Below are 1,148,016 nucleotides of genomic sequence, written 5' to 3' on the forward strand. Positions count from 1 at the left end.
CCGAACCGTCTTCTTCGATCAGTCGTCTCGCTCGAGTCGTCTATTTCGAACAATTTTCTAGCGAGAAACGGAGCAACGGAGGGGAAATTACTCCGCGTGGTTCGATCGTTGTCTCGGTAAATGGAAAAGTCGTAGAAACAGGCCGTCTATCTTACGAGAAACCGTATCAGGGCTTTGCAGAGTCGTTCGAATTCAAGCGGTTCGAGCGTAACGCGTGACGCAAACGACACGTGTTTCCAACGGACTAATAAGCGTTGAACACGTTGCGCGCGAACTATAAGCGAGAAGTAGTTTACAAACTTTGCACGCGGTTTGATTTACGACACGGTCTTACTATGCGACCACAATAGTAGAAAAAGTATGCCCGTTACCTATCGACAGGTCGTTGGAATCTACCGAGCAACGATCATAATTCAAAACAACGTAAACAATGTCGAAGGAAGAACGCCAGGTACATGGCAAACCGATATGTAAACTGGTTGGAAAGACGCGCACGCGAAACAACGACATCGACGCGTGTTTTCGAATTCCCGTCAAAATTTCAAACGAAACGTTTCGGAGGGTGCCTGGTGGATGGCGATACGCACCTGTTCCTCCCCACTTGGGGGCGAAAGGCGAGGAGAGACGAGGACGAACTCGTGGATTGGAAAGAGAGGGTAATAACTCGGTTCTGGGAAGGGACGGGAGTGAAAGAGGAGAGCGCTCGCGCGCGCGCGCGCGAAAGACAGAGAGGGAAAGAGAGACGGATATATAGCGAAGGGGGAAAAATCGCGAGAGAAAGAGAGAAAGAGAGAAAGAGAGAAAGAGAGAATGAGAGAATGAGAGAATGAGAGAATGAGAGAACGAGAGAGGAGAGGGAGGTGGAAAGTAGCGGACAGAGGAACGGAAACGCTGAACCGCGGAATTTCGAGGCGGACGAGGAGAGAAGCTCGCGAGGCCACGAGGCTAGAGAGCGACGAAGAAGCGGCGCGAAAATCGGTTGAAGAGAGGAGGACGAAGCGCGGCAAGGAGGAAGGAGGCGGATCGAGAAGAAGCGAGAGGGTGAATTCGCGGAGGAGGACGAAGAGCCGCGGAGCCGAGAGGGAAGCGAGAGGGAAGGATATCGAGGGAGAGGAAGAAGAAGAGAGCGAGCGAGAGAAAGGGGGCGCAAACGGTCGGTAGTGGTGGCGGCGAAGGAGAAAGAGAGCGGGAGAGAGAAGGCAGGTACAGCGAAAAGGGACGGAGAAGGCGTGTGTAGGTGGTGGTGGAAGTGCGAGAGAACGTAGTCGAGCGACCGTCCCGCTGTGGCCACGAGCTCCGACGCTCGGGGAACGTAGGTAGTGCGTGAACTTCCGGCCGAGTGAAACGGACAAGAGAGAAAGGGGAAAGGAGCAGAGAGAAGGGCCATTCGATTCCCTTGGAAAGTTCGTTCGGAAACCTCCCTTTGGCTCGGTTCGACTCTGGGATCGCGCGCATCGCCGATGATCCGCGACCACGGGCCTTGAAAAGCGCTCGCGGCGCGCCGACGAGGACGAGGACGAGAGACGAGAGGGCGCGAGCACGAAATACGAAGAGAGCGTAGTTTGTTTCGTAAGTTGGGAAACGCGGGGGAGCAGGAGCAGGCGGAAGGATCGGGATAGGTAGCTGGATAGGGATAGGGATTGGGATAGGGATAGGGATAGGGATAGGAATAGGGATCGTAGGAAGGAGGACACGGAAACGACGCGGACGCGGACGTGAACGTGAACGTGGACCCGGAGGTGGACGCGTGGACGCGAAGCAGCGTGAATCGGATCGAATACGGTGGAAAGACGAGAGCGGGCGAGTGATTACGCGACGAGGAGAGGGAGAGAAAGTGTGCGACGAGTGTCGGTGAAGGGGTTTTCGTGGTCGCCGCTCGGTCGCCCTCGGGGACGCTGAGGGGCGCGAGTGCGTTTGTTATGCGTACCAGAACGTGGTACAGTGGCGGTTGACGGCGGCGGTGACGAAGACGAGGACGAGAACGAGGACGAGGACGAGGACGAGAATCGACAGGCGAGGAGAAAGTACGAGGAGGAGAAGGAGGAGGAGGAGGAGGAGGAGGAGAACGACGACGACGACGACGACGACGACGACCACGTCGACGAGGAGGAGGAAGAACAGGAACGGCAGGATCGGAAGCAGCGACCGCTTCCAAGGAGGACGTGGACGCGAACGAGGAGGCGGAGGAGGAGCTGGAGGAGGAGGAAGCGGCGGTGGAAGAGGAACAGGTGCGAGTGCGAGTACGAGTGCAAGCGCGGGTGCGGGTGTGGGTGCGAGTTCGAGATCGGGACCGGGATCGAGATCGGGATCGAGAACGGAAGCAGGAGCCGAGGAGAGAAAGGAATCGACGTCGTTGCGAGACCGATCGAGAGTGCGTTCTTGTGTGTTGTCGCACGGGAGGAGGGGAGGGAGACTCGAAAGGGAGGAAAGGCGACGACATCGGCGACGAGGAGGAAGAAGGAGAGGAAGAGAGGTGCTGGAGGAAGACGAGGAAGAAGAAAAGGAAGGTAGTGGTTGGTTTCGCTTGTCTCGTCGTCGAGATCCACGGAGTTTAGAGCTTAGGAGAGAGGAAGAGGCACATCCCCCCTTCTCTTCTCTCTCTCCCTCTCTCCAGTTTGTCTGAGTCTCTGCGAGCGATCGTATTTGCGCGAACGAGCGGTCAACAGGAAGAAGAAACGATCGGAACGACGCGCGTACGTCGACGGTTCGACCACCGACCATACGAAGAAACGAAGAAACGAAGAAACGAAAAAGGATATCGAAGAGAAAAAGTGGTACGTGGTGATTTTTTTCCGTTTCCGTTTCTTTCTGTTCGTTTTTACTGGCAAGGGCTACTCTGTGTTCGTCGTGCAGACGAAACCTTTCGTCGAGTGTAGTGTGGTTTCTTAAAGTGGTGCCTCAGCACGAAGAGGGAATCGCCAGCAGGGCAGAGGCTCGAACGCATGTAGGAACATGGCCGCAACCAGCCCCTGCCTCCCTCTAGAGGTGAGTTCAGCGAAACCGGGACGGCTCTCGTTCCGATTCTTCGCTCTAGCGATTTCGTTGCCAGATCGTTCTCCGTCGTCTGCAACGCTCTTTCCTTCTCTGTCGCTCGAACGTCGTCGACCAACGTTGATCGTCGTTACGCGTTACAATCTGTCGCTGTCGGTACATCACCTTCGATACCGTTCGCTTCGCTTTCTTTCTATTTATCTTGTTCGACGTCGACGAACCTTCCCGTTTTGGATGCAGCCGTTTGCTCGTGCTCCGCGTTCGAGTCAGACTACCGGTGTGTTCGTTTTACCGCACCAGCGTGTACCGACTCGTCGCGCTCCGTCGACCAGCTTCTCCACGCTTCGCTCTGCTCGATCCGCACGAAACGAATCGCTTTGTCCATCGACGTATCAACTCGAGAGATCCGTTGCACGTCGTCGAGTTTTCGCAACTCGAATCAACGATTCGAAGCATCGAACGCGGTGCCGTTTCCCATTTGACCTCTTTACGAGGCAGCGTAGCACGGCGAGGATCAATCGGCCCTTATCCGTTCGACGTATAAACATTTCAAGAACGCCGGCTTACCTTACCTTCGAGTATCTCGTTCGTTCGTTCGTTCGTTCGTTCGTTCGTTCGTTCGTTCGTTCGTACGAAAGATTCGAACCAAAGGGAAACGAACGTCCGAGATCGATACTAATTCCGATTCTTTAAAAAATTCTGTTCGTCGACTCGATGCTCGTTCGATGGATCAGAAAAAACAAAAATTACCGGCAAACGATGTGTCACGATACATCGACGAGTCGTTTCTCCGGCTCTGTCTGTCGTATCGCGTTGACCCCGTTTATCCCACCGTTCTTATCGAGCTTTCATCGCGTCGCTTATCAGCCACTGCTGTCTGTTCGTGTCCACGAATGCAACGTAGCCGACCAGTTAAAGGGAACGCCACGATCGCTACGCAGAAGTCGCGAACGCTTATCCTCGCCGATGTTTTGCGTCTGTCGTTCGTCTCACCGCGTTGCTTTCGATATTCTCCCTCTTTCTCTCTCTCTCTCTCTCTCTCTCTCTCTCTCTTTGCTACCTTCCTTCGTTAAGCATCCGTCAAAGAAGCGATCGTATTTCCCGAAGGAGACAGGAATTCTCGAGTTTCTGCGACAGACCTACGCTCACGCCTACGCACAGGCTGTCCTCTTTTTGCCCTTTAATCGTATCGATTAAATTCTGATGCGTCGCTTAATGGATCGAACCTTTGAACCTAACTTCTCCGTGAATAATTGCTTTAACGTTGTTCGGTGTTACGGTTGCGCGACTCGCTGGAAAAAATGTTGAACAAGTATTTTCAAATTAATACCGTCTGCGAGGAAAGGTAACGAAAGGAGAGGTACGCAGCGTGTATCGTAAAATTTGTACCGTTTAAAGGCAGAGTCTGGTCGCACGCTCGGTCGCAGCGACATTACCGTAATACGGCGAAAAACGATTTAAAGTTTTTGCCATGTTACCAGGTCGTAAGGACGCGCGTTTAAACGGCCAACGGATCCCGCTAACGAAATATCTAGAGTAACGTGCTACTCTCGTATCAGAAAATATCTGTAAACACGAGCGTATCGACATTCAGAGTCACGATCGACCAAGAAAATTAACTGCCGAACCATTAGGCTTTCAACGTGAATTCCATTGCCCGCAAAGAATACTTGGCTGCGGTGGAAATCTCTGGTCAGACGGTAGCGTTCGATTTTCGTCGAACGAGAATTCCACTTTTATTAGCGTCGTTTTACGACGGAGTACGCGCGGCAGGTGTCCGCGTCGCGTAATCGTCCGTGTTAAATAATCGGCGAGAGAACGAGATCAATTAGAAACGGGTAGCGACGTTCACCCTGCACCGCGTCATTTTTCTTTCGTGCGCTCGCCACTTGCAAATACGTAAAGGGCATCCGCTCGGAATTTTTCGTCGAACCGGTCGTAATTTGGCAAGCCGCGTTGGAAATTTATTTTATACGGAGCGATTTATCGTTTTCGTTGAAACGTCGAGCGATCGCAAGCGTTCGTAGCCACGCGACCGATCGAGCTTCGTCTCTGAAATGCCCGGGCTGACCGGCTGCTGCGACTGCCTCGAATTTTTACGCGTCTCCATCGAAAATACCTGAAAACGAAGGTCGACGACCCGAATCCAAACTGCTTTCGACGTGTCGCCTCTGTCTTTGACTCGATCGTCGACTTTGAATCGGCGTACCATCGTGCGCTTTCGAAGACGAAACTCCTGGCCTGATATTTGGCGAAACGGACGGACGGGGGGAAGAGGAATCGCACGAATTGTTGTTAAGGCGATGCCTCGAGAATATCGAAGACAGCGCTCGAAGCAATTCGAGTTTGGAAAAGTACACGCACGATGTTTGGGCTTCGTGGAATACGTAAAAGTGAAAACTCGCTGCATCCGAGCAACGAGCGAACCGTCGAACGTCAGGATAATTCGCGTGCGATCAAAATTTCCAATTTCCGTATAGATACGGGCAACGTAATATCCTTTTTGAAAGGTTGTGTCGAGGATTGCGAAAGGAGGTCGAAGATCCCGGTTCGAGTGTCCGACTGGACGTTAATTTATTAGAGATCCGTAAGGCTGGTTTGTCACGTAAAAGCCGGCGTTACGTAACTGTCAATTAAATAATGGCTGGAAGCGTGCCGGCCGGTCGTTTTGTCGTTCGTTCGGTTAATCGCGTCCCCCGTGCATCCAATCTCGATTCGATCGATCTAATGGACACGTTCGAGCGTGACTATTTCCAAGATAATACCGGCGAATCGCGCGAAAAAGCGAATCGCCTTTCCATTCGTGTCACGTAAGTCGTCGCATTGTTTCGTCGGCGGTGAATTTTTACGAACTTCGACTCGAGATTCTCGATTCCTTCTCTTTCTCGTTCGAATTGTTTCCGCTAACCTGGTCGTTGCCAAAGAGCGTGTGTGTGTGTGTGTGTGTGTGAGAGAGAGAGAGAGGCGAAAATTTCTTACGTAGGCGAGAGAAGAGTCTCGACGATCTCGAGGAAGAAAGCTGGTGCCTAACCGACGATCCAAAAATTGCATCGGACGTTTCGGAATGGCGAAGGAGGACAGCCCCTGTGGCGGAACGCTCTCTCGTCCCCTCGTCGCCAACGTCTCGGATCGTAAAAAGCCGCGAAATTGGGTCGAAATTTCTAGGAAAGCGTTACGTCGACTCGTATCAGGCCGATTGTCGAGGCTGATTGCTTTGCCGAGATGGGCCGAGCTAGCTGGCACGGAGGTTGGCAAGAATGGCGAAGGCAGTTGGTGCGCGGCACGTGTGAGAGCGAGCAGGCTTGGATTCGCAGTTGGTAGGACTGGCTCTGACGCCCGTAAAACGGGGAGTACGACGACGCTGGAGGAGTCATGGACGAAGGATGAGGACGCGCGACGGGGGTGGAAGAGGATCGCTCGAGCGGCCGAGGAGGGGCCGAAAGGGCGGTATGAATGAACGATCGATAGATATATAGTTACTTGCTGCCAGGTATCCACCTCTCCGTGTATTTTCTCGGCAGACGCGAGACTATTCTTCCCAAAAGAATCTCGATTCCCTTCCAACGACGTGGCTTTTATCCTCGGGGTTTGCCTACAACGGGATTAAACTCGCCTGTGTATCTTCGACAGGTTTTTTTTCTTCCGAACGGTTTTCTTCTCTCAAAACGCAGACTCCTCTCTCTTCGCTGCGCTCTATTTTTTCCTTCTTTCGCTCTTTCGCCACTTTAATCGACCGTTCGACGCGAACCTCGCAGGAAGTTGCCTGGTTATGAGGCGCGTGTCATTCCATTTTGCGAGTTGGCTTGGTCGAGCGAAGATTTATTCGTTCGAAATCGTCCAACGACGGAGGAAATAAACTCTAACTGTAGAAAGTGGCATCTCGATCGTGGTATCGCCAGAGTAATTACGAGTCGCTGTCGGTGACAGCGCGTAGATCGGTCGCGGCGTGTTTCGCGTTCGGAGGAAGCAGTCCGTTGGCCCGCGTAAGTACACCGACGTTACGCTGGCGATTCTACCATGAAACTAAATGGTTGCTCGGGCCGGAAACTTTGGCAACGGATCGGTCCGCTGTCAGAACGAACCGTGGCTCCGTAGAATCCGATCTCGTTTTGCGTTTCAAACGAACAGAGATTACGCTCGAATTTCATCGATCGCTTTTCAAAGCGATCGCTGTAAATGGGCAAATACGTTTTCACGGGCTGCGCGATCGCCAGCGTTCTTAGACACGCGAAAGAACGGAGCGCCGTACGACTCTCAACGACAAATTTAATAATTCGAAAGCCGGCACGAAGCCTTCGGTTCCGCCCTGTACCGGTGATCGACTAGATCGATATCGCGAAAGTTTCTTTGTGCAGCAGGTCAGCGGTAGGACGCGTAGTGTGCGTGCACACGTTTCGACTATACCAGGCTAGTTCGCACATACACGTCCTTCGTACATAATAAAGCTCGCATATTCCCTGGGGTCGACTATGCCACCGTAGGGATGCCTTTTACATCCACGATGATATCGCGCGCGCGCGCGTGCGTTTAATACTCACGGCTAGATCCGCTTCGTTCGTTTAACCTAATTGCCATCGTAGTTTCGTTGGATACAATGGGCGTCGGGCATACACGTACGTAGACATCGCGTGCAGTGTTTTTATTATCACCGGATAAAGAACCTCGAGGTTAGTTTCATCGGATCGGGCGCCGGAGAACGTTTCGGGAAAGAGGCGAGGGTGAAAGCGGCGAGGGTGAAAGCGGGGCGGTATCGTGGACGAGCGGCGCGTGGCCGTCAACATTTTCCGCGCAACTGCTACCCGTGTCTTTCGAACTCGTTGGTTTGCGAATCCGACAAAGTCAAAGGTCCTTTGCCTAAGTAGGAAAATCGTAGATCGGAGAGAGTCGAGCGAAACGTGGCAACCTCGACCGGCATTCGTCCACGTTTCCACGTTCTTATTTCCTGGAATATCGTGCGAGATGCGGAGAGTTGAAATTCCAGCGACAAAAGGGGCAAGCTGACATACGTAAGGCACGTTGCGTGGCGAAGGACGCGGGTTCTCGCTTCCCCTCTGCCGATGGCCAATGGCGCTCGAACGCTTGGTGACCTCGTGGCGTAGGCGAAAGAGAATCCTGCCAGCGAATGCGTATATTATTGCGTGTTTGCGTGTGTGCGTACGTACACTGCGCATACGTCGACTTCGCCTGTGTTCCGGCTCGTCCAACTCTCTTCCACTCCGCCCCACGCCTCTCGATCCTCCGTGCCCTCCTCTTGGCTCTCTTCTTCTATCTTTTCTCGTACCACTTGGCAAAAGCTGGAGACACCGAGTCGCCCCGGTTGACCTTACTATTGACAAGGGCGACATCCCTGATTTATAAACCTTGGGCAGCGTAAGCAAACGAGCGTCGCGTTCTACGATACGAATACGTGGTTAGAGCGGATGTAGAGACAAACGGGGGTGAGACTTTGTTCTTAAGAATTCTCCGTCCTCGCGCTCGTTCATCCGGAAGGGGTTGTTCGTCGTTCGACTCGCGTCTCTACGAACAGCGATAGGATTAACGGGGATCAACACCGGAGGGATACCGAAGTCGCACGTAGCGAGGAGTATCTCGGTGGAAGAAATCTTTCGCCGCGAAAGAAACGCAATTGATCCGGCGCTACGAGCGCGGTGGAAAGTTTGAGCAGCGGTAATTTATCGTGCGTCGTATCGGAAAAGTAAGAACGCTAATGTAAAAAACTGTGTCGGCGCTTCCTTCTCCCTCCTCCCGCGCGCTATCTCCACGATCTAAATAATCGTTTAAGTTACGTCGGTGTTATAACGTCATAGTTCAAGGATTTGAAAAGCGCGATTCAGCGTTCCAGCGACGCGTCTGGTTTCGTGGAACGTGGACGGCACGCGTCGCGTTCCCGCGTCCAACGATTCGCTTTCGGTTCGGCGAAGCCGACTAGCCGCGCTTTCAATTAGACGAATCGCGATTCATCGAAGGCCAAGAGTCGTATCATTCGTGCTAGAATGTTATAGTTCAAGGATCCCGTTGTCTACATCGAATGGCCTCGCCATCTATTTATTCGAGTTGCATTCCCCAGCGTTTTCTAGAATTCATCGCGTAACGACAATGCGAATCGACGCGCTCGAAACGTTGGAATTTGTCTCGGGATCGAGGTAAAATCTTTGGTCGAGAACGCTGCGTTGCACGATCAAGTAGAAAGAGATCGATTCGGGGCAGACGCGTCCTGCCAAAAGCGGTACGAGAAGCCGATACGTTTGGAAGGTGCGGTAGAAAGGGCAGCGCTTGGCACGTCCGGTCTTTTAAGTAGTACAAGTACGTGCGTGGTCGGACTAGCGAGAACAGCTACGGAAACGAGTTTGGCACACGCGCTACCGTAAGTACCGACTTTGCGCTCGTAGTTTCTTTAATGGGTCGTTGGAATATTCAAACCTTCGCGAACATTATCATTTACAGCTTTCCCCGTTGCGATTGGCGAGATTTACAACGCAGTCGCGAAATTTTAATAAAAAAAGGGGAAAAAGTGGCAACGTCCGTCGGGTTGATATCGAACATTCTCCGGTTACGGGTCCCTTGTACGTATAAAATTTTAGTTGAAAATATTTGAGATAGATTGGTAGGTCAACCGGTCAACTTCGAAGGGGAATAGCGGCACGGTAAATCATCGGACTAGTTGTTTGACGCGCGCCAACTTCCCGGCGAAATCTAAATTCGATTTTCCAACTTTATCGCTGTGAAAACAAACTCGTAATCGTTTCCACGTCGAGATATTGCGCGGAATTTGCACGAGTACGTCGCGTTATCGCATCATCCATTGACTCGGCAAAAATTGTTTTTAGTCGCAGAAATTTCTAGGAATTATACGTGTAACCGAATTTGCATATTCTAATTAGCATCCCTCGGCGAACAGTGAACGGTCGGTTAATCGGTTCCCCTTATCAATGAATACGAGCTTCTTGGAACGGTTGTTTCACGGTCGCGTGTTTCGCTCATTCACTCGCGTCAGTCACCAAATCATCCGTTCGAATACGTGGAACGACCGTTGCCGTCTCGTGCTTTATTTTCCGATTCACGAAACCTTCCTTCGACCTCCCGCCACCTTCCTCCCGCCTCTTTCTTCCGCTGCGAGTCACGTAGGATTTCGCAATCCTCGAGCTGCCACGCGCGTCTCCCGCCGACCGCCGCGATACGCGTAGGAGGAAATTTCGAGAGGTAGCCAGCAACGTCACCTCTGTAATGCCTGTCTTTGGTTACGTGTCCTAGGTTCGATAGGAATCGAACGGCAACGTCTCGCCAACGTTCGGCTTCGCTGGACGAAAATAGGTCACTCGGGTCCTAGATACATAGGTATCGAAGTGGTTCGTCTTTGGTAGCTCCGTACGTATCGTCGATCAACGGCCGATTTTACCGATGTCCGCTCTAACCGAGGAATCGAGGGAGGACGAAGCGGCGGCTGATTTTCTCTGGAGCTCTAAAACGAAACGTATCCGCACTGGTTGGTGCAACTTCTTCGGAAATGGCGTGTGTGGCGAGGAGCGTGGGCGTGGGACGAGTCAGACGTCTGGCCATGACGTTGTTCCATCCCCTTCCCTTCTCTTTCTCTCGATTCCTCCTTCTCGGTCGCTGTTCGTCCGAAAGAGTTAAAATCATAGATGCGCGTCTCGCAGCAGCGTTTCGAGACGTTCTCGGGCGCCAGACGATCTCGCTCGTTTATAGCCGTCCCCTTTCGTCTCGACGTTACGAGCCACATAGTTATACGGCTTTATCCTCGGTCGTGACTGGTGCTCGAGCACTCGCCAATCTGGAGACACCCCTGCCAGGAACCCTCTTCCCTTTGCCCCAACGTTCGCTCGTCCTTCTTTCAGATTCTCATTCACTTTTTTCCATCGCCGTTGCTCGTTGTCGAATCGGCAAACCGTCGGCCACCGCGAACGATCCAAACATCGTCCTCGCTAGGAATTTTTGTGTCGCGCAAATCGAATTAATTCTGCGATCTGATCGGATCGACTCGCACACGTCGAGCAGAGAACAGTTTCTCGACTGTTTACAAGTTTACGCGAAGGATTTCTTCGCGTTTGGGAGTCAGGCGAATGTTTACAGGGCCAGCGATCGCGCCTCTCTTTCGCGCGTTTGCCCTGGGCTTGTCAGGGCTGTTTCGCGTTTCGACGTTTCTCGCCTCGGAAATCGTTTTCCGACTCGATATCACCGGCTGCGACATTCGATTTCATATGATTTATGGCATTCCACCGTGTAGTGTCAGTTAACCGGTCGTAAATTACCGCGACGATATCGATCTTTCGCGCGTAAATCAACTCGCATCATTTTCAAGTAGACGTGCAATTTGTTAAATCATTCGATGAAAATGAACGTTCGATTTTTCGTTACACTCGTCCGTAGCTTTCGATCAACGAAAGTACGTTCGAGGAACAAAGAATCGAATACTCCATGGGACGATCTAACGTCTAATTCGTCGTAAGAAACTGCCTCCGAGAGTCTGTAATTCGGTGTGTATCGGAGCGTAACGGTTTCTCTCGAGTGTCCTTTACGATCGCGAGCAGAAGTTTATCTTCGGGACGTGGCTGTCGCAAGTTTGGAAAATCTCGAGGAAGATTTGAACGTTCGAAACGACGGCGGCTACAGTCGGAACGCGATTCGCGTTTTCGATCGACGCATCGCGGCGAAGCTAGAGTACGCGGTGTAATCGTTGCTGACCGACGAGCTGCTCTAAAACGCATGCGTTTAGACGCAGACGATGCGTTTATAGCAGCGACGACGAATAAACGCGTTAAAACGAACTCGTGTATCCGCTTTCTTCGCCACCGTGGTCAATTAAATTTGCATGTTACTGCCACTTTTGCAAACGCGTGTTGCCTACGCTCTACACGCGTGAATTTCTATTTTCTTCGATAAAAAAATTGCTTCCTCGCGATCGACGATTCATCCGCGAATATTCGATATCCGTTTGCTACTCGAAATTTCGTCTTCTTCCACGAACGTGACATTTTTATCGTACTAGATAACAACGACAGGATCATCGTCGATAATTTATTCTCGCCGCCCGAAATTTCGATTCTATCGGACGAGTGGCAAATTTCCGTTGCAATTAATATCATCGTCAGGTTAATACGAGAGTGATGTATATCGTAGGTATGTGACAAGAGTCGGCAGGAAGGTAGAGAAGTCGAGGGGATGCGGCTGCGATTAGGCAGTGCACGTAGATCGACGTACTCGCACACGAGGCACACGAGGTGCGCTCGTAAACGTACGCAGTGACATAACGCGCGATCGCAGAACAATTCGCCAGGGGTGGTGGTAGCGGCAGGGCAAGGGCGCGTTAGGGGAACGGAGGGGAAATGTCGAAACGAAACGGATACACGTATTCGTCGCACACGTGTACAGCTGACGTAACCCCGGTTTCTGGGGGCAAATAGACCGAAAGGTAATTTTACCGGGCTATGTAGGCGGTTATTATGGCTAGGTGGCTCTTTAACGCTGGCCTTCCCTCGCTTTCCAACACCCGTTTCTCACCGACGTCCGCCTGCGTTTACACGGGTTTAACGCGCAGACAATGCTATTAGCGCTATTTATGGTGCCTCAGCTTCGTATCAGGCTCCGTCCGCATTAGACCGTGGGTATTCCAATTGCGCTCCATCTCTCCGTCTCTCTCCTTTTTGTCCACCGGAGCGTAAATTTGGATAAAATCTGGCTTTGCCCGGTAACCGTGTTTTCGAAGGATCGGTATCGGCGAAGTTCCGAGATAATTTCGAGATTTCGCCGAGATTTCCATTAACGTTTTCGAATCGGACCTAACGACGTCGTCACGAAGCAGTCGTAATAGCGTCATCGATCTGTCCCTGTTTTTGCATCAGGGTAGTCGATGCATGTTCTTGGCGAACGATTCGGTAGGAATTCGCGTGGACGAAATACGGCGAAGTTAGAACCGACGCGAACTCCATCGCCGAGTAGTCGAGTAATCTACAGGCTGACGCAAAGTAGCAACGTATTGGTCGCTACGTTGGCAGCGATAGCTTCCGTTGACGAGAAGCTATCGCAACTACCGTTTCAGTGACGGTAGCGACGTCGCGCGACAGACACAGTCGTCCGTTGAATAAAGTCTGAATACGAGAGACGAGCCGAGAGACCGCGCGCAACCGGTGATTTCTATATCCTCGTTAAAAGAATCGATAACACCTGGCGTACTATCGATGGAGCAAGTATAGTATCCTTTGCGACATGGCAAAGTTTCGAGTCGAGGCGTCGAATAACGATTGACAGCAGCATTGACGTTCGACGTGTCTCTCCGCTTAACGTCGTGCAAATTTCATTTCCTATGGTAATTTCTCAAATAGAATGGTTTCCAGACGAACATCGAACGTTCTTCCAGTCGTTAATTTCGGCTTCCACGCGTCCTACTCGCCGCTACGCGTTTGCAAATGGGATCTCGTCGTTGAACGAGGTGCTGGGAATTTCTTTCCTCTGGAAGTTTATCCGGTACACGTGACACAAAGTGTCGTAGCATCGGATAGGCGGTACCGCGTGACGCGTGTCCGTTAGCGAAAAGTCTTGGCACGCCGTGACCGGCTGATGCGATTACCGCGGTCGATCGACTGCTGCCTGGAGCGCTTCGAATCGAATAATTAAGACGAACGTTATGCGGGGTGATCGCGTCGCTCGACGCCGAGCATAAGCGAACCGCTGCATCGAATTCCCCCGAATGCCGTTGCCCACGACCGTACTACCTCGACCTAGATTTACGCACTCTAGCCACCGGTGTGCTGGGACGCTTGGACGTTCGTACAACCGCGACTGGCCCAACGACACCAGCTTTTTCGCGTTTACGAACACGTACGGTCGATCGGCGGATCGCATCGTCGAACCCTAAACGCCTAGACCCAATGTTACAGTCGCGTTCGTGTCGTTGTTTGGTTCTATGGACACGTTGCCTCGTCGGAGGTAGTTCGAAATTTCGAAAACGCAAAAAAGGAAAATAGCCGTAGACAGGCGCGGTGGTAGATCGGAAGGAGGTAGTAGGCAGAAGCCGGTTGACGGAAGAATCCTGCGAAAACGTAGAGAGCAGGCTGGAAGGTACGCGGCCGGTAGTGGCGGTCGTGATGGTCGTGGCTCGGTTGACGTCACCGGACAAAATGGCGGAGAGGTGACGTCACCAGGAACCCCCTCTCTCTAGGTGGCTCCGCAACGTCGCCGACTGTAGCCTCGATATCGCGGAGATGCCAGAGAATCGAGGTGTGTGTGTCGGAGAGAAAACGCGACGGGGAGAGAGAGAGTGAGAGAGAGAGAGAGAGAGAGAGAGAGAGAGAGAGAGAGAGAGAGAAAGAGAGAAAACGGGAGGACGGTGGAGGTGTCGAACGGCTGGGCGCCGTGATGCTCGCGTCACAGCGCTTTCGGTGCTCCGGTGCTTTTTGGCAAGATCGTTTCGCGCATTTAGAGGGCGACATTAGCCGGCTTTTCGGGTAACGATCGCGGTCGCAGCGCGGCACAGCTGGCTGCCGGGAGACGCCCCGGAGACGCGTTCTCGTGGAGAGCGACGATCGCAGCCTGTGAACGAGTCGGCGACGATGCTTCGACCGGTGCTCGTAATCCTAAGGATCGTTCGATCGGCATTGGTAGCGTGCACGTGGTGGAAAAATACGGGACGAGGCAAAGGGTAGGTAGACGGACGTTGGCAGAGGTTGAAAGGTAGGAAGGTAAGCAGCAGACAGCAAGATGCCGGACACACAGGCGGCAGATATACTGCGCACGTGGCGCAGAGCGGCGATTCGGCTGCGCGCCAGCCCGAATCCCTGCGACCCAGGGTGGTGCGACCGGCGCACTCGAGCTGCTGCGATTCTTAGTCGGCCGCCAATTTCATCCCCCTCTATCTTCTCATCCCTCTTGCCTGTTTTCTCGCTCTCTCGCTCTTCCTTCGCCCTCTACCCTTTCTTCCGCTCGAATATATTCCTCTCGACCGTTCTCGGTTTAACGTTAACCTCTATTCGGGCTGCGCCTCGTACCGCGTGGGAGCTGCTTCAAGGATGAATCAGGACTCGAGCGCGATAACGCCTACCCCCCCCCCCCCCCCACCCGCATCGCGCTTATTCCATATCGCGTTTTTCCAACCCTCGACGATTCCTCCGTGATTTCTCCGCGATTTACCTTTCTCTTTCTTCGGACGAGTCTCGTCGCGCTTCTTCCGCCCGAGACTCCGCTTTTCGAGAGTAATCGCGACTGGCACGAGAAATCGAGAAATCGAGAAATCGAACGTTCGCGATACCTTGCTCTCGCGGATGTTTGACTTTCGCTCGTAAACGGCACGCCTGCGCCGATTAGTCGCGTTATAGATATATCGTGCGATATTACCGTGCTTGTTTCGAGAGCGTCGAGGCTAGGAAGTTTCTCGTTGCGTGCAAACCCGGTTGCTTAAAAAGCACGACACGGTTGATATGGTTGATAAACTTAGCCCTAATTCGCTCGACTTTCTTTTACGCGTTACCGAAAACGCGTCGTTACGCCGGGAATAACGCCCACCTATAACCATGATGTGTACTGCAACGGCTAGAACGTCGAGACCGTTGTTGGTTCGTCGATCGTTTGTAGAAATTAAGGGTAACAGGGATAGTCTCTCGTATTAGTGGCTGACTAAACGACTTCGGGAAGGGTTAACGCGAGAATCATGCACACCGATACAACGATTTTCAAGGAGATCCGTTATAGCGCGGCGTCACGTCTTTCATATTGATTTCCCGAAAGATATTAATAACTCTCGAGAAGTATCGTCGATAACTGATGAGCCATAATAAACTTTTAAGTGCCGTCCCAGTTGCTACGAATAGACACTAATCTCGATGCTTCTCGACGCTGGAACGCTGTTCCGTCGACTAGGACGTCGGACGAGACGCCGCGACACGTTTGCTTTCTTTTATAGCGTCCAGATAATTGTTCGTTGCCCGAGAGCAGAGATTCAAAGGACCGATCATCGAAAATCGAAACGAACGAATATCGCGCACCTCGAACGTTTTCTCGCGATAGTTCGGGTCGGAAAATTCGATATAGCGCGTATTTATACCCGCAACGAGATGAAAAAAATGGCCTTCTCTCACGACTGCTCCCTCGTTAGTTCACGATCTGGAATCGAAGGCCAATTATTTTTGCGTGCACCTTCCTTGTCCCGTTCGCCGGTTCGCGAACGTTCCATCTTCTTCGGGCCGCGTAACCCGACCAGCTATTTTCACGTTCCTTCGCGAATTTTTCTAAAGTAAATTCGCGAGCTCTGCAAATTCGTCGGTTCGATCGGTAAGAGCCAAGGATGGTATTTGTGCAGCAAAAATACGCCGTTCCACCTTCCTTCGTTCCCACGTTTCTCCGTTCCGGTAAACATTTTACGACCTTTCGCATTTAAGAACCGCGACGTTCCCCTCCGTTCTCCTCGACAAACTGGACGACGTGATCAATCGGCTACGGTCAACCAGACTTTAGATTTTGCGTCGTTGGTCCGACCGTACGTCGGCTAATTCGAGCCAACTACGATCCGCGGCGCCCGATATATTCGATCGATAGGATTTCAGCCTTTCGCGGGAAATCGTCCACGCCGAAACGATCTCGAGTTCGTTGAACCCGTTGGTAACGAGTCCGTGGACTTTGCCCCGCGTCGCTTGCAGAAACGATCGAATCGCGAACATTCGGACGACGTAGCGCGCTTGGGCATGCGCGAACGAAACGATCGAGATCGTCGGAAAGACGAACGCGTCGAAGAGAGAGAGAGAGAGAGGCGAAAGAGCCCTTGTATTAATTACCGCGAAGAAAAAACACGGGTGGCCGGCGACACGAGGGTTTGGCACGGATCTCGGTGCTCCGGATCGCGGCTCGGTAACCTGTAAAAAGTCCTTTTGGACGGCGTTGCCTAGCATAAATCGCGATTAACCTTCGTCACGGGTTTTTAACTCGGATTTTTAGCTCGACGACGCAAAGTTAATTCGCCTCTCGCAATTTCGAACGGGAGAGCAGCATGGTGTCGCGACTCGTTCCTCGGCAATTTACCGAGAAATCTCGGGGATCCTCGGGTCAGCAACGATTTCTATGGTGACTCGCTCGGAGGCACGACGTTCCTCGGGCTCGATCGCCAGCCATTCGCAGGAGCGAAACCCGGTTGCTCGTGCAGAATCGGCCGTTAACCGAGGCCGGTTTGTTCGACGGAGAAAAGCGCGAACGATTTCGACTCGACACGCGTCCGATCGGTTAAATCCCGAAAGTCTTCGCCCGTGCGTAATCGGCGATAGGTTACACCTGTTGCTGGCGTAACGATCATCGAGGCGGCTCGAACGAGGACCGAGCGGTGTTAGGCGATGCGACGCGTCGTTCTCCGCCGTCGAACTATTCGGAGGCGAACCGTGCTAGCTCATTTTCGAGAGTACTATCGATCTTACCGATATACAGGCTACGCTCTATCAATTATTCGCGCTTCGATTTCAATAATTCAGAGACGTTCCGTCGGGCCGAACGGACGAACGAACAGTCAATCTGACAGGGAGTCGCTTGCAATTCTAACGCGTTTCCTTCGCGTTTAACCAGCCTGTCCGAGGGACCTCGTACGGAGAGGAAAAGACGATTTTTGACGAGACGAGTTATTTCGATTTGCGCAAGACGGATTGGATTTCAAACGTAAACGGTCGAAAAGTCGACTTTCTGGTTCGAACGTGGTTAATTAAACGTTGACGCAACGAATGAGAGTATAACAGCGATGATTGCGTCGATAGGTAACGTTGTTATCGTTATTACGACACCGTGGCTGACTGATAATGCCGTGTTGATGCGTTTCGCGTGTACGAGGTCGGCGTAGGTGGCAAATTACCGCTTGCATCGACAATGGACTTCGTATCTACGGCTTGATTAAATTAAATCGTTATTAATTGATCGACGAGATTGCGCGCGTCCTCTCGTTTCGATTACGCTGTTCCTGTACGCGTAGATTTGAGAAACGCCGAGGACATTGGGATTTTTAGATCCCGAGAAATCGTGGAAAACACGTGCCGGATGCCGGTCTCGTGGAATTTCAAGTCGTCGCAATCAGACGACGTTCGTAGTTTGCGTTGATCGAACGGTCCGAGCAACGGTTGTATCGACGAATCAATTGCACCGATTCGGTGAGTTGAAACGCGTTTACGCGATGTATCGGTTCACGCAGTTTCGCCAACTGTCGTAGTCTCTGCCTTATCACGAATCATCGTAAAGGATATAACCTAACAAACACGAAGATGGTACCCCGCTGGGGGTAGCCAGCCACATGATAATCAAACAACTAAAAAATTCTACCAAATGTCCAAATTGGGCAAATTGTGAATGTGAAATATTAAACAAAAAAAAAAAAAAAAGAAACGAATCACGCAAAGATGTCTGATCGACGAAGGTAAATCGCGAACCGAGTTACAAAGGGATACGGCCGAACGAATTCGATGTCGGATGTTAGTTTGCATTGTTCGATCACTCTCGTTGTAGAACGAAGGACATCGAAGGCATTCTCGAGTTCCAGCGTTGTCGGAAGAACTTAAGGAGCACTTTAGCGGGTTCGCAGGAACATCCCCGGTGTGACTACCGTCGATCAAGAATATATTTTTTCGCGCGTTGTGCAAATTCAGCAGCCAATCCTATTTTTCCTAGAATCGGTGAATTGAGAGAGGAAAGGTTGGCTAATCGAAATGCTTCTCTTATGGGTATCTGTTAGGTATCGTCGGAGAAACGTTGGATCGTCACAGAGGAACGATATCGACGGTAAACGATCTGCTCGCGGTTCGACGCAACAAGGAGTCGATCGTCCTGTTCGTAAACGAGCTAGATCTCGTTAAGGATGGAAACGCTGATCGCGGCTGAATAGAGAGAATCAAGGCTCGATGAATAGAACGTAATCTGGCAACGAGGCTAGCCAGCTACGTATCGAGCTAGAAGGCACGCAGCACGCGACAAAATGCACGGATGTCCTATGCGGTATCCTTGTCGCGAGTTATTGCATTACCGGCTACCTTGATTGCACTTTCCTACGAGTAGAAGCCACGCACGTGGCAGGCTTCTAGCTGCAAAAGTCTCGGCTAATGTAGTTAATTAGCCCCAGCGGCGTATTATATGCTCGCGCTGGCCATTAACGACCTCTCTGGCGAAACACTTGGCAACTACCATCCGACCAGGCGATTCTTATCCTCCGAAAAATAATCACGCTCTGTACGTATATTGCTGGCGTATTTGATCGCGTCGCAATGCCTCGGTAGCGTGACTTTGCATTTCTTATCTCGACAGGCGGAATCTCTCGCCGAAATTGCTCGATCGAATGTCGCGTATCACGAAAGTCGAACGCGATCGCGTCCGCTTCTCGCGGTCGCGTATTCGTTTCCGTGTTTGCCGGTGACACGCCGTGAACTACAAGTTTGCAAAATCGATGGTATCCTCTGGTGGCAAGGTGTGCCGTCACATACGCGTGCCCGATAACGGCATATCGTGAGTTTCGCTCGCTGGCTAACACCTTTTATCTTGCGTGATTTGCAGGTTGGCAGCGCAAGAGGCGGCACAAAGGGACCCTGGATACGCGAGTCAGTACAGGAGAAGGCCGAGGTTGGCCGGACTGAGTGGTCTCGGTGACTGGACTAGCTTTGGAGGGGAGGTAAGAGGCGAACTCGGAAAATCTACGTGCCAGTTTCTTTGCTTCGCCGCGGGGGGATCGGGTTATCCCTGGGCATTCGCCCCCCGAGGGCAGGTATCGTTCGTCTTGCTTGTTCGTGTCGTAGCGAGGAAACATTCGGTTTCTCGGGGATAAGCGGTGGTTATCGATCGGAAAAGAATCGCGTTCGGTTTATAGAGTATCGAGGAGGGATACAGATGGTAAGAAACGGGGGGTAGGATGAGATTAAACGGAAGGAAAACGTTGTAAACAGGTACCTGGTCTGGTGGACATGGCGCCAGGCCGGGATCAGGGCGGAGGGGCGGGTGGCGGTGGGGCAGGTGGCAAGGGCACTACGTCGTTGTTCATCCTGTCGGAGGATAACTGCATCAGGAAGCATACTCGCTTCATAATCGAATGGCCGCCCTTCGAGTACGCCGTCCTGCTCACCATCATCGCCAATTGCGTAGTCCTCGCCCTCGAGGAGCACCTGCCGAAGCAGGACAAAACCATACTCGCGCAGAAGCTCGAGGCCACGGAAATCTACTTCCTCGGGATCTTCTGCGTCGAGGCGAGCCTCAAGATCCTCGCCCTTGGCTTCGTCCTCCACCGTGGCTCCTATCTGCGCAACATCTGGAACATCATGGATTTCTTCGTCGTGGTGACCGGGTGAGCGAATCGTTTTCTATTATTCTACTCTAACGATACTCTCCCCTTTCTTCTCCGGGACGATTTTTGACAACGGGAGATCTCGCTTTTCCGTATTCCGTCGCTCTCGGTTCGAGTTCGAAAGCCTCGTCGATCGATTTCCGCGCGTGCGAGAAAGAGAAAGAAAGAGAGAGAGAGAGAGAGAGAGAGAGAGATGTAAAACAGCCGAGGAATACGGAAAACAGGGACCATCCTTAGTTAAAATTCGCGAAAGCTCATCGCTCGAGTTTTACGTACTTTCGTTTCCTTCTACTTTTCTCGTTACTTTGTTTCATCGCGAGCTCGCTCATCATTTCATTCTCCATCCCCCCCCCCCCGTGTTCTTCTACTCCGTGCAAACGAACGAGCGCATTCTTGCTCTTTCCACTTTTTTCCATCCTCCGCTGTCTCTTTGTCTCTCTGTTCGTCGTTGGATGCTTCGTCCCGTAAGAAAACGCACGGAGAGGAAAACAGTGGACGAGGAGAATGGTCTCGTACTTGGTCAGGCTTTGATCGAATTTCCAGCGCGTTCCGTTTCGATGATTTCGCGTTAAACGACCACCTCTCTTATCCCTCCGATTACGCTCGCCTCGAGGAGCCCTGTTTACGGAGAAAGCCTTTCTTCGCGCGTCGTTCGCCGCGTCCTACGCATTTCGATTTCCTAGCCGACGATCGATTCGACGTCGAAGTGAGAAACGTTTACGCGCGAACGAATACTCGCTTGAAATTCAACGACGACGCGACGAAAGGATCTTTCTCCGCATTGATTTAAGATTTAAGGAGATCGCACGTCGATCGGTTTTTTTCGGCCGAGCAGATAGATTCTAGAGTAATCCTTGGATTAGGTCGATGACCGTGTTCGCCGAAACAAACGTGGACGTCGACCTGCGTATGCTACGTTCCTTCAGGGTCCTCAGACCGCTAAAGCTGGTTTCGAAAATTCCAAGTGAGTCAGTCACAGTTCTGCGAAACGGCAAACGATACAAACGCCATAAGTAACAGTACAGAGTGCAGTAACAGAGAACAGTCGAGCAGCAGATTGATAACTAACTAACTAACTAACTAACTAACTAACTAATCCCCCGTTGTTCCTGGCAGTTTGTGTGCGTTCGACTAGTCTCCTTAGTTTTATATACGTTTCATCTTTCTATAACAGATTTATTAGTTTCTATCCTTTTAGTTTCCTTCTTTAGTTCTCCCGATTATTTATACACGTTTTTTCACGTCGTTTAAGCGTTCCGTTTTTTATCGTTGATTGACCACCACTTAGAGGCTATGGGTGTATTAGAAACAGTTGATTGACGCTAGATGATCGTTGGCAGTTTGATGATCGATATTAATTGAACATAATATCTATATATATATATATTCTGTGTCCACGTGGTTTGCGTAATTCGAGTGTCTTATACGTTATACATATATATATATATCTATGCGTATTATTGATATTCTACTGTCTCTATAGAGGACTTGCGTGAATTAGTCGCTAGTGTTATATTGCGTTACTATTTGCTCTATATCTTCTGTCGTTATGTTCAGTTTTGTGCACAAGTTATTCGTACATTTAGAGAGTTTCAAAGTCGACAAATTAGACACGTACATACGCACACGCATACACACACACACACACACACACACACACACACACACACACACACACACACACACACACACACACACACACACACACACACACACACACACACACACACACACACACACACACACACACACACACACACACACACACAAAAGCACGCACGGACACGCACGCACACACTTACGTAACACACGAAGCGTACGGTGCGAATATACCGGCGTGTCGAGTCATCGACGAAATCTTTGGCTTTTCATTAGGGAAGGAAAAGTTATCGGACGTGCGGTGAATTTTCGTTGCCGCGATGCGCGACGAGTATCTTTAATTCGCCGTTCGAACTTTTTTTCGTATTCTGCTCACGTAGCGTCTACCACGACAGGTGTATCGAAAATTTCGAGAAAATATTTCGCTCGCACACGACGCGATAATAAACGCCCGAAGACGAACGAACGACCGAAGCAAATTCGATTTAATCGGTGTAAACGGTCTCGCCGACGTTTCGATGTTCGTTGGACAGCGTACGGATTATATATACGTTAGACTTCTTTCGATTCGAAACTTGTCGCGTAACGCGGAATACGCACGCGTATACTTGATACACGTACACACGCAAAAAAATGAACACGAAACTACTGGCCTGCAGGTGTCTCTATATTTAGCAAACTCTATCTTTAGTCACAGTCACTGATTGATAGAATTGACTATACGTTGGTAAATAGGTACATGTTCTAGAACAGTAACGTATTCGAGCAAGCTCGTGTTTGCTAGAGAGTGGTACCTTTAGACATCCTCGAGAGACCGAGTCATAGTCCTACACAGACTTTTAGACTTCGACCGAGATATCCTCTCTCTTGTCTGCTTTCCCTTCGATCACGGTCCTCGAAATTTCTCTTCCCCACGATTACTCCGCAACACGAATCATAGCGTGCGAACGAATTCGGACTCCTCTTACCAAAAAGAAAAAGAGAAAAAGAAAAGAAAAAAAAAAAAGAAAATGAAAAAAGAAAAAAAGATACCAGGATGCAAATTCAACGTTCGAGAATGAAATCAATTTTTCTTCCACGCTGACCAAGATTCTGCGATGATTCGACGAAGATTTCACGAAGATTTTACGAAGAATGCAAACTCTGCAGTATGGGAAATCTTCCTATTTCGCTTCTAATTTATAGACATTCCCAATTAGCGGTGTATTTTAGGGCCCGAGCAATCCTAGCTATATTTAGGACGCCAACGCTATCGACGATCCGTCGTGGTCGTTTCGAACGATAAAAGCAGAACGAAATAAGCGGATGATTAAACGAAACGATCCGTCGATATTTTTGCGATCGACAGAGAACAGGGGTAAAAGCTTTGTACGACGAACGAGTTGAACGACCGCGACGGATGTTACGTTTATTATCTTCGTGGAACTAGAGTTATAGTTAGCAGAGGATTGTATTCAACGGCATCTAGAATTAGAATCTCGCGTGAGTAACTTAATAAGAATTTCCTCTCTATCCAAGCGTCGAAATCCTCCTGATAAAAGAAATCATTAAACGTTTAATCTCTTAGCGTAGTTGCTCCATCCCGTCGAATCGTTAACCCGTCTCCATGCTTTCGATATTAAGCCGAATTGATCGAACTTGGAAACCGTTTTCTCCGTCTTTCGCGATTATAGTTTAAAGGGTGATCCAACGATGCGCTAATTCGATAAGCTAATCCGACGCTGTGAGAATCGAGAGTCGAGCTTTTTGTCTTTGAATTCGACCGTGTACGTACGATCGAGGTGCGCGAAGGGTTGACTTTCACGTTCAGTCGCCATCGATCGCGGCACATACGCGGAAATACGCGACGAGTTAAAAGTTTTACTATTCGCGCCTTCGCTCAAAAGTTCTAGGACTTCGAAAGTTATTGTATTTGCTTGAACATTGGAAAAAGGTGGAAAGTAGCGCGATACGTTGATAAGTTTATCGAAAGATTTAAACGAAAGATCGCGTTGTATTATCCGTTGTTTATATTTAACGTTATCGATGGTACAATTATTAACGATAGAAGATGTCTCCTAGTACTTTTGAGCGTATATCGGATCCGCTTATCAGCACGCAATTTAGTCATAGTCGGCATAGACGTAGTAAGAAACGGTAAAGAACGGTCGCGTTTAAAGTCGCCACTCGTAGAATTTCATCCCCTGTCCGGCCGACCTACATAGTTTGGAAAAGGCTATAGAGAACGTACGTTGAGATAAAATTGATTTCGTGCGGTATATATTATAAAGAAGAAAAAGAAGCGAAGATATATCGGTCCCCGACGAGCTTCACCCCGATTAGACATTCTCCCATTTTCCCATCGGTTAGGTCATAGAACGCTAGTTACCACATAGTTGTGTAGCTTAAGTACTTAAGTAGCGTGAGTATTAGTGTAATAGAGTAGAAAGTAGTAAAGTGTGGCGGGGTGTGTGTGTTTTGGGGCAGGTTCATCACGGCGTTCTCGCAAGGCATAGAACTGGATATGGATCTGCGCACGTTGCGTGCGATACGCGTGTTGCGACCGCTCAAACTTGTCTCCGGCATACCGAGTGAGTAGCGTTTCAATACAATCGGCCATGAAAATCCAGCCGAATCGAACGAAACGGCCTCTCCGTCATTCTTCCTTTTTTTTCTCTATTCTTTATTTTTTTTTCTTTTTTTTCTTAAATTGTCACTCGCTCGTCAAATGTTTTGGCACTTTTCGAACGATCAGTTCGCTTTCGAGTCGCTATTGAAAATAATTTCCAGCCACGAAGAAAATTAAAGTATATCGCACGTTCGATTCCGTTCGGTATACGGAGCGAGCAAATTTTTTTCTTAGAAGAGAAAACGCGAAAACACGAGGCTCGGTGCTCGAGGAACGCGCATTCTGATTTCCCTCTGCCTCTGCAATTCGGATACTTCGGGGATCGATCGGATCTTCGATTCTTCGAAACGTTTCCATTGATCGATAGCTGCTACGTAGATCCGATTACGAGCGAACCGACGACTAAACGTTTCAGACATAAAGCTCGTAGTTCAGTTGTAGTATTAACGTTATTTGCAAGTATATATTTTTATATCTATATATCTACACGTAGATGCCTTGCAACGTTAGAACGACTATTTTGTTTTACGTAGCACCACCCAAATAGCTATATCTTTTGAGAGTTGTATGCTGTGTCCATGTAACAAGAACGAAGTATCTCAATTGTTTAGCCGCTGTGGATCCTCGTATCGATAATACAAACGCCTTTGTTTGAACACGATAGTCGAGCGTTGATTTCGTTTCGGGAGCTTCGCTTCGGGAAAAAAAGAAAAGAAAAAAGAAAAAAGAGAAAAGAAAAAAAAAAAAAAAGAAAAGACAGTACGGCACGCACGCTTCCCCGAGCAGCGAGGAAAAGTAAAGAGACGCGAAACGAGTAAAAAGAGAGTAAATAAACGCTTGGAGGGCGCGGTGGTTGGGCCTGAATTACTCCTGTCGAATTTCTTTCAAACAGGTCTCCAGGTGGTGCTCAAGTCTATTATCAAGGCAATGGCGCCGCTTCTGCAGATCGGTCTGCTGGTGCTCTTCGCCATCGTGATATTCGCCATCATCGGGCTCGAATTCTATTCGGGAACCCTGCATAAAACGTGTTACAGCATCAGGGATATCAGTGAGTAAACCGTGTCGAGAGAAGCGTTTCTTTTCTTTCGTTACCGATACGTTCGGAAAACAAGAGCCGGAGAGAGAAAGCGATCCGTCCAAGTACTAGAGTCGTTGACGAATGGAAAGGATGGAAGGAAAGAACGAAGGAGAACCGATCGGTCTGACGTTCACTCTGTTGTAGATGTAATCGTGAAGGAGGGCGAACAGGCGAGCCCGTGTAACACGGACAACAAATCCGAGGCGCCATTCGGGGCCCACGTGTGCGACGCGAACATCTCGACGTGCATGGATCACTGGGAGGGACCAAACTTCGGCATCACCAGCTTCGACAACATCGGATTCGCCATGCTCACTGTCTTCCAGTGCATCACTATGGAGGGCTGGACTGCCATATTGTACTGGGTAAAGCAAGAGATATGTCCCTCAGTGTTAAGAACTCTCTGTCTCTTTCTCTCTCTGTTTCCTATATACGTACGTTTCTCTGTTGCGTGTCGTCACGTCGCGCACGTATCCCGAGTCAACGCGTATCAAACTTTCTCCGTCTTCGCGTTTCTCCGTTCCACGTCGAGTCGACTCCCTTTGTTTCCCTGTGTTCGCATCCGTCGTTCGTTTTTGCCAAATTTCTCTCCTTCGGTTCGAAATCGACCGCACAACGAACGCTTGGTTTCGCCAAGGGGAAAAGCGACCTGGCGTTGCGAGTGGTCGTCGATTCGACGAGAGTACGTTCCATTCTCTCTGTCGTTTCACTTACCTACCGTATACACGTATACCTTTCTTCCATTGCTTGCCGTCGTTCGCTACTTTTAATACGTCTGTTGAAATTTCTAAATGTGATCGTATATTTTTACATCCCTTCGTAACCGTCCTTCTATCCTCGTCCGATCGTCCCTTGTCTGTGTGTCCGTGTTTATTTCTCACCCCCTTCTTTTCACTTTATATCTGTGTCTGTGCCCTATGACGTCTCGCTTCCGCCCGTTTCATTCTTGTTCGTCGGAACCGAAGAGAAATGCTTGCAGATGTTTTACAGCTAACACTGACCTACATGTTCACCTTGCTCAGTATAACACTGTCAGTTTCAGCCCTCTTTGCAAATCTTGGTGTTAATTGCATTTCTTTTTGTAAGCTTCGTACTCTGCGCTACCGGAACTCGAAGAACTTCGAACCACGCGATCCTCCGTCAGAGGATCTTGAATTTCTTCGATTCGGTTCCGCGCACAACGATCGATATCTTTCATTTCTCGGTACGATGGAAATTCCTTGTCTATTTTTTTTTTATTTTTTTATTTTTTTTTTTTTGGCAAATCGTATCTTACAAATAATACATGCCTGTTGTATGAGAAATGGCACTGCGATATCCATGAAACTGTTGACCGTTGTCTCTTTGTATAGTGTTAATATGTTCTCTCTTCTTTCTTTATTTTTTTTTTTTTTTTTCGTTTTCTAATCACTGTCACCTTAAGTGTTGTGTGTAATCGACTAGTCGTGTTACTCGCGATTCGTAACGCTGCACGATGAGCGTACGGATCGACGAGCGTGTACCTTGAGTTTCATTCTTACAACTTGAAACGAAATTGGCCTTCGCGACGAGGGAAATTGGTGCTGTTTCTTGCAAGGAAGAGTTAAAAACGAAAGCTTCGATTCTTAAGAGATAGATTCCCAGCGGGACGAGAACAATTGAGAAAGGGAAAGGTGGGGGGGGGGGGGAGGAACGAAGGGTTAAGTGTCTCGATGTTTGTACGTCGTATGCCAATTGTTTGGTTTCGATCATCGCGATCGATGCGCGTGACAGCTGCGTGGAATCGGTGACTCGCGCTCGCACACGTAACGTGGGCTTCACGTGGCTCTGGTCAAATTTGCAGACAAACGACGCTCTTGGCAGCACGTACAACTGGATTTACTTTATACCATTGATCGTCCTTGGCTCGTTCTTCATGCTGAACTTAGTTCTCGGTGTCCTGAGCGGGTGAGTATCTTCATTTTCGATTATCGCGATCCTCGTTCACGTTCTGTCTCTCTGATTTACCAATTTGCCGGATCTTTACGAATTTTACGAACGCGTAACGAATCCACGGTGAACGTTGAAACGTTATATGCGTCCTTACCGAACTACGTAAAAGAGGACCTTGGTACTTGCGCGTCGAAGAAACGTGTCTCGTGGATTCGTCGCGTCGACGAGAATTCGTTTGTTCGAAGTACGAACGGCTCGACGACTCGGGTCAGGCCGTCGCGGTTCCAACGAAGAACGGCCGATTACGTTTCTTTCTGTTCGTCAGGGAGTTTTCGAACGAAAGAACACGCGTCGAGAGGCGGGCGGCTTATCAGAAAACAAAGAGAAAGCGTCTATTCACGACTGCGTTCAGTGCCTACTTAAAATGGATCACTCAAGCAGGTTTCGAAACGATCGATCTTTCCTTAAGTTCGTCGCGCTAGCCGTTTACTCGCTGGGCGAGTAGGCGAGTCGCCGGTAGCAGTAGTAGAGCCAGAGTAACGCGTCGTCGCGCTAACTACCTACCGCCTAGTAGTACAACCTGTAGTTGTTCGTCCCGATAGATGCCGCGTCGCGGCTAATACGATACGCGTTGCGTAAAACGTCTCGAATCGCCCCGTTTATAGAATCCTCGCTAGATCCGCTCGCTAGGTTAGAGTATACTCGGCGACAATCCGGATATTCGCTGGCTAAAGTAACGCGCTTAAAGAAAGAAAAGAGGAAAGGCGTATTTATGTGGAAACGATCCCCTGTCGCCCCATGTAACGCTGCTCTATCATCTTTGTAACGCTTGTAGAGAGTTTGCGAAGGAGAGGGAAAAGGTGGAGAACAGGCAGTCCTTCCTGAAATTGCGAAGACAGCAGCAGCTCGAGCATGAACTGTACTGTTACCTGAATTGGATCTGCAAAGCAGGTTAGAAAGTCAACATGCCAGCTACATCGTTTATCGATCTTGCACCCTTTACGGCTAACGTCTTTTTTAGGCTCTAAACTCTCGTAGCTTTTGTCCTTTTTGTATCGGTCATTTTACGCATCGTCTAACGATGGGTCGATCCTTTTTCGTTCGACCGAGTTCGCTTTCGTCTTCTTCGTGTGTTCCACCGTATAGAGAGTAAATATACGTTGTTATTTGTAGAGGAGGTAATACTCGCGGAAGAAAGGACCACGGAAGAGGAGAAGAAGCACATATTAGAAGGTAGGTGGCTGGGTCTCGTTGCGAGTTTCTCCGGTCGACGAGAACGTTAAGGCGTATCGAGCGAGTGACGGAGGAGAAAAAATGTACGTATGTTCGCAGGAAGGAAAAGAGCCGAGGCGAAAAAGAAGAAGCTTGGCAAGAGCAAAAGCACGGACACGGAGGAAGAGGAAGGTGACGACGACCAGGACGACGGTGAGTTGTATTTTTCCCGCTCGACGTTACTTCAAACGCGACATTATCTTTGATTCCTCTTCGATCGAAGATCGAAACGTCGATAATCTTTGAAACGATTCGGTCTCTAACGAAGGATCTCGCATTGACCTTCGGTAAACCGACCATCGTTCGTGCGTCGTTCGTAATCGGATGGAAGACGTTAAAGAATATTTTTACGTCTTACGATCATTCCCTGTTCGCATTGGGAAGAGAGCGTCGTTTCGAAACGTTCGCTCGCTTTCTCTTTCATTTCCAAGTCTCCCTCGGCGTTACTTTCTATTTTGCATATTCGTGTTCATCGGCGTTGCAATCGACGCGTTAATAAACCAAAGTCGGATGGTCTCACGAGTAATAAGTTTACGTTCCTTCGCCCGTTTCCGTTGAAATTCTGTCCACGATCGAACGAACGAACGAACGAACGAACGAAGAAAGGCAGAAGTTGGCGCGAGCGAGAATTGCTCGTGGGACGATCTGACGTTCCTTCTGATTTCTGTTTCGCATCCGATAAAGAGCGACACTTTAATTCCCTCGACCACGGCGACGAACATTCTAGACACACGCTATCAGATGCTCCTCTTGTTTCAGTGCCTAAGAAAAAACTGAAAGGTAACTACAACCAGACAGTGTTACGATTCGCAAAGAGCAACGTAAACGAGGCTGTATTCGTAACTTGTTTTCGTATCTGTTTCCTCTGTGTTTTTCCTTTCAAAGGTTCTTTCGTTTCACCTGTGACGCACGCGACCAACCGCATCGGTACTCGCAACACGCACGTACGCTCACTCATGTACACACGTAGATCAACGAGATCGCGATCGTTGGAGATTTTTGCACGCGCTGAGCGCGAAACGCGAATTCGAACGTGATTCTGACGACACGTGGACGGGCGAATCGTTTCCGAGACGTATAATCGACTTTACGTCGTTGCATATCTCGCATCTTCGCACCGAAGAATTACCGTCGCGCAGTTAAAGTGCATACATATCCATATACGGCAGCGGGAAAAGACAGCGCGACAAAGCGAGCGTAATCATCGTAATTGCGAAGAAACTCAAACGTATGTAGGAGCGAGTTGGGTTCCAGTCGTCTTCGAAATTCTCAACACTCGGAAATTACGACACACTACTCGGTGAATCGAGACGTTTTATCTTCCTTTTTCTAGGAATTGCTTCTGTTGGCTGGTGTAATTGTGTATACTTGTATCTATGTATATTTATACTTAACGATCAGCCTGGGACATTCGCGAGAATCGCCGATACCCGTCGTTCTTTCCGTTCGTTGACGAGTATTTCACGTTTCATCGATATCGATAAAACGACGAGTGGCGAATGTGCCAGGCGAACGTGTATCCACGTGGTCTAGGTACGTCCAGCAGTGGAGGAGTACCGATATCGATGTTTTAGTAGTGTACGGCGAGAAATCTGTTTGACGAAATAGAACGCCGTAAGAAACTGGTTAAGTGGTAGCGTTCGACGTCTAGTCGTAGATTAGCTTCACGCATCGTCGATCACGAATAGATAGAAACAGCCGCTTGTGTTTAGAGTAATCTCTAGAATAGATGTGTCTCTGTCCGCTATATATCCGTCCGCTAAATAATCGAAGAACGAGAGAAAAAATGAAAGAGTAAAAGACAAAGATAAACAGGATCTTCCAGACGAACTTGGTAGAACCTATTATCAGCGAGAGTTATGGAAGAAAGTTTCTGGAATCGGATCGCGGTATCGAATACATCACCGAGTGCCGACAAACTTCTGGCGTTCTGCGATGCAACATTTTTCCGGGAAGAAATTCGTTGTATCGCATTACGATATATATTATCGGGAAAGCGTTGGTTAAATAAAGCGTTGGTTGGATAAATTCGTTGGAAAAATTACTCGATATCTTTGTTGTAGCAAACAAAAAAAAAAAAAAAAAAAAAAAAAGAAAAAAAAGAAAACGAAAAAATTGAAAAAGAAAAGACGACAGGCACGAGGAAAATCGGTGGAGCGGTATCGAAGAGATACGAGTATGCTGAAATTATTGTTAAAACGATCGATGTACGGTTTATAGGGTTTTCGAGGGCTTCCTCGACGAAAGAAAAGGGACCTTGCAAGCAGTTTTGGCTGGCCGAGAGAAGATTCAGGTACTGGATACGAAAGTCCGTAAAATCGCAAAAGTTCTACTGGTTCGTCATCGTTCTTGTGTTCTTCAACACCGTCTGCGTAGCCGTGGAGCATTACGGCCAGCCGCAATGGCTGACCGATTTCCTCTGTAAGTAAACAATTCCGGCAGATCCAAACGATCAGTGCAGGGTAATCTTTTCGTCGAGTAGTTAACTCAGCGACAGTGCCGCCAATTACACACTCTCGCTATCTTTAGTATAGTATAATATAGTATAGCGTAGCGTAGCATAGCATAGTATAATATAGCGTATATAGTATAGCGTAGCATATACGGTATAGTATAGTAGAATGTATCATCGTGACGTAATTGGCGCTCATTGCCTCTGAATTAACCAGCAAAAGAATCATTCTGTACGAAAGCAATTTCATTGGTGTCTCCGGTTTGTGAACGGTGTTAAAACGGATGTTGACAGACTTCGCAGAGTTCGTGTTCCTGGCTCTGTTCATGTTGGAGATGTTCATAAAGGTGTACGCGCTCGGTCCTCGCACATACTTCGACTCGAGCTTCAATCGTTTCGACTGCGTGGTCATCTCAGGATCGATCTTCGAAGTGATCTGGTCCGAGGTGAAGTCCGGCTCTTTCGGCCTCTCCGTCCTACGTGCCCTTAGACTCCTGCGAATTTTTAAGGTCACCAAATACTGGAAGAGCCTGAGAAACCTCGTAATATCGCTGCTCAGCTCGATGCGTAGCATCATTTCCCTGCTCTTCCTGCTCTTCCTCTTCATTCTCATATTCGCGCTGCTCGGTATGCAGCTGTTTGGCGGCCAGTTCAACTTCGATTACGGCACGCCGCCCACCAACTTCAACACCTTTCCCATCGCGCTGCTCACTGTCTTCCAAGTAAGTTTCGTTCGACCGCTATCTAACTCGCGTATTTGCTTCGAACGTTCGACTGCGAAGGAAAGAGTTACACGAGACATGGTCTTTCCGTCGGCGCAATCTTTAGACGAAATGTTTGGACGAAAGTAGCTTCGATAGTTGTAGAAAGAGAAACGACGCGTTGTCGGCGGTGCCGTTTGTAATTCGGTGTAACTTGGTGCACGCAGATCCTGACCGGAGAAGATTGGAACGAAGTGATGTACCAGGGTATAGAGTCGCAAGGCGGTCACAAGAGGGGCATGATCTACTCGTTGTACTTCATCGTGTTGGTGCTGTTCGGCAACTACACTCTGCTGAACGTATTCTTGGCTATCGCCGTCGACAATCTGGCAAACGCACAGGAGCTGAGCGCCGCCGAGGACGAGGAGGAAGTAGAGGATAAACAGAAGCAGGCGCAGGAACTCGAGAAAGAGATCCAATCTCTGCAGAATCCGAAAGACGGTGGCGCGCCCAAGGTAGAAATTTGCCCTCCGAGCCCCAACCAGAATTTGTAAGTGTCCCCTTGGTTTCTACGGAATGTGAAACACGCGGTGCGAACGAATCGCTGCCAACGGTAATTGCTGCCTTTGAATTTCAGCAAAGACGGAAAAGGTGGTAAACAGTCGTCCGAAGAAGAGAAAAAGCAGGATGAAGACGATGACACGGGACCAAAACCAATGCTGCCATACTCCTCCATGTTTATACTGTCCCCTACGAATCCGTAAGTTGATCGTTCCGATAGCCCGTTTAGATCTCTACGATTGGTATGTAAAATACGAAATTCGAAAATTCGTGTTTGACGACAGCGTAAGAAGAGCCGCCCATTGGGTCGTCAACCTGAGGTACTTCGACTTCTTCATAATGGTGGTGATATCTCTGTCGAGTATCGCGTTGGCCGCCGAAGATCCCGTAAAGGAGAACTCGCCGAGGAACGAAATTCTGAATTACTTCGATTACGCGTTCACCGGTGTCTTCACCGTCGAGATGATACTGAAGATCATCGATCTAGGGATTATCCTTCACCCGGGCTCGTATCTGCGCGAGTTCTGGAACATTATGGACGCGGTGGTTGTGATATGCGCCGCGGTTTCGTTCGCCTTCGACATGACCGGTAGTTCGGCTGGACAAAATCTCTCGACGATCAAGTCGTTGAGAGTGCTCCGAGTACTTAGGCCGTTAAAGACGATCAAGAGAGTGCCGAAGCTGAAGGCGGTGTTCGACTGCGTGGTGAACAGTCTTAAAAACGTCATCAACATTCTCATAGTGTATATATTGTTCCAATTCATATTCGCTGTGATCGCGGTGCAGCTTTTCAACGGCAAGTTCTTCTACTGCAACGACGAGAGCAAATATACGGAACAGGATTGCCAGTGAGTATTTCGTTTCTTTTTCCTTTGCCGGCGAAACCGATCGACCAACGTCGTCGAGGTACTGGTCATTTTTATCGTAAACATTGTCCTCGTTTTTTTTGCGACCGTCCAAATAAATTCTAATCGTTAAATTTCACCATGCTCTCCTCGCTGTGCCTCGCAGGGGTCAATATTTCGTTTTCGAAGAGGGCGCCCTATTGCCAGAGCCAAGGAAACGAGAGTGGCAGTCGCAGTTTTTTCACTACGACAACGTGATGGCCGCGATGCTGACGTTGTTCGCGGTCCAAACTGGCGAGGGTTGGCCACAAATCCTGCAGAATTCGATGGCGGCCACGTACGAGGACAAAGGCCCCATTCAAAATTTTCGTATAGAGATGTCCATTTTCTACATCGTCTACTTCATCGTATTTCCATTCTTCTTCGTCAACATCTTCGTGGCCTTGATTATCATCACTTTCCAGGAGCAGGGAGAGGCTGAATTGCAAGACGGCGAAATCGACAAAAATCAGGTTGGTTGGCTGGACTACCGTTAACCGGATCTCTATGTCAGTCTTATACTAACGAGAGGATGTGCTGGCTCGTCTAACGCTAAGAGAAAAATCGGATACGAAAGCGTGGATCGATCGACGCGGTAGAATCGTCGCGCGTAATCGATTTATTCCTTTCGTTTCCATTCGTTTCAGAAATCTTGCATAGACTTCACGATACAAGCTCGCCCCTTGGAGAGGTACATGCCGAAAGAACGAAACAGCGTAAAGTACAAAATCTGGAGAATAGTGGTATCGACGCCGTTCGAATATTTTATCATGGGTCTCATCGTATTAAACACAGTACTGCTCATGATGAAGGTAAGCGTCAATGATCAGCTGGTTTGCTGCCCCTCTTTCTCTTTCTCTCCGAAAACGTCTCGAAGAGAAGCGTAATTAGATTTTCTTGTGGACGTTACGCGCCTGATAACAGCGATAACGCACGACGGAGAAGACCGAATAACGAACGCCTGAACGAAGCACGCGTTTCGTATCCTTCGTGCGTAGCCGTGTAACTTTACGAACAACGATCGATTCAACGTTTCTTTCCCCTTTCTCTGTACTCGATCTTCTCGGGTTTCGTCGAGTCTCGATCTCGCGTTTGGCAACTTTAACCAATCGAAAAGCAGCCTAACACCGATTCTCGTGGTTTCGAGAGTCGCGAGAACGTATCTATCACTCGTCGTTATCGACAAACGTGCACAATGGAGAGTTCGAGGCAACTGTAAGATATATAACGTTATATCTGTACGAGGACATTGTTGTTCTTGCCTGCCAATTTACTTATTGTTCTCTGTATAATTGTCATCCCTGTACCCACTGATACGTGTACACAGCTGTGTTGAATACTCTTGCGTTTCCCTCTGGAAAACCAAACGCTCCTCCTTCTCTTCTTTCTCCTTCTTTCGTCATTTTGAATCCATTCGGAGCAGACTTTAGTTGAACAATCGCGATTCACCACGTGTCTCGATGCTTTTTACTTTATGCTCTTTCCCGTTCGTTCCAGTATCGGGACACTTTTATTTCCATGCCAGGCATGCGCGAGTGCCTTCGCATCTTCCGGCACGCTGTTCTGTCTCGCTCGTCCATTGAATTTGCAATCGGTTCGAACGACTAAAGCCGATTGGATCTTCCATGGAAGTAGCTACTTTTCGAATATATCGATCTCTTGTAATCGGTCTCTCTCTCTCTCTCTCTCTCTCTCTATCTATCCCTATCTCGTATAAGCGATCGAATTCGAACGCGTTGAAAGGTAAAGGAAAAACGTTTCACGGCACTCGCGCTCTGCTCTATCCTATCCTACCACCTACCTCGGTCTCGCGCGTTTATCCTACGTTTCTTTTCGCTTTCCTCCGATATTTTATTTTCCCTTTGTATATCGGTTTTTTCCGTTTCGCTTCTTTTCATTTCGTTCGATTTTCATTACGTTCGGTAAAGTTCTGCGTTCCGCGACCGTTTTGTTTTCTCTGTGCCGTTCTTCTTCTACTCCTTGCTCCTCTTTTTATTGCATGCCCGCTGCTGTGTCCTCGTCTTGATAGTAGACGTACTCGAAGATGCGTGGAAAAACCGATATCGAATATCGATGTGTTCCCACGACCACACACACACACCCACACATACACACACGACGTGCGTTCGACTCGTACGCCTTGACAAGCCCATGTTTGAACTGGTGGCGGGGTTCGAAGCGTTGCACAAGTAACTGGCTTGATTCGATCGAAGATCAACGAGAATAGAAAGTACACGGTCGAAATAACGAGAGAAAACGCTGCGGCATACGACAGCCCTGCACGCCAATCCACGCGCCTTTCTTTACTCTCTCTCTCTCTCTCTCTCTCTCTCTCTCTCTCCTCTGCTCTTTTCGCTATCGTTTTCTCGATTCGTTCGTTTCCTCGAACGCCGGGTCTGTTCGCCTGGCGCGCGCACCACTGTCTTCGCGGTCTTCGCACGAGCTGTCTCTCGCGTTCCAGCGTTACACTCGTTAGAAGGCCGATTGTTGCGAACACAGAGAGATACGCTTCTTCTCGCCTCGGTCGATCGCGATTACGTCGCAGACGCGAGCAAACTCACGCTCTTCGGTGTTGCAGCGCTCGAACAACGCGATCGTAAAAGTTTTAGAGGACGCACGCGACACGTGTACGATGATGCTTAGCGACTCGGCTAGTCGAGTCGATCCACGCGATACAGACATACATCTGCGTATACTTCCGCAGTTACCGAGGTCGAATCCACGCCAAAAGTTCGATCGGGTACACAGCATCGCTCGTTTCCTTTCGACTCCTTTTCGTTTTTGAAAATGCTGCCTGACGATGCGAAACAACATCGACCGATCATTTTCTACACCGTACTGCACATGGTTTTGTGAATGCGAAGCACACACAAGCGACACACGATATTTAAATATCGCGGCCAAGAGAAACGAGATCGTCGTTCTTCCGTAACATTCTCGTCGGTGCGTCGTCGACTCTTTCGAGTTGGACGATCGTCGACGAAAGTCGAGGGAAGAAACAACGAGGCTGGATCTCTTTGCCCGAAGGCACGTATTTGTTCCCGACACGTTCCGCAGCACGTATCGCACACAAGATGTCACATCCGTTGTTCGTTACACACGTACTTACAAAACTGCGTGTCGCATGCTGGCTGCTCGCAAGCGAATCCAACTCGACTGGACTGTGTGTCGAGCGAACCAACCAACACGAGGTCTACCGAATGTGTGTGTGTGTGTTTGTTCCAATACCAAAGAAAAAGACACGTTTCTTGCACGGGGCGCCCGCACGATTCGATCCTTCCAATCCCCTCCTCGAAATCGAACAGACGAAAAAGAGGAAAGAAAGATTATTTCAGTACCTCGAGCGAACCGATCCTTTTCGTACACCGTCCGTTCCCTTTCCTTCCACGAACCACCGTTATTTTTTTCTTTCGATCGTGCCTTAGCTCGCTCTCCATATCTTAATTCCTTTCGGTTCGTCGTTTCGTTTCCTTTCGTCGTTTTTCTTTTCGCCGACTTACGATTCGTTCTTCCTCTAGTTTCTCACGACTCTCTGACTCTCTCTTCCAGCACACCAAACTCTCGTATCGCTCCACTCTAGAAACAAATCCTAACGCGAACGACCGAGAGATACCGTTTTTCGTAGTCTTTTCGTAAGTTCCTACTTTGTCGAAAACGCGGAATCGCTGTCTCCGTCGTTTTGCCTGTATTTGCTATTAATTCGGACATCGATAACCAAGGCAATTCGCATCGTTTCAAAGCCGCGAATTCTATGAAACAACGCGATCGTTCCAAAGTTTACGATCAGCGTCGTAGAGCCGCGGTTTCGTCCCCTCGGTCGTTGCGTCTCGTCAAACGCGATCGATCATCGTCGGAGCTCTCGATGTGCGATTGATCGCCAGGATATCGCGCGATCGGTACGAAGATCCAATTTTTCCACGTAATTTCATTCTAGAAGACGGGAAGATCGCCGTGTCGCGACATCCAGTTTGTACCGGCATGGTCATGTGCGCAAGTTAGCTCCACGCTTGATACGGTACCGCCCGCCTAAAGCCACCCTCGCCCCCCTCACTTTACCGTTATAAAAGAGGAAACAATCCCTTTAATGTCACCGTTACCGTACACACCCTGTACGGTCGTACAGATACACGTATCTAGGTTAACGCTAATATTATACGCCTATGTGTCTCCCTTTTTCTGTCGACTGGAAAGTCCCTCGCTATACATATATATCTATATCTATATATCCATATATATACGTATACATATCTATATATATATATATATATATATATATATATATATATATATATATATATATATATATATATATATGTATATATATATATACATATATACACACGTCTTTTATATATTTGTAATACCGTGTCACACCGGGGGAACCGTCCAACGATACGCGACGCTTCGATCGTCGTCGCGATATCCTAAGCCAGAGGATGCTAAATTTATCAACGCGCTAAACTTGGAACGAGTCGATTTCCAGCACGTTCAACGATTCTTCCTCGACTTTACGGCAAAATACGTGCACGTACGTCGTCCGTAGATGGTGTTCGGCAAGCGTGTCGATGGACGGATCGCTTGATTATCGAGAAGAGCCCTTGCCCTTTCTCCGATTCTCGGTGTTTTGCCGTTGCTGCTGGTTTCCGGGAGACACGGAGAAAGACGAGAAACGGCGAAAGGGGGGAATCGCGGTGGTTATAGAAGCGTCGATTCCCACCGTGTGGCTCGTGGTCGGAATACGCGGCAATTCATAGGCTTGTACGTCCGTTTGTCTGTCTCTCTCGGCCGTGTGTTTGTCAGTGTATGCATTGCAGTTCCATCGGCAAAGCGACGCGTACAAGAACGCGCTGAAGTACATGAACATGTGCTTCACGGGGATGTTCACCGTCGAGTGCATACTGAAGATCGCCGCATTCGGCGTCAGGGTAAGCTCCACTATACCAACAAATCCCACCTCCCCTCATCGAACAGATTATCGAAAGAACGTACTCGCTTAGAGTAGCCAGCTCGAGCGTGCGATCACGCTTCGAGCGGCATTTTCCTCGAAAAATGATACCTGCGACTTTGTCTTCGTCGTATTCGTCGTTCCGCGCCGATGACGTTTGCACGATTAAAAAACAAAAAAAAGAAATCCATTTAGCAACGACTTTAGAGTTACCAAATTTGAGAAGACGATCGCAGAATCAGTTTTCGAAGTAGACTGGTAAGTTTCGCTTGTTAGAGTGCAATTAGAGCTCTTTTTTTTTTTTCTTGGAAGAATAGGTAGTATCTTGTCTACTCGAGTACTCGAAAATATCCGTGTATCGCAAGGATACGTGTATGTACGAGTGTAGTAGATCGCTACTTATTGTTGGAGAACCTTTCGTGTCCAGAGCCGAACAGACGCTAAACGTCCGTAGCACACGCGCGTCTTTTATCGATCTTTTGTTCGATTCGAAACGGTTGTCCGTTTACATGGAAACTTACGTACTTTTGCCTGCTTCGTCGATATCGAGAATCGGTAGATCGCAGCGGATGCTCCGGCTCTGAACACCGATCGAACGCGTTGCGCGTTCGTGTACACGCATTCTCTTGCTGTACGAGGATCGTAGAATCGAGAAATATGGAAGAAAAGTTCGTGGAACGTTTGTCTTCGAAATTTTTCGATCCGCGGTCTTCGTCGATTCGACGCTCTCAGAATCATCGAACACGAAACATCGAAATAGAATTTTCCAAAATCCGTAGTGTCTGTAGATGCAATTGTACGCGTAACGAGAACGGAAAACGCGTTTAACCGCGAGTTGTTTCGAAAACAAGACGTGGAACGCTAGTTTCGAAACTAAACCGTATCTACGTCGCGTCGTACCTCGCTGTTAAACGCGTCCTCGATATACCGCTATGAAAGGTAGTTTATAAAACATACACGCAACCCACATACACGCAACACCACACTACACGACACACTAGCGTTTCACATTGGCCGGTATTCAGACACGAAGATACAAAAATCATAACGATCACGTCAATTTGTTCTTTCGTTCATATCTCTCACTCTCTCTCTCTCTCTCTCACACACACACACTCTCTCTCTTTCTCTCTCTCTCTCTCTCTATTCTTTTTTCGGCTCGTTGTTTTAATTTTTCGACCAAACTTTTCCCACGAGATACTACGTCGAACGGAGGGGACCGCCTCGAGGAAGTAAATCCGGCTAGCACGCACGATGAACGTAACTCTAAAGCTCCCCGTATGCTCATTGCCTGGTTGCATCCGCACGTAATCACCGCACGTTGATGTATTTTTTTTATTCTCGCATGCGTGCACCGTTGCTTGGACTCGAAGCATCGATTTCTCTCGATCGTCGTTCTTCGCTAGTTATCGTCCACCGAGATAAAAGCGAGACGATAAAATCGACGAAGGTAGTACGCGGACGATCGCGTCTAAAATCGATGTTCGACGTCGAACGGTGTCTCTGTTGTTTGCAAAGATTGCGTGTTATGGGCCAACGACGGATATCACTGTCACGATCGCCGCTTCGTCGAGATACGATCGTGAACGACAGTACCGAACGAACGTCGGTACGTTCCGAGTTTCGATACGCGTCGGTGGAGTCACGAAACGGTAAAACGAAGTAAAACTCGTACTCGTTCGTGAAACTCCGTTGGCGATGGAACGCGACGTAACGTTCGGTGCTTCGACATGGAACGGTCGATTTCAAAGTATAACGAGAAGAACGGAAGGCTCGACGACTGTCACCGATTTCCGCCACACGCATGCCGTTTTACCACCACCGGGAACGACCAGCTACGGGTTCTACGCACACCCATCGCACACACAGTTACACACACGTACACCAAATGGGTCGTTTCGGGTGCGCCGATGAAGCGCGCGGGAACGATCGGTTACTTGGAAAGATCGCTCTGTCGAAGATTGGTTAGACTTGCTCGAATACTTTGGGAAGGCGAAAATAAGAGGATAGGTCGATCGAACGGTTGTTCGATCGAAAGAGGGAGCCGCCGGTTCCCGTTTATCGCAAAGAGATTACTTCGATCTTCCGAAAATTGCTTGCCGCGCGAGCCACAGTCGCGAGTATCGAAATTTCCTCGCGTTTCTCTCCTCTTTATCGCTAGAAGCTGTCGCGCCGATGTATCTGTGATACGAGAACGCGATAAAAAGTGGCAGAAATGTAGAAAAGAGTCGATGATGATATCGAAGTAACCCCGTTGCGAGCCAACTTCGAATCTCGACGAACGAATCGAGCAAACTTTCTTTCGTTCGCGGTTTCAATTTCTCTCTCTGTTCTTTCTCTTTCTTGTTCTTTTTCTTTTCGTACGACTGCTTACGAGCGAGAAACGGATGGGAAGCATCTCGCGCGGAGAAAGAGAATTTGCTCGAGTCGTCGAACGACGAAGGAAAACGGAAGAGTAAAACGGCTGGGGGTTTGATACGAGGTAAACGACGAGAGTAAGGAAAATCGAACCGATACGAGTAGAAAATGTACGCGAATTATTGGCAAACACGGCGTGACTGTGTGTAGCCCGTCTGGAAAGTTGACGAGAAGTTGCGTGAAATCGAGTTTAACGAATGGGAGACTCGCGACGTAGAAAAGAATCGTAGTGGGGAAATAAAGAAAAAAAAAAAAAAAAAAAAAAAAGAAAAAAAAGACGGGCAACGATACAAAATCTAGGCTTGTGTTACGTCTGTGTGTTGGGTGTATTTTATAGTATCACGAGGCGCCGCCAAAACTTGTGGACGCCTTGACCATCGTGAACTTCGCCGTCACATTCCTTTTCCTCATTGAGTGCATCCTCAAACTCGTCGCCTTCGGATACAAGGTATAGAAAAATCCTCTTAATCACTAACTCCACCAATTTCAATCACACGCAACTATATTTCTATAGCCTATACAGTGTTACCACATTTTTTACTTTTTTTTTTTTTTTTTTTTTTCAACGTAAATCTCTTCTTCGAATCTGTTCGCTGTACCGAACTTGGTACCAGCCTGCGCGTTATCGACATCGCGCGAGGGAAATTCAAACGCGGTAACTGGCGAGAGGATTAAGCGTTCGCGTGGCCGCGATTTGGAGATCGAACGATCGTCGTCGATCGAGAAACGTACGTAAAACGAAATGTACGACTAGCGCCAGAAAAGAGGAATATATCGAGCGTGTATCGTATCGAGGAGCGATCGAAACGTTGAAATTCAAGCGAGAGGACCTTGTGGCTTTCTCGAGTCGGTCTGTCCGCGTAATTCGATCGACGCGGTGACAAGTAGACAGTTTTGTGAACGTAAGATCCCCCCTGTTGTTTGATCTGTTTCAGAGTTACGATGCAAGTGCGATCGAAACGTGTACCGATTAACTTCGAGCGGTACTCGTAAAAATGGGGGGAACGAGTATTAATAATTGGTCTCCCACTGTGGTGAAATACTGCGAAATGCTCGTAGAAAAAAACCTTATCCGTGTGCGTAGCGGTCGATACTGCCGCGGCGAAGAAGCGACCGACCGAGATAAAACTAAAGTATTTACCTCGTCAGCGAATGACCAGTAGAATGTTTTTCGTTGGTTTTTATCGACCATACTCGACTTGCCGTACGCTTGCCGTAAAGTTTAGTCGCTTTGTAATTTCTCCCACCTTCCTGCTGTTTTTACGCGTACTGTTCGCAAACGGTCGTGAAATGAAACAAAGTTCGTCGGTATACCTTTGAATCGCCCTGTATTTAGAAGTAAAAGCTAGAGGTAAACTGTAACTGGCGATAGTACCGAGAAGCTGCGATAGAGTTGAGATTGTTACGCTGATTAATCTCTACTACTGGCTTGCGTATATTTTTCTACCATTAGACGAAAATGACCTCTTTCCTGGCCCCCGGGAAAAGGTGGAAAAAGTAGAGCTTCTCGCGATAGAACCGCGTCTCTATCTCTCTCTAGTTTGCTTGCTATTATACCTATTACGGCATGCTCCCGTAGTAGATACATCTTTAGAAGAGATCCCGTCACTTATAGTTCAGCCGATCATCGATCACCGAACCGTGCGACTCGGCTATCTCGTAATCGCCTAAAGACCCTCTCAGCCAAGTCTCTTCATCTTGTCACACAACACTGTAACTACGAGCGAGAAGAAATTGGAGAGATATCGTTAGATTATTTCTTTTCGATGTTTTATCTCTTAGCCGACGACGCGTTGTAGCCAACCGTACGACTCTCTATCGCATCTATCTACCGACGAACGATACCTTTTTTTGTTTTACGTACACTACGACGTTACTACGGTATCGGGTTACATCGACCGCTTTCGTCGACTACGCGCATACGACAGACCACTTTTTTTTTCCCTATTTCTTTGACCGACGTATCGTTCCAAAGCACAGCTCTGTGTATTTACCTCTGAAACCGACATTCACACCCGTGAAAATGTGCGTAGCGATGCACACGTGCGCATACACGAGTACACACACAGCTACACACAGAAGCACACTAGAATACACTAGGAGACACGAAGGACGAACGAATGGAAAGGTCGGTCCCGTTGTCGCGGGTCCGAGCTTCCTTCTTTTTCTTTTTCCAACCGAGTTTTGGTAGTTTCTTTAGCGCTAGTTTCGCGAACCATTTACACACTTGCAAACCGTCTCCGAGTTTCTTCCAACGTTCTACTCGTTGGAAATCCGATTACCGGTTCTCACGGAGAAGAGAACAAAAAGACGAAGACGCGGACGAACGAAGATCGTTTGGCGAGCGAGAATGGGTAAATACGTTGGAAGAAGCTTGGACGCGAAAGGATAGGCAAGATCGATGCGCGATGGTTTCTAATCGATTTCTTCTTTGATCCCCCGCGAACAGAATTTCTTCAAGGATGCCTGGAACATGTTCGACTTCGTCACGGTGATCGGCAGCATCGTGGACGCCCTCGTGATCGAGTTCGGGGTACGTAGAGTTTCGGCAAGAATGGCCGTTTAAAGTCGCTGAGTCGAGTAAATGTTCAGAGTGAAGTAGTTTTACGAAAGGAGAAGTAGAATGTCCAGGCGTTTGATTTACCTAACGAGAAACCCGATTATACGGAACCTTTCGTTCCCGTCCTCTTAACTGTGTTCTCGATCCCCAATGTTTGCTTGACTGTACATTATCGAGTGTTGTCTTTCCTTTAACCCTTTTGCTGCTTCTTTAGTTTCAGCAAAGTGTACAAATATAATAACACGTTAGCAGGTAAAATCAACGATTTTATTCGAGCCCCTACAATCTCATGTATCTGCGTAGCTTTATGCTGCATTCATACGCTACACATCCACACTGTACATTGTCACACCTGTACGTTATCACACCTGTACGTTATACGATTACCAGGATTACACACGTATACGCAGTATACATATACGTTACGATGTCAGAGTGGCCTTTCGAAGGGAGGAAACGCTTTCGAAGATAAATCATTTGCAACGACGGTCGACGGCCGAAAGAAAAGAAAAGGAAAGAAGAGAAGGGAGAAGATGTTGTTTTTCGAGAAAGCTTCGCCAGCGTTTTCCTTCGAAAGATTCGTTCTTGTTCACTGCGTATAGTAAAGACGACGTTCTTTCGAACGATCAACGTAAATACAGCACTATCCATCAAGTATTTCTTTACTCCTCTGTAGTAGAAGTGTATTTACTAAGACCCGAAGTAACATCGTGCTATACTTCCACATGCCGTAATTATAATCCAGTAAAAGCGTCAGACACATAGTTGAGCGTCGATGCCACATCGAGGCTGTCGAGTCGAGATCTCCCTTAAATGCTTGCACTCCCAGTAGGTTTGCTGAATCGACAACGATTAACGTGATATTTTGGCTGAAACTTACTTTTAGATATCGAGGTAAGCCAAAGCCATACATACCTTTGTCCACCAAGCTTCGCGTAAACGACAGTTGTTACAAGCGTCAGTCTCAGTGGCCGCCAGACTAAGCTTCGTTTATATCTATATGTATATATATATTTATACATATATACATATACATACATACAAACATGCATACATATATACATACGTACATACTTACAAACATGCATACATACATACATACAAACATGCATACATACATACGTACATACATATATACATACATACATACGTACATACATGTAAATCTCCGCTAGTTTGTTCTATATTCGCATATTAAGAGATCAGTGTGCATACCGTCCGGTCGATCCAATAATCTTGCAATATCGTGTATTTTTGTACTAGGAGCGGTTTTCGAGTATGCCCAGTGGCGGCCAACTAGGCGAAAAAAAGGTATAACTTTCGTCACATTTACACCCACAGACGTAAGTTGTCGCCGGTTATACGTTTAAGAAACTTCGTTCGATCGATGTATCGAAGACGGAATACGTAATTACACGTACGAACGATTCTTTGTTATCCCGAAGAACGAACGATCACGGTTGCTCGTTCGTTGCACGTATAAATTATACGATACAACGAACGATAGAACGCATAAACATTCTCGAGATCCTTCTTACTACTGCACACGACATATACTCAACGCGAGTACACAGGGCAGCAGCACACGAGAACAAACCAACCTCGAATGGCATATGGATGCGGTATTAACGCGCGAATCGAATCTTTCACCTTGCTTCACCGTGCAGTCGTCGCTCGATAACAGAGGCTTGACTGCGGCAAATGGGTTTAACGAACGACCTACCGAACACTCTCGTACGCCAATCCGCGTGATTCTAACGCTTTAACGAAAGCACGTCTCGCGTTAAAATCACGTTCCGATAAATAAATATTTCGATGCCCGGAAGGTACGTCGAAACGAAAGCGCCGTAAGATCCCGCAGATTCCTTCGTAGCTTCGTTCGCGCATCGAAACGGTGTCGAAGGCAGCGTCTAACTGCGTTTAAACGCGTTTGAACGCGTTTGAAGCAGGCCAACGACACTGTGCACGTTGCACGCGCGAAGCCTTCCTCTTATCGCGATAAGGAGCCGGCATCTTTGGGGATTAAGTGCAATTTCCTGTGTCCTCCGCAGGAGAACTTCATCAACGTCGGCTTCCTGAGACTGTTTCGCGCCGCCAGGCTGATCAAACTACTCAGACAGGGCTACACGATACGAATTTTACTCTGGACCTTTGTACAATCCTTCAAAGTAAGTGGACGTCGAATGTTTTTATTCGATCGAATCGATTTAATTCTAAACTTATTGCAGGCTCTGCCTTACGTTTGTCTTCTCATAGCGATGTTGTTTTTCATCTACGCGATCATCGGTATGCAGGTACGTACGTTCCCGTCGGAGAAATTACTTCGACGTTCGTTACACGCTCGTCAGCAGTTTTCTAATTTCGTCTTTGATATCACGGACACGACCGTCGAGTCGTACCGAGAGTTTCCAATGCGCGACAATTCGAAAAGTCGACATCGGAGACGGCTCGGTCGGGAACAGGGCGAGTCATGCTATTTACAGGAACAGAATGTTAAACGATACTCGGTCGTGAGTGGGACCATTAGTGACCATGAAATTCCGTTGTCAGGTCTTTGGAAATATATCGAACGATCCAGGAACAGCGATCGATGATCACAACAACTTTCAGTCCTTCTTCGCTGGTCTTATGTTGCTTTTTCGGTGAGTCGAGCAGCTAAACGGAGCAAGTTCCAAGTTGGGTTAAAGTGAACTTTTGTCCACGAGAAAGCTACCGATCAGTCACGCGTTTATCTGGTTTGCCTCGTGAAAGAATCCCGCGTTTCTGCGAAAGAGCAGCGTGTAAAACGTACAGAGTCCGTAAGACGAGCGAAAACAGCCAAAAAACACGAACGATCGGTAGCGACTGACCATTATGGTAGAGTACTGGGCTGTTGGCATGAGGTTTAACAAAAGTAAGCTGCTCGACGTGTCAATCTCTGTTGTAATCGAACCCTGCAATTAGATCTCCCCTAGACAGTTGTTCCATAGAGATGCTTGCCCTAGTTTATTCAAGTTGATCAAGTTATAGCGATGTTTGAGAGAGAGAGAGAGAGAGGGAATCTCTGCAAAATTGAATTTTATAAAAAAATTGGTGAACGAAATTCTCTCTCTCTCACACACACACATACACACACACACACACACACTCTCTCTCTCTCTTTCTCGAGGGAATCGCGGTGTCAAGACGAAGAAGAGAGTTAAAAAGACCGTAGATCGTAATTAATGTGGTGGATGCGTATTGTTAGAGAGTAGATCGACGCTATCGCTGTGTACACTGGTTAATCGTAACGTGAAATCGTCGTAGAAACTAAAGAACGTGTACGATCACTTGGTCACTCGGCGAGTGTCGAACGACGAACGTGTCAATTTCGCGGTGCGTTAAAGTTAAATCGAATCGAATCGATCGGAAGGAAAAACGTTGCTAATACCGTGCTGGCCCTTTGGCCACGGTCTTTTTCTTTCTGTCGGACTCAGGTATTCGGTAACATCGCGCTGGATGCTGATAGTTCTATTACCAAGCACAACAATTTCCAAAGCTTCATTCAAGGTCTGATGTTGCTTTTTCGGTAAGTAACACGTCACAAACTACGATTAAAGAAATACAAAAATGAAACCAGCTACTTACGTTTCGTTCCCTTTGTATTTATTTTTCTTTTCTGTCGTTTTATATTTTCGTCGGTGTTTCGTTTGTTTGCGAAAAGAGCACTGCGCTGAAACTTAAACACACGCAAATTTCAAAGTCAGAGGAACTTGAATTCTCGAGGAACTTAATTCTCGTTGGACGATGTTTCGGAGAATAAGAAAGAAAGAAAGATATGCGTATAAGGATCGAGGTGATTACTTTTACGTTCTATCGGTTCAATTAACTAACACACTAAACACGAACAGGCTGAACTACGCCTATTTCGTACAACTTCAAACTGACACTGTAGTAGAGCAGTCGAGTAGAGAATTGAGTTACTAAAACCAGTATTCGCTTTTGGTGTTGCATCTAATTACGAGGAAACCAGAGTTCCATGCATGAACCGTCTTCTCAGTGATACTATTCGATAGATTCGATATATGACGTATCGAAACACTCGTGTAACTCGAGTCTAACGTTAAACGTTTGTAGTTTGATACCGATAAAGTGGAAATATTTACAAAAGTTCCCGTTGACGACGTATCGTATGCTTCGAGTTGAGTAATTTGCATGCAAGTTCCGATCGACGAATTCTGAAATTCCATTATCGACTTCCATTCAACGGCGATCTCCCAACGAGAAAGACATAGAAACGGAAGCAAGACGAATTTCACAAGTCGTTGATTACAGCACAAATGTCTATCAACTTTCGATGGCTATAGCTTTCAAATTGTAGTAGAGGATCGACGAAGAGACGCCGTCGTCTTCGAATTTCCGATTTTGACGAAAGTTTGTCGATGTAACCTCGGAAAAATTCCAAGCTTTCGAAACGTTTCGCCCCACCGTGTACGAATCTCATCGTTCGCGATATTTATCGCGGGTATTGCCAGCAATTATCGTTGAAAATTGTACGCGTGGCAAAAGTTTCGTAAAAGTCGGACATTCGAAGATAGGAATCTCTCGTTAAAAACGATTTATCCGCGAGAAGCGATTGAAACGTGAATTATTATCAGGTGTGCGACTGGCGAGGCATGGCCGAATATCATGCTGTCCTGCGTGAAAGGTCGTCCGTGCGACGTGAAGGCCGGAAAGCAAGAACCTGGTGGCTGTGGCTCGAACATCGCGTACGCCTACTTCGTCTCGTTCATCTTCTTCTGTTCGTTCCTAATGCTGAATCTCTTCGTTGCCGTCATTATGGATAATTTCGATTATTTAACGAGAGACTCGTCGATCCTGGGCGCTCATCACTTGGACGAGTTCGTTCGGATCTGGGCCGAATACGATCCAAACGCAACGGGCAAGATTCATTACACCGAGATGTACGACATGCTGAAGAACATGGATCCACCGTTGGGGTTTGGTAACAAATGTCCAAACAGGCTTGCCTATAAGAAGCTCATCAGGATGAACATGCCGGTGGACGTCGACTTGAAGGTGAACTTCACTACCACTCTGTTCGCCTTGATTCGCGAGAATCTCAATATCAAAGTGAGAAGGGGTGAGTGTTATCATCGGCTTCGTTGATAAGCGTTAATAAGCCTTATTAACGTCGGTGTCGCGTTGGGTGATCGAGCGATTCGCAAAATTGAAATTTCAGTCAAGTCGATCGACTTTAATTTGTATTGCGAATTTTAGCAAACTATCGCAATCGCTTTCGTATCACCGAACGATACCGATCTAGGCTCGATCCGTACGTTGGAACGTTGCTTCACGATTCGTATTCGCTTTTAGCTTCCGAAAGGAACCAAGCGAACGAAGAACTGAGAGACACGATCAGAAGCATTTGGCCTCTGCAGGCAAAAAAGATGTTGGACCTTTTGATACCTAGGAACGAAGGTGAGAATTTTATGGAACTTGGAACGGTATCGCTGTTCGAGACACTCTACAAACAAGCGTCTTAATTTTTTCGATTTTAGAATTAGGCAAAGATAAGATGACCGTTGGTAAGATATACGTCTGCCTTCTGATACTCGAAAGTTGGAGGACGACCAGGTTTGGTCAGATAGAATCAACCGGACAGGTGAGTTTATCGTTGGTTACGGTTCGAGTGTAACTCGTACGAAAATGAAAGTCCCTAGCGATATTTCCCTGTTCAAACAAGGAACCTCTGTGTTGCACTTCCACGTGGTTTGTTCGTCGCCTTGCTGATCCTCGTTAGATCGTCGATTTGCACTGTTTCCCAATGAAAGTGGTTAACTTGGTTAGAACGAAGCGAGTCGACCAGGCGAACCTCGTAGGAATGCAGTCGAGGATTGAGTTCGAATGGATGTTTGTCGTTGGCTTCTTCGTGGTAGGATTTCACATGGACGGTGTGAAAATCACGTTTCGAATAGACGATTTCCAAGATTCCAAGTAGCTTCTTGATTGCCCACGAAAGCTTAGCATCGCAGAGACTGCTAGAAAATTCCCCGAAACGAACGGATAAGACGAACGGAACTACCTCGAGGACGATTTTCATCGGAAATATCAAGATGCCTTTGGAAATACGGACGCGATTCTAAGCTTTCTTCCCGTTTCCCAACATTCTCACGCTATATTAATGTGTGCTCAGTAGTGCTGAGAATTTCTCGAACATTCTAACGAGTAAAGAATATTCGAAATTTGTTTGCTGAACTCTTTATCCCAGCGTAGCCGTGCTGCGACGAATAAAACGAACGAGATGTCGATAAACGGTGTTGTGTGGTTGTTCGGATAACTTCGAACGGTCTCGCTGGGATAACGAATCGGCATGATTTATCGTTAGTCGAATATTACGAACAAGGAAGACGTTCAATCTCTGTCTGTTAAGTTGAATTAGCCGAGTCGATATGTGTAGAAGCAGTTCGATGTGTCACCCTTCCTGAACGTCACGATTCAAATTTCATGCAAATGACTAAACGTAGATTATCTAGAGTCGATACGTCGATCGCTACTACGCGTTAATTATCGGGAAGATCGATAAATTCGACGGCCGTAACGATACGACGACGATCCGAAATTTATTTCGGTCGATGCTACGTAGCGTACGGCGTATCGACGCAAATACGGATTACACATAGAAAATTAGGACGATATAAGTCTTGAATGAGTTACGATTAGAATATTAGAAAAGAATCTGTGTGTTGAATTTATACGTGTTTCCATTGAAAAGTCATAGAAAGAGAGTACGACAACGAGGTTTGAACCTTCGAATTATCGATAAATAGAATTACGTTGTTGTTCTTATTGTTATCGTTACTATTATCTTTATTATTATTACTGTTATGGTTATGATTATGATTATGATTATCGTTATTATTGCGACATTAGCGTAGGAGTAATTTATGAAAACTGGATATTAATCACAGATACTGTATTATGTTTATGTAGTTATTATATACCCAGACAAGAGGATGTTCACGCAGCTATCAATCATCTCTTTGTGTCTTTTCTCTTTGTTTTCCAGAACGATAACGATCTTATCGATAACGATAATGCCGGGCAAAGTCCTGCAGCCCAGGCGGTAGTACTTACTTTTTCTCTTACTTATCTTATCATCTTAATACGGTCTTTCCGTTTTATTTTTTCTTTGTACAGAGTTACATTACGTTTCACCAATACGATCGTTCACGTGTTTCGTCGTTCGCTGCAAGGTGGATCGTCGAAACGTTTTAACGAAAATTTCAAACAGATACGTTTTAATCGACAGTGCATACAGAAGCGAAGTGCATACAACGGCGAAAACTTTGCAGCGAATGATCTACCTTTCTTGTACATAATAACATTAATGATACGTTCCTTTTATATTTCAATCGCTATCTCCTGCAGAGACACAGTAGCCTATCGTGTACCGTATCCTTTGTACATATTACAAAGTATACTCGATCGATCGATTTCGATCGTTGATAAAAGTATAATTCTTCTTTTTCTTCTTTTCGTTTTTCTTTTTCCTTCGTTTACGAATCGGCGGTTGTATCTCTGCCCTTTTTCTTAATCTTGTACGTTTCTTTCTATGTATCGACACAGATCCACGATACAGACGCGTGCACACACTATGACATCTATCACACATGTACATTTTCGTTAGAGTTACTTTCCTCTCACATCGTAGACCTTTGTTCTTTCCTTAACTGTTCAACTGTCACTGAATCACAGATCGATAGAGGATAACGCAACGGCAATTGATGCGAATACCGTATAATCGCCGCCGCGCACGTTATCGGCAATTCGAACTTTGCGAAAAGAAAAAGCAGAAAAATGAAAAGGATGAAATCAACGGCAGTTGCGTTCTATATAGAATCACAATCACACGAGCGAACTTTTCTTCTTTCTTAGGCACTTAATATATTAGTGGAAGTAATTACTAGAGCATCTGTCGAGTTTACACTATATAGAACTTTTAGATATTTTAGTCTTTCCTTTTAAAAGAATTTCCTTTCTTTAATGGCACGTTTCCTCTTCAAACAATAAGCAACTAGTCTAGGATAATATTTGAATCTAGTTAAATTCGTTCGATTCTATGCATCGTCAACTTCTGATCGACGTTTCGTCTCTGCCTCTTCTTTCCGCTTTCGACGAAAGAAGGTTTTTACTTTTAACGAAAAACCGTACTACCAAAGGTACTCGCGACGATGCATAGAATTGCGACGTTTTGAGTTTTCTAGTGGTGGTGTCGATGTCACGTGGGCGATCGTTCGCACGTTGTTCCCACGTGAATCGGCTCTTTGCCCCGAGAACACGATATAGCTGTGTGTAAGTAAATTACCCAGTACGTGAAACCTCCTATAGAAAAATACCGGAGACACTGGATCCTCGAACATAGCTCGCCTTTTGCCTCGAGTATCATTCCATTAATTAGGTCGCAATTAGTGATCACCAATTTCCGATTTCATCTCTTAGAGCGATAGTTCTCCAAGCCCAAATGTATTTGATAGTTGGTGTCCGACATAGTCGATCTTAGATCAAGCATTAAAAGTTGTTTCTTTTGGAATTTTTTCGAAACGATGTATATCCTTGTTACGAAACTTTGCTACAGCTCTGATTGTACCTTTTCTTCTTACTTCTTTTCCTTTCTATTCTCTCGTTATCGCCGCCCCCTACAGCAGCTCTTAGACAAAATATCGAGGAATTCACTCTCGATTCGAACCAGATTCTCCGGGACCGTGTTCTGGAGAGAACGAACGATCGAATCGAGGTGCGTTCGTCGAGTTAGATTTTCTCGTTATATGTATCGAACTGTATATTATTTTCTTTCTTATCTACCTGTTACTCTCTCTAACGACGTAGCGTAGTGATTACTCTTAGAGAATCTACAATTTCCTTAGACTCGTTGCCTTGCTGATTCTCTTCCGATGGCTTACCTTCTCACACGGTTTTACAACAACGACACACGATTCAGCATCCCGTTACTCGGTTACACGCATACAACACGACTACGACTACCATATACTCTTTTTTAACTAGCTAGATTTCAAGTTTTTCTACGGAAGATTCGGTGACGGCCTGTTTTTTTTTTTGTTTCTCTCGAAACGAACGATGCTGTGAACAACCAAATGTTTTTTTTTTTTCGCGATGCAACCACGAACGTTCGCCGGACCACGTAAGAACGTATCGTACGAGGTACGATGGTTCGAAGTACGGCGAATATTCGCGTTGCTTCTCGATCATCGAGGGGAAAAGGGCCTCCGCGAGGATGCGCTTTTCGTCGTATTTAAAGTATCTAAATATTTGTAGACCAAGTATTTGAGCAGTTAAAAATTCTGTCCTATCGTATTCGGAGTATTTGAACGAAGATAATCGACGGTAGATGAAACCTAGCCAAATATGGCGTACGTAGGCATGTTGGTAATTCGAGTGAAATGTACACCCGCGTCCAGTTTATGTGTACGTATACGATAAACGAATAGAGTTAGTCTAGTACCCCCAAAGTAGTTCTGTTCGCTATGGTTGGCTTGTGTACTGTGTTTGTCCACGACCTGTTCGCATATGTATGTATCGATATGTCGAAGAAAATATTCGCCAATCGTGCATCTTCCTCTGCGACCAATTTACAAATTGATTTGCTCGAAGAATTACAGGGGACTAGGGAATATTGCGCGCGTCCATCCAATATCGAGGAATATGAACGATTCGCTTATTACGTTGCATGCCTACTAACGTTTGCATTTCTACAGTACCGTAACCGTGACGAGTAATTAAATGTCTTCGTTTGCATATAGTTCCTTACGCTCACTTGTAAACACTCGACAAGTAAATAAGAAAAATAATTGATATACGTACGTAAGAATCTAGCTTTTGAGAAACATATACAGGCTTTGCCAGAGTGATCCACCGTCACAGATTACAGTTACCACTTTTACTACAATTTCTTTCGATGCTCGACATTTTTTGCAATTCTCTGCACACGCATCTCAAAAAGCAAATAGAAAAAAAGTAAACGAAAAAAAAAAAAGAAAACAGAAACGTGTACTTTCTTGCCGTTGGAGGAAAAAATCTTTTTCTTAGCGACACTCTCAAGTGCACCATGTCACGTAATACTCTTTCTAGCATGGCCTCTGTTTTTTGGCGAAAATTTCTCTACTGCCGTTTCGTTGCTACAACTCGTGCTCTATCTTAATCGTTCTTTTTTTCCTTCTAACTCGAAAGCACGCAACAGAGAGATAAAGCAAATAAAAAAAAAAAAAAAAAAGAAAAAAGGTAAAGCGAGGAGAACGAAAGAAAGCCTGTATGTGCCTGTACATACTGTACGATATTACGAGTTGGCTCGAAGATCGAAACGTCTGTAAACGACGATCGATAAAACGACAAAGTAAAAATATAAAAACATATACATAAAAGAAATATCGATCAACTCTGATAGTCGGTGTGGTTTCGCACGTTCGACTTTAGCAATCGGCCTTATTCAACTGCATACTGGACGTGACGGCGGTAAATCATACCGGAAATAATCACGCAGCCGGAAGTAGGGCGAACAGCCTCGAACACGTGGTACGGCCGACGCCGGAAACGAAGCTCGATCAACGCAAGGAGCACATGGAGGAAGACGACGAGCACAGTAGACGTCAACGTAGCATCAGGTACTTGGTCTCCGTTTTAATCCGAATCGGGTATCGACTTCGTTTTGCGACAGACCGTATTTCTCCATTGAACGCTCCATAAGAACGAGAACTTGTGACAACTTAAAATGCCAGTACAGAGAAACTACGGATACGTTGGAAATAATAAGGGAGAAATTCGATTTCTGTCAAAACGAAGAACGAAACAGAAAGGAGTATTTGTAATCGCGACGACGATTTTCTTGTTCTCTTTCGGTTTGATTTCAGAAATAAAAAGGTGAACTGGAAGATGTCCCACCAGTACGATATACTAGGCAGCAGCGGAGAGAGTAGCCAGGGAGGGGGTGGGTCTGGGGTTGTACCCGTAGTTATTGACGAGGATCGCGCCCCCGAGCTAGAGCCATTGCTGGCTGAGGTGCCCTCCCAGCAGGATCAAAACTACTACTACCACCATCACCATCACGACCAATACTACGATACCGACAATGATCTATACTATGACCATCACCACCACCACCACCACCATCACCATCACCATCATCATCATGCTCACCGACCACCCTCGTACTATCAACACCAGAATACCTACGCACCTCGCTCCTCGATCCGTTATCACAAGGTCTCTCGGCTCGATTCAATTAAAATCCTCCTCGATTTCGAATGAATCTCGATTCCCACGAAATCCGCCTCGATCGGTTGCGATACAGAACGAATCGACTTAGCTCGTTGGGTTTATCACGCTCGCGAGCTAAGGGATTTCCACTTGCTGTGCGCTTGGTTCTACTTCGCCTCGGGACACGTGTCTAGATCGCGGTAGATCGAGGATACTTCGCTTCGATCGGGATGTACAAGATATTTTCACGTTGTTGCGATTTCTAGATCGAACCGACCGATTGTACATAGATCTCGGTGTGTGACGTTACGCTTTATTAGACTTAGATCGATTATCGTTAGAGCGGGATATATCGTTTGTTTCGTGGAATTAGTTTGAACGATGTGGTAGTAAGCCGCGAGTGATCTCTTATTTACCGAAGATTAGACGAAGAAGCAGCTCCCTTAGTCTAGTTCGTGAATAACCAAAGAAATTCCTTATAGACGGACTCGAGGACACCCTTAGATCGGGATTAGATTTTAGACGACTACTAGATCGTATTGTAGTAGATAGACTGGCGTTCGCGAGGTTAGCGAAAACGTTGTTCGATTCGCGCACGGTTGTCCGAAACACGGCTGAGAAAGCGCATGCCAGGCTATGTGACTCGGCAAAGATCAAGATCGATTTACGAATCGATGTTGAACGGCCTTCGCCTCGGCACACGCGTAAATACGAGCAACAAACGAAGCGAAATTCTTTAGCGAAAGTTCAACGCGAATGTTTAGAGAAACCCCACCCTTATCCCTAGCTGCTTTCAGCCTTGAGATTACACTCGAGAGTAACGAAGCACTCGTGTATTCGTCGACGATTGCCTCGTTCTCCGTGTGTCTCGTTGTTCGTTATAATTCCATGTATATCCGTGCGCCGGTAAGTAAGAAGCATCCGTGAGACGAGCGACGGCTCGTCGCAACGGTAGTGCAAACACGACTAACTGGTTTCTCTTCTTCTCTCACCTAAACCGCTCCGAACGAAACTAAATCAGCAAAGCATGTGCATGCCCGAAACTTTTATCTCGCATGCTTCTACACGCGCGTACATGTGCCTGTATATCGACTTCTCTGCTCCTCCTCGCTGACTGTTCTTCTCATGTTCGAAATCGTCGAGACAGTTTCTCGAGACAAAACCAGACAAACGAGAAGAAGACGAATCTCGGCGCGAATTTCCATCCGGTATCTTGATCGATGCGCGTCGCGTGTACACGCGCGGGGAATGGCTCGCAGACACTTTCGATTTACGCTCGTTGCTCTTTGCGTTGCTCTTTGGGAAACTCGCGCGGAGATTCGCGTTCCGGAGGCAAAAGGCGTCTCGATTCGGAAAAAGACGTTTTGTTCGAGTCGCGAATCGTTAGTAACGAAGGCAAAGAATCGGCGGCACCCCGACTCTCCTTAAACTCCTGATTTATTCCGTTTCTCGGGGCGGTCCTCTAATCGACGAGTCTGTTCGTTTAGATGGAGCTTCAGGACGTTGTAGTTAGCGACTCGCGTGCCGGTAGTCTCGAGAGTCTTACCCACGCCGGCAAAAGACTTCATCCACCCGTGCAACCTGTTAGACATCCATCGCGTTCACCCAGTTTAAGGTAATAACAAGACGCAAGTAACTATGAGATTAGTGGAAAGCATGGAATTCGTGTAAAATACGAACAGGTGTCCTGACGCTTATTGTCGACAGGAGGATGATACGCACGATGATGCGAATATGAAATTAATTCGTCATTTTTTCAGGAGACACTCGCCAGGCCGACCTGGATACGATCATCATGGTCATTATTACCACGAAGGACCAGGGTTTAGCGACACGGTTAGCAACGTCGTCGAGATTCAGAGACACACGCATCATCCCCATCCGACACAGTACAATCATCGGCACAGGATCCGAGGTACAAGACAGCAATGATAATTTCGTCGAAGAAAACACGGTGCAACGATAAGTCCTTTTTACGAAATCCAACCTACGAATCTCTTTTGCGAACGTTTCTCGTACACGGATCGTATTTCAAAACGATCGTAAAAGTCTCGAACGAACTCGCTCCGGTCTCTGTTCGATGCTGGCACCGTGGAACGGACGAGAGATTCGTAGTTACGATTTAGAAAAAATATGAATGTCGCTATAAATGGTTTACTCGCAAGAGGCAGAAGCTCTGTGTCACTCGATGTAATATGTTTCTTCGTTTTGTTCTGTTATGCGCCTACAAAGACTATTACGACCACTGCGACTATTACGACGATGGTAATTTCTTTCGCAACTCCGTTTCATTCCCTGTTCCAAAGCAATCTCATTATTATTATTATTATTATCATCATCATCATCGTCATTATTATTATCATTGTTCTTATTATTACCATTATTACTATTGTTATTATTACCCTTATTATTATTATTATTATTATCATTATCGATATATCATCAGCATCGTTATCTTCATCGTCGTCATTATCATCGTTACTTTCACCGATTATCGTTTGGCTTTCACGGTTGTACATTTTCCAGCCACATCGTTCACCGATACAACAAACAGATACAGATTAGTACGCAATCGACACAGTATCGCACAAAACGGACACTCGAATACGAACGATCATACTTTTTCTCGTTGTTGCTGTTCCAAAATCTCCTTTACGATCGGATACGTCGAGAACGTTTCGAAAATTCGAAACGCAAAAATTCCAAAGAAATCGGTTCTTCTCGACCGTTCTTCGTCGACTACTATCTAACACGTCATTCTGTCTTTCTTGTATTCGTTGATTACTTACTCGCGATTCCTTCTGATTCGTTCGAGACACCGCACTGCACGAAATTGATAACACAGGCTTTCGATATCGAGCACTCTTGCACACTGACGACACATGCACTCTGTCCCTCCCATCTAGAAACATCGTTGATTAGACGCTCGTTGGTTGTTTGTACTTAGCTATATAGTATAACTGCACGCACCGCGGTCCCTAGAATCTTTGGTGGAGCTAGAGAGTTGAGCATGCGGCATGTTGTCCGATGTGGCACTCTGTTAACGAACAGCTAGACCGACTCCGACTCTAGTCGAACTCCACCGTTGCTATAAAACGACTCCATATCTATAGTATCGATGCCGGTATCCTCCTAGACGCGCGAACAACGTTCGTTCCCTCGGCTACGACCATGTTCCCTCCGATAGTCCTCGAACAATCCCGTTTCGTCGAATGATCTCCTAGGGCAGGTAGAAGATAGCGATCGCGTAGAGAGACTGGGAACGCAAACGCTAACGACTATATTCGTCAGGTCCGTGGAGCGCTTCGACCAGTCCAGCGAGGACGCCGAGTCCCATTCACCACATCGATCGAGGCCGGCATTACGGGACGACAAGCTTGGAACAACGATCGAGAAGCCCGAGTCCGATCGGTGGTCGCCAACCTGCTCATTCCCACCAGCACTATCATCGGCATCATCCCCATCAGCACAGTTATCCGGTGTTAGTAACCAGACGGGGACAGGGTCGTCTACTGCCTCCAACGCCCAACAAACCTTCGACTCTGCAACTGAAACCGGCGAACATCAATTTCCCCAAGTTGAACGCTTCGCCGACTCACGGCTCGCACATGCACGTGACGCTCCCGGCTGGCATGCAACATCCGCCACCAGGACAGCATTTGCCACCGATGCAACCAAGCCACTGTCCGTTGAGCTTCGAGCAGGCGGTGGCAATGGGCCGCGGCGGCCGTCTCTTGCCCAGTCCTGTACCAAACGGGTACAAGCCTCAGCCGCAGGCTAAGCAAAGGACACCCAGGTGAGCGTTCCTTCGATTTTCTTCGAGTCGTTCGAGTTAAGCTAGACGTTGTACGAAACATCGAGTCGCGTTATCGCGCGATAGCTGTTCCCAGCGGCCCAATTCACGAATTCCATGCATCGATTCCATGAATCGAGTCGTGGAATAAAATATTTAAAGCAAAATGCAGCCATCGACCGTAGAATTAAACAAGGAAATAAAACGTGAATTTTCGATAGCCAAACTGGGGACACGATCGCTTTAAGACACCGCGATATGGAAGATCGCGTCGAGGACAAAAGATCGCAAGTTAACTATCGTCGGATCGTTACAGATCGAGACACTCTGACAGCGATGAAGACGACTGGTGCTAGCCAAAGTGGGACCCTGGACGGTGGTCCGGTGACGTGGACGCCCCCAGGCGTCTTAGGGTTTGCGCGTGAATCTTCCACGTCGGGAGGCGCATCGATTTAACCGCGAACGCGGAAGCGATGAAGATCGATCGATTAGCTTCGAGCTTGGCAACTACGTCAGAGTTAATGTCCGTTCGTCGAGTCGGACGAGGCAGGTGTACGAAACGAAGGTGAAGGAAGCGGAGGTGAAGGAAACGAAGCTACGTGTTACAGCAACGTCGCTACCAGTACGACCGAGCAGAAGAGACGGTACACCTTGAAATACGATGATCAGCTGGTTCGAAGGAAGACTCGACCGAACGGATCGAATCGTGTTTCTCGAACGGTGCGGAAACAGGACAGGCGAAGGATTTCAATGGAAATGAAGCGACCGAAACGAAAGCAACATCGGATGATCGTTACAGGGATAACAAAGCAACGTACGTATAACACTAAAACGAGCAGTCGTCACGGTGGCCACCATCGAACAGTCTATGTGCCACGAATACGATGATCGTCGGTTTAACGCGCAAAACGATCAAAACTAAACGAAAAACACAGAAAGAGAAAAAGGGAAAAAATATTCGCAATCTCCGCCTGTCGTGCAGTATTCTTAGGAAGAAGTTGAAGCGTCGTCGGAGTTACCATTCGTGGGAACTTTCTCAACTTTTCTTTCGTCTCGAACTCCGAGGCTTCCTTCGCTGTGCTTTTTAATCGACGGACCGAGCCGAGGAGGATCCACTTTTTATACGATGAATTATACGACGAGGGAAGCGCTCTTGTACGATCGAGCGCGTTCGCTTCGGATCCCTCTCCGCGCGAATCTACCAAATTCTTCACGGCTGTATCGAACAGTCGCGCCCTACGCGACGCCCTCTCACCGACTTGGATACAGCGAGTTTCCACGTGTCTCCCCACGTTTGGAGGAACTGGTCGGCGATGCGAAGGCGCCTTCGCCAACGAAACATCTCCTCTTCTTGATTTTTCTATAAGCTGCGCCCAACTCGAGCGACTTGTCAGGGAGGTTCTCGATGCGAACCAACAGGCGGAATCGATCAACGGGAACGAATTTCGTCTGACGAGTAAAGCGTTTTCGTACGTGCAAAAAAATTAAACGAGATATAATCGTATAGGTGTAGGAAAAAGGCACCGTTCGATACGTTCGATGCGATATAGACCACGAGGCACAAGTTCTTCTTCGCGAGTCACTGTTAGCGCGCAGTTGGTTCGATTTCGCTCGGAATATCTCTCGTCGCAGTAGCGTTCGATTTACCGAACGAGTAGGCAAACATCTCGATCGAACCTATCGAAATTTCTTACAGGTCCGTTCTATCGTTGATCAAGCCGCGGGCAAGAAAGAAAGAAGCGTATCGGAAAAGCGGATGAGAAATGCAACAAGAACCGTGGCTACGAACATCCGATATCTCGTACGTTTGCAAATTGGTAGCCGCGGTTCTTGCGCCGGTGCAACGTTCTCTCTTTAGTTTACTTTCGCGAAGATTTACGACCAGCCGACAACGTTGCGTAAAAAACGAAGCACGATCACCCTATAAAAATGTATCGAACACGAGGAAAAAAAAAAAGATACCGTTGCTAAAATTATGCAAATAATCGGTTGCTGATAGAGGGGTAGAGCTATTAAAAAAAAAGTAAAAAAAAAAGGAGGTACTCGAAGATATACATGCTAAACGATACATCGAACTAAATACGTAGGAATTTTTACTAAATCGTCAAGATCGTTTCGATTCTCTTCCATCGTAAGAAGCATTCGTGGCTCGCGACTGCTGGCTGCTTTGTCGCGATCGCGACCACCGATCCTCCGTTAAAACGCTTAAACGAAAAAAACACGAGGTGCGTACTGCGTTGAACGCATAAACGAACGAACGAACGAAGGACCGGCGAACGAGACTTTGCTCGCGAGAAGAAAACAAAAAGAAACGAACAACGTCGAAATGAACGATCGCGGTGTCGTTGTTCCGTATTCTCGTAGCTCGTGCCAATAAGAAGTCGACGGAAAGGAAAGGGAAAAATGGACCATTTATCACGATCAATCGTTGAAAGGAGAAACCAAGAAAGAAAATGAAAAAAATCTAGCGAAATAACGGAGCGGCGGAGAGCGCCATGTTCGCCTTCTTCTCGAAAAGGAACAAGTGCAGAGGCGACTTACAATTCACGAGCATATGTAAATTATCGCATAATTTTAACTTTAAAAACGTTTACCATCGCTGCTACTACCGTTACTGTCGCCATCTACGAGAAAAGAAACTATTCCACTACTATTATTACCGCGACTACTATAACTACGACTACTGCTGTAACTTACTAATACTATCACTATTATCGCTATTACTATTACTATTACAATTTATTACCGCCGTCGATAATACCGCTACTATTACTATTTACCACTGCAATTACTATTACCAGTGTTATTAAATACCATTACCACCACCAAACGCCGCCGCCTCTACTGTCGCTGCTGCTGCTGCTGCTTCACTACTTACTATCACTACTACTACCACTACTGCTACTACTAATATTACTACTACTGCTACTGCTAATACTACTATACTATACTACTATTACTACTACCACTACCGCTACCGCTACCACTACTACCACTACTACCGCTGCTGCTGCTGCTGCTGCTGCCGCTGTTGCTACTACTACTACTACTACTACTACTACTACTACTATTACTACTACTACTACTACTACTACTACTACTACTACTACTGCTACTATTACTATCACTATTACTACTGCTATTACTATCACTACTACTACTGCTACTACTACTACTACTACTAACACTACTACTATTACTACTATTACCACCACCACCACTACCACTACAACCACTACTATTACTACTACTACTGCTACTACTACTACTACTACTACTACTACTACTACTACTACTACTACTACTGCTACTGCTACTGCTACTACTATTACCACCATCACCACCACTACTACTACTATTACTATTACTATTATTACTACTACTGCTGCTACTACTACTATTACTACTACTACTACCACTACTACTGTTACTGCTGCTGCTACTACTACTACTACTACCACTACTACTATTACTACTACTACTACTACTACTGCTACTACCACTACTACTATTACTACTACTACTACTACTACTACTACTACTACTACTACTACTACTACTACTACTACTACTACTACCACCACTACTGCTGTTATTACAAGTACCACTACTACTGTTATTACTATCGCTGCTATTACTACTAACTACATTATGACTATGGTTACTATTACTGATAGCATTATTATTACTACTTTTACTAACGTTACGAATACTGAAACGTTTTATTAAATCAAATGCATTGTTAGTACCGTTATGACTACCATTAAAACTGTATAGTTTATCGTAATCGTCGTTCTTCGGTGCAAGGTGGAGAAGATACATCGATCGATCGATTAACCGTCAGTCATACGTACTCGACGTACAAATGCATTAGAAGGAAAAAAGCGAGAGAAAAAAGAATAATTGAAACGAACGAACAAACATCATTTCGAATTCCATAATGCGCTTAAACGAAGGAATAAGGCAAAACAATAGTGGCCGGAAAAAGCATGTACACATGTATACATAACATATACACGTATGCGCATATGTTACATATAAGAGGGACGATCGCTAAATTAAAGTGCGCGGATAGTCGGAATTATGTAATTATAGAAACAAGAGAATTTCAAGCGGAATGGAAGAAGCTGAAAAACACGTATAACATACTGCCAATCATACGGAGTGTTTTAAGCAGAAACACACGCGAGATACGTGAATGTATATAAAAATAACATGCGTCTTTTTTCACAGCACGTATACACACAGGCATCTATGCGTAGATAGATGTAAATAAGAAAAAAAAAAAAAATACGTCGGGGGTGGTGCGATGGAGCGTGAGAAAGGGAGAATGCGTGACTGTGAACGAAAGCAGGATGAATGGAGGTAAAAGTCTCGTGAAGCAAAAGCAACCGGAAAAAAAAAGAAGGAAAAAGATGGTTCAAAAATCATATTTCAATGCCACTTCACGCTTGTCTGCGTAATCTGCGTGCGTGGATTTCGACTGAACATGTGCAACTATGTAATACTATCGTATAATTAATGTAAGTATCTAAGGATCGGGAAGAACGAGAGAGAAAAAGAGGCGGAGCGAAAGACGAGGAAAAGGAAAGACGATAGATACGTGGACAATACGCGAACGGTTCTCGTGGCTCGAGGTTCTCGGTGATCGAACATCTTCGTTTTCCATTGGATACAGCGTGTTTATCATTCTTTCTATATTTTTCTCCTTCGACATTTTTATTGGCGGTTTTTACATCGGTCGAAAGAATCGAGAAGAACGGTCGAACTGACGAGTTGAGATCGACATCGAAACGAAACAGGAGGCACATTCACGTTCGTGTTATAGATATTTAATTACGCTGTACAATGCCGAAGAAAGTGCCATTACGGTAAAAAGATAGGGAAGCGGGAAATAAAATAATATATACGAATTAAAGAAGGAAAAAAGCGTATAAAACTATGAAAAAAGCATCGAGAATCTCGCGAGGGTGAGTTTTATGATGTGCAGTCGAGCGTGCTGAGCGTGATTTTTTCCCTTAAGTGCTTTATAAACTCAATCGTATTTCGTATCGTCACGTTTAAACGTCGCTGTAAAGAGAATGCATAAATATAATAAAAAGGAAAAGAGAAGAAACGAACGAATGCGTGGAAATTTCGGATACTCGGGCATGCCAACGTTTACACTCCTCGAAACAAGGAACGAAATGGAAGATCGTTCTAACACTTCCGCTTTCGTTTTTCTTATCGAAGAAGATGTTTATCCCTCCTTTTTTTCTTCTTACTTTATTTATTGCGTTCAAAAATTGCGCTTTACTTTTCTTTATCCGCCACCATTGTCTTTATATTTATTCGCCTAATTACAAATATTAAATATTTCATTTTCGTTATACCTTACGGAAGCCTGCTTTTATTTTCTAATTTACACGTTATCGCAAGTTATCGAAGAAGCATTGAATTTCACGTTTGCATGCTTCACGGATACGAAAGTGTTAGAAAACGTATCCCAACACGCGCGAGTGAAGTAAAATGGAATATTATTAAAACTGTTTTTCTGTGATAAATCCAAAGAATCTAGCCAGATCGACGATGGCGTTGCGTCGATAAACAATGTTCTAGCTTCAAAATGTGTTTGTACCAATGTCGAGTAAGAAAGCGCGAGGAAGTGTAACGAACAGAAAAGTAGAGTATCTGAGCGAATGAGTGGAAGATTGCGAAAGAAAGGGAAGAAAGTGCTAAAAAGATCGACTGCCGAGGGTTGGACAGAGGGGGAGAGAGAGAGAGAGAGAGAGAGAGAGAGAGAGAAAGAGAAAGAGAGAGAGAGAGAAAGAGGGCGAAAGAGATGAAGAGAGAGAGAGAGAGAGAGAAGACGAAAAATAAGATCAACTTTCGCGTGCGCGTGAGCGATACAAGTCGAAATCTTCAAACTTACAAAACTCTTTAGCATCGTAAAGGCAAAGCATATGACCAAGCTCTTAACGATGACTTAGCGTAAACGACAAACAAGTAAATATAAATATAAATAAAATATGAATATAGGTATAAATTGAGATATAAATATACACTACACACACGCGCGCGCACATACGTACGTGTGTGTGTGGGGAGGGAGGGGGCGGGGGGTTAGTTGTAATTCAAGAGTGTACGTATAAATATACATAATAAGTATAAATATATACATACATACATACATACATATAAATAACTACGATGCAAGCTAGGTTAATGAACGGTTAATAACGATAATAACATAGTAATAACGATAACGTTGATAATATTGATCACGATGCTTGAGAACGATACTTGTAACGATAAGTGACGCACGATTCGAACAACTTTCTCGATCCCTGTCTCGCAGTATACGAAGCAGTGTACGAAGCAGTGTACGAAACAGTGTACGAAGCGGTGTACGAAGCAGTGTAGAAGAACAGCAGAACGCTGCGAGTTGAGATAACAAGTGGTCGGTAATGAAGCGAGAATAGTAGGCGCGAACAACGATGCTGATTAGCGTAGTGGAATGGAAGCAGAGATATTTGCGCGGAGAGGAAAGACGACGGAACGTGTTGAAAACAACGGGGATCTCGAAAATGGCATTTGAACGTTTTACGAAAGAACGATGGAACATTTAGATGGATTCGATACTGCTAACAAGTCCAAGTAGACGTTAAAATCGGTCAAATTATCAATTTTTCCAATTTATTGTATCTTTCTATTCGCATTTCGTGAAATTCAGCTACGCGTGGTTCAGTTTTACGAAACGGGTGTACACGAGGGTGTTAGCGAGCGTTACGTGTTGGGATTAATCGTAAAACGTTTGCCGTTTGCCAGCTATCTAGTCGTCAAAGTTAAACATCTATTCGTACTACAAACGCACGAATCCCTGTCGTCGATCCAAAGATCGAGTTCTATTCGAGGCATGGATTAGCACGAGCTTGTTCCGTCAATCGTTGAAAGCGGTGCTCGAGAATCGTGATTATCCGATAACGACGGGTACAGCTATATTCGACGAGGCGCGTGTAAAATGGTCCGATCGTTATTGGATGAGCATGAAGGGAAGAAAAGTAGAGGAAAACGGGAAAGCGAGTGCGAGTAAGAGAGAAGAAACGACGAATGCTAACGAACAAAAGGGACAAAGGAGGTAGAAGGAGATGGAAGGAGATGGGAGGAGATGGAAGGAGATGGAAGGAGATGGAAGGAGATAAAAGGAGATAGAAGGATAGAGATGGACACTGGTGAAAAGGGAAAGGCTAAAGACAGCCGTTGAATGGGCAGACGGGTATCGCGATGAGACACGCGAGGCCCGTGATCTCGTTCGGGCTGAATTTGTAATAAACGTGAGACACGTAAAGACACTTCTCGGCTCGTTCGTAGAAACCGCGTTAGCGATTAAAGAAACTATGCAGAGTAACGTGAACTCGCGATCGGATTGTGTATTTCCATCGGTTTCCAGGCAGCAGACACTTGGAAGCGTCATTTATTTGGTCGATCGTGAAAACTAGAGAATCTATATATGATTTCATTATTTGTGTTTATTTCTAATAACGCTAAGCGAACAAAGGATATAATAAACGACGATGATAAGAGGGCGTCGAACGAGATAACACGTAAATACTACGATTAAGAGTTTTTCTACTTATCTATGCATATTATGCATGTGTGTGTGGGTGTGTGTTGTATATACATATACATATGTATGTATATATACGCATATGTAGTGTTGTGTATGTACATATACATACATATACATATACATATGAACAATATACATGTATAAATATGTACACGTAAAAGATAACGCGTATATGCATTTTACATGTATATATTTATACGTAAGTACATGGATACGTATATATGTATAAATATATGCATACTAAGCGAGTACGAACGAATAATGAAAGCGTATATCGATACTAAATGCCCCGTTGATAATAAATAATCACGAGAAAGAAAAGATATAAAAGAAATAAAAGTTCGTCACTAGACCTCTCGGCTGTTGGACGAGCCGACGAGCTCCGTAGAGTTTCATACTTTTGCAAATAATCGAAATCCCGTCGATACACTATTACACACCGATCTCTCTATGTATAAAATAGACGTATAAATATATTTGAACGGTTTAAGAAGAGAACATTCGTGTCGATCCGAGTCTGAATCTTCGTCTGATCAGGCGCCTTTTGCAGCCCGCGCGGTTCGAACGAATCGGAGCGACCATTTAACGCGACGGATGTACGTGCATGTCGATGTATTTGTTCGGGTTTGACCAGTCGACGCATTTTCCAGCATCGGTTTCGCGCTGCGAGTCGAATCAGCGTGGCGCGGACCAACGTCCGCTCCGTCGAGTCGAGCGATCGACCCTTCCGATTTTTGACTCTTTGAGAAGCACAGGGATTGTTTTGCCAACGCCGTACTCGTAGCATATAGTAGGAAAGAAAACGACGAAAAAGAAAGCTGATCGTTTCTCGATTTAAACCTCGTTTCTTCGCTGTAGAATCGCTGCTAAGCATCTCGACACTCCGATTTCCTCTCAAAGGGTTAAACGATCGCGCGACCGTCGCGGTATCGCGTTTGTTCGTCGACGTTATTTCGCTGAAACTTTGTATCCAGATGTCGCTCGACTAGACGGTTTCGCGTCACGAGAATGCTAAAACATACTATGTACAGAAAAGAGCGTAAATGTATTTTCCAGAGAGAGAGAGAGAGAGAGAGAGAGAGAGAGAGAGAGCGAGAAAGCTTTGCGTAGCTCGCGTCGAGACAAAGGCTGGTATCCTTTCGGAATATCGAGGTGGAGGGTGAACGGTAGTAAAAGAAAGAGCGATAGGAAAGAGGAAAAATCGCGATAAATCATTAAATAGTAACAAGAGTTGCCTTAATATTACACGTTCACAAAACTAGGATACGCGAACGAACAAAAAAAAAAAAGAAAAAAAAAAAGAAAAAACAAAACAAAACAGAGGAGCGGAGATTATAAGAGAAGAAATTCGAACAGTCGTATCTTCTGGTCGAACGTCACGACGAACACGCGACGGATACACGGCCGGTCGCGAGTGGCGTTTCCTTTCTTTCGACGACATACATACGTATTCCATCGATGATTTTCCATACGAACCTCGTCGCCAACACCTCTCAATTTTCGTCGATTTAACGATAGCGTAGCGTATTCCACCAACCTGTTCGTTAATCAACTGTAATTTTCTTCCGAATTGACGTTGATCCGTGTACGAGGCAACCGTTTCCGTGTAAACGTTTGGAAACGCGATCGCGACCGGTTCCAATATCGCTTGTAAAGAAAACTTACTGTACGCTGTTGTTCGCGAACGATGTACTTCACGGAAAACATCGAATTACGAAAATCGAAATACTATTTATTCCTCTTGCACGTTCGTTCGATCCACGCTTGTCCATCCATCGTTCGTCCGTTCTACGTCGCGAATCTTCATTCTTTATATTTCGCGTCAACGTCGCTGGCGAACAATAGCGTATCGACTCGGTGTTGAACGCACGTAAGAAATCAAAAAGAATGTGACAGTGAAAGAGAGAGAGGAGGGGGAGGGAGGGAGAGAGAGAGAGAGAGAGAGAGAGATAAAGAGAGAGAGAGCAACATGGGAGGAAACTCGAACAAGAGAAAGAAGGAAGAACGAATCGAGAAGAAATTGATACGGAAAGCGAAGCGAACAATGGCTGGCTGTGTATAACGAGGCGTGCAATGAATCTCGAATGCGTCTATGAAAAAAAAATGAGTGCATGAGAGTCGAGAGCGTACCTAGCGACGAAAACCTGGCAATGAATGACAGGCTACGTGACAGCCGGTGCCTGCTTCAACAAACGACAGAACGAACGAACGAACGAACGAAAGTGCGTGCGTGTGTGCCTGCGTGCAAGTGAAAGAGCAAGAATATACGCGAGATCGGAAAAATCTAGCGAGCTCGAGCGACAGAGTACGAAATCTGTAAACGTTTAATAGTCGCGTGTACCATTGTTATAAAAAACAGACGTTATGTAAAAGAGGAGAGAAAATAAGTAAAAAAAAGAAAAAAAACCATTGAAAGCTTTAACTTTGACTAAACTAACTTTAAAAGGGTATATAGCGATATAACGCAGTAATTGTTGCTGCCAATTGTGTGAATGGCGGACGATTGGCGGATGATTCTGCGCGAAATTATTACCGACGATCGATAAAAAAATACATTCGTATATGATAATATAAAAATATATATATATATAAATACATGCATATATATGTATATATATGTATATGTATATGTATATATATGTATATATGTATAGTTTAATCTACCTCGATGTACTACATTCGTGTTTTGACGCACGTGCGCGCGCGCGCGCGCGCGCGGGCATCCAAATTCAATTCTTTCTTTGATATTCTTACAATCTCGCGGGTATATCTCGTTCGCGCAATGTCCTGCCAATCTCTGCGTTACTGTAAACTTACTGTATATTACTTATACATATATACATACACACATATGCGCGCGCGCGCGTGTATGTATGTGTGTGTGCGTATATATATGTATATGTACATATATATATATATATATATACATATATACATAGATGTATGCATATGTGAAAATGCAAAGGAACACTCGTTTTTCTCAGAGAATGCAGTCGAATGCAGATTGTACCTTTATACGTATTTCATTGTTCGCGCGCACCGTTCGCGTCGCGTCGAGAACACGGACGACGATTAGCCAAAACGAAGAAGCCGTATCACCAATATTTGTCGATCGGGAACGAGTTCTTTTTTTCACGATCGAAACGACCCATTTTTATCGATGAAAAAATCGAGCCGACACGTATTTCTTAAGAAGCGCATTCACGACAACGTTCTCACCGTTCACGACTGACGAACAATTTATTCTCGTAGTTTAAAAGAAGCACGCATCAGTTTCGCGTGTTCGTCGTGACGCGAACATTCGTTTGTATCATTTCTCTTCTTTAAATGAAAAATAAGTATTCTATATGTGTGTGAACGTATCTGCCAGTGAGGAACTCTCGTATGTTAGAAAGAAACAAGAAAGAAAAACGAGGAAACGAAAGGATAAACTCGATTATTCTTTGAAATTGCGAAAACGACCGGTTCGGTGTCGAGCATGAATGTGTGAGTGAAAGTGCAAAGAAAGAAAGCGAGCGCAAGAGGAAGAATGAAAACGAAGACGTAAGCATGCATTATTACTTATGTATTATGCAGTAAACGAGAAAAAAGATACTTACCTTATACATATATATATATATATATATATGTATACAAATATATATATATAAATATTATATATATATACATAGCTAGTTCAATTTGCAAATTAGTGTGTATCGTCGCTTTCAGATGTCATTATTTCTCAAAACTTAAACCCAACAACCAATTTCAAGCTCATTCTTTTTTTAAGGAAAAAACCAATAAAATAATGTGTTAAAATATTTCAAGATACTCGTGTTTTTCACTTAAGCTTAAGACATTAGGAAGGCTAATTAAAATTTTCAAAGTTTTTCCACTTTTAACGGATACGCGATCTCTGCGTTTCCGATGTTTCGAAATTAGTGCAGGTACTTCAAAGAGGGCGCACTGAATTGTTTTTTTTCGATCATCTTCTTGTATATTATCCGAGGCTCGACAGATGGCAGCACCAAACGCCTCGTGAAGTTCTTTTATACGAAATATAAAGATAATCGCATAGAAACAACAAGATTCCTTCCGAACCCGCAGCTTTCGCTTAGTAAAAATGTTTATTTTTTATGAAAACTATGTAGTATATACTTGTAACCTTCCAAATATAAATTTTTACTCCATTCGTATTTCATTCAATCCTAATCAATTCCCTCGTTAACAAATACTTTTCTCTACAAAAGTTGACGTGAATAATACCAAAAAAAAAAAAAAAAAAAAAAAAAAAAAAAAAAAAAACACGTAGAGAACTCGTGATAATTCAAAGCGTTAAGGAACTAAAAGAATATGTAAAAGGTAATACTTTATGCGAGTAACGTGAAACAGTTGTACAAATCGAACCGATATTACTTTTGAGCGTTTTATTATGTTTACCATGATTTTAATCGATACAATGATTTCTGTGGTATACTGTTGTACATATCGAGACGTGATTTCAACTTGCTTTCCGTTTTTGAAACTTTTAAAAATATTTATTTATTTTCCGAATATATTTAAGAAAGCTGGCGAGAAAAGAAAAAGAAGGAATATCGGTTTCGAAAAAGCGCGACGTTCAAAATTTTCACATTACGAAATTTTAGTAACTTTATAAAATTGTAGATTCGCTATTGAAACGATCGAGATTTCTTCCCCTTTTATTAATTAGAAAACGAATCTCTTCGAAAACGCTTCGAAAGGAAAGCTAGTTGAAATTTCATCCGACAACGAGAAACATAAATGCAATAATAACCAGCGTCGGCGTGCGGTTCGGTAAATTTTACAGATGACCTTTTCTTTCTCTGGTTATCTTGAACGAAAGTTAGACGATTGAAGGAAGGGATCGAGCGGAGGGGGAGCGGGGAATATGAATATATAGTATCTTATATCGTGTATCCATAAATGTTAAACGTTATTTCTTATTCTTTTTTTTTTTTTTTTTTTTTTACTTCGTCTTATCGATCTCGTATTCGTGACTCGTTTTCATTTCGTTTTATTAAATGTTAGGTAGAGCTTATTAAGGAACGCTTGAAGCCGGTCTCGCGGCGAACTTCAGGCGCTCTTTTGTCGTATACTAGCTGTGCCAAACGCACTTGTACTGGTCGCATGGTTGGTGAAAAAATTGGCTGAAGATTGACTTTTGAGACGAGGACATGAAATTTCCCTTTTTCTTACAACTGTCTTGTCTGTGAGTTCTTTGAGTGAACAAAGTAACGTAGTCTAAATTTTAATATATATAATTTTAACAAATAAATAAATAAATAGCAAATTGACGAATCGCGTTAGGAGTAGAAAAGGATATAAATTAAAGGGGAATATTTCTCAATGTTCGATCTTCAGTCGATAGTTTCACCAGCGACATATTATTTAACAACAGAATTTAACCACCTAATCTTCTGCAGGATACTCGTAATTCTCATCTTCGCCTCATCTTCGTTTATACAATAAATGGATATCCTTTTTTCTTTTTTCCTACGTGCTAAGTAATAAATCGTCGGGCCGCAATTCATCACGACAATCAATAGTTAATAAATCCATAAAAATTATCTAGCTGTTGATCGACTTTCTTCTGTCTTCAAAAGGTACGTCCAACGCGTTTTGGGCATAATAATAAATTTCAATAATAATAATAATAATAAAAATAATCCATGAACCTAATAATTAAATTGGAACGCGATCACCACAATACGAAGATCACAAATATCAATAATATTAGTAATGATAATAATAACGGCGATAGTAATAGTAACAGTAGCAGTAGTAGTAGTAGTAGTAGTAGTAGTAGTAGTAGTAGTAGTAGTAGTAGTAGTAGTAGTAATAGTAGTAGTAGTAGTAGTAGTAGAAGTAGTAGTAGTAGTAGAAGTAGAAGTAGTAGTAGAAGTAGTAGAAGTAGTAGAAGTAGTAGTAGTAGCAGTAGTAGTAGTTGTAGTAGTGGTGGTAGTAGCAGTAATAGTAGTAGCAGCAACAGTCGTAGTAGTGGTAGTAGTAATTAATAGTGGTAGTACTAGTGGTAGTGGTGCTAGTAGCAGCAGCTGCAACCGCAGCAGCAGCGGCAAACGGATGCGGCAGCAGGAGCAGTAATAGTAACGGCAGAAGCAGCAGAAGCAACAGTGGTATCAATAAGGATAGAGGCAGTACCAGCAGCAGTCGTAGTAGGCATAATGGAAATAGTGGTATTAAGAACATAAGCAGCAGGAACAGCCGTAATAATAACAATAGAAGGATTTGCAGGAACAGTCGTAGGAGTAGCACTCGTAGTAGCAATAGCAGCAGCAGCAGCAGCAGCAGCAGCAGCAGCAGCAGCAGGAGCAGGATTAGTCATAGAAGGAGTAGTATTAATAATAGTAACTTCAGCGTTCGTAGCAGTAGTAATAGTTTTCATAGCAATAACAGTAGTAGCAGCAGTAATATGGTTGGTAGCAATAGTGGTGATAGTAGTACCAGAAGAATTAGCAGTAGTAATAGCAGCACGAGCAGTTCTAATAATAGTAGATTCAACAACAGGAATAGTCGCAGTAGTAGTAGTAGTAGTAGTAGTAATAACAGCACCGTTCGCAGTAGTAGTAATAGTTTTGATAGTAATAACAGTAGCAGCAGTAGTAGTACGGATGGTGATGGTGTTGGCGATAGTAGTATCAGTAGTATCAGTAGCGGTAATACTTCTAGTACTTGTAGTAGTAGTAATCATGGTAGTAGTAGTAGTAGTAATAGTAGTAGTAGTAGTAGTAGTAGTAGTAGTAGTAGTAGTAGTAGTAGTAGTAGTAGTGGTAGTAGTAGTGGTAGTAGTAGTGGTAGTAGTAGTGGTAGTAGTAGTAGTAGTAGTAGTAATAGTAGTAGTAGTAGTAGTAGCGGTAAGTATCAGCAGTAGTAGTGGTCATTAATAATAATGATGATGACGATGACGATGATAATAATAATAATAATAATAATAATAATAATAATAATAATAATAATAATGATGATAATAATAATGATAATAATAATAATAGTGATGATAATAATAACAATAATAATTATAATAATACTAATAATAATAATAAACAACAGCGACCATGATAATAATAAAATAAATCTCGTTTTACTAGTTAGTATCGTCGTTACAATGATGTACTTAGCTATTACATTTTTGCCTATGGACTATTCTCTTTTATATACCTCTATATGTATAGCTACAATATATAATATTTTCATGTTGAAAAATCGTATACATTAGTGTTGTGTCGCGGGACCATTGCTTCGTTTCTATTCTGTTTCCCGATCGTACTTTTTTATCTGCTTGCTCATCACGTTTCTATATGTTCATCCCTTTTTCCGTTCACTGTCTTTTCATTTCGACCATCTTCGCTCGATGAGTCTCGCTGAGAGGGAGAAAGGTGGCGTCGATGCATAGAAGCGTTCACGCTTGATCTTCGCAAAACAGTGTGGAACAAAAAGAGGAAACGATGAAGTGGGAGAAAAAGAGGACGAAGAAGCAGTTGTCGTACAAGTCGAAGAAGTGAAAAAGGTAAAGGACGATAAACCGACTAGGAACGGGTATCTGCCGTTTCTGGCCGCTTCTTTCTTTCGCAAGCACAAACAACCAACCCTTTTGCTTAATCCTATCACGTATATTGCGAATGTTGGGTGAACTTCTCGTATCGCGGTGGTGTGTTGTTCGTTAGCTTTCGATCGTAAACCAAAGCTCGACAACGTATCGTTCGTTCGTCGAATTCTGGTGCGACTTTCTTTTTACGCGTCGCTTAGGAACGTGAACGCTTCTCGCTTAGAGAATCTGTATTACATAACATTAATAGCTTAATATCGATTTTTAGTTCGTATTACTCGCCGCGTTAACGACGAGCCTCGGATCACAGATAGTGAGGTGATCGGATTGCGCGAGCATTTTCACGATACATCTTATACATATGCGTTTCTACATCTCAATTTCATTCTCGTAATTGTCTGTTTCGCGCATCTTCTTGCGATTCCTCTAAGTATTTCAAGGCGACAGCTCCTGAAAGCAAACAGTACCGGCCGTGTACGCGAGCGTGATCACACAGTCGCGTGAAAAAGCACTATTAACAATTCCTCGCGATTCGTTTTTCCACTCGTTAAGTTAACTCGAGCGTCAAGAAATATCCGATAGTGTCCACTTTTTCAAAGAATCGAAGAAATAAAGCGACGAAGATGATTTGCAACGTTATTGCGTCAACTAGAATTTATCCGAAATATCTTTTTCCGGCGACTATTCAGATTCATGCACGCATACGGTCGAAGGAAAACTTGGTCGGAACGCAATCTTTACGTTTCTGCCCAGTTCATCGTAGGAATTTACCATCGCAATGATGACATACGGAGTTATACAGATACGAAAGTATAGAATATATATTTTTATACACATGTATACGTATACACAATACATATGTACCTACGTACGTACGACCAACTAAGGATAGACAGGCGCAATCGTATATTTTAAATGTCGAATCCAGTTGAATCGCGTTGTCTCGCGCCGCTTTCGAAACCTATATTTCCGTTCGACCGGAAGAAGCGCAGCAGTATCGATAAAAATCCGACTTCGATTCGTTTCTCTACGCTCCGACGGATTAGCCGATTAGCCGATTAGCCGATTAGCCGATTAGCAACCATGTAAACGACGACGTTTTACATCACTAGAAAATATACTTTGATTTGCAAAAAGTTGCGTGATCGAAGCCGAATGAACAAGTTTGGTCGAGAAGAGTGGCCGAAAGTTTGGCGCTTCGCGACTACCAATCAAATGGCGGAGTTCGAATTCTGGATTCGACACCTGTGTCTCTGTACGTGTGTCGGCTGTTGAAATCGACGAAACAAAACAAAAGAGACAAAGGAAAGAATTTTTAATAAGATCTCGTGCTGAATCGTTGTTTTACAGAGAAAAAACGAAGAAAAAAAAAACGAAAAAAGAAATGTAGAAAACGGATCGAGTTTTTCGGCCCGCTCATAGGTACAATCATGCACACAATTTTTCAACGTAACAAAGTGTACGATACTAAGCTTTGTACAGCGAGGACACCGACAAATCGTCTTCTTATATACCTATGAAACACATGCGCGTACTAAAATTTCAGTAAATAAATAATAATGCTGGAAAATTATTACAATGATCGTGATCTGTTTCTTAGCACAGAAACACTAAATGGTGTCCTCGCGTTCGAACGAAATTGAACAAATCAGCACGCAAACATCGTCAACGTATCGCTATAAAAGTATAATTCGAAGCTAAACTTAAGACTCGGAACTTAAACCATAATCGAACGTAAGAAACATTCGCTAGCATTACACGATACTCGGGATACTGCTGGGATTAGATTTAAAAGGAATTACATGAAAAATCTAGCTGGAAGCTGCTTCACGACAGATCACAAATTTCTAGAAATGTCTGTCTCGTCGAGAAATAGAGAATATATTTCTTTATGTACGTCCAAAATATTATTCTCTTAAATCCTTACCCAGCAAAAAATTACGCTACGTATTATAATGGGGGGGGGGGGGGATATACATAACATGAGGGTAAAAATGATTACAAAGACAAAGTTAAATATTTAAAATCAAATCGTCCGATCAATCGTAGGGTATCGGGATAGGGACGATAATAAGAATAAAAATATCTGTACAAGCTACGTCCATCTACGTATGCGTGTATGTAGCATACGTAAAAAATAAAACAATTAGTTGATTGTATACGCTCTCTCCCTCTCTCTCCTTAGCTAGGCGCCTGTACGCTACCGTATTGTCTTAATAGAAGCGAACCTACGTTTCTTAAGAGCACATTGCCCTACGGATTCTTATCGTTCGCCGTCCTTTCCACTCTCTCATACTCTCGCACTCTCTCTCTCTCTCTCTCTTTCTCTCTCTCTCTCTCGCTCTCTCTCTCTTTCTTTCTTTCTTTCTTTCTACCCGCCTTTTCTCTTTTAATTCCTCTCACACGTTTCGCTCTTTAAATCCTCTGTAAATAGGTGACGTGGATGCCCGTGCACGGTCACTCGATAAGGCAAGATTAAGGTATCAAGATCGAAGGGCAGAAGCAAAGAAGTTGCGAACGCGCGTATGAAATCGTTCCTGTTCGATGCGCGAATCATCGAATAACTAACATTCTCTCATGGTCGTATTTATCTCGAGAAATTGCTAAAAGTGTACTACGGATTAATTCGCGATAGACTAATTAATATCGTCGCATCCTTCGGTGCGTTTGGCCTTCTCTCTTGACGGAAAAAGAGAAAAATGTTTCAAAACCGGAAACTAATGTTATTATTAATCGTAGGAACACCAACGAACATTATTTCCTTGTGTGTGGCTCGGAGGTGCGCGTTATCGCAAATGTGTATACGTATGTTGGTGTATGTGGCTGTGTGCCGACGAGAGCGTGTGCGTGTCGGTAGTGGGTGACGACGTGGTTCCTGGTTGTCCGGTAGCGGTACGTCTGCTCTTTTTTTTTTCCCCCTCTTTCTCTGACATACACTCTACTCTATGCTTTTTTCTCTTTTTTCTCTCTCAATTTTGTTGCTGCGTTTTTTTGCATGTATTTTGTTTTATTAGTTTCGTTACCATGCTAGGTCGTTCATCCCAAAAGTAATTTTAGACGCGCGGTCGTTTTTCATTTTCTCGGTCGGAATCAGAGTCCGCTGAATCGTGGAGTGGCGGAAATTCCGGCACCGCCTCGCGTTGTTGCATCCATCCGGCCGCACCGGGCCCTCCGGTCAGTGATTTTCCCTGCGTCATTTTTTTTCGATTTTTTTTTCAATTGATTTTTAGCTCTCTGTCTTTATTCCCTGCAGGTGGCGACAAAATTGCGTGTCATTGGTCACTAAGCATCGCCTTCGTTTCACAACTTTACGCATTTTTTTGTCAGCACAGACAGACGTTTCTCGAATAACCATGATATACAAATTATATGGAATTTTACGAAAGCGCGGGCTATTTGAATTGGCTGCTCGTATCAGGATATCGATTTACCTTCTTGCTTCGCAACGTCCTTCTTTTTTTCTTTTCTTTTCTTTTTAAACAACTGTCTTTTCTCTTTTCTTTCCTTATTTATTTATTTATTTATTTTTTTTTTCATAAAAAGAATACGTTCGACTCCCGTTACGAGCACGAAAGGATTTGCTACATAACACGAAAGATTCTAATGATCGAGATGATGATTGCAGAACAAAGGAACAAACAGCAAAACTAGGAAATCCTTTCACTCTAATTTGCCAATGCAACAAACCGGCGCCTATTCTACTATCTACGCGAAAAATGTATAACTCTGCAAATGAACTAAATATGAAATCTTTGACATCCGCCCTCTTTCACGCTCTCTCATCTCCTCTTTCGCCTTTTATCTATTCACCCAGAAAACCCCAGCCAATCGTCCCGCAAAAACAAAAAAAAAAAAAGAAAAAACAACAACAAAAAAATAATAATAGAATATGTAGAAGTAATGATAAACGCACACACGTACTACTGTGTAAGACCAGTATAAACGTATAAACTGTAATTCTACATGCAGCCATGCATGCCACGAAGATGTCTCTCGAGGAATTATCCATCCGTAAAGAATTCTCTGATCTGCGTAATTCTTTCTATATCACTTTGTAAGTCAGCGTATGTGTGTCGTGTATTCTTAAACGTGAATGTGTATATGTAACGAATACATTGCCGTGCGATGCGAAACTCTGTAGAAGATATTCTAATTGTAAGATTAAGTATCGAAAGCCATACGAGAGCGACAAGAAACCGCATGGTGCGTTCTTCGAGGATGTATCTGCATAGCACAGATAGTCTATAAGTAGCTGTAGCACGGACAGAGATCGTCGTACTCGTTCGCCTGATCTCGTGCTATTATGCGCAACGAACAGGCGTGGTTGATCGCGTACGAAAAACTGCTAGGGGACGATTTGTTTCGAAAGTAACGTGACGATACGCGTTTACGATATGCTTGCAGTCTACTTCCCCGTATTTCTACGATATCGTAAGCTGCCTAGTTTCAAACATCGATTCGTTAATCCCTTCGGAACCATCGTTATCGGTCAAATACAGCGAACCGTTAGCGAAATAAAAAGTAAAAGGCGCGACGAAACGTTCGTTCTTTGATCGACCGTGTTCCACCGATACGATTGGCTCGGATTAATTTACTACTCGCTGCCACCAATTCGGTAACCTACCTATAAACGAGCTACCTCGTGCTTTTCTCGCTCAAAGAAGGCCTGCTACAGAAGTTTTATTGCACATTCGGCAAAGTCTAAATCTAGAAACGAGCTCGAAGGCGAGAACGTCGCTGCGAAAACGTCTCAGGCAGAACAACGAACGAACAAAGTTCGATAAAAATTCGTCGCTTTAAAAATATCTCATTTCCAGTTGATTCGTTAATCGTCAGTTCCCGGCTTCGAGCGAGGCGACAAAAACGACACGATACGTGAGAAAGGCTCGAAAAATCAAGCACCAAGAATAATATCAACGAAAAAAAAAAAAAAAAAAAAAAAAAAGAAAAGAAAAAAAGAACGCGTATAAATGTATTTATATAGTAATTATGAGTATATTGCACTATCTACGAGTCGATGTCTCGATTCTATGCGAATCAGTTTGTTCGAAATTTCGTCTGTTTCTTTTCGAAACTCGTCGTTTCGACCGTTCGAGGGAAAGAGACCTGTGCTTGTTGCAACGAAGGATGATACATCCCGAACGGCTCGTCGATTTCTAATCTCGAACATCGTTCGCGAATCTCTCTCAGACATACTTCACGCATTCCTCCAATCTCTCGTGAAACGCAAGCGGATTCACGCGTTCGCGTAAAGCCAGCACACGTCGAGCTCGATGACGAATCTACGATCGCAATTGGATTTTTCGTTGGCACGGCGCGTCACTGTGAACACAACAGAAAGCACATAAGGCTGAGATCAGTGGACACGCACCAGCCGTCTGGCTTTTTTTTCTTTTAATCTCTCGTTTACTTTAGCCAGGTCGCGCGATTCTCGTCTTTTCCTTTCTTTCCGCGAATGCTTCTTACTTGCTCTCTCAATTTTTTTTTTTCTTTCGCTCTCTAATTGCGTACTCTTTTTGCGTGAAGTCTGATTCGATGTCTCTCTCACTCTCTGTCGCCTTCTATGAATTTCGTTTCATCTGCGTCAAGAGAGAAAGAAAAAAAGATCTAAGTGAATTTAAACGGGACGAATTTGGATTCAGCTTGTGTTCGAGAGCAAACAGCCGACCACCCTAGCAGTCCACCGAACCGTACATCTTCCTCGGAGCAACGAAATTCACCAGTGAAATCGAATAGAGAAACATATTTCTCGCAGGACTGTGGCAAAATCGCATAAACAGAACTCTAGTTCTAGTGGATCGCGAATCGCGTTCCGCGAAGATGGACGGTTCGTCGACGAAATTCGTGTATCAGCCAAATCGTTAGGTGATGGAGAGTAGAAGAGACCAAGGAACAGACGACTGATCAATCGTAACGATATTATTACAGGTGCAAGACCGTGCGAACTGTGCTTGTAACAATGCGCTTGAAAGCGCGCGGCCGTCAGTGCATTTTTGCCAATCGATCCCCCTTTCCGGGTCGCCTTACCTTCTCTCGAGATACAAACTCGCGCCATATCTCGTTGAAATGAAATTTCCCCCTTCGCTATCCCACGTAAATACACCGCGGATATATATCGTACGATATGTGATCGCGAAATTACGAACGAATCGCCCAATTAATAAATCGAGTTACGTACGTTCCAAGTTGCGTACTTTCTATATAGGAAAAATTGTGAAACGAGTCCGAATATCGAGAGAAGTAAGTTGGTATCTACTGAGAAACTTTAGATTTCATTCAAGAGTTCTCCGACACGCTATAGGTGTAGCGTAAATTATATTTAGCAAGTCTACGTTTAAAATTATCCGTTATCAGTAGATATCTTCCCGACAAGCGTACGAAAAGCAGGTGCGATTATCCGACAGTCGATATTACTTGAAAAATTACAAAGAAAAAAAAAAAAGAAAAAAAAAAGAAGACAGAGATGTATCAAGCTCGTGATCTTGAAGATTTGTTCGTTTTTTGTCGTTGAGCCAAGAAAATACAGTTGGAAATCGTGCGAACACACGTTAGACACTCCGCACCCCAATTTCTTGTTGCAACAAACACAGTTCTTTGCTTCGTTTTGTTAGATTCGGGGTACCAACCAACAGCGATTAAAAATCGGGGTTATAAAAAAGATCAAATGAAACCACAGACAAGAGTGTAGCAACGGGAAAACGGATTATAGATCGGCGAAACGGGCGTTATGTTAGACAGATCCGACACGATGTGTAAAAAATAGTCTTGGTGCTTATACATTATACATATAATCGTGTGCAAGCAATTGCCTTTTTGTTATGTATGCGATTATGGAAACGTTAGTGCCAGTTGCAGCAGCAAGGGCGTTTTTATCATTGCTACGAGGTCTTTTTTTTTAGTGCCAATTGCCGGTGAAAGCGCAATTCGAAGCACGTTTATTCCGTACTCTAAACTCTTTGGGTAGATATAACACGTAGGGGGGAAAGAAGAAAATTCAAAGTTGATTTGGATGGATATTGAGTTGGTGGAGAATTCAAAGCGAGACAGAAGAAGCACGAGCGTTCGACTCGAGAAAATTCTTGGACGTTCGCGGTAACGAGAAAGAAGTGAAGAATAGGCAAGTTCAGACGTAGCCGAACCAGACGAAGGTAGAAAACGAAACGAGAAGCAGAGGTGATTTGAAAACGCGGCAGCTAGGAGAAAGCATGCATTTTAGTCGCTTCATTTCGAGCGGGTTCTCGCCCCTGGGACTGGAGCCATGGCCGAACCGGATGAACCGCGAAATTAATTTTCCTGCGAACTTCTCCGGTTTTCCTGGTCGATTCGAATTTCTGGAAATGCAACGGTAATGAGAAAAATACGAACGGAGAAGATAACGTAAGAGCGGAATAGCTCTCAGTGCGGATCGCTTTAAAGACGATACACGTTAACCAAACGATTCCTTTTGCTTTTTCGATTCTCCCTTTTCGATTTATATATACAATAATATAAAATATCATATATATATATGTAAATCGATAGAGGAGAATGTTTTAAGAGCAGCGTGAATAAACGAGGTATTGCAAGTATTCTCGACATAGGTAATAGAACAAAGCATAGAATGAAGATGCACTTTTCATTCGATACAGATTCGAACGTCCGGCATCAGAACGTATTTTGAAGCGAGTCAACGATGACGCGGTGCAACATTTGTAACGAAGTACGCACAGACAAACGGCTGGCGTATCGACAAGGGGGATATTTAATCTAGCAATTGAGAATATCTACAAATTTCCCAGCTAGTCGAGCAACCGGCTCGCGCGTTTGTATATGTGCATGAATTTAATTCAACGTCACTCTTTATCACGTGACACCGTCGAAATTGCATGTCAGAAAGATTTACTGGATTCGAAGAACCGGACGCAAGCTGTACGATACATTTTGTTCCTTTGTTTTGAAACAACGCGAATACAAGGGGAAACCATAAGGACAGAAATTGCTAACGCATAGTTACAATTTCAAACATCGATCCTTTTGTCCTTTGACGCGACTTTATTTTTTTCACTACTGTCCTTCTAAAGGCTGTCACTGAAAACCTAATAAAAGGAGAAACAACAAACGAGATTTAGGGAAATCATGACACTGCCGTTCGCTTACGTGCCAGATACAGAGGAATTTTGGATCTCGGAAGATACAGTCCCGTTGCGTTTCATCGGTCGAATAGAGGCAGCTCGTTAGAAGCAGGGCCGCGCACCTACCAAGTCTATTAATATGTGAGGGAGCAGCCCTACCTAAAAAGTGACTTAGCAACTCCAATGCATACTAAGCAACCCTTATGCTACTGGCTGCTGCTGGCTCCGTGTGCACTCCCTGATACTCTTTCTCCTCCAACCTTCCGCTCCTGCCACCACTATCGGCTTCCTCTAAGCCCATATTTATGGGCCAGCAGCAGCATATCCAATCCAGTCCTATATATTCTAACAACACGCACCTACTTGCACCTACAGACGCACGCGCCGTTCTTTACAAGCTATCATAACACGGCATTCACGCGCGCTCAACTCCATACAGAGTGTTCGATCGATAATAGAAATCACCAGCCTGTAATTACACTTATGATGTGTATATATTTAACGTTTACACTATTTTTTATGTTTTTGATTTGCTTGAAACTGAATCACCCTGTATATAAGCACGAGCTCAAATTTCCTTTCACCATCACCAATACCACATTCGCTGCATTTTCCTTTCGCCTCCTTGCTCTTTCTTTCGTTCCCTCGTTCTCTTCCCCATCCAAACGTCCTTTCTCACAATATGTGTGAATATGCGGTGAGATGCGCATGCGTTTATAATAGAAGCACAATGCTATGGCTTGAAAATGGATGGAAATCGAGAGCAGTGTTCCAACGTTGTTACATCCAAATACGATGATTATTCGTTGAAGATGAAAAAAAAAAAAAAAAAAAAAAACGAAACGAAACGGAAACGATACGAAAAGAACCATTTTGCCGTCTCTTTCCATTCATTCGAACCACGCGGAAGATCCCTCGACATCGGGGTTAAGCGTTATCAAGACTTATCTAACATGCTCAAGGAATGCAAGAGGGCATTGATGAAAGCGAGGCAATGATTGCTGACTACGAGGTAGAAATGAATTTACTTAGAAAGAGAAGTTCTGACGGTTACCTGGTGCATAGGATCGTAGCCCATGGAGCCGTCGTTGTACGGCTGCGAGCCGTAGTCGCTACCGTTTATGCCCATCCCGTATCCGGCCATGTCTTGTGGCCCGCCGGGTGGCGCCGGCGACATCATCGGCGTCGGGGTGCCTTGACTGGCACCACCCATACTGTACGGCGACGCTCCTGCAAAAGCTGCTGTAGAAACAATCGCGGTGCATACAAAATTCGAGGGTGCGTCTTTTAAGTTCTTCCGCCTCACTGATCAACATCTTCGTTTATCGCAAAAAAAAGACGTGAGCTCGTTTCTAATTTTGTATCTCGTGTAATCGGTGGCGTCGTCGATGCTCATCTTTCCCTCGAATTTCATTGACTTTTTAACACGATACATATATAATTCCCAATAGGACTAGTTACAGACGCCACCGATTAATTCAATCGACATACGTATCGTGAAATCGTCTTTCGACGATTCCGCATCGAATGAACGAATTATCGGATGAAAGCGAAATTTCAACGAATTTTCTATTATCGAGAACTACATGTAAAGTATCGATAGGAATATTTGAACGACAACGGAATAACTTGGAAATTAGCTTGGTTACTTCAGAATGTAACAGCGGTAATTTTTCCTTCGAAACGCGAAAACATTTCCGCTATCCGAGACGAAGTACTGGGTTCCGCAGTGCTGGCGCCAGTATCGCTGGAATTCCGTTTCTTTAATTACGAGAAGACTGCGGCCCGTTTACCAGGAGCGTGGCTGAGGAAAGACAAATGCATGGAGGGTGTCGAAAGAAACGCGAGAATGCCGGCATCTCATCGTCCTCCTGCACTCGTGTATTCTCCTACGCTCTTCTCATCTTTCGTTCCCTCTTTCTCCGTATAATTGGTAAGTTAAAAATATCTCGCCTTGCCCTCTAAAATAAAGAAACGTCTCGGTTGTTAAGAAAAGTACGCGTAATCGCGACCAGCAAGTTGTGCGAATGCGAAGAATTTCCAGAAGAAACACCCTCGGAATTTTTATTCTAATTTCATGGAGAATGCGAAAAAGTAAATACGAATGAACCGAGATGACGTGTCGTTATCGAAGAAAATCGTGTCGTGTCGTGTTTGCGAGAGATACGTTAAGACAGTTGCATAATTTAAGATGGTTATACAGCTCCAAGTTGAGCGTATCTTTTTATATAGCGAAAAGAAAAAAAGAAAAAGGTACGAACCCCAGTCGATAATTTTGTTTCCTCCTAAAAGATTTATTAGTCAGCCGGAACGACAACGGTGACAGAGCCAGAGTAACGAGTAACTGAATCTCACGATAATTTACGATAATGAGAAACCGCTATGCCACGTAAACTTTTCCTCTACACCAATATCGAGTTTGATATAAAAATGATCGCGACGATGAAAAGAAGATGATGCGAAGTAGTGTTACCGGTGTTGAGTGGAAATTTCGCTAAATAATAATCTATCCGAGTATGTAAAAGGAGTTTGCTCTCGCGCAGTTGTCGTTTTCTCAGCAACACTCCGCCGGTATCAACTGTGGCTACTAAAAAGAATCGTATTTTTCAACCGTTTAACTTTCATATTATAATTTATTGTTCATTTTTATCGATATCCTTAATACGAGCAAGCTATCGAAACGAACTCTTCAAGGAACACCCGTCGCTCATTTGCGAAGGACGGAACTTACCAGCTGCCTTTTTGGCTGCGTACAAGTTCGCCTCCTCCTGTGCTTTACCTATGTTTTTCTTGTAGCGTATCCTCTTGTTGCCAAACCAATTGGAAACCTACAAATACGACGAACAACTTTTATTATTATTATTATTTAGTATTATTTAAAAAATGCCTTAAACTAATCGATTATCGTATTTAGTAAATCTTCGGCCGATGTTAAAAAATGTTCGATCGGGAATAGTTGTTTCAGTAACTTCCGTTATTTTAAAATAATTATTGACACACACACGAATTACCGTTACGCGATAGCAACGAGTCCAAGTTACAAAAAATATTTTGATTTACTTTACCTGACTCACGGTGATTCCACACTTTCGTGCGAGCTCTTCTTTCGCTTCTTCGCTCGGATACGGATTACTGAGGTGCGAATAAAAGTATTCGTTTAGAATTTCCGACGCTTGTTTGCTGAAATTCCGTCTCTTACGCCTGTAACGTAACAATCGATTTCCTTTTCACAACGGATAACACTCGCCTTTCGCTTACTGTACACTACTACACAACATCGGTCCTAATCCATATGATTTTAATCAACGATGGTTTTGTTTGACAATATCAGTGACCGACAACGTTCGACGGTAGGAGACCTTGATCAGGCTATAAGCGATTACGTTTAATTCAAACTTAATCCAAACTTAATTACCTCAAAATCTGTGTCTTTATCTTCAGAAAATCTACTGACAGATGAATATTTGTATTTTACATTCCTTTATAGAAATATTTCTTTCTATTCCTATTTCTTCTTTCGAACGTGCCTATCTGCTACTAAATCGCCTATCGTTATACGTTATTGATGATGTATATAATTCACAGAGAATATATGTCGTTCAAAACTGTTGCCGATAACCTCTTGTCCTACAGGCTAACTGCCGATTGGTCAGGCCACAATAAACAAGAAGGTCGATCACACGTCGAGCTATTTAGCTGTTTAGTCGTGTGTTCGAATTGGCGCAAAATTTACGCGTCTTCTAACATGTACATTTCGGTGTAACGAAAGGAATTGTGAAATAATAAACACGTTTGTGCGCGACTAATACTTTCAAGATGTCCGGTAAGTAATTACGATCGATTCATTGGTGAAGAAAAATGATTTATTATTTGATAGTGGATAATGTAAATTAAATTGTAAATTAATTTGTAAATTAATACTTGGTTCAAATTAATAATATTTTTAGAAAACTCGTAGAAAATTAGTAATCTTCAACTGTGTGATATTTTTCGAAACAATGAAACATAATAGGAAACACAATATCGTTGGCATTCGTTATTATGAGAATCTATCGAATCACTATTCGCAATAGTGACATACTTCTTACTATATTCTCACTATCGTCAATATTAGATTTTCTTTTTACTGTCATGATAGGTATAAGGGTTGTTTAATTCTTTCAGGGGATTATAACCTAAACGTGTGAACGTAACAAAGAATTACGCGTAGATAAAGTAACAAAATATCGAGGACAATCGAACCAGGAGTCTGACTCGCGTTGTTTACGTTTGTCCCGGCTCAAGTACCACGATTCAGGCTCGTGCTTATTGCTCTTCACTCAAATTTCTTATCACGAATCTCGCTCGTTGTTGTAGGACGAAGAATTAAGACAGTGTCGATGCGTTTAATCAATTCATCGGTGAAAACCACGTCGGTGAAAACCGTGACGGAGATTTTAACGTAATAAAAATAAATGAACAACGTTTATGGAACGAACACTCGCCTTGCGTCGAGGAATCGACTCCTCAGAATCATCACCGCCTCGCAGGTAGACTGTTTAAGCTGCATTTGAATGCTGGAGAACTTCTTGTGAATAATCTGAACCATCCTCTCGATCTCCTTCGGCGTGATTGGCCTGGTACGACTTTGTTCCCTCAGTAGATTCATTACGTGGGTTGTGAACTCGTTACACGCCTGGGACAAAATGAAAAAATCACCTCGTTATTAACGAACACTCAAGGACCGTGTTTCCGCGCTTCAAAACCTAAAATAGATAAAAATCGAGGGCAAACGCTAACGGTTCAGGTAAGAAGAGGCACGCTATGTATCGTCTAAAGGACTTCACGAGTTTTCTTTGGATACAGGAAAAGCGGAAAGAAAGGTCGTCTCAACGTGAAAAGTCGGCTTGGAAGATCGCTGACGTTTCGAGGTAAGGACGAAATCGCAAAGAGAAGCGGAGGAAAGCCTCGGGAGAAGCAGGACGGAAGACCGAAAAATGAGAGAGAAGGGGCGAGGATCGAGAGTAAAAAAAAAAAAGCGAGAAGAAAGGCGCGTACGTATAATGCATTATTCCTGGTGGCTGCTCGGTTTAAGGGAAAAAGGACTTTGCTCGATATCAGTATTCGAGACGAGCACGCTACCTTCGGGAGGGAGCGAAGAAAGGACACGGGCGCCTGTTGGAAAGAAAGGGAGAAGGTAAGGTGGTAGGAAAAGGAAAGAGGTAAAGGGAGCGAGCGAGGGGGGGGGGCGAAGGGTACCGGAGGAGGGTGGATTTTCCTGAGGGAAGGCGTTAGAAGGAAGAGGTTGGCAGGGGAGAAGTCGGACAGGGTGGCTCGCAATTTCGAAATGGATTCCACTCTGCCGCCATACCCTGGTACTCTCCTCGTCTTTCTTCCATCCACCCCCGTTTCTCTTCGTTCTCTTCTCTTCCTTTCTGCTCTTCTCTCTCTTTGCACGAGCGTACCACCGACTTGGTGGGGTGGATCAGCTTCGTTCCTGCCTCGCTGTTCACCTAGGACGAGGGGTTTGGGACGATCTCGAGTAGGTGGATTGGATGGAAAACCCACTGAGAATTATGCTCTTCTCCGCGTATTTGTGTTTCCTTCGATTTTCAAATTATCGGAACGACGAACCAAAAAGTAATATTTTCTTAAGTAATTGAGCGGGAATTTCTAAATTGACCAGTGAACCGTCAGGTGTTGTTGCAGCGCTCTATCGAACAAAGGGCAATCGCGAGGCAAATGCCAGTTTCTCTTTCAAGCGAAATATTTGTCGTTCGCTAAGGAAAAATATCGCACGCAAAAGATATAGTTAGAGATGGTAATGAAAACTTGCGCCGCAAGTAGGTAGTGCTATAGATGGCTTATAAAAGGCGAGGTAACGCACGAAGACGAAGGGAGGAACGAGGTCGTGGATTCTCGTACAACCGTATCGTATCAATCAAGACGTGCTAGATAGTTTGAGGAAGGTTAGGGAATCGCGAAACGTCGATATTCATCTCCTGAAACGGCAAAGCCAACAAGTGTCCCGATGACGACCGTTAATTCGTCTCCGTGGAAAATGAAATTTCTCGTGATGGCTCTAATTTTACTGCAGTTCCCTCTATTAATATGCGTGTAATATTTCGCGGATATAGCGGATATAGTGAGGGTTTTGGCTCGCGAGCGTTATCGAAATTCCAACCTGCATGCTGCTAAATATACCTGATCGTGGTTACGTCTGCCGCGGTTGTTGTGCGGTTACCGCAATATACGATAGCCTTCCTTTCTTACGTAATCGAATTTAGCAAAGTTCGCGGTAATTTTCATGAACGGATTGCCGCAATCCCCATTTATCCTGAATTATGATAACGAGACAAGACGAGAAGAAGGAAAAAAAAAAGAAAGAGGAAGAAGAAACGGAAAAACAAAATGGATTGAACTTTACGAAATATTAGGGAAAAAAGTGTGTACGACTTTGCGTAAATTTTGTTCACCGAAGAAAAGACGATGGTTTAACGCGCAGAAAGCTCGCAGAGAAAAGGTTAAAATCTGTAGGAAGAATCGGGCAAAACAAAGGAGGGCATGCACCAGTAAGATTCATGCCAGACGGTATTTGTTGGCCGTGATCACGCGATCTCGTAAAACTCGATGCGGTTCTATTCTCGTACTTGTCACGCCATTTTGCATAGTCAGGCAGACGTTCACCCTAATGCAGTGACTCGGGCGGCGAGTTTGAATAGTAAATTTCGGTTATGATAAAACTTTTGGCCACGACGATATCAACCGGTAATAACGTTACTTTTAATCGCGGCAATATATTCTACGGCAGAACTCGATACATTGTATTATCCGAGCTCACCAAACTGCACGGCTATCCGAATACCGTTCGGAACAAGGGTGTACGTTGTTCCTTTAAATAACAATCGCGAGCTTGCACGCGATACGAATAGAGCGGCGTAAAAAAAGAGAGAATTTCTACCACAAGTGGATTTTATTTTGCAGCGAATCTGAAAGAGGAACGAAAACCGAATTTAACGTCGGACAAAGAGATAAAAGATCGGCTGTGTGGTTAAAGCTAAACGCTGGAAGAAAGACGAAAAACGGAAGTAAAACGAAACCACCATCGAACTCGATAACGTTTGACTCTTAGAAGAAGGGAAAAAGCAGGATGGGGTTTAAACTTGTTGATGACCAGGCTTATCGATAGAGCGTCAACTACCCCCCGGTAACTGGAGTTACAGCGGCGTGTGTGCACGCGAGCGCATACATCTCGACACGAACCGCGTCCATATTGTTGCGTTTACAAAGAATTCCACACGCGTCCATATACAGGCCGGTGGACCTCAAAGCAAGGGTGTGCGTATTTACTGCGGGGAGACATCAAGACCGCTGACACACGGTGAAATATGGGGTCGAAACGGGTGTGGCAATTAAAGCACGCTCTCACCCCCCACTCTCTCTCACTCTCTGTCTATCTTATTCTCTCTCTCTCTCTCTCTCTCTCTCTTTCACGCTGAACTCGAGCACGAGTTATTTGGTATTTATGTACGCGCGAATACACGAGCCGAGCCAGTACGAATGACGGGCCACGGTTATTTGCAAAGTATGCAAAAGGGAGAGAAAACACGAGAGGCGTTAAAAAGAATTATGCTTTTATCGTTGATAAGTGAGTGGTGGCGAGTGGGAGAGAGATCATGCGCGTTGCACGCCACCGATGCTTTTCGTTTCAATCGCGCGCATATTAATGAGCTGGAATTGAATGCGTTACAACGAACGTTCCGTGGCACGGTGCTAGCAAATAACGTTGAATTTTCGCGACAGAAATAACGAAACTGGAAACCGGATACGAAATAGCTTGCATGAAAAACCAAATCGATATTCCGGTTGATATACGCGATGATTGAATATTCGTGCAGGCGATTTTAAGGATCTTCGAACGGTCTAATCGATCTCGCAAAGGAATCGAGCGTTAACGGATTATCAGAAAGGTGGAACGTTTTACAAAAGTATTAGGACAGGTTGGTGGTAAAGTTTTACAAGTTCGTCGAATTTCGAGCGCGAAACACAATAGCCTGTAGGGAATTTCCTGACATTATAGAGATCCGCAGTTCGTGATACAGCCGTTAACCTGGCCGACACGCGAGATTTTACTTAACACGAGTGAGTCGGTTCATTAGCACGCAAATCGTCGAACAGAGACGAGTCTCGTACTCCGCCGCTACCCTTAAACTGGCCTCTTATCGCTTAGCCCGAAGGTAGAAAAAAATCCCGCGGAAAAACTACACAGTGACCCCTTATATTCGATTACATCGAACATTCGGAAACACTTTACTTTTTCCAGAATTTAACGACGAGCGCAGAAAAAAGAATACCTGAAATTCCAGTAACAGTGTGCGATGTATGGAAGATAAGAGAATGACCATTTACGAACCTGTTCGTATTTCTCCAGCTCCTGATGGTAAATCTGTCTAATTTGGGCAAGTTTGGCTCTGTAATCCGAATGTTCGATGGCGTTGTCGGGTTGTCCAGGTGGTCCAGCCGCGGCTGCCGCCGCGGCAGAGGCCGCAGCTCCCGCACCACCACCCTTTTCCGGTCCTGCGACACCCTCCGCGATCAACATGTTGTCCAACCTCATTAGCTGCGGGTCGGGCGGTTCCTCTTCCTGAGTATTTCGTAAAGATAGGACTGAAACAGTAAAAAATCGCCAAAGCTTTGATATAAAATGTATCATACTTGTGTCAATTATGAACGTATCGAACGAGCAAAGTTCGATATGAACGTAGAAACATCGCACCGGATCTTTCCCTAATTATCAAAATCTTTGACTAATCGAGAAAAATATTAAAAGCATCCCCGTGTGGTTGCAGGCGAATCGAAGTGGTTGACTTTGCTATCGTGACAATTTTTCTCGACGGACGAGGAGCAACGGCGAACCCCTAGCGCGAGATCGTGTTTCCACGAGAAAAGAGACAGAGCAGGTTGGGAAAAGTCGCGTGCGTTTATCGATCATAAAAGAATCAATTTTACTTCGATGTTCGCTCGTATCTTCATCCCGGTCTCTCGATCCTTTCGTTCCTTTTGTCTTAAGGGCCGATGCACGCAGTGCTTTAAAACGGGGGTGGTTTTCCACGGTATAACAGTGGTTTTATCGTACTTTTACGGCGCATGATGGAGCTGGACGACCCATAAAACCACAGAGAGCGAGGCACTTTCTCTTTCCTTTTCTTTCCTTCCGTTGTTCGCCTCGTGTGACAGTTCTTCCAGAAAGATGCATCTTTCGACAGTTTTCACCCCCTTCTTGCTACATAAACCAACACGTGCACGCACGAGTAAGCACGGCGAGGGGATGAACGACAGCCCAGGAAACTCGTGCAAACTGCCGCGAGATATACTTCCCCACGGAACCGATTATTCTTCCTGTGATTTTAAAAAGTGACGAGTACGTTGTTTGTCGAGCAGGAAAGTTAGCCAAAACAAAGACTCGGGCGTGAAAGTAGCTGTTTGGAGAGAAACTCGTCGCGGGACTAAAAAGGCATGCGAACGTAAACGAAAAGACGAATGTCACTGAACGATTGTGACTATCGATAGAAGAAACGAAAGAGTTAAAAATATAAAAAGCCATTCAAATAGCTTGACTAAAGTAAGAGTTAAATAAAATACTACGTTGCGTTTTTGAACGAACGACGCGATGTTTCGACCCCACGTATCCCTCGACTGAGATTTGAAGATTGAATTAATTACATTTGCGGTTATTTGAGCGGCATTTAAATTCGTTAGGACCTTTCTCTCCTGACTCTATATAGTTCCTGGTTACTGGGAAAAAAGTCTCCAGAGACGAAAGAGAAACGAAGAAGGGTGTGAAAGTTCGCCGGGATTCGTGGGACCGTGAAACGAATGCGCGGAACTAATGCATTTATACGAAGTGTAACAATTAGGTCTGCCGCGCCGGCGAAGGGGTTGAAGTTTCAAATTCCTCCAGGGACTTGACTGAAAGGGCGAAGACACAAAGTCGATCACTGGGGAACCGTTTCTTTGAGAAAGATGTTACTACGGTTACGCGCTGACTCTGTCAGTGCCTTCCCGTTCGTTAACGAATCTCCCTTACACAAGGGAGAATCGTCCTCAAACTTCCCCCGTTGATTCTCGAGAAAGCTGAATTTGGAATCCGGTTGGTTTAGCGGTGGCGAGCTAACTTTTTAAGATCGTTACGAAAAGTTCTATATATTCGATAACTAAAAAGAACGTTTGCAATGCGATACGGAAGATGTTGCGAACAAGTAGTCGCCAGTTTTCGAGGACGAGTTAGGGGGAGGAGGTTACCAGCAGTCAGCAGGATATCGTTAAAACTTTGCTGGCCGTGGTACAGCGGCCGAGAACTTTTCACGCTACTGTTGGTAATTAAAAATGAAAAACCTTCACCCGCGTCGTTCGCTCAGGTAGCAAAGAAATAAAACGTACGTTTACGGTGATGCTGTAAGGAGGAAGTTGTTCCATTGAAAGTTAAACGATCGTCAACTATCGGCGGTACTTTCGTTTATTTCATGGCAGGAGAGGTTAGCTACCGAGGTCTATCGAAACTTGCAACATTTTTCTGGTCGAACGCATCTTGGACAATTCAAATGACACGTAAAGTATGGAAATTATCTCCAGTTACAAAAATAAAATCCACGCGGAAGCATCTTAGAAACGTGTGGGGTTATATTTTACAGAGCGGAACAAGAGTTTGCGCATCCGTGAAAGGGAAACATGTGCCGCGGCGTGCAAAATTAAGCGCTCGACCGAAATTATTTTCGGGTATCGAGCGGGAAGAAAGTAATCGGGGGTGGCTTACGGGCAATAATCTGGCTATTAAGGGGTGTAAGGGGAGGCCCTTGGTACCGAGTCGGCAAGGCGCAGAGACTGCTAACCTCCAGCGGGGGTCCTTACAAGCACGTAAACTCAGTTTTACTAGCAGTTAACATTTTACGACTCAAACGGTCTGCCTGACTCTGTACTCCCTGTTTCTTTCCCAGTCCCGCTCACGCGAGTACGCGTACTTTCCTGTTCCCCTCCTTCTCTGGCTTCCCGTCGGCCGTAGCACACGGATTCGTCACACGGGTTCGGGTGAAACACCGGCTATACAAAGCCGCGACGACGTAACGTTCGTCGTTTTCGAGGGTCGTTAGCGAGCGAACTACATTAATATGACACCCCGTTGAAGATCGAGCTAATTGTCCGACTAATTCGCGTCCTGTTACGCGTCACCACGACCAAGACAAAGTTTGCCTCGTTTCAAAAATCGTCCAGGCTCTGTCTGCTTCGTTCATCGGTCCCGTGACAACGATAACCATGGAATTTTTATGGATCTTTTCTACGTAATAAATCGAACCAACTAACGTTCTCCGTACTGTTCGATCAAAGATAGACGAACGATCGTATTTTGGTAATTATCTCGCAACGGAATCACGTGGATATATTTGTAGAATAAACGTGTCCAGCCAATGCGATAAATCAGATTGAGCGAACGAGCTGAACGGGGCGGGAGATTCAGGCGAACGGTCCTAAAATATGCAAGGGCTGCGTACACAGGGGCGGAAGAACGAGAGAAGGGAGAAAAGAGAAAATCGAAAATCCCTCGTCGAAACAACCCTTGGGATAATTTAGATTCGCGAAGCGGAGCCGAGTGGTGCGGAGGTATGGCAACAGCCAGAGCTGGCGGTGGAACGCCGCTGGTGTGTATTGATCTAAACGGGAACCCGTGAAAGCAATTAAGATAAGGCACGGTAACAAAGGGTTGTCGGCTGCTACCCGCTTTTCACCGTAGGAAAACAGAAAGAGAGAGGAAAGAGGGAAAGGAAATAGAAAGAGCCACGAGCTTGGTGGAAGTAGATACCCGATAGAGAAAGAACACAGGTCGAATCACCAGAGGGTCAAAAAGCTTTTCGAACGCGCGTATCGTTCTCGTACCGAGTGAGATTTCCTTTGCTGCCACGGCAACGGGAATATTTCAATTCGTTAAATAATCGTTCGATTCGTTGCCTTTGTCAAAAACACGCGGTGTATCGTGTGCAGCGAGTAAAACGGTATCGGCGGGTGTAAACAAACAAAGAAGAAAATCAGTTATGATTAGTCGACGCTAATTTGTATCGTGGCAAAATACATGAACCAAACTCGCAAATTTTACCTTTGCAAACATGGAAGTAATTGTAATTAATAAAGTATGGCTGGTGGTGGGAGTATAATCGGAACTTGAATAACGACCCTATCGATTCTATCAGGGTTGGTAACGTGACACGGGGACCGGCGTTTATTTGAAATATGAATTCGCTAGAAAATCTAGGTAGGCAAACGAATACTACCGCAACACTAATCCGTTCGTCGGTTTTATAGGTTTTGCGTCATACACGCCGTTAGCATACCCTTGGTATGATGTTTCATATCGTGTTATATGCAAAACATACATTTTTTTTTTTTTTTTTAAGAATATCGTGTAATCAAACGAATAAAGAACGCGAAGGAATACCGGAAACTGTAAATAAACGGAACCGGTCGTGTAAACCAACAAACTAAAACGCGTACAAAAAATTTACCTACGACGGTCGATATATTTTATCGACAGAACGTTCGGTTTAAAATTTAGCAGACAATCGCGTACCACCACCGTAGACGATATTTTCGAGTAACATAAAATTATATTCGGAGGGGAACATTAATACCAAGTAGATTCCACGATCCTGACCCAGTTCAACGGTGCTTCCAGACGTCTGCTCGCATCCGAAGGAATCGATTCCCAAAATCCATTCAATTTTTTCCTCCATCTCTTTTTCTCACCCTCGACCTTCTCGTAGTTCTTATACACAGCATCGCGCGCGAACCATCCCAAATGTAAGACATACCAGACCGGAAAAAGGTAGAAGAGAAGAAAAGTAAGGAGAGGAAAAGAGAAAAAGGGGCTGGAATGGCTGCTCTTTTAATTCGAGGGTGAATCCGGCCGGCAGGGCTGAGCTTCTACAGGGGTGCGAAGGGAAAGATCCTAGAAGAAGACGACTGCGCGTTACCCCAGAGATCTGATATCGACACCGAGCTGTAAGAATATCCGGCCCTCTTCTGATTTACGAAAGAAATCGAGCCAAGAGGTATTCTACCTTGTTGATATCGTGTTTCGCTTCGTTACGGACGCTAGTTCTGCTCGAGTGCTTTCAGAAAGGTAGCATCGTCGCGTGTCAAGCATTATCGTATTGTCAGATCCTGAGAAAGACGATCGTTGCTACAAGTCCTTGAGCCATTTCCTTTGCGTTCTCAAAGGTAGAATCTTCCTCCTTTCCTTACCATTTACTGTTACTTGCACAGAATATCAAATCGACGCGTCGTCTAGTTAATTTGTATTTTATTTAACGAACTACGATCGCGTGAAAACACGTTGAAAAAAAAATATATATATATAATAGTGAAAGAAAAAAAAAGTTAATGAAACGAGGCGTCCAGCCGAAACCGGTTTTTAAAAATTGCATACCACCGGCTATATCGCGCAGGATGTTAATATAACGTAGCGCATCCCGCGATACGCAATCTCGAATTCCTTCACGTAATTCGACGACAGAAGAAATGGGGGAAAAAAAAATAAAAAAAAGAAAAAAGCAACAAGGACGAAGAAATAAGTAAAATATTAATTTTAATCCGGTGGTGTTATAATACTGGGCGTAAACCGAGGAGCGTGTTTCCGAGCGTGGAAAAAGCGAACACAGAGACCAAAGTTTCTGGCCACATTCTAAATTTCTTTGCACGGATAATAATAACGTTTCGGATAGACGACAGGGTGCGCCGCGTTTCCGGCTGGGACGCGCGTCCGCTCCTCGTTTCCCGTTCCTCGTGAGGCAGAACTTTTCTACGATTTCTTTCGCGCTTTGGCAATTTCGTGCTTCCGTTTCCCAAAAAGAATCCTGTGCGAACGATTTCTCGCGCACGCTCGTTCGTGGCGATGTTTTTCCATCGCCGTCACGGCTCCGTTTTCGCCTCGCTCCGCTTCGTCCCTCTACTTTTTCCCTTCTCCCTTCGTCCCTTTTCCGTCTTTTTCTCATGCAGGCGTCGTTTCCTTTGCGAGTTCCGCGCGTCGAATTCGCTCGACCATATCTTCGATGTGTTCCACTCGTTCTCTCCTTTTGCTGCTTTTATTATTTTCTTCCTTTCTCGCGCCACTTCCGCCGCGGGAAGGGGTACTCGTCTCTTTTCCGCTCGCCACCGCGGCTTTTCCAACCGCCGTAAATCAAATCACTCCAAGAGAAAACGCGGCCAAACCTACAATACGCGCGAAATCCCAGGGTGTACCGGGTGTCCCGAACGACCCTCGATCCCACCTCGACTTTGTGCCATACCGCGGGTCGAACGATGATCAAGAAATATCTCTAGAATTTCGCTTTTCGATGACCTCTCCGCGTGACACGAAGCGTAAAATAGAATATCCAATTACACATCACGGTTACCTAATCATATTCTACGAACTGGTGGGAAAACAAAAATATCCGAAGAAAACGATCAAAAGTATAAATCTTTGTCGGGATACTGTGAGTCTCTTATTACATGTTATCCTGTAAAATCGCGAGGAATATCGTATTACAGCGGAGGTTGACAGTGAACAGAAGGAAAAGCATACGAGAAGCGCGAAACATCCCCTCCAGTGATTGCGAAAGAAAAGAGGGTGGAATCGCCGACGGAGGAGACTGTGGGATCGAATAAAATTTTACGGCCGCGAAATCGTCCAATAATTGTTACGGCTCGCTTTGATCGCGTAAAACACGTCGTAAATGTCGAAAGGGACGACCCCCTGGCCGACAGGAATTACTCTTAACCCCCTTACGGGGGTATTATGCCGCATTACTGGCGATGCTGCGTTTGCGTTTGCACGCTTCCTCGCTTTCTCTCCCACCGCTGTCCGCCGTATCCTTTCGAAAATCTTATCCGTCGGCTCAGGCTGACGGTTCGATTACATCAACACTCCATAAAGTAGTCGAAAGGAGCAATAACCTTCGCGTATTCCGTGCTGCGGCTCGTCTAATGTCAGCGAATCTTACTCGGTCGTTAATTAACTACCGGTGGAAACGACGCATTTACTCAGGCCATTTCGATCTCCGCGATCCTGCACGACCCTTGGCTCCCAAGCATCCACGATATATTTAGATTTGAATTTCAAAAGTGATTTACTCTACGTTACTGTCTTATATCTTGGCGGATAAATAGATTCGACAGTTTGTCGTAAAATATAAAGAAATATAAAAAATATACAATTGAGACTGGGTCCAACTTCAACTTTCCACAGATCGGACTAACGACAGTTGCTCTGTCTCTATGAAATCTTATCATCGAAAGTCAACGTCCAAACTTTCTAAACGAAGAACCAGCGGTTCTTTCGCCGTTGCGAATAAAGCCGTTGGCGGAGAACGTAGCCGCGAAACGAGCATCGGAAGCGTCGCTTCGCAAAAGTTGAGGCGATGAACTTCGAACCCGACGCTAGCCACATGTTTCTTTTCAGCCAGACTAGGAGTAATCTGCTGGGTTAAAAAAAACACCGTTAATATATTCAAGCAAAATGATTACACGGTGTAGAAATATCTCAAGCGGGAGTCCGCGGCGCGCTTACGTGGCCTCTGCTCTGCTCGGTTGTCCGTTTCTCTCTCTTATTTCTAGATAGTAGACGCTGCGACTCGAGCAAACGTCTCTCGGTGTGTTAGGCCGTAGGGCGTGCGCCTGTGTGCAAGTACACCAAGAGGTCGGGCAAGATCTTTTAATGAAACGCGGATGTTAGAATGGCAGGAATGCTGCAAAATGGTCTAGGCGTGCTATGTACTCTACGTGGAACGTACACAAGCGCGGGATCCGGCTGAGCACGCTCGAGTACGCGTAGACGGCTCGCTCGCGTGTATAGGTACGGGCGTGCACACAAAGGTGGCAGAAGCATCCACGTAAAGATATATGTATACGTATACGACGAGCGAGCGCTCGGTAGAACGTACATGGCGGCGTCTCGAGGCAAATTAAGCCCCTCGACTCCTCCGCTTCGGCTTCGTTATTGAAGTGGCATTCCTGCTTGGGAACCCTCGACGACTCGTCTCCTGTATACGCCACGACAACGATAACTAGACTTTTTAATAGCTTAATAACGACCGAAGATATTCGCTACGGGTTAACGAGGAACGAGAGAGCCGCGGATCGCGCACGATTCCACCCTGTCTCTTGTTACCACACGACGAAATTTACTTTCTCCGTCGACCATCGTCGACCAATGAGCTAAATAATCTTTCCGCCGCACGATCTTCTTCCTTTACGACACGGATACATCCGAATCTCCTGTGTCGTCCCATTGGTCTTCTTTCCGACAAAGCCGGTCGCATTTTGCCAATAGCGACGCCCGATGAACGACGACCGAGTAGTCTGCCGTGTCGACCCGTTGGTCTTCTTTCTAGCTCAGCTACCGATCTTCTCAGCAGCTCCGTGTTATTCTGCCCTTTTCGAACGACCTTTTTTACTTTCGTACCTTCCACTATTGTTCGCGAGGAATTTCATTAAAAAGACGCGAGCTTCCTTTCGGTACTTAGGCGACGAGAGATTTTCCGTCGAACGAGCTGCGATCGAGCGTTGTAGCAGCGACGACGTTAACGCAGCTATAACAAACGACAGGAGAATGAAAAGCCAGTTCATTACGCAACGAAGACGAAACAAAGATATAGCGTAACGGAGTTACGGAGGATGAAGGCGAGGGACGAGAATGATCGCGGGTACGACAAGAACGAATACGCGAGAAAAGAGAAAGAAGGAGTATTAAGAAAATGTTACAAGATTAAAGGAGAACGGGATGCGGGAGAAAAAGGCGGGGAAAGAAGGAACGCGCTAGCGGATCGAGAAAGAAATTCTTATTGCCTGGCAAGTCCGGCTTTTCCGCAATATACAGCACAGGTGTACCGAATGTGTACACCCCATCCCACCGTCCGTCGTACACGCTCTCGTCCGTAAGGGTGGAAACAGCGCTCCGTGCACGCATGGTCAGGACCGTATTCTGTCTAGTGAAACCCATTACTCTTTGCTCTTGTTTCGTTTCTCTCGACCATAATATCCAGCCTTTTTTTTCTTCTTCCTTCTTTTTTTTCAATGCGATACACTGGACGTATCGTTTATAAAAAGAAAAGGTACAAGTTATCGTTTTCCCGGCCGTTATTGCGCTCTTTCTTCGCCAGGTGACTGAAACGCGTAATTCACAACGGAAGCTACGTCGAACGTTTACTTCCTTATCCGTATCGATACGATCGGACAAATATCCAGTAACAAGGAACCGAGTTTTTAACCCGATGAAATTATAGCCCCGACGACGGAAATAGTTGCGATAGAATGAAAGAGTGGAACGCTGTTATTACCAAGAGAATGGTACACGCTTCGTAAGTGGAACGTACAAAAATAGCAGTCAATTTATATATTTAAAGCCGTTGTAAAATTCAGCGCAAGTCGTAATCGATGAAGCGAAGTTGACAAGAAGCGGCCGTATACACCGGCGAACCTAAAGTCTACGAACCGCGTGATCTATAGCGCCTAATGACTTTATAACCTGGTTTATTTCAACGGCGAGGCAAGCATTCGCGAGAAACCGGTAAACCAGTTTTCGCGGACACCGTTCCAAGCTGTGTAAATCATTTGGTCTCGGTAACCTAACTGGAAAACCGAGCAGGGGACAGGGGACTACCGACTTCTACCGAAGGGTCACCAAAGCGTAATCTGCTTCCAACGATCAGAAATAGGAAACGAGGGAATAACTTCCGATACCGATCGAGTAAGTGCTCTTCGATAAATTTCGAATCGCCGCGAAACGAAACGAAGGCCGTTCTCCTCCGATGACGCTTCCTTCGAAAGGACTGAGACAAAGAAAAAATTTATATTTTCGCGCCGATCTTTCCCAAGAAGAAGAAAAACTATCGGGGTTAATTAGATCGAGTAGACGTCCGTCGATCGTAGTAGATACGCGTATCCAGTCACAACTCGTTTCTGCCTCGATACCGAATCGTTCGCGACGTCTCACGAATTTCGCATTAAAATCTGCTCGTTTCTCCTAGAAGCGTATATTTGTTATTTCCTGGCTGGAAAAATCCTGCTGAGCCGCGGAGTATTTCCTTTCGAGTTCTCGTTCGGAGACCGGAGAAAGAGAGGGAGAGAATGTTTCCTCCGTCGTTCCTTTTTCAAAGGGTGGGGGCGAACAGCACATCGAGCAGAAGGAGAGAGAGAGGGCTAGCTGGCTGGTACGCGAGAGGAGGGCGAGAGGCGACAGGGGTAGACCGACGTTCCTGGGGGTGGAGGCGCAAGAGGCAACGTGGCGTATTGATCGAGTGGCTCTCGCGTCGACCACCACCGCTTTCGAGCCACCCGGTATAGGCGAGCGTCTGCGTTCGTGTTCCTAGACGAGGATTCGTGCGTGTGTCGCAACGTCGTTCAAATGCATGCTCGTGCACCACACTGTCATGCTATTGTTTATGTAGCCACCATAGTCACAGGGTGATTCAAAAATTAGATTTTATCGGATCTCGATTCCCAGACGTTTTCACGTACAGCGAGCAAAAGATGTTTGAATTGTACGCGTTGCGAATGTGAAATAGCTTATCAACGAAATATATTTACGCTCTGTATCGTGTTTTTATTTGAACAAAGTCGACGATCATATCTTCGAGATTCCGTTTAATCGCCGATACGATATCTGTCCTTGTTATTAACGTATGTTTAGTCCCTATCTTTATTCTCCATATCGAAGACGAAATAACCCTTTGGTATTTTAATTACAAAAGATCAGCTCGAGAATCGCAACTCTGGCAAAACGTTACTCTGCGAGACAGCGAGGCCTCCCATTAACTTCGTTCCCAGTAGAATCGATCGCGCCTTCGGGAATCGACGATACCTCTCTAAACGTATCTTTGACGTTTGTCAACTCCAGAATCAGCGTATACGTTGCTGTATATACACGGATATACGTGGATCGAGGCGCGTAACCGCGGTGCACCAAACTGTACACGAGCGTGCTTCGTGTGGGGAGGACAAGAGGCAATGGTCAGAAAATAACTCAGTCGCGGCGTTCCCATGTACACGGTCGTACGTGTGCGTATGGAGGTTGCGAGCGTTGAAAACACCATGATCTATGGTGTGTGCATCCTACGAATAACGCGGTGATACTTGGCCTGGAAAATCTGCGAGGCGCGTTCGCACGATCGGGCAGAGTTTTGCAAATACGTCGGCTCGCAAAGTCGCCTTAGCAACGGTGTAACGCGTTTCGATATCGTATTTAAAGATTTTTAATTACCGAAAGAATTAGTCTCTATAGCATTACGATACGCGACATACAGAGTGAGGTTCGATTTTGTAACGGAGATGTTATTAGCAATAAAACGTTAACGTTGTAGCGTCTGTAAACTTTATTCGTAATCGGAGCATCGATTCTATCAAACGGATCGAACACTCTGCAGAGAGGACTGGAATTTAACGTTCCGCGAAAGTTATCCAAATCGTTGAAAAATTCAAAGTTGAATTCAATGAACCAGTTTAGATACTAACGCATTTCGTTCATTCCCATACGCGTTCTCTCGTTAACTCGAGCAAATAAAGAAATCGGATTACACAGGCAGAACGGTGTGCACGATTTTTACGATAAGTTTTATAACTGGTAAAATCGTAAAACCTGTACTCTTCGGTAGGTTTTGAAAGTTTCCACGTAGACGAGCGGTATCTGTTTTCGCGGATGGACAGGATACGGAGACTTTGGCGTTTCATTTTCATGCCGGTGGCTCCCGTGGGCGTCATAAACGCACGCCTCGCGTCTGTGCATCACCATTGGAAAAACTACCCTCACCTTTTCGACTCTCGCACCGATTCAGTTTCCAACTAACGAGACGAACCCTCGCCGCCTCTTACGCGTCAAACACCGAAAACCCACGCTAAACGTATCGATGATAAAAACTTTGCCCCAAGGGACAATCTCGTTATCCTCGCCATCTATAAACTATCGCGAAACTTTCCTCTCGAAACTCGTTTTATCCGGCAAGAATTAAAAAGCGACCAAAAGATTGTTGGCTACGAGAGCCCGTCTCGTAACTTTCGCCCAGTTACCAAAGCACATGGCGGAAGACCGTTTGAAAAATGTTATCGTAAACGTACATTGTTAACGTTTTATGAAACAAGGCGCCCGAAGGCGGTACACGCCTCTCTTTGCGAATTCTTTCCGATTGTTGTACGAGTAGGAAGGAAAAAATCGGATAATACGGTCCTTCGTGGAAGCTCTAATGGAGCCATAGAGATCAGGCATGGCTTCTAGAGAGACTAGAGAGGGTAATCCGTCCCTGAGGAAGGGTGGACCGACGCCACTGTCGGCTCAGCTTCATCCCCGCCAGCCGTTCATCGAAGGGGAGGGCAAGGCGCTCGATATCAAATCGTCGAAAAACCATTGCGAAGGTATCGAGGTCGAAACCATCGCTACGAAATACGTTAATCCATGGAATCTCACAGCCGAACAATTTTTCAATTTACCTTGCCCATACCGATTAACCGCGATGGAAACGATAACCTTACCATCGTTGGCCGGTAGCAACGATCAATTTAATTCTTATCCGATTACTTCCGAGCGATTACCTCGTTGGACAAACCTTTTGCAATTGCGGCCGAAAGGGGCGTGATTACGGCAAAGAGGAAAAATTCGCGTTCGTTGCGAGAGGCGCGTAGAGCTACGATATTAAAAATTTGTGTGCTAAGCGAAAAGACGTAGACGAGGATACGTGTCTACACGCACGCAGGTAGAAGCGTCGCGCACGTAAACGCAACCCTCTTTTGCGGTTGCAGAGACATTTTTCTCGTGGCATCCCTGTACATGCATAATGCATGCAGCCAGGATGCCGCAGACTCTTTACGCGTCGAGAATTCGAAATCGTTCGTGGCGAAAATTCTCGCTGTGGGAGAGACTTCCCGTTGACTCCTGTAACGACTGGCTTTGCCGTCGGATCAACGAAACAACGTATTCGTCGTATCTTTGAATTGCCTACGAAACACAGTTTTGACACAAATAATAAAACGAAATACATCGCCTTTGACTAAAATTTCATGAAATTTTCTACGTTCACGATACTAACGTCCTTCGCCGTTTGAGTAAAAAAAGATAATGCAGCGTCGTTTATCGAAGATTCGTACCGCGCTCGGCGCATTAAACGATATCAAATATTTTCACTTTCTCTTGGCGCAATTTTTATGGAACGTCTATCCTGGCGGATAAAATCAGTGTCTCCTACGATCGCGTTATGCCATCGTGGTTTTCGCGCGTTGCAATACAAATAGAAAATCAGTTGCGATAGAAGCGAGGAATTAAAGCAGGGCCGTGATACGAGAACGGGGAGCCCCGTACGCTGGAAACGTCATATTCGCGGCTGCCGTTTCTGTACCAGACACACGGGACCTGTTGCTGTCGAGTTTACGGTGTTTTTACGAGCGACGTTACAGCCACCCCTGAGTACGGGGGCTGAACACACCCTCCCCGCAGGAACGATATCCCTCTTCTCATTGCTAGTACCTCTATGTGAAAGCTAGAACTGGAGAAAGGGAGGAATAGAAACCGAAACGACTATCCGTTTATCTCTTCCCTTACAACTTTCTCTCTCCTATTCGATCGAAAGAAACGACTGGACGAACGATCACTCGGACGAATCGTCGCTCGACGATCAAGTCACAATCGCCTGTTAATCAAAGATCGTGCGTAGATTACCAAACACGGTACACAATATGCTTCGTCGTATATGGTATATTCTTCGAGTCGGCAACGATATGCAAATTCCGGGCGTACCTTTAGCCTAAATTCGTCCGGTCTCGGGCGATTTCTCGAAGGAGATCAAACTCGCGAGCAATTGAGTCACGTCGACGCGACTCGACGCGACTCGACGCGACTCGACGCGACTCGACGGCACGAAATTTCGTTGCGACGGTCTACTCAAGGCGAGAAAAGTCGAAGGGGAGAGATTCGGTGCGGCTGACTTCCGACGAGACAGTGCCGCGTATATGGAGGGTCGGTAGAAACAAGCGATAAGTTTAGCGAGAGTTGAGAAAGTTTCTGGTCGTTGCCGGCACTGGCTACGAAACTTTCCAACTACCGAGTTTTGTCTCGCGCAATTAGAAGTTCCCTGTATTATTCATAGCTAACGTTGCTCTTCCTCGTTCCACGGTTACTCCTCCTTCCTCTGTCTAAGCTTCTTGCCGTTCCGCTTTCGCCCGATTCTCTTTCGGCATGGCAGCTCGGCACTGGATGTCCCGACCGCTTCTTCGTAACGCGCAAAACTCAAAGACAACCACGAAGAGGCGCAAGTCGCGCACGGTTCATGAATTTTAATGAAATCTCCGGCCAGAGATGGAAGCTCTTTCGTGTTTCCCTCTGTCCTCTCTTCTACGCTCCTCTCTCTTTTTCTCTTTTATTCGCGCGAATACACGCGCGCCTGTTGGTGCTTTTCGTCCTGATCTATGCTCTTTACGTGCTGCTCGATATTCGCCGCAACATAGCGCCAGCCCGCCTCCTTTCGCAACTATTCCGCGAGCCTGCGGCTCACGAGCGAACTCGCCAGCTCGTATCCGCTTGTATTCCCATCTCGGGCATTAGTGGAATTCAAAGCATCGAAATTCTAATCGCATCCGCGAACCGCGTATTACCGAAACCTATCAGATATCCGTAACGTTAACGAGATAACGTACGCTCGGCTTACGTCGCGAAACAACCGCGAATATTCGAGAATCGGCGAACCGCAGCGCCAAACATTCTCGATAGAGCGACGGTGTGTGTCTCGGTATCGAGACGATAAGTTCGAACGATTGGCTGAACGTCGTGTTCTCGTTCGATCGCGCGCGAAGCCTCGCAATAACACCGCTCGAACGTTGGCCGATCGATCGATTAACGACAAAGTAACGTGCACGCGATAGAACGTAGTATTCTAGTCGCGCCGATGCTTCTCTCCTATACACGCCAGCAATTCATCCCGCGATAAAATTATCCTGATACGCTTTTCCAATGAAAGACGTACGACGTTTCGCTCAAGGACGAGCTGTCACTCTCTTGTCATCTTGCGCTGCGACGGAATTGAAATGGAATTAAATTAACGATAACAGTGGCGGCTGTATGTACGGCACGTAATAAAGTACGTGTACGAGCGCGCAGCCTCTACTTGTCGTGCTACAGACTAGAGTAGAAGCTCGGCATCGCGTGTCTTGGATTTTCTCCGCCGAAACAAGGCACAATGATACTTATTTCGTGACGAGAAACACGCGGTTATTGTTATTCCCGAGGGTGGAAAGGGCATTCGCCCGTCACCTTGCGCGTCCAACCCCTCGAACTAGGCGTCGAGGCGATGCAAGTGCACGATTCTGCCGCAACTACGAAGAAATCGTCGGCTACTTTATAATACTCGTTAGCCGAATCACTGGAGATTAATTAGAACGAGAACGAATCGCTAATGAGAAAATATGGTTAAACGAGAAAAGACTGGAGCGAAGAAAGCGGCGACCGGTAAGGAGAAACTGATTAGAATTCGAAGAACGAGAAGGCGACGAATCGAAGAAAAAAGGGCAAGGTTATATTCCATCGGGAACGAAAAGGGCCTAACGATCCACGGTACGAGCTTCTCTTCGCCCCATGCAATCTCCATAGAATTACCATACGATTAAGAGAATACCGACCTCCGGTGTACGTACACTGGAGCCAACATTAGCCCTTGAGAGTCTTCCAATTAGCCTCTCGAAAGATCGTTCGTCTCTTGTCTATATAGATCGCGCCAGAGTTACCGTAGAGGACATAAGATGTCGGATATATGCCAGCCAGATAATCAGGATACACCAGGATACGCCAGGGTACGCCAGGATACAGGATAAGTGGCGTAAAAAGCTGGACGCCAACGCGAAAGGTCGTATTTTTTATAAGAACGAATGTCACTTACCTCCGATTGTCTTTTAACATGGTTGCAAGCGTTACAACGTACGTACACGTTTAAGTATATCCACGATGCAGAGAAATCGAAGGTACGGTCGCTATCGTTGTCAGATTGTCTTATCGAAAAAGGTGAGTCGTAAAGGGGCGTACTATACCCTTTGGATTAATAATCACCGACAATAGCCAGGATTGCGTACCTAGTGGAAACGCGTGTGGGCCAGGGTGACGTTCACACGCAGGCGCGTGTTAAACACGTGAGGGCACGTACACGCGAGCAGAAAGGAGTATATTGCGTGGCGGACATGGCGGTACTCCCGGTGCGTTCTCCTTCTTTCTTTCCCCGTCTTTCTCTCTGTCTTTCGGTTTACGAGCTTATTTTACTGGATTTTTATGATATAACGTACCCGCACCTAGCTCGAGCCCGAAGTTTATAGGTTTGCGAGATTTTATCGTGGCGTAACGTATGGTTTGTTAAATCGACCCCCTGCGCAACACACGCGTGCCCGCCGATTCATATACAAGCACGCTCGGAACACGCACGATGAATTCCGCAAAGGGGCCTCTTGCCGGTAGATATTTATCGCGCGGTACGACGACCCAAGTGGATCGCTTGTTTATTTTTCCAAACCCTTTCGCGTTTTTCGTTTTCCGGCTCGAACGCCAGAACTCTCTGGAACTCTACGATCGTCGTGCTGAAAATCATCGGACGAAGCTCACGATTAACAAGGAAAACTTGCGAATAACGATACGTCGATAGCGGAGTTACCGCTTGCTAACGTTTCGCTTGGACGGCGATAAAACCGAGTCGTACCGAGTAATTATACCGCGTATTACGTGCGCGTATATTGCCGCGCGAATACTTTTACGCGCTGGCACAATGCGTTAATTGTACATTCAGCGACGTATTGCAAGATCGGGATCGCTATCGATCGGATTGCAAAAGGGTGAAGGGAGATACTTTTGCGAGGGCGATGACCATAACGACGACTTCCGGTCAGCAACTCCGCGCAATTAAAGCGACTTAAGTGCAATTCCGTTAACGGGACAGCCAGTGTAACTGTCGTGTACGACTTGACAGCACAATGCCTATTCGCTCTCTTGGATTTTCTTTTGTTCTCTCGGTATCGTTACTTGCGTGTACGCGACTCGCTACGTGTCTTCCTCCTACTTTTTCCATCGCGTTTCCCAACGAAATCCAAGCTCACGTACTCGAATCCGTGACGTTTTGCTCGTAACCGAACATATGGTTGCTCCAAAAATACCAACGATGCAAGGTTATCTCGGTGCCTCGGGTATTTTTGGATTTTCCCTCTTCCACTTGTTTTCCGAACAAAAACGCCTGCGTCAAGCCTCGTTAACAAATACGCGTGTATCTTATCTACGACCAAGCATTACGGTAACATTATTGCTTGATAATGCAATAAGCTTTTATCTTCGCCTATAAATATGCGACGTAGTGCAGTGCGAGTAAATGTTTCGTGCAATTTCCTGCATTTACGACCTGTGCCCGAATACTTTCCTTTCTTTCGTTTAACGTACTTCTTCTTCGAACAAACTGATTATCGCTTAACGAGCCTACGATTACGAAACGGTCGCCTATTGTAAGTTTAACCTTAAAATCACAATAGCTTCACTTTCGCCTATACCTGACCTGAAATTTCAACGCGATAAATTTCTCCGATTCTTCGAACAAAGAGAAGCATCGAACAAATACGAAAGCTTTCCCCGTAGCAACAGGAACCGTCGCAAACCTTCTTGATAATAAGTAATAAAAGCTCTCGCCTCGACGTTCATGAGTAAATATACCGAAGCTTGGTACAACCTTAAAAACTTTTCGTAATAAATCAGTGCACAATACGACAGGCTGGAATCGGACAAATCTCGTTAGTCGAGTCGAAGAAGTTTGTGCCCGAGAGAAAGAGAGAAAGAGAGAAAGAGAGAAAGAGAGAAAGAGAGAAAGGGAGTGCGAGAGTGAGAGAGCAGAATGGCCGGTTCACCTTGGTTGCTGGAGCCCATCTGCATGCGGGGACCGCGGATGAAGAAGAGGGAGAAGAAAAGGACAAACGAAAGAGAAGAGGAGGAGGAAGAAGAAGAAAAGGAAATCGAAGCTAGGGGAACGACATTCCAACCGGGGTCGGGACGAGAAGCGTCATCTCTTGGAAAACCGACGCTATCTTTCTATATTTCGCCAACTATGGCACCAACGATCAAATCTCGTCGATCGAAACACAACCGATTCCGCCGATTTATTTAGTTCTTCGGCGTGATAATCGATACCTGCATACGTTTTCGGGCAGACAGAAAAATCTGAACGAAGCGGACGATCAAACTAATTAGAGAGTCTGTCTGTTTCGCTCGCCGGAAAATTTCTCCGTTCGAATTACAAAACGGATTGCGATCGGATAACAGAAATCGCGCAAACGCGGGAATATTTTAATCCCGATCCGCGATATAACCTCCGTAAATCAGATTACAGGGAATAACGCGTTAAATCATAATGTACGACGCATATTACGTCAAACGAGTAAATTACGTACGTTATTAATTCTTCAAATGCGATGCTTCATTTAGCGGCTGTCCCTGTGACGAAGAACATTACGAATCGTTAATACGAACGTTGATAATCGTAATAATAGATCGCAATCGTATCGGGATAGAAGAGATTTCATCTTATCTTGGCAAACTTGGAATAAATCTTTCGGCAAATACGATAGCCGGAAGATTGCGAGAATTTTTACCAGATACACGATCGTAATAAAGGGAAAGGTGCAAATACAACAAATTTTCATGCGCAAAAGAAAAAGAGAACTACGCTTAAATCACCATAGCATAGCGTGTAGAATCGCGTGAGACAAACAAATACGCGGAACGTTGCGCAAGCCTTAATTAAAGTGCGCGCTGTCTAATTAACGTACAACATACAGTTTACTCTTATCAGAACACGATGTTCATTAGGAAAATTGTAGAGTGGCCCGTTAAATTACTTTTCGAACCTATCGATAGAATTGAATGCGTATATTGCCACTGTGTAAGCTTCGCTCGTATCGCGTTAAGAAGTTAATAATTGAACGGCTATCTTTTACCATTAAACCGTTCATATGTACATAAAGGAATATCTTTATTCGTAGACAGAAGATTCGTCGAAAAATCTACGCAGTTTCGTCAATCGCGGAGACGTATAGTAAGCATTTCGCGGGAACAGTGGCACTCTGGCGCAAAGGTGCTCTTGCGAAAACACTTAAAGCATGGCTGTACGAAATAAAACCGAATTACTACTGGAAAGCGTCCAAATTGAATATGGATTTTTAATTGTTACGAGAGAACGCGACGGCGACAGCGTCGTTTCAGAAATACGGAGAATCGAGAGTAACGCGGTGCCGCGCTTCGATGCGACGCAGTCTCCGTGTCGGTTTAATTAAATGACGATAAATCGAAAGAGATAGGGAAAGAGTTGACAGCGAGACAGGGGTGGTAGAGAGAGGCAGAGCTGCATAACCGATTGCAGTCAAGTTGTATTTCCAAACTCGCGTACGTTACGCGCGCTGACAAACAATAAATAAAGTTGACCGCCAATCGGACAACCAAGCTAGCAATCGATAGCGACCGGTCTTTGATTAATTACACGGCCACACGCGACCGTTCGTAGGAATTAACTATTTGCTATTTTGAAATTTAGCCCGATATAATAGGACGTAGGTAGAATGATTTGTCGTCCCGATTCATCGTTCACATTTCATTTTACGCGATACCCTCGCACCAATCGTATTACAAATTTGACAAAAGAGTGGAAGCATTTTTTAAAAGGATATCGCCCTCCGAAAATTACTGTATCTCTCGCGTTGGATTCACGTCGATAGCGGCGAGAATATTTTTAGGTGGCAACGGTATGTGGCGTCGACGATTATACCACCGCTGTGAGGAACTATCCGGAGGAAAGGTCTCTGAACGTCGAAGAAGAAGAAAAAACGGATTAGAGGTTGGTAGAAAGACAGGTTCGAGAAATCCCGCGGATTTTCAGCTCCCTCCCCTGTTTCCCCCTCCACTCTGTATCTTTCTCTTTCTCTTTTTCTTTCTGCTACCCTTCGGGATCTTCGTACGCCCCATGGGAAATCGGCCTAAACGGAGTCGTCCAAAACAGGTTTTCAAAGATCTCCACGTTTCGAAGAATAGCTATTTCGGATGACCGTGACAAATCGTTACTACGAGACTAACGCAACGAAACTATGAGTCACGATACCAGATATTCAAATGAACAAAAACCATTAAAAACAATATAGTTCATCCTCAACCGGTCAGAGAGAGAGAGAGAGAGAGAGAGAGAGAAACGATTCATTTTTTGTTTCGATGAGCCAAGCGTTTGTAGTAGCTGAAAGATAGGGAAAAGATCGAATCGGTCGGCGACTACAATAACAATCGAATGTAACATTGGTAATGTCGGTACAAGCTGGTACGACGTTTATCAGTTGTGGATAAAAGAGAGAGAGAAAAAATATCGAATGGGGAGAAATCTGAGTTGGTACGGTCCTGATCCGAAGTTATCCGAGCTCCGCGAGAGAGCCGATTATATTAAATGGCTGGTAAAACGGTCTGCTTAACATAGCGTTTATCTGCTCCTCTTGGTTTTAGTACTTTTTCACTGCCTCGTCAGCCATTGCCCATAAACTCTACTACAAGCCTTGCCTCTTTTTCTCTCTTCATCCCCTGTCGCTCGCTCTCCGCTACCCCGTACATTTTTCTCTGTACCTTCGTCTGACCTACGCGTACATGCGCAACCATGTGTCTGCGCGAGAACACGCGTGTATACTTAGCACGACTCATAAAGAATATAGAACCATTAAAACGACTCATCCTCTTGAGTGTGCTCATCATACTTTGACGCCTTTTTTGTTTACATAAATCCTCTTTACGCTCTCGACTCTGTTTCACGTTTTATATCAGCCATCGAAAGAGTTCTTTCATGAATGTAATTAAGAATGGCCATTGAAGCCTGGCCGAAAGTATTGCCGAACGTTTTTCTAGACAACTGTACTGCTGTTACGGGATAATCGCGTAGAACGTAACGTTTGATTCCTATGTTCAAAGAAAACATTCGTAAAAAATGCAAACGGCCGATACGTAATCAATAATTACAACAACCTTGAATTTTTAATCATGCACCTACAATACGATAGAAACATACGTGGCGTCCGTTTCTTTCTCGACGAACGAAACCACGATCGAACGATTTCTACTTCTTCAAATGTTAGGAATAAATCGAGAGATAACCAACCCTGCAGAAATATGATCAACGACCACGTGCTTTTTAACCTATAAAACGGGCATCGTTTCGCAACGAAGAGCAGCGTGCCTTTTCCCAATCTTATCAAAGAAACGTATATAACGGGCGCCGTACGTGGAATGTCGTCGATGTCCAACCCTCCACCAGCACAATATCACCCTCGCCGCGAGAAAGGAGAAAACTAGCGAGCCGCTCGAAAAAGGGAGAAACGAGAGAGAAAAATAGAAAAAGAGAGTGTGTAGAGATATACACATATACTTACAGCGGAACGACGTGAAAGAGGGTGGCTTAGCATGAGGGGCGTGGTGGCCCCACCACCCCCATCAAACGACCAGGCAGAAACTACTTTTGGGGTAGCCGACCCACACACCACCTTCTCCAATCCATCCCTCCCCCTCGGTTCCTCCCCATCCCCCGAAGCAGTTCGAGCCAAGCCAGCCACCCCTCGCACCCCAAAAATAATTGCACGTTTCGTGGTCTCTTGATCCGCGCGTAAAAGTAATCCAAACATCGCATAAAAATTATGTTTACGAGTTTCGAATGGGCGCAGGGGTCGACCCTGCAGGGTAGACGACACTGCACTGCACGCCGAAAACATATCAACAGTCTCTCTCCTCTCGCCTAGATAGGGATCTCTTTCTAGGAATTTCTCGGATTGTTTAGAACTCGAATGTGAACCACCGGAGCGACCGCGCGAGTTACGAGGTGATCTTCCGCACTTTTATGGAGTGTTCTCTTATCTTAGTGGCGTACATATAATCGGAAATTATTTACTGCGATTTTCGATAGACTAATTACTAATATCAGTAATTACTAATATAGAACCGGATTTTCTTGTATTATTTAAAGCTACCTGCGAGAATAACAATAACTGTGATGTTTAAGGTTTATTGGTGAAGTAATATTTATCAGCGTTATTTGCTTCCTTGCAAGAAACTAGATCAATTAACAGCAACAACAATAAAGATAATAGATAGTAAAACTCACCTGTTTTCTCTTTGATTTCACACAGGACCGAAAACAAGGCTGGCTTCATTCTGTGACAGTTTAATGTATGTTTTCTGAAAGAAAGAATATAAATTATTAATTGCATGATATAAATTAAATATTGAGTAATTGGCAAAAAATTTATATTGCGTGATATCATTCATTATAAAGAAATACGCGTCTAAAATTAATATAACATTACGTATGCGTAACATAGTTGAACATAATAGATATAAACATTTTGGTAAACTTGTATAATCGTGCAAGTACCAATAGTGCGAAGATAACCGTCTTATCGCGTATTCGGACGCCTATATATAACTTACTGTTGTAGCTTGTCATTACCAGTATATCTACTATATTCGTTACTTAACAGTTTGCACTTAACAGTTACCAAGCTATAAAATGATAAAAAGACATTATAAGAATAATATTTACTCTCTTCGACCGAAATCCTAATATAAAACATTATAAAGCGATGAACATAACCTGCATTTATCGTTATTTGATACGTTTACTACATGCTTTAATAGCTAATAAAAAATTCTAGAGTAACTGATTTCAATGTAATGTTGTAAAAGAGCCATTGAAAAAATTAAAAGAAGCGTGTCAAATAAGTAAATGAAATACTGCGAAAAAATTGATGAAAGAATTATTAAAGTAATGATGCATCTTAGAAGTATTAAAAAATGGCGGCTGATCGGATCACGAATGGGACCAACCTCGCTTGCGCCTCGTCCAAGCTTTGATCAGTGATGTTCATAATTTGTTGAAGAATTTCACTGATGTCCTGTTTTCTAGCCTCGACGGCTTGATCCGGACCTTGTGTCGCAGTTCCATCCACAGGCCCCATACTACCGTATCCGGTCGTATTTTGGGCCCCTTGACCCTGGTTTCCTCCCATCAAACCAACACCTGATCCGCCGTGTTGCAGCATCCTGCCAGTTTCATCCATCAACTGTAGACTGCAGCACTAAGAATATTATTCGCCTCTTTCCGTCTTTTTTCCTCTTTTTTCCTTTTTCTCTTTCCTGTAGCAAGAGTAAATTTCGTTCACACAACACTCGCGGATGTAAGTATATCGTATACCAGGTGTCGCAGAAAAACACGACTGTACAAACAACCGTCCCGCTCTTTCACTTTATGACGACTCCTGTATCTCGAGGAAAATATGTTTCACGCACGTGCTCTATCTCTCTCTCTCACACTCGTGCGACACTTCATATGGAAGCCCGAGCAGGCATGCACTTGCAAAAATAGAATTTTTCATGAATAATGTACCGAATTTCTTGAGAATACGAAGAAATCTATGAGAATGAGAGATTCCCGTAATGCGCCGTACGGTTGGCTTGGAGGTTATGCCGCCGTGGCCTTTGTCTCTTACGTATCGTTTGGCGTTTTAACTTGTTCTTGCTCCTCTTTCCCGGTCGCTCTCTTGCTCTTTCTCTTTTTCTCTCTTGGTTATTCGTTCGCTTGCTCGCTCTTTCGCTTTTCTTTTTTCTCTCTTTTCTTGCTGTATCTATCCTTCTCTTTCGATGCCCTTCGGTATCCTTTTTACTTCTATTCCCCCTCTCTCTCTCTCTCTCTTTCTCTCTCTCTCTCTCTGTCTCCGTTTCTTTTCTCACTAATATATATTTCCTTGCTGATTCAAGAACACTCACGTTGCGTCTAGTAATCGGTTTCTAGTTTGCTATACACACTACAGAGATGATGAAAATGGTGCCTTCGGCAGCTTTAAACTTGACGGATTGTCGGATTTTACGTATACGCGGTTATGTCGACGGTCGGCGTCGCGCCCGGTCCGCACTCTCCTTTCACTCGTTCTTTCCTCTGCTCAGTAAGGATACTCGTACAAGCTGAGGAAAATCGGCGTTCTTCGAGCCATCCGCGCACGGACGTCACACACCAACTCTCCGCCTTACAAGGCAACGCGCGGACCGACCGTTTCTGTCGCTCTTTTCACTCTTCTCGGCCGCGAGCGACTGCTACGCTCCTGAAGCACGCGCGTGTTCGTGCGTTGGTGTGTGCACCGAGCCTTGGTGTGCGTACGTGCATGCGCCAATCGGCGGCCATAATAGCCGCCTCGACCAATCAGAATGGCTGATTCATTTCCTTCTTTCTTCGTTTAAAGCGGTTCATTCGCTCGCTCTCCCATGTTATTGTCCGCGTGCGCATCCACTCTATTTATGATGCGATTTCGCCGCTTTTCCTAATCCCGTTCCCTTAACCTGTATCCGTCAACTTCGAATTTTCCCCAAATTGCATAAAGCTACCTTGAAACTGATCTTTCCAGACACTATTCGTTACATCGGAGATAGAAGCTTTCGTAAAACAACCTCCTTTACCTTGTATTCCAGGAGGCGCAAACTCCGCCCATTCCTTCAATTTCTTTTCTTTTTTTTCCGATCACCACTAATGTTCAATCGTAAACGTTTGCGCCATTATTATGTAAAGTTTGACCAGAAAGATTGAACAAAACCAAATATTTGATGGTACTTTTGCCTTGTTGAATGGCGTATAAATAAAACGAAGGTACCTACTTCGTATACTTGGGAAATGTAAATTATGAGGACGGCATGCGCAAGTCCATCGTACAACATGGCTACGTAATCAGCCATTTTTATAACGCGGGAAAACTCGAATGCTCAATTATAATATTTATTTAGCGACGGTTGAGTTAAATTATTTTAACCTGAATATTAAAATGTAAAAGACAAACGTTTCATAATATTATTTGATAAATACGTCTAAACATATCAATGTGTATGATTTATTATTTATATTATCTTAACGTTCGAACATATTATATGCTGTTTGTAACGGACATTTTAGGTACATATATTTAGGTTTTTTTTCCCCAAGTTTATGTTACTCGATATTTCGAATTTCAAGGCTTATAGACGATACGATTGCTTTATTACATTGTGATATATTGATTTATTGGCATTGAAGTGGCTTTATTCATTGACTGTGATAATATATATTAAGGACTAATACAGTTCATTTACATTTATAAACTCTAACGATAAGGAGCGCGTGTTGCCCGACAAAAAATAGGTTACACGTTTAAATATATTATACTTCATTAATTAAAAATCGCTAATTGATTGATTTAAACGATATTTTACATAAATATGGATCATGAAAAATATTACGACAAAAAATCAGATGGAAGCTATGTTATACATTTTCTTAATAAAAAGGGATTAAATTTGCAAGAGGTTAATAAAAAGTTTTCTGTTTTTGGCAAAGTTTTATCTGTGGATGATAATGGAAAAGCTAATGAATTATGTTTTATAAAATATGGAACAGTTGAAGATGCGATAAAATGCATTGATGGCTTTAAAAATGACAAATCTATCAAGATTTTGCCACATATACATAAAATAAATAATAATAATGGAAAGCGTTTGAGCCGTAATAATACTACAGGCAAAATATCGCACAGTAGAAAAAAAAGAACATCTAATCAAGATTCTTCTAAACATTGTTCTGAGAAAAGTAATCTCATTAGTAATTTCTCACCAATAAAACAGTTTAAAGACACAGAAACGGACTGCCAATCCGGTGCTAATATATCAAAATCATTATCTAGCGATAGCAACTTTAATAATGATATGGTAGATGATAAAGACAGCGTTGATCGTTCTCCTCCTAAACAAATATCATCTTCAAAACATATTTCAAAATATATAAACCTACAAAGAATTGCATCAAATAGTTCAATTTCATTAGGAGTTACTAATGGAAATGTAAAAGAATCGAAAAAGATATTTGATGAAACAGAGATTCCAGCTTTGATGTCTATTGATCAAAAATATATGCAAAATGGTAAAATCATTCCATCATCCTCAAAAATTATTCCAGCAAAAGAAATAATCGTAGCTAATGTCAATCCAAGTTTAAGTATACATTATATATTACATCTTTTTAACAAGTTTAATCCAATAGCGGTATCATCTATGATGCTAATACCAGAAACTGGTATATCATACTGCTATGTTTATTATGAAACATACAGTGAAGCATATGCAACTATGAAAGAATTTGACATGTATCATCTACATGGAAGGAAGCTGATTGTTTTAACAACAAGTGAATTGATGAAAGAGATCTCTTTATTATAAGTATATTAATTCTGTTGTGCATATATTATACAATAAAGTAAATATGAATAAAACCTTCTACTTTGATACTTTATTTTCCTTTTTTATTGGTTTCTATTTAATAAATATAGTAAAGTTTTAAAACGTAAATATATAAATATTATCTATTATTAGCGGTTACTACCAGCGTTTCTTGCAGTATGACACGAATTAAAAAAAATGTGGAAATAAAAAGAATTCCAATGTTCACGAGTTTGCGCGTTAAGCTGTAATTTCTAACCTACGTTCTTTTAAAGCGTTCTTTTAAAAACGTGTCTATAGTTTACGATTGTGAGACGTTTACACTCTGGTACTAGCAGTAGTAGGAAGTAACTGCACGCGTGTGTGCTGAAGAACATGCAATTAAAAATGTCAGAACCATTTAATCAAAATGCTGTGAAGCAATTATTGCTGCAAGAAAATGAGTTCATTTCGAATATATTTTCAAAAATGCCATTGCCTATGTCTGAATTAGGTAAGAATATAAAAAGATAACGTAACCTTAAAGTACTCATGATTTTTGCAATTATAATAAAAATTGTCATGTTATCAGTTTCAGATGACAAGAATAAATTAGTTACACACAAGAAAAAGAACATGTCAAAAGGTATTTATTCTCTGCTATTGTTGTATATTATTTAATTTAGTTTCAAATTTCTATCTTCTATCGTAGATAATATTGTTCCAAATTTAAGCGGAAAGAAAAAGAGGGCACAAACATTTGAGGAGTTACAAGCTAAATTGGAGGGATTAAAGAATGTTAAACGATTGGGATATAAAGAAAAGCAATTAAAAAAAAATTTGAAAACCAGAATGAAAAAAATGTCAAAGAAAAAAGAACGGATAATGCAAAAGAAACTAGTAAAAATAGAGCAAAATGGGGATACTTTGTCTAACATAAAAGAAGAAGATAGTGAAGTACCAAAGGTTCCAAGACCAAAGCCTGTGTTTAATTCAGAAGGCAAAATGGTATTCAGTAAATTTGATTTTTCTGAAATTGGAACAAGAAAAAAACTGCCTAAAAAGGATGCAAAAAAGATGTTACTAGAGTTGAAACAAAAAAAAGAAAAGTTAAAAGCAATGGAACAATCAGGTGAAAAAGAAAGAGTGGAAGAAATTAAAGAAAAGGATGCATGGCAGACTGCCCTGGCAAAAGCTGGTGGTGAGAAGGTAATAAAGATATATTTAAATTTGAAAATTTTTTTTATAATTTCAGGAAAAGTAGATTTAGAATAATGGTTTACAAATAGCATGTTGAGTAAACGTTATACTTTTCGATAGGTGAAAAATGATATAGATTTACTTAAGCGAACATTAAAAAGGAAAGAAAATAAAAAAAGACAGAGTGCTAAAAAATGGGAATCTAGGTTAGACAATGTACAGAAAGGAATTCGAGAAAAACAAGAAAAAAGACAGGATAACATTATGAAGAGAAAGAAAGAGAAAAAGATGCATAAATTAAAAAAAGCGGCTAAAAGGGGACGGATTATACCTGGATTTTAAATATAACATAAAGGATTATAGATAAAAGACATTTATTTCTAAAAGAGTTATTTTATATGGTATGCAGTTTTATTCTGCATAATTTAATTAAATTTTTACATTCAGACGAATTCAACATTTACGTAAATGATATTCATTAATTGAATAATACTCCATAGGACAAATTTGTACTAACTTATTGTTGATATCAGAATACAAGAGAATTGTTTTCAAACAAATCATTTGTTGTTGTTTATAATTATATTATATACACTCATAACTGTGGATTAATATCTTACACTGACAATGCAAAAATCAATTGTAATGTGTACATGTTGTATAAATTTCGTAAAAACTGAATGTAGGTGTTGTATAGACAGTGTTTTATAATCATTTATTTACATATTGTGATTTTTGTTTGTACATGGTATTAACAATTTTTTATTTACACTAACGATGTAGCGTTTGTTGCCCCGTTATAAGTTTTTCATGATATAAAAAGCGGCATGTTCATAGAATCTTGTACAGTTTGACAGTATAAAATTTAGTCATTAATTTTATATACGAGTGCAAAACTTGCTTGTAAAGATCGATATTCCATATAATGACAGACTTCAAATTGTTTTGTATCGAAGATCTCCTTACGATCAGTTTCATTATTGTTCACGATCTCATATACTAATTCGTCGTAATACATATATATCTTATAAATCTCCTAATAGATTATGGGTAAGTCGAGTACGAGAGCTTCGATGTAGCCGCCCTCTTCCACTTCCTGCTAGGTATCACCAAGAGCAGAGGATACAGCGTTAGCGTGTGTTAATGCTGTCCATAGAGGGCTATGATCCACGGATAATGGTACCGCCGATTTAGATGGTCGTGGAGACCTAGATAGAAAGATAAATAATTAGCTTAAATTACTATTCTTTTACAAATATGGCATCTGTTATAAATACATAATAGATATTTTCGCAAAGTTGCAAGTTGCAACTCCTAATGATATATCGGTAATGCAGGAATTCTAAATATTAAGAAAATTTTCTAGAAACAAGTCGATGGAAAAAGAAGCAATCTTTGTTGCGAATGATACATGATTCGTATGAAACCTTTTTCTCATGTTTAATTTAAGGAAATAAGAATGATATTTCAATATGTATTACACGTACAGAAAATAAGAATCTGACCTAGGCGGTACCAAAACTGGATGCTAATCTGGGCTACTAAGTTCCAGTGCAGTGCTCTGTTCAGGATCCGATCGTTCTTCAACGACAGTGTCTAGTTCCAGTGATGGAAAAGCTCTAGATCCTCGATCGCTTCGTAACGATACTGTTCTCGTTGGACGATCAATTCCAGCTATCACATAAAAATATATATGAATATGTATTAATATTTCACAACAACAAAGGTACTTGATTATATAGAAAATCTTGTCTAACCATTCTGTAAGTGAATTTTTAGATTACCAATAATAAAGATTAATACTGTCTAAATGCATTCTAATGTCAAGATTATGTGGTAAAAGTTATTAATTTGATTTGTACAGTTATTAACAAATTGTTGTATACGAAATGCATTGAGATATACGCTGCATAGGCTTGCATAGCAAACAATTTAAAGTCATGCGACTAGAACTATGTTAAATACATAAGAAGTAAATACATGCCTTTCGATTAAGATTAAAATGTAGCCAAGCTGCATATATTATTTGCATAAAAATGCTCAACTTTTCTTATTTTCGATTTTCATGATCGCGTTGGAAATCTTAAGCTGCTGAATTATAATATTCTTAACAAAGTATTATTTAAGTACGTTTGAATGTAGCCTGCATGATCAATCTCACACGAATTGTTTTTATCATTTTTATTTTTGTCCACGCTTCTGACGGAACTTCAATTAAGTTCTGTAAGTTGTCTTCTAAGTATGCAGCGGTAGTAGTGGCGGCGGCGGCAAATGATTATGCATTAAGTAAAAGAAACTATGGTTGTTCTGTGAAATTCTAAAATCTCTAGAGACCAAGTCAAGCAACAATCAGGTTGATAAAAGGCTTTACCTAAATCCTCTTTCGATGCTGCACTTGACGGGATAATAAAATAACAAGTATATATTTCAGTTTGAAGATTTTTCAAATGTTTAATTTATATTAGGATGCTGCAAATTAATTTTACGATCTAGGTACACAACAAAGTTCGAAGAGCAAATATTATCCTTTGTACCATCGTCCGATAACTATGTATTTCCTATTAATTAAAACCTTCATGCTTGTATAGAGTAAGTAGTAACTAAACCGTCTATTTATTACATTTCAGGGGCCGTAAATCAAGAGTTAGATTGTCATGACTGGTCGCGGTAGTCGTGTACCTTCAGAGTCAGCCACATATCATAGGTATCATACTGCGTCGGTGTTCGACAAACGAAATACGTATGTCGTGTTCCATGAACGTTTTACGTTCATTGTTACGAGTGTAAAGTAACATACTTAGAAAAGTTCAACGTTATATTTCGGGATTAGAAATTAGATAGAGTAAGCAATTGAAAACTATGAAAAATCAATAGAAACCTATAGGTTTGGCCACTTAGTTTCTCGATACTTTGTTGAAAACTAAACGTTTTTAGTCGTGTAAACACGAACACGATTAAATTCGAAATATCTAAAATCGGTGTATGAACTGGGATATTCAGGGCAACATTCGATCTGGTTTAATGCTTCTTCCACTCTCTTTGTATACGTTGCACAGCCGTGTGTCTGAATGCGTGTATATATATACGCCCCGTTTACAAAGGTATACGACTATACACGTCTACGTGACTATATGTAGGAGTCTATTTGAATATACAGGTACGGATAAGTATGTATTCAACGTTTCTGGGGAGAAAAGCGACCACGGAGTAGCGGTTGTTAAAGAGGTTAGGGTGCTACACAATGCGAACGCAAATGTTTTGTGACCTTAATCCATTTTCGTTATAAAATTGCTTTCAAGGATGTGTACGCTTTAATTCCAAATTTAATTGTAGCAGTGATTTTTAAAATAAGGAGAGGGTAGACTCGATTTTATCGTTGAAACTTACCTAAACGGTGGACAGGACTAAAACGAACGAGACTGAGTGCTCCGTGATCTAGATCACAATTCCTTCTTCGTGCTCGCTCTCTGGCGAGCTTTGCTCTTCTTCTTAAACAACAGATGACCATTAGAGCCAACAATGGAAATCCGAGTATGCATGATACTATTGGGATGATGATACTCTCTGGAGTTACTAAAAAAAAAGCAAAATAATTTGTAATTCAATCGTGAAGATGTGTCAGAAAACGTTTACGTGTCAATTCTATTGGTTTCACTATCAGTCGAGTTACTACTAGATCTAGCAACGAGTATTCCTAACGAAGCTTTATTATTCTCACGTTTGTTTCTTAAGTTTGTTTTTACGATTAATATATATTAAGCAAACTAAGCAAATACAGGATGAGGAATAAAATTTGTTATTTCGCAAACTCAAGAATTTTTCGAGTTGAATAACCGTGTTAAATCTTCAAACAAATATGGAAGCAAGAATCCCATTTCTTCTGTTATCGATATAGTTTCTTAATAAACATTACACTGTAATAAATACAAAGCAGAACTGACATTTATAATAAATGAATCTTTTAGTAAAAATTGGAACGAGTATTGTCAATCTTCTAAACAACAGTTTAGACCCCAAGAAAAGAAAAATGTTTCATTCAACAGGATAGAATAGAAGGGATAGTATAACGGTATGGTTGTGTAAATATACGTTGAATAATATAGCGATGTAATACAAATATGTTTTATTATAATCAAGACTATGTTATCTCGTGTAACAATATCATTTTAAATTACAACGTCAAAATAATGCTTTAATGTCACTTTTCCAGTTATGCGTCTAGACGATTTGTAATTGTATTAACCTTTACTCTCCATTACTCTTAGACCCTTGAGATTGGGAAGCAATTACTTGCTTGGTTGCTTCCTTAAGTACGACGAAGATATTCTCCGTCACAGAAGGACTTTAACGAAATATTTCATCCTTTTGCAAATCTTTGAACTTTGCAAAGCTATTGGCTTCTGCGTCAGGAAATCTGATAATTTGATTTGTTTCCTCTTATATAGTTCATGATAATTAAATTTTCGCGTTATCAAAATATGAGTCATATTCCCATGGATTCAGTAAAATTGAATATTATTGTTCCAATGATGCTTGGAACGATTGTTATGAGTATTACATTAGTTGAGAATGTGCATTACGTTTTATAAAAAATTTATGCAAGCGTGTTTTCACCTGTTGGATAAACTAGAATTGTTGGTCTCTTGGATTGTGGAATCGTTGGCATTGTTGGTCGACCCCCTCTCACTTCGATCGACATTTTTCTCTCGATCTGGAACAAGATTAGCTGAGGGTTAATCAGGGTTCTGGTATAACGAAAAAATTGATCGATAACAACGATTACATCTTTTTCGCAAAAATCGTTCATTATTCAAGTGTCTCTGTTGTTTGTTATGTTTTATCTTATAGAAATGAAAAATCAAAGTAGCCTCTAGCGTTCCGAGATCTTTTAATTTCATCTTTGTTCTTTCTATTTTTTCCAACGAAATGTCGAGGTCGAAAGAAAGACTGCAGCAAAAAGTATCAAATTCCAGTGTTTTGCTTTGAAAATTCTTCCTATACTAATTATACCTGTACACCCTGTTCCTTTATCCATTCCACGCAACAGAATTATACATACTGTGTGCTGTTTGATTTCATTTTAAAAACATTCGTCTCAATTTTACCACGCAAAGGTAACAATTGTAAACATTCCGTGACGTCGATATACGAAAAACGTGTTATTTTTCTAAAATAAATACAATTTACAATTCTTAAATAAATACCGTTTCGCGACAATCTGTGATATATATAGAAAATATATATATCATTTTATATTATATATATACATATATATTATTTTATATATAGATATATATAAAAATATATATATTTTCATTGTGAAAATATAGAAAGTAAACCATCGCTAGTTCCGTAGAATTAGTTTAAACAAAGCGCCAGTTTATGTGCCATCAAACATCGCGTGATATCTTTATTTACTTATTTTATTAAAATAATGATTTTCCGCGGTCGTTTAAATTTTACGTACACGTACCAATAGTTACAGTTTCTGCCGCTACGTGGCGCGCACGTAGTGATTAATCAAAATGGCGAGTGTAAGCGCGGCGTGTATAAAGTAACGGACGGTAATAGGTTTATCTCGATGAGAAGTGATTCTGTCGCGATAATATTACGTGTTCGGGTAATATTTTCACTATGACAAATGTTTTCGATCGCGTATGCTCGTGTGGCGACTGTTTCAATTAAGTGATCAAACGAAAACACATCCACCCGTTCCCGCCACTTTTAGTGTTTCGAGCTTGGAGGGATCTAATCAAAAGCGACATGTAATCGAATTTTCGAGGTAAGATATTCGCTGTTACGTAAAATAAACAGGCATTTACGTAATTCTTTAAAATTGAAAACAAAGCTGAAAATTCCATTGGCTAACGACGTATAAATGCGTACAAGAGTACGTAAACATTGTCTTGTCTTAGTAGTCGAGAGGAAAAGGCTATTTACTTCGGTTTCTTTATTTTTGTGACGTTTCTCCGGTTGTTCTTTCCTCTCTCTGTGCTCTGAAAAGCAATAACGTGAGCCGTATCGGTGTGAATATCAACACAGACAGAAAGCAAAAGCTCTGTTTTCTGCACAGACTTTTAGAATTTCTTCGTTTTTGTATTCCCTGCGGTATTGAGAGTGGACTTAATTCCCATTGGCCGAGATCCACAAAGAGTATAGAGGGCCATACTGGTCTCAGTCTTTCGACTAGAGACGCGTGTGTACTCCAAAGGAGACGAGCAAGAAATTAAGTTAGATTATTCCTTTTCTCGTATCTCGCTATTAAATTTGGAAACGTGAGAACGCAATAATCAAGTATATTCGTCCTTGTGTCGCAATTTCGATTTTTCAAAGATATGTATAATACGTATTCCATGAACCTGAATTTTCTTTTATTCTATGAATTACGGTATACACACTATAACTTAAGCAACCGTGTTCCTCGCGTGTTTCATTAATTCGTTGCAGAGAAAATGGTACTAGACTGGTTGGAGCAAGCGAATGAGTTTAATTTCTCTTCTACTGCGTTGGATGTAACTCGTTAGCTATCGAAGCAACACAGGAGAAGAATAGCTCGTTATTGTTAAGCCGCGTCAGATATCAGGCATTTACTTTTTGCTTTTAATCTTCGATTAGTTTTTGTCGTACTGGCATGTCGAATATTACCTCCATAAATTGTCCTACATATTCGAGTTCGATTGAAGAAGGCTGGCCGGGCAGCAGCCCTTTGGAGGGCGAAACTCGATGGAGGCACTCTGTTATCGTATCTCAAAGGGCCAGTTCCGAAATGGCAAACTATTCTCTATTCGAGAAGGACCACCTCTCCTTTTTTCTGCGATTACTTTATCTATCGAAGGATACCATCGTGAAAATGGCTCGACCTATCTCTTTGGCCAGTTTTCCACCTACGTCTATGATTAAAATCACGTTCCTGTATTTGCGCCCGCTATATATACATTACGATGCTTATAAGACGCGCCCAGGAAACACCGTTTCCGGTTAAATGCTAAATTTGTTCAGCCTGGAGGGCATTCGATCGAAATTTTTGGAGTGCCTCCAGAACAAAGATCGCGATGTTTCTTCCAATTCTTCGTTATCTTTGGACTTCTGTTGTAAGACGTTCCGCGGCATACGAAATTTATCCGATGCGGTGTGAAAATTCACAATCGTATCCAACCGAATTCAGGATTCCGCGGTGTCCTTGCGCGAAAGTAGGTCGTTCAATTTTCAGCGAGGCGCAACTCCAGCTGACGACGTCTTTATGAAAAAAGCAGATGAAACTGTTTCGTAATCGGCAAACTATTCGACTCGATTTCGCGAGTTCTAGGAGTTTCGGAGCGGTGGGTCGGTTTAAACGTCGGAGACTCGTCGGGATGCTTATCGATCTTCCAGTATGCAGACCCATACTGAGTTTTATTGCTAGCCGCCAGTCTGTCCTCGCCTTCTCTTCGTAGAAAACGATGTTCAAACGCGTAAAAACCGTGGCCATTATAGCCGCGAGAAGAAGTTTCATCTGCATTATCCTCCAATTATCTCTGCCTTATCGTCGTCTTCGCAGCGTGTCGTTCCCTTTTCCGTCTATTTAGCAGCCTGGCTTCTAGCACAGTTAATTTAGCAAATCTGTGGCTCACGAGGAAAAGCAGATTCGACTCGAGTCACGTTGCATCAACGTTATTTACATACGTACCTACATGCTACCGTGGCGGAGTACATACGCCGATATACCGCGCATTATTGCCAAATTATTTGGATTTTCTCGTATACGGGCTCGTTATAAAGCGAATAGATTCGTATTAATCATAGACTGGTGAATGGCCGCTCCAACTGCGCTTGAAACTATGTTTTAATGCAGCCCGTACACCGGTGCGCAGTTATTCAATAGTAATATGCGAACAAGCGAATTTTAGTGAATTTCAAAAGCAAACACGCGCGTGCATGCTTACAATGCACCCTATCAGGATTGTTTCGATTTTCTCCGGACCGTGCAACGCGGCTTGTCGAATAATTCCGAATAATTCAACCGCGATGTTAGCCAAAGGATTACACCGATTTACCGTAATCAGCGGAATGTTATGTAAAAGCTGATACTATTTCATCGATAGGCTGCCGCGTCGGTATTAAAAGACGTTACAGACGCGCTGGATTTTCGCTTCATTTTCATTTCAAACGATCGTTAGCGCGATTCGTGGCAGACTAGAGATCGGTACGCGGATTACGCTAATTTCTCCAGTCGTGCTCAACCGTCCACGTACTAGCGCCATTCTTGGGAAATCCGTGCGAGATCTCAGCTCGAGTGCCACAGTTTTCCATTGAAGACTGTTTAAGGGGGACGGAGTGGCCGATCGCCATCACTTTTATTCTCGGAGCTTCCATTAATTAAACCTCTCGCGATTACACAGCAGATAAACTGCCTCCGCTACTTTCCCTTCTCATTCCCGCAATTCGATCCCTTTCTTGTTGTTCGTGTACCTGTTTTTATGCCGGGACAATCTTCCGTTAAATCACAGCAACGCGAAATTTCATCTTTGACCTTTTCAAAGGACTCGTAGGATGAAGTTGGAACGTAACTCGTCGTCGTCGTTTAAAGCTTCGTGTCGCGCAACGAGCGGAAAGTCGTTTTGTTAAGCTCCATCTTCATTGACAAGCGAAGCTTCTAATTAAACTATCGCGTAGAATTCCTACGAGATTTACGGACCACTTTGAGCATTGCAAACATAATTTTGTTTGGTTAAAATGTTATCGATAAAACGTGTCGATAAAGGCTTCGCAGTTGTTAAAACAACGTATCGACTAAAATCTAGTCGATTCGCAAGAGGACCGCAACGAATATTATGCGTCGCTTTTGATGAAGTTTCGTACACGGTAAAGGAGCAAAATGTGGTTAGTCCCTTGTTCGGTTATTTTTGGAAACTTTCTATATTTACGAAATAACGTTGCAAAAGGAATTTTTCAATAATTATACGATTAAAAAAAATATATTCCTCGTTATAGTATTAGGTTGTCTGAAAAGTTTCTTTCAAAAGGTTTCTTGTTTTATATCAGTTTATTGAATTATGCGCGAACATAATAATAGAGATATAGCGAAATTGATCATACCTGATTCAATAAAATAATATAAAACAGAAATTGTTGTTCATCTATTATCATCTTATGAAACTTTTCGGACAACCTAATAAGTTAAAATTCAGCGAATAAATTTCTTCCATAAATGTAAAGAATTTTTTAAAGAAAAAAAAAAACAGGATATCACTGTTTCACCGAGCCAAAAATATTAATAAGACTTAGAAATCGTTGCGGATGTTACATTTGGACGTGCACAAAATATCCTTCCTTGTGTATAGATCGTGTGGAATGGTACATTACGGAAACTTGTGCCGAAAGGGTTAAGTCTAATCTAACAGCTGGTATTAGTATACATTGAAATTTTGAGACTGGCGAACCGCTCGGTGACATTAATGGAACTTTAATTTCAGCGTTAGTGCTCCCTTTAACCTTTTATCGCCAGATGAAATCCTCTAGAAAGGTCATGCACGATCAGAGACAAAATATTCTCGCGAAACTAAAAAATAGGACAACGCGGTTTCGAACCACGAAAGATAGCATAACTTTTGTTGTTAGATATTTCGATAATTATCGAATATTGAAACATAAAGCGAATATTTCTGCTTCTCTTTTCTCTATATTTTTCATACGTTTGTAAAATTTGATCATTTCGCAACACCTGACAATATCCGCTTGTTAATTCCACGAAATTTAACGCCAGAAATTTTATTGATCGAGCACGTGTAAAGCACTCCAACTCTCCGAGCACGAGAAAAATTAATTAACGGCTTGAAGTATTGATTGCATAGTTATAATTGGATAAAGAATGCTGTCAGCGAATTAATCGAATTTCTTGCCCAGTCGAATTTACAGTGTAATTGAAAGATTACGCGGAACAGGCATACAATTGGGTTAAGATATCCAGAAAATCCTGCTTTCATCGACTCTGTCTACGTAAAAACGAGAAATAAGCAAGCACCTTGACACAAGGAGAAGAAAATTCATTAGTTAGGTAATTATAAAATTAACGATGTTTTCAACGCGTTAAACACAAACTCACTAGATCGTCGTTCGCAAAACTGATAACTTGCTGCGTAGAACGATCTAAATAATCACGACAGTTTATGGAACGTGATGTAAAACGCGAGAGGGGATTACTTAATCCCAGCTTTTACGAACCAAGTCTAAAACCCGATCGATATTCGGTATCGTGTATCAAATTGCGTTCTCATTGTGTCGTCGTTGATATCCTTGCGGTTATCTTGTTAATTAAGCATTTTATCAATTATAAAACCTCATCACGCCGATCGAGTAGACGTCAGTCTTTCAGTTAACAGAAATATGCGGATGGAATTGCAAAAGATACACGTTTGCTCGTATATCGACGCGTTTTCGATCGATTTGAAAAGTTAGCGAGTACGTTGCGGTTAATCGTATAGATAAGTCGATCAGCCTTCGATCAGCGAAACGACTCCAATCGGAGAATTTGGATTATACTCTAACTCGTTTCTCTCGATTTCGCATCAGTTGAAGCATTGCAGCAAGATCGATCGGAGTATGTTTGCAGCATGTGCGAAAGAACCGTGAAACGTGATACGATATATGCCAGAAGGAACTTGTCTTCGACCCATATTCTTTCTCAGCAGGAAATTTGTCCTTACATCGAGCTTTCGCGTTTCCCTTTCTCTTCTTCCCAATACGAACAGATAGAAAACGGCGAAGTATCGATAAAACAGTCGCAGATAGCCGGAAAATCTGAATCGATGTATATGGAATAATCGTAGGAATTTCTCATGTACAATTTCTCCACTCGACGCAGCCTATCTTCAATCTGCTTCGATTTCTTGTAAATAAATAGAAAGCTTGGTCTAACCCCCCTTTGAATTTTTATTTCGAAACATGCGTAGCGGCATATGCTTCTTAGGATATTTCGATTCGAAGATGTCTCGCGTAGTTGTTTTGCCACAGAGAATTAACACTCTACGACGCACATAATGTAATAAACAAATTCTGGACAAAGCAATTTCGCTGCTACGAGCAACCTACAACCGGCGACAAGTTCAAACCTTTCGGTACCCCCCTTGATCAGTTTAAATAGATGACCATGTTCTCCAGAAGTCAGTCAGTCGAACGAATCAGCGTAACAATCAGTATCGGTAGCGCAGTATCGCGCAATCTTACAACGAATATCGTCAAGCGAGCAACGCTTGCGATTAACTTTGTATTTTACATTTTAAAATATCTGTAAATATAGTTAACGAAATCAATTCGTCTCGTTGTTAATTTAACCAACAGCACGTCACACCGTCCACCACCGTCTGTTCAGATCCTAGTTTCTCTGGCCTTGGCGATTATTTCCTTCTGGCAATCGAAACCAGGTGGTGCCTATACCAGTCTAGTAATGACGTTTAGTGGAATTGGTTATCGGAGGTCCTTTGTCTACTTCTTGTCAGATGCAGATCCAACGATTGTAGTCCTGTAGCCTCGTAGCTTAGGAGGACAGTAATGGCGGCGGTGGCCCGAATTTCGTTATGAATACACCTACCTAGCTATATCACTGCGATAAGGTTCTCGCTTTGGCTGCTCGATGAAGACTTTTTACAGAGGAAATGGCACAACGACGAGCTACGCGTCAACGAACGGACTTTCGAATATCTTACGAGGGCTCTTGTTGCTCGTTGAAGCGCGAACGAACCGTCACACTGTTGTCTGTAATTCAACGGACCGCGTGTGCCCTGATTTCTGGTCCGCAATCGGAAATGCATACTCCCAGGACAGCTCTTCTCTTCCGCTCGGCTCACAGATTCGAACGCTTTGATCGGAAATTTACGCGTTTGATTCAATCCCATGGTCGAACCACGGTTGCTGCGTCGAATGGATAATTTTCAAACGATTCGACGAAATATATTAGAAGCAACTCGATCGGTTTAATTAAACGACGTTGGCATTTTCATAAGAAATTATATCCCCGATGAAAGGAATACTCGTTGTAGTTTGCTTCTTTGTACGCTCCGTTAGCTTATCTCGGTTTTCCTGACTACGGTAAAAGAAGAAAAAATATCTTTCAGTTTGCACGACTGCCATCTCGATATTTCACGTGTCTATTTTATAGCTATATATTATTTCCCCGTGGCAATGGTATAGCTTCACGGTCTCTGGAGGTTCTCGCGTTAGCCAAGGGACGACAAATTTTCAAACTCTTTGCGACTCGAGTCTCCGAAGACGAAAGATTCTGTGCTCGAATTTCTGTCGTGCGAGAAACAACAGAGAATTCCTTATATCCGACTCGCTACAGATTTTAAACAGAAAGCCACTCTATCTTCTCGCACAGAACATTGCGTGCTAGGTATTTCGAGAACCGTACTCGACCTCTGTAAAATACGGTCGACTCGATTTAAAAACGTTCGCACGAGTTAGTTCCTTCCGCGCGAGATTTTCTTAATCGCGCGGTAAATAATTCCAGTTATTCGATCGTACACATTTTCATCGACCATCGCTCGAAATATCGAGGAACGGGGAAGCGTTAGGGACTGTGATGGCCTGTGATATTACGCTCGCAAATTGATCGACACGACAAGGCAGCGACGTCAAAGAGTGCGAAACGAAGTTTTATCGACAGTCCAGTCGATATTTTAGTTTGGTATCCACGTTATGTCATGACGTCGTTCTTGAATGAACGCTTCGCGTTTTTTAACGGGTGCACTAACATTGGCCGAGACGTTCGGTATTGGTGGAAAATCGACGAAAAAATAATCGTTTGTATGTTTGTGCGCGCGAAGTCGATGCATTTTCAAAGCACGCAAGAACGTAACGATTTATTATGAAAACATCGACCGTTTCTTTGTCAGCGATCTCCATAATACGTTTGTTTAAACGCGTTTCTTTTATTTATGAAAGTTTTTATTCTCTGTCGAGAAGGAATAAAAGAGATCTCGAACCTGTAAATCTCGGGCGTAAGAGCAATATTTTCATCGACAAATATTTTTCTCGTCTATTGAATCGCCGCGAAGAAATATTAGTTGGAATAACGTGTCGCGTCCATTCGGAGGTGCATTACGCCGAATCGCCTCTATGCATAAATCCAGATTTCTGGTCGTAATTGGTAGGTACGTTGCTTGAAACTCGAATTTCAGAAGTTTAGTCGGAATATAATCGTAGCATGGTCCCTCGGCGTGTCCTAACTCGTAATACCGACTCATCGCTCATTTATAATTTTAGTTTATCGCTTGAAACACAGTCGGATCTCGTTTCGCAAACTCCGAAAGCACCAGCTAAAGTCCAAGACACGCTTCTCTTGGCGAGGTTAACGTTCAAACGATTCAGCGTCAGATCCCGTTCAGAATTGTAACGATAGACGAAAATCTGCTCGAGACCGCTGCAGTCTCGCATTCCTTGGATTGAGAACGATGATATCGACGCTAGACGTTATCCCGATCGTTGTTTTACAACCGTGATTATCATTATTGAAACAAACAAGTGGGTCTTTCTTTCTTCGTTGCTCTTTTCAACACAGTTTTATACCATTTTTCTCTTCTTCGGTTTATGCGAAATTCACAATTCGTCAAAGCAAAGTATTTCGTTCATTGGTTCGAGTTACGGTTTCCCGAACGTGATTCGAAATTACGATTTTTATGGTAAAAATATCTCTAGACGTCGAATCGCAACCTCATAGAAAAAAAAGTCTGCGACTATGGATTTTTCGACCGACTAGAAAAACCAGAGTGGCGATAACTCTTACGCGAAGCACGAACCCAGAGCCTAGAGGATATTTCGCTCGTTCTTCGGCCGGTACATACGGCCAGCTACGAAGCACGTGTACGTACCAGGTGCATGTATTAAGTAGAGAACAAGTACAGCGTTGGGCACGTATCGTTGTACGTAAGTACGCGCTATAGGTACCACGTGTACCGTGGCGTAATTTTCGGAGATCGTCGTAAACCTTGGATCCATTAGTCGATCCCAAAACGTTTGTGTAACGTTGGAGTATTAATGGTTTTAATAGCCACTTCGCCACATCCTTCACGGTTAGTTTGCGTGAATTTTCAGTTCACACTTTCGATCGATCGTTTACCGTAATCTATTTAAGTCAATCACCCGTCTATTCACCGACGAGTTTCATATATCTTCGTTCGTACGCTGAAAACGAAAAGTATCAGATAGAATATTAATCTCGCGTTGGCAAATAGTGGCTCGATCGCGAGACGCTATTAATTTTAAATACGAATAGCTTGCTCATCGTGGTTCCCAGCACGCTGTGCGCTCGTTCCATTAGCACTCGAATGGTTAATTCGACGAATAATCTGGCGAGTGAGCGAGTAATTATCTGCCATTAACGTCTCATTGTTCGAAGATTATATTCGATTATTTAACTTATTTACTGGCGAGTTTCCCTGTCTCTGTCGCAATCGCAATATTCGTTTAGATTTTGCCGAATGACAACGTAATTCGCAGCGGATAATAGGTTATTTGATATATTACGATTCCAATCGATACTTAATCTTCGTCGTGTCAAATGAGAGAGAAATACGCGCGTGTCCTTCAATATGTGTCGCGTTGTTCGTAAATTGTCCAACGAAGAATTAAACGAAGTGCATTGACGCTAATGCGTCGGTACTTTCCGGAAACCCATCTGAGTACAACGACGGTAATATTCTTTCCATTTGGCCGACTCGAAATAAAGTTGCGCGAGGATATATCATTAGGAAAGAATGCGCGTGCCGGAAATATTAAATTCCGACTCGTTCGAGCGAAATTAACTCTAATATCGCGGATAAGGTCTTTGCACTTTTAATTCTGTCTGTCTGTCTGTCTGTCTGTCTCTCTTTCTCTCTCTCTCTCTTTCTCTCTCTCTCTTCCTCTTTTAATTCCACCGCTTTAAAAGAGTAACCTTATCGGTATTCTTTCTTTCTCAGCACGTATTGAAACTCGTGTAAAAGTAGTAAAAGGATTTTGATATAACCGAGGGATATCGCGATAAACGATACTAGTTCTTCGATGAATCTTTGATTTTTATTCGGGGCTTGGCAAAAACGAACGCGGTACGGGATATGAAACTTGAAATTAAACAATTGGAAAACGAGAGAGCGTTCTAGGAATAAAATATCTATCGTAGCTCGTGTTTGCAATAACTCCGATTATAACGACGCGCTGTTTCAAACGCGTTCGACTAAATGGACCCTTGGTTCTCTCGTAAGAAAGAAGACCGCACACTAGTGATCCAGCTGCAAATATTTATGGCCCACTAGTCACGCCAGTGTTCCTTGGTTCGATTAATTGCGATTCATAAATTCTCAGCCAGTTTATTGGAATTTTTCACGACGAAGATTGCGAAGGTGGAATAGTGTCTCTGTGAGAAGTATCGTCGGCACGTAAAATTGCAAATTTGTACGCGTATTCTCGTTACCTTTGCAAATCTTAGATCGAGTAGTTTCGTTTGGAGGCTCGTTAAGAGGTGGACGATTATAAAATAATCGCAGCAACTTCTTACACGGTGCACCATGAATTTCAAGCGTTCTACGGAAAGAAAGAATGGTATGGATAAAAAGGGATAATAATAATAGGAACCGAGTAGCGGCATCAAATAAGCTTAATGGACTACTTTTTACGTTCGTCCCAGCGACGAGCATTTAGAGGTTCACGGAAACGCCTGAAGATGTGTCAGCGAATATAAACGTGACTTAATCGCGTCGCTTCCTTCAACGAGGAGAAGGAATAATTTTTTGCGTTTCTATAAAAATGTTAAATTTATAACCTAACTTTTTCACATACTTGTCTCTCGAGTCGCATTGTCGTTCATCTTTGTCGTTACGAAGAACATCGATAAAATTTTATGCGTTCATTTCTATTTTGTTCCAATTTACGAGGTTCATTTTCAATCATATCTGGCCGCGTTGTTCCGTATACTTTGTCGTCGGAAGTTATATGCAGTTCTATGGACTATTGAACTCGAACTAACTGCAAGATTTCATTCAACGTATCCATTCGCTAAACAATAATCAAGTATGCGAATGATATTCCGGAGAACAATGCTTGATCAGTTTTCGTAGCGAGTACGCACAAAGAGGCAGTGTAGCTTTGTGTTTAAATTATAGCGATAAATTTACCGGCAGAAATGCGAAACAGTTTGTCTCGAGAAAGTTAAAGTATGGTGGATGTACGATTCCGTGACAGGGCGTATCTCGTGAATAGAATTCGCGTGCTGTTCAAATAAATTGCTTTTACCGTTAAACAAAGCTCCGACGCATATTTTATGAATGACGTTCGAATCGTTACGAAATTTCACCGAAGGGCACTATTTTTTCTAGTATTTTTTCATTTTTCTATCGCGTTATTCTCTACGCAGGATATGGTCGGTATTTCGATTAAATTTTCGTCGTTTCAAACTGTCGTTTTTTCATTTATTTATTTATGTTTTTTATCAGTTTCGAACGAATCGCGCAGCTCTCGCGTCGACAGACAGAAAACCGTTTTCTCACCTTGTTTTCCCATTCTCAGAAACATGTAAAAGGCGCGATAACAAAGTTTTCCGACATCCTCTTACTTCAGTGAAATCACCGAAATCGATTGTCGTACGCATCGCTTCGATAATACATGCAAATTCGAAGCATTTTCTTTTCCCGAAGATTACTCCTGTCCTATAACAACAAAGCGAGATATAGCAAAGAATGGAAGATGAAAAGTAAACAGAAAATGGGTACTAGGCTAACTGGTCGGTGGAACGAAAGAATTTGGTCACGGAAAAACGAGACACGTCGAATCCCTGCGAGATGATATTTCTGAGTCTTGTAATAGCTCAGGCATTATGAGAAATGGAGGCGCGAAAGTTGAACGTTTATAAGATAAAGCAGAGATCACGGCTTGAATTCAGAAACACGTTTGACGCGCTGTGAATCACTGATGTGACTCTCCACGGATTTTCGACGAGTAATTTGCATAAAATGTTCAGGGTCATGGTCAGAATAAGAAAATACCCATTTCGGCCACTAACTTTTACAATATCGCGATATTTCATTTATTCATTTCTTCTACTTCTAACTTTTTTCCAAGCGAATGCCGAAACAGAATTACCCTTTGCGAAGTGCTTATTCGCCATACAATAGCACTCGCGGTAACACAAGATAAACACGAAATAATTCCATCGTTGTAAAAAGATAACACGTTGTCTCTTCTCACGAACGTATTCCAAGCTGCTCGAACTATTTCAAACACAACGCAGTTGTTCGATACATGTGACTAATACAGATTTTATTTGCACGAGTTAAATGTACAGGGTGGTTGGTAACTGGTGGTACAAGCGGAAAGGGGGTGATTCTACGCGAAAAAAGAAGTCGAAGATATAGAATAACAATTTTTCGTTCGAGGCTTTGTTTTCGAGATTTTTCGCTCGGTACGCGTGCACTATATCGCGTCTCGTTATAACGGATCTCACTGTAGATCGTTGTCTCGATGGAAAAATTAAAAAAAAACAAAAAATGTCTTTTTTCGCATAGAATCACCCCCTTTCCGCTTGTACCACCAGTTACCAACCACCCTGTATAATTCGAATTTATATCCGATACATTGGCCACACCGCCGAGTTTAACTTCACATCTATTGTGTGTTGTCTATGCGATCAATCGATTTCTTTAAATTTATCCTTTCGCTAAAAAAAAATGATTTAGTAAATTTCACGAAACCCTGTGTGTAATTTATTACGCTCGTAACAAACTTACGCTTGGATGCGATGTTTATACCGAAATTGGTTGATACCGTATTTATTAAAGTTTCCAAAGAACGAACATATTACACGGAGAAAGTAAAAGATGGTGTGTACGGAGAAATTACGAGTTTACTTGCCACGTGTCAGAAAATTTCTGCCCTTGCTATATGTTCTACCATTGGCCTAGATAACTTCACTTTCTAGGTATTCTTCCTTTATTCGTCTTTGACCTGGCGCGTGGTCGCGCCACATTTTTGGAACCACAATTATCAGCCCGTGAGATTCCTTTATCAGCGTGTCCTTGGAAAGCTAAACCAACCATTCTCGACGCTTGCAGCTAAATTACTCGGTGGAACCAGTGGAGCGTGATTCGTCGAATGGTGCTCTGAGCGCGTGAAAAGCTCGCGTTTTAAGAATGCTTCTATATGTATAGCCAGAGGCATTTTTTACTATAGTACAGGCCTCAAAAAGAATGTACCGTGTTACCCTTGAATGAGTGGAAGAGCAAGGAAACTAACAGCTACGCGCGTGTTAGGATACGTTGTATCGTCTCGTTAGCGCGATTCTGATTTACCGAACGCGGTCCAACGGTTTCGAAAACTAGGTTAACGAGATCGTAATATCTGGAAAAAAGGCTCTCGATGCTCCGCCGATTAGCGCATTAAAAGTCATCAACTCGGTATATCTGATTCGATTGATCGAAGCTACGTATGTGATCGTCTCGAAGATTAAAGCCTTCGTCGACGCATTTTCGCGAGGAACACGACGGTCAAATCGAAGGATAAAAATCGGCAACCCTTTAACAAATAATCTGAATATTCTGAGAAAAAAACCAAGTGTTTTTTGAGCTGAGGATCGTTCTAGGCACGATACGAGGTTCCCAACGAGTTCCAAAGTAGATAACGTCACGGGACGGATTCTCGATCGGAGAGCTTAGGGCATGAGATTTGAATAGGCGCGAAGAAATCCATCGAGCGAGGAATAAAAAGGACGTTGAATCGGAACAATGAATCGCTGATATTCGCTCGAATAAATCTATCGGGTTCTATCTTCTTTCCACTAGCGAACTTTGACCTGCAAATACAATAGATCTCGCTATGACAAATCGAGGAATAAAACGAGAAAGATTCGATGCCTTCTGTAGCCCAACGAAGATAATTGGCGCATAAAAACTAACCACATTGATACAATCGCCTCACCTAAACACTAAATGAACTTTAGCCGACTGATTCGCCTTTGATAGTTCTATCTCGGTAAAAGGCGGTAAAGCCGTAGATCAGAAATGCGTTAATTAATCGATATCGATAGAGGAAGTAGATATAAAACCGAGATAAATCGCTGCTCCAAGCATTATACAAAGAAGACAGATAGTTTTCTCTCCTTGTTTTCTCAAGCTTTCCCGTTTTCTCCTGGCAAGAAGAACGAACGCTTTTCATTCTGTCCGCAGTCGATCGCACCTTTTCAGAGGCGAACCACCGTCTAATATCGCTGACTGATGCGCCACGATGATTACACGAAAAGATGGACGAACGCGATATCGTATTTTCATCGCGAATCGACCGCACGATGCGATCGGTTAGTAGAACATTACCAGGCGACCAATTCATTTCCGCGTGTCCAGCCGATAGGAAAAAAGGAAGTCGATGGGAACGAGGAACGATACAGATGGAAAAGACAAAACAGGACGAACGGAAACAGTTGGAACGTTTAGTTTCATCTATCTCGGCGTTCCACAACGGTTCGCTTTCCAGTTGTCCCTTTTTGTCACGTGGAAAAGCCTAGCCGATTCTATTATATCGTACTCGGCCATCGGTCCACGTTGCGCTACTTCCCTTCATTCCCTTTTCTTCTGCTCCACCGTCTCTCTCCGCCTCTCTTTCTCACTGCGTATCTGCTGTTTCAGTGATATCGTTTATCGGGTTCTGCGAGTGTTCGTGATTTTGATTGCGCCGGTTCTCGTGACCGATTCAGATAGTCGCTATCGGTGCAGTTCGTTTAAAGTAACTAAGAGCTTCCTTAATGGACCGTGTTAAGATTCGCGATCGATATGAACGGTGTCGCTTTACGTGTCATTAACGCGCGAACGCGCCATCTGTAACGTCGCGATTTTCGCGTTATATCCAATGAATGCGCCCACGGTAGATATCGTTAATTAGGTCTCTTTTCTTTGAAATACTATTTACGGATCGTCTCGTTCGTGGTAATTCTCGCAGTTGTAAACGGTACTCGCGTCCAAAACCACGAAGCCAAAAAGAGGAAGCAAAATCGTTGAAATAGAACGCTGTTACCGTAGTCTCGTTAGTCCCTCTCACGATGCTCGAAATAGGGGTTGAAAGCGCCCTTGGGAGAGCAACTGACAGTCTTTCCATCCCCGTTCCTCTGCCTCTTCTGTTTTCTTGCTTTCACTCGAGCATTTTGTAAAGGATATTTCTACCCAACCGGGTCGTTCTCGAATCCCATCTACGTCAAACGACATTCCGTTTCCTATTTCATGGCGTTACGGACCGACGCTGGATTATTGCTAGAGTTTGATCGTTGAAGGTTCCAGGCTTTATTCGTTCTATACTTTCCTTTTCTTATTTTACCTTCCTATCCGTTGTTCGATATCAAAGGAATAGAAAATAGGACGGGAGAAAATTTGGAAGCTGTGCGGTTCTCCTGGACTTTTCGAGCAGCCGTAATTAACCGTCTGTACATGTACATATGTATATGCACGTATGTATCGCATTCGATTGTGCGACTTGTACCGAAATGGCAACGAAACACAGGGGATCGGTTTCCGTCTCGAGCGAGGAGACGACAGCTGCGTTTCTATATCGCATCGGTGGAATTAATTAAAATTTATCCGAATCGATTCCTTGGTTAAGCATATTTCTGCCGCGTCTGCGTCGAAACAGTGAATATCGAAGAATGGCTAGAAGCAAGGGAGAAAATACAATTCCCGATTCTCGTAGTTGGCGAGGCATTGTTCGTTCAAATTTTTAATTTAACCAGAGCAAACGTGTAGCTACCATATCGCGGCGTTGTTGTATTTTTTAGCTTGTTCAGAGTGCTCGTCCCACGTACGAACTAGCTCGTACAAGGACGACCTGAAATTCTGGCACGGATGGTAACACATTCTTGTCGAAGGTTTCGTCTCTATGGAAAGGCCGTCGCCCTTTCATTCTGAAATATGTAAGAAAGCGTACCAATTTTCTGCTCTGGATCTTAGCAAATGTTCTTTAGCAAAAATTCTCTTCTTTCCTCCTGCATCTTTCACCAACACGACGCATTATTAATTAACCGTTCTCGCTCGCGTCGCTTCGTAAACGTACATTGGCAGGCGTAATCGTTTTTGGTCGGGGACATATTTTTCGATGTGCTACGCGTGCAAAAATTCCCGAATCCCTCTGTTACTTAGGGTATTTAATATTTAATGTTTAATATTTAATATTCTTTTCGCGCTCGAATCTTTGTCATTCGAGGGCTTTCAAGGGATCAATGAGAATATTCATGAGCCTTCTCTGGCGCATTATTTCCTCTTAAATTCTTCAGAATCTGATTTTACTGCAGGTTCAAAGGTTGAACTTTCCGCTGATCTTATCATTCACGATTCCGTCGATTCAGACAGTTCGCAGAATTAGAATTTCACGTTTATTATTTAGATCGCTCGGATTTCTTAGATCAAAGTACCTTGGGCTTCGATAAAATTCGTTGTTCTTTATCTTCGGAAAGAGAAATCCTGTTCTGTGCATCGATTGCCTCTCGTTCGCACTACGTAGTGCGGTATCCTTTTGACAATAGCACATAAATGCGACATTTATTAGCACGTGAAAACAATTTATCCTCCTTTGGAACGAAGGCGAATTTGTAATCTCAGTCGCGATGCAAACTACTCTCCTCTCTCTCTCTCTCCTACTTTCTCATTTTTACTTTATTAATAACCTCATTCAGAGAGTAAGTGCTAAAGCCTGTAATTCGTTCACGTTATTCTATTGTTCAGTTTCAATTACAAGCCAGAGGAAACAGATGTCTATTTCTTCTTTTCTGCCGTTATTTCTCGAAATATGGAAGTCCGCGGGAAAGAAATGGAACAGAAGATTAATAGGAACAGAAAACGAACGTTGCGTGTAAAGTATTGGAAGGTTGATGCGCACGTGGACTTTCGAAAATTGTAGATTATCGCGCTCGTATGACCCATAACTAAGCAAGTTTGTACCAATTGTACGTGTTTTCGCGTTTTTCCGGTTTCTATAATTTACTTCTATCAGCGTATTCGACGTTACAAGGCTTTTCCTCGCGAAAAGTCTGTTCTTTCTTTTTATTTCATCGGACTTGATAGTCGCAAGATCGTTAAAGGACTAGAGAGTTAGTTATCAAGTTGCAAGGTATTGGATAAGAGAAATATTCGTTAGAAATTTTGATATTGGGAAAGTGACGTATTTCGTTCGGATAATTTCTAAAATTTACGGATGCTGACGAAAGCTGCCGTCTTATCTAAGCGTATTGGATATAATTTCCAAGATGGAGGAACGATTAGATGGTTCTAAAGTAGTTATATCGTGATCACTTCGGACTCTTACCAGACTCTATCGATGTTTACTTGGTGTTACTGGCGAAAAGCGCATTGCAATTTGAACGAAAGCTTGGTACGCTGCTGGTCTACTTGTTATCGCGGTTTATTCATTCTCACTTAGTTTGCATTTCACTCGGAACGTGAAATATTTACGTTGCGGTACACGAAAAGTTTCAAAGCGAAATTTGGGTTGTAAATGGAAGAAAAATCCAACGCGAACCATTTGAAACTCACGAAAAATATCTTTCTGGGTTGTTCGGAATTTTAGTTGGCCGTTTATGGCACGGACAGACCCATTTCCCTCATTAGAAAATTCCGAATTACCGGTCCTCCCAGGGCTGCAATTCGAAATTTGAATGACCGTCCGTTTATGACACGGACAGGTCCCATTCCTCTCGTTAGGAGATTCCGAATTACATGTTCTCCCAGGGCGGTAAACGTAATGACTCGAGGTCAGGAAAGAACCCAGAAAACGACCAGCCGGAAGAACTCGGTGGCGAGAAGAAATCCAACGGCGGGAGGAGAGAATCAGGAACGGGGGAGTTAGTTCATCTTCGACCATCGGACAGTACAGACTTAGGATGACAGTAGTCCTCGCTTAGTTCGGCTAAGTGCTACAACTAGTACAAATAAAGTGCCGTCTAAATCCAACACTCGAGTTATTTCATCTCCCCCACCTTGAACGTTATGTCATACGAGGTACGCGATATCGACCGATCGATTTGACCCGACCGATTGCTCTTTAGTCGATAATACGCAACACGGGCAAATCAGCGAACGGTCGAGTATATTTTCGGCAGCAGCTACGACGTCGCGCAATCTTTTTTTGCGTTTAGATGATCATTTCTCTGGACGAGCGAGTAAATAGAAATAAATTACGGAGGAGGAAATGGAACAAACAGAACGATATATTTAGGGAACTGCTCGTCGGTTCGTTACTAATGTTTACGATGCTCGTGATAAATTAAGATTGAATCAAGGTGTATGTACGTACTCCGAGGAAATTCGATGGCGCAACGCGTATAATTTGCCGAGAAAGGGAGAATCGAAGGAACGGAAATCAATGTGTTTAGTTTCTTGTTTCGTAGAGACGAAAGTTCCTCCACGATGGAACGATATAATTGCAGGGCGCGGCGTGTTTACTGTCGAGAGAAGAAAATAGAAAGGGAAAGCGGAGGAAACCCGAGGCGAACGAATGAATCCGAAATCTCTCGAAAACAAGAACGCTAGTAACAAAAGTTAGAGATTTAGAATCTTATTGCTACCGTTGCGAGCATAACGCTCGTTAAAGCAGGGTGATTCTTAGAGACAGAAAACAGCGAATGCGATTCCGACTAGTTGTTAGCAATCGGATCCGCCGGTCTGACGAAGTTTTAACGAAATTCGACCTCCGACGAAACGCGGAAACAAAAACGCGAGCCAAATTAAAGCTCCGACTCGGCTTTCTCGTTTCACTCCTATCTCTGCGTAATTTAATCGCTCGCGGACGCGAAATCTTCCCGTGTTTGCCGAAATTTTCTATACGCGTATTCGGTTTAAGGCGCGCTCCGAGTTTCCGCGACTTTCTGGTCGAAATGAGCGTGACGCGATACGGCGATTCGCGTAATACGAGGTGATCCCTTGAAAATTCTGCTCGCGGCGGAGCCACGTTTTTCCTTTCTTGGACGGAAACCATGCCCAAGAGTGTACAGAATCTCTGAATTCGAGAATCGCGCACCGCCACTCGCTAACCTTGTGACCTCGTCTCGGTCAATTTTAGATGGAATTTCACTTAAGTGGAGCTCGAAACTTGAAACCATTACGATAGAAACAGGAAATTACTTTATGAAACCGTAGCCTGCTTAGCAAAGAGTTCTACCATTTCCACCATCGACTAGTGAACGCGGAAGCACGATGGACGTAAAATTATCGATTGACAAGCATCGGTCGGTTCGTGTTTGCCGATTCCTAAGCGATAACGCACCGTTGAATTAACGCGAATGCATATCGAGGTGCGGCCGGTGGTCGATTCGCGCAATAATATTCAAACGGTTCTTCTCGCTGCCTACGTATCGATTTCATTCGGCTGGAAAGAACGAGAGCGGTCGAGTTTCAGATAATTAAATCGAATCGACGATGCACATAGATAGCGCACCGCGTCCCGATCTGTACCTGGTACTCGACCAACTCTTTCCAAGAATATCTCCGACTAGTTGCATCGACCGTTGCATTCTACGTGGTATACGCGTTTCCTTTTCACTGCGGGTCGGCTCGATCGAAGTCGCTCGTGTCCCTTTTAATTTCGAACGCACACGAAGATAAATAGCCCGAATCCTGTTTTGATAAAGCAACCTGCTCGTAGTTTCCAGATCCAACGTATCAAAAAATCCGTCTGTACAGCGTTTATTTATTCAGGAGTATCGCTGGAGCGGCAGCGATCGAACAGCCGGCTGATTAACATATTCGCATAAACGGAATTCTTTAGGAAGAAAAGGAAAATATTTAGGGAGTATCTTCTGTCTGATCCATCTAGAGTGAATATCCAGGAATATCTGCTCGTACAAGTAGAATCCTAAAATTTGTTCGAGGGCGATCAACATTTTATTATTTTTTTTTCTTTACGCATCGTCTAGTAGCAACTATATTTCGGAGTAACGAGAATGACGGAATACCCAATTTTCGTTTAGCAGATATTTTGCCCTTAGAAAGAACTTGATTGAACGAGTGGTTGCCTAACACTATACGAGTAGAATTTAATAAAGGTAGAAAGAAGGTTTCGAGCGATTCGTTGACGTAGAGGTGTGGAGGGTGCGTCGATGTAATCAGGTCGCGATGTGCCCAACCACGAGGTTCGAAAAAGGCAGACAGAGCCGTGCGTTTTAAAATGTTGGAACACATTTGGATTATCTAGTTTATTCGCCACGAAAATTCCTCAAAATCAACGCGATATCGATCGCAGTCGAAATTTCCGCGAGGCTCTCGTAACGTTCTCTTTCTAACGACGTCAACGAGTACTCTGGAGTAAATAAAGCGTGGAAATTAATGCCATTCGAGCGATAAAAATAAAGTATAGGCAGGCTCGTCGCTAGAAATTCGTAAACGGGCAAATTTCCAGCAAACGGAATAAGTTCGATAGACGCGAAGGTGGATTATTGTATATTATCGATAGATCATGGAACAACGGCGAACGGAGAACAAAGCGCGGGTGCCGTATAAAACCCCCGGTGTCGTGAATTACCAGTGAAATTGACTATCGAAAGCCGATACATCAGTATGAAATGCGGGGACCCGAACAGTTGACGCTAAACTGCGTCGATGAAGTGAAAAGAATATGAAACGATGGTTCCATGCATACGAACGACGCGGCACACGCTAGCTCGCGACGAGCACAATCGATTCGCTAAACTCGAATACCACCGTATCTTTCGAAAACGTTTGACAGCGGTCTCTCTTGTCCCTTTTTTGCGGCTATCTCGCGCCAACGACAACGGAACAACGAACGCGTTTAAGCAATGCTCGTACCTTCGTGTTTTAGCTGGCAGACAATTTATACGGTGTAAACTGGCCGGATTGTGCACGTTTTTTCGATGCTAAATCCCCGGTTGTTCATCGTTCCAGCGATCGAGTTTGGTCGAACTTGGTCGGACTTCTGTTGGCAATGCAGAGATTCGTTCGATTCATTGACCGGTGAATATCTCGGACGAACAGTTGTTTCTCGGTTTGGATAGATCAACGGATAATTCGTAGATCAGGCCGAGATGGACGTCTTTAAAGTTCTAAGTTCTATATACGGTCTTCGTCTATCGATAAATACGACCGCTAAATCTCTTTCGATGCGTTGCTTGTTGTATTACTGGCAGGAAACGTTTTCCGCTGGTATTTCAAGTATTTCAAGTTTGTTCCGAACTTGGATTTTAGATTCTTCTCGACGACACGTGTTTCTATTTATTCTATTTATTTTTGAATCGATTCCACGTCGTAGGAAGATCGAGAGGCGTACATTGCTTGCTCGCTTGCTTGTCAGCGGCACGATGTACCACGTCAGTGTGTCTGGGAAAGTTGGTCGAACCCTGGGACTTGCGCGATCTCGTTACTTCGAGTCGAGTCACGTTTCGCGTCACGTTTCGCGTCCTGTTCGAAATACTTCACCGTGACCAAATTTCACGTATCGCGCAGGCTGGTCCTATCCATGGACGATTGATCGTGGCTTCCTTCGACCTTCCAGAAAATTTCATACGTTCCGCTCACCAGCGAAAATCATCGTACGTCGTAGCTTACGCGAGCGGTCAAATTGTTTCCGCGAGCATTTCGATGATATTCAAATCGGTAGTCGATTATTTTCGGAATTTATTTATCGTCAATCCGGTCCAAGCGAAATAAGTTTTTGGTATTTCGAAAACACTTATCTGCAAGTTGGGATAGCGACGTCACGCGAAACCTCGTGTCTTTCGACCGATACTGGGCGACTCGTGTTTCGCGTGCTCGATCTGCGACGCCTTTAGGCCAACTGCTCGTGAAAATGCGGCTCTTGCTGCGCGCCACGTTCCCCGCGCCTGCGCCACCATCAATTTCTTCGATACTCTCCTCTACGTGTTTTCGATATCGCGAGCTTCTGATTAATTCATCTTCGTTCGGGTACCTTGATCGACGATTTCCTCGAACTGCAGTTCTTTCCGTCGTTGCAGCCCCTTTCTGCCTCGTTCCACTTTTTCGATAAAGCTTTCCTTTAACTTTGGACCCGTGTAACGATGTAAATCGTCAAGATGTAACGACCGTGTGTTGCACGTACAATCGGCAGTAAAATATAGCAGCGAAAGCGTTAAGATCTTCCGCTTCCGTATCTCGTTAAGCAGTCCTTGCTCCAGTAACTCGTGGAAAATAGGCCTGTTCGTATATCATACACAACTTTGCTCCAATTATTTCACGAGGACGACCTGGTTTCAGGGCGAATTCGCGAAACAGACGTCGGATACAGTTCATCTTGGACGTTTCCACTTTTCGTCATACATACGAGCAAATGAAATCACAGAAACTACGTAAAATTTTCTCCAACATCGTTGGTATTGGTCGGTGATGGATTCGAAACGCGAATAAGAACAAATTGGACGAAATAGGGACGGAAATGGTTGCAAGAGCGCGGCATTCTTATTCGTTCTCGGTACTAACATACGTATATTTCCGGCTGTGCATATCGATACGAATATATCTCCTTTAAAACGAAATATTTTGGAATACGCGCGGTATTTCCCTGTGCTGTGCTGTCCCGGAAATATTTTTACCGAAACGAGGAAAATACAAGTGCGTTCGACTCGCTCGAACTGGATTATTACTCGCACGATCGGAAATACGTTGCGTTTCATCAACGATGAAATATTTAGGCGAGACCATTAACCGTAATGCCCCTCGAAGCCTTAATTGGCTACAGACAATAGGTGCGTGCGCATTAACCGGTTGGACGCAGAGAGGAACGCGCGATGATTAACGCACTGTATATCGATTCGGTTAACGAGGCGTCTAGCTCGTACCATTACGTTATCGTTTGTTCATCTTTCGCTTACGTCGTCAACTTAATCCGATGACGTTTGCGTGACAATACGAAAACGGGTACACCTGCGGCAAAACACGGCCTTCTATGCATACGCGAGCGTGTACCCGTGCTGACACGTGCAACCGCGAAATCACTCGAAACGGACGGCATGTGATAGGACGCTCATACCGTAACATCGTATTCGCCTTGGATATTCACCTCTGACCACTGGCCCGAATATAGCGGCTGGCGAGAATATTTAGACATTTACCGTACCGAACTTTTATATCTATGTACTTATTGTATACCTATATCGTATCTGTATATATGCGTGTACATGCATGCATGCGTATATCGTTCGAACAGGACGTGCATGAAACGCGTAACTTCTGAAAATCGAGTCGAGAATAACGAGTAGAATTACGAGTACATTAAATGGAGCAGTAGTCGAGAATAACATAAATTCGATGATCGAAACATCGAAAGTTCGTGAAACTTTGCAGCCATGTACGTTACACGTACATGCGAATAATCGAGAGAACAATGAAAAATTAAGCGGGTCGAAGTTGCGCGCAACTTGTTACCGCCTCTAACGAGCGAGTATAAAATATTCGATCCTAAATTACCGATCATATCGTCCGATTCGTTATCTGCAATTGATCAACGACATGCAACGTTTCATTAATAATCTTCGTTAACGTATTAAATCGTTATTCGTTACACGGTATTTGCTCGCTTAAAACGATGGTCGAGAAGTCGGCCGAAAACCGACGCGCATTTCGAATTCGATTTAGACGATGCACTTTAGAAGCTACACAGGATATATACGTAAATTGGATTGTCAATGGAGGGATGCTCGTACTTGTATTAGCATTAGACTCTGGTTGCTGTAGGGCCGACTATGCCGATTAACCGTATCTATTTGCTCGACTACAAATACGAAATACAGGCCTGCCTGATCTGCATTCGATTCCATTAACGAACTAGTTATCCGACCGAGGATTCTCGTAAATTTTTACTCTTCTCGTCTCATTTCTTTCCAACCTTCGATTCCAGTTATCGGATATCGCTATTTCGGAGATGAAAATTCGCTTCTAAAATCACTTGGAAATTTGACTGCCTCGAAAATCATATTCCACGATATTCGATTTCCGAACGTTCCGGCTCGTAAAAGTTCCATTGATTTTTTTTTTTTTTTTTTTTTTTCGTAATCGTTATTAGAAGCGGAACGAGAAAAGGCACGTGGAAGACAGTTGGCAGAATTTCGGTTTGGCTCGAGCCACGAGCGTGGCATCTCGATTTCTGACTACTGTTTGATGGCTACAGTTTCGTGATAAATCGTAAACCGTACTAGACGACTCTGATCTTGGATTCTCCGGATTCTCCGGGACTGGAATGAAACTAGAATTTCCTCGAAAATACGTCGCGATCTTTGCTCGAAGATTTTTCAACACTGCGCTGCAAATAGTTTAATAATAGCGTCGAAATAGCGGAATCGCGAGGCGAATCAAAGTATTCCCGAAGAGGAAGAGAAAAATGAAAAAGCGAAAGGGAAAGAAGCGAAGTTTATAAGCAGGTTTCGAGAATACGCAGAAAGAGAAGGCAAACGTCATGGCATTGATATACGCGACAGATGATGCAAGTGCGAGACAGTCGGTCGCGTTGCGATAATCGCGTGAAATGGACGTTATACGGCCGTAATTGACGGGACGTTAATTGCATTACTAATCGTGTGCTTCCGAGCACGTAGCACCGCGCAAAGATCGAACACGCGTGCACCAGTACTAGGCCAGAATTACTCCGTGCGCTGTTTACATATTTTCCTTCGTGCTCGTTTCTGCCCGCATATATTTACTTGCTTTTTCCGTTACGTTTTTACGTCAAAGGATGAAAAAAAGGTAAGGTTACTTTTTACCGCCGTGTGGCGAAACACCGCGAACGTTGGTTCACGAGTAAACGAGAAACTCCTTTTTACTATTAATCTTTTACTCCAAATATCAATTACGTTTCAGTGATTTTTAATTTAGCCGTTGGCAGCAGAAGAGATTCGGCACGCTTTGCATAATATTTTTCTTTTTCCTAACAGTTATAACGCCTACGTGACGACAGTTTTTCATTTCATTTTGCGGTAAACAGACGTGTATCGAGTTAGTATCTAAGAAAGAATGACGTGAAAAAAACGTACTCGTTTTTCAACTGCTTTTTGTAATTTAACGAAGCAACGATCACTTTAAACGAATCACGTCCGTCTAACATTAAATTTCGTCCAGGCGTGAAACAGCGTCAGAGATCGCGCAAATATCGATTTATCTTTTCTTCGATCTAAGTTTAACGCGCTTTCCTATTTCTGTCGTTTTGGCGCACACGCAGACAAGATATTCGTCGCTCGGGAAATACCAGTACGTTTAAAATGAAACGCTTTTTTTTCAATTTTTTGTACAAACATTTTCTTTCGTTATTGACACTCGCGAACAGGTGTGCTATCGATCTTAGTTATTTAAAGTTCGGTCTTAAGCTACAATTGTTTCGCCGCCTTTATCGTTTTCCGATTTCCTCTGCTTTCGTCGAACTGGACTAGCGGTGGCTGGGCACGGATCCCGATCGTTTCTTCTTTCGATCTTCGCTCGATTTCCAACTTTTGTCCAAGTTTCCTTACTGCACCAATCGTAAATATTCTTGTGGCACATGATCGAGGGTAAAAACGCTATTGGAATCGTATAAAATAACACGCGAGAAGCCTATCGTTTCGGCGATGCTTTGCGAAGAATCTTTCTCACACTCTTGACACGAACGATGAACGAGACAAAATGAACGCCCGCTTTTTCTGCGAAATTACGAATTTAATACGCTTTGATCGCCTGTATTCTACGGAAGACGCATTTGCCTTTGATTTATACTTTACGACAGTCATAAGCGCCTGTGCAAACATATTCCTATTAAGTACGACGAAATCGCATTGATTTCGCATCATCTAAATTGTCAAAGCACGGCAGCTGTGTACTGTATCGTTGTCGAGAAAAATAGATGCACGAAAGCGGCTTTTATCTTTGTCCCGAAAATATCTGCCAGAGAGTCGGGGATTCTTTCCTCTTGCACTGGAGAGCTACGATTAAATCCTGAGGAACAAGGAAGTCGATAGCAGGTTTTTAATAACGCGCCTATTGTAAGGAAAATCGAAACGTCCATTACCTAGCGTCGATCGCGCGATACACTACGTTCGATCTTTCTCTATCTTATCCTCTTCTTCGATATGAAAGCGATCTTGAGCAGATTGACGATGGGCGCCTCGAACGCGATGGAAATGCAGAACGACATCAAGTAGGAGGCGACCAGATTGCCAAAGTACAAGATCAGCTGGAAAACCATATGAAAAGTGAGCATTTCGAGAAAGTACGAAGGTAAAAATAGTTGTTTATGTCTGATTCGAACCATCCGACACTTTGAGATTCACCCAAGCACACATTGTCGCCGTTCGGACCCGAAGACAGCTGGCTCGTTCTGCCTAGACTTACCACGATATTGTTGTGAAGATGGAGCGGACCATCCATCTGGGATACAGTGACCATCATGATGACAGGATGCACCAAGTACGCGCAGTAAGTCAACCTCGATAGCGGATATATCAGTTTGAGCGACAGCAGACTGTCGATCATTCTAGCGTACCCGGTGCAGCATTGAATCACGATGAAGGATACACCGATCGCCCAGGCGGTGTGTCCTAAGGCGGCGTACACGGAACTCACCGGCACGGTTAAGTTTCCGGGATATAGACCGTAGACTACCGAGAACATTATGGCAGTAGATAATACCCAGCCGATTACTCGTACGATCTGCAACAGTGGCGTTTAAGCTCGCTCGCTCGATCTCGTCTCGGTTACGAGTATCAGCTGACGACCAAATAATTTATCAAAGATTAACTGGAACAGGTTTCCTTGATTTTAAACTCGTCGGGATATCTGCCACGTTGGTCCACCAAGGGGAATTTACGTTTCACTTTCCGAGATCAAACGGAGCATCTTTTACCTTATTAAGGTGCCGGATTAAGCTACTTACCAGAGGCAATTTCAATTTGCAATTCGTTCTGAACAAAATGTAACCGGTGATGATGCCAACGAAGTAAGGCCCAGCTCTCAGCCAAGGCTTATCGTACAGCTCGTCGAAAAGCGCAAACGGTTCTTGGATTCTAACCGGGGAAGAAACAAAAAGAGAGAATGAAGATTTACGCGGCAGAGATAGCCGGCAAGTGCGGTATAAGTGGAAAGTACGGGACTCGCTAAGTTATTATAATTAGCGAGTAATCGCGTTATAACCGTTCGCAAAGCTAGAAATCTGACGTTTAATTATAACGGGTCGAAATTTAAAGCGGTGGTGTTTCATTTATAAATCGAATACCGTTAAATCCAGTCTAAAAGTAGGTGGTTGAAATTACACGTTCTGACAATGGACACGACACGCGACAAAAAAGGAGAAAAAGAGAGAACGAAGGGGTTTCACTGCTGAACAGAGGTAAACCGGAACGTTTAATCGACGTTAAACGTGCAATCGACAAATTTTTAACGCTTAACGAATTAATTACCTGGCGATGTAATCGTTGGAATAGGCGACGGAGAAGGTGGTAAACCACGAAGAGGCGATCAACAGCAAAATCACGACGACGATGGCCTTCAGGTATTTGATAGATAGAAGAAGCAAAAGTATTCCGAGAACGTAGAACTGTGTGTCGTTCGCCATATACCAGCTCCACAGCATACACTGGAAAGTTGTTAATCAAGTATTCATAGGATAATCACGTCAAGGTTCAACGTACTGAGAATAGGTCATACTATCGGGGAGTATCGAAAAAAAATACTTGTTCCATGGAAAATCTATAGCCGAGAAAAACTTGATAGCTAATGGATCAAACGTCGTACTCGTTCGATCAAGTAGAACCGTTTTCACGACGTTACATAGACACGACGATCTTTTCCTCTGGTTTGACAGTGGCAGCTCGTAATTTCTCGCTACGGATCTTTGAAATGCGAGGAAGCAAACGGTCGGCTGTTTAACCAATGATTAACCCACTCTTTCTCATGGACGATGAAATTAATTCTAGAACGGTTAGACACTCTCCGCGTTGTCCCGGCACTTTGGAACTTTCTCCGAACGATAGAATTAATTATCGGAAAACGATCGAGACGCTGACACCTTCCCGCCCCGTAATCTCCGCGACTCGTACTTCCTCCTGGAAATTTTGCCGCATCCTCCTCTCGCTATGCATCGTCGTTCTTTGATTTAATTGTATTTGCGTTCGTGTTAAGAGCTACGTCAATATTAACCAACGACTCTGTTAATTCGCTAACGAGTCTATTAATTTTCTAAATGGTAAAAATGTTGATCCAATATCCTTACCATCTCGGTACGAGGGTAGAGCGAGTTAAGGTACAATGCGTTTCTCCACCAAAACTTTTCGCACGTCAAATGGTCGACGATCACTGGCGAGAACACCGTCCTTGATAGCGCATACTTGATGGCGATCTCGTTTATTCCCAGGACAAAGAGATACGCCGGTGTCAATCTTGGTAAAAGAAAACGGAAAGAGATCGGTATGCGAATTCGCTTGACCGAGGTTTGACAGTCGTTTATTGGAAGAGATTTCTCCTTATTTGAAATTTGTATGCTCGATCGAATCGTGTATCGGATTTTATCGTGGATCTGTTCGCTATCGACTTGGAATAGAACCACGTGCGAAACTTTTACAATTTTAATCCGTTCTGTTTTCGTATCGTAGAATAGTTCGATCTTTTTTACCTGATAAATCTGTAGAGGATCATGATGATAAATTTGGTGAAACACGTCTTCCAGAAAATGCCCTTGTCATTTTTCAAGCTACCGGAAGACCGATAGAAGAGGATCGTAACTAACAAGCCACTGAAACAGTCGCATTCGTATGGATTAGGCGATTGATTATCTCGTAACGAGGATACTTGTCATTGGATGTGTCTTACCTGATGAAGAAAAATGTGTCTACGGAGAAGGTGGCGTTGCTGATAGTTTGGAACATAAAATTCCGCTCTGTCACCGAACGCAGGGTTTTGTTCTCTGTAAGGCGATAGAGAAAGTCATCCCATCTCGAAATTATCAGAGAAAGTTCGAGGTAACGCGTTATATCGAGACGAAGAAAATTCGATTACGGTGAACCAGCAGACCGGTACACGTATTCCGTTACGTCACAATATGTTGCACAGAGAAATTAATCGGATCTATATTAATAAATAATTTTTCCAGCCGTGAAAGCTACTCTAAATTCTAATTGCTTGCAATCTTTTTCCATCGAATCTCATCTATCGTCGACGAGGATGATTCTCGGTGTTCTTAATAGCAACGTCGCAATTACGACAATTATTATTTTCACGAACGACTAATAACAATGTTCCTTGTACTCGTAAATTATAGCGATCAGAAAATCACTCGAGTTCTACTGAAACATAGTGGCCCAAAGTGGTCCAAACGGACGTTCACCGATATTACTCGAACGTCGTGATGTTGTTTCTGAAAAGGGATGATCACTTTACCAGCAATGGAGAAGACTTGAAGATAGGTGTGCACCATGACCACCCATCCCAGCGAGAACACTCTGAGCCCATGCAGACAAGTCAGGCTGTCTCTCGCGGCAGGTTCGGTGCTAACGATCTTGCTGCCGTTCGCGATAGGATTGAAGGCTGTTAGACACGTTAGCCAGAAGCCTGAAAAGAAATGGACGAGAAAGAAAACTGTTAGAGGATCCAAAGATTATTAGCGAGTAACGCGAACCGCTGAGCATGCGTCACCTTTCTTGCTCTCCTTTTCAGAACGATCAGGCGATTCTTTTTGCAAGTTCTTCCCCTTCTCGATCAGCTCCTCCCCGTTTTCTTGGATCACTTCGCCATCTTGGTTTAGATTCTTGTTGGAAAAATTGCTCAGTCTCTCGTTGTTATTCGATACGCTAGATGATTCCACATCCTTGACATTCGGTTGTACTCCTGTTTTGTACTCGTACATAGTCGCACAGATCATCAGAAATAGTAGCGCGCCTGCAACTCCGCTGAAAAACCAGTCGGAAATATGTTTCGCGAACGTAACGTGCAAAAGCAGGATGAATTAAAGAAACGTATCCTCTTTAGAGGATGATTCGAGAAAACTAATCGCGTAACCTCTGTTGGTTAACGTAACCTCCATAAGCTGTCTCTTTCGCGATGATAATTTTAATGGAGCAATCTTTTTATCGGACAAATTTACATTTCTTCGAGTGGTTAAAATTATATCGAGGAGATTACAGCGAAGCATTAAAGCGTATATTAAAATGTAAAATTGATGGTAGTACCGCTAAACCGCTCTTAAATCACGAAGGGATATAGGAAATTTCCCGTGGCATATTCGTTTTCCGTCTCCTGCTCCTTTTTCCACGACATTTCGCTGCTCGCTTTAAAACGCGATTAACCTACGCTGATACCCCTGTAAACAGTTGCCTCCATTATACGTATAAATAATGTAGTATCGTGGACAAATGGCCTAAGAAATATCGGGTGAACCATAAACAATGTTGCGAGAAAGCCTAAGTGCCGACAGGCTCATCAGTGTGTCGTGGACCCTTCGATCGAACAGTTACGCGGAAAAAGGCCTATGCGACCATGTTAACCCTTTCGCTTCGAACGCAGCATATATCCGGCATCCAAATGATGCATATAAATACAAGTGCTATCTGTAGTCAATAGTATATTTTTTCGTTATCGGCGGAACATTTTCTGCTGATTTTATTGACATATTGGATTAATCACTTCTTCAAGTTACTCATTATCGAAACAACATCAAATCGTTTCACGCAATATATTTCAAATATCCAGACGATCGTATACTGTTTCATGCTAAAAAATCTATTAGATCCATTGACAGTGAAACGATATTTCATATACGATTCTTACAAGAATTATCGTTATTTAAGACTTAGGAAAACGTGTATACAGCAACCACGCACACTGTGCGTATTTCTGGCGCGCGTTTCTGTTCAGTAACAGTACTTCGGCGGATTGGACTATCGAAGCGAAAGGGTTAAGGGAGAAAGACGAATTAACGGTCGATAGTTAGTCGAGAAATCAGAGTGTTGTCAGCGTCGTCAGAGAGTGTCGTCAACGTTGTCGAGGAGGATGTGGAGGAACCGTGGTGACGAGAGTTGTAAACGAATTATTTAGTTGTCTTAGTCATGGCACATTGCTGTATTTCCATTCCAGTCTATTCCTAATAAATAAGAAAATCCTACAATAATAATTCGGGTTTACGAACAGCTAATCGCTCGTGTTTCTTAGAAAGTAGAACTGGGCATTAAACGAATTACGAATTGTACGATTAAGCACATTTAGCCGCAATAATTTTTATCATATTGATCAATCAATTTGAAACGCGAGGTAATCTAAACGAGCATGACCAAACGTGAACACTGCGAATGCAATTAACATCTCTTTAAAGCAATTGGGTTACGTCTATCCTCGATAGCGATGTTACTGCTATTAAACATACGAACGGTTTTACATTATCGAAAATTTATGACCCAAGTTCCAATGCGAATTGACAATAAATTTAGACTTTAAAGATCGAACAAAATTTTTTCAAAATTAAAATAATGGACGACCAAGGAGCAAATTAATCGCGTCGTTAATGAATATTCATAACGCGGTTACTTGATACGTAACGGTAGATTTCTCGCGGAATTTCTAGAGATAGCTACGTAACAAATATTTCTAAGCATCGATAGAGGCCAAGTATATCGATACAGACGAAGGAAAACCAATAAAGTTTGGGAGATTTATGTATAGCGAGTGTTCCAGATTTCTGAAACGCTTCCCACAAAATCGAACCACCTGCGGAATCATTACCCGTCGACGGTGACTTTACGTCGGTCATAAAGATTCGTAACGACTCAATCACTCTAACTGGAAATTGGTCGTTTCGAGGTTTATTTCGTAGCTCGCGATTCATCGAAGAATTACTTTTGAATATACGGTAGAACATTGATCGTCGGAACGATTAACGGTACGATCGATCATCGGATCACCGATTAAGAGAAAATTGAAATGGGGGAACGACGATAAAACTTGAAAGAGCTTGCCACATTTTTATTAGAAAGCTTCTGTTACTGCTTGATACGGAAACGTTTCATTTTATACGACAGCGAGATGTACGATAATTAATTTGGATAATTAACGTTCCGTTATACTAAAAATCGCGATGAAGCGCAATCGGGTTCACCGTGCGATATCGACTTCGTGACTTTCTTTCCTTGCTTAACCTTTTTAATCGACGTGCAACGACGCTTCGCGGAAAACATTCTTCCCATCGAGCGTTCCTCCTCCCGGGGGAAAGCGAACAATAAATAATGCTCGTCTTTCTCTTTCTCATTTTTTCCAGTTAAAGTAGCGAGCTATGGCAGAGAACAAAGAAATCGATACTCGAGGGATCGACTCGCGGTACAACTAGGAACAGAAGGCGTACTATGCCAGAACCGAGTAATCGTAAGTAAAGTATTTCGGTTTGTCAAAGTTGGTGGAAGAAAGAGAGCTTATTCCGCTTGGCGCGGGACAAACGACAAAAAGTTCGTCATTTTTCTACGTTAATAGGCCCTTAAACGCGAATCACGATGCGCTGGGGGAGAACAAAACGGGGGATAAGTTTTTCCCTCGGCTTTAAGGGGACTCTCTCGTCGTCATTTTATATTACGATGGGAGGCAGCGGTATAAAACTTGCCAGATTTAAATTATGCCGTGACTCATTTGCATTTCTCCTATTTATTTCGAGATTTTTCCGGAGTCACGCGGTAGTTTGTTCGCATGTCCGAGGAAAGCTCATCGAAGGAAAATCGAGGAAAAGAAAGAAGGGCAGAATTACCGTGAAAATTGGTAAAGTAGTTTCATCCTCGTGTCCGAAAAGCACCGAAACTGGCTGGAAACTTTCGGTTAATGCGTTACTTATATAGGATCGTTTCTAGGTCGAAGATTAGGTACCTTTACCAACCTTTCAGAACCTTTATCCGAATCTCTCGGGGGCGTAACCGTAACGCGGCGGTAAAAATTTTCAATTTATCCAGAAATTGAACCGTGCAACGTCTTTATCCCTCGAGAAAACTGGCTACTCCGAGTCGAATCGGAGGTCCAATATGACCATCTCCATTGACAACACGACGCTTGAGAATCCTAAGGATAATAAGCGCAATTTGACTTCGTCCGTCATGGTTTCCTACGTACTATGTTCGTCATACTTTGTATCCCATGAATAAGATTTCGTTCCGCACGGCGTTATCTCAGTACTTTTCCTTTCTCCTTTAATACATGCAAATGAAAAATTGTGGCAACACAGTTTTTTGTTGTTGGACAGCGCGGAAAACTTTTCATCTAATTTTATTCATAAATGTAAATTATCTAAGAACGCGCGGAGCGGTGATTCGCTTATTCATCGAGTCGGCCCTTATTATGCGTCGTTTCTTGCATTTTCGTGTAATTAAATTCGGACGATTACGCGTGCATTTTCATTGCAGATTCGCTGGCTCCTTTGCATAACCAGTGTATATGTTATTCGATGGTACGTTAGAGCGAAGTTAGCGGTATTAACGCGATAAAACTTCACCATTCTGTAGTCGTATTTCGATAGCCTGTATGTAATTTCTGCTGAAACGATCGTTCGATCCGGCAAGCAGCTTTCAAAATCGATCCAGGTGGAGCAATGCTAACCTTAATGTGAGAAAACCGATGGCCGTGGTACCCTCTTCTGGACGTTGAACGATTAAAATCGGTAGAGAGACGCGAATCGAATCAATTCCGCCTTCGAGTGGAATGCACACAATAGCGAATCTACTTTCACGTGTCCACGCTTTCAGCCTTTCTACGATCTTGCGTAATACATTCGAGGCACACGTGCGACCGTGTACACCTGCCGATACGCGCTCTAACACGAATTTCCAACCAAATCGATCGCCGGAAGAAGCGAAACTCCAGAATGTATCTATTCAGAAGTCGGACAGGGTGTCCAATTCGAGAGCTTTGATCTCAGTGGATGCGATGTAAACACGGGCTCGGAATCTCTCTCACGTTCATTAAACTGCAAATGCAATGCTCATTGCATAATTGCTGTAAACCGGTTCGTTGCTAATATAAATACGTGGCTCATCGAGAGAGGGAGAGAGTGTGAAACGATGATCGTAAATGGACGATTAAAACCTACATATTTGCGCAATCTGGAAAGCAACGAAATTGCTAATACATCGATGCAAATACCGATCGTATTTGGAAAAATCGTGCAGTTTGTTCGAAACACTTTCTTCGAACGTGGTTACGCCGAAACGTACGTACATTTTTGCAACGATTAAGCTACAAGTAAATAGGTCGTAAACTTTTGATTCGGACTATCGAGAAAATCGATCAATTCGTACAATTCTACGAAAAGTTAGTAAGAAAGAGGATCGTAACCCTGACCTTAGACGAAAGCTGAAAGATCTAGCGACTGTTGTGGATGGAGCTTAATAATCTCGAGGTGCACGATCTTATCTAAACGGAGATCGTTTTAAGGCCATAAGATTGTAACTTGCCTTGGAACTTGGACGCGCTACTTGTTGTATTATAGTTAACAGGTATATATGCATCGCGTGCAAGGACGCGACGAGGTGCGAATTCCTATTTATAGTTGGAGCAGGTTAACACTGACGTAATTTGCAGTTAGGAGAAAATTACAAGTTCGAAGGTAGTGAACCCTTTGGAAGCATCTTGCTGCTAGTTCTGTTCATCGAGCGACCGACCAAGTACAGCCGAACGATTCGAATATTTATGACCCAAGTTTTTCGATTAAAATCGGACTTTTACTATTTTTAGCGGAAGTAGAGCGACGCGGCGAGCTTTCTCCGGTATTTACGCGATCGTCGATCTTTCGTTCATTTTGCATAGTTTCTCGTTTTACCGAGAGCGACTTAAGTCGTTGGCATGCGATAAAGGCGCTTCCTCCCTCGGCATCTATCAAAGTTCATCGTGGCGAATCAAGCCGCTGTTCGAAACTTGCGAAAAATTCTGTACAAAGTAGCGAGGTATTCGGCGGTTGGATGTATACGACGTTGCTTTGTGTTCGTTATGATTTACGCAGAGTAATTCCTTTTAGCACGAGCTCGTTTCTGTCTTCGATCGAACAACGATCCTCGAATGCATTTAGAGATTCGCATCGATTACCAATCTCTCGCTTTCTCCCGTTCTTTCCTCCGGTGACATAACGTCGTTTATCGAGATTTAATTGGCCCGGTGCAAGGACGCAGCGATAGAATCGCTACGAGATATTATCTCGGATCTGAAGGCAAGTTTCTCCAGGAAAAATCGGCGGATGACGTTCGAAAGTTAAGTGTCTTTTGGTACAACTTTCGAGTTGAGTTGTTAAAGTAGCGACGCAGCCGCGTTGCATAATTCGCGATCCGATGGCTTTGCAAAAACCGTTCTGGCGTCGCCACAGACACGACGAATATGAATCTAAGTTGTGCAAGTAATGCAACCAACGATCTGCGTGCAGCGTATTTTTCGTATTTTTCTTTTGTTCGGACTGTCATTGACGCAATCGTTGTTCTATGGCGCTTTCGTGTAACTGTGACATGGCTCGCATAATATTCCATCGAGGCGTGTTCGATCTTTTCTTTCGATTTGTCGCAACTACTCAAAAGTAGAACGGATGTGGCAACATATTTTTTTCGAAGAGATCTGCTTTTTCAGAAAATTGCCGAGTTGTGTACGAAAGGGAATGTCGCGATGGACTGAATCGGTGGGAGCGTTTCTGCATCGGGCGAGCAAAACGCGTTCTAAAAAAGTTTTGCAGCGATGGTTTACGCGGAGACCGTAATTCCATTCCAGAAGAAAGTACAGAAAGCGTATCGCGCCCGTAGATGAACGAGCTTGCGTACGTGCACCGTGATGGATCATTAAACGTGCTATCGTACGGACGATAAACCTGTGATACAGGCTCGCTGTAACTAGACAAATTTACAACGTCGTACAATTAAAAATACTACCACCTGCTCCAGTGCCTTCGACGCTGCTTTTAGGAACAAGAAAGTTAACGAACTATCGGGTTATACGTGTGCAGGATCAAAAACCCTCGAGCTCGCTTCTCTTCGCGTATCGTTTAAAAATAGGCACTTGTAACCGACGATCGAGAGAACTTAATTTTGTTTCGTTTCTTCGCGCGAATTCCTCTTTACGCGAACGGAGACGCGCGTCTAATCGGACAACGAGGAAAAGTTTTTCTTATATAAGCCAATACATTGGAACATATCGTAATGTTAGCGCGAGTTAGCTAGCCATCTCGACACGTAGTTACGTGAACGCGTGTGTAAGTTATTCGTGCTAAGTTATCGAAGTGAATGTAACCATTGCGCAAATTCCGGTCGTGTAACCGAAGAAATCGCGGCAAAAAATATATTTCTATGCGTTGTTAGGTCTTCAATGGAATTTCGTAATTAGCGTAATTTCGTTGAAACGCCGGTCGCTGATTGCGTTGCACCGAGCATGCTCGTATTTCGAATTCTGAAATTTCGTAATTTGACCACGAAAAGTTAAACCGCAGAAACTCGTGGTTTGCTAATGGCTTGAAACACGTCGAACGAGCTTTGCAAATGCAGCGGGGTCTTAAAAATTGTCTCGTCGGAGTTTAACTGCAGGTAAACCGCGCCACTGATCTTTTACGAGAATTTAAATACATATGTATGTCCTCATCACGTAGTTGCTTCATACGCGGAAACGTTCGAATATTTTTTACGTAAGTAAACAGACGCGAATTCGCGTAAGAGTGTCGTGCATGGAAATTCTTGTTGATCGAAGATACGTATCCCGTAATATCTCGCGATATCTTGTTCCACGCGGTTACGCCGTTTCTCCGACTTCTCAGCGACTTTTATCCGTCGTTCGAAGTTTCTTTTAACCTTTGCAATTATTTGCTCGTAATCTAAAGCTGATATAAGAAAATGTGTCGGTTTGTTCGAGTTGGCGATCTAGTGGAACGAAGCCGATAAACGCGGCAGCCTCGCAAACGAAAAAATAATTGAGATCGCGCGATAGATTATCGGATGGTGGAGTTCGGTGGAAAATTTGATCGGTCGACTTACGATTTACGCGGGCCACGGCGAAAGAAAAGTTCTTGCGTTACTTACGAGAGAACGTACGACTTGGGATCGCGCCAAGGGTTGTAATTGCTCGAAGGCACAGATTTCACCGCAACGATGTGGATCTTCGGGCCGGTCGATCGATAAGTCGAGTTACCTTCTCGTTCGACTCGATCGGCGTTCGCTCTTAGCATCGAGGTCAGGGATGCTTGGTCGCACGTAGCTGGCAGGCAAAGACCCAAAAATACTTGTCTCGTCTGAAAACAAATTGGTTCTAGTTCGATCTACGATGTGGCTCGACAAGCATGGAATTACGTCGCCGAGATACGAAGAAGCAGGAAAAAAACTATCGAGGCGTCTTAATTAAATTTCAGACGCTGAATCGCAAGATAAATCAGAGCAGGAAGATTCAATTTCAAGATTAATTAAACTTTTATGCCCTCGCATTTCGCTCGGTTTACTTTGCGCCATGATTTCCAAACTGCCTCGAAGTTCGACGGGCTTTTAAAATTCAATTTCTTTCTAGGTTTTCTTCCTTCGTTGCTCCGTCCGTTTCTGCTACCCGTTTTTCCAGCGCGATCATGCCACCCATCGCACGTCTGACGGGAAAGTCGCGAAACGATTTTGAACTCGCCCGACGTACAGCTGCATCTGCCCTCGCGATAATCTTCCCATGTAGAAACTCTTCCGTATCGGTCGCGCTGTAAACGATTTCTAGGAACCACCTTAGTGGACACCGTGAAACACTAACTATCAACTACTCTGTTACGGGAGAAGTCGTTGATTTTCGCCACGCGAGAACTTCCCGTGTCTTAGATTTCCCACGTGCTACTCTTTACCTCGGCTTCTCGATCTTCGAATAGCATTCCAAGAACGATAGCCACCTTGCAGCGTTTCTATCCTGATTAGCTTGATTCTCGCGCCGGACGCGTCGCAACGAGGAAGGAAAATAACTACGGAGCACGGTGTTGTTTCTCTAGAATCGCGAAATACGGAGCGTCGTGTAATCCGATTAAGCTAAAGGATGCAACTCGGATTCAAGGTAGCGACAAAGTTCTTCGAGTATTTACGCTACGATCAAAACGCTAATAATCGCCAGGTTGTCGCGTTAGTTGCGTTAATTTTCCCGCTTGCCGTATAAATAACTCGCTTTATTAATCTCGTCGCGCGGGCGAAGACGACGCAGTCGGCGGATTCTTCGACTCGTAAATATTTAACAGAGGCTAAATAATCGTTTGCGATTAATTATTCGTTGACTAATTCCGTTCGGAGGATAAACGTTTCGTGCGTTTGCCGAAGCCGGTTTCTTCGAACTATGCGTTTAATTAATCCGTCTAATAATTCATTCGCTATCGGAGTTATCGCGCTATTCGACTTACGAAGGCTGGTTAAAGGATGGTTTAATTAAACGAATTAGGAATACCTTTGTGCAAAACGATAATTCCGCGCGAATTTATCCGACAAAGACAAGAGTTAACGATGGAAAAGTTGAAACGATCGGGAAGAAACAAGCAGAAGTACTTACCGAGAATTCGAGTTCCTTGGGCAACGTCAAGTACATCCTCGCTACGTGAAATTTCAACGCATAGGGCGGAGTATCGTCGAGTTCCTGGCGAATACTTCCTCTGGTGGCATTTAGCTCTTTGCAGAGGGTGCTCGAACCAAGCCAGAAACCGTTCCCGAAATGGAACTGCGACGAGTAACGGCCACTGGCGTCCGACACTGCGAAGAAAGGAGCACGTTGAGGAATCAAACGCGATAAAGAAAGCGTTCTTCCGGAAAAGAGAGGAAGATAACCGCACGTCGCAAACACCGTCGTTTCTCTGCAATGAATCTCCGTCTCGAATAGGTTTACGAATTGCCTGCTGAATGATAAGATTTCAAAGTTGAAAGAACAATAGCGACGAAGAGATTTCAAAAGGTTTTTTCTATCGTGAAAAGACGTGCCGCGCCGAGAGAAGATCCTTTTCCTTCTCCTCTGTTTTCATTGTTTTTGCTCGAGACTCGCGCGAAAAGCTCGGCATTCTAGTTTCCGACGGTTGGATTATACGACCACGCCTGAAAGGTTCATTGTCAGTTACGTAAAGCCAGATTGTGACCGCAGTAGCGGAGAAAGTACAGTCGACTGCCATTACGAGAAAACACGACTCACTGGCGACAACGCGTATTTAAGCGGATGTAATTTCGCGTGAATCTTGGATCGTCGAGATATTAGAGGTAAACGATAAAATCGACCAGATGGAATCTCGCGTGCAACAGTTGGGTTGCTTCTCGAGAAAAGAATTCTGGCAAGCGGGAATCGCGTTCGACGCTTTTCTTCCAATTTTCTAATGTTAGCTACGTTCGAATCGACAATTAGAATGGCTTTTACAGAACTTTGTTCTTTCCATATTCGCGTAATAAATAAAATTCTCATAAAACCGTTCAAATATTTGACTAGAAACTACATTCGTATTTACTACGTGTATATTTACTAGGCTCTTTTTCAGCAAGCTATTCAATTACACTTTGTTCGTCGAGTGCACGGACGATTAACAGTTTGCGTCGGAAAAAGGAGGATCGGTGAACAGACTCGAGCTTTCGAAACACTGCGGTGACGGGTGGTGTCGGTCTGTTTCGACGTACGAGCAAAGTAGTCTGCGACATTATCGTCCGACGTAACAGCTTGCGTGCGTTCAATGAGAATTTGTCAAAGGAGTAATTTCTGGAAAATCAGCGTTCGCCGGTTACTCCTCGAGGGCTACGTTCACTCACCGAGTTTGAAACGAGTGTTCCATAATTTCTTAGCGTCGTTGCGAGCTTTTAACCGTTCCCTGTATCTACGCGACTACGTTAAAATCCAATTTTTAACTGGAGCGTCGAAATACGTACAATACGCGCATAACGCGTGTGTTTCATAAGGCTCGTTGACTCCCTGAATCCCCTCGTACGAGCTACGAGTTTGTTAATTTTTAATATCGATATTTTTCACGATATTGTCAAATGTCAAACGTAGAACTCGTAGGATATAGTAACTGCCTTTTATACGTTCGATGGGGCACCGCCTACGCGCGATATTTTGCGCGTTCGAAACAGATAGAAATTATCAGTATGAACGAAGTATTTGGGATATCATTACGTCGGTCGGAAATCATCGTATTTTATTTGTTTACAACTTCGCTGCGATGTCTGTACACCGTAGGCAGATAAAATTGCTGCGTATTTGAATCGAAATATAAATAATAAAGCGATGGTGTAATATTGTTGGAGAAACGAATCGTTCGATGAATTATTCCGTAATAGAGAGAATCTCTCGAACGCAGCATGTCGTACGAATATCTGATAAAAAGAACTTGCAATAGGAGCGATCTTCGCAGTCTTTTTTAGACGCTTTATACAATTTTTCGAGCTTAGAAAAAGTATTTAATATTGCGAGTCAAATCGTAAAGCCATTGAAAGAGTATTTCGACGACAAACAAAGCAACAACAAAAATGAAAAATGAAAAATAATATAACAAATAAATAGGTGAATAAATATAACGAATATAATAAGTATAATAAAATAAAAAATATAACAATATCAAAAAGTAGAGAGATAAGTGAATCGCTACGCGAATAAATGGAAAAGAATAACAGAAATTTCAATAAAATCCGAATTATTTCTTTTCCTTCTGAAGAACGAAAAACGACAGATCAGCTTAGTAGATTAAAAGCACAAAACTCGTAAGTCGTTGGAACAGGTTCGTTGGTTGAATCAGTGGCGATGAAAAAAAAAAATATAGCGATCGTATGGCCATGCAGCGGATCTCTCGTGTTTCTCTGTTCCTGCACGACCAGCATGTCGCAATGAATGCGACGTATCTCTGCGGAAAGGGGTCGAACAGTGTCAGAGAGCGTTTACGTCGCGTTGGAAAGTGAATCTGCCTGTACGAGTGCGAGAAAGATAACGTCGTATGCGGTTTGTCGGCTATCGAATCGGCGCGCATATTCGCGTTGCAGTTTGACCGACCGTTTCGCCATAATCCGATCTTTGCTTATTGCCGGAAGCAATCGCGAATTTGGAAAATCATGCGATTCTATTGGATTCGCGCAATCCAGAGTACCGATCGGTTCGTCGAGTGATCCTCCGCGCGTCTTTCTCTTTTTCTACCAACCAGTAATGATCGCACGACCTCCATCGTGATGGAATTTGGACTTCGAGGTAGAAAAGTAGCATTTTCAGACTGTTTTGAGACGAATCCTATCGTTTTAAGATCTCTGTATCGATGTCCAAAGCGAAGTAACGGTCGTCGAAAAAAATGCGTCTGATCGTAAATTAGGAACTCGAGACCTTCGGATTGAAAATCGCCAGAAATTCTGCCAATTCTAGCATTCGTCGAGGAATATTCAAAGATACGAGCGACGATTCGGCGATCGTGCGTTAAGTGCGTTTAACAAGGAACCGCGACGATCGAGATAAGCGATCATTGCGAAAAGACCGGTGTACGGAATTCACGCATAAATCAAATTATATAAAGAGTTAGCTGTTCCGTGGTATAGAAAGCAAATCTATTCGTAATGCACGTTATACCGTTATCGGGCGAATGCCACGGTTTATGGAAATAAATCAATTACGTAATGCTGGACGGCGTCGAGTGGCATTAATCCAGCGAAACACAAACTTTCGATTCACCCGATTCAGAGTCACTCTGGGTCAGAATTAATGGAAGGGGAATATTTCGAATTTCCAACTTTCTTCGACGAGTTTGCCAGTGATCGAAACGACCACCCACCCTGACGTTGGCTTCGTGACACGGCAGAAGCGGGAAACTTTACATCTACGAGGTGTTGGTTCGCTTCCATTGCGATTTACGATAATAACTTCGCGTTCCTAGCTCGAGACCTAAATTTCGCAGTAACTTGGCTTGGAACATCGTAATAGACTGCCCATTCAACTTGGCTTTTTGCATCGTCCCGAGCCGCAAGAATTCTCTCATTGCTTTATCCACGGTGGAATAAGGTCGAAAATTCGTTTAACGATAAAGCGTTCGTTCCGGTGCTGTTAGAGGAACGTGACAAAAGCCTTGCGAAAATCAAGCGGTAAATTGCTGTTTCACATCGTAGTAACGCCGATTTAGCAATCGGCTCTGCCAACGACACGCCGCTCGCAAACACAGCGAAACACGACTTTCTCTGAACGCTCGTTATTAATTGCGGGCAACGTGCGAGTACCAAAGTATCGGTTCCAGAAATGTTCGACACATACTAAAACGCAAACGTTGCAACGTCGCGAGTGCGATTGTTAATCGCGTGACACGACGGTGGATCTGCGCGAGGCGGGAAACGACCCGAGCGTTGGCCTGCTGCTTTCTCGATCGTTTACCGATCGTTTTCGAGCGAGCTTGTTCTACTCACTCTTGGCGGCCCATAGCTTTCCATCCTTCAGAGACTTCAGAAACAATTCTAGTTCGTTCCTGCAGTCGTGGCCGAGTTTACCAGGTACTCTGGACCACTCGAGGGGATCGTAAAGATCCACCAGCCATTGGATACTGTTCGCCGTCTTCTGCAACTTTTCTTTCATAAAATCGATATCCAGATCTTCGTGTTCCTCTTGCTTCTCGTCGAACAACTTCAGATACTTCTTCCAATCAAGTTCCGGATTGTTTTTGCTGAATTCGATTAACGGGCCGCGTCTATCTTTCGACGTCTGCTTCTCCGCCTCGTAATCGGTGCTGTTCAAATTTGTCACCCTGGCCGTTATCGACGACGCGTCTTGAGGTCTGCCGATTCGCAGAATGTTGGAATCGTTCCTCGAAACTGGACCCGCGTCCACGACGCAGTTTAGCACGAATAAAAAGCAGCCAAAGTAAAGCGACATTTTTCGGCCGATTTTACGAAACGGTCCGATCGTCTCGTATTTTGTATCGCGTTTTCCGATATTGATCGACGCTGCGCTTCTCTCTCGGTTCCTAAACATGTCGTCGGTTTCTTTCGTCGAAATCTCCAGACCTCATATTAAATTAGAACAGCGACTGAACTTGCCTCGATGGGCAATTTTCGTTTCTCGATTGCTCAGCTGTTCAAATCATCGAGCATGTTTAAGGACGCGGAAGGTCGATCGTGACAGGAATGCAACCGGGTTATCCCAGACAGTTTACGATCGTAGAACGAGACTCACTTTCGTTTCTCACTAACCACCGGTTCGACTCTATTTCCAATGCGAATTACCGCTTAGCGTAACAACGATCCAGTAACGACACGAAAATAAATCGCACGAATAGAGCTCGGATTCGCTTATTCCCTCTCGAGATATTGGACACGAGTGAAAAAATCGAGTCTCCGGGGGGCAAAGTTAGACGCACACACGAGACTAAGGATCACGCACTGAATGAAGCGAATCGAGTTAGCAGTCACGTTTACCTGCCGACTTGGGGCCCCCCTTTCTCTTCGCGATATACTTTACCGTGGTAAATACATTTCCTTCTTCGGCCCTCCGACAACGGTCGCCGACGAGTGGCGTTCTGTCTCTTTCGAAAAAGACCCCTTCCGAAATCCCGACGATCCTGCTATCAGGATTCTCTCTGTATTTAGGAAATCCTTTCGCCTTCTTCTTCGTTTCGTGGCTCGATTCGTTCAACTTTACGATCCCACTTTTCCATACGAAATACTACTTTCATTCTGTAAAAAATTATACTCGGTAGTTGTGCTGGGTATGAACGCTACTCGATGCAATTATCAAACAAATTACAAGACTTTTACACAGGTCTTTGCAGCATATGGAAACACCATAATTCATGGATACTTTGCGCGAACGTAAACCGTTTTTTCGTTCGTTAACGGTGTTTGGAGAAAGCGATGAATATTACGTTGATTACTCGAGTTATAGTTTCTAGAGTGGCTCGTTACTATCGCCTCGGCGAACTAACGCTTACCATTAGAATGCACGTTTCTTTTTTTCCCATCTGTCATTCTTTCGTCCAAACGCTTATTACTTTCGCAAGGTCGAACGTACATCTTCTTTAGAAATTTACATATAAAGAAGTTCGTGGCTCGTAAATCTTCACATTTGCGTCGTAGTGAATCGTATCGTAGGAATATGGGAAAGATGTTAGAGTATTTCGTCACTGGCGAAGTCACTTTTTCGAATCCATGTAAAGATTAAAATACTACGTATGATAAGATAGGAAGATGGAAAAGACAGGACAGAAAAAAGGGGCAGGTTTTTCGCTGCAACGGCGGCCTTCCTTCGATCAGCGACTTCTTTCTTCTATCGTAGAATATTCGGCGTAAAAACACGCAACTTCTGCGAAAAAAAAAAGCGAGATGCGGAGCCGGTGACAAATTTTTGCGAAAACCTCGTAATGTCTAAGATAAAGGCAAAGAAAGGGAAGCGCGCAAATTTGCGCGAGAGTTCATCGAATCAGCGAGCCATCTGTTTTCTTTCGACTTTTGCGCCAAGTGCTCGGATTAAATCCCACGGGTGCCTGAAAGAGAAGCGTTTAAACGAAGTTCACGTTTCTAACTTTTAGATCTTCTTGGTGAAATTGCATCTTCCACTTGCGCCCAAAGCCCGAGACGCGGCAAAGGGTTTGATGAAATCTTGTTCAGCGATAATAGAGAAGCTTCTGGTTGCGTAGCTCCTCGAAATAAGATTTAACAAACGAGGTTTTAAAAGAAACTTTCACCCAAAGTGAAACTGCTTCTTCGTTCCCTCGAAATATTTGCGTTTTCATCGAGTAGCTTGCCAAGTGCCTCGTCATTGTCAACCCCGCGTACAAATCGGGACATCGCGAGACCCTTCGATCGCGTTCTTCAACGTTCTTTAGGTCATCCAGGACACGGCTGTTGCATATTTTCACTTTTATTTGACATTTACGTAACGCTAGCGCCAGTAAAACCGCCGCGAAAGACTTTCGACCGCGGCTCTCACTCGTCAGCTCGATTCTCGTTCGCGTTACGAAGCTTTCAAGGTTTCTCCAAATTTCTCGATCGCTCCCTCTTCCGACGATTTCCCGGAATCATCGGGGTTCGGTTGGTTCCACGGCACGGAAACTGCCTCTCGAGGAGATCCGGTTGTCTGTTACGCAACGGAGCTTTCTACGCTCTCGGTAACGACTCGCAACCGGTCCCCTCATAGGAAGCGGGAGCTGAGTCTCGGAGCCGCCGCTTTAGCGACTTGGAACCGGCGAGAAAGCAATTTACCATCGATTCGAATTCATGTTATTGCTACGCGGGGCAACGCCGCTACCCGCGACTATTGCAACAATCGCTCTTTTTTTTTAAAGTCGATTAACCTTCGACGATCTCGATCGAGCAGTTTTGCAAAATTGGATTCCCGCCAATTGGAATTTAGACTACAGCGTTTAGCGATATACAAAGTTTTAGAAAGCATTGCAAAATAGATGGGTTTGTACGCGAAAGGCATCGGAACAAACGGAACGCGTTTGAGTAACACGAGCTCGTGTATCGAATGATATTTTGGCGTGGTATTTTTCTGGCGAACTTTTTTATTCAGACAGAAACGATGTCCGACGTGAAAAGCGTGAAAAGTGAAAAATCGCGCGCGAGCAACGGTAAATATTTCGCCGGAGTGTCGTATGGCACGTAAGATATTTTTTGGCAAATATTGCATTTACGTACATTAAGTATGTAAAAAGAAGAATATCAAACATCTTCTCGACGAGAGTTTCATTAAAAAGCAAATATTAAGAAAACGTATGAAAGAATTGATTAGTAGACAATACACATAAAAGACGCGTGGATGTAATTGCGTTTGCAAATACCACGTATCGCGGAAGTGAAAGGCCCAAGTATTGGTAGAAAATTCTATTGCTATTTCCAAGTGTGTTTTTGCATACCGTGAATTTATCTCACGCATAAATTCAGGTAGCGAACTACATTCTCTGCAGATGGTACTTTGTGCCGTTCTGAAATATCGATCGTGTGAAAAGTTACAGGTGCAAACGATATTCGCGCAAACAAGATACGTACGTAAATTTTCACATTAAAATTTTCGAATTTATACACATTTAGTTTGAGTCCAAGCTGCTAGTTTGTAATCTTATCATTCCTATATTCGTCGTAGGAAATCGTAGGGGGCGTAAGAAACATTCTGATTTTTTCCAGTCGATGATCTTATCGTGTTCTCCATCGGTAACGTCGGTGCCATCGCTACAATGGTAAAAAGAATCGAGCCTTCGAGCAATAGAAAAATGTAGACACGGGCGGATAATATTATTTTATCACAAAGTTTAATTTGTAGCTTGCAATCGTTTCGAAACTAAATTCCATTTTGCGATTAGATTTTCTTCTTATATCTATCAAATTCCAAATATAAAAGCATTCTGTACAATTTCTGATGCATTTTGAAAACGTTGCATCGAGTCAGGATGGCCGAGCGGTCTAAGGCGCTGCGTTCAGGTCGCAGTCCACTCTGTGGGCGTGGGTTCGAATCCCACTTCTGACAAGTTTCTTTTTTTCTTTCCACCTCGACGTTTCTATCAAATCATTGTTCACTACAGATATCATCAACCTCTTCTATTTTAAACTGCGTTACGAAACAAATTACGATATCGTATATTTTTTAATCTCTTCAATCCACGTAAGAATCGCTGCACGTTCGATGAAACGAAAGCTAAATGAGAAAAGAAAACAAACCGATGAATGGTCGCTGTCGAAGTGCAAAAGATCTTATCGCGTGCAAATATTATCGCGTTACCAGTTAAAGTATCGTGCTTTGAATCTCATGTATTTACGATTTTAATGTTTACGATAACGAGTAGCGACGAAGATAACTGTTTCACGGCGCAAACAGTTAAACAAGCAGGGAAGAGGAGAAAATCGAGAGAGGAAGTACTATTCACCGTTTGATCGATGACGTGCAAACTCGAATCGCAACGTCGCGAATTTGTAGCATCGTCGCGGTCTTCGGTACAAAAGAAATACGAGGATACTGGCAAATTCTTAAGCGCAATCCACGTTGCACGACCGATACGCGAGACCAAGAGAAGCGTCGATAGGGCAAACGAGTCATTGACTGGCACGGTCGTAACATTCGAGCCAGCGAAAGAGACAAAGACGAGAAGGAAGCGAGCCTGGTCTCTGGTTTTGTTCGTAGATATCGAGAATTGGTTGCGCGATTCCATTTGCACACAAAGCGTAGAAAATATCGCGCCATTTCGAAAAGGAAATCGCGACACGTTCGACTCACTGGTTTACGCGTGTCGATTAATTTTGATAGAGAGATCGCAGTTCCCATTTATTCGTTTATTCGTCGATCCTTGGCTTACGTAACAGTTACAATTATAGAACACGATCGTGAGTAGATAAAATGCAGAAGAGATTCCGCACAAAGATAACATGGGAACAGAAAACGTTAATTGATCCATCGAACTCACTTACGTTAACGATGTTACGCGAATGGAATGAAATTCGTCGTAAAGATTTCGGCGATAATCTTGAAATGAAAAGAGTCTCGTTTTAAAGCAGTCGAGGACGCGTGTAGGTTGAAACGCGATAAATTTTCAGTTTCCATGACTACGCTATTAGAGACACTTTATTATAGACGATACCACGATATCACCAGAGCGATCTAAATCGTTGCATTGCTATTGCGATTTGACCGGCGTTCTCTCGACCCCGTGAATATTTTTTCGTAACGTCGAACGTACGATCACCAAGCGGGACGACAGGCGACATACGGTCGTACACATTCGTGAAAGTTACATCGCGGAGCCCGCATTGCGCGTCTCGTGGAAACTCGTTACACCAGGCTCCGTATAAACAACTGGATTTGTAGCTAACGACGCTCGGCACCGCGATGCAGCTCGGCGATTAAGATTGATGCGCCGTGTTTCTATGCACGGATTGTTTACACGCTGCAGGCGCATGATTTCGCAGGTTTCGCACCATCTGGCGCACAAGTAGCGGTGTACCGTCGCGACGAGCTTCCTCCCGCGACCGCGAGGACCCACTTTCCAGATATCGCAAATACACGTTCAACGAAGCATCGATAAACGATGTCCGGTCGCCTAATTGCCCGTAATCGCTTGGAAATCCCGAAAATGTTTCCCCGCTCCTATATGCTAATACCGAGAGCTATCATCGGGAAATACAACGATTACGAGCGATCCGATAACAGATCGAAACCGAAATACCATTAAACGTTACATCGACGCGTAGGTTGCGCTTAGGCGAACGGTTCGCGGTCCGCTTCTTGGCGCATCGTTCAAGGAGAAGCGTGTTTTACGCGTCAAACGCCTACGACGTCGTTCCGATGAATAGAACGTTGGAACAATCGATATACAGGTGTTTGTAAGTGTATGGATTTTAGCCTAACGCGAACATGGTAGCTGAAAATTCTTTGGAATTGGCCATGACCCGTTTTGCTACTCGCTACGCGACGGAGGCAACGAAACGGTATCGGTGGCGATCGAACGTAATTAAATGGCACGTCGGTTCGCGCGTCGAGGACCATCTGGCGCCTGCTACCAGTGGAATATGCGAACGCGCGCGAGCATAGCGGTCCATGGGTCGCGTGTTCCGCAGCATCGAGCTCGCTCTTTCGGTACCGAGATTCCGTTTTCAGGGGACCTACTTTCAGCGGATACCTTCGCGCGGTCGATGAAACATCGCGTCGTTCGATTAAATTCCACGTTCGCGGCTGGACGATCGTTTGAATAAATTTCAATGTTCTCGCGTCGCAGGTTTACAGCGGCGATTTTCCTCGCAACGAAAACCAGGTACCGTTCCCACGAAGCAAACGCGTAACGAGCAAACGCACGCATATTGAATTATATTTGCGGCGACATTGGATCGGAATGCGATTGCACCGATGACGAAACGCGGCGAAAAAAGGCTATTAGATTAGCGATAATTTCGAAGAACTCGTAGGATGCGTGGTTTCGTTGCGAATTTTCAATTTTTCGGAACAATGGAAAGTGCGGTGAAGCACTCGGGCGATAAATCATCCACCCATGAGGTTTAACCAGGTTGGCTCCTAAGGCGGTTCGCCTGAAAGATAATCCTGCTGCTTGGAAACGTGCTGGAATCTCGATAAGCCGCGCCGAGACGAGCCTCTCGTGTACGTTCACGGGTGATTGTTAAAAACTTTTTTTCAAGATGAGCAGCGATAACCGGCGGATAGTTGCACGAATCAACGCTTAACCCTGGATTTTTTCACGCCGGTTCCTAAGGGTCCGGCGAAACTTCGTGTCAGCTCCAAACACCGCTGTCGAAGCGTAACATCGAAAGCGTGACCGCGTTGTTCGGTCTAATATCGTCCGTATCCTGTCTCTTTTCGATTAATCTCGTCGCGTAATAAATACGTACTACGACGAAACGAGCGTTCCACTTAGTTTTATACGAAAACGTCTCCGTTGTCTAACGTCGATCGTAGTTCCGCTCGGAAACGAGCGATCGTTCGACGATGTAATCGCGACGCGGTGACTAAAATCTCGCGAAACGAACACCCAAGGCAGTGGAACGCGCAGCTACCGCGGCATCCTCGCTGGAAATAACCACGCCACGGCAACTCGGTCGATTCTTCGATATTCTCGGTGAGTTTCGCGTCCTCGTTCGCGGCCGTGGAACGATAACCCATGGGTCGAGGATAAAAGGCAAGATATTATCTGGCCCACGAAAACACAAACGGAATTTTCAACGACACGGCTAACTACGATGTTGCAGATATAGGCGTTGTGTAACGACAGGGACTTAACCGGATAGGCGATAACTGGGAGAAGGAAAGGATCACAGGCTGCGGATATCTCGTAAGTACGAACCGCGAAGTCTTAGCTGCGATTCGATGCATTGCCGGCCGCTTCTTGCCGCTTTAAAGGGAATGGGGGAACCTCGTTCGGCCAATTTCGACGAGGAAACGATCGCGATGCGTTTCACGGGGAAAATATTCAACGTTTCTAGAGATAGACACGGTCCGTGGATGGTCCAAATAGCTGGTCGATATCCTGGTGACCCGATTGACCGTCTTCAACGCATGACCGCGTATGCGGAATATTAATTATCGCGTATTCAGCGGCAGCACGCCGTGCCGGCGAATCGTATTGACACGGCGGAAGTAGGTCCACCGGCGATAAATGCCACGCTAAACGTCATCGCGATGGCGACACGAATAATTTGGCGCGATAATTGTCCGGCTAAACAGTGGCGAACGTGGCGAAGAACGCGGGGCAAAAAGGCATCCACGGAATACCGGCGCGAATGTACCGTTTACGAGAACGGAACGGAACGGAACGGACGCGATAATAGGGAGCGAACGAGCGTCGAGATATCCGACAGGGTTCTGAAAGAGAGCTTTGCGTCGTTCAATCGTATTTGAAGAAACGTTAATTGCATGACAGTGCGGAAATCGTGGCTGCGTCGTTGGCGCGGCTGAACGGTGCAAGGTGCTCGAGCCGTGCGCCTGGAAATCTGCTTAGCTCACGCGTGTATTCTTCTCTCTAGTCGTCTCGGGCTAAAATGTTTTCGCCTATTATCGACGAATTATCGAAGCAGCAAGCTGCGAGCAACGACCGACTCGAGGTTGTCTCGCGAGTGGCTAAATTAAATCGCGCGGAGAGGATCGCGCGATCGGAAGTCGATGATACGTCGAGGGTCGATCAGCGACGCGCCGTTGTTGATTTACGAAGAACGAAACTAGGGTATCGTCGACCGGGGGATGCGTCGCCGAAGCGATAATGGAATCGAAACTACGCATTCGATCGAAGATACATATGGCACGCGGGCGCCAAGACGTATAAAGTATTCATCGCGCCGATCGGTCGTTTAGCTCGGACGAGCGTCATTAACCCGAATAATCTTCTCTCGTATCCGTTTTTGCCGCGTCACGAAAGCGGTCGAGCCGATAATGAGTTCATCGACGATTACGGCAGCGGTACGACGCGGTTCGCGTGCAAATACGCTTATGTCACCAAGTTGGCGGCCAGCAGGTTAGTCGTTTTCGGACCATCTTTATTTCGGTCATTCCGCTCTCCTCTCACCTTCTCCTTCTCTTTCCTCGATCTGTTTCGCCGTCCACGTTGCTCGCACTTTACGTTTACGACTCGTTTGCGCAGCCGAGATCTTGAACTTGACTGGAGTCGAGAGCCCTGAACGCGGCAGCCTTGCCGATCGTTACCGTTACTCGTCATATCAAGCGAATTCCCGCGCGGTCGAAACTAATTACGAGACTTTTCCGCGTCGGCATCGTCGCCAGATCGAATCGCCAAGACCATATACCGGCCACTGCGCGACCCTTCCAGCGGATTCTTTATCGCGCGTGGGAAACCGCGAATAACAAGATTCTCAATCGTCGGTTTGGAAAAGCTCGCGTCTTCTTCTCTGCCGCGCAATTTCAGCGCATTGCGCGCTATGCAAGCCATTCTCCAGACTAATAACGAGGATTAATTGGTCGTGCATACATCGCCGAGGTTAACGATCCGTACTCCCCTCCAACCTGATCTTCGCTTCCTCTGTCGTTCCTTCGGTTCTTTATTTAGATACCGTTCATTAATCACACGTGGTTAATTCTTATTACCTCGTAACCACGTCCGAACGAAAATACATCGCGATAGATAGCCGCCATACAACGTTCCAATGTTTGCAGTCTGACGCGCGTATTTCTAGTATCGCGTTCTACTAAGGCGTTATCCTCCGATTGAAATAAGTCTAGCGCGACGAACGAGGTCAGTGGAGTGGATCGCAGGAAGAAGCGAACAGACGCGGAAAATAGAGTTTTGAGCGCGACGAACCGGGTGATATCCACTCGATACCATAGCTGTCTCTGGACGAACGCTTCGCGTACGTAGATTTATTTCGTCGAACGTCCAAACCATCGTTGCAAATCTCTGTCGATCGTAGATTAACAGACCAGCCACGAGTTCGACGATATCGCGCGCGTTGGTCGTTTGTCCGACCGTTTTAATCGCCGTTCGTTTAATGCCTAGCGTTGATCGAGTCTGCCACGTTTGTCGCCACGATCCATCACCCGAGATACTCGTCTCTTTGCAGTCGATAAACGCGGACAAATTGCTATTGTAAACTGTAATAAGGAGAAATTGCGTGGATAACGGTATGGACGCGAAGCACTCGTGGAAACGAAATTCAATTAAACGGTAAATTAGACGATAGTTCGCGGGATCGATCCGCGCGTCATTTCCATCTTGACGAACGCTCTGCGAGTAAATTAATCCGATCGCCGGTTAATTTCACGGTCCTTTCGACGGACGATCGCCTTCGCGAAAGGTTAGCCACGATGAGCCTGTCCGATCGTTTCGTTGCTACGCACAACCTACCGTTGCGCGCAAACTCTATTATCCGGTAAATCGCCGCGGCGCGTTCCGGACGATTCAAACGCGATTCGAGGGACGGTGGCGCGTCGAACGCTTTTTCAATTATCGAATCGTCGATTCCGCGAAGCCTCGTTCGTTGTTTGCTAAGCGTTATTTCACTCTCGATCGCGTTGCGCAGGCGGACGTTTAGAACCAGTTCGTAAAGTTTGGAACAGATTCGACGATTGTCTACGCTACGATGTCTCGCTGCATGGGAAAATCAGGGTTCTAAATCACGGTAAACCTGTTGTTCGATGTACTCGAAGCTTTACGAATTTGCGAGCTGCTCGTAAAGCGAAACGATCGATTCGATGGAGTTGTAATCGCGCAGGAAGGTACGATGTCCCAATAACGCGGACGAAACACACTCGATCCACGAAGATCGAACGAGCGAGTCGGTCGTAACAGCGATCGTTTCGATAAAAACGTCGGCTCGAGCACCCTATCTAAATATACACCGGCGATAAACGTCCGTCGTAACGAAAACAGCATCCTGCCGACAACTCGTGGCGAGTCACGTGAAATTCCCGTTCTAATTCTCCCATGATCTTCGATCTCGACGATCCTCGGTACGCGTTCCACTGTTCTCACGCCAGTCGTTTTCTCGCCCCTCCTCGTCTCCGAGATGATAAAACTGGAATTCGTGGGAGGACGAAGGCTGGGTGCTAGCAGGCAGACAAACAGAAAGCGGGAAACGCGGAAATCGCGCGGCGAAATCTCGCGTTCGTCGGCTCCAAACGACTGGCCCATATTCCACCGACTTTCCAACCGACGTACAGTTATCTGGACGCGGTTTCTACGCACCGGCGCTGCGTTCTTTCAGCCGATACCCGAGATTCTTTGGATCTCGTAAAATCGACGGACAACTGTGGCAACGGTTTCGTGCCTCTGTTCTTTCCTTCGTGTCTACTCGACTGCCTCGTGGGCGCGGTGGTATTCAGATTCCTGCGTCTTCTTCGTTTTACAGACGATCCGATGAAACGTATTTTCATAGGTCTTCGTGACTTTTCCGTAAAACATCGAACCACCGTAATTTCTAACCAGCGCACGAGGCGATTATATCAGAATTTCCAAGTAAAGATACGGGTGGTCGAACGCGGACAGGCATTCCGTGGAATCTTGGCTTCGTTTAGAATTTGAAATTCGCGGATCGAAAGTGCGCAGACCGCCTCGATGTTCCGTTAGTCGAATATCACCGACGTGTAGCTCATCTTTCAATTTCATAGACAACGAAGTCACGTTACCGTGCCAACTACGATTGCCAGCAACGAAAGTTAAAAGGCGACCGCTACGTTTCGTGGCACGACGGCGTGTCCCCTGATTCGCGATCCAGCATTTCAAGCAGCTTGCATAAGCATCGTAATTTCTTCGCGCGAGACAAACAGAATCCCGTACGAAGCGACATTTCCGAGAAAGCGTTGCTCGCTGAGGTGGCCGAACGCCGCTGACGCGTAACCTGTTACGCACGCCCATCACGATCCGTGCACGCGTACATATTCCGCAAATTTCCGAGCGTTCGTTTCCCATCAGCGGCTATTCTAATTGTTAGGCCGTGACGCGTTCCGTGTCACCGGTATTTCAGCTTCGTCCACCGTTTTACATTCGACGTGCCAACGAACATTCGGCTTCGTGCGAACGACCAGTGCTGTCTTTCTCTTCGCTGTCCGAGCCGCCTTGCCCGATCGAACCGATATACCAGCGAAATTTGACAACTTACGAGTTACCTTTGCCTCTTTCCAGCGCTATCGCGTAGTCGCATATCGTTTTCACGTATACCGTTGCCGCTATTCGCGGTCTGACGATGCGTTTTCTCTGCTTGAAGATATGCGTGCGTGTTCGAGAGAGAGAGAGAGAGAGAGGTTCTCGAGCAGAGGAATGTCGAGAAATCATACGATTTCGTGCTTTCGACGTCGATAAGCGGAAGACTGGCGATCGTCGACACACCTAGTTGAGATTTCCGATACGATCGCGGTACAACAGGAACACGAGAAACGCGCGCATACAGGCAACGACAACTATTTCAACCGTATGACGCTAACTAAGCGAACGGAGTAGGCGTTCGTCCGACAGACTCGACATTACCGAATGACTTCCGTAAGTTTCGAAGTAACGGTCTCTGCCTTGCACATTTTAACCCTTGAACGCATATTCTTGCCAGCTAGAAAAGCGAAAACTGCATTTTTTACGGTTTATGACAATTCGCGCTTCGTTCAAACGAGAATCGAGAAGATATAAACACAGGGGACGTTAAATCGCGGTCGGTACCCTGCGTAGAAAGCGAGAGCGGAACCGACGACAAACTAGCCGAGCATTCGGAAATCTTAATTAAGCGTATCGGGGAAACAGCGGTAAAAAGACGGGCCTCGTAAGAGCCTTTACAACTGGCGATATCATTTCCACTTGCCACCGGCTATACGGTCAGCCACGAACCAGTACAGTTAACTGCAAGACCGGGGACTTGAAATATTGCGCGGCTTTTTTGCCGCCGTTCGCGCGAGAAACTAATGGATTGTACGCTGGCTGCGCACCGAGGGCGCGCCACCGACTTCCATTCGAATGCGCGTTTAAGCGTCGTTACCGGCAAAGCCGGTCGTTATTCGTGTAACACGTAGCTCGAGTAACCGATACTCCGCTCCCTCCTTCCTTATAAGCTTCGGTTAAAAATCGTTCGATTCTCCTCTGTCGTCGTTTTCCTCTCTTTTTTTTTTTTTTTTTTTTTCCATCGGCGGCCCCTTCTTTCGACCAGCGACTCTTTCGGATAACTCGAGGCGACGAATAGCAGGTCCCCATCCCGGTTGCGGCGTGATACGCGAATAAGACAGAGAAACGGCGGAATAAAGAGTAGCAGTCCGTTATTTAAAATATCCCGGAATGACCTCGCGGGTCGCGCAACTCGCAGCTCGCGCATTCAGTTTCCGGAAAAATGTCGCCTCGACTGTGTTTGAGCCTGGATCGTGGCACGTTCGGAAGTGGCGGAGGATCGTGAAACGATCGCAAATTAAGTTACGCCGCGAGTGTTCGAAGTTAATTTGAGTTCGATCGTACATCGATCGAGTACGTGGTTAGTTTCTAAAATATGCGCGCATCATGCTCGTAAACTTGGCAAATAGTTTCTTTCAACGAGATAGGATCGACCAGATATATAAATAATAATTTGACCTTTGCCATTCGCCTAAATCTAACGTAAGCGCGGGTTACGTGGCTTCCTGGCATCGGACTCGAGCTTCCTCGTAGTTACCTATAAAACGTTCGCCATAACTAATACCACGGTGAATTTTAATGCTTCGTAGGTTAGGCTATATAGCTACCGATCTCTTGCCACGACTCCGCCGGAGAACGGACACGTTCGACTCTTCCGCTCTGAGAAAAACACTTGTTAGATAGCCCTTAAAAGCCTCTTGTTAGATTAGTCCTGTAAATCGCAGGAAGTCTACCAACGTTTTCCATTCAGCTTCGGTTAACGAGCATCGCTGACCGTTTTTGTCATTTGATAACGGGGCAAAACGATGCGGTTTGACACGCGGCTTTCCACCCACTCCTTTACGTTCGATGTCGATGGCTCGTGTCTCGCAACGAAGATGCCTTGGTCGTCTACAGCACGGGTCAGCGCCGCGTGCCTCGCACAGAGGAAAACTCACGCGACAAGAACGCCGTGTTCTCTCGTTTGTATCGGCGATGTTGACAACATCGTGTCGGAAATCTTCCGAAAATGTACTTTAACCAGGAAGTCGTACCCTTTATGTGGAAGATCAGGACGTAATAATGGTATCTTCGGGTCGAACGCGTAACAGGCTCGCGTAGAATCGCGTTTACGACGAATAGGGTAATAATAACCGTGGATCGGGATCGTAAAATTCTTGGCCGTTGCTTTTATCGTTGATACGCAAGAGTTGAATACTCGTCAGTGACCTTGCTGACTGAACCTATACTATGCACGAACGTAAATCCAATCGGCTTTAACGGATCAGGTCTAACTCGATCTTATACGCATTTTCGACCGTAGCTCGTTATTAGGCAAAGTGCTCGCATCTACCGATCGTATGGTCCGACGAATAACGCGACTCCATCTCCCGTATTGTCCCTCCAGTCTTCTTCTCAGCTTTGTGCGCATGCTAACGCGTCGAAGAGAAAACTGTACGTACTTAAAAAACTAACATGATTGATGAGGTAGGGTATAACGATTTCTTGATTACATCGAAGGTTGGCAGAATATATCGATAGATGGTGCGTTAATACTCGTACGATTAACTGCAACGAGGTAGCCAAACACCGTATCGCGAGATTCTCAATACGTGGAACTCCGTTTCGCGCCGTAGATTTCTCGCTCCAACGTTAACTTTTTTTTCTCCGTAATTCGGCGACTGTCCATCGAATCACGGAATAGCTTTATATTCATATAGGGTGTCGCGAGATTTCCTTGTACTTTTCAATCTGGCGAGACTTGGCTAAGATTGGGCAATGCGAGTCGATAGTTACGTCGCTTCGAAAAACGAAGCAAGATTTTCCCTTCGTAGTCAGATGGGATGGTCCATTCCGACGCGAAACCAATACAATGCCCGGAGCAGATCGCTGCGATAATTCCGAACAACCGTTCCACTGTAATTACGATTTCGATGTTCGGTCGACGAAGGCTGGACAAAGTCGAAAGCCTCGGACAACGAATCGAATGTGCCTGCGATAGGTTCGCGACGATACGGCCACCCAGGAAGACAAAAGGACGAACACACGGGGTCGAGAGAAAAACCTGCTGAGACGCGTAGCGCGATTCCTGCATAGTACACACCCACGCACGCGGCCGCGCGTTGCGTCGTCCCGATTACATCGTGGTTTCACGGACTGGCTACGATCGCGTAACCATGCGTCGAGTCGATTAACCTGTCGGTTAGAATCGCGCGAGCGAGCCATAGCTCCGTTTCTATAACGCGATTCGTCGCGTGGGATCCAGCGAGCAGGGTGCTCGACTCGCGCGTACGCGTCTTGGGAAATTGTACGTTGCGCACGCCACTGCGATGCGCGTACACAGGAGTGCGAGTTTGACGTAATAAATTCCACCTTGGCCTCCTATAATTAATACAAAATAAACAATTTCTTATAATTGGATTTCGATGTTTGAGAACCTGGTGTCCTGTTTTTCGAATCTGTAGTAGCGATATCATGTACTCGATAGACGTAATATTTCTTCCTCGTGCGTATAATTAAATTCTAATAAAATTCTTATCGATTCTAACGGCCCAACGATCCTGCTACGAAGTTGACAAATATCTACTTAAGATTCGCGACAGTGGTGTTTCTTCTCTTTCAAACAATTTTCCCACTTTACGTCTCTTCAAAGACGCTCGCGATTCTTTAGAAACATCGACCGCGTATCTTCGTTCTCAGAGGCGTCTTCGCCGATGAATGTTCTCGCCAAGTGACGTAACTGTCATAGACGAAGATTTTTTCGATTTTGAAAGAGAGAATACGCGGATGAGTAACGAGCGAGTGAGGCAGCTGTCGGAACGTTGAGAATCGTCGAGCAAAGCCAATATTTTTCTCGTGGCGTAGAAACCTGCTTCACGCAGAGAACAACCGTTAGAGCACAACTATATGCATATTTTCAGGAAGCGTTCCGTGAAGTATCTAGAAAACGCGCGGAAGATTACGCGAGAGGAGCAAGAAAACTGTCCCAGTCGTGTCAAACGTGTTACGGACTGGTGTCAAACGTGTTACGGACTGGGTGTCAGGACGGCTCGAGGACGTCGTCGTATCGGAAAATGCGCGATTAATTCCAAGCTGACAGTAATTAAAGACAATGATTACAGCTTAACGGCACTGAAAACGTTCGGTGTATGACGTTCCATTACTTCGCGGAGAATTCCAGCCACTGCTAACGATTCTTTGTTTAATATCGTAAGACGGATGTGCGATTGCATCAAGCTCCGCTTTACTGTTAACCGACCTAGAAAAGAACGGTCGCTCGTTCGAAAGTTCGCTGCCTTCCAATTACGTTTTGAACCAAGTTTTTGATTAATCGACGCGCCGAACTTAGAGAGATATAGCAACGCGTTGATCGACGAAACGCGAGCATCCGTTTCCCTCCGTTTCTTCCTTCTGCCATTATCTTCGAGCATGGGAAATGTAATGCCCCGTGATGCGACCTCGCGCTACAGCATGACCCGTTGTTATTTCCGTGAACATTGTGTGGAAGCGACGAACCATGCCGAAGAAACAGGACCACGGCCACGGAGGTCGTCCCTAAATACCTGAATCTCCATTTCCTGCGCTCTGCGCCGCGCATCCCGCTTCCACCTCTTTTACCTAATCACCGAATTATGTAAAACGAATCAGGCGTGTACGTAAATACGGTTTCGCGTATGGTGATTGTTAAACGCGTGGCTCGACTCGAGAAGCGGGAAACCTGTTTGGCCTGTGAATAATGAAGGCAAAAAGCACGGCCAACTTTAATGAAAATATAATGAGGTTTTCGACGTACGAGCGTAATTCCATTAAATTCGCCGAACGAAAGAGACCCATGGTATGTGGCTTCGTTAATCAAGTTTCTCGGTACACGTGCCGTTACGAGCAGCAAGACAAATTGAAAGGAAAAACCGTGCGTCCAGTTTCATTACGCGTTTTACCGCGCCGTATTATCGAGGAAAAACGCTTACTCGCCGCTTCTTGCCGGATATTAATTTTCTTCCGAACGAGTCGATTCGTTGTACGCACAATGACACAATTACCGCGCGTCGATGCGTAACTGTACGAGTCGTTCGAACGATCTTCTTCGAGTACGATCGGTCTGGTTGTTACGGAGCGTAGAGAAGAACCGAGATAAAACGCGAAGACCTCGCGTCTCGAGTTAATTAGCGAGACACCTTCCGTTCGTACGGCGCGTCGACGGAGCACGCGGCCCTCGTGAAAACGAGAAGCGACGACCCTAGGTCGCCATTCCGTACGTCATTAACGCACGCGCTCGCGCGCTTCCAACGCGCCTACACGCTGCACCCTCGAGTTGACGTGGGATCGTGCGATCGAGTCTAGTTAATTGCCACTCAGAATGCAATCTTGCGAAATTGCTCGCTTCCATGCATTCCTTTCAAGGACGGAAAAACATCGGAACTCTGGAGCGGTGAATCGAGGGAGTCGAAGACCCTCCGCGCCTCGAGCTTCCACTTTTTTCCCGAGCTTGCCGCGCTCTTCCAACTCCGAAGATTACAAAGCGAGTGGCAACAGATCGTATCTATTCCCGTAAATATACCGCGACCGTGAAATCAACGTAAAGGTGCTCGATACGAGCTGGCAGATTGCAGCGTTATTTGCAAAATCGTCGGGCGCCGCGATTACTTTAAATCACGTCATAAACCGTGCAGTTGCGATTTACGTCCTCCGACGCGTTTTACCGAAGCGCAAAGTGTATCCTTGCTCTTGATACGCGGCGGAATACCAGAAGACTCGAACGCATGGTGTTGCAAAATCGGTCGATCTTTCTTTTCTTCCTCGGACCCTTCTTTCGTTGCATCGCAGTCGTGCGAAGGCAGGCCGCAAAAATCACCTTCCTCGCCGTACAAGGTCTGCCTGCGCGGCTAGAAATATAACTACGAATAGCACGACCGACCACGCGTGCCTTTGGAGGAACAGTCGCGGGATCGATTTTTATACCGTTTGGACGCTCGCTGGATCGAGAAAAGATTCGCAAGACGTCGAACAAGAAGCCGATAAATCACTCTCGCTGCTTCGAGAACAAAAGCGAGAACAAAAGAGAAAAATCGTTCCATTTCTTTTTTTTTTTTCTTTCTTTTTCCTTCAGTCCCACTTGCCGCGTCGAGGGAGCGTACGCGGCGCGGCAGCTGGCAGGATAATTGCCGATTAGAGTAAGAAACCGCTTTCGAACGAAGCCGAAGGGTTGGGTGATTTCGAGTAAATTCCCGTCTGCTTGTAGACAAAAAATTGTTAATTTAAGAAACGTCTGTAGCGACTAATTTATCGATGAAGACCGTTGGCGAGACGAGCCGTTGTTAATCACGACGAAAGAGGCAGAAGTAATTTTACACGATCGCGATTTACACGAATTCGAAGAACCGGTAAAAGTAAATAAGTAATAAGTGGATGTAGAATAGGTAGATAAGTGGACAACGTCCAACACCTGTTGTCAAGGCACAAGTCTCTCAAGAATCGGACTTGGAGCCTCTTCGACAGTGACGGTACTGTTACTTCGACCAAGATCCACATCCTTTAAGGTCACCTACTCCTAACTGGACCTGGCGTTCATTATCGGATGGCGAACGGCAATTCGAACGCAAACGTTCGATCATATCGTCCTTTGGATATCGAATGCGACGAAATTACATGCGCGTTCTCGAGGATGAGCATCGATTTGATGATGGTGATAAAAGGACCCTTCCATATTCAGCAAACACTCCGTATTTGTCGATCCTTTCTTTCCTTTTTTAACAGGAACGTTGAATCGCGAGAGGGAATGGAGCTCGGAGAAGGAATTATAATAATTAACGGACAGAAGAGGAGGACTTCTCGTTCGAAGAATTGGTCCAAAGATACCGTGACTGTTATCGATTTGTCTTCCAGCCGAGAAAAACCAAGACATCCGCCGCGTTCTCTTTTTCTTCCTCCCTCTTCTTCGTCCTGCTGCGTCTCAACGTTCGTTACATCGAGCCTCGCACACGATGCTAAATCGGTGCCAAACGATCGAACGCGCGACGAACCCTCGTCACAAAATTTCGATTAACCGACGCTCGACTCGGAAAACCTTCGTTCGCAATATCGAAGAGATATTAATTTACTCGAGTGTTTGTACATAAAGAGAGCAAAGATGATTCGAAGCTTGGAAAGTTGGAGGAGACGAGGTGGAGATCGCGTTCTCGAAAGTCAAGGCCATTCGTAGGTCGCGCAAGGTTGCGCCAGCAATAGCTGGCTTATTAGAAGCTATGCTTCATATACGGATTTTTCGTAGAATTTTTCCTGGAAATCCGTTCGTTCAATTTGCAATTACGCAAATGATGCTGCCGTTCGATTTAAATATGCCTTACATGAATTACATCGTATCGCACGGATCACCTTCCTGCATCAGTTTTCGTTACGGTCTTTGCGTCGAAGAAATTCCTGTTTCGCCAACCTCCCCTAATTGCCGACAATTTCGCTAATTAAGCTAATCGAAGCTGCGGTAGCGTGAACAGCAGCTAACACGGGTTACAATGAGTTCTTGCTCCGTGAAAATACGCGACGTAATTTCAATATTTGGACGTGGTTCGTTTCGCGTACCAGCAAACTCCCGCCAAGATGTCGGATATTTGCATCGAACGGACGATGATTCTCGTGGAGGATGCTCAACGAGATAGAATGTATTAAGGATATTGTAAGCGCCGCGATTCTTCCTTCCAACTCGCTTCATTTTTTCCAACGCCTTTAAGCGAAGTACGAATTATTCGTTCCCCTCGATTCACCTTGTTCGCTCGTTAACACCGGCGATGCAGCCGATCGCGCGGTTCCCCGAAAATTCGTCGATCAACGCGGATCGATCGGACGAAGAATCGCGCGATTAATCATCGAAGCGTGGTTTTATCGTAACCGAGGCAGCTGCGATTAACGACGATCGTTAATCAGTCGGATCGTGTCCTTTTCTCTCGTGGCGGAGACACGCGAGACGATGTTCCACGCGCGTCTGTGGGTGTCGTGGGTGTATTCGTAGAAAACGCGGTATGGATAACCGGGACTGGTGAGCGAAGCGAACGGCGAAAGAAGAAGGGAGAGATCATAAATCTGTATAATTGACAGGTCCCGCAGAAAATGTTCATGCTCCATAGATGCTCGAACAGATAGCTCGCTAATAACGCCGCGCGAGATGTACGAACATATATAATAGCCGGAGAAAAAATTCGTACGTCGACTTAGTATAATACGAAATCGTAGGACGCTCAGTGGCTTTGAGCTTCCCTTAAAGAAACCGCTGTCGCAACGAACGATTCCCTTCGCGGCTGTATCGCCGACGATCTCAGCTTTCGCGTTTCTCCGAAAGAACTTGGGCGTCGTTTTCGAGAATGCCAGAATACCAGTTGGCCGTGAATCGATAAATAATTAAACGATCCAGCTACGCGATACGAGATCCGCGTAGCTGGTCAATTACGTCCACGCGAATAAACCAAGTCGGCCCGCGCACGTCGAGATTCCTCGGCAGCTCCAGCTGCGAACACGCGTTACACGGTGTTGCTCTACGCCTCGTAAACGAACGAAATTGACAGGGCAGCGTGGCGCGGTGATGCTTGAAAATTATCGTCAGCTCGTGCAACGCGCGCGCAGATACGACGATCGGAACGACGAAGGCTAATTTAATTTTAGATCAAAGATCCATGGGATTGTGCGGAAGGAAACCGAGAGTCTCGGCGCGTACGCGTTACTCCCTGAAAAAGAAAAGAACACCTCTGAAATTATGTACCTGTCCATTAGGCGGACACTTAACTCGGTCCTGTGTGCATACGCATAATTTTCCACGCAACACGCTGCCCTTCCTCGGCGGCATTCGCGCCCCGTTCGCGGTTACCCAACTAAGAGGCTAATAATTTCATTCAAGATCGGGTATAAACCCGTCCGAGGGAATAGGATGCGGTCGTTGCCTCGTTTCAGCGAATTCTCCGCGTCAGCTGCTACAGGCTGCTCCAGCGAACCAGTAGATTTGTGGGAGAAAAACATCGTGCAAACCTGTAGAATATGTTGCGCGCCCGTATCTCGAGCAAAGTACAAATGTTCCAGAGTACTCCCGGTAGATCGGAAGAGAAACAGGCTACCGAATAGCCTACGATACATCCACGTTCCATCGTGGACGCGTCTCTTCTTGCTATTTCAATAAGCGCGAGCGAGCCGGATCGAATTTCTCGGATTGCTCGAGCTGCGGTGCAAACGGTGAAATCAGCCTCGATTTAACGTCGGTAATCGACCGGAATAAGCGAAGAAACGTGAATCGCTGGTGGTTAGCGCCACGCGTGCGCGATCCTCTACGCCTTACGGACGATCGCGGATCGGCCGAGGCATCCACGAAAACGTAAGTTTGCTCTGACATTAGTCACGAGGACCGCATGCAGCGAGTTCGTCGACAAGGATCAGGTAAGCCGGGCGATGCTCGCGACGAAGGATCGCCTGGACTCGGCGTCGGATACAGCTTCCTCGAACTACTTCGCGTGTGTAACGCTAACGAACGTATAATTACGCGCCCGACATTTCCACCTTTTTTTCTCCTACTTCTCCTCGCCATATAATAAACACATCCGGGAGCACGGAGGGACGAAGTCTGTCTGGTGAACGCGTCGTAATCGCGTCATCAAGTTCCAAAGTCACATCGTCGGGGAAAGCGGAGGACGCAGGCGAAAGTATCGGAGACGAGACGAGTAGCTGTTGCCAGGATGTCGACGATTACGGTAACCAGGTAATTGAATCCCGTCGATCGCAGGATCACCTGCATAGAATGCAATCGACGTAAATTCGCGACGGAGCGTGCTCGAAACACAAGGATGAACGAGCTGGAAAGAATCAATTAGATGGACGCGGTTCGATGGATCGACGAATCGCCTTTGGGCCGATTACTAGACATCTTCGCAAGACCAATAATTCATTGTTCAAACGTCGATTATGCTTCTCCGGGGCGGGTTATTTACGATCGAGAAGACGCAACTCGTCGACGAGACTGACCCATTAAAAGCGTCTACGCCTGTAAGGGCCTGCTTGGAGCGGGATAATTCGTTCGAATCGCCCGGAGAATAGCACCGATGGCGCCGTTCCCCTTGTAATCGCATCTGGATCGGCCGACAGCTTCCTGTGCCTGCGGTTCTCCGCTCGAATCTTTGCAGCGTGGTAACGCGGTAAAAGCGGACATCGACGAGAAGCCACGTTCCGCTCGTTCGCTCGGAAATTTCTAATTTTTCTCGTAACAGAGAACGGAGGCTAGCTGCCGGGGTAATTATGAGACATTTGACGCCGAGCATCACGGACATTTGCAGCGGAAACGTAGCATTACCGTCACGGTTATAGCTTCCCTCGAGACTTCGGCGAGTATTTCTCGGTTCGTCTACCTCGAATGACGAATCAATTCTGAAAAGCAGAAGAACTGGAGGCGTAGATCGACGATCGAAAGTATCGAATATACGCTCGAGGAAACGTCGAACGACGAACGCTATTGTAATTTCGAATAAAGTCGAAAGACGAGGAATAAATAATAAGTCGACGAGTAAACAACGACGAGTCGAGATCGTCGCGTAAATTCATCGAAGCACGTGCACGCGTAGTTACTGCTCGTTTGCGATAAACTATGCGCGTACAGTTTGTCAGATTGCTTTCATTGGTTTCGCCGACTCGACAAAGTAGGGCAGGTCGAAAGCGTGAAATTGGAAAAGTATTAGCATCGACGTGTAAATGGCGGTGTCACAGAAACACCGATAATAGGAAACGACAAAAAGGCGTGCCACGGAATCCATCTTCTCGGTCCATCTCGTTTATTTATCTCTTACCTTCAATTTAGCGTAACGATCACTCTTCTTTTGACGAGTAACGAGATCTCCATTATCATTTGCGATTTTAATGGGAGGGCAGAGCGTGCGAGCAACGCTCGAACATCTGCAGTTTGTACGATTTGTTCGTCGTTGTTCGTGTTTCCAGCCTCGGTTTCTTTGGTCTAGCGTTGGCGCGATTAACGCCGGTCGTTAACGTTTCGTGTTCGACTGGGAATACCGATTGCTCGCGCGGCTCTATCGGGCCTGGACTCGCAGTGACCGTTACCTTGGGTCGACCTTAGTCGATTTATCGAGGCCGGCGAAATCAGACGTTCGGTATCGGATTCAGGTCCCGTTCGGTGAAACGCTCGATCGAGTTTGTTTCGATTTGTCGAAGGCGATCGCGTGGTACGTGTAACGTCCTTGAACGTGCACGCGAGTATTGCCACACGCCGAGCGGAGAAAATTCCTAAGAAATTGAAGGATGAATTCGAGGAAGGCGAAAAACATCGTCGATTCTTTCGATTCTAAGATGGTAAATTAAGGCGAGGTTGAACGCGATCGGAAGAAACATTAACCGGTCGTTGGTAGGATATAGAAATCCGCAATTATTAATCGGGTGGTTTTGCCGGGACGCATTAGTCAGGAATTTCGCTGTTAATCGGAGGAAAAAGATAATCGAGTCGCGTTAAAACCGATAACCGCGTCATACCCGTCAAGTATTTTATGATATACATATGTTCACGACAGGGAAAATAAATGGCAGATCACGGGGCAAAATGGCAAGCTATGAATTACGTAATTATCGCGAATAACACGGATCACATCCGGCAGCAAGAAATCGCGCTCTAACGAAGGAAACGAAAGAAAGATCCAGTTTGATAGTGTGTGTGGTATCTGTCGTTACCACTGGTTGTAATATCGAGAAACGGTAAAATTAACCACAAATATGCATTACGCTAGCCATAGGTACGCGTATGCAGACCGCTTTACGATCACGAGCGCGAATCTCATTTGCTCTGGTTCCAAAACGTTCAAACCTCCTTATCAGCGAGAGATCGCATTTACCAATTTATAGTAATTTTAAAAGAAAACCAAACGGACATTGTGGTTACACGATTCTCGATCTCGAGTAAACAAAGACGTTAGTCTGGTGAGAAACGAGGACACGGTCAGCGACCAAACGCAAGAGAAGAAAAAGCCCTAGCCAAAGATATCGCGGTGTAATAACATTGCCAGGCAGAACGCTACACGACTTCACGAACGGTGAACACATGGACCGAACCAGAATCGTAAGCAATCTCCGGGTTGCGAGTTCTCCGGGCCGAAATAACTCGAAATTAATCGGTCGTGACCGGTAGCCCGAAGAAAGAAGAGAGGTAGGATGGAAAACGTGTCCGCGTCGGAAGCTCGTTCGTTCGTCTGTCGACGTAGCTTTTATCCGGTGACAAAAAACCGATAGGAAACGCGTTCCGCGTGCAGGGTAATATCTCTGGGTCTGGTAGGTGGGACCAATTGCAACCGGCAAACCTAATCGCAGCCTGGTCGCAATCGACAAAACGATCGGTAAAACTATACGTATCCAACTGGCCATCGGGAGAGTCGACGAGCTCTCTCGAAGGTTGTTATGTGGAACGGCGTTGATCGCGGTACAGTTACCTTAACGCCATCGAGCACATCCTTGCGGATTCTTTAACAGAACAGGCATGCGAACAGTTCGTCGTTTTATTACAGCTTCTTAACGAAACGGGAATAAATCGGAGAATCCGCGGGCTCTTGCTCCATTATCGTAAGGAGGTCTTCTTCTTCGATCGCATGTATTATCGATCTTATCTTTCAGTTTTCACGATAGTTCGATTTACGTCGTTTCGTCCAATTTTCCCTAATTGGATACGGAACGATCGACTTTGCCGATTTCAATGGCCTTGGTATATGGTGTCAAGGTCAATGTACCGAGCAGTCTCATTTACGTAGACAGCGTTGGTTTTTGCTTTTGCAGGTATTGGCGGACGTCAAACCTGACTGGATACGATAATCGCCGAATTTTTTCAGGCGACATCGGACGTTTATTAAAATACCGCGTTGTTCGCGTGGCAAGAAGAAAGACGTAACAGTAGCCCTCGATCAATTTGAGTCGTCTTTTCTTGCAATCTCTGTACAGGTGTTCGTCCCAATAATACGCGTAACAAACGAAGGTGCTGGGAGAAAAAAGGCTGACGAAGAAGCGCGACGACAGTCGGCGGTATCTTAGCCCAGACCGCACACGGCAATCTTCGAGATGATATTTCAATTACGGTGGACGCCGCGAGTCGAACGGAAGTTGCCAGGATGGGAGTGAAATTAAAGATGATTCGCCTGGTTGGAGCGTTATGTTCGACGCGTTGAATTCGAAATTGTTCGCGCGATTTCGATCGAAGAAGGTTCTCCGATGGCTTGATCGGATTCGTAGTTAAGAAAATACACGATCGCTAGAGTTTCGTCGTTTTGGCCGCGTTTCACGTGGAAGAGATGTATCGTCTCTTGATCGCGGAATACGTCCGTTGAGATGGTACTCGTCGAAGTTAAAATTAGCACGGGTGGTCGGAGAAATGGAGGCGAACGTAATGGAGCACTCAGAAGTAAGGGAATGAAATTTGCAAACGATTCGGTCGTAATCGCTTTCGAAATTGTAGACGGCAGATGCGAGTTGGAATTAACACAGGAAACGTATCTTACGATGAATGTACAACGGTTCTAGAGCAATTATCGTTGTTGTACAGCGTACCGAAGCTATGGGAATCGAAAGGAAATTACTCGCGAGCGAGACGGAAGATTTCAAAATCGAGAACACATCGGTTCGAATACGCGTGATATTCAATATCAATGGTTCGTCTTCCATTCAAAATCGTGATTTAACGACCACGGTGAACGCGGTGGTAGCCGTTGAAGCGTCAAGCTGGAAAAAGCTACTCGGAACCGACGAACTTCGGCGCTCCAATTCGACACGATCTTCGTGCTTGAACGATGATTGGCCGCATTCCGTGTAGCGTGCCGTTTTTGCGGCAAATAAGTCTACAATCCGAGACGTCGGCGACAAATTTGCGGAGAAACAACTACGAGGCGTGAAGCTGTACGTAAAACGCGGCGAAAGAACGACTCCCGGTGGAAAAAACGAAGACGCTACCCGATGAAAAACGGATCTAAAATTCGCGGGATTTATCTCCCATAGTAACCGTGAAATTCTTCAATTATGTACGCGATTTACAGCCGGGCAATTACCCCCGGTGCATCGTCGATGCTCGTTTTTCCAACCTCTTTTTTCCCTGCTCTCCTACCACAAAGCCAGCGTAGCTTCTTTCTGTTGGTTTTGCTATTGTCTTGGTCGTCACGCAACTTTTACCCGCTACACCGTGAAGCATAGAACGGGTGTCTCTTCTCCGCCACATCCCTCTGCGATCGAGTAAAAGTATCGTTCTACGTCGACCGAATCGTCGACTTAAACATCTCGTTTTACCGCGCACAACCGTATCTTCCTGAATCTCCGTTGGACGTTAATTTCCTATAATTATACCGGTTGTGACTCGGCCACGAAAAACAAGAGTTCGGCCATTAAACCTAGCTGCGTCTCGCGCCGATCTCGACGATCTATTAGTCGCATCTACATCCGTGGAACAGGGCCGATAAGCGCGCGACAGTGTCCTCGACTAGTTACGTAGAAATCGAGCCGCGTATCTCGATCCACGAAGCTCCTGATGTACCAAAGAGAAGCGAGAAAACCGAGAGAAGCTTTGGAGATACCAACGGTAAATCCTGCCCACGAGCGTCGCGCCGCTGCGATCCACAGAGGTGACAACGAATAGATAGACTCGAACGCTTCGACCAGACGAATCGAGCACGATCTAAGAAGCGGCCCTCGGATCTCGAGCCTCGAGAGAGCCTTCTACCGTCACGTCCGACCGTGATTAATTAAGCGTCAGCGGATCCGGTGTAGCTGCAGAATGTCCTTGTGGCTCAACGCGAGGACAAAAATCGTCGTGCCGAGTCCTCGGGGTCGCTCGCTCGAAGATAACCAGCGCCCACGCGCTTTCTATCGAAACGCCCGATAAGATGGCAAACGAGATGTCATTTTTCTCACTGAACGGGAGGAAGAAGCGGTTATAGAATTTTAATAGGCACGGAAATTGATTCGTATCGGTGTGGAATTTTTCCGAGAAACCCGAAAGCGGCTCGTTCCACCGATTTAACGAGATACAAGTGACAAGGTAACGGCTTGCAGCTTGCACATAAGCGGGTTTACATCTTCTCACTTGTACTTGGAGTCTTGTTCCTCTTCTTCGGTCCCTCTTACCCTTCGTACGTTGTACGTCTACGCGATAATAGTCGTGCGAGTTCAGGAAGGTCGACAGGTGATGCTTTATAAATCGCCAACGATTAATTCACGTGGCATACGCGACCCGAATACGAGCGATCCAATCTGAGATCGCGTGACCAACAGACAGGTCTATTAAGAAATAGACCTTGTCGATCACATGCTCGAGTATTTTTTCCTCGTTTCGTTGATGAGACGTCGTGCGACCTAGAATATCGCTTTGGTCGTTGATTATCGTCTAGGAAGTCGATTCAACTGTACGTAAATATTAGACGCGAGAGATTGGAAACATGGAATTTGCTACGTTTCCACGAAGGGAAGCGAGTTTCCTAATCTAATGTAAAGCGGTTTTTGCACGAGCACGTGCGTATAGTATTACGTTTCGAAGAAACGAACCCATCGATGCCGCCTCTCTTCGGCGTGGGGCCATTTCCTCGGCCAATGGAGAGGATGTTCGATTTCATGGATTCCTTCTACGCGAACCTACTCGCGGACCGATTATATTTTTCGAGAACCGTATTTAAAAGGCAATAATCGAGGAGCGATCGTCGGTTAATGCTTAGAACCTGCGTACCGCCCGCTCTTTACATCCGACAGCAATTTAAAACAGTCGTTATCGAGATCGGCACAACGTACGGTTGTCGGTTAAATTCCATTTCCAGTGACGGATAATCGATTTCTGTCGCAACCCGCGAATTTACAGTTGTGGAGGAGGAATGCAGCAAATTTAAAGAATCTTTCAACAATTTGCCGTTCAAGCAGACAGTCAGGATCGTAAAGTTCGTGCAGGCTCGTCAGCGAGTTCATTAACGAGGTTTCGCTGCGTCCGAAAATGCCGCGCGTGCAGATTGCAAATATATACATATATATATGTGTATCTCGTAAGAAATATCTTCGCACACGTAAGAAACGCGTAGCGGTATCTTTCGCTGGTTGGGCTGATTTTTGGGTCAAGAATTTTTGGTGATTCGTCAGATTCTTGTACGTTTCGTTGTAAATTATTACAGTGTTCCGCGACACGAAGGCATTAACACGGTAAACATGCTTCCGAAAGAATTCCCGGTAACCCGGAGCCATCTTCCACCGCGTTCCGTCATCCGCCACGATGGCGGCAAATCACGAACGCCGGAGGACGAGCCGCGCTACGATACAAGCTGCGGAAATCACTCAGCGACGAAAACGAAGAAATCCCAATCTCCGTAGATCTTATTAGCGAGTACCGTTGCCGGTGCTGCGCGTCACGGGAAATCGGCAGAAAATATATACGCGCAGGGGAGGCAGGCAACGCTTAAGGTCGTTTACACCGAGTCGCGAGGGAGGGGCAGTTGCCTGACTAGGAGAGATCGTTTCTCCATTAAATGGAAGCGGCCGACCTCAGGCCCGATAATGCCGCATGCAGTCGCCAGGATCTGCGATTTACGGCCAGTTATTCGATCGTTAGCGGATCGTCGAGGGAGCGCCGACAAACGCGCGCTCGCAGCCACGAAACTGTAATAGTTTTCGGAAAAACGATCGACTACCGATTAAACCTTCTTCGTATTTTTCTTTACGACGGCAGAATTCACCGACGAAACGGTTCTACGAAGATGATTCGAATAGAACACGACTGGTAAAAGGTTATTTACACCGCGGTGGATAAGAAACGGCGGCGGTCGGACCGCGGGATCGGCGCGTCATCGAAAGAAAGCATCCACCGTCTCGCTGATCCCGCGTTGCGTTGAAAACCGCGAGGGCGTGCGACCGTGGGCCAATTATTCAGATCCCTGGTGATTACGAAACAATCGAGCGATGCCGGTACAAAACCGACGACTAAGCGGCGAGCAAACCACGCGGAAACTTTCCGTGCGAAACTTGCAAATTTCTTTTCGTCTGCCTGCCTCGCCGCTTCTCTCAAGCGCTGCCCTTGATAGCTGGCAAAAGTATAGTTCGCGCGTCTCTATCGAATAAAATAAAACAAGATATCGCGTCGAGGTACGCGTAATTATACGCCGCTGTTTCGCTCTTTTTATAAATGAAATTAGCCATTGAAACAGCGGCAAACGATTCGAGAGTCATTCCGTTTGATATATTATGACGCAGGATGGTATTCACTTAGGCATTCGCCGCGAGAATAACGCACACACGGCGGTCAATAGTTTTACCATCTGGCTTCAAGTTGGAACAATGGAAGGAGAGAACGTTCTCATAGCTCGGTGCCACGGTCAAAGCAATTAGCATCTAATATACCTCGAACTTCATTAGCGACGTGTTCCTCTCGCGGTTCTCGAGCTCTTTGCGATCGACCTCCGACCGGATGAAATCTTCGACCAAGTTCAAAGAGTGTACCGTCTTGCGTAATAAGAGAGGAACACTCGGCGAAGAACAGAGGAAAGTTGGAAAAGCATGGAAAATCATCGGCGATATGGAAGAGACGCTCGAGCTGTGACGCGCACGAGAACGAAGAGGAAAGTACCGTAACCGCGCTCGGTCGGGAGGACGCGTGGCTCCTATCCGCGCATTGTCCGCGAGCGTGTGCAGCTCGCGGCTCGAGCGGCTTCAAACTGGGCCCTGTTCCCTCAATTAATAAAAGTACTGCAAAAAAACGGGACCGTAGTTGTAATTAAAGCGCGATACGGAAGACGGTGTTCTACCGGGACGGTCTCTCGACCGAGCTGAGAGGAAGAAAGAGACGACACGGGGAGAAGAAGCGTTGGACACCGGTCACGCTTCGTGCCGATTTAACTCGTCCTCGGTCAGAGCGAGAGAATCGGCCCGTCCGAGCGAAACGGACGATCTACACGCGGAAATCAGCTACGATGCCGAACGTGTTCGAGGGTCGCTGCCGCCAATGTCCTTTGGCGAGTTCGACCACCAAAGAAGGTGAAGATTCCTCCTCCAGCAACATATTCTGATCTATTCGCGTGGTAATTACAGCTATATACTTCTCGACGAGATTGCTGCGAAGACGATGATCGTAACTCTGAATTCCTGCCGCGAGGGATATCGGCGTACAGATTCAGCGAAACAGAGGGAACGCCTTTGCTTCCCCCTCGACGAAACAGCAGCGGTTTTCCGCGACGATCGAACCGTGCCTCGTTTAATTACTGTAATCCGAAACGCGGTAATTGGCGCGGTAATTATGCAGCGAGATCGGCTTAGCACGCGGCCACTATCGAGAGAAGGGGCGGCGAGGTCGATCGGTGCTCGAACACGGTGGACACGCGGAAGCGCGAACAAGAGGAAGGAGGAAAAGCGCGTGGCGACAGAGGAAGAGACGCGAGGGCGTGGAGAGCGGGAAAAGAGCACGTGCAAGAGCACGGAGAGCGAACGGAGGTAACGAGGCAACGAGCCGGGGCGCACGAGTGAACCGGATGGCGAACGGACTTTTTTGACCGAGTAAATACTCGCGTGACACTGGAGCACGACGGTGTACCGTTTTTTCCGTGGCGACCCCGTCGTTTCGCTTACCATTCGCGAATAATAACGCGGAATAAAAGTTGGCGACGCGGCGCGCGTCGTCTCGTAGGCTAGTTCGTTCTTTCTCGCGCCACTGACGGGATAATCGACCGGAACAGAGGACTCTGTATTATTATCGTTATTGCAAACGGAACGTGTACACAGCCGACGGAGAATGGAGTGGGATAATGAAGCGAATTACCAGCTGGGAATCATTGTTGCACGAGGGTAACGACTGCGAGCGGATTCGAGCGAAACCACCATAAGAACGCGTATAAATCTTCCAACGTGGATGCGTATAATCTCCGTTTCGATAGCAAAACACGCGCGATTCTTTTCGGTCGCGTATCGCGCCTGATTTCGCTTAATACGGCGTAAATAAACGATTTTCTCATTTTCCGTGTCGATTTCAAACGTTGTTAGACGTCGAGATTCGTCCGTGTCGCTAACAGCGATCGAAGCAATTTACAAACCGCTTTCGTAGGGGATCTTCGTGGCTGAATTCGAAGGAGAAAAAGGACCGGAGCGGCTCGTGCGCTCCGCGTTCCTGACCGCAATCGACAAACGGCTTGCTTCGTGTCCCAAGGAATATCAGAAGCTCGGTATTCCATTGTTCCTGTCCACGAGTCGATCGATCGGGCAAAATGTACGTTTTCACGCTCGGCCGTTCCATCGGCGGAATGATAAAGTCATTCGAGGAGGCGAAAAGAGGAGGGCACGCGCGGAATAATTACGACGCTTAGATACGTTACATTATCGTTACTAGCGAGCGGTCGAACCAAACCGGTACACGCGGCAATTTATACGACCAGCCGGAAGATTTATGTGACACGAGAAACGTGTAATATCGCGAGGCGCGAATACGCGCCAACTATAGTTTTTTCCGCGGAACGAACGCGAACGCGATCAGGCCGATCGATCATACAAAGAGAGAGAGAGAGAGAGAGAGAGAGAGAATGGAATGGAATCGTGGAATGGCCAGCACGTTTTTCGTAAAGTACGCGGGCTGACTGGTAGCTACGCTGATCGATCGGTGTGGATCGATCCATGAACCGAGCTGGCATTTCCAGATATTCTCAGGATAGTTAAGTCTATATTTAAACGCGGAAATAAAAGCGAACGTTTTCGCGGTAATGCGTACTTCGCTCGCTCGATTCGTTCCAACGTACTTGAGAACCGGCGATGATCCTCTTTTTTTCGATGCTGAAAGTGAATGAAATACACACCGCGCCGTAGTCAAAGCAACCGTAATGAGTAGAGTCGATATTAAAATCCGCGATACCGTTAGTCGATGGCTCGTACACAGGCAAAAATGGCTCGCGTTACGACCGATAGCGAATCTTCGAATCAGGTTCTGCCATCGTCCTTCCGGCTGCGTAATGATTCTACGAGTACGGTTAAAGCACGGTTATGAGTGAAAAAGACGAAAGAGCGAGAATTACGGAGCGGTCCAGGACGAGTGATAGAGGCGGAAAAATAATCGGACGATGAAGGAACGAGGGGACGGGACTCTCTCGTGGACCGATGCAACGTGTCGAGCGTGACACAGGCTCGACCGGATTCCATCCCGGTATTTTCCTCGGCGCTTCTTACGGTGTTCGTTCGTGCGTGAACCGTGCCTCGCTCGGTAATATGTAAGAGGATCGGCCGTTTTATTATTACTCGCGAGAAACGGAGGATAGAGCGGAACGCGCGCGCCGCGCAGCCAAGTCCGACGAAGATAAGGGGCCGGCAACCCCTCTTCTGCAAACGGGACGCGGCGTGCAGGGGAAAAGATCGCGAGCGATGAAACACGAGGAGCAAAACTATCGAACGGTTAAGAAGTTTCGAGCATCTTGGACGAGCCTGCCGAGAGTTTGCGCAAATAACGTGTCGTAAAAAACAAGAGACGCGAGACGGTCGCGATGCAGGAAGTCGGAGGCGGTTCCTATAACGCCGTTCTCCCCGCTGTTCTAGAGCGATCCTAGAAGCGCCAACCCATTAAACTAACCGTACATCGCGTCGTTGCTGTTGTATGTTTTCTTTGGTAATGCGACCGTCTCTCTCTGTCCTTCCTCAAACCAACGGCTATTTAACTACCGAGTCGGCAATCTGGCTCTGATAAAAAGCGCGAATACTGTCGGGAGAAATTCTATTTTTGAAACGTTTCTTTCGCATTCCGCCCCCCCCCCCCAGAACGTCGCATTACCGGTAACAATTTGCGTTCCCGCACCGTCATCCTTCCACTCTTCGTTCCAAGCGTCCACGAGCGAATATAACCTACCTGGACGACGATAGAATAGGCGAGAAACGAGGAAGGAAAGAAACGAGAAAGATGAAGATGAAGAAGAAAGGTCGAGGGGGAGACGACGTTCCGATTTTCACAGACCTGTTACTCTCGTTCTTTTCAAGGGGGAAGGCTACGCGGAGAGACCAGTTTGTTGCACGGGTTTCTGTAACCCAAGGTCCTTGCGTCTCTCGATCGACCTTGGACGACCTTGGACAGACTGACGACCGGTGGCTGTTGCTACACTCGCCTTTCGATTCCCGCATTCGACCGTGGCTTATCCCGTAATCGGCCGCGCAAAATATCCGTCGCACGCCAGTCACTCGTTGTTGCAGCAACGAGTATTTTATCAGCGATGAAATCGCGCGAGTACGAACGAATCGAAGCGCTTTCCCGTTTCGCCGTTTCCACTCTTGGAGCGCGCCGCCTGGTTTCCACGTGGTTCTCCTAGCGACTTTTCAGACGCAAGGAAAATTCCGACGTTGGAATTCAGGAAGAATCATCAGGAATGGCGTTCCAGATCGGATCCATATTTCAAGGAATAAATGTGCTCGGTATACCCAGAGATTAAGGAAATTTCTTGGTCGGACTAATCGAGCCACGCGATACTTAAAAGCGTTACCGTGTCGTCGCGTCAGCGGAAATTGACGACGTTAAGCAAAGGGACAGAGACGACTAAAAAGCGCTTAGGCTCGGATTAACTCCTTGGAGGAAGATTTAGAATCGAAATGCTTCTCCGTTGGCTCGTACGGTTGGCGTGAAAGAGGGCGGGAGAGGAAATTGGCGGCTGTTTGCGAGACGAGCGGTATCTTATTTTTCCTGCTGCCAAATCGTCTCTCTATTCAGCGAAACGATTAGGTAATCGAAGGCCACCTAAGCGCTGAATCGCGTACGCCGAAAGTCACGCGGTTCTCGTTACCTCGTTGCGACACGGTTCGTCGTATGCGTAGTATCATTATGGTTCCGTTATCGGCTGAAAGTGGCGAGGAAAATTGCCGGCTTCCACGAGCTTTGTGTGCGTCCTCGCTGCCAACGTACGTACGCCCCGGGCTCCTAATCGTTCCTGATGTTCCATCGTGAGATACAAGTTCCTGAAAATCCCGACACGACCTCCCGAAGATGAATTCCCTCGACGATAGCAACGAACCATTACCGCCGGATAAAAAGCATCGGACAAGTCGAAGTCGATGCACGAAAGCCGCGTAATTATCGGTTACGCGTTGAAAGGCTAGATTTCAGGGACGATTCCGACCGACTGCCTCTCCGACGGCTAGAAAGTTGTCGCGAGCGTTCGCGACTGCGTTTCGTTTCCTGCGCGAAACGCTCGCTCGAATCAAAGGCTAATGAAAGTGCACGACTCGTTGTGCGTTCCTCGCGGCTGAGTATCGAGTATCGAATGGCCGCGAGAAACTGAATAAGATGGTACTTGGACCGGACGATGAACATATTCGCTTGGGAAAATTGCAGCCATTTCAACGGAGTCGGTATTGCTGGCTAACTTATCGCCCGCAGTTTCTATAGAATTAGCGTAACGTATATGCGCGGTTATCGCCGACGATTTCTTCCAATTGATCGTTTCAATTATCGTTTCTTGCCTTTTCTTTATTCCACTGTGCTCTAATCGCGTTGCGCGTCTATTTTCGACGATTCTAAGCAAAGATAACCGATCCGTGTATCCCGCTTCTCTACGTTAATCGATTTGTTTCCACAGCGATAAACACGCTCGATCGAGAGAGCAACGACGATCGATGTGCCTGCTTGTCGGCCGAAGCCACCGCTCGTCCATCATCGATCGATCAAAGTCTCGTGTAATTCCTGATTCTTATCTGGCTTAAAAAGTTTGCCGCCAACGACGACGTCTTTCGATCTTCCTCACTCTGTTTACTTTCGATCTTCCGTATAAACTGGTCGCAGACCTCTTCTCCGCATCTCAGGTCACTCGAAACAACATTGAGTCTGGCCGCGCGTAACAAGTGGTCCGGTGTGCGTGCACGCACTCGAGCCTTATATTCCAGACCTAATCTCAACTAACGCGACATCCTCGAACCGTGTCGTCCCGTTCGCGATACGCCTGACGTGGACCGACCGGTGGTGACATCCGAGACTCACCGTAGCTTCCTCCTCTTTACAGTTTCCTCATTCCATCGCGAACCAGCGTCTCTCTCTCTTCTCTCGCTCTTACTTCGCCTCTTTCACTACCCGCTTCCCTCGATCTGCCATCTTTTTTTCTCCTCTTCTCGTTCGTCTTTTTTCTGCTGCTTCTATAGCAAACGTTTCCTCTTCTGCGGGCTGCGACGGAGAGAACGATGCGGTTAAGACGAATCGTTCGTCATACCGCGGTTCGAATAACGCGTCACCGCAATCTCGGCTCGCCGTGGCCACGGAAAATTTGCATTTACTTGGAAACGAGTTACTCCGTACCTCTTCCGTTCTACGATTGCGAAATAGAAGAAGATTCAGCGTCGCAGATGCTGTGAATATCGCGAAGCGTGAAAAATCTGCCTCTAGAAGCGGAATTCGAGAGACAAGAGTAGACAAGGTACGTTCGTTTCCGCGGATGCTGTCCAGATGCTAAGAGGAACGCGCGCCTAGCGTTTGAATAATCGCGTGCTAGACAGATACGGATCGAACGCGATACTCCTCTCGTTTTTCTTCGACAACTTTAATCCTCGCGTTTCCCGACAGGATACGTTCGGAACACGCGCAACGTTTTTCCGCTGCCTCTTCTGCTTCCCCTCCCCGGTCTTGCTTCTATCGTGATAAACATGTACGAACCAACGATTGCCCGGACGTTGAGAGAATCGTAAGGGACGCCGATATCCCGATTCAACTGTTCCCGCTATCGATTCAGGAAGGAGACCGTACTTGCGGGATGTTGTTTCGAATGGATTCTCTGTATCTTTCGATATATCTTTCGACATATATTTCGTCGAACTCGTCGGACAAGCTTGGCTGTAAAAATTAGTAAGACGAATAAACGTAAATGTTAAGTAAAATATTTATATCGGAGAAGAGACAGAGAGTTGACTGGAGAAATCGAGTTTGCTGATGACGATGACTCGAGCCAATTAGTCTTGAGCGTGGAACAGTGGGTAGCATCGAGGATTCCGTTCACGTGCCTGTCCTACGAAAGCACGTAGTTCCAATTTAAAGACTGAAAGTTTTACGAAGGCGAAGAGAATAACGAAACGACCAACTATAATTCTTGAGAGGAGAGGAAAATTAACGGACTTGGTGCTAGTAAAACTCATACGGGAAATTTGCAGGAGTGTGGCGAGTCAGTAACGAAGATGATTTTACGAGGGTAAAGAGAACGATAAATCCTGCGTTAAATTATTAGAAGACGATAAACCTGTAGGTAAAAAAAAAAAAACGACAAAATCAGAGATCGGTCAGGAAATAACGAGAAACAAGAAAAATTGTTCCGATTCGAGCTTCGGAAATCGTTTGCAACATCGTCGTGTGTTTTTACCGAGACGATCGAAACTTCCTTTAAAATCGTACGAGATGTCGATAAAAGTCAACGCATGCAGCTTGTGACAGAATTCTTTGCTTGCACCGATGTTGGATGAACCCGTGAAACTGGCAGCCCGTTATATCACGCAGGCGTAATTTTCTCGGTGAACAACGAGGCAGAACGCGTGCAGGGTTAACAACGCGAAGAAGGATGAAAGCGAAGGGATAGAGAGGAGAGAAGAATAAAAAAGAAATTTGATGAACGGACAGTCGATGAACAGGCAAATAGAATCGACGTTCACGGCACACTTGTCCGGTCGACGCGTTCTACTCGTTCGAGTCGACGAGCGGGAAATAAACGCGGAGAAACTGATGAGAAGAAGGAAGGGAGAAAAGGAAGCGAACGAAGACTGGAAAAGACGGCTATGCGGATTGTTAAATAGTTCGCGGCCGAACGAATCGTTCGAGACTCGTTAAACGTGGTAAAGAAAATACAAGCGTGACCGCACTCGTAAAAACGGAGCAGAAAGGACTATTTTCGATTCACTACGCGGACAAATAGCTGCACGCAACGAGTTTCCTCCCTTTGTTCATTTTTTCCGCTTGTCAACGATGACTTCCCGACTACGCTTCTGATCGAGAATCACCGGTCGCCAGATACTTGTTTTTTCCGTGATTTGGATACTCATAGAAAACGTGCTTACTTGTTCGGAGGAGCAATAGTCGGACGAGCTTTCTCATGAACACGGTTTACAGGCTCGATACCTTTCATCCGGCGCGCTAGCTAGTTAACCTTCGAGGCCGACGTGTGTCTGACCAAACGGTGACAATCTACTTTCCGCGTAAGAGGTCTCGTAATGCTTCGATAATATGACGCTTACACTGCCAAGTTTGTCGCGTCTCCCTTCTTACTTCCGAGTGTACAACAGTAAACATCTCGCCACGACTGTGTCTTCTTCTTCTTTTACCGTAGCAAGAAGCAGAAACACTGGTTTGGTATCTGGTAAAAAGGGCGATGCTTCGTCGATTCTGTAAAATTTGTAAGTTCTACCGTGGCTGGATCTGTGACTAGAACAGGTTACCATCGTAAACCATCGTGTTACAGACCAAAGCGACGTTTACTTTCCAAACGACCGCTTGATATCTATAGGATAGTCTATGAAAGATACTTCCATCGAACTGTTCTTAGACTTTCGTGTCGAAGCAGTCGACTGCTCTTCGAAATGTACCTTTCCCCTTATTTTTTTTTTTTTTTTTTTTTTTTTCGTACTTACCAGGGTTCGATAAAGATATTTTTGGATTCCTTGGGTATCGGTAACAGTTGTTCGTAAAACTAGCTACATACGCAAAATACTAAATAACAAGTTTACATTCGCTCGTGGAATAAAACCAAGTGGATCTACCACTCTTAATTAGCTTCTTCCATTAAAATCGTCCTTAAAAGCCCCGCCGAGTATCCTGAATCCGCTGAGTTTTTGCCAAACATTCTAGGAAGTTTATAGCAAAAATTCCGAAGGGAACTGGCTTCTGTTGTTTTCGAGATGGCACGAACAGCGGAGCAGAACGAAGCGGAGCGAAGCAGAGGACTCGCAGGGAGGAAAAACAGCCGAACGAGAGAAGAGGATGATCGTGGATGCACGTGGGCTTCGACACGGCCGCAAAGAGCCGGCAAAAAGGCGCGACGGAGAGGGCACGGTTGGTTGGTGGCACATAATGCAACCGCATCGAGCACGATTCGAGTGGCTACGCCGATAATGGCCGTTGCCAAGGGGGAATAGCCGAGCAACAGTGTGAGCATTTCGTGCGGAAATCGATTACGCAGATTTCGCGACGATACAAAAAGAAACGGAACGCCGCGCTAGTCCGCGCTGCATCGCGGCGTGAAAATGCGCTCTGGAATCCAACCTGCTGCCCGCCACGTGACGTTCCACCGGCTGCCAATTTCGTCTCGCTTCGAAATATCGCGCGCGAGAATTGTACCGTTCGACAACGTGATTTGAATTTGGGCGCGACTAAACTGCGACACACGACTGTTACCGATTAGAGGATTAACCTGGCTTTCCTCGATAAGTGTGTTTACCCTAGAAAAGGTCCATTTCGGTGCATACATAGCGAAAGCGTTTGCACATTTGTCAGAGAAAATCTTCGTAAATATATTGTCTTCGTTGTACGAGTCTCTTCGAAATTTTACCGAACCTGTGGCTTAACGACGCTATCGTAATTATATCGATAAAATTTGAAATCGAAAAGATTATAAAATACAAACATATATTTATCGTCCTTTTTTAATAATCCAGTTTCTTTCCTGTGTAATCCATTCGGTGTTCGTTGCAATATTTACAAGGCTGTATACGAAGGTAGACTGATGTAAACGAATAGTGGAGATGTGTATCGAAGGGTATAACGAAAGCTAAGAAAACCGTGTTCATCTTTCTTCTTCGCGATGATTCTGGACCTATAGTCGCGAATCTGAACGAGATAACGCAAGTTTTTCCACCTGACACACATCTACGTATCTCGAGCAGGCGAATCGTAAAGCCTGGAACTTGTCGAGAATATCCGTTTACGGGTAATAGAAATATCCGGAGTAAGAAGAGAGGTAAGGCGGTACAAGTGGCATAAATTAATTTTATTAGGGGAGAAAACATTCGATATCGGCGAACGACAAAGAGACTCGGCCGGAACATGTTCACCGTATCGCGTTACGACGTTGTACGCGTTTCTTCCTTAACGCCGAGCGTTCGGTATCGTGCGAACGACACCCGCCACGGTAATTGCTCGGACGCGGCATGATTCCGTCGTAAACGTTAATAATCGCGGAACAAATGGAAAGCGATAGGCAAGTAAACGCGCGAGGCTGAAAGCGGCAGGACGCGCGAAGCAAAAAGCTAGGCATTTACGAGCCATCACCACGGAAGACGGTAACGCTCTTCTTGTCGCTCCGAGGTGCCTCCGGTTTTTGCGCCTCACGGGGCAGCCGTAAAACGAAAGGTCGTTCGCGAACAAGCGATAAAGCCGCACGAGGAAGTCGATCGGTAATTACGGCATCGATTAATTTTTTTTTAATCACGCCTCTGCCACGGATTTAATCGATAACCTAACAGGTTTTGTGCAGATTTCTTTCGAACGAAAGCGACGCGGCGATCGGAGAAATCGAGCAATCGATTTTCCGCAACTCTGGGATACCGACAACGAGTCGACTGACCGATCGTTCGTTAAAGCGAATCGTCGCGGAGGGTAAATGTCGTGAATTTATACCCCGCTGCGATTGCCCTTCTCCAATAGAGCGTCATAAAGGATAGCTTGCTCGAACGGAACGCGGATTCGCGTCGTACAACCGATTCAATAGACCAGACGATGCATACCTTCTGTGGCTTCCGGCCTCTGTACACCACGGTGCAATCGGGTTGTAACCGCGTAGCGCGGACATCCTTGAATCGCATTCATCGTCTTCTAATTACAGGTCCGCGTTATAAATCACGCTGCAGCGCGAACCAATAACGGTTTCGGCCACGACGACGAGTCACGTTTGCACAGGATGCAACGAATTGCACCCGAGGTTAAGACTCTATACTTGGGACCTACCGTCTCATCCCACGACATCCGTCAAACTGGATCTCGATCGGAAAACCGGTGTCTATTTGCGAGTACGTGCAGCCCTAAATTTGACTAAAGCGGAGGAAGAGCGAGCATACCATTACGATCCAACGCGCCATTGCGAGCTCGAGGAGAAGGAAACGTATTAGCTAAAAGTTGGAGTATATCGTTGGCCGGCAGCCAGCCGCCGCGCCGGCTCCATAGGATATCGTGCTCCCTTTGAATCGAGCGTTAGAATGGGCCGAGGGAGAGACGTTGCCGAGGAATAGCTCCTTTCGAAGCATACACGGAGGCGGATAAGCGATTCGACGTAGCCTACAAAGCACCTAACTCGACTTCCGGGCTGCTGGTAGACGCGTGCAAAGGGCTGCCTCGGCCTTTTACGCCGCTTCGCCGCGCCATGTATGGGGAAACTCCAGCGAGAATCATTTTCATGTCCGGCTCGTGCGGGGAGACGATCCTTGCTCGTTTTCAAACGGATATATCGATTATCTTGCCGAATGTCGCTGAATCGAGCAAACTGAGATTCGAAGCAAACGTTATTCCTTTCGTGGACGACTTTGCCAAGTTGGATTCGAAGAGAATTCTTGCGCGGTAACGATTCGTTCGGAAACGACGTACCTCTTGCCGCTTATTCTATGGCGAATTCAACGTTTGGAATAGTCCAGTTCACGGACTTAGTCACGGTACTAAGAAGATGGCGATGCCAGATAGAAATAAAACATATTCCGGGCACGGGAACAAGAGATACGATAGAAGTCGATTTATACAAAACTTTGTCGGAGGACAAACGGTTTATGTAATTGGAGGTCGTACGGTAGAAGAAGGTCGTTGCTACTTGCCGACAGTGTTTAATTCACGACCTCGCTACATCGTGACCGAACTCTATCGTATTCCGTTTTATCGAGCCCTGAAATGCGACAGCAAAGCGTAGCGCGACTGGTTCTGGCGTTTCACGGCGATCAATCTGATCGTCGAAGCGTTCCCGTTTGCGAGCTGGCAGCTCGCGACGACTCTCATCCGCGCGTACCTATAAATAGACCCGTTCTGACTGAACGCGTGACCTTGACGAGAAATCGCCGATAGATCGAGCGGAATCGAGGCAGCGAAAAAGAAGGCCAAGAAACCGAGAGGAAGCACGGAAGAGAAGCAAAGAGAGAATCGAGAGCATCCCTATCGAGCATGTTATTACATATTCGTACGAACTGATCAGCGAGTACCATGAACGGAAATAACGCGAGGAGCTGCTGCTAGTGCGTGTTATCCTTTTTGGAAGCTTCGAGAGCTAAACTCGAGCGTTCCGACGTCGAACCGACGAGGCGGTCGGTTTGTTGGTCTGGGCGAGGCTGCCTACGGCTAGATCGCTCGAGGCAACGTGTGAGAACGAAGGTGCGCGACGACGGAAGTCTCCGAGGAGGAGAACACGCCGGCCTGATAGCGGTAACGAAGCTGGATAAGCGAGCCTTTGAGCCGTGTTTATCGCATCCTGAGGAAAAATGGAAATGGAGTGAAACGGTAGGCGAACGAAGCGATACGAGCGGAGAAGCGAGCGCGAAACGACCGGTGTACGAACGCCGGTTGCCTGACGCTGCGGCGAATTTGCCGGTCGAATGGAAACTCGGAGAGAAGTTGTCGGACAGTGTTTCGTTCGGAGGTTGCGATTAACGATGACCTTGGGCAATAAACTACGGTCTAATGAGTAATAACAGTAATTAGCATCGGTGACGAGTGTTGAAGGAGATTAACGGATAAGCTGCTTTGGTCGGAGGAAATCGCGTACCAGGGAAGATAGGCAGGAACAGACTCCTCTGCGATCGTGGCTGCTCGTTGTTTGCGAGGACGGCGGCAACGGCGTCGTGCCGGCACTTCGCGAGTCCTTGACCGACCCTGAACCTCGAGGAAGAGTGGAAAGCCGGCTAGTACCTGATTGGCTGCCGCGCGCCACACTCGATGCCTCTCGAACCGGCCAACTAAAATATAGTGATTACGAGAGAAGCTGGTGTGGGAGGAGGCGGCGTAGGAGGAGAACGCCGCGGAAGAGCCAAGAAACGACCGAGCCGACGGCCGATCGAAAGGAACATCTTCCGACGCTGTTCCTGCTCGAATACGATAGTCCTTGTTATTTCCAACCGCTATCGTTTCCATTTATTTATTACGTTTCGCGTACTTTGTCGAGAGATCGAAAAAGAGTCGCTTCTTACCTCGTTGGGAAACAATTAGAAACGTAGTACGATCTCGTTCACCTTTGACGCTCCTGTTTATCGATCGATAGGCGTGCCATCGATCGCCTCCTTTGTTCGCCACCTCCGACAAACATGGCGTTTCCTCGCGAACCCGGAGAAGAATGGGCAATTAAAGTAACGCGATAAAGAATGATCATAAGAACAGCACGGCCGACGTCGGATCGCGGAACCGACTATAGCGGGATAACGTAACGTAAATTAAAAGTAGCAGAGAACGACCTTTCTCCTCCTTTCGACTTCCTCTCTGTACACGGTGCCGAGCATCTCTCACCGGGAGATTCCCGTTGCGGGAGCCTCTTTCGTCTCCTTCTCTGGGTAATTTCGGTGATGATCCCTAGTTTTCTAACGGTACCGCGAGAGTCGAGTCAAATCGGCCAACCGGTAGCCACCCGAAAATCACTCGACGACGTGCCGTCGATAATTTCGTTCCAATTCGAACGAAACCGAACGAAACTCCGCGTGACTACGCCGAGAGATGGGGGGACATTATTCTCGATCATCCAAGCGTTGCTCGAAATACCGGCGAATCCATCATCGAAACAGCGAAATAAGAAGATACAAACGAAGCGTCTGTGCGACGGTTTCCGAGTCATCCGACAGAATTGTCATTCTTCGTCCATCGATTGATAAAGACGCGCTGGAATTCGCTCTCATCCTCTTTGGAAAAATCACCTAAAGCGATTTATACCGTGGAACGAATCGTGTCTCTACAACGACAAAAAAGAAGTTTCTCTTCCCTTAATCCCCGATTATCCACGGTGTTCGGGACAATGCTCCGATCCGGTTATTATTTCTTCGCCGTACGCGCTGCTCGATTCAGTCCAGCTTCGAGAAACCATCCGAACGGATGCCATTATATCGATCCGATTAATTATGGGAAAGAGCTAGGTACGCCGGCACGTAACGCGCTTCGTATGAAATATTGCAGCGTAATCAGTCGCGCTTCCGACCCGGCTTCACGCAAATCTATTTGCACGCGTAACGATGATTGAGACGCACAAAGCACCAGAGGTTAGAGTCGTGGCATTTTTTCGACGAGAGGAGGAGGCGCGGAACGAGCAATGGCATTAACCGATCTCGTTTGTACCAGTTGGTAAACGCAACCTCTCAAGGCCTCGCAATATACGCGCTTTTTCGATTCAACGAGCCTCGACTACTTACGTCCAAGCACCGCGAATCAACGATCTACCAAGCGATGCTTGCTTTTTGTAGTTTTCGCACCAACCGCCGTTGGCTCCGCTACTCTCCTTCCCTTTCTCGCTTTCTCTCTTCTTCTCTCTTTTTCTCGTCCCGTCGATTCGTCTCAGAGGCAAAGCTCGGAAATCGTAATCGAGTGGCATCCATCGCAAACGATCGCGAACGATCGCAAACGAAGCCGCGCTCATGCCCGAGGAAAGGTAAACGAGACGAGGAAAAGAAAGGAGTTAAACGGCGGGAACGGAAGGTAAGATGGGTGAAATCGCAGGGGGCGGGATAATTAAGAGGTTAACCCGCGGTGACCTCGTCGACACGGCGATTCTCCATATCTGTAAACGCGTGGTACTTAGTTACACGGCGTTTCCTCGGGCGAACGCGAGGACTCGGAGGAGCTCGTAAAGCATGGAACGGCGGGGCCACAGCCCGAACCCGTATGCCCGATCATCGTCGTGGAATAACTTCGCACGACCCACGGGGAATCGTATACACGCCCGCGTGCAACGATGGATGAACGGATAGACAGATAAATAGATACTTTATTACAGGCTGTAAGAACCGTAAGACCAATCCGCCGCGGGATGGATCGATGCGAGCCCTCTACCACTGGGACAGCGAATGGATGTTCGAAATTAAAGGTATGGGCGAGTGCGCGTGACAGATGAATGCCTAGATAAATGAGCTGATTTTATCCGACGGAGATTCGACCGGCGGCGCGATGGACACTTTGACCCGGCCACCGGACAGAACAGAACTTCCTGCGATTCAGGAGCGTTTAATTGGAAATCTATCTAGCCGCCGCGACGTGTTACGTCCACGGTACGACTATAAGTCCACCGGAGGGAAGATTCGACCGGCCCGACGCCGACAAAGAGAAATCGTCGAGAGACGAGCTGGACGAGGAAAAAATTAGGCGAAAAATGCGCGGACACGGTACGGAGGATCGCGGTCTAGCAAGGCATAAAAGTCTACAGTTAACCAACGGTGACTGGCTGGGACAGAGGAAGGGTCATTTGCATGGTGGCCACGTGGTCGCAAAACTCGACGTATGCAAGTTAGATCAACGAGCATAAAACGCTACAGTTAGGCACTTAGGCTGACCAGCGGCGCTGATTTCGGCTGATTGTTTTCCACGGTTCTCTTCATGGTACGCTGATCACGCTGTCACCGGGCAAACCTGTTCCGCGGACATGTCGTTGTTTGTTCTTAATCACGAACAATGCCGAGACCGTATCTCTCGCCAACGTCTAGGCGTTGCTTAGACCGTAGTCTCCAAACCAGTGACACGCGATCGCCTCCTCCACGCGCTCGTCCTCCAGCATTCGTCGTAAGAAGGTTACGTGGGATCGTCATACTGTAATTACTAGATCGCGGATATCTGTGCGCATATGAAAAATTTCAAGATGCAAAGATATTCAGGTTATAGCACTTTCCCTCCGAAAGAGAAAGTAAAAGAAAAAATGCCCTGATCGAAAATAGAGGACCACCGTGTAACGCATTATTGCTGCCTAACTGCTTGAAACGTTACTTCGCTATTGCTCGATCGAGCAACGAGTGAAATTGATCTTCGTTTACATCGCGTTACTTTAATTACATTTGCAAAAACATGGAATTGCATAAATATCCACGGTATAACGACGCGATCGAGCAACGTCTCTCCTCAAACTCTAAATCTATCGCGTCGTTTCTTCGAGTAATGGCCATTCGACGTTCCTTCAGTCCGATGATACCGGAGTCACGCGAAACGACTTACACGCGTCGCGTGTTTAATTAACGACGCGATTCCACGATGTCCAGAGAACGCGGGCATCTAGTTCGTTGAGACCCGTGACCCAGCGTGGAACGCGCGACATTGGTCGACTGTTAAACAGAGGGATCGCGTGTAATAAAGAACAATTAGGAAGGACGAGGAACGCAGGAACGCGAGATCACGGAACGAGATGGGACTCGCTCGTGGTCGGGGAATGTCGAATATCGCGCCTAAATCGGTGGAAAACCGGGAAGTTTCCTTGGTTCGTCCGTTGGTCGGTGAGCGCCGAGATCGTCGAGAACGTTGCGTGTACATAACGACGACCATTAACGACGAACCGCTTCGATTTGCTCTCGTGGCGTTTCGTAGAAGAAAAAACCATTATCCGACAGAGGCGTAACGAGTCTACGTCGTTTCGTAGAACTCGAGTCGCGCAGGCATCCCTCTCGAAAGCTCGTGATTCGTTGCATCACGAAAATTTACTCTCGAATCCAAGCGGTTTACGAGCACGGTCGCGCGGCAAACATTTTTCCCGCCCCATAAATATCCCGACGCCAACGTTAATGCGCTATACATGCTATTCGTGCTGCAGGACCACGACTCTCTTATGACGTATACGTCCGTTAACGATCCACCTGCACGGCTAACGAGTAGAAAGAAACTTGGTACTGGTGAACCAGATACGTTGTTCGCAATCGAGTCGTAAATCAAGGTCGACTCGTTGTTCGATTCCTTCGTTCGATCACTGCTACAGGTTCGCTCGCATCTCCTCGAATTCGATCGTTCCTCGAAGGTAAATCGCGATACTAATAAATTTCCATTTCGACGCAGGAGTCCCGTCGACGAGCCATAACCGGACATCGATCTTCTTGTCTACCTATAGTCACGATAGATACGTGGAAGCAACACGTGTTCTCCAACTAAAAATCCGACATCGCGTTCGAACGTCGAGCTTGACCTTTCCCGTTTGAAGAACGTACGATCGATGGACGTCAGCGGTTGGATCCTCGGACGGATCTTCGCATGGGAGATTTCCACTCGCTTTTCGGTCAGCTATCGTTGCTTCGCATCGCGATGCATCCTATCTGCAGGGCGAAATACCTTCTTCGAGAGTATTTCTTTAAAATAACAGTTTCATGCAGCGGTGATTGTCATCAAGGGCCATTACGGAGTTAGAGAGCCGGTTGGTATCCTCGTAAATGACGCAGTTAGGATATTCACGGTAGTTTGATATCTACGGCGAAGGGTTCGATCGGAGGTGACGTTGGTTCGGTCGCTCGAGGCGATGATCATCGTCGTTTCGTAGGAATACTGTGATCAGGCTCGAGGCTCTCGCGTCCGCAAGATAGCTCGTTAGCGACAGTTATGTTTATTTAGTGGTCGATTTATCTGAATGGGAATTATGTGGAATTGCGTGCACGCGTGGATTGTACACGCGCGCCACCGCTGCGAGCCGAGCGGGACGTTACGCTCGCCTCCCGCTTCGCTTAATAGCCTTGTTAGCAGCGAACCGACGCTATCGAAACAACTGTATTTGCCCAATGCTAGCTTCCCCGCGGAATACGCATGGAATGTCCAAGATCGATCTTTTGCTCCTTCGAGGAAGCGAAGAAATAGAAAAAAGACAGATGGCGTGGGTTGATGCAACGTGCGTAATTCGATCGTGTCTTTTTCCTCCCACACTTCCGATGGAGCTGCGGCTCGAACATCTTACCGATGCTTCTCGATATCGTGTTTCAACATCCCCTCTCAACGACATACAGTAAGAGAAGTTCGGTTTCGACTATTGTTCAACGGCGGGGGATAACGAGCAATCGACGTAAGCAGGCATACCGTGCGCGCTCGGTACAAGAGTCAGCGAATACGGCCATACGGAATCGCAGAGACTCGCGGTTTCTAATCGGAGATCGCGTCGCCTCGCACGACCAGCCATCGTCTCCATCGTTGAAGTTCGCCGCCCGACGCACCGAATTAATCTTGCTTATTACCTCGACTTGACCCTCTGCCACGAAGTACGAACGTCGCTCGGGCTTCCTGGTTGCGATCATCTTGCGATCGATCTTGGAAAAATCCTTCCCTCCCTCCGCCCCATCTTCTCTTACTTTTCTTCCACCCTCCTATCTCTTTGCGGGACAGCGTGACCGCCGATACCGTCGCGTCAGCGGGATAATAGTTGCAAGGTGGGTCGTCGAGGGCGGCCCATTTCTCGAATTCTTGGTCGGTTGGCTGCAGCGTTTCATCGCCAAGCAAATGACGCGGCGAGCGATTCGGTAGCGGTTGACGCGACCGTCGCACGGAAGTCGAGGCGAGATACGAAGAGAAGGAGGAAGACCAAAGTGAAGAAGAGAGAAAGGGAGGGAAAAAGCGGTAAAATGTCACTGTTCCCTAATTACGCGAAATAACTAGCCTGTACTGGGTTCGAGAGGAAAGCGAGAAGACAGAAGGGAAGGACGGAGAGAAAGAAGAAGGAAGAACGAGATAGAGACGCACGGAAACATCGTAGCCACGAAGAAGCGAGAGATCCCCCTTGGATGGAGCCACGGTACCGCTAGATCTCGCGGCCAATCGCGCGACCTGTTTACGCGAACGCGTCCAATCACCGGCTAGGTTTGACCGGCAAGCAAACGCGACCACCACCCGGCCAACTCCGTTTATAAAGTGAGCCCGATGCGCCGCCTCGAAGACAGAGCCGTGCCGACAGCCCAACCATCAGGAACGTTGTTTTTTTTTCTATCCATCAACCCGTCCGAGACGAGTGTTCCGTCGTGTGTGATCGACCGGTGAACGAAAATTCGGTGAAGGTTTCTCCGTCCTCTCTGTCCTCCCTCCTTCTTCTCCTCCGGTTCTCCAAAGATTTCCGGTTCCGCGAAGTTTCGGCACAAGTTCGAGCGGGAACCCAGTGATAACCGAGAGTGATAAGAGAGAGCTGGTGAACCGAAGAATTCAAGTTCGATACCGAGTGAATTTCCAACCAAGGTACGTGCGTACCCAAAGTGTTGTCCAACCTATTCCTGGTGGAATAAGTGTTCGAACGCATCGGTGTCGAAGATTCTCCCAGGTTGATAAGGAATATTCGATGATAAGGAGTCCACCACGATCGATCGAAACGATCCATGGATCGATTAATCACCGCGAAGACGTGATAAGCAGAGTGACGAGTCCGCGACGGCATTTACGCGATGAGAATCTTCCTCGCCGTTGCTTTCGGATACATGTTCGTCCATTGGATAGCTTCGCACGGTTTGCGAGAATAGATAGAATGTTTTGAAGCAGAAACGGCGCGGTGGTGGTCGTAAACGGTGTAATACGCGACGCGAAAAATATTCCAGTTGTAAATCGTACGAATGCGATTTGTTCTTGCCGAAGAGATTCTTCTCGGAGAGCAGAGGTTAGATCGAAAAACAGATAGATGGATAGACGCGAGCGATGATCGATCGAGTCGGGAAAATAAAAACCTGTGCGATCGGCGCGATGCCTCGTGGTCGCCATTCCCACGGTTCAGAGTCGAGCAAACGCGGTTCAAAGTCAGGGCCGTGTTGAGCAACAGTCGAGACCCGTAATATCGAGCGAACGCGAAACCGCGCATAAAACCGAAACGCGTTGCTCCACCACGCTCGTTTCGCCACGCCGGTACGCTTAAATTGCCTTCTAAAACTAGCTACGAAATTGCGAGCGTCCAACACTCGCGGACGATACCGATCCGACCATTTTCATTGCGAGTAGAGAGAGAGAGAGAGAAAGAGAGAAAGAGAAAGAGCGAGAGAGAGAACAAACTTTTCTCATAGACAACGCTACTGTAAGCTGCGTCGTGTCGTGTAAATAACACGTCCGTGTTTCGAATAGATCGAGTATCTTTAGTCATTTCAATGATACATCGAGCTATTGAATCGTTTGCTGTATTATGCCAAGCGAATCGTTGCATAGAAAGAAGACAAGTATTTCGAATAGGTGGAGTATTTTTAGTCGTACACGGACACTCGGCCGTCAAATCGTTCGTATTCTCGATAGACGTCCGATTTCGTGTCGGCCCGCGACGCCGGTCGAATATTCATGCTGGTACCTTGTTTCGACTGGTCGGAAGTCCGTCGACCCTTCGAACAACGAGTTAGTCTTTCGATATGTAAATTCCGCGAAGCCAACGATATCGCGTTAAATATGATTCCAGTTAGGAATTTCGGAGAAGAAGTTATAAAAATCCAAGTAAGATAGACAGATCTTAACGCGAGATACGCGAAGAGAGCTTTTCGAAGAATCGCGCAAGTAGTTTCGTACCGCGAAACGTTTAGGAATGGAAGTCCGATGTGTCGCGAGCAGGTGCGCGTTTTCTAAGGTAGAAGCGCGGTCCAAGTCGGTGAGTTCAATGCCAGAGAGGCGTGACGCCTGCCAATACTCGCACCGCCGGTGTCGTTATTCCGCGTACTCGCACTTTCGCGAAGATCACGAATCGTCGAGTCGAGGAAGTGCTCGCGCCTCGATACTATCGTCGATCGTCCTTTCTGCCGAATGCAAGTTGAAACGCAACGAGACACGATCGACCGTACGCGATTCTATCGTCCCTTCGGTGAGTCATTAAAGATAGAGCGGCGTTCGCGTAAACTCTTCTGGCGGAACGTTCGAACAATGGTTAATGTTATTCACGACTGAGAAACGGAGCAAATGAAAGATCCGAATGAAAGTGTAATTGTCGGGTGACCGGAAACGTTATTACGTCCATTATGGTTCTCACGAAAGGTTCAACAACCATTAAATCATCGGGTATGTTCGTATATTTAATTACGTAACTCGAGCACACTTAATTACCTTTTTGTCACGCACATCTTACGCCGCGTGAAAGAATCCTGATTAACTCTGAAAACAATAAAACTAGAGGTTTTACTCTACCACGGTGAAACGATCACACGTATACACGTACGTATATCTCGTGTATCGAAAGAAGAAGGATGCACAGAGGGATTCGCATAATGTTATAGCACGTTATAATTTCACAGTCTCGTAAGAGGACGATGAATAATCTCTGCTCTGTACTTTCATAAATCGCCAGTCATCGTCGGTCAGAAAATTTCAGCGAGATCCGCATCGGCTCGTCCAGGTGCTATATTTAAACGACCAACGATGCGATGCTCGAATGGTCGCTGACAAAAAACTCTAATTCGTGTCCCCAAGATCTGACGCAGCATCCACGGTACTTGCACGGAGAATCGTTTCGTCTTGAAACGATCAACGCATCTCGGAAGATGGTAACGTTCGCGGGACTGCTGTTCTTGCACGATATAAAGTCCAAGAGAGAAGAGACTCGCTGGTAGAAATAGCGTGCGCGCGCAAGCTCACCGCTCCGTGACGGACTCCTTCTTCATCGCCGCCACCATCATCATCACCGCGATCATCATCCTCGTCGTTGCGATCGTCGCCGTCATCGTTCCTATGCTTTTCTTAAAGCAGCCCCACTTTTTGCCTTATCGCCGCTATGAATCGCCGAGTTACCAGCACCAATCCCATCAACGAAGTTGAACGAACTTGAAAATCATATTCGCCGCTTCACACGGGCTATGCAAGGGAGTTTGCGAATTCCCATGCTCCTTGCTAATCTCGTATTTTCTTCTAACATCCGTCGTCGTTCGATTCCAGCTTTTACGCGTAATTGCGTTTGAACGGGAAACGATTCGTTTCTTTCGCAGCTTTGATCTTATTCGTTAAATCGAGCGATTCGAGCGTTGCCGAGCGAAGATCGTTTCGCTTCGCTCGCGCTTTCGCTGCCGCGATCCTGAATGGCCAGCGAAGAAGAAAAGTGGAGCCCGCGAGAGGACACCCCGAGGTGACAAGCGTGACGTTTTTCATTTGGCGATTCGCGCGAATCTGCCATTCGAGTCGGCGGTGTTCTCTTCTATCCTGTCGGTGCCTTTCCTTTTTCCTTTTTCCCCGGACTCGTAGCCACGACCTGCCCCACTATCTCGCGTTCAGCCGATGGAGGATCTTCCAGGCGCCGCCTGGCCGTTGACCCCGAAGCTGCCTACGGCCCTGACCATCTTAGTAGCTCCGCGCTTCGCTCGCTTAGATCATCGTCGAACGACCTGCTTCTTCGGCGACCCTTTGGAATTTTATCCCGCGGAATCTTTTCAGTTAATTAACGTTTCCTCGTCGAGCGTTCTTCCAACGGCAATCGCTCGCCTTCGTCGACCTTCTCGCCTCGCGCGATTCGCGTCAACCGGTCCGCTCGTCACCGAGAAAGATACCAACAGGTGTGAGACATTCCGCTCAGGAAACTCGTATCCCCGTTGCTACTCCGCTGCTACTCCGCTGCTACTCCGCTCTGTAAATCTGACCAAGAATCTGGCGTATCTTTTTCGGTGATTAACGAGTAGAGTCGCCTCTTGGAATATCTCGGATCTTAAAGAATTTCGGGCTCCGGCTAACTTTGAACTTGCTGCGAGGTTCGACGAACGAAGTTCGTTTGGCTGGAGTCCAACGTTCGACAAAGACGCGATCGACTAGAAATAGCGATCCGTCAGTTCGCCACGGTATAGTCGCCAGGGGAATATATATGTGAACCGCATAACGGATGTCGGATTCATAAATGAGACGCGTGGAATGTCGTAACAAACGACCGGTTAGAGAGCGGCAAACAAATTCTCATTTGCGAACAATGAGGACGGGACACAGGTTTCGCGGACGCGCCGAACAAGAGTCGGATTACGATCGTATTAGATTGCTTCGATTTGTGCGTCTCCGTGCGACGACCTCGCGACGTCGTTCGGGTGATCGTGAAGAAGGATTGCAGCTTGGACGCGTTCACGGAAGACACGAACGTTCGCAGAAGGTATTTAAGGTATCTCATTATGGCTAACAATATCCTCGAACGCGCTCTACCCATTATCTCTTCCGCCCTTAATCAGTAACGCTCAATTTCTAACTCGTAATTTGCGCGGACGGTGTGTACACGCTCGAAAGGAAGAAGGTACGCAGTCGGCGGGAAAGTGAAAAGGAAGCGAGCCGAAGGAGAAACCAATTACTCGAACAGACTAGATTAGTTCTCTAAAACAAACGGACCTGCCTGTCTGGGAAAAGCAAAAGGAACGTAGCGCTCGACGAAGTTTCGATCAACGACTACGAGAATAGAAGGAAAATGAGAAAGATGGGAACGAGGATCGTGCTGAGAGTCGATGAAAAGTGTCGATACGGGGATCGAAACTGAGCAACGAGCAGTCGAAGGTAAACTCGTAAAGGCGAACGAACCCGAGGAGTGAACGCGAAAGAAAAGGGGGAAGAGGACGACAGGAGCTCATTATTGAACACTTAGCACGTTTTAAAGCTACTTCCTGGCCATACTGCACAGATAGGCGTGGACGCGCGCCGCCGCATCTCTTCGATTCGCTCGACACAACCTTTAACGATTCCACGCTGCCTGCCATCGTCGGCAGTTCCTCGCGATTACAACCGAAGGCGAACACCTGTGTTCCCTGCACGGTCTAAAAATAAGGCGAAACCTCCGGATAAAGTATTCCACTCGCGTTCGAGGAAAATTACGCTTTAACTTAAGGCGATCGACCGTTTAGATTTCCTGCTTTCCCAGTCCCGCCAACGATCTCTCGCGAAAGGAGCCTGCCCGCCAGTCAGCCTTAATCAGCTCAGAACGCTTCGTCCTTCGGAATAAAGTAAAAACAAAGCGTCGGGGTGTTCCCTGGCCCGTCTGAGAACACCTGCACGATCGGTCGTTTAGGGCGTACTGAAAAACGAAAACGGGAAGGATTAACAGCCTGTGTAATTTCGGCGGCCTGTGTAATACACGGAGAAAAGAAACACCGTAATCTCGAAGCGTTCACTTTGCCCGTGGTTATGGGGGCAATACATCCGGCAATTTTGGCCCGATTTTCAATCGCTAAATGGAGATCGCCGATGAAGATCTCCAACGAAGAACGCGCAAAGTACAGGATCGACGATGAACGTTATGCACCCTCGCTTGATCGCGTAAAAATCGCCTGACGGAAACTCGAAATGCAGAGAAAACGCGATATCGCGTCAGATGCAGCTCGCGGTTCGCGTTATTTGCAAATTGCTCGATCAACGGTACCATGTTCGATTCTCGTGTGGAGGAAGAAGGTCGCGATGGAGGTACGCGACCTGGATGACTGGCACGATCAGGAGAAAAGGAAAGAAAAACCTCGTACCGATAGTTTGGTCTTCTCGTCACGAACAAATATTTGAACCCGTACGACTGGTAATGTTGGAACGTTCTGTTTGAAAGTCGTTCCGGTGAGTGCCCTCCGTTCGTTTCAGCCACCCTCGCTCGTAACTTTCCGTGGGCCGAATATGTGGGTAAAACGGTTCTACCGGTCTCCGATCCGGTTCTTGGGCCGTCCTTACATTTCGATAGACTACGCCACGCTCCACTGCGCTAAAAACACGCTTTAGCTCCCTCCCTTCGTTCGATTTTCCAAACTTTTCCAACGACCGTTACGCTTATCGGCGTCCGCCTAACGTTGGCGGCATTCTTTGCTCGATTTTCACGAGTCGAAGAATTACGAGGCCGCAGGAATATACGGCGGAGGAATCGATTCGACCGCTTGAAAGAACGAGCGTGCCGAAACCGTTCGCTGCAAATCCGTTAGAAGGCCGGCCATCGAAACCGTGTCGTTCGCGGAAGGAACGCCGGAAAGAAAAAGCCGGTTCCTGTTCAGCGATCGCGTTTGTTCGTCGACCGCAGGCGCCACGAGAGAAGGAAGTGCTACAGTTTGACCGTGATCTTTCGACGCCGATCTTTCGCCGTTTCTTTCAAAAGCAACACTCTACCTACCCGAAACCATATTGGACTATCAGGCTTCGCGATCCCGGAAAAGTCTGGCGAAGGAGTAGATTTCGCAATGAGCTTTCGCCGTATTCGGTTTATCGGAAGGATCGAGTAGCGCGTCCCATAAATGGCAGAACGAAGACGCAGGGGATTAACGGGAAGGAACGGATACGGACGCGGTTCGGACGAACGCGAGCTGATATCGTCGAACGGTAACCAAGTTTTTGCGACATCTACACGCGATAACAACCGCCTCGCAACGGCTTTTAACTTCACGTGGGTGTGAAAATGGAGCACCTTGGACGTAGACGTCCTCGTTACCTCTATTCCACCGTATCGCGACCAACAGACTCTAACGTCTCTGGGCTTCGAAATCGTTTCGCGCAGCACCGTTTAAAAATCCAGACGAAGTATCGTCTTCGCCGAAGTATCGATTCACGAAGCTGATTTAAATCGTGCCGGGGAAAGGACGTATTCTCGGCGTTCGTGATCCAACTTGCACGATACGTTAAGTAGCCGTGATGGTCACGCGGCCTATAACAATGCCATAAACGAAGAAGAAAGATACGAAACGAGGGGAAGAACGAGACGAAGATGAAGATGGAAAAGCAAACGGAGACACGCGATTCCTGGAGAATATCGACTGTAAGGAGTTTGTGGACCACGCAACGGTAACCGCTCCTCTGGAGCGCGAATCGCGGAGCTTGTGTTCGAACACCGTTACACTTATGAGCGCGAACTCCATAAAACGCCACGACCTTAGTTATCGGAGTTGGCCGGCGAGGCCACGGCCACGGCCGCCAACGACGCCCACCGCTCGCCTTTATTTTCTCTCGCCACTGTGTTACCGTTAACCGTTGTGTTTCCTTGCGAATCTGATTTCGCGTCCCTCTCTGCTCACGACTTTCTCTATCGCCAATTTGTGCAAATCGGCGGCTGCTCGCAACTGTCGTCTTCCGGCGAAAGGGCACAGGCCAAGAAGATGTAGGACGAGAAGCTACGACGTAATGCCGAATCGTAAATTGAAACGCGCCAAGTAACGATAGAAACCTAACAGACGATATCAGAAAATTCTATTTAAAAATCGGTAAATCGATAAAAGTAAAATGAAAGATAAACGTTACAACGATAGAAAGCATAATAGAAGCAGATAATGACGAAGAGTTCTACCGAAAGAATCGACGAATCTCTTGGCAATTTGTGGACTACGATTAAAAAACGCGAAGGATTGAGAAAACGAAAGATGGAAACCAAACCGGAAACGAGGAGCCGCCATCGCGGGTGAATCGGTTCTCTGCCATCTATATACAACATCCTGTTGATTCCTGGCAGGGCTCGCGAGAGGCAACCTTGTCCTTAATGGCAATGCCGACGTCGAACGAGTATTTATCTGCGATCTCGTTCGAGCATAGGAAGGAAGACTCGGAGGGGAAAAAAGAAAGGACATTCCAGGCAACGATCTGTTAAGTGGCCGTTCGCGATCGAATTTCCCATTCGATCGATTATAATATTTTGAACACGGCCTCTCTGTCGTTGCCGAGCGTATCGAATACGCGGTTATCGACGATAACGATCATGATAATGGACCATCAAAGTTTTACGACTGATTCGACCGTTCGCTTCTGAAAAATGACATTTGCTCTACGAGCTTTTTTCGCGACTGTCGTCTATCGAACGATACGCATACGGTAGCCAGCAGTGCATAGCTTCCCGTTTCTGCCAATAACGCCACGCAACGGTGCTTCTGCCTCTGGTCGCGGCATTTGCGAACGCCGATATATAAATATCGAGCAATGGCAGATGGTGTACGAGTGTGTCACGTTCCGATTGCCCATTAACGGTACATCTTATGGATAGGATAGGATGGGATAGTCGTGGGATCGCGATCGCGGTCTTTAATCGACCGTTCTGACAGATGCCACATAACTTCACGCATCGAGCATTCTACCGATGGAAAGCGTTTCTCGTCGCTTCGACCTACCACCGATAGATCGTGTATTAAAACGTTTTCGTCTAAACGGAGATCCGAGCGAACTCCCGCCGGCTGAAAGTAAGTAATTACCGAGTCGACAGGCTACAAGCGGGCGTACGTAATTGCTAAGAATTTACGACGCCACCGTGGACGATTAATCGAGCAAAAGGAGGAATGTAGCCGCGGGGGGATCGTGCACTCGAATTTAACGGGGGTCGCTATTCGATTCGGCTGGCCAGTTTCGACGATTTCTTGGAAAACGATCGTATCGAGGCGAATAAGCGTAGCGACCGACACAGCGGAAAATTAATAACGCGATCGAAACGGCGATAAGCGTCTCCTTTTCCTGTGAAATCTCGAGGGAAGAGCGAAGAAGAGATAACGAGTCTCCGGTCTTAACGCGAATCTGTGATTTCTTAAGGTAAGTAGGCAAAAATTAATTGCTCTGATTAATGCTGTCAGATTGACTACCTCGTAAAAGATTAAAAACACTGTCGTCGACCCTCATCGATCGCATCCGTTTTTATCTTTCTCGTTGTTCGTACGATTCGTTGCTTCGTTCGTCGTTTCGTCGTATCGTTCTCGACCGCGTACACGACCGCGTAAGAAGACAATCGGCGGTGTCGAGTGTACGCGCGATTCCACGAACAGGCTTAATTAAGTAAAGCAAGTAACTGTATCAATTAGGGACACGCTTTAGCCGATTGTTCCGTCCGACGAGAATATTTTGTGATTTATAATCGTTCAAGACCGTTACCTTTCTCTTCTCGCGACGAGGTATATCGCGGCGAAGGAAGAGAAAGAGAAGGAGAGGCGAACGCGAGAACCGCGACGAACCGAGCCGAAGAGAAGGGACGAGATAAAATCGTCGATTCTAATTCCACGCGATGCGCGCCTAACTGTATGCAATAACTGTGGCACAAGGTGAACAATCTTTGTCGACTTTAATGCGACTTTAACGACAGCCGCTCGCACCGTTACCGGTATAGGAATTTCCTGAGAATCAGTCGACAGAGAATTATTGTTTTCCCGCGGATTACACGTTGCAGCTTTATACCGTATCCTACGATCGTCGTTGCCGCGGAGATTCATCGCGTCAACTAACGTTTCGGAACGGGTTTCCGGCTTAAAAGCCTGGCGGTAGGCGTGCGCTATCTGGATCCGTGACGATTCAAGAGTTTGTCGTTTCGATTTACGTCTCTGCGAGACGAATCGCGTCGAACTTGCATGAACACCGTTGTATGCGAAACCCGCGATATACGCGTCATTTTTGCAGACGTGTCTATCAGACGCCGCGTTTCCGCCTTCGAACGAGACGATGAGAAGGTTAGCGCGTACGGAATGACACAAAGAATCACGTTCTTTTTATATCTGTACATTTATTCTTCAACGGTGCGTGTTTTCTTAAAACCGTCGCGTTCGCATCTCAGCCGTATCGTGTTCGTTTAAAAAAGGACGCAACCGTAACACGAAATTACGATGCACGTGCGTATCTTCGAATCGACGCTGCTGCAACAAGCGTAAAAGCAGACTCGTTCGAAAACGATCGGCCGGCCTAACGAAAGAATTTTAGCCGAATCGCCGGTTCGTTCCTTGCCCCGGCGGGGCTCTCGCTTCTCCTCTTTCTCCTCGATTTTACGACGAGCTCCACCCCATCGTCTAGAGGCTGTTTATCATGGCGAGGAACTTTTATCGACCTTATTTTCATTAGGAGGGAAAAAAAGAGGCAGATCTGCCGACCTCGCAACGTATAATTTAGGAACGATCGAATCTGCGCGGAACAGGGCCCACTAACGTGTTCTATCTTTCGCATGACGATCCTGGGAAGGAGCGTCGTTCGGTATAATTTTATGTTTGACTATCGAAGCACCGAACATCGAGCGCGTAACTTTCGTTTCTGGGCGCGCTATTAATATTCAACGAACGGCGCGACCAGTCCCTCCGCTTGGTTGCTTCTTACACGACGAGTCTCGTCCGTGGCAAATTAAATCACGGCTACATCGATACAAACAGAGATATTGACCGACTTAGACCGTTCCGTATCTGTAAAGTTGCATCTGCCTGAATTTCATTAATTATAACGCTAAATGGAACGGGAGAGACTGGATCGCACACTCGACCGCGCGGTAGTATTCTCGCTCGCTGTGCAACCGTAAAGGGAGGCTGATTCTCCTTCAATACCGTTAAAAGCAAGCAGACGCAACTTCCATCGTCCCGTTCCCTTTTCGATGGTAAACCTCCGATCGCCGACGCTTCGACGCGGCAGAAGTTCTTATCTCCCGCCGAATCTTCGAATTCGCCACGCCCTCCCATAATTTATGGATAATAGAAAGAGAGGATGATCGATACGAATTTTTTGCGCATATCCATATCTAATTAACGCTACCGAATTTATCGACCCCGACGATTTATCGACGATCGTGCCCCGACGCCGTGACTCTGCGTTATCGACCGACGTGCGAACGAGACTACGGTTGCGCGAAAATCGCACGGCTATAGCGACGATCGACGAATCTGTGGAATTTTTCTGAAACCCGTAGTTGTCGCTCGAAGCGAAGAAATCGAGGCGAAGCGTCAGCGAACAGTCACAACCGCAAATCGACGCTTCGAGTTTAACGGTAAATCGCGTAACAAATCGAACGGCCGCGACCGATGAGAAATGGTCAATGAAACGCGGCACGACTAGTTTGGTAACTCGAATGGTCACCCGATTAAAACCGTTGTTCGGTCAACTTTTGCTCGACCTAATTCCAACCGACCCTGTACGAAGTTCAAGGCGAATTTCGGGACGAAAGTGGGCCTTCCCTTCACCTTCCAGCGAAATACCATCGAGCCGGTAGAACCGCCGCAAAAGGAAGTAACCTTTCTCGATTGTTCTCCTGCCGCGAAAAGGTCACGAACCTCGGTCGGTATAGAACAAGTTCTCCATCACCCAAACAGATCTCGTAAATAACGTATCTACGTATGTAACAATCATTTTATTACGCTGTTTTATCAGTAAATCCATCACGGGGTTCCTATCGTCAGACAACGCTCGCGAGTTTCTATGATCAGGCAATTCGCTGGATTTAAATGCCACTGAAAATGGCATAGAGACTGCTGAAATCGTTTGTGTATTTATTTTCAATCGCCGTATTATCCAACTCGAAGGCAAGCGCGCAAGATGTGTGACGAAATAACGAAAATATGTAGCGCGCGATACGAGAAAAATGCATGTCACGATCGTGGCAATGGAATGAAATACAAATTATTAAAGATCGTTAACCATTTCCAATTCGATGGCCAAGAATATTACGTGGATAGTTGATTTTATGTGCACGTGAGATCGCGCGCGTTATTACGATAATTTCCATAGAGTGGCGATTCTTCCGCGAGCTGGCCGTGTCCACGAATAGAAGAGGAGAATCCGCCTCGGGGATCGGATGAACTTGACACCGAGATTGCTTGTCTACCCTCGGCCGTCAGCCGTCGACCACCCAGATGGAGCAGTCTATTAGCTCTTAACTACGCGATTATTTTCAAGGAACGTTCGTTTCGTTAAAAACGATCGGATCGACTGGTTTGTTGAGTTGCGTACAAGCTTGCCACAATTTCAGAGGGGATCGTTAAACGGAGCATTACCTTGATCGTATAAAACGCTCTCGTGGGCTACTCGTGTTTGCCATAGTCGCTTGGATTCTCCTCGACTTCGCCACGGAGCAGAGCACGACGGTACCTACGGTTAGACACTCCTTCTCGAGATTCGTTCCATTTTCTGTTTGTAGCTCCAAATCTTGATACTGTTTTGATAATTGCCGTTTCCTGCGATCGCGAAACGAACGAAAGAAAAGGCATCGATGGAGAAAGGAGACGAGGCTCCCAACGTTTTCTCCTCCTTTCGACTCTAGTGTCGTGCTCGTCTTCGCTTAACGGTATAAACTTCCTCGAAACGAGGTCGAAACCGAGCGTTCGAAAAATCTTGGAATTGCGCAACCAGGCTTGGGTCTCCGGCGATCGATCGTTTCGTGAACACCCAGTCGCATCCATCGACTCGTAATAAATCGGCGTACTTTCTTTCCGCGCGATGAACCGCCGCGTACCGTTAGCTTCTTCTTTCCGATTCTTTCCAAGAAACTGCAGTCCTCCGTGCAGAGTTTTAGATTCGTGGAAAAGAATCGTTCCGGTCATCCAGACTATCCCTTAACGTCAGTTAACGCCCGCGTTTCCCAACTACCTATATCCTGTTCTTTATCTTGCAGGGATCATTCTTCGAAGAAATTTCTTTGGTCGACTCTTTCGCAGCTATCGACGCATATGTTACGTCGCATTAACTATATTCTTCTCTCCACTTCCTCTTCGCGTTTGTATCTTTTACAGATATGTCTTTTTTTTTGGGGGGGGGGAGGGAAGTGCGTGTGCTAGTGATGGCACAACTGAACATTGATCGCTAACGTTAGAAACAAGCAGATCTGCTCAGTGGGTGTTGTCACGTGGTCGCTTCAAGTAGCTTGTGTCGGCTCCCGATTGCGCGTGTAAGTTCGTGGTGCGTTTTTCACAATTCACCTCGGATTTGCACGCTTGCACGGTCGAGTCTTTCACGTCGCTCCTCGAACTACCTTTTTTTGGGATACTTCATTCATAAAAAGCGTAGGATACGCAAAAGGCAATAAAATTATATTCGATACTAAAAGCAAATATTAAAATATGGTACTTATTTGGGATTATACAGGCCAGAGGAGAATAGCTGAATCGATACTATAACGGAGTATACTTTGTTTCCGTTTGACGCATGTCTAGCTCTATTCGTGAATACATCGCGCCGTATTAACGTTGTCCAATACTAGCGACGCAACAGGTGCATCTTTGTTTTCGTGCGGCTTTAAAAACCACGTTGTATATAGTCATACTGTAAACATCTTTATGGATGAACAGACTTCTCAGAAAACACTCTTGCCCGCGACGTGCAACATAACGAGAGAGTGCTTCAAGGACAAGGCGATGACTCGTTCGCGGCGCGCGAGATGCTCCAAAGAAAATGTGTTAATCTCTCGAGCGTTTTGCCGGTATACCGTTCTAACGGACTCGAACTTCGCAAGTGCGTCACGTTTGCTCGTGCCTCACAGAAACGTTAAGATCGCTACTGTGAAAACAGCGACGGTGACGTGTGTCGAAGGTAAACAACGTGCAACGTGGATCCTCCGTCGCGATAACGAAGCCGATAACCCTATGATCCGATTCGAGACGCGGAAACATCGAAACTGGCTTCTGCCGTTTTTGTCGCGATTAAACGATTCGAGTCCCCGAACGAATCCCAAAGGATTCGACGTCTCGCGATATTATTTTTCTCGTTGATTCTATCCTTTTGATGGCATGGAAATTCTACGAGCTTACTATTCGTGGTACTCGATTGACGAGTCTCCCAAATTGCTTCGACCAGCGATACATCCACGTTCTACATAATAAACGTATATAGGGAATGTGGTTGTACTCGTAAATCGACGAAGAAGAAAATGTAGCGTAAATAGTTAATCCAAACAGCGAAGCGAGATCCTTAATTATAAAAGGCGACGTTCAACTGCGCGGACTCGGTTGCCCTTTAATTTGGTGTTTACCGCGAATGGATACGGAACGGGATGCCCAGGGAATGAGGATGTTTGTTCACAATAGCGAGCATGGTTGCTCGTGGCTGGAGAAGGTACGTAGCGCGCCTGCGGATTGATTACAAGGCATGCAGCCCTGCTTGCAGCGCGCCGCTGTTGCTTTGCCACGGAGCTACGAAAGAGTAATAACGCAAGTGATTTTGGTCCAGAATTGCCACGTCCTACGTAATTCTATTTAACCGCCGTCCACGAAATGGATGCAATCGACCGGATTCTGCCGGCACGATGACGCGATTCGTGAAATGCAACCGTAAACGACGAGCATTTAAAATTGTAAAATATACGTACGTATAACCAATGCCATCTTCTTTTCGTATAATTTTATAGTCTTCCTTTTGTACAAATGTAATCGTTTATTTGTCGAATACGAAAGTAAAGAGCAATAGCGACGAATAGACCAAAGAACGGTTAATTCAGTACTGTACCTTTCAATTTCGGTGAAGACAATCGATTTCCGCGCGCCATTAAGCACGCAGAAAGCAAGGATCGGTAGTGAACGAGTCGTTCTAGCATCGGTCCGGCTCGTCCTCGGCAGAGAGGAACGAATGACAGGGAACGGAGCGAATGAAACGGCAGAAAGAAACGAAAAAGGGCGAAAAGTTTATTTGAAAGTTTTTCTACCCCGGAGCTGGACGTGCCGATCTTGCCAGACGATCCCTCGACTGTTCTGCAATTTCACGGCTGATATCGGGTATTACGAACCGTTTGCTCCTTTGGATTCCTTTCCCGAGATAATAACGAATATGCACGGGAATGCGAGCTTGCCGATTTTTCCTGACATTGAAAAAAAAATGTCGCGATGAACCGGGAAACATCGAAGATCCGTAGTTAGCGAACGAACCGTAGAAATCGACATGTTCTTGACTCTCGTCTAGTTCGACGCTTTCTTGGTTTTTCATTCGCGTTTCTACCAATTAACTCTTTCTTATGGACTCGATCTTCGCTCGCGTTCGACGAAACTGATCGACGATGGAAAGATCGAAACGCGTAACAGCGAACTCGCCTTCGCGATACTTGGATCGATTAGGGGGCGTTAAACTCGTTTTCTCTTCGTCAGAGACATCGAAAGCGCGTGGCTTGTCAGATTCTTGTTTAAACAAAAACTAGACGCGCCGAACCACGAGAGGCACGTCCAACGGTGCCCTTTGATTTCCAACGATCGCCGCATCCGCCATTCGTGCTGCACGCACGCGGTGGTGCACGCGTTGGTCAGTGCCGCGAAACGAGCGCACCAAGGTTCGTGCTTCTTTCACGTGCTCTGTGCGAGCTTCGTCAACCATCCAGTTCATTAACTCTAAATGATCTCTCGTTCCATAGCGCACGAGTCGTAATTGCGTAAAAGCTATCACGGCTAATAAGAAGACAGACTCGCTCCTTGCCATCGTCTTTGAGAACCAGGATATATCGAATTTACCAGCCAGCTCTTTCTTTTCTTCCTTTTTCCATGCGCGACTGGTTTACAAACCTCGAGTGGTTTACGAAAAGGAACCGAGCAGTCTCGCAAAGCAATCTTCGCTTAAAAAGAACGCGTAATGTTGATATCGGATAACCTCGCTCCTCGTTTAACTGGATATTGCGAGCAATATCGAAGCTAACAACTAAATCCAGGATATTTAACCTCGGTCGTGTTGTTTCGCTCGGCCCATGGCTATGTTGCCGAACTTTATCAACGAAATTGCCAGCAATTTCGTTCTTTTAGTACGTGTCGTGTTCTTCGTGCTTCGAGGATAACATAACATGATACGTACGTTTTGATGGAGATGAGAAACATACCGGACAAGGTAGAGTCGCGTGCCCAACGTTTCTGCGGCTTTCGAGTTACGTAAACGCAATCACGATTACCTGCAAGTCTCGTAAGCATGGTGAAAGTACATCTTCCATCTTCCACTCGACACTGACCCGCTTTTTCAGCGACCGTGAAACAGACTCCTGAAACTTTCTTTACGCGAGCTCGTGCGGTTTTGTACGATGATCCTGAAAGCTGATGAAAACGAATTCGCGGCGCCTACACTGGATGCGTGTTCCGACGAACTCGGCACGTCATATCGATATGTAGACGTATTCGAATGTGTGCTTTTCGGCCTTCGGATGCTCCGTTCCTCGAGACGTGCATCTACCGTTAGCATCAGCCGTAAGTCGAAAATCCACGCTTTAGCGTTGTTTCTCAGTTTCCTTCCAACTTGATCGACTCTAGCTCTTTATCGATATTTATCGATTCAGGTGTCCAGATTATGTTAAGTATGTCGTAGAAATTAGCAGGTATCCATCGACGATCTCGATGGTCAATCAACATCGCTAGATATATTTCAATGACCGTGGAAGAGAAACGAAGATAATTACGCGAGCTGATAAACGAGCCAGTCATCGTATCGTCGTCGTGAGTCGAGATCAACCGGTAGGTTAATCGCGTAGTTTAAACGTTATGCAGGCGAACACGGTTGAAACGTCGAGAGAAACTGGATTCCGAGACCATTCCCGCCGATACATCCGAGTCTCTCGAGCTTGACTAATTGATCGGCGCTCGTTGCACACTTCCTTATGCCGAGTAATCTACGCTTATCCGCAGCCGTTTAACTCGAATTATGCAAAAGTCCAGCCGGCTCGCAAATCATCGAACAACGAGCTCGCCGAGAAAATTACATGGCCAACTACGAAATCATACGCGATTTCCTTTACTGCCGGGTCATCGCTTATCGCCTGGCGAGCATTCCCATGGACGTTCGATTACAGGCTGTTTCGCGGCACGTGGGAGCCGCTTCGAATGCGCTTTCACGAAGTAAAACGAATCCATGAAATCCTTAAACATTCTAAACGATCGGAAAATTATCTTTCGAACGAAACTTCGCGCCTCTTGTAACACCCTGGATGTAGACTTTCCTACGAGCATCGACGCGCATGGGGTTACGAATAACAATCGCTTTTCTTGATAGCAAATCGAGATAGAAATTTCAACGAAAGGTCTTCCCTCGACCAATTCTTTGTAGTTCGTTAAAGCATTCCACTTGTACGACGAAGACGAAGGTGCACAATTGCCGTGAAATCTTTAAATATCGTAAATTACGAAAGGGATAGCTTCGACATCCTGTACATAGGCTATCCTACAAGCGCACACGCGCATAGCGTTGTAGACAACGTTGCGTTGCTTCCCTTGATGGCAAATTGAGATAAAAATTTCTTCGAAGTGTTCCGTCTCGAAAAATTCTTCGTGGTTCGTTAAAGAATTCCACCCACGCGACGAAGAAAGGAGAGAAGAGGGAACCTCGAGCAGTCGACTCGATGGCCGTGCATCGTCGTCGGCGAACGTCCTAAGGAGAATCATTAGTTTCGAATCTCGGCAGTGTCGGGACTGGAATAGCGAATTTAAAAGAACTCCACCGAACAAGCAGTTTCGTGTAACCGAGATCCACGAATGACTCTCCCCGGTGGATCCTTTCGTTCTTCTCGCGTTCCGAGCTGCATTCTTCCTCCTTGTTCGCCGGCTTGGGCATCCTTGTCACGGAGCTCGGTGTTGCGGTAGATCGTGTCCTTGAGCGGTACATCTCCGGCTCTTCCTCGGGCTCCTTTTTCCTTCCTCGTGTTCTTTTTCTACCGCCGGCTGCCGGCGTTGCTTCGTGGCGGGTTTCTTTCGCTCGCCTATTCCTGGCCACTCCATTTGCATGGAGCGCAACAAGAAGAAGACAAAAGGAAAGAGAGAGAAAGAGAGAGAGAGGGGCGGCGAGGGAGAAGAAGAAGCAGAAGAAACAGGAGGTGGAGGCAACGGAGAAAAGTCGAGAGATCCGCTTAGACGGCTGGAAAAATCGCGAAACACGAAAGCGAGCCGCTCGTGCATCGAGGGAAGAAGACAAAATGTCGCGGGCGATGGTTTTACATGGTCGTGGCTACGTAATATCTGCCGGCCGGCTGCACGACCGGATGCTGCGTCTCCGGCTTCGAGTTGCCTCGTTTCGCGGCCGAACACCGTGTCTTGAATTTGCAACCGGCGTTTCCTGCGCGCTCCGAGCCATCTGATAAGCCGCCCTCCGCCTCCGACTCCATCCTTTGCTCGTTTGCTTCTGCTTTTTACAAGATCGTGCCCTTCGACTCTTCTTGTTCCTTGCGCGGGTCCCACCGCCGCCACCACACCGCGGCTACCGATCATGCCGCCAATAATCTATAGCTGCCTCGCGACTCGTGGCAACTATACGATTCCACCAAAGCCATCAACTCGTTCCGCGACACACGTTCCACGGCGACAGAACCAACGGCACAAACTCGACGACCACCCTTGCAGTCGCACCGCTGCAAACACACCGTCGTGCACTTTTACCTCGCACCGTTCACCTACCAGAGTCACGTTAGGTCGCGACAGTGGCACCGATCTAACGGACCACCCGCGGTCGTCTTGCTTGCAATTCCACATATTATACCTACTATTGTACATCTACGTAGCAACCCTTTACAAGCAACGGCTCTCGCTTGCGGTTCCTCGTCCGGCCAGGCTGCGTACCATTGTCCTATCGCGAACATCCGCAACTTCTAGCTGTATAACGGAGTCCCCTGGTGTTCTTGTTCGGTCGTTGCGAAGTAAGTGGTAACGTTACGAATGCCTGTAGACTGCTTTCTCGACGCGTATCGCGTGCTCGAACCACGAGGCGTTCTCGGTAGGTCGATCAGAGGCATCGAATCTCACTTCCAAGCACTTGATACTTTCTCGCCGAATGCGCGCGTTTAGCCTGCCATTTTGAATCGTATAAACGCTTCTATCGGTAGCGATGACATTCACCGTCAGTTGCGGTCAGTTGTCCATTGAAAATTCAACAGATTCCCGGTAATCCTGTGCATTCCATCGTAAAGCGTTCCGAAGGTGCAGTCACGCGACGTATAGCGCCATTTCGATTCGCTACGTCGATAGGCTACTTTATCCGGGCGGCAAGCGTTCCCGCGCGAACATCCATTCGTCGACTAAACACAGTAATCGGACGGAAGAGGACGATCCAAAACGGAATCGACTCGCCACCACCTTCCACCAGCTTCTTCGAACGATGAGACAGACCTTCGACAACTGCCAATTTACTTGATTCTCCAACGAAGAACGATCTTGTCTCGTAGCTCCTTTCCGCGCCAAGGAATCGGGCGAACGCTTCATCGAGCTCTGAAATCACGCGATTCGAATCGTCGATAATAAGCACAGCCAGAGTACCGATCGCTCGCGTGCAATCTGACGGAAGAAATGGATGGAAACTCGCCAACTTTGCGAATCGATTCCACGATTTGCCATTCCCAGAATGCAAGTCCACCGGAGATCTACGAGAGATTTATGCGCTCGGTGATTCTGTTTGCGCATCGAGGCGTGACGAAAGTCGTAGAATATGGAAGAAAGACTCGTTCGACGTGGATTCGCGGTTTCCAGCCCGATACGTTGCCTGGTTCGTCCTCGGCGGTCGATCGAAGGGCTATCGGAGGTTCGCGTACAGAGAGTGACGTGTTTTGTGCGATTGAAATATTACGGCGTTCGGCGGGACGCTTTCGAGGATCGTTCGGAGGAGAAGGAAGCTAGTCTTGGCGCACAGCGTTCACCGCGATGATTAAATTTACATGAAAAACGAAAAGCCCGAAGCTGGCAGGCCGACGTCTCTGCCTGGCGGATGTTACGTCGGCGTTGACGTGGCAGCGTGAAGAGGAGCTGACAAGCTGGAATAGAGTTCTCATCCGTGGATCCGCGCCGGTTCGACGAGCGTTCACCTTTCAGAGTCGATTCACGTTTCTGCCGACCCGGGAGTAGCTCGATCGCGTTGCCCCCTTCCAATTAAAGCGTTTTCTCGTTAATGACCGCGCGCTCCCGTCGCCCTATCGAATAAATCAAGCGAACGCGCGACCCCGAATAACATTCGTGGCAAAAAGTCGACAGCGCGCAACGCTACGAGCGCGTTCGATTAAAATCATAATTAACGCAGAAGCGGCAGGGCCTATTTGCGGAACGAAAGATAATCGGACGTGGATCGAGGTCGAGGCGGACGATAGCGCTAATCCGATGATCTTGAGTAAATTCGAAGGCGTAGATCGAAGCGAAGAGGTCGCGGTCGCGCTGCCCCCTCGTATTATTATTCCCGCGGTACGAGAGCGCGCAAGGGAAGCGAAGGGCTTCTTCTCTAGCGGGACGAGGTCGTTGCTCCGTGCATCTCTCACCGGCAGAAGGTATAATCATATTTCTTACCGCGTCCCCTTCGTCTATCGACTCCCCTTCGTCCGTCCACTCTTATTTCGTTTACACCGTCTCGCGTGTCTCGAAACGGCCATGAAGACAACCACGATGCAACCGCTAATTACTTCGAAGATTTATCGAGATCGGTTGCCGCGCCTGTGTACCTTCGCCGGATCGATCGTTATCACCGAGCCTTGTGCTTTTCCGTCGGACAACGTTCTGCTCGCGACAAAATCGATCGTAGTCTGGACTTGGCGCGAACGAAGAGTAATTTCTCCCGTTCCAGACGAACGTTGCAAGGTCGATGTTAAAGCGATGTCAAGACAAGATGTCGCGGTACGCTTCGTCGATTCCTAGGTGTTTACTCGCGGAGAAACTATCGGAATTAGAACGTCTTCGTTCCTCCAGCCGCGCGTGATATAACTAACTATGTATGATCGTATAGCTGGCCGCGTGCTTTCTCACGGAAGACGAACCCAGATTCCAGAGACGAAACGCGCGTTTTATACGATCGACGAAACGGCGGAAAAATCATCGAACTCGGTTGGCGGAGATCGCGACCGTACGGAAGAGCTTCCGTGGAACGAGATCCATTGCACGGTGGAGGATCGAGGCAGCCAGCTCGGCACCGATTTACGTGCCTTCGTTGTTTATGAATCTCTTATTCTCCGAAAGGAAATCGCTGCTCGACCGCTCTACCCCCTCCGTCCATCGTCTCATTATTTATGAATCTACTCGCGAGCTACCGTTCGCCGCGGTGCTCGTCGAGATGCACTCGTAAATCAGATCGTTGAAGTTGACCGTTGCAAGGATCGCGGCGTGATAACCCTACGAATGCCGGGCAAGCCAGGCCAGGCATCCCTCTTCGATCGATGCGATCGCTCCGAGGCTACAGCTACCGACTCTATGTCACTGACCATAATATTCTCGTCGACCGTTTACGATCCGCGCCGAATGAGCGTCTATAGGAAATGGTCCGCGTCGTTAAAAGGAAAATTGAATACTCGTCCATGGTTGGTTGGCGGAATGGCTGTTGGAATGCGTTCTGTTGCTGCGGAGGGACGCGAGAGGGCGGCACGATTTACGAGCGAACACATCGTCTTCCCGTTTGACTCGCACCTACGTAACTTCCATCCATGACTCTCGACGATGAATTTGTTTATCGCGATCGGCGTATGTTGAGGTTATTCGGTGTGTAAACAGAGAAAACACGTGGATAAATTGTAAGGTAGAAAAAAATATTTAAATAGAAGTGTAATAAGTAAAAATACAATTTGAGCTGGTCCAGATCCGCACGCTAGCTGTGTTACCTAATAACTGAAAACCCCGAAGCCAACGTCGCCTGTCTACTGTTTATGGCCTGACTTCGTCGCAGTCTTGTCTACGCGCTGTCGATGGCTTCAGTGCTTGAGAAAACTAAAAAAGACCAGATGTAGAGTTTTCTTAGAAGTGGTAACCACTTCAACAGCGTAGATCCGATTTTTACGCTGACGCGAACGTTCGTTCGCGAAGGGAGGCTGCGTGTCGTGACGGAGAACGCGTTCGTGGTCCAAGCGGTCTTAAGCGAAGACCGAGTCCCGGTTCGGGCTCGGGGCTCGCAATCGGCGACGATCTGCCATCGAGTAAAATATGTAAATGACGTAGACCCTGCCGGAAACGACGGGTGGGGCGAAATTAGCCGACGGAAACGATGGTATCGCGGTTTTTAATCCGCCATGCTCTATCCTCCGCGAATTCCCTTTCGCCTTCGAGCATACGTTTCCACGGAACGCGAGCAACGAACGAGCCCGCTAATCCGCGCTGCTTCGCGCCTCGCTCTTGGCCTCGTAATTACACCCCATATTTCGGACATCTCGAACGAATCGATTAATCGTACCAGGTGCCGATGAATTTGTGGGTCTCTTTCGAACGATCGATTCTAGACGCGAAAACTAAAACTTGGGCAAAAATATACGTCGAGGCTTCTCCGTCGTTCGAGTTTATAAGATATACGTGTCGGAGTCAGGTTGGCGCTTTGGGGCGTTCTATGAACCTTTGCTTACTTTACCGTCGCGGATGTGGTTAGTATTTATCAGTGCGAATATGGGGCATTACAAGAGACTACGAGTAACGGCAATAGGATGTCCGAAATGATGGTGACAACGAATCCACGATTCGGTTCGATAACGAATCCACGGTCCACGGGATGACCAGTATCAGCGTGACTTACTCGGCAATTCGCTCAACGACTAACTAACTAAAAACTCTGCCAATCCAGATGAACCTACCCTTATATACTCCTGTCCCCGCTTCTCGGGTCAATCCTTGTTTTTAAGGAGAGTCGTAAAATCATTCCGTACCTCTGTCAGGTACGCGGCCCTCCCGTGGCCGTGGCTACGTCTGGTGACCCGTTATGTCACCTTAAACCTGAACCCATCGTTGTAACGTCAGGTTGGAACATTGAAAGTTGTTTTCCTTATTTTTATTGCTTAAACATTAAAATCTTGACTATGGTGATGGGAGGTTTTTCCCAGTATTCCCGACGGAATGCCGACGGAATTCCATCTCCGACATACGTATAAGGATATCCAAGAGCGAAGCTCGAGTAACCTGCGAACGTGCGAGTATCTCGCGCCAGTGTTGCTGCGTTGTGCGAATAAATTATCGAAACGTACCGTGAAATGACCGAACGTACGATTGGAAAAAAGGGTCGATGTAAAATCGATGGACTCGAAGGACTCGTTAGCGAGAAGGCCATGGTGCGCGGTGATCGCTGTGCGAGAAAGACTACGCGGAAAGACCACGGACGACCATTAATCTAAAGAGCGGAGACGTTGCAAGGAGCATAAATCTGCATGTTGCAGTAGCTGTGCTCGCGCAGCATCTTCCCGCTATCTGTCCAGGACGCAAGATCGCGATCTCGCGATCGTACGCTCCAAGAGTTTATCTCGATGCGCGAATTAGATTTATCCGGCTAATGTTGGCCCCGTCGTTTTACACCGCCGTTTTACATCGCCGTTTTACACCGACGTTTTACACCGCCGGTTTACCCCGTCGAATGGAGACCGCTGAAAATCGTTCGAATTACGTGGGAATACCTGGCGATGGAGAAACGATGCTCAAAAATCTTCGAAAATAATCCCGTGAGCAATTTTCTCGAGGCACGTCTCCGCACCGTTACCATCCGCGTAATTTGTCGGTAATAGGCGGTAGATAACCGTCGATCGACACACTTTTGGCGGTGCGGCTACGGCTAGATGGGACGGGAAACAGATACAAAGTGCTTAGGATCAATTTCGAGTCAAAGACCTCGAGAAACAACTGCGTGGATTATTCTATACTCTGTTGGATCGTGTCGCATTGCGTCAGGTCATTTTATACTCTAGCTTTTCCAGTCTACGATCCCTACAAAAGGTATTCGTACACCATTGTATTTACTATTGTACCATTTACGTACTAATCAATTAGATCCAAGTATATTAAATTACGTATCGATCCTCGGTACTTTCGTACGATTATAAAATTCTGATACTGTAGCGGCACGCGAACTAGAGGGCGATTCGAGCCACGTTGTGGCTTGCCTCGGAGTATTAACATCGTTAGGACATACATAGTGTAATAATAAGTAAACTCCTGGCAAAAACAATGTCGCCGCTACGTGTAAAACCGTCTAACAAAGGCGAATGGAAATTTACCGGTAAGGTGACGAGTTTATCGATCCGAATCTCGTGCGATCTTTTTAGCGATTTATATACAGTCTTTAGCGTATTTATTAATTGTTTATTAACTATTTTAAACACGCTTGACGGTTTTAACATCGAGTCACCTCGTCGTTTAAAACCAACGACCAACCATCCTCCACGATGCTGTGAAAATGAAACGTAGAATCGAATAAAAAAATGCTCTTCCTCTTCTCTTTTCCGCGACACGGTAGCACAGATTGTGAAAGTTAAATCGCAAATCGCGATGGTTTAACGGATGGAATAAAAATGTGTGCGACGATTCGCGTGTAAACGATTCGACGGACGTTCATTTTCGGTACCGTGAACGGAGAGGTGTGCCGGGTAATTGATTCTTCACGGAACCCAAAGATCCCATCGCGTAATGGCGCGGACGGATCGCCGCGAGTGCTCCGCATAATTCGCCGAGAACAGGCGATCGTGACTTTGTAATTAACCGCCGCCGAGAAGTAGCCGATTCTAATAAATGCCGTGATCCGCTCTCTTATCTCGTCTAATGATTAACAATTTACCGGAATCGCTGGATTTAATTAAAACGACATGGAACGCCGACCCCTGTTCCTGCGTCCCAGCGGCGGTCTCGCGAACGCGTCCTTAGGATGCGCGTCGTGGTGTAGAATGTCGCTCGATTCGACACAGTGCTCCGACTACAGTCTCGGTTACCAACGGCAAAACCGATTAACTCGGAGCTGGACAAGTCCGTTCGCGTAGCCTGCCTCGGGCAATTCTCTCATCCGTTACGAATATCGTCTGCGAAGCATTTTTCAAACGTTCTTCGCGAAGAACGCTGAGCGCTCTGCGAATAGCCGTGGCACGTTGAGTCGCTCGATCGAGCCTTCGCGCGGTGCTCGGTTCGCGTCGATGAAAAATTATCGCTATCGCCATCGAGGAGAAAAGATTTCGAGGCAACTGTCGGAAGAGCTGAAACGAACGATATCGACGACTGAAAATCCTCTTCTCCCAGCGAGCAAATGGATTTTCGAGAAATTAATTAGCGGATTGTTTTACGATCGCGCTAGGGAACGAATAACGCGCGGTCGGATTCTGAGATGCGCAGGCTACACGCTTAGGCAAGAACCTAATTGGAACTATCTACTCGCGAGAGTAATTGCTTACGGTAGCGGGAGAATGCGAAATTATTAAGCCCGCTTTAAAAGCACGATGACGCGTAGCAACTGGACGTTCTAAACGCAGAAACAAAAGGTAAAAAAATGCACATAAGCGCAATTACATTGCTCATTACCGTTCGTCATTCTCGTTCGAAGCTTCGAAAAAATCGCTGGCGAAAGAACACGTGGCTGAGGATGCGCGTCGCTTATGCATGCAGACGTAATCGCCGCTCACCGTTCGTTCGTTTAACGAACGCCAGATAGATAACCGTTTAATTGCCCCTGCTCGAGTTCGCAGGCTTTTTCTGGGTCGAGGGAGGAAACGCGCGGTTGGCGACCTGTTTAGTATCGACGATTCGATCGGTTTCTGGGTTGGGAACGGCCGCTTATTGGCCTTCGAGGGCCACGGATCTCTAAAACTAGTTCGTTACCGGTGGACGAGTTAATAAGGGGGATAGATTCGCTCAGGGCGATCTCGTCGACGTCCCAAGGATACGACGGGGGAACGCCTCCGCGAGAGTCGAGTGCATTTGTTACGAGATCGTTGTGCCTAGTCACGAGGCTGGCCACGAGAAAGCCAAGACAAATGGAAATTCGTGCTCTCCCCGGGACGCCAAGGAGGAGGTCATGATTCACGAAGCGATTTCGAGCGAGAAGGAGAAGAAGGCTCGAAGGTAATCCTGGGGACCCATGCCTTTCATAAACAGGATAATTAACTGACCAGAGTTGCAGCCCGCAACGGTGTCCGAGTCCGGATATCAATTACGCCACTCCGAACTATCGCTGGGCCGATTCTACCGACCGTTTCTATACGAACGAATCCAGTGGTGAATCCGAGCTGCTAATATATTATTCCGGCCGATGCTATCCGTTTCGATCACTGGCCGATTCGTTACGATTTTTCTTAAATTTTTCACGCTTTCGTTAATCGACGAGTTGTTAATTAACAACGAAACGATAATAACAGTTGCTTTTAACGAAACTGTTCGCAAACATTAGCGCGTCCTGTCTCCTTTATTCACCAGGCCGAAACAGTTTGTTTCTATCGCTCGTGATCGATAAAAGACAAATTTTTCTACGAATTAACACGATGTTCGGACGTGGAAGAGCCAAAGAGTTCAAGTTTTTTGGAATATTATAGGTCCGTACACTCGATCACCAATTCGTATACCAATAACGTGGAATTTACGTATTTTACCAATTAACCGCCACACTTGTCTTCTTTTCGTGTTTGCTGTTATTCCAGATAAAGTCGTACAATTTTAAGAGACGATATACTTGCACCTTGCTTGTTAATCTGTTCGACGTTTGACTTTCTTCAACGCAAAGACAGTACGTTCGCGTTTTGCATTTCGGTATTTCCCTTGCATTTTTCTAAATTGGCTCCGTGCAATGTACTTGCATACACACCCTTCGCTCCGTAAATTTACGGAACGTCTGAAACGTAGAATTCTTATTGTTCTCTGTCGAGTAATCCGAAATTCGTAAAATCGATGAACAATGTCGGAGCAATTTTGCTTGTCATGGAAACGTACCGACGATTACAGCCGAGAATATAACCGAGATAGCGTTTTGTAAGGACGATATCCTTCGTAAAAGCGGAGGGTTAAGAACGAGGGGTCCGGAAGCGGCGTCGTTCGCGGAACGAAATACCGGAAGCCACTCTCTATGCTGGCAGGGCCTTGAAAAGCCGTGGAACATCTCGCGAGAACTCGTCGGCCAGGTTTCTCGCTCGTATCGCCGGTAGGGACCGGTTGTGACGTAAAGGTCAGGGATACGTGTGCACACGAAACGACTTTTCCTGCGGGTGGAACGCCAGTTAGGACAATGCGCTCGGAGAAGTTCGCACGTCTGCTTTCAGCTGTTTCTCTCGTCTGCACCTTTCGATCTTCCTTTCTTCCTTTAACGATAAAACATATGACTATAGGAGTTCGCAAAAGATCGGAGAAAATCTTCGAGAAGAATTTACACAAACTGAGAGAATAGCTGAAACACTGCGAAGAGCTTAAGGAGGATTAAGGACCTTTCTTAATCCCTTCAAATGAGAATAGGGTAGAAGCCAATCATCTCCATTATCTACGATTCCTCGCTCGTATATCAGCAATTTGTGTTCCAATTGCCGAATTCTATCGATCAGAATTCGTTAAATCGGACAATAACTGAAATTTCGTTCGAATAAACGAACAAAGTTCCACTGTGCTCCGTTAGACCAGAGGAACCGTGCCTCTCCGATAGGAAATCGAAGTTACATGTCTCGGTGCGCTGCCACATGTGGAAGGAAATGTCCCGGTTGTTTGGTGGTGACGTGTTACGCGACGCGTGTGACGTTAGAGCACTTGGACTGTCCCGTACTCGAGATGAAAGTAACGCAGTGTCGAACGGTAACGCGATAAAGTACCGCGTTCCCCTCGATACCGACGTTCCTAGAAAACCCAGTGTTCTCAGATAACTCGGTAACCAGCCGCGCGCCGGAAGAAAACCGCGCTTCTTCTCTCGGTTTCTTTCGCGGCGACCGCAACGAGAACATTAATCTTCGTAACAGTGCATCAACCCGTCCGCCGAGAGAAACACGCGCATTCCTTGTCGTTAGCGGGTGCAACTTCGCAACGCTCGCAACTTTATCGCAAATGTCAGAAAGAAATTCGCGAATCTACGAAATCAAATGCGTATCTTCGAGTCGTAGGCGCGTAATCGGCGCACTCTCGACGATTCTCGATAGCGATTCGCGACACGTTCGACGCGATTTCTACGTGCGATAATCGTTAATTCCGACAAACGACTGACGACGTCGTTTCGACCAATACGGATAGATAGATTCTGACGAGTATATGCAATTCGATCGTTCGTACGTCAGGACACGGGCGATTCGCCGGTACACGTATCCGCTGCAACCATAGTCTAAAACGTGTGTACAACGAAGAGATTGAAATCGATTGCACCGAAGCTCGAAACCCGTCGTCACGGGGCGGTCCGGGGGAGGAGACGAGAAAGAAACGAAGAAGAGGAGAAGGTGGGGATCCAGGCTGAACCTTTGACCTCGGTGCAAGACACGACAAAGCTCTCCTCCTCTGTTACACGGTCCTCGGCTATTGCAGGCTCGATGACCTCGAACCGAGGCTACGAAACACCGAAGCCTAGACTCCATCGTCCGAGGTCCTAACGCGCCGTTATCGCATTACGTTCGTTTCAGCTCGAGCAATCTCGCGTCATTTACGTGCTGCCGCAATTACCAGAGAGCACGTCGCACGACACTGAAACGTGTACACCGAATCCCTTGGATTTTAGCGAAGGCGAACCAACAACTGGCGTTTCAATCGCGCTTCGAACGAAGATAACCGACGGATGAACCGCGGGTGAACGAACCAGCTGCTCGCTCGAGGCAATAACCACGTTTCGAACGATCGTTCGAGGAGGAAACGAGTCGGTTGATTTTGGAAGGATCTAACCAACACGCGGGAAACGAAAATGAACGGCGATCGGCGTAATGACCGGTCTCGAAGCAGGATTTACGTGCTCTCGAAGCAGGATTCCGGAGATCGACAGAGAAGAAGAACCTAGAACAAACCTGCGAAATGGCGAGCCTTACACGGCAGCCTACCGTAAGTATCGCTGGATCGCTCAATCGACCGGCAGGAAAAACGAGGATCGAGTGGAAGGGGGAGGCGAACGATCGCGGACGCGCTATCCTCGCTCGAAGACGAAGAAAGAGAAATAGAGGGAAATAGAAGAGGAAGGGAAGAGAAAGAAGCTGGGTAGATACAGGAGAGAAGAAATAGGGAGAGGTGGAAAGGGAGCAAAAACCGAGGGAAAGAAGAAATCCAGGAAGCAGTCAGTTGTTGAAACACGAGCAAAAGGTACACGGGAAGCCGGTGACTTGCGTGCTTCCCGGCCAGCTTGCACGGGCGAATTACTCGACCGACGCCGGCAATCTCGAACGACTTCCTCGAGCTGAGATCGTCTCTTAACACTTTTACGAACGGACTGGCTCGACGAGCGGCTATCGACTTCCAACGATTTATTCTTCGCTCGATTGATTTACGAACACTGTGCGCCTGCCGTGGAAAACGAGTTATCGGGAACCTCTCACCTCTCGCCTTTTACCTCTTATCTCTTATCTCTCGCCCCTCTAGCGTATGCCATCGACGTTTTGCCAATGCAAAAGGATAGAAAAGAAAGAGATCGCGTGGCAAACCGACCGCGTTACGCGCTACGGCGGTAAACGAATTTCAAATTCACGCCATCGATTAGATGCTCGTTTGACTCGTCTTGGAACGAGCGGAACTTCGCTTGGTGAACTATTTTAAACGCGCAAACGTTTCATTACTCTGTCTGTCCCTGTTACGCGCGCGCAGCATTCATTAAACGACTCGCATAGGAGCGGAGGCACCTTGGGAACGAAGGACGAGCACCAGAGAATCGAGCCGAGCGCGAGGGGGTAATTGCGCTTCTAACCGATATCCATTGCTTCTGTTGCAGATGGGCTCGTCCGCGATCGGTACGATGGCGACTGTGGTCGCTGGCGTCACGCTGCTGGCTTTCGCCACCGTCGCTCACGCTGCTCTAGGTAAGTACCTGTACCTCTGTTAGTCCCTCGAAAGTACCGAACCAGATGCTCGAGAACCACTTGTAAACAAGTAATTCCAGTTACGCCGTTCCTTGCAACGTTTTCAAAGGAGTCGCGTTCACGTTTCAGCTAGGACAGCGTTCGAGAAGCTGACAGACTACGATTACCGCGGAACGACGTACTACAGCGTGAGGAACCTGTCTTTGTACGAGTGTCAGGGCTGGTGCCGCGAGGAGTCCGAGTGTCAGGCGGCGGCGTTCTCGTTCGTCGTAAATCCTTTGGCGCCGATGCAGGACACCCTGTGCCAGCTGCAGAACGAGACAGCGGCGACGAATCCCGCGGCACAACCGCAGAGAGCTGCGAACATGTACTACATGACGAAGCTTCAGATCAGATCAGGTGAGCGGACTCGACCGACAACACGCTTCGAAACTTCGCAACGCGAGATCGATCGAACACGGCCGAGAGAACGCCTGCTAAATGCTATTAGGGGCATTTTTTTCGACCAGAGAGTCCACGATGCTCGTGCACCTGTCTAGAAGATTCGACCTTGAGCGGCTGATACACTCGGGAATAATCGAGCCACCAGCACGTCTCCTTTAACGAACGTTAATACGTCGATACCTTCGGCCGTAGCCTTCTACCTCGCACCAGACGGTAAACTCTTTCGAGAGGTCGGTGAGAGAACAAAAAGAAACTAACAGGGCTACAGATGGAAGTAAAATCCCGCAATATGAGCGGCACTGCCGGAAAGGAAACAGGCAAAGAGAGGCACCGGGTACGATAATCCGGGTTTAAACGCTAGTGGCAAAGTCGTCTGGGGGCAGGTAGATGCGCAAATAAGCACGGATACCGGTAGCCGTTAGATCGCGTTGCACGGTAACCTAACACAATATCGTGGAGACAACGATGCCAGATCCTTTCTTTCCTAGATTCCACCTTTTCTCAAACTTCCATCTTTTTAGGTTTTGAAAATAAACAAAAAAATAAAGGATAAAGTCGAACGAAAGATCGAAATTGACAAAAATACAACAAGAAAAACGCGAAACTGAATTTTAGTGAAACGTTCCTAACGTTTAAACGTACAGTACGCTCGTCCCTTGTTCGTCGTACTCGAGAAACGAGCGTGGAGGAGCCGACAAACCCCTAGACCCTAATGCAAAAGCCGTATCCTGCGTGGGTATAGGCGGTCAAATTTTCACCAAGGAAAGGTACGATTTTACAGAAAGGGCAGGTCGAGTAGCAGTAAACCACCTAAAAGATTTATCGGTACCTTTCGGGTAGTACGGAAAATATCTTAAGTATGGTCGCCGTTGTAAATATGTTCCTGCAGCCACTTCCAAAGTGTCGAAAAGATCCCAGGGGTGTCTAAGAAACCTCTAATATTAGTTTAACGAGCCTGCTGGTACCTCCGATAACGCCAACTATCTTGACACGATCGTAAAATTCACAGCGACGAGTCCCCGGATACTCTCAGCGATACCTTCCAGGTTTGGGCCTGGGTCACGCTCCGAAGGACAACGCACGTAAAATCGTTCGTTTTCTCGAAACGCGCCAACACTTTTCAAGCACATTGACGATCCTGTCGACTGGATAGAAAATAGGTCATTATACAACGAATAGTCTGCGAACGTTGATGCGTATTGATATTTTAGAGAATTTATAACTAGAGAAACTGAACGTAAATAGAGATCTGTTTCGTCTGCTAAATATTTTCCTCGCGTCTATAAAAAAAGAAGCGATCGCGGAGCGAAGAAAATTTAGTAGCGACTTTTAGTATCGAAACGACACGTTTTTCAGCTGGTAACTTCCGTTCGAAATCCTTCCTCTCTTAAAATAACCGAGAACAGACGAAACAGACCTCCGTCATCGAGGTCTCGACACGTTAAGAATTTGCATGGGCGCGGTCGATCGGCCTCTCGACGACAGAAACTCGAGCGTAAGCACTTGGCTCGTGCAAAATTTTACGCAACGAGCCCCGTTCCGTTCCCGTATCCCAAAGTTTAATTCGAGAAAATAAAACAACCCGCAACGGCGATTAATTTTAGCGAATTTGCGTGAGTCACAGATAACAGAGTTCAACGTCGGTTCGCTCTGTATACAAAATATATTCGGCGAATAAAAATTACCGCCCGTTTCCTCCGTCGTCGTACGCGCGTTTCGGTCGTCTGAAAATAGCGAGCGACTGAAAACAAGCGGCCGGCGTATTTTTAAACATTCCAACTGTAATATTCGTGGCGCGATTGCAATTACACTCGTGTTTAATTCTCTCCACTCTTGGCAAACCTTTATCGACGAATGATCGGATTACGTAGTCGCAAAGAAACCAAAAATGAACGAATAAATAAATCGGAAGATGTAAAAAGTCTTAAAAAAAAAAAAAAAAAAGAAAAATGGAACAATTATATTCCATAGGGCGTCATTGTCGAAGAAACGAGGCTAATATATCGGCTGGTATATTTCGATGATCGTCGTTCGATCGTACGAAACGAGGAATTCGCTCGACCGTGGTGAATCATCGGTGTCGTCGTGACGCGTCGATTCGTTGGCATCGGTCCCCGGTGTTCGTCGACATTAGCGCCGGTTTCGAGGGCGGAACAAAAGAAATTGGAACGGTCGGCCGGTCCTCGACGAAGTGTATTCTCGTTTCTCGGCTGAAAGTCGCGCGGTCGTGCGTCACGAAGCGGCGGATCGTTCCATCTGCCAAGTCACATGTTCTCCACTCGTGATTTCGGCATCGAGGCAACGCGCGCGCGCTTCAACTCGTGCCCGTCTCGCGGCCGTCACGCTCGCGTGATCGGCCAACCGAGAAATTCGCCACACTTCCTCGGACTGGCCGGATATAGTATAACTGTTCCTCGATCGACGATCCGTGCCCCGAGCGTACGCCTCGCATTCTTTTCGTTTTTCACGCAGCCGTGCTTCCCTCTCGACGAATACGAATTACCATATTTCACGGACGTTGTCCTGTCCTACACGCAACTCCGTATCTGCTTTGGAGTTAAAAATAAGAACAACCTTGAAGTGGCCTTGACTTTCAAGAAATAGTTCGAAAGAGGAATCTCGAGTAATTCGTAGAAATATTATTTACACTGCGCTGCACATTATGTGCACTGTAGACGCTTTGCCGATAGGATTCTTGAAGTTTGAAATGTCGCAATGTCGAGGATGCCAACGTCGATCGTTTCTCGCTTAGCTACAGGTGTCGATATATGAGGCTCGTGTGGCATATTCGAGCGTTACGTAAGGAAGAACTCCCAGCAGCCTGCATGTGCTTCATCAGGTGTGCAAACGTCGCGTCTGCGGTCAGGCGTACGCACGTGTTCTGCCTCTCTATAAACAAAAACATTTCGCTCGTTATAAAATTATACAACGACGATATACGGCACGAGACACTGTTCCTCTCGGGTCTCTTTTTAATTTCCTCTACTTGAAATTGGAACGTTCTTAACGTTTCTTCGCTTTCTCGTCCAACTTTTTCAGAGAACGTCTGTCTGCGACCATGGTCCTTCGAACGTGTTCCAAACAAGATGATTCGTGGCCTGGACAATGCTTTGATCTATACATCGACGAAAGAGGCTTGTCTCGCGGCTTGTCTCAACGAACATCGATTCACCTGCCGCTCCGTCGAATACAACTACGTAACTTTACAATGCCATTTGAGCGATTCCGATCGAAGAACGACCGGCCAGTATGTGCAATTTGTAGACGCCCAGGGCGTGGATTATTTCGAGAATCTATGCTTGAAAGGTACGACGCAACAGACGTTCGTATATCAAAATATGTCGTACGAATCGACGAGAAAAGTTACTCGAGGTATCGCAATTTTCAGGGAAAGAAGCGTGCAAGTCGCAGAGGAACTTTCAGATGCCACGAATCGGAGTGGCCGACGATAAGGTCGCGCAATACGCGGGATTACATTATTACACGGACAAAGAGCTGCAGGTTCAGAGCGAATCCGCGTGTAGGTTGGCTTGCGAAATTGAGAACGAGTTCCTCTGTAGATCGTTCCTCTATCGCGGTGCTCCTCAAGGATCGGCATACAATTGTCAGTTATTCCATTTGGATCACTGGACTCTTCCTGATGGACCTTCCACGTACCTCAATGCGGAACGACCTCTGATCGATAACGGAGAAAGAGTTGGAACTTATTTCGAGAATTATTGCGAAAGTAAGAGAGAAATTTCAAATTTCCGTTATATTTCTTCCATCGTACGATCGAGCCCGTCGTTCGATATATTTAAATTGATCCACAGAGGGTACAGGACCATTAGCGGATCCGCCAGTCGTTTTCGAGACCACGGAAGACCCCACTATCAATAACCTCACGAGAAACGACATAAACTGCGATAAAACTGGTACCTGTTACGACGGTATGTACATATTAAACAGACATTAGCTAAGGAAGGAATATGCTATTAATCGATTGAAAAATGACAAACTATTCTTCGGAGCTATCCCCGTCATCGTGAACCTGAAAATAACGGATCGTAAAATATTATTGCAGTATCGGTGGACTGTAAAGACACGCGAATTGCCGTCCAAGTTCGTACGAACAAGCCGTTTAATGGTCGGATTTACGCTCTCGGCCGTTCGGAGACCTGCAACATTGATGTGATTAATAGCGATCTCTTCAGGCTCGACCTGACCATGAGTGGGCAGGACTGTAACACCCAGAGCGTGGTAAGTGATTGGTATTACCCGTTCACACTCTGGCCATGTATCCGCTCGAGTCGTTAAATCCTGTTCAAACTCTCTGTTCACTATGGCAGCGTGACGGTTTTCAGACTGGCATCTACTCGAATACGGTCGTCCTCCAGCATCATTCCGTGGTGATGACCAAGGCGGACAAAATTTACAAAGTGAAGTGCACTTACGACATGTCCTCCAAAAATATCACATTCGGGATGATGCCTATCAGGGACCCGGAAATGATAAGTATCACCAGCGCGCCGGAAGCCCCTCCACCAAGGATCCGCATTCTGGACAGCAGGTCCAGGGAAGTCGAGACTGTTCGTATCGGAGACAAGCTAACATTCAGAATCGAAATCCCGGAAGATAGTGAGTTTTTATCGTCGTTACGCCGAGATGCTTTAATGTTTCTGATCGTGACCTTCGTTTTTTTCGATCCATAGCTCCCTATGGAATTTTCGCAAGAAGTTGCGTCGCCATGGCCAAAGACTCAAAAAGTACCTTCCAGATCATCGATGACGAAGGGTTGGTGATCTTTCTATGCAGAAAATATCGTCGCAATAATTAATAAGTTACTTGAACGAGTAATTATTTGATTTTCAGATGTCCAGTAGATCCATCCATCTTTCCAAGCTTCACGCCCGACGGAAACGCACTTCAATCTGTCTACGAGGCATTTAGATTCACCGAGTCTTACGGTGTGATCTTCCAGTGCAACGTCAAGTACTGTTTGGGACCGTGCGAACCGGTGATTGAACGAACATCGAACATAATTTATATATCTACATATTTCGTCGACAGCTGACGAAGATGTTTAATTGATTATAGGCTGTCTGCGAATGGGGACGAGAGTCGGTGGAATCGTGGGGTAAGAGGCGTCGAAGAAGCATCGCGAATGCCACTGAGGAAAAAGCGGAGGACATGACGTTGTCTCAGGAAATCCTTGTTCTCGATTTTGGCGACGAGAAACAGTCAGACTTCTTGAAAAGTGACGCCAGTATAGACTTCAACGAAGCCGGTAATCGTACGACAGACGATTTCAGTTGTCTTGAAGTTTTCGTTTTTCTTTGCAATTATTCCGATATATTATAAAGGATATTTTCTAAAAAATATTTATTTTCATCTTCCAGATAAAACGGTAACCATAATAGAACCCTGTCCAACGAAGACTTCGGTACTTATTCTAGGAGTGACGTGCGCCCTGTTGGTTCTTATTTACGTTTCCACGATCTTTTGCTACTACATGAAGAAATGGCTGTCACCTCGCAAGATGATGCCCTGAAAAATTCCCATCTAGGCTGGGGATCCACCGAGTTGCTCAGGTGGTGACGAAAGAAGCGACAAGGAAAACTCCATATAAAGTGCAAACTCACCTCGCGTAACGCGTCGTACGTGTTACATGATAGCATGCGGTGAACCCGATGGACACGTGTTCGCGTAGACGCATGGAAAATTTGCAGTTTCGCGCTGTCATTCTCGATATTACTCACGGTTCGCGCCTCTCTCACAAAGCTAGCAGCCGTACGGTAAAAACATTCGTGTTTCCATACGGGCTACGCGAACATATTTTTCATTCAGACGGCGCGGTTTCGGGTTTGTCGCGATGCTTCGTTACTGTCGAGGACTTATCATTTATACATTAGGCGAGAACACGATATTCGAACGTTGCGTTTAACTCGTGAAGCAATTTAATTAATCGCAGTACAGATGCCCCTTACCCTCGAAGCTTCCAAGCATAATTCACGATGAATGTAACGTTAGAAAGGCGAGGCAAAATTAAACAGAAGAGGAAAAACAAGGAGTATCTCTAAAAAAAGAAAGCTAAATCGAAGATCTATTGTTCGCCGTTAAATCGAGGACTTGCACATGGCGGAAGTCACAGGTCGGTTATGCAACGCTCTGAAGAAAATCATTTCATTGACGATGTTAAAGCACACTCATTATAGAACACTTTAAATATAATTTCACACGGACACGCGACATTAAACGATGTGGCGTGTGACGAGAATCACGAGGCTCGCCGCTTGTGCAACGCCTCGAAAGGGGGATTAGTTTTACATACAGCTGAGGATCGATGTCGTATACAAACGACAGAGGTAGACACGTTGGTTTCAGAATATCTTACGGGACAAGCTCTACACTTACGCATTTTACGTCTGACATTCCACTCATTTATACATAATATTTATCATACATATCGGATCTTTTAGATCGCATGGGTCGAAGATCGCAGGGATCTTGCGTGCAATATTTCGTAGGGAGTCGCGGAACATCCATTTTCTCGACAACGATGAAACAATGGGAGATAAAGGAATCACGCCTCGCGTGGACGTCCCTCTGACGTCGTGTTCCTCGTATCGAGAAAAGAAATGATACATTTGATCGAGGATCGTCGATTGGACGAAAATTGTTCCCCGATCCGCGATTACTACGTTCTTTTCGCTAAGAACAACCAGGGACACCCTGACGACAAACGTTGTAATAAGTACACTTTATTTAAGTACATCTTAGACACAGCTAACTGTCTTATCTCTTAAGGGCTACTTCTGATCGGGTTGCAAGGGAAATAAGATGTAACGAGCGACAATTCTTTCCCCCTTCGTTGCTCGGTACAATCTCTGTGAACTTTTCAGGTTGTTGCCGAACGAGATAGGTTTCTCGTCGATCATATATCGTTCGGCACAGCCCTAGCCACGTTTTATATCCCACGGAAATCTACTTATAACCCGTATCAAGACTAGCGATATTTAAAGGTTCACGCTTCACTAACGTTTCTAACGATACAACTAGCGTTTAAGGTAGAAAATAAACGAAGCATGTAAGCATAGGTAGAAGCAAGAACAAAAGAACGAACGAGAAAGAGCATTTTTTCATCACGATTAATAGGTACGCCGTTGAAGTCATGCTGGCGCCTTTATCGACCGCACAGAACTGTCTTCCCTGTTTTTATGTAATCAACTATCAGGATCATTGAAAAATTACAGTTACCGTGGCAGTACAAAAAGACGAACGGTAAATTCAACGTCCCCGTTAATTGGAAGATTAATGCACTAGAAGTCTAGCATGAACTCCGATCACGAAATTGAAGTTGATGAAAGTGTCGATCGCTCGAAACAAACTGCGAGAAAAACCGAGCTTTCGGGATTATTAGGTGCAGATAATTTGATCCTCGATATCGAATCACAGATATTCCAATGTCGAATCACGCTAAATTTCCATTCCATCTTATAACTATAGGTCGTCGAAACAAACGACACCATCGCTCCAAAATGACAGATACGAGTGAATCGTTTTAATGAAAATTTCGTGTAGGATCGATGTTGAAACATATTTTTAATAAAGCCCAAATGATCCATATCTTACGTAATTCACACGCATGAGGAGTTATATGTCAATCATAAAGTGCATGGAATATTAGCAACATTGATCATACTTCTGTATAAATTGCATCAAATATTCTCGAAGCATTGCTTCAGAGGATCGAAAAGGAAGAGGGAAGGGACAATACACTTGCAACAAGTGCAAGCAAGCATCCATAAACTTTCTCCGTATGTCATTCTTAATTGTTCCTGACTTCGTTTATCGGCGTGATGATTAAAGTGGATTTTAAAAAGGGTCGAATCTCAAGGGTAGAAATGGAAAAATACAAATGTATATATTATTGGATCGTAATAGGTATTGAGATGAAGAAGACATACATACACGCATCAATATCACATGTATTTGTACTCTATTTATGTACGCGAATATTCTAATAATTAAACGAAGATCAATTTCCAAAACACCCTGTTCCTCTTTCTTTCTGTTCGACGGTTAATCATTCGTGGTTACGTTACGCGAATTGCCGTTAGATTGCAAATAATCTGATAAATTAGTGATAAAATTTCACAGATCTCCGTTGCAATATGCATTCGAAATCGCTATCGGCAATCGTACCACAAGATTCCTCAACAACCAGACGTGTAAACAAATTAAAACAATTGGTCGACGGCCAACGATCGGTTCGAACTTGTGATTAATCGAGCTGTGTAGAAGCACGTACTAAAGATGCACGTGTGTGAGTTTATTATTGCGACAAGTAATAATATGAATCACTTGATACGGTTGCTGTCGATGAATAGTCAGTTGACTCTAGATAAAAATAATTACGGAATTTTTGTCTAAAAATAGACTGCAATTGCATCCATCGAAAACATATTTTTAAATCTTCTCTGTAACGTCAACGTAAATCGATCGATCGAATTTTTAAAATTCGCGTCGAATGAATTAAATGAAAAACATATTTATCCTTAACCGAGAACAAATTGTAATCGACGTGTAAATTTCAACGTATCCGGTGTATTGTAGACGTTCCGCAGAACTGCATATCGATGACGAGTCATGTTTTAATGAGGTTTCAAAGGCTAGCATTAATCGATAACAAATTTAACGAGCTTAACTGCTCTCGACCCTCGAAGACAGCGGTTATCTAAACGATAGATATTTTCAGCTGCTCGTTAAAAGAGATTTTGCAATACCAATGAAACGACTGAATCATTTGAACGGCGAACGAATACCATTGCCCACATTTAACTTCATGGTTAATCTAATTTGAGGATTAAAAGTACATTTGAAAACGCTGAAGCAACATGAGCGGTCTTAAGAAGTTTAGTGTGATTAAAAAAACCCTACTATACATTGATATGTAAACACCGCAAAAAAATAAATGAATCGATAATATCATTAAATCAAAAAAGTGAGAAAAGAATTGAATGAGAAATAGGATCAAAAGTAGCATTCAAACGTCGATAAAGCAAATAACGGATAATACGTGGCTTTTTAATCCTTTAATTTTTTACCGCTCGGTCGATAAAGCAAATCGCGAGGCGGTAACCATCGAGGTCAGAGGGAGACTACACCCGTAACGATCCCCGTGTTCGAATTCAAGGTTTTCGCGAAAACCAAATACGAAAGATGCTAGTAATCGTTTCGAATTGTGGTCATCCGCATCGTCGTTGTCTTTCATCGTCGTATCAAAAGCAAACGCATGGCAACCTCGTCAACCTCGATACGCCTTCGCCAATGATAAGATAAAGGTTAGCATGTGTACGTTTCTCGTATAGTTGCAAATGTGGGCGTTATTGTATTTCACTTACTCGTGTGCACTTCGATCCTTGCGTTCGTTCTCGATAACGTTTCTTTCTACGCGTTGTTGTCTTTTTGTTCTTTTATTCCATCCTTCTTTGTCTTGGCGATAACACGAAAGAAAGCGAGTGGATTGTGCAAAGGAACGAATCGAAGAATCTCGATGAAACGAGAGTTTGCGAGGTTAGCCTCGGGCTCACACAGGTATGCGCAGGTATGCGCGAGTAGGCGCCATCGTGTGACCGCCCACGGAGAAGGTATATTTCTGCATTCGTACGTGGGCAAACGAGCGATGCGACCAACTGTGACGCTTAACCTACGTATACGTATAGATAATAATCAGGGCTGCTTTTATCTGTCAAGGTACGAGGCGACATGTTTCGTTCCCTGATGCACTAAATTCATTTCGTTACGAATTGTTCAAGCTTCGAAATTTTGCATCGAAACCCCGCTGTGATTAGAAATTCTTACGGACACACAATCTGTTACGGTTCATCTATGCGACTAGATTTAAAATACACAAGCGTTCACACATATGCACGTAGAATAACGTATACAACGCAAACACCAACACGTAGCAATGGAACTGTATGTGCTGGTGCACGTGTGGCGCTCTCCCAGTTAGCATGTACGTAAATAAACTCAGGTTATAAACTCGGACCTGCAATTTTAGCAAGTGCCGCTCTTCATTCTGGACAAAAGAACTTACATACGTATTATCGTCCTAAATTGTCTACAATTATTCGTTATACTACACGATGTAGAGTATACGGAGTTGATACTTCTTTTCTCCAACTCCGATCATAAGGCCCAAAAACGAAGACAAACGAAGGTATAATTAGTTGAATGAAGGAACAAAGCGTTGCTTGACAGAGGCTCGTTCGAAACGTATACGTATACACAGCGAAGTGATATTACGTACTGGACAGAAGCCAATTATACGAAAACTTGGACAGTGCAGCCTCAGACAGGATTCGATCAATCGTCCGAGCAAAATAAGTATCATAGGCGACTGTTTGTCTCGTGTTTGCCAAGAAGCCTTGAACGATGCCTCTATACGCGTGTAACACAGACAAAGATAACGGAGAGAACTGTCTAATGCGTTTTTTGCAAGGAATTGCAACCGGTACGCCCTTTTCTTTTACGCTGGTATTCTCACGTGACTTTTGCCCCGCAAGTAAGGTAGGTAAGGGCTATATGAGTATAGTATGGTACACAGAACTCAAAGGTGAGGTGTCGCAAGTCGGAGCAATGGTAAATAGAAGCGTCTTATCTCGCTTACTCTTACTTTCAATCCGGTGACTCTGTCCTTTGACTGTCGCGCGCGCACGCGCACACACACACACGCACACACGCGCACACACATATACACACGCGCGCAAGTACAAATGCGTGAAAAGAGAGCAAGGAAAGCGAAGGCTACGAAACCGAAGCAAACGAACATGGGGGAGAAAGAGGGAAAGAGAATGGTCGGCGTACATCATTTGGGCGCCGAGAAGTCTGGCGCGACCAGGCCAAGCCAGGCCAGGCCAGGCCAGAGGCGCGTCTCTGGTTACGCGACCATTTGGGGCGCCAAGCATGGAACGCCGCAGAGACGAGAAGAGCGAGAGGATGGGCAGATAGAAGAGGAAACCATAGAAAGGCAAAGAGGGAGAGAGAGAAAAGAGGGCCCCAGGAGGACCAGTGCTGAGGAAGGTAGGCGTTCGAGCATCGTCGTCGAGCTTTGAACCGGGGAATCGCGTAGGGTGACGTTGAGGAAGGAGAGGAAGGGAGGAATCAACGATGGGGCCCCTGCAGGCTACATTCCAGCGGGACGCGAGTTTTCAAACATGGCTACCCGCGTGAATGTAGGTCCACGACCGATCGTATAACACGCACACACGTTCGACCTTACGAACTACAAGATCCCTCTTTCCTTCCTTCTCCTTCCTATACTCGGTCTTCTCCGTTTCGCCTGTGTAATCTGTTCGGAACGATTCCCTCTCATAAACGTGCTCCTTCCCCCTAATGCTTGCTCCGTCACACGCTTATACAGACACTAACCCACAGAATCCCCCTGCCCCTTTACACCATCGGGTTGTTCGTTTCCCCTCTCCCCTCGTAGCAACCCGGACGGCCAGGCCGACCGAGCTGGCGACACCCTGTCTGGCAAGACCGGCCGGCGGACAAAGGAGGGGGAGCCTGGCCGCTGCGTTGCCACGTCCTCGGACTTCGAGCTGCACCTACCTTCGGCCCCAAGGACAAATCCGATGAACGTGCCAGCCATCGTGGCGTACTTAGGCGACTGTCGGTCTGCTACTGCTATACCTCTTACCGATATTATTCCACGATCGGCTCTGCTCTCGTTTCTTTTCCATAGACCCAGAGCTCGACTACGATCATGAGACGTCCGATGATAGAGGAAAACAACATTGAGTTCGGTAAAAAAGGAAAGAAGATACGATCTCGTGATTTGAACGACAAGCATAAAATACCAAAAAGATGAGACACGCTCGCGAAACTATGCGAAGGTCGTATCGCTTCAGGAGGCACGTTCCTCTCGTCGCGATGTTAATGATTGTCAGATGTATTTAGAAGCGGTTCGGAGTTGGAATGATCGACGGAGCGAGAATAAGCAGGCAGATTCTTAGAAACGCAGTAGGGTGCTCCTTCGTGGAACGACAGGAGGATCGGTCGAGTCTCAGTTTCTGCTAGTGGCGCGAATCGTGGAAATTTACGAGGCCTCGGTTCGTTTCTTTCTACAAGGCCCGTCTCTCTCACTCCTGTTTCTCCAAAGTACATATATACTAACACGAGGCTTGCGTCATTGCTTGCAGGTCTCTCCGCGTCCGTATACGTTGCGGCCTACGTGCGGCTCAGCGACATGGCAACCGCGCGTAAAGCTAAACATATTAACTGTCGGCTCACGCCACAAAAACAACATGATCTCATTCCACTACGTATATGCGAGGAACGTGTGATCCGTATGCACGCTTCGAAATCTCATTCAGTGATAACCAAGAAGTGAATAGGACGAGCATTCGAGAAACGAAAAATAAGAATGCGACGAAAACTATGAATAGCCACCGTAGTGACTGGTAACGGTAAGTCGGTAGAATGCTGGTAATAACCAGGAAAGAACAATACAGATCACATTACCCTACCGGGATTATAATGGGAACGGTACTTCAACCCTAACGAGACCTACCACTACCTGGCAAAGCTGACACGGCCACAAGCATTTTTCCTGGAAGGCAAAATCCCCTTGCCTCACCGGCCTTTCCCCTTATTCGATGCCAATAAAACTTCCTAGACGACGGTCGCTGTGTTGGCGCTCGGTACGGCAAACTTTCAAGAATCGTACCGTATGCGAAGTCTGACGTAGGTCTTCAACGATTTAACCTAGATAACACGCCTAATCTCAGCCGCGCGAGAAAACATCGTAGCTCGTCGGGTCGAGTCGAGTCGAGTCGCGCGTCCACAATTCTTTTGACGCTTTAATTCGATTCGAATCGATTCGATCGCAATTCACAGACATTGGAAAAGATTCTGCGTAGCATATGCCAGTATAGCGAGTGCCGAGAGAAGATATGATCGAGTCGCACTAGGAGAAAGGCGAACAAAAATCACGGCTCCATGCTGGCTAGTGCGAGCCGAGAGTTGGTAAGCAACGAGCGAGTGAGCGAGCGGGCGAGCGAACGGCAGAGGCAGGCAGGCAGGCAGGCAGGCAGGCAGGCAAGCAGGCAAGCAGGCAAGCAGGCAAGCAGGCAGGCAGGCAGTCAGACGAGTACGGCAGACAACATGGCGCCGAGAGCGTCGTCACGCTGGCGTGACGTTTCCCGCGCGCGTCATTAACGGAAGTGAGCACACAAAATGGCGGAGTTTTACGGAGCTGAGGTGTGAAAGGGAGGAGAGAAAGGCGAGAGGGTGCGACGGGGGGGAGGGGCGGGTGGGGCGCCTACGGGTGCGGGCAGTCAGGCAGGATGACGAGAGCCGTAGAAAGAGAGAAGTTGGTGGAGGTTAGGTCGGTGGCGCAAAGAAAGAAGAATGACTGGTGGCCGACGGCGGTGGACTAGCGCCTGTGCTACTCGAGTGGGATGCGGGACGTCGAGGGGCGCTTACTGAATACGGAGAGTAAAGGACAGAGAATGGATCGGTGGTAGGAAAGAGAGAGAAAGCGCGAGAGTACGGTCGATGCGGGAGTGGGGGTAGTACGGTGAGAGACCGAGAGTGCGGCAATGAGAAGGGAGACGCGCGGCAAGGGGTGAGCGAGCGAGAGCGCGAGCTTGGGACGAGGGAGGGGAAGGGAAAGATCGTTTCAGTGGGAAGCAGCCGCATTCGTCGCCGGTGGTGGGGATGAAAATTAGTTACGGCATCTACCAAGACCTAAAAGGAACTCCGTGCGCGGCGCGGCCAGGCCACTTCGTGCAATGTTACGCGTTAAGGTACCCCCGTGCGTCGTTGGCAGTGCCCGGTTTCGAAGCTCATCGTCGTGTTCTCGTTCTCGTGTTCGACGTGACGGTCATCGTCACGCTGCGAAGGAGTTCGGTTCGTGAAATATAACACGCGTTATGGCTCATGGAGTAAGCGAAGTGCTCGGTGAGGGAAACACAGCAGTGAAAATGGTGCATCAAAAACAGCAACAACAGCAATCAGTGCATCAACATCAGCAGCAACAGAATGCGAGGAAATCGGTCGGTGTGATGGGAAGCAGACGGATATTTGCTCCGGCCTTCAAGCTCAAGGTTCTCGATTCGTACAGAAACGACATCGACTGTCGTGGAAATCAGCGTGCCACCGCGAGGAAGTACGGGATTCATCGACGCCAAATACAGAAATGGCTGCAGTGCGAGGATAATTTGAGAAACAGTTGTGCCGAGACTGGAAATACCAGTGGTGGAGTGGTCTCGACAACGGCGATCTCTCCCGTGGGTGTTTCCAAGCCGGACGGTACCGTGACGGAAGCCACGGGGCCTGCCGTGACTCCAGCAGCGCCGGCCTTGAACCTCAGCCTCGCCAGACTGCACGGCGACGAGCTGGCTACACAGCAAGGGCCCCCACCTCTTCTTTCTCATCCTCCTCATGGTGGTTCACCCTCTTCGCCCCAATATGCTTCCCAATCTGGAACGGCGACGGCGCCGGTTTTGCCCGTTCGTCTCGGATATCAAGAATATTCCGGCAGCAATTCCGAGCAGCATCATTCTTGTCGGGAAACGGAGGATCGAGTACAGGTAACGGTGGACGTTCACGGTTACTCAGAGACACGCGCAGATCAGGAATCCACCTACTACGTTCTAAATTCGGACGGCCAACGAGAACACGAAAATTCTATTGACGGTCGAAACGAAGCGAAAGTGTATCAGACTCTGACGGCGTATCGAGTACCTGTTCATCAGGAACACCACCGATACGGTGGTAACGAGGCTAGCAACGAGATTGCGATCGCCACATCGTCGTTACATCGACATCGTTCTTCGACACCTAGTGCTACTTATCATCATCATCGATCTCAACAAAATTACGGGGACGTGGATTCGTCGTCGTCGATGGACGGGAAATCATCGTCACCGCCGTCGTACGGATCGCTGCTAGCGCCGTCGATGATAAAGACGGAACGAGCGAGCCCAGACTCGGCGGCGACGCCAGGGCCGTGCGAGTCGACGAGTTCCCCCGGTGTCTCGAGGGTCCCTCTCTCGCCCATTTCGTATCCAGCCAACGGCACCGGTTCCAACTCTAGCTCCAGCTCCACCACGTCCGTTCACTTGGATTCCCCACGGGCCTCCGCGAGTCCATGCTTGCACGTGCACGTCCACGAACACGCACACGCACACGCGTCACCAACGTTGGATTCCGAGAAGCCGATCCCGTCCCTGCACCACCGATCGGCGCAGCAGCAACACCAGAGAGAGTCCAGGGAAACGACGACCACCGCGGTTCGTATCCACGCAGAGAAGGAAACGGAGAACATCGCTGAAGAACCGGAAATCGGTAGGGCGATGGTCAAGGAAGAGATCCAGCTGGAGGAGGATGTCGCAGCACCGATCGTGGAAGAAGGAAGAGAAGCCGTTGTCGCGTCTTCGTACGTCGATTACCAACGACCACCTGCCGCTACCTCGACACTCGCCGACTCCTGTCCGATAAGCCCCGTACACGATCGAGAAGGGTACTCTTTACCCTCGAGCCCTCAGGAACCAGTCAGCTCCGGTAGATCAAGCACAAGTTGCTCCGACAGCGAGATAGACCCTCTCGACTGCTCTTCCGGCGGCCACAATTCATCCAACGACCTCGCTCGTCGACGATCTTTCTCCCTTCGATTCAAATTGGACGTCCTCGACGCTTTTCATCGAGACGTCGGCGTGGCGGGCAATCAACGTGCCACCGCCAGGAAATTTGGCATAAACCGTCGTCAGGTACAGAAGTGGCTCGGGCAGGAGACGGAACTGCGAGGCGAGATCGCCCTCCGTGGAAACTCCAGACAACGGCTCGGCCCTATCCAGGATGCCGCTTCCGGTGACTCACCGGTAGATCTGAGGACGTCGAACTACGTTTCGAGCTTATCGCAGGATCGAATTGAAATCGAGTTCGAGCGATCGCCTCCGCCTCTTTACTGTTGCGACGTTGGTTCCTCATCTTCGCACCATTTTCCGTACTACCAGCATCCAGCAGCGGTCGATGTATCTTCCGAGAACGAGCCCGTCGTTTCTTGCAATCTCGCCTGTTGCATGGACGGCCACGTCGTAACACCGGTCGCTTCGTGCTACCAGGAAACCTCCTTAAGAGGATCTTGCTACTCCAACTCGCACACCAGACTGTACTGTTATTCGCCTCGAGAATATTCCTCGGAGATCGCCTCGGCTCCCGAGCACTCGGAGGAATTGTCCCCTGCGTTTAAGAGACAGCACTGCACGCTTTCCTGCTGTTACGAAACTCTGCCGTCGCCGAAGAGGCTCTGCCTGGAAGCCGAAGACCCGATCAGGACGAACTCCTGCCACGAAGTGCCTCCTCAGGAAACGCCGCTCTGTTTGGTGAAGCCAAAGAGGCTCGTCGTCGCCTCTCCGTCGAGGACGGAGCCGGTATCGAGCACCGTGCCAACACCACCTTCGTCCACCGCGCCTCCGCCACCGGGACCAACGTTGAAGAAGGACGCAATTTTATTCAAGCCGTATTTGGACAATCCTGTGACCAAACCCATCAAGGAACACGCGATCCAAAGAGGCCTGTCGCCAGTCAGTAGCCACAGTATAATCGTGAACAACAACAACAACAACTGCCAAAGTATCTGTAATTTGAACGAAGGCAGGGGTCACGACTATGCTCTCGAGCTGAGCCTGAGATTGCCGGTATCCTGGAGGGCTCACCCAAGTCCGTACACTGAGTTCCCACAGGTCAGGAGTGCGTTTGTTAGGTATCCAGCGAGTCCTCATTACACTTAATTGGTAAATCACGTTTGATCCTCGATTGCGCGAAACAGGAGCGACGGTTTGTTCTATCTTGACGGGATATAGTATCCATCCAAATTGATCGAATATCAAGGAGTCGATATTTGATATGAAAGCAATTTTTTAAAGCCGATATCTCCGTTCAATGTAACCGTTATCGATGACATTTAATTCGGAAACAAAAAAAAAAAAATTATAGTTAATATTTTATCCGTATCGAGGACGTTTCAATCGATTCGTAGATATTCGTTGGATAGCAAAAGACCTTCCACAAAGGATTTAGCCGGGCAGGATCGATTGGTACGTGATCTACGACACGTCGTATGCCACGTAAGCGTTTATCATTTCTTCGATCATCGGTGTCGCGTTATACATCACGATAAGTCTTAATCGACCATTGGACGAGCCGGGATATGGAAGGAGATTATACACGGTCGCGTCTTCGTTCGGCATGTTCCAACTTCTTCGGATCTGGCCTTTTTTTCTCCCGCTGCCCTCCGCAAGGTTTCTTCACTCCTCCCCTTCTACTCTCCCTCCTTCTCCCCACCCATGAAAATCGTCGAGAAGTACACACACGAAGAAGTTTTTTCTCGCGCCGGCTTTATCGACGAGATTAGCTCGTTCGACGGCTATCGGCTAGGCCGTTTAGAGGTCGAGTGTGCTCGCTATAATTACGGAATTATGTCAGTCTCGGTATGATATCGATCATGAGGAAAACTCGGTAGCGTGGTCTCGCGCGCGGCACCGTGCCGTTCCGCAACGCAACACCACGAAACCGCCTTTATTTCGCCGCCAATTGCCTTCGCGGAAAACGCTCGATTCGTAATCGACCATGGGAAACGGCTACCGGTTTTTCTTTTTCGAGCCCGGTTCGATTTCTTGGTAGAAGCAGATCGGTGTCGCGACACCGGACTTTTCCACGAACCGACGCCGCTCCTCTCGTTTCGCGTTCAATCGAGGATCGATCTCTTAATATCGTTTAATTGCTCAAACAATTTCTTCCATACGCGCAGCCGTGTGCCACGCATGGCGCGCAAGTATTACGACAGGGTTTCGTCTCAGTTTTTCCTCTCTAATTTTCCGGAACTCTCTCCCCTCTCGAACAGCCAGGCGATTTATTTCCTTAGGTATCTCGTTTCCTTCATCCTGGATCGAATTTTCTGTAAATATGTATATAGGATGATATGGGAAGATCGAGCCGAGTAAACTCGGATTTCGAACATATCGATGCATCTTTGATAATAATTTGGTTCGATCTCCTCGCTAGCATCATCATTCGTGGTTATTTTTGTATCGAATGTGCGATCCCGAGGAAGAAGGAAAGGGACGAAATGTCGAAGAAGGACTTCGCGAGAAATTCGCCGTACACGTTTCCCTTCGAGGCCGCCATCCGTGCCTTTCTTCTCGCTGATCCTAGAACAAACGTGTCGCCCAATTTAGAGCAAACTTACACGTAGACTTAGTCGTATATAGAGCTATATTTTGTACAAATTTGTGTCTCGATTCCGCTAAGAAATCGACAAGGATAAAAGGGGAATGTAAAACGGCGAATCGATTCCGCGTGGAGAAACTTAAAAATATGTATTTGTTGCGATAAAGTAATTGTAAATATTTTTATTGCTATTGATCGATGAAATTTTGACAATCCAATGTTCTACGTCGAAACGATTCGTTCGTTGATCGCACATATACGTATACTCCAAGTCGGGATACGAGACTGATCGTACGGGGAGACTTTCAAAAAGACACACACACGAAAACGTTCCGTAAAATCCGCGTGCCTTACACGATATACATATAATATAGAAATTAGAATCACACAGGGACTCAACGTCGTTATAGCATCGAGTGTTTAGAGAATATGGTCGCGATTCTAATTTAGGTTAGCGCACTCGTTCGCGGTACAAAACCACGAGAGTAATGTTCTTAATTATTCTTATAAATTATTCACGCGTTTACATCGTTTCATGCGTTCGTTCTCCGCTTGGTATTCCGCCGGCTTATTTCGATTCTCGAGTCGATAACGCGTTCATTTTTATCGTCGAACGACCTTCGAGCTATCACGGCGAAGAAAGTTTCTGAATCAGCGGTCGGTCGCGAAGCGAAAAAAAAAAGAAAAACTCGGAAATGCCCCGTTCCGTTTTCTGTGTCTGATAATCGATCGCTATCTGCCCGAATCGATTGGAACGAGATAATCTACGCGTACAGCGTGTGCCCCACGGTCTGCGAAAATAGAGTACGATCCGGCGAGAAAGTTTCCCTCGGATGGGAAACCGAAAATAGCGTTCCACGAATGTTCTGCGATCCGGCAATTGAGCACGTCGCGGCAAAGAAGGGCAATTTTGTAAATTACCATCGCAGACAGAGCAGTTACGTCAATGTTTCAATATTCAGACTCAATCGAGCTCGTTCCAAGCGCAACTAATCTCACGCGTTGCGATAGCCGCGTGTATTATCAGCCAGAAAGATGCACTTGCGTTCCTCGTGGATAGTGCTACGCACGGGTCAACGGTATTTACCTGGATTCATGCCTTCATGGAGCAGAAACTAAATTCCTCCGGTTTCCTACCTCTATTGGTAGATGGAATTTCATCTACCAAACGTACCGCTAATCTCTTTCTTTTATTCATTTTCTAACTGAGATCTTTTTAACGAATTTCTTTGGCAAAGAATAAACCTCGAGAATCGAATATCGCCAAAGTGGGAGAAGAAACCGTATTAACCTTGTCCGCGTTCGCCGATAGGGTCAAGGTGGCAATGTACAATAAAATATAGCGTAATCTTAAGCCATAATGAATTACATAATGCCATAACAACGTTTTACATAATAAACGTACTGTCGAACCGACTGATGAGAGAGAGAGAGTGTGTGTGTGTATGCGCGCGCGCGTGTGTGTATGTGTGTGTGTGAGAGAGAGAGAGAGAGAGAGAGAGAGAGAGAGAGAGAGCGTGCGCGTTCGATAGCGCGAGAAACAAATGCGTGATTGCTTGTATGTCGGCGCGCGTTTTGAACGTGCGCACGCGTGTGTTCCATGTGCACAGCCCACAAGAGTCTATTAAACGAGGCATAAAGCGTTGTATAAGCAATATTTTTTAAGTGCATCAAACTGTGTGAACAGAAAGTAAAAGAGAGGGGAAGGAGACACGGAGAGAACGAACGGTTGGTTCGAAGTGGGGAGAAAAACTTCGTGGGCGAACCCCCACGTTTTAAACCCACGTGCAGGGAGATGATGTATATACACAAACCATACATACACACACACACACACACACAGAAATAATTACGTTGTAAGCATAATGCTCGTGTATCTTATATGTCTAAAGAAAAATATATATATATATATATGTAGTGTTGAACGATAGAGACAAAGTGACTTTATATATATATATATATAAATAAATATGTATATGTATACATAATTATTATATTTTAATATGATCAAATTGTATGTAACGAAGCGCTTGAAAACTCGCCCGGTGCCTTTTAAAGATCGCTCGTGCCTTATAGCTTCGCTGGCGCGAGAAAGAATCAAGGACCAAAATGTCTCGCGTCCTTAGAACGAGCCACGTATTTTTACGTCCTCTCCGCGGCAAAGAAGAGTTCCCGTGCGGGTTGTTGGCAAGGATACGCTCCGCGAAAGAGAACACCGGTGACTCGTCCAAGCGTGTAATAATATCAGTATTCACATTTATTCTTTTATTTATTTGGTCGCTAATTCGACGCGTCAAAATCATCATCTTGTTTCTCTTCTCTGTTTTCTAATCGGATAAACCAGATCGATCTAGATGTCGTATAAATTCGATAGATCATACTTTTGTTCGTTTCTTTTTTTTTTCTTTCTTCCTTTTTAATATATATCTTCCGCTCGTCCACTGTACATCTCCAGTCATTCTGATCGGTTGGCATTTAATTCGCATTCGATCATAAATCATCCGGATGATATATGGAAAACTGTGTTAGTCGAACGTGAACTCGTTCTGAGGGTTGATCGAGAGCTAGAAACGAACGAATCGGATTCCCTCGCCAAGAGAGGCAGCTCAAAGTGTGATAATCGTAGAATCGTTGATACCTAGCCTCGAGGGCTTATCCATTTTTTTCCCTCTCTTTGTACGGTCGAAATTCTCAGCGGACGTTAAAAACAGCGGCGAAAGCAACGATATACTGCGCATCGCCCGATCCGCATATTTCTCAATTTGTCGGCAAAATTCGACCGATTACCAAGCATATCCGCTATTGTGATTCACCGAGAACAACGTAGCGACAGCGTGAGAGGGAGAGACTGAATTTATTCGGAGAGAAAGGGAGAGAGAATGCTTGAGAACGATTTTAATGTACGGTGAGACAGGCATCATGAATCTGTCGTTTATTTCACTTTTTTTGTACGCTCGAAGAAAGAAAAATTACTGTATTAAATATTGTATTATATACACACGCGTAGATTATGAGAATTTGAGAGAAAATATAAGAGACTATTTTAAAAGAAACCTTCGTGTATTATTTTCATTTTTCGAAGTAATTAACAACTTAATTAAGTAACGTAACAACTTAACTTAATTATAGTGGCACGACCTTTCCCTTTAACCCTGACTCCACAGTACGTGTTTATCGTGGAATACAAATTCGCAACCGTTTTTGTATCACGTTTTGCCACCATCGAAAATATAATGCAATCAGTACATCCTTTTCTTTTATTTCTTGTAGCTTTAGATAATTCTAATCGTACGAGATTACGTGATTGTGAAAACACATTTGATTATGTATATACATTTCTCAGAGGCGCTTACACGCGTGGCAGACTGAGCGTCTCGAGATAACCGGGAAACTGATAATTTGAGAAAAGTTGACAGAGTCGAACAAAGATACATACACACGCCGATTTACAAGTTGACTTCGAGGGAGCGGTACAGTCTTTGATCTCGATCTTGTTTCATCCCATTATTTATTACGCGACGTATCGATACATCGAGGACGAGAATATAATTAGAAATGCATTCGAGGAAATAACAGACATGGCTTACAAAGTAACTTTTGTCTCATCGACCCCACAACTTTCCTTTGCCTTATGCCTTTCTTTTTTGTGACAATAACGCGAATAACGTTCCAATATTTTGAGAAATAACTCTAGAAATAAGGTGAGAAATAAATCCAATCACTTATGTCGTTTGAAGAGGTTTGATGTTGAAAGCTCGTACGAAGAAAAATGTCGCAAATCGGTATCATTCCTGCTATTGTTCGAACGATTGTTCTTCTTTTCTTTTTCAGCAAAGATGGTAATCTTATCTAACGAAACGTTTCGCACGCTGAAGAAACTCGTGAAATACTACTGCAACGTTCTACCTCGAATTACGCCAAATTCAACTTAAAACCTACAACTGCGATACAAGCTTGCAATATGCCGACGTCATTCGGTTCGAAATTTCGTCATATTCTGAAATACCGGCGTTACACACGCGTTACATTTATCATTAAAGTACACTTCTCCGCGATACTTTTAAATAATTCTGTCGCATTTGAACGAGGACTGAAGTCATATCGAAGATAAGGACAAGTCAACTTAGTGATTCGTATACTGAAAGTAGTCACGTCGGATGCACACTCATACAGCCGTGCGATCTGCAATCGATGCAACCGATGCATTGTTTCCGTTATCGTGGTTGATTGGTAGTATCCGAGGATCGACGATCGCACACGTACTCGCTAAACTTTCTAGGCACGCAATCGCACGCCTGCCTGCACGCCATGCAGTTGCTGTTCATCGGCTATGCACTTGTGTCGATAAATGACGTAAAAGATCTTTAACTTATCGTAGTTGTTTTTTCAAATTGCTAAATGTCTTCTCATTCTTAAAACTCGACGAGTTTTTTTTACGATATAAAGACTACATGTTTATTTATAAATCACCGTTAATGCAGCAGGCTAATGCGGAGAGAAAAATTGAATTGCTGTTTTTATTGACTGTTTCCTTGAACTTATGTAGCAGGGGCTAAAAAATGTAGCGCGGGCAGCTGCACACATGCATGTGATGCGATACATATATTCCTATATATCTCTAGAGTAGACGTATAATTGGATTGGAATACATGATAATTAAACCGGAAGCGCGATTAGTTTCGTGCGATAAACTTGTACTAATTGTTGCATTCCTATCTAAATGTGACTTTAACAGCTTATTTAAAATTGTAATGTCCCGAATGACGTTGATCAAACAAGTTTTGAATCCCTCTGCAGGTTTATGGAAGCTCTTAACGTCAATCGTATAGTCCAGGCATTTTTGTTATCGACGGTGGTAGCATAGTTGCACTGATTTATCGATACTACTCTCTACGATTTTTTGAAAGATTATTAAATATCTTATCGTTCTTATTGTAGGCCATATTGCGTTCTCCCGGTACGTAATTAGCTTAAAATCACTTGGCATGATTAACATTGCAAATGGGAAGAGAATGAAATCCGCGATAACTCTGTTTGTAAGTGGTGTTCATTCTAGCCGATAATTTCGGCTGTATTAAGGAATAAACGATGTTTATCGATAGTTCCTAATATTAAATCGCGATTCGTTTTTATTGAGGCCACCGTGTGCGCGCAAAACAGACCTTGAATCAAAGTATGACTGATGCAACGCTTCAATCAACGCCAATAAATGTCACCGACTGTTACAATGCAATTAGGAAGGGTACAGTGGTATATGCGCACGAAAATTCATACTAACGTTACATATTTACTTCGATCGTGTAACCTTGCAAATGAATCTGTTCGAATTAAAGTTACGATTGCGTGGACCCAGTTAATTTCCTCTCAGTAAGTTGTACAACTGCATAGCACTGTATCTTTTGCTAAATCGTTTCGCATTCAAAGGTAATAAGCTACTGTCTACAACGCTAAAAAATTCACGACAGGATTCCACGCGTCTGGCGTTCTCAACCGGAAGTTCGAAAGGGATACCAAAAAGTTTCTGGCTTCGTTCCAATAGACGAATAACGTGTCTTCTCTGTTTGCGAGTTAAAGATCAGCGTGACGACAAAGTCTCAAGTTTCGCTGATTATTCTTACCGTGTACTTCTTGTCCGTCCGCCGATACCATCAGACAGTGCTTGCTTATAAATTGTCAGCGACTTTAGAAACCGCCGACCTGGACCGTATTTTATCAACCATCGTCCGTACAACAAAGTTGTTTGAAAAAGCTGGGCATCGTGTTCAATTTACCGGTATATAGATTGCATGTTCTCAAACTCGATTAGAATCATAGTAGAGTCATCTGTTAGACGTAGACGTTAAAGAGAAAAAACGTAGCAGAAACATTCAACCATTATCATTTTGATTGAACAATAATTTAGTGCTGAAGGAGGGAAAAAGAGAAAATCTCTCTCAAGAAACGGAAAAAGAAAAGACCAGATTGCGTAGCTAATCAAAAAGAGGAGGAGAAAAAAGTAGAGAATATTAATTCTGAAAATAGTTGGAAGACAGCGTTTACTGCGTTGTGAAAGTCCAGCCTGAGTTTATTTTTACCCTAGACGAACGTGTGCCTTCTCTCCATCGTTTCTCCTGCTTGTTTTCGTTCTCTCGTTCTCCTCGGAACATGCCTCTTTTCCCCACTGTCTTTTATCTCTCTTCTCCTTTGATAGACAATAATTTTCGAGGGACAGATCGTACAGTTCTTTCGATCGATGATTTCGCTAGTTCGTTAAATACAGGACATTTTATGATGATTGTCATGTCGTTCAATCGCGGATCCCATTTGTATATCGTAATTTGTAAATCGATACGTGTTACAGGTTTCCTATACAAAGACCATTGAAAAAAAGAGTTGTAAATGACGGAGCGCTATGAATCGCCCGAAGTGAAGGCCGTAGTGACCAAGGAAGAGATTCACAAGAGATACCAAGACGCTGCTCTGATCATATTTAAAGTAATTATTTATTTACGATGCACAGGTCTACCAATTGAAAACGTCATATTTAAATTGTAATTAAATATAGAAACAACATTTTATTAATCTTCTATTTCAACTTAGAATCGTCTTAATACATAAATTGTATTTTAAGAACACATTGTATATGGTTTTGTACATTGTTCCGGGTAATAATTATTTCAATGTCTCGTAAATCTCTACATTTCAGGAGCAACAAAGTAAAAAGGAACTTGTTAACTATTTAACCTTTGGGACGAGTCGCAGAACCATGGAATATAGTAGCTACGGAAACCAGCCTGTTATTGTGCGGAGACCAGTCGGCTCTTTGGCAACTCGTAACGATAGTACCGTATCCTCGCAAATATTAAGGATATATCGAAAGCCTCGAGATAGCTGTGCAATAAACTAATTTATAACACAATTATGGTTCTCGATTGTAAATTAAACGACCATGTCTCTATTTTATAGTTTAGTGTCTTTAATGTTTTCGCTCCCTTCACTTGCCTCTTTTTCAAGTAAGGTAGCAATCAATTTTCGTTTCATTTCCTACCTATGATATTCACATTGATTTTATACGATATCCAATACAATCGTAATTAATACGTTTATATACATAAATGATTCTTTAAATATTTATATAATTATATTTATACAATATATTTCCTTCCGGGTACAATATTGCGAATTGAATTACAATCCGATCGATCTGTAATAAACGTGGTCCAATATCGATTCGATTTTAGCACAAGTCCAACGTTACCATTACGACAGAGTTTGAGTATGTTCGTGCGTTACAAGAATATAAGCAACAGTAACAGCTTTGCGTTTAACCGATATCATTCAGGAAAAATTAGAGGGTCATTTATGATTTCGTATAAAATAAATATACGACAAAGCACATAACATTAAAAAGACCCGTGGTAAAGCGATCTTGATTAAAATACCAGTAATACTGGTGAGAGAAAAGAGCACTTAACTCACGATTTCATCGATAATTAGTCAATTGGCTGTTTCATTGTGGGTTATGATGTCACGATTAAATGTAAAAAATTGTCAGGATAGCTCATGTGTTCTGACATCCATTGGAGGGGTGTTTCCAAAGGTGGGCTAATACCATGAGTGAACACTGTAACTATGCAAGAAAAACGATACATATAACTCATAAAATATTCACAAACGAACAAAATATTTACCATTTTCATTGTCTGGGAATACTTCGTTCAGCAAATGCCTTAACGTCTTCCTTTGGCCTTCCTCGTTTACAGGTTTTACAAGTTTTTGTACGTATTTGTCCTCGCTCGTATAACATCGAAATGGTATATACTTAAAACCTTCCTCCGTGTTACTGGCCTCCATAAGTTTTCGATTTACAGACCAGAATTGGTCGAACTTATCGTTGAGTAAACCAGACCATAATTGATTGTGATCTTTCTTTTGCATACTGGATACAACCTGGCTTCTGTGCTTTAATACATCTGCTTCCTTTACACAGGAGAGAAAATACGCTTCCACTACTTCTCTATAATTGAAATTCAAACGTCTCGTCAAATCGAGTATCTTATTAGAAACAGATATTCGACTATTTGCAGATATACTCACTTATTTTGACAGTGCATCAGCACATTTTCTGGGAACCTGTCAAAATGAACGACGATATTCCAAGGTAATTCAACGTCGTTGGAATAGATATCCAAAAGAACACCAATCGGATAGTGCCACTTTAGGGGGATACCATTAAATTCTAACCACATCTCGTGCTCCTGCTTACTGTCACTTTGTATATGTCTTATAAAATGTTTTCGTATCTAATAAAAAAAATGTGTAAAATGGAGCGATTAAAAATTATAGAGATAATTGTTATTGATAGCACTTTACTTACATCTTTTATATTATTTATGTTATTTATTTACCTTATCTGTGCAGAGTGGGAAATAACTTAACCTAGGCACCATAAGATAAAATGGGTCGGGCCCTTGTAATTCACATATTTCTTCGGAATCAAGCGTAAAACAAACAGGAATTTTACCATCCCAAATTTCTCTCAGTACCTCCCGGTCATTCGCCATTATGCATACGGCAATAAATAACCTTTATTCTAATTCATTCGAACTTTTAATAACAATCGAGTATCTTGAAATAAAAGGTTATGTTTTTCGTCTGCTACAAAAATTAACTAAGTCCATTCAGATAATGCCAGATAGTGTCCAAAGATGAGTAGGATGGTTGTCAATGAGCATGAGAGAAATTTGGCCAAAGGTACGCTCCACGAATTACCGCCTCTAACGGTCAAACGGTCGAACTATACACACATTTCTTCGCCCGATGCTTTTGGTGGGAGCATACACGGCGAATGGAGAAACGTGCGTTCGTACCGAGCCGTACGGAGTTACCCGAAAGTAAGCGCTTAGTCTATAGTGAGATTCGAAAGAAAGCGATAGAACGCTATGCCCGTTACTATGATTACGATAATCACGTTATTTTCGTCACTTTTGTGAGAAAAGAGTTGTTCCAGATCCATCGGTCGAACAAAGAAGTCAAATTTATAGAAGATTATTGTAAACCTGCAAATGGAATTAAATAAAACGATCTTATTTTGCAAATGAACAAAGCGTTTAATAATTTAAAATCCTTCCGACGTCCACAATCCTCGCGTAAAAGGTATTCGAATCCTTGTGAAATTTCTACTAACAACGTCGTCGTTTTATGAGAAAATCGGGGAGCAAAATCTTTTCTGACCAGTTTTGGGATTTCGTATCAAGAGAGAACATGATAACGTACGAAGTGACACAATTTCGCGATCATTTTTTAATGATCTGACTACTTATGATATGCCGATTGTCGTTCCTGTCCCACTTCCCTCACCGAAATGGCACTTCTATACTCAATACAAAAAAAGCAATTTATTTCTAATTACTAATTAATTTTCTAAGCAATTATTATGTTTATTCTTCTTTATCCTTCGCTGGTCGTTGTGCCGGTACGAATGAACACTTCCCCTCACGCCGTACATACGCTCGTTTCTCCTGCCAAGAACGTTGAAGAAGAAGCGTGCGTATATTTCGGTCGTTGGCCACCAGAGGTCTTTATTCTTAGTGCGCATTTATTGGCTGACTTTTTTAACATTGTACAGGCGATCTCCCTATTCATCTCTGTAGCGTTTATAACACGCAAGTCTCTTAATGTCGTTAATTGTGCTTTACAAATTGATCGTTACTCATAGAGCCGCTGCGATCTAGCAGGTATTTTCATTCATTTATCGATTTATGTATGCAACGAAATATGCATCGAACAATTGATACGCCAGAAATCGAATACGTACGTCTGCGCTTAAAATATTTCCAAGCGTTACCACGAGATGGCAGCACAAACGTAAAAAATCTAGTTGATAGGCTAGGAATCTGTGACACCGTCGGTCGGATAGCTCGGATAAAGTTGCGATACAAAAATACAATGTACATATCTACGTAAATAGATACATAAATGTATATAAAAAAATGTTTTTCGTGTATTTATTTTAAACATACATTGGTCAGGTTTCTGTCGAACATGTGAAAAGACAGAGGTTGCACTGACAAATAAAAGCAATTTGTTTGTTCTTTCGATCTGTTTGAATGTTCAGGTTTACGTTCTTCGTAAAGCTGAACATTTTCGATAAAAGATACTATTTTGCGATGAAATTGTCAATAAAATCCGAAGAGGAACTTGAGCATAAAAGGAAGCGTGATAACGCACGAAAATATCGGACACGTGGTTATATCAAATATCAAATGTAAATAAGCAAGGCAGATTTCTTATCAGTTAAGCGATGTCGGGCGAGTGAACGTATTATCGGTCGAACCTTTGAACTTTGAGAGGGCAGTAAGAAAATTCACTCTCTTCGTCCCGATAAAAGCTTCTGCTTCGTTTCGACTGCTTCGACAGCCGTGCATGCACGTCCATTTCACCGATCATTAACACGCGTATCATTAACAGTCGTAACGCGACTAAACGCAACATCGATTTTAACCACCTGTTGCTCCTTCTGCTCGGAACGAACAGTATTAAATCTCACAGTGCCATGTGTTACAACGCGTTTAAAGAGATAAAGGAAACGTCGCATTTCCGATGGTTAATCCTTTAACCGTTTATCTTGCATAATCCATCGCGTAATTTGCAAACTTTCACGTATAATGTGTGCATTAAACGTGAACGTTGTTTTCCAACGTTTAATTCAGTGTGGCGGTAATACTCGAAATGTTTTTACGTAAAATCGTTGTATCGTTGTATCGTAGGCAAAGTATGCCGAGCACAACGCGCATTACAGAAATTCCGAAAGAAAACACTGGTAAAATACACGATCCACCGTCAAAGTGGCTAAACTGCGACATATCTCGTAAGACGCGCTAATCAGAAGGAAATTCCGTGGCTCGATAATCGAGGCATACACGTTGCTTTATTTACCCGGCAGCGATGGTGGATTCGTAGCGGCGGTAGTATCGGTCGACAGTTTAGTTTATCGTTACACCGTTTTTTCCAAAGGCAGAATTTTTGATCGATCAGTCCGGTAATAACTAGCGCGCCTTCTTACGTAGAAATTGCAAATGGGCGGGCGGCACGACATCAATTTCGCGTACAGCTGCACGCAGTGCCGCGTGTGCGTGTTTCGCTCGCTCGTGTCTCCACCGACTGTCTGACCCGACTGTCTGTCCCGATAAACGAAACCTTCTGATAAATTCCTCTTATAAACAGCAGCTCGAGACCGACCAACGATCCGGCATGAAAACTTTATCGCGAAGCACTTACATCATGCCGGGGAGAGGGATATCCAACTAACATCGTATTACTAATACGCGTATTATAATCGACGATAAAACTGTCACCGAGAAGATTTTTCTCTTCCGTCATTTTTAATTAGGCACGATACGACAACGATGACGAAGAAACGTTTTCATCGCGTTTACAAATAAAACGGTTCGCATACACCGCAGAAAAGAAGTTGCACGCGATTTTACGTTTACAAGAGCTCTACCGACAGAAAATCGCTACAGGAAATACGTTATTGTTATTAATTGGGTTATCATATCGGTCGATTTATGTGTATTCGGCGATCAAAAAGACAGTACGCCCACGCAGCCAGACGATCTGGCTAAGGTCATCGACGAGTTTATTGTGGACTATGGCTCTCGATCGGAAACCAATGCCTCTCGGCGATAAACGTATGAAAAAACGATCTGGAATCTGGAATCAGCGAAGGGTGGACAAAGCGGAGTACGTATAAATATATCCGCAGTGCGGATAAAAGCGACGTCTTTGTCGAGAGAGGCGCACCGACCTATCCTTCAATAACGAGCACGGTTTGTTAAGAAAAATCGCCAGAAGGAAAATAAGAGGGCATTTATTCCTTCCTCTTCTTCCTTCGTTCGCGACTGTTCCATCAAAATGGAATTTTAAATTGTTTCTCGCTGTTACGCGAAATTTAATGCTCTCGACAACGTTGAGATCGTTGGTCGACAGAAATTTGAATATCGTCGGAAATTGTATACGTACGTGTCTGTGAATTTGAGTATTTGAATGTTTGCGTTTAAACTCTTCGAGTACTGGAATATTCTTCGAATTTGAATTTCTCAAAGAGAGAGTTTCCGAAGGAAGAAATCGAACGACGATGCTTTCCGCTGCAATCTCCGTTCGATCTGCTTCTGACTGGTTTTCGCGATAAAAACGTGGCAATATAAGGCAACGAGAAAAGGGGAGAATCTATCGCTGGAATAAAAGTCATTTCGTCTGTGCTGACACGAACTGCAATAAAAGCTCGATTTATAAGACAACCTTCGACCCCGGTAAATGGTTCGCAGTTATCGTTACCGCGTTACAACGTCGAGCAATACGATCGCGAATATAAATAGCAAAGTTCCACGAGCTTCCAGTAAAACCTCGTGAAAGTTGAATTGGAAAACCGGAGAAGTTGAAAAAAGTCACCATCTACCACGACAGATAGGCGCAGTTGACCAACGACGAAACAAAGAGGCGGTACGACGGCAAATCCTTGGGGAATTTCGCTCGAAGGATCTCTGGTTCGAGTTTCGTCGTAATTTTCGGCTCGCAGTTGCTGCCTCGCAGGCAACCTTTAATTCCGAATAAAACCGATGTTTTCGGAGTCACTGGCCGCGCCCACTGAAATCCTCGATGCCACTGATTGCCAGAGAAATGAGTTTCCGGCTAGTCGATTTACTAAACCGAAGTTATACCAGCGAAATCCACCTTGTCGCAGTCGATATTCGCCAGAAATTGGTCAGAAAGAAAATTAAGGCGATCGGATTAAGGTGATCGAGGTTACGAAACGGGTCGCCCGACTTAACGACGAATCGAACGGGACGAATCCGCGGCTATTTGGATAGTTGGAATCGGAACGAGGTTACGCGACGACGCGTCAAAGCGATGTAGACGCGAATACCCGATGTATGAGCCGGCGCTTCCGGTGTCCCGGTGCCGGAACTGCACGCCCGGCCGGTTCGCTGTCGCGACGAGGACAGACCGCTCGCGGCAGAACTCGCCCAAAGTCATTTCACGCCCGGCGGAGCGCGGAAACGGGCGTTTACTCGAGATTTTCGTTCATAAATCAAGCGTCGAGCTTTCATGCAGCCCCTCTTTTCATCGACCAGGCACCGACCCACTCTCACGGGGGGTTTACGCCGCCATTCAGTCGCTTAATCGACGCTCTTGTTCGTCGAGATCGTAATCGTGGAATTCGTCCATACACCGGAAACGGAAGAGTTGCGATCACGGCGCAGTTCCGTCGTGTGGCCAAGAAGAATTTCCAAACGGAAGTGGCAACTTGTACCTTCGCGTCGCGGGTTACAACGTTGGCAAATGGACGGAAAATATTCGCGCTGCGTGGAAAGATATTCCGGAGTTGCGACATCGGTGACGGTGACTCGTGAGCGAACGCGCGCGCTCTGGCAAACCGGAAGAGGCATCGAGTTTTTTCATAGTCGTATTCACCCTTCCCTTCGGAGGAAAAGCCACTGTGCGCCGACTGCTCACCGAGCGTGGAAACTCGTAGAACGTGATATTATTTTGATTTAAAGGAAATCAACAGGTGATCGCCGACAGACGGGTAGCGAGTGTCGAAACCCGTGTAGATAGAGCCTCTGCTATCCTCTACCTGTTTCGGATCATTTTCGATGTTATCCCGCAACATATGCCCGACAAGGGGCAGATGGTAAAAAAGCGTTGAGCTGGAGCAGCAGCGTGTGACACGGGACAGTTTAAAGGACCCCGTTGCTGCTCATCGAGCCAGCCACCAATCACTGTTCCCTTTTGATTCGGCGACGCTGCACGAACGCGACGGCCGTTGCACCCTAATTATTATCCGTGAATGCTCCTTTTAACGGGGACGAGCGCGTCGGCCAAGCCTCCGATTAAACGATTCGCCGAAGCCGAAGCCAAAGCCAAAGCCGAACTCGCATCACCGGGGGGCGCGTCCCGTCTCGCAGGGGAAAGATCTGCCTTCCTTCGAAGCAACGTATTTCTCGAGAGTTTCTATCGTTCTTCTTGGAGAGGCTGCCACGACCGCGTAATTTCCCTAGAACGAGACGGAAATCTCAAAGATTCGTAAGTGGTACGTACCTACGCTCGTCTCCTCGTTTAACGAACACCACGACCGATTTAGCCGACGTTCGTCGATCCCTACCGCGTCGATCTACACCGCGGCAATTTCTAGGTCGTTGTCGCTTCACCCGTTCGCCATCCAACGGAATTTCCAACGGATGGAAACTCGATTTCGCCGTAGGCGGCGAGTATTACTTCGCACTTGCCTGCGATCTTCCACGCTTTACTACGCGATACTTCCTCCTTCTTCGTGCTCGCCCTTGTTATTATACCACCCGGCACCATTGCCGTCGTTTCACGCGTCCATCGACGATGTATCGTCCGACTCGATTATTAAAGAACGAGCAAAAAAGACGGATCCCTTCTCGGGCGTTCGTATCGAGAGACGTTCGAGGCATGGTCGAACGAAGCGATTCGATTCTAACGACGACGACGACGACGACGACGACGAGGAACGGTACGTGGACGGAGATCGATGGGGAGCGGTGGTCGTGGAGCAGCGATCGTTGGGCAGCGGTCGATAGCTCGAATTCGAGCTTGGCCAGGAAACGAGAGAAAATTTATGATAAGGACGGGAAGATGGTGCGAGCCGTTCGAAGAGAAGGATGATGATTCCGTCCCACCTGTACGTACACGAACGCGTATCGGTATACCGTGTGCGCGACACGCGCGCCCGTGCATGCCAGCCCCAGCTGCCATCCATCCCAGCCGCGCTCTAGCGAGGAGAAAGGAACGTACAGGTGCAATCGTTAACTCAATTGAACTTTGATAAGTAAGTAAAAGTGCGCCAACATACGCGTGTGTTTACTGGCGCGAGCGCGACTGCTTTATCGTCGCGTCTTTTATCGCGGTCCGCCTCCGTTCGATTAATTGCTCTATCCATAAATGGACGCGTCGGTGGTGCCGGACCACCTCGTGCCTCCTGTTTCCATAAATTCACGAGGCAGCAAATTGCGTGCGCCAAGCTTTCTTCCTATCTCGCTTTTCGGCCAACGTCGTTTCCTTCGGACTCTTTAAAAATTGTCCTTCGTTTAACGATTATGAGACGGCTGTTACTCGCTGCTTCTTAACTCGTTAATTACTCGTTGATCGCTCTCACTTATTACGTACGCAGATATACGAAGACGCATTAGCGGGCGAGAAGCTTCTCGAAGGTTTCGCAAAAGTTTGTCGATGGGAAATTTGAACGCGTCGGTAGGACGTTTGTGCGTCATCGCGTTGACGCGCGTCGAAAAACCCGAGTTCGCAACAAGTTTCCATGATGATCGCTCGCTCGAACGGTGGTCGGCAACGGCGAATAGAACGAAACGGAATGGAAACGGAAATCCGGGAAGAGAAGTCCGAGAAGAAAGGCCATCCACGCTCGCGTGGGACAACGTGTCATTAATTCGAGAAAGCACTCGCGCCGCCTGCACTTGTCCGTCCAGGAAGAAGCACCTGACGGTGAGCCACCACGACACAGGGTGGAATTTCAACAGTCGGAAACATAGCGACGCATAGTGATTTCGAGGGTAGCGCCGACTGGAGGCCCCGTTCGATAGATGATCGATAATGGGACGCAGGTGTTTCTCTCCGACTGGCATCCTCGCACTCTTCCAACGTATCTTCTACCTTCCTCTTCTCCTCCTTCTTCTCGCCTCTTCCGGTATTCGTTCGTGTCTTCTTTCGTCGTTACCGTCTTTGGATTTTCTCTCTTTGCCTTTACAGGGGCAATTTTAAAAGGATGGTTCATCCGTGGCGACCGATCTACGCTTCTAACTAGAGGAATTCGCGTATTTCCAAGGAATGCGCGTTGAATTGCCCATTTCTAGAAATACGTGCTACGATCTTTACTATTTTAGCGTGTAAAACACGGGTCTCTAGGTTGCTCTAGTTCTGGACGTAGAGATCTTACGTCCGATTAGGTTGTCCTAGTAGCGCCGTCAAAGACGTACAGCGCATAGGACGACCTGACTCCGATTTTCCGGTGTTATGGATTTCCGAGAAAAACAAGCTTTTGCGAAATTCTGAATATCGACGAATATTCGGCGTAAAAGCAGGCCGCCTCTTTTGATACGGTAAAAGTAGTACAAAGGCAGATACTCGATCGTTATACCGATACTTTAAAGTTGTCTTGACCGTACGCGGTATGCTTCTGCTCTTAATGAGAAATGGTTTTAATAAGATCGGGTAATTCTACCGACGTGTCCACTAGCACGCTGCAAACCGAGTGCGCCCTCCGTTTCTTCGTCTATTTCGTGGATAGCGCCACAACAGCGAGTTAACCAGCTAGATAACGAGATGGAGTTGCGGGGTGGGTGGAAAGTTGCGTTGCTAACGCAGAAGGCAACGAATTGGAGGATCGAACTCGAGTATCGGGCCTATCGATTGTTTCTTTGCCGCCGTATGGCATTGTGCTGTCGCGGCAAGACGAAGAACGAGTGGGTTCGTCGGATGGTTTCTTCGGTCGTTCGGCACCGTACACGGCGAGTGTAGCTTCGTGGGGTGGGAGTCGAGGGGTGGTGGCGCTGAAGAAAACGACGGTTGAAAGTCGCCCGGTTTCTCGTGTGGGACCTTCAGGTGGACGTGAAACTTTTTAGCTCTCCACGGCACTCTCGATGCCGCTCGGGGTGTGCACCTGCTATACACCTGTTGGCCGTTGGTTGCTCCTGCTGGCTGCCGTGAAACAAATGCGACCGCGGCTCTCTCGCCGCCGCACCGCGCCGACTCCTCTAGCTCGTCCGTTAGAGGGAAAAATCGCTTTGACCTTCTTCGCCGCCACCTTCTCTCGCCTGTCTCCAAGGAGGCGCCCGCGCCTTCTGCGTGGATCACTCCACGACTCCACTCCCCTTCCTTCCTGCCTTCGTTCTCCCTTTTTTATTTCCACCGCTTTCAACGTGTTTGGTAAATTCTCGAAAGTTCCTACGGCTCGTGGCGAGGCGAGCAAGCGGGAAATGTCACCGAAGCACCTACGTATCGAATCGGTATTAAGCCGGCGCGACGTTGAGAAATGAAGGCAGCGGATAATGCCTATGCGATGCCGAGATTTCTCGATAGAACGCTCGTAAAACGGCGACTACCGTTGCGAAGCGTAACTAAGCGTCTCCAGCGACGAAAATGAGGGGAAAAAGGAAGGAGAGGACGATTGCGTCGGAAGAAATCCCGGCTGCTCCGATTATGTAATTACCCTTGACTTCGTTTTGGTCGGTTCGGTCGATCGGCAGTCTTGTCCCGTTGGTCGGTGCTCGAGCATCGAGCCGATCGGAATTAATGTAAAAAACACGAGGAGCCGAGTTAGCGGCACGGTGAACGGAGAGAGGCGGTCGAGACGATCGTAATGGTCGACAGTTTCCGGCCGTGGAACATCGCCGCGCCCATTCTTAGACCGTTTCCAGCAAAAGCACACAGCTAACAGTCGGCTCAACCGGGATAATTATCGGCGGAGTAGAATCATCGGGTATTTCCAAGTGGGAGGAGTACGAGTACGTGCAGGCCAAAGTGAAATCGAATGGAGGCTCGCGAACGGGAGCATGCCATGACTACGGAGCAGCGAACTAAAGAAGAGGAGCAATACAAGAAGAAGAAGAGGAAGAAGAAGATGAAGGCGAAGAAGAAGCAGAAGGGAACGAAGAAGAAGAAGAAGAAGAAGGAGAAGGAGAAGGAGAAGAGGAAGGAGGTGGAGGAGGAGGAGGAAGGCCTGATACACTTTTAATACGGGACCAAAGGAGCCCCCTGCACAGCAGGTGCACCGCAGGTGATTCTGCTCGTCCTTCTCTCGCTGCGCAGGCTTCCTCTCACGACTTCTCGACCGGCCTGCACCCTGCGTACGCGATCTCCCACAGTGGTAGACTCGTCTTTTTTTCCGCGAGAAGCACACACGGCGATCCTTTTTCGTGAGACTTCCTCCTCCTCTTCGACTCTTCTTCCTACGTCTCTTTCTCTCTTTCGCTCTTTCGCGAATCGAAAACCAAGGGTTCGATCGGCCGCTTACATCTCGGACCAACGACTCGCCGTTTTCACGAAGAGTCGACGATCGCGATATCGATTAAACGGGTGATTTCTATCTTTTATCGCGGTCCCGAAGTCGCGCCAAACTCTTCCTTCTTTCGCGGACGTACCCTCGTTCCCTCAGAACTTTCGGACAAGTAAACGTTCTGAACGCAACGTATCAAGTGCTATACCGTATAGAAGGTAGGACTAATAACGGAAGAGACTCGTTAGCGCGGCAAACGCAAGGAGGGTTCGAGTGGAACAAGGTCCCGAAGGAGTTGGCTACGACGAAAGTCGGAGTGTCGGCGACGCGTGGGAAAGTCGAGGGGCGCCAACCGTTTTTCGAGAGAGTAGAACGGCGAGACCAGAGACGCTGGGGGTGGACGCGTAATTGATACGCTTCGCAGGGCCGTGTTTTGAATTTCATTAAGACCCTGACGCCATCTCGAAATCCATTCCGCTTCACTGGTTCGTCCACTCGAACGATCAAGAATCCGCTAGCCAGCCACTCTCGTTCTCTCTCTCTCTCTTTTTCTCACTCTTCTGGTAGCGATCGAAACAGTCTCACGACCGAAAAGTGCATCGCTCCTCGAGCTTCCCTACCGGGGGATTAGCTTCCCTGAACGCGCAAAAATCGTATGGGAAAGTTTAGGGTGAAAGAGGATAACCCTCTGATAGTTTTTGCGCGTAACCTGCGGAGGTCAGGCGGATTACGTTGCATACTCGTGAGATTTGCTGACGAGTAACCGTTTATAACGAAATGTCACGAATCTCGCCCGTTAAATATCGTTTAAACGGTGCTTTTCGCAATTTTTGGAGATGTACACGTCTGGAGAATAGGCTTTCGCGCGTCGATAAAAATAAGACTCGCGCATCTTTGCGGTTACGTACAATACTAGAATATAGGAACAGAACTAGAATACAAAAAGTTATATCGGGCAGGAAATTACATCTTTGCTAAAGGCGTCGTTCAAAGTTCGTACTATTCGAAACAAGGATGGGCAAGCGCACAAACATCTCTGTTAAACGCTAATAAATAAATGGCACGTTTGTGTCGATAGAGTGCCCTGGCAGAGTACCATAGAGGATTTCGTTTGTACACGTCCAACCATATACGTACGACCATACACCGCTGAAAGGATTAATGAAGTTGCAAAGCGATGGAAAAGAATGAAAAAGAAGTGGAAAAAGCCATCGATATTTCAACGGAATGATGCCTGGCGATCTCTGTAAGGAAAGCTCGGATCGAATCTCCCTTATTCCGGTCGCGCCGCCGACGCAAATGGGCATCGACCGGTCCGCAAAAAGACAGTGACGTTACGGGTTGTCGAGGAGCAGGCGCGTGCTGCTCGCGTCCGTCAAATTACTAAGCTTTTCTTTCGGCAGCGGCGAATTCGTCGCCCCGACGAACACACTGGGCATGTGCACTCGTGAAAAATGTCGGTTGCACGCGAATCGTGCGACGCGGCTCATTGTCCGACTCTGGCTCACCTGCTGCCCTGCCGATGAAGAAATTCTGACAAAGAACCTCACAGGTGCCATTCGTTTTTCTCGCAATGTTACCGAGGTGCCTAAAGCATACAATTTTATAACTCGCTGGCCGCCGCGTTGCGCAACGATCGACCGGCGAAAAAAGTGTCAAACTCTCTTCCTCCGCCTCGCCCGAGTATTATCGAGCGAAAATCGCCCGGAGATCCGCGCAGGATTCTGCTTCGGGGCCGCTAAAGGACTGGCACGGTGGAACGACGCGAGGGACGTGGATCGTCTAGCGGCCGCTACCTCCGAGATCAACGCCGTCTCCGAGACGCAATATCCCCACGAGTAATTGCGTATTTAATGAGGAATGAAGCAGCGATCGCGGGCCGCGCGTGTCGGTTAATTACAGACAGGGTCGATGCCGAAAGGAACGGAGGCTGGTGTGGTGTCGGTAGAGAGCTCGGAAAAGGCGAAACACGCGTGTCACAGGCGTGCAAGGTGCACGCTGTTCGCGTTCGATGCGTCTTGCATAGCCAACGGACCCCCATAAAAGAGCAGCGCAGCTGTGTTTTTTTTCGAAAAAATCCGAGCCGTGTGTGCGGGGGCATGCGGTCGATACGAGAAGACAGTCACGAAGAAAGAAGAAGGAGGAAGAGGAGAAGAGGAGAAGAGGAGGAGAAGAGAAGAAGAGAAGAAGAGAAGTAGAAGGAGAAGAAGAAGAAGAAACAGAAGCGCGGAAGAAGGCCGAGGCAGGGAGAGAGGCAGAGGCGATGGAAAAAGAAACGAGCTGTCGCGAGCAGAGGGTTGAAGAACGGGTTGAAGAAGTGGAAAAAGAAGGACGAGAAGAAGCGATGCAACAGGCCGAGGGTACCGGCGGCGGAGGTGAAGGAGGATAGCGAAGGGGCAAGGTGCTGCCAAGGTGGCGGTTAGGGCAGCTGATCTTCGAATAGCAGCAGGTGAATGCGAAGAAGCTCGCGCTCGTAGAACGAGCGAGACAACCGAGATGGTAGTTGCGGTAGATGCGCCGCTGGCTGTGGAGGAGGAAGAGGTAGAATCCACGCGTGCATAAAAGGTGTTTCGTTATTGTTACCAAGCGCGCGCGCTACCCGGCTCCTTTCGATTTATTAATCTTGTTCTCGTGGCAACGAAGTTTCTCAACGCCCAGACCGATCGAATCAAACTCCGACGTATCCTGTCTGCCGTCCCCGATTCGTCTATTCGTAATGTCAAGCCGCCAGAAATTCGTCGTTCGTTTAAAATATACTGCAGTAGAATTTCGTTCGTTCGAATCGACGGACGAGTAGTTCGTGTAACAGTTCGCCGTTTCCGTCATCCGTGCTCTTTTCAATTATGTAGTCGGGAACAAAAACAAGTGGATAGCTATCGTGACAATAAAACAAACGACTACGTTCAAGATAAATACATTCGCGAGATAGGAGTTAATTTAATCAGAAATTTCGAGTAAAATCTCGTTCGAACGAATCAAGTAGCACTGTAGCACATTTTAATCTACCCGCCACGCCTGTTATCTATCCACGCGTCGGTTATTGGCAACGGAACCGGTCATAGGGTACGTTTTCAAATCGCCGGCGGTAAAAAATCTCATCGAGAAATCGACAGATACGAATTACCGATCGCTATCTAAAAATAGTGCCCGATTCTTGCAGCGTGGATCCCGTTAGCGCCGCGCATGGAGAAACACGCGTTTCAAGCGAATCGCTGATGAATTTATGACCGGTTCCGCGGCGCGAAAAGGCTCTCGATGCGCGTGCACGTACTCGATCAACGACATTCTTTCCCATGCCGAGTCTTCCGTAGACGACGCGAAGGACGAAGCCACGTCGTCGAGGGTACACCGATGCCTGCTGCTTCTCGAAACCTTTTTCCCCTGATTGCGGTTTTCAGGCTCAACCATCGTTCGAAACTTATCCGTTACGTAATTCCGCGCGTCGAGCGCCAACTACGTGCTTTTTTTAACGGAATTACGTGGTAGATACGTATTTCACCATGTCGCTACTCTCCTCTTTACGCGATTGAGATTCTTCCGCGCGATATTCAACCTTCACCTTCGACCAGATATTCTTCTCTTTCGTTCGTCAATTTGTCTCTGGATAAAGACAGAAAATCCGTTCGTTCCATCGATCATGATCGATTCTGATATCGACCATATTAGCATCATTATATGTTAATCTTAATTCGTTTCTATACAAGTTTGCAATTAAATGTAGCGTGAACGACAAAAATTCGTAGCTTGCTTCGCGTTTACTTAGAAATTACTGCTACCAATTAGGAATTGCGCTTACCAAAGGATATTCGCAGCCGTTTAACCACGGTGAGCAAAAGATTCGTTGCGAAAGTTTAGTCCCATCAGTTTCACGGTAGAAGTCAAAGGACCGGAAAAGTAACCTCTTGGAAGTATCCGCGATCGGTGATCGTCGTTTCCTTGCGGTCACTTAACACCGAGGAGGAGTAGCTCGCATCCAGGCGCTCCTTCTCCTCTTCTTCTCTATTTGGCGGAAGACGAGAGGGACGAGGAACATCGTGCGTAAGACCGTGTAACTTTCTTGCGAACGCTCGTTCCCATGTCCTCGACCGTTTATGGGGCTTTCCGTTGTCGCCGCTTCCCATGGACTTCCTAAACATTGACTTCCTCGAAGGAGCCAGCAAGAAGCAGATGGCCTATTAATTCGACGACCACGAAGGAGAACCCACCACCTTCGTGCACCCTCTGCGGCACAACTTGCGTCCAGGGAACACCACTGGCCTTCTTCCCACAAGTGCGTCGTGCACTTGTTCCGTGGCGTGTTCGACCGTTAAGTTTCACAGATTCCTCGGCCACCTTGCGCCCGCACTTCCTTCCCAACGGCCAGTCCAACTTTCTTCCTCCACACCTTTCAAACTTTTCCATGGAACTTGACGGTACAACCGTTACGAACGAACGTATTTTAGTTGGAACTGGCCGATCTCCGTCTTGGCGTATGTCGTTTTCGCGTATCTTTCGGTATCTTTGCCATTTTCGTTATTAGCCGAACGAATGAGAAATTTGAAGAATTTCGGCTGGTCTCGATTCGATTCACCCAGCCAGAAGATGAGAATCCCCCCGGATGGCTGCGGCGAGCGTAGCGCGTTTCTTTGCACTTTCTCGTAACATCACGGCCGCAGGGAAAAAGTCGAGAGTTCGGGGTGAAAACTATCAATATACGATAACTTCGGTGAAATTCCTGCGAAAGGTTAAGTCGAGAGAGCGATTCGTCGTCGCGTGTGTTCGCGATCGGAGAAATCGTCGAGCGCCTCGAGTAGCTAGCTTACGCAATCGAGCTACTGTTACGCAATTAATCTTCGTTGTGTCGTTGATGATTTCTGACGTGGCCACGTGAACGGTCGTGACACCGTAATTTGTCACCATTAACAGGCACCAGCCAATTTCTATCTTCGAAAGATCGATTTTCCAAATCGTGGGTCCGGACTTAACCTAAACTCCGGCGTGAAAAGAAGCCGATCGACTCTGTATTTTTAGCAAGACTGGAAAAAATGACCCGTGGACGCAAGATCCGAGATCAGATCTTTAACTACCTGGCGCCAATATGTTTCTGCCCGACGAAGAACCTCCGTGGCCACGGCTGACGTTGTCCCTGGCTATTCTGCGGTTGATGGAAGGTCTGGATGAATTGGTGGAACGAAATAATGCGATCGGCAGGGACTGTGAAGGGTGAAAAGGGGCCACGAGACAACAAGATAACCGAGCAAGAGGACGGAGGAAAGGAACGAGAAAGATGAAAGAAGGACGGAGATGAAGAGGACGAGAGAGGAAAGTGGCGTTAGAAGGTTACGCGATAGCATCTACGAGGGCTCCTGTTTTCAGCGTGACCGGTAAAGCACTCGGATCTTTGGGCCGACCTTTGACGATAGGCGACCAGCAAGATCGCATTTACACGTGTACACCGATCTTCTACCGGTATTGTTTTGACGTACAATTACGCTTACTTCTGCTTCTTCTATCTAATAGACGGTCGTATCTAATTGCACCGTCGACGGTACGTTACGTTATAGGAGACTGAGAAAGAAATATGTAGATACCGCGAGTATCGATCCACGAAACAGACAGATCAAATTATCTAGCAGTTTGGAATTCGTAGACATAACCGTCCGCGAAATGATAGCAACGCTCCAGCAATTTCTTGGACAATTGTACCATTTCCCGTTATATCACACGCGCAATTATATTACTTGCTATTGTTTTCTTATTATTTTACAGTATTATTATCGCTCTTACTAAGATCATCGGACTTTAACACGGTGGAGGGACCGAGACAGAAATATGCTATGGGGAAGACCGCTATCTGATATTTATGAAAGTTAATCCTAACGGTAGATGAGACCTACGAAACGAAAACAAGTCAGTTTATTCCGAGAAGGTATCAGATAAACGCCATTATATCATAACAGGTCTGAGAGACTCGGTCAGTCGCACGACGATACCTACTCACGAAGGGTTAAACGATTCGATAATGATAATTATACACGACGCTTTGGCGTGGCCGTTCGTCAGAGTGTTAGAAAGACCTCTTATGGAAATCAGGCGTACGCGTGCAAAGAGAGTCGTAGCTGGAAGCAATTGGGAAAATTCCATGGATGAAAGTCGACCACGAAGGGACGGGTCAGGTGGGCTGGTTATCTCCGTTGTATCTAGTCAATCGTTCGTGGCAGATGGTAACGACGAACAAATTCGGATATACGCGTTCGCCGCGTAATTATTGGTCGCGGTAGATGTCAGATAAGATGCACAATCGAATTATTAACGAAACGGCGCCCGCGCAAGAGAAATCGGCCGGAAAAGGAAAAAAGAGGCGGACAGGCGGTGGAACTTGTTACATCATCGCGCTTCCTTGACCCTGGGTCCGAAACTCGTCTCGCGATACTTTTGTATCATTCCAATAAACTGGTTATGCGTCCAGTTCGAGGATCGCCATTACGTCAGTGAGCAAAAGATAGCGAAAGGAAGTTTGCTGAAAACGTACCTTTGCGATTCGAATGCTCGACTTTGTTCGACAAAGTCGATATTTCTTTCCAAGTTACTGACATCGGCGTACGATGTTCATCGTATCTGAACGAAATTTTAATTAGTGGCCGATCGGATCGGAAAGTACGCAACCAGGTGGAGAAGAGAATGAGCGGACTCTTATTACGCGTTTAAATAAACTGCTACTTTTCTCCATCGGAAAGTCCATATAAGCAAAATTCTACCGTACATGTACCAATAAAATGTAAGGACACGGATACGTAGAAAGACCAGGACACTCGCGTGAGCGTATCTTTCCGCGGCAACTCGGCGGAAAGAGCGTGAAAAGGAGATCCGAGATGGAAACTGGTTGGCGTGTGCACAATGGCGGGCAGGGTTACGTAGGCGCCCTTGGGATCCCTATTCAGGGTCAGCCTCGTCGAATAGGAGCTCAAAAAGGATACGATGGGTTCGGTATCGTGATGTCCGCGTGCACCCACGCGAGACACAGGGAATCATCGTGAAAAAAAGGGACGGAGTAACGGTAAGGGAAAGGTAACCGTCTTTATTCCGTCTCCATCTATTTCCATTTACGAGAATTTAATTTAACGTTAAAGAAGCGACGTTTATTACGTCGGACATAAGTTTTTAATCGATCGATGTTCTTATTGATGAGACAATTTGAGAAGCTCGGGGCGGGCAAATTAAATTACTGGCTGGTAACAGGAGGCAACGTGGCGAAAACACTCGACGATGGTATCGCGACGTGAACTTCGCGAAGAGAGATGGAAGTAGAAGAAGAAGAACGGCTGTACATTATGGATGTGCATGATAAACGGCCGTTCTACTATCGTTATTTATTTGACCGATACCGGGCAAACTGCGAATTAAACGACCAACTGCTCGACGCGGTTGCGGGAGTAGCGGTAATTGAGATAAACCGGCCCGCTCTTTGTATCTATAGTATACAACTATCACCGCGCATACTCCGTTCCAACTTTATCGCAAGAATTCTAGACACGAACGTCGACGATAAAAAGCTAGCAACGAGTTGAGAAAACGGCGTAACGGGACGAAATTGTTGCTGACCGCGATATAAAAAAGTTATAGGGGTATCTCTGTCACGAGCTCTGTCAAAAAATCGAGGCGAGAGATTCGCTATGCCTTACTCCTTCCTCCTAACGTTCTTCGCTCGCGAGACAACGTTAGCGCGCTTCCTTTGTTCGTGTAAGACCAACGATTCGAACGAAATGGCAATAGAACAACGACGTATCAGTCGGTGAGTAAAAAATTGTTAACGAACGAATGGGAACAACAGAAACGACCAAGTTGCCTACTAAAAAAGGCAATGACGTGGTTCACGATGGCATCGATAACGAAGACGTAAGTTTCATGACTTGCCCCTATTTTTCGGTCGGCGTACATGCTCGTCCACCTGTTGCTCCCTCCTCTCGAACACGAACGTGCAGACCCGTTTCCTAGAGGTACCGCGCGTGTCCTGGCTCGAAGAGTGAACGTGGAGGATCACGAGCCGCTTTCGAGAGGCAACCGTCGCTCGATCGTCTAGTTCGGAGGAACAAGGAGGGGAGAAGCTGTTGAAGAGAAACGACGGAGAAAGGATCTCGAGAGGAAGGAGACGAGCAAGCCGCCCCCAGCAGAGCATGCAGCCTCCGTGGATCGTCCTGTCCCACGTCTGGCTACGCTTTGCTCGGATCGAGTTCCCTTTTCTAATTTCTCATCTTGTATCTCCAGATCGTAACACTGAGCTCTGATGAGTTTGAAGTAACGCGGCTAGATTTACCAACGGAGAGAGGCTGCAAATTTTTAAAACAAGTTAGAGAGAAATTTGTCGTTATTTTATAGAAACTTTCAGAGATAATCGAAGAGGCGTGCGATCGGAGAAATAAAATCGTAGACGATAGCCTTGTCGATAAATATCTATCAAGGTAGCAGAACTGAGTGGAAGAAGAGGAGAAGTTTAAACAGAAGTTAAAGTAGAAATGAAATAACTTTGAAGAAGTAGTTCGTGGTTGGTCCAGACATCGCGGAGTATATCGTCGAAAGCGAGGCAGACGCGTCCTGGCTCCTTAAATCAATCATTTTGTGGGCGTTTCAAGAGTACAGCGTGCTTTCGTTGCTCCATTCGGAGCAAAGTGGTCGGAGGGAAAAAAGAAACGCAAGTGGGACAAGATGGAACGGGAGGGAGCGAGAAATAAAAAGGGAACGCGAGGAGGAAAAAGTGAAGAAGCAAGAAGCCGCCCCCAGCAGAGCACGCAGCCTCCGTGGCTGGTCCTGTCCCACGCAATATCACGGTTTACTCCGCACAAGCTCCGCTATACTTCTACCTTGCGTCCCCAACGGTGTCAAGATAAATAATCTTCGCGTCGTTACAGTCTTCTAAATTTCTTCCTCAAACTCATCGAGTACCGTACAGTGAAACGTGTACACACATATAAGCTCCATATGGAAGACGACCGTCTGTAAAAAATTTTCCAGTCTCTTTCCAACGGACGAAGAAATCCTCGGGTCAGGAAAATTTGGCGGAGCATCAACGTTGAGCGATCGTCGATCGGCTGGTCATAGTCCCAAAGGACGGTAACGCGAGTCCTTTTTTGGCGTCCCGACTGACCTAATTGGGACCACCATGCTCGTGTCCGCTCATTCACCGATCGCGGCACACCACTGCTCGTGTAATTAACCCGATTTACTGCGGTAGGTCTTTCGAAATTTTAGCATCATCGGAATCGCCAGAGAACGAATTCTTCGTTCTAAGAGCTAGGAAATGTGATTTCATCGAATATATGTATATGTACGTTGTATCGCCACGGGCGAAGGTTTTTCCAAGGAAATTTCGCGCGGTTCGACTCTTTGCGCGGGAGCATTTTCGATAAAATTGGAGAAAAAGTACGCTTACCGGCGTGATCGAAGGTGGTCAATGACTGCTAGGTAATTTACAGGACATTTCGACGAGCGGGCGTCGCGAGACGTTGAGAAATAAATTTTGGTTCTGTCAGCGAGGATGCGGCGCGCCGTGAAAGCAGCCTGGAGCTGGAATAAATCTCCGAGCCGCGATCGTCGTTGCTTCACGAATGACAAATGCACGGCCGTATAAAAAGGGAGGCAAACCTGACCGAGACGAGAAGGTGAATCGAGATGGCCGGATCGATCCGAAGCGCGTCCAGCCTCGCGATTAAAATAATCAAATAAACTGGAGGGAACGTCGCTGAATAACGGTACGTTGTCAATCGCGTTGATCGCCAACGAAATCTCGCGTGGTCGATCGGACGATAATCGTCGACTTTCTTCGGAAACGAAAGAGAAACGCACGAGAAACGATAATGGATCTTTTCGACGATCCAGAAAAAGGGGGAAAACCGTTCAACGAATATTGTCGTGTCGATCGCATCGATCTCGATCCAGATGTGAATTCGAGGGAGAGCGGTCAACGAGACTCGACGAATGGCAGTGGCGGACAAGCGCGATTTTCTGCGCAGCAAATTAAAGTCGATTTAAATTTAAACTCGGCCAGCAAATCTTTCAGGCTACGTTAAATCTTGGGAGACTCGCGAGATCTCGCACGGTGAATGTAACGCGGTACGAAAGCACGCACTCGTGCGTGCACAGAGACGAGTTGGACGGACGCGTGTGTCCGTGTGCGTACACGCTGCTCGCAGCAATGCACACAGAGGCACACGCACACGAGTAGCGAAACGCATTCGAAGCAGGGGGCAGGTCTGCCTACGTCTTCCCGGGGTATATTAGGATGATTCTCCATCTGCGGTGCATTTCCCCGCATTACACGACGCATGCTCGCTCGTTCAAGTCCGAACAAAGTATCGAGTCCAGATCGTCGACCGGTTGCGTGTCTAGGAGATCTTGGAATTAAATCGTCTCCGAGTCTCTAGAATTACGAAATTACGACTCGATACGGAATCGTTCTAAGTTCCGACATCGCGGTTCGTTCAACCTCGCGATCCGTTCGGCAATTTTCGTTATTCGTCGAGATTCTCGTTCCACCAAATCGGCCGCAGTTCGGGACAGTTCGGGCAAAGGGGAAGACCTCACGGACAAAGATCTTCCTCGCGCATACAAAGTCCGCACTTGGGACGACGATCGGCGGCGAAATAAAATTTCCCTCGATTCCGTTACGCACCGCGTGCGCGATCCACGCAGCGCCACCTAACCGAACGAACGCACACGGCCAGACGACCGCGCTCGAACGCGAGAACCCGATGTGTCCTTTCCTTTCGACCGTGTGGGTTGCCCTGTGGGAGTCCCTTGCGGAGCTTTCTTATTCCCGGCTGCTCCTTCCTCTCCTTCTCTCTCTTTTTCCCAGCCGCCGCCTCTTCTGGAGACGGACGCAACGGATCCGTGTGCGTGAAGCTTGGCCGCGCGACACGAGCTCCCGTACGAATATATTACTACCGCGTTCGAAAAAGAACGCAACCGCAATAACTCTTTCGTCGCGAGGCCGCGACCGAGCGCTGCCGTCTCCTCTCTCTCTCTCTCTCTTTTTTCCTCCTTCCTTTCTCTCGACAATGCCCACTTGTTTTTCGTCCGATCGACTGGCCCGAATTAAAGGCGACGCGAGCGCCGGCTGCCCCCTCGAGTACAGGCCAACCACGAGTTTCGACGTTTAGAGAGAGGATGGACGTCGATCGATCGGAGATCGCGCCGCGGTAGGTCCGCGACAGCGAATCTGGAATTCATGTAAATAGATTCGGCGAACTTGATCGATCCCTTCCATCGTACTCGTCGCCGTGAGTAGACGCAACGTCTCGTCGGTTGAGAAGCAGCGGCTCGTTTCCGCAACCACTGCATTTTAATCACACGTTTCTATTAATTGCACGTAATTACCACGTTCCTGCCGCGACGCATCCAGGTCACGAAAAATGTCTCGCCTGATAAATGATTCATCGAGCCGTAAGAGAGAGGAACCGAGAAAAAGAGACGATCGAGGTATTCCTGTCGCAGCTGCATCGCGCATCGGCAAACCGAGACACGATCGCGATCGGTACACGCGACACACGTAGAAACGGCTCGGTTCTTTCCTTGGGATCTACAGCGGTTCGAAGAGCAAGGGGAGAAAAGGAGAGACCGAAGATGAGAAAGAGAGGCATCGAGGTAGAAGAGACACGTCTCGGCTAGGTGGAAGGGATAAGGGTTGAGGGTGTGAGGTGGTGGGGGCTGTTTGGTCCGGGTTAAGTTAGGTTAGGGGTCTCCCCACTCTAGCCGCCGTGGCGACCGCCTCCCAGGGGCCCTGGGGGCCCACAAACGCCGCACCATCGTCGGCCCTGACGAGAGAGAACGCAAGTGGGACAAGGATAGAAGCGACAGGAAGAAGCGAGAACGAAATCGAGAGAAGGAGAAAGAGAAGACGACGCCACGAGAACCCACGTAGACAGAGAGAGAAACCGAGGCCGGAGGAAGACAGAGACGGAGGGAAAAAACGGGAAAGACGAACCGAAAACCCACACCCGAGGCAGGGACTCGTGAGGAACCTCTTGGTGCTCTCAGTTCGAACCGAGCATCCTTGGAAACTGGCGGTTCGATTCAGACTTGGACTTTTCGTGACTCACTCGCGTTGCGTTTCTCTTCTTCTCCTTCCTCTTCTTTTTCACCTTTTCCTCTTTTTTCTTCTTCGTCCTCCTCTTCCTGCGAGTTCTTCCTCCCTTTTCCGCCACTTGTCATCGCCCGTCGTCCTTTTCGTTCCTCCGATCGTCGCCTCCTCGTTCGCTGCTTCGTACGCGCACGTGTCTTGGACGAGAGCGTGAAATTGCCGTTATCAGACGAGAACGTCGTGGAAAAGTTGAAAAGCAGGCAAATCGGGCGCTGCCTCGGCCTGGACATCCGACAACTAGACGATTCTCGCCCCTTAGGACGTGTATCCGAACGAGCACGTGGTGCCTCGAACCTCTTCTACCTGGTGTTTGCGGTCTGCTACCTGGTCGGATATGCCGCCTGCCGTATAGCCGATTGTTTATCACCGACGATTCCGTGTCAAGACTGACTTCCGGATTCTTCTTGAGGATTTTTCTCGTCGTTTCGATCACCGAGGGAGCCCGATGTGTCAAAGGAAATACCGGCGGATCGCCTCCACTCGTTGTTGGTGAGTTTCTAAGATTTTCTTTCCGCTCTTAGCGAGCTTAAAGACGAGTCGGCAGAGCTCTTGCTTCCAAATGTCGTGCCTTTCCCCCTTGCGAGAGGGGAGATACTACGCGGTGACGCGAACGTTTCGAATCAGTCGCGTCTGATCCATTCCATTGATACATATTCTTGACAAGCGATTACGTAATCACGTATATTTATCGAAACGTCATCTATTCAAACGCAGTTGCGACAATCGATAATTTCGCTGTAATACGAGAATGTGTCGCTTGGGAAAGGAATAGTACATACATAGCGATAGTTAAATAATCTACGCGCGGAAGGGTCTTCAAGTGCGTAGCTCGAGCTCTGGCCGAGGATTTCGTGGCTGTCGTTTTCGATTCTCCTCTCCCTTGTCGTTCGACGTTTCGAAAATGATCCGAAGATTTATCGCGATTGAATTTTCGAGAGAAGCTATCGATCTCCCGGAGGTTCTACGAAACGACAGCTTCGAAGGACCTTTCAAACCAGTTTCCCAAATTTCTGCGGACGGGAGAGAGAGATGCGAAGAACGAGTCGCCAGTAAAATGTTTACGGAACTCGCAAAATTCGACCGAAGACGTGCAAATTATAATACCTGCTCGCCTTCCACCGATCGCTCGGCGGAAAGACGAGCAAATTCTCGGAACTTGATTTACCGCCGGCAAATAAATACTGCGGCGAAGGTGTCGCTCGCTCGACGACTGCCAAATCCTTCGACAAACGATTCCATGAATTTCGTTTTGTCGGTGAATCGGTGCAGTCGCTTTTACGGGATGATCCTCTTGACAGTTAACTCAAAAAAGCACATTGTACAACGCACGATCTCGCCTTCTATTTTATACGCATACAGATGCACCGTTTACCTAAACACGAGTAAAGTCTCCAACGTGTACGAAGAAATAGCAAATGGATAAATAGCGATAAGATGGAATACCAGCCTTCGGTGTTCCACTTTATCTTAGTTCCCCTTGATCGAATTGGCTGAAGGCTCGAATCTCTGATCGGTGCGGTCCTTGCACTGGGACGATATTAATTTCTAACAACGAATCGCACGTATCGGTTAACTCCGCAGTTTTTCAATTAGATCGAGAATCATCGTGTATCTTAACGACGCAACAACTAGATATTTCTCGGTTATCGCTGCTCCGTGATACGTTCGATCGTCGGATAGACGTGGAAAAAAAGGGAACAAAACGGAATGAAACCAATGGTAGAGAACCGGGTAAGATCATAGATTAGATTTTAAACTCTACGGGAACCAGACCTGGGCCCGATTTTGACCTCGCTTTAATTAATGAAGATTGACAACGAGCACGGCTCTATCCTTTACCCCGCTTCCCTTTCTTCGATCCTCGAGATATCACGAGCGGGAAAGGAACGGCCGAGACCAAACATGGAAAGACCCACGCGGACCAAAGATCTACGCGCCCACGCCACTGATCCGGAATCTCGTGCGTGTATTTTAATCAGCTGTATAGAAAGCACCAGCCTGAACCTTTCTAGACCTGACTGTTTTCCCAGGTTGCTCGAAAATTCGTTACCTGGTTTTGTGTATATACAACCATCGTTTCTAATTCCAAACAGCCGCCTGTCCTGCGCTATTCGTGCGACGGCTGTACGTACCGACTACCCCATATATCGAAAATTCAATTCTCTCTTCCCTCTTGGCCCGTTGTCGCGAGAAAAATAGGGGGTGACGAACGTCACCGCGGCGAGATTCGCCGCAGCGTGACAATGACGCTCTACGGAGGACGAATAAAAGAGAAAAATCGGCCAACGATGCATCCGAGGAAAGAAGATGAGGGACTGCTCATCGTAAAACCCCCATAGTAAGGGTATTTTCGAGTCCATGGGGGGGACTAGGTCCCCTAGGACAATGTCCCCATGCTCCCAGGATGGGATTATCCTCGGATCAGGTAGGAGGAGAAAGGTCCCGAGCTCTCGATTCGGTGCATCGATGCAACAATATGACCCGCAGGTCATGTTCAATGGGATTGCGTAAAAATCGGTCAGGCTCGTTGGTATGTGTGGGAGTCTAGACTGCATTCGGATCTTTCGAATCGAGTTCGAGAAGAACTGGGAGGCGGGGATCGATGTTCCGGCTGTAACGTACTTTTGCCGCGGGCACCGGAAGCCCGCTAACAATTTCGAGGCTTCGACACCTGCATGCTGGTAAACGACCGATTCGTCGTGAGAACACGTTCGAATGGTTTAGGTCGTAGGTAGATGCGTAGGTAGGTTCAGAAATATCATCCCTATCTTAGCGATGGGATAAATTTTAAAGGGAACTCTCTCTCTCTCTCTCTCTCTCTCTCTCTCTCTCACTCTTTCTCTCTTTGAATGTCGTAGAAGCAATCTACATGCGAAATTAGGAAAGGACTCGTGTTGGTTGTCTGAGTATTGCCGGTGGGAAAGATACGGCGAGGTGCGTTATCGATCAGGCGTTAATGTTTACGTGTTTCGAGAGACGAAACAGTAATTTGGGATACACACGGCGGAAGATAAGAAGCTCGAGACATAGTTCGGGATTGTACGACGTCGAGTCAGAATTATTTCCTCCTTGTTACGTTTAAAAAGATCGTATCTGGACTTCGAAATGGCAAGGTTATGTTATAAACGTTACACAGAAATGAAATGTACCGATGCACGAACGATCCTCAAAGACTCCAGATGTTTTGCTACAAGATACGTACGACTGTAGGTGCTATTGCTTACGCGATCGTCGATTGCGTCGTCGATTAATACCTCGATCTATTACCCGGTTAATATCTCTTGCGCGAAATATACGTTTCTCGCATATTAAATCGACCCACTCCCAACCACGCTATTTCATCCTGTCCGTTAGACAAAAGTCCCTGGAAACTACATAGCAGGAAGAAGCTAACGTATTTTTTCAGCCTCCGACTGGTCCTTGGTCTGGTCCCCGGTTCCGCGATCCCTTGACCGTTAACGTACAGAAGACGAAATAAAAAATTATATAGAAGGAAGCGATCATGTAGGAAGTTAGTCCCGCGACCGTTAGATCCGTTCTTTTCGGAGTCAGATTCACGGGCCTAATCTTCGCTAGACAAAAGGACACTTCACGTGTCCCGGTCGCAGGACGAATCGTCCCGGTCCGGGATACAGGACGAACCGGTATCCTGTCGCAGGACCGTTGGCGGCCAAGTTTCGCTTCTCTCGCGCGGTCGAACGAAGAAGGATAACGGGGCACGTGGAAGGGAATCGAAGGAAAGTTGGCCCCCGAGAAGATGCATATGTATGTCCACGTAGACACGCATAGGAGTCCCCTTTTGTGCTTCGTCGTGATTGTTCCATTGTTACGGGGGAATAGAAGAGACAGGTTTCATTTATGGTCACGTATGGTAATGACTGGAAGAGGAAAGAGAGGAAGAAGGGGAGACAGCCAGCGAGAAAAAGAAGGTTGGTCGTCGAGGTTCGTGCAAGTGAGTAAACCAGGCAGCCCAGTCAGGCAGGATGAGGAATCGTGTCCCGGGATACGAATATAAATTTGCATATTTTCGGCCCGCATCCTTCGACGCGCGTCCCACGTGGGAATCCGCCAACTTCTGACTAACCGGTGAGTCCGTGAGCGGAGTGACGATGCTTTAACGGTTCCTTTTGTCAAGGAACCCTCGTCGCGAATCTTTGTCGCGGTGTATCCTCGTTTTAATAATGGCATTATCTAAGCGTACCTCGTCTTTCTTCGTTTCAACGTTTCAACTTTACAGAGAGTATCCGTTTCGCGTTCCGTCTCGATATCGTCCCTGGAGAATTTGGTACTTTTCGGCGACCGATAAAACGAGGATGGCAATACGTACGTGGAAAGCTTCCAGAGGTCGATCATCGATGTCGATGGCCTCTATCCGCGCAACGTCAACGCACACCTTCCTCCGTTCTCCGCATTGTTCGTGTTCCGATAGTTTCTTTTTGTCGGTCACCTCCATTCGCTCGTTTCGAATCGGAACGCGTTAGTAAAACTCGGCATCGGAATCGGTGTAGCCCCACCGCGCTCCGATTCGGAACTCTGATTGCGCTCGACGCATCCTGCGTTCCAGCGACTTTTTTGCCAGCCGTCTGCATCGATTGCGCTTAAATGTAACCTCGGTCTCTCGGCGCTGGCCTTCGTGAACGGAGGTCGTGGTCCAATCTGAAACGCACACCAGCAAATCGAACAATGAATCGTTTCCAACCGTCCTTTCCTTTTCCTGTATTTACCAACATGTTAGCTTACGCTGAGAAGATCGTACGATTGTTCGACTTTACGTCCAAAGATCTCTTCACGACCCTCGCGTACTCGTTTAGTTTAAAACTACTTTACCTAGAAAATGTTTCGACAATGAACGCACGATATATCTAGTTCTCGAGATGTACTATTACCTTCGTCGTAAACGCATTCTCCAGTTTATAAAAGTACGGAAACACGCCATAAATCGTTCAATGACTTGTTTTCGTAGCTCGTCGGACCTTTCCTCTTTTCCTCGGCTGGTAAAAGCGAATTGCACGCAGGTCATAGAAAGGAAGGTCCTTTGTGAGGTGTTTACGGGCTGAACTTCGAGGATGACGGCTGGTTCGTAGGTGACAGCGAACGGTTCGCTTCGTCGTTGACGCTCGTCGAACCTCTCTATAGCCTCGTCGTATAATGGACCACCAAGACGCTGTTTTCACTGCTAAGACGCGCAATTAGCAACAATGCGGGAAACCCCCTGCCGAGAAAGCCACCGCTAGCCGACGACCTTTTCAACCCGCATAAATCTTTCTCGAGAGTAGAGTCTCTTCTTCGTTGCTTCTTGTCCCCTCGATCTTCGTGTATTCGCGTCGCGCTAGGACTCTACCACCCATCGATTCTGTTTTGCCAACATCGTGATATTAGGATTCCAAAGGAATCACTTCCCTACCAGGAAGAATTTCAAGCCAGAACTTGGCTCCCAGGGGTCTCGAGACGTCGAGTGCCGAGATACGTGCGTGCAAAAGGCCCGAGACTCGAGCGTTACGCGTACCATCTGCTAAGAGAATCAACGGAATCGGCGAATCCTCCGTCTCCTTTTCGATTTGGCCGTTTAAACGATCGTTGCGCGTCTCACGAATCAAATTGCCTCGCGAGGGGAAATTGATTGCACGTTTCTGCGAACAGCGTGCGCGCTCGATCCGGCAAAAAATCGCGCTTCCGGCCACTGGTCAATGTCACGAGTGCGATTTCGTAACGAGCCGGTTCGCGAGCGTATCGCGCCTTTATGGCTACTTCCCGGGCGCGTTTAATAGCAAGGTGGTTAAGTGACTCCTCTCGGTTTTCAGACGGTCGGTCTCTCGCTCGCTCGTTCGCTCGCTCGCTCGCGCGTCCTTCTCCCGTTCGGGCTGCCGGCTTTTTTTCTTTGGTTTCGCGTGGAAGATGGAAGGAGGAAGGCCATGGTGGTGTGGACGGAGAAAGAAAAAGCGGGAGGGGGAAAGGGCGATCCTTCGTGTGTGGTCCTCGTGGAGTCCTCGGTCAACTCGGAGCCGAGGTGTCGCGTTGTGTGTGGTATGCTACGGTGTCTTGCGTCGCGCTGCCGTCTCGTCCCACGTGAACCACCATAAGCATCGAGCAGTTCGGCCATCTCTCTATGCGCGTACTTACAACAACCGGGATGGCTTGTAAGATGAGTTCTGTTCGTCCCTCGCTACACCGACCCCCTATAGAGCTTCGCAACGTCCGCGTTCGATCCTTTTCTCTTTTCGTCTTAGCGCGTTCGGTGCCACTCTCTGCTCCCTGATCCCGTACACGTTGTATATCGACCCAAGAAGTCCCTAAACCGGCCAATTTGTTACGATATAGAGAAACATTTACATCTCGACCAGGTCGCGACTCTCCTCGACGAACAAACGTGCGATTGTCGTAGCGAAGTGACATATCGTTTCTTTCCATGCTACTCTTTTCTACTCGTTGGGTAGTTGAATAATCGCTTCTCTGATCGGAACGTTTGATCTTTTTATCCTACCATCTTAGCGAATCGAAGAGCTTCGTTTAGGAAGAACCAATTAGCTAGGGGATTCTCGCAAGAGCCGATGGGTTCGAGCGGATTTCTAAGGAACGGTTACGACGACCACGAGCCACGTATTATCGTCCAACCTTGCAAAATTTACGAACTTTCGGCCGGATTCACTCACGCACCTCTACAGCCTCGCGAATCTGTGGAAGCTCGTTTACGTTCGGTGAACCGAGATTGCGACGATCCGCCATTGGGACGCGGAGGAAATAGCGAAAACGCGGAGTCCAAGTTGGTCGTCGTGATGCTATTTTTAATCCGGGAGGACCGTGTCATTCGGGGACGTGTCCGCAACCTTGAGCAGCGGAAAGAAAAGAGGAGAAAGAGGGAAAGGGAGGCACGACGAGGAACCACGAAAGCTCGAGGGACGAGGCGTGTGCAGGCTCGATGTGGGAGGTCCTCCGGTTTCGTAGCTACAAACCGTTCGAATCATTTGTCAATGCAGCCCAGTTTAGCGATTCGTCTCACCGACACCAAACTTCCACGGTTCCGTTGCACGCTCGAGCTCCCCTCCTCGGTGCGGTGTGTGTTCTATTCATTGCACGGGACCGCGTAGGTCCGGTCGAGACGCGGCAAAGAAGCCTCGAAGAATCCTCCCACCTTTCCTCTGCCTTCCTTTCTTCTCTACGCTCCGATCGTGGTGTGAAATTCGTGATTAATTGTCAGGTCTCGGGGGCGGGTTGAACAGCGAGATTAAAGACCCTTCGGGAGATGCGCGAACTCTGGCTGCCTCGTCGCGTATGCTGGAGATCGAAGGTCCGAGGGATTCTCAGAAACGTCCGATCGACCGTATTCGAGAACCGATAAATTCTCCCTGCTCGGCACTCGGATTTTTCTTCGCCGCTGATCTCCATCGATCTCGGATGCTTGTTGACGGAAAAATTCGTGAAACGACCGAAGAGGAATTTCTGTACGACAGAAAGCCGAGTAAACAGGGGAAAGTTGGCAAATATTTTCCTTCCTATCCGGTGCGCGCGTACTTGCATTCCTTCCAGAAATCGAGAAACGTGCGAAGGACGTTTGGATGTTCGGAACCGGCACGGCCCACGGGGAGGGGCCCACGAAACGTGTTTGAGGAAAGTAAAACTCTGCCTGTTTATTTTTGACCTCGTGAACCATCCAAGGGGTCCCGTCAGGTTCTCGGACAAGGTAAAACTCACCGTCTCCCCTGGATCGTTCGACGACGTTCGCGACGTTCACGACGAAGAAAATACTCCGAAATAGCCGTACGCGTTTCTGGTTGAACGATTCTCGACAATTTCTATCTTTTCATCGAGTAACTCTGCACCGGCGTAACTTTAAACATTTAAACGCCGAAAGGCTAAACGGCGAAGAAGAAAACAACGTATCGTAGTCGAGGCAGCGGCAAACCGTTAACCGATCGCATCGTTACGACGCTGGAGGAGCTTTACAACTTCCTAGTGAGGTGCGGCGGGGGTAGGGTCGCTATCGTAGCGAATGAAACACGCGATGAAGATGTCATCGGGGTCACGGATAAAGGGCAACGGAAGTTTAAGCGACACTGTGTAGTCTCGACGGGGGTCTGCCGGTGACTCGTCTCTGGACCTTAAGCCGTCGTTGTTGACTCGGAGGAACGAACAACGGATAGAAACGGACAGAGAGAAAGACAGAGAAGCTAAAGCCCTGTTCGCTCGGCGCCAGGGGCCTATTAAAAATGATGCTTAAAGAACGAATTATGGAAATGAGCCGTTATACCAGCTCTGGGTTCCCATATTACCGACGACTTAGTCCGCTCGCGTTGAAATTACAGGTTGCGCTCGTCTCCCTCGTACTTCCCCCTCCTGTTCTAAGTCGGGAACAGGCCGAGCCCCTCGGGGAGGAATACATTACGTTGATTTTCGGAATTGAAGATTAAAACCTCCCGCCGCGGGGGCTTCTTCTCGATCTTCTTCCTGCCTCGGCGAGTGGAACCACCTATCCCGCGCGCGCTCTCTCTCTCTTCACGTGATCTAAACGATCTTCGCTCGTCTTGTCGGTTCTTGGATTCGATGCCCTCGGACTAGCAACTTCGTAACCCAGCCGCTGTTCGCGTCGTTCCCGTAACTTCGACGCATCCATCTTCCTCGCCTCTTCGTAATTGGGCCTATCGAACGAGATCGCGCGTCGCGCGCCCATCGCTCTTCGTATTCGTCGCGTGAAACACAGCCACGTTTTCCACGAGTCTTTCGTCGGTGTTCGTACGGTCAGAGAAACACGGTTCGGAATAACGGTCGAGAGCAGGGGATCGACAACGCGATTCGGTTCACGCGCGATATTTAACGCAGAATCGGTGTATCGCGCGTGAGAAAGTCTAACGGTCGAGAGCGTTGTTCGCGGCTCGCGATTTCTCGCGGTCTTCTAATCACCCGAGATCTGGAAAGGTCAACGAGATTTTCGAGAAGCTCGAAAAGGAGAGCGCGTCGAGTCGATGGCCAAGACGAACGCGTAAAGCGAGAAGCTTTCGGGCCGTACGTTGCCGTCGTATTGGCTTCTTCGAGTAAAGTTCAACGCGTCCGATCGAACTCGACGTCGATTTATTTACGTTCGCGTCTAGACTGGAATTCGATCGAGGTTCAGTCGGCTCCCGTTCGGCCTGTTATCGCGTGCTCCATCATCTCGAGCCGACTTACAAACATCCTTATAGAAAAATAAAGCGTTATCTCGCGATCGTCCCAGTAGCGGCGCGATACATAGCCGTTCGTTGCTGCGTTTAAAGAGGGCGATAAGATAGATGCGATCGCGTCGTTGTTGTTGCTTGTACGACTCCTCGTCGTCGGCTGTGAACTGGAAAGCGTCGACGCAACGCGAACGGAAACGTTGATAACGCGGATAAGAACCCGCGATCTTAGCCTAGTCATCGATGTTAACGAGCTTCTAAAGACAGGTGTTGCAAAATCGACGGCAAACAAAGCGTGCGCAACGCGAAACGCAGGAAAGCTAGGAGAAGAAGCAACTTGCGAAAGGAAGCGCAGCGGGCGAGTGTCGCGATCGACGGCGCCGTGTTCCTTATAAAGCGGTCACGTGACCGCACAGGCTCGACGAATCAGCAGACGGTAGCGCCGTCGCCGGGAAGAGAACGGGAGGAACGCGAAGCGGGACCACGAAGAGGAGAAAGAAGAATAAGAAGAAGAGACAGCCGCGGAGGAGCGAAGGGCTGGCAATGGGAGGACAGTGAAGGGGAAGGGGAGGGAAGGGAAGAGAGGAAAAGAGAGAAGAAACGAAAGTTCGCTTCTTTCTCGGTAGCAAGGTTCGAGTCGGCAGAGAGGTAGAGGACCCCCGGCGTGCTCTCCTGCTGTGACCGGTAGCTATCCTCTGTCCCGTTCGTAATACCTACGGAGAAGGTGTGTGCGTGCATCGTGATCCAGAGACGTGTGCACACGTACACGGTGCACGGTGGTTGGACGCGACTCGGTGTGCGCGATCGAGGACGCTCGTGACGCCTGGAAAAGGACCGGAGGCGCACGCCATACCGATATTAATATTCCATCCTGAAACGTGATAAATCACCAAAGGATACGTCGTTCATCCCCGGCGGCGTCCTCGTCGCCCATCTCGTGTTACCCCGCAAGGTCACCGCGGTTCGACTCTCCCGGCCGTGGTTCCGTGGATTCCGTGCGAGTGACGCGATCCTCGAGACGGGTTCGACCGAACGATCGCTCGAGAGACGACAATTATTCTAATTGGTTCGGCTACCTGGCTGAGACGCCCGGCAACGCCTTCCTTCTTCTCGCGTTCGAGAAAAGCTAGGGAATAATCCGACCTGTTAGACCGTTGGAGGGTCCGTGCTCGGCATTCAGACGAAATCGTTCGACGATGGCGGCTAGGGTTCCTCGAGTTTGCTTAATAAGTAGACGGATCCGGTGGTTGCACTCGAATTAGTCCAAACTCGGTTCCGTGAGACAAAGCTGATCGTCGACGGTCGTGAGCCGACAGCCCGACGTTGGTCACTTCGCTGAGAGTTGTGGGAAAGAAACGGAAACGGTTCGGCTAGGAAGCACTCGTAGGCGAAATTTGCCGGGAATGAGATCGATCGAACGGGGATCGAAGTAGCGTGGAGAGTCGTCGAAGGTAGAGTAACCGCGGGGGTTTCACGGAATACATCGGCGTTGGTCGTCGCGAAAGACGAGAGGCCACGACGGTCTTCCCTCGACGGCCGTGCTTCTCTCACGGCACTCGAGGCTCGCGTCGGTATCGGTTGCCGGCGAGGCAGCGAGAGAAAAAAAGAGCAGAACCACGATCGTTCCGGCCCCCAACAGCGCGATCGAATAAAAATGTGCGCCGAGGACGTCTACGTTAGACGACGCGGTACCCCGATCGAACCACGGGAATTTCAACCCCCGCTGCGCCACCGACTGCGACCCTCTACCGTCCTCGCGAGCTCCGATACCCTGCACCCTCTCCGTTCACAGGGTATTTCTGTAGCGGCAGCCACACGCAAAGTGCCACGCGTTCTATATATGCGTTTCGTTGCTTTGGTGCGAGTTAAAACGCCGCAAACACACGGGTGCCGTGTAAATTCTTGCTTGGAGGTCCGTGAACCGCCGCGTCCTTCTCCTCTACCTTCGACCCAGCTCCCAACAGACGACCACGGATCTTTAAACTAGCCGATGAATCGTGTTTCCTCCGTAATCCCCTCGTTGCTCGAGGAAAGCTATAATTCGTGTGCGAGGCCTTGGATACCGATCCGGTGCCCGTGTCCATTAGTAAATAAAAGACAAGACCAGCTACCGAAAACGATTCTCTCGTTGGCGAGTCGGGGATCTCGGAAATTCCCTCTGGGCCTGTGGAAGATGTTTCGCCGGTGGAATACCGAAATCAAATCTAAATGAAAGATCGGAGAGGCTGACGGCGGGGGCAGAGGGTGGAGAAACCTCTTTCGGCGTTCCATGGACGCGTAAGCTGCGCGACAAGGAGGGGTACGCAGAGAGTAGAGAGAAAAAAGAAGAGAGAAAGAGAAGGAAGGAGAGGTGGAAGGATCAAGGGAAAGGGCTATCTCCGGCGGATCTCAATCTAAAAACTCCGAACATATTTTCTCGAGTTTAGAGCCGGGTCCGGATCTCATTGGTCCCGCTGGAATCTCCGTCTTTGGCTGTCCGTCTTTCTCCTTCAACCTTTTCATCCTTTCCCTTCCTTTTCTCCGTCTCTTCTACCTGTTCGCCGCGTTCTTCGAGATCAAAGCGCGCCGACACCGGCAGTTCGGTCCGTGGGGTGTCATGCGAGACGAGGGGTGGCGATCCATCCGATGCAAGGGACGAGAGAAAGCTGTTGGTACCATATTCGTTAATATCCTTGCGTAGGGCCGCTGGGGGTATCTAAGGCCGGCAGCCGGTATCACGGTTCCACGCAACGATTCGCGATGTCGAATCGTCGAAAACGCCTCTTAGAAATTTTCGTTTTCGCGCGTTTCACGCGATACGATCCATCGATGGTGTACCGTCTGCTATACGTTTTATACACGGCTGTTCGCGGTCGTCGATGATAAATTTATTCGTCGAACTTCGCGTCTCCAGATATCCGAGATCTTAGACAGATCGGTAACGCTACTCTGCCAACATCGCGCGCGATACACGCCGTATACGGTTTCGTCGTCAATGTGGAATGGACGTCGCGACTCGTCGATTTGTATATCTGTACACGTCGATCGAATTGTCGCGGAAAAAATGAAAAGCGACGTGCCGAAAATTTATAAGATACGATCGGATGGAAGCGGAGACACCAGGTATATACCGGACGTTGATCATCCTCGAGTTAAGATCGACGGACAATGGCAGCCCGCGCTCCTCGGGAAATCCTTAATTTTTTTCTTCCTTTTAACGTCTATCTTCCGTCTGGCATCTGCCGTGTCGCCATCAGGATGTCGCTCGCGCCACCACTCTTTGTCCCCTTATTACGTCCAACCCCCTAATGCCTTCTTGATCGTTTCTTAATCTCTCCACGAGCGTAGTTTCTTTCATCCATGTGTACAATGTGTACGATACGGCTTCTTGCGACGTAACGCAAGTTGGACGGTGAACGATACGTGGAACGAAGCGAACACGTGATTCCGAAGGGGGGAAAGAAGTAACTTTTTCGAATCGCTCGTGCGCCGCAACTATATCGGTGATATCACAGCGTGACAACGACGCGGAACGACATCCTGCTTGTACTACGTCAAAATTCGTATCTTACAACGAGCGATACCGGAGAACCACCCGCGGTCTTCTTATCTAACAAGTAGCGAGATGTGCCACTTCTCACGTAGATAGTTTTTCTCCTCTTACGAAGATCGTGAGCATCGGTTCTTCGACGATCTCGAGTAGCCCGCTGGCATGATCGATCATCCAGAAAAATCCGATACACGTAACGTTAGAAAAATGCAAACAACACCGCGACATAAAAATAGCGTCGCCATTCTTTTCTACGCTTATCTGGATTACCGTGTTATTTAGCGCGTAGATCCATCGAAATGGAATGTTTTCGTCGCGATACAGATAAGAAAGAAGAAACGATGCTATGACGAAAGTTTTCCTTAAAAACCATTTGAGAACCACTGCCGCTGATAGCAACAGGTGGATCTTGATCTTGACTCTGGTGCTTGTTTACCAACGCGCACGAGACCAATTCTGACCCGCGATTCCAGATTAGATTGCCGTTCGATTAGCATCCTGACGAAGAAACGTCCATCGTTTCGCGTCGATAAATTACTGCGTGAAGGCCGGGCACCGTTCGATCCGAAATTGGCAAATAGGTACTTGCACGCGAAAATCCAAAATTTTGCCTGTAACAAAGGAAACGCGATTGAAAATTTTCTCATGGAGCGTAAAGTTCGTCCGCTTTTGAAGGGTCACAAATCTCGCCTAGTTTCCCCGGTTTTGTTCGCGAAAGATCGAACCGTGGGGAACAAGCGAACAGCGACGTCCGATTTTTCATTTCACAGAGAATGGTCCATTTATCGTAACGTTCAGGGTCGGTTGGCACGCATCTGCTGCGGAAACGTCGCTTTCCTCTCGAAGATAGTTTCGTAAGCGATTCTTGTTTGCTCGTTCGAAAGCAAAAGCCAGATGATTCTCGTAATCGTAACCTTGACACACTATAGTTTATCGATATTTTCATTGACATTTGTAAGATATTTTCGGTAGCGTTGAGAATCGTCGCAGATACGATCCGAGTCGGATAAATCTGTCTGTAATACCAGAGATACGCGATCGCTCGACCCATGATCCAACCCACGATGATTATTGACGGCTCGTTGATCTTTTCAGTCGCACGCAAGGTTGTTTGCGCGCGATGATCGAACGCTGGAGGATCGGAATAAATTCAAGGTCGGCCCATCAACGGAAACAGGCTCGAATCGATCGTCTCGACCGGTCCGAATGCACCCACGGACGTATTCGACTTTCGAGCAGCTGCCCCCTACTCGCATCGAACGCGATTAGTTTCGTGTAATCTGTTCGATACCGCGAATCCGGCAGCGCTTGCGGGACAACTAGCCGTCGCGATTGGTGGTCCGTGACGAGAACGCTTGCGTAACTCGAAATTTTTTCTTCGTTAAGATAGCTCGAGACTCGACGTCAGACGTTTACTGCGACGCACCTCGCCGCTTGTTCCGCTGAAACTTCGTAGAGGGGGTCCGGTTTTATTTGCCCGTCGCTATTCCGTGTCAAATTCCTTCTTCTTCCTTGAAATCGTCGCTGTTCGAACGTACTCGACGTGTTTTATTTCGCAAGTTCTTTCGATAGGCTCGGCCACGTGACGATCGATTCACGATCCCTCTGTTCTAACTTTTATCGAGGCGATTCTCGGTCCGGGAATCGGCTGGTCCCCGATTATCGTCGATCGAATCGCGATCGTTAATATCGTTACGATACGATCACGGAAAAACACGCGTTCGTGCACGATGGCGACGAGACCTTGGTCCAACGAAGGATTTTGAAACGTAAGCGCGAGGGGGCCCACCCACGGCGCTACCACGTGCTACTTGCGATGCTGAAATTTTGACTCGTGGGAGGGAATTACTCGAGTCGAGGTCTATTGACTCAGCTTGCGAGCGCCCATTCGCGGCAAAGCGTTAATGCGAGTCGCGATAACGTTGCGCAGGCATCTCAGAGATACCTACGCAGAACTTTGTTCTCATTCACTCGGCGGGGAAAGGGGTATACTTTGAATAGGATTCACGGGTGCGAATCCTAAACGATTGTAGCACCTGTCGTCGTCTTTTTCCTCGCTCAAGGCACAGAACCATCGGTTTTCGTTGCAACGACTGGTTACAGATCGACTCGGAAGCTGCTACCGATGATTAAACGTGGCGTCGTTCGAATAATCCAGCTGACGTCCGAGTTTCAAGAATTCCGAGTTATTTCAAGATAGCTTATCGACGATTCTTTACGATTCCTCGAAACATTAGCTGACGTACCGTTACTCGAAGACACGACAAATCGGAAGATTTTGGGGATATTCTTTCGTTTTTTTTTGGACGTGTAAATTTGGAAAATGAAAAAGAAAAGTTATTCGACTAAGAGTAAACGTTCGTATAAATCGTGTTTGTCGAAGCGTATCGTCTTTCGAGATAAGCAACCGACAAACAATCGTCGATGATCCTGTAAATTCCAAATGTTGGCAAAACTGGCGCCGTTTTCATCTTCCGTAACATAACGAGTTATCCAACGTTGCTTTCGAAGATATCGGTAAGTCCACACGGTTCCGTCCACTGACGCATTGCAGTCGGTTGTTATCAACGTCGATGTATTGGTGCGCCCGGGCGGAGAGGCGTGGGACGTTATCGGCGACGATAGCGCGGCTATATATAAAGCGGCTGGTTCGTCGTTGACATTAGTTCCACGTTCGTTGCAGCCTTTTCGCAACAGACGGCTTCCTCTTGTTCTTCGACTGCCTTTCTTCTCCCTTCTCTGTGCTACGCTGCGCGCTCTCTGTCTATCAGTCTTTGGCTCTTGAGTTACTCGACGAGGATCATCGATACGCGTCTGCGCCAGTAGTCGACCACCGTGGTACGCGATTCATCGACGTCCCTGGGGGGTAACTCCGACCACCTGATCATCGACGCGTCACGCTGCCAACCGGAGCCGAGATCTTCGCTCCGAGATAAAGAGGGTAGTCGAGGCAGAGAGATCGAACGACGAGATACGAGGAAAGAGAAACGAAAAGATGGAGGCGACGTTGTACTAGCGTCAACAGGAACCGATCTGTGGAACGTTTGACAGACCAGCAGTAGGCTGTCAGAGGGGGCTGTTCCGTGCGCCACGGAAGCCTCAAGTCGATTCGATCGGGCTTGCAAATCGAATCGGTGGTATCGTTCGGCGAAAGCGACGGCCTCCACGAGGAAAGGGTGCTCGCGTTTGATGAGTCTGTCACGGGCCAGCCTAGTTATGTTCTCGATCGAGTACAGCAAACAATTCCTGAGCTACCGTATACTCAAGTCGAACCGGTTCAAGTACATCTGACGATACGGACTCGGACTAAGTGTGATAAAAGTGTGCGCGCTACGGCGAAAGTGTGTATGTGAGCGTACTGTGCCGTGCTCGACTTGTCGTTGGCGACGGTGTTCAGGAAAAGGAATCGAAAGCGCGACCAGGTTCGAAAGAGAGCCCACGAGGATACGGCAAGACCTGGAAAGTCTTGTTCACGATTTTCATCGATGCGCCGATCGTTCTCTCGGTTCGTTACGAATTGAGATAAACGAGACGTCACCTTCGAAACTCGTTGATAAGACGACATTTTCGAAGGCGTTCGAGGTCGCGATTCGAGGAAAGGACGATTCCGATCAACGGGTGGCACGAGTCGATCACAGCCAGATAGATATAGGCAGCCGATGAAACAAAATTACATTCCTAAAACTTACGTATTTCCTTTCCATCCTACAAATCCATTCCAAATTCTATCAAATTGTCTATCAAAGTGAACGCGATAGTTGTTCGATTTTTCCGATCCTTTCTCACCTAAGTTCTCGTTGATCCAGACGACGTACACGGCGAACCGGTATCAGGAAAATTTGCACGTTTTTCGATCAAATTGGCGAGTTCCTCGACATAACGAAATTAAAGGCAACAGATAAATACAAGAAAGAATAAACATGATCGTTTACGTTCCGGGTAGAATGCCAAGCCACGTTGGTCCGTACGGCTCTGTTCGCTATCCGGGCACGCTGCTAGGAGTGGTGCCGGGTTTTTACAGCCCGATTTCCGGTTACTCGACCAGCCCAAACCCCAGCTACTACGAGAGCCTCAGCCTGCAACAACAAGCACCGCTGGACCTTCCGGTTTGGCCACGAAGCATGCCGATCGAGGAAGAACTCGCAACTTCCCCGTCGGCCGTGATACCGGGTTTGGGAGTCTCGCCGGATGGTTTGGCAAACGGTGGACCACCTAGTCCAGCTCACAGCGACTCGGACGCCTCCAATTCCAGCTTGGAACTTGGCTCCATTCGACGCGGCGAAAATGCTCAACTAAAATGCAGGTAAATTGTACACCGCTATTTCCATTCTAAAATAGTCCTAAGCTAGAGTTTCGTAACAAATTTTCAGAGACAGTTCGAGACGCTGTTCGTTCGAGTAGTAAAGATATTTTGCCAACACCTAGTGTCGTTACCGTACGCTCGTCCGGAACGGAATTTACGAATACGCGATCGTTATCTGAATCGAACGCGGATATGTCAGACCCGACCGAGTCTGAAACGCCTGTTTATTTTCGGTTGTGCATCTCGTTATCAGAAAAATAGCCCGATGCGCAATTACGTTTTCTTTCGCTCGTCCTTCGCACAAACGACTCGCTTCGAGCGACTGTTCACACGAAGAACGGTTTTAGTCGACGATGGTTGCCGGACTATGAGTTTCTACGCGAAACGCGCGCAATTCACGCGCAACTCTCTTAAGTGACGCTAATTTATCCGTGGCGCGCGCGCGCGGTTACGTTCGCAGCACGCGTCCCATTCCGGTTCTAACCAGTTTCCCGTATCCGTCGCGATATCAAACGGCATTCTGCTCTTTTTCCACATCTTTCCTTCTCTTTCTTTGCTCTCCCCTTCCCGCTAGATTCGACCGAGACTCTAAGAGTTGTCTAGCAGCTCTTCGATCGAAATTCGCGCGAATCGATCGAGGGAAACACCTTATCGCGCGAGTTTCACAAACTCGAACAAGAATCCAGCAAGCGAGAACCGCAAGTTGGAGAAAGAAAAAAAATAAAAAGTATAAAAATAAGTAAAGCCAGCGGGGGGAGGGGACAGCGAGATATCGGAGCGGTTAACGAATCTAAGTGATTACAATACTAGAAACAAATGTCAAATTTCGATAACCCTGAAACAACGATACGCGATTACACGGCAAGATGGCATTCAGCTTCGTCGAGAAGATTTCGGCTGGCGAAACGGTGCGATCGTTTATCGCGTCAACAACTCGTTACGTGCTCGCGCTTTGCATGTGGTAGCCTCGTGCACTCGGGAATGCCTGCTTTGTTATCACCGTGGCAATCGTGGACGATGTCGTCGCATCGTTGTAATTGCGACGCTCGTACGCGTCACACGCCGAATCTTTCGTTTTCCTTGAAATTCGATAAACGCTGAATTTTCCGTGAATTCGCGGGATCGCGAACGTGAGTCTGATAAAAACGAGAAAATTCTACCGGCGATTACGCGAGTATGTAAGAGCGGATCCGAGGGATTAGCTGGCGTCGCCTTGATCCACAACCTTTTACGCGAGCATATCGTTCACGGATGCGACGTCGTTTGCTGTGATAGTATCAAAGCCCATGTGTCCAGATAAACTGGTGTCAAGCGACGCCAATTGCACAACGGACGGAATTGGTATCAATTGGTCGGTTGAACGGATGTTCTTGACGTAAATCGCGCGTCGATATTTCAACCGAACGCCCGCGTCGCTTCGTTTCAATCCCACTATTTACGTTTATGTACGTCGACTCTGGTTCACGTGATAGCATGCTACTGGCGGCGCAACCTTGAAAACCAGGGAACAACTCGAGTCGATCTCGAAGCGAACGAGACTTTTCGTAGGTTTCACGAGCGTTTCTCTCGAGTTCGAAGCGTAGGGATACAGCGACGCGCGAATCGATCGAACGATCAAGATGCACGGGGCGACCCTTCTCGCGCGTGTTGGTTATATTTAGAAATTCCCGGTATATGAGCGACAGGGTGAATAAGTAATATAAATAGATCGATTGACGGGAAGAATACAAGATTCGAGATATTGGCCTTAAACGATAATCATCTTATGAACGGCACGATTGATGGGAACGATCCAGCGATCAAAGATCAATAGCCCTAAACGTTTCGCGACTATTCCCGTGCGATCGCTTAATACGTAGTTACTTAGGTTCCCGATGCTGACGGACGACACAGCGAGTCGAATTAAAATCGTACTGGCGAGACCAAAGGCTAACGCGTCTTGCTCCAATTCGCAGATGGCAAAATTGTGGTCGTTGGTTCACATCCTTGGAACAGCTGGCAGGACACGTTGCGCGACTTCATGCTGCGCCCGGACCACGTGGTCTTTTTTACTGTGGCTGGGAAGGGTGTGCCAGAGGTGAACGTGGATTTAACGCCAGGTAAAACCTTCTTCTTATTTTTCTAGAATTTAAAACCGATCGAGTTTCGAGTTTTACCTCGCTACTTCTTTCGTTATCCAGGTACAAGATGCTGGTGCACGTTCGAACGCACACGAACGAGAAACCGCATCACTGTTTCCAATGCGACAAAAGCTTCAGCAGAGCGGAAAACCTAAAGATTCACGCTCGTTCTCATACCGGTGAACGCCCTTACGTCTGCCCCGTTGAAGGCTGCAACAAAGCTTACTCCAACTCCTCGGACAGGTTCAAGCACACCAGAACTCACGCCGTGGACAAGCCTTACTGCTGCAAGGTACCTGGCTGTCCCAAGAGGTACACCGATCCTTCCTCCCTGCGTAAACACGTGAAAACCTACAGACACTACGTGAATAATAACGACAAGGTGCAAGAGAAAAGTTTCGAGGAAAACAATTCACAGGAGAAGGCGAGATTCGATACCGTAACGCCGGAGAAGCAGAGCAGCAGTACCCATTCCGAGTCGTCCGACAAGAAAGACAGCAGCATCGAGAGCAGCGTATCAGGGTCTAGTCCAAAGGCCAGCAATAGCTTCGAGGAGCAAAGGAATTTCGTCGAGTGGAATAACATGTACAACCTGCAAGATCAACGCAAGGAACAGGAGCACATCACGCCGAGAAAGACCTACGAACAAGAAGTGAAGATCTATCCGAGAATTTATGACGAGAGTTACATAATACCGGACAGAATTCAGGTGAATCCCATGTACGTATCCAACAACCCGATCATCAAGGAGAGCCCACCTCAATCGGTTCAGTCGGTCTCGCCTCGGACCAGTCCGCACCATGTCCCCGACACGTTGCCTCATATCGGAATGCAGTCGACGCCCATCAAAATCGAGGAACCCATCGAATGCCCCAGTAAGGTCAGCACGGTCGATTACAGGAACATCGAGTCGATTATCAACAGCACGCCCTGCAAAAAGGAGAACGTTGTTATTTGCGATCCAGTGAGACATTCTGTGATAAAACGAGCGGAAGACCTGAAAATGGAGGTCGAGCAAATACCGACCAAGGAGGATATGTGCAAAGACACCACCGATTGCTGTTGTCGTCACAAGTGTTGCGTGCACAGTAACGACAATATCTTGGAGAAAACGAAGATCCTGTCGGATTTAATCCTCAAGACGCAGAATCCTCTGTTCAGACACCTGTTGGGCACGGTGGATCTGCAATACGGATTACAGAATATGTGGGGCAACATTGTGGACACGAACAATACATGCGGACAAGACCTTCGAGTTAAGAACGAGAATGTGGTAGAGATGGAGCAGGATCTTCCATTGGATTTGACAATCAATAAATAAGGAGAATTTTTCACATCGTATCGAAGTTAGCGTTGCAACGAGTAAAATTAGAACGCTCGGAACTATGTAGGTATATTTTTCTCGCAACGAATCGATGAATTTTTTGAAATTCTAGAGAAGCCTTAAACTACCGACCGTGGCCAGGGTTCGAACATCTTCGAGGCCGTCCTGGAATCGAGTGCCTCGAGTCTTAGGTCGTAACGTCTTATTCGGTATTTTCTATAAATCCAGGGCGACTTTGAACATTGGAGAATTTGAATTTCTACTCGGGCCATGGTTTTTACTTCCGTCATTTTACGTCAAATTAGTCTTTCGAGATTAGCGAGGCTGCGTAAAACGTTTGAGGATTATTAGTTTTGCCTAGTTTATTCGATTCGATGATAACTAAAAACTATAAAAGTTGATTAATACTAGAGGCAGATAAAGGTTGATAAAATGTATCGGTTTGAAGGAAGGTTTGTTGTTGGCGAAAAGAAAGTTGTCCGTTTTCGTTAGACTGTGAAGCCAAATATATTGTAATACGTTAATGTCTGTCGAACGATGAAGTTAGTCGAAGCAGAGATAGTTTGATATCGAATGAGATTTGCTCAATCTTAATTCGTTAATAACTCCTTTAGCAACGTAATTAGAAGAGTCTCAGATTTAGATTTACGGGTAGTTCGAACGATCGTCTAGAACGAAATCATCGTCGATACCTGTATATACACACGTTAAACCAAAACCTAACAAACAAAATAGAGTAAAGTAAATGAGAACATAAAACGTGTTTCATAAAACCCCCAAGTAATATTACGGTCAAACGACCGCTGTATCATAATGTGTCTGAAAAAAGTGATCCGATATGTAATGTTCAACATCTATGTATAATATGTATATAAAGTTGTATTATGTATAAGGTATTCAAGATGTTAGACGTATGAAGGAAAGTACTGCAATGAGAAAAGCGTGTTTAACGACATTAAACTATTCAATAAAAACATTATTTATGTAAAAAATGTTTATTCTTTTCTTAGCACATAACAAGTTTTGTCTTACCCTCGATGTCGGAAGTATTGTATAACCGCATTTTTGATAATATCAGCAAAACGGTCACGTCTATAAAAAACTTCTCTCTTGTTAAATATCGCCAAAACAGGTTGGTTCGATATTGACACCACTCACTTAATACGTGGGAAATTATCATAATTGATAAACGTTATCTTCGAGCAAAATAAAGTTTAACATCGTAAAGACACGTGTTTAACTCATAATAAAAAAAATCAATAGTAGCAGTTAGGAAGTAGATTCAGAATGAATATGGCATCGATTTTACGGAGGTGCAGCGTCTCTGTTGTTAGCTGGATTTACAATCTTATTATCGGCGATAATAATGACCATATCTCTTTAAGTAGGTTGACAAAAATACGCAAGAAAATTGCGTTGCTATATATAATTCTCACGATATATTATGACTCATTAAGAGTTCAGACATGCCGTCTTTAATGATTTTCAAACTTTCTAGATCGGAGTTTATCGTTGCTATAAGTTGTGCCATGCCCTGTTGCTCCATTGTTAGGTACTAATAAAAAAAAAAAAAAAAAGCACCGATTACGTATGTAGTCTGCGATAACTTTTTCGTAAACATTTTCTTTACGTACCGCTTTTATGTCATCCTGTGCTATAGGGTCCATCGCATACCTTTCCTGATTTTGTGTGTCTATATGATTTCTCATTCTCAATTGAGAAAGCATTTCACTAATTCTACCTTTGAACTGAGTTGGAGCGCTAACTTGGGAATGCATAGATTCGAACCTACGTGTTAGAACTTCTTCCTCCGGTTGCAGAGACAACCCAACTTTACGTGTAATTTCTTGACGTACCAGTACCTAAAGAAATATTTAAATATATAAATTGAATGTATGCTAATTGAAATAATTACCAGAAAGTACATTTACATACCTGCAACACCCTGTGTTGTAGTTCTAACAGAGTCCTCCGATGTTCCTTTAATCTAGCTTGTATCGCCGTATGTTGTCTCTGTAATCTTTGTATTTCATCAGCCGCCATGTCTAGGAAATTTCTATGCCTTGTTGTTTCTTCTTCTTGACACTTTAACCTGTGTTTAACTTGTTGGAAGCCGATCATTGGCACAGGTATATAAAGTTCTGGATTGGGATTGTCCAGTTGAGCCTGTTTCCATAATCGTGGATCGATTGAACAAGGCGGATTGTCTAAGTATTCCTTAAGCTGTGCGGGATCTAATTTTACTAAAGGTAACATATCTTCTACACCATTTTGCACTAATTGTTGCTTCTGCATCGGTTGCGATAAATACGCAACTAACTCGCTGGCAGGGATTTTTCTTGGAGCTCCAGTAATTCCTTTTTCAGTGATAAAAATGGTCACCTGACTTTTGTCTTCTCCAGTTGCTTTAATATTGTCTATTGTAAGCGATAAATTCGGTTTATTTCCCAAAATATTATTCATAAAACCGATCAATTGTGCCTCGCCCTCTTTAACATCCTTTTTCTTTTTATTGAAACAGAGTACTACGAGACCGTCGTTGTTATCAGCATCGGGCATCCGACTGTACCCGATAGCTTTGAATCTACATAGTGGATTTTCTTGATTAAGCTCTATAGGTGGAGCATTCATATAATAATAAGCTTTTCCAGTTCCCCATAAAGCTTGTATGAGGTTCCATCTCGCGATAATATTGTCACGTTCATCGTTATATAACTGGCAATTAAATACGGCATTGTATAACGCTTCGGATATGGTATTAACGGGCTGTTGCTGCTGTTGTTGTTGCTGAAACTGTTGTTGAGTCTGTGCTAACCCAGATCCAAACCCCGCAAATCCTGTACCTGCATAGATAATTTAATCTGAGTAAAAAATACGTTGATAAGTAAAGGAATGGCGCAGCTACCACCAACCTGTACCAAAACCACCAAAGCCAGTGGTTGTAGTTGTTGCCGTTGGTTTTGCGCCGAAAGCACCAAAACCTGTAGATGTACCAAAAGTAGGGGCTGTACTTGTAGTACCAAATCCTCCAAAGAGGGAAGGCGCAGAGGTGGTTGTTGTAGTCCCAAATCCACTGAAACCACCAAAGCCTAAAGAGGATGTTGTAGTGGTTCCAAATGTACCGAATCCAGTGGTAGAGGCTGGTGTGCTACCAAAAGCAGAAGTGGTGCCGAATGCAGTGCCCGATGAAGCAGGCGTACCAAACACTGGAGTAGTTCCAAAACTAGTAGCGGAAGCAGCAAAAGTAGGTGCCGAGGCAAAACCACCTGTTGCTGTGTTGCCAAAACCAGTTGCAGCTGGCGTACCAAAAGTGGTACCACTTCCAAATCCTCCTGTTGCTGGAGTCGAAGAGGAACCGAAGAGACTTGGTGCTGAGGTAGCCGGCGTACTAAATCCAAAAGATGGCGTTCCAAACCCTGAAAAAGTGTTTGGTTTCAATATTTAATAACAATACGGCATATAACTATATAAGTAATATATATAGAAACGAGACTTTCGAGGTACATAAATACGTCGGTTATGAAAAAATGTAAAGATATATATATATATATATATTATGAAGTTGTACAATTTTCTTACTGAAAAGTTGACTTTTGTTTTTACTGATTTGAAACTGCTTCAAGTAGAAAAACTAGTATATGACAGAAATGTCTTGCACCAGATCGCAATAATAATTTGCGCTGTATTCGTTCGTAAAGTTTAACTACACGCGTTCAAACGCATCGAAAAAATCATATAATTCGTGTTCACATGATAAAAATTTATTAAAAGTTCCTGAATTATAGATAATTGCATAGCAAAAAACAATATGTCGTATATAAATGAGCAAAATCAGGTAAGGCTGTTAATAAAGCAAAAGTATAGTGAAAATCTAATTCGACTAATGAAATTAAATAGGGAGGCAAATATGGACAACTTGCTAAAAAATTATTAAAGATAGCTTCAATATCTGGTAGGAAGGTTGCACTTCGTCATGTTGGTGAACCTATCGATTATTCTACTGAATTGTTGCACGAATATGGTACTACAGATATAACAATTGGAGTATGTTTTAGAATTTTTTTATACATTTTATTACATTCTATATTGTAGCATAAATTATAACATGTTCCATTGCAATTTGCGAAGGACGTTACAGCAGATGTTATGATAACAACAATGGGTAAAATTCCAAGTGAAATGTTTTACTTAGAGGATACAGTTGCTACCGTAGTTCCACAGAGAATACAAGAAACATCTACATTTGCAAAAGCTATTGTGGCAACGCAAGAGTATTATCGACCAACGGAGTCCTCCAGCCATTCGCCGGTCTTAATTGCTTTATTAACCGCTCTTTTTATAATATTGTTATTATGCTGTATTACGGCATGTATCGTAACTAAGTCAAAGAGGAGAAATAATTTCTTTGGGAAGGGAAACATGGAATGCGAACCAGGATGTACAGGACTGAATCAGCCTCTGCTAGGAAAACTTTCAACCACTACAAATAAAACCAGCATTAGCTCTTTGAGAAATTAAAACTGATTTTGACACTAACTTGCATAAAACTTGCAATAACTTTTTATCGAATAAAACACAGTTTTGAGGAATTATTAACGTGCGACGTAAAAGTGTAATGCAAGCTGATTATATTATGAGTAGGCATTGTGATGAAACAACACATTGAAAAGTGGAGTGTTCTTCGAATTGATATTCCAAGAATATCTACAAAGACAAGTTTTGGAAAAGTTATAAGACATATGATAGATTTCGGACCAATGGAAAATACAAAATGATAACTTTAATGAAAATACGTTTGAAAAGGTCACATGTAACTATAGAACGAGCGAAATGTGACTTAACCTATAAACTAGACAACTTACCCGGTTTTACTGGTGTCGCCGTAGTGGAAGCCGTTGCACCAAAGCTAAACGCAGGAGCGGGTGTCGAAGTTGTTCCTCCGAATCCCGTACCAAATGACATTTCTCAAATTAAACTAAATTTAACGTATTACGAAAACAGTATTTACCGCGCGCGCCTTATAATTTCGTATAAGCGACAATGTAACGAATATGGCGGCTGACATGCGCCGCGAATACGAATTTCCGTTTTGGTGCAGACACGATGTCACGTGATCATGCTAAATGCTGATTATTCAAATCACAATACGCGACAAAATCATGCCCTTAAATTGTAACTAAGTTTATTTGATTTTTTAATACAATTGTATTTCATTTGTACTACATATTTTTCATAATCGCCATATGGATCTATGATGTATTAAATATACGTATTTCTTTAGAGAATCATACGTGTCGTCCCCTAATATCTCTTAAACAAAGTTCGTTTGATTTTCTGGAAACTTTTTAAAGTTCACGATAGTAAAATTGCGATGCATTCACGCGAATTAAATACTTCCGATTTTAAATTCGAAAGCACATTGTTTCGATTATGTAACTGTAACACAGCAAAGATCCGTGAACGATTAATGGATTCGAGAGCGAACGCTTTTCCGATAAGCGCAGGGTTATCAATAACAGATACAATATGAATTTTTAACGAATTTTATAATTTAAAAACTTAAAAATAAATATATCTCCATATTCTAACGTATATATATATGATACTTTCTTTAACAGTTTGATAAGACTAGTATATGTATATCGTATAATAATATAGTAGTCAAGCGCAATTCGCGCGACAGTCGATCGAAGAAATATAGTAAAAAATACGTGGATGAGCGCGATAATGATTATACGAGAAACAATTCAACAGAAGTTCGTAAAATCTCTCTAAACGTCGTATATACGTGGAATGGTGAAATTGAAACGCAAGTACGAAAAAGTTGTGCTTCGTGGCTTGTTCAATCTACGTTATACATACACGTAAGTCGTCTTGTGTACCGATAAAATTTGAATTGCAGTCAAATCACATTATTTTCCCATTGATAACGTGAAATAGTTTCTGAACTCAAGATTTTCAAATATTTCAACGTTCGTGTTTGTAAAATTTGAACTTAAATGAATTTAAATTTAACTTGAACTTGAATTTAAATCGTAACGTTAACTGAATTGCACATTTATAAATTCAAGGGGCTTTTCCAAGCCGCCACTCTGAAGAAATCTCATTCCGTTGAAATAATCTCTTCTATAGACGATATATGAGTGGCAAAATAACTCATCGACGATGCAATGATAGAATTGAATTTTTATCGCTACAAACACGATTTCCGGTTTGTTTCCGATCACAAAATAAGAACATGCAGTTCCATTGGAATTACGCATGTGTACATTTAACACTAGTTTTAGAAGAGAAAGAGAAATAGAGCGTTTTGTCGCGAGCTTTTAGCCCGTTCGTAACGTTCGTATTGCTTTTGTCATCCTAATCGTCGGGGCTCTTGTGTTCAGCCAACCTGGTCCGTTTCTAAAAAGAAGAATTCAAAAACGATAATCCCTCAGATATCATGCGGGGTAAACGTAGAAAGTTTCTTTGCCCATTCATAAATAATTAATATTTGATCAGACTCGAGCATCCGAGCACCTTTACGTTTGGATCAGTCATCAGAGGGTGCAATCTGAAAGATTAAGCGTTAACCGGCCATAAAGCACGTCGATCCACCTCATCAAGACTCCCAAATTATTTATGAATGGCGCAATGTTTGAAGCGTTTAAATCTCGTTAGCACGTTCACTGTTTTACGTGTGTACCTTGTTGCCCGCGATCGAAGACCAATTTCGCGTACCGTGCAACGTTTCGTACAATTTGGGAGCAGACTTCATGAGGTTCACATCGATTCGCTGTCTCGGAAACGACCAGGTTATCGTCTAACGAGATTTAACTGCAATCGTTGCAAATCATGCGTAGACTATGTAAAAAGATTTAGGCCTGCGGCAAACGAAACGTTCGTGATGCTTCTTACGTTTTGACTAAACGGATCGCGATTCAAATTATACAATATCCCGTAATTTAAGCGATCTTCTGTACCTCGTGTGGAACGTATATAATATTCGCGAATAAACGAAAACGTTCCTCTCTTTTATGTTTCTCTATTCGTTTCTTGGACCCGTATAAACGTGCGCGAAGAAATTCGGATCGTCGTGCATTGTCGCGTTTCGCACCAATACAATGCATGATAATAATGCACGGACAATTGAGTATTTTGCATAAAGTATTCGAAAGTCAACAGGAAATATTTTACGAAGTGTTTGGTCCGTGTTACGTAATCGGTTTATGCGACCAATGCGATTAGTGTAAATTTATCTAACCATGATTTAATTGAGAATCGATTCGTTCGATAAAACTTCTCTGTACAAATATCTGTATAATAATAAAATCTCGATAACAGGTAACGAAAAAGATCGTTGTAAACGAGAACGGCGCGATAGTCGTAGGCCAACTTGCGATCTATGATACCTAACAATATCTCGCGCGTATGCATTTGTTTTACACAGAGAGCTACTAATCGTACTACGCATACGCACACCTATTACTTTGTTTGTTATATACATACATCCAACATTTATACGTTTAGACACCGAGTACACGACACAGAGTGCGCCGCCTCGGGAGGAGGCAGCGCATCCTACGAACTATGAACTTAGAAACAAAGCTGTCTCGAGCTAACGAGTCGCCCGTTTGCATTTCAGAACTTTGGTGCGCCGTTTCCCTTTCGAAGTTTCACTAAAAATTGCAACGAGTGTCATTCGGTGTGCGATAGTATGTAATAGTACTTTGCAAAAAAGAGATAAGCAACGAGAAAATACGTCGCGTGATTCGATAGCCTCTAAAAAGAACTTCAAAGTCAAACGTCGTCGTAAGAAGAGAACAACATATGTACTTTTATCCATTTAGGTCCCAGTTTCTTAAATTCGTTACGATCCAGCCAGAAAGGGCAGAAACTTAACGCACGGCGAATCTACAAGTACGATCCTGAAAACTCAAAGTCAGAAGCAGAAGCTCGAGATGATTGAGTATAAACAGAAATACCCCCACCGATTGCGCTATCCGAAGTCCCCTCGCCGGTTACAAAATCGGCGACTATCAACGAATCCTTCGGAACGTTTCCGCTGCCACCTTTCAGCGCGTCTCGCTCGGCCAACGTCTGTTTTAGAAGTTTGATCTTCTCTTCCTTCTGCAAAAGAATCGTCCATTCTTCGTAACAGCCAATCGTTGACAACTGTAATCTCGAAGCCGAACAGTGAAAAGTTTCCTTACCGCGGCGATCAGTTTCTGAAGCTCGTCGTTCTCGCTAAGCAGCTTCTGATACCTTTCCTCGTCTTCCTTCGACATGCCCACGTCCGGATTGTACTTGGATTCGGCCTTGTCTTTCGGATGCCTGATCACTTCGATCACTTTAGGCACAAAGATCAGCGCCATGCTTAAGAAACAGCAGAAAATAATGGCGAGTGCAACGAAAGCGAAATTAGCATCTTGCTGGCTGGCGATCACCATCGTCACCGGTGCTGTGATCAAACAGAGAACAACCACGTTGTATATCGACATGCCGACGTATCTGGAATCATTGATCTGTTTAACTTTGATGCTCCTCGTTTCGTACGCCAAAAACAGCCCGAATACCAGGATTATTCCTTTGTAGCTGTAAACCAAACCTGAAACAAGAACGCAGATGATAATCTTTGCTCGGTAATCAAAGATAAGTTTCACGTTGATCAGCTTACCAAGCCAAATATTATTGTGTACGCTCTCACAATGCTCTAACTCGGGTCTGATCATTGCATCGTCATCGCCAAACCAAGACGACTCCAACGGAAAGGTTTCCATCTTTCTTTGCAAAGGATCGAATACTTGCCAGGAGACTAGCAACGCTATATCAACCGCTAACAGTCCGCTTACCATCGTATACAGCTTCCACGGTTGAACTTTCTTCTGTATGGACGAAACTTTTTGTTTAGCCATGAACAACTAGAAAGAATCGAGAATACGTTAAAGTCGAGGGTCATACGAGCAGGATCTGCAAACCATGCACGGGGCGGGCACACTGCGTGACTAGAAACATTAATTAGATCGTTAATCGGTTAATCGATCGCACGTGATTACCGTGGGTGACTCTCTAAAACGATTTCAAGCAATCGAGCGCGTTGAATCGTTGTTTCCGGTACTTACTTTCGCTTGATCGGCTTTCGTCTTTGTCGTGAGTCTGTGCACCCGCCACACTTTGCTAAACATCGCGCCGAACGCCAGAGTAAATCCCGTGGATAACATCCAGGATCTGGCCTGGCAGATAGCTGGATATTCCCAGGGTGCAACGAATCTACCATCGATTCCCAACAGAAACACCGACACCAGACACGCTATCACTCCAACAAGCATTATTGTATTGCACACAGGATGCGACGACATTATAACCCTAGAAAGGGGGATACCAGCGTTCTCAAATATTTAGAGAAGAAAGAAATAAATATGGAACGAGCAGATGTACCTTCTGTGCCTGTTCCATATATTAAAAATTATTAATGCCAGCGCTATTACGATTCCCACCGAGGATATAGTTCCCATGCAAATAAACAAAGGCAACGAGACTGTCCTTAGAACGGTCTTTACGATGGTCCTATCCTGAGGTATTTTACCACCGATCCACCTTTCCATATTCCTCCAAGTCAGATTGTCGCTTTGCGTATCGTAATATCCCAACTTAACGTACTTTCCATCGACCACTTGCTCGATTTGGGTCAATGCGATTCTGTCACCTTGCGAACTAAACGCAACGTATCCCTATAGCACATACAGGATCGATTAAAGATCGGCCTCTTATCAAAGATAAAGCCTTCGTTTTATTTCTAGTTCTAGCCGAGTCACGTACAGATACCCCTAGAAACTGAGTGGAGTTGATCGCCGAGTAAATTTCGTCTGCTATCTCCTTGTTGGTGTAGGTGAAGTTCTTTAGACTCTTCCCTTGCTTACTCAGCTTCTCCATTGTTTTATTGAAAGCTGTAGTTCAAATACGAAGAATACAAAACTGTGGTAAAAAATCAACTCTTCTACGACCGGCACTTTTACGTAGCAATTCGAATTCATACCTAACGCCACCGACCAAACCGCGTCGTAAGCGAGGGGCGCTTCTTGATATCCTTCGGGGTAGTGATTGTTATCGATGTCAAAGCTGCTTTCCTTCAGCACTTTGTTTAATCTCTGCCTAAAATCCTCGGAAGTCATCCCGCTGATTGTCGTGTCGTTATTTTGATTCCACATGAGAGCCTCGGTCGTCAAGTGTCCTTCAGCCGCGCGCCTCATTTGTTCTATCGTGCACGTGATTCCCTCCGTTTCCAAGTTCTTCTCGAACCAATTATCCTCGTACCAACCGATGAAGAACCACACGTAACTTTTGCCGTAGAGATTCTGATGATACAATTCGCAGAGAACTCTTCTCGCGGCCACCACGTAGAACAAACCGACGATGATTCTGGCATCTTGGCGACGCAGATTTCTCACCGCGTCCGACGGGTCGGACAGGAAGCTCTGACGCGTAACTATTTCTATTCCCGCTTCCTTGCAACGTGCCTCTAAATCTTCTACGGTCTATAAACATAGGGGAAAACAGAACGATAAATTACCATGTTTGAAGGTTTCGATGGATTTGTGCGAGAGTGAGATGTTACAGATATGAACACTTCTTCGGCTTGCTGCAAGATTGCCACTCGAGACCAGCCAAATTTTTGCAGCAGTTTAATTCTCGTGGGATTGTGCACCGTGGCTGACGGGTGTGTCCTGAAAAGTGTCGGGAACCGATTTCGATCCGACAACGCAGGAGATGATGCACCGTAACACAACTAAAGACGACACCAGTCAGTTTCCTTTTCGTATCTGTTTATTTAAATAACAAATTTCATCGACACTCACCACTACCAGATTCCACATCTTCGCTGCTTCAGCCACGGTCGTACATACCGTACTACATCCGGCTAACAACATTAATTTGTGTGGTTTATAGTATAATAAATTGTACATCACCGAGGCACCGAGTCCTGGCTCGCACTGAAACGACGATATAATCAATTAACGAAGTTCCTCCGTCGTGATTTCCCTACGGTGCTTCTCAAACTTCTCGACAAACATTTTGTATACCTCGCTATCGTTCGAGTGAAGCTTCAGTATGAATCCAGGTAACAAATTTTTTTCACGGTTAACATCGTCTAGAGCCAGGTTCACTGCTGGCATGCAAGCCTGTTGAACGAAGTATACGTTGACCGATGCAACTTTTATACATTTAGGAAAGAATAAAAATTAATACTCGCCTGGCCACCCTGCCATCCACCCTTTCCTCGTATGGGAAAAATGCCACCGATATGCAACACATTGTCGGCGTCGTCGGAAGGTAACGAACCCCCGATCGCTCCCGTCAACGTTAAAAATATAACAAGCCCTATCATCACGTCGTTTGCCAAATTTTGTCATTTATTCGATCGAGCAGGCTTAAACCTTCTATACTTTCTGTTTGCCCTACGACACACCCCAACAGCACGATGCCGAGTATCGTAATTTCTTTACGTGAATCACAGCCATCGTCGTTGACCGCTGATCGTTTTCGAACGAGAATCACTGATCCGTGGAACGATGATTTTACCACCGTTCGGGACTTTGCGAACGGAGAGCGATACACTCGAGGGAATGTTCCGATATTCTCGGTGTCCCTAACGAAACGCGACGTACGCGGCATTAAAATCGTGTGTTCGCGTTCTCCATCGCGTTCGCCCGGTCTCGACGCTCCCCCCTGCGCGATACGCCGTGAAATTTCGCGTGCGAATGAATTTACCGAAGACGGAGAGGAGTTCGCGTGAGCTTTCTATTGATTTCATCCCGGCTTTCAAGGATCGTAGTGGGGATAGGGTGGCTCTGTGCCCTAGGTTTCTTCTAGAAGATCGATATATAAACGATTAGACCTTACGGTTCACTCGTGACCGAAGGTCACGTTGAAAATCGAATCTTCAGATTTTCCGTGCTTTTAAAAAGACGAGCGATCGCCCGTTACCGAGATGATTAGCAGAGATTTCGAATTGAGGTGCACTAGCGACCATTTTGGTTCGGTCGGTAAAATCGCATCAGGCAATGACGTTGTTATGATCCCGTCATGAAGTGCCCTAGACAGTTCGTGTTGTCGCAACGTGTGGAGTTCGTCGTTGTAAATAAAAGGCTGTTAATTTTTATTTGAAATAATGGCAGCACAGCGAGCATTGCCACAAAGCAAGGAGGCTTTGTTAAAGTCTTATACAACGAGATTAAAAGAGGATGTGAAATCCATGTTGGAGAATTTCGAAGGTATACTATATAACCTCACTTTTTGCGCGGTACATAATAATAAGAGAATCGATGGTTTTTTTTAATGAAAAAACGATGTTACGTTATGCAAGTATAACAACCTATTGTTTGATGGATATTTTCGTTGAACTTAAACGATTGGTTTTATTCAATATACTAATGATATTTAAAACCTAACCTCTAATTACTCGCGAACGTTCAGTTAGTCTGATTGTTATTTTACAGAGATTGTAAAGCTAGCGAAAGGAGAAAGCGATTCCCAATTATCTCGGATGACACAATGCGAACAAGATACGTATGAAATGCACGTCAGGGCGGCGAATATCGTTCGCGCGGGAGAATCCCTGATGAAGCTAGTTTCCGATATAAAGCAATATTTGATACTCAACGATTTCCCATCTGTGAACGAAGCCATAGCACAAAATAGTAAATTATTCAGGACGAAACAAGCAGAATGCGATCAAAAGTTAGCGTCCTTGCGAGACGACATGGCCGCCGATTTATACGATTTGGAAGAGGAATATTACACGTCGATATACAAATAACACAAACTTCGGTTAGGTTTTTCAAGGATGTACAGTTGCGTATTTGTCTGGACCACGAATTCACCGAAATGTGATTTATTTGTTCAATAAACTGTATATATTTATTTAAATAAATAAGAATAGTTTTGATAGTACATTCTTACTTCTTAATTGGGAGCCTGACGAGACACGCGAAAAAGATAGGCTTGACGATATAATAATTCGGGCATACTTGTTTCATTTTATTACTTGAATACCTTAATAACACACAGACGATACATCACACAATACTTCTAACTGGTAAGTATACTCAATAAGGTAATTGTGGATTCAAGCTTCGGATAATGATAACGATAATAAGAATAATGAGAGTAATCATAATCATAAGAAGAACAATAAGAATAATCTTAGGATAATACTATTTCCTTCTTTTTAATCCTTTACTTGAACGACGATGCCTCTCCATACTGTACAGCAATAATTTACAGAAATAATACGGAGTTCCCTCGACCGGAGCAGCGAGATTACCGACATCGATTCGCAATCAATCGACCGATTGGGTTAAACGCAAAAACGCGTGCTATTAGAATTTGGAATGTTTCGTCCATCGTAATCTCGCTCACTCCGATACGTAGTACATACTGCGAAAATACAAACTGAGCGGTCGACACGGTTCTGGTTCCTTAAAATATTCGGAAGCAATTATTATATGTCGTTATTAGAGAAAGTAAGAAAAATATCACAGTGTAAAATGCAACGCTGTGACACAGACCCATCAAGCATCGATCAAACGATAACGTGAAATCAAATAAAAATAGTATGAGAATACTAGCGTCTACTAAATACAGCGACGAAAACTGGAACACAGTTGTTGTTTCGGTGTATAAATGCATCGTTATCGGTAATTATTATCATCGTATCGCACGTTTACCCTTGAATCAGTCCGCGATCACGCGATTAAATCTTAGTAGAAAGTTAATCATACTGCCGCAATCATACTTCGAACATTTACGCGATTCAACATAACATTTTTAATTTCTCGACGTTCGTGTAACCACTTCAAACATAATACGGACAACAAAAAAGAAAAACAGAAAAGCACACGTAATAAGTCGATCTCAAAGCAATTTAATTGTTCCGTGTACAAACTTTGCGAAACTTTGAGATCGATAATAATTTAATATGTACAAAATTTGATTCGCTTAAAATTAACGCTCGTATTCATCAACAAATCGATATTTTCCCTCGTATCTTTCTTATTGATTATTAGTTTTTTTCTTTTCTTTTTTTTCTTTTTGCTTGGTCCACGTCTAAATGTAAGAAACGAAAAGTGAAACAAACTCAACAAAACAAATATCGTGTATACATCTATCGTCTTATCTTGAGCATTCGTAAAGGATATCTGTATGATCTATCATACATTTGGTATAAATAATGAATTTCTCGGAATTTACAATTGCAATGTTATTCCTGGACCAAAACTTTCGCTTATTGTACATATACATATTATTAAGTATATCAAGTAGACTTACATTCTACTTTGGCTAAAACTTTTACAAAAATCTAAACTCCGGTGTTCCAATGTTTTCTTTTTTTCTGCAACGATTCTTTCTTATTGCGTTTAATTGTTTTTGTCTTTTTCTTTTCTAAAAATCCTGCATACAACTCTGGCCTTTGACTGGCAGCTTGAACGTTGAAGGGTTCAGCATTAAAGTAATCTCAAAAAGGTTACAAAATGTTCAGTTCCATCGTCGACTTCTCTTCGTTTGTTATAAAAATGTACCAAAAAGGTGATATGCTCGTTTTTTTTTCTTTCTTTCTTTCTTTCTTTTTCTCACCGATCACTGGGCTCTCCGTTTTAGGTGCTATCGAAAAAAGAAATGCACTGACGTATCTTGGCAGTTATAGTTACGCGTCACTTAGGAAAAGTCTGTTCACTTCGTTATCGTAATAATACAAAGAAATGCATATACTTGGAATGATACCGTCTTTTCGCTTAATTACCTAAGAAAAGGATTGCCTCTTCTTCGACGCGTTCGCGAACGAATATTTACTCCCCTTTCCTGCTTTTGATTCGTACCCTATGTCGGGAAAAAGTATTGCGCGCAGTTCTTACGACAGCGAACTATCTACGTAACACACGTAACGCTCGCTCGGACCGCGAACGCGTCGGGTGATGCGTTTCTCGAAAAGTTGCAGTTCTGCTTATACTCATAGGGCGAGCAATCGTCACGTTGAAACGTTCGAAGGAACTCTCGACATGCTTCTCTTCTTTGTTCGTAACGACTTGTTTACTTCCTTCTTATAAAAGACTGTTTCCGCGACTCTGCCTACGAAAAAAGGAAAGAAAAATACTTTGCCATTAGTCTTCTGAGTAGTCGGAATTTTGGGATCGCCTGCACTCTCTTCCAAGGAGAGAGAGCTCTCCTTTGAGCTTTTTAGCGAGTTTCCCGCTTCACGCGTCTTTCTCTGATCTTCGAGTTTTTCGGTCGCGTCAGTAGAGGAGATCACCGGTCGTTTCTGAGCCCCACGCGCCCCCGTCTTGAGCCGGTTTCAGGTAATCCACTTCGGTTTCGTTGTCCGCTTGGCTCGACGCGGTGGTTGTCGGCGTCGACGACGATGTCGATGTTGCCAGCAAGCTCGAGGATACGGCTCTGGTCACGCCCAGCTCGAACCCTTCGGACGTCAAGTCCACTTTGCTAGGAGTGTAACTGGCAAGGCCACCACCACCACCTGCGGGGAACAAGCACTAGCTTTCAGCACGCTACGCGATCTAGGCGAGTTGGACGAGAGAAACGTGTACGACGTATACAGAGCGAGGGACTAACGAAATGTTCAGAAAGTGATATAGCGACGAGAAAGACACGGAAAGTTTTTTCAACAAAAATAAGGAAAAACTGTCACTAAGTGAAAAAGTCGGTGTAGGGAAAGTGAAGCGTTTCTAGAAACTATGGAACTAATTTATACTAGAGACTCTTTTACGGGGTCGACATTCAAAAGGAATTGCAATTGTCTGCAGCGGTTCACGGGAGACATAACGTGGTGTATGAACGTCGCCTCTGGAAAAAACCGAAAAGAACGAGATACGTTGTTAGTGAAGGAACGAATGTACTCGATAAAAGCTACGTTCTTTCCTAAGTAAAAGTAAAGAAAAAAAAAAGTAGTCTGATCGCGAAGCTGGTTCGTGGTAACGAGAAACAACGATTAAAATTACCGAGTAGGGTCGGCATGTTGGTCGTCGAATTGGTCGAGGACGTTTTACCGCTGATCAGAGTTGATTGCTCGACGGAACCGGAAGTTTCGCCATCCACGCTGCTCTCACCCTCTAGCATCGACGCCTCGCTCGGATATTCGAAGGTACGGGTAGCCGTATCATCAAATTGTATTCGATGCTGAAACAAAACGCAATATATCGGTCAGTTCGATAGCACATCGAATTGGCAAGCTGTTCGATAGAGAAGTTTCGCGTCTAACGGAAATGCACCGAATTCAACCATTTGACGAAACAAAGGTCTCTTGCAACGATCGAAATATATCGATACCACGCGATTATTGCGAATCAGACGGTTACACGACGCGGAAAGGACCGTGTCTTTTGCCGGTTACAAATAAGACACGGGAAGAACAAACAACGGCACACAGCCTGGAATAACAGTAACCCGTCACACTCGATGCTTTTTCGACTGCGAGCGAGGACATCGCCTCCTCGTCCGTTTCTTGTCCACGAACGCGATCGTCAAAAGAGAAAGCAATTCTTTTTCTAGAGAGTCGTTGGAGCTCGCCGTTCATCGTGCATCCGATATTTCGGTCCACGAGGACCTTCGACGTGCCAGCAGACTATCATAACCTTGTTTACTGAAAAAAAAGTGGAGAGAACCTTCTCTTTTGAATGTTCGTGGGACGGGCATCGATCAGTTCGTTTCATAGTGACGCTTGTGTCCGCGACGATAGCGCTACTAGATCGCGGGAGCAAATAAATCCTTGGTCTTTGGACTTGCCGAACTGGTAACAGTATCTGCGATTATTTCGAGCAGAGGATGACTACTCGCTGGTTAACTGCGTGTACGGAATTTTCAAAGCCGCGAAACTGTTTCGGACACAACAGCAGAGAACGCTGGTTCGCCGTTTCACGAACAAAGGAAGGAGATCGTTGAGAAGAGCGGCGACAATGGCGAATGCCTTCGAACGAGTTTCCGGCACGCACCAAACAAAGCGTAGACGCGTTATCCTTTCGCGTATATCGTTTCCCAATGAAAGAACGTTCGATAGGATCGCACGCGCATGCTTTACGAGCAAATTTTTAATCCACTCGTCGACGAACTGTTTGAAAAGAGCACTCTGGCCGATCAAGGTCAGCGACGTCCGGAACGTCCTAGTTAATTAATGGTGCCAGTTAATTACGAACTGCCATCCGTCTCGGGTCATCGACAGCGATCAGAAGAACTTGCATCGTATAATCACCTGTTTCCAGCCGGTATAACAGCCTATCGACTGGTTAGCAGAGTCTCTTGTTCGAGCATCTATCGACTCGTTCGAAAGAAAATATCGCTCGAGTTTAATAAGCGTTTGTTCTCGAGCGTAATTTTTTCCGTAATAAAGTTTCTTTCGGCGAAACAACTTGAAACGACTTTGAACGAACGACTGGAACGTTTAGAATCCGTGCACGTACGCCTAAGCAGAAGCGACTATCGCAGCGAACGCGAAGAAAAGGTTTTCTTCTTGGCGCGAAAATCGCGACACTATGTCGATAAACAGAACACGAGCGTCATTGGCAAAAGGCAAATATCAAGATGGAAAGTTACACCCTGGACGTTTGGCTGGCAGGGACGAGCGTGTTTCGCGTGCAACGAGCGTCAAATCGTTCCTCGAACCGAGATACATGGGAGCCATCGGAGGCTCGCGCTCATTGGTCGCCGGTATATTGATTTTTAGGAAGAAAACGGCGAACCGAACTACCCTCGAAAGAGCGCAAACCTTTTGTTGCGTCGCGCGTGTGCTTTCTCGACCATAAAATCATCCTCGAGAGCACGCTGCCGGTGAATATCCGTTTAAACCTTGCACGTATAACCGTTGGCGAACGTTTGGGAGGAGAAATTCACGGACGAAACCGAGGCGCGCGAAACGCGTTTCTAAACGCGTAGAAACAATGTACAATGTCGCGTGATTTCGAGAGACAGATTCGCGTTTTTCTGAGGTCTCCTTAAGAAACGGACAAATAGGAATTTCGATAACGAGTCGTTTGGTTTCTGCTTCGCATCTTTACGATCGATAAAGAGAGGAAAACCGCCTCGTTTAGAGATCGTGTTCGCGTTGCACATTCGTTCCTCCACGACAAGCTCGGGAACCTCGAAGAATTTTTCGACTTCGATGGCAACGACTCTCCGGAGGAAGGAATCGGTCGTAGAAAAAGTGCGTCTACAATGTCGCGGACAAGCCATCGCTACTTTCGACCACAGCCGGAGAAACAATGCGCCTCTTATCGTCCTCGAGAAAGGAAACCGTTTATCGCGGCGGACAATAGAAAGAGGAAGCCAGGCGGACTTTTACGTATTATGCGTTACATTTTACGTCCCACATGCGCCGCGCCGCGTCGCTTCGTAATGCCTTTGAAATGCCGTGTCGCGTCGCTTCGCGGATAGCAACGTAGTTCGCTCTAAATTTTATTTCAAGATTATTCGCAGTCGAAACAATGTCCGACGCTGCAACGGTGAACCATGCGGGACTAATTCGAGAAAATGAGTCGACGAAGTCGTAATGGCGCGCGATAAATTATTCGCGCAAGTTTCACGGACGTAGCGCTTAACCTGGGGGATAGGCGATCGTTCGGGGATAATTTGCAAACGCGAGGGAGACATAAAGTTTAACGCGGCGCGAACCCTAGGATAGGTCGACCAGTGAAACTCAAAGGGGAGACGCGGACTTGTAAAGTCTTTTCTCCGCGTCGCTTTGGCCAGGTCGTGCACGGCAGGCAACATAAAAGCATCGAGGAATTTATCGTCGTGACGCCCCGTTCCCGTGAACACCCGCGTATCTCACCGCACGACCGCGTCAAATGGACGCATAAAGCATGTTGCACGCGGTAAAAACTAGACGCGTACGTATCCGTTATGTCTGGCAAAACCTGTGATCTTTCTCGCGCTGACAAGATTAAACGGCCCATGAGGTATCGCGCATTCGAAAAGCGGACAAACAGCCAATTGTTCTTTGATTCTCCGTTTAAGCGATCGCTGTTCGAACGTTCAACTCCGTAGCGTCAAACCGCGCTGAACCACAGGCTTCGACTTTTCGTAGAGATCCTTTAAATATGATCTCAACTGGTTCGAAACGAATTTTTCTTTCGATAAATCCAATGATACGATAACGTGAACTTTCATGCATATTCTAAATGTAATTTTTACTCTTTGCGAACTCGTTGCTCGTCAGTCCTGAAAGGGTTAAATTTTGCGATAATCGATACCCATCGATAACGAGATCCAAAGTTATTCGTCGCGATTAACGTTATGCACGACGAGCGATTCGCGTGAATTTTTCGAAGATTATTTACACCGGTATTCGGCGTCGATCGAATGGATCGTTTCGAATACCGTTACCGTATAAACGGTCACATACACGTTCGCATGCACGGTCCCACGAGCACGTTAGAAGCAAATTGCCCGCGTCTACGAGTGTTTACATTATTTCTTCATTTGCATACGCGCCGAGCGACCTATTCAATGGCGATGCACGCGGGGTGCATTCCTCGAAAAGAACTTACAAAGCGATGGTGTATTTACGAGGCAACACCGGCTGAATTTATTAGCGTACAGAGAGTCTCGATCGACCAGCCAATGTCACAAACATTTTTGTTGTTTCTTACAGCATCGAAGAGATCTTTGGCGAGCGCAGTTGTTCGTACTGCGACGGTACAATTTTCATTTTTGCAAATCGTTTTAGATCGTTTTCGGATAAACTAAAACAGCCTTGGATTGAAATCGTCTTCGAGCGACGTCTTGAACGAGAAACACCTTACTCGCATCGATGTTAACCATGCGAAGCATATTACGACGACCGAACGAAAAAACGTATCTCAGAAGCTCGTAGAGACAAACGGCTAGGAGAAACGCGCCTTACAACGATAAAAACTTCGATACTCGAAATAATCTTTTTTCTCACGAGGTTAGCCAAGTTGAACGCGGAAGATGGAATGCCCTGTACGCAGCTCTTTTCGACAAGATACTAACGGTCCGTAAACGCAATTACCCGTCGGGTTTTCCGCAACGTGGTAAAATTAGAAATTCAAATTCACCTTTTTTCTCCCTGCTACCGATCCGGAACAACGTTCCTGCGCGGTAGCAAGCGAAGTAGAAAAAAATCCCGCCGCGCTTCGTCCAGCCCACGAATTACAATTGATTTTCGTATATTTTCCAGCGGCTGCGGCGTTGAAACGCTCGCAACTGTATTACAATCAAAGCCGAGGAGAATTACCGGTCGTGCAATTTTCTCTAGAATGGTATGATTTCGCAATTGTTGCGGGAGGTGACGGCACCATAGGGTCGACGACCACGATGACGCTAGAGCGTTAAATAACCAAAATATGCATACAATAGGCAGACGTTGCTTCGCAAAGATATTCTTCGCTTTTTGAAATATTATCGTCGGACGTAAATCACCTGTCGTTGGACGTGACAACACCGATCGAACTCGAACTTATGAAATTCGACGATAAAACAATGGCGTAACGATCTGTTCGATATAAGCGAAGAAATCGCGTAAACAAAGTTTTCAAATCGTTGACCTACCTTTTAATCAAGGACGACGAACGTTGCAAAATCGCTGACGAATCGTTAACAAATCGGCGACGAGTCCGCGAAGAGAATCGCAGGCTAGCCGATTCAGCGAATAAAGGTGCTCGGTTACGACGTCGCATCGTTCGCGAACGTCGCGATTATTTGGAACCGATGTCATTTGCGTTTTATTCGAGTCGATTATGCAACATGATTCTGCCATCGTCGTAACGATCCGTTATCGCGGTACAGCTTCCGAGAATTTTGTTAATTGTTCGCCGAAGCGATCTTTAACGCGTTTGTTTGCCCGTCGTAGACGTTTACGCCTTCGACCAATTTTCATGCACACGTTGTTTGTATCGCGACGATTCCGTAATCGCGTTGATAAGCGGCGTTATCAGCGTGAAATTTTAAAATATCGCGTTTAGCTGTAATTTAGATAACCGTGGAGACACAACTAAGTGTTTGAAAACTCCCTGTTTCGTTTAACACGCCATTAATCGTAGTCGTAAGCAGGATTTCACGCGGAAGATAGATGGCTGCGAGGAATCGACGTCCATCGGTCGAATGGTCGATGTCGCTTGTCGCGCGGTACAAAGACCGCAGCCCTGAAGCGTGCGCGAATGTGCCATCAATCGCGCTCGCGATTATTCGCATTATCAGATACTGCACGCGTAATGGCTTTACACCGGAGCGCCGGTCATTACCTTTCACGGATCGCTATTAAATAAAAGAAGCACGAGCAACGGTGATGTTGATCGCGGATTCTCGCGGAACCACTTACCACTCCATTAAGAATCAAGCGATGATATTCCTTTGATCAACGTCTCAATGTATTAAACGGTTAATTAATTGGTATATAATTCGTTCGTCAATTCGATGGTAGGCATCGGAACGTGTCTTAAGATTCGTCGATATGTTTCTTTGAAAATAGTTCGAACGTTCCTCTCGAACGTTACGTCGATACTCGAATTGTGCCTACTACTTGCCTACTATCAACGTATGGATACGTTAGATTCTTCTTGTAGCAAATACGCAAATACTGTTAGTGAAAGAGATACAACGAGGCTATAAAATCGGTCAGGCGGTGAAGTTTATGCGTTTCGATGCTCGAAACGATTTGAAATGATTATAACGTATGATGCGAAAGAAAAGAACGGATTCTAGAAACAGGCAACTGGCTGTTTTTCGTACGGCGAACGTATCGATTCGAAAATAATTCGCAGCTTGAGATTCAAAGCGCTCTTCGATTTACGACCTCGTTATACTTTTCCTAGCAAACGTAAGTACGTTAAATGTGGCTGATTTTAGCCAACGCTCGATTTGATAATTCTTGTCAACGTATGTATGTTGAATTTTTACGAGACGCCAAATATTTGTGTATCGCTGTACGTTACGGGAAACAAGAGAACTGTATTCCCGCGGTTGCTACGGTTGCGTTATTGTTCGCGCGTCTTCGATTTCAGGAGAGAAATTTCCAACGGTGCTGAAATATTCGACCGGGAACAGGGTCAGTGAATTTCGCACGAGCCTCCTCTTTGTTTCACCTATTTCCCTATCGAGCGACGTGCACGCACGCCGACACATGCCGCGTGTGCTTTATCGTCGAACGACTCCGTACGTGGCTAGTATCGGTAATAAAACCGATTGTTTGCGAGGTGAAACTGTACGATACGCGGCCGGAGGCAAAGTGGATCGTAAAGAACAAATTATCTGCAGCAGCGTGCTGCGACGACCGCCGGTGTTTGTCAGACGAGGACGACAATTTCGCGCTCGAAAGTTCCTCCTTTCGCGTGCTTTTTCAGTGCACCGAGTCGGAAAATCAAGCAATTTTCTCCTGCACTTTGATGCAGTACGTGCCGTGTTCGTCTCGCTCGTTCCGACGAAAACCTTCGTTCCGGGAATTATACGCGTGTCTTCTGAAACGCGTTTGGAAAATACCATCGACGCGTTTCGCTATTTGGATCAGGTTGCAGTAACGAAACGACGAGCGTAACAGGCGAGAATTTGCGCAAAAATGCTGCGGGTTACGTAGCGAAGCAACGAGCTAGCCATCGGGTAATTTGAAGAATTTTTCTAACACGGCATGCAAACAGGGTTGCGCAACGCGTCATCTCGCGCCGCTGTTTTCAGCCGTGTAATTTTTCACCGTTAAAATTCCTGTACGTCCAATAAAATTAAAATATAGCATAGAAGCAATCGCCGTACGCGTTCTCCGTGACTAGTCGCGATTTCTAAGCTAACACGTTTCGAGTGCGCGGAAACGCTTTCGCGTCGCGAAGATAAACTTTACGTGATACTTACTTTTATGGGTAGGTACGCGGCTTTGCTTTCGGTCAGCGCCGTTTTAAGGTAATGGTATTTAAGCCGAGCTAACTGTGAAACCTCCGACCGCCGACGTACCGTCCGATTCGCCAGCAGTTCGCGCAACTTTGTCCTTAATCATCCCGTTATCCTATCGAATTCAATTTCGTACGAGCCTAAACTCTCTTTATAGACTTGGCAGCGTGGTTCGAAGTAGGAATTAGCTGGTAGCTTGGACGACGCCTCGTCGAGCGAGGAACAACGCCCGCATTTTCTACTCGAGAAGAATTATTCGCCGATAACTCAGGCCACAATGGAATTCCACGTCGTATAATAGCTTGTTCGCAGTTTCTATCGATCCGATACGCTCGACGGACGGCGGAATAAATCCGAGAAAGAAAATACGATGCATCGGCGAACAATCGATTCAGGAGATATCGGTTTTCTCGAGACGCGACCCGAAAGATCGATCGCTGGACAATAAGCGTGACGAAGCGGCACTCGAGTCGTTTCGTTTCGATCGCTTTTACAATGAAATATTGCGCACCGGTTTCTCCAAAATCCGCCTACCCCCATCCGCCAATCCAACTTTCCAATATGCAAATTGCCTCTTTTACCGGTTTTGATTTTTCATAACGCTCGTTACGTAATCCGTTATTAAAGGTTACTGCCTGTGCAACGTTAATTGGATACCAAAATTGAAACTTAGGCGGAGCTCCGTGAAATCGATTTACTCGACGGTGACTCAAGCATCGATGCATCATTATTGACTCAGATCGATAGAAAACACGTTGCGTAAGGTTCAATTTCCAGAGAATCACGATCATCGCTTCTCCGTCGTTTCGCCCGTAAACCGATCGAACAAAAGAAAAACGCGAATCGTTCCTCGCCTTTGACTTTTAGACACCGTCGCCTGTTGCGTAAAACAAACAAAGATTTCCGCCGAATCCGAAAGCAACGCGTGCTTGTGCCTCGTGAAAGACATATCGTGCTGCTCGGTTTCGCGACGACCATGAAACGGAATTTGCGCGTGTTTCGCCGCATTCCCACGAGGCACGGTAGATTAACTCCTTGGACGAGTCGCTGCTCGAAAATCATTGCCGGTTCGTGCATCGGCTACTACTTTTACTTTGCAAATCGACGCTGGTAACAGGTAGGCTACCTACTACGGATCGTCACGGGACTCCGCGTGTACTCGAGCCCGTGAGAAAGTCGTCCATCGACGCGTTTCCATCTTTTAACGTGCTAATAATTATCGACACCGACAACAAGACGAAAACAATCTACGATTTCTGTGCTACTCGGTTTCTGTGCTTTTACGTTTACTTTGGATCTACTTTAAACGGTCGACACGGCGACGCGGATCCGCCGTTTCGGCCTGCAGCAGCATATGCTTGGCATCGTAAGAGGAACAGACCGGCAGACTGCTTCCCCGGAGATTCGCAAATACCACGATGAGTCACGTGGTGTCGAAACGTAGAATTCCATGGGATAAGACGTCGTAATCGCAGTCGATTAACCAGAGACGAATCGATCGTCGAAACTGTACAAGAGCAATTTCATCTTTAATGGCAACTCGCCGGGAGAAGCTGGGCCGTGAAAATTAATGACGCGCCTGTACAATGTTATAGCACATTAATTATTTAGAACGATTATCTATAGTTCGAAAGGAGAGTATCGTTTAATCCGCTTTCGAGCTAGAACGAGCCTTCGGGTACCGGGGATACTTGTTCTACCGAAACTCGTTGATCGGTAAGTTTTCGCTTTGGCGAGTAGTTCGTTGAACCTTCGCGAGTATAAAAATCTAAAGTACCTGCATATCTGGAAAAGGTAGGATCGTGGAGCGAAAAAGTTTTTTTCGTATCTTGTCACGACGCTCGACAGATACGACTGTGACTGAAAGAATGACGCGATAAAAGGAAACGTTCAGCGTGTAAATCCTAAATTGTATAGAATCAAACATGACTCTGCATAACTACCTTGCAAATCGATATACATATATACATATACAAAGATAAGCTATCAGGATGACGAACGGTTGCTGGATCTAGCATGCAAGCTGTAATAAGTTTATCAGTGACACAACGCAAATAACGTCTTTTGATTTTCATCCGGTTTAATATACAACGATACCGCGGCGTCTTATGATTTTCGACCGAGAGACGTAACGTAATTTCGGTACGCTTGTTTTCAGGCAGGGACGAAAAATGCATTAAAAATTCGGGTTGAGGGAACAGGAAATAAAGAAGGGACCGAACGAAGGGAGAGAAGAGACGAAAGGCTCGGTGCGGTTTGTCCTTGAATATTTTACAATCTCTCTCAGGAGGGAAAGCGCATTCCCACGGCGAGCCAAGGGCCTTGGTTACAGTATTGCGTCGCTTGCTTTTTCACTTAAACCAGCTCCCGCCGCGCGATCCCAACTATAAAGCTGCAGTTGATTAGATTAGATAGCGTGCCTTTTCGTCCGATAACCAGATGTTAACTTATCTTTCGAAGAGAAAAAAAAAAGGAGCAAAAGTAATAGAACGTATCGGTAAACGCGACATCCTTGTGTTTAACAGGCTTTCGTATAGTTTTCGAACTTAACCCAAATTATCGCGCATCAGATAACGCTCGATCTTGTAATACACGCTCGTCGCAGATCAACAAACAGATTATTCCGAGCTTTTTGCGTCATTGCCTTTTCGTGTTTTTAGTCAACGTTGTTATTATTAGATCGCGGATTCTCATGCGATATTATTAAAGAAATTAAACGAAGGGTTACTTGACGTACTTTAGACGTACGTTTCCACAGACTTAAATTTTCCACAAATGCATGAACATTTGATCATTTGAGGACTCTCGCGAGTCAGAAAACTGGTCGAAAATACTCAACCACGCGTTTTGCTTACCTTGTGATTTCGCGGTGTCCTCGAGAGATTGCTGCGACCGTTGATGAGGACGTTATCGTTGAAGAAAGACACGTCGCAGGGCGAAGGTGGACCACCGGCGAGTTCCCATTCGGCGTCGTCGGTCGTCGACGCGTCTAACGTGGTGTCCAACACTATGATGCCACCGTCGCCGACCTGCGGGCCCAGCAAAAAAGAGGAGTGAGCTCTCGAAATCGGAACGTGATGCGTGGAATCCGGCGAGGTGACTTTCGAGTCTCGTCGACCGAGTTCCGAGGAAACGCGCTGCCTCGCGTTTCTCACCTCCGATCGTTGCTTCGTCGAGCCACGAAAAATCACCTCCGGCTACGAGTATCGACTTTCCTTAAAAAATTTCCGCGTATATCGACGCAAAGCCCGTTTCGAAACCGGCTGTCCACAGTCTGTTACGGCCAAAGTGGATTTCGCGATCGTCTATATGCACGTTGGCGCGCGAGACGCGCCCACGTGCTCGCTTGGCTGCAATTTGCGTGCGCGATGCAAACGTGTTCGCTCGCTGAACAAACAGCGCCAGGTGTCTCGAAAAATAAGAAAGACTGTTTAAAGCGTCTCGAAGAACACTCGACGCGCAAATATCGAAAGAGTATCGAGATGTCGAGGCGAGATGTCGAGGCGAGATCGAGTGTGCCGTAGATTAACGCAGAGACGACTACAAGCGTCGTAACTTCCTCGATACGCTTCCCTCGAGCCCTCGATGTCGGATACGCTCGCACGGGACGACACGCGTCTCGACCGCGCGTTATTCATCGACATCCGCCGCCTTTCAATTATTTCGTGAATGAACATCCTGTCGATTTGGAAACCGAGTCGAACGAAAAGCGACACGAACGCGTCTTTGACACGCACCATCGTCCGTCTGTCCTACTATTTCGAGTTCCACTACTTTTTCGCACACGGCTGTCTCTTTATCTACCGACACGAACATAAAGATACGAACACGCGACTGTTTCCGCGCGTATCTCTCGCGATGACGCGTTTAATCCCAAACGCGTGACAAAATCTGCGCGATTCACGGAGTACGTCGCTCTATCGTTTCGTTGAACGATCGATAGAACGGAATCGCGTTCTTCGACAACGAGACGACACGTACGTACGAGCAATTTCTCGTACGAGTTGCCACGAATCTCTGGATCCGTACGCCAGAGAAGAAATAATCGCGCGCGAAACGAAACGATGTGTCGATTTCCGGTCCAGTTCCGACCTCGGATCTTTCGAAAGTGATTCTTTCCTGTTCGCGACAATTTCTTTCGTTCGTTCTTTTCCGTTTCCCACTCTCTCTCTCTCTCTCTCCGCCCGACCGAAAGAATTCGGGTTGAACGGCGAGATCTAAGAAAAAATGCGGTCACGGATCATAACGCGAAGCCACATTACGGACGAGCAGAAATCGGGGCCGCGTAACGCAATATCTATCTGGATTTGAATATAACGTGCCGCGGATGCACTGGAACGAAAAGATATCGATCACGGATCGCGGTGGATCATCGATCACCGGATGGAAGACACAGAGTCGTCGCTGTGCGATCCAATCTGGTTTGCCGTTTCAAAAGCTATGGCGTTCAGATTATTTCAATTACGAACCTGCGTTCCTGGTGAAAGAGATACGACAAGGTTATAAATTAAAACGTTAAGTAGGTACGTCGATTGATCTAGCTGCGGTCGGACAAACGTAGCCTCGTCGGTAAATTGCGAATTCACGAGAAATTTAGACGCGTAACGATCTGCAGTGCGTACACAATATCTAAAATAAAGTATTTGTTATAATATTGTTCGATATCATTTTTGAACCGTATCTCTTTATTCGTGTTGATAGAAATTTGCATTTGCATAAATATCAGCGATCTATCTTTGAAGAAAACCCAAAGTAGAAGCGCCCATCGAATCAAGTTTCTAAACGTCGTTCGTAGATCGAATCGAATTCCTGCTTCGACTATTTAAACTCGTGCACTTTCAAGCTTCGCTTGTTTTACAACCTCGCGCGTATCTCTTCCATCCAGACAGACAACTTACGTTTGGATGTGTAATAAAGCGCGAGCGAAATTAATCGATCCGTGGCGTTATCGTCCGTACGATAATGAACGTTCATTGATGCTGCCGTGAGAAGAAAGTAACTCAATATTTCCGTTGCTTCCGTGGCGCGGTTGGTATCTCTTTGTTGTGTCGGCTATATTACGCAAGTGATTGCACGCGATAACACGTCGTGAGAAAAACGTCGTTCTGGCTGCGTTTATCGCGCATTCTCGCTCAATAACGAACCAAGTAGGCGAATTAACTTGGACTAATCCAGTAAATAGAATAAACGTTTAGACCGATCTTGGTTTATTTCGTGTACCGACAACATTTCTAATTTACGAGATCTACCGACTGCCGACCATATGGACGATTTTTAATCCGACGCTGTCGATGGTCAAACGCGTTCGCTCGAGTTGGCATATTAATTGGAACTAAGATATGGTAAACCAAGCGTGCAGTATGGCTCAACCGACTGTATCGAAAGGATTTCCAAGGATAAAAAGGTAGTTTTTAAGGGAAAATACGAAAGATAGGGGAAGGAAGGAACGACAATGAACCTAAAGATGAGGTGGCTGACTTCATGAGAAATTCCCAGGACGTTTCTTTCCATTATTCCAAGCGTATCGGGGTATCGCCTGTACTGCTTAGACCTTGAACCCTCCGAGAGTCCAAGACACTGTCCTAACGATCGTATAGGAACAACCTCTCTTCGAATACACCTGCGTTCACGGAGGTGCAAGCCCGCATAAGTTAACCCTTTGTCGTGTTCGAACCACGTAGAAGAGTCAAAAAAGGCGGAGAACCGGATGTATGGGGTGTCTCGAAAGTAAACCTCGTGTCAATAGCATATTCGATTTCGAAGGTTTGCGTTTGACCTCCCTATATAGATACAGCAAAGACGATTACTATTATTAAAAAAAAATAATAATAAAAATAAGAAAAGAAAAAGACAGAGAAGATACGATCGCTGTAATACGCGTAGCTACTTTTTTTTCGTCAGCTCTACCCGACGTTTAACGAGCTCGTTTCCTGGCGAGAACCACGGCCAGCTTTGCAGACGTCACACACTCGTGGTCTCTAAGCAACGAGTTTAACAATCTAGCTCAAACAATGCAGCTATCTACATACATATGTATGAAATTGTAATCTCTCTACACGGACACGATTGCACGAGAATAATTAATGTCATGTTAATTTCGCTTTATTTGACTTTATTAGGCGCGTGCGTTAACGATGATTCTATTAAACCGAGGACTATAAAGATTTGCTATCTAAGTTCGTCGGAAAAAACTTCGCGTTCCCCTCTGCAGTACGGAAACATAGCCAATTTCGTATAAATTCTCGCAACGTCAGAAACTTACGATTTTATGTTTCTATTAAAAAGGAAGTCCACGATGATAAGTGTACGATACGTTATCACGTGGCAAATTACACGATGACACGCGTAACGGATGCACGTTTCGTCACATTCGTTGCATGTGAATTCTCGACGAAATTCAGTCGTTCGTGGATTCGTCTCGTCACGCGAAATTCGTCGCGACTCGCGCTAACTCGGAACAATATAAGTCGCGACGGGCGTAGAAAACCGATTTTATCTTCGATACCAGTTCCTCAAAGTAGAAACTTTCTCCCCTTTGTTCTACCCTCGGCAGTCGTCGCGTTTCTTCGCTTCGCCGTCGATTTGAACGGCCGCCGTCCCGTGGGACGTAGGACAGCGAAATTATGCAAGAGAAACCACGCCCAGTCTTGTTCTCCGTCTATTCGCGGATTCGACAAATTTATTCGTCGCCCGGAACGTTCTCCGTTTAGTCGTGGTCGCCGCTGCTGACTCGAAATCCTATGAATCAGCCGCGATTTCGCGACACTGCGAAAAATCGAAACGCTGCCTCGTCGCCGGTTTTTCACGGAAACAGCGATATGACTCGTCGGTGGATCGTGGCGTCGCGTCGAGTTTCTAAATTGGAGCTCGCACAGTTCCGACGGCATGATTCATACAGCGTCGAGATTAATCCATGGAGGTCGTTTGCCATAACCTCTCCGCAATTTCCATTTACGCGTTTGCCATTTTCGCGTCGCTGATATCGTAGATTCTACTCTGTAATGGATCGAGTTATACAGATACACCGAGGGATAAAAAAAACGTCAAGTCGATTTCGGGTCTAAAATACCGGCCATAGACTTTTTCGTTTCTAACGCTAGTCGAAGATCGTTAAAGTCACCGAAGGTGATATACAACCCGGCGATACGATTTTAATTGGTCGCTGTACAGTTTTTATCTTTGACTACCGTAAGCGTCCTGGTATTTATTAGGCTCTTAAAACGAATATCTTCCTGTTCGTTGATAGAGACGCGTTTTTGCCAAAAACTGGATCCATTACGTAACCGGAGAAGCAGGGCGAGAGGGTCGAACGAACCGTACAACGTTCGAGGCTTGCATGCAAATGCAAATTCGATCCACGACCAGCTGTCCGCTCGCGTTACCACTCGAGTTTCTCCAGAGATCGTTGGTCAAGGCCAAACGAGGTCAGGCACACCGAATTTCGTTAGAAAGAAGAAAACGGACGATCGGCGCGCGTTCACGACGTAAATTGAAAAAATTCCATCGTGCGGTATAAGCGTGTCGGTGATGGCATTCGGCTACTTTATCTTTGGCTTTATTTATCCAACGGACCAATTAAGAGAGCTGGAAAAAGCGCACGAGAAACAAACACGTAGCGGGTACATCTCGGTAAATCGATCCTCTCGAGTTTGAATTTGTCCACCGAGGGAACGGCCGATAAATCTCTTGGATCGTCCGGAATAACCGAAGACTGGCCACGCAAGCCATCGCCGCTTATTTACTGCGTCGCCGCGATGATAAAAACGTGAATCGTAATGGGGTTAAGGAATGCAACAGCTGGCTCATTCGAACCGTACCAGTAAACGGAGAAAAGTTCGTTAACGTTGCCTCGTTAATCCTCCCATGATCGCCTTTTAGCTCCGGGTGCCGCGATTAATTTCGCAAATGGACTTTTAATAAATCGGAGAGGACGCCGCCCGTGCGTCGCATCGCGAGCCAGCTTTCAATCGCGAAAAATTCGCGTCAGCTCGGAGATTACCGACAGAGTTATACAGTCATTTTACGGTTTAATATCCACGCGGCGAACAATCGGCGACGCAATAATAACGTTTGTTCAACGTATAGATCACCGGAATTAACGAAACGATAAATCGATAGCGCATCGATGGTATCGCTCGTACCGACCAACCGGTTCTCCACCAGTTCTGGAAACGTTCTCCGACCGGTCAAAGTCACGCGTTGAAAATTACAGAGTACGAATCGTGATCGTACGACCGACGATGAATCGGTGGATCGGAGCTTCCCACTAGGAATTACAAAACTCCGAGCAGAGAGCCGGTCGAATTTTCAACGATCACGATGACACGATTCCGAGCATCGATTATGCAAGAATGCATTGTTCGCCGCGGGCGGAAGAGCAGATAACGCGAAGGAAAGAGAAGCTATTGTCGCGTGGCCTACATACCAAAAATCTTAGAGGCTGATTCAGTTGCGACACGATCGTTAGAGCGCAATGTTCCTTAGAAGGTCTGCCTGAGGAGCGAGTCTGAAACGCGATAACGGGCCTAGCCAGCTTCACTCGCTGAAGCGGTACGTACAGTCTCGCGTCCCTCTAGGACGGCCATATACGAGAATTCCCATAGCGTGGTATGGAATGTCACCAGCCACGATGCCGCTGCCATTTCTCAGTTGGCTGATCGGCTATCCAACTTCTACCTGGCAATTTCTTCCAGCAACTACGACCTCCCGTGACCGCCGACCGATCGAGACGAACTGCGAATTCGTCCCCCTCTCCTCGAAAGGAGCGAAAAGAAACGTCTCCATCGAATTCTCGAGACAACCGAATCTCGCTATTCGAATCCGTTCGTGGCTAAACTATCCTCTCGATCAACGATCATCGATGACAACGTCTAACGCGATAACATTGCTAGGTGCTGTGTGTTTACAAGCAACGGTAAGACTACGAGAATCTAGAAAGTATCATCAAGTTGGACGAATTGAAAATGCGATCGCGGATTAGCAGGATAAAACGGCAAGCCGAACTTGAAGACGAGGTGCGAATAACAGGCTATCGGTGATAGTTATCGAAAGAAAGAAGGTCAAGGATACCTTCTCCAGGCGTAAACTCGATTACCGTACTTGCATGCAATACGGTAAACCTGTCGACGAAACGAGCCAACAGTGGTTCTTCGAACGATACGATGCGCGTTTCCTTTCTCTCCTGCGATCTCGCGAGTATATACCAGCGATAGCACGAGCTACGCAAAATCATCGAAGCTTCTCGATCGAATCGTATTGCCTTCCCTTCCCTTCCAACACGCCCAATCCCTTATCGATGGTAATTTTGAAAAAAATACGATCGATGAAACAGCATTTGACGCATCGGTGGTATTCAATAACGTTCTTGTCTCCTCTTAATTATCAGTCGATAAGACAAAATAAATAGCTGCCTGATTCATCCAGATATATCCTAAATCGTCTAAGTATCCGAGCAAGGATTGTATTTATACAAGAACAACTGTAGCCGTGTGTTTATCTTTCTTCGATGACAACTTGTCGAGCGTTGTACGACATTCAACGATAAATCGATCGGAATTCAATGGAACACGAAACATGCTACTTCGATCGTAGTACTTCCGTTGAAACGGAGGACACACCGCAGAGCGTGCAGGCTCTGTTTCTAGAAGAAATTAAAGAAACAGAAGACAGTCTGACACGTTTCGAAGATCTTTAACTCTTTTTTTTATAACGAAAGATAGGCAAAACGTGGTCGCGCGCGTTTCGTCGAAACTGATTTTCCTTTCCGAATATTACGCGTGCAACGTTACATCGGTCGGTAGAGCATTTAACGCATAATGGATTCGTGATAACAGTAATAACATAGAAAGCAAAGGAACGTATTTAACGGTTATGTAATAGCGCGTAATCATCGGTTGTATTTCCCTGCGGGTTGTTGCACGGACAAGACGAATGCCTGCTAATCGTACGTTTATGGTGACAAAACTAATGTATCGGCCGGCTATTGTAACGTAATAATAATATGCGCGAAGGAAAACGAGCATAACTGGTCTCGTAACGAGTTTGGTTTATCAGTTAACATCCACATTCCTCGGTAATTAGCGTAGTCAACGCCGAGAGGCTTTCGAGCCTCCCACCGAGTTGAAACTCGGACAACGACAACGCGGAATTCTTGATTTCCGTTGCTGCTACGGCACGATTAAGACGCAGAAATGCCACGTAATTTCTGCTTTCACCGGGGATAAACTTTCGGAAGATTGTGAAAGATTTTACCGTTACGGGAAACAGCGTTATTCGAAATGTACACGGATCCTCTATCGCGCCCAAGTGGAAATATTTACGAACGTATACTTCTGGATAAGCTCTGTTCGCGTAACGTCGAAAGAACTCGCGAGAATACAAATCTTATCGTTATTATTGGCAGACTTATCGTAGCTTATCGAGGATCGAAAAATGCTCTTCCTAAAATAGCGGGGCAGTTCGGTTGCGTGTAAAATACAACCACGTGTATACTTTCCGTCCACGTAATACCAAGTTGGTAACGCTCTGTTCTGCAATTAATTTCTTTCCGGCTGCATTACGAAACGCTCATCGTTTCAGTCGGCTACCTCTAGGAATGCCACGAGACTACACTCAGCAATTCTATTTCATTTTCCTATTTTTTTCCTTTTTCAATTACATCTATCCCGGTTCTAGCTTCATTCCCGTCGTTTCTCGCTATAAAGTCGTTGGCAACGGGCGACGAAGAAAACGCGCGATCGTCGATGCAACGTCGCATTTCGTACCTCGATCGGTCACGAATATTCGTTATCCGCGTTTCCTCTTCTTCTTTCAGCGTCGTAGATTAAAAAAAAAAAAAAAAAAGAAAAAAGAAAAAAAGAAACAGAGAAGACGGTCTTCCGAACGGAGGATCGTTCCACGGCCTAATTCCGTTGGCGCATCACACGGTGAAGGGAGCCTTTTACCTCGTTACGTGCGCGGATCCCGAACCATTGTGAATATTTTCGTCGATTAATTAGGCCAATTATTAAAGCTCGCTATAACCGACTGCATCGTGACGCGTTACACGCGTTGCCGAGGTGCACCGCTCGAGCTTGCGCAATTATTACGAGGTCGTCGAAGGTTAATTAACGCGACCGACGAGTGTTGCACGCAGTACTATCGCGTATCTCGACCGATCTGCCTACATTCGAGCCTAAACCAGAATCTCCTCCCACTTCGGTCGAACTTTTGTCGCCCTTTTTGTTTCGGCATCAAACGTACCGGACAAACATTCGATCGATTAACATCGTTTACCGGCGCCCATTCGATTTCGTAACTCGATATCCGAGAAGCGTGCACGTCTATGCAATTTCGTTATCGCGAGATCCGTAGCCACTTAATTTCTGTTTAATTACCAACGAGGAAAGGTTATATCCGCGGCGGCAACAGCAGCAGCAACCAGCGGTAGCAGCTTCGGAACCGCTGATCTACGCTGACACACGCTACGCGTATATACGGCAGCGTCGAACCGAGCTAACGTTGTGAGACAAGGAATCCGATATCCGCGACATGTCATCAATCGAATTACGCAGACCGCCGCGAAATTTTACCTTTCCCTGACTGCCGAAGGTAAACATAGTACAAGCGTAATCGTACACCTCCTCTCGCAGCTACGACAAAGATAAATTTGCAGAGGCGTAACAGAGGCTTCGCGAACGTGCCACGAAGATCGCACAGGTATCGATAGGCAGGCCGTTTTGTCCTTAGATTATAATCTAATTGTATCGGGGACAAGCAGGGGCTTCTCGAGTTCTAACGTCAGAAATTTCCATAGATAGCTGCAGATCCAACTTTTAATCCGTGAGAAAGCTACTTACGACTAGAGATATTTTCTACGGAAATAGCGTAGACGGAATAAGACACGTATGCACGTGCTACGCGAAAGAACGCGCTACCTTCGCGACTCCAGAAGGCCTTTCGGTCGACCCAAGGACGACGGAGCTTGACTCGATCGAATGGAAAGTATCACGAGGAGTGTCGTTCGATGCATCGCGGTAAACGTTCAAAAATCCATCGCGTTCTTCGCTCCGTATGGCTCGACGATGATTTCGCGATCTGGATGCACGCTCCAGTTTCCCGTTCGTTAAACGGTCCTTCCGTGTATCAGGACAGCGCGGTTGTTCCCTCTTTTCCGGAGGTCGATTCGCGAAAATCCCGTTACAGCTATTAGACGGACGTCTCTCGACGAGATGTTCGTAGATGAAGATCACGCAACAAAAAGTCGATAATTCCAGGAACAGTGATAAATTGCAAGGCGATGATCGTTAGAAAATTACCGAGAACGGCTGAAAGAAATTGTAGAGCGATTCGTATACCGGACGATCGAGCTTCCGCGTTATCTAATACGAGAAAGTCAGCCTCGTCGCCACCTTCAATTTGCCGATCGCGATCTTAATTTTCTAGCTTTTCGATGCAACATCGAATACGCTCGATTTCACCGGATTAAACCCTTGTCGCCGGGTTAACGGTCTACGTTCTTTAAAGTTCAAAGCTCCACGACAGACGAGTTCGATGTCAGGAGTCGAATTACGATCGAATAGAAGAAGCGCGTATCTGTCAGAAGAGTCGCGTTACCGTTTCGATTCGGTATGGCATCAGCTGTGAGACAAGTTTACCGCGAGTCGAATGCGCGACATCCTTCTACTCGACGCTGTGGAATGGAAAACAAATAAATGTCGTGTACGAGCTGGTTAAATGTGACCGCGTGCCACGAATGCTCAGACGTCACTTAAAATTCTACGTGTGCCGCGGCGCGAGAGCACGTACGCCTCGAACGCAACGCCAGCAACGCTTTTGTTAACGTAAGTCATATTAAAGAAAGTGAAATGCTCCAATTATACGCACACGTACGAAAAGAAAGTGGTCCGTGACAGGGTACCATTGAACCGTGTCGATATCCAGCTATTTACAATCCGATCACGAACTCTTCAGTTTCCAATTGGCATATCTCAGACCGTTCGAGCAAAGGAGCATCGTACGTTCGAAAGGTATTTTCCTTTCGAAACGTTCCTTTTAATGAACTTGTGCAACCGACGAACTTTTATTTTAGTTTAAGAAAGTGTTTCGGACCTCGTGCGTAATCAAACTGATATCTTTATTGAGACGTTGCCTGTCGCGAGCTACGAGCTATCGGTTCTAACATATCGTAAAACAGATAAATTTACTAACTTTATCTATCGAACCACGGGTTGATTAATCGTTCCATTCGATGGAAAATTATACACTGGAAAAAAAGAACTACGCAATTTACAACTTGTACTTGTATACACCGATTATATATACAACGATATGGTTAAGTAGAAAAATATCGCTCAAGAGGACCCTAACGTTGAATAACTCGGTTCGCGACTACGATCGAAAACGAACGATTGCCCGATTTCACCCTTCGAGACACACAGTTTCGAATATTGGCGCGATTTGGAGAAACTGCGATAGAATGAGAGGGAAACGAGCGAGATTGGAAGTAGTCGTAGCGATGACTCACCTTTGGCTTCTCCCGTTTCTTTTTGATAATAAGTCCGTCGTTCTCGATATAATCCGGCACTTCCTTCCGGTTACTGAAATTGAACACCATGGTGTTGTTTTGTTGGTTCCAGGGCTTCGTCTCCCACAGACCGGCGCCACCCGTGCCGGACTTTTTCGCGGGTTGAATCTCATCGGCGCTCTTTAGGCTAACCACAACCTTGGTAGGTTGTTCTATACTTTTCACTCGATTGATCAGATTTTTCTCCAACTCCCGATTGCTCAGATTCTGCTGAGGATGCTGCGCCTTGGTAGACACGAGCGGTCTTATTATCCCGATTTGTTTTTGGGGCGGAGACTCGACCTTTTGGCATCTTATCGTTTTCAACTCGTTCCCTTGCGGATACGAGGTATTGGTCGGAGACTTGATCAGACCCAGGCTGCAGATAGCACCGATCGGTTTGGTTTCCACGTTTGCTTTGGTATCCATCGTATCCTCTTTATTGTCCTCGATTTTCCTGTCACACTTGTCCAGTTCTAACCTCTCCTGCAGCCTCGAGACCGTCTCTTGATCCGTTACGACGTTCGTGGAACCCGCGGACAAAAACGACTTGCCCCGAGGAGGTTCCAGCGACAACGACTTCGTTTCGGTCCGAGCATCCGTTTGACGTTCGTCCGTTGGCTTTTGACCATTCTGCTTGAATCCTGGCAAGTAACTCTTGTTGGAGATCGGTTTGTCGTTGAAACTGAACTGCATTGTGACGCCGGTTTTCGCGATATTCTCCAGTGCGGTCTTCGATATCGTCTTTGGGGCATCGACCTCCTCCGCCAGTTCGTCGTCGCTGTGATTCGCATTGTTGATCGGTGGCTTGTTCTCCTCGGGCTTCTCTTGATCCGCAGGACTGTGCTGTATCCTCTCGGAAGGCTGCTGCTGCCTCGGATGTTGTTCGACGTTGACGATATTCCCGTTCTCCTCGAGTTGCGACCGCGGCGTGATCTTACAGGGTTCGGTCACCGACATCTGTCTAAGTAACTCCCTGCTGGGACTCGGCGGTGGCTTGTGCACGGGGCTGGAATTCTGCCTGACGAAATCCTTCATCGGGGACGGAGGGCTGTGAACGCGTGGTGAACTTTGCCTGAGCGTGTCCTTCATCGGGGACGAGGGGCTCTGCAACCTGGGCGAGGAAATTCTGGGGGAAAGAACGGGCGTTACAGGCGGTGACTTGACGTTGATCTCCAGAGAGGATTTCAATTTACTTGGTTGTGGCTCGGGACTGGGCGCGGGCGAGAATTTCAACTTGTAGGATGGCTCGGGCGACGGGGATGGGGAGTGCGACTTTTCGATTTGCTGGAACTTGCTGACCACCGACGACACCGACTGCACTATAGGATCCGTAATCACTCCGTCGATGTGATACTCCTGGCCGTCTTGGCTCTCGATCAGCTCGGCCGTGGGTTTCTGCGGCAACACGATTTTCTTCGGCGATCCTGGTGGCGCTCTGGAATTCCCATTGACGAACGGTTTAGGTTGAATCGGTGGTTTCGGCCCTACCTTTTTCTGCGCCTGGGCTTTGAACGTGTCGTTGATCGTTTTGAACGTGGCCACCTTCGCGGCCACTTCGCCTTTCGGTTTCAGCTTCTTCGCGGACCCCTCGAAGATCCTCATCGTGGTCTTGACTAGATCCGGCGGCGGCCTTTCCGTTTCCGCCAGCAACGGTTTGATTCTTTTCGGCTTGTTCACGGGTTTAGGCCTGTCCAGCTCGCCCAATCGGCTCTCTATTTTCACCGAGCTACGATCGATCAGAATAATGTGATCGTTGACCGGGTCCTGCTTCAAACCGTTGGTCACCACGCGACCGGATACACCGTGGGTACTGCCGACTTCGTCCGTCCCGTTGTACCTCATCAGAGTTTCGACGCTTCGGGCTCGTTTCATCGACTCGTTACCACGGCAAGCGTTTCTGTACCTGTCGGTTTTCGTAGCCGCACCGGTAGTCGTCCTTTTCGTGTACTTCCTCGCGTTCTTCTCTCCCGGTTCGTCGTCACAGTCTAGCAGATCCTCGAGACTCGCGGCGCGTCTGAAACGTTGCACCGACACGCGACTCTTGTTCATCTCTTTCAGTGTAAGGTTAAGGTATTTGCTCTTGAGTTTGTTCACGATTCCCGGTCCGTATTGCAGTTCTTCCGAACTGTCGCTCTCTCCGTCGTCGCTGGTCGACGCGCGATTCCTCGCCATTTCCGTTTCGATTTTACCGGCTTTCATTTTCGATAAATCCGCGAGAAGCTCTCTCTCCACTTTGTTCGTTCTACACGCGCGATGATCGTCGCAGCCTGCCAACAAATCGGCCCCTTTTCCGTCTTGTTTGGAATCCTCGATCTCCGAACTGTCACCGTGTTCCGATTTTCGTTCCATGTCCGTCGACGATTTGCTTAGAGTATCGTTCGCAACATCCTCCGAGTCGGAGCAGAACGACAGATCCACCTCGAGACGCATGTTGCACGCGACTGTCGAGGCAACGTCGGTGGCGGCGGTCGTTCCGCTGCTGATGATGGCGCCACACGCCGGTCCTCTCGAGAAAAACGGCGAAGATGATACAACGACACCAGCTATGGCGCTTCCACCACTACCACTGTTAGCACTCGAGCTGTTAACCATATTCACACTGTCCTCTCCGCTGCTCGTTGTCCGCGATCTCGATGGCACATTGCCGGCTATACACTGTTCTTGACTACCGGTCGGATCGACCACCGATTCCGATGTCCCGCCTGTCGTCGTCGTTGTTGTCGACGAGCCGATCACCGCTGAACATAGCTTCACACTGGCTCCGTTACTCGCGAGAACCTTGTTCTGTTGCCGACGACGCTGAATCAAGTCTCTTTTCCACTGTGGCACGTTACTGCCGTTCGTTTCGCCGGCGCTTGTCGTCGTGTTGCTGGTGGTAGCCATGTTGGACGCGCGATGGGCGCGTTCGCAAACGCGCGCCCGAGTCTACGCGACACCACACGTCCCCTCGGCCTCTTTCGATTCTCGCGCTGTCAAAATATGTCCTTTTTCGTTTCAGGCACAACGCTCGGCGTTCATCGTGCTCGTACGAATCCTTCCACCGATCGGAACCACCACCAGCTGCGTATGCTCGTTGGAAAATCGATGTCTTTGACACATATGTATGCACGTTTTCACGCGCACGAGGTTGACAGAAGACACGTTTCGTTTCTCCGGCAATGATTTATACGATCATCTTTCCTTGTGTCTCCAAAATTAGAGAGCAACGATATTCTCGACGAATACGTCGTATCACCGACGAGTCGTAACAATTAACGGAAGATGCAGCTTTTTCCTCGTCGCTCGATTCGATTCGACGTTTCGACGTCCGAGTCGACTTTACTTTACTCGAAGAGTAATCGGAAAAAATCAAAGGCACCTGTCGTGAGAAACGCACACGCATTCACACTTGCACACGCGCACAGCACCCGAGAGGAATGAACAGCACAACTCCACGTACCGTGCACGTACTATTTCACTCCATGGTAACTATCATGTCCGCTTCCTGGTGCAGCGTCGTACCCGGCGAAGGCTCGCCAATCGTTGGAAATCGAAAGTACCTGCCCGTGAGGACGCACTCATGCACGCACTCACTCACGCACTCATACGAAAACGCCGACGAAAGGCGAGCACGGCCGTCCTCGTTCGTTCGCACGCACTCCACTCCTGCCCCTGTACAGATATCTCCTCTCTCTCCCGTTTTCTATGCATCAGCCCCCTCTCGCGCCACCACAGAACCCATCTGAATCTCTCCTCTCCTTCACCCTTCTTCCTAGCCCCGTTTACCACCGCTCGCTCCACCACCCTGACGTTATACTTTCGAGTAAACGCGGCTACTATCGAGTATCGCGAACTGACATCGAAATCTTGGGGTTACGAGGACGTATCGTGATTCGAACGTCGATTCCACGGGGGCGGGAAATATAAAGCGAAATGGGGTTGATATTCGTGCTTGACGTGGTACTCGAATTTTCATTTCGTACGAAACAACGCGTAATACGATTCGGACGTTCCAACGAATACGTATCGTCGTTTCGAAGTTAACGTAACACGTGAAATTAAGTGATTAAACGTTTATACAAGTTGGTCGCGTTGGTTAGTATCCTTTATCGTTAAATGAAACTAGTGAAAAATGTAACATACGTCGAGGGAGAAGTGCATCCGGCGAACGATAATAACGAGCATGAGAAAAACAGGACGGATCTGAGAATCGGAACGAACGATGACCTAAAACGTGGAATCCCGAGCACTCGGCTCGTTTCCTCGTGTTCCGTGACGGGCGAGTCCCGCTCGGAATGTTTGTTCATTGCACGCTTTACGCGAAACTCTTGTGTGGGTGTTATTATCTCGTTACATCGTAGACTGGTGTTTTATACGCATGGGTTTATATAGCCCTGGCTGGTTCACGAAATAGTTCACTTCCGGCGTCGGCATTGCTATCAGAGCGTGCGAAGATTCATAGTAACATCGACGCTGACGAGAAAAAGCAAACTGTCTTAAACATACTTATCCGAGGAATCGATTAATTTTACGTTGCAAAGGTTGCTCGAAGGGATCGATTCTGTTGTCGCAATAAATCGTTCATCGATCGTCGAGACCGAAAAAAATGTTTACGAATCGATTAATCGGCTAAAGCATGCCCTTAAAAGTTTCAACACCTTTATCACTTTTCTCGCAAGGATACTAAGTTATCGATTAACCTTTGCATCGAGATCAATATGCCCTCCTTACGATCGAAAAACTATGTTACGACACGCGTTAGATCGCGTTTGGATATATCCATCGAGCAGAACGTTTGAGAATGTCCGGAAAGGATGATTGTTGACAAAGGCGATGAAAGGTTCAATTTTACGAGAATAGGAGTTTTCATGTGTTTTATACGCGGTAATTGCAGGTATGACTTCACGAGCATACATTGCGCATGTACGGATGTATGCGTCTTAATTGTATGGGAAATTCGAGCTAATTATGAATTATAATGCAAAACATAACGCGTATATTGTGGAAAGTGAACGATGAAACTCGGTGTTGTACGCGCTTTAACAATGTGAAAAAATTCAAGGAATGACGTAATCGAATCGTAGAAATGCCTACAAATCATTAAATGGAATGCGCTCAGTTTATGAAAGTTGACATCTTACGTTTAACATGATCTAACATGTAACAAGTGATGTAATAATAAATAATTTATTATCAGCAGATTGCGGATTTTTATGCATTTATAGGAAATTTAAAATTGGAAATAAAACATTGCGCAGACATAATATGGAAAAATGTATAAAGTATCGAAAGTATAATAGCTTTCATAATACCTGGTAGCTAACACAACTTTCTACCGAATCTTGTAGATTTTTAATTATATTCTGAGAATTATGAATTTGCATAAATATCCACAGTTTAATCATCGGAATATCTGGAATGTGGCTCTGGTAATTCTTTCGTGCGAAACATGGCTGTGAATTCTTATACGCGTAATTTTTACGTTCTAAGTAGTTCGGCAGTTGTACAACGGTTCTCTATCCTCGATATTCGCGTAAATCATGCTTCAATGCTGAATTGGTATTATCGTCAATCGTTCTTTACTGAAAATATCGCTGAATATTGCCATCCACTGCTTTTAATCCGAAACTTGAAACTTACTAACGTCTGACGTTACAAACCGACCGTTAACCCATATCTGAATATGTTCGAAACTGGTACGACCGTACACAATTCTACTGGTTAGAGAACCTAAGTACTTTTGGTGTTTACAAAGTATGGAGTAACATGGCCGCCAGTTCTCGACGCGTACGGAACCAGTTTCAGTATGAAACCGGTTTGGAACTAGTTTCCATTGGTTTTTCGGCCCCCTGCAAGACCGTGCCACGACCGAGATTGGCACTCGTGTCGGACTTCTTTCAGAGATTAGAACGGAGGTTACGTTACGAGAGTGTGCTAATATGGCCGATATTACAGAACAGAAAGGTAAGAAAAGCAATTTTCAAACAAGGTTATATCCTATTATTGCCCTGTATTCATCGTGTATTCTACGCTGCGCCGAATGCCTGGCGCTCGTGTCGTACGCGAGCGTGGTCATCTCGCTGCTCCTTTTTGAAACTGTTCAAAATTATTTTATGTTGTTAATAAACATATCCACGACTTACTTGCTCTCCTTATTCCGATTGTTGTTGTTCGTTTATCTAAAACACGTTTAATACACTTTGTCATGTAAATATATTCTTAAAAAGGGGAAAACTTCGATGAACAAATGGAAATCAAAGTGGAACCGGCGCTGCAAGGGTATGTTGAAGAGGAACACGAAAACGATTTTCCCAGTTCTGACAGTAACAACGTAATTCCTTCTAGTGCTGATGTCGGTGCTTTAAATTTATGGACCAGTAAGGCCACCGCGTGTCTTATTAGCCAGTATAAGAAATATCATTCGAAGGTAGGACAGTCGACTCAGATTCGAAGTTTACGTGAAATGTTCGAGATGATTTCTCTCGAGATGCAGAAACATGGCTTTTACTTTAGTCCGCAAAAGTGCGAGAACAAATGGCGTGTTCTCGAACGAAAGTACAAGAATCTTGTGTTTCGAGAGCTTTTAAAAAAACCCGGTAGAATGAGACATTACGGACAATGGGAACACAAAAGGGCGTTGGATGAAATTTTTAAAGAAAAGAAGAAACACATGTATTTGGAGGAAAGTGATTTTCCACCGCCATCCGGTTCCGCGAGATATATGTTTATTTTACCAAAATCTATAAACGAGGAACAAAGCAATATTAGCGTCGTCAATCAGCAACAGGAGGACCCTCTTGCGGCGCCGTCCTCGAACTCCTCTACAAACAACAAGAGCGAAGCGATGGATCAGAAGGAAACCCCAACGACGCTTTTCGACAAATTTCTCAACGAGATGGCAAAACATTTCGCGATCGCGGAGAAAAACAGAGAGAGGAGGCATAAAGAAGAAATGGCGATGCGGCAAAGCGAGTTGGAAGTTCAGAAAAGACTATTAAAATTAAAAGAACAGAAAATGGAGTTACAGAAATGTCAAATTATCGCTGCTGCGCAGCATTTACATCTGAACATGTAACGAAAACACTTGAAAACGTTGATCAAAACAAATTAATCTAAAAAGTCAAATTTAAGAACGAGTGATTCTAAATTAAAGTCCAATATAGATTTTTGTTACGTCGTTTTTATATAAGATATTTTGTTATATCGTTTTTATATAAGATATTTTGTACGAATAGATTTACCAGAATAATATAAAAACAACTTAATTATTACAATATGTATACATATTTACGTCTACTTTTCAGTGTATGTACACTGTACACTTTCTTTTTGAATGCGTTGCGTCGTGATTGCTCACTAGTTGCGCGAAACAACCTTCAGGTGGTAGCACCTACCATCTTGCCAGTTCTATAGCTGCATATCATTAGGTAATCGATGTACGCGAGTTCTGTTTTTTCGACTGTCGAACCGTACAAATCTGGTTGTTCGCGTGTTGTTAGTGTTTTTCCATTTTAAGTTTTCAAAACGATCGATTAAACGAATGTAAATCGTTGATCAAGGATAATAGATCAAAAGGCCAACACGCTGTCCTGCAGGTTGTAATACGATGAAAAGAGTTTAAAAATTGTTCTGTTTGTAGAAACCCCGTACAAGCGAGTTTATAGAAGAAGTACATGTATCTCATACGCTATACATACATATATGTACTCGTACATCATGTTACATGGCGCAAAGATATGTTGGAGTTTGGTTTTATTGTTAAAAGTTACAGGACGGTTGTTCCTGTTCGACGTTAAGGATTACTATCGTTATGTATGCTGCCTCGTGCTCCTAATGACTCAATTTATTAAGCGGCGGTTCAAAAGATTGCCTCCCTAGGCTTCGTCGCATTGATATTGCACCTTCAAAGGATCATGCAACGCGTAGGGCTCGACAGAGATTTATAACGCTTAAATGCAATTTCATTATTCTATCTTATCGGATTAACACAGATCAAGTCCTGCACTTTCATTTTATTTATGGATGTTTCATGCAGATGTGGATCATAAATTATATCAACTCTCAACGGAAGTATAATAATAATACGACAGAGACGAAATTGTTTTGTGACTTTACGCATCGTGAATTATATTTGAAACAAACAAAACCCGTCTGCGTCATTCTTGAGAGGACAGAAAAAGATGTATCATCTACGAAATGTAGAACGGCGCTCATTAAGCTAAAAGCAACAAAGCAACGTGGTAGGGAAAGTTAGGTCTGGATTGAATCAACTCGGTGAATCGTATTCCCCGTAATTAACATTCTCGGTATGAAGTCATTCAATTCGTGATGTGATTAATTGAAATGCCACGAGAAAAATCTCGTAGAAAGTGAAATGGAGACGTTCGATGACTATGGAGCAGGCCAAATTTGCATTGACAGAACAGGTAGAACAGGGGACAGGAAACTTAGTTTCGTGAAGCTCGATCATGGTGATGTCGAGCATGTATCGTGATTCTGTAGTGGACTGCCTTGGTGTCACCTTACTTACATTACGCCTTGCATTATCCAGTGCATGACGATTGTACGTTTGGAATTTTGAAAAATTCATTCCTGTTACGCAGCATGGATTAAACGACAAGTCACTTTCCCCTATAGAACAGTCTGCTTGCTCGTTCCTAGCTCTCCAGTTTTAATCTAAATTCCATGGTAAATATTAAAAATCCGTATCTAAATATTTGAAACAATTTTGTGTTTTAATGTTCCGAACGATACTCGCGTAATCGCAATTTCCTGCGAAAGGCATTAAAATATAGCTTCAAGAAGTTTACGGGAATACCGAGAAACCACAAAGGGCAAACAATTTTACAAACCGTGGTGAATGCTTTTCGGGAAAAAATCGGTGAAACCGGTTACACCCGGCCGCATGAGTATTCGTACGCACTGACGACACATACATGGTGCATATGATACACACACAGGGGCGTAAGAGTTATACGCGAGCACGTGCAGGTACGTGGCAATAGATGCACCTTGGGTAGTAGTACACGGAAGGGCGCCGGTTCGCTTGATACGGGAGTGAGTACGGCGGGTAATAGCGCGGAGGCGGCAAGTCGTCCAGTCGAGCCGCGACTACCGACCGGTGAGCATATATTTTTCAATTTGCCTTCGATTTTCACGGACAGGAGAGAGACAAGGAGGGATTCGAAAATATTGCATCGTGTTCGACATGAATTTTAGTTGGAACGCGCAGGGTTCCGGTGAGAAAAGTAACCGCGCGAGGATCGATCTTCGTCTTGGCGAAATTTCGCGTGCACACGAGTAAACAGAGGGTGAAGGAGGACACGCGATTCGTTGGTGCCTGTCGACGCACGCGTACACGTTCTATCATACACGATATATCATAGGCAATGTGCATCCTAGCGATTGTGGCATACGTTTCGCGTGACCCGTGAACGTTCTGCCTGTAACGCGCTACGACTCTCAAGAGTTCTCGAAATCGGGGCTGATCGTTCCAATTGTTTAGCCGTGCATCCATTTGGTCAGACTCTGGGAGATCGTTCGAGCTAGTGGCATCGAAGTACCAACGATACCGGCTTCGTCGATGGTAATCGTCACTGTGACTGCATCCCTATAAATTTACGTCACGTCTGTGTAGCGTGTCACGATCGTATCCTTGGACGTTGGTGTCCGAGAAAAGAAGGGAACGAATAAGAGTGAATCGATTTTCAACAGTACCGACGAATACCTATCGAGAACTATCTCGATATTACGCTGGTTCCGTACGAGAGATATATAGCTTAGGAGAAAAGGAGAATCAGAAAAGTCCGAGCGCGTGGTATAGCGGACTTTTCTTCAGTGGCAGATGGCTTGAAATCGTATGCACCGCGTCCTGGTCTTTGCATCGCGTTTTGCAGCACGTTGCGAGCCCTGAAGGCTCTGTCTAAGTAACAGTACTTCCTCGCGCTCGGTGGAGTAAGCCTCTCTCCGAAGAACGGGACCCACACTCCACGAGCCCGCTCTCTACACGCTCCTCGCCTCTCGCCCCCTCCCGTCTCTTCACCGAACATACTCTTTCTGTGTATTTCCCTCTCCTTCTATCGTGCCCGAAGTAGTCTGGTCGGTCGAGCACGGGGAGTCTCGTGAAACCAGTCCTCGTACGGTGGACCTCTCGGTTGGGACCTGGCGAAGAGAGGAGGTTGTTCGCTTGTTCCTCTACACCGGCACCTTTTGCACCTGCCGTGTGATTCCAAGTTTTTTTGCCTTTCCAAACCGATGCCCTCTGTGCTACCTCATCCGAATAGTAACGAGATTTTCCGTGGATGCTCGTACACGCTTCGCTACAGTGAGACTCCGATCGGCTTCGCGTGAATGCGAAGCGACGCGTAGCGTGTTTATTGCACAAACCAGTCCTGCTAGACGGAAGGACGCATCGGTCATTTGTTAAGTGGCACGCTTTTGTACCGAACGCGGTACTCCAAGATCGCAGGTGTACCATTTGCTGCAACATTTTCGGAGAGCTTACCTTCCAGTGACTCTGTTGTGTATGCGACGTGTGATTTATAGGGAGGAATGGAATAAGAAACGTTTCGTTCAAAACGGCAGAAGAATCGAGGATTTATGAAATTAAAGGAAACGTCCGTGTTACGATATTTTGTATTTCTTAGCGTAGACGTGATGCTCGCGTCAGGGTGCGCGACGTTTAATTCGCCCCATGTCAATTTTTGGAGGATTTCGAGAATCGAGAAAATTCTTACGGGCGAGAAGATCAGCGACCAGTAAATATCAAGATCGGTAACACGTGCGAGCAGAGAGACTCGCGTGAAATCACAGTCACCATGTCAATCGCTGTCGAAGCGTATCGGAGGTCGAGGTGTACTTTGGAGAAATAAAATGAACGAAAAAGCTAAGCACTCTGTGAAAGTTTAGAAGAATCCGTCGTGGTCACCGAAGCCGAGCGATTATCAGTTTGGCGAAAGAGAGGTTATGTGCCTCTCTCTGGATTCGACCTAACCTCCAAGTGTCTCGGTTACGAGTCCCACTAATCTAATTCGTGCCTCTTACTGCCGCGCACTCGATGGAAGCGCCGACCGTATGCTACATCGTGTAACTTCTTTTTATAGCTATCGATAATCATCGTGCGATCTCGAGGATTTGGGATCGAACGGAAACAGTACGACGCGTCGTCGATCAGCGTAAGATATCGACCATCGCCATTGTTGAATTTTGAGAAATCGTTTAAAGCGTCGAATCTTGTGCTTTTCGTTACATTTGCTACCCCTCTCGGTCACGGTAACGTCATCGATTTAGTGACCGGTGAAATTCGATCGATATTGCTTTGCGTATAACTCGATTCGTGCGAAGAATAACACGGTGCTGTGGTTAATCGGACCGAGATCGTAAAGATCGAAAGCAAACACGTTTCGAGTCAGTGTTCTTTTCCTTCTCGCGTGTGCGTGTTTGAGCTTGTGCGTTTCGTTTTTCTTGTTTTATCTCCGATCGCTCTTGCCGTGTGCCTCGACGCCGAAACGAATCGATGGATCGACGCTGAGGGTCGTTCAGAAGAATTCACGAAGAAACAGCCAGAAATGAAGACCACACAACGCGCATTAAGGTAAGATCTGTGCGAAAGTTCCTCGAGAAGGGAATTTACTTATTCCGGTACGCTCTATGCTTTTCTAGAACGGTTGGCAATAACAGTACGCGGATCATCGTCCGCGGTAAAAGCTCGTTCGTTTAACGAGGGCCGTAACGAGTCGCGTTTGTTTGGACCATTGGAAAGTCACGGTGTATTAACGTTGAAACAGACATAAATCGAATTATCCTCGAACCGTTTGTTATGGCTCATTTTCTTCGAAATCTCTGTTAATAATCCTATCCGTTCCTCGCGCGAGCATGCGTCGTAGCGTGCAGGAGGTTCAACAGGGCAGGAAAATCTCGTGTCGAAACGTGTCGTCAAAGGGGTTGAGTCGTGCAACGACGAAAGTGCGTCGTTTTAAATCGTTGCTTTCTTCGTCGTCGAATTCAGCGTGTATCGCACTTTACGAATAAAACACCTCATTTCCTAAGAATGTCCGTAGGTGGTAGCGGTTGGCATTGAGATTTGCATCATCCTATAACATCCAGGCACACTTTTTCCTGCTTCTTTGTCGCCGGATCGTAAACAATTTTACAATGACGCAACGGCAAATTTCTGGGGAGGAGGTTCGGCTCGGCCACGACGAGCAATAACGCGTCACATTTCGAGCGAATTTACATGCAGTGTTTTCGAATTGATAAAAAAAGAGCTGTATTCTGACAAATGATCAATGCGATCATTTTGAAAGAACGTGCCGTTCGTTCGATGCCAGGTGGAGCGCGATGCAGACTCCCTTTAATCACGAGATTAACTCTGCGATCTGTTCGCGAGCCGTGTGCGTCGGTCCACTGATAAATTGACGAGTATCTCGGCCACAATCGCGATCCAATTACATCGGTAGCCGTTTGTTAGGACAAACCATCGCTACGTGTTTGGCGAACGTCGTAAAACTCCGGGAATCGTTATTGTCGTATTCGTGCCTCGGTTGTACATATTTGTATGTCATTCACCTTTAAAACGACGTAAAAGAAAAAGCGCGGTGGAGTGGGTTGGGGAAGGTAATTTCGGTGATCGATTCACACCTTTGATCGGGAAAGTGACGTTCGTTTATCGGCTTAGAGGGGCAGATAAGATAGAACACGATCGCACGAACGACTATGTAAATGTTACTCGGCGTATTGTACGAAGGCTTTGCATGGAAAATGTCAGGTACTCACCGACTAACGACGAGTCGAGTCGAGTCGTTGATCGTGGTTGTGTCGTTGTCGCGACTGCCGTCTCTGGAACACCTGCACGGACAAATTGAAATGCTAATTTGGAAGCTGCCACCTTCGGAGGCTGCCGGGGCTTCCCGCTGTTTCGGACTAGCTTGATTTTCCACGTTCGCCCCCTCCATCCAATTTTCCCCATTCTTCTCGCGGTCGTCGCGTATCTGGACGATCACCAACGTCTCGTTAGTCGGCATTTTTATTTTTTCAGTCTGCCGTAGTGCTCGGTGTCACGATCCATCCGTGACTCTGCGGCAACCTTTCTCCGGCAAGAAGATCGAATTCCTCGGGCATTCGTCGGCCGAACGTTCGTTTAGAAACAATAACAGTATCATGGCTGGGCCTTCGCATACGAAAGAGGCCGGTTATCGCGACCGATCCGAAAGTGGGGCTCTCCCCGAAAAAGGGAATAGAAAGCGGGAAAAATATCGAATGAGAATACCGACCGGCTTGGTCGTTGGGTCGGTGAACTACAAAAAGAAGTTTCGACGTTTCAAACATAAATCTTTCTCGATTGCGCTTTAATTTTTCATTGTTACGCCGGCAAATTACCCGCTGGAGGTAGCGTCCGCGTGCTTCGAATAAATTAACGAATATTCGGCGGCAATTCGTTTCGTTCCGAGTTCATATTCGCTGGCGAGTAAGACGGTAAAAATAACGTGTCGGCCGCTGATGAACGCGCCAGCTCCAGTAATTGTGGAATCTGTTGCGACGTCTGGGAAAATACGCTTTCCTTCTTTTCGTTTCGCGAAAACGAAGCATCGATAGTCGCGTAGTGGGACGACTCGTTCGATTCTCCTCTTATCTTCAGCTTCTCTCTCCTCCTCTTGTTCCTCACCCTTCTCTCTATTCTCTCGTCGAACGAAGCTCTAATTAAAGCATTTCAATTAAGGAGATCAACCGGCCATTGTACCTCTCCAGCGACTCGACTCGACTCGACTCGACTCGATTCGATGAATTTTCCCTCGACGTCTCTTCAGGCTTGGGAAAGTCGTCCTTGATGCGATTAATTGCAGAAAGCGGATTTCTCTCGTCGTCCTTTTCTCCCCTTTGCCTCTTTCTCTTTCTCTTCCGGAGCAGCACGCCAGGAGAAACACAGCCCGGAGTTTCTTCTTTCTTCGTTAACTCTTAATTGATCGAATTTCGTTGCAAGATTTTTCCACGTAGAACAGCCGTTCCTGTTTAATTTCGTTGCACGCGTCTCGCGGACGTTTCGCGTCCTTTCGACAGAAGCTTCCTCTCGCTGATCGAAAGCGACGTTGAGGTCTGGTTGGAACACGGTAATACGATTGTTCCGTTTGAAGAAAGGTTTCCTCTCTTTCGTAATAGGAACGCGGCTCGGAATCCGCTCTCCCGAGCGACTTTTACGCGATGTTGTTAAGGTTTTATCTCGTAATAGCGAGAGGGAGAAAGAGAGAGGAAATGCGTGGATGAATGTATAATAGAAAAATATATTTAAGCGAGTTTAAGTATAAGTACACTGTGTATGCTAGTCCAGATCCGCACGCTGGTGTCACGTAAAATAACACAAGAGAACAACAACAACAAAAAATAGAAAAAAAAACTTTATTTTTCTTCTAACACAATTCACAATTTTTCTTCCGAGCTCTAGGCGTGACTTTCCAAGTCTGAGACTTACAACTCGACTTCCGATCGGATTCGGTTATTTGTCTTTTGTCACTCCTCAATATCCCCACTATCCTTGAGTTTGTTAGGCATCCGCGATCGCCGCCACGCACGCCTTCTCCTCGAATATTCGGCCGAAGGATCGTCGGGATATCGATGGCTCGTTAGGCACTTGGGCGATATACATTGTCGCCGAGTGCCGTCACATCTTTATCTCCGATTTTAAAGTGAGCCGGTCGTGACAGCGGCCTGGTCTCTGACGTGGATTGACGTTACACTGACAGCGTTACTTTACGAAAGAGTTTCGAAGCCACGGGTCTACGGGTATTTATACAATTGCGGGAAAACTGGCCTGTCTGTATCCCGTTGCATGATTTGTGCGAGGCACGTTCCTGCAAAGCTACGAGGCTGAGAGGCCCTTCGAATTAATTTAGCGTCAAACGATACTCAATGACTTCGAGGACTAAGAAAACTAAACTTTAGAAAAGACGCGGAGCTTCCCTCGAAGTGGGACCAACTTCGACAGATGTACGAAGCAACGCGACTGATAACGACTTGGTTTTGCTTTTCGAGTCGGAGGAATTCGAATGGTAACGACGATTTTTCCTCGATAGGGGGAAATGTCCGTCAACGAGGGAACCCGGAACTATCATCCCGATGAGGAATAGCCAACACCGTTGTTTAGCCCGTTAATCTCGAGTCATTCTAACGACGTGCAAGCGGTTTCAACGAAATCTCATTAATCTAACTATTTCCACGTGGTACGATGGGATAGAGTTAAGGGCCATAACCGCGTAAGTTATTGCGCGTTACTTTGAACGTTGCGCCGTGCATCATATTTTACTGCTGGCCCGTTACCGACTCTCCGCCGATATATTTAAAAGAAAATTCGCTAAACAGTTTGCGAGGAAATTACACGCACGCGAGACACGTGGAGTATAGGGAAAGGGTGAGGCGGCGGCGACGAGAGTTTCAGAGGAGCTTGTGCTCCGTTTTTAAGGCGTTACGGAATAGTTTCTGGGAAGCGATTGCGCACCGAGCAAACTCGCCGCCTTTTCAACAACCGGTCGTCGAATGGCGTGAGTTTGTTCTTCTAGCGACGCGTAACGATCATCGTCGTCTATTCCGTTCGACTTAAACCGCCTTAAACTCGCCATGACTGCAATACCGTTTCATTCGCGTTACCCTTTCGTTCTGTTCGTAATTACTACGCCATTGTGCGCGTTTAGCGTAAACCACCGGAGTGACCGGCGTTGATCTCGATCTGTTCCAATGATCCACTGCAACATAGAAGACTCGTTCCACCGTTATCCTTACTCTTTGTCAGCTTATAGGACTCGTCGAGCCGAGTTAGTGGATGCTGCCTTTTGGCCACGGACGCAAAATACGCGATATCGAGTTGCGTCGTAAGTCTCGTCATCTTTTATCGAAACTTTGATGCGAAATCGTAGAAAATTTGTTCGGTTCGATCGCCAATTTATTTGGATAATTTAGGACGCACCAACGACTTAGGTTTATTCGCTTACATTCTTCTTACCACTGCGCCGAGTGGGGCAGCATCGAGCTGATTCTCGCGTCAGCAGTTTAAGACTCCAGCGAAAGTCCTTAAACTTGAAACGCGCGAGGTAAAAATAAGAATGGCGTTGGAGATCCGCAAGTTTCCCGACGATTAAAAAAACGATATCGATGTTTGATAACATTGTTCGGCGAGTTGTTGCTCGAGAGCACGATCCTTATTGCAGGGGTTCGGTTCGAGGATGATTTCGTGCGTGAGTCACGAGTGATTCACCTCGCCGGTAGAACCTGTTGTTGGCAGAGAAATCACGTACCGCGAGATTGTTCGTGCAAAGTCGGCTTCGAAACAATCGTATCTTGGATGCATTCGCAATCGCCTCTGGGTGTTGACCGGTCGTCCAAAAGGGTTCCAACTTCTCGTTCGCCGACTACGTGGTAAACTTTGACTCGGCAAATTTACATATTTACGATCACGCGTCAGAAACGAACAACGGGGAAGAACGTTCCTTTCGACGATCTCGCGATCGATTTATCGCGGCAAGTGTCGAACGCGAGGATAAAGCTAAACGAGCTTGTGGATAACGGGGTTAAACGGCGGGTCAAGAATTGTTTCTCTTTGACGTCGTCGGCATTGATGAACAAGGAACAATACGATGGAGATTGGACGCTTGGTCGAGCGGAAAATCCGAGTGGAAAATGCTCGGACGACGAATAAAAGGACGACTACAACCGGCCGTTGATTGGAGGGTTGCTCGCGTCGCCTCCACGACTACAGCCGAGCTGTGAAAATTCCACCAAGGAAAGCCCCTGATCGAGCGTAATTTCCGAACGGAGCCGTAACTGGGCCAGCCGTATCGCTTTGATACACCTTATTCACAATGGCAACTGCCGCGTAACTTTTACGTAACGACTTATCGCCCGGAGCTTCGGCCGCTTCTGTCGTCGCTCGAAGAATCGTTCCATTGTTCGCCCCCATCTTTCCAGTAATCCTTGCTTCCACGTCTGCTTCGTACGTACGTGTTCATCCAGCTGCTCCGTAAATCTCGCGATAATTACACCGCGGATAAGCGACTTTCGCGTCTGTTTGTCTCAATCAGAGGATGGATAGTATCCACATCGACGAAAGAATCCGATCGAGCCGACATTGTATCGCATTGTTCACCGCGATAACAGAGACCGCATAGTTTCATAATTTGATAGATCGACTGGATACCGTGCTAATGGGATACGTCCGATCAGGGAACGTGGCAGAGGAACGGTTCGTCGAGGAATTCGTTATCGGTGTACGTTCCAGAGGCTGGTCCGTCGAATTGTAATCGACGCGGATGCTTTTCTCCTCGTTCAGCACGCGTCAGGTTCGTCCGTGCGTTCTTTCGAAACGTCAACGTTTCTCTCGTATCGGCGAATGGAGAGAAAAGAAGCGAAGAGTGCGAACGATGTTGCCGAGACACGTGATTCTGCGTATAAAAGTCGAATACCACGCGACGAACGTTGATTTTCAGAAAGTCGGCTAATAAGATTACATGGTTATCGGTCGTGGAAGGTATCCGCCGGACAGAAAAAGCCACGCCGTGAAATTGCGTCGTCGTGAAATAACCGTTTCGACGCGAAAGCGCCTCCACGACTTCCTGTTTTTCCTTTTTCGTCACCCGTGTGGCTCCGGTGATCCGTGACGAGACGCGATTTCAGTCGGGATCCGCCGATATCCTCGCTGAAATTCTCCAACGCTACGTTCCTGGCTGTTGTTTCGCCGCGAATTGATCGACCGTTTCAACGGATTCGAGAAACGTCGCGTACGAACAAGTACGTGCGTCCGTGCGGTCACGTTTCGACGGAGAGTCCAGCCTTGACACACTCGCACGTTGACGTAACGAAAGTCGCGCTCCTACGAATTATTCCCATTTTCCACGAGTAATATGTCTATTTCGCTTCCTACCGATTTTCCAGAGCTATTCTCCGCCGGAGGTAACTTCCGAATGACGTATTTTCAATCGCGAACCGTTAGTTGGCTGGTAAAACGTACGGCAACTATTCGCTACACCAACTCGGCGTCTACATCGGACAGAACGTTATATATCGTTTTCGTTTTATACGTGCCCCAGAGCGTAGCAACGTTTCATCTTTGGTATCCGTTATCGGGCCTATTTTTCTCCGCGGTCGAAACGCTCGACAAACGTTGAAATATTCGTCCAAGAGCGAACGTTTCAAAGGCGCAGCAGTTTCTTTCTGCGCAATTTCCACGATATTCGACCGAGCGAATAACCGTGTGGGTAGGATCGCGGCGCGACGCACGTGGAAACCGTGAAATTTCGCGATGACGTCAATCGGTGTCAATCGATTTTCAGCCGGTCCGAAGATACCGGTTGGTATCATCGAGCGGCTATCCTCGTTTCGTCTCGCTAGTAATTAACGCGAAACCTCGTACGAACGTCGAGCTACGAGCGTCGAAATGAAAAGGAAGCCACGGAAACGGCATTAAAATTACGACTTTAATAACGCTGTTGGAAATCACACTTTGCCAACCGGAAACACAGTTTGCCGAGATCGACGTACGCTGTGACCGGCGTATTTGCGACTTCGCCGGACACTGTAGGGCAGGCGGTCCTGGTGCGTACCGGAAATTAGGTATATCCGTGTCGCACGATACTTTGGTAAGCCGCGTTCATCGCGCGACCTCGATATCCGTCCAGCTTTAGCTCGTTAACCGAAACGAACGAGGCGTATAACCGTTTGCGTGTTCCGTAGGTTTCGATGTGACTGGAATCGTTCGTGACAGAAAATTCTTATATCCGTTAAACGTTACATTCCCGTTTTACTGCTATCGTGTTCTAGTTGTTAGCTGTATTTAGCGGTATATTCCATACGAATTTTGGCGAAAGAGCGTTAGAAAGAAGGTAGACGTTCGACGAGAACGTTAACACGTTCGGATTCATCGAGAATAGCTTGGAGTTACACGTTTCGCGAGTGTATTGGCAGGCCGGGTCGTATCGTATGGAGACAAAGCTCGCTTCGATCGAGATGGTCGATATGGCTTTTCATAAATTTACATAACGTGTAGTCCGTTGCTTTGGCCCGTGAACCGTGCACCTCTTAGAGGCGCAAACGACGATTCGAATTTTAAATTCTCAAAGGTCGGGGGATCGTAAAAATTCAAACAGGTAGAAGAGAATCGAACGAAGAGAGCTCGTGAGTGGGCCGTTGGAAGTTTTCAGTTTGCCAGTAATTACCGATCGATCGCGGAACAGGCAACGGTTCTGCTTAGTTGGATCACCGGAGGCTTTGTCTCGGGCCTGTTCCGATGCCGGTCCAGGAGGCGATTAGGAGGCAGGTTCGAGTTTCGAGCAGTCGCGTTTCGGCGAGATCAATCGTGCGAGACTCGTCCTTCGGGACTTTCTTGTTGCTTTTCGTTCGTGCTGTTCCATTCGCTCTTCGTTCGACCTGCAGGCTCGCGTTCTATCGCACGTTTCAACATCCGCGCAACATCCTCGTTGATCCTTTCTCTCTCTCTCTCTCGAAAGTCGGTAAATCCTTTTTACAACGACAGGCTTACGCTACGTGTAAAAGCGTCTCGATACGTTTTTAACGCCAAAACGCGTGGTAGTTTGCCATTTGAAGACATATTCGCTCGGATACGCTTTATTTTTGATGTTCGAGTTCGACGATCCGAACGTCCGATCGTCAATTCGTGTAATTTGCGTCCGTTACCCACCTTTATACGCGTTATATATAGACCAGCGTCGTTACGCCGAAGCAAAAGCGATGCCTTTAGGCGTCAAGATACTCTGATTAATCGAACGTTTAGTCCGATAAACGATTCGTCGATCTAACAGCGATATTCGTTAAGCGTAATAAGTCTGAAGTATTAATCACGACCTATGCGGCGCCGCTCGTTTAACGTCGAAAGCGTAGTAATGGGTTTTCCATTGGACCAAGCGAACCGTGAAAACCGCCAGTCGTGATAATCATTTTTACTCGACGTATAATACGCGATGCTTCTTTTTAAGAAAACTGTAGCCTCTTGGGAGAGCGGACTCTGGAGGCCGATTTGGCGAACGTCGACCAACGAACGGCTTTGTTCTTCCTCGTTTCTATTAGTCGTTTTCACATCGTTAGGACTCCGTTTAGGGAGCATCAACCACCGTGTCCGGGTATATTTAACGATCGGTTCCGAAACCGTTCTCGCGCATATCCGTTTAACGATCCACAAAATCGCGGAACGTCGCTCGTTAAAGCTTGAAAACCGAGGCTCGATACGGTTCGGTTTTATTTGCCTTCGAATTTGACATTTACGCGTCTGCGCGACCCGTAAAAATGCACCGGTTCCGCCTTCGTGACCGGTTACACTTTCACGCGCGGAAACTCGTCGGAAAATACCATCTGGATCTATCTCGAAAAATTGTCAAATCGGAGGACTAATATTTTCGCTCGAACGGTAGTTGTCATTGGATTTTAACCGCTACCGGAGGTGTAGATGCAACCATAGCAGAGAGAGTTATCCGGTGGAAGAGCCACGGTCGTCGTCGAATACGTAACGTGCAAATTAACGCGATTGTCAATAAGAACGCGTAGCGCTGGTGCGAAGTGGTTTTCGCGTTTCAATTTCGTTCTAACGTTTCTCGGCTAACGTAGCGATCGTAGACGAAAAGGAGGAAAAACGGAGGAGAATAAATCGGTGTACCGCAAATACTCGAGTATCTTATACCGTGGATGCATTAGGCCGTAGCATAAGTACGGCATAAACGCACGTGCGATGCACTCGTGGCTGATTGGTTTACCACCTGCGGCTACTTCGCTCTTTACGCCTCGAACGGCCTTTAAAGTTTCCCTCTGGCCACCCTTGGTTGCCCTCGTCCTCCGGCTCCCTTTGTCTCTCTCCACGGTTCATCAGCTCGGTTTATTTCTTTCGTTTGGACGCTCTCTCGGAAGTCGATCGACCGTCGGTGATATCTCGATATCGAATCGATTCATTTCAGGGTCGAGTGCTCTTCGTACATTGATTTTCCCGAGTTCGGTGGCGCCTGTGCTCGCTCCTCTCCGCGGATTCATCGCCAGAGCGAACGCGAAACGCTCGTCTCGTTCGTGGGAACTTAGTCGATCGTGGCTCGTAAGTAACGCCTATTTTTTCCTTCCTTGACAAAACAAGCCAATTATCGAGCGGTTTCTCGATCGCGCCGTTCGATTCGAGAAAGCGTAACCGCTGTCGAATTTACGACGTATCCGGTTCGTTTCAAAAGCTCTCTCGGGCACCGTGAAAATTTTACCACGGGTCATGGGAAAACGCGGCAGGATTCGATTACCGCGGATGGAAGTCGTATCAACGCGGAAAACGATACAACGGCGTTTCCTGCGCGCATCGATGCGTGCGAAAAACATGCTGCTGTATGACGTTGCGTGGCCAACCATCGTGGAACGCAGCACGTCGCGTTTCAGCCACTTTATCGATTACGCTGTTACCTACTCCTGTCAAATTTCGCGAACGTCCGCGGGCGGACAGGCTTCCGAGCCTGTCTTCGTGAGCTTTTCCTCTTTTTACCGACGCATCCAGGCCAATCGATCTCCCCGCTTCGTTTAATTCCACTCCGACCACGATTCGCTGCCCGTCTTTCGATCCCATGTATATTATGCCTTTCGGAGATTGCGTTTTTTCGATTGCAGCGTATACGAGTTTCTCGATGGGAAATTCGTTCTCGCGAAAATGCTCTTCGATCCTTGGTAACCGGATTTATTCAAAATTATTCGCGACACGTTCGTGCTTATTTCCTTGGAATCGTAGCGAAGACTACAAAGGCGCGGAAGGCAGAGAAAGGGGACTTGGTATCGATCGATGCCACTCGAAAGCGAAGCTGGTTGGCGCAGTTTTCAGGTTTCACTTGGCTAACAGGCGTCCTACGGGCTATTCCGTGGACGACGCATCGCAAATACGGCAACGGTCACTGAAAGAGGAATAAAACTCGCAGAGAGCCGTTCAGATCGCTTTACAATAAACGCGGGAAAAGTATTCGACTGAAAACGATGGCGAAGCGAAAGAGGGCAGGACGAGGAAGGCTCTTTTATTCCGTTCGCGTTTCAACGGCCACGTCTCCGATCTCTTTCTCGCATTCAAGTTTAACGTTCTTATCGGGGAAATTTGTTTTCCAATATCGACTTACGTTCTTCCTGTTCGCTGTCCGTCCGACAGGTAACGATAGCTTGGACGTCAAAGGACAACGTAGCTTCCGTCCGAGCGAACGCGACAGTCGGAATGAAAATTCGCTTGTGCTCGATGAAAGAGATACAACGAGTTTGTCAAATGAAACGTACGTGTTTTACACGCAGGCAGCCGCAATGGCCGCGTTTATTTTTTAATTCGATTTCTATCGTTGTCAGCGCTGGCAAACACGCTCCGCATCGCGGGTCCAATCAAGAAAGATAAGGATCGAGAATCGTGTGTTTCAAAGCGAGAGTAACGGACCGTCGTCGTGCCTACCACGAATTGCTTCGTGTCACGAAATCGGACTATCAAAAAGACACGTTTTTTTTCTTTTTTAATATGTCGTAGAAAGAGAGTAATTTCCAAGGCGGTTCCGTACGAACGAAGTTTCCAATTCCTAAACCCTGTACGTTCCTCGAAACGTCTCGAATTACTCGTTCGCATCCTCGAAACGCGTACGCTTTGACTCTTGATCGATCTAACGACTCCACCGGGAATCCGTACGTCTCGTTGTATTCCGTCGCGTGCGACGAAATCGTGCGACTTGGCTTCGGGAAACGGTGTCCGCGATCGAGTCGCTGCGCCGTATCGGCCGCGTGTACGCCGCGTTGACGCGAATTCGTACGTAAGGGAAAACTAGCGGCAGAAGGCGATATATTTTTTTCTCCGTCTGAGCAAGTAGTCGCGGGAAGGAAGGGGAACGAACCGATCCACCTTCGATTTCCAATTCCACGTACGAGTATTTATCTTTGGAGAGGAATGCAATGGCAGAACGCACAGCGAGATGTTATCGAGGCAACGCTGCACGGTCTTCTCCCCCCCGCGTTTTCATGCTTGGCGCGATAAGAACTTCTTTCGGATGACTCGGCGAAGATGCGAGAGAGCTTCTTCTCGTGGTCGCTGGTTTTCGCGTTTCCCTGGCGTGACCGCATGATCGACGTCCCTCTCGGCTCGCAGACGTCGGATGGGAAAAGAAGCCAAGACCCCCCGAAGACGAGAGGATACTCTGTTGAACGTTGCTGTGTGCAGCAATCTTCGAAGGACGCGGAGTTTCGCAAACCGAGGTATCATTTACAATTTAAATACGTTGATTCTGCCACGTGTGCGCCTCGGCGAACGTCTTCCTACTTCTTCGTGCTTCTTCTTCCTTCTCATTTGCTCGGCTCCTCTCGGAGCGCAACTCGCGGATTCGCGGCCGATTTATGTTTATTCGTCACACGGCTACAACGCCGTGAAATCACGATCTAACCCTCCGATTTATGGCCGTATTCAAACGAGGGTGAGTTTTATAACGCGCAATCGCGCACGTGCGACGCGGTCGAGTTACTTGGACTCTCGCGCGATCGCTACAGTTCGCGGTCTCGCGTTGCTTTTTACATCCGTCTGGTTTCCACGCGCGATCGTTCAGCTCGAATCGAGGCTATGTTCGCGACGCGCTTTCTATAGAAATACGCGCGTAGATGGTTTCGGGCGTTCTTCGCCTCGGTTTCCATCCACCGCGTCGTGATTCTCCTTTGGCAACGAAATAACGGCGTATGGTTCTACGCGATGGTAGTTAGGAAGCGAAGTGAAGCGCTCTCCCGGGATGTATTTTCCTCTCGATACGGCTCGCTGGAGGACGTTGGCTGGTCGTGCGGCGTACACGATCCTCTTGAAAACAACAGGAACAACAGGAGATCCCGTTGTTGCTGGCGGGTGGAGTCGAAGGTCGATTTTAATGGGCAGCCGCGGCGGTAGTGCACGTAAGAGTGATATACTGCCAAGAGGAATTGCTTTTAATTGCTGTTGGGTGTCCGTGACCGTAGTGGAGGCCACTTCTTCGCTTTTTCTTCTTTTTATTCTACGACTTCTCACTGTCCCTCGTTCGTGTTCTTTTCTTCGTCTCGAGAGTCTGCTCGCGATCGTCGAATGTTGCCGACCAAGAGAATATTATTTCGCGTACGGTCGCAGTTTCCAACAAACTCGGCGCGAGTCAGGAAAACGAACAAATTTTCATGGAATAATTTTCACGTCCATCGATATCGAAGCTTTTGATCGTCGAACGAAGGAAAGCCTGGCAATATCTCTCTATGCGACACTTATTGCGACCTAGTCCCTCTCTCTCTCTCTCTCTCTCTCTCTCTCTCTCTCTTTTTCTCTTTTACAATGTCCATTGTGGCTACCCGTACCTCCTTTTATGAAATCCATTTGCAGCGGGCCCGCATTTATATGGAAATCGAATGCACATATCGTTGGAGCGGCCACTTACGTTCGAACGCTATCCCCCCGGATACAGTTTGACCAGTCATCAAAGTCAAAGGGGGAATAATCTGATTCACGCGGAGCTACCGGCATCGGTTCCGCCCGTTGTTTAATAGCGGCGAGCGGGCACGATCGCATCGCTCCATTATAAATTCCTCGTCGCATAAACTGCATATTATCGGAGATTAACCGTCGAGATTAGAGCTTCGCCTCTCTAATCTATACGGAGCGCTCGTTACCGCGTGAGAACACGTACTAGTTTCGCGGAATTAGAATTCTAATCTCGCGGAATGCAACGCTCGAGAAAATGTCCATCTTCCGAAATTCTACGTCGACGTCGAGCCTTTACCTCATGCCGGTGCTTCGACACGTTCGCCGAGAATATCCGACTTTCGTTGTGTACAGCGTTGCACGCTATTCTGCGCGCCGCGATACTTTGTACGCGTATCAACTCGATGCGAATCATCGCTACGTGTTTCCTCTGCATCTCTTGCTTTCCGGTTCGCGTTCTACGTTCGAATCGCCGCTATCCGAGGGAACGCGTTAAGAGAGGCGCTTCATTGAGAAAAAATAGTGGATGGGGAGAGGAAAGTATCTTGACTATTCCTGGCGCATCGACTTAGGACGATCGAGCTGACAGTGTTCGCAACAAGAGTACCGATGGATCATCCTAGATGACTGTGCAAATCCGTCGATCGGCTGGAAACCGTGTAACGCGAGAAAATCAAGCGAATCGAACGTGAGCAACGTCAGAGAGGTTGGTACCTACTGCGACGAACGAGCGAGGTTGCAACCTTTCTCGATCCTGGTGGGTATTTTTGCGTTACCGGAGGAAACGCGGAGAAAAAATTGCTGCAACAAGCTGCGACGTAATCGTTGCGCTACCCTCGAGCGTCGTACCCTCGAGAGAGGGAAGATCGGCGTAATAAAGCGAAGCTTTTTCCAATCGCGATCATTACGCTCGTTCGATCGATGAAAAGACGTCTTCTCAACGTGGTCGGCCGTCAGTGAAATTAGCGATACACCGTCACGATCAGTCGCGTTGTAAACGCATAGATTCGTTCGATACGATCTGTCTCTTGTTCGATTTTGCGCGAGAAACGAAGAGCTCGACTTTTTCCCGAGTTTTATGCTTAGACGAACTCTGCGCGAAAGGTCGATCGAAGCTGGTACGGCCGATCGTCGAAGAGGAAGCTCGCGTAACCTTGCCATCGCGTTTCGTATCGATCTGCTACGCACTCGTGTCGTTTGCGAGGCGAAAGTGAAAGCGAGCGAGAAAGAAGGGAAAAGCTCGCGCGACCGGAAAAACTTGCGCCAGCTGAAGCTGTAAGCGCGATGGCGCTCTTTCTATCCGGGCCTAACGGCTCTCTGTGGAGGGAATTCTCGCAAACGCGACTGGATTACGCAACAAACAGACAGGAAGATTTATCGGAAAGATTGTGTTAAGGTACGGCGAGAATTTGGAGAGAATAAAAAGTTGAACTTTATTTACATATTAATTAAGTTTAGCTTTACACGTGGGTTACTCTCTGAAGGACTAGAAGACACTCGCTTGCTTGTTTTCTTTCTTCTAGTCATACACTCGCATACAGTGACATACAGTCTAGGAAGGGGACGCGCACATGCGTCTGCTCGTTCTTCGCTCTCTCACTCTCACGCGTACAATACAAATGTACCGTCTATTCCGCAGATCGAAAGAGTGAACGGAGGATTTTAACGACAAAACTGTCGATTAACGTTACGTTGACGTAAGGAACGTCAAATAAAATTGTAAACGTCCCTGTTACGAACTGATATTATTTCGATCATTTGTACAGCGTGTGCTACGATTAATTCGTACGACGAACGTTCTCTATCAACGTTACGTTAAGAACGATTAGCGGAATCTGTCGCCATTTCCAGAGCAAAGTCAAATTAACGACAAAGATTGTTTCTGGCTTTGTGAAACAGATGACGTCTGAGAAGAAGCACCGGCGTTGAGCGTGTTTCACTTCGCAAAAGGCGGTATGTCGGTCGAAAGAGATCCATCGAAGACCTTCTGTCCCTTGACACACGCGGCCATAAATAGACAGCCTTTTGCCATCTGGCTTTTACGAAAGGGAAAAATATGCGAAATAAATGGAAAAGAGCGTAGTCTCGTTACCGGAGGGCGGTAAATAAAATATCGATCGGTAGTAGTCGTAGCCGAAGTGGAAGTCGAAGCAAGGGAGAAAAATGAAAGGGCAATGGAGGCCACGAGAGGGATCGCGACTGGTAAGTTACGATAATGGCGGGCATCGCTAAGTTATGTCAGGATGAGACAAGAAAAAAAAAAAAAAAAACCAGAAAAAAAAGAGAAGAAAAGAAGGAAAGGGCGACACGAGAGGAAGAAACCGGCCTCCGCAAATAAACGGGATCGTTGGAAAAGAGGCAGACATCGCGACGAACGACCGAGGAACGAAGGATGACGCGAGGGAAGCTGCGATTGGCAGACTCGAGCTGACGCGCCAGTACGAAACGAGAGAATCTTCTCTCGGTAGGATCGAGCGTAGGTACGTCGCGAATACATGCTCGGTACGACCGTGATGACTATCATCGAGCGCAATTATCAATGCTCTCCGGACTAATGAACGAAAACGAATGGTAGGTAAGTTAAAGATAGCTTTTAACGCGCTTCGCGAGCTCTTGCCTTGACCCGCTTCCGTCTACCACGTTCCTTCGTATTAAATTGGCAAACGTGCTCCTGTTTCTTCCGAGACGTTTCAAAGTGGCGACAGGCTCGATTTGCGATCTCGATACGATACTAGGAGGGAGCACGTTAGGGAAAGTAGCGGCGAAGAAACGGCGCGATCGGCGATCGCGTTGAAACGATGGCGAAACTTGCACGAAATTGGTTAAGTCGGACGGGTCTTGGAACGGCAGAGGCGAAAGCGGGCAGGACGATCGGACAGAGAGAGGTAGAAAGGGAAGAAGGAAGAAGGAACAGACGCGGCAGGAGGCCTCCTGCGACTTTGGAGAACTCATTTGCGAGAATCGTAAAACGATTACTGCCTGTTTGCTTCGTTCGGCGGCTCAAGTCAAACAAGAAATTGCATAAAATCGCAGTCGGCTGTCGGAGGGACGAGTAAGAGAAAAAATAAAGCACGAGACGGAAGAAAAGGAGAAGTAGGAAAAAAAGGAGGGGGCCTCGGGAGGTGACGGTAGGGATTTTAGTGGGACCGCCGTGATGAAATAAACGTCACGAGCACCGTTCCAGCCATTGAGAACAACGACGAAGGCGCGCAGGATGATGGCTATCGTAAAAGGAAGATAGCGGGAAAGACGTTGAAAACGGTCGGTCGCGAGACAAGGAGGCGAGAAGATGGCGCGTTGGAATAGAACGCGAAAGAGGGATGGAAACGAGGTCGGAAAAAGGCTGGCCGATTTACTACTCTTCTTTCGAAAGAAACGGGTGTAGCTTGCGCCGTGATCTTTACGAAAGCATCGCGTGCATCCGAGGACGAGATTTTTATCAAACGTAGTCGACCCCAGTTGAAACTCTATGCCCTAGAAGTAGATCGGAGAAGTCGAATCTTTCACCAAGAGACGATAGAGACGAAAGGCTCGATGGAGCGTAACGAGATGAAACGCGACGGCATAGCGGAGGCAGAAAGTAAAAGTCGCTGTTCGTTGTTTCAAGTGGATGTGTCGGATACGATAGCGAAAACCGCGGAGAGCGGTGATCTGAAAATGGCAACTAATTGTTGCGCTTTCTCGCGTCATCGTACGTAGCCGCGAGCCGAAGTGTTTCACCGGCTGATCGCTTCGAAACGGTGTTCATTTCCATTCGAAATTGTTTGCCTTTCGGTTTTTAATAAACTCTGCTTTATCCTCTTTACGTGTCGCCTTTTTCTCTGGAAATTTGCATTTTATCGCTACCATTGGTTGGCTTCGTATCATCGTCGTATAATTTACGACGCGATGTTTCTCTCGCTGGTGAAAAGACAACGTTCTTCCGACAATTTACTACGGTTTACGAGGAATCGTGCGAATTCGTTGTCGCTTAATTTCAAGGACCTCCAACGATCGGCATACGATGTTTTCGTTATAAATTATTTGTCGCGAACGATCTCTTCGACGTCTGAAACGCGTATGTCTCGCGTCAAATATATTTTAAAGAGATAACGATGGCAAGTCGTGGAAACGAACTTGGACGTTACGACGAACGAGCCAGCAGGCTTGGTGCGCGCTCGATCGCCAATACAGTCGTAGTCGACCTTTATCGTCCTTCGACTTACGAAATAATCGCGCGGTGGCGAGCGCACGCGGCAGGATTAATCGTCCTCACCTTCGATCGCCCCTCCTCGCGTGGCACGAAGGTCCCGATTGGACGGGAATCGGCGTTCTCGCGAACAAGCGCCGATCTGCACACGGCCGATTTCATACGTTCACCTTTTCCTCGGCAAATGCCAAGTCCACGAGAACGTGTTCTGCCTCTAACGCCGATATACGTGCCGGTCGCGCTGCGGCGGAAAGAGCAGAGGGAAGACGGAGAGATCCGTTCTTTTCCGACCTGCTTCGACCGCGCACCGCCGCATTGATTACAGCCCCTGGCCATCGAATTAGGACCGCGTGCAACGATTTTCATTCGAACGCGTTTAGTCCACTTTTACGAGCAAACGCCGACCAACGAAATTCCACGGTGCCTGGAGAGAACAGCGAACAGATTACTTTGCACATTTGCGCGTTTCATAGTGGAAACTGCGCGTTCCATGATGACGTAACGAGCGTCTCTGGTGATCGCAGGCTATCGCTCATCGATAATGTTGCGAGAGGAATCGAAAGCTCCCAAGAGACGATTCGATCGACGTATCGGAACGGCGATTACGGCGACTCTGTCTTCTTCGAATCGAACTCTCCTTCGATCTTCCTTTCCACCGTTGAAAGTCCGAATTAACCCAGCGTCCTTAGTATTCGAGACTCGACTGCTTCTGTCAGAATAAGGTTCGGTCGTCGCAATAAGAATAGATATACTTTTCAAGGTTCTACGAAATGTCCGACGTAGCGAAGCGCAGGAACTTTCTACGTACTCGCGCGTTGCGTTCCATTAGCGTTGAAGGAAGAAGCTGAACGCGATAAACCAATTCAGGCTATAGAACGGCGGCTGGTTGAGTCGACGTTTCACGGATGAAAGTTCTTCGCTACTTGGAGAGGATCGTTTATTCGCCGTTTGTCCACCTGGCCGTTATCCAGGCGAACGGAACCGCTTCTGTTCGACGGACGCGTGGTTAACTTTGCTCGAAGCACGCGTACGCGCTGCTTACCGCTGCGACTCGCCAACTGGGTCGGCCAAGTTCGACGATAATCCGCTCGAGACTAATCCTCGAGATCGTTCCTTAATACCGAGACGCGGCGGACGGGTTTGTCCGGACCACGAGGGAGTTGTTTGTCGTCCGGCGTATCCGGGGATTCCTTATTCCCGGACAAGAGGCGTAAATTTCGCGTCTTCGTCATCCGTTAAAAACCTGGCAGCAGTTGGGCTAAGCTTCCAGGCTTGGTTCGAGGCTCGAGCTTTAGCGGCGTGACGCAACGAATCGATCGGTAATTCCGTGATTTATCGTATTACTTTAACGAGCGTACCGTGATCCGGGAATTCTGCTCGTTACAGCGTCGTCCAAGACGTGCCTCTTCAAACGAACCTCACCCTTTCCACGTAACGCTATCTCGTATCCGATTCCGCGGCGAAAAAAGAACGTTTCCACGCCGGATGAAGACCTGTGTACACAAAGACGGTATGCAGTCGGTACGGACGCCGGTATGTAAACTCCGCTGCACTAGGGGAAACGTATTTACGAAGCACCGCAAATTGCCGGCTCTCGTTTTTCTTCGCCATGCGTCGTCGTGGCATCTTCGTCAACCGTATGGACCAGGCTGCAACGAAGAAAACGAGACGCTCGTTACCACGTATATTCCAGAAAAGGACGATCCTCTCGCGTAATTGAATATTTCTTACGGGACGCCACAACGGGCTACGATACGATAACCCAAGTAAGAGTATCGGATCTCTCGTTGAATATAAAACGGAGAAAGATCAAATATAAAAGCAAGCTTAAAGATCTCGTACGTAAGATTTTACGCGTTCTTCTCGCGTAATCCCACGTACAGCGCGCCCTAATCCACTGGGATACTTTGCCACAAACATTCGTTAAATACCTCTTCTCACTTGCGGAACGGCGATCGCTCGGGGCGAGCACGAAAGCTCGCGCCACGAAGCGGCTGTTTCTTCAGCCGCCGCGAAACGTACCCTTCGAATCTATTAGTGGAGGAAAATATAGCGTGTAGCGTTCGGTGCTTCCTTCCACGTCAGGATACGCTGCGCGTACGCTTAACGAGCAGTGCCCTTCTCGGCGACCATCGCCGGTAAACCCGCGCGCCATAGCCAAAGGCATGGTAAATCCTGTCGGTTGATCGCGTACACGGAATATTCCATTTGCCGCGGCACGCAGCCGCGCGTGTATTTCGGAAATCGCGAATCCCTCTGCCGCGATGCTTTACGATTCTCCATTCCCTTTCCTCCAATTACGCGGCTTCGATTCCGGCCGCGCTCATGCCAACCTACCGCCAGAGATACGATGCTATTATTCTTGACGAAGCGTACACGCTCGAAACTCGAAACCGTTCCATTTCGTGTCACGGACGATGGCCATTCGCGCGGATCAAGGTTCCGGTCGAAGAGAACTTCCGTTCGGTTGCTTCGATTTGATACTCTCCCACCCTCACTTTAGTAGCTTCTGGGACACACGAGATACCGCACCATGCGAACGACTATGGAGGCGGATCTGCATCCGGTATCGAGGGACAAAGGACGAAACCTTCTCCGCTTCGAGCCACAGGTTGATCGTCGTAACGACGAGCGATCGATGCGTTGCTGGCGGTCGTCGAAGGATCGCTGCAACACGGTTGGCGCGCTCTCTTCGTCTCTTCTCTCTCGGGGTCTCTCGCCCTATGGAGCGAACGTCGTCCTTGCATTGAAAAAGCAGCAAGGTCGTTCGGGACTTATATAGCACGGTCCGGCAGACTACGGTTCGAAGCCCTCGCTCTCTCTCTCTCTCTCTGTCTTACTCGCTCATTCTCTAGAGAGACGTCCTTTTCGATTCTCCCTTTCGCTGTCTCTCTTTCTACCCCTTCCTACCTATCCATTGGTCGGTGCTTCTTTTTCTTCGGCCGACTCGACACTCGTACACCGAAGGTGTCCCGGCTCCGTAACTCTCCGACACCGAGCAAACTGTGCATTACTTATCTTCGCGGCTAGACGCTCCCACACGAAGCCCGACTCTGATATACGAGAGTAGCGACGAAATCGTCGTCGCGGGGTAACCGGAGAGAGATAAAACGCGGAGTAGCCGGAGGAGAAGCACGCGATTCGCTACAGTCGTGTTGCTTTTCATCGCGATTTTTCTGTCCGCCGTAACGAGACGTTTACGATACCGTGCACGACCACTGCGCGTATATCCCATACGTGCTCTTACGCGCTTCTCACCCAACCGAATCGAATCGAAGCGAATCGCAGCAGCGACCGTTCTTCGGGAATTTGTCTTTTAACTTTCTCACGATCTTAGTCGCACCGACGGAATCGATTTGTTCGAGGAAAAACGCTCGCCACGTCGAGAAACGACGTTATTATCGGCGTCGCACGCGCGTAAAATAATCTGTCGGAAATTTTCTCGCGATTTTACGAGGTATAACGCGTCCCGGTCAACGAACGCGCACGGGTTACGAGCCATAGTCATCGGATACGTTTCCTCGTGTTCGTTCCTCGTTTTCCAACGTAACGTCCCCGTTCTCCTAGGTACGCGAATACGTTCGGAGGAAAGTTTTTCGAAGAACGTCGCTGCTGCCCGGTGTACGAGCATCGCCAGAGCATTCAGCGGGATTTATGCCAGCGAGTCCATTTTACTCGTCTTCATTTCCCATCCGCGCTCGTTCCAACGATGGCTTGATCGTATCTGTCGTTCCTTGTGTTACCAGCTTTGAATTACGACCACGGTTACGACGATCCGCATCTTTTCTCGGCTTCGTGCTGCAACTGCATCGTGGACGCACGCCACCACGCTCGTGTCTCGAACCCGCCGTACACCACGATCCACCAATCGCACGTTTTTACACGCCCGATCAACGTAATACGATCCGTTCGAAAGATTCCGTTTCTTCCGCAACGACTCCGACGATTTCGCTATCGCTTTTCCAACGAAGGTGCGCATTCCCCGACAATATCGCGTCAGTTCGAATCGATGCGAATTAACTTTTGCCGGATAACGGCGTCGAGGTTGCAGGGTTTCGAGTAAAAAGCTCGATTATCGCCGATGGTTGAGCGCAATAAGCGTTTCGAACGACTGTAAATTTCGTCGGCGCGATCGCACGAGTCCTTTATCGCGCAGTAGCGGCCGGTTTATTTCCACCCAGACGGCGGAGAAACGACTTGGCGCGGAGAAATCAAGAACGTCGAGCCGTCGTTGCGCTGCAAGGAGAATATCGAGGCGCCTTTATTATCTCGTGTTGCGAATTCGAAAGAACGCGGCAAGTGTCACGCATAATAACGCGATACGTGAGCCGACTCGTCGATCGATGAACCAATTAATCTCGGTAGAGGTCGTGCTCGTTAGAGTACCGTGCCTTGATCGGTTCTCGAGGTCAACCTCTATACCACTACTCCTCCATTAGGAATCGTCGCTGTCATTTTGCCACGATCGCGGGAACGGCGGTCGAACGACAGCGTCTTGCGACGAAAGATTTCGCTATCGATTCGTTGCGCGTTAATGGGCAGAGCGCGTAATACGCGTAGCGTATCGGAGACGCGAAAAATAGGCGCAAATCGATGACCCGAATGACGAGACTGGACAATGGTCGTCGGATCGTTCGAACGGTTCGGCATTGGCAGCAATTATCGACGAAACGATTTCCACGGCGTTCGATGCGCGTACAGATGGAGAGTAACGATGGCGTCCGCGAGGCCTCTTCGAACGCGCAAAATTTTCGATGCGCCGGAATCGTACTTTCGAGTTTGCCAGGCTTTCTCGGCGCGATCTACCATCGGCTCGCGAAATGGCGTCGGTTCGCCGCTACGAGAAAAGAGAAGATGCACTCGCGCGCCGTTCGACGTGCGATTATGATCGCGCGTTTCTTTCGAAAAGAATCGATAGGCGGCGGATCCGCGTAAATTGCTCGCCACAAGCTCGTCGGACCGTGTTTAACGCGTCAGCAAAGTTTCTGATCAGGCCACGTAACCCATATTCGGGTGTCGCTTATTTGACTACTTGCGAAGAATCGTCGTAGGTGTTTGAAAAGACATTCCATAGTAATAAATTGTTAATTAATAATTAATTCTAATAATAGATGAATTGTTATAAAATAAAGATACGAAAATGGTTTATTAAAAAAATTATTTAGAACGTAAAACTTTAAAGCATTCTATACGTAGTTGAGGTTGGCCGGGACATTTTGGACAATAAGTTGTTGTTTTCTTCGAATTCTTTTGCGCCTTTGTTCGGTCCATTCGACGTCTTTTATTCGCACAACATGGTTTGCACGCGCGTCTAATGCTTCTTCCGGAATCGTTTTTCCGAACGGCGATATTATGCCGACTCCGTCGAAGACAAGGATCTTTTGTATTTTCAGACAACTTTAATAATTTTGCAACTAATAATTGTCAAAATATTCTAGCATTTATATTTTTTCTCGTTGCAATTTTGTAAACCGTCAAAACGTTTACAACAGAAATTCCCAGAAAGAATCGAATGCCAAGTTTTCCGTACCATTTGATTCCTTTTCTAATTGTGGTGGCATAAGAAACCATTTGGTCGGAACAATCTATAACTCACTTTCCTTCGTTACATTCAACGACAGCTAGTGGTTTTAACGTTGCGAACAAACGAAACGAAAGATCATTCCTGAGACCACCGCTTGAACGACTCGCATTACTAAAATATCGATGGGAGCACTTAGCAGAGAACGCTTGGTACCGCTGTACGCGTGGCCTGACGGAGATTTCTTTGAAAACACGCGTGGCAGTCAACGTATTAACAGCGAGGATAAACGAGTTTGCGGGATCTCGTTTTCGCGGCCGGCGCGAGCGTGTTTACGATCGTACGAGGCGTTGATCGCGTTTACGTGCCGCCTCTGTGTTCCTGCGGCGGCACCGCGCGCGCATTTTCTCGTTCCTTCTGGTCGCCTTGCTCCTCTTCGTATTTCCGACGATTTATCTCGGCTCGTTTACCCTTCGCGTTTGGTTTTCGTTGGTTTGGCGGTCGACCGTGCTCTTTTCGGCTTGCCGTCGTGTGTCTAGAAACAGGAGTCAAGGGCGACAGACCAGAAGGCGCCTGGGGTTGGCTCCACGGCTGCACATACAATCGATATAGCCACTAAAGTTCATGGCGCAGCAACCACCAACCACCAACCACCGACCACCACCACTACCTGCCACCATTACCTTCCTGCGGTTCGAACTGCCTTGCTTTCATTCCCTGCCAGAAGGTTCTTCCCGTTTTTTTTTATTCGCCCGCGCGCGCCAGTCTCGCCTGACCTTACCTACCCACACAGTTACACGCGCTTCCAACGTACGTTGGATCGTTCCGCCGTTTAACCTTGAATTTTCTCCGTCACCCTAATCGGCCTACTTTTTCTTCGCAGCGACGTCTTTGCGCGGGGCGCGTCGTGGCACGCGTACCCACGGGGTTACGTTCGTCTCGAATTCCGCGTAAATCTCGCCGACTCGCGGTCAATACGCGCGTACAGGCTTGTTACGTCGCGACGTTACTTAACGCGCGTTACTTAACGATCGTCGCGTACCAGAATATTCGAGATAATTAGGTTTCGATCGACCGAATCGCGCGCAACGAATCTCGCGTAACACAGCGAGCGAATTGTTTGAACGTATTTTAACGCGATCGTTCGTCGCACGTGGCTCCTGCCGCTGCATCCTTTTTAACGATCCGCCAACAGCTCCAGCCGATCGCTCTCCACCGAGTCGAAATTTCACACGGAAGACGATCTGCTACGATTATCGATTGCGCTCGATCGTTGTAGCGAACGTCGGACGTTCTGATACCAAGCAACGAACAGATCGTGGATGTTCGTTCGTAATTATCCAAACGCAACCGGAGAAACGGAACAGGCATTAATTAGAGATTTGTTTCGCCTCGTAAACGTTGTAACGGTTATCGCAGCTTCCACGTTTTATATATTTTGGGATATCTATGTTCCGTGCAGTCTCGTACGTTTAAATGTCGCGTAAATGCACAAGTATCCTAGGGAGGCGGAAATAAATAGAGCCAACGTAGCGAGAAGCAAAGTTCAAAAAATTTCTTCCGCTTCCTCTCGAGTATTCGAATAGGCAAACGTCGTCGTTACGCGGCTTTTTCGCAATTTTAGCGAGTAAACGCAGACGAGCGAAGAGGACAAAATCGTCGACGATATCGACCATAGACGACAGAGTTTATTTTCCCTGCTTTCTTTCGCCTCGATTTCCATTTCGTTGGCCTTCCATGTACGCGTCTCCTTTTTTTCACAGTTTTTGTTCCGCCTTTTATAACAGAATCCACGCTCGAAGGAAGCGGCGCAAACGCGCGTGCTTGCTTTCCGTTCGCTTTGCATCGTTATTTTCGATGCAGCCTCTCCCGAGTCTTCGCTCGCGTCTTAATTAATCAGCTAATTAATTAGATTCCCACGTTGTTTGCGAACGAGAGCGATCCGAAGCTCCGCGAGGCGTCGTCGAAATCATCGGACGGAAAAATATTTCGGAAATCTTCTCACAGCGATTGCCGTTCTTCGGAGTTTGCGCGGCGCGAGGATAACTTTCGATGGAAAGTTTCGACTAGATCGTAGACGGTTCGCCTTCGGTTCGATTACGCAAGAAGGAGACCACGCGAGGAGCAAAGCGTCGAGAGACGGAAACGAGAGGACGGAGGACGTCCGCGGCAGCGAAGAACGTTGAACATCGCGCACCGGTGAGATACGAGACTCGGATAAAGGCTCGAGGGAACTAATCCGGGCTTATCTGCCATGATAGATTATGTATTTGCCGCGTGGACGATAAATCGCATGCGCGCGAGACGTACTTTCGCGGCCGAGCGACCGATCTTTCGGCATGAAAAATGTTTAACGACGGCACGACGTCGTTTCGCTCGACCGTCTCGATGTTACCCGGGATACTAGACGGAAGGTAAATGATCCGACCTCCTCGAGTAACCAAGAATCAACGTCACGGACCACGATACCGATCGGTAGAGCTCGCTTTTGTTTATCTCGCGTGTACATCCAAGTTGTCCGACCGATAGGGACCCGGTTGTTTGGAAGTTTCGTGAAATTACGCAAACCTACTACCTACGTATCGCAGGTGGAGGCGGATGGCAGATCGAAGGTACGGAGGATCGTCGACCATCTTCCTTCGTACGACTCGTTGGCTCGCCAACGAATCCGGTATTGCGATAAAAAGCATCGAATAGGAGATAAGGAGAAAGCTAATTTGCTAGGAGTCGTACGCTGAAATACCGATGGAAATACGGAGCCGTAACTAATCGGGCAAAAATCCTAGCGGCCGAACAACCACCGCCACGCGTAGTTGATCGCTTTCGATTCCATCGACTTTCGGACGAAACGGGGTCATGGTAAAAGCTCGGACGATCGGTCAGCACGCGGCGAATCGATTGCAGCGAGTCCCGTGCTTCCGTCCTTCTTTCTTTCGTCGAGTTTCAATTACGAGTAAAATATCGCGCGAAGCGTATCGCGTGTCGGAGAACGCGCCAGCCAGACAACGTTCAGCGTCTCGGTAACGAGGAACGAATCGAAAGTCGCGGTGCGCGCCTTACCGCGCTCCGATCCCCGCCAGCGTTTCCGTTGCGTTCACCAATTAGATAGCAACGCGTAGATAGCGGCGTTAATCCCGCCGCGGTATAAGAAAAAGCAAATAATTAATCGCGCGGCACCGTGGATATATCATCCCACGCTTTTTCCAGGTATCATTGTACGCGCCGCGTATACAGCCGTCGCGCCGCTGTGTATCGGTTTCGCGATGGATAAAGAAAATATAGGGACCGCTCGAGGACCGGCAAAATTTATTGCTCCCTGTTTCTCTTTCTCTTTCGCTCCCTCTCTGTGAAATCGGCATCGTCGCTAGCAGTATCGCGTCCATTGGAAAAGTCTAACCTAAGAGGAGAGGAGTAGAAATGGTAGGAAGGAAGAGGAGAGGGACGGACAGACAGACGGACGGAGAGAGAGAGAGAGAGAGAGAGAGACCAGCGTCCAGAGCTGTACCAATAACGATGGTAACAATGTTGACCTCGTAGGTCGGCAGACACACCCTTGCAATATACTCGTTTCTCCTCTCCGTTGTTCCCGACGTTCTTTTTCGTTCCGTCTCTATCCTCGTTTCGCGCATCCTCGCTTCTCGTTGGCGGAACGGTCGCTGGAGCCCCATGGGTTCTATAATAAGACGTATTCTACGGTACACCGTCTGGTACTGCACGTGTACCTGATTCCATGATTGGCCAGTACCCCGCAATCTGCCTCATACGTGATCTATGCTCGTTTTTTTCCTCTTCAGCGCCTTCTTCTATATCCATCTCCGTCGTGCTTGGCGCGCGTATCCACGCGCATTTTTTCCTCGGCCTCTTTCCTCCGTGCTTTCCTGTCACGGCTCGTTGCCTCTATCCACTCTCGGCCATGGGACACGAGCGTGCACGCGAATCCAGACCGCGGATTAGTCGAGTCGCCCCGCGTGTTCGCGCGATCAAAGGGAAAACGACGATAGTTATTCGCATAAATCAGCGCGGTCTCGGCGGTGCCACCGATCCGCGAGAAGAATCGAGCGCGAATACTTCGCAAAGCTCTTCGTTTCGACCGATATCTTACGTTCCTGCCTCTGCGTGTGATTTTTTCCCAACGAGATTTCGAGCGAATCTCGAAACAACGGCCACACTCCGACGATTTAAATTGCAGAATACTCGCAGCTTTCTTTTCAGCCAGGCGAAGAAACTCTCGCCTGTTTCCAGTTCGAGAGGCGTTTGAAAGAGAAACAATGCTGTATAAATATTCAGCCGCCATTTCACGGCGGAACAACGGCTACGTGTCCGAATGTTGTCGGAAGAACGAGTTTGAACGGAAAGGGGAGGAGGCGGGTGCGCGGTGCGGTTTCGCTTAAATTAAAACGTATCGAACGTCCGCCAACGAAGATTCCTAACTTTATAAAATTCGTAAAAAGGAGAGACGGATATTATTCCATTTCTCGCGAAGCTGCACCGAGTCCGAAGGACGTAATAACCTAATTTAAACTTTGAAATATCTCTCGCGTACCGAGCAATCTCGATGGGGCTCGACCCGCGTCGAGATTGCTCCGATTCTTTGAGACTTATCTCCGACACCCACCGACCGTTCTTCCCCGTCGCTCGTTCGATCGAGATTCCCTTCTCTGTGAAACATTCGGTGCCGGTGAATTTTTAATTTTCAATTAGCGCCTACGCGCTTCGCAAACTCGGAGGATGAGAAGAGCGCGCGGTATCGCGATTCCGCTCTTTATTCGGAGATACGATCCGGCCAGAAAAGGCAGAAAAAGGAGATCGTCGCTTCGGCGCTTGGAAACGACTCTCTTAAATAACGGCCGGAACAAATTAAAGTACGCTCGCGTGTATTCATCGCGCGTTCCACGCACACGTTACGCGAGGCGACTGTCGCTGCTTCTTGATCTTGGCAGTCCTTTCCCGAATAGACTTCGTCGGGCAATTATCCGGGCGGAGGAGACGACCGTAACTGGCTGATAAAGTAGCCAGAGTCAGCTTTTTATTATTTACGGTTTAATGGTGTAGAAGATACGTGAGTCGGTCGTTATTAATCGTCGTTAATTGCGATGAATAATCGAGCTGGCAAGACGGAGAGGGGACACGCTGGAGAGAAGCGCGGGGGTTGACGGACGATCGGTTATAGTCGTCGCGACGTTTCGTCGTCCAATTAGCGAGCCGATAGCCGTGCAACGAGTCCTTAATAAACCCTGAAACGCTCGTTTTTCTTCTATCTCGAGGATGAACCATCGATCACCGGTGTACGTCGTCGATAATCGTCGTTGCCTCGTCCTCCCACTCCGTTTTAGCCTTCTTTCTCTCTTTCCACGAGGAGTAAATGGAGCAACCGAGCGAGGGAAAAGCGACGCTCGAGAACTCGGTCGAACGCTTGCCGCGTGCTGTTCGAATCGCTTTCGAATCGCCAATGAAAGTGCATCTACGATGCGATAATCGCGCGATTCTCCGCGTGTGCTTACGCCGCTCCGTACGGTCCAGATATTTCTGCAACCTGTAACGGAGCACCGATGCGACTCGTAAGACGTTCAAACAGCTGGAAATTATAATCGTCGATCGCGTGCGGTACGCGGCGGCCAGTTCGATTTCGATACGGCTCGCTTTCGATTTCGTCGATCTATCGCCGGCGATGCCATCGGTGGACGTACGCATCGAGTCTCGATCGAGCGGATTCGCCGCTGCCAAACGGTCGTAAATAACCGGAGGGACTCGTGTTCGATCGATTCCTGTATTACTCGAGCACACCAGACACCGCGTTAAATCTCTTTCCCTCTACATTATCTTGTCCGTTTAGCCGCGACGTGGCGCGTGCTCGCGTGCGCTAGCTCCTGCCAAGGCAGATAAACTGGATAAGCTCGATAGCGTTTAACAACGCGCGTTGCGATTCTATCCGAGCGACGTCGTTTCGTTCGCCTCTCTGCGTTCGCCGATAGCGAAGCTTCTTTCACGGGGCTTTCACGAAGAAGCTTTTAAAGAGGAAAAGGTTATCCCCGCCGCTGGCCGTCTTTTGCGTGAAATATGTTTTTCCGCTATAGCAATCGCCGTAAGAGTCCGTCGCGTACCGTGACGAGCATTTAGCAAAAGGCACGATCCGTCGTTTCTCGATCTTTGTTCCGCGTCCTGGCACTTTCGCGCGTTCGAACGTGGCGCCGTGCTGGTTTCTCTCGCCGAGGTGGGACAGATCGGCGGCGTTAATTGCCGCGCGAGTCGCATCGAGGGAAATCGACGGCATCGACGATGACGCGCGAAGAGAGAACGCGGCATAATTGCGATCGCGATACGCCGGTACGCGCCACACAGCTACGAAACGAACGGAGGCGACTCTTTCGTTTGTTCGCCGTCCGTACCGCGTCTTTGTTCGCCGCTTTTGTTTCCTTCGAACGTTCGTCCGTCGACCAACTTTCGCTCGTTCGAGACTTCCTTTCGTCCGTTGGCCGTTCCATAGACGCTCGCCCGATAGACGATATCGTCGTGACGTTTAAACCACCGCCGACATCCGCGCGGTCTACCCGCTCGACCACGCGAGAACGATCGATCCGCCTGTTTGCGAACATCGATTTTCCCGAATAAGACGACAAATTGGTCGCAAGATGGAGAAAGTCAACGTGCAGCTGGTTGGACGTCCGGAAGGCAGCTCGTAATCGGACCGTGCGAATCTCCTTTGTTACGCGCACGTGCGTGTCCGAATAGCCGGCGGAGAAGCCGTGCGAGTCAGCGCGTACTCGTAACCTCTCGTTAGTCGGTCGAAAACGTTTCGCGCGCAAATTGCCCGCGCTCGTGAATATTTTTTACGAGGTTCGAAGCGGCGAACGAGATTCGAAGGAACGATCGCCCCTGGTGTTTGTTCCTTTCCTCGCGCAGGCTGCAATTATGCCGCACCGATTACGCAATGGACGCGGCAGTCTCGTTTCCCGTCGATTATTCGCCTTTTCTCAGAGTTCCAGCGAATAGAGACGCCTCGACGAAAGGTAGATTCAACGTGGAAGAAAGAGGTGTTGTAGGAGGCGGTGAAGGAGACGGACAGTTGCGACACCCTGCCATGGTCTACATTCGTCTCGATAGTTCAAGAGTGCAGATAGTTGCCTCTCCTTTTCTCATTCGCCCGACTTCTTTTCTCTCTCTCACTCTCTCGCCTCTTCGTCTCTCCCGACCGCTCGTATCGCTAAAACGAGATATAGTTTAGATCGTTACGCGCCATGGCTTTCACTTTTCCTGCCTCTCGAACACCCACTCTCCGACGACGTGCTGTGGGAGAGAACGAACCGCGATCCACAGCTGCCGCAATCGTGGCTGCAATACCGTCGCTGTCTTTGCTTCCCGTCTCCACGAATCTGCATTTTCTCTTTATTCCCCCTTCCGTTTCTATCCACTCTACCTTTCGTGTTTCCTCGTCGACCGTCTTCGAATACGTAAAATTGCTTACGCTATACCATTCGAATCGTATTAGCATATTTGCGAAAGGCGAAGATCGGATTGCAGGAAAGAGGGATCACCGAGGTCTCAGCAACGAGGAGGAGACGGCTTCCGATCCTACAGCACCGTCGCCTTTTCCACTCCCAACTACCGAGTGGAACGCTCCTCCCTGTCCGCCAGAGACCAAACTCGAGGCGAGCGTCCAAGAATCGTAACCGCGTCGACCTCGACCCCGTCGGCCCCCACGACACGCAGAAATACGATTCGAGAGTAAATAACATCGGCCGGAGAGACGGCCGCGCGAATAAACGTCGTTCGTCGTCCTTGACCCAGTGATCCCGTCCCGAGGCGGATGCAAAATTTAAGACGCGGCTGAGCAACGTCCAACCGCGTGGCGTCTTGCTTCCGTCAAGGGTGACGACGATATTTTCAGCGATGCCGTAGCAACCGCGTTTCTCCGCTGCGGTTTCTTCTGGCGAGACTCGGTGGCTCTGTTTCTCTCGTTTGCTCGACGACATCGACCGCGAAAATGCGGATTTATCGCCACGCTGTGGTCCCCGTAGCGAACCATGCGAATACGTGGGTACCTACTCCCGCGTCCTCCGTCGCTTTGATAAATCATCCAAGAACGGCTGGACGCTGCATTAACTCTATTATTATTTACGACCGGCCTACGAGCTGACCCCCGCGTTATTTCTCGGTATTACGCGTTACCAGGCATTGTAATTCATTGTCGAGGCTTTGTGCGCGTTCGATCGCGCGATACGGCCATTCTCGCCGTAGTACACCGTCCACGGTTTCCTCCCCTTCCTTTTGCCATGCTTTTTTTTTCTTCTCCTTCGCCAGCGACCAGACGTTACGCGCGCTGTACCGCCGCAAAACCCCCAGCCGCTGGTCTCTCTACGAGCACGGTCGACGATTATCTCGAAATCGCGCCCGACGTTTCGCTCGTCTTTCGCGCAAAATTGCCAGGCTGGATCCGCTGATTTGTCTCGGCGCCGCCGGGCTCTTGCTAATTAAATCGTCGGATCAAATCGGGCTCCGTTCAGCTATCGCGCGTGTCCGACTTCAACGCTCGAACGATTCGACGCGTAAACCCTGCGAGCAACTGTAAACGGCAAGTGGAATTATACGAGCGGTTTTTATTTTCGTTTAACTCGAGTAGATACGACGTGGTCCGATTCACGCGCGTCGCTCTCGTTTCGCGATTCCTCGTTTGAATATCACCGACGTAACTATCTCTCGTTCCCTCGTTGATCGCTTAAGGGCATATCCCGTGATAACGCGATGTCAATTTTATATCGAATTTCCATTATCCCGAATCGAATCATTCCTCGAGCGTTTAGTCGTTGCGAGTTTAACGTACGAGCTCTGAAAAAAAAAAAAAAAAGAAAAACGAATCTTTTCTCGTAGCGGTAAGCGTCACAGTGCTCCTTGGCCTTCGTAGCCGAACGAGTTAATCTTTGCGAACCATCGTTTCGCCTCTATATCGTTCCGTTACGTTGCGTCCTTGCCGCTTCGAACGAGAACAACCACGCGACCGGCGAGCAAAAAAGCTGGCCAGCGTTCTCGTCGGACTGCAAAATTTCGAGACGAATCGGAGCCGCGTAGATCCTCGGGGGCGGCACGCGAGACCCCAGAGGCGGAGGCGACCTCGTGAAAAGTAGGTTTCGGGGAAGTACGCCGCGTTCGGTAATGGAGCTGCGGTATCTGTAGCGATAAAACGGGCTTAAAAGTCGCGGGACGAGAGAGAGAGAGAGAGAGAGAGAGAGAGAAAGAATGGGAGGAGGAACACAGAAAGACGGAAGACGACGGCGGATAAACGAGAAAGGGATAAGGAGGAGTACGGGAGGCCGCGACAGGCTTATGCACTTTTCTGGTTGTGGGGCGGTTGTCGCCTTAACGAGTCGGGAAACGGAAACCCGTCCCGGAACAGATCCGGGAACAGGTTTTCTCGTGGTCTGGACGTAATCGAAATGGCCGCGCCGCGTATTTGCATACCAAATCGTCGTGGAAGGCGTGCACCGCTCCCCTCGAATCAATTAGACGGACTGTATCGTATCGCGAGGTCGTGTCTCGAGCGATGCTCGAAAACGGCAACGACAAGGGCGACAAAGGGGAAAATTTGGACAGAGACTCGTTCCGCTTGACCTGGTTTCCAGTATAAATCTTTTTATCGGCCAGAGAGCTTCCTTCGAGTCGAAGGACCGCTTTTCGTAGAACAACTTACGTATCGGAAAGTATTGGAAAGGAGCCGAGGCGACGAGACAATCGTATTCGTCGATTCGTACGTCGTTCGCTCTTCTCGCGATGAAGCGAAGCGGAGAGAAACGGAAGCGTCGTTTCGATCGTTCGCAAATGGTCGCCGCTGAACGTTCCGGTTCTCTCGTCCGCTTTCGAGACGGTAGCCACGGGGCAGGGTAAAAGGAAAAAGAAAAAGAAAAAAGGAACAGGAATCTAGAAAGTCGAACGTGACAGCCCGATCCGTCGAGTGGCATCCGATCTTCGATGGAGAAATTTTACGCTCCGTTAGATCGAACGCCACCGGCGAATAAGCGATTTTGAATTGTAAATGCGCCCGGCGAATTAATCCCACGCCGGCGATTATTGGAGCAAAAAATCGTATCGTCGACGCTGTTGCATCGTTGCATATCGCCGCATCGCAACCCGTCCCGTTACACGACGCTATGAAATCCGGTAGCGCTTTAACCATCGAATCGATCGAGGAACGTCGACGTGCGCGTCGTTTGCATTCCGGAACCAATCGGCTGGAAATTATTTCCACCATCGACTGCCTCGAATCGCCATGGAGATTTAAACGGGGGAAGGAAGGTAGAGACGTTCGGAGGAACCGGCGCGAACCAAGGGGCTTGTAATTTTGGTCGGAACAAGATACACCCGGTGCACGCGGTACGTGCACAGACTGTAAAGCTTGGATTCGATAGGAAAGCCGTATATCGCTATCCCGGCACGATGGATTTTTATCGCTCGTAGGTTTCAACGAGGAGCTACTTTATACGAGCGTACTCCGAGCGCTAAACATAACTCGCTTTCTTCTCGATGTATCTCTCCTCGAGGCCTCCCGAGGTGCAATAACGTTTACCCGCGTCTCGTTTTTCATCCTCCGGCACCGTGTATCTCCACCGTTCTTCTAGAAACCTATCGCAACGGCAAACACCTACTCCTATATCTACATACGTATTTTCTTCAAACCCTTCGGACATCCGCCCCACCTCCTTTCCTCCCTTTTGTTCTTCTTCGATTTTCCCTCCCGCCGCCCCAACCGGAACCAGCTTGCGTTGCACGACGCCGATATCCGTCCGACGAAGCTCTAGAAACGAAGTAGCAACACGCGAGGAATCTCGCAGAGATGTATTCTCCGTGGAATTCCGCTTTCGCGGTCGAAGCGGCAATTTCATGCAAAATACCTATTCCACGAGACGAGATCGCGTGCTTCGCTGTTCCACGTTTTCCAATGCGAATCGAAGATACCGCGTGCCGCCTCCATCGAGATTACCTGCTTTTCTTTTCTCCGGCTTCTGTCAATTTGCTTGTCCGGGCATTTACGACGAGTAAATTCTCGCACTCGACCGATCGTACAACTTCTCCATATCGTAGAAGCTACCGTACGCGTCTTTGGTTGTCACGTGTCGCTGCGGAAAAGTAGGTCGAACGCAACCAAGTAAATCGGTAATCGGACGTAATTAAACCGTCGATTGGTAGAACGGTCGATTAACGAGTAAGAGAAAGAACCTGGCTATCGGATAACGTTACACGCATTGCTTTGTGTAAACGACCACGGATTTCCTTTCCACTTTCTTCCAATTTATCGCTTTTCCCGACCGATAGGATCGACTACGTCGCTGCCTCGTTTCTCGCGTTCCGGTTTCCTTCTATTTACCCGCGGAGATCGTGTCGCCGCGTTCATACGTCGTCCGACTGACGGGATCTTATTCGGCCTCTTTTCGAGCGCCTCTTCGGCCCATTGTACCGTCGACCTCCTTGCACGCACCTGGAAAACCAATCTTCCTTCCACGTTCGTCGTGCACCGTTGCATTCTAAGCGCGCGCGCGCGTAGATCCGCAAAGTTGGCGATTCCGTGACCACGATATTCGTCATCCCGTCAGGTATTTGTTCCACGCTTTGACGTTTACAAATTTCACGAACAAACGTTCGACTACGCTTTCGCTTTCGTTCGCGACGACGACGTCGCGTAGTGGTTGAGGTCTTTTTGTGTTATTTATAGCGACATATTTGTGGGAAATCTTCAACTACACCGTTAAAGTGGTTATTAAAACAAACACCGGATACCTTTTCCCCTTAATAAATTCCCAAACGAAATACATAAACGAAACGCGATGCGGAATGGAAGAACCGACGAATTTCTTCGAGATTTGCAAGACAATTATCGCGATCCCACGCGCGTTGCCTTTCGCTGTGTGTGCGCAACGTCGAGATTAATTTCACGAGCTGCCCAACTTCCGGCATCCGGTGGCGGCCCTGCGCGTGACAAGAAGCAGCGGATGGTCTAAAAGCCTGGAGAATTCCGACGAGCGAATAGAACGCGTCTAATTATTCCGAAAACCTATAACGTGGTTATTATCAAATGTCGTATCTACCATTAAAAAGCTGCAGTTCTTGTTCGAGGTTCGTGATCGCAGTGGAACATTAAAGGAACGAATCTCTCTCGCGAAGAGGATATTGCGCAAGCTTCTTGCGTCTACCTGCTTTTATCAACGTGAACTTTCATATCGAGAACTTTCATGTCTCGGAACGACGACGAAAATAGATCGCGTAGAAATTGTTAAGGTATAGAGAGGATTTGGAAAAACAAATGGTTTCAAATTTATCTACAAATTATTCGGCTCTACGTGTACGTTACTCTCTGAAGGATTCGACAACCTACTCGCTTCTGATGTGTCGAGGTTTGTAACGGCACAAGAATTAGAATTCGATTCAAATCGTGTTGTTGTTTTGCTTCGGAGTATAAAGTTCGTTAGGTTACGTATAATGTAAGAATAAACAAACTCCGAGCGAAACAACGTCGCCGCTACATGTAACCGTAAAACAAAGACAAATTTGAATCTTCCGACTTTCCCCCGACTACTACAAATAAACGGACGCGATCGCAAACGGATTATTACAAACTGCGACCAAACGACGTTACGCACACCGTTTCGCGACTAGGACATTGTACTGACAATTTTAAATACATTAACGATTTCGCCTACCAGTAATCTCATCGTTCAACCTCCTACAGGTTATTCGATGTGTAAACAGAGAAACTCGTGGATAAATTGTAAAGTAGAAGATATATTTAAATAGAAACGTAATTATAAGTAAGAATACAATTTGAGCTGATCAAGATCCGTACGTTAGCTGTGTTACCCAATAACCGAAAACCCCGAAACCAACGTCGCCTGTCTACCGTTTATGGTCTGTCTTCGTCGCGGTCTTTTGTTTACACGCTGTCGATGGCTTCGGTGCTCGAGAAAACTAAAAAGACCAGATGTAGAGTTTTCTTAGAAGTGGTAACCACTTCAACATGATGATTCTGAGGTGGATAGGTCGTGATAGCTACCGAAGGTACCCTCGAATATGTTCGACAACCAATAACGTTTGTCAGACTCTATCAATTAACGACAATTAACAACGGTTGACGCTTAACGACGATTAATAACAGCTACGATTAATCGAACTCTCAAGAGTAGACGACTCGTTTCTCTTCACCATTCGCACGTTCGGGCAGAACGAATCTTTTAGGTTCAAACCCGAACGGATTCTTTCCTTCGTTGCCCCTCGATATCCACGCTACGCGCGCGTTTATTAGAAGATCGCGACGGTTGTCGCGTATTCTACCGAATATTCGGCGAAAGAACCATAGGGATATCGATGGTACGTTTCGGCTTTGAAGATGTAGCGCTTCGTGACGCGAAGCCGTTGGAAATTTCCGTGATCGAATGCCGTCACAATTCTGATCACTTCCAACGGCTGTTAATAACTTCTAAACGCTTTTAATCTGTCTTTTAATCAACCGAGACCTGGACGTCCTTCAACGCTCACATACACTTTCACGCGTACAGTATAAAATGTTCGTTGGCTGGACCGCGAGCTCATCGAAGATGCTCGATGCGTTTTTCGTAAATTGAATTACGGCTGGACGTCGCTTCGCGTTTCGATCGAACTGGAAATACGCGGCGCTCCGGTGGACCGAAAGTGATCGGACCGTACGAAATGTGATCGAGTCGAGTTCGCTCTTGATATTCAAGAACGAACGAAATAATTTTCGGCGTCCTCTATCACCGACAAACTAACCGAAAAATGGATTAAAACGTCGGACACATCGGATCGTATTTGCTCGACGATGGACTCGCGAGTAGCGGAACGGACGTCGATCGAAACGATTACATAGACACGGTGGAACTGGATTTTTAGGAAGAAAATCGGATCGTCGCGTCGAGTACGAAGGAACACCGGTGCCGTTTATCTAGAGTCGTGTCACGCGATGAAGATGTTCTCGGCGCATAAACGTTTCTCGGAGACGCGCGAGGACCTCGGGGTACACGAAGAGGCGGCTCCCTCGATCCCTAGCGAGGTGTCTACCAGGAACGGGAATAAAGCAGGGAGGGACAAAGAGAAGCTATTAAAATTCGAGCAAACAAACCGCTTCTCCGGTGAAAGAGATGCGGCGAGGATAAAAACAAAGGGAAGAACCAGTCCATCGGGTTTCTTGTCCGATCTGGACGCGGCTCTCTCTCCCCTCTTCCCTCCCCCGCCCTCCGTTCCTCCGAAAAGGCGCATTCTCACGACTTTTCGTGCCAACTCGACGATCGACCATGGACCGTTTCGAACCCCGTCCACGGCGAACGATATCGGGCCGGATACGATAATTTCTCGGGCAACGAACGACCAACTTGACGGAAGACAATCGCCAGATATCTTTTGTCCTCTGGCGTTTTTTTTTTTTTCTCCCGATTCGTGGTTCGCCAGTCGTTTTAAATTCCGAAACGAAGGCCAGCGATGTTCGCGGCGTGGACAAAAACTTGCCGGAAGAGATGTTCGAGTCGAAGGATCGCGTCAACGCGCCGAACTTTCTTCGGTTGTATCGTCTCGAAACTCATCGACGATACGGCTGGCTCCGTTATTAGCCGATCGTTGCGCGTCCCTTTGCCTTTTTCCGTCTTCCACCCGTGCGCACGATCGAGAAGCTCGCGAACGAAAGTCGCTCGCCGATCGAGCGCCTCCGAGCGAATCGATTAGCCTTTTTTCCCAGGACACTCCGAATTGCTCTCTGGACCATCGTGCTTCCTGTTCCTCGATCGCTCCACCGCCTTCGAGGTGAACGTTCTTGCCAAACGGCGACCGAATAGGACGATGCTCTCTCGAATTACGAGCCGTACGAGCCAAGTGCCACCGGACTATGTAACGTCGATTCGAGACGGAGCAACAGCCGGTGGCTCGAAGGGAAAGAAACGAGCAAAAGGAGAAACGTGGGGTGGAGCAGAAGGCAATTTGCGGTGACCGGTTAGGTGGACGAGATTAGCGCTGCCTTCTTCGCTTTAGTCGATATACGCGGCAGCTCCGATTTTTACCGCAGTCTGCCGAAAGCCATCGGAAGGGAGAAAGCGTCAGTGGGTTAAGGCCGACGAGCTACATCCGCGTGGGCGTAGCGGGAACCGTCCATTTCCATAAATATTTATGAAAGTTCGACTTGCACCGAATCGATGTTCCTGTAGCGGATACCGTCGCTGCCGGTGATCGATTTATCGGACGATATTTCCCAATTTAATCTGCCGCGATAGGAAAAATGTCGCGGCGATTCGAACTTAAAGTTGCCGTAAAAATATACAGAAGCAGAGAAAAACGAAATGGAGCAAGAAAAGAGCTCGTTCTTTCTGTTTTCGATACGCGCGAGTATAGGATCGCAGCGGTCGATTCGACGAGGTAGGGATAGGAGCGTGGAGGCGGCCGATTTCAGGACGGAAGTGGAATCCTGGAAACCAGGACAACGATGTCTCTTCGTATCTTTCCGTCTTATTGTATTTGACCAGGTGAAACTGGAAAGGGAACGGCGGCTAGGTAATTTCAATTATGTCGGTCCATTTAATTACCAGCGTCGGAATCGTGGCACGCTGTGCCCGCTTTCGAGACAATTACACCTTCTCTATCTGCCGAAGACAAAAACGTGGATAACCGAGAGACCGTCTATATTCCGTAGCACGATATAAATTTCGTCTCTTCCATTCCTCTCTCTCGTTCGAACCCGTAACCTAAAGGGCTAATTAGCGTGTTCGATCTCCGTTTCTCCGAAACTCCTGCCGTTTCTATTTGCGATTCGCGTAATTAAGCCAGCTGTTCTCGTTGCAAACTCGCAGAGTATGAAACGCACCGCATCCTGCCATAGTATCGACGATGCGTACAATTGGAATTTCGGTCGATGGCAGGTTTCGCGTATCGCGTTCGTACTCGCCGGTGTGGTTCGCTTGTTAAACTCGTGCACGCCAGGTTGATCGATATCGTCATCGGACACGATCGAGCGAGACGAAACGACCGGCGGTTCTGCTATCGACGGCTCAACTCTCGCAACTCGGCTTGGTATTATCGATATTAGCGTCGATTACGTAAAAGTAAAAGAAAGAAAAAAGGGACGAAGCGAGGCAGTTACGCGAAAGACACGCAGACGCTTTTCGTTCTCTCGTTTATCTCGTTAAACGTTGGACAAGCGCGGAAATAAAATTACCGGCTTTTTTCTCGGCGCGATCGTTTTAATAACAGTGGTAAATAACGCGACCGAGCTTTCGCGAACGCGTAAAACGTTCGGCGATGTAATTGAATCGCGAGGTCGGCGAGGAACCGACCGGACCGTTAGCGTAGACACGTCGATGGAGCAGCTGCTCTGGAAGCTGCTTAATAAAGGAATCGAGGCAGCCCGTGCTACGCGAAACGAATCTAATTGTACGTGAAAGTTTGGCCCTCGTTCGTCGAAACCGTCAAACTTTGTCGGCAAGAATTTCTCTGTATTCGAATTTTATTATTTTACGTTGCTACGTTCGTTGCAACGTTCCCACAAATGAAATATTCTCTCTCACGTTTGACGCGTAATGGAGACTGATAAGTCCGTATTCTGCAAGGTAATCGCGTCGAGCGCCACGTAACGCAACGACTCGACGACTCGAAAACGCGTGGCATCCAGAGAAAAATCTCTCTTTCTGTCTGTCGTAATCGCTTTGATCGTCGAACGAGCATGACACGGCTGTTATCGAGGAAACTAGCTGCAACGTAATGACAACCGGTTACGAGCAGCGTAGAAACGCGATATTCCAACGTACTATGTTGGAAACATTGTTGCGGCACCTGGATCGGATATTGATTCGCAAATATAATTGTTCTCGGTTTAATGGCTTGCTGAAACTCCGAGCAACTCGCTCGTGTCGAACTTGTCAACTTGTCGGAAGCGTGCAACCATTCCAGTCGATATTTCGCGATCGAAAAGGGAAAATTACGGGGAATATGATCGGTTACGAGACGCGCAGTTGCGCGACGCCGATCGACAATTATTCGACTGATTACTAAACCGGAGACAAAGCGAGTTCTCTGGCTGAAAATTGAACCTCCGAAACGGGTTTCCATTTAGAAAGGGCGAACGCGTTCACTTCGGTAACTTGGACAATTCTGCGCTCGGTAAATCTCCCGTCGTTTGTATCGATACGCGAAAACCTTTGCACGATATTTCCTGCTTCGCGTATCGACGATCGTCGACTCGTCGAAATGAAAAGGAAAATTTGATATCTTTTGCTTCGTAGTTGTTTCATCGTGTCGATGGAACAGCCGAGTTTCTTCCGGAAATTACACCAAACGCGATTTACCGAAGGAACGATCGCGCGAATATGCGACGCGTGGAAACTTTTTCCCAATATTTCATCGACACTCGACGATTCTCATCGTCAACGCGACTCGTCTTACGTTTCCACTCGTGACTGCAAAGTATCGCGGCGTAATCACAGCAACAGGAAATGTAACGTAGAGTGGAAAAAAGTGTATCTGACAGGAAGCTTTCCTCTTATTACGGCAGGATGAGATAATTGGAGCGTTACTCGCCGCCAAGTGGTCGCGATTTTAATTGCGCGAAACGCACAACGAACGAACGAACGCAAAACTGGCACAGAAACTGGCTGCCACTTTGTTCGACCACGCTTCTCCTCTTACAATTAGTAAGAAGCGGAACGAATCCACTATGGGTGATCCCATTGCCATAGAAAACGTTTCGCGGAATATCAGCAAACGATCGTGGAACGAAGACTCGACGGTTTACACGGAAACGATCGATGAGCGATCGAGCGTAGAAACGACGGGACCAGCAGCTGGATCCGAAGGAACGACATCGTCGTTTAGTGGCAAAGGTGCAGGTCCATCGGAACTTGGATTTAATTGCTTCGTTACCGTTACCGCTCCTGCTCGTTTCCAGCCGAGCAAAAAGCAAAGAACAACGCGAACGGCGGATGGAGGGAGAGGGTGGAAGAGGGAGGAGACAAGAAGCTATGAATGAAAACGAAGTGGGCAGTGAATGGTATTCCGCGGCCGCGAACCACCGAGCGTAAAGATCGTCGTTACGTATCCGTGTTTATGTCGCGTCGCAGGCCGGTTCTCGTTAAAACGCAAAAGGGTTAGAGAAGAGGAAAAAGCTCGTTACGTCTGGACCGTGTACTGTGTCGCGATTAATCTTGTTAATAGGGGAAGATAACGAACGACGGACAGTCGATTAGTCTCATTGATTAATACGCCTTCGATAAAGGCTGATCGATTAGCTCTTGATTAAACAGCCCCTTATCGATGCTGGAGCGTTTCCAATAGCCTCTTGCTTCGTGCTCTGTTTGTTTCGATAACGTAACGATAACGGTGAGAACGTCGTCGTTGCTCGTAGTACAACGATCAATTATTAGCCGCACTGCTAACAACGTTGCGTAGGGCATCGTTAAACGAGACGATCGTGAAATTTGTCTAAACATCCGCCCGATCGTCGCGTCGAAGTATCGCCGATAATTTATCTTAATTACCGAGAAACGAGTCGGCAAATAGTTTTAAACGATCAGCTTTTGCAAAGTGGTGGAGATAAGGTTTATCGGATTGGATCGCCGCCAAGGTGTACAGAGTGTCTTGTTTCGATCAATTATCGGAAATATTTTGAAAGGCACGATTAGCGGAAGAAACTGAAAAGCGTAAATAGATTAAAAAGGCTGCACCCCTCTGCGCTATCGATCAAGCTCGTTCCACTGAACGCGCGAGTTTCAACGTGCAGCGACTCCAACTTTTCCATCTATTCTTCAGCGATCGTTCGATAACAACTTCGAGTTCCAGATCGTTCCAAATTATTCACGCCGTTATGGACGAAGCGACGCGTCCGAGGGCCGGTGTAAGGCTTCCTCTCGACCTTCTGCATCGGTCGTTACGGTAATTCCGCGACCAATGTGGCTGAGCGGCAGCAAAACCCGTGGAAGCCGTCGATATCGCGGAATAAAATAAGATCGTGAAGGAAGAGGAGGAGGAGGAGGAGGGGGAGGGCTCGTAAACGCGAAACGTACAAGACTCTGATAACGATAACGTAGCCGCATAAAGGCATCCTGGCTAGTTCCTGGTCAGATAATATTTGCCGAGCGACCGTCGCGATTTATCTGAAATTTACGTATACGCGCCTTGACCTAACCTTACCTTTTCGCTCGACCGACCGCTCGTTTTACCCGAGACTCGATCAGCGTAGAAATTTTTATCGATTTTGCTCGCAAGATCAGATGCTTTCGATTTACAGCCATACCGACGTTCTAACGCATAAATACCGTAATATAATTCGGATATTGGAAACGTAGAGCATCGGCCACCGTACGGAGGATAATTTTATCCTTTTCATCGCCAATCTTTTTCATCGCCAAGCAGAGTCCCCGACAATGTTAAAATAACGGAGGAATTACTGGATGGGAGATCGAGCTCTTACGCTCGATAATGACGGTATTTAACAGCTATTGGCGAGAGAAGCCCCGCGTAATATCGAACGGCGAGCGCGGTAATAAACGCAAAGCGGCCGCTTCTTGCCTTAAAGTCGTTTAATCGTATTAAATTAAAATGCCTAGCCACCGGTCGAATCGTCCAGAAGCAGACGACCGTGTGGGAGTGAGAGCGGGATGATATAACGTATAAATAACAAAAGGATGACGATAATCGACGGTGGATATGTTCTGGTATACGGACAGAGGTTGTTTGCTCGTCGTTTGCTACCGCGACAAACCAGGGTCTCGCTCGTCAGATAGTCGATGAATCAACACGCTTCTTGGTAACGAGCACGCGGTCCACATCGTGTCCTGCCTTCATCCTGCCATGATCCTTGGGATTTGTAACGGAAGGATTCGGGGAGACCCAGCGTATGTTCTATGATTGATTGTCAGTCGGTGTGCTGTCGATAAAATCACCGGTGAACATTTTATACATTTCCCACCGACTGACTTTGTACACTTTGTACGATGCAAGACTAGTCGTTGGCTGTTCGACGATAACACGATATCGTCGATACGACGAGGTTAATGGGTTCGTTTGTTGGAAATTTATCGACGACCCGACCAGCGACCTATCGGTCGACGATTAAGAACGAACGTAATTCTAGTTCCTAAATAGCAAAAACAGTCACCGGGTAAGTTAACTTTCGTGTCATCTTTTCAGAGGAAAATTCTAGAAACTCTATCCAATGCCAAGCAGTAGGCAATAATACCGCGAAGCTTATCGAAGAACGTTTCTACCGCGTTGCCGATCTTCGCGAAGGTTGTAATACGAGCTTCCGTTCGTGATTCCATCGACGTCACGCTTTTCTCTGTAATATGCATTACGAATTAGTAACAGACGCCCACGAAACAGCTTCGTGACGCGTCCGATTTGCCCCAAACACCCACCGATGTTACGCGAGAGGAAGAGACGGATCTCTATGGACCGACCGCGGCATTCTTTTTCCCTGCGGACCGGTACATTACGCGAGCGAGCGAGACACGCCGATCGATTCGGCACATCGCGCTCGTCTCTAACTTTCGCGTATTTGCAACAAGGCCAAGACCGCGTGGAACGTCGTTAGAACCCGTTTTTCGAAACGACGTAATGCGTTTTCCTTCTCGGTTAAAGCTACCGAACTAGGTTGAGTTTGTCTCCTATTTCGCTCTCTGCAAATCTTCGTCCAGATCAAATCCATTTCAATCGCGGAAACCTCCGTGTCTTTTTTCTTCCTTCAACTTCTTTATCTTACCGTTCCGTAATTTCTCTTGCCGTAATTTCTTTCTACTCTTTTTCACCTGCACGCCGTCTTAAACGGCGACTACGCGAAGATTTAATACGTCGCAAGAACAGTCAGGCAAAGTAATTACCTACGCAACTTGGAGCTTAAGTTTCAGCAAAACTAACGGCAACTTGTGGACACCAGGGCCGGAACTTCTATTTCACCGCGTGGCGGACATTCGTTTCCGTCTGTGCGGCCGATAACGCTCTCGTGTAAACGAGGCAAACAGAGACGGCGCGCGGCTTTTACGCGCAGATTTACCACTATCGCGCGCCCATTAAATTTACGTCCATCCCGGTGTCGCCCTTTTTTCCGCCGAGCTAGCCCTCCCACTCGCCCTTTATTTCAACTCGTCCGCACGAGTGGGTGTGTGTCGTTTTCCCTGCGCCTCGACTCACTCGAGCCGCCTCTCTCGCAGACGTTTTGCCAACAACCGTCCGCTCCATCCGCGAGGAAGAGTAAAAAGCGTCGTTCCGCCTGCAAAGATCACAGAGGTTTTCTTCGTTGGCCGCCGCGATTCGCCTCGACGCTGTTCGAGCTCGCGTCGTTCTCGTCGCGTATACATTAACGCGACAGATCACGTAGGAGGAATCGTCCTTTGCAGGGAACGCCACGTTGCTTCGCTCCCCTTGGATTTTATCGTGGCTATGGAAACTAGCTGGTAAACCAGGATCAGGCGCGTAAAATTAGAGAATTTGTTCGCGTCTCTTGGTCGCTGTTCTTCTTTCCCGTCCAACGAACTACGAAATTTCTCTAACCTAGGCGAGATTGGCAACGACGCTGTAACGAATGGCAACTGGATAATAGCGGAAAGGATCGGAATAGCGAAAATATAAAAGCAACTCGCCGGTAAGACGAGTTTGGTTACCCGCGATCGCGATGTCCGTGCTCGGAAATTTCTGTAAAATCGATCAAACGCGCGATTATATATCTTTTTATTACCGCTGTTACGTCGGGCGACGCTCTATCTAGACCAGGCCACACACCGCGAGCAAAACGGGAACCAGATGTCCGCTCGTCCTTACTGCGTACCCTCGATGGTCTCAAGGTCCCATCGTAAATCTCGGGAATTCGCTAGCTACGGTCCTTCGGACCGAACAAACGTCTCTTTACCGAATCGTTTCCAAAGCTCGTCGTTACTACGGAAAAGTTAGTTTTCTCGCGTACGATGCTTCCCACTAGCAACTCTCTCTCGGGGGCGGTTAGCACCCTTCCTCGCCAACCAACCTAGAACGTTAACCAATTGACAGCGAAGTATTTCCCTCGCTCTCCCAATGAAACCTTGCCCTTGACAAATCGGCTCTTTCTTGTAGATTAGACCCACCCACGACCAGCTTTCCTCCGACACAGCATCGTCACTTTACCTCACTTATTCTTTGTCGTTGGAACAGTCAGCGTGTCATTAACGGGTTTCTATCCTTAAATCAATCACTTATGTAACTTATACGCACGCATCAGTGTAATTATCTTCTCTACAATGTTGTTGGAATAAACATTAATTTACACCTGTTAATTCGTATAACCTCGATCGAAACACCTCTATTATCGTAACAGAAATCAGGGGATCAAATCATTTTCCTCCTTTTCCGAACGTCAGGCGGCGAATGCATAACGCGAGCTATTCAAATATAAATATTCGTTCGAAAGTAAACCTGATAAACCGTCGCTGTTCAGGGAGTTCGACGACGAAGATGTGAAACTTGCTGGAAATGAAAAACCGAAGGACAGCGGCGAACGGGAGCGCAGTTTGCCGCGAGTTCCGCTAGCTTGGGAATACTCGAAACTTCTGGCAAGTCAGCGAGGACAGGCAGGCGAGTTTGAAACGATCGAGAAGTTTGAATTTCAATTTGAAACTGAAGGAAACGAATCGAAGAGATTCGTCGGCCAAGCGCTGAAAATCGTCTCGAACAGTTTCTCCTCTCTCGTTCTACGATACTCTCGTTCGGTGCAAGTGCGAACAGGACGAGCGAAAGAAGAGGTAAATTCTCGGAACTCGTTCGTGGCGATCAACTCGATCGGCGCATGGAAATTTGACGTAACTCGGCGAGAGGCACCTCGAGCGTCGCACGGTCCAGCGAGCGAGCAACGGCTAATGCACGCGTACAACGCGCCCCACCGCGCTTCGTGTAGGAGTAGAAAGTTGCTATTGTGCCTGGATCTGGTTTTATATAAATAGCTGCACTCTCGGGGCTCGATCCGTGCCTCGAGTTTCCGCCGAATAATGAAATAATACGTTTCTCGTTAAATCGCTTTACCATCTTCTCTCAAGGAGGTCGTCGTATTACGTCGCCGCTAATTTCATCGAAAACGACGATCGATCGTTCGCTTATCTCCGTTCTCCTGTCGATGGTCCATCGCTTACGAAGGCTGAGCGCGCAAAAATAAACCCGCTCCATCTCGTCTCATCCGGTCGCGGCGAATATTTCTTATCGCCTCGGGGAAATTTTCACAACGTCAGAGTTGACCCAGAGTCGGTGACTTTTCCCCGTCGAACGAGGAGGAGGAGGAGCGAACTGCTTTGAGATTCACGAGTTGCAGATGGAAGAACGGTCGTGGTAGTTTATCGCGGTCGTCGCTGATGGTTCTCGCGCGTTCATCAGGCGAGTAACGGCCCGTGATGCGATGACCCGTTGTTTCGATGGAGAACGCGCACTCGAAACGTGCCAGGCATTTCCGTGGAACGGCGCACGGGCAATATCGGCGAGTCGAGTGTTTTTCAAACAAGAGGAGAGCGAGCGAAGGCCGTCCGCCGCGAAAGTTTCCGCTGCGCTGCTTTTCCCTCGATGCGCCGTATTTTCGTGCCCTCGTTTCCTCGCAGGACCGAATGCCGCGGTCACCTCGACGATTCAAGGTCGAGTCAACGCGCGCCAGATTCCAATTCGCCAAGATCTCTTTTCGAAGATTCCAACGTGTCGTCTCGCGTCTCGTTTCTTTCGCGCGTTTGCCCGCCAACGAATCCCAAAGTTCGCAGCAAAGTGGCCAATACGAACGTAACACCGTGCGATTCGATTTGCCTGCTGTTCCCTGGCAGCGGCGCGGGTCAGTTGGCTAACAGCGGTTTCGCAACGATCGCGTTTCACGGAAGCCTCGCGGTCCCGTCCGATTCACCGAATAGCCTGATCGGACCAACATATGGCTAACGGTGGCGGGTCGTGGACGTTGGAGGCCACACGGCCAAGCTTCGCGCTACGCGTGCGGTTGCAGAGCGCGAGCCAGCGATGCTTGTTCGCGCCACTTTTTCCCCGAACGGATCGGCTTGCGCTCAATTTGTTGCCATAAATAACGTAGAAATTCAGGTAGACGAAGGGGAAGGGGAGACCGGGGTATCGCGTACCGGTCTCTCTGGATCTAGTCGCGGTTTCAGCTCACGACGAGGCAAAACCGCTGCTCGATCGTCCAAGTAATCTGTTGGAAGCGTGTCGTACGGTCGATTTCCCTTTCAGATCGGCGATCGTATATCTCTCGGGCCGGCCGCGTGATTAGAATCGTAAAATCGTCGTGTATCGCAGCGGACGGCCGAGTCGGTTTTATGGACGCTCGTTTTACGCGCGCCCCACCTAGCCAGCGCCGCGGTTACGTGCGTGTCCGTGCGCGCGCCTTACCGGTTTTCTCGATTTCTGCCATCCAATACGACCCGTTATTTCGTCATGGATTTAGATACGCGAGAAACGAGCCGTTTCTTAACGCTGCCCACCCAAGGACGGCTCTTTGCAGCCTGAATCGCGACACATCGATATCGATAAGGTATCGAAGCGTTGCCCGGACTCTGTCGCTTGTACGCTCGCGTACGCGTTGCGCGGTTTTTCTTGCCAACGATGTTTTAATGTCTCGACTCTGCGTAAAAGCCGCCGTACCGCGAAGAAACGTAACGCTCCATTTAGAAGGAACGAAAATGACACGATTACCTCGCTAACACTTTCACCTACCGCGAGCGTATCTGTACCACGCTGAACTTTACTCGATGCTGGGTGAGCCGCTCGGAAGCCGCGTCCATCCACTTTGTAAATTCAAAACCGTGTTTTCGACTTTCTCTAAAAAATTGTACGTACGTTTCTTCGTTCTACCCTCGTACGATAAATACGCGTGCGATGGCAAATTACGCGTTCGTTTTTTTTGGAAAGATCCGCTCGACCGCGGCTGCTTAGTTTGAATTTCCAGGCAGTCCGTTAGTCGGCGGTAAAACGAAACATCCTGAAAACAAAAGTGATCCGCGCGATGAAAAGGCCTCGAGCAGATATCAAGGTATATAGGCTACTAGGTCGAACGTGCTTCTTCTTGGTTAATCGCGGTTTCTTCGCCCATACTTTTCGTCCTCGTTCTGGTCATTGTCGCGCAAGGATGCTACACGTTTGCGTCGGTTGGAAGTAAGTCGTGGCATCGATGCTCGGAAGGCCGAACCGGCGACGCGTCTTTGCCTTGGTCGATAAATGTCGGCTAGCCGCGAAATCGAATCTTCGACGGGGAATCGCCGAGAAAAAGCCGATCGTCGATGTGGCGATACGAGAAAACCGATCGCGTCGAGAAACTCTCGTCCTATTCCCGGTCTATTTGTTTGCGTGGCCGTTATCCGCGGAGGAATCTCGTCCGAAACCGTTTCGCTGTTTTCTCCGGATCCGGGGAAATTTCGTGGGAACGAGCGAACCGGAAAGATCGTCGAGCGAAAACGCTTCTCGAGGAAATGTCGCGTAGAATCGTACGGCGGAATCGATGGCCGATCTCTTCCGAGACGCTCCAGCGATTCGTCGGTATCGTTGTGTGAAATTTGCGTCCTAAGTATTATATTTATATCGGGAGAATAGCTGGGAATGTACTTGTAGGAAAGTGGAGATCGTTAACGTTGGTGAGAGAAGAAACGTTTCGAACTACGTGTACGCGAAGCCACCTGCAAACCGATAACACGAGGGAAATATTTAATAAGTTTAATTACTTCCCGGATTCGCGGCGGTTCTGCCGGAAGTCGGTAAACGAGCGATAGCGATTGTCAGGGTAACTGTCGGAACAAAAGGCAAGGAAGGCGTTAATCGCGGTTTCGGTTCGAATGGATTCGCGAAGCTTTCCTCGATGATCGGATGAATGGAAAGGGCGTAAAAAGAAAAGAGAAAAGAAAAATGGACGGGGAAAATTAATTTCCTTAACGAGATTTCGAGCCGCGCGATTAAACGCGGCAGAGACGTCGACCGCGATATTCCAGCGAGGATAAATTATACGTGGAGCGTGGAGAGGTTCCTCGCGACGAGCGGTAGATCCGGGGCAAGCAAAAAAACGTGGAAAAAAAGCTTATAGAGGAAACGGCCGATAAAAATGGCCAAGTTCTTCGCGTCTAAGGAATCCCGCTTGGCAAGGTCGGGAAACGACCTAGCCGCCGGCTATGGCACTCTTTTGCCTTCGTATTGGTACGCGAACGTGCATCTATTTCCACGAGTGCTCGCGCTAGAAAGACGACCTAACCCCTCTTCGCGTCGTTTCGCGTCGATCGCGATACAAACGGGCAGCTTGCTACCGATTAATTGGAAATTTACAAAAACTCGGGAAAAAGTGCAAAGCGAGCGAATAAAGCAACGCCTATCGTATCGGCTATCTGTCCACGACGCAGAGAGTAGGAATATCTGTAGGCGAAATATGGCGATTTCAACGGCCCTGGCCGATATTATTCGGAGAATAAACTGGAAAAGCCGAAGATTAACGTGGCTGAGTTTCCAGATCGACTTCGTTATCCGGTTACGCGCGCGTTCCAACGATCTTACGTAACGTCGGGGAAGTAGCGGAGTGGCGTTCTGCGATCGCCTGGCAACGGTCGAGGCAAAGCGCACTATCGAGAACATTCGGACGATTCCGTTTTCCATCCGAAAACTAGCTGTAACCAGGCTGTAACCCGTCGACGGCCGATGGAAACTCGGATACGAATTTTAATTACGCCTTTGTCTCTGGCTCGTAGATCGAACTGTCGCTTTCGAACACGGAGCCTGGCATTGTTCCGCGAGAATCGCTGTCTACCGTTCCTCTCCGATGGACACGTTGAACCTTAACGAGGTTGCAGCGATAGCGATATTGTTAATTGTTCGATCAAACAATCGCCGGTACGCTGTTAATTCTCGCAGCGTGGTCTATCGTACGATCTCACCGCGCTGCAGACCAAGTTCGACTCGTTGGCGATCGGAAATCGCACGCAAATATTTGCAGCAAATACGGGCGATCGCGGAGCTAGAGGGAATCGCGCGACCTTTCCGGTCAAAGCTAGAGGGTTATCGTTTCGGCGAGCAAGTTTAGACCGGTTATCGGAAAGCGCTTGAATTCGTCGAACGACGCGACGAGTTTCGCCGAACTCTGTGCGCGCTCGCGACTGAAATGCTGTCGCCTCGCTCGCGTTTTCATCGCGTTCGACGTCACGCACCGAATGGAAATTCCAAATGGAAATAATCTCCGAACGACTCTCTCGCCGTCGAGAGATTTACTCGAATTCGTATTCGCACAGGGACACCCGGTAAACGGAGAGTTGGAGGTTGCGTCGGTAGTCGCGCGGAGACGTTTCTCTCGCAAACCGCGTTAACCCTCGTTTAAATATCAAACGAGTTACACGACGCGGCGTATCGGGAAATTTACAGCGCGAGGTCGCCAGCGAAACGTTCGAGGAAAGCCGATAAAATCGAGTGGTTCGAGCACGGCAGCAGTTAGAATAATTAGCTAGAAGCTAGAGTCGCGGTGAGACGAAGGAAATTAAGTCGGCACGATCGGATGGTTCGCTCTCGCGTTTTCGATACCGGTCGGAGTCCGTTTCAATTTTCCAGGTCTAGAGAAACGTCGCCGATGAATCTGAAACGTCTTTTCGATCGATCGTACAAAGCACGCTTGTCCCGTTCTTCTTTAGAACGCCTCGATATTCTATGCGGAGAACGTTCACGCGACAGCTTATTGGAACGCGACGTCGCTCGATTTCCATTTATTTCTACCGTGTATTATCGTCCAGAAGGCCACTCGATCGTCCTCTTTGACGCGTCGCGCGTTGCAGCAAAACGCGGCGTACGTTACTTTTTAGCGAACCGACCGTTCTTTCTCGGTAGACGATTCTAATTAAGTTTCAGGAAAATTCCGTTGGAAAATTTAGCGAACCAATCGGGTCGCATCGACGAAACTCGAAACTACGATCGTTTCCACTCTCGTCGAAGTTTCTCGTACGAAACGCAGAATTTGACGTAACTTGCAGTAGCTTTCGAAGAACTTGCGGCGAAAGCCACTCGATCAACGATCTTAGAAAAAGGCAACCTAATAATTGGCAGGACGAAGAGGTAGGTGCAAGAGGCGAAAGCAAGAACGTCGTCTGGAATGTTTTTAAATCGACGGTAAACGTCGCCACCGATTCTCCTTACCTGTAAAGGCGAATTGACACAGGGAATTACTCGAGAAGACTATTAAGTCGACTCTGTCTGTCGAAGATGAAACAGGAGGATTCTCGGAAGACGCCGGCTGTTCCCGTGGAAGTACTCGAGGCTAATTGCCTTGGAGCTCGATCAGCATCTTCCCTCGGGGAGGGTACATTACGGCGCGAGAAGGAGGCACGCGTTTCTTCATAAATCTTCATTCGCGAGGTGTCGTTAGCCTGTAAAATAAAACGGGCAGCGTGCGCCAACGAATGATTAATCGCAACGGACGTCGTTTGTTACGCGGACACCACGGAGAAAATAGTAACACGGTTGCGTAATCCGAGTCTCGCGTTGTTTGGACTCGGCAAATTACGCGGACGTGTCTAACGTGGCGAAGACGCGACGAGAACAACGTCGCGACCGGCCAAAGATCATTTTTTAACTCTCGTTCGTCACGTTCCCCGCCCTTTCCTTCTGTTTCGTCTTTCGCGTTTCGTTTCGTTTCGTTTCGTTTCGTCTCGTCTCGTTTCGTTCCCTGCCGATCTGTCCCGTTGGCAAGGTTGCTCCAGTCCGTGTCACGACGAAGATTAACGCGCCACCACATTCATCAGCCTCTATCTCGTAACTTTCTACTTGGAACAACGACGAACGACCGGCATCTTAACTCCTAATCGATCGTTATCGTCGGGTTTGCCGCGGTGCTTCGCTGCTGCGTTGTTTATCGGAAGGGAACTTTCTTCTATCGCTTTCGTCGAATTACGTCGTCGAGGTTTTGCCAAAGGATATTAAATTGGATATTTGCCACGACTCGCTCTACCAAGCATTTCGCGTTACGTCTCTCCGCGTAATTAGATCGCCGGTACGATCTGTCTGGTACGAGCGACGCTTTGCCTCGCCGTTCCAATTCCATCGACGAAAAAGATTCTTCCGTAGAACACGAAGAATCAAGAAACGATATCAACAGAGCTGGCTGGAAATGTAGCGTAGTCGCGTAATTAAGAAAGAAGGAGAGTCGTTTATGGCGCGGAATGCAAACGACTTTGGATGGCGCGTAACTATCGTCGGTTAGATGAGATCTAGAAGAGTGCCAGGGTCGTTCCACGGCCTCCTGTTCCCGATCGAGACACTCGCCGACCGATCTTTATTCCTTCGTTTTCGCGACGACCGTGTGTCCCGAGAACGCGTCTACAGCGATCGCGTAATAACTTGTGGTCGGAGAAGCGGTAGACCGACTCGTTTCCAGCCAGTTCGTTCGTTTCCCGCGTTTATTTCCCTCGCCCAGTTCCCTCCTTCCATTTGTTATCCTTTCACGATGACAAGGCGTGCGCCTGTTTCTTGTTACAGGTGAGTCAGGACACGGGGAATTTTTCCGACATTCCTTCGGTCGACAGGTGTGAGTAACGGCGATTCGAGTTTCCAGTTTTCCCGAAACCGACGATGCTTCTCGAGCTCGTCGCACGGCCAGTAAATACAAGTAAGATAAGTACGCGTCTCGCTCGATTCTTTTCGATTCCAGCAACGTGCGAAGCAAATGTTCTTTCGCCTATAACTGGATTCGTTCCGACGATGTTAAAATTTCGTTAAAATTTCGTTAAAAATTTCAATGAGATCGAAAAGGTCAAAGTGGCGAAGAGAAGAAAAGCGGTTTGACCGTACGCAAATTACGCGGCGAAAGCGCGATAACTTGATGGTGAATTGGCAGACGGTACGTTCGTATTAGGACTCGCTTCTTCCGCTCTACGACTTGGTGCGTATAACGGACAGGAAACTACGAGCGTGTACATCCGGAAGCGTTGATGCGCTCAATGCCTCCCTTCCGGTGGTACTACGTAGTCGACATTGCGAACGAGGCGAACAGAGGCGACCCATCGACGACGGCGCCCGGCGTCGTTGCTACCACCTGCCTCTCAGCCTGCTACGCAGATGGCGGTAGTCGTCGGTCGACCGAAACTTACCTACCATCGTTTTTACCCAATTCCCATACGGAATCGTGTACACCGTTCCGGAATAAATTTTCAATTTACTCGTTTCGAGAATTCGACGGTTCCATCTGTAAATCTAGAAAAGACTTTTGGCTGGCCAACACGGCGATACTCTGTCGTCGTCTCTATGTATAAATGCGAGATATACTTTCCGCGCAATGTTCTTTCGCAAATACTGCGAGAACGAAACTGTCGTAGCAAACGCAGGTGTGTCTGGTGGAAGGAAAAATTACGCGCATAGTTGGAAACGTGAAAAACGCGTGTAAACAAGCATCGATCCATTTAGTCTATCGCCGGGGATTCGCTGGACCGCGACGCGAAGCGTACGTTTTTACGCGAACTAGCGCATCGTAATCTCGCGTAAAAAGTAGCAGAGTGGATCGAAAGTAAAAGGATATAAAGAAAAAAGGTAGAAAGGTAGGCGGAGAACCGGACAGAAAAACGGTTTACGACGGTCGTGCTTAAAATGCCGAGTACTCGGAAAATTAGGAGTCTGGCATCATCGGCGTAATGCGCTCTTCTTCTCTTTCTCCCTTTCTCTCTCTCTCTCTCTCTCTCTCTCTCTCTCTCTTTCAGTCTCAGCGTGATAAATTTCATTTAGCTGTGTGCCGCGCATAGCGTGCGTGAACGGTGAACAGAAGAGAGCGTTTCACTCGGACGCTGCTTTAACGCGCCGACCGAGCGACGATGGGAATTTGCAAACCGCGTTGTCCGTGATGAAACCGTGATGAAACCGTGAATTCGCGCGAGTTTCGTCGGGGTGTGAATTACATTAATCGCGATATACGTACACATGCGTGGCCCGCGTTGAAAAATAACCACTCGTTGAAATCTCGCCACTGCGTTCCGCGCGAGTGAAATTTTTCAAACGCGAATTATTTTTCGTAGCCGATCGCGAAAACGGAAAACGGAAGCTCGTAAAATTGTCGAGCGCTTCGAGGTCGACCGTACGCGCGTATCTCGACAAAGAGTTGACATATTTTTCATAATAATTAATATTTTTGATAATTAGGGATAAACTGGCTGTAGGGAAAAGCAAAATATCGCGTGTAGATGCGTTTCCAGTTGGATCACGTGCAAACTTTACATCCGTGCAAATATCGAGGAACAACGAGCAACCGGATATGCCAGTCGATCCGTTGTTACTTTCCATCGGCAAACGTATGGTAGAAAAACGACTGGCCCGCGCACACGAGCAAACGTTAATTGCACAACATACTCGATTAATTAATATGACTGCGTTTGTTTCCTGTTCGTTTGCCGGCCCTCGGAGTTTCGTCCTCTACCGCAAACAAAGGCCGACAAAAACCACGACGATTCGCCGATAATAGACGCGACGACAGGTAGTGTTTTCGTCTCTTTACCATCGACCCGGCGACGTCCTTTTGACCAGACCAAAGCGTACGCGCAAAATACAGAGCAGTACGCGACTGTTTTATTTTATCGATGAGAAGGAAAGCGCGTGCCTTGCTATTTATTTCCACCGCACTCCCCTGTCCTTCCTTCTGTCTGGCGCTCCATGGGACGCCGTACCTGTAAAATTACGTGTTTGTAATTCGACGCAACGTTAATTCCATCGGTTCGCGTTTGTCAACGATACATTATCGATATCGATGTTATTACCATATTTCGGATGGAGTTAGGCGAGTCCCCACGAGACCCAACGTGTCCCAACGTGTCCCAACGTTCCCCGTTAATGCAAACACGTAATTGTACCTGTCGAAATTCGTTCGCTCGGCCCTTCGCCCCTCGTTTCCCCGCTCCGATTCATCGAATCGCGCTTACCCATCCGCATCGTCGAAAATTCCGAAAGCGTGTTGCATCCGTTTTTTGTTCCGCGTTTCTATGCCGCGTCGACGCGTTTCGAAACGTAACTACGTTTGTCGAATATTTGTAAATTAATCGCGGGGAATGGCGCGATATTGTACTAGTCAAAAATTCCCAATCCGCGAGACGAGTTCCGCGCGCGAACTTCTGGTTGCAATTTCGCGGAAAATCTTTGTCGCCCCGTGTGCCACTTCCCATCTCGCGCAAATATCTCCACAAAGGATTTCGTTTCGCGACGAATGCGAGTTCCCTCGTTCGCTCGTCCCTGCTCTCTTTTCACGACTATACGCAATTTGTCTGTCTTACCCGACACTGGTATTTCTCATCCTCCTCGGGCTTTCTCGTTTAAGCGATTCTACGATAGTTTGGCGTGTACAGGCACGAACGACCGAATGAAATGCTTTCGTTGATTTAAGAATTCGCCGGCACGCTCGAGATGCTTCTGTCGTACGAGAAAGTACTCGCGCGATACTCCGGCTCGACCTGCGAACGCAGTTTCCGCGAAGAACGCTCCGAAGATACGAAACAGGGGCATCCCGTTGGAGTTTAAAAACGAACGAGGTTTGTTTCTCGCGAGGAACTGATTTTTCAAACTTTGACGTTATGTCGCGATGCATGAAACTGCTGCCTAGACGCTGTCGCGTATCTGCGACGTGCGTTTCCCAACGAGAAATTCAACTCGTCCCTGGAGCAAAAGAGGAACGTTGCGCGTGAAAAGGGCCGAGCGTTTGATTCGCGCGTTCCGATTCATCCGCATTTGCAGGCCGAAAGTGGAACATCCTGTGCATCGGGTGAGACGAAAAATCGCAAATACGAAAAACACGCGACGTTACGCGTAGAATCGCTCCACGAAGCTCGATCCACGCTCGTCCCGAAAGACGACGAGATCGCCCGTGTTCGCGTCACTCGGGCACGCGATTTAATAGTCTTTTCGGGCGTCGAAACGCAGTCATTTTTCCTTTGACACGCGAAGCCGTTCGAGTAACGGACCGTGTGTGCGTAGGGAAGAGATTCTCTGATTTACGAGCGCGAGACGCGCGTCAAACTCGGCCGTAAATTACGAGGATGCGAACCGAAAACACTAACGGTTTCGAGCGCCATTTTTCTACAGCCGATGGCACGACCGACGCTCTGGTTAGCCTCTGGACGAATCGAACGCCGCGATCTTCCATCGTTGCCTGTATCGCGAGCAATCGATAACCTTTTGCAACCGCTGAACGCGACGGATTAATCGTTTGACGGAGGAAAACGCGACGCAACGACGCGACAGGACAAGACGATCAAATATCGACGTGCTCGTTCGTCGGTCGGTTCGAGTCGACGCTCCACTCGACGAGGTAATTAACGTCGAGTCACGGTATTGTACACGGGTCGGTCACTTAGCTGCCGGTCGAGATCCTAGATGACCGGACAAATCGTCGGAATAAAGCGGAGTTATCGACGAAACGGCGCGAGATTTCGATAAAACGCGTAAAACGAGAGATTCGATCGGATACGTAGGTCGTAACGTCGGTCTGACAGTCATGTGCAAATGGTTGGCTGCATGCGATTTGGAAATTTGCCCGGCGTCGGTCAGTCTATTCTACACCGCGTGTTTATGTATTTTTAAGTCATAGCTCGTTCCCGATGCAACGATGACGAAGCGAGGTTGTTTTTATTAAGCACTACCACGCGATCGATCGTTCTCTATTATTTCAAGACGGTCCGATGCGGTTGCCGCAGTTCGGTTATTAAGCGTTTCGACAGCTTGTCCATAGGTCGTGTTCCTCTTTGGCATCCGATTACAGTTTCGCCTTGCGTTATCCATTCGTCAAATTGCCCCGAATAAGTTCCATTACAAAACGATGGTACGCTCGTTCGACCGCCATTTCGCTCGCTTCGTTCATTCGTTTTATCGAAGCGTACGCATCTTATCGCAAAAATAGCTCCATTCTCGAGCTCGTACGTCCCTTTCGGAAGGGACACGCTTCTAGCTGTCGACGTAGTAAAATTACAGGTCGATGCTCCGCGCGGAAAGCGTCGCATTTCGCGTGTTCGACGTAATGGTTTTTCGTCAGCTCGGAGATATTTCACGTTCCCGCAGCTTGATCTTCCGGCGTGGCGTGGACCGAAAGCAGGGTAGACGATATCGGCGATGGATCGCGGTAAGGGGCCAATATTTTCGACGTCAATTTGCAAACGGGCCGAAATTTCCGCGCGCGATTTCCTCGGTATCCCAGAGCTGCGCGATCTCTGCAGGAAGCGACGTCGCTTCGAAAAAATATCATCGGCGTAGCTGGTAGTTGCGGGGTAACGACGATAAGGCTGTTAGCGGAGGACATAAAAATAAAATGGTCGCTTTACGAGCCGTGTTAAATACGTTGTCACCGACCATCGACCCTTGCCACGCCGATGTTTTCCCATCGTCGAATCGATTCAACCGGTTGATTCAACGTCGATTTCAGCCTAATACGATTAGGTCATCGAACGAGCCGCGATTCTTATCCTGGTTCGTAAATTTGATAAGAAAACGCTTCAGCGCTTAGATGTCCGATAATTTATTAGTCGTTTATATCGTTTATTATCGCTTACGCTTAAAAACTTGACAACGTTTCCGAGAGAAAAGCTTCGATAAATTAAAAATTTGTCGAACGCCTATGCGTAATTCGAGAATCGAGACGATTTTATCCGATCGTCAAATCACGAACGTTTCGTATTTCGATAATACGACGCTGGCAAAATTTTATGGCACTCCGCCATAAATGTTTGAAAAAGACATCGGGCTGGACCTTCGAAAGACTATGGGTCGATTGAAAAAGAAAGATTTGCATAATAAACGTTGCGTACCAGATGATCATCGATCGGTGGATGATTCGTTGCGATGCTACTCGCGACGTCTTAGGTACATCTGTGTCGGCGTACCGATCGTCGTGTCACGTTTGATCGACATTCCCCGAATTGCGACCGGGATGCCGCGAATCCCTTTAGTCTGCGCGAATCTCGCGCTCGGAATGACGCTCCAGGAGCGATTATGCGACGCCTCGGTGCTGGCGACTCGAAACTCGCTGCCCTTATCGCTCGATGCGTGTCACCGAGTATTATGGAACTCGACAGAATTTCCCGTGGGATTGGGTCTGGCTGATGTAAGACGGCTGAGATTACCTTCCTCGAGAGAGGGATTAAAACATCCGCCGTGTTCAACGTCGCTGATAGCCGGTTCATTTGCAGGAGGAGGGGTGTGTGTGTGTGTGTGTGTGTGTGTGTGTGTGTGTGTGTGTTTGTGTGTTTGGAGAAGATAAACGGCGCGAGATTGTCGCGAGACACGAACCAAGGAAAACTGCGAAATCGGCTAAGACCACGCGTAGTTTCATCGTCCGTCGTTCTGCGTTTCGTTCGTTTCTCTTTGCAACTTTCTTAAAACGAATAAATAGTCTTGCGAAGTACGGCCAGCGATCTACCGCGTTAATGGTCTTGAGCGGTTAAGATCCTCGGAACGATCTTAGGTTTAATTCAGCCACTACTCGGCAGAGAGAAATCGATTCATTGCGGTTGAAGGAAAAAGTCGATGGGTTACTCGGTCGTTTGGTGTTCCTATCCTGATACGGTTGGACGAACGCGCACAATGGGCACAAGCGCGGAAATGAAAATGGAGTCCGTTCGATCATCGCCGGAATTCGTGAACGACACTTTCGATGAAATCGGTTACCTCCGTTGCGAGTCGGAAACGAGCGTCTCCCTTAACCAATAGACAGAGAAGGGTCGAAGCGTTAATCGCGTATTCCATGAAAATAGTACGGCGTAACCACGTGCGATCGCTGGAATCGTTTCTCTTTCAACGAGAACAATCCTACAAACGAGATGTGATTCCAAGATTAAAGAGCCCGATAACGGTTCGACGTGAACAAATCGGATAAGTGAGAAGTACTAATTTGAAGAAGCGACTGCTTACAATTGTATGGAATGTAGAGAAGAGGAAGAGGGAGAGAGAGAGAGAGAGAGAGAGAGAAGGGTGTGGTGCAGTACGAGGACAAAATCGACGGTCGTTGACTTTGCCTCGAGAATCGCTAATGCGCTTGACAACTTGCCGAGTCTGCCTCGAAGGTGAGTTTATACGCGGGAGAAAGTTTGGAGAAGCCCGTACGACTCGCGAGTATTCCCCGTTTTCGTCCGGTGAAACGCTCTCGTGGAATTTTGCAACCCTTGGTTCCGAGAAGTTTGACCGCGTCGTGGCACCGTCTTTCAGGAAGCTCCGTTGTCAGCGTATAATATACGCATTTGCATGGAACGCGCTTCTTTCACCGCATTGACAGCGGCGACGAAAATGAAAAATACGCTTTCCATCGTCGACTATTCGCTGCATATACGGTACGCGAACCGAATGACACAGTTGTGTGCACGAAATCCGATGCTTAACCGTGTATGCGAATATACGGAAGTTACTTTTCAAGCTGAAGCGGGTTTTCAGCTTGTCACCCGTGTATTATCCGCCTTGTAAAAACCTGGCTTGTCGGATAATTAGGCGCGCAGGTGGCATTTAATTACTCGGCGAACGAAAGTCATTTTCGCATTTCCATTTGCCGCTTCAACGGCTCTTCTTCGTTTAAAGGCGATCAACCAGTACGTTCATCTTGGTTTCAACAAAATTCAAAAGCGAATCGCGAAGAAAGACGAGATCTTCGAACGAACCAGCCAAATAGATTTGGAGCATGTACGTAGACTTGGCAAACGGAGGATGCTGACCTCGGTTAGGCAATTTAATAAATCGGAGATCGTTTCAGCCTCTCGACACGCGCAAGCTACTAACTTTTCCTTCTTTTCTTTCCGATCGTGTCTTGTTTTCCAGCATGGCGAAACAAAGGCAACGTAACTTCGAGAAGAACGAGCCTATCGATCGTCTAGCCGATCCCAGCAAGTCGATATTTTGCATAATACTCCTGGTTACCCCTGTTTCGTTGTTCCGACAAACTTGTTGGTCGCTTGGCGAAAATGGCGTTGTTTGGCGCGTCGTGGAAGCAGTCGACGATGGTTCCTCGCATTCGCCGCAACGAGGATGTATTACCGCCGTTATTGTTATCGCGGGAATCGGTAGGAGGTAGGAATCGGTAGAGGAGGAAAACGAGGGCTGGGAGGGGCGTCGGGACGCTGCCGGAGGAGGTTGTCGAGCAGCTGCGGCCGATGTCCGCCGGTCGGGGCTTGCAAATACGACGCACATGTAGTATCGGCGAATATTCGGCCGCGGCAGTTGCGCGGCGAACGTGCACGAAAGCGGTCGCGAAACGCGCTCCGTCTCGACGTTTTCGCGCGTTCTTTTCTCCCTGACGCCCTTCCGTTTTACCGGTCGCAAAACGTCGTTCCATCTACGAGTAGTACGAGGCAAACGGTTGCGAACGTAGACGCTTCGAGAAAGAAACGGAAACAGGGGCGATAATTCTGTGAAGAAAGGCGAGGCTAAGACTAATAAAGGGTCGTTTAAATTTAGCGAAGAAACGCAGAAGGAGTCGACGAGACGAGAAACATCGTCGAGTATCGAGTTTGCACTTCGTTTCGATGGAACGCGTAAAGTCGAGCGTGAATGTCACTTTGATTTTCAAGTTTCGATGCAAGTTCTCGGTGCATTCGTCGAATGGTGAAGTGGAAGCGATTTTAGTTGGCGAAATAGTCGTATTTCGAGACAATATACGGCTGAACGATCGTTCGGCTGTGCAACGAATCGCCTCGCCTCGGAACACCGGTAGTGGAGGTTGAAAATGATCCGCGCGACGAAGATTCCCGGAGGTATAAAAACACCCGGGAGAATCGAAAAACCGTCGTGATTCGCGGTTGAATCGGGGAAGCAATTAAAAATCCTTGGAACAACGTTATCGGACACGGACAACCACGAAACCCGAGTTCCGCGAAGAAAGAAACGAAAAATTCGAAAGTCTGTAGCGCGCGTCAACGTGGCGTCGCAAGGAATCTCATCGAGAATCGAAGAACCTTCTATTTTCCGCGACGTTGGTCACGTCCAGAGCGCGAGCCACGATATAATCGTTCGCAATCTTATCACGGTAACTTTGCAGCGAGGAAACGCAGCTGGCCCGTTCGATTTTCTTCTATTCCGAGTTCGCGCTGCTTCTTCGAGACTACCACGGAGACCGATACGAACGAGGGGAACGAGAGAAAAGAAGGTTACTCGACGTGTCCCGATTGAAATTAACGTCACGTCCGCAGCTCCCCGCGTTCTTCTACGCTTTGTTCGCAACCACTCACGTTGGCCTAGCGATTTCGCTGTTTTATACAAAATTCACTGTCCTCTCTGAAATCGTCGTCCCTTCTCGCGTAGGTCGCTCCGCAGGTCATCCTACCAACGTCCGGTCCGAGTTTCTTTCTTCCGCCTCGAGTAGAATAACCGAAATTCCTGCTCATCGACGTTTTCTATCCTTTCGCTCGTCTTTTTTCGACCTTCTTCCTCTCCTCGGTAATAGACTCGTCTCGGTGGTCGCCGTTTCGCAAGGACTCGGCTTTCGTTGAAAACGCAAGGATTCAGCTTCCGCTGAAAACGCAAAGGTTCAGCTTCCGTTGAAAACGCAAGCATTCAGCTTCCGCTGAAAACGCAAGGGTATCACGGTTATCTTCGGTATTTACTTTTTGGCTGAATTTTCCTTCCTTGGTTCTCTCGTCGAAATTCTCGTAGAATCAGATTATCTTCCAACTATACGAGCCTTCATAAGCTAAACTACGTTGAATCTTTTAGTATTCGTAACGCGCGAACGAAAGATAATTCGATACACAATCGATGCATACTCGATGATTTCGTTTATCGCGACTGTCGAGTACATTCTGTCGCCCGTATATATTCTCTTCTAATCTCGTCGCGTCTTTCACGCCCGACCACGATCTCGATATTCCGTTTGTACGCCAAGTTCGCGTTTCCCCGACTAACGAGGCGTGTTCTCGTTCGATCGTTGCACAGAAAGTGTTCGCTTTCCGAGTTCTTATCCGCGAAAGTATCGAAACTTCGTCCCGCAGTTTTCACGTTTGCGGCTTCGTCGTCCACAACCGTTAGTTTCCTTTTCTTTCGTCGCGGCGAGTAGCAGCTTGCAGCCAGCTTTCGTCTATCCTTGATCCGTTCGTTCGTTAAAATCTCGTCGCTACAGGGACCAATTTAATAACTTGGCGAAGCGTATTCGGCGCGTTAATCCGTCGATCGAGAGTGGTTTCGTCGAACACCGTGCGCTCAAACGGACGAGATTTCTTTTCATTGGCAGAAAATCGAGAGACCGGACGATCGAACGTTCTCGATGTTCTTTTTTCACCGCGCGAATCCATCGTGTCTTCTGCCGGTAAATGGAAGCAAAACAAAAGACCGAAATGAAATATGGTGTTTCTCGTTCGATCGAAATACCGCGAGTTTGGTGAGACGTGCGCGACGAGATACCGGGAACATTCTGTCACGTAACGGCGTGCTTCTTTCGTCTTTCCTGACACGCGCGTTTCGACTCGATCCTGTTGCGCGGAATCGCGCTTTGATTCCCCATGATACGTTCTTTCGCAGCGAAGCTACTCGCAAGAGCCGAGGGAACGCGACAAAGTTACCAAAGCCCGTCTCCGAAGTCTGGCAAGTTCCCCGTTATAACGAACTACCTTTCCAGTTGCCTACGACTCATCGACTCGCGGCGACGTCTTTATCGTCTATCGTCTCTCGGATGTTTCGAGCTCGCGCGAAATTACGAGCGACCGGGTAAAGTAGAAGCGTCGCGCTTCAGCCGGTAGCTGCCATCGGAGAATCGACTTTTCTCTCGCTTCCTCGACGTTCCGACGCGTAGAACGAAAATTGGCGAATCGCGGAAGTCTCGAAGAACGTCGAGATACCATGGAATTCGCCAAGAACGCGCCAAACTCTCTAGTTTCACGCGTGGCGTCGACAGCGTACGGATGTCGACGAGCCTGCAGCCATTTGTCCTCCGCATCCACCGGTAATTTCGACGACAGTCGGACCGTGTCAACCTCGCAATTCGAATACCCAACGCCGCTATCACGGTTCGTATCGTAATCGAGGAAACGAATAATCGAGGAAACGTTAAACAGGAAAAAGACAAGGCTGATTCGTTTATCGTTAATTAGTCGCTTTCGCGCGTATTCCCGCAGCGGACTTGCATTTTTCCTTCAAACGAATTTTCTTTTTCACCTACTTTTTCTCTTTAACGATTATCGCCGCGTATAACGTTCGATTTGTCTGTAAATTCAACGGATTAAACCGTCGATGATTACAGCTTCTCCGTAATTGCTCGTAATCGTTGGAAATTTATGCTCGCGTATAGAGATACGCGGACACCAATTATAGCGGAAAACGGCGTCGCTCGGATCGTAGCTGTTGTATTCGCGCAACATCTAGTTCGCTCGTAAACGTCTAGAAATTCGCATAACTGCGCGAAATCGTTGACTGCGACAGCGATTTTCGACCGTGAAACACGACTCGCGAGTGTGTCGACGAGCTGGAAGGGTTCGTTCGATGCGACTTTACGGATAATTTGTTGGTTTTGAAACGGTTTGCCGGTCTCCGTGGTATCGTATTTGCGAAACTCGTACGAAACTCTGCGAGTTTCACGGGGTGACGTTGCCTCCGTTTAATTTTCCCACGGAACGCGACGTTGTCCGATAAAACGTAGCTTCTTCGCAAAATTATTCCTCCCGATGGTTATTAACGTAAATAGTTTTCGACGAGTTTGCCGTGCAAATTCGAACGAAGCGTCGATAAGGCATTTTCAAAGACCCGCTTGCTTTGTTTAAAAGCAGAGACGAAAGCAAGCTTTTGCGAGCGAAGAGAAAATCGCGATAAATTGACAAAGTTTGGAATTCACGGAAGCAACTCCACCCCCTCCCCAATTACTGGAATTTACCCAATAGTACCACAAACGGTCTTCAGCTTCTTAAGCGCGTTGTTTCGCGGATAAAAAGTTATAGGAAAACGGTTGTTCGATGGATCTGGAGGCAAGAAGCGGCCACGGAGAGAGACAACCCGCCCTTAAACTCTATCGAAAAAGGGCGTATCTGACGCTGTTCGACGTTGCAAAGTTTCGTAAGAAGATAACGACGGAAGCTAGTGGAAGATGGATCGAATCGATCGATCACGGAATCGCGGCGATCCGAGTACTCTACTCGGATGTCGGATAGCCGAGCGACGCGCACCACCACTACACGTGGCCTACTCGAAGAAGCATGTGCAGAACCAGTATGCAGCGAGTTTGGCGAATTTCAACCGGCACGGCGCAGTGGCAGCAGCGGCAGTGGCTGTATGCGCGTTCTCTGCTTCCTCCTGCCGTGGCTTAATCGGGCTTGCGGCGTCGTCGCCGCTGCTTCCAGCGCTGCTGCCGTCGTGTCTCGCGGACGTTGCTGCGGATGAACGTTCGCCGTCGTGCGTCTGCGTGGTTCGCCCGCTGCTCGCCACGAGATCGGGAACGCGATTTCGAAAGACGGTGCACGGTGAACGCGGCGAGTTCCGTCAGTCGGTTCCTCGACCATCTACCACGAGGACCGTTTGCTTCGCTGGTTGCAGTGGTTGGATCGCGCGACTCGAGCTTCGAGAACGGCGACGCGCTATCGTCGGATCGAGTCATCCTAGAGGAATTATCGGAAGGAGGAAGAGGACCGACGTAGCAGCATCGAGCAGATGAGTATCCCATTGACGAGACGAGGGAGAGTCTGACGATCCACGTTTGTCTGCATGATAGCGAATCGGGCCAAGTGTTTGTAAACAGGACGTAAGGGATGAGCGGTCAGACCGTATCAGAATTTGGACATAGAACGGAACTGAAGCCGCCGTAACCGCGCTGACTAGATCGACGAACAGAGAGCTATAGACATCGATAAGTCGGGGGATTATCGGAAGAGAAGCAGGAAACAGACGAGAGAGAAAAACCGGCCGTAGCACACAGCTGTTTAGCACGAAGCCGAGAATCTCCGACCGTCTTTAGAGCGTACAATCCTCGATAACAAAGAGCGCACCATACTCGCTTTGCGTCGCCTTTTCTCGTTTTCGTCTTTTCTCAGCGAAGACGCATCGATCAAGGCTCGTAAAAGCGGACGACTCTTGGCACGAAAGCCCTTCGATGCAGCTTTATTCATTTCGTTCGCACTTTTCGTCCGCCTTATCTCTCGCTCTGTATCTGTCTCTGTCTGTCTGTCTGTCTGTCTCTCTCTCTCTCTCTCTTCCTTCTTTCCGTTACACGCGATCACGCGCCTCGTCTTCTTTTCGTTCGCTTCGTCCTCCCACCGCGATTGCATCAACCACCTGCCTCCTTGCTACTCTGCCGGCTTTTTCGCGCGATACTCTCTTTCTCGTTCGTTTTTTCCACCTCGCCTTCGTCAAAACGATTCGATCGTTTTTTTTTATCCTTTGTATTTTCATTCTTCGCTGTTTCATCTTCCTTTCGGGAGTTGCCCGTTCTTTCCTCGTCCAAGAAGAAAAGAAGGTCCATTGGAATCGCGGTCACCACGAAATACCAGCTCTCTCGCGTTCCGCTCCACCTACGATCGAGTTGTCCGGCTTTTCATCGCGCCGAGACCAACGAAAAGGAGACGAAATTCGCTCTCCGTCGCGGAACACAGGCGACGCGTCATTCTCCTTTTTCGTTCGCGCAGGATGCATCGTTTCTGCTCCGGATGTCGCCACATCGCGATGCCGACGAGACCACGACCAAAGGTAATCCTCTTTTCGCTTCTCTATCGATTTGTCAACGCGTGTGCGCTACTCTATCGGGGAACGAAGTCCGCGTCGAGAGGAACGTAACGAGACGACGACGAGTTTCTCGCGGTCAGCGTGTCTCGCCTCTTTCGAATCCTTTATCCGCGCGCGTTTCACGAGTCCGTTAGGCAGGCTAATTGCGAAATCCTGTACGCGAGGACGAACGTTTCCTCGCTCCGCCTTCAACCTCGCGTTTTACATCCACCGCCGCCACAGCCGTCATCGATCTTCCTGACCTTTCCCGCGCTATCCTCTCTCATCGTCCTCGAAAAAAACGCTGCGAGCCAAAGTATTTAGCGAGCTTCCGTCGCCGCTACAGGTTCTTGGATTCGTGAAAATGTCCAAATAACAGTTTCATCAGCGCTAGATTCTCGAAGCTTTTACCTTGTCCGCTATAGTCTTCGATGACCTGCCGACTTTGGCTTAATTTCATCGGACGTATTAATTTCGGACTTTGCCTCTCGGAGCAAAGGACATCGCGAACTAAAGTCTTTGTCGTTGATAAGATTTGTGACGCGAGGTAACCACGCGAGAGTCGCAATGTCGAGGAAAAGACTCGTCCGAACGAGCATGGTTCCGTTAGGGCCACCGACTCGCGATCTTTACCGTCTCGTCGCTTCGCAACACCGACAATTTCCAAACGCACGATTTCTATTTCTCGCAGAGTCTACCCTCTCGAATCTTCCTCTCCGTACGAGAGTTCGCGTCTCGTAAATTATTCGCAAAGCTCGGAAACTCCTGGGGCTTTTCCTCTTAGCAAAAATTTCGGTCTCGGAGATGAGAAAGGAGACCCGCGTTTTCTCCGAGAATCGTGGTTCGTAACGATCGAAGAAAAGCGGCATATTTGCGTTTCGTAGGGTGGGCGAAAGACGCGCGATTAACGAGGGAAACCGGCGGTCTGATGGAATTAGAGGCACCAAGCCAAAGTGGCAGATGGCGAGGACTTAACCCGAGAATCCTCGAATGGGCGATGACGAGAACAGGCTGTCAAAGAGGAAAAGAAAGTGGAATAAGCAAGGCAAATATTTTCTGGCGGTGCTTTAAGAGCGGCTATAAAGGAGAAGAAACGGTAAGGGGAACTGTGCGAGTACCGCCTTCAGTCGCCACAAGGTCGAGAAGAACTCTTCGAATATACGTCATCCGCAACGAATCTGGCGAAAATGCCACGCGATCCAACTTTCCCCGACGCGCGATTTTAACTTACATCCGTTTTTTCTTCCAGCTTCGCCTTTATACGCTTTACGATATCGCGGTCATCCGTAAATTTTCCCTCTCCGCCAGATGTTGCGTGGCAATTCTCCTCCAATTGTTCGACGATCTGCGATTCGTTTTAATAGAACGCAGCTTCCAGTCGTTATTTGTTCGCCGCTGTATACGTCAAGGGCCGTTAATTGAATGGGATCTGGAAATCGATGAAAATTCGGCGTGCCAGATTTTCTCATATACGCGCCGATCATCGAGCGTTATCGATTCCGTGCGTTGCCAGACGCGAGAGGTAATTGATAGATCGTGCTCGAAATACTCGTTCCGGCAGTGGAGGTGTCATCGCGAGAGGTGTATCGGGAACTTGGGATTAATCGTCGAGGTCGTTTCGTTCCAACGACGACCGCGTCGGAACAAAAGATCCGATCAACGAGCAAAATGGAATTTCGTAAATTTCATCGTTCTTCCGTGAAACATAAAACTAATTTCGTCGTCGATACTCGTTATTACGCTGGCCGTTCGGCGGCAATCGTCGTCGATAATGAAATTATAATTAATACGACCGGCCAGAGGGAATAATTGCGAAATTTTCCTGCCAATGATCGATACTTTTGTATTGCGAGGATCCGGGAACGGGAGAATCGCTCGGTACAGCCGCACGTTCGTTTCCATTCCTGCGGCAATTACGGTAAAACTGTCTTTGTCGTTGCCTGTGTTCGACCATGCGACGAATACCTTTGCTAATCCGTAACAATATCGTTCGCGTTGCAGGTCGTTTAATTCGGCAAATTGATTCGCCAACTTATCGGGCCACGCTCGTTCGTCTCTCGAGCGCACAGTCTACAGGAACACGCAGCTCTTTGTTCGAAAAATTACGGATACTACGTCGTATATCGAGATATACGGACATTCTCGTTCTTACGTTTACGATAATTAGGAATTCACGTCTGCCAAGTAATTTATTCGTAGTCGCAAGTAATTGGCGATGAACGAGTTTTATAGACAACGTGGATGAGAATTGGCCGACGTCGTCGATCGGCTACACGGGACGAGCACCTTTTCGCACAGTTCCTCCGACAAACGTTTTCTCCGGTGTCGTGATTCGGTGCCGCGGTGGAATGCTATTAGATCTCGCGTCGTTCGATGGAGAATCCAAACGACACCGAGCAATCGTTATCGCGTCGAGAATGAAAATCGATCGTTGCAGGTAAGGCAAATCGCGAACGAGCCTGTGGGAAAATTCTGCGACCACGTTGGAAATTAACGTCACCTTCTAAACTAGCCGCTTCTTGTCGCGTTAACGACAGCCATGCTACCCTTAATACGAACGTATCGCTTAATGGCTCGTGAAACGCGAATCTCGGTATTCGGCAAACACGTTCGCCTCGCGTTATCCCGTCGTAGTCGCCGAATGGCCGAGCCGAGTCGAGTAAACGCGCGAACAAGAGAAAAGCGAAACGGTCGTGGTGTACACGCGACGTTCTATTATCGCGTGGCCCGAAGCCAACGCTTGGAAAATAAAGGAAAGGGACGAGAATAGACGACAGCTTGTCGATCGGATCGCAGAATCGGCGAGTGATCGAAGATCGTCGTCCGATGGAGGAAAAACGAGGTCGTTCGGAGCGAGGAATGGACAGGTTCGATGGGAGGAAATGTTTGTTTCCGAGGAGAGCTTCGATGACCTCTGCAATTAGGATAAACGCGATCCGAGAAAAGGCCACGTACTCGGCTTTTTACGAGCATTCGTAAGAGCAGCGTACGACGAGGCGAGCGTTTCCGGCACGAGGTGGAAATTATGCAAAATTGGCGAGAGACGCGGCCATCTCGATGTAATTCGTTGGACGATGAACGGCGAGTGTTGGTACGGGTCGCGTAGCAGCGTGGTCGTCGCGATCGGTAATACCGTTTGGAAATTACCGGTTGTAAAAAAGCACATTCGAGAATGACCTTTTCTCTCGCATAACGTCGTGGCATTCTCGGAACTCGAATCCTCCGACGTTTATCAGGCTAATCGATATTTCGGTTACGTCTGTTGGTGCAATTTTTCCGAACCAGCCAACTTTTAATCTTGCGGTGCGGCAACGGCCTCGAGTGCCGTCCGGTTACATCCCCGTTCGAATCACCGATTCGTCGAGGTAGTTAAAAGTTATGGTTTGCGCCTGGTCGTAGAACCAAATCTCCGGTTTGGCCTCGATCAAGCCAGCTGCGATGTCGGCGAAACGTTTCATCCAAGTGTTACACGTACGCAATCTGTTCCGTAGCTTATATCCGAACGATCGATCCATCTTATTCAGCGTGTAACGCGCGTCCATATCCCAAATTACTTTTTCAATTAAATCGTCGGAAATTCGTAGTTGGGTCGACTCGTAGTTTAAAACGCCGTAGTTCGACGCCAGATGAGATTTCCTCCGCGATTTTTGAAATCCTACGATGCGCGCGAAACGTCCTCCGCGAACCGCGGCGCGCGACCTGCGATTAAAAACTCTCGTGCGAATGATAAATAAGGTCGTTGGAACGCGCGGTCGGCATCGGCGCCACGAGGACGCGTAGTCGCTCGTTTCGAGGAAAAATTACGCGAAGGCTGAAGGTGGAGCAGCCGCTTATTTTCACGGTACGCTGCTGCGTGCTCGTCGTTCCTCGGTCGTTCTCGTCGTCGTCACAGATTAATTTTAATCGCGCGTTAAGCTCGGTTTGTCGATCGAGATCGTTCGCGAAGTCCCGAGACGATCGCACTAAATCGCGAGGATCGTCGATCAAACTGCGTTCGTAAACTTTCTACGTCCGCTCGCGGAATATTCTTCGACCCACGTGCGATTCCACTTGAAAGCGTATCTTTCGTCGGTAATTTACATTTAATTCTACGTATCGCGTCTGCTGCACAGATGGAAGTCGAAAGTTCAAAGACCTCGAAGAAACTCGAGGAGATGGTTTCCACCGTTCGGTTCGTTTATGTCCGAGCTGCTTCGCAAAACGTACGTATTACTTTTAATAGAGACGGTACCTGTGTATTAGCCGTGTAACGCAGGTCGTGACGGTCGAACAACCTCTATGATGTAATTTATTGGAGCGGCGAGTGATTATTTTCAGGCTATGCAGAGGCGATCGTTCGGCCCCCTGAGAAATTGCATTTCCTATCCCGTTCTTTATCCTTCTGACAGAGCCGACAACCGTGTATATTATAATTTTTGACTGACTAGGGCGAAATATAATTTCCGCCCGTCTTGCTCCCGCCCCTGAATCTATAAGAGTTACTGATTCATCGACAGCGGAAGCGCCGTCGTTCGAAAAGCTTTTACCCCTAGCCTCTTTTACCTTCCTCTACCTGTCCTTCTTTTCCTTCGTTCCTTTTCGACGTTTCGCATCGACTGCCGCTTGTTTTTAACGTATATTACCTTCTTGCAACGAGGTTTCGCGAAATTAATTTACCACTTTTTCCGGATACCTCGCGATCGGTCACTCCGCTCGTACCAATTCGAAGCGGATAATCCGATTACGTTGAATTTTACTGCTCGAATTAAAACGTCTATTACTTTAGCCAGATCGAAGTGGTAGGTCTATCGAACGAAACACTTTCAGACACGTAGACAAACGCCCGATCCTCGTAGCCACCGCCTGTCATTTTGATGTATTTTCTCTTGACCACGGTTCACCGTCGACCAACGTTATCGATCGATGTCCAGCGATGAATCACGTCTGCCCACGAACCGTTCTATCTCGGTGGAATCGAAGATCGTGTATCGAGGTATTCGTTCGATTCGCCGTGTATCGGGTGCACGGTTGGTAGTCTTTTGTCGGTCTTTCTTCTAACTCGTTGCCTAAACGCCTCGATCGATCGACACTCCGGTTACCTTCGAAAAGGCCACAGGCAAGCGACATCCTTTCTATTCGAAACGTTTTTGCGATCGTTTCGAGAGGTAGGTGTACGGACGGTCAAAGAGACTTCGCTTAAAACACCATGCTTCGTTCGGTTCGTTAACAGCGTGCCTAATAACAATGCAGTTCTTTAAAACGCCTGGTCCTTTCGTTTTACCCGAAAAGACCAGGTAAAAGCGGGAAATAGACGAAAGAAAAAAAGGGAGCATAGGTGGAACGAAAGGGTCGAGGAAAGAGAAAGGCAGGGTCGTTGATAGGACGCCGTTACGGTTATCGAGATCGCAGCTGAAAACGGCCGGAGCTGCGCGTAAATTCACCGGACCTCCGTTTCGCACCACCTGGCTACGATTCACGACGAAAGACGAGTGGGTTGGTCGGTCTCCCTAGATCGCGATAGTCGGTTTCGCAGGTGCGTGCGAGTCAAACGAACGGGAGGGTTCTTCGTTCGACGTAGCGTACGCCAAGCCTCTCCACGGCCGAAACAGAAACGCGAGAACCGAGCCCCCTGTTCGCATTGTCAGCGATAATTGAGACCGATTTGCAGAAGTCGTAAATGAAGGCCTGCAGGGCTCGTAAACCGACGGGGAAGGGAAATTCGCGCGATACACGCGACTATATAATACGAACCAGGGGATAGTTTGGCCGGAAGTTGCAGCGAACGGACATGTGGCAAGCTGAGAAACGGTTTTGTTTGTCACGCTGCCACGATCGTTCGCGGTTAATGGAGAACCGTGTCCAACCAGCTGCGTTACTCGTGCGCTTGCAGGCGAGCAAAAATTGCGCTATTAGCAAAACGCGGGCATACGACCTCGAGGATTGCAGCAAATTCTGTCGATGAAGCGTAAATCCTGTGTGGTCTTAAATAAATCAGCTGTCAATAGCGCGTTAACGACGGATCAGAGTTGTATCAAGATCTCGCACTCTACTAAACTACAGGGTGGATGGTAACTGGTGGTACAAGCGGAACGGGGGTGATTCTACGCGAAAAAAGAAGTCGAAAATATAGGATAAAAATTTTTCGTTCGAGGCTTCGTTTTCGAGAAAATCGACTTTGAATTTTCGCTCGGTACGCGTGCACTTTATCGCGTCTCGTTATAACGGATCTCACTGTAGATCGTTGTCTCGATGGAAAAAATGAAAAAAAAATTTTTATTTTATATTTTCGACTTCTTTTTTCGCGTAGAATCATCCCCTTTCCGCTTGTACCACCAGTTACCAACCACCCTGTATATGCGCCTTGGAAATTCTACGGATTTGTTCGTGGCTGTTCAAGTACGTTAATTGCCTCTTAGGCACTCGCGTCAGCCAACAGACACTGTATCTACGTGCAATTACGTAGCTCGGCGATCGTGCAACGTCACTCGTCCGAGGGGCTCAAAGGCACCTAGGAAATGAGATATTCGTAAGCGATCTTTCGCTAGGAAATATTTTTATCCGTCGCATGTTTGGAGAACGCGCGGAACGAATCGACCGGCAAGAAACAACTGAGAATTTATCGATATTAACGTTACGAATATTCAACGGTCGAATAAAGTACAAACGACGAGGGCTTGTCCGATGAATAAGTAGAGCGCTGAACGGAGAGGGAAGTGGCACGAGTCGGTGCGTTTTTCTTGGTTCGCGACACCCGCCTATGTCGTGCGAAATACACTGGCGAGTAAGCAAGTACGTAGACGGACAAAGCTGGAGGAATCGATCGTCGCCGACAGAAAGAAAGAAGCGTCAACCGTGTCGGGTGACTCGGTCGGTGACTCATGCATAATTTATTTCAACTTAATTAGCGAATGGTCGGGTCTCGCGTGCAGGAAAAGCAACATTTTCCATAAATACATCGAGCCTGTGTTATGCAAACGATACCTAAAATTGTAAATGAAACGTTACTCCGTTATCCCGCTTGCTGGATTTCGTGCGGTCTGTGTATCGATTATGTTCGCTGCTCGAAATCGTTGCATACTTTTACGAGTACAAATCTCGAATACGAATAGCCGAGTAAACCGTAGAGCGCGGCTGCAGCCTTGCACGAACGCAGCTCCCCGTATAATATTTGATACGTTTCATTTGAATTTACGCCAGAGATATTATGTTGGATTTTTCGCTCTCGCAACGCTGAATTTCACGCGGTCCAATCGCATCGCGCGGAATTTCCGACGGCGCGTCAAAAAAATCACGAATATTCCGCTGCGAATATAGAATAAAATCGCGTAATTCGTTTTCCGTGTTTCGAGAAGGCGGTACTCGATGCGATTAAAAACGCATAGATTCGTCGTGACCTCGGACAAACAACGAATTGTTTTTATTGGATAAAATACGAGCAGAGTTATTAACATGTCGGAAAATTCGAGAGCTCCGTTGCGAGATAATAAACGGAAACAAAGTTTGCGCACTGGTAAGCGAAATTTTATCAACGGAGTCGTTCGAATCGCATCTTTCGAGACCTGGTATAAATTTTCACGGTCGTAAATCCGTGTGCCCGTGTCTTTCGCAAGCCGCTTGCTTTTTCAAATTTTCCAATTTAAAACTTTAAACGGGCCAGTTTCTTCCACGAAGAATTAATTATTCCCGAGGAAAAGAGATTTCGCGTAAATCGCGAGAGCGAAAACGCGGTAAGGAGAGTCGGGGAGGAAGTCGTTCGGCGACTTTAAAGCGAGCGTAATACGTGCGAATTTACGAGACGATTTACGGATACGCGACAAAACTACGGAACGAACCTCGCAGGTTCTCGGTGGTCGCGAGAGCCACGGAAGTTTCGCAGATGCTCTCTCGAATTTTTTCTGATATTCAATGCGTTCGGTGTGCTGCGCGATCGCGGTGAGTCCTTGCGGTTCTTATTAAATTTCACTCCGAGCTGCATGACCGAACGGAACTCGCGGGACGAGCGGATAAAAACGAGTCTCGTCGGTCGATCGATTCGCCGTCGAACGATAGGATAGCATCGTGTTCTCGTTTATTCGAATCGAGAGTCGGTTTTCAAAGGACTCGGCTGGCTCCACGCTCGAGAAATCCTCGTTTCCACGTAGCTCGGCTAATCCCGATCGGATCGAGGAACACGCTCTGCGTGGTCGCTTAAATATTTACCTCGCATCGATTCGCAGTTTCGACGACACCGTACACTTTTCGACGATCTTCCTCGACCGTCTACGAGATCCATTACCGACCTGATAAATAGGAGATCTCAAAGACGGTTCCCTAACCGTGCATTTCCACGTTTCCTTGCTCGATCGATCGATCGCGCGACGAGTAGGCGTTCGCGTCGCTTCCAACGATCCACGTTTTACCATTCATCGACGTTCCAGCTCGCTATCCAGATAGAATTAACGATAAGACGTCCGAGATGGAGACGCGAGCAATCGTGCGAACAGAACGGGAAATAAAAACGATCGTTCGATTTCTGATTTCAGTTTCGACGAGACGTCGATGGACAGCTGTCCGTTGGCAGCGATCATCGAGGCAAGGCCAGGCGATTTGTCCAAGGATGGCAACGAGATGGAAGTGACATCGCTGGAAGAGGCAAAGTCGGTAATAGCTGCGCTTCGAGCGAGGCAAAGAGCACAGGCGCATCAAATGCTCGCCTGGCGAAGGACCCTGAAATTGCAGGTAAAAACGAAGCTAAGCGGGAGGGGAGGGGGGGGGGAGAAAATACATCGTGTGTGTGCTTCTACCTCGGAACCTTGTCCGTGCTCGTTGATCAAAGCTATTATCCGGTAAAACTTTGAAGAGGAACCCGAGCCCGCTTCCGGGACAAGCCAGACGTTTCGTGACGTTCGACTATTTCCCTTCGGACCTTGCGTGATCACGGACAATCTACGTGTTCGTGGCGGTGCATTCGCGAAAAAAAAATCCTCCCTCGAAATTCTGCGGAGATCTGCGCGGCAAATGATCGACAACGATCTCTCCAACCCCAGGAAGCACAGATTACGTACGGCATGGCAAAAGTCTCGGTCTTGGCGCGAGCGATAGAAACTGCTGGAAAAAAAGTAGGAAACGCGAAAGCATTTTCGTAGAGGTATCTTGCAAATGCTGAAACGAGACATCGATCGATCTCCTCTTTAGATACGAAGAATCCGCTGAACAAGCTAATTTCCGACACGATCGTTGTACGTCTATCAAAAGAAAGACGCGGCCAAAGTTACTCTTTGACATTCGCGATTCCTTTTTATCGTCGAACCTCTCGCGAATTATCGAGAATTTTGAGAATGAGATCAAACTGAATGAGAGTTGCTCTCAAACGGTTGTTTCTCGAGTAACACTGTGCAGAAAACTTTAGTTTATCGTTCGCACGGGATTATCGTTTCTGGTCCGTCACTTTCATCCATTATCGCTTTTATCTCTCGACGATTTCTTTACGTTCGGCTGATTCGCTTTCCTGCCTCTAATACGCTCAGATTAATTACAGATACACTTGTCGTTGGACCGAGCGCATCTCCTGGTCGTTTTAAAATTCTGTTGCCACGTCGAACGCGTGGTTCCATGCACGACGGGGAATAAGAAATTGCCGGAATACAACGATATTAATCGCATGCAGACGAGGCGATCGATCTTCCTTTCGTTGCCCAGCGATATCTAGCGTGCGTTCGTTAGATGTACCGCGGCGGCTGGCGCGTGCATGACGATTCGGCGGAAGAAGCGTAAGAATATGGATGGAACATTGGGCACGTCGGTGTCGCGCCTCGACGGCGTAGCGCTTCGTATCGCGAAGCTGCTAGAAGGTTCCGTGGCACGTGCCGTCACACAGACATCTACACAGGTCACACTGGTTACCGCACAGAGAGTGGGGTTCAAAATCTCTTCGTGGGGTCGCTGAGTCGGTCAGTCTGAGAATAACTAGCCGACTGTCAACATTTCGCAACGCTCGCTTGTATTTCCTGTAATTTTTGTTTAATAGATATCACGTAATATTATTTCAACACAAACATCGTGTCTTCCACAGATTATTAATCTCAATTTCGAGATTAAATTCTAACAGAAATTGTCGCGAGAATTAAACTTAATGTAGCGAGACCGACCAAATTGCATTCGGTGGAAATCAACTGGCGAAACCGAATTAAAACGAAGACGAAAGGGAGAGACACACCGCTGGCGAATACAAACAACCGGTGCATTAACGAGCGAACGCGCCTACGTTCGTTTCCGCCAACTAATTCATCGACCGCCACACGACCTCCCTTTATGCGAATACAAAAAGGACAGAAATTAATCAGATCGACGCTCATAGATACGAGTCAGAGCGACCGATGCGAGTAGAATAATCTCGTGGAAAGTCTCGAGGAAAACGATCGATGGCGATTTCCATGCGAACTGCAGCGTTACAACGACGCTTAGTCGAGGGAAAGATAGTTAAATGTTTGCGACCATGTCGGAGAGACGCTCAGGACAGGTGGAGTAGATGTATAGTAAATTGCTACTGTCACTCGTCCTGTTCCGGCTGCCAAGACGTCGTTTCTTCGATATTAATGCGACGCGAGAACTCTAGCCCTCGTTGCAGAAACTGACCCGTTCCTTGTCTCGTTCCCTTAAATTCTGAATGTCGCGTGGCGCCAACAATCCTCTATCGACGTTGGTTTTTGAAGTTCCTTCGAAATACGTGCATTCATACGTATACGTCGGATTAGGGTTGGAATTTTGGGGCGTTCGATGAACCTTTACTCGATTTACCATATATAGCTGAATATAGCTGATGTTTATTGGTATAAATGTTTTTTTTTTTTAATATTTATTAGAATTACAATCAATTCTAGCGTTGAGAATTTTCAGTAGTTTTTCTGGCTAATTATTTATAATAAGTTATTACTTATTATAGATAAGTATAATTTGTACGTAAGTATTATAAATAAGTAAATATTACTTAATTTAAATAACTAGTTGAATCTATCGTTTAGGTCTAGCGGGTAGTGTCTCTTCAGCCTGCGAATCTGGTCCGTCGTATCAAGTAGTCCAGTGATTAGGGGATTTCGGTGTTTGTTGACTCTTTTGCTATATCTGTCGCTATATTTTGCTATTTCGTCTTTGACTGTGGGTATCTTGAGGTCGCGGTGTTGTTTCGTTGGTAACATAATTGGTATAAATGTGGTCGCTACAAGAAGCTATAAATAACAGCGGCGATCGGATGGTCGCGATGTTGATGACAACGAATTCAGGTTCGATAAAAAAATGCACGGTCAACGGGATGACGAATGCGATGAGATACACGTATAACTACACAAGTAAACGTACAACGTAAAACTTACAAGTAAAAGTTATCTGCATGAACTGACATGCAGTCCAAGTGGAACTGCCCTTATATATTCTTCTTCCCACCTCTCTTTATTTTTAAGGAGAGCTATATAATTATTCCATACCTGTGTCAGATACACGTCACTCCCTTGACCGTGGCTACGTTCAGTGACCCGTTATGTCAGTTTGAGCCCAAGCACATCGTCGTAAAATCGGATTAGAACATTACAACTATTTCTTAGTTTTATTACTTAAGTGTAGCTATAGTAAAAGTCTGGCTAGGGTATTGGGGGTTTTCCCAACATTCCAAAAGGGAAGCCCCGATGTCCTTTTGTCTCCGACGTAAATGTCGGAGATGAAAGGACACCGGAGCCTTCCCTCTGGAACCTTGGAAAAATCCGTAAAATTGTAATTAAAGTTTACAGTTGTAATTAAACAATTTGTCGTCGTTCTACCCAATTCTACTTGTTTGCGATTTGTGATAATAAACTTGGGCTCAAGGCGACCATCAGCCGCCGAACGTAGCCGCGGTCAACGGGACGGGCTCCGGTGTCCTTTCATCTCCGACATATAGAAAGAAGAAAAGCTACGGAGGAGAATTTCTTTAGGCGAATCGCGCAAAAGCTGTCAACCTCGTAAATTGAATAGTGGAGAAAACCCCAGGAATTTACGATTATTTGTACCGTCCTGTTGCGGCATAAGCGTATTTCTGGTAGTAAATCGTTTGTTTTTTACATAGTCGTGTGTCGCTGTTAATCGCGTCGGTGTCTTGGAAACGGAACCGTTGAATTTATAAAACTTCGATCGATTTTACATTTAAAAAGCTCGGTCGTTTTCGTCGCGTCGTAGCCATCTTCGTGCGGTTATTTCAATTTATACGAGGACGTTAGTCTACGTCGAAGGAAACTCGTGAAATGCGAGCGGTCGTTCGATCGCAGGCTTTTCATGGCGTCGATAATTCGTAAAGAAACGGACAGCGAGCACGCGACCGTCACGAGCGCGAGATACCACGTCGTAACGAACGGTGGAAGAAGCGTTTAATTACGACATAATGATCCGTTATTAGGCGCAACGACCTTTTCGCGTGCGACACACGTGACCATGTCACGGCACCGAGGAAATTTCTCGTTCAGCTTTGCACGCCGCACGGTGTTCCTGCATAGCGTTATTTTGCCTATCGCCGGTCTTCGCGCCGCTTTTAGTTTACCCTTCGTGTCCCTTCACGCTCCCGTAAATTTCTCAATCGTCGTCCCACGGACCGTCTCTCCGCACGCGTGTCGAACTCTATGCGCGAGAGGAGAAACGGGAGAAGCGGCAGAGATCGGTTTGCTGGTAGTGCTTTGTTTCTCGTAAGTCGCAGCCAAGTTAAATACCTTTTCTTTTTTTATTATTATTAACGCGGAGAAAATTCGCACGGACACCAGATCGCTTCTGGGGAAAAGCGACGTGGCAGTGAGAGACTCCACCCGACTAAAACCTCCACGATGACCGTCCCGGCTGCGATCGAGAGGGGCCCGGGAACCGATGTGAACGACACACCGGGCCCAAAGTTAAATACCTAGAACTCTACTTAGACAGACGATTTACATGGAAGCAACGTAGCAGATCAATTATAGACAAAACACGGATAAAAAGAAGACAGATGTACCGGCTAACCAGTCGAAACTCTAAACTCGGAATGGAAAATAAACTAAAAATTTACAAAACGATAATAAAACCAATTTGGACGCGCGGAATACCACTATGGGGGACAGCATCAACGAGCTAAGCAAATAAACTACGATCTACAAGCTGTCTAAGCTACGATCGAAGATACTCGGAACAATAGTCAACGACCCATGGTATGTCACGAAACGAGGATATACGCAAAGACTTAAAAATACCAACGGTCAAAGAAGAAATCGGCAGGTACGCAAAAAAATACAGGAAAAGAACAGCGACACATCCAAACTATCCGGCTGCTGAATCGAGCAAAACTCTCGTAAAAAGAAGATCGAAGAGAAAATCCCGCTGACCTCGTTGAAGAAATAAAATAGACAAACTCGAAGATGGTATCCCGCTGGGGGTAGCCATCCACGTGTCAATATTTAGCAATAAAGCTAGAAAAATTTACCCAATGTCCAGCTGGACGTATCGTAAGGTACAAATTAAATAATAAAAATAAGAAGTTGGAGAGATCATGGCGCGCGTCATATCGAAAAGAAAACGAGAAACTCCGCTGGGAGCCCGTTGTCCGATCGAAGCCGAAAGGACAATTTGCTTTTTCAACGAGTGCGAGAAGCGCAACGAGAGACTCGTAAATCGATGACGTGCGCCGTCGAAGAACCTGCGATACTTGTCGCGTGGGCCATTCCACGGCACTCTACCATTTACGCGAAACAATGCCGAGAGTAACGGACTCGTCCTGTTTTCGTAGAAAAGAAAGAACGAGGAAGGTAGCCGGGTCTATGGTCCGCGCAAAGCACCGGACGCGTTTCGCATTTCGGGAACGCCGAGCTTCGCGAAAAACAGGTTTGCCGGATCGTCCCGTAAATCGAAGCCGACGCGACAGAAAAATTCCCGAGGACCCTGCGTTTCAAATGTTTCGCGTTACGTACTTTTACCGGCTTCTCCTATTTTCTACGCGGACCTGTCGCTAGCCAAGATCGGTTCAGCGAAGAATTAAAACTCGAAACTGGAAGAGATTAAAACTCGGACACTGTGGTGGCGGCTACGAACTTTGATCGAACGAAGACAGAGACCGTTGAAGGCAACGAGGACGATCGACGATCCAAAGACAGTTTGCAACGTCGAAAACGAGGTTCCTGGCGCGGTGACAACGTCGGACCTCGCTCGAGTTACTCGAAAATTGACAACGGCGCTGGACGTTTATAATTCAAGACGGTTGTCGGACGACGTCGTGACATCGGCAAAGTGTAAAAGTTGGCGCTCGAGCGAACGGCGAACTTTGCTGGAAAATTTGTTCCCCGAAGTACCTCGTACACCGCGATGGAAAATGAGACGTAACGAAGAGGTTGCTTTGATAGACGAAGATCCTTGCGTACGAAGAAGAAGAAGACAGGGAGGGATTGTTTCAGTTTCTCGACGATAAATACCGACCGTTCGCGATCTAAGTTTTAAACGTAGAAGCAAAACGTTCCTTTGGTCCCAAATCGTTGTTATCGTCGTACAGAAACCAGACACCGACCGTATACGTACAATGTTACATATATCGCGTGGAAAACGTTCGCTGTATTTAGCGTGCACACGGTTAATCGAAAAGCGAAAGAGAAACAAACTCGATAATACCGTGCATTGGCATAATGCATACGGTAATGCGGTCGGGGCAAACCCTCGGGATCTCCTAATTAATACCACGTTAATAGGCAAATCGAAGATGCCTTGCGACTGGCACAGTTGCGCGTAGCCGCGACGCTCCCTTTCCCCGTAGGGTACGATCGTTGGACTAATTACGACGACGACGAACTCGATGCATGCAAATTCCATCATTATCGATTCGCAACGGTTTTCTTGCGAATCTTCTTGCACGGTCGGTCAGTTTCTTTTCTTCTAACGCACTGCCGGAAGACTCTGGAGAAAAAAGAAAGGGTCGTTAATCAAGCGATTCTTATTCCTTAATTATCGATAATGAGCTAACGTGATTAATCGTTGGTTGATTACCAGCGGAGAAGAGCGAGCCGAAGCTCTCTCGACTAGTACAAATTGCTGATTAATTCAACGTCGATAAAGCCACGCAGAAGTGGTACGTTTACCACGGTCTCGAAACTGCGCAGCGATGGCTCGCGCGTACGTTGCGTGAATTCGCCAAAGTCACTCAACGGGTGATATAATTGTTTCAGGAGGACCTCGTGGCACGGCTGACAAGGGAGAAGGCAGAGCAGCTACGGACATTGTCCTCGCAGCTGTTGCTGTTCGAATCGAGGCTTTGTCGAAAACAGAAGGAGATCGAGGCTAGTCTGGCGCAACGAGAGTCCATTATTCTCAGACAACAGAGGGTGATTCGTCAATTGCAGAGCAGATTGGCGGAAAGAAGTACCGGGACGAGAGATTCGCCACCTTGCGACGCTCTGGATAGATTGGACAGTCTCGGAGACAGCGACAGCGCCGTTGTTCTCGAGGAGGCGGCGGACGACCTAGCGCCACCGAGGTAAGCGTACGCTTCGTTTAACCGAAACACGCGCGAATTTTCTCTCCCTTTAAACTGTCGTTACGTCCATTTTTGTTATGTTTACCAGCGAAGCTAAAGATAGAATCCTTTGGTTCTACGCGATGATTAAATTTACTTAAAAAACCACACCGCTCGTACGATTTGATAGACGCGAAATATCCGCACGCGTTAGGAACGATACGTTTGAAAGTTTTCGAGTAAATATAAAATATCCTTCGCAGGTTTCGCTCGAACATCACCGACGTGACGGTGATCCGATCGGTTTCGGACGCGGTCGAACCGTCGAGCAAGTACTCGTCGATGCGACGATGCAACGGTTTCCTGAGGAGACCGGAGATCTTGGAGACCGTTTACTCGGTGGAGGAGGACGGAGACAGCGAAAACAATCAGGACCCGTCCGAATCGACGGAAAACTCGGAATGCGAGGAGAGACGGGCAAAGAACTTGGGAAACGGAAAGGGCAGACTTCAGGATTTGTACGGCAGTTTCGAGAGACTCGCTCAAGAGGCAGACTCCCCGCCCAACGAGAGACCAAGGGACGAAAGTCAGCAGGCGCAGGTAAGAAGATCTTTTTGTCCGAATATCCACTTAGTCGCAACCGTCTTTCGTATCGACCGTGTCTTCTTTCGACCTTTCCGTTAGTCTATTTGCGTACGCGCTATACGCGCCACTATCGAACTTGTTTCGTCGACTCGCGTTCGAGCAACGTCTTGAAACATACGTATACGAGAATTTTCTTCTCCCTTTGAGAATCCTCTTTCCGACTCTTCATCCTCTTCGACTCGTTTATCCCTCCTATCTTCTTACATTTTTACCATATTTGCGGTATTTTCGGAATCCTTTGAAATCAAACGTTCGTGCAACCGCGTCCATCGTACTGTCGATTCTTTCTCGCAAGCCAGTCGCAATTCTGAATCTCGTGCTTTTCCAGGTCACGTACAACAGGGTAATGAGCAATCACCGATCAGTGACGAAGCCAAAAGACGTTAAGTACAAGAGGATAAACAAGGCAAAGTCGAAAAGCCTGGAAGAACTAAGGGGACGACTGAGAAATTGGGTGGAGAAAGGGAACAAAATCGCTATATCGTTGGATCAATCTTACGCCTGAATCTCTACTTTCTGAAAGTATATTATAGAAATTGTTGGAAACGGCGATCGAGATCGATCGATCGTTCGTCGTCGTGCGCGCGGCAACCTCGACCGTCAACGATATGGTGGACGTCGACGCGATCGATCGCCGTTGTATATTTAATTAAATTTCTCATCGCTCCATGTGATATTTACCGTAGTGTCTCGAGAATTAATTAGAAACTATACGCACCGCGAAATACGTTGCGCGTGGACAATTTTAACATTTGTGATATATATAATGATTTTATGATAATGCAACCACGTTATCTAGTGATAATTATCGTCGTCGCGATCGCGGAACGGTAAGAGGAGTAACGCTAATGGAGGAGAACGAGACAAGATAATCGAGAATATTTGCTAATCGCGTAAACGTAACTTGTACTATGGCAATCTCGCGTTGCCAAATTCTCTGGCGTACAATCTGCATCGTAAATCGAAATTGCCTTTCTCACCGCGAACGAAACTAAACGCGCGCCCGATATAACCGAGTCGTAGCTTCCTTCCTTCCTTCCTTTCCACGCGTTCGCCAAATCGTCAATTACGACCACCGTGCTATATCGATCAACTGACGCAACGTTTGATCTTCCTCAAAAAAGAGAAGAGCATACGCGCGATCGCGTTGTCCAACGGACCTGAGCTCGATTTTTTATCTATAAAAATTGCTTAAACGCCGGTCACACGCTATATGTGGCTCTGTCGCGTCATACTCCCTTATCTGCCTGTATATCTTCGCCTATACGCAAAAAGAACAAACGGGATAAAAGCTTTCAACGCGTCATACGCGAAACTCGTACGATATTCTCGAGCATCTTACGAGATACGATATCTTCTTTCTTATGTCGTTCAACGAACATCCTACATTTTATTCAGTATCGACAAATGTGCCACTCTATCTACTTTTCTATTAAGATTTCGTAGGGCGAACTTGCTCATCGATTCTATCGCCAGGCTGATCGAAACAACCGACACTGTGTACCGTAGCGAAAAGAGACGCGATTCGAGTTAACGCGCTTACCGTACTCGTAAATATCGAAAATTATTATCGAGAGGTAATACTATATGAAATATGTGTATACTGAACGATAAATGCTTTAAAAAATCACGGTACTTAAAGTATCGATGAAAATATCTTAACTCGACCACTATATCCCGTTACCGCAATTGTTTCGATCAGTCTGGCTAGTGAATTTCTTTAGATAATCTTCGAGATTATCTGATTTAATCGACGGAAGATAATCAATATCTATATACGTATATGTGATGCATTTACCGAATCTAATGCAGCACGAATTATTTTTCGAGATTTACGAATGTCTTTTCGATGCGATTAAAAAATGTTCGTAAGACACGAGTTACACTGTAGCATAATATTTTTCGATCGTTCTTTACGCCGTACCAACGACACGAACTCGACACTTTATTTATTTATCGACCATGTATGTGCGGCCGTCGTCTAACCTTTCTGTCTCATTCTATTCAAATGAGAAAACTATTCTTGCGGGTACCTGTGTAATGTTAAAAAATACATAGAAACGTTTTCTATTTCGCGTTCCGTTCGAGGCGAATTTATATTTAACCGGTGCGTTCTCGAACGGGATAAGGGTACAAGAAAACTATCGACAATCCCCAATTTTGAAAAAAAAAAAAAAAAACGCAAAACATATTCTATTAGAGAGGAATCTACAGACAGTTCTTTTGTAAATAAGATGAGATGAAATATATATATTATGATATGTAATAGCTTAAGGTTAAGACTCTTCGGAATTCTGCAAAAGATTATCATGTAGATAGCCGCGTTAATAAGAACAATAAATTTTAACGATAGAGAATCAAGTTTTATGTTCCTGTAGGCTGCATAACAGCCATCGACAGATCTCGTGCATAATATATTTGCGCGCTTATAAATACATATACTTATAAATAAATCGCATATAAATATATAAATATATATAAACGAAATACTATATGAAACTGTAATTGAGTCTACTTTGCTAATGACGAAATGGGAATGAGAAAAGAAAAAAGTCGGAATAATCTGAGCAAACTGACACTGATGAATCTGTGGTATCGTATTTACAGATGTTCCAATATACGCGTGAACAATATAGATGCTACAAAACTGATACAGATATCACAAATGGTTTATAAAGAAAGTCGACTGTCGTTCTAATTTATGTAAACGATGTATCGTGTATACCATCGCTTTCTTAGAAAATTAGTAAACTGCTACCGATATTAATAATTACCGCATTATTATTTTAATTATTATATTAAATCGCAAATAAATTATAATACAAAAACTTGTTGCGTGTGTCATTGTACCCTTTCAATTTCAAGCATGATGGGGAACCATGGAATTAAACGATATAGCTTTCGAAATATGATCTTGTTTCAATTACAATGTCGCATATATTCGTTTAGCTCTAACGATTTGTTTAGAATCGTTACCTATCTTTCACAGATCCGAGGCTTTCATACATCCTACCTATACAAAAATCTAATGATTTCTTTAGAATTACTAAAGTTGTGGATTAGGTTTTTCTTGATTTTCTTCATATCGATGAAGTAATATTTTCTGAAATATTGTAAAAGCATAACATTTTATACTTCCTTTACGACTATACGATCTATCCTGTTCTATATTTTAGTTATAATTTCGTAAAGACTTAAACCTACAAATTTCATGGAACACCTTTGTCTTAATTTAAACCGGTATGTGCCATTGACTAAATATAGGATAGACCTGAGTCTGCTGTCTATTACTATACCGTGTTAAGTCGATAATATCGCATGTGATACGAAAATGACAAGGGGGTCTAGTGACCTCCAAAACGTGAGACACGAAAAAGCATCGCATGTTACATCTATCTTGTACCTCGTTTGTGGCGCTATTTTAGTATTGGCGCGTTTTGAATCGTTCTACCAATCAGATTGAATTTGGTAACCACCTTCAAAACAAAATAATATGGCTGGTATTACGCATAACGGAAAGTTAACCGGGATGCGTTAATAAAATTTTATAGCGATCAAAATCATTTGATCCTTGTTAGTGACATGATTATTGTGCTCATCCATGTGATCTATTTCTTTGGCAAGTTTGTATATCAGAATTATCGAAGCAAAAGACAAAACACAATGGATAATGATACGGTTAACATGGAGCTAGGACGCAACATTTCTGAAAGTGATCGTAGAATGGTAGATCCTGAGACACCTCAGACTTTTGAAGAAAATATCAAATTTTTCCCGCCGGCGTACATCCAAAGATATGCTGCTGTCGCCGATGTACTTAATAGTGAGAGATATCGAGGAAAATTACGCAAGGTATTCCGCTTTCATATCTTCGCAATAACTTTACACGTGGATTTTTCTTTATTGCTAGAAATATACTTATAAATCTTTCGCGCAATTTTATATATGATATAATACCATTTATTTCGTATTACATGTTTGATATTTGCAAACATGAATTTAACAAATTTTTAACAGATAATAAAATGACTAATCTCCTTCTTTGTTTAGATCGTTGACTTTGGATGTGCAGAACTTGGTTTTTTAACACACCTAAAAAATACAGGAGGCATACAAGAAATATTATGCGTAGATATTAATAGACCGCTTTTAGAAGCTTATAAAAGTAGAGGTGCTCCCTTAGTATCTGAATATTTACATAGAAGAACTGCACCTTTTGTGATTGAGATAAGCGAAGGTTGTGTTACTCAAAATGACAAGAGGCTAGAAAACACAGATGCTGTAATCTGCATAGAATTGTAGGTTGCTATATATCGTGTTGTTTTTAATTTTACTTTTCAAGCGATAAGAAACTCGTATAATATTATTTCATAGGATATAACGCATATTTTAACACTTTAGGATCGAGCATTTGTATCCAGATACTTTAATAAATTTCCCTTACAATATTTTTGGCTATATCAGACCAGTATTGGTAGTGATAACAACTCCAAATGCAGAGTTTAATACGTTATTCCCAAACTTTTCTGGATTTAGACATCCTGATCATAAATTCGAATGGACCAGGCAACAATTTCAAGATTGGTAATGATTTTGATTTTCTGTTTAATCGTAAATTTTTTATTTATTTTTACTGTATATACAGGCTGATCTATGAGTCAGTCACCACACTTTGCGAGCCTTACCCGATGATCTGATAAGAAGATGTTTCGAATAAAAATTGAACAATTTTCAACCGGCTACAAAATACGGTATACAAAATTTCCAAAAATGCTTTTTTCGACCAAAAGTCAAGGTTACGTTATTTATGCTTTTGTAATGTGCATATAATGAACATTTTTCTCCTTGAGACGTCCGATTTAATCGAGGTAAAATTATTTTTAACGGTAGCGCCCTTCTCGATTAACCATCGTTTCAATATTTAGTGTCATTTTAAGGTCATAGTATAGAAGGTCGTTATAAACTCGTATTAACGTCAACTACGACGGTATGAAATCAAAAATACGTGGCATTCATTTAAAGAAGTCAAGGTGATCTTGACTTTTTCTCGAAAAAACGATTCTTTCGGAAATTTCTTGTATTGAAATTTGTAGCCGATTTAAAGGCGATCAATTTTTATCGAAGATATTTTTTTATTAATTTGTCCAGTGTCTGAAGTATTGTGGCGATCGATTCATCGGCGTATTAGCCCGTACATAGCAAATAATCATACATGACATAAACGTAATTTCTGTTAACAGGGCTCAAAATATTATTTTAAGATACCCCAATTATGTAGCAACATATCATGGGATTTGTAAAGGCCCAGAAGGCTCAGAACATTTAGGATGTTGTACTCAAATGGCTGTTTTTCATCGCATCGGTGAGATGGAAGAAGCGTATAGCCCTGGCATTGAAAATTTATTTAAAGTTGTAGCTAGATACGAATACCCGTTTCAAATAGATAATCGCTCAGATGAAGAAAAGATTGTTGACGAAGCATCGTACTACATTAGACATTTATCGTATCAAGACGATATGGAAGAAGAAGTTCCATTAAAACTAATATTAAAAATGTTACATACGTTTCCAATTTCTATGGAAGAATTGGAAACAATTTTAGGGGACGCTGGCTGGGCAATTGAAGAGCGTGAAGATGGCCCTGTTGTCTTAGTACCACCACCTACTACATATTCTGATACTACAGTAGGTGGGCCTCTTTGGAGTAATGACATGTATGCTTCGGAGGAAGACGAGTGGAATATGGAATCCGAACAACCTATAAATTACAGCAGAGACGGACAAGAAGAAACGGACAATGAAGATTGGAACGTAGAATCAAGTATCGTTATACCTGCTATGTCACCAAGTAATTCTATGCTTGAAGACAATACTTATCTTTATGACGAAAAGGATGTTTTACACAGTAATGAATTTGAAACGACAAGAAGTGCCGAAATTCCTGATAAATACAGTGAAATTAACAACGAAGGAAATATAGATTCAATACTTGGCACAGATAATTTCAATAAATCATTTGACGATAATGATCCATTGTACTTAAATGAATCAACAGAATTATCTGATTCTCCCGTAACAAGAAAACTTAAAAGTTTGTATATAACATCGGACATACAAGATGATGCTATATCAGATACTGCACAAAAACTTAATTGTACGTTAGATCTAGTTTACATGTCCCTTTCACGGGCCTCTACTTCGCCTGAGCCATATCTTTTACACGCCGTTAAGATGGACCAACAATTAACAAACGATAGTATATGTAATCAAAGCATGAGTGATCACTGGATGTTAAACAATTCGCTCCAACAGGAAAATATATCGATTAACACCATCGCAGATGTAAATGATGAAGAAAGCAAGAAATCATCATTAAAATATGATCTTGATGGACATGATCACTTAAACGATATTTATTCAAATACATTATATAAAGAAGATAAAGATCCTGACAATGATACTAACACAGCAGCAAGTACAAACCCTATCGATCAAAATCAAATGCAAAGTATCCAACAGAGTAGTAATGTCTCGGAGCATAATTGTCATCTAAAAGATCAATTGCAATCAGATAATAGTATAGTTTATGCTAATGATATTGTAACAGACAATCAACCACAGTTTACAAGTTCACCAAAAATGGAAACTAGAGCAAGTAGCATGGGTAAAAAACGAAGATCTCTTGATTACAAGGAGGAGGAGGAGGAGAATAATACTAATTCGTTAAATATATCACAGAAATGTCAGTTCACAAGCCCTGGTAGTAATAATAGTAGAAATGAGGTACTTTTACAAAGTAATATTGATACAAATATAACTGCTATGTCAGGCATTAAACCAAATACAATAGGAAAAAGGTATAGTAAACAAGATACTTCTATGTATCAGAATGATATGAAAGTAAAAAGTGGGAACGAGTTAATAAAGAACTTTGATCAAGATACACTTAATAGTAGCGATACAGCAACAATATGTCCTACATTAGATGATAATAAACAAACAATAGAGGAATTGCCTGAAACGAATTCTTTAAGTAGTAACAATGGCACGAAAAGTAATGAAACATTACAAAGGGAAATTACAGATCCTTGTGCTACAGAAAAGTTGGTAAAGGAAGAAAAAGAACTTCCTGCAATAAATACCAATAACATACAATCAGTAAATTGTGATACAAAAATTCAATTGACGAAAAATTCAATTAATGAAAAGACTGATCTAAAATCTGAATTACATAATGATCATGATTTAAGGAGCGTTGTTACCGAAATGTTTTGTAATGATGCCAAAGATATAAGAGATATTGAATCCACATCAGTATTAAAAAATGAGAAACAAGATGAATGTAACGTAGAGAATCGCGAATTGAAACCTTCTCCAGAAACTGTGGAAACACCTTCAAATAGTTGGTCTCCGGAAGTAATAGATTCCGAATATCCAAATAGCGCTTCCGCTCAGGATATGACACAGGAATACGCTCTATCAAGTGTAGCGCAAGGTCATATATCCGATTCTGAATACCCAAATATAGCAGAAGTTCTAAGACCCGAAATTCCCGATGAGATCGAAGTTGAAAACGGTGACCTTGCAAATAATAACAGAGATGGTGAAGGTAATAATATGATTGCTGCAGAATTAAACGAGCTGGAAGACTTACAACCCTTCATTGAAGTACTGGAAAATGATATTGAAAACGAGAATGATATTTTTGGTGTAGAGAATGACTTCCCTATATGGTTGCTAGGAATATTAAATATGGCCAACCCAATTGATGTGGACATGGACATGCAGAATCACAGGGAATTGATGTTTCCAAACAGAGCAGCAGGTAATTTTATCAGTATATACAAATTGTCAATAAAGATAATGATTGATTTTTATATAAACAGGTGACAACGCAAGGTACGTAAATATGGAACGCGATGAAGGTTTTGATAATAGTTCTGAAGAGAATAGTGATTTAGAAAATAATGAAATGTAAATGATGTTAATGAAAATGCGCTAATGAATAGTGTCGAAGACGATAATGAAAATGCGCTAATGAATAATGTCGAAGACGACAATGAAAATGCGCTAATGAATAATGTCGAAAACGTCAATGAATATGCGCTAATGAATAATGTCGAAAACGATAATGAAAATGCTTCTAACCGAAATAGTGAAAATGAACAATGGGTTATAATTACATGTAATACGCGATATTGTTGAAATAATAATATAGATGATTTCACATATCACTTTACAATATGTTTGCAAGATCTGAAGATAAAAATTTGAAGGTAATTATTTTTTAACAGTACATACATGTGTGTATTCTGATCGTTCACTTATGTTCCTCTTTTTTTCTTTTAAATGTAAATATATCTTAGAATATTGTAAAATCCATAAAAATCTTTCAAGGAGCTTGTTACGAAAGTTTCTTTTTCTTCCTTTTATATATATATATAATATAAGAGATGAATTTTTTTTTTATTGTCTTTTTTCTTTTTTTATCACATAGAAATATTCGTGATACACTCGTTTTTCCATTTAATCTATCGAGAAATCAATGTTCTTGTAAGTAAGCGTAACACAATATTTCAGTATCAATACATCTGTATGCGATTGTATACTAGTAATAACATTTGCTTGTTACTACTTGAAACATTAAGACGTCGAATTTAAAAAAGATATATATTTTCTTACGATTTTCAAGACTTCTCGTCATATCGTTTTTAAGTACGTAAATAAGATTTGTGATGCGCTATTTTATCTAGATATGCTTTATGAAAGTTTATCAATATGTTACATTTCTGTCTACTCGCACTTATTTAATAAAATGCCTCATTAATTTATAAAAATGTTTCCTGATAATATATATGTTGAAATCTATTAAGACTGAAATGGCATTTCCATTTTAAACAAATAAAACATATCACATATCCTCTAATAACTTTTCTCAATACATTATTATATTATTTAAGAACCAGTACTACTAGTTGATATTAATGGCATAGGACACTTAAGAAATAGACAGATGATATCTTACTTTATTTCAGTAAAAGTGGAATGACATTACAAGGTGTACAGTGATACATGTGTAGTAACCTAAAATCTTTACATGACTTGTTAGTAATTTATCTTTATATATATTGTTTTTTAGTATTTACAGAAAGTACATCTTTTGTTTCATACATCAGATGTAGGATTATTGTTAGCTATTGTACGAATTTCTAAAGTGATCATAATCTTCGCTTCGAACGTGTATATGATACGTAGTAAATGTTACGTTAACAATAATGCAGTTAAATTATCGTCAACTGGGAAAAAAAGCAAAACAAAAATAATCATTACCAATCTCTTCTATAAACTGTACGATGCAAGATAACGGCACGATATTTAATTTAGTTCTTGGTATTCTAAATTGATAACTCACAGAACAAGAAGTACAAAATAAATTAATCAGTAATTCCATTAAATGAATGGCACTAATTAATACACACACATACACACATTCACACAAAGCTAGATTTACAAACTAAAATATCTTTTTAAACATTCTTGAATATTTACTCGGTCTTATTGTTCACGTAACAGAAATGTTTATTACACATTTGGTTAAATTCTAACTTCAAGTAGTGCCTTGACATAATTTATGGCCTTAGATCTAATTTATGTAGATTCTGTCAAAGCAAGAGACAAATGATAATTAATATACGTTTAAGCATCACACGCCCGTACATGTCGTTTACTGATTGCGAATTAATCAAATTTTCAAAAAAAAGGAAAAAAAATGAAAAAAAGAAAAAAAAAGAAAGAAAAAAAGGAGATTAAGGTAAACGGAAAAAATATTTTGCATTGTAAAAGACTATATCTAGTCTTATATTAAGTTATTTTGTTCAGCTGCCAATGTACCTGCAAAATGTTGCAGTATTATTTAACGTGATTATTAATAGCATCAGCAGACAATAAATTGCATATAAAAATTAAACAATGTGAAATGTTTCTCTTTCATGTAATTTACGTTACTCGTTACAATTTAAAATTAGTTGTAAGACGCATACATTAATAAGTGTCATACATATTCTTTAATCAATAGCCTTATATATATACCGATTAAAATAAGAGTTTAATAAAAAAAACGCACATGTATTTATGATTTTGGAATGTCATTATAATAAATCCGTACAGAAAGTAAATGAAAATTACAGAAACATTATTTGCTTTACATGATCCAATTTACTAAATGTGGAATCTCTGATTTCCGCAGTCTGTTACGTCTGTTAGTTGCCTGAGAGAGAGAGAGAGAGAGATCGATAGATAGAGAGAGAGATCGATAGATAGATAGAGAGAGAGAGAGAGATCGATAGATAGAGAGAGAGAGAGAGAGAGAGAGAGCTATTTATATACAGTAAGGTCTATAATAGTATTTCTATTTTCCACGTCTTAGACTAGTTTCATACAAAACGTAGTGAACTTATCGCTAACATCTATTGTAATCTTTTTTTGCATCTCCATATGTGCCCTATCACTTAATCAATTGTTTAATATAGGACTTCCAATTTCGTGTGAAGTTCCTTATTAATACATAAAAACCGGATTTCAAATAAAATTAATAATTCACAAACCAAGTTTAGGTAAAAATCAATATACTGAAACGATTAACAAATGTAAACAAGTAATATCAAGATTAATATCAGAGTTGCAGGATAAAGCTGACATCGCTAAAAGCACGCGATTAATAGTGCACGCGAGGAACCTGACGTAAAATATACCGAATGTATATTATAAACAGGTCAAGTAGAATACTACATGTAATCATGGACGTACATTGTGTATTCGAATTTATATTTCAAATAGGTCTTTTCTCGTAATATACGAATTCTTCCAACACTTCGCCTGGTTAAAGTAACTTCGTTTGAATAGATGTGTATAATATATTATAATTAGGTTTATTTTTCTACTTCAAAATAGCGTCCCTCGTTATATTTATGCACTTTAACTCGAATACTTACTGAATCACACAACTTCTTTAAGATTATCACGAGTCTCGCGATTACGGGAATGTATCAAATGATGCATTTCACCTCCGGGTGCGCTATCTCGTCTAAGATCTTTCATTAATGACGGAGCTATTACTTCTCTTTTATTCGCCGCTTCTTTTATACTCGACAGTGTCTTACTAAGCCATGGCCAGCTGTTTCTCGCTGCTTGAAGTTCAGAAGCAGTCGCATGCAATTGATGTGTTAAATCCTACAAAGGAAATTAATCTTACAAATGTAATTCTAGATAATATCGAGAATTAGTAAATAACATGCTTATTTACCTGGTTTCTACATTCAGCTTCAACATGGGCTAGCTTTGTTTGAGCTAACTCCAATTCTAATTCTCGTACTCTCTCCTGCACTCTGTGCAACATAGGATCTATTCGGTTTTCTAAAGGGTGTGCAATATCTGCTAATATATTGGACGAATCCATTATACAACTTTTACACTTTTCACATTTCGAAACCTTCGTCTAAAGGGTAAAATCATTTATAAATTGTCGTACAAGAATTCCATGAGAATTAAATGTTTTTTACTTACTCGCAATTCACTAAGTGTTGTCTTTGCAGCATTATAATCATCTTCCAAACGTTGACAAATCTAAAATAAATATTTCATCTATGATACAGTACAATAAATTCAATAGTTTCATATGATAAATGTGATTATTTACAGATACGTACCTGTTTGTATTCAGCAATAATAATATTGCTTCGCCTACTTTCCGCATCTGCTCTTGCTACTTCTCGTTGTAGCATTTCCTTGACTTGAACCAATTCGGCTTCTAATCTTTGTTTTTCCTCCTCATTTCTCGCTACTGTGCCCCGTAACTGTTCTACTTCATTGCTATATTCATCCGCATTCTCTTGCGCTTCTACGCCATAAGAAAAAGTTATACATTAGCATTTGAAGCAAGTCTATATACGTACATTTGTATGTTTCTGATATTTTATATAATAAATATTTATATTAAATTTATAGTTCTATAGTAGGATAAAAATATTACAGTATTTGTAATCGTGATTATGTAAGAAGCTTACAAATAAAATCTTACTCTCTATCAATGTCTTTATAGTATGGCTCATGATTCCGACAGTGAAACATTGGAAACGAATGACTTTAACGTAATTGGCCGACATACGATATCTTGAAAAAGCAGATACCACCACATATATTCTCTATGCAGAACATACCATGGCCAATTTTAAACTGCTGGCACAGCTGTTAAACTTATTAAATATGTTTGTTGCCTGCTATAGCTCATAAATATACAGATAATGCCTCTGATAGAATTTAACGCGTTCAAGGTATAAAAAATCGCGAACAAATATAAATTTAAAGCATTTAATATATAATAGTTTTAGGATGCCCTGTACATACTCGTTATTACTGTACCTAAATAAGATGATTTGTGCGCGATAGCATATTTATCATTTTAGATAATGAATTTCAATATTTATCAAGCCTTGTAAGCCTTAACAACTTTGTATACAAATTCTTGCTAAAATTCCATTAGTATTACATTAGAGATGCACTAACTTGCAAACAATTTAATAATAATATACCTAAAGTATAATTTATTTCATTCTGTAATGAGCAATTGGTAAAATAAAAGCTATAAGCTTTCATATAACAAATATAAAACATTGCATAAAACAATTGCGATTAAAACAAAAAATGAAACTTTTTCATAAAGTGTGAGGAACAGGGTATACACAGGTAAGTTGACAAAATTAAAAACGCTATTCTAAATGGACGATTTATTTCTAACAAGAAAAAATAAATAATTTTTTTTTATAAAAATTGATATACAAGACAGTATACAAAGCAGTATGGCTGGATAAGCGCGAAAAATCGTTATTATAAACAACACAAAATTATAAAAATTTACAAATATTACAACATAAATAATTCAATAAAAAAATGAGTATAATTTTTGGACAATGCTTTTTTATAACAGCTGATTTGCGCTTCGTTAGTTTGTACAAAAGAATATCAACTTTAAGCATAAGAGAATCAATCAAAACAGAAAATGTATCGATCTTGCAAAGAGTATATTGCTATAACATAGTAGCTGTGATATTTCAGCCAGTCTATCGAATCTGAAAAAATTCTGTCCAAAATTTACAACTGTAATCTCTTATTACTATTTCGTCTTTGAGAAAGAAATTGAAGGGACCTCTTTGGAATTGACATAAAATTGTCTCACGGGAAATATACATGGCAATAAGAAAAAAATAAGAAAAGTATTTCATGATTTGTCAACTGGTTGAAATCTCATGTTTGTGCATAACTGTTACTGAACTAATATTTTATCAACATATGTACACAGCTTGTGGTTAGCTTGTTACGAAGATTGACAATACATTCGAAAAATTATACAAGATTAAATGGAATACCAAACAGGAATAAAAGAATCTGTTTATGAGTAGAAGAAATATTTCTTCAAAACAATAAATTTCGTTAAATTTTTATCGAATATCTACTACATAATTCTTGATATACCAAACTGTATTAAGAATTTTATTCCACAAGTTCGTATTATGCAATAAAATGTTTTCCAACAACGTAGATCATATTGTAAATATCAAATATTTTTTACAACTATTCACTGAAGTGTCTTTACAAGACTATGTAGGTGGACATAATTTATGCTTTGGTATATAAGCATGAAATTATGTCATGCAAATGTAAAATATATTTATTTCATAAAAAAAAAACTAGATTGGAATTAGGTCATATTATAAGTTGCCAATTTTCTTCGAAATTAGTACTAGATAAAACAGAGGTATATTATTTTGATTTTCATTCATATTCTATGTATACTTTCATCGAAGTCAATGAAAAGAGTAGGTATCTAAATGTCGAAATACGTATTTACATTTCAATTCTAAAATATGGCAACAAAGACGAACGTGTAAAGCTTCAGCACAACAAAGTTAAATTTATGATCGCTCGACCATTTTTTTCATCTCTATGCAGACTATACATGCATATAAAAGAGTATTGTAGTTTGTATTACTTTCAGATGTACTAAAAATTATACATGTATTTGCGTGATTCAAACATAAAATATGAAATTACCTTTCAGTGTCATAAATTCCGCTTCATACTTCTTTAATTTCTTTAAGGTAACTGAGCAGGCTAACTTCATGACATAGCGCGATATTTCTTCGTTTCGACAACGTTTAGGTAAATGCACCCGAAAGTATTTTAATATACTCTCAAAATCTAATTGAAGTAGTTCCTTTTTGCACAACTATAGAAACATACATTTTTATAAATGATATATTCTGTAAAACGTGTTGCGAGTTAAAGACGATTACCTACCATTAATAATGCGAGAGCAACCTGGAATAATGTATCAAGTCCTTGTAAAAGGAATACGTCCAGAATATGGAAAACAAGATAAAGTGGAAATCTGGCTGTAAAAAGAGTTAAAAACCATTGTGCAGCGAACATATGTGTTTCTACACCACGATCGCAAAAATGTTTATAAAGTTCTGGCAGCTGGTCCTAAAAGTACAATAATAATTGTAAGTAATAAATATTGTAATTGTCCGTAATTAATTAAAATATATTACGAACCTCTATTAATCTATTAAGCTGATAAAATCTCATATGAAGGTTGTCAAATCTATCCTTGTACAAATCTCTTAGACCATAGTCATACATTAACTTCACCAGAACACAAAAAGCTTGTTCCTCCGGCATCTATAAGAAATACCTAATGTTTCTCTTGTCATTACACACCCTAATAAATTACTATCAAAAATGCAGATATGCCTCTTACAAATGCCAACCATTGGATGCCAATTACTTACGTGAAGGAGTAAACTAGCAACTAAAAAGCTAAGTCCTTGGCAATATCCAACTTCTTCATCGTACACTGCATACGCTTTACTTATTCTGTACAAAGAATCTTGTCCCAAACCACCTGTTTCTTTGAAAAAGTCATGGGCAGGAAATGTTCTATTAATATCTCTTAAAATAACACTCTCGCAACTGCTTTCCTATAGATGTAAAACAATATAACTATTATATACGTTTTCTGTCACATACTATTTTCGTTTACCTTAGTAATTAAAGTCCTGTATCTATCCATCATTTCTTGTGAATTATCGCAATTACTTAAACGTTGCCATACTTCTCCGCGTAGTGCTTCAGGAATACCTTGCTTTGTAAGTTTTATAAGAAGTTTTGGACGTTGTTCATTAACTTGCCAACTGTCTAGTACTTCTGCCCAACTAGCTAGTTCGTCTGCAGAACAATCTTTTGATACTTCACCTGTGCCACTTAACATCGGTTCATCTCCATCTGTCAATGTAGAAATATAATCAATATACTTTTTATCCTTCTCATTAAATAAAATAGTTAAATATCTTATTTTAACCTGAGTCTATTTCCTCCTTAGGTGTAAGTGTGTCAATGCTAGTTAAAGAAGGAGATCGAATCAGTGATGCTAAATTAAGGGCGAGATTTAATCTGTTTCTATCCAGCTCTCCTGAAGTTTCTATACTTTGTACTTCATAGTGAACTTCCGTACCATCTCCGGATATTATCTATATAATAATAAATACGCATGAAATTTGTGACATTAGAATGAATAAAGAACTAATATTTTGGATGCCTTACTTCTTTTGAGTTAAGGTAAAATTGTTGTACAAGATTTCGTTTATTAAAATACCAAAATCTTTCATTTTGTGGAAATACTTTAACTAATGTCTCTATTATAAACCTGACGGGTTCTCGGATACCACGTATTACTAAATCAACTGCAACTGTCATATAAATTTTTCCTTCTCTTGGGGTTTCAATATTGAGAGTTTCTAAAGCTGGATCTGCAGGGTCCCAGTGCCCACATATGTTGTAACATTGTTTATCTTGAACTAGTGGACCAGCATTAACTTGCTACAAACAATATCATTTTTATTATTATTGTAAGACCAGAAGCATTATTAATTATAAATATCTGGCTTTTAAATAGTGAATGTTACCATTTCAAGCAGGCGCATATCACTATGTTTAACATTGCGTCCAGGACTAACAAGGACTCCAAAGCACCTCTCAACTTCAAGAGTAATTCCTCCTTCTTTGCTAGAAACTTGCTGAATACTTAAACACACTTGTTTAGCTACGTTATTTCGAAGTTTAAAACAATTTCTATCCTTAGGAACTATACTGAAACCTCCTTTTCCATCCTCTTCTTTTATTTCCATTGTTACTTCAAAAATAAATACACGAGAATTAGTTTTTTCACTTCCAATGTTAAACCCATTGAAATCACTTCCTGTTAGAGAGCTAGTCATCGAACGTGGTATTCTGTGGAAGGCTTTAGAAAAGCAAGCAGAAACTTGTCCTACCTATGACGAATTGCATGGATAATGTATTTTGATTAAAACTTGATATTATCGTACAAAAAAACATTGAACATACTGCTTCTGGTATATCGCACCGGAAAACATGACACTGATAAATGGCAGATTCCAATGTATCCCCATGTGACCATGTAAAAGCAAAACATGCTGCGCATGGACCAACACTTTCACCACGCGCATAAAATAGGATTCGTTGTACTTCATAATGTGCAATTGGTTGTTGAGTAGCAGCATCATATAAACTATCATACAAACATAATGATACATGATGTACGATGAAAAAAACATTTTATTACTATTTCTAATAGTTGTACATACACAACAGAACCTTGTGAACTACTTGGTACAGAAACGGATACTTTAATTCCCAAATTAAGGGATTGTTCTGCATTTAATATGTTCATATTGCGCTGTATTTCACATTCTGATTTAGGCGCGTTTATCGTTGCCGATCCCAGGTAAGTCACCCCATTAAAAATAGTGCATTCTTGTTGAACATTAGCCAGGGAATTTATTTCTAAATATAAAAAATGATATCTCATACTCTGTGGAATACCTTTTATGGTTGATAGAGAAATAATAATTTGTACCTTCATCAATATAATCTTCTGGTTTCATAATATCCTGTTTCTCAGATGCAACCATACAAGAACTTACATCATAAAATTTACTTTGTCCCACTTTTTTAGATTTTGGTTGATTTTGTTGCGCACTGCTCACAATTTTATAATCATTGCTTTCCATTTTTGAATCTTCTGTCAATACCTATGGATTTTTATCAGTGACTCAGATAATTATTGATATGCAGTTAAAAAGATAATGTACGTTAAGAATTGATATTTCTAAATAATATAGGTATGTCCAAACCTCACGAAGATTATTTTGAAGATCTTCAAAATTGCCGTTATTGGCAATTTTCAACATTGGTAATTCACTGATTAATGTTTGTTGATGTTTGCCATTACCTCTGTCATTTACAAATTCATATTCATCACTTGTTGCCACTGATTCCATTGATTTAACACTCATGCTATCCTCCATAACTATGTCTATAACATAGCATATAATATTACTGTGTTATAATAATGTAATGTATAACATATATGTATATATATACGATCAAATATTCTTTAATTTGATATTTTTGTGTAAAGATTACATGTAGATATGTGAATACATACATATGTACACACACACGCGCGCGCACACGCACGCACACACACACACACACACACATCTTGGAATATACATTCCAATATATAACAATAGATACATAAGGAAGAAGAAAAAATAAAGCACAGTAATATATGAGTTGAATTAATATTAACAACTACACACAACTGCATGATAAATTTAAAGATAAAACTAACTGCATGTATTCACTATACATAGAAGATGCACATTGTTCGCATTCTATTTAGAGAATGTCGTGAAATCAAAAAACAGATATGTTTCCCACAAATGATTGCACTCTACTCACTATATTTCTCGAATGTAATTTAATTTTTATTTTTAATAAGAAGAGAGTACCATTTGAGTAATAAATTCGGGAATGGGAATCCGGGACGGAAGAATTTCACTTGTGACAGAATTTCCTAACAATCGAGCGTCAACCTCGTAATTTATCAATACGATTCATTCGAATACGAAGAAAATAATTCAGTGGATCGAGATTGATAAGCAAAACAAGCTTCGCGCGTACAAAGTTCGACACGGCATCGTTAAAAGCACACTAACTCGAATTCATAATGTCGATTTGGTTTGTCAAGTATTTCGGATCATCTGAATTGCATTCTTAAGCGAACTTATTGTGCCTCGGTTCTCGGTATCGTACGGTTTTAGTTACCCGCTTCTATTTACACCCCCAGCAAAGAACAGGGATTACCCTCTTGGTGAATCCAAAATTTGAAGAGACACCGGTGCCTCTTCTTGCGTTGTTGTTGATTAAAACCACGGACACACCCCGTTTCCACGATCCACGCATCGATCTACCCACGTTCCAACGATTTTTCCAAGTTATCGGTGAACATTTACATGATTTCGATCACGTCAGAAATAATTTCGTTTGACAGAAAAGGCAACCTTGGTGTCGGCCATTCGAGCACTAAGGTGCCGGAAGTCTGCTTTGTTACAACGAATTGCGAGCGAACCACCTCCAAGCGCGCAACAACTTTGAACTAACTTTAGTTACCGTCTCGTCTATACTTGTTAAGATTCTTTTTCTTAATCACATCCGTAGGTTTTTCTATTATGTAATTATGGAAGAAGAATATATATATATATACTAGTTTGTGCTGGAAAAATATTCAGAGATAATACCATTTGAATGGCAAATGTGGAGTTTTTTATCCGATATTACTATCTTACCTATTTGCACATTAGAATAAAATAATAATGATAATACGGCGATAGCGAACGTTTATTTCAAACATTATACGTTCGATGATCTATTTATCGTCTATTTTCTTATATTCAATTAGAGCATTTTTTAAATTACTAACTTCAAGCACCTATAACTTAGTCACGTGAATAAATTCACATGCTGTCATAATATCTGTATACAAAATTTAATAATACATATAATTGCATTCAAATATTTATTATACTATGTGACATGGTGCAATATTCTACTATGTAAATGACATAGAATCATCAGTTTACATTTAAAGTATTTTAAAAGTGACCGACTTGACGATAATACTTTTTAAATAATATTAATTCGTATAATGTCGTTTAATACTTGAATTTGGAAAACGTATCGACTTTCTTTCTAAACGTCTGTTTCTATTGGTTAAAATATTGCCCGTTATTTCGGAAGTTATTCGATGCTAGCGACAGAATAGTGGAACGGTTTGTCAGAAATTCTTCTGGTCGTTTTGGCAGTGACCAATCAGGAAATGCGTTTCGCTCACCGCGTGGTAATCTCGAGGCCAATAGAATTTCCGCTCGAATATAACTGCAAAGAGTCGACGACAGGTGGAGTTGCAACGTTAGTGAACAAGCTGATATCGAGACGCGTCAGTTCACAGAGGACCTCCGTTCCGTCGGATGTGAGGAAACTTTTTTGTCCGTAAATTTGTCAAGTTCTCGCATCGAGACTTTGTAATTTCGTGGTTTCCCGAAGGAATGATTTTGTAATCATGAAAAGTGTAAGACTGTGCGAGGTTGGCTAACATCGATAAAAGCGAGAACGAGCCGACGACGAGTGAGTACAATTCAGAGTTGATGACTCTCTTTTTTGCTTCTTTTTTGGAACGGGCGTCGCATATCATTGATAATTTCGCGGTCCGTTACGATTTTACTGGCGTCGGGATGTTTTCTTTTTCCGTGCTACGTTACAGTTTGACAGATACACGAGATAAAGCCCGTGCACTCGTTGGAAAGTTATCGGCGAGATGAAAGGAGAGGTTATAAAGTCAAGACGGAAATTGTTCTGCACCTGCCATCATGAGACGATTACTGTGAACCATCGAATCGCGTTGTCTTTCGAATCGTTTCTTGTCACGATGCGCTTCATCTTTTCAACTTGTGCCTCGAAATTGGCGTACCCTTAAAAAAATTGTTGTCACAATACGGTAGATCGCCTGGCGTTGTTTGCATTTGCTCTGAAAAAAATCGAGCTACGTACAGTGTGCCGACGTTATATTTGACGTATCACGGATAAAATCGTTTGACAGGTGGTAGAATAACGTATCGTTGTGTGTTATCCATCAGAAAATTCCGAAAATATATACCCGTTAATTTGTCACGGGAATAGACGATATATCGCTTGTTTATTGTCGCGTAATTTTATCCGTAGAGAAGCTCGATGTCTGTTCGCAAATATCACTGCGAATGTGTACACGTCGCTTCTATCCGTTCCTCGTTCTAGACACAGAAACGAACGAAAATAATACGAAATCAGATTCGTACGGTGTACACGGTTATCGTTTGTTTCGCGCTTTTTCCTCCCCGCATACTCATTAGTAGGTTATTCGTGGCAGAGCATATTCGTCTAGCGTTCTTCTCGATCGTGTATGCATCTTTGTGTGTATAAACGGTGTGTAGTAGTAGTGACACGTGACAGCCAGTTTGTTTAAACAAAACGCATCGGTGGAAACGGGCGCATCCGTGTCATTAACGCGGCGCACGAAAAATAAAACAGGTAGGTGAGATAACGTCGAGAGATAGATTTCGAGACGCACGATTCCTGAATTTTATCTTTTTCCGTCGCTTTTTATATAATATATAATATATACATATTGGCGGTTGCGTGTGATTATGAAATTAAACGATTCGTTCGTAATTCACGATCTTCTAATTAGGACTCTGTTGCATTATTATAATTGCCAAATATACATTGCCCAGAGGGTTCTGTTAGTTCGGTCAAGTATTTGTAGGCGCGTGGGTTCGTTTAATTCGATTCGAACGAATGCGCTTCTTGTCCCGGGATCGAGCTTCGTCTATATAGTTCTATAGGGTGGTCCATCTGTAACGAAACTGTTACGTTTTTCTTTTTCCGGTATATTTTTACAATACGTTTAAAGTTACTACGCGAATTTGATAATACTTTTTTCCTCGACAGGCGATAAGTAAAACTGGGAGCGAAGTTTATCATTTTTCTATATCAGGCGGAAGTTAGACCCAAATAAGGAGGAAATTATTACGAGTAATTTGATAAAATGAACGTAGGTAATGATTTTTTGTAATTATCAAAAAATAATGTAGAATCTAAGAAAACGTTAATTGCTCCTTGTTGCTGTTATCGATGATGCATCGATCGATTTCAAGTTGCTCTTTATCTTTGATCGGTCGGCGATCGAAGGATTTCGTCATTTGCAGTGCTTACGTGGAAACTTATTTATTGTAGAGACGATAACAATAAGACACGAACAATCAAAGAAAGGAACAAATCCGAAGGTCTGAAGCAGTTTCTAAAAAACTGCCTCTTATCTTATCGTTCTAAATTAAAACCACGCCTCCTTCCTCCGAGTATAAATATTCTAATATCGTTCGCGCCAAGTAGTATAAATTTTTCCTCCGCATTTTGTGTCTTCAGCCTTGCTCCAGACTGTTATCGTTTCGTTGCAACTTCAGTTTTATTTCAGTGGATCGCGTTAAATTTGCTTTTTGCTCTTCGTTAACGAGCAACGAGTTCGCGTGTAAAGTTTTATTCGCTCGTGGACGTCGTTGTTGCCCTCGAATCAAAACTACTTAGACGAACGTCGTTCAATGATCTTGCACGCGCGTAAGTTCTCATAGGACAGATCAAAAGACAAACTTCATTCACGATCGTTCATTTCTCAACGCATTTCTCAACACGTTATAGTTTCGCGCGATTAATTAGAGACGTTACTAGATTCTCTTTCGCGAACGTGTATACGTTCGGTTCAAGAAACTTATCGTTTCAAACTATGTCTCCAACTAAGATTTTTTAAGCCAAAGTTAGTTTTTACTTAACTTTACACCGCGTTCGATTTCACGCTATCTACACAGCATAATGACACGTGTATGCGATAGTATTGTTGGTGCAAACGATATAGCGAAAAATGACTTTTTGTACTACAAGTCGGATCGCGAGATTCTCTCATTCGATCCTCGATTGGTGTAACGAACCGAATCAAAATTGACAAGAATATTTAAATATATGCTTTATTTGAAAGAAAGATGGGACACGCAAAGAAGCAGGGGATTGCTAAAGGAAAAAAAGATCATCGTACGAAAGAAATTGACGAAACGCGTGACGGGTCAACTCGTCTTCATCGGTTAAACGTCTGATCGATTTCGTAGCTCTGCTACGTCTGCCTCGCCAACTATACACCGCGAGTTCGGTGTGAATGGTCGGACGTGATTGACGAAAGAGTCATCGAGGACCGTTAATACGTAATTCGTAGTACTAGGCGGAGAGCTCCGGTGGTCGTGTCGAGTGCTGCGGTCACCTACTTCGCAACTTGAAACCCAACACCAGGAAGAGTGTGCTCGTTTTCGCTTGCTCGCGTTCCCAGCCGCAATTAGCGTTTTCAAAACAATCGACGTTGCGCCGACGGCGACAGGTCTCGCGACCACTGGTCGCTCGATCCTGCTATAGGTCTTCAAGTCGCGTGAACGTGCCTATTGGAAATGTCGATAAAGGTTCAGTGACATTCGTTGGCGAACGTTCACCCGCTAACGCTTGCTGCACTCTGTTATTTGTTCACTGGCGCTTTTAGTTCCTGGAACTTTGCTCTTTTGCTCGTACAACGCGAATGTTTGTCGTCTATGGTCGTTTGATAAATATCCTTAGATTATGTTTCATAGAAAAATAGGATATCGAAGCGTGGATCTAGAGTACGAATAACGTCGAGATTATATAGGCCGAAGAATATCATCAAAGTACTATATATTATCAGCCAACAGGATGTAAATAATTCGTACAAAAGGTAGTAGGATTGAGGTGATAGGTCGTGACAGTGATAGGAAGAAATACTTGAGTATATTTAACAATATATATGTCGGAGAAGCGTCAGGAATAGGGTTGTGGGCGTTTGCTAGATCTTCATTGGAATTGGCCATCGCTGTGTTATAACGACGGTACGGCATGGTAATACGAGTATGGATACTACCGATTCGACAATCAACCTCGGTGGTTGGGCACTGGCGATACTAGTGACGTTGGTCTTAGGTTCCATAACGAATCCACGGTCAACGGGAGGATAGATATACTTGCTCACACAATACTCATAGATCGTAACGAATTTTCGTCCCGATGATGCCACCGAGGAAAACTATGATGGGATGTGCCTAAAGACACGAGGTCATCGAATTCGTCGAGCATAGCCCTCGTTCCGAAAGTAAGGGAAATTGACGTCGCTGTCAATTGGTCAATTTGGGACAAAGACTGCCCGTCCGTTTGAAAAATCTTAATTACCAAAGAAACCCAAGTTTTATAGCGTGTCCTCGGGCTAACTAAACTTGTGCTGTGTAAGTGCCTCAATATCTGGTATTCATTGTCCGAAGGAACCGTTGGAATGTTTTACTGTCAGGTACCTCTATGGGTATTTCTTTTAACGAGGGTCATACTATCGCTCCATACCTTTGTTAGATGAAGAGCTCGTCCCATTGACCGCGGCTACGTTCGGCGGCTGATAGTTGCCTTGAGCCCAAGTTTATCACAAATCGCAAACAAGTAGAATTGGGTAGAACGACGACAAATTGTTTAATTACAACTGTAAACTTTAATTACAATTTTACGGATTTTCCCAAGGTTCCAGAGGGAAGGCTCCGGTGTCCTTCCATCTCCGACATTTACGTCGGAGACAAAAGGACATCGGGGCTTCCCTTTTGGAATGTTGGGAAAACCCCCAATACCCTAGTCCAGACTTTTACTATAGCTACACTTAAGTAATAAAACTAAGAAATAGTTGTAATGTTCTAATCCGATTTTACGACGATGTGCTTGGGCTCAAACTGACATAACGGGCCACTGAACGTAGCCACGGTCAAGGGAGTGACGTGTATCTGACACAGGTATGGAATAATTATATAGCTCTCCTTAAAAATAAAGAGAGGTGGGGAGAAGAATATATAAGGGCAGTTCCACTTGGACTGCATGCCAGTTCATGCAGAAACTTTTACTTGTAAGTTTTACGTTGTACGTTTACTTGTGTTGTGTTATACGTGTATCTCATCGCATTCGTCATCCCGTTGACCGTGGATTTTTTTATCGAACCTGAATTCGTTGTCATCAACATCGCGACCATCCGATCGCCGCTGTTACTTATAGCTTCTTGTAGCGACCACATTTGTGCCGATAAACGTTAGTTACATCCGCGATGGAAAGGTTCATCGAACGCCCGAAAATTCCAACCTGACTCCGACATATTTATTACGATATACTCTATACGTACACTTTGCGTAGAACTCGCGATTATTATTAGCGGTTCGCGATTCGCGATCACATGTTCGACTTCTGGTCGATGCGTTTTGATGCGTGATACAAGTTCGGGCGATGATTGCTTAAGATGCCGAGGAACTCTGATCCATTATTGCGAACTATTGGACTCGGACCGACGTGTAACGACTCTGACTGACTGTAACGACTGAGTTTTCGTCACGATGATGCTACAGAGGAAAACTATGATGCGGTCTAAGGATGCGAGATCATCGGATTCGTAGAGGAAAGCCTTAGTTCGGAAAGTGAAGGAAATGGACGTCGTTGTTAATTGGCTAATTTTGTGTGTGTGGTTGGAAAAGGATACTAACTGTCCTTGAGAGAAAGTTGATAGCGGGAAGCATCGTGCGTTAAAAAAACAGATTTCTCGTATCTTTCCGTAGTAGGTGATAGATTTAGGGACTGTTGAGAGAAAGACTATTTGTCCCTTTGGAAAATCTTAGCTAAACATATCCTAAGATTTATAGCGGATCTTTAGGCTAGCTGAAAATATTCTGTGAGGATGTATCGATATCTGGCAATCGTGTTATCCGAAGAACAGAGTCTTTGTGTAGCGAGCCATAGGACAGAAACCGTTGGAAAGTTTATTGTCGAGTACCGCTACAGGATCAAACACGCGGCCTAATCGCGATACTTAACGAACCGTGTAATTCGCTGTTTAAAATAGACACGTACAAAATATTCGGTGTAAAAATATTCGTTGTTGTTTGCTTTAAGCGGAACAGATTGGCTCTATAAATTCAAAAATAATGCTTGAAATTAGAATGGACACGAGCTAGGCGCGAGCATCTATCTGGAAAAAATTGCACAAGCAGACCCAGAGACCTATGTAGCAACGTCTCTGATCGCTTTTTTTTTTTATAGTTGTGCAATGAAAGGTTCCAGATGCCCGTGGCCCTGGGATTACCGCGGGCATTATCGTTCAAAGCTCGAGTATTAATGTCACACGCACGCGCGCGCGTCGCGTATGTAATAGATACGCGAAACCCGGTCACGATTCTTCGCAGCTTTTATTATAGAAAGACACTGAATTTCGTTTAATTTGCAGTCTCGACGAGGATGGCGAGCACGAATAATTGCCGTTTGTGAGTGTCGGCGCCGAGAGAGAGGATCGCGGAAGGCCACGTTCGTGTTGGTACGAGAGAAGAGCAGCGATGTCGGTGAAGCTTCGAACGAGATCCGCCCAGCCGGCTTCAAGTGTTCAGCTTCGTCCCTCGGGATCGACCAGCCTGTAAAAAAGTTGGATGATCGTTGTTCGACAAAGAGGATCAAAAAGAAACGGAGGGCCGTGGTACTGCCTTTTCGTAGCGGAGTAGAAAACGCGAAGAGATATTTTGGTAAATAGTATCTTAGGTAATTGGTGAAACGGTATCACGGCGCGAGACTCGACTAGTCGCTATCGGCGATAAAACCACGTTAAATGGTCGCATTTGGCGCACAATTTCTACTTTTCTCGCGCGTGCCGTGTACCGTGTTCGTTGTTTGCTCGTGAAAATCATCGACGATTTCCGAGTAAGAAGCTGGAGAATCGCGAACGTTCTCCGGTCGAATTTAACCACGATTAAGCGACTCGTGGTGAAAGTGAAGTGTCTCGGTCTTGGTGACATGGCCTTCATGATGAAGAAGAAGAAGTACAAATTCTCGGTGGAGGTGAACCTGGAGGAGCTGACCGCGGTGCCATTCGTGAACGCAGTGCTGTTCGCTAAGCTCAGACTTCTCGACGGTGGATCTTTCGTCGATCATTCGACCAGGTAAGCGATCACCAAAATTTTCCTTCGTTCTCTCGTTTCTACGTTCGCGATCGTTTCTCGCGAGTACGAAGAATCCTCTTGGTATTCGCGCGAGATGCTACTGTCGCGTTAGGAGGAGAAGTTTCTTCGACGATGATCACGATCGATTCGTTTCGATCCGCCAACACGTTCCAGCGACCCAGTGTCGTAGTTGGAAGTACGAACGGCGATCGTGTCTAGTCCAACGGGCGGCGAATTTTTTAATTCGCGATACAATAACGATCGCGTGTCTGTGCAGCCGTACAGCTCGTTAAAATTACTTTTTCAACCAAGTCCGGAGAGTAATTACTCCGTAGGAGGCGGTTGTTTCGTGCGAGAACGAAAGTTGTTCCAAAGCGTTTCGTCCGATCTTCGCTTAATCTTTTTTTGAAAGCTCGTTTACGTGCTCAACGACCACAGGCATAATTCGGTTCTCGAGAAAAAAAAACTACTTTTGCCGCATGTTCTTTTCTCTCATTTTTCCATACGGTAACTTCGTTATATCAGAGAGCGTAGACGGTTGAAATTTAACGAGCGAACAAACAATTATCGCGAAATAACCGGTGTGCCGGTTGAACGAACGTTCGCTACTGTGCATCGTTGAACAACGCGTTTTACGACGCTTCGAATGACACGCTTACGTTTGCCGCGAAGAAGCTCGCGTACGTCTATTGGATTATTTAGTTTCCGTACTTGAAAGGACAGCTACGAAAGCGTGACGGAAACTCGTTTAAACCGTATCGGCCGTGAATGAAACGCGTGCCGTGGACGCGGATTAGTAGCTCTCTTGAACGAAGCGTGGATCATCCGAAACTCGGTAACAAGGTTCCGCGCGTGTTGCGATTCTTTTTTATTCTTAATTACCAAGTAACGTTGACACTTTATCGAGCAAACGTGGAATACGAAGAAGCTGACCCAGCGCCGCAAAGTCTCCATATACCTTGGCATTTCGCCATTTTACCAACTTGGATATGATTAACGAGCTCTAACGTAGAACGTACAATACGTACTTTGCTTCGTTAATGATAGGGGGGGGGGGATACGTACGTACGCGGTAAGGGGTTTTAGCGAGTATCGAACGAGCGATTTTCTGGATCCGCCTCGATTCGCTACTTCCTAGCAAGGCGAAAAATAGTACGGTGTTTACGATGTAGTCGCTTTTAAATAGCTGACAGTTGCGTGTGTCGACCATACATTTCGCCCACGCCCGCCAACTCTAAATTCGTCCTGGAATTTCTCTAGCGTTCTCGGAACTCGCCCGGGATTTCCGAATCGACTAATCAAATTTCTCCGACGATCGTCACCGCGATAGACCTTGAACGAGCGAAAAATTCGATGGTGCTCTCCCAAGGAGAAAGAAACCTTTTGCAGTTTATCCACAGCTGGCTTTTCTTTTCTTCCCGTTCGATGAACGTGCCTTGACTGCCCCGAGTACCTACGCGCTTTGCGTTCTACTTTTGCTTCGCAGAAACCAGAATTTCAGGGGAATCTTTTACCATTTCGTTTGCACGATCTCTCGAAATCTTTCGCGTTATTCCGATGCATCAGCTACTTCCATCGAAACGTACATCGAACGTAATAAATTTCGTAGCAGCGTAGGATGGATCGCGATCGATCGACTTCGAAGAAGCTCGTAGAAGCGTCGATAAATTTTCGTGGAAGAACCGTACCCGTAGCTAGCTACGCGTTGGCATCTGATCAGGTGTTACAAAGCAACAGTTGGCTGATAGCGGTAGCGCTACTCCACGATTGTTTTCCTCGCGCCTGTCTAACAATAGATCGTTTTCTAACGTGGAACGTTAGTTCGGGTAATTCGATTATTAACCAAGACGAAGAGAAGAGAGAGAGAGAAGAATCGTCCGCTGGTTGAATCTATCTCGCTCGATATTTTTTAATTTAGTAAAAAACCCAAACTCAGGGCGAAAACTGAACAGAATCACCAGAGCGACGTAACGCGTACTTACGCGCAACTGGCAACCCGAAGGAACGTTCAAACGCGACGTTAACGTTTCCTCCGGGCCGTGTCGCGACGGTATATCGATATCTTCGCTTCGCAGACACGATTCGATCGTGTTCTACCTTCCGTCCATTGTCGGTCGATATCCAGCTGCGATATTTCACCGAGCTCGGAGTGCACGGTATTTACATCGAGCGCGCGTTATGCACGACATCGTGTATTCTCTTGGGAATAGAACGTTCCCGCACGTGTGCAAGATGCACGCGACATAAATTCCAGCGGCCGTACCGGTTCGTAAACCATATTTCGTCGGTAGCCGCGGTCTGCCGGACGCGGACGCGCGTCTCGTTTAAACCAGCGCGGACGTTTCACGGCAAAGGATCGATTTTTCCTTACTTCTCTCTCTTCTCTTTATGCGTATCTGGTTTATTTAGCTTGCGTAAAACATCCTGTCGTCGTACGATGTACGACGTAATACGTAGACGCGCTAGTAAATTTGTTAGCGGATCGTTTCGAAACGAACAAGTTGAAACGAAGGGAATTCCTTATTACCCTCGACGACGTGCTTACGCGACTTTTGGCGCTTGGTTCCAGAGACGCGTAGCAACTTGCTTGAAGCTTCAAACGAGAAAAGTAAATCACAGATGAACGTGTTTTGCTCTGCGAACCGTTCGCACCTAAACGCCGAGAGGCGCATAGGACGATTAGGTTTTCCATAGCGGAGAGACAACGTTCGAGGGAATCAAGACTGTACGAAGAAGAAATTAGCACAGTCTGCGGAGAAGAATACGTCAAAAACTCCTGTTCCGGATTATCTATAATCCCTCGACACGGGGTTGAATCAACGCGAATCGTCGTTTCGCGGCTATGAAATCAGCGATGAAAATGAGTCACGTACGGAGTATATTGTTCACCGTTGCAACTTTTCAGACCGTCTGTCTTCCCCTTCGTCCCTCGCTCGTGACGCCTTTGAAAATACCGGAAGCTGGCTGGATCGGTGCCAGAACGGTCTCTACATCTCTGGCGAACGACCCGATCGTTTTATTATTTCGCGATCGGTGTTCGTTCGCATAGCTTTCCCATTTTTTCGCCATATAAACCTACCGCAGCTTGGGCAATTTTTCGCGAAACGAGCCAACTTTGGCATTTTCCGCGGCGACGCGACTCGACTTCAGTCGATGTCGCAACGATCAACGATTAATTAAACCAGCACGTTTTTGGTCTTTTTTCCGATTGACAAGTTAAATCGCGGCAATCGGCGATAGCTGGGCACGTAATTAACCGCTTGCTCGCCGCTAGTCCCAGAAGCGTGCGACCTCGAGGTGATCTCGATCGATTCGCTCGACTTTCCACCGAGTTTTCCCGAAAGAACCAGAGAAGGGAAGGAAAGGAGGGGGATCTCGGAACGCTCTCGCGAGAACGCGTCGCGCTGCCGATGTTTCTGTGATAGGATTTTCTGGGAAAACAGAAGCAACGGTATTGCGGAAAAGCGGCGTTTCCGGCGATCCCTGGTCGATCGATCGGGTCTAAGCGACGAACGTAAACTGATCATCACGCCTTAACGGAATTGCTGAATATCAACGAGATACATCGCGTGTCTTCCCTCCTAGCCTTTTTGGTTCCCTCGATGGAAATTCCTCGTGAAAATCCTGTTACCTCGATATCTCAATATCTGGAAGATCTGCAGCTTATTCGCAATGGATGCTATTCCGCACGGTTGATAACGAGATCTTGATCTAATTGTATACAAGTTTCTTGTCGATTCTTTGATCTCTCTACGGAAAATGATGCAAAGTAGGCTAGGGAATCCGTGTTTTTCAGCACTCTCTAGCGTTCGTGAAAAGACAGCGTATCCGCGAAGAAGTCATTACAGGAGAAACACTGTTCCTTTGGATCTATGTCAGTGAGAACGATTTAAGTTTCTAAGAGATTTCTCTCCGCGTTCCTGCCGTGTGTAACCCTCTCGATTTCAGCCGGTGACGAATCCTTGGCTACCGTCCATGTTGTTACATCTCGCGAACTAACGAAAATTAGCGGCGGGAACACTTTCGATCGTCGATTTTACGCTATCTTGCAAGACGAATCTCTCGAATATCCGAATCGTTCGTTTCCAACGACGCTGTCGCTTCAAGAACAACATCTCGCGCTTATAGTTCCTAAACACATTTTCAAACGTTATAAATTTTCCAAAATTTCGGCTTGGACCAGGGTTTCGACGATTTCGTTTTCCAGTTTCGTTCTCCAGTAAAGGAAACTCGAACTGACCGAAGCGAGCGTACGAGATAGCGTAATCGCCGAATCGAGGGGAACAGCGTTACAACGAACGACTGGCAAGGCCGATACGATTCATCGTCGGAGGGAGCGGTGCGCGCAATCAGATCGAGATAAGCGATTTCGATTTAACGTCAGAGACGGTCGGCTGGTTTCTCGGCAACAAGGTCTACCTTGAACCATGACCTTCCTCGGAATCGGCCGCCGAGCACCGAATAAAAGTCTGGAAATAGTGCGTCCACGACGATCGGGCAACGAGATTGACGGCGAAAACACGATGGAAAGCGGAAGACGGCACGAATTTCCCGGTTTCGAATGCGTCGAGACGCGGAAGTCTTATTCACTTTAAAATTTAGCAAAATATCCGCTTTAAGAGATCGAAAGCGCCTCGAAACGTCTCGCATACGATATCGTAGAGTTTTTCTCGCTAATTTCTCGACGGTACCGATCGATGGTCGGTCGATGAAGCGACTGGATAAATAACGAGACTCGAAAGCCGCGCGAAAGAAAAGCGACAGTGGGAAACGTCGAAAGAGAAACGCGATTCTCTCGCCACCGATAGCGTTAGAAAGTACGGCGATTCGTTCTCGTCCTGATTCGCGAGGCGCGAAAATTGAAAGAGAAAAGTTTGGTCGGTCGATGGATGGGTGAGGAGGAAAGGAATCGGGGAACGTGCGAACCAGTAGTTGATCGTGTCGAGGAGAGGCACGGAGCAAGGGAGGTGGAAAGAGACGGAGATGAAACGAGCGGAGGTAGTTGACTAGAAGAGAGAAGGAGAAGATACACGAGGGCACGACGATAATGGACAATGTCCTGTCGTCCGGTGTGTCCCGGGCATGGAAACGAGTGACCATCGTTGGAGGACCTGACACCGCCTCAATGTGTCGTGATGAGGAAACACCCGATTACAACGCTCCGACCGAGGCACGGAATATTTCTGCGTGTATCCACGGGAACGATTATGTCGATACTCGTCGCGCCATTGGCTCGTATAACCATGCACGTATTTGCCGAGAAGGGGGTAGAGCAGCACGAGCCATAGGGTCGCAGATATCGAGGGATTCAACGTGTCACGAGAAGCTTACCCTGATTTTTATCGACTCGAGGGGTCACGTTATAGAAGTGTCTTCGAAAGTGTTCCGCCGCTTTAATCGCTCTCACGTACTAACTGTTCGCAAACGCCGATCACCGTTTATATTTAGGATCGTCGTATCCGATCGACGACTCGCGAGGGTTGAAATTCGAAAAGAGTTCGCAAGCGGTTGCTTCCTGTTAAGAGTCTTCCGGTTACGATACATCTTTTCGTCGACCATGAAAATCTAAACGGAAGATATCGTGCAACGAAACGAAACTTTCCAAGTTTGTCTCGCCTCCTGGCTGTCGAATACGAATACCTGCGTTTGATGTATCTCGGTTCGACGACGAACTTGCGCGAATAGCTGTTAAAGCTGCGCGCGGCGTAACACCAGTAAAACCAGTTTGAAAGTCAGGCAAAAATTACAGCGACTCTTGGTCGAAACTCTGGTCAGGATGGGCCGGCTCTTGGAACGCTCGCGTTCTTGCTCGCGACATAAATTTCGAATACGAGGCGCGTGCATCCGACAACGCGGCATCAAGCGGAAAAACCAGCCGGCGGCCAGCTATTATTTCGTATTTCCTGGATCGTCGGACGCACTCTTTCACGATGCGTGTTATCGCGCGGTCGTTAGTCGAAATACGTATAACCAAAATCTGTATCGAATTACGTAACCGGAAAGGTAAAGTGCCTGGCGCATATTCATACGTCGAAGCGTAAAATCGATTATTATGCGGCTACTACGCGTCCAGTATAAAACGCAGAAGAATCAACCAACGTGTCGTGTTGCTCGGGTGACCGGCTGTTTAAAAAAAAAAAAAAAAAAAAGAAAAAAAGAAAAAAAAAGAAAAATAGCCACTGTATGACAAGCAGGTCGGTGAAATTTTGTGCATCTGCACGCTTAGCGTGCTCGCTGGAATGGCACGCGAATCTATTTCAGTGCCACGAATGGAAGTGGAATCTGCATCGTTGAAATTCGTAACGGTGAAATCGAGATTAATCTATAACATTATGCGAAAAAGGTGCTGCCGACTTTTTCACCTTTAAACGCCGGCGTAATTTTCGCCTTAATTTACATCGCAACAACCGCTCTCCTTCCTTTCTTCCGATATTTGCTAACTTGTAGCTCCGTTGTGAACAGGCGCGTGATCGTCGTATCCGCGTTTCGATCTTTTCAACTTGTTATTATTATCGACAAATTCCATCTCTTTGTCGAGCACGTAGTTACTTTCTGAAATATTACTGGAATTGTCACGATGGTTCCGTTCATCCTGGAATTATCTAATACGTCGTGACACGATCGTGGCCGAGGAACTAATCGTAACGATCGTAACACTCAACGGCGGTAACTATCGGTGACACTGTCCTCAGGAAATCACGTGCCTCTTGTACGGATTGAGCGTCACAACCAGAAGAGGAGCTGTTTCGCGTGGGTGGTCCGTTCGATCGTTTGAAATTCCGCGATGCTCGCGTCTGCGCCAACGACCGTCCACCAGCCGCTTTCCTATCTTTCCCCCTTCTCCTTTCTCTGCTGTCTTCCTCTTCATTCACCTTTTCCACGGAGGCTCCTCTCGTTTCGGCAAGAGGGAAAAAAAAGGTGTGGGTGGGACACGTTAGCCTACATTTCGCGTTACTTCACCGAACTAGAAGAATGACGCGAGATCCGAAACGGTCGGGAACTTTGTATTCGGTGGCCGAGTTGGCAGGAGATTTCATCGAGGTGGACCTCGATCGATCCGGTCGCCCTGAAGAACGACTCCGAGCCAGAGAGAAGAACCGTTGTCCCAAACCGGCTTCACTCTTTTTTGCATCGTTTTTCCTGGTCTCGCGTGACGCGTTACGCACGCTTCCAGCTCGGGCACGCGAGGCAGACGACTAGTATCACGTCCGTGAATTTTCCCATCGCGACGAGAAAGTCCGCGAAATGGTCGGGAGAATGGACGTGGGTAATCGTAGGTAACGAGGAAATTCCAGTTACTTCGAAAAATGGAAAAAAGCTAGTTGGACGCTCGGTCGTTTCGCTCGTACGAAAATATTCAACGTCCTCGAAATACATAGGTACGCGAAACTGGATTTTTCTCGAGTTTTCATCTTCTTCGTTTCTCTTCCTTTTTCTTTTTCTTTGTTTATTCGACCGTTCGCGGAGAGACGCGATCGCGAGGAGGCGCGTCGTAAATTCCCGATACGATTAGACAATCGACGCCACGAACTCATCGATTCTCTATTTCGATTAGGATAATAGAGGTGGTTTTAACGAGTAGAGTGCCTGATCAACAGTTCAAAGATATTACATGTTTCCAACAAGTTTGCAGAAAAGATAGTTACGCTGATGCGTAAGGTATAAGTTAAGTAGGTGACTGATCGAAGGGTGGAAACCCGGTAAAGAGATGTTGATTGTTCTGAAGATGACGAATCGGTGAAAACTCTTGCTCGGTGGTGATCGACCATTCGTCGCCTGCGAGTGAAATCCCGGGAAACATGGGAAACCTACCTTACCCCTATTTTTACCCGATGGAGCAATAACCGTAAGGAACCTTTAGACTCGAAGAGGTTTTATGCCAACTAAATGCCTTAACGGTAAATCGAAAAGGTTCGTTTTATGACAGTTCCTTAGGATTATTGCGGCCCGCTTAATTCTATGTGCACAGCTAGTGGTCGTCTCGACCGTAGAGTCACCGGACGTAACGTTCTTCTTCCTTTTTCCATAGGAGAGAATCTTTTGTTTCAGAAAATTGAACACTCGTTGAACATCTCGTCGTTTAAAATGCACTTCTTCTGCGAATATTTCTCACAGAATTATTCTGAGACGTTTATCTCTTGCCACTATAACAATTAACGTACACGTTGGACACGCGTCGGCTTTTTCGATTCTTCGCTTTCGTCCGGTTCGTCTGTCGGGAACGAAATGCTTCGAGGCAGAACTTGTTACCCCACATTTTCCCCTCTTCGACTTTCTTTTTCTTCGCGTTTCCTCTTCACCGTGTCCTTCTCCCATTTTCCCTCGCAGGCCTGATGATTTCCCATTCTCGTTCTTCTTTCTGGAGCTTTGTGCCGGGTCGTTCTGCGTAATTCGCGGCCCTGGAAATTCGTCGTCTTCTTATCGGGGGAAGTTGGCAGCGTCGTTCCTTCCATTCTCGGAACTTGTCACATCCGGCTTGAAATAACGCCCGCACCTAGGAAGCACGTTTTATTCGCTTTTAAAAGTCGTAGGCCGTAACACGAAAGTAGATTCGACGCGTTACCTTTCTGTTCAGTTATTCCGTTGCTCTGAGCTGCATCGATTTAACCGGCGATCTAACGAATCGTGATTTGTTAAATCCGATGTTTCTTTCAAAATGAAAGATCGATGCTTCGAAATGTACAAGCTGGAGAAACGTAGGACAGTAGATAAAGTTATTGATAGTTTGAAATAAAGGTCACGAAGAGCGTATCATTAGCCACCTTCTTACGATTTTCCATGCTCGTCTCGAGCCAAGAAAATGTACGTAAGGGCCATCTCGGAAATTTATCTTGTCTTGTTCGATTGATCGAACGTATTTTGTTTGGCGAGCAGACTCTAAATAGGGTACTGAATCTCACGATAGCTTCTAAAGAGCGGGAAACACTAAGGAATTGCTGAAATCCTTACAAAATCGGATTATAAAATTTGCAAACCACATTCGTGACACGATCAGTGATTGATTAACTTCTGTAAGTATCGGAATTTATTTTTCAAATTGTTCCGATGTCGCCCTGTTTTGTGCAAGTAAAGGATATAAAAGGGAAGAATATAAAAAACTGATGGCGCCGAAATCTTAAGATTTTTCTAGAAAGAAGTAATTAAAAGGCAGAAGAAAAATACAGTACACGGCTGACCACTCATCTTCCTAAGAATCTTGGCGAAAACATGTAGACTTCGACGATCGAGTAAAAAGGATTGTACGTTCTCGCAGCCGCAACCAACCGCTCAACGCGATTCGATGTTCTTCCTTTTTCTACAAGAAATCAAAATCGATGCTAACGAAAGGTATTTTGCTCTGCTTATTAATCGCGAGTAAAGCGTACGATTACGAGCGTATCTTTTTGATAAAATAATCAGCTTATTTTTATTCGGGCTGATTAAACGAGCCTCGATCACTCTCCTCTATCTCCTGGACTCGCGATCAATCGACTATCAACTCGCGATCGCTACCTTCCTTCAATTTCTTTACGAAACACGATTAATACATGGGACGAGAAATCAGGTTGCGCGCTCGCAAAAGCGTTTTACCTTTGATAATTTTTGTCGTTGGAGAGAGCGGCTCGCCTGTTGTGCAATTTTCCTTGCCAATGCCTCGGCAGCTCGAAAAATCGGAGCGCAAACGAGCGTGTGAATCGAGATACGTGGCTTCTCGGTGGTTGAAGCACGGCTTCCTGAAAACGTTCCTCCTGTTTTGAATATTCATTAGATACACATATCGGTACGCGTCTCAAACCGAGCAGCAAATGTACCGTCTAATTTCTTAATTGAATTTAATTCGCTGCGTTAAGCGATACGATTATAACGACCAATTGTCTTTTCGTTTATCCGCGTCTGCTTTTACGATATAACGAGAGAAATAAATTCTGTTTCGTTGATTTCAACGTGATAATCGAGTAAATCGGAGCTCGTATTTCCGAGTCAGAGATTTCCATTTCAAATAGATAGCACGACGATTTATTTGAAATAACCGCAACGTTATAGGTCGGCTCGTGTTTATTCAAGTCTGAATGAACTCGTTTCGCGAATACTTCGCTTCCTTTATCTCAGAGCCCACCCTTCGTTTGCACTCGTGCGTGCTTCAAGCTCGAGCTTCGTCGGTGCTCACGAGCAAAGCTCGCGATCCGACACCGTCAAACGAAGCCTTTCTCTCCCCTTACAAATTTTACAAATCCTCTCCTCTCTCTCTCCCCTCCTCCCCAGTCATATACCGACTTTTCCGTTCAGGTTCGCGTTATTTTCTGGTCCCGTTCACGGTATTTTCATTAACGGTACTTTCACCCTTTTGCAGAGTTTCCCTGTTTCTCAATTTTTCTCTGCTGGAATTTTCCCGGTGTTTCCACCTTTCCGTCCATCCCTCGTGTCCTCATTTTCTCTCGCATTTCCAAAATTGCTTCAGCCAACGAACCACGCCAAAGCCCACGCGTAGATTTCGACTAGGCAGAGGAAGGTAGCCACGCCAGGAACGAGAAGCCGGGGTCGCTCGACAAAGTGCAATGCCAAATAATTGCAGGGTCGGAGGGATTTTCAGTGTCGATCGTTCGACCTTGACCGAACCTCCGTTCGTCTCTGTTACCGAATACTCGCGGCTGTGCTCAGCGTTTGCGCGGCCGCGCAACTCATCCTCGACAGACTGAAATTCCCGTGGAAATGAATTTTCGCCTCCTGTCGCTACCGGCCCATCCTATCGTTCTAAACCCAAGGAGCTTATTCTCCGAGAGACTACTACGACGGAATAAATCGCGCTAGAACGGTAAAGAGGATATTCTCCAGGGAAGAGAGAACAGTAACGCAGCGGGGTTTCGGCCGTCGATTGTTCTCCACGCGATACACCAGACAGAATTGCTTTCAGCGACGCTGAAACTTTCTCGTGGCCCTCCGCAAAAAGGGTTGTTTGTTTCGCGAGTGCCCCTTCATCGCAGGGGCGTAGCCGGTCGCGCCAGAGCCCGGTTCCAACCTATTATTTGCACCACGCGCATTTCCAGCATCGATTGCTCGACCTTGACCGATACTTCCACCCCCGGTCGTCCTTCGATATTCGGGCAACTCGCAGCGATACGAATTCGCTCCAACTCGAAGCGGGTTACGTCCTTTGTGACTTTCGTGTTCGCGACTCGTAAGGATAAAAAGCGTAGAGAAGGAGGGAAATTCGTACGTTTTAAAGGAATTTCTTCTTTAACGATTCGACATCGAAGGCGAACCGTACCATGATACCGATAAAGTCGTTAGAAACTCGGCAAGATTTTCCACCGAACGGAATAGATCGGTCGTTTATTCTAATTGACATTCTCTCGAACGTGGTCCGATTCAATTTCAGCCAACAGATTCGAACAAAAGGTTACCGATAATAACGATCGCGTGCTCGGCGTTGATCGACGGCATCGAGCCTTCATTTCGGTTTCAATTTCCCGGCCAGCGCGCAAACATCCAGCCTCGCCGCCGTTTCTCTTTTTTCCTCCTTTTTTTCGTGAACGCCCGATTGATCCTAGGATGGCTGCAGGTCCAACCTGACGAGCCACCGCGAGAAATCTCTTTGAAAGCTACGGCAAGCCGAGTGCTAGACATTGTTTAGTCAACAGTCGAGAAACTTATCGATCAGTGCGACGCACACGCACGCGACGCCCCTGTGCATATGGTTCGACTCGATTTCGAGCGTTGGTGGTGGCCGCGCGCACATACCCCCTTCCTTCCGTTTAACTCTTGTGCATCCCTTTCGTTCGACCGTGTGCGTATCAAGCGCAAACTCAGCCAGACGGTAGATAACGAGTTTCCTTCCACGAAAAGAGTTTCCAATAACGATGCCAGCTGGAAGTTAACGGGCCGCCTATTTTCCCGACTCCGCGAACGAAACTGGAGCGTTTCGCGTCCTCCTATTTCCATCGATCACCTCCATATCGCGAGTTCTGCCTCTTTTTTTGCCTATCGATTCGGCTTGATCCCGAGGAGGAGCCAGCGACTTGCAAGTTGAATGCTCGGCGAGATGCACGGCGTCTCGACTCGTACAATAGATCGAACGTAATTAACGCTTTCGATGTTCGAAAGCGATACGAACGATCGAAGAGAGGCAACGAGATCGTGGATCCAATACGAATCTTATTTATCCGGACTCGTCGAGAGACAAACGGTTCGTTTAGCAGGAGTTTGCAGATCCTTCTAAATACGCGCGATTATTTAGCTCGTACTATGGAAGTTTATAACGTAAATAAGTGGAGTCAGTTGGCAGGATTTTGGACGATAAAGATCCCAGTTGTTCTTCGACGCTGTCTCCTACTGTCACTTCCCGTGTCTTCCAAAAACGTCTGCTTGATCTTCAACAACCGTAGTGAGTCCGGGCGACTCGTTGGCAGCTATCGCCGCTTAACTACTTCCAATCTCGCTACGTTAAGTACGTTGAATTAAGTAGCGACTATAATTAAAAGCGATGTTTTTACGATATGAATTTTATCGCTTTCGCTCGACCGATAATCCGTTTCGGATAGATACTGCGACAACGGTTATCTAGACACTAGGTGCAGCGGGTCGAACGGTAATTCATAATTTATCTGGCTTTTAAAATAGCCAAGGTCAGCTGAAGCCATCGACAGCAAAATTGAAGGTAACGCGCAATGCAAGTTCTAGACAGAACTGTCTACGGTCGTTTCTCCTGCAATCTCACCGGCGAGGAATCAACTAGGTTAATTCCTAATTGGTAACATTGACAAATTCGCAAAGTCAACCAGTTGCCCCGATTTATGATATCGACCTTAATACATAATCCATTTCCACGGAAGTAGTAGACGGGGCGAGTTTCAAGCGCCTCTGGCGAAATTTGAAATGTAAAAATCTCGGAAAATCGAGCTTCGGCCGCCGCGGTCTCTCCCCTCCGCAAATTCTCTGCAGAGAGCGATTTACTTTCGCTCGACATCGATGCTTTGCCGCGATCGTTCCCCTAACTTTGATTCGTCGTCTGGTTCGTTTTCGACTCTCCGGCGAGGCCAGTGAAATGGTAGGCTGCACACCACGTGCGATATCCTCTTTTTTTCCTCTGTCAACGGGACGGTTTACGTGGCTTCTTCCCACGGCTTGCCAGCTCTCTGATTCCCCGTTTTAGAAGGCCACGTACATTCGACTCTTATGCCGTCATTTCCGCGCGTTTCAAGCAAGTGCGAAACGATTAACACTAAACCTACCAGCGGCGGTCGAATTCACCGCTCTCCAACTTCTACACAAATTTAGCCGTATTTAAACTTTATCATATCGCTTTGTAATTTCCGACTTTTCCTAAAACATGCGTACGATATATTTTTCGGTATTTACTTTTAGTTTGCTCTTTTATTTTATAGAGAAAAATTTGTACTCTGCCTTGCCTACCGTGAGCGGTCATTTTGACCGCCCGACAAAATATTTTAGTTGTTCTTAAAATAAATGTAGTCGGTACAAAGAAAAGGCTATCTCAAAGTTAAATGACAAACGAAATCCCTCGGTCAAGATGCTGTCGAGACTTATCAACTTAGGTCCGTGATGATCCTAAGGAACCGCCATAAAATTTAACATGTTTTACAGTCTATTGTTACGAACATTTTAAAAATCGAGAGGTTTCTTAGGATTATTGCTCATTGCGATAAAACCCGGGGAAAGATTTCTCAACTTCACCCTCGAGTAACCGTTGGCGAAGAACGGCCAATACTTGTCAATATTTTCGTGTAAATATCTCGTCACAGACCATATTCTTACTTGCTATTGTTCTTTCGACTAGAATACATCTCAGTTTGCCAGACAATTAGTCGACGTCTAAACTTGTTATCTGTAAAACTCAAACGGAAAGCATCTCGGAGCGTTTTGCGCAAAGTTGTTATAAAAGGAAAAGTAAAGCATATCAAATTTAACAATAATTTTGTATTCCGTACGTGGTATTATTCTTTGATAAATATTTACCCTAGAAATGTCAAGACTTCAAAAAAAAAAAATTATAAAAAAGAAAATAACGGACATAGAGGAAGACCGTTCAGTGTGCGATGAGCAAGAAACTTGAGCAATTGAAAACAGCATGGAAACACACGAGGAGTTATTTACAACCGAATCAGAGTTGAATATTGTAAATAAGCGTTTACGCAAGGACAAAAAGGAAAGAAATGATCGTTGGCAGCAAAGGGCGAGACTGATGTAGAGAAACAACGTATCGAAACTGGGTCCGATGGGACAGTTTGGATAGAAATAGATGCAAGTCCCAAATCTGGCAAGGCATCGGTTCATAATATTTTTACGGATATGTTTAACGGCATAAAGGACAAGTAAAGACAGCATTTTGTCTTATCATTGAGCATCGTACAAGGGATTATACGATAAAATATACGGAAGAAGAAGCATTTAGAGTATTGGAAACTAAGAGGGAGCTAGATGCAACAAAACTATGTTAAGTAATGACTGGGTAATGAACCCAGTGCAGAGATGTTGACTGATCTATAGTCGTAGAACCAGTAAAGTTCGGTGATGATGCTGTCGCAGAGGAAAATCCTTGTTGGGTGTTGGTCGCTCCACCACCGGTCGCTTACGGGTGAAAATCCCAGGAAACATGGAAAAGGCCACGTTTCGCCATTTTTTACCTGATGGAGCAACAACCGTAAGAAAATCCTCACTCGAAGGTGCTTTATACCACTTAACAGCCTTAACGGTCAAATCGAAATGCTTAGTTTTACGACAGTTCCTTATGATTATTACGATCCAACTAATTATATTGACGTAGTGAGCGACCGCCTCGACCGAGGTATGGATTCCGGGATACGCAAAGAATCACCGGACGAAGCGATTTATTTTGTCGGTTATTTTTCAAATAATGGAACGAATCGCAAAGGAACGTGTCTAAATATCTGTAAAGCATAAAGCAGCGCGATTCTAAATTGCGTTAGGATCAATTATCTATTGAAATACCAATCGCGGTTGCAAAAATAATTCAGTCGCTAGAAACAATTTTGACAAAATACATTCGTCTCGAGCGTGTTAACGTTCTGCCATGTTCTCCCATTCTTCTACGTTTATTTTTTCCTTCGTTTTAACAAAGTCTCGCCTTTCTCGTGATATCCTCATCCTCTCGGTTTTCTCGAGACCGAGGCATCGTTTGATATCGTCTTTAACGAGACACGCTCGCCAACCTTCCCTCGTCCTTTGCTTCAACGGTAACGAGAAAGAATACGAGCGCTGGTATAGTTTCAGCCGGTTAACTGGCGCAATTAAAATACATTAGCCTACCTAGGACTTAGCCCGAGTCGCTGGCTTTCGGACCAAGGGAGCCGCGCTTGTTCCGAGAAGCTCCATTTTTGTTTTGTTTCTCTGAAGTAAACGAGGATACGGAAGATGGCCGCGTACTTCAGGGAATTGCGAGCTCCTCCTCTTGCAGTGGGCCGCTTTACGGAATTGAAACGTTTCCTCGTCCCGTCTTTTCGTCGTGCTGTACACCACGCGCAATAAAAAAGATATTTTTACTTTTCTGATAGTAGATCTCTCGCTGTAACGCAGGGAACTAGCAACGACCGAAATATAAATCTCGTTGCAAAGAAATTGGGATAGAAGGTACCTGCGTAATGCGAGAAGAAGAACAAGCATTTCTCTATATATTTCATACAAAATCTATGAAATGGCTCCAAAATTTTTCTGATTATTTGCAGTGAAATTAATTATCCCTATTTCTATGAAAAATTTATTTAAAAAAGGACGCATTCCTAAACTAAATCGCGCCATTTTCTTCTCCCTCTTTGGCATAGCACCCGTTCAAGGAATGCGAAACGCGATGATTAATGGAATTGATAACACGATTACGTTAATGTCAGAGCTGTGCGTTTTGCCTTCCATCGCGGTGAACATTCGGGGAACGTCAATAACGTCGTGTGACTGAAACCGCGACGCGGTTTCGATTACCTGTCGTCTCGCGTATATACCAGCCAACGTGTCTCGTATTCGAGCCGAGAATTCACCGAGAAAACGCGTCTAACGGAAAACCAGTGTTTAAACGCAAACGATAAGCTATTTTCGGTACGTTTTGCCTTGCCGCTACACGTCCATTCTCCCTGTCTCGATGTTTTGTTCTTTCGCCTTCTCGTGCGTTTCTGTGCGTGTTCGGCCCATTTAACCGAACAGTACCGTACACGTTTTCCCTTCGAAACGATATTCTTCGGAAAATAAAGCCGGTCTCCACGTATGAGCGAGATGCTGCTTCGAGTCTATGCGAATTTTAAAAACTAGCAAAGTACTCGCCAAAAAGTCGTACGTATTGGAATGTGCGATAGGTTTGTTCACGTTTCTTTAAAAATGCAGCAAAAATGTAATTAACGAAGAACGTGTCAGCTCTGCAAAGGCGAGTGAATCAAGTGAAGCGAAAATTAACAATTAAGAAATTCCGATATTTACCTACGCTATTTACCTATTCTTCGAATTACTTGGCTAATGATTATTGTAGAAAAAATTTTGCAAATATTCAACCAGTAAATAATAACATTCGAATACCAACGCAGTGCAGCAAATATTCCAATAATTTCAAATTCGCAAGGGGCGAACAAACTTATTACACAACCTGACGCTACATCTCAGCTGCGAAGTTTATTAAAAAATAGTAACCGCTGTACGGACGGTTCTTGCGTCCTCGTGTTATATCTGCGACGAGAGGATCTTTAGTTCTACAACGGGTCAACGATATTCTTCGAAGCTGTTCGTCAGCCAGAAATAACATTTTTGAAGCAGCCGTCACCGACTTATTCGCTGAATTCTACGGAAGGGAATTTCCTCTGTTCTAGATTCCGTTCTAGGTGATTTTCCTCGGTTTGTTCGCGTCAAGAACGACGCGATATAAACGAAGGAAGCAACGCGAAGTCGATCAGAAGTCGTCGGATCGGATATTAATTATTCCATAATGACGGCGTATTGCCGCGACGTTGTTGATTTGTCCGCTTTGTAGTCGGTTTACCGGCTGCCTCGCTTTCCTCGATATCCACTGTCTTCTATTTTCCAACGAGTTTCTTCTTCGCCTCGCTCAAAGACGAAACTAACTCTACCTTGCACTTGTTGCACCTCGTAGTCCGCCTTATTCGGCCTCTCAAGGGGAAACCTTGACGCCTCGCGAGAAGTATCGTCTTCTTAATCATTGCCCGATAAAAATTCCGATCGATTCGCACCTGTTACTCGGACGAACATGGTCGCTGCTAGTATCAAATGTTTTTACAAACGTATCAATATTATGTATTATCTTCGAGCACTATCTCATCTGGGTTTCGTCGAGGACTTCTTTCGCTCTGTCTAATCGCGGAAAGTTGTCGACTCGCGCTATCGAGCTAATATATCGATTCTCGGAAATAAAATGACAAATGACTCTCTATGAAACGTACAAAAATAGAACAGCCAACCGGCTGTGAAATATACCGCCAAATAAACGAACCACTAAGGCGAACAGCGAATTCTTCACATCGTCGACATCGTCTGAACAAACATACACGAATGGTTTTCGCAGCTGCGAAATTACAAACAAGCCCAGTGTCTGAGACGAGACCAGACGATTCTCCTTTTCGATCGGTTCTTGCCTTGTCTTACCTTGATCGTCGTCGTCGTCGTCGTCGTCGTCGTCGTCGTCGATCTATAATTAAATAACGAAATCGTTCTTCGAATCGCGTTTCGAACGTTCGATATCGGTGAAACGGGTTAAGGCTTACCGCGTTTCGAAGAAAGCGTTTAATTAATCCTGTTCACCGATGACCATACCGTGGCCGTTCGAGTTTCGTTGTATCGGCCTTGCGTAACGTATTACGTCCGCGCTGGTGTTACGGGCACGTAACGAAACGTATTCGAACAGGTTCTCTTCCCCTCGACACCTTTCGCTCGCTTTAAACTTTTTCGATTCGAGCCGCTGTTTCTCGATCGCCAGAGATTCACGAGAAAACTGTATATTCTACGTTCTACGGAACAAATCGGATACGACACGGTTACGAGGGACGAAGGTTCGCGTACATCGGGTTCTGGCGATATTTCTCACCGGAACGACGGATACGTTCTTCCTCTCTAAGTTCTACGTGCACGCGTTACGACACGTCTTTATCAATTTATCGGTGAGAACGTTTGCTCTACTATGTGCTCTACTATTCGTGCTACTATTCATTGAATCTGACTTTTGTTATCCGAATTATCTTCGAGCGCGTTTAAACGAATGCTATTATGTAACGCACTTACGAAGCGGTAGATCGTTTAAGTCTTTTACCGATGCGAAAACTTCCTTCTTCGATAGGTTTGTAATCGATGAAATTGTGTAATATCTATATACACGAGTGTCTAACATTGTTAAATAGTAATGGCGATAATAATAATAATAATAATCTTGGTGTATGGCCGACATAAGCAGAAATCAAATCTAAAAATATAGACGATAGTGATAATAATGGTCAGCGAAAATGCGTTTCTCGCGTTTACCGAAAGATAAACCGGTTTACGGAGAGGAAAAATCGCAAAAGTCCTATTATCGAGCTGTCTCGAGGTGTCGTGGAATCTCGGCGTCGTCGATCGAACGTTCCTTCGCTATTCGGTGGATCGTCGCCATTCGTTCCAGACCGCTCCATTTTCGGAGCTCAGTTTGAACGCGGCGTCTCGTCGCGGCAAATCGAAATGCTGATTAATCGAGAAACACGGCATGGCTGTGGTATCAGAGACAGACGGAAATAGAGATCGAAGCACGAACGGCGCGCCGTTTCGGGCATCCGTTTTTACTCGATCGCGTTTATTTCTTCCCGTTTCGCGATCAACGATTCGCTCGTCGCGTTTTTCTTCCTTCTTTCCTGTTCGTTTTATAAAACTGCGCCACGACCCAATTCGGCATCCCGTTTCTCATCGCGATTCCTTCTCCGTTCATTTTCCACTCTCGTTCGGAAGAGCGACGAATGCCTCGACGTCGATTCACGCACAACCACCGCCGATTTGTTCCACGTTCGTTCGTATTCTTCCTGCCTTTTTCTTTTCCTTTCGAGAACAAAGGCTGCCAGACGTTTAACCGAAAATGTACGCTTCGTTTCACCGTCAATTTTATTTAACGCCAAATTAACCGCCAAGTTAGAACGCGATAGAGCAATCAGCTCTGGTGCGCAGGTGGAGCTTTCAACGACGATATACAGGGTGATTAGTAACTGGTGGTACAAGCGGAACGGGGATGATTCTACGTGAAAAAAGAAATCGAAAATATAGAATAAACATTTTTCGTTCGAGGCTTCGTTTTCGAGAAAATCGACCTTGAATTTTCGCTCGGTACGCGTGCACTTTATCGCGTCTCGTCGTAACGGATCTCATCGTAGATCGTTGTCTCGATGGAAAAATTAAAAAAAGAAAAAAAAATTTTTATTTCGTATTTTCGACTTTTTTTTTCGCGTAGAATCACCCCCTTTCCGCTTGTGCCGCCAGTTACCAACCACTCTGTATATTTAACCGTAAAGATTCATCAACAGCAACAACAGCCTGAAAATCATCGTCCCTTTGATTTCATAATTTAATTAGCTTCGTCGTCGTAATTTTCGTTGCTTCGACGTCGTTCTAAACCGACTGTCGTAAGATGTTAAGGAGAGGCAATCGAATCTCGCGAGGAAATATTTTCATAGCCAGCGTCAACTGGCTTTGAATCGCGATTAAGGAGTCTCCTTTGCACGTGTCTTTGCTGCATAAACGATGACGACTACCGTTAATAGGTGGCGACATTGTGAGATCTTACGTAGGCCGTGCTCTTCTAGCGGAGGCCGCCGATGCGCTGTTTGTTTGCGGACTTGACACAATCGTGTTGGAATTTTCTACGAACAACAGTGCTTTTATATATCGTCCGAGTCTGCACGTAACCCTGACGCGGCCTAAGAAACCGTACTTTTCTTACGGAACGTTGTTCGTCGCATTTTCAGTCTCTTTGGTATCCCGATCTTGCTTAAATTGCAAACGCTCACGAGCAAACGACGACGTCCTTCGATTAATTTGTACGATCGATGTTCCATTAGGAGCCGCGCTCTAGTCGAAAAACATTGGAATCGAATGGCTAATTAATGGGTGGAAAGTAGGTCGGTCGTATGTTGATGAGCTTCACGGATGGTTTTAATCAACTCGCTGCGACGAAATCGTACGATTCGCCGTACGACGTTGAACGAAGTGTCTCAGTCGTGTGTAACGAGATAATCAAGTTCGATCGTTAGAGGACATTTTACCTGCTACGAATAGGTTTCGCTCTATTGCTTTGGCCGACTCGTCTCGCTAATTATGCGTATCGTGGCCGGCGCGGGTAGTTGACTGGAATCTGCGTCGAAATTGGGCCACGCTCTCTACGAACGCCACGGGGTTCTACTTTAAGCGTTGCCACCGCTCGCGTTTTACCGACACTTGAAAGCACTTAAGGCAATCTATACTGTCGTCGGGCGAATTCTTCTGGTGTCCTCGCTTCTCGCCGCAAACGTTTCCGACCGTCGTCGACGAGAAACCGCTTATTAAATCCGCTTGAAAGTCGTTAATGTCGGGCTAGGCGAAATTTTTCTTCCAGTCGAGTCGAGTCGAGTCGAGTCGAGTCGAGTCGAGTCGAGTCGTGTCGAGGAGAAGCTCCGAATGACATTCCGCGGTCTGCACAGTGTGAAAGGACCGCATAACGTTTTCATAACTCGTCAGGATTTGTGTAACGTCGCAAAGTATATACGAGTCTCGCGTCTTTCTTCATTCAACACCGTATACCTATAGTTGCAGCATCTTTGCCATGTAAAACACCTGTCGCACGTGCAATTCCAAGAATCGCAAGGAACCCGTTTCTGGCATCGACGAAGAATTTATGGAAAAATCAGCTTTCGCCGAGGATTCGCGGAAGCCGATTTGGAAAACACCTCCGGCGTAGAAGCGAGACGAACGCTTCGTTAAAGAAGCTTGGAACTCGTTTTTCGTTGGTGGTTGAGCGAGGTTGTCCTGGATCGTACAAAGTTACCGTGCGTGCCAGCGTAACGCTAATTATAGGCTCGTAATCGTATGGTAGCGGCGCAACGTGGAATAAACTTTGATACGTTTCTCGTTTTTTAAACACGATCGATTGCCTCTGCCGCGAATAAACGAGACGTACCGTACGTTCGTTTAAAAATTGAACGTTTGGTATCGTTTTATGGTGCGACATTGACCTTAAGTAGCAAGGATGCACACGTTACGTGCCACGTATTAAATAGCACGTGCCCCGCCGTGACATTTATCGTATCGGCAATTACGTGAAATTGCAGAATTATTGAAACGCACGTAATTTTTCGTTACGCAACTCTCGCAACAATTTTGCCTCGCAGTTCGATAATAATAGATTTTATCGACAACATACTAAAACGGCGCGTAAGGATATTTTCTGATGCTTCTTGCGGCGATCGGTTAGTCTGGTAACGAGACGAAACCGAAGGAAAATTTTACAGACTATCTGCTTCAAAGAGTACGCGCTTTATCGGCACGTAGGATGTCGTTATAAACAAACAATTTCCAATTCAAATTTTTCAACTCGAGTATATTGTACAGCCTGTGATATTAACACGTTGAATGCCATGGGGGTCACCGGTGACCACGATGAGATAAATTCATTAACGATGATTATACGTTGTAACTTATCTCTTGCGGATAATATTTCATCGCGTAATAACAAATTCACCGTCAACCTTGACCAAACCTTGTAAAACTGGCGTGGCATTCAACAACACGTGTTAAAATATCGCGTTCGTCGTTGAAAAGGAAGTTGGTCCCGACAGGGTTGAGGCGTGTAACGTTATCATCCGCGTTCAGGACAGAGTGGAATCGAAGGTTCGTTTCGAAGAATGCAACGATTCGCACGCCAAGCGATATTACGCGGTAAAGAGTCGATTACGTAACGATTAAATCATAGACTGCTCGAAGATCGTCTATTTTTCGTGCGGCAATTACACACATACTCGTCCGAACCGGTAGATATCTTTCCTTTTCTATTTCTCGTTGCTCCCGATCGCCGATAGTCTTCGTGTTCGCAAGGTTGCGGAATCGAGCGATCGACGAGTAAACTTCTATTTGCCTGCGCCACGCGACGCGTGCCCCATTATTCTCGAAGAATTCCGAATATCGCTCGAGTAGTAACTCGATTCTCACGTTTTATTTCTCTGTTTTCTTCCGAAACGAACTATTCGTGCGCGTTTCGCGAACAATGCAACGGTATTTCGCGGTTTTACGCGCGGAAACAAAGGCTTTCTAGTTCGATAGAGGCGATTACCTCCCACGTGCTGCGGCTATTACCATCGTACTTTAAAATCTGCCAGATTGATATCTCACAGAAATTGCCAGGCTGTATCTCTTCTTATATTTCCATCCGAGTCGTCTAAAATCTACAACCAATATTTTACGAGTTCTTCGACTCGGTTAAACTCTCCTTCGTGGGCCGCAGGCGCGTTCCATTTTTCCATACTTTTGTATTTTATCGAAGAAATAGAAAAGAGGAGAGAAAGAGAGAATGCGCTGTATAGCGTTCCGTGTAATACACCTTAGGTATATCGGATACGAGATATTTAACGGTAGAACACGCGTCTGAAAGTTCTTTGACGCGGTCGAGGTGCCAGCCTGATATATCGAATTTCTTTTTCAAACGCGAACGATACTGCTATCTATCCTGCACCGGTATATACATCAATAACAATCATATCACGATAGAACAGAGGATTGTAATTTCCACGAGGTTCCATTAGGAGAAAGTTATTGATTCGGTTCGACGTTCGTGTCACGGTCACGTGGGTGAACGTTATCGTAAATGAATTCGCGTGGCAACTTTTCCTCTCAGACTCCGCTCTTTCATATCGCGTTCCACGAGCCACCGATAATTCAACGATTCTCGCAAACGTTTCTGTCATTGGCATCGCTGTCGTTTTCACGATCGCGCGACATCGGTGTAGAACACCGTGTCTACGGAAACGTTCGCAGTTCGTATCACACGTATTCGAGAAAAACGTATCGGCAAGAAAGTGGGAAAATTTAGAACTTTCGTTAAAAATACCTAAACGTTAAAACCTTCGGCGAATAACGAGGTTCAGATTTTTCAGAAGACAAGCGCTGATATTTTTATAGCCAGCCTGCGGTCGATACGCTCGTCGAGAAATTCGTACTAAGAACGAGCGTCCAAAGGCTCCGACTCGAGATACGTAGCCTTCTGGCAACTTAAAATCCGCCGCTACTTTTCTCGAGGATGTGAATGTTTAAAAAAGGTAGCCCAGGAATTGCCACGTTGTCGGAAATCGTTTTCGTGCAGAGAAAATCGTATCTCGGCTGCGAGTCTCGACGGTTGTTTGCTTTATTTATTAAGAAGTTGCGATCGATTATAAAGCACGTGCGAAGGTACTTGCCGATAACCGCGTGAATTATTTGAACGGTCTGGCAAATGGTGTAGCGTCTGGGAATCAACGAAAACAGACAAACAGTTTCGCGACGGCAAATTATCGATCTGACTCGCGAACCAGATGCTTCTGAAAATTCAATATATCCAGTCTAGACGTTTAAAGGTTAACCTGTTTTTACGTCTGTTGTGTTATCGTCGTGTAAAATCGAGGCATGCGTCCGATGCGTACGTTCGTCGTACGGCTCTGCCAATCTCTTCGACGTTCCACGAAATTTCCATTTTGATAGCGTTCGCGTGGATACGCGCCGGCTACAGGGAACGGAACGGCAGCAACCTGCATTTCTCGGCAAACAGACAAATTTTCGTTCAACGAATGTACAACTCGATCGGAAACTACGCCAAGCCGGATTATTCGCTAAGCCGTATTTTTATCGTTCTTTTGTTTGCGAAACGCGACTGACCGAACTCGTAAAGAATTGCGGACAATTGAGACAAGAGGAAGCAGAAAATACAGCGGTACACGTGCAACGAGAAGAGAGAGAGAAGGACGTCGAATATCGATTTAAGCCAGGAAAGAGAAAATAACGGTCTTCCTATTTTAACAACGAGAACGATAATTAGAGGTAGAAAAGAAGCAAGTCAAGGGGTTAGATTGGTTAATTGCACACGCAACGGTTTCACGACAACACGCGCGAAACGTTTTCGTGTCGCGTATTCGCGTGCTAGTCGCAGGTTTCCTTGAGATTCGCGCGAAAGAACGCGCTGCGTCGTACTCGCGATAGCGGCTCGGCCAAACACTCGCGTTGAATCTAAAACAGATCGGGGAATTTTCGGTTGACGAAACCGGGCCAAAGGTGCGAACAGCCGATCTTTTTAGCCTTGATTAGAATGTCACCGACCGTTTTGGCATTCGTCCCAAAGCCACCCGTTCGTTTCTATCGCTTTCGCGTTGCGGGCCGCTCTCTACGATAATTTATACGCGCGTCGTCAATTCTCGCCTCTGTTTCACCGCAAAATGTCTCGCGCTCCGTGCTATTCGCTGCGTATCTCGTATACGAAAAGTATCGTTTCCGACGTGCTCCGTAGCGAGAAAGCAACGGTAGATACGCAAAGGAAACTCGCTGTAAAGGTATATCCCGATTAGCATCGATCGAGGAATTCGCAACAGCGGGCTTTCCATCTGTCTCGACTCTGCTCTTCCCGAGTACCTTCACTTTGCATTGTTACGTATTCATAAGCGACGTTACGTAAGCGGTTCGAACGAATAGTTAGAATTTCGCCCGGAAGCATTGGCCGTGGCGAAACGATGCGCTTGGAATCGCGCGTGCCTTGCAATTGCTCCGAACCGGAAGGGATGTCTTCGACTTTCTGCTTCAGAAGTGGTTTAATCGACCGATTTCTAGGCAAACTTTTATTTTAAACGAGTCGAAGGGCAGGATAACGTAGTTCCTCGCGTCAACGTAGCGGTAAGTTCAAAGTTGGAGTTCCGAGGATAGTCTCGGGGATAAGTTGTGGCATCGAAGACGATGGAAAGCGTACGCGCTCGAAGCTAACCGCAAATCCATACGTATTTACCCGACCAACGGGCAATCGCAATCTGCCACTAAAAGACCGGTAGAAGCCACGAAATTAAAGAGTTGTTCGAGTACTTGCAATTACGACAGCGCGCGCTTCAATTCCAACGAATCGTTATCGTAATTCCAGCGAGACAGATTGCGTTCCAGGAATGTTTTTAAGCACCTTAACGACGAAGAAGAATAGATTCGACGAGAACGAACGAGACAGACGTAGAATTTTTGGCCTGGCTGTTGCCGCTTTATCTTTTCATCGCCTTTATCGATAAATTTAATCCGTTACGCGTGTCGCAAAGACAGAGAACACGCGAAGATTTGTCCATCGCTGTTGTCGCGAACGGTAAGTGTCGTGAGAAAGAGTCGTCGATTCGTATTGATCGTGCGAACCTGGGCAACAACAATGTCTCACACATTCAATTGTTGCGTTACGTTAATAACGCGCAGACGTCGCGCGGCAGCGGGTGTACCTTAACCGATGGTAATTATCGTTCGTTTGCCAGCGAGCACATCGGCCGCCTATGTGTCGAACAATGCGGCATGTGACCGTTGTTACTGATAATTAGCGTGGCTGGTGGTTGTTCGCGATAACCGCCGATAACGCGATAAGAAAACACATTGTACTTACCACGCTGTTATCGTCTTTATTTCGAACCTCGTAAACTATCGCGCAATTAAATCTTATACAGCCAACCAAGCAGGACGATCTTGATCGAGTTTGGCGAGGTTCGAACGCGAATCGGAAAATTTACCGATAGAAAACAGTTCGAACGTCGTAACGACTAATGCGTGCATGGTACAGCGTCGAAGAAGGAACGCTGTTAATTTATACCGTTTAACCTTTTCAAGCTTACCGTTTATGCATACGCGATATCGCGTTGACTTTACGCCATTACGATCGTATTCCAGTATCGAGATGTAGGTATTCTGTCTCGAAATATGCGAGTCTGGTGCATTTAATTGTCCGCATCTTGTCGATTCTACCCTGCGACGATAGAAGCACGCTGTTAAACGAGAGATTCGTAACGTATGACGTTAAATATACGTTACAAAATATGTACTTGAAAGCGATTTTTATACGCAAGTAAACGTATCAAAAAGATAATTGTTTTCGACGAATTAACATACAACGATCGATCGATCGATCGATTCTTCTAGCACCTACGCGCGTTGCTTCCAAAAATGTCCATATCTCTCGTCGTTTGCACTTTTTTATTTATCGTCTATCGACGTCCTACATCGTCGTATTCCAAGTAACACCGATAACCACAAAGTTCGCGTTCTTTCTATTTAAAGAGAAGCTGTCCTCTTAGCAAACTGGTGTGGTTATTCAACCTGTTACCAACTGCTGCATTAATTTCAATGAATTCTCCGCGTTGAAAGTCGATACTGGAAAGCAAACGGTTCTTGAAACCTCGAGATCCTGCTTGTGACCGCGATCTCGAACGGAAGGTCTCGGTTAATTGTCAGCTTATAGTTAGCGCGTCTTATTATTAGTGCGTACACGTGTTCCTAGCAGCGGAAACGGTGCTCGAAAGCCGCGTACCTTTTCCTACACGGACCCGCCTCCGATCTAACGTATAACGGTCTCCCACGACGACGTTTCCCTTCGACAATTTAGACGCCTGCGTTTCGATTGAAGTCAACTCGATAATCGTCCGTCTTGACGAGCCGACTCGAATTCTTCCGGCTCGTGTCGATCTCAATCGTGATTCTCGATCCTCGGCAGTCACCGACTTTCCTTTGTTGCGGCCCTTCTCGCCGATATAGACGAAAGAAGCATGCGACGCGTTTCGCCTCTTCTCGCTTTCTGCCCGACCATCTACCATTCGATACCAGCTGCTCGCGTATTCACCGAGTCTTAGTCTTAGCTGTTACGTTTCCACTGGCTTACGTTTACTTCAAAGTTAAAGTTTTCCTTCATTTTTACCTAGAGTAGCAATCGAGGAAGCATAGAATCGTCTTCCAATGGCGTTATAACGTAAACGAACGCGCGTCGATTATCGATTCTTCGACAGAGCGGTGGATAAAGCGATCGAGAATCGTCCGGGAGAGACTTATCTTTCTGTCTCGCAGATGTTCCGCGTCCCTGCTAGATTTCTGTATAACCACGGGTTCTTCCGCGTTTGTACGAAATTTGCACAGAACGTATAATGTCGGAGATGAAGGGACATCAGGCCTTTTTTTTGAAATTTTGGGAAGATTCTCAATACTTTGGTCTAAACTATTTGTTATAGCTGTACTTAAATAATAGAATAGTGGGCTTGGACTGGAGGTGACACAACTGGTCGCCGAACGTAGCCACGGTCACGGGATGAACGTTTTTACCTAACAGAAGAAGTACCAATATCGAGGGACACACGTTGTATTAAGAAACAAGTCCCGGGCAAGAGCAATGTCGGGTCTACGCGGGTCTGCGTAGTAACGGCGCCTGGGATTTTGTCGATATCCCCGGTCAATATGCAATTGACAAATGCGATCGTATCGGTCTTTTATTCTTGTGATCACCTTGGACAGTTTACACGCATCGTCTTGTCTTTGCGTTTCAAAATATATTCTACCGGACAAAGAGTTCTCCCCGTTGACCGTGGGTTCTCGTTATCGAACCTAAGAACATTGTCTTTAACATCTAAGAGTGTCTAATCACCACGGTTAATTGTCGAACTTTGTAAAATCAACATTTGTACATATAATTGTGTAGGCGTGTCGTGATAGGTGCGTAAGGAATACTCAGATGTTTTAACGAACAATTGCTTATTAAGAACGAATTAACAGTCAGAGTCAACAAATAACGATTAACAGATACGATTAACAAGCAACAATAGACACCAAGAGTTCTATCGACGCGTTGCTGTGCAATGGTACTGAGGAGTTATTTATTTCACGGCGTAAGACGGACTGACTGCCCTTTTGTTCCGGATCGAACGGATTCTTCCCTTGGTTGCCCATCGATATCCCCCATTAGCGTGCATTCGTTAGATGTGCCGCCGCAGCTGGCACGCGTATGCTCTTTCGAGAATTCGGCGGAAAGAGCGTGAACATATCGATGGTGCATTGGGCACGTCGGTGTTGCGTTTTGACGGCGTCGCGTTTTGTATCCAGAGCCGTTGGAAAGTTCCGTGTCCCGTGCTGCCACAGATAAAAGTGCACAAAATATTCATAGAATACTCGGTTTCGTTCCTAGTAGATAACACGAATCTCTATTTATTTCCGTTTCTCGGCTGTGTCCACAAAGATATAAATTCGCAGAAAGATCCGCAGTCCGATAATATAACTCCATTAAGATAATTCCTAAGTACGATGATGTCGGAGATGCGAAGTTGTCGCTACTGTATCTAACAACTTGTTCGAGTTTCTCTTTAGCTGCGCTTTTAGATGGTTACATCTTCTCGCCGCCACGGTATTTCTATTCTTGTTCGTCCAGTTCCTTTTGGAGCGTGTGAAACCGATTGCAAACAGTGAATCGTTATCAACGCGCGATCCCATTACCAACAGCAAGCTTAAGCTCGTCCCAGGATATCAAACGAGATCGCGTTCTTCTGGCTAAGGGAACTGGTCAGCCCGGAATCGCGCGCCACTTACGCCTCGCCCGTGCCATTTGCTTTCTCGGTGTTTCCAACTCCATTCGAAATTGTACGACGCGCGCGTATCCTTCTGGCCAGAAAATCCGGCAGCTTCGTCGCGCGTTTTCTTCCTTCCCCGTCGAGCATCGATTACGCGAAATCACGCGATAACAGACGCGTTGCTGAGTTCGCGATCAACTTTTGGTCGCCTCGACCGATTCCGAATTTCATCGAGCATCCAAACATCGAACGCTTGCGATTCAGATCGAGAAAATCGCGGGCCTTCGTTTCCAGTTTTCGGATGTTGGCCATGGGGCGAAGAAACTTTGATCGTTTAGAAATTCGTCGTTCTTCGGCAGTTTCCTTTCTAATTCCAAAGATGGGGGACGAATCGTCGTGGCTATTAGTCACCCTCAACGATAGGTCGGCGATGGATATTTTTTCATCTATCGGCAAACGAAAAATTAACATCCGGTTTTTATCGTTTGAACCTTATCATGTGCGTACGGTGACCTTGCGATGTTATCGATTTCGTTTTATTATTTCCCGTGTTTTGTAGTCGACACGAGCAATTTACAATTCAAAGGTTCCTTTGCGAGGAAGACGTTATAACGACGCGAATGCGTGGATAAGCGTCTCGTTCCGGAGATTAATCGAGTCCGCTTAGTTCACCACTGCTTTGGTGCTGATCGGAACGGATTAAACGCGAGGACGGTGAAAAACAAGGAGACAGCGCGTCCTTTTGTCTCTAAGAGCGAACATGCTTTAATTCGAAATTTCACGTGCTGGAACGACGCTGCTTTCCGCTTGGCTCTTTGAAAACATCCGTGCCAGGCCTTGGACGTGATCGTAACGGAGATTTATTAATTTCCTCAGCGGTAACGAAGCGTCTTTTCGACTCGAACGTAACGAAATTGCGAATCTGCCAGAACCAAAATTCCGATAGCTGGCAGCCGTTCGTTTACAGTTACTTGCATTCTCCAGTTAGAGAAACGGTCCTCGTCATGGCACGTTCGTCGATCGACGTTTGGAATCGAGTCGTCGTTGCGGTACTTTTATATATATTCTGCGGAACGTTTATCCGAAGAACCATCGCAGTCGCAGTTGCGAGCGTAAATTGCAATTGAATTTAGAGATTGGCCGGAACGAGGTTCCAAATAAGTTCGTTCGCAAATGACCGCACCGATTGCGTCTCTATGACTAAAAACTAAAGTCGAGCGGGACGATGAAGCTACCTCGGAGAAAAAGCTGCGAAACGGGCGCAAGTCCGGGTAAGCGGTAATTATCGTACGTTAGCGACTTATCGGTTGCGAGCGTCGCTCGAACTTTACTCCAGTGGAATTAATCCTCGTGGGTCCTGGAAAATTCCACCACCAGCCCTCGCCAAATGTTCTTTAGCCCAACTTTGCTCGGGATTCTTCGCGATAGTCCTCCTGTACGACCACGATAAGGTTGGCAGCGGGTTTGCGCGTGCATTCGTCAGACACGGTGACAAACCGTCCGTGTCGTTAGTTAACGGGCCGTGGCGTTCAACGAGCAAACGCTGCTCGGAATTTACTGCTTCCAGGTTACGTAATCCGCGCGTGTTAACCATATCCGATGGATCGCGGATCGAGTACGAGGATTCTCGCAAGGATTCAACGCGATTCCTCGTTAACCGGATCGATCCACGCGAAAGATGGTAAGAACGTCGCTAACAGAAACTCGGAATAGTCGAAAAAAGAAAACGTTTATCGAATACGTTGACCTCCCGCTGCAAAGAGACGGAGTCGTTATGCCCACGCCCATTTCTTTCTTCGTTTTACCGTTCTGGACTTTCTGGAAAAAATCGTGAAACGTTTATCAGGGTAGCTTTGAAATTCGCTCGATCGAACAATTTCAAACAAATGTCGCGGAAGGAATTATTTTTAGCTTAGACCGTTTGACATTGGTCGCGGCAGATGGAGATTTATCGTTGGTTAGACGTTAGACGTTAATTTATTAGAACGGATCGAGGGGTCGATAAGACGGAATATTTGAGGAGAAGGCGCGGTTCTCGATTCAATGGGGAAATTGTGTCCGCCCGTGAAATATCGCGCGATTGTGTAGCGCGTGACGCGTGACGGCGAAGGCTCGCGTGCAAGGTGAATCAGAAATAATCGCGAGATTTCGTTGTCCCTCCGTCGCAATATCAATCGATTCGTTGTTTCGCCGATTACGCCGGACGGTTAAACGCGAATGCATCGATCAAAACGAAAATAACCGTGATCCGCCTTCGGCCTGAATAAACGGTCGATTGACTGGCATCCATCGAAAAAAACCGCCTCCGCGGAGAATCTTAATCACAGGATATTCTTTTCGAGTCAGTCTCGTTTATGAAGTCATCCGATCGCGTTTTCTCTGTACCATGTATGCGCATCTACGTATACGCATCTGTATGCACATCGTACGTGGAAGATGGCGAAGCACGTTCGATGTATCGAGTATCGAGTTATTTAGAACGCTACTGCAGGAATGTTATCTATTTTTTAATTTTTATCCTCATCGAGTCTCTGATAACTCGCGAAAGACTATCTCGTTCTTCTTACGCGCATATTCTCACCACGTGCGAGTAAATTTCACATTGTGCGAACGTTATCTCACGCATATACCGTTCGTCATTCGTATTTATCGAAGTTACTCGGACAGCTTTTATCGTGGAAAAAAAGCCCAAGCGTCCACCATCCTACGCAAAGTCACAGAGTGGCTCGAAGGAGGCATCGATAGCCGCGAATAAAATCGAATCGAACCGCGTTACGCTATTCGACCGTTTGCGACTACCTTGGCAACCGTATCGCCGATTACGAGACACGACCGAGCGATCACCTGTGCGTGAAAGTGCTACGAGAGCCGACCGTTCGCTCGCGAATAGCTAAGTACACGCGAGAACATGGGCTTGCATTTTCATCCGAACTCGATTGCGAAACTGCGAATGACACACAATCCGGACAGCCTTGGAGCAGCCTTGCCCACGGCTAATGCAACGGTCGAGCTCGTTCGTGATCCGTGAATTATACCCGGTGACGTCGGTGAAAGTTATACCCGTGATCCTCGTATCGATCGTTCGGCGATCAGTTTCGCGAAATCACGGTGCGCTCCACGCATACGCGAGAAGAAATTTCGTTGCTGCGATTTTTCCAATCCACGCGCGCTGGGATTTCGTATCTCGACCGAGGGAAAATTGCATTTCGTTCTTTGAAACGCGTCTGAGTGGAGAAACGGCCTCGTTTCGTCGTGCATCGCCGTCGTAAGGCTAGATCGAAACGTACGGATGGTTTGCAGTCGAGGCTCGACCTATTAAACTCGTAATTGTAGCCGTGGCAACGGCGGTCTTTATCGCTTCGTGTTTAAGAAATTAATCGAAGGTTCCGTCGTTGTTGGTCGTCGATTCGGTCGTTAACTTTAAGGGGTCCACCGGTACGCTCCATGTTCCCGCTTACGAATCTGACCGCTTAAAGGTTACTTACTACAAAGCGGTCACCATAATCAGCTTAATAGGTCTCTATGGACAGTGCTTAATCCCCACAAGGACGTCGTACGCATTGTCTGGTGTACGCGAATTGATTTCACGAAATACTCGGATCGACCGGAAAAGCGCAAAATCAGGGGAACACGGCCGATGGCTTTTTTCTGTTCGGGCTGTTCGAAGATTTTATCATTACCGGGGAAAAGCTCTTCCGATTCATTTTTATTTCGCCGTGTACTTGAAATTTTCGCTCCTAACGTATTCGACGAATTCGACGTGTAATCGAATCTCCGAGTCGAATTTGAACGTTTTCGTGTTTGCAAAGATTCTTGAATCGGATTCTGCAATTCCAGTTTTATCGTTTATTTCGATTTTCCAAATCTGATCGAAAGATCAGAAGTTTAAAAAGCGTGGAAGAGGAAAGTTTCGCTCGCTTGTTTTTCTTTCGAAGCACCGATGATTCCGCCGGTTGGACAAGCAACGTCGCTTTTTTTCGGCGTCGCGGCGCGCCACGAGCGTCGACCGCTGACATATTTGGAGCAACGACTCGGTCCAATTGTCCGCCGAGCCATCGTCGTTGCAGCGCTGGCTATCTTTCGCCGTTGATTTTTTCCCGTGCTCCAGTCACTTGCTTTCTTCCCGTCTCCTCCTCTTCCGTCTCCCCGCCTCTCGCTTCTCCGTCGCCTGCTATCGATCTAACGCGTTCCGTATCGCCAGATCGAAACAATTATTCGAAAAATGAATTCCGCTTGCTTGTAGAAGATGGGACACGGACAGAGCCGCTTTGTCGCGTATATCGTTCTTCCAGATCGAAGAGATGGCACGGTTTCTCTTATTGGATCGGATCAAACGCAAACTGCAGGACGACCGAGTACGTTCGAGCGAATAATAGATAGTCGCATAGTTACAGGTTCGATATCGTTGGGTGCAATTTGCACTTGGCGTAGGAGACGAAACCACGGAGCGAATTCATGAAATATTCAAGACGGTACGTTATTCTTTATCCGTATCGTACGTAGAGAGACAAAAGCAAAGTGGAAAGCGGCGAAGAGGGTAAAGGAGCGCGGAGATTCGTCGCGGAGCACGACCACGAAGACCTGTTGACATCCCACGCTGATATCAACCGTGGTAGAATCGTCGTAGGAAGAGCAGGATCAACGATCAAATTACCGAGCGCGCACGGTGGTTGAATTTAATCGTCGCCTTCGCCTTCGATCTACTCGGTCCACGGGTTAAATTCATTCCGTAGCTCTTATCTTCGTCCGTCGAACTGAAAATTGTGGGTATACGATGGAAAGTTCGCCGTAGACGCCAACTCCTGAACGACCACGATCGGCGGGTGCTTGAATTTTACCAAACGAACGTTAAATCGAGCAACCGGATCGCTCGAGTCGGACGAAATGCGTCCGCAAAAGGAAAATACGAATTCGCTTGGGAAATCGCTTCACGCCGTTTACGGTTTCTTTTTTTCGCGTACAAAGTTTCGTCCCTGTAATCGGAGAATCGATTACAAGGCTTCTTGCTCCCCAAGCTGCTGTGCAATATCGTTTTACGAGCGCGACGTACGTTGGATGGACTATCGTCCGGCACGCGAGCAACCATGTTAAATCGTGTTTCCGGATTGCGTCGATTCCCTGGATACACGTGTCTTTTATCAAGGAATCGATAACTTTTGTAGCCGTGTGCCGCTTACTTTCTGTTTGCGAAACCGTTGCCAAGCAACGCGCCCTTAATTAAATAACCAAAGACCAACGACAAGGTGTCGAGCGAACGTTCGATTGGAAATTCGACATCCATCCGAGAAGCGGGAAACGGCAAAAGTTACAGCTTTCTCGTTAACGGAACTCTAACCAGAGGGAAAACTTTACGACGCTGTTCGGTCCACGTTTGTCGATTCTCGTCGATGGAACGTCGATCAACGGTGGCGAATTTCGTGTTCGCGTTGACACTGAAAATTCGTCGGTTCCCAGGGCTGTGGCTATCTAAATTTTTGGACACGTTAGAGGATAGGTCGACCCGGTTTCCACGGTAATTGGCTCGCGTTTCCCACCCGACGGACAACGGTTTGTCTCCGGACCCGTGCGAATCCCGCAGCTCGGCGGCCGTCCCGCTGCCAAAGCGTCGACCGTGGTTTCGTTGAACGCTTCTGCCGTGCTTTCGCAAGCTGCCACGATATCCTCGCGTTACGTTCGGATAACGGAATTCGTTGCCCGGATAATCGACTCGATAGCGAGAAAGAACGATCGTCGGTTTATCCGATCTTTCTGGTTATCCTTCGATTTGTGGCGGCACTCGACGAGAAATACCGCCACTCGGCGCTAACTTACACCGGACGACGGTAGCGCAGTGGTTAGCGCCTTAGATTGCGAACGTTCTTCGGGACCCGGGTTCGAATCCCGGCCGCTCATAGTCCAATTTTTCTTCCACGCATCTAAATTAGAAGAAAAATAGCAGTACCCCGGCAGCTACATCTACAGCCAGCATCATCTACAAGTATCACGGACAACAATAATATTACACCTCAGATTCTTGAATTTATCGTGAAAAACGAAAAGCCTACGTTAGAGACGATATTCTGTACGTTATGTCGGATAGCTACTCGAGCTTCTGTTAGGACGTAGCTGTAGCCGAAAGAAACCGCGACGAAACACGTTCTTTCATCAAAGGCATCGCTAAGGGACCTTTCGCCAGAATCCGAGAAGAAAAGTAGTCGATTCTGCTTCGCGTTCGTTCCATCTCCGGGAAGAGGAAAAGATAGGTTTTAGGGCCGAACAAACAGCGCGTAATCGCAACGACTACTCGTTGTTCGTGGGATTACAGAGCGCAGTTGCAGATCCAGCGGATAAATGCTAAATTTACGCGAAATTTATTCCTAGATGACGTCGATTTTCGCGCGTGAAATTACGCTCGTCGCGAGATACGATCCGCGTTTAACTCGACGACTGCGGTATCGCGAAAGTTTACGGCAGACTGTGTGCACCAGAGGCAGATGAAAAGCATGACGGAATTAGGGTCGTCTGGTATCGCGATACGGAGCGTGGCTCGGCCAGGGTTACGAAGCTTCTTCTTTCTCGTTCTCGTCGTCGAGAAAGGTGAGAGGAGGTCGGTCTTGTTATATCGATATTCAGGGGCTCGTGAATGCTTTTGCCGGTAGCCTACGTGACCGTAATTCCTCGACTGGATGCCTCGTCACGTTCGTAGTTCGTGGGAAATCCTTTTTTTTTCGCCGGTCGGGATACGTTCCGGAAATAGTGGCTCCTTTGATCGAGCTAAAGACGAAAGCGACGTTGCGCGGGGGCGGAAGGTAAATTCCGCGTTTCGCGTGGTAGAGTGCGACCAAATCGCCTTCACCTTGGTGAAAACACGGGACGACCGAGGACTCGAATTTCCTCGGCGATTCGCTGGCCCAGCTTCTCCGACGACTACTACTCGTCGGCTTATCCGCGATTCTTACGCTCCGTACGATCGTTAAACGTAATTAACCTTGCACACTGTGACCGTGAAATTGTACGCTAGCGGGCGATCACGGTTCGATTATTTTGAAAACGTCGCTTCGATAATTAGCTGCGGTCTCTCGTATTTCGTCGATCGAGTTTGAAAATTTTGGTCGTGCGCCGAGTCGACGAGTCGGACACGTTGCGCGATCAGACCGTCGCGAGAATAACAAAGAAAACGACCACGCGTTTCATTCGTTATCGGTTATCAGCAGGCCGCGTCGTCGCTCGCGTCCTGTCCCTATAACCCACTATCCGACATTTAATCGCGACAGGATGCGCGTTTCATCGAAACTTTCGAAAATTGCGCGTGACGCGCTCGGCTCGTCTCGTCTACGCGCCTTCCTTCCGGTCAACGGAAGTTCGTTTAAAAAAGAAATTAAGCGTGACGAAGCTAAGACATTTTTACTCGATCATCGATCTTCCGCTTCCTTTGCCAAGTACTATTTATTCTTTGAGCCTGCAGTAGCTGCTACATGTCGCGAAAGAGTAAAGTATTCATCGTGATTAATTGCCAGACATTTTTGATAAAATCTGTTGGCGAATAACTAAAACTGCCGATTCCACTGAAACGGCAATCCTATCGCAGACAGCAATAACAGGGTGACTTTTCCAGCGACCGATACGCGCATCCGGATAACAGTGGACTAAGGCAAACCCGTTAAGCCGTGCGATCTCGTTAACGAGTCAAATCCGCGCGACAAACGTACACACGGTCGACCGATGCGTTTACAGGCGACGATGTCGGTTATCCGTTGGTCGATTCTGCGAAAACTGCGAAGTACGATTCGGTATTTCCATCGTTCAACAGGATGACGACCGCGCGTCTTGGAGATCGCCTTTGTCATTGCGTTCTCCTCGACGGCGTTTTGTTCCTCGGAAGTTTTTCCGCTCCCCGTGCAAGGTCGATACGACCCACGGGGTGGGTCAGGACGAGCGAGGAGGGTGCGTGTGGCGTGGATGGCGTTTACGAGCCGGAGTGTGCTCGAAAGGAGCGCCAGGCAAATGGGAAAATCCACGAAAACCCCGTTGCATTTACTTGCCATTGGAACAGCGTGTCGTAAAATCGTTGTTATCCGAGAATTTGCATTTCGTGGCAGGCCGAGCAACTTTCTTCTTCTTTCTGCGTATTTTGCATAGGTAATGCAATTGATCGTGAAACGTAACAACGCGCGCACGGTATATCTTTATCTATCTAGTTCGATTGCAACGACTCGACCGAAGGCCATCGAGAGACAGAATTCTCTGTCCTCGAATGAAAATAGAATAGGAGGGCTGGTTTATCACACGCTACTCGCCAAACACGTACGAGCCGCTTTCTAGCTTTGGCTCTACGCGTACTTACATTGCGACTTATATGGAATTCGTCGCGCGAGACATAAACAACGACGGCGCACAATTCAGCCCTTTGTACGATTCGATACGTGACGATGACGCGACCGCCGAGCGGATGTTCCCTTACCGGAAGCAAAGTGGTCTGAATATTCATTTAAACGACCGGTTGGTAGATGCCGGTGAGAACTTACCAGATCAGCGGTGTCCTGCGCGAGACCGTGAATCATCGTTGACCGTGAATTTCGTTTAGTCCCTTTGTTCCAACAGCGACCACTTGCAAACTGGTCACCGAAATTCGTTCGCGTTTCGATGCGTCGCTCGTAACCGCGTAGCAAAATGAAAATGCAATTAAGTGTCTCTGCACGCATATTCATGTGTTTCTTTTTCGTTTCAGGGAGGAAGTGCAGGAGCATACCGTCAGATGGGACGCTAAATTCGAGTTTTTATGCAAAATGAGTGCCAATGCGTCCACCGGTGTTCTCGATCCGTGTATTTTAAGGATATCCGTGAGAAAGGTGACTCGTTTGAATTTGCCCCTGAATGGGCCCCAAGCGTTTCCCTCTTCTACCTGTTCTAACGATAGATCATTTTCGTAGGAACTGAAGGGAGGCAGGTCCTTCCAGAAGCTTGGTTTCACCGACCTGAACCTCGCCGAATTCGCAGGAGCTGGACTCTGCAGAACGAGGTATCTTCTGGAAGGCTACGACTCGAGACACAGACAGGACAATTCCATGTTACGCGTTGCCATCAAGATGAACATGCTGTCCGGAGATATTCTGTTCAAAGTGTAAGTTGCAATCGACGTGTTTCGTCGTCGTTTTGTAATCTAGCTTAACGATTAAACTCGACGATTATACCCGTGGTTAGACGGAATGACGAAAGCTGAATCGCATTTTCTAGGCCGTCTCCGTCGTTGAAGCAAACGCAGCTCGCAGTACCTGGCGTACCAGGTGTTTCCGGTGTGACGACGGACGAAACTGCATCCGAGAGGTGTACCAATCGAGAAGATTACGTGTCCACTGGTTCGTTAGCTGGAAGTATAGCTAGTGCTAGCAGCGGTTTTGGTAGTCTTCCCAAAAAGAGGCCTGCCCTCTTTTCCTCGGGTAACGAACGAATCTTGTTTCACCATCTTTTCATGTTCTTTCGCCAAATCGGACGCGAGTAAGATAAGCGAAGAACGACGATTCGCGGACAAACGATAGGGAATCGAAACTCGGTGACAGAACATGACAGGAACGGGGATGGTAATGGGTGGTGCGGTATCACGAATGGTTAACACAACGTTGGTTTTTCAGAGCTTCTCAGCGGGGCGGAGTCCTACGATCCAATGACCCTGAGCGAGATCGTACCGTCGGCTCTTCCAGTGGAGACTCTAACCGAAGCGCACACAGAGTCAGGCCATTCTCGCAATAGCAGCAACACCAGCCAACTGAGCAAAGGCTCCGGCTATGGATCTTTAAATTCACACAGTCAACACAGTAGGCAGAGCAGTAGTGGTGACAGTGGCCACATTAGGTAAGGCCACGCGGTCGCCCCAGGATGACGAACGAGACAGACGAATACGCAAACGATAGAAAACTCTTGTTTAGGGTAAACGAAACGGAGATTCGAATTAGATTCGGGAATTTCAAGCGAAGAAAGAGAAATTAAGCCCCGATCGATGTCCAGAGTTCTCTTCTCGAATCTTTCTATAACAAGTACTCGTCGAATACTTTTCTACTACTCGGTAATCGCTTGATACGTATCCTACCATCTTCGAACGTGTCCTCGCTCCGTCGATCTCTTTCAAACGAATCGTTTTTTTCTTTTTTTTTTTTTTTTTTATTTTTCTTTCGTTAATTTGAAAATCGTTTTGCCCCGACGTTCGATAGACATTGTCGCGATCAGCGTGTTTCCAACTGTCTTTTTGGTTTTACTTGGACGATGAGTGCGCATGGTATTTTGTATGGGATCGAGTAAGAGGAACCTCTTAACGGAAATACAGTCGTTCGTACGAGTCACGGGATACCTCCCTCGAATAAGAACGCAACCAAGAACATCACACTGTAACATTCACTAACAATTTCTTCAATCGCGCGCCACTAAATACCATGCAGTCGCGCTTGCGATTTTGCTTTCGAACTCTACGCTTACGTCTATATTTTAATCGAATCTTTCGACAGAATCTTTTCAAATTTCATTATCGGTAACTTTTTAGAAATTTCTCTTCGGAGAAGTTTCGGTGCTTGCCTCTTAACAAAAGGAACATCAACGCGTACACCATCGAATTCTCTCTACTCTATCGAACTTACCATTCGGACTCTTGTCATCTTAACGCGTGTTCGTTGAACGGTTGTTAACAAGAAGGCATCGATAACGATTTACGAGGGAAACGTTAGATCTGTTTCTTTTTTTTATTTTGTTTTCTTTTTTTTTTTTTTTTTTTTTTTTTTGTTACTTTCTTGAGACTCTGGATTTTCTCTATTCCCAGATATATATATACATACATATATTTTTATTTTTATTTTTTTTCTTTACGTCTCCCACGTCTTCCCATTTTCGTCTCTACTTCATACTGTATATGAGTTTATTATTATTTTTGCATGCTTGAATATTTGTGTTGTGATCTTTATAGGTCACCCTCCTGGCCGGTATGGGCTCCACGTATCCCCAATGTCTCCCAAAAGTCCTCGAGCCAGCAGCCTGCCAGACCCGAGACCTCTCTCGACTCCGAATCCCCATCCTCGTCTTCCTCGACGCTGCTGGACCCACGAAATAGGTTCTGGTCTACGTCCAGCCCTCTTTCGTCGCGCGAGGGAAAATCGATCGCGCGGAATTCTCTAAGATCGAGCATAGCAGCCGTTCCTCTATCGAACGACCAAAGCGAAACGAATCGATGGAAGAACGGCGTCGCTTCGAGCGACAACAGTCGCCTTAACGAAAACGTCGGTAACGACGTTGGCGTGTTCAAAGTGCCTGGACCACAGGACGTTCCGCGGCACTTGCGAAAAAACGTCGAGAGGAATAGCTTCGACGCGCGAAACGAACGTAACGCGACGAATTCGGCGACGAACGATCGGAACGAACAATGGAACAGCGTGATCGTGCCGACCGCGAAACCGAGAATCGGTCAGCCAGGTTGGAGAAGTATCTCGAAAACCTGCGACTGCATCGAGAAAGGCAAGATCAGCCCGGTTTTGCGGCTAGCTGACCAGGCCAGAGCCGTATCCTCTCCCGATCCCCTTCATAGGCCCGATAACCCCAGAGCCTCGCTACGTTCCGCGACGACCGCTCAGACCCTCAGGTAGGTTTCATTCATCAGCGACTTTCTCTCTTATAATTCTTTTTAATTAAATCCCCCTGTCCTTCCGTTCGATGATTTTCTGCGTTCGATCTGTTTTATCACTCCCTTTGCTCGTTGTTTTGCGTTTAACCGGTGCGTAGCGTAGTTCGATAGGTTTCGCGCGAGCAACCCGCGGTAGTCGTCGAGCGCGTCAACTCGATTTCTGGATGGACGAGTACGTTCTTTTAAATCGACGATGTCTGGCGTTTAGATATCGTTCGTTTAAAAGTTGACGCGACTCGTCGAAATCCGAATCGTACGTCGTAGCATCTCGGGTTACGGAACAAGGACTGGCGGTTCTTTTCTCCCTGCATTTTTCTTAATTTTTTCGGTCACGAGCACACGCGTCAGTTTTTTTTGTTCTTTTTATAATTTATCGCAATTATATTTTTACGTAAACTCTGGTCGCGTATTTTTAACGTATACGCGTTAGGTTCTTTTTTCTCGGCAATATTTTTCCTATTCTATCGTTACGTTTCCTCGAAACGATGCTCGAAATTAACGACACTCAACGTCACAGGCATTTAACATCGTTATCGACGAGGCATCGGACAAACACGTTAGATACACTCGCTGCGACATCAGCTTTCGCTTTGCTTCCTCGATCGCCCGAGTTTCCCTCTACGGATGCTAAAATTCGACGATTCGAACGAGCGGCGTACGCCGTGCCTGTTCGTTAACCGCGACTTTAGTATCGTATAATCGTAAGACGTTCTCTCTGATCTCTCGCGCGTAAAAGTTTACGGAAGGCGCGACTGTACCTGAACGCGACGTACGTACTAGAAGGAGGATGTTGGAACAGCGTTTCGTTAAACGCGCTCGAAGGGACTGTTTGCGTCGAAATTTCTGCTTTTCGGTGTTTACTAATTCCAGAGAACGAAGAACGTCGGTCGGCCGAAAGATGGATAACGACTCGCGTATCCGATGTGTCGGATACAGTTGCGCGATAGACGATGGTTGGAAAACGTCGTAAACGATCCGTTGATAAAGCAAACACGACGATCTCGAGCGATCGAGCAATTTCGACAAGCTGCGTCGAACGTGTATTTCGCCGAACGCTTCCACGGTCGACGGGCTACTCTCGACTCGTTTCGAACGACAGCTACGACGAAACCGCGACAACGCAATCGGTCGGACGACGAACGATTTTCGAAGAAGAGGCAGCTGCGACCGTGGAAGCGTGAGCGACGTACATCGAAGAGACACCGAGGAGGTGAACGGGTGTACAGGGAAAAAGGGAAAACGAAAGAAAATAGGGGAACGAAGCGAGTAACTTGAACGAAGGATGAGAGGAGGTGTAGCTTTCCTTGCAGTTTGGATGGCTTTGTGAATCCTTGCAGGGGTATTGGCGGAAGTCACCGGAAGTTGCTGGACGGGGCGGGGGGCAAGCTGGCTACGGTCGCCACCAGCCCAGCGGACTCCGAAGAGTCCTCCTTAGGGGTACCGGAAGTCGCTCCACCGAGCTCCCAGCACCGAAACAGCATAACCCCACCGTCAGTCCATGCTTTCGACTTAATTCTCTTCGTTTTTCTTTTCTTTTCTCATTTTGTCTGGTCTCTGTATGTTCTCTTTCTCTCTCTCTCTCTCTCTCTCTCTCTCTCTCTCTTTCTCGCTTTGCACTTTCGTCGCGACTCGCGGACACGTGGATACAGACGACGTCGACGCCCGAGTCGGAATCGGAACTGGCGTGCCCGTCCTTCGTTCCGCGACGAGGTTGCGAAAGTCGAAGCGTGTTTCGAGTATCGGAATTACGATGTTTCAGCCGCTGTTCCACAAAGGAGCGGGCTAAACGTACAAAATGACATACCAGTGTCACGTACTTTTGCATAAAGTCGTGATTCAGCGAGATTACGGATAAATACGAGGAAAACAATTACGTAAACTCGATTTATGCGATACTTAATGAGTTTAATTCAATCGTTACAGAAAAAAAAAAAAAACGCCAAGCTGACAGTCTGGTTGAATTTTTTACGTTTTCACGATCGGCGTTGAATGACTGCGTAGAAATATATGCAAACGTATTACGTTGATGTCTCCACGTGTCCGTCTGCGAAACTTCTAGAACTATTAGAAAAATTATCCGAGAATATTTCTTAAATTCGATCGAATTTAAAAAGCGAACGAGCTTTGGCAAGTTCCGAACGCGTTGCTCTCTCTCTCTCTCTCTCTCTATCTGTCGCGCTTCGATCGAGAAAATGGTTTCTCGATCGATTCCATGCTACCGATACTTGTAATCACTTTTTTGCACGTATATTTTTTATCGGTTGTAAACGATATAAAAGCGTAATTTCATTAAACCAAGATAAAGTCGCCTATTAATCCCGATCGATCGATTCCTGCGATGGAAAGAACCGCTCGAGTTACATATCTCGCGCGAAACTATCGGCCATTCGTTTTCTTTCGCCACAATTACGATATTTCGAAGTTTTGCCGAGGAAAAAGTGCAAGCGCGAAGAGTCGAGCACTTGCGTAACTCGGATCTGTCCGTAACCAGATTTCACCTTGTAACAAATCTCTGACATTTAGAATATTTAATATGCCACGTCTATAAGATTTATACCGAGCAGTAAATTTGTCAACTTCTCCGGTCGCTTTTGCAAGTTACTTCGGCGAAAAGTAAAGACGGCGTAAGAGCGGCGAATTTGGACAGGGCTGGCTCGATTCGCCGGTTCCGCTCGTAACGTAACGTCGATCTGGTGACGGTTGGCTCGTTGCATGCGAACCCAGCATACTCGCCTTGGCACATATTCGATCAGAAAAATTAGCAATCTCGCCGCTTGACACACACCTTCCTGTTTCGCTTGCTCTCATCTATCTCAGCCTCGTCCCAAAACGTCTACCGTGTTCGATCGTTACGAGACGCCTTCGAAAACCGACCACTCGCTTTTGACCTTTGCTTTTGTTTCGTTAGCGTCGGTAGCAACAAAACAGCTGTCGCGCGTTCCTTGATCTTTGTATCGAACGTGACGATGTTTTTGCACGAGGCGTGGTCGTGGAAATCATTCGCGCCCAATTATTCCGCGAGGAAGACGAGCGCTGGCACGGAATCGTCGTTTTGCGAAAGCCGACGCTGTCGTAAAATTGTAAAGACCCAAGGACCGCGTTTCTTAGGAGCAATGATAAATATTTATCAACTTTGTCTCGATACGTTTCATGGCCAGATGTTCGTGTTTTCTTCCTTTTTTTTTTTTTTTTCCCTCCTCCTTTTTTGTCGATCGTCCGACCAACGACTATGTCCTTTGCGGCGATTTACTTCTTGGAAAATCCAAGAGGAAACGGAAAGAAGAGCTGCGTACTATTCCGTGCCGGTGCTCGAAACGGTAGAAATTGGAAGATCAAGGAGGAAGAGAAAAACGGTGTATGGTAATCGTGGATTCGTTTGTTCCCTAGAAATCCTTCCGGTGGTTCCGGTCTCAGCGAAACGGGATCTCTGGACCGAGCAAAGGCGGCGTTGGAGCGTAGGAAAAAAGCGGAAGACGGCGCGGGAAATCCCATCCTGTGCAGGGTCGAAGTGACCAGGCCAAACCCGGATTCCCTGATCGACGAACTGATCAAGGCAACGAACTTGGAGCAGACGGATCTCGAGAGCTCCGAGAGTACGTCGCTATGCACCCTCTGTTCTATTTCGTACTCGACCCCGTTCTTTCTCTTTCATCGACGAACACGAACGGTTTCGTTGAAACGCGATATAAAAAATTATAAGTGGTCGATTAAATGTAATTTGTTTTTCGACGTCAACGAGACGCGATACAAACAGCGCGTAATCACGTCTGCGGGGAAAAAAGCTATCGACTACTTTATTTTTTTCTTTTCTTAACGTCGTACGTCTAATGCCTGGCGTCTAATGTTTCTGATTATCGATGTTCGCAGCAACCGGACTCCAGCTATTCATAGCGAAAGACGGGACGACCGCGCTCGGTAGCCACGAGATCAAAAGTCAGATGCCCGCGGGTGTGTTCAAGCAGGTGGTGATGGAAGAGAATAATAGGTAACACGAAGCTATGGCGGCGAGAAGACAGTACGCGAGACAGGCCAGCGCTACGTTTTCGCTGGCCCTGGTGCCAGAGCTCGTCTACGAGGCCTACGAGCCCCGGTAGTTGCGAGGACAACGAAGCTGGACGAGGGAATCGTCGAGAGGACGGTGAACGCGGCGACGATGGACTTAACGCCGGTGCACCTCCATCTCCTATCTAAATTATTCGTTTCGGTCGCCTATCCGCGCCCTATCGGCGTTCGGCGCTTTACGCTTCTCGTACGTCGTACCGGTAACCAGATCGATCGTCCTTTGCGCTCAAACGTTGCTAAATCTTTCCTTTTTATATATCGAATCTAAATTTATGCGACTAATTTCGCGGTCCGTGGTAATTCAAACGGGACGAAACGCTTCGAGTCGTACAGGACGCTTGGTCGATGAAAACCGGCCGGCACGGGTGCTGCACGCAACTCGTCGTCGACCACGCGACGCGTATTCTCTTCCGCCAAGTCGAAGCACAATACAAAATGATTCCTCTCTTTCCTTTCTTTTTTTCCTTTCTTTTATTTTTCAATGTTCTTCTCGTCGACCGTGCTTCGAGAGGAAATCGGAAAGCGTCGTTCGCGTAATTGAACGAAGACAGAGATCGGAGATAATATAGCGTATTAGAGAGCGCGTATCGATGTGCGAGAAGAACGAGAAAGAGAGACAGACAGACAGACGGACGGACAGAGAGACAAAGAAAGAGGAAAATACGACGAAGCGCGATCGGCGCTCAATGCGTAACGTTTTAACCGTTCGATGTCGAGTAGCGTGGAACAATGCGCGTGCACTAACGCTTCTCTTTTTTGCTACCTGTGTTCACGGTTCCTTTGTCGTTCGCGTAGACGACCGCGCGGTATATTGTAAAACCACGACCGAAACCACGCGCGTTCGTTTCGATCCTCGAGAGGGATACTCGACGTCGGGCAACGTTTAAAAAATAAAGTAAGAGAAAACGCGCGAGTCTCGCGAGCGTAGACCCGCTGCACGCGCGCTAACGTACAAAAAACATTTTCGAACGATTCATTTCGGCTATACTTTTCCTTTTCGTCGAGTTTTTCTATCGTTTAAGGTACAAGCGTTTCGTATGTACGTATGTTCATATATATATACACGCACATATGTATATCTATATATGTGTATGTGTGCGTGTGTGTGTGTATATATATAGATATATATATATATAGATAGATATAGATATACAAATATATAGCGTTCTGTCGTTCAGTTGGTTCGCTGGAACCGAACGGATTCCGCGTCGGACGTTTCCGTCGGTGTTTCGATGATGTATTTATTTTTATTCATGGATTTAACTCCACTTTGTAGTACGTATTTCCGTCTAATATATTCTCGCGAACTGAATTTTGTCGCGACGGGTCTGTACTTTGTAGCCTTTATGCCGGCTCCTTTCTTTTTCTTCTTGTTTCTTTTTTTGCACTCGTTCGCGCGGCCGTTTGCGTATGCGTGCTTGTATGTTGCGTGTATGAGAGAGAAAGAGAGAGAGAGAGAGAGAAAAGAGCGTCGTTTCCTGCTCGCTGTCGCGAGAGGAGATTCCATTGTACGAGAGACACTTGGAATCGGAGAAACGAGATTCATCAAGTGCCACATTATTTAATTTTCGAGGCTGGACAGTTTTTCGTGATATTACTCTATAATTGTCGTATTCTCGTCCTCGTACCTTTTCCGCTGTCCCGTTAAGCCAGAGATACGAAGCGAAAACAGGGGAAAGAAACGCATGGAAGGAAGAAAGGAAGGAGGAAAGACGAAGAAGAAAGCTGGAGTTTGATTTTTTTTTTTTTTTTTTTTTTTTTTTTGGTTATCCGGTGCGATCGGTGACCGCGTTAGTGATTCGTTGTATATAGAGCGGTAGTAATCGTTACGTAGGTAAATGGCTGGTGTTGTATACGTTCGTCCTCTCCCTCGATCACTACTCGAATTACCTGTAACTGCTGCTAGCGTACCGGAGCGCCGGACGGCGTCTACGAAGAAAAATGGCTAGAAGCGAGAAGACGACAACGTTTCGTGTACATAAGCGTGCCTGAATACGTCGAGTGTGAATGAGACTCGTAGAGAGACAGAGAGAAAGACAGCAAGGAGGAACGAGGAAGCCGTCGAGAAGACGGCTAGAGGAAGAAGAAAGAGGAGAAGAACGACGGAAACGTTGCTCCTTGTTCGCTACGTGTGCGGCGCCTCGCGACCAGCCGCTCCATTTCGCCAGTAGACTAACGAACCGAGCGAAGAAACGAAGCAGAAAAAGTAACGATTAAGACAAGCGCGATGGTAGCAATCGCGCGCGTAAAAATCAAAAGCTTTCGCTCTAAAGAAAAGAGAGTCTAGCCTCTTTGTTTCTCGTCTCTATTTTATACGAGCTTCCAGAGCGAGACAGCTCTCGGCTAATTTTAACCGTTTCATCGTTCTCGCGCTGCAATTTTATTTTAGCTCGACTCGCGTTTGATAGTTTGCATATCTTCGACGTTCTCGATAAAACGAACCAACAGTATTCGCGCCTACGCTTGTTTCTCGCTAACGCGCGTATCGCTACGATCACTGTCCACGATTCCCTACTTTTTCTACTTTGTCATGGATATTACGGGCTCGCGTGTAAGTCGCCAAGTCGAAATTGCAAGCTCGGAAAGTGAATTACTCGATACAGTTTGATCCGATCGGACGCTGCAACGGCGATATTTTACGGACGTTACAGAGCGACGCGGTAACCTATTACTTAACGGAAAAACCAATATTACTTAACGACGCGCTGGATAATTGTACGCGTCGGAGTTCCGTCGCACTCTACCTGCTATTTCCCGCGATAACGCGAATCGTCTATCGAACGGTGTAAAAAATTGCCCGACCAACGCGAGTAAACGCGACTGATCGACGTCGAACGAAACTGCTAATCGAGAGCCCGTAACTCCGTCGTTCCCCCCCGCGATCTTTCCTCCTCTACGATCATTCCGTTCCTGCTTCTTTTCCATCGCGCTGTTCGCCGCGGTATTCTTCTCCGATGCTCGTCCGACTTTCCTACGATCGCCGCGTCGCGTTGTTCCCGAGTCTCGCTGCGAGCTGGCCGATTTCGTTTTTAGGCGGCAGAGAGAAACAGGCGCGAGTCGCCGATCGACGCGCGTCCTACGCTATTTTTTCAACGTACGTCGATGAGGAGACAAATTTTTATTTAAAAAGACGCACGCCGTTCGGCGATCCGCGCGCCGCGTCGCTTCGTTCTACCCGCGCAAATCCCTTCGCGGTTCTACCTGTTCGCGTTCTTCTTCTTTCGCGTCGCGTGGATGTTCTTTTAATTTATTCCAGCCGGCCGAGTCCGGACACGCGAGCGAAACGAGCGTGTTATCGTTCGCCTCGAAGTCCATGGTCCAAGCATCGAGCGGTTCGTTCGATGGATGGCTCGTGTCCCGATCGCGAAATACGCGTCGAAGACCTAGATATGTGGAGGTCTAAGTCGGGCCGTGAACGTCGCGGGGGTACGTGATTTCACCGGCCGATTTCACGCTGTTACGTTCTTCCCTGCGAACAAAAGGAGTCCTTCGAATTCGAATAACCAGTTTTCGTAGGAACGGGCGTTTCTAACGCGTTTTGTTAGCCCGGTCCGGTCTTTTGTAACGCGACAGGCACCACGCCGCTCTTTATGCTTCCGAAGTCCGGTGGAAATTCTCGAGACTCTCCGCAGAGTTCGAGGTAAAAGGCGCGCGTCTCTCTCGCGCGTACGTCGGACGACGCGGTCGACGACGATGGTCGCCACGCCACACGCGGTAAAAAATTGTTGTTGCGTTCCTTCCTTTCTTTCTTTCTTTCTTTCTTTATTCCCCTCTTACCTTGGACCGTTCGGCCTTATTCTCGTTTAAGCGTCGTTTTCCTTCTTTTTCCATGCAGGAGTCGCGCGAAAAACACCCGGCAGATATTAACGTTGTGATAATTTCTAATATTATAACGATTACTCGCGTTGAGTCGCCTCCGTATTACGAATTACTGCTCTTTTGACGTGTTAGAAGCTGACTTTTAGAACGCCGCGGATAACGCGGCTCTCCGGCGGCCTGTAACGTCCGTTTCTCTCTTTTTTTTTTTTTTTTGTTTTTGTTTCTTATTTATGATTGTTGACGTTTTGTCCGATTCTTACTTTGTGAGATGGATGCGAAACTATCATGTGCTGATAATAATACATTGAAAATCAGAAGATATCTGTGTTGTTTTATCCCCAACCATTTTCTCTGTCATCGTCCGCGCGTCATGGTTCTCCATAGTTACGGGATGCACCGTTTTCTCGATAGACTAACTTTACCATATCGCCCGAGCCTTCGACCGTATACGCGTAAAAACAACGCGTGCCATTAGATACGGTTCCATCGGATCGACCGGTAGACTCGTAAATGGCGAGATTGGAAAGATCCAAGGCGATGGTACGAAGATTTGACGAAGAGCGTCCATCGATTAATCCGGACCACGCGGCGCGTTCAGTCTGTTCTCGTCGGTCGGGCAACGTTTTTTTTTTTTTTTTTTTTTTTATTTAGTTGTTTACATTCGCAATTTGTCCGATTTGGACATTCGGTAGAATTTCTTGGCTGTTTGATTATCGCGTGGGTGGCTACCCCCAGTAGCCATCTGGGGTACCATCTTCGTGTTTGTTAGGTTATATCGTTCGTGGGTCGGACAACGTTACACGGAAAGACGCGACGAAAGCGACACGTTCCGTTGCTCGAGGTTCGAGGTAACTTTGAGCGAATCGCGCGCGTATTTCGGCTTGCACGTTTTCCCTTAGGAAATTTGGACGAAACAAGGCGGCGATCAAACGAAAAGAAGAAAGGAACAAACGGAGCGAAATTTGACGCCGGTGTCGTTGTCGCGAATTATCAATGAACGTATCGAGGAAAAATCGATGCACGCGAACCAGGAAGAGGAAACGGCTTACTTTCTCCGCCGTGGACAGATCCACGGCTCTGACTTAACATCCGTTCGTACATACCGGCGCTCGTTTTACTCCGAGCGTTATGCGAACGCTTTCACAACGTAACTCGCTTCTGTTACGTCTAAATGAAAACAAACGTGGATCCGTACCACCGAACGTAATAGGATGCGACACGAAGAAACAACTGGCGCTCTGTTCGTGAAAGGCTTGCTCGTCCTTCTTTTTTTCGCATTTTAGATCCAACCGATCCACGTTTTCTCGCGGATTTATCTACTTTCTACGCTACGTCGTGATTCTTTCGTCTCTCCGATTCTGCTACGACGTTCGATTTTCGATATATTCTTCGTAATTCGCTTCCGATCTTGTTATTTCGCTGTCGTGCGTCGACGACGTGTCTCCAGGGACGAATCGCGCAGCGAGATATGAAAAACGAAAGGAAAAAAAAATACGTCGACTGCATCGTTGGCTCTTGCAACGATGCTGTTGCCAGAACGCGTTTCGTAATAATTTGAATTACTGATTTCGAGCTACATATATCGATGATCTATAACCAGTTTTTTTTGTGCCAATCGTCGTTAACTCTTTTCGTTCGTGCGCACGAAAAAAAAAATATATATATATATTTTTATATGTTAGGTTAAAATTACGATTTCATTTTTATATCGTTAAAAATGCGAAGCTACGAACGATACAGGTTGTTTATCGTACAGCCTAGTTTTCTCGTTTGACTCGCCCGTTCTTGCTTACCGACTCGATAACGAATTTAATTTGTCCTCTGCCCCCCACGTCGCTGCGTATCACCGCACGAAAGTTTGAAACGTTATTACTTTGCTGTCAAAGAGGTTATATCTCCGCTCGGAGGGTGAGCATCCCGCGTGAGCATACCGGGGACTAAAGAAAAACGCGAGAGGATTTTCCAACCACCGTACTGAAAGACGCGTTGGTCGCTAAGGTGTTCCGCGATAGCGTGTAAATAAAAATTAGGTTAGAAAGCAATCGTCCTTTGCGAGCGACATTTTTTCGTACACCCGACTGAAACGCGAAATTGCCGTTTTTATCGCGCGTTACGAATATTGTGCAACTGGTGTTACGAGTATTAATAACGACGTCACGCATTCCTCAAAAAACGCGCGACTTCTCCTTTGCACCATTCCCGATCACTGTCCCGAGTACTCGTTACCTTTGTAGAAACGTCGCGAACGCGGCATCGATTTCTAGCGTTCGTTCGTCGTCGCGAAATATCGCCAAACTCGACCTGAATTCTAGTTTCCGAGATTTACCAATTTTCGAGATATCGATAAAAAACCGTCTGTACGGACCTTTGCCTATACGACTGTTCTCGCTGTATGGTGGTCGACCGTCGAGCAGCGACCATGACGCAACGCCGATATCGATTTCCATATCTATAGGGTGTCCCACTCGACGTATTCGACTACTTTTTCCTATACGCGTAACCGGCGATCGATCGGTATTACCTTTCGATCTGGATCGGGTCAATGGCGCGATAATAATCCGGTTGCCGCACCGCGAGACGTTTAATCGTCTCGAACAACGAAAGTCGCGAACAACGAAAGAGCGACGAAAGTCGCAACGATCCATTTTGCGTCTCCGACGTTCGATCTTCGTAGGGATTCGTAGACATCAACGGGCTGTTGAACGGTCAACGACGACGACGACGATCGTATCGGTAACGCGTGTACGACGGGAACTCGATGTACGGTACCGAAAGCTGCGTATTAACATCTCGCAGATGGATAAATACGGCGAGATAAAAGAGATAAAATCTCATGTCCCAGGCGTTTACTTTATCGAAACTTTTTCCTCTCTTTCTACGCTCCCACCGACAGAGGCTGCTTGTATCGAACGCGACTCGCGATCGATACATTTGCGATATATAAGCGCAAGCGAGGCGTTTGTCGGAAAAATCGCATTCGGCGTGCGAATCGACCTATCGTTGACGGGAGAAAGAGGAGAAGAACGCGAACGAATTTTGAGTGTAACGTCCTCTCGTGTCGCCTCTGTACGCGCTGTGTAACGCTCTCGGCGTTTCACGCGCTATACCGAATGTACTTGGAATAAAATTACGTTTTATCCGGATACGAGGGAAAATACGAAATTGTAACGTCGCGCGATAACGAAAAATAAACGTTCGTTTCCCGAGAAACGCTGAAACTCGACGTTTCCAGATTTTTTTCTTTTTTTCATTTTTCGTGTACTCTTCGTACGTACGTCTCGAGAATCGCCGATAACGGTCAATAACGCAAAATAAATAGTTTCGTTGTTCGAGTAAATGTTAAAGTAATGACGATAGTATTTAAAATTTACGTTTGTTTGCGTAGCGTAGTTGCATCACGAACGGAAATGCAAATGGGTGATTTTTTTTACAACAACCTTCCAACGTTCGTCGCATCGTTAATGCAAATTAATATCGATTAGTTCCATTTCTCTTAATCCGTGCGGCGAAAAAAACGCTCTGTTTTTGCGGCATCGTCGTCGATTATATTTCCAACATGGAACACGGCGACAGCTGAAAAGTTAAAGTCAAAGTCTAAACGTCGGTCGAGTTTTCGCGCGATCGCCACTCTTTTAATCCGATCTATCGAAATTCTATCCGAAACTTTGCCAAGATCGGTTACGTACTATCGTATCGGCGTACGTATCTGCTGCTGATAGTTTTTGCCAATCTGCCAGTACGATTATTTAATTTTTTGATACACCTGGTATACGGTACCCTGTGTTCGTCTCTTTCGCGACATAATTTCGCGACATAATTTCAGGCGATCGGTGCAAAGTTTAAGAGGCCGTTGCATCTCGATTTGATCAGCGTCGCTGTTCGAACGTCCGTGGGAATTTCATCGCGAATATTCCTTGGCAAAAGGAGAGGGCAAATTTTGCAAGCAGAATGTTGTTGCACGAAGCGGACGTGTAATGGTTGCGCGTCGCAATCCAAAAACATTGGAAACGATTTATCGCGTGCCATTCTCCTAACAAAAACTCGCTACGTACGTGCATACTACCGCGCAACTCCTATTCGCCAACGATACGAGGTTGCATCGTAAGTTCGTTTCGACGTTGATGTTCCGATGCGAGCATCTTTATACGCGAGACGAACGGAAGCGAGGAAATCGGAGTTGGAAGTGGACGTCGTCGAAGCTCGCGTGTAAAAAGCACCGCGCGAACGATCTATGGTTATCGGAAGAGGTCGCGGATAAACGATCCATCTATAGCTCGCTCGTAGCCAAAATTAAGAGAGAAGAGAATAGAATAGCGCGATTATCGCGTAAACAGTTTGCACAATGCGGTATTGCAGAGACGCGTTACTTGCTGAAACTACCACGCACGTACCCTGCTGCTGGTACGTAGCCAGTACCGGTTCGCGTAATTCATAGATTCGCGTGGCAGACGCGGAGAGGTCGAAAAGTCGATTCGCAACTGCCGATTGGACATACACGCGTGCAAGAAATTCTAAGCATCGGCGCACGCGATCGAACGACGCGCGTCTATCGTTGCTTGAAATTGCGAGAAAGAGAAAAGCGAGGAGCGCGGATAACCTTTTTGTGCGAAGGAACGAGAAGCAGAAGGACAGCTTGGAAAAAAGGGTTACGTTGTGCTCCGGGCTATAATCCCGCCGCGTCGACTCTCGCACGGCGAACGCGATAGCGAAAGAATTTCTCTGCCGCTTCGATCACATCCCGCCGCGTTCTACACGAAATCTAAAATTAACCGTTTGCACGATGGCTCGATTCGCGATCGTCGTGAACGAGTTACGAACGCGTATATTCGCTAAACTTTTTCCTCCTGTGACGCACATAAATTAATTTATGTTAAACGTGTTTGCGGCACATCGAACGATACATCGTGTTTACTTCGAACGCGAGGTTCGCGCTGCACGGCTATTGTGGTTTTTGCTCGACGAATTAAGGGAAAAGAGGTCGACACGCCGGTTCGCGATCGCTTCGAGCTGTCTCGAGGTTTCAAGGTGCAACGAAAAACGTTTCGCCGCAGCCGTACATGGACCAAAGAAGCGAGACGCTCGGTGTTCTGCCATGCTCGATCGAACGTCGATCGAGCCTTGTCGCGAAATCGCCGATCAACGAAACGTTCGTCCGTCTTTACCGCGTGTTGTCGTTCTCGCCTCTTGTACCTGTTAGGAGAAACGCGAGCAACGCGTTGATCGTCGTTCGTTATTATCGTCATCGTTGAATCGATTACAGGCAAAGCGAGATCCTTTTCTGCCGATATTCCACGAATAACTTGCGAAAGCGCGATTCGTCGCTATCTTACGCGTATCCTTGACATTATTCGTTCCTCTCCTCGAGAAAAGGTGTAGCTACGTTAGGTGGATTTGGCCGGCGGATCGGGTCTCTATACTCCAAATGGTCGGGACCATTACATAAACTTTCGTGTTTTCGCGAAGACGGCAAAAGGGAGTGGCCGTTCGAAGGAAAACGAAACTCGCCAACGATCCGTGTCATCGACGGATCGCGTTCCAGATACAAAAACGGATAATTAAGATCGCGTTGTTACGTACGACGATGTTACAACCTCGCGTTCGACACAGAAGCGACGATCGTTACTTTTTTTTTTTTTACGTTAATGATTCGTAAAAAAAAAAAATCGTATGAAACGAGCGGTCGGCGAGGCGGAAACGTGACATTTACGTCGTCGCGTCGATTCACGTCGATTCACGCTTCTTCCGAACCGACAAAAGCTTCTCCATCGCGTCCCAGCAACGCGCAACTACGTCAACGATGTCCCGCACAAGGTTGATCTTTTTTCCAGTTACGTCGACGACGCTTCCAGCGACTCATCGCGATCGTTAATTTATAAAAATTTTGCGGTTTGACAGGATTCCTGTTTTTTTGACTCGACTGTTATTCGCGTCGATTTATAACCTCCATTATATTCGCTTATTTTTACAGCGATTTGCGGCCCACGTTCCTTTATAACCTTGCGTTATTTTCGTCTTATTACATTGTTTCTCTCCTTCGTTATATTTTGTCTTTAATTTGGGCAAATTTTGCAGAAACGTTCGTTTCTTGCGAGAAGCAAGTTTTTAACGAGTTCGTATTCGTTTTACGTGGAATCGAAAGCGAAAGCGCTTCTATCTGGCGGATCGATCGCCGCTCGTAGAAATCGCAAGAATTCGTTCGGTCGAAATAATAACAAAAATAGCAAATGAAAGTGAAAAGGCGAACAATTGGGCGAAGAATCGGACGAATCGTCGAGTTTTTCCACGACCAGGTCGTGCTACGTTCGAAATCGACGATATATCGCGCAAACACGATGTACGCAATCTGCTCGTGTTCGTCGATGTGTTCGGTCGAGAAATAATTTTTGCGCCAACAGTTACGATAATTAAACGCTCGGGATTAGTGTTCTCGCCCCCCCCCCCCCCAAAAAAAAATCGTATTAAATAGAAATATTTTGCACGTACGAGCGTCGATTACGTAAAGACACGGAAACGGAGACAAGACAGCCAAGTATTATTTTCATAATATATGCGTCGTTAATCATGAATTCGAGGCGTACGAAAAATGTCAAAGACTGGCGATATTTTTCGCTGGAGCAGCAGGAGCAGGAGCAAGAGGAGCAGGAGGAGCAGGAGGAGCAGGAGGAGCAGGAGGAGGAGGAGGAGGAGGAGGACGGGAGAAAAAGAGGAAAAGTCGACTGGACTTTCAAAGTCGAATTTCAACGAAACCTCTCGGAGCGATGTTCGTCGAAAACAGAGAGAACGACGAGGAATTTGAACGATCTTAAACGCGCACTCGACGCTTCGAAGACAATACGATCTTGTTAATCAAACAAAAGTCATCGTGCGCGAGTAATTTTTTCATGGCTGTTTCAACATTCGGCTTCGGAACGAGCGAGCGCAAACGCGAGAAACGGTCGTCCGCCGAGGACGAATTCTGTTTCCTATCGGATTCGGATAAATTTGTAGGCGCGTGCTACGTTGCGGCGAAATTCGATGAAGTAACGAGCCGGCCGAGACTTTACCTAATCGCGCCAATAAAATAAGAATGCTAATTGCGCGCAACCGGCGAACGTAAAATCTCGTGGAAGGAGCGTTAAACGCGCGCCCGAGACCGAGAGTGAAAGTTTTTGAAAGAAAACGAACCGCGATGGGCAGGGCGCGGGACAGGCAAAAGAACGAAGAAGCTCGCTCGTCCGATTCGAAGATTCTATCGCGGTTACGCGTACCCGCGTCCGTTCGACGAAGCGACATAAACCGAAAAGCGGAGCAACCGCGTATCGTGCGATGCTCGCAACTCGCGTAGGCGACCGCTGGCATTAGAAAACCAGTCGTACCACGTATCTGCCGAGGTTTTGACTCCTTTTTCGCCGAGTCGCGTACTCGCCGATTCGCGATCTCGATTCGTCGTACCGCCGACGGAGTTGCCAGTGACGAACGAGCTCGTCGACCGTCTCCGACGATGCGTGGTACAGCGAACAGGTAGTATTTCGACAAATTAGAGGCGACTGAACGAAGAAGGAGGTGCGCGGCGTGACGTCGGCAAGCTCGTACGAGTCGAGCGGAGAATTTTTAAATAAATCGACCGATTCTGAAAATTAATTCGACGAAAACGCTCCCCTCGTCCGTGACCCTAAGGAAGCACGAGGCGAGAAGAGGAAAAAGGCGGTACCGATAAAGGAGAACGGACAGAAAAATATCGCAGGTAGATGGAACGTTTGCAACGAGGATTCGTCCGTACGTCCTAGGGATAATAGCTGGTGGAGACAAAACGCGTAGTAGGGTGGGGGGTGTGCTGGTGTGACTTCAAAGCCAACAACGATGACGATGCAGACCACGAGGACGGCTTGCTTTCCATTTGGATTCTGTGATTACTCCTCCTGTACGGCAGTCCTTTCCCGTTCGTCGTATCTCCATGGTCGGTGCTCTCATGCAAATAAATCGTGTGTTCCTTGCTGGAAACGCGTTGTCTCGCCGCGATCTTGTCCAACGTCGTTGATTCTCTCGAGCTTCGTTCAACGAGCGAGTCGCGTACAACCCTGCGTCGTATCGTCGATTCGAACGTAGTATCGAGACCGCGGCAACTCGACTTCGTCGCCACGAAGAAAATAATGCTGGTTCGCGCGATCGCCGATTTTTCTCGACAGTGAATTTCGATAATCCAAGTGTAAAAATTACGTCGTGAAGCATGGAGCGTGGCAAAATTTCCTCGTGCTCCTTCCTCTTCTTCTTCCTCTTCTTTTCGTTATTATTAACGACCTTTTGCGCGTCCGTCCGAGCGACCGCGCAAGACCCGGTCACCATGAGGCAGATACTTCCAGTGTACGCGATTATGGAGAACATCGATCTTCTGAATTCCAGCAGATGTCGGACGGAGATAGAAGAATTTCGTAACGCGGTGGACGAACGAGTAACTTGGGGTCTGAGAGGTTAACAGAACTTTTAAGATATTTCCGTGTAACAAAATCGCCATCGTCGTATATCACGTTCGCCGCTCTGTTTCGTAACACGTCGTTTCTGTTGTTCGCATGCATGGAATGCGTTAACACCGCGGAAAATTCGACTCGGTAACAATAAAAACAAGGGTTGCGCAACCGCGAGAATTCTTCTCGGCGTGATTACATCGAGTTACATCGCATTACGCGGCGATTGTGTCAGATGCGTAATTTTTTGTCCAGCCAACCCCCGATCCCGAGACTTTCTTCGCGCGTTGCACAAGAAACTAGTTTCTTAGGTCGGAGCGCGTAAAAGCGGCGATCGTGATCGCTCTTGTTCCCCTTTTCCCCGTCCGATCAGATGCAACTGGCCGCGTTTAAACGCGAAACGCCGAACCATGCGCTCGATTTTACCGCCGTTTCCCGTTCTCTTATCGCCAACCGTAGCACGAGCCGGCCCGATTATCGTATCATGTATTTTTCAAGCGATGGACACCAGTGGCGTGCCACCCAGAGGATTTCTCTATGGGAATAATCTTTGGTTAGGAGATCAAAAAGGTTGCTATATGCTCTCTGAAAATACCACGCTACCTCTCTCGGAGAAAACACGAAAGAACAATTCGATATACCGGAATCCGAACGAGGAGTTTCCACCTTTTCAGCTTCGTTTCTTTGTTGGACGTATGTGGCACAATAGCACCGTGCAATATCATATAGAAACGGAAAAGGAAGTAAGCACGTGGATATTTTACAGTTTGTATCTATCTATAGCTCGAATCTATAGCTGCGACGATCGGAGTACTGGCGATCGTTTACGTTCGCCCCGTTAAAATAATCCACCGGACATTTACATACGTACTACGAGCTTTTATCGTCGTAACGGGCTATCGCGCGTTTCGCACATTTCACAGATTTCAGAGATTACGCTTTTTTAGAACATGATCACGCTTGGACTTTGTTTGCCGGCATCCTGCAGCAAACGCGATGTAGCCACGATGCTGGATAAAGTGTTCCACGACGAAACTCTTTTGATCGGAAAACTTTTTTCCACTGGCTTCAAATTGATCGAAGTCAACGATTTGGTGAACGATCGTCAATGGCTGCTCTCTGCGAAGATGATCTCCATCATGTATGTAAATTTCGAACGTACAACGAACGCCTAACTAACGCGATGGAAAATGTTTCGGACGAAGTTTGAACGCTTTCGAGGTGGAACCTAATTTCACGCGGTTAGCGTTTTTTTTTTTTCGTAGAGGACGGACGAAGGTCAAATTTCTTCTCTCAAGTAGAACCGCCTGTGTATTATTTCGCGCGTATCGACTCTTTCAAACGCTCCGCGTCGACGATCCGCGAGGTAAAAGTATTCGAAGGATTTGTCGTATATTTTTCGTTGAAGAGTAATCGATTAAAAAGTTTTCGACGCGCCAAAGTCGGAAATATCTTCGGGATTGTTGACTTTGTCGGTATCGAACCCCAATGTTTTCTTAAGCGGAATGTTCGAAAGAGTCGATACGTGATAATGGCTATAGCAATCGCTTAAGAAACAAAAGCCGCTTTCTTCTTTCTCTACGAAACTCGACAAATGCTCTTCTTTTTGTACGAGGCAAAGTTGATATTTCGAATATTCGCGTCGTGTATCTCACTCGTTGATTTCAAATACATTCGACGAATCGTCGATTCGTTTAACATCGTACGTTGATGCTTTTTCGCGTAGAAATTTGTTCGTTAGGAAAAAGGCTACCCGCGTCGAATCACGTCTCCCTCTGAAACCGTTCGACTTTCCTTTGAAACGTTTTTCGTTCGAATCGTTACTTGCGCGGCGATTCGAACGATCCCAGTCGCACGCACTGCCCTGTATATCGCGATCGAACGTTCCACGAAACATCGACTAGAAACTTTAAAACTTTGATTACAGGGGATTTTTGCTATTGTTAGTTGCTATCGCGATAGCAGCCACGCTATACGATTTGTTCGTATACCGACGGGCAAAAGAACACAGGAAAAAGGAATTTCTTACCTTTGAAAATAACAATACGAGCGGTAAGCGATACGCGCATCGACGCTTGGTATTATTTAACGCATAATTAATAATAAAAACAAAAACAAAACGCTCGAGTAACCAATTCACGTAACGTACGATCAACTGTGAACAGAATTGAAGAGCGAAGCAGAAGAGAAATGCGATACCGATCACGAAGAACCGGTACTCTCAGAGTCGAAGCAGCAGAGTCGTCTCTTCCAGTATCTTCTCTGTTTTTCGCTTGCTTCCAATATACAGCAAATATTTCATCGCGAGAACAGCGAAGATAATACGCGTATGTTCCACGGCCTGAAATTCTTGGGAATGGTATGGATTATTACGGCGCACTCCGTCTTCTACTCGCTTCACACTATAAGTAAGAGATGAATTTTAATCGATTTTAATTTCGCCGATCCGATCCCATTCGATTTCCCACCTTTTTCACCTTTTCTTTCTTTCTTTTTGACGAAACGAATCGCCTACACAGGTAACAAAGTCGTTCTCTATACGATAACCGATACTATGCCCGCGCAAATCCTAAGCAACGCGACGTATTCCGTGGACACGTATTTCTTCATAAGTGGCTTTCTGTTAACGCATATATTTCTGAAGCAACGAGAAAAAGACAAGAGAATTCCGTCTATTACAGCAAGGACGAGTCAACTTATTAGAATGCTCGTGAAACGATACGTCAGGTATGGTATAGTGTTATAGATGCGCATCTGATTCGATCGATGAAATTTCAACGATAATGAAACGAACGTTACTTCGAAGGATTACGCCTGCATATTTCATCGTTATATTGATCGTGATACTGAATTTTTCCTGGCATGATCGGGTCTCGTTAGTTCTTCCTCTTGAGCAACCGAGTTCGAAATGCTCGAAATATTGGTGGACCAATATACTCTACATCAACAACTTCTACAATTGGGACGAGTTAGTACGTGTGATTATACTCGATAATTTACTAGACGATAAACGTCGTTTGCGTTACTAGAAAAGAATCATTTCAGAAAAAGTAATACTTTCAGTGCCTGACCTGGAGTTGGTACCTACCCAATGATATGCAGTTCTTCATATTTGGCAGTATTCTCCTAATGTTATCCGTCACGTGAGCTTATAATTTGCTATTTCTAATCGTTCGTCGTCTAGTTTTATCCGATCGATAAACTTAATCGAAGGTTATTTTCAGACATTACAATATCGCCCTGGGAATAGGCGGTGTTACGCTGCTCTCGTCCATAGGATCAAGCCTTTACATGGCGTACACTCTCGATTACCAACCTTCGTAAGCAGAAAAATAATACAAAATGTTTCCAACTTTATCTACCATAGGCAATGCATAGAACATGTACATTATACATATATTTACTTTCCTAGATTGGACGAACAATATAGGACGTTGACGTACCTTTATGTACGGCCTTGGATCAGAATACCGCCGTATCTCATAGGAATGATCACGTGCCAACTTCTTTCAAAGTGGAATTACGAAGTGGATCTATCAAAAGTAACATATTTCGTTTCTACCAGTTTCTTCGTTATACGTACATTTCCGCGCATCGTTAAACGACACGATCGAATCTATGTTTCAGAGAAGCTTGATCATTGGTTCGACATTGGCTATTTTATGTAATTCTGTGATTCTATTCGGCACGGTGATCAGAGACATGCCCTTGAGCATATCCGTCCTTTATATAGGCTTGAGTAGAGCAGGCTGGGCCATGGGCATTGCCTGGCTCATAGTTACGTGCGCGACGAATCACGCCGGTAAATCCACGTTTCTTTAAATCGTCTTCTCTTCGCTGAACATACTACGTTTGTATCGCAATATTTTTTTACGCTTGCAGGTATGGTGAGGAAATTCTTGTCACTAAATTTTTTCGTTCCTTTGAGTAGATTAACCTACTGTGCCTATCTCATAAATCCTATTCTTATACTTTCGTTACATTCGATACGTGTTTATCCCTTTATCGCCGATGAAATCGTGATTGTAAGTATAATCGAATAATTTCGTTCGAACAATTCCGGCGTAATTTTAATATGTCCTAATAACGTTTTCTCCTCTTTCAGGGTGCTTTGTCCCTTGCAATGGTTATCTGTACTTTTATCCTTTCGATTCTGATATCCGCAGTAGGAGAAGTGCCGTTTATATTGCTCCTTCGATTACACAATAATCCACAAGGAAGAAAGAAATGAGTGTACACTGATAAATGTCTCCGAGTCCTCTGATCGATAAACTAATGGAACGAAGTCTCACACGCATACACACACGAAACTTCTAAACATTCCACTTTATTACGATGTTGTCCCGGTTCGATGCAATAATTCATCGTTTCAGAAAACATTCGTAACTTTATTTACTATTTCGTAATACCTGGGAAGGAGAATTAATTTATAGAATCATTTGCGCAAAAGTTGTAAACGTTCTTCTTTATCAACGAGCATTTTGTACATAGCGATATGATTCGAGCGAAAAGACGAAGCTCATATACAAATAACTACAGATCACTGAAGAATGAGAAAGAATCTTTGCCGTGCTATGAGTGAACCGGCGAATGTATCCTAGGTGGTGCCGGCGACGTCATTGAACGATTTGCTCGACTAGCCTGTTCGCGACGACCTTCCTCCAGTTGCTTTTCCAGTTGTTCCTTCAAGACTAGTAGTTCTCTTGTTCGTTGATAAACAGGATCCTTCGAGAACACGGTGAAAAGAACGCGTAACCGATGATTTAAGTTCACCTATGGAAATTAAATCGCTAGGACGTTTTACATACCTGCTGTCGCATACTGGGATTCCATCTACAATACAGACTTTTCCACGGCTTGATATACCTCATACTAGCGATTGGCATTAGAACGAGCTGGTAATTAGGAGCAGCCCAGTACAAAGGATTTTGATACAAGGATAACTGACTATTCGTATACGACCATAACGAGACAGTTTTTTGTTTCACTTGTTCGTGAACTCGTTCGCGTTCGCTGTAGACGTATTTATAAACGGATAGTTATAACAGACACACAACGGCTTTACGGAAAATATTTCGCATACCTGCTAAATAGAAATGTGCCAAATCTACAAGAGTATAAATGATCGAGTATAGTGATTAGAAAGTGTTCGTTAAACTCGAATGCATTGGGAAACTGTCGACTTATTTGCCACACACAGTCCATAAACTGTAAAAATACTGGAGATCTATCCGCGTCGCTATGATGTTCGACACCATGACCGATCCTCTAAAATACATTATTAGAATTGTATATCATTTTCACTTCGACGTGCGTGATACCTAATTTAATTACGTATGCATCGTCGCATACCTGCTGAAATTTATGACCAAAACTTAGCCATTCCTTTTCTATAAGCACTTCAAAACCTTTGATGGTTCTGTAATACGGATCTAACATTAACATGGCGAGAGCCGTGAGCTGTAAAAAGTTATAAATATTAAGAATACATTAAGTTTTAAGCGCACTTCGTTGTTTTTTAATTACCTGTGCTGTTCTATCCCAACCGTCCGAACAGTGCACTAATACCGAAGTTTTATGATTTTCAACTTTATCTACAATTCGTAGCGCTCCCGCAAGTACATATTTTATATGCTTCAACCAAACGGTAGATTCTATTCCTGATAGCCATCTGGCCTCGTCAATCGTTGGAAAGCATAATTCTAAATGATAATCACTAATATCGATAATAATTTCTTATTGTCAACTTAATAAAATTATTAGCGACTAAAATTATATATCTACCTTTTAATTTTCTCAGGCTCTCTCTCATTACATGTATATTGTGAATATCAAGAAATACGAGCTCTGCATTTTGATAAGCGTCCTCGCTCTCGTAACCACCACCTTTAGCTTTGTTCGCAACTGCGTTAGGCATTGGTCTAGCGTCCATAATAAAAAGTTTGTGACTTTGCGCATTGGCATCCATTATTAGCTGAACGTATCGTTCGTCCTCGCGACTACGCTTGCCACCAACGCCTACCAACGGTTGAGCGCAACGAGTTATCGTTGCCTGACTCTCTGGGTGGATCCACGATAATACCGGGAGCCTTCCTCTACTTCGAAAGGCTGCCGATGCTTGTAAATCTTCGTCGGTTGCTGCCGCAGGTACTGCCCATACGACTGGATAACTATCGCATACTGAATACGTATCGTTGATTTTCGATATCTTCCACATATCGTTGTTTACACCCTGAAAATAATCGTGACGTCAATACGTCTCCTGGTTATTAATTAACGTCATAACAATCTTTACCATTCGTTTTAATTCGGCTATAGGCTCGTAAACGTTCCATCCATTTTCAGGAAACGTCTCGGAATATTCGAACGCGAAAAGAGGTAATTTATGAGACAGAGGAAACGAATACTGTTGAAGTTTCTCAAAAACATCTCTCCTGGAATGATTCTCTTGCTTGTGAGCGAATCTAAGATTTCGCATGTCTTTACAGAACACTTCGATGCCATAGGAGTTTTCGCCTTTGCTAGAAGCGCCACCGACTTTCTCTATTCTACTAACAACCCCTAGTGGTACCTCGACTACGTAAGGTGTCTCGCGGTCTACACTCCGAAAATGAAGCTTGTAATTTGTAATGCTAAGAATTCCTCTGACCGGCCCTGAGTAAGGACATACGTAAGTTACTTCGTGAGCAATGCCTTGTACACGCTCTCCGTTTAAAAGAGGTGGACCTGTTTCACCACCAGATAAATTCTGTAAAAGAAGAACAAATATGTTGATAGGGCAAACGTTAAATAATTAAACGAACATCTGCTACTTTAGCTAGGTATGTATGTAATACATATATATATATATATATATATACTGAAAAAGTAAAAGTGACGAAACAGAATTTCTCAACAAGAGATGAAACGTACCAAACGAATGAAATCAAAAACATATTGTCTGGAAAAAAAAAAACAAATTCTGATAACATGTAAATGCTCGAGAAATTAGGAAGCTACATTAACTCTAATCATCTATATAGAACTCACTTTTACTTGATTGTCTTTTCTAGCTTCTAAAGCAGAGACAATATTATTATCTGTCGAAGTAGAGCTTGAGGAAAAACTTTTGGAATGTGACGCTTTATCCCAGCTTTCCTAGAGAAGTTCAATGCTTGCATACAGTTGGATATAATTAAGTCTAATTTAAAAACCTGTACTATTGATTAAACCAAAGTATATTACCGATTCTTGACCCATCTTAGAATTAAGAGAGCTACTCTTGCTATCTGAATTGAGGGAATCGGAGCTGGCATTTTTAGAATTGTTTTGCTCGATATTCAAAAGCTCGGCGCTACCTCTCTTCTCCATATTTCCAACTTGTACAGTTTCTTATATTTTCACATTTGGTAAAATATTCATTACATAATTCCACCTACTACATTTTTTTTAAAATGACACCTTCAAAGACAAAGTATTAAATTTTATTACATATTTATAAGGTATTAAATCGTTTGTTTAAAATTTTTGTTTACATCAACAAATTAAATAATAAATATTTAGAAAAAGTACTTGCTGCGATAGTAATCAAATAATAAATCGTACAACATTTATAAGACAAAATATAATGTATAAGGAACACTAGAGTCACACATCTTCGTCCAAATCACTTAACCTCAAAATCCTGAAAACCTTATCGCTCGAGTCACTGTAAATATAAATTTCTCTAAACATAATTGCACAGAGATAACATTTGAGTATTTACGTAGAACGTAAATTTTAAATACAAAATAAATTCTAACACTGATGTAAACAAAATTTTCTATATTTTATGCCACACCCAGAAGGGTTATAATTATAATTTTTATACATAACAGGATACACTGATCTCAGTATTGTTTATATATAAACAGTAATCCCCCAAGACACTAACCTCGTTCATAACGTATTGTACGAAGTATTCTATTATGCTCGATCCTTTCAGTGTAACTCGTGTTTGACAGATATACTTCACTTCAGTTTGGAAACTGAAATATGTTTTTATATAGAAAAGCGCAGGACTGACGTACTTAATATACTTCGCACTACGCTCACTTTAGCGCTGATGACACAACATTATCAGCCAAGTCGTGGCCGATATTATCGGCTATGGCTAAAACATGGTAAATTCTTTCTAAAACGCCTGAAAGTGCGATACAATAAAGAAAAGTAAGCTTCTTATTTTGTATTTTCCAATATCAACCCGATGTACATACTTTACGCGCTATCTACTAATTACTATAGTTACGAAGGTACATAAAATATATTGATTCCACACGAAATTGTTCCCGGATTAAATCGCGATCAAAAGTGCTTTCGAAAGGTACTGTTTGATTCACAAAGCCAAAAAAAGAAATTACATTACAAAGCACTCGAATGAAAATTTGAACATTTGAATTTGTTTAAATTTAAATTCAATTACAATTTAAATGCACTTCAATTTAACATTCGGACATTACTTTTACGATACCTTTCCCGTACAAGACAGCCAAATTAAAAAGAAAAAGATATTACGTCAAACCATAAACTTTAGGCTACGATCGACGAAGTACATAATTAAAATTTGTATGCACGCTTATCGCTTAAATTTGATTTTTTTAGATGGATGCTGAAATCAGATTAAAATTACATGCTGCAAAATAAATGCATCTAGATTCGTATTCTAGCATAGATATTTCTGGATAATTAAATCTTGTTAGTCGGATGTTTAATCGAACTGTACGTAAACTGCTTGCCACTCTCCTTAGAGAAATTAAAAATCGTAGATTGCATTTTATACAAGAATTTATATATATATATCAATCAACGCATATAACTTCATCCTTCTTCCCTCTTCCCCCTTATTTTGACAATAAGTTTGTAAAGTTTTTGCGTAAGAAGCGTTCAAAGTCGCGTAATATTTAAGCGACAGCCTTGATCCGTTTAGGTATACTTAATTAGTAAAATATATATTCTGGGTTTTCTCAAATGATATCAAAATCTTTCGAATAGGTTCTACGTTAATTATTGGGGAAAATTACGAATTTATTTATAAAAAAAAAAAAAATTGCTCAACGGAACAAAATATAGTTGTCAGTGTTCGACGGTGATGCAGCGATTTCGATTAAGTGTATTTCACAATATAGAGCATATTTGTAACATGAAATATAAAACTCTCATCATCAACTATATATATCGTTAACTTTAAACATGGTCAACATATAAATATACAATCATCACGGTAAGTTAAATGTATCCATACAATACATACAATGAATCTATACACGGTACAAGTAAGATCCTACATCTGCTGCTCCTCCCATTTTCTATATTCTGCTTTTCTCCTGTCAGCTCAGATACATACATAAATGCATACACACGTATATGCGAAGTATATATATCTCGGAATACGTTGCTAATACACAATTATACAAAACGCTATAGCGAAATTCGCGATCGCGCGTGTTATTCTTCTATATTTTTTTTTTTTCATTTTGTTTCTCTTTTTCCCTTATAGAAATTTACATTTACCAATGGTACGTAGACATGCTACCGATAAAAAAAAAAAAGAAACAAGATAAACGAAAATATATATATATATGTATATATATACATATAATGTACACATATATAATATACATATATATATTGTATATACATCGAAAAAGTTTCATTTACATGAATTACAAAGAACGGAGTATTGGTTCAACGGATAATGTCTCTCTCTCTCTCTCTCACTCACTCTCTCACTCCTTCTCACAATTTTTCTCATGACATTTAGATTGCTTATTACATGTATAGTAGCATTTTGGCACTTATAGAGAAGAATTTTGTAGACTGTAGATTTTACGCGGAGACGGTGCTATATCTTGTTTGTTTTCTTCTTTAAATGGATCGCAGAATGATTTAGGCCAATACCGAAGTATTTTGCACTCGTGTTTTGTCTGTTGGGTGGTTGCTGTTTGCTGAACATCCGCCAATGGCAACGAAAAAATGTGTACGATATCTTTAGGAACATGCAGAGAAACATCCGTGGTATCTTCTCCGTCTGTTGGTCAGTCTCCAGCCTCGACGGGCTCTCTCTCCTCTACTATTCAGGCGAATAAAGTCATCTCGACGAAGAACCCGAGAGATCCTCGTAGAGTCCTGCTCGTCGTTTTCTCTCTTGATTCGCAAAGTGTGTCTGTGTAGGTGTGTGTGTTGTGTCAGTCTTATCTGGTAGTGTACTGCCAGTCCGGTCACGTCATTTGGGCGGCGTTGAAGCCTCGTTTCCTCGACGTGGTGAAGTGTTGCGGGTTGCTGATCTGATATTGTTGCACGTATGGATTGTTCCTGAGGACATTACCACCAGGCGAACCGGCCGAATATTGCGAAGGTACCGTGATTATCCCGGTTTGTTGCAAATACTGTTCGCGATAGAGCGCCTGTTGCGTCACGTATTCTCCGTTCACAGGATTCTGAGCACCGTAATGAACCTTCACGGTCTTCGCGGATGTCTGATTAGCGTTGCATTCCTTATAACTATCGGGATAACGCAGACCGGTTGGAGAGGATCCAGGCGGCGTGACATTTTTTAAGCTCTGGGTCGGACTCTGGGTGATCGACTCTAACACGTGCCTCGGCATACTTGGCGATGGGCAGTGAGTATCTTGGAGACCGTCTACGCGATTCGCGTTTCTCATGTAAATAGGTGCGCTCTCCGGTCTACCGCCGACTATATTCCTCATTCCTTCTCTGTCTTTCGCGCTTAGACTCTGCCGGGACGCGTTCAACCCTGAGCCACGGTTCTTCATCGCGGACGGGGACGCGTTGTTCAGATCGGACACACTCGACCAGGTTACGCTCGCTAGTTCCCATTGACGAAGAAGATTGGATACTCGTTCAGCTCTGGCTGTCGTGTCCAGACTTTCGTCGTAATCTGGTCCCTGAAAATATAAACGCATAATATTATACAGGATACAATTACAACGAGAACCGTATCTCAGTCTCAGTTCTAGAAATCAGGATCACGTTAGGATAATGAGGAGCAACCAGTACACGAAAAGGAATCAAGCGAGAAGGTGCGAGCATCTTCGAGGCAAACGCATGAGCATTAAATATACAGCCGATGAAATATCGAACAAATTCGTATGCCACGATCGATAAAACATTCGACGGACTGACCAACGCGGCGCACGAATTAATATTATTATTGCGACGAGGTCACCGCAAGGTCTACGAAGCCTTAAGGGAACGTTTACTCTACGTGCTCTGATTCCAATACGTATGTATCGACACGATAGGGGATACACCGTGTAATTTCAGGCTGATCCTGATCGTTTTTTAAGTCGAAATTTTCATCGCGTCGTGCATTTTCTCTTTTTTTTTTTTTTTTTTGGACGTTACATAAAAACCAGCCGACGAAAAGTATATTCGAGCGTTGCGCAATGTTAGAACTCTCGAAGGAACAACTTACATTCTCGATTTTCTCGTCAAGCATCTTGAAGAAGTCGAGTTGGCTGGTGGATATCTCTCTGTAAAGTTGAAAAATGATTAATTCGTAAGTTATTCCGCGGTCATTTTAAAACGATACTATATGTTTCGTTTGTAGCGACAATTTAGCAAGTACACGAATAATATATTACGCGATCGACAGAAATTGGAGTATATACGGGCGAATCTATCGAAACGTACGCTTGTTGCAACAGAGGACCGCTCCCAGGTGCGTTCGGCTTCTTCTTGGCTTGGCTCTTGACCTCGCCAGAACCATTTTGTTCCTCGTTTCTGTTCACCTCGACCCCATTGTTATTCGTTTTGTTGTTCTTCGTGCTACCGTTACCATTTTTCTGTTCCACAGATGCAGAACCTGCAACATGCGAATCGTAAAAACGATAAACTTCAAATTCACAAAGACCCTGAAACCTAACGTAACGTAGTATAAGTTTGAAAAATCTCGTTACGATCGCAATTCTTATCTTCTCTAACGCAAGCAAAATTCAGAAAAAAAGCAGCGGATTATCAACTCTGTTACCATATGCTCAAAGAATCGCCGACATAGCGATAACGAAAAGTCGCCGATATAAAGTTCGTCTCGGAGTTTCTATTTTTCTTCTCCACTCCGGAGAAAATCGTAAACTCGCTCGTCGGACTGTTAACCCTATGCAGAACCATCAAAGCTGCCTGTAACTTTCGTTTCTCTTTAGTTGTTTAACGCGCGTGGAAGGAAGCCTTTTGTCAAAATGAACAGGCTCTTATTGAGAACACTTCGACCATAATATAACTTATGCGTAGCATAACGTACGTTAGAAATTCTGTTTGAAACGGTAGTCGCGTCGTGTCTGCTATCCGATTCCATCGAATAGCTCGTGTCATCTGTTCGGGGCATCGCGGTAAAAGCAGGCGAGAAACTAGCCACGTATTCGATGCGAAACGATAGAAACGAGGAGAGAAGCCGTCTGTTAAACACGCGAGGGCGAAATTATCGTTTAAAGTGCGAGTCGAAGGAACCGTATCGAGCCGCTTGCCGTGCCTTTTTCTACCGCGAACAAGCGCGTAAAAACATAGAGAAAGGAAGGAGAAAAGCAGAAGGAGAGATGGAATGTCGCGTAATGGGCCAATAATGGGGAGAAACCAGTGCCAAATGAAAACGGTACGACGCTAAAGCGATACTATTTCTCGAACCTACGCAGAGCGGGGCGTTGAAAAAGAAACGACGTGAAACGCATATAAAAGATGCGAACGAAGTGCAAGGGTCAAGATTGCGCTCGTAAACACGTTTAATCTTATCTCGGACAGGCTTGACACTCTTAAGGGCTGTCGCGATTGGGAATCGGTCCAAACGGAATATTCGATTAAAATAGACCTGGCCGTCAGTTATAAATGAACAGCTGAAAAGTAAGTGACGCGCATCAACCCGTTACGCCTCTCGGTGCGGCTTTCAGCGACACACATACGTATATGGGGAGGCAGCGCGATACATTCACGAATTACGTTTCAATAACGAAGTGGTAACAGCTTTTCGAAGCTTGGCTGGAAAGCTTGAAAAATGGAGCGCGGTTAATTAGAAAATTGCTGCTCCAGACCGTTAGATCGTCCGACGCTTCGTTACCGCGTAATTTGTCGGAAGACAAATAATCTGTACAATTAGAGTTCACGCAATGGGAGGCCGCGTTTAGGTAAACGAATTCATGCGCCAGAAGTTTATTTGATTCAACACCGACTAAAATTTCGTTCAAATAAATGGAGTCTCGTTCGATGCCTCTCTCGTTGCGAGTCTGTCGATAACTCGACGCGAACCATCAAATTTGGTTCGCGTTAAGCTTTGCGAGTAAATTAACTGGTTCCAGGCATCCCGCTCAATTAACCGCGCATTATCGCATAAACGACAGAACAGCGAACATCGATCCGCGGAAACTTGACCTTAGAGTGGCAGCCTCGGTGTACTAAATATCTCGTGTACTCGGCATAACATGCGAGTTACTCAACGCGCGTAGATAAAACAACGAAAACAAGGCGAGATAAGGCTATTGGCGCCAAGGAGCGAGTTCGGCGCCGATCTATCCGACAAAAAGAGATTCTTCGTATTATTATTATAGCGAGCCGATTGTACGAACGCTCTCGTCGACATTGAATTCGACGATCGACGGAGAAGCGCCAAATGTCTGTTCTGCGGAACTCGATCGACCATCGGCGAATCGGGGCGAGTTTCGACCCGGTTTAGCGGCGATCGTTATTTTGAATTGTAAAGCGAGTATCGTAAGCGGAAACGGATGACGGATCGTCTCGCGAAGGCGATCGGCACGCACACGCACGCGCGCTTGCACATGTGGTCCATTCATTGGCACGCGAGGCGACCAGAGACGGGGCGCGAAACAGAGCAAAAGGAGAATGAACTCGGATTACAATGAAACGCAAATAAACCCGAGACACGCAGAGAGCCACGGACGAGCAGTGGCGCTCTCTTTGCACGTGTGTAGGTCAGTAGGTGGGTCCTCGGCTGACTGCGCTCGCCGTTATCGTCGTCATCGTCAGGCTGAAAGCACGCGCCTATCGCGATTATCCGATCGCATATTCGACGGTTGTTTCGCGATACTTTGACGATACCCACGCGTCAACCTCAACGACCCATCCATGTGTTCACCCGTGTACCACCTTTGACTCTTTACCCGTGATATTCTCTAAGAAAGAAAGGTGCTCACCGTGTGCGACGATGCAAACAATTATACGAGAGATACGTACAACAGCGTCAGGTTTTTTAAACGATCCGATTCTCCTGAATTATCAGAGAAGCGTGAAAATTTTATAACGCAAAAGGGTGCTCGTTGCAAGAATTACGAAAAGATTTAGAATTATCGATCAACTTCTTAACGCACGAATTTCCCTCGATTTATTAGCGGCGGTCTAACTAGATTTTTACAATGGCGCGCACTCTAAACGGATACGCTATATATCTTGCATAAATAGATTTAGTATCTATACGAGATATCGAAATAGTCGACTAAATTGTAACTTATGGCGGTGTATGATCGTATTTTGCATACGTAGCGTCAGCGAACACTTGAAATTAACTTGACCAGCTTAGGTAGTTTGTAAAAAATCGTATGCATCTGCGAAATATAAAGACCTCTGCCGCTTCGAATCGTCTCGAACGTCGTTTATTATTCTTTCCACAATGTATACATACTCAGCGAGTCTTGAAATACGTGGAGGAAATTTTGCCAAAGGATATCGTTCGAGAGAGGTGGTTGGTTGAACCTTGACGGTTCAATGAATTTCGGCTTGTGCAGGTTCCTCGCTCCAAATATAGAAGACCGTGGTATCAGTTAATTTCCGACTAACAAGTGGTCAGCGAAGAGTCGAGGTTAGCTACCGATACAAATTCGTATCCTGTTTTAAGATAGCAGCGACGAGGGGCATCTATTGGACGATAGAGTGAAAATCGACGCAGCTGGGCTCCAAGCGTTCTTCTCTCGCGGATTAAACGAATCTCCGTGAAACCACGGGAGTGACTGCTATCGAGAAATAGGAAACCGACGAAGGGAAAACAACGAGAGGAGGAAAACTGTCGGCTGGTTGTTTGCGATCGAACCCCGCCTATTACACGACTCGCGCTGCGTGCGAATTTTGTTTCGTTCCTCGTTGGCCGAAACCTCGCGGCACGAACACGAAAGAACGTCGCACGATGGAAATTGCTGTGCGTTCGAGCATCGAAATATCTTTCTAGCCAACGCTCGAATTACATGAAACCGGACGATAAGAAATTTATGGCGGATAAATTCGAACACGTGACGAACGCGTGTACGCGTTAACCCGTCGATTTGTTGTTCGTCGTTGGTATTACCATAAATCTTCGTTATACGATCGTGCTACCACATAATCCTGTTAAAGCTTTAATACCATTATCTAACCTCGTGTGATCTGTTTACTTACTTGTTACGCGTGTAACGCTCATGCTTCCGAGAACCCATACAGGGAATAAGAGAATCCTAAATCTAAAAAGCGTATTTTCCAGCGACCGTAGACATCGTTGGTTACGATGCCGTGCCTCGTACGTAATTGCGGCTCGCGATGTTGGAAGCCTCGTCGAACGAACCAAGAGGCTTTTCTAGGAATGTACATAGCTCGCGATCGAATACACGTGACGCTTCGTCGATAAGGATGTCAGTTACGACTTCGCGTTCGTCCGTAGAATTATCGATCCTACGCTGAATTCCTGCGACGATAATCCTGAACGTCGCGACGATATCGCAAAAATAACTCGACTCGTTAACCTTGCGGAGATCATGATTACAGATACATCGCAAAACCTTGTTATAAAAGTTTCCGAACGAACGCAGCGTAAAGCTTGTTTTGACGGAGAACTGTCCTCGCGTACATCTTGGATATGATTTCTATGAATGCGAGACGTTTCGATATCTCGGTCAGAGAACGAAAGAGAAAGAGAGAGAGAGAGAGAGATCGACGAGAATACGACGACGATCTATCAAGAATTTCTTACGACCGCAATCTGCGCAGGATAAAAAGTCAGATTCCTTTCGAGTAAAAGAGATTCGTCTGCCGTTCGCGAGAATGGTCGTTTAATTTCAAACGCTTAAATATAGCAGAATCAATATGCTAGAGAAAAATATGCGAAGCTAAAAATAGAGTTAGAACGTATCTCGCGAGAAAGCTTCGAATAATCCCACGATGAAATCGTATTTGCATTTGCGAGTTGGAAAGGCCGAGAAACCGGTCGGTTGCTAGGATTCAACGACGTCTGTAGACGCATCGGGAATATTTCAAACGTCCCGGCCGGGTGACGGTAACAAAAAATCAATCGACGGCAACGACTTTCATTCATTCGGTTCGAATCCGAGTGGAGTTCGGGTTTCGAGCTGGCACCGTGCCGAAGGTCGACGTACGTCCGATCAGGCGGAGCAAAATTCTAAAATTCCATAAAACGCCCCCGCGGCACCGAGTCCAAGCGGCAATTTGGTAGAGAGACGTGCGAAAAGTGAAAATAAATCCATGACGCGAGAACGAGCGTCGAACGGTCGTTCTCTCGCGACCATCGCTCTTTTCGCCTGTCCTATCTACCTGCGTTACTCTTAATCTTCGAATCGCCGCGATAGAATGTCGCATCACGCGTACGTTCCGAGAACTCGCGTTGGCGTTTCCTTTGCTTTCTTTCGTAGAGCGTTCCGTACGACTGGGAAATTTTGTGACTCTGATAGAAATTTCGACGCTGTTCGCGTCAAAGCGCGAGTAACTGGGCTATTACTCCGTACAGAGACAAGGAAATATTCTTTGTTCGATTCGATTGTCGATAAGGAGTTCGTGACCTATAGCAGCGGAAACGATGATTATTATCGTTCGAACGACCGAAAATCTCTCATTCGTCTTCTTGTCGGCTTTATCACGCGAAAAGCGCGCATAGCGTGCACGTTCGATAGACATACGTAGACCGCAGGGCGATGACATTAGATCGTAGGATTCATCGCGATAAATCGTGCAGCTTCGCGTGACCCGACAATTATAAAATTTATGAAAACTCCAGAGAAACGTGCGCGTTGGCCAGGTATACGCGTTTGATATTTCGGTCGCGACTCGCTGCATTCGCTTGGCGATGTTCGCGAAATTTCGCCGTACGATCATTAAGAAACTCGCCAAGTTTGCCTTGTAAATCTTTATCCTTTGAGAATATCAAGAAGATACCTGTAACACGGTTTATTTCCAACGCGACCTCGCGTTCTTCGTGCCATTTGCATTACCTTTTTTTTTTATCACCGCGATACACGTCTAAAAACCACGTCTGTGAAATAAAGATCTCGTTATAAATCTTGAGTCAAGTTGTTGTAAAACCATCGATGAAATAAATTAAAGCGTAAGACGTCTTTGTGTCTTGGTCGAGAGAATAGGAGCGTCGAAGACGTTATTTTACCAAAGATACGCGTTCTTGAAAAGCGTACGATAAAGAGCGACCAAGAAAGACCGGAAATCACCGGAGATCAAAGACCTCGGCAACGGACGAACTTTATAATAGGTCTCGTAATTCACCGATTACCTTGTCGACGTAAGAAACGAGGCTTATCGTGAATTCCAGCGATCGGCGTCATCTCTTTCCTCAGCGTCGCGAGTGGTTTCTGTAGCACGATAAATATGTCGAGGACACGAACGCGACGCGACGTGGCGCGCAAAGTCGACCAGTCGTGGAATCTGGTCGACGTGAAAAGCAAAAGGATCGTAATACGGATTGATAACAGACTCGTTATACACGTGCTCGGAACGTCTGGCCTCTGCATCTTAGCCAAATTCGATTCTCGACGTTACTACGATACTTTGAATCTTCGAAAGATATTTAAACCGCTAGAATTTTTTCTCTCCTTTTTGCCGGATGATTGGACTCGAAACCTTACGGTGTCGCGAACGCGTACAATTTGACGCTATCATAAGATTTAGCTTTCACTTCTCTAAGAAACGCTTACGTACGAAACCAATGGAATTTTTCGGATAGTCAAAGTTTCAGTTTTGCGATAGCCTGAATGCATAAATTTCACGCATCCTTCGATGTATGCAAGATTTAGCGTGCGAAGTCGAGCAGAGAATATTTCAGGTTTAATCAACAAACAACGTAATATATACGGATCGTCGTAAAATATGCTATACGCAAACGAACTCTATCCTGTCCATAAAAGTAGGGGCGCCGGAAAGTTCAGCTGGCACTTACGCGCGTTCAGCCAAGCTGCTTCTTAAACGCGGCGTTCACTTTTACAGACGACTCTTCCAACCAGTAAGAACGATAGAAAGAAGAAAAGGAGTACAGAAACGTTTTTAATCGAGTTGCTTAAGAGCTGATTAATCGGTTGTTAACGCAATCGAAACGGGTTACGACTATCAGTAACGTAGATTTTCAGAATCGAACGCAACACCCACGAGCGATGCGATTGGATAAGCCAGCGATAATAGAAATTCAAGTTGCGTGATTTATCTCTTCTATCAGAGTTCTAAACGCCTGTATGGCCGATGTAGCTTTGTCGCGAAGGCTATTTCTAAGTCTTTCAGATACTATTAGGTTGTCCGAAAGGTGTCTTTCTCTTACAGACGCGTCTCTTACAACGACGCATCTTTATACAAACACGAAACCTAATCTGTCCAACGTTGTAATCTTTATCTTGATAGAACAAAATGGATGTTTCGACCGTTTGCGGAGAGACGCGATCGCGAGGAAGCGCGTCAACGGGAGTCGTAAATTCCCGTTGTGATTAGAAAATCGACGCCACGAACTGATCGATCTCCTATTTCGGTTAGGATAATAGAGGCGGTTGAATCGAATATACACTGAGTTAACAGGTTATTAATTACAGTTTATTCCAACAACTCGTAGACTAGATAGATATAAGTCAATGAAAGTAATTAAGATCTTGATTGATAGACAAAGTTACTGTGCAGAGCAGGCAACGTAAGTTTGTATGGTGACGGGTCAAAAAATGTAGAACAGCTAAATTTCAGTGAAGATGATGCTGCGGAGGAAAACTTGCGATGGGTGAGTCCAAGGACACGAGATAAGCTGATTCGTTAAGGACAAGTTAGGGAAATACCATAGACTTCGCTGTCAATTGGTCGATTTACCAGGTTGGTGGGTGAGGAAAGGGTGCTAATCACCCGCGAGGGAAAGTTGCTAGTGGGAAGCATCGTACGTGAGAAAACCCAAATTTCCCGTAACTTCCCGGAGTAGACAATAAATTTAGAAAACAATTCGAGTCAAAAGATATTTGTTCGGTCTGAAGAACCTTAACTAGAAAATTCCTGGGATTTATCGTGGGTCCTTGAGACTATTGAGGGTACACAATAGGAGAATGTAGATATCTGACTGTCATGTTGCCCGCGGCCCTGGTTTGTGTAGGGAGTCATCGGGCGTAACAATGGATTATACGTAATTGGATAAAATTATATAAAACGAAAAACATTGTGCATCCATTATTTCCTTATAAAACGAAAGAAACATTTCGGACGACGGCGATAAAATGCACGCGTACCGAGCGAAAATTCAAAGTCGATTTTCTCGAAAACAAAGCCTCGAACGAAAAATGTTTATTCTATATTTTCGACTTCTTTTTTCGCGTAGAATCATCCCCTTTCCGCTTGTACCACCAGTTACCAACCACCCTGTATAAAACAGATTTTTATGGTAATCTCTAAAGATCTCTATGTATTAGGTCGTCCGAAATGTTTCTTTCGTTTTATAAGGAAATAATGGATGCACGATATTTTTCGTTTTATATTATTTTATCCAATTGTACCATCAGTTACCAACCACCCTGTATATATTATATATACAGTGTTTTGTATAACAGGCGTAATATATTCATAAAAGATTCCTATTAGCGTTCGAGTATGTCCCTGAACCACTGTATACGTATATACGTATTTCGAAGTAGAATGGATAAATTAAAGCAACGATAGACGATCGAGTCTGTTTACGGATTGCAGATTCTGACGATAAAGATCGTCTTTGTATCAGGCTGGATAGAATCGGGCGAGTGATCAAAGGGGAAGTTAGCTCGTTAAAAACGTTCGCTAGCACGGATCCAACGATCCTGCCTTGTAATTAGTTGATAAAAGAAATAACACGACAAACGGAACCACGTTGGCTCGCGAGGAACTGTGTCACAAGTGTACAAGGAATATACGACGTGTACACAGTCACGTAGTTGGAAGCGAACGCGCATCGTGCGCCGAGCGTACATTAGGTAACGAGGCTTCGTCGTGGAAAATCTCACTACCGTTCGTTGCACGTTCAATATAAAAAAAAAAGACGAGAAAGACGAGATACCTTTATCTTTATCCTCTAACACGCTGTATTTAATCGAGCGGTTACTAAAGTTCTCGTACACTTCTCGTTGCAGCGTCGAAACGTCGACGAATTAATAGCGTAAGGTTAAAACGTTAAACGAAATGAAACGAAACGTCAAACAGGCAGAAATTAATTAACGCGAAACAAAAAATTCCATCGCCTTTGAAAAACTCGAAACGTTTATTCCACAAATAGGAGAGGTCGTCGCGTTTCGATGCCGCCAGAACGTGGAATTCGAATTATGCGCGCGATACATATGAAACGCGAATCACGGACACGATGTGCAGCGTTCGATGTTGAATCACGACGACGAAGAACTGGTAGGGACAAGGTGGAGCGCCGTAAAGAACGTCGATTTTAGCAGTTCCGTCAAGAAAACGAACACGATGTTGGCGTCGACTGGAATCACCTATATTTAGTGTCGGACAGAGTGTTGACGCACGTAACTTTACGTCACGTTTTCTGTGTACCGTGTGTTCCGACACATGACTGCTTAAATATATTTACACGTAAGGTCGCGAGACCGTTCCTAATGATATAGTAACTACGTGGTCATCGGCTACTACCGAGAGCGTGGCCCACTTTGTGGCTATCGGGCTTCTCGATAAATTTAGGAACGACGCGCAACCTAGACGCCGATGCGTAATATTCTTGCGTCGATATTACATCGCGCGTATTTCCTACTATGCTTTAATACGGCTTTCTATCGACTATTTTCTCGCGAACGTATCGCAGATGTTACGAAATCTGCTGGCATAACGCGCAAACAGTTTCAGGGAAGCGTATGGGTTGATAGAGGGTTAAAATAAAAAAGGGGCACGGGGGTTAGGTTACCTTAACTCGAAGCTAAATGGGACGTCACGACATTCCATTCGATTCGAAGAACACCTTCGGCGACTAATCGTTAAACTAGCCGAGCCAGAAATATGAAAATTAAACGGGAGGAGCGAACTGGATAATTCCAGTTATAAAATGGATAATCCGAAAGTTCGAATCAGACGGAGTAACTTGTATCGTTGCTCCGAAGCAACGCACTTGTAAAACTTATAATTGATCCAAGTGCCCTTCGGAAAGTTTCCCTGCTATTCGTCGAGATCAAACGAATGTTTTCTCGATTCATCGATGTTAGAGTATAAGGAGAGGCGATTGGGGTTAAGAGGAAACGAGACGGACGAAGAGGAGAAGAAGGAAGAGGAGACGAGGATGCATTGCGTAAAAACGCTCCGTTTCCACGAGGTCGTATAAACATCGTCAAATTGAACTAAACTCTAACACCAGACATGCGTCTGCCTTTGCCATTAGTACCATCGCGCCAATGTATTTTAGATTTGCTGAAACTTCTAGGATTCTCTGCTGCACGCATGTAACGAAATAAAAGTCCAGGCTTCTCTCAGAGGCGAGAGGTTTGCGATTAAAAGTCGAATAAATCGAACGTGATCGAAAGTTAGACTCGTCCTTCATCGACGTAACGAAATAGCCCATCGATCGATTCAGGTTACGAACGAATTGCTAGCCAAAATTCGGCTAACAATCGTTGAAGATTCCTAGGGTTACGCGGTTTAACGAGTATCGGGAAGTGGGCAATTGATTTTCGAACAAGTAGAAGTACCTTAATTTTTCTCCCGAAATACTCCGTTCCCGATCTGGCTCGTTTTGCAAAAGTTAGCGGCGGGACATTTGTCCCAGTTCGGTCTTTCATTTCCTTTCGAACAGCTCCGCATGCGGGATCACGAGAAAACGCGGCTGAGGTATTGGCAATCGATTGGTAATTATTCTTCGCGTCCGGTTCCATTACGGTTCTACGATAGACGTTCCAGTACAATGTCTTTTGAATAATCATCGAATAAAGGGGAATCAAAATCCTACAGCTTCGGTACGTTAAGAAAGAAGAGCAGCAGAATAATTTCAAAAGAATTTCCTAAGTTAAGGAACAGACAGTAGGGGCAAAGAGAAAAGTCATCGAATATCGACCTATCTACGATTACGAATCTTCGAAATATCCGACGAAAACGTAATCTGCTATTTTAGAAGATTAGGAGGTAGCGTAATCAAAGCGACGGAAAATCGATTAATCCGATTATCGATTCCGATGGAAAGTAATCGTGTCTAAATTCGCGCGTTTCTCTGCTATTTTACAGCAAGGTCGAGCGATCGAATCGTACTGGCAAGAAGGAAGAGCTTTTCCGACAGTATCCACGCGTTCCAGTAAGCGTCGTAGTATAGCTACGTAGAACTGTTGCTTCGTAGCCAAGGTCGAATATTCGTCGGGGAAATGATCGATTAAACCCTTGATCCACGGACGCCAGATAAACGTAAGTTTTTCCATGAAATGACAGACAATGCGTAAGGAAAGAGAAAAGATAGGAAACGATGCTATGCGATAACACAGGTGATAACGAAAGAAACGTCCTATTTTTTTTTTAATCGATCGATAAATGGCGTCCGTGAAACGCTCGACCGTTTCAAAAATATTGGGTAAATATTCCCAAGTCCTACAAAACGAATCTACCACGCTATATCACGTTGAATCAGTTTCTAATAATAATATCGTTCAAATGCCAGAAACCGGAGTAAGACCTTTATTTAGCGTGCAACTTTCGAAACGTCGATCAACGTGTTCCAAGCGATTCCAATTACTTTCGTTCGATGTATAATGCACTTTTCTCGGCGATAATTTTTTCAACGAGCGACCGATAAACGAACTTGGAGAAAACGCTCGATTGTTTCGCGGAGAAACGAGCTCGTTCCACGAGGACCACTTTCGCAGCGTTCTCCTCGATTCACCGAGGCTCCAGCTCGCTTCCTTTCACCCCTCGCGGATGCAGAACTAGCCGAAAGATCAATTGTCCGCTTTAAAATAAATCGGTCGTTGAAACGCGCATTGCGCTACGCCCTTATCGATAGCGAGGGAAACAAAGATGCCGAGAGAGGATGTAGAGGGAGAGAAAGGAAGAAAGCAGCAATAAAGGACGACGATTCTTTTCACCGTGGCTATGGGAAACGATTAACGAAGTTAATAATATAACATCGATGAAAGGCGTCGCTTTGAGCGGTCTCAGGACGGACCAAGCTCGCTGGTGCACGACAAACTTGCACGTAATCAACCAGAGGCGTAATTAACTGCGACGCAATTAGTTCACCTTCGACGCGATGTGCACCCGCTATTTCATCGATTCTCTCTCTCTCTCTCTCTCTCTCTCTCTCTCTCTCTCTCTCTCTTCTCTCTCGAGTTGATCGATGCATTACCGAATTCTATTTAGAAGAAACATCAAAGATACTAGCGTTTCCTCGATTAATAAAATCGACCGCTGGTCGCGATAAGCGAGTCTTGAGCACTTTCGCTGGAACAGCCTTGGATCGTATCTTCTTTTATCTGAACGCTAAAAACCATCGATTAAGTGGAAATTGTTTTTGTACAAGATTCATGAGAACGAAACCGTGTCCTACGTGACGATGATTCGAACGACTAGAGTGGAACGAAGTAAGAAATTTACGTCTTTAGAAATGATTTAGAAGGATGCTGATTCTTCAGCATGAAGGTAAGATGACGAATTCGAGAGGCGAGAACATGGAAGGTCGATGATGTGGATCGTGGTGGCCTTGCCAAGTCTCGAGGACGTACAAACCGCGAACGGAAGTAAAATCGTCCGTAAAGAAGTTGAAAAGAACGGAAACTATATCTCAAGATTGCGACGGTAGATAATCTTTCGTCATGAAAGTTTCATAAAGTCAAAGAGCAGAGGATACAGGTATAAACGTAAATCGAATTACGTTCACGATGTTGCCGTAAATCGCAAAACCACCACGGCGTTTGGCCTTGCTTCGTGACCCAAATTCTCGCAGCAACTTCAGCCTAGAAGCCGCGCATGAAAAAAATAATCCCAGTGAGAAATGACAGAAACCTGTTGGGCTATTGCCGGAAGACGGCTATTGCCCACGAACGATTAACATAATATAGAAACACGATGGAAGAAGCACGCGAGCGTAAATGTGACAGCGACGCATTTATCTTGCATCCGCTAGGGAGGAAGGATGATACGGAATCGCAAAAACTGCCAGTAAAAACAAGATAAGAAAAGAGATCGAATCTCCGATGATCTTTTCCGATAATTAAGATATTCATTACGAGTCTTACCAATTCCTATTGCGTACCGGTATGTAATTATTTTAACGCTGAAATGTCGCGAGCAATAAATATATATCTCGTAAGAACAACGCTAATTTCGTGACATTATCGCAATTCGTCTTTGCTCGCAATCCCAAGATAACGCGTGCAATTAGTCAGTGTAATTTTATACGTGTTTGCTCGTCGTTAATTAGTTATATAACGACGATCGAGTGTTTCGTCGAATTGCAGCCGCATTTTTTTTCTTCTTCTATTTCTTTTTGGAAATTTCCACGCGGACACGGCCTTCGTAATTGCATATTCCTAATTACGATTCGATACAACAACCTGAAAGCCCGAGGACGAAGAAAGCATCGGTATTGACGATAAAAAAGCAAATACAGCGAGCGATCTACCCTTTTATCTGGAAATCACGATACTCTACGATACTCGGACCAGAAGATAATCGAATGGATGGAAGAAGAAGCAAAAAATGGGGATGCAAAGCGAAAGGATTTAATTCGATTTGCCCGTTAGGCAGATTCTTTGTGACGACAGGTCACTCGGTAGATATCTGGAATATATTTCCGCGATGGCTAAACCTTCCTGTCGAGAACAACGAGCTATTGACCCACGTATTATTCGCTGTGTGGGTGTCGTGTGCCATAATTCGGTGGGATTGACCTCCGCTTAACAGATTCAGATACTGTGCGTGTACTTAAACGCACGCATAAGATGCAGCAGGTAAATTGAATTTTATTCGGAAGCTTTACCCTGAACGTTTAACTTATATCTTCCAACCCTTTGCGTTTTCATACTTTGCCAGTTATCGCGTACTTCGTATTGTCACAGTTTAACGCTAAACCTACCGACACTTAGCGTATACCTGTTCCTACCGTGTGCGGTCAAAATGACCGGTGATTAAAGAAATAATAGTTTTTACGATTTAACATAGATAATGGTTAATTCATAATTAAATGTATATAAAATAATGAAATAAAATATCGTTCAAATTTACTTTCGTTTAATTTCAATTATACACTCGAATAGAATTACACTTTTATTTATATAGAGGTATATCTTATTCAACTTCGCGGCATTTTTTTACAAATTATCTTATTGTCAAATGTACATTCGTCGCACAAGTATTTGCCGCACCTTAAACAAATTTTAGTAATTTTGTAACGTTTACAATTTTCTACTTGACAGGTTTTTTTGTAGTAATAAATCTGAACTTGTTGATAGTTTTATTGCATGGTTTTTCCCGCGATTCTATATACAAAAGTAATGTATGCACCAGGTTTATGACAGTTTTGTGAATTCTCTGTAAATTGGCTCCATACTGTAGATACCATTCGGAAATTTATTGGCTCGTAAACGTTGGCTTCTTTCGCTCTTCTTACAAAGCAGTATAAACCTCATAATTTCAACAAAGTCATTCCTGCTCATCGTTTTTGGAAAAAACAGCAGGTCTCCAAAGTTTATTCCACAAATTTTTTGCCTGATATGCACCGCGGACATAGCAGAGCAATAAATGCATCTAGTTTTGTTGCATCTAGCTCCCTCTTAGTTTCCAATACTCTAAATGCTTCTTCTTCCGTATATTTTATCGTATAATCCCTTGTACGGTGCTCAATGATAAGACAAAATGCTGTCTTTACTTGTCCTTTATGCCGTTAAACATATCCGTAAAAATATTATGAACCGATGCCTTGCCAGATTTGGCACTTGCATCTATTTCTCTCCAAACTGTCCCATCGGACCCAGTTTCGATACGTTGTTTCTGTACATCAGTCTCGCCCTTTCCTGTCAACGATAATTTCTTTCCTTTTTGTCCTTGCTTATTTACAATATTCAACTCCGATTCGGTTGTAAATAACTCCTCGTGTGTTTCCATGCTGTTTTCAATTGCTGAAGTTTCTTGCTCATCGCACACTGAGCGGTCTTCCTCTATGTCCGTCATTTTCTTTTTTATAATTTTTTTTTTTTTTTTGAAGTCTTGACATTTCTAGGGTAAATATTTATCAAAGAATAATACCACGTACGGAATACAAAATTATTGTTAAATTTGATATGCTTTACTTTTCCTTTTATAACAACTTTGCGCAAAACGCTCCGAGATGCCTTCCGTCTGAGTTTTAGAGATAACAAGTTTAGATCTCGACTAACTGACTAACAAACTGAGATGCATTCTAGTCGAAAGGACAATAGCAAGTAAGAATATGATCTGTGACGGCGATATTTATACGAAAATGTTGACGAGTATTGGCCGTTTTCCACCACCGGTTACTCGAGGGTGGAGTTGATAAAGCTTTTCCCGCGTCTTATCGCAATGAGCAATAATCCTAAGAAACTTCTCGATTTTTAAAATGTCTGTAACAATGGACCGTAAAAAATGTTAAATTTTATGGCGGTTCGTCCGAGTTGATACGTCTTGACAACTGGTGGCTATCTTGATCGAGGGATGGATAGTTTTATGACAAGATTACGAGTATAACAGCTGTTATTATTTGTTATTACCGATTTTGTTTGTCATTTGACTTTGAGACAGCCTTTTCTTTGTACCGATTGCATTTACTTTAAGAATAACCAAAATATTTTGTCGGGCGGTCAAACTGACCGCTCACGGTAAACAAGACAGAGTACCAATTTTTCTCAGAAAATAAAAGAGCAAACCAAAAGTAAATACCGAGAAATATGTCGGGTTTACATTAGAATTAGAGTTAGGGGCGTGAAACGAATCTTCGTTCGGACTACACGTTGTCGTTATGCAATAGAGAAGACATTGACTAGTGCAAATACGGTTATTATAGAATTGGACAAGTAACCGTGGTAATTAGACACTCGAGAAACTAATGACAATGATCCTAGGTTCAATAACGAATCCGCGGTCAACGGGATGATAGATGAACATGCTCGCAATATCTAAGTCGGACTCTTTGTTAAAACGTGGAATATCCACCGAGCGTACAGACACAAAGTAACTCGCTAATACGACCTCACGAGAGAGAATGACTTTCCGTCGCGATGATGCTGCGGAGGAAAACTATGATGGGGTGTGTCTAAGTACACGAGATCATCGGGATTCGTCGAGGATAGCCTTCGTCCGGAAGGCGAGGGAAATTGACGTTGCTGCTAATTGGTCAATCTCCATATCGGTGGTTAGAAAAAGATACTAGCCGCCCTCGAGGGAAAGTTGCTAGTGGGAGACGCCGTTCGTTCAAAAATAGGTCTCTCCTATCTTCCCGTAGTTGGGACAAAGACTGTTTGTCCGTTTGAAGGACTTTAGGTAATTAGATCTTAGTGTTTATAACGTCCCTCGGGCTAGCTGATCACGTACTGTGGAGACGCGTCGGCGTCTGGTAACCATCATACCCGAAGAATAGGATCTGCGTGTTGGAACCGTTGGAACGTTTACTGTCGCGTGCCACTACAAATATTTCTTTTAAGGAGAGCTATAGAATTACTCCGTATCTTTGTTAGACAAAGCATTCATCCCGTGACCGCGGCTACGTTCGGCGACTGGCTGTCGCCTCGAGCCCAAGCTCGTTATCACGAATCTCGAACAAATACAATCGGATCGAAAGACGACAATTGTTTAATTACGCCTATGATAGAATCTAGATTACGGTGTTAGGGGATTATCTCGAAGTTCCAAAGGGGAGGCTTCCGTGTCCTTTTCTCTCCGACAAATATATTGCACGCATGTTTTAGGAAAGGTCGGAAATTACGATGCGATATGATAAAGTTTAAATATGGTTAAATTTGCGTAGAAGTTGGAGGGCGGTCGATTTGACCGCCGCTGGCAGATTTAGCGTTAACCGAGTTATATGGAAAGGAAGGAAAACCAAATTGGAAGAACGTAATCTTCCGCATGAGATATACAAAATTGGTCGTTAATATGTACATATGTATTGCGTATGCTTTTCCCTAGTGAAACGAAAAAACGTCAGTGTTTTATCAAGTTCGTGATACATTGCACGTTGCCTTTATGAATATTCTATTAGCGAGAAAAATAGCAACAATCTCGCGGAAACTAAACACGTCAGTTTTGATAAAAGCAATTCGAAGAAACGATTGGTCGTGTCGCGGAAGCGTCGCATTGGCCGACAAACGGAATACTGATTTTGGTATTCCATAAATACCTGTGGTCAATTTTCAACGATCGTTTACTAGGCAATATGGAATCGTTATCGCAGCAGGTATCGTGATTTGTTAAAGCGTTCCACGCGTTTCCATGCGCGCAGACGGATGTTAGGGCACGCGACGATTGCCAGCGACCCTGACGCGGCGAACCGATTTAACGATCGTTCGTCGTCGTAACGTCGAGTCGAGGTGAATCGAGTCGTAACCGATTCGTTGCTCCATGCACAATAGATCGTTTGGTTCGGTCGATCGGGCACATCGTCGACACCCGTAACACGGAATTCCAATAATAACGCGCCGTCCAATCGTCAGGAATGCGATTACTCAACGTTTCGGATCGCTCCGTAACACGTCGATGCTACGATGAATACTAATTTTTCGCGTGGTTTCACGTTCCTGCCCAATGTTCTTTATCATTGTCAAAGTTCACCTACAGGTATAGAAGAAATCGACCGACCGAGTGAATGTTTATTTGCTCGTTTACGAACGTCGGTTCTTCGGTGTGGCGGAAATTGCGCGCCAGTGCCGGTTGTCAGACAGTCAACGTATCACCGACACCTCGGCGATACGTCAGAGATAGGAAGAAAGGTGAAAGAACCCGGTTCCCTTTCCCAATATCGTCGATAATTGCAGCAATTGTACCTTTAAACGGTCTACTAATTTTTTCACGTCGGAAGACACGATTATGGAGCTTCGTTATTTCCATCGACGTTTAACCTGATTCCGTTCCCTTCGACATTAACCCTTTTATTTGCTGTCTTTATCCCTGTGTTATTATAATCCCGGATCAAGCGAATTGCATTACGAACCACGTAGGCTTCGGGTCTCCGGTAAGTAAATAATTGCAACAGCCACGATCGAACGATAAAGCTGAATAATAAGCGACGTGTTGTGTTTATTCGTCGGCTCTCGAAAGGGCTTGAAAAGCGACACGAATAAACGCGAGAGACGAAAAGAAAAGACGGTCGGTGTCGATACGTATAGCGGGCTGAATTTTAATATTCGAAAAAGTGGATGGGAAGGCCGATCCCTGCGAGCCGATATAATTAAATTGGCCAGCGGTAAACCGAACAAGGACGGGCATGCAAATGATCGATACGAAGCCGCGTCTTTTGATAATCTGATTCAGTAAAATCCTGCGTGAGAAGCTTATCCGGACACGCAGGAAGGCACGTGCCTTCTGTCTACAATTAGATTTGTCCCTCGGCAATGACGCGAAACAAAGTATCAACCGGCGTTAATTTTAGCCAATCGAATAGAGGTATTGAAAAATTTGCTAGACTATTGAAAAATTTGCTAGACTCGTGATGTTTGTACAAATTCGTATCTTTACGAATACAACTAAAAGATTGGCGAGGGGATGAAAGATAACACAGTTTTACTATATTTTCACCTTTCTCTGGATATTTTACACAACCAAAACTTTGCATATCGTCTGCATTCTTTGTACTTAAATTTCCCATTAATGCATAAACATCCGCTCATCAGCGATCAATTCTCGAAACCTGTTAACATCGAAAGCCATCGATTTCGTTTCTAACAAATTTCTTAATTTCGTTACTCGGCCGTAACGTGACGTACAACGTATTTTTCGAAAAATAAACGAGTTAGCTTTGCGAGTTCGTTCGTCGTAGAAAGACGTTTATCGCAAGCATCGCCTCGTCGTTTTTCCGCAATTTTCGATCTACGAAATTGATCAGAATAGCTTGCGAGTGATTCAAACGATGCAACCTCATTAGCATGTGCGTAACCACGGATCCTCGGTGACGTATAAAGTACGCGCGAGCCATCCCGATGAATTTAATTAACGTCTCACACACACAGCGAGAATCGAAAATTAAATGCAACGTAACCTTCGTAAAAGATGCAAACGCGTAGACGATGACCGCGGTCGTTGGTTATTCGCCCGCGAGAAATTCTACGCGCGCCGCTAAAAATATCAAGGAAATTCGATTCTTGATGGACGAACACGACCGACTTGATAGAAAATCGAACAGTGGGCCGCCACTAGTTGATTCACCCCGTATACATGTGCCGTTAATGCGTCTTGGCAGCAGACGGGGCCAAATATAGGACGGGACTTTCTATTCATTGTGACTGGCCGTCCTCGAACGAACGCGTGTACATTCCGCCTAAACATGACGTTCGGCCGAATCCTTGAATCGTACGGTGACTTAAACTTCTGAGAGACGCGTGAGAAGTCTCCTGGCGCCTAGACCACGCGGAACTGTACGGCAAAATTCAGCATCTCGCAGGAAAATTTGTACGAAACGAAACTTGTCCACAGTTTCATCCTATGTATTAGGTCGTCCGAAAAGTTTCTTTCGTTTTTGTTGAAGTGGTCACCACTTCTAAGAAAATCTGGTCTTTTTAGTTTTCTCGAACACCGAAGCCATCGACAGCGTGTAGACAAAAGACTGCGACAAAGAGAGACCATAAACGGTAGACAGGCGACGTTGGCTTCGGGGTTTTCAGTTATTGGGTAACACAGCTAGCGTGCGGATTTGGACCAGCACAAATTGTATTCTTACTGATAATTACACTTCTATTTAAATGTATTTTCTACCTCGCAATTTATCCACCAGTTTTCTCTGTTTACACATCGAATAACCTCAACAGTTTTATAAGAAGATAATGGATGCACGACATTTTTCGTTTTATATTATTTTATCCAATCACGTACGATCCATTTTGTTTCGTCGAGATGAAGATCACAACGTTCGACAGATTAGATTTCATGTTTATACAGAGATGCGTTGTCGTAAAAGACGTGTCTGCAAAGAAAGACACTTTTCGAACAACCCAATATCATATGCTAAATATTCCAATCACTGCTTTGCTTTCAATATTTCGTATATCTTTGCATATCGTGTTTGCGAATTCTCAACTAAGCGGCGATCAGTCAGTTTGCAACCGATCGATTGATATCGCGAACCTTGAACGATATTAACGCTCAAGGTGGATGTAAATTAAAGATGCTGAGTAGTAGTATATTTGGGTTATGTATTTGCAAGTTAAATACAGAATACGGTGCGGTATAACACGAAGACTGTTGCAAGACTCTGTTAATACTGACCTCAAGAAGCTTCGCCCGGTCTTTATAGACTAACTTCCCTTTCCCGGCTTTTCCTTCTTACCGTGGATTTTATGGGATGGAAATCTATTATCTCGAACATTATACTTGCGTATTCTTGTGGCTGCGTATCCTCTGGTATTGCTAATTGATACCAGATTTTACTTTAAACCTGACCCAACACTTAGAGTGTTTCTTAGCCTCTTTCTAGGTAAGAAATTCGGATTTTGCCAAAAGATTGGCAGACGATCATAAACGGACGGCTACTCCAAGTGTCGAACATACCGTACGTTTTGAATTTCCAAATATTTCCAAATATCTACAGTCTGGTGATATATAATAAATCGTTCGTTCGAAGAATCTGAATAGAGTTACATTTCAACAGAGCAATCTGCGCGCTTCTAAGCTATTAAATTAAAACGCATCGCTAATTAAATACGAATGTTACGCATCGTTGCCCACTCCTATCGCTTTATCGGAAAAAATTTGTATCGCTCCTCCATCGAGCGCCTCGATTCCAAACGATAGATATTCTAGAACAGAGAGAATAATCTATCGATTCGTTGGACTAAAACGCCTTAATCTCGGACTAGATGGTAACGTTAATGCGATCGTTCTCGATGGAAACTCGGTGGAATTGTGCCGGAGCGGAGAACCGAAAATGAGCCTTTTCGAGCACTTGGAATTGATCGAGTTATACCGGGTACCAGGCAGCACGTAAATCCAAGACTGAGGAAAGCGTGCGCTCATAGGGTACAAATTACTCTTGATTCAATTTCCCTGGATTCAATTTACTGGAGGACGCAGCTGCCTCAAGGTGAACGACTCGTGACGAAACCGCGAATCCATTGATTTCCAACGGAGCAACGACGACGTTGCCCACTCGGAGGTAGAGCAAAAGACGAAAGAAACGGCTAATTCCTCGGTGAATCGTGATATTCGTAGAGCTAGCGAAGTCTTCGATTTTATCTGTGGGAGGTCGAAATTGACCTCGATATCGCTATCTCTTCTCCATTCCTATTTTATTTTATCTCGCCACGGGGTACGTACATAATTCTTTTTTTTTGGGGCGTGCCGATAAGAATTCATCGATAGATCTCTCGTCGTATACATAGGAGCCCGTTATTATCGCGTACTCGCAGCAATATCGGCTGAAAACATAATACACGCGCGTATACACGCACAGCGTCATAAATAATGCATGAACCGCGTTAAAGATCGATCTGTTAACCACGGTGAACGGAAAACGCGTAAAAAAGAAGCTAAATGTTTATCAATATCCGATACCGCGTTTCTCTCTTTCCGACGAGTTGCGCGTTCCTTCAATGCATCCATTATATCCAACAACTATTCAGCTATGAGATTTCAGAGTGTGCATTCAATGCTTTCCGTTCATATTCAAATTCTCTCAACGTAAGCTATTCTGCTCTGTACGAGTCATCTTCGCCGTATGAAAAATTATTCACCGCTTCTTCCGTCAACTCACCCATACCGTTGTTCACGTGAATTTGAAAGATACATTATCTAGCGATATTATCGATATTTCGTGACTAACTTGGCAATCTTATACATATATCGTAGTTGATAAATATCGACGTTTATCGATACGGTAGTCTCTCCGTAAGCTTCTTCGTACAGAGCTTCGAAGCTAACAACAAGTGCCATTAACGGCTAATACCGCGTCCTTTTAACTGCAACGGAGGAACAAATAGAGCAGCAACGGTCGCTAATCGACGGTCGAGGCAGCAACGATCAACGAAGGGAAGAAATATTTTCAACGACGCAGGAAGGAAAGAGACACCTCGCCATCCAACCCAATCCAATGGTATCATACGGATACGAGCCGCGAGCTCGAATTACCGCGATGTAACTGGTTTCCGTGGAAATCGATACTCGGACGACGATTGATAGCGATTCCAGTATTCGGTCGGCTCTCTTTCTATATGAGTAAAATAAACGTTTGATATATGAGAGAAATAACGTTTTGGTCTCCGCAACATCTATTAAAACGCTAGGCAATTTCCGCGGAGAAACGTAATAGTCTAGGCGACGAGGAAACACGACCACGTGAAAAAAGAGAGAAATTCCTCTCTTTCTCTCTTTCGTCGTATCTAGGAGATCTGTTTGAGAAAACCGGAACAATCCGTTCGAGCGATAGACCGGTCTCTTTATCGAAATCGTATAACAAATGAAATTGTATAACTTTAGCAAGGGCGAAGGATAAGGAATACGTCGAATATTTACTGTAAAAAGTAGTTACATTGTGAAAAAAGACGCGTCTGAGATCCATCAACCATACCAGCAGGTGGAAATAATGATAAAAACGGATTATTTGGGCTGCTGGCAAACGTTCGTCAAAATAAATATAACCTACGCTTATCTGGATGGTTAATCTCCGGGCCGAAGGGAATTTTTCCGCGACAAACTTTTTTGTCGTAGCTCGAGAATCGGAGAAAGAACATTGCGACGGAGAACTTTTTCTTCTCAGATATTTCTACCCAGAATGGGGTACTTTCTAACCGGAGATGCACGAGAAGATAAAAATGTAATCCGAGAACACGAATGTTTCGAGCGATTTTGTCCTGTCGACTTTTATAGATATGAAATTAAAAAACGCGATAGAGTTGGAAGGAATAAAAAAAGCGACGCGATACGACGAGCCTGTGTATAACAAAAAACACCGCGTTTAGGTAGCCTATGGAAACTGGAAAAAGATTCGTCGAAGCGAATACCGGTGTTCTAATAGGGTGAAACGTTCAGCGTTTTATGACGCCACGTTCGCGAGACCACGAAAAGCGATACCGCGGATACAACGTGAGATTTTTTTTCCAGGCTGCAGGTGGCCTCGAGAGTTTCGCGTTTTCGTCAAATATCGAAATCTTCCACGAATGTTCCTCGCGTGGGTGTGTCTGCCAGTTGAGTTCTTTCGACGAGGAAGACGATCTTCGAACCGCATTTATATCGCAAACACGTTTGTTCTCGTCCGACGAAAGAAAGAAGAAGAAAAATAAAGAGTTTTTCGATCGAGGAAGTACTTCGATATTTTTAAGTTGTTTGCACATAGTGAGCGAAAACTGACGGATCGGCGGTTTCTTAAAAACATAGGTGCGAAATTTGAAACGTCTGAATCTTTCCGTCATTCTTTGTGCGATCCTAAATGCTTCTCCTCTACATTTTTTACATTTTTCGTCTGTTCTACATAAATGAAAGTTTAAAAAAGCAAGGCTGATAATGCTTTTGTACACAACATTGGTAGTTTGGTTAAATATCCTGTACCTTTCGAGTTAACCTTTGGACTCATTATAACATGCAACCTAATAACGAAAACAAACCGAGTCTCGGGTATTATTGTAACGCACATATCAATGTCGTGTTTTTGACCGCCCAATCGACAACGTAAATAGATAATTATTACGCGCAGAAAACTTGTAAATGCCGTTGAATTTACGAATTTTCAAGGTTTTCTGAGAATATTGCGCGCTATTCCTCTGATTATATTCTCAATGCCGGCGAACGCGAGAATAAACATTCGCCGATCTGAAATCAATAAACAAAGCACGGTTTTTACCAAATAATCATGATTTCAGATACGCGGCATTTAAATTGCGCTGATTAATCATCTTTAATTACACGATGCGAAGAACAATGCACAAAGCGACTGAAATTCGATGACACGAACAGATAAGGATAAATTCGAGTACAATAAAGATTTTTATTAGCCGATAAGACCGAGATATCGTCAAATACCTTGCCGTTATCTTCACTGCGCACTTTTTCAACTGCGCGGTTTATTATTCCAAAAAATATGCGCAGAATATGCAATTTCTGTCCTCTCTTCTTTTTCTTTCGTCGGAATAACGAGTAACGAGTGTTCGATAATCTTAACGTGCAATACGACTTTCCGAAAATGCATTAAGGATATCTGCGTCACTGGTTATTCCGCAAACACCGCATCTGTTTGACGAGTCATCGTTAATTAGTAAAATCAACGTGTTGCTAGATACTCTGTTTTTGAAATTTTCTTTTTCCGCATGGAAAAATGTAAATGCGAAAAAAGGAGAAAAATTGGGCTAACAGTGACGATTAAATAGGTGAGATCTCTTTGAAAGGCTGACGATAGTGAAAATAAAACGTTCGTTTGTATCTTATTAACTCTGCTGTGTCCTTTGGATCGTTTTCAAATATTTTCGATCGAGTCTTGTCTTTTCATTGTTAGAGAGTTTTTCAAGTTTAAAAAAAATATGAAAGAATTATAATTTATATGTGCCTTTCCTTGCCTCGGCTCTGTATTAGATAAAATATAAAAAATAAAAATTTACGGACCGTAACAGAGTTAGCTTGATGCGTCTGAGAGTGGATATCAACGAATGCGACCGCGTAAGAAGGATGCCCGCGCAGAAACCGCAGTCGCATATCTTTTTCGAGCGCCTACGCCACTGCGTGAAATACATATCACGTTCTATGTATAGTCACATGGGTATCACGAGCTACGCATTTTTCCCCCGTTTCTCTTCCCCGGATATGCACGCGGGGCGTGCCTCAAAGGGGAAAGTGACGTCTAACAAAACCCGTCCGATTAGTAGATCGAACGCAACTCGATCGGTGAGGATGCTTCCTGTACAGCGCAGCCTTCACGCACCTCTTCGATCGTCACTAATCCGTTACAACATAAAGAACTTCGAACTTTCTCCCGATCTAAAAACAAAAACTTAAACATCGATAAGATTACTCCGTGAGACGTTAATATCGCTCGATTAAACTTGAATTTAAGGTTCTGCGCCAAAGCAAAAACTTCGTCGCAAGTTGCAACAGCGACGGGTTATACTCCAGTTTGTCGATATATACAAGACGATATACTAATATTGACAAACAGATTTGACACAGTATATCGTATGCTACGAATGCTACAGGTAAAGAGTTTCACGTTGGAAGTAACGTAATCTCATTTACGATCGATTGTAGAAATTACCTGAAATAAACGTCAGCTTTACATCTCGCTTCCAAGGTCGAGTTGACGGAAAACGCTGACACGACTATAGTCACGTTGATTTAACTGAATGTTTTAAGACGGAGAATGTTAAGATTCGAAAAAAATTTTTAATTTACTACGTAATGAGTTACTACGTTACGTACGAGTATTTTCTTGTCACAAAGGCTCTTCCACAGTTATCAATATGCGATTGACAAAGAAAAAAAAATTGAACCGCTTAATAATGGCGCGCGGTTTCTCATTTTCTGACACTAAATATACTACTGCTGCGAATTCAAGCGCAACTGCATCGAAGCGGTTACGATGAGATCACGTGCCACGCAGTAAACACCGACTTAAATATAAAGTAGATCGCTTGTACGATTTTTCTGAGAGGTTAACAGACTTAGAATAATGTAAAAGCCGGATATGTTCTGCTGAAGCAGCTGTGAGTCACGCAGCTGCAACAGCATCGTCACCACGCATTCCAGAATTCTCTTCTCCGAAAGACCGCGAAATACGAGACGGGCTTAAATTAGAATGCAGCCTAATTCGAGGATAGAATTACCTGCATCCTGCAACAAAGTTGAACGCGAACACGTACTTGCTTAAACTATACATACGATTCCCGTTGCCGATCGTAAAATATTTACAAAGAAGAATTTTAATTTGTCGCGTACGATCCTCTAAATTCAAGTAGCGTAAATCTATAAATAGGCATTCTTTCGCGGTGACAACCGTCGTCTCGTTTCCCCACTGAGCTCCGATTTCAAGGAACAAACGTGACCTTACCTTTCGTCCTACGGGCTAAATGCGATATATTCTGCCTGAGCACTTTCAGCCACATCTTGGCGGCTCCCTTCTGTTTGCTCTCAAAATCCGACGTCCTGGCAGGACAAATGTCCTCCAATCCAAGTGAAATATCGGATTCGATGATTCAACGCAGTATAAAAACCGTTCACTGTCACCGACCGATGGTGTTGTATTCTTCGGAGCGCCGGTTACTTAACCTCACTTTTTGCAGTATTTATAACGTCGCGTGTATCGATAAAATCTCGATTAACAACGATCGATAAACGTTAGATATAAATAGGAAAAAAAAACTACTTGCAACAGAATTTTTTCAACGATGAGAACGAACGATGTTCGCACACGAAATTGCTACGAGAGACAGACACTGACGCTAGAGAGGCGCGACCCTTTTATACGCCGAACAACGATCACGTAGGCAAGTCGTTAGCTGCTCTACTACCGAGCGCGATAATATCGGCTCCGGGCCTTGAAGCTTGTCTTATTTACCAAGTAGAGACGTATCGACTCTAGCGTATTTTGACGAAATGTCGGCCAAATACTACGAGAATCGAACTTGGACACGCGACACGTTTTGAGATACGAAAACGTTCCGAACGTCCGCATACACGAGGGACACTTTAATCGTTCGCGGCACAAGCTCCCGCTTAAACGATGGCAACGCTGTAAACAGTGTAAACTGGCAACCAAGTTGCGCGCGCAACATTATGTCGTTGGTAGAAAATTGAAAATTAGAAATGGAAACAGCGTATTTTAAAATATATTACCGCGAAATATGTATGTTATTCTAAATTTAACTCGTCACACGCAATTGTTAATTAAGTGGACATAAAAGAATAAAAATTAGTTGAACATTTCCCGCACTTCCTTTTATATATTAGATTATACAAATATATTTATGCATAGTATATTACGTATATATGCGAATTTTAAGAGAATGAGATAATATACAACAAATTCTCGTAATAATGTACGTATATGTTCTCAAACTTATGTACTTATGACTCTGTAAATAACAGTGACAATATTATTTACGAACTTTCCGTGGCATAACATATTTGCAATAACTGCAGATAAGATGCAACAAACATCGGAATATTAATAGCTACCTATTTGTATTTTCTCGAGTATAATGTATGGTTAATGATCAGTAAAAAATAATACTTTCATCTTGGATTTTCTTCTCGCAAACAATGTCTATAGTGGATAGTTTTATTTTTAGCGCAATATTGTTATGACATAACGCGTTGATGTTGATTTCAGCACAATTTTACATTGTTTGTTCCTTTTCATAATAGCATAAATGATAAACGATCGAGCGCGATTTAGGCCATTGCTCAAATTGATAACTAAAAATACATAATCTTGGTGCATGCATGAATTACTAAACGGCAGTATTCTCAAGTACCGTAAGCGAAGTCATCGTAATGATATAAATATCAAAATTATCGTGCGATATATTTAGATCGCAGACGTCGAAGCCGGTAAACAACAAACCACGATACATACGATTTCAAGACGCGTGGTTCGCTGATTTGTTTTCTTTACCTTTTCGCTTCTTTATTAGCGTCGCACATCGTATCTCACTATCACGAGTTTACAAACCACTACCGGCCATTAACGAAAGAAGGAAAATACATAGAAACGAAATCGTTTGAGAATCAATGGATACGACGAACGTAAAAAACACCAGAGTCATTTACGTTAGCGAATCTGGGTCGCATGATTCCACAAAGTAGAAAATCTATGTATACTTGATTGCCGTTGATAATTTATTGCTAGTGAAATTAGGACGGCAAACATAGCTGGAAATAAACACTGGTTTGTTTGAATATTCGATTATCAGGATTTACAGAAGTACAGAATCCAATTGAAAAGATAATAGAGGGATAAAGAAGGGGGGATTTTTGCAAGCGAGACTAAAAGTACGTATGTTGAAGATGAAATACATACGTCCGGTGGTTATCGAACAGGTCGTTCTCAACGAATAAAACAACAGGCGTGCGAACAACGGTAGAACAGGGTTGTTGAATGTCAATTTATCGTTCAGAAGGTTACGCTCCCCTTATGCACGACCTAACCCAAAGCCTAATCTACCTCAAGTGATGTACGTTAAGAACGAAATCGATCGTTCCCGCACGCGTGCGTATATAGGTGTGCGTGGCCACGTACGCCGCGTACTTGTTGCCGCTCTACTGAATTCTTATTATAATTCCAATATAAAATTCTACGATAACGAGTTCGATGAAGCATCTTATCTACTGCCCTTTTTCGTCGTAATGCCACTTGTGACACATTATTGAATTACGCGTTCATCTTTCGCCGAAACAAGTGAGGAGAATAAGATATCGATGAATCACGTGGCAGTTGATGAGGAATTTTCGGAAACATCGGGAAATTCCTAATTAATAGAAAAAGATGCAATACGCGTCTTTAGAATGAAATCAATGTTGTAATCGATATTATGATTTTTCTGTCGGGAAGTATCCTCATTAAACCTTATCTGTTTTATCTAACAAACTGCCAGGTAAGATAACACGGAAGATGTTTAACGATAAATCACGTTGCTGCTTTGGAATATGAGTGGACGATTACCGCTAAACCGAATCAAGCAAATACAACAGCGTAAGCGTGCTGAGAGATTTAAAGAATTTACTGGTTCTAATAGGAAGAAGTTTAAATATTCCGACTGAGTGAACGTACAACGGATAGACACACGAGAGTCGCACGAAAGAACCTCGATGCGTTACGTTCAAGATAAACAGAAATGAAAAGCTACTACCATGGTAATTATACAACGAGAATTGCGACTTAGCCTCGAGACGGATCCGTGAGATCTAAATATGGGCATCTACTCTGCTACGATTGGCGGTTAAGTCCCACCTGTTCTGGAACGTAATTTCAAACTGGAGGCTCGCCAACTTATCTTCGATTGTCACGCACGATAAATATCTTTTTTCTTCGCGTTCCAACATAACGGGTAACAAACTGCGACTTTAATTTCAACAAGTTATTCACCATCTCGGAATAACTATGTTACGTGCATTAATGTACGCGACAATCGGGTCGATCAAATCATTTTATATAGTATACTTGCTGTTCTATAAGAAGCGAAAAGTCATATTAAAGTCATATTCGATTTGATCTTGAGTAGCTAGGTATACGCGGTATATTCGTGAAGCAACAGTTTTACGACAGAGAAAAGCACCGGTATAATCGAGGCGACTGTTCAATCACCTTTCATCAGGAAGGAAATCTGTGGATGGGTGTCGATGTTCTAGATTGAGACGCATCTGTTTAATTACCGTCATCGGGTTAACAATTACACGGCAGACCTAGATTGACGAGAAACGGCGTTAATTACGCGAACAATGTCGATCTCGCCCGCGTCTGTCGAACGACGAGGGAATCTTGCCAAATCGGTTATTACATATTTCCACTGTGGACGATCTAATCTTTCGACTAAGCGACACGATCCGTGCAACCAAAAGGGTAAAAACAAAAAAGTAAAAGAAACGAAGCAAACGAAAAGGAATTTTATTTCAGGATGAAAATAATAATTATCGATCGATTACTCACCGACAGAGTCTCCGTTTTTCTTGCCGGTATTGTTTTTGTTCTTCTTATTCTTTGGATAGATATTGCCGATTTTGCTCTGTCCACAACCCATCCTGCTTTGTTGCTGCCAGCGATCACACTTCAACTACACTTCTCACTGACTCTAAATACTTTCCTTTTCTAATTGTTCGTTGCGCGCCGTCAATAATATTCTCGATAAATTGATAAGAGTCCCGTTAGATAAATAAAGAACGAACGAACATTTCTTCCTTCGAGTTAAACATCTTTCTAACGTTAATTCTCTTCATAGAACAAAAAAAATAGGTACAACGATACGGTTTGCGTACTTGTTCTTTTACCGAATCGCACACAACACTTTATCCGCGAATACTTCTATTAGGCAGCGAAAGAGTTTTATTACATGTGTACATATATATATATATATATATATATTATATATTCTGTTTCTACACGCATGTATATATATATTCCGACATATTTCCAATATGTATAATAGTCGAAAATTCGCGTAATGAGACGCGTACGCCACTTTGTATATACGTTCGTCAGAAATTTCTTAAAGCTCTTATAGATGGTGTGACAAACTGTCTGTGTGTACAACGTGTAGATAGGTATGTATGTACAACAATTACGTGAGATCCCGAGAGATATGTATGTGTAGCGCGACAAACGAAAACAGATTCCTATAGAACGCGATATGCGGATCTCCTTTTTCTCTTTGAATAATGAATCAACGTGTGTTCAGTCTTTTCGTGAGACAAACGCTAACGTTGGACCAGTGATCACCAGTAAATTCGTATTGTCCTCCTTCTCCTTCTTCTTCTTCTTCTTCTTCTTCTTCTTCTTCTTCTACTTCTTCTTCTTTCAACAAATCCACCGGAATCTGATGCATAGATCGATCGGTTTGAATTCCTCGGTTGATTATTGATTATTAAATTCAGTCTTTTTTTGCACAACGTCGATCGACAGATGGCAGAAAAGGAAAAGCAGTCTTTCAGAAGTAATACTCTCACCGACGATATTAATGGGGAAATGCGTTCCCGTTATTCGATTGAATGCATAGAGAAAAAGAAGGGAAGCTTTACTAAACAGCTCGGGGCCTATCCGCCCTGGAGCCCTCGACCTTGTCGTCTCTGGCTACCTGAGCCGAGGCACCCAATCCATTTTGCATTTCCTATTCGCTCTACCACCCCATCATTCGCAATCTATCATCTATCCCATGTCCAAAGCTGCCAGCCGTACATTCTTTCGTTCTGTCGCTCTGCACATTCGTTCGCTCGTTTGTCTCGTTGTTATTCTCGACGACGTACTCGTTAGGCAGAGAAGAACGTGTCGGATAACTTTATCGATTCACCGAATTCGATCCGTCGATCAACCAAGCTCTCTTCTCCATTGTAAAATCGAGCTACACGAGAGAAAACTTCTTACTCTTTCTATTCTTTCCCACCCTCGTGCGGTCGAAGGCGACCGCAAGAAACACAGGGATGATAGTTGGACGATGCGTGGTTTAAGAGCGTGGTTGGCACATGTGTTTCGGTTACAAGGACAAACTGGCAAGGTCTTGAAGCAACGCTGCTTATGGGCAACGGCTGTTCCAGTTTTTCCAGCGGCCAATGTCGTTCGTTGGATCACCACGCAACCGCATTCAGGTAAAATAAAATAATTGTCGCAGAAGGCAGAAGATACAGGTGTGGAATAATTAAAGACAGAGACACGATGCTGCTTTGTACGAGGGACGAAGCTGACTGAAGCAGAACCAGAGAAGGAACGAGGTAAATTCGTTCGATCCCCTCGGTCTTCTCCCTCCGTCTCCTTCAGAGGTGAACGTCTTATGACCTGTTACTACGATTTACTTATTGAATTCGGGCCTGGAAAGAAACAAAACAACGCACTCGTTAGAACATTACTATCTCGACGAGAAAACGTATATTAGAAACGTATGTTAGAAACGTAATTATACCAGTAATTATTCCCATTTAATGCGTTTACAGATAAGCAGCTTAATTACCAGTTAAAAGAGGAAAATGGAAAAAAAAGCGAATACTATACATTCAACGTTAGTTCGGAAAGAAAAACATAATCGAGCAATTATTCTTTCTTTTTTTATGCCGGATTCGATACATTTTTAGGTTTGATACTAAATATAGGTTAAATGTACTTTAAATATCAATAGATTTATAAACAATTGAGCATTTATAAGGGCAATCATTTTTTACGTAATACGGGACGCGCTGACGAATTATAAAAGTCGAACGATCGATATTAACTTTGGCACGATATCTGTTGTGCTTCAACTTTCGACGGGCGCACACACGCGCCTTTAAGAATGAAACGCCACACGAAAAAGCCGCAACTGCGAAATTTGTGCATCACCGCGATAATGTTGCAAAGATGATCTACACCACACGTAGAACCGAATCGCGCGACACCATTTTTCCCATTTTTACCATTTTTTCCCAAGAAGTACAATCTTCTTTCCAGCATCGTTTTATCACTCTGAATGGTATCGATATGTTTGTTGTTATTAGATATATCGATAATGCGTGATTATTTCGACCAGATGACCGTTCCAAAGCAAAACATCAAAATATCGAGATTCAAACGTTAAAGAGAAAGTAACAATACGATGTTTCAACGACTACATGTTTCATGGTAATTACAAGATGAAAGCGCGTTTAATGCATATCGATATTCGAATCAACACTCGATATTCCACGGCATAAAATTTATGCGCGACGATTGCTTTTCCATTTCTCGGCCAATGTCGTTTCCTTCGATTCTCCTCTTAAACACAATTCACTAGTTATATATTATATTAGTCAGATTTCCTTTTTTGGTAAATAGCGTTCTGAAACGTGTATCCACGCGTAACAACTGTACAATTAATCGAAATCTGTGTTATTGTAATTATATCGGTGTATAGTCAACCCTTATCAATCTCTTCGCGATAACATTTTTCTTCTAATTCAATAAGTTACTCATATTATGTAGTGTATGGCGAAAAGCAAAAGATACTTAAAAGCACAATAAATTGTAACGATGTTCGCTCGGACATTCTGTCAAAGTTTAAATGTTTCGTGGCGATAACCGATTTTCCATTCGATTTTATCCATTCAGCACAGAAATGTAGCACGCTTTTCGAACTTTCAGCCACGAATTTAATATAGTTAAAAGACACAACAGCTAGCAGATTTACAGGGAACAAGTGACTCCGATCGGTCAAACACGCGATACTATTTTTGCCTAATACATCGCGTTGAAATATCATACAAGAAATATGAGAGGCGAGCGCTGTCCCTGAGTAATCCACGTCTACTTTCGACTATTGTCACACGCGACACTGAAACAGCGCGGCATAGAAAAACACAGGGGCCGTTTCTTCGAGGCAAATATCCACGTAATGTCGTTCCCCTTTGGAGCGACCGCCCGAAATTCGATTTGAAGTCAACTAACCTCGTTTCACGCAGCACACCGACCGACCTCGACGTCCACCTGTTCACGATGATCGTACATAAATGAGACTCTTCACCTATTCTATGACTCGTACCTATGTATATGTACACGAATATAATTTGCGTACCAATTTACGACGATAAGACTTAAAGAACAAACACAGACACTCGCAGTACGAAGTTCCAGCATCGACTACAGCCGGTCGAGGCGCCAGCTGGATTTGCGCATGCGCGCTCCCTCCGTCTATCTCACGTACGCTTTAGACACAACGAGTACTCGTGCATCAGCGTAGTGGGTTCTAACCTCTACGTACAGGCGTTCTCGTTTGTACGCGCACTCACCAACACGCTAGAACCTTTTGCTGCATATACGATACACATATATACTCGTTCTATACACTGATCGTATCTCTTTGTAGGGGTGCGTTCGCTTACACGGGCTCTAGATCATTCTCGACATAAGATTATCTTTATGAAAAGCGAATTACAATATTGTTTGTCATCGTAAATTTTAGTTGGAAGTGAACGCAATGCAATGCGCATAACAAGTAAATATGATAAGCAGTACCTATACGAGTAACGCAAGATAGTTAATCTGGCATTTGTAGATTTGTGGGGTAAAGGGAGGAGAAGCGGAGAACCTCATAGAGGATTACTAGAGATCCACGATGTGATGACCTTCCGACAGGGATTCTTGGTTTCCGTGATTGCATTTATAAGCTACCATCGTCATTATGGTACACGTGTACTCATCGGATTAAGTCATGTTTACGTATTCTAAGACTGTCGTTCGAAGAGCGAAATGACTATGCCATCAAATTAAATAATTTCGAATTATTTACGTACATGATCCAATATCGTACACCTATTCCGCAAAGTTATACGCAAATATTGAGTTTCTGCAAAACATATAAACGTGTACTACTTTACAGCGAATACTTCGCTTAAGTTCGCTATAATGATACACAGATAGAAAGGAAACAGTTACCGAGAAAAGAATAATTTTCAATGGGTTCGAATAAATTCGCAATTCTTCGAGCGAAATATGTCCACAACACCTTTGTGCCCGATGCTAATGAATTTCACAGTCATTTAAATTTAACGCGATATTTGATTCAAATGCAATTACATGGTACTTACGTATATTGCCTTTCAAAGATCACAGTGTACTCTACACTACATAGAAAAGCATATCTAGGGCAGTGGTACTCATTGGTTTCTTTCGAGTGATCCTTGAATTAAAATATTGCATTTTGATTCGATCAATGACATTTATCTTTTATTTATATAATGCTCACTGATACTACATCTAATTTCGAAGACGACAATTATCCGATCAAATTTTTAGTAATCTCAATTGTTTATCGAGGTAATATCGTTAACACGGATCAGTGAGTACATCTACTCACCATATCAAGAAGCATATGATTCTAAACGAAACAAATAACACGTCCGATCGACTCCCGATATAACTCGTGTAATACAAATTAAAGTGAATTGTACATTAATTGAAATGCTCGATCGTACAAAATTATCACTCGTAAACGTTGTATTCAATATATTCTGATTAAGGATACATGAGACAGTACTGATACGATGAAGTGTCGTTATTGCGTCGCTTCCCGAGTCCCATCCAAGAAGCAATGATAAAGATTGCAAATGGTTTTTTGTATCCACAAACACGTACAAGTTTTATCAATAGCATATTACTTTCAACGTCAATATACTAGGCTAGTCGATAAAATATATCGAAACTCCGTTAGAAGAAGAACGAAACTTATTACATGAAGAATCAACTTTTTATTTTTGCTTCTTTTCTTTTTTTTTTTTTTTTTTTCATTTTTTTGCCAGCTTCTTCGGTTGAATACAATGATCAATCGATCGTCACGATCGATCGCATTAAGTATCTCGAATCTCAGCCACGCTATCTCGTTACAAGACATACATTTCACTCGATAGCAGCTTCAGCATAATATGACGAAAACGAAGCCGAAATCCTATTACAATACGTGCCATGCGACGTCTGTCAATCAAACGAAAAATCTGCCATCCGATCGTTTTTTCGTGTCAAACCCGATTGAGATTCGTAGTAGAATTCGAAGAGAGCAAAATGTTCGATAATTCACTTATGCATAACACAGTTAACAATGCCGATATACAAGACATATTTCTGAAAGTGGAGAAGTTCCACTTTGTTCAAAACTAACCTCGTCGATCTTTTGGATCAATCAAAATCAGAAATTTCATTGACGTGTTAAAGTTAACTCTAAGAAGATTCGTAGATCAAGAGCTGTTTCATTTCTTTTCTTTAACGTTCTTTTTCGTTCCGTTCTTTGCAAACGCTAGATAATTTAAATTAGATCGTTCATTTTGAACGTTTTTAAGCCAGTTTCGCTTATCGCTTTCGTCACTTCCGATTTGATTCTACGCTTCGAAGAGCCAACTCCCGTTAATTTTAAAATGTACATAAAGTAATATGTTTCTCGGTGTTCAGGTCGACACAAAAACACATTCGATAATCTGCAACCGCATACAAACCCTTCTACATGTACGATATACATTAAAGCAATATACAGAGGAATGTCTTCCGAGAAAATAATATTCTAAAATTTGATAGTGACATACAGGAAGATTGATTAAGGAGGACGCAGAGCGCGAGGGTCGCAAATTCTACTGTTTGCTTTCTCTTGTCTTTGTATTCATCATCTGTTCACGTGTGTTACACATTACACATATCTAAATAAACACTTTTTATTCATACTATCTTACTAGTCTTCGCAATAAATTAAAGTGTAAAAACTAAAATTAAAGAAAAAAAGAGAGTATTTTACATCATTGGTTAAATATTAGCACACTTCGTCAAGACCTAATTCAAGTTATATCGTATCACAAGAACAAAATGGTTTAAAGTGTAAAACGCAAGTAAAAAATGCAGGAATAGGTTTTTTACTTCTATATATTATACAGCCTAACCATTGTACATCGTAGAGGATCCATTCGTATCACTCGAAGGTTTTATCATATCTAGAAAATTGCACTATAAAAGATCTCGGAAAGCCATTTAAAAAGAGCTATCCCCCGCACCTTGCACGACATCCTCCTCTTTTACATATCTCTTTTTTTTCCATTTAATAATATTTTTGTAACATCATTAATTATGTTTCGCGATTCGCTATTTCCCTGTTACGAGAAAGCGTCATTAACAATGACAAGTGCGTTCCTTTATTCCGGTGAACGTGTTCATCGGTAATTTTCGTTCCGTCCTCATCGTCGTTTTTACATACATTCTCTCTTTTTCTCGCTCTCTTGCACACTTGAACACGTTTTCTCTTTTCCTATGATTCACATATTCACTGTTCCTCGCAATCATGCACTCTCGACAAAATGTTAAAATCCAGCACTTATTTATTAGTATTTTTCCTCTTTTTCTTTTTTTTTTTGTTGCTTTTTAATTGTATTTCATCACACTTGGATTATACATAAATAAATAAATAGTAAATCGGGATACCACGTGCTTTAGAAACAAGATATCACTTGTTTTAACTAGTGAAATTTCGAAGATTTCCTCTTAGGCCTTTTATATGTTTCGGAAACATGTCACGGTTTGACGAGTGTCGCATCGATGTTAAATTTTAGGATACGCCCGCGAATCAATGATGCAAAATGTTACGTAGTCGGTATGGTTTATCATCGATCGCGTAAGCGTGCTTCAGACGCCCATCGAATAAAGTTTCACTAATTTCTCTTTTTCGCTACTGCGCGTTCCCCCAAAATTATACGATACGCAAGTCGAAAAGTTCACTCTATTATTTTCTTTTTCGCTGTATACCTCTGTATACTCGCAATCCGCATATACGTTTCCCCTATATGATTATTTACTGTTGATCGGGCCGTTATCTGAAACACGTTTGGTCATAACAAAAGTTTCGATTACCTCGTAAAACTGAAAGTCTTTAATGCTATGTAACAAATACTTTACGAATTCATCACTTCGAAGTGAAGTTCGCGCCCCTTCCTGCATTATGAGCCTCAAATACAGTGAAAAAAAACTTACAAAAGAAAAAGAGTAATAGTAAAAATGAATAAATATTAAAATGCAAGGAACAACAGTCGACTACAAAGTTAGGAAAAAGAAATGGAAGTTAGTCGATAACTTGTTCAATCTATGTTGCAACACGATATTACTTCCTCTTTTTACCGTCGATGAGTGTAAATGATCCTTTAGGCCTTGATTCGTAACGATGCTCCAAATCAAGCCAAAACAAATGACTCGCGAGAATGATTTATTATAGTCTATAATATCGATGAAGTCTTAAAGTAAAGGCCAAGTATACATATCACTTTTTATTTGACTTTCAATTTGATTTGTCATTTTTTTCATGTTCTTTTTTTTTTTAATACAGTACAACCTTTTGGTATCGTTGGACCAAAAGAATCTTTTTCGTAGAAAAAAAATTTACTGCGTACAAAAAATCAGTCAAATATGATTATTATTATAGAAAACAATTACTACAAAAAAAGAGGTAATCGTTGTAAAATATCTATTACTACAGGATATCTAGTTAATCTGTATTTAGAGTGTCTACATTTCGCTCTTTTTAAAAAACAATATGCGCAAATTTCCGATAATTTCAACGAAACTTATGTACATACTAACATTAAACTATAAATTATAAGTTATATGAAAAGGAACAATTCTTATGTGAGCATGTTGAAGACAATACATGAAGGAAGTAGGTACAAAAATCACTTCGGCGTTTGCAAAAATACTTCACAGCAAATGACGGCCCACGTAGATTTAAATGCCGTTACTTCTATTACTTACTTAATTTTTACATCCTTCATAAGGATTCCACGAAAGTACAGACCTCTACACCAACACGCGTACACGTGCGCTCGTTCGTACGTGTATACACTTGTTTACAAATACGCGTTTATGCACGCGAACAATAACTCGTTAAATAAATGTCCTTTTTTCATAGATACTTGGTAAGTATGTAAAGGTAAAAGCTACATATGCGTTCTTGCCATGAAATACATCGGATACGTCAATTAATAAGATGAATTTTTGTGTCCTTATATTTTTTTTCCTTTTTATATTAGTTGAATTAAGTATTGTATAATCACATTCTACATCGAACGAACAGTTGCAACACAGTCAAAGTGTAGTTGTAAAGAATCGCGTAGATTGTTCATAGCTAAGTTTATTACGATTTCGTTTCCATTTTTTTTTTTTTTTTGAATATTTTTAATTTTATGCAAATTGCATCAGACTCGTTACTTCGGGTAATACTTTTATATGTTCCCACCGGAAGGATAAAAGGAAAATGCTCCAAACTGAAAATTCACTGGAGTTTTTGGCGAAGCACAAGTGTATACAAAATCATCTGATTGTAGCTGCGTCCTATTTAAGTTTGGTTCAGATGCTGATCTCGTTATTTTAGGTAATCCTCGTGAAAGACCTTCTAAATTAGCTAAAATTTGACGAAATATTGGTCTATCCTCCCTAGAAAATTTGATGCAATCTTCTGTCAGTCTCTTCAGTGCCTTGGGAGTATCTGAACGCAATTTATTTAAATCCGGACGTAAATTTCCACGTCCAACCATAAATAATATCTGATCCTTGTTATTAACATGCGAATATGGTAATTGACCGGATAGTAATTCAAATAAAACAACGCCAAATGCGTAAACGTCAGATTGAAAACTGTATGGATTTTCTTCTTGCATTCTTATGACTTCTGGTGCCATCCAGAGGATAGATCCGGTTGGTTGATGGAATTGTTGAGAACCGGACCATCTAGTTTTTGCTGTGGCCAAGCCAAAATCTCCAATTTTTACAGTAAGATCGTCGTGCAGAAATATATTGTTACTCTTTAAATCTCTGTGAATGATATTTTTTGCATGTAGATAATCCATGCCCTGTGCAGTTTGTCTTCCAATTTCTATCAGTGTGAATAAATCAAACTTTGTCTCGAATACATGTAAATGTTTATACAGAGAAGAACCTTCGCACCATTGGGTAACGATAGCCAGTTGTGGTTTGCTAACGCATCCCATGAACAAAAGGATATTTACATGCCGTGTCTTACGTAAAACTGCAACTTCATTTTTAAATGCTTGTAACTGAGCAGCAGTAGGTATTTTGACATTAAGCGTCTTTACAGCTACAGGACCATGCCAATGAGCTTTGTATACTGTTCCAAAAGAACCTGATCCAATGCGAGCTCCAATTAAGATTTCATCAGCTGGAATTTCCCAATCCTCTATAGATTCTCTAGGTGCTAAAAGATTTTTGGATGATTCATCGGCTGATCTTGCTCTTGGTCTTTTCGGCCTTAAAGTACTAGTAGGACTAGCCTGTGTTGACTGACTATGTTTCGTTGGGCTACTACCTGGCGATACTGCACTTTGCGTGATACCAATGGGACGACCTAAACTCTGAGATCTACTGTATTCGTCTAAGTTAGCAGATTCTCCGCTTGGTTTCACCATATTGAAACAAACATTAGGCGCAGAGCTGGAACGATCTTGCTGTCCCAAAGAACGAGGATGCCTCTGGCTTCTCGATGGAGCCAGAGACGGGGACATGCTTCTACTTAATCCATATCCTGAAGGAAGTTGCAATATCCCAGCGGTACTTTCAAGGTTGTGTGCTAGTAATGCTTGGTAATAAGCATCCTGCATACGTACTTGGTGACACAAAGCAGGTACACCACCAGCACATCTTTGATGAAATCGATAATTGCATGTTCTACAGTAAAAGCCTTGAAAAAGGAGTTTTCTACAACATTCACAAAATGCTAGTGAGAAGAAAGTCTTGCGCACAAAGTTATGAGAAATGGAAGTAGTTATTGGAAACTTATCCAAAATTTCCACAGATATTTCGTCGCAGTCAAGCAACGAGATGTCTGTATCCCAAGAAGTAAGATATTTCGAGTTGTCTGTACCCAAAATATATACAACGCACATTTCCGTGGTCAAATTCCTTAATTTCATCGCTTTGGCAAGTGCATCTCTTAACGAAAGTCCTTCACGAACCTGTACACTTGTACGCTGTTGATTAGGTAAATATGCCCTGAGCAGAGATTTCATTGGAGTTCTTTGACCTCTCGATGCAGATGTATTAGCATCACGAGATTCACTCTCTGACGTGGAAGCACTACCAGATACTCGACCAGCGTTCAACAATTCATTGAGCTTCTGTTCCTTAGATTCTAAATCATGCAACTTGCTAGTTAACTCTTGATATTCATTTAAATATATCGATGGTGGATGTTGGAATCCAGCAAACCGATTGTTTAGAGCGTCAATGTTTTGTCGAGTGACGTGTATCACATTTTGTATATTTCTCAACTCATACCTCAACGGATCTGTATCCAAATAACCGTCCTCAGAATCGCTCAGTTCTCCCGATTCCGGGCCGCTACCTCGTGAAGAGGACATAGCTAACTGTACAGAGTGTAGCTGTTTCCTCTGTCGGCGATGACGGGAAGATACAGTCGAGGACGACGAGGACGAGGAGGACGGCGACGTAGCTGTCGTCGCTGAACGTATCGCCTCGCACCTACGACACGAAAACTCCGTGTACGCGTTCGCACGGACCGCCGTGTAATACCTCTGCTCGCCGATCACGGCCATCTTCTTGCTCCGTCGGGCAGCATCCTGAGCCGCTGCTGCTGCACTTCGGAACACCTTGGTAGCTTTACTTTGCTACCGGTTACCGCCGAATTTTTCTCTAGTTCAAGCTTTCACCACGCCGCCGTCGCCTCACCTCTCACCGCACGACGACACACGACGACGCGTCCTCTCACGCACCTCTCTTTTTCTTTTTCTTCTTCTTTCCTCTATATACCTCTCTCCTACCTCCTTCTTTCTTCTTATGTCCGCCAAATCGAACCTATTTTCCGATGCGCGTCTCCAAACCACGCTGTCTTTCCTGACTTTTCGGCCATTGAATTTCTACTACTACGTCGCGCAACAGTTTTCCGTGTTCCGCACAAAATGCGGTCCGAACCCCGAAATCGGGTACAAAATTCTTTCGTTTCGACCTCCTGCGCAATCCCCCTTCTGCTTCTTCTCTGGAGCCCTTGCGAAAGAAAACTGGCACAAGCGTTACAGGACCGTGAGCAGAGGCGCGGGGCTATGTTTCTTGAAGCGCCGGTGCTGCCAGTCTCTTTGCGTACAACCTTCCGCCCCCTCCCACTCATTTTCTTCCTCTTCCTCTATTTAAATTCTACCTGTTTACTTGCACAATCCGTTTTCAATGTTTTCGCAATAAATATTACTTTCTTCTTTTTCTCCTTTAGATCTTCAACAGTTTTATGTCATACTATTTCGTAGTTCAAATAGTATAGAAATTTGTTTAATCTTAGACGTTTCAGCAAAAAAAATTTATTATTGAAATATCGGAATAGAACTTTGCGATAAAATAGAATTTTGTTAATTATTTTAAGGTCGACATGTTACACCGCATTGTTTTCAGCTTAAATAATAGTGATACATATTTGTATGATTTCCTTTGCGAATTTAAATAATTTTTATTACAACATTTGACAGCTTTATCAGTATGATTTTATCTGACCATCGCATTACGATAGATCTATTTTGTTTTTCACTATTTAAAGCAAAATACCCATAGATCGCCTTACACTCTCTCTGAGAAACAACCATTTGGAACAGGTCTATAATTCAAGTTCAATTTTTCTGTAAACATAGCTACTCGCGTTGCGTTTCTGACGTCACTGCAGACTTGCGTTGACGTCAGCAGCATATGGTACGGTTACCTAGGTAACAGAGGTCCATCCTAATTGGTTCAATGCTTGCGTACATACTTACTGTGCGTATATCTACTAATAGCAAATAGTTGAAAAAGTATTCAAAATATATCAGAATGACTTGCGAATCAGCAAAATCAATTTTGCTTTCAGTATCTTCTACTTATTCATTTACGCTACAAGGTTACTTATATTGATCAAGTCATTGGTCTTTTATAATCTATATTTGTAGTTAATCTGTTCGACTTTGTACTAGTTGTTTTCTAATGAAAAAACGAAAATGGTAGCCGGCAAAGTGGCCTTTGTAACAGGTGTGCATTAAAAAAAAAAAAAGAAAAGATACAGAGAAAGAAGAAAAAAATTAGAGAAAGCTTATAGTGTATATGAAAATAGAATTTACTTCAATTACAGGTGCTGGTAGCGGTATAGGTAGAGAAGTATGCCGTATTTTGGCGAGACAAGGAGCTAAGGTTATTGCTACAGATCGGAACTTAAAAAGCGCTGAAGATACCATTACTTCTTTAAATGGTTTGAATGTTAAACATTATTTTTTCCAATTATCTATTTAAGACAAAATTATTAAAGTTCTATGCAATTTTTAGATTCCAATCATTTGGCATTAAATGTTGAAGTGTCAAACGAACAAAGTATTCAAGAAGCGTTTAAAAATGCAATAAGTAAATATTCAACTGCACCCACTATTATAGTTAATTCTGCAGGAATCACACGTGATCAGTTCATTTTAAAACTCACAAGTGAGGATTTTGCTAAAGTACTTGATGTGAATTTAAAAGGAACATTTTACATAATTCAAACAGCAGTAAAAGAAATGATTAATGCTAACGTGAGTACAAATGGTTCGATCGTTAACGTAAGCTCTATCATTGGAAAAATTGGAAACATGGGTCAAGCTAATTATGCAGCATCAAAAGCTGGAGTAATAGCTCTTACACAAACTGCTTCTTTAGAATTTGGACAGTACGTATAAGAAGTACTTATAGTATATGTACAGTATTTTGTTCAATGATTTTATAATATTATCAGGCATATATTTTTATTATAGATTTGGAATTCGTGTTAATACAGTGTTGCCAGGTTTTATAGAAACCCCTATGACAAAAACTGTACCTGATAATGTAAAGCAGTTATTTATAAAAAAAATACCTCTTCATAGAATGGGGAAACCAGAAGAAGTGGCAGAAGTAATTGCATTTTTAACATCTTCCAAAAGTTCCTATGTTAATGGTACTTCTATCGAAGTTACAGGAGGGATGCATTAAATTTATATAAACTTCTTTAAATATACAGATTTTTGTAATTTTTATAACTCATTTGATAATTGCAAATTTTACAAACGTTAGGTTAAAATAAATATTTTCAATTAGTATTTATTTTTTCTTCTTCCCTTTAAGTTTCTTTGCATGTCTATGAGCTTTATAATGCAATTTTCTCTTCTCATCAATGATTTCTTTATATTTACGTTTATTGAACTTAGAAAATTCAGCATCAGCCATAAGTTCATCAACAATTGTCTTCTTACGTTCTTTCTTAGTAACACGACCGGAGTAGTAATCCAAATGCGAATCCATAACTTTACCAATTTGAAAGTACCTTGGTATTGTTTTAAGATCATTCTTTTTATAGAAATGTTTCGGATCCAACGCTGATCTCATTCTTATAACTTGAAGATCATGTCTGGCTTCTGGTGTCAATTCAGGAGCAGGCATATTAAACCAATTTTCGCCTTTAGTTTTAGCACGCTCTTTGCGTCTTCTAGCTTTTAATAATTTATCACTTAGCATATAAGGAGGTACAGCATGTAGCTGTTCAAAACCAGGTGTTATGACACTTTTTTTAAGTATCTGATCTATCGACGTCAATTCTTTTGTCAGTTGGGTTACATCTGGAGCAGGAGTTGCTCTATGAACCCATCTTTTTGTGGATACTGTTTTGTTTGACCAACCCATATCTTTTTCAAACTCCTCCAGATCGATATCCTTAGTTGGGTTGCGAATCACTTTCTGTATTGGAATCTCATCTTGGATTAAATCTTCCTCTATGTCAAAAAATTTGACCGATTCTGTACCTGATAAATCAATGTACGTAAAAGCATATTATTATTGTCATAAATTCTTAATCTCTAAAAATAATATGATACAGTATAGATTTAATTACCGTTATTTTCAAAGTCTAAGTCGTCCTCATCGCTGTCTACTAAACGATCTTTTGTCACTAAATCTGCTTGGCCTTCCGTATCAATTATTATATCCATTATTAAAATTATTTGTTTCTAAAAATGAATTAGAAAATTAACTGTTTGCTTTCTCAATATATTTTACGTGAGTCACGTGTGCCTGATACGTTCTGCGGTTTACTTCAAACCGTAGAAATGACTTCTTTAAACAACTTTAAATATAAAAAATATCTTAAACAGACTTAAAAAGATTTGTTATATAAGTAACAATATAATCTTTTTAAACATTGAAACAACCACAAACTCGGAAACGAAATAATTAATAACAGATATTCATGCTAAATGCGTTACCTTCAGCACTTGGCCGCGTGGTGCAGCACTAACCCGAAAACAATTAGAACCATAAGTGTGAGCACTCTCATTTTCTCTCTGGTATTACATATTATCACACTCTAGGTCGATAATTTTCGTAATATAGAAAATATGTAATACACTTGAAAGTTATATAAACTTGACAAAAATTATTATCCTAGAGAGATTCGTAAATATCTGTTTTCCTTCCAGGCTTGTTGATTGTATTAAAGATATATATATATATATATATATACATACTAACTGAGTTATCGAACGGGCACAGTCACTTCATTTCTGAATATACCGTTAGGTGTCGCCTCTTTTAAGTGTTTAAGTACATACTTTCCTTTCCACTTCCTCTTTACTTTTCCCCTCTTGGATTTGTTAATCCCAAGTAAGTATTTATTTCTTTCCCACTTTTTATTCCTTTCTACCCCTTTCACTTCTTCCCTCGCTTTGACGAAGACAAAATTTGGCGATACGATTTTAGCTACTACTATTTATGCGTAAAAAACATTAATAATGTTTTACAGGTGATATTATTCTTCGCTTGTTCATTATACCAACTTATATTCTTCCACTTTTTATCAGCTTTCTCTTTCTACGGTGCCCTTACTCCGAATTCGAATCCACTTATTAAGATAATAGAAAAAAAAGGCTAAGAAATAACTCTAATCTTAATTTGGCATCTAATTACTAATTACCACTACAAATAATTCAATTCTTTATTAATATTAGATACACTATTCACGATCATGAAATAAAACGATATACTACGATACGATTCTTCCCGTCCCTATCGTGTGGAAGGCTGATTAATGAATCTACGGAAGAGTTTTTGTGGGATTACCTGGAACAGGAAAAAATAGGAGAGATTAGGAGGCTAACGTTGCTGGTGACGTCTCTGATCTTTATCTCATGCGGGAGTTGCAACAGGTATGACCGCCTCAAAGACGTCCGCTCCTAAATAATGATTGTAAAAGTAATTCTAGCTAAGCAGCAGCTCGACAAGGCACAACATACCATTCTCAATTTGAAGTAAAGGCCAAAATACAACGCTACGCTTAATGTATATATCTCAAAATCTAGAAAGACGGCCATGACTACTTCCTGAATAGATAGCGTATTATTACAGCTACAACTTCATCGGCTTCGCCAAATATAGTATCGCAGAATTGTGTTGCGTTAATTTTTTGATATTTTAGCTGAAAGATATTTTACTTTAGTACATGGTGCTTATCACATTAATCACGAAACATAAACGATATATTAAATGCAGCATAGTTTAAATAGCTATATTAATTGCCTATAAGGACGTATAGTTATATTTCGTTCGAAGCTACAGATTCTGTAATAACGAAAGTACGATGACCGCTGAAGAGAAATCCGTTTAAAAAGGAAGGTCAATCACTGGAAGGCCAACTTTGAACCTTCGACGAAGCGACGAATCTAAATTTTTCTTTCAATATTCGAAGATCGTCGAAAATCGTCGAAAATAGTCGACAGAAACTTGTTCCTTTCTCGTAAGAAATGGATGAGACGAAATTCGATTTGCTTCGACCAGTTTCACTTTACGACAATGCAACACTTGCGATATTATAAAATCCGTAATTATATGATCTTTTATTTCTCTTTACCGTGTTATTTATAGACTAAACTACAGGAATGAAACTTTGAATTGGTGATTTTCTGTCATCGTAGAAACCAAATCGACATTGTCATGGTCAGAGTTTGATTAATATTCTACGAAGACTTTACCAAAGAGCAACAAAGATACGCAAAGTATCGCAACAACGTAAAAGTGCAAGTGCATTTATAAAACAAGCAACTACACTTCGTAACTGCATTGTGCCTATTTTTCACGCGATTCACGTTTTATTGGCACGTGCCGCGAATATAATTCATCGACGTTCATGTTAATGGCTTTCTCAACGCGATATCTGTCGAAAATGTAACATTAACTTTCGACCAGGTAAGAAATCATCAACGATTGCAGAAGGCTGATTATAGGTAGTAGAAAATTTGCATTTTGCCAGTCATTATGGTTTTTGGAGGAGGCTGTGTAGGATTACTAACGGAAATTATACGGTAGGACAGTAAAGTCTTGTAATGGTAAAAAAAAGGAAAACGAATTTCAGCACGACTGAGCAGCCAATGACAGCGTTTGACGAAAGTTTTGCGCCGGAGAAAGAGAAACACTCCTCTAATAGCATGAAATTTCTTTTGTGAAACTTTTATGATAGACTGTGCCGTCAATTTCAGGCGAATTCACGCAAAACCTCACCGTACACTTTGTAAGTCGTTGCATCGTACGCGACTCTATAGTCGATTCCACTAAATTAATCAATTTATTTAACGAGTATCATATACTGTGATCATCGTTGGTTCGTTGAAGTTTCTTATGTACCTTCGTAAAATTCAGTATCTATATCGATTAAACGTTCCTAATAAGGTATTCGTGGAAAAAGGAGAAAATCTATTTTTTGCAGCGTACCGAAATGTTCTACGTAGAAAAGAAACTGATACAAGAGACGACCGTTGTTTAAACATCCTCATCCGTTCTGTATGATAAATCTGGTATTACGTAAGCTTTACAACGTTAATGAATAACATCTGGCTTCCTTCTTATCCTACCTTCTTTTTATACCAAACTCGAGAAAGAAGAAATTTACAACTTTGTTTAGTAATTTACCATATTAAATTACGTTCTTGGTTTCCTTTGAGCACGTATCATTACCATATTTTATAGACGTAGCGCAGACGGCCCTCGTACAGAATATACTGAAATATTTATAAACCTAAATATATCTTTTGTGAATGTATTTCATCCGTTTTAAAAAATACGAAGAAAACAGAGAAGTTTAACAACTCTCGTGTGGGAACTATCTCGTCTTTCAAGAGAAACGATCTCTCACTGCCTCTTTCATTTTGTCAACGGGCATGAAATTATGTTAACTAAGAATCTACGTGACAAGTTGTATTAAACAAGACGAGTATCGGGCTAAGGTAGCCACCGTTAGCGCTCACTTTTCGATATGGGGAGGTTTCTCCCCACCATTTTCTCGCACTTTCATTACTACCGAGATATTCAGCCGGCAAAGCAATTTTTCTACCACTGCTAGCCTCGTCGTCCTAGGTGATTCTTGGGCGTCGAATAAGAAGGAACCACACGGAAGGGAAGTCACACTGTCAGGAGTTGGAAGCCTAGTCCCAGATCGTTCAGGCAGTCGTGCCGCGGAGTTCATACTCTCTCCTTCCGTCCACTCTCGCTACTTTCTCAAAAGTATGATAACTAGGACGGGAGGGCCTCGAAACGAAGGGCCCATCGCCGGATGAATCGGAAAATGCAACCAGAAAGATTCACGTGACTCTGAGAGGAGTTGAAGAGATCAAGATCCGTCGTTGTCGGCATAGACGAGGAAGGCTAGCTGGGCATCGACTGTGATTACGAGTATTTTTTCTGTGATAGTTTACGATTTCTAAGATTTCCAGCGTGCACGGAAAACTCCGATCGGATATTCATCGAAACTACGTTAGCGAGATGCGAGATAGTTAGTTGAAGTTAATCGACCTGTGGACGATTCTATTTCTCTAGTGATTTGTGTAAAAGCAATTGAGACAACGATGAACCAAAAGTGGTATCTCGTCGTTCTTTTCGCGAGCTTCGCGATCTGCGGGGTGATAGCTTCGACCGTTCCAGAGAATTCAGTACGAGACTCTTTGGCGGACCAGCGAGTAAGAACTTTTACCGACGTCGATAAGATTCCGGATAGAAATTGGACCACGTTGTCGGAAGCGTTGGACCTCTTCGATGTGCGTTATCTTGCCAACAATTGGACAGAAGGGAAATACCCTGTTCAGGAGCAGTGTGCCAAAGATATTACGAGGTATATCAAAGGATTGAAGAATCACGAAGATTGGGCTGTAAAAGGTACGTCGAACTGATCGAACTTCTTCTAAAAATGTCGATGGCTTCGGTAGTTGGTTCCTGTTCAAATGTTTGACCATCGATTATTCGTTTGGAACTAACCGTGAGCAAACATTTTTCTCTTTTCTCGTGTACACGCGAGACAACGGTATTTCGTGAGGCGAGCAAAAATTTATTATACGAATAGAAAGTGTACGGAGTTACAGCGGCCAGAGATACGATTAACACGGCGTATGATTTCGTTGGCCTTTAATAGAAACGTTTTCGGAGATCACGATGCAAATACGAGAAAGGAAGAAACGGACTCGAGCATAACGAATTTATCGGAAAATTAACGAGATTTATTAAAATCTCTCCCCATCTCGGATTTAACGTTTCTTATGAGATCACACGACTGCAGTAACGAATGAAATTCCACGCGGTTTAATTCACTTTCATCGGTAAGGAAATCGAAAGTCGATGGGTCACCGGTAACGGCGGGAGCTCGCCAGAATCGTCCTCGCTAAAACGCATCTGCCTTCCTCCCGGCAGTTCCTTTTGCTTTGCCTACTTTCATAGAGAAATTTCACTTTTCGCGACACAAAGAGCTACGCCATGGCTACTTGCACGACCGGCACAGGCTCGGCCCGACAACGAATCGCTTTCAATGTTTTACCGCTTGCCTCGGTCAATGCCACTTTTCGCAAGAGTCTCGTAGTGTTCCACTTTTCCGTAAGTATCGGCATTAACACGACCGTTGTGGCTTTCTGTCTCGGGGCTTCGAATATTACCAGCGCAATTTACGCAGAAAATTGGTACACGATACACAGATGCACTTTAGTTCGAATTTTTTCCAAACGGAACACCGACGTGACATTTGCATCGATTGCGACACATTGAAAAAGAATGCCACTCGACATGTGTACTTAGATACTACCATCTACGCAATATCTAAGAATAGAATACGCTTTCCTACTGTCCATATATTACCCGTTACACTTTTCGGGTCGCATTTTCAAACGCTCTCTCGCCATTTGGTACGATCAGGGTCGCACCTGATACAGGTGAAAGGGTTAAGCGCGTCAGGATTGTTTCTCTCGTCTAGGTCTTTTCAATTTTAGACTCACGAGGTTCGATTTTACCGACGAACTTGGGAAAACCAGTGCCGCTATTGGTTTGCTCTGGCGTTACATATATCGCATCGCTGAATTTTCACTTAAGAAATGGACGGAAATAGGATCACGGAGAACGAATCTTTCGTACAACTAAATAAACACGTACGTAGTTGCGAGACGTACTCTCGGCGTCTGTTAGAAACGACTCCTGGAACATTTTATGCAACTGGCATAGCGTAACATTGAAATTCCGACGATTAAACATCGTACGATTATTTTCGATTATTTCGATACTTCCGAAAGCAGTGTCGGGACCGATAAACCGTACAATTCGCCTAAAGAGGAAGAAACTGGTTTTCGTTCTGGTACTTTCGACATATCCTGCTACGAAGAAGAAGTTGGTGGATGTATAGAAAATGAATAGCACTGGATGACTCGAGAAAGCAACGCTTCACCTTCGAAACAGTTTCCATACGAGGGACTATTTTTCCAGGAAAATTTCGCCATTAACAGGAAACGAACTCGAACGAGAAAGATGTTTATTTTGTTTAAATTGCATTTTTCTAAAATTCCCCATCGAGATAACCAGATAGAAAGCGTTATCTTACTCACCGTTAATTCGATCAAGCGAGAGTAAAATTACGTTAGGGTTTATTATTTCCGGTGAGAATTCTGTTTGTTCAATTCTGCCCAATTTCCAAGCGAAGGAAAAGTGCACGAAGCGAATTTCATGACTTTCTCCTCCCGTGACGCTCTGTGTTCCATTATCATTGTAGGAAGTTCAAAGCGCAATTACACGGTGAAAAATACCTCGAGGCTATTAGAGAGAGAACAAACAGCGTTAGAAACGTCATCTTTATGACATTCGAAATTTCTGTTCGTAACGATGCCGATTACTATGCAAATATTCGTCGTTTAACTTTCGATTGCATTCAACGTCGATCGACCTTCCCAGCTTCTTTAATATAGCTTTACGATATTCCATGTGTTAATCGTATCCATTGCGATATTTAAAATTAGTTCGTAGATTTTTTTTTATTTTATTTGAAAGAATTTTACAATCAATTCTCATTGAGAATTATAAGTAAATTATTCCGGCGTGCTACTATGTCGCGCGTAGTTCGTAGATGTAGGAAAAAGCTTAACGAAGAAAATCTCCAACGTAACGAAAACGCGATAGGCAGAGTACGAATTTCTCCATTGTTTCGCTTATGTTTATAAAAATACAAATTTGCATAGACATGCGCGATCTAGCTATGCTGAGATTCGATGCTATTTCTAAAACAATGGTAGAGTTTCTTGGACGGTAGCGCGTCACGCTGCTTAACTCGGCGACAAGCTTATGGATGAGTGTTCTCGGGACTTCCGCGAATATCCTTCGCGATACGCGCAAAGGTAACGTTAGAAAGTTTCAAGGAAGACTCGCGCACGAAGAAACACGGTCGAAGTAGAAACCGCGGCAATTATCGAAATTACGTCACACCAGATACAAAAACCGCCCGGAGAAAGGATTACGTGGAAACCGGGCTTGCAAACGCAACTTTCACGTAACGCTGGACTTTTCTTCGGCTGTTCTCGATCCTTTATCATTCTGTTTCTCGGACTGCATAAACGCCGTGATATAATAACGGTTCGTGAACAACGTCGTTGGAACAGCAGCGTCTCAGTCTGTCGCTTCCTGGTTCGTGGAACACGTCGTTTCACGATCTATCGACATCTTCGAGCGGCCAGTTCTTGTATAAGACACGTAAACGCGTATACACCCGCTTTCGACGAATCATGAAATGCTTGAAATGCTCGTTTAGATTATAATTACGCGCAGTTTACGCGTATCGGAACTTTTCTCGTGTCTGATTTAACGTTTCGACCTCAGGATTACATAAACAGATATTTCCTTATGTACTTTCTATTATATGTTTCGCTTCTAAACAGGTTTCCTTCCACATAAACTTGCACGGGCAAGTAGAACGCGTCCTACGCGAGTGCTTATTCTATCCTGTTCGAAACTTGCACCAATTTCAATGAAAATCAGCCGAATTCCCGCAACTGCAAACAGAGGCCGATCTACTTGATTTTCGTCTCTTTCTTTCGACGAGGTAGCGTTTCTTTCTAAAGTATGCACGAAAAGTAGGAAGCATGTACGTATCTGCGTTCAAAGTTACGTAACGACATTCCTGCCGAATACATTGCTAGCTGTTTGTCTTATGTACGTCAAGACCCTTTAATTAACGACAACTAAAGCCTGTTAAATAGAGAGAAAAGCACGCCTCCGTACGAATACCGTTTATCGGTAGAATTCCAGTGTTTAGAGTTATTTCGGCATTCGATCGAGCATTAAATTGCCAAGTTTATGAGCCATGTACGAAGTCGTTCGATCGTTCGTAGCATCCAACAATGAGTCGATAGTTCGCAGGCGAGTTTCGATAAATTTTCATTGCAAAATCAGCCGATCAAGTACAAGCCGCTGGCTAACGTAACCAACGGACGTTTTCGTTCATCGATCACAGATTATGGAACACGTTTGAGTGGCCGTTTCACTTCCCACTCGTTAGAAAACAGAGTCGAACGCGTTATAACTTTATGCTGGTGTCGCATAACACAGCTTGATGCAACCGATCGATGGACGCATCCTCGGGCCATGGACTTTATCATTAACGAAAGAATTAACGAGAAACAGGAATCAAGACATCGCTTTTAAAACGGTTTTTTTACAATCCGTTATAAAAGGTCAAAATGATGTAACCAATACCGATAAATTTACCTTCGTATGTATGCATGTATGTAATAGAAATATCCCTAAATGATTCATATGTTAAAATCAAGGAAAGTTCAACCATGCGTATATTAATATTGCAACACAAACGACTACGTTAAGGGGAACCTTTCTCTTTCCAAATTACTTTCCCCAATCGATCGTGCATACGTGCCATTTAGAACGTTTAGTCGATCGGAAGCAAACGATAAAATAAACCGTTACATTCCACGATCCATAGGAACGATTACTTCAAATCCCAATTTCGATTTAATCGCCAGATTCTGGATTAACTCGCTTTAAAACTTCGTCTACTTATCGATCTTCGTTCCATCAAATTTTATTATTTGTTTATTCTCATTCCAAGAATTTTAATACAAATTTCAATGGTGGTTTTCAATTAAGCGACGGTCGTAATTAATCGTGACTCGCCATTCAAACGTGCAAAAGTCGGCGTCTTTCCCTCGTTAGCGTGAATGCGCCGAGAAATTTCGTTACATTCGCTGATCGACGAATAAGGAGTACACGCAGCGAACTGAATCAGAGTTTTTTTAGTAACTCTCGTTGCGATAGCTCTTGAACTTTATCAAGGAGACTGCGGCCATAAGCGTGTTATTCCAAGCAACAGACCTTGCAAACCGGTCGCACTCCCTGCATCGAACTCGTGGAATTCGCTTTGTTCCGTCCTCTAATTTCTCTTCCTTTTTTTTTTCCACGAGACTCTTTTTATCCACAGAAATCGATTCAATGCCATTGTGTGTCGCCATTCGTTCGCGCATCCCACGTACGTCCTGAAAAGGTAACTGACATTATAAGATAGCGTAAGTCACGAACTGCTGAATATTTTGAACGATAACGAGTAAAAATATCCCTTGTATGTTTCTTGTTCTCTTCCGTATTTGTTCGAGTACAAGGATTGAACGAAACTGAAAAGGAAATGAAACAACCGCTGATAAATTAATAGGGCGAGAGTAAGCAAGATGGTTCCATTTTTTCGCGAATCAACGAAGAAACGACACGAGTCACGCGTACAGATTGAACTTGACTTTCGTTGTTCAACGAAGGATTGTGTCAGAGATCACCGCACGTACGCAAAATCCATTGTTATTCTAATTTCTTTGCGGTTACGCGTATACGATTCTACTTTTGTGCGAATGGAATCGATAATAGGATGTCTCTGAGTTGCGTTGTTTGTCGGGTTACGGTAGCGTTTGTAAAAGTTCCATTGATCGAATCCAAATACCAAATAGGCAAGGTCAAGAATTACTTTCGAATTGGAATTGTCTGATTCATAGATTAGTCGAATAAGACTAATAGAATTAGGAAGACTAATAGAATTAGGAGAAAAAGCAAAGTCTCAGTGGTAATATCGAACCGGTGAGACGATGTACTCAATTGTACAGGAAATCAATTACAAAACGTTTCGGAGGGAAACGTCGGTATATTTGTTTCTGTGTAGAACGATGACATTGCGATTTATCCTACAACTGCAATTTACGAATGATGTAACGAATCGTGATTAGTAATTACGATACGCGCCGTATATACTACATAGCGATCTATGGAAACGGTTTGAACACCACCACGATAATGATTAGGATAATTAGATAATATTACTTTCTTCTGGAATATAGAAAGTTCTTGTTAGAGAACAGCTGGATTCCCAGCTCGCGATAGATGTCGTAATCTTTGGTAATGAAAATTATGTAGCAGAACCACGTCTACGGTCGAACGTCGGTTATGAAAGTGTAAATGAATACCGCGCACTAATATTTAGCTTACGACATCAAACGATTCTCTGTTACTGAATATTAAGTAAGAACGCGGGAAATCTCTATCGTATAAACGAACAATTATTCAGCAACGATGAAAATACCGTGAGCATTCGAATCCTTCGTCGAGTACGTTTATATGCTACTCGCATAAGTTTCGAGGCATATCCAAACATTAGCTTCCATTGGTATTTCATCCAAAGTAATCCGGAAATGGCCACTCGTCGAGCAGAGAGAAAGTGTCTTGAACGATGAAGTAGGTCATCGGCTAGCTAACATGCAAGTCATTCTACACAGCAAAAGAGTACGCTTACCGGTTTCACAAAGCCTTTGGAAGATCTTGCTTTACTAATCGAAAGATCACATCAAATTTTTCTTTTCTTGCAGCGAACGATGCTTCAGGCAGATATACCAACGGCTTCCTATGGGGAAACTCCTACTATGTCGGTTCAGCTACCCAGTGTGCCTACATCAACGAAGACTATGGAAGAAAAATAGTGAAAATCCAAGAGAAACCGATGGAGGAGGCGAAAGAGTTTAACAGCGAGCCGCAAAAAAGGCACGGCGGCCTCACTGAAAATAATCTCTGGACCGGGACAAGATCGAATAAGTCGCCTCACAAATTGGGATTTTATATGATGACCATTTCAGTGAATACCACTTTATTTCCTACGGTAAATAGTTGAATATTATTTAACAACTTTCCGCTTGGATAATCGTCTGTAATCGTTGCTTAACGTTAATTGCAGACAAGAATGATTTATCTAGGAGTATGTTTACCTTTCTCGTGCAACGCTTCCGACGTTTCTGTGATAGCAAAACTCGCTGCCAGCGAACAAGCGATGAAACATTCGACGCTTCACAAGGTTCGAGATCAGCATGATATGTACGATATGTACGAGGACCCAGTCTTCTGGATTCTATCGTACGTTGAATCGTATTAAAACCAAACTAGAGAAATATTAAAATAAATGAAAATTAAAAACATTGGGAACGTTTCAGTGGTGTGACCGTTGTGGTTGTCTTGCTGATGGCAATTGGGACCGGATATGATATCTATATAACGAGAAAATATACTCGAGGAAGAAAAGTGATTTACGATTTGGAAAGGCACGCGAAACTTGACCAGTTAACTGGCAGAAGTCAAAAGTCTCTCAATACTGGTAAGATAATTTCTTCTCTTCGAACGTCCTTCTTGTAATGTTGCTTTTCTTGACGCGGCTTCGAGAAAACGCAGTATCTCTCTCGTGCTCGTTCCCTTTACCGAGAACAAAAAGGTGACTAACACTTACAGACGATCACAAGACAAGGGGACAGTAGCAAAGACAGTGACACTCTTTTATCGTTATATTTCGCAGCTTTTCAAGGTAAGGTCTACCTTCCTGTTCCAGCGGCAGAAGCTATCATCAACGGACCTCAATCCTTAGCAGTTAATAACAACAACGATCACGAAGGTAGTCTACGCTCAGACAGTCCGAAAGTACATAAATTCAGTAAGCGATTCTTTGTTTTAATAAAACACCTTGATACGTAATCACTACAAGAAGCTACAAGATATTAATTGCTGATCTTCCATTATTTGGATGCTAGGTGTCTTCGAGGAGTTGCTGCTTTCTTTCTCGGTTCGAGCTAATGTAAAAATTATTTGTGACGATAAAGTCGGAGGTGATACGATCAGTACCATTCATGGCCTCAGAGCGATATCTATGGCCTGGGTTATTCTCGGTCACACTTGCATTATCATCTTCAAGTACTCGGATAATATGGAATATCGAAAAATTGTGGAAAGAAAATTCCTCTTTCAAACTATAACGAACGGAGCTTTCAGCGTCGATACGTTCTTCTTCATGGGAGGCTTACTCGTGAGTTTCCTCTACTTCAGGACAAACGCGAAAGGAGACTTGAATAAACTTACGCAGGGCACACGGGGCATCGTCGCAGGTGGCCTCAAGTTCATCGGTCTTCTCATGTACCGATTTTGTAGACTCACAGCTCCCTACATGTTCATACTCGGAGTTAATCAAATCGTAATGAAATGGTTTCATTCGAATTCCGTGTTTGAACCACCGACCGCGGATCATTACAACTGTCCCAACTACTGGTGGAGGAATTTACTCTATATCAATACTTTATTCCCGGTAGACCAAATGGTGAGTCGCCCGATCGTTTTTCAAATTTTTACAAAAAATTCCCACTTTAACTTGAACGAAAAGAAGAATATATCTATTCGCGCTTTGTAGCTTTGTAGTTTTATAATAATTGAAGATTAATACCTAGTGTATCGCGCATTTTTTCAGTGCATGATTTGGAGCTGGTATGTTGCGGATGATACTCAATTTTACATTATTGGCGCCGTGATATTAGTTTTAGCGACAAACCACTTTAAAATTGCAACCTTCGCGATGACTACTTTACTACTAAGCTCCTGGATAACAACAGGATACATTGCTTTGATAAATAATCACATGCCAAGCTCGGACGACCCGTTGGCGCTTTTCGATAAGATCTACGATAAACCATGGACTAGATTAGGTCCTTATCTTATAGGCATGTCGGTAGGATACTTCCTTTTCAAGACTGATTGCAAAATAAAAATGTCCAAGGTACATTGAAGTTAATAGTCGTGAAACAATTAATAGTCGAATAACGATAATTTTACTATGAATTATAATTTCATCGTTTTCAGACGACAATTTGCATAGGATGGCTCCTTTCTTCGGCATCTCTTTCAAGTTTATTGTATGGTCTGTACGAAACAGAACTTAGTCCTATAATGGCAGCTAGTTATTCTTCGTTAAGTCACAGCGTATGGGCGCTTGGTTTATCGTGGATCGTCGTTGCATGTAGCACAGGTTACGGAGGTAAACATTATCAAATTAAAAATAGCTATAGAAACACAATTTTAATTATCTATACCTATATATAGGATACGTGAATAGTATTCTGTCAGCACCGATTTTATATCCAGTTAGCAGAATAACGTATTGCGCTTACTTGGTACATCCGCTTGTGATTCGAATGACGCCTATGAACTTGGACTCACCACTTCATTTAGGAAAATATACCATGGTGCGTCGATATAAAAGTAACAAATTTATCTTCTCTAGATATTTATCAATAGATTTAATATAACGATACATTTTTTTAGATGATCACTTTTTTTGGAGCACTGGTTTCATCGTATATATTATCATTTATCATATCGGTATCCTTCGAAGCTCCTATTGTGAGCATGTTAAAGATACTTTCCCCCAAAAAACGGAAACGCATACAATGATGCAATGACGCGATTATTTGGCATACTATATTTCTAACTAAAATTATTTGTCTTTATTGTATGTAATTAATGTAAAGAAGAAATTAGGAATCAGTGAGAAAATGTAGACGCGTGCGTATAAAAATTAAGCACAATTATGCATTATTACACTATTCTGCATAGTAATGTAAGTATTTTGCGTAGTGTTAAGGTTACTATGTATTATTACTTATAAAATAAATTATTTACCTTTGTATATCTGCATTCTTCATCGTACAGAAGAACAAAATCCTTATTTATGTACCATTATATTTTATTTGTAGATATAACATAGAAAATAAATAGTATATCTTTTGTGTTTACATAAAAAAAGTTATTCCACATCTTATACAATGTTTTCAGTAGATGTTAATAACTTTTAACACTCTTAACGTATAATAATAAAAAGGAAAACAATATAACTCATACACCTCCTTCTACCGCAACTTCTGTATTGGCTTCGACGTAATGCGGTCCTTGAGTTACAAACTCCGCGAACCTTTGCATTATATTTGCATCGAATACATTTTGTTCAGCTTCGGCTAGCTGTTTTACAATTGCGTATTTAGCTTCCTTACATTCTTTAAATGATTCGACGTTCCTGTCCAACAGAAATTCAACCAGACCTGGGTAAGAGGACATGTATTCTTGACCCCATACTTGAGATGCCACAACTGCCATCACCTCTAAACTTGCTTGCCTAATATCTGCAAATGGTTGCCTACACAATGCCAGAATCATACCCATAGGATCATCGCACATAGAGTTAAACCATGATTTTGTCAGTGACATAATTCTGTTGTCTTGTTCTGTTTTTTGTACATCAAGTATGAGAGCCAAGTTATTAAGCCCACGAATTCTTAATGCTGTAGGCATTCTTTGTATTATGTCAGCAATTTTTTTCAATGCACACGGCATTGCATCTCCCAAAGCTTGCAGAGCATATTTACCTTCCGCACGCATAGAAACATGTCCCAATGTGTCTAAAGCAACACCAAGGATAGTTTGATCACCACTCTCTATTACTTCAAATAATGCAGAGACGACAATTGGATATTTTGAAAATATTTCGTTAGGCCAATAACGTGCAACGTTTCCAAAAAATTTCATTAATCCAGGAATCAACAAATTTGACAATGGATTTTCATTGGCCTGTGTTATTTTTTGAACAAATTTTTTTATAACTTCTTGTTGCTCTAAGTAATTTAATCCTTCCTCTGTTAATGCCAATTCTGTCAAGATTTCTAATGCATTTATCTGTAGCAATATATCTTCGTTTTCAAGCACCTCGAACAAACTATTTAAAAATCCTGATTGAACAGAAGCTTCTAGACCTTCTTTTGAAGATTTTGCTACATCCACAACAATTTCGTATATACGAAAACTAACAGTATCGTTTTTTACTAACAATCTAGCAAAACTTCTTAATAGTTCACCTGTATATAGAATTTGCAATCCATTTGGATTTTTACCAATTTCTTTCATTATACGCATTGCACAATTAGCTACCACCAGATTGTCATCTCCGATCCTATTTATGACAGCAACCAGTAAATTGACATCTTTGAGCAGCAAAGGTAACTTTTGGGGATTAGAAACAATGCAGGAAATTTCATGCAACGCAAGTGACCTAACTACATCAGCTGGATGAATTATCAACTGAGATATTTCTGTTGAATATCTTTGATATACTTCTCCAGGTTCTAAAATGCCAAACAATGCCTTCAAAATGTCACATACTTGATCTACAAATTCTCTGTAAGGGAAAAGTAGTAAATTGTTTTATAGTTATTTCATTTCTTGATGTTCTTCCACTATTGTATTAATATTATAATAGATTATCTAGCAAAAACGCAATTCTTTATTTATAATATATTTGTAGCTTTTTTCATCCTTCTTTTAACAAAATATATGAAAAAATAAAAAGAAAATATATTTTAAAAGATATCTTGAAGATCACTAAAAATTGTTTCATGAAATCAGTATTGTTATGATACCTGTCATTTGAGGTTAATTGAGCAAACAATAGACTAAAATCCACATTACGAGAGATCTGCTCAGTTTCTCTATTGTTTAAACTTCCCAATTTTATTTTTATATCAGATAAAATATTATGTTTTTCTTCTACGTTATTTAGTTCGCAAAAACGAACAATTTTCGATTGCAACCACTCTGCCATGGCCGTTGTACTGACATTACTTTTTTGAAAGTATTGCCAGAGAGGAAATAAGAGTGCTCATACTTATGGATCCGGTTGTTCCCGAACCAGTGCTGCTCTCAGCGGCCCAGTGCTGAAGGTATATTGAAATTATTACATCGCACTACTGATCCATTATCGTTTGAGAAGAAAGATTTTCTTTATTTCTCTAAAACAATTAATTTCTTTCTCTTAGGCAACTAATTTTAATTATTTTGCGATTTTGTCATTTGCATAGGCTCTTATAGCGTGGAACCACAGCGGGTATATCTCGTTTCCGTCACAGCTAAATAGGTTCTTGTATATGCTAGCGTGAAACTCCTTCAGCACTTAGCCGCGTGGTGCAGCACCTATACCTTGGGACACTTGGAACAATCGTGAACCTCTATCAGAACCCTCATTTTCTCTTTGGCATTATCAAGTATTACTAGTTGAGCTTCACAATGCCAACAAATCAAATACCAACTTAAAACAGTGATGACTTTTAAATATCAGATCTGATTAGATAGTATTCAAAAAATGAAATCAACTTCTTATCCATATCTCCCAGTATTTAAACTTCATTATTCTTTAAAATTTTATATTGTTTTATATATAATTGCAAACTATTATAATATTGTACGAGCATAATAAAATTACTATTTTATTTTAAATAATTGTAATATTTACTAAAAAAATTGTTAACAAAATAATGAATCAACAATATTTCATACATTATAAAAACCACATATCATTAAAAAGAAAACAAAATATGTAATTATTTAGAATCTTGATCACAAGTTATAATATAGTGCTATAATAATATATAATATATAATAAGGTATCATCAAAGAGGAAATTTCCTCTTAGATATCATTTAACAAATTAAAAATAAAATCAAAATGTTGAAAAGAAATGAATGAGAAATGTATGAAAACATTTTTATTTTTCTTTTTTATTCAACTATCTTAAACCTATAATTTTAAAAACTAGTAACTAAAGAAAAATTTAATGTGTGCGCATGCAACGAATATTCACTATTGTCTCGTATATTACGGTAAAAGAGATCTTTTGAAAAATACTTAAAAATTCATCAAATTTTGATAAAGAAAAAAACAAATGCATATAGTAGACAAAATTTTTAGAAGAAGAATCTTGTTTTTTATTATATAAAAAATTCTATTTCGTTAACATATTTACTGTTTTCTGAGGGTCAATGAGCTTTCGTGCTTTGCACTTGACCCAGGTTCTACTCGGACCATATAACTTCTTCCGTCAGTACATTCTTGTACGTCATAAAACGTCGTACTGTATGGTTGTGTTTTCGGTTGTTACTCTTTCCATTAACACAAGGTAATAAGGATTGAATGTACATAATGACATTTAAAAGTTTATCAAATTTTTTGCAACCGTACAAGTATTGTACCTCTATGATTTATGAAGCCAAGCATGCACTATTGTAATGACATATCCCGTATTTTTATGTTACCTTATCAGGTCATTCAGTGATACCTGTTACTATGTCCTATTATACACTGTGTGTGTATGAAAATTAGCTCCTTCTACAATTTTCTTATAAACAATTACTAATACTTGAGTCAAAGTTAAAAAGATCGTTCATACATATACACGCTTACAAACATACATGATTAAATAAAGTTGTAAATATATGATATTCAAAATTACATTTCTAATACATTTTAATAAAGTTACTTGAACATCGATTTTTTAAAAATATACTGTTATTGCTAATTGTCAATTATATATATTTCTCTATATTTTGTTAATGAATTATTGTTATGTAACTAAATATACAGGAATAAATTCTAACTGTATAACTAAAAAAAGCTTTTGTATAAATAAAATAAAAAAAATTCTTATTTTTCAATACTCTCTAAATTTATAAATTATTCTTTATAGTATTGTGTAAGAAATGGCGGTAGATTTGGATCCAAACGATCCTGAAGTACGATTATCACAATTTCTTTATGTTGGTAAAGAATATCCTGATTATCAGCCTGGAAACTGGTTTGTTCATGATTATTTTCTGGCTAAAAATGTCCTGTCTATTGAAGAATTAGCTGAAAATACAGAGAAGCAATTATTACCAATTGAAATCATCACAAAGGTAAGATCTCATGATAAATATTAAAATCAATTATATATAATTAATTTATGATAACGATTTAAAACATTTTATCTTTTACAGGCATTTGAAAGTAATCTTGTCCCTAATCCAGAAACATTGGTATTTGCTCTTGCTGTTTGCTGTAGACAGATGAAAAGTGAAAGTTTACGTCATGCAGCATATACAGTTTTAAACAAAATTTGTATATCACCACAGCATTTCATTTTGTTCATAAAATTTGCTTCTCAAATAAGTAAAAAAAAAGAACTTGATGCAACTGGTAGTTCAAAACATGGATGGGGTCAAGGTTTAAGAAAAGCTGTAAATAACTGGTATTTATCAAAAACACCAATGGAATTAGCAAAGTGTGTTACAAGATATAAAGGCAGATATGGTTGGAAGCATAAAGATATCATAAAATTGTCTCATCCTGTACCTCTTAATCCTGGTATTTGTCTAATTTATTTAATATTTATTAATCATATATAAGTAAACATAATTTTAACTAAACAGTACGCTGCTAAATAGGGGGAGGAATGGTCCTTAGATATGTAATACATGGTTTAGAAGAAGTGAAAAAATACTGTGCAGAAGATCCCACACTTAAAGAAATTCTAGATTATATTGAACATGTCGAAGACTTTAAACACTGTACGGATGAAGTACGAGCAGCAGGTCTTTTAGAGATGTACAAACTAACATTAGATCATGTACCCGGACACTTGCTAAAATCTAAAGAGGTATAACTAAAAGACAACTAAAATTCTTTAGAAAATAAGATACACTTGGTTTATAATTATGAATAATATGTAGGTTTGGAATGCACTAATACCATCGATGAATTTAGTCATGCTTTTAACCAATCTACAAAGAATACACAATCTTAAATTACTGAAACCAACCTCGCCAACAGTTTCCAAAATAATAGATCAAATCACTAATGAAGAAAATATTGCCCGAGATAAGGTTCATCCAGCTTTAGTATTAGTTACAATAAGAGATTATGAAAATTCTGGAAAGTAAGTTGTAAAATAAAATAATTTCCAGTGTGTCTTCCTTTTCTATATTTTATTAATATTATCTAATATGTAACTTTTGAAGACCATTAACGTACGAAAAGAGAAAAATCAAAGAACAAATTGATAAACCATCACCAGTTCTGTCAAAACCAAATTCTAAAATCATTGATGCCCTTTACAAAATGTTGAATATTTCCTTCCTTGTAAGTATAAATAAAAAATGCTCATAAAGCATTCATATATGTATTTATTTACTATATTAATTATTTTTATCTAGCATATTCAACCAACTGGTTTACGTTATATGGTGACGATCAATACGAATAAAGCAATGTTGGAAACAAATACTTGGCGTAGCGGTAACGTGAATGGTGCAGAAGCTGCGTGCATGATTGCACTTGCACTTCTTCGTAGTGAGAAGAGCGTCACCATTGTCACGTTTAAGAATCTTGGAATTCATGTTATGAATATTGATAAAACTGCTTCCTTTGGTCAGGCTATGAAAAGATTACAACAAATGCCTGGTGGAAACATAAATTTGGCTAAACCAATATCATGGGCTGCTCACCAAAATTATAAATACGACGTATTTATTAACATTGTAGATCAAATATTTGAGAAGTTTGATACATCTGAAAAAGCTCTTGAGGCATATAAAACAAAACTCAAACTTACGAATACAAAGTATGTCTTTCTAAATTACTTCTTCGCAAAAATTATCATACGAACATATTGTACATTATTTAATTCTTTTCAGATTAATAAATTGTGCTGTGTGCTCTTCGTCGACTTATCGTAAGCAGAAGAGTGACAAGAATGTTTTGACAATTAACGGCTTTGATGCTAGTGTTCCTGTAGTTATACAGGCTTTTGCAAAATCTCTATTTTAGTCACTGCATGCGTAACAATTTCTTCTTTGGCAAGCAGTACTAGCTAATCAATTATTACGCTTTGAAAATGACATTAATTCAATGTTTAAACAGATAAGTCTAAAATAATTTTTATGAGTCCATCGATTAAGAAATACTTCAAAATAGTTAGATTACTACAAATCAGACTCGTAAAATAGTTTCCAATAATCTATAAATGTTGCTAGTCTGATACTTATACAGTAGTCAGAGCATGCACTAGTTGAGCATATAAAATAATTGAAATTAAACTTAAAATCACTATCAACGTGCAACTTTTGCGTATTTGTAAGTACCACAAAAACTGGTAAATGAGGCTTAAACTTTTTCATTTATTGAAATTCTGCTATTAAAACGAAGGAGATTATTAATAAATGATAATGTTTGACTATTCAAAAGGACACATTCAGGTAGAATGTAAAAACAATTTATCTTAGAATGCCGAAAAAATTATTTAGTCTAAACGAATTCTTTCCGTACTGAAATATTAATATTGACAATTCACATCAATCATTTTAGTACAAAACTATACTTCTACATTTAATGTACATTTTTCCTTTGTTTGTTTAACCCCTTTCCCTACGATTTAAGTTCCGAATGCAGTCAAGAAAAAAGAGAGTTTGTCGCATGTTGCCCGAAGGACGTACCACGGTTCTCGCACGTGTTCTTCATGTTTGGCCCGAAGGACGTACTATGAGTCTACCACGACGTTGTAGATTAAGGGGTTAGGTTTTATATGATGAAAGGAAGAACGATTCGGCACTTAATTATTTTTTATTACTAACTCCTAATCCTATAATTATATCATGTTAATACTAACACATTACTAAACATTACTAAATAATTACTGCATGTTTTTAGTGTTTAGGGTGAGCTGTGTAACTTTTGATAGTAATTTTATTTGTCTTTAGAGAGTGATCCAACAAATTTTGTAAATATTTATTTAAAAGAACGATACAATGATAAATGAATTAATAATTGACAAGTAAATGAATGTGATACACCTGTGATCAACCACTTGATTAGATAAATGAAAATGTTTGAAACGGCATGGGCCATCTTGTATCATTTAGAAAACAGGTACATGTTTACTAATTTATCGCTTTCCATTTGATAAAATTAGTTGCACAGCTAAAAAAATTAGGATAAGACTGCATATTAGATACAAAATAAGTATCTTAAATAACCCAAGGTGCATTTTTAACTAATGGTAAAAGATACTTTTACTTTAATATTGCCTGCTTATTTCCACTGGTTGGCGGTAAAGCTTTCTGTAATATCTTTAATAAGATATATAGATGTAACGTGATCTTTAAGATGATACATTATTGAAGACTGGTGTGCTTCTGGAAATTCCAATAAGAATTTGAAAAAAAAGATAGAAATGTTGAAAATTTTCCCACTGTGATATGCATTTAGCCCCAAAGAATATAGATTTACATTAGTATAATTTTACTGTTATTTCATATTTGCCATATCCAAAGTAAATGCGACAAATACTAAATACACTACTAATATAATACTGTGATACAGAGTACATTGTTATTGTTCAAACTAGGTGAAAAAGTAAGTAAATGTAACCAGAGGCGCACCATGTATCTGCTTCATTTGTTGATTAGTATCTATATCTATTAGCACATCAGTTTTTGTTAAAAAAAAATGTGGCAGTATCGAGAGATACCTCTGCTTCTATTTCGATCCTTGAATTACCCTCGTGGGATCCTTTGATTTCCAAAGCGAGAAGCAAACTCTTCTTAAGAAATGTTGCTAAAAAGTACAGCGTGGATGGATTCTCAGGTCTGACAAACATTTAAATTAAGTGCTTAAATATTCACGTGTTCTTTCCAGCCTACTTGGTAATTCATAGATCGACGTTAATTACATATTATTAATTTTAATACATATAAATCTGCAAAGTATAAGAACATTATAGTTTCTTCAAAGAGAAAAAGTAAGATTTAAGCAGAATTATGTTTGTAATACCGAAAATAATTATTGTATGAGAAGTTAAATTTTTCCGAATGAAGTTCATTCTGTAATCTTCAGCCTTAGCTGCGCGACGCCTTAGAAGACTATCTAAAAATGATAAGTTATTAAAAAATAAAAATATTTTTAGATAAATTTTTGGTAATAGACATTCATGAAGTTTTATATTGCATTTGGAAGATTACTTATATAAAGTATTAACACTTAGCAACCGCGCGTGCCACACCGAACTGTACTATTCTCATCGTGCTCGAACAAGTCAACACCACTAAATTGGTGTATTTTATTATATACTGTACTTTATAAAAGCTGAAAAGGTCCAATTACTTGGAAACAATTCCATGTAAACAATAACTGATAATAATAAAAGAAAAACGCGTTCCTAAGGTCTAAATGGGAGATGTCCGATCGATCGTGTAGCGATTTACTTTAATGTGGAGAGATCTCTCCATTTGGTTGGCTAAGTGTTAAATTTTGTCGTCTCATAAAAGGGAGGAAATTAATTTTTTTCGTAAAGAACATTACGAAAGATAGGCGAAAAAATATCTTAATAGTCGCGCATCTAGTTATTATTTACTCATTAAGAGTAATAGAATATATGCTACATCTATACTTGTAGCTTATTTTAATCGTTTACATCATGCAAAGTAGTTTAACATACATGTTTTTATTTAACGATCGAAGAGAAACATATAAATTTTAAAATAATCATTAATTATGTATTATATCACTGTCATTTTACAACTGCCATTTTTATTGCATATTATATTTTACGATCTTTAATTGACTTGGCAATGGTATTAAAACGTAATGATTATCAATATTGTAATCATTAATCATAAAGAAAGTATATACTTTTAGATTTTTTAATGCTTTTGATGAAATTATGAAGAAAATTTCTTTTCGATCGTATAGCTTAAATTAGGCATGTTCATTGTCTATCGTAAGAATACGTCCGATGTTAAAAACGGAATGTTAAAAAGAAAAAAAAAAGAAAAAAACATAAAAACTACCGCAATGCAAAAACAGATCCACCTGGAAAGATACTGTACACGTGCGCTTTTCTTTTAAAGTCCACACAAGAGTTCAGGTTGTACTGTTCTACCTATATGAAATATGAAAAACAATATATTCAATGTGTTAATGCTAGTTAAGAAGAAAAAAGAATATTTACCGTAAGAAAAAAAGAAGAAATGAAAATTTTACATTTCGTAATGAATGATGTGCGTAACGCATAAAAAGATAAAGCAAGTTCAAACAAAAAAGTTAGCTTCCTTATAAGAAATGATCTGGTTTTTCGACCTGAGATATTTAATTTTCATCAGGAAGCACAAATTATTCCTTTCATGAATATATATTCATATAAATATTTTACACACGAACATACTGTTGATTAATTATCGGAGTCTCGACTTATACATAATTGTAATAACATGTTCTTTAGGATTAATGAGATTCAAAAAAGGGGAGAAAAACTTATTGTACCTGCATTTTTAGTGTACTACCCTCCGATGATCCGTTAGAAAAGTGCTCACCATCTATCACATATAAACCTTTTTAAGCAATGCCAAAAAAACTGTTAAATGTTACGATTGTACAAAAAGAATTAAAAAATACCTCGTATATATTTTGAATATATCGACGGATTCACAATTGGGTTGCACTAATTATGCCTCCGAAAATGCCTACTTTTCGGCCTTACTGTTTTTATTAAAGGAAAAAGTACTCTAAACTTGCAAAGTAGACATTCATTTTAAGTATTTTTAATATGTATAGTTATCAGTTATTTATTATTCATTTCGATATCTATTGCATTCATAAATGGTTTTACTCATTTCGATCTATGTCTATTGTATTCGTAGAAGAAAAAACATCGCTAATGTACGATAATATGTTTTTGTGCTAATCAATTATTATGCGAGATATGACGTCCTTTATTTTGTGTGATTGCGTTCGTTGATCGACAATAGTATTATTACTTTTTAATCTTGTCTCTAATATAGTTACTTTTCGTAAATTATAAAACCAAAATCTATACTGTAAAAAAAAGTCATAGGAAATTTACCACAGAAGATTCGACTACAGAAAATGGTTGTTACGGGATTTCGACGTTATTTTTGTACCTAAATCTGTATGTGAAAAAAGTATTTAGTGACTGAATTGCTTCAATAAGCAAAAATATTAAAAAATTATACAAAAGAGTATATTATACTACTATTATTACATCTATTAATATTATATTTCGATTAAACACAATAGGTATTTAAAACTATAGAAAATTAATCCTATCTGTGAATTTTCAATTGTTTTTGTTATGATATTAAATCATATCTTCAAATAAAATTTGTTCCAAATCTATTTCTATATATTATTTCTTTTCAGATACCTAGTATATTATAACTGAAAAGAGTACTTTTATTGTAATTTACTGAAAAAATGTTTATTTCCGTGATACTGATACATATGACATTCATTCACACAGAACAGCTATATTGTACATAGTACGATATAGTTTATCTACAGGCAGTAATAGGCGCAAGTCATACACGCTTGCACATTCACTCTGTCCTCACACAGCACATTGCAAAACCTGTAACGCGAATTACACAACTGCTTATTCCATTATATGTAATGAAACATACAAAACAATTAATTAAAATAAATTAACGCGCAGTATCTTATGTGGAAACTAGTGAAGCTACTCTTGGTAATAAAATTCCTTCAATTAGATATATGTTCTTTTATCGAGAAGATTAAAATCATGACTGTTATGACAAATACGCTATAGTACAATACATAGATTGATCTCCACAGTCATGTATTGTTTACTTCTGATGTAACTTAATGGATAACAAACGTTCGTCGATCAGTCTTTTATACTCGACATATCAACGACGTATTAATCTCTGCAACATTTGCATGAGACTGTATTAATTCAGTCTAAATTAGGACGAATACAAGTACTGATCATATTTTAGTTAAAGCTCATCTTTCAGATCTTCTTCATCACCTCCGGTTGGTGGAACTCCACCACCTGCACCCTGATACAATTTGGCAATAATGGGCTGAACAATATCGGTAAGTTCTTTCTTTTGTTTCTTATATTCTTCTGGATCAGTATCTGGATTCTCTTCTAACCATTTAATTTTTTCTTCGATAGCTTCCTCCATTTTGGCCTTGTCGGAATCGCTAACTTTTGAGCCAAGTTTCTCCTTATCAGCTAATTGATTTTTCAAAGAATATGCATAAGATTCGAGTTCATTGCGTGCTTCTACTCGTTCTTTTAATTTTTTGTCGTCATCAGCAAATTTCTCGGCATCCTTTATCATCCTTTCTATGTCATCGGGAGTAAGACGGTTTTGGTCATTGGTAATAACAATCTTTTCCCGATTTCCAGTTCCCTTGTCCTCAGCAGATACTTGTAGAATACCATTAGCATCGATTTCAAAGGTAACTTCAATTTGTGGTATACCCCTTGGTGCTGGTGGGATGCCAGTAAGATCGAATTTACCCAGAAGATGGTTGTCTTTTGTCATTGGACGTTCACCTTCGTATACTTGGATAGTTACTGTATGTTGATTATCAGACGCAGTAGAAAAGATTTGCGATTTCTTGGTCGGAATCACGGTATTCCTGTAAACAAATAAAAAATACATTTTTTATACAAACAATAAAATTATGCAAACAAATAAAATTATTTATATACATAAACATAAACATGAAAGATAGCGAATATTTTCTTACCTTGGAATGAGTTTAGTCATCACACCTCCAACAGTTTCAATACCCATAGTAAGTGGGTTGACATCTAGAAGTACAATAGCATCTGTATCTTGCTCTCCAGAAAGGACACCAGCTTGCACAGCAGCACCATACGCGACGGCCTCGTCAGGATTAATACCCCGTGACGGCTCCTTGCCGCCAAAGAATTCTTTAACTAATTGTTGAACTTTGGGAATTCTAGTGGAACCTCCAACGAGTACAATTTCATCTACATCTTTCTTATTCATGTCGGAATCTTCTAGTACTTTTTGTACAGGTTTCAAGGTACTACGGAAAAGATCCATGTTCAACTCCTCAAATTTGGCACGCGTTAAAGTTTCGGAGAAGTCTTCACCTTCGAAGAATGATTCAATTTCGATCCTCACCTATGACAAGATAAAGATATAAGTTACACAAATATTATTCATAGATATTACTAAATCATTTTCAATTATAATGAAACATACTTGGTGGCTAACACTGAGTGCTCTTTTAGCTTTCTCAACTTCGCGACGCAATTTTTGTAAAGCTCTACTATCCTTGCGAATATCTTTGCCTTTTTTCTTCTTATACAGTTTGGTAAAGTGATCCATTACACGTTGATCAAAGTCCTCACCACCTAAATGAGTGTCACCGTTTGTTGCAACAACCTCAAACACTCCATTATCAATTGTAAGCAAACTGACGTCAAAGGTACCACCACCCAAGTCAAAAACTAACACGTTCTTTTCTCCATCTTTCTTATCCAAACCATAAGCAATTGCTGCAGCTGTAGGTTCATTGATGATTCTCATAACGACAAGTCCAGAAATAGTACCTGCATCTTTAGTAGCCTAAATAAAAATAATCACTTATTTACTTATAGTACTAGTTCAGTACTTATTTTAATACATATTTAATCACTAATATCCTAATAATTTGTTCTCTAAACTACATATCTCATATTTACCTGTCTCTGGGCATCGTTAAAATAAGCTGGTACAGTAACAACAGCATGAGTAACTTTTTTGCCTAAGTATGCTTCTGCTGTCTCCTTCATTTTACCAAGTACCATAGCAGAGATTTCTTCAGGTGCGAACACTTTTTCCTCTCCATTAATTGCCATTCTTATATGTGGCTTGCTATTTTTCTCAATTACTTTAAATGGAAAGAACTTGATATCACGCTGTACAGTAGGATCTGACCATTCTCTACCAATTAATCGTTTGGCATCAAAAACTGTATTCTCAGGATTTGTGGTCAGTTGGTTCTTTGCAGCATCTCCAATTAAACGTTCACCATCAGCAGTAAATGCCACATAGGAAGGTGTAATTCTGTTTCCTTGATCATTGGCTATAATCTCTGCCCTTCCATTTTTATAAACTCCAACACTGAAATAATTCATTCCTCAATAAACTTTTCCATTAAACATCTATATGTACATATGTCAGTATTAAATGTTATTTAAACTTAATTACCAAGAATATGTTGTGCCTAAGTCAATTCCAATGACAGTCCCAATATCTTCCTTCTGTTTCTCTTCTTTTGTAAAAACAAAAGTTACTAAGCCTAGGAAAAATAGAGCTTTAACTCCCTTCATGTTTTTTCATATAAATGCTCTTCTGTAAAAGAAATATACAATTCCTGAAATTTGTACTCTTTAAATGCATAAATTATTTAATATGTAGTATTTTGATATAACCTTGCAAGTTTGCGTTTAATTATTAAAAAATATGACAAAGAACATGAATTATTGGTACATAGAAAATTCTAGTACCGACGTAGAAAGTATAAAAAATTATCGCATAAAATTAATGCAATAAAAAAGTAAGCACTATATAAAAATTTAAGCAATATTAGGTAACAGCATCATTATTTGTAAATGTAGTTAACAAGAATAATAGATCATGAGTAAAATCATTAATTCGTATAACGTTTCATTTCGGCAAACATATTCCGCTAGCTATTGTATGGTACATTATAATTATAAGACATTTAAAATACGTTCTTTTACATTCTGTTAGGAATTGAAGTTAACGATGTAATAATACTTTATGCGTTTTAAAGAAATTTGTGAAGGAATTCTTTTACTTAGAATAAAATATAAAAAAAAACCGCAATATTTTATAACAAGACGTGGCAGATAATGAAGTGTTCTTAGAGTTCTATGAAGCTTTAAACGTAACACCGTTTTCGATTTATTAATATTTATATTTATCTAAATAATATTTGGCTATATTTGCTACTTACCAGATTAAATATACGTGCGCCTCTTTCTTCTTTTTGTAAGTAAAAAACTTGATTATTCTCAGCACAAAATTACCGAACAACACGAATAACCAGGAATGACTGACTACAGGCCTATCTCAGTACCGGGATATTAACAAGCTGAATACGTCGTGGCCTACGTTGATTGGTCTTAAAGCATCCGTACTAAAGGAAAGGCGCATGTTGGTTGGTTGAACTACATACAGTTGGCTGCTATCGATAGGCCCACGTCACAACGGTACCGTACTTCTGGAAATTTCGAGTACTCTTATGATTGGAGGAATCAATGCTAAGAGAAATTCATGTAACACGCGAAAACCATATTCATTCACTCGTTGTCATATTGTATATTAAGAAAATATTCGTATACTTAGAACGTCTGTTATATATAAAGATCTTTATTGTTTTTTTATGGATAGATATTTAACTACATTCTAATTATTCTTTACATAAAATGTCCATAAAAATGTATTTATATATTCTACATTTATTCGTCGATTTATCCTTTTCATTTATTAGATATTTTTAAAAAGATCTATTACGTATAGATATTATAAGAGAGACATATGTACATATTAAAGGCATCATTAATTGGAAAAAATAATCCTTTGATATGATAACCTGAATATCTAAACAAAAAGAAGACTCCTTTCTGTATTCTTTGTTTTGACGAACAATCGTTTCGACGTTTTATGTATCTACTGCAACGTAATGGAATGTAACGGTAACGAGACTTCTATTTTACATCAATTAACTATGTACATCATTTTTTTTTCTTCTATCATCATTGGAATATTCAGTCGTCATTTCATCGTTTTATATCAATTTTATGAAATAATGAACAAAAGAATGTATAAATATATTTACTTTATTTACCACACCAAATATTAATATCATATGTCATGTATATTTAATCTTGCATCAATGTCCTCAAACATTTAATTACATAATTACTCATATTAATATTTACTTTTTGGTTGTAACATATCTAAAATTAATGGTGTAAAATATGTTATAATACAATCAGCACCTGCTCTTCTCATTGATAAAAGAACTTCTTTTAAAACATTCTCTAAATTTATTGCACCATTTTGAGCACCATGATAAAGCATTGCATATTCTCCTGAAACCTGATACACAAACATTGGATACTCTGGATGTGCATCTTTTGTATGTCTAACAACATCCAAGTAAGGTAAACCTGGTTTGACTATAAGCATATCAGCTCCCTCAGAAACATCTCTAGCCTAAAGGAAAATATGTATTTACTAATATTTAGAAATTAATAGATAATTAAAAGTTCAGAAAAGATAAAAGCTAACAGCCGCTCTAGCAGCTAATCCGTTACTTCCTGGAGGTAATTGATAACATTTTCTATCTCCAAACTTAGGTGCAGATTGCGAAGCATCTCTAAAAGGTCCATAAAATCCTGATGCAAATTTCACAGCATAAGATAAAATTGCAACTTTATTCATTAATCCAACTAATGCTAGTTTCTTTTTTATTGCACTTATCCTTCCATCCATCATATCAGATGGTGCCACAATTTGAGCTCCTTTGTAAGCAAATGGATAATAAATAACATCATTTATATATATTTTAAAAAAACAACAATCTTACCAGCTTTTGCATATGCAAGTGCAACTTCAGAAATTCGCTCAATACTGGCTTTATTGTTTATACTCCCATCTTCATTTAAAACTCCACAATGGCCATGGATAGTATACGAGCATAAGCATACATCGCATGCTATTAGTAGATTTGGAAACCATTCTCTTATTAATGGTACAGCTTGAATAATGGGATTCTGTGCACTATCTGCATTACTTCCAATATGATCCTATTAAAGATATTGTTTTTTAATTACTTTACTTAGATCCTTTATGTAAAAGGTTACCTTCTTCAAGTGTTTTGATACTCCAAATAATAATATTGACTGTAAGCCTTTTGAAACCAATGGCTGTAACATTTTTCGCAAATGATTAATGCCATACCGATAAACACCTGGCATGCTAGCAATGGGATCTTTAGCATCTTGTTCATCCCTGTAAATATGCACCTTCTATATACAAAATGAAGCTTTATATAAAATTATTAATTAGACGTTAAAGTTTCCTTGCTTCATATCTCTGTACAAATTTTGAGAAAGCACAATTATGTATGTTTTTTAAAATTAATATAATGTTACTTGTTATACACTTATATAACAAGCAAAAAATTATTTTCAAATAACATCAAATTGACCTCAGGAAACATTTGACCCCTCTTTTCACTTATTACTTCCCATCTGTTATTTTAAAATGCAAATATTAACATATTTCATAAAAAATCTACAAGCAATAAGCATAAATAGACATGCTTACCATATATACGTAAATGAATAAAAGCGGTAGATATGAATTTCACTTACGTGATGAAGATTGGATACATGAGAGCATTAACCGTAATCTCTACATTTGGTGATTGCCATTGTCGTAAAACAGGATGAAAAATGCCACTGTGAAGAATATGCTTTGCTTCTACCTCTACCATTTTATTCCTGTACAATAAGTCTTTATTTATTTTAAATTAATTCCTGTTTCATAGAACATTCAACGGTTAAATTTCAACCTAACCTGTTTACTTCTCGTGGCCCAATTTAATCTCAGTTGTGCGTGTATCGTTTTGCTATTATGCAGTATCTCTATCCTTTTGAATTTTATACAATGTATACTTTATTATTTTTTATTCATGAATATTTAATTTATTAATCTTATATTATCGTAATTTATAATTCTAATTTACTAATCTTATATTATAGTAATTTCATAGATTTAAAAAAACAGAAACATATTAATATAGAATTAATTACACTATGCTATCTTTATTGTCTCGTAAATGTTAATTCTTTGTAAAAATTTTAATTCTATATTGAATAAAAACAGTTAAACCACTTACATATATTTTTCCCTCAACCGTACATATATTTTTCTGAAAACGGAACTGTAATATGAATTGCAAAATGATTGTCATGATGATAAGCCATCATCATCATGATATGTGATAATTCTTACTAAAACATTTGATCCTTCTATAAAAGTTTGTGATAATATTTTGCTGAATAATTATTTGTACATTAATTATATATAATTATTTGTGAATGTAAAAGCTATTACTTATATGTGTATGCGTAGAAACACTAAATATTATTTCATAATTACGCGCCAATAGTCCTTAAGTTTTCTATTTCATAGATTACACAGTCTATAGAAGAGATGATTTATTTGCAATAGTTGTCATCGTTATACTTTTTTATTATTTCACTTTTTATTATTACTGTAGTTTAGAAGAGACGTGATTTCTTTATCCGATCTTCTTTTTTTATGCGTTTTTAATTTAACATACTCTTAATTTCGCAATAACTTCCTGTTTAGGCTTACTTGTTTTCGATCTTTTCCCACTCAATTCACGCCGTTCGAATATTTTGGTTACTCACTGTACTTGAGCTCCTATTCTATATACTCTATAGTTTCATCTGTGTTTTCTTAGTCATATGTTTACGTTACGTTACGTTATATCTACACGTGCTTGTGAAGGAGAAGGTTGTTCACCTCTAGTTTCCTTTATTGGTAAATGTATTCAAGCTTAAAACGAAAAATTTGATAAAAACTAAAAGTATCAAGTAATTCATGAAGCTTTGAAAATGTCAAGGTGCATAATTGATAATCTAAAACGACAAGAAGACGAAGTCTTAGCAATTTCAAGTATTTATAGCAAGAATGAATTTTCTTATTGCAAAAATAATATAATATACTGCTACTATAACGTATTTGTTAATATCAGTGACGGTTTATTAAAACTCGAAAATGTTGATGAACAAAATTCTCACTCATTCCATCCTTATTTTATCAAATATTTGCCACCTATTAAAGTACGCTTGGAACTGAGTGTTGATTATCCTACTAAAAGGTCGCCAAATTTTTGTATTATTTCTTCCTGGCTTTCACCTTGGCAAATATCTTTTATTTGTCAGAAATTAGATGAGATATGGCTGGAAAACAGTGGTCAAGAAATATTGTTTTTATGGTTCGAATTTCTAAGGAATGATACCCTTCAATTTCTGAACATTAAAGACACATTAGATATTTCATTTATGTATACGACACATTGTAATTCAAATTCAATATTTCAAAATGATGTTAGAGCTGTATACAATAATTTATCTGGTGATCCATTACAATTTTTACTAAGTCATAATGAATATGTAGAAGAGATAGAATTTCAAAATAATTACTTTGAGTGTATTATATGTTTTGATAAACTTTGTGGACAAAAGTGTATAAAACTTAAAAATTGTGGACACATATATTGCAAAAATTGTATATCTGAATATATTACTATAAAAATTAAGGAAGATAATGTAACTGGCATTACTTGCCCTGATTTAAGCTGCAATCTTGATATTACAATTAATGAAGTTAAAAGACTTTGTCCAGAATCATTTTCACAATATGAAAAAGCTTTACTACGTGTGTCATTGAAATCTATGAAAGACATAATCTTTTGTCCGAGAATGTCATGTCAATGTCCATCTGTGAAAACTTATGATGACACACTAGGAATTTGTAGCAAATGTGACTATACATTTTGTACTTACTGTTATAAGGTATACGATTTTGTAATATAAAAAAGATAAGTACAATATAATAAATGCATACTACTTAAATGTATATTTTAAGGTATATCATGGGGTTGAACCGTGTGCTATGTCTTCAGATAGCAGATTAAAACTTATTGAAGAATATAAAAATGGTAGTAAACATGAAAGAAAACAATTAGAAGCAAAATATGGTAGAAAACAGATACAAAGAGTTGCAGAAGAATATTTAACACAAGAATATATAAAAGTATGTATTAAGTTTTAACAATAGTAAACTATTTGTATTTGTAGCAGTTTTATAATGTAATAATATTGTTTACAGACAAATACCAAGTCATGCCCAAATTGTGGAACCATAGCTGAAAAAAATGGAGGATGCAACAAAATGACCTGCAATTATTGTCAAGCTTCTTTTTGCTGGATTTGTGGAGAGCATATTAATACAGAAAATCCATATGACCATTTCTTGTCTGGCAATACTAATTGTTATCGACAATTATTTGAGCAAGAAGAAAATATTTAACTATAACATAAAGAAGGAATATATTTTTATTAAATGAGAATTAGCATGTAAGTTCAGTTTAAATGTTATTGTATGATTAATTAAAATATATACAATATGTATAAAATAGAATATTTTACATATTTACTATTTTTAATGTTGTAAAGCATCTTTTGGCATATGAACCTCAACAGTAGCTTCTGTTACAAACTGTTCAGCGATAACAGAGACTGTTAATTCATCTCCCTGGCAATGTACTATGTTATCTAAAAATAGTTATAAATGTTATGAGACTTTTAATATTTTAAAGAACAATTAAAACTTACCAGCACATTCCTTATCACAATCTAACAGAGTACGTTTTTCAAAAAATCGTTCCACATTCAGTTCTATAAGTTTTAGGCCAAATATCCAATATCCAAGACCTCCTCCCAGTACAATAGCAATATTTATGTATACATTATATGTCATAATAGCTAACATTAAAAGATAACCAAGAAAGGTATGTACAAACCAATGAAATACTTGAAAACTCCACGTAGACCATTGCATACTAGTAGAACAATATATAACAGTAACTTATGGTAATATTAATCTGCTTCTATAATTTAATAATTTATAAAATATAATACCAATGTAAAGAAACATGTTTTCTAATAGATCTTGAAGATATTTTAGACAGTAAACAAGAATTCTCTGATATTGTTGGGCTTTGATTTTGTATAAGGGTTGAAGTACTTTGATGTAATTTAATTTGTAAAACTTTCATACCCTCGTATAATATTGCAAGTGCAAATAAACCTAAGCAGGTGCAGAAGAAACTGGAAGTTGTAGTAACATTATACTTCGGTAAAAGAAAGTTGCCTAAATTGTTTCCAAACCAAAACCACATATTCATCTACAAGTAAATTAGTACTTAATAGGATGATTGAAAAACACAATTATGAGGTTATACGTACTGTAATTAATCTTATTCTCTTTTAACATGTAGTGAATTTTAAGAAAATTATTCAAACTGATAAGAATTATAAATATAATTGCCCTCTACGTTCTAAATGGCACCTAGCTTTATCTAATTGTCCAGTAATGACTCAATTGTATATTATTTACAGATAATACAGCTTAAATTCTATAAGCAGTTATAGTACTCTTAGCTTGTACGCAATTACAATTACAGTTGTCATTTTAATTGTATGTTTATCACAAATAATAATATCAAGTTACACCCAATATCGTATTAAGAATACATATACAAAATATACTATAAAATTTTGAATATAGTAATAGACATTCATATATGTATATATAAATAGAATATAAATAACTATCTATATCAAATGTGAGATACAATTGCAGTATAAAAATATTAGATCTAGTGAGTTTATTAATTTTATGTTGTTAAAGTTGCTAGGAAACAGGTCACATGATACTAATATAATGATGCGTATCGGTTTAAAATCTTTTTGATTGTGGACAAAGTTCTTATCGGAACCAAAGGAAGAGCAGAAAAATGGCGTGGTTTAACGCTTATATTCTATTTAATTGAGTGTCAGTTATATAAAGCGTAGGAAATTTGCGGCTGAAGTAGTGTATTGGAAATACATTGATCGTTCATTGGTCAATGAAGTAGAGAAAAAATTGTTTATGAAAATATAAAAATTTGACTAAAATAATTATTATAAATATTAACGTTCATTCAACAGGTAGTAAAATTTCAGTATCTTTATATAAAAAGTAAGGTTCTAATTAGAAAGGTTTAAATAAAAGAAGAATTTCTGAAAAGAAGCCGGAAGGTGGCGGATAGAATAAAGTACGGCAGCGCTATCTACATCGTTGGGACGAGCAAGCGTGGCTAATCAAAGCACCAAAAGGTAAGCCGTAAAGGCTGTTTATTTTTGGGTTTTCATTCGTCCTACAAGGTTTTTTCTCGAGTAATGTGCTTCCTGGCCGTGTCGGACTGTACATCGTGTTTGAAAATCAGTTGACGAAGCAGCAATGACCACGGAAACGTAGGTGAACCGCCGGATAGGCTGTAACGTCGAGCATCTTGCCTAGTAAAGTGAAAACTCCATTTGCTCCCCTCACCCTGATCTCCCCATACCTAGCCTTTCGTTGGCGCCTTTCTAACCAATTGCCAGGCGTGCACTAAGTACTGACGTCGTATGTACGTGTGGATAATATACGGAGATCTGAGAACTTTTTTGCGCACGTACCTTTACGCATTATATACGAATCCTGCGCTCCTTTAACGCGGTGATCTCTTCTACTTCGTAGGCTGATAGGAAAAATATTTCTTTCATTTTTTTTATTCATAGGAAAATGAGCAGTTCTGAGGAGGTATCCTGGATTTCGTGGTTTTGCAATCTTAGAGGCAATGAATTTTTTTGTGAGGTAAGTACTTTTTTTGTCATAATATTTCATTTTAATTGTATATATCTTGACCTAGTTCATATTTTTGAGGTTAAAAGTTTTAAAGTTGTTGATTATTCAAAACAAATTCCATGTCTGTATCACAATTCCATATAAATTTTTATTTTTGTACAATATTTGATAATATTTACATTTCAAAATTCAATGATTTGGCAATTATATTTTATATTATATAAAATTGTTAATACAATCTTCTTATAGGTCGACGAGGACTATATTCAGGACAAGTTTAATTTAACTGGATTAAATGAGCAAGTACCACATTATAGGCAAGCATTAGATATGATACTTGATCTTGAACCTGGTAAATATATTATTTACACCATGCCAGAAAATATCAAAGTACTTTTAAGCTTGTTTCTATCCTGTAGATGATGAATTGGATGGCCATCCAAATCAGTCTGAATTAATTGAACAAGCAGCAGAGCTTCTTTATGGACTGATTCATGCACGTTACATTCTCACTAATCGTGGCATTGCTCAAATGATTGAAAAATATCAAGCTGGAGACTTTGGTCATTGCCCACGTGTATATTGTGAATCCCAACCTATGTTGCCTCTGGGTCTTAGTGATGTTCCTGGAGAAGCAATGGTTAAAAGTTATTGTCCAAAGTGTATGGATGTTTATACACCCAAAAGCTCTCGACATCATCATACTGATGGAGCATATTTTGGAACAGGGTTTCCCCACATGCTTTTTATGGTTCACCCAGAATATAGACCTAAACGTCCAACAAATCAATTTGTACCTAGGTAAGTTGAAATAAAACTGATTTCCATTTTAAAACATTTTTGCAAATGTGTATAAAAATTTGTTTGAATTTTAATAGCAAATATATAATTTTGTTAAAATTACGTAAAATAATATTTTTACAGGTTATATGGCTTTAAAATTCATCCTCTAGCATATCAGTTTCAACAACAGTCTGCATCAACATTTAAAGCACCATTGCGAGCTGTTAATTATAATAATGGAAAACGTTAAGAACATTGCAACATAGTCTAGAACATTTTTTCATTACTCAAAATACAATTCCTAATTTCGTCCCTAAGGATTAAATAAAATATTATTTTTTATATTGATCTTTACACATCTTCGCAGGGCGCTGAAATACTAATCGTTTTGTTTAATCATTCTGTAATTTAAAGTTTGAATGCGACACTCTAACTTTTCGGATTTTTCCACGGTATTTATAGCGTACCGAAAAGATTAAGAGCGATGTACCAAACTATCAATGTTCACCAAGCGCCATGTTCATTTTTATTTCAGCTTTAGTAACAATTTTCTTTCGTATAAAAAATCATACTTTTATGGTTATATCAATTCTGGTCGAATGAAACAACAAAAATGAAATACATACTTAAAATAATTACTAGGGAGTAAGGATGCAGATGAGAATTATGATAAAGTGTATCTGTTTAAATGTTTTACATCTCCGTAATTGCTACCTACTAGTGTTTAAAACACAAGACCGATCTCGAAATACAGGAGCAGGTAGCAGCGGATATCGATTGTTTCTTTAAGCAAGAAAAACGATAATTATATAAATTGAAAATTTGTTAAATATAATTTAATTTAAATATTAATTAAGCTGCTTAAAAAAGCAATTTATTTATACATGATTTATCTTAATAAATATTAAGCTCACAGATAAATAAGGTATAAAGCAAATTTAAAAGTAAAGACTGTATATTATTCTATAAAATCTTGTTTTCTATCGCAATTCTTCGAAAACGTATTATATGCAAGATTTAGTGGCCAGAAACAAAATCTCAGAAATTTTCTGAATATGATATATATTTAACATAAACAGTGCATATTTTAATATAGTAAAATAAAATGATTAATACAATTTTTTTATTACAATTATTATAAGTGTTCAAAATTGTTATTTATGTATTAAACCAAATAAGTTATGTATTTTTAAACAGTAATTTTTTAAACAAATATAGTTAAACTAAATTAAAATTATTTAAAAGTAAGATGCATACAAGGTACATTTTATTATATATTTTGGATATCTTAAATAAGTACATTCTCGCATTTTTTCATTATCAATCCTCAATATTGTACATTTAATCTACTTTAACAATTAGATAAAAATTTAAACTTCATTGTAAAACATAAAATTCCAAAATAATTAATTTTTAAAATTTCGGTGAAGTGAAATTTTCTCGTAAGATGTAAGCATTTATAATGTTCAAAGAATATGTATTAGTAAATGAATTGTATTTTACGTTAAAATCAATCATTGTTTCTCTGTCATTTATTCTATATTACTGAATTTTCTTTCAAGTATAAACACAAATCATTGTAATATAACATAATATACTGTAACACGTCATTATGTAAAATATTAAAAAACATTATTTTATGTTAATTTTATTATATTAATTTAATAAAAAAAAAAACACCTTTTAATATTTAATATCAATGATACATTTGGAACTAATATACGTGAAAAGCGCTAATGCAATTTTGTGAAATATCCCTAAAAGTAGAATGTTGCGTATTGCAACACTGTTAGCATCGACCAATCAACAGCTGTACTTAAGGTTTGAATTTCATGACGTAAACGAAAAACCAGTATGATACAAACCAAACAGTTTAGAATCACAAAAGTCAATTATGCATTTTGATGAATATATTCTCAAAGTTAAGTGTTTCTGATAATATTTAATGAAATGTGTCTCACATTTTTATTAATGCATTCAAAAACTGTTTGTTGAGTGTTACGGTTCAAGCGATTTTTATAATTATAGGTACGATAATGCTTTCAGGCCAACAAAGTGGAAATAGTTCGAAATGTTTTGTTTTATTTAATCCTCACGATATTTTGATAATTTTTAAATATATCAAAGGCTCTGGATGTCTAATAGTTTTAATAAATTTTAATATTCTGAAGTAATATTATACTGTACATATATTTACATGTTTATTATTCTTTTTCTATTAGTGTATATTAATTACAGTATTTTTTTAATATCAGATCTGTCAGCATAATAGATGCATGTTGAATAGTATGGATTATCAAAATCATACCATTTCACGACCAAAATTTCAACCAATACGTGTGAAAGAGTTATTGCATTTTTGTGAAAGTGATGATGATGAAAGCGAAGATAGACCACAAGACTCTGATAATGAATCAGATTCTGATGATCCTCAACCTCTACCGCAGGATGATCATGTTGAAGATGAATTGAATAAGTCATTATCTTTATTTAATACAACATGTAATGAGTTAGATGGAACTTGTAAGGTTTCAGAGATAATTGTTTCTTCAAAACCTGAAGAATATGTGTTAATTAATAATGTAGAATCTAAGCCTGAAAGTAAATTAACATTTCACGAACATGAACATGATGTAATTGAAAGAAGTGTAAAGTGTGAACAATCAAACCAGATGCAATTAAGTATTGAAAATCATGCACAAGAAAAGCTTTCACAAACTGAACACAAAAATAAATATATTACTAATATAGATAATAAAGGAGAATTAAATCAGGACCAACTTTTAGACCAACAGAGTATTTCCAAAATGAACAGTAGAAGGGAATCTATTACTTGTGCATCTCAATATTTTGAAAGTATATCACAGTCTGGAGTGGATAATTTGCAGAATACAAGTAGTAAGAAAGTAACAATAGAATCAAGTTCCATAATAAATGAAGAAAAAGCTCATAGTGAAAACGTTGCTTCCACAAGTAAAACATTAATATCAGATACAGGAACATATATAAATTCTAACGATCAGTGGATATTACAAACTCCTTTAAAACATGTGCCAATTAATTCTACACGCCCAGACCCATGTTTCTCTCGTAGAAATATTACACAAACACCACAAAACAAAGTATCTGATGTATCTAAGAATCATGGGTTAACACCGGCTACAATCTTATCTCATTGGTCTCTAAATAACATAAAACAAACTCCATTACAGAATAAAAGTGTTAATTTTAAAGATTCTATGCAAACTCCAAAAAATTCTTATTATTTTACACCAAGCATAGGAAAACATGAAACTCCAAGGTATATATATATATGTATATAATGCAATGTAAATAATTTACATAGTTATTATTAATTTCTTTTATTTAAATATGTATTATTTAATTATAGATATTTGGATACAGAAGGTAAGGTAAGAAGACCTTTATCAGATACAGGAAGTTTGGTACAAAATGATGCTTTCAGTAGACATTTATTACAAGGATCTCAACTTCCTAAAGTAAATGAAATAACACCTAAAATTCAAGAAAAATCGTTATGTAAAAATTTATATAAAACAGATTTGCCAAAGCAAATATCTGAGACATCAGAAAATGTACATCTAGAATCAGATGTTAACGAAGAATTAAAAGAAAATAAACATCCAAATAAAAATAATACATTGCTGGATAAAGAAACAGTAAATAAAATACCAAATAATAAACAGGCTCCATCTTGTATTAAAGACAATAAAGATATCTTGAAATCAATGTGCAATTATCCTCAGAATCAGCATTCAGAAGTCAATAATCAAAACCAACAACAAGACTTAAATAAAATTGTAGATAAACCATCAAATGTACAATTCTCAATCCCATCTAATGTTCCTAAATCTAGGCAAACTAGAACTCTTTTTGTTAAAGGAAAAGAGTATTTAATTTTGGGTGTACTTGGTCAAGGTATGAGTGGAGAGGTTTTGAGAGTACAAGACTTATCTTCTCTTGAGTTGTGTGCTATTAAATGTGTTAATCTTAATCGTATGGACAAGGACTCTGCACAAGGTTGCTTAGAAGAAATTTCAATGTTACATAAATTACAAGCACCATGTATTGTTAAAATGTTTGATTAGTAAGAACTTATTTTACAAAAATATATATTGTACATATTACATATACTGACATTTACATTCAAGTTTCTCATTTTAGTGAAATTAAGTATCCTATGGTCTATGTAGTAATGGAAATGGGAGACACTGATCTCAGTCGTCTTTTGAAAACTATGTCACAAGAAAAACAGATTCCTCTTACAATGATTTTATATTATTGGACAGAAATGTTGACAGCCGTTAAGCATATACATGAAAATGGTAAATATCTTACTATAGGATAATCACTTATTTATTATATAATTTTTTATGTAATAGATTATATTTTACATATATACATTTTTAGGAGTAATTCATTCAGATTTGAAACCAGCAAATTTTTTGTTAGTACGGGGACGATTAAAACTTATAGATTTTGGAATTGCTTCTAGTATGAATGCTGATATGACATCTGTTGTGAAAAACTGTCCAATTGGAACTTTGAATTATATTAGCCCTGAAGCTCTAATGGATATTGGTGGAAATTCAGATTCTCCCTCACAGAATGTTAAATATAAAGTATGAAGATGACTTTTTAGATATAATCAAAATCGGAACCTAAAAGATAATAAAACAAATAAATTTATTTTGTAGATAAGTTTTAAGTCAGATGTGTGGTCTTTAGGATGTATTTTGTATAGTTTAGTATATGGTCATACTCCGTTTCATCATATTCGTTCACAATGGGCTAAAGTGAACGCAATAACTAATCCGAAGTTAAACATTCCTTTTCCTACAACTTTGCAATCAGAAGATGGTAATAAAGTTATGCCGTCGCCACCAATCTTAATTGATGTAATGCGTAAATGTCTACAACATGATCCAAAAGCACGACCAACGGTAGCTGAGCTTTTGCAAGTGGAGTATATACCCACTAAAGAAGAACATATATCAGCTACAGTTCCCGAGATTCCAGCAAATATTTTAGTGAAGATAAAGCATACATTAAGTGAAGATGAATGGCGACAATTGACATGGGTTTGTAGTAGTTTTTATATAATACATTGTATGTATGATAAGAAAAATAACTTTTTTTCATATAAACTTTGTATTTTTCTTTCAGATTTTGGAGAATAGAAGATTTATATGAAAGTATTCAGATTAAATACTACTATTTATGTACATAGATATTTTTATACATAATAATCGATAATAATACGTGGAGCGCTTATTTAAATGTATCATAGTTAAGTATGGGATTATTTCAATACTTGTTAAATACTTAAATACTTGTTAAAAATATAAGATTGTATCATGATACGATTTTATTATGAAGTCCACTTATGTTTACCTATATGATATATATTAAGTAGACAATACGTTATAAATAAAACACGAGTGATCTATTAAATTAAAATATCTTTCATTTTATTATCACACATTCATGCATACAAATGACTTTATTTAACAAAAATGGTATCTATTGTGCTAAATAGCTGCATGGTTGGAAATCTAAAAATACATATCTACATGTTGCTCGTGAAATAATGTATTTTGAATCAATTCCATTGCAATTACTTTTAGACTTTAAATAATACAAAAGTATGCAATATCTCATACTACATTTTTTAACGTATAAAAAAACGCAGGAAGTTCAGCATCATTCTTTTTTTTGCGTTTTCATTGAAAAAACAGTTCCGTTCTTGATAAAGATGCATATTGCACAATACAATTTTAATATTGTCAGTCAGTGCATTGTTGTTAATTGCCAATATTGCAATAATCTTTCACCTTTTGGTAATGACATTGAATTGGGTCTTTCGAACGTTAGCATTATATCTTTAACCTTATTTTTTAACTCACTATCGAATAAATGTCCCCCAGTACGTTCTAAAGCTGATGCCATATCATACTCTACAGAAGGGAGGGGTTCACGAATGAAACGTGCAGCACTAGCAATACTTGGTACTATATGCCACTGTAAGGCTTTAATTTCCCAAAGACTACTAAGGAGTGCGTTACTTAATAAAGGATCTCGTTCTTCCATTAAAAATGGGTCTCCAGCACCATTATTTTCTTCTGACGAAACCTCTCCTCCTTGTGGATGATCAATGAGACGTTTCAAGCCAGGATGCCTAAGTAAAAGATTCCCAACAAACAATAAGATAATAAGAATATCTTCAGGTGGTGCTACAAGAGTTAAACGCGCGAGTCTTTTTGCGAAAGCAGCAACTAATGCTTCCGGCAAGTGTCTAAAAATAAAAAAGTATGTGGTAATATTTATATAACATATAAAAATATCATACATTTTGAGCACTTACGTTGAACTGAGGAAAAGATCGGACAAATAAAACAAACGTGCTTTGTATTTTGTATGAAAGATCTCTGGTTCAAACATAGAATAAAGCTTGGTAAAAATATTAGGATATTCCAAATTATGTTTGGTAACTAGTAAAAATACACCTTGTAATGCAAGTAAGCCAATAGGCCCATCTGCATCCAATGAATCCATAAGAAAATCTGTTAGTAAAACAGGTTTTTCTAAATGTGGCATTACTCTCTCTAAAAGAACTATTAATAATTGTTTATGTAACTGTGGTGTCAATTCCCAATGCATGACACAAGCCCAGACTTTATTCAATGCACGTCTTGCTCCAGCTTGATCCCATATAAAATTTTTAGTAGCTAAAAAAAAAGATATGAATATATAAAAAATTATAATTAGCTTAAATACAAGAAAAGACTATAGAAAATATATCTATTACCTTGCTGTGGTTTACACAATAAATTCTTATTTTCACACATCTCATTTTCTGAAACATGATTAAAATTTAAGTTAGATATTAATGTTAAAAGAAGTGGTAAAATCATATTTAATCTATTTAATTTATACCTTCAATTTCTTTTGGCAATGATAATTTATGTATAAGTTCCAACAAATTTTTAATATAAACTTCATGTGGCTGTCTTTTTGGGGTAAGAGATGGAAGACATTTCCATGTATAGTAAAGAGCATCAGGATATTCTATAATTTCTTGAAATCTACATATTAAACTGGCATTGTCCTCCTCCGGTGAAAGTAATTTCATCAAAATGGGCTTTAACCGATGAAGTGGAAAATAATATCCCAAGTTGCCAATTGGTTCCAATGGATTTTTACCTTCTTCAGCCATCAGTTTTATAGCAGTAGTGAGAGCTTGTAGTTGAATGCCAGGTCGACATTTTTCCATTGATGTAAGTATCTTTTCCCATATTTCTTCATAACAATTCCTCAACCAGTTGACATATCTTGCTTCAGGGCTTGGCTCTGTTTCAGAAATCTTATGGAAAAGCTATTTCAAGTTTTCAGGCACATACAAAATTAAAAAATAAACATGTATCTTTTATCTTTATGCTTATACTTTGTGTCCAAAAATGTATTTTCACAAAGTATTAATACATAAGAATTTACAATTCTTATCAAGAAATTCAGAGATGTATTGTATAATGTCAAATATTGCCAAACAGTAGAAAATACTAAACTATTTGAGGATACCTGAAATAGTAAGGGATATCGTACGTTCCAAATACATATCACCTCTTTTTAGGACTTCAACGAATATTGTTTCTATTGTGAGCAGGCAGGACGAAGTGGATTCCTGATAGAGTGATCAGGAATTTTAATAAATGACATAACCTTAAAAAGTTGATACATTCATCAATTTGAAACAATTTTAGAATTCGTACTTACATCCCATTGAGAAATTATATCTACTAAATTATTTGCGCGTTTTCTCGAAGTTAAAAATTCCTGAGCTTTTTGCCTTAAAAGCTTTGATGACATTTTTTGACTGGAAGAAGCGCCGGGAAGATCTGATGCATCCGCCATCGTTGAATATAAATTCGGTAATAGCAAGGCAGAAAATTATCAAGAATACCTACGTGAATGTATTCTCTTTTGTATCTATATTTTTCTTCAGGATCAGAATCTAGAGTAACTTATTGCAAGAAATGTGCTAGTTATTATTAAAAGTGGTAAGATATCCGTGTTAATTTCTCCCTTTTGTTAACATTTTGAGTTTTGTAACACTGACTGTTGACATATACAAAACGTAATATAATAATTTAGAAATCCATTTACGAGCAAGTTCAATCGAAGTATGTATTGAGTGGCTGCTTAGGGATTTTGGCAGTTTTGGGCTGGGTTGTTTGCTCATGAAGTACAGAGACATTTCATTCGCGTTTTGTAAATTTATTTTGTGGTTCTTAAATAGAATCGAAACTATTGAATTATTTAAAAATTAATGAACTTCTATGCGGAATCTTTAGAACAATGTATATTTAAATAATTAATTACAAATTAAGAAGATTTTAACATTTTTACAATTATCGGGATTTGACCCCTTGCTCAACGATAAAACTCTCCTTACGTTGTTTGATTTACACATATTTTCGATTTTACATGATAAAATGCGATTTATTTCATATCCAATCGAGAAGGTTGTTAATAATTTATGTTAATAGATATAGATCTGATTTGTCTTTACAAGTGCTTATGGTAAAGAAAGTAATCTGCATAATATGCAGATCAACGAATGATTACAAGTAGTTATCAGTAATAATCAATAAATTTATTATCGAACTTCTTTTGTTCATTGTCTCGACTACACTACTGTACAATTCATATTTACCGCTACTAGATTGCGACAGTATAAAACATTCTTAACATTTACCCTACGGGGAGCCACTTAACCTCTTCGGTACAAACACGGTACAAGTGTCGGTTAAAGTCGACATCCTCTGCATATTCATGGACGAGCGTCGACGTTGCGTCGATTAAAGTTAACAATAACAATAACAATATGCAAACGTTTTTGCTCGTGGTCGTCAAATAATATTTATTACTTATTAGTGAGACTATTACGGGCTCTGCTCGGACCAGCGTCATATCGGAGAGGTAAACAACGTATATGGTCATTAAATATATTAAGGGCGGATTCATATGACAATCAAGTTCACCTGCCAGCGTTACGGGAGTATTTCGTTTTAGTAGAAATACACGCCAATAAAATTTCCTCTCTGGTTCTAGTAACGTTGTAATATACCGTAAGTAGATATCATATTAATATTTATTTGTAAATAAGAAATACTATCGATTACATATAAAAGATACTTTTTATAAAGTGATACGTGATACAGAACTGAATGTGGAAAAGCTTAAAGCTAAGTATTTTGTACATTTGTCGTTATTGATATTTCATTTCATAACCTTCATGGCTGTATCTTGTATAGAATCAAAATTTTTATGATAAAAATGCAAAATGCAAATTTTCTTTTCTGAATATTGGTTTGATAAACGAAATTAATTTAAGTTGCATTTAAAGCTTATGTTTTATCCTATTATTAGATTCATATATTTATTTAGATTTTAAAGAGATCTCGCTTTTATTAATGTGAATATATATTCATTGATATTAATCAAAATTTAGTTTTTAAAATTGTAATTGGATGTATTTATTTTTTACATTTATTATTAATATTCATATAAATACAATACCTTTTGAATAATTATTTATTTCAAGGTAAAAAATGCTAGAAATAACATGTAATGATCGTCTTGGTAAAAAAGTTAGAGTTAAATGCAATCCAGATGATACAATAGGGGATTTAAAAAAATTAATAGCAGCCCAAACTGGAACTCATTGGGAAAAGATAGTTTTAAAAAAGTGGTATACTATATTTAAGGATCACATAAAATTACAAGATTGTATCCTTTCAAACAAAATATATTTTCACAGAAGATAATTATTAACAATATAGCATTTTTCTTAACATAACAATTCAGATGAAATTCATGATGGCATGAATTTAGAACTGTATTATCAATAATTAATAATTAATATTATATAAGTTAATGTTATGTATATATATAATAACAGTAATAGTAAATTTTATATTTAAGCATTTTTGATTTTGTATTTTACATGATATTTAAGTATGTAATGTATATAATAACTATACAATAAACAAACATAAATAGCAACAACAAAAACAATCTTATCTTAAATTCTTGATACTAATTGCTGTTTACAATGCAGAAGCTTACTAATGTTATTGCTATTTAATATCTAAGTATTGCTACATTATTTTTACAAATTTAATCTCTAGAAATATATTGTTCCTCATATTGCAAAATGTAATATCAACTCTCAAATACATTTCAATTTCTATGTGTACAAGTGATACTAAAATGGAGTAAAAAAACAGCTTATAGTATATTTTTTTGAAACTTAATCATCTTTTTATGTGTATTACTAATTTAATAGCGATATTAAAAAATATATGATTATTGAAAATAACAAAAGATACATATTACAATAACTCATTGTTAGTTAATTTTCTATTAATCTCCAGAATTCGAAGAATTAATGTGGCCTCTTGGACAACTTATCTGTCCTGTTTATTGAATTTTCAGGTTGAACTGTATCTCTACCTCTGTTGCTTAAGAAGTCTCTTATATGTTGCACTATCAAGTCTATTGCCACTGTAACCGAAAATAAAGTAAAATAAAGTATAAATCAGTAAAAATAATTTTGTAATAATGGGGAACTTGATTTCTTTATTATTTTTTTATACAGTTTAGATAAACAATATATCAAATTACATAATTCAAATTGTAATTATCTTGTATAATAATAACAATTTTAAAATTATTTGAGCGTTTAAAAAATCAGAACACAGAATAAAAGAATTAGTACCAGACTGAATAATATAATTAAATGTTTCTGAATATGGCAGTATGTGAATAATGTACTAATTTAAATTAAAAATATCACATTTTAAAGAATTATGCTAATATTATATTTTATAGTCGCTGAAATTATTATATGTAAAATATTTTATCGATTTATATTACTATACTGGTGCTTAAAACATTCAATTGATTACGGAATAATAATATATAAAAAAATCTAAATTTTTGGGAACCCATACATGCATAAATGTATATATGTACATACATGTATATTTATAAAGGTTCTTATATATAAATTAATACTTAAATCTTTTTATATATATCTATATAACATAGATCAATCTTATATGTAAAATTGAATAATTATGCAATAGTGGAATTATAGTGTTTGGACGAGGTACTTTGTATAATCATGCACTATGTCCAAGTTTTAGGAACAGTGAAAAATTAATTTTTCCCATTTAAGGGTTTAATAGATGCACACATACTAGAAGCAATATTGTTTGCTGCTTAGTATAAATGTAATACAAATACAGCTGTATAAGTATATAAGAGACATATGTATTAAAAAAAAGTCTTAAGATTACTGCAAGCTTGATCCTAGATCAATGTATGGTGTATAAAAGTGTAGTGGTTATAAGTGCACATATCATGCTAAAATCATCTGCTGAACGTGTCGGATGAAGTCGAAGTACGCCTATGTTGGTGGATGTATGGATGCTGTCTGGATGAGTTTTCAGCCTTTTTCAAACGCAAAATGTCCCAGATGTGGTGCACTATAAGGTCTATTGCCACTGTAAACATACAATAACCAAACCATGTACGTTTTTATATGACCTCCACTTTGCACTAACTTAAAAGATAATTTGTCTAGCAGCCTTTACATACCAGGCAGCACCCATAAATGAATGTATATGTATATATATATGTATACATATATGCATGTGTGTGTGTATATATATACATACATACATATATGAAGAGGAAAATTTTCAGCTGCCTTATCAATCAAAATTTGCATTTGGAGTGTACACTTTAGAATCACCATTAGAATAAATATAATTATCATGATCATAAAGTTGTAATTGATTTTCATATCTAATCAAATTTTATGAAACTGAATTTTGGTTATGATATAATGTAAATTAATTTCATGAACAAGTTAATAATAACTATTACATGTTTAATACCAAACGCAGTAAGAAGTTAAAATATAAATAATTTACTTTCCTAAATTAAATTGTTGCACATGATCCTTATTACATTATAACAATATCATGATTTACCTGTATTGTCTGCACCTCTTGGTATAATAACATCAGCAAATTTTTTAGTGGGAAGACAAAACTCTTCAAATGCAGGTTTCACAAAATTCATGTATTGATTCAATACATAATCTAAATCCCTTCCTCTTTCTTTTATGTCTCTTGGTACTGTAAAAGTTGAAAGTATTCATTCATAATATTTACATATGCAACTCTAAAAGAGGAAACATGACAAATGCTTTATATTATTACCTCTTCTAGCTAATCTAGTATCTGAATCAGTATCCACAAATAGTTTCATATGAAATAAGTCTCGTATTTTAGGGAAATAAAACACTAAAATGCCTTCAAACAGAACTACATCAGCAGGATAAATTGTTGTAATTTGATCTTTCACTCTAAAATCCCACAAAAAATGATTAATTTTATTTTTATTAGTAATTTATGTCACTAAAATTGTTTTAAATAATACGTACAAACTGTTTGTTCTATAATCATAGGCTGGTATTTCACATTTTACTCCAGCTAGTATGTCTTGTAATGTTTGAAGAATCAAATCATTATCAAATGCGTCAGGGTGATCGAAATTATATTGACCTTTTTCTGCTTTAAGTTTTTCGGCTGACGATAAATCTCGATAAAAACTATCTTGTGAAATACAAACTACTTGTCGTTGCATGTGATCCATGTCTACTTGCCCTAATTTTTCCATTATACGCTTGCACACGGTTGACTGAAAGGACGAAAAACATTGTTTTCATTAGCTCTTCGATCGGAAAATTAATCAAAGATCTTATAATTTTCAAGTACACGTTTTTTTTAGAGGTTAAGTTAGACCGAAAATATATCTTGCACAAATTATTTAAATATAACTTAGATATTTCGGAAACACAAAATGATACATTACTTACTTTTCCACTGGCAGTGCCGCCTGAAACTCCAATTAGAAAAGGTGTTTTGCTTTCTATACCATTTAATTTTCCGTTAATACCAAAAGACATCTTTCGCGAGGTAACAATATTCATCGACATATCTGCCATTGTTAAAGATTTACTTAGACCTTCGGAAACGAAATATAAAGATCTTGAAAATGACACTCAAAAAATGGTTTTACCTATAACACGAATGACTCCAGCAGATGTTAATGGAAGTTGCAGATGTAACATATAGCTTGGTGTAAATCATTAGATCCAACAAGCGCGCGCATCAGCAAGCGATATTTAAATACTATCAAAGAGGAATTTTCTCTCTGATGCTATATACATATTTGCATGACGTGGAAAGATTAAAAATAACCGAACTAAGTTTTTTATAATTTAAGTTACCTATTATAATTTAAATTTAGTATTTGACTTAATTATTTTAGTATATACATTAATATTGGATTTCTATCCTTTACAATATTTTTCATTCTCTAAATATAATTCGAAGGACTACAATTGATTTCACTAAAAATATTTCATTAAATTTGTTTTCATAGCCTTAATTATGTGTTTAAATTATTTTTTTCATTGATAAAGCAAATAAATAAAAAAGTAAGTCTTCATTTTATTTTTGTTAATAAATCATAGTTTGTACTGTTATTATAATTTCATATAAAGAATCACACTTCAATAAAAAAGACAACGGTACTTGTTACGTTTTTAAATTAGTTATAATATAATGTAGAAATCTCTAGAATATTAGAGATAACATATAACTTTATCTTAACAAGTTTTATCGTAGTATTGTAGTATCGTTTTATCAAGTAGTATCGTATATTATTAACAAACGTTTGATCGTAAAGTTCTGAAACAAAAAACAACAAGTTTTTTGACTGTCGAAATGGAGAGTTACGAAATTTTGAAGATAAGAAGAAGGCATCGATGGTGTCGTCATGTCGTGACTGATACGATACATGTCGTATTTGCACAACTGAATGTAGATATTGGGAAACTGAGAATTTCAATACGCTAACTAGTGACAGAAAATTAATCTGCTGAGAGTAAGTCGAATATCCACATGGTCACCAATGGTTAAATTTGACATGTACATACATTTGTGAAAAACGAATGTTTTTAAACTTGTTTTAATGCTTTTAAATTATTCAGTATAATAAGAATCATATAATTATTTAAGCAGTTACAAAAATTTACGTAATAGAATTTTCTCTTGGGAAAGATAAAAGTAAAATATATTGCTATATGCAAAGAAAAAATGTGATTATAGCGGGAGAGGCAGTATACATGACCTCGTGACTTCATACTCATACCACTGTAGACTGTAGACGTACAGATTGTAGATAAACGGAGGTGGGGGACAAATAATGGAACAGAATTCATCAATGAATGAAATTCATGTTAAACAGGGGGAGTTTCCTGATATAAACTTTGTACGAAGTAGATATTATGGTAGATAATTATGTAAGAAATGATTTTGTACTTCTGCTTTATTTATTAAAAAGATAAAGTAATGTGGGATAAACTTATCAAACGTTATGTTTGTGTAGCAAGTTATGAGGTAACTTTCTATGCTTAATACATGTATTTGAAGTTATAGTGAATTTTCTATTTGTCTAATATTCAATTATGGAACAAATTAATAATATTCTTCGCGATGATAATTTATATAAGGTATAATATAAATTGTTATTTGATTGATAAAATATTCAAAAATTGAGTGAGAACAAAGGAGTAAATTGTGCATATATGTATGTTTATTAGGATTATTTATTTTAAAAATATCTACTTACAGGCTGCTATACAAGCATTACATGGTTTACAAAGCAATAGTAATTATTTAAAATTAGTGACAAAAGATAGTTCACAAGCAAATGCTGTTCGTAACTTGCCTGATACAAAGAAATATTTAATCCGGTAATGATCTCCTTTTTATGTTGCATTAAATAAAAAATATGTATCTTAAACATCAAAACAATTTGCTAACGTAACTTTTACAGGTCTGGTATTACGCTTGAAAAATTAGATACTTTGTCAGTTATACATATAGCAGGTACAAAAGGAAAGGGTTCCACTTGCGCATATACAGAAGCTATTTTACGTGAACATGGTTTTAAAACAGGATTCTTTAGTTCTCCACATTTAGTTAATGCAAGAGAACGTATAAGAATAAGTGGGCAACCAATAAGCAAAATACAGTTTACTCAGAACTTTTGGAAAATATATAAGAAACTGGAAGATACAAAAGAACATGAATCTGATATGCCTACATATTTTAAATTTCTGACAATTCTCATGTTTAATACATTTTTAGATGAACATGTTGATGTTGCTATAATTGAAGTTGGAATTGGAGGTTTATATGATTGTACAAATATTATAAGAAATCCTGTATGTGTAGGCATAACTAGTTTAGGATTAGATCATACTTCTTTACTGGGAAATACTGTTGAAGACATAGCTTATCAAAAATCTGGAATTTTTAAATCAGGAACTGTTGCTTTTTCTGTTCCACAATTATCTCAAGCAATGCGTATATTGGAAGAACGAGCAATTGAAAGAAATTGTAAGTTACGTGTTATTCCATCTTTTGATGAATATAAGTGGGAAAATCTTTCACCTATTTTACAAATAAAAAATAAAGTTCAGCAACAAAATGCATCTATAGCTATTCAGATGGCTACTGAATGGCTACTGACTAGGAATAAAGTTGCATCTGTATCTATGGACAAGATCGCAATAGCATTGACCTCTTGTAAATGGCCAGGTCGAATGCAAATTTTAAGAAGTAGTATTGGCGATTTTTTTTTAGATGGTGCACATACCATTGAAAGTATTGAGTGCTGTATTTCATGGTTCAATGATACAAGTAGTGGAAGTAAAGGAAAAAAGGTTCTAATTTTTAATACATCTGGTACTCGAGATCCAATACAACTATTAATACCATTAAGATCTTTACATTTTTATAAAGCATACTTTGTACCAAATCTTGTAGGAATTAAAAGTTTAGACAATGAAATGAATAGCTCATCGACAGATGAACAAAAAATAAAATGTGAAATAAATTCTAAAATATGGGGAATGAATTCAGTAGTTGCAAATAATGTTCTTGAAGTTTTAGAAGATATAAAAAAGAACTTGGTACAAAAAAATAATTGTGAAAGGTATCAAATACTTGTTACAGGATCCTTACATTTAATAGGTGCAGTTCTTGCTATTTTAGATCCGAATTTGACAATGAATACAGAATTTTAATATGTATTTTAAAAATTTGGGATTATATGATATATTTACGAAATATATAATAATGTTTTTAAAAAAGAAAAAATGTAAAGAACATTCTTTTTATATAAACAATAGAATTATGTATTTAATAACTATATTAACAACTGTATCAATCCATAATAACACAGTAATGAGATATTGCATTGTTATTCTGATGATAATCGTAAAATACTTATTGATACTTTTTCTTAACAATTCTTTTGTACTTCAGTATAAATATATTTTTCACAAAACTATAAGTAATTGTAAAGTTATTTGTACATATAACAAGTTAGTGTTACATATGTTTATGGAGTGAACGACACAGAAAATACATGATGTTAAAATAAGAACTAGAGAAAATGCTTAAAATATTTTGGTATGATAATCTAATTCTGATTCTGCTTCCGTGTCAGACAAACTTAAGGAAACGCCAGTTCTTCGTCGCAGACGATTTTCGTCAGGACTCTGAAACGTATAAAAACAAGTTTTAGATGAGACGAAATATTGTATTTGATTAAGAAGCACCTATCTGACTTCTGCTAATATTTAGTACTTGGTATTATCTGAATCGTTGTTGACTAAATGATGAGATAAAATTTTAGAAGAGCTATTGCCTGAAAAGATTAGAGATCGATACCTGATCTAGAATACCAGCAGTGGGTTCAGAGGCATATCCTACTTCTTGTGCATCTTCTTCTAGATCTGCCTCGTATTCCTCTAATTCATCGGTATCAGAATCAATTTCCAAATCTACATATATACTTCCTCTGGAGACTTTACACACCATTTGAGCTAAGTCTGTGAAGGTATACGAAGATACTGTTTGCTGGTTTGCCGCTTGGTGTTTGGCTCGCAATGCACGGGCATTTTCCCTATCTGCATTAAAACGTGGTAAAACCCCAGCTTTCAATTGTACTTCAAAATAAGTTTTTCCTGTAAAAAGTATACTTCATATAATCTACTTATCTATAATATTTCTATAGAATGTAATATTTACCGTGTTGATATCCGACATCTTTAATCTCATCAAAATTAGCGAATTGAAGAGTTTTATATTTATCTATTGGTGGCCTAATATATTCGCAATAATCTGAGTTTTTAACTTCCTCCAGTTGCCGTACACAACTCACGTATGCTAATCTCGATTGTATGTCGGGTAAATTCGGAACTTTGACAGGCGTTGCGAAAGGATTCCATCGTTTCCACAATAACCACCAACCGGATAAAGAATCTCCATAATTTGTTAAATCCGTATCATCTTGTGATCCAACGTCAATGGCCAAAATATGATGCGCTCCTTGCCTCAACATTTCGTCAGCTTGAACAAAGAGATTATAAAGCCATATGCTGGAAATTGATTATGACGTATAAGTTATTACAGCTATGATATGATAAACAATACAGGTTTAAGATACCTGGCACGTTATTAACATAACACCCATCGACCAAAAGATGCCCGTCAAGAGGGTCGCAAATAGGAGGAAAGACCCCCGCAATGGTCATACTGGCTCGAATGTATCTCCATAGCAAACCTGAGTTGACTTAGCTATTCAGGATTTGACAAATGCATCTTTTATCAACGGGAGTGAGCTTTATATCATTTTCAAGATTATATTATGCTTTGAGTTACAATAAACCGTGTTCTGAGCTTATATCAATGAAAAAGATTAATATAATTTCATCTATTCATTGATACAAAGTTGCTTTTAATGTCCAGGTAATTTTATAAAATTAAAGAAGAAACTTATAAACGTTTTCATCTAAGAGCGTTTGTGCGTTCAACTCAAAGTATTTTATAGTATATATGTCAATAAATTTTATAGAGACACATAACGCAATTGTTTTGTATCATATAATAACAAAGTTAGACGCACTTTTTTAATGTAACGCTCAAATTACCTGGAAGGTTATTGACGTACCCGCCGTCGAGCAGGAGATGGCCGTCAACTGGGTCACACATGGGTGGCATATAACCAGACAAAGACATCGAAGCCCGAATGTACCGCCACAGCGATCCTAAACACGACGAATTAAGTTCTTAAATGTATGTTTGTATTTCTCTTTGAACTTCGTATATTCTTCTATAAAATACATGATTACTCCTAACGCAAGAATCGATAGCTTCAAAGCTGTTTGTTACCAGAATTCATAAAAAACATCTCAAACGAGAAATAAAGTTTGACATTTGTCAATAAACGATACATAACGGAGAGTACGTCATTACAGTGATTATCTAGAAAGCTCACTCCCGCTGTTCAAGCTTATTTCTACGCAATGCTCTACAGTAATGCTTATTTGAATTTAAAAAAATAGGTCTTTGAGTTAGAAATGTATTTATAAGTTCTCTATAAATTTCACCAAAACAGCGAGAGAGTTTCCAGTTAGTTAAATCCAAACCATTTAAATTTATACCTTAAATATATATCAAAGAAAACTGGAAACTGTCAGTGTTTTAATAAATGTTATACTACTTTCGTTTGTGTACAGACCGTGTGTATGAGTGCGCATACAAGAATCAGTGATGTCTGTGGTTATTGTAAAATATGGTAACCATAAATCTTCTATGTACGTATCACCAAATGTTGTTTGAATTGTGCTATTGAAGTCTTTTCCAGAAAACATGGATGTTACTGGATATGTTAAATCCATTATTTGTCTCCACCATTGTGTCATTTTCTATCAAAAAAAGTATATGTTCATATAAACAAAAAATAATAAATTTTATGATATGATATGATATGATTAATTTTATGACATTTACTTTAGACCATTCACGAGCTTTCTGGGTTGTTGTTGTTATATTTTTTTCCATACACCATAAAGCACCCATAAACGCTCCAATACTAACTCCACCAACCATGTCTATAGGTATACCGGCTTCGATAACTGCTTTAAGCATCCCTACATGGGCTGCACCTCTAGCACCTCCACCTCCAAGTACAAGCCCAACGGAAGTTCCAGTTAACCAGCGAGCAAGCCTACTGAAGTCACTATGTATGTTTGGCTCGGACATCAGAACTTTGGAATACAGCTCATTCTGAAAATTGAATTATTAACATGCTTCATATGTAATGAGACACTCGGTACTTTTCTTTATAGCTTACAATTCTATACTGAGATCTTCTTGTAAACATCCGTTTAGGACATTGAATGTGATGATGACTAGAAACCCAAGATCTCATATTCAACCACTGCACTGTATTGGTGGGTCGTTGTCCACTTTGTTCTTTATGCAAAAGTACTAATTCTTTTTGCGTTCTCATTACTAAACGTTCGACTTCACGTTCAGTTCTGCCTATGGATGGAGGTTTATCTCCTAAACCTACAATAAGAATACAGTCGGCTTGTCGAACACATCGTTGGGTCCACAACGTGTGCGTTGGATCACATTGGTATAATGAAATTCGGTGTTGATCCTCTTGCTGCGCAAGCCATGATGTTAAACGGTATTCATTTGCAGGTTCCATTATAGTGCTACCTAACGTCTATTAATTAAACAAAGATACAGGCATTTTGTATAATTTTATTACTTGTACTGGAATTAAAGTGATTTCTTTTTTATATTAACTGCTTACTTTTCGAACCACATCAGAAGTAAGGCGTAAACATGGCCCAATTGCACATAACGAGTGATAAAGTTCATACGTAAATGCTGTTAATGGGACATCGTCGGATACCGGGACTATTGCAACAGTTGAGAAATTTACTTGAGCTGGTCTTGCATCAACTGTTGCAGCGGCCCGTCTATAAATATATTCATATGTATAAAGGAAATTCAAATTACTACAAAAAAGGAATTGTATAAATAGTAAACAAAATATTATAGATATTTACTGTGTATCACTACTGCCATTCTTTGTGTGCGCTTGTTGCCAGGTGCCAAGTATACGATGTCCAAGTAAATTTATAAGTCTTGTAACTACTATTGGATAACGAAGTTTTATAACATTAAATAGTCCCTCCGGAAGTTTCGCTAATTCGGAATCTCGTACTGCCATTACTGTTGTTGATCGTGGTGTTTGTGTAACCATTTCTACAATACCAACAAGATCGCCTTTTCCATATTCTGCAACAAGTTCTTTTTTCCCATTCATATATGTGATTACCGACCGAAGTCGACCACTTAACACAATAAATGTTGAATCTGATTCATCTCCTTGTCGATACACTGCTCTTCCACTTTCAAGAAATAGCCAATCAAGTGCAAAATCAACCTTTTGAAGAAGATAGGATAAATTATCGGTATTAAGTAACAAGTGAAATAAATGGTACAATAGTTTTACCTGTCTTACGAAGGGACTAAGTCTTCGAACAACTGAATGAGCAACATGTAACACAACAGTTGGCTGTTCTCGCATAATAGCGAAAAATGTTGGTTTACTAAGAAGTGCTATGCGACTAGAATGCTTTGCTCTAATGGTATAAAAAGAAGGTTCTCCAGTCAATACAGCTAGACCACCAACAATCTCGCCTTGATGAGCGCTAAACATATGAACTTCTTGACCTACATCTCTACCTTCTGAAACGCGTTGACTGATTATTAACGAACCAGATACAACATAAACAAGCGCAACATCCTAGGGAAAAGGAATGTAAAATTCTATGAAAATATAGACGTTTATGAATAATGTATAGCAGTATTTAAAAAATGTTAACCTTATGAGATTCTTCCTTCATTAAGTATGTTCCAGCTGGTACTTCTCTGATTTGAACTTTGCCATCTTTGAGTATTGAATCATCTTCTAAGCCAAGTTCCCGAACAAATGCTTCTGTAGCCATTTGCACAAGCTGCGCTTCATCGAGTTGTTGTTGTATTGGTTCAGTAGTAGTAGACCTCTTTTTGCTTGGATGTGAATTTCCCGTGTGTATTACATCTGGTTGTGATACTTGTTGTGATGTTATAGGCGAAGAATTTGGCCAATGAGAATCACATTCTGGTACCATATCTGCTGTATTCTGACCTGATTGTGGACTTAAATTTTGATTTTTCCAATCAAGATTAGTTTTTGGCCTATTATGGAACGAATATTAATAACAATGCATTTTTTATTTCCTACAATTTTTTCATTAAACTTACCGTCGACCTATAACTATAGGTACACTTTGATGACTACTTGTAGAAATGTCGCGATGAAACACTTCATTTCTATCATTTTCTGATGAGACAGTTGCAGTTGTATTGGATTGATTTTCTGTATTTTGGGTAGAAAATGTTTCTTTAGTTCTTGATCTAACTGGAGATCCTGAAAATGGGCTTTGTTTCTTTTTGTGTGGTCCTTGATTGACTAATTCTGCAGATAATCCAAGATATTGATGTAAAGCAGTGAAAGTGACTCTTTGAAGACGGACCATAATGACCTGGATAACTCGAACAAATGCATCAGGATGATCTTGAAAAACCTACAAGGTTTAGGAATAATAATTTTAATTTATTTTAGTCTGTAACGTGTAACTTGAATTATACCTCTTGAAATGCACTCATTGGTAACTTGACTACAATAGAATCCTCCACAGTTCTGGCTGATACTGTTTTATAGGTACTTGTATGCCCAGTAAGTACATCCGTGAAGCTAAGAAGACTAGTTACTGATTCTCCAGTTTTTACTAGCTTTAGCGATATTTGAGAACCATCAGGTCCTGTGATATAAACATTAACTAAGCCTTGCTGTACGATAAATAAATTTTCATCTGGATCTCCAATTTTAAATAAAGTGCTCCCAGCTGGTAAATTCATAATTTCTGTATGCTTGCATAATTTAAGAAATACTGGTTTCTCAAAATGACCAAATACTCTGATACTTTGTAACATATATAAAGCATCGGGTGGTACTTTCTCTCCAGGACCTAAATCTTCTTCTAAATATTCGGCAGGTGGTTCTAAAACCTATGAAAATATTAAAAAAAAATATATAATAATAAATACGAAAATAGGAATTAAAATAAGAAATTTAAAATTCAAATACTTTTAGTTGTTGTGGCGCTGTCTCTTTTTTAAGTTGCAAAAGTCTTCGTGCAAATCTCATAACAGCCTTTCTTTTCTTTCCTTGTCCAGTTGCATGTACTTGTCCACTGATGGATTTCACTTTGCGCAACATTTTTCTTCCATAAAAGAGTACCTTGTCTCTTTTTCTGAATCTGGGCTTGCCTGTACCTACCCCAACAAATTCTTTCACTTCTGGGAGGAATTCTTTGTTTTTCCATTTTCGAAGAATAATTATAGATGCAGTCAATAAAATCACAAGAGTCGATATTATGAGTATAAACAGAGTTTTTGATATTTGGTATTCTGCAATTAACTGGCCAATCCATCTTGAAAATAAATAAGAACCTAGACTTTCATTACATTTATTGAATAGTTCTACCACCTATAAAAAATAATAGTAATTAATTAATAACTCATTTCATTTCATTTAATTTCATTCAATAATATTAATGATATTCAAACTGATTATTGCGGAAACACCTTTATATGAATGAATCTTATACGTCAACAAATGGATAAAAAAATTACAAAATTATGAACAAAATATAACAAATACAACCTCCATAGTGGGCATTCATTTCTTCCATCAGAATGTAGTAGAATGTTAAACAAAAACTGCGTCACAAATTCATAAGTGAAAGGCGACGGAAATGCAAGGTAGATGGATTAGAAACAATGTTCTTGCTCTGATATAAAAAATTACTTATCTACATTGAATTAATGACCTTTGATACTTCGCTCGAGTCATCCAGCGCCATTTTAGTCAATTTACAAGCTTGCAACTTATAAAGCTTGCAATTTCGCTTTTACATATTTTATATATTATGTGACATTTTATATTATTTATGTAATTACTATTATTAAATATTATAAAAGTCGAAACCGTTTTCATACGTATCTTCTGTTTTATTTATATTTCATATAATTTCCGTTCTTCTAAAATCAAAATATCGAAGTTAAAATTTAGTAATTTTGTATTTTTTACGTAGTATAAATTACAAATTAATTTCAGATATAAGGAAATAATATTTTTGTGCTAAATTATTAATTGATTGATTTATTTTTGATTTATTTTTCAGAATAGAGGGAATTAAGAAAGGAAAGATATAAAACGCTTAAGAAGCTGTTATTTTGTTATTAAAGCAATATATAAACCATTTATCGTGTAAACCTATCTAAAAAAAAAAAACAAACGAATAAATATATGCAGTAACAATTTTATTTCCTTAATTAGTAAACCAATTTTTAACAAACGTTGTTCAACGTTATGGCATTGTTATTATTCGTTGTATCAAAGAAGAATTTGAAATATACCCGCCAATATATATTTGACCAATGGTAAAATATTTCCCCACTTAACACTTATTTATATCGGAAAAGTTCGATAGAGTGCGCTACAGCAGAATTCTGGGCGGTTTTTGATGGACAGTTGGGTCCAGCCAGTCAGTGGTTACGGGCCGACATGTTGGAGGTATTTCAGTGATCGTGCGCGGTGGGTATAACGCGTGATTTTTCATGCGTTTTTTGTGCGTGTTCGATATATAAGAAGTGCTTTTTGGATTGCGACGCTACATGTGAAGTGTCGAGTGAGACCAAACCTGCTTGTGCCTGGTTTACCCAGCCCAGCAAACATGAGCTGGGGTACAGAACTCTGGGTAAGTCTACTTGAGACTGTTTCTTCTTCCACCTATCTATCTTTATCGTTTTTTCGTTCTTTTATGATATACTCATATACGACAACACCGAATAGTATACACGTTGAAGTGCATCGGATGCTGACCCGTTGTTTTCGCCAACGCGTAACAAGGATACCCCCCAAAACCAGTTCACGGTGGCAAACCACTCACGGGAGTTTTGCCTTTGCGGTTGCTAGCCGCGGGCGACGTTCTTCTCTCCTTTGGTATATCCCCTCCTTTCTCTGCGTACCCAACCCCGGGTCTACTCATCGCTGTGCTTCTTCGCTTCCTTTCTCATGAAATCTTCGATGACTACCGGTGCGGCGGTGTATGACAGTAACTTGTCATCTTACTACGATCTACGATACGAATTCCGTTACCCTAAAACAATACGTTTGGAGATTATTTTAAAGTATGTTAGCCTTCGTATAGTACTTTACTTCTTTTAGTATTATACGTTCATCATACATTATTTATTCCTGAAATAATATTCGTGATACGCTTTTGTAAAATATACAGTTTATTGAATTTTATATTGAATGTCTAGTTACAGCCCGAACTCTGAACTTTCAGCTACCTATAAACGTGGTATACTTTTATCTGTGTATGCGCGCGTGCGCGCGCGCTTGTGTGTGTGAACTTGTAGTGATTCTAGCAAGTACACCCGTTATTCACCGAAAATTAGTCATTTAAGTAGGATTTATAGAGCAACTAATAATTGCTTCAGGAGTTTATTTCGAAAATAGTCGTTCTTTATCAGTGTGATCTTACGTGCTTACTATTTTCTCCCGTACGTTTTCACAAAAGAATTCACGCGCATCTAAGCTTGTATGCATAGGACTGAGAATCATGCCACTCAGGTTCGTCATCTTCCTTACTTTCTGTTCTCTATAAATAATTCATTCACGCATTCCAAGCCGTCGTTTTTGTTCCCCGCGATCTCTCTTGCTCGTACAGGTTCGGTGATCGATGGATTTCTTGCTGCTCGGTCTTTGCCACTGAAAAAGATTAAAATACATATTTGATAAGTGTACAATTTATACACTGTGTTACCTCGTTACTCGCGTTAGTGTTATGTTGCAGTGAAGCTGCTAATATCAAACACATCTTTCGCATTACGAATATTCTTGAGTTATAAATCGATATTCAAGATTCACGGAAATGTCAATGTACATGCGCAAAGTAACGGTTATTTTGGATATACAATAGCGTGATCTAAGTGTGCAATACAGAAGACTATGAGTATTCAATAACCTTGCTTTCGAGGGTATAGTGTAAGGCACGGTGTGCAATCTGTAAGATTATCGCAACTATTGTTTCGATGCGCGATATATCGAGATTAGGTTAATCTGCGAACGTTTCGATATGAAAGCAGCATAGATTGATTCTATATGTCATTATGTATTACGATTCATTGACGTTCTGCTCATATTCCCTCATGAATCATGATACAGGACGCGTTCGTGTTTAACCGCTAACGGCTGCTCGTGAGCATATGTACACGTACGACACGGGCGTGCCTCGCCATGCTCTTGACAGAGAAAGGGAGAATACAGAGAGAGCTTTGCTTTGAAAATTTCCAGCTGAAATATCATTTCTGTCTATACAAATGTCTGTTTCATCTTTTTCGATGAGTTACGAGATCTTTGTCATCTCATACGGTATATTACTAACCAATAATATCAGTGAATTGACAAGGTACAAATTGTAGGTTATGATAATACTAGTCTTGATAATATTAATAATACTAGTTCAATCGTGCAAGTGGTCTTTCGCAGTGAATGAAATCGAGTAATCGTGGAGGACATTCAAAATATCGATAAGTCGCACTCGGCTTGTAGATTTTTCAAATTTGGTTTACGCAGACAGGATACGCAACGTGATAGCTATGTTTCTTCTGTGTTGTTGATTTAACGATAAAACTTTATTGTTTGAGAAATTTGTCGATCGATGAAGTTTCTCTCGCTTATACCTGCTCTGTCAAATATTTGCTCCAGTTAAAGGCGAGTCCTTGCTTTTAAAATCGATTTGAAGATGACTAATTGAGGTAATTATTTTCCAAGTTGCGTATGTATGCGTTTGTACAATGAGCGTAACGTGATCGTTTCTTTGATCGTGTTCGCGTCAAAGTGCAGTAAATGCAAGTCCTTATCGGTCTTGTAGGGAAAAACAATTAACCGCGTAACGACGATTTATTGCAAGAGAAACATGACCGTAATGTTCGTATATCGTATTCGTACCGATGCATGAAACGATTTTCTAGACAATGAATTTTCAAGAAGTATTCTAGAGAACGAAATAACGCTCTTAATTTTGAACAAATTCTGATCTCTTAGATAATTTAGGTAGCGTAGTATAATTTTGCGTTAAATTACCTAGATATAATGAAATTCAGCTATCTGTAGTTACGTAGTGAATCTCATAATGTGATCTAGCACGTATGTGCTTGTTTTTATTGCTTTTACATATTTGTCAACAAATACTGCAATTCTGTGAGTTTTTATTTCGTGTCGATAAGCCGTTCGCTATACCGATCTTGTTTTTAATCACTTCCAGATCTCGTGATTTGAAAAATGGACTTGATCTTTCTCTCTCGACATCAAGTTAATTTTAAGGTATAAACGTTAAGTTACAAACGTTGAAACGACGTGTTCCACTTAGAAAAAGACGTTATTTTATGTTATTCTATGCGATTATTGTACAAAAATTTCTGAAAGAATATCAAAGTATTTTCGATACACCTTCGAGTTAATTTACGATAGTAGCAGAGCAATGGAATTCACGAACAAATCAAGGAGAACAGGAGATCTGTCTCGAATTCTTCCTGATCACCTACGCGACTTCTTTGCATTGGGATCGTGGAAAATGGAAGTAAGACGATGTAGGCGGGAAAAGCACGAAGGTTACGAGCACTCGAGTTACTTTCTCCAGCACGACGAAATCAGGAATCGTTTTCTTGTACGTGTACTACAGGGGGATACCGCTCCTCCGCACTCTGAATTACAATCTCGCGGCGGAATGACGTAAGAAAATTGCCGCTGAATTCTCATTTCACCTCGATTTTCTTCGTTAATTTCACGAGCTGTCCAAATTTTCTAGGAACAAGCGGCAGTTTTAGCTTTTTCAATCTCATTTTGTTCGGTTTCGTAGTGATATAGGAGTTTTCTTGTCGATCATCGAGTAATAAGTAACAAAAGAATGAAATCTCGCGCGATTCCACGAGCCATCGGTTTCGAAGAACGAAAGCGACTTTATCCGTGTTCTCGATTTACTTATGAGCACAACTGACTCTTTCCTCGAGCCTATCGTGGGTCTGTTTCACGAAGAAACGCGTCGTTGTTTCCTTCTCTCCGATTGTCATCCAATGACGTCGGTTTTGCAAGGTGTACCGCTCGATGAGCTGTTTCCGTTGAGTAATAGTCGAATAAAAGCAGCTCTTTTTTTTTACTCGTTTCTGTAGAACCAACAATAAGAAATAAAACAGTCGTTGACGAAGTAGTAGAACGCTGAAGTTAGATGACTAAATTAATCGAAGGTCAGATAATATGATATTCTAGATCGACCAGCCAACGCCAGTTGTTTTATTTTTACATTTCCATTATTTTATTTGGTTACTTTGGATCTTCTAACTAGTGATATTCATTTCTGAAATTTTCTATTCGAAAGGCACATCTCACGACTTCGACGTTGTTCAAGTTCCCAGTTGGCAAGTTTCAGGTATCAACGAGTTTACCTCTCTCTCCATTTCTTCCGTTGGAAATCGTACAGGCAATTGGAAACGTAAATACCAGGCTCAACTTTGTATGCTAACCGATGATTTCATGGTACGACATTCTTCGCTCGTGTCTCAGACAGAGAGTAAGGTCAGGTGTGTTTCTCTGTTCGGAGTTGGAGTATCTAAAAAGGTACCAACTATCTCGGAGAGGATAGGCAGACGCTGAAGGGTGGTTACGTGTCTCGAGAATCGATATCGACCAGCGAAAAAGAACGGTCTTGCTGGGAAGGCGTTTTCAAAGGAGAACCCTGTAGGCAACGAAGGCGAAATTTTCGAGCGTTCAAGTGGTGCAAAAACTTCACAGACAATTTGTCAGCCAGCCGGCTAATTGAGCGTAAACCACTTAACAACGTGGAACGAAAAACTTGACCGATTAAATTTTACAGGTATTCTTCGTCGAATCTGTTGAAAATCGACCATCATTTTAATCTCGAGTTAAATTTTTGTGTCAAAATTGGCGCTTGAACCACTTCTTAGAAAACATATTTCTCGGATCTCGGAGATATTTGAGTTATTACGTGTGCTAGAATAACAAATCCAATTGCCATGATGCAGACTTTTCGTTTGTTTTGCGATTACCAGAAATATACAGATGTTTGTCGTGTAAAGTTCGTACTGGCTTTCATTGAAACAGAGTTACGCTCGTCGCATTACTTTTGTTATAATTATATATGATATATACACATTAGAAATTGCCAGTTCTAGTGCTAACTATTCAGAAGATACACGCTTTCCCACCCGATCGAATCTATTTTTCTAAAAGAAGAAAGATTCGTCGCAAGGACTTGCCCTCACGTACAAGCTAGTCGTTGAAAGTTCTCAATGGATCATTCGTAAATACGAACGAGATACACACAGTGTAAAGTAAGATTTATCGAAACGAATAAATCGATTGAAATCGTCTGGTACGAAATTATAGGACGAAATAACACGACGGTGTATAATCGCTTCTCCATAGTGTAATTGATAAACGAAATCATCTTTTCTTGGTACGTAACTTGCTGTTTCACTGGATATCGTTCTTATCTGGCTTGCCCTTATCGTTTACCTGTCGCGTTGTTCTTTTCCTACGAACTACGCTCCGTTATCTCTTCCCAACAGCGAGATTCCCGACATTTTTGTTACAATCTTTTTCTCTCAGCGCGTTCCAATGAACCTCGAGCTCCCTCTAACCGAGGAATCGAGACGATTATAAGTTCACCACGACTCGGTTTGCTCGTTTAAGAGGAGCATTCTCGAGAATAGAAACAGGGGCAACGATTTACACGCGGTATGATTGTTCTTCTTCGCGGTACTTATCGATGTGTATCTACAGGGAGCGTCATAGATATGCGTCGTTGAATTGTACTAGTGTTATCGAGATGCATAACAGCAGAGAATAATACGTGTATATGGAAGTTGAACTTCGTTAGGAGAGCCGAAACGATAACGTCGGCTACGATGTGTTTTCTTATATTTAACGTTCGATATATGCTTAATAACATGTTGATAAAAGTGTCGCAAGAGTAAACGAAGTAAAGTTCCATTAGTATATCGAGATTTTCAGATAACAGCCTAATTTATCGCAACGATCGTTTTCTGAGTCACTAAAACGGAATTTCATCGTAAAATGTTTCAAAATTATTTGTATTGTCAGTTCTTATCGCGAATTTGTCGAGCGTTTTGATTCAGATAATTAAAATCTTGGTAGAAATACCTGGAGAACGTTTGGAAAATTATTGGCGGCGAGCAGATAAGGAGAGTCGTTCGTTAAAGTGCAAAGTCACTCGGCGAGACTGCATGGTTGCTTTATGGTGTACAATGGAATCCATGAATTCGAAATTTCAAGCGGCGTCTGAGACTTGCGGTTCCCACGTCCCATGGACACAACCGGTAGCTAGCCTCGAGCATGGACGAAGGAAGATGTTTGCATGATTACACGCTTTGTGTCTCGCCCCGTGTTCAGGAATTCTCATAATACTCGGGACTCGAGAAATCGTTCTCTGTGAGTATTTTTCTGACCGCGATTATGCGCTCTTTACTTTAATTACATTCTATTATGCTGATAGAACTTATTAACTCAATTATCCAATAGACGCGCGTCTCAGGTGAAAGTTCGAATCGTTTGCAAGAACCTTCTTCCACGCACGAGCATAATACTTTGTTCTTAACTTTTCTCCATGCCATAATTAGGGATGCCCTTCAGTTGCTTCGTTCTTCTCTACTTTCTAACTCGTTTATATTCTTTAAACATTTTGCCACTGTTTTATTACATTCTCGCGTCGCTTCTTTCCACTCGCTACAGCCATTGGGTTCTTCGCCTCTGTCATATTTCCACTTGCTTCGCGGATATGTATATTCCAAGTATTCGAAGAATTCTTGAAATACCACCGCTCGGGATGTTTCCTTTTTCTCTGGTAACAGAAGCGTTCGCTGTGACATCTCCTCTAATGCGGTCTCTCTATCAATTTAATTACGTTACGATTGTAAATTCCATCGAGGAAGTATTCGAATTTCGCCGTTTACTTTCACTCGTCGAATCTTACGATCCGATTACAATTTGTAAGAAATTCCTGCTCGTTCTAAAGATCCTAAATATACTAAGACTCGTTCGTTTTTTACGAAAGAAGACCTCTTGTTCGTTCCGGTGCATGGCGTTCCTTGCGATCGCGCATCGCTCGTTATCCGATTCACCGGTTCTCTTCCATAGAATTTCGAATTAATATCGCGAGGAGGTTCAGGTTCGGCAGAGCCAGGCTCGAACGGGTCTCGCGAAGCTCACGAGAGGACCTGGTCGACGCAAAGGTGGGGAACGGTTCGCGGTGGCGAAGAAAAATCACCGGGATTCTGGCGGGACTGCTCGCTCTCAGGGAGGCGCTCCTTCTTCTTTCCTTAAGCAGCGTGTCCCTTTTGCAGCCGGTTTTCGCCGTGACGCTGCTATATGCCGAGAGTGCATTTCTTCTTTGCGGCAGAACACGCGTGCCGAGGTCGCTCAGCGAGACGCCGACCGGGGAACTTGCACTTGAATTTTTTCATTCTCGCCCCGAAAGTTCATCGTTTCTACCTCTGTGAATACTTTCTTTTCTATTCTCCTTCTTTATCTTTTCTTTCCTATTTTCTATCTATCTTCTTGTGGATCTTCTTGCGTTTTTCCAACATCGACCTTTTCTCCATTAAATGGACAACCAGTCGTACGAATTAATTAACTCCTTGCCAATCATTTAATAATTAATTTCAATTATTAAACACAGATTGTTTATTTAACAGACCGTTGCTGCAACGAGTAGCCAATGTTTACTGAAATTGCTATTCAAGGAACAGCGCAAGGGGTTGATCACGATGCGATGGAATTAAAGTGAAAAATTCAATCGTTGCGAGAAAATAAAACGAAAGGCGATAATTAAAGAGCGAAGACGTAAGAAAGGAAAAAAGAAAGTCGATCGCCTGTTCGGTCGATTCCTCGCCAAATATCTCTTGGCCGAGCCACGTATTTTTGCCCGCATGTATGAATGTTTCTTCGAGAGCCGGCACGTATATTCTGCGTGTGCGTGGACCGTGAGGCAAAGAAAGTGCTCACGAACTTGCCCCACCCACGCATTGCGCCAAATCTCTATAAATATACCGTAGAGGCGAGAGAGCACGTTTACGCGCACACGAATCGTGCAACATAGAATAGGAGAGAGAGAAGCTTTAAGTTGTTCGTGGGTGTGAGCTTCTAAAAACGATACTTGTTTCGTTTTTACGGTGTTTTCACGCTGACGAATTAAACGTCCATTCGATAGACTCTCGTATGGTGCGGCTACCTTATACGATTCGCCGAGCGGAGGCGAGTATGTTTCTTTATCTACTACTTCGTCGAAAGACAAATTTTTACGCGTCATCTTTTTCAGACATTAGCCCGAATTAATGGCGTTTCTTGAAGGTTCGTGTCGTTGTAACATACTTTGTCTTGTTTAATATGTATTTAACGAACAGACGACAATCTAATTGCCCGCCTAATCTATTTTGTGGCAGCAAGGGTTAGAAAGGTCTTCGTGGAGCAATCTGTCGGAGGAATTGTCATAATTCCTAGACTTTTTTTTCGATCTTTCGAAATCGCTTCCTGTTATTCGATCATTGACCCTTTTCTTTCTATCGGGCAATTGCCTGGATTTTGTTCCTCGCGGTAGTCGGTGTATCGGAAGTGAAACGCGGCGAGTCTGCTTCGTTACAGGTCCGCGCTCCACTTTGAGAATCGATAAGCTCTACTGGTCTCTAAATGAAATTCTACGACGAAGAAGGGCAAGGTTTTTCACATTAGCCAGTCGGAAGTGGACCGGAATTGTCGTTCTCTAGGTATATTCGAGACGCAGCGTATCGTAGAGAGAATCTCTCTATATACACGTTAAAGCTGACGTCGTACGGTCTCCTCCTCCATGGGTCGATCGATAAACGCAAAACCGAGTTGCGCCTTTTTGCGCCGCTGAGAAACAGACGGACTATTGTACTTTCGAGTACAATTCGCACCAATTCCGATTTCGCACCAATGACGCTTCGTGATTCGCCAGATTTATGTTTGAGAAGCTTGGTAGAAAAGTGGTACAGGTGTGTTCTTTATACGAATGTGCACTGCATAGATGAACTGCAAACTACACGTAAGATCCGCATCCATTTGAGGATCTTGTTATAAAGTTTCGAGATTTTATGAGTTCTCGTCATAATACATTTTAATGCGCGATCACTGTGATGTATATACTGCGCGTGTCCTAGAACGGATAGTGGTAGAGTTATATTAGTAAAGGTTTCCAAGATTCGCAAGCGTCTCTTTATCGATCTAATCTATTGTCCGAAAGAAATACGTAAAAGAATCACAGCTATTTCTCCGCACAGAAGCTCGTAATTGGGATATCGATTTTTAATTGCAAGTACGACGCGATTCTTATCGTGCAGCTGCGATTTATTAATTGTTCGTTCCCCGAGGCGTATGCATTTTCTCGAAACAGCGTCGCAACGACGTAGCGTAGATTCTTAGGATTTTCAGACACGTAAGAATATACATTGTTACCCGTCAGAGTTTCGTAACGGACTAATCGGAATACTTAGTTCGTCAATTGAGAAACCGGCATTCGTCGGATAACAACGAACTTGGTAGGAAGATCATATGCGATAATCCTAATTAGAATTATAAGGTAACACGCGAAAACTACAAGCCTCGTAGCCTTCGAATATGTTCACCTTCGGCTATGAAATTGCGGTATTCGAAGACATTGAACAGATGTATAGGTTCAACCTTCGCTTCGAGCTTCGATCGAGTTCGAAGACACGCAAGACACGATTCGTTCGATCTTCGCGAGGCGTGAACTTTAACATTTAACGTTTCAAGGATCTGAAACGACTTAGGCGGCGCAGATTCACGAAAATCGATGGTGAAGTGTGCCGAGATCGGATGTCACCTGGCATACTGTAGTCGTTCATGGTTGTGACCCTTTACACGGCTAGGATTTGACCGTTCGATTCCTTTCTCGTACGCCACGCAGTTTCGTAGCCCGTGTTTTGCCTCGTTATGCATGCACGTAACGCATTCTTGCGCAAGCAGAAGCAAACGTCCGATTTTCGATCGTAGCAGTGTCGTATAACGAGTGAGAATGTATATGCGTTTTGTATGCTCGATTCTTGTCGTCGGCTTGCCAAATCTTCGTTAGGGCATCCCCAATATGCGCGGCGCGAGTAGCATCAGTCAGGCTCGTGGAAAATTAGCTTCTAACTTTAGTGCACAATTATATCGTGCTGTGTCTTGTATACGGCGTGTAACGTGTTGGCTGGCAAATATGATGGAGCCAGCTACGATCGTCGAGAAGCCGGTTAGTTATTAAGTTCTTGCTTAATACCGTACGTGCGGTGAATTTGTCGCTTTTTTCTCGTCGATCGTGGTATAGCATAGCTTGAAAGTGAGGTAGGCTACAAGGTAAAACTGGAATGATAAATCTACGACGAAGTAAATCTTTAGCAGAACGAAAGTGTGTGGCGAGTTGATATTTATTTGAACGACGAGAGTGAATTAAAGTTATGAGAGAAATCAAAGACGCGTATTCTGTTACATATGCAACTTTATGAAAAAGAGAGTAGACTGCCCAAATGATAAAAAAGCCCACGCTTACTAGGCTTCTATCTAGTTCTAGTTGGATTCTGTTGCTTCAACGGTGTTCCATTTGCTTCCGCTTCTTTTGGTATATGACAAAATGTGCCTTGATACGCGTAATTTTGTGAATCCTACGATTGCGGGGATAGTTGGAGATACGTTTCTTTTTTATCTTTGTACTATTGATCGCGAAAGTCAAATTGCAGATAGAGTGAGTAATAATTACTCGATGTTTAATAACAGAGTTATATATTTTAAATAATGAATAACGTGTGGCTGTATAGAAAGTGTTGAAATCTTTGTTTTGTTTGTTATATCATGGGCTAGAGTCGATAAAAATCAGAATTTAGAAAATGAGCTTGTACAAATGGAACTTAATCTTGTGAAAATGTCGAAATTTATAGGAAACGAAAAAGTATCGTCCAGATAAATTGTTCAATTAATAGATTTTTCAACCTAAATGCTTAATAATGTTAAAGAAATACGTGGATCTTAGGACACACATTTTTACTCAAATTTTATTTTTAAATATATCACAAGCAACTAATGTTTTCTTTGTCTGTGTATTGGACGCGTGAGCAGCCCTCACGTTCGTCGTTTTTGGAACATTGAAAATCTCTACGCCCTGTACCCGAGTCATCTTATTTTCGAGGAATAGCTTTAAAGTCGCATCCGTATTCCCTCTATCTAATTTCCTCTCTTCCGCTTTGGAATTTCAGACTTTTTTCTGCGAGGAAAGGTAGAAGAAGGTTCAAACGAACATTTTCTCATTTACTATCACTTGCCAACAGATTGAACTTGCAGATAAAAAGGGTTTGGTTTGTACTGGTCGATGGCTGATCGGTTGGTACCGGTTGGTAATGATTGGATGGTCGGCTGTGAACGACAAACGCGTGGAAACGTTTCAGACTATGGCATATATAATATACGAAGAAAATTGTAAAACTGGCGCTGGTAATTACACTTATTAGGCTAGATATGGTATACATAGTAGAAAAGGAACATTGAATTACCCGAGAAATAAAATATCAATTAATTTTTAACACTTGGAATATGAAATATGGAAAAAGTTGTGTATGCAAATAAAAGTATGCCGGCTGGTGCTGCACGATTCTCCCCTACTACTATTTTTATTTTTTCTCAAATTCTTAGGGCTACCTTTGTTCAGAGATACTCCTGATGCTCTTCGGAGTCTCCGGTGGTCTTCGCTTCAGTGGTGGTGAAGCAGTTACAAATCATATCGGCTATCTGAAGACTCACAGGTGCTCGAGTCTCCTATGTGGTATAATATCATGTTGCTGCATTCAGTCCCTGGGACAGAACAAAACGGATAACATCGGATGAATCAGTGTTGTGCACGAATTGCATTGACTCGAGATAACAAGACCACGACCCCGTTGCCGGCGATGAAGCCGTGTTCAAGAGGAGAGAAGAGTTTCCAAGGGTCCTTGTTAAGACTTTCGAGAACATGGATTTCGTCCTCTCGAACAGGAAAATACTTAACGAGCAGTATGCCGCAAACATTTCGTTTACGCTCCATTCGACGAGAGCAAACGCTCTGTACTTCTTTAATTTTATTTAAATATCGTCGGGAGACCTCCGAGTTCTATAAGTATCAAAGCTGCCAGTAATTATGTACTTTGACGATTCTCGATGGATTTGTATTTAAATTTCGGTGGAGCATAATTATTTCACCCTCGTTGTCGATTCTCCCTTTTCCGTTTCCACCAAAAGCTGCAAAGGCCGCAGAAGCTTGATTATCTACGAGTATTAATACGCTTTTGATCAGACATGCTATCGCCGAGTACAAAATCCTGAAAATGCATTACTCATGCGATCAAAGTATAAATACTCGTTATCGAGAGAATACGTGCATAAATACGATACCAGAGCATCGGTTCTCTTATTTTCGTTCTTCTTATCTCTGATCTGTGCCTTTTCTAAATGCACAGCGGGATGTTCACGATTCATCGAAAGATCGCGCGTCAACTCGAAACGTATGGACGTGAAAAGCGTGCTCGTTTTTCCATTAAAATGGCCATGGCGATACGAGAACGTGTCCACTCCACGACAATACCGGTCATAGTTGAATAGAGAGGAAGAGAGAAAGAGAGAGAGAGAGAGAGAGGTAAACAAAGTAGAGAGTGGAAAAAAACAATGAGCCTGAATGACAGAGTGCGCGAGCGACTGCTCGTATTATCTGGAGAGGGAGAAAAAACAGTGCGAAGGTCTGCCGAGTCATTGACCGCGTCCAACGATAGTAACGAAATGTTCCGGTGATTCCGTGCTAATTAATTCGCGTTGCATAGTTACGATTGTACACGCTTCAAGTAGCCGCTGGCACTCGAGCTTGTGTCTAGCTTGAAAAGGCGTAGACGAGACACGTGGAACGTGTCGTCGCGTCGCGGCGTCGGTAGCATTGTCGCCGAAGGAAGAGAACTCTTAACCTGCTGCGGGGTTGGGTATGACCCCTTGGCTCGTCCACGCAGCCAGCCTTTTTCTTCAAAGAACAATTGAGCGCGCTTCTCTTCCGCTTCTTCGAATCCCTTTCCGTTTCAAGCGTTTTCCATCGCGAACTTTGTAACCCACGGGAACGACTATTGTCTTCGATCAGGGACCTTGTGAAATAGAATTACATATTCTATTTTCCGACCAGCGTGGTGCGGAAACGAGAAAGATAGTCAGTAGGCGACTAGTTCCAATCTAGATGACTGGCCTGGCTCGCGTGAGATATCAAAAACTGTAATGTATTATCGTTTTCATGGAATTGATCGAACGGTACTTGAAATCGCTTGCTCATTGAATTCGACCAGATTAACTTTATTTCCAAGGGTGTAAAGTACAAGTCCGATCTTTTATTTTTCTAGTCTGTCGATGTGAATTTTTAATAGATCCGAAAAGTACTGTACTATAAGATTCTTCATTGGATCGAATAGTTGAAGCTTGCTTGATATAAACATTTATAAATATAAACATTTCTCTGGAAGAAATTCAAACACGAAGGTTAGTCCGACACGCGACCTCGTTTATTTACGATATAACATCTTTTTTGCAGTAATTATAAACAAAGTTTATATAAAATACAAAACAACGAACATTTTCGAAGCTTCTTCGCCTTGAAAGACGGAAATACGCTCGATACTCCCAATGAAACGTTTCTGTTTTTGCGTAACGAAATGCAAGACGACTGCCAGATAGTATTAGTTGCAACGATCAATAAGCTCTGACGTCCTACGGTTACTTCTCTGTGAAGTGTTCCTTCTCTGTGAAGTGTTTACGCCGTTCGTGGTTACCGACTACGTCGAATGCCTATAAATAAACTACTTGGCACACCGGTCATTATACGGATTGCCGATAACTCTGTCTAAGACTGGCGAATAATCAGGAAATCGCGATACGCCTTAGGAATAATTTCAGGTACAGATAAACGGTGGCCTATTGGCACGATGTATCGCTCGACCCATTTTCCCCCGAGGATTAACGCGACGAACTGAACGCTCACGGGCTTCGTTTCGCTCTCAACAATGCAGATATTTCGTAGTTGGCGATCGCACGAGGTTTACCTTAATCGTCGAAGAAGATGAATGGACTTGGTCGTCGTGGGACTCAAGGTCTTTGACCTTAACCGCAGCAAGAAAAATATTAGCAAACTATAATCCGTCGGATAATTACGTCTGTCCTTTGGTATAACGGAGATCACGATAGGCCAGTTAGCACGACAATGGTCGTTGACAGGCTGAAATGTATATCATGCATATGAAACGCATCGTGGCCTGCGCAGAATCTCTGCAAGGAAAGTTGTTGCCCCGCTCGAGATACAGGTTTTCTATTATTCAATCGATCTTTATGCATTTCTGCGTTTAGTTAATGGCACGTACTGGTTACGAAGGAGAAATGAGAAGTCGAATCTGTCGATTTATTGAGCTACAAAAAAAGAATTGGTGGAAGCTGATCCCGTGGCCGGTACCCGATCGGAAAAAATGAGCTTTAGTCTTCTTTTACGTTATACGTATACTGGTTACTGCTACACGTAACGCAAAGGGATAATAGAAGTATTTCGTTGAAGATCAAGAAAAGAGAAAGTTTATCTAAACGCACAGTACTCTCGTGAAATCACCGAATCGATGGCATAATTGGACGTCTTGCGAGACATTGTACCCATCTTTGACCCACGATTCGATTTATAGATAAGATATTCTGAAATAACTATGATGTTTGTGCCATGCGTGGGCGTTCCTCGCTCTTGGAATTAAGATAGGATCGATAAGATGGCGTAAAGTAAAAGCTCGGACAAAGCGTCGTATTGTTTTGATGACGGTTTGATCTTCTGTCGCTTCGTAAACCATCTCCGCCTGTGGACGAGCGATAAAAGGCGTCAGTCGGACCACGCGACTTTCTCGTTGACCGACGATGAGTCGCGATTGAAGCTCTTTGTTCCGTAATCCGCATCATTCGTCTCTCAGCAGAGGACGAGTTTACCCATTACACCGTCAGCGTACGATCCGCGATAGTACGACCTAGGGTAACATTCCTGAGAATTTGCGAGTGTGCGAGTATTCTCGATCGTCTATCGCGCCGGATCCGTTTCTCGCGTACTACGATACGATTTCGAGCAAAACTGGCGCGAGGCTTTATTCGATAAATAACGTCAGTCGTTGGAGGTTTTTTTTATCGCCATTCGAGAGATACGATCGACTTAGGCGAGCACAAGTTGCATAACGGTGTCTTACGGATACCGATAAGGCTGAAATAAACGCGACGTTGTAAGAGTCGGCCAATTGACACGAGGCTTAATTAGAAAATCGTGCGAGCGCGATTTATCTTTGGCGACCGGGACGATTCGTCTTCGATCAAGCGAGCACTTGTACGGACGTGAAACGATTTATGGCGTCTATTAAAAGCTCGAGAGCAGGGATCTGTCAGTGGTGGAAAAAACGTGTGAAAAGTCCGTGGCTAGGAGTCAGCCTTGGAAAATCGAGTATGGAAGTTATGCGCGCGTCATTCGAGCGGAGCAGCGAGCGATCGCTAGGCTGGCGCGGAGGAACGACGACGTCGTACGTCCTCGGAAGGTCACGCAAGAGAGAAAGGCCGGGTGGGAAGGAAAGTCGTTTGAATTTCGGCGTTTGAGCGACGAGTGCACTCGCTCTCGTTCCCCGTACGGCATTTCAAAGGAGAGATTCAAGGGTACCTAATTCTGGAGTATTTTTTCGCGTCGTCGAGAAGGCCCTGTCCCGTTTCGCGAAAGCGAACGATCTCCTAGAGTGGGGAACTGTAGCGTTCCGAACTGGTACTCTTTGGAACACTGTGAAAACTGAATGTGAATTTGAAGTCTACTTGGTTGCAAACGGCCGAGAACCACACTCCTCTGTGTGCCAGAGTCAAGCATGCTATTTTCGCGAGACATCCGAACGCACAGCGTAGCGTTCATCTCTGTGCAGATTATTCACGCTGGATTGCATTAAAGACAACGGCGCATTCTCGGCGTTTCTATCATGCAACAGCCTCGTATCGTGTATCCGTCAACGGCTCTTGCGACTACCTTAGCAATTAGTCTTTTCTATGCTTCTCTTTTCTTTTCTTCTTCTTTTTTTCTTTATTCTCGTTACACGTGTGTACGTATGCTTGCGCGCACAGGCGCATCTAACTAAGTATGCACCACCTTGAACATGTTGCATGCACCCGTATGCACCGCACGAGCCAACGACACTAGACGCGTACGTACGCTCGCTGTTGGTTCAACGTTCCGTCTGCTTATTAAATGCAGCCACCGTGCTCTCGTGTTTCACTGGTTACTCGTTAGTACACACGAACGACGTGTTACGAACATAGACGAAAGTGTGGAGTATCGTATCTACCTTTACCGAAGAACAAGAGTACGTTAGCGGGCTATTCGCATCTGTTCGTCTTCGCCGACCACGTTGTATTGTTTTCCTTTGGTTCGTTTTCTCCTGTTTGTCCGTCAGTGTGACTGCACATTTCTGGCTGAGCGGTTCAAGCACGAAACCGATTCTATTTGCTATCGCGTTTTATCGTCGCTAGTGGTAGATAAATAGTAGGTTGTGTGATTCAAAACTAAGATTTCTATTTGCAAAGTTGGCAAGACCAGTATGTTTTTTTCGAACTGTCAGACATCGTGAGACAAGGTGTAGCGAAACATTTTGTCTCGCCTCGGAGCCACGCCCTATTTATATAATCCTCGATTGCTCTTCGTCAATATTTGACCGACGTCCCACGGCGTATAGTACTCGAAAACTCCATCTAAACTTTAAATCATCGTACTCGATCGTCTCGTTCGTCAATGATCTCTCGTCGTATCGACGATCCTGTTCGTTTCCTCCTGTCTTCAAACGTATATATACCTAGTGGAGTAGTATCGTGCGCGTACTCGTGTTTGTCGCGCGACAAATTTCTCTGTCTGTTCCTCGCTGTCTGTCTGCTTGTCACCCCTATCCTTCTTCCATCGCCCTCGTTTCCCTGGCCCTCTCTGTTGCTCTTTGAAGTTGCGTGAGTATACACAGAGAAATGCAGGATCAATAGGGTGGTGGAGGGTACGAAAGCACCCCAGCACGATTTCATGACTCATAATACACACTTGTTCGAGTCGTGCAGCGTTTCGTTCTCGCTTTATCTTACACGTGTCTCTGGTTTCCAAACAATTTTTATAACACGAAATACTTTGCAATTTTTGTTCCATTATTCTTTGAATTACGATAACGCGTGTCCGAGCTGGAATATTGATTTTCCACGATGTTCGTCTTCCCCACTTTTCCCACTGTCTCACGGCGAACAACGCTTTTTTCAGCTCGCTCTCGCCGAATTAATTAACACCGACCTGCTCTTGGAAACTTTTTCAACCGGTCTTTCGGCGAGCCGCGTACTTTCGGTGCCCTCGACGCGATCGCGTTCCCATTTCACCGCGACGAAAAGAAATTTTAGTTAATCAAAGACTGCCCACTGGGCTTATGCGACTCTCCGAGCTACTCTCTGACTTGCACGTTTCACGGTTTGTCTTTGTACGCCGTAATTTTCTGGAAAGTTTTAGAAACTACCTTTTTAACGTCTTTTATTTCTTACTCCGTTCAATTAAAGTCTTTGAAGTTGCATGATAAACCGGTTCTAACGAGCAAGGATATTTGTATAGAATATAGTAGACAAGAATCGGAATTATGCCTTGCTCTCGTGGTAGGGAAGAAACGTGATTGCCTGCCAGAAATCTTTCTTAACGACTTCCAAGTCGGAAAGAATTGCTGAAAAGGACAGAAAGGAAGGAACGCGTCTGTAGATGCCGTGGTCGAAGGCAGTCGAAGGTGTCCCGAATATCGGGGACCAGTTCGACAAGCCGAAACTCGAAGCCTGAAGATATCGTAAAAGCGAGAAAATAGTGTCAGGTATGGCGGTGGTTGGACAAAGGCAACTGCCATGCACGTGCATAACGGAAATAACCGACCTGGATAGTCTACGTTTGGCAAGGTTAGGTCGACGTTGCAAGTGCTTGTCTGTGAAAAAGATCGGACCTAAAGGGTGAGTCATAGAGCGGCCGGACATGGCGGTGCACGTTTTTCATCTATCGACCTGCGGTACAGAAAACGCAGGATTGGTCGTGGGGAAACTCGGCTCAGGCCGCTTCGCCGGTGTACAACCGTGCGTATACATCGTGGGGAGGCTTTGCTCGCTGAAAATCGATTCCAGATAATGGGCTATAATTTCATTCGCGTCCTACCGAATGAAAATCGAACAACTCGAACCGTATTGATGAAACTCTTCGATCAATCGAAGTGGTTGTACGCTGTTCCAGCGATTTTACAGAGTGTTTGCTTTCCTGCGTCCTGCGAGCTGAGAATAATTTTATGTGAAATGGTAGTTATATAGAAAGTTGATTTTATTTTCAAGTCACGCGTAATTAGTCGACTAATTTCAAACATGTTGAGTTATCTAAAGCTAAATAGATCCGGAGCGATAGATGTATAAATTCTTCTACGATCTCGTATATATTTAATATGGATACTCGGTCGCTCTTTGTATCTCTCGATCGAAGCAATATCCTGTTCTGAACGTAAGGTATTCCGCTTGAACCGATTTACGTAATATTCGTGTTTTTCCCCCAATAAACGACGAGGCTCAGTTCGATAATTATAATTAGACCGCCGATATCGGAGGCGGTGCGGCGTGAAAATAAAATCAGTCGCTGGTCAAGATAGAGCGAAGTGGCGCGAATCGGCGAGGAAAAGGATAAAATGATAGGTTTTTCTGTTCCTGTACGTTCGAAAGTCCGAGTTCGACTATCACCTGCGTTACTAGTTCTCCGTTATTTAGTTGCAAATTGCCCCGGTTACGACGTCGATCGCGTACAGTTATCACAATGAGAAAGTCGCGAACGATTCGGGAAAATTATGTTTTACCTGGCGTAACAGCTGGTAAATTATTGGCGAATCTCTACGATCGAGTCTACGACATATGACTTATTGTTAGGTATCTGATTCGAGCGTGTTCGGTACCAGATATAGTATCGTATCACCGCTCGTCTGTATCGCTACTCGGTACACGTATCATATTATACCTGCTACGATTAGCTTGGTCTCCTGGATATTCCAGTTTACGACGACAAAACGAGTCTCGAATCGATATCGCAAAGACTTTGTCTCTTCCTCCGCCACTTTGTAACTTTAGATTGTATATGTACTTTGGTTAACATCTTAGGTGTTACGGGCGGGCTGAAACGGTGATTGACACGATGGAATAAACATCTACGTAGAGTAGCATTTTAGAATATAAACTAATCCCGTTCGAATCTAGTCCGTGCTATATATCGAAAAGCGACGCGACTTCAACCATAACCACGTCGTGAGAGTAAGAATGTTCATATTAGATTCAATAGAATACACGTGCAGGTTCGACCACACTCCGTTCGAAGAATGTTTGCTGTGCGCGTGAAATCACGAAGCATGTACGGTACGACTGAGAGTCCAATGTGAATTGTTAAAGAGTTCAAGGTTTAAAAGAATCGAGTCGTGTTGATCGTAGAGTTCTGCGTTATTTCGTTACTTCATTACTGTGTTATTTCTGTTATGCCGTTAAATGTAATTTCTGTTATACATCGAACGATTAAAAACGTGCTCACGACCCAATCTTCTTACGATGTATTCTATTACATATCGTGACACGTTTAACATCGATTAATTGCGTAAAACGTATGATTTGATGACTCGCGTTTTTCCTCTGCCTGTATTTTCCATATCTTGTCACCATCAACACGATGTCAGATAATTACTTTAATCAACTTTAATGCATGTACACCAGCTAGATACATCCTGGACGTGTGACATCGATGCGTCACGAGATCTTGTTCGTTTCTTTCCTTTTTTTTTTTCCTTTTATGCAACTGGTTCGAGGTGGATCTCGAAAAAGGAAAGAGCTGCCGATCGCCGATGTCTGTACACGTAGACGCGCGTCTTACGATCTGTGCGTGGCCCTTGAATGGCTACTTGTTGGAAATGAAAGTAACGCGTTTCGAATGCCGGAGCATAGGCGACTCGATCTGGCTTCCCTCCCGTCCCTTCCGCTCTTTTCCACTCTCTTTCCCCGAACACGAACGGAGTAAACGTTGCCGCCGTGTACCGTAGAGCTCGATTTGTCCTTATGCCGCGACTAGCGTAAGTGTTGAAAGACAGGATCGTCCTTGAACGATAAAGCTTCCATTCCGTAACTCGGTGCGCTACGGCGAATGTCGTTTTCTTTCATGTTCCCAGAACCTTGAGGAATTCTCGGTGCTGTGGCGCTATGCGGTTTAATCGGTTTCGGGTCATCACGCGAAGCGAATACTTTTCAGAAGAGAATTCCACGAACACGATATTCCACGGTGCGGAACCCGGATACGTTCCTCTCTACGTGAATGAATTAAACTTTCGATTGATGAGGCTTCTTGCGTGTAGCCGGTAAAAGAAGGGGTCGTAAAATCGAAGTTACGTGTTTCGAGTGTCCGGCATAAACGTTGGAGTTACGACGGCACCAAGTTTACGTTTAGGTACTCGTTGAAACGCGTAAAATAGGATATTCAATCTGGATATCTTTTATAGGTGGCGCTATGCGACATCTCGGATAATACGATTTATGATCTCGTTGTACATATTTCTTTCGCATCGTCGTTCGCATCGATCATCGTGAGTCTACGTAATACGCGCGCTCTCCATTCACGAGGCTCGTTCAAAATGTGAATGAAAATTCGTCGGCGGAAGAAAGAGCTGGTCGAGGCTGTACGGTAGCGGTACCGTTGCGATTCATAAGTCCGATAAAACAGTCAGAACCTATGGGTCTCTGGCTTGGTGGTGCCCGACCAGTTGGAATCGCGGGTGTACGTTGCGGCAATGGCAAGCAGAGTCCAGTTTCACTTTTCGTGCCGAGTCGCTAAACGGTCAGAAATCTTTCCACCGGCAGCCTTGCGAAATCCTTCATTGTCCTGAGGAGGGCAATGCGTATATGTGTGCCAGGAGGTTTTCTCAGTCGTCGACCGTGATGAATACATACACGCCGAGTACTGCCTAGCGTGCACACCGTCGCCGTTCGACCATGTCCCTGCGAAGAAAAATTCTCTCTTTCTCCCTTTGCTGTTGGCAGACGACGTCGAGACGTGGAGATATGTTCCGATCTGCAGCGGCACTCCACAGTAAACTTTCCAACGGCTTTTGCTACGTGGCTCGCTACATAAAACCCTATTCTTCGGGTAAGATGATTGCCAGATGTCGATACATCCTCACAGAATATTTTCAGCTAGCCTAAGGACTCCTATAAATCTTAGGATTTGTTTAGCTAAGATTCTCCGAAGGGACAAATAGTCTTTCTCTCAACAGTCCCTAAATCTATCACCTACTACGGGAAGATACGAGAAATCTGTTTTTCTCACGTATGATGCTTCCCACTAGCAACTTTCTCTCGAGGACAGTTAGCACTTTTTTCCAACCACCGACATAGAATTAGCCAATTAACAGCGACGTCCATTTCCTTCACTTTCCGAATCAAGGCTTTCCTCAGGGAATCCGATGATCTCGCATCCTTAGACCGCATCATAGTTTTCCTCTGCAGCATCATTGTGACGAAAACTCAGTCGTTACAGTCAGTTAGAGTCGTTACACATCGGTCCGAGTCGATAGTTGGTAGTTCGCAATAATCGATCAGAGTTCTTCGGCATCTTAAGCAATCATCGTCCGGACTTGTACCGCGCATCAAAACGCATCGACCACAAGTCGAACTTGTGATCGCGAATCGCGAACCGCTAATAGTAATCGCGAGTTCTACGCAAAGTGTACGTATAGAGCATATCATAATAAATATATATATGTCGGGTTCACGTCAAGAATAGGATTAGGGGCGTTTAACGAACTTTCGCTAGGATTAGCCATGGTTGTTATACGATAGCGGTAATGTTTATTATCACAGTCGTAAGTATTACAAAGTTATCGAGTAACCGCGGTGATTAGACACGAATGACGGTGGCCTCAGGTTCGATAACGAATCCACGGCCAACGGGACGACGAATGCGATGTGATACACGATCCTGGTGTCACTCAACGTGCAAGTAGTACTGCTTTCGATAGACTCAATCACAGTCCAAGTGGAACTGCCCTTATGTAGTCCTCTCCCCACCTCTCGGGTCAATCTTTGTTTTTAAGGAGAGCTATATAATTATTCCATACCTGTGTCAGGTACACGTCCCTGCCGTGACCCTGGCTACGTTCAGTGACCCGTTATGTCACTTCGAGCCCAAGCCCATAGTCCTAAACCTTGAGCACCCATAATCGAATTAGAACATTACAACTATTTCTTAGTTTTATTACTTAAGTGTAGCTATAGTAAAAGTCTGGACCAGGGTATTGGGATTTTTCTCAACATTCCAAAAGGGAAGCCCCGATGTCCTTTCGTCTCCGACATATATATCGTTAAATATATTCAAGTGTTTCTTCCTATCACTATCGCGACCTATCACCTCAGATCATTGGAACGCCATGGTCGATGCATCGGCTCGAGCAACGAGTTACGGCAGCTTTTTCGAGCGCCTCGGAAGAAATTTTAAGAAGCCATGCTTCGTCGTTCGACCCACTGTCCCTCGAGAAACAGGGCTTCCGGGACAATCGATGAACAAAAATTGAGCTACGCTTTGGTACGATCGCGATTTAATATCAAATTTTTGTCTGTACATTTTTTACGATAGCTTTTGAAAGTGTATTTTTTATCGCCCTGATAACAAATTGATATTAATTTCGCAAGAAAGATAAATTGCTTGCTTGAAGTATATATATGTACATATAGGGTGTAATTTTAAACGAGAGATCAGAGGTATCTGTTATGTAACGATAAAAATAATGTTTAACGAAATAGAACAACGATATAAAATGATACGAAATTAATAAATAAAATAAAATTTTCCCATCTAGCTGCCGTGTATCTCACGTTCGTTCCTTATCTTCGTATCCTAGTCACCGTACACTCGTAAAGACGTTACACGTTCCACGTAGATTCTTGCCACGTGTGCCAAATTTCCACGTGGCATCAAGCGTCTCGCCAGTCTCACGTGTATTCTTCAGTCCGTTATAACTCCACAGGAATTTTTCAAGCGAATTCGCTCTTCCACGCTCGAACGTAGTATCATCCTACCAGATATTAAAATCTATATATAGTTTTGTTCTTTCCAATTACGTTTGACAATCTCATCGAAAAAAAAAAATTCTATTGGCTCACTGGCCGACGCTCCAACCTAAGCACACAGAATAAAATTACCCTCTATAAGAGCGTAATAAAACCTGTCTGGACCTACGGAATTCAACTATGGGGAACAGCAAGTAATTCCAACATTGAAATACTTCAACGCTTTCAATCGAAAACGCTAAGATCCATTATAAATGCTCGTACGTGATCAACGAACTAATACATCGCGACCTTAAGATATCAACAATCAAAGAGGAAATAGCAAAATATAGCGACAGATACAGCAGAAGAGTCAACAAACATCGAAACCCCCTAATTACGTCGGACCAGATTCGCAGGCGGAAGAGACACTGCCCGCTAGACCTAAACGCTAGATTTAATTAGTTATTTAAATTAAGCAATATTTACCTATTCACAACATTTACTTAAAAATTATACTTATCTGTAATAAGTATTAACTTATTATTAATATTTAGTCATGTCACTGCACCACGCCAGAAAAAATTACTGAAAATTCTCAACGCCAGAATTGATTGTAAATTTTATTAAATAAAAAGAAAAAAATCTCATCGAGCTTCCAAACTACGTCAACTGATTGTGTGTGTGTGTGTTTTTTTTTTACTGCAGGACCAGTACGAGAATCTGTCCCTGCACACGCAGAAAGGGATAGAGTTCCTGGAAAGGTATGGCCATTTCATTCGTGACCGATGCGCTATCGAGGTGGAATATGCTGCTAAACTCAGGTAAGAAATACTTGTGCGTATTAGAAGCGTGTTTTTCAGGTGCATAGATTTCTCGCGAGAAATTTATCGTTGGTGGCTGTTTTTGTTTAACCGAGATGCACGCCTCTCTTTTTCTACGTAAATTAACAAAGGGGGCAGTATCCGAGGTTAACGATTTCAATAGGACATCCTGTATAATGAGCGTGTCTCACGCACCCCATGAGTTCACGGACACAAGATGTAGTCAGTAATATTGTATTAAAGGGCCCCCTTGTTTGTTCCGTGAATGCCGTCTACTGTTGCACACTTTTGTTCTATCTGGTGTCTCGAAAGCAGCTTATTTTCTCCTCTCTACCGGTATAATATAAACTGGTTTATATAATATCCACCTGATTTAATAAAAAATAACTTAATAACAAAAGAAAATATCGACTAATAAAGCCAACGTTATTTGTCGCATTTTTTAAGAAGAAACGATTGGAATTTAGCTACAGAGGTAGCGCGATTTCTTTTGAATTTGGCAGGGTTTAATTGCGACGAACGTTATCGGTGTCCCTTAATCAGTTGACGCATATGAAGTGTAGAGAATGATTCCGCGTGCTCGTCACACATCTATCCAAGGCACGTTCGTTCCACTGCATATAAATTATCACGGGCACGTTCCTCGCCTTAATGCGCCGTAATTTCTACGATACATGCTCGTGTTACTCGTACAAATGGAGTACCGTTTTACCGCGTGGCAGTTTCCCTCGATGCACCGTTGATTTTCATTAAAAGCATTCCGAACACTCTGCAAAATACGGTTATATTCTTTAAATCTAGCGCACTTAATTTCTTCGAGTTTCTCGGTTAGTTAGAGAAGTTCGGTGCAATGTACGACGAATTATCGGATACTAACCCAGATCTAGAAAAAAGAGCCCGAGAATCGTAAGACAGAAATAGCTTGTCATGTCCCTTTTCTTCTATCTCAGTAATTCGAACGTAAAAGAGTTCACTTGTGTCCAAAGCAGCTTTATCGACTCTTTCTTAGCTACCGACCTAGACCCTCGATATCGAAACGTAAATTACTTGGGATGTATTTCCGTCAAGCTTTTGAATAACGATCTCTAGATCTGGGCAAAGGATACCGGGAATCGACTTGAAAATAACTTTCCCAATTTTTGAACAGTGACCCAGACCTACGAAGGGGAATTCAAGAGGAATCGAAAATAGCTTTTCCGATCCGACACGCGCACGTACATACTTGGACTTGCCTCCTAATTTACGGTTCCCGTTTCTTGGTATTTTAGAAATCATCGGCCGTTTTCACGAACCGTTTTCCGGTTTCGCGGCACGTTGAAGTCCGATAAACCGTATGGTTGATCTGGTATCAAGGACACGTCAACTTCCGGATGATAATGCATTTGGTGGCCGACACACATTTATCGCTCGCTCGTCGCCCGAGTGTTCAAATTAGAATGACTCGGCCGTAGTTATTTCTTGCTGCACGAATGACTAAACGCAATCTGAGCATGGAATTCTGGAAAACGTCCAGCTTTATTGTTCTACGTGAAACACGAGCTTCATCATCGTTTTGTCGCGCGGTTTTATAATGCTCAACGAGATTTATTTTTCCTTACGCTATTATGGAAATTCTAATCTTCGCGTTGCTATCAACAACGTTACGATCTGTGCTCAGTTCCAAAGGCGTCCGTTTGAAAATATCTTTAAACCACAAATAACTAGAAAAGGACCGACGTTGTTTAAACGTAGGATCTTTTTTTTTTTTTAATCTTTCACACGAACCAGAGATAAATTATTTCCTTAGCAGGAGACGTTAGGTTTCTTCTTCGTACGTTGTCTTCGGCTTGACTATTACACGTGATCGGCAATCTTGTTTCGTTTCTGATTTCAGACGTCTCGTGAAGAGCTATCAACCCAAGAAGAAGGAGGAGGAGGATTATCAGTAAGTATGAGCCAACTCAGAGGCGTAATACCGGATCCACGCTCCGTAGTAATGTTCCTCGACATGAATAATGCTTCAAAATAATTCCTACTGTAAAATACATTCTGCCTACTTTTTCTGTCTTATTTCTCTTCTTCTTGGCATGTAAATTATATTTTAGTAGGTCGTTCTCAGTCAGAGATAAATGATCCGGTAAAGAATATATTTCCTGTGTTTTTCCAAAGCGACTTTACTATTTGGCATTCGGCCCATCTTTTTATATTCTTAGTTATTTCGTGAACGTCAATCCTCGATATTTATTCCTCGTAGTCAGGATTGATCTCGCAACTGATCGCGTACGTCTTGCAATTCTTAAGAGTTACGAATGCTTCCTAGACTTTCGATTAGAATGCAAACGCGGCGCCTGAAAGTAAAGAAAAATTCTCGAGCGCCTTTGATATTCCATGCGTGGCATGACAGAAAACAGTAGCTAATCTCTTATCTGAGGGCGTGGGTAGATTGCATTATAAGTTGTAGTCAGTAACTGGCTCGTTACTGCGCTCATAGGCTTGTTTCTTTTCATGCTGCGGTTCGTTCTGCGTCATATTCATTTACGTAAACCAGAAGATTTATGACCTTGCGTCGCATAATTAAATACGAGACGATATATGAACTTTGACCGCAGGTATAGTCCATGTCGAGCGTTCAAAATGGAGTTGAACGAGGTAAACGATCAGGCAGGACAGAGGGAAGTAATCGCAGAGAATCTACAGGCAAACGTGTTAAGGGAATTGAATATTCTCGTGAAGGACTTCAAGGAAGACCGTAAAAAGCACCTTCAAGAAGGCGCCAGATTAATGGCGAACCTGACCGGTCAGATTGGGAATCTGGAGCGTGCTAGGAAGGCTTACGAGAAAGCTTTCCGTGAGGCGGAAAGAGCAGTGGAAAATTATCAAAGGGCAGATGCTGATTTAAATCTCTCGAGAGCGGAAGTAGGTGGATGGTTTTGATCCTCGTTTCACTTTTGCACCTGAGAAATTTCGAATTAACTTGGCTGAGTAGCTTTTAACATAAAACTCTAAGCGAATATCGATCCGTGGATACTTGTCGAGGAATACAAGTTGCGTGGTAATAATCTGTGAACTCTGTATGGTTTATTTTATGCTCAGGTCGAAAAGCAGAGGATGAACATGACCTTAAAAACTCAGCAGAGTGAAGAAGCGAAAACCGAGTACGCGAATCAGTTGCAGAAAACAAACGACATGCAGACGCTGCATTATCACACGGCTATGCCAGAAGTGTTTCAACACCTGCAGGTATACGACATTGTTTGATCTATTATTTATCCGTCTGGAATCCAGAATTCCTATTCTTTGAAGATGTACACGATTTCAACGCTCTATATATCTTGTTGTAGGAACTCGATGAAAAGAGAATAAAAAACATGCGAAACTACATGCTAAAGTCTGTAGAAATAGAACGAGCAGTGGCTCCGATAATCGCTCAGTGTTTAGACGGTATCGAGAAAGCGGCAAACGAGATCAATGAGAAAAAAGACACGCTATTGGTAATCGAACGTTACAAAAGCGGCTTCCAGCCTCCGGGAGATTTTCCGTTCGAAGACCTTTCCGTGGCTAAAACGTATGACAGCAATAGTCAGTTGTCACAACCCGTGATGCAGCCGATACACAATCATCACCTGACAGCGAAGGGTACCGTTTCCGGTAGTAAAATCAAGAAGAGGGTTGGTCTGTTCGGCATATTCAGTAGCAATAAGGTAAATGTTGTTCATAGCGATTCCACCAGTGTAGTTTTTATTTGTGTCATAAGTATGTTTGTGATCCGAGCATTGTTCACGTTTTTTACTCTTTCTCTCTTCAAAAGTGTAAAAACGTCGAAAGTAAGAACGAAAGATAGTTACAATATGCACGAAATATTCTTTATCTTTTTGTAATTACCTTATTCGATGCTCATATTCGCATAATTATCTATCAACAGGCCTGAAATACGCACACAGATCTTTTGCAGCATGAGTGATTCGTGTAATTTTTAGTTTTCTAAATAATCGAGTTTTCCGTTAATTTTTAGCGATGTTATTATTCGTTTAAAATTTCCTTTTTATTTCGTGCGATCTTTAAGGCTAAAGGGATGGAATAGGGATATAACGTTCATTCTATCTAGTTCGAACGATAATTTAAAATAGTATCGTGTTAATTTTCGCGTAGCCAGCATAACTTATCTTTCTTCTGTACTTTTTATTAATTTGGTGGATGGTTCGATCTGCCTGTGTGGTCTCTTGTTTCCAATCACCCGTGGACTATGAATTTGGATACTATTGTACTTAGTAAGTACACTACAAATCGCTTGCTCGCCTGCCACTGTGTAACATCAGCATTTTGTTCTGCATCGAGATATATATCAGTAATTACGTACGTTTGTTAGATGTGTCTTGTTGGCCGAGTACAAACTCAGACATCGTTGAAACAGTAAATACGTTTTTGCGTATTACGGAATATATAATGTCCATGATATTTTCTTTACTGAGTTTTTACTCAACGCTATCGCCTGAGCCCCGTTTTTCCGATTCATTCGCTGAATGATACGCTTTTGGAATTTGTTTCATGCGAACAACAGAAGTTGATCGAGGTGGGCATAGCTTTGAAGGTCTGTCTATTTCTTTACTGTTGTCATTGTCTATTGTACGACAGTCCTTATTCACAGAGTCCCACGGTTTTGATGATTGACCACAGAATACTCGCCTTTATGTATATTTTTTTTTATTTCATTGATATTTTGTCCAGCTCTAAGTATGCTCGTGAAAGTGACGCATAATATAAAACGTTGTTGAATTTGTATATATTAACTCTTCATTAGTAACGTAGAATTAACTCTACTATCATATATATGATAATCGCGTGCTTTCTTCTCTCTTGTTTTCCATCGTAATTCATTAAATATTTTGCTAACATTCACCTTTGAAACTTGGATACTTAAATTGAAACATTCCAGAATAATGTGCCTGGATATGGCGACGGTGCAAAGGAGGACTGCAGCGATCTACCTCCGAATCAACGCAAGAAGAGATTACAGCAAAGGCTGGATGAAATACAAGCAAAAATTCAGCAAGAAACCGCAGCTAGGGACGGCTTGATGAAGATGAAAGGCGTATACGAACAAAATCCTGCATTAGGTGATCCGATGAGCATAGAAGGACAATTGAATCAATCGAGCAACAAACTAGATAAACTCGGTGCAGAATTGGCAAAATTCCAAGGTTATTTCGAAGAAGCAATGCGCGCCGGTGTCAGTTTATCCAGGTGACCTTGCAGAATTTCATAGACTCTTTTCACGATCTACTTAGTTCATAGTGTAAGTTGTATAATCTAAAATTTCTAGTCCGAGTCAAGCACCACGAAAACCGACTAGTAATGGTTCCGCAACAAGGCCGTTAAGTTCAAGAAGATCCAGTCATTCAGGAGGAGAGGAAAGTCTGTCAAGATCGGCGTCTGATTCAAGTGTAAGCAATGCGAACGCTAATCAACCAATACACAAGAAAAGTGCTCCGGGTACGCCGCAGCCGACGCACGGGTAAGTTTTAATTAACTAATTCTCATTTCGAATTCTATCAATTCTATATCGGGTCATATTACGAAATTAATTTAGGATCTACCGTGAAAGACTTCCTTTTTGTTAAGTCGAGTCGTTGTGATAATAATGAGTTTTTGAATCGGTATAAATACAGATTAGAATTTTTAACTAGACCAATTAGACACGCTTTTCGCTTTACGGTACTGATGCACAGTTCCACGAATAGCCCGGAATCTGGTCTTGGAGAATCGAGGACATCCCTTCCTGGTAGTGGCGGAGAAGAATATTACGTTGATGAAATTGATGCTCAACCGCCATTGGGAACGTGTAGGGCTCTTTATCCTTTCGATGGTACGTACACGATGCATCCAACAACTTTACCAAAGTATTCTTAATTTATTTCTGTTAATAATCCAAAAAATATGTATATGAATTGAAAATTATATTTTTAGCGACTAGCGAAGGTTCAATACCGATGTACGATGGAGAAGAATTATACATGATTGAATTAGATCAAGGGGATGGATGGACGCGTGTGCGTCGCATTTCACAACCAATCGAGGGCTTTGTACCTACATCTTACATAGAGTGTCATCTCTATAACACTTAGCCACTTCTTTTAGAACGTTAAACAATTGTGAAATGAGGAAGTTTCAAGGTTATTCATACTATGAGTTCAATATGGTACATTGAACGATTAAAAATAGCAATGAGAGTGTTGTTAAGGGTTTTGTGTTGGTTGAATGGCACAAGGTTTCAGCATATACTCTGGTCAAATCATGGGCCTAAATGTCGGTTATGTCGTATAAATAAAAATTATTATGTGCCAATGTTCTGATTTTTGGAAGAATCTTATGACTTTGGTTGTCGAAGGTTCAGTCAATTATGCCCAACACATTTCCCTCTAGCTTCCATCAGTTTATCGAACAAGAGAGAACAAAGAGAAATTAAATTTCACTTTTAAGATCTAGCTTCTTTTATACAAAAGTGATCGACAAGCTGAACTCACTTAGTACTAAATAGTATAGTTAAGATCGTACAATTACTTAGAATGATGTTATGCCCAACCGTTTTAAGGAGGTTTCATTGTACACGTTCAATATTTGCGAAGTACGATACATTTTTTGAAGAAAAATGATAAAAGCACCCTGATCACTTGGATGATTCTGGAAACGCGTCTCTGTAATTTAGATATACACAAGTAAATAATTTGCAACTTCATTAATGAAAGTAAATACCTGTCGTATGATACACATACATACACACACACATATATATATATATAACATGTGCTCCGCCTACACATCACGGATAAAAATTACGGTCGTTGTAATTGCACGAGTTTTTATGTGCTTTTTTTTATTAACTCGGTTGTAAAGTAGGCAACTCAGACGAATTCACACTATCTCTGCCGAAGTTCAAGAAACTGATAAATACTATAGTGCTTTTAAATTTAATTCTTATTTAAATCTTATATATATTATAAAAATGGGGAAAATGCATTATTTGTTTTATGGCACACACATATATATATATGTCTGTTTCTTGCTTTAGCCGATGATAGAAATGTGATGTCGCTTCTTTACAATTATTTTTGAATTATTTTTTATCTTCTATTGTTCTTTAGTAAGTTTATTAATTGACGTTCGTTTTCTCTGTTCTTTTTTTTTCTTTTTAATGCAACAGGAAGGTGATTAGGTGGTGCTCTGTACAGCAAGTAGATTCCGAAGATTGGTCGGTTAAGTTTTGTTTATGATATTGCCTGGATGTGAATTTAGTTAGAATATATTTCTGTACATATTGCAAGGGATATGGGAGGAAGAACGAAATGAATGGTACGTGTGTGAGTGCCAGATTCGATGTGTATCCTGCGAAGCGATACATTTGTTTCCATTGCAGATATAAGTACGAAATGGTGGTGTTAACATTTTTGTTTGAAAAAATGCCTCTATTTCGATGCTGGAAGAAATTCTTAGCTTCGCAGTTACAAAGCCTAGATTCGTCCTAGATTCGATTGCGATGTATCGAAATCGTGTAGTCGTATATATGCTCGCGTATTAAAAATATGTATATGTATATGTATATATATAAATATAAATAAATAAATAAATATGTATATATATATACATATAGATATATAAACTATAATCACTCATTAAAGTATAGCTTCGGTATATAAGGTACGCAAGTACACGAAATTAAACAAAGATCAATAGCTCTTTCTTGAGCCGCAATTACTGCTGCCTATTCATTCGCTGTAATTTCTTTACCCCCTGACATACGATTATATGTTTCACTGCATTTTCTGAGCAACCAAGAATAAGCATGCAGTACGTGTCTTCGCGCGATATTTTTTAAATTTATCATTAGTTGTCAGAATGCGAGCTGTAAGATTTTTGCGAAAGTCAACAGTATTTTCGCGTGCGGTTATCGGTTTCAATGAAAAGTCAGTCGCAATACTTTTCGGTTGAATATCGATCCTTGATAGGCTGTATCACTTGATGAAAGTGTAATGAGAAAATTATTAGATAACGATAGAAAAAAGAACGAGATCCGTATGTCTACCTTAATTCTTAACATTCAATTGCGCGTCCATTCTATGTATATTTTGTGATTTTATATTCATGAACAAGTATTGTAGATAATTAACTCCGTGACTCATTATACGTTTAATTATTATTAATTATTATTATTATTATTATTATTAATATTGAAAAAATATAGCTACTAAACCAATATAACGTGGTTTGAGACACTAGTGTGCAAATCCAACGTATCCATCTATTACTCCTTAACATCCTTTTCACCATTAGAAAGGAAGTGAGTTAGAAGGAAAAATAAAGGAGAACTGTGTTTCTTAAAGTATATTGTAACATTTCGCGGACAATTGACTAGATCAGAAATACAGAGCAATACATTCTGATACCTGTTGTGCATATACACAGAGCTACATTACAATTAATACATAATACAGTTTAATGTACATATCGTTTATATAAATTAAATACAATTGTTCCTGTAAATTCTTACCAGTCCATAAGACACGTATCTAAACAAAAGAAAATAATGAATTTTTGTATATTCTAATCGGTACATTGGATTTATACTTCTCATTCTCTTCTTTTTCTTTTCAATGTTTTATAAAATCAAAAGTATTGATCGATTTATGGCGAAAATGTCAGTAATAGATCGCCTATATATTGGCAGTCGTTCGATTTATTACATAATAGGTCGCAGTGTGTCAAGTCCACGCATAAAAAATAATAAAACATATCTTAAATGTACAGGATACTTATTTGGAGTTAGTAAAAATATGGTAGTAAATTGAATCGGCAGCTCGCGATGTTACACATACATGGATCACAGCATTCCGCGGGCCAAATGAGCGAGCAGCATAATAATATCTAAAAAAATCCACACGGTACAAAACGAGAGTAAAAGAAGTGACAATCAATCGCTATCCACGAGATCAATGAAGAAAGTTCCAGGTACGCGGCAAGTCTATCCTTAAGTACAGATTATAAGAAACATCAACTGGAGAGAGTTCCATTTCCTGATGATTCTTGCCGCATATCATCACACCTGTTATCGATCAGTCATGTGCTTTTTTTGTCACTGTACAAAATACTTGCTTTTGTTCGGAATTCGCGTAACAATCTGCGAACTTTTGAACAATCTCAGTCAATAGTAATGGAAGCAAACTACGTCCATGTAGAACGATTATTCGACGATCAGCTGCTTTGGCAGATATTATTGTTTTCTTTGAACTATGGATTCACTTCAAATAGTGAGGTCCTCCCATTCTTCGACTTGTCGAGGGGTCAGTTCAATTTTAATTCGAGTTAAAGTACTTAGAAGATCGTGCATCCTGGCCGTTAATGGATTGGCTTGAAGATCAATAAATTCCAACGCGGGAGCGTGCCTGAGTCTTTCAACGTCTATGTCTAGAAAAATAAAATTATCAAAATTACCAATAATATCGATAACTGAATCATTTGAATATCCTTTATGTAACAAAGTAAGTAATGCTTACCAATGATTGAATTGTTGTTAGCAAGAAGCCGCTTGAGTTGCGGTATCCGACATGTAACGGGTGGCAAAGCAATGAATGTATTATGCGATATATCCAACCTTTCTAAAGCTTGCAATTCAGCAAGTTCTTCTGGTAGCTTACTCATTTGATTATGACTCAGGTTCAGTTCTAGAAACGATTACGTGTTTGAATTTGTATTACAGTGATACCTTTCAGCTTAAATAGAAAAAAAGAGATAAAATTTTCTTTAATTATCGAAAACAAGATAATAACAGAGACGAAAAAGAAATTAACAGTACGAATATTTAATTAAAAACAAGTATTAATCAACTTACCAGTAATCAGAGAGAACTTGACTGCAAATTTTGGTGGAATTTTTGTTATCACATTCCCTGACAGATTACATCTTTTTAACTCTGTGTGTCTCATTAAATGATAAACTGCATCAGGTACCTGCATTAGTTGGCATTCTGACAGATCTGAAAAATATAAAATGGTAACATTAAAAAGTGTTACGTAATTACTTTGTTTCATACATGAAAAAAAATATTTTCCGAAATCTATATCTGATCAAATTAAACACATCAACAGTTATATAAACAAGACATTATTAACGTTATATTAAACATATATATTCTATGTATTACACATATATATTTGAACTACATGTCATAAAAAATAGTGATGTGTTCAATTTTCACAACTGGAGCACGAAGATATTGCGCCCGGCCGTATTGTGTTCTTGACAGATCAGCTGTCGAACTAGGTCAGTGTATCAATATTCCACGACGATAACAATAGCAGTTTGCACACTTTTCAATTATTGTTTCTTACTTTCGAAGTTACAGATCGAATCTAATCTGATTAAGCACATAGAAATTATATTGAAAACGTGAAATGCTTGGATAAACACATACAATTTTTTATAAAACCCGCGATGCACCTGTAGCAGCGAAAACTAGGTCATGAACTAAATTAAAGTATCTACAATGACAATTAATTTAAACAGATTAGTCTTAAATGTTTGCGAGAATCGTGATTTTGACAGTCTATGAAAACGATTTTTTAAATATTTTACAAAGTACAATTTACCAAGATTGTTAGTTTCTTGTGCATCCTCGCAGCGCAACACTACTCTCGTGACGGCGTTCGCCATCTTGCTGAGGCAAACTGACTCAAGTTAGACGTCTCGCCACCTTTATATGAAACATTTATTTTCGACTAATTTCAGAAATAAATAGCACGCGTTTGATGACCTTGGCATTCACTTTACTTTCCGGAAATTCGTGCTGTGATATTGTGACGTGGAAATCAATGACGATAATGTAAAATGTCTGATACATTCTGATATTCGTAGTATCATATTTTCTTAATGACTGAAATTTAAATTTATTGTTATCTAATTTGAATTTTAATAAGACAAAAACAAATTTTAGAAGCGTTTTAGCGATGTGAAAATAGATGCGGGACACTCGCTTGTTCGATATTGCGCTAGAAAATCTTGTCGCCATTTTTCGGGCGCTTGCGCGTTTAGTTCTGATTTTGTTATGCCTTCTTCTGTTTCGCGTCAAGTAATATTTTTATGATTTATATTATTGCAAATGCTTATGTACGACTTAAGCCGATTAATTTTATTACCGAAGCAATATATTTATAGTTCACGATACTTAACATCGTACGAGATAAAATATTATACATTACTTCATGAATTGATTTATAGGTACAGTATCGAACATTTGAAAACTTCGCTACAACGAAACTATATTTCGTTCGTACTTATTTTTTAACATCATTATCTGTTTCAAACTTTCAAACACAATTTCGTCTTATAGAGACTTTCAACGCTGTTAACTGAGTCAACTACCTGACTATGTTTTACTGTTTGTATTGACAGTGGCGATGACTTTTTGCTATAAAGTAGTAAATGGCTTTGGTGGCAAGCTACCATTTAAGGTTACGTTTCCATACATGGTGGCGCCTCGCGTACCTGTATTCATATAGCGTACAAGGTGTATACACTCGTATTTTATCTCATGGCTATGAAAATATACAGTATCGTCCATGTTTTACATATGAAAAAATAATGCTGTTCACATAAAAATTAATAATTCTTCGATTTCTTATGAAATAAGTCTATTTCAATCATACGCATTTATTAAATATTCATAATACGCTCACTAATGTAAATATTTTTTACGGAACAGGGTTCAGGTCGAGTGATAAAACTGCAAGCTGACTCATTTATTCAAGCACAAGTTTTATACTTTGGACAAATAACGCTACGAGTTAACTAAGTTTGCATGCATCGGTAAGCCCGATTTTTTTATTGTCGGATCCATATGACAAAAAATTTGAAAGATGAAATTCTAGCTTTATTGAAAGAAGACAATGAGCAGAAATTGCACATTCAAATAATGAATGTATTAAAAAATAATGGGACAACAATGAAAATAACATGATGACGTAACAGCTTAGTAGTTCATTAACACTTTGTCGTGGATACATGTAAAAAGATCAGGAAGAAGAAACGACTCTCGTGCGACATGCAAAGCGCGAGCATTTACTTTGCCAGGGCCTCGTAGCGGTTCACTATTCCGAGATTGACCTTTCGTATGCACAAATGCCTCCAAAACGTACAATAGATCTTCCTGTTGGCCGACTGTTGACTCACAAGTTGAGTCATCCATATATCGTACAATAATATCAATAGCCAATATTAAAGTGTTTACAAACTTAAAATTGTTTATTAATATAGTTAAAATACAATACAAAGTATTGTAAAAAAATGAAAAAATTGCAAAGGAAACATAACGACTCGGACGTCATAAAAATGTTTGTATTAGTACTGCAGTTATACGGTACACGATGTAATCGTATTATTTTAAGCTTCGTTCATAAAGACAAAATTTGCAACGTGTTCGGATCGATGGTTGGATAGCTTAAGGAACAAAGACCGGATACAAGAGTTGTGTAACGCAATGTTTATCCAACCAATTATCTATGCTAGAAGCCGGAGCGAGCATTTCACTTTTATTCGAATTGATGCACGAGCCGCTACCGCAGCAAAGAACACGACCACCTGTTACGTATGCTTGCCTAATGCATCATACTAACATTAGATATCCCTATCACCTAACGAGCTAACGTTATAACATCTCTTTTGCATTTTCGAGTAGTAATACTATGTCGGTAAAGATGAAAGACATTTATATAGAGTAGAATAGAAAGATACTTTTAATTATCTTATGCCGAACTTAAAGAAATAGAATTAGAATGAACTCTTAAATGACAAAGAAATTCTTGATAACACAATTCAGTGCTGACTATGACCAATTATATCGCTTCTGGTTGTTGCTCCGATGTTTCTTGTCAAAACAATTTTTCTCAAGTATCGCTACAAGTGTTGTTACAGAAATGCGCATTCGGACGTAGAGTGACTCCTTGAACGTGGCTGCCAAGTACCTCTCGCTCTCATTTTCTCCGCTTCAAGACTTTCGCCAGTTACCGATTAGAAATCTCGTATTTACTTTTGACGGCTTGACAGTAATGTTCTTAATCACGATAGAGCTAAGAGAAAAAGAACGTAATTAAGGCATTATAAGAGTGCGCCTAAAATAATTAACAAACAAAGAAACAACGAAGAGATAAGGTAACACCCGATACAGACCGATTCGAGACAAACTTGGATGAGGCGACATTGAGGAAGGTCTCAAATCTATCCGGATAAGCAGATAAGGCGAGGACTGAGACTCGTTCTTACTTCCAGGTTGAATCAGGAAGCGAGTCGCATGATCTATACGGTGGTTTGAAAAGTAAGTATCGACGCGGAAGACATTAGCGTACTGGTGAACCTAGTTTGTCACGGTAGTTTGAAAATCGAGCTCGTTACGGTTACGGGTCAGTCGAAACAACGAATCAAGGCCGGCTAGAAACGCGTATCGAGTTGCCAACTATATTAGTCCTCTAAACTCTAACCAAGCGAGTTCTAAGGTCGCTCGATACGACACGACGTCTATTAATTTATTATTCGATCGTTCGTAATTTATTGATAATGCCTCCTGCGGAGGCAAAACGATCAAAATTATATTGCGATAAAACAATTTCTTTTCGATTCCATATTTATCATGTAAACAATTTAGTTCATGTTATAAGCGAACATCAAGTTGCTTTCACGATTTTGCACACGTTAAGAAGATTATTTGCGATGTTTGAGTGCAATAGGGAGTCGAGCAAATTACATTACCGGCAAATGTACTGTTGCGAGTCGATTATACCAGTAGGAGATCGGGCCATGCGTTACAAACAGCTAGCGAACTTAAACAACCTGCATAAGATTTACGATTTATCCGATCTGCGATATACAGTTCGTGCTTAACTGCAAGTACATGTACAAGCAAAAATTTTCAGTGAAATCGATTAAGAAATAATCCACTAGACCGGATTTGAACAAACGTGAGCGCGGAGGTGATAAGGAATTAGTCTGAGTATACTTTTCTGAAAAAACATATACAATTTTAGCATTATCCGATATCTTATCTGAGCTTTTATTATCATATACACGAGGAAAAGTGCGCAGTCCATTATGCGAATTGTTCTCTGTTTCGTGAAACGATCATAGCGTTTTTATTCATCGATCGTACAGTAAGTATAAATCGAGAAGAACATCTTGATCTAATTTTTAGAGAATCATGGAAACGCGAATATTACTCGACGAATGTTCCAGCGCGTTTTCTTTCCCCAAATGAAATTCTCAGCCGAGCGAAAGTGTAATACCTCAAAGGCGGAAAGATATCGTAGCGTAGAAAGTATCAAACGCGAAGTAAACAATTACGTTTCGCTAACCAATTCTACGTTAGCGAAGTAGTTTCTCGAGTCAACGCTAGTAAAGAAAAATACTACTTTCTGTCTGCTCTTTTATTAATAGTTTTTCATTTTTTTTCTAAAAAAAAAACTATGCTTTTTTCTCTTAAAAGAGTTATTTTTATTTTTCTATCAGAAAAGGTTCAAAGATCAAGTTTTTCTGCAGATTTATTGTTTTACATTCGAAAATCCAACGAGCAAGTCGAAACTTTGTCGATGTTAGGAGGCGAAACAGATTAGAACGTCATCAAAGATAGGAAATCATACGATGATAGATTTGACCCACCTAGATTACAATTGTCCTGCGCCTCTTCGCACCGGGAAACTACCCTAATTATCGCCCGGCCCGCCAACTGGACGCAAACAGCCATAGCCACGTTCCTCTCTCCTTGCTCCTGAGAAATCTGTTGCACATCGTCACCATTGTACGCGGGTGGTCTCATCTCTTCTACGTTTGATTATGTACGACGGACGTGGAGAAATCTTTGTAGAGTTTTAAACGAAAGCAAGGAACTCGTCTAGAAATTCTATTTATTCGGAATCGAACGATCACTGAATCTCTTCAAAGTTGTCTAATCACTGTCGAACTCGTTGCACAGTGATCAAGTACACGCTTTTATGGTTTCTTCCTCGAAGTATCGATAGCACCCTTGATTCTCTCCACTTCTTCCTCGCGCATTAAAAAACAATCATGTTTCGGAACGCAACCTTTTGATCGTACACAAAGAACGCTTGAAACGCACTTTTCCGACGAGATACTTGTTGCCTGAAACTATCGCGTCTAATGCGAACTTCTAGCGTTGTCGTCGCAAATGTTGTCGGTATGTTTATCGAGAAAACAACGGAGAAACGTTGGCTTCTGAGAACATCGATGAACCGATCGCGTCTGAGACGAGATCGTCGTGTCCTCGATCTTTCACGAAGCTGCGAGATTCCTGCGATTTTCTGTTTTTCCCCGCACTTGAAGAACTCTCAGAAGGTAAGGGGAGAGATATCGAAACGAGAGTGTTTCAGGTGACGCTGGCTGGCACTGAAGTGCAGAACTCCACGCGGTGCTATTTAAGCCTTCGTAGCAGAGTCTCCCACCAAAGATGCATCTCGAATCAGCTGACTACTTTGTTTCAACTCCCTCTCTTTGTTTGAAAACAACTGTAGGTGCCACAACGCATATGCACAGCCAGGTGCACTCGGCCTGCAACCTGTCGAAATTGGAGTTAGGATTTTCACGAACGTGCAATCAAGGTGCCAGCTATCGGAACACGTCTCGTTTCAGAGTTCGCATTGTCATTGTCCTTTCAACGAAGAAAGAACAGGATGAATTTTCGTGGACCGTTTGTGTGTAGCTTTTCCGCGTTACGCTTCTTAAGAGTCGAACTACGTTAAACACGGCATTGAAGTTTCTTCGTACAGAAATAGGCGCGTAAATACGACTACTCGAAGGCCTTTGTGACATAGACGAAGGAAGTCTGAACATAAGATTGACGGAAACAGGAAGGGATCGTCGCAGGGAGAAGCGTAATACTCGATGCAAAAGTTCTCGCGGAACGGGATGACTCATCTAATTGCACGTTCTATCGAGATTGAGGTTCTTTTGATCGTGCCTGCACTCGGAAGAAACCTAGATATCGTGCGTGTAAGTTTGGAAAGCGTCTGCACGTTTACGTGACTCTGCGAATGACGCCGGCCAACTTCCTACCAACATTTCGTTACGAGCTTCCAAATTCTGTTCCTCTTTCGACTTGCCGCTTTAATTAATTCCACGTTTCTTTCATCTATAATTCATGACATGTTATAAAGAACCGTCTGAAGATCGTAAGATCCGTGGCGAGCCAATTTTTCGTTTCATATTTATCCATACGTCCAGAATTCTTACGCAATACTGTAAAAGCGAACGAAATTTCTCAGATGCGTACGAAGCGTAAAGGGGAAACGTTCGATGATAGATTAGCTGAAAGAAATTATACAGCGGATTAAGAAATTATTATACAACCGCGTGTACAGACGATTCCTCGATTGTCGTTGTTCAAATATTTTTTTATTCTTTTTATTTTCATATATATATATATATATGAAATACATTCAATATACATTCATATATATATATATATATATATATATATATATATATATATATATATATATATATATATATATATGTATATCGAATCGCGTCGTTACATAAATGTGCAATTAGCGGCGTAGCTCACGCGGTAAGGACGAGGAAGCGAACAAGGTTCAAAATGAAAAATGTTCAACGCACACGAATTTCATACGCTTCCGCTCCTTTTTTCGTGACGAAAGCTTTGTTCCGCTCTTTCCGTTCACCTTTCCATTCCTGTTCGCAAAATCTTCATTCGAAACATCGTCTAAATCCAAGGTCGAAAATACGACGAACCATCCGTTCGGCACGATGCCTACTGCGCCATTGCGGACGTTCATTATTGCCCGTCCGTTCATCGGTGGCGAACTTTTCCAGTAACCATTCTGTTTCATTTTTCTTCGTATGTATCTCTTCGCAAACAACGCGATATAAAAATGGCACGTACCCGTTTCGCACGACAATGGAAACGAACACGCGTTACCATTCGGAAAATTTCTCGACGTATTTCTTTGGAACAGACTATAAAAAGAAAATCGATCGACAGACTTGCTAAATATATGTTCGTTATCTTGGACAAGAGTTGACGATCTATGGGAAAGGATATCGAACATTTCATCGAGAAATATTCGAAAATATAAAATACAATTAATCTTCCGTTAAGTGACGGTTTACAAAAAAGATTGCATACGGGCACGTGCGTCGTCGTTTCATCGTGATAATAAACAGCTAGAAGGAGCATCTGGAATAAGTGATACTGCCAGGGCATCTTTTCAGACAAAAGAAAACATCGAATGCGCGTGTTTTGGCTGAGGTCGCGAGATCGAAAAGCGTATTCGTTTCACCGCATTAAACAACGTATTTCTACGCCTTTCTCCCGAAAGAATCTCTCGTTCGTTCGATCACGCGGTATTCTGGAAAAGAAAATCTTTATGACTCATCCGTTACCAATCGTATCGAATATTCTCACCAAACTATGGAAAGAAAAAAAAAATAGTAGATTTGAATCTCCGATTATCCCTGATTTAATGGTGAACTAGCGCGGAGAGGTACTTAAGAAAAATCAATCGCGTCTTTACTTTTCCATGCAGATCTTTTCTCTTCATTCATTGCAGAGTCCAGTGCCCAACAGGGATAAAATGTTTATACGATTCTTCGGTATGTTTGGCACGTGGCCAGAGGATACTGCGCGTGCATTTCATGGACGAGAATAGATTCGCGGGCCAAAATCCCCCATGACTTTTCAGTCGTCGTATTCGTATTGACTCTCGCATGAACGTGCGCGAGATATAAGCTACGCTGTATCGTGCTGAGATCGATGCACGCGGTCCATGCACGTGTATACCCTCTTTTTCTCTCTGCCCCCCAAATGATTTCTTCCTCTTCTCTCTCTTTCTATATATATATATATATATGTAAATGGTACATTTTCATATATCGACAAGGAAGATGTTCGCGGTTTTTCAGTCTCCAACAGACCCATTTCATGTTTAAAGAAGGATCCTTGATCGACCTTTTAATTCGTAATAATGAACGTAAAACATTTGCTCGATACGCGTACATACATACATTCTCTTTGTGAATTCGATGACTTTACGTTTTTAAAACGACGCGTAATTTTACATCCGGTCAAGACTGCCGAGTTCTGATTTTACGCCAACTGTGATCTGCCAACACGTGTCGGAAAGAAACATCATGTTCCACGAATAATTCGCGCAGTAAATTTTTCTGAATCTTGGGAAGTCGTACGCCCGTGTGCAAATGAAAAGTATCGCACGGGGAATACAATAGGGTTGACCGCGGGCGTTCGTTGATTCACGATCAAGTGAAAAACAAAATGACATCCGAATTGTTGAAAATTTTATACTACAAGCTATCTTCTTCCTTGCTTTTACGATGCAATCTGGCCTCCCGCGATTATAATCTGCGGAAAATCTTCGCAAAACGTCTCTGTTTGACCGCGAACATTGGCCCTATAAAATCTTTGGCTCTGACGTTGACTCTTTGTGCGCTCGCAAGTTACTGCGTCTCCGTTTTTCGAGTATTTTCATATTTACCAAGAATTCGGATCTTCCACGTAGTTTAAACGGAAAGATCATCGTCACCGATAGATATAAACGGACGTCTACCCGATTTCGCATTTATTCGCATATATTTCTCGTTGGACGAACGAAACATTTTCGATACTTAAATCATCGCTTGGAACAGCGTGTTTCAAGAGAATAATCGCTCAAGAAACGGTTTTCGTTAATCTTGATATTAGTCTTAAATAATACGAGTACAAATTATCACTGAACACTCGTTCAATAATCTATATTGATTTTCTTATATTTATTTTACATACTAACAATAGATCGTAATATCTTGTTAAAGCCATGAAATATATGTATATATCAATACCTCGATGTTATCTATTCGTGTTATCTATGGATGGAATTCTACCGTATCGTGTATTTCATTCATACTCGTATGTAGATAATACTAACGTTGATATTTTTTAAATCAGTCGCAATTAATGTATTTCGTTGCAGCCGGCTTACAGATAAGTAAAATACGATTCAGTAAGAAATAAAATCTATTCTGAATTATTTAAATCTCATAATCGAAGGTCAATCGTTATATCGATATGAAAGAGAATAATATCTGTTCCGCAAAACTATCGAATACTGTAATTAAATATCTAATTACTCACTACCTTACACTTAAACTCAAGACACTATTTTCCCGTTTTTGTTATCCTAATCATTCTATAACACAACTATTTACCTACACCGCCGAAAATACTCTATGCGTAAACACAGCTGGTATACGTTGTACTCTGTTCTCTACGAGTATACATAGAATCTGTAAATACAAGTCTTAATATTTGGTGTTCTCTGGTAAACTATGAAGGTATCACGGTAAAATTTACGAGTATTATCTAGAGGCCTATTAACATGAATGTCGCTGAACGATTTATAGAGAAATTTCAAAGCAACCATATAATACGTACAATTGTAAGTACGTATATATATGATACAGATACCTGAACGGATATTTATAATCGACCAAAGTTATCGACGATTTCTGTATTAAACAGACAGTGAAGTGAAATAGAATGTACGCGGTATTGGAATGTATATCGATAGTTTTGTTGGCATTTTCTCATTGAAGTTAAGCTTGTTGGGACTCTCTGTTTCTTTGAGATCGGTCTAATGCTTCTTGCGCGTGTTGCAATCCAGCGCAATAATGCAATAGTAAGACACTAAGTGCTTGCACTCGTAAATCGCTTTGTGCAATTAATTTAATACTGTCCATTTCTCCGCTTTGTGATAATTCCAATCTTGAGGCAGTTTCCGCGTCGAGCGCAGTTTTCAGCTTCCCCATCTACGTTAAATGTTAACATTAAATATACGATTAATGCATATATATGCTTTGTTAATAAAAGTTCAATGTTATTTTTACCATGACATTGATTTTTTCAACGCGTTCTAGTGGCTCCAAATGTTTGTACAGAAACTTGCCGGTATCTTTAGCTCTAGACATAAGACCATCGTCCAAATCGCCAGCTACTAGAGGAGCTGCCACGCTAGGTTCAGCACCCTCCAAGAGATCGGGACTTATGCCCAAGCCACCAACCAATGAATTCTAAACGTTTCAATAATTCGATCAGATTCGTCGGCAATTTTAGAATCATTTTTAGATCTTGACCCTAAAGAATAGATGCACCTACCTCGATTGTATATGATAGTAAAGGTGTAAAGAAAGCATCGTTTATCACTCTATGAGAGATTGTATTAGTTATATAGTATCAATACAACAATATCTTATATAATAAGCATGGCGATCTCGATGTGCATCTGCGTGTCTGTTCTCTCCAAATAACAGTTAGTGCCATGAGCAATAAAGAATAGTGTGACTATTTGCGATAGGAAGGAAAAAATAGAAAGCTGGTACAAAGTTCCAAAGACATCGCACGTACAATGAACGACAAGCGAATCAAATATAATTGAAGCTTCAAAATGACAGTCAATATCTTATTGTTAGTCATAAGCGTGTTTTCTGCCCCTTACAATTGCTGGTACAAAAAATAGAACAAAGAACAGAAATAGAGCAGAGAAGGCCCAAAATTATATTTGATATAATTAAAATTGCTATTGATATTTAATGCAAGGAATATCAATCTGAGATCCTTCTCTGTTCCAACTGAACAAATTTGTGTTATTAAATTCTACCTTGCGGGATGCACAGGGACTTGGGGGAAGACTTCTAGATGCCAGACCAGTACCGGAAGCCGGTGGGGCCAAGCAACTGGTACTTCCAGCCTTCTTCAGGCCCAATAGAGTATTAGCTATACTAGCCTTCATGGCCATCATAGTTGCACCCTGATTAATCGATCAACGGATTTCAAATTTTTAATACCAAATTTAATTTCTATTATAATTTCATTTAATATCAATATTAATAATTTTACTTATTCAATCGACAACACCGATAAACTATTAAAAAACAAAGAGAACAAGGAGAAACGATACATCACGCAATCGCGCCCTCTACCTCATTCTTGATTATTTTGTGTGTAAGGTTTACTAGACAATAATAAAACAAATGATCTATTCACTTACAAAATTCACAAATACTCAACATTAGAAGCAAGGTCAAGGTGCAAACCTACAAAAAACCTTCACCTCCCTATTATGCAGATGACCAATTTTATTACCAACAATAAGGTGAATCACACTTAACAGTTGTTTCCCTATGTACAAAATACCAAGAATACTCTAAATATTTCAAATACACATTAATTGCCCAGAAACTGCAATTCCTTGATTACAGCATTACATACTGTACAGTCAAATATAACTAGTAAAGCGTAGATATGCATAGTGATCGTAATTTTATATTTCTTTTGTAAAATTCCACTGTAACGACAATTGCATAATAAAATTTTATCTTTCAAAATTAATGTACAATTTTTTTTAATAAAAATATAAATTATATATTCATATATATTACATATTCGATAAATTTCAATTCAGAGATCTAACTTTAAGTTGTAAATAGTCTTAAAATCACTAAGTGTCATATTAAATCACAATGAAAAAACGAATAAGAATTTATATTTATTTTATGGAATTGTCAACTACAGCATTTATTGCTGTTTTAAAATGTTGTGTAAATTTAAAAGTCAACAAGTTGACAATGCCATTTTTGTGTAATAAATACTTTTATTACGTCTTGAGTACCTGTACATTATCTTCACAACTGGTTAGAGAAATCTCTGGACCTGATTCCCCAATAACAGTAGTAGATTCTATTTCGTCTGCTTCCAATGCCATTGTTGTTATACTTTCGGCTCCGCATGTTCCTGATGCTTGACAACGAACTTCACATTTCTTATGACACACCATACCACAATCTCTGCACTGCACTGCGTCCTTCAGCCAAATCTATATAACGAAGATATATGTAATTGTATTATTTACTTTAAAACGTACACATAAAGAACCAAATAAGTGTGAGAACATAGACCTTCTTTGTACAAAAGTCGCAGTGTGTTGCTCTATGAAAATGAGTTCTAATAAAATCGTGCAGCTTTTTCTCAGAAATTTCTTCGCTCAAAGGTGGTTGTGTTTTGACAGCTTCTGTACTTTCCTTTTTCCCTGAATCACCAGTTATATGACGATTCGGGTAACTAGACTCCCATAAATAAGATAATAAAATATCACCATAACAAAGTGTTGGGTCGAATCCTGAATATCCTTGTAGTTTTGGATGTACCGTCGCCAAAGAAGCTTTCAGAACAGTATATAAAATTAGTAAAAAATAGATACAAATAAATATGATATTAACAATTATACATATTTAATAAGAATACTACACACCACTATCTGGTGGTAATAAAGCATAGCATTTAAGATAATGACCAGTGGAGGATGTATAACATTGTGCCAGAATTAATTTCATAGGGACATTAATATATCCTAATAACTTTGCTTGAATTTCTCCTCCTCTTACACGACCCCATACTCCTATATTTAAGTACTGGAGTTCTGAATCAATTTGAAAAGACCTAGTTTCTTCGAAAGTGATTAAAGATGCATATTCTTTTTCTTTAGTAGTATAGTATAAGTCTGATATATTTGTTACATAGTTATCGTCATTAAAGTAAAATTGAGAGCTACTCGATATTATCGATTGATTCGAAGTAGTTGAAATCTTTCTGGAGGGGGTAGCGTCTGGTGTCTGAGTAGTATCATCGGTATGTGCGCTGCTTTTTCTCCTTCTAAATAGTCTACTACTCATTTCCAATTTGTCAGAAATTTCATTTTCACAATCCTTTAAATCCGAAAATTTTATTTGGCTTTCAAATTTGATCTTGCTGTCTTCGGCACTGGGCGTATCTCCCTTATTAAATATAAAATCAGTTTTTAATGTTTTCTTATCAACTCCTCTTTCTGCTGATATCCTTTCACTATCCAATTTCATGCTAGCTTGTTTGTCCGAATCTGCTTTAGAATATTTTCTTTCAACCCTTATGATAAAACGCCTCTGCACCGCACTTTTTACAAATTTAGCTACTTGATTCATGTTAGACACCTTTTTGCCATCTACTGCTATTAAAATATCCCCTTTTCTCATCTCAGCGATTGCAGCAGGACTTCCAACTATTATAGTCTCGACTAACACACATACATGACCTACTTCTGGCACAAATTCTTGCTTAAACACTACGCCAAGTTGCTGAGAACCAACTTTACTAATAATTAAGTCCAACACCATATAAGGAACTCCAGTATATTGAGTCAGATATACCCAAGGTGTTGAATCTATGCTTATTGTACAATATACTTCAACTTGTGATCTATCGTCTGCATTAAGTATATTAGGTCCAAGATTTAATCTAGTCACTTCCACCAGTGATACCTCCAAATAACCTGGTGTCAATTGTATATTGGCAACCTAAATAAGAGTTTTAAATATTTGTTAAATATATTCTTTTTCAATACTTTTATGACTTTTTAAATAAAAATATATATTTTACTTCGGATAAATCTACTGCTTCGTCGTTTAGTCTACGGAAAAATGGTTTGTAACGCATTTTATAGCGAGGTAATGTATGCTTCCTACGCACAGCTCTACGAATTTGTCCTGTGATCAAAGAAATGATCTGTGGCTGTAATTGACGACCTTGAAATTGGGATTGTACTTCCAATTCAAGTATAGGATCTGAATAAAAACTTAAGGACCAGTGAGTATATGGAACACGTGTAAACTGCAACCTAGCTCTGCCACTGATACGTTTCACTAAAAAAGATGTTGCTAACTATATTCTACTAGAATTTATACAAAAATAATATTTAGAGAAAATAATTTCTTACCTTGTAAAGCCATATATGCAGTCTTTCCCAGTAGCATTTTAACATCTATCGATAATTGAAAATTTCCAGAATAATGTAAATCTAAAGATAAATCCAATGTCTCCAATAAACCTGTATCAGCATCTATTTTTGAATCTGCAACTTCTAAACCTTTTATTGTGGGAAATTGTGAACCCAGATTCAAGTCTCTTAACTGAAAATATATATAAATTATTATTGATGTAACTTTAGTGCAAATATTAAATAATACTTCTAAGTATATACTTTACCTGTACACTGTCTAGCAATTTGCCAGTGGTAGATTGAGTTAATAATTCTTTGAACTCATTATTTAACTTTCTATACAACCAAAGGCGTACTCTCTCAGCATTTCTAAGTTCATTAAACAAAAATTGCAATGTTAAATTTATTGCCAAGTTTTCATTGCCTTGGCACATACCCTGGCGTGATATGCTTATGGAACTTGTTTTTTCATCTTGAATTTTGTCAAGTAACTCCTTAGGTAACTGAGCCTTGCCATGGTGTTTTAATTTTCTTGGTGTACTTTCCAAAGGTGCTTGCTCCAAGTATTTTTTGAATAAATAAAATTCCAGCACAAGTGTACATATTATACCACACACAAATGTAATCACAGATATGCAAATATATTCAAAAATGTCCATATTAATATATCATCTATTGGAAACTCAATGATTTCCTTGAGTAATACCAATGTCTTCACTACTAAGAGCGAAAAATATTCACACAAATTGTAGAAACAATTACTCTCTTATGAGACAAGTATGAAACAACAATCATGTAAAAATATTATATCTTAAATTTTTTTAAGTAATATTTCTAAAATAAGTACATTGTCTACGTTCATACTAAATATTAGGAACTCCTATAATATCTACGATCTTTAATCGATCATAAACAAAATATCGTTTTTGTAAAGCTGTATTACATTGTTATGAATCACCCTCGTTTCACGGATCGGCAAATATTCAGAACACTTTCACCTACCATTATAAATCAAGATTATGACATTTTCAGAAAAATATGAATAACCTTTCTAACGATTTAAAAAATATTCATGTTCATAAAAAAATATCCGTACAATACATATTAGAAAATCTAATAACACCAATGAGCATGGACAAAATGTATCATGACAGTTTCCTATTGATCTCGGCAGCCATGTTAATGCCAAATAAACTTGTCAATTTGACAGATTCGTCGATTGTTTATCTGAAGCATGATAAATAGAAATATTGTTTATATTCTTTGAATCCCATATTAAAATAAATGAATCGATTATAAATATCATTATTACAATATTTTTAGGTTTATTTGATATACGTAATAATGAAAATTATAAAGATACTTCTATTACTATCGTTATTATGTTTATCAAGAAACAAAAATTTATGATAATAACTAATATTTCCGCAACAAAGTGGAAAATAAAAGAGCATAAAAAATATGATAAAGTACTTTATAAATCAATATTTAGTAAAATAAGTTATATATGTTAAGAAGAACATGGCATACATGTATAAATATAAATTGAATAGCATAATCAACACGTAATCAGCTGAGAGCATATCTGTATAAATTTGTCTGCAGACTACAGAAAAACACATTTTTTAAGCTTGAATTATATATGTAACTTATAGTGTTGTAAATGTTACTAACAACAAATAAAGGTTATTATAAGCTTTAAAAATGAAAAGTTACTAATTTTTATTTCTTACTTAATATAAAATAATAAAAAATATATGATTAATCTCTATAGTTATTAAAGAATATTATAATATTAAAGAATGGCAGCTTTAATGAAGAAAAGGGTGTTGGCAGAATTTAACCAGAGTCAGGTAAATTAAATGATTTGTTTCAAACAAATTTATATTCGATATTTTATTTAATTAAACTTGTTTATAGGTTATAAATGAGCCACCAAAGAGATTAAAAACATTACACCTTACATCTAGTTCAGGTAGTAAAAATGGGATAGAAGGAAGTTCAGCATTAGCTTACATTGAGTGCCTTGAGAAATGTAAATGTGGTAATGATGCATTACAGCTTCTTGTTCGTATATCTGATACGATTGCATATATTTCTCCAGAAGATGTTCCTTCTGTAGTAAAGAGGTTGTCAGAAAGATTTGCTATAGAAACAGAAGCAGCAGTTCGTGCCAAAATTCTTTGGATATTTGCAGAATTAGGAGATGTAACAAATGATTCTGTAGAAAAGACAAAAATTGTTAATGAAACTGCCGAACTTTTAAAAAACGAAGAATCACATAGGGTAAAAAGCCAAGGATTGGCAACATTATTGAAGTTGGGAGATTATCATAGGTATCATATACATATTTGAAATTTTTTTTTTTAACATTAAAGAAGAAAAATAATTCATTAAATTTTAGGATTCTTGTATTGAAAATTGCCCGTGAGCATTTGCCTGATACCTGGCATGGTGTACAGACACGTTGTCTTTCTATTATTGGTAGATATTTGACTGCAAATACTACAGATGATACTTTATCACTTGTTAGCAACTATGCACATTCTCAAGATCCAAGGGTACGTGCACAAGCATTTGAGACGATGGCTGAACTTCATTCTTATAGAGGTTGCAGATTACCTGCAAGCTTTTTTGGAGAAGCTTGTACTGCACTCAGAGATGATTATGAAATAGTTCGTAGAACTGTTCTTAAATTAATATGGCTTTTAGGCAGAGAATACCCCGAAAAGTAAGCAACATTTAATATCTATTTCAATCTGTTATCAATATTTATTGTCAGCTATATTATCTGTTTATATCATCTGTTTTATAGTATTATTATGGGAACAGATGGAGAAGATATACGTATGGTGGATTGTGCATTTTCCCAAATTTGTAGCCTTATGGGTGACTTATCACCAAGAGTTAGAGCTTTAGCAATGTCTCTTCTAGGAACAATGAAAGGTGTCTCACAAAGATACATAGAACAAGCATTGGATAAAAAACAAAAAGTTGTAGAAGCAGATAGACCAGAAGTAGAAGAAAAGAGCGGATCATGTGGTGCATTTATTCATGGTTTGGAAGACGAATTTCTGGAGGTAATATTATTTACTTGTTTATTATTTAATTTATATTCTGAGCAATTAAAATAAATACATTCAGGTGAGAACGGCAGCGGTTGAAGCCCTTTGTACCTTATCTTTAGAGCAACCAAATATAGCCAAAATTTCATTGGATTTTATGGTTGATATGTTTAATGATGAAATTCAAGATGTTCGATTAAGAGCTATTGAATCATTAAGAAAAATGTCTGCGAGTGTAACGCTTCGTGAAGATCAATTAGAAACAATTTTAGGAGCATTAGAAGACTTCTCGGGCGAAGTACGAGAAGGTTTACATGCTACTTTGGCTGCTAGTCGGCTTGCTACAAGAAATTGCCTCCATATGTGTGTAAACCGTCTACTCGATAACTTAAGTCGTTATCCACAAGACAAAGAAAGTATTAGAAATTGTTTGGCAGCATTAGGGGCCACGCATCCATATTTAACATTACCCTTAGTACCACAACTTCTTGGACGTCATCCGTTTTTCGATACACCGGAGCCAGATGTCGACGAACCTTCTTGTATCCTTCTAACGATTCCCTTTACAAAATATAAATTATACTAGCAATCTTATTTTTATTATCCTTAACTATAAATAATAGATGCAAGCGTGTTAGTCCTAATATTCAATGCTGCACTTCATTGTCCAAGCATGCATGCTCTTTTTACAGAGCATGCATCTAAACATTATCATTATTTACGCGATACTATGCCGCATTTAGTTCCTCGATTGCGACCAACCATAACAAGTGGATCAAATTTTGGGAAAGAAGATAAAATTGACGAAGAAGCTAGACGTGGAAAAGAATTTCTAGAAAAAGTAGTTACAGGTGTAGAAAATGCAAGGCCTGGAGGTAGAGTGCACACTCAGCTCTTAGAAGCTGCAGCTGTCGATCTCGATCGTTTAGCAAAAATGGATTATCGTATGGAAGGAGCTGCACGTTTTACTGCTTTATACATAAGAAGTTTACTACTTTTGAAATCTGTATTAAAAGAATTTTCAATATTATCAACGAATTCGGTATCTACAAGCCCCTTGCCGAATACAACTACTAATGTTTCGGTTCTTCTTCAGAATACTCAAAAGTATATTAAGCAGCATGTTTGTTTTTGTAACATATATACATACATATATGAATATTTACTCATAGATAATTTATATGAATGTTACAGATTACAAAGACTATTTAGTGGATTAGATGAAAACGAAATTATATTAGCCAATGATGTGTGGTTGAAGGCATTGGCAGTAGAATTAATTCGAGTTACAAGAAGCATGACAGGAAGGAGTGCTCTTCCACTCGCGCGTCACTTTTTATCTGAAGCCGATATTCTATCTCAAGATCCGACAAAATTACCATCTTTCTCTAGAGCTCTGGTACTTCAAATTCCAACTTTAGCTGATGTAAAGCCAGGATCTTTAACACGAATGCTTTTACCATTATTATTAACACCAGCGTCACAAGGGGAAGAGCGTCTTCCAAGACCATCAGTATTTACTCGGTTCTGTAGAGCAATTATCGAAGAACCCAGAGGTGATGCAGATGCAGCACTGAAGTTTACTGGAGGACTTCTATTAGGAATCCCATTGACAGCAAAAATACTGAATTTACGAGATCCTAGAATGTTACGCATTAAATTGAGGCATCCTGATCAACAAGTACAATTACTATTACCGCGTCAGTCGGATCTGCGACTACAGAATGTAGAACAAAATGATTACAGATTAAAAACTATAGTTCTACTGTCCCATCAAGTTTGGATGGAAGCTTGTAACGTAGAAATATCTCTTGCACTACTTGTGCCATCTTCAGCTGTATGTATGCATTCCCCCCTTGATGATCCATGTGTAATAGATCTTTGCAAACCAACTAAAGTATCAATTGCACCAAAACCTATAAAGCGAGGTATCTAAATGTATCTTTATACAGCGTCGTTTTATAAAATCTTTTATTGTATATAAATTCAAAATATATTGAATCATATCAACTTATGTATAACACAGATGTCAACAATATTTTAATACTACTATGTTTGATCTTTTTTTCTTTTTTATAAAAAGTAATCATAAATACACGATTTAAACAGACTGAAGGATCACGAGAAGTCTATCTTGTTTTAATAAAAATAATGTGTCATTATGGATAATTTATTTAATTTAGATATTTGTTGACTACCGCCAAGTGGAAAAAGAGCTTCCGCTATAACAAAAAGTACATTAAACACTTTTTACTTTATGAATCTAAACAGTTATAAAAAAATGTAAAAAAAATAAGAATTTAATTTTTAACTTACCTAGTAAATACTGGAGATTTTGGTACATCTGTGGTTTTTTGTGCTAAGCTACTGAAACTAAGCCCACCTGACTGACTCGCTAGAGTTTCAAATGTGCTACTACCACCATTTACATTTCCAAACACTTTTGGCATGTTGTTATCAATTGGAGCAGGACTTCCTCCCATAGTAGGTGGATTTCCAAATGCTGTTTTATATATTATTAGTAATTAAATTTTATTCATAACTTAAAAAAGATACGAAGTATAGAAAAGTGTAATGTTTATATTATTTTATATATATAATATATTTTATAATATATTATTTACCTGGAGGACTAGTATTGACTCCAAATGCTGTTGTCGCAAAACCGGTGCCGAAGACTGGTTTTGGTGCTCCAAACGTTGGTGCTGATCCAAATATTGGTTTAGCATTAAATGAAGGTGTTTGCCCAAAGGCATTAGGTTGTGCACCTAATACAAGCTGTTCTACACCCATTGGCGACGTATTAGCTGCGGTACCGCCAAATACAGATGGAGATCCTGCTGAAGATAACGCTGGAGTGACATTGTTTGTTGCACCACCAAAAAAGGATGTAGAGCCCGTGTTTGATGTGGAACCAAATATTGAGTCAGATTTCTGGGCATTATTATCAAAGACGAACGTTTGAGGTGTTCCGAACGTATTTATCGAGGAAGTATTTCCTCCGAAAATAGAACCTGATGAGGATACTTGAGTGTTTCCACCAAAGATCGAATTAGTATTAGTTCCGCTGAAGATCGAAACGTTCGTTAAAACTTTAGTCGTTTTGCCAAACATAAATGTGCTCTGAGCATTTTCAAAAGGCTTAAAAAGAGGTGTAGCAGTAGTTGGTTTTCCAAACGTATCATCTGTTGGAGGAACTACTGGCGTACTTGGAAACTGAGAGTTCATTGTAAGGGAAGGTTTACCAAAAACTGGAGCAACTGTACTTGTTGCAACAGTTCCGAATGTAAGTGTAGGTAATGTAGCAGTAGTAGTAGCAGTTATAATAGTAGTAGTTGTTGTTGTTGTTGTTGCTGTAATAATAGTGGTAGCAGTAGTAGCAGCAGCAGCAGCAGCAACAGCAGCAGCAACAGCAGCAGCAGCAGCAGCAGCAGCAATAGTAGTTGTAGGAGTACTAGTAGTAGCAGTACTAACAGTAGTAGTGGTAATAGCAGTAGTAGTAGTTGTAGCTGTACTAGCAGTAGTAGTAGAAGTAGTAGCAGTAGTAGTAGCAGTAGTAGCAGTAGTAGCAGTAGCAGCAGTAGTAGTAGTGGTAGTACTAGTAGTAGTACTAGTAGTACTAGTAGTAGTAGCATTGGCGGAGCTTGCTGTAGGTAACATAATGGGACCTTTCTCGAAAGGTCTTGATAAAGTACTTTGAAAAGGAGAGATGGTAGCAGAAGTTGTTGTCGTATTTGCTGTTGTACTTGATGTTGTGAAGAAACCACCAAATAGTGGCATGGATGAAGTAGTTGGAGTAGAATTTGACATTTCTTCAAATACAGAAACATTCGATGTATTGTTCAGAATGTTGAACAAAGGTGTAGCAGAAGATGCAAGTAAATCTTGTACAGCACTTGTTGGAAGGCTAGAAGTTGTTGCTTCAGTATGAGGTACTTCTACAATTGTAACAGAATTGTGTTGTGCAGAAATTTGACTTTCATTAGGTGAGAGAATTTGATTAACGTCAGATCTTCCAAACGTAGCTTTGCAGTTATATTTTCCATCGGTACTAGGACTATTATTAGTAGATATACTAGGTGCTTGATTAGATGTCTGAAGTCCTATAAATGACCCTGTTAAACTTAATACATCTTGTGTTTGAGATTTTGTCGCTGGTGATGTCATTTTTAAATTAAATGGAGTAATAACGTTTGATGATTTTGAAGCAAAAGAAATTGTTTGTGCATTCGTTGTTTGTGATACAACAAATGTACTCTGTGTAGTACTCTTTATTGGTGCAGGGATGGTAATTGGAGTAGCAAAACTAAATGTAGATACTGCTTTGGTTTTTACTGCTGTTGTCATTGGTAATGTCACTCCAGTATTTGGAGTAGTTTGTATCTTTTCTAACGAAGTCTCTGGTGGTAATGCATCTTTTAATGAACTACCATTAAACAAGTTATTTTCTGTTTTAATAGCATGCAACCACATTGATTGGATAGCTGGATTTTGTGCTGCTGTTTCTTCTAACTTTTGCACTGATGTATCAAATGTAGTAGTATCAACCTTAGGAAAAGCTTTTATTAAGTTAGACGAAGTATGAGCAGGAACATGTAATTGCATCTGATTTAATGTAATAGTATCTTGTTTTGCTTTAGTACTTTGAGGTACTCCAGTAGTTGTTGGTATACTAGATATTTTCTCTGCTTGTACAGGTTTATTTCCAGATATAGGAAAAGTAATGCCAAAGCTAGGTTGTTTGCTTTGTATTTTGTTTTGTATTGACACATTGTTAGATTCACTTGTGCATTCGCTTGTACCAATTCCTGCTACAATGCTAGCCATAGAATCTAAAGGATCAATATATGTATTCTGCTGTTTAGTAATTGTATTTTGTTTGGAAACAGATTGATCAACCTTATTTTTTATATTAATGCTGGTAGTATTTGGAGAGGTTAAAGAGGACAACGTTTCTTCCAAACGATCTTGAATATTTGAAGAACTAACAGGTCTTATAATCCTTGGAGTAGAAGCAGATAAATGTTCTCTTAATTTAATTTGTTTTTCTTGAGTAAAATTCAAAGTTTTAGAAGCAATTGCCTTGCATCGCGCTTCTATGATTCCTGTATTTCTTGGAAGAATGGTTGAATATTTTGATGATGCGATAGTTAAATTAGATAATGAATGATTTAATCCAAAAATATTATTATTACGAGTAATTAATTTCCATCGCTTTTTAAGATGTTCCATTCTGCTTTTTTCTTCTTGTATAATTTTACTATGTAATATAAGATTCTGATATAAAAACTCTAAATGAGGTATTTTCATTCGTGACGTTTCTCGAGATTTATGATTTGACCATTCTAAGTCTAAAATTTTACTAGCTTGAGTTAACTGCGTTTGAGTGTAATAATAAAGTTTTTGTAGATCAGACATTTTATTGTTATCTCCACAATTTCTAGTGGCAAAATCGTTAGTTGCTGCATTTTTTGATTTTGTTTCTTCAACCCAAGCAAATGATTGTAATAATAGCGCTTTCAAATATGCTATGTCGCTAGATAAACTATTTGTTGTTTCTTTCAATTCCCGTAAAAACTGATCTATCACAATAGATGTGTCTACAAGTTTTTGACGTTCTTCTTCTGTATCATACTCTAACGTTTGTGGTTCTAATCTTTTACGTAATTCTTTCTCAAACAAATTATGTTCTTCTATATATGCATGATTATCTTTAGCATCATCATCTACAAATGGTTTTGGTTCCACAGACTCTTGCATAATTGTTTCTCTAATTGACGTTAATTTAATATCCGGTTTTGCAATTTCTTGAGGTTGAATTTCTCTAGTTGTTTCCAATTTCATCCCCATACTGATTTGTTCAGGTTTCTGCTCTTGCTGTGGTTTCTCAGTTGGAGGTAATGTAAAACTAGATTTCTGAATAAATTTATTCAGAATATTTCCTGCAGAAAGAGGTTTTGAACGTTCAAGAGTATTTTCTGGTTGCTTAACTAGTGGTGTACTAGTTGCAGCACCATTCATAATAAGAGATTTTTCAGGACTAATGTTTGACTGTGTTTGCGGGGGTATTGCAATAATTTCTGTAGGTGGAGAATTAATAGAAGTACATTTGGGACTTAGATTCACCATATGAAAGCTGCATAATTGTCCAGATGTTGCAAGAATATGAAGTATAGGAACTGGATGGGGCAAAGTGGAATCTGCCCCCCATGGTAATTTTCTAACTGGAGATTTATCAATAGCTAAACCTACTGGATAGCTTTCTGTGGTGTGAATCAATGGTAATTCAGCTCTGCCACTATCTACCAATTGCCACTGATTCCAAGTAACACCTTTATCTGTAGATCCTAATATAGCTATTTCACTGCTATTGCTACTAGCAGCAATAATTAAGCCCCATTCTGGTACATGATCAAAGTAATAACGAGGAATTGTTCCTTCTTCTGAATCTGTTATTGCATACGTAATATCTTCATAATAAGTAAAAACAGCATTTGTTTCGCCTTTAGGGGCATCAATTACAAGAACATTAATTCCCTGTTCATTACCCAAATAAGCAGCACAAAATTGATAATTGCTAACCCATAAAATACTAATAACTTCACCAATGTATGGATTGGGGCCAGGAATTGTTCTTGCTATCTTCAAATCAGGTTTAAGTTGTACTATACTACCATTTTTACAACCCACAACAATTTGTTTTCCTTTAGGGCTCCATGCTGCACATAAGGCATTTATATGTTCATTGTTCAATTTTTCTTTTAATTCGAAAGTGTCCAGTTCGGTTGTAGCCTTTTTCTTTTCTTTTATTTTAAAACTACCAATTGTATAGTCACTAGCTACTGTACACAACATCCTTGGTACGGCCGGATTCCATCGTAAATCATACACAAGTATATCTCCGCTTAATGTAGAAATTTTAACTTTATGTAGTAATTGCAAACTCTGAGAAAAAGAAATATGATTACAATATGCTTCGAGTTACTCAGTAATAATTCAAAAGAAAGAAATTTTGTATAAAATAGATTAAACGTACATTTTTTGTAAGTGCCTCTGCATCATAAATTAAAACCATAGGTCCATGTGCCACGGCTAGATAGGTACAATCACAATTAAGTGTTAGTTTAGACACAACTAGAGGCACATTAAATTCTATTTTCCATTCTGGGTTACTGTCTTCTCCTGGTTTCAATATAATTATTTTATTATTTTGTCCTGCATATAACAATCCTCTCCTTTTATCTGCAGCCAATAAACTGCATGCAGTTGGTATGGATGTGAATGCATCTAAAATTTGGGAAGTGTTTGACTGTTTAAATTGAAATTCCTGAAAAATAATTGCATTAATAAAATAAATATCATACAAATATAATAAGAAAGAAATGTATATACATATATTTCCTTATACTTGAATATAACAAAATAGTATGTCATAAATATTTGATTTAAAAATATATTTTGGTAAGGTTATAGGCTGCATGTATATTGCAAATATTGACAATTGCGTTTCTAGGAAATAACATATAATACCTGGATGTCCTTTGGATCAGACGCAGCTTTCATGTTTAATTATTTTATAACAGTCTTCATAAAAATTAATCCGATAGGAATTAAATTTCTTCGGATTCTTGACAAGATTAAATTTAAAGTAAACGAAAGCAACAATAGTTGCACAAACGTTGATTACGTAGATTAAGATTGTACACATTCGGTGTTTTTCATAGAAGAATCTCTTAGCTCCTCTAGCGGCATCAAAACACAAGTTTGGGAATATTTAAATTAAACAAACTAACAAAATTTAGCATTAAATATTATTATAATTTCAATATCTTTTTGATTAATGATCTTTAGTATTTTTTCTGAAATTGTATATTTTCTTCTCTACGAAATAGTAGTGTAATTTTAGATATTGATTATTATAAAAAATAATTATTATTAAAAATTTATTTTTTTTATTTCCTAATACTTCCTGCATTTAATACAATAGTTATACTTAATCCAATTACGTAAAATTCTAAAATTTATCTAGGATAACGGTCATCTTTTAAAAGCACCTAAGAATAAGAATATACTGTTTCTTCCGTAAACTTTGATTTAAACTTCAAATAAATATGGCGCCTCGCATGATTACCAAAGATGCTAGAAGTAGGGACGCGGTTGTACATGACCGTGGCTTGTGATGTTCGCGTGTAGTTTGGTTAGAATTAAAATCAAGTGGAACATTTGAGTTTCCACATTTAAAGTAATAATTGTTATTGTTTTAGTTTCGAAAACGAGATGGAACCTATAAGTACTTAAGTTTATATTTCATATATGCGTTTTTCTATTCACTACTATAATTTTATTTCACATGCGTACGTTTAAAGGCTAACTGTTTGATAATATTTATAGGAAAGAAATATCGTGGACGAGTACCACTTAATAAAGAAAAGTTAGCGAAACATGATAAAGGCGAAGGAATCGATTTAAGGGCGACATCAACTAATATAAAAAATAAAGTAATAAGACAGAAATTAAAAAAAAAAGAGAATACTTTTAGTAATGCAGTAAAGAATACTGCGCGCACTGAATTATTTTTGACAGAAGATTATGGTTGCTTAGAGGCTGATCCTGGGGAAGTAACAGTGCAATATAAACAAAAGCAAATTGCAGACAATGTGGATATAACTTCTGCAGCTAAGCATTTTACATTAGATTTAGAGTTTGGCCCATATTGCATAAGATATACAAGAAATGGTAGACACTTAGTACTAGGTGGGAGGAGAGGCCATGTAGCGGCTTTAGATTGGGTCACAAAAAGTTTAGCCTGTGAAATAAATGTAATGGAATCGGTATATGATGTATCATGGCTTCATATAGAAACAATGTTTGCTGTGGCGCAAAAAGAATGGGTGTTTATATATGACAACCAAGGAATTGAAATCCATTGTTTGAAAAAATTGCACAGAGTTAATAAATTAGAATTTTTACCTTATCATTTTTTGCTTGCCGCTGGATCTAATGAAGGTTACTTGTCATGGTTGGATGTTTCTATAGGCAAATTTGTAACATCTTTTAATAGCAAATTAGGAAAGATTGCAGTAAGCTTGAGTATATTTGACACTTTTCTGTAGGGATACTATGTGATATTATAATTGCTTATTTTTTAGGTAATGGCACAAAATCCTGCTAATGCTGTGCTTTGTGTGGGTGATTCAAAAGGAGTGGTTTCTATGTGGTCTCCAAACAGTAAGGATCCTTTGGCAAAAATGTTGTGCCATACTCAAGGAATATCTGCCTGTGCAATTCATCCTTATGGAACTTACATGGCAACTAGTTGTCCGAACAGATTTATAAAAATATGGGACATCAGACAGTTAGCAGGTCCCGTGCATAATTATCGCGTACGCTCTCCTATTTACCATTTATCTTATAGTCAGACTGGCCAAATAGCAATGGCAATGGGAAATGTTGTTGAAGTTCATCAGTAAATATGCGATAATTTATGTCTATATGATAATAAGAATGATATATACATTTTTATAGCTTGTCGTTTTTATAGATTATCGGGTGATGGAATGAAACCCTATTTACGTCACAGAACCAAGTCGTCAGTGACAAGTATGCAATTTTGTCCATATGAAGACGTTTTAGGTGTTGGTACAGTGAAAAATGTATCTTCGCTTCTAGTACCTGGAAGTGGAGAACCTAACTTTGATGCTCTTGAATGTAATCCTTTCCAAACTAAAACTCAGAGACGTGAAGCTGAAGTAAAAGCACTATTGGACAAGATTCAACCAGAACTAATATGTTTGGAACCACTTGCTATAACAGAAGTAGATGTATCCACTCTTAAAGATAAAGTAGAAGCTGAAAAGAAACTCTTGGTGAGTATTTAAAGAGTTAAATTATTTAAATTTCTTAGTAATCATATAAATAATTATTTATATATTTTTATAGTATCTCAAACCAAAGAATATAGATTTCAAACCTCGTAGAACGAAAGCTAAAGGAAAAGGAGGAACAGCTAAAGTGATTAAGACTAAGAAAATTCTAAAAGAATTGAGTCGAAAGGTAAGTGATTTTTTTGTATATGTATATTAGAATGCTAGGAATTATGTCTTTCAGGAAACTATCGATGTACTTCGCCAAGCAGACATGCGACCAGATATCAAGAAAGCAGGACCTCAGAAAGATTATGGAATACTAAATAGATTTTTACCAAAACCTAATAGAAGAACAAATAAATAGTACAACGTTGTTCAAGCTATTAGAAAAAATGCATTTCTATTTTATATCTTTCTGTAATTTTTTAAATATTAGGTTGTCCAAAAAGTTTCTTTCGTTTTATGGGGAAATAATAGACGCACAACGTTTTTTGTTTTATATTATTTTGTCGAATTACATACGGTTCATTTTGTTCTGTTGACACCGCGACATTTCACAGACTTGGTTTCACGTTTGTATGGAGGTGCACTGCTGTAAAAAACAAGTTTGCGAAAGAAAGGCACTTTTCGAACAACCTGTCGTATAATCTAAGTAAGATCTTGTTAAAAAGAAGTAAACTTTCTTAATTAATTGGTACTGAATTTATGTGTATGTATAGATTGTTATACATAAAGAGTATAATTTATTTCTCATGATTCTTCATCGATAGCATATGTATCAATACAAAGTAGAGCAAAGTGCGGTATAAATAAAATCAAGTTAAATAATTGATTGGACATATGGTATTGAAGTATCAAGGTATTTAATAAAATAAGTAAGCATCCAATAGTTTAATTGTAACATATTCTATAATTTAATAACTGTTGTGACTACAACTAATTTTGGAAAAGAGTGCGAGTAAATTCGATATAATCCAAGGCTCCTGTGATTGGTCGCTCCGTTTTTGGATCGACGTAAGGTTTCATACGAGCAACACAGTAATCAGCCATCTCCTTGGTAAGATTCTAAGAATATATGAAATATTGTTAATATACACCAAATAAATTGATAATTGTATATTTGGAAATTCTATACTTACAGCATATAATTCTTCTTTCGTAACATATGGCCGATCTGCCGCAGTAATAGCACGGAAAGCATTTTCGATTTCTTCGGAACTTTGTACATTCTCGGTTTCCTTGCTAATCATAAACGCCATGTATTCTTGTAACGATACGTAACCATCTCTATTCGGATCAACGATATCTGCAAAATAAACAAAAAGATAGCATATTACACTGTTTCAATATACAAACAAGAACTTTTATGCTTTTCATTAATTATCTAATTTATCTGCATTTAATGATGTGATAAATATGAGTATAAAATATACCTAAAATGTTTTCGAATTCTGGATCAGGTTGGCCTTCTTCTACCATTGGTAAATCGTAACCAAGGGCCCTCAAACATGATTTGAATTCCTGGTGATTTAGACGACCGCTCTTGTCCTTGTCGAAGTGTTTGAACATCATCGAGAACTCTTTGAGTGCGTCTTCAGAAACACCAGATTGGTTACGTGCTTGTATTTGTTGTTCCAAGTTGTGTTGCATGCGCATTCCCAGTTGATCTAATTGATCCCATTGTTGTGCCAAGCCTACGGTACTATGTTCCGTGTAACGATTGTCCAAGATTAGATGTTCTTCCAAAATAGCTCCCAAGTCTTCGATCTTCTTTAGATCTTGACGACGTGCACGAACCTCTTGAGTCTTTCTCTTTGTTGCTTCCAATTGTTGTTCTAATGATCCTGATCCTTCCATCATAGACGTTCTTGTCTCCGCTAGCCATTGATGGAATGCATTAGCATGTTTAGCAAACTCTTTACGCAACTTGTCATTCTCTTCTTGCCGTTGAGCTTCTTTCGCAAGCTCCACGTCGCGTTCTTTAATTATCTTCTGTAAATTACGCCAGGTATCTTCTAATGCTTCCATTGTGAACCATGTGTACGGATTGGGGCCAACATTGAAGCTCTTGATTTGTCTGTCAAGGGCAGCTAAAGCTTCGAAGTCTGCTTCTGCCGAGGATAAACTCGCTTGGAATTGTGCATGTGCTTCTCTGAGGGCTCGAATTTCTTCGATACTGTTACATCGCACAGGGTCTGTTAAATCTTCTTCTGCGTTCTCAAACCACGAGTTGAAAGCAGAGGCTTTCTTAGCGAATGTCAAATACAATTCTTCAATTTGTCTGAACTGATCTTGCATTCTTAGCAAGCGTTGCTTTCTCGCGTCAGAATCGGCCAGGAGCTTCTGCCAGCGAGCAATAACATCCGCATGACGTTTTTGAATACTAGGCGTCTGATCATGACCAGAATCGACTAGCATTTCCTTCAAAGAAGTGATGTTCTGAATTCCTTCGTGTTCAAAGGCATGCAATCCGGCATCAAAGGTTTCCTGTTTAGTCAGCAGTGTCTGAACGGTAGACAAGTCTCGTCCGAATTCCTCTGAGCGTACGTGAGTTTCCTTGTCAGCGATCCAGGATTCAACTACATCTGCCTTCCACATAAACTGCAAATAAGCCGAATTATCATTAAGTCGTGTCTTCCTTCTAGCAGCAAGAGCACCAAGTTGTTCCAATTTGTTACGAAGTTGGGCACATCTTTGTCCTATAGCGTCCGCACGATGATTTCCAGCCTTGATCAAAGCTTCTCCTGCTTCGCAAATGTCTTTGCAACGTTCACCATGAGCTGCAAAGTCAGTTTCAAATGCGTCATGTTTTTTCAGTAAGCCCTGAACAGCAGCCATAGTGTCACCATAATCTTCGACCGATAGCAACTGTTGTTTTTCTGTGATCCAAGCTTCTTCCTCTTCTACTTTCGCTAAAAATTGTTGATAAGTTAGGGACTCGTCCAGTTTCTGTCCTCTATTGGCTGCTAGCTGTTTTAATTCAGCCCATGCTTGGTTGAGTAGCTTTAGACGTTGCTCAATTTCGGGCACTCCCAAATTAGAGACGTCCATCAATTTCTCCCCTGCTTCTTGAACAGCTTGTATAGCAGGCTCATGACTACCTAACTCTGCCTCCAGTCTCTTGTGTTTCTTCTTCAAGTTTTGTACGCCAGTGAGATCACGACCATAGTCGTCTGATCCAACTAGAAGCTTTTTCTCCTTGATCCAAGACTCTTCATCGGCGATGTCCCTGAAGAATTGATGCAAAGTGTTTGCTTCGTTCAACCTTGCCTGTCTATGAGCAGCGAGGTTACGAATTCTCTCATAACGCTCGTTTATACTCTGTCGTTTCTCTTGGATACCAGCTGCGTCAAATTGTCCACTTTCAATCAGCGAATCTGCTTGCGCATTCATGTCCTTGATCCTTTCTTCGTGTGCTTGAATGTCAGCCTCAACCAACTGGTGCTTTTTCATTAAATTTTGTACAGAAGCTAGATCTTTGCCAGCATCTTCGGACGTAAGCAAGCTTTCCACTTCGCCAAGCCAGAAATCTAGATCTTTAACAGCAGCAATATATGTACGCTGTTTATTGGCTTCTTTCAGCTTCATCGACTTCTCCGTAGTCTTCTGGGTAAGATACTCCCATTGATCGGCAATTGACGCTAGCCTCTTTTGGACAGCGTCCTCAGAACCAGCACATTGGTGTTTCTCGATTAAATTACCTCCCATAGCTAATACAGATTGAATTCTGTCCGCATTCGCTGCCAATTCAGCCTCAAATGCTTGGTGTTTCTGATGTTTTGATTGAATATTAGCTGGATCCTTGTAGTTCTCCTCAGTAGCGAGCTGCAGTTTCTCAGCAATCCAATTTTCCATTTCATCGGCATCTCGGGAGAATTGTTGTAGAGTTTGAGACTCTCCTAACTTGGAACGTTTCTCAATAAGAGCATCCTTCAAATGTTTCCAGCGGTCCAAAACTTGGCAACGTCTATCGTCAATTGGTTTTGCAGCATAATGTTCGGCAGCGATTAACTGATCAGCCAGAGTCTGCAATGTGGCAATCTTCTCTTCGTGAGCATTGATAGCTTTGTCAAAGTCCTCGTGTTTTTTAATGAGAGCCTCTACGTTGTCACTACTATCAACAGTGTCTGCACTGCTTAAGAAAGCTTCTCGGGCGCTCATCCAGTTCTCAGCTTGTTCGCAATCTCTGCAGAACAATTGTAGCTCCAAGTTTTGATCTAACTGCATACGTCGTTGAATCCAAGCTTTCTCTAGTTCTTGGCGTGCTTCAGCCATAGATTCGAGTTTTTCTTGAATCTCGACACTGGCATAGTGACTGGATTGTAAAAGCTGTTGACCGAAAAGTTCAAATGCCTGGAAAGTACCTGCTCTGGCGTCGATCTCCATGCGATGTTCCTATAACATAAACGAAATTAGGGTCACATAGATTCACGTATACTACTTTAACATCTTCGATATAAATTCACACGCATATTTTGCACGTATCTCAATCCACTCGACAATAGAGACTACGATAAGCGGAAAAGGCAGCGATTACACTATAAGAAGCGTTGATAGTACTCCATAAGTGTTAATAAGGCGGTGTCTTCATTACTAAAACATCGATTTGCCAATCTGTTCTTTTCTCATAAAACAGAGATTTAGAAACAACAGAAAAAATATACCAAAAGTGATTAATTATAAAGAACGTATTCAGAGATAAAGTCGCACAGTTTTGCTCCATGCTCTCTTAAACTTTTCAGTACCTCTGGAAGTATGCCGTATCGTGCGTCTATCTCTGCTCTGTGATTCTATAATTCATGAATGACTCGTGAACGACCGTGTAAGCATTGGACCATTTCAATATCAGTAACTTTTTAATTGATCAACTCACCTGGTGTCGTTCTAGGAGAGCTTCCGCACCGGTCACATCTGAAGCCAGCTCCTCTGACGCGACTAAACCCATCATCGAGTTGATCCAAGCCATCAGATCTCTGTAGTCACTAAGGAAACGTTGCAGATCATAAGAATCCAGCAACTTTTCCTTCCTACTATTAGCTTTTGCCGTCAATTGAGTCCATTCTTCGTTAATCTCTTTCTGCTTGGCATAGGTCTGTTCAGCAGTTTCAGGATGTGATTGCATCAAACGATTAGCCGTTTCATCCAGCTGTTTAATTTTATCTCCCAAGGCAGCCAAATCTCTTTCCAGACCCTCGTGCTTGCGCTGCAAAGCCTGAACGCTCCGTAAATCCTTTCCAAGATCGTCGTTGTTCAGTGCAGCATCCTTCTCTCGAATCCAGTCCTTGGTCTCATCGACGTCACGATGGAATCGTTGAACCTCGTGAGCGGAACCAAGTTGATTAGCACGTTCCGCAGTGAGAGTTTGCAAGCTGGTCCATTTTTCGTTCAGATCCTGTATCTGCGTTTGAATCTTCAGAGCAGCTTCTGTCTGCCCAAGACTCATTAACTGTACGGCAATCTCGTTCATTTCAGCTAACCGAACCTCATTGGCCTTCAAGTCTGCCTGGAAGTCATCGAATTTCTTCTGCATTACCTCTACCTGTTCTAGATCTTCGCCAACGTCCTGAACTTGAGCATGATTCTCTTTATCCTTAATCCAAGTGGCCAATTCTGCAGCTTCTCTGACAAGTACATAAGCCTTGGCTGTTTCATTGAGTTTATTTTGCCTTTCGCGCGCAAGTCTCAAAAGATCATCATACTGAGCTTCTATCTGAGCTTGCCTGGCAGCTATGGAACTTTGTTCTCTGGCAAGATTCTGTTGAGAAGCGCTTAATCCCGCTTCGGGCTCTACCCTCTTTACATAGGCAGCTGGAACAAAACCTTGACGATCATTTACTTCAACTTTCCACCAATCTTTGTTATTAGAATTCAACAGAGTCAAAGTGTCGCCCTTCTTCATGGAAACTTCTCTTGGTGACTTCTCTGTATAGTCATAGAGAGCCACCACACACTCTTTGCCAGTAATATCAATAGTAGGAGTTTCCTGTTGACGACAAGAAGCAGCCTGGTCTCTAAGAGCAGCTATAGTACTTGCAAATGCCTCCAGATCACTGACCAATGCCTCGTGTTTCTTTAAAAGAGCCTCAGAACTATCTTCGTCTTTTCCATAGTCAGCATTCATAACTATGGGTCGTTTTTCCTTCATCCAGGATTCAGCTTCATTAGCATCAGCAAAGTACTGATGTGCCTGAAGGGAGTCATCCAGGTCATTCTTACGTTGTCTGGCTTTCTCTTTCAGTTGTCCCCAATGCTCATCCAATGCAGCCAAACGTTGGCTAATTTCCTCTGCGGCGAAGTGGTTTTCTTGCAACATTGATGCACCTGCTTGACAAACAGCAGCTACACGTGGTTCGTGATTATTTATTTCTGCTAAAACAGCTTGATGCTTCTTCTGTAGATTTTGTACACCAATGAGATCGCGTCCACGGTTGGTGGACGCTGCAACTGGTTCTTTTTCGCGGATCCAAGCTTCTTCGTCTTCTATATCTCTGAATAGCTGTTGTACCTGCAGTGAGTCGAGAAGTCGTTGTTTACGAATGCTCATGGGCTGTTGAAGTGCAGCGTATCGAGCTTGTAGTTGTTCCTGCTTAGCCTTGATATTGTCTGCATCAAAATGTCCTGATTTCACAAATTGATCTGCAGCTTGGGCAATGCTATCGATTCTATCCGAATGGGATGTGACGTCGGCTTCCAAAAGAGCATGCTTCTTTTGAAGATTTTGCACACTGGTTAGATCTTTGCCATAATCTTCAGACATCAGTTGTCCTTCTACTTCTGACAGCCATAACTCAATATCCTCGACGGTACGATTAAATTGTTGTTGTTGGGAGGCTTCTTGCAGCTTAGCACCTTTCTTTTCACTGGCATGAGTAAGACTTTCCCATAGAGACATAATTTCATCGGTACGAGTGCGAATTCTATCACTGGCATAGTGACCACTCTCAATTAATTCTTGACCAGTAGCTACCATCTCTTCCATGCGAGTTCTGTTGGCGTTTAATTCTTGCTCAAAGTTCTGATGTTTCTGCACTTTCCCATTTAAGTTAGTGGGATCCAAGTAGCTATCATCAGTGGCAAATTTGAGCTTCTCGTTTACCCAACCCTTTGTTTCATCGCAGTCGCGTTCAAATTGCTGTAGTTTGTATGCATCCTCTAAACGGCGTCTTCTTTGAGCCGATTTTTCAAGAAGAATGGCACGTCTTTCTAACAGAAGTTGACGTCTTTGTGCCACATCGTCAGCTGCATAATGTTCCCCTTCTATCAACTTGCCGGCAAAGTCGTCCAATATCTTGACCTTTTCCTCCTGAGCTGCCAAAGACTTGTCGAAATCTTCGTGCTTCTTAATAAGAGCTTCTACGCTGTCAAGGGAATCACCCAGGTCTTCGTTCGCTAAAAATGCTTCCTGCTTAGCCATCCATGCATCCGCTTGTTCCGTATCACGGTAGAATAGCTGCAAGTCCATGCATTGTTCGTACAAAATTTTTCGCTTTTCCCAAAGACTCAAAAGTGACTGCTTATCTTCGGCGAGAGAATTCAATTTTCTGGTTACTTCTTCCGCAGCATAATGTTTTTTTTCCAGTAGTTTGTTGCCAGCCAAAGTAGTCGCATCGAAGCTGTCGGCTCTAGCATCAATTTCTCCCTTGTGCTCCTGATGTCTTTCAACAAGAGCTTCTGCACCAGCAACGTCTTTAGCTAGTTCGTCTGCCGATATAATCGCGCGCATGTCGTTCATCCAAGAAACCAAGTCTCTATAATCAGCCAAAAATCTATGCAAATAGTACGATTCATCGAGCTTCAGACGGCGTTCTTTTGCTTTTGCCGTTAAGCTCTCCCACGACTGCAAGATCTCTGCGCGTTTAGCTTGAATCTGTTTAGAATGATCTGCTTGATGAATGGCTGCAAGACGATCTGCCTCTGCTCCCAATGTATAAACTTTATCCTCTAAAGCTGCCAAATCACGTTCTATGCCCTCATGCTTTCTTTGTAAGGTTTGTACGCTTGCAAGGTCGCGTCCAAAATCATCTGAAGATAGAACAACATCCTTTTCTGCGATCCAAGCCATTGTTTCATCGGCATCTCGGTTAAATCTTTGAATTTCGTGTGCACCAAAAAGTTTCTCTTGTCTCAAAACAGCAAGCTGCTTCAATCTTTGCCAGGATTCGTTGAGTTCCTCCTTCCTACGTAGGATAGTATCACGTTCAGGATGCCCATCCAGAAGAAGTTTATCTGCCAGTTCGTTTACTTCTGTTACTCTGTATTCTTGGCTAGCCATATCCTTTTGGAATTCGTCAAATTTCCTTTGAAGTACTTCAACGTGTTCCAAGTCGTGACCAAATTCGTCCGTTGTTACAAATGCTTCCTTGTCATGAATCCAGAACATTACTTCGTCACAGTGTCGAATAAATTGTACAAGTACCAGGGCTTGTTGTAATTTAAGACCCTTGTCTGCCAATCTAGAGAGCAGCAACACCCATAACTGGTGAAGATCCACTGCAAGATAAATTTGATTGTTAATTTCAAGCTATAAAATAATAACATAAACTCAATATCAACGGAAACTTACTTAATCTCTTACTAATAACATCGCTTGCAAAATGGTGTTGAGCTATCATCTCTGATCCAGTATTATCTAATGACACTATAGCATTAGAATGAGCTGCAACTTCCGCTTCGAAAGCTTGATGTTTCTGTATCTTTGCCTGAAGGTTGGTAGGATCTTTGTAGCTTTCATCCGAAGCAGCTTGCAATTTTTCAAAAATCCATCCTTCGAGTTCGTCCGCATCTCGCTTAAAATACTAGAAACGAACGAGTATCGTTACCAACGTGAATAATAAAAATTGAACAGAAATAGAACAACAATCAAAAATATACTTGAAAGCGACGGGAGTCCTCAAGTTTATCTCTCTTGTTCCTAGCTTCTGCCTTGAAATTCGCATATCGACTGAGAACTTGCTCTCTCCGTTCTTGAATGTCCTCAGGATTTTCCAAGATTTTCACTTCCTTTGGCGTAATCTGATCCATTTCGAACAATGCTTTTCGTTTGACGTTCTGTAGACAATTCTCTACCGTCCAAAATGGCTACAGGGTGTGGTAAGGTTGACTGATACAGTGAAATCAATAATTAAAGCTTTAACAACGCGTTCGTCTTTTGACATCGATTCACAATTACGAGCATGGACAATCGTTTGCATAATACACAATGTAAAAACAATATAAAAGTGATACGTACCTCGCACAATCCTTCCAAATGCAATATACCGCTGACAAGTGACGTTCTCCAAGGTTCGATATTAACTGGAATCATCTACGTGTGTAACGAGCAGTGAAATACTTTCTCTTAAAGCTACGTCACCGATTGGTCGACCAATAATACGTGGAACCAATGAAAGCTTCTCTTTAGGTACGTATCTTATCAATTACCAGCAATCACCTTTATATATAACTATTACGTCACTGAAGCGTAATCATTCTAACAAGCAGTTTTTAAACACCAATAAGAAAGTCACAATTTGACAGTTTAATTGTATCTTATCTCGTCTTTACTTCGATGATAAATTGATTTTAAGAAGCTTACTTGTTTCATTATTTATTCTATGATTGTATTTAATTTTATTTCAAAAGTAAAAATTTGATTCGATTTTAAATATAATGATATGTATAATTGATCTTTCTTTTCTAGGAAGAAGGGTATAAAAAACATCAAAATTATGATACAGTAATCTTTTATTAAATTTCACCTACAAACAACGAATCACAGAACGTTACATTACAGTTCCTTACGTCAATCCATCGTGTCTTCGTATTATTTTACAGGTAAATAATTATAGATTTATCCCTATTACAGTAAAGTCTTATTTGTTAAAATATCTTGTAGCGTAGTCAATCGTTATGTATATGTAAATTTAATTTACCTAAAAATAGGATTTTTTTTGTTGCAATGTCCATTCATTGTTTATAAGTGGATGTTATGTATAGAAGTGGTACTATTTATAGGTACTTGCTTTTTTGTCCATTGTACTCTGATGTATTTCATTTCATTCTCTCTCTCTCTTTCTCTCTTTCACTCTCTTTCTCTCTCTCTCTCTCACTCCCTCTCTTTCATTATATTCATCTTATCTTTTTTTATTGTATTTTTTAAGTATATTTTTCATCTGATACGTGTATGCAAAGTGCGATATGAAAAAAGTCTTCGTGTACCAAAAACGCTTCTCAATTTTTTTTATCTTTTTTTTCATTACTATTATTATCATTATTATTATGTTTCTCTTGACAAAAGTTACAAAACTCTATGCTGACAAAGGGGGGATGATATACAGGGTTAAAGGTTTTCTTTAAGTACCCGGACAAAGTCGATTGTATTACAAATACAAATTGCTAGAATTTTTTTCTTTAATATGTTTTCTTTGTTAGAAGGCAACACGTCTTTGTTAATTACAAGAAGGCAATTCGCTTTGTATCATCTGGTATGTCTGGCGTCCCAAGACATTTCTTCTTGATTCGAATAAACCGCGCGTATTAATTCTTTTTATGTTCATTGTTCTTTTTCCATCGTTTCCTTTTTTAAGTGGTAAAAAAATGCAAGGGACCGTTTACAGGCATTATTGGCAGCACTTGATCGTTTTTTATCTATTATTTACTGTATTACCGTTTTCTTCTCTGAATTGTTTGGAGATGATCGTCAAGAAGAACAACTTGCAGCGAGAGGTAACACCTTAGAGGTATGTCGCGTTCGTATCTCTCGTGTTCTACCTGTCTCTCCTGTTTCTCGTTTTCTTTTGTTTCTTTTCATTTATCCACGATTACGAAGATTAACCAGCGTAATGTTCTTCTAAGTATGCTCTCAACGAATTTTTATGTACAAAACTTATTTCTATAGGATACGCTTGCACTCGCACGTCACGTCCGTATTCAGGGGCGGGCTGCTGCTCAATAAATTAATTTTCTCTCTAACTTATCATCATGTTTCGAACGCTCTGCCCCGTATATCAAGAAGGCTATTATACTCTAAACGTTTAGAAAAGTACGATATCTCTGATTCTAGCTGAGCATGAAAATCACGCGGATGTGCGTTTTTTTTCCTCGCGGGCCACGTAATCGAATCGCTGATCGTGCAAATTGATTCATTATCGTTTGATCCTAATGTGGAGAACTTATAAAAAAACATGCAACACAAAAGAGAAACGATAATGCTTCCATAGTGATTGCTTTTTATATGTGTATATATATATATATATATATATATATATATATATATATATGCATATATATATACATATGTACACATATAAGATATATAAGACACGAATAGAGACATCGTACGGATAGACGGTTATTTAAACTTCCTTCTACGCAGACGTGACAGAAGAATCTCATAGACACATTAACTCGCTCCATTTACTACATAACATACAATATATATTCATATAATATATATATAATATTCAATAATATATATACTAAAGGTGTATTTTTATATATACAGAGATATATGTCTGTTTCAATAATTTTTTTATGAATTAATAACACTAGCTTGCTAAATAACATTCTTGGACCTCGTGTGTATAGCCAGCACCTTACATTGTTGAACCCTCAGCTCAAATAGAAGAGTCGCCCTTTTTTGCTTATATTTAAAAAAATATAGTGTGTGTACAGTGTGTGTCTGTGTAGACGTGTAGTGTACAGGTGTGTGTTTGTATATATGTGTACCTCTCCCTGAGCTCGCTCCGTAAAACTTTTTCAACATCTTTATCATTTCTGCACTCGTATTTTTCTCCTTTCTGAATCTTTTCACAGCCCTCATTTCGTTTCGTTTTTTTTTTTTTCTCTTTAAACTCTCCACGTTCGCGTGCGTGCACTTTATATAAGTTCTACTTCCCCTTTGCTTCCTTATGGTTCCCTTCGTCGACACGTATGTAACAATTTCTGCTTCTTTTTCTCGTTCTAGGTAACATATATAATCGTCTAATATACAATAAATAATTTATCGCGCTCTTGAATGTACAACTGTTCGCCTATATCCCGTTTACACGTTAAGTAATAGATTCATCTTATTTTTCCCGTTCTTCGTTTACTCTCGATTAAAATACATTTAATAACATTTGTGCCGTAGCATCTTTAAGAACTAAATTTTGTACAAATTTGAACGAGCTCAACGTATACATATATATGTATAATATACATTTATATATATTAGACGTTGTAAAGCTTAATACGATTACTATCGACGTACACCGTCAAAGAGTAACAAAAAAAGAAAGACCAAAGGAGGACGAAATTTACGATATACATATAATTGTATACGTATACCGTGGCAGCTGTCGCGTCGACAAAAACAAAACGTTCATCCTCTTGCGGGTAGCGTTGTTGCGCATGCGCATCCGCTATTCGCGAGTTAATATACATATCTTTATAGGTATATACTTATAATACAAGGAACAAACGAAGTCAGAGAGAGGGCATGCTTTAGATCGTCTGAGGGTTGTGCCAAGTGGGCACATTGTGGCAGGAAGAGCTGCTCGACGATGATAATGACAACGATAAGTTCTCGCGTAAGATCGCGGCACGAATACACGAATCACTCTTTTCCCGTACAGCTCGTCTCTCGTGCTGCTGTTCCCTCGAAGGACGAACCCTGTCTCACGCGCCGGTACAGTCAATTTCTATAATATCTTTCGGTACGTCCACAAACTGATAGACCAGCCTTTGTCCGTCAACTTTCGCCAGGATACCGCGCTGATAATAATAACGCAGGGCTCTGCCCATGGTTTCATAGTTCATGTCCGGTTTATTCTTGTGTAAACCCCATAGACGAGAAACCGCCTTGCTGTCCACCAGTTTGAAGACACCTCGTTCGCGATTCGTCCATTTGATGTATCGGGGGCAGTACTCTCGGTCCTGTAGCAATTTCAATAAAAATTCCCATAGATACGTCGTCGAACCTTCGCGAGATTTCCTTTTCACCGCGGCGCCATCCCCTTGACGCGGCTTTTTTAGTTTGTTCTTTTTCGACCGTGGGGGGAAACCTAATTCCAGCAGGTACAGGTCATCGGAAACTGAGCTGGTTGCTGCTTGAATCACGCTCGTTGGAACTCCACCGGGTCCCCGTGGTGGGCTAGGAGTGCAGGGGGTGGCAAATTGGGCTCCACTGGCGTACATCGAATTTACGTAACTGCTATAGCTCTCAGACACTGTAAACAGAAGAAAAAAATATCATTAAATACAGACTTATCGATCGTCTCTTGATATAAATTAGTAACGATATTTTAATTGACTAATATTTTCATATAAATAATTAAACTGAAAGTTAACTGCGCAGTATAATATGTATCATATGTGTTTATTATTTATAATTATAAATGTGGTCGTCATTCACGTTTGCGCAATTTCCGTCAGATGGCACCAGCATAGCTGTTGCCATTAGAAGGCAATGTAGGTTGCCATCGAATTAATCACAAATTGAATTCGGCCATTACACTTTTTGCTTGTGAAAGAAAGGATCGATCCATTTGTACGTAAAAAAATGGAATTTTATGCGACAGCTAATACTTTTTTAACATGCTCATCAGATACGCGTCACAGCATGGGCATATTATGGAATAAGTGGATTTTAATCACGCTTGATCCATTTTTTTTTTAACTCGATCAACTATTCATTTTACGAACATAAAAGTGCATTTTTATGTTTTCCATTCAAAAAATTGCAAATATTTATTGAAAATTTGGTGTTTTTAAATGTCCAATTCATAAACTTATTCTCGCAGTAACTTTAAAAAATACAATTCTATTCGTAGTTCGAATATAGTTCGGATTTATGACTCATCAGACAGTAGTAGTTGCTCGTTTTCGTAGGCCACGAATTCCATTACATATTCGATTTGGTTGTTTGTTCTATTCCACTGATCATAGACAGCCCTATTCCACTGATCATAGGCAGCCCTATTCCACTGATCACGGTCTAACGTGTTTAAAATCTTCACTAGCAGTCGATTCGTTGCGCGGCATCAATATTTTCGCAATGCGCCTCAAGTATACATCGTACTTAACCGTGCAATGAACTATTAATAGCTGTCCACGGAGCATCGTTGTCGGTGCTTTGCCGTTTCTGTCACCGGATGATTGATGCTTCGGGATGAGCTCTCTCGCGGCTTCGTCTCGATAACCTTTTTTCTCTCAGGCGGTCACGATCGATCTCGATTCCGTGACTCGTAGCGCAGGAAACGTGCATACGCGCGACCCGTCAAATCGGATACGCGATCTGCGGACGCTGGAAACATCGTTTACGCGCCCCGTTGTGGGGAGGTTAGTTACAGCTCTCGGTTGTACATAGTCGTGGGCGTAACGGCGACTAACTCGATGCACTTTTTCAAACTAACTCCCCGCGAACAGTTCTATTAATGAATGGATCGATGACATCGACCATGTAACTACGATGCTAGGAAAAAAGCAAAATATGGAAATGAGTTGTAAAGCTATCTCTAATCGTAGGATTTGAATTTCATAAACGACTATTTGTATCGGATAGTTTATCCGAATTTACTTCGATTTGCACGACGCCACCGTTGTCGTTGTTAAAATAAGTAAAGTATATAGATTCTGACAGAAACTCGTATGGCGAAACGATTCCGTGGCCTCTGCAAAAACGTGGAACTTCAGAGATGCCTCGAAATAGAAAGTATCCTTACGCCACTGGTCGTGTGGCTAGTGCCATGTGTGAGCGAAGAGAAGGAGAAGAGGTGGTGGTCGAGTAAAGAGAGGGTTAAGCGGAGCCAAATGGAGAGAGAGAGAGAGAGAGAGAGAGAGAGAGAGAGAGAGAAGGAAGGTAAGAGGGAGAGTGAGATACGAGAAAGAGAACGAAGATCGAAAGGGTAGGGGAACTCTGGCTGCAGTATGATAGAGGACTGACCCGAGCCAAGGTTGCACGGGTGACGCCATCAAGCTACTAGTGCATAATAGCGCCGCTCGTTCTGAGGCCGCCGCGACTGCGCTAAAATCGGAACTCGTTCTCTGCGTACCCTCCGCCGCCGCTCTCTGTGCCTCTTTCTCGCGTTCTATACGTCGTTCCCCGTAGTTCCGCGGAGGCGCGCCACGCGGTTGAACGATTCCTCTTCTCTATTCGAAGAGAGAAGCGTTTTCTGCTTCCGAGCCGGTGCCAAAGAGGGAAGGTTAAAGAAAAAGGGAAAGAGAGAAAACGAAGCGAGCAAGGCAGACAAAAAGATGGGGAGGCAGGGAACCAAATTCTCGAGCTGCCTCTAAAAATAAAGAGAACGCCCCGTTGTTCTCAGGATCCGTGTACATAGGTTATACAAGAGAAAAAGAGGTAGCAGAGAGGACAAAGAACGAGAATAGGAGGAAAAAGAGAAATACAAAGTAGGAAGAAGGAAGGAAGGGAGGGAGCGAAAACAGACAGAGATAGAATGAAGATCAAGAGTAAAAGAGCGGCCGAGAACAGCTGGAGTGGATCGTGTTTACGCGCCGTATGACTGGCTAGATGAGTCAATCGTAGACCCGTTGTCTAGGAGTCGCGTGGTGGGGGAGCTACTACTTCACTGACCTATACCACGGACGTCGTATAGCGAAGGGAGAGACCGCTAGAGAGACGATGCATCGCGTATATACATGAATGTTTCGTGACGCATAGAACACACCGTCGCTGCCGTCTTACTCTTTCAAACAAGAGTCAGAGTTCCAGCGTGAGATACAGTTTAACCATCATCTATTGACACTCGAACGTTTGCGTAATAGAAAAGCTCGCGCTGCTTGGAAAAGGCTGTTACACGTCAGGTCGAACTGTAATTCTTCGCCTTCTGTCTTACAGCTATTTCAGTTTCATTCTTTCGCGTTCTCGAAGCAACTTAAGCAGGGAAAAAGAGGAATTAAAGGGGAAAATCTGAGAAGGAAAGAAGACGGACGAACAAGTGGCTTCCGCTCCGATGATAATGTTTTCGTCGACCACGTAGTCGATCGTTTCTTTCTGACAGCGTTGGCAGGAAGTTTAGACGAAACAGCCGGTAACGAGTCGATAGTTAAAAATACGTATAAAAGAAAGAGAGAGAGAGAGAGAGGAGTGGGGGGAGAGAGAGGTTAGGAAGGAGGATCGAAGTGATCCACAGAGTCGTGGCTCTCATGTATTTTGCGAGAATTTCGCGTTAGCCTTGCGGCCGGAAGTACAAGTATAGCAAGAAGGGAGGGATATAGGGAGAGCGCGAGAGAAAAAAACGGGGAAGCGGGAGGAGATGATCTCGAGCGCCTCTGGTGGGGATATTCAGGAACGTACGAATCGGTAGTGGTAGTGGCAAGATGGGGTAAAGAGACGTGTAAACCGAAAGTGAAGACAACGCAAGAGGAATCTCTGCGTCTCTATACGAAGAACGGATTCTCACGTACACTGTCGTAACTCGAATAATTACTCGAAAAATAAATTCCACGCGAATGCATAGGCATAGGTAGACATACGTAGACGTAGACACGCACACAGAACAGAGAAACGTTAAAACGGATGATAGGTGATTACGACGAACGACTATGAACAGATGCAACCGGTAGAGACGATAGTCAGACGATCAATTTCAAGTATTGCGCTGTTTATATCGATATCCCTTCGTTTATCAATCGTGGGAGTCGAGGCGTCGGAGGTTTGCGCGAATTTGATTCTTTTTCCAAGGCAATGAAAATATACAAGTTGTAAGCAGCTGATATACGGTGTACGGGCGAGCGAGAAAAAGAAGAGTCGAGAAAAGCGACAGCAGATATTTACATACATCGGGGACGTATCTATGTATGTGACGTTAATAGCCGTGAACCCGTCATTTAGCGAGACGTCGCTGTATACACATACCGATACTCGCATTATCGGCAATTCATATAGCTAACTAATTGAAGACTCAGATACGCGCCAGAGTTATCGTACGATTTCCTTCGGACCAGTTACTGTACCAATAAACGCACCGTTATTTCTTCCCCAGATAGTGGTTATCTCCTCGGCGATATTGTTTCCAACTGCGATCGAAGAATATAATGGAAGAAAAAAAGAACGATAAGGACACGATCGACGATGTTGATAATATCGATCGACGCGTATGGTATTTAATCGACGATAAACAATGATCGGCAAACGCTCTTATCCTCATTCTCCGCTGATTTCCGTCTGATGGCGACTCGCGCGAGAAGAATCATCCTAGCTCGTTATTACGACCCGAAAACATAAATTTCGATTATCCGTGTGTGTGTGTGTGTGTGTGTGTGTGTGTGCGCGCGCGCGCGCGCGCGCGCGCGCGCGTGTGTATGTATGAGCGCGCGCGCGTGCGTGCGTGTGTAGGAAAGAAGTTGCTCACACGGACGACGAAAGAAACACGTCGTGGAGGATGTGACTGTAAAGCGAGTTCTCACGTACCAGGACTTCGAGGCGGAATTCCGCGTGCACCTAAGTGCACGAATGACCCTCAACCCGTCGAGGAGCGCAGCGGCAGCGGAAGAAGGATGGTGTGACACGGTGTGAAGAAGAAAAGACACCGAAACTGTTCGTACAGCATAAACAAAGCGGTCGTGGATACCAATATTTGTTTATGTGTGCATATGCACATACACGCACACAGTGGTGCATGCGCGTCCGATACACAAAGACGAGATATAGGTTCAGGAACGATGTGTCTATAGCGGTATATAGGAGAATGCATATGCGCGCGTATCGAAGAATACGCCGAGAAAGAGAGAGAGATAGGGAGGAAGGAAGGTGAAGAAAAAGAGGATAGGATAAAGATGAGACTGGACACACGTAGAGTGTTGGTGGAGCATGGTAGCGACAGCGAAAGAAACAGAGAGAGAGAGAGAGTGAGAGAGAGAGAAAGAGAGACAGAGAGAGAGAGAGAGAGAGAGAGAGGCAACAGCAGCAGTTCAGCGGGTGGTGGAGAAGCGGGTAGGAGGAGGAAGAAGACGAAGAGACGGAGGAGCGAGAGGTGGATGAGGAGGATGAGGTCGAGAGAAGGGGAGAGTTGACCTTCAGCTGCGCCGGGAAAGTCAGGCAGTCACTGACCGACAGACTAACTTAACTACTCTATCCTTCTCCTCCTTCTCTCTTCTCCACCACCATTCGCGACTGGCTAGTCCGATGCACCGTGTGCTGTACACATCCACCGTGTCTCCTTTCTCGTTCTATCTCTGTTTCGCCCACGGATGGATTCGAGCCTCGCTCTTCCTTTCAACGTCCTTTCTTTTCCTCTTTGCTCGTTCCGTCTCTGTTTCTCACGTTCCTTCTGCATCTCTCTACTACCGCGTGTCTCGACGTCGAGCCCGTTCTCCTCTCTTCTCTGCTCCCATTCCCTTTTTCTCTGTCTCTCGTTAGACCCAGACCCCCATCCCGGCCTATTATGTTACCCTACTGCCTCGGGATACTATCTTTAACCCCGAAACCCGTTCAAATTGCGAGCCGCTTTGCGCGCACGTGTATGAGCGCGCCACTCTCCGTACGACGTTCGTCGTCGCTCTCTCCCGGAAAGCACCCGGAAAGGGAGAAAGGGTGCGCACATCCCACGGAGAAGAATAGAAAACGCTGCTCCATGTCGCATGGGAAATCGAAACGCGAAGCGCGAATCGGAATTCGGTTTGCAAACTCTCTTCGAGAGACGTGTCTACGCGTACACGCGTACATCTAAAAACGCGCACACGTGTACGCCAGGTATACGTAGACACGTACGTAGGAGAGAGGAGGACGAAAGGAGGAGGACGGTGCGAAGCGAGAGAAAGAACTCGGTGGCTGGGGTCCGAAAAGCTTCGCTTTCGTCGGGATCCGAGCCGAAGGACGTCGAGGTAAAAGTCTGCTCTTTGATCTTTCCACGCAAGAGGCAACGACGCGTCGAAAAATGCCCGTTCCCGCGCGTTCTCGCGCGCGATTGCAATAGACACCGTGGGCGGAACGCATTATTTCTCGGCCGTTTCTGTATTCCTCGAAGCGGCGACGCCCAAGTGGGGGAATACCACAACGCTTCTGGCCTGTCCGAAGCTTAACGAAAAGAACGAGATTTACGTCCGCAGAGTTCTCCGTCGCTTTTTCTACGCATCCACCTTGGCTGCCTATAAAACGTACGTCAAACGTGTGGGCCTCGCGATCCTCCGCCGATCCTACTTCCCCTCCACCGCTTGCAAAACCACTCTTCCCTCTCCTCTTCTTGCCTCACCACCCCCTCCAGCCCCGTCTCACGAAACGGAAATACTTGGGAAAAATAGCAACCGAGAAGTTACGCTGAACGTGTTGCGGATACGCGTTTCCACTACGTGTGTAACACGGAGGATGGAGAGAATGTATTTTTGAAAACATCCACCAGGAGAGAACGCGTTCGGGATTTATTTCGACGACAAGCTAACACGCTGCCGTGGCCGATTAATAAAATGCCGATAAATTTCTTAACGAGCGCGGAGCAAATCCGTTCGATACGGAATATAGGAGGAAAACAGCCGCGTCTTTATATACATCGAGGTGGATATTTCTTCGGATCGAAGTATCGCGAGCGTGCATCGTTTGCAGGATACGTTTCTTCGCGAGTTCGTCGATCGTTCGATGGGATTCTTATTACTAGTTTCCTGCTGCACGTATCGCGGTAGGTAGCTCTTTGTAGCTGGCTCGTTGGTATCCGGAAGTCTCGATACTACGACGTCCGACGACCAACACGGTGCACCTATGTTCCTCGCAGCCCATTATTCTGCTTATAGGTGGACGTATACGTGTCTGTGCATGCTGCTTCGAACGTACGTATAGCTGCAGCTTCGAAAGTATCACGCGTACCTACACCACTATATAGTTTCTATTTCAAAGATGCACGATGATACGTATACATCGTTACGCGATGCTGGTCGCTCGAGATTTCTGGAAACTAAAAGACCAGCGGTTTAGCCATGCATATAGGCTGCATTATAAATGCACAGGGCGTGCAGACGCGCGTTTGCATCTCCAGACTGGTCTAGCGCGCGTACTTAGCTACTTGGTAGTCATTAACTCTGTCGTCGGCAGACGTCGTTCGACAGAACATCGGGGGAATAAAAAAGCAGTGCATCGTTTCATCGTTAGACCTTGAATAAACACCATGAGTCGTTCATCTCCTTTACGAACTTTTCTCTTTTCATATTCCAAGTTTCTAACTTCTTGGAAACCAAGATTGTTCGTCCAAAACTATACTAATAGAATTAAGCGAATGCGTGGTACTATCAAGGAATGGAAATTAAGACGAAACGAAGATGAAACGAGAGTGAAGTAGAGGGGAACTCGCAGTCGAAGAATTACGTCGCGTTAATTCCGGAACAACAGTGCCCGGTTTTAGATGGTCATCCCGATACTTTCGGGACATCCAATCGAGAAACACATGGATTCGCGAGCGAAAGAGGCGTCTATATTCCCGGACCAATCCAACGCGCGTACTGCCTACGTCGCACGCATTCTTTTCGTTCGCCAGCGGACAGAGGTCAAGACGACGACGGCCGAATGGGAAGAATGCGTGACTCCTCTTCCGTCGTCGCGGACACGACGTGTGCGAGGTCAGTGACCATCGGCGCGCACTCTCGGTGGGCGCAACTTCTTGCAAGCGGACGAGGAAAGAGGGAGAGAGAGAGAGAGAGAATGCGCGCCTCCTCGAAGAGAACCAACGGGAACGGCAGACACACGACCAACAGGGACAAGTCAGAGGGAGAGCGAGACAGGCAGAAGGAGAAAGGGAAAGAGAAGTTTCGCGGTGCAAAATACCCACGAGGATATTTAATAGTCGGCTGATACCGAATTTAGAGGCGGGACGAAGGTAATACCGCTGTCTTCTAGACCGGCAAAAGTGTCGGTTCGTATAAATTCCGACTGGAGACAGAGAGCAGAGCAGCAGCAGCAGCAACGGCAGCAGCAACGGCAGCAGCAACGGCCAAGGAAACTGGAACTTCGACCCTTTGATTTCGTGCCTCTTAATTGAGATCCGAGCGTAACGAGCCATCGCGACCCGTTCCTCCGGCTTGATTTATTTTCGGCTCTGTACACATATATTTTCGCGTAGCTATGGCGTTGGTTCCTCGAGTCTTTCCTCGACGCCGAGCACCGAGCTTGAAAGAAGGGATCTCGAGTAGTTTATTCCGGGGAGAAATCGTTGAAAGAATCGGGATTCGGAGCAAAATTCTCGTACGCATTACGCAAGGAATTATCTGATAACGAGGTCGACGTCGTTGACGCGTTCGTACCAGCGTGCTAGCAGGATCGACGTCGCAGACATAGTGGTGCACCGTTGAAAATCAGACGGTGTTATCGCGTGACGGATAACCCAGGATAAAATTGCCAAAATTGTGCTTTTCCCCTTCCCCTGTTATCGTTAAACGAGATTTGATAAAACGATCGCGCAAGATGATTTGGTTCAGTGGCATTGACATGGATCATATGGAAGGAGTGACTTATCAATCGGTATAATAATTCCAATAATAAGATAACGATTGCAACGAGAATGTAAATAAGTTGCTGCTTCGCGCGACGTTCCGATCTGACCGTTTGTTCGCGAGTTTCGCGATATTACATAATGCGACGCAAGGAGGGGGGAAAAAAAAGAGAAAGAAAGAGGAAGAAAAAAAAAGCAGGAATTTAAAATCGAAGAAATCGAAACGGACAGAAAGGTGCGCATCCAGCGAAAGTAGCGGGATTTCCACGTGATTTTCGATGATATTCGTCGATATTGGGAAATGCCTTATTCGTCGAGTGTTCCGAAAACGTGGTTGGTAGCGCACTTAGGATGAGCGGAGAAAGCTAGTCGGCATTGATAAAGGCGACAACGGGATCCGGGGTCCGCGTTCGATGCCACGAAATGACGTATATCGGCCAGTTGGTGGCAAGGCCGGACTCGCGGAGATTTCCGTTGTAATAATAAAGCGGATGGGCGTTGCAGTGTGTACCGACGAAGAGGAGATCTTGCTCCGGGGGAAAGCAGGCGTAACTAAAGGCACAACTAAAGAGAAGGAGAAAGAAAAAGTAACCGTTCGAAGGAAAGAAAGAAGAAAAGCAGGGGAGAAACGAAACGAAGGGAAAGGAAAGGAAAGGAAAGGAAAGGAAAGGAAAGGAAAGGAAAGGAAAAAATGTAGCGAATAAAAGAAAAGCGAGAGAAATAATATAGAGGACGGAAGATCGCGTGACACGAAAAGTTTCGTGCGCGCGGAACTACCACGTTCGTAAGTACTTGATGCCCGTTCACTTTCTCCGATAGTACTAGAGACAGCCCACCTCCTCTCCCCTTCCCGCATCTTCCTGTTCCTCCCCACCAGACCATATATATCCGCGGGTCTAGGCTAGCTCAGTAGGTCTAGGTCTAGGCTGGCTGCAACGTCGCGTGTGCGTGCAGTATGCACCGACGATGCAGCTGCGTGCATTCGCGCCACCGAGTGCCACGAATGAACGCGACACAACCGGAGAGAGAAGAGACAACACCATCGTCGTATATTCGTCGTGCTCGCTTGCTCTCGGTTGTTCGTGCTCTCGCGCTCGTCCCTTGCAGCACGGTGCGCATTATATTTAGACGCGAACGTGTGTGCGTGAATTCGCGTCCGAGAGACCCGCCTCGGTTAGACCGGCGTCCATCGTCGTCTCTTTTTCGCTCTCTCCGCCTCTCTTCTTCTAGCTTTCGCTTTCTCGCTGTTCTCTGTTACGCGCGTCTCTTTCTATCGCCAGTTTCGTTCCCCTTTCTCTATATGATGCTTTTCTTCTCTGTTCGTCCGTCGGTCTCGCTTTGTTTCTCCGTTGACTGGAACGACGACGAGACAACGGGAAGGAGAGCCGGTCCCCATGGAGCGGAGTGGAGCTGAGCGGAGCGCCGGAAATGAATCATTTGAAATTGTCAATTTTCGAGCGTGGTTCATGCGCGGTACGCGTGAGGAGCGTACACGTGCCTACGCATCGTCGTATGCTGCATGTTGGCCCTTCGCATTGAAACCGAGAAGGGAGGAAAAAGAGAGACAAACGGGCGATGAGAGGAGAGGAGAGGAGAGGAGAGGAGGCGTTAACGATCGGAACGCGGCGAGATCACAGAGAGATGCGTATTACCGAGGAAGTGCTTTAACACCCGCGGAAAAGATCGTCAAAGGATTGCGTCACACGGTATACGGATGCTGGCCTACCGGTATGAGAACCGACTTTTTCATCGCTCGCAATTCGTGCCGCGTTGCGTAACCCCTTCTTCTCTTTTCCTTCGGCTAATCTCCCTTGCCGCTGTGCTCTCCACCGCGCTCTTCGCGATAACGGTGTTGCCTCTCGCGCGCGTCCGTCAAATCAGCTCGATAAAGAGGCGATGAGCGTGAAATCTGCTGATCGAAGCGAAAGAAAAATTCGCGCGTATACCGTTTCTCTTTTCGATCACACGTGTCCACGCGTATACTACCGTCGTACCATGACTTTTCGCTCGATTGCTATTACGAATCACCGTTCGAGTTTGTTACGAAAATATTGTGACGGATATCGCGTTGTGTAAATATAACGGTGACGCGTTACGTAAAAGTCAATCGGCCTTTTCCTGCTGGGTATGCACGGCACTCGCGACGTATATGGGACGAACAGGGCTCGTTTCAAAGAACAGTGTCGAAGGCCTGCGCCCGAGATAACGAGAATCGAAGGAGGAAAACAAGAGAGACGGCTGTACACCGCCCATGGTCGGATGCACGCGAGCCGAGATCGACGAACAAGGAAAGGGAAGAAAGGAAAAGGGACGAGGAGAAAGGCCACGCGGAAGAAAGCGCGTCGTACGAGAACGAAAGTGAACGTACACTCACGGGCATTTTATATTGCGCGTATGCAAATATGTACCCTGCAAGTTCGCGATTCACCGAGCAGACTTTTAACTGGAAGGTGGGAGCGGGAGCGGGACCGGGACCGAGAACAGTTCCGTGTACGAGCGAGGAACGAGGAAGAGGACGGACGAGGAGGACGAGACGCGCGGGAAGACGACGTAGAAGCAAATAGAAATGTTGCCGATTCGAGGCGGATCGCGGAAACGAGGAGGAAACATTTAGAGGAAAACCTAGAGTAGATAGGTAACAACGATATCACCGCGAGATTACACGATGTTTTTCTTTTTTTTTTCCACGAAACGTGACACGAAAAACAGTCGGAGGAACGTGGAAGGAGATCGCTCGGAGATTTTTGCATCGCGCTACGTGGGATCGAAAGAGCGAGTGCGAAAGGAGGAAGGACATTGTCGCACGTAAAAGATCGTACGCCACGAGGAGAACGTACGATCGAATAACTCGAAACACCGAGAAAGAAAGGGAGAAAGAAAGAAGCAGTTACAGGGGGGACCGAGAAGAGCGGAAAGAAGGACGGAGGAACGTGGTGACGTCGCTGGTGACGAGTGCAACGAGGAGCACGCCAGCCGCGATGCATTCGTGGAAGAACGGAGTGCGAGCGGGACGGAACGATCACACGAACGCGCGGGGAGACGGAAGAGAGGTCGACAACGAGAAGAGGGGTGTAGCGACGTCGAGAAAGGACGCGGTGGTAGAGCGTGAGCGCGGAGAGCGTCGGAGAGGGTCAATGGAGGGAAAGAAAGAGAGGTGCAGAAAGGCAGAGGGAGGTCGTGCGAGTAGAGAAAAAGAGAGGGAGAGAGAAAGGAAAGACAGACGGGGTGAATTGCCGGCGACAAGGTCACCGTCTATACCTCGCTAAAACCGCCGATACGTGCCTTCGGCGTTATACTCGCGTGGTACTCTAGCTGCAGTTCTTTTCCCTCTCCCCCCTTGCTCCTCTGTGCCACGATCCCAGCCCATCGTACCCCACCGCGCCCCTTCGCGACGCGTCGTCTCTCTCTTCCACGCTCCCGATCTCCTTTCTTCCTCTTTCCTCGATGCAGCCTCGTGTATACATGTGTATCACCGGCTCGGTGCGTGTGTGCACGCCGCCGCGCGCATGTGAGGGCGTGCGTGAGCTAGTATAATAGGAATAAGGAAAGTGATCCTCATGACGGACCATGCCGGGACTCTGTGCGTCGTTGCAAGGAACACGCTGGAAATTCGACTGCGACCAACCAGACGAAGAAATTATTTGCACGCGGCGAGATCCACGTCGGTGAAAATGTTTTCGCTGGCAATTAGCGTGACCAGTTAAGAAGTTCGTGGAATCGATGTTGGAGGGAGAGGATCGATATCTTCGACGATGACGAGATCGGCGACATCTCGCGATTCACCCACCCCTCGAAAATAATCGTCTAACGTACGGAACTGTCGCTATCGAATCTCGATCGAGTTGTTATCGTCCTTCGTTCGATGGCGATAAGAAAATCGGATAATCGGAAAACCAATGGGGATCGATCATCGTCGTATTGTCGCGCCGTTGCACAGAATCTACGTAAATCGTGGTCGAAAAAGGTGGAAAATATGCGCGAGACAGGGAGAACCGGGCGAAAGGTTAAGACGAGCAAATCGGACGTGGCGCGATAGTGGTCTTCGAACCGGTAGTAGAAGAAAACGGGGAGGGTACACGAGACCTTGAAGAGGCATCGTTTATTCCCCGCTCGCAATGCTCCCCCTGCCACGCTTGTTTCATCCTTTGCTCCGATTAATTTTATCGTGACAACATCATCGGCGCATCGCAAATATTTTTCCCGCGGATTTGCTGGTCGAGAGGGATCGCGGGGAACAATTCCCTTCGGTTAATCGATTCGGCTCACCGTCTCGTCGATAAGCCGGATCAACCAGCGATGACTTTTACACGCGGGACGGCCGCAGGACAGGGAAAAAAGAGCGAGAGAAGACGGAGAGAAAGAAAGAGAAGTCTGTCCGGTTGAGAACCGTCTGGTGCAACAGCGCTATGCATTTTTGCCGGCGGCGGCGGCGGCGGCGGTGGCGGCGGCGGCGGCGGCGGCGCTCAACACACATTCAACAACCTCGACTGAGTGTGCAATAGTGTGCATGCTTCTATTACGTGTATGCGTGCGTGGATACGTGTGCGTGAACGCGCGCAACACACCGCACCTACACGGTCGCGGACACCGACAAGTGCACATACAGAGGAACTCGCTCTGATAATACGTACACTGCAAATATACAATACTACAATACATACGTCGGTAGGGGCAGAGACCCAGGAAGGACGCTTACTGCGAGGCTTGGCTGGCTGGCCGGCTGCCTGTTCGCCCGGCTGCCAGCCTCTGCCTCTGCCTCTGCTCTGCCTCTGCCTCTGCCTCTGCCTCTGCCTCTGCCTCTGCCTCTGCCTCTGCCTATCTGTAAAACCCGTGTCTCGCTTCCTTCTCCTTCTTTCTCCTCTTTCTTTTTCTTCGTCCCTATATCCTTTCTCCCTTCACCCCTTTGCTCCTTCCTCTGTTTCCCCCTTTCTACCCCGTGTACTTTTTTCTTCTCTGGCGATTCTTCGTCTTCTTCCTTGCCTACCAGCAGGGGGGCAGCGGGCCGAAAATCGACGCGCAAAATATCGCGCCACTTCCGGACGCGGCCATTTACAAATTCACCGGGACGGCGGTATGCGATCGCTCTCTCTCTCTCTCTCTCTCTCTCTTCCTCGTTCTCTTCCACGCTCGTCCGCTAACTCGCTCGCTCATACGTGCCTTTTTTCGTATTCAGAGGCGGGAACCACCGAACGTTTACCGGGTGACACGCTGAGTTTTTGGACACGTATCCCGGTAACCGCGAGACAGCCTTTCGATTCTCCTCGTCACGCAGTCGGGAATTCGTTTTCCGGTTTCGTCTGGCGTGACGTTGTGTTCGCGCAGGTTGAATGGTGCGCGTCGTTGAAAGTGAAACGTGAAATGTTATCGCGTCGCGCGCGCGTTAACGTTTCGTTCTTTTAACAGCGCGCCCATAGTTTTTAGATATGTTTCCGAGACCGAAAATTTTTAGTCGAATAATTTACCGCCGCAAACCTTCCCCTCGCGGTATCGTAACGAATGCCGGAGTTCAATCATGCTCATAAATATTCAACGGCGGCTCGCTGTTTCAACCAACTACGCGCTTATTGTCGAGCCCGTATCACTTTCGATTACGCTCTACACGTAATCTACGTACTAGTAGGAAAACTCGCAAAATAGGAAAATTATCGACGAAAAAGGCGTATAACACGCGAATAACGATAGTCTCCCTGGAGAATGTCTCGTTCTCTATGAACGAAAGAAGACGCGAACGTGCGCAGCTCGCTCGTGTAATACTGTACGCGGTGTCGATTGCTCCTTTGAAAATCGTGTCGAATTCACGGCGGAACGTTGTTTCCTGCTTTCGCGGCGGTTTTTTAAACTCCGTGGTGTCTTGGCCTACTATAAAATCCGACACCGTTTACGTTTCCGGAGCGCGAAGAAGACATTAATCAGCACCCGATGCGATGGCAGCGTAACCGTCACGTGCGATCGGTGTGAATGCACTTTTTGTTTCAACACATTCGCTTTCTATGTCGTTTTCTTTTTTTTCTCCTCTCGATAATCTCACTCGCAACGAGAAAGAAACTATTCGCAGCAGCCTTGTTTTACGAATCGATTAACGTACGATCGTCGCTCGATAATCGTTCTCGTTTTCGTACACTTCGAACTCTGATATTCGATGGTGGTACGGACGAAAGGAATTTTCGCGATATTCTATTTTAAATACGGACGCAGGCCAGTGTTATCTTTCACGGAAATATCGGGTTTCGTAGCGAGGAGGTGAGCGCATGGAGCGCTATGTCGACGGAAAAGGCGATTCCCCGCTACTAGGCCAGGAAGTAGACCGGCGCACCCCTTCCTAGTCGACCTAGACCTACACCTAGACCTAGCCTAGCCTAGCCTAGCCTAGCCTAGCCTATCCTATCCTAGCTTAGCCTATCCTAACCTGTCCTAGCCTAGCTTAGCCTAGCTTAGCCTAGCTTAGCCTCAGCCGTGGCGCTTGTTTCGCTCCTTTTGTTTTTGTTCGCCGCCTTTGTTGCACCTGCTTGTTCGCTGACTGCCGACGATGGCGTGCTGCTTTCTCGCCCGTTGGACTTTTCCTCTCTTCGCGCTGAGAAACGAGGTGAGCGGGGCTACTTAAGCAAACGCTACGGCGCACTTTCGCGTTCGAGTTACCGCGAGAAACCGGACAACGAGTTTACGATACGATAATTTCGTGCTAGTTGTATGTCAACTCGCGCCTGGGGAATTTGTTTAGTTGCCGTAACGCGGCTGGTCGCGCGTTTCGTCCGGCAAACACAAACCGAGCACACGGCACAGCCTCGCTTTCTATGCGTTCCATCGGCGAGCACACTTTCGCGTAACGCGTTAACGATGCAACCGATTTTCCCCGGCAAGAGCGTCCGATGTATCGCCGCGTGAAACGTCGTTCGTACGAAAGATGCCTTTGAATAATCGTATCTCGTGGATGAGATACGTACATACCTCTGTGTCGCGAGAAAAGCCGTGAAATACGTTCTGCGCACAGATCGCACCTGCGAGAGACGTGCGATCGAGAACGTACGAAAATAAATCGCAACGCGGCACGCGGTCGTCCTCCGGCGAATAATCGCGATCGGGGAGAAGCCTCGAAGCGAGGAGGATCGACCTGTGCGAGGAAACCAAGTACCGTACGAACGACAGCGTACGTATATAACCATACGCCCCGCCTAGTCGACCTAGACCTAGACCCAGTCTATGCTCAGAATCCACTCTGCATCGTGTTTCGTTCCTTTATTTTTACTCGCTGCTATTCGCTGCTATTCGCTGCTACGCGAGGCGTTACGTAACGACACGCACGACCCTTTCAGCACGGCCATCGCCTGACAAACCGTATTTTCTCCTCCGCAATTTTTTTTCCCACTACACATACATTCGCATATCCTTTCTACCTCGTCTTCGTTTCTTCTTTTAATCCAAGCCGTCTTCCGCGATAATTTATAGCAAACCGAAATATCGCAGACCGATGTTCGAGATTTCGTTACGCGGCTTCCGAAAGAGAAAAAGAAAAGAAAAATAGATCGGTCGCGACTATCGTATCTAACCAGGTTTCGATCTCGAGGATGTCGCAATCGTACTGAAAACTATCTCGATCGTTTAGACCGGTTTCTAACGGCTGATAACGAGCACCTGTGTAAGTGACTTCGCTTACGTCGTAGTTAACCGTGCGAAACGTTCGCATCTTAATCTCGTAGCAACGACCGGGATTTTTTCCAGACAGGTTCGAATTGCTTTCTGTCATACGTTGACAATACACGCTTATCCGGCTTACATCGAGGGAAACACCTGTCGAATTCTGCCTTCCGACCAACCCTTCCGATCGATCGAGTAGCTTGCTTGAATTATTAAAAAGTAGATAAAGCACGCGTTTTATTAGGACGAGAAAGCTGGCGGAATAGTAAAATTCGCGGAGTTGGCGTGACGAATCGAGGACCCAGCTAGACCGTGAATTTTGTTCGGCATCGGTGTTTTTCTCCGGTCGGGCGACTCACGGTCGCTCGTTGTTCGACATCGATCGCCGGAGCAGCTCGCCGTGCGTTCTATTTTTTCTTTGATTTCCCCGATACCACCTTAAACCACCTCCGCCGTCGTCGATTCGTCGGTCTCTTTCCCTCTTTTTCCCACCTTTCGTTTTTCCTTGCCGCTGCCGCGTTCGGAATTACGTCGGCGGGGCTCGCGTCTGGCAATCTTTTAAAAATATCCGGACGAGTACTTGATCTAGGGCAACCAGGACATCCTCGATCCGCGCGAGGTTGCTCGGCCGAGACTCGGATACGCGCGCGCGTTTCCCTGCATTTTTTTCGGCCGACGCAGTTGCCAAAAGTTCGCATCGCGCCGCGCTGAAAAATTCGGCGCCGAATCACATGACAGGTTCCGGGAAACCGCGTTACACGTCCTGCTCGAACAGAAATAAGCTTGAAATCACGCGTAGCTGTTTTCGAAATCGTTCGTCGAACGACGGATCAAAGGAACTCGGAACAACCAAGGAAGACGAAATTTCGCGAGAACCAGCTTTTTCTCCCGATACGACGACGATCGGGTTAGAATGCCAATCGTCGATTCCTGGCCGATCTCGTTCACCGTGTTAATTAATATTAACGAATTCTATCGAAACATCGGACGTCGCTTCGACACGCGGCCGAAGCAAAGTCGCGACTCCGCCGCGACGGTGTACAACTTGGCACCTTTGTACTTCTAATAATGTAATTCGCACTAGCTTGTGATTCTGCCGTTGGAAATATAACACCGTCACATTCGTAGAACGCTACTGGTAGGTATACGAAATCGTAAGGCCGTCGTACGATACGTCGTAAACGATCGTTCGCCGCTTCTTCTTCCAATCGGTCGAATCGCGAATATCGCGAATATTACGTCGGTTCGTCGCGTACATTGCGTTTTCATGACACAGGACGCGCGGTAAAAATATTTTTGCAGTTGTAATTCGCGCCACAAAGAGCCGTTAAAATCTACCGCGATCTTCACGTTTTTTATTTTTTATTTTTCTTTTTCTATCAAACTCGACGTTTTAATCGAGTAAAAGTAGGGAAAAAGCTCGAACGACGAATAGATTGTCCCGCCGTGCGATCGAAAGCAGCGCGCGATCGATAGCCCGAGTTGAATAAATTATAAACGCGAGGAGCGACGCGTTTGGTCGATTTTCGAAGGCAGATGGAACGTTGGCACAAACGGGCTGCAGCCGGCTCGCAACCAACGAGAAGGGTTGATCGGGATTTGATCGGCTCGCGGAGCCTTGTAACGCTTTACGACGATTCGTCCTCAACGTTAAAATGTGTGCCACGTTGTGTGCCAGCGCGCGACGCGCGAAACTTTCGTTCCCGACGTGCCTGAAGGGTCTTTCACACGTTCGGCGAGCCTCTGATTCTGCTCGAATCGTAGTTCGATGATGATCCGTTCGAAAATAACCGGCCGATGCCTATTCTTCGCCGCGTTTCTATTCCGGTCGGACGGTGGCGCCTACTACGATCCTCTCGTCGCTCGCTCTTGTCAGTTCGTCTCTCGTTAGCCCGTTAGAACGCCGTTTATTTCGTTAGTTTTATCCATCTCGCGAGAACAAGTTTTCGCAGTAAGAAGAAATTCGGAACAAACGAGACGACGCGTTTGTTTCTTTTGACAGGCGGAAAGGCTGGCTAGCGTGGCTTACGGCGGCTTAGAGTTCCCAGGCTATTTCCGATGCTTATCTGGTACGTCGTTCTAGATAGAAGCGACCGATGGCGAATCTGGTTTGGCAAAATCGCGGAAAGACTTCGGGCCATTTGGCAACGCGCGAAAGTTCGCGCACGCACCGGCCCGGATCTGAATTTTAGAATGTCGCTTATTCGAAGAACGGACCAGGCGACGCGAGTGAAAGAGCGACGCGGTCGAGCGCGATCCTTGATTCTAACGCGGCTCGCTCTTTCTCAAATATCGAAACTTAGAACCATGTTTCTTCGCTACCACCTCCTCTGTACTCCATCGAAAGCAGCGAAGATCGTGTTCGCAAACGTTAGAAGGCGACTACTAAGACACCTACGAACCTCAAAACCGGGCATTCCGTCGTCGCCTGCAAATTACCATACCGTAAAATATTCAATTCGAACGATGAAATCTCTCTTTCCTCCGAGATACTCGTTTTCGATAGTATCTGAAGCGTGTTACTTCAGTCGGAACTTGTACTCGGCTGAGAGATACGGTCGTAAGATAACCAGAAACGATAGGAAGCTCGGACCTGACGTGCCTACGTAAATCAAATTCTGTTTCCACCTACGAATTACCATAGCGCGATCGGTAAACGCGTGGAGAAGCCGATCCGGCCGTATCCCTAGCGTAACGCAATATGTCTGCCGTAAATCGATCGGACCTAGCAGTAACGGAGAGCCGCGTCGCGGTCCTGCGATCGAAGGGCCCTTTAAGAGCAGGTCGAATTTTCCCTCGGCTTTCGTTCGCGTCCACCGTGGTCGGCCACCGCAATGGGAACACGGTCGTCGCTGGTGGGGCGCCCCGCAAAGTTACCAAATCGCTATGGCGTAACATTTTGCTTATTCACGTTCGATTATACAATCCGGCACACTTTTACTCGGCAAGTCGGCCTCTGCCTCTCGAGAGGGCCTACCTGCCACACGGTGTGTCACTGTGCGCAGATTTTTTTTTATCCGTGCGATCGTTTTTTTCTCTTTTTTTTTTTTTTTTTGCGAAACATCAACAGATGTTCCTCCGCGATTAAACAATTATGGGTTTCCAGCGAACGTACCCGATGGACGATTCTCGACGGACGATATTTTATTCGCGGCGCAGATTTTCCCTGCGATCGCACGAATCGGCCCGCTTTCAGCTGCCTGTCCCAATTAAGCGATCACCTTTAGAACGTGCAACGAGACAACCGGTCATTTCGAATTCCACGCTTTTAACGCTCACGCTACGATTCTGCGATACACGCTGCTTTGGAAATATATATAATAATTGGTTTCAAGCATGTTAAATTTCATTGGCGTTCGGTGGTATTATACTTCGATACGAAAAGATGGATACTATGGCGAAAAAAAAAAAAAAAAAAAAAAAACGTTTTCTTGGAACGTCGAAGTACGTTTCTGTACTAAACGGATATAGCCGGTGTGTGTATTTTAAAGGCCAAAAACACCTGCGTACGTATACCGTAATTGCGAAAACAAAAGATCCGAAATTTTCCATTCTATTTTGATCTTTCATCGGAAAAAACATTTCCATCGATCGTTCGACGAACGTTACGTTCGGCCTGAGATCAAGCCGTGCTATAAGCTGTTATAAACTAGGAAAACATAGAAGAGTTTGCAATCGGGCGTTCGTTAGAACGAAAGAAACGAGGTTAAACTGGTTGCCACGCTTCGTCAACACTTTCAATCAGGGAAAGTCCGGCGCAGACGTTCCTAGCGTAGTCATTTGAACAACATCGAACAGGAACCGCGCTTACATCGTAACGTTGCGATGGATCGAAGAATCGGCTGTACGTAATGTATAAAAATCAATGCAGTTTCCCATACGGTGGTCTGTATAATTGATAATGACGGCGAATAATCGGTAATTGAATCGGTTGGAAGCGAAGTTTCAGCCGGTGAAGCGGTTCGACGAGCTTTCCATTCGGTGGCTCGTTTCGAGCGAGACTCGCGCGGTGCAACCTTGGCGGCGATCCAATTCGAGCACGGCTGTTTGAAATCACGACAGGGCCAGGTGTGTGTCCCGGCGAAATCAGCTGTCGTTTCGTCGAACGCGATCGGAGAGGCGAAAAAGAGGGGCAGGATTGCGCGACTCGCGTGCGATTACCGCTCTTGGCAGATTCTGGACCCGGCTGTTCTCTTTAATCGCTTCGCCGCGCTCGTTTCGCGCCACGATCGCCTCGAAATTCGAAAACCTGCGGCAACCGCAACCAACGTCGCAATCGTGTGACGATCGAGCGACTCGAAATACGCTTCGTTCGATAAAAGTAAACGCGAGTACCAGCGGCAAAGAGAATCGCGTGCTTTTAACGCAATCGCGAACGCCAAGTATCTGACACCGTTTAGACCGGCGTTGTACCTGTAGCGTTGAATTGACCGGTTGTATCAAGGTTGATCGTTACACTGCTAGACGTCGTTATCGAATCGCGGACGTTCGTGTATTTAGAGGAAACGTAAACGCAGAGAATACTCAAACACGTGGAAGATATTCGTTGCGACGTTCGCTCGAAATTTCTTCAGTTGTATCCGGAAAAACCTAAACCGACAGTGTGCGATAATTGTATATATTTTAATGCTAATACCGAGAAACTTTTATTTCTCATGCGTATCGATTCGAATGGTTGTATTCCGCTGTTAGCGCCAATAAGGTAACGATTTTCTCTACGAGCGTTCGCTCGAAAGGGAAATCGTGGTCGGTTAAATGGGACGTGCTTGAGAAAATCGCGCGAGACGGAGCGAGAGGAAAAAGGAAACGTCGGAAGAGATCGGTTCGCGGATCGAGACGATCCTATCGACGCGCGCGACGGCCAGGAAGCGAATCTGGGCCGTTGAATCAGGGAAAGGCAAGTGGGTCAAGAGAACGAATGGCTCGGCTGATGTCGGCGTTGTTGCGATTTCTGCCGACGTAGATGACGAGGCTCGACACAGGGTACGACGAGCGTCCGTAGCGTGTAACAGACCACGCGAAACTCGCGTACACACCGTATGCGCACACCACCTTCCCTGTGCTTTTTTCTCCCCTTCTCCATCTCCTTCTCCTCTTTTAACTCTAATGGAACCCTCGGTTATGTCGAAGCCGCTGTTGCCGCAGGCAACCCGCTACTCCTTTCACTTTGCATCTACAACCTGCCACGAGGAAGTGTCGCGCTCTTTCTGTCTCTCTTCTTCGTTTTCGTCCAACTAGACGAGCTAGACGCGTTTCCTGCTGCTGGCGTTCACCGGCGACGTGTGGTTACGTGGAAATCGAGCACGAGCTTGGCTCGACCGATATTTCTAGCGCCGGGTGCTTTTAATTGGATCGTTCTCGCGGACGATTCGATTCGATCGGGCCGAGCGCACACCCCGCGCACCGCGAGCTTCGTCGCCTCGATCGAGATTTCGTTCGTCCGCTGGGTAATCCATGTCGCGGTTTCGTTCGAAACCGGCGCTTACACTCGCAACGTGGGGCTTATAGGTCGTAGGAAGAACGATGACAGGCTAGAGCGCGGATTAGGCGTATTTATCGGGATTCGTAATGCGGTCGAATCGGCAACAGCCGCTCCGGTTGTTCGACTAAAGTGTTACGAGCTATTTTCACGGAACTGCCGGAAATATCAGCCGGCGGTTTACATCGCAACACTTTGCATAAACGTGCACGTTCGTCCAACCAGTTCGTTTCCGTGTCTACGCTCGTGCGTTTCTATTGTTAACGTTGCACGTCGTACGCACCGTACCCGGAAAGCTACTCTCTTAATCGCCATACAGGAATTTGGGAATTTGAACAACGAATTTTGAACTTTAACGCGCACGAAGAACGCTCTTCCGTGTGTTTAAGGCGCTACGATTCGATCGTTTCGTTCTTTGTAACGATTTTGAAAGCGACGTAGAATCGATTCGTTCGAATTATCGCTTCCTGCGGGTTCTTCTCGGTGAAATTATCTATCGAGCGTAATTACTTAAGAGGCCGAGACACTTTCTTTCCTTCTCCGTATTAATCGATACCCAGAGCGAGCCGAAATAAACCCGAGCCGCGTCGACGTTGCGTCACGACTATCGAATCTCTCTCTCTCTCTCTCTCTCCCTCGATATCGCCGCGAGATACTGAAATTACCGACTTATTGGTGGTCGGCTTCGATCGAATTCGCCAAGACATCGAGATCGTCTGGTACCGCTGTACCTGCAGCCCGTGGAAACGAGGTCGAGAAACGTCTTATACTTTGCCTTTTGTTTAACTTCCATTTACACACTTTCGCAAAAGAAAAAAAAAAAAAGAATAGAAAAAAAAGAAACAACGAGAACGCAAAGCGTAGAATTTCCCTACCAAGGAGATTCATCGCAACTTACCAGCTTTTCCGAGTAAATCGTCGATCTCGAGCGAACGCGATATTTTCGCAGAAATTCGACCGAAATTAAAAATTTCAATTTCCCTGGAAACGTCGCAACCGCGATATTGGCCACGTTTGCAATTGCGAGATAGAGGGATTTTGTCGATACGACGTAGACAATTTCTACGTATTCTATCGTTTTCTTTCGGAAAGGCGAGATCGTGGACCACGGTGACGACGAAAACGGAAAGAATAACAAGAAGAAAGAAAAAAAGAGAGAAACGCAGGAAAAAGATAAAGCAACTTACGTGTAGGTGGCTGACGATAATGCAAGTGTTGCAGACTCTGCGTTTGGTGGTGGTGGTGATGGTGGGGCGGTCCCATTGTCGGGCCCATCGTATGGTTCCCGTGTTGATGGTGAGGCGAACTCCCTCTGTGCGGATGGTACTGGGAGGGATGATGCTGATGAGGATGATAGGAGGGCGGCAGGAAGCCTGCCGTCGACGGATAAACGCCAGGACTGTGACAGGCTGACCTGCCGAGTGCTGCTGTCGGACATTCCACAGAGATTTCTAATAAGAAACTATATAGTCGTTTACGTTCGTACAATGACAAATATCTTACCGGGTTTTTCCCACTCAACAACCGCAAGTATCGCCTACATCTATTGATCTATCGTTCAATTTGTTCGAACCTTTTTTAACACGTTCGCCGTCGATGCGATTTTCGTTGTTAGAATCGTTTCGTTCGCTAACTATTACAACGAGTACCGTACTTGCGACGATTTATAGAATTCATTTTCCGTGAATTTCCTATAAATTCGTTGCACACGATGCGGTATTATGCCAACAAACGGTTTGCGTACGATATTCGCTTCTACGTTTGATACAAAATTACTAGGAAACGTCGTTCCACGGTTTGATTTGTAATTCGCTAAACGTAGCAGCGACCGAAATTCGCGTAATTCTCTCAACTTTTATAGCAGTTGCACCGCGACGAATCACAGATTTTAACGGAGATAAATACGGTTTCGAAATACCATCGGATAAAATATCCATGGAATCGGGACGATCTATTATCGTCCGCTTGTTGTCTAGGTCGTTCGTCTAGACTAGACCGAGAGAAAAGATCGGTCGAACGAGATCGTTACACGACGAGACTCCGTAGTAGGATAATTGGACGTAGGATATACGTATGCGCTTACCTGACGACAAATGAGAATGATGGGACGCGAGACTTGGCTGAAGGGACGAGTTAGGGTTGAGCCTCGCTTTCAATAAAAGATTCGCGTCCTCGTTACCGCCCGAGGACGTGCTGGATTCGACGTCGCTGACTCCGCTGTCGGCGGGGCTCGCTGGCAGTGATCCGCTTCCTGTTTCCATGCGATGAAACAAAAATAAAACGATACAAACGTTTCGTTCGGTAGTCGCGTCCAGGTGACTGACCTCGAGGAAAAAAAGGGAGCCAAGCATAGATACTAAAACGCGCGCACAGCTGGCCTCGTTGATTTTGCAACGTTTTGCACGCTTCCACTCTGCGTACGTTTCCAGCGAATAATTACGCGATAACGCGAAACGAGCGCGGACGGTTTCATCCGTCGATCGAGTTCGCGAGTACCGCTGCATGCTGTTTCGCAGAAACGCAGAGCTCGATGGTTGCGAAATTTTGCAAACAAAATTTCACATCGGCGAAATAAACGCGTGCGACGGCCGTTAAATGGACCGGATCGAAATTCCGACGAATCGAAATTCCGATCACGAAACGGGGTCATAGTTTAAGGTAAGGTAAAACGGCTGTGTATCGAGAGTCGGGAACTCGAAGGCGCCATCTGGCCGAATTAGCGGCGGTCGCGGGTCTTTACGCTCGGTTACTCCGGTCTTTGTGTTTCGCGAACGAATTAAAGTCTCCGAGGTGGTCCAGAGCAGCGAACGATTCGGAGCATCGGTCGCTTTATCGAGCACCGTGCCAGACCGTCGAACGTGTTTTCGCGTGCGCCGTCAATTAAAGGCATCTTTATGCAACGGCCGAAGGTCATCCGGTCATTGGGTATGCATATCGCTCGTGCTTCCCACGGTCTCCTTCTCTCCCTCTCTCTGCTCTGCTCGCAGCCAGACAGCCAGAAACAGACAGAGAAAGCGAACGATCTGAAACCAGTCGTAAAAGGTCCTCTGTGTCGCGCGAGATGTTAGTCCGTCTGTATCTCCGTAGGTCTTTTTCCTTAGGTATCCTTTTTCACTGTTCGGCGCCGCCTCCGTCGTCGACGCCGACGTCGTCGTCAGATGCAGATCGACTATAGGTCTATCTCAGGACTAGCGGCGATACTCGTCGATTTTTTCGCCATCTTTTTCGATCGATTATTTTGGTAAATCGACCGGACCGAGCGAGGTACTCGTGAACCGGATCGCAGGGAACACGTCGCGAGTACTACACCCGTGTCTGGCTTACGCGACGAAACTTTGCAAAGCGCCGAATCACGTGCAGGCTTGATAATATAAATATCTTTCTCCTCTCTTTCGCCTTTCAACGCGTTTTTATACGCTCCATTTTATCCCCTTCTAATCCCTTTCTTCTTATCGTTTAGAAGATTGAAATTATTCGGTAGACTTCTAGGAAGCTTGCGTGCAAACAGGGTAAGAAGGTGGGGGATTTTCGGGTGGTCTCGTGTCGCACAGGTGAGCTCCGGTGGTGAAATCTTGGCTCATCGGCGGACGGGAAGTCGAGAAATCGATATTACCGGTCTGCGCGGCGGCTAAACAGGAATTTTCGCCTTTTTATTGCCAGCTCGTCGTCTCTAACGATTAACGTCAGCGGCGAGGGAATTGCACGCTGGTGGAGCGGACGAGCTAGCGGAGAAACGGCCAATGGGAGCGAGCGTAACGCTTTACTCGCGGCGACGTGCCCATGAAAAGCGTGGCGAGAGAGGAAAGTCAAACGTTTACCGGCTCGGCTCGGCGCGCCGCGGCCAAGCCACGCCGGAAGTGATTTCCTGTCGGCTGTTTACCAGCCAGCCGTCGATATTGCTTTGTAAATATTATTATTGGCCGAGCAGAGCGCCGTTCCAATGGAAAATCGATGCACGTACTCTCGTTTTACGCGACGCAAGGGGAGAAAAAACGAGGAGCGATGGAAAAAATCGCTCGTTTTTCGTCTCGTTACGACCTTGCACGCGATTCGATACATCTTCCTCCAGACGTTCGCACGAATTGATTTCACTTGTTCCAGCTTGCAGGAACCCGCGATTGCTCCTCTCCGTTGCTTTCTCCGCGTTTCTATTGTAGTCGCAACTGCGACGTTTCGACGAAAGCGTGCAATACGTTGCATACGCGTTACAATTATTTTTCATCGATAGAAATTGTTCGCGGGGATCTCGTTGGAAACTCTCGTGGGAATTATATTCCAGTCGTTTAGAGGCCACGTCGATCGATCCGTTCGTTTCTTCGGAATTTCTCGCTTTAAAGTAGCGCGACGGAATTGAAAAATCGATAAAATTTGCTAAAAACGTTCTCGATCGACTTGGCTCTGGAAAGACTCGCGAAAGTAGTTTGAGATTGACCTGGCGTACTGGTGGTGGCGATCGTGGCAGTGGTGTAGGACGGCTGGCCCATCTGAGCATGGCCGGCCAAGTGGCGGCCGTATCCATTTTGCACCCCTAGACCGTGCTGCTGGGGATGCTGCGAGAGAATACCGTGCAACAGACGAGTTCCCGTGGTGGTGGTCGTCGTACCGGTCGATCCTGGTTCTGCTTTGACGCTCGCCAGACTCAGTTGTTCCTTCTCGTTCGCATCGTGTGGCTGGACCTCCCTGGTGTCCACTAGAATCACACAATCAACGTCCACAAAATGTCAGCTTTTGTTCCATCGCTATCGAAGAGCAGGCTTTTCGCGTTTTACTTTCACTACGAAAGCTAAGGGTTCCCCGTCGAAAATATACGATTCTTTGTCGCAGCGATCGCAGGTTGATACTCGTCGAACGTCGAAATTCTCCGTTACGCGTCTCTCGACCGTCTCGATTTCGTGGAAGCTCGTGTCAAAGATTAGCAAGTGCCTGGCGACTCGCGCGAGCGTACGCTCGTTATACGCGTTTCTATCGCGATCGATTACGATTCCGGTGAAAACGGATTATACCATTTAGACGCTGGGAGCGGTTAGATCGCTTCCTAACGGTAGCCCCGAGAGAAGGCTAAGGAAGCACGAAGGAAAAAAAAAAAGAGAGGCATGGGAGGTGTTCTCGAGGGGTATAGCGCGGCGCTGCGGAGAGGAAGTGAAAGCCGGTGTGTCTCTCCTTGACCCACTGCAACGTTTCTACCTTCCTTTCAGGCAGTGCCAACCTCGCGGCTTCATTAAGCAATTTCTCATGGCAGCAGCCGAGGAAAAATCGCCGTGGAAAATCGACTCGAGCCGGCACGCTCGATGACTGACGCGATTCGACCGCGCTAGTTCGCGCTTTCTTCGCCTCGCCACACTCTCCATCTTCCTCCTCTTTTTTTCGCTTCGCTTCGGTTCGCTTTCCGACCACCGCTTCGTACCATTGTCGGTCTCCTCTCGTAAAACCAGAGGGATCACCACGCGAGCCAGAAAGAAGTGTGTCGACCGCTTTTTATCGCGTTTACCTTTCGGCGCCCACACGGTTAAACGTGCGCCGATCGGTTGCGTAATTCACGATATTTGCGCCCCAGACGGGTCTGCGTGTCCGATGAAAATTCAGTGACGAAATTCGAACGAAAACAGGATCGTGTTGTATCATCGTATCTCGCTCGTCGTCCATTCCTCGCAGATATTCTACTCTTTGCGCGCTTTCGGCTCTTTCAAACGACCCTGTGTTTTTATTAAAATTATTATTGTCGGTACAAGTTTGCGTTATTTTAGAAAACTTTTCGAACGGGTACAAATCGTAACGAACATTTCGTAGAAATTCGATATTTTCGCGTGGAACGGATACGTTCACTTTGCCACGATATTTCGTAGAAAATCATTTTCAAAGACTCTCGCGACTAACCGTACATTGCAGAATTTTCCATCGAAGATACGAATAAACTATCGTATCGAGTTTCGTTTATTTTTTGAAAAGCACCTTCGGGTCTCTCCGGCGCGTTGATAAAGCGGTTCTACCGGTGTTGCAATTTTCCCCGTGAAATTAAATAGTAAAATCGAATCCCCGCGAAATGTAGCGCGCTAGAAAGTCGGGAGAACCGGAAGCAAGGTTGAAATTCTAGCGGACGTAGCCGCGTTTCTCGAGGAAGTCGATCATCGAGAGGCGATCGACGATAAATGGACCTCGCCGTCTCTCGACGTCACGGACGGATCCGTGAATTGAATCGGTAATTACGACCGCGTAGATCGAGCCAACGGGTGTGTTTAGCTGTTGGCAAGGTAGTCGAGCAAACGATCGGTTTCTTCTTCTCGCCCGGGAACAGACTGCTGTTTCAGGTCTGCTTGTTCATCGAGTAACAAGAGCAAAAGAGAAAAAGAGAGAGAGAGAGAGAGAGAGAGGAGACGAGCACAAAGGGAAAAACGGAAGGCGAAAAACTCGAAGGATAAGGGAGGGAATAACGAGAGGAGTCACGGACGTGGAGTAAAACGAGCCTGTGCGCCTAGTCGTTGTTTTCTGGAACGCGACGATGGGCCGACGTTTGGCCGTCGTAACTTGAAATATTCGTTTGTACGCGAGATCCGCGGTGCGTTCTTCGTGTTCGATATGCGTCGGTTTCGTATTAGATCGTAAGCTACCGCGAAATTGGATAGACGAGCTTTTACCGACCTGCAAACCGGAGAAAGCTCGCCACCGTTTACTTTTACTGGTTCTACCTGATCGGACGCGAGACGAGCATCGACCATCCGTTTCTAACGAGTTGGTTACACGGCAGAGGATCGATCTTTGAACGAAGAGGAAAATATTCGCGAATAAAATTTGCTCGACGCGAACGAACGCGAGCCAGGGAAGATCGTATCGTTCGGGTCAGGGTTTAAGAATCCCGTTGACCTCTGTTAACCCCGAAAACACACCCTCGACGAAATCTCTACTTGCGAGGGTGCATTTCAGATGCACCTACCCCCGTGACTGGATACGCAGAGCGAGAACTCGTACGCGCGACCGTTAAATTATTCCTGACCGCTCGACGTTTTCAATTCGAAACGAAGTTGTAAATAAATGGCTTGTTACCGAGGCACGCTCGTTTTCCCTCTGCCTCGTCGTCCACGTTGTCCGTAATAATATTGATTCGACTCGAATACGTCGACAATTTTGTCCTCGAACCTACCATTTTGCGACGACCGTTTCCTCTTCACAGCCACGGAATATACAGCAGTCGGAGGAAACGGACGATGGGTCGTGCAAAATTATTTCTGCTCCTAACTTCTTGCCAGCCCTATTGCGACCGAGTTAATTTTTCAGCAGGCGACCGACGTAACAAACTACCACGCGAACGAACAAATTCTCCAGCCTTCCACAGGCAGAATCCTGACTCTTCGCGAGGTTTTTCCGCGATATTTAATCGGTGGATAATTTCGATGTAATTCGACCGCTCTGTCGAGACTAGTGCAAGGAGCGTTAACCGATGCTTAAAAAGTTTCTCAACCTGCGTTCGATTCCGATCCGAGTAAAAGTCGGTGCGTGTAAAACGCGTTTAAAATACGACGCGAGATAACCCGAACGATGGCGAACGGTTAACCGCGTCCGCGCCCAAGCTCCGATCGAAACGACCGTTTCACGACGGCGGAGATCTCGAGGATCGTTTTCTGCGATCTTCGGGCGTCTTTGCTCGCGTACGGTCGTTCGTATCGAGTTCTCCTGCGGGTTCCGGGGGGCTCGACCTTGCTCGACCTTGACTCGCCCTCGCGTCAGCGGAGAAGGGTGGGTGTCTAGCCGCATCGACCGAACACATCCCCGCTTTCGACTCGCGTCGTTTCGAGAACCGAGGAATTTTCACCGATGCTTTCGCCTTCCGTCTCGTCTATTCGGCACACGTTTCGCCACCGAAACCCGCTTCCGGCGCATCGACGCGTCGATCCGCTTCCGTCGAGTCGAGCTCGTCATCGCGCGATGCTCGAGTTCTCGGCATTCTTCGGCTAGCTTTCGATCAGCAGTCGAGGGCTGATTCTTTTGGCCAATAATTTCATTGCTTGTATCTGAACTCGCGTGTGTACGATGGATGTTTGAAACAGTCGGCGATATCCGTTGACCAGGTGGTATTCGACGTTACAGCTATCGACCAGCAATTTACGTATATTTAAATAGATACGAGTAAACATAATCGGAGCCATATATATTTACGATAGAATTCGGCGTTAATCGACTCGACAGGAACATCGGTAATTTCCGTCGCTAATTGCTGAAACGACAAACTCCGATGTTGACACTCGTAATTTTGCCACGTACGACGATCGAGATACGCGGAAGGATTACCTAAGCGAATCATTAACGCGGAACCATCGAGGTTTCAACGAAAGAAACGCTGTTCCAATTATTCGTTTTTGTGGCGTTTCGCGAATCACCAGCGACCAACGATTCTCCATCGTCCGGTCGTGCACGACGATCTTTAGATTTTTAGATTCCAAAGGATCGAACGTCGATACAAAGAGACGAACGAGCGATCGCACCTCTGTTCCGCTCTCCTCGCTTCCTCGAGGCTCGAAGCGCGTCGTCGAGAGGACCAGAGCGCTTGGCGATCGGTGCGGCTGTCGGGCGATCGCCTCGATCGAGCGCCGAAACGATTCGGCCGCACACGCGCACGCGCAGTACGTAAGGTCAGCGTTTGCCCGGGCCACGCAACTTTCTCGCCGCGTACACGCACGCACGCACGCACGCACGCTCGCACGCTCGCACACACCTTCCGGCCGTGGCGCGCATTGCGTAACGGTAACGACTCTCTCTTTCTATGTGACATCACGCGCGCGCCCCACAAATATGCGCGCGACAAAGGTGGCCGCGCGACCGATTTCCATCGATCCACTCCGTTTCGCCTGGAATTCTGACGAAACGGCCGATTTAATTGGCCACCGTTCGACGCCGGCCGAAACGAAAGTAAGTTTGACCGGGAATTTTTAATTTGGCGGCCAAGCTTTATGGAAACAAGGCATCGACGGAAACGCGAAAATTGCGTCGAAGAATTTACGAGGAAAGAATTATGCGCGAATTATCGTACAGTGACTGGAAGTAGTACTCGCGCGTAATCTTATTTTCCAACGTAAAGAGTTTCTTAATAATCGGACACCGTGTATTTTGGGATTACGCCGTGTATGAATAACGCGTTCGAACAGCTCACGGTTAATCTCGTTTGCCTCGTGCTTTTTGTTCTCGCGCAAATGGTAGCACGCGGATTCTACCTATTATTGCGGTATTATCGTTGTATCGTACTATCCGTGCGTTTATATCTAACGAACGAACGTTTCATCTTCCTCGCAGCATCGCACGAACGACGATCAATTTATCAAACCTATAGAATTCTTCGTTTCCATTTGCTTTATTGATACAATAGAATCGTTCGTAACAGCGATGCTCCGACAGTTTCTCGGTATCGTGATATTCTTCCTAGCATCGAAACACGAGATTGCGTTACTTTTGCATCACACCCTGTGCGAACTTCGATCGCTATCTTATTTTAATAGAAGGAGGAGATTCGTCGATCGGGGCAATTTCGCGGCGTATACTTTTCCCTAAGATCCGAAGATCGGGGATCGAACTATAGGCGCCTGACATTTCGATGCCACGTTCACAGCGGCGGAATCCGTCGATGACCCGGATAGTCGGATCGCCGCGGTTGCTAACTTCTCGAAGAAGACGAAGGAGAAGAGCGTGGAACCTCGCTAAAAGTTGGAACATCTCGGCTCTGCTGCGCGCTTCGTCGCTCGTTTACGCCACCCGAACGAACGTATCCTTGACACGAAGACGTCGATCCGTCTCGAAACGAGTTCTCCCACTCGTTGCATATTTTCCACCCTTGCTTTGCTCTCCGGCAGAGACCTTCCTGTTTCTTCCACGAGAAGACCGCGTCAGGTTCCGTAGGAATCGTTCGAGTTGGCGCGTAGAGAACGTTCGGTCGCCGTGAGATTCAGGGAAGAATCGACGACTGACATGTAACGAGTCGGAGCAACGGCACAAAGAAATTACGGCCGTGAAACGATCGCGATGTTTTCGTGGCGGTCGCAGGTGCAGCTGCACGCAGGTGTGGTCGGCCAAGAATGGAATACCGGCCGTGGAAATCACGCCTCGAAAGTGGCAGTGATTAACCCTTTTTCGACCGCGCGGCACTGTTTCTTCGAACTTGGAACGGTTCTGTTGCGCCAGACGGCAATTTTCGGGAAGACTGTAGCGAAAATTTCGTTTAAAAAGTCGCGGCTCGCTGTAGGTCGATTCCTCGAGCAACGAATCGATGGAGAAACCTCGGCATAACCGCTCGCCGCTTTCTCGAGAAAGACGATCTATACGCGCGCACTGCAGCTCGATTAATTTCGTTTCAGCGTCGGTATCCCTGCAGAGGTTAATACTCGTTTCGTGCGAGCGAATACAAACACGGCGCAAGTGTCTGATTCAAGTTCAAAGTTAGAAAGGCTGGCGATATCGCGTTCGTAAATAGCATTAAAACCGCGTACACAAAAGTGCACGGCGCGGATGATGGAATACGAGTTATTAACCGTGGATTCTGTTCGATCGTATCCAAGACCGGCCGAAACGGTTACAGAGCCGAGCGGAATACACGAAACCGCAATCACGGACAGTTGGAAAGAATGAAAAAAATACCTTCGGTCTTGATCTCTTTCGTATTCGCGAAGGTGGTGTTTGGTGTAGCGCGATGCAATCGCGTGGCAGGCAGAACCTTTGATTCGTCGCGGTTGGTTATTGGCTGCGTTATGTAATTTCGTGGCACGCCATACTTTCTCGCTTCGATCCTGCTCCCGACTCTCGATCGAGTCGAGTTGAAAAATGTTAGCCGGTTACGGGAGCCGAGGATCGATCTCCAAGCGAAATTCCTGCTAACTAAGCTACTCGCGTTTCTGTTTCTTTAATACGCGATCGTTAGAAGATTTCATTAACGACTCGTAACATCCAGTCTCGCTCGCCACACGGATTACGGTTATTATTCCGATAATCGATAAAGACCTTTTTACCTGATTCTAATCGTAGTTTCGCTTTCTTACGCTTACGATTGTTACGTACGACAAACTGTATGCGTAATATTCGAATTACGCAAAGTGGATACACGAAAATCGACATTAATCGGTATATTTCACGGCGGAGGTAATTTGTAAGCAACGGCGCGTTCGAATATCTTATAGCGACCTTTTTTCGCCAACAAATTGGCACTTTCGTGTCGCACTTTCTACAATTTGTCAATTGTCATTCGAGATTATACTTTGCGCGATCTTTCCCTAATTACAGTCTCGGTGCCTGAGACGACATCGACATATTGGCTAAGCGCGTCCTTAATGAACGCGCGATTCTACGATTTAAGGGTTGGCAAACAGGTATCGCGAATTCTAGCGCTATCTTTTCTCCGGCGTGTTGCTATCGCGTCATTGACGATGTTACAGTTCGTTGTCTTTTCGATCTCGTGCCAACGAGAGTTCGAGCGCTCGATCGTCGACTCGCGGACTCCTAACGCTTCCGCCTTGCGAGAACCAGAAGCGTGATACCGTTATTGATTTTAGATAGTCTGTAATTACGCCGTGCGATGTTTTCTTTCTCGTCTAGCGTGCCAAACTGTCTATTTCCAAATTTCAAGGGGAAAACTTGACGCGATACCGTGCACGAAGTTTGTAAAAACGGCACCGGCCTTGGCTAACCGATCCAACTGCCAGATCGTGTCTTGTCCGATTCTATGAATTCCGTCTAATTTTACAGCCGAATCGTCGAATCGGCCGATACTTGTACGATCGAAGTAGAAAATAAGAAAATATTCTAAACAGGTTGTGCAATACGATGGAAGAACGGAACGGTATGGCGGTTACGGCGAAGCGATCAAAACGAAACTCCTCGAACAATACGATTTTCGAGTCACGTTGCGTTATAGAGGATTAACGTAACGATCACCTCGGTCGAATTCGAAGCTACGTACTTTCATCTTTTCGCGAATACGAATAAAAAGACAGGCGACAATCGCACGTACGCGGTAAAATCTCCTCGGCTGATTAAAACGTTCGCAAAATCAATGGAACGTTAAAGAACGACGACAGACAGCTTCGCGACTCGTCGACGATCATCCGACTCGACGACGCGTCGTTGATTAAACGAGTTTAATTCCTGAGGAGAGTAACGAGAAGGGAGGAGGGGAACGATCGGTCGTGTAACCTCTTGCACCGCGAATTGCCAAAGCCGGAAATTTCGATACCGGAAACGAAGCGGCGGTATGGCGCGGTGCGGCGCGTCTGTGCATGTGCGCGACCCACTTCCTCCGTCGAAACCGAGAGTGCTTCTGCCCGTTCGTGTGCTCGGCCATTCGACCGTGTGCGTGGCTCTCCGTGTGCTCGTGTGCATGTCACGGCGAGTGGGTGTTTCACGTAAAAGAGCACGGCCGTTATCGCGCGGAGGAACGATCGAGAGCGACGAGCTCTACACTCCCGACCAAACAGGAAACATTCGATTCCACGGAAGTCTCGTTACGTGCGCTTCTCCCTATCCCATTCGAAAAACCGTTCTTCCTCCATTTTTTTCCACGTTCGATCACGCGATGTAACACCGAGCTGCCCGTTTTCACGTTTCGTGTCTATAATCGTCGGTTTATAGATTCTTTTCTTTTTTTTTTCTTTTTTCTAACCGGCTGCTCGTACTTTTCCGTTTCTTGGGAACGGAATTCGCTCACGGTTAGGTTTGCGCTCGATGCGATTGGAATCGAGTACCAACGAGATCGGAGAGATCGTCCCTTTTTAGGTATCGGCGATCGATAACCGAGATCGAGATTAACACGGTTTGCGCAGAGTGTACAGAGAGTTTTGCGTAAAAGGGTGAAGGACGTTGCGAGGAAACTATCGTGGCCGATATTACGATAAAGTTAGTTACGGTACGACGATAGTTTAATAAAAGGGAAACGCGTACAACGTTTACGTAATTATTCAAATCGTGCGTTTCAATCCGAAGATGCAGAAATGTACAAAATACGTAAAGTATTACTCGTAATACTGGCGTTATATAAGGCTTATTTATCGAAACCAAACGAATGCGTTTCAGTGGAACCAGTTTCTTCTTAAGCTTCGTTTCTTTCGTACGTATAAAAACACGAATTTACATAACATTCGTCTAATCACGGACGTAACAGCCGTTTAACTTACAATGCGATAGTCGCGAGCGTACGAGGCTATCGCGTTAGCTCGTGCGCTGCTTTAATTTCGTGCCAATTCGATCGTCGAAAGATCTCGGAAAGAAAGAAAGGAACGAATACCTGCTTCCATTCTATCAGGAACCGAAACGACAGATAGAATTATGGAAAGAACCGAAGATCGATTTACACCTAGTCGAGAATCGTCGAGAGCGAAACGAGCGCGAAACTGGCAACTTTGCTCGAACGAAAGGGAATTTCACGCGGAAACGCGTTGCCGACTGAAATCGGTTTCCACGTGGAAATGAATTCCGAGCGAATTGCTCCATCCAGGTGCGTGGGCCGTGCGCTAGCCTATCGCTTTGTAATTCGAGTTACTCAATTCGAAAGGCTGGTGAACGAAGGCAGGAGGTAAAATGTGGGTCAGCGTGCGCGTGCAACCTCTAGAAGGGAGGAAACACGGTCGGGACCGTATCGAAACATCATCGGGTTCCATTCAACCGGGAAACACGAGGAGCCACCCCTGGCTTGTGTGCAGCCTTGAAAACGCACGACCATCGAGGGATATTCGCAACCTACCTACCTACGCACCCTTCTTCTACTCTCCTCTCTCTCTCTCTCTCTCTCTCTCTCCCTCCCTCTCTCTACTTTCTCGACCGTGTTTCACCGTGACATTTCTCTCTTTCCTTCTTCCGCAGAAAGAGGAAACGACTGCGCCGCAAACTGCGTCCCTGACCTATTTCCAACGGCTGAATGGTCTGGACGTGGAGCGGCAGCCGCGCACGCTTCTTCGTCCGCCATTGTGTTCTAAGGACAGGATCGTTCCAACACGCACACGCCCACTTCCTTCGTGGACCGGTAGAACGTTCAAGAGAAACGGCAATGGCAACGATTTGTTAAGGTTTCGAAAAAGGTGGACGCGAAGGTAGCAACGTCGGCGCAAAGGTTACCGGCGATGATTACCGTAGCGTGGCTGGAAAGTTGACTAACGGCACGCTTCTCTCCGTATCGCCGCGTCATATCCATTCGATTTCTACGCGTCACCATTTTCACCAACGACCACCAGCCTCTCAAGACGAAAATTTACCGGATACCAAACGCTCGCGGTGCAGTTAAATTTGAACGTTTCGATCCACGCGATATTTAACCACATCGATGGAGATTCGATCGCATCCTCGCAACATCCGCCAGCCAACTTTGCAACCACGAACGGTACGCGTCTTCTCGCGTATGTACGAGCATGTTTCGGTCAGCTACGTCGCGTTAGTCGCACCACGTAGAAAATCCACGACGACGATCCTCGAGCCATCGAGAGAAAGAGAAAGCTACGAGGCGAACCGTTAACCAGCGAAACGCGTGGTCGATGAATAGATCGTTCCACGAGCTTCGCTCGGAGTGAAAATTCCTTTCTCACGGGGGTGGATACCCTCGCCGCTCGTTAATGCGTGGTCCGTTAAAAGCCGGTGAAAGAAACTGGGTTATTCGGCGAGGATCGATGTTTCGTTTCTAACGGTACGCGCTTAGGATCCAGGTAAAAGAAAACGCTACAACACGAGGGATGACGCTGCTGGACCAGATGCTTCTCCGTGCTTTTAAGCGTTATCTCTTCGGACGTTCTTACGGTTTTCTCGCAGGACACGTGAAATCTCGTTGCCTGTCCTTTTTGATCGAGTACGATCTCTAAGAATCCCAGATAGAAACATCTACCACCTAGGCTGCGGAGAAAGCCCGAGAAAAACCGTTTCACCTGGAAAACCCTTCCGGCTGGATAAGGCGAGTCGGTCGAGTCGAGTGAAACGGAACGAAGGACTTCGTTATCGTGGACATTAACAATCCGGTTGGCTTTTTAGGAGCAGACGCCGTTAAAGGCGTGGTTGCGTAACCTAATGGCGAAGAATCTAATTTCTTAATTGCGTAACGCGGCTCCAAGCAATACGTGTCCCGGGCTGGAATTTCGTCGACTTTCTTTTCGCTATCTCCCACCCTGAGAATCGGTCGGTCGATCGGTCGGTCGGTCGGTCGGTCGGTCAGGCCAGAAGTCGAAAACCCCTGTAGACATCGACGGTGACTAACGTAACATCCGTAATGTAAAATAACAAAAAAAAAAAAAAAAAAAAAAAAAAAAAAAAAAAAAAAAAGAGCGAAAGGAGGAGAGGGAAGAAAGAAGGCGACGGCCGAGTCTCGAAGAGAAAGCGTCGCGACGATTCGTCGAAAAGGTCAGTGGCCAGTTTACGAATCACCGGGTCGAGGTCCACCGCGTTCAGGTCCACGCGGACGTTGGATGGCGTTAATTCGTCGACGATCGAGCGTGGAGAAGCCGAGCGCGGAGGTATGGGGAGAAGGGAAAAAAGATGTCAAGGACGACGGTGGCCAGGAACACACGGAGAACCCGTAGGTAGGACGCGTCGTACGGTCGAGTCAGCTCGAGGAATTCGTCGCAGCGGCGGCATCATGGCCGGGACAAACGACGGAATCTGCTTACCATTTGATTAGAAAATAGTACTCTCGTTTTGCTCGTGCACGGGCTATTGTATAACGAGACCGACAGGCCGGTAACGAGCCTCTCGACGCACGTACGATCGTACGCGGGCAGAACCGTGTGTTCGCCGTTCTGTCCATTACGTAACGTTAAGTGCCGTAGCGGTGTCCGCGAGATGATATAATAACGGCGTACACGCGGCCCTTTACGCGTCGTACGTGTGCCTCGCGTAACGGATGGTTAACAGCTAAATTATCGGTCATTATACTTGGCTAGAATTTTTTCCATCGACGTACGGCTTATCGGTTACGAAGCTCGATACTACGAGCTTATCGTCGCTCCTTCGTCCGTCCGTTCTGTATCGACGTTTCTCGTGCGGATTTCCTGGTGACTTTTACCTGGAAACGACGACGACGGTTTCTACGGACGCATCGCTCCACGAAGAAAAATAAATCGGTTCGTATTCGCAGAAAATGGAATTTCCAAACGGACCAGCGAGACTCGACCGGTATCGCGATCTACTTGAAAAATCAGCCGAAGCTACTCGACCCTTTTCCCTTTTTCCTTCGTCGTTCGTCGAGGCCGCGTTTGATCGCTCCACCGATGAGACGAAGGGAAAGAAGAGAAAAAGAGAACGTGAAAAATAAAGGTGAACCCGATTACGCGATTTCACGTTTGCCCACGCCGCTCTTGCCGGTGAGATGGACGCGAGCAGAGGGACACACTCTACACCTCGTTGCTATAATAGTCTAGGTAGCTCTAGCGTAGGCTCGCCTAGCCCACAACACGCTTTACTATGTAGGTCAGGGCTGGTGCATTCAACGAGCGAGCTGCTCTTCCTCTATGCACCGTTCGCGTAGATACCTATAGCTAGCGATCGAGCCCTCCTCTCCTCTCCTCTCCTCTCCTCTCCACTCTTCTTCTCTCCTCTCCTCTCCTCTACAAACCGTGGCGTTCCTTTCCTTCGCTTCGCCGCGCATCTAGCGGGTGTTTCGTTTTCTTCTATTATCACCGGATAGTACGTCGTTATCTAGTTTCTAAAATCTCCGTTAGTCTGAAACACAACTTTTATCTCTCGACTTGGGAACATTTCGGAGATCGAATTTTATCGGTACGTTCGACCGGTGCATTCGAAGACTGAATGAACGCGAAGTTGGTTCGTGATCTATTTAAAGGTGGTTAATTGGGACACCAGAGAGCGGTACCTCGCCACGGCCACTGATCGTCGGGCACAACGCGTCTGTTATATCCATCGTCGAAATTTGCGATCGTCGTTTGTAATCGCGGATAGATGTGCCGATCGAACACGTTGCGTCGTGATATCACGCGTGGTTATAAATATCGAGATCGTTGAATTCCCTCGAGATTTCGTAGCGTTTTTCCCTCGACGATGAAACTCCTATTATACCTGTTAGGAGATAGATGCATGTACGCGCGTATTGTACGAGCGAGGATCGAAAGAGAGGTACAAAGACAAAAGGAAAACGCCACGAGGCGAGCGCATCGCGTTTGTATCGAACGCTACGAACCTGCGATAAAACAAATTCATTGCTGTTCGAGATGTACGAGAGAATAGAGCGCTGCTCGTTGATATTTCCAGTTATTACGTTATACATGAAATAATCGTTCTGTTCCAATAAATGTTCTATTTAATAAAACGTTATACAGTATTACTCTAACGATAGCCCGATTATTTTGTAATTTCTCTATCGCGCGTTATCCGTTTCCTACACGCAGAGATTTCTAATATCGCTTGTCCATACGTTCGGGAGCTCATTTCCATCGATACATTCGCAATTATCGATCCCGTATCGACGTCTAATCGAAACGAATAGATCGGTATCTGTGCTGCGCGGCGAATGATCGCGAAACGCGAGCTTCCCGCGGAGTTGAGGATTAATAATGCGGTTACGATGGCTAATTAATCGCTCAGCTTCCGAGTGATTCTTCCAGGGCCGGGGTGGTATCGCAGTCACGTTCGTAATTAATGCGCCCCTTGTGCGAGATATCGATCGCTCTACAGGGTGTCCCTTTGAAGCGGCGATGGTACCGATAGCGCCGGTAATTGCCCCGCTTCCACGTACGTATACCTACGCTCGTGAACACACCAACGACCTACATGTTGTGCTCGACGATCTTTCCGCATCTGCATCGGACGAACCGATCCGATTTTTACCCGATTCATTTTGTATTTCGCTTGCCTTGCGTTAGAATCCCATCTACCACGACCCACTCGTACGATCGTTTCAGAGGCCAAATTGATCGATTAACTTCGCTGTACGTTTGCACGATCGTAGTGCTCGACATCGACGAAACGAACGAGTCGCTTTCGTAAATTGATTCGTCGCGACCGGATAACGCACGTAGCGAACGATTCTCAGGTAAACTTAAAAACCACGATGTTTCTCTAACATCGTCGGCTCGTTTAGCGATCGACTAATGGATCAACAAGTTTATGTTCGCCCGACAGGACGAGTTGGCTACGACCGCGAAGCTTGTTTCTTCGAAAAAGAGTCTCGATCGCGCGATAACGCGAACAGCGGTACTCCGATAACACATCGACCCGACGATCGAAATTTTATTTCGAAGCATCCGGCCCCAATTTCTACAAGATCCGTTTATTCCCTTCGATTCGATTCGCATCGATTGCGTTGGCAAAGTTGTACATCGACGATTATACGGCAACAGTCAACGGCCGTGAAAAGATGGAAGAATCGCGTCCCGTGCGCGATATCGATCGCGGATCCAATATTTATTCTCGATATAGTACGGCGGGTGTCGCGTTTCCATAAGCAGGTTCGTCGCGGGGATAAAAGAATCGCGGCCACGCGAACGATCCAAGAGCCTAGGCGCGTTGATAACCTGCCTCGCGATGCAAATGACCCATCGTAGCCGAGCGTACGAGCATGCTCGATCGTCCCCCTTCGTTCAATTCGGCCGCGGTCGACGCCATAAAAACCGCAGACGATTGTGTCAAGGTGAGGTCAATTACTCCTCGAGAAAGAGCCGGTTAACCGGCGCATCTCGCGCCATCATTCCGTCGTCCTTCTAACGTCGAACGGCTTTAAATCCGATTATTCGTATGAAAATGGCAATGGCGATTGCGTTGGGCGAATCAAACGGTAAGCTTTGGTTTTTCGCGTGGAACTTGGAATAGATTGGCATTTAATCGATCGAAATTATAAATGGTAACGAAGTTTAAGTGGAAATGACGTGGTAAGATATATCGTTTCCGTAGTGGACTCTGAGCGTTGAATTTCGTTAATTCCCGACCTCGTGGTTAGTATTTGCAACCTTGCCAACAATATCGGATCCATTGTTCGTACGAGTCGAGCTACGCTTTTAAACGTCTATTCGGTGATCCAGTTTCTTATATCGGATGTCCGCGTCCGTCGAGCGCGATGTTCGATTTCCGAGCAGCACCGGGAAGAAAACGAGGAAATCGTAACGCGAAACTATATCGCGGTTACACCAGTTACTCGCGCGTTCCAAATTCCAGAAATATTCTAGAAACTTCGTCAACGAGGCAGCTCGCGACTTTAAAATATAACGTAAATCATGCAGAAGATGAGAAGCTGCGGTCGAGTATCGTGGAACGGATCGACTTGGATCGATCACGCGGACGGCGCACATATTTTTCCTCTATTTTTACAAAGGACTACGCTCCACTTTCATTAACCGTCATACGTGCCAAGTGTCAAGCGTCCCTGCAATTGGGACACCCGGTAGACGAAGGTAAGCGTCTCCGTGCCAACGTTCCAATAACCACCCAAGAGCACAAGGACAGTCTACCCCAGTTTTCCTATTGCGACCGCCTACGGCACGTCCTTCACCCCCTCTCCTCTCTCGCTCGCTCACTCTCTCCTCTGTGCTCGGTCGCTCTTGGTCGACTCTCTTCCGGGCCGATCGGCGTGGAAAATACCGCGGGAAATCGATCTCGACCGGACGGAGAGGAAATTCGTGAGGCGTGAGACCACGCCGCGCGGATAAAAGGGTGGACCCGGCGTGGAAAGGCCGACGCCAGAGAGGGTGATCATCCCCTTCGTCAAAGACGGACCAAGAAACCGCGTTGGTTTCAAGGAGGAAAAAAAAAAAAAAAATAGGGATCGCTGCTCGTTCGTGTGTCGAGCCGAGCTTTCTTTCAGCCCGTAGACGAGCTATAAAAATAAAAAAAAAAAAAAGTTTCACGCCGTTCGAGAGCGGGAAAAGTCGGGAGCGGCGTTTATTTAAGAACCACGAGGGTTCGTCTATTTGAGATTTTTGTCAATCGAGGAGTTTGCAGCCACGAGATGCCCTTTCACGGTAACGCGAGTAAACTGAAAATACAAAGATCCGCTCAAAATCAGTCGCAGTCCAGGTAACTAACGGTAAACCGATATTCGTAGTTACGAAACTTTTGCATTTTTCAACATCGAACCTACACCTACGAACATCGTTCCATGTTTTCTGACAAATTCCGCCATATAAAAATTGCTTCCGAGACACGAATTTGTTATCAAAAAGGCTACAATATCGTGGAGAAAGCGCGAAGGCGAACGATTTCTCGGACCATCGACGCGAGTGTCGAAGAACGATAATTTCGATGTTCGCGTAGATCGGTCGAGTTTTAGAATCGTCGTTGAAGTCGAGCAACATTTTTTTCGCTAGATTACGTTATTTGCTTATTGACTAAAACGTGCCAACTATTCTCTCCGATGGAATGCCGACGCCTTGTTATTGTTTATGCGCAACGACTGATAACGATCCGTTTCTCGCCTGATAATTAGCGAGCATAATCTTCTCCGCGTGATCTTCGTGAATATCTAATCAAGTAGCTCCTACCATCGTTGGAAACTCGCATCAAAACTCGCACACTCGATCGTATTTCGTGTCTTTTTTTTTTTTCCTTATCGTTTATCGCGATCGATCGAATATAGGTCAGTTTCGCGGACGCGTTTAAAAACGATTCGAAGCTACGTAACGGCCGAGCGTACGATTCGATAGGATCGATATCGACGAGATCTAGCGCCGTTCCAACGAAATCATCGATTCCGCAAGCTGGCGAAGTGCACACGAGTTTCGACTTCCATCTCGTTTCCCTTTTTCCTCTTTCTTAAAATCTACTTTCTCGAAAATCTCTTTCCGCTTACCACGAAGAAAGAAAATCAAAATATCCACTCTCTTTCTCAATGACGAAGAAAAGATTCGGAATATATAAAAAAAATTTCTAAAACCATCGCGAAGTACGTCGAACGAGCGTCGTTCCATTAATTCGACTTTCTATAAGCGGCACTCGACGGAGAAAATTTTCCTAGCAACTTGGTGAACCGTGAAAGTCGAGCCAATCGAGTAATTTGACGATAAAACGCGCGTTCGAGGGTCGTGTTTTCCAAAAATTCATCTGGTCGTGTTGGGAGTCGATCGTTCGTTACAGTCTCCTTTGGTTTTTCCTCGAAGATTCTATTATCGAAACCCGTATCCGTTCGAAAGTCTTCCTGTTTCGAAGTAGTTTATTCGTGAGAAAAGACGAAATACGTAAAAGCTGGCGTTCGACGATATTCGCAGAAGGATAGTAAAATCAGATCGAATATCGAAATGAAATATCGAGAATCTGTCCTGCGTAAAATAGAAGTAAAGAAGTTCGAGTAAAGTAAAGTCGATTATAACTCAACGACACCGATTTAAGATTAACTTCAACGTGGGTAAATCAACGCGCTTTCCGCGATTGTCTTTTCCCGCATCGTCCTCGTTGAGTGCACAGTCGGAAAAAATGTCCCTGTCCTTAATGGCTTACGTTTCGTTTCTTAGATCGTATCGATGTATTCGAATTTATCGTGTTATACGTCAGCGGAGGAGAAAGGTCGATTTAGCCTAGGATTCATCCAGGAGAAGAAAAGGAGGGAAAGGTGTCGGTATGGCGCCGCGGCGGAACGCCTAGGCAGAGGCGAAGGTACGAAGGAGGGTAACCGCAGACAGGAAGTTAGTCCTTCCTTCCTCGCCGGGCCAATATCCTGAATTACAATGAGGCGACGCGTTTCCTCGAACAGTCGCAGGCTATTTAAATACAGCCAGCGACGGTTTCCATATATCGCCACGATATATAGCTGTCCCCCTCGGCAACAGCGTCGCACGGAAGGAGGCCGAGCGCGAAACCGTCTCTTATCGCAATTCAAACAATGACAAAGTTCGAGGTAAAAGAACGATGTCTCGTTACGCGTCCGAGATCCTCGAGCCAGCAGCCATCATCCGACTAACGTGAAAGTGTAGCGACGGTGAACACATCGGCAAAGTGAGAGTCTTGGAGAAAAGTGCACAGACGCGCGATGACCGAGGAATTCACCAACGTCGGATTTGCGGAATTTGTGACACGACGCGTAAGAACATCGGCGATAGTAGTTGAACGCGTGGAAAAACGATTAGACGAAAGTATCTATAACGCTGTTACGGTATTAGTTGCGCGAAAATTGCCATTGATATAGAAGATAGGAGAGGAGAGAAACAAGCGGCCGATGAGACAAATCGAGCGAGCCGAGACGCGCGAGCGGCAATTAAACAAATTCGATTTCGATTGCTCGATCGATGGAGCAGAGGCCGAGTAAAGGTAAAGGCTGTTACTTTCGGATACCTGCGATACGAATAAGAGTGGAAGAAAGAGCGCAGATTCGACAAGGTGTTACCAACGTGGAGTAAAGTCTAGATAACAGAAAGGGTTCGTTTCTCGGTGATTCGTCGACACGCAGGGCGTTCCCGTTCCTTTCTTTCTTTCTTTCTTTCCTTCTTTCTTTGGTTGGCTCGCGTTGATCCGAGAACGATCTCACCCGTTGCCCGATTAACCCCGCGGTGGCTGCTCAATCGACAGACACTGCTTTCTTCCCCTTCGAGGCGATCGAACGGTCTTCATTTCCTGATTAACCCGGCGGAGGCCCGCCTCTCTCTCTCTCTCTCTCTCTCTCTCTCTCTCCCCCCCTCTCTCCTGTCCCTCTCCCTCGAATATAAAGGAAGAGAGTGCAGCCGGAAGTAATCTGTCTTCCTCTGCTCGTGGCGAGGCACTCTCGCGAAAAGAGAGGATAAGCGAGGGCTGGACGGAAGGAGAAAAGGACGGAGAGAACGTCCGCTCGAATTCACTTGGAGTGATTTAAAGGCTGGAATTATCCTTTTCTCCCCTTCCTCGAGTATCCTCCTCTCCTTGCTAACCATTATATATCTTCTGTTGCGTGCCTCCCTCGACTCTTTTATATCGCAACGTGGATGATCCTCCCTCTCCCCTGCTCCTTCGCCTCGGCCTCTTCCTTTTTCTTTTCTGCCTCGTCCACGAGAGCAGAATCAGACTCCTCTCTTTACCACGTGTTTCTACGCGATTACGTATATTATACGTATATGAATATACGCGCAGGGGACAAACCGGGCAAGAAGAGATTTTTTTTCTCTCTCCTTATCAGCAACCGATCTGTATCTGGTTTTGTAACAATCAGACGGGTCGGTGGTCGCGTAATTTCGCATCATCTTATCTTCGCTTGGCTCGTAGTAGCCGATATACACCGATAAAAAACACGCTTCCACGTCGTTCGTTGGCACGCCTGCACCATTCGCGAAAATCCGTTTCTTTTTTTTTTTTTTTATCCGACAAACTATTAATAATCCGTTCGACTGCTTTGCGTAGAATCGTCGGCCCACTCGGAACTCGACGAGCTCTCGATTAACAGCAGATGGATATTAGGTTGCTCGATACGTCTTCGAAGCGATGGGAATAATAGCGGCGGCGATCAACCGTTCCGCGTTATCCTCTTTCTTTGTTTCACTCGTCGAATATAACGGGCGATAGCAAAACGCAAGCAGGAATTCGAGTTGTCATAGGAGATAAATTTATAATCCGTCGACCGGCCAGCTACCTGCTCCGTGAAAGGTTTCGAAAGCTTTTCCGGATACCGCGGCAAAGAGGGGGCAGACCGCAAAAGCCAACAAGCTGGTCATCGGTAGCACCGTAGTTAACTTTATAGTACACGCGGCCGAATTTCTTTCTCCTTTCCCTCGACGACCCTTTCTAACCTTTCGTTCCTCTTTTTCTGTCGGCCCTTTCTTCAAAGAATATATCCGGCATACGCAGGATGTTATAAAAAAACCATAAGATTTTGGGATTACGGTATTTACCGAAGATTTGAAAATGTCTAGGGAAGCTTTCGAAGCAAACTTTCTCTATGCCGTTTCTTTTAATAAAACCAATTCGGCCGATACAATTTATTGGCTGTAATAAACGCGCAACGACTGATTTCGTTGTGCTATTTATGGACTGCAGATTTTCATACGAATTTGCATTTTTCTAAACTAACGACCAACGAAATTACGCAGCTTAAACGGCGATCTGTTTTATCAATTTTATCATACTTTTGAATATCGCGTGCATTTGATTCGAAAATAAAAACGAGTCTCCTCGCTTTTATACGATTACACAGGTTACCGGAATAAATTATCGCTAAATGGAACTCGCATCAAAGCAAACGCGTAACTTAGTTCCCGAGTTTGCCTTAGTCCAAACCGTGAGTCATTTTTTACCAAATACCAGGCGATGTATAAAAAATATTTTGAGAAAAGACAAGACCCTACGAGCAAGGACGAATCGTTCGGCCGCTAAGACTTTAAGAACGTCGAGGCTTTTCTTTCCAGCCACGACAAATTCATGGAAGGGTTCGATATTCGATCTTTCCATGTAAACAAACCTAGATATTTTTTTACGCGAGACGAAAAAAGCGGTGTAAAAAGCGTGAATGTTCCGGCTGACAGACGCTTTGCTTTTTTACGGAGGACAAGGATCAGCGATTCCTTCTTCGTATCGTATACTAAACACACGCGTGCCGAGCTAGTGGTCTCGCTGTTCGTCGATTCCTAACAACCGTCTATATACGTAATTCTTTGTCTTTTCATTGTCAGACCGTGCACATCATAGCCGTATAAAATTTCCCCGAAAGCCTCGAAGCTTTCAATTTTCTAATGTTCACCTTGGTCGGTAAATGAACTGGGTGCGTGAATCTGTTCGATACGGGGCCGGTTGTAAAATCGAAGGTTGTAAAATCGCCTTATCCGGAGGGAGAAAAGCTCTGGAGGGCACGCGCAGGTTGATTCATTTGTCTGGAACTGTGACGAAAATGGAAACAAGAGAAATTTTTTGAAAATTCCCGGTCTATTTTGCACTCGACCACTCCTCTTGCCTTTTCTGGCGTTAGAGTCTGAATAAAAAGGGATCTTCCGTTGACAAAATCCTGGGGTATCCTGAAAAGGATTAAAAATGTTTTCCCTAATTTCCGGCTTTCGTCACGCCCTACAGCTCCTTTCACTCAAAAGAATCCCCTCGCCGTTTACGGCCCTTTCTTCCTTCGACTTTTCAAACAAAACAGTAAATCTACCGACTTACTTGCGACAGATAGAATCTTCGTACGATCTCGTATAATTGAAGAAAACAAATTTTAGCCAAGTACGCAGAACAGCGAGTTATCCTAGAATGGACCCACTAAGAAGACGGTACCGTTGCACAGCCTTAAGAGTCTTAACAGCCTTAACAGCGGTACGAGAGTTTAATTTTATTGGGGCTGGAGCAGGTCATAAGGTATTATCCTCGTTCCGTGACAAGAAGCAGTGAAATCTTCAAGGGGCACGATAACGAGCGAAGAAACTGCAAAATTATTCGACGAGTCGAAATATATATCGTGCTACGAGGTTTACCGTCGCCCGAGTCCCGTCGTCGAACGACCTTCGCGGGTTCGCTTGCGTAATATTTTTATCGGTCGAAATTACACATACGTTCACGCATGCACGCACGTACTCTCTTTCTTTGTCTATCGTTCTCTCTCTCTCTCTCTCTCTCTCTCTCTGCCCCTCCTGCCTCCCTCTCGCGAGCCCGACAGCTACCGAACACGAGAACAGTCGGGGGCACGTATTTTCGGTCGAATGCGAGTATGTACGCCACGCACGCTTTGCCTGCTTTTTTCTCGCTTTCGCGCTTCATTTTTATGTACCGCCGGTGGAAGAGATATAGCCGGCTCATAAAATCGGTCAGGTGTTGAAGTTTACATGTTCCGAGAGGCGAAACGGTAATTCGAGACACGTAAGGAGGGTGGCTGCAGGAGAGGGGGTGGGGGGAGGGGGAGAGGAGAAGGTAAGTAGCTCGTGTCTATTCATTAATGTCCTTTTCATTATATGTAGCATGCGTGTAAAAAATATGCAATTTCCTATTTTTCGCACAATGCGTGTACAACTGTCTGTAACTGGTTACAAGTACGTATTAGGTCATCCATCGATACGTAGGATAATAAACAAAGTAAGAGCTTTTCGGATAACGATTAATTACACCGGACGGTATACCAATAATTATGCCGGACAGTAGTTAAAATATCCTAGGATTTTTCCCAGTTCCAAGGTATGTTGAAATATTCGAAATTCCGCTTGTAAATAAAGTTATATTATACAGGCTGTTACGAAATAACGATTAACAATGATAAAGAACAAAAACTTTAGTTCTCCTCGCTTTCGAAACGGGCAATAGGTCATTTGATATATCGAGTTGGAAATGTATTTCGCGGTCTAATATTCAAGGTGTTTCTCTCGAATACGGCCACATCAATCGGTGTCACCGATTAATTTATAATCTCGCTGTATCTCTTCCACCAGTAAGAGTATACGCGTGTGTCTGTGATCCTTCGATCATGCGTACGCCTACGTATTGATAAGATTTCGCGGTAGAAGGGAGGGGACGCAGTCCTAACCACGTTCGAAAGTCTGAATTTGACCGCGAAAACGATCGATTGGTCGAAAGATTCGCACTTCCTGGTTCCCGGCTCTTCCATTTACGGTTCGTTAGATAACATCGTTGACAGCTGCGATGAATACGATTATCGAATCGAAATTGCCGAGATTATCGACGATTGCGTGCGTAATGCGGGAGGATAGATTTATTTTATAATTGCGAGAGAAATCTCGTTACATTCCGCAATTTCGTAAAGATACGATAAAAAAAGGAGAAAAAAATTGCGATTAAACAGATGAACGATTAAACTGCCACGAGCGTTACGATTCTAACGAAAAAATAAGCGATTCGATTCCGAAGCGATTGTATCGATACCTTCGAAGGAGGCGCGTAATGGCGGCGAAAAGGCGCGAAAATGCAGGAACCGATAGGTGTAACATTACGAACGTTTATACAGTCGTAGGAAATTTATATACACAAGAATGTATATACATCTTCTTTTGGATCCTATTTCTCTGGTCATATTTATATAAGAAATCTGAAGGCGCAAAGAAAAATGCTGGGAAAGTTCAGGATACGTAAAAACGTCTAAAATATCCGAAGCGTATTCCGTAGATGAAAGAATTTTCTATCAAAGTCACGCTTTTTCCGTTAGATAAAGATACGAATTTGCATAAATATTCGCAGTCTAGCCATACTCGTGGAAATTAAAATTTACATGAACATCCGCGGTGTAATGAAAACTCAATGTGAAACTCACGGTATCTTCTCATAAGATTCTTCTTATACGGTTTGGTACCGGGTGGTCTGGACCTCGATCTCGTGCTACCGTCTTTCTGATTATTGTCGGAACACGAGTCGTCCGAGTCTTCGGAACAGGTACGATCCTCTCTTTCCTGGGAGTATTCTGGGGTGGACGTGGCGGCGACGAAGCATCCTCGTAACCTGAGCGCTGCCGCGGCATTCCCGTAGTCGTCGATCGGTTCTTTTCGATCCTGATCCTGATCGTTCTCCTCCCTGGAGAACTCCGCGTAGTCGCCTACCCGAACGCTCAAGTCTAATGGTTGATCCTCGAGCATCGTTTTTATCTTTGCCAGCCTCGTTTCCTTGCTGCCAGTCTGTGCCCACGAGCTGATCCACGGCTACCACAGCACAGTTGCCATCTTGATCTTCAACGATTTGTACTTGACACTCGTTCGATACGATGTAACATTACACTCGCCGGTCGATTCTCGATTCGATGCGGCTTTCTTTCTCTTCTTGGACGTTTCTTCTGTACAAATTTCACCGTAACACGAGAGAATTTCACGCGAGAAGAATCACAGGTTCGATATAGACGCGATTTATCGTGCTCGACGAGTTAGACTCGAACGCCGGATCGAGCGATCGGATTACGAATCGATTTAAGAAAAAAAGCGTCGCTAGAAAGAATTATTTTGGATAAAGTCGGCGAAGACGCGATAACACGAGTCGAGTGGAATAGAGATGGAAAAGGAAGAATAGATATCTTCGTGGGAGGTAGAACTCTTCCGGCAGTGTCTTCGTCCCGTGTGGTACGCGTGACGCACAGCGGATACTCTACCGGCAGTTTCTAGCGGCAAACAGTTCTCGATACTAGCGACGTTTCCGTGTTGATCACGTTGTTTCGGATAAAATCAACCATTCCTCTCGTTACTTCTTTCCGTTTGTCAACATAGATAATGATGTACGTAATCGGTTGCACTTGTCAAGAAAAAAACGGAGAGTGACAGGGGGCAGACAGGTTACAGACGGACGTTACGTCGCAGCCAAGAGGTATCACGCTGTTCTTTTCGATCGGGGATCGAATCCAGAGAACAGAATCGATTTCACGTAACAATCGCACTTTGAAAAATGCTCGTTCGCTTCACTGTATAAACTGCGTTCCGTGACTACGTATTTAATATATACACACATATATATGTATACACACATATATATATACATATGTACGCGTGTGTCGGCGAGTATCACGTAGAAGCCAAGAGGCAGAAAGAGAAAAACGCGAAACAGAGAATTGCCGAAGCGTATCCACGTTCTCCGCACCGAGGCTACGGTTGCCGGTGGCACACTGACTGACTCGGAACCGGGGTAGCCCGCTAGTCCAGACTCGTTCACTCACTACTCCAGACCCACACTCCAACTCCGAGCGCCGGACTCGCTCTCGCTCGTGTACACCGCACACAGTACTCTCCGGCCGCTAGAGCCCACCACCTTCGGCACTTTCCGCCGGCCGACTTCGGTTCTTTTCGGTTTCTACACTGCCTCGATCAGAGTCGGCGACTTCACGTACATGCCGGCACCCACACACAGTCGCGAGCCGTCGCTCGAGATGCGCGGATGCGTAGCCTACCGCAATGTTCGAGCCGGTGATGCTCCCTCCTCCGCCACACACACTTTCTGCTCTTTTCTCTCTTTCCATCTTTCCTCTCCCTCGCCTTTTTTCCCTCTTTTTTACCACCTCTTTACCTCTGTCTTGCTCTCTCTCTCTCTCGCTTCGTTTCTTTTCTTTGCCCTTCGAGCAAACAGTCTCGTGCTTCTTTCTTTCTTTCCTTCTTTCCTTCTTTCCTTCTTCCTTTCTTTCTTTCTTTCTTTCTTTCTTTCTTTCTTTCTTTCTTTCGCGCTCTGCCTTGGTTGTTCACGATGGTTTCGCAAGGGAAAGCTATTTTTTCGTCTATTGGGATAGGACACACGAAGAAGCAGCCAACGAGCGCCGTCTTCTCATGACATTAACCTTCGATCCTCGACTGTTAGAAACAGCGGGCGGCGACGTGAAATATGGATTGTTTTAACGGCGGCTTTTTTCAGACCAACCTACTCCACGTATCGTAGGAAGGAGAACGCGGATCCTTTGCTCGTTCTTCCGACCATTCCATCGCGACGAAACGATCCGGTGTCGTCGGATGAACCAAGCGTGTGCAAATCGGTACACACGTACGCGTAAGCGTTTCGACCAGTCCGTTTCTCTCTAATCCCTGACATTGTCTTCTCGAGGATGAATTCGAACGTTAACGAGCAACAGCGGCTCTCGGGACGGTATAGGAAGAACCGAGCAACGAGAAACGAGACTGGAACGATTGCGTATGCACGGTACACACAATAGGTGAACGTGCGTACGAGGTCGCGGCGGAAAGCAACTTCCAATTCGACGTCTCGTTGCAGCCGGTAAACACAGGTGCAACGAAAACGTCGGAAGTGTTTTTGCAACGGGGCATACAGAATGAACCTTGAGAGTGACCGATTTCGTAATTTCTCTCGGCTCGCCGTTCCGGCGTCGCTTCCATTGTAACCGAAAAAAACGATCTTCGAGATCGTGTTTGTTGGGTTTAGGCGAGCCTCGAATCAACATCGTAAACCGTTCCTTCCACGATCGAATTACATCTGTTTCTTTTCGTAATTACTCGTTGAATAACGTGTTCCCGCATTATGATCTTTTGCTCTTTGAAACCAGTTAATTCGATATTATTGCGAAATCACGACTCCTCCATCAATTTCTCATTAAGAGAAATATCGATATTTTTATTATCGTAGCAGGTATCGTACGTATTACACGAGGCACTAACACGGACCAGCCGCACATCGGGCGAAGGCTAATCTTCCTTCGGATTGATTGCTTCATTTTCGAAAAATTAATTGAAAAGACTAACCTAAGATCGTATTTTAATACTGAAATCTAAAGGAATCTCTTTTCAGAAAATAGAATCGATCAGTTTCCGAGAAATCGTGGAACGACGGTCAAACGAATCACGATTTTTCCATCGCAGACTGACAACGTATGCACGGCAACCCGTCAGGGCCATTTCGAGATTTCATCCTAGAAACGTAACGAGCCGCGTACGAAGGGCTTGTCCGCCAACCAGAAGCTCTCGGATCCGTTTCCTCGATAAGTGAAAACAGGTTGGCCTTAATTGCACTTCCTGCCGTCGAACCTGCGATTGCATTGTTGCCGAAAAGCGTTTTTCGCAGACTTCACGCGCTGCGATCAGCGACCCTGCGGAATACGAGATCGTTCCAACATTTACAACGAGGAATTCGTTACGCGTGCGCACCGACGCGACGATCATCGTCCATGCATTTGCATAGAAAACTGAAAACACACCGACCGCTGCGATAAACTTGCTTTCTCGTCGGATCTCGGTTCCAACCATCGCCGAGTCTCGCGATCGTCTTTGATTCGGATTTACGCTGGTCGATTCTTTGGTCTTTACGACTCCTTAACCGTTGCTGCGCGGTCTTAGACGGAACCGTATTTTTCTCAAAAGCCAGCCGGCTTCTCGGTTGGAACGAAAGCAAGATGGAGGCAGGGAAATTAAAAAATCGCAGCAGGGTTAAAAGAGCGAATTATCGCCGGATCGATATCGAGCTCGTCCGTCAAGTTTGGATAACCAGTCTCGAAGTTTTATCGTCGTTTGCACAGCGACGGCCATGCGTCAACGACCCTTTCGTAAAAATTCAACCGGTGAATTTCGAAAGTAATTTAGAAATTCATCGTGCTTGAGTTTCGCGAAACTTTAAATTTGAATTCCATAGACGAGGGAATATTTGAAAGTCGAAAGATTAGCCACCGAGGGCAGGAGTGATTTATGGGCGCGAAATTCGCTAGGTCCACAGTCGGAGAACGTTCGCATCTGCGTTAAAGGGGTTGGTAGCGCGACGTACGCGCGTAGAAACCGGGCTCGCTATCCTCGATTTGTCGTCCCTCGCCACGATGCGGAGTCACCGCGAAGCCGGGGACAGGCCGAGAGTTATTTTCGCGCAAAAACGGCCGACACTGCCGGCCTGGGAGAGAAAACCTCGTAACTCTCGCCGATCTTGGAACGGGATGACGCCCGATCCAGGAAAAGTACGATTTCTAATCCATCACCGAGACTCCACCGGCCCCGTCCTGTTTCCTCGACGCGACGCCACGCCACCGAACGTCACTTTCCGCTTCTCCGTGATGCGCGCTCTATTTCCGATGCAACGTTCCTCGTGAATCAACCGCCGCCGTTTCCCCCATTCGTCCTTCAAGCGACTCAATTTTTACCTTTCGCGGTGTCTCCTGTACACGAGACAAACTTCGATCTTCGTTTCGATCTTCGATCGTTGCTTCGAACCGGGATTACGTTGTTGCACGTACGTAGGTAAATTGCAAGAGAATTGCGTTTATCGGAACTTCGATAAAAACGATCACACCGCGCAAAGTATGGTACGAATCATCGCGAAATGCGTTTTGAAAATTTCGCAATTTTTACTCTACGTAGCACGTTCGAGCGAGTAACGTCGAAAGAATCGCAGAGAACCGGTAAACTGCGACCACACGAAGCGTCGTGATCCGTTGAAAATTGAAATTCGTACGTGTGCGAAATGAAAATTTCTTTCGGAGAGAAGCAGAAAAAATAATATTCTCCTTTTTCTTTCTACGCAACAATTAACTTGTTAACGTGTGAGTTTCTAATCGAGAACGATATCGCGTTCATCTGGCGCAAATTCGTAGCGTCACTTTCGTTTTCGCGGTCCGCGTCCCCTGTCGATTTTGTTTTTGTTCCACGGCACAATTTTCCACGAGCCGGTGTGTCGCGTTCTCTTTCCTCCGCTTTCTACCGGCGAGACCCATCCAGCCTTTCGAGATCTATCGATCGTTCGATCCCGCGTTTTTAACTCGCGAAACGCCGCCGCGATCGGACGAACACGGTCGAATATCGGTCGAATGGCCACCGTTCGAGGGAGAGAGGGTGGCAACAAGAGAAAAGAAAACCGGAGGACGCGTCTGAACGAGTTCGAAGAGGGGAACACGAAGAAAGAGAAATTTCATTTTTTGCAGGACAGCGAGCAAGAGACGCGACGTTTCCTGTCCAAACGACAGCGAAGAAAGTGTATCTAGGCCTTTTTCCAGCCGCGCGTTTCCCTGCCATTAGAATATTCAGCCTGGCGCTTCGAAGAAGCGCCAACGCGCGCGTTTCTACCAACACGCGTTTCGTTCGTTACAATCCCTCTCCGCAATCATGTTCGTGCACAGGGAAAACCGAGGAAAAACTAGGAAACGTGCTTCAACTTGAAAGACATCGTCGTAGAACTTTGGTCGACGGCGAAGCGCAAGAAACGAGAAGGAAGGTCGAAGCGCAGAAAGCGAAATGAGCTCGCGAGTCTCTCCCGAGTTTCGACTCGACTTTCGTTCGACACATGCGCGTCTCGGTGCTCGCGAGACGGCGGCGATTTTAATTTCTTGTTATCGTGCGGTGGCGGCGCGGAGGCGAAAGAGACGAGGAAGAGGTATTAGCCGGCGATTCAGGCCGAGACTAACGCGCACTTTTCCTCCGCTGCGCGTTTCTCTGGTTGGCGCTTCGTCGCGGATGATTTCTTCGTGCATCGTCGGCGTTTCTTCCTCCATCGAACGATCGCGTTCGACGATCGAACTTTACGTACAGTGCGGTTGGCACGACCAACCCCGACAAAGGACGGATATCGATTGGAAAGGACGGCGTGGTTGTCGTCTCGACTCGATTAGAACGGAGAGGAGCAGAGCGGAGAGTAGGTGGCCGGTTCCGCGGCCGGTTGCCATGCCGAACGAGCCTGCGCTGCTCCAAGTGCCAGAAACCGTGAAGGAGGCCTCTCGTGATCGCGACTTTCCAAGGACACGAGGGTGCGTGGATACGTGGCGTGTGCGTGTCGGCTCGTTTTCCTTTTCGCGGCGAAAATCACCGGCGAGAAAGAAAAATCGGCGCGCGCGCGCGCGCGCGGCGCTGTGCCAGCGAAATCGCCGCCACGTTCCATATAACACACAACAGCCAGCTATTACGACAATTTCCCTATCGCGTGGATTTTTTTTTTCTCGCGGACGAGTCGTCCGCGCGTTCCGCCGCTTTCTTTATCGTCGGCCGTTCGAAACCTGGCGAGCGTTAATAATCCAATTAGAAGTACGATCGACGGAGAGAGATAAGACCGGGTTGGTTATAGCTCGCCAGACTATGCGAACGATCCTTTCGACCGCCGAAAGAACGAACGGTCGGCTTTAGGCTGGAAACGCCGTCGCGTCCTAATTAACCTCTATTCCGACGATTCTTTTCACCATCGATGGTAAGACGAGCTTGCAAATAGCTCAATCTCGGTGTAAGGAACACCAAATGCAGAAAAAGAAAAAGGGAGAAGAGGAGGAGGGGGGGGGGGGGGAGTAGGGGAAGCTACGGAGCCGGCATTAGGAGGAGGAAAAGGGAAGCGAAGGGCAGACGAGGAGGACGTGCACGAAGACGAAGAAGAAGAAGAAGAATCCCCCTTGGCTCACGTCCGCGAGAACCGGAAAGATTCCCTCGATCCGCTACGAACGGCTTCCAAGGTCCGCACTCCGTATTCGAACGACCCCAACACACATACGCACATGCACACGTCTCAACCATGACGTATACACGCGTATACGTGCAAGTAAGCGTACAAAAGTGCGCGCACGAAGAGGAAGAGAAAGAGAAAGAGAAAGAGAGAGAGGGAGAGAGGGAGAGCGAGAGAGAGAGAGAGAGAGAGAGAGAGAGAAGGAGAGAGGTAGAATAACGTAGAATGGCGCACTCACGCACTCGCGCCCTCTCACACGCGTGCTTTAGACGCACGTCCGGCCAAACGAGCCGCGAGGTTATTGTTTAAAGCGTTCCCCTTTATTGTGTCTACAATGTGCTCGGTCACACGCGGCCGGAACAGCCAGCCGCCACGTTGCGGCCCTCCTCGTCGCTAAACGCTCTTTTTATTTTATTATTCTATTCGGTTGCTGCACCTCGCGCCGCTGCTGGGCGTTGCCCGACTACCAGCCAAAGCTCGCTGGACTTTTCATCAGGATCCTCTCTTAATTACTCGGGGCTGACTCGGCCACGACGATCGAGCGTTCGATACGACGTTCCATCGATAGACTCGCTGGATCGTAAGCCGCGTTGCGTCTCGACGGCACGCGATAGTCGATAGGGATAGTTACGCACGGAGAATGGAACGAAAGGTTTAATCGGTAAGGCAACCTCGTTGATCCTAGAAATACGCGTACGTTCGCGATCGTTAGTCACGCGCCACGAGATTCTCCTTCGTTTCGTTGCCAATTACTATCAAACGTATTAGACGCAAAGACGACGAAGTCCGGCGATATCGTATCGCAGAAAGAAACGTCGTAGCAGAAAATGGAACGAATCGCGAGGAAAAAAGCTGTTACATTTAACGACGAGTATAGGTGATTCGCGCGGCATTTACGCATGGCAAATAATTCGCCTGTGCGGCTGTGGATGCCGGTTACGCGGGACCGTAAACGCTTTATCGAGGCCGCATCTCGCGAGGTAGAAGCGCACCTGCGCTCGAAACCAGACGACGAGCACGACGAACACGACGACAACGACGAGTTCCTGTTGGCGGAAATTGCCGGTTTCCAGGCAACAGCGTGGACACTGAGGCAGGTCCGGGTAGCCGATTATTGTTAAAACATTCGGTATTGTGTCTACAAAGTCGATCGGGAAAGGCAGGAGTTTGGCACCGTTCCACGTACGAACGTGGTCGAACGTGCGCAACTTTGTTCTCTCTCTCTCTCTCTCTCTCTCTCTCTCTCTCTGTGGATCGAGTGCCGCTTCTTGGCAGGAAGTCGAATCGCATTTAATTTACCATACGCTCGTCGTTGGCCACAAATTCCTCTTCAGCTATTTATACGTTCGATGGTATATTTAACTGTACGTACACCCTACACGGACAAATTGTGATTCGTAATGGAAGGAAAAGGGAAGAAAGAAAAGCGCTGACCCGATCGATGATTAAAAACGAGTTACGATCGTAGGTGAACTGTAGTGAAAATGCCTAGCGAGAGAAGCTTGCCAACTGGCAAGCCTCCATTCTTCCTAGTGGCACGGAAACACACGAACCGTGGCCGTTCTTCGAAGGATTTCCCTCGAGAGTGGCAATTTTCTGGCGCGAAAACCTTACTTCCTTTATCGTCCGACGAGCGTCCATCCGCGAGCCTAGTGGAAAGACAAATCCTATCCCGAGACAATTGCCCTCGAACGTTGCAAATCGCTATAGAGCAGCGATGCAAGGTTAATCCTATCCGCGTACCGCGACCAGCGACGAATTCTCCTCGTGTATACTCTTTGCAAGTGTACTTTTGAACGTTGAAAAGGGGGAAAGCCTGAACGGATAAGAAAGAGAATCGAGAGCATCGCGAAGGATTTCTGTCCTGTGGTCCCATCGAGGAATCCAACGTCCCGGAGGCGCGCGTCGCGATGCCCAAAGATCGTGTCGTATCTCTTTCTCCATGCAACCACGACGTGCAACACGTTAAGAGAGAAAGAAAGAGAGAAAGAGAGAGAGAGAGAGAGAGGAGAAGGAGACGAGACACACGGACGATGGAGAAACGTCCACTAGGAGAAAACGCGAGCGTAGAGTCGCGTGCATGCATGTGCGAAGCTAGCGGCCGGTTAGCATGTGCACGTCTCGACCGGCGACTTGGAAAGGGGAAGTCGTCGACGGTCGAGGATCGAGAGAACGAGCTGAAAAGAGGAGGAGGAGGAGGAGGAGGAGGAGGAAGAGGAGGAAGAGGAGGTGGAGGAAGAGACGAGAGGAGGAAGAGGACGAGGAGGAGCAGCAGCAGCAGCAGCAGCACCAGCACCAGCACCAGCACCAGCACCAGCACCAGCAGCACCGAAGCGCGAGGAGGATGAGGTGGACGAAGAGGGAGGTAAGGTGGCGGTAGGAGGGCTAGAAAAGAGGCGAGAGGGAGGACGGACAGACGGACGGACTCGAGAGGTGCAGCGAACTCTCCCAAGGCCTGCGTACCCCCACCGAGCGTGCAACTGCAACTGCAACTCTTGCGGACCGAGTCGAAGGAGCCGAGAGTCGACGGAGCGTTTGCCTGCACGACGTCTCTACACACACGTGCACGCGCGTGCGACACACACCGTACGAGCGTGTGTGCTCCTCTCTCTTCGGAACGACGCGACTCCGTGTAGCGACCGAGGAAACAACCGGTCAGAGGGAGACGGACGGACGGACGAAAGAATGGACGGCTAGAGCACGCCGGAGAAACTGCTACCGAGAACACCGACACCTTCCGCGAGTCTTATTTTTCACATCCTGTTCACCGGCGACCTATTTTTAAGCCGATGCCCCTTCGGTCGGCCAACAGGCTGGAAAAAAAACCCTTGGGAAAACGGGCCGGACGGGAAGACCGCTCGCTCGCTCGCTCTCAACCCTACCGGATCTTCCGAATACGTAAAGGTTTCTTCTCCGCTATGCGCATCGTCGTTTCTGCCACCCTTCGTTCCCATTTACCGACACGCGACCTCCGTGCCTACCAAAGCACGTAGAAATTTCCTACTCCCTGACGCGTTTCACCGCGATTCCAACGAACCTCAGTGTCTCCGAATCTCAGTGACTCTTCTCTCTGTTTCCACCTATTTAGACCGTAGGCGACCAACACGAACAAAGAGCGAAGAAACGGTTGTTTATTGCGAACGAAGAGTGGAACGGAACGATAGAATCCTTGGGAATAACCGAAATTCACGCGCTAGATCGGAGCACCGGCCGAGTACGATGGCTCCTCGCGGCGACTCCTAGGAGGTATCCTTGAAATCGTATCTCCTGCTATATCCTCGGCGCGTTACATGCCTGCTCAACCATTGACGTCACAGAGAGTGCAACGGCGGCGCGAGCCGAGCCGGCGAACGTCCGACGAATTTCAATCTCCCCGGAACGATTTCGAACGCGTCGCGCATTTCCAAGCGGCTAGATGCGACGTACCGAGAGGAAGAGTGAAAAAACAGCGAGAACACGAGCGAGAGGAAACAAGAAAGCGACAGAGAGAGAGAGAGAGAGAGAGAGAGAGAAAGAGAAAGAGGGTCGTTGAAGCGAGCGAGTCCCCTTTCGTTCGCGTAAAAATACGCTTCATTTGTGTCACGGTGCGCTCCGCTCGCTCGTTCGCGGCTGTCATGCACGCTGCGTCATGCGACGCGGTTAAAAGTGACTCAGGTTTTATTTCCTGCTTCGAGTTCTAGTTACCACGGCTAGTCGCGCGCGACAGATAGCGCGAATCGATAGCGCGCTCGCTCTCCTCTCCTCGTCGTGTACTATACACGAGTGGCGAAACGGCCGAGTACGTTCACCGGTCAACGAGCCGCTTTATCATTCGTCCGAGTTCTGGGTCGATCGCTAATCGCCGATGCACGCGACGATCGCGACACTCCCGTCGATTCGTCCTTCTCTTCGTCGTGCTCCTTTTTTACCGTGCGTTCCGTCCGATGGTTGCGCATCGTTAAATCCGTTCGCTGGCGTAACCTGTCGCGGAATTTTCGGACAACGAATTAGCGAAAGATAAGAATCCAACGATCCTCCTTTCTCCATCCTTTCTCTTCTTTTCGTTTGGAACAGTCGTTTCCTGAAAATCACAGTCCCGCACGCCCATTCCAAACAACGACGAACGATGAATCGCATCTTTCCTCTTAATCGGTTCGATCGGCCAGTTGTTAGTCGCAGAAGACACGCGCGCCACTCTTGCGATAGGAATTTTGTTCCTCGGCTCTGAATTTGGTATAGCTATCCCGTGGAATGGGACGAGATTCTTTTATACGGTGCCACCGATTCTTTCGCATTCTAGCGTTACTTCCATGCGTTGCAGCCGGCATCGCGCGAAGGTGACACGAGTGGGTAGAACAGGCCCTCTACTTCGCTAGTTGTTACAGGACTGCGAATATTTATGCAAATTCATATTTTTACGAGCGTGCATAAAGAAACGGAAAAATAAGCAAACGACGATCCGTTCCACCTACGTGCGCACCTCCTTTAGTTTTCTATATCTAAGGCAAAGTCTATTTATTATTAAACGAGCGGAAAGTGTTATCCGGTCTAGACGATTTCACGAAAATTAACAGATATCTACGAAACAATACTATCTTTGGACTGGCGGAGATACGTCGCATCATCGCCTCGATCCGCCACGATGTTTGTTCGCCTCGCGATGGCTGCTCCCGGTCGGCTGGAAAACTCCGGCGATAAAGTTGCGCTGGTAATTCGAAGATAAACAGCTCGATGGGTGTCGTGCTTACGTAATAAGGATTCTAGACGCGCTGCTCGTATTTTGGAAAAGTTGGTTCGATCGCGGCCATTTGACAAGAGGATCTTTGGATCGTTGGATGCGAACACGGAACGCGTCTCGAAGTTTCGAATTTAGATCTGGATTTGGATTTAGATCTGTCGCGCGATGCGCGAAACACCGTAGAACCGTGGTTCGTTGCAGGGGGAAGTGGCGGATTGACCACGTTCATTGGAAAGGTAAATATATTTCTAGAGGATATGCAATTGGAAATTAATGTGTCAGTGAATGTATAACTAAATATCGTTGTCGTTTACCGAGCAGGCGAGAACGTTTCGACAGGAATTTACCACTTTGAAATCGAAATTAATTTAAATACGATTATTCCTATCGTTCTGTAACAAAGCGTTTGAAATTATCGTCGCCAAAAAGTATGCTCCGTGTCTAATGAAAAAGAGGGGAAAACGATTCAAATAAAACCAGTCGCTGTATTTCGTTCGCAGCATCAATTCTACGAAGTAGCACACGACGCACTTGGTGCAATCGCAAGGTGGAAATCGCCGATAGTACGCTAGCGATTCTATGTAGCGCAAATCGAAAGTGAGATCGAGATCATCGACTACCGTGTGCGTGTGCTCGAGCCAGCGAGTCCAGTTAAACAGAGACAGTGGCAAATAGGCAGGCAATAGGAGGGCCTCGCACGAGATTCTCGACGACATTTTGGCTCGGCGAACGAGCGCTCGCGCGCGTGATTCTCCGTTTCCATTAGTGCACGCACGTGCGATCCTCGCTACGTGTACTTACATACGTGCATACGCGGGCAAGCGAACGAGCGAGCGAGCGAGCGAGCGAACGAACGAACGAACGAGCTGTTCGCCACGCTAGCCCTGGCCTAGATAAGCCGGCTACTCGGCTTTGCATCGTTGCATCGCTTTAAGCCCGACTCACGCGCCACCGATCTATCGTTGTCCTTTTCCTTCCGTGGCCGTTCAACGAGTCGATGTCTGTTTTAAGCTACTCCGGTACGTTCTCCCAACTTCGTTGCACGCGTCTTTCAACAGGCGTGAAAATGCGCGATGACTGTCACGCGTGATCACAGCGTTACCCGCTGATTTCCGTGACTCGTTCTCGTGACACGGTTTCCTATGCGATCGATACTCTGTAAATTACATCGCTCCTCCGCTTTCTTTCCTCCCCCCTTTTCTTCTTCTTTTTCGCGTTTTGGTTGGACGGGACGCGCGTTCGACACCCTAAGACGCGTATTTTTAACGCTGGTCGATATACACAGTTTCGTACGTTGCGCAAAAGCTACGTCGATCGTGGCGAGAAACGACCGATCGTGGAGGAAACGTAACCGACGCTCGTGCGTTAAACGGTCGAGTATCGGCGAAACGCTGCCGAAAGGAAGAGTGTTCCTTGGTAGAAGTCGATCTGCCTGAAAATGTTAGGTATCGAAGATCGATACGATGGGAAGGAAGATGTCGGTCGACGTAAACGAAGAAGACAGGAAACGAGAGGAAGTAAAAAGAAATCTCGGTCGATTTAGCTCGAAGGGGATTCCGTAGCGAGAAGTTGGCTTAAGGTCGCGTGAATCCGTGCACCGCAACAGCGGACAGTGAAACTATGCCGTTTTTTCTCCGGCTCTTTCCTTTTCTTCGAGCGGCAGTCACGTTGGCAGAGAGACGGATTCGCCTTTCCCTCGATGGCGAATCTACCTCCGGTGGAAGGCCACTTTTCCCGACGATACGTGGCAACGAAACCGACGCTTTTCGGTCAGAGATCCGCGAAACTAGAAACGTTGGATCGGAACCCGGTCCAACGCCTCGCTAAACGTACCTGCCAGCCACCGTTAATGGATCTACCGGGTATTAGATAACCAATACTTTCTTCTTTTCGAATCGACATTTATCTTCTGACCGAACTTTTCGAAGAAACGTGAAATTACGTTAAGGACGAATGACGAAATATTCTCGTGAATATTTCAGCCGTGCCGTGGTATTTCGATTGCGTACGCCAGGGGTTAATCGAACAACGATAGATTTCGAACGTATCCGCATTATGCGATTTCGCAAGAAGATATCCATTAGCTAGCTCGGTGGACTAAACTGGAAGAGGAATAGGCGGAGCGCGCGTTGACGCGCGTACCCATCGTCCGAGATGTACAATACCGTAACCTCGATTCCAATGAAAACGATGTTACGCCATTTTCCCTGTCAGTGAAATGCGATCTATTTTCACGGAATTTGCCGTGGCACGGCAGAGCTCGAGCGATACGCGCCGCGTTTCGCCGCCTCTCGTTTCCAGCGACGTGAAACCGCGATAAAAGCGGTCGCATCGAGCTTCTTCTCGATAGCACGCTATTTTTCTCAACGAAGAAACAACCGACCGGTCTCGTAGTTTTTCAACGATCCGGCGGTGTGACGCGCGGCGAATTAGGTCGAACCGGTTGGAAATCGCTGTGCGCTTCTAATCGCGCGATAATATCGCAATTAACGCGATTACCAGCGTAGTTTGGACGAACCAGGCGACGGCACGCGTCTCCGTTTCCATGTCCGATCGTCGTTCGACTAATACGGCTGGCGACCGTCTCCGTTGGCGAATTCCTAAGGAAAATCGATTGCGTAACGCGTATCGCATCGCGTCTAATATCCCTGACATCGAGTACGACTAGCATCGACGTCGATCTCGATTTAAAACGTGACGAAACGCGCGCGTTACATTTGCATAATCTCTGGTCGACCCACGAGACGACGCTCGTACTACGCCTTTGAAAAACGCTTCTGCCCGGCAGGCCGGCTACATCGCGCCGTATTCGCCGTGCAAGCATCGTTATTCAATTTCCACGAACGTAATCTGCCTTCGTGCCGAACCTCCGCAACGACCGCAACGCGCGATCTATGATTCATCGCATCGAGAGCTCCCTCTCGGTATTCGGAACGATACGATAGAACGCATCGTGCAGAGAGGAAAGCGCAGAGACCAAAGAGCGAGAGCGCGCGCGCGCGAGAGAGAGAGAGAGAGAGAGAGAGAGAGAGAGAGAGAGGTAGAGAAAAGTTGAAAAAAAAGAAAAAAAGAAAAAGATCGAACGATCTTCGCGCATGAAATCCTGGAAAGTTGGACGAGCGTTGGCCGACTCGGTTTTGGCGGGATGCAGCGCAAGGAGAGAGGCACGCGCGGGTGCGCGTGCAACTGCACGGTGCGGTGCATCGAAGACGACGCGGTCGGCGCATGCGCCGCTCGGCCGATGCACGTGGTAAGTACAAGTATGTCAAGGCGCGACCTGAATTTTCCTACTCTTAGTGCCCCCTACCGTACTCCGTGCCCCCTCCCTCGAGCACTCGCTCGCACGCTGCCACCACCGTTGCTCCACGTTTACTCGATGCAACTTTCCTCTCCCTCCGCTCCTCCGGCCTCCTGAGTTGGCCATGCGGCGCGATGTAGCACGGTGTGGCGCGCGCGCGCGCGCGCGCTCCGTCTACCTGCGCGCGAGAGAGTGCCGGTGCTGGTGACCACCAACACGCACGTGCGTGTCCCGAGACGGGCATGCAGACCGCGCGCGCGTTCCTATGCACGCGCGACGGCACATGACTTTTCACCGATGCGTCCGGGCCCCTTCCCCCAGCCTCTTCCTCCTCTCTCCTTCTCCTCGCCCAATGTCATTACGCCGGCATTGTGTGCGAGCCACCTTTTTTCTGGGAACGTAAAAATAAGGAGTCGCGAGGCCCTGCCGTGTCTGGAGAAGCCGCGCGATTCCATATCCTCCGCTACCCACCGCCTCTTCCGCCGAGCCGATCCTCTTTTCTGCGTCCGCTGTCGGCGAGGAAAGGGGACGATGCAGCGCGACGGTCTTTCAACGACGACGAGTTAGTCGCGTATCGCGATACAAAGGATTTTCAACGTCCGGGCAACAGGTCCCGGTCTACGTGGGTCGCCAAATTTTTCCTTTTCGTTTATCCACGAATTCATCCTTCCTTTCTCCGCTTCTTTTTCTCTTTCTTGGTTCTGGAACGTTAAAGACGCAGCCAGACGTTCCTTCGCAACGCGTCCGATTTCGATTCACCGAAGACGTACGCCGTATGGTCGTACGCTGCGGGTCGCTGTTTACAAATCGAACGCTCGAGGCCGATCTCCGATATCCTATTTCAGATGTCGTTCCTATTCTCGGCCAACTCGTCAGGCCGAGTTTTCCTCGTCAATTTGTCACGGAAAAGGAAAGCGTTACGGTATATCTAGCCGATCGATCGATCGCTCGATGTCGTCAAAGCGAGAGGTCCCCTAGAAAGCTGTTGTCCCGCGCCTTCCAGGGATCCCCATCGGTCGCTCTTTTCCCTCTCGTACGAGCGTCCTCTTTTCCCGCTCGTTTAAACTTCGATAACTTCGATAAGTAAACGCAACGAGCCAACCGCGCTCTTTACTCTCGTTCGTAATCCTCGGACGTTTTACGTCGACAATTCTTCGTCTTTTTTCGTCGTTTCGACGGTCTATCGTCGTTGTAAATTTCTATGGCGATCGTTTCTCCTAGGAAAATTACCCTAGTTACGATCGTAGCACGTTCTATCGTCGAGAAACCGCTGTGTTGACGGTGGCGTCGAGCGTCGAGATTTCGAGAATAGGGTCGGTCGGGTATTACGTGGAAGCGCGATCGCCCAAGTATCCACCGGCAACAGCGAAATTACGCAATCAGAGTTCTTCGTGCACTTCGCGACGCCTGAGCGTTACGACGCTTTCGGGCCGTGCGCGATTAAACGCTAACCTGTTCGCCGATGGTCGCTGCTGCGTGGTCGAATCGAGTCGGGAACGGTCGAAAATCGCACGCGTACGAGTACACGGCGCATCGACAAATTTTCATCGTTTCGAAGCGCGAAGTAACGTAAGAACTACGCTGGAAGATAAAGAAATTTCTTTTAGAAGCTAATTTTCAGGATCGACGTTACGAAGATTGCGACTGTATTTTTAGACGATTACGACGTTTATTTATAACAGGACGACTGCTTCTCGTATTTTGGTTTCTACTCGGGAGGAATCGAGTAGGCGCAACGAAGAAGGTGAAAAGAAACAAACGCCTGGTGACAGAGACAACGCGTACAGCATACCTGGTCGATGCAGAATACGCGACTGCTTGTTTCGCGTGCTGTGACGTTTTTACGAGCGCGTGACGCTTTTACGATCGCAGTCGGTGCAACGAACGATTAGAAACCGATCGGACGGCGTCTTCCCAACGAGTCCGCTACGGATCTCCAGAAATTCTTTCGCCACCGTCGGAGAAACGCGTCGGAGATCACGCTACCGGGCGTAAGTCGCTTCGCGCTTCGTTCTTCGTCGTCGATCCATCCCGAAGCGAGAGTTTTCGACGAGACGGTAATCCGCGCTTCGTCCCAAACGGTCTGCCACGTTCCGACGAAACGTGCACGCGTCTGCCTATTCGTTTCGTCAGGTAAAGAGACAACGAGAAGAAAGCGAAAGTTCTTGGAATCGACCCGGTATCGATAACGGTACATGATGCGTTGCATTGTTCGTTTCGTCTCTCGCCTTTCGTTCCTCGTCCCTGTTTTCCGTAGTTTTTGTGGGAAATTTAACGCCCGTCTTCGGTCTCTTTGCGACGCTTGCCCCTTTCGGAACCTATTTTACCAAGGTCGTTCGGAGCGCGCGTAGACGCAAGGCGCTTCACGGGAGCTGTATCGAACGACAATGGGCGGTCGTTCGGGTTTCAAGTTTTGACAAGGTCGAGGACGAGCGTGGCACGACGAAGGAGGAAGGATGCGACTTTTTTCTCTCGTTCGTAAGGTGCGGTTACGCTCGAAGGATGTAGGTGTTTGCCTGGGGTTAAACGGTAAATCGAAGGAATATCGATTCGAGATGCGTAGGTGGGTGCTGACCTACCCCTACCCCCATCCTCGTCCTTCGGACGACCTTCTGGGCGCGTCCTACCCCAACCCAGACATCCGTTCCGCCGGCAAACAGCTTCTCCACCAACACGCCGAAACCCTCGGCAGCAGCCCCTTTGCGCGCTTTGCCCTCTATATCCCTCGGCGGGAGCACGCCAACCCTCGTCAGGAACATTCTATCGAGGCCACCCTCGCAAAAACTAATCCAGGGTCGACACTTCAACCACCGTTCCATTTCTCCCCTTTCTCTGCCTCCAACTTTTTCTCCGGTGCCACCAGCAGCTCGAAAACTCGAACGTAAAAGAAATCGAAAGTGGCGGAGGGAGCTTCGTCCGGATGATGACACTCGGTGAGAACGATGCCACCGTCCTTCGCGTCCTCCAGATATTCGTCTTTTTGTAGCCAGCCAGAATTTTATGGAAAATGTATGTAAGAGAGGAGAGACGATGCCGCGTTAGAATAGAGGGGTTGATATAATCGCGAGACGTATGGCACGATACGGTTATTGTGTTTTTCCAAGACTTCCTTCTTTTCTCTCGAAAAGCGGATCGGTACGAACGTGTTGAATCTCATCCGATGGAGATACGGTTATTGTTGTCGCGAGCATCGAATATTTCATCTTATAGCGACAAAGCGAAGAGCCGAATTAAGAGGCTTTTTACTCCTTCGCGACACAGTTTCTTCGCAGAAAGAAGATAAAATCCTTCGCGGATTTTGGCCGATCGTATCGATTTTCTCTGCAAAGGTATTCTTCCATCGTCGAGACACTCGCATTCGGCGAAACGAAAACCACGCGTATACTTGCGGGATTATAGGAAACAAAGAGAAGGGTAGAAGGTCGAATTCGTGGCGAGTAGACGCGCGTGGTAGACTAGCTACGGCAAAGTAGATCGGGAAACGGAAGATGCGCCATCGATGGCAAGCATTCGAAAACGCCGGATCGATCGTTCCGGAAACCCTCCAAACCGCGAGTTCCTCGAAACCGTTGGGCCGCATAGCGCGAGCTAATGATCGCATGCAGTACGCTCCTGTAATTAATACCTCGCCGAAATTAGGCTACCCCCAGGATCCTGTTCATCGATCTCCGCCTTTCGAAGCAGCGGCGCACCGCTTGCTTCTCGTTGGAACGATCCAACACACTCGCTGCTCTTCGAATACCCAAAGTCATATCGAGTTTACCAGCCAATTCCGTTAATCGTCCGCGAATAAAAGTTACGCCGAAAGATAGGCGTAAAGATAGGTTCCTCGTCTTTTCCTTTGCCGCCGACTCGTCGAAGCATCGCACACGATCGAACGCGATAGAATACGACGAACGTGATCGAGTCGTGAAATCGAGAGCGTCTCGCGTCGGTAACCGGATCCGAAGGTTACGCAACGTCTCGCAACACGGCCAGACTTTTCTGCACCCGGGAGGAACCAGCCGTGGTACACCCTACCAAAAGCAAGATACTCGGGGCCGGCTAATTGGAAGCGGATTCTGACGCAATTCCGTGCAACGATTCGGCGTTGGAAGCGTCGGCGGGCAGCGCAGGGGCGGATTGTCGAGGGTCAGGGTTCCGCCCCGTGGCGTCGTTTTTCTCTTTCTGGCACGCGCTTCTCGGTCGTGCCGCTGGAAACTGAACGGAGCCCCCTTAGTTCCAGCCTGCACTTGCATCTCGCGCTGCCGTTGTTCGTGTCCGAGCTGTTTGCAAAGTGGCCGGCCAGTGGCGCGAGCGCACAGTCCGGCTTGGATCGTGGCGAGCACCGAGATTTTACGACTAACCGGTGTAATTTCGCTGAAAGATTCACGAAGATCCGGATCGATGCCTTCTCTCTCCCTTTCTCGCCTTCGTTCCGCCGATACTAGTTCCTCGCTGGCGCAACCACCGCATCGAGAATATCCTCTCGCGAGATAGAACTCGCGCTTCGGATCTTGCACTCCGGGAGTCGCCACACGTACATTGCACGCGGTTAGATAGAATCGAATATCGCGCGACGGACGACCTACGTACGAAAGTTTAGCGAACTGGCAAGTCAGAACTGGCGAACAGAATTGTACGAAACGTCGATTCAGCTGAAAATTTTACGCAAGAGAGAAGACGATGCCTCGTAATCCTTGGCAGAATTCTATTTACCCGAGCTGCGTTTATTGGAACGAAAGTTCGGGATTTACCGGCCGACTTTCACGAACCTGTTGACCGAATCCCAATCGACTGTTCGCCCTTTTCTGCGTTCGAATAAATAGAGCGCCACGGTGCACGGAACAAAGGGAAGATGTGTAGAGATCGGAAACGACGATCGAAGAATCGCAACTTAACCCCTTTATCGGCGCGAACGAATCATTGGCAACGGGTTAATTAAGAGTAGTGGCAACCTTACACCACGATGGGATTATTAAAAAGCACGGAATTAAAGCGATGCGCGAAATTATTCAGTCGATCGCGCTCGCGAGCAGCCAGAAGCGGAACGTTCGGCTCGGTAACGAGGCTCTTTATCCGACGCTATCTGCTCGTGTTTTTTCTGGGTTATTTGGACCGATATTTTTTCATCGTTTTACAGCATCCTCCGTCCCCCGTATGGTCCCGCGCGTTCCCCTCGCTTTCGACTGCTCCAAGTGTCGATAATGGCCGTGCTACCTATCTGAGGTCGAGGGTCAGCCCTCGTCGATGCACTTTCCGTATTTGCAAAGATACCAGCGTCCATCGGTCTTTCGCTATTCGTTGGACCAAGTCGTGTAAATAAGGAAATTCTTTTTTTAATGACCTTGACGGGAAAAGTTATTGCGTTAACGTTATTTATTCCGGAATCGAGACTCGCCGATCGCTGCGCCAAGCTTATTATTAGCTCGACTCAAAATATTTTCCGCGTTCAAAATTCTTTTTCAACGCAAGTGAGTATCGGGTGTGCTTTCCACGATGGTAGAACGCCATCCATTGGAATAGAATTTTTAATCATCGATCGATTAATTTCTTGCAACCTCAAGTACACGCGTGTGCACACGTGCGTTGCATGCGAGATATAAAACGCAAAGATTCGATCGGTCCGATCTGTTTCGCGTTACGTTATCCGCGAGTAATCGTCCGCAACGACTCTCCATTTTCCATCCCAATTTTCATAATTCGCGCGTCGAAAGGCTTAATCTGCTCGCTCGCGCGCGTGAATTTCTATCGTTCGAATAAGAAGTCGCAGATGTTAGACGGACTTCGTTTAACGAATTCTTCCGTGCGATTGGTTCGACGATCAGCGCGTTGTACAGGTGACCCGAGCGAGCGAAAAACAATCGTCTGGAAAAGAGACTGAAAGCCATCCGTGGACCTAACGAGAGGCGAGAACAGGAAGCACGCTGGAATCAGAACTCCGTTGCGAGAGTGTACGAGAATTTATCTGTCCCTGGAGTTCTGTTGCCAGGCTTGGGGTCGTTCGTGCGACGATACACGCACGTCCGCATGCGAGAAGAGCGTATCTGCGAGTTTAGCCAGGGCCTCGTAAACAGCCTCCGTAAACGCGAATCGTCCGAGCCATTTATATCCCATTACGCGTTTACAGGTTACGTAACGGTGCGACTTAATCAAAATTCTGGCCGTCGATCGCACGATGGCCATGTCCAATTCGAACGGAATCGGAACGAAGACAAGAAGAGGAGAAATTTCCGGGAAAACCGGACTCCACGATCGACGTGAATCCACTGGAATAAAATATGCACGGAAGGCTGCGAAGAAGCTGAGAGACGCGGCACTCTGGTTGTCGCCGATCGGCCGGTTCGATCGCGCAACGAACGGAAGGCGTCCGTCTCGCTCGGCTATCTAGTCGAACCGGCAGAAAAACACGCACCGCGGGCTGTGGAATTTACCGTAAGCTTCGATTTATAGTCGGTGCAAGCGCGATCTTCCACGTCCACGAAGATCAACCCGTCGACGCCGGGCGCTGTGAGTTTCGCGTGGAACCAAAATTCGAGGTAGTCTCGCTCGATATATTGTCAATTTCGAGTAAATAAACGTTGGACAACGGAGACGCGTTATCGTAAACGGACGAATAGTCGTCGGCCGTGACGAATGATTTCTAAAAATCGTAGTATCGTTTCTTTGAATCGAAATCGGAGAGCAAGATAATCCAAGACGAGCGGCAACTTTTTTTTACGTGTCTGATTCGACCTTGTTCCCCGGTAATCGGCAATAGTCATAGTTTACGTCGCGCGGCGCGATACAAATTCTTTTATCTCAGTCTCACGCGACCACCGGCCACGGGGCCACGTCTCTAATCTTCCGCCTCGACCAGATACCGTGTTTTCTCTGAATCACAGTGACTCGTCATCGAGTCACGCGCTCCACGTCCGGAAACATCGAGTCGTCCGTCGTTAATTACCGTGACCTGTTCACGATAGTCGTCCACGTGTTCGCCGGTATAGCACGCGTATACGCGCATCCGTGTTCGCGTAGCAATATTCGTGGAAATCGGACGTGATTATCGAGAAACGGGACGACCCATTTGCGAATCGTTGATTCTTGTCTGTTCGAATTGAATGAAAATTGTTGTTGTTGTTGTTGTTGTTGTTGTTATTATTATTATTATTATTATTATTATTATTATTATTATTATTATTATTATTATTATTATTATTATTGTATGTTTCATTCGTTCATTCATTAACGCGGAAAATACGCGAAAAGAAGTACGCGCGATAAAAAGCTAGAGAGAGCGGACGCATAGAGGAGCAAAGGATGGCAATTTTTGGGAATGGGAACGAAAAGTTGCGAAACGAAGCGCGCGCTTTGCTTTGTAGGAAAAAGATGCAGAAGACAGAAAAAGATAAAAATACAAAAATCGGCGGTGAAAGTAGGTGGCGAGAGAACAAATGCCGACCGATGCTTTGGAAAATGCACCGTGGCGATCCGGGAGCGGATCAACCTTTACGCACGAATTAGCGAACAAACGACCGAACGTTGCGGTCCTTTGCCGGCTAGAGGACGCGGCCCTGAAATTTAGGGGTTGTTTCCAGGCGATTTGCGAACTGCGTAGCGAACACCGGCAGAGAGAGAGAGGGTCGCCGAGAGGGTGGTGTACGGCAGACAGGGCGTGGTCGTCCTTGAACCTACCTATACAGCCCTCCGACGGACGATCCTGTCTCTCTTTCTCATCCTCCTTAGCCGCGTACGACCCTCCTCGTTCTTCCTCCCACCCTTTCTCTGCCTTTCACTCTTTATCCCCCTTCGAACTTCCCCTCACTTTCTCTCCCACTTTCACTGCCTCGTTACGGTTCGCCCCTTGGCTCGGCCACCCTTTGTTTGCTCTGCATACGAGGCACAGAAACGAACAGTTACCCTCTTGATGTCCTTTTGATAGGTTCACCGAGTTCTCCGCTGGCATCGCCGATAAAAATTTCAATTTTCGATCGGAGCTCGCGAAATAATTTCCTTCCCTCGCCGAACAGTCTAGCCGGACGTTACGTCGAACGTAATATCGGTGAACGTTAACGTCGATTCGTTGTATCACCACGTTGGGCGGAGAAATTAGTCTCTGTAATCGGTCGTTATCCAATCAACCTTATTAACGAAACTTTTCGACGAGTAACGAGTTATCAAGTAACGAGATATCAGCGGTAGGAAATTCCACTACTCGTCGGTGACGAGTTTAGGAACTAGACGAGTAAAGATCTACGTGCCGATGTAAAATAGCAAAGTTGCAGGATTTGCAAGAATACGTATCGCGCGTATCGCAACGATACGTATAAAAATCAACGACCGCGCAAAACCCGATAAATCTCAACAGGGACACACGTTGCTACGATATAAGGTTGGCGATACTCTGCGATAAAAATACGTTTCTCGTACTTCGATCTCGTTACAGTTGTATAAAAAGCGAGACGAAACGGGATAGGGAAGAATTGGCTGTCGCGACACGGCCAGCAACGTACGTACCCTAGGACATGGCACGACGTCTCCGTGGTACGTGTAATTATCGGTTTGGCCGGCGAACCGTCTTATTAAGTGGAATACGCATCGAGGCGTCCCAGACTGGCCATTAAACGCTAATAAATGATTTATCGAAAGACTGGCCGTGCCCGGTCGGTTCTAATTTATTTTCTTGCCGATGTCGCCACCCTACGTTGTTAAGGTAGGTTAGGCAAGAAATCGTCGACGTTACTTTTTGCGCCGACCATTCGTTTCTCTTTCCCGTTCCTTTTCACCGGTTAGCGTCTCTCGCGTCGATTCTCCGTACATTTTTCGCCCAGCGAAGGCTCCGTGAAAATCGTTCGTCGTTTCCGCCGTCTTCTCCAGAACGCGCGTTGAATTTTCCATGACGCGGACGTTCCCGTCGACGCTTCGCGGCTGCCCGATCGGAACGATATCGAAACGAGATCCTCGAACGCGTCCAATTAATTTCATCGTTTTCGACGCGAAATTCGCGCGTCGATCGTCGTTTACGGAGTTTCTGGAGGTTTCCTCTTCGATTGTCAACGGGACGGGACTCTTCCACTACGCAGGTGAATTTTTATCTCGTCTTTTAGTCGGCGGTAGTGGCCAGGAACGGTGTGCTTTTTGTCTTATCGATACGATGTCACCGATTCCAGAAACACCGAGTTCGTGGTATTTCGATCGCTGCTTCCGCGAAGTCGCCGGATCGAGGAAACGTCGTCCTTTAATCTGGCGGTTACGAGGCGTGTAACATGGAGCGTGCGAGCGAACCGGTCGAGACGTAAGTGACAAATCGTTGGATCGTTTCGCGCGTCTTATCAGCGACGTATCAACGACGATTCGATCGATCAAATTCTTCGCGCGGTTACCACGTTCTCCGACGATTTCTCCTCTCCACTTCGCGGACACGAGTTTCTCGAACACGAAAGAGAGAAATTTTGGCAAAAAGCGTTGGAACCGTCGAAAAAGGGCAAACGCGATCGTTCAACTTTTCCGTCGGGTCATAGCGGTGGTATGACGCGAGCCGTTTCTTCGGGGGGCGAGTATCGAATGAGGAGAAAGAACGCGACCCCGCAGGTCGTCGAGAACGAAAGAAGAAAGAGAGAGGGCCGCGAGGCGTGGAATTCGGCTGGAATTCTAGCGGCGGAGGAACCGGAGGTAGAGGACCCTTCGTAGTCATGGCGACTGCCGGGTTCCACCGGCTGATCGATCCACCACGGTCAAGGTCATCTACGAAACCACAAAGCAGTCCTCGCTCTCATCACTGTCTCTCCCACCATCTGCGTAACGATGGGGTGCCGTCACGACGGACACACCCCTTCGAACATTTTCCACGGGATTCGCGTCTCGATCGCGTCTAATTGCGTAAACAATCGCCCGTTTTCGTTTCTGGCGCGACTCGTCCGCGAACCGTCTCGCGTCACGAAATTTCGTCGTCGATCCGTTCTCGCGTCGCTCGCAGGTAAATCGAAGCGTCGGTCGACGAGAAAGACGAGCGTACGGTGGAAAGGAAATTTTCAAATATTTTCTCTCCGACGTTCTACCGACGTACGCGCGAGTTTTCAGCTACGAGCAATTCCCACTGCGTAGAATTAATCGCGTTACTCGTGCGGTGCCTCGTTGCTCGCTCGTCGAGCGTACGAAATCATCAACGAGCGATCTACGCAAGAACAGGTGGAACGCGTCGTGTTGCAGGATATACGTGAGGCGCGCGAACACGCTCTGTTGTTCACGGTGTCGATTCGAGCCTGTTCCGCGCGTTCCACCCACGTACGAGTCTGGGCCGCTGATATGCATCGTTCCGGGAGCCGAGGTGGACCGTGAAACGGCGGAAGTGAGCGGAGGATCGCGGCGGACGCGCAGCTATGCCAAACGCGAGCTACGAGGCGACACCGATTATATACGAAATTTTCTTCTCGCCGTCTATGTAAATTCCGCGTAACGATCGCGATCGTTTATCCCCGATAAGTCTGGAAATTTATGCCAAAGCGTTAAAAGTTACGTTCGACGAGGAAAAAATTCTCTGGCCGAAGCTGATGGCACGTATCGCTTATCCACGCTTATCCCATTAAACAAACAAGCGGACAATTTGACACGCGGATTCGATACGCGTTCGTAGCGAGATAGCTTTTAGCGACCCAAACCGACAGCGTGACCGGTCGATCCGTTCGTCTCGCAGCGCCGTTTCGCCGCGAAGGCACTTAGGCGCGAGACGTGGATTCACGGTAGCCGCGTGAAACAGCGCGAGTCTAGGAGAATCGTAACAGCGATAACGAAATTTCCAAACGTTTCGCACGACGCTTCTAGCGGGTATATTCGCGAAAGTGGTTACCTGTACGTGGACGGATAGCAGTGACGCGTACGGCAAGTATCTCGCGAATAGGAAGGAAGCAGAGTGATCGTTATCGATAACGTTCACCTAGATTCCTCGTAAATTCGCCACCCTTTCGTCATCGGATCGTTTCCTCGCGGTAAATTCCAACGTTTATCGCGTTGCGTCAAGCGCCGTCGCCGCGCTGTTTCTGCGGTCGTCTCCGAGGAACGGCAGAGAGATTATCGAGTGCGTCACTGCCGACTCGTGGAACGGAAGCGGTATTATATCGGGGGATCGTAGAAACGCGCGAAATGTTTTCTTAAAGAACCTCTGCTTTCCTCCCCCCCCCCTCTCTCTCTCTCTCTCTTCTCTCCTCTAGTTCGGAACGAATCTGTTCTTCGCTCGATACCTTCTCGATATCAAGTATCGAGCGGCGTATTCGAGCGCATAGGAACGCGAACGTCGAGTACAGAGCGTTTCGGTCGGAAAGTCTCTTAATTAGCTCGTTCAGCGACAAAAGAAGAGGAAATCAAGGCGGATATCGGTTTCTGTGACTAGTGAGGCTAAGGTTGCAGATTAGATTACTGGCGCGAAAACGCGATCAGTCAGGAACGAACGAACGTTCTCTCGTCTAAGATAACTCGCCTCTTACAAACCGACTCGTTTCGCCGCGGTCCGTTCTATTTAAAATTCGTTCGGCCGACGATAAACCCTCCGGCAATTAGATAACGCGACTGTTTCGACGTTTATTTCTCTTCGTTGCCGGGCGAGTCGAACGTTCGATGCTCGATATCGTTTTACCGTACGAAACTGAGTCGACGAAGAGCCACGGATACATCGATAGGACTCTTATCCGATTCGCAAAGGTCTTCCTTTTCCAAATACCGCTACTTTATTTCGATCTTGCGTTATCTTTGTCCGCAAGATTTATAGATCTCCGGCGAATCTACGTGTTCCATTACGTTACACGAACGTCGTTCAGCGTGTTTATTGCGTAAGAAACGAACCCGAGTGGATACGCGCGTCTAGGCAACGTACACGGTACCAACCTGTCTCTGCGAGACGCGAACCAAGATTTACGAAAATTTCTTGTTCAAACACGTATGTAAACCTTTACGATACAGAGACGTAACGCGAATATTGTTCGTTAGCGCGTAGCGTCACGAGCGATGAAAATTCCACGTTAAACGTGTTAATAAAAAAAAAGAAAAAAAAAAAAAGGAAAAGAAACGAAACGAATGAATCAAATTACACGAACGAATCCACGTAATCGTATATTTCGAAGGAAAGAAAAGTAAGAGAAACGTAGATCGAAGAACGATATCCCGAGAGGAAGGAACCGAGGTGTCTGCCCGATGTCTGCAGTTTTCTCGGTGACCTTTGACCCCGCGCGCAGAGGACGCGAGTCCAACCGACCAGCCTCGCGACGCTAGACGTCGACGATTCCGTATCGTCCTAATAATCGTCTGAGAAAGTCGTGGAGGGGTAAAAGGGGAGTAGGCGAAGCGGGAGCAAGAAGAAGCGAGAACGACGAAAGGAGACAGCGACGCGGGGGTTGCTGGCTGCGGTGGAGGCCGTGGCCGTGACCTTGGCGCGGCTCGGGGGGGAGGCGGTTTATCGAACGTCAAGACTTTCACCGTTCCCCTGCCACCCTCGCAGTCGCGATCTTTCTCTCTTCTTCGCTCGTACGTCCGTTCTCTCCGTGTTCGCCCGGTCTGCCGCCTCCGCCATCGCCGTGTCACTACCACCACCGACGACGTAACCGCCGCCACTTTCCCCACCGTGGCCCATTCACGCAACTTTCTCCATCGAGCGACGAGTTCGGCCGCCCCACGGCTCAACCACCCCAGCCACGCGACCATCCCTCCGAGAGTCTAGACGGTTTCCTTGCAATCATTTCCTCCTACCGTCCCTCCGGTCGTTCTGCCGTAGACGAAAGGACCGACCAGCACACCATCGCCGCGTCCTTTTCTCGTCGAATGGTCGGCACAATTTCGTTGCAGACTATGAAACTGGCGGATCGTGGGCGGCGGGCGACGCGACTTATCCGCGGAAAGATTCTCTCGGGTTTTTTTCCTCGCGCAGGAGGAAACGCGCAGACAGGGTACGGTAGGATATTTTTACAGGTCGAGACGACGCGTTTGCGATTCCGCAAATTCGATCGCGAACGATTCTTCGGCGATCTGTGTTCGCAAACGGATCCTATAATTTAACCGATTAGAGTCGCGATAAACGGTGAAATATATTGTGTACATCGACGGCTCGATGACGCGCGTTATCAACGTTTTGCTCGAGGATGAAGCGGACGCAAGGTTCGGTGTACGTTCTTTTTCGTTTCGGACGAGCAGCCGTAAAAGGACAAACCAGAGATAGCTAGATGGAACAGGAGAGGTAAAGTAGGAAGACGATTACGATGGGACAGCGACGTGTCGGCGGTGGGAAATCCCGCGAAGAAAATCGATCGGGATCGTAGAAGGGGTCGTTACTATTCGCGTCGGTGATTACGCGGAATTTTTCCTCCCATTAACGTGCAAAGACGCGCGCGCTGGCGAAGCAACGTGTGCGTGGAACCGGTTTTCCCGATAAAATTCTCCCCCGTTCCGCAGGAAACGAGCGAACTGTCGGGGTCGAGCGTTGAACGAGTCTAGACGGTTTTTCCTCTCGCACCCTTCCACGACCGCCCCCGGCGGCTTCCGTGCCGCGAAAGTAAACCCATGAAAATAACGTTACGTCGTCTGGACCGCTTCGAGCTTCTTTTCAACCTTTCCGAAGGTCGTCTCCTTCGACCGTCTCTCGCCGCGATTCCACGGGGGCGATTGTTTGGAAGCGTCGCTTCGTGCCGAACGATCGTAACGACCTTTCGTTCTTTGACCGCCGGACGGACGATCGAAACGTTCCGATTACTCGCAACGATACCAAACTCTCTAGAGCTAAATTCACCAGCTTCGATTTTTTTTCCGATTTCTTAGCTTTTATACAGGTACAGATTTTATACAGGTACGTGGACGTTCGACGTTAGAATTATCCGAGAAACGAGGATCTTTGACATTTTCCTCGGGGAATAGAAAGATTCTTAAGACAAACGAAAGAGAAACGGGCACCAAGCTGCTCGTAGTAGGGTTAACCGTGAAAAAAGAAAGACGAGAAGAAAGCACAGCCGAAGATATTTTAGTTTCGAAAAGGAGCACGGCCGAACAGAAAGTTGATAAAAGCCTCTAGAACGAACGTATTTCGAGAAATTCGAGACAATAGCGTCTTTGGTTTTTACGGAGATTCGAAGAGGCGGTCGCTGGGCCGACATCGATCTACGCCGTCCTTGTCCCGGCCAAATCCATCGATATCACCCTTCGAATCGAAACGGGGCTAATCGGTAGTCGTCCGCCTGTTCTTCTCGAGAGGTGGAGAACCAACGGGGAAAGTGCCCTCCAGTGATCCATTGTTCCCTACGTACCCCTCTTCCTCTCAGCCTCTCCCTGCTGCCGTTCCACGGAGATTCGAAGATTGGAATTCGTCTAGAAATTCTTTCTCTACGCGTCCGTCGACGAGCTCGTTTATGGCAAAAGAATCTGCGTATATTTTAACGCTTTACTTTCCCATTTGGTTTACATCTCCGATATCTCGGCGGGATTGTATCTTTTCTACCGAATTTCAGATATTAATAGACGATTTCCAGTGCTCGCGAACCGAGGATAATCTCGACGGATGATTGGTTTTCGTTCCCGGCTCGGATAATCTCGATTTCTGCAGGCTTACAGCGGTTCGCGTAATCTACCCCAAAAATACGATAACAGCGGTGTTCTTCGATCGACCAAGGTCGCGTGCCTCCGTCACCGATTCCGCTCGAAGCGCGTACGTCGAGTTCCAGATCGTTTCCAGTCTTAACCTTTTGTTCGTCGCTCGTCGAAACGAAATGTTTCGAGCGGTTTCGCACGTCCCCGTAAAGCCACGATTCCGATTAAACGCGCTTAAACGGTGCTTAACGTGCACGAGTCTCTCGCCATTCGGAGAATCGAAGAGGCGAGCCGAAATTCTGCGAACGACCGACAAATCGACGTACTCGTCGTGGTAGTAGCGACGAAGCAGATATAGGGGAAAAACATAGGAGGAAAGTGCGAGGAACTGGGATTTCTAAGCAGCAACCTGACGCGACCCTCCGGGACCGATCTCCCTCCAATTTATCCCCGAATATTCCCTCGAAAATCTATTTAGGTTTGCGTAATCGATTATGACGCACCGCTAGAAGTCAACAGGACGAGGAACAGGGGTTGAAATATTTGACGATCGAGGGTTCGAGAAGGGAATTGGTGCATGGGACAGCAAGAACGTCGCTCGTGATTTCGACGTCTTCGTGACGCCGGACGAATACGTCGTACGCGAGACACCTGCACACGGTGATCATCGTCGTCGCGACGAGTCAGTGCTTTTTACCTTAGAAAAATCACGTCGTCGTCTCGAATGACGCGCGATCGACGAATTTGTCTATCGTATCTACTTCTTCGATGTACGCTAACGGAGTACGAAACGTCAAAATTCGACGTAGACGTATCGCGTGTGTATACGTTTGACGGTAGAAAATGATTTGCACGATCGATTTACAACCGGTATTATCGCTACCTATGTTCGCGTTATTTACGAGGGTCGACCAGAGACGAACGAAGCAAAGGGCGGTTTCCTCAGATTTTCAGAAAATTGACGAATTTGTGACTCGTCGAGCTACGACGTATACGGAGACACAGTGGCACGTAAGGTATACGGAGCGTCGGCGGTGAATCGATAAGGTCGCTCCAGACGACCTTCGAGGACCAGCCCAGCTCACGGGGTGTATAACCCCGAAAATCCAGCCGTGATAAAGTACGAAAGGCGTCACGACGTCAAGGTCTTCCTTTCTCCCTATCGGATACGTGTTTTGCCTCGGAATCTCGATCGCGAATTTGTCGTTCCGACGTATCGAGATGGAAACGAGCCGTGTAACTTAACGAAAGACGGTAAGCACGCGATATCGACCTACGAGTCGGTTATCAAACGCAATTTTCCAGTTGCATTTAAAGCGGACCATCCGCTTGGCTACGGCTGCGTACGGTGAATCTTCACAGGGAGAACGACGCGAAAATACGCGGAACGCGTATAATAGGTATAAGAAAATATAGGAAATATGCAAAGCAGAGTATTCGTTAAAACTATTCGCTAAACGAAATAAACTTTTGCTTAAGTTTCATTATTTGTTTAAACGAGAAATGATACTAAACACTGTGGCGTGTAAGATAGCAAAGTAGGGGAAGGTTACGATTAACGCGCGTATATAAGTTAAAGATATAAGTACGAGCAAAAGAAATAAACGAAAGCATACGTTCCAACGAGCGTGTTACGGAGACTCGGACTTGTCGTTTGATCTTGTACATAGAAATAGTATAAATTTGCATAAATATCTTTTAACCACGACCGTGGATTTAACTCGAGAAATGGATATTATCCGTTCGTCGATGTCGTTTCCACCTTACGTGCGATTCGACTTTGAACATTTCGGCCTGAATCACGACTTAAAGGGAAATGTCCGTATCTTTAGGAGATACGGCGGCAAAACACGGGAATGAAATATCGTGAAAGTGGCCATTATCGACGCATCTTGATCGCATTATGGAAGCGAAAGTGTACACGCATCTAGCCGCGTTTCTTTCGTCCCGGAAAAGTAGGTCACGAATTTTTTCTACGCCATTACCTTCTCTCTGCCGACGACCAAACCACCCCTACTATCCGTCCTGCCCTACCTCACAACGCAACCCTCGTTGCCCTCTTACGTCTGCGTGCCATCCATCGATCTCCTGCCTCGCTAACGACCTACCGCTTAACTGACAGCCAAAATACCAGTGCTTCGATTATAACCGTTTAATTTCTTCGTTGTTCGAATTAAACGAGTTTAATTCTCGGTCCTATCGGCTAATTTCCCACGCAATTGCCAAACTTCTATTGCGAATACCTGCTATACGGAACTGTAAAGGACACTAGGAGAAGGGTAAGAGGAGCTTTTCGTACGATTTTATCAATATCAGTTACTAGCGAAATTCTACGAGTGCCTTGTAGACGATCTTGTTGATGAAAGAAATCGAGCGTTGTAATTAAATCGCAGAAACTGCGCGATCGTAAGTCAGAAGTCTATCGCTTAGACTTGCAACGCGTCAATTCGCTAATATCGTTACCGGTTAAATTATCGTGCAAAAGGATGCGGTTGGTCGCATCGATAAAACTGGTGCGTTTTGCGGTGACGCGCCATCGACCAAGTGATTCGAGTTAAAATTGTACAACGCGGAAGGCGTGAAATTTCTAATTAGTAGGCGCGTAATACGTTGCAATGGAAAATTCGTGATCGATCGAACCTACGTTTCTTCCTATCGCTTCTCTTGCAGCTGTGCACGGCACGGCGAAAAAAAAAAGAGATTACAAATGGCAAATGAGACCTCTCTTACGCATCGTCAAACGACCCTTTTGCTACCATTAAGTAAGCACGAACGCGAACAGGTTCGTCGCTTCTTTTCCCGTCGTTTCCTTTCTCAGTCGCTCCCTGTTCCGCAGGCGAACCAAGGCGACGAGTGTATTTAAAGCCGCGGCGAAACCTTCCGCGCATCCGGTCCCCAACGTCGACATCGAGGATGGCCCTTTCGCACTCGCCATCGCCGGACGAATCCGACGTGTTCGTCGTTCGACGGCAAAACCGGAATCGAAACCTCCGTCGAAATTTTATCCAAGCGAAGGAACAAACCGCGGAATAAATAAATAAACAAAGCGAGCAGGTAAACAAATAAACCGACGTACGCGGAAACAAACGAGCGAAAAGTATAAACGAACCGACGAAAACTGTAAACGAGAAAAATGTTAACGAAAAGCGCAAACAAAATGGGAAACGTGCACAATTATGGAAAAAGTAAACGTATCTAAGGAGTATAACGAAGATATACGCAACATTGTGCTTAGACGAGTCGTTAGCTAACTAAATTATTATCGCGTATTATCATATTATATTAATTACATAGAACGTAGAGAGCGTAGATATTTGTGCTGCAACCAACGCCGATTCTGAATTTTCGTGTATTACGTATTCTCTGCGATAACAGCGGAAAATATACGTTTCGATTATCGATAATCGATAAAAAAAGAAAAAGAAAAATACGACGCAGGAAGGGTTAATACGGTGTTCGCACGCATTCGAGGGAGTCCGCGTCTGGTTTGCAAAGGGATGACCCGCATTTAACTATGTCGTCTCGCTTTTTCCTACTTTTCTCCGTGTTCCACGCTTTGCGAGACACGTATTTTTGCTCGGCTGATTTTTTACCGCGCGCTATTCGCGCTATTTTACGCGCGTTACTCGTGGTGCGAACAAGCGTTTAATAGACGGCCAGCGTCGATCTCGAGCGGAGCGCGTTTCAACGACATTTGCATACAGATTAAATTCTGAGAATAAGGTTAAGGTTACAGCTGTTCCACTTCACGCTTCGAACCAAGCTGAATTAGCGTGGCTCGTTAGCGCGTGGATGCTCCGCCGACGATGTGCAACGAGGACCCGGCGCACGAATAAATTCATCTCGGCTCTCGTTTTATCGGTCGGTTATTCGCTTCGTCCGTCGAATCTCGCGTTTATTCGACCGCTCGTTCACTTTCCAAGGAGCGTAAATTTATTTTTATTATCAAACGATAATAACAAAAATATGGTTTCGGTGTAGCAGAGCGAACCACGTTTCGAGATAATTCGCGTTGAAATTTACAGAGACGAGAAACGTTGCAAAATTTCAGATTCGAACAGTCGACGAAAATCGTTACGTACGAAAGGAAAATTCGAAATTTCGTTAACGCGTACGAATTACGTCTTAACGCGCGCGGAAACGTGAAAAATGAAAATCGTATTCGTGACCGTGTCAACCACATTGTCCGTGGTCGTTGTCGTCGTGCCAGCCAGTAGCCAGGCGATGGAGATCGAGAAAAGTTAGGTGGTGGAAGACCGCGTCGAAGAAGCAGATCGATCGGAGGTTAAATTTTGCCGTTACGATCGCGTGCAGCGTCGACGGGTTTCTAGCATCGCTGGGAGAGACGATCGAATCGTTACATTATTGACGAGATCCTCGAGGAGGGTCGCTCAACTTTCGTTATTAGCCACGAATAATTCGTCATCGTCGACGCTCGTCTACGACTGGAAACTTTTCATCGTTCGCGTCGTTTATTTTCTCTCCGCTCTTTTTGTTCGTCTCGTTCGTTCGTTTCGATGCTTTTAACCGATCGTGCCCCGTCCGACTATCGCTACTCGAAAAAAAGTAAGCGCGTTGCGTAATTTCGTCAACTTCCAGCCAATGGTGAAAACTGTATGAGCTCGACGTGGGCGGACAGAGCAAGGGGTGAGTCGGTTGTTCGAGTCTTCAAATCGAATTAGCATGTCTGAGTGAGTTTCGATCGTTATTACATCGGCTCTCTTTAAGCGTAACGAACGACCCTTCTCGTCGTCGTTTTCCCCTTCTGCTTCATTCGCGCCGGCGACCACTCGTCTTGCAACTTCTTCGAGGTACGTGTTTTTCAGACCATCGGTTTCCATAAGTAATCGGGGCAAATCGAGAACGTAAACGGCGACGAGAAGTCGAAAGGAAGGTGGCTCGCGTACGAGAAACAAAGGACGCGAGGTGCTAGCAGAAGCGATCGACAGCCAAATTCGCAACGGTAGCTCGTTTCGCAAGCTGGAACGCGTACAACCGAGAGTAACAGTTCGCGAATGCCTTTGCAGCACTTTCGCGAAAGATGCTTTCGCGCCGTTATCCGCGTCGAGCGGTTGCCGCTCTTCCGTCCAATTCCGTTTCCCGTGGCAAAAGGAAACGCCAGGCGCTCCACGATTCTTCGTTTCACCTGCGATCGCGAAACGACCTACGCCGTTTGCGTGCCGTTTACCATTGACCTCGCGAAACCTCTACCTCCGTCTATCTCTGTCAGGCGTCTACGTCCACCTTCTTGCAAACACGGTGTACAGACGCGAGACATTTGCGTAGATTTCGAGAACTAGGTTGGCGAGTTGCATTCGCCGAGAGATCGTGAAACGCACGCTCGTCTCCGTTTCCAACGGCGAGCAAGTGGCAAGTAAGACGAGCGCGACGAAACGCTTGATAAATTAGCAAATGCACCGGCGGGCCAATCCAGCGTTAAACGCCGACTTTTCTCGCCTGGCTAACGATCTCGAACGAAACAAACGGAGAGAAACGAGCGTGTTCACGGTGCGGGGAAACCGATATCCAGCCGCGAAGGGTTAATCTTTTAAGCAACGCCGCCAGAAGCTGCTCCAGTTCACGTGCCACCGACTTCTTTGCCCCGCCGGACTGATTATTGGAAAGCTGATTAACGCCAACTGGGTCGACGCAGCACCACGCCGCTGCCTGCTCGTCCGACGCTTGTCGAAAAATCACGAGTCGCGGCGCCCGTCGACGACCAACGGAAAACACCACCAACTTCTGGAATTCGACGACAAAACCGACCCGGTCACCTCGATTCTTAATACCCCTATCGAACCGACAACCCCTCCACCCTTCTCTGCGGTCTCCCTGTTTCCTCGACGGACGGCCAATCTGGGTCAAGCACAGAGTCACGGTCTTCCTGGATTTTCCGATGACCAACGTTTTTTCACTAGAAGCGAGTAGGTTGACGTAATTGTTTGTATACAGATAGGTACGAAGACGCTTATGACTCGTCGCATAATTATTCGAAAACCTCGTGGCCGTGGTTAACGGAGCTACGGGATTCGAGCGATCTTTTGGACGAATTTTTCTTTCTTCTTTCTCGGAAAGTTTCTTTCTGTCGCTTATTTACGTAGAAACGAAACTGAAAGATGGATCGCCGCTTCGGTGGTCTCGCGGGCATACGCGCGACCAAGAATATTTAGATTGGAAAATGCGTGGCCGTACGAGCGAACCCGCGCGTGTCTGTGCCGGAGGAAAAAGTTGCCGAGTGTCAGCCGCGAAGGAGAAAACGCGTGAAAACGACGTTACGAGACGCGGCCGCGAGATGTACGAAAGCAGAGGGAGAACCAGATAGCGAGCCAGATTTCCTCGTAGAATACGAATTATATAATTCGTTCGGTAATAGCTGTAAATATAAACACGTTCGTTCGATGATAATTTGCAGTAACATCCGATAAAAAAAAAAGAAGAAGAAAAAAAAAAAAAGGAAAAAGAAGAAAAGAACGGAGCGCCATCGAAATTTCTCGATATATTTGTCTCGGGAGAGGTCATCGCCGCCTGCGATCCCGATAAAATTTTGCATGCAGAAAATATCACGTCTGGTTCGTCTGGTTGTAGCGCCTGCGCGACGATACTCCGCTAATTATTACATAACGCTTGAATCTTTCATTATCAGATCTCTGGAAAAGGAAGGATCGTCGCGTCGCTAACGCATCTCGGTAATTACGTCGTTACGATATGATCCGGAACAAACCCAGCCGATCCTCTTACTTTTCCTACGTACGACGCGCGTCTTTCCGCATAAATAATTTCGCTACATACGTCTATTTTCAGACGCAGGTGTACGTTGTCGCGGTAAATTTACTTCGCTTAAGGGCGAACGCCAGAGGAGACGAAGGTTCTCCGAAAGTAAGAAACGAGAGCGACTAGCGCTGACACGAGGCTGAAAATCCGAGTATCGAAACGTTACGCCACTCGCGCGAGTTGCGTTATCAGATTTCTTAGCGGAGCAACGATCTCGCGGCGACAGTTAGCCAAACCGCGACGCGCTGGAAACGGGGACGACGGTAACGAACGCTGGTTCTCCATATACGCGACCGACATATTAGAACGCCAATTACCCAAACAATCTACGGTAACAACGTACGCAAGCCGATAAATAACCGCTTTCGGTTACTTTGCGACGCTTGAAAAATACGAGAAGAGAAAAGAAATGGCGAGTAACCACTGGTTATCGTCGGACTACGGACGTTTCTACGGATTCGCGAAACGCAACTTCCAACCACTGGATCGCACGACGATACGTCGTGCGCGTATTACGCGCGTTCCAGGCGGCTTTAACTTCGTCGACTCGAAACAAAAGCGACTTTGTCGAAACGAGACGCGACCGTCGATGCTCGAAGGAAATCTTTGACACGGAACTCGAACCAGAAATCGCACACCGAGATCTCGATAGTCGTGTCTGTCGGTATCTTCCATTCTGCCTGCGACTTTTCTAAAAAGTAATTTTCGTTGGGAAGAATATCGCGACCGGAAAGAGGAGAAGCAGCGGGGCGCGGAATGCGAATAATCGAGAGTGGAAGAATCAACGTCCGGCGTATCGTAAACGAGCGGCGGTCTATCGTAAATCGAAACGATATTAATAGCCATGGTTGCGGCGTTGCGTGGCTGGCGATCGAGCGAGCGAACGAGCGCTCGTCTAACGCCGGCACTCGTACGCGAAATCGCCGATAAACTTCGATAAATAGATTGCGTTTTCCGCTATCGGCATGCAATGCCTGACACGCACTGTGTCAAGGCCCCGGTAGACGTGCGCGCCCGATGCTAATAGACTCATAGAGCGAGCGAGACCAGCCACGAGCAACAGAGAGAGGCAGAGGAACAGAGGTACCGGCTCTCCTAGCCTCTCTCTCCAGCTGCTTACTACCGTTTCACTCTCCGCGTGTGTCTAGTCAGGGCTGTACCGATTCGACCAGTGACTCATCCATCGCGCCCATTCGTCCATCGGCTCCTCGAAATATTTAACGCGTTCTTTAACGCGTTCCACGACGTTCGAATTTCCGCTTTCGAGTCCTCCGATAGCTTCGATAGTTCGTGGGTTTGGCTTTTACTTGCAAACGACGATAGACTCGGTAACACCGACAATGTCGCTCTTTGGCTCGCGATTACTCGTTAGTTCGCGTACGTAATAGCTTCGATCTTACCGTAGACCGGAATTGCAGTTGCGTCTATCCACCTAAAAGTGATATCGCGACCGAAGGGTTCGACCGATTCATCCGACTTGTTCATGCTGGTAATGGTTACTCTTGATAATCAGGATATTCTCGAATTGAAAGAACCGGTTTAAAGCAACGTCTGTTTTTCTATCTAAATCGTTGGAATAATAACGAGCGGTAATGTGCACGGATCCTTAAGGGACGCTCATTGTGGAGATAAAAAGGAAAAGGAGCAACGTGCGCTCCGAACGTACGATACCCTGCGTTCCTTCCTCTATCTTCCACTTAGTTTTATTTCTATTTGCATCTTCTAGAGTTTTTGCAAATTTCGCAGGTGGTGCGAGAACACCGAATCGATCGGTTCGACCGACTCAACGTACGCAGAGAGTGGTACGAGTACTTGCGCGTTGGTTCGCGAATGGTCACGGCCCTGCATCTGGGTCTAGGCGAGCTGTGGCGAGCGCGAGCGAATCGAAGATACCGCGAATCGGTGGAGCACGAAAAGGACGAGTTCGGGATAGAGACGATGCGTTAGGCGAGAGACGGAGAAATACGGAGAAGGCGGTAGCCAGGGCGGCAAACCGCGTAATCAATGACGCGCGCTCCGCGCCGACCTAATTTACAAAGTTCTTCCTACACGTCGGATCGTATCGCCGTTCGGTTTGTACCCCAACTTCGATGTACTCGCGAGCCGGAAGCGTCTCGTTTCTCCCTCGCGTTCGATTTCCCTTTCGTCTACGCGCGTATCCACGTCACGTACCGCTCAGCCGAGTCCTTGAAACATACGCGTGTATTAGGTCGTCCGAAAAGTTTCTTTCGTTTTATGAGGAAATAATGGACGCACAACGTTCTTCGTTTTACGTTATTTAATCGAATTACGTACGATCGATTTTGTTCTATCGAAATAAAGATCAGAACGTTCGACGGATTAGGTTTCATATTTGTATGACGATGCGTCGTTGTAAAAGACGTGTCTGTAAGAGAAAGACACTTTTCCGACAACCGATACCTTCGATAGATGAGTTAGGACTCAGGTTCTAAGTTTTAACGGAAGAACCGAGCGTACTGTGTACGCGTAAACGATCGTAATCGAAGTAAACGATGGATTTCGTTGGAAACGTCGTTCGTGAATTCACGTTTCGCGCTTCTGATCGAAACCTTTCGTCGAAATTACTTTGCCTCGTTACAATTACTACGTCGCCGAGAATCGACGGAGAGGAAATTTCCGTATCGGTTTCTATACCGAGGAAAATCGTTGCAGCTTTCACGAGCCGCTCGACGTCGGGTGCACCGGGGGCTCGCCAAACACGGAGAACCGCGTGTGGCCGTTTTCGCGATGTCCTCGAAACGATTCTCTCCTTCTCCGTGGCTTTCGCCACTCGATCGACCGCCACATCCGTCGACCGTCGTCGATTTCAGCGACTCGGCGATTGCCACTTCACGACGACGAACCACGGATTTTAAACCAGCGTACAGTTTGGAAGGAGGTATCGAAAAGGTTTTAAGAGCAACGAGCGAAAAGCACGAAAATGCCAGCGACCGCAAACTTCCTAAGACGTAACGGTTATGGATTCTGGCTATTTGGAGATCGGTGGATGGATCGAACGTCTCGATCGTTTATTCGGATGGCGAAATTTGTCCGACACTCGGAGAAACCGAAAAATTATCGAAGATCCAGAAATAAGCGGAACGACTGACGAGGTTTATCCGGCTTTTCGCGAAATTATTCCAAGCGCCGTCTGACGACCCAATTCGCATCGACGACCGCGTCCACGTGGTGTTCGGAAATAATTCCTACGTTGTACTATCGTGGGCGCGTCGAATCGACCGCGGAAGAAATCTTCGGTTTACTTTATATACAGCCAGACCTACCGAAATAGCTGTCACTCGAATTAACCACGCGTCCGATAAGCGTCGTATCGAGCGATATAAATTTCTTTAGGAAGAATAATCGCGCGTATCGTACCATCGACGAATGACGCCCAGCGAGAGTAAAAAATAGTTGGCTTTGAAAAATTACCGTCGCGTCCCTCCTCGATCGATTTCCAACCAGACGGACTAATGGCGAAGGAAATGGACCGTTTTCAACCTTTTTCCGTCACTTCGACACACGTATATCGAAAAATGACAGGCAGCGTTTCTCGAGCGAACGACGCTCGAACCTTCGACGAACGACGCGCGAAGGGCGTTCGTTAATTATTCTCGTTCCACGACGCGGTAGTGTTTCCTTTTTTACTTCACGGACGACCCTTTCGATAAGTTTTTTTCAAAGTTGCCCTAAACGCGCAGATGGCTGTCGGAGGGTTCCAAACCGAGAAGAAAACACGACGAGAACGATGGAAGGCCGGAGTAACGGGCGATTTCCGGTTTACCAGCGGCTCTGGATTCGTGTAACGTTATCGTTGGACCGATAATCAGCGCCGTGGAAAAGAAACGTGGGCCGATTCCGTGGGAATAAATCATCACGGAGAATTAGCACGAGGACGTTGCCCGATGTACTTACTTTTTTCCGATCGATCGGTGCCTCCTTTTTTTCTTTTTTTTTTTCTTTTTTTTTTTTTTTTGTTCTGCGTAGAACCGAGTGCTTAACTAACAAAGACTTCTTATCACGACCGAAATAAAAAATTGATTAACCCAAATACAGCGAACCAGTCCAACCCACTTTTCAACACGGTTCTCTCTCTCTCTCTCTCCCTCTCTCTCTGGTCGACGTGTTTGCTTTGTGCAACGCTCTTGTACCGTGGACCGGCTTTTCAAAGCCGGAAGAACTATTTTTCCACACGGCTTTCAAAACTATCGCGCGAAGCTGAGCTCCGTGGAGAGAAACGGCTGTCGTCGACGCGGGATCAAAGGAAGGCGCGCGAACCTCGAGTTTCGTCAAAGAGCGGAGAGGACGGCGGGTGTATCGCGTCCCGCTGTGTTTCCGGAAGCAACGTTTGTTTCGACGTTTTCATCGACGATAAATCCACCGCCGATAATCCCGTTCGATCCGATATTTGCATGGTTCCGCGGAGCAACGACACTCCATAGCCGCGCCTCGTAAATCCCCTCTAAACGTACAACCCTATGCCCGGGCACGTTCCTCGCCGCTTAAAAACCCATCCGCCGATGGATTCCGCCAGCCTGTTGAATATGCAACGAGGTAATTCCGGCGGAAAAACCATCCGGACGACCGATGCGATGAAAAGAACAGCGAAAATCGTAAAAGGAGGAGCGTAAAATTGCCCGTTCGACTCCGACGATAGCGAACGCAAGGGGGAAAAGCGCAATTTCTATTATCGAGGCGATTACCAACGTGTTCGAGCGGCAGGAATCTCAACGAGGTTGGAATCTAGATCCGGACGCGCGAACACGCACGCGGATCCCTCGTTAGTCGGTGGGCGGCCCTTCAAGGGCGCGACCAAGTCCCACGACCAGGCCAAGGGTTCTTCCTCGACGATCGTCGAGGGGCTGCCACGCGAGTACTGTACGCGTTAACGCGCGATCGTGACACGAACCAGACTTCCGTTCTACGCGGTTCTGTCTCCTCCTTGCCGCTTCTACTTAGCCGATAATCGTGGTTTCCCTCGTTCTCGTATCCGACCTAAGCTTTTCCTCTTCCTCGCGATACGCATCGCGACCTGGTCGTATTTAATCGAAGGATGTACTACCTTCTGCCATCTTGGCGCGTCTTCGCCGGCTGACTTATCGCGCGAGGCGTTGAAAATTGCGACACGGTATCGCGCATCGGATGGGTCGGATAGATTTAGATAGTTTCGGGATTAAGTGGTCGTCGTTGCCACCGTACGTGGCAATCGCGTATATAAATGTAGGCGTTCGCGGAATCGCAAGGGGACCGCGATCGAATGGAACAGAGTTGGAAAGCTGGAAACTAAAAACAGTCGGATTCTACGAAGATGCCGAACAGCGTTATTCCGGTTCTAAGATCGATTTGCGTTCCAATAGCACGGCCAACGAAAGGAGCGAAGAAAACTGGCGAGCGTGATTTATTTACGACCGTTAGTCGTGAAACGTATTTGCGGAGCGCGTTCAATTATTTCGTCGCGAATCATCGATAATTTATCCGCGCGGAAATATCCAGACGAGAAGCTCTCGTTTTCGCAGGAGCACTTAGTCAGTCGATCGATTATCCGGGGGAAATCGTTCGACGCGCATAAAGGCTGAACTTGCCAGGCAAAAATAATTCTATCGCGAAACGCGACGCGTCGTCGCTGCATCCCTCCAGATTCGTCTAATTTCGAATTTAATCTCGTACGTATGCGACAAACGGTCGATTTCCTTCGAGAAATCTACGATCTTCGGAAGTTTCTTCCATCGAAGGAAACGATCGGAGCGCGAACGAATCCGAGGATCGAGGAACAGCCTCTGGCACGATCAGAGGGTGAAAAGATAACGGAGAAAGGTTCGAGCCGTGAGTTCGATCGCGTGGGATATTCGCTGACAGTTTTATTGTAATTCTAATGCCTCGTCCACGTTCGCTTCCAACGACGGATTCTTTTATCTGCGCAGAATTACCAAGCCGACCGACGTTGATTTATAGACGGGACATTACGCAAGCTCGACGTTATCATCCAGAGAGCCCATAAAGAGATTAGAGAGAGGGAAAGAGAAAGAGGAAGGAGCGTAACCTTTTCCTCTCCGCGCTTTCGCAAATTAATGGCCGCCGAACGGTCGGCTATCGCGGCACCAATAAACAATTGGCTCGGCTTTTCCTCTTGACCCAATTAGACGGCGGCGTTCCGGAACGCGCTTCGTCGGGTCTTTTTCCGAGAATCGAGGCTGACACGTTTCGCGCGATCGGGAAACTATTTCGTTGTGGTCGCGCGTCTGCTCGTGGAAAGCTCGCGGTAGTCGGAAAGACGCGGATCCGCGAGCGCGCGGTCGATCGATTCGCAACGAGCCTAAATCACGACGGCGAAAATCGTGGCGCAGGGAGGACCGCCTTCCGGAATTCCTGCGGCGGACGCGAACGCGAGGGCGGCGCCTAAAGTCGACGCTATCGTCGATCGTTTCGAGGCGTTAAAAAGGTGAAACAAGGTCGTCGAAACGTTGGTTCGAAAGCTGTTGGATCGATTTTGGGCGCAGCTCGATCGTGCCAATCGCGCGTACATTACGCTACAGGATGATGACGCACGCGTAACGCGGTAAAAAGAACTTTTAACTCGCGTATCTCTTTGTACGATACCGTTGATCGCCTCTCACTTTTCCCCATCTTCGATCGTTTTCCACGTTTTGCGTCATGCCGCGGCTCTGCGGCTTGTTAAGAACGAGATAACCGTCTCGGCACCGTACAACGTCGCGAACAACCGAAAAATCGAACAGGATGAAGAATATGATCGCGACGATAGGATCGGCCGTGAACCGTGCTCGATTACGAGCAGCGATCGACGCACGTCCCACGTACACGGAGAAACCGATTACACGGTTCGCGTATCGTATCCTTAACGGCGCATTCTTCAACGGAGATGTCATCAGCCTAACAATACGCCGATCGTTCGCGCTCCCGCGCCTATCTCCGTGACACGCCAACAAATCGCGAGAGATAAAGCAACGGAGCGTCGGTTTCCGCGACTCCGCGCGGTCCGCTTCCCCTTGCGCGCGTCCCTCCGCCTCCTCGCCGACAGAGAAACGTCGTGCCTTTTCCATTCGTGCCTGATCGCTCGTACTCTGACCGACGATGAGACGAGGAGGCTGGCAGCAAGGGAGGAAGAAGGAGAAAAGAGGGTGGGCGATATCGGGGCTAATAACGTAAAACGACACGGAATTTGGTCGTGCAACAGGCACGCGTACGCGTATCGCAAGGTACGGTACGGTGTTGGTCGCCTCTCGAGCTTCTCCTCTGCGTGTACACGCCATGTACACAACGATGTACACGTGTGCGCGTATTTACACGCGGAGACAGGGCTCACAGGTTAGCCTCGGCCCACATTGGCATAACACTTTCACTGACGTAACACTTCACTCTAAACTGTTGCGTTGCCATACACGTATCCCTCCCTGCCTCCCTTCCTCGCGTCCTACCTGTCGGTCGCGCCGTGATACTCCGCGATGGGAATGATGCCCTCGTAACCGACGTATCGATACTTTTGTACTCCAAGACTCTCCGAGTCTTCTGTTTCGTTTCTTCTCTTTTAAGGCTACCGACGACTCCAACGCGCCTCGACCATCTCTCTTCGTCGCGTTTTACAGCTTCCGATTGTTCCTTAAAACGTATCTAACGGGTGTCCTAACGTTCATGGCCAGGCGTGCATACGCCGCCAACGTGCGAATAATCCCTACGATTCTGCATATGTGCGTGGAATTTGTATCGATTTTATGCCCAGGTTAACCTTCGTCTTCCCTCTCCAAGCTGCCGATACAATTTTTTCGAGAGATGCACGCAGGCTAGACGGACGTTCGATACACGTACGACGATTACGAAACTTATTATCCTAGAATACTCGAGTTCCGCGAATAACAACGTCCGACTAATAATTACGTTCGTAATCTACGTAAAATACGGCGCGTGATTATCAAATTCTCGTTATTCCGTATCCTCGACAGCATCTATCGACTTCTTATTCTTTTCCTCGGTTCGAGAACGGCACGCCTGTCGTCCGATCGGCTCTTCGTTCGCCGAAGAAATCGCAAGTCGGATACACGTACGCGCAACGAAAAATCGAACGACGACGCGCGTCGGTTCTCGACAGAGATGGAATCGCGTTGACATTTACGTCGGAGAGGCGGTCGACTCGAACGTGGCGTCGAATCTTCCGCGTACGAGACGAAAATCGTTTCCCAATTATTATCTATGACGCAATGGCTGGCGATGTGTGCGTGTCTCGAACGAAAAAACACGTGCACCTTTTAAAATCGGGAAATCCTTGAGCGGTAATTTACATACGTATCGCGGTTACTGGAAAAACGACGGAGAAAAACTCGAGGAACGAGCGGCAACAGGATTTTCCGGCCGTGAAACTCTCACCCGGCTTTTACTCCGCTCGAATCGTTATCGAGCCTTTGCTATGTTTCGAAATAGCGACAGGGATAGAAGAAAGGTAGCCAAAAACATGTAGAAATAAAAGCATTCGTTCGAATGGAAGTAAAATGTTATTTACAGCGTGCGCTCTTAACGCGTTCGCTCGCGTAACTTTACGCTGCCCAACGAAGCACCATCTTCTTTCGTCGAGTCTCGCACTTTGTTCGCGCGTCGTCAAATTTTCGTAGTCGTACGAAGGTATTAGCACGAACGGTACTTAGACAGATAAGCCTAACTGTAATTACCGCGTTTCTAATTACCGCGTAAATATCACGATAAACACAATGGCGTAGAAGTAATTTTCGATCGTTTCGTATACTCTTCTTATCTGATTCGAATTAAGATCGTTTTTTCCTGGTTGCTTTGCATCCATCTACGATAATTATCGGGCGAATTAGACGTCCGTAAACGTCGGTAGGTAGACGGACAAACAGAGGAGACGAGGAACGAAAATTTCCATCGTTATTAGCCAGTTAGCGTTTGCGAGAGACGACAGAGTCCGTTCCTGGGGCTTCCCAAGTTTCGATAAAATCGGTGCAAGCTATTCGGCTGGTAAACAGCTACCGATCGAAATTAATACGGACGTCTAACTCGGGCGCGGCCCGGTAACCATCGCGCTGTCCAGGGAAGGCCGATTACGACACCGGAAGCCGAGTTATTTGCAAAGGCACCTGCTACGGTTGGACACCGATCGACGAAACAAACCCGTGTCTCGAGACGGAGCTACACGATCGATCGACCGATCGATCGTTTTACCGGCTAACCGTAACCCAATTTCGTGCGTCGGTAGAGAACGCGTGTTGCGTGTACGCGGTTTACAACGCACACGCATACACGCGTACATCGTTGACTCGTGTAGTATAAGGAAATTCCCGATCTCGCGAGCCGTGATTCTCTTGCGAAACTGTTTACCTGCCGGCGTATGGGATAGGTCCAAGGATAAAAGATTACACGAGTCTCTCCGCGACGTTAGTCTCTCGTCTCTCCAACGACACGGTTCGCCTCCCTCCATTTTTGTTTATACTTTTCCGCCGCTGTTGAATTCGATCGGCCTACTTTCCCGTCTATTCTGTTACGACGGTTCGCGGTGACGATCGCGTAATGTCCGTGCAACGAGACCGATTTTCAATAGCGAGCGTTTCGATTCGTAGAATCGGCGTTCTATCGGCCATCGACGAGATTTCTTTTATCACGAAGAACGTGTGGCGCTCGAACGAGCATCGACTAACCGAGATACGCACTTTCCCAAGTCTTGGTTCGTAGGAGAAAATAGCGAGAGAATCGTCTCGATACCCGGCGACGAATTCCTCTCTTCGACGACTTAGTAGCCAACGACGTTTTCTTTCTCTTCGAGCGTCGAGTCGTGTCGCGTTAACTCTGTTTCGTACGATCGGAAAGAGATAGAAGAATCTCGATAAATAGTTCGAAGGTTAAAACGAAAGAAAGCGAGATTTTAAGCGCGACTTTTCAAACTTGCGAAACGTCCGACACTCGCGACGCTTTCAATGTTAAAATTTTAAAGATCGAGCACCGAAGATTCGTGCGAGACCTATCCGAGACTTTCGACATCTGCATAGCGTTGAAAATGTTCGAATCGCTCGAAAATTGAGATTCGAATGCCAGAGATCGCCGAAGAACGCCAGATCGTGGACGCGTCGTTCTCATCGAACTCCGGAAAAAAAAGCGCATTCCGACTGCGGAAACCTTCAAGGTCCGTTCATTGTGTCCGTAGAACGCTTCCTTCCCTTTTTATTTAACGATAAAATACCGTGCTATCCGGCTACGGGTCCCGCCGGTATAATTAAGCGCGAAGGACACGCGGGTCGGTAACTTAATTCCCACGAGCGGCGTGCACGCGGCTTCGTGACTTCTGCCATGCGTTTCCTCGCCGGCGTGTTTCCATGCAATTTTCCTGACGGCCCATCGCCGGCTTTCGCAACGAAGATCAACTTTGCACGACAAGAGGAAACGGTCGAGAAACAACAATGCCAACCGGTTCCTCCTGCAGCCGAAAATAATTGAGGATGTCTCTCCTCGATCTCGTTATCGCGTTGCCTCCTTTTCTCTTTATCCTCGAACGTATCTCGCAGCGAACTGTTCGCTTCTGTTCGAAAAATCTTGTTCGTCGTTAAAAAATTTGTCGAGTTAAATCGCGTTCTTATCGGAGAAAATTGTTCCTTTCGCGAGTGTCTCTCGTTTATCGTCGGTGCCGAAAAACACGTGACGTTAAGACGCGTTTCCACCGATCCAATGGGTCACGTTTCAGCGTAACAACAACAAAGCATTGGTGAACGATGAGACGACAGCGAAGGCGCGAGTTCCAGCTACGTCGGTTTCGAGAATGTCGAAAAAGCCGCGGGAGATCGTTCGCCGGAAAAAAGGGACTCCCTCAAAGGGACTGTCGAGGAAGTCTCTACTGTAAACAGACCGCGTGCATCGGCTTCGAGAAACTAGGGACGCTACACGGGGGCCAACGATGCACGTGTTCCCCGTTAGTACGCCGTAACTACCCTCGTAAAACCGCGTTCTCGTTTCCGTGTGTTGTGCTTTCGAATTTTTTGTCAACCCTTCCGAGTCGATCACGAAGACGGCACGTACACCTGTCACCAGCCCTCGTCTCAACGATCCCCAAGATTTTAACGCCGTGCATGGGAACACGCCGAGGATCACCGTCTGTTTATGTACATACGCGTTCACTCTCGTTTCGCTTTCGAGAACCCTTGGTGCGACGTTCCTCTGACTCTACGACACCGGACGAACCACAACTACGACTTGACTCGCATAATTACGCTGATTTCGTCCGCTCTGATAGATCGTAAATACGACGCAAGTCGGAAGCCGAGCTAAATTGAAACGCAAAGGATCGTGATAAATTGATAAATTGATACGAGATCGTAATCGATATTGCAAGCCTCGTTAGGGCTCTTCTTATCGGGCAGCGGATGAACCAACTCTTCGTTTCTACGAAACGGTAAAACGCCGTGTTTCGTTTTTCTAATTTACGCTAAGAAAAAAAAAAAAAGAAGATTTATCGTTTTGTCCCACTGATAGAAAAAATATGTATCGTGCGAAATAAAGTGGGGAATAACGCGATATTAGCTCGCACCGATACAAAACGCGTTCTTCCACCAGCGAATACACGCTGCGCACGTAGACGGTGTTCCCTGGCTATGAAGGCGATTTACAAATATGTTTCTTCCGCAGCTTCCTCCGTATCTCTTGCCTTTTCGAATTATAGGCGACGCAAAAATTGCTCGACAGAGAAACAAAGGCAGAAGGTTTGCGTTTCTCTACAGCGAGGGAAAACATGTTTGTACAGGCAGTGGTAGATTTCCAACAGGTGGTTCTGGGAATCGCGTCGAGCAGACTCGCGGGTCTTTCGAGTTCGAATTTCCAGCCGCGTCGAGTCGATCGAAGAAATTAGCGAAGCGTCGAGGAAGCCGCGGTCGGGTCGGGTTCGCCGCGTCGAAACCAAACCTCGGGTAAATATTATCTCAAGCTTTATACACGGCGGAGAAATCGGAAGGGAACGGTCCGCGAGTTTCTGCCCGGCTTCCGCGTCTGCTTTCGAAAACGCTTTATTCGTTTTTCCCTTTCGGCGTACCGCGTACGTAGTCGTGGACCTTTCGTTCGAGAACCAGCGACGCTTACTTTCCACGTTAGAAAACGCGGTGATCTACATGGGCGAAACCGATTCGAACGAAGCCGAAGAGAAAGATAGAGGATCTCGTGAAAGTGGAAAAAAAAGAGGGTCTCTGGTTGTTCGTCACGGGGCTCGTCGCGCTTCTGTCTCGTTGCGTATTTACGCGCCAATTTAGTCCTTTCGCGAGGAAAAGCGGCTACGGTGACTCACCGCCTAGACTCGTTCGCCGCGTATCGAGTCACTCTACAGACTCGACCGGTGCCCTAAAATCGACTCTGCGATTGCTCAAGGAATTCCTTCTCTAAAAGGGAACGACTACGCTGCTTCGTATATTATGATTTTCCGATATCTAGATTCGTTTTTCAACCGGTACGACCGGTACGTATACCGTGCTTAAACGCGAAAGAGAAGAAACCTAACCCTAACCTAACGCCAATCTAAAATCACGGAAGTCGAGTTTCGATACCTTCGAGATCGAAATTTTCTGCCAATTGTCTCGCATCTACGAACGAAATATCTCGCGTGATATTCTGCGTTTCTGACGATTTCCGCGAATTCTAGTGGCGCGACGATCGAATATGGCGCTAGTTGGAACGAGTATCGCCTCGGGAGGGGTTATAGGTAATGCCGGAGTGCCTCGACAGGGGGCCCTGACCCCGATTGCAGAAAATGTCAACACTCTGGTTACGTGGCCGCACTATCGCCGTCCGCGAAGCAAACGCGCGCACGAAAACGCTCGCAACGGCGAACGTGGAGCGTGAAAATGCGCGAGAGGGGGGAAAATACACGGTGCGGTGGGTGTATGGGTGCGCGAGCGCGTGCACAACACACGTAACCGCGGTACGCTTTGGTGTCTTTAAAGTGGCCATCTTGACTTCACTTTCAAACGCTTCGTGTGTCTTGCTATCGGACTGCAGACAACGAACTAGAGAGAAAAGAAGACGGAAGGATACGGGGGAAAGCAGAAGAAAGACGGAACACGGTGTACGCATTGTGGCACCGTGTGGCAATACGAGGAAGCCGATTACTCAACGATCCAGGATCCCTCCTCGTGCAACGCTGGTTACACGTGATTCCGACTAAACTCCACGTCTTGCGTATCGATTCGTACTCGTCGAATCTCTCTTGCCTCATTTCTTTTTCCTTTTTTTTTTTTCTTGTTTCCACGTTGCTTGATCGAACACGAGATCGAAGTGTGTTTTCTGCCACGATACAAACAACGAGTTACCCGCGAGAAAATCTACGTTTAGCAGAGAAAATTCTAGAATCTTGGCCCGAGGGGTTAATGAAAAAGTAATTGGATGAAAAATTGCGTTTCGTATCGCTGTGCGATTTTGAAATGACTTTTTCACCTCGTAGTAGAATTCCATTTACGGCAATAAAAATGTATTTAGCGCGATTAACCCGTGTGCGACGTAAAGGCTAGCCCGATGAAGCATTTTAAACATCATCGGTTCAAACGCCCGAAATATTCGTTTGAAAATGTGAACTGTATTAATCTGTACTGAACTCACCGTCAATCTTCGTTATCCCTGTCATTTTCCCAAACCATCGCCGTACATAGACGTCGAAATTCGTGATAAAACGCGACCAAGATGCGAAGAAATAAATTCGAGTGGAAGGGAGTGGCGGCCGGTCGAAGGGAGTAAAGGAGGAAGATGCATCGATGGCAAAACGGTGGGATATCGATTCGCTGCACCTGTTTTTCTTCGACGAACAGCCATAGAACGAGGGGAGAGAAAGGGGGACGAGAGAAAGGGAAAGGGGGAGAGAGAGAGAGAGAGAGAGAGAGAGTCGACGCCGGGTCTCGAATCTATTTCCGTGGGGCCCTAACCCGAGTGTCGAGAGACGGAAACAGACGGAAACAGACGGACGGGGGAAGAGAGACAGCGCAACAGAGAGACAGGGGAAGAGGAGAATTTATGTGTTTGGAGAGGGTCAAGGGAACGAGGGTAGCGACAAGTGCAGCAGAATCGTACAGCTGGATGCAACAGGGGGTAAAGAAACGCGTTCCCCTGTCACGCCTGCGTTATCCAAACTAATTTCTCAGCGTCACTTGAAAATCGATCTTTTTTAACCGCGTTCCAACGAGTTCCTAGGAAATTTGAGTTGTCGCGCGACTCGTTCCGCGAATATTCGTGTAATTTCCGTTCGATGAATCTCGAGCTCTTGAGAAACAATGCGAATGTTTGGAGAAAGGAAGGTGAGAATTCACCGATATTGTCGATTTTCACGCGTTCACCGGTCGACGTATCTATCGCGAGCGTGACGACGCCAACGATTCTACGTGAAAATCCACTTTTTCGTCGGTTACGCAGGATGCACACGGCGAAAGTGATGCGTGTCGAAGAGACGAGACAGTGGAGTCCGACAGAGCGAGCAAAAGTGCACGCGAGAGTATACGCGAGAAGTTCTTTTCTCTCGTGCTCGTGACTCGAGAAGTTCACTCGGTAGACGTAGAGATTCACGGACGTGAAGTCGGAATTCGTTTCGATCTAGCTAGACACACGGCTTGAGAATCGAGTTTCTCGCATTATGCGAGAGGGTAGCAACCGATAAGGAGGCTCGAGTATTTTTGCTAAAAAAATCGATCGACCGGCGTAACTGGATCGATGCTCGCTCTTCTGCGTCGGTAAGCAAAGCGGAAACGTACTACCGGCCGCAAAATTCTTACCGACAGTAATTGGAACGTAAATACGTGGACGATGCGAACGACATATTTTCGTCAATATTTTACTGGAACAGCGTTCTAATCTGTATTTATAATAGTTTTGCTAGAAAGTACACGGTTTCTCACTTTCCAACCGCTTTCTAAAAATGTGAAAAGAACAACGGCGAGCACCCATTCCGATTCGTGTTCTAACGGCACGTAATTGGCCGTCGCGGCCTGCGGTTGAAACGGAGTCGCGAAGTCTACCGCGGATCGTTGAAACGTAAGACGCGCAGTGAAAATTTCCGTTCCACTGTATCGTCGCAACGAAAAAGAGAGAAGGAGAAAGATGGAAACAAAAACGAGCAACACGAATCGAGTAAACGTTCGAAACTCTTCGCGATCTTGAATTTTCGAGAACTAGAAACGTTGATCCGATTAATTTCTATTACCGTTTAACCAGAGCCACTTTCTTCCTTTCCTTTAGACGCTTGCAATTTTTCTTTGTTATCGTTAAACACTGGCAGACAGAAAGACTCACCCGCCCCTTTGATCGTTTTAAACGCTCGGGTTAAAGGCTAAGCGTCTCACGCGGCCTACAAAAGGTCGTTACCACTTTAGCAGTGTCGCGCATAAGATACGTTTGTAAGACGGTTGCATGCACGTACGTACGATACACGCGTTAAGCATCGAAGCAGAGCCGAGGACGCGCGAGCGTCCCGTTGTCGCTTCAGCAGGTATGTTCCGAGTTATAGAACACGACACCTAACGCTCCAAGTGGCATAATATTTGCGCCGCGCAAGCCTTAAGGTCGTGTAAATACGTTCTTCCTCGGCGGTCGTTGCACGTTTCTACGTCTCGAGGCTGACTCGAAGCAATCGCGAAATCGCGTACGCACGTAGTGTGTTGTTACGACATGGCTGTAAATTGTAAGAATTGGGCCACTGCGAACACCAGCGCAGAGCTTTGTGTACGTGCATGTCATACGCGAACGTTGGCTGCTTTTTTTTCGCGTCGACGCAAGAACGCAGGCGCAATTATCGCTAACGCGGATGTCTGGTCGCGATTCGCGGGGCCTTGGCCGGTTTCCCTTTCGGAGTAGCGAATCGGCATTGTTTAAATACCAAGTGTAGTTCGACCACGAGTCCTACTCCCGATGTGTACGTCGTTCGTTCGTATCGATGTAAGATACACGCTCTCCCATGGAACGACCACGCGAGCAATTTCTATTGTACCGACGGGAAAGACATTTACGATGGTAAATCGAGCCGCCTGAAGCACCGGTAAACGAACGAAAGTATCGATAATGTAGGACACCGGAGATATAACTACGGTCGGTAACGTAGATTGGAAACAATGGTAATGTAACATACGACGGCCGATACAATAGATGGAACAACGATCGAAATTGCAAGATCGTTGAAAGACCAACGAAACGAACCGCGGTCGATCGTTGATTAAAATCGCGAAACGAGTACGTGGAAGAAACTTACCTTTACTCGTTTCAGGTTGAATATTCTCCGTTTTGATCTCTGCCCTCGTTGCATACGGGATGGAAGTTGGAGATGCTTGCGACGAAGGAGCCGCCAATTTTTCTGTTACGAGAAGAAAAAAAAGACGTTGGTTGACGATGATAGTCCCCGTGCTTGAAATCTCGTCTACTTACGAAACTCACCTGCTAACAAAGGGTTGGCAGCCGCGATGTTGTACCTCTGCCGTCGACAGGAAGGGGTTACGGAAGTTGTAGTGGACGTGGGTTGACTGGCTTCAGCCAAATCAGCTTGCAGTTCTCGAAGGAATGTGTCTAGCGTGTCAAAGGGTTCCTCACCTGTGACACCAGCCATTCCTTCGCCCTCTTCCGCCGGCATGTTCGGAGCTGCCGGCGTCCCCACAAGAGCACTCAATTCCATCGGGGAAAATTCTACCGATTGCCCTGTGCTGCTTTCCTGGTGAATCGATAAAGTCTAGTTATCACTTGTTTTCGCGCGAAATCGATCCTTTCGCTCGGATGAAAATCATCATGGCGGACGAACCTGGAGACATTGCGTTAAGTCGACCATTTTGCCGTCATTGTCAGGGCACCAAAGTAACTCGTCGTCTATGAAGGGCATGTTTGACTCCTCCTTGGGCACGAGGGTGGAGGTCAGCGTGAGGGTTTGCGATACGGGGACCGGCATCGGGACCCGTACCCTGCGGCGGGGCCTCTTTAGCCACCCCCGCGCTTTCTAACATCCAAAACCACCTCTGAAACGTCCCCACTTTTCGTCTCCTTCTTTTTCTGCTCCACAGATTTCTCCCTTTCGATTTACGCGCTACTTCGATTCCCCTGCAACAAATAAATTACATTTGTCGTAGAACGAAACTCTCAGCGAAACGAAAATCATTAGTTACGTTCAAAAATTACTTTCTCTCGTTACACGGAACGGGTATGTTCTTGCGAGCTAATTCAACGATCGTTTCGACAGTGGTCGCCGCGATTGTCGATCTTTAGCTCGACGTATTCGTCGATAGCGAGAAACGGCTCGATAGGTTTAATTATTGCGCGAACCGTGAAACGGTCCCGATCGATCATTCAGTTCGTCGATGCAAAGCAAACCGATTCCAATAATTAGAAGTTGATGCATGTAGAAGCATGTAACGGGACAGGTAACGCTGGCATTTCCATGAAAGTGAAAACATCGAGTGAAAACTTTCTTTCTGGCTTGTAGGTTGTTTCACTTCCTGTGCGCGTAACCTCACTCTCCTGCCGCCGCTGCATTTCTATGCAGCTTCTACACGCCGCTGTCTTTACGTAATCCTCAGCCGCGAAAGAAAGTTTCCATCGTTGCGAGGAGGTTAACATCCTCTAGCCTACCTATTCAAATATCGTTCGCTGCCCCATGTAATCGGGAGCAACGCGCTGCGTTGAAAACGAGGCGATCAAATATCTATATACCCGCATGGAAAGAGAACTCTCCAATGAAACCTTATTATTTCCTTTCTTTATATAATCAATGGAAATTTGTACGATGCAAAAACGTCGCTAGGAGCACTTGTTTTCTCTTAGACCCGAAACGTACACATGGATGGTATTGTTTTCAAAGCGGAAGTATAAACATCTATTTGACTCAAGGTGTGAAATTCAAATCGCCCGCCGAAACCAGTGTCGGACAGTCTTAACATGGCAGACGACGAGAGTAGCTCGACGTCCGACGAGAGTTTGGACGCGAAAAGTGAGAAATTTAATCCGATGAAAGCACTTTATTCAAAAAAGATTCAACTATCGGCCAGCAAAGCACCGATTTACGACAATGTTTCCAAGTTTGAAGCCGTAATGTCTGGCCTGGCTGGTCAAAAGAAAGTGCGTATTACGCTACGCGTGCCGGTCGCACGCTGTCGGCTGAGGTCCTTCGTTTTCGTTTTTTTTTTAATCATTTCAGAAGAAAGACAAAACGCCCGACGTAACGCGAGGAGAATGTTCGAGACAACGATTTTTACCTCATCAAGGTAAGGCGACCGTTGTTACATTCCGTGCATCGACGTATTTCGTTTATCGTTATTCGGAAGAGTGAGGTTATACCACTTGCTCGACCCAACCTTTGAATGCTTGACGAGAGATGGCGACCGTGTGAAACCCTTGCATCGCATCGTCGTCGGGAGGTCGCAGTTTCATTCATGATAACTCGCACGTGGTATCAAATTTCAATATGCTTACGGTTAGCTAACACGAACGGTGTACGTACGCGGAAGTGGAACGGGGAAGTCGCGTGAGAGCCCATGACGGTTCACGCGTCCTTCTTACACCCGTAGAAACGTACTCCAAGTCTCGTGCAATTTTTCGTTCAATTAGAGTATATTAACCTCTCTACTTTCAGAAACGTGCCGTCCGAACGATATATGCCAGTATACAATGAGTTGTACGCTATTTACACGTATACTACGTCTCTGCGGTATCTTTGGGAAAAATAAGTCTTACGCGTGTCGTTGGATCGATCGCTCGGAAGGGAAGTGATACCGTGCGCGGTTTCATCGAAAGACTCACTGTTGAGGTAGTTTGTTCCATATTTGCGAGATGCTCTCGAATGAATCATTCAGCCATGTTTCTTTTTTTTTTTTTTCTTCTTAGTTCCCCATCTAGGTCGGTTGTTACTAATAGCGCGAACAAACGACGCCGACTGTGGACTCTATATCCCAAGATATTGGCACGCTTTATTTACGAACCGGCAAATACCACGAAGGTCGTCGGTATGCCTTCGCGAGGCGCGCGCGTAGTTGCGTGGAATTTGACCTCCGCGAAAGTGCGTCTCGTGGAAGCCCCCTCGGTCTTCATTGTTTCCTTTCTCGCGACTCGGTCCTTTTATCGCGTGCCTCCGCATCACCGCATCATACCTAGTGTCACGAACCATTCGCCGAGACCTTCCCCCGGGTACGTATTGTGCAAACGCATCGTGGAATCCGCGGCAGAAGGTCCCGAAATGTTTCGCAATCGCGGAAGCCTTCCGGCGATGATCGACGCGTGTACAGGGTTATCGGATGCGCTATATTTTTCTTTTTTTTTTCTTCTTTTTTTGTTTTGTTTTGTGTTCAAGCATCATGAAAGGGGCTGATTAGAAAATTATCATCAGCGCTATTATTATGACGGATTTTTAAAACAAATAGAGATCTCGGTTCCCCTGAACTATTATTACGCTATGCATCGCAAATTCTTATCGCTAAGGACTTAATAGAGAAGCGTTGGTTAGTAATTTTGAAATTTGAAATGGCACGCCGGATACTTGGAAATGGACAGCTCTGGTATTACATCAGACGAGTACCGAGTATGTATGTATGTCGAGTGGCGTTGTACGCCCGGTCGAAACTTGACCGAAGCCCGCGTCGCTTCTTAACCGTGATTCTGACACGGTGCCAAGCGAGGTCGGCTTAGATTTTCAGTGAAAGTGGCGCGGTTACCGAGGCGAGCACCGCGACGAAATTTCGGCACCGCTATCTTCTCATGGCCGCCAGGGAGGCTCAGGGTGAAGCGAAAGAGACAGAAAACGGGAGAGAGAGAGAGAGAGAGAGACAGGGGAAGAGCGGCGCGGCATAGAAAGCACGAGGGAAAGAGGGAAGAAGGACAGGAGGGGTTGGCGGGGTTAGTCAGTGTGGACAGAGAGGTGGGCGCGTTCCCTTCGTGTCGCAGCGGGTAGCCCGGGGGGTATGTATCTATTGGCCGGCAGCCAATTACACGAGGCAGCCGATAAATCACGGATCCCTGACCCAGTGCAGTTTTATATTTACAGGCGACGCTAGTGCGCGAGAGAGGAGGAGGTACGGGCGCGCGCCTCTGCCGCTGCCGTCACTCGCCGCGGCATTCACCGTCTTTCTCTTTCGTTCTTTCTCCGGCGTTCGTTCGCATCTCTCGGTCCCGAGTGCGCCGAGAGCGATGTGTCGGTGTGTAGGGCTCTCTGGTGTGCTCGGCGATGCTCTCTCGCGCGCACGACATCGTGTGGAAAGCCTCGGCACACACGGAAAGGCGGAAAGAGAGAGAACGAGAGGGAGAGGGCTTCTTCCACAAGGGGGTGGAGAGAGGTTGGTCGTTGGGCTGTATGAGTAAGTGGAGTGGGGTGTAACAGCGTATACGTACGTAATGCAGCACTTGTTGCGCCCGGGCGTCGACCTCGGACTCAACTCGAGGCTCCGCGCCGGATTGACCGTCTTCTAGACCGAAAATTTTGCACGGTGCGTCGCTGCGTAACCTCGCCGAGGCCCTTTGACTTCCGGTTCACGTCTGGTTATCACGAGATTCGAACGGAATGTGGAAATCTCGGTGAAGGATCTCTGGTCATGGATATCGCGAGGAAGCGACAAAGTCACGGACGACCGTGAATCGGTACTTTTGATCTTGGCGAGCGTTTAGGTTCGAGTTGTGAGAGGAACAGATCGTAGATGTTTCGGTGGTCTCAAGGAGAATCGGTATCGTCGAAAAACTCGGTACGATATCGAAGAGGATCGCGGGCGCAACGAGAGTCGCAGCAGCACTTGTTGCGTCCGGACGTCGACCTCGACTCAACTCGAGGCTCCTCAGCTTCGGCGGCCTCCGAACACGTTCGGCCGGAACTCTGATTTTCATGATTGCGCTTATGTAGAACGTAATCGAACGTTATTATCGTCGCTTAATTCGCCGGGGGCTTTCTCGCATAACGCTCGTAATCTTCGCGTACACGCTCGCGTACTTGCATTTTCCCTCTTAATCGCTGTTCCACACAGTGTCCCTCGAGACGCGTCCGTATCGCGCTATCCCCTTCCTCGTACGCGAAAACAGCAGGAAGTTGGTTCGAGCAATAAACTTCCTTCCGTACAATGCGACGAAACGCGGCTTGAAAGATCTTTGCGCGACCTAGGGCAACGTGAGTCATTCGTCGTTCCTCGACTACCATCGACGAGTTTGAAAACGTTAAAAGGTTGACTCGAACATGATCATTCGATTTCGTTACTCTCTTCTGGATCTAGATTCTGTCGTCGTCGTCGTCGTCGTTGCTTTCGTCTTTTGTATTCCGTGCTCGTCGCAGAGGTCGTCGTGGACGATAACGAGGTTTGTTCGCGGATCGCTAGCAACGCACGAACGCCATCGAGTTTCGTCCGTTGGCCGGCAGAAACACGATGCAAAGCGAGTCCGGCAGTCGTTCGCCCCGAGTAACGGAATACACGTCGTGCTGCCGATGTTTTCCCTTCGATTCTCGCCGCGTGTTGCGCAATATTTATACGCGCGCGACATATGCATCCACCACTCGGTAACTCCACCACCGAGGCCGACCGACCAGCGCGGAGGGGACTTCTTTTCTTCTCCGTGGCAGTGGCTGTGCAACGGCTAGCAAGCAACACCGGCAATCCCGTCCAACGCACGATGCATCGCCGCGTTTTTGTTCGACAACGTTATCGGATACGGAAGCGTTCTCCGGCTAGTCGCGAATTCCTCGCACGAACGAACCGAGGAACCGAACGAACGCAGAGGCGATGTTCCTCGTTTTTCGAGCAACTTGATTCGATGGTAAACGAGCGACACCCGGTAGACTGGACGATCCAATTCCTCGGCCGTTCGTGTGCACGTACCGCCGCCTCGACCTATCCCAACGTAACAGATGACTATCGAGCACGTCGAAACGGTGGCGTTCCTCACCCTCTTTGAATTTCGAGTGGCACCAGCCCGCTTTCTTCTCGGTCAGACCGTCGTCCTATCCGCTCGATCGAACCAGCTTTTTCAACGAATCGAACGAACGAACCGCGTAACCCGAGAGATCGAAGAATCGAATCGGCGAGAAAGAAATCGTGGATCACGATCGTACGTGGAAACGCGTGAAAACGTATACACGCCGCAAGGGTTAATCGCGTCTGTCGCTGACTCGCCGTTCGAAGAAGAAAGAACGAACGACAATAACGCGCGCAGCAACGACTCGTCGAAAGGAACGCGGCAAACTTCCTAGATGCATATCGCGATATCATTGAGAACAATTCCAAATTCAGCGATCTCTCGCCGATCTACTTTTTCTGTGATCCGCGCGCGGGTCGTTCGCTGCTCCTGGGGTAAAAGTGATTTCTCCTTTCTTCTGGAATCTCACCGAGCCTCTATGGACTTTCCTGCCGGTCGTTCTCGCGGTCGATCGCTATTTCCCACGACGAGTCGGGGAAATACGACTTCTCGTGGCTGCGAGAGGAGAGAAGCGAGCAGAAACAGGAATCGTTCGTTCGAAAGCGGTAAACCACGAAAACAACGTCCCACGAAATTCTCGTCCGTTCGCCTTCCTCTCTAAGCGCGTATCTCCTTCGGCTCGTTACCTGTCCGCTACTTAGAAGAAAACAAAGCGGAACGGGAGAGTGGGAAGGAGAGAAAGGGGGAGCGAGGGGGACAGGCGAGAAGGGATCGAAAGGGCCTGGTCGCAAAAGTAACAGTACCTACGGATAGTTCGCGTAAAGCAAACTCTCGCGAAGCGAACAAGCCAGCCGGCGTTTTCTCGTGTGCGTTTCTCGCCTATGTGTACGCGTATTCTCGTACATGTATACACCGTCTTCTCCTCCCCTTCTGCCTGCCCACTCCCCTTCTTCTCGTGTACACACACGAACGAAAAAAGCTACGGGTGTGTAGGAGAGCGCGTGCGCGCACGTGTAACGTCGGTGGAGCGTAGGTACGTGTCGCGTGCGCGAGTATTCGCCTGTGTACGTGCATGTGTATACGTACGTACGTGGCGTGTATGCGTGTATAGAGAGGTCTGGTGGCTGCTCGGCTGCCTGCCTCGGCTCTCGGGTGCGCTGCCCGCCAGGACGTTGAACCCAGCGCGACTCAACCTGGGGATCATCCGCGGGTACAACCAGCCCTCCTCCCTCTCCTCCTAACCCCTCCGCATGCCCCACCGATACTTCTCGCTGCTCTACCTCCTCCTCCTCCTCCTCCTCCTCCTCCTCCTCCTCCTCCTCCTCCTCCTCCTCCTCCACCACCTTCGCTACCGCGTCTCTCTTCTCGGTCTCGTGCCTTCTTTTCCTCTCTCCGATCGTCTTTCTCTCGCTCTTCGTCGGCCGTTGCTTCTTCCTCTTTCCTCTTAGTAGCCTCGCCCGTTTCCCCGCGATATTTCGTTGCCCAGAACCCCGCAACGGGGTACCGCCAGTCGCCCCACCTGCCCCGCGTACGAACATTCTCCAGGGGCCGTCGTACCCACCTGCATAGGATCCTCTCCTCCTTGGGACCAAGTGCTCCTTCGCACGCACGGTAAACATTTTTGCAGGTGAACACGTGATATATGTTGCGCGGACGAGTCCGTCCGATCGGGCGTACACGATAATTGCCGGGTCCGACGGTATGCTTTTTCATCGGACCCAGCTCGGTCTTTTCCTTTTTACGATTGTTCTCGACCGATCGGTACCATTTCGCTCGTCTTCCGGTAAAATGGAAATTACGTATATACGATATAACGTATATAGGAATACACGTAGGAGAGCGATTTTACTCCGATTGTTTGCCGTAATCGCCGAGTAAGTAAATTTTCGACGAGACGCGAGTTGCAAGTTGGAAAGGAAGAGGTGGAAGATAATACAGCGGGGCCGTTTCGCGCGGTCTGTGCCATCGTTCTCGACTCGCAGTTGTAAAGCTAACGGTTTCCTCCGCGGTTCACGCACGTGAACGCTGTGGAAGCGGCGGGTCTCGCGTTATCTCGTTCGCGCCGCCGGTATATAACTGAAAATGGAAAAATGCTGCTGGACTGGTCGAAAGGGGAGAGGAAAAAATAGTGGCACGTTGGAGGTGGACGAACGTTTACTCCTTACTTCTCCTCTCTTGCACTTTCTTGCTATGCCATGCCTCTGCTTTCTCGAGAGCTCGCGAGATCGTCCGGGCAGATTGCATCCTCGCGTGGAGAACGAGAACCGACAGTGGAAAGCGACTATCGTAAACACGGAGGCGACCCTTCCGTGCCTCGAGTAAATATTCCGAAGCTTTCCTTTATATCGGATGGAGATATATCGGCGTAAAAGCGGCAGATGCTCCGGGCGTAATTTCGATAATCCGTTTTACGAGCAACGCCAGCCTGTTCGACTCGCTCTCTGGCGATCGCGTTCCTTCGGTTCCATATAAACTGTGGGAAAAACCTGGGAGGATCCGCGCGTTCGCCATCGCGATTAGCCACGCGTGTACCGTAAACGAAGCAATTTCTAATTTCACCACGACTCCGCTGCCGCTAGCTTCGCCGTGTCTCCCTTTCGCCGTCCTAAGAGACGAAGACCCCAGCGATCGTATTTTCCTCGAAAATTCATGGAGCACGGTTCGATGGACGTATTTTTATCGGTCTCGTGGTAGACGATCGGTTCTCGGCCAGGCTAGTGGTTCTCGTTCGGGGGCTTCTCGCAACTTTTTATTTTTAGAAATCACCCAACGCACCGTGTACCGTAACGCCACGCCGTGCTCTCGAAAAATGGCTCGGTCGCGCGAGTGTCGGCGAGCAGAGCGTTAGAGGCTGGTCGGTCGTAGCTCGCCGAGTGGAATTGGATCGCGACGATAGTGAAAGTGGCGCGTGGTGCACGCGGAAAGGAATAAAGAAAGGTGGAAAAGAAGCGAGTAGAAGCGAGGGGCCGGGGTAACCGGGGAGCGTAGGTTTAAGGTGGATGAAAGTTATCGGAGAAAGCCAATTGGCAGCGTCGATCTCGCGAGTGCACGATCGCCACTCGAGCCGCTCTTTTCGCGTTCGCCGCCCGTCTCCGCACGCAACGCCTATCGACGTACGCTGCGTTCGAAGGTGCTCGCGCCAACACGAGCGAGACCTTGCTTGCATACTCTCCTCTACTCTCTTTCTCTTATATACGAGTACACGCGTATTGGTATACGCGTCGTTATACGCGTTACCGTACGCGTCCGTGTGTATGTGTGAAATCGCGCGCGGCCGCGGCACGATACACACACGGGCAAAATAAGTGCACTCGTGTGCACACTGTATGGCAGAGAGGGAGAGAGAGAGAGAGAGAGAGAGAGAGAGAGTGTGTGTGTGTGTGTGTGTGTATAGAGCAGAGCCAGCCTTTACGTAACTCCGCGGCGTTCCTCTTTCCGCGCCCGGTCGGCCAGGGCCGAGCTACCTTCTTGCGAGGCCCCCTACCATCGAACGTCACCGCTCTATACACACGCACGTACACGCACGCACACGCGCATTTCCCCGATCCGAAATCGGTTTTTATGGGAACGCACGATGATATTCCAGAGGCTGGTTGCTTAGAGTTAGAGAGCCGCCGACCGACCGACCGACGACCAGTCATGCACGATGAATACTTTCGCCGTTGCGAATAGTCAACGAAACGTGCAACGTATAGAAGAAGTTACGAGTTCTACGAAATACGTGTTCGCGTGCCTCTCAGCCGCTACGTAATTTATCGTAATCAAATATTTATCGTCGTAAATAACTGTCGCTAGCGCGACAATGCGGTATACTCCACCCCTTCCCTCCCTCCTTTTTTCTTTCTTCTTTTACCTTAGAGACGGCGCGATGGCCTTATCGATAGAAGGAAGAGAGGCTGGAGGGTATTCCGCTCGCGCAATTCGGTTCGCTTCTCTCGCATACAAACTCGATTTTTCTTAATGGAGCCGCAGCTCCGTCGGTATCTTCGACATCGTCCTCGTTGTCGGCCGCCGTATGCGTAATGGCTCGTCGTCTCTCGTCTCGCGGTGACGGCGAAAACCAGCAAAAACTGAACAACTAGAAGCGCGATGTTATCGGCGAGCGTTCGTCTCCGCGGAATACAACGATGATTCGTCGACGAACCGACGAGTCGCGAGAGTCACATAAATTCTTATTAGCACGGCGTTACGACCGCCTGGAAAAATTCTGCCAGGATAATGCCGAACGCGTCCGCTCGTTAGCCTGATAACTCGCTCTCGATCGAGAGATATAGCGAATTTCACCCCCGTCGCTCTTTATTCTCCTAATATTTTCGTTTCGTTTACCCCTGTTTCTTCCGATCTAATCTATTTCGACGATACATGGGACAGTTATAGCCTCCGTCCAAGATTTTTCTTCGGCCCCGACTATTATATAGAGCGGGGCGGCACCGTAAGAAGAATAAATTCCGAATCAGCGATTTTTTTTCCTTTGCGATGTGCAGAGCCTGTGACTGGCAGAAAGACGACCGGACGACCAGACTGGAGTATAGAAGGAAGAAACGTCCTCGCGAAAATGCAAAGAGCCTTCGGCCCGTTAGGTATGCTACACGGATACATGGAAAGTCGGACCCGCGTTAAGGTAGGTCAGGCCCTGTAACATTTTTCCACGAATCAGACACGTTGTTTCGAAGGAAACGATTGCCGTTTAACCGTTACGATCGATACGGAATTCTAGGAAGATCGTAAGTAACGTTAGGAAGTCGAGCAACTTATTCGCGAAATCCACCGATCTAAATCTCAAACGTGTAAAATGAAGAAATAAAAGGAAAAGGCGAAAGAAAGAAAAAAGGGTAGCTTTAAAGGCACCGAATAGAAGAGAATACGTGGATCGACTATCTTGATTCGTGCTTGGCGGCTCGACGACCATGGAAATTCGAGGGTAGTCCTGAAAGCGGCACTGTAAACACCCACGCCCCCTCTCCCTCCATCTCTGCCTGACCCTTGGCATTGTGCGCGCACGCACATGCGGCTGACACACTTTCGCGATCGGGAGACACGTGCGCGAGCCCTTCGAAGGTAAACGAGGGCTGGAAACAGCCGAAAGGTACGGATAGAGGGAGAAAGGAAAGCATTCGGGTCAACACTCGTCTCCATGGAGACAACCAGGGCCTTTCTCCTCTTGTTTACGCCCCTGATCTTTCCCTTACTTCCGAGGGACGCATCAAGAAGACAAGGTCGACCATGGAAAAGTCAAAAGACTCGCTGCTCTATGGAACATGGTCGTTTCGCTCGCTATGCCCAGGAAGCGCTCAAGTAGGCATGTACCTTTGTGCCAACACAGACAATTACTTTCTAAATCGTTCGTCCATTCTTCGTCGTTTAATTACGTCTAATTACGCCATCGAAGGGTTAATAGAGTATCTTCCGGGAATAAGTTGCACGCTAGGGATTATAGCGACGGAGATATCGCAAGGTTAGAGGAAAGCTTGGTACTTTATCTGGACGGTTGCGTAACGAGAAAGCGAGGACGCGCGCGTATCAAACGTTTTTAATCTGGCCGTGGCGGCATTCTTCTTCGACGGGGAAACTGAATATCGCGTGTGAGTCACACGGCGATCCAATGAAATCACGCGAAGACGTTTCTGGATCGTATTAGTCGCCGACAACGATCGCGAGCCATTTTTCTCGCGACCGGAAAATAAATCAACGTGCAAGGTCTTTGTGTTTCGTTTTCTTTTTCTTCTCCTAGCGTATCGTCGTAACGGAGAGAAATCGCGAGCGAAGTCGCCGGCGGCTCGTCCCGACCGAATCAAACGACGAAAGGAGGAAAAATGCACTTCCTGCCACATCGAGTATCTCGTTGCTTCCTACTTCCATAATTAGCGGCGCATTTGGCGAATGCGAGAGAGAACGGGATTTCTGATCCGAAGCAGGAAGCGTTACGCCGACTTCTCTTCTACGTTTCCCGAACTGCTCCAAAATGAAGCGAGGCTGGCCTAACGCGTTGTCGAGATACGACCAAGTTCCAGATCCGGGATAAAAATAAACATAGGTTCGCGTTCCGATCACGTACCGGCGAATCGGTCGGGGAACCTTTTCGAAGGGGGCTGTTCGTTCTCATCGTTCGACTCCTCGACCATCATAGACGTAGCGATATAAGACATTTAAAACGCCCCAGCTTACTCGGTTAACTTCGTTCGAACGGAACGTCTGACAAAAAAAAGAAAAAAGGTTAATCATCGTTAAATTGATGTAATTGATCTTCCTGCGGAAGCGCCAGACTATATTCGATATTCTCAATGAGCGGAATCGAGTTCCTAATTAAACTCCTTTCGGATGTCGAGCTTTTAATAAGAGACGGGAACGTGTTTCTCGATTAATTACTTTCATTAGCTTTCATTCGCGGCTTTGTCCGCCCATCGTCGTTCCAACGACGTTTTATTTCTACGACAAAGTCTTCGCGCTGTCTCCTACATGCATCAGCACGCACCGCGCGCGTTTCATGAAACCACCGTCCTTGGGAACAGATCCTAATCGCTAACCTTCGGATGTGCCTGCATCCGGAAAGAAGATTTCTATCTGCGTCGATCGATTACTCGGCCTTCGGCTGCTCCTCGAATCGCCGAAGAAAGCGATTGCCATTTTCCTTGGAACCAGTCCCATCTCGCGTTATTTTCATACATTCCAACGTAATAGCTTGTATAATGCACCGTTGCGTTACGTAACGAAGATCGCGAATGGAGAAAAAGGAAAGAGACAGTTAACGAATATGATTCGCGCGATTTCTATTACTTCGTACGCGTTCGTCGTTATCCTCGCGATCACGCTCGTACGCTCCATCGTTTGTCGCTGTTATTCTCGTGGAATTTCGTTCGAGCGATTTCTCAAGTCGTTACGAACGAAAGGAACGGAAGTAAATCCGTGCGATTCGTCCGACTTTGTCTCGATGCCGGCTTAAGAGGCGCTCTAAATTTCCCGATCCGATCGAAATCTCTGTCACCGAACCTCCGGGTTCCACCCGACCGATATTCGATATCTGTGGACCGCGGCTGAATGCACAAGAAATTTCACGTATTCGATCGCGGTGACAAGACTAGATCGAACCTCGAACCCGACGGTCGAGCAAGTCTACGAACCAGATGACAACGCTGTTATCCTTCGCGATTAATCGACGGATCTGGCCCCGTTGGACCAGCGAGGATATGCCCCGAAGGAATCTTGAGGACTCCTAGAATCGATTCTAGCTTACAGCTGCCTCGACGTCCCTCTTCTCAATGGCGTTTCGCGCACGTACGGTACACGTGCACAGAGTCAATGACGAGCAGCAAAAGAAAGGTATCGTAAGGTTGTGTTTCGAATTCTTGATCGAACATTTCGAACACCTCGCGATTCCATTCTGCCGGCTAAATCAGATCGATTTAAGAAAACAGAGTTAAAAAGATTTTTGTTTCGCCCGAAGAAAGAACAAGTTGGATCGAAGAATTTCAATGGAATTTACACTGAAATCTCGAACGATCGGGCTGGAAAGAATTTGATTAAACTAAATTAAAACGTTAAAAATATAACTCGATTTGTTCGAACATCTCGCGGAGAATTGTACTGAACACTGGATGCGTGTAAAAGGAAGGGAGAGGGGAGAGAGAGACAGAGACGGAGGAGCGAGTCAGAGTCGGAGTCACGCAATTAGTTTTCATTGCGACAAAGCTGGGTATATATCAGTGCGAAAGGCATTGAAGGGGGCCTTGCCACGGTCTGCACTTCCGCGTATCATGCTATCTTGCCTCGCGACATATCTACGCGCGACAAACAACGGAACGGCGTCCGTATTCTCGTAGACACGCTCGTGGTTACTGTCATTAATACGATTGTCGTCTGGAAAATGGAAAAGTTCGCGCGTGCACGTACACTTTCTCCCTTCGATCTGAAACGATTTTCGTCGTTCGTTGATGCACGATGTCTCAAAGTAGAAAGTTCAACATCGACGAAGATTTAACCTTCGAGGAGGCTTCGTAAAAAGAATCTTCTTTGTCGAATAAAGCTGCACATTGGCCATGCGACCTTCTTCACGGTTAAAAGTTAATAAATCAGTGACAGATAATCGAGGTTGAGACATTGTATCCGAACGGAGCACGTACACGTTCGTCGGCAATTTGTCGTAATTGCCGCGTTAATGCTCTCCTTTCTCCCGTTCTTTCGCGACGCAAAAAAAAAAAAAAAAAGAAAAAGAAAAAAAAACGTACAATTAGAGCATGTAGGAATTATGCATGCGTCGTTTGGTGTGGTGCGCGCAAAAAATGACGCACCGTCTTTTGCCGGGCCGAAACGATCGATCAACGAAGGAACGAGCACAGGCAGCCGCGCGCGATGTTCATCTTCATCGCAAGTACGGACACGTACGATCTGGAATAGGCGAATCGAGATGCGCGTTACGTTCGTGCACTTATTTTCGAGGGAGGAGAACGACGACGTCTCTCTCTCTTTCCTCTCTGTTTCGCTTATTCCGTCTCGTTCTCGTGCCTGTTTCGCGAGAAGCCGGCTTTACCTGGAACGGTCGAACCGCCACGACGAACGGGTAACACGAGACTCGCCACGATTTAAAAGGAATAATCGTTCGTCCTTTGTGCCGAAGGTCTACACCAGGAACGCGCGCGGCATAAGGGGACACGTGGAGGCATACGTGGCTGCCTTCGACAAGCACTGGAACCTCGCGCTCGAGGACTGCTTCGAGGTTTGGACCCGTAAAGTCAAGAGGAAAGCACCTGCTCTTGGTAATTTCTTCCTTTTTTTTCTCTTTCTTGTTTTTTACCTCTCTTCTTTCTCGTCTTTCGTTGATTCTGCGATTCCAAGTCATTTAGATCGAGCCGCTTTGATCGAGCGACCGAATTAACGCCGTGTCGATTATAAAAATGTAGTCGTGCTTATAAGACGATCGTAAATTTGACATCGGACGGACAGAGCGGGTCGATTATTAAAATAACGTTGTCGTATCAATTTGATGGGATTTCCGTTTATTTCGTTTGGACGATAGCGTGGAGCATCTGCGATGAATCAGAAATCATTGGGATGCTAATACGGTCTATAAAAAGCGGTTGAAAGCTGTAACCTCCGACATTTGTAACGTGGCCGCTGGCTCGTCTTGCCGTGATTGGAGCGCGACAGGCGGTGCGCGAGGCGCGATACGGCCCTGGAAAAATTCAACCTCTGACAGTCGCTCAAGGCTATCGCCTTGCCGGAGAATTCTAAACAACAATGTGGTGGGTTCAATGAAAAGTCGAATAGCCACGACTGAAAGCTATCGGCCTTCTCCTGTCCTTTTTACCATTTCCATGGAATCACGTTCGACTTAATAAGAAAGAAACGAGAGTCCGTTTCGATCGCTACTATCGAAACTATTCGAGTTTTCTTTCAACGAGCAATTTCAGTTTCTACGGTGCGTTAACGTATCCTGATACTCGACGCGACCGATACCGTGACACACGAAGCAATTCGTCATCTGTTCAGGGTTACATTATTTTTAACAGCATAACGTTTGCGTTTCGCAAAAACATATTCGGTATCTATTAATCGGCCTCGAAATGTTTCCATCCCACAATATATACAAATTGGCATGCAAATTTTTAAATTATACATAATGGACGCGTTGCGCCGCGTGCGTCCAGAATTTTAATACATCGTATCAATAGGCGTAGCAACGTTCGCATGTATTCTTCGAGACCAACGAGAATCCAATTTAGTCCTTCCTACACTTGTCCGACCATGAATGACTCCTACTACTGTCCGTGTCAATGAAACGTTCGCGCGCCTCTTCCTATTTACACGGTTAATCGATGTACGAATAGCACACGGTACGGTAGCACTTTTCCTACCTTCCATCTGCGCGCCTCTGATTCTCCACTCGTCCAAATCTATTACAAGATCGACCGTAATTACGCGTTTGAATATTTTAACACCGATGCTCTATATGAATGAAACTCTGCCTAATAACAACGAGAATAGCCTTTCGGTTCGGTTCGGTTCTGTTCGGTTCGATGACCTATTTTGAATAATTAGCCACTCCTCTCGATAATAGTACATACGAGTGACGCGAGAATCGATAAAATTAATCAACGGCTTCCGGCTGGCCGTTGCTTATCGTTAGCCACCTTTATTTACATGAAAAGAGAGAAGCGGAGGTAGTCAAGGGTCGTTGTATCGCGAGGGATACATCCTTAGGACGCCCCTTCACGCTAAGGGGCAAAGACCGACCTTGACTACATAGTGGTTGCTACGTTCGATACAAGGCCCATGTGCTTCGCGTCGTCCGTTTCCCTTTTTTCCTCTCTCTCGCGCGCACACGCGCTCCTTCCTTCTTCTGTTCATCGAACGCAAGAGGTCGTTCTCGCTGCTCGCTCTTTTCCTCTTCGCTTCGCTCGCGTCCTCTCTCCGTTCCTCTCTTCCTACTACTCCCGTTTTCCTCTTGCTCGCACCTCTGCCCTTCCGTTCCATCTTCCTCCTTTCCTCATTCCGCTACAACCCTACAACCTTCGGCACACGTTTTCATTCATTCACGTGGGTACGCCGCACGTGCGTCCGCAATTGCAACTTCCCTCGAACCTCTCTTATCGAGACCTTCGCCTTCCTCGCGTTCTCCGACGCTTATCCAAAGATATCCGGTGAACTACTGGTCGTGCTGCGTTTCTTCCAGCAACGCGTTATCCTCTGTTCGTTTGCATTTTTGTAGGCCGTTAGCCGGTAACCTAAATTCCTATCACGAAACTCGTGCAAGACGAAAATTTTCGGAACAGGAATTTCGTTTATCGCTGCGTGATCGTACGTACGATTCCGCCAGCTGACTCGATATCGTCGTACCTTTTCCAGCATGATAAAAATCTCGATAGCTGTTTCAATGTGCTCGTAAATCAACGAAATGATTCAACGATTTTTACGTTGTGGGAGGACAGTAGGGTGGGCGTCGCCGAGGGATGATTAATTAATGCTCGGTCGAGAACGAGACGGAGAGCGAGAAAAGATAGAAAAACGAGAAACAAGAGAGAGAGAAAATATAGGACGACTGTGTGTTGTTGTTTCGAATGTAAAAGGTTATCCCTCCGAGAACACTGTAATCGCGGTACACCGAGAGAGTTCAGGGTTAGTTGGCCTACTGACGTACTTTAGGATATCCTGAGGGGTCGAGAGGTCGTTGATACGAAGCGGCGAGGGTGGCAAGCCGAGCGACCTTGAAGAGCAACTTCCAGGATCGATGTCTGCCGAGTACACGTGTCCCAGCGACTCCTCGCGCTTGCCTGCTCTCTCCTAACCGTATCGCCCTACGCCCTTCTGCTTCCCCTCGAGCTTGGCGGACACGTGCCAGCACATAAACAACCTTTCGAGTCTTACCTCGTGACCCATCGACATTCTCTTCGTCCGCGGTTTCCCCGTGACGTCAACCTCCGCTGTTTTCTCCCTATCCCGCTCCGATTCCCTATATATGTTTCTGCTCTCGTTTCCACGATCGGAACGTTGCAATAAAAAAAGACCCATTTCGAATATAAACTAAATCGAACGATATGTTTCGGTGATACGTTTTCGAGAATCCGGAGCGACAAGGTGTGTTTGGCACGAGCAACCGTTTTCGGAAGACCCTCGATAAATTTTCCGAGTATTAACTTTTAAATGGTATCGCGTTCTCGATCCATTAGGTGCTCCAAGCGGCGTGAAGAGGAAAGAAGACACCGCGCCCAAAGTAGTCGTGAAGAAGATCGAAGGAAAGGAGGAGACCTTGGAGAGACACGTGCCGCAAATGCTGCTGAGGGGAGAACAGGTCGCTATAATCGTCAAAATCAATTGAGTCAGTGAATACGTCCTACCACCGAGAAACTGACACTGGTGACGTCACACGATTCCACGTTGCGACGTATCGTATCGCCGGACGAGTAACGAGCAACGCGACGCGATACCTTTTTTTTTTTTACAATAAAATTTTAATTTTCGACACTTTGCTTTCTTCTATCGATTCTCCCTAACGACGATCCCCCTAGACCGAGTTTCCAGCGTGCGACGCGTCTAGGAAATTCAGCAGGAATTCAGCAAGTAGACGGATTATTGTTTCTGACCGGTGCCTGCGATCACGTTCGCTCGGAAGGAACGAGGGTGACGAGCTGTTCGATGATAAGAAACAGAGATAGGGAGAAGCGAAAGAGAGGCGAGAAGCAGCGGGAGAGACACACAGAGGCGGGGAGAAAGAGCACGATCGGTGCAAACATCCACGGGTCTCGCTAATCTGCGACTAATCCCACAAGCGTGACCATCGACGAGGAAATTGTACAAGAAGAAAGTAAATTCGTAATTGTTCGGCTGCACGCTGTCGTTGCAGTAACTAACTCGCCGCCGCGGTCGCTTTTTCTCTAAGGCGGTGCTCGTTGCACGTTAACCGGCTCTTTCTCTTCGTTCCTCGCGTGCTCGCGAATTGCGCGTCCCGAGAAATAAGAAAGTTTCGACGAATTACGCCTATAGACGGTACAACTATTTCTTATCTCGCCTCCAATACCTCCATACCATCGACCGTAAATTCTTCGATTTAATTGCCAGATTTCATACGAATCGCGCCGCCTTTGAATCCGTTCTCCACGCAACTAAGGAAACTACCAAAATCATTGGCATTCGTCCATTAGACATCAACATCCTCCCACGCGAATTTTCTTTCCTCCGTGTTCAACAGCTACTCCGAAACGAGAGTAACGTGAATTTTTCCTCTTCTTACGGAACGGCCGGACGATAACGCGCGCCTCCTTCGTTTCTACGTCGCAGAAAAGCGCAACAGCGTCGCTTGGGCCACGGTGAAAGCAAGAACCCTGTCCCCCCTTGTCCCCTAGATCTACCGGGGGGCGCGCAATCCCGGCAGGCCCTCTCACTTTCGCTCTCCGGAGAAAGTCTGGCCGGCGTCACCGCTGGCCGCCCTCCACTCTGCCCCTCTGCAAACCATCGTCACCACCGCCGCCACCGCCGCCGCCGCGAGCACGCCGGTCCCTCGCGCGTCTGACCACCACCTTCCATCTGCCTCACATTGCCTCCCTGCTCTCCTCCTCTTGGCCCTTCCTAGACCGCCCCTGACTTCGCAAAAGCGCTTGCTTGCATCGCACTCGGCAAGGCGAGCACGACTTCTAGCTTCGCTGCTGTAAACACGATAGAGAGACCGAGGCCTGACGGCGGAACCAGAAGCGAGAAGCACCGAGCCGAGCCGACAGAAAGAAAGAGAGGGAAAGAGAGAGAGAGAGAGAGAGCAGAGTCGGTTCTCTCTTCTCCGTTCTCCTTCGCGCCACTTGTGCACTTCTTCTACGGTGTGCTCTCGAGCCGACGGGGGTTAATGCACTCCTAGAGCAAGCCATAACCTTAGTCGGGGCCCTGGAGAAGCGCGGGAATCTTGGCGGAGTCGGACGCACTAGGCGCGCTAAAACCACCGAGCGCGCCCGATGTTTACAGAATCGTCGCTACGATCGTTAATCGCGCAACACGAAGATTTTGTCTAAGGTAACGCGAAAAATCCTATGGATCGTGGCTGATCTTTGCTGGGCTACACGCAGGCGGCAGACATTTCGATTCGCTGGAATTTTTAACGTTCATCGATTGCTCCGAACTTTAAAACTTTACGATTCGTATTCCGATCGAATCGTATTCCAATATGCACGCACTATGTACATAGCGTTGTGATTTCGACCTGTTACCGCGAAGATTAGAGTCGTTTAAAGATGTTCGTGCGACGATTCCTCGACAGAAATTGCATCGGTTGGCAGCAGCGAGATACGTTGCAGAAAAATGCGCGAACGGTCATCGAGATTCGTGGACGCGAAACCTTGGAACTCATTGTCTACGAGCGATAATTGGATGTACTTGACTACAGTTTCGTATATGTGTGCACACGCTACACGCTCGCCTAGAGAGAATAGTTTATCTCTCGCCTGTATCAATCTGTCTCGCTCGTTCGCGCTAGACGATAGACTATAGAGGTATACAACGGTCCAGGGCCGACAAGCGACCGCCTTGGAGGCGTAATGACGATCGTAGAAACTCTCGAGGCCGGTCCACGAGGGCCGATGGTTTTATGAATGCGCGAACGTGATAGAAGACTGGAAGAAAAACAGACACACGTCGATACCGTGCAGGTATCGGGTTTTATACTACCACTGTTCTACGATTCGATTAATCGATCCGGCGATTCGTTCGATAAATTCATCCAGAATATTTCCTATAAACGATAAACTCGATCGAGATTCGCCGTTTATTCACCGCATTATTCCGTATACGATGGGATATATTCGATATCGGAAAATGTTGATTTAATTTGAGCGTGAAACTTTCGGAATCGAAGCAATTTAACGCGTTCGCGTTTCGTTTGCACGCAGTTTGAAACGGGCGGAATCGTCGCGGATTAATTTTATTTCGATCGAGTTACTTGGAGATTTCGTAACGCGTCGGTTCGCGTCGACGATCATCGTTTCCAAAATATTTACTGAAAAAACAACGATGTCGATACTCGAGCGTTTTAACTGATATTGCAAAACGATTTGCAGTCTATAAACAAAGCGAGGTCGCGTGGCAAAATGAAACGAAACGGGAGACCTCGCGGAAAATTCCAGATCGCACTCTGTCCTCGAATTTAAACGATAATGAGCGGGGGAACGGGAGATTACCGCGTTCTATGAACCAGCAGCGAGTTTCATTCTTAAACGAACCGTCGATCTTTATCTACGCGCGACTCTACTACGCCACGAGATTGCCTGCCAATCTACCTTTTATCGAAGACGAAGCATGGTCGTTCCGCGACAGATACGTCTATGCGTCCAATTTCAAATCTGATTTATTCTCTACTTTACTCCTCGCCACTCTATATCGCGACGTTTACCAGGTTTATCTCTTTATTTATGGTTATTTATTCGTTGAAATTAACTAGCAAAACTGCTACACGATAAAGCTGCTTTGCAATCTGTGGCCCCTTTATCGAAGACGAATTTCCACGATGAAACGTATCTTCAAAAATGGACGTACGCTCGCGTATCAAATTCCGATCTATATTCTACTTCGCTTCTCCGCTGCAAATTGCTATGTTTATCTATTGCACTAAATTAGATCGAATATCGTTGTACAAGCATCGACGAATTTCGTGGGTTAGGATGACGCAAATGACGGAAAAGATCTGACGCGTGAAATTTCACGGACGGGAATTCGGCAAATTCTTCGACACCGGAGTGCCAGAGCGATCTTGTACGAGCGTCTGCCATCGCTGTGACGACCAGTGGAAACTCGAGTCAAAGTCAACGAATGCCCGCCATCGATTCGAACCGAGATCTTCGACTGTGATGTTTCCCGCGCTGATTGGGAACCGCGTGGGCTCGTAGCCATCCACACGCCTGCAGGAGGCGCACACGTGTCCGATCCGCGGGCAAAGTGTTGAAAATAACCTCTTCAGCGTCCCTGACGAGGTGGGAATGTTGAGTTTGCCGCGAATACTATTCTGTTAGCTCGTGATTTGCACTTCCTAGTCGAAGCTCGTACGCACCAATACATCGGCCACGCGCATTCTCTACGCGGTATGCACATGTACGCGATACATGGAAGGATGAGAGTGTGCACGAGAGGCCGAGGAACGTGTCAGAGTGTTGGTGAGCGTCGGACGAGAACGTTTGACGGTGTCGGTGTAAAACTAACAATAATAATAAGGTTGAGTCATGTGGGGCCTTCGAGAGCAAAGAAGGGCCTTGATTTGTGCCCCGGGCAAGGCGAAGCTCTCTGTCTCTCCATCGACCGATCGTTTCTCTCCTTCCTTGATTCGACGTGCTTTTTTGGAGCTCCTTGCCTGCTCTCGGGGATTTCTACGTTACATAGAAACCGATTCGAGGGCAAGCTGATCGTAAAAATCTGTGTTTCGATCGATTCGATCGAATCGCGCTTAAAGAGACCTCGCGTTTCACCGAATAATCTTACCTTCTCGAACTTCTCGTCATTCGTTTTCAAATATACAAATCCGAGCGAATCGTTTAGTTCGAGCAAAGAACAGTGTGTATCCGATCCAGGTCGCCTAGTTAATAACGCGTACGTTTCACGATGACCGGTAAAGATATTTGCATTTACGCTTATTTTCCCAACGAAACGTTTCATTTTCATAGTATCTGTAGTGATATCTGCAGTCGAAATATGCTATGCAAATTACCTTTTGTAGCCATGGTAATTCTCGGAGCGAACACCTCGTGACAAATGGATCTCGATCGTGCTCTGTCATAGGTATTATCGATTAACGTACAACTTTCTCACGATAAATTGCGAGCAGCAAAGTGTCCAACTGTTCGGTTATCGTTGATAAGCATGCGCGTATGTGTCGTTCGAGTCCCGCAGCGAGTTTAATGGTTATTGGCAAGTCGGACAACTTCCTCGAAGGCGACGGACACTCTTCAACGCGTTCGATGGACCTCGATCAGCCGGGGACGATCTATAAAAGACACGTTTTATAATACGCGTGTGCTGGAACAACGGGCTGACAATTCCACGCGTGGAACGCCGTCACCGGTTGACTGGCCAACAATCGGGCTAGGAACGCGATTGGGTGCTTCGATCAATCTTCGAATTCGAACGAGCCTTTCTTCCCTGGGCTTTTGGAAATCCGTTCGGACGTTCGACGAATCCAGTAGAGAAGGTCGTTCACGTCAATCGTTCGAGCGTTGCGCGATCATTGAATCACAGGGACGAGATGGAATAATGATTTATTTTTATTCCTTGGTGAAAGCGCGATGTGACAGCTGCGTCGGTGAAAAAACTTGTCACTTTATCTACGTTACGTAGCTACGGTATCATCGCGAAGAGAATGATCTGTTCTCTGAATAGCGGCAATTATTGTGTTTACATTGGGCTTTAACGACACCCGCGATGTGAAACAGCGTTTTCCATGCAATTATGTAAATACGGTACAAGTGTCATTAAAAAGCGATTTCGATTATTCGCCTTACTCGATTATCGCGCGATGGAACAAAGCCGGTACAAAGATCAATACGCGACATCGTGTCGAACGAAGACTCGCAAGATTTATTAAAAGATTCGAACTCTCGTAAAGTTTCATATCGTTAACGTTAAAGTACAATGGTACGGTATTGTTCGCAATTTAATACGAAACTTTCGCTATTTTATGCACAATTAGATCCGATTGTTTACGACCGAGTACGCAACGTTTCGTCCACTTTAATTACGCCACGAATATTAGCTTCCTATAACGAGCGTTTCATTAGCGATATCGTTCACCGCGGATCGCGCACCGATACGACTAGCCACGGAAATTACGAGGTACTAAGGATAACGACGAACACGCGGGAAAAAGCGAAACGCGCGTATTTACAACAGAAATAAATAGGACTCGTAAACGACGAAACCATTCTGGTCGTAGTTATATTCGAAGATCGTTCGCTACTCCTCCGATATATCTTTGTCATTATATATTTCGTTGCCTTTACGCGTTCCCGTGTCGCGAAACCGGTTTCTCTCAAACATCATCCGCAACGATTCGATCGCGCTGTATCGCGTACTCGAATTTTGGATCAACGTTCTTAATTCGCGATCGACGCAACGATGGAAGCGCTCGAGCGCTAAGAAAGAGAGAGAGAGAGAGAGAGAAGAACGGGTAGCAGAAGCGATAGAAAAAGAAGAAGAAGAAGAAGAAGAAGAAGAAGCAAGAGGGCATTATGCGTACGAAAAACGGTCAGTTGGACGTCTCGATCGGGTCACGTCGTCGTACGCGATCCTGATCGTGAATAGACTACGAACGAAGGAAGCAAAAAGGGAAAGAAGAACGGTGGAAGTAAAGGAATCGCGAAAAGTTACATCGAACAGAGTATAGATAGATAGTGCGACTGCGAGCGGCCTTCCAAGCTCACGCAGCCTTCCGCTTTTATTGCGCTGCGTGAATCGTCGCGGTAGCGCCGCAGCTAGGGCTGAGAGTGCCAACTTGAACGATCTCTCACCGATGGTCAAGCTGTGACATCACTTCGCGGCAGAATCTCCTGCTAGAATTCCATGCACGCCTTCCAACCGTCTATTTTCATCTTCGCAGACTATTTAGACGTTGACCCGGACGCCGGTAGGGCGATAGTAAATGTTAGTTCGCGTAGTTTCCGAAGATCGAACACCATGAATGGGCAACCGGCATTAATCTCGACGAACAGTGCGTGAAAGTGGCGATACGCTACAGCGAGACGAATAAAAGGTTTGTACTTGGCAGAATATCGTAACACGCGCCTGCTTTCCGTACCCTTTTGGCAAGATTCTTCGGGACGAAAATAATTTCGGTTGGCGGATTGCATAATGAATGGTGTGAAATAAAATCGCGCGGCACGGTATCGCAAACAAAATGGATGCGAGCAAACAAGCCGCTCTTTCTGCATACAATTAGCAAGATAACGAATTACACGTGCCGCGATAGCTACGACCGACGTGGTAAGGGACAATCTCGTCTAACGACTTGTAAATTCTATGTTCTTGTTCGTGGAAACGAATATCAACGGTTGCTGATAATTTACTTTCGCGTATCCTTCGCAGGAAGCTTGGTTTATCATCGGTACGCCGTCAGTTTATCAAGCATCGATTGTTTTTCCGCACATGTCACACATGCTGTGTTTCATCGCGTTGACGAAACGTTATTTTCTTTGCGTGTTATAAAAGTCACACCTACACGATACAAATGCGAGCCGCATTAATGCAAGCCACTCGGTTTTAACGGGCATATACTTAATCGTACATTCTGCTGTTTTGAAGGTAAACGGTTTCAAGGTGAGCTAAACCCAGCCGAAGAGTAATTGTTTAATCGGCGTAACAATAACATTTGATTCAGCATTATTCCTGTTTCATAGCAGTTGCGCGGCAATGAAACAACCGGCGAGCCAAAGACATCACCAGGAACCGTTTCTTAATTGGATGGCTGAAGCAACAACATATAAACCGAATGTTTATTAAACCGAAAAACCGATCGTTCCATCGGTTCATCCTTTGAGAGAACGATCGTGCCTGTTATGCAGCTGCATTAACCGCTGTATACTCCAATATGTATATGTACATGTATGTGTATAATACAAGCGAATGATTCACAATCCCCACTCAGGTTGGCAATTGTGGGAAAGATCTTCGAGGTAGCTCCTTTTCGAGCAATTAACCCACCTTCGCGGTATCAAGGCGGATCATCAACGCGGCGACTTTGACCACGATGCGAGCAAACGTCGGAGAATTTTCGTTTCCTCGTACGTTACTTCTCGTAGGTTTTCGGGCTACCCTTGACCATGACCGCCTTTACCACGGTCTCTCTTTCTCTCTTCTCTTCTGTGGCTACCTACACGCGGCCCGATCGTTCTCGGGTGTTACGTCAAGCGAACGCCAGGGCACGAGGGCCCCCGGCTCGAGAAAGGTTAGGTCCACGATCTACGGGCCACGGCGTGTTCGCGAGTCTCTCGAAGGTCATTGGTACGTATGAACGAAGCAGGGGCGGATATTCGGAAAACGAGGAGGGGAACTCTGGAAGGAGAGGGCCCCTGGGCGGGGCTCCCTCTTCGAACTTGCCAATATATCCGAGAGAGTCAAGGCTCTGGCCTAATTCGAGTTCGTAGACCTAGACGGACGATAGGTCGCACGTACGCGGGACTCCTTCTTTTTCTCTTCGTCTTCGTCTCTCTCGCTAAAGGTCATTTACTTTTACCGAGGCACCTTCAAGGTGTCACCTTCGGGTCTTCGAATCTCCTTGTCCTTGAGTTAGGGTTCGAGAGGAAAGAAGAGATGGCGTTTCTCGCTTACGTACCGTAGAAACGGCTATGCTCGCGAGGTTTCCTGCTTGATCGAGGCGCAGGTGCAGAAACGCGCGCTCGACCTATATCTCGACATCCCGGTTTGCCCTTCGAGCGCGAACGCGCGGACAGATTGTTAAATAAACGCGTGCCGCGATAATCGGGCGACACGCAGAAGCCATCAGAGGGCGATCGGAGGCGACAGCGTTTGCTTTCCATAGCCGGTAAAAAATAATTGCACCGCTGACGACAAGCGTCACTTGCACAGCCATTATTTTTGGATACCGTGCACGCGTGTATGTACACAACGAACTGGTTGCGTGAAAACGTAAACACAAATGTAGACCTTGCTCTTGAAAGCCAGACATTACGTGCGTCGCGATCTTATCGAACGCGCGTAATTGATGTCATACAAAAACACAACATTATGGAAATAAGGATCGATCGATCGAGAAAAAGAACAGGATGCACACTTTGCATTGGAAACTTCGAACTTTGTGTTACCGATTCCAAAGACGCAATAAGCGATATCGAAATTCGATCAACGGATCTAGATAGCTGCGAATTTCAATTCCTCGGAATCTTTACGAAGACGAAGACTTTTCCGCTGGTAACCGCCATCGATCATATTCGGTTCGTGAAAAGGAGGGAGCTGGAGAAACGGAAAGAAGAAGGAACGAGTAGTCGATCGTAAGTTTTCCACGAAAGAGAGGATTAAGAGACATAGTGAATCGAAGCGGAGTGGAAGGCAAGAGGATGTGGAGGAGGAGGAGAAGGAGGAGGAGCAGGAGGAGGAGAAAGAGGTTACGGAGTTCTCCACGTGGTATCAAACTTCAGGGACGCTGGTTTATATGGGGCGCGAGGCTACGGGGCCCTTATGCCGCGTCGGCATCTCGATATTTATCGAACGTATGCCGACGCGGTACGATACTAAACACACCAAACGATTTTGGCCCTCGGCCGTGGGTAACAGCGAAGGTCACCGCGTAACCGGTCACGCTAGAGAATTAGAGAGCGATCGAGGGAACGCGAAACTCGCGCGCAAACTATAAATCTCTTAACTATATTAAAGAGTCGCGAAGTCTTCTGAGTCGAAGCCAAGCGAATAACGGTGGGAGGAGGCAACGGGAAACAGAGGCGAACAGAGACGAAAGAAAAGGAAGACGGAGATGGACGGTCGCGAGGGCCGAAGGTTGGCCCGAGCTGAAAATACTTGCAAGAAATATAGTTGCGTCTTATTTCTGCGCACGTGAGTACGTGCACAAGTGCATACGCGATCTACGTATTCGGCGTTACGTCTGTTTACATGGATCACCAGCGTATACGGCGGTATGAAATTACGAAAAGCCAACCGACCAGTTCTGTTCGATCATCGACGAGTAAATCGCGTTTTATCAGTCCCCTTTAGAATCGATTCGAACCGGACGATCTTCCAATCGACTCGATCAAATTCACCGTGTTTCCCTCGAATCGACCATAGACGCCAACCACTCCAGGTTTCTCCTGTTCAATCGTACCTGCGATACGTGTACGTTTCGCAAAGATAAGGATCGACGCGTGCATACAACGAGTCATTCCCTGCCTGCGCTATCTTCGCTCGAATCGTCAGAGACGGTTACAATAATTTTATATAATCGATACAATAGTAACGCGAGCTACGGTACGGTCTGTGCGACACAGACGGAGGAAGGGAACGGGATTGAAAAGAGAGGCGTATCGATTCGTAAAACGTTATTTACAATCGCGTCCATAAAGTGACGCAGAAAACCCAGCGTACACCATAGAATTTAATCGTTTTTACGTAAACCGATATCTCGTGGTACACCGAACTATAATGCGTGATCACTTCCTTGATCGTATGCGATTACCGTCCGGTTGCTCGTTTTCACCCCGGCCGAGCGAGTCGTCGCCACCACCACCACCACCGCCACCACCACCGCCACCACCACCGCCACCACCACCGCCACCACCACCGTCATCGGGTCCGCGAGATTCGCTTCTGCTCGGAGAAAACATTCTGTTAGGCAATGCCGACAAAGACGTTCGATCGCGCCGTTTTCGTTAAATCGCTGTTATTGCTTCGCGTCTCGCGCTCCACGTTTGTCAGACCGACTCGTGTAGGTGGCATTCAAACGCGTTCGACTTTACCGCCACCTCTAACTGTCACCAATCACGAAAGCGAGCGTGCCTCTTCATTCGTTCTTCCATCTCTTTATATACGACACGATATATACGGTATACTAATTGTTTCAGTCGATCGATGTTAATTACTCTTACCTTCGTAAGACGATTTACGATGCCCAACGTGGATGGAAATACAGACGATACAGACTGGACGTAGTCTCGACGCACACCGGTTACTTTCGCACACACTCTACGAACGACAGTCTCGTATCCGTAAGACAGGTCTGTTTTTCCCGCTTTCCACTTGGTCGTACTCCACTTCTTCCGAGTCACAGATAACGTAAACAAACTTTTCGTGCGCGTGCCTGACGCGCACGCAAGAAAAAACAGACGAAGTAAAACGTCCTGAGACGCGAGGAAGCCGAGTCGCGCACGATTTACGATATTCCGGTAGAGAAGCGCGCACAACCACGCATCGATACAGTTATCGTGTAAAAAAAAAAGTTTGGTCTTCGATGCGACAATGGCGGTCTACACGCACGCACAATCGGTAACTGTTCTTGCACGAGCGATCGAGGAAAAGGCGGCCATAGCTCTCGACGATCCAACGAAAACAAGCGATCTCGTAACGTGGAATACGAGGACGATGCCGCGCGCTTACGATTCGAGTCAAAATCGTCCGGTCGGCGCAGAGTGACGCGCAGCCGTGGTACACCGTCGGCCGCGGGAAATTCAGGAAGCTCGTGTGCCGCTTAATGGTGGCGATACGATTATACGCTCGCGATGCTTCGCGTTTCACGGTGGTCTTTTTTCCTCTTCGACTTCGCCGGCTCTCTCGAAATCCTTTCTCCTGCACCCGGAGGGGTTCGTAGCGAAGGGGAAAGAAGAAGAAGACGACGACGGGTTGCGTGACACGAGGCGTGCGAGTCTTTGGCCGAAGCGCGAGGGAACACTGAACGTAACGCGCGAGCGGCGAGTCTCGGTTTGCCTAGCCTAGCCGCCACTAAACGCCACTATCCTAGGTTAGACACGCTCGCGACACTCTCCCTCCTCCTCCTCCCCCTCGCCATTCCCCTCTGCCATTCCACTCCTAGCCCGCGCGTCTTCCTTCTCTTTCGTACCAACAGTACTCTCCCTCTCTCTCTCTCTCTCTCTCTCTCTCTGTCCGGCTCTCGCCCCCTTCGTCCGTCTCGCTCTCGCTTCATCGATCTTGCGTCTTTGTCCGACTCTATGGATCTATGTACATAGAGTACGGGGGGTACACACGCCGTGTGGATTCGGAGCGGTTGGCTGGTGGGGGTTCGTAAGGCCATAGCCACGGCCACCGAGTCGCACACTCTCGCAAACCCAGCAGGCGTATGCACGCACGTATACACACGTTGCGAACAGCACACATTGCCGAAGCGACCGTTGTCGCTCCGTTTCTCGCGTGTGCGGGCTCGCCAGCGCGCACACGTTTCTAGCCTCTCTAGAGCGCTTCGACGATCTCGTGTATCGTCCGTGTATCGCTGTCGCACGGAAGCATTTCGCGGGACTATTTTATAACCGGAATCCCGAGCGCGAGCTAACGAGAAAGTGGAATCGCGATGTCTTTCTTGTTTTTATTTCTACGTATACTGTTTCGTGCCTGTTGCGCCGTAGGATCTTTTAAAACGCGAATAAAGCCATCGAATTTGAATTAAGAATAGCCACGGCGAGTCCCGTCGAGGCTTGGCGCGACACGGTCGACTCTAAACGCGATATCACCTCCGTGCTACGAATATAAGTGCACACATAGATTCGCGCGTGTACACGTGAGAAGTTTAGAGCGAGCCGTAGCCGAGACAGAATATACATTCCATGTGTAATTTGTTCTATATTCAAGAGGCACTCTAGCGCGTATATGTGTGTCTATCGCGCGTATGTACAACGGAATATATGTCTTCATGGACGCGAGGGTGTACAAGAATGTAACCACCGTGCGACTCAATACAACAAGGCACACAATGTCCTCCTCCACTGACGTCCGTTTCTCTGCAAGCGTGTGCAGAACGCGTTGGCATTCAAATGACTATTTACACGCCTTGTTATTACGATGAACAAAACGAAACGCACGTCGCGGCGCTCATATTATCGAAAACCGTTTGAAAATCATACGAGCTGGCAAATCGTGCGTTTACTTATTCGTACAGCGAACAGAGAGCAAAACTCTTCGCACACGGTACACAGAAACGAACCGTAGCTTTCGTTCGACAGCTCCTCTGAAGCGCGATTCGCACGCAAAAGCGGAATAAATTTTCCTCCTCTTCGCCGGCGAATTTATATCTGACGGAAACGTTATCCAAAGGCTGATCGTCTTGTTATCTCTGTACGACACGGTGAGCCAAAGCGAATGCCAGATTAAGAGGCTATTAATGATCGTACGAGCCGATACGATACGAAAGCGTTGATCGCTCAAGTACGGTTATCGCAAGTTATTGCAAATTGCTGTAATTAACATCAGAAGGTGAGCGCGGTGAATTTGCTCCACCGTATTTCTTATCTCTTTGAAAAGAATGGAAAAATCATCGCGTTCGTTTTTTCCGACAGGTAACGTTTGCACGTACGACTCACGCCGTGTCGTAGGGAAAAGAAAAAGGCAAACGCGGGATCCAGCGTATGTAGGGCTAAGGGTAAACCGAGTAGCGAGACTCCGAGTTTGGTCAGACAGGCAGCGTTAATCCACGTTCACCGGTTAGGTTCTCTCGATGGCTGCCACGGATGGCGGAGTCGATTCCCGAGACTTTCTAACGAAAGTGCAAGTCTTTTCTTCTAACCGGCTACCATACCGTGCAACAGTCCTCGACGCGACTTTCGCGCGTTTTCCGCGGTTTCCCGCCGAGGACGAAGACGTTCAACGCTTCCGGGCTGAGTCACCGCGTCTCTCGTAAGAAATATCTTCTCCGGTCGTTTAATTAAAAAAAAAAAAAAGAAAAAAAGAGCGAGAAAAAAAGAATATAACGAACCTTTTAATTGGCTCGCGTTTCTATTCGCGTGACCGTATCTTTCGTAGAATCGCTCGGTTAAATAACGCGATTGTTAAAAATATAAAGAGAAGATTCGAGAATATCAGTCAAGTGGCCGATAGTGGAAAATATGGAAAAAGGCAGAATCTGATTTAGGAAGTGACGATCGACCTTCGTGTTGATTCATGAATCTGAAGCAAACATTTCTAACGTTAAAACGTAGCGAAAAGGCCGCCTGCGGCACACAGTCAAGGTCTCGGCTCTCCTCGACTTTGCCGTGACATAAATATTCGGGGGCCTTTTGGGCCCACGTTGGTTCCTCGTGTCGAGGCACCCGAACTTGCCGGTCGAACGGGAGAAAGAGAAAAAAGCGCGACAGAGACAGAGGGCAGAGGAGAAACAGTCCTTTGAAGAAAAAGAAATAGAGGAACCTTGCTCGTAATCGTCTTTACCGGGAACGAACGACCCTGAGTAGGAACTAAAAGATTAAGCCATCATTCCGCGACCAAAACCTTCTCCTCTCGACTATTTTCGAAGTGCTAACAATTCTATTCAACGTGACGAATCGCTATCGCATAAGCGTGGTCGTTGCATAGCGACGTTAATACAAATGAAGAATATAATTAAAAGTATCCTTCACGCTTCTATTCCCTATACACACAGGCCAATCTACGTTACGTACATCCTTCGCGAATAAAAAGCTCGGCGACCGGTAGATGGTAAATTTCTGTGTCTGACTGCACGCGTAGCCATGTGTGCACAAAGGAAATAAAAGAGCGTTTGATCGCTTCGTTCTGGTTGCTCCTAACTCCGTGACATTCAAAGCTGACGCATAAAGAATCGCACGCGTTCTGATAGCGCGGTTTGCACACGCATTAAAGCATCGCACGACTAAGCCGCGCGCATGCATGCCACACGTTCGCGCCGACTCGTCATCGGTGTATGTTCCGTACTAGACTTCATAAACTTTCACTGGCCTCTCACGCGTTCATTCTCTCTCTTTGGCCGTGCGTGCTCGGCTTCCAAGTCATAAATTCGGTAACCTCTGCGGGTACCGCCTCCTTGTGTCCCCGTCCTTGCGCGATCGTTCTGACGGGATCCAGAACTCTCGTGAAACTTGCCACGTTTCTCCGCTACCGGAGACATCCGTGCATCGGAAAAGAAGCAATGGATTCTACTAATATATAAATAAATGCACCTCAAAGACTCTGCGTATCCCCACTTCCGTTCCTCTTTCTCTCGCTTCTCTCTCCCGCGCTCTCACGCGTGGGACGTTGCCCCATTAGCGAAGCAGATATAAGTGCTTGCGAGAACGTAGTCAATTTAACGAGGTTAAAAAAAAAAATCCTCTCTCCCTCGTTTCTGACGCCAGAGGTTCGCGTACGGCTTCCCAAAGACAGCCAGACCGCACGCGGTTTGCGTAAAACACTGGCGTACTGCCGCTCCCGATCACTCTCGCTTTTCACCTGGCCGATTGACAAAGATTCCACCGATCGAAGAGCGATCGTGATACACGATCCGATTAATCCGACACTCGGAATACGTATACCCGTTGTTTGCCATTTTCCATCGCAATTCGCCGTTACTTCCGAAATTTCAGCGAGTCGACGTTAAATCGCTGCCTTTGCGCAGCGTTCAGGAGAAAGTTGAAACGGTCGAAGAACTATGACGTTCTCCTACCGTTTCCGTATCTCTACGAGAACCATCGTTTCATCGGCGAAGAATATCAAAATCGCGAGTAAAACATATCACGGACAAATGAAACTGAGTTTAACCGTAGTGGCGAAATACTCTTACTTTTTACCTTCCCGAAGACAGACCGGCGAACGCGGTTCTCCTCGATTGGTTCGTACAACCCACTCGGTCCAAGATCGGTGTTAACGTACGATTAGTGGGCCAGTGTCAGTCAACGACATCGTTTTGATGGTTAGCCGGTAGAAATAAAGCCGGAGAAGGAGACTGACTACCGCTCCGGTCGCCAAATACCGCACACGGTGAACCGTACATACGGGGCCACTGGCCAATATTTGGGCCAATGTTAACGTTGGTCTCTGTGCCGATTGCCTAATACCGGCTCGAGTCACAACGCACCTGATAATCAGAACGACGAGAAGGAACTTTCGTATACGAAATGCGTTACTCAACCTTCTACGTAACGATCTTTCGTGGACGTGTAAATACGCGACCTCAGAAGGATCGATCGATCGTCGTGGCCATCGGTCGATAGGCGATCGATCACGACTACGATAAAATTTAAAATCCTACGGTATTACGTCATCGTTTAACAGCGAAAGGAAATTGTGACGAAATCGGGGCCATCTTTCGTCATCTTGTAAAGATGTTTCGTTTAAAACTAACTTTCTTTAGTTTAACTAACTTCCCGATATGAAAATGAAAATCATGTCGAAAAAGAAAGCGCGTTAACGCTCGTTGAAGTGGATTCGCGAGCAAAGTTGATTCAGTTTCAGCAAACTGCCGTTTCCCTAGCGGAAGATGACGAACGCCTCGCGTCGTTTGGCATTCGGAAGCCATTATCCAGGTTTAATCGTACCAGCGCGGCGTCACGGCAAGACTTTCAAAATCTTGTTCTTGGCACTCGATCTACCTGCTCAATGGCTTGTAACTGTGGCCCTTGGAATTCACGCGTGTCATTGTGCTTTCTTCAGAGGCAACTTCGGCCAATTCGCGTCCACTTTGTGCGATACATTCTTATTATCCAGTAAAATCCTTCTTACGATTAATTCGCAACGGGAAGAATTTTTCCAGCGGTCGCTCTGAAAGAAGTTGTATCGTACGAATCCGCTAGACTCTCTCGGAAATACGCTCGCGGACACGAGTGGCTCGCGTTCGTTCGCTCTTAATGTCCGTGCCTGGTGACCCGTGGTGCAAACTAAACCCACCGGAGAAAGTTGCCAGATACTTTCTCGTAGCTGCGCTGCCTCCTTGCACGTTGGTCGATGCAGTCACTTAAACGGTCCCCCGTATCGATTCGATCGTTCGAGCCAAACGTTCCAAGCTCGTGACACTCACAGGTTCAACGAGTAAAAAAAAGGAGAAAAAAAAAGAAAAGAAAAGAAAGAAAACAAACATACGATAAAAACTCGACGTTTCACCACTAAACGGCTAATAAAATAAGCCCGAGCGTTCTATCGGGAAAGATTGGAACGCGTATCTCGATAAATATTTACGATATCGCGTATCGAGATAATTCGAATATTTTCCATAGAAAATCGTTCATCTTTTTAGAAAGTTTTCTATCGTTCGGTTAAAACACCAAGCACATTCGTTGATTTTACGATTAGAAAATACCGGCGGAGTTTGAATTACGAATTCTTTTAAGATCATCGTCAAAAGAGAACGGCGGAGAGAGAAAGAGAAACGAGACGAGAATCGGTCGTTCGAAGGGAACGCTACCAGTAATATCGGAATGAATAGCGCGGATGCGCGGCAAGAATGGATCAAGGGACTGGCAAAAATATCGAACCATTCTTGGCCAGTCTTACGAGCTCGCGGCATTCAACCGCTTCGCGGACCAGCGACTTGATTTACTCGTTCGAGGGAACGAACTCGCCCGCACTTACATATACTTCAGAAAGGTATAGCCATGACTCTATGTATAACCGAGCTATTATACACGCAGGTACATCGTGCGCATAGTCGTCGTCGGAGGAAAATCTTGGTCCTCCTACGCCTGTTCGTTAACTATTCATGCGCGCACCGTATAGCCCGCGGTCGACCGTGATGAATTGGAAGTTACACGTGCTGGAAAAAAATTATTTAGCCAGCCGCCAGCGCAATAAGTCATCCGTTTCGACCGTTTCTGTTTGAGATAAACCGCCCTGGACTCGGTTTAACGCGTGATAACGAAGGAATACCGATTGGCCGACTCTGTTCCCATCGATTATCCATCCTGTACGCACGATATTTTCTTCTATTCTTTCGTAATATCAAATTTGACACTCGAACGATTTGTCAGGAAACGCGAGAAACGTCAAAGTTGTCTCGATGGCACGCGTCTCGTGCGCCAAAGCGGAAAAACTTTGGCCGCAAGAAACGCGGCAGGTATTAGCCGGCGCTGAATGCGATTGGATTCTTCCCAAGGAGTTCTAAACGGAGAAAAAGGAAATATTTTCGTGGATGCATCTTCGAGGATGCAACCAACCGTGACGTAGCTTTCATGCTGCAAACCCTGTGACGTCACTCATTCGATGACGTGTGGTCAACCGCGGTCAATGCACCAGGCCGACGTTTCTTGCAGGGCACTATAATGCTCGGTTCACTGGCATCGTGCTTGTGTGCGTTTGTTCATGTACACAGGCTGCACCGCGGTGCATGTACGCGCGTTACACCGCAAAATACCGGGTGTTCGTAAAATCTGCAGTCTCTGTGCCTTGTCAAAGGAAACCGTTGGCGAATCGAGTCGTCACATCTTGAATATTTTTCCGATTTGTCCGGCCTGTTTCGTTTCACGTTCGAGTTTTTCCTGTTACCGAACAACCGATATCTGTCCTTAACGAGCGAGCAAGCGGACGGACGAGCGAGCGAGCGAGCGAGCGAGCGAACGAGCGATCGCGGCTGCGTTAAAAATTCATACGCGATGACGTCGAGCGTTGCTTGAAATTCTTGCAACGTGCTACGCTTATGCCAGCATCAAAAATTCATGCACGTCGTTGACGCTGCTACCCTATATCCCTGTTTAACGAAGGTACGCTTCAACGTTTGTTCGTTCGCGCCTTTCTGTGTTTGCTATCTACGGATACCGTAAATATTACCGTGCAACCAGATGAACTTCGAAGATTAAAAACAGACAATCTCCTCGTCTCGTCGACAACGAATATTCTTTTACCACCAGACAATGGCCTAATTACGTACGAGGTTCTTTTTCGGTCTCATTGTCGTTTAATCGTCCAGTATCGGTGACAAAAAATGCGCACCCACGTGCGACGCCTACGTTAAAACGATGCTATAGGTATAGATCGGACAGTAGTAGGTGACGCGAGTTATCGAGCAAGTAGAATGGTCCGCAATATAGTCGGCCAAGTTCCGATAATCAATGATCGTGTGCGCGTGTACCGGATACGGGAATTGTTTACGAAGTGTGTAGAAGGTAGAGGAAAATCGCGATACGTAACGCGTGAAAGACAAGCTCGAGTCGTTGAGCCTTGGTATACGAGTAGGTAGATGGTATACGAGTTGTCTACGAGACGAAGGAAAAAGAAAATATACGGAGAAAAGAATAACAAATAGAAAGATAGAAAAAGGTTGGAAAGCGTACGTCGTAAAGCGAAGAAAAAGAAACGAGATTTATGGGATTTTGAATCGCGCGAGATCGGTATCCGCGACAGAGAGAAACGGAGAAGAATTCGGCAGAACAAATCTGTTACGTAATCCGCGAACGGTTTTGCTTTTGGCGTTGTCTTCGAACGAGGCATAACGATCTCCTCTCGTTTAGTCGTATCTTATCAAGATTCGTGAAATTTCGCGCAAGAACGATGCCTTTCGTCGATTCTTGTCTCGTCGAAAAATCATGTAATGGTGTGTCTAGAAAGCATGTAGCGAAAGGAGGTGTAACGTTCGTTGCATAAGAGCAAAAAACCATTGTGGACTATTAATCCTCAACAATTCTTACCGTCGCTGCTAATATATCCTTCGTTAGCAAAGAAATCCGTATGCCGTGTGAACAAACGACGGACACGGTCGTCTTCGTGCTTTCTAAAATCGTGTTGGCGATTCGATAACCGGAGTCTTGTTAACGCGCGGCGCGATTTTCAAAAAGACGAAACGTCCGGCGAGCGTGCTCGCTAAGAACCAGACAACTTTACATCGCTTGCTTTATTTCAGGAACCACGAAACGTCTGTCTGGTTGTCGTATACGCGCGACATCCTGAGCGTGATTTAAAAACGCTGAGAAGCACGTTCTCCCTCTATCAAAGAAAAAAAATGCGCACTGGTCGAAACGAAATTTACGAACCGATCGTGGAAGAGGCCAGTTCAGCACAGAACGCACAGAAGCTGTGTCAGCTAATAGCAAAGACGACGTAGAAGAGGACGTGATCCACGAGGAAGGAAGTCGGAAAAGAGGAAAAACCCGGCCGGGCTTCTCGTTTCCCCTTTGTCGTGCGAGAAGAGTGGCTTTCGTGAAATTCGTCCAAGTGAGTCTCGCAGGAGAGACGGAAAGGGAGACGTGACTTTAGCCATAAGCCGTAGGTAGGCCGCACAGAGCATGGACAAGCAAGTCGAGTTGAGAGGCGCGGACGGGCGGTCAGAGACCCCGCAGGGCCGGCGCAAACAGTACAGCATTACCCACTCGCTCGTTCTATCGCAACCTGGACCCAACAATGCTCAATAATCGTCCCTGTGATCGCGCCACCTTTTAACCGACAACCTGGAAAAATCGTCTGCTCTTTTTCCATCGGTTTTGCGCCTTTCTTTTTTTTTTTTTTTTTTTTTTTACAGCCCGCAAAAATACACGTCGAAGAGAAGAGAGAAATACCAGACGTTGCGTCGTGGTTTTTTTCTTTGCGAGATCAAGCGAATCTAAAGAGTGGAATTGTAGGAAGAGAAAAGAGTCTTGGAACGATAAGACGGTGGAGAGGGATCGTTACGAATAACCAAGAATAGATGGATGGTAAAAGACCGTAAACGATGAATTCGACAGCGATTTCGTTAATTTCACTTTTCATCGAACGTGCATTTTTTACTGTTCGCGATCGAGCACACAGGAACGAACGAGCGAGCGAGCGTGTATGCACAGCTCCACGGGACTTTCTCTGTAATTCGCGGCATAGTCTTTACGTCTCCTCGGAATTATGATTTCCGCGATTCGTTATAAATACGTTCAACGTGACGCTACATAATCATAACGCTTACCCGTTTTACGCTAACTTTCTGTAACCAGAAACCGCGCAATAATGTTCCTAATTTCGTCGCTACTTTCTCCCCTCTCCCTGTAGACTCCTTTTTTTTTCGTTCTGGTATAATTAACGAACACGAAGAGCTTCGCGGTTATTAACATTTTTAATAGAAGCATCGTCGACGAGAAAGAACACCGAGAGATTAAACGAAGATACGACGCATCGTTAAGACGTAAACATAGCGCGAGAAGCTTCTACAAAGTTAATTATTACTCATCTCATTGATATCGTAAACGATTTCAACTTCGTACATAGGTGTATACATGGTATAATTTTTATGCAGGCTGGTGTAGAGGCGAACGAAAAGTCACAAGGCATGAAAACAAGAAAGAAGTCTAACTTCGTAAGAACGTAAATTCCGCGAACTCTCTAGTGCGACTATAGGATCTGCGTGGCTGGATTTCGAGCTAGATAGATGGTGCGAAAGATACCCGAAGGAAAAGTTAAATATTGACTGGCGCGGCTAGCTTTAACTTCAACGTGGAATCTTACGCGTCTATTTTAGTTCCAAGTAAAGGAATAGGCTGTTCGTTCCAACGTGTTTTGCTAGGAACATAAACAATGTACCAAGAATACTAGGCGCGATAGAAATCGCACGGTTAATGCGTTTCGATGGCACCCGCGGTGCGATCCACGGAAACGCTTTGGAAAACTCGCGAAAAAGAATTGGGACGTCGTCGGTCGTTTCGAAGAGAACCGACGCTTTTTCCACGATTCGCCGAAACTTTCGACGATGTCCTAGTCCGTCTTAAACCGTATACGGTCAATGATCCCTTCCTGCCCCGATTTCACCAATTTCGCTGAAAAAAAAAAAAAAAAAACGCCTTCTCGTTGCGCTACTAGCTTCGTCTAGTGGCTTTGCGTTTCCAGTTGATAGCTCGCGGACGCGATCGATTAAAAATCCTTCGAGAAACTCATTACCGAAAGATAACGCGAATTACGTATTACAGAAATTATTAACCCTTGACGTACTGCTCGCAACGTATGACTAATTAAATTAGAAACTCACGAAGCTCTAGATACAATCTTTCAGCCTAACATCGAATGGTTCGGCGAGTAATACGCGATTCATCCTCTGGATACTATAATATAAAGCGTAATGATCCTCACTCACCGATCGAGGACGCGCCCGTGACATCTGGATCTAGCTGATTCGCGTAGCTTTCTTCTACTCGATCGTCACCGAGAGACCGTCGGTCCTCTCTTCCGGTTCTTCGGTGTTCACTTCAAGTCACCAACTGACAAACCACCCACACACTGCACCGTCCTCGTCGGAAGATTCGTAATCTTCCAAGTCGCGATCGTTCTCTGTTACGGTCGTCGTCGTTCTCCACTCTCTGTGCATCCAGCAGGATCGAAAGAATATTCGTGAAACGACGGTGGAAGAGGAAATCGACGGGGGGAAAAATGGTCGCGGCCGTGCAACCGGCACGGTGTCCTTTTGCGATGTCACTCGGTACTCGATGTATACTGTATAGGTTGGAGCCGTGTATCGTTCTGTTACGTTCCGGCGGTTTAGCCGGCACGTGGTCGCGTACGAAACACTTTCAGTCTGGCCGTCGAGAGAGAGAGAGCCCACGCGTCTCGTGTGCTTGTAATCGCGCGTTCGACTGAGCGGCCGAGTACTCCCGAACTCCCCGGCTCTCGCTCGTGCCGCTCTTCCTGCTCGCGCTCGTCTCCTTTCCTCTCCCTCTAACGCACGCCGACTTCGATGCGTCGCCTCTCTCTACCGCGAGCCTCCCCACTCTTTCTTCGTCGCTCCAAAACGCCTTTTCGTGCATTTCTCTCCAATATTTCGATCCCTCTTGTTCCTTGTCTCGCGATGTTCATCCTTCCTTATCACTACGACTCTCCCCATCTCTCTCTCTCTCTCTCTCTCTCTCCCTCTCTCTCTCTCTCTCTCTCTCTCTCTCTCTCTCTCTCTCTCTCTGAGACTCGGACTTCTTTCTTCTTCTGTTTTCACATTTTTGCAAATATTACGATTATCCGGTATCTATATACGATAGCGCAAGTGTGCCGGTTGTCGATAGCCGTAACGATTACAGCTTTGTACGTTTTATCCGTAATTGTTAGCGACCAATGGCAGCATCAAACGCTTGTATTAGCTCGTGTTTCCTATTACTTGAGAGTTTACGCCTTGTTCGAATACTTTCCCTGCTTTCTTTCGCGACGTGCACCGTATTACGCCACTGTCAGTGCCGCTTAAGCGTTTTCGATTGATCGCCTCATCCTGCGTTCCACGCTTGTCGTTTCCTCGAAGCTCCGAGTTCGACGTTAAACTCGGTACCACGCGATTTTCTCAAGGCTTTCGTCCTCACCGACTGCATAGAAGGAAATCGTACGAAAGCCCAGCGGCTCGTAATCGTCGAAAGAGAAGCGTCTCGTCCATCTTCGTTCTCGACACTCTCATTTTCTTCCAGCTCGCTATCTCGGTACACTGGAACAGAGGATTTATTATCTGTTACGTCGTGTAATGTCTTTTGAGGCAGGTTAGGGTGCTTAACTCGACATTAGCCGTTGAGGTCTGCCCCCTACGGCGGCACTCTTCTGCATTCTGCCGGTGAAATCGGTTGACGCGCGATCAACCACCACGGTAGCAGTAAATCACTAACCGAGCATTAACTGTTGCAAACGGTTGAACGTTTTATTGCGTATTTGCGTCGAACGCGCGACGATTAAGTCAACGCTGCCGAGTTAGCTCGTACCGGCCGAGCTTCGATCGCCGCAGCTCGCCAACGGTGTTAGAGAAATCTCAAGAAAAGGGTGGACACGATGCGATATCGCTGCAAGGTCGAATGGAACTTTTAAACGAGCCGTATATGGGCCAGTAGGTCAAACAGACATTAGTATATACATTAGTATATACAAAGTAGATCACGCGTGTGGAAATCGTGTCGCTCGACGTTCGTCGATACGTTGGACGATATACGATGCACCGTACGCATCCATTAAAATTCGATAAGGCTCCGTTGATTTCCAGCCTACGCTATCGATCGACGAAGCCAGACATCCGTCGCAAACACGGACATTACATTTTTTCGTTGCATCGTGATCGTTGTCGTTTTAAGGAATCGACTGATACGAATTTACCGAACGGGAGGATCCATCTTGGACGAATCGAACATTGCGATCGATAGCACGCGCGGCCTCTTGCGTTTTCACGAGCATACGGTCCGTGATACGAATGAACGAGTTCTTCCGTATTTTTCCTCTCTGTCCAGCTTACAAACGATAAAGATTGATAGTGGTAATCTAGAGATGCGCCATAGTAGAATCACGAAGCGGTAGGATAATCCCCATAGACGATTCCATCTACCTGAATGTTAAGATTTATGTGTCTAATATGACCGGTATTAATTCATAAATCCGGAGGGTATTACCATCTACGAAACTCGCGATTCATAAATCCCGAGATTTATGCGCGCAATACTAAGCACGAGATGGAAATGCTCGCTAGCCCGTTCGCTCGCAATGTGTGCAGTTAAATTAACCTTGAAGCGATTCAGTTGCTCGGATAAAATTGCAAATCTTTTAGCTACTCGCTTTTAGCGTTGCCCGTTATTAAATATTCCGTGTTCACCGTGTTCACAGCGGCGGCGACCACCGTGGACACCGGGTGCGCGTAAAATCGCGAAAACGATTTACTCTCTTCTCCACGAAGCGAATGCTTCGAAGCGCCGTACGCGAGAGAACTGCTGCATGACTTCGATTAAAATTTTTCGGCCAGTCGAGAACGCGCGCGCGCGCAAGCGGGGCCGCACTCGTTCCCTAACGGACCAGTATATATTCGAAAAGAAAAAGAAAAGAAAAGAAAAAAAAAAAAGAATTTCCAATTCCACCACTGTGACATCAGAGGCAAAGATCTTCGACCGGAGGAGGAGATGGAGGTCGTTGCTAGAGGAGGAGGTGGTGGAGAAAGAGAAAGAGGAGGTGGAGGAGGCACACGGGTTCGCTTTTGCCTGAGCGTACCCGTTCGTTCACCCTAGCGGGGGCACCAACCTGGCTTTACTTCAGTTACACGCCGAGAGAGCCGGCGCTGTATATAGGTATATAATACATTCTCGCGTGTACTTACATCTAGTATAGGTAGGTATACGGAGTGTACAGAGAGTGTCCCGGTCGAGCATGATGCGGTTCCACGGCCCTTTACGAGCGAGGCGGGGTACCGACTTGCCCCGTTCTCCAAAGAGAAAGATGGAACACGCTATGAGAGAAAGGGATAGGGGGCAAGCCCTTGTGTTCGATCGCTTTCGACGAGCCATGGATCGTACTTTCAAAGAAATTTTATACTCTGATACAGACATTACGATAGGGACGAATTTTCTTGTCATTGAAAACTTTCAACGATCTACTTTTATTTTATCGGCTGATGTAAGCGAGTGGAATTATAATTAAATGGAAAATTACTTATAGATTTATTTTTTATTTGTATACGAATGATATTTTATTTATTTTTCCGACGATGCGCGATTTGCATTACTCGGCGTGTCGGGGGGTCCTTGACCTAGCACGTGGTGATTCCAAAACGCTGACTACTGATAATAATGACGCTTATTTATGACAGGATCGCTAGAATATACCGTCATAATCCATCGGACGGTGCTATTTATGAATTTTAATACCGCACTGTTTCGCACGTAAAAAAAATTTTACGATTCTTTATTTATATTTGCAAGATCTTAATTTTCTATTGATAAATAAATACATATACCTACATATCATTGTTAATTCTTAAGAAATAAATAGATTGCGTAATATTTCTTTGCCGGGGAAGCTAGATAAAGGTTAAAGTTAAACGAGAACTACGATATTTTAATTAAGAATAACGACCAGTATGTGTGCTGACCATTCTGATGGATACTGGATCTGTCACTGTATCTGTTGGACTGGATGTCTGTTGTTGATGCGAATAGCTTACTTCCATATCAATTTCGTCTAATTCTTCTTCCTCTTCTTCATGGGTATCTGACTCTTCTTCTTCTTCTCCTTCTCCCTCTTCTTCTTCTTCTTCCTCCTCCTCTTCTTCCGATCCTCTGAACTATATACAATTAATAATTTCTATTTTGACGTCGGTTAACAAAAACATACTAAATATAGAAAACTAATTTATCATAAGTTTCATTTTCGAAGCGATATTTGCTTAATCTATATTCGTCGACTTAGTCGACAGTCGGTAATGACGTTACTAACAATAAGTAGGATCGCCACATGCGATAAAGAATTTAGCAATTTTGAAAAGTACGTTTCTTTTTGCTCCACGCATCTGTATGAACCAACGTATTAAACAACAAAAAATCAAGTACGTATAAATTCGTTAAATAACGAAATAAAGTATAATACGTATTACGAAAGCAAATGTGAGGTTAACTTACGTCGCTGACTGTTTTTCCGATAGGGATATGGTCATAACGTTGAACTCGGACATGTTCCCTCTGAAAGACAGATAGAGATAAAAGAACAATTTAGATAGAAATAGTTCATATTTGTAAGACAAGCTTATTAGATTATATGTAGTGTACTCGCCCACGCTTGATGTTCCGCTTCGAGCGCAGCTACTTCGCTCTCATCGTCGCAGGGTCTATCGGCATTGAACCATAGAGGATCTGTTGCTCTTGGTTGTAAATTTGGCCACAAAGGGATAATCGACATTTTAGAACTTCTTTCGCTGTTTGTCGAGAACGTTCGTATTTCCGTTGTCAAACTGTTAGAAATACACAAACCGCTACGCATGCGCGCGAGTTATGTGCTTGAGTTTCGGCGCTTAAGACTTCCAATTCAAACGCTTTTAAATGTTTCAAGAAAGAATGTATTCGTTCGCGTGGCGAAGAGAACAATAAATATTTTCATAATTTCGCAATATTAATCTTTTATATCGTTCTTTAAATCTTCGTGTATTCTTATTAACTTTTACATTGCAATTTTGTCTAAATTCACAAAACGTTTTGAACACAGAGCGTGACTTATTACGCCACCTGTTGTAGAATAGATGTAATGGTGTCATTGCTCTAGCGTCACGTGTTTACCCGCCGAAACCATTACGCCGAGTCTTCGTTATGTTACATCTACGGCGATGGAGGAAACCGTGAATGTTATGTGCAGTTTATTAATGGGTCTCTGAGAGATTGCTCGACGGTTCACGCAGAGAAATCTGCGAAAGTGTCTATTTATCTTATTGTAATCACGTTCAACTATTTTTATAGAAAGGAAGCATTTCTTACAACATAACCTGGACCATTTAATAAAGGTATGTTCGAGTATTGTTAATATTATTTTATACGTCGAATTAGGACGTATTTGATTTAATTGGTATAGATAACGTGATCTTTTTGTACATTTAGTTTAAAATTCGCATCCATATATATGAACAATTCCCAATCTTGCGATATAAATTAAACATGAATGACCCATATTGACAGCTATATTCACATTACTAGTATGCAGTAAGATAGTCATGTAATCAAACCTTCGCGTGTTTCAGCGTTAATATAATTTCTATACACTTTCTAAAGTCTGTCATTAGTACATTGATTTCTCTACTTCTGTCTTCAACTTCTAACATTGTGTTCTTAGAAAATGAAAGGATTTCGATTTTTCTTCTATAAGTTTATGTATACGACATATGTTTCGTGCACATGATACAGTGATAGTTCAAACTGATAAAAAGTGAATGTATTATTGTCGTCGTCAGCTTCTGCGAGAACGTTGTCAATTAGATCCTTGCAACTTTATGTACTTCTTACGATTAGGAGCAAAATATTTCTCTTTATAGGTTAGAAGATAATCGACAAATTAATGTTTCCAATTCGAGTCAATCTTCGACCACAAATCTCAGCGCCAATGTACCATGAGTTAGTTAATCGCAACTAAGCATCATCGATCCAATTGAAACCAATATCGTTCAATTCTCATTGTTTTCGATTTTACATTACTTATAAATTTCAATGTATTAAATAAATTATTAAGATTTCACAGAATATGGATGTTTGAAAAGAATGTAATGTAATATAACGGCCTGATGATTAATAAAGTGTACAATGTCGTTGAAAATCTTTTGTTTCACGCTTTTAAACAGAAGTTGTACTGCGACGCTATAATGGAATAAATCGATAATCGAAACATCTTCCGAGAAAATTATAAAACATATTCTTCCAATGGAATCTTGGTATTTCAATATAAGGATTCCAACGGAGCATCTTATACCTATGCACAATGGCGTAGGAGTCACCGAAATACAGGATAGCGTAGGAATTCTGAAGTAAATATTCCTTCCTAATATTTTGTTTGATTAAAATATTTGAATTATTTTCTTTTTTTTTTTATATTATGATATGCAAACGCAAGTAAAAAATATGATTACCTATATTACCACTAATTCTATTATTTTCTTGTGAGATTTCCTGTTTTCGATGCAGTCATCCTTCGTTCTAACCGCTTGTGGTTTCGGCGGTGAAATTATTCACTAAAAATAATGCCCTCTTATATTATCATAAAATTCCCCTCGAAAACAAAGGGAAACTCGTATCATGTTCAGTATTAATTTGACCTACAGTATTACCTTCCATGTCGTAGAATTTCTATGCTTTTTCCTGTTATAATACCAATGTTGTTAAAAACAACCGGACTCATTTACCCTCAGAGATATTATAGCATGTATCGACTGTAATTATTCGATACATGAATGTCTTTTTTAAAAGTTTAAAGCAATATATCCTTATTACCGTGTAAAATGTCATAAAGATGATACATACTCTTCGATTGCAAAACTATGTTTGTAAACAATTTCCTACCCTTTATGTATATACTATTCGAGAATGAATAGATATAGAATCTTAATCGGGTGATAAAATAACTAAATAGATGGCCAATGTCTAAAGATAAGAAAGCGAAACCAATCGACTCGCGATTCAAACTGAATCAAAGTGATTTATTCCGGTTGGGCAGTTTAAGTATTGCAAAGTATTTTTAATGTTCGTTTAATTACGCGTGACCTAGAATACTGTTTGTTTTTAGTAAATTTGTCAGTAAAATTATGTAAATTATATATTATTACACGTGAGACCTTGCTTCATGAACTTTTTATCTCGACGATGTTTAAAAGCCTACGATATCTCTGTACGAAAATTTTAAAATTGAAAACAAAAGGTATGAGAAATGCAGTTTCTCGTTCAATATTAATAACGTGTTTTAGGGCTGAATATAATACCTAACATTCATTATCCAAAGAAAAATGTTTATATACCTTTTAGACATATTGTTTACCGAAGTACTCACGATTAGCAGTACAAAATAAAATGCACTTCGTGACGCTCTTTACGGATTATCGTTTTCAGTACAAAACATATCGCGTTTCTCTTCCAACGAGAAGTATAATCTTCTGGACGCATCGCGTTTCAAAGCATTCACATTCAGCGTTTACAATTGTGATTTCAAGAAAAATGTATTTCTATAATTGGTTAAATCCTTGATACACCTATAACGATACAAGTACGTTTCTGTACTTCTATCTTTAAATGTACGTAAAATGTATTTCGGCGATCGTAAACGCGCGCGTATCAGTTTCGTTAAATTTCTTCGACCTTTCACCTTACCATACCATAAACAATCTATATTTTAATAATTTTATTCCCGACAATGTAATAAAAAATATAATTCTTTTTTACGAATCGTCAACGCCCGATAACATCATAATCACACGTTTTGAAAGCTATGGAATTTTTTTATCGCAGACCTCAATTTTAATAGGTGAACGTAATGAATGCTAGAGTTTAATCCTACGACTACAATGTACAAACTCCTAGAATGGAATGTTAGCTACTAGATCTATGTGAGACCTCACGAACTATCCCGAAGAAATCTACTTTAGAAAGTACGCTGGCTCGTGTTTTTTTCTCTTTCGTTCTCTTTGTTCGTGTTGCCCGATTGCCAGTCATGAACTCGTTTCTTCTTATACTTCTGTTCCAAACTCGTTCACGGCTAGCTTGGCAGATTGCCGAAGGGGAACGAATGATTTTACAAAAGGATCACAGTATTAATTAGAAAAAGACGCTGTTGTCCGCTCAAAAAGTATGATCGTCCATTCATGAACGATCGCGGTAGCGGTTTTTCGAAGTTTCATCAAATTTCTTGTTCTTGAACGGTTAGTTACGTAACATCGTTTCCTTGACAAGAAGGAAGTGAGGAAGTAATTTAACAACAAGTCAAAAAGTTTATCCGTTCCTTTTTAAACGAATAAACAGGTTTGTAACATCGATGTTTCGTTAATGCATATAATTACAGTTTTATTGATGCGGACGTCGAGTTTGACGTTTTAAGCATGCACACGAAGACTTGTCGCTATCATGCCGCGTAATGCGGCAAATGTTCTCATTACAAAGTCAACGGATCGAGCATTTGAGTAACAAGTGTTCTTAGAATTATGAATCAGTTTTACAGTTTATGATAATAAAAAAAAGACTATTGCTAATTTGCACTGAAACATCTTTTTTATCACTCGTATGATACGATATTTTCACCCCGTTTCCGTTAAGTTTATACCGAATTGGTTATAGTTCGATAGTATGGTTCTGAATGATTACTTCGACCTTGCAGTTATGACATGTTACTTTCACGAATTAACAATAAGAAAAATGACGATTGTCCTCTGTAATGGTAGTTTTTTGTGCAATGCGTAAAAGCTGATAACTATTTAATGACATAAGCATAACTACTTCCTGCTAAATGTTAGGATTTTCACTTGTTAAAGTATTTGTAGAACGAAATATTGACAACTTTAGACCGATCAAAAAATCTGCACTTCTTTATTCTTTCTGAACAGATCATTTGTGTAACAAACTGTTTGTTTTATCGAGTTTGGAATATTTGCACCTTTTCTTCGTAGATGTCTCACGATCATATGGCCCATATGATGAACGTATCGAGTGGGCATCCAAGCCACGTTAATCACGCGTCTCATGAATCTATGGATCATTCAAATATGGATAAAAGTATGATGCACAGTTCTATGGATCATACTAATATGGATCACGGGAGTATGAACCATGAAAGTCACCTTACCGCTGCCACGGAAGCATGTGGCAATATGGGGATGCACGGTATGTCGGTATGTATCATCCACAGATAAAACTCTGATGCTGACTATCGTATACAAAAATTTCGTTTATAGATGGTCTTCCATGGAGGATACTGTGAAAACGTATTATTCGAATCGTGGAAAATCTCGTCGATCAGTGGTCTCATAGGATCGATGATCGGTATCATGATCATGGCCGCACTTTACGAGGGATTAAAGTATTACAGGGAATATTTATTCTGGAAAATGTATAATTCCCTTCAATACAGAAGCGTCACGATGCCACAAGAGAAAAATGTCGTAGCCGAGGATAACAGAGTCGTACAGTAAGTTTCGTGCTCTCAGATGTACAATGGATGGCAGTTTAGGAATTCACGATTGTATTAATTCGATATTTTTTATTTGAATACATAAAGATTGCTGTATGATTATATATATATATATTTTTTTTTAGTATGGTTGGAGAAGTAATTCACAAACAACCGTAAGTAGATGAGGAGTGAAATTCTTGATTTGTTCTTTTTTTCTATTAGTTTTGAAATTGTTTTTCTGTGAAAATCCATTTTTTTTTTTTTTTTTTTTTTTTTTAATTCTATTTCTTGGAGAAATACGTACATAAACGATTAAGGTATTAATGTCGCACTGGATCGTGGGATTTTCTACAACCGACGTTATCTCTAACATTTTATGGAACCGCCTTTGTGGACCTTTAGTAGTATTTATTTAACATAAACATTCCGAGTATCAGTATCAGTATCTTGCTCTATCTATCGGTATTTGCCAGGCAAAATTCTTGATATAAATCTCTCTCTTGTACTGTCACACGATCGGTATCGAATTGTCAGTCGAATTGGTCAAAATGCGAGGTAATACTGTATAATCTTCTTGCGTTATTTAGTTGCAATTTCGTTTAATTCTATGGTTAATATTGCTTAGCATGATAAATTAATAGCATTATGCATATATTTTTTGATGTCCAAGAATTAATCCATTTCATATAAATTTGTGCAGGCCCACAATGTTATCATGGATGCATACGTTCCAAACGTTATTACACATTGTGCAAATTGTGCTGTCGTATTTCCTTATGCTGATCTTCATGACTTACAATGTCTGGTTGTGTTTTGCTGTAGTATTTGGTGCAGCAATTGGTTATTTTTTGTTTGGGTGGAAAAAATCTGTTATTGTGGATGTTACAGAACATTGTCATTAGTTGTTTATGTATTTAAAATACATTGTGTTTTTACAACAAAAATGTACATCACTGTACATTGCCGAAAAGTTCATTCTGACTGGAAGAACTTTGAAATAATTACATGTAGTATATGTGTGCAGGAAATATAATTATTCTAAATTCGTATTTACACAAATATATAAAGAAAATGTTCTCAGTTTAAATTTATTCCTATGCATATAGAATGCAATTTTCAATTGTTCGTTGAGAAAAATAGCGCATGACTTAATTATTATTGAATAAAAAATATCTATAAAATGCAAATTTGTATACAAAAATACTGGAAGGTTAAATCTTTGATTTGGATAGCCATAGCGCACCTAATTTGTAAATATTGTTAAAAGGTTTAAATGAGGAAAGTATCGTAAGATGGACGCACACTTTTCTCCAAACTTTTATACGGCCACTTTCAATTTTTTATTGTAATGTATTTTATAAATTAATCTTAACGTTTGGAAAAAAGTGTGCAGTGATATCTTGAACATTGCATACATGATGTATTGTTATAATATAACGTTATCAACGATTGTATTATTACCAAGTAGTCCATAAACTACTGTTATTTGTAAAATATAACATAATATCACATGAAATACAAGAAAAACATTTTGCCAATATATTTTATCATTTTTAAAGAAGCACAGAGCTCCTCTACTTTTTTTGTTCTTGTTTCTGTTGCAAGATCGATTTTTTAGATTGTAAAATTTATAAAATGTAGATATTAACTAATATTTAAGACATACCGTAAAAATCTTGGCTGACAATATATAATAATTAAATAAAATAATTGAATAAAATATTTTTATAAAATTATTAATGAAACTCATGTAGTACTGATGACGTAAAATATATTCAAGTAATACAGAACTGATATTTTATATTATAACAGTTGGTGAAATGTCTTCACCTTGATATGATTAAATTTTATATATATATATGTATATTTTGCACTTAAATCAACAAATTGTTGAATAAGAAGCCACAAATTTATATATTCGATATGTAGCTATACAAAAAGCACCAGCATGCATGTCACATTTATAATTAATGCAAGCCTTGTCATTGAAAATAATACTTAAATTATAATAATATTATATATTATTTATTTCCTGTATGTAAAGCATCGCTAAAGTGTTAGGTAGCTTTTAAGTAAGTTACAGTGCTTTAGAAATGCGTTCATACGTTTTATACGTACAAGGTTGTACAAAAAGCTTTATTTGATGTGTTTATAATATTATTCACTTTGTAGGAAAATCTTTAAACACCGATTGCAGGACATTCCAAGAGCAGCAGAGTATGTTTTTTTATAGTGTAGATATTTCAAAATCATATATATATATATATATGTATATATAAAGATGATTCAGAGGATTTTGTGATAAATATATATTACTACCACTGCCCTTAGTTTGTGCTGCGAAGATAAGGCAAATTTAGATTACAAAGCTAAATTACATTTTATATCTATTCCTTATTTGTAAAGCAGTTGATGATCATGGTTATTACTATTATTATTTTATCACAAGCCAATAATGTCTGAAATACTTAAAATACTGTCTGTAGCTCGCGAACTGCACAAAGCGTGATACGAGCAGGACGTTCAATTTGACCTTACAGTTTACAGTTGTATTCTGGAAATATCAACCATAAAGTATTATTTTTTTCCGCGTAAATATAACTTCAATTTGCATATTTTAACGAAACTGAAAAATGTTTGTAAGAATAAATAAAATCATATGAATTTATAAAAATATCTATATACGTTCACATTGGCAACGGAAGAAACACTTAGTGTCACTAAAAATAAAATAGACAAAAACTACTTTCAGCATTAAAATTCACCTTATTATGAGGAAAGTATTGCAGACAGGCAAGAAATCTCTTCAAATAATTTTGTTAGACCTAAAAGAAAAAGTATATTACCAGCAAATCTGTCACTACAACAATGATACTAAATATTTCTGTCTTCGTTATCAACTCAGTATGTAATTAGGTGTTTGAATATTTTACATTTTTTGTAATTGTGTTGCCAATGATCTTACTCTTTAAACATTAAGTTCAAACCGTTCAACCAGAAATGAATATTGTTTATGTCAAAGGAAACAATAGAATTATATAATATAATATCCTTATATATCCTAAATACATTAATCATAATTTATAAGTGTTGGTACAATTTGCGACATGTCATACTCTTTTCAAATATAAACGAATTCTATATGTCCATACCAAAACTGTCAGTATGCATCACAAAAATTATTTGTTTACCTCTTTCTCATTCATTCCAGTTAGATTATGATTGTGAATCTTGAGAAATATGTTTCATGCATTATGTTGTGAAAACATAAAAAATATTTAAAATCTTGTATCTGTAACCTACTCAGCACCAGACACAGGCATACAACAACTTGAACGATGAGGAGATTGTTGTTTTGAAAGATCAACAGTATCTTCTACTAATGGTCTTTCTAGTCTAGCTTCAAGTTGTGCCCAAGCAGCAACAGCTGCACCAAATGCTGCTTCAACATTGGTTGCATCCTTTGCAGATGTTTCTACTAATGGAGGGTCCCCATTTTCTGCACACCAAGCTTGAGCTTCTTCCGTAGAAACTTGTTTCTCAGAATCTGGAACATCCACCTGTAAAAATTATTTTTGTAAATATTACTAGTAATATTACTCCCTTTTTCGTAAATATTCTTGCTTACTTTGTTCCCAACAACTATAAATGGAAATGTCGATCCTTCTTGAACATCAGCATAATAAAGGAATTCAGATCTCCAAAGTGCTAAATTTTTAAAACTTGTTCTATCATCTACCGCATATGTTAAAAGGCAAATATCAGAGCCTCTATAGAACGGAGTTCTAAGGGTCTTAAATCTTTCTTGTCCAGCTGTATCCCATATTTGCAATGTATATGCCTCTCCATTAATATCAATATCCTTGTTTAAAAATTCTACTCCAATTGTATGAAAACTATGTTCATCAAAGTGATTCGATACAAATCTATTCATAAGACAAGATTTGCCAACACCACCATCACCCAGAATCACCACTTTTAAAAGTGTAGATCTTTGAGAATTACGATTTTGTAGATTACCACCTCTAAGTGTACCTACTGTAGCAGAATTGTTTCCTGACATCTTTCAATCTTTATCTTTTTAGAATAACGAAGAAACTATATGTTCAAAAATATGATATATATGTATATCCTTCATATATCACTATTTTCGACATCAGATAATTCAATTCTTCATTCGTTAAACATCGAAAGTATCAGGGATCCTTTGTCAATGTAGGAATCAGCTGATTCTGATACCAAATAAGTCAATCCACTTTTCTCATATTAGATACATCTTAAGCCAACAATATATGCTCACTCAGGATTTGCGACTTCGTATTATTCGTGTGCAGCAAATAATTGTATTATTTAAAAACACTTTAATATCGTAATTTTCGTTTTACGATCAAGCATAACCTTCTCATTTTATAGCAGCAATTTAATGTCAGTTTAAATGGGGTTCATATTATTTTGACGAATGAAATTGTAATTTTCAATCTCACAGAGGCCATGTACTTTATCTCCTTCGATGTTAACTTAATTATTCGAAAGTCGCAATACCTTGAAAAGATGCCCTTTGGTACTGAGTCATAGCCAACACCGAGTAAAATTACAATTTTCTTGAACAAGTATATGTCGTACGTTCACTCCAAAGCGTTTGGCAATGGTAAGAATCATGAACGACTTTTTAACTTTTCTGAACAGCTAAAAAGTATCACTGGTTCTGAGCATTTTTGTTGTGCGCAAAGTATTTGACACTTTGCAGACGACAAAAGAAACGCCCATGTTGGATGTTAAACATACAGGATGAATATGGCTACCAGAAATTATAAATAATGTTAATTCTGTATATATCGCATAATACTATACCATATGTATCACCTAACAATAATTTATCTAACAACTAATAATAAATAAAGTAATAATAGTTATATGTTTATTATTACAATTTATTCGAGATATTAATGTATATATGCTTCGATTCATTAATATGTATATTATGATCAAAATGTTTTAAGATTATAAGCTGCTACAAGCTATTATATCGCAATAATAAAATATCTTTTTTATATTCTTCTGTAGAGTATAGCTAGAGTATAGATATAATGCTATAGAATGTTATCGAGTAACTAGAGTAATATATTATAATAATATGATAAAATATTACGATTCGATTCATTAATATCGATCAATGTTACTAAAATAAAAAAAATATCCTACATAAATTATTGCATAAAAATTATTGTATATAATTGTTATAATTGTGCACAATGCCCTAGCTGTTTTTATGTAATTTGAATTTTATTTACCATGCAACCAGAAGATGGTGTTATAGTGCATGAGAGATTCTTTCTTTTACATTTAGATGTCGTATCGAACTGACAACACGAAATAGTGTTCTAGTAGGTGTATTATTTATCTAAATTTCATATTTTTACTATAACTTTTATAATTTGATTTAACATCGAAATTCCCTTATATCATGGAAGATTCTAAATTGTAAAAATACATATTTTTCACTTAGTTTTATAAACCCTGTATATTAGGCAACATCACCTTTTATATATTTTATATTTGCAATCAATGATTATTAAAACAAATATGTTCCGTTTTACTCATGTAGTTTAATATTTCATATCAACTTATTTCAGGTGAGGTTATAGAAAATGGCAAATCCTCCTCCAAATGTTGGTCAATCTTATTTTTGGGGCACAGGAGTTTCTCAGCCGCAAAATATGGGATATTATTCGGTGCCACCCCCAAATTTTCCACCTCCAAATTTTAGTCAGCCACCACCATCCTATAATATACCGGTCTCTACTTTGCCTGAAAATAAAAGTGCAAATTTTATTCCACCGTATCATGCTATGGGAACATGTTATCAAAATGAAGTTTCAAATTCTTATGATGTTCCTTATCAAAATCCAACGGAACTACAATGTAACAATCAAAATTATGGAATGTCTAACTATTCTCAACCTGTAAGTAATTTTAACACAAATTGGGATGATGGAAGTGCATATCATAACAATGACAATGCAGAATGGAAGTCCAATAACTACTCGTCTGATTGGAATAAACCACAAAGTAGCAAAAATTCTTGGTATGAAACAAATAAAGTGCAGGAAGATGATAGAAAATCATCATATGTAAAATTTAATGATTCTCAAAAAAATAAAAGGTTTGAATGGAGGTATAGAGACAAAGAGTCTTCTAATAGTTATTCAGTTAGTAAAAGACGTTCCAGAAGTCCACAGAATAGGTCAAGGGAGAGTAGATCAAGCAGATCACCATATAGATCGAGGCACGATTCCCAAAGAGAGAAATATTCAAAGTATCCAAAAAATAGATCGGTCTCTAGAGAGCGTTTACATTGTGAAGAAGACTCTGACAGAAGATCAATACACAGAAAAAACAATTTACATACTTCACGCTCTCAGAGATCATATACAAGTTATAGAAGTAGGAAGAGATCTAGATCTCAAGAATCTTACTCATCTAGAACTGCTAGTCCAAATAATAATCCCCCCATTAACAGGGATAGAACTGAAAGAGAGTTACTTCTAGAAAAATATAGGTACCTCAGTAATATAGTACATCTTTAAAAATTATATACATATATGTACATTTATACAATTTTAATTCATTCTGTGTTATATCTCAAGGCAAGACTATTGTGCAACAAGTAAGGATATAGAAAGGAAAATGGATGAACTATCTGCAATGGGACCTGAAGGTATCATGGAAAATGCAAGAAAAGTATGGACACGTACTGCACCAGCAGATTTATATTATAATAGAGATGAAAGCAACCCAAAAATAATGAGAGGTACACCTAAACTGCAAGAGTTATGTGAATTATTTAAGAAAGTATTACTAAATAGAGCTGCAGCTGCAAGAGCTTTACAGGTATATTTATTTTCAAGTAATATAATATATGTAGAAAATTTTTATATATTTAAAAATATTTTTAATCTTTTACCGTATAGCCTCCTTATGAACCACCCCCAAGAAAAACTAGAGCTCGTTTATGCAGGCACAAATCTGAAGCTTGTAGTAGCTCTTCTTCTGACAGTGATAGTTCAATGGATGAAGATGACAGAACAATGGAAGAATTAATGGCAAAGAAACAACATCCACAAAGATTACATCCCGAAATGTGGTTTAATGATCCAGGAGAAGTAAGTATCTTTCTTTTTCAATCTTTTGTAATGTTTCGTGCGATTAACGTTAAAAAAAATTGTTTGATATTACAGATGAATGATGGACCATTGTGTAGGTGTAGCGCAAAATCAAGAAGGTCTGGTATTAGACATGGAATCTATGCTGGAGAGGGTGCAATAAATAAATGTGATTTAAATACAAATAATGCTGATAAATTATATCATTATCGAATAACAATTAGCCCCCCAACGAACTTTCTTACTAAAACACCAACAATTATTAAGCATGATGAGCACGAATTTATATTTGAAGGGTTTTCTATGCTCTCACATTTTCCTCTCGTAAAATTACCGACTTGTAAAGTAATAAGATTTAACATTGAGTATACAATCCTTTACATAGATGAGAAGTTGCCAGAAAATTTTATTATTGAAGAATTGGACTATTTTCGTAAGTTTTCTTTCGTTATATTTACTACATGATTGAATGTATTTCATGTTTATAAAAAATTCTTTCTTTTTCAGAAACTTATTTATTTAAAGAAATATTAGAACTTACAGACTTTGATTTACAAGCTGCACAAAATAAATCAGGTTGTGGTCAGTTTCATTTTATGCCAAGATTCGTTCGCGATTTAGCTGACAATGGACAGGAAATACTATCCATGAATGAGGTTTTAAATTACTTAATCAAAAGTAGTAAATTGTTAATAGATCCAGACGATCTACCTAGGTTAGTAGAGATGCCCCAATATAAATGGCAAAATTTTGCGGACGAAGTAAAGGGTATGATTGTTACATATCCTGGAAAAAAACCATGCAGTGTTCGAGTAGATCAGTTAGATAGGAACCAAGCAGATCAGCCACCTGGTGTAATTGCGTACCCTGAAATTGTACATTTTGGAATTAGACCACCACAACTTAGTTATGCAGGAAATGCAGAGTAAATATCTTTTGCTGTGAAATTATTTCTTTGACGAAAGGTAATATTTAAATTGTTTTTATTTATTTCAGTTACCAAAAAGCTTGGCGTGACTATGTAAAATTTCGTCATTTATTGGCTAATATGCCAAAACCATCGTTTGAAGATAAACGAAAGTTAGAAGCAAAAGAGAATAAGCTCCAGGAATTAAGAACCCAAAGCAAAATGAAACGTGATGTTACTGTGGATGTTAGTTCTGAAGGATTTTATAGAACTGGAATAATGTGTGATATAGTACAACATGCAATGTTAATTCCAGTACTTGTTTGTCATTTAAGATTTCATAAATCTTTAGATAACTTAGAGTGTACCTTAGGCTATGAATTTAGAAACAGATATCTTCTTCAGTTAGCTCTAACGCATCCTAGTTACCGTGAAAATTTTGGTACAAATCCAGATCATGCACGGAATTCTTTGACTAATTGTGGAATAAGACAACCGGAATATGGTGATCGGCGAATACATTATATGAATACTCGAAAACGTGGTATTAATACATTAATCAATATAATGTCAAGATTTGGTGCGAGAACCGAAACTGAATCTTCGATAGCGCACAATGAAAGATTGGAGTTCTTAGGAGATGCAGTAGTAGAATTTCTAACATCGATTCATTTATTTCATATGTTTCCTGACTTAGAAGAAGGTGGTTTGGCTACTTACAGAGCAGCAATTGTTCAAAATCAACACCTCGCTGTATTAGCAAAGAAATTAAATCTAGAGGAATACATGCTCTACGCACACGGAAGTGATCTTTGTCATGATTTAGAATTACGACATGCAATGGCAAATTGTTTTGAGGCATTAATGGGTTCATTATTTCTTGATGGTGGTATAGAAGTTGCAGATAGAGTTTTTGGCGAAACACTTTTCAAGACTGAAGAAGATCTCGGAAAAGTTTGGGTAAATTACCCAAAGCATCCTTTGCAAGAGCAGGAACCAACAGGTGATAGACAATGGATACCAAGTTTTGAACTATTGCAAGTAAGTATTAAAAAATATTTCGTATTTAATGATATATTGACAGCTTCTATCTTATTTTTAGAAATTAACAAAATTTGAAGAATCTATTGGTATTGTGTTTACTCATATCCGTCTTTTGGCTAGAGCATTTACCGATCGCAGTATAGGGTACACGAACTTAACGCTGGGTTCTAATCAACGTTTAGAATTTTTAGGAGACACTGTATTACAATTGATAGTTTCCGAATATTTATACAAATATTTTCCAGAACATCATGAAGGGCATCTATCTGTAAGTAGTACTATAATTTTTTTTCATAAAGACATGAGAAAGTACTCTCATATTATATACAATATTCTTATATTTTACAGTTATTACGAAGTTCTCTTGTAAATAATAAAACTCAAGCTGTAGTATGCGATGATTTGGGGATGACTCAGTATGCACTTTATGGTAATCCAAAAGCCGAATTAAAGACAAAAGACAGGGCAGATTTATTGGAAGCGTTTCTGGGAGCTCTTTACGTCGATAAGGGCTTAGAATTTTGTCGTGTCTTTTGTGACGTATGTTTCTTCCCACGTTTACAAGATTTCATTATGAATCAAGATTGGAATGATCCAAAGAGTAAATTGCAGCAATGTTGCTTAACATTAAGAACAATGGATGGTGGAGAACCTGATATTCCTGTATACAAGTAGGTCCAAGTCACACAAGTTTAAATGTTTTTATATATATTACAAAAAATATACATAATACAATATACAATATTGTGATTCAATTTTCTTTTTAGAGTGATTGAGTGTAAAGGACCAACAAATACAAGAGTTTATACCGTTGCTGTATATTTCCAAGGAAAACGATTAGCAAAGGCATCAGGTCATAGTATTCAAGAAGCAGAGATGAATTCAGCAAAAGAAGCTTTAGAAAAATCTCAAGGTATTAAATTAAATATTTGAAATGAAATTTGGAAATATATAACTTTTTACTTTATTTTACTTATTCTTTTACAGATTTGTTTCCACAGCTAGATCATCAAAAACGTGTAATAGCGAAGAGTATGAAAATGCAACAGTGGCCAAATAAACATAAAACAAGGGGAAGATCCATGAAACCTACAGATAGACACGATGATTCTGATACTAGTCAGCGATCTAAAAGAAGCCGTAGCGAAGCGTAACCGACAATGAAAGTTAATTTGTTGCAGTTGAAGTGTTATTTTATATTGGATGTATGTATATAGTAATTGATATTGTATAACTGATGATAGATATAATAAACCTTTAATAATTATCAAAATAAATACTACTGTAATATAACAAATAATAAATATTTATTTAACATGATTATTCAATACTTAAATTTCCATAGGATTGTAAGCAGGTTTTACTAATGCAGGGTTTTTCTGATGTAAGCAATCTTCATTCTGATCTATAATTTGTTGACACATTTGCATGTTGTTTACAATGTGTTGTAGAGTCCAATGCTTTGTTAATAACGCATGCTGTATATTAAATAGACCATCTTGTATACAAAATATTTGAGTACAAGTAGCATTGCTACGAAGCTTCAGCCCTAGCTCATGAATAATGGTTTTCAGGTACAAATCATATTCATTTGTGCAAACAATTTCTACAACATTATAAGAGATATAGAATGTAATTTTCTTACAAATTCTATTATTACTTCAAAACTTTATTCAGTGAGATATATTTACCTAATACAAATTCTGGGGGTGAAAAGTCTATACATTTAATAGTATATACCATAGGGATATTAGGATCTGCTGGTCTAATTGGGCCTTTAATTGCTAGTTCGTATGCAGCTTGACTCTGAATATCTACACCACACAATCTATAAACATATGAAAATATAATAGAGTTATATTGTATATAATTGTTTCTAAGTGTCCATTAAATCTCAACATACTGAAACATTTTTTTTTGATGAGAAGATTGCATCGAGCTACATAACTTGTCAAGGTGACCGCGCCTTACGTGCGCGTATGTAGATTTTTCTACTACTTTTCCAGTATGAAAATAATTATCTGTTGCCTCTCCTAATAATCCTTTTACCCTGTAAAACCTTAAACTTTTGGATGTTTTTATTTTATGAATCAATCGATTACCCTTGTTAATTCCACAAAGTACAACACCAGATATGTCCTGGTGCAGAATTTTTGAAGCAGCAAGTTTAAAGTCATTTGGTTGATAACGAGGTCCTGTTATTAATGGATGGTCTGCGAAACTATTTCGAACAACCACTTTCATATGCTTATTTGTTTCTCCTTCTATAGCTACATGCTTCATTGTTGGCCTCGTATACATGTCATTTAAATCTACAAGCAATAAATTCTTTAAATCTATTAAATTTGGTTTACTTTCTGTCTTAGTAAATTGGTTAAATTCTATCAAACAAGAAAATGTTATAAACAAAGGATATATCATAACCTCTGCATAAGTTGCTGATAATCGTTTCTCTCATTCTATTGAAGTGTAAAGATGCAGGTTTATAAATTACAACTACACCATTTAATGCGTTGTATACCAGTCTCGCGTCTCTTACATATTTAGTCACTGTTTGTACTGCTGACATACTGAATATTTTATGGTTATAATAGCACTTATTAATCTTTATGAAATAGTAAAATGTGTTAGAAACACGTGCAGATTGATATACAAGTATCAAACCGAACCATTTACTTTTTATACGTTTGCTTCACAGTGTCATTTTACATCTAAAACCTAACACATTATTGCACACGATATGCACGTGAGTTGTATTTTAGTAAACATCATTTGATTCACATATGATCTGTATCATACATATATACTTACGTCTCTTTTTAGTGTTCAAAATACAACAAGGACATCTAACGTACGGTTTCATAAATGGCTGTAGTCACAAGTTTAAAGAATTTTGGAATTAGAGCTTTCAACACCCGGCGTCTTATTTTTAAAGGTATTTATAAAAAAATGTATAACCTGATTGAATATTCTGATAAAATACTTAAACAACGATTAATATGTATTGCTTTCAAATATGCTTTTGATATGTTTGTCCGGTAGAATGAAAGTAACGAGCTAATGCAGCGATAGGTTATGTTGCTTATGATACTTGTTTCTTTTCAGCGGTGTTCTCAAATAATAGACAGCTTGTCACGATGTCAGAATTACTGGATAAAATAGTTGATGTGGATATCGATCGTTATGGAAAATTTAAATACATCTTGGTCGGCGTTTATGACGAACGTGTAAAAGTCAGCAAATTCATCGTCAGAGGTTATGCTAGAGCTCAGTGGCATTGTAAGTAATCATTATGAAATGTTTATAATTTTTTGATGTTTTTGCGCTGAAACAATCCTTTTTGCTTAAAATATTATTATATGAAATATCTTTATGCGAAGTATCTTCTTATGTAAAATATGTGGTGAGTATGAAATGGAAAGTTATAAGACTTATAAATATCTTAGACAAAAATTTTATTTATAGTTGTAAATTATTTAGAAGGTTCATAGGTTAGTGTTTCACATATATTCTTGTACAATCATATTCATATAATTTATTATTTACATAAATAACGATATAATCTGTACAGTTTTACATACATATGTGCCTATACACGAGCAATAAAATCCATAAGTCAGGCACAAATCATTGTAAAACATGCCTTTGGATTATCTTATCCTATCAAGGTACAATGACTTTTGTAATCTATTTAATTACATAAAACATTCATTTCACAATTAATAAAAGACAATACGAGATAATACCGAGATATTTTCTGCCTAAAAAAATAGATTCGAGATATTCGATTTTTTATAGATTGATTTTTATGATTGATTCTGTCAAGTATGTAGATGAATGGATTTTACAATGTGTCATTTAATAATCTTATTATTCGATAATCGTCGATTTGCACATAATTTAAAGGGCAGTACGATTTTCATTTATAAGAATGGCGCGGGTAGGAACTGCATAACCCGTAGTGTATTCTCAATTGCGAAAATCGTCTCTCGATCAACCTTACCAAACCTGTGGTAAGACAGTTTCAGCAATTAAAAATTATTACGCTCTATCGATATTATACAGAGAATAAAATTTGTATAAATCTGTTTTCCCACGACATATATACATGACGTTAATGAAGGAAGATAAAACGATACGTAAATGTTTAAAATACTTGAAATTTCATAATTACTCGCGTATTCATCAAAACCTCCTCAATCGTCAATTAATCAACGAAAGAAAGAAAACATCGTGGTCAATTTTTCTAAACGTTGCTCTTCTTTTCGCGTTACTAAGAAGCTCTTCTAAAGCAACACCAAGCTCTCTGTATATCGAAACCCAATTTACAGTTCTTATGATTCGAAGTTTTCACGTTTCTCGCGTCGTTATTATTCTTCGTCGATGATCGCGACGATGCATCGGTCGTTTGCGCCTGGTCTCAGGTACTGTCGCTTTCCTCGTAGTGCTCTATCAGATCCACGTCGATATCTCTGGACTCTTTTAGTTTCTCTTTAATCGGTTCTAATTTAGTTGTCTTATATTTATGTTCGTTATCCTCTTGCCTCTCGAGATTCTCTGTAATCTCCTCGTTCGGCTTCCCTAAAACTCTCGGCTCTCTGATCGGGGACGGGAAGCCCACTAAATCCGGATCAGTGTTGCTATGCATTAACGTGAACGGTAACTTAAGCGACACTTCTCCGCCCATTGTTGAAATTAGTAGCTTTACCTGTAAGGATGATAAGATGAATCGAAGCCTAATGTGATTATTAAAAAAAAAAAAAAAAGAGAAAAAACATCGGACGTTCATTGAGATTCGTATTTTTACGAATAGAGATAAAAAAAGTGGAACTTAATTAAATAAAAATTTGGTTGCGATATTTTATATACGTAGCTTTGCATATCATTCTGTACATTCTGTACCCGTAAATGCATAAATACTCGCTATTCGATGAAAATGATTGACTGCTCTTACGAATAGTTTAAGTTTCATAAATTACCTCGCTCATACGATCCACATGCGAAGAAGCAATTTTCGCTTATAATATCTTTTTGTTTGTAAAGGTGGCTTACCTTCACGTAATAGGAAACGTATATGGCAAAAACGTTTCTATCCTCTGGACCGTTTCCAGGGCAAATAACGGTGGAGGCTAACGTCGCCTCCGCCTTCGTGTAACTGTCTTCCAAAGCAATCCAATTTTTGGTCGAGCCTTTGATCGGTCTAAGCGTGTAGCTTTTCCTCAGCGAAACTCCGGGACCTATCGGGCATCCCTCTTGCGACGACAGCAAGGCCACCACGTTCTTGAATTTCCCATTGCTGAACATGCACACATCTACGTGTTGCACGATGAAAACCTGCGGAACAACCGGTAGCATTAGTGGAGAGAATCACGCGAAATATCATAAAAAGATTATAATTATATTATAATTTCGTGAAAAGATTATAACAGGTACCGCTGCTAGAACAATGTATAATTCACTTTGTTTTATAGTGGTTGGAAGGTTTAATGAATTCTAAGAGAATCCGTCAGCTTTGTGGAGTTTAATACGCGTATTTAGAGAATTCTGAGAGTAAACCTTTTAATGGAGGAACGTAATGTAAAGTAATGAGATGAAACAAGTCTTGAGAAATAATTTCTGCTTGGTTTTATTGCTTCGTTTTAATTTATTCGTTTTATACATTATGCAAGGGAAGCTTCGTTGCGTTTAAAATAAAGGGCAGGTTAATTATGACGCTAATTTAGTAGAAAGACTGGTATTTGCCAACCGAAGAACAAATACGACTACGTGTTTTAAGTCTAGTGTATGTAACTTGTCGAGTCTACTCTGTGTCAGTCTGTTTGTCAAACTGTCGGAACAAAGTTAACATAGCGGACCTATTCGGAACCCGTACACTAGTCATCACGCTATCGAACCCGTCTGTTCTCGTTTTCAAACAATGTTCGTCACACTCGCTAATGAACTGTGGCGCAAAGGGAATTGACACGGACGTGGTCGCTTTACGTTCTCGGCTCCTTCTGTCGCCTGAGAGAATTCACTAGCCAACCCTATTCTCTCTATTCTTTCGCACCTCTTCTACCTTTAATTCTCTTATATTCATTATTCTAATTTACAATCCGATCGATTTCGTCTATACTTTTTAGCTTTTTCTATATGATTAAAAAATATGCCAAGAAAGTATTCGAAACTTGGGAAACCTGGCACGAGTTGTAACATTAAGTTGATAGCTCTTCGAAGCCTCGATGGAATTTTTTGTTTTAATATCGTACTTTTTATTTGCTCTACTTCGGTAAAAAATTTTACCGCTAAATATTTCTTCCTATTAAGTTTTATCGTTTCTATTATCATACGTCTCTAGGTTCCAAGCGATTTGTTTTACAAAGATTCGAACATCTCTTAGCGTTCTTATCGTATCTGAATCCCGGAGCGTTCGTTAAAATCGATCTTTTCATTCAAATTACAATGTTCAATCGGATTCCACTAAAACGAGAGAAAAGAATAAATTTGTCTCTGTTGTTTTCGGACGAAGTCGTTCATTATTAGCATCTCTTTATGTTTTCTAGCAAGTGATATACTATCCTCGACTATTTTTAAAGAGGTAATTGTAACTCGAACTTTCTTCGCGATACGCTATTCGCCAATACTTTGGAATTAAAGCGTGAGTCGGTATCCAGTGTCGAGTTGGACCATTTTCGGGTCTCCTCAAATACGATGTACAGTTATATCACGGGCGCATGTTCTACGAATGAAATTTTGCTGGAATTAATATTCTCTGGCCCGTGAATGTTACTATGCACCATCGTATTTCACGCGAAACTGTCTTCGTGATGGAAATAATTATGTAGCTTCGAAGGGATTCCTCGAGCTTTCAAATTCTATGTAAATTTCCCTATCGTTCGAAAACCCCCTATTTCATTATTTATGTATTTCTGTTGTAATATTAGTTAACGATAGCCAGTTTGATCGAATTTTTGAGAATTCTATTTCGTATTCGATTATTTCCTTGTGCTCCGAGCGAAGCAATAAAGCGCAGTAGAATAGGCAATCGCGTGGTCCGCCGTATCGTACGTACATTACTTTATTTACTCGATATGCCACGGTTTAACCCACTGAACGCACACATTTTTTCGGTTTATCGATAAAGGTGATTAAATTTGTCATTCTAAGAAACACACCTTACAATGAAAATGGATGACGAATATAGTTTTTGTAAGTTATATGCGTAGTTTAGTATACGTATAAGATATCTTGGTTCTTAAATTCGTAAAATAATCGTTTACATCACCGGCGTGTGCGTTAAATGATTAACATTGTTTTATAGCAATTGGTTGTGAAGCGGTTTGGCTACTAACGATGACGCAAACGATGGTGGATTGTCTTTCTTTTCTTCTTCCTTTTTTTTACGATTGAAAATTACGAAATGAATTAATAATCTGGCATCTCGTCGAGGCTATTCTTATTAAAATCAGCTGTCGTTACGTACGCGAATGACACACGTCGTACAGGACGCAGATTATTATTTGTAATTTTAATTTGCTCAGTTATCGAAAAGTTACTCGCGGTAGGGATAAAGGAGGGATAAATCGCAAATTGCTTCTCGAGCCAAACAATCAGTCTCTTGTTAGCATTCGAATCTGTTCCCGGTAATCCGGCTCATACATAATACAATCGGTTGCGCGACTAAGGATGCGCCTTACCTTGATCCTCCTCACAGTTTTGCTGCTGTTGTTATTGACGTTGACGTGCACAGTTATTGGATCTCCGTGAGCGTAGATCGCACGATCTAGTCGTGCTTCCAAACCCACGCGTCCATCGCTCAATAAGAACGGTTTCTCCACTGCAGCATGTGGCCCTGCGTTCTCTGAAACAGGCAATTAGAGATTTGTAACAAGTTGGAATAAGCGAAGCATGAAAAATAGAAGTCAGATGTGACTCGATGAATTTGTCGTGTCTAAGCGACGAGTCAACTTACATTCCTCGATCAACACTCTGACTGCCACGTTGGTCATACTATATGACCAGTCACGGTTTCTTCTGTAACGCCACGGTGGTCATCGGTGACCGGAGCTCTTCAACTTCTCACAATTGTAAAAATTGTATGAAAATTGACAGTTAGGGCATTTCGAATATAACCGATAAATAGAAGATACTTTGAAATAAAAAGTGCTCCATTTAACGATTAAACGTTTTTATTAGAACATCGATAAAAGAAAATGAGAAGGGTTATTTACTTTGAGGGGTAATCTACGAATATTATTACAAACACAGCTTAGAAAATAATCGTAAATGCCGCTTTATGATCGTACAATTGAAGTTACAAGTGTGAACATACCTTATTATTATACATAGAACGAGCAAATACCGTTTACTGATATCTTCTACGCGTTTCAACGATATATTCCGTACGTTTTGCTTGCGACGAAATAACAAACGCGAATGTTTTGTTGAAATAAACGAAGCCTTGTTACAATATGTCGCTATCGACTGTTACCAAGGCGCCATCAATAAGATAAACGGTCCATTGGAGAAGAACGTTGTCTCACATCGTCGATTTATCATTATTTTGCCATTATATGCTTTGAATAATAAAAATACTGCCGTGGCGTCCTGAGCGAAACGCGCGATTTCGGCGTGGCAGTCAAAGTGTTAACGCGTAACGATCACAAGGATGATCCTCTAGAACATCTGGCCGGTCCTTTATCGACTGACCATCGCAGACTTAGCCTGTCCAACGTTTCTCGCCAATCATACTCGCACACACACATTCGTAAATAGCCTTTCACAGATAATTAAACAGGGATTTAAATGATTGATCAGCCCGTATGCAATGACTAATCGCGATCAGCTTCAAAGCAAACCGAACACACTTTGATGCTTCGTGCCACTCATCCAGAAATAAAGAGCTTACCCTCGTCCTCTGTGATCTCATTTTCCATGAACGAGACTCTCGTTTTACAAGCTTGACCTCTGGATCCAGGAGAAGGACTCGCTGACACCGGCACGCTATATACGCTGGTAGCTGGCAACGGTGGCTTCGTAGTTCGCTGGACGACACGGATACCCATCCTGACGGTCGTTTTCCGATGCAACTTCTCGTCCGCTCGTTCAGCTAAATGTCATCGTGTCCAGCGTTTAGCAGGCAGTTACGATGTTATTTACGGAGTATCAAGCCAGGAAGGTTGTTCTCGGGTAATCGGAATTCGAAGCGATCGTTCGATCGCCCGATCGTACGATTCAGTTTGGAAAACGCGACCGAGAAGACCCGATTTAATTTGCTACGTGGGCGTAACGCGCTACCATGGCGTTTTAAATCGAGAGTTTCTACGTGATTCTAAGCCATTACTGTCAGGAGACACGAAATACGATCTGGGAAATCGATGACGAAGTTCAATCAATGAACAGCGAGTAAATTCATCGATCAACGCTTGACGTTTACTTTTTTTTCCTTCTGTTCGTTTATTCGTTCTTTGCTCCCTCGTTTACCGATTCGACCTTTTTAATCGATAAATTTTATTGATCTTCCTGGTGATTTCACATGGAAACACGACGTGTGGATAGCTGAATGATCCTTTTATATCGTACAGCTTTTATAGAGTTTCAAAATGAATGAATTTCACAGCGAGAAGAGCGATCTATCGTTTTCACGCGTTTCTTCGTAAAGGTTCGGTCAATTCTGTTTTATCCCCGTAAACGAAGCTCGACTCGGTTTACTCACCTACGTAAGCTCTGACGTCGTAGCTAGTACCAATGGGGGCCCCATTGTATTCCTTAGCAGGCACCAATTGCACCGACGGGGGTGCTAACGGTGTGATTTCCATGGTAAACGCGTGAGCATTTGGACCTAATCTTTTCACCAACGCCTCCTGCAATAGAACATCGAAACCTTATCACCTGTCGCGAACGATTCGTTTCGTAATGTATAACGTGTCTCTATCGTCTCGTTAAATTAATATCGATGGAAAGAGCTAGAGAGACTGACATTCTGGTGCCCAGTTCGAAGTAACTCACACCTTTGAATTTAATATATTACCATTTCTAACAGTATATTTGTGTTTAGAGATTAAAAAATTGACGACGGTAATATTTAAAAATTGTATTTCGAAGCCTCGTAGTCACGAGGATCGTAAGCTTAATAATTTTACATCTGCGCGGTAATTAATGTTCGACTCAGAGATCCAGAGATCATACCGTTTTCGTTCAGAGAGAGATTCGACGGTTTGCGTGATGCTATATATTTGAACGTTTCATTACACGATGACGGAATAATCCTCCGAAATTTGTTCTGCTTAGTCGATCGATAGAGGATTTACGCGCAAATTATCGACGTATATTAGGCTGGTCTTTGACGTATGTTAATCGACTGACTATTTCAAAGTTTATCGACGCGCAAGGTTTATCGATTCTCAGTAAAATCGAGTCTGTATTTTTACACGATATCCGTTTATAATTGCTCGAAAATCTTTTTTATTTTATCGAGCGTATTTGCATAAGGCTCGTTCAGAGTATTTTATCGTGATCAATTAACTATTTGTGTAATAAACGTAATGGTGGCAAATTGCGCGTCGAAACGAAATTTATCGATCGCCGAAGCGATTCGCGAACGCAAACGCGTTATGGATAATTCTACGCTTTACGCGCGGGGTTTTTACAAAGAGAGAAAGGTTGTACGAGGTTTATCACGACTAGGTGTCAAGCATTGTCGAGATATGCCATTGTTGTTCAGCCAAGTACATCGTTTCACGGAGAGCGAAATCGTAGCGCGGCGAAAAGGTTTCAATGGATATTTGACATACACGCGTACATACAATGCGTAAAAGACCGCATTCATCGGCATCGGAGACGAAGCCTGGTAGTTACAACGTAGTCTCACCGCGACGTTTTTCTAATGACATCTTCGTTTAACGCGTCAATTCTGTCGCAACGAATTAGATTCTACCGCTTTACTCAAAGACAAAGAGACCGACAACCTGGAAAATCAATATACCGCATGAAGATAAACTATGCGGCACTTCCTAAGAGTATCAATTACTCCCACCCGTGTGAAATTCCGCTTTAAGATTTTATTTCCCATCGTTTTTAGCCTCTCTACAGCAGATACTTTCTCGTCGAGGTTCTTCAAAGAGAGCAGCTGCAATTTCTCGCGGGAAATATTTCATTCTCGGAATATTATTTTTAGAATAGAATTTTAGATAGAAGGATGCATAGCGCTTTTTACTACCACTCGGTCAATTCATTTTTCATACGACTGACTCTTATTTCTGAATTCTTTCTTTCCATTGACTCGCTAGGTATAAAGTATCCACGCGTATTTTATAACATTTAAATTATTCGTTTCTATCGAGACAGTATAATTTTCTGTGCTGGACTGGGTTAAATGCCTAGTAGAGATACTTGTATATGGGCATCAGTGTGTGGAGCTATGTGCGTGCGCGGCGTCTCGAAAACAGATAAACGTAAACTATTCAGTCGGTTAACAGTCGGGTATAGAAGAAAGTGCCGAGACGCGTGCAAGTGTGCATCGATGAATATATAAGAAATGGTCCATAAAATAAATATATAACTATTCTAATATTCTAATAATAACTATTCCAAGCGTAAATTCAGTGTTCCTGTAACGTTATTTCGGCTTCAAAGATCCACAATTCTCAACAGCTTCGATCATTTATTTCCAAAAAGTTGCTCTATCAGAGAAGCTCATGTACCGTAACGGTATATGAAAACGTTCCCTAAAGGTATATTTAGTCGTATTTACCAGACCAGTGACGCGCATCGTTCAAGACTTCACACACTCTTGATTTCTTTTCGATTTCTCTCCGCTTGGATTCCGTCTTTTTTTTCAGGAAGTACTTAGCGCCTTCTCGTTCGCTTCTCCTTTACTTTCTCCCTGTTTCTTTTTTGCCTATTCGCCGTAAAGCTGGTTCGCGCTCTGTATGCATGATTGATGTGCGACGTAGCGGCTTTCAGCTCTATCGCATTACCCCTTTGAAACCCGTCGGCCGTGGAATCGTAACATTTGTAGTCCACCGTGAAACCATATTATCCAGCCGTTTTCAGTGCATCCATGTTGCGCCTCAACCACCGAGAGTAATCCTCTAACGATAATATCGCCTGAGGAACCTGAGAATTGCGCGCTTCAAGATTTTCACCACGTCTTTTCACCCTCCGATAGACGTCCTCGAGAGATTGCCAACGGGCAAATAAAAATTCTTATAATTTACGTATACAAATATTACGTGTTCGAGTAGTCGGATAAGTTTTGCACTGACAAAGCTAGCAAAGCCTATGAGACACGCTCTCCACGCTCGTTCTTTTCTCACTGAATAGAATAGGATAGGAAAAGAAATAAGAACACGATAAATAAGATCTTTGTCGATTTTCTGATTTTTAATTATTAAACGAGAAGACGTTATCTTATAATCAAAGAGGGAAATTTCAATACGGCCATTGAAAACATCGTCGTTTCTGAGACTTTCCAATACTTTGTAACTTTTTAATATTCGTACAAGGAAAACTGGTCGTTTGGAGTACACGTAAATTTTCCAATACTATAAGTATGCGCGATATTACTTGCTTCGCTTTACTCGACATTTATCATGCACACGATATTAAGAATCATTCTGGAACGAGCAACCTTTATCGTACACATACTTTTCCATTTCTCCGCTCCTATATTATGGAAGATGGTGTCGCTCGTAATTTTTCGTTTCGCGTGACGCTCTCTTCCAGCTGCCGGATACACCAGTTTTTACGCGTGCTTCGTCTTCATTCGCATGTGCGAAAGCTTGCACACTCTCGTCTTACGTTCTTACCTTACCTCCACCTTTATCTCGTCTTGGCTGATTTTCCATGGAAGTAGGCACGATCAAGAAACTTCCACTCTCATTAGCAAAGGAAACTTTCTAATTTTAGGGTGGATTAGTAGAGCGTCTTATACAATTGGACGTCGTTATTCGTGCTAGAGATAATTAATATCCGTCCTTGAAAACGATGGTTCCTCGTTAGTCAGCAGAGGCTCTGATAATACTTGCAATCTCTTCGAAATTCCTTTTTCTTTTCTCTATCATTGATCTTTCACTTTTAACAACTCTACCAGATTTTATAGTATCAACCGGAATTTGCCGAAGTGGCGCTCGGAAATTGCTTTCTTCTTTCATTTTCAACGATTAATAACCGAGTGAAATGTTTTCTCGATGTTTGAAATGTTTTAAGCGGTTGATTACTTTTTAAATGTGGCCAAGTGTTTTCAGATACGCGTTATTTACTGCCTGTTCCATTTAACCGGAATAAATAAATAAACAAAATAAAATCACGTAGGGGTATTTCGTGGAATATTGCGTGAGATTAATATTTCGAAATGTTGATCGCCGAGAGTTGTCTCTTCGTTATAGATCGGCCTCTAGATACGTAGGTACATATTGTCTTTCGGTTACAGAAGGTTTAGACAGAGAGAGAGTTGCGTTATTTCGCGAGCATCAGCGAACGACCCAGAACTTAGGTACAGATTTTCATCGAGTCAAAAGAAAAAAAAGAAACGAGAATTTTACGTAATGGATGGTTCGTCTCGCGACAATGCTACACAGTCTCGGTAGCTTCTTATTCGTTTCTCGACAGGCGATTTGGAAGGTTCTCCAGGCGGAACCAAATTATGATTGATCACCGAATCCTAAAAGTCTCCAGTCATAATGACTTTCCATTTGTGTTCGTCCTCGCTTCTCGTACGACTCGATTTTCACTCGATAGTATTTCTTTTGCCCCTCGAGAAAGAGATTTTATCGTTCGGGACGATAGTCGAACGTGTGACGTTTCCAATTTCGCGAAAAGATTCTGACGACTTTCTCGCCCGATCAATTCTGTAATTGATTTTCTTGGCAAAGGACGCCAAAAAAGGGTGTTCCTGAAATTTAACTTTTCTTTTTTTCTCGTTAAAATGGCTAAACATTCGACTTTCCTTTTTTTCTTAAATCAACATCGATTCGTTAACACGGTTCGTGTTTGTTTTAAAAAAGCGGGCCAACTAGCTACCATTGAGGGAAATTAGTCGAACGAGAATTAATTTTCGTGGAATGCAACAACGCCGTGCGACAATAGCCACGGGGCAAAAATACATTTTCGTTCGTTCGGATGGCAAAACCACAAATTCTAGCGACGTTCTCTGCCAGTTAATTAATAACTTTTACCGTATCCGCGATTCTGATTATCGTTTATTTACGCGGCAGCGATACCACGCCAAGCTTCTCGTGCTTAGCGTCAGTGTTTCGCGGGATTCAAACGATCCCATTAGTCTTAGTATTTCTTGCTTTGCTCCGCATAAATCGTGGTTATTACACACAGCGACGTGGCAATTTTTTCTGTGACGTTCGTAGCGGTAATTTTCGACCGTCCAAGTGATATTAAACATTTATAAATGACCCGGAATATGATTCGGCCGAGCTCGACAGTGGCGAAAATAAAAGTCTTGTCACGATTCGTTACCCAATATGCACTGCGCTACTCCAAACCGCAGCAAAATGCAGGATAATTAAAGCTGTTTGTTTGATAAATAATTTACACACAAGCAAATATCTTCAAAGCGGGTATAGCGTTTTAAAATATATTTATGAAACTCGCAAGAGGAAGACGATAAATACTTTGATGCTATCGCGAGAGTAGTTCGGTGTTCAAATACTCTTCAAATTTCGTCGAATAAATGTTTTGTCGTTTTCTTCTTTTCCAGCTGTTCTTTTTCCACAGTCTACAGCAGCCAAGCGAACGAAAAATTTCGTTTATCGTCGTTCACCGTTAATAAAGCCTTATGGAGTTCTAATGAAACGCAACCTCGACCCGATTCCATGATAATTGCGAGCTGGCGAATATCGTTATCGTGTACATCGTGTTGCCTTGCAACGTTTACTTAGGAGAAACAGATGAACGTTGGAAGCACGCTGATTTCAACTGCCTTTTATTTGGCAATCGATCTAATGCATCTGAAGGAAAGGAATACCATCAACTGCGGTACGAGTCGTCTCGTTTGCCATTGAATCGATCGATACGATTTAAACGTCCTCCTACCTTTGCCGTCATGAATCGCGATCAATTAATACAGGGAAGTCGTGCAGCAGTAATTTTGCGGATAAATCCAGCGTAACGCGATACGGCTGACTATGCCGTGTACAGTTGCAAAAAGGAGATTCGCGAGAGTAATTGAAATGGATGAAAGTAGAAGTCAAGCGAGAACAGTTTTCTCGACGTTCCTTTGGCGATAGAAAGGAACAAGAAAAACGCTGAAGAAGCACGTTTCAATTTGCGTCGTGGATTCGTTGAAACGAACTTAATTCTGACGAACGATTAATGCAAATAAAGAACACGCTCGGTATCGTGTAAACCTCTGCCACTTGACTGTCCATTCTTGTTTTATCTCAACGTGGGAACGAATGGAATTTTATCGAAAAACAAAAAAAAAAAAAAAAAAAAAAAAAAAAAGAAGAAGAAGAAGATTGAATGTAATTTTATAACACGTAACGGTGCAATAAATCGTCTTTCTAGTCTGGTTTAAATAAAAGTTTGCGTAACGAGGAAAAGAACGATCTCGAAGAGGATTCGAGGTCAGTCGTATTTTTCTACCTAGTTACTTTCGAGTTATTCTTCTCTTTTGCTTCGAGAACAGTTCACAACGGTTATCGTTTTCCATCGTCGTACGTCCGTTGTTTCGCGGTTTAAAAAATCTCTTCGAGAATTACTTTGTAATCGGAGAATCCAACTTTGGTCGCTTGAAATTATCCAAAGAGAACGGAATCTTGTTGGCGAAATGTTGAAAAGTCAGTTTCGATAATTGGAAACACGATAATCCGTGGGAACGAGAATTCTTGATATTCTACATCGAGATGTTGAGTGGTAAAGAATTGTAAAAACGTTCGTGCTATTGGTAGCGAGTAAGAAGAGCGAATGGGAAGAGAAGCGATAGGAATAATACGCGAGTAAACTTTACGAGGAATTTGGAATGGAATTCGGAATGCGTGTAATGTGGAATAATTGACTAGCATTGGACTGTAAGCGATCAAACGATCGAAGGAGCGAGAGAATCGTTCGAAAGTCGAAGGAGGAGAATTTTGCGAAAATCGTGAATTGTTTATTATTTATCCTGTTTATTTCTATTTTATTGACAAAAAGGAAGAATTATATGTAAATCAGCGAAGAATTAAGGAATTTATTTGAAAGCCAAAGAATTTATAATACAAAGAATCATAATATCATTGTCGAATATAACTTCATTTATACTCAACGACTCGATCGCTATTCGCTTCGCGGTCGAAAATATTCTATCAAATTTCGATCTACGACAACGAGCTCGTGGAAAGATGATGAGGAAAAAGCAAATTCCCCGAAGAATTGCCATGCAATCAAGCCGTGATATAAATTCCATGCTCGTCGAACGAGATCCTGCAGTGGTGGGTAAGACCAGCCTCGCGTATTACGACAGGTCGCGGCCTTGACACTAACCCTGACCCGCAGCCAGGTCGATTTGGCGCGTCGTGAAAATTATTTATCAAGTCTCTTTCCCTTTTCCTGGATATTTCACCTGGCTGAGGTTTTTACAGGCGCCGTGCGATCCATTATTCATTCGATCGATGAATTAGACATGAACGACGATCGTTTCGTAGGATATCATTGAAAGATGAGCCACTTCATCGCACCTTCGCTCGTGTTACGAGTCTCGAAACCACGTCCCCCGCGATATCATGGAATGCTTCTTTAATTTCCCTCGAGTTCGTTCGGTTATAGTTAGCACATCACGCCTAAGACTTTTCGTCTTATTCTTAAAGCCAGAGATCTCAAGTTCCTCTTACATTAGGTTGTCCGAAAAGTGTCTTTTTTTCGCGAACGTGTTCTTTGCAACAGTGCACCTTCGTACAAACGCGAAACCAAGTCTGTGAAATAATCGCGGTGTAACTCGCGATTATAGGAACTTTGAATTCTACGAGAACGTAGTTTCTTAATCTCTTTGGTCCTCTAATTTCCCAAATTTAGAATATGACGTATATTTTAATAAGCAGCGAAGCGTAATATTCGTAGCTTGTGGCGTGAAGAAACGAAACTAATTCGGCGGGAGACGCATCAATTCTTATTTCATGCATACGATCTCAAAGTGTTTTCACTCTGCTCGCGATAGGGACGAGTACACCGTACAATTTGAATCAACCGATGGGACACCTTTGCACCTGTCACAGCTGTATCTCTGCGAATCCGTACGCGGATACCCGATATCCGGCGTCGTTTCGCAATTCCGCAGATGGCGGAGGAAGATCCATTGCGAGAGAAACGTGATCTCTGGTGAGCACAGTCGGAGAAAAGCAATTTCATCGCGATACGTCTCACCATTTCACCGTGTTCCTGCTGCCGTCGTTTATGAATACGCGAGGATCGATACGCCAGGATGCCTAGGATCGAAAGAACGTTTCGTTCGTTTTTTAATGTTTATCGAAGCTCGAAGCGACGGTTAACCGAAGCTTTCGATACCGTTCGGTACGTTGGGTGACGCAAAGAAGCTCGATCCTGGCCAGGAGCTGACCTTGGCCTGCAGCGAACGCCGTAGGAAAAGTTGTCTCTGGTATGGAATTTTCCGACGTTCTTCATCATGGATACAATGCTTTTTCAACAAAGAATGCTTCGATCGACGTATCGTTTATTTTCGTGCAAAATGATTCGGACGTTGAAGGATAACTATGAAACTGCAGAAATAATGGCACAGAACGGTATACGTGTGCTTTTTAAAAGGATTTTTCTTACTTCAGGAAGACCGAGATATTTTAAGAAAAGATTAAGTGAGAATTAGGCGAATATTTTATAATTAAAGATGCGCGTATAAAACGTTTAAACGTAAAGTCAGAGAAAAGAGTTAAACGAAACGGAGAAAAGATTCAGCGTACGTAATTAAGAGCAGTGAACACATGCATATTCGCCGCGCTTCCATTCTGCACCTTTAGGAACTGGATAAAATTATTCCAGGGTAGAAATATAAACGAGACAAAGTTGCCAGCGTTCGGAATATACTTTCGGGAATGGCTGGACCTTCTCCGGCCAACGAATTTATTGCGAACGGCCGGAAAAAAAGATGTAAGCAAACTAATTTGCCGAGTATGTTTTCCCAAGCTTTTAGTTGCGACAGATGCTAATCGGATACATTCATTCTGTCAACCACGTTCTAACGAGGATTCAAACATCGAATATTTAGCACGAATTTAACCGCTATACGTTTATAAATCCTATCGCGTTCTGCGTAACACCATATTCCTGACTTGCAAAGTTTCGCCAATAGCATTCAATTCAGTCGTGCAAATTCTTAATCTCAAATTATAGCGCGTTATGTCTCGTTTAAAAAATCGCTCGGAAAACAAACATTTCTATTATTAATGAAACAAAATGTTACGTCGGGCGGCACTCTACCTAGACCAGGCTATACACCGCGGGCAAGATGGGAACCAGATGTCCGCTCAACCTTACTGCGTACACTCAATAGTCTTAAGGACCCATCGTAAATCTCAAGAATTTGCTAGCTAAGGTCCTTCAGACCGAACAAACGTCGTTTTTCTAAATCGCTTTCTAAAGATTATCGTCTACTACGGCTGACAGGGGAAAGTTAGTTTTTCTCACGTACGATGCTTCCCACTAGCAGCTTTCTATCGAGGGCGGCTAAGACCCTTCCTAGTCCACCAACCTTCGTTTATCCAATCAGAAGCAATGTCTACTGCCCTCGCTTTCCTAACCAAAATTGTCATCGCCAAATCCGACGGTCTCGTACGCTAGACACACCCATCTCGCTAGCTTTCCTCCGACACAGCATCGACACTGTAAATTACTTATTCTTCAACGTTAGAATAGTCAACGTGTCAGTACCGGGTTAGTCTCCCTTATTGCTACGTCAACTATAACAAAAAACTCTAAGAGCCTTGCTCGATCACCAACGAATATTGTGGCAGTGTATCGCATCTCTATACGCCAAATCATTGTCTACGACGTATATCACAAGCAACGGTGTAACTTAAGTGTTAAAAATATATAGTTTATAACCGTGTTAATGGCAGTGTTATACCCTCTCAACCACCCCTATTATCTCAATGGAAATGTCGATTATTATAATCGTAACGGGAATTTACGACTTCCGTTGACGTGTTTCTTCGCGATTGCGTCTCCCCGCGATTGGTCGAAAATGCACAAAAATTCGGCTGTGAAACGGTTGATAACAGGCAAAAGCTTGAAGTACGCGAACACAGCTGAAAGCCAAGTCGTCGAAATTTTCATTCTTATTTCAACCAGTCGTTGCAAATCAAAATGTATCGGGTGAAACCACGGTATTTCGTGGCGAAAGTTTTCTTTTTACCACTACTTTCGCGACTGCTTTCATTGTAATTTTCGCAAAGCGCCGTTAAAGCTTCCCATTCGGGACGAAAGTTCTCGCAATTTCAACGTAACAGTTTCCGCCATTGTGCCTGACTTGCGACGAAACAATGGTAGCCAGTTGACGAAACAACGCCAGAAGGAGAAACAGCCGACTTTTCATCAGCTAACAATAAGACGAAAGTCTTAGTAAATTGGGCGAGAAAGTTTGTTTCCCTAGACAACGCGACCTTAGCTTGACTACCGTACGTTGGAAATGGTTTTCGTCAAGTCCAAGTGTTAGCTCGTCAACGCCTGACGTGTATGTGGTTTTTCCATTTATGGAACTCTTGAGAGGTGGTCAGTGAAAATGAAACAGCGACGAGGGACGACAGGAGACAGCTTTCAAAAGGTTTCTAGTTGAAAGGAACGACGGACCTTTTTTTTATCGAGAAATATCTTTTGAAGATAGGCAACGACAAGCGCCAATCTTTGTCGTCCCGTTCTTTTCCCTGAACAACGCTCGCTGCCTTCATGAAGTTTCTATTGTGTCGTATAACGTTTTAAAATGATCGCCCGACATTAGCGAGACTATAATCCTGATTATTTTCTGTCGTCTAATTCTTGGCAATGATAACTCCGCGAGCAAAATGGCTTCCTTACTAATTACAAGTACTAGAACACACTCCCTTGGTTTTGTAGATTGTTTTTGGAATGGTTTTGTAAGAAAGACGCAGCGCTCTAAATTTGAGATTTGCCTGTCGGATTTTGAGATCATTTTATCAAAGACGAATATATTTGTCGTTTCGTTAATTGGGAGCTTGTTGAGTTTGTAAATCTTTAACGATCCTTAATTAGAGCTTTACGTACTCTTGTAAAAGCACCTGGTAATTGCGCGAAGAGATTTCCGCAGAGAAACCGTTCGTGAACCAAGGAATAGTAAATTCTCAAAGAAGAAAGAACATGGTCGAAGGAGATATTCGATGGAAAAGTTGATAATTTGTCAGGAAATTTTCGATTACACGAGGTAAAAGCGACGAAATACGCTGAAAATTGAACGGCCAGCTACCTCATCGGAAACTCGGATAATTGTGGCTGCTGGTTGAGGATTAAAAGATCGCGTATCAATTTTGTTTCCGTACGGAACTAATAATTCGCTCGGTTCGTTACAACGGTCAACCAATGGTGGAAGGTTTGAACGAACAAGGCGTTAAGGGATCTGGTAGATCGTTGATCCTCTCGGAAATGAACCGTTAAGCTTATGGAGTACGGGATGCATGTTATATAGGTCGTAAGCCTTGTAACTGATACGCGCGACGTCACCGAACAACGCGCATCGAACCGTTCTGAAACAACCCTCCGCTGCTTGCCTTTCGCCGAAGAAGCTCTCGTGACTGGTTCTAAAAGGTTACCCTAGTAGAACTCGTCTTTGAAATCTTCCTATTCAACCGAGAAAAAATTCACATCGTAAGCGCTTGCATCGTGGAAATGCACAGAGTAAAGCACGATAAAGTAGACGATTTCGATCGATATTTAATATTAATTTAATAATGAGAGGTTCGATAGAGGATAGTAGATGAACGGAGGAAGATACAAAGAGAGATTTCAGGTAACGATAAATTCTAATTTTACGGAAATATTTAGAGACGCTTTGGAAATCTAAACGATCTGCGCTTGACAATCTGTCTATTCCTCTTCATCTATTATCTCTTCTCTTATTCCATTGCTTCTCTATCCGATCATTCTCCTCCTATTTCGATTCGTATCAAGTTCATCGCTACTCAGAATATTTCCTCTGCGTTATTCGCATCTGTGCGCATTTCGGAAATGGGAATTACGTTCGCAACATCGCTTAACCTCTTTACATGGTTTAGCTGCATAAGCAAACATCAAGCAAATTTTCAGGTAGCGTGTGTAATATTTCGACAAGTCGCTCACAAACGTTCTTCATATTGCATATATTCAACTGGCTGGAATACACGATAAACAAGGTATTCGCGTGTCCAACAGGGGCAAATAAATATCGAAGAGCGACGAACTCGCAGAGAAAACTCGGAGAGGTTTGCGTTGACCGATTTGCCGCTGGCCCCGGTACAGCGGAGAACGAACGTGAGAACGTTGAGAACGTGGAGGATGTCAAAGACAAGGCAGCCGAGCTCGCTGTGATAAATTCAACCTCAGCAGGAAGCTTTTCCGTTAACGTCTAGTTTTTTCAACCGAGAGCGTTTCAATCACGACGCTCGATTATCGTGAGTTAGGAGAAACACGAGCACAACTTACTCGAATTAATTTATCGCGGTCGAACGTTTCGCTGTTAAATGTTTTATTTGAAAACTTTCTTCAAACGATTTACGTTATAGAGATCTGCTTTTACTACGTTTATACTACGTTTACAGGCGGTATACATGCCAATAATTTGTAATTCGTCCTGTTGCTTCGATCACGGCTTCTATCCTCTTTGATATATTCCATGTTATATATGCTTCGCGTTTCATAAACATCTATTTCTATCACAGTGACTACGATTGTACGAATGGCACGACGTATCGATCGACGTTTTTACTTTTGAGAAATTTTCGTCATATTCGGATGGAAATATCTCGAGATTAGGCGATCGAATTTATCTCGTTATGGTTGATGAAATAATTTCACCTTGTCCTAGCAAGTTTCTTCGTGCAACGGCAGATAATAGATTTATACGATCCAGTTTATACGGTTGTTAAACCTTTTCCTCTCTTGAAACATTGAACGACGCATCGGCAAACGAGTGTCTAGTTTCAATTGTTTAAATTTGCCAAATCCATAGTTTCGGAAATTTGTATACGGTCCGGAGCTGGTGAAGCTTTTTGCTAGGAATTACACGCTCGAGGAAGCGTTATACGGTCTGCTAATGCAATTTGCAATCGGTGTTGCGTATGTAAGTTTCTAATTATCTAGGCACGAAAACAGCTAAGCTAAGCCGCTTGGCTTATTTCATTAATTGATTACGAACTTACGGTGCCGCGTCGTTACCTCGAATAATACGACCCTTTTACCGTTTAACCGACTGAGAAAATCCAGCACCGTCGCGATTTTACGTTTTCTCTTCGTTTTACCAATAATTATTCATCGATTCCAACTTTTATGCATTTTTATCTTTCCTCTTCCTTTTTTATCATCCGTCGACGCTTAAATCGCGAAACAATTTTAAATAGAAGATTAAACACGGGTAGAGAACGATGAGTTTTTGTACGGATAGAAAAATAAAGAAAGATTCGTCGAGAAATATGAAAAGTTACATCCCTTTTTTTTATATCCTGTCGGAAAAGATCATCGATTATCGAGTCCAAAATCAGTGCGGAAATTAAGCTGTCGAGCGATGCAGGAATACTAATTTTCCAGTTTTCTGCGATTTTACGATACATTATGGAAACATCTGCGGATAGGAACACGGGACACTTGCACCATCGAAGGCTTTATTAAATTTTCATTGATCGTAAGCTGCTGGCTCGCCGTGTGTCACGTTGACGGACAAGATTTCACGAGTTTATGAACACCCTTGCGTTCAATCTCATCCGGCAGGGTTCCGCTCGTTAAATCGCTCTGATTTTCTAAATTTAAGTCGACCGTCTCTAGATACAGAAGCAAAATGCGAACTCGTAAACCTTGGAAAGAGAGATAAACGTTTAATTATCTTTATACAGACCTGTAACGGGGTCGTTTCTTGTTGATCAGCGCCGGAATATGGGGGGTAAAGTTGCGCGAGACACATAACCGCCTCGTTACAGAATTTCAGTCCCATTACCTCTTCGTCTTCCCTCCCGTAGCGAAAAGTCAACGTAATTTGCCCGTACACCTGAAACATCAGACGGTTAAATTGGTAAATAGAGAGGTAAATAATCGTGATTCGGTTCTTTAGAATTGTGCGAATGCTAGTCTATTCGCGGTTGATAGTTGTGCCAGGATTTTTAAATTCTTCGCACAGTTTTTCAGTGGAAGCTCTAACGAATTGTATAGAACCACTGTGCTGATTCCCAGATAAATAAAAGATCAATATCGAATTTACTCGCGGTTGGGTTTCTCGACATTCCGTGAATGTTAACTATTCGATAATTGTACGATATTTTTCAAATTTTACTCTAACGAAAGTTATCGGATCGCGATAATTTATAGGTAAATATAATTCAGTGGAGGTGGCAACTTTTTACCAGTGGATGAAAGACGTTTACGTAATACGGGTATCTGTTGGGTTCACGGGAAGTATCGAGGATGTCGTCTCAGGGGTCGTGAGCTCGTTGCCATCTTCTTCAAGCTTCTTCTAGTCTATAAATTGCCCACGGAGTAACTCCGGAAGTATCTTTAATTAGGTTCGACGGAAAGATGTCGCGAGAAAGTTGTCGATGAAATTGAGGTCAGAGAGATAGAATGTTTGAGAAATTGGGCTTGCAGACGAATTCTATCCATTGAATTAAACCAATGGAAAGTTTCTACAATGGTAAGTATGATGTCCTACGTTTCATTCTCCTATCTCAGCGTGGCATTTTCAACCACGTTTAAGCGGAATATTTGATTGTTTTCTTCATATTGAAAACTCACCCTTTTCTCTTGCAAAAATTCAGGATCGACCAATAGTACGCCCTGTAGTTTATCGATTTTCAACTCGCTCACGATCAGATCTCTGCTCGCCAAGTAGAGGGTCAGCTTGTTGTTCGGTGATGATTTCTTATATACCCTGTGGAACAGAGGAATGTAATTAGTCAGTCGTCAAAGGAGTACTTTTGTCGGTAAATTAGACCATTGATTCGTCATCGAATTTCGCGGCTCGTTCGGTTTCCACGCGGAAACAAATGGAGGAAAAGGTAGGGTCGAAGCGTTAGACTCGACCCAGACTATCGGTGACTCGATTCGGCCAAATTTTTATCCCACGCTTTCGATTGTAGGCATTCGCACTATGAGTAGTCCTCACGGACAAAGATTATCGAGGAAAGAATATTTTACTGGTGCGAGATCGATCGGTCCGCGACTGAATTGATAATGTGAACGAGTTTTTCGATTCACGAATCGTGAAATATTTTTAACACCTATAATCGAAACAGTGGGGGTTAATAATTTGATCGAGCCGAGAGTGAACCGAGACTGTGAATCAAGTCAATACTCTGCTTATAATCGTAAATATCGCAGGACCGATTGTCGTTTATTTTTCATTATTGTTTGCTCGCAATTCTCATCTGCATCGACGGTTATATAAATTAATAATTCCACTGGGATTTCGCGCCTCAGTAGATGTGGACGCGTTTGTACAATGTCACGTGCGTTATCGATACACCGAGCGTTTCAGCGTGTCCTTCTTTTCATCGATTAATGCTGCCAACGTTTATACTCTCCGATCGAAGGTACTAATATTTTTCCAAGGCACTACACAAGCGTCTTAAGTTAGATTTTCCTTGAGAAAATATTTTCACGCGTTACGATCTTCGCCAAATATTACAAAGCACCTTCGTGTAATATACACTTTGTAATTTGCGTGAGTTTTTCCCGTTGCTCGATAAATACTCGTCAGAACTGTGTCGCGACATTTATGCATGGGACGATTGGCGAAACGATTATGCAGCGAAACGCGAATATATAATATGTATGGTAGGTGTTACGCGAAGAAACATTTGACACTACTGTAAACGGATTTTTATATCGTGGTTCTAGAAACTTTACTCGTATTTGCTTTCCAATAACGATGTCTATCTTCTGAACGTAACGAGTAATGACGAAGAATTCAAAATGAACGATATAGAAAACAATAACTCCTTTATATATTTTCAAAAGTATTAATCAACATATAATGGAAGTAATGTAATATTTTTAAATTGACTCCGTTATAACAACACTTTGTCATTTTCATTCACAGTGGGAAGGATTAAAGGGATTGGATGAATTAAAGAGATTTTTTAATCATACAGGTGATTAAGGCAACCAAAGGTGATTAGGATGACGTTGCTAATAATCCCATCGATCCTCGTAATACATACAATCTCGAAATGGCTGATTGATGCGCCACCGGATATTTATTCCACGGTTCAATCCAAAACCGCATTGCTACCAGTTACCACACCAACCGGAGTATGCGAATTCCGTATGAGCGAGAACGATTGCGTTGGTCCTTGACACCGTTACGAGATTTTCCATAAAAATCGTTCTTTCGATCGAATATTCTCCAACCTTGTCGCCCCTCGATTCTTGCCTTTGAAAAGTTTTCTACAACGCCAATTATAAGAATTCAGATCGCGCAAGCCTTCGAAATCTTGCTCCTCTGTGCTCCAGAGGAGAAAGTTTAGATCGAAAGTAACGTAAGAAGACTGTGGAACGTAAGAAGTTTTGAAAAATTGTCAGTGTATTTTTGTCAAACAGTTAATAATACAACCATCTATGCTCGGTTTGAGATACTCGGTGTATTTAAAAGTTTTCAGTTTAATCAAACTGACGAGCAAGTTCGAAGGCTGGTTTGTCACGAGCGACCCTCACTCTTTTTGATTAAGCTGAAAACCCGTGTTCGTTGTTATTTAGTTTTCACACAATCCCGGAGAGGTTCGACGACTAGGTAGACAGGTCACTTCCTCTAATATTCCAACCGTTCTTTGCTCATCACAGAGTGAGTCCCGGTGCTGTTTGTTATTGGAACGCGCTTGTTACTCTCTATCGTTTCGCATTGTAAGATTTTTATCGTGATCAAAAAAATGTTATCTATCAAAATACTATAATCTACTATTTTCAGTTTTACAGTTCAAATTTATGGACATTTTTTATTAAGCACTTTGTTAGGGAAATAATGTTACGACGACGTCGTTCTTCCTTTGAAAGCTATATTTAAAACTCTAAATATATAAGAAAGTTAATTAAAACGCTACATATAATCTACTATCTTCGAACCTAGGTTTCATGCAGAATTCATTACAAAGGATTCTTTTACGGAAATAATAACGCAATTCTGTTCTCCTCCTTTTTCAACCTGCATTAAAGTTCTATATAATGGGGATACTAATTAACATACCTACCATAATCTATTACTTTCAAGCTCGAGTTTGCAACAAAATTTAAAAGGCTTTGCTAAGAATACCAGTTAGTAAGCCAACGTCGTCTTCCTTCGCAAGCTACGTTACAATTTTAAGTACGCAGTAGGAGCTTGTGCGAGGAAACTTGAAATGCCGTAAATACTCATGAAAGATCGAATTTTCTTTCCACGATAAATTTTTCCTAACCGCTCAACGACCTTCTCTCGTATTTTAGCCTCACCAAGAAGCCAACGCGTACTCGCGTCTTTTCTGTTTGCTATAAATTATCCCTCTTGCGATACCAGGTCTCGCCACGTTCCACGTTCCCCGCGATGCAATTACATAGTTACGAGAAAGAATTATTCTCGGAGATGATATTTTAGTTTGTTTTTCTATAGGGGATACCTAGCAGGGTTGCCTGTTGTTCGGAGTCTGCCAAAGTTTTACGACGCAACGAGCCACCTCATCGTCGAGGATTTTTCCGCTTGCTTAACGCTCGCGTTTGTTTATGTGTCGGAGATCGTCGTAAGAAGATCTGTCGTTACATAACGTCGGCCACTCTCCCGACAGAAACTTTCCCAAAACTTGGTCGTGAACAAAACGGTCTCCCAACTCCTCCGACAGAGACAACTTTCGATTTTCTCACTAAACGCAGTGTTCTCTCTCGTTTCAGATTTCGCCGTTGAGGTTTACCTTTGACTACTAATCGCGTCCGATGCGTTGTCACTCGGGTTGTCCATTTTTCTGAAACATAAAATTTCAGTGGATTATCCGAGCTTTCGTGCATATACGGTGGCTCATGAAAAGCCGGTAAACTCTTGTATTCGTGCACAAACTAAAGTTGTTAGCTTTACATAAAATAACCGGTACCACGCGTTAGCATAACGTTGTTGCATAAAATGGCCGGTCGACGATGTGTTATTAAAGCTCAATCTGTGTTCAGTGAGTCTTCATCTTCGATTTAATTATTCATATTAATATTTTACTAAGCGTATGCTTACGATAAACTTCACTAAACCACTATAATCAAGATAGTCGTTTATCATTATGATGCCAATGAAATTTCAAAGAGTAGTACACAGAATATATTTATACTTGCTAACGTTCAAATACTTTTTCAGAGTCTCCAACGACGAGCCGCTGTATTAGAATCGAAGAAAATATATATCGTAATATCATCGAAGTAATTCATCGTGTATTTTCCGCTAACCATTTACACGTAATGTCGTGTTGCTGGTTTACACTCATCCATCGTGAATGTCAGCTTCATCGAGTCTTCAAGTAGAAAAGCTGCGCTATGTTACTATAGGGCAATTCGTTAACCTCGACTCACCTCCGGGATCTAATGTAATTTCCTTTGCACAAGACTATTTTCCCTCGACCAATTCCTTCCTTTTTCCACCTTCTTCCGTGTGAACGTGACAAGTCAAAGAAGTTTAAAGCCACGCAGATGTTTTACCATCCGCTACATTCCTAATCCTTTAGAGGCCAATGACTAAATGTGTTCGATAGTTCGTATCATTAGAATTTTTTCAGTTTTGGTATGTCAAATATTCTTTGGTGTTGTAATTCAGTCTGTCGGACAGGAAATTACGATTCAAATTCTGAATAGTTTCCGTATGTAGCTTCTTGAGTATAAACCAGTTAGGATAAAATGTCGAACGTTGCTCTAGGCAGAAATGCTTCATTCGCAGAAGGTATTGCTTTTTCATATAATTTATGTATTAATATCGCCCGAGGCTTCTTTCACGATATCTTTATCTTTTTCATAAACGTGTATACGAATCGCGTCAGAGGTAGTTTAACGATAAAAGCTTCTCAAACACAGATATCGCGGAGAACCTTAAGAGAAACACGTAGTTAAGGGTACAAATTGTGTGGGTAGTCTCTTTAAATAAAATTTCAAATAAAAATGTTCCGCGCATTGATCCAGCCCGTACGGTGTTTCTACCACGGATGCTTTATTTGTTCAATATTTATTGTCTATTTCCGCTTTAAAATAAGAAATAAAATTGTATCAAAACATTTTCAAAACATTTAATTCGTTCCTATTATCGTTGATATATCGAAGCACGTAATAAACACATTTTCGACTAACATCGTTATTTTTGTTAGTGATTTTGTTATGTATGTCGTATATTACATTATACGATATAGGGTAAAATTACCTTCAAATTGTATGTTGCAGCAAAAGCGATAGTGGTAGTGGTGTAGCATCGGTGTCAATTCGAATCCATTAAAAGTCACTGTTTCACGTGGTGAATAATTCTCGTGAAAATGATAAACTTTGGAGAAAATACTGTGAGTAAATTATACACTGAATGCTCCTTTTTTTTTTATGAAACTAAGTTATGAATTTTGTCTGCCTAATTAGTTCATTCGAGCACTGTGCGTCGTAGACGAAAACCTCCGCGGAGATTACCAGTGTCAACTGCTATAAAAACTTTATTTTCAATCCCGTCGTTTAAAAGAGTGCCCGCTCACATAATGGAACCTACTTTCCACTTTTTCTCCATTTGATAAAATTGTACGACCGTGCGAAGCAGACTCGTATGAAAAAATTCACGTCCAAGGATATACGGCGACAAAGAGAAGGAGGTCGCGAAGGAATTTACGCATTTTTCCTCGTGACGGAGTGCTTGAAGTGATTTAATGCGGGCTTACTCGTAGTAAGTCGGAGCAGCAAGATATTCGTTCTAACTCTGACGTATCTACTTAACACACGTATGTACGTGCGTTTCGTGCGTGACTTTTTGCCTTGGCAAGGGGGACAGAAAAATCTTTATACCGTGTCTTCCATAACAAGAATTGCGCAATTTAGTTTCAAAGTTGTAACTCCTTTTAAGAAAAAGTTTCACGGCTCTGACGTAAAACGACGTAAGAGTTGAACGGGGAAAGGATTCGCGGATTATTCAGTTCGAATTCCGGCTTTACTTTTAGTGGATTTCTACTGAGTGTTACTACAGAAGGATTAGGTATCGCGAGTAATTATGTGACTCTTTCTCTCTGTTTATGGGAACATAAACGAGATCTAGTCCGATCGGTAAATCGGTAACTAGCTTTTATGACAATTATTCGTATCATGAGATTCACAACTTTGTAATTGAATTAGATGCTACAGCATTGAAAATAGTTTTGCGTATATCTTTGAGACTAAAGGTGAGAAAGAATTGCGTATACGTAAATTTATGTAAAGTGGTTCACAAGAGAGTTCGTTCGTTATCCTTCACGACGCATAATTTATCGCGAACGACGCAAAAGCAGCGAAATCGATGGATTAATCGCTTCGTAAATAATTATCGATTTTTGTTCCACGATCTGTTGATACTTTCTCGAAGCTCACAATTTTCTGAAGCCTCGTCTTGCATTTTTACTACGATGGAAATGAAATACTATATAGGAACGGCGCGTTTATTTCCGCTATAAATTACACCAAATGCTGGCACGCTCGTATCTTTGAAACGACGCGCGATAAACGCGGGAATGACGAACGAGTGATTCCAGGGATGAGATGATCCGAGCGGAAAACGTCGCGCGGAAAACGTTGCACGCTCGGTCGTCGAGGAATTTTACGCAGACCCGTAAAACATTACGTGGTTCTTGAATCTTTATTTACGAGACTAATCGGTAAAAAGGAAAAGGCCGACCAACTTCGTCATAACAAGGGAGCAAGCATTTGCAGAATGTCAGGGGCGAGCCGCGTAATTTCACGGTCGCTGCGATTCATCATAGGTCACCGTGTCTTGCAGGAAGCTTTAATATATTCCAATTTCTTGAATAAGTCATAATCACCGGACAGGAAGTAAATAACGCCCGAAGCCCAGACGAAGAACAACTTGGAATAATAAGAAAAGTAATAAGAAGAAGTTATTATAAAAGTTGCCGCGAGCCTAAAATGTTTATGACGTAATCTAAGTTTGTTTCTGTTGGCTTTTTACCAGGAAATAAAAAGAATATAGGTACCCGCCAGCATCTTTAATTTCAAACTCGAGTCTTTCGAAAATAATGCATCACACACAAAAGTTGTATTCGACATTTCTGAATTATTTCTCCACGAAAGATCATCCTCTTTTTCATCGTTTTTTAATATAGCTAGGGCATTCCATTCTAGTAATAGAAATAATAGCATAGCCTGGAATCCTCGATTAGGAAAAGATCGACATTTTAAAGATGATTTACTTATCTGTTCGACGTCATTTACTGTTTGACAAGTCGTGACGCGATGTCGAGGGTGAGTCAATTTATTGTATCGTGTACCGTGCGATTTACGCGCATCCTATCTCATTTAGAGGTGAATTTCGCAATGCACCGCCAAGAGCCGGTGTCTCGTTGCACCCACTGCGTTGTTTCAGGAGCCACTCGACCGCATGCGAAATTCTACAGCTAATTCACGTTGCACAAAGCGCCCGAAGACCTTCGTGACGTGTGGAACGTGCGCGCGGAATTTATGCCACGTAGGAGTACCGTTGAACGTGCACGGAAAGTCCACCTACGAACCTCTTTGCTTCTTTCCTTTTTCTTTCTCTAACCCGTTTCGAAACTTTCGACTATAGGTATGATCGACACCCACAATCCTTTACTAGGATTGCCACTCCCTACGATATTCTATTTCGGTGATCGTGGCACACGTTGAAAGCGAGAAGTTCAGAATTTGCAAGTTTATATATTACAAGAATAAAATATTCCATGGATTATAAGAATTAAAGAAAAATCCAACTTTGAACTTTATTAGCTAGGAGAATTCGTTGGTAAAAACTATGTTTCAGCGAAGGAAATTACCATCGATATCTCTGGCATCAACTTCATATTTTCAGATTAATTAATTAAACATTAGCGGAAAATAACAATAAAATTAACATTCGGTAAAAAGGTTTTCACACATGTGGCTAGTAATTAGAAATATTCGCAGCTTGGTCGCATTTATTTCTACGCGCATGGAAGGACTATATCGCTTTTGCCAAGCGGTTTAATCCACTGAAACATGCAGCGTATTACCTCGTCTGTCAGTCTCGTGTATATCCTTAAAATTTGAAATTGAAGATGTCCGGAACATCGCTCGTTTTTCACTTCAATTTCCTAGTGTCTTCTTACATCTTCGTCAACTCCTAACGGGAACGCTTCAACCGCAAAATATTTCCTTGAAAGTCTCGCAAGAAGTTTATGGTCAAACGCCCGAAATTCATAAAATTGTGTACGTAAATGGCTGTATGTTGAACCGATGGGATCACTGTATCTTGTAGCTTTTTTCCATCGAGGAACACGACAGGGAGAGGATATAGCCGACTATCTGTCGAAAAGATAAAAGATGATGATGTCTTTCCACCTTGAAAAAGACTCGAACATTTCCACGATGCGCTTCCTTGTATATTTCTACGCATTCGAGGAGCAATAAATACTTTCGTTTTAGTGATGGGGACAGGTGCGAAAATATGCAGAGGAGAGGAAGAAACAAAGTGTATACGTAGATGGGACAACCATTATGGGAATTACCATTCGAGGTTGCGGACGATATACAGAACAGAATTCGCGCGTGACTTCTCTCGAGACAGGGCTTTTTGATTTTTATCACATTCACTGTGGACCCGATTTTCATTTCCTACAATACTATATCGTTGACGGCGACATGTTAAATGCTTATAAATATATAAAACACGCGATACATATTATAATTCGTTCAAATGTATGAAATTAATTATACATTTCGTTATATGTTTTAATTGAAAATAATACGATCCACGTGAACGAAAATCAGTGGACTCGCTGGATTGGAAGATGTGGGTTCGTTCGGTTCGTTGACGTAAAATGAATTTTTGCTAAGCGCTATCGATTTTCAAGACTGCTGTTCTTTCGATACGATTGGTTCTTTCCTTTTTAAATATCCGTTTGAATTTTTCTTTGAAATTCGACGTTGCAATGTTTCTACTGACTAATTTAATGAAATTGCCTATTTATCTCCTTTTTACGTTCGCCTTCTTTAGAGGGAAGGATATCGAAGGAAGGGATTAATATTAATTGAGTGAAACGGTTCAAGGATAAAACGAATCAATTCTTCTACGTTTTTGCAGCGAGCTTTTACGCTTTCGCGATAACAGTCTGACCTTGTCCCCGTCTTATCTGTACCGGGAACTTTTTTTTTTAATTCACCCGGCGAACACGCATTAAAGAACTACTTTGTATCGAATGAATCGGTGCACGAAATGAAATCTCCTGATTTATTGAGATTTCTTTGCTTCGCTCGTTGCTATCGACGCAAGTTTCGTTCTTTAAAGCGCGCAGAATGTTGGACCTCGAGCCCCTTTTTATTTATCTCCGCGTTACATCGTGCCATTGTCGATCGATTTTATTACGAATTCCGTGAAATCGGAAACCTTTTATTTTTTACTCGATCGCGTTGACATCGATAGCTCGGAAATGTTCTTTTCTAACAAACCGTATTTCCAAATGTATATCCAGTATTTTACAATTTCGAAGCGAATGTAATAACTGTTCAAAGACCTTTTACCTTCTGTAAATGTCCGATTGTTTTTACTTACGTCTACGTGTAAAACAAACAGCATATCGGGTTGACCCCTTGCCATACTTTTGCGAGTCTGAGTCGCGATGAGAATTTTGAGCCAAACTTGAATATCACGAGTCAGGCTCGTAGTCTTAATCTCGGGCCAAGTATGGTTGTATCGAATGGTGTCTTTTTTCTAAACACGGCCGCGCCTATCTTCGCACTCAGTCGCACGATCTCATGTTTCAAGTTGTGACACTCTGTCTCCGTCGCTTTGGTTCTTTTCCTGACCATTCGGGTGCAATATTTTAGCCCGGATTCTTCCGAGTTAAATGGTATGGCAAGGGGTTAATCCATCCCAAGCGGGATTTACAGCCTTTCCTTCTCGTTTGTAACTACGTTCTGTAATTGCTTGAAAATCCAACGTGTTACGGAACGCGTCGTGATCGTTATGCGTATAAAAATAACTGGATTATCCGAATGACGAAAACAAATTATGGTTGATGGTGGTGTAGATTCGCGATCGTTTTTGTAACAGATGGCGAGTTCCTCTTTGTAGCGGGCAAAACAGCTAATAAACGGTATTACGATGTTGCTGAATGGATACAGATGCGTTCGAATTATCGCGTCTCTAACTAATTTACACTTAATCGTGATCGAAGCAATAGAGGGCGAGTATTACGGTTGCTCATTATTTGTATTCCGTTTTGGTCCTGGTAATACGTGCTGGATATAATGAGCTATACAGAGATTCGCAATTACTGTAAAGTTCCAATTAATCAGCAGTCACGATGGTTGTAGATAAATATGTTAATTCTTTTTTTCGGGTTTGTTTGAGAAAGCATAAAGTAAATCTCGATCGCTGATAATTCACGCCATAATTATCTACAAGCTAATGAGCTAATTAAAAATCGTTTAAGATCAACTGGAAATTATTTATCGTATAGACAGAGCTGATTTTTCTATCGTTAATGAGATAAATCAATACGATGACTACTACTGTACTGACGTATACATTTTTGGTGTTTGCGCATTCATGGAAAATATGAAAATACGCAAAATATTTCAAGTAAAATGCAATATTTGCGAGGTAAAGCAACCTTCTGTCGCCAATAATCCATGCAAGCGGTTAATGTAACTGTCGCTAACGAAATAACGTAACAAATTAAAAAACGGAACGAGTAATTGGTTGTAAACTCGGCCTCGTCGATATCCTTTTTATTAAATCGGTACTAACAAAAATTCTATATTATCGACGAAATCACTTACTATCAATACCAAGCGAAATTCAATATCAATTATTGCGCGAATGGCTAATCGTATCAATACTTCGAATCGCCGTTGAAGTTAACGCGTAACGTTACAATGGGAAAAGAGCTCGTTCCATCGAATGGAATGTTGCCCGAATAAATGAAAAACAAATTAAAAAGATATTGCGATTCTGTTGCAACGCGTTGGATAAATTTACGAACGACGTATTGAAATAACTATGAAAATATGAGAAATAGCTCGCGAATTACAGACACTCGTATACAGGTAGTATACCTATTCGTTAGGCCAGATGCTACGATATTTCCTTTATTTAGGAATATCACATATTTCCTTTTTCCTATTAATAATGAATCGTCTACTGTGTTCCTTCGTACACATACATTTTGTTCAGACACAAAATACCTGCTACATTTCACGGTATTAAATTGCTGGTGCCGGAAACCGTCGTTGAAATCTACCGCTTTGATACCATGAGCGCTTTGATATTTAAAAACGTTGAAACACGAAACATTGAAATCTTGTAACGTTACAGATTTTTATAATTTTTCAAATATTCAAGACTTCAATTATAGTTGATATTCGAATTTAGTTTCCCCCTTTGAACCAACGAGATCTCACTTTTGCATATGAATAACGAAATTTGAAGTAATCAACGTATCAAAAGAAATGATTTATTTTTGAATTAAGAATTCATGATGGCTCCAGGAACCTTCTCAATAGTGTCATAAACACTTTATCAAGATCTTTGGAAATTATTTTCAAAGAAGTAAATAGAAAAACTATTTTTTCTATTATATACGGATGTTCTTTCTTTATTTTGTTGGTCGCGTTCATTTTTGTTACACCGTGTAATTTCTATTTTCACCAAGGTTTTTGCTTTGCTGGTACCGACGGTGGTTTTCTCTTTCTTCTCCGGCGGACGTGAATTAGATAGTCGCAATTAATCAGGCTCGTATCCTCCGAAGCTTGTAACTTCGGAAAATGACCATTTTGCCCCTGAACAGGCTTCTATTCGTAATTTCTGAGCAATTTTTATATGCGAGATACGATCGCGAGAAAATTACCGCTATGAATATTTAAAGGTTGGGAGGATGACCCGTGCCGAAAAAGAACGTCGAATTTTACTAAGTATACTCACAGCCAATTCTTCCTTTAATATTTGAATACATTCAAGTGACCTCAAACACGACACGTCTGACTTTGAAGCGAGCTTAACTGGAATGACAATGAGCTTCACGATCTTCTGTGTTGTTCAAATGACTGACCGAAATGGACACGCCCCCGATGACGTTTCGTGACTATCGGGTGAGTGTAATCCGAAATAACGCGACTTAGGCGATTTGCTATGAACTTCGATTGATCGTAATCGTAAATGACAACACGATCTCAATTATTTTCGTGATAACTTTGATCGACTAAGATAAATAGTCACGCGACGTTGAAGGATCGCCAATGTATTATATTTAGCAGAATAATTTGAGAAACATTGGACGACTGTTCTTCGTTAGCTTTATGTAGTTTCTTTAACAGAGCAAGTAGCGAAATCAAAGTTGTCACTAAAGCCAACTATACGATAGTTTTGGTCACGTTTCGCCATTATTATCTCGGTTCGAGAGTATTGGACACTACGCCGAAGATTCAGCGGTTAATATGTTGATAATTAATTATAATAAAATCAAATATTTGCGACCGAAAGTGGGTGTCTTTCTGTCGATTTAGACATTATGTTCCTCGTTCCATATATCCTCCAACATATTACACGTAGATCCGGTTTCCAGGATTTCCGGATAAATTAATTAACCTAGTTTAACAAATGCCGACGCCACACCTGCGACTTTTAACTTTTCACTCAGCGGCAGCATTGAATTTTCCTCCGTTATTCCTGTTGCTAAATCGAGTGCGGAATTTGGTTCCACGTCTGTTTGTTTTGCTGAGAACTCCACTTTATACCAAGTTGTTACACGGAGCTTAGCTACGTTCAATTACATTCAACCAAACCACCAGGAATATCATTCGAGCAACATACTTCGCTTTCAAAGCATCGCGATTCTCCGTTGACACGGTTAAATAATCGAACTTTTCACGACAGAGCTCCATTGTAGCTGGATCACGACACCGCGTATCTTTCGCGCGAGCTTCGGTCCGTCGCATTCGACGTGGTCTGCTTTCCCTGATCCGCGCACACCAACGAACCACAAATCAATTAGTACGTTTAATTAGACGTTCTTGCGCCTCGTACTCTCTACGGGCGGAATATTTATCTCCGCGGTAAAATCTGTGGGCGGTAAATAAGCTGTCTGGTAATTTTCTCACGTCGATATCGAAAGTTTCTTGATAATATCCAACGGCGATTCTGATGTCACAGCTACTTTAAAACGCGTATTCGCGTCGCGGTATCTTCAGCTGTAAATTTGTGTTACATATTTTCATAAATTCATGTCACATAAATTCAGTGATGGCTCGGGTCGCCATCGTAACTTTCGATATCTACGATATGGAAGGAATATGTATTTATTAGTTTCGAGAATCGACGTATTTGCATTTTCCTATGTTATTTTAGAATCGACAGAATGCTGGACGTTTAATTCATATTTAAATGCTTTGACGTTTCTCGATCAATGGCGATACACGTACGGCGATTACAAGAAATGCCGACAAATACAATTTATTTTTATTTGCTGAATAATCAGGAACATTGTAGAAACCAGTCGTTTTAAAAGCATGCCACGTCACGGTATTTCGAAATACAATCACATAAAATTCTCTCCTCGACGGCCAAACGACAATTGGATTCGAGCTACTCGCGAATACCGTGACACGAGAGCATCGTATCGATCATTTAGCTCCTCTGCTTTCGACTCGCCATTTTATGGGTTATGTTGGCGAAGGATCCACGCTATCGGATGTGTCCCATCAGCGCAATTGGGTTCCGCTCGCTATAATCGAGGAGACCCAAAACCTCCACGAAAGCCACCGTAATGGTAGATCGATATACTTTTAATGGAGATCCTCCACTTCGATAGTCGCCCCTGACAATTCGACGATTCTACTTTTGACTCGTTTCGTTCCAGTTGGACTGGAATGTCGAATGAGAGTACACTCGAGCCAGAACGAGTTGTACTTGAGACGTATTAATTCGAGTTCGTCGATCTAATACGAATTTTATTTCTTTGCGACGCTGTAAAGAAGGGAATGAAGAATGGGATAGGACTGTTAAATTGTGTTTCGTTCAGAGCTAATCAGTAAATTCCTTGGTAAGGGAAACTTTATTCCCCGAGTAATTAACTTCTCTCGCGTTGCAGACTACCGAGCTTATCTTTCAGTCAACTGGTTGGTATGATGAAAATGTAGATGATACTGTAAAGCCTCGATAGTTTACAAACGCAACTATCTTCTAACAAGATTTACATTATGTAAAATCGCAAGTGACAAATATATATGGAATATATGTATGGAAATAGATATGGAAATGTTCACTTTCCTATGGCTTTGCCAAGCAGGTAGGGTCAAGGGTCAGATGTGTCCCGCAGTTTGTCATCGCTATTTTAGATGCTAGAATAGCAAAGGCTAGGTTGGAAATTGTATATGTAGGAAGAGATAGCAGAATGAGTGCTTGCTATGAGAACTATTTTCTGTGAAAATTACTTCGGTAGTTAGTAGGAAAATACCGTCTTTCTACGTTTTCTCTTTCTTTTCTTCCGTCAAAATCGCGGTTCTTCTCGCGGAAGACGAGACACAGAGAAGTAGAAAACCGGATCTTATTTGCTATGTTCGACGGTGATCATTGGTCGTGACATTGGCTCCTTTAGGAGGCTCTCGCTCGGAACGGAAACGAGGTAAAAGGTCGGCGTAACGTGGAAATTGTTTGTTAATAGAATCGCGAGCCGGACATTATCGAATTGGTGTTCTCGTTGCGAGACCTCCGTTTCCTCGATGCTTACATGTTCGAGTTTAACCAGTGAACGACGTCGCTTTGTTAATTCCTCAATTTCGCGATCGTTTCTTCGTTAAACAGCGACCTTTTCGGTGGCTATAGGATCTTGATGATTTTTAATTTCGCGATTTCATCGATCGTAGATTACAGATTGTGTTCGATCGACTCGCGATCTTGTTGGCGAGTCTCGAACGAATCATTGGCAAACGTGACTTCCTTCGCGCGATTTTTATTCCTATCACGTTCAAGTATATTTTTCATGGAATCGTACCACGCAACGCCATTTTTATTCCGATCGGAGCTGCCATTTTATGGCATTTCGCGTTTCACAAAATATATGATGAAATTATATTATTATTGTACTATAAAGTTTGTTATTTTTTAGTCGTTTTAATTTCTGATGATTGAGAAATCGATTAGACTTGTTCTCTCCATGTTTCAAATTCTACCTGTTTGACGCAATCGCTTTAAAGGTTACCAGTTTACCAGAGTTTCTCGGGTCAAGGTTATCCTAGCATGATAATGAGTCTTACGGTTTAACACGCCGCGTAATTAATTTCTTCGAGCATTTTTCGGTACTTCCGAGAACGAGAGTTCATTCCTTTTAAACTTTCTTCGTATTCCTTACAGTATTACCATATTGTAAACATTAAGATAAAACGAATGTAGTAGCACAGCGAGTAGTAGCTGTAACACAATCTGTTAGCCAAATTTTACGATGCAAATGTACTCGAATATCATATACACCCTCTTCGCACTGGAAAGCAGATGGTAGACGGGAGCTCGTAACGCGGAGCTGGCTAACGACGATAACAGTAAGAAACAGCCAATTCCAGTGAAAGCGTATATCGTGTGAGATACAGAAAATTTGATCGCCAGTGTCGCCTATTAGTCTGATCACACCATGCTTCTTTTCGTCTTTGATGCTTCCTCCGTGTCTTTCCGCGATTTCTCGAGCGATCGGGCAATGGGCGTGGCCGCGATCGTAAATCGTTAGGGAAACCGCGGGAATCATCCGTTTCGAACCATCGTCGACGATATTAATCGGCAGACGTTGTAGAAAGGATCGCGTGCTTACCTGTCTTGCGTGTCGGTAGGCTGTAGCTGTGGCAACGATTGGGTCTGCTGTAACCTTTGAGCTCGATTCTCCAACGCGTGTGTTGTTTCCTTTTTGCACGGATCTCGCACTGCAGACTCTGCGATCGTTTCCACGACGTGCCTTTTCTTCTCCATCTGCGACAGGATAATGGAAATTGCTTTTAGATCGCGTAAATTGGGTAATTGAATTCGGAAGAGTGGGCAGATGGGTAGTTCTTGTCGTAGATTGATAATTTGATTCCGTTTAATATAACGTTTTCGGTATCCTCGCTTCGTTACTTCGATATTTGCTTCGAGGATACTGCGGTTGGTGGATCATGGTTGTTCGTACATTTGCAGGAAGAATTAAGCGTGTGAAAATGCACGTTATACGTGAAAATATACAATATATATAACGTAATCGTCGATTATAACGTTCAGATTATAACGATTCAGATTATAACGTTCGATTATAACGGTGAGACAAATACGTATTTCAATTGCACTGCTTTGAATTTTCTTTGAACTGCTTTTTCAATGAATTTGCATAAACAGTTCGGTCTAGTGATTGGTATGAGCATCGCAGTAATGCTATATGTAATTTGAAGATGTAATTATTTAGAAATGAATTTGAAATTTGAAATTGAAACGACGATTTATCTCGAATATATATTTCCGTTTGCGACTGTGAATGATTCGACCATGCTGTATCAGAAATGTGACTCGATTTTCAATCTGTACGTGTCCGTAATGGTTTCCGAATGTCTTCGATCCGATTTGAACGATCTTAGGACCACGTTCGAATGATTTTTGAATGATAGGTTTTCGAATATCTTCGAATCAAAGAATTCAAAAGCTAGCAAGTTATTACCGTATGGTGTTTCTCATTTATGAAATGGTTTCTGTACCGTAATGGGGTAAAGAGACACCCGATGTTCCACAGAATCCGACGACAGCTCCGTGATTTCTGCTTCCACGTGTCTCTCGTTCTCAGCCATATTTCCGTTCTCTTCTTGGCCACAGAGGCCTAGCAAACAATGAAAGACCACGCACAAAACTTACGAATCGTTGTTCGCTCGACACTCGACAAAATTGTTTAACCGAACACACGATTTTCCACGTTCATCGATTATCACGCGCTTATCTCATTATTCTGATATATCAAATTGTTCTTTGATTATCGAATGGAGACTCTGGTAGCGAAAACCTTAGGAACCGTGGTTCAAGGTCGAGGATAAACGAACCTGTGTCATGGACACTGAACGAATCGATTGTTTCAATTAGTCGATTGAATGCAGGGTAATCTAAGAAGGGCAAATATATACTTTCGTTGAAAGGAAACCGCCAACCGTTGTCGAAAGAAAACCGTCAATCGTTGTCGAAAGAATCAGGAGAGAGAAGGTATGGCGTTTAGGTAGAGAGCAAATTTGGTGTATTAACGTTCGGGCTATCGAACAAACTGACCGATGTCGCGTCTCTTGTTTTCGCAAACTGTTAAAAAGGAGCAATTTACGAAAATGCTCGCAAACAGTATGGGAATGAATGACGGCGAACGTCAGTGAGGACGCATCTTTATAAATGCGACGGAATTTTCTCTGAAACAAGTTTCCCTACCTGTGGCTCGGTATGAAACGACTAGTCACGAGTCACCAGAGGATGGTTCCGCGCTTGTAGAGTAAAATTTCCCTAATCGTCGATAAGAAGTTTCGCCGAGAAGAGTCGATCGTTGGGTAGTAGCACTCGCCGAAACGGGCCACCTTGTTCTGATAAATCTGATATCGTTTGGATCGGGCGTATCTTTTAAAAAACTTGCTGCACCAAACAAACTCTTTTTAAGAGACGTTCCATCTTGCATTTCTCCATTTGACTGGAAACCCACGAGTATCATACGTTCTCGTTGAAATATCGTCAAGCCGTACGAGAAATTTATGTGACCAGAAGAATAATTTGTTCCAATGGAACCATTCTAAGGATGTCTAATATTCTGCCGAGATCGGTGTGCTTTTTGTGTCCACGGAAGTTGGGTTTCGCCTGAGGACGGCCATTCGATATCGTGTCCTGGCAAGCCCTTCCTCGTCCATCCTCAACATAATCAAAGCGTGTCACATGCTATCTGCAATATCTCTTGCTCCATCATCATAGCGTTGATCTTTCGAATTAATTTGACGTAATTCCTATTTAATGGAATTCCTAATATAGAGCACGAGGGATGATACATTGGAATAATAATGAATTGGGGACTTCGTGTCGTAGGAGTATCCGGTTCTATGGGTAAAATGGATAAAATGGTTGAAAAAAGCTTTCGATAAGCTTCGATAATATTCGACGCTTTCTCGGAGGCCTCCCGAGCCTCTCTCGTTTCAACTCGTGCTTAGAGGAAAGTAGCCTCTGTCTCTCATTGAAAACTCTTCGGGGATGGTCTTGCTTGCGTCATCTATATCCTTTATTCGGCACGATCAAAAGCGAGTATGGAACACCGCGAGTGGTTCTTTGTTATCTCTAGTCCCTCCACATAATTTCGTAAATGCTTAAACGCGTATTCGAGAGATAATTGAAAAATCGCGGAGAAAAATTCTTTGCCGTTCGTAGTTTTTAGAAATCCTCAGAGACGCTATCCTCTGGGAACGTTGTGAGGAAGAGCAACGCGTTGTTACGGTTATGATCCGTCTACAAAGAGTTTTCGTATGTCGCAAAAAATCTTCCGTTTGAAATCAAAGCGGACTGTTCACGCACTTTCTCTGAAAATAATGTGACTAACGCGATAGTCCGGCAGAAAGTTCTTCGTATATTTTTCTGCGTGCCACCTTCGTCGTTTATTTAACGTCTATGAAAACGCATTGACTACTTGCGCAGTGTCCTTGCGTAAACTTAAATCGAGCTAAATACGATTTGCTTCGGAACTCGAAGGTTTTTGGGTAACGTGCCAAAACTTGTAGAGTTTATTTGATAGCTTTCGTTTGAGTGTTTATTTCATTTAATTATGTGATTCTTTAGCGATAGAAGGATGAATCGGGTCAAAATACAAAAGTAGGAGGAGTATAAACAGGATTTTCAAAGTAGAAAAAGAGAAGATATACTTAATAAAACTGTTGATCGATTTCACGATATTTGAATCATTCGACTTCTTAATCATCGAGATTTCGATTCCCTTTTACCAGCGAAAGTGGTTAAAACATTTTAGAACGTTACGAAAAGAACAACGTGAATTGCCATCAAGTCAGTCTATCGCTTTAAGGTCAGCGGTTCGTCCGTTGCTCTCGATTTACATAGAACACGCTGTAAAGCCTCGAAAGAACGTTTTAAGTCTGGCATAATGTTGAATTCTGGGCGAATCATGCCGGGTAATCCATTGCGAATTTCTTCACGCCCCGTCAAGTCTCAGAAGAACCGTGAAATTGAACGTAGTACGTCAAGCTTCTCTGGTATTCTCTTTATATGTTTCAACTCTTTCTGCTCGCGTTTATACTAGTACGATTATCTCTATGTTCTGTCTATATTCATTCTTGCATGGAACTCCGCTTTTTCCAATTTCAATTTGCTACGATTTCGTTCCAGTTATCTCCGAACGGTTTTAAATGCTTTGCGTCACAAATAAATTGGATGTTTAAGCAAATTTGTATTTTTACGAATTAAGCTAGAGAAGTGAAAAGTAAAAAAGATACAGTTTAAATATCTATTGTTAGAAGAACTTTGATCCAGTCGTTTCATATATCTTTATATATCATGTGCATTCCGTGTATTTTTCGCAGTTTGTATGCCCCGTTGTCGTGACAACGAAACTGAAGCATTCCAATCCTTTTTCACGGATTTGTACGGAGAATTTCCCATACAAATCTCAACGAAAGACACCGCGTCTCGGTGGAATGCAACAAAAAGGTGACGAGTTCTAACTCGAGACTTTCTTTCCAGGAATCCTCGATCTCTAGATTGCTCTTTCTTATTGTATTCAAACAAAACTCGCTATACATTTGCATCCAAACTCATAAATGCTGCTTCCCAAAGCGGATCAAAGCGTAAGAAATATCTAGTATTATTTTGCAGCGATACGTTTCTGGAAATTTCACACTGTTGTTACACATTGTTTTATTTGCCTCGTTTTATTGGGAATTTCAGTTTTACGAAATACGAAAGTCATCGAACACTTGTAGATACCTTTGGTGAATATGTTATGTGCAATATACGAACATTTAGAAATTTCGTTAGTACTATTACTCGCGACTGTCATGACTATATTTATCAAACTCGATCAATCTGCAAAATTTACATAGAAGCCACAAGATATTCGATGCGAATATATGATATGGAAAATAATAGTTCGACCTTCTGTCTGTGCTTCTATCTCGCTAATGAAAAAGATGTGAAAAATAAGGATGGAAACAGAGCGCTCTTTCAATTGGCCACGGATGTAAATCTATCGAGACAGAGTCATGGCAATTGGAATTCTCCCGCATTGCTGGGAATACCTTGCGGTTTCACCGATTTAATCGTCGTTTTCGTTCTCGTTCGCCTCCCTTTATTCATCCTGGAACGCCATTTCGTGCCGAAAAATTGTGTATTAAAAATAAAGGGAACAAATGAAACGAAGTGGACGATTCAGTGACAAAGCTATCCAACGATCTTTGATACGGAATATAGAGAACTTCGGATTAGTTGCCACTTTTGTAGACACATTGTTCCATTGATTGAGTTATTCGACGCTTTGTGTATCACTGGATTACTCCTCGAAAGTTGTTTTTACAACGGAAAAAACTACAAACTACACGGATTCTCGTGTTTTAGTATGTTATTTAGAAAATAAATAATGAAGTATTTCTGGAAGCTTTTGTTTCTTCGATTAAATATCAGAACGAGTGCTACTTCTTCGGATATTTTGTTCGAAGATCATAGAAGAAGAAGAAGATAATAAATTACATTTTTATGCTCTCGTCTAGTCATCAAGTACAATAGCACAAATACGATAGTACAAATTCATACATTTTTGCGTATTACGCGAGTTCATCGCATTTTCATAGCTCTTAATTTTTCATAAGTACATAAAGATGCGCAGTCTAACAATACAAATATTATAATTAAATAGAATTACCCGTATATAAAGCGGTTGGGATGGAAACGTGGTTCGAATTGTTTCAGTCAACGAGTAGAATATTTGATCGTTCGCGCGAATTTAACCTATTTTTTTAACATCCTACAATTTCCTTGATCAAATGTTGGACGATTGTGCCGCGCACTTTTTACGCTCGTATAAAGTTTCGTTGATTCTCGCTCTCTAACTAACGAACAACGATGGGAGAATGTGATGGAAGGTCCGATGGAAGGCAAGACAAGTCTCGGTCATTAAAGAGAGCCATCAATCAGGCTCGAGAAATTAGCTGGAAGACAGGAAAGTATATAACGCGAAAAGCTGATTCCAGTCTATTTTTGTGCCACTGCTTAGCACGTGTCTCGTAAAAGCATCACGAATTTTCGAGGATTTCCACTTTATTCCTCTATGAAATGTGAATGTGATACACGTGCAGTCGCGTACACGCTGGTCCTTGTGTATCTCAGGGAAACGAAGAAAAGATTCTAGTCTAGAAAGGAAAACAGCGAAAACGCGTGGGCGTGGTGATAAAAAGTATCGACGCGCGTTCAGCGAGATAAGGATCGTTAAACTAGAAAAATTGTTTTACGGCGAGTGTACATGATTCGTAGATAGAATTCTTTCTTCGAGAATTTGAGAAAGAAGATGAAAAGAAAAGATTTTAGATTTCCTCGGTCTATGGATGTCAGAAATGCTTCTAATCCGTGAAAATTTATATAAACAATTTGGATATTGTCTAATTTGTTGGAGATATAGCGTACGGTAATTGGTAATTACCGTGCGTGTACCTTTGGTTTTCTTTTAACTGAAGCATAGCACTAAAAAGTATGAAGATATAATGGTCACGTAAATGTACAATCAAAAGTTTGGAATCACTGTTCTACAGAACTGTAAGTTCTCAAAGAAAAGTTAAGTTACAGTTTTGTTACCTTAGAAAGTTCTTTAACCGAATATCTATTTGAAACGTTAAAAACAATTATTTTTTCGTACCTGTGACAATTTCGTTTCTGAAGAGGTTAAACGCAACGCGTGTGCCATTTGTCATTTGAAAACGAGCAGATGATCGTTACGTAAATCGTCCAGGTACATTCGATCGGTTACAGACCGTTGGTTATCACACTGGAAGTACTTTGCGTAAGATCACGTAATACTAGCAGCCGTAATCGGACACAAAGCCTATCTTGATTAACCGATTGTCAGGTAAACACGGTTCCGTACTCCATATCCGTTAATTATCCACCGGTGTCTCTCAGAGGCTCAGTCGAGTAATTAAACCATAATTATGAGGTAACAGATTTTTCGACGATCCTAATTGTCACAATCGATGCATTATGTAAGGCAAAACATAGTCACCGTGATAAACGGCCAAGGTCTCCGATATGGAGTTACAATTTAATCGAGTTTGTATCGGAGAACTATCGATTATTAGATGCTCGTTAAAATACGAGGTCCTCTTTCGCTCCTTTTTCTGTTTGTACCTTTCGCTGTTCGATTCCGGCGAAAAAGTTGCCGTGTTGTTTTTCCCGCTGTGACTCCAGCATCACAGTCTTCGCTTAACGAACCTCTACCTCTCGAGGAGAAACACGTTTCATAAAATTCTTTTATCGAAGCATCCTGGTGAGTGGAAGACGAAAAGCACTCGCTGATAGATTAGCTGCGAAAATATTGTTCGCGCAACAGGATCGCATTCTGTTCTTCAAGTATAGCGTAGTTAAGAAAATTTCACGTAGATCTAACAATCTGGAAAGTGGATTCTAAGAATAACTGCTATGCAATTTGCTATTTTCCATACAACGCACATATATTATGATATTTCAATTCACAAGCGATCTTTTTATCTACTTTTCTGAGATTCAGGCTATCGTATAAGATACGTACAATTCTGCATGTTAATCAAATCAAAAAGACAATTATCTTGTATCTTTTTTTTTTTTTGAGAAATGTAATATATCTATGTAACCATGGAATATTATGAGCTAATTCATGAAACGATATCATACACTCAGGATTATTTGTTCGCAAGTATCTTTGTTATATCTTTCGAAATCATGCTTGAAGTTGAAGAAGAGCTAAATGTACACGTATTTCTCGATATATCTCGAAAGTATCATTTACAATTTCATTATACCTCTTCCATTAACTATACATTTTTTACCTTAAAGAAACTTTGTCCTCCTGTCGGAATACAGATAAACCACTATTACGAACAGAACAAACTTGCTCTCTGATTCAAATTCTAAATAGGAATACCAAATGTAGGTCTCTAATCCAGATCTGTCTAACACGTAGCTTGAACTTAGACTACATTTCGTTTGCATTCAATATCGTGGCTGATGAGTCGTCAACTTTGACGGCTAGAACTTTCTCGTTAGTTACCTCAGGCCGATCCTTGCAATTTACGTAGATGTTCTCGTTACGCGAAGTTGAGTCGACGATAACACATCAACCAGTTGACGACAACGGTCGAATGTTCACGAAGGTGCCTAAAACGCGTTGAATTTACGACGGAAGTTGGCTTAATCAATTCCTCGCGAATAGAATGAGCTGTCGCGCGCGAGAACGCCCACGAAATTTTCAACGTATAATCCTTACGCGAGAGATTTCGTAATTCCGTTGCATTACGCTGGATCGTGGCAGCCGACAGTCCCGCTATTTTTCCAAGGGATTAAAACGATTTAGGCTGATGATCAAACCCGTTAATAATTCAAGCGCACGACCCTCGAGCTCGCTATTAGTTAAAAAACGTCCTCTCGATGATTAACGACCGATACAGTACAGAATTGGGTCGAAAAATTTTTTGTACTTTTTTTTGGTCATTGAAAGGAAAGAAATAAATTTAAATATAATTTCTATTAATTAGTTTTTAATGCAATTTTCGATATTCATTTATCTGATAATCGATTTAAACTATCTACCGATTGTTTCATTTTTATTATGAAATTATACTTTATCTGTAGTGGGATTATACGGGTTTTAGATTCGGTGTATCGACTATTTTTCCTGTATGAAAGTTTTATAAAGATTTAAACGAACTACCGAGCGACTGTGAAAGTTGCCATCGCTATAAATTTTATCATCTAACACTTGTACGAAATACGTAAATCTCTAACGATGCATTTTGTAATGTTTCGAATAATTCATCGATCAAGTTTTCAACAGTAGATAATTTTTCAAGTAATATTACACCACTTTTTTACAGACTTTCATTATTACAAAATATATTTTTGTCCATCTCGCATCATTTTATATTCTCTCTCTTATCATGCTTCGAAAAGGTTATTCTTTTTCTGGTTCAAATATACGTACATTTCAACTAAGACTTATGATTTATGGAAATCCCTGAATAAAATTGCGAATATATAAATCTGATGACAAAACTTTCCGACTAACTTAACACAAACATACATTAGCGTTATATAGCGATAAATCGGCGAAATTCTACGCAATTAGCGATTAGCTGGACCATTAGATCTCTTATTTAATCTTCGATGCGGTCACGTGCTTCTCTAGCTAAACTGTCGATGGTCTTGTTGACTTTAGGATGTTTAGTGTAAGGTGAACTCTCAGGAGAATTTCCCTGATCTCCAGAGATTAGAAAGCATAATTAATCGCGAATTAATTCGAAGACACGCGTCGCGAGACTAACGGTGAATCGAATTCAGGCAGCAGAGACCATCGCGTCTCTCTTATGGTTGATTCGGTGAATTATTCGTTTCTATAACGGCGAGTTATCAGACAAATAAATTTCTAAAGCAGGGCAGACTTCGCCTACTCGGTTTTTGGGCCGTCTTAAAATTCCATAAGCCATGGTATCCTGTTTGCTCATACATTTTTCATGAGCGTGTTTGCGCAAGAACAATGAGATGCTTCCTGATACATCGAACGACGTCATGAGTCAGGATTATCGATACCAGAGTGCACTTTGCATACGTAAAATCGCTTTCACGTTTTCCTTGCGCGGTTTGCATCGTCGAGCTATAACACGACGTATTTATTGACCAGGGAACGAATACAAACAGTGTACGGCATAACTCAATTTATCTGAACTCATTCGGAGACAAACAGTTTGTATAACTGGAATTTGTATAATAAGAGTTCACCGAGTTTCACACTAGCGAAGTATTTGGACACCTGGTGTAATTTGATCAAGAAGTTGATATCTTTATTATATTTGCAATGTTGCGATGGAAGAATTCCGTTGCCTGTTCTTTGCCTCTTTCTACAGCCGTGATCAAACGCTCTATCAGGTTTAAACCGAAAGAAACAATTCAGCAGACACGCGCAACAATAACTTTAATTCGCGTGTCTCCACAAGACAAATTTTCACGCACTTTCGATTATATACTGTGACAAAAATAAGCATTGTCGTACCCTTTAAAATGGAATAACTTTTGTAAAATTGGACCAAACGATCTGATTGTTGTGAAGGATAGAAGGTTTAATTTGTTGGATGATATACATAAATAATAAAAAAAAAAAAAAAAAAAATGATCAGAATCGCGAAAGAGATTTGAAAGTCAACCAACCCTTAATATCCTTTTCATCTGAGCTTGCAATGAAGACTCAAAAAGTTCGTCTTGTGGATCTGTGTCAGTCATACACGCGCTGAAAATTTGATAGAAATAAATCAACGTTGTTATGAGTTGCTGCGAACGGTTTAAAGTGGTCAAAATCACAGTTTTTTTTACTAGACTTTCGGTCTATGGTTCTACGACTATAATAAATTTAAATCTTTCGATACCTGTCGTTCGTTTCTGTACCAACTGATTTTGATAAAATATTAAGCACGTAACCATAAATCTACACGACGTATTTTCTAAATTTTCATTCAGGTTCAGATAAAAAAAGTTATAAAAGTTCTAACTAAAAAAAAAAACATTAAGTCGCTTTAAAAAAGTTACTCCATCTTAAAGAGTATACCGATATTTATGTTCGACAATGTAGGAATTATTCAACATTTAGGAAGTACACGGTTGCCTGGGATAAGTTTACGGGACTAAATTAAATTACAGAGTTTCGTTTGAAGTATATTTTGTGTATTTACAATAATTTAAAAGCGTATGTATTCGTTCATGTAATAGAAGTTCAGGTTCAGTTAAGCAGGCTCAAATAGTAGGAAGCCATTTAATCGGACGCGAATTAAACTTTCGTTCGGAAAAATGGAGTTCAGGTAAATAAAGTCCTACTGTACCGATTATTGGTAGTTTATACCGATCTTCGAATCGTCAAAAGCTTGCTCTTCGTCTAAATCGTTCAATTTTTATCGAAAATTTTCCTTACAACGTGATTAAATTAGCTCCTATTCTTTTTTCCTTCTTTTGTTATAGTAAATCAATCGAATGGCTCGCCTAACTAAGGATTCGCGTTCCATTATCGCGATATCATTTACAAAATGGAATAATCCGTTATCAAGTTTGACAAGCGAAAGGGGCTCGAACAACGCGGCGAGTAATGAAAACGCCGCGGGAATTAAATGGGAAATTACCTGTCCTTTCGGCTATACCGTTGCGAGCGCGGAAAAAGTACGTCCAAATATATCTTTTAACTACTTCTAGTACTTCCAAAATCTGTTTCAACAGCAGATTTCTATTACGAGGTGGGAATTCCGGTTTTTGGATTTTGACTTCTCACGAACAAGACCACGTCGGTTTATTTTACTTACGAGCACTGTTTACACCGCGCCACTAGTTGCTAGATCACTGACGCTTCACTGTAAACAAACCATCTATCGAATACCGCGATCTTTATTACATCGGTTCTCGATCATCCATCTTACGTATCGATCACTTTCTCGAAAGATTGTCTCACAACTTTTCAACTCTTCGAAACATCGTTCCCGCAAAACCTTGAAACGTAAGCCTTTCACGAATAAGTTACGAATCTCGAACCCTAATTCGATCGTTGTTCTTTATTCATTTCTGTTGTCGCTTCTAATTTTTGTTCTACGTAGAACTTTGGAAAGATTCGATAACGAGTGATTAACGAAAAACTCGAGCGATTCTATGGGATATGTCCTGAACGTTCATTGATTTGGCGCAGTTTATGATTCGCGATTGACGTGCTTGATGGAATTTTACGAGGCTGGTTGTTTTTATTTGTCCGCGAAGCGCGGTTTTTTCGCCAGGGCCGCGAACAAGTGGTAAAGCTCGGCGTTACGCCCGACGTCCGAAGTCCAGCACGGCTCGCCGACTACTGAGCCATTCGACGCAGGCGTCGAGGCGCCTGGTCCCTTCACGCGATCTCCTGCTCACTTTCTCACCGAATAGCTCTTTTTCAAACTACCTGTTTACCAGTTGCGTCAATTTTACACCAACTCTAACTGTTATTCGGAAAGTCCAATTGGTTACGGTACATTTAATTATCTTTTCGTTGGATGGACAAACGATTCTTTTCCCTTTCACCAAAGAGAATGTATTTTTGATCAGATAACGAATTTATCAAGCGCGAATCATCATCAACGATCATAATCGCTTGAGTGATCAGCCCGTGGAGAAAAATGAAACACCAGCGTGTTACAGAAATCACGTTGCAGAAATTACAATGACGAATTATGCGTGGCGTATCTCCAAATAAAGCATACACGATTAAACTTTTAATTATTGTAACTGAAGTTATTCAGCCGTGATGTACGTCATTTAAAATTCGCTTGTTTTCATGTTTTTTTAACGAACAATATTTATTTATCTCGACTTTACTTTTTCCCCGTTGGAATAGTACGATTTATGAATAAAAATGAGTAGCTATTTTTTAAACTTTTTAAATTTTCCAATTTTGCAACGATCACTTAAGAAACAAAAATTCTTTCGTTTCAAACATTTTTTTATCGGAAATCTTTTCTCTCCGACTTCCTACTTTCATTTTCTGTGTTTTATTCGTTATTGGTGATATCACGGTCGATCGTATCGAATAATTCAGTTGGTCAGAATAAACGGAACGTCCTGCACGAAAGTACCTCGTGGCAATCCGACATGGCGATCGGAAAAAGCAATTGCCAAACAACAATTCCAGGTCAAACAACCAAACTTCCTAGTATCGTGAATAATTTCACTCGATATATAAAAATATCGTCGTACCGCATATTACGCAGAGTCGTACTACACGTACATACTTCTCATCCCATTCGAAACGTGTTTCTTCAAGGTAATTCGCATTCACCAAACTTATCCACTTTCACCGTTTTGACCATTCTCGTTCCGATCTGCATTTCGTATTCTTTGCTCGGGATTCTTCGATGATGATTTCGAGATTTCAACCTTGACGAGGCTGCCAGGGAGTTCGAGGTCGCGTGCGTAGAAATCGTATCATTTCAGTCAGCCGAGAATACCACGCGAGTAGGTAGGTTCTCATCCAGCTCTTTTCCCCAGATTCCTGCCGTCTTCGACTCTGCTCAATGTTTTCACCCTCCGCAACCTTCTGCGTGATTATCGATTCTCCGGTTCGTGTATAGCACTCGCCTGTGTGTCTTTAAGGATATAGCGAGAGAATCCAGCCACGTTTCAGTGAGAATTATCGTAGAGTTAAATTATTTAACGATAAAATGGAAATGAATGATCAAAATTCTACGTGTAACTTAAGGGATCTTCCCGAAGTGGCGCCTGAAAAAAACCAATCTTTTTTACCTTTTTCCTTTTCCCTACATTCCGAATCAAACTACCGATTTTTCTAAACGCATTTCCCAAATCCCATATCATCTAAGACATCACGCGTTCCGATTAAACTAAAGAAAAAAAGAATATATATATATTTTTTAAGCGAAAAAATATGCTTATTTATCCCACAGGCGAAAATCGTTATTCCACAAAATGAAATTTATTTGTCAGAAATTTTTCTGGCAATTTTGAGAATTACGTTTTAAAATTTCATGGACATATTTTCCAGATGCTACGCTATCAGAAAATTAAAAAAACCATCGATTTGTCCAATTCGGTGTACCAGTAAAACTTCTTAACATTTTTGTCTGCATTTTTCGTCATATGGTTATGAATTAAAAGACTCGTGGAGCGTTATTCGATCGTGAACGTTATTCTGTGAAATTATTTTCGATTTCACAGAAAAACCAGTTCTGGAGGAGAAATTCAGGTTTGGAACGGCGATAAGCTCGATCAATTTGTGCGACATGCATTATTCATTAACCGCGAACCAATGTAAGTCTGGGGAGCGTGTGAGCAAACGAGAGCACGATCAAAGGTCATCGTATAATTAGCGTGGATATTGATATAGAGACGTAAAACGCCTGTTTGCTATCAAAGGTATTAAGCGCGAAAAGCATAGAAAAATTTCACTAAAATACAATCGATCGCTTTTGATATGCAATTATATTTCAATTCATAAGCTCTTCGAGAGATTCCTCGAATTTCTCGCAATAACGGAACCGTGGAATCATGTAGCAAGTCAAACGTTACAAACGGATGTCACAGGTTGCATTGTTGCGGCAGATAAGCGTACCATATTTGATTGACGCGGCGTTTGCTGCAAGGCGACTCGTGTTCTCTAATTGACAAGATCCCGGAGCTTCGAGCCGAAGTAGCTGTCACGACGCGTTTGTTTCGAACACTAAAACGCGTTAATTTATCAGCGTCAAAGACGTGGAAGGCAATTTGAAAATCGCCTCGTCTATTTTTCAAGAAAATACGTAAGAGAATAATTGGACGATGTTCTGTAAAAACCTACCAATCCTCGATGATGTGAAATTAAGTAAATTTAGATTGAATATATTAATTAAAAAATAAAAAAGAAAAAAAGAGAAGGTAATGCAATTGGCCCCATAAAGCCAATTCTACTTAAGAAGATTAAGAATCGTTCAATATGACCGAGTCGTGTTATTCTTGGAATTTGGAGGGAAAAATTAAATCAGAGAATTAATTCACCATCTGCTTCGTTTTTCAATGTTCTTCGGAGGTTCAAAGATAGATATTTGATGGATTACAGAGAAATTTTGTAAGATAGATATTTCATGTATAAGTTTGTAAAAGAAGGAATGACATTGGAGGAGAGTTACTGAGGAAGAGGAAGGTCCCGGATGACTAATAGCTATCGCATGAAACATTTAGAAAAGAAATGACTCTTCAAGGATACTGACATTTATAATACATAATCATAATCGTGGCGCATGATGTCGCGGTAGGCTGGTATCTAACGCTGGTTATTTTGTAATTCGCGATGTTAACGATATCACTACAACTTTTTAAAGGTTTTAGTTAAAAAAAAAAAAAAAAAAAAAAAAAAGAAGCAAAATTTGTCGATATCTAATCAAAGCTAGATAAGTTCGATAAAATTTCCGGGAGATGTTCCGACGACGGTCATAGCTTTCATTTCGCGGCAAGTTTTAAGAAAGACGCGCGGATGCGACCACGTTACGGCTAGAAACTTGGATCGAACAGCGAACTTGCTTGACGTCGATTTCCTGGGAGTTTCGACGTGAACGATTTCTTGGAAATTCTGGCATTCATTTGTTCGCGTGTCCGATATTTCATTATCGAGTACTACTCTCGCTGCGGGATCGTAAACCTCGAAGCTCGATACACCGACTTGTGTGAATGGCTCGCGGCTTCCGAGATTGTCAAACTTCTCCGGATACAATCTGTACATAGTGTGCAGGTACGTCGGTCGTGTTTTCATCGGAATCGATTCAACTACAAAACTCGCCCGCCAGGCAACCAACGTCCGGGAAGACGAACAATAACGATGCAAACGATAAAACCATCGAAATGGACCAATGGGGTGAATAGGAATCGAGCGTACCTACGATTTCCTCTTTGCAAACTTCGGCGTTAGAGACACGATAACGATAACCAACTGGACCGAAACGGAGGTTACGAGTTGAAGAAGGTTGTCCAAGCGTTGTAGATTAATTTGACATTTCTATATAACTGAATACATACAGTCAGGAAATATATGCGACTTTAATCTTAAGAGGAATTTTAGTAAGAAAATACCGAGTTTGCGCCAAGTGTAACATAGTTGTTGAAATATAGAGTAACAAAAATTATCACCGTACACGCAGCAAAATAATACGAATTACAGCCGCAAGCGGAAAATATTTTGCTGTCTTTCGCGACCTGCCTTTTCTAAATTTCCTTGTTCGAGATAGTAATTCCGGAACGCTGTTTGCGCACAGTGAGGTACAAAGCAGATATTACGTCTGTATAACAGCATTCACGTCCCAAGGCAATGCGTTACCTTGTAAGTAAGCATTACCAATTTTTCATTACTAATATTAATTTTTTTATTAGATTAAATCGAATAATATTTTCCCATAGATAATTGAACCTCATAGCCCGCAAATTCCATAATAATTAATTCGCCATTAAGTTATTAATTTCCATCAAATTCCGACGAATGAATCTAAATAGCAGAAGGGAGGGAGTTATCCTGGCTCATATATGAATCACGAGATCGCGAACATGCTAAACTTCCGATGCAAAGTTATGCCCTTTGAAGGTTTATCTTGTTATCAAATTTATTAACAGCTGAGATACGCTTCTACGTTTATAGGAAGGTTTCACGCGACCGAATAACATTGGATATTCTCCCACGTTTCCTTTGGATACTCGAACGATTAAAGCAGCTTCTGACGAGACAAGATCCTTCGTCTAATTTCCCGTACGATTCTCATCCGTAAGAGATGGACTTCTTCGTAGAGTGGTCTTTATTCGTTGTCTAAGGATATTCTCACGGCCTGTCCTTGACACTCGATTTCAGCGTGCTTGAAATATCATACTCTACTTTCCCTTAATCCTTCCCACAGTAATACGTTCTAACGATAGTTCCCACGCTATCCCGATTTCTATTTCACACGTTTACTGCTCGTAAGTATCTGAACACTCTGGCCGATTCTTGCTAACAAAACGTGAATTTTCCCAAACTAATTACATTACTGATAAACAAATAATTAGAACGAATGCTTCCTAACTATTTCGGAATAAGCAGATTGTAAATGTGAATTATCTATTAGGAAATACGGTAATAATATATATTTTTATTTATCGTATGCAATACTACGTACATTAATTTTTTAAAATATATATGTGTTCGGATACTTTTCACGGGGAGACTCTAATTCGTTGCTTCGTAACCGGTGAAACAGTCCATGGTAGGTTGGGTAAATCGACCCCAAGAATCGCGATACAAGAGGCGGGATATTCTACCGAAAATAAGGATAGCCTCGTCGGTCATTTTTTCATCCCCTTTTCGACGATCCTTCGTGAAAAGGAAACCGAGCAAGTATTCGATTACGTGATAAAATATTGCCACACGAAATCTCGCCAATCATCGTGAGAACCACCCTCGATCGTCGGAAGCAAAAGCTACAGATCGCTTGGAAAAACTTCGATTATCGGCCAAACTCTTTCGTCTCCCTATTTGTCCACGTCTTGCGGCCATCGTAATTCATCTCGCCGCCAATGTAATTTCTACTTCATTTCCGTGTTTCATATTTCAGTTAGAAATACAAGTGTTCGCTTTCTTTGGTGTCATAAAAAAATTCGCTGGATCTATGACGCACGTTTTCTACAGAATACATCCGTTTCTTACGTATCTACGAGGAAATCTGCTCCGTTGTAAAACTTCTCGATTAACATTCGTCTGACGTCAATACGTTGAATGCAGGGCCATTTTCACGGTTCAGATTACGCGAATCATCGATCGTCCATACTATTGCAATTGTATTATACATCGACTGATTATATTTTGTAGCATTTCACGATCGTGTTCCGTTTTACACGAAATAATTACAACGGTCCGATCTAAATGAGAAGTTCAGCGTGGGTCATCGATGGCTCACGCGGTATTCAACGCGTTAAAGGACGTTTCGCGTAATAAAAGCGTCGTCTCGTTTTACAGTTTTCGTTATCTGTCGTTTCTTCTTCCGATTTCGCGGGATTACTTTGGCTTTTACGTCGCTGTTCTAGAAATAAATTAACTCTCCGGCTATGCGTTTCATCAGAGAGAAAGTTTTATTAGCCGGGCACAGTGATCCTCCGTCCATAATCGAGTAACCCGAGTTTTAATCTCATGAAGATTTACTTTTATCCTTTGTGTGCAACTTTCCACCTTGCAGATGGAATTTGATAATAGACACAGTTCTCTGACGTAATAATACGCCACAGAAACGAAACGATATTTGTAATAAAAAGTTTTGAAAGTTTTCTTTAACCTTTCTCATATGTTCGAATTAAGAGCGTATCTTACTCGGTATCGTGGGCGCCGATCCAGATGTCCGTCAGAGGAAACGAGATTACGAAGTTTTACGTAAGCCTGTTGGAAAATCGGCTTGTGACAAGCCGTCGGCGAAAGTTAGGTTTACATCACTGCGGCCCATGGAACCGCCAAACTTGAACCATTCTCACGTAAAAAAAGACATCTTAATACGGATGGAACTTATTTTACTTTTCTCTCGCATCTTTACGTCTTTCTCTTTTGTGCGCTTCCGATCGGGTTTGTTTTCTGAATAAACACGAGCTGCAGGACACAGTTGTAAAACCTAACCCAACTACACCGATGGAAAAGTCGTTCGGTGTACCTTGAACCATTTCTCCTATCTTTGCTAGGTTTCTATTATGTAACGGCAAAGTTTGTTCAGATGCTCGTTCATCCGGTAAATACCGTGATTAATCGAATGCATTGAAAAGCATCGTCCATAAGACGAGTTTTCAACGCTTCGGCGATTTAATTATCAGCAAGTATTTCTATCGATGGATCAAAGTATTTGTTCCATTCTCAGCTGGTACACGCTCGAAAATTTTAATCGATTTCCAAGGACGTTAAACAAATTGCGCTAGAACAGATTATCGCGAGTACAATCGCGATCAATCGTCCCGTTAATTGCTTCTTACGGCGAAACGTGTGTCTCGATGGCGTAATCTTCTTGGATCCGGCTGAATAGATTATCGTCATTAGGCGATTAGCACGACGCGGATCGTTCGATCGCCCGATTTAATCCATACCTGTTATTTTTCATCATTTTCGCAGATCAAGCGAGAGTTTGAAACATAAACTGAAAATGTCGAGACTGCAGCGATGTTGTTGGTTTGATCGTTTGTAGGAGAGTGATCGTAATCCTTCGACCGGTAGGTTGACTTTTTGCAGAATTTTTCGGCGGTAGCTCGACGAGTGTCATTGTACATCGCTGTATATATTATCGGAGCTGCAAAATTCCGCGCAAGTCCTTCAAACATTTATGATTGAATTTGTTTGCAAAATATAAATTTCACGCGTGGGCGAATCGAACCAAGAGTCACGATAACCTTTAATCTTCTAGATGAACGTTGATTCTCGTCCGATGTATTTTAAATTGCAACTTCGCTCTCGTTGGTATAAATTTCCGGTCTCTCTGAGCGACCTACGATGTTGTTTCCAGACTTGGCGAAACGAGCCCCGAAATTCTAGCAAACTTATTATCAACTGAATATCCGTCTTTAATTCACGACCAACATTTTCCACTCCTCGTTTCACGACTTAATCAATCCGGTGAGCGTGTCACCCTAAAACTGCTAATTGCAAATGAATATCGCCAGAGTGCTAGTGGCATCGGACCTTAATTTCGAAAATTTGAAAGCGGCATTGAGCGTGTCGCGGGCGAATTCACGTCCCAAGGACGGCCATATCCCTTCACGGTTACAACCTTTCTCCCTTGCTCGGGATAATGAACTTGAGGGCGATGATTATACCGTCCTAATTAACTTCCCTCGACCTTTTTCACGCCTACAAACTCGCTCGTCGATAATTGGACCGTGGTTCGAGTCGGCCGAATTGCAGCGTGCTGCAATCGCGTTTGCTTGTCTCTCGATGAAACGTTTTCGACAGGTTGGCTGGAGCTACAGCACGGCGGAGTGCAAAATTCTCGTTCGACGATTTGCTTTAGTCAAACGTTCGTAAACGTCCATGCGTAAAAAAGAGAGAAAATCACGGCGATTTCCGAGTTGCGCGATGTTCGTTCGCATGGCGAACGAAATCAACCAGTCCATTTCCTTGTCCCATTTCCTGCTTTATTTCATTCTCCCGTGGCAGTAGCGACCTTGGAGAAAAGCTACATTCGCGGTGGTTGTCGATGGATGGACCGGAGATTCGATCGTTGTGTCTTCTCTTCTGGTTTAATCGTGGTTTTTCATCTCGTTGCGTGATATTTCGCCGAAAGGACGATATTTCATCGAATCGCGCGTGTAAATCGATGCCATAAATCTTGAGTTGCAAAGCTGGAAGCTCGTGACAGCGAAATTGACCCGTCTCACCTGCATAAATCAGTTGCGCGTTTTCGCGCTGCAGAATATCGTCTGACGTGATTATCGAAACTTCTGGACAGGTTTTCATCGTGGACACCTTAGACGTTTTGCCGAATGCCATTTTGATCGGATAAAATGTCTTCTGTTGCTTCGACTAGCGACTTCTTTTTCGTAGAGAAGGCTACAGTTGCCATTATGATAACGACATCCACGAACTCGTCGTTCGCATTTACTGATACCTTTCAGATATAGAAATCGATAAACGTTTCGAGACTGGCACAAAAATAATTAAATCTGATTCTTCCTATTTTCTCGTATTTTATATTTGTAACAATCGAAGCTAACATGTCTCTAAATTTTTTTATACGAACACGGGTACTTATGACACAACGAATTTGAGATTGTCTAGATCCTAAAATCCTGTTTAAGATCTTGTCTAACAAATGTTTGCGGATAAATTTTGAATAGAACCACGTATATTATCGTATATTTACGACGAAGGATCAAAACAGATTTTTCTGCTGCGGAAACCAACTCCGGCGAAGCCAGAGCTCTTTCACCTAGCAACCGGAAGCTTCTCGGCCCTCTACCTTTACCGTGTTTTGCACTTAGCGATTTACCCGGCCGTGCTTTTAGTACCCACCGAGAGACCGAGATACCCCTTCCTTATCGATTTCTGGTAATTTCCAACTCACCCCATTCACCCTTTCTGACAATATTGCGGCTGATATATACAGCGTACGTTCACGTCGTCGATCTTCTGGTGGCCTATAAATGCCGCTGTGCTTTCTAACGACATCACTCGCTACAGCCTTTATTTTAATCACAGATTTACGCATCCACTGTCCAGCGCCTCCGGATCCAGCGATAGTCGGATCGAAGATGAATTTTTTAACGAAAGAAAAGTCGAAAATCTGATCAATTAGGCGATTATTTAGGTGTGTTATGTCGCGTAAGACATCTGCACTCCGTCCCTCGTTGCTGGACAGCCAACGGTCTACGTACCGTCACTCCGACCCTCGATAGATCTAAGGATCCACCATAAACCTTTAACTTTTAACTTCGTTGTGTCAACGTATGATTTTCGGTCAATCTGTTTGTCCCGAAGGATTTTTTAATCTTAGAAATATTTTCGGTGCACGGCTGGTTTTTAGAAAAGTCCTAAGAATTACGGAGAAAGCGGGTAGTGACCTAACGAAAAAGGCGGTTATATATCTAACGGAAAATCCGGTTTTTCCCTTAAACAATGACACCAACTAGCAACGTTGGTAGGAGGTTTCCTTTCCCTCTCATCTCTCGTTAACACTGACTAGAACCAATGGACATCGCAGATCGTTGCCCTCGCCTTGCTAACGAAAAGCGTGAGCAACGAATCCGCTTTCTTCGTTCAAAACACCACACCCACACCAAGCTTTCCTCCGTAATTGCATGAGAGCGGAACGTCAGTCTCCTCTACTGTTACGTCAACTACAACTAGAAACTCAACTATAAGGGCCTTGCTCGACTACCGACGAATATTGTGCAAGTGTATCGCATCTTCGTACGCCAAATCATTGTCTACCACGTATATCATACGCAACGGTGTAACTCTTAAGTGTTGAAAGTATATAGTTTATAACCGTGTTAATGGCAGTGTTATACCCTCTCAACCACCCCTATTATCTCAATGGAAATCAGGGGATCGATCTATTCGCGGCGTCGATTATTATAATCGTAACGCGTTTCCTCGCGATTGCGTCTCCCCGCGATTGGTCGAAAATACAAGGTGGATGATAGAATTTAGATGGATGTTTCAGCTCAAAATTTGTCGACGGTGATCGTGTGAAGCGCGAATCGCCGTGTTAACGAAGTTACCATCTCAAACAGCAAGGAAAGGCTGGCAGTATAATTTTAAAATAACCAAATAGTCTTTTCGCACGAGAATTATCCAATACCGACCGTGTAGTTCTATCTTTATTTTTCATTTTTATTTCTTCATTATTCAGCGTCGACGTACTCGAGCCGCTTCCGCCTCGCGTCGAAACTTGGAAAAACGGAAGCACGGAATTAATGGGATACGCTGCGTTTAGATGGGTCAAGATAAACGTTTTTTCGTCAAGGTTTTACTACGGACGGGTCGTGGTCGCCTCGTTTGTCACGCGTGTTACCAGTCTCCTTCTATTCTTTTTTCTTTTCCGGTTCTTCGTCCAATCAAAAAACGATAGCACCGAAGAAAACCACTCGACAACGTTGTTCTCCCCCCCTTTTTTTTTTAAATTTACTGCACGATTTATAGCGATATTTCATCCCTTTCAATCTCAAACCGAGACCGAGCTTTTTCGTCGATTCTGTGTCCACCGTTTCTGTGAAATTTATGTGCGTCGTCTGAACGTCGGACAATGAAATCGCGTTTAATATGCACGGGTGTTCTGTCATCAGCGATACCCGCGAGTATACAACCAACGTCAACAGAGAACCACTCTTTTGTCACGTTTTCTTCTTCTTTTTCCCTTCCCTTCCCGGATCTGGATAATTGATTTTCCGCTACTCGATAATTCCCTTCATTTATTTCCCATCTTCGCGTCTAACTTCGTTCCAAGTTTCTTCGAAATTATTTACGACCTCTGGTTTACGAACTTCTTCGTAGGACGTGTGTTTCACAGCGTAAGAATACGACGAAAGTTATTTTTTCTCCAGGGTTAACGAATATTACAAAATACAGTCGTCCTACAAGGAAACGATTTCCATGCGAAAGAAACAAGGGTCACGTACGAATATCCACAGTTCTTGACGAAATATTCATTCGTTTCGTGTCTTCTACCTTTAGAAATGGAACTATAATGTAAAACCTTCCTTATCGAAACAACGATGGGAATCGGATTGACAACCTGGATTCTCGTTGCATAAAGAAACACACGTGTTGGCAGATAAGGATAGCTTTATTAAAGAATGATTCTAGAAAGCAAACAATCTGTGCGTTTGCAATTCGTTTGCTCGATACTGTGTTTACTATGCAGATTCGTGACGTCGATATTGCGCAAGGATCAATGGAAAAGATAAATACGACGCGCTCGTTGAAATTAAACAAGTTCGTTCGCGTTCCTTCGAAATGGGAATCTTTAAAAAAGATCTTTAAAAGAGAGATCTCGCTGATCGTATCAGAGTAGAGATTACGATCGTGTTCAAAACGGCCAACATATTTGGTAACTTGGAGTGTCTGTTAATAATTCGCCGAGAGATTCGAACTTCCGCGTTCCGTTCGGATTCTCCGCTGGGAGAATTCGATCCGTGTCGGAACTTCGGATTGCGAGCGTCGCGACGTGTTTACGTTTCACAAAGCTCGTCGTGACCACAGGCTTTGATAAACCAGAATTCGACTCGGTAGCGTGGTCTTCGCGCGGAGCCAGTTGTTCCTCCGTGAAACAGAGAATTTCTAATTCTCGTCCGAATCTCCATCTTTCTGGACCGAAGATTTCCTCAATTCCGAAGCTTTCCCGCGCTTTGGATTAACCTTGCTCTTCACAGAATGTGTTTCATTGGTTTTAAAGTACCTTCGTTTTCAAGTATTTTACTTCCGTTAGTCTACGATGTAGACGGTAGATTGGGTTCTACGGGAGATATAAAAATTGTTGGAACCTTGCCAAGAGTTCCAAATCCTTAAACGTAGCTACGGGGTTTATTTGAAAAATCACGAAGTTTATATATTCTTTTTAAGTTGTTTAAATATACAGAAGACGTATTACTTGTTGTTGTTTGTTGTTGTTGTTTCGAAATTATGTTTTTACTTAAATCTGCCATAAATGTGTAGAGGATTGTAATATAGAATAACAAGATCTTGCTGTTGCAACGCGTCAGATATATTTAAAAGAATGAAATAAATTAGTAAATATAAACAATGGCGAGACACGTCCGTACAAACGTATTCGATAACACAGTGTATAATTGCTCGCTGATAACTCGATCGATAATTCATAGATACTCGGTATACAGGTTGATTGGTAACTGGTGGTACAAGCGGAAAGGGGGTGATTCTACGCGAAAAAGGAAGTCGAAAATATAGAATAAAAATTTTTCGTTTGTGACTTTGTTTTCGAGAAAATCGACTTTGAATTTTCGCTCGGTACGCGTGCACCTTATCGCGTCTCGTTATAACGGATCTCACTGTAAATGGAGAAATTAAGGATCTCACTGTCTCGATGGAGAAATTAAAAAAAAAAAAAATTTTTATTCTATATTTTCGACTTCTTTTTTCGCGTAGAATCACCCCCTTTCCGCTTATACCACCAGTTACCAACCACCATGTATACTGATTCGCTCGCGATCGCGGCCGTTTATTTATACTGGTCGGGGCAGAGTCGGAAGATTCAAATTGTTCGACGGTTGCACGCAGCGGCGACATTGTTTTGCACGGAATTTATTTATTGTTACATTACGTGTATCCTAACGATCTTGATACTCCGAGACGAAACAACAACGTGATTTGAATTGTCCTCTACTCACGTGCCGTTACAAATGCATAAAGTCCACAACGTATCGTCCATAAAGATGCACAATGAAGCGAAAGTTTAGCCGAGCCCCAATTTTGATTTTTACTTCATCGTGTTCAAAGCGAGTGTCTTAAGAGACACGACGACATTTGCAACGAAGCATCCGGAGATTATTGCGATGCATCGTGCCGGCGTACAATCTATTCGGTTATTCCAAGACTTTATTCGGTACGCGTGGCGCAAATTATTCCATTAGTTAGTCACGAACGAGACGGAAACTTTCGCGCCGTCACCGCGAAATTAAACAGGGAACCCATAATGGAACCTTCGTTTCGACTTCCGACTGGAAATGTCAGTCAGTTTTGGATCGTCAAATACGATGGAAATGTTGATCTTCCATTTATATATATATATAACTGGCAATCGTACGGTTATTTAATTTCTAGCAATCAGAAAGATATCGGTTTTCCGTTTCATCGACGAGCGGAGATTGCGGAAATGAATTTTCGCGCGAGATATCGCACAATGAGAAATCCAATTTTTACATGGCAAACGGATACGCGCAAAGGGAATGGTCCATCGACTCGATGTTCATCCTCAAACCTGACAGATATCAAGCTTTTTATTTCCAAATTTTGTCACGTTTTATATTTTTTGTTTTTATTTTTTATCAAAACTCTGGACGGTCTTTAATTTGCCAAGTTTTCAAATGGAATAAAATTTCTCGAAGCGGAACTAGCGTACGAGCTGTAAAGATTTAATCGGCGCATTATGCGACGAAACGACTGGATCGAATTCCCTTTCGTTTCGTTCGTTGACTGCCTGTTTCTTTGTTTTAATGCCTTCGTAAAAATGTTATCGTCGTTGGATTACCTCGGCCAGTTATAGCACTGGGCGAAAGTTTTCAACGATCTTAAATATTATTGCTTTTATAACGACTGAACATGTTTATCGAGAACAACGCTTTACGAAGCTACTACTATTTTGTTAACGCATATCTTTACGAGAGAAGATTTTTGTTCACGATGTTACTCGTAGATAGAGAACGTATAAGATTTATTTGTAACGCGATGAAAATCTTTCGCTACGATATCGATGAAAGTTCGATAACTCTTACGTTAATTCGAAACGTTAAACTTTAACAAAATTTGAAGAAATAGTCTATACATCGTTCTGATTAGCGGAAGATAATTTCTTCCTATTTCAAATTAAAGTAAGAGCAGGAAAAATTAGTTCAAGAGTATGCTCGTGTACTAATATTTAGATAACGAAGCAGCTCTCGAGGCGATCCTTGCACCATCGTTCTATATTATTTGTATATTCCTTTAAAAATCGTCCTTAAAGATATGTTATTGTACGAGAAATCAATTTAAGAAATGGAAAAAGAATGACAATTCAAATCTTGATTCTTAAATTAACCTTCGTACTAATCGCATCCTCTTTCTTTGTTGCTTTAGCCAACATTTTTAACGAGGTTGCCGATCATGTGGATACGATTCGTTATTTGAGCTGCAAGTGCCACGGCGGTGGAAGAATCGAGCACGACCCGGACGAAAAGACCATCAAAGTCTACGGATACTCCCAAGTAAATGCAGAGATTAATGAGTTCTAACGAACTTCTCTGTCTAGCTCGATCTAATCGGCTAACTCTTCGTTCTTTTACATGCTACTAATTTGACACCTACCAATGTTCTAACTCCGACATCGTCCACATCGACGCTTCTCTATCAGGCTCGTGCGACTTTCTTCTCGTTATGTAATTTTACTCGCGTCTAGAGCCGGAAAACTCGTCGATAATACGATGATAATGCGAACGAGGATTTTATTACGTCCATGTATCAGAAAAACTTCGATAAAGCTAATAAATCGCACAGATTTTCTCGTTAAGCGAAGCTCAAGGCTGAATCGAAATTAGATGAAAAGTAAATCCGCGAGCGTGGTAGATAAAATCGAATTTCGCCTGAAACTGTGTTTGTAAGGAAAACTCGGAGCGCCGATGATCATTCACCGGGTTCCTGATCTTAAACGGCCTACGTTGTAGACTAATTATTCCACTTTGAAGACTGGGATGGAGTAGGCGCGCGATAAGATCAGCGAAAATCGCATAAAACCTTATCACATCGCAACCATGATATTCGATGGGTTGAACGAGGTTTATTGGGAGGGGCTGTGGACTTTGGAAAAATGGCTTTCCCGAATCTGGTCGGAGAGACCTCGAGGGGAAGCAATTTTAACGCTGCCTGGGGGTACCGTGTCTTTTTTTCTTTATTCCACGAATCAGAGTGGAGTGTACTTTGGAAACAGATCGCTTCGCGTCGTCCCTGCGTTTCGTGGATCAAAGCACTGTACGGAATTCGTAAACTGGGAAGATCCACGGTTTACGACATCTCTGATAACAGAAACGAAAAAAAAGCTGCTTTATTTTCAGGGCTTCGGAAAGGCGGATCACGAAGTGACTGTTGGTCTACTGAAAAAGAAGTACCCCGACTACACGATCACTTGGTCCGACGATGGATATTAGACCGAAGAAGGATTTGTTCTGCGCGTCGCACAACGAGAGAGAGAGAGAGAGAGAGAGCGTTAAATGTGTAATTTAATAAAGAGTGTCTATGGCTTCTATTACCGTTGCCTTGATTCTGTACATTTCCTATTTAGCGGTAACACGAGCTAATACGATTCAAAACGTTTAATTATACGTCGTTTAATCGCTAATTGCGACTAACAATCTACTCGTTCGAATGGCTACGAAATTAATTTACCGATGTAACTAGTTCTAACTGATAATTCATTTGATTCGGTTAATTTGATGTCGTCGAGCTTGCGTTCTTTCTTAATTAAATTAGTTTGGTTGATAAGCGTTTCGTTGAACGAACCGAACGCGAGTTATGGGCGACAAATTCGAATCGGAGCATTAAGTAAGAACGATAGAAGGATAGACGTGACGTTGAATGGAAGTTTGCGTGCTGGTTTACGAAATACCGAACTGTCAAAAAAATCAGTGTGTTCCTTAACTGCTGTTTGCGTTTCCCTATGGCGAACGTAGGAATTATCACAGACGATTCGTCATTGATTGTATCAGCTACGAAATAAACGTGACGTTTGTAATGGCAACCTACCAACGTCTTGCTCCTTTATCGATATAATTCTTAACAACTTTTGTGTCTGTCGCTGTTCCGTATTCCATACCCGAGGTACGCGAACGCGACCCCTGTTGTCATCATCAGGGATACCTGATATCAGCAGTCATCCAAGGACAAGCTGCGAGACCTTCAAATAGGTCAGCCTCTCCACTACGTCGAAGACCAGAGTACAATGTAAAATAAAATAGAACCCGTATCACTGAGTCCTGTACTTAATTTCTTCTTACGAAATCTCTCGTGCGTTACTATTTCCATTGCGTTAACAATTCCTAGCGTTACCATTGTACTATATTCGTATATCTCGTAGCATATAAGATTTGTAATAGTTGTAGCAATCTTACATTCTTCATTGCTGAATACAAGATTTTGAACAAAAGTTCTTAACACTCGATATTCCATATACTATTCCATTCGGTTTTTATTTTTATTTCTTTTTCGAGCAACTAGAAACAAGTGGAAATTATAGATTCGGTGCTGACGAATGTGAATCACGAGGAGAGCCATCGCTCACAGCCCCTGAACGACGCAGCAGGGAGGACATATCTGCATGCCGTTGAAAGCCATTCGTTGGCCAGGATTCTGGACCTTCGTTAGCTGCCTTTTTCGCTAAGCTAATTTCGGCAACGGCTCAGTGGCGAAAACTCGCCGTGCCGGTCGTAGAAATCAATTTAGAAACTTTTTCGCTGGCTGTACGAATCCACTGTCGCGGACATATCCTCTGCGCTATCCTCCGAGAATCGTAGAGCCGGTCAGGATAATAGGGATTACTCGTATCGCCTGTCACAGAGAACGTGGAGGCTCTCCACGAGTTGCACCAGAAAACCACGTCCGCTCCAATTCCGTGAAAACTACAGTCGAACGACGCACACTCGAGTTTGCCCGCTCTCCAGGATTTTTGCATAAACGATTCGGCACACGATATAAATCTTAAACGACGCTCAACCATGTTCCGCGCCTATTACCGGGCAACCACCCGTGCAGCCGTGCTGTATGATCGGCGTACAGGCGTCTTACCGCGTGTTCAACTAAACGTTTGACCATATCGCCTCGTGGTCAACGGATTGTAAACTCGTAACGTCCGTAAGGAAATCGCCGCGAGAAAATCGATTCTATGCTGATAAAAACCCGCGACACGGCGCTTTCTCATATTCTACGTTTTGGGGGTTTCCTAGCCGGCCTGACCCCTATACCATTTCCGTGCCGTATACGACGTCATCGATTCAATATACCAGTATCTTGTCGGTGTTATAAAGATCTATTTCTGTATAACCCTTTTTTTTCAAATCTTCCATATGTACCTATATATATACATATAGTTTTAAAACGGCTTGCAAATAGATTTACAAACATAATTTATAAGTATTTAATTACAACAATACAGTAAAACTCGCAGTATGACGTATATAAGTTAGAAAGTATTGTATTTTTGCGTAGATTAATTATTTTTAAATAGTATTGTATAAATTGTTAATTCGTATGAATATTATAAAACCGGCGGCATTATATCAATTACGTTATATTGATATTAACGATGGAGTCGTGCGATTTGTATAATTTACGTGCTTCTACATTACTAAAACGTTTCAATAAACGTTTGGTCAAACTTAATCAACTGCTTGATCGTTTAATGGTCTCTCCGGCGATCCTAGAGTGACCAATCCAAATGCTTTAACGAGAAGCAGAGCGGTGGAACTTTGAAACAAAGTTCGGAAACTCGAACCTCGAAAAACAAGCCTGGTCAGGATTAGATTAGTTCGTGGAATTTGTTAAAGATTGAGAAAATTTTCAGAATTTCTGCCACATAACGTGGACATAACGCGATGTTTGAAGAATTTCTTTGAAATTTTAGAAGTTGACATTTTTCGGCTTCTTTAAAAGTTCTAGACCAACAACGACGATTTCGTACCAGGAGAACACGATGGCATAGGAGGTGGCACAAATTCTTGGGAACGACTTGGATACTCCGAGTATCGCAAAAAATGCAAGGAACGACGTCGTATCGCTATACTCGCTAGAATTCTAAAAAATGACGTCAAATTCTCATAATTTTCGAACATCTACAGACATTTATTTAGATTCGTTTATTTATATCCTCGATGAATATTCGCAAAGAAAATTCAAAGTTCTTCTGATTTTTTTACGTTTCACTTATTCTAACTTGCGAATGTAACAACTAAGAGGAGTGGAAGATGGACGGAATTAAGGATAAACGATAAGACACTCAGGACAAAACGATAAGGAATATTGGCTGACACCGATAGACTTCAACTTGATTCAAATGTCTCGCATCTTGGTTTATCAAAAATGTTAAGGATCGCACGGTCGACGAAAGATTCGAGTAAAATCGCGTTCGCTTATGTAAATCGTCGCAAAGCGATGTTCAATTTGGTCGAGCGGAAACGAGCGGAGACTCGCTAAGACATACGCAAATGGGAGGAATGAGAGCGGAAAGCGGACGAGTACTTGTCCGAATTACGTCTTACAGCGAGCTTCGATGTGACGTTAATTGGTAATAGGTTGTGTCGTAACACAGTCGGAGTCTACTCCAACATCGAGTACATCGCAGAAGCAGAGAATTCTACATTTCATGCGCGAAATGTCTTGTTCTATACCTTATTTAATTTCATAGGAGAATTTAGTTTCAATTCGAACCACTACTGTATCGAATCGATAATGTTGTACGCGATACGAATATGATATAGTGCGAGCCACAAAACGTGGGACACGGTAAATAATCGAACGTCCGGTGTCACGTTCATTCTGTACCTCGTCGGTGATTAGAGTTCCGACTCGGTCGATAAAACGTTAATTTGCGTATCTGCGACGGGACAGTAACTCGATCGATAAAATAATCTGCAAACTCGGCTTCGCGCTATTTTCTTCCAACGATAATGCAGGTTACTGTTTCGCGCGCTTCGTTATCGACCTAATCTACGATTACGTATGCGTTCGATACGTGTTTGCCAGATGGCTGCATTTGAAAGAACTCTTAAAGGCGCGTATTATTTAAACCTTCTTTCGCGTTTCTCAGAGAATGACTTCTCGAATGGTACGAAATAGAAAAATTCTTCTTCGAAATACGTACGCGATTATGCGCGTATACACGATAGCCTCTCGGATCCATTGCAAACGCGTTCATTGGAGTTACGATTTTGTTTTTCCCGATGCACACTGTCAAACGATCTCGGAAAACAAATGCAACGTTTCACTTGGTAACCAGGCCCATTAGTCGCAATTTGGACATGTCAGACGCCCAATGAAGGCGTTACAAAAATTTCCAGTAATACACCAACAGGAATAACAATGTTTTCCCGGGCCGCCAAGTCCATCGTGAAAACTATCGGTCAGCGAAAATATCATGCTGGTGAAGAGAACATCAAGGTATCTCGAATACTATAAAAAATAAATCTAATATACGACGCGTCCTCGGCTGAAAGACATCTCTCGATCAGACGTTTCGCAGTTAAAAAATGGAAAATATCTTCTCATACTCGAATCGTTTGTACAGTCGGCGGTTATTGGAGGCGCAGGGGAAGTAGGACGATCTCTCTCGCAAATGTTGAAACAAACCTCGAAGCTCGACGTGCTCGCACTTTATGACGTGGCCGCGTTAAATAAACGATATTTAACACCGATGAAAATCAAGAACTTCAAGGACAGTAGCACCGCCGCAAATACCGCGGTAAGATTTTCATATTTCCTTTGTCTTCTTTCTCGTAGATCGCCTTCCTACCGAAATCTCTCGAATTGAAATTTCCAACAGAATTCGCGGATGTTGACGATGCTGGAGAAATCGAGATCGAATAAGAGCGGCGAACATCTGCAAACATCGTACTTCTCGAATCGCGTGTCAAATGCAAACCAGGTAATTCAACGTTTTCTACTAATATATATACACAGAGATAAATAAAACAAATTAAACAAATAAAAGTATCGTACAAAGAATGCGACCGAAGAGCTCGTCAGAAGCCTGCGTCAGCTGCCTATCGCCGAGGAATGCGCTACGAATCAGTTTGCGAGACCAACGATGGAATCGCAGGTAAGAATCTTTGTTTAACGTCCTTATTTCACCTAAGGATTGACGAAATTTCGATCGAACACGTTTGCATCGTAAATCGGTACTTGAATCGAAGTCGAGTTTCGCGCGTATTAATACGATTTAAACGCGATCGCGCGTCTCGTCCACTTGTAATCGCGTCGATGGCGACCATTGGATGAGGAGGAGGATAGGGATGAGAAGCTGACGAGGCGGCGCTAAAATATTCCACCGGTTGACAGAGTTTCGTGTGATTTTTTATACTTCGAATGACGGTCGAAAAGAGCAAAGACAAGTTCGTGCGTTTATATTCTCGCGGTGCAACTCGACGACCACAGAGGATCCGAAAGTTTGAAATACAAGCAACGTTGCGGAGGCTCGAGTCGACACGACAAGTTAATTTTCCAAAGATCAAAGAAGAACGTCGATTAGAGTTCTGTTACGAAACAGAAGGCGGTAGGAGCAGATGTAACTGGTGAAAAAGAAAAAGAAGGGAAAACATCGAGGGATTGCTTTTGCCTCGAATCGTTGCTCGGCTAACGGCATGCGGATCACGTTCGTGCGTCGCGCGCCTCTTTTTGCCATATCCCTGTCCCCTAGAAAATGCATCATGACGAGAGACGATGGACGGGGCTTTGAACACGTTAAATCCGCCAAATAAACGTCCAAGTATTTGCGATGTTACTTAACCCTTTCGCTGTTAAAATTCCTAAAATTCCTTACGATCGACCATCGCGTTACGCTTCTTTGTTGTACGAAGTTTGCCTTGGAGAAAGTGTTAATCCTTCAACAGTGTAGTCGGAGGAAATATAGCCAAAGCTTTAATTTGCTCGATTTATTCCATTCTAACGCTCGTTGCTTATTAGAAAAATGTAGCTTTGCGTGTGCGACATAAAAAATGTGGGTAATCTTGACGAAAATTGTTTGTTCGAAATTTGTTGTTACGAAATTTGTTCGAAAATTGGAAAAAGTTAATCTTTGCGCGGCAAAGAAAAATATTGGAATTCTGTTAACACTCTGACTGCCACGTTGGTCATACTACACGACCGGTCACGGTTTCTCCCGTAACGCCACGGTAGTCATCGGTGACCGGACGGCTTCAACTTCTTACAATTGTAAAAATTGTATGAAAATTGACAGTTAGGGCATTTCGAATATAACCGATAAATAGAAGATACTTTGAAATAAAAAGTGCCCGTTTAACGATTAAACGTTTTTATTAGAACATCGATAAAAGAAAATGAGAAGGGTAATTTACTTTGAGGGGTAATCTACGAATATTATTACAAACACAGCTTAGAAAATAATCGTAAATGTCGCTTTATGATCGTACAATTGAAGTTACAAGTGTGAACATACCTTGTTATTATACATAGAACGAGCAAATACCGTTTACTGATATCTTCTACACGTTTCAACGATACATTCCGTACGTTTTGCTTGCGACGAAATAACAAACGCGAATGTTTTGCTGAAATAAACGAAGCCTTGTTACAATATATCGCTATCGACTGTTACCAAGGCGCCATCAATAAGATAAACGATCCATTGGAGAAGAACGTTGTCCGACATCGTCGATTTATCGTTATTCTGTCATTATATGCTTTGAACAATAAAAATACTCGCGTGGCGTCCTGAGCGAAACGCGTGATTTCGGCGTGGCAGTCAAAGTGTTTAAACGTAAAGAGTGTTCCAACGCTTTTCGTTTATTCTGAATTCTTGATTATTACACGACACTGTTAAAGGGTTAATTACCATCCTCTATCCCCTCCTTTACCTCGAGGAATTATCCAAAGAGAAAAGTATAGAAAAGAGATGTAAAACGTTCGATGCAAAAGAACCAACGACCTTGAAATCGTCTCTCCGTCTGTTCTCAGGGGAACCACGCGTGCGCTAACGATCTGCGAGGTCCTAGAGTTCTCGGTGAAATGGGGCCCGCTACGTTCCAGCACAGTGGCCGCATCGTTTCCGAGATCTGTAGACAGTTTCCCGATTTCGTGAACTACTTTGTCAAGACTCGTTCTAATAACGACGACGTCGCTTCCACGCGGCGATGGTACTCGAACATCGCGCTATCTTGCAACGTTAAAAGCGAACTAGACTCGAGAAGTCCGATCGCCGAGTTTGCCGCACATTTCGAGAAAGCTTGCACACGGAGAAACGCGGAGAAAATTTCTGCGACGACGAAGAACAGCCACGCGCTAGAGAGAATGGATAACAAGAATCGTTCGACGAAGAAGGATGGCAAACAATTGAACGCGACGTCGTCGGAGCAAACCATGAAGAAGAAATTGTTCAAAGACAACGAGAATCGAGCGGCGTCGCAAAGGTGCGATCGGAAGAGAAACGAAGCGAGAAAGTGTAACGAGTCGAAGATCGTAGAGAAAACGACGACTAAAGTGGAAAAACGATCGAGCAACGTAGAGAAGTCGAAAAACTGGACGATTCCAGCTGCTTTGTCGGACAAGAAGCCTAAGATGTTGTACGGTTTGGTTCGACAGAGACGCAAACCCCTTACGAATTTCTTCTCGAGATTCTTCGAGGTTCGGAACAACGACCTCGCGGACGATTATTACGGCAAGTTGGGCGGTTGGAGAATCGACAGGATCGATTGTGCGGCGAATCAAAAGATACTCGGGAGATCGAGTCGGGATAAATCTCGTAGAAGGAGGAGTTATCGAGAGAATAGATCGAACGTTTCGACTTCCGTAAGCGATTTAGCCGCTGGTTCGTTAGAGGGAACGGAGAGCTCGATGATCGTGGAGAACTCGAGATTTCTCGAGCAATTGGAGAATCGAACGATAGTGCAACAGTCGACAGAGAGTTCCAGTTGCGACATAATCGAGGGAAGAGCAACGACAACGAGCAACAGCGAGTCGGAAATCGATACGAGTGAGAATGAATCGACGCAAAAGATATCGTCCAAGATCGCCTTATTCCTGGAGAATTTGAAGATCAACGGACAAAGATCGCATTCGCTATCGAGTCTAGTTTCCTACAATCTCGAGTCTCTGTTCACCGACGTGGAAGTGGCACCGATTTTGAAGCACCCTACCCCAACGTCTATTTCATTCTCGTCCAGCGACAGCGACTGCAAGTTGTCGATGAAAGATAAACTGAAGAAAATCTGCGGCAAGAAGAAGTCGAAGAAGGAAGATGAAACATGTAAAAAGAAAAAATGCAAAGGGGTGGATGCGGCTAAGAGTTGCGGTAAGAAGAACGAACCGCCAGCGTGCAAGAAACGAGACGAGTGTAAGAAACGAGACGAGTGCAAGAAGCAGCCAACCTGTGACGAAGATGTGGAGGATCCCTGTAAACCTTGCAGATCGGAGGAACACCACGGGCCAACGTGCAAAAAGTACAAGGAAGAAGCGAAATACGATCCTTGTGACAAACTTTGGAACGACGAAACTCACGGCCAACGGTGCAAGAAGCAACAGAAGAAGAAGAAGACGACGGCTGATACGTGTTGCCAGAAGAAGGAGGAGAGTTACGATACGAAGAAAAAAGAGAAACCAAAGAAAAGCGAGAAAGCCAAGTGTCCACCGGTAATTCGGGCACCAGGATGTCCTCAGGACGACGATAAATCGGGTGGAACCGGACGTGGATCTTTTCGAAGATACTCTACCTTCGACTCGAAAATTAACGCGAATAATGATTCCGATTACAAGGATATTTGTAAGACGGACGAGTCGAACGACGTTTCCATCAATTCGCAGCGTAGTCGGCAAGAAAAGACGAGGAAAGTTGGTCTTCTCGACTCGAATGCCTTTGACGTTTCGTGTCCTTATCGTAACGAGAACTTCCGAAATTATTGAACGTCGGTTATCTAACCGCGAGTTATCTCGCGTATATTTGTCCCGATATCTTGGAATATTCGAACGAAAATTATATGTAGCGTGCGTGAAAGTTGTAACGTGAATAAACGTATTTTTCGAAAGTCACGTATATAGCTCGATTCCATTTTATCGACACGCGTTTCTTTCGTACACCGATTGTTTAAAGAAGGTACAAAAAATCCATCTGTGTGCTTTAATTTTAATTCCAGCCGCAGGTTACGCCAGACACCCTGGCCAGACACCATCGGAACGGTAACGCTGTCCAAGTAAGTTTCACAAAAAAAAAAAAAAAAACAAAGTATCTTTGTTCAATACATTACAGTTTATCATCTCTCGAATCGGTCGCGAGCACTCGATAACGATGATCGAGCAGCGCGCGAAACCGTGACTCGTCGCTATGGCTCCACCTCCCTTCTGCCTCTTCCTCATTTCCAAATTTAATCGTGAAAATTGAAAAAAAAAAAAAAAAAAGAAAATAAATCAATCGAAATGTCGGATCATCCTCTCTCCCCGCAGAGGGCGAGCATCGGTTCGCTCGGAATCAAGGGATCGAGCGCGCGAGCCTCGGACCGAAGAAACAGGGGCCCTTTGTCAATGACCTCTAACTCGATCTTCAACCACGTCACGAAGAACCAAATCCTCGACGGTCTCGCCAGTTCCTATCGAGACACGGTACTCTTGGAACAGGACAGAATCAGCAACGACGACTACTTCCCCCAAGGCGAGGAATACGAGGACGAGATTGGTTTAGACTATGGCCAACTGCAGAAAGAGTTCCCCAATAAACGCGTTTCCAGAGACGAAGACATGGACTTGCGTCCACGGAGTCGTTCGTACGATGGCACGTCGTTTAAGGATCTTTTCGAGTCGTTGTCGTCGAAGAACGACGCGTCGAATCCCCTTAGTTTAAGCGTTTAAATGGCAACCACTTGAAATTCATCGAAGATACGAGACGTTTGTTGCCTATGCGTTTACCATCGTTCGTCTAATACCACTATAGAAGATCGTCGATAAAATATCGTTTCGCGGCGGATTTCGCCTTGCGATCGTGATAGCCATCTCCTTCGAATACCATCATCCTTTACTTTCCATTCGTAACACACGTTCGATTCAGTCGTGGGCGAAGGAGGGAGGTGGGCCAGAGGCAAGGCGTTTGCAACGAGCGATCGGAGGAGAAACGAGAGACCTAAGCAAAACGCGATATGATGTATCCAGGGTGTAGGGAGAAAGAGGCGGCAGCTACGATTGGGCGAGCCGGACTGCGGCGAGGATCCGCCGGATTGGCCGAAAAAGAGCCCTTGCCATCCGCCAAAGGGCCCCTGTAAGCCCATGGGTCCACCGGGCTATCCCGCGAAACCGAAGCCGGAAAAGAAGCCGTTTTGCGTTAAGTGTCCAGCGAAGAAACCGTGCAAAACGAAAAAATGTTAGGCGTTGGGCGTCACGCGCACCGAGAGACAGAGGGTACGTGGAGATAGCGGCGGACTAAACGATCCTCTATCGATCAAAATCTCTGTTGTCTGCGTCGTAGGACAAATACGATTTAAACGCACCGTTGCTGAGACCTCTTCTCAAGCTTTCCACCGCGATGCTTGGTAACTTCCGAACCAGAAGTCGATACTCTTTGGGATCGTACGTTCTTAATGGGCGCAGTTGGCCGTCGTCGAAAATACCTAACGCGAGCCTAGCGTTCGCGAGGAACTTTACCGCTACACCCGCCCTATCGAAGGATAGCGAGAAGATCGTGCGTTTATCGGAAGGATTGACGAGACGCTTGTGGCAAGAGCAAGCGAGATTCTTTCGAAACGATTGCATCCTGATGGGCAAAGCGCACGGCAAAAGGCCACCTCGTCCTCCCTCCAAACTCTCTTCCAAGTCAGTTCCCGATTGTAGCAAAGGCCAGAGTTCACGGAGAAGGTCTTGCAGACAATCGTACCAACGACAGAAGCCGTGTATCCCACAGGATAAATGCGTGCCACCCGCTCCACCATGCTCTCGTCCACGTCCAAAGAACCCCAAGTGTCCCCAGCCTGAAACACCTTGCCCACCCCCTTGTCCCATGCCCTGTGAAAAACCCGCGGAGGAGAAGCATCTGCCGCCGAAGATATGCTATCGAAGGTGTCCTCTGCCTCCGAGACCGCCCAAGCCTCCCAAGTGTCCCAGGTGTCCAGCTCCATTGCCGCCTCCACCGCCACCCAAGGTACCTCGACCGCCCAAATGTCCGCCACCCTGTCCGCCACCTCCCGCACCACCGCCACCCAGGTGTCCAAAAGTGCCAAAGTGTCCCGAATGTCCACCGCAAAGAGAGTGTCCGCCGCCACCGCCTTGCGAACCTTGCCCTTGTCCGCCGCCATGCCCTCCAGCCTACTGTCCACCTCCACCACCGTGTCCACCTTGTCCACCACCCATTCCGTGTCCCAGACCACTTCCTTGCCCACCTCCCCCTCCGCCCAGAATCTGTCCACCTTGTCCACCGTGCGCGGAGTGTCCCAAACCTCCACCCTGTCCACCTCCGCCATCGTGCAGTCCTTGCCCCTGTCCTAAACCGCCACCGCCTTGTCCATGCCCGAAACCCTGTCCACCTTGCCAACAAGTAGCCAAACCGCGAGTCTCCTGCCCCAAGGACGTCCCGTCTTGTCCCAAAAATAGCGGGAAAAATCCGCGAAAGAGGAACCGAAATAAGCCGAAGAAGAGGGGGATGTCTACTTATCACGCAGTATCCAGGTTCGCGCCTCTGAGCATCGATTACAGAAGATTCCACGTCGACTCGACGTTACTCGGTTCGTCCGACGAGTCTAGAAAATCCACAGCGAAACCACCCAGTTGCAAGGATTTGGAAGACATTTGCGAAGACAAGAGACGCAGCTGCGTGAAGCCTTGCGAGAAGAAGCCCGAGAAGAAGAAGAAGAAGAAGGACGTGTGTGCCGGCAGAAAGCCGGTAAAATTGCGGGAGAAGAAGAAGGAGAAACAGGACGAGTGTGACGACAGGTGCCTACCAAAGGGAAAGTGCGAGGTGCCTGAAATCGCTAAACCGCCGAAAATGGAATACGGGCCGACTACTTGTCCAGCCCCGAAGTTTGTCTCGCCTAAACCCTGTCCGGAAATTCCCGAGGCGAAGTACGAAGTAGAATCGTGCGTGGAAGTTCGAACGTCCGGTAAAGCGAAAAAAGAAATCTGCGTCCCGCCGCCTCTTCCCGAACCACCGACGGACCCGGTGATTCTTTGCCCTTGTCCACCTCCACCGAAAATGCACCCTGGACCTTGTCCTTGTTACGACTTAAAAGCGGTTAAACCGTCCAAGCCGACGCTGCCACCGTGTCCGCACAAGGAGAAATACGTTTGTTGCAAAGATCCGTTTTATTGTCCACCGGAGAAATTGGAGTGCAAGAGGCGCAAGCCTTGCGATCCCAAGAAAATGAAAAAGAGGAAGGAGAGGAGGGACAAATAGCGCAGGTAAGAGGCTTTCTATAGCGTGGCACTTCTGTCTGCCAAGTTTCAAAATATCTGGTCTAACTATCAGACGTGGTAAAATTGTCGATCTTCGAACCGTTGTAGCTTTCTGAAAAATAATCATAGAACAATCGTTAGGCGACTGTGTTTCGAAGCGAATGCTCAGATTATTATTTAGGAAGCTATAAGCGATCGAGAGACAGGCGATATTTTATTTTACTGCCCCGCGTGTAATACTCTTTTGATATTTAAACTTCTAGAGAAAGCGAATATCCGGACAATCGACGAAAATGGAGAAGCCAGAAGAGGATCGCAGTTTCTCACGGGGTCTATCTGACGTTGATTTCCCGGATCGATGTTCGTCAACGATATTTTCAGTCGCTTCGTTCGTTGGCTCTCGCTTCGAGGATCGATCTGGCGCCGATCGAAATTGTCCTTCACCTATTTGGCCTGCCTGTGATCGCTCGAAAGATCCGAGGAACGAGACGCAGAGGGCGAACGAGCAGACTTGTTCGTGTGTGTTCTTTGTCGCGTGCCTGACGTCGCGCTTTCGTCTTAAATTCATTCGTTGCGCCGTCGAGTCTCGTCACGTACAGCCCCGACAATCGTGAGGAAGGTGAAAAGCCGTCGTACAACGTGGCAGACGTCTCGAAAATTTTTCGTCCGTTCGTAACCTCGCTGGAGGGTCGAGCTTCGTAACTCTAACCTCGGCTGGAACGACGAATCAGCCTCGTCGGCCACGCGACACTCGATGCACATTCGATTATTTTTTCTAAGAGAAGTCCAAGTCTAAATTTGGATAGGCCTCGTGGCCGCGAACTGTCGATTCTTTGTAGAGAAGATAAAAGGACGCGAGGATGATAGTCGCGTGAACTAGGCTCGGGAAAACGCAGCAACAAAAATAATCCGTGTAGTACTCGTCCCTGTAACTTGATCCAAATGCCACATATCTCAATCGCAAGGCGAACGTTCCGCCAACGAAACGGAGAAAATTGTCGAATAAATCCAATAGCGAGAAGAGATTCTTTTTATTTCAATTAATCATCCATACTTTATCCATCGGACGGATCAATCTTTAATTCTTTTGTTGAAACGCATCTTAGAAACGATCATCGCAGTTACAGATTCTTCCAGAGTTTCTACGAAAATGCTACCTCTAGTTACTAATTTATCCTTAGTAGATATTTAGGATCGATAACGTATGCGTCAAGAGCGGTGAAAATGTTAACCAGATTCATTCGCGTCGATACAACGTTAGTTCCTAAGCAACCTTGTACCAACAAGAAGATTGGACAGATTTTTCGCCAGATAACCGGCGATGGTTGGAGAATCGAATTCGAGATCGGGAATGGTCGCGTCGATGTCCTTTCTGCGACGCGCGCGATCCGGAAACGATAAATTCCTCGGTCGATTCAACGAATTTGCGAGTGTCCGATCGCGTGGGCTCGTCTGAGCAATAGAGCACGCGGAAGGAGAAATTGCCATCAAAAGCGGTTCGTTACAATAATATCGACATTTATATACGAGTTGGCTCCAGTCAGAGGAAACGAAAGTGGGGAGGGGGATAGAAAGCAGGATGGAGAAGGAGGGAAGACACACCGGGGTTCTTATCATTTTATTATTGGGGTGAGCAGCCCTTCGTTCCAAGAACGACGCTTTACTTTTACCTTCCATTGTCTGTCCCCTCTCGTAAAGGCTTAAGGGCCGTTTCCAAACGCTCGATTCGATTATCATCCGTGGATTCTCTTTCTCGTTCGTTCCAGACGCTTCGTTCGTTACTTTCCTTCTCGTTCTTCCATTCTTTCCAGAGACTCTCGAATTTATTCGTACGTAAAACATATTCGATAATCGTTCGACGAATCGAAGCTCCCTTTGAAACTGTAACCTGACCGTTCGATAAATCTGTTTGATACAATCCGAGTCTCGTAAAAATGATTACCGTATAAACAACGTTAAAAGAGGATCACAGTGTTTGACAGAGGGCTGTTTGAAATTTCTCCCAGCGGATCCCTTCGATCGGTCGCGATCTCTGAAGCGGGGGACGCTTTTGCCCGAGTCTGTACCGCGGCAAATATCGCGAGTATTATCACGGACGTTCACCGTGATTGGTCGGATTCGAGGGTGTCCTCTCTTTTTCCTCCCTTTCGTTCGACCAATAAGTGACGTTTCCATTGGAGAAAGGGCCGAAGGAAGGGAGCGCGACAGAGAACGAGAACGGGGGATTGAAGCGTAGCTGAAGGAGACGATGAAAGAGGAGGAGGTGGTGGAGGCGGCGGAGAAGGCAGCAGAGGGTGTTTGGGGTCGGGGGTGGTCGCGAGGGTGGAAGCTGCGAGAGGGCAGAAAACTCCCCGCGTGGAAGAGAGTCGAACAGGTCGGGGCTGCGGATGGAAACGAGCGGGATGGATAAACTTCGAAGCGAAGCGAAGCGACTGTCCCCGAGGCTGATGCATAATTCAGGAATCGTCACCGGCGAGGATATTGCCAATTTGGCGTCGATGAAAATACGATCGGATTTGTCGGCTACCCCAGAATGGCTCGTCCGACGTACATCCAGTGAATTTAACACCTTCGCCCAACGTGCCGCCAGCGTACCGTGCGAAATTGCATCGGAGCCAATCGCCGGATCGCTCTAATATCCTCCTTGCTTTCACGCCGTTCTCCCCGGTTAATGGCTTCCCGTAGGGGCGCTTATCTAAACCCCGACGTTGTCCGCTCTTCTTCCAGATCGAGATTCGGCACCCGTGCGCCTCCAAATTTCCCGAGGATCCATGAGAATTTGCAAACTAATCTTCACGGGGATGGAAACGAACTGTACGCTTTAGAGCGTTGTAAGGCTCCTTGTACACGAGGGACACACAGTTCCTTTGTTATTTTATTTATCAAGTTCTCTGGATATTTTCGTTCGCAAGATCGTTCGACGGGAAAATCGTTTGGTTTAGCAAATTAATCGCTGGAGACATGCAGATCAATTTTCGATCAAATCGATGTTGATATTTATTGATTTAAAATCACGATTACGCGTGTCTATCTATTTTCATTACACCGTTTTAATTCCAGTGTTAAATAAACGTAACCATGTACACCTTGAAGATGTTGTCAAAAGTTAAATGGTGTGCGAATCTCTTCGTATAAATACGTGTTACATTGTCGGAACATAGCATCGAATAGACACGACTATAAAAATGGCACGTGCTCGTGTGCGACTGACCAAAGTACACGATCTTTTCAACTATTTCAGACAAACCTTTCACGCCATTCATATTTCATCCCTAACTAGGATTTCCATTTTCGAGAAACGCTTCCTTCCATCCTCGCTGATACTGATCGATGGAAGATTATCGGTTCCTCGTTGGTTTTCTCGTGAAGATTTTTCGAGGGTGTGTCGCGCGGCTGCCACATCGGGGGGATGATCATTGAACGTTCTACGATTTTCCACGAACACAGGGATGCCCGACTGCCATGAAATATTTATGGACCAGGACCACCGACGTACAGTCACGATGAAAAGAATACATTCGCCGTCGATTCAATTTGTCAACGCGCGCCGTTAATTACGTTATTATACGATCTTCTTAGATTCTGAAAGCCCCCGTATCATCAATAACCCATAAATACTTGTCTCGCCTCGTTGTCTCCGCGATGAAAGAATCTTTTCTAGGATTATCTAACGATTACGATTTTTTTTTGTGATGCGTCACCATATATACTACGAAATATAATACACATAACCGCACCGATCATTTTGATCTTTCGCATTTGCGATTGCAGAAAAGCGGTCGGTTGGTACTGCAGAATCTCGTAACTCAAAGATCTATATCTGTTTTATCTACGAAACTTGAAACGCTGAAAAATCCTCGTCGTACTCTTCTTAAAGCTGTCTCTTTACTATCTTAATAGGAAATACAGGAATACATACGTGTAACTTCGGCTTATTTAATTGACTGAAAATCGACTCTGGAATATAGATCAGTCGGTAAAACAGCAAGTATCGATCGATTCGAAGATTTCTGTCGTGCGACTGTCGATCATCGGTGATTGCTTGCGATTCGTAATCGATAGAACCGACCGATCGAGAGGAACGGCGACCTGGAAAAAGCTTGATCGCAAATTTATTCGTCGGACAGAGTGAGGGCTCGCTGTCTTGGCCAGCGGGCACGAGAAGGCGGGAAGAGACCGGGATTTATGGCACCGGATGCGCGAATACGGTGGAACTTCCTTGTATCCGGTTTGGCGAAAACTTTTCTCTACGTACGCCTGTTCCATGTTTCCCCCTTTTTCCTACCATCCCCTCCATATACAGCCTAGAAACGCAGTTCTTTTATCCTCCCCCTCCTCGTTGGAATTTCTATCGGGATCAGCAAAAAGTTTGATAACGAGTAAACGTTACAGTCTCTGTGACCGAAATAAAAAATGGCTGTTTTATTGAAAGAGAACCACGTGCGATTAAGTAACGATCGTTTTCACCCTGTTTTTTACTTTCACGATCGCACAGTGTCGAAGGACCCCCGAGAATCCTTAGAATTATTATTATCCACGTGTTTATCACTAGGAATAATAGATAAATCTGTAAATTTCGTTTAATTTTTGTCATAAAAGTATGAAACCGGTATAAGTATCCGCAGTCTAAGTATCATTATTATTATTATTATTATCATCAGTATGTCTCGCAGTAGAAAGATATCGAAACAAAGATCAAACGTTCGAAGTTTCCCCCTCTTTTATGCCGAGGAAAGAAGCAACGACTTTTAAAACGCAATTTAAAACGGCGTTGCTTGTCGCTTTTGTGGAAATAATCAAGCACTCTCGGTGCTCCGGTGTCCCAGGTGATTCGATCGGTTCCTCGGATCGTGGAACTTTTTAAACCGGCGTCCGGTTTGCAGGGGAGAGTCGTGGAAGGGAATTTCGAAGGCAAGGGAAAAGTGAAGCGATCGGCCGGGAGGTTAAATTAGATTTCGTACTTCCGAGACGCTACAAGAACCTTAAAAGAGGAGGTAAGCGTGGACAAACGTCTTCCATTTTCCAAGAGCTTCGGAGTTTCTTCGTTTCCTCTTCACCCTCGGCCGTTCCGCCCACCGAAGAAAAGATTTTTTAAGAGTATCTTTAAATTTTCTTACCACGTACTCTATTCACTGTGGTTATTGGTACAGATACAGTATCCAAATAACTTCGATCGTTTCTCCTTCTCTTATCTATATCGTACCGCATTTTCGAATAACGAGAATTTGTTGGCCAACGATTATCTATATTCGAAGTGCATTCAAAATTTTCAACATTTTTCATGTTTTTGGTCAAATCGAGAGACACGAGCGTGCTTTATACGTATATAATGACGATGTTTGTCGACTGTTCGGTTGTTATCGTCGAAAATTGTGGATCTTAATAGCCGAAATAATAGTAAAGGAACACTAAGGTTACACCTAGAATTTATATTAAAATAGTTTTAGATCTATTTAATAAACGATTCCCAGGATCTTCCTCGATATACATTTGCACGCGTCTCGGCACTTTCTTCGTCTCACCATCTTCCATACCACACTGCCAACGGAACAGTTACATTCGTCTGTTTTTCGAGACGCCGCGTACACACATACTTCCACAGACTCGTATTCACATACGCGTGTCACTACTACGCGGCCAATCTAGTCTAGCACACAAAATTAGTTATATCTATAACACGTGTGAAATATTCATAGTAGAATATTTATTACAACGTTTCATACAAATATGAAATAAATTTCTATTTAGGTAACGTTTCTTTAATTTTGTTTACAAGGATAGAAAAATGTACAAACATTTATAGTCTACTCGTTGGACAAAGCGAAGCACGATCTCGTGATTTCAATTTTTTGATTTACCGGAAGAATTAGAACCTACCCTAATAACGATATCGTGCCAAAGTATCGGGTGACCTTCCTCCACCTCGAAAATCTATTACCCACGAACGTATACTTCGTCAAGGAGGCTCTTCATGGTTGCACTCGACCGGCTTAGCCGGCTCTCCTCTCGAAAAGTCGAGGGGATCGCACCCTCGAAACGTAGCCGATGCGAGTGTCGATTTCTCGTCGCTCGTGGGACCGGCGTTCACTTGGCAGTCCACGCGAAGAAAGGGTGCGCTCGCCAAGAAAATTTTAAGGACTTGATTTTCGAAACACTGGACACGTTATTGTGTCCAATGACAAGCACTGACGAGGAAAGGGAACGAAACAGCGAACGTGCGACCCGGAACTTTGACTTCTCGCCCCGGAGGCCAATGTCGTTGACGAACCAAACGGAAACGAGTGTTGCACTTACAGAAATGAGTAACGCGCAAGTGCAGCGCAAATACATACGTTCGACTGCTCGTCGAAGCGTTCTAAATGAAAAGTCCTGGAGTATCGTCGGAGAAATTCGCAAGCTGTCGCATCGAGTACTCCTGGGAAGGACGGATTTCCTTGAACATACTCCGAGTTAAGAAATAGTTAATGCTAGTGAATAATACGTACGAAACAGTAGACAATTAAGGAAAAACATACGAGCGTACGTCGACGCGATATATAAAACTTCCAATAAACCCGACTAAAGTTAAAAATACCGCGTTGTATTTTAATTCATTTTCTTCCGCAAACCATCAATATCACACGCGATCCCAAACTTTCGAGCGATAGTGCATATCCAGGCCGAGTCACGAGCAACCTTCGACTTTTTCCACGGTACCACGAGCTAATCACCGCCCCTTAAGCTTATCCGTCCGTCCGATTACGTCGAGCGGCGGAAAGCTGACCGGAAAATGAGACTTCGATAATCGATGCCCGGTACATTGGCTCGCTGTTAACCCCTTGATATTTAACCTCGTAATTAGCGCGATGTCAGCCATAGCAGGGGTTATTCCCAAGTGTCGTCGACGAGTCTAGTTGCACGAGTTCGTGTTTTACGTTCAACGGAAGCACACCTACACATACAGCCCTTCCCCTGGTTCATCGTGGCGCGAGAAAGTATTCGATGGAGGATGGAGGAGGAATTGGCGCGTTATGAGAGAGAGAGACGAACCGATTCGCAGCCTCTGCAACCCCTCCGCTGGGGGTTTCCGCGGTAGCGTGATTTTCTGATTAGCAGCGGGTCGACTGGTTGCGGTTAACCGTTGTTAGGTTACCGCTCGATTGGTATGCATGGGCTGGGACTCGTGCCCACGGTACAGCCCCTGAACCCAACTAACCTTCTCTCTCTCCTACGCCACCGACTAACGGCTACATCGGCCTTGCTATACTTCCTCACCTTCTGCATCGTTCGAGTCCGTTCTCTGGTTTTGGTCCACTCTGCTCCGGAACTTTTCGTGCCCAAAATATCCACTGGATTTCGATATTCCTCTAAAAATTCAAATGGACGAATGTATTTACGCAGAGAATTATCGATGTGTGTTCGAGCTGTGAAGCTCTACGTGTCTCGAGACTTATGACCGTTGTCACGAGTCAGTAAAAATAACCACCTACTGGTTACGCGAATAACGTACGGCGACCGACCAGTTGGATAAATCGAAGCGTTGACTTTTCATCGTGTCGTTCGCCAGTGATTACTTTACGACATTCTGTCAAAGTAATATCATTTTTCCTGTACTCGTGGTCTAAGTTATAAACTGTTAGCAGTCTTTCAAAAGATAGCCATCTATTTTAGTAGCGCGAAGAGTTCGGTAAAAACTACAAAGTATAATATCATGGTAAAATTATCCTCTCAGGAGGATGACGGTCGTATCCGAGGCAAGCCGCAATTTTTCTAGTCGCAAGAAATTTTCTCTCGGAGGAATCTTTCTCTTCTGACTCTTTGGTACTTTTGCCAAGTAGACTAATGTGGCCTAGCGAATGAAACAGCTTCGTAATTTACAGAGAAGAAGTAGAACCTGGTTGATACTTAACGTGACGTATGTGTCAAGGATAATCACGATGCATCAGGGAAACAATTACATACTAAGCGTTGGCGAAACGATAAGAATTACGATTACGTCGAATCGTTCGTGACAAGTCGTAGCCATTTTTCAGCGGTTGACTTCGCTTTGACACCGCGCCACTCGTCGACCCTCGCCGCCGTGTAACGCGCGTTACAAGAGGGAGACAGAGGTTTATGTAACGACCACCCCGTCGATACACCGTATCGAGTATAGGAGGGACGAAGATCGAAGGATAGGGTACCGAGGGTACGCTCGAGACAGAAAGAGAAAAGACGAGTCGCGGTGGCTCGTATGAATACCTAGCAAGGAGTTGGAGAGATTGGGGGGTTACAATTTCCCATGGATAATGGCACTTTGATTACCCCGTGACGCCGTGCGTCCTGTCAAGTGGCACGCCACCCATAAATGGCCAACGTGGAAAAAAAGAAGCGAGGAACCGTCAGCTCGTCTGTGTACAGGGTGCATTTTCGAACTTGCTTCCTCTTCATAGAGAACAGAAATATGATTTATTTATTCATTTATTTATTCGTTAAAAGGGTATAAAGAATCCTTTGGTGTACGAGTTAATGTACGGTCGTGCTAATAACGTATTCGTGAATAGAATATGAAAAAGAAGCTATCTAAAAGGGATATGTAAATGGGAAAAGTCGAGCATCTCGTAGAACTTGAGGAGAAAAGGAAGTGTCAAGTCGGGCCAAGAAACGTATGAGCCGATCAATAGTCAAGCCGATAAACTGTATCGCCGTTCGATGAAACGACGTACGACGATGTATCGTTTCAATGGAAAGAAAAAGAAAAAGAAACGAAGGAACAGGGGAGAAATAAAGGGTTAATCGTTGGTACATTAGCATAGGAAATTACGTCGCGAACATCGAACCACTTAGAATTTTCATCGCGTGGCGATTACTTCCTTCCGGTCGGTTTATTCTCTTCCCCCATGCGATTTCGAGGAATCGGCACGTAACGTGCACACGTAATTTTTCGTGGAACACTAAAGATCCGAGATAAAGCGTACTTTTATTCGTTTCCGCGTGTTCCTCCTCATCGATATTTCCGGGTCACCCGGTGCGTACACCAACCATCAAACTCGTAGTCTGTACTCGACCGTTAAATACACTATCGAAGAAAGATTTTCATTTCGTGGAGCTCGAGTGGCAGCGCTCGCTCGACGGCTCTCAAACATGCAACTGGTAGCGAACGATTCGGTGGCGCAACTCGAGTGCGTCTTTTATCGAGGAGGGTTTCGCGAGTTGACGACGAAAGCCGGTGAAACGACCATTGAAAGGTCGCCGCTTGGAAATGCTTGGGCCCCGGAACAATCGTACTGTGGCTATGAGAACCTAACCACGTCAAATTCGATCAAACGTTTCGTGGTCGATCGGATCGAAACTTTTAACTTTCCGAGTCCTCTTGAGCAACAACTCGGCGAGTAATAATATCACTGAATTGATAAATTACGAGTTATAGATTAGAAACTTCTTGTACATATTTTTAGAATGAAAGAAACAAAGAAATGTAAAATGTCCTATTTAGCGTTTCTTCGTTTCTCGAGATATACTCGAAGCTACTGGCTATCGCGAAATGATAACTAAATATTTTTAATTTAGCGGAGAAAATGAAAAAAGAGCGCGAAGAAAACGACAAACCTGCGGTTTTCATCAGTTTCGAAATGGTACGTAGGACGTTTTCAGGAAAAAGGATAGTAACGCGTCTGTTAAGCGTAAAACGTCGATGGCAGAGACATCCAAAGAGAAGAACAGCTCTCTTTCTAAACGATACTTTTAAAAGAACGTCGAATAAATCGTCGTTCGAAAAACAAAATGATCGCTGATTTACGTACGGAAAGAAATCGCGAGCGAACCAGTCTCGGGACCGAACACTCTGATTTCTACCTTTTCGAAACACTGTAATTTCCTCGCGAGACCTCCGACGCCGAGCAACCTTCTTAATACCGGTGTCATGTCTAATGATAGCTTTGTGAAAATCGCTAATAAGCAGTACTGCGAAATTTTCGTTGGTTTACTGTTTTCTGGTAACCGATCATTTGCTGGGTGACGCACAATCAGATAAACCTGGATGCACCCGTATCTTCGGCTTTTACATTCCCTCCGGGGGAATTCGGCGATGCATCGGCAATAGAAACCTTCGAATACGTTTGACATCCAATTTCAGGCAATCATCGACAATTTTTGTGGCAGATCCTTCGAGTTTCGTGCTAATGCTTTGTGATCGTACGTTGAGCCGGACCCGAGATTGGCCTACGTGTCATTCGCGTCATTTTTTAACGCCTCTAGTGGCTACAAAAGATATCGTACCCTTTAAATATACGTCAAAAATCTATTGCTTTTCGATAAGCCACCAGGAAAAGCGACGAAAATTCAGCTAGTCAAAATTGAAAGATTCGAGTGAAAGACTTCGCTTCGCAATGTTAACGGCATATCGTAAAACGTGTGGGTCGAAACGTGAATTCCTTGGACGAATATGCACGATATGTACTAGAAAAATGGTAGCTAAGCGACTGCTATCGTACGAAATTCTGAAATGGACGCTTAACCGAAGCGTTTGTCGTTTAGACTTGATTGGCTTTCGGCGATTTCTATCAGCTTGGAAACTTCGAAGAGAAGGATCGTTGGAACGCGCGGACCACGAAATGTGCAACGCGGTGGCACGTGTCGTCACGTGTCGTTGACTACGGTCAAAGCCCGATTTACTCCTGGCCTGTCCACGTGTCCAAATGAGCAACACTTTGAATAATACTCACGTTGCGCGCTCCACAGCCTCGACGCTCGAGTCCCCACGGACATGCCGCGGTGTCTCTATATTCTGTAATGCATAAATCAAGCACCGGCAAATGGCATTCCTCGATCGTGTATTACCGTAACACCTCACCGGTCCCTGTCGAATATTGGATACGCGGTTGAATAGCGTGGCGCCCGATCGCGATTACGTTGCCATCGGCAACCTACCGTTCTGGCGACTCCACGTTGCACTCGAAACTACTATATTCGTAATTATACAATTCGAACGTATCTCTTGTCTTGCCCGTGAAATAATATTTATAAATTAAGTGATTTACGAAGTTGTCGTGTTTTATGCTTTACAAGCTTCCAATTTATTTATTTGCGGGAAAATTTACTAGTGAAACGTATATTATATTATATATTATATATATACATATGTGTGTGTGTGCGAGATACGTAACTGCGAATAATAACAGCGAGATATCGACTGATAAAAGAATACCAGTGGATGTACAAACATCAGCATGAATCAACGTGTGATTGAAACAGTTGAAGTAATCATACGAACCAATGTAAATCCTTCGAATTCGAGAAACTAACGAAGCTTAACCCTTTCTGGTGCAATTTGCATGAAACGTTTTATCGTGACCGGTTGACTGTGCGTTAAACTGGTCCGTATTTCAAGTCATGTAATTATGTAAAACACGGTATTATCGAACGTTTGGTTTCGAGCGATTTAACCGACGATTCGAGCATAAATCTGTCCGAAGAAATCCGAGAAACGTGAAATCCAGGAGAAATCTTCGCTAATCGAAAAGGTTAGCCACGAACCAATTAGATATCCTGTGGATAGTTTCTACGCGAATTGTTCGCAGGTGGTCGCGTTGGTCGACGTTAATGGGAGTGCTGCGAGGAGAACTGGATCCACGGGCGAATCGGTGCGGAATGGGAAACGACCGAGTTTACGATGGAACGCGGAAGAGCGGCTACCGTTGACGTTCCACAGATTTTCTCCCAATTCGAGCCGATTTTTCCTTGTTGCACGCCAGAATCATCCGCACTTTCGTCGATCGAAATCGCACCAATGGACGATCTGTTACTAAAACTGTCATTTCATTCGAACTCTCGCGTTTCGAACTGAGAAACTCGCGCGTTTGCTCGGTCTACTAGTGAAACTTCCCGACGCAATCGACACGAATTGTAAATGTTATGAAAAGGATCTTACGATGCCAATTCAAAATCAATGATAAAAGATGCTAATAAAAAATCATACGATGCATACGATGACAATTCCGAAGAATCCATTGTAAAATTACGCTAACAAGTAGCTCGAAGTCTAGTTCGAGTTAAATGGTGTACCAACATGGTGTAACCAACTGGTATTGCAACTGAAACAACAGCACGGTTGTATTCTGACTTTGACGACCATATTCTCGGTCTCGAAGAGAATGGATGCGCGTAAAGCCGAGAGCAGCGTGATCGAGAAGGAACGGAAAGAGACGCGAGGATGGATGAACCAAAGGCTGTACAGTAGTTAAGTAGCAACGCCACCATTCGAACGTCGAGTGTTAACCGTCAGACAGTTTACGAGGCGATTCGAAGCTCTTATCCGTTAAGAGCGAACACGACGACACGAGTGCGAAGAGGAGAGCGCCCTCGATGCAAAATGGCCACGATACGGCGAGGGAGAGGGTTGAGAATCGCGATACCGACGCAAGATGATGATTTTAAAAGCACGTTGAAATCGCTGCCTCCGAATCCTTTGCAAACAGAAAACGAAAAATACTCGATCAAAGGCCGATGAATTCGTATGACGACGGAAAATTTCACTACGAAGGCGAAACGTAAAACTTGATAAAAAAATGCTTCGTTGGAATATAAGAGAATGCGCGTATACGTTTCGTAGCGCGTACTTATTGCATAATCTAATTGTTTGCTAATCGTTTCGAGTATCTAAATAAATAATCTAGTAGTTAAGAAGTGGAACATTTTTTAACGACCTTGGTGGACGCGCGAGGAGTATTAACCGTTCGAAGGCGGACGTTTGAGAAAAATGAGACGCGTAGCGAGTGTTCGCATTTTCTTCTGCCCCTTTTCCCCGACTTATCGGAAATTTCCATGCGACGGTCACGTAAACGCGTTAAACTCGTGACTAATCGTTCCTCTGTCGGCAGACGAAAACGGGAGCGAAGATAATGGCAGCGCGACCAAATAGCTTCCGCCCAGGCGATCACGCAGCCGCGAGCGTTTTGCATACGTTTCGTTATCTAATGTCGCGAGGAAAATCAATCATCCAGGTTCGGACAGACCGATATAGCAGACCAGAGATCGTCGTTTTGTCACTGTTACGATTTGACAAAAGGAAAAGAAACGAGCTTCCACCGGAACGATCCTCCCACCGTTGACGATAAATGTCACAGGCGAACGAATTTATCGACAGTACGTCGACGATAAGCGCCATTAACAAAATAACTAACGCTTTGTGTAAACGATCAACGTCAGTCAGGTCTCGTTATACCGGAATTCAAATACAAGGCAAACGAGGTGTATTCGAATCGTGTTCTCTTTGAAAGAAGGGCGAACAATCTCGTCTACCATCGACGAGTACCGATTTACGAGCCTAGCGAAACTTGGAGCTTCGTGACTTTCCACCTTTCTACCAATTCTCTATTCTCTACTGTCAAAGATGCCGTCAATATTGTATACGCACTAGGTTTTGCGAAGTTTTCTTGCAGAAATCGAAATCGAATTCGCTTTGAAGGAACGAGACGTTTATTTATGTAATCGTTTGGGTGGCGAACGGTTGGAGGTTACTCGACATTAGCCCGAAAAACTAACGACTTCAGCGAGAACTTTGAATACGACAGTTATTGCCAGTTTATCTTCGCGAAATAATGGCGCCTTTTTTCCTGTAGACGCAATAAATGAGCAGCCGACGACACGGTTAGTTGTTCGATGCTTTCCCTCTTCGTTTCTTCTTATTCTTTATCCGACTGCGATAAAAATCTCTATAAAGATTCTATCGACGCAATAAAAAGAAAAGCACAGTTCAAACAATTGATACGGTCGTGAAACGTTTATTATGAAATTTCGAATTTCCCTAAAGTCGATAAAATTGATCGCTTTTCGTTAGAGGCAGTTGATTAATAATTAATGGTAATCGAGGAGTTTCACGGTGTGTGTCTCAGGCTCGTTTGAAATGTATCACGCTGCGCGGTTTCCAAACGGAAACCAGGCTACGTAGCCGAAGAGCGAGCGCGAGCAGGCGCGAAACCCGATAGCCTGATTTCCGGAAACCGACTCTGCGGACCACACCTTACGGGAATCGTCAGAACGTGACTAGTATGGGAACCGAGTTTGGTCAGTCATGATATTCATGGCCTGAGACCACCTCGGGGCCAACACGGCGACCCGATACCCTGCCAGTTATTTGATCTGAGGACTGCAAATTTGAATATTTCGGAAAAAGAGATTCATGTATATTTTATTCTCGTTTGTCGAAGGCGAAACGACATCGCGGGCGGTGTCGGGGCATGTGACTGGACGACACGGAACTCCGCTTCAAAAGGATCATCGACGAGTCAACCTATGAAATTCAACGTTGTCGCGTCACCAGGGATCGAAGAAAATTCCTCGAAAATTTCCTCTGGGCACGGTTACCGTGAACGTCAATCGATATGGACTTTGACGAAATTTCAATTCGATTCAGTGGTTACAAAAAGTATTTGAACGGCGATGTAATTATTATTGCGCTAATTAATTATGTCCAAGTACGTTAAATGTCTTGTCGTCTACTTTCGTAGTATCTACTTTCGTACGAAAGTTTGATGCTATTGGAATCAAATGCAGAATATCGTCAAGAAAACATCTCCTTAGAAAACACGAGCGTGCAAATACTTTCGTGGCCGCCAAGTGTTCCGAATCAATTTCGGATCGGTTTAAGTTCGAAAATCGACCGGACGATTTAGCTTCCTTTATTCGAAAGATGATTGCACGATCGTAGCGTCACGAACCGGAGACGGAAGAATCGGCGGCGTTAATCTCAACGCAAAATCGAGAAACCGCGAATTTCGTGTTGCGCGGCCGGTAAAGGAATCACGCGCGTCTCCGCCAGACTTTTTCGCCCCTCCATATGTTGCAAAAACGCATTATGCAGGCTGCACGCGCGTGCACTTCGCAGCGTTTCGTGATCTCGGTTGGCCAGCTGCCGGCCGGTGCTCTTCTTCCCGCTCCGGGCGTCATCGACCACCGGTGATCCTGTGATTTCCTCGACTGGCAGACTCAACAGGGATGAGAGCAAGGATAAGGGCAAAAAGAATACCGGATATCCGAAACACATGACGGACGAACCGCAACGCGATTATTCTCGCAACTGTTTTTCGGACTCACGCGAGTAAGATGAGAATGGATGCGCGCGCTCAAAGGGTTTCTCGAAAGTGCAGTCGAGTATTGTTACGGATATATTGAGAATGATTTCATTTGTGAATGCGTAGAACGGCGTATCCTTTAATTTCTTTATAAATGTTGGAAAGTAGAGTTTTATGCCTTTAAATTTTATTTCCCATTACATCGAGGGATTGTTCTACCGTTGAAAGCATCGAAAGCTTTTCAAAATTTTACACTATCGTTCATTCTTGTCACTCTTCTCAAAAAAAAAAAAAAAAAAAACTTGTAAATGTTACCGAAACATTGACAAACGTACGTGCAAAACGTTGACACAAGAAATTATACACTTTGCTTGTAAAAAGATGTCGAAGAACAAAAGGAAAGAAAACGTCTTTCGAGCGATCAATTTCCTCGATGCAGAAACCCCGAAGCGAATCGAAGCCCCGAGCAACGTCACGCGATCACAAGTGACAATTACAAAGTCTGAATGCGATGCGTTTGTCGACGATATCCCGATCGACGTTCGGTTAGAATTTCAGCAATTCCGCGTCCTTTGGCAACGCGATTCGTCACGCGAGTTCGCGCGGCAACCTGTTCTCGGTCCTTTGTCCGGCGAGCAAATAGTTTCACACTCGGCGAATTTTGTCGAGCGAAAATTTCACGGTCACGAAAGTGGCGCCGGCCTCGCTGAGAGGCATCGAGGCTGTCGATGAAAGGCAGTTATGACAGGCCTCGGCTCTTGTTAGTTTTCTGCGGACTGTATCTGTCGTTTGAATGGGATCTCGCAGACACGCTAGCTCATTTCCGACGAAAACGTCTCGCGCTCGGACAACGATTTAGCAACTGGCGATTCGTTGTTCTTCGCCCTCGATGAGTCGATCAGTGGCGAAGCCACCGGTCACGCGAAACTTCCATCGTTAAATTTACCATCGTTGTCGTTTTCAAACGAAATTGAGAATCAAAGCCTGATAAATCTTGGAAAGTTGGTCTTCGCGGTGTTAAAGTTTAGAAAACTATGATCTCAGCAAGTTTAATGCTCGTTCGTAGGCGTTAGAACGTTTCAGAGGAAAATGAAACAACGAATTAACAGTTATGTCGAGTTGGCAGAATTGAATTAATTAAACGCGAATAAAATAGACCAAATCTAGCGTAGAAGAAATATAACGGAATACCTGATGTAAATATGAATAGATTAAGATGTAACAATTGCAATGAGAAATCTGGTAATACGAATATTAAAATTGAATAAATCAGTAGTCAATGGGTACGGTAGATATGGAACGTTCAACTTTATTATACGTATGTAATTAATAAGATTTTTAATACAATACCGAACGAATGAATTGTTTACGATCTAAGCCTCCAAACGAGTTACCAATTTTTAGATATTTTCCTATCTTTAGAATATTTCCAATATTCCTAACGTGTATTATAATTTATCGGTTTTACCTCGTCTGTATGCAAGTGTCCCGTTACTACTTAAGAACGGAGGTGTATGTAACCTTCAAAGCTGTATGTCAGGCACGTTAAGGTCGAAGCTTGGTATCGACCATAACAACTATAAAGCAAATCTTCCGGTTCGCAAAGTTTATACGAATGAAATTGCAGCGAAGTAGTAGGAAGTTGGCGAAACGAAATTAGTTTTCTGCGATTTGTCGCAGAAGCGCTCATTCGCGAGCAACTCTGCCGCGAATGTGGTGCTTAAAATTCATACGGTGAACTTCTCCGCGCTCAAAGCGACTCGATATCAACAGCTCTGTATCCCTCAAAGGCGGCGAGAAACGCGTTGATTGTTCGCGCGGTCGCGGTTTTAATACCGTCGAAGCTTCAGACGCCCGATTATGGATTCAAAGCGTCGCGCTTTTGGGGGCAAGCAATTCGCGCTTTCCGCGTCTCGCTCTTTTATATTCAGCCGCCGTGAGACGCTAGTAATTGGCACGAGCTCCTTGTCACCGACGAGACTTTGCTACTTTAAAACCCATTATTCGCGTCGCTATGTTTCCTCAGCGTTATTCCGCGTGTTTCCTAGTTATAACTCTTCTTGCGCGTAAAAAAATTCCTAATTGCTCCTTCGATCGTAGAATCGTCGAACACAGAGACGTTCGCCGTTCATCGAGTAACATTAAGAAGAAAGGAATTCCACGACGATAACTACGGAAACGAATTATCCACGGAGGACAACGATCACGAGACGTTTTCACCGCGATCGTCGTTTACCTTGAAATATCTTTTCACTCGACCAAAAATTATATCGAAGAACGCGGAAGAAGTGGTTGAACGTCGTGATAATATCACGGAGTGAAGCCATTTATCGGTCTATGCCAACGTTTCGCAGTCGATCCTCCGAATCGTCCTTCGTTCCCTTTTATTCGTTCCTTGATTACTTCGAAATAAAACAGCGATTTCGGCCAAGTCTCGAAGGCCGCAACAATTCGACTTACGTAGCTACGTCTAATGGCCGGGGCAATCGAGGAAATCTAAGTGCGATCAAGCGGCACGTGGCGGCGATATCATCAGCAAACGACTTACCATTGTCACGATATTCTTGCAGTCGGTGTTCGCTCGACGAATCACGTAGCGCATCAACATCGCCGCTACTCCGTACGCTCCAAGCATTTCGGGAACCTTTTCGTCGCTACGCGAGTAAAACACGTCTGTGAACGAACGACGAAGAGATGGAGATTTCAAGAAACGAAGAAAAAGTAAGATCTCGTTGCTTCGATCGAGCAAATAATTCTGATGGTTGGGATATAGAATCTCTTCCTCTCGGTATTCGTGTTTCATCGAGCGACCGGTGTAACGTAGTACTCGCGCAGATTCCAATATCCGTCGGGCAATCTCGGAGCAACCGGTCGACGAGCATCGAATCGAATTAGTATTCGGATATCCAGACAATCGCGGGTCTAGACTATGCATAGAAAGCACGAATGGCTATGTACGTACGCTTTGTATTTGTACGGGTGTCCAGTTCAATATCGGCTAGTCACGCGAAATCAAACCATCGTAACTACGAATGCACACAGTGCCCCGCCGCACTACCTGTCCCGGCAATAACGACGATAACGCACGGCTGAAATGTTATTAATTTTAATGCTACGCTCGAACGAATCGGCCCGAATCGGCAGCGCTACCTCGTCCCGATGCAGACACTTTTCTCTCCTTTTTCTTCCTCCCACACCTCCTTCTATCTTTTGGCCTTTCTTTCGCGTATTCGCCCGTTCTTTTTCCCTCTATCTCTATAGGTAGAGGAGAAGGAAGTTTCTAGATTTTAAAACGTAGGAAAAGAGATGTCTACGTTAGCATTTGACTCTCTCAGGTACAGATATCATCAGACACGACGGTAGAATTTTCCTGCGAATTTTAACTCACGATAAACGTACCGGCGTGAATAACGGTACAGGTGGCTGATGTAAATATCGTAAATACAAGTATCCGTAAATATAAATATCAGAAAATACACTAAACCTGTTTGTCCTTTAATTATTAACCATGTAAAATATAAATTCTTTCTTACCAGTAGTAATAAGTATTGCTCTGTTACCATTTGATATTATTAATATACCCATTTCCTGACCCTCTTTCATTATTTCGCAGCCGTTTCCTTCCTCCCTCGTAGTCTTTCGATTCTTAGCTCGGTTCTTTGGCCGCCACGCTAATGACGGCCAGCCGCAGCGGTGCAATCGGCGCAATTACGATTTTGCGCAGCGACCGCGGCCCGCGAGTACATTTCCTTCCCTCCCCTGTTCTTCCCGATCGAAATCATAGGCCGATCAGTGGCTGTGGTTGAGGGGTTGGATCGCGAGCGGTATCTGTGCTCGAGGATCAACCGCGGCCGGTATTAATTTTTCACGGAGATAACGGTAAATTGGAACCTTCGGCGAGCGTTCTTGACGAAATACTCGCGGCCACGTAACTAGATCGCGCGATCTTCGATTTCGAACTCGCGATAGATCTAATCTTGCCGTCTGAAATTGGCTGGCCCTTCGATTCACTCTGCCACCTGTTTTTTTTATTCATCGACGAATTTCGTGCGTCAGAGAGGAACGAAGGAAGCGAAAGTTAAAATTAAGAATAATCCCTGCGTTGGTAGACACCGGTTGCAGTTAGTTACTCAGCAAACAACGATTCTGTTTCGCAATGGTAAAAAAGCGAGTGGGTAAACGCGCAACTCGTAACTCGTAAGGCCTCGTTGAACTGTTCGATGAAAAAATCTCTATATTCATCCGAGGCTATCGGTAAAGAACAATGCGTCGATAGATATGGATGGGACTGGTGAAAGCGTAGGAAGAAGAAGAAGATCCCTTGGAAGGAAAAAAAAAAGCAAAGACGGTGAACGGGTCAGGATGATTGTCAAGGATAGGTAGTAGATACGAATTGCGGCAGGATCGTGGACGGATGGTATGAGTAATTGGCCTGTTCGTAACGATCATGAAGTATCGGTAGTGACGTTAATGATGGAAGTACATTATCCGCCGGACAGAGCGGCGGCGGGAGCGTAGCAATTTCAGTTGAATTGATAGTCAAGAGGAGAGCATGATTTTTATTACTGCGATAACTGCGAAACGATCGTAATCAGTCGTTCAATGGATCCGGGGATACGTTCGACGTGGAATCCGATCGACGGATCGAACGAAATGACGGGGCAATCAGGCCGTGAGCCAACGAGGGTGAAACAGCCATCGGAAACTCGTGCTGGCGGATACCATTAATTTTATTACCGCGATCGCGCGACTCCAACCGACCAAATTTCGTCACAATCCATTTTTCCCATGGTTACTGACATCTTCGGTCTAGCATTGTATTTACAACGAAACTTTCGATGAACGGTACCAGCTAGAGTCGTCGATGAAAGATTCTTTCAATTAGGTTAGATCATGCTTGTAAAAATACGACTTTACGTAAACAATCGCAGTTTCTTTATTAGATATTAGATATTATATCTTGCATCGTATGTTTCCTTCTACACAGTTTGTTTTATCTCGCGTGAATTTACCGTTGCGGCGTCGTATCGTCGATAGACAAGCGACGATATCTATACGTACGATGCAGGTAAAACCGCATTGAAAGCGACGTATAGAAGAATTCGTAGGAAAATAGGATTTCCCGGATTCAAGATGCGTAAACTTCGTAAATATATAGCTATTAGCGTAATCTTAAAGAAGGAGGGTCGGTAAGTGTTCGGTAAAAACGTTTTTTCCTCCAACAACAGGGGGAGAATTTCACGGGACCACTGTGTGTAATCGTGAGCGCAACTTTGAGGAAGTATCCTCGGACAAGGTGACAAGAAGACGTTTTTAGTGGTCAGCAACAAATTTCGGACGATTAAAGAGTCGTAAAGCGAGCGCGGTCGAGTCAAACACGGATATCCTCTTAAAGGAATCCTCTGCTCCGCCATGGATCTAAATAGAGCCATGATTAGGAGAGATTAAGGCGAGACTCTGGTACCAACGAATACCCGTTCTCTGTTAAGATAACGCGAGTGCCTTATACTAATCGTGTCCCTTCCTCTCGAAGATAGAACGTTTTAGGCTGGGACCTCGTGCCCGTGGACCCGTCGCGTCGTTCCAACAAGAACAACCAAAAATAATCCCAGTCCCTCGTCCACTCCAAAGTGCGAAACGATCGATTTACACGGCACGGTCTTAAACGTTCCTTTATACCAATTATCCGTGAATCAATTTCTAGAGAACAAGTTTCAACAACGTGAGAATAACGTTCACAATACTCCGTGAAACGCGATTATTTCTTAAGCAAGTTTTTCTTTACGTAAATCGACGAAGAGGAATTTTAAGAGTAAGAAGATCTTCTTGGTCGCGCTCGATCGATGTTCAACGAAGGAAGAAGAAAATTGAGAAAAGGGGAGAGATCCAGAGATTACAGCGCTCTTTGGAAGTCGGTCATCGTTTAAACGTTTCTTTACGTCGATGATCTGCGGATCGACTGGAAGGAAAAATCTCAAGGATAAAAAGCTTCTGCTTAGCGGTTGCGTCCAACTAAGAATCACGAAAGAACAAGGTTAAAACGATAAAAGAAAAATTCGAAACTCGCAATATTCTTTGAATATTTAAAAGACGACTGTCCTTCACATCGCGTCTTCGCGTTAATTATTCGTTGATCGAAAGACCCGCTGTCTGGTCGCACTTGACTAAGAATCAATAACGAAAGTACAAATTTCGAACAATAAGAGAGGAATCCAAAATTTACGATACTGTCTGGAACACGGTCGTCTTTTTGGGGAAAGTGTACCACCATTATACCTTGGCGTCTCGAAACTCGTCTTGGGCTCGTAACTCCGTTTCATCTACCGATTTACGAACGCTCGGTCTTATCTACTTACACGTCGATTTACGATCGTAGCCGACCGCGAATCACCGCCGGGATTTCCGTGCCCCATCGGTCGCGATGAAAACCAAACTGTCGTCATTTACGCGATTTTTCTGATTCCGAAAGGCCGCCGCCGTGCAACAACGTTTCGCAATAACCGTGCTCGAAGGAGGCAAAGAGGGCGAAATATGTCACGGCGATAAGCGTAAATATTCGATTCCTCGACTAGTATCCTTTGGATCAAAAGATCTCTAGAAATCTCGCTAGATCGTCCGCCTGAATCCCTCTGACAACGTTCAGCTTTTCAATTTTGCCTTCTCTGAAATTTACTTCTCTCTGCCAGTCTCTTTAAAGGCAAAGAGAAGAGAAAAAGAAGAAGGAAAGGAGGACAAAGTTGTTCGGTTCGAGATTTATCCAGTTTTCGTTTGGCGAAAACGTCGAGAGAAATAATTTGTTCGAAAAACGCGTCTCGATGGGTTCGAGGCAAGAGGCGAAAGACAATCGTAGGAGGCAGAGAAATAATATTACACCGGGAACCGGCGATAAGGCCGGGGACGTGGAGGGAGGCCGAGATAAAAGGACGAGGAACGAACAAAGCGCGATTACCATTTGTCATGCCAGTAAACGATGCGATGGACGAGCCGTTATAAAGTATAAACGCTACGCGCGAAGATTACGAAAGTCTGTCGCGGTGATAATGCGTTTCGCGCGACACGCATGCGAGAGAAATGGCCAGAGGAAACGACCGTTGTCGGATAGCTGCGGACCTATAGAAACTTATTATCAGATCCTTACGTTACGTTGCCACATCTTTTTTCTCTCCCTCGTATCCTCCCGAGAAATGGAGTTTCTTCGTCAACCTCGGTGATCACCAATCGAGAAGATTACTTATCATACGTATTTGAGAACTTGTATCTCGTTGAAACAAATCGGGACGAAAGTGCAATTTTTATAGAGTATAAAAGGAAGATAGAGGGTGTCGAAGGTGTGAAGAAAATTCTTTCTCGAAATTGTGTTCGTTTTTCGAAGAATCTGAGGGATACCGGTGAATGGAGACGTTTAATTTGTGAACAGGTCCTCCTATCGGTCCGTTAACTCGCCTTATAAATTAGCTACAAGACCACGTAGCCAGATAAAGTAGTATACGCGTGCTTTCCACCTCGGATCGCCCTTTCTTCGAACAGGTAAATGTACACGAAATTAAGATATCCGCCGCCGAGGCCGCTAGACTAAATCGTTCCCATTTATATAAGAGCTCGCTCGCGGAGATCTCGGCGACGATTTATGTCAGCGCCTTCGAGCGTTCGTACAAATTTGTTCCACGACCTCGTGGATTTCGTCATCGGTGCCGGCGAAACGCACGCTCGTCCAACACACACAAAAAAAAAAGAGAAAAAAAACACCAACCTATTCCCATAAATTACCGCGTAATTTACCGACGTCGTATTAAACACGAATTAGTCACTCGGATTCGGATACACACGTGTCCGGAGCGGCGTGACCTCCGAATTATCTCCGATCTTGGTTACGCTACGTTCCACGCCCGCTCTAGATCCCGAGTTTCCACTCGGAATCGAATTCTCCATTACGCCCACGCTACCTTGAATCCAAATTACTTCGAGCCGAGTGTAAGCCGCAGCTTACGACAAAATTAACTCGCGTTACGCCTACGCTTTGCTAATGTTTGATTTATGGATCCACGGTAAGTCGAGTCGAAGTCAGTCGGTAGATTCGAACCACGCTAAACCCGAATTACGCTAGCCGCGGGCCATCATTTACGCTGTGCAAAGTCGATGCTGTGCTGGATCCAAGTCGCGTTTCGTGTACGTAGACCGTCCGAAATGTAACGGTATCGTCTATATGTCGATTCAAACGTTTCTTGGTTCTGTCGCAAATTTTATGTCGAAGTGTGCTTCCTCAAATATCGATAGAAAATTGAGAACGATCAGCTAACGAATCGATAGGTTTCTGGACTTTCTGGATACGTTTAATTAATACGAGTAAGATTTCTGGATACGTTTTTAAGCCTCCAGCCCATAGAACGTTAATGCAAAGAACGTTGAGTTTCAGACGGAAGAAGTCAATAGGAAAAACCAAACCGAGTGAACGTATATTTTTTAAGTAACTGCAATTTGTTCTATATAAATATACATGACATGGAATTACGGTAAAAATTATATAATTCGAAGCGATTTAAAAAATACAGCTGCTGCTAGTTTTCAGGCAGATCATGTATGCCGAACACACGTTAAATCCGAGCTACGCCGGGTTTAAAGTTACACCACGCTGCAACATGGTGAGAAAAAATCGACCAAACAGATTCCGTGGAGATCCTGAAGGCATCTTATAACACGAGGTACATGCGTGGCGCGAAACGCTTGAAAGAAGCTGTCAGCGAAGCGGATTCGACGATTTGCGCGCGGATGAATCGAGGCGTCGCGTTGCGTCGCGTTTCCACTGGCTTACGTAAGTAAACGGACCGCGAGAAAATACGACTTCTCGCCTCGAACCTCGTGTAATCGAATCTAACCGGCCCGTCTCTTTCTCTCATTACCGTTATTACGTGTCGTCGAGTCGGTGTATCGTTGACAACGTAATCACTGCGATTACCTTCGTTCGCTTTACTGATTTTCATTCGTCGCCTTCTCGATCCGCGCCACGATCGCCTCGAGGTCGAAAGGAAATTCCATTCGATCGACGATACGCACACGGCCAGACGTTTAATTAAATAATTGCAACGGTGTGATCGAACGTGCATTTGATTTACCTATGTCTTTTGTTTTGCCATTATATCGCACGAAGATTATAGGGGAAAAAAGTGACAGGTATCTACATGAAAAATATAAAAATTGTAAAATTGGAAAATAGTAAAATTGTATGTAGTATAAAATATCTAACAAGTATGGTATTCGTCGTAACGCTTCGGGAATACCGAAACAAATCTCTGTTATCGCTTTGTCTCTTTGATTCTATTGGTAAAAATACGAATTTGCATATGAAAATATCAGCAGCCTGGTGATAATTAAATTTACGTAAGAAACAAGATCCTTCGTGAACGATAACTTTTGGTTTGGTTACTGATAACGCGTAAATATAATTTAAGATATATCGAATAAACTGGAAATATCTGTACGAGTCAGAATCGATCGAACCCTCGTTGTTTCAGGCTTGATCGTCTTCTCGCGATCGATCGATCGTCCGAATTCGTGAAACTGCATGGAGAACGATTAGTCAACTTCTTGGGTTCGAACTTCTTTTTGGACGAACGAGAACAAGCGACCCACGAGTCCTCGCCGGGATACCGTAAAGTTTCGTCTTTATTACCAGGTGATGTCGAGGGCGGATGCAGGATGCGGGAGGGGGGATGATTGATGCAGCCTGGTTATCGGGGACACGGGCCAAAGAAGATAGTCGATCCACGGGTCTCATTACCGCGACACGAGATGCTCATATTATCGTCATTTTTATTAAACACCGCTCGTACATTTTCGCTGCAGTCCGACGATAATGTAGCCGACGAGGGAAACGTTCGATGAAATATTAGTCGTGTTCGATCGCGTCGTCGACGCCATTTACCTCCGGCGAGAGACGCTCGATCGTCCATTGCGAAATCGTCAAAGCTCGACGATCCTTCCATCCATCGGGTTAACCCGAGATTCGAGAACGACCGACACAGTTTTACGATTTTTCTCGGAACCGTGAGGCGAAAAGGTGGCTTCGAAAATGGTGTGGAGCTCACGGGGGTCGAACGATATCGAACTAACGACGAAGATACGAGCGTTATTAATCCCGCGGAGGATCATAAACTGGGCGAGGACAGAAGATAAAAGGCAAGCCAAGCAATCGTGATGGAGAAAGAGATATCGAACGAAGCGTCTAACTCTTAAATGCATAGTGTTGCCATTTAGTATTGTAACTACTATAGCAGAAATGTGATTATTGCAGAGTGTTCTCGAATGGATTTAGATTACCAATATAAAGCTTCATAAATCACTTTTAATTTATTGCCTTATTATCTTCACGAGCAGAATAGTTTAACATTATTCATAGCTATTTCTTCATTTTGATATTTGGAGCGTTTATTATTAAGGTAAAGTATTTCAGAAATTATGCTATACAACCAGTAAGATTAAAGATAAGCAACGTTTAATTTATTTATATATACTAGATGTTGCTTGTATAGCCTCTTTTTCGCAAAATTACTTTCCTACCTGTGATTTCGTCACAGGTAAAACGGCAATTTCGTTGTATGTGAAAAAAATCGCGTATGTATTTAAGGGTGAAGGTACACTCGAAGCCTGGAATCGAAAAGCTGCATGGCCACGCTCGCTTGCCTCGTAATAATTTACTCGGCAATGCGTATAAACCGCAACATGGCGGACCAACGGATAATTAAGTAACAATTAGACCTCGGACGTAGGAACGTGCCTTGGCCGAAGAAAAAGATAAAAAGCGAAAAAGGCCGGCATATGGCCGCTTTATGCCATTCGAGTTCGCGCTGTTCGAAAAGCCTCGAAATTGACGATTCATTCGGGATGCTTGACTTCTGTCATGCCGCGCGCGTTCTCCACCCCTCTCACTTGCTCCATCCGGCTTTCTTTCTTCTTCTACCTTTCCCCTATTCGCTCTGTTTGTCGCCGTTTCTCCCCTGTTGGCCGTCACCGTTGTCATCAGTCAGCCAGTCTCCCCCATATTTTTTTCATTATTCGTTGCTCGCGTGGCCGTTCGGCCGCGAAAACACGGCACCACAACCCGTAACCGCAACTTCCTCGATCCTGCCTTTCCATCGGTCTAATGCCTCTCATTGCTGTTCCAACGATGCGTGATCGGCGTACACTAACGACGGTAAAAGTTAAAAGGATTCGCGATGACTCTTGGAAACGGTAATGATCGCCGAGCAACGCCGTAATCGATCTCGAACGCGCTACTTTGAATTCGAGCGGCAATAGTTTAGCGAGTTACGTCATCGGATATGTATTCCGCTGTTCGGTATACGAAGAGTAGCATAGACGTTGAAATAGAGTGGAAGTAGGTATGTAGGATATATTATACTCGTTGCTCGATGAGTTAGTTACTCGTAATCGGATGCCAACGATCGAAAGCTGTATTCGAAACTGAACCTCGTCAGGGACAAGCTTATTCATCCGTGGCGTGTTGTAAGTTTCAGCGATACGACTATCAGAATCGCTGATCCGTAACTCGTTACCAAGTCGTTGAAAAATCTACGACAATTCGTTTTTGGAGATTCGAGTGGTTTGTTTTCGTAAAACATACGAATAAGTTTGGTACGCGACGTTCGAACGTTGATAGATTGTTCGAAGAATCTGGATTGACGTGAAACTTGAAAGGATATTTCAGGTCCAGTAAACAACGAGTTCGCACAGATTACAAATATTTCCAATTAGTTAAAATTCAAGCAACTGGAATAGTGTGAACGAACCTTTAAGTACGCTTTATCGTTTGTTCGATTTCTATCGATAGGAATCTGTTAAAAAATTGTTGATACGTTTGAAACGATACGCTGGTTCGTATTGTATGGTCAAAGACAAAGGGATTAAAACGAGAGTGAGCGTGAAAATTGGAATTACGAAGCTCGTTTCGAAGCGAGCTTATTGGCTAACTTGCACGAGTGGAGGCACGGATGAATCGTGTAACGGTGAAAATTTTGCAGATTCACTTTCGGACGAGTTTTCCGATAATTCAATATAATAGAAACGCGACCGAGCGGGCGCATGGTAATTGGTGTTAACGAACACGCTCTGTCATTCACGACAGCGAAAATGACTGCGGCCGAGTGGAGTGTTTCCGGCTCACCGGCCAACTTCCGCGGCAGAACAATGGGAGCGCTTAACGCACCGGCGAAAGTCGTTAGTCAGTGTTATATTCCGCGTCGGTATGCGCGCCGTGCCGTCCAAATGCGTTAATCTAATTTTCTGGGCATCGATTAACGCGTCGGCCCGGCCAACATGGCCGACCCTGGCCGCGCGGATAAACGATCACGCCAATGAAAAAAATGGAAATTTGTATGACACGAAGATCGTTTTTCCGGCAGAATATCGTCCCTGGATATCGTCGAGCGAAACAAAGTAACTCGAACGCCCAATAACCTCGAAAAATTACGATAACGTTGTCAGATTCTCAAGGATAGCTTGGATTCTCAAGGATATTTTGCGAAAGTACAATTATCTAGGAAAAATTTTGATAATTTTAAGACGAATAAAGAAATCCAAAATAAAAAATATGCGATTAAACCAGAAGAGAAGAGAAACGAATCGATTGCATAATCCTGGTTATTTAATCGATACGTAAACCAGTGACGAAGCACGCGATCCGAACAGCGATAACGAAAATTTTCCGACAATCGACCAATCTGTTCGAAAACGAGAAAGTTTTCCATCGAAGCGTCATTAAACGCGCCATCTGCTACACTCTTCGCGTTTTTTAAATCATCTTCGAGGCGCGGCATCTACAAGGTGGGAACGACCATTCACCGGTTTCGTTTACGTTACTCGTGGAGCACCGCAGGGGTGCCCGTTACCTTTTTATTCGCCCCACTCGAAAGCGGATCGTGAACAAATTGCCGCTACCGAACATCGTCCTCTTTCTTATGAATAGCTGGCCGTTGAGAAAAGTCCAAGTTCGTGTGTGGGTGTGCGATCGAGTCCGCGTGTTTCTGGAACCTGCTGTCGAGATCACGAAGAAAGCCACGGGCGGTACAACCGGCGGAAGAAAAAGGAAAAAAGTAGACAATGTCTCCAAAAATTGGTCGAAATTAGTGGAAATCCACGTAGTTATATAGAAGCTGACCGAATCAGGCTCCAATTAGACGTGGCTCCATTCACGTGTATCCGTCAGACTGCCCCCTGGGCATCTCGAAATATCTTTTTAATGGACGGGCGCCGCGTGATCGACCCGTTCTCTCCTCCTAGATTCCGTGTTCCATTCTCTTCTCGCCATCCTTTCCTACGTCACATCCGGCACGATTTACGAGGAAATTAAAAGATCGACACGACCGACGACGTGTTCGTTAACGAGCAACGCGGCGCTGGCGTCTGTTTCCATGTCGAACATCGATCGAGGATGCGTCGATCTCGCGTCGTCTAGACACGTCCCTCTCCATGAAAACGTTACTTTTTCACTACTTGGATCTTCTTTACGACGGATACGCGTTTCATTTCTCACGAGACTGGCTATGAATCAATTTCACGTAGCTAGACAGAGATAGGGAACGTATGGAAAGAGAGAAGAGAATCAGAGAAACGAAGGAAATCCATTAACGATCGATTAGCAAAACGGATCGAATAGAAAAGTTTTGGTGGCGAAACGATGCGTTTAAAAAACGATTTGCGGCCGTACAAGCCTGTGATTTTGGTCGATAAATTAACGGGCCGCTGTCAGCCGCGGCCGGTGATTACCGCGGATTCCAGTGCTCCACTTTACCAATTTTCTCGATTACCGGCATGAAAAGCCCTCTTAAGTGGACGCCCATCGAACTAACCGGAAGGTTTTACCTCGTCCCGGGACACCTCTTGAATTATCCGGACCGTTCGACCTCGATTTTCCTCGCCTCGCTCCGAGATGTCTCGGAAATGCCTGTAATTTCGCTGACGAAACACCTAAAAGCATCTTCGAGGAAGTTTCACCCGGCTTTGGTCGTCTCTAACAGGTGCAGCAGCTCGTCCGACACAGAGCCATATAACAGCGAAGAAACTTTTCATAGTCTCTCGATCGCATCTCTCGTAGAAATAATTAATACAAAGTTTTAATCGTAAAGTCACGCTTTAGATACGTAGGATTTTTAAGAAGCGTATGACGTAAAGTAGAATTCAGCGATGACGTATTTTATTCCGAATCTTTGAACATGCTCAGCAAGAACAGGTTCAACGACAATTTATTTCAACCACCGTGACGCTTGTATCCAAGCACGGTACGATCGCGAAAGATTAATTCGATGCTGAAATCAACGCCGAACAGTCTGGCAGATCCATCGTTTCGTATGTTTCTAATGAACAATTCGAACGCCTACTGCAGAAAAATTACGCACACCAACGTAACGTATGGCTTTACACTTTGTACAGCAACTTGCACGTTGCTATATTCAACTTTTGACGCTTAGTCATGCTTACAAACAAAGGCGATCGTAAATGCCGATCCACAATGGAGACCATCCGGCATAAAACTCGAGAACAAAAGCAAGGGAAACAAGGAAGAAGCTAGAGGCGCGATAAATCCGTGAAAATCGAATTAACCGTACGCGATTACGAATAACAAATCCATGGCGGGCGTTAATGAGCGTCACCGGAAGCGTACGCGTGCACGCGAAGGAGGGGAATTCCGGGCAGGCGAGAAACACGAAGCAGGAGAGAGAGAGAGAGAGAGAGAGAGAACGGCACCTCCTGCGGCTGGTTCGCAGCTTCCGGTTCGGTTGGGGGCTCACCGACGCAACGCCAAGGGGACAGAATGCACCGGTGGTGTACCGCGATAAAATCGTCTAATTGTTTCGCTAAGCGTATGTGAATGTCCAACACGCGGGTGTTCGCTCACGCACCGCCGTTTCGTGCGCAACGTATTTTTCTCTCTGCTCTTTTTCATTTTTTCCGCCGGTTTCCCCCCCGCCCCGCCGTCTTCCCTTTCCCTACCATGGCCGTTCGACAAAACAACAAAAGAATCGTAATCGCGGAGGTGACGCGAGAACGATCGCGCGACCCATGCTCATGCAAATGATGGTGGCGGCGAACGAGTTCGCGGGAAATCGTTCCTTTCCGCGGCGTTCCTTCGCCAACGGCCCGAATTAGTTCGCTCCGTAGACCGTAATGTGTATTGTAATTAACGTAACTATGTAACCAGAGATAAGACCGTCGCCCCTGTACCCGCTCGCCTCCGTTTTACATGGTAGCACGGTGCCACGACTTACAAAACGCGAGCACCCTTAATGAAGATAATTCGCTAGCCGAGTGGTAATTGCATTTCGTATTATGTGTATTGCGTACGATATCAAGATCGTAGTTCCGTCCCTCGATGGAAACTGCACGGATAGATACGTACTTATGCGAATTCAGAAGTAAAACGTTTCCCGAGGCGATTCGACGCGGCGATCTAGCCGCGATAAATCGTAAGATGTTTCAATCGCCAAGTACCGGCTACGGGGCACCGTATCGTCGAGTTAATTACGTTAAATCGGACGTTATTAATCGAAACGTGTTGCGCTAGCCATGGTCGTCGCGGCAACAATAATAATAATACGGTAATATGGTCGAGCAATAACAACAGTTGTTTCAGTCGGATCGAGGTGGAGTCGCGGCGAATAATAGTGGGAAATTATCGTTGGAGTTCTCGGAGCGATGGAAACGGCGGGATCGACATGTTAAGCTACGTAATGAAAGAGTCGAAACGTAACACAGAAAGTGCGAGTTACCTTCGATGAAAAAGAACTCGATGAAGTCAATGACGTTGAACGGGCTCGCGCAAGAAATAGCTAGAAAATTGATTTTATAGCCGGGCAGACGGATGGATAAGAGTTCCGAGTGTCGTTAACCGGAGAGACGTTCGTTCCTTGGACTTTCGAACGTTCGAGCTGGAATGATAATTGGTCGATTCAATTAAGACGCGCCACAAGCGTTTCGGATCGCCTAATTAAGAGATAGCGCATGGGAGGAGCTACGCGCACCCTTTTTCCGTTCGCGAAACCATCAATCCGCACGGACGATATAGGCACCGCGCGGTTTCCTAAGGATAAATCAGATAGAGAAGAACTCATCGAGGAAGGAGGTGGACGCGAGCACAACGAGAGAGCTGGAAGGGCTCTGCTACATAATTAGAAGTTGTACCTCCTTCGCGGCCGCGATAAGCCACGGTCATTATTTCCGTGTTTAGATAGTCCGGCGAATGGACTCTGCCCGTGGGATCAGCGTGCTCGTCGAAACGACAAGAACTACGTCCAACAGTCCATTCAACGTGTCCTTAAAAATCGATTCTTAAACAGCAATTTCTAGTACAAATTATACATCGCCAACTTTACGAGTCGATGTTACGCTTTCATGGACGGAGGATATGACTAATGGAATGATAATACGACCCAGTTAACCCATTAAGGCGCAAAGTTGCGTTAACGTCTATCGGATTCGCCTCGTAATTACGAAACGAAATTTCAAGAATTTGCTTCTACGACGCGTCTGTTATTTCGATACGCTTTTTCCAACTTGATAAAACAATAATTTGCTTCGTTTATATTATTTAATCGAATTTACGCAACTTTTCCCCGTTATGCCATCGTTTGGTTCTCGATGCGTTAGATCTCCAGCGCTCCGTGAAGATCGAATGGAAAAGAGATATTTCTCGGATCGAATATTTCGATGATCTGTGTTCGTCTTGGACGAGTTCTGAACAGGCAGCGTCTTATTGCATCCAGACGCAGCGTGGTTCCCATGCGAGATATAGAGGCGGCGCGTACGTTATTATAAAAATTAAACGACGTTCATGCGATTGATTATCGAAATTATATATCATCGAATGGTCCGCTGGCGGATTTTCTGCGGAACGACGAGGCGGTCGGCGACCACGGTATACGAAGAAAGAGACGTGGATGGAGGAAGAGAAAGAGGGGAATGCTAGAGCGGAGCGGCTCGATCGACGTAATTGTACGCGATTCAACACGGACCGATGAAGATAGAGCTCTCGTGTGTGGATCGTCCGGCTCTCGGAGGGCTTAATAAGTCGTTTTCGAAAGATAATCCGCGGCGGGTGTGTCATTTGATTTCTTGTAATTTCGTGTTGGTCGCGACGCGGAATGCCGCGTAGATGAACACTCTCGTCGTCCCCGTCGTGCGCCGTAGACATCCTACGGACACACGCCTAGATACCCATTCTGTGTATGTATTCGCGCGACCATCTCTGTTTCTAACGTCCCCTCTCAACCTAACTCTTCTTCTTCGACAGCGATTCTCACAGCGAATTATAATTTTTTTCCCGTATCTATGCAGCTGAAATTTATGATACGTTGAAACGTACAGGGTGGTTGGTAACTGATGGTACAAGCGGAAAGGGGGCGATTCTACGCGAAAAAAGGAGTCGAAAATATAGAATAAAAATTTTTCGTTCGAGGCTTTGTTTTCGAGAAAATCGACTTTGAATTTTCGCTCGGTACGCGTGCGGTACGTTATAACGGACCTCACTGTAGATCGTTGTCTCGATGGAAAAATTTAAAAAAAAAAGTAAAAAAAAAATTTTTATTCTATATTTTCGACTTGTTTTTTCGCGTAGAATCACCCCCTTTCCGTTTGTACCACCAGTTACCAACCACCCTGTATATCAGGTTGTCGGGAAAGTGTCTTTCTTTTACAGATCCGTCTTTTACAACGATGCGTCTTTATACAAACGTGAAACCCAATTTGTCGAACGTTGTGATCTTTATTTCGATGGAACAAAATGTATCGTACGTAATTCGAGAAAACAATATAAAACGAAAAATGTTGTGCATCCATTATTTCTTTACAAAACGAAAGAGACTTTTCGAGCGACCTAATACATTTTCCGAAGTCCTTTTTCAGAGAGAACCTCCTATCGCATATGCCACTGCGTCGATTATACGATCTGTTTGTCTTCCGATGAAACTAGACAAGCACAGATTCTCGAGAGTATCGCAACGCTTGTGCGTATCTTTTGTAAATACGTATTACGCATATACGGACATACACAAAGTACTTCCGTTTCAGTGACAAGCGTAACTTTCCGCGACGAGGTTCTAAATACTTTGGCGAACCAATGTAGTCCGACCGCAAAATACAGAAACGACTCCGTCGAGTTGACATCCGTCGCACTTAGCCCGACGCACGTGGAATACTAGAAAGTTTGAGAAACGCTGGTCTAGCAGGTTCGTTTTTCCCGTTCCTTCGCCCTCCGAGCCACGAGATTACACTCATTCAGAGATTTCGGCTGGTTCTTTCAGCGGTCCCTCTTTTTTCCTCGGTTGGCTGAATGGACCGTGGTTTCTCGGCTGGATTTCCGTCCTTGCCCGGCGACGCGGCGATCGAAACATCGCTCGTGGCCCCGGGGAGTCTTTCATTCACGTCGCTCCAGCGAAGAAGCGGTCTGAAACGGCGTGCAAGAATTACCAGCGTCCGAGAAAGAGAGATGGAGAGAGAAAGAGAGAGAGAGAGAGAGAGAGAAACAGAAAGGGAAAGACTTCTAGAAGGAACACCGTGGTCACAGTTGCACCACGAAATTAGCTCGTCGTGTACCTGTTTCATCGTCCAGACGAACCGACGGACGACCCGTGTCCCCTTTGCGTGGGACGATTCCTGGACTTTACCTGGCGCCAAGCTATTTCGTCCCGGATTGGAAGCCCGGGGAATCATACGGTCCGAGAGCCTTAATTGACGCGATGCAACAATCCAATGGAATGAACCATCGAATTCCAGAGTGTGGTTCGGCTTTATCGATCGTAAACTCACACTGCGCCGTGGAAGATCGCTCGCTGCTCGCGACAAGGTTCGATTACAATACGCGTACAATACGCGTATTGTAAGTACGATAGTACTTACTTGTACTTGGACGAAGTACAATACGCGTTTTGACGAATCGTTGCTCCGACGAATGGGACATTCGAAGGCCGAAATGCGTACGAGTCCGTCGAAACTCAAATCGATCGATTCCACCTGCTGCAAATTTCTTCTTCATCGTTATCCGGATACGCGTAATTAACGTCTGCTTTATCGTAACGTATAACTTATTTCCGTAACGTTGTCTAGCGTGAGAAGACGCAAGACAAACAGTATCGAAGTAACGAGGCGAAATAAAAGTGCTATGGGCAACGCGATCGCTTTCTCCTTCTTGTCGCGTTCTCCGCTTGTAACGCACGACCGACGAAAGGCTGCTTACGACGAATATACACTTTTTGTACTACGTAGCATCAAACAAATGGTGGAATTAGCCGAAGAGGGAAGCAGAGTCGTTCGAAGAGGACAATCCTGTCTGAAACTGGATGTGCCTAATTACTCGGTCGTAAAACGAGCAAATTATTACATCCACGCGTTCGTCCATCGGAGGAACATCCATTACCGGAATCTCTGTAATAACATGTCGTCTTTGGAGGATGAATCGTGGTCAGTCGGATAAAGCAACGGGTTTGGGGTTCGGTACGCGGGGCACAGAATAAGAAGATCGTCGGACGAGGGAGAACGATAGGAGGATGGTTTCGAGGGAGAGATAAAGCAACCGAGCTTTCTGCTCCGCTCGGTGAAACGTGCAGATAGAAGGAGCGGAATAGAGCGAGAAAGGAGGAAGGAAGAAGATGGGAACGATTCAAATTAAATGCCGTTGAAACAAAAAATGATCGAGTAATGACAGCACTGGTGCCTTCGCGGTGGCTCTGGCTATCTTTGAGCATACGGTCCGGAGAAGAAGGGAGACCGTGTGATTACCCATCGACCAATAGCCGTGCTCAGAGCGGCCATCATGGTCCAGGGAAGACGTGCAATCACGCGGTTCTCCAGCATCTTCCTCGCGAGCCACGGGATGGTTTCGTCTTTCCTGCAGGCACGCGTGTTCCGGAGTCTGCCTCCTTCGATCTAGCTTACCAACGATGTATCGGCGTTCGAACGTCTGAAACGTTGCTCGATTTCGAGACGTCCATAAAGGAACGTTGGGATTCGAGATTGCGACTCGAACAGGTCGAAACTCGAGCTGTTCGGCAATCGGTTGATATTTAAAGAGAGGCGGTCGATTTTTCGAAAAAATTCAGATTCAAAAGTTTACGAACGATGAAACTCGATAGCTCGAAACGAGTTAAAAGCGTCGATTTCTATGTAACGACGCGAACGTCGACTTTTCCCTCGTGACAAATTGTTGTAGCTGCATGGAACGGCGGCGGTGTTGCGTCACGTAAGAATAACTAGGCCTCGAGAAGGGGACGTCGCGTTTTGGTAAGGTGTAACACAGTTGCGCAAAAGCAAAACTAGATAATGGCCGCTTTCACGTACCGTAGCCTCGCACGGTGGTTCGGCGAACGTATGTAATTTAACAAGTACGCCTTATCCGACAGCCATCATTGATGAGCAGTGAGCCCTATAACGTTAATTATTTTCACGGTTCTCAACTCGTCTTTTAGAGGCTCTAAGAGGCAACGGCTATTCATCGGAACTGGTTCGAGGTTGTTCGAGTAATTAGCCTTGCTTCCGGACAACTGCCTCGAAATAATTTGAAATCGTCCAACGCTGCGGAGGCACAGCGGCACGTACGAGAAAGAAAATCTGTATTTATCGCGTAACAACGTACGATATCGGTTGTTCTAAATTACAGCTTCAAGAATACGTCGACGACGTCGACACAGGCGTCGAGAATTCGCAGAGGTTGAAGCACCCGCAATTACCGCGACTCGATGAAAACGCGGTAGCGTCTCAATCGGGAACAATTAAGTCTAATGAATTCCAAAGGTACGGGCATGAAACTCGCGTATTTGCATGATACATTACCGCAGCACGATGCGCGTCGACTTGAGAACCGGCAATTTATGAGCGCATATTTTTCTTTTAACGATAACACTTAAGCTCGTGTGTAATTGCATCCTGTACGCTTAAGGTCTGTCCACACGCGGCACCAGTTGGCCGCCGATGTCGTGCCATATTTCACGCGGACATTTCAAATCGCGTAGTTTTCGCGCGGCCTGGCTCGAGTTCCTCTTTCGCTACCTCGACTAACTCCGTTCTTTTTATCTCTCCCCTCCTATCTACGAATGATCACCGACGATTTCACTCGGCGCTCGTGTGAAACGCGGATAATGACGAGCAACGTCGAAGCCAGGATAGCCGGCGCTTAATAACTCGTTAATTATCGTTTTAGGAAATCCGCGCGCACATCGCCGAGCCGTCCAATTACTTTACGTAACTCCCGCGCCTTCATTTCTCCGCTCTGGTCGCGGTAATTGGTTTAATTGCGTTTCGCAAACGAGAAAAAAAGGAAACCGGCGCAGATTGGAAAGAGCTGGCGGAACAACGAAGAAGGGACTTTTATCGCGAGGTGTCTTCGCGCGTATTTCCATTCCAGGCATCTCGCAGAAACGTAGGTAGTACACGTGGTACACATTTCGCATGTTCCACGCGTCTACGATAACGTCGTTTCCTCGAACGATAAACGTCGATACCAACGATCGATGGATAACGGCGATCGCGCGTTTCCGGTGCGCGCGAGCTATCGAAAATTCGTTTTGCCCGCGATTAATTGCAAACGGAGCGGCGTTCCACGGAAAAACTTTCTCCTCGATGGTCTTTGATTTCTCCGCGATAAAAAGGGAAAAGGAATGGTTAATTATCGCGCGCGAAACGAACGACGAAAAAGCTAGCGGCCACGGTAAACCAACTTTTTCCAAACGTTACAAAGCGAGCGTCGTTCGAAAGAAGAGATTCCTTCGTTCGCTCTTTCTCCTTTTGCTCGGTGATTTTCCTTTTTCCAAGGATTCCGTGACGTTGTTTTCGTAAACGAACGAAACGAAGGAGAACGCTCGTGTGTGCACTTCTGACGGCAATTAAGAACCGCCGCTTTTGATCGCGATTCGTCGACCTCCTTCTTCCTCCCGGTATCACGCGATTTCCACGGCGGCAGCGTCGTACGAAACTTTGTTGCGTTTCAATATTTTTTCTCCTTTCGGTGGACGGCGAAACGCATTCACGGCTTCCTGCGAGATGGTATCGCGTTTAGGCGAGCTTTAGGTTATCATTAAGTCAGTCCTTGGAGGAATTTTCTGTCCTCGTAAACGCGACGCTCGGTAATCGTTTCGATCGTGCCTCTCGACCAGCTATATCCAACCAGAAAGTTAATTGCCTTCCAAGAATGCTCGCAAGGGTCGGCCCGTGTGGTACCCGCTTGGAAATATTTCAATCGCCTGGCAGAATGTGAAAGCACCGACGATTGATATAGGGAAAAAGTTACGCGCCTTTTAAATTTCATGCACACCGTTACGGCTGCGGCGATTTTTCTGCGTTCGTACGTCGCCTCGCTATTCGTTCTAACGTTCGTTACATTACGACGGCTACTTGACTTAACCGCGCTCCTATCTATTCACGATCGCAATGGAAAGTTTCGACAACGGTAATTGGATTAGAAATTTCTAAAAACGGGGAAACAAAACCAAGCAGAGGTACCTGAATGAGATTTCGCTGTAATTGGCCACGATTCGCGGTACAGAAATCCCTTGGCCTGGTTTAAGCTAAAAAACACGTCAACGCGTGTGCACATAACGGGCACGCGGTTTGCATTGTTTTTCTTTTCTCTCTCTCTCTCTCTCTCTCTCTCCCCCTTTTCATAACTCATCCGCGATCCATATTCATGGGGGACGGCCGCGGAGGAAGGCGGAATGCGCAAGAAAATGAAACAACGAATTAGCAGCAGCGAGCCGAGTACACGCTCGTGTTTCTGCTTATGTATAAATATACCGGGGCACGGATAAGATCGCTCGTATTTAGCAACAAAATCGCCGTGCAATGCGAAAAGTTTTTCACGACTGCCGTAGCACATAATGAAGTATAGTTACTTCCTGACATCAAACTAATTCGCCGCCATTACGGTGATTTATATTATATGAAATTGCCCGGCCCCGGCTCTTACGCCTAGCGCGATTCAATTCGCTATCACGCATTCAGCAAACCATGAACGCACGAACGCTCGATAATGACGTGAATCTGCAGCTTTGACCAGCGAGAAAGAACACCGACAGTTACGAATTTATAAGTCTGGTCGGCAAGAATTACCTTCCAGTCCGTTCCAATTCCTTAACGAATATAAATATTTATCGTACATTACGATACGCCGGTTTTACATCGTTCGCGAGTTTTTCAGACCCATCTAGAGTGCGGTATTTTTCGTTTTCGTTGCTCGATTCTCGAATGGTCTAGTTATAAACGGAAGAGGGCTGGAAAACGGAAGTTGCACGACGTCTCTCTTGGTGTTCGGACAATGCCGCGACGAAGGAAGTAATTCGTGGAGGACTTAGCCCGTGGCGGTGTTCAGGCTCGGCCTGTTCAAAGGCGTGCTACGCGTACGAGCATTGTCTTGACAACTTAGCGGTTATTTTACACGCTGTTAGCTCGGTAAGCTAGCCACGAGTTTACCGCTGTTTCTATGCTAATGAGCCACACCAAGACGAACGAAGCTGCAAACACGCGGCCAGCGAGAAGCAGCGCGGCGGCTAAAGTCGCGGGAGCAGCAGGACTCTTAGACCGTGTTTCCCTGCGAGTCTCTCGAACAGCTCTAGTTAATACAGAAACTCTCGGCCTAACTTCGCCCAAAGGGAATAGTTGCCGCGATATACGCGTGTAACTTCGTCAGAAGAGCCCGGGACCACCTTGCTTTCCAACCGTCACGCGCAAATTTAGTTAAAGATGGAACCGCATGACGTACACTCGAGCTTGCCCGATCGATGTCGCGACTTCGATGTATTCGGCCAACGAATTTCTCAAGCAATTATCGCAACCGATGTCCGTCTCTATCGATTTACTCGCTTTCGTGTCACTCGATAACCAAGAAAACGTACGTACTACGACGTAAAATAATCGAAGAAAGGAATAATCCGATAGATAGGAAGATAATAAGATTGATCGAAAATAACCGATAAATTTACGATGTTTTGCGAGAAACGGTCGTTACGATAACGCGTGTTCATGGAGCAACGACGACGCGATCGGCCATTTAATCGCAAAATCGATTCGTTTTCGTTCGAAGGTCAAGCTCTTTAACTTTTCGAAGATATCGGAAAAGAGAAATCAACGAAGACGATAGGTAAACGTGCAAGTTTCGTTCACGATCGGTATCTCGTTTACACGGACTTTCCTTCGATGCCTCGTGTCTGGCTTGCAAATCCAAAGGGGTTGCGTATAGACACAGGTCACGTGCACGTATTGCCCAAGTACTCGTTTTGTCACCAGCGTTACCGCGAATAAGTACGAGCAAGTTTCTATATTAGTTTAGTTGCTCGGGATTAGCTGGTTCGCCCTTGCGGGTAGCTCGGCTGCTCGCGCATATCTATAAGGTTCTCGCGTTCCCTCAACTGCACAGGCAATTTTAATTGCCACGATAATATATGCGCGAAACATTTGCATCTGCACGTCGTAGCCGGTGCCTCGTAATTGTATATCCCTTCCGTTCAATTTCCACTTTTGCGCCAACCCTCGACGCGCACCGATAATATACCGCGTGGATTTTATTTATGTAAGAAATCTCATCCGCGCGTACTGCATGAAATGTCCATTAATTCGTCGACTTGGTTGCCAAAAGGCTAAGAAAACTCGCGACTCGCTTTTCTATCTCTTCGCTCGCGTGTAAAGTTTCTTTAACTTAGAGCGCGAGAGTCGTAATATTTTTTATCGTTACTTTATCTAGTGCGTTTTTGCTGTTGCACAATCCAATTGCTTTTAAATAAGTAATTAAATCACGATTAAAACACAACGAGGAGTATCGGTAGCATCTTATTCCACGTGTTATAATTCCAAGGCAATCGCATCCATTGCTGAACGCAGTTTCGACTTCCCAGCTCCTCCAAAGAGATACTGTACGACGATTCCTCGGAATTGACTCGCACGACCTCGAGCATTACCGTAATCGTCGTAACTACCTTAAAAAGCGGTCTCGCGCGCCATCGGCTAACGCAACATGCAGATTGTCGGTTGTTCGATCCGGCAGGGGATCCCGGAATTCCTGCATTGGTCGGCTACTGCTGGTAACGGCCCGTTCCCTGTGGTTCGGGCCAGGAGTGAAACGAGAAAAGAGTTGCATCGGGACCGACCCGTGAAACCGTAGAAAATTGTGCGCGATCGTATACCTGGAAACGATGGTTCGTTTCGTGGAATATCGGCGATGCGGCGCTATAGAAACTTTGCAGGGTAAAAGAACCGAGATTTTATTTATTTCCTTCGTTTCGTAACGACGCGAAACACGTACAGAGGTTGTTCGAAATCGTACGATTCTAAAATTCACGGCGGTAAAATACCTACCCTAGCGGGCAATAAATACGCAAATTTCGGTTGAAAGGTTCGAAACAAGGCATCGAAGGGTAGAGAGAAAGAAGAGAGAGCTTTGGACAGACAGAGGGGAAGTGTAAAAAGCGAAAAAGAGCTGGGATCGACGAGACGCGACAAGTAACAAATAATCTTGGTCACGATCGAGGGGCGGGCGGGGCGGGTAGGTAGCTGCCGTTGTTCCTTCCTTTGTTTCGAAATTTCCCGAACGATGGATGCCCGTAAAAGTGCTTCATCGGCGAGCTAGCACCGGACGTGCGTGTTCCGCGCCCCGCGGGATCAATGGATTCGCGGCCGAGGAACAAAGGGCCGGGAAGGCGAAACGGCCGAAAGGGGACGAAGAAAAGAGCGAATCCGACGCAGCAACGAGAGAAAGAGAGAGAAAGAGACAGAGAAAGAGAGAGAGAGAGAGAGAGAGAGAAAGATACGTAACAGAGGCCGATAGAGAGGCCGAAAAACGGGAGTAGATCTGTCGTGGCGATAGAGTTGGTCTGCGGCCACCGCTGCCCGGGCACCCATGAAAAATAACGAAAATTTAGTCGAGGGCCGGCCGCAAAGCGATTAAGTCCATTATACAGTTTTATCAGCATGAGAAAGATCTAATAGCGAGCGTACACCTCCCTTCTCGTTCAGCCCTCGCTCAACTCGCTAATTCTCCGGTGTCGCGTGTGTATGTACGCGCGAAGGAACCCCCTCGATGTGTCATACGCGCGCCACTTGTGTCGCTCAACGCCTCTTCGTCTATCGAACGTGAACGATGAGTGCGAACACGCCAATGGCCCAGACCAGAGCATACGTGTATTGGAAAGCGCGCGTGCGCCACTACTTGTGTGCGTGTACGTACGTTACAAGTAGTTAGTTACACGGGACATAGGCGTAGAATTTTCGAGATTGATACGCCGTCACAAGGTGATTAGCGTGTCTCGTGACACGGTGCTCGAAAAAGCGCGTAACAATTCTCCGCGATTTCTGGCTTCCACGTTGGCCGTAACGCGACCATTACGGTCGCGGTTTAACGGCGCCCTGATCGTTACCGCGAAACGATTAACGTGGCACGATTCGATCGTGGTCGTGTAGTACGCTCGATCGACGCCGGCTCGGTGCCTTTTTATTCGAAAGAGGAAGCAGGCGCTAACGATTTCGCAGCGTTTATTCCAGAGGGTATAAAACATCGTTGTATGGCGATAATTGTCAGAAACGACGCCTATGCGACAGAAGGTACGACACAAGGCATTAACCATGAGAGAACAGCTAGCGCGCGCGCGCGCGTGTGAGTGTGTGTGTGTAACAGGCGGAACACACGGTATAACTAACGAGAGACTTCAACCCCTGGCCGGTGGAAACACCTGCAGGAAATCACAACCCCCGAATGCAAATATTATCTTAATTGCTATAGAAAAGTACCGCCATTACGCGGAAACGCTTTTTTCTTTCAGCTTTGCGTCGCGTTAACGAGTGTGACCGGGTCGAGATTGCTCCGCCGATGAACATAGGGTGCGCACTTATCAACCCCTAAACGAAACCGTCCACACGTTGCACAATCCCGAGCGAACGATGACTCGGTAGAAACTGGAGTGTGAAACGTTAAATAATAACAAATCCCTTCGTCGATGACCATGGGAACAGTTGCAGATTTTCGATCAGAAACGGGCTAAACGTAAGATGCGAGATACCTTCGAAGGTTTCGCGTGTTCGAACGAAAATTTTCGCGAATACTTGCACGGCTGTTTGTCATGTAGAACGTTATGCGGCTAAAAGACGGGCTACGAGGCGCAAAGTGGCTCTTACATTGGTTTCAAGGTTATCTAGCTCGCTATCAATGCAAATTGCCCGTAATGGAGGCTCTTAGACGAAATCGGATACGTACGGGAATAAGGGAGCTGGCGTTTGTCGGTTCTCTTTAATCGTCTCACCTGCGCGATTGTGTCGTCGACGGAAAATCTCGTATGCTATCAAAACGCGTTCGCGTGTGAACGCAAGAGCCTTTAATTCGAAGGAGAAGAAGGGGCCGCAGAATAAATGGAAAATTTTTTATCCGCTTATTACGATGCGACGGTTATTAAGTTTGGCAATTACGACACGGCCGAGACGAATTCGTGTCGACACCCACGATGACGAATCGCGTATTTGGCAACGCTCTTTAGGCAACTTCCGCCGCCGCGTATCCTGTCAATAGCGCTTCTCCGCGCGTTGCCTTTAATTAATTTCTCATGCATACCGGCCCGTGGAAACTCGGATAGCTCGCGCGAATTCGTGCATAATGAGTCGACGCGAGCATCGAGCGAAGAAATCGCGGCAGGCTATACGTTCGTTCGTTAACGTCCTCGGCACAATTTCCATTATCATCGACTAATCGTCGTTATCGGCTGCTCGACTACAAGACGCTTCTTAAACTTCTTAAACTCGCGTGGTAAACGCCGGAGGGATTCGCCGTTTCTCCGTTTCGTTTTGCGATCGATCAATTCCAGTAGCCGCGTAATCGCAGGAAAATCGCCTAGCGATCGATAATGCGTCGTTAACGCGATCGCATAGCAATTTGCATGCGATCAACCGGGTTGCAAAAGCCCAAGTGGAAAATGGGACGGTTGTAGTAGCCGCAAAAACGTTTCGTTGAAAATCATCGAGTACCAAACGTTCGTGTTAACAGTGGGCTCGCGTAAAGACACGTAACGTTCATGCACGATGCAATTTGCATCGGCAAAACCGCGGCGTTTGATGGCGAAACACGACGTAGTTTCACCTTCGATTAAGCCCGCGTTTACTCGCGACTAGCTCGAGCAACATCGTCGTTGCTTTTCTCTTTCGTGCGCCAAATTTCCGCTATCGCACCCGCGGGAACGCATTGCGATCTTAATGAGCACTTAGCATAACAAACGTAAGATCGGATCGGGTTGCCAGGTTGTACGGTACACGCACGGCCTGGTTCGACTACCGGAGCGCGCGCGCGCGTTTGTTAAAAGGGCTGGCGAACGAAGGGAAAAGGGATCGAGCTGGAAGGAGGGGGGGGGGGGGGCAAGGTTCGGGAGGAAAAAGGTGAAAGAAGCGGACAGAAAGTGAGATAAAAGTGGAGGGGTGGAAACGAGGGAAGGAAAAAAGGTGGAAACGCGCGACGTTTAAAGGCGGTACGAGGCGGAAAAAGAAAGAAGATAAAGAGGAAAAAAGAAAGAAAAGGAGAAATAGGGAATCGAAAGGAGACAGGCTTTGGTTTATACCACGCGATGCGCATGCGAGCACCTCCGACTTATGGAAGTTTAGCCGTTAACTTAACCGGCGTTTACCTTAATCTAAGATCAGCTCTGGCCTGCCGCGTGCACTGCTCGGTATAATGTATGGCCGTATGAATATGCATTGGACACGGTATGAGGTCTACCACCGATGTAAACGCGCGCGTACGTGTGCCACGTACAGCCACGGCTACGTTTACCTATGCAACCGTTCGCCCCTGCGAGTCTGCCTCGTTCGTGTGTTTGCTTACGCTCGGTTTGCCGGCCAGCGTGCACGCGGTCGAGCCGCGCGCGCCTTCCTTTTATACACGAGTTTGAACGGTGTGTGCACGGGCTGATCGCGAGCGCGCCGCCAATCGCCTGGTGAGAAAACCGGACAGGAAGGCGCGTAAAATCACTGCGATGCTCGTTCGACTCGCGTTCGTTCGTACGAACTTCGACTTAAACGTCGGACACGTAGGTATACGAGATAGCCGCAACGCTGAAAACGAGAATCGGAAGAATCGAACCGAGTCGCTTACAGGGTTGGGCCAATCGCGTGCCGCGATTAATCCCTACGCATCGCGTGGTCATTTAAACAGCGTAAACGTTGCTTTCGTCCCGAAGGTTGGTCGGTCGTAATTCACCGGCCAACAGGATTTCATTTTTGCGAGCGGATCGCCGCGCCGGCTCGTGCTGCGCGAGAGAGGGTTCGCGCGTAGGCTGACCGCTCGCCGAGAGCGCAGGTTGCACGCGCGAGACACTGTTAACCGCGCGTGGGAGTAATTTGTGAGCTCGCGAGTGCGTTTCGTGCGTGCCGGCCGATACGGCTCTACGGAGGAAGCAAGTGGAAGGTGGATCCTTATCTGGTCGAATTTTACGACCGTTTTAAAGGATCGTTAATTTTCGAGCGTTTATCGCCTGCCCGCCGCGGATCCTTCCACGTCGCCTCCTCCTCCCTTTACGAACGATTGTCGGCGGTCGACCGATTCCCCTTCTCGAGATGAAAATTCGAACATCGATCTTCGGAACGTTGTCCGCGGTACGCCACGAACGAACTAAGAGCGGACGTTCTAGGTATTTCAGGTATCGCCGACTGGACGACCTTTCGTGACGCCATTTGTCGCAAGCATGGCCGCTTTTACGGATTTTCATTCGCTCGTAAAGCCAATTTTACGACCGATCTGTAACATATTTTTTTAAAGAGATTTTCCCGGCCGATCTTCGAAACGCGAACGACGTTGAAATTGGGTTATCGGGCTGGAGTTTATTTTAACGGCTCGGGCCTCGAGCTTTCGGCGCTCGTGTCTTTGGAAATAGTCGAATAAGAAGCGGAATGCAAACGCGAGTATTTTCCACTGGACACGAGTCGCGGCTATATCGGTAAATCCGCGAATCTCTTGGACGAGGTTCTTGCCACGCGTCGAGTCTAAGATCTTTGAAAGCCCTTCAGAGGAATATCCAAAGCTCGTTCTAGCGCGAACCACGGCGCAAGGCTACGGCATTCATGAGGGTTAATTGCAAGTTGATGAAAACAGTTTTAACGCTCTTAACTTTTCACTTGGTGTCTCAGACCTGACGGCGAGACTCTCATGTATATTTAATAACCGACACGTGGATACACTTGTCTAGGCTACCAACGCGATACGTGTATCTATGTTAATTCGCCGGGAGCGACGCCGAGCTTTAAAAAATTCAACGACCTAAGCGCATTTCTTCGCACCTAGCTGCTTCGCCTCTTTGCTCTAACTTCCCCTCTGATTTTCCTTAGAATCGATCACGGCCGAATTCAACCGCGCAAGAAACACGAACGAAATTCCCGTTCTTTTTGCAGCCGATATGGATGCACGTTACACGGGGAGAGACTCGTGGAAAAGTCGTTGTTCGCGGCGCCGTTGTTTAACGACGCGAAGCTTTTGTTTCGCCGCCTTCTGGTCGCGACGCTCGTGACTAATTCTCGTGTTCGTTTAACGAGCCGCCCACGAACGAACGCGTTAACCTTTCCACGTGCACTAGTCGCGCGAAGAACGCGCGAGCGGCTGTACGGACATCCGCGAAAGGGCAGCGTAGAACGCGAGGCGTAGGTGGCGCGAACGAAGGGAGGAAGGAAAGCCGAGCGTTGCCTCCTTGCAGCGTGTCACGGTTTGATAGTCTCGTTACAGGCTCCGTTAACCCGTTTTTTCATCGGACCAAGACCATCTCATGCGGTACCTTATTCGTACAAACCGGGGAAAAAGCGAGGGAAACAACAGCGAAAAAAGAGACGTTGATATACCGTTTGGTTTTTTTTCCACGGCGTGCAATACCTAATCGTCGCTTAATGGTACACGTCACGCAGCGTAGTTAGCGCAAATAGCTCAACGTTTAACGACGGGGGCACTTCCGAGACGCAATTCGGTCTCGCAATTTGCCCGGCCGATAAAACGATCCGGTCGCCTCGGTCTCGCGGATTTTTCAGATTCTTGCATACTATACGACCGTACGTCTTCGCACGGTATATCTCGGGCAGAGAATGCGTGGACAAGTTTCCAGGCGAACATCGAAACGCGCATACGTTACACGGTGGCGTGTCGCGAAGAGGATCGCCCGGCGTCGAGTACGCGCGCCATATGGGCTGTTCGCATAAATAAGCGCAACTATGGGCGGTCAGCTGCCCTGATTAAGCGACGTCGCTACCTCTATTTTCTACGATTCTTCCATTTCGGTTTACCGTCGCGTGGCTAATTCGATTTGGTGCCGGGTCGCGTTCGTACGACGCTGTAATTATTCCTCGGCGGATACGCTTGCGCGCATTGTTTCCGAGCTTGGACGAACTTGCAGCGGCGATTTCGAAACGCTCGAACGGCTCGCAGAGAAGCGACGGCGGTTCGAACGGACAAAGTCGACCGACGCCGCAACAGCGGCGAAAAGGGACAGAGGAAGAAGAGCGTGGAAACACCTTCGAACCAGATGGTCGTTAGATCCGATTCGGTGATCGATCGATGGTGAGATGTTCGGTGGAAAGTTGCGTTCCCTTTCGGAGGCATGGTCGTCGCCATTTACCAACACTCGTTCGTTCGTACGCGTTGCAATCGTTGCGTGGCTTCGCAGAAATCTTGGCGAGGTTGGTCCAACCGAGCGGGGTCGATCGATCGAATCGACTAAACGACGACGATGGAGGAAAAAGAAGAGCGGCGCGCTCGTGGCTTCGTTCGTAAGTAGAACCTTCCGCCGTGGCACGGACAGAGCGCGAGGCAAGTAGAAGTGGACGGCGGCCGGTGGATTCGCGGCAGAAGCTCGAGGTAGGACCACCCTTCGGCCTCGATGGCTCTTCAACCCCTTCCAGGTGGACGCGTTGGACCTCTCCTCCCGCTCGACTGCTCCGGGAAGCGATCTCGAACGGGCAAGGAGAGAACGAGAGCGGCGGAAAGCGGTCGAAGTGGGAGCGTTCGTATCAATCTCTCCTCTAGCCTCTTCTACCCCTTCTCCCTTTACCCTTCTCTCGGTCGGTTGGCCCTCCTCGGTACCGAAACCCCTCCACTTTGCTGCGCTCCGAGCGCAACCTGACCCTCCCTCCCCGCGCTATAATGAAAGATATTAACTACAATTTTATATCGAATTACCGCTGAAACACATTTCAAATTAGTTGGGCGTAGCCGCGCCACGTAGCGGAGGCGCCGAGGTTGCCGTGTCGCCGATTGGCTGGCTAGTTAGCGCCGCTTTCGAGGATTGGTCGAGCAGAAGGAGCAGAGGGGAATGCTCAGGGCGTGCCACGACGCCGATATGGCCGCCCAGGAACGTACGGAGGCGCCTGGTCTGCTCAGTGCGAGCAGATCAGTCGAGGCAACCCGATGCACACGCACGCCTCGCCCCAGCCAACGCTCCCGACACCTCATCATCAGACGCAACGCATTCTCTCCTTCGACGATCGCTCCGATTCGAGCGCGATCCCACCGAGATCGATCGCGTCGAAATCACCCGCGAGTTCGATTGCACGCGTGTTTCCTTCGTACGTGGTGCCGACGAGATCGACGACCAGAGATCGAGAGAACCTGGCCAAGCGCGAGTCGCGCGAATCCACAAGACCGGGCTCGAGGATGACGTCCGCTAACGGTTACGTGGATCGTTGGTGTTCCATCGGCGAGAAGGCAGACAGTCTGATATTGTGAACCATCGAGTTTCGAGCGATAGCCGGTTGATCGATGTGACGCAGTTGATGGGATAAAAGAGACGTTGAAGTTCGGTGAACGTGAGACGAGGAACAGAGAGAGGTAGTAAACCGGTTCGGTGACTGTCCGTTAATCGCGGTGCGATCCTAGTGATTCTAGCCGGTCGAACGATCCAGTGTCTTATCGATGGTTGGAAGGAATCGCGTCGGCAACACGAGCCAGCTCTATTAAGCGTTCTCCTTAGCAGAACAGGTATAACGAGCGCGATTAACGCGGCGGCGATTGGTTGACGCGACGGCGAGTTCTCGACGGTGCACCTTGTGTACGTGTACGGGTCGTTTGGGACACGCACTATCGCGGGAAGTAGCGATAGACGGAGAGAACGAGAGAAAGGGAGAGAGAGAGAGAGAGAGAGATAAAGTCGGATCTTTTATATAAAAAATAATTAATAATTAAACGGCCGAAGAAAAGAAGAAAAAGGAGAGCGGAAATGGCCGGCGAACTGGCTGTTACGCGCGGCAATTATGTTAAGTGGCCAATTAGCAATTAACCAAGGAGACCAGCGGAGCGGCCCCTTAATTGCAGAGAACAAGAGGACGACGAAGAAGGTGGAGACGGAGGTGGAGCGACCGAGTGAACGGGAGGAAGCGCAAGGTGCATCGTAACCATCTCACGCGCCATTTACTCTCTATTCTCGCTCTGAAATCGACCACGAGATTCGTCGAGACTCTCCGTCCGAAACTTCCACACCGACGAAAGTTCGACCGCACCGTGACGCCGAGTATCGCGTTCGAGAAGAATCGGCGAAGGAACGGAAGGAAAGATCGTGCAACGTCACCGTAAATTCGAACGATAGCGATCCGATCAATGGAAGGAATGTTGGCAAAGAACGCAGAGAGACACTGGAAGAAGAGAGAACGGCGTACCGAGGGATAAATCGGATACAGTGAAGTGTAGGTGCCCGCGGGGATTCGGTGAAACGAAGTTCCTAACCCGAGGCGACGCCGTCACCGTCGGCAAGATTCTGTCTCCCAGGTACCGGGCGAGTCCTGGGGTGGCGACAGAGGCACCTGCAGGTGCCCGTAGCCCGAAGGAACCACCTACGTGTACCGTGATGACGGTCCATCATCATCAGAATCACCACGTGGCGGCTCGCAGCGGCGTCGCCGTGGCCAATAACGGTCTGAATCTGAGCAGGATGTCCGGCCTCGAGGCGCACAGGCTGGAGAACATCGTCGAGAGGAACGGAGTGAGCGTGGAACGTCTGTCGAATGGGCTCGACGCCAGGAACAACAATCACAGCAACAACAACGGTCTGGTGGAACGCGGCGACGCATCGACCACGATGCCGCAGAGATCGCGATTTATGATCACCGATATCCTCGGTGGCGCGTCCAGCAAGATGCACCAGGCGGGTCTGCAGACTCAAGAACCGCCCGGCAGTCCGCCCTCCACGCCGAGGGACCTCAGTGTCAGGCATCAGTCGAGAACGTCCTTGAACAATAGCAACCTCGACGAGGATAGCGACGCGAGTCATCACGACGGTGCTTCCGTTACTTCTAATGGTAAGCGGTCAATTATGTCCTTATCTCGGTTTCGTCGACGCGCGTAAATATTTCCGCGAACCAACCTCGATTAAATCGTTACGCGGAATAGCTTCGGAATCGTGTCCAGCGAAATTCGAGAGATTCGCCGCCTACGGTATACGCGACACGAGCCTCTAATCGTTGGTCGTCCGCGTTGGCTAATTGGCCGACCGACGGTAGAAGGAGACGAGAAACGGAAAAGAGAGAGGGAGGGACGGGGAGGGAGGGGCGGTGGGGAGAAAATAAAAGAGGGAGACACAGAGAAGCGAAGGAGGCGCGAAATTAATTTCGCCACTCGGTTTGTTCACCTGACCGCTCGCGTGGACTTTCACGAAGGTGTCAAGGACATTTATGGGGCGGACTGTCCCGACCGGATGTTCCACTCGGTGAGAGATCGTGTCGGCCGTCGGTGGTTGTGCGAGCGCACGAAACGCAACTCGGACCGTGCTTCGAGAATCGAAAGATATTTCCCGGGAGATGGTAGAACCGTCCTCCTGCTACGGTCGCCCCATTCTCCGTCTTCGATCCGCCTCTGTCCCGACGATCGTTTAGGGTTTTTAATGGTCTGGAATCGGACTCGGGCGCTCCAACGCTTTAATTACGTTACCCTCGTTTGTTTCCTTTAACTCTTGTATTCGTGAGCCGCCGCCTTCCGCCGTTTAGCACCCTCGGGGCCTCCCAGTGCCAAGCGAATTTACCGTTCTCGCTCGCACTCCGCCGATCCGTTCAGAGAGGCAAGTAGGTAAACGTCTTCTCCGCGAGACGACCGCGAGAGAGGGGACGCGCAAGAAAATCTTTTTACCGGAAAGGGAAACGCCGCGTATACGTGTACGTTCCGTGTTAAAGGAACCATTTTCCACGAGATAAATCTCCACGGTTAAATTACAATCAATTCTTAAGAGAAGAAAAAAGAGAGGGAACGGCCAGTCGGTGTCTAACGCTTCCTTCATTCATCATTTCTGACCTGTTACGGACCTATCGCGAGTTTACCTCGGTCCTATCCTTTAATTGACCGATGCTTCACGGCTATTGACCCTTAAGGATGCCGAGGCATCGGCCACTGCGTAATACGTACCTACTGCCGTGATCGATTTGCCTTTCGAAATTTCATAGAACGCCGCGGTTTTTAACGATCCAATGATTTTTCGTTTTCGGCCCTCGTCCACTAATTAGAGGCCATCGCGGTTTTTTCGAGTTAATGGAATCCCGAATAATCGTTACCCGGTCGAAGCTCGCCATTTCGACACTTCCGTCCATTATTCTACGCTCGTTCTCCTTTATAGATACTATGACGTACCTGTTTTTTTATTTCCACCGATTCGCCGACCCGTAACTCGAAATTACAGCCGTAATCGCGAGATCGTGTTCTCCTTTGTTTATACAAACATCGGACGCCACTTCCTCCCAGGGAGAATGTTTGGAACCGCGTTAGCGATTAAACGTCGGCTACACGGTGATATTTCTCTAGTTACGATTATTAGAGAAAAAGAGAAGAAAAACGCTAATTACAGGCATTTGTCAGTTTCCAGCTAGCTTCGGAGCCGCATTGACAGAGGCATTGGGAGAGCACGGCTAATACCAATCATCTCGAGACGATTTCCGTCAATTTACAACCAGCTTTTTACCCTTCTCTCCGCGTTGTACATTCCCGTTTTACGTTTGCCGTCGATCGGCGCTCCACGGTACTTTCCTTCGAGGCTAAGTTCATACGCTTACATCGTAATCGGCTTATTTTGCACAAAAAGTACATTAAGAACAATTACGCGCATGACTACGGCTACGTGATTAGAGACACGGTTCCGAGCACTAATACTGCTTCTGACTGTGAGAACCGAATAGACGGTTTCTCGCAAAAACGGAAACAGCCTTTTATCCTCCTCTAAACAATTACTCTCGCTAGGTAAAATCACGGATCCCTCGTTTCTTCCCTCGACATCGATCTCTCGTCGTCTAACCGTGTTATACACTGCGAGAAATTGCAAGAAATCGGGACACCTACGAACTTATCCGCCGCCGAACTTATTTCGCGATTCGTTCGTCAGCGATCCTCAACGTGACCGAATCGTCGGTCTCGGAAATCTCGAGAGTAACGCGAGAGTAACCGCTCGTCGATAGTCGTCGTCGTTGCCGGATCCGCGTACCCGCGGCGAAGCGTGCGATTCGCGATAAAAGAACGGCAGAGCAACCTCCGCAGTCTCGTCTACTCTAACGTACCGAGCGATCGTAGATCGCGATTCGCAAAGTTGAAATATTCCTGGGAAAGCGTGTGTCGCGATAGCTGGCCGATATATCGTTGTCGACGTTTTTCTTTCCACCGAATAACGTATGCTCGAGGGCCGTTATCAGTCGCGGTTAACCTCACACGCGGCTAATCGTCGCCCCGGCGTCGACTAAAGAATTAATGAAGGCCAATTAGAAGGAGTAACGCCGTTGTAATTGCCGGTGAACATGCTTTCCGGATGATCGAACCGGTGATTATACACGATCCATCCTCTTGATCTATCAGCGCTTTCGACGCCAACATCCTTACTTCCCATATCTTTTCTCGCCTGATCAACTTTTTCCACCCCGATCGTTTAACAGGCGCGCCGATCTTCCTACAAAACGTCGATTCGTAATTATTTCGCTTATTTCGCTCGTATATCCCTTGATAGGACGTTCGTCTTCTTCGTATCGTTTCTTTTACTTTTTCGTTGCCTGTGTAGCTGCGCACGAGCCAAAGGACAGTTCCAGTCACGTTGTCGTTTTGCCTCGGATTATCAACATCGTTAGGATATACATCGTGCAATAATAAACCAACTCCGGGTAAAACAATGTCAATTGTTCACACAATGTGTGAGACAGTATAAATGAACGAACACGATCGCAAGGTGACCGATTTTTCAGTCTCAGTCTCGAGCGATTTTAGCAGCGATCAACGCACAGCCTTTGGCGAATCAGTTAGCACCGATCGAGTCAATCTACGGTCGACTCTGTATTTATAATTATCGAAAAATATATTTGACGGTTTTGACATCGAGCAATCTCGTCGCTAAACTACCACACGACCAAACCATCCTCGACACCTGGTTCAACGAGGAAGAACGAGTATCGAGATACGTTCGCGACGATATCAAAGTAGAATTCCTCTTTAATACTGAAAAAAACCGTCGTTGTCGACGCGATGTGTTATCTCGTACAGCTGTTTTGTGTGCATATCTAATCTCGCGGGAGTAATTGTCGGTACATGCGCCGTTGTCCATCTTGCTCGTTCATTCCAATAAAGAATTAATGAAAGCCAATTAAGAAGAGTAACGCCGATGTAATTGCCGTCGGACACGCTCGCACCGCGTCGGGCTCCACAATTTTCCACGATCAATCGTAGATTTTTATACGCTTCTGCGCGTCTATTATTCTTTCCGATAGAACCTATACGATAAGACGCTGCGAAATGAAAAATCAAACTCGTATTCTCTACAGCTTTTACGCTGGCGTTTCCACTTTCCTCGCTGCCACCTATCACGCGTAATTTTACTATGAAAATAGAGACAGATTCGATGGTAAATCGTACCTCGTAACTCGACTTCTGTCACGTTTGTGCAATTTCATAATTTTATTAAAGCAACTGAAAAAATGGAACCTATAATTACGGTATAGTTCCACTCGATAGACATCGTAACGATCGTTGTTCCACTTTAGATATTTAAATATCGTTGCACGTTGTGCGCGTTCCGTATACCTTTACATCTTTAATTTCCCATAAATGCATAAGCATCCGCGATCTGCTCGCAAGATATCGAGTACAGCAGTGCGTTCGATGGAATCTTCGGAGAGCGGGCAAACGCGTGAAATGCTTCGCGAAATAGAGAGTTTCTCGAGCGCGTGTACAAATCGTTTGTAATCGGCTTACAAAGCCAACATTCGTTTCTGGCACTCATTGTTGTTGGTTTCTGGCGTCGGGCCGGAAGGATCCGGGGGCCAGCCAGTTTCACGCCCTTAAAAGGGAACCGACTTTTCGCGCGCGACTAATCCGAGAACCGGAAATGATTGGCAACCGTTTAGATCTCGGCGCGGATTAGGAATTCTATGAGAGGCGTCGTAGCCGCCGAGCCGAAAGGCGACTTCGACTTCTTCGTTCCTCTTTGCTATTTCTTTCTCTTTTTTTCTTTTTCTTTCTTTTTTTTTTTTTTTTTTTTGCGCCCCATACGAGAACAGCCTGACAAACGAGAACCGGCTGTCACCTTTTTGACGAGACTATCTGCCCAGGATTAATCCGTGCTCCGAATAATCGAGGCCTGGTACGCGCTTCTTTATAGAAACGTCAAAGAATATCGCCATGAACATCGTAGGAACGGGCTTGAGATCTCTGAAAGAATCAAAAGGGAAAAGGGTAACCGAAGGAGCCCTTCAAAGTCGACTCTCAACGATTCGAATCGAGAAGAATTAATTGCGAGAAAATAGATTTGGAGATTAGGAAAAGTTTCAGCCTGCGAGTAGAATTTCCTGTAAGTGCCCAGACACGCTTTTTGTTCCACGCAAGGATTTCTTACCAGTGAGATATCCTGCATCGAAGTATGTCGTGTTTGTGCATTGATGGGAAATTAAAAGATGCGTAAAGTGGTATTTCAACGGATGGAAAGAACGTCTGACTCGATGCCGCTGTTTTATTGGTTGGTTCTAGCCAAAGAAACATAAATTCGCGTAAATATCAGTGGGAAATTCCATCTTGGAAACTAGATCGTTGGAAACTAGTCGGTCGATGCGTAAGAAACATCGTCGTGGATTCTATGCTTTTGCAACTGTGGTAGCACACGCGGACGACGAATTGTCAGATTTCCTAAACATTCCTCGGCACTGAAACGCCAGTGAGCTACATTGCTGTCGTTGGGATTCGTGCGGTTGGTTTTCAACGTTCTCTTAATGAGATTCGCGATCGCAAATCCTCTTAACTAGCTTGTTCCAACGTTGACAGCGCTGACCTCGCTTTGCGCTACCTTTAAACAGCCAACTTCTACATTGTTTGCTGCACTGGAAATTATACGACTGGAGATAAAGCGATCGTCCAGACGATGCAACCTGCTAAGTAAATCATCCATAAAAAAGTATAAATCGAACGAATGGAGATCGGTGGAAAGAAACGTTGCGAACACGAGGGTGCAAAGGCACCGCCGTCATGGTGCTTGAACTTCGAAGGACGCGAGCGGGAACGTTGATCGCGAGAGGGGTAAAGTTAAACTGTCGTCGCATCGTAGAAGCATAATAACGACTATCGAGGAACGTCGTTGTACGCGAACATCTCGTCAACTTAATCGGGTCAGAGTGTATTGTTTCAAACGGCTGACTTTGCAAGCGCTCGAATAATTAATCATGCTCGCTTAATCTAGGATCGGCCACTTTGTAAACACTGGACGCTTTCCACGTGTTGCGAATTAACCGTACCGATAGTCCAGCCTGATTACATATCTCGCGATATTTCTGTGTATCGTGAAAACTCTATAACGCTATGATCATTTTTCAACCGAAGAGTTTATTTACTATCGGGCGAATCGCTAAACGGTGTGCCTTCCTTTCCTCGACACCTTACAAAAATTTCTAACCACCTCTTCCGGTAATTTTCGGTTCCTCCATTCTCTGACGGGCTTATTATTAACTCGATAACGAGGAACAGCCATTCTCGAGCCAAGTGGAGCTCGGCGCCGCAAGAAAAAAAAAAAAAAAAAGAAAAAAGAACGCCCCATTCGTCGACGTCACCGAGGTTAATTGGCACCGGTATCTCGGTTTGCCGAAATTTCCTTCCACGTATTACGCCCAATGCAGTCGCAATTAACACGCGAGTATAGTCACGAACGTAACACACCCACACAACCGCTGTCGCCAATGTGTACCACCGACTACGTACAGGAAGGTAGGAAGGTGGACACGTGTACACGAACCCCCTAGAGCAACGTTGACGACTGCTAGGAGGCCACTTGGCGAGTCGCTAACACGACTTTTGCGTGACCAGGAGGCCGGCCTTGATATCACAAGGACCGAGTTTCGGCGTGGCAGGAACGAGCAACGAGTGTCTACGTGCTGCCATTTCAGCGACCAACTTTCCATTATTCCACCTGTACTTTGCCCTACGAATTTTTACACGCTAACACCTTCTAGGGACCGTCGCAACCGCGTCCCCGATGCTCCCCTTTTGTTTGTTCGACGTCGACGCTTCGCCTCTTCCAGCTCGAGTCCCTGTTACGACTAAACGAACGATCCAAATTTTAGGAAGATCAAGCTTCCGCCGGTTTTCGGTCAACGCGCGCAGAACGTTCGATTCGTCGATACAATTAAATCCGATTTGAAGCTGAAACGAGTCGCAACTATGCGCTTTCCCGTCGGCCACTCGCAATTAAGGCAAGCTGCTCGTTGCTCTGTACTTTGTTCCGCTCGCAACTCTGCGGACCCGGTGTCCCCGTTTCACCCTCCATCTTGTTCCTGCCTTTTCATCGTCCTCGGCCTCGTGTATCGGAAACGATGTTTCTCCCGGTGATGGAATTAATTTCCCCCTGGCCTCTTCCGGGGACTGCGTTCGAAAACCTGGTCGATCGAATCGTCGACGTTACATCGACGTTCGAAACGATAATATCGCCGGTCCGTAACGAATAAGAGAAAATACGTGCGGTCGACGAAACTGCGTAAAAGTTCTCCGGTGTCCTAGCTAATTACCTCGGAACGATCGCATGGTGCAGTAGTCGTATTCCTATTCACCGGTCACGCGGAATGCACCGATGAAATTCGAGAAACGCGTTCGTTATGGACCCCGCGAAACCTTAGGCTCGCATAATTCGATCTGACAGTAACTCCCGATTGCATTTTTCCCTATAATGTTTCCACGCTGCGACAGATCGTTCTGCGAGCCGACACTCGACACCTCGCCGTCCTTATTCCGCCGCTGAGATCCCTTTAAAAACGAGCGCGAGGCTTCGCCTGGACGAAATTGTTCGTCAAACGATAAAGGAAGACGAGAAGCGTTCCTACATTCATTTTCCAGCGTGTCGATCGCTGACCATGGCAATTAAGAATTCGACTATGCACGTCAGGATACTAATTCGACACCAGCATCGGCGTAATTTCTTTTTCAAATTCTCGCCCTGACAATTTATCCCCGCCGGGGTGACTGCAAATAGAGTGGGCAGGCAATAAAACGTTAACCCTATAACATTATCTCCGGTGTTCTCTACCCCCAAAGGTGGTGACACGGTAACACAATACACAAGAGGGGTCAAATTCTACCCCCGTCGGGGACCACCACCCTTGTACACGATACGAGAGAGGGTGCGTACAGGGCAAACTAAGAAAGGGGGTGTGTGACTCGAACGGAGAAAGCTAAATTCCTACGCTAAATTCTCTGAATCTCTCAGCACCATTTTTATCAAATATCCTCCCCACGACCTGTTAATTGCCAATGACAAATTGCAAACTACACATTAGCTGAACATTCTTCGGCTGGCTAAACGGTTTGTGCATGTACGAACGATTATACGTGTACGAAGAATAAACGACGAGATCGTAACGTGAAAATTCAACGTGCTGACAGAACTCGGTATAGCTTCGAGTTAACCTGGACAGATCGTAAAAGCAGCGATAATAAAAGTTTCGCAAACCGTTGCTCCGCGTTGCTTTATGACTGGCGGAGATAGCTGGAAAGAAAGACGAGGAACGAAGCGGAGAAAAGAGGGCGGACGTATGGGGGGGGGGGCGGCACGGAAGGGTGGAAAGTCCTCCATTGTGCGCCGGTAGCTACGATTTCATTTGCTTATTGCTTTATTTCGTCGCGGGCTGAGCCGCGCGGCTAACTAGTCCGCAGGTGTGCGTTTTTACCCGCAAAGCTGGCGCAATGCCGTTAACATTCGCGGAATGTAGACGTAAACCGCACGTAACAGTGCGCGATAAAAAGCGCCACGCGGCAGAGGCTGCGATCGTCGAGTTCGATGAGAAACGCTTAACTCGTCTCTTTCATCCTTTTATTTTAGTAATATCGAGGCATAACGTAGTTGGTAGATTTTAATTGCTACGCGATGATACGTCTGGTACTTGTCTTAATTCGTACTTTGCAGTATCGTTGTCTCGATAGTTGATGGTTACATGGCTATTTGTTCGCTTTTGTCTTCGGTCTGTCTTTGAAATAAATTCTTTTCTTTGTCATATCAAAGCGGAATACAATTTTACAATTTTTAGTTTACTATACAACGATCTATTTAATAGATCGTTATGGGATCCCAATACCAAGGTCGTTGAACGATCGACACGCTCCTCCTAAACTTTTGCACGAATTCGAGCATATGATCTACACCAATGTAGACTAATCTATCCGACAAATAATCGGCAATTGCAAGACCAAGGCCGGAAACGTGGAATTGCCGAATGTAACCTACAAAGTCTCACCAGTAGATGGATTTAATCGATCGCGGTGGATCGGTGAAAAATACGCGTGGTTGGCCTCTCAGAGCGACGTAATCGGTCGGCCGAGTATGTCCGTTCCGCCGTAATCGTCTGTACATCCTGCAGGTGTCGCGTTTCGTTGTAAACCGGGCAAACAGTACTTCGCATGGACTTAAACGAAGACGATACCTGGTCAGCGACGTGGACGCGACCGTGCTGGCACTAATTACGGCAGCGAATAATTGCTCGATAAACATCCTGTTAATCTCACTTTTATGTTCCATACATTGTACGGTGTCGGCGTGCTGGTGTAGCACGCGAGGGCCTCGATTTCCCTCTCTGTTTTTCGCACACGAAACACGACAATTTTCATTGGCGCATACACGCCGTGTATCCGGTACACCGGCATGTTTTTTTTTATGTCCGTTGCGACAATTATCTGTACAAACTTAATTAAAGTAACGCGACTCTACGACGGTCGTGTAATCTTCCTCTTGTCTTTACGGAAAAGAGGGACAGAGTAACATTTTCGAGAGTTTCGACGCTGCGATCCATTAATTTCGAAGCGAATTTACGCAGTGAGAAATCGAGCGAAACAGTGAGAACAATAAAGTTGTCGTGGCAAACATGTCGCTAAACAATCTCGAGAGTCTCGACGCTTAGATTTCAAACTCGTACGACGAAAACAATAAAGTTTATGGAAAACGCGTGCTAGGTGGACAGCGCGAGATGTATGTTGTTTGTTGGAAAGTCGCGAAGAAGACGGTGGCCGGTTCTCGAGGAAAAAGCGAATGAAACTCGGAGCATCTTGTAACAGAAAGAGGTGGTGGAAAGAAGTCAAAAGAATACTGTCACCGGGGAAAGGAAGAAAAATGAGTACTTTGGAACGGTTCCGGAGTCGCTGTACACTCGTGCTTCCATGGTAGAAAAGAGTCTCTTCATTTTTCATCGAATTAAACCGATGGTTGATCAGAGGAGGAGAAAGAGGAAGATAAAAGGATAAGCAGTAAAGATATCTTTCAACGTCCGGCTTGACGTTGATCGTTTTCATTTGGAGAAGTCGTCGTCGTCGTTTCGATCGCGATCGTACATCGCAGAAAACGTTTTTGCGAATCCCCTTCGAGAGCATCGGCTCCTATTACCGGTCGAGGCAAAGTGAAACATACTTACAAAGCGGAGAACAGGCTCGTAAAGACGAGCCAACACACGGACAAAGCTCGCAAGTACGTGCTGTGGGAGTAAGCGGTGGAAGAAACGTAGTAGCAGAAGCGCTTTTACGCGGAAAGGAGAAGAAGAGAAAGGAGCGGAATACGATGGTGACGAAGGAGACGGAAAGGAACGACGACCGTGTGTTTCGCGATAGTTCTCGGGTTACTTCAAACTGTGTACGCGAGAGGATAGCAGAGGGGCTGAAAAAGTTCCAGCCCAACATCTCGGAAGTGTGTAAAAAAGAGAACTGCGTTGGTTGAGACCCGGGCTCTAAGTGTATCACATAGTAAATTTAGTTTTCCAACCTCCGTTTTATCGTCTTCCCTCTTTTTCCCTTTCTCTGGAACCTCGCGAGTCGACCTCGAGCTGCAGTCTACGATGAAATTCCTGCACGAGCTTTTCCTCGGGGATCGTCGGCCATGTTTCCCAACATGGCGGACCAGTCCTGGATCCGTTCGAGCGAATCTGGCCGATCAAACGGAGGCTAAGAGCCACGCTTTCGTTCGAGTTAACTCGATCCACTGGCTCTCTACCATCCCACTTTTCCCTCCCTCTCTTTCCCTCTGTCCCTTTCGCGCCTGCACTTCTCTCTTCCTAGTCCTCCCCACCCCACGAGTCTCTCTTTCTTCTTTTCGTTTCTCCACATCCTTTCCCCTACTGCAGCCCTTCGGTGCTGTTTCTTCCGCACCACCCACGACCGTTCCAATCGATGAGCTCGCGACAACAGTCCTTTAGATACTTTTAGAAGCCCGCAGAACATCTCCCGTGGGGTTGCAGCCGGCTGATCGGTCCCCTGACGGGATTCCCCCGAACTTCGCCAACCGATCCTTCGGTTCTGCATCGGAACGTAACGCTCTTCCGACCGTAATCCCGTCTATCGAGCTGCATTTTCGTATCGATCTGTCAAAGCATCCACGAACCACGGACAACGATCGCCTTTCGTCGCTCGAAACGTCTCCTGGAAGACGTAGGCGATCTCCGAACGAGCGAAACAATTTTCCCGCAGTTCGTCGTAGACTCGCGTTTATCTCGATCGAGTTAATCGATCGCTTGATACGCGTTTTCCTGCGATCGAGACAGGCAAATTGCGTCTCCCGGACGATGAGAAAAATAAAGGAGCGGCGTTAACGAGATTCGAGGGAGAGACGAATCGAGAGGAGGGGGTGTTGCGTGGTTCGCGTCAGATTTGATCCGGGAAACGAGCGTGTGTGCGTGGAGAAGCGCAACTTGCCGACGTGTATCGAGTGTAATCGGTTTCCTCGGGGAATCCCACCCTCTCCGTGGGTGCCAGCGAACCGGGGGGATAATTTGCGGCGTCTCGACGCGGCTGCGTGGTCCAATCCGCGATACCAGCCAATCGGCTCACGGCTGCGCGGACTCGAACGGAGAACAAAAGGATCTCTGCCGATAGAGAGAGAGGCGGCCGTGATCGCCATGCAGGGACCAGCAAAAACGCCAGCTACGTATATACGGAGCGCACCACGGCATCGATTACTTCCCCTACGGGTTGCGATAAAGCCTCTTCGAACTCCGACCTCGCAAACTTCCACGGCCCGGTTCATGCAATCTCCACGTTTACTCTCTTCCCAGATACGAGCTCATCTCTGATTACGTGTAATTAGGATTTTATAATGGACGGTAGGCGTTCCTACTAGTTTCTATAGCATTTGGAAGTAACTTAGGATAATGAAACATTTCGTAGACTCTGTATCGTGAAAGTTAATGCGTTGTGAAAGTTAGATCGTAAGAAACTGAATTTTTAATCGTTCAGACGGAATATCTTCAATTTAGAAAATAACAAAAGAATCTTGCCGTTCGATTAATATACAGGGTGGTAATAACCACGCGCGATCGATTCTACGTATCAGAACAAACATCAAAATCGATACCCGAAAATGTCGATCGAGCGTGTAACACGTACTTACACGAAATATTGGAATATTGATTTTGTTCGCTGCTTTTTTCCCTTATAACCGTAAGCGAATATTTGAATCGAAATACAATTTTAACCGTTGATATGGAAAGCATGTATTTCTATGTATTGATATAAAAAAAAACGAGTAATAAAGAACATTAAACATATAGAAACAGCGAAGTTGTCATTTGATTCCTTCACCCTTATCCCAACTGACAGAAAGTCGACTCGCTCAGAGCGCAAGAAAACGAGAATACGGAAGATAATGTCGTTCGAGTAGCAAGAAAGGATATAGACCTTTCACTCGATAAATAGAAAGCATCTAGTTTTTAACGTGGCTAATCAATTGAGTAACGAACCGCTTGATTCGCAGCGAGACTTAATCGAACGTTGTCGGGGTTTCAGGTGGCAAGGAGGACGATCCAAAGAGTTCCTCGTCCAGCACGCTCAGCTCGGCGCAGAGCAAGAAACAGCGAAAGGCGCGCACGGCTTTCACGGATCATCAGCTTCAAACTCTGGAGAAGAGTTTCGAGCGACAAAAGTATCTGAGCGTGCAAGACAGGATGGAACTGGCGGCGAAGTTGCAGTTGACCGACACCCAAGTGAAGACGTGGTACCAGAACAGAAGGTAGGATTACCACTCGCAAAAATGTATCGTTCGTTTGACAGATTACAGCTGTCTAGGATGACAATGGCGGTGGATAAACAACTTCGGAAGCGGCAAACAACCCCCTGTGACGTGATAACGCTGTACGAGGATATAATGGAAAATAGCGTTCTTCTTCCTTGAGAACCGTGCGATACGAAACAAGCCTCCGCCGAGTCTAAATTGGTTAATAATAAACTGCCTCGCGTAATGATACACTGCACGAAACAATTAGAGAATCATTGGTGAGAAAGGTTTTTAATCGCATCGAGCGAAGAAATCTTGATCGATTGACGCGTTATGCCTAGCTATAATATCGTAACTACTGGATCGTGAATATTTATGCAAATTCATAAGGCAGCAGAAGCTAGTGATTTATTTCTTTCACTGGATGATACAACGAATATTCTGCTTTGAACGTTTCAAGGTTTCGTATCATTCGCGCGGCAATACGCATTTCTAAGTTCCCCGTAAATACAAATTCACGATAACAAGCATCGTTGACTTTAAGAAGATCGTCGAAGAAACGTACAGTGACACGATGGATAGGTAGAAAAATGATGACACGACGCGAAGAACGATACGCTAACTGTTTCGAGTAGCGTACTTGGATAATCTCGGACGAGAGCGAGCTTCGTCGAGTTCTAAAGAGAAGACAAGCAGATAGAGGAGGATGTTGTGGTTCCGACGTTTTAATAAACTACCAGGATCCTATTGCCATGTTAACAAAGAAACGCGCGAATCACGACCGTGCTCGATACGCGATGAACGAAGAAACCGGACAGACAATGGAGAATTTACTTTATAAAACGTTTAAAGGAGCAAAGTAAGAAGCGGACGAAGAAGGCGATCGATCGAGGGGTGGTTCGACACTTTCGTTACTCTGTGCATGTCAATCGGAGGATGCTGCTCATCAAGGCATCTCGGAATGAGTAGCATAGCGGCGAGGCCTTTCGTGACAACCCGTATCGAATCCGTAAATGGAAATCGCGGCGGCCAACAAAGGCGCTGTTTACGTGGTTAAACGCAAGGATCACCGGCCGTATGGACGTTTCTGCTCCGATATTTCGAAAGTCATGTAGCTCTTCTGGCGAGCTTCGCGAACGTCGATAATCGTAGCAGCGTGAACGATCCTTTAAAAAACAGCGACTCTTGGGAACCGTGGCTTTTTACCGCGAAAGAGTGATACATTTCGGGCACTTGACAAAAATGAAATTCACCGCCTAAGTCGTTGCTATCGGATCTCACGAATCAACCAAAATACCGTTTCGGTAATTCAACTTTTCGAAACTACAGGCTTTAAGTTTCAAATGAAAATTTGGAGATGATTTAGACGCTCGAGGATTTCGAAATTTTCGAATCTTAAAAAGACGAAATATTAGTTGGAAGATTGGAACGTTTGGAAATTTAAGAGTTCAAACGTCCAGAAATTTAAAAGAATTTCATTACTCGAGAATGTAATATTAAACGGACGAAGAAGAATCGGAAGAACGAGGGTATAGGCCAATACGTGTAATCGAAGGCTCGATTTTCGAATCCTCGGCGGCATCCTTTGTATTCGAACAGCGCGTTTCTACCGAGTCATTCAGTGGCGCCTGCAATTTCGTCCTGTCGATACTTCGCGGTCCTATCTTTCCTCGATCACCACGCTCGTTAGTCACGAGAATCCGGTATTTAAGATCGAGCGAGGAAAATTAAATTCGTAGGCTTCGTATTGTCTTTCGCAGCAATCCGTCCACGCCGTTGCGATCGCTTTTCGACCGACTGCAAACGGGCTTCGAAAATAATTTCCATCCGACAAACTGTTTGGTTGAAACTTCTTTGGACCGGTAAATAATCCTTCCAGAGTCTAACGACGTTCTCAACGGTGGAAGAAGAATTTCTAATCAAAGCGAATTCAATTAAACTCGACGCTGCTTGCATTTTAAAACGTAGCCATTGAAACGAACGTGCTTCGAGGATCCGCTCTTTTCGTCCTCCGGTTGTTCCAGCGCGTTCAAAGACCTCCAAATTTATAGAAAATGTGAATTTCAAAGCGCCCGTGGTTTAATGCACAAAAGAATATTCAAAAAGCCGAGAGAACGTGAAAGCTCGAGCCCAGGGTGTCACGCGACGAAGGAATCAGTCGCCTGAGCGTTTAAGGGTTGAATCTTGCCTGAATCATCGCCTCGTCGGAATACACGTTTCGTTTATCACGAACAAAATTTCTTTCCAATGACTTTCTGTCCTCGAAATGGCTTCACGCCAATTTCCACCCCGTCGTTAGTTACCGGTGGCTCGGTGCCCTCCGAGGGTGATTAGCTTCGAAACACCCACAACTCGTGACTACGCGACTTCTGTGGCCGTTTAGTTTGGACAAGCGGCCCATCGAGCTCAAAGAAAGCGAATCGTTAATGAGAATCTCCGAGGCCCGTGATGGTTCGCGTATAGCGGCGAACAAAAAGCGAAGAACGCGGGACAAGGGGGGCAAATCTTAGACTCCAAACCGTGCCATTAGACTGTCAATTACGAGGCGACCGAACGCCGTAATCACAGACGTGCACGCTGTCAGCTATTGCATCGACCTGTATTTCGGTGTCCATTCAGTCTCTCGGATCTAATTGCGGCCAGCCTGAAATCGTTTCCCATCTTGCGAGCAAACTGGCCGCGTATTACGCGTCTATCCCGCAACCTGACAATTTGTTAAGAATCGTTGCCACTTGGCGAGAGAGAAGCCGTGAGAAGACGCAACGATCTCTACGACGTTCAAGGTTCTTAAGTGTAACTTTCGTTTAATTACATACATGTCAGAGATGAAAGAACACCGGAGCCTTTGGAATTTTGGATAATCCCGCAACATTGTAACCTAGAGTCTACTATAGCTGTAATTGAACAATTGTAGTTATTCAATCCGATTGTAATCGTTCGAGAGTTGTGATAGTGAGCTTGGGCTCGAGGCGACAGTCAGTCGCCGAACGTAGCCGCGGTCACGGGATGAACGCTTTGTCTAACAAAGGCATGGAATAATTCTATAGCTCTCCTTAAAAAGGAAATAGTTGTAACACTCGACAGTAAACATTCCAACGGTCTCTGTCCCGTAGCTCGCCACACGCAGACCCTATTCTTCGAGTAAGATGATTGCCAGATGTCGATGCGTCTCCGCAGTACACGTTCAGCTAGCTCGCGGGCCCTTTATAAATCTTAAGATTTAGTCAACTAAAGTCCCTCGAACAGACAAACAGTCTTTGTCCGAACTACGGGAAAATAGGGGAGACCTATTTTTCAACGAGCGGCGTCTCCCACTAGCAACTTTGACCAATTAGCAACAACGCCAATTTCCCTTACTTTCTGAACGAAGGCTTTTCTCGACGAATCCGATGATCTCGTGTCCTTAAACATACTCCAATATAGTTTTCCTCTGTGGCATCATCGGCACGGGAAAGTCATTCTCGCTCGCGATCTCATCGATGAAAAGAGTAACCCTTTACGACCAGTGAATATTACGCGCCCGACTTAGATTTTGTGAGTACGTTCATCTATCATCCCGTCGACCGCGGATTCGTTATTGAACCTAGGATCATTGTCGTTAGTTTCTCGAGTACCTAACTACCACGGTTACTTGTCCGGTTCTATAATAATCGTATTTGCACTAGTCAATGTCTTCTCTATTGCGTAACGACAACGTGTAACCCAAACGAAGATTCGTTTCACGCCCCTAACCCTAATTCTAATGTAAACCCGACATACGTATGCATACGCGTACGACACAGAAATAATATTCACGAATGATCGAAAAGGATTAATTAACGGAGGAGAAGAAGGACGATGACGATACGCGTGCCATGATTATCGCCGGTATGGATGAAAGAACGAAAGGCTGGTAAGAGGGCGCAAAAAGCCGGGAAAATTAGTGACGCTTCTGTCAGCCGGCTTCTTAAGTGCCCGCTTAAACTTTTGTTGCTCGGTGTACGCGGCCGCGGTGACTCGGCGCCTTTTCGCGGAGGCGCCGACCACACCTCGGGCGCCACCTAGACGCATTTCGGATCCCTTTTTCTCGGCTAAACTATCACCTTCGAAAGGTGGCAAACGATTTTTCAACGCGATTACTACCTTCAGCCGTCTCTCCGTGTACGCGTACCTGCGCTTTCAGTTAATTTCCACTGGAAAACGAGCGGTGATCGACGATTAATTAACCGTTTGGAACCAGACGCGAGCCTCCGCGACTGTGCGGCAATTGGCAGATCGTTCGTAACGAGATCGAGGAGGAACAAGAAGAAGAAAAAGAAACGAGGCAAAACGGAACAGGTCGTTGCCGGTAATGAACGTTCCACTGGACCGGTATTTACCCCGTTCTTGAATCTACGACGGTAGCAGGATCGCCGTCTAAAACCGTCGTCGAGTTGCGGTGATTTTCTCGCGGTGGACGTATTTTCCGCGAAATCGATCGTGGCCCGGCAGCTTCGGTTAAATTGCCTCGTCGAGTCCCGATAAGCGATACGCTCGCCACTTTTTCTTCGCTGCATGCCGGCCATACGCAACGGCGAAGTTGGTTATTTAGAAGTCATTAGGACTCGTTACGTTACTCACCGCGCACAGTCCCTACTTATCGGCTAATTACGTACACAGCCGTACACGGGTCGGTGCATCGGTGGATCCATAAGTGGCGCGCACACACGCCGTACGGCCGATCGTTGGCGCGCTTTCGGTCTTTAGCGTCCCCTCGGCACACTTACCTCCGCGTTCAGAAACTGCATTCTAATGAAACGCCACGAGACCCGCTCGCTCGCTCGCTCGCTCGCTCGCTCGTTTATGTAATTCGCGACGCGCATCGAGATTTATGTATTCGGACACGTAGATTTATGTATCCGCGGCGGATTTATGCGCTCGTGGCTGGATTTATCGCTACAAAGCCACTACGGAAGCCCTGCTACTTTAATTAGTTCGAATCGCGGCCTTAACCCTCCTCGATGACGTTTACCCTTCTTAGCGGAAAATTCTATTCGCATCGACGCAACGTTACGTCTATCCGGATTAGTTGTAATCTAATCGTTTCCAAATCGATGGACATGGAACGCTTTGACGTTCCTGTTACGTGGAATTGAGAACACGAGAGGTAGGAGAGGAAATATTCCATGAACGTTCGATCGTCGAGGAGAAGTTGCACGATGACGCGCAGGTAAAAGAGGGTGGTGCACGGGTAACGATTTCGAAAAACTGTAAGCCGAGCTGGAAAGCAGCACCGAGCCACCGCGTAATACTCTAGAATTACGAGTCACGTCCTGAGGGTAGTATTTCCTCGCACGCACGCGAATCTGCCGCGCTGCCGAATCCGCCAAAGCTGAGACTTTGCCTTTACGGTAGACGGTACGCGCAGAACGTCATCGCAGACAATAAAGTTACACCGATACGACTAAAGTTTCGACCGCATCTGCGATAAAAAGAATCTTCGAATCTATCGTTTAAAAAAAAAAAAAAAAAAATAGAAAAGTCCAAATTCTCAAAACAGTTGCTCGCCAAAGTATTCGCGCATTGACAGAAATCTCTCGCGAACGCGTTACGCGTGTTACGGGAATTACGATGTCAACGGGGATCCAAGGGATTCGAGTTATTATCAATGTAATTACGGCGGTCGTGGCTCATTACGGTGGTAGTGAAATTTATAAACGGTTTATGGTATCATCGTCGCTTTTCTCAGCCGCTGTATCGTACCGTTTGAAAATCATGCTTTGGAGAGAGAAGAACGACGAAGAAGAATCTTAAGTGGAAAAGAATTCCGTTGCGTTAAGAGAGACGAAACTATCGCGCGTTAAATGAAAATACGAGCAAGTGAAAACGTCACGAGCGATCAGGATGATTCCGAGAGGGAGGCAAGAGTCCTTCACACGGTTTTGCGCTCGTTATATGCCATCAACGCTAAACACCATCAACCATGAACACGCTATAATATTTTACTACATGGCTATCTAGAAGTAATACCTCATACACACATTGGATAAGAAGCAAGAGTGATACGCGTATAACGGGTCGCGCAATAGAGATGCCGGTACGATAATAAGATACCGATAAGTCAAGAGGAAATTAAAAATTGCCCTCCAACACGCTACGCGTTTGCGTCTAGCCAAGAGTTCGATTCTACGCTTTAAGACTAATTACGTGTTTATTCTCTTACCTTTTTGGTCGGACAAGGAGGCCGTTATCGACCATCTTCCATCTTCCAGCGAAACATCGAACGTTTGACGCTAAATTTAGATGTAAAACTAAAACAGTGAGTCACGTACTTGAGAACATTACGCTAACGAAGTATAGTATATAATGGTCGTTAAAACGAAACGAAACAGAACGGTATAGAATTTTACGACGTACGAAACTAATAACGCGACGATGTTAGCGCCCTGCTGGTTAAGTTACGACTAAACGACTCGACCAAGGACTCCAAACGAATCGAAATTTGTTTTTCCTTTGTCCTCCGGTTATTGAACGAAACGATAACGAATATCGTTCGAACGTCTACGTATCACGCGTATATGAATATTCCGCTCCGTCTATATATACCGTAAATACTACGTTTCATCGTTTAATATTTTTGCCTTGTAGCCGGCGTCTCGTTCCGATCGTACCGTTACACCGTCCGTGTTTCGAATTAACGAACCAATTATTCAGCGTGCCGCAAACAAGGGTACACGGAAAAGGACACGACCAACGAAGAGAAAGTTCTCGTAAATATAGCAATTACCTAAAGCGTCGGATCGAGGCGCTGCTAAACACGAACAGGCTCACCCGAGGCGATCTGTTAATTAGAGACGCGCGCAAAACATTTCCATTGAAACGGTAAATTAGGTGCAAATTTAACCGCGGGACCGGCTGAAAGAAACACGAGGAGAAATGCAACGAAGAAACAGCAGTTTTTTCTCTCGTTTCTTTTTCTCTCTTCTCTCCTCTTTTACTCGAAGCCACGGCGCCGTAACAGCATGGCGACATCGCTAACGCGTCGTGATACATCGCAATCGTGAGAATCCGGCTTCGTTGTTTCTTGAGGCTTCTCGACACCAGCCGGAAGAACACACGAGCTTCCCACGCCTCTGGCAAACCGCTTTATAACGGATCGTCTTGATTTCTCGGCTAGTCAAATGCACTGGTTTCGAGGCGATCTTTTGCCGAGGCAACCAGCCATCCACGGCCGGCGTGATTGAAGAAAAATTCGTGTCACGAAACCACCGAGCACCGACACGATTTCAAGTACGGAATGGGCGGTGGCCGAGGAATTTCGCGAAATAGCTAGAAAAACGAGGCTAACCGGCCGGTACCCGATAACCGAGGGGAGTGTGCGGTGTAACGATATATTTGCATGCGCGTTTGTCCGCCTATATGGTGCCTGTAACGTTCCAGCTAAGTTTTCCATCTAAAAATACTAAATAGCACGGCAATCTTGCCTGAGAAAGCGTGTCTCGTACAATTCTATCGTTATTTTCTCGGCTCGTTACAAGCTACCCTTTAGGCGGTCATTTTTTCTCTCTCTCTCTCTCTTTCTCTCTCTCGCTCTCTTCTCTCTTTTTCTAAACTTCGTACGCTTCTAAAGGGTGAACACGACTCGATAATACCGGCGATCGAGCGTTGCAGAACGTAAACGCGTTCCGTAATGGCAAATGCTAATTCGAGTTCTTCTCCTTTTATCCCTTTGTATCGCGAATGAAAATTGATACGTATATTACACCCGTCTATCCGGTGGAACATGTGTTCCATAGTCAGTCGAGCAAATAATAATTTGAAAATATGTCGCCCTATTCTTTGCCTCCGTTCTCTGTCTGTCGCCATTATTATCGCAAACCGAGCCGACAGCTTGGTTGCATTAGTGTCGCGAGGACTCGTAACCACAAAACCACCGACCAGTCCCAAACACCATTATAAATGCATTAACTCTCTCCCTTGGCTTTATCCTCCCCCCTTCTCCCCTCCCCCACACGCCTTCTAAACGTGCGTCGTTCGCGTAATTCTTTATCGTCGTATCGTTAGAAGCGACGCGTTATCGAAGAAAAAATAGCAAGAAATTTGCCGATTGAATTTCTAGAAGAGCGTGGAAAGATGCGACGATCGGAGAAACGTTAGCCAGAGTCACCGAAGGAACCCTGTTGGATTGGGGTTTCCTTCGTCTCCGAAAAGTCGACGATCGTTAAGCCCGATGGAAGCCCGATCGTTACACTTTTCTTAACACTTCCCTCGGACCTCTCTCTCCCCAGTTTACCCTTCGTTTTATTCGAGGCAAGACGAAGGCAGCTAGCGGGAACCTTTCGAGAACGATAAATCAATGACTCTTGCTCTTTCCGCAGCTACTTCCGACCCTTGCCCTGTCTCGCTCGCTCTCGCGGTTATTCAACCGCCGCTACAAAGAGCAGGCACAGCAATTAAGGGTGTTTTAGAGTGGCTGCACTCGAAAATGACCGGCCACCCCTAGCGGCGGTATTAAAAAACATTACTCATCATATAATCGCACGAGTGGTTTTCATTGCAACTTGTCGTCTCCGTTCTTCACCCCGTAACTCACCCTCTTCTCTCGGTTACACGGCGGCCTCCTCTCTTTCTCTCTTTCTCTCTGCCGTTTCGTTCTCTCGTGCCTGTGCATCGGCCGGTCTCCTTTTCGCCAGCATGCCAGCGGAAAAATGAGAAATGATCGTGGCTCGATTCGGGCAGGGTCCTGTTTAAAATTCATGAACGATTTTACTGCTACCTCCCCTATCGTCGAGCGTCACAAAAGGCCGAAAGCTAGGGGGCATATCGAGAGAGAGAGTGTGGCCCACATTTTCGAGCGATGCACACAACGCGTGCAGAGTAAGAGAGACAAGTCGTGGACGAGAGGGGCGGCGAAGAGGGAGGCATGCACCCCACGAAATATATTAATTGTCGAATTTTCCGTGCGAGCTGCATATCCGTTAGAGCCGCTTTGTCCCTTGCCAGCCACGGATCTCCTGATTATTAATTACCCTGACAACGAACTTCGTCCCCCTGCTCGCCCCCTCTCGCCTGGCCTCCCGTGAAATTCGCGGCCTCGTTTCGAAGGCACAACGTTTTTCCTCTGCTATTTTTTTTCATTTTTTTAATTTTTATCCCGTGCCGCCGGTTTTTATGGAAAAACGTAACGAATGTCCCCGTCGACCGTTGGGGGGCTCGTTAATTATCGTCCCGAATTCCGCAGCTAGCGGATCGTCGGCTTTTAATTGAGAGGGTAGCGGACCGCCGAGCTGATTTATCGTCGTAGATAATCGTGACGTTTGACGGCGCTCGTCGAGCCGGTCGAGATTGCCCGAAATTCTATTCCCGATTTCGCGATTCGAAGCTGCCAAGTTTTCTAATTATCTCGCGGTAATTACCTCGAACGGGTCGATCGATCCTCGATTACTGGAGCATGAATCCATATTTAAACGGGAATCGATTACGCGTATAACTGCCGTTAATTATTATAACCAGCATGCACGGCCAAATTATTTTTGCATCGATGAAAAATTGTTTTATCAGCCGTTCGCGTGCACTAAATTATACGCATAGATACTCGTCTGTACTTTGCTCGTGCTCCGTTCATTTTTCCAACGTTATCGACTAACAACGTTGATCTTCGTTTTCGCCTACGACGCGCTGCTACGTCTCGGGGACGTTTTACCATCGTGTACGCCACCGCGCGTGTATAGTCCACCAGACAATGAGACGTAACATTATGTTTACAGTAATAACAAACGAGTAATACGCTGCAACTCGAGCGAGAGAGCTAAATCACCACGTGTCGGTTCAGACGCGAGACTATAATTTTCCACTCCGCTCTTTGATAATTACGCGCGATGCAACGAGTTGCGTAATTGGTTCAATCGGTGCACTGCTATCATCGTCGCAAGCCTCACGGACGCGTTTCGCCCTTTTCGTTTATCCCGCATTTCCATAATAACGCTGATGAAAAGCGTACAGCACGAAATCGCGCCCCCTTCTTTTCTTTTCGTCTTTCTTTTTTTTTTTTTTCTTTCTTCCAAGTTCATAGTCGGAAACATTTCCCTATCTTTAACCGGGATCGAACGAATGCTACCCTTTTATTTTACAAATGATCGCAATTTTCCTCGAGTCATCGTGCTGGTCCCGCGACTCACGACTGCGTACACGCGTATCGCGGCATCGTTCATTGTTTTTTTTCACCCCACGCGATAGTTCACTCTCTAACCTCTCCGTGCACTTTGCCTTTATCGGGCCGTGCGCGTTGTCCATCGGCTGGTAACCCGTGGAAAAGACACACCGACACATCTCCAAGCACGTCCAAAGGCGCTTTAACGTTCGCAACCACGGCGTAGGAAGTTGCGCGCGTGGCATGATACGCGATGATTAGGCGGTGAAACTCCACGGGCTATTTGTTAGTATAATAAGCCCGCCAACAGTGTGGCCAACGTAACCACTCGACGGCACGCCATCCCGTTTTAGCGTAATTGTCCCAGATCGAGATTTACATACGCGGACAGAGATTGGGAGGCGATCGAATCAACCGGGGAACAGTTAGGGGTGAATTCGAAGAAATCGTAAAAAACCACGAAGAATTTTCCCCCTGTAAATGCCTTTGAATATCGTTGAGGCGTTACTTCTCAAGCGATAGCTACGAACGATCAACGACGAAATTCCCGACCATTCGCTAATAAATTGCAAGAGGCGCGTCGATAAGATGTAAACGTCGTACAGAGCGGCGAGGAATCGTACGATCGAAATTAAGCTCCTCCCTGTATTCTCTTTGCAGAACAAAGTGGAAGAGGCAGACGATCGTGGGCTTCGAAATAATGGCGGAGAACAATTTCGCGGTGGCGGCTTTCCAGCAGCTGTACGGAAGCGGAGCGGCAGCGGTTCCTGCGCATCCTGCGGCAGGACGATACTGGCCGTATCCTAGTGCACACGCGTTACCAACCAACGGTCTCTTCTACCAGCAAGCGTCAGCGGCGGTCACCCTGCAGAAACCCCTTCCCTACAGACTGTATCCTCCGACGATGATCCTGGCAGGGCCTAGCAATCCCCTTGGATCTCTGACAGCCAGCTCCAGCCTGTCGAATCTTAGCAACTATTACAGAGACAGTCCAGAGATGCCGGATGGAAGAGACAGAGAGAACATGGAGAGATCGTCCAGGCAGAGGGACAGAAGCAAAAGTCCCGTGCTCAGCGACAGATCGCCATTGATGAAAGAGGAAAGACTGTACGCGCCAACGATGGTGCAAGCCGGTTCGAGTAACAACCTGGGAACTCTGACGGCGAGTTCCAGCCTCTCGAACCTCAGCAACTATTACAGAGACAGTCCGGAAGCGGTGGACGGACGAGAAAGGGAGAACATGAACAGAGCATCGAGACAGAGGGACAGGAGCAAGAGTCCCGCGTTGAGGGAAAGATCTCCTATATGCAAAGACGATAGACTCTATCCACCTACGATGCTTCAGGCAGGGCCTAGTAATACCATTGGATCATTGACGGCGAATTCGGGTCTGTCGAGTTTGGGCAGCTACTACAGAGATAGTCCCGACATGATCGAGGGAAGGGAGAGAGAACACTCGAGAGCGACCAGACAGAGGGACAGGAGCAGCAGTCGTTCGCCGAAAAGAGAAGACAGTCCTCAGAGTATAAGAGCGGACAGCGACGACGAAAGTATACACGATATCTAGGGTATAGATGCCGAAGGAAGGTTCGACGACCTACGAGAACCATTAGGAAGCAGCTACGTCGAGATCGAGGAGGATCGATCAGGCTCTTTCCAAGAGGAGGACGATTAATCCTCTGGAAAGGTTGGCGCGTTCGACGGAGAGATTCAACTTCCACGAACTCGCGATATTTAACGGGGATACGAGCTTTATCGGCAACGCGTTCCAATCTTTCGCGTCAGACCAACTGAACGCGAAGTCGAACGTCTATCGAGAAGCAACGCGGAGAGAAGCGATCGAGTTAATAGACCAGCACGCGTTGCTTTATAGCGGTTACTCGAATCCTTACTACGTTACGTAAGCAAGAACGCGCGTATAAAAAATTTTCTCGCCGGTTCGCTGTCCAATGGAACTGGCAATGGATTTCGTGAGGTGGAACACAGGAAGTGACATGGTACGGGACGTCCGGGATTTCCTAGATAATGAGAATGCGCAGAGGAAGCGTTATGTGGTTAACCAAAGTTTCGCGATTGGAACATTTAGCGAACCAACGGTACGCTGAAACACAGTATTCATACTCGATGTAATAATCGTTATACCGGTAGATCGGAAGAGAGCGAATCGACTAATCGACGACGTCTCGACAGATTTATCGTAACGCTCACACGGTTCGTCGATCGTGTGTGCCTGTCTGTATATCCATGAGTGTATGTGTGTGTGTGTGCGTATGTGCGTGTGTGTGTGTGCATGTACGAATGCGCGTGTGGACGTAAACGCCAAAAGGAAACGGTTGTTAATTGGTAGAAACGTCGTTGAACGACGCGAAGCGGCTACTTTTCGCGGTGTAAATAAAAACTGTTCACCTGTCTGGGAAAGGGGAAGGATAAAGAATAGGTTAGAGAGCCGGCTAGACCTACCATCGAGAACGACTGGAGTCGCGCCAGGAAACGAGCCAATCGCGCACGAACGCGAATCTACAATTAATATGACATTAGGGGGACCTGCCTGCGGGGGAAGAAATCCGAAATGACACGAAATTACACGCGGTCGCTGAACAAAAAAAAAAAAAAAAAAAAAAAAAAAGAAAGAAAAGAAAAGAAAAGAAAAAAGAACGGTCGGAAAAGAAGAAGACGCCGGAGAATTTCGGTATATACATAGCGTCGAGGGACCGCTAGGCTGTTCGAACGCCACGCGACATTTTTGCTCACCGTTGGTTCGTTTGCGAAGCGCCAACAGAAAATTGGTCGATTGATATCGGCGCGGCTCCTCCATTCTACCACGCGACGAGCTCGCGGCGTAGGGAATAAATTCCCGTTGTAAATACGATTAGAACTCGATCCGCGCGATTCGCCGCGACGTATCGTCGATATAATTTAACGGACAACTGTTGTAAATAGGTACGTTCGAGAATGAAGTCGTATGTAAGTCGAATAGTAGGCCGGTTGGATGCGTCGAAATCGCAGATACTTGTAAGGCGTAAGTCGAAGCCAACCGTGATAACAAGGTATTCCGAAGTATTTTTCAGATTCCAGTATACGTAGAAGAACGCGCGGGACGTGTTTGAACCGTCGGAAGGTGTTGTATCGTTTAGAATCGTTTGATCGTCGCGTGGAGTGTTCAGAGTTACGCTATTCGTGGAAAGATGTTTCGGACGGGTGGCTGAATAGGGAGAAAAGATCAAGTTCGACGGTGCAGACACGGTTGTTGCGTGTTCAGCGATGAAATACCAGTATTACGAATGCATAAAATTAGGCTGTACGATGGCGAGAACAGGTGTTGTACGAAGTAAAGGAACACTTTAAAGGAACGACGACGTTTGTTGTAAATCCGACGAGACGCGATCGGAGAGTCTCACGGTATCGTGTGACTTAACGTTAAGTAATGCAGCAAGAAGTACATAGTATAAATCATGCTTTGTAAAATAATGTCTGTATAGCGAGAATTATTATATGGAAAATATATTATACTAAATTTAACGCTCAGCCTCTCTTACTTCTCTCTCATCTTTTCTATTAAACGGAATATCCTATCCTTTCGCTGGTAATAAGTTCGTTAGTATTCATAAGGTTATAGATGTTATCGAGGCGAGCAATGTAGCAAGAAACATTTTGATTGCCTGTCCGCGCGACCAACCACTCGTAACTCGGAGATTTAGCGAATTTCATTATTTCCAGCATTATCTTGCACGGCGGCTGGTATACAATTTAATTGAATTCTCGAATTAGCACTTTCTTCTTAGTTCGCGAAACTTAACGACGAACCGGAAGCGATCGTAGATTACAATTAAAATTAACTGGATCGTTAGACGAAAACGAAAGGAAGAAGGTGTGTCTGTTCCATCCTTTCTTTCTTTCCGCGAGTAAATCGCCATAATCAAACTATCGTTTGCAAGTTGCGATCCTTCGGGGTTCGCCTATCGATCGCCACTTCCCACGGGTAACGCGCGCAGAGCAGATTCTCCCTTAAACGAAAGACTCAAGCCCTTCGAGCAGTTTTTCACGCGACGATGAATATTTCAAGACGTTACGATCGGGTTAATGCCTACACAGAGATCGCGTCCACCTCCTGCTCGCTTATTTGCATTCCCATTTGCATACGCACTTACGTAAATTGTTTGATCGCGTTTCGCATCTTACGGCTAAACAAGCAAACGACCCAACGACGTATCGATAATCGCGATAGTCGAATAACGTAACCCGGTCGTACGAAACTTTTACAAGTTGTACGATACCTTTGTATACTTCGTGAGGGTGTCGAGTCCTATTTTTTCTTTCTTTCTTTTTCACTTTGTCTTTTTGAGAACGCTATATCCTACACAGAACGGTATACAGAATGAGATTGGATGGACAAAGTTTTATTCGCGATTCGCGTGAAAGAATTTCGAGCGTAAAGACTATTACGACGCTGGCTGTCTCGTCTCCATTACCGAGCGAATTTTCGGCAGTCCGACCGTGCCACGGTGTGTAATTTGCTAGGGCCTTAGTCGTCGAAGGTAAAACCCGAGAAGCGTGACAGCGTGCTCGGGGCTTAATCGCGTTTGCTTATTTCCGGCGTTGGTCAGCCGACGCTGCAATTATGTAGGAGCGAGCTCGAGCGCTAACTGCTGCATAAGGGCTTATTTTATTCCTATTAGGGTAAAACGGGTAGTCAGGACGACGCGCATTCTCGTGTATCCCCAATTACGTGAAATTAATTTGGATCCCATTAGCGGTGGCCCACCGCTGCCGCGTCAACGATTTTTCCCAACGGTTCCCCTTCGGTTTCCTTTCCCCGTAAAACATACCTTAAACGTAAACCACAGATCGCGTAAACGTTTCTTACTTACGTTTACGAAGCGTACGTTTACGTTTACGTTCGTTAACGCGAAAAGATCGCTGCGAATATTATTGGATTGGCGCTGAGAAAGCGCAACCACGTTGCGCTTAGAACGATCGTTGCTCGATTTTACAGACAGTCGTAGTTGACAGGAAACGCATCGACGAGGCAAAGATTTCGTCACGGATAGGGTGTTAACGATCTTTCGGTGAAAGGATAGAAACCGCGTGGACGAGGAAAGTGAGATATTTATTCTCTTCTTTTTTTCCTCTCCTTTTATAATACTTTCTATGGAAGGCTTGCCGGCGGAACGAGCGTCACTTCCGTGGGACAGGGCTTGAATGCAACACACTGTTAAATATCGCGCACCGAACGTGTGCCTCGTAAAATGTTTTAAGAAAGCGCAGCGAGCGCGCGCGCGCGCGCGCGCGGTTTGCATAATTGCAGACCGTGGCCGAGAACGGATGCGCTTATTAGCTGAAAGCGGTAGGAAATCACAGTTTCATTTTTTCGCGTGAAGGTTCCACGCGGTTCGTTTCGCGAAGGTACACTGCCTGATGGAAACCGAAGAAGAAGAAGAAGAAGAAGAAGAAGAAGAAGAAGAAGGGAAGAAGGGACTGGCGAGAGGATGTGGTTAACCCACGGTCAAATCGAGCTTTTGCCGGGCTTCTGCATCCTGAAACGGGCGACAAAAGAGAATCACCGGAACAAAAGTACAGCCGTATACTGCCCCCGCATCCTGTTCTCTCTCGATCCTCCATTTACAGTCTAGCTCTGTCTTTTCGACAGATCCGAACGTCACCATCTACCGTCCGTCTACTTTTCCACGTTTTGCTGCGGTACGATGTGTATCGGTGTCGTAACAAATACGCAGCGTGCAACTGAAATTACAGTTTATCGATCGACAAATTGGACAAAATGAAGAGTTAAAGAGATAAAAAGAGATATAGATACGAGGCGTCGGGGCAAGATTAATGGATTATCGTCCTGCTATCTTAGCGCTGACAATATGTACGTACGCTGGCCTCTGGCTTACCCAGAACGTCGAGACGCGACGTCTACTTAATATTAATAACGCGTCGCCTGGAAACACAAGACGAGCGAGGCGGAAGGCGATTAACCGGTGGGCATTTAATAAAATGCAAATAACCGGTCGCCGATCGATTATCGCGGTTAGCGGTAAATAAAGTTATTTCGACGACATCGGCAAATCGCGAACGGATCGAACGCGGCACAAAAGGTTCCGCTCGTATTACGCGGCGATCGAGGGGGAACGCGCGATCGCAAATGTAGCAGAGGGAAAGATACGACAGCGGAAGATCGAACAGAAACGACGACGACGAGGACGACGAAGAAGAAGGAGAAGAAGGAGAAGAAGAAGAGGACGGGGAAGAAAGAGAAGGGCAGAGAGAAAAGAGCGAGGGAAAAAAGGTGGATCGAGGTGAATAACAGCGTATAATGTGTCCAAAAGGCACCTGCTTCTTTCGAGCTTACTATCTTCCCATCGAATGGTCTCGAGAAAAGGAGCTAGACTCGAGTTAGCCGATGTTATCTCGTTCCGAGACCAGCGAACCACTTATATCGTTAATTGCTCCCACTTCCGGCCTCCCTTCTCCCTCTTTGTTTCTCTACCTTCCGCCTCGTGTTCTCCCTCGACGTCCATCTCGCTCCCGCCGGTTTTATCTGTTGGCCGATGCGTGTGCTCGCGCGAGTGCTCGTACGCTGACGCGCGCGCGCGAGCGCTAAGAGCACGCATTATGCCCTCGGTTAAACTTCGGAAAGGCGAGCACGGAAGCTTATGCCCTTTTAAGCGGTCTCGTGTAAAGTGGATGTTCAGCCGGCCTCGAGCACAATGTATTTTAATCGCCTCGTCACGAAATTATTTATTGCGGATTCCGTTTTACGAGGAAATCAGTGGTAATTGGGGAGGCTTAACAGGGAAATACTTATAAACTTTATTGCATGTAGATCGGGCGCATAGCCGCGGAAACCTCGAGGGTACGCGAGGCCTGGCGTAATTAATTGAAGAATATCCAATGAATTCCTCTCGCGCAACCTCGGGGCGAGCTCGAGTGTAAAATCAGTATGGAGCGATGACGATCAACCATAATTTATACCAGATTTTACGAGGGTACGTTAAACAGTTAACAAATTGGCAGGCAAGTTTCATTATTTCCAGATCTTGCAGCTTCGGTGCTTCTTTCGCCGGTATAACGAATACGTCGCGCCACGTAATAGGCGTAATAATTTCTGCGAAGAACCTGCGAGCAGAAATCGTTGCTGCCGCATTTCGTAAACAGCTCGTAGAAAAGCGAAAGATTCGGTGGTCGTAATACCTCGAAGAAGCGACAAAAGCATCGATTCGTCGACAAGAGGCGCGAGAAACGTCGCGATCAACAACGATCCGCACGACGTATAATGGATCGCCGAAACGTCGAAATATGGGTAAGTAGTGGCGCGAAATTCCTCTCGGCAACGTGTTAACGATCTTCCTTTCACGACGTCACGGAGATTCGTCGAACAAGATTAAGACGAAACCAGTTGGTCGAGTCAACGTGACAGGATGAACCAGCGTGGAGGGAGAAAAAAGCGAGGGATCACCAGGCGTAATCGTGGCAACCACTTTACTCGCGTAAACGTACGCCTGTTCGAAAAATCAACCGGCCTCGCCTTCTATTCCCAGCATGTTGGCGAAAATTGGGAATAATATCGAACACGGGCCGGTAAATTGGTCGGTAACCGAGCCATTCTGCTCCAATGAAATTCGTCGACCGAACGTTTGCCGTGTCTCCACTCTATTTTGTACCTATCAGTGGTCGTATCGAGGTCAAAGTGCCGCGTATTTAAATAATATCGTGGCACGTCCGCATCGTAAATTTCTATTAAAACACTTAGAATGCTTTTAGCCGTTCGTTTCGTTTCGATGTTGTAAATAAAATTTAATCGAACGACATATTTCACAGTCAAGAGTGAAACTATGTCTCGCTATAATTCATCATTAAGGATACGATAAATTACAAAACGTAAAAGTAAGATCCGCGGAACGAGATGTTTATCGTTAATCGAATCCTTTAATTGCGCGCCTGTTTCGAAACGATAACGTGACGCGTGCAGGTGTACGAGGAGTGAAAACGATATAATCGATGGTAGCTTGTCATTATCGAGTATCGTATATTATCGGCGCTCGTCAATGTGCCAGACGAGTGAGATTTGTCGCTTGCATCGTTGCCCATTCGATGACAAATCATCGTCCGGCCAATTCGACGATTCTACCGCGATACTCTAATGTCACCCCGGTTGCCTGCCTTTATTAACCCCTCGAGAAAAAGCTCGTTCCTTCCCATTGACTTAACGAGAATATGCAAATATCATTCGCCGAATGGAGATAAGAGCGTAATAAAGTATAATTTCTCGGCGAATCGTTTATATTTTCTCCTTGAGTTTCTTTATCGTGAAATTTATCGAATTATGTCATACTGGCCACCGACAAGTATAATCGTGTTATATAATACAACTGTATTAATTTTCTATACGAAACAAACATAAACACGTTACATAAAACTTCGCCAAAATTAACTCTTCGTTCGAACTTTAATTGTACAACCTAAATAGACTCTAACTACGATCCGGGTATTATTTATCAATTCGTTAAAACGTGTCCATCGTAATTGTATTATCCAACGGTCGCGTAGGACTTCACGTTGTAAGCGGTTTTCGACGATTATCGTTGGTATCGCATGTAGCGGAGAAAAAAATAATTCATTCGACGCTCGTAAAATTATCGAAACGCAGCTCGTTCTTTGCCGAGCGGCCACTTACACGCTGTATCTGATGTGGCCGTATTAAGGTAATGAATTATCGTGGTCCGATCGCGATAACCGTCGAATGTTTAGCCAACAGTTTTCTCCGCGTAACCCTTGCAATTTGCGTGCGTGAAAGCGTGTGCCCACGCGAACAGCCGTCCTGTGGCTGAAATAGACGCATCGCCGTGTCCGAGATAAAGCCCGGGAAACCTACGGGGAAACACATGGCCGCGAGAATTTAAATATTGTAATTAAGAGGAGAGGCTACGCGTAATCGAGACCCGAAGCCCGAGCTTGGTCGAGCACCGAGCATCGTTTCGGTGGGCGAGCTTCGGCCGAGCATATGGCCCGGACAATTACCAAGCAAACTCCGAAAACACGAGGGACACCGTCCCGCCTTATCTTCCTCCTCGATCCCGACCATTTTTGGGCCCGTCCTGTTCGTCGGTTGAAACGCTCCTCCGAAGATATAACATCCACGTTTCTCGTTTCTTGTAACGTATTTTTCGAAGCAACGGTGCTCGTGTGTTCCACGCTACATCGGGAGGAAATATCGTCTTACAGGATTCACGTTCAAGAGTTTTCCCGTGTCACGGCTAATTGTTTCTCGGGACATGATAAAGTCGAACGATAAAAAGAAAAGCATAGAGAGAAAGAGAGAAAGAGAGAGAGAGAGATGAAGAGGGACGACGATAAATACTCGAAATCAGCGTTGATTAATACGCGGACGTAAAGAAATTTCACGTGATAACCGGCGAGTTCGATTCCAGATTATAGGTGAGTAATGTCCCTGGCAACCGTTCGGCAGTCAGCACGACGACAGAATCATTACTTAAACCGATACACTGCGCGCGGTGGGTAGAAACTATAAGTACACGCTGGATGCCCAGTTTACGTGCGTAAACCCGAGGTCTCCAGCGGCGGTAAATTGATAAAGTGGGTGACAAGTCGTTAAATCACCGGCAGGTACAGTCATCGAGATGCGATTGCATGTGCAGTCGCACTCTCGCGTGTGCGCGCGACTACGGGCCGAAGGGACGAGAGGGAAAGGCGCGGTGTCGAAAGGCAGAAAGAGCGAGCGCGATCGCGAGAGGAACAAGAGGAAGAGAGAAAGGACGAACGGGTGAAACAGCGGCGAAGAGGAGAAAGGAGGAAGCGGGAATCAGATTTACCAATCGACGATATATTTCAACTATCAACATTTTTGTAACTTATCGTTTTAGCGCGCGGAAACATTTGCATACGAGTTTCGTAAATCATTTATAAAATACGTTGCCAGGAATTTACGACTTTTGCCCGCGACTGCTTTATGAACGCTGGTATTTTTTTCCTTTTTCGGCCGAACATTCCCTCGTTACCGAGAAGTTGATTCCCTCGTTAGTTGGAAATACGTAATTTCGATTAACGTGTCGAGTATTGCACGATACGGACGAAACGGTTCTGGATTCGGCACGGAGCATCGTTTCAGGGAATTTCGTTGCCTTGAGGAGAGGCAGGTCCGATAAATTTACGCCATGCAAGGGGAAAGTGACGCGGCAGGTGGAATTTAGCGAGAACCGCTGAGAACACGGATTGTTTACCTGGCTGCTTTCCTGCGGATGTCGCGATTCGTGTTGGTTTAAATCACTGCCATATTTTCAGCCCCCCCCCCCTTGCGCGTACATCATACGCTTTCTCTTGCCTCTTCCTCTTCACCTTCGCTTTCAACTAAATTTTAGACTACTCGAGAACCGCGGCGTGATCCACGCGATCGTTCGATCTGTGCTTCGTTCTTCCTTTCTTCGATCGCCCGCGAGTCGAAACGTTTTACCGCGAACTGTCGACTTTTCGCCTCTATATTTTCTCCGGCGGTCCCTTTCGAGCGGTGCTTTCCTTTTTAAAAAAAAAAGATTACTCGCGGGTCAGTTCCATCGGGGCATTTGAAGAAATTAGCAGGTGTGTCGCTTAAAAGCCGCCACAGCTGCCACGGAACGTAGCTAATTTTTTCTTCTACCTACCGAGCCAACATTCCCTCGAAACGCAAAATGGAAACGGATTCCTTTCCTTCCAAATTAACGAACAATTACTATCATCTTAAGAGATGACTCGGCAAACGAATTCAAGATCGTGATATTATCCACCGAAACGACTTCTGGGGCACCGACGATGAAAGACCGAAAAGACAGCCGAACGAAAACCATAGCTATCACAAAGCGAGAAATAGTCGAGATCCTCCGATGTCGAAAAAAAAAAAAAAAAGAAAGAAAAAGAAAAAAGATCGAAAGAAAAAAATCGGCACGTTTGTTGTTTCATGGAATCGAGGAAATTGATTTCCTGTTCGATCTGTTGTCGATTTATTCGCTGACGTTATTCGGTATAGGATTTTGAATCGCTGTTCGCGATATTAGGAGCGAGGCGAGCAATCGCCGGTGGGAAACGGTTTCTGGGAAATCGAAAGGCGAAGGTTCAAAAGTCGGGCGCACGATGATGGATGAAGAATCATTTAGAGAAGAAGCAGTAGGGTCTTGCGGGGAGGACTATTAATTACGACAAAAGGGGCCGCGGTTCGGCATCGAGTATATAAGCGGCGGGACTGAAGAGAGCGAACGATTAGTTACTTTAACCAAATTATCTCGCGGACAATGGGGCCAACAGGTGAGAAGTCTTCTTTTGCTTCGTATTTCGATTCCGGAAGATCGTTGCCCTGTTCGCGAACCGATGCACGGAAAAGGCGTAATCACGTTTTTTCGAATTTCCGCCCCCCTCTCGCTTCGTAATAATTTCGCTTTGACAGAATCAGGTTGTACGTATTTGTAAACGAACTCCACTTTGTATTTCAGCTTTGGTTTAAATCTTTCAGATCGAAGATTAGAATGTGAGAACAAATTACGTGTAATTTTTTAAATTTTTTACACGTGAGATGGTGTTACAGATTGCAGTAACTAATGTTTCCTTAAGTAGCCACTGAAAGAACAGCGCATGCGACGACAAGAAATTTCACGAGTAAAAATACTTTCGATAAATGTAGAGTAAGTTTAGTCTGTTAGGTAGAATATTATTCGTCGGTATCTCTTCTCTCCTGCTGTTATTTTATCCGCCTAATCCGTCAAAAATTCGCGTGTTTCATTTTCGTCGATAAATAATTCGTTAAGACACGTAGTCACGAAACGGACGCACACGACGAAAGAAATCTCATCTCGCTAAACGAAGCTTCCTCTTCGGACACGAACGAAGACGGTTCACACAGTCGAACCCCTATCCGAGCCGTGACAAAATGTTATTCACGAAGGCTAGACGTTAAAGGTAAGACCGAAAGGCATTCGACTTTTCCATCGACCGTGTGTTCAAAGTGGACCAAATAACCGAACAACAATGACTCGGCAACCGGGGCAAAATGATCTTCATTATACCAAAATCGGTAGCCAAATTGAGCGCGCACTTTTAAAGAACAGTAGGTTATCCAATATGTAGGATGTCGTGACGGCGCGGCGTGGCAGCGCATCCGAGACGGTTTCAGCGGACTTGGTCGTTTCCCATTGTGTCTCGAGTGGACAGGATGATCGTCGCTCATTTGTTTCCTGGCGGGACGGCAAGAGGCGTCAAGACGGCAAGAGAGCAGCAGCAACAACGCGAACGACGATGACAGGAACGGCAGACAAGGCTGCCTGTAATTTCATACGTCAGCGCCGAATATTAATTCGAATTCCTCCCTTAGACCGCTCGTCCTCGCAACGAACCGAGGCAACGGCAAGCGGAAGGCAGGGAAGAGGGGCAGTTTTTGTCCGGTAAATGAAATATCTTCGGTAGCTGGGCGTCCTGCGGCGATCGAGTTCGCTTCCACCGGCTTTTGTACCGGCATTGGATTCTTCGGGGACTCCCCGTAGCGGATAAGTGGAATCATTTCAACGATCCACGAGGATCGAGGCCGCCGCTACGCTCGACTACCGAATACCGTCTCTAATACGACTCTCTTTGACCGGTGTTCGCTGCTCTTAAGGAATCTATCTTGAAAATTGGATCATTTTTAGCCGGCATCACCGTGCTCCATCGCTCTCTCTCTCTCTCTCTGTCTCTCTCTGTCTCTCGTACAAAGTTTGGCCATGGAAGGTTCGCGATCTTCGTGATCGAGAAAAAAGTTGCCAAGCAGAAACGTTTCTTGAGGTCAAGCAATGAGGTCCGATCTCGTACAGCAGGCGATGTAATTAGTAGAAAGAAATAAGGAAAGAAAGAAAGAAAGAAGGAAATAGAATGTTATCCCACCCTCGTGGTCCTGCAATTAGCATCACCGTCGCTGCACGTTTTCGTTGAAGGTTGCGGTGACGCGATAAATTCGTAACGCGACAACTATCGATTTAATTAAAGCAACGGATCGGATCGTGTTGATCTCTTCGAGCGTACCATCTGCACAGGACGACCGCAACCTTTTTCAGGTCGAGAAATCGAGGAGCACTCGACTCGATCGTACGCCTATCGACGAAGGGGTCGTCTTCTCTTCTCGGACGATAACGCAGCTCGGGGGAAAAGGAGATGCACGGCAGCTGGTTATATTGGTTCCTCTGGAACACACGTGGATGGTCTTTTACACGGTCGAGGTTCGAGAGACGAGAGACGAGAGACGAGAGACGAGCGGCTCGAGTTTATACGGTGTGTCCGGTCGTTAGAACGAACAGACCGATCGCGGCAGATATCAGAAAAGCACGGGCAACGTCGTCGTACACTGAGTGGCCGCGCCAAAAGAGAGGGCGAGAGATAATTAAGGCGGTCCCGTAGTAAATACTTGCTCGTCCGTGTGCAACGGTGTGCGGCTGTGCGCGTTATATATATCGAGAGCAGTACATGTTCCGTGACACATATTGATGATGGTGGCACTGCCATCTTTTAACTACTACTCGCCTCTTTTCTGACCTTTCCTTTTTCTTTTCTCGCCGCCGGATACATATCTTCGATAACGACGAAGGAAGGAAGGAAGGGGTGGCACGAAGGAAAGGGGAAACGCGAAAAATCAACGATCGTCGTGATTCTCGAATTTTACTGGCGGCAGAGGAAATTGTTCGCTCTGGCCTGTGTATGACGGATGTCACTCGCGGGCATCCGATCCGGGACAAACATTTCCTGTTGCATCGAGTAAGGCGAAACAGCGAATAGAAGAAATAAAGTTTAATAGAAATCTGCATAGAGAACATCAGAGACTCTGTCGTCCGTGTGCGGCAAAAAATATGATTAATTCGCGAAATAATAGTGGCACGCCGTTGTACGCTAAATGCTGCATCGTGTGCGCGTTATATAATACGCGTATATACGTATAAAGATAAGCGTATAACACGATGACACGTATTGATGATGCCAGGCATCGCCGTCCTTTTCTTTGCTCAAAGCAGTTGCACTGCCAAGGGAGATCGGCGAGAAACGACACGGGGATACCGATGGGGAGGAGACCGTACTAAGAAGACAATTTGGCAGCGTGCCGGTTGTTAATTTTAATTACAAAAATAACAGGACAAAAACTTTCTCGCAGCCAATCCAAAACCGACTCCGGTGCCCCCGACGCCTCTTATAAACGAGCTCCGACGAAACTGTGAATTACGAATTTGCTGTTGGATCGAGCTCCCGGCGATCCCGATCCTGCCAGCTCTTAAAGCCAAATCTTTTCCAAACTATTAGCGTTATCCGATTTTTCCTTTTTCTCCGTATTTTTTGTCACCGTGGCGTCGTCCAACTTCTCTCGGTTATCTCTTCTACTGGTTATTGCGTGGCGATCGTCGCGTAATTCTCCCGGGCGACCAAAATTTCCACCGTTTGTCCCCGACAAAATTACTTTCTTCCAAAAGTACCGGCTTCGTTCGTTGGCCGATGTTAACGCGGAAGGTTGATCCTTTGAAGGACCTTCCGACGGGTTTTCAGCCGAGCTAAAGGACGTCGCAAGCTGCACAGACCGCTGCGGAATAATTTGTCAAACTTGTCACCGAGGCAGCGGCGCGACCATGGTTTCGCCTAATGAAGCGTCACGAAATTCCTCTGCGAAACACATTGACAATTTATCCGGCCCATTGCACCCGAGTAGCACGTTATGGGAACGGTCTTATTTCACGGGACGTTACGACAATTCTTACCTCCGTTCCGCGTTCCCTTTTTGCAGAAACTTGAGAGCGCGCGCGCGATCGTTCGCCTCGTGAACCTACAATAAGTACTACATAAGCTCGTGAGCGCGCGATGAAACGACGCGCATGAGGACGTTGAAACGCGCTCCTTCTCAAGAACGCGTCTCCTCGGATCATTAAATTAATTACTGTCGTGTTCTAAAGGGAACGATGTTCCACTTAACGTACCTTGATCGCTTCTTTCCGTGGATTTTAATTAGCAAGCGTTGAATTATGCACCGCGTTAACGTACCCGTTGCAGTTAGAAATTAATGGCCGCCGTTAATTCGCAAAGTCAATAGTGTGAATTTCCGATCCGCGTTGAGGACACTAAGATAAGCCGCTGTCGGGGTCTAATTGAATTAACGGCCGCGATTAATTAGAACTCGCTGCCATTACTCGAGTAAGTCAGGCAAGAGGAACGACCTTTGTTCTCGATATCGATTAAGGGACGCGATAACGAACGGTATCTCGCGCTCGTTAAACACGCGATGCGAAATCCTTTTTTCCTAACTATCGAACGATCGATTTCTTAAGGGACGTACGAGGCGCGTTCACGCGGTTTCCAGATCGAAATGCAACCTGGTGAACCGCGTGGTTTACGACGCGATCGACAAAGACATATCCTTGTCCCGGTCGATGCTCACTTAACAAGCCGGCCAAAGCAGCTGGTCCTAAGTGAAATTAATTGACTCCGATAAGTTAGCATACAGATAGCAGACCGTGAAGGCAAGTAGCACGGGCCACCGCCCGCGTACGTGCGGTTCTCGCGTGCATTACACGCGTGTGCGTGCCCGTAGAGAAGCAACGAGACGGTGGTATGGGTGCGCTATCCTGCTGTACGGTCGCCTGCATAAAAGGCCAGGTCTGCACATTGCCTTTATGATGCAAAGAAGGCCAGCATTAGCTGGTAACAATGGCTCGACCAGTACCTCGCCCCCTCTCACCACCTTCCCCCTCTCTTCGCTTCTCCCTCAACCCCTTCAGCGCCCCCGCGGCTCTTACACTTCGTTCTTTTCCTTTGGTAACAGGCTTGTTAAAGTAATAACTCTAATTACACACCGTACGAATACACCTTCTCACCTTTTTGAATGGACTCCACGGAGAAGCGTCTCGTTTCTTTTCTCCCCTTCCCTCTCGCGTTCGGCTCTTTCATTATTCCGTATCGTGGCCGAGTGGCTCCGAGTCGAAAGTTCCTGTTACTCGCATCCGGTGCAAAATAAAGTTGAACTTAACGCGCGGTTACGCGCATAATTTATATCCCATCGCGGAGGGAAGCGCGTTAGGGGCGAGCTGAAAAAAAACCCGGGGAGAACTCCACGTAACGCGTTCGACCGATTCTCTTGGATGTTCGAAGGGAAAATAGCTGTTGCCAGCAACCATCGATAACGCAACAAGGAAATACGATTAGTGGCACCGGGTAATCCGAAAGATGATGATAATACCAGCCATCGTTATACTTGAAAAACTTTGTGCTACCGATGATAGTATTCTAAAAGTGCCTCTGCCAGTTTCACAATGGTTACTTTAGCCGCGATAAAATCAGTCCTCTGTTCCCTTGCCCTCTCGAATTCTTGACAGGAACAGGGTAGCAAAGAGAAGCGAGCAAAGATCCTCCTACTACTACTACGTCCTCTGTCGGCAAAACAACACGATGTCTCGCTGGGTAGGTGCGCAAACAATTTTTAAATCCAATTAAGTCGAGCTTCAAGTCGGTCGGTCGGCGGTCGCAACAATAACACTTTGCCTTTTACAATGCGGTGGCGCGGTTGCTTAATACCGCATGTGCCACGCCTCCTAGCTGCCCCCTCATCCCTTCTTCGTTTACCCTCTCTAGTCGACTGGCCAAACCCCACTCCATCTATCGCACCGATGCCCTTTTGTTTCGCGGTTCATTTGTCTTTCTTCCTCTCCATCCTCCTCCCACTTTTTCCTTCGCCTCTTTTCGTACCTTCGTATCCTTCACCCCCGCTATTTCTCGGCCCGGGTCCCGCTTCCTCTCTCGTTTTCGCGTTCTCACTCTTTTCTCTCTTTTCTGGCTGGCTGGCTGGCTGGCTCGGCCCATCCGACTACGATGGGGTTCTCCAGCAGCGCTACGGTCGACTCGCAGCCCCCGAAAGGACCGTAAAACGATAAATTAAGTCGCACCGAGAGTAAGAAACACCGTAAAGACATCGTTCACGGCGTACCGCGTATTACTACCGATCGATGAGGAAGATGTCATCCCAACGAGACGCGTTCACTAGTTCGTCGAGATTTACGGCAGGTGAAGTAAGTACGACTCGTCTTGTTCGCCATTTGAAACCGAGTATATGCTTTTACTTGCCAGACATCCGAGTTTTCTCCTCGATAATCACCGTATCGTCGACTCGACCGATTTCATACTCGACGAGACGCAGGTACTCGACTGAGAACCAACGCGTTGCCTTTTATCGTAGAATCGTCTATAATTGATTGATCACGATTCGAGATATAGGTCGCCGTTAGAAAGTATATTCCCATCCGAATGACATCGTTTGTAATTGGACGATCCATTCCGTTCCTGGTAACAACAGGGCCCCGTGAGACAGAACGTGGTCCGATATTTCCCTCCTCCTCCTCCTCCTCCTCCCCCCCCCCCCTCCAATATCGTTACCGTCGATTGCTCTAAAAATGCCTTTCGTAACGATTGGAGGAAACGTTTAATTTTCGGCGACTCGTTTCAGTTTGTGAAAACGACGTTGAGACCGATCGAGTTAGTAACGATCCAATAATAATAATAATAATAATAATAACGAAAGTATAGTCCGCGACTGATCACGATTTCCAATTGAATGCTCCGTGAAATCGTGTGCAATCACTGCAGCGAACGCAGTTTTCGTGGACAAAATGCGGCCCCGATTAAAGTAATGGCAAAGTCGGTTTCGCCACGATTTGTCGTTACCGCTGTTATTTCTTTTATTTTTTTCCTTCTGCTTGATAGAAAGCAAAAAATAAGACGTCGATAATCTGGAAACGTTTGGTATCCGAACAGGATTTTCGTCCAAGCGCATGAAGCAGCGGCCACGAACGCCAGAACCATTCCTCCTCCAAATATGTCATTACCATTGGGCAAAACGATATTACCCCGTAATCGCGAAGAGCGGTCCGCAGAGAGACACTTAATTTTCGCCGATTCGTATATCCGTGGCCGTATCAAAAAGTGGCCGAAGCTCGTTCGAGATTGATAATAAGGGCCTCGATGATTGGCCAGGAGCGTTTCGTAGGACCTTCCAACGACACGATCGTTCGCAATCACACAAACAGCTTTTTCCACGAGTCAAGCGCGATCGGTGGTAAATTACGCGTTCTCCTTTGCCCTTAATAACGACGGAACAATCCGAGCCATTTAATTTCCAGGTCTCTTAGGTTCCCCTGTACTCGGTGCGAGGGAGGACTCGTCGAGCCGAAGGGAGAGTCCGTTCAAATGACAGTAATATCGTTGCCTTGTGGTTTTGTGCACCACGGTCTGATTATAGTCCACTTCCGCCGCGTAAACAACGGTCTCGGGACAAACCTCTTTAATGGCCTTTACCCCTCAGCAACGGGCAGTCCCAGCTGCCCGCGAGTATTGTGGGGTAAATCGTTCTACCTTGGCGTATACACCCCTGATTTTGTACTTGCCTTTTGTGATAACTCGCTGAATTACACGAACAGCTCGGACGTTTCATGACTTACGGCTCTGGAGAGTCTAGACTTGGCGCCGCTGACAACCAAATCCCGAGCGGTCAGTCCGCTCCGTGTAAACGGTACTTAACGGGCAACGAGAATACCTAAAGTTGCGACTTGGGGATCGTTTGGGAGATGGTGGTCGCTCATACGTAAGCGTTGCGCAAACTTTCGTCGACGACACGAACAAAGTATCTATTTCGAGAAAGGAAGACATCCGAAGACAAAGTATATTACAGACTCGAGTCATCGACAAAGGGAAGAACAGAGTCCAGAGACACGCGATTAAAACGGAGCCACGAGAAACATAAAGGAGTGAAAAACGCGAGGGTGGCAATTAGAGATTTCAATTTTCCTTTGGGTACCATCTGCACAGCTGCACCGTACGCCGGTTGTCTAACGTCCAATTATGCTTAGCGGTAGAGGCTGAGAAAGGAGATTTGTCCTGTAGGGCACGAGCGCATTCCGCGTGGCAACGAGCTTAAAGGTACGAGGCCAAGATAATGAATTGTGTTTCATTTCAGTTGGTCCGAAAGGTATAATTCCGGCCGTGTGCCCGCCTAATTAGGCGGAGACATCTGTAGCCAGGGGCTCTCAAACACCGCTCCACGATTATCACTTATCGCGACGTTACTTAATTAAATTTTCACTGGTAGAAAGATGGTTGGACAGCGCGTACCAATATCGCGTAAATTAAAATCGCAAAACAATATCACGAAATTCGGTGCGTAACGCGGACGTGTCCCTGATCGAACGATAAACGAAAGTAACGTACGACGTTTTCGATCTTTATCGTACTCGAGCCCGATTGGAACGCGTTAAAAACAACATCAAGATGCGTCCCGAATCATCGAGCATTCGATCCGAGGCAGATAAGCATCGATACGTTCCGCCAAGGTGTGCGTTCGTTATATTACACGCAGCAAGGTCCGGGCGAAACGATCCCGCGTAGGAAACGTTCGCGCGATCTCCGGGCACGTCTCTGCTACTCTGGCCTCTGTAATTTTGCACTAATCCCACTCGCCGCGAGGAGAAAATGTTATCCCCGGTGCCAATCGCAAACGTAATCTTTCTATCTATTACAGACGACGACCCGGCACCGCGCGCGTTCGTATCTACGTCGATGCGAACTTTTGATCTTACCATCGCTATATTACATCATGCGCGGGGACTCCAATGCGGTGTTGCTCTCTCGTCTCGGTGAAGTCACGTCTTTATCTGTCGTCCAGGTAAAATTCCACGCTACCATCGTTGGTGCCATACCATGGCAATCCTCGATTCGCAAAGTTTTCGTTGATTTCCACGGCATTGTACCCGGCGTACAGGCAAACGTTACTTTCCACGTTTGCGGGAATGTAATCTTCCACTCTATCGCAAAAAGGCCGGCTCGCGCACGGTGTTCGTGTCCCTGTTAATGCACGGCAATTCTTCTGATCGCTGGACAAGTCGCGGTAATATTGCTTCCCACATGGAAATGTGAAAGTATTTTCATTAAGATAATCGAATAGCTGGCCTCAATTTATAATTTTTCCTTAATTCGAGGACTCGACGCGTTGCACGAGTACCGACACACGAGCATAGCCGAGCGTGCCTTGACGTCTCGCCTCGTAATATATGGAAATTAAAAGGAAATAAAGAACAACCGAAATCGTAAAGAAAGAAACAGCTGAATTACCCTGGCGCGTTGCTACGTTCGCGAAGATGAACCTTCGATCTTATCAACGTAACGTTTATGCATGGATCTGCGCAGGTGTTCGACTCCCTTTAGAGTTAATTTACAACCGCGTACCAATACCTCGCCGCTGAAACCTGCGGTAGCACACGTGCTAACGGTTCATGCTTTTTTTTTTTTAAACACGTCCAATGATATTGTCCGAGTAACGAATATTAGCTCCTCGACGATCGATTCCTCTGGAATCCGGAAGACAAATTGCTTTCATGATTATTCCCACTGGTTTAGAGAGGTTCATTAAGTCACGTCGACGCGGTACTCGGCATCTATTTCCTCCGTAAGCGGCCGTTTACAAAGTCTAGCCCCCGATAATTTCCTCGGTACATTAGACCAGTTACCGAGGTATTGTGTCACGAAAGCCACGTTCGAATCATTTGTTCGTAGAGTTACGGGTAGCCAAAGTTGCGGAGCCTGGTATAAACTGTGTGACAAATCGACGACCGTTAACCAGCCGAGTGCACAGACCTGTGGTCATTCGAATCGAAAATTTGCAATCCTTTATTTAGTCAACAAGCCGAAAGGACACCCGGTTCCTCCTTTTGTTCGGACATCCTCCATTAGGCTCAGCGGCCCTTAAGGCAACCACACAATATATACATCCCCGTAGAGTTTTCTCGGTCAAATTCGCCGATCTCCGAGCGATTCGCAACGGACGAACACCGCGTCGAAAGAATTTCTCCTTCTTCGGAGAATTCTTTCTAACGACCCACTAATATTCCTCCGTAGACGTGTCTTCGCAAAGTCACGTCTCATTCTGCCTATTGTCGCAACTTCAAAGCATCATTTATTAACGAAGCAACAACAAACGAGACACATGTAAGAAAAGTAATGCGAAACCACAGTGAAACACGCTTCTTCCTGTGCTCCGGCACAACGAAGCTTTTAAAATCTTCATAGAATTCTGGTTCCCGTTGGCTCGCGTCACAGTATACGCGCTAATCGTTCGGGACAGGTCGACACTCGTCTCGTTTCCCGTAGAGAGGCGAGGACGAGTGTGCCGGTTTCTCCGACGACGATCTCGTATCACGATTTCACGTTTACATACGTGTACCTCATCAGGGATCACCGAAGTGATCGTACTGGCCCGATCGTGTTACGGGATACCCGTCCCTTCCAGTTCGTTCGGCCAGATTTCTTGCATGATCGCACCCGAATTCGTCCGTCGCGGACATGTGGACACCTTCCTCCTCGTTCACGATCGGCTACAATGTATATTAATGATTCTCGTTAACTACTCACGCCGATACGACGTAATCGACAGTCACATTACGCCGGGAAACGCCCTCGATACATCAATCCTCCTCGATCATCCCTCTATAGTCCAGCAATTATAATTCTCGAACTACGCGTCGTCGTATAGTAATTTTCTCGCGAGCGAGTCTGATTTTCTAGCTGATACGACGGAACGAGATTCTTTAAAATATTTTACGGTCTTTTTGTAGAAACGATCTGTTGCGGTCGCGGCTCGATATTCAATAAGGTTGTCGTGCGAGCGTCGCGAAAATTTTTCTTCTGTATTCCACGTAAACCAAGGATTTCCAAACGCGCGAGAGGCCATACCATGGAAGCCTCTTACGGAGTTCCACGAGTTCATCCTTTCGGAAGAGATACCATGGACCTCCCACGTTGGAAATACGATACGCGGACCCGGGTGACGATCCCGATCACTAATTGACCGTGCCGGCCTCGGCGGTGATCTTTAAAAACACCCGTCGGATCGTAATTGTTCCAGACGTGAGACAGCGTATCATCCTAATTTAATAAGCCACGCAAGGCAAAGGTGTAATCTTTACCGAGGAAAAATATCTACTTTCCTGTAAACGGTGGTAAAGAATGGATACGTATCTTCGTATGGAGAGGAACTCAATTTTTCTCGTCTATAGGAGACTACGAAACGTCCGATCGACTAAACTGTTTGTTCTCTGTGTCTTAACTACCCTTACGGTATTCGTACGATAGAAGGCAGCTCGGCTAAAGCGTTAACCTTGAAGTTGTTTGGCGTGGGAACTGCAAGATCGAACGAGATTCGGTCGTTTTCTACAAGGATCCGGCAGGAATTCGACGATTGTTTTCTAACGTAGCCGCACGATATTCAGCACGGTAGCAGAACGGTCCGTGAGCGCCAATACCACGCAATCACGGCGAATTACTCGACCGATTGGATCGTTTATGCTGATCCTTTGATCTCATCTTTTCCCCCCTCCTGTTCGTCGATATATTCCTCCACGATGCGGCTAGCCATGGATCCGTTAGAGTTTATCTTTGACCAAATAAGGACGGAATAAAATAAAGAACGATGCCCGTTCGTAGATCGGACTGCGGTCAGGGACAATCAGCCTGGTGAATTACCGATATGATTGCTACTGAAATATTCTTGCCGACAAAGGTCGAAACGTCCGGACGCTTCTCCATAGTTCGTGCACGCAGCAGCAGCAACCTCGAGAAACCCTTCTGTTTGCACAACTCGTCGTCGCACGAGTCTCGTAGAAACAGGTACAGGCGAAAATAAAACGTTCCGATTGCGTTATTGCTCGTAATCCTTCTTCATCGTAATCTTCAAACGTTTGCAATCTGCAAAATACTCTTTATAGCTTTCTATCTTCTAAACAATCGAGTCACTTACTACCCTTACTTTCCTTTTCGTTTCTTAACAAGCTTCGTGTTCGTTCTACGACACCTGACTCGCTATGTATCATCCCCATTCTTGGTAATTCTCCGAGCTTTAAAATCCCTGACGTTCCACGACAAAAGGGCTCTTCCAGTTCTAAGCGTAAAAAGACGTTTACAAATTGTAAAACAGCGATCAAAGCACTGTGCGACCATGTTATTCGCAACAAACGCTGCTGAAATCAGTGTACTACGCGATTAGCGATATATTTCTTCCGGTGTTGTTGTATCCGGGTGTGTAGCGATTTCCCATCCTGGAAAACATTCTGTCGCACGGTATCGATCGTGTAACTGAATTAGAGGACGAGATAGCAGCTAGCAATACCGCTTTGGCAAAGGAATACCTTCATTTTCCCCTTTCGTGTTCCACCAGCATTTTGCCGAAGGCAATTTTCCAGTACATGACAATGGCAATCCGCGTTCGAAGATGACGATAAGAGTAATGGCGCGACGAGACTCCCTTCTTGCTGTCATTATCGTTGCTGCTTTATTATCGCGTCGCTGGGTAGTCCGCTCGTAATTGCCCGCCGTTAAACGAGAGCAAAGGACTATAACGAAGCGGCGGCTACGAGCGAAGCTGAACTCCGCTGCCGTGAATTAACGCGAGCATAAATTCCCATAGACACCTCCTTAATCGGCGTGTTCCTCTCCACACCTGCCCCCTTCCAGGGGAACACATTCACGTCGTGCCAGGTTATACATGCGCGCTCAAGGTACCATGAAGACGTTGCTGACAATACGGCTAATGCATGATACAGTAACTGATACAGTTATCTGTTCTTAATTGTCTACGGCGAACGAATGCATATGTCGCGGGTTATGGGAGATTTTATACGTCGATAACGCGAAACCAACCAGTACAGAGTTAGATCGCGTTGAAAGTTCATCGTTTGTCCGCTGGAGCAACGTTTAACGTACGGTTTCTCGTGCACGCGTTATCGCGAAGCGAGAGAAATTCGATCTTCAATTGGAATTTAAGATTCTCTTCGTCTCGCACGAATTAAAAAATGCAAAACCAATGGAAAGTTCGATGATAGGAATTCTGCCGTACGTGGTACAACGACGAAACGGTGTAAAGATACGCTCGAAATCGGGATAGCGGTTACGCTTTATGTCGTCAGGCTGTAATATCCTTCGTTCGCGACTCGTACGCAAATTATTACGTATCGAGGGACAATGGCGGTCTCCGCCTACATAGTCGATTGAATTTTCTGACTACAGGGAGTACGGAGCGAGAAATTAGCGTGGTCTTTGGTCGCAAGTTTAAGCGCGGAAACCCCGCGGGCACGCAGAAGTATTCGCCGTGATGGTGGTTGTAGATGGATTCGCGGCGAAGTCGGTGCGGAACGACGGCAATTAATAGCGGGTGCCTATAGGGTGCCTGCGGAAGTAAAAATAAAATGGCACGAAGCTCGCCCCTTTGGCGGCACTACGGCGGCGAGTCATTAAGAGGACGGGGGAGGGGAAAAAAGGAGGGGAAGGCATTGTATAATATCTCGTGCGTTACTGCGAAAGCGAAGCGGTGCATGTGCACGCGCACACGCATTCGCGGCTCTTCGAGCCTCGGCTTCTTTCTCGCTCCCATTTGGCGCGGTTGCAACGGCACGAGCCGAGTAATAAAGTTTCTAATTGCCCATGATCGCTCGCGTTGCGTGTTTGTTTTTAATCGATGAACAACACCGGCGTGATTACGCGATTATTAGATTCAGGAATCGGAGCGGATCCGATAACTCGACTCGACTCGACCAACTTGCAAATTAAAATAAGCTCGACGAGAAAGCTCGTCCGGTGTTTCGTTCCGAAATTAATTTTTGCTTGGTGGCAGGAATGTTGATTTGACAGGCGATCCAAGACGAATCGTTCGAAAATGATCGAGGAACACGGCGCGGACGAAATCGGGGACTGATCAGCCGCGATCACGCAGGCAGCCTCGCTTAATGAAGGTAATTAAGTTTTTCTGCATCTAGAAGTCACCACCGCCGCGTGGTTGATGGATGCTTTGGCCGATCTACACGTAAGTGGTAGCATGCAAGGGAGTAGAGGAGCCAAATAGACCGAGAAGACGAATGAAAAATTAGCTCTTCGAGAGCGCGTTTTTGCCGCGACCCTTCGTCACTCCCGGCGATTTTATTCTCGCCTAAGGTGTATCGCGCATCGATGCACTCGTTGCTCCTTAGAAACGAAACGACCCCCGGTCTAATCCGATAAATTGCGCTTTACGTCCAGACTACGGATTTAAACACCACGCGATTCCAATTTTATACGAGCAGAAATTATGACGAATACCTTTTCCCATCCTGCGGCTCCCTCGGGATGGAAGAGTCGTTCTCTCGCCAACCAACCATGCCAATAATTCAAACCGTGCAACTTTTAAACCAATGGAACCCCGACGAATTATGCATTTTTCTATACCGTACGAAATTGAGAGCGCGAAATTAGAAAGACCGCGGCTGATTATACGCGCGTCGAGTTTCCTAGAGGGAAAAGGGTGAATCGATGAAATTCACCTCGGCGAGACTGGACGAACCGGCGCGGCGAGATCTCAATTTAGCCGCAGTTGCTTCCACTCCGAAAGATTAAAACGATTACCGAGATTGAGGAACGAGATGGTCCGAGATACGTTAACGGAGAGAGGAAACGATCGAGCACGAGAAGTAGGTAGCTGGAATTCTTGTTAGTCGATTACGTCATTAGCAGGAACCAACGATAACAAGAGTAACAAGAGATAAAGATGCTGCAGTCAGCAGCCAAGGGTTTACTTTCTACGTTTGTTTGTATATTCCGCGAGGATTCTTTCACGGATTGAACCCAGCAACGCATAACTCTTGCATATAGGTATTTACGCAAGTGCGTGTCGGCATGCAGATCGTTGGTGTTTTATCAATCAGACGAAGTTGGACTTGCTACCTGCTGGAGCAGGTTATAGAAGAAGAGGTAGATATAGAAAACGCACATTCATCAAAACAGCGACGTTAAATCGTGTGTTCGAAAGCGACGGGGGTCGCAGAGTGTTGCAAGTCGAAAGAAGATGCGTAATTTCGAAGACACGCTGTAAATTTCAAATTACGTGGAATCTGCATGATAGATGCGGTGATTAGTAAATGCTACCGGTTGCGGAAGTTGTGGAACTTCCAAGTACGTGGTCTGCGTGCGTATCGTACGATGTTCCCGATTCGCGTTACATTCCTGTAGAAAGGAAGCGACGAAGCCTGATCCTGGTCGAAGGATCGTAAAAATCGTGGGTATTGCCGGATCGACGAATTCATCGATGAGATCGAGCCGACGAGTCGACGAGTCGACGAAGGGACCGGTTAAAGACGGAATGCGGTCTTGCCACAAGAAAGACTTTGTAACTGATCGGTCAATCGGTTCTCTCACAAGCTTGCGCAATGCACCGAAGAATGATACACAATATATATCGATACACTACCCCTTTCGGCGCTCTCTTTCCAGGGGACCACCGTGACCACACACCGTGATTTTTTCAGCCGTAATAACCTAGTAACGTTGAAGATCTGATTGATGTCTCTCTTTCGATCGTAAGATCGCTTTCGTCGAACGTCAGATGCAGACGTGAAATGGAGCTAGAGTAAAGCAACCTTCGAGACGAAAGATTTCTGTTAATCGAATGGAATGGAATTTGAGAAGAATCTCGGTATCGTACTAGGCTTCGATAACGATTCCTGTCATCGGAGACACTGCGATCGATCGGAAATCAAGCCTGCCGGTCGTTTGCGCAATCCACGAAGGCTAAATGCACGTGTAATACGTGGCAAGACGCAGAAGCACGGCGATCGTTCGAGTATTCGCTTCTTTCTTTATTTCTCCTTGCCGATCGCGGCCCCCTTTTCTCGTTCAAGCGCCTCGCAGCTTCTGCGGCCCTGGCCACACGTTACGGGCTTCAAACCACAGAGCCTAACGTTCCCATATGTATCATATGTTCTGTCCTACCGTACACCGTCACGCGCACGCACACGCACGCACGCATGTCAATTCTCACGCACTCGTGCACGCACATCGGCCACTTAAGTCTTTTATGGAAAAAACACCGGAATTTCTGCTGGAACAATTAGATCGTGTCCCGAGATTCCAAAGGTTGGAGAAATCAAATTGTCCCCCAGGTAATCAGACATCTAAGTAAGATCTAGTTGAAGGATCGTGCGAAGTTCTAACTTGGCGTTGATTATAATTTCATTTTGCCAGATATGTTTCTCATTATAGATCCGTATCGTAACTCTCAACTAACAATTAAATTCGAATTTACCTAAATATAATAGAATTATAATTTCGTGGAGAATTGTGTGACGAACGCGCGAAAGAAATAAGATGATACGGCAGAGAGATACGGGAAACCATGTAGGGCACATACTTTAACTGCTACAGAACAGGCTGCGGTCATTGCGGCATTATATTCGTTTACTTTACGTTAATCATGGCGTTTTATGGTAATTCAATAGCGTCTTTCCCGTGCGTCTGTCCTCCCTTGTGTCTCCCGGATTAGTTCACAGTCTTTCGTCCCGCAATCGATCCTACATCGTCGATACGATTGCCGGTGCAACGAGGATCATGCACGTCGGTAATCCGATCGATCGATCGACGGATCGATTGGTCGTCGTAGTTGCCTCCGGCTAAACTCCATGGCTCGTCGATCAAACCTTGTCCTCTCGTAAGGAGAACCGATTTGTTCGTTAATAATCCTCCGTCGTTAGTGGTTAATTAATGCCTCTCGTAATTAGCCTCTCTAGGAGAAGATAATCTGTCGTTCTTCTTTTTATTTAATAATCGCTCCTCTACAACGATTAACCGGTTCTCGCTCTTTCTCTTCCTCCGCGCCAAGTTTAATGTCTCTTTGATCTCGGCTTATTGGCTGTTTACGATACCAATGATTTACGGCCGTTAGAAACGTCATAAATCTTTCCTTTCTCTCGACGCAGAATCGAGCGAATTTTTCCATCGAGGATCAAACGATTCGACTCGGTCGTATCCTACTTTTAATTGTACGTTGAAATCACGCGGCTCGTTACCGCCATCGGATGACCTCGTACGACGCCCTTTTAAACGCGCTAGCTGCTCCAACGCTAGTACGGATAATTCTCTAACCCACGAGGAGCATTAAGAGCGCGATCCATTACGAGTAATCGCTTCTGACAGTATCGTGGCGAACAAAAGTCATTGCTCCTCGAAGGACTGGCCCAAGAGGTTTTCTTGAATATTTTTCGACACATAATACTCTGAGCGGTTAGCTCGGTGCTCGCTCCATCAACTTCGATCAAAGCCTACGAGTCAGACGAAGAGAAAGAGAAGTCTCGAGGGGCTCGATAATAAGCTTAGACATCATCTCTTCGAGCCGAGAGGAAAGAGAAGTACGTGAGGGAAAAGAGAAGTTTTGCGGTTAACTCGCATTAAAATCTGTACGATATAATTTCCAACGACTATCCTTTACATCGGCTGTAAATCGTACAAGGAAAGAACGGTTTTATCAAAGTGGAACTATCTCGATAGTCTTTAAGAGAAATTTGAAACGGTATCGCGTAATGACGAACTTCTTCGAGCAGTGCGTTCGAAAGCGGATGACGTGTATCGAGCGTCGAATCTTTCGACGAAGAAAAATTTAAAGGATCGTTTGGTTTTTCACGGACGCGTAAAATGCAAAAGAAATCGATACCGAGAAGAAATATGAAGAAGGAGGAGAAGAAGGAGAGAAAGAAGTTGGCAGAGAAAAGGAGGAAGCCAATGATATTTTTGTGGTAGCGCAAAAGTTAAGGCCGTGGCCGCAGAGCAAACGTCGGTCGGCCGCAATCTTCGGTCAATTTCCGAGCAAGAGGCAAGCAATCTTACTGTGCAAACAAAAAGGTGGCCACTGTGGGGTTATCTTTCGAAAAAGAAACGAGATGAAGCGAGATGGAGAGAATCGCTGATCGACCCTTTGTCGGCCCTTCGTCCAGAGATGTTTCAGTGGCAATCGCATCGATAATTTCACTTCGTTTCTCGACTACCGCGCGCGCTCCTTGTAAATGCAATCCTAGTATCCCCGTAACCTTTTCCTCATCCGATTTTTTTTTTTTCTTTTTTTTTTCAAAACTTCCCAACACGCTTCCAGTCTGCACGTCTGACTTCGTGGAATTTTCATTCGTTGCGATCACGTAAGATATCTAACGTGTTTTTGCCGTGAGAACATATAGATACGACGATTTCGTAGATGATCGGAAGAATTCGTCGTAGCTTCTGTCGTTTTGTTCTTCGAGCGAACAATTTCAAATCGTTTCGTCGATCAAAATTAACGACTATCCATCGAACTGATCGCCGGTATCGCAAGAAGCCTGTACAAGAAGATCAGGAAGAAATTGTTGAAGAAAATATAGTGGAAGACGCTTGACGTAAGTAAATTGCCGGAACTTCCACGCGGCAATCAGTTTTCCATCATGACTCTATTACCGGCCGATCTAATTAATGCCTCAGAATTTTTCTTATCGAAAGCAGATGATTCTGTGAGAGTCTAGGGTTAAGACATCGGCCGATCGATCTTTCCATACGCCGGTGAAAACAAATGAGCTTCGGACAGCCGAGGTTCGAAGCGGCCCTTTTGAGGCCCTTTGATGCCCGGCAGCTCTTGGGTCAGGCTACGCCATTCACGGTAGCCGTTCGGTCTCCTCTGACCTCGACACTTTTCTTATTTTTCTTTTACCCTTTTTTACTTCATCCCGCCGACCATCGCCTCATTCCCTACTGGAACACCGTAATGAACCTAGCGGAATGGACAATGGTCCTGCTACGTCCGAAGCCTGATGCCTCGCCACCAGAAGGGTTAATAACGATCCTCCGCGATCATTAGTAATTACCCTTTCCCGCTTCTACGCTAGAATCTCGCCGAATTTTCGTCCATTTCTCTTCTTCCTTTTTTCTCTCCTAGCAATTAATTTTCACCCTCGTTTAAGGCAAATTTTCCAAAAGAAAAAAAAAAAAAGAAAAAAGGAAAGAACGAGGGAATCGTTTAGTTAACTAATTGTATTGTTACGTAGGACTTTTGTCGTTCACATAGGCACGCGTGTGAAATCGACGAAGCTATTTAACGAAGGCGATGCAATCAGTATCGCAAGGACTCATTAAGCAGGATCTCGTTTGAGCGATTTTTCGAAAGTTGCACAGCTCTGTATCCCGCTAAAGCGGTGCAATTAAAATCGCAGCTGTAGCCGATTGCGGCGTAAACAAAAGGGAGAAGAACAGCAAATTACAACAATAGCCCTTGCCTCGAACTCCATTGTCGATGTAATATTGATTAATTACAATGTAGAGTGTCGGCTTGTCAGACAGGCAGACACCTTCGGCGATCGTCCGCAATCATCAAGGCCTCCATTAACAACAAAGGGCCGTACCATATGTGTACGCGGTGGTCCTTACCTCAAACTTTATGACTTCAAGAACGAAATCGTGCCCCTGCGCTTTTACAGATGTAAAAATCGTGCGAGTGAAACATCTGTGAGCGTATCGTACAACCTAACAGCTGAACATCGTCTTTCCCGGATAACGAGATTTCGAATTTTTATTCGTCTCGGAGCAGATGTAAAAGTCATGTTAAAAAAAGGAAATATGGATAATGATAGTAAGGATTATACGCCCCACAAGCGTACCGTTGCTAAGACTACACGGCCTTAAATCCCCTTTAACAGGATAATAGAAAAGTTATCGGCGACGTTACAATAGCGGAGGGTGTTTGTAATTAATAGCCTTCCCACACACTGACGTTTCAACCTATTTTAGCGATGTCGGATATGGAGGGGAGGGTGAAGTGGCTACATTCATTGATATTATTACACGGCGCTTAGTTTTAATTCTACTACGTATTTTAAAAATACTTCTTACCAAGTATTCGAAATACGAATAATGTTTTTATCTTCGTTAGCGACTCGCTCTTTGATTAAATATCAGTGTAAGAAACCGATCGTTAATGTACACTTTTATAGAAAGTAAAATAGTTTATAGGCAAAAGCATTACAAATAGCCTTTAGAATCGGAAGGTGAAAAGTTCTTCCTGACCCAACCTTTTCCTTTCTGATCCTAAAGGATAATTAATTAAGTTTGACTCACCGCATGAATTACAGGGACTCGAAGTCAATTAATTAATTGTAACTTAGTCCACCCTTGCGAAGCGTGCTCTAAGGGGATTTTGTCACCTTTTAAAAGCAGTTACGAAGACTCCGGACTTTCAGAGGCATAATGAATATCCTTTCAAAGCAACCGTCCTTCAAGCTTGCATATCGATTTATAAGCTGTCAGAAGAAAATCTACTGTTAATAAATAGTTCTAAGCGTAAATGTATATTTCGATATTTAGAATGGCGTTACGTAAAATGTATCAGTGTGCAGATTTCTTAACAATGCCTTATATCGCGGATAAAGGTTAAGCCGAAAGATCTTCGCTCGTGCAAACAGTAAACCATGTGAGAAGGATACGAAGACCGATAGGAGAGGGTAGTTAGAGAATAGGCGGGAATAAAAGAAACCCAGCAAGAGTAATGCCTGGGGAAGCAGTTAAATTCGTTGCATGTGTGCCCCCAAGAGATTTCTACTCGCCCCTACACCCTTTGTTTCTGCGTTAGGTAAGCTTTTGTTTCGGTTATACGACCGAGGATACCGCAGGCCCCAGTCCAATAAAACGAAAAACAGATCCCCTTTACAATGCCGCGCATTTGCATAATTTCGCGTAATCTCCGCCATTTTCGCTCTTCGCGAATCTCTTCGCCCTTTTACTACGAAGAAGAGGGAAAAATTAATTTACGAGCACTCGCTTGTCTCGAGCGCGTATTTAAATCCACGGGTTTTCGCGTCAATTACCGTTACCTCCTTATATATACACCTGCTATCGTACGATGTATGAGCATACAAAATCGAATGTTTAACATTGGACGAATAACAGCAAACATCTTAAACTCACCTACCGTGTCGAATTATATTTTTACTCGAACTGGGACGGTAACTGCCCAAACGTCATTCGTCCGTACTTGTTATTGGCAGTAACGGAGCGCAGAGGTTCGTATAACTTTCGCGACTTGGCAAGGCAACGAGCAATAATGGAGAACGGAACTCGCAGGCGAGATGAATTCGAATGATTAAGAACGATTGGATTGTAGGTGCTCGCTTCAATTATGAGCAAGACACGCCATTCCCTCGTTATATCGCACTACTCTCGACCACAACGACCGAAGACGACGAGCATACCGGCGTGGACGCAGAGGCGCGAACTTTTAATACGTGTGAACGCTCCTTTATTAGTAGCGTGACCAATGAGCGCTGACGCTATTAATCAAACGTCTAACATCAGCCTGTGTGCGCTGTACACACACCCTACCGACTAGAGCGCGAACCGTTCTTCTTCCAATTATTATCGAACAGCGCAGTCTCGCGGATTTAGAATCTATTATCGATGGACCGATCGAATTCCTCGATGCGCGAACGCCGACCTAACTTTATCCCGCGCCTATCGGTGTCCCGTCTTTTCTACCATAGAAAATAACGGTGAAACGGTGCGAACGTTAAAATCGAAAAAGAAATCTTTTCTCTGCTTTACCGCTCGTTTAATCCAGATACTTATCTTTCCTACGAATTAATTATGGAAACACTTCCGGCGCAGCGAAAGCGGAAGTAGCGTGTAAAAGAAAGTCTAATCAGTGTAATGTATGTACGAACAATTCCACGTATAATTTTTTTTCTATGAATATCTATATCGGACTGTCGCAAGTATGTATTTCTTTTCTTTTTAATTAAAATGATTTACGATATCCAATTATGATAAATATCAACGCGGTATATTCAGTGATTAGTAAGAACCGTTTTGACTCGCCGAGTAGAACGTAACCTAACTTTTTTGTCAACGTTCAATTCGCCGCGCAATGTTCGCATCGTACCCGATTAATTAATCAAGTGTTTTCGCGGCGTGACACGTTTCTACCTGAGATTCTCGTATATCTCGTTTGTGCCTCCGTAATTAACGCGTTGAATTGTTCCCTATGATGCGATACGGAAACGGGAATATGTGTTAGTGCGATTGTAACGCGGCAGCTCGTGACTCGCGTCGATCGTATGCAAATCCAAATATAATCTGGCAGAGCCGGTGACAACGAGTAACGGTCGAGAAACCTTAGGTGATCCGAGGCGATCGAATTTCGAAATCGACACGACAACATCGCATAATGGCCATGCAGTTACAGGTGTGTCCAATCGTGATCGTTTCACTTTTTATTACTCGTGCCTCGAAGGTACAACGAACCGTGTTGCACCGTTCCTCGAATTAACTTGGACGCAGCAGAAAATTATATCGATGAGATGTCATTCCCACTTGGTTCGACAATAATATTATTATCAATGAATGAAATAATCCATCTGACCTTTTTTATCAGAGTAATCGCAAGTAATTAGAAACGGTATAAATAGCAATAACGAAGTAGGAAACCTCGAAAAGTTTTATCATTCTATCCGATCGAGAGTTACAAGAGCGTTTGATGGAATTGCCAACGACGCTGTAGAACGTTCAATTGACCATCTGTCGACATGTGTGTGTTTGCGTGTCTCGTTTGAAAAGAAGCAATGAGAAGTCACGTAAGGACCGAGGAGGAATAAAAATACCTTCTAACGACAAACGTAGGAAGCGGAAAATTCAACGCCATTTTACGCACGCCGAGATCCGTAACCGAGATTACGCGGTAAGTTATAACGATCTTATCTTTTATAACTATGTTTCATAATGCCTCTGAAATCGCCTTTAATATGGTATGATAGCAGTTAATAGATGTAGAAATAACGATACACATATAATTAAACGCGAAGAAACGTATGTTTGAAGGAATTTGAAATACAGATAAGTTTCTGTTTTAATAATTTCGATCTGAAGAAACTGTTCAAATTTGCATCAGAATGTATTTAAGTGCATTACAAATACGTAAATACGTAGAAACGTAGAACCCGGCCCGAGGGCACTGCGGTCGGCAAGTATCTTGTAATCTGTTTATCGTGTTCGCCCAGTTGCTTTCATGATGTCGATACTCCAAATTAACGTTTTATTGCGGCTGCGAAGGATATTCGTTACCACTCGGAGGGAGCTCGCGTGTCGTTAATACCAAGATCCAGGATGTACGTTTAAAAGTGGGGCAATTAAGGATACAAGGCAACACAATCCCTTGCTGTAATTTTCTCATTCTTGAAATCCACGTTATTCTCTGTAATTACTTAAGAAATGGAAATGCTCGTCGTTCACCAGTGACACTGAAATGTTTAATGCATTTGAGATTTGCAGAGAAGCGGCGTAGGATGAAGCAAGAGGGAAGTAGGAACAAATTCATTAGACTCGTCGATAATTGCGAGGGAAATACCATCCGAAACTTCTCACGATAGAATCTTTAATGCCATCCCAAGCACTTTCTTACCGAATAATTTAACAAGCCGAAGCACCTTTAATCACGAAGTTTTTCCTCCAACGTCCAGGGGTTTCCCTCTGCCCCTTTCTCCGCCTTTCTTTTTCCTTCGTTCGTTCGTCGAGTCTGCAATAATTTCCTCTTTCAAACGAGCAACGCGAAGGGTGGGGGAAGATAGCGAAAAAACGTGGAAGAGAACACAGTAGTTGTTTAAAAGAGGTTCAAAGCGACTGACGAACAAATTACCGGGAAGTTTACCAATCCCGCACGCTTCTGCCCCTCCTCTTACTCTTTCTTTTTCTCTCTTTATCTCTCTTCTCGGCTCACCCTTCCCCGACTTCGTTGTACTCGTCTTTTTTATATATTAATCCCACCGCAACGACGCGCTGATAATCTTGGAAAGGGCTGTTTTAAATTGGCTCCTTTGACGCGATACGCCGCGCGATGAGTTTCATATCGGAATAATTTTCGAGTATCCCTCCCCACCCCTTCCCTCTTCCCGTCGTTTCCTTTTTCCTTCTTTTTTCAAACCGCCGTTTTTACCGCGAGGCGTCGACCAGCAGCAACATCATCGATTCGCTAAACGTCACACTGTCGATACTCCTTGCAATTTGTCGGCAACGATGTTCTCTCGTCAATACGATCCTGTACTAGTCTCCGTAGTTGTCGTCTTTCCATTCTTTCGTTTTTTCTTTCGTTCGTTGGTCGTAGGGAAGGAGAGATGATATTTTCGTTATTTAAATTCGAATTTTTAAATTGCCGACCAGTTCGGCGATAGTGATTTGTCATTGTTCATCATCGTGCATCGTTTGCAGGACATTAATCACCGGTGAGAAGGGATTGCAAAGTTAAGCGCAACATTGATGCGTCCGTGAAACAAAAGAAACAGGCGTAGCTGAGCGGCATGATGAATCCACCGGTAGCCAATTAAGTCCCAGGAGTGTCGTTAAACTACTACATACTCGTTAACGTTAAAATGTCGCTCAGCGAATAGGCAGGATGGTTTAAAACGAGGAAACGGACGTGAAAAATGACAATTACCGTGCGTTGCAGCGTTATCCCGTCAGGAAACTGGCAGGAGTCGCGAGACGACGAAACTGTTACATAAAATTTCGCAAAACGTATGTTTGCGACAGTGAGTTTCTAACGATTTCGTCGGCGCTCAAACCGTGTGAAACGTTGGCAGAGAAAAAAGGAAAAAACTAGCGTAAACGACGAGGTATAAAACGAAAGAGCGAATTGTTGTCGCGGTGATGCGCGACGTCGCGTTTTATTGTGACATTATCGAACGCCTAGTTTTCGAAGCGTATGCCGTACGCTCCGGGCATTATTATTATTATATTCGGATCGTAACTAGAATAATTCGAAACGAGGAAACGGACGTGAAAAACGACAATTATCGTGTAACATAACAACACGGCATCAGGAAGCTATCGAGATTCGTGCAATAATGAAATTATTACATAAAACCACTCGGACCGTGTATTCGCGACGATGAAACGCCAACCGGGGTTCCTGTTCGTACATTCGTGCACGGAATGTCCTATCTTTGTTAACTTTCCTACGTAGCTCAAACTCTCTGTTTGTTGTTTTATGGGTTGTTTTATTTTCTTCTTTTAATCGATGCATATAATTATCGATGCTTATCGATGGGCAAAAGGGACTGGTCATAAGCGAACGAAAAGAATAAGCATCGTTGTACTCAAAGCGTAAGTAAGCGTTCATACGACTAAATTACAATTTCAATTTGGTGTATTACACGGCAACGGGAAGCTGTTCCAGGAAACGGTAACTTATAATTTTCTCAGATCTTGATCATCAAATTAAGGCCATCGTTACGTGTGGAGGCTACAACGGCAGACATAAATACCGAAGATCGCGTCTAATCAGCGCATTGTTTCCCGAACGTTCGAGTCTCGTTTTAGCGCGCACCGACAGCCGGTAGGCGAGCTAAATGCGCAGAAGGCTTTTTAATTCGCGTCTAAACAGTCGGCCGATTCCGCGGCGAGAAAAGAAAGTCGCCTTGACGACGGGTTTCTTCTATACAGGCGGATATTTAAAATGCGAGGAAATGAAATTGCCTAGGTGAAGCTCGCGCGCTCGTTTGAGAACCGGGAAGATGGTAAAATAAAGTAATTGTTGCTATTACCGGGCGACGATGCTCGTGTTGGTAAATTGCAGGTGTACATGCATATACATTATGTATAACACGCCGCGCGTTGATGCAGCTGTAGGTGTGCACCGAGGATTCTCTCTCTTCTGCGCGGCTTGTGAGAATCCGGGCAATTACGTGGCTTCGCTCGCTACGGAATATCTGGCTTGTTTATAACGAATTAATTTAGATGTCTTAATTGCCATCGGTTAATTGTTGTGGAACACGGAGCGCGAATATCGCGGCGGATCGTCGCTTCAAAGACACCCGGAATTCGCGAAATGGGATTGCGTTGCTTTCACCGAGTTCCACGCTTCCGCTCTGCGCGATCGTTCATTAAACTCCGCCTGCATGGCTTACTTTTCGTCCAAATATTTCTAATTGGCGAACGCCGCTACTTTTTCCAATCTTTGCCTTTTCCGATTTGTACTTTAACGTGTGCAAAACACCTTCTAAAGAATCACTCGAATAGTGTTTGCATTAAGTCTGTAGAAATATGACGCGTTGCCCGATGCTGTAATTATATTAATTAAAAGCTAACGGAATCCACGGTACGTGGCAGGGGTTAAAGGAGTCGAGATCTATTAAAATTACTTACAAGCTACGTTAAATTTTGTAAATTCCTTGGTCATTAGCGACTCGAGGAAATGATAAACTTAAATGCGTACGCGTCGGCGATTACAAACGCACATTATTCTCGCTTTCCTCCTGGGAAAGTTAAGGCATCGAGCGTGTTAATTATAATGAACGTTAAGTAACCGGTGTATACGGGCGCTATTATCGTTTGTACCGAGGCAACAAAATCGCGCAGTCCTGCATCACATCGGGGAAAGCAGTTTACAGCTTGTTACTTATCGCGATGAAGTGCACTAATGCGGTAATGCACGAGAAATCCTATCGACCGGCAAATCTACCATGAATTGAACATAACGATGTTCGAAACGGTACAATGCAACATCGTAATACATTTTTCGCAACTTTTCGCTTACACGATTTTTCGCCGTTATGCGTTTTCCGTTTTTTCCCCCCTTCCAATCGAGTCGACCAAAGACGACGAAAAACTTAATTCTCTATTAGAATTCTGTTTACTAACGCAACGTGTAGAATCTCCGTAACGCGTCGGAGAAGATAATCTAAAGTGTCGAATAGAGACGTAGAGAGTGTATAGAGGGAACGTTGAGTAACCGGATCGCAGTTTAGTTTAACCCAAGGATTCGAGTATACACAGTGAGTGCAGTGCAATGTATCCATATCGTATAGACGAGGAAATAACGAGGGAAGAGTAGAGCTATTGCAGGTAACGTGCAACTATTGCTACCGCCGCCTGGCCGAGGCAATGGCTCCTTCACACGACAGGCCAATAAAACGTTTCCATGGGATATGAGCAGCCTGCAAAATGCTAATCGCCTTGATTCCGACGCATTTTCGAACGGATTTCACTTGCCGCTCTTGAGGAAATAATTCTCTCGTCTTCCTGCCGTCACGAAAGAATTCTCTCTTCATTGTGTCGAGGCGAGAGAGTGCACTGCATCGCTGACATAAATCGCGTTATTCGTGAAACTTAATTGCACCGTTATCGGAATAATTAGAGCAACAATTACATATCTACGTACACGGTTGAATTATTAACATGGTTCGCCCGATACACGAACGATCGCGCCAGCTTTTTCTTTCTTTCCTTCTTTTCCTTTCGGAGCGTCGATCAAACGTCTCGATATCTTTCGATGCACGCGATAACAACGTACTTATTACGAAAAATATGCTACACTAGCGAGAGGGATCGTCGAACCGGTGTCCGAACATCGACGATCATCTCCTCGATATATATTATCCTTAATTCCGAGCGTGAAATCACAAAACATACTTTTCATCGTCAAATAGTTTTGTCACGTGAACGATAGGCTCGCGTGAGACACACGTGATATTTCCCGTGGAACAGCTGCGATAATTCGATAGTAGAATCGTGCGACACGTGTCGCGTATTCTCGAAATAACGTAACGATTGAAAGTATCCAATTAAAATCGAACTTCGACGCCTTTTAAACGAATTCTTTCGTAAACCGTATTTTGCAATCTGTTGCAGAACGGTGCGCGTTGATTTCGATGTTGGCGTAATTCAAAAGCAGCCAACGAAATACCAGATGTAACGACTGGTAATAACGAACACGGTCTGCGGTGTAAACGATTCGAAAAAATCGTTAACTGGCCGGAAATCGGTAATCGCCCGGAATAATCGGTTCCTTTTATATCTGCTTACGTTTTTTCAGTGGCGCATTAGTCGCGGACACGCATTTTTCTACGTAAAAACGAAACACGAGGGTGGATACGCGGCTCGTCCCCGTGCAGTCGGCTCTTTTCTTTATCGTTTTTTTTTTTCTCCCCTCTTTTTTTTCCATCTCCTTCCCTCCTCCCTTTTCTGTCATATTAATCGGACTCAAGCTGCGCATATCCTCCGGTAATGAGAATTACACCCTTTCTTCGGCTTTCCTTTTTATTCGTTCGAAGCAATCTACGATTACTTCTTCGTCCACGAAACCCATTCGACGAATGAACAAACGGGATATCCTAATCGTACGGTTCATTATGAGCGTGTGCACGCTCGCGATGACTATGACTGATGCTAAGCCACGACGAATTGCGATGCACATTACGAATAAATATCGCACTCTTTGCCCCGTCTCGTCTAATGTGCCCGCTCACAGATTGCTACTTGGGTGGGTTTCGAAAAGGCATCGGGACGAGAGCGAGGGACATTACGTTTAATTAAATTTCACCGTGTCATGCGACGCTTACTGTTCTTTCGACGATGAAAAACACTTTATTCGGCACGCGGACAATCGTTAAGGCAAATGAATCTGCTCGAAGTTCGAAGGAACGAGCCGAACGACACGATGGGTCGGCTCACGACCATCTGCTTGATTTTTCGAAAATATGCGGTCACGCGGAATAAAAATCGCTGTTCGGTGATTATTCCTCGTCGCGGGTAAATCGACCAACGAACTTTGCACGCGAAGACCGAATAAATTTCTATTTCGTGACGCAGCCGCCACTTGGAAATCGGCTGCCGAGTAGAATCGCGAATGCAATACCGAACGCTGAATCGAACTTTCGAATGAAAAATTCGCGAATGTCGCCATCGCAACGATTAATCGGCAAGGTTGACCGATTAATGGAAAGTCGAAATCTATCAGAGAAAATCGCAATTCCGAACGCCGATGCCGGCAGGAGAGGCAATTCAGGCGATTCCGAGCACGCCATCTATCTTCCAGCGCGTTGGTAGCGAAGAAAGAAGGCATAATTAAATTAAATTAAGCCCGGCTGAGCTCTCGGCCTCCACCCCTTCTCTTCTTCAACGTTGTTCCCCTCCGCTTCTTCGTTGTCCTACCAGCGGCGATAGTCGACGCCGCCTTTATTTGCAAGCAATTTGCGCTCGCGGATCGCGCTGCAAAAAATCTGAAAATAATGCTGCCGTATTAATCATATCCCTCCGCCCTTATTCCTCCCCTTCCTCTTTCGGTTCTGTCTCCCCCTTTTATTCTGCGTTCGTCTGCATACCGACATACTTACGCCTCGTCCTCGCATATTTACGACCAAAAAACACCACATCCGCGCACACTCGGCGTAGCGCAATTTAGTGCACTGTTTACTATGCTCTGCGAGTATACGATACGACGAACTGTGCAAGGAGCGAGGAATTTCGTTGAAATTATTTAATTACTTCATTTGGGAAGAGAGGTAGACGAGGAACGTAACGCGCAAGCTTCGTAAGCCGAGTTTATTCCTTCCGTAATATTCACACATTTGGTATCTTTATATCATACGTGATATCGAACGAGATCATATTTCTATATACAAGACAATCGATCTGTGCAACCATGTACCTACGGATACGTACATCGCATGGTATAACGGAATAAGCAAGCAGCAGTTTCGATAAAATGAGGAAAGTGCGAGTAACCTGATTTTCCGGTTAACCGTGCGCTTAAAGGAAGGCAGTGTATTTACATGAGAGGTGGGAATCACGATAACGAAATCGCATTTTGTTCGATAGTAGTCGAGGTGATAATGCGTAGCTCAGGATTTCTTTGGCTTCTTCACGGGCTCGAGGCCGCTGTCGTACTCGGAGGTGTTAAGCATTCTGACTCTCTTCAGCAACCCCATCTTCGGTTCGTCACCTTGACGCTTCTGCTTCTTTGCCGGCTCCCCGTCGAGCCTGAAAACGCAGAGACGCTCCTTAATCGTCGCATTAGGGCTAACCCGCAATTTTCGGTAATTCGACGTAAACGACATGTGGCGAGGACAGAGCGAGGTAATCGAAAATCGACAAAAAAGCGGACTCGCATTAAAAACCGGCAATACACCCCCTGGTCCGCTGGCGTGCCAGGGAATTTCGGCCAACTGCCGTGCCGAATTTCACGTTCGTCACTAAGTTTTTCCCGGTCGATCCGTTTTATTCGCCTAATCTTCGGCGGCGGCTAATGCTGCGCCACAAAAGAACCATCGAAATCAGAAAGAAAACGGAATCGTTCTTTTCTACGGAAGCATCCGATACGACGATGTGTCCGCAAAAATCTGCAACCTCGCCAAAAACAACCGTTCCCTTCGATTCGCCTCTCCAAGACGAACGTTTCCTAAAGCGTTTCCTTCTCGCGTATCCTATGATCCATCGTGGAAAAGATGGTGTTTAGACGTGTTCACGGGCGCACATGGTGACACGTATACCCTGGCGTGAGTCGGTAAATATATATAGAGAAACGCACACAACAACAGGCGTAATCGCACCCACAGAGGCGTACACCATGGGTCTCTCGATCCATTGGAGCGTCAGCTCGGTGCCCGCCTTTCACCCATTAAAACGAACTTGTTCTCTCTCTACGGGTGGAGGGCACCCGTCGGTTACCCGTTGTGTGCATCGAAAGCACGCCCATTCAAATCGCATTAAACAAGTTAGTGCTTAATGTCTGCCCCAAAGAAAGCGGCATGGTGCGTGTCACTAACGAAACGTCGATATACATCTCGATAGGTAAATACCCTTTGGAGCGAGCGACAGGCGGTTACTGTGTAAGTTCTACGATTAGAACTGTAAGACGAAATAGCCAAATATAGGAGACATAAATGAGAGTGGAAAGGCCGGATTTATTCGAAACGGTCGTCGCGTCGTACAGCGAAAGAGTAATTTAGCGTTACGGTTCACGCGCCGTCTTATCGGCCGATAGTCGTGATCGACGAAACGCGACCTCCTCGCGCCGGAAAAAATACCGCACGTTGAAGAAATAACGAGCGATGGCCAGAAAATCAGAGTGACGTTGCGGGTGAGAGTTTTCCATAAAGAGGGAGAAGATTAGAGACAGGGGACAGGAGAAGCAGAGAGTGAAGGGAGGCTCGTGCTCGTCCCGTGGTTTCCGTAAATGGCGCAGCCAGGGCCGGAAGTAGCGGTCGCATCAGTCTGTTTAATAGCCGTATTGTATAATTATGAACAATGGAGAGATATAGTCAGAGAGAGAGAGAGAGAGAGAGAGAACGGGAGAAGCCTGGAGAAGGGCAGAAGCCAGCCGAATGCCATGTGAAATGCATACCCGGAGAGATAGACGGAGACGCGGTTAGAGAGAACGAGAGCCAACCGACGTCAGATAGAGAGAAACGAAGGGAAACCGAGAGAGATAGGGAACAACGAGGATGAGCACGACGAGAGCCGTATGGCTTATGGTTGCCAGCCACCGTACACCATGTCCGCCCGTTCGTCGTACATGACGAATGACACAAAGCGACAGTTTTGACGTATCTAACCTCTCTAGGAACCACGAGCTGTCCTCCCGCTACGTTTGCGTGTACTATCTGTTAACACACGTGGTTGCGTTTGTTAGTTATTGTCGTGAGAGGGAAAGAGAGGGAGAGATGGAGAGAGGGGTGCACCGCAGTTAACACGCTAAGCCACGCATGAATCCGTCATTAATACTGCGAGCGAGCTCGTCTCCGTGATTGTCTACCTCAAACATCGACCAACCGGTCACCCGGCAGTCTGTCTCGCCTGTTCCTCTTTGAAATCGAATAAGAATCCGTTCGGATTATCGTATCGTATCGAATAAGATGACGTAACGATAGAGACATCGCAAAATAAAATCGAGTACTTACTTCTCGTTCGTGAGCCTGTTGTTATGCTGTTGCTTCGAGCTGTCTTTCTCGTGCAGTCTTTTCCCTATTCCACCGATTCGCTGCGGAGTTTCCCTTAGAGCAAAACTCTTTGCGTAGTGACCCAAATGGGCGGTTCGTCGATCGAAGATCTCCCGCATGTCGCGTGGGTAGCTAGAGTAGAAACGTATCCACGAGGTGTACGCTGAAAATCAACCAGATCCCAGATCACTCGCGCGTTTGATCGCAGCTGATCGTGCGACGTTACAAGCTCTAATAACGTTCGACGAGCAACGCGAACAAAATCTCGAGAATCGTCGCGAACTGCTTTAAGAATTGCGTGGATCCCGTCCACGTGTAAATGAGGCCACGTGCACTGTAACTCGGATGTTAATCATTGACTGCGCGCCCTTATTAATCGAGCTTCCATTAAGTTCCACGGGGGGCAGGCAGCGCACGCGATTCTATGGGGTGTGTGGCCCGCGGTGTGCTATTAAGAGGCATTAACGGGGGTCGAGTCAAGTGCTGTGGCTAATAGTCATCCCCCTTATTCCCTCTTAACTTCTCCAGCTTCCGCGAGCGGGTGAGAAACTCGGGGGTTCGCCGATCCTGAGAGAACTTGACATGTGCCAGTGTTACTGTCACTCCGTGCGAAAAATCTACCGTGAAGTGCTTCTCTGTCCGCTCTTTTGACGGATCGGCATGCTTCAGCTTCTCCCCCTCGATCAAATTCATCCCAGTCGAAAGCTACGATTATCGATGTCAAAGAATATCTGCGAGTTCGTTGTTTCTTTCCGATGTGTTTCCGAGCGCATATCAAATTTGTTTGTCGAACCGATATCGTACGTGAAAATTAAAACATAAGATCTAGTAAAAAGAACTTGGACGACTATTTCTGTCAGGAAAACTTAAGCGTCTTTAATTCCGATAATTCACCACGTAGACCTTATGTCTTGACATTTTCCGGCTTGATTTCCGTCTGCCTTCTATCCCGACTCGACGCTTCCGTACATAAGAAACTTGCAAAGATCTTTCTCTCGTGGCCCGGTGTCGACGTTGAAAAGGGAGAAATGTTTTTCTCCATTTAGCACATAAATCACCCGCGGGGGTGGTATCTAGCCGAGAAGGCAGAGAGAACGCGAGTAGGGGGTGCAAGAGTGGGCCGGGTGGGGTGGCATTGTTCCTAAGTGATGTAACTGCGTCTTATTGTATTTGTATCCTGTATCGCATTGTTAAGAGTCTCTCGCCACAAAGCGTAAGTGGTTTTGGCGGAAGCCACATTCAGTGGTTGGATTGTGTCGGCCACCCCCATGCGAAAGGCGTGCAAGTGGTCTACACTAGATTCGATCTAACTTGTTGTGTACCATTTATCCACTTCCTCTTAGTAGAAAGAATTTTGTAAAAAATATATCGGGGATAAACATTCGTAATTCCTTTATTTCGGAAAGTTGAATTACGTTTTTCGTTCAAAAAAATATTTGCTATATATCGTTTCATTGGTAATAAGTCTATAACACAAACGCGAAGAAACGTAAATGGGCAGATGATGGTATAAATTTTCATAGAATTTAATAAAGATGGAAAAGTATCGGAATCGTTTACCAAAGTTACACTGAAACGGTTATAGCTAAGGACTGGTATAAAGGACGACACATATACACGAGCTGGAGTGGATGAATCTCTTTGATTGGTGGTAGTGGTCGAAGGCCAGGGGGTTGTTCTATAGAGTTGTATTCACTATTGAGGGCTGTTCGGCTCTATTGGGGCGATAATGTTACGAATTAGCAAGATTTCCACTTCTATGCGCTCTGCCAGGATGCTACATTGCTCGCGAATTAAATTCTGGACTTAGAAAAGAACGAAAGATATCGTTACGAAATGTTTGATACTTTTTCTTTTTCTTTTTTAGATATTGCTTCGTCATCGTTATGATTTTTCAAGGTGTTGTAAAAAAAAAAAAGAAAAGAATCACGGTATCGTCTGAAAGGTTTCCGACTTCAAGGTACGTACAACTAAATCAAATTTGTGTTCATCTCTTGCTTTCACGGCCTTTCTCTGTTTCTTTGTAACGGCACAACCTCGTGGAAAGCGCAGCGTCGAATTATCAACGACAATTAATCTATCAATCACCCGAGGCACGTAGAGGCACGGTCAAGTGGTTAACTGTGTACCGTCACTCAAATCTGGAGGCGGCTAAGCGCTCAAAAACCGTGGCTAACCTTCGTGTAAAGCCACGCTTGACGTGATACAACTACGAAATTCAAAAACCTCTTAGAAAGATTTATGGCCTTTATTTTTCGTTTTGGAATCGATCACCCTCGAACGGCGAGAACACTACTGACACTATCGACTGTGTCTCTCTGCCATCGCAAATCGTACTTTACAGCTGGCTCGTAATATTCGAGCATAAGGATAAATATTCCCTCCGAATGAAACTCGAATCGTCGCGTTCTAATGGATTTATTATCGCAGCAAATAAATTTTTCGGCTTAACGACTCTAATAGGGGAACCATGACACAGCAAACAAGATCATCGCTCCCATCATCCAGAGAGTATGTAAATATCCAAGTGGCCGACGAAAACCGAGACGGAGCAAAGGCTCTGTAACGCGGTCGTGTAAGGGTTGCTTTATATGCGAGTAGGGTGCCCGCTGGAATTGGCTTACTGTCCCCCAAAGTCAGCTCGCTTTCGTTCCGATCCAACTGAATCGAAGTGCGTGCTTCCTCATCCTTCGCTAAATTTCCTGAGTACTTTGTGTCTCATCATGGCAGAGGTTAAAATCGGATTAAGCGTAAAACCGTAAAGCCGACTCCACTTTCTATCGAGCTCTTACCTCCGTGCATACATCTATCACCCATCTACGTTAGCGTATTTAGAGCAGACTTACCTTTGCACGCTCTTTCCCGCAATTTCGTATCTTCCAACACCATAGTTTCGAACTGATTCTGAAGCTCGATCGCTGCGTTGTGAACGGAAGAATGTTTCGACAGGGGAGTCAGTAGGTTGTCTAAAATATCGTCCATGATCTCTTGCCTGATTCTGATACGCCTAGACTCGAGCATTCGGACAAATTCAATTTCTGGCGGGGTTAAAAAGATAGTGGCCGAACCGGAAGAACCAGCTCGCGCGGTTCTACCGATTCGATGCACGTAATCCCTGGCAGACGTCGGTCCTGTGTATTGAATCACACAGTCCACCTTTGGTAGATCCAATCCTCGAGCTGCAACATCCTAAATAAGGAGAATCGAACGTGTACATTTGAAATTAAAAGTATACTTATGGAAAACTTGAAGAGAGAAAAGTTGTGCCGTGGCCGATGATTCGGACATGTTGTTCTTCGATAATAATCCAAGAGGCGAGAGCAAGGACCGAGAGAGCGTGCGATCTGCCGGTACAAATGTCTTACAAACCGTGCCGATTTCTCGTTTTGTACGAAGGTGAATGCGCGCGGCTGGCAGCGAGCGCCCGCTGTGAAACCCCAACAGCGAACGTTTGAGCACGGCCCTGATTTCCTTGCGTTCGGTTAACCAATGATTTACCGAACGGAGCACATCGAGTTTCTGCTTGACGACCCTGGAGACTAATCCCGGACCACCAGTGGGGGGCGTCGTAGCCCCGAAAATTCTTTCGCGGCACGATACGGATGTGTCTGTCTTCTTCCTTTTTATATCTTTTTATCGAATTAATTCGACGCCAACCTACGACGCAACGGTCCAGGCGCCGGGGTGAAGGAAAACGAGAAAGAAGTTAGCCCTATCGAAATAAAATACTGATCCTGACGGCGAACCGTGTTTTATCGGCGCGATTTTGTTTCATCCGTTTCTTCACGCTGATTATGGTATTATTTTTCCACGATAAACTTATTCTATACAGATATATTATACTAAATGATCGACTATTTTCCCGAGAAGGAATATTTCAAGATCGTCGTAATTGATCGGCGGGTATAAACAAGTCCGATTAGAACTCGACCGAAAGATAGTCTGATAAAGTGAAATCGGCCGAGGACGCCCACGTATCTTTAGATGAAACAAGCACCGCAGCTGCCACCGGTGCGATATAATGTAACGAAAACAGGGACGAGGAGCGATCGATGGCAGCGATTAAGACAAACGATCGTTTAGGAGAGAGGCCGCGATCGTGGCTCGGAGGATCGAGAACGGATCGTCCGCTCAAAACATCTCACTCGGACCATAGATCACCTCGTGGATCCGGATTCACCACCGCTGAGAGCCGCGGAACATTCCATCCGCGGGGGCTCTCGTGAGTTTTCAACGTGGAAATTAATAATGCTGCCATAGAATCTTCGTTCAAGTGACGCTGTAAAATGTGGGCGGCTGCCATCGTTGTTCAGGCACTCTGCGATCAACGTTTGTACCTTTCGAAAGTAAAGCGCCAAAATTTTAACGAAGACGAAAACACCGGCACAAACGTTTCGCGATGTCCGTTTTCCCTTAAACGTTCTTTGCTTTATTTATTCGATAATCTTAATAGCAATTAATCGGTTTATATAGAGACTAATGAAGAAGGTAGAAAGAATAATGACAAGCTGTAACGAGTTACCGTGAAACACGTGTTGAATCAACGATGCATTCGCCTGATTAAAAGAAATTAATCTTTGCTGTGAGTAATGTGTAACACTGTTGCGTGTCGTGGATCATGAATTTTAAAATTCGTGCATTCCGCTGGACTTTGATGGTCTCTTCCTTTTTCTTCGTTCAAGTGGCGCTTTAAATTCATGTTAACCGACGAGGAAGAAAATTGCAAAGCGAACGATAATGAATTTAATTATTACTACTGCATTTTTAACGATATTTATCGGGCGTCAGGATCGATCACTTTCACCACTAATTAAAATGATAAAGCAGTTGTCATGGAGTCACGATATAACAGAAAGTTGATTCACTAAATCGATACACGATTAATTTGATTCGTCTAATACGATGGTAATTAGTAAAGGAAAGAAAGTTGTCTATCGGTCGTAAACCGTTGCATCGCGTTATTCTTCGAAATAACACGTAGGAAACGCCTTTCAAGCCAATGCTCGCATTCCAGAATTAGAATTTTTCGTGAGTATCAGTATCAGCACCGACGGCTTTCCCGATGAAATCTCTCTATCAGGATAAGCATTATTAATGCGAGCATTCGTTATTTAAATGTAGAAAACAATTAAAGAAAGGGCTAGCAGATAACGGACAATCATAATTATACTCGTTACGAAGGCCTCATGTGCGCGCATAATTTTTAACCTCCGGGCACAGCGTGGGTCCAGAGATATTAAATTCTGCTCCGAAAGAATAAGCCACGGGGTAATTTACCGCTGGGGGAGTGCCGTTGGTGTCTCTAGCTTTTCTTCTACTCTTTCCTTCTCCGTTTCTCTCATTTGCCACTGTTTTATAATAATTTTTGTTCTCACAGAGGAGTTTCGCTGTTTTCATAAAATGATCTCGTGACTCTATTTTACTTTAGACTAATGGGTAAGCTTTCACGAAATCATTGAAAATTTCCAAGCTATTAACTATTAGATGCATAAAACGTTACTTACCGTGCAGAGTAGAACACCACTTTTCGCCTGTCTGAAAGTTTTGAATACTTCGGTTCGTTCCTTTTGAGTCATGCTACCGTGTAATTTGAAGAATTCCACATCGACCAAAGGATCAGAATCGTCGTCATCTTCGTCGATGGGTTTAGTTAGTACAGACGATAAGATCTCCGTGTGATAATCAACCATATCTTGCGTGGCCATAAATATCAGTATTTTATGTTGACCGTGGCTCTATTAATAGTACAAGCAAGCTTATAAAATTTTAAGTACGAAAAAATAGTATTGTAGTTTCATGTAGAAAATCTACCTGACACTTTCCCGCGATATAAGCACTTAAAGTCACCATTCTCAGTTTTGGAGGTGTGACGATATAACTTTGATTCACGCTTTGTGGAACTACTAAATCTTCGTTAAGCTCGTTTGCATCACCACCGGTTGTTTCCAAATTTTCTTTAGCAGCATCGATGAAAACAGGATGATCCATAGCAAGGCCTGCCAATTTTTCTACCGCCTGTGTCAATGTCGCGGAAAGTAAAATCGTCTGCCTTCTCGACTCGTCCCCACTATGATTATCATCTTCTTTGAGTTGCGTCTTATCTTCCAGGGTATCAAACTCCTTCTTTTCCACAAAGTCTGAACAAGCTTTCTGCCTATCTGATTTTTTCGATTTAACGTAAGGCTCGCATTGGTCGGAATCATCGTCACTGCTAGAATGATACACTTGTTTTCGTTTAGTATCGTCGACAATATCATCGTCCTCAGATTCTACATCTATACCCTTGTTCGATTCAACCAATAAGTTATCCTTTTGCTTATCGTTTCGAGATTCTTCTAAATCAGCACTATTTTCCAAGTGCTCAAGATCTTCATCCGTAAAAACTTTCTTTATATTTTGACGCAACATTTTCATGGCATCGTATCCTGTGTTTTGACTTGGGAGTGACACCTTCAAAGCACTTACTATACTGAAATGGTATTGTATTATAAAAATATTAACATTAGTTTTTTTTTATTTTACTTCTATTTTTATTTTTATATATTTTTTGCTACGGATAAAGAACATACCCAGATATATCTTTCTCGTACCCCATGTCAAACATTCTATCAGCCTCGTCTAAAACGAAGTATTTAACATCGCTCAATTTTAAAGCCGTCGTTCGTTTTATATGATCTAGTAATCTACCCGGTGTACCGACTAAAATATTGCATCCCTTTCTCAGTCTAGCTTTTTCTGCTTTTCTTTTTTCACCACCTGCTAGATATCCTGGTACGATCCACGTAAATGGCTAAACACGTTGGAAAATGAATGGAAATGTACTCAAGTGATCGATAAATAATTAATAATGCAGCACTTACTTTTATTAATTTCAGAAAGCACTCGTAAGTTTGTAGTGCTAATTCCCTAGTTGGTACAACTATAAGAGCTTTCAAACCACTATTTCTACTTAATTTTGGTCTAATTTTATGTAAACACTCAACTATAGGCAAAGCATATGCTAATGTCTTCCCAGAACCAGTTTGTGATCTAACTAGAATATCTTTCCCTGAAAATATCTGGGGAATTGCTTTCTGCTGCACTATAGTCATTTTAGTGATATGCATATTTTGCTCCAAGTTAGATATCTGATAAAATGTTTCATAATTATTAAAATATATATTGTTATATCAGATATACCATTTCTACGATACTAACCATGAAAGGATGAATTTTAAGATCGGTAAAGGTTGTCCCTGTAAATATAGGCTCGTTTATCGGTTTTACTAATCTTTGTCCAATGTTTGGTATATCTGGGTTATGCCCAAATAAGGAAGATATCTTTCCAACAGGTTTATGAGAGAAATTTGTATTTTTATTATCTCCTACATTGCTATTGTTATCAGTTTTAGACTTTTCTAGCTGTTTTTTCTTTTTTTTCTTGCCAAGATTTATCTTTTCTGGTAAATCAGAAGGTTTTCTGGATTCTTCTTTAAATTCCTCTTTAGCTTTCTTTTTTGATATATCATTTTCATCTGGTTCTCTTGTCTTTAACGAATCGAACAAACTAGTTTCTTTAACTTCAGATTCTGGTCGTTTTGAAAATATGCTAGACAATGTCTTCTTAGTATTTGTATCTGTAACGTTTCTCTTTCTTGCTAACAAAGTTTTACCAAAATTTTCTTTGGTAACTTTAGTGAATGAAATAACAGGGACATCAGAATCTTCATTCACTTTGTTGTTCAAAGAGTCACTTATTTCTATATCATTTTTATATTCTTTTGTAGGCTCTTTAGATATGTCTTGTTGCGACTGCTTCTGTTTAATATTTACTTGTGATTTAGTCTTTAATTTATTTTGTACAACAGAAGACTGATTTTTATTAGGTGTATTAGTTCCCTTTAATTTCAGTGCAACAATTGCTCCTAAAGACTTTTGTTTAATTCTTTTTTTAGTCGTACTATTTTCTCTAACGGATACTTTTTTTGACTCATTATTGTTTTGAACTTTACTTTTAGCTACCTCATTTTTTGTCTGCCTCATTAAACTAAGGACAGAATCATCTTCTGTCCCTATTTTCTATTGAAAAATTACAATTCTCCATGAAAATAACAATTTAACAACATTTTTAACCTTTCACTTACCTTTTTATCAACAGGTTTTGCACATATATTCAAAGAAATATCCATATCTTGTATAGTCATTTGGAACTGTTATTCTTTTAATGTACACTTTCAAAAAGAACAACGCGCACGTCTATAATTATTGATTAACAAACACAATATGTATTAAAAAACGTGGAACTAACCTAAAAGCACATGTCAGGCACACATTTACGTTCGACTAGTTTAGACACTGAGCATGCGCAGATCGTTGCGCGCGGCTGGCTTCGAGGCTACTGTCGAAAATGCAGTCTTCTTTCGATCTGTGATTAAATCCACGTTAGAAATATAATAAACATTATTTTTTGAGAAGCTTATATTATTGTCAACACATGTGGGTTTTGTAGATATACGTTTCTGAGTGAAATAATAACATTTTTCTATAATGATCGCTATATCACGCAAAAATTATCAAATATATACACCAATGCAATATTTTCTCCTTATTGCGAAATTAATTATTATCGATTAGAAGTATTATCGATTACTATTGATAATAATGATTCGAGCGTAGATTTATGAAGAAATAATCAGAGGAATTAGTAGATGGATCGAATTGCTATAAGAATTGAATTTTGTAGTTTTAAAATTTAAGCGCGTATTTACTTGTGGACATTTGTGTTTACATTTTTTACGAAGGATCAGTCAAGTGTCGTTTGACGTAGTAACGAAAACAGTGATCATTCCTGCTGGTTCGAGCATTTCGCATTCGTAGTTCATCGTATCAAGACGTTAACAATTCGACAAGAACATGTACTGTATCGGACTAGCGTTGATCACAAGGATCATCAGCACCTACACCATGGTAAGTGACAGACAATCCGTCACTTAAACCGGTTTTGAACACTTGGTACGGTAACGGAAAATATTGTTAAATTACTGTTCAGACTTGTTTCTATCGATGACGAATATTATCGTTACTACGTTATATATTCTATTTCTATATCTTTTTCCTACTATGTTATCTATTCATTTTGCATTTTTCTAGTCGCTGTCAATACTTATGATAAATCTGTTGATGAGCAGATATTTTTCGAAAACAACGGACGAAGGATTCTTTAATTCCGTCGAAAATTGGGGTATACTTGGTTTTAATTGGTTGCAAGTTTTGAAAAACTTGCAAATAAGGTATAAAGGTGGGTACAATGACGAACGCATAGATTTATTCGAAAAATATCATGACACTAATGTAGAACTTGAATTTCTTAGCACAAACAGCCGTGATTTTCTTCCTTGTATACATAGTATCGTTTTTACTGGCCAGTGCGTATCTCGCCTTGGGATCAATTTCCGTAAGTATATATTTAGCTGGTTGATGTTTCTCGATAAGTTCGAAATACAACGCGTAAATGACCAAAGACAACAGGCGTTGTAGTCGTGTATTGAAAGTGAATCGATCGTAGACTTCTTTATTTGAAGAACGTATTTTCGGCACGTAGCAACCTTGCTTAAACTCGCTAACGATCTTGCTAACTTCGGTCTACGTTCACAGAGGAAACCTAAGTGCGCCGTGCCTTGGATTTATTTGCAAGTGATTAGCATAATAGATCAGTCTGTAGCGTTGTCTATTCATCTGACGCACGAACAGCAATATGATGTTTACGATAAATCAATATGGTACATTCCACTGTGCAGTGTCTATCTAGGTGAGTATGTTAAAATTATATAACTCACCGATAGAGAGTATGTCTAATTAGACTGTACTTGTCGATCGAGTTCTTTCTTCCGTATGAATGATTGACAAAGTTTACGTTTTGTTCATTCAGTATTTTCTGCGTGCATATGGATGATTGTGTATAATGCTCGGAAAGAATGGATCGAGGAACAACGGAATCATACAGATTTACCACTAACTTCAACCACATCGACGATGCAATCGAACAATGGCGGCGGATTAAAATCACCATCGTTCCTCTCGCAGAATTTTTTGATGTTCGATTCACCGAGACCATCTCCGATATTATCCAAATAGCTAATACACGCAAACTTGTGGACTCTTTGGACTTTGTCCCTATGTTGCACTTTCCAACAAGAAAAAACCAGGTAAAACGTACAGTAATTAATTGCTTACGCGTTGCAAGTTCATTTAACATTCGTATGTTTATTCATGGTTTCAAACTCCTAACCGTAACTTCTTAGCATTAAAATCAATGACTGCTTTCAAGTTTTATCATTTTTTGCGATACACGTAGTACGTACATAATTCGTTCTATAGAGAGACGCGTATAGATATCATTTTTATGTTTCTTTTTCCTCCCTTTTTTCTTTTTTTTTTTTTTTTCTTTCAAAACATTTCCATTTCTAGAAAAGATTCGAATCTTAAGTCCGCGTAATAACCATTGATCACTCGCAACTAATGGAATGTGCGGAGAGCAGGCAAACTACCAGAATACGATGAATCTCGGTCCCGTAACTGGGAAAATGTATAATAATGCGGGTAACTCGATAAATCAGTCCGGGGATGCGACTAATAGAGTGTATCAAATGCGCCCACGGCGGAGCGTAGCTGCATAGAAAATTTGAGAAATGGCCACGTTTTACGTCGAAATACTTTTAAACTTCCGGGATTTGAATCGCACGCAAGCATATTCCCCATACGAGGACCGGCGTCTTCTAGATGGAAGTCGATTTGTCCAAAAATGGTTGGAACTTTTCTCGAAACTCTCGAGAATAATGATCGAGCGTACAATAGCTGATAGAAAAAGACCCTTCTCACGATTTATTTCGGCCGTTTCACCACGTTCCTAGGCGATCATTTGCGTTCGTCGAATAGTAACGCACCAACGGGCGCAACTTTTACAATATTCTAGAATATCCTTTCACCGCGCAAATGTTTCTCAATTTCGTGTTCCTTACACGAGAGTTAGGTTAAGCTCGAAGATGTCGTCAATTTACGTGATTATCGATAACAAGATATATCCTCGACGTATAAATTGACGCTAGCAAAAACTTTCGTAAGCTTTCCGTTGAACGATACGGCTGCGAACATGAAGGACAGACACAGTGGGGTACGCGACGTGGTTGGTTGGTGGTGCTTTTAAAAAGAACTGAGCGAGCCAATTTGTAGACTGTCGCAAACTTTTAAAACACTAGTTGACAGCCGGTCCGCCCCCTCGCAACTTATACACCCTCCTCGACATTCGTCCAACCATCCAGAAGGATTCCAACCACCATTCCACGTTCCTCTCTCTCTCTCTCTCTTTCTCTCTCTTCCTCTCTCTTTCTCTCTCTTCCTCTCTCTTTCTCTCTCTTCCTCTCTCTTTCTCGTCTTTCGACTGAAGTACCTACCTACCAGTAGACGGCGAAACTCACCCCTCCGTGTCGTGGAAGCCGATGGATTGTAAAATAAAACTAACTTGGCTCTTTCGTGGATCGAGAACGAAGTACCGGCGAAATCTTATTCCCTCGAGTCTCTTTTATTTTCGCGTACCCCTTTTTTTCCACCAACCAGGGTGCAATCACGAAAAAGAACTCGACGAAGAGTAGATATGTACCACGAAGGAGTCGCGCTTATTCGAAAAAACGAAGAGGTCTTGATCTGAGATTAAATCAATTGAAGATCGTATTTGCGGCTGTTACTTCCTTAAAATATTTCTTGTAAATTTGTATGATACTTAGTACTGAAATAAGTCTGAAATAAACGGGTACTTGTAAGCTGGCACGTAAAACAATAGCTGTTATTATTTCCAGAAGAACTTGTTCTTTAAATATTTGCGAAATGCAAACTTTCGTCGAATGTCATTCCTGAAGAAAATACCTTCTCACGGAATGACGTGCTGTTTACTACACTTCTTTAATATCTGCGCGCAACTTGGAATACTTTTACGAGTATCCAAGGATTAAGGAGAAGGGTAATCACACGCATGGTGTATATAAAGGGTGGTGCGACGTAATTAATCTTCTTGTATGACACTTTAGCTGGTTACGGGGCAGAGCTTGCCAGAAGCCAGAACACAACATCCCACTTAAGCTCGACGCCCAGAAAACAATTAATACGAAATTGATTAATAATTATTGCGTCCCAGTTTCGGTTCCCTTGTCGTGCTTTCCGGTCTTGCTAGTCACCGAACCGTGAAAAAACAAATTTTTCAGGTTCTTCGATTTCCTACGAGAACACTTCACCTGATCAATATTCCATAAAGACCGTTTACGGTATCAAACTATGTTCTAAAGTCGATCCCTTTCGGTGTTTTGGCAAATAGATTCGATCGTCTCGAACTAGGAGAAAATCGAACCTTAAAGCGTCTGGTTCGACGGAATGGTCGGTACGCGTAGCCGTTCCACTCCTTTTGTGACATTTATTTGTTCGTCGCCAAAAACGGACAGTCGATTTGGCATTACTTTTCCAGACAGACAGATTTTATTGATCTGCCGCGTTCGCTCTCTCCCGAACGTGAGCTGGAAAGAGAGAGCGAAAAGACGAACACCACGGGCGCGAAAGAGACGATGATAGAACGGCGGAACTGAACGCCCCATAAAGCTAACCAATGCTAATACTTCGCATCTCCGCAGTGGCGTCCTTTCGCGACCGTGTATCTCGTAGCTCATCTGTTTGCTCGCACGGTTTGGAAAACACGCTGCGACGCCGCTGTCCTGGACCGGAATCAGCAATAAACGCGTAACCGAGCCTAATTCGTAATGTTGGCTCAGTCATTGTGGCCCATTGTGAATTCTCTTCCCCTGTTATTCAGGGGCCACGAGTATAATGCTGGGGTTATCGCAGGAAACTGCCAGTAACGACAGTAAGAGGCATGTAGGTACTCTTGCGAACACGCTTTACCCGTTTGCTCCTCGATATTTCTTTGCGGCTTAATATCGGATGCATCGTTTCTATGAAACCATGGTATTTCGACCAACATCCTACGGTCTTAAAAATTAAATAACTCTTTTGGATGCTCCGTTGTGCGTCAAACTTACAAATTTCAGCCAGTGTTAATAAGACGAAGAGGGGGGAAAAATGGGGGATGGGAAATCACGTGCATCATGACCGAAAACTTAATTTGCCAAGAATCGTACGCGAATATCGGCGAAACGTCTTAGCATGTGAATAAGAGGATACCTATCGCCTGCCTCTTACTTGGTACTATTCTTTTTCTCTTCTTCCCTCGCTAGTGGAAAATGCAAGGCTACTGAAACGCAGACCGATGACCGTTTCTGCCCGAGAAACGGACACAGAAGGGAGTAATCACATTACTTTCGAATTTCTTTGCGTCGTAACGGGGGTGGCACGTGTCCGTGCTTTTTTTTTCTTTTCTAAGGAGAGGCGGATGGACAGCGGGAAGCGAGGAAATAAATTTGTGAACACGATGGACGGTAGGGCACAATAGCTGCGTTTAATACTACATTAAACACGATACAGAACGATCTACCCCGTGACCACTGTGACAAAGTTTCCTGGACAATGCGTCACGATGACTGTATTAGTGGGCGAGGGATGGAAATCTGTAGGCACGTGTACGGAATGCTCGTCGACCTCGTGTGTGTACGTTGATCCTCGTGTCATATACGAATTTCATTTGCAAACCGTAATTTTAAACAGGCTCTTTGTCATGCAGGTGTTATTTAACGAAGAAACCTGATTTTCTTTCAAGTACAAGCGGCCATTACAGTCCAGATACGCGATATTTCATTTCGTACTGTATCGCCAGGTTAAGCTAGATTACTAGAGCCATTATCCTTGGAAGAAAGAACGGGTGGAAACGAGTTCCTTCGATCGACTTCCGACGTTCTCAACGAGGTTTCCACGTTCCCGCACGTGTGTTCGGCTACGTGAAGCGATCGAACGCTACCTCGTTACCGCGCCACGTAATTGATAATTGGTAATTATCGACAACTGGCCGAAAGATATGGCCTCGCTACTACGTGTCTTCGTGGTTCGACTCATCTATCTATGAGTCGATAGATCTCGGATATTGCTTTGAAATATCTGAGCTGTATGATAATGACGAAGTCAAATGTGGAAACTTTCCACCGACATTCATTCAATCTTAGAGGAACATAAATTTCTTTTCTCGTGAAGAGAAGACGTAACGTCGTATTGTAGGTTACTCGAAAATCGAAGATCGATCTTCGTACAAAGGGTAGATCGATAACGAGGGACAGGACGAGGGGAACGGTGTCCGGTTATCTGGTCGGTCGATTCAAAGTGGCGGAAGCGAGCGAGGGGTGGTGGGCGGAATGAGCCGGTTTTTCGAGAATGGCTGCTGTAGGTGTCGAAGGGACACGGGGCTCGAACGAGGCCGCAATTAGGCGGTCCCGGGGTCGACGAGCAACGACGAGGTCGGGCATTATGCAAAGCAGATTTTAAATTTAGATGTGGCCCACCGTGCCCACACACCTCTACACATACCTCTGTGGCAAAGAGGCGCGCGACTGTACGCAGTTCCGACTACAGAAGGAGTATGGTCACACGGACGGTCGAAGACACGCGAGCGGGGCGGTTGTGCAAAGCGTGGGTCGCGTCGTGCTCGACAAATTAGCGCGTTTTAAATCCAATCTAAGCCGAAAGGGGAGGGAATCGTTATGGACGGCGACGGAGGGAGGAGGCCAGCAGCTCGAGGGATACTCGACGAGCTGTTTTGCATTGCTGGCTGGCGCGCGCGCGCCCAACATTTGAGGTGTAAAATATTAAATCCAGGCGCCTCCGCCATATCGCCTACGTCCTCGAAAGAGAGGAGGAGGAGGAGGAGGAGGAGGAAGAGGAGGTGGTGGAGCAGGCGGATGGAAACGGTACGCGGATAGGGGTGCACGATGTGCAGAGAAGGAGGGCGAGAGGTGGTGAAGGGGGTCGAGAAGGGGTCCGTTGCTTGATGGGGGAGGATATGGCGAGGGTGGCTCTGCGGCGCGCACTCAGCGAGTTTACATTTAAATGTAAAAGTGCCGAGTGCTGCTAGGCGAAAGCTGCTGTTTTGCATTCGAAAGCTCATGATTGCCTCTGAGCTTTGCTTTTGACGTCGAGGGTTTCTCGGTGCCGACGGACGACGAGAGGCCGGTTCGCTGTCGGAGCTACGAGTTCTCTCGTTTCGAACAGATGGAACGAGCTTAGAGCTTCCGGAAAAATTCGCACAAACGGAATCGGCGATTATTTCGAACCGGTTCTGCTTTCGAAGCGAATGCACCAATTAATCACGCCGCGTGTCATCTTCGTCTCGCGACCATCAACAAAACTCAAAGTCCCTCTGATCGTCATTAATATATTAATCGACTGCTCGTTAAACTTGAAATAATCGTGTCGCGCCAGTCAACCCGTTAAATGAATCGACGGCTAATTAACAGCGGCCACCTAGCGAGCATCTCTGTTGGGTGGGGAATTCGATAAACTTTGAAATTCTTCTCTCGTATCCAATGTTGCGCTACTCTCTCCTCTCTCGTTCTACATAATCCGATCATATCTTCCCTTTTTGACAAGTTTCTTTCTCTTTTTTATTTCTTTTCTCTCTTTTTTTTTTTTTTTTTTTTAGAGGAAATGTCTCGGTTCTCTTTCGAACGTGGATAGATATATGCCGACGAATGCACCTACACGCACGCACGCACGATTTATTTCCGGGCTCTAATCAATTCTCGGAACGGAACGACAGACACACGAGGTTACGAGCTAGGCCGCTGTTATTCTTCTAATATGTATGTTTCTTATGAGCGGCGGTAAAAGGGCTCCGTGCAATTTCCTATGATAGATCGAGTCCCGCGGACAAGTTCCATTACGGCCAGCCTCTGAATTATTGAACTGGCAATTCCCTGGCGACACGCGGGACACCCTGCATCAAAGTGTCAACGGGCTCATTAAGCCTCCAAATCAAGTGAACTAACGCGTTAACTGTTCTACCCTTGAACTTCTTGATAAACGAATTAATAAATTTGTTGTTCCGTTTGGAAATTTATTATCCACTGCTCGAATAAAAATATATCATCTTTCCTGTATTTCTCGAGTCTTAATAGAGAGAACAACCCGTTTTAATTAGAAACATAGAAATACAATTTCGTCTATTATCTTCTTAGAGTTTACGTTTCAAAAGTGGTGTATACGTGGGTTTCATAACGAGGAATCAAAAATATTTAAAACCATGAAATGGTACACCGAACGATCGAGGTATAACGTTACACGAAACGAGATTTGCTCGCTCTTTTCAAGTTTCCTTTTACGGTCCGAGAGAAGCGAGCATTTGCATTCTGGCTGATAGATCGGAAAACAGAAGATGGCCGATAAAAATTAAATCTATTTGTAATCCCTTGAAATAGGACCTGTTACTGCAAACTGCGGTATCTGTGCGCGCGATCACCGACACGGAGAGTAAAAGAGAGAGGAAGGCTCGATCAGTATCTGAGATCGCCCTTCTAGTCCATATGCTGGGTTAATAAGAACCCTAATAACGGGTACCACCCCATCGATACATAGGGACTGTCACTAAATATTTTTCTTTCTCGACGTTTGCTTTGGGAATTCGGCCGTGTCGATGCTCTAATACGCGAATACATATGTCGTCGACGTAGAAACATCGATCCGTCTCTTGCAAATTTTATTTCGCCGCCCTTTTCCACAGGAATTTCCTCCTACCTCGAATCGGATAATCGACATGGGACAAATATACGATCGCGTTTGTTCGTTACGAGGCAACTCTAACATTGAAATATCTATTCTGATTGCCGACAAGAAGATTATTTATACCAAGATAGAGGAATACGTTAAAGGCGGCACAGTGAATCCAGGTTTTGACAAGAAATTAGGCAAATATTTTTTTATTAATTCGCCTCACTTGAAATGCAAATGGCCCAATCACGCGTCCGGAAGGCTAGAGCGACCGACGCTTACTCGAGTAATTTATTCGTAAGGGCGTTAAAGTTTCATAAGTCGTGCACATAAAATGCACTCGAGAGTGGAGAGCAAGGGTATCTAGGCGTTCCCGTCCGAGCGTTCCGTTCGCCACCCGTTCTCTCTATCCTGGCGCGGCAGAAAATTATGCAGATGGCGGAGAAAAGCTTTGATAAACACGACAGTCTCTGATCGTTATGCAGATCCGCGCCACTGTAAAATGGCGGCAATCTCTCCCTCTCACTCGACTATCCACCCCCTCTCTATCTCGCTCCTCTGCCTCTTCTGATCCTCCCTAGCTCGCTGGACCCAGGGGTGTTTCGGCTTCTCACCCTCTTCCCCGACCGTCCCCTCCGCCCCTCTCCGCTCCTCCTCAACCTTTTCCTCCTACCCCGGCGCTTCTCTTTCTCCCCTTTTTATCCTCCCTCCTGTCGCTGCTCTCTTTCTCTTCCGACTCCTCCAACTCCACCGCGGCTCGCTCCTGATTTTCACACCCCGGCCACGGCATTACCAGCCCAAGTCGAGGGTGGAAATACGCGCCCTCCTGCTTGTTTCCGTAGCGCGTCTGCGCCGGCTTGTACCACCCGACGTATATATGCACTGCGATTTCATTGGAAGATCGTGCTAGCACTTGAAGACACAACCAGCCTCGCATACACTCGTGCCAGCAGCCATTCACTCCTATTCTCGTACACGTCCTCGTCTCCGAGACAAGCAAGCAGTCATCCAGACACCAGAGACGCGCATATACTTTACAATCGTTCCGTCGAAGAGTTCAATTATTCTTACTCTCGAATGTAGAACACATTTGAGGCAACTAATGTTTCGTTAACGAAGAACGAACTAGCTGACGTCATCGAGGATATATCAAAAGCGCGTCGGTGTTATAACGCAATTACGTTGAAACACAGGGATCTAGGTGTCGGCGCCACCCCTCCGTGACGGCTGTCGAAAATTCATTTTGCCGCGCGTTTAAAATTTTCATCGGTGCTCCAATTTTCGCTTTACATTTCGGAACTGATCGCATTTACCGAATAATTTAGCCGCTTACGGTCTCGTTCGGCCGAGTCCCGACCCGTAATTGCTCGCGAGATTCCACGGGAACGCGAACAAAGTATCGTTTCTCAGACATTACGAGTTCTTCTTCTTCTTCTCTTCTTCTTTTTTCTTTTTTTTTTTTTTTTCTTCAAGCGTGCACGCCACTCGTGCATCGGCTGTCTCTCCGAATGATGTTTTATTCATGTACATCGGGCATCGAAAGTGTTGCCGGTTGAGCGGGGTCGAGTTAACTCGGCTGTGTTTAAGTGCACAAACCGCCTTTCCTTGAAACCATAGAATACTTTAACGCCTCGGCTAATTGGCCGGATACGTGTTACGAATGAAAGTTTCGCTGGAAGGCTCGATTGCGTATCGTTTTCGCGATTTCAACCGGTATTCTCTCGCATTCGTCCGTTTCGATCCCTCTTTCGAAGCGGGATAATGCTCGCGAGTCGACAAATTTCTTCATTCTCTCTCTCTCTCTCTCTCTCTCTCTCTCTCTCTTTCTGCCTCTCTATCTAGTCTCGAGACTCTACTGTGCTACATACGTGTATTTACTCAAGAGGATATCATGGAACGCGATACTCTTGGATCGACGCGGAATAAAGCTGTTTGGCGACGATCGGCGCGATCGGTTGTCGTGTAACGCCAGCATCCGATCGATTTTGGAAGAGGCTCAGCGCCGCCGTGTACGATGGACCAGTTTTTCGCTCGTAGTTTGTTTCACTTTCGCACTATGCATAATGCATGAGCGGACTTTAAATTCTGCCCGCGTCGCAACAAATCGTTGCTTTCGATAATATTCGTCCATCTTTCCAGACGATATAGATGGATTTAACGATCGAGAGGAACGCATTTAACAACCGGTAGAAACCGCTGCTTTCCGATGAAAAAGCTTACGATCGGATGGTCCGGTACGAGCTGTCCGATTGGAACGATATCTCCGCGATGGTCGGTGGCTCTCGCGCCCCTTTGTAAGGCGGGCCTTTCGATTAAAGGATAGTTATAGAGTAGTGTGATTAAGACGAGCCTGGGAGGACATCGTGGTCTCGGCCGATTGGTCGGCATATCACGAATGCTCGGGGCGTGGTTCGGTTACTAGCTCTCTCGACCAACCGTTCTCTCCTTTCGATTATTATTTAATTACGCTAATTGCCGGGACAGGGAGAGAACCCTCGCGATTTGCCGACCGCTCCGGAGGAGCTCCGATCGTTAAGTCGATGTAAACTCTTCGTAGAATTTTAACGAATCGTCCATGTTTCGTACGTGATCAAAATCGCAACATCGTCCATCGGCTAAACTACGAATTATCGTAATGGTAATTGCGGCGATGCTTGAGATCGTTCCACTCGATTTTTGTTGCTTCTCTTATTATTTTGGTTCCGCCATAGGAGATCGACGTTCAGATGACGTCAGAAAGGAAAAGAATCGTCTCGCTGGAAACGATTAGCATAACATCGTTGAAGCGACGGCTATATAACGGGCTGAAAGCGTTGGTAGTCTTCCGGCGAGGTACCAGTGCAATTCAAATTCGACGCGGGACCGCGTCGTACGTGTCTGAAAACAACACGGATAGTCTGGTTCACCTTCGTTTCCCGTTCTCGTGTACGAGCGCGCAGAAAATTTTGCAAAATTATGCAGTCCAGCATAACGTGCCACTTCGGGGCAGCGGCGCGGCGGGGAGAATCGCGAGTACATCGGGACACGTGAGCATAAATTGGCTCGACGCAAAATTGGCCTGACAGTTTAACTATGACAAAAGCACAATAGAATGCGCCGTTTCCTGAACGCAGCATGCGGCTGTAATTTCTCTGTCTGTCCATCCGTCTCTCTCTTCCTCTCTTTCCGTGCCAGTCCTCCCTGCGCTCTGCCTCTCTCTGTTTTCCCTCCTACGGCTGTTTTCCACTATCCGTCTCTATCGCGCTCTTTTTCGCTGTCTATTCCCATCGCAGCTCGTTTTCAAATGGCGGATATCGTCGACAGTTTAATACCGTGTCGCCGTCACGAATGCTCGTTAGTGGACGATACTTTGATCTAATAGAAAATACCTCGGCAGCTCGGCGTTACAAGATACCAGGCGAACGTGGCTCCTTCGTGAAACAACGATTTCTTTAGTATTGCTTGTTTCGATCGTAGCGTACGAGGATAATTTTTATCGAACCAGATCTTGGAATTCACAAGCTTCGAGATTCGTTTAAAGTAACATATTAACTTTACGACGAATACGGCTTCGTAAAAATGGTCGTTTTCGATGACGGTTGTTACAATGACACGTGTTTCTCGCGACCGTGAACCGCCGTTACGAAATTAACGAGCCATCTCATCGATTAAGTAAGAAACGCTTCGTTGAAATTGCTCGTCACTGTTCAAGTTGCTTAAAGCACGTTAAAACTTTTAATACGAACACCGTTGAGCGTCTCGACAAAACGAGTGGTCAGATTTCACCGTTGAGCCTCATCGAAGCTTTAGATTCTCCACTGTTCGCTGGAACTTGTCCAGTAGAGATTCCTATAAATATGGAATAGAATAATATTTACTGGAACGGGGCAAAAAGTAAAGCGTCGAATCGTCGATGATCGTTGGAAGGGGCATGGTTTCCGCGGGCAGTAGCAAAAGGACGAATTTTCCACGAGGAACCTGGTCTGGTTCTAAGTGGTCGTCGTTTGATGACGGTTATTACCATGATACGCTGTTTCCTGCGACCGTGAGTATCTTCCACCCACACGTCGACAAGAAACGGCTTGGCGGGAGTGTGTGTGGGTGGATGCATACACAGAACGGGAGTCGCAGACGGGGAAGCACGACGACGACGACCGGCACGTAACGACCGATTCGTGCACATGCAGAGACCGCGGAGAGCCGGCAACTCGTGGATGTTGGTTGAACACGGCCAACCAGCCGGGTATCTCCTCTTTCCACGTAACCGCGTATTTCGTCATTATATAATACACTCGTTTACACAGAACATTATTGTCGCAAATATGTCATTAATGTCGGAAATCAGCGGTCCGTATTGTAATCACGCCCTTGCGTGATGCGGTTTTCCAGATTTCGCTTTGACGATTCCCGGTGTGCGTACGCGGCTGTCCACGGACGTAGATTCTCCGGCCGGTTGCCTCCGGTCACCGGAAGTCGCCAATACGTTTCTGCTAAACGAATCCCTGTCAGAAGGAACGAAGTTGCCCAGACTGCTGTAACTTGGTTCTCGCGCTTTCTCTTCTGTCGTTTCTTTTTGAAATCGAAGCTTTGGCAGCAATAAGGAGACAGCGGCTTCGATGATTAAATTGTATCTATTAGGAAGGGTAAGAAAAGAAAAGTATAGATTTTATATTCGAAAGTGTAAATGTTCGTTACTACGAATATTAAGTGATTGTGATTTTTCTCCATTTAGTCAAACTTTTTTTTTCTTTTTGTACGTGGAGAAATCCTCATAGACACTCCGCTGTTCTAATAATCGCGTAACAACAGAGTAGTGTCGGACTCCTACCGACTAAAACTCCACGATGACCACCCTACGCGTATGACAGGAGTGCTCCAGGAACCTCTCCATTTAGTCAAACTGCTAGAATACGAAGTAGCCTATTGGTCGATCGTACTCAAGTATGACACTTCCTATCTCTTATCTTATTCGACGGTTTTATTTATTCCACTGCAATAAACTTATCAGTAGGTAGAGATTAATAGGCGTTACGAGTACTTAATCAGAGTAACACCGATAACGAGAACACCGATAATTCCCTTTCGTAGATTTCTCTGATGTTTGCACCGATGGCGAAGGCTCGTCGGGAAGGAACTGCCCTCTTTCTCGCCTTCCCGCGCCCCGTAGCTAATCATGTAACTCGATTGAATAGAACGAGCGAGAGCGGGCCAATAAGAAGCTCCCTTTAATCGGGTTACTTCGTTACTACGTTACTCCGTCACTCGGTGCGGTGATATCAGCGGAATATCAATTGTTGTGATTAACCAAGACGTCCGTCGCGGCCTGAAACTTCGCCTGAGACCTCTTCGATGAAAGAGGGACGAAGAGAGCACGTGAATAACATCTTTTGTCAGTAGCAAATTAGCTCGCTGGAATATTCAAATCTCGGAGTCCGCTCGAGCGAAGCTCTTTGAAGCATTTCAATCGCTTCTTCTCGCACCGAAAACATCCAACAGACTATTTTCCTTGAAGATTCTCGCGAACATTTCGACGAACGATCATTCGTATTTAGAGATTCCAATCGTAGTTACCGCGTAGTTTTCACGGATACGATTAACGGTTTACGACGTCACGGGGAAATTTCACGAGCGATCGGAACTCGACAAATTCGCCGCCAATTAATCGAATCGCTGACGACAGGAGCAAAGACGGACAATGAATTAGACACGGCGTCGTGATCCGGTAAAATCAGGCCCGAGGCCACATTATAATAATACGAGAAACGGCCAGGGAGCCACGAGGGTGGCGAAAGAGTACGTATCGAGGCGGACACTCGACACAGCTGTCCAGGAAACGTACTCTCTCTCCTATTGTGTCGGCTAGTACGCGGCCTAACCAACCGTAAACACCGAAAATCTAATTGACGAAATTCAATTCCGCGCCGAAATTCAATGCCGGCCGCGACAGATTATCGCGTCTCTCCGACTGTATACTTTTCCAAAAACTACATCGGAATCGAGCGTACCAATCCGCCATTGATTCGTCACGGGTCGAGGATTCGACGAATCGCCTGAATCGCGTTAAAAGCATTGCTTCTGTGCGAAGCACGCGCGACCAAGCGTTAAGCCGATAATAAGCACGATAGACGCGTCACAATCTCTATATTTCCTAAAAACTTTTTAATATCGCGTGGAAAATGTCGAAACCATTGTGTCGTATTACCGTTACTAAAGGGTTAACGCTGGTTTTAAATTTACAAGAAACGGTACGATCAAGCTTTCGATGGTAATGCAACACGCGTTTCAATAGGCGTAACTTCCCATTGCGTACGTACGATCGTGGTCGTCGATAAATCCTACTAATCTCTGCACACGAATCCTGAGAGAGATCGTCGCGCCTTCGTGTTTTCGAATTTCCATCAAAATGCTCGAATCGCCTTTTCCCCCCTAGCCGCATTCGAAGAGGAGGGGATGTCGTATTAGGCGGGCTGAATTATCGCAGAATCAAAATAATTCGATAGATGGGGTGCCGTGTATTACAAGAGGGGTGACCATTTCTGCACGTTGGGGTGCCAAAACATCCGCCGTAACTCGGTAAAGTATTGTCGAAAAATTCCTCGTTAAAATATTTTCTTCGCTACAATCTCTATCGAGGTCGCTGTAATCGTTCGGTATTCGCACGTCGTCTGAAGCGTATCACAATTTTCTTGTTAGGTGGACGATTATCGACAAAAATGATCGTCGAAATCTGTACGAAAGAAAATCTTTCATAAAGCGACAGACAGAGATGGAGAAACGCCAATACTTTAGCGGTCCGTCAAGATCGTATTTATTCATTTGAGCTAATTTTTTGGGCGTGGAATCGGCTATTAGATTGTCGTGTTGTGCTTTAGGGCATATTGACGCCGTGGCTTGGAAAAAAGTAATCGAGACAGCTGCCAGAACGTCTACGATAGAAGACCGTACACGGTACACCACCTTCTTCTATACGTAACTTTTGCTCGGTATCGTTCGGGACCGATTTGCAAGAACTTGGCGATTCGCTAGGAAACGTTTTACAAATGAGAGAAGCAGACACGAGGAAGAGCGTATTTAAAATGCAGAAAGGCAAACGGTGGCGTGTCAAGAACCGTCAGGTGGTCGGTTTAAATGACACAATGGCTCAATTCGGGGCGAAAATCCGTCGACTAAATCTCCCATTCAAATGCGATCTCAATCCCCTGCGTCAAATGGGACCTAAGTAGCTACTTAGTTGCACATTTGGCTTAAAATTTTCGATAGCCCCTCCCCTCCCCTCGCCGCATCCCATCCAGCGGTACATACGATCGTACGAGCGTGTTAGATTCGCGATGCTATCTCTCAGCGCATTTGCGATACGAACGCATCACCGGTACCTGGACGCGTCACGGTAATCTATTTGAAATTCAGTCACCCTTATGGTCGCTATTATGTTACGTGCTCTCGCGGAGATCCCAACCATCGACACGCGCGTTTTCCTTTCAAACGGAATGGCAAAATTGCGATTGTTTTATCAAATAGAAGAGAGCGATCTTGACGCGCGATAAGTGTAATCTTGTTGATATTTTGATCTTAATAATATCACGTTGTGACTAAAAAGAAATATTCTAATACGAAATGGTTAAAAATTGAAAAGGAACTGTTATTAGATGTATAAGGGTACAGTTGATGAAGTTTCGTGGTAAATTGTTGTACCAAGAAATGATTTAACTGTTAAGAGGAACGGTATCGTCGTCGATATTTCAATATTACCGTAAACATCTTAAAAATATTCTGTATTGCGTTCGATAGGATTGAGCTTTGATATAAAAGTTCAAGTTAGAGACAACTGGATAACGTGGCTAATTCAATAGCGTTCAATTAGACCTGCAAAGTGTTTTCTATAAATTCACGGTTAACGAGATTCCAATTCCGTGGTATATAATTACGAACGATCGGGCCGCAAGGGTCCCTCGGTTAGCCGATGCCACCACGGACGAGAATAATTAGTTTTAATTGCCCCAACGAAACTTATCCCTCCCCGTTGACGCATTAAGACCAAAGTTAGACGGGCCACAGGAGGTTTAGGTTTTGCGAAGCGTGAGCAGGTAAGGTATACACGTACTACGTGACACGGTTGGTAAACCCAAAGCTGGCTTTGTTAAGCTCGGATTCTGAGTGCCTTTGATACGTGTACTTGCACGCTAACTAACCAACCTAAGCTATCCACAGCGAACTCGCGTACGTACGCCAGATGTGCGTGTGTTATACGCTTTTCTATATCGCTTCAAACAGGGACGTCTAGTTCCTGGCTCGCATTTAACAATTTGAAATTTTCTAATAACTTTAGTATTTCGTCGAAATTTAGCATAGATCTCGATCTGTAAATTTCTCTTTTAGAATTGCCGATCGAGAAAACGAACTTCGATTCTGGTTAGTTTTGTTCCAAACGATACGCTATAAATACATTTCGATCGTTGAAAATACGATTTCACGATGAATATACGATTGCTTCTAATTATCCGAGAATAAAGTGACAAAGAAAAAAAGAGATAAGATTGATTGAAGCGTTAAAAGTACGGTGTACTCGTAGGAGCCCGATGATTCGACGTCCCTGTCTTTTACCTACGTTACCCTCGGCATCGTCTATACGAGTATGACCTACACGTGCGCGATACATTTTCAACTGGGAATTGAATTTCCTTGGTAATTTTAATGCCATTGTGGCTGAAGGGGTGGAGAGAGGCACCGAGACAGAGGGTAAGGTAACAAACACAACCACAGAGTGTGCATCCCCTAACCACCTCGTAGACGTAAAATTTAGTTGGAGACGAATACGATATCCTTACCATTCCCGCGTGGTTCTCCGCTCGGAATGATTCGAGCGCATGAAATTTAGACATTCCTTTGCTATTCATAGTGTGCCATAAACGAATGAAAGATACACATAATTCCTTTAATGCATTGTTTCTCTTATACGTACTTGTGCACAAACAATTTATGTGGAAATATACGAACGTAACCGTTAAAATGTAATAACAAATATAATATCTTTAAGGGAGTTTCGAACGAGAAAATAGCGTCCAGGAACTTTATTTTGTCGCGTAAAACAAAAGTGGTGCATTTAATGCTACTTTATTTCCGGTACTTCATTGGAATACGGAAAGTCGCGAGATACAAAGCCAAAGCGCTATAACCACTTAAGGAGGCTTTGACCAAAGTTGCAACAGAATCTGCGTTGTGGAGTAAAGCGGATTTCCCCACCTCAAAGTGCCCCCTGTTATATCTTTATAAATGGAACCACTTCTAGGGTATATGGAAAAGCGACAACCTTTATCACTTACAGGATTTACAATATTATATTTCTGTCGAGAATCGTCAATCATTTTTTTTAAACTTCTTGGCACTGTTGTTTTCGCTTCGCTTCGATAATTTCAGTCAATAAAGAATTTCCATGTTGCGTAAAAATTTCAACATACCTGTTTCAAACATTCAGATTGATATTTCTCATTCAATTGAAAACACATTAGTATGATACAAACAAATGTCCATGATTATTTTGTAAATTAAAAAATCTACTGCTGTATTTTCAAAACTGAATTTAAGTCTTCTTATCATGCTATAATATACGGATATCATTTTCATTTGCAGTTGATAAAACAGAAATCTGTTATATCTTATCTGTGATTTTATTTCTATTATCCCTTCTTCTTAGTTCCTACACTCACCACTCCAAAGCGTACATTTCATTCAGCGTATTTCAGCGACAAAAATGATTTTTTAACGATCGGTATTTCAGTTCAGAACGTAACACAAAATTCCATTAAATGCGAGATCTATTTTATACACTGTCTATGGTCTCGTCGAAGTCGTAAACGATGTTTACTGGTTGTCATTATTTTCGTCTGTAAATTTTTAATAATTTAAAATATGTTAGAAAAAACATCTGGTATAGATAACAACCAGTTATCCAAAGAAGATTATTTAATTATGCGTGCGAAAGATGCATTACCAATTGACATTTATGCAGCTAAGTCCTGGTTAATTACTGCTAGATCGTTGTTTCCTCACAGTGCTAAAGTTCAGGTTAATATTCTTAATGTTTATTGACATCTATACAAAAAGTATTCAATTCGTTTTAATTTATATAGTGTGTCGTGCGTTATAGCTTATTATGTGTCATGCATTCAAATGACATTTTACAAATTATGTCATGGAATTAAATTATTGATATCTTTTTAACATCTACTATATAATAAGCAAATAACTTATCAATAATAAATTGTGCTGTGTGTTCAATAGTTCGAAGCCTATCGGATCGAAAAGCTTTCAAAAAATGTGAAGGAAGCAGCAAAATGTTTTAGTGAAATGCAAGTCTATGAAATAAATTACATTATGTTATAAGAACCATTTGCACGTAAACAATTGTTTAAATGAAAAAACAGATTTCAGAATTTTCCGGACGATCGCGATATATGGAAGGAAATAGAAGCAGTAACAGCTTGTCTTCGTTTGGAACAATGCGATGCCGAAGCAGAATTTTTATGCCAAATGTTCCAACATATACCGCAAGAACTTCAGCATAAATTGCTTGTCATGACTGCTGATCATAGCGAAGATACAATGGAGCACTGTAAATTATTACTTCTTTTACTGCGTAGATTTCCTCAAACAATTGCCACTCATGGAGTAAGTATCTTTAGTTAACGTGTTTCTAATATTTGTATCTGCTGTTTTAGTTCTTAATCTGTTACATTTTTAGCCACGTTTAGTAGAAACTCTTCTTACCGCGGAGAAACACAGTCATCCAGGATGTGCGGTAAACGGATACAGAAAATTATTAACCTGTGACGCACTACCTCTCCTTGGTACTGCGCCGGTAGTATTAAATCCGAGGCTTAGCTTGAGATTACTTTGTAAAGCAATAGAATTTTATTTGACATACATACAGCAGCCGCAAGATAATCAGATTCAACAGCCCTGGGATAGACTGTTTCAAGTTGTAGAATTAATAGGGAAAAAATTAGGATGGGAATTAAGTAGTTTATTTTCTATGACTTGGAACAGAGAAGCATATTGCGAAAGATTGCACCAATATGCTGTTACACATTCTGCTAATTTATGCGAGGAAATGGTGGCTAGACAGCTATTAATGTGTACTGTTGCAGTATTATTAAGAATATTAAATGAACATACTGCACTGATTAATAATGATGAAACCATGTATTGTTTGGTAGAAGCATTCGCAGAATGCGTACATTCACCCACAGGTGAAGTGTAACATGTAATAATCTGTAACTTTACTTTAATCTATAATTTCATTATTTTTGTTATAATTAGAACCCAAATTGAAGAAACGGAAAAGGGAAGATAACGGAGGAATCGTAATAACTAGCGATGGTGATTACAGCGGTAATGGATTGGCATTAAACGTGAAGTTATGGGACTTGTTACATAGTAGTGATTATTTACAAAGAGAAATCGGGAAACTAAGTCAACAACTCCGATTAGACTCGTGGCTAAATTCTTTTTTAACAGATTTAGCTATGTATAAGGGTTTACACCATGAAGTGTTACCAAGATTATCTCAAGAACCAGCTAGTTTATCTGTTCACCTTCGTTTAGCAAGTACATGTTTCTTCTTGAAAGATTATAAGGTACGCTATGTATTTTCATATTTTTATACTTTACTTGTACTTAAAAATATGCCAAAATACATCATATTTCTTTTTCTAGGCAATGTTAGAGTATATAGTTTTAGTAGTTACTGCATTACCTTCGGTTTGCAGTAAGGTATCTCACAATTTAACTGTTCCATGTGGAAGACACTTACATTATTTGACGCTTGCACGTTTTCCTGTTATACAGTATTGTTGCAGATTATTGCTTCTAGCAATAAAGGTAATTATAATGTTATGATTAAAAACGTTTTTCATTCTGTTATTATATTTACAATACGTACTGTACGATAGGAAAATTTCTCTATACCTGGTGCTGTTGGGGATTTAGCTATAGGACATGCATTAGTTCTAATGCAAATTGATTGGCCGCAGGAAGCTAGTGCTTTATCCACAATTACGGAAAGGATTATTAATCGTGGAACTTTTTCTTACCCATTATTTCAGGCTTATATTATATGTGTAGATATTTTAGAAGAGTTAACATATCTATGGACAGAACATGGAGGTGGTGTATCTTTAGATATAGCTACTGGATCAGGGATTCTACAAAGTAAGTTATTTTATAAATTACACCATACATATCTTTATTTTTATCTATAATATGACTATATAAAAATATTTCATAGATCGACGTATTACTACTCGTGGAGCAGATAAAGGAGTCCGCGAAGAAGTAAAACAAGCAATGCGCCGACAAGCAGCTCGAGATGGCATCGATCCGTTAGATGAATTGTTACAAAAGTTTATTATCAATGAAAAAACAGCCATATTACACAGTTTAATTATTCAATAAATCAATTTAACCTTACTTTCATTAATTAATTTAATACATAATTTTAATGAAATCATTATATGATTTTTTATTTTGAAATATACACACGATTTTCTTAAGCCAACTTTAATATTTTATGTACATATTATATTATGTTAAAAGAAACAAAATTTTATTAACAATATCTGAATATCTGTTCTAGTTTTTACATGCGTCTTAGGTAATGAGTACTTTCAATTGTACCGGAATAATGATACCTTATCTAATCCCAACAAGCCACCTTTAAATGTAAATATATAAACATTATGATTTTGTTGATGATACAATTGAGTCATAAAGTTTATATACAAATACTTGTGACTATCCGTACTATACTGAATAATATGGAAAATTAATAAAACGTAAATATCTTATTAATTAGGCAGCTAAATTAATAAGGCTGTTAAGGATTATACAAATTACAAATTATAAAAATGAATAGGCGTAAATATTCCAGGTTTTATATATTGCATTCTATCTAATATAGACATTCAATTGAAGAGCGATTAGGAATAATACTTTAATACCCGGCATGAAAGAAGCTATCTGGCTAAAATCTGGACCTGAAACTAATTGTGTATGAAGATCTAAACCCCCAGTATAGTTTCCACTTTGTATCATCTGTGATATTTGATGTAATCCTTGTAAAGAATTCTGTGACAGCTATAATAAGATGTACACAATAAATATATTTTTCCTTTTTTTTTAAATCGATAGTAGCAAAGTGCAAAGAGATATGCATACCTTATTCTCTCTAAGGCAATCGTATAAAACTTCGAGTTTTCTGGATACATCTGCTATTTTGCGTTTAATTTGCTGAAAAAAAATGAAAAATATTGGTAGTTTTGACTGTAATATAATAAAATATATTATTCTTATAAATACGAAGAATCATCTTACTGGATTCTTGGCGTTTTCAAAGCACTGATTTTTTAATTCATCGAATACTGTTTTTAAGTGCATATGCTGTTCTGGAATCGGTGCTTTTGGCTTTTCCGGTTCCGGTGTTCTGGCAATTGCGACCGGTGGTGTAGGTTCCATTGGTTTGGCATATTGAGCAGCCATATTTGGAATATTCTGACTGATATTGGATTGATTTAGAATATTCTGATGATATTGTTGCGGGTTGAAAGATGCTTGCGTATCCGGATAAAATTTGTCGTGTTGCAATACCTAGAGTAGAAAAAAGAGGTAGAAAATAATGATATTTTATTAGTTAACAGAAACTTTTATTATGATCCTTACATTTGGTTCGGGTTGCGGTTGGGTTCCTCTTAATGGATGTAAAATCGGGTTTTGTGGCTGATAATCTTGTTTTGACTGCAGAAAATGTAATATTATGATATATTTAGAAAGAAATTCCTTCATATACTAACTGCAATAACAAAATGGTACGCATGTATCGTAAAATGTAATATCCCACGACTACAATGTTTGTATAAAGCAGTTGGAAACGTCCTTGTATTTCACACTGTCACATTAGTTAATATAGAGTCACAGGAAATTGTTATTCGCAATTTACTAAATCGAATTTAAGAGATACTTAAGGGGAATAAACATATTTTGCTTAAAAAGAAATAGCAATGATGAAACAGTATAAACAACACTCAATCTTTTTTAGGTGTCTACCTTAATATTCATATTCTTCGAATATATTGCTTTCCACTTCCTGGTACCAGCATGATCCGCAGACATTTCTTTTTTGTTGCATAATGCTAGTACTGGCTATATTATTTAAATGTATGTATACATATATATATGTATATATATATATATAATAAGGATAACGTTATACATAATAACTAATTACTCACTATTTTTCTGGCGCACTTGCATGAAAAAGATACAAAGCTATTTACCTGTATCCTAGAGGGCTTTGCAGCAGGTGGATCATTCCATCCAGCAGGCTGTACCGGTGCTTGATAGATGTTTGAGCGATCCATTGGTGGCTGATTTTCGCTTCCATACATTTGAGTCTGCTGAATTGGTTGCATTCTAATTGGTTCATACATTTGACTTTGAGGTGGATTTTGCAGTGGCGATAATACATTAAGTTGAACTGGCTTAAAAGTTCCAGTTTCTTTAACATTTGATACGAGACTTTGTCCGGAGTATGTGTTCGTCGGCATAGGAACTTCTGGTTGATACATATTTGATGAAGAATAGCCTGATACTGGAGGAATTTGTTGATACGACGATGTTTGTTGAGGAAAACCAGTTTGTCCGTATGTTGAAGTAGATTTAACAGACGGATCTATTATATATTTTGATCTCGCTGGCGGTCCGGCGCTAGGTGGTCGAGATCCGATTCCGCTTGATGCACTTGAAGGAGGTGGTGGTGGAAGTGATTGAGGAACGGATGTTGAAGTGTAAGAATGAGATATTTGATCATATGGCATAGATGGTATAGGTGGCATAGGTTGCATAGATGGTATAGGTGGCATAGGTGGCATAGGTTGCAGAGATGGTACAGGTTGCATTGATTGTACATGTGGTTGAAGCGGAGATATTCCAAACATTTGTTGTTGCTGTTGAGTACTGAATTGATTTGGGGGAGGTGCGAAAGATTGTTTCGTTGGAGCAGCAATGTTTGAATCGAAAAAGAGTCTTGTTGATCCAGTAGACAGTGGATTTTGTACACCTTGTATGCCAGTTACAGATCTTCTGGTTCGATCGTAATAAGCTTGCATTGCTGGTGCTTTTGGCACGACTTTCGATTCTTCAATATAACCTAAAGCTCGCATCAAGCGATCTTTTAACATTACGACTTTTTCATCTTGACTATTTCCCAAATAATTTAGTGCAGAATCGAGATCTCCTTCGGCCGCTAACATGTCAGCATAACGAGACAAAACGTTGGCAATTTTTCCTTCTATTGGTACGTCCCTAATATTTTGCGTTTCTAATGCTTTCTGCATTATAACTACTAGTTCTACTATTTCCTGAATTTCAACATTGGAAGATTCAACCATTTTATTCAAATTACCAGAACAAATATAACAAATTTGAGCTTGTTCTTTGAGTGTTACATCGTCAGATGATGCTAAACGATCTCCAAGCATGTCTATGAAATCAAAGGGACAGAATTGAGTATTATATATCTTAAGTTGTCACAACGCCTGCATTATAATACAATACATACCGCACAAAGCAGATCGTTCTTGTGGATTGGAATGAATAAATATTCCAATCAACACTTCTTTCCAACAATTTATATCAGCATTGTTAACAACATCAGCCCAATTTTCACTAACTAATGAATTGATAAGAGAATTGAGAGCTCCAGAATGTTCTGAAAAGTATCTGTACTGGGTACGTGCTAACAAATCAGGTCCAGCAGCCATTGAAAGAATGACCGCATCTGCGTACCTTTTATTTGCAAAGCACAATGATACAGCAGCTTCTATATTTCCTAAGAGGATTGCTTGAGTTATAAGCCCATCCTCATCTGTAAAATTACGTCATCTAATGTAATGAAAATTTAGGAAACGAAGTTCCTTATATGTAACTATAAAATTACCATCTGACACATTTATTTGAATGTTTTTATTTTTTGCAGCAGTTAATAATGTTTTCTTAGATTCTTGTGCAATAGCATCGAACACCATGCTTCCATCAATAATGTTTCCATTAAGTACCTAAATGAAGAATAGTATCTGTTATGTAATAATACTGTGAAAATTCTTCAAGTAATATAAAATTAAACTTACATTATTCAAGTTACCAACTCCTTCTGTAATACTATTAACATCTTCTTGTGAAACGAATTGATTTAATTTATTATTCATTGTTTCTATGTTATAACCAAGTAAATTCAATATATTCTTTGTCACATTTTCACTAAAATATGCTCCCACACAATTCCATATCTTTTTTCTATATATATCAGTAGTATTATCAACTTTCCCTTTGCAATAATCACTATATTGCTCAGTTTTAAGAACTTCCTCCAACTCATTTGAACGTTGAATTAATTCTGGTTGTGTAACCACTTGTGATATTATCACTCTTTTATTTGAATTTGGAGGTAAATTAGGATCTACAGGTCCATTTTCAAATATTATCAATTTACCACCAAACTAAAAAAAAGTTCATGATTCTTATAATAGAAATTTAAAACTATGATATAAAAAAATGATATGAAAAAATCGATAAATATTACATATTTTAAAAACAGATGCTTACACCAAAGGATGCTCCAAATGGTCTTTTTAACCATTTTGGAGCCTTTGTCAAGGTGACTGCTGGTTCTGTCTGTACAGGAGGTGGTGCATGCGTGAAAGGATCCATTCCAGGGAAAGAATCTACAATTTTGTTAGATGTTTCTGCTGACATTCGTTGTTGTCCTCCCAATAAAGAGTAAACTGCAGCATGCCCATCAAAGCTAGATCCCACAACTAACCCAGGATGTCTTGGACACCATGAGACATCAAAAATCCACTGATTTGTTTGTGCTAATTCACAAATTACTTCACCATTCTGTACGATAAAGAAATATACATATATAAATAAGAAATAAATTATATACATGTATTCGTAAACATACTCCTGTTAGACTTACTGGTGCATCTGAGTTAGGATTCCAACACAATATCCTATTATCTTTGGCACAACTTAAGAGTAAATCGGAATCATGTGGATTCCATGCAATTGATAGGACACCACGTTGGTGATTTTGGAATGTTTTCAAGGGTGATGTTGCAAATCTCAAATCCCATAATTCAATTATAGGAGCCTGATCATCTTCTGATGCCAAGCACAACTGTGTTGCAACATCTGGATGCCACTGAACTACTTTCCATCTTACCTATATGTATATATAAATGTACAAATGATGATATTACGAGTATTACAAAATATAGCGTAAGTAAAATTACCTTTGTATTTGTATCTGTTAAGTTGATAATTGGCTCATTTTTTCTCAAATCCCATATAGTACATCGTTGTGAAAACGTGGAAGCAAGGATATGTTGCACTGTAAGAAAAAGTAAAAATTAAAGATATAAATACATTAGCAGATTAAACATTATGAGATACCTTGCTTGTTCCAAGCAATATGTTGGACATCTTCTAGTGGTTGACTCCTGACTCCAGGAGTCATGGGAGAATTTGTGTTAACAATATCCCATATATAAATTTCATTTTCTGTTGCACCAGTTGCTAACAAATTTGCTTGAAAGGGATTAAAATCAAGTGCTCTAACTGGACCTGTATGTCTGTCCGTTTTACTTATCAAGTAATTATTATCATTAGCTAACATTTTAGCAGCTGAATAAATCTTTATAATGCCATAATCACAGCCTCCGACAATTATACCAGCTGGATTATTACCATATGAACCCCATATTATTTTATGAAATCTAAAATTTTTATAAATTTATGAAGTATTGTCAACTATCTGATATACAAGTGCAAATATAATTTATCTCCAACCTATGGTCACTTGCAACACTGATCTTAAGCTCCAAATCATATCCAGGTTGTTGTAAGTTTAAGGAATATAAGTCCAAGCTGGCAGATGTGTTAAAACTTGCATCAAGTTGTTGGGCTGCAGTTCCTGCAGCCAATAATATAGGATGCTGAGCCGGTGGTGACCATGCTACATTGACAGTCTTGAGTAACTCCTTAATCTTCATCCTTGGGTCCCTAAGAAATAAATTATTTATATTTATTACCTATATATAAATGGTATTTCAGTAAATCTTCTATGTAGAACTAGAAAATAATACACAGCGATATATTGTAGTGCAACATAGATATATATTTACTTAATTGTACTTCGATATGAAATTATTTAAATCTTAAGTAAATAAATTTATATAAAAACACTAATAGAAACATTTAAGAGAAAATTTATTTAAGAAAAATCATATATTTTCTCAAGATTTTACTTTCAGCAAAATCATGTGAATGAGTTATTGATAACATACGCTCTGAATTAATTATACTATTGTAATGCAAATTTTATAAGCATAAATAATAATACTGTAAATGCATTATATTCGATTCGTCGGTTCAGCGCCCTACTACTATTAAATTGCAGCACGTGTACATTAATGTTCTACAGTTAATTTTTAATTTCAGACGGAACAGGGAATATATAATTTATTTAAATAATATTTTCTCACCTTAATATATCAAATTAACAGTAATTAAGTGTATTTTACAGAAATAAATCCCTAACGTCAAACAAGTAGCAATCACCCGTCAACTTCTTCCAACGTGGCGAACCATACGTTCAGAATGGTGCTGACCTCTTTGGTATTCGTGATAAACATACAGTTTGCTCTTTTTCACTTCCATCGAGTATAATAGAGGAGAAATAGACAGACATTTATTCCACGTAGAATATTCTAGATTATGTGTTCTTTCATAATAATCCTAATGTAATTGCAATCTATGATTGTACACAAGTACGAAAAAAATCTAATGAATTCTCATTCTAGATGGAACAGTTCATTCGAGTAGACCGTACGAGATTTCCTTAAATGTATATATTTATCGCATTGACAATTTGAAAAATTTAAGCAAATATCATATATGTATACAATGTATTTAATATTATAATTGTAATTTATTTATTATCATCCCCTTTCATCCTCGTTACTGTCTTCTTAATTGGCATTTAACCTAAGAATTAATAATTAACAAATCTACATACGTAGTTTTATTTGACATTTAGTCTTTTTAAGCTTATTTGTATTTCCCAAATTGTATAAACCATCAATTTATGATCGGAAATATAAAATATATGAAGAGATACATTGTATATGAAATTGAACGTACATATAATTTATATAATACACAATTTTTGCATAAGAAATAAGTAATACATCCAATAGACGTAACTCTGCTTACAGATATAAAATACAAAATCCGTCATTCACATTGTACTTTTCTTTTTTTAAATTATTTTTTTCTTTTAAACGTGTTTAATTGAAGATGTGGGGTTACAAAGTGTTTTGATACAACACTGCGTTATTCATAGCGTCCTAGCTCCTTGGAATTCATTCCAGTCGTCGAATCTGTGGCAGTATGCATGCAATATAAATTTCTGTGCGCTATTTTAATTCAATAGAATCCTAATAGTACCCATTGACAGTGAGATAATTTTTTATTTCATGAAAAAATAGTGTTTATCGTATAGAAATAACGACAGGAATCATCTTCTCGATGTCATATACGTATTTGTGAGGTACATACATATGTACACATGTCTGAAATCATTTCAGCGCATTCCGTGTACTCCACCGCTAAAACTCGTGATGCGTTTTTGATTCGAATTCAGGTAAACTATAAAATTGATTACAAACCTTGAAGACTGTATTTTCTTCTTATTTTCACTTTCATTGTAATTTGCGTAATGATAAAGTAAATGGAACTTTTCTTTATAGAAATTACTTAAATAATAGCACGAACATTTATCGAGACTTTCGTAATGTTCTCCAGTTCAAGGTAGACATCGTAATTACTTTTCACGATGACCCGCGATGAAAAGTATGTTATAACGGAAGTGCGGCTTCAACGATAACAGTTAACTATTCCATAATGAGATAGATGTGTAGTTATTGTCAAAATTAGTTAAGTTTAGCGTTCTCTCAACGAGGATCACGATGTGGCCACGACTGAGAAAGTCTTGTCGCGCGTGGTCGATCATTCTCTCGATTGCTCTTTTGATGGGAATATTCTTCGTTTGGTCATGGAAAAGGCGAGAGGACGAAGATTCTCCTAACGATTACGTTTCACTTCGGTAAGTGATTACGAAAATGAAAATTCGTAATTAAAATTCTTGAAAATATCATTAAAAAGGAACATTATTGTTTCTTTTCGAGAAATAATTGCAATAGAATATTAATCACTGTAGATGAATTTACCAATTTCAATACTGTAATTTCGTTCTGCACCTTCTTTTCATTCCCAGGCTCTTAGACAATCAAAGAGATTACATAGATCGTAAAGGAGTACATGTAGTAGTAGGACATTATATTGGAGATTCTGTGGATCCAATGAAAGCTCCGAATATTACGAAAGGTAAATTACGAAATACGTAATAATTCGCACTTAATAGCAATGAATTCAGTTGTATCTTCTATTTTTCATTAATAGATCTCATTAACAAAAATATGTTTGATCCACGGCCATTTGAGGGAAAGAATGGCAATCCGGTTCTTGTACCGGCGAAAGACTTTTATAAAATGCAGCAGCTTTTTCAAATCAATCGATTTAATTTGATGGCTAGTGATAGAATACCATTGAATCGATCTCTACCAGATGTTAGAAGAAAAGGGTAATGTGTTTATTGGACATTTAGCTTATCTATAACATATCAGCAGTAGGTAATTTACCGATTGCAGGTGCATAACACGATATATGAACGTAGGTAACTTACCGAAAACGTCGATAATTATCGTCTTCCATAACGAAGCTTGGAGTACGTTACTCAGGACTGTATATAGCGTAATTAATAGATCGCCAAGGCATTTGTTAGAAGAAATTATTCTCGTTGATGACAATAGTGACAGAGGTAAACAAATAATATCTTTTATTAATACTCTCTCTCTTTGTACATGCTTTAAAAAACAAATTTCTTGTTTGTTAGATTTTTTGAAGGACGCGTTAGATGAACATGTAAAGAATTTAAAAGTTTCCGCTAAGGTTCTTCGTTCCAGGAAACGTATAGGATTAGTGAATGCGAGGCTTCTAGGTGCCAACAAAGCTAAAGGGGAAGTCCTCACATTCCTTGATGCACATTGCGAATGCACGGTTGGTAGGTAAGCTCTTTTGTTAATATTTTTATGATAAATACAGCATTACATACACGATAAAACGATATATTTTTTATTACGACGTTTACATCAATATGTTTTAGGATGGTTGGAACCCTTACTTGAAGCGGTTGCTAAGAATAGAACTAGGGTAGTATCACCTGTTATCGATATAATAAATGACGATACTTTCAGTTATACACGGTGAGATATAATTATGTTCACCATCTTTTGACAATTAAATAAATAACAATACAATATCGCAGGTCTTTCGAGTTACACTGGGGTGCATTTAACTGGGATTTGCATTTTCGCTGGCTAACGTTAAACGGTCGATTGTTGAAAGAGAGGCGTGAAAATATCGTCGAACCGTTCAGAACACCCGCCATGGCTGGAGGATTGTTCTCTATGAATCGAAATTACTTTTTTGAACTAGGGAGTTACGACGATCAAATGAAAATTTGGGGCGGTGAAAATTTGGAATTATCTTTTCGAGTATGGCAATGCGGCGGTAGCATCGAGATCGCTCCCTGCTCTCACGTGGGGCATCTCTTTCGAAAATCCTCACCGTATACGTTCCCAGGCGGTGTCGGGGAGATTCTATATGGGAATCTCGCTAGAGTAGCCTTGGTTTGGATGGACGAATGGGCAGAATTTTATTTTAAATTTAATACAGGTAATTAAACTTTCTTTAAAAGATTGTTTCACAAATGAATTAAGCGCTCACTGTACGTCTCCTTTCAGAGGCAGCTAGATTAAGAGACAAACAACCAGTTCGAGGTAGATTGGAATTACGTAAGAGGCTACAATGTAAGAACTTCGAGTGGTATTTGAATAATATATGGCCAGAACACTTCTTTCCGAAAGACGACCGTTTCTTTGGACGGGTAGATCTAAATTTAAAATTATTATTAAATAAAAAGCTTAAACGTTAAATCATCGTAATAACTATTCATGTATTTTGATTACGATATATTTCAGATTCTGCATATTTCATCGAACAAATGCATTATGCGACCAACCGCGAAAGGGACGTATTCTCAACCCTCGGGATATGCAGTCCTTGAAACGTGCCTTCCACGACCAATACTTAGTCAAATGTTTGTGATGACGACGGATGGAATTATAATGACCGATGAGAGCGTCTGCTTGGATGCACCCGACCATGACACCCAGCACAAGACACCAAAGGTTAAGATAATGGCGTGTAGCGGTCACGATAGACAAAAATGGCGATATGACGAACAAGTGTGTTTCGAATTTTTACCTGTATTCGTTTATAAGCTTTGGATAAATTCTGAATTTTTATTTTGTCCTTTTTAGTCGAAGACTTTCGTGCACGTATCTTCCGGAATGTGTTTGCAATCAAAGAACGACGAGGGTCCTGTGATAGCAGCTTGTACAAAAAACATCGATCAGAAATGGTTATTGGAATCAATTCCTTGGAAATAATAACATCGGTATTTTCTTATATCGAACGCTATCTCAAAACACGATACATTCGTACAAATTATTTCTAATGGAAATTTAATTTACGAATTTTTACTTTCATATACTTGCGGCTATTTCTACAGGAAATATTTGTAAATAAATGTATGGCTGGCTCTTTTATAAAAGTTGTCAATATTTATAAAAAGGAACTATTCGATGCATTCGATTTATGAACTTTGGCGTCATCTTGATTAAACGTGTGTCGCACACGTTTTTGCCAGGCTAATATAGAAGTTTCTCAAGTAGGTAATACGTCATTGTCAATTCCGGAGAAGATGCTGTCCGTAGTAGGTGATTCATCGAACCACTAAGGCTACACGCGACGAATCATCTTTATCGTCGATCTTATCAAGGTTGCGTTGTTCTCGAGATTACGCGAATTTTGCATTTACGGTATCAAATGTATCTAGACGGAAAGTACCTATTTACATGGATAAGTGGTCCCACAAATATCGCAAATTTATCAAATTTCATTTTATCCCTATCTATATCGTGGCTATTTATTTTTTTTTTTTACCAAAAAAGTTCTCTACGAAAGCGACGAACGTCGAGTGGAATAGGTTTTTTAGAGAGGCGTTTTAAGCGTCGTTTCGAGTAGAACAATCAGAATTCGTACCAATAGTCTGGTTGGCATAGTTTACCGATATGTGGGTCAAAGTCATGTCCTCGGCGAGGCCAAGAAGCCACTTAGCTCGAAGCGGCCTAGTCTCCCTGTTCGTTACGATCACCTCCAGGCCAAGTTTGGTCGAGATGAGCGAGTCTTTATTTATGGATCGGTATCGTTAAGCGCGTTAATCCGTACGAGTCTTTTCTTTGAATTCGTCAATTCGCATTCATAGACACGGAATCGTGCGATTCGATTATCTTTCGGTGGAAGCAACGATTCTCCGACGTCCATCGAAATTTTACATAGTCTTTATCTTTATATTTTTACAACTATTATATTCCCGATAAAAAAGAAACTTTACATTACGTGTATATCAACGAATAAACGATAAAAATAGAAAGGAGATCTGGAAGAATCGGCGAACGAAGAATAGAAAAGTCAAGACGAAGATTCAGATGCGTTGACCACACGATCGCGACCATCTTCGGAAAAACTTGAACTTTCGACTCGTCAGATCTACGCATCTACCGTTGCTTTGCAAATGCTCGGATTTTTCTCGCGTTAGAAGGAAACAGGAATTATTAGATAATTCCGTTGCATCGAGAAAGGCAAGTTGATTCGTCTTTGCAGTCTTAACTTTCTTTTAATCGCGTCTCATAATCACGGAGAAGCTCGCGAAATTGTAGGGACGCAAAAATAGGGAGTTTAATGAAAGGTTCGCAGAGGTATACGTATAGGCGGCAGAAACGCCGTGAGAGAGCGGAGAAAGTAAACGCAAGTACGACGAGAGTTTCTTTAAAATAAATTTCCACCTGTAACTTCGTTTCTCTCTCTTTCTCTGTATGTGTACATCCATATATATATTTTTTCAAATCGAATATTACATATAAACATATATACAGTTCACCACTATGTTCTACAGGACGCGCGACTACGGGGGCTAAAACAGACAGTGTGTGTGTGTTCTTTTTAACTTAAGTATAAAGTAGGAGCACTTAAGAAGGAAAATCGTTCGTAAGAAAAGAGCGGTAATATCTTTCGTTTTCGCGACGAGATCATCCACACTAGCGAACGTGTACGAACGTCCGTTCAACTTTACGATTGCAATCAAATTTACAATTGAAACGAAAGGTGAAGGGACGCGACACATATGGAGGCAGAGGATTCGTTGATCTCGTGGTGACAGTGATCCCTGCGATTCGATCGGCGTTGGGTCGCCCTATTGAAATTTGACTATGTGAAAAAAAAAAAAAAAAAAAAAAACGAAGGAAAAAGGAAAATAAGAGACAAAACTGAGCGTGGATGGACAACACCTGCGCAAACTTACGAGCTAGCGGTTCTAAAAGGTAACGAGCGCTTGATAGCTTGGTCGGCTGGCGGCGCGGCGCCTGTTTCTGGCTAAACGGTAAATACGTATAACTCGGTAACCTCGGTGAAATCACAATCGTCGTGCGATTTACACACACACGCACGCACATATATATTATATTTATATCCATTTTGCATATACAACTCTATGTTTATATATATATATATATCTATTTGATACATATATACGTATATATATCAATATCATTAAAACGGTACTCTTTCACGATCCGCCTGGTACACGTTGCGCGGGGCTGACTATGTTTAGTTGCGATGAGTAGGACGACGCGCGAGAACTATCACCCCCGTCGTTTCAAGCAAACTCGATTTCGATGCATTTCGCGCACCATTCTCCCTCGAGTCGATGCTCGACAGACGAACGCGTTTGGGTGAGATCGTTCGTTGAAATTGCACGCAGATCGTTCGCGGGATTAGCTGCTTCTAGCGATTCGCCCATCGACGAGTTCGTCTCGGTTCGTCGCCGGAACGATAACGCTCGTATTTAGATCTCGCGGAACTCGCCGACGCGCGATGAACTAATACCTTTGCGACGACTTCGACTAACTAAATTGAGCCTCGTTTCAAATTCTAGCAGCTATATAGGTACATGTATTTTATTATATTATAATTCGCTAATACGATTCGTATCGCTAAAATATCGCGCGTTCTTACTAATCTATATACAATGATTGGAAAACAGGAGCCGGGGAATCCGTTTAATCGCGTCTCGAAATCGAAAGGTAAGAGCGAGCATTTCCAACACCACGATGGAATCGCAATTTCTAGCAGGGTTTGCAAAGCGTCGGATCTTTTTCGTACCACGTTTTTCCCTGTCCTCGTAACAACAGGCTGTCGTAATTCGAATCGTGCTAACCTGTCCAGTGAAATCACGCGTGCAAACTGGAACGAGATGAGATCGAAAAAACCGGCGCTCGGACGTGAGAACATGCCGCGATTTTGTGGATAGACTCGTCTCCGAGAAATTTCGCGGCCTCTTTTTTTTTTTTTCAGGCAACTGGTCGACGGATCGCCTAGCGTGAAAACTAGCGACCACTCCAAACGGAGATTCGCGTATTTTTCTGGAAAGTGGTGGCTTCGCTTCGCTATTACGTTGAACGATTTAGAACGAGAAGAGAAGAATCGCGGTGTTAGCTTTATTCGAGTATACGCTCGCGTACGAGTTGATTTCTGAAAACGAAACGAAGACAGAAGGGAGAGGAGACATTCGAGGAGTAGCACGTGCAACGGGATCGGGGTTCGGGGATCGGGGATCGACGAGTTAAACCGACTGCGGAATTTCGGTCGAAATACGTCGGATCGGTGACTGTGGGAGGTGGCGAGGAAATCGATTTCCAAGGCTCGTGGGTTTCGATCGATCTTTCTTTCTCCTCGTTCGGACGTTCGTCCACCGTTCTCTTCGTCTGGATCCGCGAGGACTCGTCGATTCGTTCGTTCCTTCTCTCGGCTGTATCTCTCTGTTAACGTTTCATGGATGTCGAGACTCTCTCGCTTCGATGTGACTCTTTTATTGCGTTTCACTTTCGCGATGAGCTTGCCCGTCCGATCGGGGCGTGGCAAAAGTGTAACGCAACAGAGGTCCGAGGCCATCGTCGGTCGGGATCGTATGCGTGAGGCAAGAAAAACAGGGCCTGCCATCCTCTCTCGAGGCTTCGTTCGCGTAGCGCCGCGGAGGAGAGAGATATCTATACCGTAGAAGCTTAGTCACACCTCGGGCCACGTCCTCGTAACGCGTTGCATCGATCTCCTTACGAAATCGGTTCGCTCTTAAAATGGATTTTGTGAACACACACGTCGTTGCATGCCGCGCGCGGATCCTCCGATTCCAGATGCGCATGCTGATGCATTGACGAAAGGAACTCCACCGCCTCTTTCTCTCTCTCTCTTTCTCTCTCTCTCTCTCTCTCTCCATTTCCCGACTTCCAGACAAACTCCTGTCGACCGTTTCGTAGCTTCGCATCGTGAAATAAATTTCAATGTTTCAACTCTGTCGCCAATCTTCCGGTTATTGGTATTCAACATTCAGTAGAATTCTAGTTGCAAAGTTTCCTACCAAAGTTGCGTCGAGCAAAAGCGACGTTAGTTTTTCCGTCGTTTACGATTCCAGGGACGATTTTATCGCGTTTGTTTGTTGCAATGCGTTGCATTTGCCAGTCGATGACGATTTTTATCGGCTAGATATCAAGGTCGCGGTTGTTCGAGGTTCGCGTTTCATTTAGTCGGCGGCTCCTGTAATTTAGAAGATCGCCGACATTTCAAATTAGAAAGCGCAAATAGTTTCTCACGCGTCACCACTCGAATCCTCCGCGCCACCGTTTCTTCGGATTCCTTGGGAAAGAATACGCCCAGGCCTCTCCTCGTCGCGCTTTTCGCTTAATCGCTCGTCGATCGTATTTACCAAGGTCAAGATGATCTCCTGACCGCGTGGTTCGCCATATCGTGCACCTCTGCACCTGCGCTACTTACAGTGAATGTCGGTACATGGTAGAAAGTACCGATAAATTGCCACCTAGTACCGTGCCGGCAGCCGATTCCATCGCTTCCAACCTCCCTCTCGCTTTTCCACTCGCTTCCCTCTACTCTCGTGCGCTTTAATTTCCCTAATTTCCATGTTTCCGAAGCGAAATTCCTTCCTCGCTAATCTTCTCGCGGAATTTTTCGTTTCGCTAGCGTTTCGATCTTTGGTACCGTGATTCCACGTTTCTCGCACCGAGTTTCCTCTCTTGCCAATCACCCAGTCGTTGCTCAATGATCCACCGCGTCGTAAATACGAAACCCGGCCAATTTCATTCAATCCGTGCAAGATGAGTGCAAAAAACGTCCAACTTTCCACCAGCCGGATTTCTAGCGGATTACGAGTCGCCCACGTAACCATCCGGTGCCAATTTTAGAAGCGTTCGTACGGTACTCCGTTGGCCGGCTGTTCGATCTAGATCGAGCGTAATTAATCGAAGCGGGTCCCGCTTACTCCCAAGGTCGAAACGCCACCCGTACACTCGCGTCGATTAGAAAGTTCAGATGAATTCGTAACCACGAACGGAAAGCGATCGGATCGTTTCGCCCCGGGTACGGTTACCAGCGATCATCCGCAGGAAACCAGGGGCACGTAGGATCGTGTGGGATCCGGCCGATGGCGCCTTTACCAGCTTCATCGAGTCGTTCTGGTAATGGTCGGCTACAGGAAGCTGCTTTTCCTGCGTGTTTTCCCACGTATTCGGTGTTATTTATCTTCGATATAAGATTCATCCTAAAGTGCGCCGTTAATTTCTCCGTCTTTGCATAATCCTTTGATCCGTTTCATCTTTGCATGATCGTTTCATCGGTTTAAACTTTGCGTAATTTCTGCTCGTTCAACTTTTCTAATTCGATAAATGAAAGTCGACGATACGGACGGCTATAACGATCCGCGGACAACTCGAATGCCAAGACATGCCCGTTCTTTCGATGATTTCTTGCTTTATGAAAACCGTTCCACGCTCTGACGTCGCGTCTCCAACTTCCTCGATGACGAACTCAACGAAGAACTTAACGACTCGTGTCGCGGGCATCGAGTTTCTCGTTCTTTCCGGCCGAGGACGATCGACGACCGCACGGATCCGCCCATCGATTTCTATTTCATAGTCGGTCGTCGGTGATCGACACCGCGGATTAGGATCGAGGCGATGGAGTGGTTAAAATTCACTTTCTAGGTCGTAAAATCGCGAAGCGTCGTTTTCAGCCATTCGGTATTTCCCCCGTGGTGCTTGGTATTGTTCGACGATTTCGTCTCCTGGCTGTTCCTGGCAACAGTCGCTGGAAATTATCTAGCTTTGCCCTTCGAATCGAGCAGCAAATATTCTAACGAGTAGCTACGCGATTCCGCTAACTTGCTAATTTTGAAAACGGAATTTTGGACGAGAAAAGAGGACGAATACGACGAGAATTGAGTTACAGTTTGTCAGCCCTCGCGCGTTTATACACGTTCCGTGTAAATTAATCTTCAAAGTACAGAAGGTTATTGTACTTTATAGAATTATATAAAATTTTGTCTTCGATCGACGATAGTATAGTTCCTTCCATAACACTGCCTTGTCGATTAATTTAAGAACGGAATTGCACGTATTTTATTAGTCCACCTTGCCCTACTGGAACGTAATAATCTGACGTCTAATGGTACTAAGATACTACTTAAAGTCGAGTTTTATCGTCCGCCTCGGCTAATTGTAAGTCTCTGCGCATCAAATACTTCGGAAAACATTTCAGGCACGTTCTGTAAGGCACCTCTTCGTTTGATCAACGTCTGAACACGATGAATTCTAGTTACCAAGAGTTAGAATTACACGAGAATGTAAAATTAGCGAAACAAGTCCGTTGCGTAAAAGTAATTCGTCAACGGTAAGATCGATACTTTGTCCTCGGGTAAACGGGCCGCTATTCACGAGCGATGGGTTCGGTCGTCCACCGAACGGATGGCGACGTATCGACGAAACTTGGAATCCCAAGGAACCGTATCGATTCGGAGATACTTCGATGTCTAATTAATCGTACCCGATGAGGAATCGTCGGACGTACGATCGGATTCCCCGACTCAGGTGTTATTTCCAGGGGACAATGGCGGGGAATTAACTTCTCGTTGCTCCTCTTGCACGCTCTCGGGTCTGCTGGCGGTGCTGCTCGACCTCGAGCTCAGGTTATCCCTGTCGCTGAAGTAGGAAGAATCGCCTCTCTTCTCTTCCAGCTGAAGTTGTTGTTTGTCGTTCCTGAAATCGTCTCCTCCATGACCCAGCAGACCAGGGAAGTACGGTATTCCTTGTCTCTGCGAGGTGATCTTGCCCATGAAACTGCGAATCTCTTCGAAGTAAGACTCGTCCGCTCTCGGCAATTGTCCGTGGTACCTCGATCTAACTTCGTCCAGTATCGTTGGGCCATCGGCGTCGTGTTTCTTCAAGTGTCTGTCCAGGTTGGTCTGCTGTCCGAAACATCGTTCGCACAGCGGACATTTGAACGGCTTTTCCTTGTTGTGGATATTCCTGACGTGACGTTGAAGGTTGCTGGAGATGCTGAAGCTTCTCTCGCAGTACTTGCACTTGTACGGCTGCTCGCCGGTGTGCGTCCTCAGGTGCCGCGTCAGGTTCGCCGATCTCGGGAACACTTTACCGCAGAATTTGCACGAGTATCTGTCCTTCGGCTTTAGACCGGCTTGAACGCTGATGGAGTAAGGTGGAAGATTGGAAGCTTGTTGTTGCTGCTGCTGTTGCTGCTGCTGCTGTTGACTCGAGTGACTTTGTTGCTGTGGCTGATGTTGCTGGCCACTCGAGGGACTCGGAACTCTCGCGGCAGCCTGAGAGGAAGAGGACGACGTGGAGGAAGTGGTGGAAGAGAATCTGTTCGGTGGCAATGGTACCATGGTCGGTAACGCTCGCACTTGGATTTTAGGCAGATCTGGTACCGACGAACTGTGATGGTGCGACCGGTACATGGCTTCGAGGACCAACGGATGAACGGCATGATGCTGAGGAAACAGAACCGTATGATAGGGAAGACTTCCGCCGAGACTATTTTGATTCAGAACCTCTATCTCGTTCTGATTCTCGTCCGTGAGTCTTTCCTTCTTGTGATCGACGCGAAGATCCAACGGTTCGCAGTCGAGATCCTCCTGATGATGAGATTGAGGTGGTCTAGCCGCCGGACTCATATGCGGCTGTTGCCGGTGTTGCTGTTGATTCGTGGGACTCGACAGGCCACGACCGTGGCCGTGGCTCAAATCGTATGGCAATTCTTCAACGTCCGGCACGCGAACGCTCAACGGATAGATGCTGGCTTGCTTCGGGCTGATGTGGCCCGGCATTTTTCTCGGACTCGAGTCTTTCTCCCGCATGGCTGGAGGGTACTTCGGGTCGTGCAACAACGTTGGGGGCAGGGGAATGTTACCGAGATATCCGCTCATCACACCGCTTCTGTCACCCTCGGCTTTGCTCCTGCTCGTCGCTCGGAATGATCTGAAACGACCGACAAATTCTTTACAGTCACTGAAAATAAATTCGATCGAAAATCGAACGTTTACATTGCAATTTAATTTTCAATCTTCATTGTTGTTTCGTTGCTGCAACAACGAGCAAATTTACAATGAAAGAATGCAAGTATCGTACCAGACACGTCTCGTTCGGATCACCGACAAAAACTGATACGATTTACCGAAAGGTTTTCGTTTCTGCCAGGTACACGAACTTATCCTATACGTCAAAACGAGACCTACCTAAGTAACCTACGAAACTGAACGCGATACATCAAAGCGTCAACCATATCGTGATGAATGTTCTTTCAGCCGGAGGCGATGATAGCGACACGTTTTTCGGAGCCGTAGAAATTAATCTTCCGATCGTTCGAATTGCTCGCGTTTTCGTGTATTGACGTCACGCTGAACGATATCGAGATACTTTGGTAACGAACGCGCGTCGAACGTACATCACCAACGATTTCTACCATGAAAGATTGCGAGGAACAAGCTACGAGGATGTATACGAAGTTCTTAAGTATGCGATCTCCGTGTAACGGAACTCTAGTAGAACGTACAACGATCTAGCTTTAAAACGAGACACGTGATGCGAGAGATTCATAGCCAGTGACATAATCGACGTGTTAACCGTTGGTTCAAACTTCTTTTTACAGCACGTGCTATCTATCTTAATCAACGGACATCGTATTCTCTTGATTTTGATTTCGATCTTACGAAACCGATCTCCGGGCAGATCCGTCTGCGCATAACGTACACGCGTAATGTAAAATCGCTCGAGCGAATCAACAAGAAAAAGCTGTTTTATTTCTTAAATTACGATTTTATAATCCAACTGCGTTTAAAGGAATTGGGGTGCAGCGGATAAACACACTGCTCGTGCAACAGAGATCGCAAGAAAGTTATACGATACATGCTGCAACGAAGACAGGTTGTCGCGTTAATGTTTCCTTATCTGGCATCGAAATCACCGCGCGTAAATCGTTACTTATGCGCGCGTTAAAGTCTTCGCTGGGCATATCATTTTGTACGAAATTCGCCCGTTTCGTTTTCCACCGTCGTTCGCTCTGCCGAAGGTTAATCGAATTCTTCGATCGATCTTCGACGAAGGAAGTTCTCGCTAATTCGAGAAATCGAAGAATCCTTTCACAGCCGGTGTCGTTTCACGCGAGTCGATCCAGTTACCGAAGAAGCTAATCTTCAGCTGGTTGTCCAGTTCCAACGAAAGAGAAATCCGCCGGTGACAGGGTTGGTGACGGGCGAGGGGGGAAGGGGGACGAGGCGGAGGAGCGAAGGGGACCGAGGGAAAAGGAGGAGTCGGCGACGGTGCAAGAACCCCGTTCCGGCGTAAAAGGAGCAGGAGCAAAAAGCTCGCGACCGACAATAGTGAAAAGCGTTAATTACGAGTATAGAGAACGCGACGAGAACTGTTAGGTGTTCGGTTGGAATCGAAAGTGTACCGAACGGTTCGGAAACAGCGATCCCTCCCGGACGATGTTCGATGATCCAGAACGACCGAACGGTTTCGTTCGCGAGTCGTTAACCCATCGTTGCGTGCAAAAACCGAGATAAATTCCTCACCGGGAAAACGGTTCTCTCGAGCTTCTTTAATGACACTCCTAGCCTTTATTACCGGAATTATCGATGGACAGCGAGAAAGCCGCTAATTCTGAATTCCAACGATAAGAGATAGTAACTGGACCGTTCCCGTTGCTTTCCTCGCGTTCTCCGCGAATCGTATTCGTTGCGAAGAGAACCGATAGGCATAGAGACGCGTCATCCGTCTAGATGTCGTTGATTAAGTTCGATTTACATATCGTACTTTCCCTTGTTCCCATCCGAGTCAGCCAGCCGGAGAAACTCGCGTGTGCTAATCAGATTTTTCACGGGATACAACGTCGACGACGACGACGACGACGACGACGACGTAACGCGTCCAACGGCAGATAACACGATCTTAAAGGCGCCTTTTACGAACAGAATCTCTGTCTGTCGTTAATTCGAACGTTTGGTAGTTGGTGGATGTTGGTTTAACGAGCCCGCTGCCGCTTAATCGACCGTGAGGCTTTCGACGAGAGCGCGCGCTCCTTCTCCCTTCACAGATTTCCGGTAACTTAATCGCGAGCGGAGCGTACTTCTCGGAATTTCGTTTCCCTCGAGCAAGCCCGAGGCACCGCTTTATCTCCCGAAAGGTGGAGTTTCTCCGAGCGACTTCGTGAGTAATGTCCACGGGAAACGGTAGCTGGTTCCGTGGAACGGCAGTCGAAACAAGAAGAAGAAAAGGCGGGGCACACGATCCTTAAAGACTGACATCTGTTACGTGAATCAAGCTCGACTGACGTTACCAGAGATCGGTCGAGATCCACATGCCGCCGGCCACGATCCAGTTTTCGGTTTCTAGAAAGTCGGGATGAGTCGGGCGTGGTTTGTCTCTCTTTCCCTCGTCGTTTCTTTCTCGTTCACCCTCTGCCTCTCGCTCGTTGTCGTCCTTGCCGGTATGATTTCTCTCCCGACATTCACCTACGTGTACCATAAGTGCGCCTCCAGGGCCGCATGCGGTCCACGTACATATTGCACAATGCGTTGTTTTTCGAGCGGTGTTATGCTTTGGCAACATCTTTTAACGCAGCGTTTCCACTCGACCAATTCCCTCCCGTTTTTATCAATTTTACGTATTTACGAATCTCCAGTTTCACGACACTCGACATTTTCTCTATCCTTCAAATTTCTACGATCCGAGAATACTAATTTCTACATCGTTTATTCGCGTTTACCTATACGTTGTTCCACTCTATATCTTAGTATCTTGATATTTCAGGATGCATCGATATCTTTCAACGCAACTATCGTGAGATTTTCTTATTTAATTATATCGTGTTTCGAATAAATAAAAATAACCCACGCGTTGCGAGCCAAGATCATTAATTCAACTCGCATGGGTTCCCTGCTTGCGCATGTATCTGAAAATCTTCGAGCGTTAAATGCGTCCCTGCGGCGTGGTAAACACCGTTCGTGTAACGCGTATAACCGTTCGCCACTTGTTACCCGAACGGACCACGTCCCTGGCCGGATTGTCAGGCGCAGGGAAGATTTCAATCGGTCGTTTCTTTTCGCGTGACGCAACTTTTCTGTTTTTTGATCGGCGAGAAAAACAACGAGACAGTGGAACAGAGAAAAGAAAAAGAAAGAAGAAAGGTGTTTCAGATATTCAAATACCTTTGCTACCATTTTTACAGTTCGTTACAATTTTTCTTTGTGCGACCAACCTGTCCAACGCAATGAACTCCTATGTTAATTCAATATCTTGTTCATTGTTACGTGTTACGGTAGCAACAAATTGCTCTTCTGTTCTACCTTTACGAAACGTGTCTTTTTTCGAACCTACGATTCACCACATAAACGTAATATAACAAAAGATCGTTTAATCGTTCAAGCACGAAGAACGTAATCTGATACATTTTCAACGAATAAAAAATAACGCTGAGATTTTTGCATCTGGATTTTAAATTAATAAACGCTCGACATCTTGACGCTGGACAGGTTAATTCGCGCGGATGGTGCTTATTTGGCAAATTATCGACCAGGCTATATTACTCAATGGTTTAAAAATCTTGCAGAATTTCGTTTCAAGATCGTGCTCATTGCGAGAAAGGTTCGTTCTCGCTACGGATTTCGGACGATCTTGATCCGCAAGCTGTCCCCTGTCCAAGCACTGTCCGAGTCGAGCGACATGGCGAAAAACAAGATGCAGGAGACGATGCGGTCGAATAAGAAGAAGCAAAGAAGAAGAAAGAAAGACGCGTCGATTCGTGTCTTTCCTTGTTGCACGGGGTCTCTGTATGAGGTACGATCGCTCCTGCCGATAACGGGGCCAAGAGGTGCCGGCATTTAATTACGACGCGGGCCCCTTTAACCACCGCCTTGTCGGAGATAAAATACGAGACGCACCACTAAATTCATACGGGCCGCGACACCGAAATATTGCTCTACGTGTGCGACAGGAGACCGCGTGTAATTTTCGGTTGGCCGTTGCCTCTTTTGCTATAAGTGTAAAATTGCTTCGATAGCCGGTGTCGCGGCTGTAACATTGTAATCGGCCGATCGGCACGCGTCAAATTTGCGTACCGTCGCTCTCGACCGATCGATAACGACGATAAAACAAATGGCAGCGACGCGTTACGGGAATATCTTGGTCCGAACCCTTCGTCAACTTCCAAGGATTTATCGGGTAATTGGAGTTCGTCGGAAGATGGCCACAGAGCAAGTACAAAATTGTGAATCCCCCCTTAACTACCCATGTGAAATTCGAACCGTATTCTTTGAGTCGAGTGGAACTTTGGTCATTGGTCGTGTATCCGCAAGGGTAAGTGGAAGTAAAAGTATCACAGACACCAGTACTATAGGCGAATTCGAGGGAAGGTGGACAATAAGCGATCGCGAAACAGCGAGGAGGCAGTGAAAGGTGGTAAAACGATACAGAACAGCGAACGAGTGGCGTTCAGTTTCTGCGCCGCTTAATCGTTTTCAATGTTACTTTCATTCGGCCTGACAAGCGACACCGTTCATTATTCATCGAGCTTCGCGTTTCGTGCTTGCACCGGCTACTCTGACTGAATTAATTTGTCGACAACATTTCGTCCGGTTGCGTACGCGTACGTTGCGCGCGTGCAGCGCCGATAAATCCGACGATTATTATTTATGATTTCGCCTCCGCGGTATAAAAGCTTCGAGTCCGTTTCCTATGTCGGCTTGATCGCGCCCACGCGGTGTTTGGTAGTTAGCAACCTTGCAGCTTGTTCGCGCGTACGGCTACATTTCCGCGGAACAAGTGAAACGAAGGGAAAGGAGAACGACGAAAGGGAAAAAGCGAAGCAAGTTGCATTACGTCTCGGTTGCGAGACACGTATCGAAATGTCCTCGAGAATATCGAGTTTCTCTGAAATACTTGTTGCATAGCCTTGAGTTCGTCCACAGATCTTAAATCAACGAACGAAAGGTGGTTAGGTTAAATGGTTGCAACTAATTTACTAGTAAATTGGTTCGCGTCGAGAAAGTACTCCCCGCAGTAGAAACTGTCCGTTCCTGATTAGACGTGTCTGGGCTTTTTCTACTTGCACCGCGCTCGCGCCGCGTGCCACGCTAACGCGGTTCTGTTATTTTCATTTTACCGCTAGGTGTCTGCGTACTATACACAGAATAAATAAAATTCTAGCCAGAAAACGCACGTTGTCTACGTAATTTTGAAATGGACAACACGCAACCAGCGATATATTAATTGTGCTCGACATTACGAAACGCTTAAACTGGAGCTTAAAATAAGCAGGTCTCGGAGCTCCGGTAGGAATCCGGATGGAATTTTTACAGCTGGAAAAACGACAAAAGGAGAAGTGATTCGTCTTTTTTTTTTATTGTTTCGCTTCTATGGAAACACTGCCATAACGCGTCTCGCTAACCTTATCGGTTAACCGAGTCGATCATTCTATTCGGATTGCGATGAATGGGTTAAAGAAATCTCTTGTTTGGTTTCCGGTACTTCTACAGACGGTCTGACCCTAATAGGTATTCAGCCATTAGGATCGAGCAAAGACAATGCCGTCAGAGATGACTGCAATCTCGCTTCCAAGGGAACGACGTATCATCCACATTCCTCTCTGTCTCGCTAGAAACCTCATTGAATAACAGTCTTACGTTGTTGAATTTCAGACACTTTCGAATCTGCATTTCGATCCGTGTGCTCGTTAAAGTAATGCGCTCGATTCGAACTAAATTCCAACGGAATTCGATAGAAAGTAAGAATCAAAAACGTACCCGATGCATAGTAAAAACATTTAGGTAGATCGGAGGCAATATCATCGCGAAGAACAACGAACGAAACCCGCGTAATTTTTCCTGGTTCGCGTTCGGTTTAATTTGTCCAGCAGTTACGGAGCGAGTTAACAGCGATTCGTTCGAGTGAAACTAAACCGTGGTACAAGGTAGCTGCAGGTGCTCTCCTAACTAGGAAACTTCAACGATGATGTGTACAAATTCGAGAGCGTTCTCGACGTGTTCAATAACAAGAACAAGGATTTGCTGCTTGGAACATACGTAATTGCAATCGATAGACGGACGATCCTTCGTCGATGATTTTCCACGTAGTAATTCGCGGTCTTTCTCAAGCCACACGGACATATTTCGGAGTCCTCGGTATGAGATAACATTCGGTAATTTTCTCCGCTATTTCCACGATTTAGATAAATGCCCGACGATTGCAGGCGTTTCCTCATGAAATCTTAACTATCGGCGCGCCGCTGGAATTTCGCCTTACACTCTCACCGCGGTACTGCCGCGAGTTCCGCGTTATTCGTCGACTTGTTGGTAAAAAGGTTGACAAAAAAGCAGCATGAAAGCAATGTAAAAAATATTAAAATGCGACAAGAGTACAGAGAGTATGAAAAAAGCAGAAGGTACGCAGGGAAATTTCTGCGTGGAGATACGATGTTTGATTAGAAAAATTAATCGGCTAATAATTCGTTGCTACAGGACAAAGCATGGTAGTTACTTTCTCGCGGAGTTTGCCCCGTTTCGAGGCGAAACGCTAATTGCCCGAGGTTAGCCAAATATTTCCAGCCCCGCCGGAAGAAGATTATGCCATTTATAGACGTTAGATCGAGGACTTGACAATGCTGGGCTGAGAATTTTTCTCATGGGTCGCGCAACGCAACGCGTTTAGACCGCATCTGGTAACAGTAACGGCCATTTGTCTGCAAATTACGCGATAACAGAGGGAACCACGCGAAGAAGAGACACGCGAGTTAGAAACGGGAAAAGAAAGTAACTCGTGTCCATGGAAAGGAACTTCCCCTCGAGACGCTTCCTAATCGCAATTAATACAATTATCATGGTAGAATTCTGCTGCATGTGGATGCAACTTCACCGAGAAAAGAAATTCCATTCTGCATAATTTTGGAATTCGAACGTTTAACAACGAATTTCCGTATATTCTGGTCGAGTAATCGTCGAAGATTAGCTACAACGACAGACACAAGTACTTTTGAATAATTTTTCCACGTTCAATACGATATCCGTGATAAACTTTCGATTTAACGATCCATAATGTCAACTGTACCGCGCCTGAACCTCACAGGCAGTCGAGATTTCGTAAGAATCTTCAGGCGACGCTAAAGTGGCGCGAGAGGTGTCGAAAGAAGCAGCTCCCTTCTCGATCCGCTATCGGAAAATTGTTCGGAGCGTTGCGTTTCCAAGGAAGCCAGCTGACGAAGAGAAAGGAGCGGCAAACGGAGGAAGGGTTCGCCGAAACAAAGACATCAAACGATTTACTCCGCCGTTAGACAGGTCGACCGAGTCCGAGACCACAATCGGTTTCTCTCTGGTTCCAACCACTCGAAAATGCCCTCTGGCGGACATCCGAGTTTACGAAATCGAATCTCCAACGTGCCCGATAAAATCGATCAAAACGATACGCCATAGAGCGTTTAAGCTATTAGAGTTTTTTCTATTGATTATTAGCAATCAAATTCTAGTGGTATTTAATTTTAGACGTTTAATGGGTTAGAAACTCCCTCTTTACGGCGTTATGGATAGCCTGATGTCGACGACACGCGTGTCTCACCGCATTGAATCGCTGCATCCGGTGGTCGTTTTTGTCACTCGATCGAAAGTGTACTGGACGCATGCACTACTTATTTATTTATCTTTGTTTTGTTTCTTTTGCCAACGACTGCACAGCCTTGGCGATAGTCGAAGAAAGTTATCGACAGCGTCGTTTAGTAAGTTTTACTATCGTTCGAGTCGCATTAAAAGATCACAGGCAAGTTCTTAAATCGTTTACGGACGCACAATGGACATTATTCTGTCAGGAGAGGTCGTTGACACTGATAATGGAAATTTGTGGCGACGACGGTAAATCACAGGTAAAGAAAGAACAGAAGGAAAGAGAATTCCCGATTCCAGGTAGGACGATGGGACTCGCAGATAAGGGAAGAGAGGCAGCGTGAAAAAGCTATCGGTTATGTAATTGGTATATTTCGGGCGATTCCATGGCGCTCGTGACCGAGATACGAAAATTACGTATGGGAGCGCACCTTCTCCCCGGCTAATAGGCGATTGTGATTTAAAAGGAGTGAAATCTGTGGCAGATGAGAAAACGAGCAGCGCGACAGTATAGAAAATAGACGCGGGGAACGCCCGTGAGCGACGCCACGGCGAGATCGATGACCCGCTGTAATTCAATTCGACGTATTAGAAAGCGTCTTTTAATTAATGCGTAGCGAACGATATTGGCGGCGAGAACGAGTACACAGTTTGGTAAAGCTCCTGGTTGCGGTGATTAATTGTAATCGCTTCAACTAGGGGTCCAGTCGTGGAACGAGGCTGTCAGAACGTGGTCCGTAATTAGAACGGCGTACGATCGAACTGTTGCATAATCGATGACTGTGGCGTGGCCTAAATTCACCTTGTTCGATGTATGTATTCGAGGTATTCGTAACCGAGCAAAATGTGCTGTACGAGCCACCTCTTGCTCTAATCAGGCAGATTCGATCATTCTGTTTTCCCTACTATTCGCGACGATGTTTCTTTCGAGTCCACGTGTCACGTATCTCGTTATCTCGTGTCGCGTACCATGGAATCGAAACGAGACTTCCTTCCGACACACGGAACTCGACGAAATGAATTCCGTGCCCTCGCGGGACGCGAAAGCGACGGAAAGAAATGTGCCAGGGATGGCAAAGAGCGGTCTCGTCAACGATCGTAACCGCGGAGAAAGGGGAACGCACGGGGGGACAGAGATGGTTGACTAACAAACGATGATTTCGTCCCGTGTCGCGTGAATATTTCATGAGAAAACGGTCGAAGAATCGATGCCACGTAGAACCGAGAGATCGAGGGATGGACGCGTTTAGAGATAACGAAACCGGTGTAAGAAAATGGACGAGGAGAGAGGCACGATGTCGCGGAAGAGGCGTGTGAAAGGGTGTCGCGACGGGTCTGGAAAGAAAGGAAGGGAGATGAACGAGCGACAGAAGAAAGAATCGGGCCAAACGCTAGCCAACAACGGGCCCCAAGGAAAATTCATGAAAATCTATTCCTGATTTTGTGACTGATCGTTGTATATATTTATACACGGCGTTGGCCAGGGTCCGCATCGATATCGGGGATTACCAACATTCCACGAAGTGACACGAACGCTGTACAACTGCGTCGTTCCTCGTAGCCTGTGCCTCGTGTCGCAAACGGGCAATTTCGCGCGTTTCGCGGAAATCATTCCATTCGTGGAAACAACGATTCCCCCGTAGAAGTTTCCGATCTGACGCGTTCTCCGTAGAAAACGAGGAAATCGAAACGGTTTACTAGCACCTTTGACTTTACCTGATTTTAGGAGAATCGGCGTGTACGCATTAAGCGATAGTTTCACGCTGAAGAAGAATTGTGTATTCCAGGAAGATGTAGAATGCCCTAATGGACACGCGATGTGATTCCAAATTGCTTGGCCGAGAGACGGAACCAACCGTGTCCTTCCAAGGCCACCGGTAGCCAATCATTTGCGAAACGAGCGTAAATTAGGGGATTCTCGCGAGGATCGATGGAATTCGAAGAAAAGGATTCCCAATGTTTTTTCTGCTCCTTATGTGGAAAGTGACGAAAGTGGATCTATTCGTCGTTTCGTTTCTACAACCAACGCAACGACTCAATTTCCTGACAAGTCTACTCGACAAATTCATTCGTGTATTTATATCCTCGAAAGATTGCTATTGAATAGCCTAAAAATTTGCTCCTATACGAACGACTGGTTTCCCTCGTGTAAAAGACCTTCGATCAGGCATAACCTTCGATCGAGTAAATGAATGCACACGTGCGTTTGCCGCGTCGCATCGCGCTTCGTCAGTGGTCAGCTGTGAATCTAACATTTCTCGTATGTAACTTTCAATGAATATTGAACGTAGATGGAGTAAAAATTATCTAGACGCTATTCAGATAATGACTCGTGGTTGGAAAAACTTCTCGGGAGAAAAAGTACACGGTTTAATATGTACATAAACGACTGTCAACAGAAAAATATTTTCTGTCACTTTTCAACCTAACGTTATTCAATAGCCAATTATACCATTCAAAGTCTGAACGTTAAAGCTTCTCTCTAACGAAGTGACCCTCGAGCACTCGAACAGTTGTTATTCTCAAGAACATAATAAAGTTGATCCGATCGGTAGTCAGCAAAATACGACATAGCTGATCCATAGTCCGTCCTAGAGTCAAGGTACACTGGACCATAGAACTAGGAGATTACTCCGTGTTTCTCCAGTCATCCTTATTTTCCCAACATGGTCGTCCGCGCATGATTAATCGAACGTTCCAAGTTAGGCAAACGTTATCGGCGCAATAGCGGTGGCGAACAACGAGGAAGAGACAAAGAGCTGTGATTCGATCGAGAAGAGGTCCGTTCTAGCGGTGAGGTGGCCACGAAGCGGCAACAAGCCTATCGAAAACACGATCATCGAATTCCCACGCGCGTTAAATTATCACGTATTAAAACGGTTATCATGTAATATTATCTGGCCAAGCGTTCGAACATTCAGCAGAAATATTCGACAGCTCTGACCAATGATGGAGTTCTAATACGGCGTTCGCATTCATTAAGACTGCGCTAGACTCGATCGTAATGAAATTAATATAAAGCCAGCGTAACGACTGCTTAAGGATATCGAGGCGAGTTGCACAGATAATTACTTGCGTATCGACGCCGATTATGGCTGGGGAGAGGCCGCTTTCCTAACAAATCTAAGCTCGACTTTTGGCGAGAGAGTCGCACGACTAAAGGTTCATGCGAGATTCCTTTCATAGTAGTTATTAGTTGTTTCGATTTTCGTTGTCACGTCACAAGTGCAAGATTATGACCTGAAACTGAAGTTTTCAACGTCATTTCGAATCTGTGTCTCTTGTGCGAAACGATCGAACATGGAGGACTTCGATGCAGTCGATTGAATTGAATTCGCTCGTTTGGGATCATAACGTCGAAGGTCTTGGTTTCGGAAGTTTTCACGACGAATATGCCGACAGAAGGTTGCAACTTTTTTGCACCAGCTATAGTATTATTTCACGGTGTTTTTGGTCGCTTTTTGCAACGCACATAAATCGAAACGCGGCAAAAAGATTGCATATTCATGCTAACGTGCGATGATCGCTTCGCGCTCGTAAAAATGCCAGGTTCGTACTTTGGCTGAATACACACCATGCACGTGTCACGTCCGTTTACATTAAACTACCAGTTTATGAACTTTTTTACTTTCCTTTTTTGTTTCCGTTCGATCTGCAACATTAAAGAGTATACCGTGTGCAAAGGTGCAAGAAAAGACCATATTTGAACGAGAAAGGAAAAAACGATCTAATCCACCTTTCCACCGTGCAGGAAACGAAAGCTCGTTTCTTTTTCGCAAGGACAAAGTACGAATGGTTTTTCTCGTTCTCGGATCAGCTTCAGCCTCGACTCGTGGATGTTTCCTCGGGAGGAAAGTAGGCGTGTGTCGCTCGTCTACGATAGGTGGGATCATCGCGACGGGACGGCAATGAGCTTAACAATGGCATTGCGGTACTGCTCGAATTTAATTTGAAAGCAGCGAAGGCCCATTGTACGTGTACACACAAACGGACGTATAAATAGACGCGGTCGGTGCGCGTGCCCACGCAACAACAGCTTTATGCCACCGAACATCCCCGTCTCCATCTTCCTCTCCCTTTCTTTCACACACTCTCTCTCTCTCTCTTTCTCTCTCTCTCTTTCTCTCTCACTACTTGTACCGAGTCGAATTTACATTTACAACCGCGTGCGCGCGTCTTCTAGAATAAGAACGTATAAATTCTCGTTAAATGCGATTCTCCGAGACTTCGTTCTGTCGCCTCGGTTTCATCTGGACACTCGCGTCGCGAATTTAACAGTACCTAAATGCTGCCAGCGTAGACGTATCTCGTATGGCGATAGTTTTTCTTTATTTTAATACCCAAGATGAGAAGATTAATTATGTCTCCTTGCTGATATTTACGTATTTACGCGATTAAAGCAATACTTAATGGAAGAAGGAAACTTTTACTTGGATGGCATTAAGTTAATTACGTCGATGGAAACATGAATGCGCATAGACATTCGCGATCTAATAATAATGCTATCTTTTTCGTGCTTGTAAATTAAAGTTGTTTATTACGTTTAATGTGCAAGGGAACTCAATAAGTTAGGAGATTAGAGGCGTTTTACGACAGCTTTCGAGATAACGGATAATAACGTAACACGATGACAAGCGGGGCGGGAGGGGGACACGAAAGATGCCACGAGGAGACGGCGTTGTCGTTCAGGAACCGTTTTATTGCCGTTTGCGCCAGTCCAGAGGCGAGGACATTGTTCGAACCTCTGGGAGTCTCTCATGATTGTCGTGCTTTTTCCATTCTCGTAATAGTGGTCGTATTCAAATAACGTCGGTACACGTTTACGCATCGCGATCGTTGGGCAATCGGAAAAAAAAGAAAAAGAGGAAGCGACCTGCAGTCGTTCGTGCAACTTCGCTCCACTTGACACCGACGTGCCACATTCGATTCTCTCGAATCGCCTTTCTTCTCGTTACGCGGCTGCATATTCTTCCAAAAACGTAACATCCACAAATTTATCACTCGCAATGTTCGCAGTTGTTCGTATCGTTTGCTCGCGAGATAGTTTGGTCCATCGAACGGAGTCGTAGAAATTTTCGTAGCTTTCGGACGACGCGAAGAATGTATCCAACTCGATACAGAGCGAAAAAGGAGTCGCATTACAAACGCACAAACGCGGAAAATTCTGAGAGCTAACCGTTATAGGCATCGCCGTCCCTCATTGGATCGCGATAAATCCGGTGTAGTTCGATTCGCATCGTCGTCGATCCCGATGTTATCGATCAGCAGAGCGTTAATCGTACGAAACGTCCATGCAAATTACAGAGCGAAGCTGCTGGAAAAAAATCGAACAACAGTCGCCTGTGAGTTATTACGCAGACAGAGGAGACGCGGTCGCGAGGAATCGTTAATGGCACTTGGCGAGGATCGAACGGCGCGGTGGCGGGAACGGCGCAACCGGTTGAAAAGAAAGAAAATAATGGAACAGTGAGTGTGAGCGAGAGAGAAGAGGGGAAGGAAGGCCGGTGCTATTGGTTTCACGCGACCGTTAACGGTCTTGTCGGTCTATTTCGATCGCGGCGTGGCTCCTACAACAAAAATTGAAGCGCCTCGCCGCTGGTTTACCTGTTATCAATTAACTGTTAACGTTGCTGCACGTTCGGAACCGTAAGCGCTGCGTGCACTATCGTACCCGGCCTTTTCTCTATGAATAATGTATCTCGGTTCGGGGAATTCGTGGCATTTAATCATTGAATCGTTAAGAGACGGACGACCGACTTGCAAAGATTTATGCGATACCCACGAATATTCCTGCACCGTCATGAGAATCTTCTGTCGTGCCTGATGGCCTCCTTCGATTCGGAGCAGGCGACACGCGTTGAATGTCGCGCTGCTTCGCCCGTACTCTCTGACGATGTTATCGATTCTTAAAAAATGCTCGTTAAACGATCGTAACATCTTGAATTCCGGCAAACGCTATGTTGCGCAAATTTTATATTAGTTCGCAAAGTTCTATTCGTATTATGTGTTCAAATATGTTAATAGCCACGGTGGACGATAAACGAGAGAGAAAAGAGCCGCGGTGTTACAGGGCGAGGATTCCTCTGATAATACACAATAAAATAAATGAACAGGTCGTAGCATAAATGATGCGGAAGGTTCGTTGCAAATGTTTATTACCTTGCAGCAGCTGTTAGCTTCGATACACGTGCGGTTAATGGCGCCGTATTTATGAAGGGAATGAAAAAAGATATGATCGGTAAATAGGCACGTTTTGAATTGGAAAATAGCTGTCGTAATAGCGTAATAGTTAGACGGGATAATTATTTCGACAATCGTACAACCGGAGCAACTTTTCAATCGAAACATGCTATCGCGCGTTACAGGTAGCCAAGATTATGTAACGACTCTTTATACGTGTCAAAAGTTTCCTGTTTATTGACTCAGAAGTTGTTACACTTACCCGTAAACTATATTAGATTATTCACCATGTTGCGCAACTATTCGCGCGAATATTTTTGAAAAGTAAACAATAACACGATTCTCAAACCGGTTACTACTAAATCGTCCTCCAGGAATAAACGATTTTTCAAAGTTTCGCGTAAATCGAGCGTCTAACCGCTCACATCGCGCCAAGTTATCTCGTGGCAGTCGCGATCCCGCGAATGGGCGCAGCCCCTCGCCAGTCCGGAGGCGCGTAAATTTATGAACGAGGAAACGGCAAGGATCGCGGCGGGAACATAGCTTTTGCGATGTGTCTCGTTGGTTGAGCGGCAGAACGAACCGTTCGGTGATATAAGGACGAGCGTGGGCGACGCTTACTTTTCAAGCGGAATCGCAAACGCGACTTCGAAACTGGTTCCAAGCGAATTAGACGGCCGCGGGAGACTCGCCGAGTGAAACGCCGCGTCGTCGCTCGTGCGTTACGGAAAACGATCTATGGATCTATTTGTTACACGGATCATTTTTCATCGTGCCACTATGTCCGATGATGAACGGCCGATTTTTTACGCGGCGTCACACGATACGAACCTATCGCCTCCTAGGATTTAAGTGGCGAGTCTATTTAATTTGTTGCCGCCTTGAGATTTGTATCCGTAGGATAGAATTTCGCGAAGGTAGAAAATTCCATTTCCTACTTGATCTCCGAAAGATATATCTTTGAGAAGTGAATATTCGTCGTTTTGTACGTAACGATACCAGAGAAAGGAGCCGCAGGAGTACGAATCGAGATTTTAGATACGGCGAGGTGGTCGATAAGTCGGTAGCGGGTTAAGGAAGCAAACGTCTCAATCGATTTCAGGTTGACGCGTTTTCTTTTTTCGTGATCTTTGCTCGTTTCACGCGACAGACGCTCCGAGGAATCGAACGCGATCGAGTGACTTCATAAATATTCAGAGGCGCCAGCCGAGCTAAGCCTCGCCACGGGAAGGGAACGAGATCGGGTCGAAGAAGAACAAATAGGTTTACCTTATGCGTCATTCCATGACCTTGAAGCCGGGGGTAGTAGTTGGCTGCACTTCCGGTGAACGGTTTCTCACTTTCCCCACTTGTTTCGTTGCGATTTTTCCCCCGTTCGATCAAACTCGTTTTCCTTTTTTCCCCCTTGATCGCGCGTTCGTAACAGTTCGACGAGTTCACCACAGCTCCACGCGAGAGAAAGAGAAGATAGAGTCAGTCAGTCGAGGGAGGAAGAGAAGAAGAGGTAGAAGAAAGCGAAGAGGAAAAATAGGAGGCACTCCGGTTTCAACAACGGCACACTATCCTCACACTCGAGCACTCTTCTTCTTCTTCGTTCATCGATCATCCGCGGATCGTTATTCTACGAGTATCCAGATCGAAACGTCCGATCGAACATCCTGACGGTGATTGCGAGGCTCCGCGACGGGAATCTGCGTTCCAAGAGCGTGCCTCGTGGCGGCGCGGCGGCGACCACGTGTTCGAGCGACAGATCGCGACGCGCTTCCCTCGCTTTCGGTGCGTGTCACGCGACAAACGCTGTTCCAGCGGATCGTTTCTAGGTCATCCGGATCACCGAATCGACGTGGAACGGGATAATTATCCTAGAACTGTGTGTCCTGTTTCCGTGCTTTTGACTAGAGATAGTCCTCCTTGCGAAACTGTCGTCACTCGAACGGATGAAACGATCTAGGGCCACGCGACGACCAATCTTCACGGATGCACCTACGATCGTGTAATCGATGGATGTTGCACGCGCGACCGTCGTGTATCCTGTCCGGTCGGTGACGGTGACGGTGGCGTGGTATCGTGGATGCGGAAGGTGTTTCGGCGGGGCGATCGTGGTGTCCCGCGTGATGTTTCCGATCGATCGCGTGGATCGCGTGTCGTGTCGACAGGACAGCCGAGTCCTGACTGGTTGGTTCCTCGACTGGAGAGCACGGAGAAACGGAAGGAGTCAACCACGTTGCTCAGCACCGTCCGGCGATCGTTTGGTGCTCCTTGTCCAGGTCCTCTCTCGAGGCGTGTGATATCCCCCCCGTCGGGCTGCCTCGTGGACGAAGCGGAATATCAGCGAACGCTCTCGACGAGATTCGTGAGACGCGACTCGCTGCGAGTCGTGGCTCGTCGAGGCGGGAACGGGGAGAGTCGTGGCGTGGCGTGGCGCGGTGAGGCGAGACGGTGCAGGAGACGCGGCGACGAGAGGAGGCTGTGTGTACGGTGGTGAGTAAGCCGAGTGTATCGGTGAGTAAAACTGCGTCGCGCGAGCGAACAGAGGGGTCGGGGACGGGAGAGCGCGCGGCGTGGTCGCGATCGGAGTGGCGAACACCGAGACGGTGAAACGGAGCAGGGGAGAAAAAGGTGATCGACGAGAAGAGAGAAAGAGAGGAAAGTAGACCAAGTTGGTGGAGCAAGCGAGAGGCGGATCGATAGTGAAAGAGAGACGGGATGATATCGCGAGGAGAAGCACGCACACAAAGAGAAGGGTACCGTGGTGGACTGGGCGGGGAGACTGAACTCGTAGGTTGGCGGGTAGGTTGGTAAGTAGGTAGGTAGGTAGGTAGGTGAACCACGAGGAACACACGGTGGACGTTCGCTTGTATCGCTGGTAGTCTGGGTGGATCGTCGGTGCGCTCCAGGTAGGAAGGTGTGCGCGTAAGGATAGCGAGGAGCTCCCCTGCGTGTTAACCGTGAGAGACGTCGGGAAGGTAAGTGCTTTCCTCTCTTTCAGCCACGGAGTAGCACCACGCCGGCACGCGACCTGCCCTCTCCCACCCCGTCTTTAGTCTCACGATCTCTCTCCCTCTTCTTCCCGTCTTTCCCTCGCGTCTTCTTCCTTTTGCTATAGCGGCAGCGGCCTCTCCCTCTAACGCTCCTCGATCGTTTCCTCTACGAGGTTCCTCCTCGACGTTCTCCTTCCCACTCTTTTGCTCTGTGCCGCGAAGGGATTACCGCGGTAGTACATAGTGTTGGTGCACGACTCCTACCAGGTGGACACCGACACGCCGGAATCCTCCCATCAGACGCGAGTATATACCCTCGAGAGGAGAGAAAGAGAGAAAGAAGCCACGAGAAGTCGGCTGTAACGTTCGCTATCTCCTCTCTGTCGTTAATCGCGGTGTAACCTCTCCGCCAACTAATTCACCTTTGTAACTGTACCGACATCCCACCGAGACCGCTTTACGGATCATTCGTTCCTTCTTTCTGTTTCCTTCGAACGTGCAAACGTCTTCCTACTTGATTTCCTTGATACGAGAGTCGTTGAATTTTCATTTCCTATTTTTTTTTTCTTGTCTGTTCCGTTCGATCCGATCGATAACACGGCAGCGGAAACGTGTAACGTTACCATCCTCCGATTTGTTCTCCACAGTCGTCGCTAGCGTACTCGTCCACCCAGTTGTCGCACGTGCGCCTTTGTTTTCATTTTAGCAATCACTTTCGTCGATAGATCGACTCGTTTCACCTTCTTCCTTGTATTTCCGCGATCCTCTCCTCTGAGGAACAAGACCTGCTCCACCAGCACGTTCAACAACTCATCGTCAAACTACTCTTATTTTGTTCCTCGTTTCTAGGTTATTAATTCACCTCCGTAACTGTACGACTACCCCACCATCGAGCCCTTGGCTGCCGGTTCTCGGCATTCCGCGACGACGGTCCGGTTGTCCTAGGACCGGGCCAGCTCCTCGTTACGGTTTCGTTCACGGATCCCTACTACCGAAACGCTCGTGGCTCCTTTCGACTCGTCTCGCAACACGAGTGAACCAGTCGGACTTGATAGCGATCGATTGTCATCGAAACTTTTTCTTTTAAAGAAAGCGAAGCAACTTTCGACCTCCGTGGACTATGTTCTATCAATTTTACGTTTCGTGTTATTCGGCATCCCGATTTCTATTTTTCTCATCCAGCTTTTTTTCCTGTCAGATCGGCGATTCTTAATTCAGCATTATGACTGCTAGACACCAGGAAGTCACAACATAACGTCATTGATCTAGTTGAGAGAATCTTTTGAGTCTTGTCAGAGTCTCCAGCCACTCGCTTCGGAGTTGCCAATGAAGTTGAATCCTATTCTGGCTCTTTGAACAGTCCATTAATTCCCAGCCGATGCTTCGTCGGCATCGAAACCGGAGACACGCTGTATTAATTAGCGAAGCTGTAGCTTGGATCGGGCGATGATCATCGCATAAATTACTCATCCTTGCGTCGCCATATTTGGAGGAAACTTTATCCAAGTCCTGGCTTTCTGGGTCAATCTCTGGTTAGCTTCTTAGCTTTAGGTTGCTCGAGACGCCCGAGAAACTAAGCACGACGAGTAAATCGAGGAGGCAGTGTAGGTATATACGTCTCGAGACCTTAGATCATCGGATCCTCGTGGATCTGCTCGCTCCGCCTTGTTGCGCAACGTTCACCGCCGTCAGTGATCTCGGGCACAGCAGTCCTGACACAGTTACCTGGTCAGAACGCTACGGCCAGATTAAAGAAACGAAAAAAGAAGCCAAGAAACGTGAGCCACTCTCGAACACCCTTCTCCCCTCCGCGTCGCCGTTTCGTGACTTTTTTCCGATCTTTTGGTCAACGAAACGACAGTCCTGCAATGTCTCTTCCCCCGAATGATCTCTTCCTTAGAATTCGCTACCATCTTTACGTTATATTTTCACAAACCATTTTTCCAAACTTTATGATAAATTTTATATTATCTTTTGATATATATATATATCATAATTTAATATTGTATAATTATCGTTGATTAAACTATTTGTCAAATATAATGTTATTATTATTATTATTATAAAATTTCTTTCCCACCCTTAAACCCAATATTATCACATCGACTGCAAGCTGCAAGGCGTAGCCTGTTGTCGCAATTTTCGCAATCTCTCTTGTGGCCATACACACCGAAGGGCGCTAAATTGGCGTGTTGGTGTCAATCAAAGATCGACGATCGTGATATTTCATACTGACAAAGGTGGGTCGGAATTCGCGACCACGTCGCGACGGATTCTTCCCTCTCGCATTCTATTCTGTACGATGACACTTCCCGCGGGGTTGACGCGACACGGGACGTACGCGTGCACGCGGTGAGAACCCATCATTAGACGCCTACGCGCGCGAATATCACCGAGGACGACGAGAACCATTCGCGACACACCGATGTCGCGACGAGAGGTCCACAATGGACGGAATCGAGCGACTAGAGGGGTCACAGACGTCGATGACAATGTTCAATGCCGGAAGCAGCCGTGGATGCAGCTGGAAATGGCGAATAACCTTCGATTCTTTGATTCAAGAAGGATTGATTCGAGGATGGCACTAAAATTCTAAACGATACGCGCATCTTACGTGTATAGAATGTAACACATATCGTAACGAGAACGTTTTGCAATCCTTGGCTAATCAGGACGCCATTTAAGACTCTCGATGTTTTCCATTTTTGAGCAAGCTTCAGGAATAAAGTTCGTTCATTTGTTCGATCGTTTGCCTATTCAACAATTCAGGCAGCTAAGAAGAATTTGTCATTTACGACGCGATACCATAGCCAGAAAAGTCAGACGTTCGCGTTGCGTTTTCGAGTTGATGGTCCTTTTTAAAAGAAAAACAGGCAAAAGAAGTAATTTCATCCGACGCGTAGCAAGATTCGAATACAAACTACGGAATTATATCTAATTTTACCAATCCAAGTTGAACGACTTTCTCTCACCGGGTGAATCCTATGGTTCACATTGGGCGAATGCCAAATAGGGTAACAACACCCTGGAGCGGCATTACAAATTCTAATGAAACGTAGCGGTAATTGGGTCAGAAAGGTGCCGAATAGATCGAAGTATTTCCCGCGCGAAGAACTTCGAAGCATCGTGGTGGTGCTTGATCGGGTTGAAATCCTGCTATTGGCAATCGCGATATCGTAATTCCTTCTTGGGTTCCATCATCGATGTGTTCAAGATCCTCTTTATAGTCGATCGACGAATCCCGCCCGCAGTGTTGTTGCGCTTTTCGCGGCACCTTGCGCGAATGGTCGCTCTAAATCTTCCTTTAACGGCATCGTTAGTTAACCGGTACCGGTCCCAATGCGGTCCAGTTCTGAGGCCCAGGGTCCGGCCGCACGACTTCCACGCTGTCGTAGATCCTACGGATCGTTGCGAAAAAGATTTTGCCACCACGAACCAAAAGAAAACCGTACGGATTGGCAAAAAATCGAGGCCAAAGCCATGCACTCGCGAGGCGTGAACAATTAACGAGCACGAGAGATCGAGTTCGAGCTGCGATTTTGGCGGCGGCTGACTAATCTCGTTGCAAGATCTTAATTAAAAGAGAAGGACGCCGATACGCTGATTTGTAGCTCAGCTCGACGTTCTATTTCCACACCTTTCAATTTTAACGTATAAAACGCCTTAAAATTGCTTTTTATAAAAGTATACCAACATAGATGGATACGTTACTGATTGCTGAAAACCTGAACATACATCCCAGGTTCGAACAAATTTTCGAAAGTTGCTCATCGATTGCGATTTAGTTGCGATAAAACGTCGAATGCTGCTTGGATCGTAAGGGATTAACTTAAAGATTACAAGATTACAAGATTATCCAGTTACGATAAACTATCGATATATTCGATGCATCTAACGAGCTTCGAGGCGCGAGTATAAATCGCGATGTCGTCGACGTATGACGGTAGGGGCAAAACGACTACCATTCTCACTGGATTGGTCACTGCGACGTTACATTTTCAGTGGGAGGAGCTGCTCGTACCTACGTATGCAGTGTACAAGCACGCCGGCTGCATATGGATGCGCATAATGTATGCCTACGTAGCTGTCAGCGAAATGAACTACCAGCCGCGACGTTACACGTCCTCGCGCTGGCGGCGCGGCGAACGCGTGCGCTCGCACGCGCGAGAGTTGCGCTGCGTTCGGTTGAAAATATCCACGATAGCGATCTTGAAACTGACCTGACGAAAAATAAATCACACCCTTTTTTTTTGTTTATTCCTGGCGCGCGTATCTATCGTACAATATCATATTAAATCACTGATATACGTGAATTACGTACATGCATTGAGAAATACGTCTTTTCACTTGAAAAAATAGTTTCACGGATTTGATATTTCTGTTCCTTTTCGTCGCACCCCCGCTATATTTCCAACTACTTTGTCCAATAATAGTAACGGAATTGTTATTTCGCTCGATCATCGTAATTAACGATAACGACATCCTTAAATATCTCAGAGGCCAGCGGCGAGTAAAAAGTTCATTACGCGCACGAGGCGTTACGTGGACTTTCGTCCGCAATGTTTCCATTGCGCTTTCGTGTTTATACGCGCGCATGCATGCATGTACCCGCACTTCTGGTGGCGGAATGATAGATCAAGCGGCTTGATACCGATCTCGGGCCGAGAAAGGGTCCGAAACCCGGTGCACGCTGCTGCACCGCCTCGCGAAACCTTTCTCCCGCTCTCCTGAACGATATTTCAATGTAACGCTTGATACCTTATCAATTACCCGTACCTTTCCCGAGTTACGTCACGCGAATTTGCCAGATTTTTGCGACCGATTTCTCTCCACCGTGTTTACGATAAATCTCCTCGATGCTCTCCGACCATTTTTCCCTTCTCCTCTTCGTTATCGAGACGCTCTTCGTTAACCATTATTCAGAAATTGATAAATGTTCCTTCGGTAATCCTTCGTTTTTGATTTATCGAATCTTTACGTTGAAATTCCACGTTACCAAATAATACGATTTTAATTCGGCGAGCTCGCGCGCGGTCTCGGAATTCCGATCGATGATTCATCGATCGAGCGTTTGCCCGCGAGAAAATCGCTAGCTGCGAACCAGTACGGTCACGTAATTACGATGAACTTCGATTTTGAAGCTTGCACGCTGGCGACGACGTTCCGCGTCGGGACCCGGTTCGCCGCGGAGGACGAAGTAGCGAGTCACCGTTGCACATTCGCGGTATAGATTTACATATAAAACGGTATTGTTTTTCCTACGGAATAGGGCGCGTCTCCGGTTTCACATTTTACACCGGCGTTCAGGTACGTCGCGAGGCCGCAACGGTACCTGATATACGCCCGATATAACGCGATCTATCGCGTTTCGCAACGCCGCGAGTCGATAGCCGCACGAAAGTATGTCGTGGCGAACCTTTGAATCCTGACAGACCCGATATACTTCTGCGTATTTTCAAGAACTCCTGCGTGTCTGAATCGTTTCGAACGGTTATTCGATTCTCGATCGCTTTCTGTTTCCAACTCGTCGCTCCAAACATTCAACCTGTCATCGCGTTTTGTGCAAACATAATTACCAGCTCGGCGAAAGAAATCGGCAAGCAAAAAAGAATCGAATCGCGTTAATGTTCGGTTTTAGTTCGCGAAAGAAACTCCAACTGTGAGTTGCAAATTTCTCGGTTCAGCCGATTGGTTGAAACGAGAAGAACGAAACCAGCAACGAATAATCACGACGAGGTAGTCGATCAATTTTTACGCCTGTATTTGGTAGCTCCGTCCAATTTAGCCAATGCATGTCGATTAATCGTCAAATGTGACTTGCCATTCGGTGTGTGTATTTCTTCGCGTCTAGGTATTCGATGGTCAGCCCGGAGGGTCCTTGAAAGCTCGCAGAATGGCGCAATCGAAAGCAACTGGATGCCTTCGGTGTGCGTACCCACCCACCTCGTATGTCTAATCTGTCGATCGCATTTGGTAATAATCTCTCTTTTATTCTCGATCATAACTGGGCCAGCGATCTTGGACCTTTCTACCAGCCGGAGGATTTTAATTAATTCACAGTGGACATGTAACCCGTGGCTAGTGGTCGTTCTTGTCGAATCTCCGATCGCTAGATGAGTATAGCGATCTTCATAATATGGCGAGATCGAGAACGAAACTAGAAAGGCCCAACATCGAGTGACAGTACCTTGTAATCCTTGAGCTTCGTGGAAGTTGAGTGAATGTGCGTTTTAGACGAAAGATCCTAATTAATTTCTACGTTTCTGATTCCTCGGTGTATCGCGTCTTACTCCTCCATCGATCTACCATAGATCTTTTTAACTTTCTATCTCTGATTTTATTTCTATTAAATCTCCGCTTTTCCATTTTCGCAAATCACCTATCCAACTTCTTTCTTCATTCGTACGATGTTTAATTTTCATTCGACGAGCTGTCAAATAATCCCCGGTGTTGGTAAGAATCGACAGATCGTTGTTCGATTTCGTTCAAGTTTCATCGAAAACGGGCGTTTTTTACGAGGCGGTCTGAACAATTTGCCGGGATGAAATCGAACAGAGAGGGAGGAGAATGCCGAGAAATCTGTCGTTTTCGTAGTTACGTAAAGACATCGCGGGAACTTCCTGGACGAGCGAATTATTTTCGCTCGGATCGATCGACAGAAGAAGAAAACGACAAAATGTATTTCGCAGTGTCTTTCGGTTGAGTAACCGGCAGCCAGAAAAACTGGCATCGCTTCCGAAGGATCGCGAAAGAGTCTTCTTTTTTCACTTTTTGAGTCAGGGATTGCCCACGTGCTGCGACCACCGTCTAATGTCGTCCACGACATCGTGTTCGACGATTATGCTTCTCCTTTCGCCAGATCTTTTTCGTATCCACCTAAGTTAACTGGGCCAATCAAGCGGTTTCTCTCTTTGACCGACTTCCTTCTTCCTCTACGTTCGGCTGGCGTGTCTAGATGTACCGCGTTGATTACGAATCGACTGTAATTATTGCGATATTGGATCGCTCACGGCTTGTTCGTTTCACAGTGATGACGTCATCCTTGGTCACGTTGCCGTCGATCTGTTATTTCGAAGATATAACGACACGTCATAGCTACAATCGTTTCTAAATCTTATTATCAAACCGCGAACGTTTGTACAGAGTGTCTTTACGAACGGAATCCAAGAAATGTATCTTAAATAGATTTTCGTCTTATCTCTTGGTATCGTGGCGAATATTCTACTTTCGATATTTGATATATTTTTGCACGAGTATGGTCGACTCTTCTCTCAGAAAATTCTCCGTATCCTGTCGATCGATCTTTAAGCTGGAAATTTAATGGTACTCGATGGATACTTAGGTATTGCGAAGCGAAGCGTTCAACTAATGGAGCATCGACAATTTCATTAATAACAAACCAAAGAGGTATTTAGGCGGTAAGACGTATTTATTATAGGTGGAACGTTAATAAGCGGCTTAGGTACAATATATTTTTTTCTTAGTCGGTAGGCAATTATTTTGCTGGCACGTCAAGTATGTATCTTCGGTTAAATTAAGAGTTCTCCGCGGGAAGCGAGCGTACGGTCGAGCGCTACGGAGAATGTTAATCTTAAAGTAATTCGGGACGACCGATTACGCAAAGTACACGAATGGTGACTCGTCTGTAATTACAGAGTCCTACGTCGTCGGTCTTATCTCGTAGCATTGTAAACAGGTACGAACGGTTTGCGAGCGTACGTTATTGCACGTCGACGGATGCGCGTTGCCAAGAAATAAACCACGCGTCATCCTGTCCCTATCCTACGCGAATAAAGTCATTACCGTTTCTAATAGACGCACGACAACTACATTCTGTGTCCTAGTGCCCTCGTGTAAGTCACTTTTTTTATCGATCGAACTCGTTTCGCGAGTAAAGTTCATTCAAGAACTTTTACAATTTTAATTGCACGAGCGCAGTGGAAGCGGTTGGAATTCCAAATAGCGGAAGTGGACGCGAGGTACACAGCAGCGGTGGATTTCCGCGAGACGGAAAAACGCGTAGAAACGGATTCGCCACGCGATTCACGCAAAGAAAATGCCGCTTTAGGAAGAGGTGATACCGAGCGGTAATTCGCGGCGTTTTGTTCTCGGTCATTATACGCTTACATGCGCAATCGAGCACATCGACGACCGTGTATGGGGCTCCGGGTGAACTGGCTGAGAGTGTGTATACGCGGCACACGAGCACGGCCGAGCGAGCATTACACGCGGCGTGTCCCGGGTTGCTTCATTCCATTCGCGATATTCCACATTCTTCCCACACGTGTAAGAACACATCGGTAGGTACACAGTGCCTGAGATGCCTGTTGCTGATACGAACTCTCGGCTTGCCGCCACTACCGTGCCGCGCCATTTATGGGCCAAGGGAACATCCGAACCGTTTACGGGACAGGAGAATCCTCGGTTTTTCTGCCGTGGGAAGCGTTGTCCTGCGGCCAGAACAAGCGGTGTCCGATCGTCCTACGAATCAACGACATCTAATTACATCGTCCGCGTGGCACGGAGGTGGCAGAGGTTAACGCGCGAACAAACAGCCGGTTCCTTAATGAAGAGACGCAACGATCGGTGAATGCAGAGGCGACGAACGTCGACGAAACGGCTTGAAGGAAGATCGGTTAACCGCGCACACGGCTCGGTAAACGAACGAGGCAAGGCGCAGCATCGTCTGCGATGTTTCTCAATGGGCGCTAAATGTCTGGCACAGAGAGTAAGTACAGGCTCCCCTCTTTGTGGGAGGTGGAAGAGACGCGTGAGATACGGTTCAGCGTTCTCATAGCTCCTCTTGAATCGAAACGTGGGCGCGAGAAAAGGGTTTATTGCCGCATCGACGTGCGACCGATGCGCTAGCTATCGCGTAATTAATTCCAACCAGGAATACACGGACACGGTTCCTTTCATGACCGACGCGTTGTCGTCGTGTTTCGAAGCTGGAATACGGCTTCCTCCTTCTCTTTGCTTTCGAATAACATCCCTGCGAATCGTCCTCGTGTTCGAATAATTCTTTAGCCGGGGCAGAGAAACGAGGCGATCGTTCGTAGAAGATACAAAATTTGAACTGGAAGACAAGAAAGCTGGGGAACGCAGGTGTGCCAGTGCGAAAGCGGTGACCCATTATCCCAGCTGCGAGGGCAGTCGCTACCAGGGATCGTCCCCGTTGGCTCTCGTTCAGGAATGCCTCGATACGCCTTAACAGGATAAACAGATGTACTCGTAAATAAGTTCCCCCGCGTGGTTATGCTCTTTCGCGGTTGCCTTCGATACTTCCATGCAGACCCCCCTCTTAATTACCCGGCCTAGGAATGTATTTCTCTTCGCGAACGAGGAAACGGTCTGATCGAGGTTCGCTTCTCTCGCAACCAAGCTCTCTGCTTCTCTCTCGCAGACTCGTGTTTTTCAACCTTTGCGTCCGTCGACGCGTATGCACCGACAAATCCGAAAGAGAGAGTTCCCCTGCGATTACACCGAGGTATAATCGATCAGAATGCGGCAAAAAGCTCTCACGACGACCAGACTCTTCCACCAACACGAACGAAATCCACCAAACGATCCACGAACGGACATTAAAAACAAATTTTCCATCAATCTGCGGGGAAATATTCGTAGGAATCGTTCGGTGCACCGCCAGTTATCTGTTTTCTCTCGATTTGTCGAAAAAAAAAGGGAGGATCTCTGCTTCTTCGGTCGACGAAAAAAGACATACGACGCGTGTTTCGCGTCGTTCCACTTTTACTTTGCTCTTGAGAATCCCATCGTCCAAGAACCGCGCCACATTTCCACGGATCCCTTGCAGCATAGTCGCTCGCTAATCATGCGTACGTGTGTGTATGCGGTCCCTCGCACCACAGTGGAGAAGCGTGCTCGCGCGTCGACGCGTGTGTGTACGTGCTGAGCGCAACAGGAGCGGAGCGCCGCTTCATCAGGGTGGGGTTGCCGCCAGTGGAAGTTTAACTCTTCGGTTTTACTTTCTAACATCTCCCCCTGGCCTCCCCGAGCCGCAGCCCGGCCTCCTTCCTGAATGGTCTCCTCGCGCGACGACGTGTCCTGGTACACCTACTCCTTCGAGGACGAAGTCGAACACGCCGATTTTCTGCTTTCGTTAGGCTTCGCGCGTCGGTGTTCTTCTGGCCGTTCTCGGCGGCCGCGGGGAAAAGTGAAGGGGAGGTGTTTTTTCGCCTTTTCGTCGTCTCGTTCCACCGAGATCCTTTGTGCCGGTCTTTTTTCACCATTCTGCTTCTGCGCAGATCTTTTTCACGTCTTTGAAACACCAACGATACAGTTTCTATTTCTTCGAACGTTACTTTATCGATGCTTGGCAGACAACAAACGTTTCGCCTTTCAGAAGCAAATCGTCGTGTCGATTCCAAAAACTGGATCTTCCAGTATGTACGCGTATTATATATACGTGTGTGTATTGTTGACGTTGTAAGTATGTGTGCGCAAATTTCTACGCGAGTGCAACAAGACCGTGTCGGAACGTCGGCGATCGTGTGTGTGCGAGTAGACCACGCCAGGGTGGGGTCCTCTCGCATCCGACTTGGCGTTTTCAGTTTCACTTTCTAAGTCGTCGCTCCCCCCTCGCTCCAGCGCCGCTAACCCCCCACCTGAGACCACCTTGCTGCACCGATCTAGGCCCTGGAGTAGTCAGCCACCCCACGCCCTACTATTCGCTTCACGTCGCTCGCGGATGCAAGGATCGAGATCCACTGTTGCTCTCTCGATCGGCTCCTTCGATCCTCCGTCTATTATTGCACTCCAAATCGAAAACGGAATTTACGAATGCCTCCTCCATGTGCGATAGATACGGTCGCACTATGTTTCAAAATGCTCGTTGCTTTAATTTTACCGGAATATCGTTGACTTTCGTATTTAATTATCATCAAAAGTTCACATGGAAGTAAATCGACGACGAGAAATACCCATTTACGGTCAGAGCCGTGTCAAAAGCACGTGCAATTTCACGAACTGTAACGTGGGTGCCAGATGAGAAGTCGTTGTTAACCAGAAGCTCTGCAGCCGACCTCCAAGGGGTCCCGAATTATAATACCCAACGCACGGAGAGCGGCTGTTTTCACGGAGAGATTTATTTCGGAATTCGTCGTCGAGTTTAATTGGATCGCAGCACGTCGTCCGGCAAGGGCGTCGTTGCGTTGCACCTTCCTGTCCTCTTGGAATCGCAACCTTCGTCGACTTTCTTTGTCCTTCCTTGCCGTGTAGAGCGGAGGCGACAATCGGAACTTGATTCAGCCTACACGAGGAGGATTTATTTGGCGCGGCGTCCATGAGCCGCAACTTTCGGCGAGGGATTAACAACAACTCGAGAAAGTCATCGCGTGCCGCGATAAATTAATATTCCAGAGGCAGCAAACGACACCAACTTCTGCGACCACTGTGTCGCTATCTTGAATACCGTGACGAATGCTTCGATGTTGAATCAATTCGTTATACGGTAGAACTGCTATCAGACATCGAGTGAAATTTCGTTTAAATAAACGAATCCTTCTCCTCGAGAGACGCGTCTTTCCGAACATCCCAGCGTTAAAAGTTGATTTTTTTTTATTATTATTATTTAAGAGTTATATAACTTTCTCTATATTTTTACCAAAATGTTCGTGATTCGTAGTATCCGCGGCGATCGTTGTAGAGGTAGAATTTCGAGAAACAATTAGAAGGGCTGCAAATTCACGGAGGCGCCGCTAAAAACTAGGCCGGAAGATTGCCGGAACACAGGAGGGATGAGAGGTTCTCACGGTTTAAGCTACGTCCAATCTTCCTCGGGAAGAAGCAAATCGATGCAGAACCAAGCGCCACCGAGCGTGGCTCCGAATCGAGCTGGCTATGATGCGTGACAAGTCGGTCGATTATCGCGTACGGATGGATTCCGTTGTCCTTCCCCGTCGAGGCCACCGTAGCGAATTTCTAAGTCTTCTCCATCGGGTTTCCTACGATTCCTTGAAACATTCGATCGTGAACGGAGAGGTGGAAGCTGTTTTTTTCCTCGTCGTTTCTCATCCGCCGTCCATTATGCCTTTCGAGGGAAATGATTAGCTCGAGCGTAACGGTGGGACTAGGAAGCGGATGATTGCGGAACACATTTTGTTGCTCGTTTCGCGAATTTTAGAACGAAATGGTAGGGAATTTGCCAGCTAGTTCCTCGGATATAGTCGCTATGGTGGCTGTTCGTCCGACGAATAAAATATATTTCCTACCTAGATAATATTCTCCTAGTTGTTTACGATCGAGTCGTTCGATTTTCGACCATTCTTTTGGAACGTTACCGATGTTACGATCGACGAATAAATTAATCGATCGGCAGAAATGTTAATAAACGACCGGCCTTGCACCGCAAGATGACGGAGAAACTGAAAGAACGCGTCGAGAAAAAGATCGTCCTCGGAGATTCTCGGACAAGCTGTGTGAAAGAATCGTCGTTAAAAATCGAAGTACGAGAATCGGAGCTGGAAACAAAAAAGAAGCAGCACGCTGCTCCCGGGAATTAATTATCGCCCGGTTCCTCTAATTGCCCTTAATCGTTTCTCATTCCACGACGTGGTTTGTCGGACATCGTCGACCCTGAGACGATGCAGACTATCACGTGCATACCGAAGACACGGAAGGAACGAGCGGCGATTCGACGCAGCCCGTTAAGGTTGACCGGGGCGTATAAGGTCGGTCGACCTTAGGCACGATTCGGTGGCGAGCCGAGAATCGCTATGGAACCTCGCGGTGACGCACAATGTCGCGTAGTCCGCCGACTCAACGGTGTCCCACAAGCTGACACCTGGCCACGGATGATGCATAGCGCCGTACCGGGTATTTCCTACGTTTGCGTTTAGCGTATCATTTACATCCCCGTGTACACGCGTTAGTATCTCCGCTCATTATCTGCCTACATGCGGCACCAAGCTCCGCCGCCGTGTCTCTCCGTGTCCATCTGGCCACTTGCCACTAATGCGCTCGCTTTCCATCTTAGGTTGTCCTCCCCGCCATAGTCGCCTCCATCTATGTAAATGGAACCTTTGATCCTTCTACGTTGGACGTCTTCGACGTCTGCTGGTTCTGATCGTTATCGATGATTGTTCGTTATAGCGGGGAATTCATACTGCGGGCAATTCAAAGGATCAACACCTAGAGCTACCGATAGTTCGAACGAAGCTATTTCTGTCAAAACCAGTCAAAATGAGTGGTCTTTAAAAAATACGTAATAATAGAATATTTGTATATTTATTGACTTATTACTTTCCTACAGAAGGAATTCCACGTTATGTAGCACGTTTTTGGTATTATTAATCCATCTGGGACCATGATCCCTAAACGTGGGTTGATACATCCATAAAATCGTAGAACCGGTCATTTTGATTGGTGTGGTATTTCTAACGATAGCATCTAGCGATCTAGCGATCGATCCGGAATTTTCCTGATAACTGACATCATCGTATCGAATGATACGCGGTAAAAATTTTAAAAACGCGTGGCAAGTTGTAGAAAACGAGGAAACTGGTTAATTGGAGTTGGATAAACAGATTGCAGGACCTTTTTACACCTTGACAAGTACCGGTCATTTGGACTGGTATTGGTATAAGTATCCTCGATACAAAATCTTTTTAAGTTTGAATACATAAAAAACAAAATAAAATTCGTTATATTATTCTTTTAGTTATCGAAAGTCATTACATCATTGCGCAAAAAAATATAACACGAAGTAGGAATTTTAAAATAAAATTGTAAAACCAGTCAATTTGATAATATTAAAGCTCGATGCGTTTCCACAACAGACATGTAACGTTACCGCGCAGATAGCAACTCACACGCAGCGATAAAATGAAGCTTATCGCCAGATGTGTAACAATCGTCCACACGTAGATATTAAACGCATAACGTACTCGATTGCGAAGAATAAGAATAAGAATTACTCGCATGTATTTTTCTCCAAATAGACCGATATACCGTCAAACGCTCATCTCCGTTAGGCCTAAGCAAACTGTGAAATAAACAAGAGACAAAGATCTTGGTGACGACCGAACGAGAAAGTTCGAGCAGAATTAAAACTTAAGTGACGAGGGGCCACTAATCAGATGCAACGTATCGAAGAGGATGGGCCGAACATTTAACACGATTAACCTCGATGTACATAATTGGAAATGCTGTCTCAAAGTTGGCAATGATAGACCATCGTGTTTAGAAGATCGAAGGCAACCGATTGCGTTCTTCAACGGCGATTAATTGTTCGGATAACTTGGTATCGAAGTAATCGATCGGGGATCGGGACACCCGCGACGCGCTTTCGTGTCCCCGAAGCGACCGGGAACGCGAGAACGAGGACGAATCGATCGTGTAACAGCCACGCCACTAAACTATTCGCCTATTTTATAGACCGATTGGAATGTTGCAGGAAGGAAGAGTTCGAGGCAGTCATCCGATAAAGGAAAAATTCTCTAACAGAGTAGTCTTGGTCCAGAAAATTGATGGACCGAATATTTTCTCTATCGCAATTTGCATGTTTATCTGCTAAGGAATTATTCGTAGAATCTTTAGCGTAATCATGTACGTAATATTTTTAAAATACTTTATCGATTAACCTACATCCTGTATATCCAAGTTTAACTTCTTCGCGCGATTCTATTTCGAATCCGAGTGTATTTAAATGTGAAAATTTCTGCCAGCCTCTAGCAGACTCTCGTTGGACGAAGAAAAGCCAAGAAATTGCACATTGGAATTCTCTCATTTTACGAGCTACGACATTAGGTATTAGAATCTCGCTTTCTAGACCGAACTTGAGCCGCGGAGAGACGAGTTCGGGGAGAAGCGAAGAAACGCGCGATTCCAGGGATTGTTTGGCGAGGCAAGCCGATCGAACGCTTCGCGCGGCTTTCACCTATTTCTCGTAAAATCCGAAACTAGCTCGGCGACCCGTTTCGTTTCGTCGTTGATACGTATTATCGTACGTTGACTGGTTTTCAGCTGTCGGGTTTGGCGTGGTCGTGGTCGCTCGATGGAAATAATCCGCGATGATGGATGGACCGATTAACCGTTCTTCGCGAAGATTCCTGACAGATGTTCCACGCAGCTGTTCCCGACTAAACGAAGGGGAGATTCCTTTCGATTCTAATCGCGAAACCTGGAAATTGTTCGGGCCACGTTTCCGGATGTATTATCGCGCTCGAAACGTTACGTCGATTAATCCTGCGTCCACGGCTTTCACCTGTTTCCATGTGACGCGAAACACGTGCCGCGGCCGGCGATTCATAATCGAGAGGCGAGCCCGAAATCGAGCCGAGATCGTTAAGCGATCGATCGACTTTCTATTTCGTATTGCCACCAGCTCCAAGGGGACTCTACTCTGGTCAGAAAATCCTTTCGTATCGCTTCGTGTCGTAACGGAGGTGCGATTATCGTAGCTACCTGATCTTTCGTATTTTGATAATTTCTCGAACATCTCGGCGATCGAACGACGTCTGCGTACGCGAAGGAGAAGAAGGAAAAGTTTCGGCCGACGATGGATTCGTATCGTAGTGACGTATCGTAGCGATTGCAGGCATCGAAAGGCGGTGACTCTCTCGTTAAAATGTTTCTGGAGCACGCGATTTCGATGGCGATCGTTACCCAACGTGACTTTAGGGGCACCCTCTTCTTCTCTCCTTCGTCGTTTCGATCGCTTCGCGTGAACAGACACGTAACCTCTTTGCCACGACCGCCGTCGTTATTGCCGTCCGGCGTAATACGTTTTCATTAAATCCCACCGCTGCGGATAATTTCTTCATCTTTCCGTAATCTAGCTTTTCAAGGTTGAATTTCATTGCAACATTGAAAGATATTATACATCGACGTTCGCGATAGCTTCGTTTAATTAGTCCGATACTCTGATCGATGGTCGAGTAATTAACGATCGATTAAGTGTGATTTCTCTTCGTTGCTTATTAATGCGAAAGATGCGACCAATCGTGCGAAAGACGGCGCGAAAGCGAACACGCGTGTACAGGACAAGCGAGGAAGAGGAATATCGCGCGTGTGAGAACGGACCACAGTCGCGGCGGAGCAAACCTGTTAACGGCGATAACGGGACGGCTGATTGAAACGCTACGACGAACCGTGGATCGGCCAATTAGTTTATCAAATACCGGGAATAGTAGAGCAGAGTTTATCGCTTGGCCATCTGCTTCGCAGTCGGTAACTCGTTAAGTTGCCATAAACCGCGGGCAAGACGATAAGCCGGAACGAGTTGTTCTCTATAATTCTCGCCAGTTATCGAATAGTTTCAGCGTTTTCACACAATATCGTTGGATTTTTATTCGTATTTCTGGCGTATCTTTTGCTTTGAACTTTAACCTGTTACCAAAGTCTTCTGGGTGGTCCGGTTACGCTTTCGAGGGAAATAATTTTCGTACAATTTGATGGAATACGACAAAAGCTATACGATAGATCCTAGTGACGCAGTTTCGATATACTTGCGCTTATCTTCAAGGTAGTTTACGTAGATATTTATCAATTCGTATGCGATGCATTTCTATAGATGTTTCCCAATGTAAAGCGCAATGCTATCGATAGCCTCGTTAAGAGATGCTCAAGATCGCGATCGAGCGAACCGGGCGGTTTACTTTTGTATACTTAGATCCGTTAGGAACACGCCGATCGATAATAAACTTCTTATCGGTATCGCGGCAAGACGATTGCCATCGTAACGAATCGAACGAGTCGAGGGAAAATGATTTTCGCAACATCGAGCATCCCACTTGCAAATCCAATTAGCTAATAACAGTGTTTTCTCCACCGCTTCAATGAAACACAAAATCGTCGAGCCGTGAATCAGCTCGTAATTATCAATCGAATCTGAATCACGAGCGAGGAACGCGTCGACAGTGATAAACTGCGATAATTCACCGGCGAGGTTACCAAGTTGTTTATTCGCTACCTGGTCTTTCATTCATGAATTTTCGCGAGAAAAAAAGAACCACCTTCGACGAGCTGTATTTATTTATCGCGTGCACGATCCACGTGAAAGAAGTCGGAGGAACGGTGGCGCTGCCACGGATCCTTTTACGAGAAGGTGGCGAACCGATGGCGCAAATCGGCCACCCTACCATTCGTCTTATCGACACGAGCGCACACGGAAACCGTGGCGCAACGAAATAACGAGTTCTAATTGCGAAAGCAGATCTACAGGCTGGGTGGCGAGAAAAAAAGCCGAAGGTGCACCCGGCACCTGATTCATTTGAGTAGATAACGATCTATGACGCAGATACGGGTCGCCTTTAAAAATCGTTCCTCCACGCCTCGATCTTTTCTCCGGTTCCACGCGCCTGGCGGATTTCTTGCCTCGTTACACCGCCGCCACAACCCGACGCTCGGCTCCATCGCTTTTTTTTTCATTTTCCGGGTGAATAAAAGTCGCTTTGTACTTCGATCCGAGGGAAGTACGACCGGTGGTGAGATAACGATTATTAATATCTTCTGTCGTAAATTCACCGTGTTTACGTCACAGAGCACGAGCACGAGCACGGTAATGTTATGCAAATTTCGAGCTGACGACTTTGACATGCAAGTTCGTGTAACGTAACGTTCGCGTACAGAAGCGTTAAGTTCGGTATTACCTAGCAGACGCTTAATTCGCCAAGTAATTTTCACCAGTGAAAAATAATTAATCGGTACGACATTGAGGTTGGATAAGGGATCGTTTCCACTTCGATCGTAAATAGCGACATTGTAAAAAAGGCAACATTACGCTCGAGTTTTACGCCGATAGCAACGGCAACGCACATATATAAAAAGAATATCTATCAAACTTTGATTTGATTAATGGCGATTGCGTACGATTAATTGGCGTATTACGTGGATATAAACACGATCGGACGCGTTCACCGCACACACACGTGTCCGCCGGTGCGTTCCTATATTTCTTTGTAGAAATTAACGTTCAATTCGCGTATAATAAACGACCCGATGTATTCGTTCTGCCATTGAATTATTAGTCGAATAAATTATTACCGAAAGTAATCGTTCGCGGGTCCAAAACCGGTTTTTCGTTTTGTTTCGTCCCGATTCCAGCACGTTCCTCCGCTTTCGTTTCAAGGTTCCATTTTCTTCGTTGGTTACGGAATACTCGCGCGCGTTCGATTATTACGACCGTCGTTTCGTCGTTTCGCGAGTTCCATCGGTGTCACCTACGGATTAAAAAGCGCCTTCGAAACTTTCCACTCGCTTAATCTCCATACAAACGGTCGAATCGAAGTTTCGATCTATCATTTCCATAAAAGCATTTTTACATTCCTGTCGAAATTGATTTACAACATTCACGAGTACGAAGCAACCTCCGAGGTTAAAAAACAGATCGTAGAAATCACCGGTAACTTGAAAATTCATCGCGAAACAGACGACGAATTTGAATTTTGCTCGAATGGAGGGGAGAAATTACGCAGCGGTTCCTTTCATCCCAACCGCAGCGTATTAAAACGATGGGGCGCCTTTCTTTTCACGATTTAAGGGATTTGCAGCGGTGTGCAATCGCTGCCGCGAGCGTAAGCATCTCTTACGCGGCACTACAATTACCCAAGGATTGAAGACCATCCGCTAATTCCGCCGGTAGACAGAGGTCATTTGCAACATGATGACTCTGCTCGCTTGCTGGATAGCGAGAGAGACTGCCTCTCCTGTTGGGTTCACCGGGGCCGGTCGATTACACGGAAAACAAGTAATCGGATTAACGGGGCCGACCGTTTCTTCGCGAAACTTTCGTCCCTTCGCGAAAACGACCTTCTCTCTCTCTCTCTCTCTCTCTTTGCAATTTTTGCCGTTAATCGGTTCCGCGGGCAATCCCGCCGGACGTGACCCAGCGCCCGCGTAATTTCACCGTTTACGACTGCTTAATTCGACAAGAGGGGCGTGCTCCTCGAAGATCGAGCTCTGTTCAGAATACTTCGATTTAATAGGATTCGGTTGCGCGATCTCGCATGCGATTGCCGAGAATCGACCGGTCAGACGAGCCAGGATCGATTTTTCGGTGGTTCTTGATCGCTAGATCGCCAGTTGACGCATTTATTGCAAACGCGAGTGTGTAAAAACGTGCTGCACGCGTGTATATAACGCGCAAAATTATTCAAAATATCCAAAAGTGACGCTTGTAATATTTGGAGTACAAGAGCGATGATCGTTTGGCTCGTGTTTCTATGAATTTTGCGTAGAGAAATCTATAGCCTATCGATCGCGAACGATCGAATACTTCGAGTGGAGGATGTAAATATCAAGGGAAAAGAAGGAAAAAAGATTTTACAGTCGATTCCAAGATGTAAAAACATATCTAAATTGTCATTAGCATACCGTGCCAACTTGGTCACAGGAAGATCTGGTTGCGAATTTAATAGCGGAAGAAGAAGAAAAAAAGAAAATTGAATGCGCGCATTTCCTTGTCTCCAAGACACTTGCTCCGCTTTAATGTTGCAATTCCAGTAAAAACTAACGCACTTCTCTTCGGATCCGGTTCGAACGCTGTACGAACTTCGTGACGCAAAAGACAAGGAAGAAGTTTTCCTACTTTTACTCGCGTCCACGAAGGGAACTGGAAAAGAAACCGACGACTACGAGGACTACGAGGACTAGGACACATTCCGTTATCGGTGGGATCGCGCGTGTTCCTGTCCCGGCGTCGATCGTTCCATACACCGTTTCGAGAATCACAAGTAGATCCTTTTAGCATTCGTGGCGTTGCCCGGTTAACAGGTTGCACGGAAATCTAACGAAATAACTAGTTTCGCTCGCGAAATTGCGTCATTGTCCTCGAAAGAACGAAAAAGCGGATAAAAGAGAGCCTGCTGTGTCGTGCGAGGGCAGAGAAAGAGATCTTTTCATGCGGAAAAAGAAACTGATAGCTATCTACGTTCCTATCGTGCGCCTATGAACTGTATAAGTCAAAGGTATATCAGGCATCCCGTGTCTTATCATTTTCTCTCTACCGTCTTAAATAAGAATTAGTTGGTAATAATTTTTGTTACGTATAATTTTTGGCCTATTAATTTTCCATCCAAGGGATTAAAGTATCTAGTTGCCTACTATATACCACGATTTAATTTCAGGTGAATTATAAACTGACGAAGCAACGAATCGTTTCATAATCTGGACACCGGAACAGGTGCCACCGTATAAATCATGCAAAGCGGATACGTTGTTGGTCGTTTGACGTTCGACGTCGCGAGGCGAATAGTTCCGTTTGCGAAACGAGTTACCGTGCAACTTCGTTGAACGAACGGAGAGATAGAGCGGGGAAAAAAGTAGGAGAGAAGGAAAGCTGATTCATGTAAGTGCAAGTATCGCGGAGCACCACCTTGAAAAGTCGTCCGCGGCGCAAGGAAAGGCGCGGGGAGCGCGAATTAATTGATAATTTCCTAACAGGCTGTTTCCATCGTGCTTCGAATCGTTTTGCGCTAATTTTACGATTCGAACGTACAAGGAACATGAAAAACAGACGTTTTACATATATAATTCGCGTGTTATGATCGCTTAACCTTTTCCGACTGCAAGAAACCTATGTACCCTTAAGTTAAGCAAGAGTATCAGGAATAAGTAAATATAGGAAATTCTGTTTTAGAGAAACGACGTTCGTCACTTTGTGCACACTGGTGTTGTTGATCGTCGATCGTTTGCATGATTGACGATTATATCGTATTCTAGCTTTTTCCTAGTCCGTATCAACTCAACGTTTCTTGGGTATCGAATACGAGTTTCCAACTCGATTCGTATATTCATCCCGATCGTAAAAACCGCGATACCTGTATCATCGCGAAATCGCCAAGGATATTGCAGTTTAATTATGCGTAGATTCCAGCTGTGAGGTGTCACAGCGTATAATTGCATCTGTAGTCGCGATAAACTAGTTGCTGGTTAGCGCGGAAATTCAACAAGACGGTCGTTCAGAGATGGAAGACGAGAAACGAGCGATTTCTAGACGATCATCGCGTAAATCGGTTATCGTCGAGCCGTCCGCTGCAAATTATCGCAATTAAACATAATTATCGCGTCGCGTCGCGTCGATTCGCGATACACGCGTGACACTAACGCGATTTGTAAGTACGCGAGCTCTGATCCCCGCGACCTTTGGTCTTTCACCGTTTCCGGCTGTTTTTCGAGAACGCATCTCGGTTGTCGAAGCGGCGCGCGTCGGCGTTCCCGCGTGAACGCGAGCGAAACGCGATCGCGCGCCAACCACCTCGAGCAGCTGGAATTGCGAAAGTCGCCGGGACGCACATCTATTAATACCGTCTTATCTTTGCTGGTGTGGGTGTTATCAGGGCAGGGCGTGTCGCCAAGAAAGCAACCAGCGAACTGGCAGCCGGCAACGTGACTGTCTGCCTGCCGCCAGCTAGAATCCGCTTCTCTCTTCGTCTCTTCGCCGCCATCCCTGTACGTTCCATCTGTATCTGGCTGGTACGAGCTTGAAAGGCTGTGGAAGCGTTCTGCTTCCCCGGCGAACAGATACGCGCGCGATCTCGCTTGTTTCGATAAGGCGAATCGCGTTCAGTGGGAAGCAGCGACGTTGTTGGTTTTCTTGCTAGTTTCGTTCCATTGAAATTCTGCTCTGTCCTTCTTACGGAGACTCGTAAACGTCCATTATCTCTAACGTTTGCAGATTTCAAATTTTGCTACTTTTGTCTCCTTGAGCCGTTGAGTTGGGCAGGATCGACGCACAGGGACGAACGATATAGATATTTTAAAAGTGCGCGTCACGCACAGATATGACATTTTTGGAAACTGACGCCGAAAACCACAGTGGGTCACGGCCCCTGAGATATGGTGTTCGAGTAAACGATCGTCGCGAACGTTCTTCGACAAGCACGAAACGCTAAATGAAATCACCACTCGTCACTGAAGTATGCGATTACAGGAACAAACACCAAAGGGACACGCTCTCCCATATGAATAAATATTACTTAACAAACGCTTAAATGTCAAGTCAAAAAACACGATCGACCCGACGTCGATGCAAATCACGGTCGAAACAAACCGGTTGAAGTTAACATTGTAAAAGAACTGTAAATTCTCTCGCCGGTGTCTTATCAGCGAATTATGCGAACGATTTTCACACGGTTCGAGGCGGCGACCGGGATGCGCGTGTGACCCGAACAAATTTCATGGCGAAACGGTACACGTACGACGCCAGATAACCGGATAGCCGAGGTTATGTAACGCGTGAATATAATTATGCAGATCGCCGAGCCCGGTGTGTCTCTCTTAACATTTACCTTTAGCCCGGCTTGGATCGCAACGCTTAAAGGACAGGTCACGCATGCGAATCTAGCCGGTTCCTAGACGACGGTCATCGCGACGCGAGCGTATATGCGTCGATCCGCACCGGAAATAACAATATTTTACTTTTGCCGCGTTAATTACGAATTTTCACGAACAAGTAACCTCGGGAAAATCGATCAGCCGATATTTGAACTACCAGCATGTAAGATCTGTGTAATACCCACGAAAGAACAAAAAAAACTGTAAAGTTCTCTGGTGCGCGGTTGCACCATACCGATCAACCACGTTGCATCCACTCGCGGCGCGTCAAAACGAGGAAGCGGTTCGATCGGTCGAAGAAACGGCGTTCGTTAAAATTCCGTCTATCGAGAGCAGAGATTCGCTGACCGCCATTTTCACCTAATCCGGGCCTAACTGGGACCCGTGCTCCGTGTCTCGGTTACATTCTAGCCGCATCGGTGTGCACAAGGAGCGCAACAGCAAAACCGCCGAGGAAATCGCAGGCTGTCGAGCGAAGAAACTCCGTTCGTTAAAATTCCGTGTATCGAGAAGCAGAGCTTCGGTCGTGAGTTCTGCGTGGCCAAAAGGACGTTCTCGTCGTCTGTCCTTGTCCGCGGCGTTTCTTCGCGACCATTGTGCACGCACAATAAAGAACCGCACTCCCCGGGAGCCAATTAAGCAGCGTGAACTCTCTAGTCGACGAACCGGTCCACGGAACTCGCCGTTGCCCTACGGCGAATTCAACGAGAAAACGATTATTAATGAGGCATCGCCGCCCCCGTATCTTATTAAGAACGATGGCGGTCTCGTCTTCTCATGGTCTAACATCTTCGTGACGGATAAAGCCGAGACAGTCCGGAGGGCGGCTGTACGCGTTCTTGATGTCTTTATCGAACTCGTTTGCACGATAATTCCACTTAACGAACGCGATTCGATGTCCGTCGCATTTGTGTCGACAAAAAGGATAAATATCGGATTAATATCCGAGCACAGAGATGGTCGTGGAATTTCTTCCGACGTTTCTTATTATCCTATATATCCAATGATGGAACGATAGAAATAATGGTATACGAAGAATCAGTTTGTTCAAAGTCGTACCACGCAATTCTAACGACCGTCGCGTGTTTCGAGCGACCGTAAAAACTAGCTCGCGCTTGCATGCGCTGTTCGGGATGCATCGATCACCGATACTCTTTAAATCTTAATCCCCCTTCGGGCGATAGTCTTCTCTTCCTCATTTCGTTACGTCCTAGATTCTAGTTTCCACGCCGTAAGGGACGTTCCACGACCGTAATTTTCATGCTGTGAATCGTTTCTCCCTTTTACGTGCTGATTAGACGAGAAAAATCAACCTGCTTAAGTAACAGTCTCTCCTTTAGGAGTACTCCAACTGTTTTACGCGTCTAGTTTGCCAGCAAATGCGCGAATAAACGTTGTCCTACCCACGCCGAACGTCTAAACGAATCTAATAACCCGTAACTCGAAATACTTGATGCAAACCAACGAGAGTTTAAATACACGTTGCTGAAAATTTGCAACGTTAGATGCTTGAAACTCGTAACCAAAGGACGTAAGAAACGTCAGAGGCAAGTCGAATTGCCCGATATTCGAAAATCTGTCGTTTCGTAAACGGCCGGGCGATTCGGGCGTCGTCGTCCGGGCGCGAAGAGTCGATGCAAGCGAAGTTTGAGCGCCAGGGATGTTGCCGATACGGTGACGACTCGTGATTGCCCCAAGAAGGGAAAGGTGTGGCGCGGTGCAGTCATGTTGCTGATTTATAAGGCTAAATTCCTTTACTGCTTCGCGGCGTGCAATAGTCTATAGTGGGTCGCCGCGCAGGCAATATAACCGCCTACACCTAGTCCTGACGCGCGATTCGGTTCTAACGTTCAACTAAATTTATCGCTACTTTGCCTTCTTCCGCCCCCTCGGTCCTCCAGCTGCGTAATCCTTGCTCCGCCGCGACGTGACCCACGTTAACGAACCAGAAACCGCTTCTTTCACTGTCCAGGTGAGAGTCACGTTACTCCTTTTACATTCGGGGTATTAATCTTGAGAGTCGAGTGTTTTATTTCTACCATGCGTCCACTGATTCATCAAATTTTGTTGAAATATATGTAAACGACGGGATATCGGGATTTTCCAGCTCGTTGGACGAGCGACGATTAATATTCTTCGTGCGAGCAAGGATCGTTCTAATCGACACAAGGACGGTATTGAAATTAATTGAACGATCGCGGATTGTCCTCTGTTCCGCGTCGGGAATTAAAGGCGAGCGTAAATAACGATAATTGTATCGTGCAGCCTAGAATTACCTTCCTACACCGGTGTCTCTCTTATTGTTAGATCCGGCATTGAGCAAGCCAAGCAACTCGTCTGTGTGCGCGGTTATCGCGCCTATTTATACAGCCCTTCTAATTAAA

The 1,148,016-nt window shown here is 44.3% G+C and overlaps 64 protein-coding genes, 2 long non-coding RNA genes and 1 other non-coding gene across 198 annotated transcripts; 36 read left to right on the plus strand and 31 right to left on the minus strand.

Moving 5' to 3' along the window:
* Positions 1-1,796: 1,796 nt before the first annotated feature.
* On the plus strand, positions 1,797-60,382 carry LOC126865229 (voltage-dependent calcium channel type A subunit alpha-1). 28 transcript variants are annotated; one of them, XM_050617512.1, is made up of 35 exons: positions 1,797-2,985; positions 19,507-19,621; positions 19,893-20,287; positions 21,151-21,251; positions 24,353-24,456; positions 25,387-25,542; positions 25,717-25,937; positions 27,395-27,498; positions 28,319-28,434; positions 28,657-28,716; positions 28,816-28,908; positions 30,976-31,176; positions 31,502-31,929; positions 32,136-32,458; positions 32,546-32,668; positions 32,754-33,317; positions 33,481-33,826; positions 34,001-34,165; positions 38,168-38,278; positions 43,166-43,249; positions 44,540-44,587; positions 45,328-45,444; positions 45,505-45,570; positions 46,732-46,823; positions 47,893-48,377; positions 48,611-48,715; positions 48,796-48,899; positions 50,304-50,360; positions 53,726-53,913; positions 54,160-54,511; positions 55,993-56,120; positions 56,266-56,420; positions 56,738-56,770; positions 57,797-58,301; positions 58,615-60,382. In XM_050617512.1, the coding sequence occupies exons 3-35, from the start codon at positions 20,036-20,038 to the stop codon at positions 58,652-58,654; spliced, it is 6,027 nt and encodes a 2,008-aa protein (XP_050473469.1). In that variant the 5' UTR covers positions 1,797-2,985; positions 19,507-19,621; positions 19,893-20,035; the 3' UTR covers positions 58,655-60,382. The 28 variants fall into 28 exon arrangements, 27 of the variants coding, with proteins under 27 accessions (XP_050473469.1, XP_050473466.1, XP_050473467.1 ...); XM_050617509.1 differs by lacking the exon at positions 21,151-21,251 and having other exon boundaries at positions 1,797-2,774; positions 2,854-2,985; XM_050617510.1 differs by lacking the exon at positions 21,151-21,251 and having other exon boundaries at positions 1,797-2,774; positions 2,892-2,985.
* An 11,568-nt stretch (positions 60,383-71,950) lies between these two features.
* Positions 71,951-72,619, minus strand: LOC126864509 (uncharacterized). The gene has a single exon (XM_050615922.1). It carries the CDS (start codon positions 72,617-72,619, stop codon positions 71,951-71,953), a length of 669 nt encoding a protein of 222 aa, XP_050471879.1.
* A 365-nt stretch (positions 72,620-72,984) lies between these two features.
* On the minus strand, positions 72,985-114,326 carry LOC126865248 (homeobox protein extradenticle). 6 transcript variants are annotated; one of them, XM_050617572.1, is made up of 8 exons: positions 112,481-114,326; positions 111,759-111,832; positions 89,978-90,231; positions 86,070-86,260; positions 84,651-84,786; positions 84,317-84,413; positions 82,640-82,815; positions 72,985-76,662 (listed from the first exon to the last, which is right to left on the minus strand). In XM_050617572.1, the coding sequence occupies exons 1-8, from the start codon at positions 112,711-112,713 to the stop codon at positions 76,528-76,530; spliced, it is 1,296 nt and encodes a 431-aa protein (XP_050473529.1). In that variant the 5' UTR covers positions 112,714-114,326; the 3' UTR covers positions 72,985-76,527. The 6 variants fall into 6 exon arrangements, with proteins under 6 accessions (XP_050473529.1, XP_050473532.1, XP_050473528.1 ...); XM_050617575.1 differs by having other exon boundaries at positions 72,985-73,924; positions 82,640-82,827; XM_050617571.1 differs by having other exon boundaries at positions 82,640-82,827.
* Positions 114,327-114,569: 243 nt separating this feature from the next.
* LOC126865250 (uncharacterized) lies at positions 114,570-116,031 on the plus strand. The gene has a single exon (XM_050617581.1). It carries the CDS (start codon positions 114,893-114,895, stop codon positions 115,883-115,885), a length of 993 nt encoding a protein of 330 aa, XP_050473538.1. The 5' UTR covers positions 114,570-114,892; the 3' UTR covers positions 115,886-116,031.
* A 91-nt stretch (positions 116,032-116,122) lies between these two features.
* Positions 116,123-117,624, plus strand: LOC126865251 (surfeit locus protein 6 homolog). 2 transcript variants are annotated; one of them, XM_050617582.1, is made up of 4 exons: positions 116,123-116,378; positions 116,457-116,510; positions 116,577-117,073; positions 117,185-117,624. In XM_050617582.1, the coding sequence occupies exons 1-4, from the start codon at positions 116,261-116,263 to the stop codon at positions 117,404-117,406; spliced, it is 891 nt and encodes a 296-aa protein (XP_050473539.1). In that variant the 5' UTR covers positions 116,123-116,260; the 3' UTR covers positions 117,407-117,624. The 2 variants fall into 2 exon arrangements, with proteins under 2 accessions (XP_050473539.1, XP_050473540.1); XM_050617583.1 differs by having other exon boundaries at positions 116,598-117,073.
* A 213-nt stretch (positions 117,625-117,837) lies between these two features.
* On the minus strand, positions 117,838-144,044 carry LOC126865257 (uncharacterized). Of its 5 annotated transcripts, XM_050617595.1 has the most exons (7): positions 142,840-144,044; positions 133,561-133,719; positions 121,679-121,775; positions 120,452-120,637; positions 119,436-119,453; positions 118,570-118,738; positions 117,838-118,272 (listed from the first exon to the last, which is right to left on the minus strand). In XM_050617595.1, the coding sequence occupies exons 3-6, from the start codon at positions 121,761-121,763 to the stop codon at positions 118,593-118,595; spliced, it is 435 nt and encodes a 144-aa protein (XP_050473552.1). In that variant the 5' UTR covers positions 121,764-121,775; positions 133,561-133,719; positions 142,840-144,044; the 3' UTR covers positions 117,838-118,272; positions 118,570-118,592. The 5 variants fall into 5 exon arrangements, with proteins under 5 accessions (XP_050473552.1, XP_050473551.1, XP_050473548.1 ...); XM_050617594.1 differs by lacking the exon at positions 133,561-133,719 and having other exon boundaries at positions 142,840-144,023; XM_050617591.1 differs by lacking the exons at positions 133,561-133,719; positions 142,840-144,044 and adding an exon at positions 132,489-132,599.
* Positions 144,045-146,640: 2,596 nt separating this feature from the next.
* LOC126865245 (nose resistant to fluoxetine protein 6-like) lies at positions 146,641-160,657 on the minus strand. The gene is made up of 12 exons (XM_050617564.1): positions 160,498-160,657; positions 159,021-159,229; positions 151,651-151,904; positions 151,396-151,566; positions 150,829-150,922; positions 150,632-150,751; positions 150,233-150,398; positions 149,421-149,596; positions 148,898-149,027; positions 148,357-148,674; positions 148,034-148,198; positions 146,641-147,960 (listed from the first exon to the last, which is right to left on the minus strand). Exons 1-11 carry the CDS (start codon positions 160,531-160,533, stop codon positions 148,073-148,075), a joined length of 1,800 nt encoding a protein of 599 aa, XP_050473521.1. The 5' UTR covers positions 160,534-160,657; the 3' UTR covers positions 146,641-147,960; positions 148,034-148,072.
* A 7,656-nt stretch (positions 160,658-168,313) lies between these two features.
* Positions 168,314-168,396, plus strand: Trnal-cag (transfer RNA leucine (anticodon CAG)). Its single transcript has one exon. It is a non-coding gene; the product is annotated as a tRNA-Leu (tRNA).
* A 43,318-nt stretch (positions 168,397-211,714) lies between these two features.
* LOC126865240 (uncharacterized) lies at positions 211,715-249,030 on the plus strand. Of its 5 annotated transcripts, none has more exons than XM_050617550.1 (12): positions 211,715-211,991; positions 240,894-240,981; positions 241,111-241,380; positions 244,465-244,731; positions 244,814-245,152; positions 245,238-245,354; positions 245,489-245,664; positions 245,754-246,042; positions 246,117-246,198; positions 246,277-246,421; positions 246,502-246,691; positions 246,804-249,030. In XM_050617550.1, exons 2-12 carry the CDS (start codon positions 240,894-240,896, stop codon positions 246,953-246,955), a joined length of 2,115 nt encoding a protein of 704 aa, XP_050473507.1. In that variant the 5' UTR covers positions 211,715-211,991; the 3' UTR covers positions 246,956-249,030. The 5 variants fall into 5 exon arrangements, with proteins under 5 accessions (XP_050473507.1, XP_050473502.1, XP_050473508.1 ...); XM_050617545.1 differs by lacking the exon at positions 211,715-211,991 and adding an exon at positions 239,015-240,016; XM_050617551.1 differs by lacking the exon at positions 211,715-211,991 and adding an exon at positions 239,017-240,271.
* Positions 249,031-250,587: 1,557 nt separating this feature from the next.
* LOC126865259 (uncharacterized) lies at positions 250,588-266,591 on the plus strand. Of its 3 annotated transcripts, none has more exons than XM_050617599.1 (3): positions 250,588-250,748; positions 265,988-266,121; positions 266,333-266,591. In XM_050617599.1, the coding sequence occupies exons 2-3, from the start codon at positions 266,026-266,028 to the stop codon at positions 266,531-266,533; spliced, it is 297 nt and encodes a 98-aa protein (XP_050473556.1). In that variant the 5' UTR covers positions 250,588-250,748; positions 265,988-266,025; the 3' UTR covers positions 266,534-266,591. The 3 variants fall into 3 exon arrangements, with proteins under 3 accessions (XP_050473556.1, XP_050473555.1, XP_050473554.1); XM_050617598.1 differs by lacking the exon at positions 250,588-250,748 and adding an exon at positions 264,852-265,014; XM_050617597.1 differs by lacking the exon at positions 250,588-250,748 and adding an exon at positions 265,109-265,420.
* On the plus strand, positions 254,760-262,700 carry LOC126865235 (uncharacterized). Its single transcript, XM_050617534.1, has one exon. The coding sequence runs from the start codon at positions 255,348-255,350 to the stop codon at positions 258,207-258,209; it is 2,862 nt and encodes a 953-aa protein (XP_050473491.1). The 5' UTR covers positions 254,760-255,347; the 3' UTR covers positions 258,210-262,700.
* A 113-nt stretch (positions 266,592-266,704) lies between the features above and the next one.
* LOC126865254 (autophagy protein 5) lies at positions 266,705-277,141 on the minus strand. The gene is made up of 4 exons (XM_050617586.1): positions 268,035-277,141; positions 267,724-267,929; positions 267,318-267,643; positions 266,705-267,256 (listed from the first exon to the last, which is right to left on the minus strand). The coding sequence occupies exons 1-4, from the start codon at positions 268,188-268,190 to the stop codon at positions 267,147-267,149; spliced, it is 798 nt and encodes a 265-aa protein (XP_050473543.1). The 5' UTR covers positions 268,191-277,141; the 3' UTR covers positions 266,705-267,146.
* Positions 277,142-304,760: 27,619 nt separating this feature from the next.
* LOC126865239 (nose resistant to fluoxetine protein 6-like) lies at positions 304,761-526,262 on the plus strand. Of its 3 annotated transcripts, none has more exons than XM_050617543.1 (13): positions 517,411-521,252; positions 522,469-522,713; positions 522,918-523,111; positions 523,898-524,022; positions 524,136-524,378; positions 524,490-524,697; positions 524,777-524,942; positions 525,034-525,113; positions 525,195-525,290; positions 525,383-525,512; positions 525,598-525,772; positions 525,853-525,995; positions 526,076-526,262. In XM_050617543.1, the coding sequence occupies exons 2-13, from the start codon at positions 522,471-522,473 to the stop codon at positions 526,199-526,201; spliced, it is 1,929 nt and encodes a 642-aa protein (XP_050473500.1). In that variant the 5' UTR covers positions 517,411-521,252; positions 522,469-522,470; the 3' UTR covers positions 526,202-526,262. The 3 variants fall into 3 exon arrangements, with proteins under 3 accessions (XP_050473501.1, XP_050473500.1, XP_050473499.1); XM_050617542.1 differs by lacking the exon at positions 517,411-521,252 and adding an exon at positions 521,277-521,976; XM_050617544.1 differs by lacking the exons at positions 517,411-521,252; positions 522,469-522,713 and adding an exon at positions 304,761-304,778.
* Positions 305,105-311,189, plus strand: LOC126865246 (zinc finger protein ZIC 1-like). The gene is made up of 3 exons (XM_050617565.1): positions 305,105-306,753; positions 308,709-308,852; positions 308,934-311,189. The coding sequence occupies exons 1-3, from the start codon at positions 306,371-306,373 to the stop codon at positions 310,192-310,194; spliced, it is 1,788 nt and encodes a 595-aa protein (XP_050473522.1). The 5' UTR covers positions 305,105-306,370; the 3' UTR covers positions 310,195-311,189.
* Positions 311,174-315,294, minus strand: LOC126865244 (nuclear pore complex protein Nup54). The gene is made up of 5 exons (XM_050617563.1): positions 315,060-315,294; positions 313,110-313,613; positions 312,133-313,040; positions 311,832-312,059; positions 311,174-311,752 (listed from the first exon to the last, which is right to left on the minus strand). The coding sequence occupies exons 1-5, from the start codon at positions 315,157-315,159 to the stop codon at positions 311,630-311,632; spliced, it is 1,863 nt and encodes a 620-aa protein (XP_050473520.1). The 5' UTR covers positions 315,160-315,294; the 3' UTR covers positions 311,174-311,629.
* Positions 315,363-321,950, minus strand: LOC126865236 (gamma-aminobutyric acid type B receptor subunit 1). Of its 4 annotated transcripts, none has more exons than XM_050617539.1 (12): positions 321,428-321,949; positions 321,258-321,356; positions 321,033-321,167; positions 320,792-320,962; positions 320,213-320,711; positions 319,996-320,123; positions 319,615-319,907; positions 319,299-319,542; positions 318,854-319,097; positions 318,390-318,784; positions 318,168-318,306; positions 315,363-318,104 (listed from the first exon to the last, which is right to left on the minus strand). In XM_050617539.1, exons 1-12 carry the CDS (start codon positions 321,560-321,562, stop codon positions 318,091-318,093), a joined length of 2,496 nt encoding a protein of 831 aa, XP_050473496.1. In that variant the 5' UTR covers positions 321,563-321,949; the 3' UTR covers positions 315,363-318,090. The 4 variants fall into 4 exon arrangements, with proteins under 4 accessions (XP_050473496.1, XP_050473495.1, XP_050473493.1 ...); XM_050617538.1 differs by having other exon boundaries at positions 315,363-316,599; positions 321,428-321,948; XM_050617536.1 differs by having other exon boundaries at positions 315,363-318,306; positions 318,854-319,061; positions 321,428-321,950.
* LOC126865258 (mediator of RNA polymerase II transcription subunit 22-like) lies at positions 322,194-323,127 on the plus strand. Its single transcript, XM_050617596.1, has 2 exons — positions 322,194-322,448; positions 322,674-323,127. The coding sequence occupies exons 1-2, from the start codon at positions 322,346-322,348 to the stop codon at positions 322,991-322,993; spliced, it is 423 nt and encodes a 140-aa protein (XP_050473553.1). The 5' UTR covers positions 322,194-322,345; the 3' UTR covers positions 322,994-323,127.
* On the minus strand, positions 324,609-350,254 carry LOC126865232 (uncharacterized). 2 transcript variants are annotated; one of them, XM_050617527.1, is made up of 4 exons: positions 346,580-350,254; positions 335,931-336,104; positions 326,187-326,364; positions 324,609-325,705 (listed from the first exon to the last, which is right to left on the minus strand). In XM_050617527.1, exons 1-4 carry the CDS (start codon positions 349,502-349,504, stop codon positions 325,467-325,469), a joined length of 3,516 nt encoding a protein of 1,171 aa, XP_050473484.1. In that variant the 5' UTR covers positions 349,505-350,254; the 3' UTR covers positions 324,609-325,466. The 2 variants fall into 2 exon arrangements, with proteins under 2 accessions (XP_050473484.1, XP_050473486.1); XM_050617529.1 differs by lacking the exon at positions 324,609-325,705 and adding an exon at positions 325,712-326,031.
* Positions 350,551-356,496, plus strand: LOC126865252 (uncharacterized). 2 transcript variants are annotated; one of them, XM_050617585.1, is made up of 3 exons: positions 350,551-352,564; positions 352,828-352,879; positions 352,946-356,496. In XM_050617585.1, the coding sequence occupies exons 1-3, from the start codon at positions 352,540-352,542 to the stop codon at positions 353,673-353,675; spliced, it is 807 nt and encodes a 268-aa protein (XP_050473542.1). In that variant the 5' UTR covers positions 350,551-352,539; the 3' UTR covers positions 353,676-356,496. The 2 variants fall into 2 exon arrangements, with proteins under 2 accessions (XP_050473542.1, XP_050473541.1); XM_050617584.1 differs by having other exon boundaries at positions 352,828-356,496.
* On the plus strand, positions 355,719-441,696 carry LOC126865247 (uncharacterized). Of its 4 annotated transcripts, none has more exons than XM_050617569.1 (5): positions 355,719-358,193; positions 431,860-432,055; positions 438,511-438,818; positions 439,061-439,397; positions 439,771-441,696. In XM_050617569.1, exons 1-5 carry the CDS (start codon positions 358,168-358,170, stop codon positions 439,945-439,947), a joined length of 1,044 nt encoding a protein of 347 aa, XP_050473526.1. In that variant the 5' UTR covers positions 355,719-358,167; the 3' UTR covers positions 439,948-441,696. The 4 variants fall into 4 exon arrangements, with proteins under 4 accessions (XP_050473526.1, XP_050473525.1, XP_050473527.1 ...); XM_050617568.1 differs by lacking the exon at positions 355,719-358,193 and adding an exon at positions 369,672-369,820; XM_050617570.1 differs by lacking the exon at positions 355,719-358,193 and adding an exon at positions 410,231-410,348.
* LOC126865233 (uncharacterized) lies at positions 442,893-447,842 on the plus strand. The gene is made up of 5 exons (XM_050617530.1): positions 442,893-443,294; positions 443,493-443,740; positions 443,844-444,026; positions 444,683-447,267; positions 447,329-447,842. Exons 1-5 carry the CDS (start codon positions 443,025-443,027, stop codon positions 447,418-447,420), a joined length of 3,378 nt encoding a protein of 1,125 aa, XP_050473487.1. The 5' UTR covers positions 442,893-443,024; the 3' UTR covers positions 447,421-447,842.
* On the minus strand, positions 448,449-457,999 carry LOC126865234 (rab GTPase-activating protein 1-like). Of its 3 annotated transcripts, none has more exons than XM_050617532.1 (17): positions 457,728-457,999; positions 456,710-456,891; positions 456,433-456,607; positions 456,161-456,359; positions 455,901-456,084; positions 455,462-455,827; positions 455,100-455,375; positions 454,858-455,026; positions 454,540-454,781; positions 454,289-454,477; positions 454,053-454,178; positions 453,795-453,980; positions 453,549-453,723; positions 451,148-451,338; positions 451,005-451,064; positions 450,745-450,936; positions 448,449-450,671 (listed from the first exon to the last, which is right to left on the minus strand). In XM_050617532.1, exons 2-17 carry the CDS (start codon positions 456,881-456,883, stop codon positions 450,438-450,440), a joined length of 3,138 nt encoding a protein of 1,045 aa, XP_050473489.1. In that variant the 5' UTR covers positions 456,884-456,891; positions 457,728-457,999; the 3' UTR covers positions 448,449-450,437. The 3 variants fall into 3 exon arrangements, with proteins under 3 accessions (XP_050473489.1, XP_050473490.1, XP_050473488.1); XM_050617533.1 differs by having other exon boundaries at positions 457,689-457,999; XM_050617531.1 differs by having other exon boundaries at positions 457,580-457,999.
* On the plus strand, positions 458,822-513,848 carry LOC126865241 (protein FAM102B). 4 transcript variants are annotated; one of them, XM_050617552.1, is made up of 10 exons: positions 458,822-459,047; positions 464,800-465,502; positions 502,718-502,838; positions 502,920-503,110; positions 503,224-503,426; positions 503,619-503,838; positions 504,938-505,606; positions 506,986-507,138; positions 509,036-509,241; positions 509,516-513,848. In XM_050617552.1, the coding sequence occupies exons 2-10, from the start codon at positions 465,357-465,359 to the stop codon at positions 509,635-509,637; spliced, it is 2,031 nt and encodes a 676-aa protein (XP_050473509.1). In that variant the 5' UTR covers positions 458,822-459,047; positions 464,800-465,356; the 3' UTR covers positions 509,638-513,848. The 4 variants fall into 4 exon arrangements, with proteins under 4 accessions (XP_050473509.1, XP_050473511.1, XP_050473512.1 ...); XM_050617553.1 differs by lacking the exon at positions 458,822-459,047 and adding an exon at positions 474,623-474,829 and having other exon boundaries at positions 465,367-465,502; XM_050617554.1 differs by lacking the exon at positions 506,986-507,138 and having other exon boundaries at positions 458,823-459,047.
* A 146-nt stretch (positions 526,263-526,408) lies between the features above and the next one.
* Positions 526,409-530,027, minus strand: LOC126865242 (myotubularin-related protein 2). 5 transcript variants are annotated; one of them, XM_050617558.1, is made up of 11 exons: positions 529,883-530,023; positions 529,526-529,657; positions 529,195-529,410; positions 529,000-529,107; positions 528,266-528,718; positions 527,755-528,202; positions 527,497-527,672; positions 527,323-527,430; positions 527,054-527,238; positions 526,779-526,983; positions 526,409-526,695 (listed from the first exon to the last, which is right to left on the minus strand). In XM_050617558.1, the coding sequence occupies exons 3-11, from the start codon at positions 529,318-529,320 to the stop codon at positions 526,543-526,545; spliced, it is 1,962 nt and encodes a 653-aa protein (XP_050473515.1). In that variant the 5' UTR covers positions 529,321-529,410; positions 529,526-529,657; positions 529,883-530,023; the 3' UTR covers positions 526,409-526,542. The 5 variants fall into 5 exon arrangements, with proteins under 5 accessions (XP_050473515.1, XP_050473513.1, XP_050473516.1 ...); XM_050617556.1 differs by having other exon boundaries at positions 529,522-529,657; XM_050617559.1 differs by lacking the exon at positions 529,526-529,657 and having other exon boundaries at positions 529,883-530,027.
* Positions 529,759-566,638, minus strand: LOC126865249 (uncharacterized). Of its 3 annotated transcripts, none has more exons than XM_050617579.1 (5): positions 566,541-566,638; positions 562,961-564,828; positions 533,641-533,812; positions 533,423-533,480; positions 529,759-532,892 (listed from the first exon to the last, which is right to left on the minus strand). In XM_050617579.1, exons 2-5 carry the CDS (start codon positions 563,049-563,051, stop codon positions 532,206-532,208), a joined length of 1,008 nt encoding a protein of 335 aa, XP_050473536.1. In that variant the 5' UTR covers positions 563,052-564,828; positions 566,541-566,638; the 3' UTR covers positions 529,759-532,205. The 3 variants fall into 3 exon arrangements, with proteins under 3 accessions (XP_050473536.1, XP_050473535.1, XP_050473537.1); XM_050617578.1 differs by having other exon boundaries at positions 566,414-566,624; XM_050617580.1 differs by lacking the exons at positions 562,961-564,828; positions 566,541-566,638 and adding an exon at positions 559,364-560,023.
* Positions 566,639-568,189: 1,551 nt separating this feature from the next.
* Positions 568,190-574,690, minus strand: LOC126865237 (raf homolog serine/threonine-protein kinase Raf). The gene has a single exon (XM_050617540.1). The coding sequence runs from the start codon at positions 574,051-574,053 to the stop codon at positions 571,708-571,710; it is 2,346 nt and encodes a 781-aa protein (XP_050473497.1). The 5' UTR covers positions 574,054-574,690; the 3' UTR covers positions 568,190-571,707.
* A 515-nt stretch (positions 574,691-575,205) lies between these two features.
* On the plus strand, positions 575,206-576,576 carry LOC126865256 (estradiol 17-beta-dehydrogenase 8). Of its 2 annotated transcripts, none has more exons than XM_050617588.1 (4): positions 575,206-575,500; positions 575,583-575,717; positions 575,792-576,167; positions 576,253-576,576. In XM_050617588.1, exons 1-4 carry the CDS (start codon positions 575,470-575,472, stop codon positions 576,467-576,469), a joined length of 759 nt encoding a protein of 252 aa, XP_050473545.1. In that variant the 5' UTR covers positions 575,206-575,469; the 3' UTR covers positions 576,470-576,576. The 2 variants fall into 2 exon arrangements, with proteins under 2 accessions (XP_050473545.1, XP_050473547.1); XM_050617590.1 differs by having other exon boundaries at positions 575,211-575,500; positions 575,601-575,717.
* Positions 576,482-577,967, minus strand: LOC126865255 (deoxynucleotidyltransferase terminal-interacting protein 2). Its single transcript, XM_050617587.1, has 3 exons — positions 577,735-577,967; positions 577,365-577,479; positions 576,482-577,275 (listed from the first exon to the last, which is right to left on the minus strand). The coding sequence occupies exons 2-3, from the start codon at positions 577,459-577,461 to the stop codon at positions 576,578-576,580; spliced, it is 795 nt and encodes a 264-aa protein (XP_050473544.1). The 5' UTR covers positions 577,462-577,479; positions 577,735-577,967; the 3' UTR covers positions 576,482-576,577.
* A 266-nt stretch (positions 577,968-578,233) lies between these two features.
* Positions 578,234-590,795, plus strand: LOC126865294 (nose resistant to fluoxetine protein 6-like). Its single transcript, XM_050617695.1, has 10 exons — positions 578,234-581,668; positions 587,671-587,957; positions 588,033-588,208; positions 588,286-588,446; positions 588,642-588,776; positions 588,874-589,433; positions 589,581-589,886; positions 589,970-590,144; positions 590,210-590,352; positions 590,432-590,795. Exons 1-10 carry the CDS (start codon positions 581,362-581,364, stop codon positions 590,558-590,560), a joined length of 2,379 nt encoding a protein of 792 aa, XP_050473652.1. The 5' UTR covers positions 578,234-581,361; the 3' UTR covers positions 590,561-590,795.
* A 36-nt stretch (positions 590,796-590,831) lies between these two features.
* LOC126865279 (26S proteasome non-ATPase regulatory subunit 5) lies at positions 590,832-593,045 on the minus strand. Its single transcript, XM_050617663.1, has 2 exons — positions 592,576-593,045; positions 590,832-592,334 (listed from the first exon to the last, which is right to left on the minus strand). The coding sequence occupies exons 1-2, from the start codon at positions 592,755-592,757 to the stop codon at positions 591,002-591,004; spliced, it is 1,515 nt and encodes a 504-aa protein (XP_050473620.1). The 5' UTR covers positions 592,758-593,045; the 3' UTR covers positions 590,832-591,001.
* Positions 593,046-593,801: 756 nt separating this feature from the next.
* On the plus strand, positions 593,802-599,962 carry LOC126865275 (RNA-binding protein RO60-like). The gene is made up of 8 exons (XM_050617656.1): positions 593,802-594,107; positions 594,675-594,882; positions 594,964-595,330; positions 595,411-595,622; positions 595,696-595,901; positions 595,984-596,104; positions 596,179-596,585; positions 596,659-599,962. The coding sequence occupies exons 2-8, from the start codon at positions 594,688-594,690 to the stop codon at positions 596,789-596,791; spliced, it is 1,641 nt and encodes a 546-aa protein (XP_050473613.1). The 5' UTR covers positions 593,802-594,107; positions 594,675-594,687; the 3' UTR covers positions 596,792-599,962.
* Positions 599,963-601,219: 1,257 nt separating this feature from the next.
* Positions 601,220-607,877, minus strand: LOC126865268 (endoplasmic reticulum chaperone BiP). Of its 5 annotated transcripts, XM_050617628.1 has the most exons (10): positions 607,215-607,343; positions 606,702-606,849; positions 606,425-606,644; positions 606,127-606,359; positions 605,826-606,051; positions 604,015-604,105; positions 603,507-603,927; positions 603,025-603,390; positions 602,540-602,943; positions 601,220-602,428 (listed from the first exon to the last, which is right to left on the minus strand). In XM_050617628.1, the coding sequence occupies exons 1-10, from the start codon at positions 607,334-607,336 to the stop codon at positions 601,774-601,776; spliced, it is 2,886 nt and encodes a 961-aa protein (XP_050473585.1). In that variant the 5' UTR covers positions 607,337-607,343; the 3' UTR covers positions 601,220-601,773. The 5 variants fall into 5 exon arrangements, with proteins under 5 accessions (XP_050473585.1, XP_050473581.1, XP_050473583.1 ...); XM_050617626.1 differs by lacking the exons at positions 601,220-602,428; positions 602,540-602,943; positions 603,025-603,390; positions 603,507-603,927; positions 604,015-604,105 and adding exons at positions 607,420-607,492; positions 607,742-607,877 and having other exon boundaries at positions 605,484-606,051; XM_050617627.1 differs by lacking the exons at positions 601,220-602,428; positions 602,540-602,943; positions 603,025-603,390; positions 603,507-603,927; positions 604,015-604,105 and adding exons at positions 607,420-607,492; positions 607,765-607,775 and having other exon boundaries at positions 605,484-606,051.
* A 451-nt stretch (positions 607,878-608,328) lies between these two features.
* LOC126865281 (E3 ubiquitin-protein ligase RNF14-like) lies at positions 608,329-610,077 on the plus strand. The gene is made up of 3 exons (XM_050617667.1): positions 608,329-609,449; positions 609,523-609,690; positions 609,766-610,077. Exons 1-3 carry the CDS (start codon positions 608,487-608,489, stop codon positions 609,964-609,966), a joined length of 1,332 nt encoding a protein of 443 aa, XP_050473624.1. The 5' UTR covers positions 608,329-608,486; the 3' UTR covers positions 609,967-610,077.
* Positions 609,680-611,230, minus strand: LOC126865290 (high affinity copper uptake protein 1-like). 2 transcript variants are annotated; one of them, XM_050617689.1, is made up of 6 exons: positions 610,905-611,230; positions 610,717-610,843; positions 610,460-610,498; positions 610,272-610,370; positions 610,094-610,211; positions 609,680-609,966 (listed from the first exon to the last, which is right to left on the minus strand). In XM_050617689.1, the coding sequence occupies exons 2-5, from the start codon at positions 610,841-610,843 to the stop codon at positions 610,099-610,101; spliced, it is 378 nt and encodes a 125-aa protein (XP_050473646.1). In that variant the 5' UTR covers positions 610,905-611,230; the 3' UTR covers positions 609,680-609,966; positions 610,094-610,098. The 2 variants fall into 2 exon arrangements, with proteins under 2 accessions (XP_050473646.1, XP_050473645.1); XM_050617688.1 differs by having other exon boundaries at positions 610,272-610,498; positions 610,578-610,843; positions 610,905-611,228.
* Positions 611,231-611,506: 276 nt separating this feature from the next.
* On the plus strand, positions 611,507-613,452 carry LOC126865286 (casein kinase II subunit beta). Of its 5 annotated transcripts, XM_050617677.1 has the most exons (6): positions 611,507-611,648; positions 611,729-611,816; positions 612,261-612,336; positions 612,577-612,679; positions 612,729-613,128; positions 613,252-613,452. In XM_050617677.1, the coding sequence occupies exons 3-6, from the start codon at positions 612,265-612,267 to the stop codon at positions 613,358-613,360; spliced, it is 684 nt and encodes a 227-aa protein (XP_050473634.1). In that variant the 5' UTR covers positions 611,507-611,648; positions 611,729-611,816; positions 612,261-612,264; the 3' UTR covers positions 613,361-613,452. The 5 variants fall into 5 exon arrangements, with proteins under 5 accessions (XP_050473634.1, XP_050473633.1, XP_050473631.1 ...); XM_050617676.1 differs by lacking the exon at positions 611,507-611,648 and having other exon boundaries at positions 611,668-611,816; XM_050617674.1 differs by lacking the exon at positions 611,507-611,648 and having other exon boundaries at positions 611,806-611,954.
* Positions 613,453-614,374: 922 nt separating this feature from the next.
* LOC126865267 (dual specificity protein kinase TTK) lies at positions 614,375-618,492 on the plus strand. Of its 3 annotated transcripts, XM_050617623.1 has the most exons (7): positions 614,375-615,138; positions 615,366-616,411; positions 616,502-617,218; positions 617,296-617,456; positions 617,542-617,753; positions 617,829-618,212; positions 618,298-618,492. In XM_050617623.1, exons 2-7 carry the CDS (start codon positions 615,387-615,389, stop codon positions 618,322-618,324), a joined length of 2,526 nt encoding a protein of 841 aa, XP_050473580.1. In that variant the 5' UTR covers positions 614,375-615,138; positions 615,366-615,386; the 3' UTR covers positions 618,325-618,492. The 3 variants fall into 3 exon arrangements, with proteins under 3 accessions (XP_050473580.1, XP_050473579.1, XP_050473577.1); XM_050617622.1 differs by having other exon boundaries at positions 614,375-615,280; positions 617,829-618,492; XM_050617620.1 differs by having other exon boundaries at positions 617,829-618,492.
* Positions 618,493-618,576: 84 nt separating this feature from the next.
* LOC126865278 (nucleolar complex protein 4 homolog B) lies at positions 618,577-621,650 on the minus strand. 3 transcript variants are annotated; one of them, XM_050617660.1, is made up of 7 exons: positions 621,096-621,650; positions 620,905-621,026; positions 620,710-620,812; positions 620,068-620,481; positions 619,940-619,987; positions 619,496-619,859; positions 618,577-619,426 (listed from the first exon to the last, which is right to left on the minus strand). In XM_050617660.1, the coding sequence occupies exons 2-7, from the start codon at positions 620,995-620,997 to the stop codon at positions 618,922-618,924; spliced, it is 1,527 nt and encodes a 508-aa protein (XP_050473617.1). In that variant the 5' UTR covers positions 620,998-621,026; positions 621,096-621,650; the 3' UTR covers positions 618,577-618,921. The 3 variants fall into 3 exon arrangements, with proteins under 3 accessions (XP_050473617.1, XP_050473616.1, XP_050473619.1); XM_050617659.1 differs by having other exon boundaries at positions 620,905-621,650; XM_050617662.1 differs by lacking the exon at positions 621,096-621,650 and having other exon boundaries at positions 620,710-620,850; positions 620,905-621,047.
* Positions 621,651-621,929: 279 nt separating this feature from the next.
* Positions 621,930-623,119, plus strand: LOC126865293 (ubiquitin-like protein 5). Its single transcript, XM_050617694.1, has 3 exons — positions 621,930-622,259; positions 622,736-622,920; positions 622,999-623,119. The coding sequence occupies exons 2-3, from the start codon at positions 622,743-622,745 to the stop codon at positions 623,040-623,042; spliced, it is 222 nt and encodes a 73-aa protein (XP_050473651.1). The 5' UTR covers positions 621,930-622,259; positions 622,736-622,742; the 3' UTR covers positions 623,043-623,119.
* LOC126865283 (uridine-cytidine kinase) lies at positions 623,080-626,442 on the minus strand. 2 transcript variants are annotated; one of them, XM_050617670.1, is made up of 6 exons: positions 626,287-626,441; positions 626,084-626,205; positions 625,649-625,905; positions 625,425-625,570; positions 625,194-625,340; positions 623,080-623,697 (listed from the first exon to the last, which is right to left on the minus strand). In XM_050617670.1, exons 1-6 carry the CDS (start codon positions 626,336-626,338, stop codon positions 623,579-623,581), a joined length of 843 nt encoding a protein of 280 aa, XP_050473627.1. In that variant the 5' UTR covers positions 626,339-626,441; the 3' UTR covers positions 623,080-623,578. The 2 variants fall into 2 exon arrangements, with proteins under 2 accessions (XP_050473627.1, XP_050473626.1); XM_050617669.1 differs by lacking the exon at positions 623,080-623,697 and adding an exon at positions 623,753-624,701 and having other exon boundaries at positions 626,287-626,442.
* A 152-nt stretch (positions 626,443-626,594) lies between these two features.
* LOC126865280 (folylpolyglutamate synthase, mitochondrial) lies at positions 626,595-629,634 on the plus strand. 3 transcript variants are annotated; one of them, XM_050617664.1, is made up of 4 exons: positions 626,595-627,156; positions 627,291-627,671; positions 627,906-628,027; positions 628,111-629,634. In XM_050617664.1, the coding sequence occupies exons 2-4, from the start codon at positions 627,624-627,626 to the stop codon at positions 629,363-629,365; spliced, it is 1,425 nt and encodes a 474-aa protein (XP_050473621.1). In that variant the 5' UTR covers positions 626,595-627,156; positions 627,291-627,623; the 3' UTR covers positions 629,366-629,634. The 3 variants fall into 3 exon arrangements, with proteins under 3 accessions (XP_050473621.1, XP_050473622.1, XP_050473623.1); XM_050617665.1 differs by having other exon boundaries at positions 627,294-627,671; XM_050617666.1 differs by lacking the exon at positions 626,595-627,156 and having other exon boundaries at positions 627,636-627,784.
* LOC126865263 (neuropathy target esterase sws) lies at positions 629,478-636,219 on the minus strand. 6 transcript variants are annotated; one of them, XM_050617605.1, is made up of 15 exons: positions 636,086-636,217; positions 635,341-635,742; positions 634,842-635,261; positions 634,455-634,777; positions 634,034-634,388; positions 633,661-633,954; positions 633,212-633,591; positions 632,953-633,121; positions 632,482-632,862; positions 632,139-632,414; positions 631,867-632,053; positions 630,793-630,909; positions 630,375-630,695; positions 630,015-630,310; positions 629,478-629,842 (listed from the first exon to the last, which is right to left on the minus strand). In XM_050617605.1, the coding sequence occupies exons 1-15, from the start codon at positions 636,116-636,118 to the stop codon at positions 629,741-629,743; spliced, it is 4,056 nt and encodes a 1,351-aa protein (XP_050473562.1). In that variant the 5' UTR covers positions 636,119-636,217; the 3' UTR covers positions 629,478-629,740. The 6 variants fall into 6 exon arrangements, 5 of the variants coding, with proteins under 5 accessions (XP_050473562.1, XP_050473564.1, XP_050473561.1 ...); XM_050617607.1 differs by lacking the exon at positions 630,793-630,909 and adding an exon at positions 631,277-631,393 and having other exon boundaries at positions 634,034-634,349; positions 636,086-636,214; XM_050617604.1 differs by lacking the exon at positions 630,793-630,909 and adding an exon at positions 631,277-631,393 and having other exon boundaries at positions 636,086-636,214.
* A 552-nt stretch (positions 636,220-636,771) lies between these two features.
* LOC126865270 (formin-binding protein 1-like) lies at positions 636,772-668,522 on the plus strand. Of its 5 annotated transcripts, none has more exons than XM_050617631.1 (11): positions 636,772-637,015; positions 660,232-660,347; positions 662,221-662,271; positions 662,936-663,242; positions 663,420-663,566; positions 663,668-664,027; positions 664,885-664,914; positions 665,260-665,567; positions 665,647-665,838; positions 666,053-666,189; positions 666,291-668,522. In XM_050617631.1, exons 1-11 carry the CDS (start codon positions 636,992-636,994, stop codon positions 666,446-666,448), a joined length of 1,830 nt encoding a protein of 609 aa, XP_050473588.1. In that variant the 5' UTR covers positions 636,772-636,991; the 3' UTR covers positions 666,449-668,522. The 5 variants fall into 5 exon arrangements, with proteins under 5 accessions (XP_050473588.1, XP_050473589.1, XP_050473590.1 ...); XM_050617632.1 differs by having other exon boundaries at positions 666,065-666,189; XM_050617633.1 differs by lacking the exon at positions 664,885-664,914.
* LOC126865295 (uncharacterized) lies at positions 646,530-648,582 on the plus strand. Its single transcript, XR_007689475.1, has 3 exons — positions 646,530-647,119; positions 647,700-647,862; positions 648,061-648,582. It is a non-coding gene; the product is annotated as an uncharacterized LOC126865295 (long non-coding RNA).
* Positions 668,523-668,687: 165 nt separating the features above from the next.
* LOC126865289 (leucine-rich repeat-containing protein 20) lies at positions 668,688-676,527 on the minus strand. 2 transcript variants are annotated; one of them, XM_050617686.1, is made up of 4 exons: positions 675,018-676,527; positions 670,207-670,350; positions 669,872-670,039; positions 668,688-669,782 (listed from the first exon to the last, which is right to left on the minus strand). In XM_050617686.1, the coding sequence occupies exons 1-4, from the start codon at positions 675,172-675,174 to the stop codon at positions 669,619-669,621; spliced, it is 633 nt and encodes a 210-aa protein (XP_050473643.1). In that variant the 5' UTR covers positions 675,175-676,527; the 3' UTR covers positions 668,688-669,618. The 2 variants fall into 2 exon arrangements, with proteins under 2 accessions (XP_050473643.1, XP_050473644.1); XM_050617687.1 differs by lacking the exon at positions 675,018-676,527 and adding an exon at positions 670,964-671,091.
* Positions 676,528-676,825: 298 nt separating this feature from the next.
* On the minus strand, positions 676,826-685,652 carry LOC126865265 (PDZ domain-containing protein 8). 6 transcript variants are annotated; one of them, XR_007689473.1, is made up of 10 exons: positions 684,460-685,651; positions 684,191-684,383; positions 683,854-684,116; positions 682,694-683,771; positions 682,341-682,603; positions 682,055-682,258; positions 681,044-681,193; positions 680,542-680,590; positions 680,274-680,456; positions 680,050-680,195 (listed from the first exon to the last, which is right to left on the minus strand). XR_007689473.1 is itself a non-coding variant. In XM_050617614.1 (9 exons), the coding sequence occupies exons 1-9, from the start codon at positions 684,850-684,852 to the stop codon at positions 679,983-679,985; spliced, it is 2,940 nt and encodes a 979-aa protein (XP_050473571.1). In that variant the 5' UTR covers positions 684,853-685,649; the 3' UTR covers positions 676,826-679,982. The 6 variants fall into 6 exon arrangements, 5 of the variants coding, with proteins under 5 accessions (XP_050473571.1, XP_050473572.1, XP_050473575.1 ...); XM_050617614.1 differs by lacking the exon at positions 680,542-680,590 and having other exon boundaries at positions 676,826-680,195; positions 684,460-685,649; XM_050617615.1 differs by lacking the exons at positions 680,542-680,590; positions 681,044-681,193 and having other exon boundaries at positions 676,826-680,195; positions 684,460-685,650.
* Positions 685,653-685,718: 66 nt separating this feature from the next.
* On the plus strand, positions 685,719-689,369 carry LOC126865266 (integrator complex subunit 4). The gene is made up of 8 exons (XM_050617619.1): positions 685,719-685,878; positions 685,968-686,046; positions 686,114-686,529; positions 686,598-686,924; positions 687,009-687,273; positions 687,338-687,800; positions 687,882-688,365; positions 688,453-689,369. Exons 2-8 carry the CDS (start codon positions 685,996-685,998, stop codon positions 689,192-689,194), a joined length of 2,748 nt encoding a protein of 915 aa, XP_050473576.1. The 5' UTR covers positions 685,719-685,878; positions 685,968-685,995; the 3' UTR covers positions 689,195-689,369.
* On the minus strand, positions 689,213-694,955 carry LOC126865262 (nuclear pore complex protein Nup214). Its single transcript, XM_050617603.1, has 5 exons — positions 694,789-694,955; positions 694,295-694,585; positions 689,883-694,203; positions 689,575-689,761; positions 689,213-689,480 (listed from the first exon to the last, which is right to left on the minus strand). The coding sequence occupies exons 1-5, from the start codon at positions 694,819-694,821 to the stop codon at positions 689,453-689,455; spliced, it is 4,860 nt and encodes a 1,619-aa protein (XP_050473560.1). The 5' UTR covers positions 694,822-694,955; the 3' UTR covers positions 689,213-689,452.
* A 420-nt stretch (positions 694,956-695,375) lies between these two features.
* On the plus strand, positions 695,376-697,880 carry LOC126865277 (WD repeat-containing protein 46). Of its 2 annotated transcripts, XM_050617658.1 has the most exons (7): positions 695,376-695,548; positions 695,650-696,338; positions 696,408-696,724; positions 696,800-696,858; positions 696,928-697,124; positions 697,198-697,311; positions 697,366-697,880. In XM_050617658.1, the coding sequence occupies exons 1-7, from the start codon at positions 695,536-695,538 to the stop codon at positions 697,486-697,488; spliced, it is 1,512 nt and encodes a 503-aa protein (XP_050473615.1). In that variant the 5' UTR covers positions 695,376-695,535; the 3' UTR covers positions 697,489-697,880. The 2 variants fall into 2 exon arrangements, with proteins under 2 accessions (XP_050473615.1, XP_050473614.1); XM_050617657.1 differs by having other exon boundaries at positions 695,377-695,548; positions 696,800-697,124.
* Positions 697,881-697,970: 90 nt separating this feature from the next.
* On the minus strand, positions 697,971-706,489 carry LOC126865261 (spectrin alpha chain). 2 transcript variants are annotated; one of them, XM_050617601.1, is made up of 7 exons: positions 706,354-706,489; positions 705,996-706,224; positions 705,688-705,919; positions 701,998-705,614; positions 698,558-701,519; positions 698,264-698,430; positions 697,971-698,189 (listed from the first exon to the last, which is right to left on the minus strand). In XM_050617601.1, exons 2-7 carry the CDS (start codon positions 706,143-706,145, stop codon positions 698,061-698,063), a joined length of 7,257 nt encoding a protein of 2,418 aa, XP_050473558.1. In that variant the 5' UTR covers positions 706,146-706,224; positions 706,354-706,489; the 3' UTR covers positions 697,971-698,060. The 2 variants fall into 2 exon arrangements, with proteins under 2 accessions (XP_050473558.1, XP_050473557.1); XM_050617600.1 differs by having other exon boundaries at positions 705,996-706,202; positions 706,354-706,482.
* A 50-nt stretch (positions 706,490-706,539) lies between these two features.
* On the plus strand, positions 706,540-707,314 carry LOC126865296 (uncharacterized). The gene is made up of 2 exons (XR_007689476.1): positions 706,540-706,723; positions 706,804-707,314. It is a non-coding gene; the product is annotated as an uncharacterized LOC126865296 (long non-coding RNA).
* Positions 706,830-851,782, minus strand: LOC126865274 (ecdysone-induced protein 74EF). 6 transcript variants are annotated; one of them, XM_050617652.1, is made up of 9 exons: positions 817,738-820,838; positions 817,488-817,704; positions 811,326-811,618; positions 810,968-811,238; positions 810,786-810,887; positions 736,057-736,314; positions 733,708-733,875; positions 732,812-733,051; positions 706,830-710,311 (listed from the first exon to the last, which is right to left on the minus strand). In XM_050617652.1, the coding sequence occupies exons 3-9, from the start codon at positions 811,467-811,469 to the stop codon at positions 709,761-709,763; spliced, it is 1,734 nt and encodes a 577-aa protein (XP_050473609.1). In that variant the 5' UTR covers positions 811,470-811,618; positions 817,488-817,704; positions 817,738-820,838; the 3' UTR covers positions 706,830-709,760. The 6 variants fall into 6 exon arrangements, with proteins under 6 accessions (XP_050473609.1, XP_050473608.1, XP_050473610.1 ...); XM_050617651.1 differs by lacking the exons at positions 817,488-817,704; positions 817,738-820,838 and adding an exon at positions 849,300-851,782; XM_050617653.1 differs by lacking the exons at positions 817,488-817,704; positions 817,738-820,838 and adding an exon at positions 838,441-839,303 and having other exon boundaries at positions 732,812-733,048.
* Positions 811,689-852,013, plus strand: LOC126865288 (U7 snRNA-associated Sm-like protein LSm11). 2 transcript variants are annotated; one of them, XM_050617684.1, is made up of 5 exons: positions 812,422-812,632; positions 812,712-812,778; positions 820,882-821,018; positions 825,009-825,147; positions 828,058-828,350. In XM_050617684.1, the coding sequence occupies exons 1-5, from the start codon at positions 812,453-812,455 to the stop codon at positions 828,204-828,206; spliced, it is 672 nt and encodes a 223-aa protein (XP_050473641.1). In that variant the 5' UTR covers positions 812,422-812,452; the 3' UTR covers positions 828,207-828,350. The 2 variants fall into 2 exon arrangements, with proteins under 2 accessions (XP_050473642.1, XP_050473641.1); XM_050617685.1 differs by lacking the exons at positions 825,009-825,147; positions 828,058-828,350 and adding an exon at positions 847,113-852,013 and having other exon boundaries at positions 811,689-812,632.
* Positions 852,014-852,814: 801 nt separating this feature from the next.
* LOC126865291 (anaphase-promoting complex subunit 15-like) lies at positions 852,815-854,050 on the minus strand. The gene is made up of 3 exons (XM_050617690.1): positions 853,709-854,050; positions 853,558-853,617; positions 852,815-853,223 (listed from the first exon to the last, which is right to left on the minus strand). The coding sequence occupies exons 1-3, from the start codon at positions 853,913-853,915 to the stop codon at positions 853,002-853,004; spliced, it is 489 nt and encodes a 162-aa protein (XP_050473647.1). The 5' UTR covers positions 853,916-854,050; the 3' UTR covers positions 852,815-853,001.
* Positions 854,051-854,225: 175 nt separating this feature from the next.
* On the plus strand, positions 854,226-860,105 carry LOC126865287 (high affinity copper uptake protein 1). 4 transcript variants are annotated; one of them, XM_050617680.1, is made up of 6 exons: positions 854,227-854,429; positions 856,928-857,059; positions 858,063-858,284; positions 858,348-858,580; positions 858,709-858,738; positions 859,266-860,105. In XM_050617680.1, the coding sequence occupies exons 3-6, from the start codon at positions 858,063-858,065 to the stop codon at positions 859,465-859,467; spliced, it is 687 nt and encodes a 228-aa protein (XP_050473637.1). In that variant the 5' UTR covers positions 854,227-854,429; positions 856,928-857,059; the 3' UTR covers positions 859,468-860,105. The 4 variants fall into 4 exon arrangements, with proteins under 4 accessions (XP_050473638.1, XP_050473637.1, XP_050473636.1 ...); XM_050617681.1 differs by lacking the exon at positions 856,928-857,059 and having other exon boundaries at positions 854,226-854,429; positions 858,000-858,284; XM_050617679.1 differs by lacking the exon at positions 856,928-857,059 and having other exon boundaries at positions 854,229-854,429.
* On the plus strand, positions 858,462-868,999 carry LOC126865264 (ribonuclease 3). 4 transcript variants are annotated; one of them, XM_050617609.1, is made up of 12 exons: positions 858,462-858,580; positions 858,709-858,738; positions 864,199-865,124; positions 865,213-865,456; positions 865,537-865,728; positions 865,804-866,161; positions 866,236-866,653; positions 866,725-867,676; positions 867,738-867,947; positions 868,028-868,350; positions 868,447-868,592; positions 868,667-868,999. In XM_050617609.1, exons 3-12 carry the CDS (start codon positions 864,214-864,216, stop codon positions 868,831-868,833), a joined length of 3,921 nt encoding a protein of 1,306 aa, XP_050473566.1. In that variant the 5' UTR covers positions 858,462-858,580; positions 858,709-858,738; positions 864,199-864,213; the 3' UTR covers positions 868,834-868,999. The 4 variants fall into 4 exon arrangements, with proteins under 4 accessions (XP_050473566.1, XP_050473568.1, XP_050473567.1 ...); XM_050617611.1 differs by lacking the exons at positions 858,462-858,580; positions 858,709-858,738 and adding an exon at positions 863,554-864,046; XM_050617610.1 differs by lacking the exons at positions 858,462-858,580; positions 858,709-858,738 and adding an exon at positions 863,554-863,953.
* Positions 859,579-863,436, minus strand: LOC126865285 (ras-related protein Rab-9A). Of its 2 annotated transcripts, XM_050617672.1 has the most exons (4): positions 862,194-863,436; positions 861,869-862,125; positions 861,331-861,390; positions 859,579-861,119 (listed from the first exon to the last, which is right to left on the minus strand). In XM_050617672.1, the coding sequence occupies exons 1-3, from the start codon at positions 862,626-862,628 to the stop codon at positions 861,372-861,374; spliced, it is 711 nt and encodes a 236-aa protein (XP_050473629.1). In that variant the 5' UTR covers positions 862,629-863,436; the 3' UTR covers positions 859,579-861,119; positions 861,331-861,371. The 2 variants fall into 2 exon arrangements, with proteins under 2 accessions (XP_050473629.1, XP_050473628.1); XM_050617671.1 differs by having other exon boundaries at positions 859,579-861,390.
* On the minus strand, positions 868,968-870,444 carry LOC126865282 (pseudouridylate synthase TRUB2, mitochondrial). Its single transcript, XM_050617668.1, has 4 exons — positions 870,104-870,444; positions 869,583-869,991; positions 869,371-869,507; positions 868,968-869,285 (listed from the first exon to the last, which is right to left on the minus strand). The coding sequence occupies exons 1-4, from the start codon at positions 870,246-870,248 to the stop codon at positions 869,011-869,013; spliced, it is 966 nt and encodes a 321-aa protein (XP_050473625.1). The 5' UTR covers positions 870,249-870,444; the 3' UTR covers positions 868,968-869,010.
* A 32-nt stretch (positions 870,445-870,476) lies between these two features.
* On the plus strand, positions 870,477-933,193 carry LOC126865292 (14 kDa phosphohistidine phosphatase-like). Of its 2 annotated transcripts, XM_050617691.1 has the most exons (4): positions 870,477-870,614; positions 870,785-870,958; positions 932,032-932,159; positions 933,003-933,193. In XM_050617691.1, exons 1-4 carry the CDS (start codon positions 870,545-870,547, stop codon positions 933,093-933,095), a joined length of 465 nt encoding a protein of 154 aa, XP_050473648.1. In that variant the 5' UTR covers positions 870,477-870,544; the 3' UTR covers positions 933,096-933,193. The 2 variants fall into 2 exon arrangements, with proteins under 2 accessions (XP_050473648.1, XP_050473650.1); XM_050617693.1 differs by lacking the exon at positions 932,032-932,159.
* On the minus strand, positions 871,820-918,088 carry LOC126865271 (phosrestin-2-like). 12 transcript variants are annotated; one of them, XM_050617645.1, is made up of 11 exons: positions 917,552-918,088; positions 907,718-907,836; positions 906,811-906,965; positions 894,724-894,774; positions 891,584-891,719; positions 890,694-890,843; positions 877,374-877,521; positions 876,567-876,767; positions 875,356-875,519; positions 872,732-873,013; positions 871,820-872,387 (listed from the first exon to the last, which is right to left on the minus strand). In XM_050617645.1, the coding sequence occupies exons 2-11, from the start codon at positions 907,805-907,807 to the stop codon at positions 872,100-872,102; spliced, it is 1,665 nt and encodes a 554-aa protein (XP_050473602.1). In that variant the 5' UTR covers positions 907,808-907,836; positions 917,552-918,088; the 3' UTR covers positions 871,820-872,099. The 12 variants fall into 12 exon arrangements, with proteins under 12 accessions (XP_050473602.1, XP_050473600.1, XP_050473599.1 ...); XM_050617643.1 differs by having other exon boundaries at positions 907,718-908,053; XM_050617642.1 differs by having other exon boundaries at positions 907,718-908,113.
* A 9,330-nt stretch (positions 933,194-942,523) lies between the features above and the next one.
* LOC126865269 (uncharacterized) lies at positions 942,524-945,660 on the plus strand. The gene has a single exon (XM_050617629.1). It carries the CDS (start codon positions 943,175-943,177, stop codon positions 945,032-945,034), a length of 1,860 nt encoding a protein of 619 aa, XP_050473586.1. The 5' UTR covers positions 942,524-943,174; the 3' UTR covers positions 945,035-945,660.
* Positions 945,661-992,398: 46,738 nt separating this feature from the next.
* On the plus strand, positions 992,399-1,020,104 carry LOC126865308 (homeobox protein B-H2-like). The gene is made up of 3 exons (XM_050617705.1): positions 992,399-994,322; positions 1,006,270-1,006,492; positions 1,017,246-1,020,104. Exons 1-3 carry the CDS (start codon positions 993,872-993,874, stop codon positions 1,018,150-1,018,152), a joined length of 1,581 nt encoding a protein of 526 aa, XP_050473662.1. The 5' UTR covers positions 992,399-993,871; the 3' UTR covers positions 1,018,153-1,020,104.
* A 28,730-nt stretch (positions 1,020,105-1,048,834) lies between these two features.
* Positions 1,048,835-1,085,761, plus strand: LOC126865202 (uncharacterized). 5 transcript variants are annotated; one of them, XM_050617437.1, is made up of 8 exons: positions 1,048,835-1,050,144; positions 1,061,043-1,061,135; positions 1,067,956-1,068,121; positions 1,068,305-1,068,452; positions 1,068,526-1,068,608; positions 1,068,809-1,068,962; positions 1,069,083-1,069,359; positions 1,084,196-1,084,847. In XM_050617437.1, the coding sequence occupies exons 3-7, from the start codon at positions 1,068,068-1,068,070 to the stop codon at positions 1,069,286-1,069,288; spliced, it is 645 nt and encodes a 214-aa protein (XP_050473394.1). In that variant the 5' UTR covers positions 1,048,835-1,050,144; positions 1,061,043-1,061,135; positions 1,067,956-1,068,067; the 3' UTR covers positions 1,069,289-1,069,359; positions 1,084,196-1,084,847. The 5 variants fall into 5 exon arrangements, with proteins under 5 accessions (XP_050473394.1, XP_050473396.1, XP_050473392.1 ...); XM_050617439.1 differs by lacking the exon at positions 1,061,043-1,061,135; XM_050617435.1 differs by lacking the exons at positions 1,048,835-1,050,144; positions 1,084,196-1,084,847 and adding an exon at positions 1,084,854-1,085,761 and having other exon boundaries at positions 1,059,345-1,061,135.
* Positions 1,056,766-1,067,928, minus strand: LOC126865200 (probable ATP-dependent RNA helicase CG8611). The gene is made up of 9 exons (XM_050617430.1): positions 1,067,299-1,067,928; positions 1,066,373-1,067,233; positions 1,066,036-1,066,302; positions 1,065,745-1,065,965; positions 1,064,987-1,065,644; positions 1,064,680-1,064,910; positions 1,062,022-1,062,364; positions 1,059,137-1,059,338; positions 1,056,766-1,057,217 (listed from the first exon to the last, which is right to left on the minus strand). The coding sequence occupies exons 1-9, from the start codon at positions 1,067,356-1,067,358 to the stop codon at positions 1,057,079-1,057,081; spliced, it is 2,982 nt and encodes a 993-aa protein (XP_050473387.1). The 5' UTR covers positions 1,067,359-1,067,928; the 3' UTR covers positions 1,056,766-1,057,078.
* Positions 1,085,710-1,088,284, plus strand: LOC126865201 (integrator complex subunit 10). 3 transcript variants are annotated; one of them, XM_050617431.1, is made up of 8 exons: positions 1,085,710-1,085,881; positions 1,086,098-1,086,165; positions 1,086,241-1,086,484; positions 1,086,558-1,087,065; positions 1,087,136-1,087,452; positions 1,087,532-1,087,696; positions 1,087,768-1,088,026; positions 1,088,103-1,088,284. In XM_050617431.1, exons 1-8 carry the CDS (start codon positions 1,085,726-1,085,728, stop codon positions 1,088,267-1,088,269), a joined length of 1,884 nt encoding a protein of 627 aa, XP_050473388.1. In that variant the 5' UTR covers positions 1,085,710-1,085,725; the 3' UTR covers positions 1,088,270-1,088,284. The 3 variants fall into 3 exon arrangements, with proteins under 3 accessions (XP_050473388.1, XP_050473389.1, XP_050473390.1); XM_050617432.1 differs by lacking the exon at positions 1,086,098-1,086,165 and having other exon boundaries at positions 1,085,733-1,085,881; XM_050617433.1 differs by lacking the exon at positions 1,085,710-1,085,881 and having other exon boundaries at positions 1,086,248-1,086,484.
* Positions 1,088,285-1,088,736: 452 nt separating this feature from the next.
* LOC126865199 (protein transport protein Sec31A) lies at positions 1,088,737-1,094,574 on the minus strand. Of its 2 annotated transcripts, XM_050617428.1 has the most exons (14): positions 1,094,416-1,094,574; positions 1,093,721-1,093,933; positions 1,093,325-1,093,647; positions 1,093,165-1,093,262; positions 1,092,849-1,093,094; positions 1,092,473-1,092,766; positions 1,091,998-1,092,366; positions 1,091,808-1,091,925; positions 1,091,430-1,091,735; positions 1,090,147-1,091,351; positions 1,089,533-1,089,607; positions 1,089,188-1,089,460; positions 1,089,032-1,089,103; positions 1,088,737-1,088,950 (listed from the first exon to the last, which is right to left on the minus strand). In XM_050617428.1, exons 2-14 carry the CDS (start codon positions 1,093,921-1,093,923, stop codon positions 1,088,762-1,088,764), a joined length of 3,771 nt encoding a protein of 1,256 aa, XP_050473385.1. In that variant the 5' UTR covers positions 1,093,924-1,093,933; positions 1,094,416-1,094,574; the 3' UTR covers positions 1,088,737-1,088,761. The 2 variants fall into 2 exon arrangements, with proteins under 2 accessions (XP_050473385.1, XP_050473386.1); XM_050617429.1 differs by lacking the exons at positions 1,088,737-1,088,950; positions 1,089,032-1,089,103; positions 1,089,188-1,089,460; positions 1,089,533-1,089,607 and adding an exon at positions 1,089,614-1,090,012.
* Positions 1,094,575-1,095,258: 684 nt separating this feature from the next.
* On the plus strand, positions 1,095,259-1,098,668 carry LOC126865305 (polypeptide N-acetylgalactosaminyltransferase 13-like). 2 transcript variants are annotated; one of them, XM_050617700.1, is made up of 11 exons: positions 1,095,259-1,095,575; positions 1,095,682-1,096,037; positions 1,096,209-1,096,318; positions 1,096,394-1,096,574; positions 1,096,642-1,096,811; positions 1,096,887-1,097,054; positions 1,097,157-1,097,256; positions 1,097,319-1,097,728; positions 1,097,797-1,097,939; positions 1,098,034-1,098,300; positions 1,098,376-1,098,668. In XM_050617700.1, the coding sequence occupies exons 2-11, from the start codon at positions 1,095,901-1,095,903 to the stop codon at positions 1,098,502-1,098,504; spliced, it is 1,815 nt and encodes a 604-aa protein (XP_050473657.1). In that variant the 5' UTR covers positions 1,095,259-1,095,575; positions 1,095,682-1,095,900; the 3' UTR covers positions 1,098,505-1,098,668. The 2 variants fall into 2 exon arrangements, with proteins under 2 accessions (XP_050473657.1, XP_050473658.1); XM_050617701.1 differs by having other exon boundaries at positions 1,095,737-1,096,037.
* A 1,301-nt stretch (positions 1,098,669-1,099,969) lies between these two features.
* Positions 1,099,970-1,122,657, minus strand: LOC126865306 (MDS1 and EVI1 complex locus protein EVI1-A-like). Its single transcript, XM_050617703.1, has 2 exons — positions 1,121,631-1,122,657; positions 1,099,970-1,106,514 (listed from the first exon to the last, which is right to left on the minus strand). The coding sequence occupies exon 2, from the start codon at positions 1,106,460-1,106,462 to the stop codon at positions 1,105,104-1,105,106; it is 1,359 nt and encodes a 452-aa protein (XP_050473660.1). The 5' UTR covers positions 1,106,463-1,106,514; positions 1,121,631-1,122,657; the 3' UTR covers positions 1,099,970-1,105,103.
* Positions 1,122,658-1,148,016: the final 25,359 nt, after the last annotated feature.

This window comes from Bombus huntii, chromosome 4 (assembly GCF_024542735.1).
Source record: "Bombus huntii isolate Logan2020A chromosome 4, iyBomHunt1.1, whole genome shotgun sequence".
Taxonomy (NCBI): Eukaryota; Metazoa; Arthropoda; class Insecta; order Hymenoptera; family Apidae; genus Bombus; species Bombus huntii.

Bases quoted from the DNA above. Each gene is read 5' to 3' on its own strand.
- LOC126865286 (XM_050617674.1), top strand. The intron at 612,337-612,576 runs GTAAGTACTTTT...ATCTTCTTATAG, and splicing joins GCAATGAATTTTTTTGTGAG to GTCGACGAGGACTATATTCA. The intron at 612,680-612,728 runs GTAAATATATTA...AGTACTTTTAAG, and splicing joins GATACTTGATCTTGAACCTG to CTTGTTTCTATCCTGTAGAT.
- LOC126865259 (XM_050617599.1), top strand. From the start codon at position 266,026: ATGACGGAGCGCTATGAATCGCCCGAAGTGAAGGCCGTAGTGACCAAG. The intron at 266,122-266,332 runs GTAATTATTTAT...TCTACATTTCAG, and splicing joins CTGCTCTGATCATATTTAAA to GAGCAACAAAGTAAAAAGGA.
- LOC126865293 (XM_050617694.1), top strand. From the start codon at position 622,743: ATGCTAGAAATAACATGTAATGATCGTCTTGGTAAAAAAGTTAGAGTT. The intron at 622,921-622,998 runs GTATCCTTTCAA...ATAACAATTCAG, and splicing joins TCACATAAAATTACAAGATT to ATGAAATTCATGATGGCATG.
- LOC126865234 (XM_050617531.1), bottom strand. The intron at 456,085-456,160 runs GTATGTACAACT...TTTGTATGATAG, and splicing joins AGTTCACAAGGTTCTGTTGT to TTTATATGATGCTGCTACTC. The intron at 454,179-454,288 runs GTAAGTAATTGG...TATTTCTTATAG, and splicing joins TTGCTAGTTTACTCCTTCAC to ATGCCGGAGGAACAAGCTTT.
- LOC126865261 (XM_050617600.1), bottom strand. From the start codon at position 706,428: ATGATTCCAGTTAATATCGAACCTTGGAGAACGTCACTTGTCAGCGGT. The intron at 705,920-705,995 runs GTATATTTTTGA...GTTCGTTTCTAG, and splicing joins AGGACTCCCGTCGCTTTCAA to TATTTTAAGCGAGATGCGGA. The intron at 701,520-701,997 runs GTGAGTTGATCA...TTTATGTTATAG, and splicing joins CTCTCCTAGAACGACACCAG to GAACATCGCATGGAGATCGA.
- LOC126865289 (XM_050617686.1), bottom strand. From the start codon at position 675,174: ATGAGACCACCCGCGTACAATGGTGACGATGTGCAACAGATTTCTCAG. The intron at 670,040-670,206 runs GTAAGTTGATTA...AATCGTTTCTAG, and splicing joins CAAGTTCTCTCTGATTACTG to AACTGAACCTGAGTCATAAT. The intron at 669,783-669,871 runs GTAAGCATTACT...TTATTTTTCTAG, and splicing joins TAACAACAATTCAATCATTG to ACATAGACGTTGAAAGACTC.
- LOC126865235 (XM_050617534.1), top strand. From the start codon at position 255,348: ATGGCTCATGGAGTAAGCGAAGTGCTCGGTGAGGGAAACACAGCAGTG.
- LOC126865269 (XM_050617629.1), top strand. From the start codon at position 943,175: ATGCTTGGTAACTTCCGAACCAGAAGTCGATACTCTTTGGGATCGTAC.
- LOC126865237 (XM_050617540.1), bottom strand. From the start codon at position 574,053: ATGGCCGTGATCGGCGAGCAGAGGTATTACACGGCGGTCCGTGCGAAC.
- LOC126865257 (XM_050617591.1), bottom strand. From the start codon at position 132,584: ATGGTGCACCGTGTAAGAAGTTGCTGCGATTATTTTATAATCGTCCAC. The intron at 121,776-132,488 runs GTAACGAGAATA...ATCTTGTTCCAG, and splicing joins TCGATCTAAGATTTGCAAAG to ATCGAGAGAAAAATGTCGAT. The intron at 120,638-121,678 runs GTGAAAACACGC...CTTTTTTTTTAG, and splicing joins AATTCTAGTTTATCCAACAG to TAACTCCAGAGAGTATCATC.
- LOC126865285 (XM_050617672.1), bottom strand. From the start codon at position 862,628: ATGTCAGGAAACAATTCTGCTACAGTAGGTACACTTAGAGGTGGTAAT. The intron at 862,126-862,193 runs GTAAGCAAGAAT...TAATTTTTACAG, and splicing joins TTATAGTTGTTGGGAACAAA to GTGGATGTTCCAGATTCTGA.
- LOC126865247 (XM_050617567.1), top strand. From the start codon at position 422,751: ATGCAGCTTTATTCATTTCGTTCGCACTTTTCGTCCGCCTTATCTCTC. The intron at 423,344-431,859 runs GTAATCCTCTTT...TTCTGATTTCAG, and splicing joins CGACGAGACCACGACCAAAG to TTTCGACGAGACGTCGATGG. The intron at 439,398-439,770 runs GTAAGAAGATCT...GTGCTTTTCCAG, and splicing joins ACGAAAGTCAGCAGGCGCAG to GTCACGTACAACAGGGTAAT.
- LOC126865287 (XM_050617681.1), top strand. From the start codon at position 858,063: ATGTCTCACGATCATATGGCCCATATGATGAACGTATCGAGTGGGCAT. The intron at 858,285-858,347 runs GTATGTATCATC...TTTCGTTTATAG, and splicing joins TGGGGATGCACGGTATGTCG to ATGGTCTTCCATGGAGGATA. The intron at 858,581-858,708 runs GTAAGTTTCGTG...ATTTTTTTTTAG, and splicing joins GAGGATAACAGAGTCGTACA to TATGGTTGGAGAAGTAATTC.
- LOC126865240 (XM_050617545.1), top strand. From the start codon at position 239,990: ATGGCGAGCCTTACACGGCAGCCTACC. The intron at 240,982-241,110 runs GTAAGTACCTGT...TTCACGTTTCAG, and splicing joins CGTCGCTCACGCTGCTCTAG to CTAGGACAGCGTTCGAGAAG. The intron at 245,153-245,237 runs GTAAGAGAGAAA...ATTGATCCACAG, and splicing joins TTTCGAGAATTATTGCGAAA to AGGGTACAGGACCATTAGCG.
- LOC126865229 (XM_050617498.1), top strand. From the start codon at position 14,556: ATGCTTCGACCGGTGCTCGTAATCCTAAGGATCGTTCGATCGGCATTG. The intron at 45,571-46,731 runs GTACGTACGTTC...TGTCGGACTCAG, and splicing joins ACGCGATCATCGGTATGCAG to GTATTCGGTAACATCGCGCT. The intron at 50,361-53,725 runs GTAGTACTTACT...GTTCGACTTTAG, and splicing joins AAAGTCCTGCAGCCCAGGCG to CAATCGGCCTTATTCAACTG.
- LOC126865277 (XM_050617657.1), top strand. The intron at 696,339-696,407 runs GTAAGCTTGAGT...CTTATTTTTTAG, and splicing joins GCAAATTAGGAAAGATTGCA to GTAATGGCACAAAATCCTGC. The intron at 697,312-697,365 runs GTAAGTGATTTT...TATGTCTTTCAG, and splicing joins TAAAAGAATTGAGTCGAAAG to GAAACTATCGATGTACTTCG.
- LOC126865308 (XM_050617705.1), top strand. From the start codon at position 993,872: ATGACGGTCCATCATCATCAGAATCACCACGTGGCGGCTCGCAGCGGC. The intron at 994,323-1,006,269 runs GTAAGCGGTCAA...TCGGGGTTTCAG, and splicing joins TGCTTCCGTTACTTCTAATG to GTGGCAAGGAGGACGATCCA. The intron at 1,006,493-1,017,245 runs GTAGGATTACCA...TTCTCTTTGCAG, and splicing joins ACGTGGTACCAGAACAGAAG to AACAAAGTGGAAGAGGCAGA.
- LOC126865268 (XM_050617628.1), bottom strand. From the start codon at position 607,336: ATGGTAGAGGTAGAAGCAAAGCATATTCTTCACAGTGGCATTTTTCAT. The intron at 606,850-607,214 runs GTAAGTGAAATT...GCATATTTACAG, and splicing joins ATGTATCCAATCTTCATCAC to GGATGAACAAGATGCTAAAG. The intron at 602,429-602,539 runs GTAAGAAAATAT...ATTTGTTTACAG, and splicing joins ATGACTAAACTCATTCCAAG to GAATACCGTGATTCCGACCA.
- LOC126865263 (XM_050617605.1), bottom strand. From the start codon at position 636,118: ATGGCGCTGGATGACTCGAGCGAAGTATCAAAG. The intron at 634,389-634,454 runs GTAAGTTTAATG...GTTCCATAATAG, and splicing joins CCTATAGTTATAGGTCGACG to GCCAAAAACTAATCTTGATT. The intron at 633,955-634,033 runs GTTAACATTTTT...CCTTTTCCCTAG, and splicing joins TGAAGGAAGAATCTCATAAG to GATGTTGCGCTTGTTTATGT.
- LOC126865242 (XM_050617559.1), bottom strand. From the start codon at position 529,320: ATGGAGAAGAGAGGTAGCGCCGAGCTTTTGAATATCGAGCAAAACAAT. The intron at 527,431-527,496 runs GTAATTAAAAAA...AACTTTTTACAG, and splicing joins GTTGGGATAGAACAGCACAG to CTCACGGCTCTCGCCATGTT. The intron at 526,696-526,778 runs GTATGTAAAACG...GTGTTCTCGAAG, and splicing joins ATCCCAGTATGCGACAGCAG to GATCCTGTTTATCAACGAAC.
- LOC126865258 (XM_050617596.1), top strand. From the start codon at position 322,346: ATGGCAGCACAGCGAGCATTGCCACAAAGCAAGGAGGCTTTGTTAAAG. The intron at 322,449-322,673 runs GTATACTATATA...GTTATTTTACAG, and splicing joins CATGTTGGAGAATTTCGAAG to AGATTGTAAAGCTAGCGAAA.
- LOC126865280 (XM_050617664.1), top strand. From the start codon at position 627,624: ATGTGGGATAAACTTATCAAACGTTATGTTTGTGTAGCAAGTTATGAG. The intron at 627,672-627,905 runs GTAACTTTCTAT...ATCTACTTACAG, and splicing joins TTTGTGTAGCAAGTTATGAG to GCTGCTATACAAGCATTACA. The intron at 628,028-628,110 runs GTAATGATCTCC...TAACTTTTACAG, and splicing joins ACAAAGAAATATTTAATCCG to GTCTGGTATTACGCTTGAAA.
- LOC126865254 (XM_050617586.1), bottom strand. From the start codon at position 268,190: ATGGCGAATGACCGGGAGGTACTGAGAGAAATTTGGGATGGTAAAATT. The intron at 267,644-267,723 runs GTGAGTATATCT...TTTCAATTATAG, and splicing joins CTGATGCACTGTCAAAATAA to AGAAGTAGTGGAAGCGTATT. The intron at 267,257-267,317 runs GTAAATATTTTG...TTTCTTGCATAG, and splicing joins ATTCCCAGACAATGAAAATG to TTACAGTGTTCACTCATGGT.
- LOC126865279 (XM_050617663.1), bottom strand. From the start codon at position 592,757: ATGGCAGAGTGGTTGCAATCGAAAATTGTTCGTTTTTGCGAACTAAAT. The intron at 592,335-592,575 runs GTATCATAACAA...TTTCCCTTACAG, and splicing joins CAATTAACCTCAAATGACAG to AGAATTTGTAGATCAAGTAT.
- LOC126865290 (XM_050617688.1), bottom strand. From the start codon at position 610,843: ATGAATATGTGGTTTTGGTTTGGAAACAATTTAGGCAACTTTCTTTTA. The intron at 610,499-610,577 runs GTATTATATTTT...TTGTTCTACTAG, and splicing joins AAACATGTTTCTTTACATTG to TATGCAATGGTCTACGTGGA. The intron at 610,212-610,271 runs GTAAGTTTTAAT...AACTATTTTTAG, and splicing joins TTGTGATAAGGAATGTGCTG to ATAACATAGTACATTGCCAG.
- LOC126865200 (XM_050617430.1), bottom strand. From the start codon at position 1,067,358: ATGACTATACAAGATATGGATATTTCTTTGAATATATGTGCAAAACCT. The intron at 1,067,234-1,067,298 runs GTAAGTGAAAGG...ATTTTTCAATAG, and splicing joins CAAAACCTGTTGATAAAAAG to AAAATAGGGACAGAAGATGA. The intron at 1,059,339-1,062,021 runs GTAAGTCTGCTC...GTTGATTTTCAG, and splicing joins GCGGGAAAGAGCGTGCAAAG to CGTACACCTCGTGGATACGT.
- LOC126865288 (XM_050617684.1), top strand. From the start codon at position 812,453: ATGGCAGACGACGAGAGTAGCTCGACGTCCGACGAGAGTTTGGACGCG. The intron at 812,633-812,711 runs GTGCGTATTACG...TAATCATTTCAG, and splicing joins GCCTGGCTGGTCAAAAGAAA to AAGAAAGACAAAACGCCCGA. The intron at 812,779-820,881 runs GTAAGGCGACCG...TGCGATGTGCAG, and splicing joins ACGATTTTTACCTCATCAAG to AGCCTGTGACTGGCAGAAAG.
- LOC126865262 (XM_050617603.1), bottom strand. From the start codon at position 694,821: ATGAAAGCTGCGTCTGATCCAAAGGACATCCAG. The intron at 689,762-689,882 runs GTAAATAATATA...TATATAAAACAG, and splicing joins AGTCAATACTAGTCCTCCAG to CATTTGGAAATCCACCTACT. The intron at 689,481-689,574 runs GTAAGTTAAAAA...TTTTTGTTATAG, and splicing joins AAATCTCCAGTATTTACTAG to CGGAAGCTCTTTTTCCACTT.
- LOC126865306 (XM_050617703.1), bottom strand. From the start codon at position 1,106,462: ATGAGCGGATATCTCGGTAACATTCCCCTGCCCCCAACGTTGTTGCAC.
- LOC126865305 (XM_050617700.1), top strand. From the start codon at position 1,095,901: ATGTGGCCACGACTGAGAAAGTCTTGTCGCGCGTGGTCGATCATTCTC. The intron at 1,096,812-1,096,886 runs GTAAACAAATAA...CTTGTTTGTTAG, and splicing joins TGATGACAATAGTGACAGAG to ATTTTTTGAAGGACGCGTTA. The intron at 1,097,729-1,097,796 runs GTAATTAAACTT...GTCTCCTTTCAG, and splicing joins TTATTTTAAATTTAATACAG to AGGCAGCTAGATTAAGAGAC.
- LOC126865236 (XM_050617535.1), bottom strand. From the start codon at position 321,562: ATGATAGGGCTTGTTATATTTTTAACGTTGACGGGAGCGATCGGGGGT. The intron at 321,168-321,257 runs GTATACAAAATG...TCGTCGTTTCAG, and splicing joins TTCACTCGAACGATAGCGAG to TGCGAGCCAGGACTCGGTGC. The intron at 319,908-319,995 runs GTACGTGACTCG...TATGTGCTATAG, and splicing joins CTCAGTTTCTAGGGGTATCT to GGATACGTTGCGTTTAGTTC.
- LOC126865274 (XM_050617651.1), bottom strand. From the start codon at position 811,469: ATGCCGGTCCCCGTATCGCAAACCCTCACGCTGACCTCCACCCTCGTG. The intron at 736,315-810,785 runs GTAAGTTTCTTC...GTGTGATTCTAG, and splicing joins TCAACCTGAAACGAGTAAAG to TGGACACCAGGGAGGTCCAG. The intron at 710,312-732,811 runs GTAAGTTGCTTT...TTCTGTTTACAG, and splicing joins TTATCGTCAGCCACCTACAC to TGTCTGAGAGCTATAGCAGT.
- LOC126865250 (XM_050617581.1), top strand. From the start codon at position 114,893: ATGGATCATGAAAAATATTACGACAAAAAATCAGATGGAAGCTATGTT.
- LOC126865255 (XM_050617587.1), bottom strand. From the start codon at position 577,461: ATGGATATAATAATTGATACGGAAGGCCAAGCAGATTTAGTGACAAAA. The intron at 577,276-577,364 runs GTAATTAAATCT...TTGATTTATCAG, and splicing joins CTTAGACTTTGAAAATAACG to GTACAGAATCGGTCAAATTT.
- LOC126865294 (XM_050617695.1), top strand. From the start codon at position 581,362: ATGAACCAAAAGTGGTATCTCGTCGTTCTTTTCGCGAGCTTCGCGATC. The intron at 588,209-588,285 runs GTACGTTGAATC...GGAACGTTTCAG, and splicing joins CCAGTCTTCTGGATTCTATC to TGGTGTGACCGTTGTGGTTG. The intron at 589,434-589,580 runs GTGAGTCGCCCG...GCATTTTTTCAG, and splicing joins TATTCCCGGTAGACCAAATG to TGCATGATTTGGAGCTGGTA.
- LOC126865271 (XM_050617636.1), bottom strand. From the start codon at position 912,927: ATGGCACACGCGTTGCGTTTAACCTCTTCAGAAACGAAATTGTCACAG. The intron at 890,844-891,583 runs GTGAGTTTTCAA...CTGATGTTTCAG, and splicing joins AATTTTTGCAAGAGAAAAGG to GTGTACGGGCAAATTACGTT. The intron at 873,014-875,355 runs GTAAGGCGCATC...GTTGTTCCGCAG, and splicing joins AAACTGTGAGGAGGATCAAG to GTTTTCATCGTGCAACACGT.
- LOC126865199 (XM_050617428.1), bottom strand. From the start codon at position 1,093,923: ATGAAGATTAAGGAGTTACTCAAGACTGTCAATGTAGCATGGTCACCA. The intron at 1,093,648-1,093,720 runs GTTGGAGATAAA...TAAAAATTTTAG, and splicing joins AGTGTTGCAAGTGACCATAG to ATTTCATAAAATAATATGGG. The intron at 1,091,352-1,091,429 runs GTATGTATTGTA...TTGATTTCATAG, and splicing joins AGAACGATCTGCTTTGTGCG to ACATGCTTGGAGATCGTTTA.
- LOC126865266 (XM_050617619.1), top strand. From the start codon at position 685,996: ATGGCAGCTTTAATGAAGAAAAGGGTGTTGGCAGAATTTAACCAGAGT. The intron at 686,925-687,008 runs GTAAGCAACATT...TCTGTTTTATAG, and splicing joins GGCAGAGAATACCCCGAAAA to TATTATTATGGGAACAGATG. The intron at 687,801-687,881 runs GTATCCTTCTAA...TATAAATAATAG, and splicing joins AGATGTCGACGAACCTTCTT to ATGCAAGCGTGTTAGTCCTA.
- LOC126865275 (XM_050617656.1), top strand. From the start codon at position 594,688: ATGGCGGTAGATTTGGATCCAAACGATCCTGAAGTACGATTATCACAA. The intron at 595,623-595,695 runs GTATAACTAAAA...AATAATATGTAG, and splicing joins ACTTGCTAAAATCTAAAGAG to GTTTGGAATGCACTAATACC. The intron at 596,105-596,178 runs GTAAGTATAAAT...ATTTTTATCTAG, and splicing joins TGTTGAATATTTCCTTCCTT to CATATTCAACCAACTGGTTT.
- LOC126865202 (XM_050617437.1), top strand. From the start codon at position 1,068,068: ATGTACTGTATCGGACTAGCGTTGATCACAAGGATCATCAGCACCTAC. The intron at 1,068,453-1,068,525 runs GTGGGTACAATG...TGAATTTCTTAG, and splicing joins CTTGCAAATAAGGTATAAAG to CACAAACAGCCGTGATTTTC. The intron at 1,068,609-1,068,808 runs GTAAGTATATAT...CTACGTTCACAG, and splicing joins TCGCCTTGGGATCAATTTCC to AGGAAACCTAAGTGCGCCGT.
- LOC126865252 (XM_050617584.1), top strand. From the start codon at position 352,540: ATGGCCGATATTACAGAACAGAAAG. The intron at 352,565-352,827 runs GTAAGAAAAGCA...ATTCTTAAAAAG, and splicing joins CGATATTACAGAACAGAAAG to GGGAAAACTTCGATGAACAA.
- LOC126865239 (XM_050617542.1), top strand. From the start codon at position 521,736: ATGGAGCGTGGCAAAATTTCCTCGTGCTCCTTCCTCTTCTTCTTCCTC. The intron at 524,023-524,135 runs GTAAGCGATACG...AACTGTGAACAG, and splicing joins TGAAAATAACAATACGAGCG to AATTGAAGAGCGAAGCAGAA. The intron at 525,291-525,382 runs GTAAGCAGAAAA...TTACTTTCCTAG, and splicing joins ACTCTCGATTACCAACCTTC to ATTGGACGAACAATATAGGA.
- LOC126865241 (XM_050617552.1), top strand. From the start codon at position 465,357: ATGGCCTTCATGATGAAGAAGAAGAAGTACAAATTCTCGGTGGAGGTG. The intron at 503,427-503,618 runs GTAACGAACGAA...TTGGTTTTTCAG, and splicing joins GCCTGCCCTCTTTTCCTCGG to AGCTTCTCAGCGGGGCGGAG. The intron at 505,607-506,985 runs GTAGGTTTCATT...GAATCCTTGCAG, and splicing joins ACGACCGCTCAGACCCTCAG to GGGTATTGGCGGAAGTCACC.
- LOC126865245 (XM_050617564.1), bottom strand. From the start codon at position 160,533: ATGTACTTGACGTTGCCCAAGGAACTCGAATTCTCG. The intron at 149,597-150,232 runs GTAAGGATATTG...ACAACTTTCCAG, and splicing joins TCTACCCTCGTACCGAGATG to TGTATGCTGTGGAGCTGGTA. The intron at 148,199-148,356 runs GTAAGTCTAGGC...ATGGTTTTCCAG, and splicing joins ATCTTCACAACAATATCGTG to CTGATCTTGTACTTTGGCAA.
- LOC126865267 (XM_050617622.1), top strand. From the start codon at position 615,387: ATGTTGAATAGTATGGATTATCAAAATCATACCATTTCACGACCAAAA. The intron at 616,412-616,501 runs GTATATATATAT...ATTTAATTATAG, and splicing joins GGAAAACATGAAACTCCAAG to ATATTTGGATACAGAAGGTA. The intron at 617,219-617,295 runs GTAAGAACTTAT...TTCTCATTTTAG, and splicing joins ATTGTTAAAATGTTTGATTA to TGAAATTAAGTATCCTATGG.
- LOC126865256 (XM_050617588.1), top strand. From the start codon at position 575,470: ATGGTAGCCGGCAAAGTGGCCTTTGTAACAG. The intron at 575,501-575,582 runs GTGTGCATTAAA...ATATGAAAATAG, and splicing joins CAAAGTGGCCTTTGTAACAG to AATTTACTTCAATTACAGGT. The intron at 576,168-576,252 runs GTACGTATAAGA...TTTTTATTATAG, and splicing joins GCTTCTTTAGAATTTGGACA to ATTTGGAATTCGTGTTAATA.
- LOC126865270 (XM_050617631.1), top strand. From the start codon at position 636,992: ATGAGCTGGGGTACAGAACTCTGG. The intron at 663,567-663,667 runs GTATACGACATT...ATCTTGTTGTAG, and splicing joins AAGTGTTTCAACACCTGCAG to GAACTCGATGAAAAGAGAAT. The intron at 664,915-665,259 runs GTCTGTCTATTT...GAAACATTCCAG, and splicing joins AGGTGGGCATAGCTTTGAAG to AATAATGTGCCTGGATATGG.
- LOC126865201 (XM_050617431.1), top strand. From the start codon at position 1,085,726: ATGTTAGAAAAAACATCTGGTATAGATAACAACCAGTTATCCAAAGAA. The intron at 1,086,485-1,086,557 runs GTAAGTATCTTT...TTACATTTTTAG, and splicing joins AAACAATTGCCACTCATGGA to CCACGTTTAGTAGAAACTCT. The intron at 1,087,066-1,087,135 runs GTGAAGTGTAAC...TGTTATAATTAG, and splicing joins ATGCGTACATTCACCCACAG to AACCCAAATTGAAGAAACGG.
- LOC126865251 (XM_050617582.1), top strand. From the start codon at position 116,261: ATGCAATTAAAAATGTCAGAACCATTTAATCAAAATGCTGTGAAGCAA. The intron at 116,379-116,456 runs GTAAGAATATAA...TCATGTTATCAG, and splicing joins ATTGCCTATGTCTGAATTAG to TTTCAGATGACAAGAATAAA. The intron at 117,074-117,184 runs GTAATAAAGATA...ACTTTTCGATAG, and splicing joins CAAAAGCTGGTGGTGAGAAG to GTGAAAAATGATATAGATTT.
- LOC126865264 (XM_050617609.1), top strand. From the start codon at position 864,214: ATGGCAAATCCTCCTCCAAATGTTGGTCAATCTTATTTTTGGGGCACA. The intron at 866,654-866,724 runs GTAAATATCTTT...TATTTATTTCAG, and splicing joins AGTTATGCAGGAAATGCAGA to TTACCAAAAAGCTTGGCGTG. The intron at 867,677-867,737 runs GTAAGTATTAAA...TCTTATTTTTAG, and splicing joins CAAGTTTTGAACTATTGCAA to AAATTAACAAAATTTGAAGA.
- LOC126865292 (XM_050617691.1), top strand. From the start codon at position 870,545: ATGGCTGTAGTCACAAGTTTAAAGAATTTTGGAATTAGAGCTTTCAAC. The intron at 870,615-870,784 runs GTATTTATAAAA...GTTTCTTTTCAG, and splicing joins CCGGCGTCTTATTTTTAAAG to CGGTGTTCTCAAATAATAGA. The intron at 870,959-932,031 runs GTAAGTAATCAT...TTGTTGCTTTAG, and splicing joins TGCTAGAGCTCAGTGGCATT to CCAACATTTTTAACGAGGTT.
- LOC126865246 (XM_050617565.1), top strand. From the start codon at position 306,371: ATGATCGTTTACGTTCCGGGTAGAATGCCAAGCCACGTTGGTCCGTAC. The intron at 306,754-308,708 runs GTAAATTGTACA...TCCAATTCGCAG, and splicing joins AATGCTCAACTAAAATGCAG to ATGGCAAAATTGTGGTCGTT. The intron at 308,853-308,933 runs GTAAAACCTTCT...TTCGTTATCCAG, and splicing joins GAACGTGGATTTAACGCCAG to GTACAAGATGCTGGTGCACG.
- LOC126865244 (XM_050617563.1), bottom strand. From the start codon at position 315,159: ATGTCATTTGGTACGGGATTCGGAGGAACAACTTCGACACCCGCTCCT. The intron at 313,614-315,059 runs GTAAGTTGTCTA...ACACTTTTTCAG, and splicing joins GGCGACACCAGTAAAACCGG to GGTTTGGAACGCCATCTTTT. The intron at 313,041-313,109 runs GTTGGTGGTAGC...TTATCTATGCAG, and splicing joins CTTTGGTGGTTTTGGTACAG to GTACAGGATTTGCGGGGTTT.
- LOC126865281 (XM_050617667.1), top strand. From the start codon at position 608,487: ATGTCAAGGTGCATAATTGATAATCTAAAACGACAAGAAGACGAAGTC. The intron at 609,450-609,522 runs GTATACGATTTT...GTATATTTTAAG, and splicing joins TTTGTACTTACTGTTATAAG to GTATATCATGGGGTTGAACC. The intron at 609,691-609,765 runs GTATGTATTAAG...TATTGTTTACAG, and splicing joins TAACACAAGAATATATAAAA to ACAAATACCAAGTCATGCCC.
- LOC126865291 (XM_050617690.1), bottom strand. From the start codon at position 853,915: ATGCGTAGCGGTTTGTGTATTTCTAACAGTTTGACAACGGAAATACGA. The intron at 853,618-853,708 runs GCGAGTACACTA...TCTGTCTTTCAG, and splicing joins AAGCGGAACATCAAGCGTGG to AGGGAACATGTCCGAGTTCA. The intron at 853,224-853,557 runs GTAAGTTAACCT...AATTGTATATAG, and splicing joins TCGGAAAAACAGTCAGCGAC to TTCAGAGGATCGGAAGAAGA.
- LOC126865248 (XM_050617571.1), bottom strand. From the start codon at position 112,713: ATGGATGAAACTGGCAGGATGCTGCAACACGGCGGATCAGGTGTTGGT. The intron at 86,261-89,977 runs GTTCGTAAATGG...ATTTTGTCCCAG, and splicing joins AGCTGGAGAAATACGAACAG to GCGTGTAACGAGTTCACAAC. The intron at 84,787-86,069 runs GCGAGTGTTCGT...GTTACGTTACAG, and splicing joins AGTCGATTCCTCGACGCAAG to GCGTAAGAGACGGAATTTCA.
- LOC126865233 (XM_050617530.1), top strand. From the start codon at position 443,025: ATGATTATTGTGCTCATCCATGTGATCTATTTCTTTGGCAAGTTTGTA. The intron at 443,741-443,843 runs GTAGGTTGCTAT...TTAACACTTTAG, and splicing joins GCTGTAATCTGCATAGAATT to GATCGAGCATTTGTATCCAG. The intron at 444,027-444,682 runs GTAATGATTTTG...TTCTGTTAACAG, and splicing joins AGGCAACAATTTCAAGATTG to GGCTCAAAATATTATTTTAA.
- LOC126865278 (XM_050617659.1), bottom strand. From the start codon at position 621,042: ATGGCGGATGCATCAGATCTTCCCGGCGCTTCTTCCAGTCAAAAAATG. The intron at 619,860-619,939 runs GTAATAGATATA...CTTTTTTTTTAG, and splicing joins ATTGTGTAAACCACAGCAAG to CTACTAAAAATTTTATATGG. The intron at 619,427-619,495 runs GTAAGTGCTCAA...TTTTATTTTTAG, and splicing joins GATCTTTTCCTCAGTTCAAC to ACACTTGCCGGAAGCATTAG.
- LOC126865249 (XM_050617579.1), bottom strand. From the start codon at position 563,051: ATGGGTTGTGGACAGAGCAAAATCGGCAATATCTATCCAAAGAATAAG. The intron at 533,813-562,960 runs GTGAGTAATCGA...CGCATGTTGCAG, and splicing joins GAAAAACGGAGACTCTGTCG to GTTCTGCATCTGTGGAACAG. The intron at 533,481-533,640 runs GTACGTTTCGAT...TCAACTTTACAG, and splicing joins GGTCCTCTGTTGCAACAAGC to AGAGATATCCACCAGCCAAC.
- LOC126865283 (XM_050617669.1), bottom strand. From the start codon at position 626,338: ATGTTACATCTGCAACTTCCATTAACATCTGCTGGAGTCATTCGTGTT. The intron at 625,906-626,083 runs GTAAGTAATGTA...TCGTCCTTTCAG, and splicing joins GCGGCACTGCCAGTGGAAAA to TCAACCGTGTGCAAGCGTAT. The intron at 625,341-625,424 runs GTAATAATATAA...CAACTTTTACAG, and splicing joins TACTAGATTAGCTAGAAGAG to TACCAAGAGACATAAAAGAA.
- LOC126865265 (XM_050617614.1), bottom strand. From the start codon at position 684,852: ATGGACATTTTTGAATATATTTGCATATCTGTGATTACATTTGTGTGT. The intron at 682,259-682,340 runs GTCTATGTTCTC...TTCGTTATATAG, and splicing joins GCGACTTTTGTACAAAGAAG to ATTTGGCTGAAGGACGCAGT. The intron at 680,196-680,273 runs GTAAAAATAACA...CATTTAACGTAG, and splicing joins TTGAAAAAATCAATGTCATG to ATGGGGAAGCTGAAAACTGC.
- LOC126865232 (XM_050617527.1), bottom strand. From the start codon at position 349,504: ATGGCTACCACCAGCAACACGACGACAAGCGCCGGCGAAACGAACGGC. The intron at 326,365-335,930 runs GTAAGCAAAACG...GTTTTGTTTCAG, and splicing joins GGACACCGCGAAATCACAAG to CATCGAATACAATTTGATGA. The intron at 325,706-326,186 runs GTAATTTTAATC...TGTTCCCCGCAG, and splicing joins CAACATGCCGACCCTACTCG to GTGGTGGTGGTGGCCTTGCC.
- LOC126865282 (XM_050617668.1), bottom strand. From the start codon at position 870,248: ATGTCAGCAGTACAAACAGTGACTAAATATGTAAGAGACGCGAGACTG. The intron at 869,508-869,582 runs GTATGTTGAGAT...ATATGTTTATAG, and splicing joins CATCAAAAAAAAATGTTTCA to ATTGTGTGGTGTAGATATTC. The intron at 869,286-869,370 runs GTAAATATATCT...ATAATGTTGTAG, and splicing joins ACCCCCAGAATTTGTATTAG to AAATTGTTTGCACAAATGAA.
- LOC126864509 (XM_050615922.1), bottom strand. From the start codon at position 72,619: ATGATTACTACTACTACAAGTACTAGAAGTATTACCGCTACTGATACT.